The sequence below is a fragment of the Struthio camelus genome, chromosome 1 (assembly GCF_040807025.1).
Source record: "Struthio camelus isolate bStrCam1 chromosome 1, bStrCam1.hap1, whole genome shotgun sequence".
Taxonomy (NCBI): Eukaryota; Metazoa; Chordata; class Aves; order Struthioniformes; family Struthionidae; genus Struthio; species Struthio camelus.
In genome coordinates, this window is record NC_090942.1 from 12,890,838 (window position 1) to 13,848,159 (window position 957,322).

General features: G+C 38.9%; 3 protein-coding genes and 1 non-coding gene across 22 annotated transcripts; 2 read left to right on the forward strand and 2 right to left on the reverse strand.

Annotated features, from left to right (window-relative positions):
- Positions 1-10,058: 10,058 nt before the first annotated feature.
- MAGI2 (membrane associated guanylate kinase, WW and PDZ domain containing 2) lies at positions 10,059-767,584 on the forward strand. Of its 11 annotated transcripts, none has more exons than XM_068924945.1 (23): positions 10,059-10,679; positions 242,283-242,399; positions 460,771-460,890; positions 510,871-511,086; positions 521,416-521,629; positions 533,298-533,377; positions 608,204-608,261; positions 614,421-614,542; positions 616,024-616,206; positions 641,998-642,633; positions 668,808-668,839; positions 673,904-674,093; positions 693,790-693,881; positions 699,243-699,435; positions 700,441-700,527; positions 702,512-702,760; positions 715,781-715,966; positions 718,673-718,835; positions 721,808-722,048; positions 723,745-723,888; positions 743,693-743,831; positions 750,035-750,123; positions 764,601-764,779. In XM_068924945.1, exons 1-23 carry the CDS (start codon positions 10,379-10,381, stop codon positions 764,655-764,657), a joined length of 3,909 nt encoding a protein of 1,302 aa, XP_068781046.1. In that variant the 5' UTR covers positions 10,059-10,378; the 3' UTR covers positions 764,658-764,779. The 11 variants fall into 11 exon arrangements, with proteins under 11 accessions (XP_068781046.1, XP_068781116.1, XP_068780503.1 ...); XM_068925015.1 differs by having other exon boundaries at positions 750,013-750,123; positions 764,601-764,689; XM_068924402.1 differs by lacking the exon at positions 750,035-750,123 and having other exon boundaries at positions 764,601-767,584.
- A 28,307-nt stretch (positions 767,585-795,891) lies between these two features.
- On the reverse strand, positions 795,892-872,134 carry PHTF2 (putative homeodomain transcription factor 2). 5 transcript variants are annotated; one of them, XM_068925283.1, is made up of 18 exons: positions 872,001-872,134; positions 857,123-857,199; positions 841,384-841,440; positions 837,327-837,396; positions 835,364-835,522; positions 830,097-830,262; positions 829,245-829,409; positions 822,582-822,783; positions 820,388-820,546; positions 816,693-816,911; positions 814,772-814,900; positions 813,343-813,615; positions 812,177-812,308; positions 808,298-808,384; positions 807,081-807,236; positions 802,622-802,717; positions 799,013-799,138; positions 795,892-798,380 (listed from the first exon to the last, which is right to left on the reverse strand). In XM_068925283.1, the coding sequence occupies exons 2-18, from the start codon at positions 857,165-857,167 to the stop codon at positions 798,360-798,362; spliced, it is 2,262 nt and encodes a 753-aa protein (XP_068781384.1). In that variant the 5' UTR covers positions 857,168-857,199; positions 872,001-872,134; the 3' UTR covers positions 795,892-798,359. The 5 variants fall into 5 exon arrangements, with proteins under 5 accessions (XP_068781384.1, XP_009667746.2, XP_068781518.1 ...); XM_009669451.2 differs by lacking the exon at positions 872,001-872,134 and adding an exon at positions 871,262-871,380; XM_068925417.1 differs by lacking the exon at positions 841,384-841,440.
- A 439-nt stretch (positions 872,135-872,573) lies between these two features.
- LOC104140594 (uncharacterized) lies at positions 872,574-877,371 on the forward strand. Its single transcript, XR_011137475.1, has 2 exons — positions 872,574-872,786; positions 876,709-877,371. It is a non-coding gene; the product is annotated as an uncharacterized protein (transcript).
- Positions 877,372-883,960: 6,589 nt separating this feature from the next.
- On the reverse strand, positions 883,961-937,052 carry RSBN1L (round spermatid basic protein 1 like). Of its 5 annotated transcripts, XM_068925953.1 has the most exons (10): positions 936,362-937,046; positions 924,099-924,212; positions 911,588-911,848; positions 911,205-911,269; positions 897,205-897,342; positions 896,856-896,998; positions 893,190-893,357; positions 888,480-888,530; positions 887,889-887,997; positions 883,961-887,799 (listed from the first exon to the last, which is right to left on the reverse strand). In XM_068925953.1, the coding sequence occupies exons 1-10, from the start codon at positions 936,990-936,992 to the stop codon at positions 887,143-887,145; spliced, it is 2,337 nt and encodes a 778-aa protein (XP_068782054.1). In that variant the 5' UTR covers positions 936,993-937,046; the 3' UTR covers positions 883,961-887,142. The 5 variants fall into 5 exon arrangements, with proteins under 5 accessions (XP_068782054.1, XP_068782117.1, XP_068781882.1 ...); XM_068926016.1 differs by lacking the exon at positions 888,480-888,530; XM_068925781.1 differs by having other exon boundaries at positions 911,205-911,848.
- Between the last annotated feature and the right edge of the window lie 20,270 nt (positions 937,053-957,322).

The following is a 957,322-nucleotide window of genomic DNA, read 5'->3' on the forward strand; positions in this document are numbered from 1 at the left end:
TAAAACCTCCTGAAATGCGGTCAACACATAATTCATTATTAGTTTATCTATATAGGATGATGAAACGTTTTAGTTTATTTCTAGCGCTCCTTTTCAAAACGTATCCCATAAGAGACAAAAGCCTTTCAAATGAATAACTTCCTCTCGTCACTGGGTGAGATCAGTTCCAAGCTGAGACTAGCTGAACTAACACTGGTTGCACCCACTTACTACTCTAGGATTGTCAATATATTAACCCACTTAATATACTATTAATTAATTCAGAGCTCCTAGGTCGGGAAATCAAGAAGGATATTAATCTAGGTTTGGAATAAGTATGTTAATAGTGTCAATTAATTTTTAAATTGAATTGCATATTAACAGCCTAACCTTCAGGTCAAAAGGTGCTCACAAGTCAATATAATACAGAAGTCAATGGAACAACTGGTATGAAGAGGTACTGCTCAATGTAATACTTGCAGAACTGGTCTCCATCCATAACCATATTGGTTTTGTAGGAGTTAATGGCAAAGATGGTGTTTTTCAACGAATAGAGTTATGGTATAAGGCCCCAGACACTTAGGTCCTGTTGACCTTGCTCCTAACAGAATCACACAGAATCACTGAATTGTTGAACTGGAAGGGACCTCTGGAGATCATCTAGTCCAACACCCCCTGCTCAAGGCAGGCTAACCCAGAGTAGATTGCTCAGGTCCATGTCCAGTCCGGTTTTGAATATCTCCAAGGATAGCGACTCCAACAAACTCTCCAGGCAACTTGTTCCTGTGTTCAACCACCCTCCATTTCTTATATATAATCAGAAAACTATCTTGGAGCTACAAGAGCCTGCCTTATTTTGCCCATATTATTTATTATATCTGCTCAGACAATAAAGCAGGACCATGAGGGCACAGACCATCTCTTATGATGCACTAGCATAGCACAAAGGTCAAGAAGTCCTATGAGCAATGCAACTAACAGTATCTGCCTGGAAGATCAATCAAATCAAAGGCTGAAGTAAAAATAATATGTATCTCAAATAACATATATCACAGTGTTTTGGGGAGGTCATTTTTAAAGTTCTTCTTAAAGTTCTTTCTGATGAGAAGAGTTACTTCCATTTTACTCTCCACCTACTAAAAAACTCATTTCAAAATTTCAACAAATGGCATTAACCTCTTTACTTACCCATTACTATGTTCATGCTTATTCCACCATCTCATTATTAATTTGGGGATGAAAAACAATGGAGTGCGGGACAGATATGCTATATATCATGTCTCAGCAGCAGCAATGTGGATTGGAAGTACCAACTCATAAATCAAGATATTAGATGAAAGAGATAAAAAAGTGTTACTGCCGTCAAATACAAGAATCAAGATCCTGGACACGACAGAAAAAAAAAAAAATCAAGGCTTACAAATAAAGAATCTTTATGAGAATAAAATACTGTCACGGCATGAAGGTTACAAGAGCTCAAACACTGTTTAGGTAGAAAAAAACCAAAATGCCTCCCTTTGAATTAAATATCTCAGATTAATTAAATAACCTGCAGGAAATTTCCCAAATAATCTAACTGTTTATGCAATCTGTTTCTCTTCATGTGTTTATAACCACACAGTCAGTTAGTAAGAACATTTTCCCCTTTGAATAGTGATAAAAAATTCAACACCTATTCCAGCCTAACAAAGGCAGTATTTCTTTCGTTTCCAGCTATCACATAACAAGGCAACGATGAAGTACAATATCTTTTCCTCCCAGCACATGCAAAGACGTTTCCTAAGCCAACAGCAGCCTTTTGACTTTTAAAACTTTTTCACCTATTTTTACTGTTCTACAGACGTTCGAAACACAAGTCCCTGAACTGAACAGTAAGAACTCAGTTGTGCCTGTCTTGCTCCATGTAGGTGAGGTACACGTCTTTAATTCAATGCAACTGCTCATCTGATAGTTTGCCCCAGGATAAGCAGGGGTTCTACAAACCAGCCCAAGTATTCCTGGAGATTCTGGACTTGATCCACAATTTACAGGAGCAAAAATCTTCATAGCCACCATTCACTGGGCTTAGATCATTATATCTGCTAAAGAATTAGCATTCCTTTCTCTTAAAAGTCATCTGACAATGGACCTTCAGCGTTTAGTGACCTGGCCACAGCGCAGGATCATTCTGTGAGCTATTACTGACAGAAAGCACCTGTGGCGGAGCATTTTATTTGAGTCAAACGCACAAGAGTAACATGACTGAGCATGAAGCCACATTCTGAGAATAAAGCCAAGGCTGCACAATAATGTAATTCAGCCTTCTTGAATGCACTTCTGTTTAATTTATCATCCCAGTTCCAAAGCAGAGCCCATCACATGCTTTAAAGCATGCATGCACCAATTCTAAAACTACATAAACAAGGTTGAATAAAGCCTCAGTGAAGGCTTTTTTCAGCATGAGATATGTATGGTTGTGCAAAGGCTTTTATGTCACATGATCTGGAGCGCACTCCAGGGTGGAGGGCAGAGAAAAGGCATTATCAGCCTCTAGGCTCTCCCTAGTTTGGAGGCTATTTTTATAGCATCCTGGAATAAAATCCTGGAAATTCAAAAGCATTTCTGTTATTTTTGTCACTGTGATGAAACTTTTACCTCAACATATATCCATCACGTACGTATCCAACATATTTTTACATATATCCATAAACAATCTTTCAATATAACCAGCTTTTGGAAGCAATCTGAATGTTTTTTACAGTTCTGAGAAGCATTCACAGCAGGGCATCTAGAGTAGCTGGACATCGATTCTCAGCACCCTCTGACATTCCTACTAGGCTCAGCATCCCTGGTCCCTGCAGCTGCCCGACCGGGCAGCACAGTTTAGCAACTCTGTTGAATTCAAAAGCTCAGAAGAGCAAACGAAATAAGACACAATCCCTCATCCACCTAAGTTCTCTAAAGCTCCAGGTTTACCAAGGTAAAGAAGTTGGGTATTTGGCCAGCTGAGTGCTTCGGTACTACCTTAGGCACTGAAGCGCTAAATTTACTGAGGTGTAAATCTTTCCTACACAGTTGGGCACATGCTGAGTCTGTGAGCAGCAACAACCATTGTATGAGTTTCTGCGTGTGTTATTTTAAAGTTATCTTCTCTAAAATCAATGCTGCATCATGCTTTAATATTTATGGGAACATATCTAGAAGATACAGAACGTTTTATAAATTTTCATGGTGACGTCTGCGGGAAACTGTGATACTTTTAATTTCCAAAATATGTATTAACTTTCATGACAAAAAATTAATTGCAATCACATTAAGCGCAAGAATTTTGACACAGAAAGGCGATTCCTGTAAAGGAGATGAGAGAGGGATGAAAATAAAGTTCTGAATGGACATGCTGTCACAATTCTGTGTGGAACAAGAACAATACATCCCTAGAATAATATGCTTTCATTTTATCTTTTATAAGTACATAAAAAATCCACCTTCCTTCCCAGCTATGTTCTGAGATCAATTTCAGCAGCACTGTTAGTTCATAAGAAATGTGAAATAAAACTTACTGTATACATAAAAGAGGAAAGCCTCACTTCAATCAAATCCAAGGGAAACGAAAAAATAAATAACAAGGGAAAAATAAAGGTATTATGTAGTTTGTTAATCTAAGTTATTATCATAGAATAGAGCTAAATACTTTTATAGCTATTTTAATTATGAGAAAAATCATTTAATACTAAGTATTATGATGTAAAATAAAGATAGTGGAAATTTAGTAAAAGATAAAAAATAATCAATGTTATACAGTGTAGTAATATCCCAGTGCTATCCAGTGAGGCTTACGAGTTAGGAGAGGGTAATTTAACCTAACCTAGTACACATAATAGTGCCACTGGTCGGAGAAGTAGTCATTGCAGACACGAACAGTCATCACAGCACTTAATGTGGCATTCTTCAGAATCCCAGCCACCAGAGCACTGTCTGCTAAGAGAAAGTCAGCAGCAGTAATTCATAGTGTAAGCCTCATACTTTTTGTTCTATTCCCCATAACAGGTATTTGCAGGCTTGCTATCTTTCTAGTGTGAGGCCAGCTATAAAGGATGATTTGCTGATAGGGTATTCTGTGCAGTTTTGTTTCTGTCTTCTTCTGCCTCCTTTTGTGGGTATTTATCAGAATGTAATTTAAATTTTTTTTTCTGTGGAAAGAAGCCATCATTTGTTTATTTTAATGACTCTTAGCAAATTTATTTTGACTGCTTGTCTCCCAGACCTTTCTCCCTGGGGAAGGTTTTGACCTCCAACGAGTTTTCCGTATCTCACCTTAATCAACTCCTGAGGAAGAGCAGCATAGGAAGTACATAATACCAAGGTTTGATAAGAAGAGAGTGAAAGGAAACTGGAAAAGATCACATTTAGAACAAACACTAATACAGAGGTCATCAGGAGAGAACAACAAAATGTCTTCTGCGGTATCTTTTACATTCATCAAAGCTTAAACTATTCTATTTAGACTACTGTCTCTCTTTAATCTGTCCCTAACTTTCAAAGGTCATTTTTCAGTACAGGAACGGGTGATCAGATTTACCCTCTACAAGAGCTATTGCCACAACAGAAATCCTCTAATGGGTTGAGAATGCTGAGTATTTCTCAATACTTTCAGTTCTAACCAGATACATGTCTTACAAAGTTTTGAAGTCTGCAATTAAAAGTTTAAAAAGTTATTTTAGAACACAGATGGCCAAAACTATGGATGGTTTGGTCTAAGATTTTTTTGAAAAAAATCCATCTTTGGCTTTGTAGTAAAATAAAACAGATGTCTTCTTTATCAAAACATTCAGAATTTGGCGGACTAGGAAAAAGAGTTTTTAGATAAACAGACTGAGGCTTTAGCCTTTCTGAAGCAAAGGTTCTCAAAATCTGAAGCTAGAAAATTGGAAAAGATTATTAATACGCTATTGTAAACGCAGGCTCATAACAGACATGAGTGGCAGGACGAAATATCATAACAAACTTCCAGACATTTGATTAAATTTGTAGCTATAAAGCTTAGGGCTTTACATTTTTTAGGCAAAGAAAAAAAAGCATTTAGAAGCCTAAGGACCACATTTAAAACTCCCAGCAAAAGAAAGTTAAAGCAGATAAGAGGAAACGCCTAAGAGGTGAATTCTGAATTCTCTCTTGCCTGAACTCGAGACACTCTGGAGCTCTACCGTTAAGAATATCATCTATTACAACCTTTTCAGGCAACTAAGGGAATAGGTAGAATTTTTGCAAACCTGTCTTGGGTTTAAACATCTGAATTCTGCTCAAGTCCCATACAGTCCCCAAGGATATCAAGTCCCATATAGTCCAGTGGTGGACCTAAGTTATAATATCTAAAGCCTTACTTAAGCGTAAGGCTGTTGGGTAGCTGCCATGCTAAACAGAAAAACAGTGAGAGAGAAGATCTCATTATGCCCATTGAAAATGGAAAAACAAGATATGGAAACGTTATGTAGGTAGCACCCAGTGACACAGAAAGTATGTGCCAAAGAAAACTAACATCTTCTGAGTCCAAGTTCAATGTCATAAACACAACACTGTTACCAGATAACAAAACTTCATTCCTGCCTAAATAATAGTTAAGCAGTGAATTTGTTTTCTTTCCCTTTTTCCTTCGGCACATGCACTGCATCACTTCCTACTTGAGGAAATGCACTAATTCAAAAATATGTAGTATTGAAAATATAGATAGAATTCAGTTTCTTTTTACTGAACCCATGGCATAGTAGGAGAAATTACTTTCCAGCTGCAAAACATATTTATTTACTAAAGCTCCATGCTTCAGCTTACTTATGTGCTCAACCTTACTCTCAAGAGTAAAGCGACTTAAAGGTTTCTGTATTCGCAGGCTCAGATTGTAATAAATAATAAAAAGGCATTTGTGTTCTATTTGGTGAATGTGCTCCATTATGTGGTGTTGTCACTTTTATCCATACAAAATCCCTCGTGTTAGATGCTCTTACATGCACACTGAGGACTAGTCCATGTTCTCCTGGGGTGAAGCCCAGTGGCAAGGTCTGGGCAAGTCACAAGTGCTTTCCAAACAGCCTCTTCAGGGGACAAAGGGAAAATCTGCAAACTGCCCCCACGCAACCACATTCTGCGTCACCAGCAGTGACAAAGATGATCTTGTTTTACAGCTACCCATCCTTGCAGAAATGAAACAAAGTTATCTGAAAGAGTGTAACTGCTACAAAGAACATTATATCTGGCTTAATTTCCTCACAATAATTTCTAAAATGGAAGATGGAAGCAAACTATGCATCTCCACAAGTGTCTGTGCTATCCTAAACCATGACAGCACAAACCCTATGAAGACAAGACAGCAAGATTTTATCCATATGCAGTCAGTCCAATACCTTAAAAACATACCCCTACTTTAGGGGATTGTGACAGAGAAATACTCTGTCCCTCAATTTTAATACAATATCCTTGAATCGATCCTGACCTTAGTAGGTATGACTTGCCGTTCCATTAAGCAGCTTGTCTAGACCTGAAGACTGTCATCATTTCCTGGTATGAAGATGAACCAGCACGTAGGTCTGTTTTGTGAAGATGGCAAAGGCTTCCTCCATGCACCAACACACCTCTCTGCCAAAGACGGGGATCCACCAAGGGGGTCTCTTACACCGCCTGTCTACAAAGGCAAAGTTAATACTTAACTGTAGCCAGTCCCACTCTGGCACACTCCCTCCACCAGTTCTACCTGACATAGTTTTACCAGTATCCACCTATTAGTATAAAAATTAGGTGAATAAACTATCTAGAGCAATTACAAATGAATATTTCATGTAGCTTCATGTGTCCACCGAACGTTTTATATCAGAACTACTCTGAACTGCAGGCCCTTTAAAAAGGCAGTTTGTGCCACCATTGTGCCTCCGTTATCAGAGACCCTTGTGGACCAAGAAACAAACCAGGAGCCCCTTCCGCACCTACTGGTAAGATTTCATATAGTAACGACAATTCTTGATACATTTTAAAAGCTGTACTTTTGGCAAATGTCCTAGTGTTGTACGTATTTTCTGGTGAATATAAAGTTATTTAGAAATCGAATCTTAATCATCAGAAGCTATTAACTGTAACACCATACTAGCAGAACGACTACAAATTCTACATTAAGAAATGGTGACAACTTCTTTAGAGGGCTTCAGCAGGGCAGGCGACTCAGCAAAGAAGTGAGTACGGAAACATTTTGGAAACAAAACGTCTTTTAATCCCCGCTCTTAGCTATTTACTTCCTTCCCCACTTTTGAACTGAAAAGCAAGACAAAATGCAAGGGTAGAGCTACTGAAAGAAACATTTAGTCTCTGCCTCTCTTTCAAAGTGTCTTAGTCTTGGCCCATTCCTGGTCTGACTTGCCTAAGACCTGAGCACCTGCTTCTCCTAGTGGCAGCAGACCACCCCTTTGGGAAAAGGCCTGTGGAAAAGCAGGCCATTACTGAATTCTCTGTCCCATCTGTGAAAATCTCTTAGCACCTTCACAATCACAGTAATTCCAATTCCCCTCTTATCTTCAGCTGTGAGTTCTCCTGGATCTTTTACTTCCAGTGGTCTATGTTCTCTTTTTTCCTTATTTTTCTTTAATCCCAATTACAAAGAGTCCTAAATGTGCAGACCTTTGCACCAACGAGCAGGCTCACTGAAGACAACAAGCACATGAAATAACATGCAAGAGACAGACTTTCAATTTTTTCATTTCTTTTTTCCTGTCTGCACGTGCCCATTCCACGTGTGCCTACCTATGAGTATACCAGGATGCTAAACAAGTGACTCTGAGAGAACATGAACTAAAGAAGCCTGGCTTCTTACAGATTTATACTGAGGCTGATAATGAGCTGTAACTGAAAATGTTGTCATTATTAAGACATTATACAGTCTCTCATCCATGAGAATCAGTGTTTAATAAAAAGTAAGTTCATGTCACAGCCTTGGGACATTTACAGGATCTGTCAGCCCTATCCAGTTGCCTATTTTTATGAAAGAACTTAATTATATCTGAGATAGATTTGGTCAAAACTGCCCAACAGCTTCAAAAGTTATTTGGGAATAGACCGAGACAAGCATGATCGCATGGAGGACTGTTTCCATAGGAACCTGGACTGAAAACAGCAATATAATTTGTGAAAAATTGCATTGCAGCCACTTTTAATCAAAAATTTTAAAACATCTGATCAGCTTTTAATCACATGCCTGTAACACACACTTCCCACCTTCCCTCACTCTGTATCCGAGCTGCAGACCCTTGCCTGCAGACCCTTCATACACGCTTGCTCTCCTTTATCTTCCAGAAACAAAAATTACACTTCACAAAGTAGGGAGATTTCTCTGTCTGTATTTTGTTAATCTTCTCTTCGGATGGAAACTCTCTTTTAAGGCAAGGTGAATGTCTCAGAAATACAGGCCAACTGCTGCACTCTACTGCTTGCATACCTTAGGCATATGACAGAAGAAATTAAATGAAGGACTCCCAGGGGTAATGGTTAAAATATCACCTGTTAACCAAAATGCATCTGCGTGCGTAGACAGAATGAAGGACTGGAGGTTAGAAATACTAGTCTTTAGCGGTTAAGGTCACTTGGGATTTGAGGCCAAGGAGCAGATGGCAATCTGAATGAGAGTGGGAAAAAGTCTGATGGCTGACAGGAAGCAGATTTAATGGAAAAAACAAGAGTTCCACACTCTCTTCGTTATCTTCAGTATTCCTTGCTCTTCTCAGCTGTGATATTAGTTACTGTCTCTTGTGGTCACAGTATCCTACATTAAAAAATATGTCCATGTACAATACAGGTCAATGAACTAAACCGCGAGACGTCCGAGCGTGACGCCACTAACGCTTCTGTCTATGCTCCTAACATCTTCAAAGTATACAGCCGCCTGTTCTTCCTTGCCGCAATGGGAAGCTTGTCTGTTCCTGGATCGTTCACTGTCACGAACAGACCTACCAAACCGTCCACCCGTTCCACAGCATCCTTTTCTCTCGTGAGCTCGGACAGATTGATGTTACCCCACTCCCCAAACGGTGCCACGCGGCAGCACGCTCAGGACGCAGGACGGTCCTCGTGCGCCTGTCCTGCGCCGCGTTTCCTGCTGCAACCAGAGCGCGAGCTGCCTAACTTGAAGAGCGTGCAGCTGCGTCCGCACAGGCCACAGCCGGGCTGGCCGGGGTGACGCGGTTAGCCGGCTCCCAAGTCGCCGCCGGCTAACCCGGTCCCTGCATCGCCCTTCCTCTCGGCAGCGGCCCCGCGGAGCCGTCTCGGCCGACTGCGCCACGAGACGCGGGAGCGCGCGGAGAGCGGCCCGTTCCCCGCGTCCTCTCCCGTTCCCGCTCTGCCCCGTCCACCTGGCGCCCCCACGCGAGCCAGGGCACGACCCGCCCACGCGAGGCAGCCGGCCATGCGGCTGCGCGACCGGCGAGGGGCTGCGCGGGGGGGGGTCACGCGTGGGCCTGGGCCCTCCCAGGGCGGCGGGGAGGCCGAGGCAGGTTTCCGAGGGGGAAGAGGGCTCCGCGCCGGGCAGCGGAGCGGCGCGCCGCCGAGGCGGCTGGGGAGCGGCAGGCGGGGGCGCCCCGCACTCGTCCGGCCGCCTCGGGCGCCCTCGGGGCCGGCGGCGCCTCCGGCCGGGCCCGGGGAGCCGCGGCGGCGCCGCCGAGCCCGAGGCGGCGCTGGGCGGAGGGGGCAGCGCCAGGCCCGGCGGCGGCGGCGGCTCTCGGCCCGCGCCACGGCGCCCCCCCTGCCGGCGGCGGGCAGCGGGGAGCGCGGCCGGGCCGGGCGGCGGAGGGGAGCGGAGCGGAGCGGAGCGGAGGGAGGGCGCGCACACCGCCGCCCTCCGCGCCGGGCGCCGTCCGTCCCTGCCTGCCCGCCCGCCCACCCGCGGCCGGCGGCTCTCCGCCTTCTGCCGGCCCTGCCAGCCAGCCTGCCTCTCGGCCTTCACTACCGGGTCAGGCGAGGAGGGCGGGCTGAGGCAGCGCCCGCCCCGCTCCAGCGCAGCCACCCCTCCTCCTCCTCCTCCTCCTCCCCCCTCTCTCTCCTCCCCTCCCTCCTTCCCGACTGCCAGTTTCTGTACAACTAGTAGATACACGCGCAGAGGCAGGGTCCCGGCCGCCGCGGCTGCCATGGATATCAGCTAAAGCGCCGGCAGCCGGACGGGCAGGGCACAGGCGCTCCCCGTGCCCCTCGGTCGCCCCGCGGGGGCCGCGGCCCGCGCTGCCACCCACCCACCCACCCACCCACCCGGCCGGCGGCGGCGGCGGCAGCAGCCTCGCCTCGCGTTCCTCCCCGCCCCGGCCCCCCGGAGAGAGGAGCCCGGCGTAACGGGGGGGCGGGTAGAGAAGAAATAGGAAAGAAATAGCGAGAGGGAGTCGGGCAGCGCATCCCCACGGCAATGTCCAAGGGCTTGAAGAAGAAAAGCCACTGGACGAGCCGAGTCCACGAGATTGTCATAGTGAGGAACCAGGAGGGGCAGCTGGGCTTCGAGCTGAAGGGGGGCGCCGAGAACGGGCAGTTCCCCTACCTGGGCGAGGTGAAGCCCGGCAAGGTGGCCTATGAGGGCGGCAGCAAGTTAGTGCCGGAGGAGCTGCTGCTGGAGGTGAACGAGACCCCCGTGGCCGGGCTCACCATCAGGGATGTGCTGGCCGTGATCAAGCACTGCAAGGACCCCATCCGGCTCAAGTGTGTCAAGCAAGGTAAGGAAGGGACGGCGCCGCGGGCCCTGCGGCGGGGCCGGGCAGCGGGCGGCGGGGCGAGCTGGCGGGGAGCCGCGGGCAGCGGGTCGCGGCTGCTGAGGGAGCAACTTTGTTGTTGCAGTTTGCCTTCCCCCTTCCCCCCTCCGGCGCCGCCGGAGCCCCCCGCCGCCGGGGCGAGGGTGGCAGAGGCACGTTACGAGCCTGTGCGCTCGGGCGAATTAAATGTGCGTCAGTGACAGCGCTGCGCGCTGGCTTCGCAGCGGGGCGAATGGGGTGGGGTAGGGGGGAGGACAAACTTTGGGAGGCCGGGCCCGGGCCGGCAGCGCCCCCGGGGCCGAGCCCCCTTCCTCGCCCGGTGCGGGCGGCGCTGCCCGGCGGCCTGGGCCGCGCTGCCCGGCGGGCTGCTGCGCGCAGCGGCCGTTGAGGCGCGGCCGTTGAGGCGGAGGCGCGAGGCGGGCCCGCCGCGCCGGCCCGGGCAGCGGCTCGCTGCCGGCAGGGCGGCCTCAGGCGCGGTGTGGGTAGCGCGCGAGTCACGCGTCTCGTCGGCGGGGACAGCCAGCGGCCCGTCCTGGGGCGGGGGCATCGCACGAAGTGGAAGGGAGCGGCAGGGAGAAACTTTCAGGAGGGAGCCGCGTACTTCTGCCTCTCTCCCCCGTTTCCCTTACCTATTTTGTTTTTTTTCCGTTTTTTTTTTTCCCCCCCAAGTTAATCCGTTTCCAGCAAGGTGGAGCCGTAGGTCCTGTTTACCTGTTTCCTTCCCCTGTAAAACCAAGTTGAGTAGGGGTGAGCGTAAGCGAAGGCTGGTAGCCGGGTCTGCGCTAGCGCAGCGGCATGTGGGAAGGGGAGAGGCCGAGGGCTCCCCCGGGAGCCAGGCTGGCGGGTGATCCCCAGGCGCGGATGGTGCCGTGGCTCGGTGGGCAACGGTAAAGTGGGCGTTGCAGCCGTTAAGGAGTGGGGCGTTTCTGCGGAGGGAAGACTGTGGGATACCGTGGGATACCAGGGATGTTTGTACTCTAGCTATGGCTGGTAGCCTTTGCCCAGAGGACAGGGAGGAGAATTCCTGCGACATTTGTGTTTTAACCCCCTCGTTTTAATTGGTGGTTTATTGTTTAAAATGACGTTTGTGGTACTTCTGCATGCTTGGAAGAGGTGCTGGTTACCGGTTTATCCAACCTGGCAGAACCAGGAGAAGGAAACTGACTTTCATTGAGGCCTCAAGAATGTACTTTATCGTATATCTGGTTATCTGCATAAGGTCAAACCTCTAAAGAGGGATATGATCTAGGAGTTTTCCATTTGTACTTTTGGGTAAGTTGTGTGCTATGTTGCAGATCATATCTTGATAGTTAGAAAATGCAAGGAGATGTAATAGTTTATGTAATAAGTGGAGATCAGACAGGACTAGAATGTGTTCTGTCTTGCAGTCTGGTGTCATTTGTGGACATCTGAACTGCAGGAAAACTGCTCTGTAGTTTCCTCTTTTTATCAATTTTAGTGTGAGTGCTCTTACTGTGGCTGTATTCAAAAGAAACAGTAGTGGAAGTGTCAGGAAGACGAGCGCACATAGGCTGTTTGCTAAGTTATTTAAGTTCTTTTTTTCTTCTTTGCAGGAATGCTTTATAGATCCTTTTTTATACTCATGCCAATTTTAGGTTGCTTTCATTTAATATAGGAGACGATCTGTGCCGCACTTCACTGTTTTTCGAATATTTCTTTTTAAGTCAAAGCAATCACCCGTGATTCATTTTGTGTACACCCTCAATAAAGATATCTGTCATACATGAATTAAGGACATTAGTCAGGCTTTTAGTCCATGGATTACTGTAACTTTCTTCAGTGAAACGTAGAGGATGAAGTCTAGACCCCGTGTAGATGGTATGTATTGGGAGTTTACCTCAGTATGTTAATACACTACACTTTTGATGCGAGTCCTCAAAGCGCTGATCAGATGACTGTGCTTGGAAATTGCAACTCTGCATAGCTTCTTGGACTGAGAGAGACTTCCTGGTTGGAATGATCTTTCCTATGCTCCAGCATCCTTTACTTTGCCAAAGGGAGAGGCCTATTGCATCCAACTTCCTATTTAAAAAAAAAAAAAGTCAAAGTTGTATATATTTTTTCACCTGACTCCTCCTTCAGTATAATTCAGTCTAATCTCTGTGCTCCGAGGTTGAAAAGCACAGACATCAGACATCCATGTTACTCTCTGTAACAAAATTACTATTGCCCAGCAGTACTTTACGGCAGTGAGTAGGAGAGAAGAAGCTGGGAAATGAAATCCCTATATGTTTTTATAACTTTATTCTCCTTTTAATTATAAAACACCTTTAGTGTGCCAGAACAAGGTTAATGAGACCATTATCATTGTTTCCGCATAATTTATCAGTGATAACTCTGTAAATTAAAATAGCATGACCTTGAGACCATGTGACTGTAGCTGCTTCTTCAGTGCTGCCTAGGAATGAAGTCACAAGGAGAAATGTGGAGGTAGAACAGTACTATTTATAATGTGATGCTTAGGAGACTTAGAGTATTTCTCTTGTTTGAAAGTTTTGATAACTCAGCAGTGAAAATTCACTGTTAGCTAAAATCAGGGAATGGCTTAATTCGGTTTACAGAAATTAGCTTAGCTGTTTTGAGTTACAGCAAATAAAGGCCCTTTAATGATTTTTGATTATTTTGTGCTTGAATAAACTCATGCCATTTTGAAATAACAAAACAGTTTTATCCCATGATAAGGTGAAATATATTTTTTAAAACAAGTCCAATGGAATCTTGCTGTTTTCTGTGAGCTGAATATTTTGAGATAAAAATATTAACTTAGAAAAACAACCATATAAAGTGGGAGCCCCTGTATATCGTAGGGGGAGTAAACATCATGAGAAACTAATTAGCAGTTCCAGAATATGCTCCTACATTGGGTGTAATACTTATGAGAGTTCAATAAATAAGGATTTTAATACATGAAATTATTGCTTGGTTTTGCATGAGGAGAAAAGATTATAAGAACCATTATTATTATTATTTTTCAGTCCTAATTGTAGGAGTTCAGAGCAGTATTCCTTGGAGACTGTTTTCTGGGGTTTCTTCTTCTTTTTTTTAATTTTTTTTTTCTGCCAGATGTTTATTGTGCAGTTATTGGCAGATTCACAGAGATTCTTTTAAAACATATTGGGTGAAATCCTGGCCCAGATGAAGTCAGTCACAAAGCTGTCCTTGACATCAAATAAAGTTTTAGGATTTCACCTTTAATGTCCAATAGATTTTTGAAAATGCACCCTTTTAATGGGATAATTTTGTACAGCATTCAAGTTAGGTGGATTGCAAATGTTATCCATTCTGAACTTCTAGTCAGACAGTCTGGTGAAGAGAAGAGCCCTATTGTTGCTGAAAGAAATACTTCTTAATTTCACATGTAACTATTTTTATATGTGAAATATTTTAGATTAAGCACTGTATTCTTCCCAAGTGCACAGATGCATAGTTGTAAGAGTAGCAATGTGTTAAGGAAAGACTTCCTAATTTGGATAAGTAATAAAGCTGAGAAGAGCCATGTGAGGAAAAATGTTGTCCCTAGTTCCACTGTCTGTTCATCACTGCTGTCTCAGATCCATAATACCCTTCTTGCTCCAGTAATTCCCATCAGTAGGCAGCACAGGCCCATGATGCGCGCAGACTCCAGTACCGCCTTGACTTTAGTTAAAAGAGTTGCAGGAGCCAGCCCGTTCAATTGCACTGCATAAGCCAGGATCTTTATTCTTTGCACAGAGTTATAATCTTCCACAGATACACTCAGCAGAATCCCAATGAGTGATCTGAAAGCATAGATTTTTAGTACTCAGGAACAGTAGAACAGATTTTGTTCTGCAACTGCTGCCTGACCCAGCTCTTCCTCTAGCAAAATGATTTTGGCATATTAAGTAACCAGGTGATCTGACTAACTGAATATTTTAATTTATTTTCAAAAGTAATTAACTAGTTGCATCACCCACATGAAACTAGATGTCGATGTCAATAACACTGATATGTAGACTGATACTTTCTAGTATCTTTGATTTGATTCTAAACTGTCAAACTTCTATTTAAACTTCAACCCATAATGCTTTAGCTCCTTAGGCAAAAAAGTATTTAGTGCATATAATGTAAGTAGGGACTTGAAAAACTTTACCTTCAAATCTTCTACTTAACAGTAAGCATATGCTAGAATGATTTGCTGCGTATGGATGGATTTAGGCATGTTTCCAAGTGCTTTCCCTGCTAGGAGAAGCTCAAGACTCTCCTAAGGGACAGAAGAACATCCGTGCATGGGCAGACTGCAGGTTCATCTTGCCCCGTGTCCTGTTTCTGGTAGTGGCAACGGTGATTTCTCAGGGAAGAGTGAAGGGATGGGACAGTCCTGTCCCAGCACCCAGTGATTTGTGGCTCAGGGACTTACAAGCCTGTATAGGCTTCTTTTATTTATTTGTTTGTTTGTTTGTTTGTTTGTTTGTTTTACAAATTCATCCCTGAATTCCACCATTAAAACCTAGATTGCAGGTAACAGGTTTTTTTTTTTTTTTCTTCACATGTCTGGGACATACCTTTCAACAGGGAAGTACTGTAATGTTTTGGTTTTCCGAAGTTTTGCCCTGCACATGCAAATAGCATGTCAGCTAGTTAGAATATTGGTATTTTCCTGCAGAATTTATCATGCACATTTTCATATGTATAATCATGTTTTTATTAAACTTCTTTGGTCGTTTAAACTCTTCAGTAATTTCTTCTATGTTTGTTAAAAAACTATATGCATACAGTATGCCTTTTTTGTGATCTTTCGTAGGGAGTGTCAGTATCTACTAGCTTCTAAGGTGTGAATGCTGGATAAAATTTTCTTCCTTAACATGAATAACAAAATTTTGTAAGAGGAAGCTGCATTATTTTCCAGAATAAAAAATATCATGGGTATGTTGCAAAAAAACAAACCCAAACAACTATTGTGTGGTTGCACTTCTGGTATATATTGTAAAATTATTCTTTGAAAAAATACCGTACTTCAGACCCAATCTTTTTTCCTAACTTGTACTCCTTAAGATTTAACTAACTTCAGAAATTAAATGCAAAGTTCTCTTTTTACCATTACTTTATGTCATTTTTGTGCTTGTCCGTCTTAATTTAAAGACCGCTGAAGCTGAATTCTGACTCATGGGGCAAGTGATTTATTCTGTAGCTCCTCCAGAGAGATGATGATGTTTAGTGTCTGGAACTCTATGTGTACACTGGCCATAGAATTATATTCATCAATCTGTCTGCTTCTTTGAGAGGTGTAACTGTGCCATTAAAGTATGGGACCATGACTTTGTTAGTGCATCATTTTCTTGAAGAAATGAAATAATTGAGAGTGCTGTTCTTGGTTTTGTTGAGTCACTCATAGTTATAAGTTCATCTCACACTAACCCTTGTCGTCTGTTGATATTACTGACATAAAATAACACTCTACTGGTATAAGTGAGTAAAACTGAGTCTAACTTATTTTATACATCCTTTAACCTCATCTGCATTAATTCAGCATCTCCTAAAAGTATGGCTTCTGAGCTTCTGCTTTCAGTGTTCATGATTAGTGTTCATGATCTTCTCCCTGCTCCTTACAAAATAAGGAGCAATAATTGATTATTTATCTACTTTGTTGTACACAAGAAGTGTATACATGGAAAAAAGATCTTCTTCAGCAGGGATTTATATGAAGAGATGGTAATGGCTGTGATTTATAAAGGGTGGTGGAAATGAAAGGGCTGCAGTAAATAACAGTAAAAACTAATGAAAAAAAAGGAAAGTCCTTTTTTATTGTTGGAGGATATCAAGGCAATGATTTGAGGACAGAGTGCTACTCGTTTACTGTTTTAACATTCTAGAAAAAAATTTTTTCTTCCCATCCTAATGAAAAATCATAGGAGAATTTAGATTTTTCTTTCCAAAAGCTTTTCAATTTGCATGTCAGATACATTAATCCCAAATGAAACAGCCTATTTAACTGTACGAATCTGATACTTACCTCACTTCCATGAGTCAGGATAGCTGATTTTGATGCGGCTATACTGTATGAAAGAGAAGAAAGTCTAACTGCTTTTGGAAATTGATTTGTATATTTGTATATGTTTGTAATATTCTTAAGAGTGAAAGCACTTGAATTTGCTATTGAAACTATGTTAAAGAATAAATAATTAAGAAATTAACTCTTCCATTTCTAGATAGGTTATTTGTTGCCATATGTTAATCGGTGGGACTGTCCTTTAAAGGATAAACTCAGGATAGATTGAGTCGTTTGACTAAAAAATATATTTGCAGAATACACACACACACACACACACACACACACACACGTATATATGCTTATAAATATATAAGCACATATGTACACATCTGTATACATATTTCTGAGAGATATAGGTAGGAATTTTTATCTGTAAGCTGAGTGTGTGTAAGACTGCAGTATTGCTTTTAGAAAGTAATTTTCTAGAGATTTTTATGGACTTTAGTAATCCAGAATATTCTTAATAAAAGCTTTGATGTGTCTATATATGGTAGTTGCAATGAATCGATTTATTCTGGTGGCCAAGCAATGTACAGTGTTGTACTCTTCTGCAGTAGGAAATGAAATCATCATAAATTTTGAAATAAGATTGAATAGAGATTCAATATTATTTCATAGGTGGCTAATGAAGCATATGTAGTCTCTAGTGCAGAGTTTAAAGGCATTGATTTCAGTAGCAGTGTCCATCTCCTGTTTTGTTGCTGAATGTCATTGAAAAGCTGGCCTTAACTGAATTTTCTCAAATTGCAAGGGGTATGATCCCAAGTCATCTTCCCGTCTCTGGAACGCACAGAATATCTTCAGTGTCACAGTATCTCTTCGGCACAAGTAATTTCTTACAAACCGGCTTACTTTCAAGGAAATCTACCCAGTAAGAAGATCTGACAGTCTTTCAGGCCATTTGTATAGCTTTCTCACTATCAGCTGAAGCTACCACAGTGGAAAGTGAAATGGCAGACAGAAGCAAAAGAAGAGGAGGAGGTTGAAGGGCTTTAATAAAAATGAACTAGCATTCCTAAACTGGATAAAAATTCCCATTAGTAAATGATAATCTCCAGAACCATAATTTTTAATGATTTTTTTAATATTCTTTTAACATTAGTCTAAAATGTCCCATTTATTTAAATCTCCTATCCATAATTTGGACTCTTCACTAGAAGCTTAGTTGACAGATGGCTGTTTGTGTAAATCTACCATGTGTTTACTCTTTTTATTCTGTGTAAATGAATCACAAATTATTTCTGAATGCTCAGTCAGAACTTAAAGATTACTTGGATCCAGGTAGTTTTATCAAAAGGTGTGTTGCCGTCAAAGTGGCACTTCCAGGTATTTTCTCATTCATAAGTAGCTTATGATTAGTAATACATGAGTAGTACTGTTTCACTCTACTTATCAGCTTTAGATGTTTCTGCTGGATGTCTTTCCTTATATCCACAATGCATGAACTCAATGGGATGGGAAAAAAGGAGGAAAATGGAGAAAGCAAAATGTTGGAAAGTCCTAGGAAAAAATCCAAATAGATTGTTAAACTAAAATATTAGTGGTTTTGGAAATCACATGTTGTATCATATCCAAGAGAGATTCTCCTGCACTGAGAAGTCAACAGAGAATGTGCATTTCCTTGCTGTTTCTTAGTTCCTCAAAATAGGTTGAAATGCTACGCTGGCCTAGGGCTGGCCCTCTAAAATCCCTACAGTTGACTCATTCCAATGAAAAATTAGTATTCCTTCCTCTTTAGCTGAAATTATGAGTTGTTCCTATGGGATCTATGCTTCTATTCCAAGTATTTGCCAAAGTAGGATGAAACAGATGGTGCCCCCTGCAAAATGGGTTGGAGATTTACCAGGTAGTAGTTAGTTGCCATTGTGTCAGAACTGCATGTTGGGTCTCTTGCTGCTAAGGCAGCACCTTGACCTCTCTGTCTCTTCTGTGTTCTCCTTCTCTGACACTGAAATGGTCGCTCTGTCAATGGGCTTCAGAAGCAGTGCTGGCCCAAAAGTGCTAAGTAACTTACGCACCTTTCTTTTGGGATCTCTAACCTATGGAAGCAAGGGCAACAGTTCACCTATACAAGACCATGCCAGAACTGAAGAAAAACAAACATACATGTGTTTTGTGGACTGTAGGGAAAAAAAAAAAAAAGACTTGCTACAGCCACTAGCAGAAAAAATACATAGATGAAATGGCTACAAACATTTATGTATTACATTTTTTTTACACTCTTGAGTCACCTTGGCTCAGATCAGTGTGCTTCAAGGAGCTCAGGATCCCCTTCCCTCAGTATCTAATCTCTCCTACAAATCACAGGGACCCTGCCACCAATGTCCCCGTTTTGTGTCTGCTCCTATAGTGTCTCTGCTACAAAAGCATCCATCTTTGTTCTTCTGCCTTACTCACGTTTTCCTGTGTCCCTGGAATTCATGCTGACTCTTCACAGAATCATGGAATGGTTGAGGTTGGAAGGGACCTCTGGAGATCATCTAGTCCAACCTCCCTCTAGAGCATATTTCTGAGGATCACATCCAGGCGGGTTTTGAATCTCTCCAGGGAAGGAGACTCCACTACCTCTCTGGGCAACCTGTGCCAGGGCTCTGTCAGCCTCACAGTGAAGAAGCTTTTCCTCATGTTCACATGGAACTTCCTGTGGTTCAGTTTGTGCCCGTTGCCTCTTGTCCTGTCGCTGGCCACCACGGAGAAGAGTCTGGCCCCATCCTCTCGACACTCTCCCTTCACATACTTGTACACATTGATGAGATCCCCTCTCAGTCTTCTCTTCTCCAGGCTGAACAGGCCCAGCTCTCACAGCTTTTCTTCAGAGGAGAGAGGCTCCAGTCCCCTCATCCTCTTTGTAGCCCTCCGCTGGACTCTCTCCAGGAGTGCCATGTCTCTCTTGGAGTGGGGAGCCCAGCACTGGACACAGTCCTCCAGATGTGGCATCCCCAGGGCTGAAAGTCGTCTACTCTTTCAGGTAGCGTGTTTTTTTCAGGTCTGGATTAGCAAGAACTAGTTTACCGCAAGTAAGGGATTTTTACCCTCTAAGCTCCAACCTACTTCAGAAAGCAAGCAGGAAACTTGATTTGACCCAGAATGTTGGCATTCCCTCATTCCAGATTGTCCCTGGTTGGATGGGAGCAAGCCTAGTGTAAGTCTGCCATTCTTCCTGGTCTGGGAGATATGTGACGATAGGACAAGAGGCAACTTGCACAAACTGAAACACAGGAAGTTCTGTCTGAATCTGAGAAGAAACTTCTTCACTGAGAGAGTGACAGAGCCCTGGAGCAGGTTGCCCAGAGAAGTGGTGGAGTCTCCTTCCCAGGAGATATTCAAAAGCCATCTGGACATGATCCTGGGCAATGTGGTCTAGGTGACCCTGCATGAGCAGGGGGGTGGGACTAGGTGATCTCCAGAGGTCCCTTCCAACCTTGGCCATTCTGTGATTCTGTGACACAGCCTTGACAACATATGGTAGTCTCTATATCCATTGATGGCAATAATTTCAAGAATTATCCAGAATTAATAACTTGTTCACAGAGTCCTCAGATTGTCACACTGGGGGCCAGAGTTTTCCTTTGAAGGTCTGTTAGGTAGGGTACTGATGATAAAATTGAGATCACTCACTATCTGCAGAGTCCTAGCTAGTTTTTTTTTTTTTTTTTTTTAATAATAAAGCACAGGATAGAGAAATATTGTAACTCTGTCCTCAGCATGCAGGGAAAGAAAAAAAACCAAAAACTAGAAATAGATTTTATAGTTATATTTACTGCTGATATATTGGCTCTGATGAGCAGAATAGCTGAAAAAATAATAAGAATATAATGAGCAAAATTCTCTACACTTTATACTAGCAAATAAACTGTGCAGTTGTGTTAGTTTAACATTGGTATTGCAGAGGGGAAATCCTTCCTGGAAACACATATAGATGCCACTCATCTTTTATCTACTCACCTATTTAATCATTTTATCTTCATATATCTCATTTTAATTGTGTTAGTCAAAATAAAATGTGGAGGATTATTTGCTTAATTACACATTTTTATACACATTTTATACATTTTCTAAAAAAAATTTTTTTCTAGCTTCTTTTCGTTCCTAGCAATCATGAATTAATCTACATATTTCCTTGCAGTTGACATATCCATTTTGTAAAGCCACACCTAACTCTTCCTACAGAAGCTAAAAGGGAACAAAGTTAGAATATCCGTTGCATTCTAGGACATCTTTTCACATATAAGTTTTTACCACACAGATAATTTTTGTTTACTTGGTTTTAAACTCACATTGAAAACTGAAGAAAGGTCCTGTTCGTACCTTTGTGTGATTTATATTAAATATTTTCTAACATGTTACATTCACGTGCCTGGTTCATTAACTAATATTAAATGCAATGACTTTGTGAGTTTCTGTTATGTCCTTACTAAGTCCTTCTTTGTTGCTAAATCAACATTAATAAATATATCATATATGTCTCTTTTATGGTACCAAAATGGTATGTTAGTGAAGACAAGGATTACACATCGTTTAAGGGCAGTCCTCGGGGAGTGAAACAGGCAGCTGTTGTTTTAACTGCTTGTAGCAGTTTGGGACAGGAGGTGAAGAACACCTTTTTGATTTAAATTATCATGGGGTTTGTTTGGTAAAGTGTAATTACCTCGGAAATTTCCTGCACAGCCACTACACTACTCTTCTGCAAAGCTCTACTTAAAACTCCGTTCTGCTAAGATGACTACTATACGCTTGACAATATTAGGTGCTGTGCTGTGACTACTGTTCATTATATTGACAGTGATTGTTCTACTGGTATTTCTGATTTCTCTTTCTGTGTGGGTTTGTTATATCTTCCTGTTGTCTCATGCATAAAGTCTGAAACCTTTTGGTGAGAGGAACTGCCTTTTTATTATAGCAACTAGCATGACAATTTCAAGCTGGGAATCTGTAGTTTCTATGGCAATGTAAGTATTCACATTAAACTCAGTTAGCCATAGTGTGATTTTTGGTAATAATTATTGGAAATATTCGATACCCCTTTAGCATAAGATCTGTAACTGTAGTTGACAATATTTCGGTCTCAGTGATAGAAGCTGTAGAGCAGACAATATTTGAGCAATATGATTGAGAGAAAATACCCAGTTATGCCTAACCTAGAGCTTCCACTGTTGCTAGCCCTGGTCTCATGGTCTTTTCATTACAGATACAGCTAGTGCAGCCAGTTCAGAAAACCTTAGCTATACTATCTACAGAGACTATATTTCCTGAACAATTCCATTTTTTGTTTTTATTATCTGTTCCATTTACTTGTGGAAGAACATTTTCCCCCTGTAAACTTCTAGAAGAATTACTGGAATTTCTGATAAGCCAGTAAAAAGAGCTTTTTCAACACTCAATCTATTTGGTCATTTTCCAGTAAAAATAGCATAAAAGATTTCAAGAGAAGAATGCAGTACAGCATGGGAGGCCTTTTGGGGAAAATAAAGTAAAATCAAGATTTTTTTTTTAATTAAAATTAAAGTCAGTAATTACAGTATTAATTAACAGGTCTTCTGGATTTTTATTTACGTTGAGTTTTTATGTTATGCCTGTGGTACTTACATACTGAAATAACTCTTCTTCTGAACAGAGGGACCCACGGAATTTTAAAATGTCTGCTTTATCTATCTGTATGAAGTATTGTAGGCTTTTGTGTGCAGTTAATCTGACTTCAAGAAGTATTACAGCTGCTTTGTGTTGGTAGGGGTTGCTGTTTGTGTTTAAGGGAAATAAAATTAATGTTTCTGAATGTAAAAGTTGCAGAAACTGATTTCCCTCCCCCCGTATCTAAGAGAGCACCTCATGCATGTGAACAGCGCAGTACCAGTTTCTTTTAGGAAATGTGACAGAGCCAAAAGCGATCCCCTAGGGTTCAACTGGGTTAATAATACATAGATTTCTAGTAAGTAGTAAGCAGATTTCTGACCAGTTGCTGCAGGAATTGATTCCACTGAGTTGCAAAATTCCTCCCTTTGTATCTGCACATTGTTAGCCAGGGACACTGAGGCGAATGCTAGCAAAGTGATTTGCAGCTGAGACATTAAGACAGAAGTCTTCACGTGTATCCCTCTAGATACTAGTATTATTCTTGCCATTAAACTATCTGAACAGCTTCCAGATTCTAAAAGTCTTTTACAAGAAGATGTATTCAGACTTCCCCAGCAGGGAGTTAACCTTGTTGTCCTAACTAACCTCAGCAAATTTCAGTGCATGGAGGGAAGTTAGGCCTGCATGAAACTTCCTTGCATTTTTGATTTTCTGATCTTGGCTATTAGATATTATTCTTAAAATGTCTTAGGAAATTGCTGTGTTTCACAATGGTCGTGATTATATTTTCAGCATGGGTACTGTCTTTTTATGGTTTGTGTATTATTGAAAGTCTGCTAAGTTTTTTAGAAGGAAAAGATCTATTGAACGATGTACCATTTACCAATAGAATTGGCACTAACCGATTGCTTAGTTTTCTCTTTTTATTCTTTAAAAAAAAATTTCCTAAAGCATTAATGTTACTATTAGTGTATCAAGGCAACAGAAATAAAATCTCGTGGAGTACTGGAAGCTGACAGTACTAGAAGTTGACAGGGAGAACAGTCACTGCCGCAAACACTTTATAGAGCTTAATTAGACGCAGTAGATGGGTAGGAAGAGACAGAACCACATAGTGATGAAATGACTTGCCTGAAATCTCAGGTCAATCAATAACAGAGTTAAGGACCCTGCAATGTAATTTAAAAGTCTATGCAAGCGGTACTGCATCCAAGTAAAGGCACACAAAACCAAAGATTGTGTAAGGCTTAGAACTGCAAAAGAAAACTCTTGTTCACTGTATTGATTGCTTGAGTAAAATATTTTTGTAGCTGTTTAATTTAAGTTTCTTCCATTCAGTGATAAATTGCAAATACAGTTATTCATCATGTAAACCAAAGGCTTTTTCAGTAACAAAGAAGCAGAATCATGCAAAGACTTGAAGAGAGAAAAGTGTGAGATGGAATGTTGTCTCCTAAAATAAAGTGTATTTCAGAAATATAATGGAAACAATGAAGTGCAGGAAACCAAAGTAATATAAATTTATATATTTTAATGAGATATTGATATTTGTTTGCAGTGTTAACTGGATGTATAAGTAACATCAACCACACTGTATGATACATTTAAAATTTTACTGGGCTGTTAAAGCATCTGCCTGAACTGTGGCAAATTGCACATACTTTTTTTTTTTTTAAAAAAAACAACCAAACAAACAAAAATGCCCCATCTCATTGGTTTTGGAAATATGAGGAGTCCTCTGAAGTCCTCAGGCAGAGTTTGGTTTGCCAAGTGACATGTACAGTATAGTAATAAAAACCCCTTAAATCTCCTGTGGGATCCTCTCTTATTTTTAACATTGTTGAGGGACTTCAGATCAGCCCAGATCAATGGTGGTTTATTTAAGAGCCCTGAATTTGCCATCTTTTAACTCCAAGCAGGTGGAGCAATTGGCCGAATCCTAGTTTTAGCGCAGCCTGCAAAAAGTTTAGGCGAGGGTTTATAGTTATTGGGTGACATATCCTTCAAATTACTGAGAAATCACTGAGAAATGAGACTGTCTTGATTTTGCCAGGACATCTGGTAGTGTGAGGCAGGGCTCCATTAAGGCAATTTCAGTTCCATTTACACCGTAATGTGGTTATACCGTTGTGGCTCTGTCCTTTGGTCCCCCCTTGGAGAACTGCCAGTCTCTCTCTCTGCTTTCACTCCCTTCCCTTTGGCACTAATTTATCATTTCTGACAGCAAACTTTCTTCCCTCCCACTAGCTCTAACCCTTACCTGGTGTGATGTATGTCTGCTTGAACTGGTGAAGTACATTTTTCTGTACTTCCAAAGTACAGAATCCAAAGTTTGAGAATCCTCTAGAAGATCTCTATAGCCTCCCCTTTCAGTTTTTAGGACCTGTTCAGCATTGAAGAGATGATCAGTGAGAGATCAGAATAGGATTTCCCTTGCATGACTAGACTTAGATCTTTTTCAGAATGGCCGAATCCACCTTCTTTTTGATTCCGTCCAGCTGAGGTTCTGCAATCACAACAGAAATTTAGGTCAATTGTTTTCATATTTCTTTTCATAACCTTTTTTAATCCCCTTTTTAGGTAGCACAGTGCTTATAGGTGTTTTACACAAAAGTGGCACAATTCAGTACAGCATATTATGTACCCTTGAACTGATGAAAAACCTCATGTCTGCCTTTGACAACAATGTAGTAGTGTTGACTGTACAGCACCCTTCAACGTGCAATACATTTTGTGGTTAGTCCAGTAGGACCGTTACTCTGAAGTTGATCATGAGCACATTATGGCTCTGTATTTGCATCATTAATTGAATGAGGCTGTTTACAGGTGCAGTCATTTGTAGGACTGAGGACGAAAAAGATACAGGAATCCTTGAAAAGCTGTCATCTCTGGCCTGAAAAAAGGCATCTGTTTAGCAGTGCGTAGCAATACTACACAACAATTTGGTACAGGAAATGTATAAGTACACTGCGCAGCCAGCCTTACCAGGGAATAGGCAAGATGAGCTGGGCTTTGGCCGAGGCACCCGACTTAACAATCCACGTGCCTATAAAAAGCGTAGTGGTATTGCAGGCCCAAACTGTATGCAGCCTGAATTCAGCCAGCCTTCAGGCTCTTTGCACACTCCCTCTGTCTTTGTGGCAGGAGATGCAGATGCATGTCTTTGAAGGGTGCTGAGGCCCATCCTGCACTGGAAATCCTGAGTCTTTTTTTTTTTTTTTCCTGTCTTGCATTGTCATCAGAAGGACAGGATAGCCAGAGTTTACAGCACGCTGCATACAGCCACATCACATAGCAGACAAGTGAGTTGTGGATAGCTAGCTAAGCAGTAGGGGACCTGAACTTTCCCTTTGGGAGGATCAGATGAGGCACCTCAAAACTGTCCTCAAATACATGCTTGCAAGCAAGTAACATGAATTGCCTCCTAATTTTGACTCTTGAGACCATCCTGTGGAGCAGGTCCATGTAGTAATTTCCAGTGAGCATTGATGCATGACTAGGCACAGATAGTTCATCTGTTCATCTACTATTTTAAAGATTGCTTTTTCCTTCACCTTATTTTTTCAAATCCAGAATGAAACCAATGTCAAAACTTCAAAATTTTTTGAAGCAGTATTCTTATTTTCTGACCAGTCTTCTTCAAGTGCTCATTGCCACATTGCTGGGCACTCGTTACACACAGAGAAAGAGTGCCATGGACTCAATCACCAAATCACCAACTAGTTGCAGCTTTTAAGTGCCTGTTTAGAGGCCTTCCCAGCAAGAGCTGACCACATCTCATCATGTTTATTTTCTAAGATCTGATGGATCACAGAACTAGTGTGGCATTGCTCCGTGTCAAAAGTTTATGCACATATTTATTCATATTTTGCCTTAAAACAGTGTTGTGTCTCACTGCTGAGAAACAATTTCCGATAAAATCCAAGAACAGCCTCCGTGTCCCCATAGTCCAAATTTTTTTTGTGGGCTGGCAGCAACAGATACTGCTGTGTCCTGAATACAGCCTGCAGTTAGGGAGAGTGGACTTGCAATGCATGATTTGCACAGGAGGTTTTCAGAGGGGCAGCAAAATAGAGACAGTTCACTCAGTTCTCTGCGTCAGGAATCCCTCTATATTTTAGATTGCTATTTTTATGTTTTTCTGTTCTGAAAAGCATGTCTGTTGAATTTGCAGGAATTATTTTCTAAATCAAATGCTTAAATTCTATTATAAAGTATAGATTACTTTACAAATACTAGATTTTCCTAAATACTAGATTTTCCTCCGACCCCTGTTTTTTCTCTTGCTGCTTTAACCTGCAGACTGCAAAGCCTGTCTGACTGTTAGGAAGCCTTTGAACTTTATGTAAACATACCTTAAAAAGTAAAAGGGACCAATAGCAGAGGTGCTCCATTTTTAAGTTCGGTATAATATTTCCTGCATTTTGGACTTTGCATAAGGCATAAAAACTTTTACTCCTATATTTGGAAAATTAATAATCATTTTGATTAATAATATTATGGGTCTTATACCTTTAGCATTTGGCTTTGAGGGGCTAGAAACTGCAGCTTTCTCAGCGTAAGTTGCAGGTGTTCTGTAGCTTTCAGGATGAGACACATACAAGGTAATTTCTTGAAACCTGCGAGCCCAGTGGAGTTCCCCAGGCTGAGCTGCACAGTGACTGGCCCAGCTGGAAGCGGCTGTCCTCACCAGAGATGCTTCACAGGCTGGCTGGCGGCTGCTCCTAGGTCTGCTAGGGGCAGCCTGTTTCCAGTGCCGTCCTAACATAATGCAGTAGCTTCTGACTGCCCCATCCCAGGGATGGTCATAACTACTGCCACCTGGATTTTTTATTCTTTATAGCTTGAAGGTCCTCCTTTAAGTGATTTTCTTTGAAACGTAAGTTTCGTCTTTTAACAGTCAGCTAGGTGTCATGTTTGCTTGCAAAGCACCTGCGACAACAGAGAATTTCTGTTTCACTTATGTCAAGCAAGACAGCCAAGAATTACACGCCCATGCTTGATTTATGCTATACCAGTTGGAATTATATTGGAAATGCATAATTTCACGTGTCCTGCTGAGCTTAGCTTTGTTTTCATGTGCCAATATCAACTATTCAGTACAATTTTTTACCAGTATTATCAAGTTCACAATATAGCGTGGAATGTTTTGTGTTTCTGTTGTAGGGGAATTTCCAATTGACTGTTTGTAGAGCTTGTATTTCAGTGTGTTAGAACTGTATTCTAAAGGTTTATAATTGCGTTCTGCTTACCGAAGCCTTGCACAAGCAATGCTTGTAATTTAGTTCTGTCTTAGAACTGTTTATGAAACAATTAAATTCTGGATTGTCTTGTTTTTCAGAAAGGTTTGAGGAGTGTTTCTGTAACTGCTTATTATAAGTATAAGGAATAATTTAGCTAGCAAAGTTAAATAAGTAAAGAAAGAAAAAAAAAGAGCTAAGAACGGAAGACAGTGCTGGGTAATTCTATCCAACTGCCTAAGGGGATATAAAGCTTTTGCCAGTCTATAGTACTGGTGTTACTGCACGAGAATTTCTTCTCCCGTTACCTCTTTTCAGATTGCGTATCCAAACACTGGACGCCAGTTGGGCAAACAGCATAACTTTTAAGAGCTGGGATGCATCCCTGGAACCTGCAGATGTGCTGCCTTTTGGAGCTGTGGCACCAATGCAAGAGAAGCGATAGGGCTATGTTACTTGCCCTTGCTCCAGCCCAGGAAGTGGAAGAAGACTGGAGCTAGTGCCCTAGTCCTGACTGTGGGAAGGGAAGGTTGGGTCTTTTCATCCTGTGGGAGAGTGGAGGGAGGTTGCTCTCTCCATGGAGACAATTCCAACCCCTTGTGCTTTTGAAACCTGGCAGAAGGAGGGGAGTTGGGCTTTCAGTCCTGGGACAGCCTCCTTCCCTCTTGTTTGGCAGCACAGTCCAGTCTCCAGAGAGGAATGTTGCTTTTCTCCCCTATGTCCTTTCGCCTGACATCCCTTCTATTTGGACTGGCACCTAAAGAGGGAGAATTCGCCAAGGACTTCACGCTGTGTATTGCAAAGAAGTGCTGCCCTGGACTGGCTCAGCCACATATGCCCTCCCGCTGCTGGAGCCCAGTGCTGAGACTTATGAGTCAACAGGCATGCAGACCCAAAGGATTCATCACAATACCCACTAATTAGCTCTTTGCTGTGCCTCTACCTCCTCATGCTCGGCTGCATGTCCCACAGGCTTTGCGAGTGGGGGCAGAGGCCAGTGCTGTTGGCAAGCTCCTCAGTGGTGCCTTGCAAGCCAGAATTGACATGTGGATATTGGTTAAAAAGGCTCGTTTTAACAGCTTGTTAAAGCTGTTTGTTATCCTCCATCATTCAATATAGTTCAGCTCAGCTCAGCAAAGGAAATAAATGTGCTTAGTCTAACAAAATTTTGTGTACCTCCCAATTGTTGTGAATCTGCATAACAAAAACTTTGGAGAAGCTGTATATTTAATACATACGTAGCTAACTTAAAGGAACGTTAAGAATTTGACTTAAACCAACAGAATCAAGGATTTCTGAACAAAAACCAAAATCTGTCTTTCATTCAAGCTTTTTTAGCGTGTTCTGTGTATGAAATGTCATCTTCTTGTGATTTTCTCTGATTTAGAGCATGCTTTTTTCATTATATCAGCATAAAAGCTTCAGTTTTTATGTACTACATCAGCACATACCCAGAGTAACTCCCTGATTCTGTATGTTGGGTCCTTACTAGTACATTGAAGCGTGTTTCAGATAAACATCTTCCTGTGTCGCAATCTTCAGTCTTGTGATTTGAAAGGAGCAAGGGAGCTATGTGCATAATCTCACTGTGTTTCAAAGAGATTTGAGCACTTAGCTCTTTTTATGCTTCTGCTCTGTTTTTTAAATGTGTGATCTGTTCTGTAGATCAAACTCCAGAACACTTAATATATAATGTGTTGCGTTGTTGCTATCCATGGCACTTTCTGAACATAGAATGCAAAAATCTTGCAGTGCTGAGGAGCATAAAGATACTGTCATAGGGAGCAAAGCTATCAAAACCCTCCAAAAACTAAAAGAAAAGAAGCAAACGAAAAGGAAGTAAAGGAAGTGTTGCAGCTGTCAGATATATTCAAAATAATATTAATCTATTACAAGCTATGTGATGTTTTAAAAACTTGACAGCATTGTTTAGCTTGCGGATGGTGGAGACTGGAAACATCCCTCCTGCAGCTCATCTGCCTCGCAGCCATGTGAAGGGATCCGAGGTGCCTCTAGGTGGGGGGATCAGTATGGGACTGGCAGGTGCTGGCTGCTGCCGGAAGGGGAGATGAATGTCCCCTGCCAGCAGCCGGGCACGCTGCGTTGGGCCTAACAGCTCTCCGCGCCCAGGGCCAGGCAGTGACTTCAGGGCTGCCAGGCGGTAGCTGAGTGCACGGAGGCCAGGTTGGAGGTCGGCTGCAGGCACGGCTGCAAGCAGGGAGATAGGCTGAATTATCTGTAAAGGGGAGGGTTGGTCAGGGAAGGGATGCTCCTTGCAGAGGGAGGGCACATGATGGGAAAAAGGTTCTTGTTGCCAATGAATGAGAGGTCAGTTTATAGAGTTGGCTTCAGAAGCGGGTGTGGTTGACCCAACTTCACTTAGGGTAGTCCTGCCATCTGTAAGGAGACATGAGAACACATGGCTTCCTTCACATCCTTATAACCACATCTTAATATATTAAGTCAGACCAGTACATCACTTTTTTTGGCACTCCATAGTTATTTATGTGCAGCTGTGTATATAAAGCTGTCTGTACATTATAGTTATTACAAAAAAACCAAAGGTGTATGATATATACTACTTGATACAGCACTAAGATATGGTAATGTCAGTGTCATGATTGATACTTGTTTTAAACTGTCAGATAGTAGTTACCAGTATTTTAAATGTGGTAATGTGAAATGTGCAGTGGTGGAGATTTTCAGATATTAGACTAGATTAGGCAGTGGGTAGGTGCTCAGGAGAGCTAGGATCAGTCTGCTTCTCTAGATACCTTAAAAAAATTTCTTAATATCTCCTCCTTAGTTCCCCAGTGATAACCTTTATTAATAGTAATGCAGAGTATTAAACTAATAATACGTCTGTCCCTCAGAAAGATGCTGTGAAGATAGCTCCATTAATAATCATGATGCATGCAGCTGCAGTAGTGATAAGGGTCACTAGTGGTGTAAGGGTAGTGATAATAATGTGACTTAGAGACATGTAGTGGTTAATTATACAATACTGGCCTGATCCTTGAAAACTAAACCCTGAAGACTGAATCAGATCCTGTGTAAATAAGAGAGAAAGTACAATGTGTTTTTAGTTCAAGTGTGTAGGTTTTTTTCCTTCATTTTGTATATAAAGCTCATTGGCTCGGGATGTTTCTCATATCAGTTTTGAGGCAATATTCTAATCAAAGCAGTGATTTTTTTACTGTATTTTGATTTTTTTTCTTTTTTAGTTGCATAGCAAGTATAGGCTTTTCCACTAGTTCAGAAGATTCTTTGCTGTTACTGTTAGTTTTCCACAGAGGTAATTTCTCTTTGCAAGTTGGGAGAAGTAAAGAAGAATCTTACAGAATGTATTATCTTTGTTCTTCTACCAATGTAGAACATGTGCTGAAGGTTTTCTTTAAGCATTTATATAATACCTATAGCCAACTATTTGGACTCTGGGACAGTTCCAGACAATTTAATTCTTCACTTTCCTACAGAACTGTAGTTGCAGAAGCTAATGTTGTCATTTGTGATCATTATCTTTGCACTAGATTTTTCTCCTGAGTCTCTGTGAACATTTCGGAATATATCTGGCCAACAGTACACCTCTGTGTTACTTTGTTATTCTTATACATTTTTCTAATTCTGATATTTATCTATTCTGTTTCTTTATACGAAATCTACTCTCTCCGTTGTATTTCTTTGCCCTTCTGAGCTTTCGCACTTCATTTTCATTCGTTTTCATGGTCACAGGCATTCTGCTGTTTGTTACAGAGGCAGCACTGAAAGTGAAGAGAATTATAAAAATCTGGTCTCAGAGTGAATTCAGTATCAATTCGGTAAAATTCGGAGTGCTAGATGGATATGGTATGAGGCAAGAAAATATAAGGCCCAATTTCATAAACATTTTTTAAACTTGGTTCAAAATGAAGGTACTTTTGAAGAAATGGTCGTGCATATACGTGGCTCCTTTGATCCTTCTGCTTTTATATTAAAGAGAATGAGTTTCAGCATTTTTCTGAAGATGTTGATTCTTGTATGCACTTTCAAAATCTTTGGTAGGTTTGTTAGGTAGCTTGTTAGATATTTTAGATTTCAGGGTAGAGACTGTTTATTGTTCTCAGATTTGATATGAGATACGGTGTCTTGCTCTTAACTTTTACTTCAAATTGATCTTACAAAACTACATCTAGTTCATTTGGATAATCTTGAAAAAACAATTCTTTAAAAACCTTAATGAACATTTTGCACTTATAAATAAGAAATATCACCTCCCTGAACAAATATAAGATGTAAACGGGCTGAAACAGAATATGTATCTCCTTGGGGATTTTTACATGCAGTTTTGGGGACAAAATCTGCTGTCAATTAAGACGGTGTAAACTGTGATTAAATCTGCTGTGGAATTGCTCTGGATTTATAGACAAAACTGAAAGCAAAATATGCTCCACTCTGTTGTTTGTAGCTTAAGATACCAGAGGCTCTCATTACTCCATTTGCAGGGGTGAGATCTGAGTTTGCTGAAAATAAGTGTTTTTAAAAAATGATTTTTGTTTATTTCCTCTCCAGAAGTTAGACTGAATTCCTGCATTGAGTAAAAAGGACCAAAAGATTTGGCTTTGATGCATAGTACAAAATTATCCACCAGAACATTAACGTTCAGACACTCCATATTTCTATTCTGTAGTTCTGATTTATTATTCGTCATAATGTCCAATATGAGAGTGGTGGGGGAAAATTTGTTGCTCAGTCTTGTGGAGCATGAAAAGCTGAACCTTGGCTTGAAGTGATTTTTGATACCATCATTCTGCACCATTACAAACAAAAATGTGATCTTAGCCCATCAAAAATTCATGTCATTCACATGTAGCTCAAGAACCAGTATGGTAAGTTTTTCGCGTCTTGACTTTTATTTAATCTGCTGCCCACAAAGCGGTTGAGATGGATGATATTATGAATCCAGCTGCACTTTTGCAGCTCAAGCTCTTACCCAATATATAAATTACAGCAATAGATTTTTATTTGTTTAATCACCATATGGTCAATGACCATTGCAGACCTGTGTTCAGAAGGCAACAGCATTGCACCACAGCTGATGAAAGAAGCAGAGAAGAAACTCAGAGTCAAGCGGTTGCATCACAGTGGTTGAAAAAGCAGTTTGTATGTGAAGCATTTGCTTGAGGTTGGTATTAGGATAACATTATCTGGGAACAAGGCAGTAATGTGCAATTATTTTGCTTTCTCAGCAAAATTCAAACTTTTTAAATTTTAAAAATCCCCCATCAGCTCCGATGTTAGAATGATAAGAACTTTGAAAGTGCAAGTAAATAGGTGGGTTTTGCTAATAGTAGGTAGCTGCCTTGAAAACATTTTTATAATTTAATTATAAATTTCTGAGATTAGAGGTTTCTAATATGTCCTAATGCAAACCTTCAAGTTTAGCAGTAGTAATGAGCTTTACTACAGGTTAATTCACAGAGTAGTTAGAATTAGTATCAGGTTAACCTAGAATGAAAGACAAATGATTATTCTGTATATAGTAAATGGAAGAGTAACCTGTGATTCACCTGAGAAATTGGAAGTATTTTCAGTTTTTCAGTGTTGTTTTAATCTGGATTTTTAAAATGTTGAGCACTTCTAACTTGTGCTGATGTTAGAAATCTGGGTACTTGGCATTTAGGGATATTAAGGTGTAGGATCCCGGTTCCAAATTCGTTTGTTAAGTCTGACTGCTGAATTTGAGATAAATCAGAGCTGGTTTTCGTAGCTTATCACTGTCATCATTAATATCAATGGGAAATTTGAATACCTAATGTTTTTGAAGATCGGATCCCGGGACATGACAATTTTGAGGAACCCAGACCATAAAACATTGAGAAAATACAAGCTTTGATTCAGAATATTCAGTATTAGAATACGTACTTACTACAGGCAGTGTCTCTAAGGAGGTACTAGTGTGCAGACCTACAGAAAAACACACCAAGACTGGGATTTTAAAAGGACACAAGGGAGCAGGAAATCATTGCATATAATAGTTATTTTGAAATTTCCTCCAAGAGAGTAAGGTTTCCATACTCAATTGCCTCACTCTTAGTTCCCTCAAACTATTTTATGATCTAGGGGACCTCGAGATAGCTGTGGGACTATCAAATGCTGATTACCACTTGGGATTGGGGCCAAAGCTTATTGTGTACAGACAGTAAATGTAACTAGACCTCAGTCATCATCACAGCTGTCTTTTGTTCCCTAGAGTTACAGTATACAAATTAAAACTGGTAGGATTAGTAGTGATTCTGTTTCCTACTGTCTTGTGATGCGTGATTCAGTTCACTAATTCATTTATTTATTTAAAAAGAATAATTTGAGTTTCTTACTTGGTACTGCCTAATTCTGCTCAGTAATTCACAGGTCTTTATTTCTGCAGAGACCTTTTTCAAGGGAAGGACACATTGCATCTTACTTGTGTTCTGTATACACATATAAAATATGAACGCGTATTTAAAGGAAGATAAAAGGTGGTGGACATACACCCCAGAGGTGCTAATGTATCATTTTTTTATCTCTGTATAAAAGACAAATAACTGTATAATGTGAAGAGGAAGTGAGAGGTTTTTTTTTTTTTTTTTAAGTAGGAATGTCATACATCTCCCTTAAATAATTGAGTGACCATGGTGTATTCAGATCTTTTTGCTCTTGGTAAAACACATTGATTTTCCCAGAGTAAATACTTATGAAAAGTGTCAGGTTGGAGGCCAGGGCACCTCTGATCCTCCATGTACAGAGCACAGTGTGAATTTTTTCATACCACAAACAAAGCAGCTCATGTCTGGCCAGGAAGGTCTCCCAGTGGCTTTTGTGATGGGGAAGCGCGACTCTCTATGCATCTGGAACGAAGCAGACAATAATAAATAGAGGAAGGGCACTAAAACAGAGGTAGGCATGCCAGATATAAGAGACAGTGGCCAAGTGGCAGTTTTAGGAGTCCTGGGTTGCACATACTGAGTATGCACGGGGAGAATGGTCTCTCTGAGGTGTACTGGACTGACTTTACAGGAACTCCTGATAGGTTTTATGTCACATCTGTAGTAAATTTGTTCTGCATATGTCCTGCAGCCAAGAATTTCTACATGTCCCAGTTACTGTAAGAATTCAGAAACTTTGTGGATCTCTTGTAAAACCACTGATTACTAGTAAATGTGATAGGGTTGGTAGGTAACAGTTGTTGCATAAATTTACTACAGTTACATTATGCTGCCTTTGTACAGTTCATATAAAAAGTTTAATATTTTTTAAAGAAATTAAAAGATACATATTATACTTTTGGAATGACCAAGGATAGTCTGTGAAAGTGCAATATGTGAAAGTTATCATCAGAGCCGGAATAGTAAGTTTTGGTTTCAGTGTCTGCATCTTTTTTGGGTAAGAAATTTAAGACTGAATTTAGACTAGCTGACTCCTTGTTTTTAATTTGATCTGTTTTGGGGGGAAAGCCAATATTTAGATGCTTCAGTGGCACAAAAAAGAGGCCCAATGAATCTTTGTCTTCCTATAGTTAGATATTATTCTATTTTATTTTATTGCTATTGCTCAGATTCAGGCTTTAAGATTCTTTCTTTTTTTGGTCATAGATGGCTCCTCATAATCTCTACATGCCCAAGCATTAGTATTCATTCAAACAATGTAAAAGCAACAGGAAAGTAATTTTATCCTGTTAACTGCCATAAATAAATGGTTAGATTTTTATGCATAAGCTCCGTTTATAACTCCATGGTGGAAATCTGCAAGAAGTTTAAACTTCATGTGCAGGATTTTTACCCAGAAGAATTCTCTTTAAGTATCTCTTTGACTGTCTTAAAATTGCATGAGTTAAAAAGTCTAGATCAGTTTTAAAGGATACTTTTTAGATAATGTATTACAGATGAGTTCTGATGGTGAGAACATAGAACCATGGACTACATTTTTGTCTTGGTTTTGATGTTTACTCACAGGATGGAAAAAAATATGTTAGTCTTCCTTTTCTGTACTCCTGTTTGTGAATTAGAATAAAACTTACCTTATTTAGGTGTTGTAGTGATTCACTTGTTGTGAAGATGTTTTGCGTGGAGGAAAAGCAGATGTGGTCTCTTATTTGTGATGTGCTCAAAATCGTGTGACTTAATCACTTTGGATAGTAACTGGAACAGATAATCCCCTTGGGGTTTAGGAAGTGCTACAAAATCAGAGTATGAGCTTGTAAATTCTTGATTATTTGACCAAGGACCATGAGCCCTATTTTTAACGATTGGTGCTGAAAGGCATAAAGACAGCTAGTTAGGTTTTCAGGTGGTTTAGGCACTTAGGAAAACTCTACTTGCCAGCTGCATCTTTATACACTCGCACACTTTTTAGGATTCTGCCCAGTGTGCGCTTATATCGGATTACCAATGTGAAGCCTTTCTTTTTTTCTGACCTAAATATGTTCCTGATTAAATGTAAGGATGTGGAACAACCAATTTTAATTCCTAAATGGGTTAAAGAAGAGAGTGCAGCTTCCTCTCTGAAAAGCAGAGATCTCTTCTTAGGCAGTTTGACTGGGTGACCTCTCCTTTTTTTCACCTCTTCACTGAGGATGTATGACTAGAGGACACAGGAAAAAGTTGTTAATCAGATGCCTTCCAGCTTTTTGATGAGTTGGCTGAATAGCAAAACCCCCTAGTGATGACTGAAGGTTTTCTTTTCTTGTTTTTCTAATTTCTTTTTCTATCTGGGAATCCCTTGTTAACAGAAAAATGTTTATTTTCTGTTTTGCAGAATTACTGTAGTAGACTTTGCAGTAGCTGTAATGTTCAGGGGTTCACAAAGCCCAGCAATCTGGTGGCTCTCCACAGTTCCTTCTCCCCTCCCAAATCCTTCAAACAACAGGAAGGGTGCATAGATGAGGGGGTGCTGTATTTGAGACCTTTACTTATCATGTGAAACTTATTTTCCATTTGCAGAAATGGGGAAATTGGTAGAAGTGTGTTCTTAAGCTCTGGAACAAGCTCTGAAAATAGTTCTTATCATCTGAACTGAAGCTGAGATCAAAGCATAGGCTACTGAGAGCAGAGTTTCATGGATATTAAGCATCTGTGGGGAAGAGAAGTTTATGGTGACATACTTTTTTTCTCTGGCAACTGGGGGTAGCTACAATGTAATTTTGTTTGTATACTTACAATTTGTAGTAGGAGTATCCAGAACTGCTTAGGAGATGCCTCATAATCTAATTGCTGCAGAAATCCAAATAAATATCTAAATACAAGTAAAAAAAATACACTGGATTTTTCTTTGCTTAGACTAGCAGCTTGTTTTTGAGGAATAATTTCAGCATCTCATGTCTGGAATGGAATATCAATAACCAGCTCAGACTAAGAATGATCCTTTAACTATCTTTGAGTGGACAGCAGCAGCCTGCAAAACCAAAGCCTCTCTGCCGCCTTCACCATAGGAGCATGTGCAACCCCTGTGCAGTAGTTCACGTGCTAAAATACATATTGCCCAAACCGGATGAACAATTTTTTAAGTTGCCTTCATGCATATTTATATGAGTGAATGAATTATTGGAGCCTATGCCTTCTCTTTACACTTCATAGTTGAAATTTATGCCTATATGATCAGGTATCCATGACACCCTGACATTTCATTGCTCAGCCACTTTCCCAAAGGATAATTTATTTATTCTTCTTATCTGCTTGTTTATAGAACTAGTATAGAAAGAAATTTTGTATAAGGGAAAAATGAGGCTTTGGCTGCAGGGAGGAAATGTAGAGCATAAGAGAATAGCTAGAAACCCTGCAGGCTAAGAGGATGCTCTGTTTCATGGTGTTGTAACATCCTTCAGTGGTACATCAATACTATATTATGTCGGAAGCAACCCCTGCAGTTTCCCAGCCATAGTGTCTTGTGAAGTCTCTGAGTCAGCAGATAATGGAGACAAATTCGGGATTTGAAAGAGTCCTTAAAAAAGATTTCTTTTTTTTTTTTTTTAATTGACAAAAAAACAGCAGACTTTCTTGAAAACACTTTCTTAGTCTTTCTGTGTTCATATGCTTTTGTTGTTATATGTTCAAGTGCTATTTACATAACGCTCTGTTTCAGTCTAGTCTATTTAGGTTTTTACACCATCCTCATCACCATTGTTTCTGAGTGCATTTGAGTACTGTATAAAATGACGTGACAAACATCTGTCACATGTTGCTCTTTCATCCTCTCCCCAGGGAAGAACCATGCCTGCAGTGCTATATTTTTATAAGAGTTTTGTTGCTGGGTTTGTTTGTTTTTAATCTATATATGTGTTGCTGTAAGTTTATGTTAGAGCAGGATAGTACAAAAGGGAATCCTTTGTACTTGGAGCAGAAGGAGGTGAAGGTTTTGAGTTATCATCTGAATATCTCCTACATAAATCTGAAACAGGGTAGGAGTAATCAGTCACTTGCTGTCTGCTTTCTAAACCTGCTAATATTTTTGTGGGATTTTACTATGCATGCAAAGAAGTTATTGTGGGAAAGCTAAAACAAGGAAAATTAGCTTTGCCTTTGGCACAGAAAGTGGTATAGTCAGTGGTCATCCTGGTTTGTGTTTGTGATCTGCTTCCAGCTTCTGCGAACCACTTGGTCTCTTGGACAAGCTTAATTCATTATATCGCTTCCACTCGAAAGTAACTGGCAGGGGAGATTGCCAGGTGTAATCAGACATACTGAGCGCTGTATAAAGAATAAGCCTTCAGTGTGGCAATGTTGTATTTTACAAGAATGCCTAGTTAAGAACACGGAGATGATCATGGCTTTTTGTGTGCTTTACAGAATGGAGGACATACAGTCTTATGTGACAGGCTGTTGATTGAAACAAATATTCTCACAATCCGAGCTGCTTGGACGTTCAGTTTCAGTGAGCAATTTGGCAGGACCCTGAGGCTGCAAAGTGACATTAACTGTCAGAGAGAGATCATTTATAGTGGCATCCCGTGCTTTTAAGGAAGCTACTGGCAAAAACTGCTTGCCTCAATTCTAGCCAACTGCTCTTGATCAGGTCTTGAGAAAAGAAATATGAATGTTGCTGTGTGAGTCTTGTTTAAAAAAGCTACTGGAGTGAGCAGTTTTTTTCCCCTTTAAAAAATGTACAGACTATATATGGTCTGTCTTTAATAGCAACAGAAACAACTTTTGTGTTTCTTTTTCTGACCAATTATGTGATTTCAGAGCTACGTTCAAGTTTTTTTCGCATTTCCTTTGCATGCTTTTCCGAGATTTTATAGGATATACTTTAACAATATTCACTTTAATGTGAAGATTACTTTTATTCAAATATGTATTAGGTAACTGTGAAATATTAGGTCAAGATTGCAGAGGCACTGATTCTGGGCATGTGGATGTATCAGTGAACGTTCAGCAGAGTCTGACCTTTATTAGATTGCATCTTGTGGCACTTCTCATTTTAGGATTCGTTGTTTTTAAGCCTAGAAGGGACTATTATCATCATGTAGTCGACCCCACTTCCTACTCACCGTATAATTTTGATAAATAGTTTTTTTCTGTGAAAGCTGTAAGTTATTTTTTCTCTTTTATTGAGCTAGAACGTCTTTCTTAGAAATACACAATATTTTGCGATGAGGTCCTTAAGGGACAAGAAATCCATGGTATCTGTAGGTGAAGCGTTCCACAGTTCACTCTCTTTAAAAAATCACTTTATTTCTAGTGTACATTTCTGGCTTCAGCTTCCAGTTCTCCGACTTCGGTAGGCGTTTGACTGAAAATTAAAGAACTCGCTAGTATCAAAAATCTTCTCATACCTTCTCACCTGGAGATGATGACTAAATTACTTCTTAACTTTCTCTGAAAACCTGCATACGTGAACTTTATTCAGTGATGTCCAGATCTCCATTTGTTTCTGTGGCTCTTTCTGAACACATTTTAATTTATCAACATCTTTTTAAAATATCGACACCAAAATCAAGCCCAGTTTCTTTCAACAATTTTATGAAGTTAGTGTGTGATGCTAACAATGCTTTTGAGTACTGTTCCAACAATTTAGAAAACAGAATTATGTCATAATAAGTGGTGACCTTTAATAGCAACCTCATCATAAATACTGACTTAAGCATTTAAGGCAAAGATAATGTTATGAGGTATGACAGGAAAGGAAGACAGAATGATGTTAGGAGATTAAACAATTAATGAGTCAACAAGATTAGGTAAGTTTCCCAACCTCAGAGCGTGTTGGCACTTACCCAAACCTAGTTCTCCTACCATAATTTTGAGAGGGTAATGAAGCAGTTTTTAGGACTCTACTCAAACTGCAGGACTGGTAGAGGAAAAATTTAAGCAAACCCCTCTTCTTTCCAAAAGGGCAAGGTGGATCTGGCCACAACCACTCCTCAAGGGAAGGGAATATAGCTGTTAGCCAGGTTAGGAGGTCCGTATTGTAGTCCTTTCATTAGGCTGATGATTTCTGAGACTTCAGCCTCAACAGGTTAAGCTTGGCCTTAGCTGGACTATTCAGGGTGCTTTGTGCTTTAAGCTGAGAGATGTCAATAGTTCATGGCTAATTTGCACAAAATACAAACATATGGCAATATTTTTTGCCACTGGCACCCGAGAGAGAGTGTATGCTGTTAATGAGGCTGAGAGCTCCTGTGCGGCTCCAGTGGGCTGGCTGATCGTGATAGCTCATGGTAGGTACAGATTGCGTTTTAGTTGCCAAACATGTCAAGGGACGCATTGCATTACAGCCACTGCAGACCAAGTAAGGGTGGATAACGTAGAAGGGGACATGAGAGAGGATAGTACCACAGGGACAAATAGGTGGGCCACCACTCACTGGGAGTAAGAATGGGCAGGTGGGAGGCATTAAGGAAGGACTGAAGGGATGAAGAAGGGAAAATGGGGTTAAATAGGAGTTTGACAATTGGGAAAAATATATGAGGAGAGGCAGGTTGTAGCGGAAAGAGATGAAAGTAGTGGGCAGTTGCAGAGGGCAGAAAGGATGGGTGAATGAAGAGGTATCCCACTGGGAAGGGGTGGGTCAGACGCAGGGCACAGAGGCAGGAGATTGGAGCGTGAGGTATTGGTGAGCTGGAATCTCCCCTGAGCTGCTCATTCGCTTGATTTGCGCACCACCACCCTTTAGCCTCCTTTGCATGGCTTGTGTACTGAAAGGATATGACTAGCTGAGGAAAGTTTTTTAATCTATAAAAAGCAATTTAAGAAGCAGACTATGAAGAAGGTGCGTAGGGCATGAAGAATGATATGGCAGTGGCTTAGAAACATAAATAAGAGAAGTTTAGCAACATTATTTCAGATGTAAAGTTTTTTCTAGAGAGCACGTCAGTATAACAAGTAATGTTCTAATGTCTTATCACAATAGTACTCTGCGGATTTATTCTGCTGAGCAAAATGTAAACATAAACTATAAATAACTGGGGCTTCAGATAGGTTTTTTTCTGACTCTTTTAAGATGTAAAATTGACTCTGCAGACTCCTACCAGAAAGTGGCTGATTGTTCTAATTTCCCCGCTTCTCCTTCTGAAAATGCAGTTTGGCAGTATTCGTTTTACTGTCTTGGGTCTACCAGTCCTTGAGAGTGAAGTTTACAGCTCTAAATTTATCATTAGATTGTGAAGAGAGAAAGTTAGGAAAGGAATTCACAACATGGTGTGTAGGGTAGGGCTGGGAGGTGGCTTTGTAACCCTCAGCATATCCTCCTGGGGCTGAAACCTGCCCCTCTCCTAAAGGTGCGGTGTAACAGAGGCACAATCATGAGGCAGGAGCCAGCTCTTTACTTAGCTCTTTGGATACAGATGGTATCCTCCCTCCTTTTAAAGATACCTAAAGAATGGTGACATTAATATATGTGTGTATTTATATATTTACATATGCCTTTAGAGAAGCATATTCTTTACAGTCATTCTTTACAGTCGCAATTGTCTCATATAGCAGTGTGTCACATACAACGGAGGCTTCATCCCATTTGAGACCTTTGGATGCTGCTGTGATTATAGCAGTAACGCGGTTCACTCAGAATAGCCAAAATTCTGAATCACTTTTTCTGGCAGTTAATAACTTGTTTGGTATGTGAACTTATCAAAAACCTCAAACTTAAATATTTGAGACCATCCAACCCACTGTTCTATATATAAAACAACATAAAAAGAGCTCTTTGCTAAATTGTCTATGGTAGGTGGTTGCTCTTCTGAGATTCAGAGATAGGCTAGAATTTGTTGAACCTGATTTGTCATGGCTTAGGGAGCTAGAATTAACATAACATTTAAGGAAAATCTTAACATGGGTTTCTTGGCCTTTCTTTTTATCAGCATATCACCGATAAGGTGTGTTGTTATGATATTTTTAAGATGCACCGTTTTTCTTTCTTAATAAGGATTACAAGATTTAATTATGATCAGTGAATATTTTTTGCATTATAGTATTGAAGTTAAAACATTCAACAATGTTTTTTCTTCGAGAAATGTTAGAATTATAGTTGGCTCCATTTCTGTGATTCCGTGACTTACATGTGAACTGAGTCACAGCATCAGTGACTGTTGTAATTTGCTCTCCAATTTTAAGATCAGATAAAGAATTGGACAGACCCTTGCTTATTGGTAGCCAGATGTATTATTAAATTTTCACGTGCTTCTGATCATTTACAAAGAGTTATTACTAAATGAAGTTATGATGAATCATAACCTACTGATATTTAGTGCAGTCTAGTAGGAACGCCGGGGAACTGGCCAGTGTGACTGGCCAGCATGTTGAATTAGTCTTGATCCACGGCTGATATGTCTATCTGAATTTGGTAAATAATCAGTTCAGGACCAGTACCTGCCTCCTATTAGCATTCTGTCACTGAATTGAGCCTTACAGTAAGCACACTGAGCGTGCCATACGTTTGCCACAGTTGGATTTTTATGGAAACAAACCTCTTGAAATTGCACAAAAGCCACTCTCCGTGGAGGTACAGACCCTGGCACGGCTGCTTTGTGGCCCTTTAGGTGGAGGAGAACTCTGCCATATTTCAACACACTGTTGCACAGTTTGCCAGACGTGCTATGCTTATGTAAGTAGTAAAGTTATAGCTAGTAATTAAGTTCTTACTCCAAAACTGTAATTACTGTTTAAGCAACGAATTATTCCCATGTAGCACAAAGAATGATGGATATGAGCACTTCTGAATTTTCTCATTTTCAGCACAGTGAATTGTAGGCTTGCCCTGTACTGCTTAATGCACAGGCTTGTATTATGTTATATTTTAGAATATAGTCTCTTTCACTGCAGGAAAATAAGCAGCACGGAAGGAACTGAAACTTAGATTTTCAGGAAAATTGATGTTAGGGGACAAAGTACTGCAGTTTTGAACTGCATACTGCAAACTGCAAAACAGTACATGAATAATTGACTGGACCTGGTGAAATTTAGGTCCAATTCTGCCTCTTTTTTGTGGGTAATATAGCATTTTAAAAAATGAAATAGCATAAATGTTATGTTGCAGTGCAGGCCGAGTTCACGCCATACCGGTTGTATTGTGTCTAGTGAGAGGGTAATTCCTTAAGATGCAGGCTTTTCCTTCAAACAGCACCTGCTATTACGGGGCCTTGATCTCCGTGGATTTTTGTGCAAGCGCTGTGGTATATTCCACAACGCTATGTGAATAGCGTGACTACTTAGTAAGGCTTGTTCCTTCCATGACATCATAAAATATTTTTTTGCTGAATGTCTTCTATCTATAGAACTGTGAAGTGTTTAAAAATGAGCTCAGAAATTGCTGTGTGTGGGTGCGGAACATCTCCGTTTGTTTTCCTTTCAGCTGGATTGTATCTGGTTGGTTTATGGTTTTTTTTTCTTGAATCTTTTTTTTTCTTAACATACACTCATTTTGGAAAGCTGATACAACCTTTTGAAGTTCCAACTTATACTTCAGCTGTTTATTCTTGACTATGTATTAGAAGTTACAAAGATTGTAACAGTGGTAGGATGCTAAAACAGAGGGCTAATTATCTACACTATTTCTAAAAGGTAGTTTTCGAAATGGTTAATTTATTAGCAATACTTCAAAGCATTATTTTTGGAAGAGAACATTGTTTCTGCTCATGGTGAAGGCTGTCTCTAACCAAAAAAGCGTAGCAAATTGAACTTGGCAAATATATCAGTGAATCAAAAGAATATACTCCAAGTCAGAACACCTAGCATTTTAGGGAAGTCATGGGAATTAAAGGTGCTTATAGTATTTGAGAACTGAGCCTTAATTGATATTCTTTATATCTAACATTTCTGTCCTAGGATAGACTGCTTTTCTGTGAAATGCTAGTTAGCTGCTACAGTGTAGTTCTTAAACACGTGTCAACTTACTCATATAAAAGCATTATACTACTGTGTGTATTTAAAATAATCTAAAAATGAGAAGGATTGTATAGTTTGTTTTAACTTTGTTCATATTGTTTTAGCTATAAAAATAATGAGGTAGGTGAAATTAATTTATTTCTGCTTAGGCACCTCTGTTTTCCCCTTCAGTTAGTGAATGTTACATAGCGTAATCCCTCTCACAGCTTTGTAGTGTAGCCCTTACGTAGAGTAAAAAGACCTTTTAATGTTCCCCTCTACAGCAGATATCTCAGCCCCGGCTTGGTGGCAAGTAGTATCTAGTGCTGGGGCAACATGCGGGAGTTTGGTAGAATTAAAATCTTTTTCTCACTTTCCAAGTGCTACTTTAGACAAATCTGTAGGGGCCTTTTCACTTTCCATCGAAGTTAAGAGGAGTCACTGAGTTCATTTCAGGCAGAGTGTGATTAGCTGCTTCTAGCTTTCAGTTCCTCTTATTATTTTATTATTCTGGAGACTAGCAAACAAAGTTTGGAAACAGTAATCACAAGAAAATGTATTTTTTTAATTCTTCTAAGAATTACAGCTAGGTTTTTTCATCTGCTAGATGAAAAATTTGAGATACGCTGTTGGACCTAACATTTGACTTGGATACATCAAGGGAGTTCAGGCTGCATAAAAATGAATGGACAGCATCTGTGTCATTGCGCTAGTGCCTCTGAGGAGAAAGAGACTCTAATACTGGAAGAGTTGGCATGCACTTGGCATACAAAAACCAACACACTTTGGTAGTAGAATTGTTGTAGCTCGTGATTAGCAGAAGTTATACAAGAGGCAAGATTTTTAGGGAGAGATTGTTAGATCAGCTGGGGGTTAAGGGGGAACCCAAGCTATATTTTTGGCACACAGATTCTTCCTCAGGTCTGAAATCTTTGATTTTTTTTTTTTTTTTTTAGCATGGAAAGCCAAAAAGTAAAGTCGTCTTGTATGTATGTAACTTTTCAGTTTCTTCTTTTTTCTTCTTGTAATATGAGAACAACCTGATACTAAAAGGAAAGTAAGCCAAATTGCCAAGAAAAGCACCCGTGCCTTGTCTCCTCCTGATTCAAATTCTAGAAGATCGTGAGCACCCTGAGTCTTAAAACTTTATGGGGCTTGGCGGTATTTAGTTCCTACAGTTGAAATGAAACTCACTGCAGTATGAAGTCATCCAAAGAGGCATTGTGGTTGGGCTTTAAGAAACAGGGTTTTAAATTCTATAAAGTCTATAAAATATGAAGAAAATATTTAGCAATTCAAAATAGGGAAAGAAGAGTCAATTAGTTACTGTGTAAGCTAACTATGTGAATGGTGTTTGGAGAGGATTCCCACTGCTATTTCTGCACCTGCATTGCAGTAATACCTAGGCATATAGTTCTTAACAGCTTTCCTCTAAAAATCCCCTTCTGGTCGCTACCAAAAGCAGGATTCCAGTGACCCAGACAACTAATATAATTTGATATATTTTATTCTTAGATAAATATAAGTAGTGGAAAAATAGGAGAAAATGATACAAAGAAACAAACATGCAAGATGTTAAAAAATGCACTAACAAAGTGTAGCATGTGACCAATTGAATCTTGATAAGAAAAAGTCCAGCTGTACAAAACACAACTGTCCCTTGTGATGAGAAAAGAGCAGTGCATATTGGGTGTGCTACTGACTCTGAGAACAATCATTCTATTTTTGGACTGTTGTGACCAACTATCGCACAATCCCTCTTAGGGAAGGCTATTACAATACTACCCATTATTTCAGCTACGCTTAAAATTCTGCCAGCATTTGCGTGATAAATCTGTTTCTAAAGGCTACAACGAGGCAGTAAATGTTCATTCAGCAACAAAGTCAACTGCAATTAGCCATTTAAAAATTTTTAGAAATAGAAGCAGAAGTTCAGGAAAACAGTCTCAGATTTTGGCACTTGCATACAGGAATTCAAAAGGTATATAAGGATGGGACGTGCCTTTGAATCAGGTTTGTTCAGACCACCGAGCAATGGCTGCATCTATCCTGTTCTGTAGGAAAACTGATGAGGTGCCTTTGAGACCGAAAAGCTCTGATTAACCCAGCCATGTAAGTCATTAGGAAACCCAGCTGGAGTGCTGTGGGTGAGCTCTGAGGACCAGTCAGTGCCCTCCGATGTGCCCTGCAGGCAGTCTGAATGACCCAATTTACCTGGAACAACCTGATTTCTGTGAGACTGTGGAAAGTGCCCTGTGCCATCATACCCGCCGAGTCCTTACACTCTCCTGCAAGTCTTCAAGACCTTCTTTGGCACGGTAGAGTCCTGCAGTCCTTTCATTTATAGTAATGTGATACAGCTTATGATACAGATATACCCATCTGCATTCCTAGATGGCAACCCAGTGTCAACTGATTTCAAAGGACACCTATATCTCTTCTTCCTTTTGGGAAGAGTACACATGGCACCACAACTTTGCCAAAGCCTCGCTTGTGTAATTAACTCCTTGTCAGGCAATGTTACATGCAGATGTTTGTTAATTGGTTCTACATTAAGGCAGAAAATCTGAAGGAGGTTACAGCACGGTACAGCAGCTCTTGCTCACAGATGATAAAGTACTTCTGCTTTGAGTATGAGGTTTTATAGAATCTCACTGCTGTTGCTATGCAGTTCATGCTTCTATGTGAAGCTGTCTGTAGAGTGGTGAAGGAGAAGGAGGACACTCAGCTCTCTGGAGGATCTCTCTGGAGAGGACAGAAGTGAAACATCTGGCTTCCACATAGCTTCTCTCACCACTCGTAAACTTGCAGTGCACTGGGGCCTTCACTAGTCAAGATCATGCCACCAGTGTGAGGGACCCACCTCTCTTCAGTGACATATTGTCAGTTATTCCTTGGTATCCTGCAACAGGCACCACTTACGTCTGTAACCCTCCATCCTGTAGTCTTTGTATTGGGACAGCCAGTCCTCCTCTTCCTCCTTTTGCCAGCAGGCCCCAGCTCACAGACAGGACTCAACTATTCATCTTCAGGCCATCACCACTTGACAGTTGACTGTGAGCTCTCCAACTGAATCATCTGTATCTGCCAGCTGTTGTGAAGGAGGGCATGTTCCAAGCACCCAGCCCAGATCCTGTAGAAGAAAGTCCTGTTCCTTCTTCCTCCTGGAGAGCAAGCGGGATTTGGACATTGGTGAGTCTGTTTGGAATCTTCTGTGTTTGGGAGAGGGAGGATCAGCTGGGGTACCTCTAGGAATTGTAAAGGGAAAACAGCTCTGAAGCTGTGGTTACAAAAAGCAAGGCAGAACAAGAATAAGCTACAGTCAGAGGTCTAGGTCTCCTGCATAATATAGGCCTAGTGTCTTACAAGTTTCTTAATTCAGAGGTTCAGAGCAGGCTTTCACATGCATTTCAGGCTATCTAAGAACAGCACATCTTCTCAGCTACGTCCTGTGTGAGAGTCTGAACCACCTCTCTGCCTGATTAGAAAAGTCAGTTAGGAGTGACAGCCTTGTCCCCTGTTTTCTTTACAGAGTCATCAGGCGAAGTGGCTAGAAGCAGATGGATTTTGCTGTGTCCCACTACCTCTCCAGCAGAAGACTAGGGCGCAGAGAGAACGTCATCTGTGTGACATCGCAGATCTCCTGCTCCAGTTGGCCTCTAACAATTGCCAGCAGGCCATAAAAGAGCTCACCAAGAGGGAGGATCATCAGGAGGCATAGCTCCATCAGGACCATGTGGAGAGAAGAACTAGTGCTGCTAAGAGCTCCTGAAGTAGAAGAACCTTGTGGCATGAGGAGTTTCTGAGTCCGGCCATGAGAGCTTGACCTCCAGTTTCTTGGGGAACTCCATAATCTTCTGTCATATGGAGACAGTCATTCATCTCACACTACTTCCAAGCAGAGAGGGAGTCTTTTCAGAGGCTGGTCTGCTGGCTGACTTTGTGGACCTTTGTGTTCGCAAGCCTCGCAAGTTCACTCAAATGGCAGCACTGGTGGGTGATACAGCTTTGGAGGAGGCAGCTACAAAATCGTCTATATTGTTAGTGGAATGTTCGTGGCCTTTAGTGGGACTAAAGGTCACTCTTTGTTTCTGTTTTTATTTTTGTTGACTTTGATTTTGTTATGCCTTGTCAACGTTCTTTCACAGGCTGGTAATTTTAATTGAGACTGGACACCTTCTCATGTCAGGAGCAAGTGGGCAGAATCGTGGATGATTGTTGTAGGGCAGAGGGGACTAGAAATCTTCATGTTTTGCTTAGTGTATTCCTACAGACGTATGTTGATGTTATACACATGCTCTTTATTTATCAGGTGCCTTTGAGAACGTGAAATATTTTTATTTTCTTGTTCCCTCTGTAATCAGCCAGAGGGATAAAACCTAAAGAGTGCCCTTGGGTGCATGTAATCTGTCTGAATTTAAGGCCTCATTCATTAAGGGTGGCCAATTTCCAGTGTTCTGGAGCAGGAATGTGCCTGATTTGATCAGGCCCCAGTAAATAAAGGTAGCCTACATATGAAAATGTATGTATGGGGCAATTCTGTTTGTGGACTCTGAGTGTCTGCTGGCTGCAATAGGAACAGCTCTTCCATGTTTAAATGTCCCCTCCTTTTTCTTGTCAGTGCACAATTATGGCAGGTAATCCATGGAGTTAAATGCTGATTGGCTTTCAGGTCTACTCCTTGCCAGCGGTTTTTCTAAATGACGTTAATAAAGTTGCCTTGCATTTGTCAAACAGGAAAATAAATGTGATAACAAATAAAGTATTTTTGCACTGTATAATGTGTGTCTGTGTTCTGTATTTAGTGTCCTTTAAGACTGTTAGCTTTATAATTGCCTCAGCCATCCACCAGAGTATAAATGCCACTTGTTCCTGGACTGGGGGACAATTTTGGGACATACTGTTAGTTTCTTATGGAAGCGATCTCTGGGAAGAGACAAGTGGGGAATTTGGCATGGACCAGGGGGACATGCCTCCCTAGCAAGGCTGCTGTGCTGAGGAAGGAGTCAAACGTTGGGAAATATGTGATTGGTATTTTTGGGGCAAACCTGTGGACTTGGCAGGCGTATGGGACATGGGCTGCTGCCCTTTATGTTGAATGCTGAGCAATTCTGTAGTTCCACACATCCCTTGTGATGGATCAAGCTTCCCTAAGTTGTAGCTACAGAGTTCAGACAAGAGTAAGTTATTTTTCTGCATAAAATATTGCTTTGGATGAATAGACATGGGGAACTTTGGCGTTGGTTAACCCTTTTTAACAGATCTATGGTCCATTTTTATGGCAGTTAGAGTAAGCAGTCTGTTGTCTGTAAATCTTCAGACAGTGATAGTCAGTATGTGGCTGGATCAGAAAGAAAAGTGTGAAAGAACTGGGGAAGAACTGTTTGAAAGAGCAAACAGGAGTTTGAAAGGGTTAGAAAAAGAAGTGAGCCTCAAGTTGCAATAGTGCTGGAATATGGAGATCTTGACAAAAGAAGTCTTTACAGATCACCCTGTTTTGCAGGTCCTGCATTACTAGGGTTGTGTCCAAGTTTGCTGCCAGGCAAGGACTGAAATAGCACATCTTGAAGGAGAATGTATACCACACTTGGAGCCTTGCTATTTTACCATGTCTCTTGGATTGTGCACATTCTGGATGTACAATCAGTCCAACAACGACCTTGCAAGCCTGATGGAATTGCTCAGGATGTAAGAGTTTAAAGTCCCTAGAATAAGCCCTGTGCCTGTCACTACAGCACTGATGATTGCACTTTTCCATTTGCCTGGCCCTCCTTGAAGCCTAAAGGCTCCTTGCTTTTCCTGAGTCTCACACGTATTCACCTGTCATAGCATGCTAATGCAGCAAGATCATTGTAAGGCAGGAGGACGCTGACAGGCTGAACACTTCTTGCTGGATAACATAAGAGATTATCTGTGAAAAAGGCAAATGCCAAAAGAGCTGTGTGGATCACACTGCAAGGGCTTGGGGAATTTGGGGGCATCATGAAATTCCCACATCTTTCATGTGGTACTGAGCCACAGAGCACAAGGTCTGTCATGTAGACACAAATGGGACACTGTGACCTGCAGTGCTCCCACCAGCCTAACAGTGCAGTACAGGCCTAGGCAGTTAGGCCTAGTTGTTTTTTTTTTCTTTTTTGATTCTTACTGTAATAATTCAGTCTTAGTGAGAGTGGTCCAAATACTGGAGATTTTGCTAGAGGGTAGATTTCATTACCTTTTCTGTGGTAAATTTCTGAGGGCAAGATCACATGCAGCACTGCCAAATCTGTATTTTGAGTGCTGAGCAAAACATTCACCCCGTCCTGTTGAAGTTGTGCATGATTCATCTGTCTACAGGGAATACTAAAACTGTGTACCGCCTTGGGAGGGAGAAGGGAGTTCTGGATTCTGCTCTGGGGGTTGTCTATGCAATTTGTAGTCATGAGGCTAGGTTTTGAGAATAATCATGAAGTGTGTAGGGATAAAATTCAGCCTAGAACAGCTTCAGCTGGGAGAGGGTGGATTTGAGCATAGCATTCTTAATATATTGCTAGATCAAGCTCTTTCAGTTTCTACACGCATGCCTTAATCGTTTACTGTATGTTAAATATTTAATAGTTACTTATATGATGGTCAGTGGGTGGGCAAATTTCCTCTTCCTCTGAAAGTGACTGTGTATTCTCTGCTGGACCGAGCACAATATCTTTGAGGCATAACAGGCATTCTTAGAGCAATCTAAAAAATTAGACACCTGTAGGGATGTAAGCGTATACATCTGAATTATTGCCGACATAGGCACTAGCTCCTTCTGCTGATGCAGCGTCAAGGCAAGTTTAGATGTGTGCAGTCTACAGAACTTCAGATGCAGTAATTGATTTTGAATTTGGTGTAAATTAAGGTGCTTGTGAGATCCCAATTAACTATGCAGTTAAATAGAGTTTCTGTGGTTTGGATTTATTAAATTGCCCATTTCAAAAAAGCAGGTAGTAGAATTCCTGTACTTGACAAAGGGAGCTTTGAGGATAAACCATTAATAACTGTGAGATGTTTATGCAGAGCCTTCCATATTAATACCTTCTTAAAAAGTATGAGTGTTCAAATACTTACTTGGTTTTTATCCATGATTATAAAAACTTACCATGTATTTGTTCTCACAGAAAACATTGGTAAGGGGCCAGCGCTGAGATCTTGGTGTAGTATCATTGCAGTATCAGAGCAATATTTTTTCAGAAGACAAGGAAACTGTTCTGGCCAAATTAGTACAAGATAATTACCATTAAAATGCTAAAAAAAAGTGGGTCTAAATATAGGGATAGCAATATTATATAGCGCTAATGACTGCTACTTACAGCTATTTTTTTCTAATCCAAATCCAGCTGAAGAGGGAAAAAAAAGACAGAAAGCAATCCTGGACACTTGTACACACAAAACACAAACAAGCTGGTAGTTTGAAATCCCTGCAATCTCACTGTACTTAGCAATATGGTAGTCTGGATCTGATATATTTCAATAGGTCTGTAAGGACTCTTTAGAAAGTACCTAAATATGGATTTAGATAATTTGCAGCAACAGTTGTGGTAATTCACTGGGTAAGTACTCTGTGTTTGGAAAATTCCATACAATATTTTCTAGCTGTAACCATGAGGAGTTAGGGAACAACCTTTAGTTTGTAAGAAGTTTTTAAACTACAGTCTAGTTTATAGAATCTTAGCCGTATTCGATAAACCAGAATGTTGAAAAAGGAGAAAGCTTTTCCCTTGTTTTAGATGCCCCAACTAAACCCACCTTAGGCAGCCTTGAGGCACAGTATGAAATGGGAGCTGCCTAGGGTACTGAATTATATTTATATTTTAAAACACATCCATGAAGAGCAATATAGGAAGTCCTTCATTTGTGACAAAAAAAAAAGCAATTCAAAGTGTGCTCTGAGGGAAATCCTACCTAAGATACATTCACAGACCAAACTTCCATCAATTTAGCGCCTCACTGCTCAGTGACCTCGATCCTAGCAGGTGCTGAACGCCTTTATGTTCCTTCACCTCAGTCAAAGAAAACTTGCATCTGTCAAGATCAAGCCTTCAGCCTTCAGTATTTACAACACTTGTTCTGTCATTATTGTGTGCAATGTGATGGATATTTAAGTTGATGCCAAAAGACTAACGCTGCAGGTGCCCTGGAAATACCCTTGACTGAGGCTGAAGCAGTGTTTTCTTTGCTGACAGTGTAGAAAAAGCTTTAGAGCTTCTCTGGTATTTCCTTTTGAGGTGTCATATTGATATTTCTGTGGCTTTCTCCTTTCTCAGCTTACGTTTCTTAGCTCGCAGGTGAGTCACTGGTGCTAGTTACCTCTTGAGAAAGGGGACTCCTCCTGCCCCTCAGCAAAAAGGAGAACTTGCAGCCCCCAGTCACCCTGAGTTTTGTGGTTGCATGGCTGGTGCCCATGCCCTGTTCCCACAGAGCCTGTGTACCCTGTTGTGTGGGCCCCCTGGTCGCTGCCTGTACGTGCTGCCGTCCTGGCCCACCTCTCCCTCCCGCCGGCAGGGCTCCCGCGGCTTATCCAGCAGACTGATGCCCAAAGAGAAGATCAGAGATGTTGATCACTGTATTAAGGCAACGTTGTTGGCGCTAATTCAGCTCAAAGCTTCTTTTGTAATATATTTTCCTTCTCAAAGGACTGATTAGTAAGTATGGCTGTTCCTGTTACTGGAGCCAGGAAATCAGTCTGCAGTAGCTAGTGACTAGTGGCTAGTGGCAGTGGCTAGTGACCCTAAACAAATATCAGGCAACTACTGAAAGTTTCCTAGGGAAAACATACCTGAACGTTGAACAAGATAAATGACATACTTTTTTCTTCATTCGTCTTTGCTTTGATAAGTATACCTGTGCATTTATGTAAATCATAGGGCTTGCGCTAAATGTATTTTTGTTTAATTTTGAGTTTCATTTTTTAACCCATGACAAATGCTGTTACTGGAAACAAGCAGCACATCCAAACTGTAGCTAGCATGCTCTTGGTTTATTGGTTAAGCATGGAAGTCTATGCAATGTTTTCACCTGCCTTGAACTCAGACAAAAGTGTTACTGCCATTAGCATATGTTTTATGGCCCTTCAGAATTAAATGGAGAGAATACTCTTAATGCCTTTCCATATGGAGGCAGTGCAGTGTTGTGCACTTTACGTTTGATTTCTTTTCAGTTGTGAAACTTCTTAGCTTCTGGTATATGCTCCTTTTTTTTTTTAAAGGACAAGAATTAAGCTGATTATATAATGGGCACAATTCTTAACTCATACTTGTGGAAAACTCACTGTACAGAGATTTTCTTCTGAGCAACGAAACTTGATGTATTTGTAATGCTGGTACTTGTTCAGTGGGAGAAGTTGTAAATATAATTATTTGGTAACAGGAGAACAGATTGCTATAAGAAATTGGAAAGATTTGCTGGAAGGCCTGTTTGTTTTCTTAGAATAATAATATAGAGCTATGGATTGGAATAATGTAACCGTTACAGAACGTAAACCTGAATAATACTATCAGAAATACTTTGGTTTTGTGTGCCAGACTTGATTAGCTAGACTTTATCTGATCTGCAAATTAAATGAGAAATGAACAAACAAGAATCTGGTTGTCTGAATTAAAAGTTAAATTCAAAAACAGATCTCAGGTTTATTTAACCTTATTTTGGTTGATGTCATTCGTTTCCCATGTCAGGGGGTTTGATGCCCTCAACCTTGCAGAATTTGCCAGGGTTCAGATGCTGGGATCCAAAGTGGAATGCAGTACACTAAAATCCGTAGAAGCTTAAAACCCACCTGTCAGACAGCGGTCTGGAAAATCTATTTTCCAGGACTGCACAACCCAGTAAACACTTCCTTTCCTAGCCTGAAAGCTTCCTGGTTTCCTGTTACGAGGAGATAAGCACTTGCCTCCTGCCTAGACTCTGTATTTGCAATCGGATTTAAGCAGGGAGTCGTTTATACTTCAGCTGAGTCCCCTGAGAAGCCCCAAACAGGTAGGAATTTAAATGAGTCTTTTAGGCTGAATGACTGTGCATCCTTCCATGTGCTCTACAGCACCCAAACACTTAGCTCCTGTGACATGTAAGGGTAAGGCCTGTATCAAGGCTGATACCCCCCAATAGATCTACGTTTCTTCTAGTACCTCCCTGAAAATGACTTTTGATGGGATTATATTAGCCATGGAGGGAATCCCTCACTCTCCATGCTACTGTTCGTGAGGGAAGGTTTCAAAAAATGTGAAATGAGCACAGACGGTGGTGCCAGATTCAGGATGAGCATTTAGACACCCCTGTTTATCCCCTGGGTTTGAATTGGCCCCGTTGAGAGTGGGGCAATGTAGCAAAGAGCCATTTTTGCCTTTGTCCTGTTATTCAGCAGTATCCTTTAGAATCTGTATAAAATCAGAGTGAACAAACCTGTGGAGTTACTGCTGTATTCCCTGCAGCTTCCAAACCATGATTCACCGTAGCCTTTGCCCATAAAAGTCACCATGTCATAAGGCCTTGAAAAGGAGCTCCTGTATGCTCATCATCATTTCCCTTTTGATGTTTGTAGCATTTTTATTGATGATTAACCTCTGTGTACAACATACCATGTTCCCCTCATAACTCAGATGATTTTTTTTATTTTCCTGGTGCTTCATCTCTTGCAGTGTTATTATTCAATGATTGACATAATTGTAAACATTGGACCAGTTCCTGAAGTGCCAGAAATAGGCTGCAGTGCTGTAGCAGTTCGATACTACGATTTGTGCTTCATCTGGAGAGACCGTATTAATGCAAAAAATTCCATCTCTAAAGTAGCAACATCAAGCCCTTTAATTTATAATTATCATAAGAATTATTATTAGATACAGTGAAATTATGGTAAGAGATGGAGAGGAGGAGGAGCTTGCTTTCAGTGTTCTCAGTAAAACTCAATGACTGCAGCACTGAGTCTGCTAGGACATATACAATGTTAACAAAAGCAGCAGGGATCCAGACCATTATTATTTTATTAGAAATCTAGGAAGGTTTGATCCAGCTGAGCAGTGTTCTCAAGGTGCTGAGTGCCCTCAGTTTCCAGGAACTGTAATGAAATTGAAAGCACTGAACAAACTAGATTGACCTGACATGAATTAATCAAGATACCCCATAAGTCATTTAGCAGAATAAAACTGAGAATATTAGAGTGGTCAGACACCACTATATAACATACTGCTCTTACTCTCAACAGGAATGGTATGTATCTGGGGCAATATGTGATGGTTTCTTGCTTGGTGGCTGAGTAACCTGCAGGATGATAAAATAAGTGGGGGAAAAAGCTTTAATTTGAATCACTTTTAGAGCACTTATATTTTTTTGATGAGCAACATGCATTATTTAGTTAATTGCTACTGTAGTCCTTTTTATGGATACTAATTACAGTAGTTTGAAAAGTATGTTGGAGAGAAATATATATCGTGTTCATCATTTTCCTGTGCACTGCAGCATGGGAAGATGGGGACAAATACTTCTTTTTAGGTCAGAAACTACTGTGACAACTCTGTAGCTGTTGAAACCAGATGATTTCTTTCTCAGAAAACCTTGATCTGTACTCACTGAGTCAATGAGAGCCGTATAGTTAAGAGCTTTGACTCAGGATTATGTAGCAAATAGCTGCAGCACTTTAAGGTACCATCAGCCCTGTAGCAGAGACCAGAAGAAATACATATGCCCACACCTTCAGTCATGCCAGTAAAAAGCTGCCCTTGTAGCTCAAACCCACATTGATCAACGTACTGTAGGTATCTGGAGATAAGCTATATTGTACTGGGGTTGGATCAGTCCAGATGAAGTAGGAGGAGGGCTGGGACATCCTCTGCAATGGATCTTTGGCTTTGCAGCTCCATACCAGAAGAGATCATAAAGCCCAACTAAGTTGGGGAATAGAACACACATTTGCAACAGAGTGATACTCCCAGATGTGTTTGACAGTTCATGTTCATGCTAACATACTCATGCTAACATTCCCAAAGGAATAAAAAAGGAATTTATGTTCTTTTAGGTGTGATACGGCTTTAGAGTTTTGTTTATCATTTATGTACGTGCTTCATTACTGAAAATGTGAGCTAGCCTTTGCAACATAAAAGGTTTTCTCTTAGGCGTAAAGTCAGACATATGTGTAAGTCTGTGCAGGCTCTCTGTGTCAATAAGCATCTCAGAATTACGTTTGCTCCCCACATATTTTTGAATCTCTGCTGTGTTGCTGGGTTTAGATAGCAGCTCTTGAAGCAGTAGCGGGGGCTCTGCATATTCTCAAGACTTCTCTTCCAGATGACTAACCTGCCAGGCAGACACAGAGCTTGTAGGATGCAGCTGGATGTGCTTGTAGCATGGTGCTTGGAGCATAAGAGCACGAGTGGCCCCAAGACACCCAAGAGTTAACAGGCATGAGCCACTCTTCGTGACTGCTCGTTCACAGCTGTATAGACAAAAGTCAGGGACTTTAAGAGGAAATGCTCAGTTTTTTGATTTGATTTTTTGATTTGATCCCCGAGTTTTCCATCAATTCCTAAGGAGTTAGAACTGTATCTGCAACAGGTAAAGCAATTTGTTCCTTCAAAAGCTTTACTGAAACCCATAGCGGAAAAATCTCTGTCGTATTTTTGTTGAGCTGTGTTTTTTTATGGGCAAGGAGATTATAAATTTTTATTAAGAGAAGAATTATGTAAAAATGGAGATTGAACTGAAGATAGTGTGTCCAAAATTCCGCGTGCTCTACAGTGATAAATTATACCATTTAGCATATCAGGTGCTCAGTGAAGCAGTATTTTAAGAGGATGCCCAGAACCAGAAAGTTCTATAAATTAATGAAGCTACATAGAAACTAGAACTCTCAAAGTGGAGAACTCCATAAAAAGGAAGGTACTTTAAAATAAACAGGAAGATATAAGGTGTTTTATGTGTTTATTCCATGCTTTCCCTCATGAGACAAGTATTTCTGTGTGTGAACAAAACAATTATCTGATTATAGTCACTTCCGTTATTCATTTGAATTCATAATAAAATGTATCCAGAGGATACATTGCACCCATTGCTTTTAATGCTGGCTCAACTAGAAAGGAGACTATATTTCATATACTGAAGAATGCCATTTCTGAAACTAATACTGAGTCTAATACCTTTTTACTCACTAGAAATGAGAGCAGAAACTACTGGTGATGTTTCCTCACATGCTGGATACTTTCTGGTTTTGTTGTCATAAAGCCTCTGGCAGAAATCATGCTAGCTATAAAAAATGAGTGGCATGGACAAGCTACAGAAGTTCTTGACAATTCCTGTCATCTGCACTGGATATGCCTTCACCAGGTTTTATAGATAACTTAATCTTGCAGGTGAGTCTTCTAGGAATTTGTATACCCTTAGGAGTTCTGCAGTGATAAAGGAAAAAGAAAGAAATAGGAAAACCAAACAAGCAACCTGGACTGAGCAGCCAGATTCTCTTCTTCTAAGACTAGAGAAAGCTTTTCTGTTCGCTTTTTTACCATGGTTGGAAGCAAAGTCCTTGTAATAGCAGCTGGCAGTTCAGCCAGCTTCTCTAAAGATTGCGCTTTGTCTTCATCAAAATTCTGTCAGGGAACATGACACTCTAGAAGTCCGTCATGCCCCCGGGACTCTTCGAGTTGGAGCTTCTTTCCTTTTACTCTGGAGCTCCTCAGACCCGCGGAAGACCTTACCACTTCTCTGGTGACTGGTATCTGTAATGATCATGAAAGCTGGCTTCTTGCCTCTGACACTTCATCTAACAGACAGACTTTTGCCATCACAATGATGCCATCATCCATTCCTAACTTGCCTTGTAACACAACATGTTATTACAAACCCAGTAGCTACAAATATTCCAGATGCACTTGCATGACTTGATTTTTTTCTTCTGACTAATGGTAACTGCTCTGTTGTCCACTCTTCTCACAGGAGTCACTGCAGTACTCACAGTGTAACGGCAGCAACGGTACTGAACAAAGGTACGGTACAAACACAAAGGTGCTATGAGTCTTCCTGGTGCAGTTGTCTTCCATCGATGCCTTAGCTCCAAAGTGGCACATGTGGTGCCTGCTCAGTGTCCTATGCTGCTCCAGCCATCATCTGCAGAACCCAGCTGAGGTGTTACGTGTCTAGCCTCAGTTCTGGTTCTTTGTTCATCAGCTCTTCTTTTTCTAGGCTAGAAAGAGAGGCAGAGATAGAAGGGAAAATTGTACCAAAGAAAGTCAGGTTTTAGTTCAGCTTTTCTCCCCTCTAAGGAAATTCATCTGGAAATTTCAGAAAGCAGAAAGCAAAGGCTAATTAACAGAAGTCTCACTGGACATACTTACACAAACCACTCCAATTCCTAACTGTCTTTATGAAGCTCATAAAGTTCAGCTACTGCTGCAGAACATGTACCCCACTTGTGAGATCTGAAAAGAAATCACAGATAAGACTTATGGTTAATTACTGATAAAGAAATCTATCGTAGAACTCTGCTCTCTTCCCCATTTTCACCTTTTTTTCTGGCATAGTACTTATCCAAGGGAATAACTGTTGGAGACAACCTTCCTGGGTCAGGATAAGCAGCATAAGGAGGGAATATTCTTTGGACCTGGGCCTTAGCAGACCCTTTCTGTAAATACTGGAGGAAACTGAAGACATAAAGAAAACAGTAAAGACAGAAGACTTGGTTAAATGGTTAAAATGGTTAAAGATGAAATGTTAAGAGCTTAACAGTGAAAATGATAGGCATTAGGACAAAAAGAAAGGAATTAAATTTCTTAGCTCCTTTTTGTCTACGTCTATAGCTCATTAAGCTCTGACAAAAGCTCTTCAGATATCACAGCACTCACCTCCTCCGATGAGGTAAATTTGAAAAGCAAGTAGCCTGCAGGAGTTGTTTCCTGTGTTGCACCTGCAACAGTAACAGCAATTGAGTTAGTTAGTCTGCCAGTGCCTATGCAACTCTTCCTGTCTTGGGATTTGAAACTGGCAAACTGGAATTGGCTTTACAGCCTTCACACTCAGGCTTTTGTTTTAGGATTTTTTATTTGTTTGTTTGTCTTTTTTGTTTGTTCTTTTAAGACTGGGAGGCTTTTTTTTTAAGTTTCTTTTTTTTTAATTAACAGAAAGCTACCAGCAATGTTTAATCATGTTTCACTCTTGAGTTTTCAGAAGATGAATGTACCTGGGTAAGTACTAGTTGTCACACATCCCTATGGAAGTTTTCCCTGGGAATATAAAGAAAGCAGCTGAGTTTTACACAGTTTAAGACGTATTAATTTCTGATTAACAATATTATTTTCATAAAAGCTTCCATATGTATTTCTGTCTTCCCCACCTCTGGTGTGGTTTCTCTCCTATCTTCTCTCTCCTAGTATTTATTGCTTGGATCTTATCCACAGATTATAAGAACAGGATGGTTCAGCAGGTAGGTTGCCAGATCCGAACTCAGGATAGTGTCATCCATGCTATTATCTCTTCTTCTTGGGCCTTAATACGTTCCCTATCCTTAGGCTCTTTCTCATTGTATCTGACTTCATCTGTAGCTGAGTGTCTGAGTGGGGAGACCAGTCACCCATTGCTCCCTTTCTATTCAGAGGCAAGAGATAAACATTTACAGAGGTTAAGCCCACTCAATATGTGAAAAATTTCATTCTATTTTTGTGCTCCCTGTTCCTGTAAATCCTCACTTATTAGCAGAGTTCAGGTTTTTTTTGAACAGGGGCAGCAAAAAAAAAAAAACCCAGGAACAGGTCTTGAAAAGCGTGGCAGAATTTATAAAGCCTGATTTCCCATGTAGTTTTCTCTTGTATTTCAATTATTGTGTGTCTAATAAGGTGGAATTTTTAATTAAAACTTTTTTTGTAGTTCAGGCATTCATAATGGCTTTCTCCTATGTATTTTCCTTGGTGTCTGATAATGTAGTTGAGCTCATGCTACAGCCTGTCAAACCTGGAATTAATCTGGATTCTCTTTTCTATCCTATGTAACTAAGCCTTTCAGAAATTCAGTATTATCTCATAGACTTTTCCCCTCCCTTGAATTTGATGAAAGTTAACTGGTAGGTTCAGAAGTTGATGGGCTTGAAAGGATAGTTGAACAAGCAACTTGATTGCTTAAGTTTCATTTCATTAGTCACATATATGCCAAAGAAGAGAATTAATTCCCATAACGCTCAGTAGAATCTACTCTAAATTTAGAAAGCATTCAGTTGTCAATATATATAATGAAAATTTTGAGCAGCCTTGCAGTTACCTGTTCATCCTTGTTCCTCAAGCACAAGCACAGCAGGAAGTGGAAGCTGGTGGAACCAGCTTTGCAGTGAATGGGGAGAAACCACTTTGTCCTACTTCACCTCACCTCTCCCTGGAGCTTGGTAATATTGGAAGGCTCAGGTCCCTGGGCGTGTGGTCCCCTGCTTTTGAGACTCTATGGAAAGGAAAGGGAGCTTCAGTTTAGCTTCACTCTTCTCAAAATCTCAAGAGCAGGAAAGAGTGGGAAGAAGTTCTCTTTCTAGAGGATTCAGTATACTGAAAGCTTGCAACTGTCTGTAGTCTGCATCTCCCAACCCCAGGGGTATTGCACAGGGTTCCCAAAGGAAGTATTGAAGGAATCCTCCAAGCTTCGTGGGGACTTTAGCACAAGTGGAGGAGAAAAAGTTTTGTCAGCTCCCACTTTATTTTAGTATTTCACATTGGTATCAGCTGATGTCAAATGCAAAATGATATTTCTAAGGTTATTGAACTCAATCTGGCTGGCACACTGTATTAATCTAGGTAAAATGAAGTACTCTGAGAACATCCATCATTATAAGAATGATGATTACATTAGTATAATACATTTCAGCTCAAAGCACTTTCACAAGTCACAGATCCTTACAGGCATGAAAATGTAGGCCTCACTAGGATAAAGAAAAGTTAATGGTTGTATTACAATACAGTGTACAGCAGTAGGAAAAATACACAGCACACAGAAATCTTGTACAATCCAGCAGAATCCCATCAAATTTTTTATGTTGAGTAAATAGGACCTGTGATTTCAAGGGACCTCTTTCTTCTTTGTAATCCAATACTTCTCACCCCCGCTCGTCCTTGAAATGCCTGTTCACATTTCAGAAAAATAGCATATAGATAGGAGGTGTGTGTTTCAAGATGTTTTTGCCATTTGGTCTCCTGCTTTCACTTTTGCTGCTGTGTAAAAAATCAGATTTCGAAAATGCCTCTGTAGATTTGCTTTAATTTATGTGGTATTGACTTCTGGTTTAATTTAGTTTTAACGGTGGTGTTCTTCAGCAATCTAGAATTTACTATTCTTGTTTTTAAGTTATATGAGAGTCTCAGCTGCTGAACGGGTGCCATAAGCCTACAATAACTGAAGATCTGGTCCTGTGTACTTCAGGTATTGTAAAATCCTTAAGTTTGACACTTTGACCTCTCTGATTCAAAGCCACATGAAAAATCTGACTGAAGTGCTGATATTTTCCTATTGTAACACTAAAGAATTACAAGAATGTTCTGAACTTGAGGTGTTTTACTGTTCATACTTTGCTAGTCATGCTTGACATACTTAAGTGTAATAATAAACTCCTGCCTTGGGTTTTAGGGATTTGTGCAGAGAAATGTAAATTTACTCTTAAATTTTGCTGGAAGAGACTGTTTGGAACTCTCTGAAAATAGAATACCTAGTACCAAATGCAATTGTAAACAGCATTTGTGAGATCATTCTTTTTTATTTTTTGATGATTACCTTATATTATTGGATTTAGTTTGATCTGATGTAGTGTTGCCTTAGGTGAGGGTTTATAATTTGACACCTAAAATTAAAAACAGTTCTATTTTGCATCTTGAATAACTGCAAGTATTTTATTTGGAAAGTAAAAATTAGAAGTATAATCTGTTCCTGAACGAGATGGAAATTGTTTATAAATACAAAAATTAAAATTCTATTTTCATTCATCTTTTATTTTATGGACCTCAAGAATGAAAACAGTACTAGGAAGGATTTTTAAAGGTAGCTTCAAGATGTGCAATATTTTCTAATTTGATATTAAAGATTTTGATTCTTAGTCTAAAAGACTTTCATTGGCATAAAGGAGCTTTGGGTTGGACATCTTATGAAATTGCCCCTATTAGTAATTTTACACATCATTTAAATCTATGCAAAAAAAATACGGCACTATCAGAATTTAGCAATGGAATCTGGCCAAGTAGATTGTACCGGTCTCATCTTGCACTACATTTCTCAACCTTTTCAGCTTGGTGACCTGTGTTCAGATTAAAAAATTGTCAAAGTCCTCTTTCATTCAATATTAAAGTAAGAACAAAAAAGTGGAAATACCAACAGTGGTAAGCCTAGGTAATATATTAGTGTATGTATGTTTTGAAAAGCGAGTGCTTAATACTCAATCTTGAAGGGTAAAAGCATTTGGGAGTAGGCTTTTCTATTCTTTATTTAGCACCTTGAAACCTTTCTTAATTACCTTAGTGAATCCGTAGGGACACTAGAAAACCTCCAAAGTTCATGAATTCTCTAGCAACCGTCTGGAATTTGTGATAATATACCATATAGATGGAAATAAGGAAGAAAAAAAAGTAAAATATTCTTTGCAACATATTCAGCGTAAAAGGATGCAGAAACTGCCAGAGATCTATGTTGATATCCAAAGAAAAGTCAATAAGTTGTTCCCAAGAACTACACCTTACCGACTGAGTTAACCCAAGTAATTGGAAGAAATTGTGAAACAATACGTTCTATAAGAATTTTACCATAACACAGAAGGCCAGCTCCAGGTTTCTTCAGATTGAATTTCTGAAAGCGGAACAGGAGCTACATCCTTGTTTTGGTCCTCCCAGAGTGATTACCACCTTGTGTGACTGAATAGTGTGATGTACAGGCAATAAACCCACAAAGAGCCATGACTTGCAAAGGATAGGTAATTTGTTGGGAGAACGCAGTGGTAGTTGATAATATGAGAAGCATAGTCATGAATTTTGATAAAATAATGGAGTCTTAGTACAACGTAGCCTCATGTGGTTCTGTGTGATTAAATATCAATTGAGAGATGAAAGATATGAGAAAGAGGGAAAAAGCTGATGGAGAGAGGGAAAGGAAGGAGGCTTTCTTCCACTTACTGCTATGAGATGGGATTGCTCTTTGTGCCTACACAAATGCGCAAATTATTCAAGATCCAGAGGTATTGTCACCACATATTTTGCACCACACCTTCTTGTGTCACATGGTCAGCATGGGCCCTCGTTTTTTCCTGCACTCATGCCATTTAAAATACCGGAGCTGGGACTCTGAGACTGCAAAAGGATTTGCAGATGTAACCAGTTGTAAATTTTTATGGGGCTTCCAGGAAGTTTTAGACAAGAAAAAAAGTATCTATCTTCAAGTTCATGCTTCCATCTTCTTCCACTTTTCTGTCACCTTTGTACGGTCTGTCTAAGTAAAAAGGAAAGGAGCGCAGAACAACAGAGATAACTGCCTTTTTACTATGTAGTACATGCGTGGAGAATCCTTTAAAAGCAGACAGAGATTGTGTCTTCTCCCTTCTAAGCATGCTCACATCATCTACATAGATTGTAAAATATGCAGATCATTGATAAGCATGCTAGCAAATTTCTGACACCAGAGATTTGAACTTTTGTTCAACCATAAATAATCAGAATAAATAAATATTTCCTTACCTCATTGTTGCACCAGCCAAAGATAGCTAGCATTGCACAAAGAAAACAGAAGACAAAGAAAAGGAACTTTGCCATTTTAGGTGAATGCACAAATTACCAAGAGGAAATAACTCTTTAAAAGAAATTTTTTTTTTAGTTGAAGATCAATAAATATGACCCAAAAAGCCACTTTTCACGTGATAAATCTTTAGAACTTAGCATAAAATCTCAAAAAAAGTAGTTTATACTATTGGCTGCAACCATAATTTTATTTCTTTATGTGTAAATCAGCATAAGGAATAATTCATAATTCATAATTCATGTATATGAGTAAATTTATTTATTTTGATGGCATGGAAAGATATTGTCTAAAAAGAAAAGGATGTGAAAGCACAGTTACTCTGTAGGATCGTAAGATAGAATTCATTATCTTCAAATGTATTGTGTATGTTGTCAGTGGATAATTTAATATAATGTATCTCCATTGCCATTGTTCTTTATGCCACACAAACGCTAAAAGGCATTATCTGGCTTAGAAGCAGAGGTGGCCTTATTTAGATCACTGTTTATTATCTAACCTCTGAAAACGAAGGGGAAAAAAACCCCACGGACTTTAAAGCTCTTTATGTTGAAGGAAAATATTTTAAATCATTAATTTAAAGCTGAGAAATCCTCCATTGATCATAAGATGATGGTAGATAAAAGGAACAAGTTTGTAATTTAAATTCGTACCAGCTGTTTAAATTCCTACCAATGGCAACATTTTCAGCCTTCATGCAAACTCTTGACTTCCTTAGTTCACAGTAGTGATATGTGTCAGAAATACCAGCAAGCCAAAGACTATATCTATATAGAAAAAGGTAATGTTTTATATCCTAAACAAATACAATTTTTTTGAAAAGTAGTCCAAGCAACCGTTCAGTGGATGTTACAGGAAAACCAAAGAACATGAACAATCAGTGATTTATATCTTTATCCGTTCCTAGGGCTGCAATCCCAGTAGCCTTCCTGAAAGCCTAGAGAACTCCCAGCGCCATGCTGGGCAATCTGGTCAATAGGATCTAAATGGATTTTCTGCAAAACTATGTTTGGCAAACTCCCATTTTTAGGAGTGTTCCTATCTTTTTCTCATTACCACAATGGGTTACTGATAATCTAATCCACATAAGGTAAAATTTAACTGCTTAAGTTGTTTCATAAAAATTTATACTGGTGGTCCAATCAGCTGGCACAAGATAGGAAGCTCTTCGGATGCTAGGTGAGGAAGGGAAGGTTGCAGAGGGAGAAGTCTGGGAGAGATAGAATTTAAAGATTCGCGTTATACAATTGCACAAGCAGGTAGATGGTCAGGATGCAACAGACATTTGGTATGTACATAAATTGTAATGCTTCCTTCAAGTTGTCGTTAACTTCTCAGATTCTTTTGAGTGTCCTGTATGGAACGCCTTGTATGGGGAACATTCATTGCCATTGAAGAGATGATAAGAACAAGGAATATTCAGTTATAGAGTTAAGATTTTTGTTATGGTCTCATAGTTTTAAAATATTTTCATGCAGAGCATGTCTAAAATTGTGTTGAGTTTTTTTTATTGAAGGAGTTGTTTTGCCCACAGAAACAGTGATAACCTGAAACAGGTCAATTTCTTGCGAAGTGACGATTCATTGTATCCAGAAGCTGATATCTGAGCTGAAAATAAGGAAGTCAACATTGTCTAAGGCTATTTTGATCTCCGTGACATTGTTAGCTGTAACTTCTTATCCCAGTAGTATTGTCATTGAGGGTACAGGAATGACCTGCTGGAGAATTTCCAAATAGACTTGTACTTGTGATTCATTATTCATTAAAGGAGACAATCTATACCGCATTTTTAGGGTAGTCTAGTATGATATTATTTTATATTCCTTATACCTTGTGCTATTTTCTGCTGATTAGGAACAGAGACTGAATTTTCAGGGATACAAGGGCAGCTTGTCTAAAACAAAAAGCAAGAATATGACTTTAAAAAATGGAATGCAGTGTTTTAAAAAGAAAAGTTAGTGTTATATTGAATGAGTTTAAGTGACAGACCACAAACCAAATACTTGGAGTCATGCTCCCAGCAGGGAGATGCTCACTTATTCCTACTGGTTCCACCTTGGCACCAAAGCCGTGAGCGGGTAATAAATCACAGACATACACTGTGTTAAAAAAGAAAAAGCTAATACTACTCTCTTCCCTGCAGCGCACCTCCTACCAAACAAGAACCTGTTGGGACCCATTGGACCAATTGCCTCACTAGCTCCTTTTTGACATTGATTAAAATTAGAAAGTACCAACCAGCAAGTCTGCAGTGACCTGGAGTGTAGCCAACCAAGGAGGAAATGAAGGTTTGGGGCCTTTTTCTGTGGCAGCATCCTCCACTGTCACTGAGATGCAGGAGCTACCCCACAACCACAATATTGAGGGAAGATGGTGCTGGCTATAAAATGAGAGAGAAAGCATTCACGGGGGAGGAGAAGATACATGTAGAAGCAGGATGTCACATAATTTTCATGGATGTTTTTTAGGCAAAAAGCACCTTTGACATTGTTTTACCTCAAGTTGTAAATTAACCACGTATGGGAGGGAAGTAACTCTCCAGGGCCAGTTCTATTACTAGTAAAAGCTTTTTTAAGTCAGGGGAGTTACAATGGAGATAACTTTGGCAACATAAAATTTAAGTTATTCAGAAATGTCTCCCTTGAGAGAAAGCAAAAAATATATTGGAAAGATACTGTGCCCTTTGAGGGTCAGTATAATCCTGTCAGTATTTAAAATGGATCTCAGTCTTGGTACTGTGACTGCAGTGTTGATTCTGCACCAGATTCCTGGTTCAGTGAACAGAACTTACACTCTGTGTCACTTTGAAGATAAAATAGTCTCTCTCAGGACGTACTGTCAGAAGTCTGATGAAATGAAGTGCTGAAGCTTTGACTGTTTCTTTAGTTTTGCTTTGACTTCAGAGTCCTTTGGGTTATTCTTTATTAATCTAAAGAAATCACACCTTCTGGCTACTTTACACTGTTTGAATTGCTAAACATGCCTCACTGCTAGATTTTTAATTCCAGAGGAGTCCTCTAAATCATATGAATGACCTCAGGCAATATTTCTAATACCTGAGAATGTTCTCCAGATTTAGGTACTAGCACAATGTAGTCAGTATTACACAGGTTTATTACGGGAATTTTTTCGGATGCAGAAAAATCACAATAGCAATACTTTATTTTGGGGGGCTTAATCCTCAGTATCAGATTTAATCCTCAATCCTCCACTCCCTTGATCGGACACTCGCAAAGTACTGAAATTAATGACTATTTCAAATTATGCTGGCTATAGTCACTAGGTTTCTTGTTATTGGAATATCACTGCATAATCTGCTCCACCTTCCCACATGGAGACCCTAAAACCGTGCCTGCAGTTATGCCTGGTGTAAAAATTCCTCTTACCAGGAACAAGAGAGCAGGTGAATTTTTTAATAGTTTCTTACTCTGTGCCTAACACAGTGAGGCCTTGATCTTAGTTGGGATCTCAAAATACCAACTGAATAATAATAATAAATGCTAATTATTTCTGGAGACTGAGAATCATCCTGGCGTTGTTAGGGAAGTTTTGTTTTTACTTTATACTGCTGTGTGAACTAAAAGCTGCCAGAGCCAGGGAAGAGGACTGAATCTTCTTCCTGCTGAGGAGTTGGTTAGGCACTTTTAGTCATATTATTTCACTGAAATGCTTATTTAACGTTGAATTTACTTAATGCTTTCGGAGGCAACATACTTTGTCCAAATCTGTTAATCTCAGAAGGCCGATGTTTCAATGTCTTTCTCTTTACGCAGCTTGGTTCAGAGTAAAAGCAAACTGGAAGAATTCAGGAGACTAGCGGTACAAATTCCCTTGAGATTAATTATTGCCTCAAATTGAAGACATTTGGCTCTGAACACTATATGACTCCTTTATTTTAAAGTCCTTTTCTGTTTTTGTTTTAACATTTAAATTATACTGAGTAATTCTGCTCTGATAATAGCTTCTCTGAAAATAGATGTTATTTCTTCCCACTTTATTAGCAGTGATTCCTGATGTAAAGTATTGTGGAGGATGGGAGATTTGTAACATGACAGGTTATTCATTAGCTGTTCCGGTAAAGGGACTTGGCAGAAAACTGTTCCAATCTAATGATGATTTTATGTTTTGAGTAAAATGAACTTAATACTCCAGATAAATCCGTGGCTTATCTGTATTTTTTTTGTCAATCTATCACTATAATCCTTAGGAGCATCTTATTTAAAGGCAATATTTGCAAGATCTGGAAAGGAGCTTTCCATTCCCTGTATCGCTGACTCCACTCTACTGAACTTTTGTCCCCTGACTTGTTCTTATGCTGCTTTTGTACCTGCAGTGTCTCATACTTCAAACTTTTCTTGTTTCACTAGCACCTCTTAGTCATCCTGTTGTTCCTAAATGGCTCAGGTCCTCCTGACTAAGCCCACTGAGTGCAGGTCCGTCGATAGGATGTGGAGAGAGTTATTAAAGTTGCTAGGGTGCGCTCTTAGAAATCAGGGGCAAGTCACTCAAATCACGCTGCAAACCAAGATGTAGTCACAGTTATTATGCTCAATATCTTGTTTATGGACAGAGGAAACACCTTGTATACATAAGTACAGGCAAGAATGTATTGTTAGTACGATGGAAGATTTAATGGTCTAACTGAAGTATCATCATTAGTCTAGATGTAATCAGTACAGTAAAGAAGAAGAATGCTATTTCAACACTTGTGTACAGAAGAGGTTGCAATAATAGTAATGTTATGACACGTGCACTTCTTAGTTTCTGCTCCTTTTCCGGGTGCCCCTGTGCTCTGAGCGGGGTTGTCAGCACCTGCAGACCTTCGCCAGGAGGAGTATGACGTTCATGTTGATAGGATCTTATTTCCCTGCCCTGGATCCACCCAGGGTCATTTTGATATGTTTGCTAACGCACATTTACCCCTCTCTCTTTCTTCATTGTGCTGCAGCTCCATGTCACATCCGGATCTACAGTATATGCTGCCCTTTATGGATGTTAGATACGGTGTCTTTGTTCTCTGTGTTGCCCCTAAAACCAGTTTTGTCCAGCTCCAGGCCTGCATTTCTTTAACGGACCGCTGGGGAGTTGTTTATAGCCGCGGGGTCTCCCGTGCCAGCCCGCGGCCCACCTCTTAGCACCCCGCGCTCCTCCGCGCCGCCCGCCGGGTCTCCGCTCCTGGAGGCCCCTGCTGCGGCGGCCGGCCGGCGCGTCCGAGCCCCGCGTCCCTGCGCTGCAGCCGCGAACAGCTCCTGCTGCAGACGGCGACCGCTGGTTAGTGCAGTCTCCATAAAGCTGTGGTCGTACCCCACAAAGAGCAACAGGAGTAAAACAAATCAGCCAGGGACACCCGGTCAGTTAAAGGAACTGCTGTCACAGCTAAACCAAGTAGAGCGCAGCTGCAGGCAGGCCAAGAGAAGTTCAGGCAGAGGAGGCCTGACAAGCCTCGGTCCTGAGGATTTACAAACTCTGTACAAAGCTTAGGGGCTGTTACTGGGAATGGTAATACCGTATTGCAGGGCTACGCAGTTACACAGTGTAGAGCCTGTGCTGTGTTACCTGAGTAACTCTAAAATTGATATGGACAGGAGCGAGTGGATGTTTGTGGCAGTGCAGAGCTCGATGCATGGAGCCATCACGACATTTACACAGTATTTCAGATGGGTTTCACAGCCAGTGCTGAAGCACATGGTCCCACAGCTGTTATTCATACCCAGGCTGATTTAAAGTATATATATGTGCATCTCTGTGACCAGGATAGCGGAAGCTAGCAACAGTCTTCCCTGAAAACTATCAGAAGATTGTGGGAAATGGCTATTTAAGGGAAAGTTCTGTTGTCTTGGAGAAAAACTTTTGCTTTGTTTGAAAAATTAATATCTCAAGCTTAAGTTTCGTTTGCGGTGGAAAAAAGTCAATATTTTTTGTTGAAAAATCTAATGCAAATGAAACTTTTTATTCTGGAAAAAAATTTTGCATGTCAAAAAATATCCAGTGAAATGCCTGAGTTTTATAAAAATATTTATTTGCTCCTCTTGCTTATGTCATTACTCATTTCTTTCCCATCTCTCCTAAAGCCATCTGTGCCACTTAAAACCCCCACCATTCCCTTCTTATCGTAGTCTGTCAGTTCATTTGTTAGCTCCTCTGACTGTACCAAGTGCTTCTTATCTGACTTCATTTTTACATGTTATTTCCAGCCACAAAATAAGTTCTCTACCCATGAAATTCAGATTATACTATCTCCTATTTTTTCAACGGCTCCTGGATAATCACTTTTTGCTCAAGATCTTCATACTTACACCTATGGCAACAAACACTATTACCACTCTTATTTATCAGGTTCTTATTGTCCCCCAGGTAATTTAGCTCTTTACCTTTCCTTTGCACTGTAACTTCCTTTCGTATTGGGACTCCAAGAATTTATAGTGCATCTGTTACTCTGACTGTGTGTCTGGCTTTCTGTTACTGATATTTGAACTGATTTGTTTAAATCAATGCTGGTGTACAACTCTGTAACCTTCAGATACGCTTTGAAGTTGTGGAGTAAACATATTCTGATTGATAAGAATTTTCATCAGAATCATCAGAAAATTGTATTTTGTGTGTGTAAGGGAGGAATATGCTTCTGGTATTTAACTGGATATTTTGGACATGAAATGTTAATCCAAAAGAATGTAATTCAACTTTATGTCACATTTGTGACTGTTACCCTGCTAAATCAAAAGCTGCTGGTGTTGCTCTTGAGAGGAAATCTTACTTGTGTATGTTATTCATTTTTATACGAGTATGAAATCCCACAATTTTTTCCACAATACTTATATCTTTTAACACTATTTATTGTATTGCAACATACACTTGTGCTCTTATTTTTTGTATTCTTACATTCTTTACTTTTTCTTTTCTTAATGTGATAGAAAATTAAATTAATAAATTCAAAAGTTTGGATCTTTTCCTTGTCAGAGTTGAACCGCAGCCAAGAAGGAAGGGAACAGTCTCATGACTGAATGATACTCTGTAACCGAGGTGTTGAGTGTACTTTTTTAAAATCGTATTAAAAGAAACAAAAAAACCCTCTGAATATCTTTTATAGTAAGCATATTTCATGAGAAGCATAAAGCCTAAACCGTAGAGGCAGGAAAGGAAGCACCTCTGAAGAAGACATTTGTTTGATGGCACTTTCACACCGTTGACTTGCATTTTTTGAGAGCTCCATTTCTGTTCCAGTATGGAAAGGTTACCGTGAGTCGACAAAGACTACTTTTATAGTAATATCACATCTTTTCATTTATGGATATCATAATTTTCTACCTCTGATTATTATGCCCTCCTAATTTTTCCAAAGGTGAGAAAATTATTTCACCAGATCTCTAAAATGTAAATTAATTCTGATTAATTCTGAGAATTCTGGTAAATTCTGAGAGAATATTTTGGGCCAAATACTCTGTTGCCATTATTGTAATGGAATTACACCACAAGTAGAGAACATACCCTGTTATTAATCCTGTCATTTTGGATATTGCAGAAGTGACTTACTGACGCGATCAGCAACTCTCAAAAGTTTTGAACTTATTGACTCTTGGCAGTCCTCTTAATTTCTAATCGATCAATATGTAGTCTTAGCACTACAAAGGAAATGTAGGTCCACGGCTCAGCTGCAATCCAGTTATCACAGAATTGAGGACTATTAGTCACTGAGAGAAAACACTTTAGAAATCAGGGGATAGAAGTAGTCTCACGACTATCATTGTGCTGATTAAAGTGTTCTTTAACTCAGGCAACAGTTTAGATTCAGAAATCTTGCATTCAGTCTGTGAAGAACTCAGCCTTTGGAATCATTACACAGGGTTTTGCTTGTAATATAGAACATATTTACCAGTACTGTCGTGCAGCATGCAATTTGTTATAGTTATATAACAATGATGTCAACTATTTATATAATATGGAATGTTTCCTCTGAATAATACGCTTAAGGTTTTTTTTCCGAAAGTGGATAGGCTATCCCCATACATTTTACATGTATGTAAAATCTGTTTATATGTAGCTTGATAGGCACCGGTGTGGTTCTTCAGAGGACAATGATGCATTTCAGTGACACGTTCATTTTGCATTTGTACATCTGGAAATATATGTCCACTTGGAAAATGTTTTCCTGACCTCGTTATTATCTCTGTAATATAAAGAATGTTGAATGCTTTCTAAATCTAGTCTTCTGGATCTGCCTGTCCACAAAGCCTTCTTTAGACCATTCTTCACCTGTCACTTAAATCAAATTATATTTCTATATTGTTCTCCAGCTGCTGTGCAGCTTCTTTTTCACACGCTAGACCTTTTTTCCTACCTTTCTCCCAAGCTCCAGGAGAGCTGTTTCCCCTTCCTTCTCTTCTCACAGTGTTATCTTCAAGCCCCATTTTCCCTTGTCTTCAACCATCCAGCTTCCCAGACCATCATCTTCACTATTGTGAATTCCTATTTATTTCCTTCCATGTCATCTTCATAAGGGACGAAAGGCCCCGGTTTGCTGTAATCTTCTTTGTGAGTAAAGCAGTTCTGATGGTGCCTCGCCCCGTGATCCTGCGAGAGGCAGTATGGGATCTTGCCACGGAGAGGGATGGGTGAGCCAGGCATCCTAACCAAATTCTAGCTTTTCCTTTGGTTTGCCACGAGGACAGGGGAAATCAGTAAGACAGTCTGTCTGGCTGAATTTACCAGCTCTGAAATGAATGGGGGTAATAATCTCTCTCACAGAGGTGTTGGGAGTATTAATTAGGTAGGGCAGCTCTTGAACAATCTCAACCACTACACAACAGATATTATTCAGGGTTCCTTAGTAAAACAGGATTGTTCTCAGTGACTTATTTAAGGATATGTGATATGTTTCATCCAAAGGATTTTTTCAACTATAAAAATATTTTAAAACTTATTAATTGGAGGACATTTAGACACCTTGGGTAAAATTCTGCCTTCGATGGAGTCAGTTGAAGTTTTGCTTTTAACATTATTGATGCCAAGATTTCAATTCCCCTCTAAGCCAGGCGAAAAGCTAATATCTGTCTGTACCAATGTGTTGAGAACTGCAGCGAAACCACAGTGCTATTGATAGCAATGTAATATGTATGGTAATAAAAAAGTATCTGAAAGATACTTGAAGAGTCAAGGAGCATAGAAAAGTATAGGTGAGAAATCCTCCTCTGCTGAAGTCTAATGGAGGCTTACCCTGCATAAGTAAAGATTTGCATTCATTTTGGCAGATGCAGTACGTCATGTGACAGTGCTCTTTTGACTCACAGGCAATTGAAATAAAAATATATGGCAGTTTTAATTACTCAACACTGCAAGTGATAATTTAAATATTGAAGTCTGTTCTAACAGCAGTTTTTAAGTATGTGCCACTCTGTGAGCATTTTGGATTGTAGTTCTGTGCAGTGCAGGCTAATTCTCTCTTAAGGAAAAACAGATCACCAGTCTGATGCTTTTAAAAATTGGAAATGTTCCAGGAACTGTAATCATTGTGTTCATTTATGCAACGTCACAATCCTGATTTGAGGTTTTAGTCATTTTAATTAAAGGTATTATTTCATCCTAAACTAAGAAGTGAGGGTATAATGGGGAAGTACAGTGTTTTCTTTGACATCAAAATTAGTATTGGACTGGCCTCAGATACACGGCTTATCATGTGCAAAAAAAATGCTATTGATAAAATTCTGATTTTTTTTTTTGTTTATAAATTCAAGAACATTTTAGTTCAGCTATGTAAGGTGTTCACTAGGAGCGTACTGAGTAGCAACACGAGCAGTCTCTGTGGCTGCAAAGCCAACCTGTGTTTTGTTAAGAGATGCTACTTACAGAGATGCTGCCATTCCACTAACGTTCTTTTCATCTGGTAAGGCCTGGGACTTCCTAGTGCCTTTTCATAGCTCTTCTGCTTTTTAGCCTGAGTTCCTTCAGGCTTTCAGATAAATTACTACTTCCTCTCTTTTAGCAATTGCTTCAGTTATCGTGTCATTTGTGAAAAAAAAAAAAGACTGATTCTTTGTGACCACAGTAAATAGTCTACTGTAGGAATGAAGTCTTAATCATTCTCCCATTTCAGTTTGCTTGCCTAATAGTGTTTTTTTCCTACTTTGAGTTTATGTCGCTTTTTGCTTCTGCCTCAGTGTGGCTTTCATTTGGTTGAGTGGCTACCCACTGATCTTTCTGGATCGTTCATATACATATTTCTGACTCTCCTGTCTTGGACCTGCTGATTGCTTCTGCTTCTCTTACTAATTGCTGATCCTTTGACTCTATGTGATTTTGCAGTCTGGTTGCCTGCCAGTCCTCTTCAGCTCTTCTCCATTCCGTCTCCAGTACCATTCAATGCTTGGAACACCCGTCAAAGTCCAGACCACTCCTTTTGCCATTGATCCCCTTCCTGTTCAACAGTTGGATACAAATGCTTACCTTCTACTGTAAAGGATTTCCTACTTAGTTTGGCATTCCCTGAGCACTCCTGTGTTGTGTGTCACCTCTGCATAGGTCTCGGGAGGCAGTCTTGGTTCTCCAACTCATCCACCTGGCTGGTTAAGGGACAATCAGTGTGGGCAGGATCAGATTTTGCTTCAAAAGATATAGACACCACCACTACGGACAGCAGCTAGGAGATTTAAGAGGAGATACCGTTGCCCAAATAGGTGCTTTACCTCTTAGGAAAAATGCTTGAGACAAGTTAGGAATTATATTTATATTAAGAGAGATAAAAAGTTTATAGCTGATGTGGACCGTTTGATCATGTTGTGTTACCTGCAGTATGTCACAAGCCAATTGTATTTTATCTAGTTTTCCTTGTCTTAATCCTGGTTTCAAAAGTAGACTTCCAAATATTGTATGATTTCATAGTACTTTTTACTGTAGTTGCTAGCTGGACTAATTTTCAGTAATAGAAACTGGAAAGATATAAACAAATTTGTGTCGTGGTAGCATGTATCATACGTAGTTCATCCTTCTACATGGAACTGTAGAACAGAGGGGAGGACAAGCTAAATATTTTCAGTCTTGCTACACATGCTTTCAGAAAGCATGCTTGGTGCTGAGCACTAAGCTGCAGAAGAACCTATCCAGTGATTTCACAGCCTGCGCTGTCTTTCTGTAAATAGATATTGATAATAACAGGAAGAGTTTAAAAGTAAACAAATTTAAACAGTCCAACCCTAGTATTCTCATAATTATTTTGCATTTTCTGCCTTGTTAGCAGTGCTGTGTATCAGTAGCTACCTGGATCTTCAAAACAAATTCAAACTTGCTGTTGTTTATTCCTGGGTCATTTGGTATCCTGAGAGTTGGAGGAATCTTCTTCATAGAAATTGTTAATGCATTCTGCATCAACTCCCAAAATGTATAATTATTTTTATTATTATTTTTTATTTGCAAGTTTAAAAATTTAGTATTTTTTCTGCCCTATCAAAACACTTCTGTCTTGAAACGTATGATATCCTCAATACTCAGTCACTACAACTCATTACATATGTTTGCTATGTACATATTGCTTATTTATGAAATATGTGCCCAATCTTTGTCCCATAATCTGGAATACTTCACAAAATAATATGCAGCACATGTTCTTAGTTAACATTACTAATTCTGTTAGAGACCTATTAAGGATCCCTTACTACACACCCAAAATTCCACTGCCTGAGGGAAGAAGAGGAATAAATAGAATAACTTTTACTGAAAGCCCCATTTCATTGATACATATCTGCCTAGCAGATACCTGCATTGCCTACATTGCATGTGTTGACCTCATTTGAATCCTTCCTCAGAATTTCCCAGCATTTTGATGTCTCCCATGCATTAACAGAATTAAGCGGCTAGTAGTAGCTAGTATCAGCTACTTCTGAAGCTAATTATAACCTTCTCCTGCTGTACTCTTTTCACAAGTATTGGTGGTTTCCATGAATTATTTCATATCATAAATTTAATATGACTGCAAAAACGCTGGGTTCAGTCTTTTTCCTGTATGAGTCCGCAGTTCTTGGTATGCACAGGTGCATCCCTAATACAAGCAAGTAGCTTTTATTAAATTTCCAGATTGCTGCAAGGAGATTTAATCAGTTTTATTGGAGAACTGCTAATTTCATCCACAGGAATTATTTACCTATAAATCTCCTTGGGCTATATTTGAGATATACTTTAGAAAAGAGAGCAGCCTCTATGCTAATAGACACAGAATTGTTCATTTACCCTTAAAGGACGCACGGATCATCATCTGTTTGAAGAATTCCCATGGACTTGTAGAATTGGGACTTACTGTAATCTCTGGTTTTATTTAGAATCTTCTGCTAGTTTTCTGGCCCCATTAACCCTTCCGTTCCACTCAGAAATGCAAGAATTCTGCCTTTGATTTCTGGTTAGCAGCCTTTCTCAAGTATTTTATTGAATGTGTATAATTTTCCTAAAATTCTATGAAGTGTAAACTGTTCTTACTGTTGTTATTTTTAGAGCTGTAAAGTAGTAGAGAAATTGAGGTTTATTTAGAAAAAAGAGTGTTGGCACGCAAAAAGTATTTATCAGTTAACTCTCTGTGGGACCACCATGATATTATATATTCTCCACTGAGCTAACTGTTGTTGTTGGAAATGAGTTTAGAGACTTTTAGAGGGTCTTTTGCAGTTTTTGTTGCATTCTCTTTTAATTTCAAGCAAAGTACTTTTTAGTTTGTAATTTCTCTCTTATTTAAATCCTAGCAGTATTTCCTTACCACAAGGCTAAGCAGCCTGCTGTCAGCCTGATCCCACAACACCCTTTTACTCCGTCTGAATTTTCAATATAGAATAATTTCAAGATAAGATGTTAAATATTAAATCCAAGATAATATTTTTCATTATTGCCTTGAAATGTACTTGAATTAGATGCAATGAGCAAAGCTGAGGAGGCAGCAGAGAAAAAGCTCTTGAAAAAACAAAGAATGTAATGTACAAATACAAAGGACAAAGTCTGCATTAACAAAAGATGCCAGGAAAAGATCCCAAGACTAAATGAGTAGCCAGTTAGAACCATTTGTTCTCACATAAAGGCTAACTGCCATACTATACCATTGATCCACACCTTAAACACCCATTGATTTTTACAAGGTGTTTCGTCTGTAAAGATGAAGAAAGGGTAAAGGATAAAGCTTTTAATGAAAACTGATTTGAAGGGGATAAATGAATGCATACACGTACTATTTCAAACCATTTAAGAAGATGTGCTTTCTGAGAACAAGTTGTTTATACTGACATATACTGTGTCCAGTATACTGCGTCTGGACACCCCAGTGCAAGGACATGGACGTACTGGAGCCATCCAGTATAGGGCCACAAAGATGACTAAGGGACTGGGGCATTGCTCATGTGAGGAGAGGTTGAGAAAGCTAGGGTTGTTCAGTCTCGAGAAGAGAAGGCTCAGGAGAGACCTTATCAATGCGTATAAATACCTGATGGGGGGGGGCCAAAGATGACAAAGCAAGACTCTGCTCGGTGCCACTCAGTGACAGGACAGGAGACAAAGGGCACATATTGAAATACAATAAATTGAAAGGTAGCAAAAAACTTCTTATTGTAAGGGTAGGCAGACACTGGAACAGGTTGCCCAGAAAGGCTGTGGAGGCTCCATCCTTGGAGATATACGGAACCCGACTGGACACAGCTCTGAGCAACCCTACGCGACCCTGTTTGAGCAGGGGGGTTGGACTAGAGGATCTCCAGAGCTCCCTGCCAGCCTCAACCATTCTGTGATTCTGTGATATCAGACAATTTTCTTACTGCAGTAATATGTTTGCTAGGAGCTCAGATCGTCTCCACCTTATGGCAGGTATCATTGATTTTTTAGATTTTCGGATTTGGATACACCTTTTTTCATGGTCAGATCCATAGGTTTTGTGCAAAGAAAAATATGTCTTTGTTTTACAGCATTTTCCCTAGCTAAGTCATTGTGAAGGACCATAGGATACTTGCAAAGAATGTATTGTTTGAATGGCAGAAAACACCAAAAGTTTATTTTGAAAAAGAAAGATGTTCTTGAAAGGGTGATCAATGCAGATTAAACATCTGAATGAAAGACTGTGAAGAAAGTAGTTTTTAATAATTACATTTTTCTTATATTTGCTTTACATTTGAGTAAATCGAGCCACAGAGAACTTAATTATGAGGCAGCAAAGCAGTGCCATAGATTGAAATAGAATCCTATCTAGGAGATTTCTGACATAAGGTTCCACATGGCATTAATTGCAAATTACATCATTTTATATGATGGATCTTATAATAAAGAAATGCTGAGTATTATAGTTAATATATTGCAGATTAAGTGACATTGTGCAGAAGTGCTGTGATTGATTGCTAGATTCATTTGTGGTTTGTGAAACAAGGGGTTTTGAAGGGACCTAAGAAGGTGAAATCACGTCTACAATTGAAATTCAGTGAAAGCCAAGAGCCTAGTTCCCTCTAGTGCTTTTGAAAAGTGCACCCTCTATGTCTAACAACCACACATTCCTGTAAACTGACAAAAGAGTAGCTGGGAAAGAGTGTGAAGAAAATGTTTGCATAAATACGAAGATGGTCACAGCTGTTCTAAGAAAGCATGAAACTAAAATGGTATAGGAAATGGAAGAAAGGAATCCTTTTATGTTTAAAATATGAGGCCACATGAGAGGAGATTAATGAGAAGTAGTTGTGAAAATGAATTCATTTAAATAAGAGCTATTTCCTTTTTCGGACCTGGTAAGTTACGGTTTCATGAATATTTGTCAAAGTTAATGTTGTGAAGCTGAGCTGTTGCTCTTTCTTGGAGAATTAAATTCGTTGTCTTCCTTCGTATTACGTATTCTCTTTTAAAAATGAAGAGAATGCGATGATTAATACATATGCTGCTAAATTCTCAAAAGCTTGATTCAGCTATAGAACAGGAACATTTTGCTTCTTGTGAAAAAGTAATGAACTGTATAAATATAGGAATCAAAGCTTAAAGTTGCCTGCAAATGATAAATGGCCCTTCTCTTTGGAAGGTTAATCTCTGTTCAGTTTCTAGACTTTATAAGGAGAAGAACCGTCAAACTTTTCCACTCTTACTCATGCAGTATCCCATCCATTACCGTGCTTATGGTCAGGAAGAAAGAACAAAACCTTGTCCACTTATGAGGTGACATACTGGGGAATAATAGACCTGCTATTGCAGATTTTAAAAATTTAAATAAAAATAACCTCTAATTTTCCACGGTGAAACAATGAAGCAAAGCCTTTCTCAAAGGCACTTTGCATATGTATAAAAAAATTGTGATGATAAGTTTCTAAGTTCTAATTGCACAAAAAGCCTGAGATATTTCCTTAATCTTGATTTTTAAAAAGCCAGTATAATCACGCATTAATTAAACTTGAAAATCTGTTTTTCTGAAATGTGTTTTATTCTTGGCAGGATATTATTTTAAATTAACGCTCTGCTTTTGGGCAAACTAGTAGCAGATTTCCAGAAAAAGGATAATTTGTCTTTCTATAAACAGTTTTCACAGCACAGGAGAAAGTCTGACCTTATTTATTCATTATTAAGATCATTCCTCAACTTTCTCTGTTATTTGTGTATAACGCAAGGCACTGAATATACAAAGTGTAAAAAATTGTACAAAACTGAGGACTTGAGAGATGGATGAATGTCTTTGCACCAGATGCTCCTAAATTGTGATCTCTTTGGCCATATTTGCTTTGCACAATGTAGAGAATTTTGACCAAAATCAAGATTACAGTGGTATTTTTCATTAAGCTGATTTAATTTCCTCAATAGAAAGTTTCATAAAAACATGGATGAATTAACCGGAGCATTTTAATGACGTAATGATATTCCACATAAAGCAATAGGAATATTAGTGAGTAAGTAGGTACTCATATTCTAATTTAATTCAATAGGAATTTGGGCAAACAGTAAATATAGGACTGAGTACTTGAGATAGACCCACACTGTATTTTGGTCAAATCAGGCAAGTTGTAGGAACCATAACATTTTTAAATTATACGTAGAGAGACAAGAAATTGTTAATATATGTTAGTTTAGTATTTGAAATGGTATATATCTTTGTGTGATTTTGTTGGTGTATTAGCTGTTTTTAACACAAAAAAAGTGTTTTAGATAACCACATATACCCAAAAGCATCTACAGCTGTTTCAGGATAACTTCTGTGGAGTCAGTGGAGTTACTCTGCCTGTAGTAATGAAAAGTAATGCTGGTGTGAAGTGCAGCTGAGCATACTGCTGAATGTTCATGCAGTCAAAAGTTTAAATTGTACATGCTAATGCTCCGCAAGAGTCAAACACAGAAAACAGCATTAATTTCAGAGTGTTTGGACTTCGAAGTGATGTATTCTGACCAGAGCTATTCAGTTCCATAGGAAATATGCCTTGGTATGCCATAGTACCTTGATGCATGAGTGTAAGATGGGATTCTATACACTTTGACAAAAAGCTAGGGCTCTTTAAGTCTATAGTAATTTTGTAATTGGTTTTAAAGAGCCCAATATTTTGCTGTGGATTGATTTCACCTTTGAAACTTGATTTTAATCTTTTTTTATTATTTAAGGGGGAATTCTAAGGCAGAAGGGTTCTGGCCTATGGCCTGTGTATATTTTGAAAGTTCAAATTAGGGCTTCTTGAGTTTCTAATATGTACTACTACATTGCCTTAAAGGAGCCATTTTTTTACTTGTATTGAAATCCTATCTAGACTGTTCAAGAATTATTTATGTATTTTCCCATTTCTCGGAATGTTTCCTTGATTTGTTGAGCATTTATTGTGATAATATTGTTTTATCAGTGCGTAGTACAAACTACTGGTATAGATACTTTGGTGATATTCAGCTCACAGATGAAGACAACCAGAGCTCAATTCATTTGCGTGAAGTAGACCTCTAGTGCCATTTACAATGCAGTTGCCACCTCTGTGTGAAGATGGTAGACAGGGCCTCCGGAGCACCTATGCCCTTTGGAAGCGGCAGCTGTCAGCTAAAAACATCTCAAATGATGCTGAAAATCTGTTCAGGCAATTAAGCTCTTACCCTGACTATATGTAGATACCTAAATCTAGATGTCTTGGCCTCCATCTAAATCTCTATCATCATACCTTTACTCAGCTAGTTTAACAGGAGCTGAGCAACAGGACAGGATATTTTTTTCTTCTAACTGTATGCTCTACCTGAAATATGTATATGTATTTGACTGTAAACAAGTGAATAATCCCACATGATGCATTGGTCACAACAACAGGGAGTTCTTTTGAGAGATGTTTGCTTGCGAGCAGATAGTCAGCTAATAGAGAATATACCAGTAGATGGTGCTCATGAATGTATAGCTTTTTTTCTTATATCATGAACCTTTTTTTTTGGTATTGAATGTTACCAGGTTTCCAGCAAATTGCTTTTTATATGACTCTTTTAACAGTTGCATAATTAAAGTTCACATACGCATAATTATTTGCAAGGCAGGAGCCTAAGTGACATCTTACAAGGTCGTAGATGAAACTGTTCTTGCATTGAGCCCTTTGCACAAGCCCCTCAGTTGCCTTAGTGTAAGCATGGGTCCTCCAAAAACAAATTATTTCCACCCTGTCCGAATTCCCCTCTACAGAATGACATTGTTCCTTGGCTGGGGAGCTATCCAAATCAAAGAATTTTGAGCACGTCAGGGAATTCTAAACATGAACTGCTGGCCTCAGCACTTTATCACTGCTAAATTAGGGTAATAACATTTTATTTTTTCTAAGGCTGCAGGAACTGACCTCAGAATTGTGTTGGACTTGACTCTGCTGAACAGATGTTATAATGAGATGATAAAAGAACCTAATTTGTTCCATAGAGGAAAGGAACAGGAAAGTATTTTATTTACACGAAGGGCATAACCATATTAAAACACTGTGATGAAAATAATATGTATTTCAGAAAGTGATTGCCGAATAGAGTTAGGGCTCATGTTTATAAAGGGCTTGTATCTACCAGTGAGATGTCAGTGCTTCTAATAGTGAGAAATGGATGCCTAGGCTCCAGGAAACTGAATAGGAAGAGCTAGAAGCTCAAAGAGGCAACTTGAAAACCTGACAGGTTGAGTGAGAAGCCACCACAAATGAAGAAACAGTTAGAAAAAGCACAGGAAGCATATCTGAACTTCTGCCCCCCTGCCAGAGCTAATTTGCGTCACTTGGATCTGGCAGTGAGTCGCCTCCATCCATGCAGAGAGCAGGGTTTGGAGTCCTCTCCCCATACTAACCACTTCCAGATTTTGTTCCAGAGCAATTGAGCAGAACCTATGACTCTCATTTCAAAGAAACAAGAGCAGTATCATAGTACCTGCCTTTTATAAGGTATGGTAAATATGCAGACACTTCCCAGGCAGTAGGAGACCCAACTTCTTCAGCCTGAGCTCACTTGCATATCTGCCAGGAGGGAACTTTACCACCCTGTGCCAGGCCAGTTGAGGTGGGAGCGCACTCCAACTCACGCTGTGCCTCAGTGCAGCAGAGGACACAACAGCAATGGGACCGAGCCAGAGGAAGCAAAAAGGAGCCTCACTCTGAGGCATGGATGTATGACGCATTTCATGTTAAACAGCCATTGGTTAAAATACAGAACGTGTCCTAGGAGCAGCCACCACAGGCAAAGACTACCCCTTCTATAGCATTTCCCTCATCACTCAAGTAGAGTATCTTCCTGCGCGCTTTAACTTGCTGCGTCCCCCTGGCTCTTGCTTTCCTGCCTGCACGATGGCTCTGTCTCAGTTGCGAGGGAATATTCTTCCTCCTAGGCTGGCCTGGAGCCTGCCAGTTAGCATGCTCTCCTGGCAAATGTGGCTTTCATTCGCCTCAGGGCTGGGGAGAGAGTTGAATCCAAAGTCATCTTTTTCCTAGAAGAGGGTTCTTACGCATAGATCAGAAGAGAATAGGGTTTTGGGTTTTTTTTTTTCAGCTATGCTCATTTCCAGATTTATGACCCCTAACAGGGATTGTGACTCCAGAGCTCTATGCTTTGGGAAATTACTCATATTGCCATTGGTCCTGAATTCAGCATTGAAGTGTTGAGGGGTCCTACGTGTGTAAGTCTCACAGAGGACTTCATTTGTTCACTCAGCTCAGGACCCAGTGTAGCCTTGGAGGAAGAGCATGTGCTGCTTCAGGTTTGGGCTGTTCTCTGCATGGACAGGGTGCAGAACTGCAGATGTGCCGGGATCTTCCTGATATGAAAGGAATGGCTTCTAGAAGTTGTGAAAACCTTTTTGGAATGCAGTTTTTGTCCTCAGACCATTCTGGATGTGACCTGTGGTTGTATAACACGCTGTCATTATTTTGTAGCTTCCATAAACAAATTCATAGTACTAAACGATAGGGAAATTTTGTTTTGTAAATTTTAGACAGTAAAACATATACTTCCCTTACTTTAGTACAGCCTGTGGCACAAGCTGAATGTTTTATATTAATGGATTGATGTACTGTTTACATTTTATTCATATTATTTTGTTGATCCTTAAATGTAAAAAATACCATTATAAATATTTTAGACATTTTCTACTTGTAAGTTCTTTTCCCACAGCTGGTGGTCTATTTTGCCCATTTGGGTTAAAGAAACGTCGTCAGTTGGAAATCTAATCCATTTTAAAAACAGAATTAAAAGGAGAATAAATTGCCTCACCTGCTAATGAGCCCCCTGCTAGTTTTCCTGTTTCTTTTAAATAATTTTTTCTCTCCCCTCTCTTGCCGTGTCAGGGTTTGATCATTCACTTGTTGTTGTGAAAGAGCATTGCCTTTGGCTTTGCAAGACGCAGGCTCTGGAGCTATGTCGGGGCAGATGCCAGGCTCGGTGGGAAGTGCTTTGTTGGGAGTTGCGCAGCTGTAACTGTGTCGCATGGCGGATTGCGTGGCGCTGCCGTGGGGCCACCCTCCCATACATCTGCCTTCACGTATCAGTGCTGCAGAGAGTGTTTGCAGTAGAGACTTTGGCATTGACTTTAAATCAGCAAGCTTAGTCATGCGGTGGCAGAACAGACCTCGGGACAGGCTGATCTGGCTTGTGTCTCGTGCCCTCGGAGACCCCTGCAGACAACTGATGAGACTGTCTGTGCAGGGAAATCAAACTGCGTCTAAAGGAAAATGCACAAAGCCATAAATTAAGGGGAGAGGAGGAACAGAAGGACTCATAAATACACTGATAGCTTTTTTGTGTGTATGTATGAAATTCATTTTATATCACACAGACATCATCTTCCACAAGATACCTAGACAATTTGTGAATGTAAAAGCACTCCCAGCAGATGGAAAGCTGCTACGTTCAGCTTACAGCAAGCTCTCTTGTCAGTCCTCTGAATCATCCACCCACCGGGTCCACTCTGCCAGCAAGGTTAGCCTTGACTGCCACCTTGCCTCCGCTGTCTTTGTGCTGATTTCCATGCTCATGCTGGCACATGGAGGAACCTCTCCAAGCTGATCCGCAGGACCACAGCACCTTTCTTCTGGGTTCAAATCCCTTCCGAGCTGGATTCATTCTAGGATGCCAGAGATAAATGAGGCCATTGATAATGACAAATTATCCAGGCAACTGGGCAGAATCTGGATAGCTAATAAAATTAGTTAATTTCTTTATAATTAGTATAACGGTTTTCAGTTGAGTATATATCAAGGTACCTCCTCTTCATCCTCTTCCCTCTCTTCACACATACGTATACATAACCTTTCAGGAGCCAGGCCTCCCTCCTGCTCAGCATTTTTGGAACGGATGGTGGCTGAAACTGCCTGACACTTGTTCACAACTGCTAGACTGACAACAGTCCATCAGCCCAACTGTTCATGTGGTTCAAAGTCTTGCAACAACCAATTCCAAACGCTTCACAAAAGCATGTTACTCTCCCTCAGCTTACAAGATATACAACTATAAGCCTTAGAGGAGATACTTCCCGTTAAGCCCTGGCATCCTAACTTATAACTTTTCCCTTAGACCTTTTCTTCCTTGGCCAGAAGGATATTTTTGTTTGTCACATGCATGCCTTCTCCTGTTTCAAGAATATAAAAGTTTTGATAAAAACGACTTTCATTTTTTTTTTCCGCAGTCTCAGGCAGGAAATGTTTTGTTATCATCTCTGATAATTAATCAGTAAAACCCTGTTCTTGTGATGCATAAAAAAGCCTTCTTCAGTGCTAAAGTAATGATTAATTTATGCAATGTTTGAATGGTTTTCATCAGTTAGCAGATACAATGATTTGATTTATCCTGTATAATGATTTCATCTTAGATGTCTCACTTGCCAAAAGAGCTTGACATATCTGATGTGAATATTGCTTTTTATTACACTGAATCACTTTGTATTCGGATTTAGTTACAACATTTTGTTACTTGCTTACTTTTAGAGATAATTCAAAATAATTACATTTTATTTTCATTTCAGAGTTTGGTTGTTTTAAATGAGTCATTGATAAAACTGTTAATTCCCTAATGTAATTCAAAATTCAGTCTGCTAATTTAAATAACCAACTGCTCAGCTAGAAGTGTAAATGCCAGGTTCCACAATGAGTAGTTCAGTCTACCTACTATAATTTTTTTCCCTATGCATACAACGGAGCCGCTTTGGAAGATCTACAGGATCCAGCCTGCTTAATTTAAGTACTCATTATTCTTCTTTGACTGTATAGGGTTTTTCAGCACCTTGAGAGACTTACTGAACCCGCTCAGATCACGTGCTAGCCACCTTCATTGAGAATGAAGGGAAACAATAGCAAACGTTGGAGAACTGCAGTTGACATCCAGTCTGCCCAACCCTTTTCTGAGGTGTATGGTAGTGTGTCAGCAACCACCTTTTTCATTTTAATAAGGATGCTTTTCAAACCATAGGGATTATGGACTTTTAAGGAACTCAGAATGCACAGCTAATTGTCAGTAGTCATAAAATCACTATGCAAGGCCCTGCACTTCTGTATGAACTGAGATCTTTGCTCCCTGGAATTTTTCTTGTTTTACATTACATCATTTTTCCATAAAAACTCAAAACAGTGCAAGCAGCAAAACGTTACAGCCTGTATCTCCCTGATTTCACCAGAGCTGCGTACCCAAATACGCTAAAGCCAGACTTCCTCCTGTGTGCTTTTCCTTGTGACTTCATGAATCATGCATGGCTGTTTGCACTAGTAGTCATACCTCAAGACATGTTCAGGATATCCCATGAATGGTTATTTAGGGAAGATCAAGTAGCATGAAAGTCCTCAGTTCAGTCTTGCTGAGAAGACTGCAAAAGGTAACATATCCCATTTCCTAGATGCCTACTCAAACTGCTATGTCAGTATGCAAATAGAGGAATGCCATTATCATCAAATGGTCACTTTTAGGTATACTTGGGTGACTAAATTTAAGCATGCGAGGAATTCTCAAGCTAACTAGGGAAGTACCTAGTGAATTCAGATTTTTCTGGAAAGTAGACAGAGTGGATCACTATCTAGGACTTCAGTGGGCTTTATTGGCTTACATCCCAACTCAGATAGAATAGAACCATCCTTAGTTTTCCATTTAATAGAAATTGATTTTTGCAAACTGCTGTATAGGTTTTAAGCTGGCCTTCTCAACTTGACATATAGGAAGGTCAGGAGATAATTGAAAACAAGCCTGAGGTAATACACTGATGTAGTCTGCTGCCTATTTACCTTTTTTAACCCCTAATAGGGGAGTGAGGTGAACACCCTGGCTGATGGCTGTCCTTTTTTATTATGCTTCCTGGGAGGAAGGGTAATCAGTATGCCCGGTGCTGTTTCAAAGGTAGTAGGATATTAATTAATTACTCAGCTGCGTGTTAGTGGGGTTGGAGGAACAGGTGATTCCTTTGTTGGCTTTAGCGCTATCTAGTCCTTTTGCCCTTTCTTCTCTCCTGCCCTGTGTCCTTGAGTGGGGACAGGTAAGGAGCTCTTGAAAGTTGCATGACAGGAGGGGAAGCACAGTCTCATGTAATGTAGGTAAAGAGGCAGTCTCCTGTGATGGACAGAAGAAGAGGTGTGTGTATATCTGTAAAAGAGCAGAGGCTGTAGATTTGGTTTTTGGCTGGTAGTGATGGAGTTAATTTGTGTGGGGTGGGCATTCTTGGAAAAAATCTTAGGGCTGAAGGGTATGGAATTGATTTAATTGTATTTGGGGATGGGGAAGAGAGAGAAGATGCAAAACTTGTGCCAGGAGGCACAATATTATGAAAAGGTATGTAACTTCATGCAAATTGAAAAATCTTATTTTTGTTATAGTCTGCTGGCAGATATGGACTTACTACCTACAGTGCAATTATGTATGTGTTGCTCCTGGGGTGGAATAAAATGTGCAAGTAGTTACCCATATATATTTGGTGAAATATATGTAAGAGTTGCCAGGAGTGTCTAAGCATTGCTCTGTTTAGGGTCACATTAATTGGAATTGCTAAAGTAATAAAAGCTGCCTTTGTGGCCAAGGTAAAATAAAAAATAGTATAAATAATGAAATTAAAAAAATAAGAAACAACTTGAAGCTTAGCCAAAAAGAGAGAATTCTCTTTTATGTTATCGTCTGTCATAGAAGGGAAGATTTTGTCCTCTTTTCCTTGGTAGTCAAGGACACTAGCTGTTTTGGAGATCTATGCAATCTACGTTGAAAAGAAATACGTTTTCTTGAATAGTTTGGGGATTCCTAATTGGATTATAAATACATGCAACTTCAGTTATTTTAGGGAAATATTTGCAAGTTAAGTTCAACTTCTGTTTTCAACAAACAGTCTACAAAATCAATACTGAGGCAAAAGTGCTGTAATCATCACTTTTTTTTGTTAAATAGCTGCAGGGATTTAAGGACTTTTTTTGTAATATTGTAATTAATGGGGAGTATTGATCTGTGGGTGTATTAATTAAGATGAAACTGAGTCCTGTATAGAGAGGCCGTACATAGAATTCTCCACTAAAATATCTAATCTTGAAAGCATTTGTAGAGACTAATCATAGAAGTAAATGCAAGGTTCAGCTGTTCAGAAGGGCCACTTCTTTGATTTTTATAGGTTATAGGTTTTTATAGTTTTGATTAAAGCTCCCATTTGGAATGATACACTTCTCTAAGGAGAACTTTGTCCTGAGCGTTTTTTTAACTTCCATTTCTCTTAATCTTACCTGATGTAAACTGTCTTTTTTAGTTACTCACCTGAGATCAAAACGCATATCCTATCTGCTGATGCCTGTTTCGACTGTACTTCACCAGATAACTCTGCAAGAGTGGCTGTGATGCCCCTCGGGATTGCCCTGGTGCTTCACAGCAAAGGGAATGTTTTTCTCTCCACTGAGTTGCAAGAGCTGTTGTAGGACTTCAAAAAGAAGCAGATAGGTCTCTGCTTCCAGGGTTCTTGATCATATAGCCTCTACTCATCTCAGAGGTCCTCTTGGTATCACAAGAACATTCAGAGAGGATCTCAGTGTCCGATTTGGTCTGTGAGGGGGAAGCAGCAGAATGTGTAAGTACCTCTTGGTACCTCACTTGGAAGGGCTACCATCAGTTGAGAAGAGAATGTTATCGTGCGTCCCTAACTTTCAAACCCTGTGCATAGTTCCTTTTCTTAGGGTAAGGTTAAGACAGCTATTTTAGATTAAGATTTTTTTCCCCTGTCCCATACCTAGCTTGTATTTCAGGAACTGGAAGATAATTAAAAGCATTTCAGCGGACTAAGAATAATATCCTATTACTTTTTTTTTATTGTTAGGTTTTTTTGTCTATCATTTTTTGATGGGCTGCTTAATGTGAGTAATGATTTGCTTGGTGAAGAGGCTTTTTACTGCTGATTTATGTGTGTGGAGAGATAAGTACATGGGCTGGAAACCACTACAGCTATTTAAAACTCAGGTCACATTCAAACCACTGGAAGAGTTAAAATGTAGTCTATTATATAACTCCAATCATGAAAAGCACATGAATTCTTAAACATGTACTTTGATACTGCCTGTCAGATAGATTTACTCTATGCAGACTCCTGTGCGTACGTGCACCCATCTCTCAAACTAGAACTCTGAACAGAAAGGGATTCATCTAGCTGAAGTGAACGCCAGGGGAATCGGGCTCCCTGCCTGATTCCAGATATTGGTAATTTCCTTTCTGTTGAGTCTTAGTGTTTCTTTATTTTCTTAGTTTGGGGTTTTCTTTTCTCTTCTTGTCTACCCTCCCTCCCCCCACAGCATTGCATTTTTAATTATATGCAAGGGAACTTCATTTTTGCTTACAGATGGAAAGGATGGTTCTGTTATTGCGACGCTTAGCTGAGCCTTGGGGAAACCTGTCTCTTTTCACAGCCTTTTCATGTGATCTGTGCTAACACAAATTTGTTGTGCTTAAGGAATAGAGAATTTGCTTCCTTTATTCTCTGTACTTAAATGTTCCTATCCATCTTTATCTAGCCGGGCTAAAAGTTTTTGAGAGCAGGAAACATTTCTTACTTTGTGTATGTGTAGAGCACTTGTACTGAAAGTCTCCTGATCTTTCTTAGGCCTACAGGCATTACTGTACAGCAAATAAAATAAAAAAGTTTAAATACGTTGGTCTTTCTGCAAAACACGTTCAGTAAAGTACCTGTTCCCTCTTAAATCTGTTGTTGTGTGATTTCATAAAGAATGGAGTGTGTTCTCGGCTACATCTTATAAATTATTTCTGTCCTTGTTGAATGTATAATATTCCCTGGCTGAGAAACTTACAGTATTTCATACTGTGTATTTTCTTCCCACAATACATCAGCACCTGAACAGCAGCATAAGCTCCAGCATCCCCAAATATCATGTGGCAGTTTAAGTTGTAGTATTTGCCTACTTCAGTATAGTTTACATAAACCATAGTGTGATTAAAAATCTAACACTGAAACTTTGTTTTACCTATATTTAGAGATTTCAATGTTTCTAAGGTCCCGGTTCCATCTGCTGCTACTGCTTTACTGCTGCTTCTGTGTTCCCCAACTTCTAGTGCTGAAGTTAAGCATCTAGAAGTGCTTCTAGTTAAGCATCAGCTATGCATACTACTTAACTATATACCTGAAGAGAGGTGAAAATTACTGACGTGTTTTTTAATCAAATCTTTTTAAAATTGGAGTCTTCCTTGACAGTGATTTTTTTTTTTTAAATACAAAGCAAAGAGAATAAAAGAAATACATACTTTCAGTAACTTAATATAAACAAGATAAAATTTTGCTACACTTGAAGGCTACTAAAAACTGGAAATTCGTCACAGTCTAAATCTTTGAGGAATAAGTGTGCCTATGAAAAGACAGGACTTCAATATTAATAACTCAAGAGGATTTTTGACTGTCTGCATCATGCATAAGTATCTCTTAAATCAGCATGCTGGATAAAGGACGTTTCAAAGCTTAAAAAGTGAACTGTTAATGATGATTTGGAGTGCTCTTGTTGACTGCTATATTTCTTCTGTGTTTCTATTTATTTTTCCTCTAGTACTGAGCTGAGGGAACCAGGAGTCACACGCATGTCCTGTCACTGCTCCCAATGTCCTGTAATCAGTATCCTAGATAAAAGAAATGCCACGGCGATCTTAGTTATTCGGTTACCTCCTGATAGGTGGTGTATACTTACGAAACACACAGCGCTTATGGGGAGCTGCTGTCCTCTGCAGGTGGCAGGAGTGTTGTGGATCAAGGCTTGGTGCGCGTGCTGTATGCCGGCCTACGGGCTCCGAGGAGGCTTCCTCTGAGAAGGAATATACTTGGTCAGCCAGCAGAGAAGTGAAAGGGGGAGGCAAAGATCAGTTAACTCCCAGTCTCTTTCCTTGAGCCCATCTCTTTCGTGTGCTGTCTCTACAGGCCTTGGATCAAATAAACTTATGACTATAAGTCTTCTTCCTATGCCTAAACTATGGGTTTAAATAGCTCTGAGGAACCGCTGTTGTATGTAACGTGAAATAGCTTATGCAGCTGATATACAGAAATTGTATGTTTGATGACTGAGCGTTCAGCTGGGACGTTTCTATTGTGAACGGTTTGTAAGACAGAAAGTAGCAATTTAAAATTTCCAAGGAAGTGTAAGAATTCTTTATGTCTCGGTGTTCATGTATCAGTGTGTAACTTTGGTCTACTCTTTGACTCTGAAGTATTGATTTTAAAATGTAGATTTTTTTTTCAAATCAATGTAGATTTTAAAATGTAGACTTTATTTTCCCTAGGACACCAGAGTAATATCTAGTCTGTGAATTGGAATCAGCTCATGAACTTTATTGCACTGTGTATTTTGGGAATAGCTGTAGAAATTTCCTGTGATTCTGAGAAATTTGGGAACCAAATCAAACTGCCTTTCTATTTTTAATTTATTGTTTCTTTCATATAGGGAACATGCTGGCAAAGGATTATCATGTTAAATTAAATTTGTCCTATCTTATTGTAATTCATCTTGTTTTTTTTATTGTTCATTGAATATGAGTATCGTATAATAATTATGAAAAGGTAAATAATTGTGTTCTCTAGCAGCGCTATAGCATCTTATTTTTCTGCTTTAAGTTATGCCAAAGAGGACAAAATAAACAACACTGCTGTGTAGTGCTTATAAAACTACAGCCAATAAAACTTTAAATAAAAGGCTCCTGTGGAATATGTCAAACTGAATTTACTCCAGTCCCTTTGGAATAACAACCTTGTTCCTGATCCTTTAAGTAAAGAACTAGAAAAGAGAAATGCAAAGAATACATGAAGTAGGAATGAAATTTTTGCTATGGAAGCAATTAGGTTATTTTGCTCACAAATCAGTTAATATAAATTCATTAAAATCTAGGTTTTTTTCCCCCAAAAGATACAAACTGTTAAGCAAGTGGATTTAATCTATGGCATGTATGCAACAGAAAATGACTGCAAGAAACTCTGAGAACTTTATAGCTTTTTGTACCATAGCAATGATCTAATAACTAAGATATTGAGTCTTCTGTACAAACATTACTGCATAGCAAACAAATAATCCAGCTTAAAAATTTTCTGAATGTATTTAGCGCCATTACAGTGCCATTATACTCGTGTTGTTTGTAAAGTACTATGTACATTTGTAGCCCTAATTGACTTTTATTAGTAATTAGGTTAATAAAATTCCCATTTAAAATCCCTTCAGTAGCTGTGTAACAGATCAACCCTCTGAAGAAACCACATAGACTCATCAGACCAGTAATGCACGCTCTAAAAAGATCTCTGAAATTAATCAGTAATAAACTGATAGATAACATAGAAAGCATGCAGGGATGGTATTATCAAATAAATCTTAATTGTATATATTTATTCAAAATAATCTATGCATCTTGAGTTATACTTGCCCTCTACCATGTCTAGCTGTCAGTCATTTCTGCCAGGTGCTTTTGGTTAGACTCGCTTTGAAAAGTAGAGCTGCCCTGTCCCGTGTAAAACAGTTTGGCTGGGCTCTGTAAACGTGTTTTAATAATATAAATGATACTTAGCTCCTCATAATACTTCTTACCTATTATTCTCGAAAAATGACACTTGTTGAAGGCTGTAACCCAGTGACACAACTTGAATTAATGCTTGGCCGGTGGGCGCTGGCAGCGGGCTGCAGTGAGGACTTCGTTACGGGGCCCGAGGAACGAGGGTCTGTCCTGAAGTCACTGGGCTTGGGCAGAGCAGATGATAAGCTTTGACTGTAGCATCTCTGGCCTCTGTTTTTCACAGTGCATTGCAGTTAGTTATTAAAAATACTCTTTTATCCAGTATATTCCCTGTACTGCTGGGCTAAGAACTGCCTTCTTCAGTGCTGTCATTACAGCTCACAGCATATGTTAGTTTGATGCTGTACCCCCTGTGCTTCTTTTCTTAATATTTCTCTTGCAGGGTTTGCTTTTCAAGTCCCCTTCCGATGTTAGTGCAGTCCATTGCTGAAGGAATTTACCTTTCCAGTGTTCAGACAGAGTCAGAAGAGAGAAATAGCTTTTTTTTTTTTTTTTTTTACCTTCTTCTAAGTTGGCTGCAGACTTGCTTGTGAGGTCATGATGGCCTCAAGCATATTGTAGTTCACAATGCTCAAATACATGTTTCTTCTAGTATAAATCTTGGATTGTGTTCCCTTGTCGGCACTTCCATGTCTTTGGTTACGATACTGCTATTGATGGCCGTACGTGGTGTCCATTTAGAGGCGATTTGATCTTTGCTAAATATGCTGCTTGTTCGCTACTTTTTTTGTTTGTTTGTTTGTTTTTGCTATTCGCGGATAAAAAGTTTGTAAAACGAGCATGTATAATTATGATTCTACTTCGGAGGCAATTCCTCATAAATGTCTTAATATTTGTGTCTGCAGAGGATAACAAACTAACTCATGCTTCATCATCTTTGGCAATTGGTGATTGGTAGACAGCATGATCTATTGCTACTCTTGTTGCATCTTTGTAATGGTATCGTGCCCTGATATGCTTTCCATGTGGTTTTTGTAGCTTTTATAGCAAGATTTGGTCTTATTTGACAGACCCTGAGAATATGTTAGGTGAACTTTGATCATACGTTTTACTTGCCACAAAAAAGTTCTAAAATGGCAATTAATTATTCTGTGAAAACATTAATGATACTGCAAATTTAACTTGTATGTAAATATTTCTCCTTTTGGTTAAGGTGATAGGGAATGCATAAATTTTGTTTTCATAGGCTAGTATAATAAAATATATTACACCATTGCCAGAAATTTTATTGCATATGAATTCAGCGACTTGTGGGAATTCTTTCATTAATGTTGTCGTAGGTGGTTTGTTTATATATGTTCATTATTTTTTCTCAATGCATTTCTTTCCCTCTGTAATTATGGTTGTATTCTCCATGTAAGAACTCAAAATATTCTAGTATAGTAACAATATATCTTTCATTTCGTCCTTCCAAGTTTGCTGTAAGAAATATTCAAAACACTCACGTAACAAGGTGACTTATACCAGCTTTCACTTCATGCTTTTGGTGTGAATGGAACAAATGCTGATTAAAACGTTTAATTTTTATCTGAACGTGTGAATATTCTAAACTGAAAGGGGTTGGGGGGAGACCCCTTGAAGGCATGGGAGGCGGCCAGCTCAGGCCGCGATTGCTGTGTCAGCAGGCCACGTGGTTCTGCTGTCACGAAAGAAGCTGCTGCCTGAACAGGGCCAAGACCAGCACTTCCAGCTTCAGGAGCAATCTGGGAGTGGACTTCCGAGTGCGGACCATGGTTTTGCAGTGACTGTGATAAGACAGCCTATAGATCTTGAAGGTATTATAGTCTCTCCTGTCGCAAAGCTTTATTTAGAAGTTCAGGATGTCCCACTCGATTTTCCGTTCCATGTACTTACCTTGTAAATACACATGCAAGTCCCTTACTGAACCCTTGATGCTTTGAAACCATCACATTTATCTGATTCAAAGTGCAGTAATATGACTGCCTATGCACAAAAAACCATATGTTTCTTTCTGTCACAGCTGCTTTACATATGTGGCTCGATTCAGTTTACGCAATGGATTTTTGACTTCTTTTATTCATTAACACTGTATCAAAATGAGGTCCTAACATGGTAGGAGGCTATTATTAAGATGTTGCGTGCATGCTGGAACAGCTTAATTTCCAGCTGCTTTACTTCATTATCATGAGCTGCTAAGATGTCAGGGGATTTTTTTTTTCTCTTTTTTCAAATGTTGAACATTTTTGGTAATTAAAGTGAAACAGCAAGCACTGGTCATGAAATGGAATAGGAGGGGCGAAGTACAGTTATTTCTCTGATTTAAGCTTTCAAATAACTTGCATATCTATCTCACAGAGTAGTAAACAATCATCTTTTCATAGGGAAGCCCACCTTTCTGTGACTTCTGGGGGGAAGCATTGTTTATGCTTTTTGCAGGTAAAATATAATGATTATTGGAGGATTGAGACTTCAAAATACATCAAACAAATCTCAGTTGCCTTCCTCAACTACATGTTAACAGAAACTTGCTAAAATCTATTTTAAATTCACTCACCCTTAATTACAATATTTGTAGAGAGACTGTTACATCATAATTGTCACTCATATCCTCTGTCAAGTCAAAACACAGTGCTGACAATCTGTTTTACAACCTGTCAGCTGTCCAAGGTTGTCTGTGCTCATGCTGGTTGAACAGATTTTTGGGGGCCACTTGTTCTTGCTTTTTAATTTGGAGTAGCATTCTCCTTGATTTCTGCTGTAGCTTTGACTTCTTGCTTTCTTAGCTACTTAATAGTAATGTGAAAAGCTGGAATCTCAGTCAAAATTCACAGAATCACAGAATCACAGAATGGTTGAGGTTGGAAGGGACCTCTGGAGATCATCTAGCCCAACCTCCCTGCTCCAGCAGGGTAACCTGGAGCATATTTCTGAGGATCACATCCAGGCGGGTTTTGAATCTCTCCAGGGAAGGAGACTCCACTACCTCTCTGGGCAACCTGTGCCAATGCTCTGTCACCCTCACAGGGAAGAAGTTTTTTCTCAGGTTCAGATGGAACTTCCTGTGGTTCAGTTTCTGCCCGTTGCCTCTTGTTCTGCTGCTGGGCACCACGGAGAAGAGACTGGCCTCATCCTCTTGACACCCTCCCTTTAGATATCTGTACACATTGGTGAGATTGCCTCTCAGTCTTCTCTTCTCCAGGCTGAACAGGCCCAGCTCTCACAGCCTTTCGTCAGAGGAGAGAGGCTCCAGCCCTCTCATCCTCTTCGTAGCCCTCCGCTGGACTCTCTCCAGGAGTGCCATGTCTCTCTTGGAGTGGGGAGCCCAGCACTGGACACAGTCCTCCAGGTGAGGCCTCCCCAGGGCTGAGGAGAGGGGCAGGATCACCTCCCTCCACCTGCTGGCAACACTCTGCCTAATGCACCCCAGGATCCCATGGGCCTTCCTGGCCACAAGGGCACACTGCTGCCTCATGCTTAACTTGTTCTCCACCAGCACTCCCAGGTCCTTCTCTGCAGAGCTGCTTTCCAGCAGGTCAACCCCCAGCCTGTCCTGGTGCAGGGGGTTATTCCTCCCTAGGTGCAGGACCCTCCACTTGCCTTTGTTGAACTTCATGAGGTTCCCCTCCACCCACCTCTCCAGCCTGTCCAGGTCCCTCTGAATGGCAGCACAGCCCTCTGGTGTGTCAGCCACTCCCCCCAGTTTAGTATCATCAGTAAACTTGCTGAGGGTGCACTCTGTCCCTTCCTCCAGGTCATTGATGAACACACTGAACAAGATAGGACCCAGGACTGACCCCTGGGGGCCACCACTAGCTACAGGCCTCCAGCTAGACTCTGCACGACTGACCACAACCCTCTGAGCTCAGCCATCCAGCCAGTTCTCAATCCGCCTCACCATCCACTCATCCAGCCCACACTTCCTGAGCTTACCTATGAGGATGTGATGGGAGACAGTGTCCAAAGCCTTGCTGAAGTCCAGCTAGACAACATCCACTGCTCTCCCCTCATCTACCCAGCCAGTCATTCCATCACAGAAGGCTATCGGGTTGGTCAAGCATGATTTCCCTTTGGTGAATCCATGTTGACTACTCCTGATCACCTTCTTGTCCTCCAGATGCTTAGTGATGACCTCCAGGAGGAGCTGTTCCATCACCTTTCCAGGGATGGAGGTGAGGCTGACAGGCCTGTAGTTTCCTGGCTCCTCCTTCTTGCCCTTTTTGAAGACTGGCGTGACATTGGCTTTCTTCCAGTCCTCAGGCACCTCTCCTGATTGCCATGACCTTTCAAAGATGATGGAGAGTGGCCTAGCGATAACATCCGCCAGCTCCCTCGGCACTCGTGGGTGCATCCCATCGGGGCCCATGGATTTATGGATGTCAGGTTTGGACAAAAGATCTCTAACCTGGTCCTCCTCGACCAAGGGAGAGTCTTCCTTTCTCCAGACTTCCTCTCTTGTCCCCGCGGTCTGGAATTCCTGAGGACTGGCCTTAGCAGTGAAGACTGAAGCAAAGAAGGCATTCAGCAACTCTGCCTTCTCTGTATCCTTCGTTACCAGGGCACCCGCCCCATTCAGCAGTGGGCCCACGTTTTCCCTAGTCTTCCTTTTGCTACTGATGTATTTGAAGAAGCCCTTCTTGTTGTCCTTGACATCCCTTGCCAGATTTCATTCCAAATGGGCCTTAGCCTTCCTTGTCGCATCCCTGCACGCTCTGACAACGTCCCTGTATTCCTCCCAAGTGGCCTGTCCCCTTTTCCGCATCCTGTAGACTTCCTTCTTCTGTTGGAGTTTTGCCAGGAGTTCCTTGCTCATCCAGGCAGGTCTCCTGCCCGCTTTGCGGGACTTCTTACTCAGAGGGATGCACCGATCTTGAGCCTGGAGGAAGTGATGCTTGAATATGAACCAGCTTTCTTGGACCCCTCTTCCTTCCCCTAAGTAGGTCCCTGAAGAGGCCAAAGTTAGCTCTCCTGAAGTCCAGGGTTGCAATCCTACTTATTGCCCTGCTTCCTCCTCGTAGGATCCTGAATTCCACCATCTCATGGTCACTGCAGCCAACCTTCACATCTCCAACTAGACCTTCTTTGTTTGTTAGTATAAGGTCTAGCAATGCACCTCTCCTCGTTGGCGTCTCCACCACCTGGGTCAAGAAATTATCCTCAGTGCTCTGCTGTTTGTGTCTTGCTGTGCTTTTGTCCCAGCAGATGTCAGGGTGGTTGAAGTCCCCCATGAGATATAGGGCCTGTGATCATGAGGCTACTTCCAGCTGCCTGTAGAAGGCCTCATCGACAACTTCTTCCTGATCAGGTGGCCTGTAGTAAACCCCCACAACAGTGTCACCCATGTTAGCCTGTCCTTTAATCCTTACCCATAGGCTCTCAACTTGCTCTTCATCCACCCCGAGGCACAGCTCCACACATTCTAGTTGCTCCCTCACATAAAGGGCAACTCCACCACCTCGCCTTCCCAGCCTGTCTTTCCTAAAAAGCACATAGCCATCCATGACAGCATCCCAGTCATGTGAGCTATCCCACCATGTCTCTGTCACTGCAACGAGATCATGGCCCTGCGACCGCACACAGATCTCTAACTCTTCCTGCTTATTCCCCATGCTGCGTGCATTGGTGTACGGGCATTTCAGAGAGCCAGTCAAGCATGCAAGCTTCCCAGGAGAGGTGCAAGAGGATCCTCCATAGCCATGTCCCATGCTGTCTCCCCTGGCTGCATGCACCCGCTGGAGGCATCCTGGCTCGAGTGGTGTTTTACTGACTACCGTGTCTCTATACCATTCCCCTTCCCCCATCTTGCCTAGTGTAAAGCCCTCCTTGCCAGGCTGGCCAATCTGTTGGCAAAGATGCGTGTGCCCCGCTTGGTAAGGTGGTTCCCATCTCTCCCCATCAGCTGTGGATCTTCACACAGGGTCCCATGGTCATAGAAACCAAAGCCCTGCTGCCAACACCAGTGGCGCAGCCAGTTGCTAACTTGGAAAACTCGTCTACTCCTCCTCCCGTCCCTTCCCCTCACAGGCAAGATTGAGGAGAAAACGACCTGGGTTCCCAGACCCTTGACCACCATTCCCAGAGCTCTGAAGTCCCGTTTGATGGTTTCCAATTTACCAATTTCACTTTACTCTGAATCTCTAGAAAGTCTGGGAGGATTTGCAGTTGCTCAAGCGCTTCACTAAGGATTGGGTTATATGCTTTTCATCACATATGTGTTGTGATATATTTATTATAGAATTTTTATGATTAAAAAATGTGATTCTTTGGGATATTCTGAAAAAAAACCCCTGTGTTTCAGGCAGTGAAACACTTCCAATGCAGTTGCACAAGACTCCCCTCCAAACTTGGCTTTGTATCAAGTCCTAACCTGGTGTGGTAGTAAAGCTGAGTATCGTATCTGAGGCTTTGAAGAGCTTAAAATTTAATTGCAGTGGAGAAATTGAAAAGAAAAAGATGGGAACTATTAATTGAAATCATTTCCCTCTTTTTATGTGGGTGTTTATTTTTCCTAAATATATTTCTCTTAAATTTATTTTCATAGCTATTGCATGGAATTGTTGTCTACTTTTGTCTCCTTTGGCATTAGTCAGTCATATTGCAGGCTTTCTGAAAGGCTTGTGACAGTTTGTGAACCCATGACAGTTGTTAATTCCAAAAAATAAGTGCTGGTCAAGCTCTGACTTTGTATTTATTGGCTAATCTAAAAGGTACTGAAAGTTTCCAAGTATACCATCAAGCGCTGAGTACATAAAAAATATCTGTAAGGCCAGATTATTTCCTCTTGCCCCAAAATAGCATGACATTCACATGTTAAATTCTAGATGTTGGCCTGAATTACTGGTACTCTGAAAATGATTACACAAGTATAAAAACAGACTGCAGAATGAAAGATGGGAAGTCCTTGACTATGTGTTAATTTGCTTTAAGCTCCAAATAGAATTGGAAAACTTCTATACAGCTTCCCAAACAGATTTTCTTCCTATGACATCTCTGTATAGATGAATCACTATTAAAATCTGTAAACTAAGAAAAAGATGAATATTTTTTCTAGTCATGGGCCAATAAATATTTTGAGAATTCACTGACTGCACCAAAAACTTCTGATATAACCTTGAAGCTTGTAAGGTATATGATATCTGAGAAGTCCAGTTTAGATGCTTGTGACCTCAGTATCTTTACAAGCACTGTCTCATTTGCTACAAGTCTTGCAAGTTTCAGGAATATAATGCGAAAATCTCATTCTCCAGACCTTTTCCACTGCTGCTTACGTTAGGGGTGCCTCCACTTTGTGTTAGGCCTGGTCTTGAGAGTCTTGAGCATTGTTTAAGTTCCATCAGACTCCTAATAGTACTGGATAAATTAAACATTGTCTCTCTTGTGTGGGAGTGTTTGTTCAGTTCTTGGAGACCTCAACAAGACTGGGTTCCACTTAAGGTTTTGTGGAACCTTTCTTTTAAAACAGGGCTGAAGGAGTAGGTGATCCTTTTATCTCTCCTTTTCACATACTAATTCAGGGAGTGGAACATTGCTTCAGTACTTGCATTTCAGATGGAGGAGATTGAAATACCCACTTGACTGCTTGTGAAGTAGAGAGCAGGTTCAGAAGGAGGAAAGGTGGAGGGACACTCTTGCTGTGTTCTGTTGAAGAGGGTTCATTTGGCATAGACTAATGAAAATCAAAGTAAATCAGAAAGACAGCAAATAAGATAGCAGGTTGCTCGCTGAGAACTGGGGAGTCTTATAGTCTTTTTATGATTCCAGGAACTGTTTCTGGATTTTACAGTTACTGGTGCATCAAACAGTCCTTGAGGAGACTACAGGCATAACCTTCCCATTGTCATTCAGGCGTTCTACACAGAGGGCAGCAGGCTCAGGCTCAGGCTTACTGTTTTTCTTCCTAACCCAGCGTTTCACAAAATTGCCCACTTGTGAGGAGCACTGGCGACTGAGGGAGTTCCTGGTCCAAGATTTCTGTGTACTCCAAAATTACAGAATGCCTGTAAAAGAAGGGATTTAGATCACTCCAAATGAACAAATGGTAAAATTTGAAGTTAATTGTAGCACTTGCCCAAATAATGCTCTGATAAACCGTTTGATAAAACTGGGGCAAATAGCTATATTTTAAAACAAAATGGTGACTTCTAGATTTCTTTGAAAGTAGGCTTTTGCATGCGCTCTTCTAAGCTTGGGTACTGCTGTATGAAGGGAGTGCCTCAGACTTAATTAAGAATTACATTGAAGATATACCTGTATTCTCTCCATGTTTGTACTAACTGAATTAGATGTCTCCCCGTTCAACCTGTTTTTGTCTTTCCTCCCCTTCATCCTCTGAACATGCTAAAATAGGTATTTAAAGGCCCATCTGTAAATAGCCCTTTAAAACTACCTAATTCTCTCCATTGATGAGTGGGTAAACTTAGAGTCTGACTAGCTTTGGTTTAGATACCTGAATTTTAGCTGTCTGGAGTCGAAAAAGATGTCGCTCCTGTTTCACCTCTAAAACGAAATGTAACCACACAGCCAAATTGCTTAAATGTCTCATAGTAAGCAAATCACCATTTCTTTTTGATTTACTGATATAATGGATAATATTTTTACCCTTTTCAAGGTCTTGTGTGAACTTTACATTATGTTATTTTAAAGCATCTGAAATTAATTGTACAATTCAATTGTACTATTACTTTTGCTTTTCTAGGGCACTGTTGGCCAGAATTATCAACTACTGTCATCTGGTACTGTTAGATCCCATGGTACTGAATATACTTGAGCCCTCTTGATTTTTTCATTTATGTTTTTTATCTTGCTGTTTATTATAACATGATATGAGTAGTCATTGCACATTTTACTGTAAGCTTTACTAGAGTATAGGAATAAGGATCTGGCAGAACAGCCTCTTTCTGATGGATGACCCTGTATTATATAGCTAATACTGACAAGTGGCTTTCTTGGAAGGGTTTGATCAATAAAATTCCCCTGGATTTATGATCCTATTGTCTTCCTCTCCTTACAAAGTAACAGTTGCTGTTCTTGCAGGCTTGACTGGCATTTGATTTATCAGATGAAATTTTCTGCTTTGCCCAGCTGAGATTGCCATTATAATGCTCTGAGACTTTTAGGACACCATATTGTGAGATAAGAATCCTTTCATTGCTGGTGACCGGTATAATGATTTCTTTTTTTTTTTTTAACTGAGGTACTTCATGGGATAATTAACAAGAGTTCATAGAAGCTGAATTGCAAAAAGGAACAGGTTCTTCCTTTGGGATATATTAATTGTAGTTAAAAGGAGGGGTTGCTCGAGGCAAAATGCATCAAGAAGTGGAAGTCTAGCGTAGTATTTCCAACCTTTTTGGAGTAGAGACTGCTGCTGTATTCCTCTCATGTAATATCTAGAATTTCATTACAGAGGATGAAGATGCAAGCTCTGATAACAGGCAGCTAGCATGAATGGAGGTCATTCTGCAGAAGAAGGAATTTGCCCAGGGCAGCTGCTTGGAGGGGCCTAGTAGCCGTCTCTGACGATAGAGCAGAGCAGATACATGCTCAAGGCAAGCTCCAAGGGAAAGCAGTTCTCAACGGCAGTGGTCTTACCTTGTCTCACAAACTCCCTGAGACTCGGAGTAGATAAGGAAGACTCTTGCTGTCAAATACTTGCTAGTAGCGACTTGTCTCCTCTCATGCTCTTCTGTTTCACCTCTGTTTCCAGCATTGCAATAGACTATTTAGTTTTAAATATAAAATATTATTTTATCATTATTTTTGATGATTATTTTATCATTATTTTGATTATTTTTACCATTGGCCGTGGAGTGACAAATCAATAAAAAGACGTAATTGGCAAGCTCAGAATGCCTTTCAACCAGCATGGGTTATGCGCCGCCCCTGCAAAGTCCCACATGCTTTGTCTCTTGCTGCAAGGGGTTGTCTGAGCTTCAGTTGTCCTACAAACTACACTTTTAAAGAGCAGATTTATTTCTGAAGCTTTTTATGTTCCTTTGGCAAGTAGCAAGTGACATGGGAAATATATTTCCTCTTCACAGTGGCGTAGTCGTCTGTTTGTGCCTGTCTGTCTGCTGACCAAATGGCATTCTGATTTCAGCTTGGAGAATAACTGGAATTGGTGATTTTGTTTTGTTTTGTTTTGTTTTGTTTTCTTCAGTTATTTGATTACTTGGGTTTTTTGCCTGTTTCAGGTCAGCTAAAGGATTTGCTTCAAATCATAGCTTATGTGGAAGTGCTTTGAGAGAAAACTAGCCTACCAAGGAAAACTGTTGAAAGGAGGAAGACCACCTTTGTAGACAGATGAAGGTTAAGGTCTACCTAATTTCTCTTCTAGCAGCACAGTTCTGTAGCTAGAGAAACTGTTTTGACACACATTTGGTTATGCCAGGAAGTATACCTGCTAACAGAGTAATCTTGCCACACACAAACAACAACAAAAAATACTGTGAGTTCACTTAAAATGAACTCTTTGGTTGCTCGTCAGAGTGTTGCTTCATCCTAAGTTTTCTAGTCCAATATCATGACTTTTTAGAATAAAGCTTAATTTATTGTAAATGCTACTCATTAACATATAAACAATTCATGCAGAATTATTATGTGGGAGTTAGAAAAGTTAATATTTATTGGCACAATGTACTTGGAATGCAGCCGTACCGCCTCTGATACAGGATGTGCTAAATAGTAGTGAGTATAAGATCAACCGCACATGGACTGAATGACTGGCAAAGCACTCTGATTCATGAGCAGAAAGACTGAATGTCTGCATTAAGGCTGTTACTCTACAACACTATGTAAAGACAGCATTAGAAAAAGCACTTGCCCTGGATTTACTCCTGCTTATCTAACTGTTCTGCTCTGTAGCTAGCTGGTGCTTCTTAGGTTACATACCTGTGCATAAATCCTTCCGTTCTTCATTACAATCAGTTATAACAAAGCTTTTGTCATCAAAGCTCAGCTGAAACTTTTAAGTGGTTTACAAGCTATATTCTCACCAGTCTCTTTCCCTAATCAGCATTTCTTTTTCTTATTGTTAATCTACTAAGAGCTGAACTTGTCCAGGTTATCTCCATACATCTTGTATATCCTTTTTCCAGAAATATTTTTAAGACCTATTGCATAGTATAAATACCTGTGAAGTACCTAGTATCAGATAGATGTGTATTCCATCAGCTTGAAACTACTTTTCTTCAGAAAAAAGAGAATTCAACCTAGATGGATCTTTGGAAGCATAGTATGACCAAGATAGCATCTATACTGTAAGTAGCTTAAAAAATATATATAGGAAATGGCCCACGGGCTTGACTAGTAGGGCATATGCCCTGCATATATGAGGACTGCATTGGTTTGGATATTGGTTTCCCTTCCCCTGGGAAGGAGCAGCTTCAGAAAAGGTACAATTCTCAGGAGGGATGCCTGTTTCTTCTGAAGTTATAGGCTTGCTTTGCATCTGTGTAAACACTTCACTCAGCAAAAATATATTGAAATTAATAGAAAAGTGTAAGTCATTGGGATTAGCTAGACCAAAACAGAAATAAAACAAGATCATCAGTGAAGTTTACACAGTGGGCCTATTCAACCTTTAACATAGCATGTGCGCAATGTCGTTCAGATTGCGAATCTTAGTATTAGCTGTGTTTTCCTTGGGTATCTTTAAAAGAATAGCAACAGAATCATTCAGTTGCCATGCTTATACTAGATTTTTTGATCCAAGGGTTGTTGTTCACAAAACCACTTATGCTAGCTAGATGGATCCTACTCTAAGAAGGAGTCCTTTATAATAAGGCAGACATTTCTTTAATTAAGGGGAACGCCAAGCAGTAAAGTTTTTGTTGATTTGTCACTTCCTGATATCTTAATGTGTTGAAGTATTCCAGCCCTATTCTAGAACCTATTTTCTCTCCCAGTGAAGACATCCAGAAGGACTGATGAATAAGCAACAATAGCTTTTACACCGAGGGCAACTTACAGAGATACCAACATGACAATTGTGTATGGAGTTGTCCATCCAAGGAAGGCACCCAGCCTTGGAGGCGGCTGCTTTGTCCCAACGGAGAGCTCGGAGGATTTGTGAAAAAAACACTTGCCCTCATACTGTAGGACCTGTGGCCACTTATAAATGTCAAGGATTGAAGTTGTGCCTCAGTGTAGCTGTATTGCCTGTCTGATCAAATGTGCATGACTCTTCTTTCCTTTCTTTCTATTTAGCTTTGTATTAGGTGCTGTATATTTTTGCCCAGGTAATTGATGCAACGGTATCTATGCCATACTGTGGCTGCATTGCACTCTTGTGTCTGAAATTTCCTTTGTTCCTCTGAACTAACGTTCCCCATGTGATCCGTGGCCCAGATAACTTTAAACATGTTTTTTTTCAATGTCTAGCAAGTCATTCTGACATGTTTTAGCCTGTCCTGAGCTCATAGTACGATCTGATTGCTTTCCTTCTTGAACTTTATTTGCTCTCCAATTTTCAGCCAGTCCCCCAATAAGTGCCTTCAAGGTCTGTATTGGTTTTTTTTTGGTACAGCAGAGCATCTTTGTAAGACAGTAGGAAGCTAACTACCTTCATTTTTTGTTTCAGATGTCCTCAATATTTGCTTCTTAATTAAAGTCTCAGCTTTTTGACGCAAATGTTTACTGTGAAAATTTCGGATGGAATATGAAAGCGGCAAAAATCTGGCCTGCATGATGGTGGCAAAAATTTGTTAATGTGAAGTGTAATTTGGTACTGTGCACCAAAGGATGAAAAAATAGAAGATAAAATCCCAAGCCTTTCTTAAAGCCAGCCTTGCAATTTTCAGAGTACCAGATGGTGTGGTAGAGCTGATGAGGTTTTTGTTTGGCATTAAAATATATCGCAATTTTACTTCTCCAGGAAAAGAATTCAAAGGCTTCTGAAGTACCTTGAGTGGAAAACACAAGGTCATGTAAAACTGATTATCATTATGAAATCATTACGTGAAATGTACCATTGTCAAACATTCCAGGGTAAGCTTTGAACTCCTTCAGTTTTTCATAGTAGTTGCGCAGCAACAACTATAGTTACATTTGACTGGATTATTGTTATAACACTTTCAGGGAAAATATTTTAAGTGACGGAGAACCAGCATTTGCCACGTATATAATATGATTAAAGAGCTGCATAAAAATTCTGGTAAAATTTCAGAGTGCAGTCTCAAAAACATAGTTCTTTACTTATATAAGCTATTTTCCAATAGTACTCAAAATTTATAATATGTTGTATTTATAAGAAGTAACATGAAACTAAAACTAGTATATTGGAACTCTGTTTGTTTCACATTGATATAAACCCATGTTAATTCCATAGATAATTTTTTATCTTGCAGCTGATTTTTTATCTTCTTTAACCTATCATAGTTGATTTTTTTGTCTTATTTAAAAATTCCAACAACTTTAATCGAACAAAGACCATTCCCCTGGAGCATTTACAAATCTACACCATTCATTCAATTGACTAACACTTCTGAAGTCTAGAAAGGTGCTATGTAGCAATATTGAAATATACCCTGTTCAAATAACTTTTTTTTTTTTTAAACATAAACACTGCTTTTAAGGCAACGCTCTCTTGAAGACTTCTGGTCATGCTTAACACTAAGGCTATGCCTAAGTCTTTTTTCAGGTGTACGGCTGAGGATTGCAAGGGCTTCATATTCTCTTATTTTACATTAGTATTTGAAACTCTTAGGTTGTTTCAGTTTACTATTTGGATGGAACTGGCAGGTTTTCACTGAATGTCTTTCTAGTATTAGTTTGATTTGCTAACATTAAAAGTCTGAGTGTACTTTGTGTCTGAACGTCTAAGTTTTTTCTCTGTGTAGTGGAGGGATCTGACGTTTATAGCATGGATATGCCTTTACTATGCTTGTAAAAATCCACCCACATTTGGCAAAGTTAAAAACATTTGAAAAATTGCATTTCACACATTCTCAGTCAAGTCTTATTAGATTTTTAGGAGCTAGATTTCCAAAAGATTGCATATGCATTGGATGTGTGCCTCCCTGAGGCAGATAGGTTCTCCTTGAAATTCCTGCTCTGAGTTGCAAAGGTCAACGAGTCCAACCAGGAGAACTGAGAGCAAGGCATCTGCCTGTCATGTGTTTTTAGTGCGCATCCCACTGAGATCTGTTTGCATGTCTCTATGAATTAAACATTAAGCATTAAACTTCAGAAAAGAGAAGAATTGGGCAGATGGGTGAGAGTGGTTGGTAGTTACGTAAAGAAAAGGCAAGACTGGGATGGTGGTGGAGTGTCTGCTTGTGCTTTTGTGTATGAGCAACCAGGAGTGGGAGCAGGAGATAAGAGGAGGGTCACAGAAGGGAGTTCTGGCTGAACAAAGGGCAAGAGCCGAACTGGTGGCATTGCAGGGAGATGATAGAGAATTGAGATCCAGTGAGGAGTTGGATTGCGTAAAGAGAGTATGCTGCAGATGGAGGAAAAGACGAGAAGATAGAGTGATTGGGTGGGATGAGTAGGATATGGTAAAGGAAAAGGAAACAGACTGGGTGTTCTAGATGAATTCTCATATGTGCTTCCAACCTTAGTTCCACCAGAAGATAAGTACTTCAGGTGGGCTAGAGGTGTGCTTGAGTACAAACCACGTGACTCTGAGTACAGATACAAAGCAAACTTGCTGCTATAAAATGAACCCCTTCAATGCACTAAATTGCTAAGGTAGATGTATACGTTCTCCCCCAGCAGTATTCATACATGCTGACACAGAGCTTCTCAATCATTCGGTAGTGTGGGCTACACGTTAAAACCAAGGTTCTTGTGATAACTTTCTCCCCCATGCTTTTTTGCCTAGACCACCTTCCCTTTTTTTTGCACTGCAGAGAATCCTTGTGCTGAACAGAGAAAGATTTATTAAAAAACTTCCCTGAAGTTATTTTTCTAAGACTTCTAACTAAACTTACCAGCTGCAATTAGAGGGGAGCCAGCGGGTTGTGTCTGGTGTCAGTTGAGAGATTTGGAGCTTTTCTGCAGCAGAGTTTAGGAGTTTCCAAAAGAACTGAGGAGGGGCTGTGGATGTGCTATTTTTGTGCTCTTATGAGCTTCTGCATTATGTCCACTGTAATGGGATAGTACATGTCTGCCTTCATTCCTTTGCCCAGAGTCCCTGGTACTTTCACTGGACAATCCCAGGAGAGGAGGGACCAGCAGCAGATAGTATATGCAACTGGGAAATCCTCCAGTATCTCCAGTTTTGTTTGGAATGTTGTTTTGGTAGCTCAGCGCTTTCATGGCTTTTGAGCATTGTCTTTTAGACAAGAATTACTTTCACTTAAATTTATCATTCCTTCCATAGTCACATACCAAGGTCAAATTGTCATTTGTCCTTTTTTGCTCTCTCTAAATACAAGTTGTTCTTGTGATTTCTCCCCCCCGCCCCACCACCCCTACAAAATGCTTTGTCATGTTACCTTACATCCTCTTCACGTGCATAAACATTCTGGCTATCTATAATGCAGAAGCACTTTCATAGACCTTGATGAGTTTATGACATTTATTTCTTTTTCTGCATAATCCAGAAGAAAATAATTTGGCCATTTATTTTTCCATTATTGCAAGTGTTTTGGCAAACAACCGTCCAGCAAACGTGAGAAGTAAATGGTGCGTCAGCAGAACCTGACCCTGTTGAAATAATTTCTGCATGCTGAACCATGGGATCGAAGCTGATTGCCACAGCTCAGCATGACTGTTTGAAGTCAAAACATAGGAAAGCATGGCAAACATTTATTAAATAGCTCCTTTTTTGGTGGCCTCTTAGCTTGGGAAAGAAAGCCATCTTGTGACTTCAGAAAACATACTTTTCCCATTATGCTTCAGTATCACTATGCTTTTGGCCCATGTTCAGTTTAGTAGGTCACCAGTCCTAGGTAGCTTCTTGAACTCACACCAAAAGTTATCTTCTTCCCTCTGTTGTTTTGTGGAGATGTCATCTACACCTTGCATAGGAGTTCAAGGTCTGAAGCAAGAATGTCTGTTTTTTGACTCGTTATCTTTCTTCTGAAGTCAACTGAACAATACAGTTTTGGAAGGTCGAATGGCCGAAGTATAGCGATGCCTGATTTCTGCACTAAGCAATGACTTCTTAGCTTTTGACGGCAAGTTTCTAAAGAAAAGCAGGACTACTTTGCAGTTAGCAACATTTTTTTATATTGAATTGTGTATTTTTTTCCTTTTCTCATAGTATTCTTTTGTTTTATGCAGAGCAAAGGGGAAAGAAAGAGCCATAAATTGCCGTACTTAGGTACAAGTTTTGCTTTACTTACTATTCCTATGTCTTGTCCCGGATAAAGTGCAAAAACATACGGCTTTGTATAGTTACTTGTTTTTTGGGGTTTTTTTCCTGATTATAATGCGTTCCTTATTTTTCTGAAGAACAGTGGTTTCTTATAGCTGTACAGCTGAGTTCTTTTGATGAATAGAATACGAAATCGGTAAATGCCCAGTACAAAAGAGAGCCAGGAAAGAATTGTTAGGCTTTTCTCTGTTCATTTCTGAGAACATCTAAAGAAAATTTGACCTTGTGTATTTAAAAAAGAGTATTTTAGGCCCAATCCAAAGTCCACTGAAGTGGAAAGACTCACTTGTAAATTTAATAGACAAAGGGTTGGGCCCTTTATTGGTAGCTTTAATATAGTACTGTCTCAAGAGGTTGCCTTCTATTGAATTTTATGTTTGAGTATGACTGCCGTAGTGCAAACGATCTCGTTGTTGTGATTTCAGCAGCAGGAGGTAATTTCTTGAACAGATTACCATTATGAGTATGGAGGGATGGAGGAAAGTTTATTGCCCTGTTGAATTTCTTCCTAGGTGAAGAGCTAGAAACAGAGTAGTTCAAAGAGGAGCTACATTTCCTGGTTTTAATGCACTCTGCTGAGCTGTAGGATAAGGAAGGGGGAAAGTATGCATGAGTATAAAGAACATGACATGGAGTAGTCATTTCATTTGCAGTTGATGGATTCTACAGATGATCCTAAGCAAGTAGTAATGAATGCTCATATTGAACATTGTCTGGAGGAACAGGAAAGAAACTTTTCTGTTCATCCTAGTAGGGGAAATGTGGGGTTGTCTCCTTTCATTTCTGATGAACGATATGTCTAAATGTGACAGAGCAGTGCAGCATGGAGTTAATAACTCCAAAACTGGAAACAGTACAGTGGTGTCAATGCTGGACTGTGACAAGATTCAGTTATGCTAGTGACCCAGTCTAAGCTCTGGACATGGTTTGCCTTGCAGTACATCCAGTGCCACAGCTGCTGTGTTGTTTACACACCTGTTGGGTTTTTTTTCTTTTCTTTTCTTTTTCTTTTTTTCCCCTTTCCTGTAGAAATTACTTGTCTCTCCCTTTAAAGTCCATATTCTGCATTTATGTACTCAAATCAATCACCCAACACACTAAAAAGCTAAGTAAATCATATCTAGATGGTACTCTGACACTTTCATTGCCATGTACTTAGCAATGGAAATACAGCATTGATCAGAAAATCAAAATAGATTGATTAAAAAAAAATCTAAAACCTACTTGACGTTTACTTTTTTGGGGCATTTCACTCATATTTTATAATATACAGCTGTATATTATACAGCTGTACAGTACTGTGAAGTACTAAAATAATACAGATTGTATTAGTGCTTTTCTTTGATTTCAATGCTGACATGAGATGGCCTTCAAGTGAGATGGGAAAACACAGGTTTCTTAAGCCTAAGTCTCATATTTTGAACACTTAAGGAAATGGGTAATTTCACAAAGACATTACCTTTAAATTCTGTATATGTAATACATATAACATATAATACATTTTTATATGTACTTAAAAATTACCTTTCAAATGAAAATGTAATAGAGCACCATTGCTTACAGCATGTGCTGACATTAATTAGCCATGAAGGGGAATACTTTTAAACTTTAGTTTTGCCCCTAAGGTTTCAATCTTCTAAAAGTTTAAAGTCTGCCTTGGAATATTAATTCTAGAAAGCTTCAGAATAAGAACTATTTTGTCTTTTTTTTTTCTTTTTTTTTGCTCATGGTCAGAAAAGGTCTTTTTTATCTGTTGGAGGAAGCAATTGCGGTCTGCAGGTGCCCTAGAGGATTGGTCCTGTGTTGGCCATTCTGTGTACTCAGAGATGAGAGCTGTAACTACTTCACGTACTAAGCTCCTGATCACATTTGTTTTTAGGGAACAATTGTGGTTTCTTAGAAGATAAAAAAAAGGTCACTTTTCCATGGGCTTCCAGGAATAACAGCATAGTTAACCTAAGTTCCATGTGTTATTGACGATTTTCAACATGTTACTGGAGTTTCAAGACCAAACAGTTGCAAACCTGATCACTAACAGCTGCAGGGTAAAGTTTATAAAAGTAAAGAAAGATTTAGTGCAAGTCCTTTCATCCTCTAAGTTGCAGAATGCTAGTAGGTGACCTGTCATGGCTACCTCCACTGATGGGTCCCCCTCTGCTCAGGAGGAGCCTTTAGTTTTAGGCTACTGCAACTCAGCTGTGACTCAAATACAGCCCTTCCTCTGAAGTCCTGTTGTGGTCCCTGCTGGAGCTTGTTTTAAAGTTTATGGAAACTTTTCAGGCTTGGTTTTTGAAGTGGCGACTAACTTTGGCCCTAATTTGTGACTTCTAGTTCACTGCAGTATGATGGGTCTTGAATGAATCAGTTAGAGGTGATTTTTTTTTCCCCAAGCTGTAGCACTTAAATGCATTTATCACTAAATCAGAAGGGCTGGAAAGGAATCCCTTAATAGGAAAACTTCCTTTCCTTTCTACAGTCTTTGCTGGGACACATGGTAGCTTATTTACTTGAATGCTCTTTTATGTTGGCAAATATATAAATAAAAAACAAGGAAAACCTGTAGTGTAAAAGGATTTAAATATGTCATAGTTGATGTACTTTAGTCTAGACCAAATTACAAAAACATTCTCATCGTCTTAGCTGAACTCATGTACTTTCTTAGGGTGTAAGAAATGATTTCTCTACTGGGAACCTGTGCTAATGCTATCCTACAACATTAGTTAGGTTTCTTGGAGAATGCAGTGCGTGCACATTGTCTTTTCTCGAAAGGCGTTAACCTAGCATACTCAAAACAAATTCAGATTTCTGACATTAGGAAAGTTTGTAAATAAGGAGATGGAAGCGTGCTGTGTTACAACATGGTAGCTGCTTTCCTCTTACATTCTTTCCACAATGCTAGTGACTTCTTAGGGGTTTTTTTGTTGTTGTTTTTTTTGTGACTATTCTCAGCTCTGTTGCTACTTTTCTGCCTTTATCAAGGTCTTACGTTAATGGAGATTACTTAACAAAACCCAGTTGTTACCATTTGAGGATTTTGTTTGATACCCACAAGGGCTTGGAGGTCAGGGAGGGCTATGATGAGGAGCCTGGAGCATCTCTCCTCTGACGAAAGGCTGTGAGAGCTGGGCCTGTTCAGCCTGGAGAAGAGAAGACTGAGAGGGGATCTCATCAACGTGTACAAGTATGTGAAGGGAGGGTGTCAAGAGGATGGGGCCAGTCTCTTCTCCGTGGTGCCCAGCGAGAGGACAAGAGGCAACGGGCACAAACTGAATCACAGGAAGTTCCATGTGAACATAAAGAAGAACCTCTTTCCTGTGAGGGTGACAGAGCCCTGGACCAGGTTGCCCAGAGAGGTAGTGGAGTCTCCTTCGCTGGAGATACTCAAAACCTGCTTGGACGTGATCCTGGGCACTGTGTTCTAGAGGACCCTGCTGGAGCAGGGGGATGGGACTAGATGATCTCCAGAGGTCTCTTCCAACCTAAACCATTCTGTGATTCATAGAAGGAGGAGGGGGGGTTAGAGACACAGATTGCAAAATTGCTAATTTAGCATCTGTCCAAAATAGTGGAGGGTCTGCCAGACCCTCGCTAGGCACGAGTGGAGACAGCTGCTGCCCTTTCTGTGTTGTGCATGTACTGTTACATCCACTGGCAGGGTGAAAGAAAGCGCTGCTTGGCCCTGTCACCAAATGTTTTGTTTTCCTAATTTCCTTAGCAGTTTGCATGGGCTTAAATACTTACACATATATATATATATATATATATTTATGAACTTGTCACTTGAGGGCTTTTAAACTCCAAATTTTACTTGAGATGTGTGTGATTTCTGGTTTCATTTGTTCATTATAACTGTGTGCAATAAAGTCAACCTTAATGCATATGCTGTATGCAAGTTTCTGTACAGAGCAACGCTAATGAACTTCCTTATCACCAGTTATTCTGATGCTTCATTTCTGACCAGTATTTATTATTTTAAGCCAAATTACGTATTATTGTAGTTTCCACATAACCATATCCTGGAGTCAAGTGAATTTCTGCCTTTTTTTCTCTTGCAAGGGCTATGTATCTAATGTTTCCGGAGAGGAGAGATGTTCTTTGAATCCAGTGACTTTGCTGCATTACATAGTATAAATGGAGCTAAAATAATTTAGAGTTGATGTTTCTGTTAACTACAGCAAATGAAAACTGCCTGTAAGAAGCAACGTTAAACAAGTACAAGTACAGTCGCATATCACCCTAACCAGAGCAAACAGCATTAGTTAGATTATTATTTCTAATAACTGTTATGGGCATTAGGGCATATAAAAAGCACACACATATGTGCACGCACACATATGTATGTGCACGCACACATGTCCATGTGTGTGCCTGCACATGCACACATTCACATTTATGCACATACTCCCCTCCCAAAATGAGATAGTGACTGGCATGTCAGCAAGAGATGAAGGCTTCTGAGAAGGAGACTTTCCTTAGGGCTATTGTTTTTTCTTGTAATATCTGAAGACCTGCTTTCCCCCAACCCCGATTGTGTGGAAAGTTACTAAACCAATACTCATTATAATACCTCTGCCATTTCTGGGACAAAACAAGGACACAAGAGACCAGCAGAGGATAATCAGCTTTTTATTTAGTCATTTATTGTCTTCATCTGTCCAGGCTGGCACTTCTTTTTGCTAATGCATGCCAAATATTCAGGAACACTGTTTGTTCCAACAGCAGCGCTTGCATGGCTTCGTAACACTTTGGTCAGCCACCTTCAGTGCATTGCCTTTTGAATGCCTTTTTGGACCCTGTTTGGTGTCTTGCTCAGTGGTTCTTTTTCATATTACATGTAGCCAAAACATCTCATGGTAAGTTGCTGATTTCTTTGAATTAAAAATAAACCTTTCACACAAGTGAACTATTTCACTTGCAACGCCGTTCCATATAGCATAAAAAATTGAGTCATTCTTTTTTAATATTCACTTTCTCAGGGACTAGTTTTCAAACCAACACATGAACATTTTGATTTTTTTTTAAATTGGATTGTTTCATTTACAATAGTCTGAATTGGAAAAATAGCCAATAAATGGACTAAATTAGCCAGCACATTAAAAGTTGAGAATATGTCGTTGCAAAGATGTAAATCTCTTGGGAGATGGTATCCAAAAGCTTATGTAAACTGATGAATTAGAATTCTTTCTTGGAAAGTAATTTACTTAAATTCTGAACGTATTTCTAAGGAGAGAGAGAAAGAACTGTTCTTGAGCTAGACTTCAGTTTAAATTGTTTTATACTTACAAAAATTATTTGCATCCCTGTTTGCTCAAAAAAAATAATTATACTTTTACAGTTCATTTTAAATTTGTATGATTTTTCATTTATAAAGAGAGATTCCATTTATGTGCAAAATATAAATTGGTGAAACAGAGCTCTCTAATGCAGTTAAAGGTCTAGTATCTGTTCCAGAATCTGGTCAACTCTTCATTCTAAAGATGCTTATATTAAATTTTGTAGACATTCCTGTAATCCTTTCCTTTGTTACATTAGTACTAAGGTGTTTCCAAATTAACCACCTTTTTGTCTTTAGACTCCTACATAAGAAAGCGATCAGTACCATATTCTTAAATCCCATTGAACCATGGGAATTAAGCACATCCTTCAGTTTTTATGGAATTGGGGCCAATAACAATAATTTTACACATGGGTTGATAGTGTAGAAAGTTAATAAAAGACAGTTTTGTAGTTGATACTTACCCACAGTCACCTGGTTCAGGTGGTGGTGGTGGTGAAAGGAGTACTGAACACTGATTAGGCTAAGAGAAAACTATCAAGAAAATCTGAGGGTTTTGGGTACCTCTAGGTTACATTAATTGGATTTTATGTCTGTCCTTCCATCAAAAGAAAATTATAGCTTTTGGTTATCTGTGTGCTCAAACACCTTACTGAACTAATTTTTTCTCTTCTCTGCCTATTTTTTTCTTTTGCCCATTAAATGAAACAATGTGATGGAGGCAATAATTAGTAGACACCTAGCATAGCTTTCTGAAGAAACTAATAATATTAATCTTCAGTCAGATGAGGTTTCAAAATAGCATCCTGTTGTATCTATGTACCTGCACCCTACTGGGCAGATGCTTTCTTACATTCCCTTTCAAAGAGATTAAACTGCGGAAAGGGACTGTCGTGATGCATAGCTAAATCACTTGCCTTTTTCCTGATTATTTTGAACCATGAATCCTAAATATATATGTATATATATAGGCATCTTTCTATCATTGGACTAGCCTTTTCACTTAAAATCCAAACAGACTTGAGAAATTTTTTCTCTTACTTATTTTCATGTATTTCATTTCATGTCTCCAAATGTTTTCGTTTTACCCAACTTTGTGGGTCAGTTCCAAAATTCACATGCTATAACCCTTCCTCTCCCCACCTCTACCAGAATGAACAGTCATAATTTATTTCTTATATTCTCCCAAGGGGCCTACTTCTGCCAGACTTGTGTTTGTTTTGTTCACCTGCCAAACTCCAGCAAATGTCTTGTGTTTTAAGGATGATGGGCCAGTCTCTGCATGAATTTAGATGTTTCCTCAGTTTTTTAGGTTTTACTTTTAAGTTTTTCATTCTGTAAGCCCTAGCGATGTAAGCCATCGTTTTATCTGCTAAAAATTGAAATTTAGTCTGTTCTTCCAGAGTGGTAAATACTGAAATTCACTTTAAAGCATTAAGGAATTCTAAGCACAGTATGGCTAGATCTTCTGCTTGTTTACAAAACAAATATCAGCTGTTCAGGAATTAGTTGTTTAAACATGGTATTTACAGCTAATAGATTTTAACAGCTCTACACTGTGTTTACATGACCCCTTAAGGGCAAAACTTAAGTTGACTCATAGTCTTCAACAATCGGAGTTATCCTAGAACCTGCCATATAAATTCAATTTCAGTAGTTCATTGCTGACATTTTTATGAAACTCTTCTGAGATTTGGATTTGTATTTTACTGCTGTGGATGCCATTCTGACCCTGGGGAAAAAAAGCTGAATTATATGCAAGGCTGAAATGATTCCCTGCCCCCCGTACCCGAACTATTTATCAGTTCTATTCCCCTCCACAAAAAGTAGGATAACCTCTTAAATGACCATAGCATGAATGATCAAAACTCAAAACAGAGAATTCCCATCTTTAGACATGACACAAGTTTGAGGTGATATAGAGATAAGACAAGGGGAAGGACGAGATAAGGAGCAATTATAAAATAATGAATGTGCAAGAATGACTACTTTGGACTTTGTGAAAGACGAGTTTCAGAGGGATTTAACTGGGGAAAGGAAGAAAGAGGGAGGCTGGAAAAAGCAGAGAGGATGGGGAGGTGGACAATTGCAGGTATAGAAAGCTGCAGAAGGAATGGGTCAGAACAATTATTGGAGGGGAAAAAAGGGAGGGAGGAAATGAGGCAAAAAAGCAATTAATATCCATTTTTCTCTTGAAGACTTTTAGTAACACAAACGGCAGGAACAGAGGAAAGATGCTGGTTGTGACTGTGGTGATGGATCAGGGGCATGAGCTGTGCTGTGCATGAAGGGTTGAGGCTCATGTGGTCAAAGGTTTGACAGCAGGGCCAATACAGGATGAGGGCAGTCAACAAAAATATTTACAGAACAACTCTTTTCCACACTGTTGAACCCCTTTCTGCGAGGAACCTTTACTGAGTTCAGGGTGGGCTTTCCTGTCCTGGTCCACGTCAATGACATTGTCTTAAAAAGGAATAGCCCAGTTTATAGGCCTTTTACCTGCATGGCGTGCCTTAAACACGTGCCAGTGTTGACGAGGGCAGTGGAGAGAAGCTTTTTCATCTGATATGGACTTGGATGCCTGACTTGCAGCTCCTGGTGAGTGACAGTGGGGGTAGCACAGCCCAAAGAGATGTCTCAGGTCAGTCAGTCAGTTGATTGGCCCATCCTTGCATATGCCAAAACTCTTATGAGGGTTGTGTGGACGGATGTGGACGGGGCTTTCCACCTGCCTCCTGTCGTGATCTCAGGCAGGTCATACCCTTACAAGTCCCCACAGGATCTGTATGTGCCTGGACCTGCTAGAAGTTTGGGGATATAGTAAATATTGTGTGACAGTCCGTCTCAGAAGACACCTTCACTAGTACTAGTACACTAGCGGCTCCAGATAGATTCTGAAGAAAAAAAGAATAATTCTGAGAATGTAAAGACCACTATCATTAGTGGTTTTCTTCATGAAAAGTACTGCTGACTTAAAATCTGTGGCAGAGGTGCCCTTGTTTCTCTGGTAGAGGGGTCTGGAAAGGATCAAGGGAAGGTGTCATCTCCAATGCTGTGCCCACTTAGCAACTAATATACTCCGTATTCCATGATTAAGATATTTCAAGTGAGTTCCTTCTCTTAACACTCTCTTTCTAGATTTTATCTGCTTTCTCAAAAGTAAGTTCAAGGAATAATCCAGTGCTCTTAATCTCAGGCAGTAAACAAACACAAGCAGATAGAAATACATGTAATTTTCAGCAGTTCTTGTATTCCTGCTCTATACAGTCTTAACTTAAAGTCACAGTCCAGCTTTCAAAAATTGCAAAGAAGGAAGAAAACAAAAAGGCATATAAAAGGATTGCATTACCGTCCAATCATGCAGCCCTACAGCAGTGAAATGAAAGGAGCGTGTAGCATTTGTGAATCACCTGTGTATTTAGAGCCTTCAGATCACTTTTATTTTGGAGGCATTTATCCTGATGAAGGCTGCTTCTGTTCAGATGAAAATATCTAGAAGAGAAGAACTCTGTGGATGACCTGCAAGACCTGATGACATCTGGGTTTGTGAATCTTTTGGTCCTAAAGTGAAAGTAATTGGCACTTTGCTGCCTTGCACCTTGTGTAGTCACTTACGGTCATGCAATGTGAACAGGTCATTGTGCTACTATTTTACTCTCAGTTCAGAAATGTATAAATCTTCCATAAAACAGTAAGTAGTAAAGCATTTGACCCATTCTGTTTCTCCAGAGAGTAAGAATAGTATTGTAATTTTGGGCAAGCAGTATCAGAAACAACTATTTAGTATATATTAAATACATGATTTGAAGTTTACGTATGCTGCACTTCAAAGAATAGATTAAGAGCTGCCCTCTCTTTCCTTTCTTCAAATGTGAAGATCAATTTAATGAGATGAAAGAGCTATGCAGTAAAAATAGGGAAGGGGTTATCCTTGAAATGATGAATTAGATTTCTTTCCCTCTCAACAAAGCCTAGATATCTTGAATTAAAATATTTTGGCAAAGTATTTAGTGTTTTGATAGACACTTTATTTTTCAAACAAAACTCCCTGACAGATGATTCAAGCTCACAACTTTTTTTTTTTTTTCCCTAAACGGTGTTTGTACTTTATTAATCATTGCCCCCAAGTCTTCCTCTCTGGACGCTTGAATTTTGGACTACAAGAGCCAAATTTGTTTACAAGTATGTAGCTGCCTGAAGAAACTGCTTTGTGGAAATGAGTTACTAGATGGTAAGCATGCTTCAAGTATTTACACAACAGACAGCCAAAAAGCTAGGAATCTCCAGCTTTTCTCTTTGCCTTTTATAAAGTCATATTACAATGACTAGGAATAGTGGCGATACCGTTTGTTAGCACTAGTAGAGGATTCCAGTTGGAGAGAGGAAAATGTAGAAGATGATAGATAAAAGAAGTATGAAGGAGGGGAAAAAAGGATTCAGACAATAACTCTTCTGGACTAGGAGACACTGTAAGGTCAGTCAGGAGTGGATGCAACACAGAGTAATCAGGTTTGAAGCTGCAAAATATGTCTTCATTGAGACTCTCTTCAAGAGGTAGATGATTGGGAGCTTGGAGGGCTTTTACTACCCTCCAATAGCAAAGAGTGAATTTTAAAAAAGCAGTGCATCATCTATAGCCTTGATTCTACACTGTTTCTACTGGGCTTTGCTGTGCGCTGATTGCCCGTGGCAGTGTTTATCTGATTCCAGTGAGCTGTTTGAAGAAATTTTAAACTAGGGGTAATGTTAGACCAAATGATTGAATGGAGTCTCTCTCTTCCTAAGTCACAGTGGAGTATGATTAAAGTCTGTGGATTCAGAGCACTCTTCTATGGCAGATGAGGCTGAAATTATCTTAAAGAGAACCCTTGAGCAGGAATAGGATTTCTGTGAACTACCACAGGAGCTGAAATAAGTAGTCTGCAATTTCATTTGGCTGCATGATGTACAACAGAGGTAGTAGTACAGATGCTGTAACTTAGCAAGTATGGTAGGTACGAAGATGATAATCAAAGTTATTTTAAAGTATGTCTGCTGAGCCTGCTACATACAGTGTATAACTGGATAGTACTCCTTAGTGGCTGGAGTTTGTACATACCCTCTTGGAGGCTGTAAAAATATTCTTGGAGATTTTTTGTTCTGGAAAGAAATTTATTCTAGCAATGAAAAAAGGTAAAGTATACCTTACAGGTCATCTTTTGCTGTTTTTATTCTTACGATGGATGTTTCCAGGATGAAGAGATTAAGACAAGACTTGGCCACAGAACAAGCAAATAGATCATTATCTGAAGAAAACATATCTATAGGAAATGTAAAAAAACCGACAACAACAAAAATTAAAAAGGCATCCTAATTACAAGACTCGTGAGCAGATTGGCCTATATTGACATAGGCAGATTTCAGGATACAGAGAAGAAGAACAATCAAAAGTCATTGGATTGTATGTTTGAAGTAGACTTCCGTAGATGTGCTCAGCATTTGGGTATGCATGCCAACTTTCATGTCTTCACAGCAGAACACTGCTGCAGATATGAGGTGTAGCTCTCAAAATATATTGCCTGTTGAAGTGTTCCTCAGTAGGTTCTTTTCTATGGCATATGATGCTCTATTACGTGTTATAGAAAAATCCTTATTTTTGTACAAAAATACGGTCATACACATGTATCCATACTGTATATATGTGCATATAATTTTAGTATAATTTGTCCAAAGATGTCACATTTCACAATAAAAATGGAGGGAACATTCAGGATTATTAAAATGCATAGCAGGGGAGAAGGCAAGGTGAGGGGAAAGCAACCTCTAGTAATGTATACTTTCTGGAACAGTCTATTCCTAAGGTAATCGATTTTTTTTTTAATTCTGTAATTCTGTGAAGTGTAACTTCGTTGGTTAATGTCTATCTCTTTTTTTCAAAAGGGAAAGCAAATGATCTTTTTTTAGAACAGTGTACTAACTAACATGTTATGGTGGGTGACATTAGAACCATTGTAACATCTGTCCATTGATGGTGGATATAAGCTGACTACCCCAGTAACAATGGTGAAATGTTAGATTTTTTAAGAAATTATCCTTTTATTGCATCCTTCTCTGTAAAGGCTGGATTTATTGCTAGGCCTATTTCTGTACTATTCTGTAACTGAGTTGGAATAGTTGTCACTGAAGCTTTAATAGACTTGCTCATCAGACAAGGAGAAAGAAGAGCAGAGTGGCAAAAACCTTTCAATGCTTCATCAAAATTTTATTTCTTTGCTTTTAATAAAATGTAGTTAAGGAAATATATTTATAGGACTTCTGGTGCATCTCTGAATTCTGTGAATGTAAGGGGAAAAATCCCACTCACTTTCATAGCTGTAAACCAAAACGCTCTTTAGACTTTTTTTTTCTTCCTCCGTTTTGGAGAACATCTTACTGTATGAATAGCAAATACTACTCACAAACTCCTACAGTCTGTGAGTCTGTACAGAAGTCTCTTCTGTGCCACTCTAGCTGCAGCCGGTGTACTTGGCTTTTCCAAATTCCCTTTGTGCTTGTTAGCTGAGCTGTTGACACTTCCCTGGCATTTGCCGAGGCTTTGCACGGATGTCTCTCCTGATCCGTGCCCTCCGAGCGCAGCAGAGTACCTGCCGCCCTGTTTGGTCAGGTCTGGCTCGACTGTAGTGTTTTGCCCTTGTCTCATCCTCTCTCTTGGCTGGGAAGCGCGGTATGTTGACAGAGGTCTCCGTGCGACATTTCCAGGTGCCGCCGCGGTCAGGAAAGCAAGCCTTTGCGTTCCTTTTGCTTTCCCTGCTCGTCCGATTGCTGAGCCTATTGCTACTGCAGGCCCTGATCCGGTGGTCAAAGTGAATGTGTAGGCAGCTGCTTCAACCTAGGAAACGTATGTGCGCACATAAGGCACTAAACTTATTTGTTATTGTTGTTCTGGGTCTTAATTCTTCAGAACCCCTTGACTCTGCCAAGATAGCTAGCTCAGCCCCATGCAGAAAAGCCTTCTGGAGATCGAACGAGTGTTTCTGAGGAACGGAAGCATTAACATTCAGCAGGTTTTTCCCTCCTCTCAGCAGTGTTTCTGATTAACTTAAAGCAGCAACTGTGCTGCTGAGCTGTTCCCTTTTGATGAGTTAAAATCTACCAATATATAACCCTAAGTTATTTTGAAGAACTCAGCATATAAATGTAGAGTTGAGTTAATTTCTTTTTAAACTATGTTCCCAGGAATTTCTGAAGCATTCTGTTCTGAGGCGTTTCTTTATAGCTGTTTTATCTAACAATAAGAAATGATGAAACAATTTTACGGGTATAACTTCTTGTCAGTTGGGGTATTTGTTAACATATTGTATTTTGCTCACCAAAATAAGTGTAAGAAAGTATGTTGTTTTAATTTCTACTTTTAGATTCTCTTATGCTAATGCTTTCATACGTTGGCAAAATAGTTCATTTTTTGACTGCCCCGTACTTCAGTAAATTGTTTTCATTCAAAACTTTCACAATCAAAATTTCAATGAAAGTAAATGATTTACATTTGCTTATAATAAGTCTATAAAGGCCCTAACTGCTTTCCAAAACAAGAATCTACATGTGAGCTTTGTAATCGAATGAAGATGTCAGTCTTACAGTGTAAGTACGTTCTGTATAGTTCTGATACTGCCATTCTCGAGCAAGGTGGCTTGGGACACATTCCTTTCTTCAGCTACGAAACAAGACAAGCTGGAGAAGCACAACTGCTTCCAGCAAGAATTTTTTTTTAAAGTGCTTCATAATGAAATATTCATGCTTTATTTTATTAGAATTGTAATTAGGTCACATGCTTCTGGAAGGGGAGACTGCCAGGCATGACTGAGCTGTTGGATCTTCCTCAGTGTTGGTCCATTTTTGTTTTACAGATATAATTGACTCCAGATTCTCTTTGCGCACTAAATACAAATGTATTGTTAGGTTATATTTCTCTAGTCCAAATCGGACATGGCTCCCACTGACTAAATGGGAATCATTCCCGAGTAAGGGTTGCAGGGCCTAACCAACTGAATCTGTTGTGCTGCAGGGAAGCAAAAGCAATATTATCTGGTGTCATATCAGAACTACTTATAAAAGCATTAACATTTTAAATCTCTCAGTTAGGCAGTATCAGCTGCTGAAGTCTTGGCTCCAGTTTTATTTCCTTTATATTGCACAAAAATCCCTGTGGGTGGGGGAGGAGTAAGGCTCTATGAAAATGAGTTTGAGCTTTTTTTAGGCTTCGCTTCACGGTATTTCCTGAATCCTTCACACAGACACCCTTTATTTTCCTTCCTCGTTGCCTTTCGCACTGCCATATCCCAGGAAGCCAGACCGGAGTCAGGGAGGTGTAGCTGGCTTGCAAAGCGGTTCCACATGGCTCATGAAAAGGCGCAGAGGTAGACTGTCATGAGCTTTTTCAGAACCGGTCCTAAATGCGCACTGCGTGACTGGCAGCATCCTACAAACCTGTTACGCAGCGGAGGTTTGTCCAGCTGAGATAGCAGGTGCAGGTTAATCAAAATGTGTAATACTCTTGAATGCCAAAGGACAAGCTTAGTCACAACTGAGATGTCTCCTGTCTTGATCGGAAAATGAAAAAGTGGCTCATATGGAAGCAGAAAGTAAGTTCATATCCTGCATTACTCGTTTCCACAAGCCTGCAGAAAGGCAATAAATGAACCAAAGGCTGTTGAATTCAATGAGAATTGCTCAGAATAATGAAGACAATTTCTTCAGTGATGTCAAATACAGATATAGCTTTTTACTTTGTAGATTTTTGAGAAATTTGGCAAAAATATGACAATATATTTAGGATATTTCAGGGCTGCATTAGCTCGACTGTGATAACAAAAACATTACAGTCTAGTTATAATCCTTAAGCAATTTTTTTTAAAGTATTCATAACTACTTGCTGAAATAAGAGCACAAGCTTGTCATTTAGATGATCACTCAAGGAAATTTCTTTTAAATGCAGTGCACAGTAAGGGCCTGAAATGGATTATGGAATTGGAGTAGCTTTGACTAAGGTACAACTCTTATCATCTTGCCAGCAGAGGTGCTGCAATGGATAAAGTAAACTGAGAAACTCAATTTTGGAGCTTTGGTAATAGATGGAATGCATAACGGATTTTGTTATTTTAACTCCTGTGTGCTTTAAGATTTAGTAATTTCTCTGAAGAACTAATTCGGTGTCAGGACTAATGCTGCCTTTAATATGTGTTACAAGAGATGAGAAGGACTGCGGCTACTGTGGTTGCTGTCAGTGTTTCAGACGCTTTCTCTAGGTTATTTGTACAAGGCCGAAAAACCTTAATCTTGGCTGTATGAATTTGGCTGTGGTTGAGAGCAGGAAAGAATTAGTTGGTGTCAGGTAGTAATTGTAAACCCTTTTCTGAAAGGGCCAAGGTATAGAAGAGTGGTCTCTGGGCAGCAGGATACAGTGAAGAAAGTCTCGGATCACACAGTGGAGGAGGCTGGAGGCAAAAGTACCTTTTCTAGCTCCAGGGTGACCTGCTGTTACACTACTTGAGGACTGAGGTTGGCCCAAGAGAGGAGCTCACTTCCTGACCTTACCACCATGTGTTACACTAAACTGAAGCAAGTATCTACATCCCCTGAAGAAAAAAGGGAAATTAAAGGATGATCTAGTCTTTTTTTTCTTTTCCCCCCGCTAATTTAATTAAAAATTTTGACTGTGAAATGGAAGTCTGACTGCATCTAAGCAGTTCTGAGGATTGGCTCTAAGCAACACCTGGCGTGCACCAATGCATTTTAGTTAAATTGCTGTGAAATTTAAAAAGTCTCCAAATTCCACCATAATTTTGGCACAAGTGCTGCCTGCTATGCCCCTTTTTTGGAGGGGGAATGAGAATAAAGATATTTATGTTCCCAAGCATATATGTTTGGGGAAATAAAGGGTGTGAAAATTTGTTTAAAAAAAAAGGTTGCTTGAATTTAGTGAAATGGAAGGAAAAAAAAAAACAAAAAACTGTTATGAAGAGTCCAAATCCTCAGACTTTCCACATCAGCAAATGTTTTTGTCCTTGGGTGAGGTTTTTGATGATGCTGTAAATGACATATTGGGAGTAGAAAGAAGTATTTCCCCATAAATGTGGATGACAACTGCATGGTAAAAAGTAAATGGGTAAATAAAGTGATGCTCTCTCAGAGAGAATGTCATAGGGGAATAGGAGAATGTCAAAAGGGAAATAGTTTAAAAATGTAAATAATTCAGGAACTTCTCTCTTTAGGTTTTATATTATTTAAATAAACAAAAGTAAGAAGATACTGATATGCTCTCAAACCTAACTCATACAGGTGTGATCCATCAGTAATCTTGTGCATGCTCCTAACTTTAAGCACCAGTAGTGTTACTTAATGGGATTTTTTGCATTCTTAAACTTACTAATACATTATAAGGTTAGAAAGTAGACACTGTTTTATTTCCACTCACGCTGATGATGAGCTCTAGAGCACCGGAGAGAAACCAGCAATTGTGTACCCTCACAAAATTACACAGAAATGACAAAAAAAAAAAAAATACAAGGACTAATGTTTAGTATACAACAGCATGTGTCAGGAGACAGTCATGTGCACATGTATATGTTGTTGGGGAAAGAAATAGGAAAAAATACTGTACTTTGAGATATACTAGATAGTTAAAGCTGTAAATCTCTGGTCTGTTAGGTAAAATTAGCAGTTTTAGTAAAATGAGCCGTTTCCCTAGCTTTTGGCATTAAACTGTTACATTAGAAAGTCTGCAGAAGAATAGAAGTGTGTTTTAAGAACATTTCACCTCCTCCCCTCAACCTGACCAAGGGAGAATCAAATCGATCTCATTTTATTTTATGATCTGCTCAATTTTTGGCCTATCCTATAGTAATTATATTCTAAATTTTTAAAAAGTATTTATGATTTTAAATATTTTAATTGGCAAAATATTGTAGAAAAATTAATTGTATAAATTTTCTTGAGGTTTTTTTTTGGTTTTTTTTTTTAGCAAAAGCAAATTTAGTGACTCTTGAATTCTTGAGTATATCAGAAATGTCTGCCAAAATCATTTAGGTCTGAGAAATACAGTTATATTAAACGATTTAACAATAATATAAAAATAACATCTCTGTTATTTGGAAATCAAATAAGGAGAAGGTTGCCAGGGCACTTGGGAGTTCTTCTAGTTCCACTCTTATCAGAAGGCAGGATCAACTGTACCTACGTGCTTCCTAACAGATGTTTGACGTTTCCTTAAAAATTTTCAGTAGTGGGAATTCCATATTCTTTGTAGCCAATCGGTCCATTTTCTTGTTCCCCTTATGCTAGAAGGAGTTTTTCCTGCTCTCTAAACTGAATATGTGTTACTGCAGCTAAAGGTCGTTTTATAGACATGGAGAAGAGATTATTTCTTTTATTCATAGCAGCATTTCCCATGTATTCAAAAACTTTCTATGACCCATCTCAGTTTTCTGTTGGTTAAGTACTATTTATTCTTCACTTGACCATTTAACCCTGGATTAGACTAAAATCTAGAAACTGTAGTGTAGGGACTATAGCTACACTTCAGGTACAATTGATTAAGAGCTATAACGAAGCACTCCCATTCTGTAATTTCAGAGACTTATAGCAGATATTTATGATGTCACCAGTAGTTGTCCTGTCAGAACGGTAAAAAATAGGCAGCATATAGAATATAGAGATTTTAATCATATGAAGGTAATGAGCGTACTGTTTTTATAACCTGGCATTTTGGCACTAGTCCAAGTACACAAAACTTGCAACAAAAATCTGGTACGTATGTGAGTTAATTTCAAAAGAAAATAGAGGCTACAAAGTTCATATTTGTATTAATATGGGCCATTTTGTTATAGAAACAGTGCAAGATGTTGGAGATTATTTTTATTTGTTATATAGAACTATAAGGAAATTGTTTGTTAGGAAGTTGAAGGGATTTTATTTTAAGATTGCAGCAAACAGATTACAATTCATTAAACTATCCATAAGTACTGGATAGACCTTTCTAGATTTTATGGCTCTTGACTCGATTTCTTTTTATATTATTACAATTCTAAAAGCCAAAAAAAAGCAAAAAGTCTTTTTTTAAGGAGAAACAGTAGTTAAGAGGAGGTTGTTAAGAGGAGGTTGCAGTTTGAAGTTAGATGGACCAAACTATGTTGGATGCATTGAATTTACATTCACGCTCCAGTTATTAAATATTTTATTTTCTTTTTATTTTGGTCTGAGAATAAAAGCAGAATGAGCCTAAAAATTTATACTTTTGAAATGAGGAACTACAAAGAGAATATAACCTGGGAGCAGAAAGCTCCCCAGCAACACCGTATGGCAGAGCCTTCTACCCGCGCTTGTTAAAACGGGGAGGTCATTAGCTTGAAAGCCCAATTACATAAAAAAAACAGGCTGCTGAAAGTGGAGGAATGCAAACACATTTGCGATCGGTCAAATGCGGGGCTAGAGGAAGCTGTGATCTGAACAGAAAAGAGGAGGTGGGGGAGTCAGGGGCTGCCCAGACAGGCAGAGAGCGTGGCATGAAGTATATGCTCGATATGTTCGTACTGCCCACGTACTTGGCAGGTAACCAGTAACCAAAGCCTCCTCCCGTGCCCTGTAACCAAACACCTCTAATGTCAATTGGATATAGACTATAGATTAATAGTTCTGATTATTTTTTATATTCACTGCAAGTCACTCAGTCCTTTTCTGGAGGTAAGATGGATTTCTGTTAATTTAGTTCTACGAGCAATACAGTCCCAAGCATCTGCAGTGTACTCTCCTGGCATTTAAGGTCAGCGTAGTGCAGCGGGCTGAAACACAAGTTCAGAGATACTGATCAGTAAGATCCAATAACTTGTTATATACATTCCCCACGCTCTCCTTATTCTTGCTGTTTTAAAATAAAACAGTGAAAGATGTTTTTGGCCTATGCTTCCTTTCCCCAGAAGGCATAGGCCAATAACAAACAAAGCATCTACTGCAACTTCTGGTCTATGTAAGCTTTGAAAACCACATGAGTTTCTTAACTGTGGCATTCAGCTTCCTTTTATCCATTTTTCCATCATACTTATTTTTTATAGTATATCATCAGCCACGACGGTTCACAACCGTGTTTTTCTCTTTGCTCTGGGACAGCAGGTACTCCACATGAAGACCTAGACTCGGTTCATTCTCACACCAACATACATTTGGGTGTCATTCATTTGAGGGAGAAGGTGAACATTAACTGTATATGCCTGTCGGAAGTTGTAGATCACGGAGAAAGGATGCTTATTGATTTGAACGCTGTATTTGCCTGCTTTACCTGTTCCTGAGACACAGGAAGCGAATTGATTTCTGAACTCAATAGGTCAGCCATCCGTGCTGCGGGTCGGTCACGAGGGATATTCTTTCCTTTTGGATCAGTGATGCTTTTACCCCATGCACAGGAATTATGTGCAATCACAGGGAATTTTGAAATGAAAATTTTTTCCGAAAAATTATCTCTTTTTAACCTTCCTATTTGAGGTCATTATCTTGGGGTCTCTTACAATTTCTGTTATATACGTTTTGTAACTCAAATGAAAATTTTGATTTCAATAAAATGAAAGTATTTACTAATATAATCGTACATTTGCCAAGTTTATTATAAATTTCTTGTCAGCTTTAAGGAATTAAAGGTGGCATTCATCTGACAAAATATGGTCAAATGAAATAAATACATCCTAAAAGTGTTTGTACATTCCTGCTGAATATGAAAGGAACTTGCAGTAATCAGCTAAATGAATGCATCCACAATAGAGACCTTAATTCAGTGAGGTCGTTCCTATCCCAGCTTTCTGAGTTTGAGAAATAAAACAATGCATCCTACATTCGGCAATTAGAGTTATATTTTATTGTAATTGTTTTCTTGTGTATATGTACACATCTGTTGCAGCTGGGTTTGGATAATTAACTTTAGGCCTGAATAACACTTAACAAGGATAAACTTCATGTATCCAAGTATAAGAGTATCATAATACATAGGCCTAAGCACCTGCAGAGCTACTGCCTTAGACAAACTGTTTCTACATTGTAAATATATATTTTGGGCTAGGATGGTTGTGAAACACTTCAAATTGATTTATTTGGTATGGATCGTTTCTTCTTTGAAAACAGGAATATTGCTAGCAAAAACTCTAGTTGCACTTATTAAAATAATGCAAGCTCAGTAAAGCAATTAAAATCAAAGCAGAAAATTGTTTTTCTGGCATTATGTCAAACTATAGTTTTAAAAAGCGTTATCCCAAACACTTGAATAATTAGAAGATACTTAAATGAAGCACGTGCTGATAAGTTAAGTGACTTTCACAAGCCCAATTTTGTAATAGTGACTTATTAAAGAAGCCCATAAAATATATTCAGGAAAATAAAACCATGGATATTAAAACAAAAACAAACCAAAACAAAAAACCCTTCATATTATAATGAATACAGAAATTTGTACTGCCATCTACTGGTGGGAAAATGGAGTGACTGGAATCATCTAAGCAAATCAATAGCAGCAAGCACTGAGAAAGGAGAACTTGAATAATTACTTTCCTTAAGATAAATCTGAAGAAAAACATGATGGGAACAGCAGATTATTCTATCATGTTCCCAAATTCTTACAGATGAAAATGTTTTAAATAACTGAGGCAATATTTGGAACCTGTTTGGGCTTTCTGTTATCCTTCAAGCTTATTATAGACTGGATATGTGTAATTCAGTTATTCTGAGACTGGGGTTTGTCTCAGTAACTTTATTCTGGTTTCCTTTAGAGTCTAAATCTACGGGATCAGTTCTTCAGCTGGTACAAACAGGTATTGTTCAATAAATGTTAGGGCTGAAATCCTGTACTAATATATTACTGTAAGAAATGCTCATTTTTACACAGCAGAAGCAAATTTCCTTTTGTTGGCTTCCAGTAAAGCACGTAAATGTTGGGAGTAGCTTGGACAGGCAACAACAATAATGTAGAGACCAAACAGGATGACTGCAATGGAAAGAATAATGATCTTCATCTTTTTAAGAAGAAAAAAGATAAAGCACAAAATATAATCTATCGGCATATAAAAGCACTGCAGAGATTTCTTAAACTCAGCTGCTTGGATTGCTCAAGTGAGATTGAAGCGTTGATAGAGGCGAGCAGAAATTGTTTGCATGTGCATTCAGAGCTACGAGGAGCGCTATCTCCCTGTAAATTTAAACTCTCTCTCTCTCTCTCTTTGGAATTATGGCCTGTTTTGTTAGTGGGCTTTTTTTTTCCCTTTTTTTTAAGGCAATGCCCTGATTTCATTGCGATCAATAGCAAAATTCGTGACTGCTTCGGCAAAGATAGGATTTCACGCACAGGAAATTCTGAAAGATGGAATTTGCTTCCAGATCCATCTGTTGGGCAGAGTTATGCTCCCGAGCGTAAGCTTTCATTCCCTTGCAGCATACATTTGTAACCTTTTAGATGGCTTTGATAAGGATTTAAATTAAAGTTCAGGCTCAAGGAGGTGACCACTCTGTCAGCAGCCGGATTGAAATAAAAATTCAAAGGTTCCGTTTGTTTTCTTTATTCTTCTGCTAGTTTGCCTATGAAACTTAATGGGAATTTAAATATCATTGGTAAAATAATTGTCCTGTAGAGAAACACACAGGTAATACCTTAGGTTTATTTTAGGAGAACTTGAGAGAATTTAGTCCTTGATTTTTTTTGAAGGGGGGGGAGGGGGGGAATTTGGGTTTCTATGGTTAATGAATGACTAAATTCAGAACAATATTTCCACAAAGCTGAATCCAAAGCATTGGCCTTGCGCTGTTCCTGGGGCACCGTTGGCTCCACTAGGGGTGAATGGAGCGGCTGAGGTTGCTGGCCTGAAAAGCTGTGCCAAGAGCTCAGGACCCACACAGTGTTTTCTGCCCCCTGGCTTCAAAGCATGGGGCAGAGCCTGAAATCCCTGCCTGCTCCGAGGAGGGCAAGGGCGATCACCTCTGTTCTCTGGGGCTCCAGGGCTCAGAACTGACTCCTCAAAATAGACATGATGAATATAGTCGGAAATCACAGGGGAGCATGGAGTCATGAAATACTGGTGTCCTTCAGCTTTTATAGCAGTCAAGTGATTAAAGCTTTCCACGTAAAGGGTTTCAAACCAGTTTCCTACATGAAGCTGTGGGCTACCTTTCCAGGGCGAGGAGTATCACTGTTGCACTCCTCCTCCTTTTCCTGTTGTCCGTCTAAAGTGTGCTGCTGTACAGCCATGAGTGCAAGGTCAGGGTGCTCCCGTCCTGACCTCCCCAGGTGGTGGTATTGACACTGGGTGCTGGGGTACCAGGCTTCAAGTCTGGCTGGTTCGCCTGTACCTTGAGCTGGCTGAAAGCCAGGTCACCACAGTTAGTACAGTGTTGGAATTGAGCTGATATACCCTGCATCTCAGCAGGCTTCTTGTCGCTGGCTCAGCCCCAAGGAATAGTGGCTAGGTGGCGTCTGGCTGGTTCATACTGGGAGCACATGCTCTTCTTGCCTGTCAGTAAAAGCCTATGGAGATGTAAACACTGGTGTACTTGAAGTAAAACCTTCAAGATTGTCTTCTTGCTTCTAATGCATGCAATACCGAGTTAATCCACTTCTTCCTGACCTGAAAAAGCAATCAGATGGGTTTGCCCACCTCTTTATTTACTATGACATCATTAGATATGTCAATGGGCAGGATGGAGGGGATTAGGCAGAAGGGCTCTTGTATAATGGGAGAAGAGGAAATTGGGGGAGAGGGGACAGCTACAGCCAGAGAAATCCTGAAATCACTGGAGGAGCTATCTCTCCAGAGCACAGCCTGAAAGTCAGGGTTCCTGTGATTCCCATGGGTCACTTTTATAATCCCACTTCATTTGTTGCAGAAGGTGGAAAGTACTGAGTGAATCGAGCAGGAATGTAGGAAGAGGAAGGACTGTCTGATGTTGAAAGTCACTGGAAAACTGGATTATAGCTCTGCCTGTGCCACACAGCTCCTGTAGTATGTTAATCAATTTGTTTAAATATGATTTTTCACAAAAAAGAAATGCTAGGATCTTAGTTATAGGCATGCTGAGAACTTGAAACTACCAGGGAAGTTGAGTTCTTTGAATATACAAAGCCCAAGTAATGTGAAGAGTTCTAGAAAAAATCAGATTGTTTTTCTTGCTAATTGGGCACCAAAATCAGCACATATGCTCTATTTTAAGCTCTGTCTTACATTCCTTCATCTGAAAAGTGAAGATAATTCCCATCCTATAAGGAGTATTGTGAAAATAAACTAGTTTATGATGTTGTTAGATACTATATCAAGGAACATTAGAAAAATTCCACAAGAAAATTAATCATTCTGTCTTCAGAGTATGCTAAAATGGAGTGCACTAAACTAAAGCATATGATCACATACACTGAATGCTGAGGAGAAATACAGATATTAAGTATCTGTTTGAGAGAGCATTGCCATCCATTCATTGCATTAAAATGGCAAGGATCTTGCAGGAAAGTTAGTGTATGGACATACAGTTAAGAATGACATCATAGTACATACATGCAGAAGGATATCACTTAATTCTGGTGTTCCCTAAGTTTTTGAATATATGTATTATGATACAGCTGAAGTTGCTGAGAGGTACAGATTTTTTTTTTTATGTATTTTGGCCGCTTGCTTTTACAGCCCTCATTTTACTAAATGTGCTACATACATCTGGTTTGTACATATTCCGTGTTGCAGCTCCACTCTGAACACCAAAAACTAGTCTCGGTTAAACTGATAAATGATTCAACAGTGAGCAAGTATTTATGCACTCTGAAGGGACAGAGTGCACTCTCAGCAAGTTTGCTGATGATACTAAACTGGGGGAGTGACTGATATACCAGAAGGCTGTGCTGCCATTCAGAGGGACCTGGACAGGCTGGAGAGCTGGGCAGAGAGGAACCTCATGAAGTTCAACCAAGGCAAGTGGAGGGTCCTGCACCTAGGCAGGAATAATCCCATGCAGCAGTACAGACTGGGGGTTGACCTGCTGGAAAGCAGCTCTGCAGAGAAGGACCTGGGAGTGCTGGTGGACAACAAGTTAAGCATGAGGCAGCAGTGTGCCCTTGTGGCCAGGAAGGCCCATGGGATCCTGGGGTGCATTAGGCAGAGTGTTGCCAGCAGGTGGAGGGAGGTGATCCTGCCCCTCTCCTCAGCCCTGGGGAGGCCTCACCTGGAGGACTGTGTCCAGTTCTGGGCTCCCCACTCCAAGAGAGACATGGCACTCCTGGAGAGAGTCCAGCGGAGGGCTACAAAGATGATTAGAGGGCTAGGCACCTCTCCTATGAAGAAAGGCTGTGAGAGCTGAGCCTGTTCAGCCTGGAGAAGAGAAGACTGAGAGGGGATCTCATCAACGTGTACAAGTATGTGAAGGGAGAGTGTCGAGAGGATGGGGCCAGACTCTTCTCCGTGGTGCCCAGCAACAGGACAAGAGGCAACGGGCACAAACTGAACCACAGGAAGTTCCATGTGAACCTGAGAAAAAACTTCTTCACTGTGAGGGTGACAGAGCCCTGGACCAGGTTGCTCAGAGAGGCTGTGGAGTCTCCTTCCCTGGAGATATTCAACACCTGCTTGGACGCGATCCTGGGCAATGTGTTCTAGAGGACCCTGCTGGAGCAGGGGGATGGGACTAGATGATCTCCAGAGGTCTCTTCCAACCTTGGCCATTCTGTAATTCTGTGATATAAACATATATATACACTGTGAAACTGTATCTTAAAATAACTCAAGGAAAACTTAGAAAAAAATTAATTTGTATTCTAAATACTTTTTTCCTTACGCAGATAATTGATGATTGCAGATAGTTTGAGTCTATGCCAGCAGTACAAATCACTGAATAGATGGCTCTCAACTGTGAAATTGGTTAGCTCATCCAAGGTCTACACTGCTCAAAATATTATATATTAAATATATTTTCACCTGTGTTTAAAATCTGAATAGCAGCATTTTGTTATATTCCTGTTACTTTTCAAGGCTTTTTCAGAGACTGATTAACTCCTGTTTAGGACTTAGCTAATGCAGATAAAACTACTGGATTTATCTTTCTGTTGTGCATGCTTTATTTTTAGTATACATTGCAACAAAAGCTTTTCTGCCTTGTGTATGTTTGTTTGGTTTTTGTTAGAATATTGTTAGCACTCACTATTAGATTTTGTTCGTATGTGATTAATGCAATAGCAGTGTTGTAAAGCTGTGGTATAGAGGCACTGTACTGATTCCTGTGCATGGGTAGAGAAGAGCTGCTGCTGCTCTGGTTGGTTTTATTGTACTTAATGCTTGAGGGTTAGTCAATCTATTGTCTGTTGCAGAAGAACTTGTTTTTCCCTGGGGAGAGAAGAGGAATTTTAGGAAGAGTATTGTAGCGACTCAACAGTAGTGATTTGTTCCAGTATCTTCTCTTCAAAGTAGAGGGCTCCCAGCCTTGACTGAAGTGAGAAATGATTTTTAATGTATGACGCAAGAAGATTTTATAGCATCTCTTAACGTGGATGGGGTAGGGGAAGAGAATTTTCAGTGAAGGTTAAAACTTGGGGAAGAACCCAGGATAATTCTTCAAAGAAACATTATTAAACTAGCATTTCAACTGAGGTTGCAACTTATTAGCTACTAATGTAATAGCACTGCTTTGACCCTGAGCAAAGTTCATATTTACCTCTTTTTTTTAAACCTTTTACATTCTTTGGGGGTTCAGGGCTTAAACACCCCTCTTTACTGATGAAAAAAGCATTAAACATGCTTATCATATTAGTCTTTCCTTTTAGCTTGATTCCTTACAAACTTGGGTCGAATTTTCATAATGATCTATAGGCCTGAGAGAGGTAGAATTGAAACTTTAAGTCAATTTTACTCTAATTACATTGAAGGTACTCTTACCAACAGGTACATTAACCAAGTGTATTGTAATACTTATAGGTTTACATCAGTTTGCACATCTAATTTAGAATTTAATTATTAGAATTATTAGAATCATATTATTATTATATTATATTATTTATTATTTATTATATTATTATTATTTAATTATTAGAATTTATTAATAGAATTTATTGTACTAGTATAAAATCTACTCTAGATTAGGCCCATCTAAATGCTAATATTTTAAATTTACCTCCCTTCTCCCCTGTCCTGAGCCAGTTTCTTAACAATCCTGGTGGCTGCATCTGGATACACATCTAAGTATTAGACAAATGTCTAAAGTGAGAGAAATGCCTGGTAACTGACAATTTTAAGTTATTGTAGTAGATATGCATATTAGGAATTAGCAGAAGCCAAAGTCAATACACATGTTTTAAATGTAGCTTTCTGAGATTATTGGTATTCTGGTCTAAATTGAGTGAAATAATTTAAAATAGAATTGCCTAGGTTTGGTGTTTTATTTTTGTATATTCAGTATTTTTTTTAAGTATTTGAGTTTCACATCCCATCTGGGTTTAAAGCTTGATAAGATTTCTGGAGTTTTGTTTTCTGGAGTCTTTTGTGTAGTATGCTTGCTTGTTTCTTGCTAAGTGATTTTTCTTTCTTGATCAATAGAAATTGTTCTTACTGGTGGGGTGAACGGAAGGGAAAGATTAAACTAAGCTTTAAATTATTTTGTTGCTGTTCTTTGGCAGTTTGGAGGAAAGTGATTTTAGAGCGCCTTCTACCCAGACTATGAGTGAATGAGCTATTCACTGATCTTTACCGTGGTCATCACTTTCCTGTGACTTGGTCCTAGTAGTCCTAGGTCCTAAAAGAAAGGTGACCCAGCCGTGAGCAGATTTGTCATATTTGGCCATACTTAGTGTCGCTGGAGAGGTTTAGCAGAAAGGCCAACATCAGAATATCTTCTTAACCTGATTCCTTCTTTCCTTTCTTAGGGAGGAGATCCCTGCAGATAGCAGTTGAGGTAGTCATGGAGTTGAACAGAGAAGGATGTTTTTTGTGCTTTTCCGGATAATTAGAAGATTTTAGTCCCCAGTTTCAATCCTGGAGCTTTCATGAGCATTGATTTTCACTAAAGAGATGCTGGGGGGGAGGGGAGAGAAAGCAGAAGAGGAACGTTGCATTTCATTTATGGGAACTTGAGCTTAAAACCCTAAATATATCAGAAGAAAAAATGTGTTCAGTGGACCTGATATTTTAGAACTGTTTGTTTTCATTAAAAGATCAGCCTGCTATGGGGTAATTTTAGCAGTTTCGAGTCAGTAGAGTCCTGGAGATGAAACAGCAATGACCTTCCAGTACAGGGACATTTCTTGAGCAGTGTTTCAGGACTCCTGTTTAGATCTTTCCCTTACTCTGATAATATACAAGTTATTTCATTTTCCTTCAGGAGCTTCAAGTTACATTTTAGAAGGGAAAATGTAAATGAAGAAAGTAGATAAATGGTGGACGCCTCATTTTAAAATGTGCTTAATTTCAGATTTTGCATTTAAAGCAATGCTTATCTAGTCTTAGAGTCAAGATTTGCTCACCCTGTTTTGCCAGAATTCAATAGCAGTGGAACTTTTCCCATCGTAGTTGTCTGCAGTGTGTTTTCATTACAAATAATTGTTTTGGTCTGGAAAATGTTTTATTCAAATTTAATTAAAATATGTTTATGTTTAAAGAACTAAGTAAGACTTGTTATTGTATGGTATTATCTACCCCCTTCATTTAAAGACTTTCTTTTATGAGTAGACTTTTGTGAAGTCTCCTTTATAAAGACTTGTGAGAGTTTGTTCAGTTTCTGCCTTGCAGCAAAAGGGAGCTCTCATGAGCACTCTCAGACTGTAAGAAAAAAAATTAATGATAATGATGGTTTTGCAACATGAATTTTGATAGAGAAGCACAGAATTAATATAAAGGTCTAGCTTATGCTTATGTTTGTCCATTGTTAGGCTGATTCTTCTGTAACATCTCAGAAGTGAGTTCATAAATATTCAGTCATTGAAATACGTTCCTCAAGAAACAAGGGATGTTTTTCCTCTTTCAAATAGTTAGGATATACTCAAAGAGTAAAGCAACAGAAAACATGTAGGTTGCTTGTTGGTGAGATGACCAGAGGAAAGATCAGATAGTCAATCCCAGCATCCTACAATATAGAACTCTTAAGAGTTTATTTGGCACATTCTTCCTACCTATTGGCAAACAGAGACATTTGAAAACAGAAGAGTTCATTCCCCTACCCTCTTTTTGTCTAGTAGGAAGCTGATGCCTTTTCTTCTCCCCATCTGTGGGGAAGCTGAAGAAGAGAGAGACAGATCAGATAGATAATCTCAGTTTTGGGTGTGGATTTGTAGTTTGAAGTTCCCAGGTCAGACGACCTCCACAGTCTTCAGACAAGGGGTACTGATGACATTTTGAAACCTAGAGGATGTGGAAGTTACAGCATTTACCGTCGGGACCCTACACGGGCTGGGGGCTACCGGCGAGGCTGGGCTGGGCTTGGCTTCCAGGGCCCGTCGTCCCGGGGGCAGCGGGGCAACCCCAGTCCCGGGGCGGGTGTCAAGCTCTGCCACGGGGACAAGTCGGGGCCGGGGCCAGGGCCAGCATCGGGCTGGGGGGTCCATGGCTAGGCAGGGACAGGGCTGCAGTGGGGCTGGAGCCTGCACCGCTGCGGCATCACTGGGCAGCGACTGATGGCCCTGGTGGGGCTGACACAGAGCCAGGGCAGGGGCGCTGGGTGGGGGGGTCCATTTATTTAGGATTAAAGTTGGACTCTTACGTTTTTCAGTGAGGGAAAAGATGAATGTAAGAGAGTGGATGGGTATGTTATTTATTTATGATAAACACAAGCTACAGGGAAAAAATATACCCATTAGCTGTCCCAACATTTACAGACTGTGCAGACGTAAAAGCTCAAGATGAGTTTTAGAAACTGAGGCCTGCTGCAAACATCATTTTACCAATAATGAAAATTACTGGCAGTAAATGTGTCCACTGGCTTGCAAATAAGCAGAGGCTTGTAACTGGCTTCTCATCTGACACAACTGTAAACTATTATAATGTTGTACAGTGACATGTCAGAGAAGAGCAGGCTTGAGAAGATGATGCTTTAAGTGAGCATCTCTTGCAGACGTGTGAACGTCTTCCCTTCAGACACCGGTAACAGCTGTGCTGTAGGTGAGCGGAGGAGTTTTTGTGCCACGTGACTGGCAGAGTGCACAGCTGGATTCCTGCTGTCCTGAGCTGGACCCATTCCCAGACCCCTGCCCAGCAAGACACTCGGGCTGGAGGTGCTCAACCAACCACCAAAGGGTCAGCACACACAGCCCCACAGATTGCACCCTCAACCTGACTAAGGAACCTTTTATGAAAGGATAAGTCTAAAATCTCATCAGGATAGGGATTCAGTCAGTAGCCTGGTGCTGATAGAGGTGGTTTATGTGATCTTGCTCCCCCTCAGAAGAGCTGAATGCTAAGTCTATTTACCTTAAGCTAACATTGCAAATTGAAGAATGTGTTACAGTGCTTTTTCAGGTGTGAATGTTTATTCTGGCTTTTAATTGGCAAGCTCTTAATAACTTCCGCTAGCTCCTTAAATTGCCTTTATGTCTTAATAGCATCATTTTAGGCTGTGTACATCACCTCTTTCTAAACATTGACTGGAATAACTGTAAAAAATTAATATTGCCATTTAAGTTCTGTCCTCTGAAGAGCAGAGGGATCCCAAGCACTTAATGGCAGTCATGTTTATACTTCTGAGGTTGTCTAGAAAACGGAATCTATCCATCAATGGCATTATTCTACAAAATGTACAACAAGAGTATTGAAGATAAATCGACTAGCCAAAAGAAAAAAAAAACTAACAATTCCAGTATATTTATGTAAACTGCTGATTTAAAAAGATATCAAAGCTGATCTTATCAGTTCTAAGTGTGTTCTAAATATGCTTAATCTGATGGAAATACCTCTTACGAAGTAGAATGTATCATTTAAAGGAACAAGCAAGGATTTTATAGGTCTTTCTTTCAAGCTGGAATATGCAGGCAAACTGCCATTGTTATTTTTGCAAGGATAAGTATTATTGGTTGCAGTAAGGTTTCTGGCCATTACAGATCATCAGCTAGGTATCACCTGTATCCTTTTGGTTGTTCTGTAAGTGTGTTTTTTGGCTTCCCGTTTAATGAGCAGTACTGTCATACATTGCCTGTTGTTTCCAGACTCAGCGTATCTCTAAAATATCTCTTCCTCTGCCCTTCTTCCCCCCCCCAAAGTTTTATTAAATTTCAAATTAATAACGAACCTTCATTTCATATACTGACAATCAATAGAAAAGTTGCTATAGTACATTTAGTTTTGAGTGAGTTATTCAATAGACCTAAGTCTGAACTTTTTGTTGTTATATAAACAACATTATAAACGTTATATAAAATTCCCAACTATTTATCTTTTGGTTTTGTGTTATAGTAGTTAAAAATTTTCGCTACTGTGTATTGCACACAGTTATCTCTTTGTTTTAATCCTTCTCGTTACTGGACTTCTGCATCTTCATTCAGTGTTCTCTAGATTATTCTCCATGTCACTCCATGAAGTGTCATTGATCTAAGAGACAGCTCTGTGTAGTCCTTTTGTGTTAGTTCTGATATGGTGCTATTCTGGTAGCTTTGAATACCTTTGGATTCATTCTTGTTCAGAGACCTTTCAGTTAATGTCTCTGTACTTTGTGAGCTGTGGCTCAGGTTCTTCCTCACATGGGAAAACAGTCAAGGATGAGTTAGTCTTGTAGAAGGGCTTAAGTTCTCTTTTCCTTACCTTAAGATGAAGATTGTGTCAGAGCGCTGAGTGCAATAATAGACCTGACTGGCCCTGACCAGCCTCATCTGGGACCCCCACTCACACCCTCTGCCCACTGGACAGATATCACGCTCAGCTCATGCAGCAGCCTTACCCTTGCTGCTCCCTGACAGACAGATGTGCTCCCAAATCTCCTGCTCTTTTTTTGATACAACTGCCCAAATGGCCTCTTTTTGCCCACAGAGCTTTGTCGTTGCTGCTTCCATCCTGAGCAGATTTTATACCTCAGAGGAAACGATACCGTATTATAAAACCCCATTTAGAGGCTATATGGTGGGTTGAGGGGAAGGTCACATTCATCTGTCTGCTCTGCCTAATCTGCTTCTTATTCAAGGGCTTTTGGCCCCTGCAGAATCCATATCAGCACTCAAGACAGGGATGTTTTGCTGCACTGAGACCACAATCTGTTTTATTTATTAGAGCAGACCTGTATGGAAAAGCTACATACTATGGCCAGTGTAGGTGGCATGAGCAGTGTTTTTTCCAGAGCGTGCAGTGTGCATCATGAGCCGGATGACCAACTCTTACAACTCCAGTCTGTGGTGCTGACATTAGAACGAGCATTTCCAGCGTGGCAGTGAATGGACCTTAATTTGTGCATGCAGCTTTCTTCTGTTTATTCATAACTGGAGCTTGTCAGCCTTCGTTGTTGTAACAGATGGCAGTTCTTGAGAAAGAAACAAGCTATTCATTTCAAGTTTAGGTAAACTAATTTATTATTCTGATTTTCCTTTTATGATTTGGTAGGTAAAGTTACATCACTCCTCTCACCTGTGTTTGTTTTGTTTTACAGATCTGGAAATGTTGAGCTATGCGCAAAGGTGCCCTTAATGATGTAACATGTTGAAGTAATTTTGCTTGATAGTAATGTACTGTTTCTCTCCCTTGCCTTGTGAAGATGAGGACCACTGAGGAACACATCTGCAATGTATCTGTGGTGCTCCAGGAAGGCGTACTTGAATGTTCTATGCCCTGACTGCTGCATCCATGTTTTAGCTGGTGGCAGATATAAAGTTTAAAAATAAAAAATAGCTGTTCATACAGCATATTTGTTAAGCTGTGGCATCAGATCACAGAGTGTTGCAAATACTAATTACAAGGGCTGAAAGGGAGATGAGCTGTGGGTAACGAATTCCCTCAGCTGCAAACAGTTTGATATAGAGAGTCTGCTGAAGAAGTATAGCGTTATCTTATCTTCATACCCTTACCTCTAAATCCCATCTTGGTCTCTGCTGGAGACAGGATGTATGAACCTCTGTACTGAGTCAGAGCACTTTTATATTATGTTCTTACAGTATTCAGGATAGAGGTGTAAGATAGGCAAAATGATGTTCCCAATTCTGAATAAGTTAACAGTTTGTTTTTTTTTAATAAAACTATCCTGCAGTGAAGCAGGCGTTCATTCCTGTGATCTATAAATTCATTAAAAGGTAATAGTATAGGTTTTCTGAAGGCTCAGAGAGTGTTTAAGAGGTATAAAAGTAGGGGATCTTTTGGCCTCAAAGCCATTGGAGAGGTAATTATAGTAATTGAACTGCACTGGTTTCCTTTGCCATAGCTTAATACATATACTTTGCTTAATATCTGCTTTAAAACTGTAATTTTAAGTAACGCATGCTGTTCTGTGGTGGACTAAGATTAACAGTCTGTTTGAAAGGAGCAATTCAGTCTACTTCATGGTTGGAATGATGCATTGAGAGCAGTGACAGGGAAGAGAAAGATGTATTGGAACCATCAGTCATTGCTGTTGGGAGAACGTCCATGAAGACCCTCTCCTTGTTTTATATAATCCCACTGGATTAGCTCCAAAAGCTTCTCATTTAACAGCTTTGACTAATAATTTAGATTAGTCATCTAATTCTAGCTCTTGCTTTTTGCTGAGTCTTTCCCACATGACGATGGCAGCATTGGTTTCAAATGGAGGATAAAGCCAGAGAAATCCAGAAGCAAAAGCAAAGGCATCTCTTAATTCAGCCATTCTTATTTGTGTTGTTGAGCAGCTGCTCATATCATGCAGAGTTGCTTTGGTCAGGAGGAGAAAGCACACAATGTTGGAATTGTTGGCCCAAGTGTGGAAAGTTCCCTGCTTCCTTCCCCTAAATGGATTAGTGCCAGATAGGCAGTAGGATGGAAGACCTGTGTTCTTACAAGTGCCTTGGTAGTCATTCATCTAGTTGAAAAACTCAGCAGTTTCCACTCAAGCTTGTGAATGCAATCACGGAGTTTAGGGCTGCCTTCCTTCTCCACAGCAGGCTTCTCAGGAGATCTGTCCTGATATCCCAGCCCTTGAAGGGCAGCACTACCCAGAGGTTTTACTTGTCTGTTGTTACTTCAGGTGCATCAAAATGAGTTTGGGGGAGAAACAAGTCCTGTTTGCTGGAAAGCTGAGACATCTGTAGTCACCTGGAAATGTTTGAGTTCAGCTGTGTTTGTCTTTCCACAACATGATCATAGAGACAGATTCTACAAAGTATATTAACAGGGCGCATGGCGTAAAAGTGCCCATTTTTCTTACCTTTGCAGTTCAGTAAGGAGGGATAATCCTCTGGCCTTCGGTTCCCCTTCTGCCCTCAAGGTGGAGACTAAAGCAGAAAGAACAAGGCACAGATCTAAGCTGATTTCCCCAGAGATGTGCACTCAGCAATGTATTTTTTTTTCCTTCTTCTTTGGGGAGAAAAGCCAGCTATCTGAATTGAAGGATTAAATTATTTTATATGTGAACAGTAATTCTTCCAAGCAGAATTTCAAGTACTGTAAATGTCTACTCAAGAGGGCTACAGGTATAGCTGCCCCAGAGAAGTTCTAGCCATTTCTTCTGTTTTTCCTGTTGCTTGGAAAACTAGAACTGAAGGAAAAGGATTTCTTGCCACTTACAAAAAAGTAAAATAGTATCTGACTGTTTCCCCAGAGTTCCAGTACCACTATGAGTTTCTGTGCCCTTATGCCTATATCAGTATCACAGCTGCTGCCGCAAATAACTGTTTCCTATTCCTGTTCCTTTCTTCCCATGTCATGAGAAGAGAGAGAAGCCCCAATATAGAAAGCAAGTAGCCTCTTGGCTTACAGCTTATTTACCAGTCTGCCCTCCTGTCTTCTCCCGCTCCTGGACACACACAGTCTTCCCTATATTTTATGAGGCTATGCAATTTATCAGTCCTAATTCAGCCTAGTGCCTATAATGATGATATACATGACTATCTGAGAAGGGTTTCCTTATTTTTAACTTAGAGACTTTTTTCTTTTGGTTTCATTAACGCAAAGGGGTCATATTAACCTTATTCAGACTGCAGATCAAGGATGTAACTTCCGCTTCCATGACTGAACTTAAAAAAAAATCTTCTGGCATCGGCCTAGTAATAATGTAGATAAAGGCCTGAAATGTAATGAAATGCTCTGTCCTTGCTTTTGCAAGTGATCCAACACTGGTGCTCAATTATACATGACTTCCACTTTTTTTGAAAACTCTCTCAGAAGCTAGATACAGCTATGTCTGGAAGTTGTGCATAATCTTCCACCTCCCCTCTTCCGTTGCAGTGGCTTATCTTTGAAAGGTGATACATGAACACTGAAATTAGATGCTCAGGCACATCCCAGCCCTTAGTGCCACGGTAGGGAATTCTGCAGAGAGCTTGAGGCTAACCAGAATCATCCGTTAAGTCTCAAACAAGTGGTTATTCTGTCAGAATCCACAGAAATGAATAAATGTTGAATGGCAAGTCTGAAGCAGCCCCAAAGCACACCAGGAGGGAGTATCGCTTTGCAAGTGGTTACTGGAACAGCTCCAGACCTTAGAGCAAGCCACAGGGTTCCTAACCCACCCTTCCCAGGGTTAGTACTTGCAGTTAGCCAGGATCTTTGTCTGGAACAAATAGCTGACCACAGCTTTGGACAAAAGGAGAGAAACAGACATTATCCAGAAAGGGTGGACATTTCTGGAGCTGTACAAGAATCTTGAAATCTTTAGAGCTTCCCCTTCCATCCCTGCATTCTTAGCCTTAAGTCGCTGATAAAGATGCCAGCAGAGTATTGAAGCCATGCAACGTGTGTTGGGTCATTTCCATGTAGGCTCCTTGAGTATCTTTGAATAAAACTATGAAAAGCAAAACAGGATTCCATTTAGAAATATCTCTAAAGCAGGTGCTATTGTTAAATCCCCACTGACTTTCCCACATCTCTTGTGGGAACACCAATGATTTTCTTAATATAGGGCATTAGCTTTTTCTTTTTTACCATAATTTTAATGATTTTCATTTGATCTTAAAAATATTTCTGAATAGAGAAAGTCTCTTCAGTATTTAAAAAATAAATAAAAGATGGAAATGTCTTACTGTCTCCTCTTAAACTTCCGCTGATCGTCCACCCAGAGACAGAGAAAATACTTATGCAGAGAAAATCTCTCGTGCGGTTTCTTGATTTGTGGTAAACACAGACCCAGTGTAGTAGGCACCATACTAGGAAGCCTGGATGGAAGATAGAGCATATTTTAATAGAAGCTGATCTTGGAAGGTTGTTAACGGAAGTTAATATGTTCACCTTAAACTCTCTCCAATTATTCTTCCATACTGCCCTATTAGCAGAAGTCAAGACCCTAAATCTGATCCATTTTTACAGGATTCATTCATTTAGATGACAAATGATCCTTAGCCAGGTGTTAGCAGGAGTAGTGAAATGAAATAATTTGAGAATTGAGATTCTAATAGAGAAGGTGTTATCCATTAAGTCTCAAGAGTGTTGTCCTTTCTCATCGATAACGGTTTTGTTTGTGCTATGGTAGCCCGTGTGCCTGGCAGAGTTTACATGAAGAAATTGCAAGCTATACAAGGTATGCAATAGCCCTTTCTGACTGAAAAAAATCAGCAGCTTTCTTGGTCTGAGTAACAGTTCAAAGGAGAAGAGTCACACCAAGACTTACATGGCAAATAGTGTACACAAAAAACAGTCTCCAGAATATCCTCATCCATTGTAAGTCAACTTGATGTCCTTTTTTGTACCTGGTACTAGCTATAAAACACCTTCTGGCCTCTTCAAGTGTCAGAAGTCATCTGCATGCATGATAAATGGTGTCTCGCAGATTGGAAAGGTTGCTGCTATATATCTTCACATGACTCTCCAGGGCCATATAAAATATGGGGAAGAAGCAGCAGCAGCAGTAATGTTCATGCCTTTTTGCTGAGAAGGCTCTGGCTCTCGCTGCCAATTAGTATGATAGTGACTTTTTGAGCATACTTTCTTTCATTGGGGGGGAGATTTAAATTACTAAATTCAGCTCTCCATCCAGAGTAACTCAACAGATACTTGCATGAAATAGTGGTCGCTCCATGAACTTTACAGCTAACAAGCCATGCTTATTCTCCCGTTAGAGTAAAAGCAATGATGTGAACATCTGTGTCTATTATCCTTGTACTTGAATATCTTGGTCCTATTGCTGCATTAAATGTATCTGTTTCTTATGTTCAGGAAAATGGTGAATTTAAATAGGCTTATCTTTAAAGCTTCTTTAGAGAAAATAATTCATCTGAAAGGTTAGTACACACATTTGGAAACCCTTCATGCTCTGATAGTGTTACCTATTTGAATTTAAAGCTGATACATGCTTTCTGGTTGGTCCTGAGATGAAGCATTAATCATTATAATCTCTTCTTGCACTGGAAGCCTTCTTGGATGAGACCCAGAATGGTACTTTGGAAAAGTCCTCCGAATAGCCATAACTACTAATTTCCTCAGTAAATTTTAGAAATATTTATTTTTCCTTTCAGGCATAACCATTAAGATTGTCAGTGATCTTACAGAGTGGAAGAAGAAAAGTAGTATCTGTCTCGTGTAATGAGATCTGCTCATTAGAATGGCATATTGTTCAAAAACATCAATACCTACATTTGCCAAATTATTTGTATTTGTCACCTGGTGACAAATCTGAGCGGATGTCCTTTTCAGTGCCTAGAGGTAAATAAAAAGATATATCTTTTAATTTTGAACTGTGCATATTTAAAGAATCATCGTGTTTCACAGACTGGAGAGATGCTCTGGAAACCCTGTTTTGATAAATTTCCTTGTGCCATTACAGTAAGAATTGGAAAACTGTCTGTGCTTACTTCAGATTAACCTCTTTTTAATTATTATTTGGAAGATATGTTTGCTTGGTCAGCTAGAGACTCTTTCCCAGTTTGTAAGTGTAAATTTATATCAGAAGATGTCATTATTATATAAAGTTGGAGACACGTGATTTGAACATACTTTTTTTAGACATCAGAGAATTCACATGGGAAAGAGCTGGAATAAATGTCCAGTGCTGGGAAAGTGTCAGTCGGTCTTGGCAGTCATCATGGCATCAGACTTCATTAGGTCCAGTGCTCCTAAGATTGTTGTATTTACCAATACATTTCTTGTTCTGACTTCTATAAATAAAATTGTACCAAATGTAGAATGGTAAAAACAAACCACCCTCAACTTCTTCCATTTTGTTTCTGTTTCTAATTAGCTTCTGGGAAAATTCGCACTTGCACAGGGAGCAAACTGTAGAGTTGCAGGCAGCATAGTGAAAGTTTTTCTACATTGTTTCTTCTGAAACATACATTTCTAATATTACTTCTATTGTTTGCATATTTTAATTTTTAAAAAAGCTTATTTTTAAAAAAAATTATTTGACTCTCAACTCAGGTAATAAGTGCAAACCACTTTTACCTTGAAATTATTTTAAAACATTAAGATATGTCAGCAGCACCTTGGGGTCTTGTTCCAGCCTGTGGGCAGGTGTATACAGTACACACAAGTCCCCACAGATCTGACCCCCGCCTTGATACGCCTTAGTTTCTTTCAGTGGGGAAGAATGCTTCACAGGCAGATCTCACTGCAGGACCTTTCTTGGGTTTCACAGCTCTGACATGGTCCATGAATGCTGTCCCCTGGGTTGCCATCTCCAACTTCATGCTGCTCCTCAAATATTCCATATACGAGGAATGGTCTAAAACATTAATATAAATGACTTCCTTCATCATAAGAAGGAAGATGGGCTGTCTATCAGTATTTCTCTTGATTCAGATGTCTTCTGTAGTAGCTTACAAACATGTAATGCAATTTCTCTTTCTAGTTGCAGCTGCTATCCTCTTCACATCTGTACCTGCCTTAATTGCGGTGGATGCAGAAATATGTCTAGTAGAATGAGTGCCACATTCTTCAGTGTCACTGCAGTCTCATCCACCAGGAACTTTATCCGTGATCTAATTGTAACCTTGAGTGGGCTTTAGTAGTTCAGCAGAACACACAAGAAGAAAAGCCTTCACCAGTTCTCTTTTCTTTTAATCTTTCAATCAGTTCTTCTCTACTCAAATATATAGGCAAATAAACACATAGGCAGCCATTCACCTATTGATATGTATCTACAGTAATTTTTATTGGACTTGACTTTAATATTGATTTCTGTTTTATTAAACTGAGATTTTCAGTGGGCAGTAAGAAATTTCATGTTCCTCTGGGGCTGCTGTTGACCTTAACCTGGAACGTATTTTCAGAATCCATCACAATACTCTTGCTAACCATATTAAAGATTTTAACAAAGGAAATTTTGCAGCCTGTATTTCCTTCACAACATACAAGGTTGGCGAAGTCCATACAGCAGGTAATGTAGTAGTCATTATCCTCTATTTCCCTCTAACTGCATTTCTCAGGAAAGAATCAGTGACACTTCCAGCTCCAGCATAATCTGGCTCCTTCGAATTTACGAGAAATTTAGAAGAAAAGGTCATGAAACACATTGGGCATAAGATAAGACAGTGATTCTTCCTTGCATGACAGACAGAAATGCATCATTTGGGGCACAGATTTGGAGGAAGGAATCAGAATTTCATAATGATTTTTTGGGGGGAGTGGGTCTTATGACCGGCAAAATATATTGCTTGAGCTGCATATGTCCTCTGAGTCTGGTTTTAAATTCAGGCAATCATTTGAAAGCATTCTGTCTATCCCTTTGCAAAATATATCCTATCTTCAGATTTAACTGAACATTTAGCATGTATTTTTGAAGAGCTTATATTTAAAAAACAAAAGCAAGGACTTTGAGAACTTCAGAAGCTGTGTTCTGAAGGTTTTAGTTCTTAACTTTACCCAGCTTTGATGTAATTATGTCTGCAAAAATGTGTTACGTAGTAAGTCCCGCTCTTCACTGAACACAAGCACATCTTTTTTCCACTGTTCTAATCAAAACAAAAAACAACAAAAAATCCACTTCTGTAAATCCATAGAAAACAGCACAAGAGTATCATGCAGCATTGTAGTATACAAAAAGTAGTGAATGAAAAATTCAGTACTCATATGAATAGGCCTTATGTCGCAGCTCATGGCCACTTAGCTCCCCGGGCTCCAACAGGAAAATGTTTTGCTAACTCTGCTACGCTGTAATTGCTGCTGCTGGTTAGACATAGTTTGCAGGGACAACAGGAAAAACGTAGGTCTGTTAAAAGTACTTATCTTTTACAAAGATGCTTTTAAGTAATCTGTAATAGTAGCTGTTTTCTCTTTTTATTCGGGGTACCATAAACATTCCTATTTGTTTTTCTTGGTGACTTACCCCTTAAGTATCCTATACCTTTGGCATTGCTGTAGAAGATGGATCTACTCAAAATGTTTTTCATTTATAATTATCGTCTAGTGTAAAGAAAGTAGTAGCTGGTAGCGGCCATTTAAAGAAAGGCACTGAACTTAATAGATAACTGAATTAAAAATGTAGTTATATAGGCATTGAATTTGTTTAGTAATTTATCTTCACAGTGCCACTGTATATGCATTTCTTCGTTGCATGACAGCATTTTAAATCTCTATTGACAGCTACTTAGTTTTATAAGCAATGATGTGCATCTGTTTCCATCCAGTGGAAGTCTTATGGCTTTTTTCTTTTTTCCTGTAACGTTTAACTCCATACACAGTGGATGTATTAAAACGGATTTCCTTTGAGGTACTTGCCTGAGGCTGGTTTCTTATTTAAATGAAAAGCCCTCTAAAGCACAATGGCTAGGTGCAGGTACCTGAGTGTGATTGAAATATTATGCCTGTCCCTGCTACTTATATGAGAATGGCATAGAAACGAGGCTGAAAAGCAACGTGTGTCAAAATGCTAATATGGGATTCTTGTCTTTGTTTTTTTGTTATTTGGGGTGATTTTTGGAGAGGAACTTACTAGTCTTTGTTCTTCCCTCCTTTTCACTTCCGTTGTATCTGTTCTCCTGTTAGGATGTCATCATTTTCGCTATCGCAATACGCATTAAACCTATACCAAGTGTTTGGAACGTGCTCTGCTTTTAGATGTTGCCCTGTTTATACTATTCTGGCAGAACAAAGAGATAGGATGCTGAGAAATCCTGGTTGAGCGTTTGAAAGAAAGCGGGAACAGCTCCCACCACCTTTGTCCTGAGCGGGGAAATGACATGGAAAGGCTAAAGAAGTGAGCAAGCATTGAGGGGGATGTGATGAAGGTGCAACAGCGCAAGGCAGGGCCGTGCTGCGCTGAGTCCAGCTCGTGGCTGGCTGCGGGGCCCCCTCGAGCTTCGGTCGGCGTCCCCCTGGGTACACGTGGACTAAAGGCGGCTGAACAGGAGGAGCTGCTCCCAGTGCCAGGGAGAGATGCAATTATTTTGTGCTCTGATGGCATTCTAACTTCCCTCTGTCCCAAGCGTTTTTGAAATCTTTTTGGCACTGAAAAGGAGCCAGAAATCTATTGATCTTATTCTGGAGGAAAAGGAAAAGAAAAAAAAAAAACCAACAACCCACAACTACAACAAAGGAGACTGTGTTTTTTTGCCTGCCATCTGTATTAAAATCTGAAGTATCTTGGAGGACTGCAAGGGAGTCAAAGTTGTGGTGGGTTAAGAGACAATGTAGAAAAGCTCAAGGGAAGAAAAATGTGTGATGCTTCTGCATTCGTTCTTTATGACTATGCAGGACTAATGACCAAAATATTTTGAAAAAAACATAATGCTTTTGAAGAAGCCGTGTTTCTTCTTCTATCAATGCATCTCTAGTCAAGATAAAAGTAAAAAATGTATGTGGGGTAAGATGGAAATGAGTGAGAGGAATGCTCGGAATAAACTGATAACCATTTCTTAAAAAAATATCCTTGGTAGCTCACCTCTAAGCCTATTTTTAGACCCGATTTTATCCATTTTTATTTTCTGATAGGTAGAAATTAAAAACCTTATCCTCTGTTCCCTACTGAAACATTTTATTCCCTTTAAATTTTCCTTGTTAAATGTCTTAAAATGCCATAACAATTTCTAGTTCTTTCCTGGTGTCCAATTTAAACAAAATTGAACAAAATCTGTGTATTATTTTAACAGAAGCTGCACGAGAGCCATAAGGACAAATGTGTTTGTGCAAAGTCACGTTTGAGCTATGATATTACTTTCTTTAAAAATGCCTAAAGGAAGCCACAAGGACTGGAGAAAAACTGAAAAAAAGAAAGAGCAGACGGGAAAAAAACAGCAGAGGGAATCTAAAAGATGGATTTGGATGGGGCAGGTTTGAAAACAATAATGAAAAAATACAAAATGAAATAGTGTTGTACAGAAGAGAACAAGAAAAAAGAAAGTAATACTGAGTTGGAGAGAGATTAAAGAAGTCATGAAAAAACTGGAATAAAATGTCAACAAGAAAATGAAGATAAAACCAGTATAAGGTCTAAAAAATGTTTGTTTTCAACTTTTAGAGGCTAAATATGGAAATAAACTAATAAGAAAAAAAAAATCCAGCCGTTGGATAAGCTGGTGTCTTTGACTGTTGATGTTTAGGAAATGTTGAACTTTGTATTTATGTTTTCTTGAAGGAAGTGTTGATTTGATGGCACTAATATCACTTCCTTAAGCTTGCAGAACTTGCTGCTTCTGGTGAGAGACTCCCAATAGGTAACTTCCTGGGCAATCCCAGCAATTTTAGGTTTTAATAAATAGAAGGCTAAAAGCAGTATGTGGAAATGCTCAGTTAAGTATTTGATGGTAAAAGGTCTTTCAAAATGCCGTTTCTAGAATTATGTGAGGAATAGTTTTTGAAATGTCCTAGAATTGGTAGAGTTCCCACAACTTCCCTTGAGCAATTATTTCATCTAAAAAAGCTGTGGAGATAACTTAGGAGATCATTTTAAGTTACACAACTATGTACTAATACAAAGCAACTGTTTCAGTGTTAGTATTTGTTCCTTAGCAAAGTGTTTCCAAGTCCCTTCATGAGTTGTTGCTTAGCTGAATTGCTTATGTTTTTAAAACAAGCAAAACTAAAACAATCTTTAGTTCTTTCTTTCATTGCCCAGGTTATCTTGTGGGTCTTTTGTGGTTCCTTTTTGCTGTCTGCTGTTTTACTTTCTTTTTTTCTCTCCCACACCAAGCAAAGTTTGGGAGGTTCGACTTCATGCGGATGCCAGGTTGCTTACTGAACATGAACGATTACTGTCATATTGTCTTCTGCATAGTCTCTACCTTACTGTCTTTGATGTGAAGCTCAGAGTTAGGTGACAGATTGGAACAGGTTTTTTGCTGTGGCTCTCAGTCTCCGGCACAGCGAAAGCATTTCCTCCAAAGAAAGAAACGCGCGCTTGGGCGCTCCGTTATCAGCGCAAGGCGCAGCCCCCGAGATTTGTTGCAGCGGGCCTCCAGTGCTTGCAGCCAGATGGACAAGCTGGCAGCCTTTCATAGCGAGCCCCGTGCTGCTCCAGCGCCTCCGTTAGCTGTACGTGAATAACTGCTGTATCGCAGCCTGCCAGCGAATGCTTTGAACACCCCCACCCGGAAGATGCTCCGCGGCCCCCAGCGGCGCCAGCGACCCCCGGGCCTCGCAGCGGCAGAGCCCCGGCGGTCAGCGACCCGAGGAGGCTGGAGAGGAGGCGCGCGGCTCTCGGCACGCCGATCCGGCAGGAGCCGTCTGCTCCTGCTCCGGGGCAGGCACCGGCCGCGCCGCGTGGCAGCGGAGCGGCTCCTGGGGCACGTGCGTCGAGGCCGCAGCGAGCGGGCAGGGAGAGCGCAGCCAGGCAGCAGAAGGTAGGGGCAGGGCAAGAGCTTAATTAGGTAAATGAGGGGTTTTATTTTTCCCTAACTGTGGCCCATATTGTTAAAGGGGTGAAATTCCCCCCACGCCCCAAACTAGATGCAGGCTGCCATGCTGAACTGTTAGCATTTAGTTACAGCAGAGTCCAGCACGCATATGGAGAAGTCCGTGGAAAAGAAGTTGGCGGGTCGTTAAAGCAGTCTGCTGTAAATAAATGGGGATTCCTGGAAAGCACACCTGATTTGTGGACAAAACCTAAACCATTCTTCCCACAATAATTTCAGATTCTGTTTGTGTTTTCCTGCAAGTGTCCCCTAATCTCAATTCCAGTTTGTCGGTATTCCAGTTGCGGTAGCACTCCTTGTGCTTTTCAGCCCAAATTCAGCTCCAAACATCCTGTGCTCTGAAGACAGACCAAATTATCACATCTACTGAGCAAGGACCGCAAGTAAGCCTTTCCTACGTAAGTCTCTGGCTGTACTAGGCCAGACCTGAGAAATGCCTGAGCCTGTCCTCCACAGAGGCTGCAGCAGAAAGTGTATGAGGACAGGACCGTCGTGTAGTGACACTTCCCCAGATGACTTTGACAGCTTCCAACACATCATAACTCAAAAGATTTCATAAATGAAAGGAGATGACTTAGTATTCAATAGCTCTCAATGGATTTTTCTTCTATAAATTTGTCCAGTGACTTTATGAACCAACATAAACATTCAGGGTCCTGTGGGAAGGAATAAGAAGATGATGCATGAGCAAGTGTCTCTTGTTCAAATCTGTCCTGTCTTTTTGTCACCTCTTTTGATGCCTCCGAATCGTTATATAGGATGAACAGTCGTGCCCATTCACCTGCTCCATACCACTCTAGATTTTTTAAATTTCTTTCCTATCCCACTCCGGTTATCTCTTTTCCAGGTTCAGGGGTCTCAGTGTATACAGTCTTTGTGTTGTCTTTGTCATCTTCTGTAAACTTTTATATTTTACTTCATTTCAGTTTGACTTACTTTACCTAATGAATGCTTTATTCCTTTGCTCATTTGTAACAGTTGATGTGTTATTTCTTCAGTTTTTTGGCTGAAATCATGACCTGAAGATCTAACTCCTCAGTGGGGGTGGCTATTTCTGAGGCAACCACTGAGTACAAAGCTTTTTCCTAATATGTATCGTTTTATATTCATCGATATTTGATTTTGTATGTCTTACCACTCAATGTCTGGAAGTACTCCTAAACTCTTTGAGTTGGTCTTCACCTTTGCTCCATCGAATAACTTACATCCTCCACAAATGCTATTACAGAACCTGCCCCCTTCCTGGTTTTTCTTTCATCTTTGCTGGTCTGGTTGTAAATACACAAGAGAAAATAAAACTGGGATCTCTCTTCAATCCTGTACAGGCTTCCTAGAGCATCACACAGATTTTAAGTCAAGTCTGTGGTTAAAACTTTACAGCTTTAGAGATATAAGTCTTACCTTCTGCTAGCAGTGACAGCAGAAGGTCCTCCAAAGAGAAATTCTCTAGCTAAATGAGGCAGAACAAAGACAAGGGAAGATACTGCAGGGACAATTAGCAGGAGAGGCATTAGCTTCAGAAGCCACAGAAGAGGCAGACAGTGTAAACTTAACAGCTGAAGTCGAGAGGAACGGAACGTGGCTATGGCAGCCAGGATAACAGCTGCCCTGTCAGCCACAGTGTCTTGTCCACCTTTCACTAAGCCTCAGGTGAGAGCAGTTAGTGATTTTTACAGTATCTCTTTACAAGGTTTTGTTTTAGGAGGTCAACAGCTACAGGTATATGGCTTTTCCCACTAATCTGTGGTATCTGTAGTTGCATTACAAGGAGTAGCAGGTATTTTTAACAAGTTAATTCTGATTTACTGATAGCTTGTAGATCAGTGTCTGTAACTTTGTTGTTCAGTCCCTCTTATTTTTAGAGGAAATCAATATGGTTGCAATGAACAGTTTAAACTTGACCTTTTAAAACTACTTGAAAAACTACCCTGATGTCTCAGTGGTGAGACTGACACATTCGCTTAACATCACTTTACCTCATGATGTTTACTCTGACTTTTTTTTTCCCTTTCAAATTCTAGGTCCAGATCATCAAACACACCTGTGGTAATGCAAAACTTTAATATTTTATCATTCAAGATGCATCTCCCTGATGTGAAATTAGTGCTCTCCGTCCATAGGTTTTATTTTCTTTGTTACAGAAAATAGCCACAAATACGCATTTTAAAGGCATATTACATAGAACTCAGCTGATTACAGCTTGCTCACCAAATGGACATTGTGTCCTGGAGGGAATGGTTTCGAAAAAGAAACCATCCATTTCCCTCAAATCACACATTTTCATATGCCTGTTTTCTATTCACAAAGACCAACTAAATGCTTCCAATTTGGATGTTATTTCTGTAAAGGGGCAGTACACGGCAAACACGAGTGACAACTTCATATATAATCAAAGTTCAATATTTCTGCAGATCTGCAGAAATAAGTGGCAGTATCTAACAGCTAACTTGATATCCTCTATGTGCATTAAAAATTTCTGAATGAGCAGAAATACTGTCTTTTAGTTGTGTTAGAAATGTAAGGTGGTAAAAGAAGTACAGCAGTGTTAGATGTGGCTTTAGCAGCAAGCCATAGTAACTTTCCCATATTTTACAGTGATTGGTTCAGAATGTGGTAGGAAGAGCCCTGGGAGCCAACTATAAAACTCTGAATTTAATCCAGAATTGGACAGTGTTTGGAGGCAGTTCTTCAGGAGGTGATGCCTCTAAACAGAATGGAGTTTTTACAGTTGTGGATTTTGTGATGCGGATTATGAGACATACTATCTTTTGGATTGATGTTCAGAAGCTCAGAAATCAGTTCTGTTTTCCTATATAATGTGGGTCAAGGAACCAGATTTATACAAGTATACATACATTTGGAAATATTAACAAGGCTACAATAGGATTTTGAAAACATGTTCTCATCTTTCACAGGTAAAATAAATGATAGTTGCAAACCTAGGTGCTTCTGAAAATGCAAAAGGGACCTTCTGTTGCTTCAGATAGGGTATGGGATTTTTGGTAGAGATGTGCTGTACACTTGCTAAAGGCCTTTAAAGGACTCTGCTCTCTTCGACAAGTAGTTTTTTTCGTTGTTTGACTGTAGCCTAATCCTGCTGGATTGCAACAGCTAGCGTATCGTTTCCTCATAATGTAACTAGCTTTAATATCAGAATATAAGAACAGTTTATCGTGAGCAGTTTACAGCAGCTGTACTTCACGTATAAAGTATGATTTTTATGGGAAAACAGTGCAGAAAATATTACAACTCCACTCAAGGTCTATCCTTCTATCAGCTTTAATGTGGTTTCCTAAGATACTCAAAACAATTTAATCTGATAGAAAACGCATAGTACATTCAAGTAAACTTACTGGGTTTCAGTTTGGTGAAGACATCCCATGCTTGTATATCATGAAGCCTTGTGACTAGCAGGTCAGGATCTCTTGTTCTCAAAACTATTTTTATAATCTTTTTCTGTCAAATCCAGGTATATTAGTTCAACATTGTTACTTTCTTCTATTAGAATCGTACATTCATAAGTCTTAAACTATCATTTACTTGTTTCCATTAGCAATAATGTTATGAACCCAGAATATGGTAGGAAGATAATAACCTAAGAAAACTTTAGCAAAGCTTTTAAAACAAAGCTATTAATTAATCTTATGTGCCTGAATAGATATAATAGATATAGTATGTGAGCTCCTTAACCAGGGCAGTAGTTTAGCTTCCACAGTGGAGTATGTAACAACATTATCTTGATGTTACTGTACATTTTCCAGTATTTAGTATATCTAGTTGTTCTTCAAAACAGAGCAATCTGTATTCAATCTTATTCAAAGATACTTTTTAAAATATTAAGTTAAATTGTGTACTAATGATGTGATCAGTTTTTAAGGGCCAAAATCCTACCTTGGTTGCAGCTATGTCCTCTAAAACCAGAAGAGAGCAAATACTCAGTTTTCCTAACTGAAACTCTTACTACTTCATTTGCTGGGACTGCTGGCGGTGACCAGGTCCATTAATGCAACACAACAGAGTATGGTGTTATGACATAATCTTTGCACCAGGTGCCATGCAGCAAATGTACCAAATCCTGCTGGTCTCATTTAGCTCCTAACAGCCAATTCTTAACTGCGCTGCTTCATGCCTTATTGGTAAAATGTGTGTTTGGTCTTTTTGAAGCGTGACTAAGTAGTTTGGGATATTACAGAGGCTGCACTGAGTGTTTTAATTTGCATAGATTAGTCTTTCCCCTTTTTATTACGTTGACTAATCAGGGGAATTTCTTAGCCTGGACATGTTTATAACCTCAAATGATCATATTTAGATACATAGATAAAGCATCCTCTCATTTGCCTGATTATTACACGAAAACAGTGCACTTAGCAAATTAAAACATTTTTGTAACAATCCTCTCCTACTTCCCAATTTTGTCTCCACCTTGTTATTCCTTTTGTGTAGGCATAGTTATATGTAGATCTGGATAGAGAAATCAGTTACCAGTCAAAAGAAAGGCAAATTTAAGGACAACTCATCTAAACCAATCTGGCATCTTATTTTTGTAAGTTTTTCATTGGGTGTAATGAATAAACTTCCAACAGTGTCTACTACCACAGCTTTTAACAGTTGTATAGAGGCCATTTGAAGTTGCATGACTTTTTTCCGTCTTTTTTGATGAATGGCATCTAAGTCCAATGGAATTTTGTGTCTTATTTTGAAGGAAAATTGAAACCACTTATCATATGTGATGCATGGAATTGGTTTACATCCCTGTCGGTCCCCCAATTCTGTCTGCCTGGTGTCTGAACATCAGTTTTCCTGGAACTTGGTGAACCACAGGTTCTTGAATCAAGTAATTCTTGAGAGGTGGGGGAACAAACCTTTCAAGGTTTTATCTGTACATGTGTATGATACCCTTCTACTTGAAAGGATCTTGAAAATTGAAGAGGGTTCAGAGAAGAACCTGTGAAATTGTTCCAGTAGTATGGAAAAGCTTACAGGGATCTTATCAAAAAGAAATTGGAAAGTCATTGCTATTCATATTTCCCAAGGAGAAGAAATCTGAAATTAATGAATTCTCTGTGGGCCAATGAAGAGAGGCAAAAGAACCAAAACGCAATTATCGTGGCAGGGCAAATTCAGCTTCGAAAGTGGGGCATATATATTCAGTGATGGTTGCTAATAGCCATTAGTTTTCAGAATTTTGGATCAAATACTGACGCAAAACACCCTGAAACCTGATCTCACCTTCCCAATCAATGGTCTACTAGGGTAACTACCTGAGCAACTGGCAAGAGTATCTATCTCTCTTAAGTGTGTGAGAGAGATTGTTCTGTCTCATTCTAACCTTTTTAGATCTAACCCCGTAATAAATCAGCATTGGCTGCATGTTGCCAGTGCCATCGCACACAGTTCCCTTAGTTTCCTTGTATAGTCGTCTAAAAATTGTTCCAAGCAGAAAGAACAGAGTGAAGTGTTTCATAAATCAGGATGAGCATGCACTTTGATTTATTCTATTGATTCTGTAAAGCCAGCTGTTCGAGTTAAACCAAGGACCATGAACTACAGGCCAAGTATCCAGTGGAGAGCAAGAGAAAATGGTTAATAATTTCAGAAGGAGATAGGTAGAGTTGTCCTTGTCCTTATTCTATCACAGAACTGACAGACAGTCAACATGAAACTTCTTTTGTACCCTCACGTATGCTTTGAACATTGCTAATTTCTTGCTATCTTCTTACTGAAGAAATAAAATAAAAGAAAGTTCTTGCTTTTCTTATGGGCTCATCATATTTCTCTCTCTGCTCTATCAACCATCTTTATCTACCTCTTACTGTTTCCTTTGCTAACATGTTCATGCTTTCTAAATTAATCTATAAGATCCTCCACTACTGCTGTGACAGTACCAGAAACCAAATTTGTGTCACAGTTGGGAATATTGATTTGTTTCAAATCATCATGGGTTTGGAATAACTGCAGTGCATCGTAGGAGAGATAAGTGCAGAACTGTAGCATCGTTTGTTGTTTTCCTCTGCTCTTCCCTGTCTCTTGTCATTCTTGTGCGGGATTAGAGAGCTGACTTGGAACCGAATGCGCATTTTACCAGCTGAACATCTTTCACTTTGTACTTTTATTACCTCTCGCAATGGGGCTTCGATTTTAAGTGGGGCATCTTGCTGCTGATGAAGGACAAATGCTTCCACACATATTCTAGATGAACGAGAAAGTGTATCGCTGTATCATGCCAGAGCACGCCTTAATGGCATTGTTAAGAATGAGTTCCTGGAAATGTTTCCTAATAGCCCTATAGATCCATTCTTTACTCCTAACTTCACTTGCACTCAAAATCTTTTCCCTGGGACTTGTATGGTATGATATCTGATACTATTATTAATACTTACTCAAAAGATGACATTATAAAAAGCTAAATGAATAATTTCATATTCATAGCATCTGAAAAAATCCAGCCTATTTTCCTTCTCTGACTGGTATTGTAAAAATCCTCTGGGGTCTGCTGGAAAACTTAATTTTTGCTACTTCTTTCTCCGAACAGTAAGCTCAAAATTTATGATTGGTATGTATGATTCCTGTTACCAGTTTTTTAGGGAGGTGATATTGTGGCTTGTGTCTGGATTTGCTCTGCTTTTTATTTTTCAGTTTACTTAGAGTATTGTGAACTGTGGAGAAGTATGTAGCAGTTGGGATGTAGTAAGGGTTTTTTTTAATTATATTTAAATGATAGAGGTGAGTATAGCAGTGCAAGGGTGGGGAACCAGCAATGCAGGGCGGGGGGGGGGGGGTCAGGGTTGTATATGAATTCAGGTCCATATTCTTAAGACGAAGAGATAATTTTAAAGAGAATTTATTGAATGTTAGTCACCCAACCATCAGTTTTTGGTAAGAAATAGATATTCAATACAAACTCCTAGAGTTTTCCTATTTACCAGTCTGAATATATCATTGTAAAGTTGGATAAGGCATTTGCCAGTAAAGCTCACCCAGACTTGGAAGCCTTTTTTGCCCCCTGATTATTTGCAAGTCATTCAGTTTAAATCAAGTCAATAAGAGCTGCGGGATCAAGCTCACAATTTTCTCTTTTTCTTTTTGCTTTAAATTATAAGCTTTACTAATATACTATGATATTGAAATCAGAAAATCTAAGCCAACACCTGCTTAACTAGTTTTAAAGTGCTTATACTTTGCAGTTGTGTTGCATAAAGCTGGCTTCCTCTAGGTTCTTATTCAGCATAAAGTAATGTTTGAATTCCTAGATGAAAACTTAGAGAGTACTATGGGAAAATATTTAACTGCTGAATAGTGAACGCCTTCTCATTTTAAATTTAAATAGTTTGTGGTTTCATTGAACTCACACTTCTTTAACCGTTAACAAAAATGTGATAGCCAAGGCTGCAATCATAAAACTATGCTCATTTTTTGAAATATGCTATTATGAATTCTCTGCCATAGCTTTCTTTTTGTTCATGTTGAAAGTTAATTTACAGTTGTCAAAATAAATGACACAATCATCAAAATAAATGACACAACTAGTAAATTAGAGTTTGAGTATGTTTTTCAGTTAGTCATTTGGAAAGTTGATTCACTTGTGATTCATTTGTGCAAATATGTAACAGCCTGTCAAACCACCTGTATTTAAAAATGATGCATTAACATGTGGAGCAATGTCAAATGTATCTTAGGGAATTGTATTTCCAAATATGTTGTTTTCAGTCTCTCAGTTTCCACAATGTACAAGAGGGATGTTTGCTACCTTCCACATCGCTAGGAGCAACATCTGATGAGTCCTGTTTCTTCAGTAGTATGTTTAATACTTTCATACCTGACTTTCAGGTCCTTCCCACTTTTGGGGGTGACTTACCCAGAGTATTGTGACCGAAGTCTGGCAGATGATCTTTGGATTTTTTCACTTTACTGTGTGTAATCTTCCCAAAGAAGTATTCCACAATTGTCTTATTTTTTATTTTTAACATAAACTTTAGTCATGACTGTGAAAAATTAAGAGCAGGATGTCCAATCAGATTTCCACTCAAAAGGTGCACCCAGTAATCATGCTGATCTCTGATGATAAAAAAGATTAATTACTGTACTTACCCACAGCTACTGTTGGCGACTGCTAGAAGGAACAGCAAAAAGGAAGGAGTGCAATAATTAATTGCTCCAAAGAGCTCTATTCACTGTGAGCTCTCTTGCACTTTTTAATACTTTGGAGTGCTATTATCTTCTTTCAGGTCCTTATGAACTCTTGTGAGTATTTGAACACTTAAAATTACTTAATGAATGTAATCTATGGCAATTAAATCCATTACACGCACCCTGGGAGAGCCCCAGATAGTATGTATGTGACTAATATAAGCCATGCAGGGAAGAGGAATGAAGGTATCAGTTTCAATGGAAATCGCTTGGAAATGGTGTAGGAGACATGAAGAAATGGCGTAGGGAGGCAGAGGATGGCCTGCAGCATGAGGCTGGCCACCCTACGTACAAGAGTGCTGCTGCGGCCCTGGAGGGTTGGATGGGGGCGCAGGGTTGGATGGAGCCATGCTGATGGTTAACAGAGAGCATGTGTGTGGGCACCTGCTCTGCAGCAGTGCAGTCCCTCGTGCATTTCATGACAAAAAAAAATGCATTTCAGGTGGCAACAACAGTGAAGAGATCCAGACACCTTAGTGACCTCACTGAAATTCTTAGCGTTTGCATTCGGGAACCTTCATCCGCTGTGATCCCTCATTCTCATGCTTTTTATGTTTCTTGGTATTGACGTGACACTCCTTTAACGCAGCTTCTTTAATAACGTGGTGGAGCCCTTTGATCTATTTTCTTCCAAATATTTTTATTCATGAAGGCTTAGATTACTATTATTTATTAATTATTATCATATGACAGATAAGCCCTAACCAAAATTACAGCCCCATTACACTAGGCAGTGATTCAGCACAAAACCAGAGAAGGTTGCTATGCCAAATAGTTTTATAGTTTTTACTTCTCTTTTTTTATAGATGGGGAGTTAAAGGCACAGCATGATGCTATATCTTTTCCAGTGTCACACACACAAAGACTGTGACCGAGTTTGGAATTTAAGACCTTATTAATTTGAGTTCACTGCCTTAACCAGAACAGCATTTTCCTTCCTTGCAGTAGTTAATAATATTTACTTAAAAGTGTAGCTAAGCTTTCTCCCTTAGTTGGTAAGAAGCACTACTAAACCATGGTATAATAATGCCATAAATTTAAAACAATTAACATTATATGCACCAGAGCAAAGACTTTGTGGTTTTAATATTTGGAGTATGTAAAGACTATTTATTTTTGCTTAAAAGCAAAAATATGTGTGCATGTTGTATGCAAATACTGTATTTGTTTATGTTTTGCTTTTCCCCTGAAGGAATGAACCAATTACGCCTTTCAAACAGAGCATGACATACTGGAGTAAACGTTAAGAAAAAAAATAGCCAAAGTTGAAATGTATACTTATGGTAAAAATAAAACAAAAGCCCTCTGTGAATTCAAGATATTTGACATTAGATTTTAAAATGTCACAAAAGTAAAACAGAAATTATCTATGTTATCAATGATGCTCCTCTGCAAACAAGGACTATGAAGGTCCTTCTACTCCATTAAGTTTCATTCATTCATTTGAGATGATGGGATTCCTCAAAATCAAAGTACGGATATATGTTCCTCTAGGTGTCTTAAAAACAATGCTGTAATAGCAAAGAGGGAGAGGGGGAAATCTAAGCATAATAATACTTATTTTTATTACTTGTAATTTATTTGTAGAGAAGGAGGAACAGCAGATATTTACTGATTTTCAGGCTTTATATATTTTATGCTCGAGTGAATGTCTGTTTTGCAAAGATCCAAGCCATGTAAATGCGCATGCTCTTATCAATGCAAATCCAGCATCTGCTCTGTAAAGTCACAGGGAATTCTCAGGTGCACCTTTCTTCTGCCACACACAGTTCTCATAGTATTTATTAACATTTGCTTGGAATGCAATAATACTCATGATCTGGGCCCATCATGTTGCAGGACTTAAGTCCTTTTATAAATAAATTATAAAAAGAGAGATTCTCCCCGCCAGAAAACCGAGTGGATATAGAGGACAATGAAAGGGTGGAAGAGCTCCACCCTTTCCTGCTATAATCCTCTTCAACATTTTACAGCTGCAGATCTCAGGTATTAAGCACTGTCCATCTAAGGAAGTGATTTTTGACCTTTTCCATACTTTGATTTCTTCAGAATACTTTGCTTCCTGTTTTTGTGAGGTGCTAGCTGAGACCTTTCCCATTGAGTAGTATCAGAAGGCATGGTGGTAACAATACTTCAGCTCTCATTCATGACCTCCTAAAACTGATTGTCCTCTTGATAAAGAGAACACCTTTTAGCTGTGTTTGACAACCAGGTCCCTGTGCTTTAGAGGGAGGTCTGTACTTGCAGTTGTCTTTGCAGGGAGAAACAAGAAAGGTCTCCAAGAATACTTTATTCTGGCGAACCACGGCATCAGGGACATCTCTCTTTTCTCAAAATGGGGCAGAAGCTTGGGGAAAGGAAGTCTGACGTTTTAAGGAAGGGATTCTTAAATTCCTACTTCTCAGCATAAAGATGACATCTTTTTGAGTCAGTAGCAGCCAGGAACCTGTAGTTTTAAAACAAAGCATACGGAAACCTTTTCTTAATTTTGTTTCTTAGTTTTGTTGAGTGGACATGCACCAAAAATGTATTACATATTCATTAGATATATGCATTTCATATAGTGTAAATAATGTAGATAGCAAATGCAAATTAGCAAATGTGCCTTCCAGAGGAGATTCTCCAGAGTCATGAAGCAGAGCCCACTCATTCTGAATAATCTGAAATAGTCTGCTAATTCTTCTGTGATCTAAACTGAAGAGGATACACAGTCAGCGATGACAGAGGCTTCTCTTGAAGGAAGCCACAATGGCATCCTCAGCAAAACCGATTCTCAGTGAAGGATTTTTTTTGCCTTCAGTTTAACAAAGAGATGATGTAGGGTACAGTACAGGTTTGCAAAAATGTGAATGGATAGAACGGAAAATGACTCCCACATTAAAATTTGAAAGGGAGTTGCCATTGAAAATTGTTCTGGCATCTTGTAAAACGAACAGAATTAAGCATTTCATGCAATACTCCATGTTGAAGTCCTGCAGGATTAAACTGTAGACCTTGCTGCCACAAGTTGTTGTAGATGTCAAGAAGACAGGTGATCTGCAGTGTGTTTGGACAGATTCATAAAAAAATTCTAGCAAGAGCTATTAACATCTCTCAGATGCAATCTCCAGGTCACAAAGTCCCTAAGCAGTGGGTTGTCAGAGGTTGGGAAGGTACACCAAGGGAGTGCCGCTCTCTACTCACCCGCTTCTTAATTGCCACAGTCAGAGATAGTGATCCAACAAAGCCTTTTTTGTCTGCATCTTCCGACTGCCTTCGTCCCATGTATATACTTCGTAAATGAATCCTGAAAAATCCCTTAAATTACACCTTCAGCAGCATAGAACAGGGCACCCTGCTCTATATTTCCTAACTGCTGAATAGCGCTGTAGCTTAGCAGTGAATTTGCTTAGAATTTCCCTTGGCTCTTTGCTAGGTCTAGACAGACAGTGTGTTCAGGTGGGTGATCCAGACCTTACCATCTGAACACCCTGGTGCATTGGGATTCAGCTGACAAGCTTTTCAGTTAGGAGACCCTGTCAGGCAACCTGGTGGGGTAAGTAGAGAAGGATGTTTGAGGGAGAAGTGAGGGATAACTACAAAGAAGTGGCTGACCTCTGAGCAAGAAATGAGAAGTTTTTATAGCTACAGCCAGCAATTTGTGATCATAGAGCAAGGCAGAAATTGGGGTGAAAGAGTTATCTGAACGTTTTTGGACATGAAAATTTGGCAGATGACAAGACAAACTGCTGTGGTCTGACACGGTTCTAGATGAAACTGTTTTTACTGTGTCTTCCTTTGGTTCCTTTTTTTTTCCGAGTTCCCTTTTTTTTTAAGTTGAATATTTCTTTTTAAATAAATGCTTGCTGATCATACACTATGTCTTTTCATTGTCTTCTTTGTAAAACTCCAGTTCATAGACTTTATTGGCAAAACTTATAATGTAATTAAGGTGCTTAAATCAGACCAATGAAAAGCACAACAGAGTAAAGCAGGTTCTTAAAGTGCTGACCACAATTAGTTTTTCTTAATTGTGCTGGAAGGCAGGAGCAATTTGGAAAACTTAGTCACTTTTTGGGACAGTTTAGGTAACGTTTCAGATTGGGAAGCCTAACCTTCTGTTTCTTTGCAAAATCAGTGGCTTGTAAGGAGACGAATATAGGTTGTGGGAGGTTTCTTCCGTGGAACATGCCAGTATAAATATTTGAAGCACGTCTGAAGTAAATAGCAGCGTGCTTAAGAAATACATATTTTGGGCAAAAATCTGCTTCTTTCCTATGATTAGTCAGTGAATATGAGAATGTATTACAATGATTCTTGCAGTGAGACACAACAGACATCATATATGAAGATATAATATCTACATGATTAATGAAGATATATCTACATGATTATTTGATTAACGATGACTTTAATAAAAATTTCTTCACCGAAATACCTGGGGGGTCAGAAGGATATGCTGTGGTGTTTATGATACATTTTTTCTGTGAATCTTTAATGTTTGGGTTTGAATTTAACAAAAAGCTGAAAAATGCTTTTGATGCAATGAAGTTTTAAGGACAGAAAATCAAGAACAAAACCAACCTCCATGTGTAACTTCCTAACAGCTTTTGTCAAGTTATGAAATTTCCTTCTCCTTTAAATTTTGCTTTAAGAAAAACTCAAATCAAACTCACACCATTATTTTCCTCCTAAATATTGCATCATTGTCTAAAAAATGTATTTATTACAAGGGAGGACATGTAGACAATGAGAAGCAAAGCTTATATCAAGTGATTTTTAATTAGCTAATGAGTAGGGGTCTTCTGTTGTTTCTTTTTCTTAGGAAGTAAGATGCTTGTAGTTTATTACAATTGCTTTTGATAAAATGTTAGTATTAATAAAAGCGTTAGAGTCCCACATGTACTTCATCATTGACGATGTAAAGTAAGAAGTAAAGCTCTGAAGCTTTAAAAAAACAAAATCAAAACAAACAAAGCCCACTAAGTGGCCATGAGAAGATCTTCAAAGTAAATGATAGGCGTTATTTCAAACTAAGCTTTTTGAGATGGAGTCTATGCTTGGATGGGAAGTTTTGATGCAGATTCCATAAGAAAAAAATGCTGTACTGAAACAATGTATTATCACTGAAAGTGTGTTTATTTGAGGAAACATAAAAATTCAATCTGAACTCTTATGAGAACAAAATATCCTGTATTTCAGTTTTCCAAATGAGGTCTGACTTCAGGTTAATTCAGTATCCACACCTTCATGGTGCATTATAAATTATCTGAGAAGCTTAACTGAAATGTTTTGGTCAAAATCAAGTATGCATTGCTACATCTTTTACGTAAATACCACTACAAATTCTTTCAATAATCATATGCTTGCTGTCTTTGCTAAATTGTCTGTAATGTGACTAGAGCAACTTCCATTTTTGAGCCATCAGAAATCACTTCAATCTTTTGTGCAGCTAAGAAAGCTTTTGAGAGGCAAATGTACCTCATAAATAGGAAACCAGTAGCTCAATAATGTTGCTGTATTTAATAAAGCAATTAGGTAAACAAAAATACTCTGGAAAAATAGAATTTTAAATGTCACCTCCCTGCTGATGAGCTGACAAAATTAAATAGCAGTGAAAGATTTTCTGTTAAAAAATACTCCGCTCTACGCTACTCTACTGGCTTCTTGGGAAAATTACAAACTTTCTTCTTTTTTCTCCCTGGCAAATGAAGTTATTCTCCAAATTTGAAAGAAAAAAGGAGTAACGTATTTTAAATGCTGGAGCTAGAGAATGGCTGCCAGATCAAATTCAGTGCTCTGATAGAATTTAATTATTTTTAGCACCTGTTTAAAATGAGTATGGTGCAGATTAAATGGTTTTGGTACTTACCGCCACAGCACGGAGAACCAAGAATCCTATTAATAAGAAAAGGACGTCTGTTTGTGAAAAAAAGCAAATTTTTTGATGTATAGGCTAATCCGTTTACCTCTATGCATTTTTTTAAATGGAAAGTTCTCTACAGTAACTCCCAGACTTGCAATCTTTGCTTAGCTAAAACTACTAGTGAAATTAATCCCTGAACTTAGTGCACATTTTCACCTGGCTAAGGAATGCAGGTTTAAGTTTATAATTCTTAATACATTACGAGATGACATTCATTCCAGTTACGTTATTAAAAGACCTTACTCCATTGCTCTGATTCTAATCTTACCATAGAGTAAATTAGGCACAAGGTCAATGAATTTACAGGTATATAAAATATTGTCGAGCCTATTCCACGGTCTCTGACTCAGGTGTGACAGGACACTTGATGTAAAAACGAAGGGAAGCAGTAGTGATCAAGGCCTCATGTCACTTTGATCTTAATTCATGGTCCACTGCCAGGTCTGCAGTTTACCGAAGGCCACAAGCTGCAAACTTGTATTATTAGTGAACGAAATCCTTGGAGATGAGAGGAGCGCGCACACAGAACGAGGATAATCCTTCCAATTAGGTCTTTGCACTCTGAAAGTTAAATAGCAAAGTATTTGAATTTCAAAGTCCCCTAGAGCATGCAGACCTAAAATTCGTAGAAGGAATTCCATTAATTCCCTGGGCCACCTTGGAAACATCAGTCATTGTTTCTGTGCAAACTGTTTTTCGTTCAGGGAATCGGTGACTATGAGGCATGAAATGGCATCAGTTGAGAGCTGTAGAATTTCGTAGTTCTAAAATTCCATGTAAGTGATACACAGAAGAAAGATTTAAAAAATTCATTGTTTTGAAAAGGAAAGAGCAGTATAGAATCTTTTACTGTCCCTCTTGGATCCTGCTTTTTAAATAAACGTGCCCTGCTTTATCTGTTGCACATTAATAAGTATTAGAAATGTATTTAATAAATTATGAAGCAGTAAGTTTTCATTTTGCAATTGATTCACTGTCTGGTCTTATCCCCATCAACTTAAAATATGCTATAACTGATACAATCAGATATCTGAGTACTTCATTAGTAAGATGATCGAGACCTGTTCTGTGACAGCAGGTGGCAAATTGGTTTTTAACAATCTTACCCGCTGAAAAAAATAATTGGTTCTGTGCTTTTTTCAAAGGTTTTGTTTTTAGCTGTTGCTTTGCATGCTGTCTTTGCTACTTTTCAAACTTAATACTCCTTTAGCAGCCAGTAATCCGTGATTGCCAGACTGCATGCAGCCCTTGTTTTGGCAACTAGGATTTAACATTTCTCAAGTAGATATCCATTAGAAGGGATTTGGCTCTCCAAATTGTTCTTCATCAAATATAAATAAACATTTTAGTTGAAATAAAGAAGAACAGTTGTTGTTCATAACAATGTCATATTATTTTAAAATTATGTTTTCCCCCAAAAATATTTAAAAATAAAAAAAAAAATCTGATCTTGTGTAAATGAACGCAGTTCAGATATATATACAAAACCCCATCTGGGAGAAGTAATCATACCTGGTGGAAAATGAGATGAGGAACGGAGATATGTTGAATTTTAAATAAATAATCATTTTACTTATGACACTGGTGTAATTAAAATTATGGACAGATACGTATCTTTACTGAATAATGAAAAAATAGATTTCTGTGGTAAAAAATCAATACTTGCTAAAGCAAGGCAGATAAAAGTCTGAGGGGTCTGAGTTGCTTTGTATTTATTCCCATCTAGGTCCTCTTACAATGTAATTCTCAGGTACGTAGCTAGAAACGTAATCCTGACATGGCCAACAACCTTGGGATGATACAGTACAAGAGGATAGCAAAGTGCAGTGAGTGAAATTAAGAAGCTCAATTATGTGTATTGTGAGTGGGAAAATATTGATAGTTTTCGAAATATAAAATTGCATTTTGTTATGAAGAAATGCTCCCTTTTTGGCAAGAAAATTTACGTCAAATGTCAAGGAAGAATATTTTATGATTGTATGTAAGTGTAGTTCACATCGCTAGCATTAAGAAGACTTTTCTGTTATATAGTGCTGACCTCTATTGGCTTATTTCCACTATATACTTATATTTTGGCACTGATATTTTCTTCCCCTGGGAATTATGAATGTATGTTTATTTTAATTTAGTGAGTTTTGTATAAGGACCACAAAGATTTAAGCATATATGTTACTTTCCACACATGATTACCCCCATTAAGAGACTTTCCAGTCTCAGGTAAGTCAATGGAAAAACCGTTATGTTGAGATAATGATTTGGTAAGGGCTTCTAATGTCTATGAATTTACAAACAGACTTAAATGTTTTTACAGAAGTGGGGGCCTAGATGTACTAAGCTATAAAAATGAAAATAAATGCCTTAGTTGCATTTTTCCTTTGCCTCTGTTAGTCAAAAACTACTTTTATTTCAGAAAGGATAATCTGGCAAATCATCAGACTGTAACATAGCCTAATCGGTTTTGAAACCACAGCATGAAATTTAAATTGGAGATGATATTTAACTGTACAAAATATTCTACTGATTTCTTCATAGAAATCAGTGTTGGAATATTATTTTCTGAGCATTTGCTCTATGCAAGTAAGTCCATTTCTGATGCCTTAGACCCTCTTGCTGATGTTTTTGCACAGGTGCAAAATTTAATATGTGTTTATGATGACAGTAATGTCTTGGAACAATTCTTAAGTCTCCTGCATTGGCAGACTCAAATATTAAGGGGTTCTAGCTCACACTGACCAAAAAATACAATATTTTTTTGAACAGCATATGCTGATGCCTTTTGCTTTTTGAGAACTGGAGAATGTACAGTAGATTTGTTTTCCAGGCTTGCTTTATCAGAGAGAGGGCCTAGGGTGAACTCTATAATTATTAATACAGCAATTGCAGTACATGCGAGAGGTAAAGTGATGTGCAGTATCCATTTTTTAGATGCAGCCTTGATTGCGAGGTGTTTTTAAGTGGAATAGTTACTTTAATAATGACTTTTTAAATGCATCCGTAGGATTTAGCTGGTGAGAGTACTGCGTTTCAGATCTTAATAGCTTCACTGGTTTGAAAGAACAGTTCAAGGAAATAAATGTCTAAGAAATGAGTTTTACATTGTGGAAGCCTGCATGGAGGTTATAGTGCCAGCCTGTAAGATCATGATTGTTCTCCATGTGAACCTTGTATAACTGTTTACGCCCGTGTGAGATCTAAAATTACCCCATTATCATGTATGCAGTCCTAAAGCAGGTGGAAAATTGTTTTGAAAAGTGGAGGAGGAACTGTTCTTTCTGGCTGTTCCCTGTTGAAACTTCTGGTGGAGAAAGAACGTTTCAAAGATTAGTGCATTTAAAGCTAGCACTTCTTAGTGCATTTCTAGAGAAACACTTCATAGTTCTTTGCTGTCCTAGTGTTTATTAGGTCAAACACATCCCACGACATCAAGCTAGTATGACTTTGAGAATTAGCTGTATCAGAAGTCCTTATAGACTGTAAGACTAATAGTGCTCTTGCTGTATCCTGAAGTTTTTTTCCAGTTCTTAGCCAGTGAAGCACGAAAGATCAGGCTGTTTACAGTCAAACCAAAGACCTAGGCTTGGGATTTGTACCCAAGAAAAGGAAGAAGCTGGGGTCAGAAAATACCCTTGCTGAAGGAGGCCTTGAAAAGTGGTCAGAAGTAAAACCAAAGGTCAGGACAACAAAACATCCATGCAGCAGGAGGAGTCAGGAAAGGAGAACAGGAAAGGTTTTTGAAAAAGGCAGAGAATAATGCTGAAGAATATTCTCATCTTACAGGTAGGGTGACCCAGGGCTCAGGATCGCCAGCTGGGCAGCCCTGGCCCCACATAGGGCTGCCTGCCTCTGATGCGGGAGACCTACCCCCCCTCCTCCCTGGTGGAGAGGTGCTCCGAGATCTCCAGCAGCTGTGGGAACTTTGTAGCATCTTGAGTTTTAACCTTTCTTGAGATTTCAGGAAATTAGTTTGGGATAGGAAATGATACCAGATGAGATTAGCTTGTGCTATAATAGCCTCAGCAAGCATAAGCTGGCATGGCTCCATTAGAGGTAATGGAGCAGTGCCATTGGAGAGGGAAGTTTGGCCCTCTTTTTTAATGGGTTGCATCCTTGAATGACTGGTTTCTGATGGTTGAAATTAGGTCTGGCCCTCTTTTTTAATGCATTGCATCCTTGAATAAACTGGTTTCTGATGTTTGAAATTGCAAGATATTTCTAGTGGCCTATTAAACTTTTCATTAAGGGCTGGTAATCCCTGTTCACTACAGCACTGCAGATGCAGCTAATAATTTTTTATCCTTGTGATAAGAAGTTTTAAAATGTCCTGTTTAATCTAACCTTGTGATATAGTATATGGTTGTGTTAGATATACGTTAAAGATCAAAATACCATCTGTTTTTTTTTTTTTGGAGGACACATTATATTATTGTTATTTTCTAAAGGAAAGGATTTAATAAAAAAATTGCAGGAGAAATTGAGTATATTTCGCTGAAAACACTAAAAAAACTAAAAAAACTAAAGCTAGAATGCTACTTTTCCATTTCCTTTCCTTGTTTGAGTAATCAGCTTTGAAACGCTTGAAATTAATAGAAAATGAAAGCCTGAAAGATTATATTTTCAACTCAGACTGGTTTATCTGATTCCCACAGGAATTTTACAAATTAGATTTCTCTGTGTGCGGGTGCGTGAGTATACAGCTTCATAATGATTATATCAGAATTCTGTGCTGCTTTCAAAATAAGATCAAGCCCAGTTCTGCAGAGCATCAGGTAGGCTGGTACAGCTAAGTTTGCAGGTGGGGAGAAATTTATTTCAAAAGGATGTATATATTTCTTTTTTTTTCTTTCTTTCTTCTTTTTTTCCTGGAAAGGCAGTAAGCATTAAGCACCTGTTGAGAAACAGCGTGATGTTGTTAAGACGCAGGTTTAGAAAGCTTTAATTGTACTTTTCCTTGAAGCTTACATTCTTGTTCCGTGGTACTCCAGAAGTTTATACAAATTACTGTGCATTGCTAATTCTTTGGCAGGAGTGTTTGACACTTTAATCCTGCAGACAGCAAAGTGTGTATTGTGCTTATCAGCATTACAGCTACCCTGCCTCAGTGGTGGCCCCCAGTAAGGATGTTTCTTAGGAAAGATGGCTTTCTATTACCTATCTTTTAGATGGTTAATCCATATATTTTAGTTTCTGAAAATATTTTGAACTGAGGAAATTGTGTAACTACTGTGTTTGAAATAGGTGTGTGAAAAGAGGGGGCCAGAACTTTTAGTATGTGAAGCAAATAATGAGCGTGCTGCTGCGAAGGTGCAGAAGGGTCTTTGTGTTTTCCTTGTGCAACTGCTGGGGGCAATGTAATTCAGAGTAAAAGTAGATTAAAGCAAGGCCCACTGAATTCTGTGGGATTATGCCTACTGCATTGGATTAAGTTTTAAGAGATCATACTGTAACGATAGAACCACGTGACGTTAAGAATTTAGAAATTCTATCCCTCAGAAACGAAGGAGAAATCCAAGTGTCAAATAATATAACTTACTCTTTCCTAAAAAGATGCACAATGTCCAGGGAAGCACTATGCTATTCTAACATCCGTGTGGTAATATATATATATATAACTCCATTTCTTTCTTCCTAAGAGGAACTCGTAATCTAGGATGTTTGTTGTCAGCACGCCCATCACGTTAAGGGTAGATGTGCCCTTTTAAAGGTTTAAGGGCTCTGTGCATTTGTGCTTTGTGGCTGAAGGCATTATTTTTCTTAGTGCTATGCAGCAAGTTACAGGAGTCAGATATTTTCTTGAAAAAAGCAGTATTTTTCCAGAAACAGATTTACTAGCCATTTGTTCTCACCACCTTCAGAGCACGTACGCCCTACGTTCAAACGGTTCATCCTTCTTTCTGCTTCATCCGGTCATGGGTTATTAAGTAATGATTGGGGAACAGCAAGTGACACGTACTGAAAGCAGTTAATTGTCATTAAAAGCTCTATTGTCACAAGAACATGCAGCTGACTCGGTTAGGGCATTTCAAGCTTGTGTCAAGGGTATCTTTTATCACATTTGTCAGTACCACCAGACCAAATCTGTGCAAGAGAAAGAGTTGTCAGAGAACCCTTAGCCCCATGGCCCGCCCTACAGTAAAAAAGCTTAAAGTTTCCAATTATTGCTAATGCTTTGTAACTTTATTATTTTAGCAATATGGGGGCCCTAAAAGAGAGACGTTGGAGCCACAGGCAGTTTCAAGGCCATGTGCATTAGACTCACTGGGAACAGCTGTTTTGTGTCTATTTACCCTAAGATTCTTGCTTAATCTTGCTAATAACATGTGAAACAAGCAAGTATGAGCAGGAAAGTTTTAGCCTCTGAAGTACAGAAAGGACCAAACTTTTTACCAGTTGTTGGCAAAATAGTCCCTTGCTTTTGGATTTTATTTGGCTTGCCAGATCAGGAAATGTAGCCAGCTGTATAGCCAAGAGTGAAGAAATGACTGTTCCGATATCCCTATTGAATGGGACTAAAGATGGGAGCAAGAGGAAGATGCTCCTTCTCTTACTCAGTCGTAAAAATCGCAAAAACTTTAATACTGAAAAAAAAGTTAATTGCCTATTACCGTCTTATGTATTTCTGTGTTCCTGCCACAGTTAATATCTTCCTCCCTCACTTATATCTTTTATTTGTTTGCTATGGGATGCATTAAAAGATAGACTGATTTCAGTACTAAGCGTTTATAGAAAAAGATGATGCCTTAGGGATTTGTACCTTACAGTGAATGACTAGATTTGCAAAGGGAAAACTTACAAAGATGACGAAGAAATTCACATTTTCCGAACTATAGCACTGGCTTTAGGTAGAAGAATCAATTTACTTTAGCTGTAATTTTTAAGGACTGTGTGATTCACATTGTAAATAACACAATCCCAAACGGTCACAATTCTGATTGTCAGTGATAAGACTTGAAAATAACTTGGACAAGCTGGAAATCCAGACAAATTTCTTGCATGAAATTAAATGCAAAATCTGTAACAGTCTGTTTGGGTATTATCTTCCCTAACTGGACGGACTGCTGGATATGATATTGGATTTCCACTTAAGCATTTCTTCTAGTCTTGTTTCTCTTTTCCACGTCCTGTTCTATTAAAAAATCCTCCTGCCTGAAGCCCATTTTCTTCTGCTGTCTTGGTAAAAAGAGTGATTATGCAGGAGGCTCTGTTTTGACAGAAGCAGATAAAGATTACCCATGCTGCTGATCCTTTTTAAGAGTGATGAACATCTTGGATTAACTGTTCTTAAAAAAAAATCTTTGCTTCTTTTCACTCATATTAAGGTATTAACTAGTAACTGCTTAAGTAATAGTGTTAAGATAATAAAGGTGGACAGGTCTGTTAGCAGCAGCTTTTATTTTAAAATACGCAATTCTCAGTTGTTTTTATTCTGCCACACTGACTTTTGTATTATTACATCTGGCCAGAACTTCTGCTGGACATACTCTATACAGTAAAATTCTGGTTTGACAAAAGGAAATATTTTGCCTGAGCATCTGTAATATTTAAAAGGGAAATACAGAGAGCATCCCTGTTTGTTAAGGCTGAAATATTTTGGTCTGAAAAAAAATCAGATCAGTGAGTCCATGATCACTTCTCTCATTGAGGTTCTTCTGTTACAGCACCATGCCACACTGGTTAGATTTCAGGTGCTACAGAGTTTAAATTTCAGGTGAACCAGTTATTTAAATCCAAGCAGCCTACAAATCTTAATGAAAATAGCATTAAAGAAACTATTTCCAGAGACATTAAAGCTGTTTTTTTCCACTTAAAAACATAAAGAAAATATTTAATTAGGGACTTTTCTGTAGATGACAGAGAGAGAAAAGACGTTAAGCATTGCTGCGAGTTTTGACTAGAGAGACTTCAGTTGTGCTGCAGGTTATTTATAATTGCATTGTGGAAGTACTCTCATGTGTTAAATCAAAAATAACCATTGGGAAAGATGCAATTCTCACCTACAGTGCAACCAGATAAAGCTCTGCAAATTCTACAAAACTGGACAACCATCCACTTGATGAAGAAAACGAGCTATAATTTAAAATGCAGAATCTACACTTTGCTTTTAAGCGCTGCAAAATAGTGCTTTTGTATCTTAAAGCTTTTTGTTTCCCCTCACAACTTTGTCAGCTGAGCTGAAGAAGTATTGGGATGCATGCACGTCTGGAAATACTCTACTCTTACTGCCGCACATCAGCTTAGGGCAGACATGCAACTACAGCCACAGAAGGAACTTGGTCAAAGTTTCCAAGAATGATAGTGCCCGAGTCAGGAACAGAAAGCATATCATGTGCTATCTGCCATGTAAAGCTGGTTCTCCCCATACAGAGGATTTGGTTTAGCGTACGGTTTCCACAGAAGGTTGCTGTAGTGCACATCCTTTGATGTCCACTTGGCTGTTATTTCTACATCTCAGTAAAGACTGTAATGCAGTTAGATATTCAGTAATGCTTATTATGACTTAGTCCTTGCTATAGCAGGTGTTTCTTAGCAGTAATGGGAGATGTTTTTTTCTATCCAGGAACTGTGTGTGATTGGGGAAAAAAAAGGAATGCGTGTTTTTTAAGTCGTCATTTGATCCCTTCAGTAGTTATTTGTGTACTCTTTGTGTTGCAGAAGAGCTGTTGTTTCCTTGGCCCTTTCCACAAAGACAAGAACAGCTGCAATCAAAGGCTGTCTTAAAAGGGGTTATACTACAGGATTCTGGAATTTTATATTAAGTTTAAGATAAGGCTAGTTTTGCATACTTCCTTCAACAGACCTTTCATTTGTAATAATAATAATACTTAGCACTTTCCAGTTTCAAAGTGCCTAAAAAATGTTAATTCCACAACAACCCGGTGGTACAGCGGGTATTTTATTTGCCCAGGGCAACGAAGGGAATAGTTGTCAGCAGTAGGATTAAAGTAAAAAGGAGAAGGATGTGTATGGAGAGGAATATTTTAAGGAAAACTTTACAACCCTCCTTTATTTTATGCATACTGCTCTTTTTCATTTGCCTTTTTCAAAGCACTCATTTTGATACTGAAATACTGAGAGCATTACAAAAAAACTGAGAGAAAAACCATCTAGTTTAGGTTCGTTCATAGACTTTTCTCTTTCTACAACTCATTACACAGAGATTTAACGCTCTTCCTTCTGACCTTAGGATCGAGTCTTAAACAATCAGACTCGGGTAAATGTTTCTGCTGAGGAGGTAAAGGTGGAATCTAGTGTTTGAGATTACTTCTATGCACTGAAAACCATATAATATTGCATGTCCTTTAATGAATAAATCGTGGTGTAAAAGTTAGAAATTCAATTCCATTCAATTGTCAATGATGTGCTTAGTTTTCAGTTATTGCTTGTATCTACAGAGGGCAGCAAAGAGCTTCAGTTTAAAACATCTGTAGCAGGTAACCTGTAATGTTTAGTTTGTCTCTGATAATAGCCTGAAAATAACAGTGAGGACTTAAACCATCATGAAAATATTTTCAGAGCGTTCCTCAGTTTTCTGAGTCCAAGTATGATGCCTGTTTTGGGGGGTATAGATTTAAGTTATGAGGCAGGATGGTCAGAATTAACTACTTGACCACAGGCAAAGGATGTTACCAAATCAATACAGAGTCTAGTAATCACAGTTTAAGCTCAGTTTATCAGTCTCATTGCCTCCAGGTAATTTAGGATATTAGAAACAGGATTTTTATTAAACCTCTGGAAGCCTATTCATCAAAACCATTGCCCTCAAAGAGCAGGCTGGATATGTACCCCAGACAGACTTCAGCAGACATTAAACTGAAATTCACTGCTTTCATTTCTCTTTGAAAGAAAATCTTGCTCTCTCATGCACAGGGATTGCAGGACTCTGATATACTGGAAGAGGTGAGGAAACTACTGCAATGTGAAGGCGAAAAGATGGGTTATGGAGTATTTGGAGGGCAGATCCATAAACAGCCCTACATTAGAGAAAGAGGAGAAAGGAAACGGGTCCTAGTCCACTCCTCAGTGGGTTCAGAGCATTCTGATTCCTTCAGAGCAAGTTTGTAAGAGCAGTGGGACATTAGTACAAGGTCCAGACTATAACAGCGTCTGAACTTTCCTTCTTACTCTTCATTATTCTCAGTTGCTTGGCTTAAGTCCAAATTTTGGTCCCAGTGAAGTTAGTGGGAATATTGCCACTAATTTGACTAAGATGAGCCTGTGGGGTTAGCAGAAGTGTCCTTACTGGATTTCTTGTATTATGTTCTTGTGTGGTCATCAACAGTACCTTGCAGTGTGTCATATTCACACCCACGTCTGATCACAAGCTTGTACATTTTGTGGTGTATAACTATGCCTGCCAGCCTGAACGAAATCGTAAGGTTATAACAGCTGTATTTTCCTCATGTTCTGGGGCCTAAAAAGGGCTTTATTTTTACTGAGCCTGCCACTCAGGTATTTCATGGAATAGCCTAAGTGCTGGCCCTGGTCTCATGCATTGATCAAAATTGATTTTTGTAACGTCCCTTTTGAAAGTAGGAATTTATATGATCCTCTTAAGGGTAGAAATTCACTGAGAAGGGTTTTGGAAGATCTTATCAGTGTATATAAATATCTGATGGGGGAAAGTAAAGAAGACAGCCAGACTGCTCAGTGACACCAAGACCCAGGACAGGAGGCAATGGGTACAAGCTGAAAGAGAGGAAATTCCACTTAATCATGAGAAAAAACTTTTTTTTTTTTTTTTTACTGTCAGGGTGGTTAAACACTGGAACGGGTTGCCCAAAGAGGTTGTGGAGTCTCCATCCTCAGAGATACTCAGAACCCTACTGAACATGGTCCTGAGCAACCTGCTTTAGCTGACCTTGCCTTAAGATGCTTTCCAGAGGTCCCTGCTAACCTCAACCACTCTGTAATTCCCCATCCAGTTCTTCTTAACATAACCTACTTGAAAGTAATCAATGGTTATGTAAATCCAGTAAATGAAATGTTTATTGGAATATAAAAATTAACACTTTAAATAGACACTAATTTTAAATTAATTGGATTAATTTCCATAATAGTCCCAACAAATTAATACAGTTTTTAATGTAAATGCAGTACAGTATCTGTTTAAAACATTATAATATTCCTTATCCTGCTGTCTGATTTGCGTAAAGTAGATATTTCCTAATGTCTGTGATACAGTATAAATTCCATGTAAATATACCATTTGATAATCTCCCTTCCATAAAGTTTATTGACTTAAAATGTCATTTGGAAGTCCTGAGGACAGCTATAAAATGAATCGTGGTCGAAGACTGTCACAGGTGTAAAGAAAATGGGCAGACTTTTTCTTGTTTGTCAAACATCTTTGTTGTATAAATGTTGTAACATTTCCACTAGGAAATAAAATACAGCTCTTATGGCACTGTGAAATAATAATGGCTGAATAGAACTGGACATTCCTGAAAGTCAACATACGAAGTTCTTACTTCACTACTGTATGAAAGCTTTTATGGTTGTGAAACAATATGAAAAATGAAAAATTCACTGAAGCTGGAGTGAATATTCAAAGAATGCCTGGCAGAGAGGTACAAAACCATTTCAGAAAGGGCTACATCATGCTATTTGGCTCACATCAGAGAACTTTGAAGTCAGCTCTACAGTAATATCATCTCATATTACTCATTCATACGGGTTGGGTCATCATTTACTAATAATCTCTAGCAAGCATTGCATTCTTACTCTTGGCAGCAGCCTTCTGAGTAAATGAAGGCTCTTTTCATGTTTTATCTCCTCATTAGTCGTCTTAATTTTAGACTAAACAATCCTGTTTGGTTAAGCTTCCCCCCCCTGCCCTTAGAGGGTTCTTCCGCCTATTCTTATTGCTGCCTTGTGAACTCTGTCTAGTGGTTAACATCTTTCGTGATGTATGGGATACATACTAGTCATACTTTCTGCCAGGCAGCAGAGAGAGAGTGCTACAACAATTTAGGGTTACGTTTTTGAAATAGCTGGAAATTTTTCAACAAAGGGAAGCATTCTCTGTCCTAAGGGCTGTTCCCTGTCTAAACCTTCCTCTAAACTTGGAAGCTTTTCAAATGTCTGAGCTGGGAAACAGACCCTGGCTGTAGAGGTGCACATGTGTGTTCAGCAACCCCGAAAAGCTACTCTTTTGGGTCCCTAAGGAGTTAATGTACTGTATCAGATACTGACCATACCTGATCACAGGACTCCAATTATGAGAATTTACGTGCGCTGAATGGACTGAAAGGAGTTACTTCGAATATCCGATAAGATATACTCCTGTTCATACACCCTACTAGGATGTTTGCCCTTTCTACAACAGCCTGATATTTTTGAAGTACATTCAGCTTGTGATCCATTATTATCCATGGGTCCTTCTGTACAGAGTTACTATCAAGTTATTTGTTCCTCATCACAGTTGGTTTTCCTACTTTAAGTCTCTTGTATGTGCTCATATTAAATAGCACTATATATTTTTTTTCAGCTTGTATTTCCGATTTGTCAAGATTTAATTATGCTCTTTAGGGTACTGGCAGTTCCTCCTAGCTTGGTGTCTTCTGAAAAGTTACTTTTATTCCGTTACCCAGGCCCCCATTGCTTCTGATGATTGCTGTTTTTTGGTAAGGTAGAAGAGTAACATTGAACGAAGACCATGAACTCATCCATAATTTTCCGTCTATGGAAATAACACAGCGATGGAAGCCGTTTGCTATCCATGTAGTCATCCTTTTTTTCTTCCTTCTGCACTTCTGTTTTATATACCTAGATAGTATCACTAGGGGTCTTTTGTAATAAAACCTATTATTGGATGTTGAAATTTCTAGTTTGAAAGATGGTGGGTGGATCCATGATTCTGTATGTTCAGTAGAAAGTTTTTAAGCCTGTCTTTTTGATTCATAGTGCCATAGAACTGCCTACGTTGTTGTTACTTGCTAGGACAAGAGAAGGCAAGAAAGAGTTGCCAGGGAGTGATCTCTACTCTACCTGCAATGGTGCGTTGGGTTTACGCTAGGGAAGGGCAAAAGAAAGCATACAATTCGGCCCACTGCCCCAGCAGCCAGATCAGCTGGGTCTTCTTGGCTGCAATTCTGAGGTAGCCAAGTAAGGAAAACAGATAGTAGAGAGAGAGAAGTCGGCAAAGGATAAGAAAACTTAAAAGGAAGAAGTCTTTAAACACTAATCTGGGGGCAAATTCAGGCTACATGTTGTTAATTTGAAAACAAAAGACAAGTCGGGAAAAGAGTGGGGTAGGCTTGCCAATATCAATGTTTTTATTTGTGCTGAAAATGCTTTTGAAATTTAAGTTATTCACATTTCCCTCCATTTGCTTTAGTTTGTTTTGAAAATAGCTCAGATTTAATGAATTAGAACACCTGAAACATGCTTAAAATAAAATGAAATCGTTACAGAGTGAAACCAACCCAAACGTTTTATGTGTTTGTTCTTACGGTGCAGAAGAAGAAAAAAGAATTAAAGGTACAGGGTCCCAGAATAACGAATTTCAGATGCCTTGGAGAAAGATAATTTCACATGCTCTGTGTTTTGAAGGTCACATATTATTTTTCATGTGACCTCTAGGCTGCCTTCAAAAAATTACTTTGACCTGTGGGATGAGCAGAAGAGAAGAGCATGACCAAGCAGTGGCTAAGAAACCACAAGGGAACAGACATTAATGAAATAAGCCTTGCTTCAATCTCAGAAGCAAGAGAGTGTATGGCTTTTTTTTTTTTTTAACTGCCTTATTTAATGCTGTATAAAGTACCACTAACTGTCCTTCTAGACTTTAAGATCCCTATTTTGTAAGTGATCGATCTCAGGCAGTCAGGGACCAGTGAGAATGAATGTCGCTAGCAAGTTCATAAGAGAGAATATGCCCTGAGGACACCATAAGAAAAAGGTAGTCTTTATCTCTTAGTCTAATGCCTACAGGTATGGAGTTAACTGTTTCCTTGGCCTCCAAATATATCTCTAGGTATAATCCGGTGGTTTGTGAGCGTTGCGTTCTGGATGGTTCTGCAGAGGTAGACGCTTCCTTTGACGTCTTGGTTCCTCTTTTTCCCTCTTGACAGAATTCCACAGAGGTCACAAGACTCCATTTTAAAACTGAATATTAAAAGGTCACCAAAGCTTTTCCAGTAACTAATATTGTGTAAATAATCTCATGGAGTTGTTGGATTTATTTTTGATTATTAGACCAGCCTAGGGAAGTGCTGTCAGAGTGCAGAGATAGCCTGTCCATTGCTCATTTGAGCATAACAAAGGGCTTGGCTTGGAGCGAGTTGCAGTGCCGATAAAGTATTGTGTGAGTTTATTCTGCCTTTCTAGTTCTCAAGCAGCAGAAATGTAATCTAGAGCTGCAACAAGAGTTTCATTGCAGGGTACATCCCTGTGGAATAGTCACTCAACTTATATATTTCTTGAATTAACCATAGTCTTTCATTTACCTCCTGCTTTTATTGTTTTGAAAAGTTTTTGATCCCTTGAGAAAGAGTAGAACTGCTCTATCAGACATTTTGCTTCATTGGTTTGACTCCTCTTTTATTTAATGCTTTTCTTGTATCGAGCCTTCCTTTTCTTCTGAAAAATATGTCTTTATTATATTCAAATCAGCCTTGCACCCACTAAAATCTTAGGATTTTTTCCTGTACAGATTTGTTCGTATTTTTGTTGTTTTAGAAGGTTTTTTGTGTGTTTTAAGCATATGGAAATACTCTCCACATCATAGAATTGGAACAAGCTGAGTGGGAATACATAACTTACAAAAAGCATATGTTATGCATGTCTTCCATACAATACGTTGTCTTTTTTACCCTCTATTACAGTAGTTTCGTTCTGTTTTATAAAATTTACTGTTCAATCTCACTCGCTCTTGCTGCTTTTCAGAAATAGATCTGTGCTAAGATTTTTTTTTTTCCCATTGCAGAATTGAGACAGATTGCTGCAATTATAAGACCATTTTATTCAAGTTGTTTGAAGGAAGTGATGACACACAGGAGTAACTTATGCTGAGACAGATTCATATTTGGGAAGAAGAGTTAAGACAACCTGAATAATTTTCCAAACTAGAAGATCAGTAAATAGCCAGGGCATATCTGGAGCAGGACTCAGTTGTGTAAATACGGAGATATCAGGAGAGCTAAACTCATCTCTAGTTCACTGAATTCAGAGAATTACTGTGGCATGAGCTGTATTTAGTGTCCGTGATTTATTTCATTCAAATCTCTGTCAGATGTAATCTTCTCAATCAGGCCTGAATACGTACACTTCAAATGCTTTGGAACAAAAAAAGAATTCCAGAACTTAGTGTCAGGCTCTAGATGAGGAGTGAAGGTCATGAAACTGCAATGCACCTTGTCTCTTTCCTGCTTTTTGTAATGGGGAGCAGTCATGCAAGGGCTTGGGACTCGTCTTGTATCTGAAAGTACTGCATAATGTCTAGGTGACAGAACCATTTCAGGTGGACAGGGAAAGGTTACAAAGACAGAGAGGAGATAGATATGCAGAAATACTATAACCATACCTTTTGGATCCAAGTTGTTAATATCAATTTAGAAGGTCTTGGGGATTCTGGGTGAGGACATAGCTAATAACGGTATCCACTCTTGTGGAGCACCAGGACTTTCTTACAGTGCTAGGGAGATCCCTGTGCAGCTGTTGAAATATTAGGATTTAAAATGTTAATGTGTTTAATTGTGCGAAGTTCAAAGAAGGTTAAAAATGTCATGTACATCTTATATTTTTCATTATTCGTAGGCAGAACTATGCAGCTCATCACTGCAGCAGTTTTAGTGAATGTCAGTTCTAATCCCCTTGAGAGACAAGGCAGTCCTCAGTTTATAAAGGAGAAGAATGGCAGAAAGGCTAAAATATTATTTTACACAAAGGATGAGGTGAGAAGAAGGATCTGTTATTAGAGGCTATATAAACAGACAATAAGGGTATGTTCCTAAAATGACAAGTGATCAAGTTAGCTTCTCCCTCATCTGAGAAATGGTTACTGCACATACATTTCTTGTCATTTGCAAATAAGTGGCAAGACACATTAGCTAATCGACTTTCATGGCTAAAGGACGATATAATATGTTAGTTTAAACCATAGTGAAAACTTCCATTCACAGCTGGCTATAAACATGCACAGTGGGTTGAGTTGACATGCAATAACTCGTTTAATCTCAGTAAGTACATCATGTGCTTTCAGCCCTGAGAGAAAAATAGCCTTGCTGTCTCTCTGTTATATATGTGGAATTGCAGAAGTCTGTAGAATAGTCTGAAATGCAACCCCTGCCTTTTGATTCCCAGTTGGGCTCCCTAACCACTAAAGATCTTCCATAGTCTTCACAATCTGAAAAATGGCTAAAAGCTTCAGTAAACGTTTTAATTTTCAACATAAGCAATGAAAAAGCCATGATATATTTTTAATGAAGCCTGGAACTGAAAGATTTTGCAGTAAGCTCAGAGAAATGTAATGGAAATCAAAATACATTCTCTAATACAGTTAATAAAGTGGTCTTAAAGTGCATTTATTTTATCACTTAAATTTCTCTTCCTTTTACTCTCATGTACAACATGATTAAATTCTATTTGCATGAGGTACCTGATTCTGCTCTCTCAAGTAATGAGACTGGGAATTTTACACATATGAAACTATTTACTTGTATATGAAATCAAATTAGGCCATACGTATTGGAAATTGTTTCTGTGATCCAACTGTTTTCTGTGAAGACATTGCAACAATCATCTTCCTTAGAAGATGTACAGGATGGTTGTAAATTTTGAAAATAAATAATTTTTAAGAGACATTTTTGCATAGCAAGTTAGAAATATAAAGAAAGTTTCATGGTAAAAGCATGCGGGCCCTAACGTCAATTTTATCCTTTTTTTCCTATTTAGACTTGCTTCAGTCAATAGTTTAGTCAGACACCTTTTAAAAAATCTGGATTTTCTACTTGGTCTAGAAAATAGTGTTAAACTTTTGCAGTAGCAAGCATTTATTTATTACTGACTGCAGATGCAGTAGTAGAAACTTGGAATCTATCTGTAAGTTTGGCTACATCTATCTACAAGCTTCCTTGTATTCACACTAGTCCTGGGCAGAGTGCAAAGAAAATGCTCACTGAAATTTGCTGAAATGAAAACAGAGCATGTACTTTGATCTCGGCTATGCTTCTGTTGTGTTAATACCATCTAAATACTCTAGTACAAAAGTTAAATGTGAAGATGTGCCGCCATTCAAATTCCAATCTTTAAACTTACTGATTCTGAGAGAAGAGGACCTACCTTTGACTCCCATAACCCATCCTGCTACCTAATCTATTGCAGAAGGTGTGAACATCCCTAGTTAACCATCACTGAGTTTCACGCCAGGAGTAATTCATCAAGTCAGGACTAGATCAGGGAGTGTGTTCCCAACATGTAACTTAAACAGGGCCTCTGCAGTTTCTCTTGCTTGCTTTTGAATTTTAAAGGACGTGGAAATCATGGACAAAATTCATATTTGATGTAGCTTGTATAGATGTGACAAGATTTAAAACACATAATATCATCTTCTCTAGTTCATATTGAAGGCTTTGCTGCTTGTTGAGCCTTAACATTCTTTAAGATTTTGCAGACGTTATTGGGGGACTTCAGCTGTTGACATGAGTAACAGTATATTTAAATGTGAAGTAATTAAGCTGGCATATTCTTTAAATTAAAAAAAATGCTGTTCTTCATAATTTAGTCAGATGATCTATGCTTCAAGCTGTGGACAGAGGGCTACAGAAGACAGAATAAATACTTGCTTTCTTACCTTGAAATTAATTATGCTAAGTGCAAAAAGTCTCAGCTTTTCCCTTCCTTTCTCTTTGCCTGCCATTGTTTTTATCGTTATGTTGCATCTCACTGGGCTCTGTAATCCCCTGAAACGTTTCACAATCCTGATTTTCTCATTGCAGCCCTTTACGTTTTTCCTGTGCCTAGTCAGCTCTGTGTTGTTCATGATCTTTTCGGCTTTCTTGCACATTTATAGCTTTTCACATACCCTTATCTATTCCCTCTCAACTCTCCTTATCCTAGACTAGAGTATGCCCTAACCTTACTCATGCCCCAGTCTCCTTCCTCTTGCTTTGATAATGCATGCATCTTGCAGTTGCCCAGCCCTATATGTAGGTCAGATGTTTATCCCTTTTGCTTTCTTTTACTCTGCTATGACTGTTTCTGCCCTAGCTTGGTGTAGCACAGTCAGGAAGCCTTGAACAACTGTTGAATATTAATACCGATATGAAAACCACTTCTTACCACTTGTTATTTGAGTGATCAAACTAATATGCTATAAATCATCTCAAGAAGCTGAAGAAAGGCTTGCTGTAACATTTGCTGCGAGAAGTTTGCCCCAGTCCTAATTCAAACCTGGATCCATAAAACCTGGAAAAATTCCAGTTATCATTATAGTAGGAGTTGGATCAGGTCACCATTAGGGTTGGTTGCCTTTATTAAGTAGCTATTGACTCTGAAAATTCCTAAGAACACTGAAAGATCTGAGCCTAATCCCTTAAGTAGTCTGAAAATCTCCCTACGAGTACTAGCAATAATATTCAGTATGTATAGCACAGTGTCGTTTTAGGTTTCCATGGAGGCCTTAGCAAGAGCTCTGCCACAGGACCTCTGACCCGCTTCCGCTGCTTGAGCTCGAGAAATGGTTACTTCACCTGGTGCTGAAGTAGTAGTAGGCATTGTGCTCCATTAGTTCACAGGCATAAGTGACTGTCTTCTGCACGCTGATGTGTGCCTTAGGGTTTGGGTTTTTTTAATTATTATTTCTTGCTTTACTGTTTAAAGTACATCAAATCTAGTCTCTAGTTTTGAAGATAAACTTTTTGGGGAGCATCTGCTAAAACTATGAACATTAACTGGAAGAAATATAGTGTTAGTTGAACTGAGATGTTCAGTTAATAATGGAGAGCTCTCCGCCTTGGGAGGGAGGACAGTAAGCTGAGTTTATCAAACTTGAAATTACTTTAAAATAAGTTAATATAGGAAAGTGGCAAAAATTTCAAACAGGACTGGATCCTGTCTCATGTTCTGGCGGAGTCAAGAATGGAACTGAGGAGAAATGTGCAGAGGCATCACCTTTCCAGCCTTTCTTCTGCCAGATCAGCCTTTCCAACAGAGAAGTAACACTGCCTAGGCTGAGTAAATAAAGAAACCAGAGATGTCTGGGGTCATTACAGCAACAAGGAAGGGGATTCTGATTTCTTCTGATGCTTGGGAAAACATTTTTTTCTAGCTTGTTAATAGCAATCTCTGTTCTCCTGGAGATGAACAATTTAATACACACATGCGTACACACACACACACAAAACACTTCTAATAATTATAATATTATTTAAAAGCTGGATAGACTGTCAGAGGCTTTACTGATACAGGCATATTAACATCCCGTGTCCTGGGATGCCTTTTTAAATGAATTTTGCTTCCTGCCCTCAGCTGCTGATAAGTGTTATTCAACATCTGTTGCTTTTTTACCAGAGTGAATTTCAGCAATAGGGAAGATGATTCCTTTCAGTTTATATATCAATTTTTAATGCACTTACAGACGGAGCAGGATTGAAAGGCTGTACAAATACTGTAAAAGCTATTGCTGTATGTAACAATAAGTAAAATATGTTGAATTCATGTTTTTTTTTAATTGTTACCCACCACTGTTCGTCATCTGAGGTGTGATAATTGTGGAAAAACATTCATATGAATCTTGATATTAATGGAATTCTAAGTGTTCAAAATGCATAATTAGATTTATAAGAATATGCCAGATCCTTCACAAAGACTCAAGACTGCATTGCATTTAATCAGCTTTAGAAAGAAAAGGAAAAAGTACGGAAAAAAACAGGCATAATGTGAAGATGTCATATAGCAGGTTGATATTTTGGGTCTCCTTCACTCTTTCAAAAGCTGAAATTGAAGAGAATTTTTGGATCGCTGAAATTCAATGCATGATTCAGTGAAAGCTTTACCCAATAGCTTTTGAAAAGATAGCGACAAGAATATTATCAGATTTGGGTAAGCCATATCTGAGTTTGTATCTTTGTTGCTAAGTAAGAGTGCTATGGTACTTCCTTCTGAAAGTTATGAAGAGAAGGTTTCTTTTTTTTTTACATTCAGAAGAACTGGAATTTTATGTTGAAACCTAAAGGTTTCTGAAGGATCAAATAGTCAATTATTTAGTATAGGTCAGGTTATTTCTTTATTATAAAAAGAATATGCATGAGGAAGAAAAGCACACAAGGAAGAAAAGAGAAGGTTATGTGCGTCTCATGAAGGGGGGGAGCAGTGTTTGAAGTATGCAGAGAGACAGAACTCACTAGATTTGTGAGGTCCTCAGAGAAGAGGTGAATGGAAGAGGGATACAGCCTTGATATTCTAGAGGCCTTAATCTATAGGATTTAAAAGAGCGCTCAGATATGATAAGACAGTGTGTGCGTGTGGTGGTGGTGGAGAGTAACTGAATTATTTTGTAGACACATTCACTGTGGAGGGAGCCTAGGAAAGTTTTTTTTATGCTGGAACTTTTCTTTACACAAGCAGAGGATCTGTCTCAAATACAGCTGTCAGCAGACAAGGTTATACAAGAGTAGGATGAGAGAGAAAATGCTTGCATGGATAAAAACTGTCAGAAAACAGGATAGGAGTAATGGTTCTCGTATTAGAGGGTATTCATCAGTAGAATTTAGAAGAATTTGTGTTATTCAACCTGGTCATGAATCATCCAAGAAATAATGACAACACTTGCTGATGATATTAAATTATTCTGTATGGCAATGACAAGGGCCAATATGAGAGCTGCAGAAGTCATTCACAAGACTGAATAACTGAGAAATCCGGTGGCAGAGGATGTTCAGTGTAGAAAAGTATAAAGTGATATAGATAAGAGAAAAATATTCCCTAATTTTGGATCAGCAGTAAGCGCTGAGATGGTATAATTCTGGTTTCTGTGCCATAAAAAAAGCATTCTGGATATTTCACAAAATAATTTGAGGTCTGAAGTTACCAGCTGTTAGTTTTTCCTAAAAATAGTTTTAGTATGTATATTTCCTTTCAGTGATTTTGTGAAGGTACATAACTAGTGGTACAAAATAGCTTAATAATTTACTCTTGGATACTAGAACTATACAAAGAGATGAACGGGGTGTATATGTGCTACATAGACAGCTTTCCTTTTGTTGCTTTGGGCAACCATATAGTTAAGAGATAATGTTCTTGGAGATTGAGTCTATGAAGCAATAAATAGCTTTTATAGTTGATTAAATGCTGAAGTGCAGCTGGAGCTACAAAAGCCATCTCAAGCAGTAAGTATGTTATTACCATTATGGAATGATAAAAGGAAGGAAAATGTCATGGGAATAGGAAACTTTAACATTTGGAGGCAGGGGGAAGGACAGAAAGGATAATATTTCCATGGAAGATATTTGCAGGGTAGAGGTGAACCAGTATTATTAATCGATAACCTTCACATTTGGAAACAAATCAAGATCCATAGTATGTAACAAAGCACTCTTAGCAGAACGTGTAAAACTTGAAAGCCATGGATGTGATAGGACTTAAATTCTAAGCTGGTTTGGATCTGAATTCTAAAGCTTGTTTCTAGAAATGAGTGTTGAGAAGGAAGGCTAGTTGGTTTTGCAGCAAGAGTAGATTTTCATGACGTTCTTAAATCAGTGCTAGTTCCAACAGGCTTGGAAGCTAGCCTGTTAGTTTGTCTTTATAAGGTCTGGCCACCTAAGACATCTCCCTGCTCCTGCCAGCTGACTTGTATCTCTTCTGGAGTTTTGGAAGGAATGGAACTATGGAAAGAACATAGTAGGAGTGAGCTGAGGACTTTCTGACTTTGCATCCAGTTAAGTAGTGGCTGACACACCAGAAGATTGTGCTGCCATTCAGAGGGACCTGGACAGGCTGGAGAGCTGGGCAGAGAGGAACCTCATGAAGTTCAACCAAGGCAAGTGCAAGGTCCTGCACCTAGGGAGAAATAATCCCATGCACCAGTACAGGCTGGGGGTTGACCTGCTGGAAAGCAGCTCTGCAGAGAAGGACCTGGGAGTGCTGGTGGACAACAAGTTAAGCATGAGCCAGCAGTGTGCCCTTGTGGCCAGGAAGGCCCATGGGATCCTGGGGTGCATTAGGCAGAGCATTGCCAGCAGGTGGAGGGAGGTGATCCTGCCCCTCTCCTCAGCCCTGGAGAGGCCTCACCTGGAGGACTGTGTCCAGTGCTGGGCTCCCCACTCCAAGAGAGACATGGCATTCCTGGAGAGAGTCCAGCGGAGGGCTACAAAGATGACAAGGGGACTGGAGCACCTCTCCTATGAAGGAAGGCTGTGAGAGCTGGGCCTGTTGAGCCTGGAGAAGAGAAGACTGAGAGGCAATCTCACCAATGTGTACAGATATCTAAAGGGAGGGTGTCAAGAGGATGAGGCCAGTCTCTTCTCTGTGGTGCCCAGCAACAGGACAAGAGGCAACGGGCAGAAACTTAACCACAGGAAGTTCCACCAAAACCTGAGAAAAAACTTCTTTCCTGTGAGGGTGACAGAGCATTGGCACAGGTTGCCCAGAGAGGTAGTGGAGTCTCCTTCGCTGGAGAGATTCAAAACCCGTCTGGATGTGATCCTGGGCAATATGCTCTAGAGAACCCTGCTGGAGGGTCTAGAGGTTGGACTAGAAGATCTCCAGAGGTCTCTTCCAACCTAAACCATTCTGTGATTCTGTGATTCTGTAAGTAGACGTAAGTCCTTCAGCAATTGAATGTATCCATTCCTGGTTCAAACCCATAGTGGAAATGAGGTGGAAGCTCCTTTTCCAAAACAATGGATACCAAACTCATTCAGATTGAGACTGAAGTGGACAGAGGCTTCTTGTGTTGGTGCTACGAATAGGAACCGGTGGTTCCTGGGTGAGCTGAAGTGAATAAGTAATTGAATAGAATAAACAGGTGAATAGTGACTGAGTGGCCATTCCTCCTGCTTAGTCCTGGGATTTCAGAGATGAATCATAATGGATTATGTCAAAAGTTGAATGTCATAAAGTGGGATGCTTTACCCTAAAATAGCTGAATACAGTGATTCTTTTCTCAGCCTCACTGACTCAGTGGAAGGTATAGGAAAAGTTGTATGAAACAAACCAGATTTGTAATTAGTGTTGAAAATAGTGTTCAAAGTACATGAAACAAATCTTCCCAAGTAGTTACCTGTAAACCATGAAATCCACATCCTCAGTTTTGAACCAGCACTTCAGGACTCCACATGCAAATATATCAGGACCTAGGCATATGAACTGATGAAAAGTAGACCAAAAGGAGGGACCTACTCACGATACTGAGGTAGGTGGTGCCAATGAGCACTATTAAGATGTACCATATAATGAATTAGATACAAATAATGCCAAACAAGTTCATTGCCCTTTCACAATATGAGCTCAGGAATTTCCTCACCTAAAAGAATCTTACCTACAGACTCCTTTAGCACTCACAGCTGTCCATCTCCAATGTTTTTTTTTAGTCTATCAGCCTCTAATTTGGATATGCTGTAACTCATGGTTCCAATCCCCTGAATATGTTATTCTTATACTGAGACAGAGCATTTTCTTTCCATGTTCAAGACCTGAGAGATTAAACATTGTGGAAAGGCTGTCAATATATAAGCACTGCAGCATGTCTATACTGGCTGAGGGGCACTTGAGCTTGAATCTTGGTTGTTGCTCTGAAACTATTTGTAACTGAAGTTGCCACTTCCAACAATAAAGATCACAACTGCAAAGTTTGGAAGAATTCCAAGAAGATTACACTGTTAATGAGGCCTATCACTATGCAAAGTGGTTGTTACCTTTTGCGTACTGTTCGACTTAAGCCTCAAAACCATAGATGAGCTTGACTTGAACTAGTTGTTTCATTTGGACATTTAGCTACAATCACAAAGATCCACCCCAAGGAAGGACAGAACCACTATCTGTTGTGGTCACTGAATGTCTTTGTATTTTAAGATGACATCCATGCAGAGAATATTCTCCTGATTGCCAGTGGCTCAAGAGAAAACTGAAAGGCCTGAAAGCTATCTATGAGTGCCTAAGGTGGACTGTGTTCGCTGATCCTAGACAGTATCCTGCCGGATAACTATTTTACCCTTCAAAAAGTAGAAAGTTCCCAGCCTGGTGTCATATTCATGGGATATGGAGCCATAGATTTCCTTGAATATTACTAAGCCCCTGTTGCACTGATTTATCCCAAATCTCCTTAAAAGCAGGAATCCATCCAAGTAATGGCACGCACACTTCTTTTGTCCTAGACCATTTCAGCTGTTGACATCATTCTATCAAGAAAAGTACTTGAACGATCACTAAATAGTAGGAGGTTAAAACTGTGGATATGGACTGGAGGATTGATTTTAAGTCACATTTAGCCAACTATGTCTTGATCTCACACTTCCTAATGAGGTCCAAACCTCTAGCAACGACTGTCCAGCATATGTGTCCCTGAATTCAACACTTAAGGGTGAGTTAACAAGCAACTAATGCACAGAACAAGGCTGCTTGTTCATGGCTTGATCATTGCCTTAGCTTATTGCCTGAGACACTTGGAGGTCTCCAGGGCGACAGCTTCTAAATGCTTCATGTACTTAGATTAACAGTTGTGCCTCTTTTTCACTTATTTGAAGATTTTTGAAAAATAATTCAGTCATGAGGGCCCAATTAAGTCAACCAGAGCTTTGTCAGTGACTTAATGGAAGCAGACCTGATTCCAATACGAAAACATGCTATCACTAGAAAAGCAAACTGAAAAGCTCAATTTAACTAGCCTTGCCTTGGGTATTACTGTGTTTAGATCAGGATGTCTTCAAGCAAATGTTTCCTGTAGGTACCATAGCTTTAGCTGTTCAATGAACTTGAAATGTATTCATTTCAGAAAACATTGCAAACCAGTTATTTTCATTTGGCCTTGTATGTCTGTAACGCATATGGTGATGATAGGAACACAGTTGTTCATGACAGTTACCTTTCTGTAATCTGATCCTGGTGACCTAAAATTCCCAGGGACTGAAATGCCAGTCTTTACTCGGAACAGTTTGCCGCACGTCTTTTTTCCAGCCGTTTGTCTAAATTTCTACTTTTTTTCTTTAAAGAATTTTGAATGTCTCTGGAAGAAATAAAATGTGTTCCTACTGTGTTACCTTTTTGTATATAAATGACATTGTTTATCCAAGCCCGTGTTATTTTATTTTACTTTCATTAAAGGCACAAAAGAAAAAAATGTTCCTGAATTTTTCTCATGTAATTGTATTTGTTCAGACAGTTCTTAAACAGGTTAGAATTCTTAATTTGAAATGTTAACTGCATCAATTAATTATAGAAGTATAAATTCATTCAGGCGGGAAGGACTCTCCGGAGGTCATTTGCTCAAAGCAGAGTCAATACTGAATTCAGAGAGCAGGTTGCTCAGAGCTTTGTCCAAATGGGTCTTGGAAACCTCCAAGGATGGAGGTTTCACAGCCTCTTTGGGCAGCCTGTTCCAGTGCTGAATTATCCTCAGTGATTTTCTTTCCCTTGTACCCAGAATGATCTCCCCCATTTCAATTTGTGGCCGTTATTCCTCTTTCTTTTGCTGTGCACTTTCGTAAAGAGCCTGGGTCTGTCTTCTTGGTGACCCTTTTGTTAGGTATACGCAGGATGCTATAGTTACCCCTCAAGCCTTGTCTTCTCCAGCCTAAAAAACTTAGGTTCCCTCAGCCTCTCATCAGCATATGGATATAGAATTGTATATATTCTGTCCCACCCACAGCATCTTGAGCTGTAAGGTACATTAATTACATATTTTGCTGTGTTCTTCCTGATGTCAGCTCATTTCTAATATTATTCCTTACAAATTTGAATGCCTTTTCAAAGAGACTTAGCAAATGACTTATAGCTATTAAAGATTAGTCATAGACAATATCTGTTTTAAATTTCATGAACTCGTAATTACACTTTCAGTCAATAGAGTCCAGTATGATTGTATGTTTATCTCAAAAATGCTTATGCATACCTTTATACTTCATGTGCTTTAATTCTTAAAACATCAAGTCATATCTCTAGGGAACGGTTACGTTATTTCAGGCTACTTTCACATAGACATATTAATGTAGGGCACATACAAATCCATGCTTTATGGAGTAGAGTAGAGTGTTGAACATGTACTCTTTGCACGTAGTGCATCTCTGTATACATCTCTGATGGCACAAATGTCAAATATTTATTGCCTTCAACATAATTCATAATTAGTGCTTGTATATGGTAAAAGTTCATTGTACTTGGCTTTACTTCCCACTTAAATAAGGCTTAGTTTAACATTTGATTTTTATATATAGTATTTACATATTATCTTTATCTTATATATTTTATTTTCTTTGCATGTTTCTATGCTTGGAGCAGTCTAGTTGATATTTTCCACATAATTCTTGATAAAGCTTCATCACCATGTTGTTAAATCAGATGAGGATGTTTTTAAATATAACTCTGAATAATGTATGTTTACATCTGTAAATCAAGTATGCAGAAAACAAATGGGCAGAGACCATTTCTTGTCATTTTCAAGTAAACCAAAATCAGTTATTCTTAATGATAATTTGAATTTTTCTTTCATTTGTATTGATTGTGGATGAACTAGGACGAACAGCAAATGCTGCTAAGTTTAATAATAGAAGTTATATTGAAGATATAACTGGAGTGCCGAAAGCACACCTTGTTAATCAGATTGGGAGTATTATATTTGACATTGTAAATGGGTGCAGTAGCAAAAGACTATTAACTTTAAGTGCTGTTTGAAATAGAAGTGTACTATTTCTGTTTGTATATCGGTTTTTGGAAGTAAGAATATACTAGGATAGGAGCAAACAAATCTAAACTATAAAGAATGTGCTTCTGTATTTAAAGCATAGACAGAATTCACAAGCTATTGAAACTAGCCTATTATATTTGAGACAGTTCCATTATCTAAAAAAGAGGGCGAAAAAAGGAAATTCAGTGAAACATAACTGATTCCATTTGTGTGTTGAAATAAAATCATAGTGATAGAGATTTGTTCAAACAGCAGCTCAAGGCAGACTGCAAATTGTTCTAAAAAAAAGTGTGTGTTTTAAATGCAGGTTTTCAATGGCAGAGTGTCAAAAAAATGGTACTGTACTAAGACTTTTCAGTTCAGTTAGAGAAAGACAGTGTGTGCTTGTGAGTGCACGTGTCCTCTCAGCATTCAACAGTATTACCCTGGAGCAGGAATTACAGCAGTTTGTTTAAAAGGCCTGTAAGAAAAAGCCTTGTGGCTCTCCAGCAAGTAGAAAGAGATTCAATATAAACATTGCCTGATCTTACCTGCTTATAATAATAAAGTTACCTTATAGTACCCTACACAGCCTAGAGAGCTCTGCAGGTTGAAACACAAGTACTCCTACCTGCAGGTTTGTGTTGCAGCCACCTACCAGCATGCAGGTGAACTGGGAACAGGTTCGTGCTTTGCAGCTGAACGTGGCTGTATCAGAGAGGAGATGGGGAAATTATTTTGACTGGATCTGCCCATACTAACATTTGCTAAAGTATCGCTCTGTATTTTAATATTTAAGTTCTCCTGAGAGACCTCTCCTCTCACCTAACAAAGTTTTGGGAGGTTGGACCTCCTTTCTTTCATATTGCTTTTTACAGGATGTTCTGTCTGGACCAAATGTATATACTTAAAAGCTCTTTCAGAGGCCTTATTGGTGAAGGCTCCTTCTTTTGAGCTCCATTCAAACAGAGCACTTAATTGGGATGATTCATATTAGAAAATGACCTGAACTTGGTGGAACCGATGTTGTAAATTCAAAATCTTGCTCTGCTGGTATTTAATTAATTAATTAGTCTACAAAATCTTGCTGTGGAAATTGCGAGAGTTTTGCAGCTGGTGGAAAGGACCTGTGCAACAGGGGCAAATGACTATGAGCTGCTGGCTGCAGAGCTGAAGGGATACAGCGGGATGCCGAGCCTCAGCTGCATCCCAGCGAGGACCAAGCACCACCACTGCCTTCATCCTCGGGTGCAACATTGTTTCCACAAATTAATAATAACTAAGGGGATGTTCTTTTGCTTTTGGAGGGCAAAAATCTTTTCTTGATAAAATGTAAATAGCCTTCAGCAGAAATGCCAAGGTTTTTGCTATTTTGTTTCTGTCAGAAATAGACAAAAAAAAAAACCCTATTGTTGAAATACATTAAATTAAATCTTTGAATTTAAAAGGTTTTGAGATTAATTTGGTTATTGAAGCTTGTAGAGCATCCTCGTTCAGGGTTTCTAATTCCCTATTCAGACTGCCAGGGTTTAAGAGCTGTTCACACTTTCAAGTGTAAAGATTGCCCTAAGTGATTTAGAGCTTCAGAAATAAATTGTTATATATTTATCGCTATAAAGATAATCTTCCAAATATGAATTGATGCAGTTCTGACTTCCTGAGGGTTCAGTACTTCTTCTTGAAGTTGAAAACTTTCCCAGTCAACAAAAGAGAGAAACTGCCAATCCTCTGGTAAGATTTGTTATTACTACCTGAAAGCCTTAAGGACAAAGATGATGTGATCTGTGAACATAAGTACTCAAATATTCATGGGGGAAAAGAAATTATATGGCTAGCAGGTGGCTAGTAAATGCTCATGAGTCCCAAATAGTGGGTTTAATTGTATAACTATGTCTGATATTTTGTTCAAGAAAACAATTTCTATACTCCTTTAGTAGATTTAATAGTTGGAATTTCTCAGTTGAGATGTTAGCTATGCTCTAATGTTTGTGTAAGTTAACTTACGAAAGAATAAGCTTGGGTTGCTTAACTGAGGAAAAGATTTTTACTATGAACCTACAAACCTAGTTACAATTTTCTTTTCCCCCGTATCCGTGGAGATTCTTTGTAAATAGGGGCAGCAAAAGCAGTGAAAGAAAAGCTTAGCCTTTGTCATAAAAATAATTCCTGCATTCCCATTGATGTAAATCACCTGCAAAACAGCTTGAATAAGACAACATTTTTATGTAATGTATACTTTATATTTTTTATTTGTTATTGAAACAATAATGGCAGTAAAAAGGTAAAAGGTTTTAAAATATGTGAAATATTAGGAATTTAAAACCCTATGGGTGCTGTATGAAGAAATTCAGAGATTGAATGCAAATCAAAAATATCTGCCAGATTAATGGCTAAAGGAATGAAAACTCAATGTAGTAGTCAAGATTATTAGTACCTTTCACCTTACCTTGTTGGAAGCTGTAATATGGGGCATGAGAAGGCAAAGGCAAAGATAATGACCTTGATCAGAGGAAGATTTGGAGAAAAATGATCAAAGCAGTAAGTAGTAATCTGTTAGAAAGCAGATCCATTTCACAAATTTCATTTTTAAATAGAAAAATAGACTAAAACCTCTTAATGTTTTTTTATTCAGTGAATACATTACCATTGAAGGAGAAAATCGATGCATTGTTGATGTGCTAGACAAAGATTTATGCACATCAGGATTGTTCTTAATGGATTAATTTTCAGGATAAAGGTGCCACTGTTCAGAATAGTATATGACATAATTTTGCTCTGCTTTCAAATGATTGAAATCACTCCTTTGGAAAAACATTTCCTGTGAATACAAACGTACAGCATGTTCTTTCCATTTTTAGGACGTAACCTTTGCCTTCTGTAGCAGTTTTTTTCTGTGAACATGCTAGAATTCAGTCAGATTGTATCATGGCAGTCACCTTTGTTACCGATGAGTGACAAAAGTGAAACATATTTAAAAGGGAGCTTTGTTTTTTGGGGGGTTTTTTGTTTGTTTTTTAAGAGGCGATCTAAATGCATTTTTGAGAAATACAAGGCACATATCTTTCAAACCCATAATTAACTGTTATTGTCTATTCAGTTTCTCTGTTAGTTCTGAAAAAAAACTCTGTTCACTCTGTTCAGGATGTGATTTACTGCCACTGAAGTGAATGGTGAGAGTCCACTAGATTTTAATGGGCTTAGGATCACATTGATGGTGAGCAGGGACATTCTGGAATTGATAGCCTGTTGCCTCTTAGTCATTTCAATTTAAATTTAGGAAGTAGAAAAGATGAATCACTTAAAACCCATTCTTAATCAGTGGTTGTATTTCAGTGCAGTTATTCAGCTGGACAGAAGTACACATCATAATTTCGTCTCCTTCTTTAAGGCTTACAAACTGTTCCAGTGCCAAATAACTTATAGAAGGGAGTAAAGCCACCAGGTTCTTTTCTTTTCCTAGTTGTGTAATCCACTCTAATCCATCCTAAAGACGTTAGTGATAATGGCGATGTGTGTGCTCAGCAGAAGCCCTTGGGAACTGTCATGTTTCCTGTTGCTCATAGGTGTCTCATTATCTAATAAAATCAGGAAAATAACATTAGCTATTCATATTTTTTATTCTATCAGATAGCGTCATTGGTTCTAACTGACATGTTTGGATGTTACTTTCCCATATCTCTCTCTGTGTTGTGTACATATTTTGTACTGTGTAAAATTGTGCTGAAAGAACGTTTCAGTGCAGTGTCAGAAAAGCTTATGGCCAACTTGAGACTGAAGTAAAAGAAGTATGAATATCAGAAGACTGACTATACTGAGATTACAGCTTTTCTATAAATATATGGCTTTATCAAAAAATCTGATACCACCTAGCAATGAGGGTAAAAATAGTGAAGAGGTAGCATAAAATATAATACATAGGACATCTAGATATTCCCTAGTTTAAGAGTGAACTATCCAGTTTATGGAGCAGCAGAGGGTGTTCACAGCAATATAACATTATTCAAGTTAATCAGACTCCTGAATGAAGCTGCTTTCTTAAGAGCATTGAACTACATTCTTCTCCATGGAATAGATATAATCCTCAAATTTTACAAAATTGAAGAAGTCCTACATTACAGTCAAGAATGAAACTCAAAGCCTATTTCTGTTCTAGTTAATAACATGAGTTTAAGCCTGTTCACTGGCCCATGGAGCAAGTGGCCTAGCACAGCTCACATCCCTATTGCTATACTCTTTTCCAGTGGAAGAGAGTGACATTAGTCATTCATTACCCGAAGCTTGGTTTTTCTGTCCCTTACACCACATCCTGGCATGGCACAGTGTTGGCTGACACAGACCAAAAGCATGGGGGAAGCGTGCTGTATGGAGGATTATGTGCCAGTGTGCAAAATGTGCTCTGGCTCCTTCTTTTTGCTTACTGGAATAAACACAGTGCGTTTGTAGGAGAGAGTCTGGGATGCACTTATATGAAAAGGAGTAAAAAAGGAAGATCAATTTAATGAAGTTTAAATGCAGAGTTAGGTACTAGACAGCATGCATATCTTTGTAACCTCAGAGAATAGACTCTGGCACCCAGCTACAGAGAGCTGGTCTTTGGATAGGTGTCACTTGCTCTTTAATGTTCACTGACTGTTGGGTCCTGCTGCATTTATTCAGTATTTCAGCTTTATTTAGTTTATTCACTGAAAATAGTCTGAAAATGTTCTTTGTCTCTGCTGCGCAGTAACTCTGGTCAGTGCGGATTCTGGCTGGCCGTTGGCTCGTCACATCCCTGGTTCGGCACCGCTGCCCATTCGCGGGGACCTCTCCAGCCTCCCTCGCCCCGTGGAGTCTGCTAGCCGTGCTGCGTAGCGTGCTGGCAGTTTAGGTCTGCTTATGTTTGTTTCACTGTGAAACGTCTGGCAAGCGGGATAAGCAGAAATTTCAGGTAGCGTAGGCCAAGATTTACGGCAAAGGGTTGCAGAGCTGTAGCTGTGAATGCTGAAGGATATTTTTCTCTTCTCGTTATCGAACTGTTGGACACTAGCAATTGCCATGTTTCTGCGCTCAGAGCTATTCTTAGGCTCACCAACACAGATTTCATGGAGTATCGTTTTGTTTTGTTTTTAAAGTATTTGCTTGTGGCCGTGACTGGCTTTTTTGTTTATTTGCTTTTTAATTCCCTTCCAGATTCCAGTTAGCTCAAATAGCTGCTAGCGAAGTGGTCAAATGAAATTTTCCGCAGGCTTGCAGAAGGCACGTATTGCATGGGCCTGTGTTTCATTACTCTGCTGATAGGGTACTGTGCTTTTTTTCCCACAGAGCTTCTCCTCACGTTCCCTATTTCCTTATCGTGACTTCTGCTCAGCGACGACTTCGCTCTAGCATGCTTGCCTGAGACCCAGGCGTTCCCATTTCCTTTTCTGATGCTGTACACCAAACTTCCGTTGTCCTGAGTTTTCACTTGAAAAATCTCTTCAGTTTAGGATAGTTTTCATAAATCAAATCCTTATTTTTCGCCTTCAGTAGATTTTCAAGGCAGTCATTGAAACCTTCTGCAGTATTATGTTTGCAGTCAGCTTTAGGAGTGCAATTCCCTGTGAGAATTTTCAGTTGGATTCCCACTTTATTTTGTAATCCGGTTTGTTCCCATGATGTTAGGCTGTTTATTAAAGACCTATGTGTGTTTATCTAAAGGTCTCTACAAACTGCATCTAATACTTTTTATGTATATCTTAGTCATCTTTGAGTTCTTTCTACTGTACCAGGCCCCCAAGAGTTAAACCAAATAAGCTTGATGCAAGAAATAGTGTTGGGCATGCTTTAATTTTTTTACATATACATCAGTACCGTAAGAAGGCAGCTCTTGGTACAAATATGTAAGGAGCTTACAAATATGAAAGGAATAAACATGTAGAGGATAGTGGGGTCTTCAAGGTAAGAACAACAAGCTCAATTTTCATACAGTTGTGGAGGTGGTTGAGTTTTATGACTTTGGCTCCATTGCAGCAAAGTACTTACAGCCAAAGCGTAGTCCCATTATGTAAATCTATTTATAGAGGTAGAGATATTCCCTCTTTAATAAATGTGTGTAACTCATCACCATTAGTAGAATTTATGAGTTAGAAGTAAGAAGAAAAGACAGCTATTAGTTTAAACAACAATTCTTTTTTATAGTAATAAAATCTGACCTTTGTCCTCCGGAAAAAAATATATGACAGGATTGTCCACAGATATCTCTGAGAATCATATTGTTTTGGCATACAGAAAAGAACATGATATATGTCACACTCAAGATTCAAACTGCAGCTTTTGACATATAGTCTATATAAAAAATAGGACAGAACTGTAAATTTAAATGATAATCGATTGAAATTAACCAGAAAATTTAGAGCAGCAGCCACAAGCGTGTCTGCTTTTCAAGGACGGAAACCCAGGGGTATTCTTCATTCAGCAGTATAGTTTAAGAACGTATTCCTGAAAATTGTAAGTTTTCATGTAATTTGTTACAAGATCCCACAATTACTGGTGAAAGTTCAGAAGATTAATGGCTAGAGGTTCAAATAAGCTTGAGAGTCAAGGTATTATTTGATATAAAAGAGAAAGGGGCTAAGGCCACTAAGGTTTAGACTTTTCTTTTTAATTACATTAAGAATAAATTCAGAAGCAGCAAAATAGTAATAGTGCTGGTGCTTAGATGGCACATTGTTTGGGAGTGGCCTAATAATTCCTATTGCAAAACTGTTTCTAGTTGCTGAAAGCTTAATATTATTTTCAGACTTAACCATCTGGAAGCTCAGACTCTCTGGGGAGATGATGACTGGGATTTGGGAGAAAGAAGTGAAGGCAGAAGGAGACATGGCAGAAGACACGATAGCAATCGTGGAAGAATTTATGCAAGGAAGGATGAAAGGAAAATTTCGGCTGAGGTAGAAAAGAAGGGCAGGAGCCAAAACAGAGTAAGCGCTGAAGAAGTAAAATTGGAATAAGGCTGGAAGACTCAGAAACCTAGGAGAAAGGATGCAGGGGACAAAGAAAAGCCAGGGATGATATGGCAAAACTGTACATTGCTGATAGGGCAGGCTCACTGCCAACCCCTATGCCTGCATCTATTATTTCTCAGCACTGCTTTATAATGAAAAATATTTGTTTTCAGAGCCAAGTCAGTGGTGCTCATCAGTTTCGGCAAAGCTGAGTCTTTCTGCCCAAAAGCAAAAACAAAAACTAGCTCTGGAGAAACGGGCTTGCTGCTGCTGCTGCATGGGGAAGAGTGGAACTGTCTGCACTGTCTGCTGTCCCTCATCCTCCTCCCACACGCTCAGCCCTGCTGTTGGTGGCAGCAGTAACAGCCAGCCCATCCCTTCAAGACCATGGCATTAAGGCAAGTTGGCAGCACGTACACCTCTTACTAGGACGGTCTGCCACTGTACTCAACTTCTTATTTTGCCTCTATCTGAAGTGGGACCTCTCTACTGGTGCATTCATGTAGAAAACAACGTCGTCTAACTGCCATCCTCTGCTCTTTTTGCATAAGCAAACTATCCTAATCTGGGTCTTGTCCCACAATGGCACAATGAGAATTTTCTTATTTATCTTTAGCTCTCTTAAATATGGAAAATTGCTTACTCTTTTGCTACTTCCTCTTTTCTTCCTCCGTGCCCCTAAAGCCACTGTATTTGCAACAAAATTCTTATCTGTTGTATCTTGCACAGGATAAGTGGTAACTGACTCAGTAACTAGTCCATATTTCTTTTTAACATCAGCCACATGGTAAGTCTGTGATCATTGCCTAACTCGGTCAGAGGCTTAGAAATGTAAAGCTTCTTATGTTAGGCCAGCATTTTCTATTGGGAGGCTGAAGATCAAGCATCCATACTGCTGAATTTATCTTAAAAAAATCTTACTATTTAATTCTCTATAATGGTAGTATTTTTTAAAAAAATCTGTCTTCAACTATGTGCTGAGAATTTTTACCTAAATAAACTATCCAAGGCTTACACAAAGGTGTGTGATGGTCAGAAAATAACATTCCTTCTCTCTTGCTCCTTCTTGCAAGTTTTCTCCAGATCACCAGAACAGCCATTCATTTCTTTTGCTATTTACCCAATTTCAGCAATATGCCAGAAGGGAAAACAAGAATATTCCATTTCCAGTTTTGTTTTAAGCACAGTTCAAAAGTTTCCATAACAGCTGGTAGTAAAGAGAGAGGCGTTTTCTGTCATACTTGTTTAAAATAAACTTCCCAGCACCGTAACAAAAGCGATAGCATTACAATTCAAATAATTAATTGTATGCAACACTGTAATTATGTGACAGATTTCTAGTTTGTAGACTGTGCTGCAGAATTATAATCAAATATGCTTTAAATGTACCTTATCAAATAACCTCATCTTGAAAAACCCTTCAGGACATGAATAAACTCCCTAGTGAAATAGTTATTGGGGCTGTGGAGGAAGGGGGTTGTTGCTGTAGAAAAGTAACGTAAAAAGCTTGCATTTTTCCGATGCACATGATGGCTTTGCACGAAGAGAACTGACCAGCGCCACAAGAGTCGTCAGCGTGTGCGTGCTGTGAGCCTGGCCAGAGCTCACCTCAGGCCTGCCTCTGGCTTGCCCCCAAACCATCCCATCAGTCCTGGCACTGGTACTGCTGATGCCGTTCGCACATGTGTGCTTCCTGCACTTTTGAGTTATAACAACTGGATAGTTAGAAATTGTGCTCATCTTTCTAAGCTTGACACCTGAAAGGGGAAGAGCTACTGGTTGAGAAGATCTGAGAATGTCTCCTGGAAATAATCTGTCATCAAAGCGCTTCCCCATCTGCAGAATGATAGCCCCTTCTGCCTCTCCACCCTACCTTAGGAACCGTAATGGAAGAATTTAATTGTAAATCAAAAAATCCTACTCTTGAATGCAAAACCACAATTAGGAATTCTCAAATGGACTCTTCAGGATTAATGCTGCAGGACCTGTTCTTGCTGCAAAACCTGTACAGGAGGAAAGTAACTTTTGTACCTCCTGGAATATTAGAATAAGACCTGAGAATCCAACAAATGGCCAGAACTGCAGTATCTGAATGAATGCAGCTATTCCTTATTCTAACTTTGTGCAGTATGTCACAAAACATGCTTCAATAACTGCTGGCAAGTATTGACTTTGGGAACACTAATCTCACTGCTGTCTTGTTCCGAGTACCAGTGAGTTGCTATTATAGTGTGTTAATGATTCTAGTTACTGCCCTTTCTATTTCTGCCTCTAGGTTAAGAGACAGTTTCCCATACTCTGTAATTACCAGCCAAACACCAAAGAATTAACATTGTCCATCTGACAGATTCTGTGATACTGCGTGATTGCTCCCACTGAAGCAGTAACCATTCACGGACCTACCAATTCTTGTAGGAGGCTTATTTTGTAGTTCCATGCAGACAGCATTCAAACACATTTCAGAAAATAAGAACTTTAACAGAGACTGTATGGGTGGTATAAGTAAAGCTAATATATTATAGCTTACACACTGGCCTTTTCAGAGCTTTAATTCCGGACAGCAAATGGCAGTCGTTGAGGCGATCAATTTAGGATTACAGAAACTATTTAGATAAACACAAAGTCATCTCTTGCATAAACACAAGTTCAAGAGAAAAAAAAAAAGAGGTAAGTTTGCTAATGGAAGGCAATATAGAAAACAAAAAATGAGGTAATTGAAAGGATGTTATTAAATATCTGTTTATAATGTATAGTCATTTCAGTTTAACACTGTGAGGACTGAAGAGTATAAACCAGTTAGCCTTTTCAGCGTTGAGGGCTTCAGGCCACCTCTAGTCTGCTGATTGTCAGCAAACGTTGAAAACCCTGTCAGTCAGCAAAAATTGTTCTCTGTCCTCTCGCACCAGAACAGTGATAACATGCCTTCTGAGTGCCTGGCAGAGTTCGCAGTGAATGGAAGCAGACCTACTGATTGAAAAAGGCCTGCACAAATAAGAAAGCGCTATGTATGGCTTGGAAGGGTTTGTTAGTCAAGCTGCAGCCATAGTTTGGCTGTGTGCAAGTGGAGAAATGATGATCTCTGGTAAGCTCTGAAGGGAACTGAATGGGCCAGGGACCTGGAAAATGAAGAAGAAAACTTCTTTCTCCTGCCTTTTCATAGTGCTGGTTACTGCAGCTGAGTCTTCCTGTCTGTTGAAGCAATGAGAAAAAGGAGGCAGTGGATATGAGGTAGAGATGAATGATTTTTTCATTTCATATCCAGTGTCTCAGGCAGGTATATGGGATCTGTATCTTGGTTTTCAGAAGCAAAGGAGAGTGAGACTAGAAGAAAATCAGATCCAGTATCAAGATATTGCCAAGAATTATTTAGGAAACATGAATGCACAAGTTTTGCTTGGGAAAACTGCTTCATAGGCATTGAAGTAAAATCTGATCTTGATTATATCCCCATAAACCACCCATTTCAGTAGTAAGCATAACAGAGAGCAGAAATTGATCTATAAAAATCAGTCATAAAACTCAAAGTACAGAGCGGTATTAGGAGTTTGTTAAAGTGGAAAAGGATAGGAACAGTGTGTGGGAGTGACAAACCCTTTATTTGGAGATTCAAACGTGCATCTCAGGTCTGCTCATCATGAAGTTGAGATGAGATGCTGTTAATAACTATCTTTACAGAAAAGCAGAACATACAAATTCAAAAATAAATTGTAGAGTTAAAAACTCTGGTCACCTTTTGTTTTAAATTGTGGGGTAAATGGGAAACAATTTTTCATGATCTTGTTCTCTGAAGTTTTCCATTTGTTGAGTTCAACAGTAAAAACTGACATCAGCAGCATAAAGTTTAAAGCAGTGAATTGATTTTTAAGCTTGAACAGCCAAAGGCAAAGTTCTCAGTAAAATAAAACCGTTAAGGCAGAGTTCTGAATCTGAATGCTGCCATAGATCATTTCCCCTTGTAGTACAAAATGTATAGGACAAATGCAGACCTTAGTAAATGCCTTAAATTCCTGTAGCACAAATACACTAAAATCTTTCATAGTTACTTAGAGTAGTATTATAGGAGCAAAGGGTCCTAATGGGAATTAATTTTCAGTATCCGTATAGGTCATTGCCAGTGAGCATGTACAGCATGGCCTATGACTAAAAGTGAAAGCAGTTCCTGATGGACCTAGGTAGTGACCTATGTTATGGAATAGTGTAAGTAGAGAGGACCTAGCTGATTAGTCAGTGCACTGCCTGCAAATGTAAGAAGTAGTACTGTCCCATGGTCAAATCATTGGACTTTAATCCTCAGATTCTGTGTTATTAATTTCACCTGTCTTTGCTCTCCTTGCGGTTTTATGAAGGTTTTAGGCTTCTCAGAGCTGAAGCTCTTTCTGATGCAAGCGTCATACGCTGCACAGCACAATGCTGTCCTGATCTCACTTCGCACCGTTAGTGGTACTGCAGTAGGAGATAATAGTAATGGAGATTGCATCTGCCTACTTAGTGGGTTGGAACTTTCTATGTTGGATCAAAAAATGTGAATGTTTTGTTATTGGGAGACTGGAAAGAAAATACTCAATTTAATTTGGGCTAGCAACAAAACCTGAAAGCACTGCTGATATTGGGAACTCTGTCGTACATGTTAGGTTGCACTTTATGCCTGTGTTTCCATTGACAATCTTATGCTGCTGAACAGTATTTATGAGGTTGTTCTTAATATTCCTGTCTACCAATTTGTGCGTGAGCATGTGATTACGATAACAATGCTTTTGCATGTTTGGGGACACTTATATACGACTTGAGGGGAATAGATGCAGCCACTGCACACAAGCAGGTTTGAAGAATGCCTCTCATTAGGCCTTTGTGACCTTTATTTCCAGGATGTGTTTTTCCTGCCGTGGCCAATGCACTTCAGGAGAGTTTAGGGCTTCCTGAGAGTGTCGATGCTGCTAGCATTTATTCCAAGTTTGTACTTGATGGTGAACGTGCTGGACTGCTCCATGTCAGAACTCAAAAGGTGTGAACCCTCCGTGCTACCAGTCTTTCTTGTATATCAGTGCACAAGGGGTGCAGGTTCTAGATTGTAACAATATATAAGTTTATTTTGAGTTCGGTTTTAATGTTTCTTTGATTATTGAAGAGTAAAACAGCGAATTGAGATGGTTCTTCACTTCTGCTGACATTTTGGTGGTAAAAGTGGTAGAACGATTTCCTTTCTGCATCTGATATTTTGTGCACTTTCAATGGGAGGAGGTGGTTAGTGTTTCTTTCATTCAGCAATTGTGATTCACGTAGTTCTGAATTGTCATATAACTGTGCCTCAGCTTCTCATAAGGATGGGAGAAGTGACTGTAATCCTTACTACTGCCCCTCACAAGATATCCTACCCTGGACTGCAACTTGCTTTTAACCTTGGAGTTTCTTTCCCTGTGTATGCAAACATACAAGGCCTCTCTTGAGATAATAATGTATCCGTAAAGTAAGAAATATGATACAAAAATAACATGCTAAGCACAAAATTGCTAAGTGTTTGGAAAAACCTAGCACCCAAATAAAAACTATTTCTAGCAGAGAATCAGTGAAATTACAGGCTTTTAAAATTCATGCATTCATTCCCCATTGAGCATGTACAGAGTACAAGTAAATAGTTCCAAAGCAAAATGTTGCCAGAGTCACCTTTTCCCCCTATTTTTTAATTCACACAAACTAACCGCAGCTACTGCACAGGAACTTAGATAGTTCCAAAAGGCAGTTATTCAGCTGGAGGAATCATTCATCTTTAAATAAAAGATTGTTCAGTTTGTATTCTGTTACAGATTATTTAGTGCTTTTCATGTAGTATAGCTCAAAGTGCTTTATTAAGCAATGAATTATAGGAGAGATGTGCCATGAATGCAGATGAATGCAGAACTCTCCACAGCTACAGATACAAATGCATTAAAGAGTTTCTTGTTGAGTCTGAATGCTGTCACTTGCACCTATACAAATGATGTATAGGAGCTAGTCCTGGGCAAATTAGTTGTTTACTTTTATGGACTATGCAGAAAATATGAATCCAAGAGTAATACTTGCAAACAGGAAACTTGTCTTAGAGATATAGGTCCCTTGCCACCCAATGCAAACACAACAGAATATATGTGAAAAACTCAGGCAGGAAAAATACTAGTAAATAAGAAGAGCTGTGTTCTACTGTTTCTTTTTTAAATTATTATTTCACTAGCAGCTAGAATTCCACAAAGTATTCAGACACTGCATTTTTCTAGGCTTTGCAAAAGTCTGTGACAGGAGGCAGTTCTTCCCAGAAGAGCTTGCAGTCTAGATAAATAAGACAGGAAATGGTGGGTAGTGGCAAGGAAAAGATGAGGATTTATGTTTGAAAGCAAGTCAGTTATAGTGGTATAACAAATTATTACTGGGCAACTGAACCATACATATATTTTTAGCTTATCCAGTCATGAGGTTATACTAATTTCCTTCATCGTCCTGCACTGAAAAGGCAGGAGAATCCTTGCATCTAATGATACTTACTTGGCTGCTCGGAGGCGACTTTTTACCACTGTGACTTGACCTCATTTGATCATTTGCCTACATCCTCAGTCACACACAGATTTAAGTGGTTTGCTCAAAGTCTTTGATATTTGAATCCTGATGTTCCTAGGTCCCTCTGTGGTACCTTAAACCCTCTTATCTTCTGTGGAAGTCCACTTTCTTTTACTGTATTTAATGAGGCTTCTAAGAAGACGAACAAGCAGGATGGAGTTTAAAAAGATCAGTGGATAGTATATCCAGTGTTGATTGTCAAAAGTGTTTGCTTTTGGCTCGTCCTTCTGCATCGCAACATGTATGGACAGTATGAAAGCAGCAGTCAGTAACACTGGGAATAAAAAAGAAAGGAATCATGAAAATGAAGGATTACAATACACCGAATATCTTCAACCACTTAGTATAATGTTATAGCATTTCTTAATGGATCCCTTTGGCAAGGTGAGTAGCTTCATCACTTGCTGCTCATACTGGTTCTCACAGAAAGAAAACAAATCGGAGGACTGTTTTAAGCAATTGAACACTGAAGCAACGAGGTTAGCCTTTTTCTTTCTCTTTCTGTTCTTCTCCTTTTATCTTTATTCAGGTTAATTAGGGAGATCACCAAAACTGAGCTTTAATAACTTTGAGCACTAATACTTCTTATTCTAATGAGAGCGTAATACCTGTTTTTTTTTCTCTTTATCTCACATTCATATATATGGTATTGTACAAAAAGCGCAGTTTAGTAAATGTAATAACTGGCCTGATATGGCAACAGCAGCAGAAAAGCATGAGAGCGTTGCCTTTTGGAACGATGGGTTATGGGCTAGGTAGTGCACTTCCCTGCTTGCAGTTCTCCATGTCCTGCTTCAGGCAGTGGTCCCAGGTTCTATCCCTTAGACTGGAATGCTTAAAACTATTTTTTAAACCATTTTTGTTTTATTTTGTTTTGTTTTTACGTCTATGCAGAAAGATTGTAAAGTACATCTCCTTCAAGTGTTAGGTAGAATTTGATTTTCCTGTGGTTATTACCCTGTAATTCACAAGGTTCTCCAGCCGTGATACTTGATTTTGAAGTCTGATGTAAACAGCACTACATTAAAGTCTTCATTTGCAATTAATCTTTGTATTTCAAGTAGTGGATAATCTATTTAGGTGACTTTTTTTCTCTCTTCTGAAACACTGGCGTAAATACTTCCAGCAGATCAAACAGAGTAGATGCTTTTCTCTTAAAATCTTTCCTGTGTTATTCTCTGTCACCAAGGGAGATCAACTCTAATGCCCTATATAATCTTCATGCAATGTCATTAAAAACAAATACAGTTTTCTCAGTGGTTATGTTCTTTTTGCTGTGTGGGTTTAATAGTCTCTCTGTTCTTTGTTATGAATTGGTTGGGTTTTGCTACAAGCACAACAGTACATTATTATTTTTTTAAAGATCATTGGCCTGTTAACATGAGGTCTTGCTTCGGTGTAATAGGACTATTTTTTTTGTAAGAGAGGATTGGGTATAAGTTAAAAATAACAAAATCTGGGTTATGTCCCTTGCCCTGTGACAGCTTCTTCACTGCCCATGAGCAAGTCACTCAAACTTTCTTTAACTTCCTTCTCTGAAAATTGTGGATAATAATAATTGAATACTTATGTATCTCACAGGGTGATGGAAAACAAAATTTACTGCTCAATAATCCTCAAAGAGAAAGCAGTAGAGCAAAGGAAAGTTGCAATATATGTATAAAATGTATATATAATATAACAAATAGCATAAAAATTGTTTGTGTTTCAGGGAAATGCACCTTCCAAATGGCTAATAAAAATAACATCTTCAAGATGCTATCAGAAGGGGAGAAGAAAAATGCCAAAGATACTTCTTTCTGCTTGTTTGAAGTGCTTGGTCACAGTTCTTGGTTAGAAGATAGTTCAAAATCAGTGCTACTCATGTAACTACTCATTTCAAACACAAAGGAAGAGTCATCCATGTGCTAAAACTCTACAGAGAACGTGTGCCTTCTTCAGGGATGTACAGTTGCTATGCTTCTGCTGCTTGTTAAAAATGCCTTGCTAGGAAGTCACTTTATGGTGTCTAGTCATCCTTGTGCTTGCCAACATAAATAGAATAGAAAACCTGGTGCTCTGGACTCTGTAGAATTGCAGAATTGTAGATTAATTTTAAGTTGGAAGGCACCTTGAGGTCACATGTCCAAGCTCCTGCTCAGAGCAGGGTTTAGCTAGACCAGGAGGCTGAGGACCTTGTCCGGTCAAGTTCTGAGTATCTCCAAGGATGGAGGTTTCACAATCTCTCTGTCGCAGGCTCTGGCCACCCCTTATGGTGAAAAAGCTTTTCCTTATATCTAGCTGGAATTTCTTATGTTCTGGTATGTTTCCTTTGCCACTCATCCTGTCACTGTGCACCTCCAAGGCCTGGCACTGCCTTCTCTATACCCACCTGTTAGGCAACTTCACCTTCTCCGGTTACAGCTGAAACAACCCAGTTCTCTCAATGTCTCCTCATACGTTGCATGCTCCAGCTCTCAAATCATCTTGGTGTCCCTCACTGGACTTGCTCCAGCGTATCAGTGTCTGTCGTGTACTGGGGAGCCCAAAGCAGGGTGTCCTCCAGGACTCAGGTGCAGGCTCACGAGCGCTGAACTGGGGTGAAGAATCACTTCCCTTGAGAAATTCACACAGAGTGCAGACACAATTACTCCCTCCTCCTCCATTTAAACTCTTACAGCGCCTTGTCTTGCACATGATTAATCTCCTCAAAACCACTGAAAAGGTCTTAAATGCTTCAGGACTGGAGCTACATTAATTTAACAATATTTTGCTCTTAAAGTGAGCAGGAATCCTTACAATTTGCTCTGGAGCAAAGGCACTATATTTTTTTCCCGTTACCTAGCACAGAACTGTCTCTCTGCGGAGCAATTTTACTCGTGTTCCTACAACTGGTATTCAGTGTGTTTGTGTGTTTGTTGCTGCAGTAATAAAAATTTCTGATTCTTCACTGTTGCATAGCTATTATTGTTGTCACTAAGATTACAAAGCTCGCTAGCAAAGACAAGCATCAAGCCTGGCTTGGCAGGAGGGAGAAGGTGCCATTCAACTCCAGCTAGAAGTCATCATATAGGAAGAATAGTTTGAGTTTTACTTTTAAAGTAAACAAAATTACTTGGCAATGATAAATACCATAGCAATTACGTAGAAATTAAAAGTGATAAGAAATGGGAAAATGTAAAAGTTTATTTACGGAAAAATGTAAGTATTCTAATGAGAAGAGTGATAAAGAGCCGGTGTGTCATTATTGTAGCCTGGCTAGTGGTACAAAACAGGAGGGCACTACTCTCGTCTCTGATATGCCCAATACAGCATGATAAAATAAAGCCTAACGCTAAGCATCTTGTCAAACAGCTATGTAAAATGTGACACTAATGTAAAGGAATGTGTTTTCTTTTTGATCATCCAACACAACTGATTTTAAAATCTTCACATTTATACAAAAAAGGGCTTTATTCACTTCAGTTACATTAGTAACTATGTGGCTAAAATTCTTACTTCTTTGGTGTCTCTGCTTATGCTGTGGTTCAGTAGAAAGCTGTTTTCATAGAAGGGGCAGCAGTCTGTTCTTAAAGTACATAAGCAATCTCTCATACTTGACTAACATTTAAAGTTGTCTCATAGAATCTGTTTCTTGCCTTGCTCTTAGCCATTTGAACTTTCCTGTTGTCAGTAAAATCTATAAAAAATGACAAGGAGATTCTAGTTTATACACAAGTGAACTTTGAGCTCTTCTGAGACAACGGTCACAAGCAAAACCTGAACATCTCCAAATCATTGTTGTTATTTTAGATAGCAGAGATGTCTGACCATTAAGTGCACTTGATGTTTAGCTCATCCAGCAAGGTTCCTAAAATAAATAAGGCTTTCTGCAATACGTCAGATTACCCTGAAGTGCCTGGTGTCTGGGGTGTTTCTTAAGTTTCATATTTATTTACCCATTAGTATATTTTAGACCATATTTGAATGGGTTAGTTGTAGTTGCTGTTTGGCAGTGCTCTACTTACAAAGATGTTCAGTGCTTCCTCCATACCAAACTCCCTGACTGCTGCCGCCTTCTGCTCTACAAACTGCTCAAATAGTCCAGTAGGGAAAAGCAGGATAAGTGAGTTGTGGCTTAATCTTTGAACCCTAGTAGAATATTTTTCTGCATTAAATAGAATACTGAAGTCGAAATGAAATACTGCTTGTTTTCTGTGTATCTGCATTCATCTATAATGCATTAACTGTGTTTTTATATTATATACATCTTACACACTTTTTTTGAAATGACTTTCAATGAATTTTTATTTTTTCATTGCATTTATTTTCTTAGGTAAAGTAAAAGATATCAGTCCAGGAAACAGGTATTCTCTAACTGCCTAAATCAGCGTTACTTTGAGGTTTTAGGTCAAATTCTAGTCTTTCTTACACATTTGTAAGAAATTACTTTTATATTGCGTGTGACATATCCTTCAGTTCTCAGTAGTGTAGGAGGCGACATCTAGTAGGAGATATATTCAGAGACCTCAGATACTAGACTTCTAATAATGATGCCTCCTGATTCCATGGCATGCTTTATAGGGGCTGTATGAAAAAGCAGATGCCAGGTTTCTCATTCTTTAAGGATTGTCTCTTGGTATTTGGATTTTGGAATTTCTTTTGTCTTAAATGATCATCTGACACCATAATAAAAAGGTTAGTAGCTGGCTTTGTTAAGAAACCATAGACCAGTTTTGCAAATGAGAAAATAAGTTTTATTAGGTAGGCTGTAGCTTTCACTGTAGATTAATGAAGGTACCATTTAAATGAATTAAAATTAAAACAGCTGCTTAAGCATACTGTGTTTTATTCTTAATTTTTCGATATGTATGAAATAGCACTTTTATATTTGAGCCAAAATTTATTTCAAGACCTAAATCTTTTTTTATTTTTTTTACTTAAAATTAAATAAGAGTAACAAAAACTATAAGGTAAATAAGGTAATACCTCAGACCTAGTCAAGCTGTTGTTACAACCTCTGTTGTATTCAGAGTGCCAGGATTTCAAAATTAGCCCTACTGAGCCTCAGAAACGTGTTCTTTTCTAGCAGTGTCGTACGAGGATGCAGTTAGCCTTGTGTCACTTTGAGTCCTCCCTGAAGGCTGCTAACGGGCACGGGCACTGTACTTGCAGGATGTGCTTCCTTCTGTCTTCACACCTAGGCAAGTGCTGACAGTGTTTTGTATAACCATGCTGAACAGATATTTTGGTAGAAAACTCTTCAAATAACAGATCTGTCAAAATCTTTCCCTTCAGTAATATTGTTTGTCCTTCAAAGCATATACACTGCATATTAGTGCACAGTTAGTGCTTTGAGGAGTCTCATGTTACTGCTCTGTACAATGGGCTTCATGTGTGTAAAAAACTGATGGGTGTTTGATACGTTGGGTAGGTATCTTTGATATATGAGACATGCCAGTAGTAGTAAGAGTGTAAGAATGCCTTAATGAAATTTGGAAAATCTATGTTATATTAAAGGAAAAAATAGCAAAGATTTTGCTCTATTATAACTTGGTTAGAATAAGCACTTATTAAACAGCCAACAAAGACAAAACCAAGAACACCCCCTTCAAATAGATAAACAATTTTATCTTTTTATTCTGTTTCATATTATTAAATATACTTTTCAGATTGTGTGCTTGCACTGAAAAAATAAAGATCCATGGGTGGAATATTGCCACTTAGAGCTCCTTTCAGAGCTTTCATAATCAAAGAAAGATTTAATTTTCTCCTGTGCCGTGTTACTCACTGTGACACCTGGAGTCCTGCCTGCCTGCCATGCATCTTTTTCCATGCTATTTCTAAAAGAGTGTTTCTTTCTTATTTTACAGCAAAATTAGGCAGTCATTTATGAAAAAAGCATTAACAATGCAATCGAATGGAAAAAGCTTTAGCTCTTTTAAAGATCTTGCATCAGTACCCACCAAAAGTTGTGCAGCACAAGCAACTGTAAAATAGTAAGGTTGGGAATAAAAATAAAAAGAAGGATTTGTTAAACTAGAGGTGCTGCAGGATAATGAAAAGAAAGATTTAAGAATACTGTGGAGACAAATCCTTTAAATCTTAATCCCAGTATGGAGATGTAAATAAGAAGGCAAACTGTTTGCTAAGATGTATTGTATTGCTCTATCTCATTATTTAGATATATAATGTTAAAAGAATTGATATCCTTGCCATTGCAAGGCACTAGATCTAATTTAAAATATAATATTTTATACCCAGATTTTAGGGTGGTAGATAAGTCAGGTTTGTGGAATCTCTTGTTCAAATATGGATATAGTTTGGCGTTCAGGAAATTTTTAGGTATGAACAATAAATACGGCAGTTTTGCTCTTTGAATCTTGATATTTCTGCATTCTGAAAATATATATATAATTTTGCCACCCCTGATTATAATACTGCTTGAACAGTGCAACAGGGTGGATAGACTTTTACAGATCAGGAAAACTTTTCACCCTGAATAGGTGGTAGGCTTTAACAAAGGTCAGCAAGCATATTCCCTGGTTGTTTTTTGTTTATAGACGTTACCTGATTACCCTTGTCCCTAAGCACCAGTTTAAGAGGATATGCAGGTTGTTACTGACCAAATTGCCAAAGCAAGGAGAGGAAAAATAGCCTTATAATTATCCTGACAAAGCAGATCCAGTCCAGTAAAGCTCAGGCTGAAGCCAGTTACTGTTATGGATGAACACTTCATCATATGGTATCCAGGTACTCTGTTGCATTGAGACTTCCTTATAGATTTTGCAGCATTCTTTAATATCAGATATGTCAGCTTTGGTTTTTCACGACTGTATTTCTGAGTACGTGCACAGTCGTCATAAACTGCAGTTTAAATGTATGTGGATGATATGAAATATCAAGACAACGGAACTAAACTGAGCCACAGGAACATCCAAAACCCTGTATTAAAAAGCCGCACTTTTTGTCTCTCTTTAGCTCTATAGTCACAGCATTAACAAAGCCATTCAGATCCTCCAAATGCTATGATTCTGGCTTTGGCTTCTGCAGCCATACTCAGACAATTTATATGGAATTTGATTGATGAAAAAATTTATTGGGCAGGATAGAATACTGTACCTGCAATATGCAGCATTTAATATCCTTGCTTATTAAGAAATGCTACAAAAAATATTTCATTTATTTTTCTGTAGTAATGAAAAGATAATTAACTCTTTTAAATTGAAAATGACAACAAAACAGACAGCGTTCTCTGCCTTTCAGAAAATATAAAAGAAGAACTATGTCTTTAAAAAGAAATCAAACTGTATAACAAATTGATTATTACATTGCCAAACTGACAGTATAAGAAATACATAAATATTGAAATATATTAGAAATACAAACTTGGAAAGCAATACAAACATACAAGCTAAAAAGAATAGTTTTCCTACTACTGTCCTTCTTGTTTTTTAAACAAAGAATATGAGATACAGTATATTCAGAAAACAGACCTTTCACTTAGTCTACTGCCAAAATACCTGTACATTTAATATGCTTTATATGGTTTTAAATGAGCCACATCTCCCCAAAAATGTCGTTGTTCAGAGTGAAGTGAAGACCTTTGCATGATCTGCAACCGATGGCAAAACAAGCAAAATTAGGTCTCATAAGGAACAGGATGGTTAATACTTTGAAGGAAATTGACTCAGTACTGATCACCTCCTTCAAAAAGAGTGTAACTGAACTAGAGGGGTTTGACAGAAAAGCAATGTAAATGTTCAGGGACCTTTAAGGGAAAATTTCTCATATGAAAGGAGAGTGAAAAAGACTGAAGTTGAATATTTTAGAAAGGGAATCAATAATAAATGTATGTTGGGATTAAAGACCTAAAAGTATGAAAAAAAGATTGTATGCATTGGTCTTCAGAATATTTAGTCATAATTTATTACAGCATTTTTAAAAGGCTGTGGAGATGTGCACGTCCAGGCTTATACTAATCTCTATTTTTAGAGGTAGATAATGACCAAATGTAGAGAGTATATTACCCCATGTATGTATGATATAGGATTCTTGCACCATTTTCTGAAGCATCTGTTACTGTTGGGAACAAGATACAGAGCCAGCTAGAAATTTGTATAGAAACAATCTTGAATTTCCTTCTGTTTTTAATAAGCTCACATAAATCAGTGGCTCACTACTGTGTCCAAACCAAAACTATCAATCTGTGAACAGTTTTGAGCTTACACAGATTTACATCCCCTACTCACAAAAATAAATCTGTTCAGCTGGATAATGCAGCCTTCGTTTCATGTCTAAGGAATATATTCTTACTATCTGGGAATCTTAAAATTCCAAATGATCCATTTAGAAATGTATTGTATAATTTTGTATTTAGTAACTCAGTACAATCCACCGGCACTGTATCAATGAACATGAATATTTTGAAGACTTTATTCCTCTTGATGTTAAGTTCCTGAAGTGGTGGAATCAGTGAGTATTTAGTTTTTAACTTGTGTTGTAAAATGCCTCACATACTTTTTATTGTAGTAGGAAATAATAATAGTATATTGTAATTTTCCGGAAAAGAAAAAAGTAAAGAAAATCTCAGCTCTTCACATTTTAGAGTTGCCATTTTGCCTTTGGTCAGCGCCACATGCTGGGGACTAGATTGGCTAAAGCAGGTACGCAGTTAAGGTCCAGCAGTCTTGTGCTTGACAGGCCTGGATAGAAAACTAACCCTTCAGTGCTGCCAGCCCTTGGAGGCTTGTAGCTCATATTACCCTGTCTACCTACAGAGGGCTCTTAAGTTCATTCGCTCCCCTCTATACTCAGTGGAAACCGAGAATGGCAAGTCCAGGCCGAAATTCAGATCTTATTGATTTGCCTGCTGAAGGCACCTATTGCTTCCATTGACTGTAGAGGCAGTTTAAGATAATTACAGTGTGATGCAGTTCACCTAATTTTAGATACCTACAGGAATTTGTAGAGTGTGATTTGTGTGGCATTTATTGAACAGCTACTTGAAGATGAGATGAATCATGCCTACTCATTTCCCCCCATTCACTATAAGGGGAATCTAATATGACTAGCTCGTAAGTCGGTCATACAGCTGAGGAACACATGAGTTTGGAGTTGTTTCAGTAAGTCTTGAATGAAAAGATATAGCAAGGACTGGAAGCCAGAACTGCCATCTCAGATAAATGCCCTAAAACTAAGCCTTCTGCTGAATCTTTCTTTGACCAGTGAATACTTATGCAAAATGGGAAGCAGGAATGATTGAAAGTTACCCTACAGGCTTCACCTACCTTACCAGTTGGGCTGAACCTAGGTGAATTTGAATCACCTTAGGCAGAGGAGGTAGTTGAACAGGGATCTCTTAGCACATTTCTGAGCATATTTCTAAATAGCCAAAAGGTAGAGAGGTACCACTGGAACAACAATCATCCTTTCCTTCAGCAATATTTTGAGAGAGAGTCTTCATATCTGCGCAGCTTTTGAATGAAAGGGTTTATGCACTTAATTGCAAAGGTTGGATGAGAAGCCTCTGCGCCCAGACAGGGTTCCTGTAATTTGTGGAGCATAGGTTGGAAGTTAAGGCTCAACATTTCCTATTCCCTTCCTTGAGTAATTTCACATTTAGCATATCTGTTGTGAATCCCTTCCTCTGCGGTATCCAGCTATTCATAGCATTAAACATACCTACAGCTTAATTTGGTACTGTAGATTCTAAGTGGAAAAAGGGAAAAATGTACATATTCTTTCATTTATTTAGGTCTGAATTTGGCTGAACTTTCCCACTCGTATTCCTGTAGTGCCAGACTTTTTGGACCACAATTACAAATGTTAGGTCAGCTCAGAGAAGCATTTCAATTTCAGCTGAAAGACTCAAGGATTTTAAAAAAATTGGATATAGACTGTACATATGTGCAAATTATTTTTTCAAGGAGTAAAAGCCAACTTCTTAGCATCTGTACCTTCCTTATTCTTTTCATTACTTAGTACGTGGCTTGCATAGGATCTGGTTCATCTCTCACGGTTATAGTCAACCCTGAAAGCATATGGAAGAGGATACTCTATGTGATAGTATGTTGCTGATGCTACATCTAAAACAAACAAACAACTAGGCATCTCCAAGACACCTTGACCAAACAATAGTACGATTTTATTCAGTTCAGTCTAGAATATGCTTAATAGTAAGACTTTATATTTATGTAGACCTTTTCATTTTGAGCAATCCAAATATGCTTTGGTTAAAAAAAGGTGAACTCATTTTCCACCTGAGAACAAGCAGCTGATGAGCAGTGACACTGCACAGTAGAAAATCAGGTAAGTAGGAGTCCCGTAGACAGAAACAGAATTTAGCCAGACACTGGAAATAACACCTTTGTTTATCCTTCATGCTGGTTTGTGACCTTTATTGAATCTAACTGAATTGACTAATGCAGTAGCATGCCAGCTTTAGATATTGTCAGTGTTCTGTTTTTCCTTAGCCAGTTTCCCACGTGAACAAGCATGCTTTCGTAAGGAGATGTTAGTGTGGAATTTGTTAATGCTAATTTTCACCATAGCAAAAATGTGCATGCTACTGCCACATAAGTGTTAAAAGTGAATGCTTTCCTTCCTGGGTGGAGTGAATCAAACAATTATAAGGGAGCCCAGGTAGGCACAAAGGTAACATTGAAGATGAAGCTAGAACGTTCAGCTTTTATCAGCAATTGAATAATGCAAACTTTTTTTGTTGAAAATGCAGAATTATACTGATAACTTAATTTCCAAAAGAATTCCAGCCCATCATACTTCAGTGTGTAAAATAATATGTAGCTATGGAATTTGGGCAGACGTTGTCCCCAGAAGTCACGTAATCTCATAAATACCTACGATGTCTTTATTGCATTTTTCTTTGAAGCATCTAGATTAGCTACTGCCAGGAGTGAATTGGACTAAAGGAAATTCAAGAGCAACCCCATTTGGTGGTTTTTGAATGAGACTCTTCTTTATTTTTTGAATTCTGTTGAATATGAGCAGCAATAATATATACATAATAAGAAAAAAAGATTGTTATTTAGAGTATAATAGCACCTTAGTGAAAGACAATATAGCTGCTATACATAAATAAAAGAAATGGATTCTGTCGGAAGTGTTTGTATTTTGTGTTCATTTCCTCATTTTATCAGAAATCATTATAATTATGTGCATGAGTAAAATAAAGGGGAGAATTTTGAGGTGTTGGGGAGATGTTTACACTTCTTTCTTGGAGTGCACTTGTAACTGCTGAATGTGTAAACTGCCTTGATTCTTTTTAAATCACTGTCATGAGATCATTGTGCTTTGCCCCAAGAGACCTATTCTGGGGCCGAAGGCCAAGCCAGGCCCTGACGTAGCTCCCAGCAGAAGCGCCAAATGGCTCTGCTGCAGGTGGTTGACTAGGTCCTGCAGTCCTACTCGCCTGGGAAAGCCGTGTGCCTGGCTTGGCTCATGCCCAGAGCCAGTGGCCTTCGAGGTCTGTCCTCAGCATGAGGCTCCCCAACCCGGACACATCACCTTCGGCAAGGGCATGCAGCACATGCAGGGCTTTATCCTCCTGAAGCTGGAGCATCTCACTTTGCATGACAGAGCTCAAAAAAAGAGGTCTTTATCTGTTGGCGCGAATTACAGGCTGCATAGATCTTGTAAGCGTAGTTTACAGTGAACCCTCCCTGAACCATCATGTTGTGCTAGTGAGTGTTACGATGCTGTACAGAAAAAAAGGTAATTTTTCTTACTGCTTAGGGATCTATTAGGGCAGACATTTTAGTATTCATAACACAGACCATATAACTTACTGAACCATTCTGAAAGACACCATTGACTGTCCAGTGGGTTTTAACCATATTGAGCTTTATTACCTCTTGAAGTAGTACTTCGCAAGATTTCCTCTTCTGTACTGCACAAAGATGAGTCTTATTCAGACTAAATATATCTTACAGTGATAGAAATTCAGAAAAATATAAAGCTGATTTAACCTAACTCAGATAACTCTAAATAATGCATGCATAGTAAGACCTGAACATTTGCTATGTTCAGCTAATCAAGTAGCTTCTCTTTTTTTCTGTCTAAAGAACAATGATAAAATGTTGGCCTGTGACTCAGATTTAGAGGACACATGAGTCAACAGCATGCCACGAAAATATTCTGTTGTCAAATCAATTATATCATTTGTGTTAGCAGACTTGTTAAAGTACAAGTAACTACCTCACATTGTACTTTATAGAATCAGGTCAAAACTTTATTTACAAAACAGCAAAAATAAATAGTCATTCTACTTTACTGTAACATTAGTTCCCCCAGTAGTGTTATAGTGTTACCTGAACATCTGTCTTGGTGAGAATTCTTGCACACATCACTGCTTTCTAAAATAATCTATGGAATTATAAAAAAAATATTATATTCTCAAGCAAGCAAGTCATATAAAAAAAATATAATGTGAAAATTATAAATATTCTTATCAGGAATCGTCTCAGTTTTTTCATACGTATAAAGACACAGGCCTCTCAGGATGGCCTAGTCACTAGCAGAAATGCATCTGTGCCTGTGTTTAAGTTCTCCCTGTGAAAGTGTGAAGCCTGTGAAAAGTGGGTATATTTTCTTGCTGAGGGAAGCATGTCTGTGTAGAGTCCCTTGGAACTTCATAGTAGCGCAGACATGTTTGTTCAAGATTTTGCAGTTTTCATTGTTCCTAAAACTAAGCCAATAAATAAAAAGACCCATTTAGGTAGAGATCTATTAAAATAGATTCGGTTCACCATTTTGCGCTAGAATGACTGCACTTGCTGGCTTACGGAATAACTGTCACTTCATAGTTTAAATGTGGTTGTTCCCAGGTACCAATCCAGTCTGATTCTAGGAAGGCAGCAAAAGAACCATTCCTGGAATCCTTTTCTTGCACTAATTTTCCTTTTCTGTCCTAGGCTTTGTGTCCTAGCAGAGTACATGGGACAGCAAGTCCCCTACAGTGAAGTGTATGTGCTTTGCTGTTAGTTTCTGAAGAAGGAGGAAATGAGTCAGTCTTTGCAAAATCTGAACTGGTTCCAATTTTAGTAGCTCTGATACTTGGTCTATAAAACTGGCTCTTACATCTACCTCAAAAGTCTTTTGACTCAGATATGTGGATGAAACTAAAGCTATCTCTTGAGGACAAGCTGAAGACTGCCATCCAGAACCGTGAATAAACTGCTTAGCCAGTATCATCTTTTTAGATTTTCTGAGCAGCTGCTTGGATCTACAGTAATTACATACCTCTACAAAAGACTGCTGCCTCAATATGTTGAAAGAGGGGAGAGGGGAATCTAAATTCAGTTCATTTACCTTCAATGGCTATTCCACAGCTGAGATGCTACGCCATCTCTTGTCTTTGTGTCTCTGCTTAATGTATAATTATGCTTTCTTAATTGCATTTTAATACCACCTGGTTTTGCTTCTGCATGCTCCCTCTAGGTACACTTTATTCCTGCTCAAGATGAATGGAAATTTTTATTCTAACATCTTTGCAAATAGGTCATTTTCTGTTCTTTGCTTTTTAAATATAAAATTTATTTTAAATGATAAAAAATGTCTCAGTTTTTCAGCACTGTCCTTAAAATATCCAGCTGGCATTTTTCGTGGTAGACTTTTTCCTGTCTCTGCCATTTACATGGCTTGAGAATCATTATACTACAACACTATTTCTTTGTAATTTGTACTTAAAGAGAAAACTTTAGAAGAAAAAAATCACAGATTCCTAATACTAGATGGCATTCCATCTAATGTTTAAAAATCATGATTAAAAATCTTAGCGTGAAAATTATTTTTTTCTGCACAACTTTCTGCAGTAAAATGGTGAGTCTCAAAAAAATTGATAGAGACAGACTTGACTTACTTATTTGAGTAAAAGACTGGCAAAAATCATCCTTTTGAGGTCTTCGTTCCTCATTGTCCAAGGACAATACCTAGATTAGTCAGTTCTTATCATCTATATATGTAGTATCTGTGCAGTTCTGTTGACTTCAGTGGAATTATTTTTGATAAAGAGTGGAAAAAATGTTTGCGCTGGATGCAAAGAGCCCATTGTGTGAATTGATGGCTCTTTGTGCTAGAATTCAAATGAGAGCTTTCCAACTCTGCACAAGCTTCTGAAAATAGAGCATTTTCAGCAGAATGTCTTCTGCAGAGGAGTGCTGAATTCTAGTAAGTGGACCTGCTTTCCAGGTAGGAAAGTATCACCATCCAAATGTGATGGTGAGAATATAGGTAGCAAGCAACAGGACCAAAACCCTTGTTTCTCCTTATTAAAATTGATAGGATGATGGAACCTCTGCTGCTTTATGTTAGGAAGTAATTAGTTGTGGACATGAACTATTGGAATAGAATTAGCCTGCTGGTAATGTACCTAGTCGGGGGTGGGCATGGAGGGGAAGGGAGTAATTCATAAACAGGTGGTTAAAATTGAAAGACTTACAGCTGCAACATGAGAAGTTTCTGGAAAAATTTCAATGAGTCTAAGCTCCTTTTGCAACAAGCTCCTTGTTGCAACTTGCTTAGACCCACATTCAGGAAAGGACTTAAGCATCTGCTGGTTAGGAAGGGAAGTCTTGACATTTTAGGCATCTGATCCCAAGAGTGGATTCTGAAGACCAGGCCTGGGCAACCATATTCCCTCCAAGAAGCGTAAGGAGGGCGAACTGCTCCAAGCACTGATTATTTTAATCTCTAAAATGTGAAAGGTAGAGTAGAGTGTTGCGTACATCTGAGCAAGCAACTTTCATTCTACTCTACCTCATTTCTAGATCACGATGCAGTTTTTCAGATTTCCTTTTTTCAGATTTGGCTCAAAGCACAAAATACATAGTTACAAAGAGAACAAGGACCTGGGTGTCGTTTAGTAGAGATCTTCTACAGTGTGAGAAATATTCTTCCTCTAGTTTCACCAGGTAGAAAAAGGGACAAAAGAGGAAAGGTCAAGGGATGTTAGCATGAAATAGTTAGGGAACTGATGTGTGTTAGCTTCATTCAGAGGAGCCTATGTTTTGCGCATTAACATATAATCTTAGATCCTTCTGTCTAGCTTAGAAGTCCTCTTCAAGTAGTCATTCCCTTTCTGGCACTTTAAGGCAAGTCCTTTTTCTCTGTTACTCATTTATCAGTTATCTTTTCGTTCTTGTGCTTAAGAAATTAAGATTTTATAAAAGGCATTCAGTGTAAAATGATATTTCACATGGTAAGTACTTTCCGAAAGAAAGGATGGTAATGTAGCTAAAGCACTGCACGACATCATGCTATGTGACCATAAATGGTTCAAATCCAAGGATATGGCTTTTGTAAGAGTTTGACTCTTCAGAAAGTAGAAAGCAACAAATCAGCCAAGCATTTTAGCAAGCCTTCAGCAAGTTATTTCCTCTGTGCTGATATGTACAGTAATCTTAATAAGCATTCCTGGTGCAACAGACCATGAACTGACCTTCGTAATATTAACTTGTTCCATGTCATCTAAGTCACCATCCTCCTGCCGGGAGCACACTGCAGAAATAGTCTTGTAGTCAAAGACAGAGAATGGTTGAATCATACATGGGTCACTACAGAAATGTTTTAAAGAATGTTACTGACTAATGGTTACTGTGCAGAATACCTAGATTTGAAAGCCATTCTTTCTGCTGGAAACTACTGTAGAAAAAGAACACAGTGTAAGGCTTGCAGAAGAGGTTAGAAGTTAAGGAATTGGAAAGATGACTTACTAGAGCCTATGCATATTTTATTTCTTTTAATACACCACTTCCCACCCCTCTAAAATAGCTTCTAATAGTTTCTCGAGTAACCGCTGAGTCCTTACTCTAGAGATGATTTTTAACATTACTTTTTGATAGGATAAAGTGCTTCCATATGTCTGTTACATTGAATGTTCCTAATGCTCTCTGGAAAACAGCACTTATGTTGACACTAATGGTTTTTTGGCTTTCAGTTTCTTCCCTTAAAACTTTCAAAAGACTAATCTATAGAGATTTAGGATCAGATTCTGATTCTGGTCACAGTGCTATATTTATGGAGTAAACACATTTAACATTCCGGTGGATGCCTGAAAAGAATGAATTAAAAAAATCCCAGTTCCTGTATCATCCCATTAATGTTGTGCCCTAAATCATGTTTGGAATCAAAAGTGATACTTCTCAGTAAAAAAAAAAAACAAGAAAAAATTTACTCCTGAATGTTACAGCTTACTCATGTCCCATATTGTATTCTAAAAAGAAATTTAAAATGAAGCGTGGTAGATATTTTGGCAAATTTTGGTAGATAGTTTGGCTAGGAAACTGTCCCATCATGAAATCCAAGTAGGAATTATGGGGCCTCTCCAGAGGTCCCTTCCAACCTATATCATTCTGTGATTCCCTGCATAGCTACAGTTAGCCTTGCTGGGCCAGTAGTATACGTGATACAGCTGTGACAGCACTGTGTTGAGCCTTGCTGAAGAGCAGGACTTGCAGCTCTGTGCTGCTGCTGCAGCTGGAGCGCTGCGAAATTTGGAGGTAGCTGTTGCACTGCTCCGTGCTGCAGGTGCTGAGCAGGACCTTCTCGGAGCTGCAGCACGTCACAGTTGGGCACAGAAATCTCAGCCCGTCTAGGGGTTTTGGAAAGAAACAGGCTGTGCAGGACAGTTATTCCTCCATCTCAAATGTCTGCTTCAGGATAGGAGAGTGATATCTCTCTCTTTCTACTAACTGCAGAGAGAGACAAGAGGGCTAGTCCAGACTAGATGTCTGATTTTATATAGCTAAAGATAAATCATTATTTGTTTTATGTTACCATTTAATTCATCCCCAGTAAGTGAAGAAGGGAAGACCTGTGGGGCTGAGAGAGTCATGACTCCCTCAGCTTTGGGTTGTTCTTTTCCTTTTTTCTTTTTTTTAATTTTAACTTTCCTTTTCCAATATCTGTAGCATTAATTCCCCGACAACTCAAAATGACATCAGGGAGGCCTTTAAGAGATTAAAAACTGAAAGAGAATGAAAGGAAATAAGTGTATGACAGTGAAAAAGGGAAGGGAGAATAGGACCTCAGTTAGAGCTGGGGATAGCCAGAGTGCCCCACGGTGGCAGCAGTGGTGGTGGAGCGCGGTCAGACACCCGCCTCGGCAGTCTGTGCGCTTCCGCTGCCTTCTCTGCGTTCATCATTTCAAAAGTTTAGACACGGGTATCTTCTGTGGCGTCTGCAGTGTGTGCCTCCAATTTCAAAACTGTCCTAATAAGATTTTGAAGGGAACTAGAAATTTATACCCTTGCAGATAATATATCCACATGGAGTTCTTTCTTTATTATTATTCATAGAGAAGTGAACGATGTGAAAGAGAGAAAGTGGGGACAGAAGCAAATAACCAACAGCTAGAATAAAGTTGATTTAGAGACATACTGCCTTTTCTCTGTTACTCCCCATGCCTGTCATTCCCCTGGTTTATAAATACAATATTTTCTTTCAGGATAATGTGAAATGAGAGCTACAATACTACGTTACATTGGGAGGACAGAGGAAGGGGAGAAGCAAAACAACTAATGAGACTTGTGCTAACAGCCTCTGCTTCTGTAGAGTTGAAGCTATGAGGTTGTAAAATGATTGTCTTTAAGAAAATCAGAGATTTTGTATCTGTAGGTATTATAAAAATCCTATTGTAAGAAATTGCTAAGAATTTTCTGAGACTCATCATAGCATGTAAAAATATATTGCTGTAAGAACAAAATAATTTTGTTTGTTAGCGTATAGCATGCTGCAGCTGAAACCTGGTAACATAAAAACACCATCCAGATACTTTGCCGCAAAAACATTCATGTGCAAATCGGAGGTTATGCACACAGAGCAGCAGATTAGCTGTGAAATTTGATCTTACCCATTTTCTGTAGGTATGTGTGGAATTAGAATTTCCAAAGAGAGTAAATTTAACGTTTGCATGGTCCAGAATGCAACTTCATAAAAATTCTATTTTTACAAATTGCTTTTAAATGGTGTTTTCAAATGCAGATGCTGGTGAATGATCTACTCATACAGCACCTCAGCAGGAACATATTAGACAGCCCAGGAGGTGCATACTTAAACTGCTTTCATTTTATGGAGGCGAGGACAGCGTTATTCTAATTGACCTTCAGTGCATAAAATAAAAGTAGCTTTTTGACCATCTAATATATTTCCAGAAACAAGAGAAAGAGAACAAGATTTTATTTTAAGAGTGTATATATTTTACTAAATATCTTGGCTTTCTGTTGCATCTAACATTTTTAGAGTAGTCTTAATATCAGAGTAACGAGGTATATTGGTCTCTTTATACACTTTTATCACTTGTTAGATGTTCATTCTTGCAGAGAAAAGTTATTCGTAATACTGTAAGATAAAGGAAGTTCCACTGATTTTCTGAATATCTCTTTAGCTTCTAATGTGCTTACTAGTAGAGGACATAGGGCCTTTAACAAATCTGGCTGTGTTCCAGATATGCCTGGTTAAACAATTATTTTCAAAACTCAACATCATCTACAGCACTGCAGTCTGTGAAATACTATTCTTCAGAAGCCTGCTACACGTTCCGCTGCTGTTTTCTGTCTTTGATGAAAATATGGGGGAAAATAAAGGAATGTTTTGTTTCAGAAAAGCTATAGGTTTTTCCACAGGTATTTTTGAAGGAATATAAGACAGTGTAATAACCGGAAGGCTGTTATTGAATAATAATACCTTTTATAATCCAAACTTGGATTACTTCTAAAATAAAGTGTGTAACATTTGCAATGAATTAAAGCAAGCAAGCAATGTTTACTGCTTTCTTCTTGAAATTTTCAAATAAAACATCCGGAAATAAAATTAAGTATTTTGTTTCCAAACACTGCTACAACTGGAAACTTAAAAAAAAAAAAAAAATCTGTTTGAGAAATAGGCTCAAACAGCCTCTCCTTATTAGTTTTTTCCAGGGGAATGATAGCTCATATTTCTTGGAGAGAAGACCAGCCAAAATACATTTTTTTTCTTTAAATGCATAAAATCATTTGTATCCGAGAGCATTTTGTGTAGTATCAGTTTTGGAATATAGAAGTAAAAATTACCATACCAGTCAGAAATGATCCTACCTGTTTATGGAGACCAAAGCAAAAGCAATTCCTTTTGAAAGCAGTGGGAGTTCTGGATGCTGAAGGAATGTATCTTAAGGCACTGAGTAATGACAGCTTTTAACTGTGGGGCTATCAAACAAGGAAAAAAACATACTGTAGGAGAAATCTGCCAAGGGCTAGAGTATCATTAATTTTATATGTCCCATTATGTCATAGGAGCAGTTCAGAAGTGCAGCTTTTAAACTGACCAGGTCAGCAGTCTTTCAGTATGGGGCAAAGCCGCAGTTCCAGCCATTCCTGGAAGAGAAGTCTTGGTCGCGGAAAAGGTGTAAAGTGAATGATCTACAAGACCCATCACTATGTGCTTGTGACATAATTTAGACTGTAGGCTCGGAAAAGTAGAAGCAGCTTACTGTTACCGTATGCTGAGAGAAACTGATTAAGAAAATAAGAATTATCCTGCTGGATCGATCCGATGGTCTGTTTCTTTCGGCCTTGGCAGCTTTTTCTTTCTTTTCTGAGGGCCTTACATCTAGAGAAAAAATAGATGTGAAAACTACTTTATGCTTTATTGAGAAGAATTTAGAAGTTAAGTAAAATGTGTAGTATCATTTTATTAACCAGAGTAATCTTCTGCAGCGTGCCAAATGGAATTTGGAAATTTCAAGAAGTATCTTTTGTTCGTTAGAATAACTTTCTCATTAGTTTTTTCTACTCAGATGCAATACATATTTTCCTCTATAGGTGTAGCAGTTATTGAACCAGCTACAGAGTGCTTTAGGGGAAAAAAAAATCTGGAAAAAAAACCATTTGCCTTAGTAAAAAGAGTGGTATAAAATACATCCCTGAAGTGTAAGGAAAGTGTTAAAGTTAGACAGTTAAGCCTTCAAAAGCAGTAAAATGCCGGTTAAGGTTGAATGAGTAGCGTTACCTTTGTCCCTTCTGCACATATCACAGAGTATATCAGAATATATCAGAACACGACACAAAATATCATATAATAGGATATATAATATCATATAATATATAATAATATATATTATATTATATAGTGTGATATATGATATCAGAATATATATTCTGATATTCCTTAATGATGTGGCTGCTTACAGTTTATCACTTAATACTATATAATGTCATATATTTGTCTTCTGCAGCTTTAGATCTGTCTCTACGTATGTCTAACAGTCAGAGAACTTTTCAGAACCAAAAGCACCAGATTTTATATTGGCCTTCCCATTGTTTGTACAATTTAAAGTGAATGTGAAGTGGGTTTTAAATGCTTTCAGACTAAGATCATACTTTTATACTCCCTTTGAATGCATGTAAATGTTGACTGGAAAAGAACCCAGGTGTGAAGAATTAGGATGCTTAGCACATCCTGAAACACCTATTTTCTCATCAAGTTGCAATGTTTACTTTTCCTAGATTTAAAAGGTTTAAGAATAAACCTTTTCAGTAATAATGAGAAATGGGACTCTACCATAGTATCTTTGTGCTGTAAAATGCATGATTTGTTTTGCCTCAGATTTCTATACAACTTCAGGAACTACTAAGGTATATCAGTACCTAAAAACTTTACCTAAGTGAGGGGAGAGGTATGGAAATATATGAGCAAATGGAAACTAGGTTTTGCAGAGTTATTTGTACAGTTTTACTATAGGTCCAAGTCCAGGTTTCACATAGGAAACAATGTATTAGACTTAATTCTTGCTTCTTGCGAGCATTTTTTGTTTTGCTTTATCTTACTTCAGCTTTTCTCCTTGCTCTTTCTTTTGTGATGCTGAAGTTTCCTAGGCCCAGATCAGCAAAAGTATTTAGCCATCTACCTGCTATTTTGGTGCGTAATTTTGAAATCACAGCATGTACCTTTGCCTTTTCGCATAGCTCTTTTGAGCATATTTCATACTTGTCACCTAGGCCACTGAACAGTGTGACTGGTGGTGTTAAAAAATTATTTCCTACCTTGATTTGCAGTTGTTCCATTTTTCCTTTCACTAATTAGTTGTCTTGCATCTTCTCTTTTCTGCATCCTTTCATTGCCAGTTGGAAAAACATTGCTGTTGAAAGCTTTCTTATTCCAGCACCGAAATGCTCTTAAATATACAGTGTTCTAGAGGTAGGGTAAAAAAAACAGTGGGCTTTTCAGAAGAGCTAGGAGTTGATTTTGGTTCCCGTAAAGAGATGTTATGTTCCCCCGGATTTCAGGAGCGGTGCAATCGAGTTAGCGCTGTGCTCGGCCGCCGAGTGAGCGGGGCGCGCTGCGTGCAGCCCAGGGCGCTGTGCTACCACTGATACAGACATATTAGAAATGAGCCACAGGGGAAAACAATCCGTGAGATGTAAAAACAGGGAGAAAGTCAGGCCCTCACTTTGTTCAGCTCAGCAACAACAGAAAAAAAATTGAAAATTGCTTGCATTTACGGTGTATACATTTATTTTTTTTTTTTTTATGGAGCTATTCCAGCTAATTCTTCCTTTCAGAGAAAGATGTACACTAGCCAAGGACTGGAAATGGAAGTCCGAATAATTCATATTAAAATTAAGGCATCCTTTTTTAAGAGTAGAGCCAGCTAAACACCGTGACAGACTGCCAGAGAAAGAGGGGGATTCTCATCTTTTCTCGTCTTCAAGCCTGTAGACCTTTCTGGAAGATGCTGGAGCCAACATAAATTAATGGGATTAATACAGGGGTCACTGCATGAAATACCATGTCCTGCAGCATGTGGGAGGTCAGATTAGATGAACCAATGTCTCTTCTGGCCTTGAACTTCATATATTAGAATGTATATTTTCAAAATATAGCAGAGTGTGTTTGTCTGTAACGACTCATGTGATCCTTCCAAACCTACAGCCATAGAGGGATAAATCTGCTTATGCTTCTGCCTTCCCCACATTCATGATGCAGAAATTCAGAATATGTAATTTCCCTAAAAACAGAAAATTAAAAAAAAAAAAAAGGAATACTAGGCTCATCTTGTGCGCTCAGTTCCATGTTTACAGACATACAAATTGTTCAGTGACATTTTTCTAACCCAGTCATTGTTTCAGTAGCCTTTGGCTTTCTGGCTACTTTGAATCCGAAACTCTGAATAAATTATTTATAAAATCCAGTATCTTTCAGTGATGTTTTTCTTGTGCACGCTGTAGCAGTTGGCTGCTATCCCAAAACATATCTTTTTTCCCCTTGTGGTATCCTATTTTGGGCACAAATTAATTCATGGATGAATAATAATAATAATAAAAATAATAAAACTGACAGTAGCAGTATTACTGAGTATCTCTTCAGGTACTTGCTGGGGCAGCAGATAACCTTAGTGTTGAACACAGAACAAAAGCAAAAATGAGGCATCAGTAAGCAGGAGGAGAAAGATTTGATAAAAACAGGGAAACCCTGCTTGCAATGAGAAATTAATTTTATATTATTGCCAGAATGATTCTAATTCATTAATGGATTGTGATTTATTCTCAGCACAAATTAATCAAATTTGTAGAATCATCATAATCTAAATTCCTCCTATCTCTTTACTGAAAAAGTTATAAATAAAATCAAAACCTGCTTTAGTCGCTGCTTTTGTCAAAAGACTCAGTGTAATATGTATACGTATATTATACATTACACAACCACAGCTGCTGGAAAGGGAGATGAAATCTATGAACATTTCAAAGTCTGTTCTTCAAAGTGTAATGTACTGCTGGCAATATAGTAACTTTATAAGCAAAAAAGCAGATCTGGGTGCATCTGCATTAGTGTTTCAGTTCATGTCAGAAATGTGCTTTTGAAATAAATATCCTGATGATCCCTACTTAATCACATTCTAGTTCATCCTGGAAATCCGTCCCACAGGTGGCGGACTGAATTCATTTTTGGATGAGGCTAAGCCAGAAGCGGAGGGTCTGTGAAAGGCCTTTGAGTCTGGGCACTAGACTAGAGCTAGTGTGAAGTAGCCTGCCTGAAAGTCCTCAGTTGTTTCACCCTACCAGTCTGCTCCCGTTGCACTGCACTATTTGCTAATATAGACATACCCTCTCTTTAATAATTTACAGAGGCATTCGGTATGAACTGATAATTTGGGGGGAGATACTACTATGCCCGTAGTATTCTCAAATGTTAGCTTTTGTCTTGTCTTTCCTTGATGTACAGCGTTCCCTTTATTGTTGAAATATCGCCGACCAAAGAAGCTGGTAACTCCATGCGTTGACTGTTCCCTTTCTGAATTAGGTCATCTGCCAGCTCTTCCTTGACAGCTGATGAATGAGTACATTTCTTTTATATGTCACTTAAGGAAAAAAGACAGATCCTTTTTTTTCTGGTACCTTTGGTCTTTCGCTGATTAGAAAGATGCCCGTAGACTGCAGTGCAGTAGAGACTACTGTCCCCAATTTTCTTTAAAATTTCTCTCCTCCGTGTGTTTAATTAAAACACCAAAAATCAGAGGCCTTTGTGTCTATCTTGAAATAGACAGCCAGTCTTTCTGACTAATTTTTCCAAGCTTCAATCAATGTTACATGATTAGAAACTTCTTAAAATGTTTTGTTTTGTTTTCCATGGGTCAAACATGATTTCCACTACCTTCACCTTCTCAATTAAAACAAGAGACTTCCTCAGCTGTAAGTTTTCCCTCTCAGGACCTTGGTGTTTTGATGTAGAAAGCATGTACTGAATCTAGGTTCTGTGTTAAATCGGCACACAAAAACCATTGTAGCTTGCTTTAGATATTGCTGCAAAAATAATTGGATCATTAACAGGGGCTCTCAAATGCTATTTATTTCATTTATGATATTGTTTAACTTTGAGCAGAAAAAAAGTTGTCCTCAGTGTTCACAGTCTTAAAGTCTTTAGGCTGGTATTATACTTTTATGGATTTATATAGATTTTTTGTTTTTTTATCGGCTATTTCCTTAGCTCTGAAAACGACTGAATGAAACCGGTGTAAGGATATAGACACGCTAGATTCATACAGATGAATATGGACCCATCTAATCCTCATACAAGCTTCTCTTTTTGGAATATCAAGAGCTTTGGCCCTTAGCAGATCACTTCCACTAGGACTGCTCAAGTGTGACTCCATGACTGACGCTTGTGCCAGCGCTCTCACCACATTATGGCAGACTTATCGCAGTAGAAAGCAAATAGTTCTGGAGAACAGCAGCAACAAAAAGAATAGGAGAAATGGGAAAGGCAAGAGGAGGCTGTAGCAGAGGAAGAAGAATAGAAGGGAAGACTGGAAGGAAAATGGAAATAAGGTAAAAGGAAAGATATGGAGAAGTAGGAAGAAGTTAAGGAGCAAAGGAAGTAAAAAAGGCAATTCTAGACAGGCTGTATGTATACATTCACTGCTCTTAAGGAACGCATTAGATTGCTGGGAACTGAAGGCTGAAAGATTTAAATTACTCAAACTAGTTCACCAAGCTAATTAATACCACTGTCTATGCATATTTCTATATAGGAATCTTCATGTACTAAAATACCTAACATATTCCAGACAGCAACATAACTAGCTCCTTATCAGACCTGTTAGTCATTAAAGGGTCATTAGGCAGGGCATGCTGTCTAGTGTTATTAATCCCCGAGCTATGTCATCTTTTCAAATATCCATATAGTTGCTGAGATGGTCACATAATGTCAGCCTGATGCAATCTTTCTGTGCTTCTCTCCTGTAAACTAAATTCATAATTTTTTGGGACCACTTGGCAGCTCAAGGAGCCTCCAGTAAGCAACCTCAGTAGTCAAATGGAAAGTCCAGCATGCTTTTCTATGTAGTCGGGAGGGAGTCGTGGAAAAAACAAACAAAAAACAAACAAAGAAACAAAAAAAACCCCTTCATTCCATTCAAGTGCAGGAATTGATATTGTTTATTTAATGCATGCAATATGCATAGCACAATTATTGTATCTCCCTGCTCTATGATCTTTCCTTGTCTGCCCATCAACTAAAGCAACATAGAGATTTGCCCTTTGGGTGGCTCTGATCTGCTCTGTCTGACACCTAATACCGCCTAAAAGTGAACATAGACCCACTCTGGCATAGGGTTCATTTGAGCTTATTAGTATGAGGTCCTCCTTGCATATACTTACTAGTATAGGATCCTGCTTGCATACTAGCATTGCTTTGCATACCAGGCCCAAATGCAGCACTGTGTATCCCAAAAGGCCTCACAGCAGCGCTTTACAACGGATAAGGTAAAAGAGCTAACTGTAAGTTCTGTTTCTTTTTAGTCATTACCTGTGTAGAAGAGGATAAATGTGCTGAGCAGAAGTTTTTCTTCATCGTAGCTGCACAAGGATCCAAGAATCTGGCTCTTTATTGTTTTACTCTTCTTTGTTTGTTGCAATCTTATAGAAACAGAAAAATTTACCTGTTTTTTTTTTTAAAAAAAGACTCCATTATCTCTGCATGCTGTTTTACTATTGTCAAACCATAAAAAAGAAAAAAGAAATGGCTGTTGGCATTTCTTATATGGTATAAAGCTTACTTATAGTATACTGGGTCTGTGGCACTAGAAAAATAAAATGGAATTGGGAAAGCACATATCTGGTACTTTATGAGGTGTGCATCAAAATCGCATACAGAAAGGCAGGTGAAATTACAGGCACATCCTCCTTGACAATAGTCCTCTTGGAGGCGCTTTTATAGCTCCTTGCCATGTACACACTGATACTGCCCTTAATACGCACAGATAAAGATGGAAATGTGTAGCTATTAATCCATGCCTCAGTGACTTGCCAGATACTTTATTGTCCCATGATTTTCGCCCACTCGCTTGCTGTTTTAATTAAGTAACAACAACTGTGAAATGTAATGAATTCTGTATGAAATAACTAAGAATACTCACGAACTCCAGACTGTATTGATTTCAGGCCAGTAGATCATAGCCATGGGGCCAATGTGCCTGACGGATAAAAAAGTAAACCTAGAGCTCTGTCATCTCATTTTTGTCCTCTGTTGTGACACCCTCGTGCTTCTGGGGATGCAGAAGAAGCATTTTTATTTCAGCTGTAATGCTGGGTTTTGCTCTGTGGCTCGGCAAGCTGGGGTGTTACAGCAGTGCAGCAGCAGCCTCTTCCCTGGAGGCTGAGGGCATCACTTCTGCGCAGGCTGAGGGCATGAGCTTTCTGGAGTGCCCACCATCTGCCTGCCCGGAGCTCATGGGAACAGGAACATTTGATTTCTATGCTGAAACACATTATGTAAGCATGCATGTTTTGCACAATGTAATTTTGCACAGTGCACAGTGTCTTTTTTGGCCATTTACGTATTCCAGCAATTAGATCAACACAAGGGGACTCAGATAACCAACTGAGACTGTCCCAGAATATAACAGCTTCTTCGTGCACTGAGCAGCTGGTTCAGCGCTCTAAAATCAAGTGCTATCTTTATGCTAAAGTACCATACAATGTAAAAGGTAGCCTTGATTGCCGAAAGAGATTGCTTTATTGGCTGGGCTTAGCAACATGCAGTAATTGGAAAGTGCTTGTTGAGTAGCATTGCATAGAGTTTCATTTTCAATTTAAAAAATTAAAGATATTTTTGTAGCTGTTGTAGAACAAACTAATTTGAAACTACGTTGTCTCCGTGTGCTGGGCCTACGGTTTTGTTAACTGGTACAGATACATGAGTTCAGTATCGCTGCCTAAAAGTGACGAATGGTATTGTCACTGCATAGAAAACACTGCCAGCAGTGAGTACCTGCAGATAATATGCTTAGTTGTCTACAAATCTCTCAGTGTTATTTGATGTTTAGTTATTTGTTTGTTTTTTATCATGCCGATTTATCTGTGAAACGAAGAAGATTTTCTTTAGATACGGGGAAGATAAAGAGTGGGAGCGCAGAAATCCCATCCTCAGTGGCAGTGATCCAGAGGCAGGGCTGGCGAGAGGATGCCCGCCGTGCTGCCTTGCAGCCGCCCGCCCAGCCGGGCACCGACGCCAGGCGCCTTGATGCTTCTTTGTCTTTGCAAAATGCTTGAATGCTTGCTGAGCAAAAGAGCCTAGAGCTTGACCCAGAACCATAGTTCCTCTTACAATCTGAAATGTCCTGATACCTGGATGATCTTATGAAGAAAATTGCTGGATTTCGTTAATGCATAAGTAGAGTAAAATGTGAAAGAAAGTTTTCTAGTAACATTTTCCAGCAAATCCTGATACATGGTGATGCAAAATACTTTTGAAAGCTCAGCAACTTCATTTGAATTTTTCATACTGAAGTATGACTCAACATTTTACCAAAATTTACACGGCTTTGATTGTACTTTTACTGTACATCTTTCAAGCTTGACTAGTGTGATGGATTGCACCAGAAAATACTTTGGATGAGTTTTATGGTATGGTAAAAGGTACCATCTGTCATGCCATTGTGCTACAATAGCTAACAACTTTGTCACAATAAAAGATACTGTCACTAACAAATTAGAACCTTTTTATACCTTTCTTCAAAACCTAACAAACTCCTTGGTTAATTTATACCTTCACTTTTCTTTCTCAAACTCAGATCTATTCTTAATACCATTCTATTAAGCATTATTATTAAATAATCTTACAAGATTATTAATCTTATGAGACTGCGCAAACAATGAATTATGAGGTTTTAGCTGTCTTCAAGAAAGAGAACAGGTTTACTGTGCCTTGTTCTACAGTCATTTTAAGCTGTAGATGCTGGGTTTTTTTACAGATTTTTCTAGCTATTTTGACATTCACTTTATGGTGAAATTGTATATTGTTTCCATCTCTTTATATTCTTTTCAATTTTTTTTTTTTCTGACAGCCCCCTATGTGATATTTAAACATGCCAGATGTCTTAGAAAGAATGCACCTCCCAAGCAGGGAAAGAAAAGTTCTTTTTGGTGAAAGGCTCCAATTCCCAAATCAATGCAAAAAGAGAGCCTGAATCATATTTAGCTGTAGAAATATGTATGCTACAGTTTCAATAGGATTAACAGTGCAATCTTTTTGTGAAGCTCTAAATGTTATGACCACTGCTTGTCTAGTTATCTCTCAATTCATTTATTTTTAAGTCTAATAATTATCTGTTCAATCAGTATTGCAGCTTTCATGCCAGAGAATCTCAAACACTTCACAAACTTCAGCTGCTCTTTCGTCTTGACAAATGCAGTCTTCTTAGTGTGGAGCATGAGAGCTGTGTATCACCCCTCTGCAGTGCTTTTCTGCAAGGACTGAATTGTGCATCTGCTGGTCCTGTGCCCTCAGCACGCGGAGGGACTCCTCCATTCTTGGCTTGGAAAGGGGAGCCCCCCTTGCTGAATCTGCAGCACTGCTTCAGTTCTGGTTACAGGTGCTTGGAAATTTCCTGTTCCGTTACTAACTAGGCACAACCCTAATTAACTTATGTGATGGTTGCAAGGTGGTGTCAGTACGGACTTAAAAGATGAAGGGAACATCACACTGAAATGAAACCGTATAAGGGGGCTGCCTCTAGTTGTTATGTGTTGTGTATAAAGCTGGAGGACATCTTCTTAGCCTCATGCTTATCTGCGTGTTTTAATTTTTCGTTACTGCAAAACAGCTATAAAGCACCTCCCCTTTTTTTTTTTCCTAATGTTTTACTCCTGTTTTGACTTGATGTGAATATGAGGAAACTTGATGTAGGAAAAGAGTTCTTGAGGTAAAGAATACGCATCTGAGGACATATGTATGCAGTTCATATATCAGGGATTAGCAATAATTTTGTGTACTGCACTTTGAAAGTTCAGCTTATCTATTGCAAATACAGTTTGCACTTGTTCAGTTTTATGAGTACAAAGTCTGTAAAATGATGTTCTGCTATTTAGGCAACAATCTATCAAAAAGCCAAGAAATAATGTATTATGATAGTGATTTTTCACAGTACATTATGGGTTTAAATTGAGACACTGTAAGTAGTGTAAACTCAGCTCTCATGGCTCAGATACCAACCTAAGTCATATTTTATAGCTATTATTAGAACTCATACAATGGTAGCCTCTGTGAGTTTGCGTCCTCTCATAAATTGCGTTTATTTTTTTACCCAGACTAATCTTTCTCTTTTTACAGAATGTCAGCACACAATGCAGAGCCTATTAATATGGCAGTATTATTTCCAGAAGTAAGACAAATAAGTCTCTATCTCCAGCAATTAAAATTGTGCAGCTATGATTTAAGCAGAATACTTTTCAAATAATTCAAGTCTGGTAAAACTACGCTATTCTATTCCTGTCCAGGCTTTCATATTTTATTCAAATAATTGTCAAACCTCAAACTACATTCCATCACAACTTCTGCAAAGAAGATAAAATTAAAAGAGTAGTACAGAAAAAGAACATTTATGTCCCTTGTAGATGAACAGCCATCTTCTTGCTGTATTCTTAGAAAACAGGAGTATCAAACAGAAGAGTTATTTTTCCATTTAAAGTGTGGAGCAATTGCTGTCTGCTTTTAAGAAGAGATAGTTCTGCCCATTGCAAAGCAATGAGACTGACAGTCTGTGTAGCTCTCAGCACAGGTTTTTGGGAGCAGACCGCCCGGAGAAGAGGCCAGAGAGGACTGTACAGGCTCTGGGTGTGGAAAACAGAGGTGGCTTTGGGTACTGGTGAGACGTAGGTGGCTGTTCCCTGAGGGATAGCCCTGTGTGAATGTCTTTCTGCTACAGGTGGTGTGAGGTGTTTGTGGTGGCTTCTCCACCAGGTGAAGCACAAGATAGGCAGTGGAGTTTCTCTATTAGATGGCTCATCCTCATAGCACAGAGCATTAAACTGACACAATGAGGCATAATTTGTACTGAGCCAGAGTGACTGAACCCCACATGCCACCGTTAACATTCATTAGAGATTACTGTTGCATTTGAGCTTTTGTAAATAAGTCAATTTGTAAGTGTGTCTTTCTAACGAGTGTACCAGTAAGCACTGCACAGACAGAAGCACTATTTTGGGTTTCCAAATACATATGTATGAAAGTTAATATTCTGGTGCAGTGTGATTAGAAAATAAAATTATATCGTCGTGACTTTGCTCGCCGTGGTTAACTTGTCTGTTTGGACATTTGTGGCTAGCGTGGATTTTCCTGGAATTCAGAACAGCTTCCTGGCAATATATCCAGGCTAAATAACAATATAAATGGTTCTCTGGAACTAAACCAGCGTTATTAGTTATATTCAAATGTTTTTAGCACACTACCGTCAGCCTCTGGTTAAGCTATCTCTGTGGGTGTTCAGCTTTATATGCTATAAATTTTCAAACGGGATTCTGTCTATAGAAAAATATCTGTAATATGTTTTAGTTTACTCTTGCAACTGTTGTCATTGAACTCAGCTGGGAGCTTTCTAAGCTTTCTATCACTTTCTTGGGGATCTGTACATGGGAGTCAGGTAGCATAGCAAAGAGTAGTCCTAAGCAGATTCAGGCCTGGTTGTGATACCCTTTGTCCAAATGAGAAAGATTTCTATGATTGGGAGCATCTGAGTGCCAGGCTTGCAGTGTCGCACCATATTGCCTAACAATACTAAATACAGACCTATTTGAAATAGGGCTTCTGCAAATCCATTCACATTTCAAGATGAGGCAGCTATCTTTGCAGATGTTGCTGGGCTCTACCTGGCTGTGCAAGCTGAGACTGTCGTTTTTGACATGCTTCGTAAGTAAATTAAATTTTTTTTAACAAAATCTATATTCTGTGTATAGTACCATCCCTGTGAAGTTTATCCTATAAGCTCAGCACTTACAGAATGCTTTATTTTAAATCCTTAAATTTGAAAGTGCTAGGAGGGAGAAATCAAAGGATATATCTAAAGATAAAAATATATGTGTATGTGTAGTATATACAATTTACATATATATGATATGTAATATATCAATAAGCAAAAAGATTAGTAACATAATAATCAATATGCAAAGAGAAAAGAAAATACCACTAAATAACAGGCTGTAAAAAAGAAGGCCATTTCCCCATTAACAAACTATATCTCATCAAAATGTCCTTCTCCATATAAGCATATACAAGAACCACAAGACCTATGTTTTTCCAAAGACTTTACTCTTGAAATTTATTTACATCTCCAGTAACAGATCATGAAATTATTGGCACAGTCCCAAGTATGAAAGAAACTAATTTTCTTCCTGAGGAGACTAATTTTCCTGCATAGTTCCCTCTTGGCTGTCTGTCACACTTTCTCTTCCTACAAATTCTACAGTGATGCTAGCTCACCCCTGTCATTTTGAGACATGCCAGATAAGAAGTCTGATGGCAGACGTGGCTGAAGGTGGTGGTGGAAGACAGGCAGGCGTTTGAAGAAGACCCACAGAGTTTAATCTGGGGATAGAAAAGCTTTAAAAATAAAATGCATAATCTCCAGTTGATGACTGGAATGTAATATATGTTTATTATAATTTACCAAAGTGTTTGTTGTACTGTCTTCAGAATATGAATACAGTGATTATGTATTTTACATGGAAACGTCAAGTAAATTCCAGAGTTTAATATGCCCAATATAAAATAATCAATGAAATGCCAACATTCATCTTTATACTCCTCCGAGTATTAGATAAGTTTGTTGAGAATAATTTCCTTTAAATAATAGGATTAGCTGTAGGCTGTATTTTAATAATGAATCTTTCTAAAATCCAACAGAGAGTTTCAATATTACTTTGGAATTTTCATATCCTCTCTTAAAAATGATTTTTTGTGTTACTCATACTAGTTTAAAAAAGCATTAAAGCAAATCATCTCATACTGATACTGAAATGTTAAATGCATGACATCTTTATTAATCATCTACTAAGGTGCAACATACTACATTTGTTTTAAAAGTATTGTCTGTTCTAGAAACACTACCAATTCATAAGAGTAAAGTTAAACATCAATTCTTCTTTAATCAATACTTTTTTAAGGTTTTTTTGCTTTTTTGTTTTTTTTTTGAAATTTATGATAAGTGTGGCTTATGGAAAAAAATACATGTGGTGGACATACTTTACCTCTTTGTGCTATGGTCCTGGGGTGGTACCCTTAAGGGAGAGGAAGGTTGTTCTTCTCCTGAGAGGGGGAAGGAAACTTTGAGAAGGATATGGCAATTCTAGTTAATATTCTTTTACATTTAAAAACTTCTCAGTCACCTCAGGGAATTTGCTAGGAGAAGCGTGCCTAGGCAGACGTATGTCAGAGCCCTGGTTGACGTAGGCTTCTGTCACGGTTAATGTTCTGCCTGTCCTGGTGACTGTTCAAGCTTGGTTTGCTGGTTTCTTTGCTTATGCCCCACTAGAGCTGCATGGGTCTTGAGAAGGAAACTGAAGGAGGAGAACTGGCGATCAGCTCGGGTTAGGCCTTATATGCCAGAACGAAAGGAGTCATAGAGATATTTGTAGGTAAATGGGCATGGTATTACTGAATTGATGGGGACGATTGAGAGGGTATGAATGAGGATATAATTTCAGGTATTCTGAATTCTCTTTGGACGATTTCCAAAAATAATCAGAAATGAAGAATTCAACCACATATTCAAGCTTTTTTATTTATAATGACCTTGATTTTGTTGATAGGTCTTGGAGAGAGAATCACGAACAATTTATCCAGCTACTTTCATGTGAATACTTTTTCATCTCATCAGTAGAGAAAAGACTTAATAAAGCAGACATTCATGAGATCTGGTTTAAAGAAGTCAGTTCTAGTGATTGAAAGGTCAGTTTGGATCTTCTGTGAATCGTGAAAGAGAAATTAGTCTGGTGTGCACCAAACCACAGCCAAAGAGGTGCACAACACTTGAGTTATTCTCAGGTGTCCACAGAGGCATATTATATTAGTAATATACTGTTCCAGGTAGCACCTGAATAGATGTTTGCGGTGGGATTCTGCAATAGTCCTACTGAAGCCAGTGAAAGCCAGTTCAGGCACACCATTTACCCTTGCCAAATACCTGTGTTTGATGATTTACAGGTGGAAGTGGAAGCAAGACAGATCGACACAGGTAGGATGACAGAAGAGAAGAGGTAGTTTACACACACTAACACTATGAGCTTGTCAGTTTTCACAAAGTAGAGATCCTAAGTAATTTACCTTTATTTTTCTGAGGCACATAGGTCATGTACAGATGCAAAGCTGCACGTAAGAGACTTGCTTACTCATAGACTTTTCTAACCAGGAGTATTTATAGAACTCAGGGAACCTGAAATCTTTTCAATTCTAATCCCAGTAAATAATATCTCCAAGGCAAATTATTCATGACTGAGATGCAATTGATTATACTGTTCAAAAGCAAAAAACCTACCATATCAGGTTTTGTGAAGTCACTTCACTTCACTGAAAGGTTGTGATATAAGATGAGAAAATAGTAATGCATGAACATTGTCCAAAATGTCTGTACAGAAATTAAAACTATAAAAATTTAGATAAGGCTAAGAAATAAAATATTTAACGCTAACATTGTGAGGACAACAAGAGAGATGTTAACGTTTCGCAAGTAGTTCACTGAAAAATAAAATTCAAGAGTGTACTCCGTCTGCAGCATCTGTGGGTTACCAAGTGGAAAGTTACGAAAAACCACTTAAAATATTTAGGGCTAGAGAAAATTGTAAACCTTCTTACATTTATCTCTGTCATTTTCTTGGAAATGACAATTATCCTCACCAGTTTTGAATCTTTTAACGAGCTACAAAATATTTAATATCCTTTTGTATGTGTGTCTTTTATTGTGTTTCTTTTCCAACTGGGCTTTGCTACTAGTTTTTGAGTTGGGAAAGAAACTTGACAGAAATGTATTAAAACACTATAAAGAGATATCTTTGCTCGTTAAATTCATGCAAAAAATGCAAACAGAGCAATTTTTAGTTCAACGAAGTGTATCTGATGGGTTTGCCATTATGATTGGTAGCTGTGCCTAAAACAGACATACATTATGAAAGAGATCATTACTGGAAGTATTTAATTCATGTCCTGTATTTCCCAGCTAGCAAAGCAATGGGATTCATTGAGTGAAATGGAACTGAAACACAGCACAGGCCTCAAGTCAGGAGAAAAACCCACCCTGCATGGCTGCGAGCCATCGAATGCTCTGTAGAGTCAGGCTCCTCCTATGGCAGCAGGCAAGGAACATTTTTAACTGCAGTCTTTAGCTTGGGTTTCCAAAGCCTGGCACGCAGTAGCTCTTCCTTTTGCTCTCACCTGAGGTATGTGGGATGCGGCCCTAGCAAAGCAACTTTTGAGCTCGTCCTCCCCATGAGCTGCCCCGTTGGGCGTCGCAGGGCTCATGGTCACGCCGGCGTCTGCCCCAGCAGCATGATGGCTCTCTCTGCAGCGTTGCTTCTGCACCCAGCCTTTCTGAGGCTGCTGTGGCAGGTGAACAACAGAAACCACCGCTTTGTGCTCATGGCAGGATTTATTCAACATCTCAGTGGTTTTAAATGTACTGTGGAAACGGAAAATAACAGGAAGAATTGTTGAATTGTACAGAGACCTAGCCAGCAGACACCCATCTGAAGGGGCTGGATGGGAGCACTAAAGAGTGGAATATTGCTCCTTTCCTGCAAAACCAGTGACTGCTTCTCTCTCATTGCTCCTCTTTCTGTGTACTTATTGAAAAGGTCACAGTGTTTCTTTTTTCCTTTCAATGAATAGCAACTGGTAAGGTTTTCAATCTCTTATTTCAGCCTTTGGAAGAACATCCTCTCATTATTATTCCTCTTCTTCTCATGTTATTCTTCGTTTTTATCATACATAACTTGAGATCTAATTCACTGCTGTTAAATCAAGGCTGTTTTACATTCTTGTGAATCAGTGTAGTTTTCTGCAAAAAGTCTTAGGGCCCCATACTAGTACATGACAGATGTTAGATCTTGTACTTCAAGAGGATCAGGCTGCTCCAAAGCTGAAGTCCCAGCACTGTGAAGATCTGGAAAGCACATCCGGAGAAAAAGTAGGCTTTTGACAACAACAAAGCTTTTTAGGGGAGTAAAGCAGAGGAATCATGCCTGGGGTAAGGGGCCTTTGCATCTGCTTGTCAGCACTGTAGGGCTACCTGTGTTGTGGTTTCAACTTTCCAGGATGAAAAATTCATTGTTATACCAGACTCAGAAAAAGAGTATCATAAGCCTAAAGAAATGGAAATCAGAACGCAGAATGACTTTCAAAGAGGAAGAATTGCCAGTTGTACATAGGGTGTCCGTGGTTTGTCTGACTGCTCCTTAAAATAGACTTTGGTCATCTTGCAGTATATCTCAGCTATCAAGAAAAATTTTGATTGTTTAACTTGCGCTAGGAAGCTGGGAATTTTTTCTCCCAAGTGTACCATGTGTTAAGTCCCACTGCTGGTACAAACTTTTGCTTTTGAATCCATATGTAGCAAATCGAAGGCTGTAGGAACCTTCTTTTGCAAATAATACATTTGTGAAGTCTGGTTTGGAGTATGCATTTTGCCAAAAATATCAGCTGACTCTTTTCATGGAGTGTTAAGGACGTTTTAGTGCATTTGTTACCACATGGTGAAGTAAATGGCTGTGTTTGAAGAAAAAGGGTGAAACTAAAAACCATTCTTTGAAGGTCAGAAGTGTGTGTAGGTTGCTAAACTTACTTATGTCATAAGTTGAGTGATTCAGGTTTATGTCAGTGGGCAGGCTACAGCTGTTGTTCTCGAGCTGGCATTTTCTCAGGCTGCCAGAAAGCATCTGCATCACTGGGCATGTTCTGTATATTAGAGCAAGAAGAGCAAGAGCTGCAGGACCTTTACTCTCTGCAGCCACTAAGGAAGGACAGCTAATTTCAATCAGGAGCAGAGTGTCTCTCTGCAGCCTCCTCTAGCCCTTGCCTGCGCTGAAATCTTGTAAAAAATTAGCAGGAGTAATGGTCTGGTCTGCATAGGGAGAAACGGGGTTCGTGATACCAAAGTGATGGACTGAGTAGCTCGGCTTCGATCCTGGAATAAGAGAGATTTGTATGGAAGTTGTGAGCATCTGGGAGCCTTGCACACAGGTATTTTTTTGTGTCTGTTATGGATATAGGCTTTTTTTTTTTTTTGATTATGAAAGTCTGCTGCTTTTTGCCCTTAGGTAAAGATGACAGAATTTATTTGTAAGCTTTTTATAAACCTGGAAAAAAAGGTTTTGAAGTTACTGACAAAAAGCAGCAATAATATGATTATCAACTTGTAATGGGCAGATAAATAGGAGTAGCTGTAAGAAAAAATAGATTTTAATTTATTACCATTTGTGGTGTGCAGTGACTTTCACTATAATAGAAATAATTAGGTGGGAATGTTACTTGTTCCTTTTTGCAGTAAAATCTTTATATAGTTCAAGTCAAAAGACATTTGGCAGAGGTTCAAGAGCAAATGCCATTTGAAAAAATGATTTAAGGTTGAACATATGAAGCAACAAGTTAGGAATCTATCAGATTACAATTTTTCATCTTGGGAATATATGTCAGAACTTAGTGTAATAATGATTTTCTATACTTTTCTTACGCCAGATGGAAATTCAGCAAAGGAAGCAATGCAGTTATTTATAGACTTTTTCCCATAATTATAAACATGATGCATACTGCAGGTTAAAAGAAATGGAGGGGAACTATAAGTGGAAATGTTTACTAATGTTGGATTTGATTTATATAACTACCTATAATAATGGAAGATGCTGCAGCCAGTCACTAGCTGAACAATGCTTAAAGTTGTTTTATCCTAAAGTTATGGTAAAATTGGCAAAGACAAAACTCAATTCTTTTTTCCACATATGTTTGCAGTATTATGCTGAGATGTTATATTACTAATGACTGTTTTCAATGGTAGAAATAAAATATATGCCCTCGTTTGCTACTTTATGGTTTTCAGGTGTGAGCACCATTGCAAATAAATATGACAAAAGATTGTGTGTTATTTGTATGATCATTAAGTACAGCTGATAACTATTTTGGCTGCATTTTATTCTGGTTATATCTGGAGTGAAAGTGTTGAACATTTCAAACAGAGACATTCTGAATCAAGAATTTTGTCTTTAATAAACTTGTGGGAAATTGGTACAAGGTCACAGGGAGTGTAATACCTAATATTGTATTATATAGATACATATGTAGGTAGTTATGTAATAGTGATAACTTGTTACCAGTTTGCACAGAAGAATCTAACACTATAATCCTATATACATTTTTCTGAACTCTACCGACTTAGCCAGTCAGTTATCACTAGTCTTTTTTAACCTGTAGAATAATTATCAATGCTAAACAATATTACACCCACTGCATGCCTTAACTAGAAAGCTTTACACTTTTGTCATCTCTCTTGACAGAAACATGAAGGAAAATGAACCACTGAGACTTTACATGTGATTCATTGCTTCTATCAAAGCAATATATTTTTAATGTTTTCATTTGCCTTTTACTTGACAGGAGGCATTGTTGATAAGGACCTTCGCCACTACCTCAATTTACGGTTCCAGAAAGGTTCGGTAGACCACGAGCTCCAGCAGATCATAAGAGACAATCTCTACCTCCGGACAGTGCCATGTGAGTAGGGGGGCGATGAACAAATCTATTTTCTTAGTGGCAACAGACTGTCCAAATTAATGTTACTGAGGCCACTCACAAAGCATGAAGAGCTGTGTTGCAGATGAAGCAGTCTTCTCCTAGACAAAGTAGTGACTTGGTTTATGTCTTCCACATTATTGTTGGGGAGCTAAGCTGTCTAATTCTGAATTAATTTCTGAAACTGCGTGGTGTTTTCGAAGTTGTAGCTCTGATCAACTGTGGATGTAGAAGAGTAATCTTTTTTTCTGCAGTTCTGCAGAAAGCACAGATTAAAAAAGAAAAGACAGTTTTCTGGGATAGTTAAATTGATGTCCAACAGAGAGAGTTTGATCTGCTTCGGATTTCACAGTATTATACCTTACCGAATAATACTGAGGGGTTTGGAATGCAATAGGGCAGCAGAGGAACCATGTTAGGACATTTTTGTTGTCTAGGTGCAGCAGGCGTTGCCATGGATGTTTATATTGTCTTGTGCGTATGTTAGTTCTCTTGTTGTCATATAAGTCGATTGTGTCTAGATAGAAAATGTTCTGAAACATCCAAAAGCATTTTTGTAGATATTGAAATTACTCACTTACACAGTAGTCATGAAATGGAGCACAGTAACATAAGCAATGTCAGAACAGCAGGGCCATGCCTTTCAGAACACATCTGTTTTGCCGATGGACAATAAGTCATTCAAAATGCAATGAAATTCCATTATTCCTTCCTCATAAAATAATTGCTTGTTGGATGGAAAATGGCGCTTCTGGTTTTGGTGAAAAGAGTGCACCTTTGGACTTGCAGGCTTGACACTGGAATGATAGGCAGAGGAAGATATGCTGAATAAGTGAGCCCGCTATTTATATGGTAATAGGTGGATGTTCTTTGAAAGCTGTGTTGTTGTCAATGCTCCTGTACAATTTTTTTCTTTCATTACACTAAGAACGGAGGTTTGCAGCAGCAAAAAAGAGGTTCAGACATTTCCCTCTTCTTTGGGAAGCTGAAGGTAAATAAGCATAATAGTTTTATTTTGGGAGTTCCATTTATCCTAGATTAGCAGTCAAGGTGGAATAAAATTAGGGAATGTTTATCTGTGTGTAGAAAATCAGAAACATTATTTTTATGTGAGATTTATGATGAATTAGGTTTGTCGGAAGGTGCTGAGAAACATTAGAGCTGAAGTACAAGTGCAAGGAGAAAGATGTTTTGAGATTAAATCTAAGCTTAGTGGACTTTCAGAAGGACCCACTTCATAGGAAATCTAGGAGGCCATTAGCATAGGATTATATTTATAACAACTCTGCCACACACTTGTTAATGCTGAAGACCCAGATGTAAAAAAAAAAAAAAGGCAGCAGTATCGCAACTAGCGTGAAATGCTACCACCTTGCGCTAGATGTGCTTCCTAATGTTAACTTTCCCAGGAGTGAGAAGATCTACAAGCAAGATAAATTTCAGAAGTCAGCTGATGCTTAGGGGTTTAGGAAGGGCAGCCAGTCACCAAGACATGGAACCGTTTCATGCCCTTGGTGCACACCTGTAGCAAATAGCGTGTGTGCAATATGGACATGATATGGCTCTAAGTTTTTTTTTTTTTTTTAAATAAAGGCAATAAAGCGTTCTTATTTGGAAAGTGAAGTATGTTACTAGCAGGAGCAAATTTATCATTCAAGAAGGAGCACTCAGCCACAAAGACCACAATTCAGAACCTATAAACACTTAATATTACCTTTCCCTTCTGCCGTGATTTCTTCTTTTTACCCGTCTTCTGTGTCTTCTTACGCAGTTAGATTCTTGGGTCATTATTGTATTACATTTTAGGAACTTTAGCTAAGTAAGAGCCGGGTTTTCAAAAACGGTTTAGTGATATGCTGGACAACTGCTGAATTGCTAAGTGAGCAGGCATATTCTTGGATATAATGGAAGACTATTTCCATGCATGGTTTAGTGGTGATGGAAAAAATAATGCCTGAGTGGAATATTTTCTTCAAAATTTTCTTGAAAATGCTATGAAAACGGCCATTCTAAAATGTGGGTATTTTAAAATAAAGAGATTGACAAATGCAGTCAGGGTTATAGTTGGTTTGCTAAAGTTTCCATACTCGACTAGAGAAAAAGGACACCATCACACAGACTGCAGGCCAGATTTCCACTCTTTCCCCGAAACAGTCATAATTAAGAATAATCTTTTTAATGCAGTTTTATTCTATCTATTTCCTGCATTCATGTTTAGGAGGGAAAATTTTCCTCAACTATTTCCTTATTTGCATGTAACTTAACTAATTTTTGAATAATGAACTTACTTTTTAAGGGTGCTGTTACTCGTTTGGGCGGTCGTTTTTTTTGAAGTGCTGTACCAGGGCTAAGAGTAATGGTTAGCAAAACAAACAGTGTAGTATGTGACTTGCAGGGAGATTTCACTAGTATGCAGCAGCAGTATTTAACTGAATATACCAGTGCCCACTAGTTCTCTTAATAATAACTATAGACTAATCACCTGCTTATTACAAACCTTGCAACGGATACCAACACAGCAAAAGAAGCATTCTGTTTAGTCAAATTATTGCACAGAAAAAAAAGGCAGAGAAAGCCAACTGCAGGCAACGTAGACTTTATTTCCAATGAAAAGGTTGTAACCTGAAGAGAAAAGGTCTGAAAAATACATGGCAGCCTTTTCCCTTCACAAACACACCTATAATCTTTCCTCGGTTATAGAGATGTAATTGCCACTGAAGCCAAGAGAACTTTTATAAGAGAGTCCTTGACCTTGAATTTTCATTCTTCTTCGCTTTTTGTTCAGACTGCTGCCGCTGACCTTAGCAATGCAAGGGACACCGTCACTTGTTTCTCAGCAATAGGCCTTCCTAGTCAGGCTGGACCTCTGCATGCCAGGCTAAGCCATCTGCCACTCACATCTCACTGATACGAGTGAGTGTTCTCTGTGAAGCTAGGAAGCACAGGACCAAATCCGTACCCTGTTTTAAATCAGGGTAAGTCAAATGTAGTTAGTAGAGGTAAGGCAGTATGTACTGGGTGAGAATTTGAATTCTACGTTATATTTTGCCCTGCGTGCAGAAAAGGATGGATGGGCCAGGAGTGCATGAGATGGGGATAATGGATGAATTCTGCCCTCTCAAACTGTCATCCATGTGGAGGGGATGAAGAAGACAATTTGAATTGGTTTTGTGTGCCTTGCATTTCTCTATCTTTAATATAGCCGTGCTGCTTTCTACCAAATTAGAAATGATCATTTAACCCTCAGTCAAATGCTGCCTACTCAAAGGGGCTGCAGTTCTCAGTACCATATGAAATTGATTTTCATTGCGTTGTCAACAGGAATTATACGCCTATATCCCAGGGCAGAACGTGCGACTGTATTTGCAAGGTTTTTGCAGAGATGCAGCAGGCAGTTAGCTCTGCCCCCAGAGCCGTGTGACAGTAGTAATGAAACTGATACACAAACAAGAAAATGAAGAAAAAGTTCTGTTAATTTAAAGCTGAGTTAGAAAAGCAATAAAGCTTTCAGCAGGCAAGGTCAGGAGATTGAAACTTTTTTAAAGATACAGTATTGCAAATAATAGAAAATGCACTCTTCAGAAGGAAGAACTGACAGTGGTCTGTTGTCAGGGCACAGCTCTTATCTTAATGCAAGCTGGAAGACGGAACTTCAGGTGAGGAAATCCAAAAGCAATGCAGATAAGAGGCACGTTCAGGAACTCGGAGGAAAGCAAAAAATGATAAAAGGCAGTTCTGGAGGAACTGGAGGAAAGGTTCACAGGTCGCCATGTTCAAAAGACCTGATTGAAGTTTGGGTCGTGCATTTTCATCTCCTTTTTCTATTGTATAGGTTTTCAGCATATTTTTCCTACCCTAAATTTATTCGTAAGTTAGGAGCAGGGAGCATTGAGGAGCACTGACCATTGAGGTGTGCTACAGTACAGAAAATTACCCAAGGTAAGAAGTGATACTTGTTAAACTGAGATAAGCGGTATCAGGCACTCTCCCTTTCTATCTGGGTCCAGGGATCTGGAGAAAAGCCTGAAAACACATCTAATACTGTAAATGCTGTAGACGGACAACAATTTAGTCATGCTGCACATTATGCTTGACAGTGCTGTCAGCAAACTGCAGTGGCCACGTGGGCAAGCAGCTTTCCCGTATTCCTTGCTGCAAGAAGGCATGTCTTTAGCTTAGTGTCATCACGAGAAAAAGCTTTATGGAGACTACATGGTAGGAGAGCAGTTTTGGTAGTGACAGCGGTGGTCAGTCCTGTCTCCTTTGGTATGTCCTTCCAAGCAGTTGCAAATTCCACCTCTGTAAGAGCTTGCAGAGTAGCGGAGCTCTGACTGAAAACAGAGTCTGTATGTTTGCCTCCCGGACAGGGAGTATGAAATGAGAGTGGAGGACATCCTGATTAAGCAGCGCTGTGAATAGTCAAAACACTGACAAGCTTATTCATATAAGTCATCTATTAATTTGAAGAGATTCCTCTTTATATCCTCTGGGATATAACCTCAGATAGATAGATAGATAATTGGGGTTCCTCACGTGAATAACTCTCCCACTGCACTGATTTACACCAATGGAGGATACAGCCCAGAAGTTGGGCTGTGTGTCAGAAGTGAGAGTGTAAATAATAAAAAAAAGGCAATGCTGGTGAGAGGAAGTTTCCTTCCTAGTGTTTGTATTTAGAAAAACAGTAATGATGAAAGAATTGAGAGGATAGGGTGTACGGTGCAGGCTTATTGGGCTGGATACTGAAGTGTTACTGTTAACTCAGAGGTCTTAGAGGAAGAACAGTTTATTTAAGACATTTGTCAGAAGAACAGGAAAAAAGGTTCAGTTTGTGACTCAGCCACATGCTATATCTGAGTGACCACAGGCAAGTAATACAGCCATTTTATGCTGCAGTTCCCCACATACAAAACAGTGATGATAATTCCTTCCTTTGCTCAGTTTGCCTACTGGCACTATGATTGCTTGGCATTAGATGAATGTAGGTAGCGCATGTTATCACAAATTTGGGACCTGTGAACACTTAATATTATCCTTCCTTTCTGCTGTGGTTTCTTCTTTTTAATCCATCTTCTGTTATTTGCTTCTATGATTAGATGCTTGGGTCATTATTATATTGCATTTTGAGCAACTTTAAGTAAGTAAGAGCCAGCTTTTCAAAAATAATTTTGTTCTATTCTACTATGTTCTGCTCAAGGCTATCTATATTTAACTTGCATGCTGCAGTATTTTCTGTGTACTGTTGAAATGTTATAATTACAAAGTGCTCCTCTCTAGTCCTCTTCCCAGAAGATAAAGTGTATGCAGTGAAATGTTTGTTTTGGCTGGACTTGCTTTTGTTTGTCTTAAACATATTGCCATTATATTTTTTTTTGAGATGCTGAAGTCAATCAATCAAACGCGTTTCTACTTGGAGCAGAAAGCACTCCAACATGTGTGAGGACATTCAGCCTCAGGGGAATTCATTCCACAGTTTCAGCTCTGGAGAAAGCTCTGTCTCCACATCAATCAGGTTGTTTCCCTCCAGTAGAGAGCTGCATTACATTAGAAGATCATTCATAGTCTTCATCACAAGTACCAATGAGAAGAGGTCAGGAATGTCTGGCTGTATTAGGAGGTTTTGTCTCCCTCAGCCGCTGGCTGGTCATAGATCATTAATTCATATTACTTTTAATACCTTTTAGTATTACTAGGAAGGGGAGTAACAGTAATGGGTAAATACTGAAGGAAGTCCTAATTACATACCAAGGTTCTTATCTGAATTTTCTGACTTTAAGGGTAAAAGAAGGAAGCAATGGCATAAGTCAAGTGGTCAACTAAAATATATTGTGTGAGGATATACTCAGCTCAGAAACTCTATGTGTTTAGATACGCTATTCTGAACAAGAATGGGAAATACATTTGGCTAATCCATATTTAGATAAATATTTCGGCTTTAAAATTTGGTTTGTAAAATTATTTTTCCTCTTCTAGAGAAGTATACCTCCAAGAGTATTCATAGGGGAATATATGAAACAGACTTGCTAATAGTTTCATATATTTTTCTTATAAGTTTGTTCAGTGTCAAAAGTATCTCTGAAGAGTGCAAAATCATTGCCCAGCTCTATTTTTAGGATAAACAAATTACAAAGGCCAGGTATTGGCAGTTAGAAGATCTGCCAGTTTGACGTCATGTGGAGCTATTCTTAGGATAAAATAACCTGTGCTTAGCGCACCATACTGCCAAGAAATGTCCCCATCACTGAAAATAACAGTACCTAACTTTAATGAGTACTTTATTCTTTCAGACAAGTGTTAGTTATTGCTTAGATTTGACTTTGGTGGCTCAGAATGGAGCTATGCAGAGCTCTAGGGAAATGTTCTTGTTGCTCGCTACCTAATGGAGCACACCTCTATGGTGTATTTAAGTAGAGTCATTGGCAAGTGTATTCAGACTTTTCTGTATCTCAAGCAAAATTAAAACAAATCAAGTAATTAAGTGAGATGAGGGCCTCAGTGGGCTATAAGCAGTGCAGTCACTTGTACCAGATGACGAGGAGGAGGTCACTGCTTCAAAAAAGAGGCAAAGAAAGGCTGTTAAATGAACTCATAGCACAGACCGCTTCTGAATTGACTTGCATAAAGTGGGGAGGTGGTTAAACTGGTGCCAGGGGATCTTTTTCCTTTCCACTGCTACATGTAGTGTAATTCGTAATTACCTCCTGGGAAAATGCGCAATACACAGACCTGTTTCTTTAAAGATATGGAGAAAGTCAGGTTGTAAGAGACTGGTTTGTGCATCATTGTATAATCACATTCCATGTGATTTTATGGAATTTTTTATGTGTTTCAGAAGAGAGCAGTGAAAGGTAACAACCAGCACTGCACTGCCTGTCAGTCAGTGGGCACAAAGCTCAGGCTGTGTTCGGGCTGTGGGTACTGCGTTGCAGTCAGTTTGAAACAGTGGATGCAAAAACCAAACAAATACCAATTTTGTTTTTTTATTTATTGAAGTGAATTAAGATTTTACCTTAGTTAAGAATAGGGCAAAGAGATGCCAAAATTATGTCTACAAATAGCAAAGAAGTTGACTGAAAATTCTGTACTGCTTGTTGTTCATGGACAATAAAACACACATCATTTCTGTTAGCTTTTCTCAGGAATTTCCCAGCTCTACATATTGAAGGAACCTACTCTCAGCTACTCAGTTAATCCATCTGTTTCAAATACTCACCTTAAAATAGTAGGCATCCAAAGAAAATAAATACTGTTCAAGAAGAACGGGTACGAAATATTTCTGTTGTAGTGTAAGCGTAGCACAAGGTGAGTATAGATATAATGAAATAAATAGCAGTATGTGTGTACCGTCTATGGTATTACAGCTTGAATAGCCCATAAAGGATTACATGAAGACATTAAGACATTTGCATTGACTCTGCAGTTACAATAGCCCGTGTTTCTCTGAGATCCGCACGTCCAAATCACATCTGAAAGACCAGGAGATGCTACTTCTGTCCTCCCACTTCCCATTCTTTCCAGCCCTTCATTCCCTCCACTGATTTTTCTCTCCCATTTTCAAAATCAGATCATCCAAAATTAGTCATTTTTGCATAGCAGAAAGCCAACGTTAATTATTTGTATAACAGATGATCTAATGTGCTGCCAACTAGAAAGCTGTTGTGATACCAGTGAAGTCACTCGAAGTTTTTACATTGACTTTAGTGAAAGCAGGAACAAGTTCTGAAATTGCCGAGCCCTACCTTTCTTAAGCAGTTTTCCTACAAAAGCATTATCACCTACCTTCCTTAAGTGATGTTAGCCAGTATGTCCTTTAAAGACAAATGTGTTTGGCAAGCAGCTTAGCTTACTAATCATATCTGTATGTAATTATCTGAATGTGATATAACACATGCCTAATGCCGAATTAGAAGCTTGGTGACAAAATCTTTGCTGATTGCCCCAAAGAATCGACACATTTTTAGTTTAACTTTAAGAAGGCTTTCTACTCTTGCAGAATGAGTTCTCTAATTCACATGATACCGAAGGGATAAAGGATAGTGACAGTTTTAAGGGAATTTTGATGATAGCACTAATCTTATTGATTACTTGAGAACTAGAGCAAAACACTGAGGGGCAATAGCATAAATCTGATAAAATGTTTTGTCCCTGCAGAAGAAGAACAGCAAATAATAGAAGAGGCCACAATTAAGTTATTTGCAAATATAAGTCATAGCTGCTCTCTTGCCTAAAGCAACTTGAAGTCTGGGTATTCTGGAGATTATATCTCCTATGACAGTAGGCATTTCCAGCCTGAAGATTTCAGAAGTGCTGTTGACCTTTTTCCTGAAATAACAAGACTATCTTTGAAATGATAAGAATTACTAATACGACTGACAAAAGTTGCAGCATTATTGAATGTAATTCTGTTATTTCTAAATTAGTTTTACTATGTACTATGTGATTTCTTTTTTGCCCTCATGATTTTAAAAGATTTAAAAATATATCCTCTAGATACATTTGGTTTACATTTTCTTGTTCCCAGCTCCAGTAAAAATGACTTAAAATATTCTTTTTTTTTCCTGGGGAAGCTTAAGGTCTCTATATGAAGGCAGAAGCAAGTACTAGATTTTGCAAGTCTTGTGATAAAGCATGGGTAATGCTGTTCATCTGGGAATGTTAGAAGTACTTGAACTGAAGTTGCTTCAAAAGAGGGCCTTCATTTTGAAACTTTTCCTTTCCTTGGGTCAAGATTTGTTGTCTTTCTTAGCATAAATAAAAGCCATTTTTTCATCTGTTCTGTCCTCTCAGTCTGCAGAAGATAACTGTCAGAGGCAGTGGACAGTCCTTACTTTAGGTGGTGATTTTCATCTGAAAAACAGCTGAGCAGTGAAAACAGACCACCAACAGTTGCCTTTAGAAATTCAGAAAAATAACAGCAAGAGAAGAAATTCAGAGTTATGTAAAAGAATCAATATTCAGAACTGGATGCCCAAATTAGGCTACTACATCCATATCTGCATAATTGAATAAAAAAGTCCAGTACAGATTTTGGCAAGATTTGCTTCTTTTGTTTTTTTCTTCTGGGGCTTTTGGCTCTAATCACAGCAAAGCAAAATCGGTAGGAGTGAGGATGGGTATCCTCATGATGGATAATTTAGTATTGAGCAGTTTATTATGAACTGTTAAGCACTGAACCAAATTCAGTTCCACTAAATAACCAATTTGCTCATATATGTCTCTCTGAAATGTATTCACAGTTCAGTAGCCTACTCGCAGACCGCAGGATGCTTTATCTTTTGCTATAGTCTCATGGTCGACGCTACTGCTCCCTTCCTTTAAAAAGATTATGTTTACATGCTAGATATGAGATTTTATAGCTGACAATACTTTAAAAATGCCTCCATCTTTTAGATTTTTGTCATGCCCCCACCTTTAGAGAACAAGTTATTCCTCCTATTTTCTGACAGTTATGAATAAAGAAGGAATTTCAAGCCTTTTGTGTATGGTAGGCTGAAGTCAATAGACTAATGCCTCCAGTGGCACCGTGTTTTAGATACAAAAGTAGGGTAGAATAAAACCTTTTAAGGAGGAAACAGATGCTCAGGTCTGAAGAGATGCCTTTTAGCATCTAAAGAGTGAATAAAGTTTTGGTTTCACGAAAGGGGGTGAGATTAATTTATAATTTACTGGTAGAAAGCTCTTTTCTGCAAGACTTTTCTTTCCCCTTCATCCTGAGGATGCTACTGTCCTGTTTTTGTCCTTTGGCAGTTTGTCACAACTTCAGGTTGCTCCTATATCTCCAGGTTTAGATTCCACCCAATGCACTTTTCTTTTTCCAGTCCTTTACTGTTATTAATACGTCAGCCTCTTGACTACCTATCAATCTATCATGGGTTACTCAAATCATTCTGTCAAATTTATTTCAGTGATTTTGAATAGGGAGATGTTCTTACTATTGAAATAGCAGAAATATATTTTACTAAAAAAGTGCAGAAGGTCCAGATTGTATTTCAGATGCAAGCAGCGATCAGAATTTAAACACAGAACAGTGCTATAGCTTTAGTTTTAAAGCTCTCATCTTTAAATTTTAGAAGGTTTTAGAGAAAAAATATGCTTGACAATTAGAGATTTTTAGTATTAAATTTTTCAGAGAATTAAAGGTCATTAAATGACCACCAAAATACATGAAGTCCTGAAAAATTCTAAGCATTTGAAAGTTCTGCTTACTTCTGTCATTGTGGAAGGTTATCAGCACTGCCTACATATGCTGACTGGGTTTACACTGCTGGTATAGCAACTGTCTTCCCTTCATCCATTTGGATACCAAGTTCAGGGAAGACCTAGGCTACTGCTTTTTCTATCTATGGATAAAAAAGCTCCTTAAATCTATATGTAGCTGTTCTGTTCTGCTCAGTTTCATATGATAAAAAAGGCTTTTGTTCTTTTGCCCCATCAGGGAGACAGACTGGGAAAAGAGGATATCAAGAACCCATCCATGTACAGAGCTGTTATCCCATTGCTGGCAGTGTCAGTAGTAGTTGCAACATCCACAAGCCAGCCCAGCTCAGTACAAAGCCCTCCATCTGCCACGGTCATGCAGCTTCTCCTGGTTGCCCCGTGCTTTGCTCAATTGCAGCTGATAAGCTGCACAGCTTCTGGCCACATACTTTGCTACAATTTGTGATGCCTAAATAGAAACAATTTATTTGAAAAAGACGGCAAAATCGGTCCATGTGTATGAGCACATGAAATTTAAAGCATTGTGGGCAGACTTAGACTCTTCCAGTTATTTTATGGCTTTTGGCAAAGAATTAATCTCGCACTAATTGGAATGTACTTGGTTACAGCAGGTCTGTGGAGTGTGCATGCTTTATCATTCTTCGTTATACCCATGTACCTACATATTGCCAACATCAGTACCTACTCATTTGTATTTTTTGTTATGAATAGCTTTGTATGATTTAAGAAGTGTAAAGCAGAAGATTTTACTTTGTATGCTAATTTCACCTCATAGTTTTATCTAATCGGAAATACTGATGTTAGAATAATATGGCTTACAATTACATTTTTCAGATGAAAATAAAAAATGCAGAAATGGTTTTCCAAAAAGATATATCTGAGGTAGGGGCAACAAAGATAATCTTTAGTTAAAGAAGATGACGTGAACATGTTATTGAAATAGGGCAAGTGCTAGGGTAAACTAAAAATAAATTGACAGCATTAAAATTCTTTAATGGTGTTTGAGTTGGCACATCAAATTTGATTAGTGGCCAACACAGCCAGAATACCACTGTGAAGAAGCTGATAGTATTGTTGCAGCTAAAACAGCATCTTGTTAGCATATACTGCTTACGCTGCCAAGTTTTCATGTGTCTAAAGGGAATGAAATAGGATATAGCTGTCATATGTCTAGAACTGTCATAGGTGCCTAGCTGTCATTCTTATTCATACTCTAGTTGCTTTTATACATCCATAGCAATGTAAAGAACCTCAGGGTTAGGTTCAGAGAGGGGCATTCGTAGATTTAGGTAGACTTTTGGTTCTTGCCTAGAACTGTGGTCATCAGAATCCCTTCCAGTTTGCCATGTAACTTTATGGAGAGAGAAAATGTCTAGTTAGTAAAGTTTTCCACAATAAAAGTTCTTGTACACTTAAAACATTGGTCTGAGCATTCACACAGATGTCCTATCTCATGTCAGGACTGAATCTGTGAAGCCAAATGCTCGGGTCCACTCAGGAACCATACAAAACATGGCAGAAATCATGGATTCTGTTTGAGAATATAGCTGATGGAGAGAAGAAAGAGACATCCCTTGTTGTTGACTCCATCTTACCAAACCCTGGCTGACTCCCTGCTCAGCAAGCTGTTTTTTTGGTATTTGCATCCAAGCCTCCGTCCACTGCACAGGGAGAGGAAGCTTATGAATTCAGGCCATAGATTTTAGACAAGTTGGAGAAGTTGGCTAACACCAAAGCTAATGTTGACGTAATAGAGCTTTGTAGTTATATTCCATACCATAAGCAAGGCTCCTTCCCAGCTATACTTGGAGTTTTATGTCCCCTAGATACTCTAGTGCAGGCTACCTTCTAAAGCATAGGATAAAAATCAGATCAGTTTTATGTTTCTCTCTCTTTTCTTTCTTTCTCAGTCCAGTGAGGAGATGGTGCAAGGTACCGCTGAGTAGTGAGTCATTCTACTTTTTTGTGGTTTCATTCAAAGAATATTTGAAATAATGAAAAGTTTTTCATTAGTTACCAAAGACTGTGGAGCAGGTTTTTATTTTGCTTTATGTAGAATGAGACTGACTATAAAATATATTGTTTTAATCTTTATTTTATCTTTCCATGTTCTTCAAGGATGATGGTAAGTTTCTACAGTGCTTCAAAGCAGTCACTTTTATCTACAATTCAAGTGCATTTGTATTTATATCATGATTTGGACACTAACTTACCACTATTTAAATACACAGTTAAAACTTTACTGACTCAGGAGCATGGCATTTAGAAGCAGCAACAATTTAGTAATCCAGATTTTTAGGCCTGTCTTAGAATAGTTGTCATCATGGTTTTGTACTTTATAGTGTCATGGCCTGAGTATGGCAATAGAGGGGCAGCCCTAATATCAGTGAAGTCCTGATCTGTGAGGTCAGTGAGCCACAGTATGTGTTCATGGACTTGGCCAAAGCACGAGGCTGCAGCCAGAGGAGGCACACCATCTGGCCAGGATTTGCACACATCTGGTATGTGGAGCTGATGTCACTGAAATAAACTGCAGCACTTCAAAAGGGGGCAATCAGTGCTGAGATGGGAAGCAGAGGTGACAAATGGGAGGTTTGTGCCTTCTGTGTCTTGTTCTTGCTGAACAGGAAAAGTCTGTTACATCTGATAGCCTTCTGTGACGGATTGACTGGCTGGGTAGATGAGGGCAGAGCAGAGGATGTTGTCTAGCTGGACTTCAGCAAGGCTTTGGACGCTGTCTCCCATCACATCCTCGTAGGTAAACTCAGGAAGTGTGGGCTGGATGAGTGGACAGTGAGAAGGTTTGAGAACTGGCTAGATGGCTGAGCTCAGAGGGTTGTGGTCAGTGGTGCAGAGTCTAGTTGGAGGCCTGTAGCTAGTGGTGGCCCCCCGGGGTCAGTCCTGGGTCCAGTCTTGTTCAATATATTCATCAATGACCTGGAGGAAGGGACAGAGTGCACCCTCAGCAAGTTTGCTGATGATACTAAACTGGGAGGAGAGGCTAACACACCAGAAGACTGTGCTGCCATTCAGAGGGACCTGGACAGGCTGGAGAGCTGGGCGGAGAGGAACCTCATGAAGTTCAACAAAGGCAAGTGCAAGGTCCTGCACCTAGGGAGAAATAATCCCATGCACCAGTACAGGCTGGGGACTGACCTGTTGGAAAGTAGCTCTGCAGAAAAGGACCTGGGAGTGCTGGTGGACAACAAGTTAAACATGAGCCAGCAGTGTGCCCTTGTGGCCAAGAAGGCCAATGGGATCCTGGGGTGCATTAGGCAGAGTGTTGCCAGCAGGTGGAGGGAGGTGATCCTGCCCCTCTCCTCAGCCCTGGTGAGGCCTCACCTGGAGGACTGTGTCCAGTTCTGGGCTCCCCACTCCAAGAGAGACATGGCACTCCTGGAGAGAGTCCAGCGGAGGGCTACCAAGATGATTAGAGGGCTGGAGCACCTCTCCTATGAAGAAAGGCTGCAAGAGCTGGGCCTGTTCAGCCTGGAGAAGAGAAGATTGAGAGGGGATCTCATCAACGTGTACAAGTATCTGAAGGGGGAGTGTCAAGAGGATGAGGCCAGCCTCTTCTCCGTGGTGCCCAGCAACAGGACAAGAGGCAACGGGCAGAAACTGAACCACAGGAAGTTCCATCTGAACATGAGGAAAAACTTCTTTCCTGTGAGGGTGACAGAGCATTGGCACAGGTTGCCCAGAGAGGTAGTGGAGTCTCCTTCCCTGGAGATATTCAAAACCCGTCTGGATGTGATCCTGGGCAATGTGCTCTAGAGGACCCTGCTGGAGGGTCTAGAGGTTGGACTAGATGATCTCCAGAGGTCCCTTCCAACCTAAACCATTCTGTGATTCTGTGATTTGAGTGAGAACTAGATCACATTTAGCATACTTCAGTCAACACTCTGGGTCATTTCTAGCATAGATTATAACATGTAGTATATAAACTCATATTTTATTCCGCTTTTGAAATCTCTGTGCTCCCTTTGCTCCTAAGGAAATCAATTTCACTAAATTTTGAATATTCCAATCAATGAAGCTTGTGTTCCTTTATCTATTTTAAGAATAGCACATAGCTTACATAATTTTCAGGAATCACAATGAGACTTTTTCTAGCACCTAAAATAGAACCATGAATTTCAGAGAAAATTCTTCCTTTCAGCATATTTACAAAAAAACTTTTCCAGAGAGCTTTTAAGTACTCCTGTTCTTTTCTGTTGTTATCATCAATTTGCATCTCCCAAATCTGATACGTCTGGTCATATTTTTTAGAGATTTTTACTTTTTGGACTCTTCAGAATCAGATGCACGATTATTTCTCGCCTGGACTGTCAGCAGAGCTGCTTATTCCAGAATGGAGAAAAGAAGTGGAGGAAAGGCCAGGGTATCTAAGTATTTCAGCAGTGTTCATGCTTCTATTAGCCTGCAGTTGTTCCAGAAAATATTTAAAGTCCATGAGGCAGTCTGTTTCCCAGAGGTCTTTTTGTCTGTGGAGTTGAGAAAACATCCAAGGTGCATGCTTTAAAGAATTTATTTCTATTAAGTAATTCCTATTTTACTGGAATTCTTTTAAAACTTCTGAAAAAGCAGTAGAGCCTAAAAAAGAAAGAAGGCTTCTGCAAGATGTAATTATTCTGTCTCTCTTTGTCCCCCTTTTATTAAATGTGGAAGACTCAAGCAACAATAATAAACATAAGAAAATGTTAGTCCTTCTATAATCCTCAATTACCATCATAAAGAGAATTCTGAATAAAGATTAAAGGTTTATTTTTAAAAAAAAAGGTTACAGATTTGTGTTCTGTCTTCTACAAAAGGAAGAATCTTAAGAGTAGATGAATGTAAAGAAAAATGAAAAAGATGAAATAGAAGGGTCTGTTATAAAAGCCTCCCTTTTCTTTGCTTTTTAGGCCTAATATTTTTCATCCGTCAGACATGGAGTGATCTGAAATGCAGGCTTGTCGTGGGTGAAACAGAAGTGCAGCTTTGTCCTTCTTCCTGTAGCTCAGTACAGACCTTGGCAGTGACACCGTCGTTTTCCAAATAGGGCTTCATGCAGTGAGCAGTGTACACAGCACTTGCACAGACTGTGGCAGTGAGGTATCTTCTCTTGGTAACTTTAGGATAAATGAATATAATAATGTCTTCAAAATTTAAAGATTACCTGAAATCCTAGAAATAAGGTTGCAGTGGTTTGTACTGAATGAACAAGCATTACAGAGTTGCCTTCCAAGGTCATGGATAAAGCTCAGTAAAAATGTGTTAAGCATTCAGGTACAGCGTATCTCACTTTTATTTTTAAAAATAAAAGATTCTTAACAGCTCATTAGGCATTGCAACCTTCTGATGGTATTTTTCACTGAGTTTGAAAGGATGGACAGGGTTGCTTAGTGCACACATAAGTATATCATGGACAGAGGCCAGATACTACTCCTGTTGAATGGCAGAACTATTCCTAACTTCAGCAAGAGCTACCTGAGGTCACAGTGCTGCAGTCATTTTTCAGGACACGTTCTGGCATGGACTGTAACGTGAAGTACAGTAACTGGTCTTTTCTTCTCCCTTTGAAACATCTGCATCCATAGCCAGTTACCAAAGACTACTCAAAAATTGAATTTTAAGGGAATAATAATGATTTTGGAGAGCCGGTAAGCACTGAGCAGGAATGTACCGCTTCTCATGGGACCCAGCATAAAGACATCCTAGGCCTCAGGGCACACCTCACAGAGTTAGACCACAAGATAGTTGTCCCTGAAGCCATTTGGATGGAACATGTGGATAACATCTGAAGTTAAATTCTTACATGATTCCATGATTTGTTGAAATTTTTCTAAAGATAGCTTCTTTTTTTTTAATAATGAGAAAATAGATCCTTGTTTTAGATTGAAGGTCACCTTAAATTCAGGGTATACTGTGTGTGCATTCAAAATATAAGATAGAACATTTTGTGTTTCATTTCATGAAGCCTTGATCACTGTTCCTTCCCCCACTCCATGAATGTTTTGAGGTGGAGGAAGAACACTACCACCTTAAACTGGTGTAGACATTGAAAAAATGAATAAATTGCTTGAGTGGTGATCGTAACCTACCAGGTATGAACATAAGCAAGTCACTTAGGAAATAGAGAGGTACAATCATAACTTGGCGCGCAGTTTTTACTGCTCGAGTAAAATATTGTCATGAACTTCCATTGAGTTGATGTGGGAATTAATTTAGTTCTCAATGTCCCTTGTTGAATTTTGTTAAATTACTGTGTGCTTTCTGTGTCTTGTAAAATAATGCACCACTTCCCTGGACAATACAATGATGTTTATAGCCGCTTAATTTTCTTTCATTATGTAATTCCATGTAGCACCTATAAAGATGTGATCTGCATGACACTAACAATTCTTCAAAGTTAAAGCTTCAACAGATTGATGTAGTCAGTCCAGAAGGTTTAATAAAGGTATAAGAATTATGTAGAAATAAAAAAACCATGAGTAATTACAGAAGCTAGACTCTCATCCTGATTATTCCAGAAGTCATGTGGAGAAATAGCTGTGTTTCCAAGGTTTTTCTGAGGTACCTGTCACTGTGTTGTATATAAAGGGCCTAGCAGATCAATGCAGCTTGTGTGCAGAGCTTGTCTGTGAGGCTCTGCAGTGGCACAGTGTTCCATTGTTCCCGTCCTCCTTTTGTTCTCTTGGAAGATCATGGTATGTGGTTGAAAATGTCTGTTTTTCCTCACTGAATGAGGGTACCTCACTGTAGGTGTTAAATACGTGATTATAGAAACTACATCTAATTTAGTGGTGTAGCAACAGAGAAGGAGGTCAGAAGGGGAATTTGCTAGGGAGAAAGAGGAACGTTTAAAATGGATAGATCTCTGTTTTGGTTCAGATCATGTACGTATGGTATTGTGCAGAGCTGCCCTATTCTCAGTGAAAGTTGTGTACTGTCCCTTTTCAGATAGCACTGCACAGAACTACAGCATGTGGCAGGCTCCCAGAGAAATAAATTTGTGTCCACATACAATACTCCATATGCTGATGTAGTCTCATTCGATACCCCTGGTCCCCTTGGACACCCCAAAAGGCGACCTTTGAAGTTGCTTACACAGTCTTCTGGGAACAATATAGTTGGCCAATATGGGGAAGCCAGTGGCAATGAATAGACAAAAATGGTCCTGTAGACTGGTAGGAAGTGATTTCTTTCCCTTCGTTTCCACATATAAAAACACATGCCATAGCGAAACGTTCCATACGCTTTGTCTCCACTGCTCCATAAATCTCACACAGAAGTGCACTTCCTAGCTTATTTTCCAGTGACACATGCTGCCTAGTTTGTGATGAGAAAACTGATTCGGTATGATATAGCCCAATTTTCACTTCTGGCAGCTGAAGAATATCACATCATCTTGGCAGATATTACTGTGCAGCTATTATATCCTTGCAACTGTAGTATTTTTTTAAATATATCCCTTAGCACACTTGTAGATTTTTTTGTTTTGTTTTGTTCTGTGTAGGATAATTTAAAAGACTGGGAGTCAGAGTTTGGGTTGTGTTCTCATTGTCCTTGGTTAGATTCTTGATTCTGGCCAGCTCACACAGTAAATGTAGGCCATATATGACTCATCTTTGTGTGTCCTTAAGAAGCTTGAGAAGAGGAAAACAGCCTCAATCCTACAGCGTAGGAAGGGCCAGGAGAAAAAAGAGAGTGCAGCTCCACATTCCCATAGGTCTCCAGCTGCACAAATGAGTTCTGGAATAATGTGAGGAAGAGATGAGCACACATTCTCAGTGAGTCTACTCTAACTACATGGGTTCACTCAGCAAGACCAGGTATAAATGTGCAGAACTTGTGTGGTCATTCTCTGCACGCTGCAGGAGCATGAAGAACACTCTGCTAAGAGTCTGAGCTTGTTTGCTTTCCATGGAGGCTAAGGATTTGGTTCTCTGCATTTCATTATCCATGACTATCCTAGTGCTGCAGTAATCTTGTCAGCTGGATGTAATGTATGCCATTGCATATTGTTCATACAGAACACTTGAAAGATGAGTTAGGAGTCGGCAAGATATTTCAGATGAGCAACACCATGGAAGTAAACATAATTATTGTTAGAGTTGTTTGCTCGCTTGGGGAAACAGCCTATTTTACATGAATACAAAGAAAAGGGGTTGGCAACTGAATAAACACCACTTTTTAACATCTTAATTTTATTTTTGTTTTCATCTGTTTTTCCTTTTTCTCCTTTATTATATTATTCAAATAAAAATTCAGTGCAGGTCAACTAAAGCATCACAATTCTGTTTCTTTCTTAAAAAGCTGAATTTCCTGTTTATCCACTGATATTTGAATACGTGTAAATATTACATTAATTATGATGAATGTGGTTGTCTCTTCATACGGTCTGCAATTATCACAGCTCATACAGCAGAGAGAGCACAATGCCCCCTCGGAGAGCATTTGTGAAGGGGTCCATACCTCCTTAGTCTAGTACTCACAAGGACTTTGGTGGAATAGGGGACATAGAAGATTTCAAAAGCTGTGCCTTAATTATTTAATTGCTGAATTAGGTCTGCAGCTAGAACTATTTTCGTCTCCTTTTAGAACTTATTCTGTATACTGAATTTTAGGTTTTTACTGTCAGTGTTTCTTTTGTTCTAAATATATACCAAAACCCAATTCTCAGCTCTTGTCAATCAGTATAATTTCATTACTGCTGGAGAGTTCAGAAAATTAACACTGTCTCAGACTTAACCTTGTAATTATAGCCAGGAAACATCAAATCCCGTTTCCAAATGAATATTGAGTACTACCAGTTTTCGTGATTTTACTCATAAAGATTGGCCCAAATCCTCTTCTGTCATTTTCGAGCTAAATATGTTACTGAAATATCAGAATAATTAAATTGGTAATTTTGTAGCATTTTTCTGTAGAGACTTGCAGATTGTTTTATTCTCCAAAATTACGAAAGAAATAAGGTAAAAATTTAATCAAAAAATTGTAGAAGGTTGCCAGTGTAAAAAGCAACAGCTTCATTGTTGTCTTTAAATAATATTTTGTTATTGTCAGTTATATATTGAAAAAAAACAAGTTCAAATTAAGAACACTATTTTCATTTATTTTTATGTTTTGAAAGATTTTGCTTTTGCAGGCTAATTTTATAGCACAGAAGCTTTGTGAAGAGTTCATTGTCATAATTGCTGCCAGTGATCATTTTTATCTCTTCTCCTCAGTTTTTTCTTTAATCTTACCTCTGGAAATGATGTCATATTATAGCTTAAACACTATTATAAGCAATAGCATGCCTGAATGCAGCTGTAGTTGGGGATCTACTTATTCTTTCCTTTATAAAATTGGTGCAGGCATATACTCCACTGCTATACTCTGATGCATCAATCTCAGTTAAAAACAGGGTGAAAAACTGTAATTCTGTATTTCCTTATTTTTTAAATATTGTTTTGATTGGGACTGTTTTAGGCCACATGCACTGCAGAGGCAGAATAATAAAACCGTGGGCTAGGACACTTCACATGGGCAAAAGATATTTATTTCCTTGAAAGAAAGAAGAGAACAGCAGATGTAGAATGGAGACAGTAAGTTTTTATGACAAGAGGAGGAAGATCATGTTACGTCTTACCATTCTCCTAAAGAAATCAGTGATAAGCCAAGAGGTTTTGAGGAGCAAATCTAAGTCATAGGATTCAATTACTTTGGTGTTGAGTTTTTAGAATAGGAATGACTTTTGTAAAGAAGGAATTGAAGCTGTTCCTGGAATTTTCACCACAGCACAGGCAGGGTCAAAAAAAACCAGTTGTGAGTGAGCTATAACAACAGTTTGGTAAAGCAGAGCTAATAAAGGAAAAACAGAAGGAAAAATAGAGATTTGATAGTGATAGCTGGTGAGATGACTGGAGAGGAGCTTCAACCACTGTGATCTGACCTCCTTCCAGGAAGTCAAAAGTCATGTAAAAAGCAAATTGATCAGTAGAAAGGTTGAATTACACTTCTGAGGTGAAAAAGGACATCACAGGTAAAAAATATTATGAAAATATTACGGCATGGATGTTGCAGTGAGCAAGATGAATGTGACAGAGTGTGAAGTACAGAAGGGAGAACTGGGAGCAACAGTCCAAGGGATGGCTTATGGAGATGGCCTTTGGCTTGGCTGTAAATGACAGCAGCAAGCAAACAGCAGGAAGAGGGAAGACGCTGTGGCAGGTGAAGGACAAAGAGTTCAACACAGAAAGAGCAGAGAAAGTGACAGACATCCCCAGCCTGGACCACTTCAGGGCAGGCATTGTAAGAAACTTAGAAGCCTTGTTGAGAGACGGCAATGGTCCAAACAGTGCTTGACACATGCAGGTACGTTGACAGGTGCTCATAGACATGGGCTTCCTCTGGAAGGGTTGGCTGCATGGGTTAGTTTGGGAAGTTACAACATTAGGATAACCCTTAGCTAGAAGCAGTACATCCCTTCTCAGTTGGTATATTAGGTCTCATGGTGACATTGCAGTACAGGTTCCTGCCCAAACTGCAGTTATATTAATTTTGTGCACGCCTGGACTCATTTATGTGGATATTCTACGTGAAAGCTAGGAGTGAGAGGAAGATGAAAGGAGGTTATGGGGCCTTGCGGTCATTGAGTCAGAGTTCAGAGAGAGCAAGAAGATGGATGAGGGAGGTGGACGTGAGGTTCTACTTGATCGGGAGAAAAAGAGGCTGCAATTTTTACAAGACTGATTGAAGTGGCAATCCTGTGGAGAAAATACTGAGTGATTGTATTGTTCAAGATTGCATTATAATGGAAATCCAAAAGGAGATGAATTAAAACAACCTTTAAACTATGACATTTTCTAATTTTTGAGTGCTCTAGTTTGCAAGTGTAATAATGTTCTTCAGTCATAACTTGAGAGCAGAGGTAGTCATAAAAAAACTTATTTTTTCCTGAAGGAAAAAAAACCACCACAACATTTTTATGACCAAAAAGAAATTTAGATTTGTATCGTGCTTTTTTCCTGTTTATACTTCTGACAGTAGATATTATTTTCCTAAATGGTACTCTGAAAAAATAAGAGTTTTCAAAGTTGTTTTAATGTGAAGTAGCTACAACTCTCAGTAGATGTGAACAATGAAAAAAATGATTTACAAGTAGAAACTCAATATAATTTAAAATATTTAAAACATAATTTTATGCAGCTCTATCTGGGAGGCTTTCTGCACATTGATTGATTTATTTTTTCCATCTCTGATATTATAGGTTTTGTCCAGTCACTCTGATATTGTTGAAAGAAAGGACAATAATAAAACATGACACTGGGGGTTGGAACTAAAAGTCTAGAGTGATGCAGAAAAGAAAGATCAGGAAAGATTATGAAAAAGTAAAGCTTCAGTTGCTGATAGCATGTGTAGCCCAGTAGTCATAAAACTAAGATTATATTGTTTATTTACCATAGCTGGTATAAGGCCTATGAGAGGCAGGAAATAGTTAATAAAATGTAAGACAATTAGTTCATGATCTTTGTGCCAAAAACATGTTCATATATTGGCTAGATAAACAAACAGTACTCTTTAGAAAAATGTAGTGGAGTAAAGGAAAAAAGCAGTAATTATTACTTTCTGCTACCAGTTAATGTAGATCACGCTTTTTTTGTCTCAAACATTTCTGCAGGGTTTCTTGTAAAATAAGAAGCACTTCCTTCATTTAAATGTGTTATGGGTACGGAAGAAGCTCAGAAATACATTGCAATGATATTCTGTTTAAAATGAGAAAAGTTTTTGTCTAAATGATAACGTGAACTGAGCTGTTAAGGAGTTTTCTCAGCACAGCCATATGACTTCAGTGTTCTTTACCAAGAAGCTTCCATGGAGTCTCTTGCTAAGAGAAACACTCATATGTGGAATGGTTCAATATGCCTCAGGAGGAATCAGGAATGACTCCACAGGCTGGGAGGAGATGGGGGAATGGAGTGGGAACTTTCGAGATATTCTGTCCAAACATACGTGTTAGCTGATGCCACTTCATTTGTGAGAATTGGTGATGACAAGACAAGTTAAGTAGAAGTTATATAGTGAGATGGTAGAAGGGATTTGTTGGGGATTGATATATAGATTATTGACTGAAAAAGGGAAACAAGAGTTTAAGAAGAAAAGTGAGCTTGTGTAAAAGTCCATATTAGTTTTTTAGAGTTTGGAAACAGGTGTGGAATACAATTTGTTATGTATTAGGGTAGATTGATAGGGTACGGTGAATGGTTACTAAGACACGGACTGGAATGAAAAGAAAATAATAAAAAGTAGAGCAAGAGGTAATTTTTAAAAAGGTTTCAGAAAATGGAGGTAGTGAAAGATCTTGACTGTCATCTGTTGTGTCTAGACAAGTAAAAGTTTCTGAGAGCGTTATACCCATTTTACAGAAGTGAATGGAGAAGTCTACAAGAACTAACAAGGTAAGTCCCCAACTAAGGGAAGGCAAGAGAAACTGTGCACTGTAGCTTAAAAATACAAGAAGACAAGATCCCTTGGCATGCAATTGGGAGGGAAATTGAGGGCCCTTCACAGAACATCATAGTCTTTCTGACCAAATGCTTGTAGTAAAGGAGAAACTTATACACTGCTGTTATAGAGAAAAAAATCTGTGTCTGACTTATTTGATCTTTGGAGAGTTAAGGCTTTCCAGCCTTCCTGAATATGTACAATAAATTCAGCACTGAATCTTATTTATCATTCTGCATGCACCTTTGATCTTATTATGTTTCTCTCTGTTTTTCTTGTCTCCGTATATTAGCGTTTGAGCAGAATTAAAAAAAGGCACATGTGAATAGTGCCTTATTAATTCTTAGGGGCTTTTTGCAACAAATGGAGAATTCTTAATCACACTTTCACAAGAGATACTCATGAGCTGGAGGAGTTTCCTGTTAGTGACATGTCAGAATGCCCAACAGAAGAATGTTTTCAGAAACAGATTTTTTAAATCTCAGAATAGATCCTACCATACCAAAGGTATGCAAATAAATGGACATTGGAATGATGCTTATTTAAATATGTTTGGAGCACAAAACCAATGAGTAATGATAAATCTGAAGATTTCTCTTATTGACAAGATGCCAGCCTCAATTGTCTTGCAAGAAAGATTGTTAAAACACGAGCAGATTGAGATTTGCTGACCTCAGATGCCCAAAATAAAATATGAACTTGATCATGCTTCACAGGATTTTATGCTGGATCCAGCCCCATGTACTATAAGAGATAAAAGTCAAGTTGTGATTAGAAGAAGTTTTTTGGGTAGAAAAATGTATTTGCTTTATTTGAAGACATCTTTTGCTTCCTGTGAAACCCTGAGAAGGTCACTTAACTTTTATGTTTCACATTCATTTTATTCCTATATAAGAAGTAGAAATAATAGTAATTCATAGAATGCTTGTGGGTAGATTAGTGAAGATTCGTAACAAGCTTTCATATCATCAAATGTAATGCTAAGTGCAAGACGATATCAAGTTAGATATACTTAGTGTTATCAAAATCAAGCATTTTAAAACAACAAGATTCAGATCAGAATAAAAAAATTACTATGAGGGTGACAGAGCACTGGAACAGGTTGCCCAGAGAGGTAGTGGAGTCTCCTTCGCTGGAGATATTCAAAACCTGTCTGGATGTGACCCTGGGAAATATGCTCTAGAGGACCCTGCTTGAGCAGGGAGGTTGGACTAGATGATCTCCAGAGGTCCCTTCCAACCTCAACCGTTCTGTGATTCTGTGAAATTCTGAGGTGGAATTCAAATAATCCCATATTACTGCATGCAGGCCTTTTAGGTTCTACTTCCACTTTTTCCCCACAAGAATTCCTCTGTATTTATTTGAGTATAAGTATACATACTTTAATCCTAGAGCAGGGTGCTTTTAGTTAAGCCGTGAATGTTGTAAGGCTTCATAATATTGTGTTAGATTCTACAGGGCTAGTATTTTTATTCTTTTTCTCTAAGGATATGTTTTTTATTTTCATGCTTATGCTAATAAATGAATTATTTCATACCTTTCAACAGGGAGAATGTTTTCTGAAAAAACTCTAAAAACATTCTTCGTATGAGTAATGTCTTTAAATTCTTGGTATCCTTTGTGTCATTAAGCTTTAGTGTTGGAGGAGAAACTGTTGTAGGCCTGTACAAGTTAGCTGATTTTGAATATTTTTCATGAAAAAGTAGTGAAAAAAGGAAAAAAAAATCATTCAGAGTTTCCAGACTTGCTCTCCAAAGATGGGACTTAAATATTAAGGCCTAGGTCCACGAATGATCTATATCTCAATAGTAGTTTCAGCTAATAGGAATGCAGTTAAATGGAGATTCTGCAGTATCTTTGACTGTTGTAGTGCAGAAGACCAATTCTTATCTCAATTGCTCAATTCTTAGTTAAGGGTTTGCTGTTAGACTTGCTTTTGGCAAGTTTATTAGAGGCCTTACTGCATTCCTACTGCAGCTGAGAATATCTCTGACTGTTGTTCATTCAATATACTATTTATAATTCTAAATATATAAGCAGGTGTTGATAAAAATGTTATATGTGTTATGGCCTATTGTGTTCATAACCCTAGAGAACTGTTCTGTTAAGAATCTGTTTATTGTCACTTGCACATTCCACCACAACTTTTGCAAAAAAGAAACAGTCCAGTCTGTTTTCAATAATCAATGTTGAAGACTAATGCTTATTCCATAGATAAAAAAATATCCAGTTGGGCTATGGCACAAAAGCCGTTATAGCTGGAGATAGTTAATGATACAGATATCAAGGGCCCTCAATTACACACTTACACTGTAGACATTTATATAGCAGAAAGTAACTGCTAAGAAAAGTGTTAAGTATCATTTAAGTTTTGTATCATTATGTATGTGAAGTAATCTCCAAAAACCCATTGGGAGATAAAGTTTCATATCTTTCCATTCATACCATTCATAAAGTTTCATACCTTTCCAGTAAAATAAATCAGTTTTGATGAATGCAGTAAGAGAAATGTCTTTCACTTCCACAAAGTTTGCTTTCCATTTTCTCCTTTGAGAATAAAAGATAACTAGTATATGACTCTGTTAAACAGGAAGAAAGAGAAACAGGCTGACTTAAGGATACTTTGGCAAATAAACATCAAAACAAGTATAGGTATGTTCATATAGAAAAGTGTGTACTTTCGTTATTCAAAAATTTTAATTCAAACATGTTATTTTTGAAAAATTAGGGAACTATACTAAGTCACTTAATCTGGGAACGTCAGTGGCCAGGGGGGGTTGGAAGCTCTGTAAGATGAAAGTGTACAACCTTCCAGAATTGTCTTCCCAGGCAATAGAAAAAGAAAATCAAAGAATTCATCTTTAACTAAAATATTAGGAGTATGTGAAGTGTCTACAAGGAACAGAGTGAAAAAGACATTTATCAGCCAAGAAAGCAAGCTCTGCTTTAGAGGCCAAAAAGTGTAGGAGTAAAGTGAGAAAAGTAAAGATGAATTAGACCTTTCCGAGAACCAAACCAAATAGTAAAATTTTTTTGGCACGTATGTAGAAAGAAAATAGGGAAAGAACAAGTGGGTTTCGTTAGGCAGACGGAGGTAAAGATTAGCTATATGCTAGTGTAAAAGAGTTTTCAATAATGATCATTCAGAACCCAGAGGCAAAGGCAGAATGACTAATGAGAAAATGTTTAAAAAGCAAATTACTGCATTTGAAGCGGAAGCAAAACCAAGAACTAGACTCAGGGTGGTGGGGAACAGATTAACTCTATCCCAGAATACTGGAAGAATTGAAGCATGAAATAGCAGGTTTGATAACAACGTTTAGTACATTTATGTACTAAATGTACAAGGATGTTTAGTGCATTTATAATGTTGCAAGTGGTACTGTGCACTATGAATAGCCGACATAGCCCATCTAAGGAGAAAAATATATTTCCGGAATACAAGACTTACCTACAGTGTTAAAAATGTCAGACTTGATCCGATATTTCTTTGGTGGAATGATTGATCTTAGCAGCAGAGGAAATAAACTATATCTAATCTATCTCTACTTCCTTGCCGTGCTTGGAATGGAGAGATGGAAAGGAGTAGAGCTGCTGTATAAGATTGGTGAGACCTCATCTGAAATAGTGCATACAATTCTGCATGCTCATGTTCAAGAAAGATGATCCCAATTGGAAGAAGTGCTCAGAAGATCTACAAAGTTGCTCAGCAGAGCAAAGTGCCTGTCTTAATGAAATAACTTTGCTTGATTACTTCAGCAAAGTAAAGATTAATACTTGAGAAGTGTTATATTCACCTTCTGTAGATGAATTCAAGGGATGAATACCAGAATGAAAAAAACTATGTAAGATAAAGGAGATTTGCAGAAATGGGTAAAAACTGAATATGAAGTTAGGGCTGGAAATTACTATAACTTTTGAAAATCTGATGGGTTCTGGTTCTAAGGGGACAAAAAGAAAATCATTTTAATTTTAGGAAAGAAATTACTTTGTATTTTCCCTGTCACTGTAGGCTGGACTTGATGGTAGAAAGAATTTTCTTCTAGCTATTTGTTCCTATGCCATTATGTTGTACAGTCATTCGTCTTGAATTATATCTTTATTTGCCACAGTCCCATTAACGGGATGGGAATTCTTCTTGTTATGGATGTGAAGTTCAGCCCAGTCTAGCAAAATATGTCAGCATATGCTTAAGTCCTAGTGAAGTCTTGGGCTATTGAATTTAATTACTAAATCATACATATCCTTGTAAGAAATACTTAAGGAATAGGACTATGTTTTTTTTTTAAATCTGAATGGAGATCATTCTAATGATATTTTTACCTTATAAAGATAGAGCATTAATATTACAAATTCTGCTTTGGAATTTGGAAACACTTTAATGGAAGATATCTCAGTGCTTTTTAAAGAAACTTTTACTCTAATGTAGTGATCTGATTCACAGTTTTGTCATTGTCATCAATTCATACCAGACAGCCAAATAGGGTTGGTATTAATCCATGATAGAAAGTCTTTATTATCAGATCAGAAGTGTAAGTTGCTGAGTTGGCTGTTTCTATGCTGAGATCATATGTGTACAGGATTATGACTGATTATCCTAAATGTAGCAACTACCATCATTCTCTTCTAGTTTATTTGTAGCATAATTGAGAAATAGAGGACTTGAGAGACAAGTGCATGTGCCTCTATGTTTTGGCAACTTCTATTAACAACAGATACCTGTTAAGGTTAGGGTAGTCAGTGGGATATTATTAGCAAGAAGTAAAAGATGATAATGTGACTTTATTTCCACTGAAGCTGAAGAATAGCTAGAAAGAAGAAAATATTGACAATGATGTTGCAAATGAGGCAATTTCTTGAAAGTTTAAAGCTGTTACAATGGCAGATAATTTATTACTTATTTCACTTATTAATTCATTTAACCTATTAATTAAAAGTGGCATTATTCATGTGACTTTTTGTTTTTCTATTTATTAGATTTTTATGATTGTTTATTTAATTGTAGTATAAAGGATCCGCATCAGAGATCATCTCCATGTACTAAGTGCTATGCAAACAGTTCTTTCAAGACAGTTATTGATTTAAAGGTGTCTCAAAAAAAGTAAATAAAAGTAACTAATGAATAGAGGATGTTTTGCAGAATGAGGGAGTATTCATATGCAGGAAGACATTTTCTTCCCTCCATCAGCTGTTTCTGGTGAAATGAAAAGGGGCCTTTAGAGATGAAGATTAAAGTGTGTCAGTCCAAAATTGAGAGGGAGTTTGTGTAGGACAGTTTGGTGCCAAGACAAATGAGTGATGAGTTCTGGTATCTCTAACACGAGAGGAGAAACTGTTTATCCTGTTCCCCCACCCCCTTCACCAAAAAAAAAAAAAAAGAAGAATTCAGAACTTAACTGTACAAACTAATTAAAGAACTGTGTTTATGAGAGCTGAACACTGACAAACACATTGAACTGACAAAAGACAACACTTCTCTTGTGTAATCATATCTTAGCAATAAAGAAGTGCAAGTGGTCACCCACATACTGCAGTTAGTCTCCTGAAGGTGAAAGGCATTTTGCAAAACAGAAGTAGCATCGAACGCAGACTCTGTAAAAGCACTTATGTTTACTAAAAGTGAATGTGGTTGCAGTCATCAAATAAATTACATAAATATGCTTACATTTCCAAAAGCGTGGTTTGCACAAAGATTGTCATTGTCAAAAATGGAAAATATCTCAATGTATTTACACAATAAGGAAATAATAGCCCTGATAGCTAATAGCATATGGCTTCTGTTGTTCTGAATAGAAACCTTTTTTACAGATAATTCAGGAAAAATAAAGAATGATTCATTGCAAATGTTGAGCTAGATGGTCCTGGTATTTCAGAGGCAGAAGTATAAAGTTAACATAGAATTTAAAGTACAGGTAGTGATTCTCTTTAGGAGTTACTGACAGAGTGATGCTCTATTTGAAGGCCCTTCAGGTGACTGAGCAGCAGTCATCTATGGAGTGTAAATAATGCAGCATAATTATTTTTCTTGACTATACGGAATGGCCACTAGTAAAACTTGCTCATTTCCATCTCTATAACTCTGTTTCTAGTTACTGAAAATTAAAAACCTTGCTGATTATATTTATAAAACAAACATGTCTGTACTGGTTACAGTTTAGACCATATTTATGCTGGCTTCTGACAGCAGAAACACTAATTTGAGGCATTAATACTCTTCGGAAGACTTGGTCTTGGCACAAAAGTGGTTGCTAAACTCCTCACTGAATGCAAAAAGCGGACCCACCGAGAAAGGGTCGTGATTACAGAAGTTATTCAAGGGAAATTTTACATTCACTCTTAGAAAGAAGTGGCAGCCCTGCTTGTGAATTTGACTTGTGGGCATTAAACCATCCTGCTAAATTGCTGTATCTTTGAACAGCACGTTTTTAAAGTGTTTTTGCATCATGGATTTTACTAAAAATTCAGTCTAAAAATCAGAAATGCCACATCGATTTATGCTATTATCCTCATTTTAACTTTCATGTTGGCTGACTTTTTATGTGTTTGTCTGACTTGAGACTCGAGAATTGCTCAGTGATTGCAGAACATTCTCCATAATAAAAATAATGTATTGATTTATGAAAGTCTTTCATAGAAAAACATCCAAAAATACTTAAAAAGCTATCCAGGGAGCCTTTTATTGGGCTTTAAACAGTGTGTGTCTTTCATATAGACTCAGAAAGCCACTCAGTATGTTAGGCAGGCATTTCTAGACTTAGCTGGCTCAGTTATTGCCCATCAGTAGCAATGACATATACTATCATTGCAAATCTATATTTATGCCCAGAAAGAGAAGTGTCTTTTCCCCTCCTGTGTTCCAAGCTAGAGCTTATGCCCACACTTCTCCTTATCTTCTCCTTCTCCTTCACAGACCTCCCCTCATTCCTGCAGGAAACTGCAGTCACCTCTTCATCCACTAGAGGAGCATGCAGTCTGAGCCAAAACGTGACCATCTCTCTAGAAGCAAAATTGAAAGCTGTTGTTATATTTTCCACTGCTGCAAGCATGCCATGTTGAAGTGGCTGCTACACCTCATTTGGGAAAGTGTAGTGTTTTTAGGTGAAAATTCTCTTCCAGATCACATAACTAAGAAAATTGCAAGTATCTGATGACCAGATTTCCTTAAAAGAACCTCTATTTTGTATAAGTGCTAATACATGTGGAACTTGCTTATTACCAGCTGTGAACTCAGCTTGGGTACCACTGTCACAACTTATCTTCTTAGAAATAGTGTCATTAGCTTTAAATATCAGAAATTACTGTGCCTTTTTTAAAATACTTTACTCACTAATACTATAATCATTTCCCCAAAAATATCACTCAGGGATTCCAAACCTATTAGTAAATCAATAAATACTACTTCCTTCAATACTAAAATATTTCTTTAGTCGTATTCCATTAAGTAGTGATGAAAATGCTGATACTGCCTTCATTTCACTTCTGGGAGAAAAGGCTGCAAAGCTGCACCACTGTCCAGTACTGCTTTTGTTTTGTTTTGTTTTGTTTTGGTTTGGTTTGGTTTGGTTTGGTTTGGTTTGGTTTGGTTTGGTTTGGTTTGTTTCTGAGTGTACTTGCAGATTGCAATGCATTTGATCTGTTTTGACCTCTACCTGGGACTCACATGATATGCTTATTTCTCTTCATTGACTGTAAATAGAGGCCAAACGAGCGGCTTAGATATATATATCTAGGTCATAGATATGTAAGGTTGGATGAAATGAATCTCGTCCAGTATCATTATTCCATTAATTTAGCTCCTTGCTCTCATGGTACTAATTTCACTCTTTCTTGGTAATATTTTTCATTCTCAACTTGAGCAAGAGTGTTTTAAATTCTTTGGCTGTCAAAAAGCCTTTTGACAAAGATAGTTTTGCCAAAGGTTAAAAATCTTTCATCCATCAAATTATCAAGAAAGCCTAATCTACTTGGAAGCATATATGAAGAAAACTGCATTGAGTTTCATTCTTCTTCAGGACTGTTCTTCTCTACGGTGAGTTTGGACAGGCAAAAGAATCCCTGCAGCAATGGGATACCAGTGGTGTCTCACTTGGTGATATTTGCACCCAAAATTTAAAGAATCATCCTACCACAAGGTAGAAATAAGAAGGTGAAATGCTGAGGCAAGTGAAATACTCTATCTTATGCAAATGTAAGCAAAATCTTAAAATTGCAAATACTTTTTAATACAGCTCTGAGACATTTTGCCCTTTCCTGGTGAAGAAATCAAGGTTCTTTCAAGCTAATTCTTGAAAACTATGTCTTTTTTGTGTTCATACACTGCTCATAACTGGACATTGAGCCTTATCAGTGCTCCTGAAATACCCCTGTATATAACCAATTATAAATAATAACAATGTTTAACGATGTTAAATAATAACAATGTTTAATAACAAGTATAATAATGAGTATAATTCTAACTTAGTTCGTGCGCGCTGTCTGATTTACTGCTGCCATTTGCTTTAAGTAAAGTAAAAGGAGGATATACATGTACAGCTGTAGTTTTTTTGAATGTTTGCCAGCCTGAATAATGACATGCTTTCTTTGACATGTCGTAATAATGCTGTGGTAGAATATCTACATTATGATTACATTAGTTAGCAACCAAGGAAACAAAATTGGTATTGTACCAGTGTTCTCCAGGACATGTATAATTAAGGGCCTGTCAGCAATTCTGAAAAAGATCTCCAGTTTCTCTGGACTTACCAACTTCCCTATAAAATTTTGATGCACAGACTGAAATGGAAGAGGTGAGAGAGCGGGTATTGTATCAAGTGTAATGTCTTTGTCTACAGATACGCTCTCTAGCAAACTATACATGCAGTTTTGATATTTGTTTGATGCTTCTTTTGATGTGTTCTCAGTTGCCCGTAGGAAGAAAACACCTGAGAAGTAAAGCCAGCATTGCAAATTTAAGCCATCCGTTACACTGAAATCAGTAGGTGTTGAAGATATTGGGCAATTCCCAGCAGGATCAAAGTGTAAGATTAGAATTCTTTTAGATGTTATAATTTACTACATTTAGGCCTCCATTCATCTCAACTAGCCTTACATACCTTACTGAGATTCCTGAAGGCAGAGATCTGTAAAGAGGAGCCAGTCCAATTTTATACATGCCTAACCTGACCCTCCGTTTTACGGGCGCCTAGGGAAAAAGATCTACAAAGGCACTTAAGTTAGTTTCTCATTTGGGTGAAGAGAAGTTGTACATGCCTTTCAAGATTGCCAGAGGAAGACATGTCCACAAAAGTAAATGCACCTAAATTAGACAGGATCTGCTTCTGAAGACCTTTAAAAGCACCTACCTCTTTCTATTCATTATATAGGTAATTTAGGTACTTAGGAAAACTAATGCACTGTGGGCCTAAAATTTAGGCAAAGCTGAGATGACTAAGATGGGCAGATAGGATCCCATACCTGTTTCTCTCAGGTAAAATCTACTCAGTTCATGTAGTTTAAACGAAATCAGGATTGAACCAGTTTATTATTTTATTAACAGCACACCGTTATCTGGCAGTCACTGAACTATACATTCAGGATCAGTGGTGAGAAAGCCCTGCGTGATCCTGGGCAAGCCAGCATTTGGGTCCCTGGGCACTGCGCCCCATGCGGGACAGCTCCCACGCTGCCCCACAGGAGACCGACCACTCTGTCAGGCCGTGCAAAGCCATGGTGCCGTGGGGCGACTGCTGGCAGTAACAGACATGGTTCTGACTGCCGATGTTTCTCCCCTCAGGTTTCTCCCCAGTGTTACGAATGCCTCTTTTATACTTATTTTGAGGCTGACACCTTTTTTGATCCAAACGTCTCTTTGTAATCTCCTGTTGCTGTTTAGTCCAGTTTTGTGTCCTCCATTCGCACACCCGGTTACGGTCCTCTTTTAACAGCTGTGGTTACCAAGGCTGTTCTGCCAAGGGTGTGCCGTGTGATCACCTCCAAAATGCCCTCATGGTCTCCTATAGTAACTGGGGACGGGTGCTATATAGAGGGTGGGTCAGATCTTAGGTGGTCTGAATGAATTTGGAAACCAAGCCTTGGTTGACAGGAGGACCGTAGGCATTTTGATATATGGGCTCTAGCTCTGAAAAGGACCAGGCTTGATCTCTGCATAATTTTCCAGCCCTTGGGTTTGAATTATGTGGTTTCTGCCTTTAATATTGGTTGCAAGCCAGAAATGTACATATAATTTGCACATTTTATGTAGGAATGCTTAAAATTTGTATAACACGCATTGGATGCTTCTGTTTCTAAATGTGCCATTGTAAAGATTTGATGTCCTAGTTTTACAGTCTCTAGTCGTCTGATTAACAGTTTGTTTTCTGTTCCCCCCTCATACAGCAAGGAGAGCTCTATACTGACAATGCAGTTTAAAGTAATGACTTAACGCTTCCCCCAAATCAAACAGCTGATGATCTGCAGTACTTTACAGCTTCATAGTATTTATGATAATTTTAAAAGAGTGCATACTGTAAGTCAGAATTAGATTGCTGGGAGCCACAAATAAAATATTGATGAAATGTGCTCATAATAAAAAATCTTAGAACATCATTTTTCCTTGACTGTCAAACATAGCGATATCCCATTAATCTATATCATTGAGTAGAGTTGGTAGTAAAAATGTTCAGGTACCATGCAAAGCATTTCTTGGACCAGGGGAGTAAATTACTTGGGATCTCAGCCAGTTAACAAACGTGCAGGTGCAAAAGATGCTAAAGACAAAGAACACACAGCACTGTCTAAAGGTACTTATTTGCTAAAACAAAGCAAAACCGAAAAACGAACAACAAACTCTGCTTGCTTTCCCTAATATTTTCAATGGCTGAAAATGCTACCCTGGCATTAATCGGATGATGTAATTACTAAACACACAAAAAGGCCAAAGACTTTGATCGTGGAAGTTAGAGACCGTTTCCTGATGTGTCTGGAACACTCCTTTCTCTTAGGAGTTTGAGCCAAGACGCTCCCAAGTCTTGCTACAAGAACGCTTACATGACAGTTCTTGAAGAACTTGTTGAAGATATGTTGCTGTAGAGGCATAAGACAAGTACATACAGCATTTGTCATTCTTTCAAGTGCAGAAAACAGATACAGTGGTCCGATTCCTGTGTGTTGCCACATATGAAAATTGCTTATACATTTCACAGGTAGGATTTTCATGTTTTTGGAACTTTTTGTCAACTAGCACTTACATATAGCTTCATATTCTCTAACAGAACACATTTTTTAAGGGCATTTAAGTAATTGGATCTGCCGTGAGATTTTTACTGTCAGTTAATTGGCCATGATGTGAGTTAAGTATCTGACATCAAAGACTGTAGAGCAGAATCAAGGTCACTTATAGCAAGCAAAAGAGACCAACACAAAACCAGATGATTGTTACCGCCACGCACTACAACATAAAGATGCAAGCACTGTAATGTTTTTCTTGCAGCATGCTCCACAAGTGCATGGAAATAATACGGCAGAGCACAAAAATCGTATCGTAAAATTGTTCAGAAAAAACCTTCTACAAGCTGTTGTCATGGCAAAGGAATCTATTGAGAATGCTTTTAATTCAATAGTGTTTCAGTGGGCCTTAAAACATGTGAGATTGAGCCAGCTAGAAAATTATCATGAGTGAATTACAACCTGGTGTCTTACTGTTTCTGTCTTGTCTCTGTGTTCTAATGTGTTTTAGATTTTGTTTTTCATAATAACAGCACTATTAGACGTGTGGAAGGGTGTGATCTTTCTGCTTTGTGCATCTGTCGAGATAATTGCTCAACAAGTTGCCGTGTAATAACAGCGCCAAAGGAATGGCTCCATTGTTACCGCCAGTCCTCATGTAACGTGGGGAAAATGTCACCACAGAGGGAGGCCCATTCTTTAGATCTCTGAACCTGAAAGATGTAAAATTACCCCTGTTTGGAATCTTTTATAGCACAACTGAAGCAGTCTCAAATTACTTCGGCTTATGATTTCAATTTAGGAGTAATTTCAAAATAATCTCTTTGGAGAAACTTAACATTCACTTTTCTCAATAATTTTCACTGTTCCCAAGGAAGAAAATAAAAAGACGATTGGTCATTCATCTATTCAGTGTGGTGGCTGGCATCTGCGCTGCAGCAAGCACTGTTAGGGAATGGATTTATTACATGAGCATTTCAGAGTCAGTAGTAACGCTAATTAGCTTTCTCTTTCTCCTGAAAGTGTCTGAGTAACCCATCTTTCTGTCTGAGGAGAAAAAACAGTTCAAGATCCAACTGCTGAAAATTGAAATTTGAAATACTCGGATTGGAAATAAGATGCCATCGCTTAACAGTGAGGACAATTTGCAGCTGATTGCTTACTGTTAGAGCAAGTGATCAGGGAAAATGAGAATTTCACCTTTGCTTGTAGTCTTCCACAGAAACTGAGAAGCTTTTGAACTTTTCAGGTTGGGAGGTGATTTCTAATTTCGCAACTAGAAAGAATAATTCTTTGTCTTTAAGAGTGAGTTATTTGCTGAAGTTTTGTGGGCTAGGTTGTATAGGTTTTTCAGTAAGATTACTGAGATTAAGTGTTCTGGCCTAACTTTATACAGTGAAAAAAATGTAAGGTGCCTAACCTGAGTCACCAAGCGTGGCCTGAGTTTGAGAAGGGTGAGAACTACCTTTTGGTATTTTTCTGATTTTCTTTTAATTTGTGTTCAGAACAGATAAAGCAGATATTACCAACTAACCTAATCTGTAAATTTAGTTTAGCATTTCATTTCATGAAGTTCAGAGCAGAACTGTAATTGACCAAGTGAGTATTACAACAAAATGTTTATAGCGAAAAAGATTTACAAAATTTAAAGCAGATGGCAGCTTTTTATTATTTGAATTAGTTCTCAGAAAATAAATACCTACTCTTATTATAGTTCACTCCTTTTTATTTTTTAATTTAAACTTTAATTAATTTTTACCCATCAGGAAGAAATGAAGGGTGTGCTACTCTTGTCATTTGCTTTTCAGGACACTGAAAGGATGAAAGGCAGTAAGCAACAGCTCTCATTTTAAAAGCAAAAGTTAATGTTAACTAATTTCCACCTAGTTTAAAAGTAGTGGGTGTTAGTCTCTTGATTTTTAATGTGTAAGAACATGTAACCCACCCTGAAGCAGGAGGTTGTCAGATTTTCCTGTGTTACTACAACTACAAATGGTCAGAAATATTCTGGATGTTAATTGCTGATGACCTCATTACTGACCTCAAAAGTAATTGCAAGAAAAGAATTATACTTTTTGCATTGAGCCTTAGCTCAAGTGGAACAGAACTTGTGGCAGAGAAAATTGGCAATGTTGTGGGGCTTATTTGAATGAGGAGCTGGATGAATTTGACAGCAACTGTGGCTCTTCCAGGTCTGAGAAAGATATCTGCTGGACATGTCAGGAAGAGAAAGATAATCCTGCCATCAGCAAAGTGAAAAATGAAAATTAACTGAGTGGGCAGTGGGATGGTTTCAAGTTAAATGCAAGAATTCAAAAATGTTAAGTTAATCTATTTGAGAGAGAAAGCAACTTACAAATGTGATTAAGGCTTTATCTGAGATAACTGCATGTCAAACAGTTCTGCTGGTCCTTGCGGTACAATGGTACATCTCTTCTTGGCTTTCCATGAGTGCCTCAGCTAGACTTTACACAAAGCAGGTGAGCTAGCGTGGATGACAGTGGCAGATCAGGATGAAGTGAGCATTTCTGCAATGTGTGTAGTGAGAAACCTAAATGTATCACATGACCTTTGACTATAAAGTGAACAGCAGAGACAGATTAAATCATAGGAGTAAAAGACCAGTACTAACCTAAGAGTCTCTTTATCCTAAAGAAACCAAATGTCTTAGTGCAGATGCCTCAGCACGTGTGCCTGTATGTGTAAAAATCTAAAACCAGGAGGATATGCCGACCTTCAGCATACTAGTCAGAGGAAGGGTACCAAGTGTGCAGCGTTGCCGATCAAAGAGGTGACTGAGTTGAATAATGAATGGTTTCAGTTGTCCAGGTCTGTCAGAGCAGTTCCACGGTAAAAAGCAATTTTTAATGTCTTAAATGACTTAGAATATCTGATTTCTAGCATATACCAGGAGCAAAATTAATACTGACTTAGTGCTAATAAAAAATAAAGGCTTTGGCCCATTAAATAGTAATAATTGAGTATGAGGAAAAGTATCCATAAAATAATTAACTTCTTTTTATGATGAATTTTGGGAAAACTTCCTGTCACCTCATTTTTAAAAATAAGGATGTCAAGAAAATGGGGGAAGTATTAAAAATTACTCTAAAGATGAGGACTTAGCATGGAGTTTAGTTAATCGTACTGATAGAAAAGTCACAAGTGGGCAAACTTCTGAACAAATGATCAGGAAGGCAAGAACAGAAATCACCCTGTGGAAAGGAAGACGCTGCTTTGGTTAGGACACTATTTGCATTGTTTTAATTTGAGAGAACTTAAATAAGCTCTAAGAACAGCTCTACTGAGTCACTTACCTTTTTTTAGATACTGCCCTTCGAAAAATGTTGAATTAATTAATTGAAAGTATTAAGATACTAAAATGTCTGTTTGCTTCGAATGTTGAAATCTTTTTTTTTGTTGCATTTTTGCAAAGTTTTCACCTACTTAAACAAAAATGTATGGTACAGGCTTTTTGTTTATACTTTGCCACGTTTTCAGCATTTGTGGCATGGCATTGAATCACATTTTCAAGATTTTCCGGTCCTTTTTGTCCTCCTCGGCTGGTAAATATTATGAAGACCTATACTAATTAGAACAGTGAATGCTCATCTTCATCTAAAATAGTGCGAAGTTGCAGACTACAGTAAAGGGAAATGTGGCTGCAGAACCAGTGATACTATGAAGGGAGAAGATAACCAGGAGCAGTGGCTTTGGGCACTGCAGGGCGCGCTGGGCAGTGCAGGATTCTTTCCATAATTCAGTCTGCCCTTAGTCCCACCAAAAACAGGAGGTTGCAGTGTCCATATCCTCTCCATATGTAGTCACGCAATTTTGGATTTTTTTTCTCTGCAGAAAGGCAGGGTACAGACAGTGTTTTGCCTTTTTTGCTTTTTTGTGTGCCTGTGACATTTCTAGAGTGCTTTTAATGGTTCAAATTCTTCTTTCGGCTATCTCTGAGAAAGCCCCATTCCGCAGTGCAATTACACGTGACATAACTGTCTCTTTTTTTCCTTTTCTCAGTAATTCCTCAATAGCCTGCATCACAAAACCTAAAAGCAATGCATAAGAACAGTATTTGTTTCAACTCTATTTTTAGGAAATTTGTTTTTAAAGGCACTGTTTTCTATAAATTTCTGACATGTGGAGTTACAGAATATAGGGCACATTTTATTCCTCTTTTAAATGCCTTTTAAGTTTTTCAGTTGCAAAAATGTTCCCTTGATTACCTTGAAGTCAGACTGAGCTAGAGAGATGTCTAGCTTTTCTTGATAAAACATCAGAATGCTGATGCCAACAGCCGGTTTGCAAGCCTTGAGGCTTTTGGTAACCAAATAGTAATATAAGGAGTGCAGGCTGGTGCTTACCGTCTTTAAGAAAACAGCAGATCCTGTACTACCATAATGCCTGTGTGTGAAGTCATGCAGAAGAAATAAGCTATAAAAAGAAGAATGAAACTTGTGAGCAATGGGGAAAAAAGTAATTTTTGTACCAGCAATACTTAATTCTGAATATATTTGAATGTATGTCTTGAATTAAAGCCAGTGCAGTAGCTATAGGAATGACAGATAGGGCATTTTGGAAAAATTTTTAATGTAAATTCCTGAAGTGAACAGTTCCCTTTTATTTGTTTTCAGACTGAATCTGTTTTTAGTAGGCTCCACTAGACGATGAAATAAGTTGTTCCATTTAAAATGTTCCTTTATTACATGTTTATCTGGGGGTCAGACTGCAATCTGTTAAAAAGGACAACCCTTCCAAAACTGTCTGAGTAGATCATATAGGAATCTGAAAGATGCAGAATATTTACTTAATTTTAATTAAGTTTTTTGCATACCCAGTGGGTCTAGTAGAGCTGGACAGTCCTAGAACTACTCCTATTTCCTGCAGAATACATTTTCTCATGACTACTGCAGTACCTTGTGAGAGCTGATGCACAAAGTTTGCTTGTAATTTGATCTTTTAGCAATGCAAAAGAGTAAAGAACAACATTATTTTTAGAACTGTTAAAAAAATCTATTTGGTGAAAAAATAATGAGGTAGGATACCCAATCTTCAGAGTACCTATTGCACTGATCATTTCTCTCCTTTTACGTTTTAATATGTATGTATTGAATGAAACCACCTTAACATTTGTCGGTGATGTTTTCCTTTTGCTATACAAGATACTGTGCTAGCAAGTTGAGAGGCTAGCTGATAGGGACCACTGAATCATAGACATTTTAGCTGAAAGTGACCTGCATAGCCCAAGCCCCACTCAAAGCTAAGTATCTGCTACCTTATCCATGTAGTTTATGGAAGACATTTACTCGCGTAACCTGCCTTCATACATAATGTTCTAATAACCATTAATGGTCTAAGCAGGGTGGCTAGGGTCTTTTGCTCTTCTCCATTTCTCCTCTTGCATCCAGGACATCTTTGCAGTCTGGGTCTTTTTAGAAAATTGCTAAGGCCTAAGGAAGAATTTAGTATTCCTGTAAAAAAAATTGTTTTAAAGCAATTCTAACAAGGAAAAAAAAAACATTATTAAAGCTATCTGGCAGTCAAGGTCATGATATAATAGGAAAACACTATTTTTTAAACCAATCTCAGATATTGGAAGGCCTGGAAATGGCTGGTTAAAGATTTTAGTTTGCTTCTGCTACTCCTACTTTCACCAATGCCCTGCTAATCTAAACTATCCGCACAAACTTTGTTCTGATACTGGTGCTTTGTAACAATGGGTGAAAGAATCAAAAGAAAAAAAATCTTAAAAGAGAAAAAAACTGTAGTTGTATATACAGTTTTTAATGCCTGTTCTCCTTCTGGCCTTATTGAAGGCTGATATAATGCAATTGCAGGTATAAACTTCATTTATAACAGTTTTGTATGCATTATTTGTTAAAACTCAAGCAATCTGAGAATATGTCAGGGAGAATATATGTATGTCTACCAGTCGATCTTGAAGACAGTTGAAAGCTGTTTTTTTGCCTGGGCTGGTACACGTAGCAGTATAGCACCGTACACAGTTGTGAACTCAGGACTGGAAATGTGGCCGGTGACCTCTTTAGCTTTTTACCTGTTGGTTATGCCGGGCCTCCAAATATGAGTTAATATCCCTGTGCGGAATTGCAGTCCTCCCTCAGGACACACCAGCGCAGGTCAGGACACACAAGCTTTGGGGCAAAAATCGTGTGGCTGCCCTAAGATTTATCTAAAGACACAATTTGATTCACTAAAATCAGGACAGATCCTTAAGCTATTATTTAGAGTATCATGAAAAAGATTACACATGTATGTTGAAGTAGTACTGTTGGTCCAAGCTGGGCTAGGGGTGTCTCTGTACATGTGCATCATCTGTACAAGTAAACGACTTTCCCTGATCCAAAAAGGTACTAGACCAAAGGTGAGGGGATATCATGAGAAGTCTCTAGGTGATTGCCTGAGGCTTTAGAACTTTATTTCCTTTGCTTTTGTTTTTTGTCTTTTTTTTCTATTGTTATTATTTCAGTGGTTATAATTAGGCAGCTTATTTTACATAAAGCTTTTTTTAATGAGGTTCCCATTCCATCTTACATGGCAGGTACCTAGCTTATCTCAGTGGGTTTCTAATTACCTCCAGTGAGTTGAAGGGAAGTGACTTGCTGAAGCTACCACCATTCTCTGTCCAGGGATCCACTTTACTCAGTAAAGACAAGGCATTTAGAGATAAAGAGCCTTAAAAGAGCCTTAAATTTCAATAGCTACAACTGAATCTTCCTACTGGAGAGGCACCATTCCTGTAAGCCAGGAAGTTACTAGTGATCTTGTAGTTCTTAACAGCTTGATCGGGAGGAGATTATTGTCTTGGCAATTACCAATCCCTTTTTTCCAAATGAGATGCTATTTTGTTATAGGCAGGTATCAGCAGGCAGTGAAGGTTGCTTTAAAGACGCAGCGTGGGGGGCTTCTTACATAGCTATTTTGATACAATGTCTGTCCTCAGATCTTTTCTCTCCCCTCATCTTCAGCACGTTAAGTGGGAAGACCGACTTTCTTTCAAAGAAATACTTTTATCTGTGCCTCCAGAAATCTTTCACAGGAATGTTTTTATTTAGGAGGCATTTCTGGTCCGATTGATAAAGGATAATAACCCACAATGGGAAATCTTCACATCAGAAGAAAACTAATCAGCATGTGCGTTTTTGTGTAGAAAGAGTGATTCTGCTGATGCATTTGTTGTGCGCAAAGTTAGCTTTCTCTATGTCATTGACTGAGAGTATGGCTTTTTGTTTTTCTTTGTGTATCTGCCTGAAAGACTTTTAAAAGGCCTAGCTCCACTTGAGTGAATAACTGGACCTGCAAATGCCAGTCTTCCGCAGAAGGTTTTAGTTTGGGCAAAACAGCTGTGGATTTTGGCACACACAGACGTGAGTCCACTCCAAATGAATCAGAATAACCACAGATGTCAGCTTCATTGAAGCCGATATACCAGCATTCCACCTCAGGAAAATTAAAATCCTATGGTAATGAGAACTCATTAAAAATGCCTTTGCACAGAAGGTTTTAGGTATTGAGTCTCACAGTCTTTCTGAACCCTGCAGCAAGGTTGCCATGGGTGCTTATTTATGATCAAACAAATTGGTGCCATGAATGAGAGTTTGGCTGTTGATGCTCAGAAAGTGCCTCTGTGGGTAGAACAGCCTTTTCAGCAGCTTTTAAACTAAACACAGCAGGATATCTCTACAGGGGGCATTTTCATTTGGAGAAACAGCAGTTTCAATAATGAACATTTTTTATCGTCATGCAAAGCTGGGTGACATTGGTAGTGACCTGGTAACACCGCAATACAACCTAACCCTTTAAAGTGGAAATAAATGCAGAACCGGTACAAATAGAAGGTGGAACTTCCATAGGTCATTTGATTCCATCCACCTCACGGATGACAGATTGCTTAACAATTTTCTAATGTATATAATGTGTGCATACTGCAACTGAGATAGAGTAGATATATACTTTTAATGACTCCTGAACCGCTTTAGATGTATTTTACAATTTCAAAGGGTTGAAATGCCTGGAAGCAAGTAGTTTAAAGATCCAACTCTCTCCCCACTTCCTCTCATCCATATCTTTCCCCCACTACCATCCTAGGTAGCGCATGCTGTGCGTCGAGGCATAATTCAGTCAGCATGATACGCAAAAGTCATTAAAAATGAATAGGGCAATGTTGTCCACGGATCGTGTTTTCACTTAGAGCACTTGTCAGATATTTTCCTTAAGGTTGAGTCCTGATCCAGTTTTCTATGGTAATAAGAAATCATAGAACGACTTATGAGGTCTGTCCAAACTAGCTGTGTTAGTGCTAGGGAATAACTTTTTCTCCCACTGTAGTGAATTTCCACAGGAAGAGCAGTTTGGATAATCACCTTTTCTCTGCGCTTCACTTCTGGTTACACACACACATGAACATACATACACATATTCCAACATCCTGGCCACCACTACAAAGAAGCTGGAACAGATTATTTCCTTTTAAGGATAAAGACAGGATTGTGAGAGCCACTCTAGCTATATCTGGAGCAATGAACCAGCAACAATTTCTGAGCTTCTAAATCTAGGTAGACTTCTGGTCTTGTCAAAATACCACAAGAGGATGAGGCCCACGCAAGCACCAGGCCCTCGCCCAACTCGTTTTATTGTGGGAAGGAAGCCCAAGTCAATAAAATAGAAGGGAACTGTACAAATGTCCAGTGGAGCAGCTGGGTGAGCACTGGGGTACACCATGGTATGCAGCCATCCTCCAGGCTGTGAGTAGCCTGTTCTGCCTAGGCTGCCCTTTCCTCAGGGTGTTTTGTTGGATGACAAGCAGCTTCCCTTCTGTAAGGGTTTTTTTTAATCTTCTCATTCTTAAAAATGAGAGATCTTGGAGTAAAAAATCAGATCACCTGAAAGTTCCTCTTTATTCCCGTAGCTCTAGGTCATACGGAACCTTAAATCAAGGATCTGACTTGGCATGAGAGCTCAGTGCCACTAAAATTAGCATCTGAGAAATGTATTCATATTTCCAAAGCAGTTAAGGGTGAAGCTGTAATTTCTTTCCTTTTAGAGCTGGGTCAAAAATGTCAGTACCTATCAAAGAGGTGCAGTCTGTAAAAGAAAAAAAAAAAGAATCTCACAGCATGTGAATACTTTCTAGCGAGACCATCACTGTCAATCTTGAGCGGAAGAGAGGTGCTCCATCTATCATAAACAGGTATGAGCCTATGTCACAGAAGAGAGTAAGAGAAAAAAAATCAGTAGAGAGAAAACAGAGGTAAATTTTACTATCCAAACAGAACTTAAATATCATTTAATATTTCATCCTCTTTACTTTTTTCTTTCCTGAGAGGAATCAGTTCAAGCTCTTCATTCTAGACAATGGAATAAAAACAGCTTTTAGCCTAAGGTAATTACTCATTATCATAATCTTCACAAGAACCTCCTCAGACAGACATGAGCGTACCTGGGGATCTTCAATCAGATTGCATGGATATTTTCTTCTTGCTAATTAAAGCTAGGCAGTTTGATGTGAAACAAATTAGCAAAACCTGGTTATTCTATAAAATGATAATGCCATTCTTTATTAGCACATCTCTACCTAATTGAAACCCACTATATCGTGCATTATAGTAGTCCTCTAGAAATACATACTGAAAAAGAATAGCTTTTTGAGAACTATGAAGTATTTAATTTAGGCAGTGGAAAGTCACACTGATACTGCAGAAAGCTATGTATCTCCGCCTATTTTGAGAAATGGATCTAAAAAATGATCACATTTCTTGTAGGACTAAAATTTCATTTAAGTATTTTTACTCTATGTGGTTATAAAGTAGACAGACAGATTTACCAGGAGACAGAAGGACTTCAAAGCAGCTGTAATCACCTCTGCCACAGTCATTGTCAGCAATGGCAAAGGTGTGCAGTTGACGCCATATGTTGTGGGACTAGTTCTGCTGCTGCGTGGTCGTTCTGTCCAGATCAGCATTGACTGCCACAAAATTAGATGTTTGGTGCAGACATTTAGTGTATTCCAAATGTTCCACTACTTAAATGTTTAGACTAATACACCAAAAAGCATATATGTGAAAACTCAACTTAAATATGCCTGCTTTGTTTTTTTCTCTAATCTTTTTTTGCCATTATCACATACAGCAAACATTAGCTTTAGGCAGTTCTTCCATTTGAGAAACCTAAGCATCAAGATGAATTAGGCATAAGGCATTTTGATTTTAATGTTAAAATGAGTGTTTCCCTAGAGGACTGTGTGAATTTAAATCTACCTGCAAGGACAGTCATATGTGAACAAACTTACAGAGAGTGAGACTAACATTGGGTTGTTTAATTCCTATCAGGCTATACTGATGTTAAGGTCAACCAAGACAAGGCTTCTCATATTTTGTCAATACTACTGTAAAACCTTTGTGGCTCTTCATTCTACATTCTTTGATATCACTAACTTCCTACCATCATTCCTACCCCTAAAATGTGTATAGCACCTTTTTATTTTGACCACTGTCATGTTATTGGAGGTCCAAGTCAGCAGTTTCACAGCAAAGACAGTTGTTCGGTGCTGTCATCTGGCTGCCTATTGTTTCTTATTCTGCTTGTTTAGCTAAAACCTCATATTTCTTACATTTGGAATTAACAAGGAGCAGGAATCCAAAGGTGCAGGACACTATTGTGTGACAGAGTATACTGACCTTCCTAATTGAGAAAAATTTTCTGGTACTTTTTAAATCTGTCTCAGGGACTTCGGAAATACAAGTGAATTTAACAGGGGCAGACATGGTTATTCCTTAGTTTCTTTATTTTTTTTTAATTTATAGAAAATCTCAGTGACTTCCATTTTCTAGACAAAAAGAAAAAGTTTAAGTAACGTATAGGTCATTCTGTTCTCCTGGGCTTTTCATTTTGCTCACGGATCAGTTGGATCATCTGATATCATAGTCTCAACAGCAGAAGGCTTGTATGCAGAATGAGTGCTTTACTGATGTTTGTGCTAACTTGATCCCTGGCCTGACTCCTTCTGACCTACCAACCTCATACTTCTTTTTGCTGTATCCTTTATTACCTCTATTCCATAATGAGATGTTCTGAGCACTCCAGCTGTCTACGCGTCCTCTTACCTCAGTTCATGAAGGACCAGGTTCTCATGACACAGGCCAGTCAGTTTGTTTTAATGCATGTAATGCCGCTGAATAGTCTATTTATCTTTGCCTCTATTTTAAAAAGATGTAATACATGAAACTGCATGGTCACTTTTGAATATAGTTTAATCTTGTGGAAATTTACTGAGTTGACACCACTGAAATAAGTCAATCCTTTCTTTACAAACCAGTTAAGACCCTGACCTAGCAGAAGCTCTTGAATAGAAGTTTAGCTTTAAATCTTTGTGCTGTTGTTCTGTTGCCACCGGTTAAACCACATGCAGATACATACAGAATGTTCTTAAATGGTTTTCAAGGATGAAGGCTGATGTGGCCAATCTTGTAGAAAAATTCCTGGTCATGTCTAAGGTATAGAGCCACCATGCTATCAGCAAGGATTGAATTTAAGATCTTTAAAAGGTAAAGCTCTGCAGAATATCTCCCTTAAATATCTTTTGATATAGATTCTTACCCATGATATAACTAGTCAGGAGAGAGTGAATCAGTTACAGGTACCAATGCAGTGTATTATATTGGCATTGTTTGAACATGCAACTCAAATGGACTTGGGAACCCCTAACAGAGCGTAGTTTACCCCTGTACAAATCCAATGAATTCTTCATCTTCTTTGAAACCCTAAAGATGAAGTGTTTCATTTAAAGGCAAATTCAGGCTGGGGCAAAATCTTATTATGTGCAGTTGTATTGATCTAACCTTTCTTCATTAGGGCAGTGGGAAATGTGCAGCCTCATTGACGCTGTGGGACCATTTTTTAGCTGATCTGTAATTTGTATGCAGTTCCTTTTCACCTCCACTTCTTCTGATAGATATTTGACATTCAAACTGTGTATTGTATGGAAGATTTGGACATGAAAGTATGTAAGACCCTAAATTAAAGCAATGATATTCAAGCTCCCAGAGAACATGCATTAGATCTTAACTAATATATGAAACAGAACTTCAGCCTGGCTGAGGCTTCATTGTGGATTTCAGTGCTGTATGATCAATTGTCATCTGAATGAAATTAGAAAGGACCTTGTGACTGCTTGTCGTTTTACAATTTCCTAGTCATTAATATTCAAAACAGGGTGCTTCATTTGTCAAAACCATTTGTCTCTGAAAATTATAAGCATGTTCATGTAATTCTGTTCTGTGAACATTCAGGTAGCAGGTGAAATTCCAGAAATCTTAATAACTCATACACCATCTTCAGGCATAATCAACTGTGATTCAGGAAGTGATGAGTCCTGAAAAGTTTGTGAATGGCATCTAGCTTACTCTTTATTTTGAGTTCTGAAAAAACAGTTGTCACAATATGTTCTGAACATATCAAATTGCAAGATTAAAGAGATGAATGGTAATAGAGGATCTGAAGCTGTGAACAGTAGCTGCAAATAGCCATGGCCAAGAGATTACTCTTGTTATTAGAATGCAAAAAAGATCTTGACTAGGCCTAATTAAGCTTTGTGGAGTTCTTTCAGGAAGCCAAATTTTGGTTCCTCTAGAACTAGCGAAGTTTGATGACTTCTTGTGCAATGACTAAAAACAACGTAAGGCTTTCTGAATTGTTGACTAAGCAATTATCGTTGCAGCCTGTAGTTCACCAACGTTAATATGTTATCATTCCCATTTTAAATCCTCACACTTTCAGATTACTGAATCTTCCTAATCTTCTGTTGTGGAAAAAATAAGTTCCTCGTTCCCACAGACTTCTTGTATTGAACACTGCATTATGAGTGAACTGGACAAATATTTGTGAGTATTTCTTCCAAGATAATTCTCCTGAGAAGGGTGTTGCTGTGTCCATGTATGTTGGTCTTCTGGCTTAATATGTCATCAAGAGAAGGCTTTCATTTTGCAGTGTAAGAACTTCAACTTCATAAGCAGAATGAGTAAAATCTTAAGGACCTGCTTCAGTAACTCAGCCAGTAGAGGGAACTCTAATGCAGTACATGGCAGAAGACCTGTGATTCCAGAACAGGGTAGGGAGCATCACAAATACAAGACAGAACAAAGTGTAAAAATATATATTTGTCATATGTCATTTTTAAAGCAAAGTGCTTATCTCATACATCCTGTTTATTGATTTAGTGAGCGTGTACTTGTTGGCTTAATTCCTTGCCTTTCCTTTTCCTTGTGTCATCTGGTAACAGTTCACATATGATGCCTGCTAATTTAAGGGATAGATTGCCAGTAATAATGTTGTAAGTGTTTTTGATTCATAAATACTATCGATCAAGTACCATTGACCATTTAGTTGCAATATGGGCAGAGCAGAGTAAAAACTAAGAATTTTACTTTTTTTTGTGTAATATGTCACAATGTTGGCAAGACAGCGGCCTCGCTTAGAAAAAGTGGCGCATCCTTTGGAGGACAGAGGAACTCCTTACAATCCTAAGGCATAGCAGTCAGCAAAAAAGTTGTATGAAGTTGCCCTTCTAGATAAGGTCCTTGTAAGTCTGGAACTCACGTTTCTTTTTTCTTGAACCTTTGTCACCTGAAGATACTTGTAGTTGAAGTAGCAATGTTTTTACTTCTGCAGAGGTCCCTGCTTCATTAGTTTTAAAGCTTGAACATTCACTTGGTCATTAGTCTGGCATTTACTTCTTTCCTTTTTTATTCCCCTTAGGGATGAAATGTCACCATGCAGGTTAATCACTAAATAGGTTTCTTAGAGGAATAGCTTCTTGTTTCTTCTAAACTGTTAAAGAAGTAAGCATGTGCATGAAATAAATGTAGCATTTCCTTGTTGCAGCTCAGACTCAAGCTCTGTCTAGATAAAGATCTGTCTCCATCAGATAGCCTTAGTTCTGCTCTACACTACACTGAGACACTTTCTTATTTCTTCACATTGGTGTATTTTCTAGGCTTCTGTGAAAGATAACGAAACATGTTAAGAAAGCAAAACCTTCTGAAATAATTGAAAATTTTTTAAAGCTTCTGCAAAATGCATGGGCTTAAGTTGGGCTATGGAGTATGAAGATCTTACATGATAAAGGATTGAGTTTTTTTTTTTAAAGAGCATTTATTCCCATAGAAAAGACAAACATCCTTGCACATTTTGTATTTTACTGTTTCCAGAGGCAGCGTTTCAGAGCCTATGCAGTTTTGTAAAAGAGAGCAAAAGTCTAAGCTGGCAAAAGTCTCCATTAAAGACTTGGCAATTGCCTCAGTCATGACTACTGAAGAACAGTATGATTGACTTTGCTTTGCTTATATGCATTTCTGGCTTTAAAATTGCAGAAGAACAGGCATATTAGATAGCTACGCTTCCATTTTCATGGAGTGCCATACAGCACTTTCTTCTTTACATGGAACTCAAGTTAGCTTTCCATTATAATTATTTAGTGGCTCTTTTTTTTTTTTTAAGGAAATCATTATGGGACATTCAGAACTGAATATTAATGAAGAAGGTTTCAGGGAGCTGAGTAGAGTTTGAGTAAATACTTAGATAAAGTCTGGTCTTTAATGGCATTAAAATCAATACAAAGCTCCTCGTCAGCATCTGCAGAATCAAGGGGCAAAAAGGTAGAGGTATTCATCTATCACATTATCAGTAATGTGTGGCATATAACTTTTGATGGAGTATAACCCATGAGATATACAGATATGAAATATAGTCTTTCTCTATACTCAAATCTTTTGATGAGTTTGAATGAAGTAGATTCTACTTCAGTAGGAAATTTCTCTGAAATTAAGAGTACTTCTCATCTCATCATAAGATATAGCAAAAAACTTAGGAGAAAATGAGGTCAGGCATTCCAGGGGTCAATTCAGGATGTCCTGAGGAAGTCACTGCTAACCCTACCAAAAAAATAAAGTGGAATGAGCTTCATCTTTACCCTTTACTTCATGGGCCTTCAGAATGTGTGCTGGTTCCCAAATAGGGTAGTAGGTGAGAGCTGCTACTATGTTTAGCAATAACCGCACTATTAACCTCTTCAGTTAAGTACCCCAGTATTCTGAATTGCAACTAGAAGAAGGTATCTCAGGCTCCAGGCTTTGTGTCTCTTCATAAATCTTTTGTGCTCAGCATTTTGTATTAGCTACCTGTAGAGTATTCTCCAATATATAGGAGCATTACATCCTCCTTTAAAAGTGCCTACAGCCAAGGGGGAGAAGTAGATGCCTCAGTTAGCTTCACTTGGAATCATTCATCAGAACTTTGCAGGGGACTTGGACTCAAGAACATCACTTAGGCTCCCTGAATGATTACAGTAAGAACATATATTTAATTTTATGTATTCAAGCGTCTAAATTAGGCACAAAGTGGTCAGTCAGCATATGACCTTTCTTCAGCAAATTTATGCAATGAAATGTTGCTCTGAGATTGAGTTTTCTGTTCTTTGTTCATTCAAGAGAGCAAAACATGATAGCTTGCTTTTTTTAGAAAGCAGTTTCCAAAACAGAAACCTGAGTGTGTTTTTTAAATGCATGTTTATGCACCTAAGTAACTTTAAAGCATCGGTCTTGACTGAGATCTCCACTGCTGAAGTATAAAAGCTAAATGACAGTAGTTTCATAGTTTGCACCATGTCTTGTGTGTTTACTTTTGTTGTCTGTTTCAGGACACCTTTCACTGATTTTCGTTTTGTTTTGTTTTCTAGTATGTGTGTGGGGACAACTAGTGAGTGCCAGTCATTCCCATTGCATCTTTTTGATCAAATAACCTTTATGTTGCAGCAGGTTTGTTCTGCAAGTAAGGGACTTCTTTTAGCATTGAATTCAGTGCCTGCTCCAAGATATTAGGCACTATCAACTAAATTGGTATTGACAAGAGATAGATGGGGAAAAAACATAGCAGAAAAGGTGTAAGGACTTTTTTTCGTGAATTGTTCATGAATGAATTGTTCTTTGTGGGAGGAATGTTGTAATGATGCAATATTGTTTTTCTGCCCCACATTTCCCTTCTGTCAGCCTTCTTCCACGACCCTTCTGTCGTGGAAAATGAATTGCATAGGAACCTTTTACCTTTTTTTGTGGTACAGAGTTTTCTGTATATGCAGAGCAAGGCGTGTTTGTGCAGACAGATTGCCAGTTTATTACTAGTGCTCTTGCTGCTAGTGGCATTTAAAATGTTTCTAACTTAGCACATTAGCAATTGATCTGGATTGTTACTGTGTTACTCTAACTGATGGAATGGATGATAATGTCCTAAAGTAAATGCAGGGTGCATCATACTGTATTAAAGAAAATGTGTAAAGGGCCACATGTACAAGTCAGGAAGGTAATTTGATCGCCATTAAGCTATTTACAGCACATTCCCATTGAAGTGGAAACTAATGATAAGCAGCCGGGTGAAGCTTTGTACATTTGATTAATGGATTTGTATTAATGATTTCATGTGGTTGTTTACAGTTAAGTGAATTCTCTCCTGGTTTATATATGGAGCATTTTGTATTCTGTATGTTGAAGTGAGGGTTGGTGTTTATACAGCCAATGCAACCATATGCAAATAGACAGACATAAAAGGACAGATGCTAAAATAATGTCTTTCTTTTGGTTATTACTTCTGTGATTTACAGGGGTAGCATTGGGTTTCAGAAATGATAGATTTAATGCATCTTTTCAGCGTGTCAGTATGCTATTTTTGAGGAAAACATTGAGGTGTTGTTAAAATTATTACTAACTTAATTTGTTTGAAATGAAATTAAATTAATCTACTGATTAATAGATTGTACTATACCTAATAGGCAGTTGATGTCGATGACACAGACGGCTGGATGGCTGAATCTGATCTATTGGAAAATATACAGTAGGTATTTTTAAAGCTGCTACTCTTAGCAAATGATTTGATTTGTTGTTCACTGAAGCACAGGCTAAATCCGATGTATTAATCAACAGTATAGTTTTATGTTAATTATACAGTTATGAACTTAGCTTTCTATTTTCTACATTCATATTTGTAATACAGTATTCATTGTATGTTTTGTATGAGAAGATACTGACACTGACACGCTGAACAAAGTGTAGGTCTGGAACTCCTGCCTTTCTTGAAGTCCAAATCGAGACAGAAACTAAGTGTTTATCTAGCATGGCATATTAACCTTCACTGTTGTGGTACATAAATGTGACTTATCTCATTTTCTGAATTAAGTATGAAACTGTTTGTCTTGTGGTTTACTGACCTCACTTAGAGAGTTTAGACCGGATGTTCCAACTGGTATCTCAGAAATAGCTCTTGGCTTTTAGCACCCATTCCCAGGCAGTCTTCATCTTCACTTCTTTCTGTGAATACTCCCCTATACAATCGGAAACAGCAAGATGCACTAAAACTGCAAGATAAGTTTGTAGCACTTATGATGCCCTGAGTCATGTACCTGCTCAAGTGGAAAATCCAGAATGCATGTCTATTCCCTACAAACCCTTAAATAAACAAAATTGATACAGCCACCACAGCCTCATGAATAGGTAGGTCTGTGACTCTTGCAAGTATCACTAATGAGAAATGCATTAGCATGATGTTCCAGAAACTCTAGCTAATACTAAGTATGTGTCTTTAACCTTCAGTGTAAGCATAATAAAATGTTTATGTTTTGGCATGTGAAATGGAATTAGTTTTGACAATTGTTTTGAATAACAAACAGATTAGAAATAAGAATTCAGTAATCTTTAACCTCTGCTAATTGGTTCAACCCAGTGACATAAAGGAATGTACAAACCCATATAAAACATGAAGAAGACAATCAACATCTGATCAATGAATCACAAGGGTTAAAAAGGCGTTTATGAAAATAGCTGTTATTCCATTTAATTTATCTCCTTGCAATCTGCTCAGCCCCAAATGTCTGCTTGGTGGAAGAAGAGGATAAATATACAATGAATTTGTAGCTGTATATATACAAACTATATAGGGGACACTCATCCCTTAGCAGAAAGCAAAAATACAAATGTTAAGGATTTTCAGTTTCCGTTTCTGACTATAAATTCTGATTAGCCTTCAAGCTGAACATAATGATATGGTGAAGTATAGGGGATTTTTTCACTCAGTTTTGAGATCATCCAGCAGCTAACACTATCATGTCCGGTTCATGTTATATACAAAATCTACCCCAGGTACTTATATGATCCCATTAGCATGTTACCTGTGTACTTTACAGCACCTTTGCAAGCCAGAGGGTGCAGTTGCCCCTATTATTCCGATGACAAATTTAATCACACCATTAAGAAATGATTGGGAAATAATGATTAGTGGGTCTAGCATGTTTCAAAGTATTTTTCTTGTTTTCTAATATATTTTGAAGTGACTTTTAATTTTTTGCTCTCAAATTCAGATAAAATAGAAAACTTTTACATCCAGTGGGTCCGTCTAGCCAGAACATGATTCCTCTCACCCACCTTTATATGTTTATAATGCAAATTCTACATTTGAACTAGTCACTAGGCTCCTGTTCTGGTCCTTGGAGAGAAATAGGTATTGAGGGCATGAGTCATCTCATCCTATTAACCATATAGGGAGTCTGGATAACAAGATGAGTAATCTACAAAACAGATGATTAAACTTAATTAAATTGAATCTCACTCAAAGCAGTTAGGTAATTTGGCTAAGACCACAGAAGAGCGAAGCAGGAAGTTGAACTGAGATCTCGCCGTTCCCAGCTTTGTATCCTAACCACTAAAGCAACCTTCCTAGCAGTTCTCAAAAAGTCATATTAACAGTTTCATATATTACTTAGTTCTGCAGTGCTATCCTTATTCATGAGGGACCCCAGCATTCAGGGTTTATAGGGCGATACACAGTCCGTGACCTCCATCTACATTCTTCTCTCTTGATCCTAATACCTGTCACAGTGTGGCCGTAAATTAGAGATAGTGAGATTCATCCCACTGAAAGTCAAACACCTGTGATGTGGCAACCAGCACAAGCCTAGACCCTGTAGGCTCCTCTCATGATATTTGAGATGCCTACTCTAGGATGAGGAAGAGGTGTCCCAGAGGCACTGATTCCGTTGACTATCAGTAGAGGATCCATTCAAATATGAACGTTTGCACTGACAGGCAAAATGAGTTTTTGTAGTCATGAGGAACTGGTTTAAAACAGATCAGATGAAGGCAACTGTGAAACCAGTTAGTTTAAAAAAACACACACAGACACACACACACACTATTAAGCGTTTGTGAGATTCAGTAAAAAAGTGAACAGGATCTTCTCTCACCCCAGGTTTCTTCACCATTTTATTGATGATGCTGCTTTTTATGATTTGATCACATTCTTTAGTCATGAGAATAGTAGTTGCTATAGAAAGTGTTTGTATATGGATATTACTCACATCATGATGTACTTTCAAACTACACTGTTTATTACAAATCTATTAGACATCATAAGCTGGATTCTTTGTCTGTAATTAAAGCACTATGCTAAAGTAATTAACAACAGCATCTATATTCGTGATGAAATTTTGAAAGGAGTAGAGCCTTGTGTACTCATGGCAAGATTATCCTGATTTATCCAGTAAAAGTGGAATCTGTAGCACTTACAGTGTTTTCTGCTTCCTGCAGTAGAAGGTTTTGTTTTGTTTTGTGTTGTTTTATTTAAAAGCAGAAGCTATGTAACCATGATAGGCAGGTAGATTTTATATTTTTCATGCTCCTGTCTCGTTAGGCAATCTGCTGAAGGTGATGTCAACTTTTTTTGCTCTATTTCATGAGGGTCCTTAAGTCACCCAAGGTGATGAATCGTGTGTCCAGGAATATCTCAAGAGAAGCCTCTAGTTTATGAAGATTTATAACTTAGTCTAGGTTAGTCTTGTGCAGTGACTCAAAGAATATGTGATTCAACAATGAGATTTTGATTCAAGTGTCCTTTTCATTCATTTGAGCCCTAAAAATGGTAGAATTCTTTCTTTGCCTCCCATTTTTATCCCTGAGTCTCAGTTCAAGTTCTAAGGCTTAGAGTTGTTGAAGTGTGACCTGTTTTTTTATCTCAGACTATTTTTTTTTCCCTTCGGTAAAGATTTTAAGAAAGACAACTCATAAGACTTTGGGAAATTATTGAAAAGCATGAAAGGGGAAAAGGCTGAAAATACTAGCAAGTGGAGTGATTTTCTGCACCTGATATTTGTGTTGCATGCTCATTAATTGTGAATAATTTCTTTGCCCCCTAAAGTCAATGAAACCACTCAATTGAGTAATAAGCAGTGTAAACTTTCAGAAAAACAGAGCTCAACAGAACAGTGTCACTTATAGTGTCATAGTGCTATAGTGTCACTGAACAGAAATGAAAGAGCACAAATCACAATTAAAATACAGAAAAACTGCAGGGAGAATGATTATAATATTGCTATATTAAAAAGCAGTAACGAAAGAGTTAAACTGAGAGGCATGTGAACGGGAACTGCTGTGTTAGCACATTTTGAAAATGAGTTTAGTGTTCTCATAACATTTAAAAAATATGTATTATATGAATATCAAAGAAAAATACGGAATTTGCAAACTCCACTTTGTAGCCTTTCATATTCAAACCGTAAGGATGTCTCTCTTTCTTTTCCTTGTATGTTTTCTCAGGTCATTTTCTGATGAAGAATTTGAGATTACCTGTGCTTCTAATGCATGCAGCTGTCAGATTATTGGACAGTTGTGCAAATAATTTTATGTCTGTCTTATGAAACCAAATGCACACACTTACTGAGCACATATGGGAAAGGGCCAGGTAGAACCCAGAACTTGGGAATGAGGTAGCTGCTTGTCTTTGCCAATATGAAAGTGGCGTTCTTGCTCCAAGAGAGGGAGTTGGTAGTGCATATATAGCATCATTTAAAAAAAAAGTCTTACTAATACCTGCATATCGTACGTACTAGGGAATTAAGAACTTTAGTCAGTCCTGTAGTCTTAGTAAATCACCATGTGGAATAAGTACTGAATATGGAGTATTTCAAGGAGTTAAAGTGTTCAGAAATTTGTTGTACTGCAACCCTAGTGAAGCTGCAGTAAACAGAAATTAATATTTCATCTCTATATAGTAGGGACAGAGAAAGGGAAAAGAACATGAAAAGCAAACTGTGATACAAAAATGACTGTTCCTTCTTTTTAGGTCAGCTCCTATATAATATGACAACCTGATTGTTTTGACACTTCTTATTTATTTTAAATATATGTTTTCTTATGCTGAATTTTGAACTTGGCTTGGCATTACTGAATAATGTTATCACTTAGCCAAAGAAAATTGCTCTTTATGTAATGCAAATGGGTCCAATTTTGAGTAAAGTGCAGTGATATTAAAACATTAGTTAGAGCGAAAAGCTGTATTGCGATGATGGGGTAATAACGGGGTAAATATGCAGTACAAAATTTGTACTTTACATCCTGATAAACATAGGAAGAGCAAGACCAGTTTAGGATTCAAATGAAAGTTACGAGCGTTAGGCTTGCTCTGGACGTAGGCGAGGGCCTCGCACGCACTCCGTGGAGGACACGGGTGGGATCCCAGCGCTCTTGCCGGGACCTTGCGCTGACTTTGCTGGGAACAGGAGCAGCTCCAGGTTTTGTCGTCGCTATGGTAACAAATTCCCACTTAGTTTCGGAGGCAGAGGAAACGCGTTGTAATGCCTGAATTAACAGCACAAGGCCTTGCACACAATAGGTGAGCACCAAAAAAATCCAAGGAAGCAAGACCTGCCTACCCAGCCCACCCGCAAAACCAAGGCTGACCAAAACCTGAGCTATCACTTGGCCAGTTAAATGGAGCAGGAAGAGAAAGCGTTAGGTCCTGCCTTAGGGAGGGTGAATCGCTGCTATTATGCCAAGGAGTGTTTCAGAGGTTCCTAAATTGTCTTCTGTTTCACACTCAAAAATGCCACATTTGAACACTGAAAAATATTGTTTCACTTCCAGCTAAATGCGCTTTAATGGCTTCTAGACAGCCATAAAGCTGTGTAGCAGGCATAATTCTTCAACAGGATATAACATCTAGTGTGTTTCTTGATTATCCAACTCAGTCTGATTCGCTACAGATTTCCAGAGCCTCACACTTTTGTATAAGATATATTTCTAACAGGATGCACTCATTTACCAGCTTCGATATCTTTATGTTGTACTGTAAGGATTTATCATTCACTGTCAGTCTGTTTTATCAGCCTACCCTCCATAAATTCATAACAAGAAATGATTTAATTTTGTGATGTCCATTAACTTGAAGGCTACAGTTTGCTTTCTCCAGACCTGCAACTTCAGTAAGCTTGGCTGCAAGTAAGTACTGAATTTAGTCAGAAGTTTTATGACTAAGTAAAAAGACAGATGATTAGAATTATGGGATGTATAAACATTTTGTGGAAAATATTTTCTTTCTTAGAATTATTAGAAAAAAACTCATCAGAGATGTGCATCCACCATTGTCATATAATCTTCACTGATATCCTATGTGTATCTAAGCAGTATCTTCCTCAAACACATTGCACAAAAAGCATTTGCATATATGTGCTTCCCCTTAATAATGTTAGCGTTAATAGCTGTGAGGCTCCTGTGCTATCTGTTACCCTGAAAACTACGGTGACTGTGACTTTTCTGGTTGCTTGGCTTTCATTATTATTGTTTATTCCTGCATCATAAGTGAATTGGTCAGCCTCAGTGATTTTTAGAGGCTTTCATGAAGGAGGTTGGATGAATTTATTTTCTGCAGTAACTCTGAACAACACGTGGTTGTAATGTTTCCTGAGATGCTCAGATGTGACAACTAATACGGACAAGTAGCTAAAAGAATGAGGTTGGGATTAACACTGAGATTTTTTATTTGATTCATTCAATCAAAAGCATTTCTAAGAATCTCTCATGACAGTTCTTTTTCTGACTAAGTTCCCAAGTAATCCCAAAGGCAATGGCATTTTTGTTAGGTTCAAATACAGTTATATTGCTCTCCATTCTAGCTGTCTGACATTTTGATAGTTAAGTAGAAGAAACCTATAATCTTAGTCATCATTCTAGGGTCATGCCAATTTGAGAAAACAAGATTGGATAAAAAAAAATAGTTTGTACTGCTACACACTTCTGTTCCTTTCAGCCTTCCACTTCAACAGACAGGTCCTCCTAATGCATGGTGAATACCCATTCAAAAACAGAATGGGGATTCATTTACTGTGGCGACAGAGAAATATATTAATACTGACTCTGATACAAATGGAAAAAGCTTTTGCAATAAAAGATGAAAAAGGAGAAAGAACCTGGACAATGTGTACTAATTGTCTGACTGCCCTGAAATTTCATCGTGTTATTTTGTGCTACATATTACTGAGTGGCAAATAACTCTTCTCATTAGTTTGCTTTTCGTAATTTTTTAAACAGCACTTAATGCTAGGGAAGCTATTGAACACTGCAAGCTATTGAACATTGCAAGCTGGAAAGATATCTTGTGTGTGTTTTGCTGTCATATACGGCTAGAGGACATATTAGTTTGAAGGGGGTTTTACAAGGAAGTAAAAACCGAATTCGCCCCTTCAGTTATTTTATTTGTTAAATTACTGCTGAGCTACACTTGGAGTTTTCCTTCCTGATGATGCTGTCTTCATTTTGGAATGTTGTTTTGACATTTGTAAAGTTTTAGCAAATGCCTCAGGAAAAGGTCACTTTATAGTGACATTTTCCTTTTTCAGAAACCTATGGAGAGGACACTCAATACAGGTTTACATGCTAACCCACTGTGGATGTAAAATCAATCCTTTCCATACTGTATCTTAGAACACTTTTGTTTAGCAAATTTGTTTTGTTCTTAAAGTACTGCTCTAGCCATTTACTAGAACATGCTTTTCATGTAACTCAGTTTTGAATGGCTTCTTTGTGCAGCGTTAGCTCTGATAATGTTTCACAGATTTTTCTTTTTCTTTATTTGGGATAGTGGAATAGGATATTTAGCAAAGATAGGACTAGGGTATTAATATCACTGACTTAGATCCAAAGGCACTGGGATAGCTACCGTGAATGCCTCCCCATGTAACTCTGTCCTTGTGCAGTATTCGCTCCTGATCAGCCATGCTGTGGCTACATTTGCCAACATTTTTTTCTTTTACCATCCTATCCCTGGGTCATTTCCACCTGTCACTCTGTTCTGTAATGTTTCGAGATATAGCAATTTAAATAGAGATTGCCCAGTAACATGCGTCAATACTTTCTAATACTTTCAAACCTTCTGTCAATGATGCCATAGTGTAAAGGCACTATCAGAGGGATAAAGCCTGTTTATGAATGAGAATATGTCACCAACCTCTTTTCCATGTTTTCAAAATAAGAAAATTCCAGTTCACTATCTCTGACATATTTAGTGAGAAAATTACAGCTCTGAATAAATTCTGTAAATAGAAAAAAAGAAATATTGCCCCTTCTGAAATGTATAGATTTATAGAATGAGAAAATATATTGGGATATATATTTTTGTCTGGATATGAGTATATGCTGTCTCTGAGAATTCTGTGCCTTCAACACTCCAGGAATTATACTGGTGCCCTAGTAAACACAAAACCTATTTCTATCAAAGTAAGAAAAATGGTCTTAAATATATCTTCTAACTGTGGAATTTGCAGCAACACGAATAGTATACGTTTAATGATTTAAGGAAATAGCCCTTTCATGATTATGTCCTGTACACCTCTTATATGGCAGTGTGACAGAGAATGTAAACTGACCTTTTCTTTGTATAAATTAAAATTTAAGTTCTATTGAATTCAAGACTGTGTGTACGTAAATTAGAGTTGTCAAATTATCTGTGCTCACTGATCTGATAGGATAATATGATAACAATGCTTTCTGTGGCTGGAAGGTAAAAGTCCCATGAGCAAAATGTAAAAATGGTTCAGATGAACTTGGACAAAAAGACTAGTCAGGACATCTCAATGACATCTATCTGGTCAAACATATAGCCACTCTACCATCAGAAAGGAGAGAGATCCGATTAGACATACTTGGTGAATCTGACGAATGAGGAGGATGAAAATGCCTACAGCAGCACTACTCATTTCTTGAGAGCCAGCAGACATCCCTTTGAATGTTCACTTTTTCTCAGCTTTCTAGTTTCCTCCTTCTTTAGTTTTAGAGGGTTCCCCCCCCTCCAGTATCTACTTACCATGTCTTTACTTGTGCACTCACAGAAATATCTTTGGTTCCATTAAGCAAGAACAAATATTTTAGAAAATGTTTATCTCCATTCTGGCTGACCTACTTTGTATCACAGGAGTGTCTGCAAATGAAATCTATGTGCATGTGTAGTTAACGAGAAACACACGGTTATTAAACATGTGCTATAACTAGGACAATGAGAATACACATAGTAAATCTCTTCTGAAGTGGTACTGGCCTTTTACTTTTCATGACTTCACTGTGAAGTGATACTTTTCATGGCAGAACCTATAATCAGATCCTAGGCAGAAAAAGTATAGATATTTATTTCATTAATCGGTGCTTTGCTGTGAAAGAAATACGCGCTTACAGGTTGTTTGTAACTTTGTCCCTTTAACCTTTCAGCTGTAAAATCTTCGACTGAAAAATGGAAGAAAGCAAGAAAGCACCTGATATGTAGCATAGCACTGGAGCATGAACATTATTTTCAATACTGAATTGTACATTTTTTCTAATATAAAATTTAATCAATGAGCACACAACAACTTTAAAGAGCTTTCCTTGAAACATTAGCTACATTTACAAAAAGTATGATTTATAAGATTCGTGCTATTTCGACCTAACTTGATTTAATATTGTTTCATGGGTTTCTCTTAGTAACCTCTTCCACTACTATAATTTATTACCTTTCATGTTTTTGTGTTTGAGCCAAATGAATAGTTTGCATGAATTATGTATATTCCATATTTAACTAAATAGTTCCATTAGCTGCATGGGCTTTTTTTTTTCATTCTTCAGCTCAAAGCAGTGATACATTCTAAAATTATGACTCAGTGAAGATCTCTCTTTTTTCTTCCTTACGTTTTATTCTTCCTTGTGTCTTGGTGAAAATTCAGTAGCAGTGAGAAACCTGCAAGCAGAGCAACAGCCTATGTGACCTCTTTCACTCAATCTAACAAATGGTTCATCTAATTTGTAATTAGCCAGTTGTCATTTGGGGACTTTAAGACTCCTGTTTGGAGGGAACAGGAAGTGGAAGGGGCTAATTGAAAATTTTTAGCTGAAAAAAGGTGCCAAAATGTTTTAGGATAGACTCTCAAATATATATGTAAGTAATTAATTACTAAATACTGAGAATGCAATTGAGTTTTGATTTGAATTTTCTGTAGTGATATAAATTAGATCCGTACTCTAGATGATCTATTAAACTGCTTAACTTAATACACGAATGCAAAATTGTTGAAAGTAACTCTATACGTAAAGTTAACTATATATGCGCAGTTTTGCTGTCTCAGTCTGTGCCTTGAATATGAAAAGGAAAAACATTTTTATAAGTCTGGTAAGCTACTGAAACAAGCCGAAAGACTTAATTGTGCTTCATTTTTATGCCACTATATATTTTTTAAAGCCTATGATGATAGGTGTCAGCTGGAGCAGTTGGAGTTACGTAGAAAGCATAATTTGAATTTTCACTAGTCTAAGTGAAAAGAAATGTCGTGATAGAAGAAAAGATGTCATCTGCTCAGTAAAACTCACATATTTTGGAAAGTATTCAGAAAACAACAGTAAGACTAATTCAAATTCTAGAAAACCTGCTACGGAATCCAAATAATCTGAGTGTATTTAGTGTAACAAAGGAGGAATGAAGTATGTATATACTTGATCATGCAAGTACATATTTATGGGAGAACTAGTTTTTGACAGTAGAAACTTTTTACTTTAAAAGTTAAAGGCATAACAAAATCTACAGCTGGGGGCTGGAGCAGACCGACTAAGGAGACTAGGTAGCTGTTCAGCTCACTCTAGAGAAGATGCCTGGGGGATTGCTCAATTGAATAGACTCTCTCTAGAGTTTTTGGACTGTGTTGAATAGATCTCTATTGATCATAATGGTAGTTAAGACACCTAGCATAAGTGTAGACATCTGTATTTTGGCTTCTTAATCTCACCCTTCATGTTTTTCTAAGGAATATCCTCTAGCTTAAGCAGACATAGGATTGATACAGGAATTACTCTGTGAAATCCTGTATGGGCTATGCCTTCGAAAAGGTTAGATTAAATTATTGTACAGTCCTTTAAAATATATGCATTTTCTTACAACTTGTAAGGAACTGGAACTTTTATTAATCAGTAGTTGTGCCTACATCCGTAGCATAAATAATAAGGGAGTTTCTTGAGACATTGTCCAACATATCAGCCAGGCTTTAGGGGTTGTTCTATGTATGTCTAAATGCCAGGTTTTTTTAATAAACTTCTATTTTTAAAATTACGTTAAAGAAAGTAAGGGCATAGTTTATCCTGGGGATGCATACTGTACCTTGAACTTTATTCAAAAGTCTCCAAGTGAGTGTGGAGGCTAGGTGTGCTTGGGTTTACTCCACAGTGCTGAGGATGCACGGGGTAACATTCAGGACTAACTGGGGCTCCTGAATGCTAAAGGATCAAGCAAGACGATGTAAAAGCTATATGGTGATCTGATGTCCCATTTATAGTCCCGGATAATTGGGGCCAAGGCAAACTCAACAACAAGGTCTCTAAACTAGTTAGAAACGTTCAAGATTGCCTCTCTGCTAGAGTTTAGCATCTGGTATTCTGCTGCATTAAGATAGGTAAAGAAATTCTAAGAAACTTCAGCATGAATTGTATATTTCCTAATTCCAGTCTATTATTTTAAGCAGAAAAACATCTATCTTTTCAAAGGTAAAATAAAAGACTAAGAAGTAATAAAATTGAAAATAATAAAAATAATTTCGTAGCATTTAATATGCTACGAAATCACTGAATTACGTATCTAAACACTACATTGTACTTCAGAAATAATGCGGCATATCCTTTAATGTTAATATGGTGATATGCCATCTTGACATTACCTGGATTCAACAAAATTTTATTTTCTTTTAATTGATTTGCAGTGAATCTCATACCATTTTTTACTCTTCTTCCTGTTTGGTAGTCTCAGCGTGCGTGCAGTAACTTGTAACAGAATTCATATGGCACATTTGAATTCTTTACTGTATTGAAAAATAAAAGTGACTTTCATTCTGTCAGTGAAGTAAAGCTTATAGAATGTTCTGTAAGAAGTATAGATTATTCTAAAAAGTCACATTAGGGAAAAGACATGTATTAGGTGTATTTCCTACAAGGCTTTAGAACATATCAGAGAGTAAAAGATTGCTAAATTTTACAGTTTGTTAATATGTTCATCCCTCCTCTTTTTTAACTTCTGGATCATCTCTGTCACTGAGATTTGTAATCACTTCCAACAGAACATTAAAGGCTGATAGTCCATTGGAACAGTGGTGGGTTTTGTCTGCAAAGTGCCTGCCTGATCATTTTTTGATTTACTATGTAAAGTGCTTTGAGATGCCTTGGGTATGAAACAGACTTAAAAAAAGAATTATATTCTGTGCTGTGTAATTCTGTGTGCACATTTCCTAGGACAGAAAATTTGTTGAAAAGATTATGGAGGAGGTCAGACTAGCTGATCACAATGGTTCCCTTGGGCCATAGAAAAATCTATGACTAAATAACTAGTAGCAGTTTCTGTGAAGAAATGAAAAGATAAAGATTATTTTAGTACTGCGAAAGTATAGCATGGGTTTTTTGTTTCTAATAAAGTTTGAGAAATTGCAGCTCTCTTTTCACTTATGACATTTCATATATATTAATCTCTTTGAATTTTGTTTATCCTGTCTTAGTAGAGTAAGTGAATCGTTTCATCAGTTTTGCATTAATTCAATATGTTCCTTCTCATTTGTAAAGAAAACAGAACCATTGTAATGTTCTCTAATAATTTACATAACATGGTTTTACAGCGGGAAGAAAAACATCCTCGAGCAATAACCTCTGTTGTCTACTGTGAAATTACTAGTGTTTATTTAGGGTACAAAATCTGAAAAAATGGTCAAAAATTCTTATCACAAAACATTATGGAAAACCTCAGAAGATGATGAAAATTTAACCAGATTAAGAATTTGAAGTGATAGATCTATTAGTTAGATCATTGATTAGGTGTGCACACTTACTGTGCCTAGATCGGGAGTTTAATGTGGAAGTTTAACTGTTTAATTGTACAAGAAGGAAAATGGGTACATGCTTTAAATGCTGCTTCACAGTGTTGGTTTTGTTGGTTGGTTTTATTATCAGGAAGCTTCTAGGAAAGGCTTAAAACAGATACTCTGATTAAAATCAAGGCAAAGCATTCAACACCTCTTCCCCCCACTATAGCCTACACATTTTTGGAAGGTTAAGATCCTTTAACTTTTTCAGCTCTCTGAAACACACAGAAAATCTGTGACATTCCTTCCTGCGTTTTTTACCGCAGATAATGCTTGAAGCTGCCCAAAAAGCAATGAGTTTATGATGATATTAGCAGTAATACTGCTGCCCTCCCGATGAAAGGTAACAGATATGTAGGACCTTGTAAATTATTTTACTGCTGTAAAAAATGGTAATGGTGAGTCTAGGCATAATCCTAATTTGTTAAGATTTCTTTTTTTTACACTATGGCATCACCAATCTTGCAATATAGGTTCTTGCAAGCCAAGGACAGGCAATCTCCCCTTTCAGGGGTCTTGGTGAAAACACTATGCCTGACTCTCAGACTGCAGTTCTTCCTGCTGAGCTGACTGGAGCTGAAAGGCCAAGGCAGCGAGGAATTATCTTTGCTGCTTCCAACAGCTCTCTCCGACATCTGCACAGTGGAGTGAGGAGAGCTTTTCCTCAAAGTTGGATGGAACTGGTGGGCTGAGAAGAATAAACAGTAAGATAAAATGCAGCCAACTCCTGTGACTATGTATGATAGAAGCATGTGGTGACACCTACCATGCTGCATGCCTGTAATAATATTGCATCTTTTAACCTGCAGCACATCCAGAAATCATTTCATGGAGTCTCTCAGCATGGCCTAAAGCAGTTCAATAAAGCACAGTAATACTATGCAACCATTTGGAGCAGGAAATAGAATTTCACTACAGAATACAAAGTTATGCAAAAAGACCACAACCTCATGATGGGGGGGGGGGGGGGGGGAGAAAAAAAAAAGAGAAAAAAACTAGGCTGTTGTTACAAATAATTACGAATTTCATGTATCAACCAAAGTTATGTTGCTTACCATCATTTTCAGGTTTATCAGGCCATTCAGTCTGTGTTTCTTGTTTGGGATAGTCTTTCTTATAGTCTGAAGGAGATTTAAAAAAAAAAAAAGGGATTACAGAAACATTGTGCCAGGTTTGCCTGCAGTTAGCAAAACTATCTTTAACTGACAGAATTTTACCTCTTAAAAAAGCAACTCTGTCCCTTTAACTCTAGGAAAATATGACCTAAAACTCTGAAGAATCACCTTCTGAGTTTTCATGTATATCAAAAATTATACTGCTGAAAAAAAAGTTATTTGTGCATGGCGATGCTCTGTTTGCAAAAAATGCATTTGTGCTCTCTCACTCCAGAACTTCCAAATATCTACGTAGAGATTCAAGCCTCAGTATAATATCTGAAAATACTTTCAACAAATTTTAAATTGGCCCTATGCTAAATTCGGTATTAAGGAGTGGTTAAAAGACGCATTAATATCTACTGCATGGTTTAAAAGTCTTGTTCCAAATTTAATCTTGCTTAGATATTGACAGTACCTAGCAAACATTAAAAACTCATCTAAAAAGTGTTTTTTCCAGTAGTCCTATTTGTTCCGCAGGGTGGCTTTGAAGACTCATAAACCCATTCTTCCTTAGGCAAACATAACGGGATAACTTGATTTGAAAAAAACTGTCTTTCATGCTATTTACCTTTCTCATGCTGCACGCAGAGTAGACTTGCAGATTGATGTTTACACTAATAAAGCCAAGTGGAAGGCGTGATTGGGGACCATTAACCTTAGAACAGGAAGCGCTTAAGCTCAAGGAATATTTCTGAGCTGCCTAGGAGAGCTCTGAAGCCGACGCCTTCATCCTTCATCTGAATTGCCTGAATTCATTTTCAGGGCTGATAAACTGTCAAGTGAATTATGAGACATGGACCTTGGGTTAATTTATAGAAATGCTCTTTCACAAATGCTGAGCAAATCCACCTTTTTTTGTTGAACTTACTTGTGAAAGCTTCAGGCTTCCAAAATGATCTTATTTTGCCCCATTGCAAGCTCTACTTTCTTCATTCTTGAAAACATGATTTAGTAAACAGATTACCCCAAAGGAGGTTTTTCAGCTTGCGTCAGATGTGTTTACACTCCTTCTTCAGGTTCACTGGTAAGTATATAATATGTAAAAAGATGGTCAAGTTGGCATATTAATTTTTTTAACAAGATAAAAAAAGTCTCTCTTATATTACTGTCAGTACTTCACCTATCAAAGATGAGTTCAAAGGAATAAATCATCTTTTATCTTCCCTTATTCAATAGCTATCCATATTGCAATTTATGCTTATCTGGCTAGCTGAGTTCAGAGGAAATTACTAGAAAGTTATGTTCTAGTTAGTTAGTTTTCACTATTAAATTCTCACTGTTTATTTCCCTACATACTTGGTACATGTAGTACAGGACTGGAATTAGCTTGGCTATTTCTTTTTAATTAATTATTTTGCATATTTTTTAAATGAGAGGGAGACAGTATCTCCAGCAGAGATATTTAGATTATGTTCCCAGTAAAACTGTTAACATAAAACCAGTTAATCACTGACACACTGTGTTTACCTTTTGGTAGATCTCAAATTGACATTAATGTTCATCTTTAAATATTTTTATGATTGGACATTCAAATGTATGATGATAATGAGGCTAAAGGTTGTCTTAGATTGCTTTGGAAAGGTAGATGTGAGTAAAGTGTTTACACTAGTTATTTTGCATGTATCATTGTTGTCTCAGAGCACGTTAACTTGGGTAAAATCCACTTACATCTCAATCATTGCAGTATATGCATGTTTTGTCCTCCATCCCCATATCAACAAGATCCTTTCCATGGTAAAGGCTGTAAAGACCTTGCAGGTATAGCAATTGTATTATAATGTGACCCTAGGAAAATGCTTAGATTTCTTAGTACAAGGTGAGCATCTGATAGTCCTTGGGGATGAACAGAGTTTACCAAGCAATCATGGACTGTGAAAATGAGTGACACCAAGTACTTCTTTATCGGCGAAGGAGTACTATTCCTATCACCATGTAACTCGTAGTAGTTCCACAGTTCCTTGTTCGTGTCAGTCTCCATTTTGGTTGCTTCTTTACGAAGAAATCTGTACACCCGTAAGAATTGTTTTCAGGAATGAAATAAGCCTTACTGAATATGCATCTTGTTTACGTCAGCACAATTTGCTAAAAAAGTACCACATAGGTATGGCATATTGCAAACTTTTTAATGTTTGAAAGCAAAATGAAAAGCACAGTAATAATAAACTCAACAGATACAGCTTCAGATGTCTTTCAACTGCTATGTATTCGGTACAAAGAACTGTGAAGTTTTGCAAGGAGAAAGAATAATTTTTTCGATTAGAATACTTTGGAGCAAGTTACTTTTTCACTCTGAGTTCCTTCCTGACCGCAATAATTAGGATGGTCAGGTGTTTGTACCTTAGAATTATATTCTGAAACTTAATTCACTCAGCACCTTAGATGGTCAGTACTGAAATGCCAAATATGATTTTCCCAGTAAGCAAATCTTGCAAAGAGCAAATTCACTGCCTGAAGAAGGGCATTGTGGAAGAAGCCGGCAGAGGTGAAAGAGGTTTGTGACTGCTTGGTATAGCTTGCATCCCTGCCGTGCAAAATGCTGTACTTTTATGCAGTTCCTCCTCCCTGCCTTCATACTCCAGGGTTGTGGTCAGCTCTGGATTCCTTCACTTTCCTTCCTAAAGGTCACCAGATCTCCATTCTTTCCAAAGGGAGATGCCTTCAGACTTTATTGTAGGGCCTCGATAACTCTGTGGTAGAGTTGTTCTTGGCAGTCATAGTACAGCGTCCTTAGCCCGTTAATTTATCCAAGTAAGCCATACAGCTGCACATGCGTGCAGCACATCCATCCGGTGCAAACCGTTGTTGCTTTACATAGTCATGGTCACAGCCTCAGTGAAAGGAGTGCTCCTTCTCTGGGATTTTATGTTGCTCTCATTGTATTGTCAGAGTTTAATAAGCAGGATGTAACAGTAAGAATGACCACATATAAGAGAACTGGGGCTAATCGAACTTATACTGCTTACTGTAACAGTGTATTTCTTTTCTATTCGTTACCTATGGAAGTTTGAAAGAATAAATTAATCATATTTTCTAATTAAGAAGAAAAAGGAAGAAAGGGGCTGAATATTTATTCCAGAATTGCAATTTACAGTATTTAAAATGCATGACAAGCTACAGTCTTGCTTCCTAATTACTTAGTCCCTGTCACTTCTCATTAGCATGTAAATCATGTTATAAACATAGTAAAGGTGGAGTAAAATATGTCCTGAGGGGAGGGGGCATGCTGGAAAATTGCTTTGGGCAGTGTGGTGATGAGAGTGTTTCATTTGCAGCTCATCCGCATTCCACTCCCATGGGAAGCTGCATATATGAGATTTAAAGCAGTCATATTTTCTTTGTCCTAGACTGGAGTGGTTGTTGCACTTAAACAAATCGATCTGCAGGTTTTAAATTATCTAGAAGGAAATTAGCATACAAAATCTAAGTTTATCAAAAAGATTGAAACTGCATTTATAAAGTAATCCTATTCTTTTTTGAAAAGAAAGGCAAATTTGTTTATGATCTTAGATTGTCCTGAAAATCAGAACATTCTTAATAAGATGGTTTGATTCACAGCAATCCATTTGTAAAAGCCTCTGGGCAGATAAATACATAAAAGTACATAAAACTTGATTATACAAAAATAAGGTGACATTCAGAACATGTGGAATTAATTATGTTAATTAGTGAAGTTATTTGAAAACTGGAGATACGACTTCCATAAACTCACTTACCTTTTAGTATTTAATCTTCAATATTTGTAAGAATAATTGTTTAGAAAGTAATTGATGCAGCAACATTAACACTTTCTACTTACTCCGAGGACTCGCATACTGAGCAGGCATCAAGGCCTATAATTTTATTGAGAAAATCAATTTACAGATATGACCTTGCTCTTAATTTACTTACCTGTCACTGGCTGAATGATGACTAGGATAGAACAAAAATGTTTCCTTATCAAACGCTATACTCTAAGCTGAGGAAAAGTATATACTTTTTTAAAATAATGTATTATTTCTCTTATTATTTCTATTTTTTTCTCTGTTGATAACTACTTTGAAGTTCTGAACCTGAACAAGAAAACTGAATTTGGGAATTTCACTGTCCTCTTGAAGTCAAATTTCATGATGCTTCATAGATAAAAATGTTTGAGATGAAAGAAATATTATATAGGAATGACTGAGTAATTTGCATCCCTCTTATCCAACATCATTAGTCATCTGATTTAGCTCAAATTTCATTGTTTCTTGTGAAAATTCTCTGGTGAAATGTAGAATAATGGGAAACATAAAGAAAAGAAAGAGGTGGGCATATAGCTTATTTCACTATAATTAACCTATAGCACATTTTAAGTATATAGCATGTTATATTTACTTTTTAGCACTTTTCATATGAGTATGACAGTGTATTTTAAAAGGAGATATTGTCAATTGATTGGTGGGGCAGCTGGCATGAAGGATGTGTATTTCACACATCTAGAGGCTACTGAAGCATTTAATATTGAGAAAAGGACAAATTTTCTTTCCTTTCCCATCTTGAGAAAGAGGAAACTAATTTTTTATTCTGGAGAGAATGATTATCTCATTTCCCAGGTTCTGAGGATTTTGATAGCAGCTAGTTTTCCTAGGTCATGCCCCATTATCTGCCATTACATCCACTTATAGGAGAACAGCAGATCAGTTGTACCCTTCTGCTAAAACGATGCAAAGTGCTATAGTTAGCAATAGTGGAAGTGGAAATATCAGTTCTGAGCTAAAGTTTCACTGAAATGAATAGCACAGTTCTCTTGCCTCTGAGTCTGCTTCAAGAAGCCGGGACATTTAGGAAGACATTGTGTTCTCATGTCACGTATTACCACTGCAGCCAGATTTGGAAATAAGTATTTTAGCAAACAAAAGTTGCAAGTTTATGCCCTGCTTTTGCAGCATATTTTTAAAGTAGATAGCAATTAAGCTGAAATAGCAACGCCTTCAGCACGCTCTGTGGTTCATTGAATGTAAGGGTCTGTTAAACAAAAAGCGACTAGTGGTCATGGAGAACCTTAAGAACAGAAGTTTAGACGTCATAAGGAAAGACAGAGTGAAGAGATTTGAATAGATGAGAATGAGGAGAACTAAGGGACGAAAGAGTAGTTTTAGCAGCTGAAAACAGGAGAGGGATGGTCCTCACGACTGTTGTACGCAGAGGTATGTGCTGAAATAAAGTTAGTTTTAATCACTTTTTTGGACAGAAGTCAGTGTTTAAAAGCTACTTACTCTGTTGATGATTACAAGAATGAGTTAAGTTGACTGTAAGAAAGATATTTTATCCTCAGCTAAAATTGCTTGCGCACAGACATGCATCAGCATACCCGGAGGTTTGAGTTACAGTGGAGTTAGTCATTACCCTGTGACATTTTCCAAAAGAGAGGGAAATTTAGTCCCTACCTGAAGCAGGATTTTGGCTGAAGGGTCAGAATCTGTATTTTAGCAACAAACTGACAGTAGTTTGTTATGGGCTTGAATTTGAAATGAGAGGATTTAAAGACACAGGTGAACTTATGGACCTGAGTCACGTAAGAGGAAAGCATCTTTGCTAGTGGTGATGGAAAGAGGGAAGAGACAAGAAATGACAAGTTCAATTTTCTTAATGGTTATATAAGGACATGTCAAAGCAGAAAGAGAAATAAGACTGTCAGATGTCAACATCTTGACTGACAGGCAGCACAATTGCACGCACCTGCAGCCCAGGTAGACCATCAGACTTCCCATTACGCTGACAGAAAGGTGGCAATTGTGCTCGCCATCTGCAAGGGCAGCTGGGTGGCATCCACTGAAGAAGCTGCAAGTCAGCCCCTTTCTGAAGCTCCTGTGGGATCTGAGTGATGAGGAACAATACCGGATGCAGAAAAAGACACTTTTTAGCAGGCATGGGCTCGCAGGGAAAGGAGTCAGAGAAGCTCATGACTTGTTCTCTGGCATTGCTCTCCACTAGTTCCCCAAAGGCACTTCAGCCAGCAGGCATTGCCTAGGGAGGTCAAGCTGCACGCCCACACCCGTCACATACTTCCTCCTCCTGGGATTTATTCACCATCTTAACAGCATACCTCCCTGCCCTGTTCTTTGAGTCTTAAAAAAGTCTGGCTCTAGGAACAAGCACTTCCCATCTTTTCCTTGAGCAGCCCCGATTGCCTGAGAGTACTTTTGGTCCCCAGAGCGCTACTACCCAGCCACCAGCCTTCAGGGCTCGTCCCTGAGCTTGTCTGTGCATTCACAGTTACCTCGGGAAGCCTGAGTCAGCGAGCCAGCAGCAAGCCTCTCCCAGAGACCCCACCATGCGGACGTACATCCTCACCCTATCGTTGCTCTGGGTCTATCAGTCTGAATCTGAAGCGTTTGATTAGCTGCAAATTCCTTGCAAGGGTGCAGATTCATCTGCTGAGTGCTTAGCCTAGACCGTGGCACATAGGGCCACCTGCAATTTGGAACCTGTTGTGAAAATACTGGAAAGGCGTGAAAAAATGAAAGTTGCAATGAAGGCAGGACTATTTGGATGAATTAGCACAGAGGTAAGAAACCCATGAAACGTAGCATGCACTGAGCAGGAAAATGCACTGAGTAGAACAAAGAAAAGATTAGCACCAGAAGCAACCTTCAGGAAACTCCAGCAAAGAAAGGGTGGGAAAAGAAAGGATCACAGGGTGTGGGTGGATTTTTAACGGATAGATACATATAATGAATAAAAATACATGAATAGATATTTAATAGTGTTCTACCAACACTAATTCTGCTTATGTACCCATGTCGTCTGAGTTTTTTTGAGTGGGCTATTTAAAAAATAATCAAGGGAGCAAGTTGTATAAGAAATATTAACAATAACTGTTAGTTTCGGTTAACGGAAACAAGGAAGGAAGAGTTGAGGAAATAAGAAAACAGGCAAATAAGAATAGTTTCTTGGTAACGAGAAATTACTCGAAGCACAAATCTAAAATGAAAATTCAAATATAAGATAGGGAAGAATTAGGTTCCTTGCCTACCTTTTTACATTTGAATTCTGACCTGTTATTAAAAATTTCTGAGCCAGACAGAAAACTGAATGCCGACTGGGAACAGTGCTCAATGACAGTGACATTTCCTGACAGAGCAATTGTTTGCATATCAGTTGTACTAATTATATTCAAACTGACAGCAACAGTTTAACCCATTCACCAGAGAAATCATCTTTCTGCAAGACCAGTGATCTGTGTTTTCATTTAGATGTCAATCTAGCCTTGTACTGTACATTTTAAAGGTACTATTAATTTTAAATGACTAATACAGATACAATAAACATTATCTCCCCTAGAAATGTTGTATAGCAGGTTCTTTAAAAAAAACAGTTAGTTTTCTCCTGTATGAAAACTTAGAAAACTAATGGGTTTTGCCCTTTTCAAAGCCAGACTGAATGAAGTCAGTTCTTGCCTGAGGCTATTTTCTTTATCCGACCAAAAATGAAAATAATTTTGAGCATCAGAGAGTGTTTTGCCTCCACAAATACCCAGGGTGTACTGTGCGGTTGGATCAGCTGAAATCCAGCTGCCAGTGCCACTTTCTTTCAATCTGAGCGGGTTTACAATTTTTACATTAGAGGCAGGAGACCCTAACAGGCTGTAAGACAAGACCGTCAGATGAAAATCAGTTACATCCATCCGCTCATAGTAGAAATTATTCTGCCCATAGAAAACTTAATCATGGGTGGAAATGGAGAGAGATGGAAGTATTGTATGACTGGCCAACCTCAGAGGGTTGGAAGCGGGCGCTAGATGCATATTCGCTTCTCCTTTGGAAACTGCCAAGCCTTATAAATGCTTCCCAAGTCTGTTTCTCTGCTTCTACAGCACTGTTGTAGCAAATATCACCAGAAAAAACCATCGTAGATGATGTCCTGCCATTGTACTGGGTTGTACTGAAGATGGTGGGTGCTTGCATGCACCTTTAATATACAGCTTAAGTAGTCACCGAATGCAGTTATTGTGTGGAAGACTCTCAGATATAGGGTAGCTGGTTTACTAATAAAAATAAATCACAAAAAAAAGAGAGAAAGAGAAGGGAGGAGAGAAGAGCGTTGTAGGTAACCTCCTGGCCCTGAAAGCCCGGGAGGTTTAGCACAAGACTGGCTTCTGCCTGGTGCTGTTGGCACAGGTTATGAACAGGTTATATATTGCAGTAAGAATCAGAGGAGTGACTCACACTTAGAAAAGGCTAAGGCAAAGAGAACAAGCAAAAGGTCTGAAGACACTGCCAGAAAAAAGTATGAGTAAATAGAAAACAAAGAAAAAGTGTCCAGATAATTTCTAGACAAATTGCTGAAGGAAGGAAAAGGTAGATATGGAGAAAAATAATGAACAGCTTTGGGTTTTGCAGAAAAGCAATGTAGAAATGTTAGCTTTTAAAAAGATTAAAAACAAGTTGTTCGACATAGCGCAAGAAACTAGGGTACGCGATATCTATGAATGCGTTTGGTTTTTATGACCACTTTTGCAGAGCCATTCTATGAAGACAATATTAACCTGCTCGCCTGGTCTCAATTAGAGTTCTGGAGATTTTTCTTTAGGAGGAATTTGATCTTACTTCCCACAGGAGCTTGAGGAGTAAAGGCTATATGCCATTCTCGAAGCTGCTCAAAGCTTTGCTGGAGAAACCATAAAACCTTTCCTTGCTGAGACATGAGAGAAAACTTAAGCTGGGTGAATAAACGACATGAGGATAAGTGAATGCCTAGCTGAAAAGTAATGGACTTTGATCCAATGAAAAATTCTTCTGAAAGACCTTCCTTGCAGGTTCAAAATTAACTTACCAATGTATATAATAGCCCAAGTAGGGAGTCTGGGCATTACAGTATAGAGTGCAATGAAGTGTCAGCTCAATGTTTAAGCACTAGCTAAAAATCCTTAGAGATATAAATACAAATATGATATTAAATGCACATAATCCCATGCCAATCCTAAAATGAAAGACTGATAATTTGACTGGGTTTACTTTTATGTAACTTCAGTCCTCTTAAAGTGAGATGTCTCATTGCAAGCTAGTCGCACAGGCTTCCTTTCCAGTAAATGGAATAAATAGGTGTATCTGAAAGATGAATAATATCTGGCCTACTTTAGAAGCTATTTTAAGGTGAAGAGTATTGTGTTCTAGAGGTGCTTGTTTTTCTTTGAGGATGATGAAGAGAACCTATAGTGATTGGGTCCGCGTAACAGGTTTAACTTTTAGAACCTTAAATTGTGGTGAATCAGTTCCATCCTTTGTCACATGAAGGAAGGTCAACGCATGAAACAGTATTCTACCATCAAGTAGTGTTTTCATTTCTTATTTGGAAAGTGTGAGTTGTAACTTGTTAGTAAATGAGACATGGAGTAACTCATAAATTATCTACTTCTTTTCCTCACTGTTATCTACTGCTGTTGCCGGCCTGTGTTTCAAAGGTTAATTAGCAGAAATTTGCAAAGAGTTTTAGAGGAGTCAAATATGATGTATTATTTTTAAAAGGATACAGATATTTTATGGAAACTATATTTCCATATTTTGTGTGCTCCACTAAAGAGCATACTACAATATTTTAGCAAACAAAGACCTCAGATGATTTTGGAAATTCTCTAAAAATAGAACAAAAAAATCAAGTGTTACGCAGCACATGGCTATATAGCTGTACTTTGCTAAATGAGTACAGGTTGCTTGTTCTTTGTTTTCACCTGATGATTAGTTTTAAGTATGTTATGCTGCATCCTTAGTTAGTAGTTCCCCAAAAGCTGTCTTTTATGTATCTAATCTTTGTACTTCTCATAGTACCACACTATATATGTTATGTTCATCTTCTGGGCATTTTCCCAGTTTTATGTGGCAGTGTTCTTGCATCCGGATTAAAATATGCTATTTCCACAAAATATGCACAATGATCTATGTTCCTTTGAATGTTTGGAGCATGCTGTTGTGAAATGCTAAATGTCATCAGCCCAGTTGTTTTAAGTGAATACTTGGGGTTCCAGCCACGTAAATCTATTCCTGTGTGGCAAACAAGCTTTTACAAACTGCTGGTATGATGCAGCGCACAGTATATACCTTAGTATTTTGAAAATGTGCAAGTGTATATAATTGACTGTTGACTTTGAAGACCTCCTTTTTTTTTAATGTTAAAGTTGTCAAGGATGTGAAATAGCATCATAACATTTCAAATGGGTGCAAGTAGCTGTGCTGTGGTTTTGAGATTATGGTTTGCAAACTAAGTGGCAATAGAGGCAGCTCATTAGATAATGACGTTCAATGAAAGAGGATAATAGAGAATTGTTTCTGCCAGTCACATAATGTTTAACTGTATCCACATAAGTGTTGTTTTTGAGAAATATAGCTTCTCAGAAAGTTTACTTCTAAATAAGCAACCATGTTTATTTTGGGTTCCTAGACCTTCCCTATTAAAACAATAACGAAAGAACACCCTTATTTTTTTCAAAGTAGATTTAGCTTTTTAAAGTAGATTAAGCCATTAAGTGAGCAGTCCTCTTGGAGAAGTCTTCACAATGTCCAAGTCTTCTGGCATTAGCTGTTCCAGGGCCAGTATAAGCAGAGCAACATAAGATTTTAATAAGATTTTAATAAGATGTCTTTGAAGGGCAGAGGGACTGTTAAAAATGTTGTGTCATATACCCTGGAATCTCCAGAGTTATATGAGGAGTCATGAGGGGTTTAAGTGTCAGGCTTCATAGTTTGTGTAGAACATTTGAGAATTTAGCTGTGTTGAGTTTGTGTTTTTAACATTTTGGTTTAGATGTGACTTAAGATAATATTTTCTTCTGAGGTTGAACCCGACCTATATTTAAAATAGATATGTAAATTCAGCATCTCGTATAAAATATCTGTTAATAAAGAGCACATGAACAACTCCAGTTTTCTGCACTCAAAAAAATCTTGGCACAACCTATATTGCGAGTTTGTATGGTGAAACAAATGCAAAGGGAAAAGTGAGAGGCTGTTTTCAAAGGATAGAGTATTCCTGCGAATTTATCTAAGCCAGTTCCCCATTTCTGTTTTAGATAAGTGAGGATAGGAGATGATGAATTGCTAGTTCTCTGTTCTGTGTCAGTAAAAAACAATAAATAAAAATAAAAAAAGGAATAAGAATTCAGCTGTACTAATTAGAGAACAGTACAACAGTAATAGACTATTTAACTCAGAAGACAGTCATAGGTTGTGAAGAACGCCTGAGGCTCTAGCTGTTTTGAACTTGTGTTTTTAACTTCTTTTTGTTTTAGATGGGACTTCACGTAATATTTTCTTATGAGGTTGAACCTAACCTATATTTAAAAGAGAGACGGAAATTCAGCATCTCATATAAAATATCTATTAATAAAGACCACATGAACCACTTCAGTTTTGAGCACTTATTAAGAGCACTAAGAGTGCATCTTTTCAGCCTCCCATTGGACTGTACGTGTCAGCCATTTGGGGAAGAGTCAATAATGTCAAAAAGGTGGCAGCTCAGGAAGTTTCTCAAGAAATTTGGGTGACTAAAAAGTGAATATTTTTCTGTGCAGCATTTTTATACTTTCCACAGTCCTCCTCCTAACAGTGATCAATTATATGTAACAATTGAACCAACTGTGATGTCTTTCTTTCTAAGTAGTGAGTTTATATCAGATATTTCAAGGATACTTTAATGAAAATAAATTAAAAGGTGATACTTTTGTTCATGAAATGAAAGAACCTTGTTTGAACCACCACAAACTTCCTCCAGATTTTAAGTGGAATTTGGATAGTTTTAGAGAAATTTATAGTTGAAGAAAGAATTGTGAATACAAAAATCTCCAGTTCAGGTAAAAGTAATCTTAAGTAAATTGGATGATATAGATGTGTAAATGTTATCAGGACTACTGGAAGACAGAGAAGCTCTTTTGATCATATAGAAAGGAGGAAAGGGTTGAGGATTTGTTTTTAGAGATGCATCTGTTTTTTCTAGCAGTTGGTTCCGTAAGTCCATGAAATTTTACCCATTTAAATCAGTTCAGCTCAAATCAAATTGTAATTTGACAAAGCATGTTAACTTTTGGGGTTCTTTTTAATGTTCTTGAGAAATAAATCAGTTTTTGAAAATTTAAATAGAAAAAGATAATAATATTTTCTTTATTTTTTCATGATTTATTCTACTGTGATTTATTTTTCTTAAGGACATCCAGAAAACAAAATCCTGTGATTTCTGACTGATTTGCCTCATTCTTGAATAGACACCACAGAAGATTTTAAGTTGTGCCTACAGAGACTTCTTTTTAAGCAAATCAAACGTGGCTTCAAAAGTCAGATATTAAACTGTCATAAGAAAGCTGTAACTCTGCAACACCAACAGCTACACCACAGAAGTCTCACTAAATCTTGGCATGTTAGTATGTGTGATAGATGTCATATGTCTGAAATCTTAGCGCAAAATTTGGAATGAGTGAAACAATAAAATACACCAAATGTGAAAAGATGGGCCTCTGTGAGCCGTTCTCCATACTGGTCCACTAAGGGTGTGACACTGTGGGAGGCAGAACTTGTTCCAGCTTTTTTTTCTGCCATCACCACCAACAATAGCTTGGAACATGGATGTTAAAGAAATCCTGTTTAGTTGTATGAGAGAATTTGTCATTCATAGTCAGGAAGAATCCAGTCATCTTTAAAGCCCAGATTGTCGGTTCAGTTTAGTTAGTGCTGTGTATGCGATGAGCTGTAGTAAAGACACTGTCATTAAATGGCCAGAAAAAGGTTCTTCCATTCTGTCATCCTAAGATGATAAAATACCTTTGCAATGTTTTGAGTAGTATATTTAGTATTGCATCTAGGGAAGGAAATAAATACACTTCTTACATCTGATTTTGAATTGAGAAATTCTTTTTTGACAATTTGACATATTTATGGGACTGAATATAAAAGGTAGGATGCCATTATCAAAGGGAGTACAAAGCACTAATGGGGTCAAGGTACTTAATATATATTGTTTTAATCAGTGGCTCTGAATATGAATTGAAAGGTAATGAAAATTAGACTGCAGGGAGAAATGGCTGCATTTGTTTTGTGTGATGGTGTCTCTTATTGCTGGAATGACAAAATATATTACAATACTCCATACAGGGAAGGAGTAACAATGGGATGTCAGCAGTACATCAGCACTAATCACAACTCCAGCAAACTGTGTTTTGACAAATGAATTTGGGTTTTTTTGTATGTTTTTGTTTTGTTTTGTTTTTTAATAGAAGCACTATAAACATCTACTAAAAAGCATTAGCTCTGGCAGAAAAAGAAGAGGACAAAAACCGTTTCCAGGATGCTTTAAAGTTTGACGTATCTAAGTCAAATGAAATATTAATGGTCTAGATATCTACTGGTATAACACATTCACACAAACATGCATCAAAGGGCTTCCTAAGTTACATAAGAGCTATCAATGTGATTGCGGAAATAGCGATTACAGCTGGAAGAAAAGGCATGCTGAAGTGATTCATGACAAGATGAAATTCTCGGAGAATACGAGAAGAGGGAGGCTTCATACAAGTAACGGTGAAACCGGCGAGGATGTAAGAAGGATTCTGTATTGAAAATAATTCACAAAATTACTGTGTGAGCTAATTAAAGAAGACTAGAGAGAGACTTATGGCTTGGGGCTTTAAAAATTAAACTGAATGAGACACTAGGAGGCCTAGTCAAAAACCTTCAAAACCTTTTGAAGTCATCAGAAGCCTGTCCCTTGAATTTCGGTAGTTTTTTGAGTCAGCCATAGATTGTTATATTAAAGGAATTATCCTGTGTTGTTAGGAGAAGCAACTTCATTGTCTGAAAGTGTTTTCTTTCTTCTGACTTACTTACAAATATATAAATATAGAATATTAAGAGGAGGAGAAATTACTTACACTTTGTGGCTCACAAAATGAAATTACTCTGTAATATGAATAGAAACAAAAACAGGTTTCCCACTTAGATGTGATAAGATTTTATATTTCCGTATTTCCCAACATTAATGAAAGATATCAACCCTGTTTTGGCTAAAATTTAGTGTCTTTCACTAGGCAAGGTGCACAGAAAGCAGTAAATTTTCCAACTAGAAAATCAGTGCTGGAATAAAATTAAGTAACAGAACTGAGAGATGATAAGAAATGCAAATTCTCATTATCGTTACTAATTGATTAGGTTATGAACAAACGTGGACTCTAAACATGGAACCTAGCAGGAAACACCTATTTATTTCCAGAAGCTTTTCGTTAGGTATTTCAACATTTTAGAATAGCATTTTTAAAGCACTTTAAAATGGGTGAGTACGTTCCATTAGACTTGTATATTCATCGTGCAGTTTTTCTTTCTATAAAGACCAGAAGAGTCCAGGAGAAGTATAGCCGCTATTCATGCAAACTGTACTGTACCTATGGATAACTGTATTCAAAACACACAGTTATTTTCCTTGAAGGACTCAACTGCATCAGACTGTGTGTGCAAATGCATATGTAATTTATATTCGCATGTGCAGATACCTGAATGTGCGCCATAAAAAGCCGACAGGGTGACGTTAGCCTCCCACTCACTAGCGTAACATCAGAACTGGATGGAAGCATTAGCTGTGGCTTTTGGAGATCTCTCTGAAATCAGTGTAAAGTCTGATCCTAAAAACCAAGCTGAAAGAGAGCAAAACAGTCCAGATATTTTCCCCAGAGTTATAAGGAAAAGGACCTTTTAGTTATTGAAGTACACCAGTTAAAAATGTCTGAAAATTTGCATGTTAAAAAAATGTCCATATTGATCCATTAAAGTTTACAATTTCTAATCATTCCTGAAGTGGTAAATTTGTGTCTATAGTACGTAGTACTTGAATAACCCATTCAGTGTCTTTTACTGACGCAAAAAAAAAAGACAAACAGACAAGTAAAGCTGAAAAGCCAAGACAATGATGTTTTAAAAATATCTGTAGGTATTAAACTGTAACTACAGAATTTTTACTATTTTCATTTTATTATATGCATATTTCTCAGTGGGCAGTAAACAATAACTTTTTCAAAGATTAATGACATTTTACCCAATAGTTTGATCTGTTTGATTAGTGTATTCTACAGAGGAGATATGCAGAGAAATAAACAGCACACCAAAAAACCCTCTCTCTTCAGTCTGTCTTACAATTTAATTGTTCTATAATGTATTCCTTGGCATAAGAGGCTGTTACAAATTAACAGGAAGCTGTGTAAACTGATGTGATATCACTTCAGTGCTATAAACTCGAAGTCAGTGCTTTCTGTCATGACTAAATACCGAACTAAAAATGCTTCCAGTGTATCACTGAAAGACAGAGTAACATAGATTCATTTTTGGTGATTCTATATTAAAATATATGTTTACTTTTGTAGTACAGAGAATGAAATTAAAATGCCAGTGGTACGGGTATTTTTTGGAAAGAAAGCTCAACAATAAATCTTTGGAATGATAATATTGTGGAAACATAGCACTGAACCTAACATAACTCTGCAAGGGATGCCATGTACTCAGTCCTGACGTAATCGGTTAAAAATTATTTTGATCTTTTGGCTGTAAACAATATCCGGTGAATTGAATTTGACATCAGATTTTGTCAGTGCTTTGGTTTATATAACACAACTATTACAGACAGAAGTGGCATGCTTTACTCAGGAAAAGCTTAGGGCTGGACTCATTAGATAAAGGTACTGTAGGCGCTGAATGATTTCTCTGCAGATCTGTTACATGGAGAATGAGGTTCTTATTACAGATGTGATTCTAGCAGAAGACCTCAAGACTGGCAGCACATGGATTGGCAGCATCCAGGCAGAGTTTGGACAGGCGCATAACTGAGTACTGACATCAAAGAGTGCAAGGGAAACGTCGTCCTCTCTTTGACCATAATGGAAAAGATCACATGATGAACAGCTGGGTTTGATAAAAATGCTCTTATACCAAAACAAAGTAGTAGCCAGCAATTTTCGCTAGATTGCAAAGCATCACTGAGATGTTTCCAGATAATGGGAAAGATACATCCCATTACAAAATACTACTATATGCACTTTCCCGAAATATTGTTTAATGCATTTTTTCTTTTGCTATCTATTGGTAAGAATGCTATTAGAATGAATCCTTGAATAATATGTTGATATACGTGTGTGGGTTTATATGTATGTATATAATCGATATTACATACTGATAATTATTTCTGAGGTCCTATTTTGTTCCAGTATGTTTCAGTTCACTAGCTATTGTTGTACTGAAAAAAATTGCTCAGAGAACAGAAATAACAAATATGTTTGAGTTTCTTCAGCTTTATAAATGCTTCTTAAATAATATATTTCTTTTACATTTATAGCGTATTTTCTCCTGTAGAACTCAAAGTACCATGTAAAGATGTAAACCAGGATATCCTTGTGCAGATGACAACCCAATAATAAAATAAGTCACATAATTTTCGCATGGTCACACAGAAAGCTAACAGAAGAGTTACGTATAGATCGGATTTCTTTACTCAGTTTTTAAACCCCTTTGCCTCCAAAAATTTAATTTAAATTCATTAAATGTAGTATGTTCCCCAATGCTTATGATTGATAGAAAATATTTTCTGTATATACAGGAAAACAATGTCAGTGCAATTTTTGAATTTCCAGAAGTTCCTTTTTTATAAGAAATGAAGATTTTTGGCACATCATTAAAAGGCTTCGGTATTATAAGTTCAAGGTCAAAATCGTTTGTATATACCTCCATCATCAATTTAAAAGAGTCTAAATAGTAGAGAAGGCTTTGTACTGCTCATGGAGCGGCAATTTCAAAGCTTCATTCTCGACAGCACCGTTAGTGGCAGCAGAAGCTTTAATAACAGAACATGTAAAGAGTGATAGTTATCTGAAAGTCCTGTTAAGATTTCTTTTGCTGTTTGCTGTCCAAGCACAGAAAGTCCTGTCCTGAAAAGCTAATTTCTAATAAGGAATCTAATGAAATAAAAGTAGTGGCTTAGGATGTGACATACAAGAAAATGAATATTGTGCTGAATTGTATATCAGATTTTATCCAGGGCCTACATCTATGAACATGGAAACTTGCTAACACAATGTGAATGGTTAGGCTGTGTAACTCCCTGAGTTCTTTCAAATTTTTTTTTCTGCAAGGAAATGCTATTTATATATGAAACAAGTTGGCTGGAAAAATACTTATGAACAGAGGTGGAAACTTATTGACAATATGAAACTTATATTTCATTATGTTATTCTTCATCAGTTCTCAAATCTCAAAAACTGCAAATATAAACATTTATTTATTGCACTAAGATTTTAAAATCAATTTTCTCGAAGAAGGAAAGTTTAGATTCCTATTTAACTCTGCAGGAATGTCTAGATGAGGTATATAACCAAGGAAATAGAAAATAATGAACTATGCAGTATTTTGTTTCAGTCATTCAAGCACTGCTTGATGATGCTGCCAGTTGTTTTATGATTTTTTTCATGTGAAATTTATGCATAGGTTAATAATAATTTCAGATAATATTAAGCATTTATTTTTGTAATCTTCATTTTACAAAGGTCCATTACTATTGGCACTTGAAAATGTGATTGCGTCAATGAAGGAATTTCTGTATTAGCTGACAGATAAGTAAATATTTTGTGGGGTTGAAAAAATCATTATTAGTTCCAGTTGACATTTAATAACCAGTCTTAATAAGTAAGGTGAGTGAAATTTAGACAATTAACTCCACCAAGTAAGCCTATCTTGGAGCACGTGTAATTGGTCAGGTGCTTCTAACATTCTCCCTCAGCAATGTAATGTTATCTGCAAAAAGATATTCCTCTAGCATTAAACATTACCTCTCCGAAAATTAGTAGCTGATAAATTAGGTGCTGATGGGGAGCCAGCAGAGTGCAGTCAACTGTGAGTGTGAAGACAGCACTATTTGCATTCGTTGTTATTCATCAGGAATTACAGGACGCCCACACATCTGACATGATTAGAACGCATGAACAGTAGATTAAAAATCATAGTGTATTAAACATACAAAATGAAGTGGAAATGGAAATACATTTTGGCCATTATGCGAAAGTAGTATTTGTTCACAATTTTCTAACTGCTATCTGAATTTCTGTGCCAGCTGTCTTTCTGAGGGAAAAAAAAAAAAAAACTGAGCAAAAAGCCTTTCTCTGCCTTTAGATTTCAGCTGACATTATTGCCTAGGAATTACATCAGGGACTGTTTTACAAACACAAAGACACACTGGCACTAAAAACTGAAGAGGTGATAATTTTCCCTGAGTTTGTTTCTCCTTTTCTGGGATTATAACTTTAAATACTCTTAATGCGAATTTCTAATATTGAAAGGTTATTATTGAAGTTAACATACTAATCTTAAAGGTTGGTAGAGTGGATCTGAATCCTTACACTCTACTGAGAAAATGTAAATGTGCCTGCTTTTAACTAACTGCGGGTCCCAATATATGTTCAATTTTGCAAAAGTATGACAAAAGAAAAATGTAACAACATGCCTGGAAAAATCTGTGCCTGGAACTTGGCACAAAGCTCACAGAAGTCAAAGGGAGATTGTCCTCAGCATCAATGAATTTTTGATCAAACCCACACTCCTGAAATCCTAATCTGTATCCAAATGGATGTTCTGGCTTTTTAAACTACCATCACTTGCAATTTGCATGAGGGTCTTGGATTTCCCCTTTCTCTCAGGTCTTTCAAGCTGAAACAAGTTCATTGACGTTTTCTGACAGAAATCTGTTTGACACAAGAAATATGTATGTTTTTAATCAAAAGTACACTGACATTGTAATAAGCTCTATAATCGGGTGCTTACACTCTAGTAGACACTCTGATACTTGCATTGGTATACTGCAGTTCAGGAATAATGCCACTAAAATCACACTCTGTGTGTAGTAGCATTTGGGTATCTTTACATGGGTAGGTGCAGTCAATAGCTGTTCACTCTGCCTGTGATCCAGACTGCAGGTCAGCTCTGGCCCAGACGGCCAGGAGCTATGTTACAGTGCTGCGCCTCAGCTCATTCACCTATTTCCCAGCCGCGCAGCTTCTGGATCAGGAGGTTATGAAGCAGTGATTTTGTGTGATTGACAATTCGTTTGTTTGATTTGACAATTTCTGTCATACTCTTTTTAGCAGAATTTTTCAAAAAGTCTGCAGAGAAGGGGAAGAGCGGCAGAGTAGAGAGGTTTGCAAATTATATCACAACAGTTAAGCGTTAGGCATACCTGCCTTCGGAGGGACATAATGAACCTTCGTTATATAGGCCGCATGATAACAGAAGAGATTTGAAATTGACAAATGCAAAATAAAGTATGTTAAATTATATACTTGAATTACCCGTATACCTCACTGGACCTAAAGATATTGGAATTGTTCCTACTGCAGATCAGATGCCATTTCAGAAAGTGTTTTTAATAACTCTACTGAATGCACAGGAGCTTTCAAGTAGACAATGATGTTAAGAGAGATCAAAACCTAATAGAAAATAATATAGAAAGTATTCAGTATTATCCTATCAACTTAAATGCTGTGTGTTAAATTTTAATCACCTCATTCAAGAAAAGAAATGTGAAGAAATTGGAGTTCAAGGGAGAGAAAAATAAATAGGAGAGGAAGAGACCTTGAAAGGGATGAAGATAGCTTGAGAAGTCTGAAACCAACCTGTATATGAGACAAGTAAGACGTAAAACATTAGACGCATTGGTAATGTAAATAAGGAAATAAGGGCCCCTGCTGTATCCTTTATTATTATATAAAACAAGGGAACAATCACTAATATTGAATGACAAGGTGTTTAATTATTTTGTATTGTCCTTTCCTTTACTCAATGTTGAATTTGCATGTGAGTAAATTAAGACTCAAAGATCAGAACTATTTTAAAACAGCCAAGAGGTACATGTGACTATGAAGAACACCTATAGTCTTATCAGATAAAATATGTTCTTTTTAGGTGGGATACAAACCCATAGATTTCAGAGTTTAGGTCAGATCATTGACTAATGCCATTTTTTTTGCCTACGGGTTTATGATTTCATAATTGTCAGCTGCAGAGATCCTTTCACCTTCATTTGCAGTGTGCGGTGGTGGCCTCTGTCTCAGGCATGATACTGCATTAGATGGATAATTGGCCTGAGTGCTTGTGACAACTCAAATAATTCTGTATAAAATCAAAATAAAGGAGAAGAAAATCAGGCTCATACATTTTGCTGAAGAAGGATTCAACTGTCTAGGGGTATTTTGGTGGAGGGAAGCAAATTCTTGCGAGTATTTCTGCTATACCTAAATAATTTTCCAGTTATTTTCAAGATTTTTGGAGAATGTGCTAAAATGCAGATTAGAGTAGAAATATCTGTTCTATCTGAAGTACTGGAACAGGCATAGCAATATGAGCATGGCCTTTTGCCTATACGAATACATTCTGCTGTGCCGCAAGCCTCACTGTCCTAGGCAAAATGCAACAGCAGATGCTCATTCAGCTATCCAAGCCCGGTCATATTTGACCAGTGAAATGTGTGTGATACCTACCGTATTCTGCTGTATGCACTTATCCTTGTGCATACAAGCTTGTGTCCAGCAAGCATCTGGTAGTGAGTTTATCACTCACTATAACCAGTCTATAACTTAGACTGGTTTTAAACACTGTAGGCTTTTTTGTCTGTCCATCAGATTGACAAAGAAGATAAAAATAGATATAACTATCTTACAACATCTACATGATTACCAGATGTGTGTAATGGAGTCACCATTTCATTAGAGAAACAGCAGCGGCAGTTCTTTTACTATCAAGGGTACTTGAAAGAGAGAAGAGTCCTTTCCTTCCTTTGTGGCTTGCTTTTGGCTTTCAAGGAGAGTACACACAAACGGGCCTGGGTTATATTTAATGAATGCAACAATAAGCTTTTCTTCTCTTCAATCTCTACTGCTTAGCAAGTACATCAGGACATAGAGAACATTGTGTTTTTCATCCATGTTCTGTTGCTTTTTTTTTTGTCTGTTTTCGCACTGTTTTGGACAGCTGTGATCACTGGAAGGACAAAATGTTGATCACAAGATGAAGGGAAGCTTGAAGACAGAAAAAAAGACAATGTTTCTGGAAGGAAAAGAATATATAGATAAAAAGGAAAATGCCAAAATTCATTATTCTCGGAACAATGTACCTCTTATACTCCTATCTTTCTGCGTAATGGCTAATATTGTATGGATGCAGTAACGCTGAGTTCAGCACTCTGCTCATGTTAGCTTTAGATAGGAGCTGATTGCCTACTTCAGGCCCCTTTGAAAAGTCCCAGTATAATTCAGTTAGTAACAGCCTGCTATGGAAAAAACAGAAAAACAACATTTTCTTGATAGAGTGCTTGTCAAGTGGTAAAGGGAGAGGAGTGAGGATGTAGAAATATGAGGTCAAATGGTCTTGACCACCCTAGATTTACGGCAGTGCTTAGCCCCTAATCTCTGATGCCAGACATGTAGTGTGATCTTGAGCAAGTCATAAATTTCTTGTGTCCGTTTCTATAGATTGCTGTACGATGACCCCTTATATCCTTATGCTTTGGGGGGGGGGGGGGGGGCATGGGGGCACCTGAGGCATCTTTAAACCTCATCTAAGCCATGCAAGTCTTCCAGACTGTCAGACAGGGTCCACTGAATCAGCTCTTCATTGCTCAGATGGCCAGTAACAGTCCTTCCTGGGTGACCAGGAAAAGCAGAAACAGACATTAGATGAATTCTGTTTCATAGGATGAATAGCTAACTGTGACAATAGTCTGTGGTATGCAGGAGTGATGGAGTAAATCTCATACACTGAGCTTTCCATCTTTTTAATGTAATATCTGCTCTGTTTTTGTTGTCCTAGTACTTTAGTAAGCTGCTTGTTACGTTATATCTGAATTAAGTGGCTTTAGATAGCTAATGCACCTACAAAGCATTAAAAGGTAAAGAATCCTCTAAGCACAAAGATGGTAGCATTCTGCTTCACCGTAGTTGAAGATGTAGCTTCCCAAAATTATTTTCCCGTACCCAAAGTCCAGTCACAGCTCGGGAAAAATATATGTACTGATAATATGAAATATACCCTACACACAGGTATTTTGGGGAGGAAAGGGGAGTGCTTTAGCCTGAGGTTAAGATGATTATTTTAGAGATATCCCGGGATTGCTTAAATGAATTCATTTGCCAAGGCCTTTGTTTTTCGTATTGTCTGAAATCAAAGCCTGGTGATGAGCAAAAATCCTACTGCTGACTTGTCCGTATTCTTGCATGTAGTACCTGGATTTTGGGGGGAAGCTCTGGCCAAGATTTGCAATGGTACAGGAGGCTGCTCAGCTTATACAATTGAAAGTAGCATATTGAAATGTCAAGCACTGAGTGAGCAACTGATTTCCAAAATCCTATAATTGAGTCCTTTCTCCTTCATTTGTAGTTTAGCACTACAGCCTTTTTCTCATTTTGTGGTCCCAGTTGTGAGAAGCAGCTGGTTGGCTGATCATGCGTGGGTGACCAGCTGCATCTGGCACATATGCATGGAAAAGAAAATTGCTGTGCAAAAGTGCACTGCTTAAGAGAACATACTCTGTCCGCAGGTTAGTATGACAGCCTTCCCCATACAGCAACCAGATAGATGAGCTTTTACTTCTTCACATGAATGAATATGTCAAATGCAGTAGTTCCATAACGTCCATTGCTTGTCCTAATGCACAGTTATTGCGGACATCAGAGATGACCCTTCAAGGATCTGAACATTACATTTCATGCACAGACTGAATTATATACCTATATCACATATAGATACATATGTATATTTTGTGTGAGATTCATACAAGTTGAGTTCCTTATATAACTTTTAAAAATCTGGTCTTTGTAAATAGAATTTGTTTGACATATAACAGGAGGTTGTTCCAGAATACCCTGAGATGAATGAAGTCTTAAAGTGACAAGATTTAGATTTATGCTAAGTAAATTAACTGTATTCAAGTATGCCAATGCTAATCTGGTAGGAAAAAAATTGTTTTCGTCAAGTGGCCTTGAAGTGTTTCCAGTGCAATACCTCAGTGTTATGAGAAAAAGACTCTTTATAAGTTTGTGTTTTTGTGAAGTGATTTTATATACAGGGTAGTAGCCCATTTTTGAATTTAGGGTAACACATATTTCTTCATTTTTTAGGAAAAGGTACAATTATGTTAAATGCCAAATTCTGTGTTGTTCATTATTCTTTGCCACAAATACTAATATTAAGGTAGACTGATGGACATTGCACAAACATGATGCTTTGCAGTATGGACAAATGGCCAAAACATTAACTAAAAAGTCCCATGTAGCAGACAGGAATGAATAACCCTAGACAAGTGTAGGATTACCAGTAATACACCCTTCAGGCTAGGCAGTATTGTGTTCTTACTTTATTAGACATTTTCTAAATGAAAAAATACTTCCCAATCATTAAGTGCTTTAGTCACATAACAGCTTCATAGATTGGATAAGGATGCTGGAGAATATACTTACATCTCTCCATAATCCAAGTTCTTAGACTAACCTATAGTTTGTATTCTTCTGCATGTGCATAGCATTTAAACATTGTTTAATGATGTGTAATCATATGAAAAGAAAAGCAGAAAATGTCTTTTTTGGTTTTGTTTTGTGAATATCACAAATCAAAAGTAAAGGCTGCTTATCCAAAAGGATGGTGAAACTGGGAGAGGAGAAGATACAGAGTGAAAAAAATTCCTAAGATCACAGGAGTTTTAGCACTGTTCCAATTTGAGAGAGAGAGAGAAAATGGTTGCGCAAAAATGTTTGTAATTGAGGTTAATGGAATAAAGATTGTTTTGTCATAGGCTGACAAAGAAATTTGTGCTTCTAAAGGAGAAAACGGGCAAAAATAAGGTTGCAAGTGGTAAAGAAGTAATGGACAGTGATGGACTGGTGGCTTAGAAAGTATCGAGCAGAGAGACATGAAGCAGATGAATGATTCCGGAGGAGATGAAAAGTATCCAGTGAGACATAAAAAAGAAGCAAAACGTAGTGATGACAAAGTTGAGCAAGTGGTAAATGGGTGAGTCAATCCATGACTGAAATTCGGTCTGGGAGGTGATTGTAAGGAGTCAAAAGAGATGTCATTGCAGCTGTGCTGGTTACCCACTATGAAAACAAGAGACTGTGAGTACTGGGAGAGCTCAATCAATCAGCATTATTTTCTCTTTTTATTTTCTTCAGTGCATATAAACTTAGAAATTTTATATGCATCCTGTCTGTATTACAGATTTTTTCAGGATCTAAACTTTGAGCATGTTTATGATGTAAACAGAGGAATTGTTTGAATCATAACTCTTTTCCTTCCTTTGAGTATTCACACATGTGAATTGAAATTTATATATAATATATATTTATATATTTATATATTTTTATACATATATATACATTTCAAAATATTGAAGCCAGTCAGATAAGTAGGTAAATTGCCTGCAGTTTTCTCTGCTTAATGTTAAATATGAGCATACTGAATGCTAAACCTATAATTATCACACAATCAAGGCTGAGGCACCATGGTGGTGCTGTAAGCTCAGGAGCTAATCTTTTCAAGGACTTAAAGAAATTAGATGAATAAATTTCAACCTGGAAGCAACTACCTTCCTTGTGAGGCTGGAAAGGATTTCTACATTTTAGGCAGCCTTCTTGCTGTATAGTGAATACAGAAGCAAGGTTTATTTGGCTTCTGATTTGATGGAAAATGTCCCTCTCTGAAACATGAAGGAAATCACATTAAAAAAATTTGTCTTACCTTCATGTGTCATCTGACAACAGGGAAAAGAGAAACTCACTCAGAAAGGTCTCTCTGCGGAGGTCATACTTCACAGACTGTCTCTGGAGGTGGCTCTAAAGGTGAGTTGGCATCCTTTGCAGAGTTTCCATAGTTCTTACCACTCCTCTGGTATTTTCCATCTTACCTCCTTTTTGAAATTCCGACGTTATATAGAGGAAAATAATGAGAACAATTTAATTTCCCGTGGGCAGTTAGCATACCAGCAAAACTGCCCCTTTAGTCTTCTGTCAGACTCTCCCAGCCAGAGACAAAAAGGAGCACCTTACTTTATATTTCTTTACGAGCTCCCCAGCTAGTGCCCTAAAAATAGGCCTGAGGAAAATGGTCCAGTCCTGCCAAAAAGCACCACTCTGCGAACGCTGCTGCCCGCCACCCTCCTCTGTCACCGCTGTGACGGACCTCAACAAAATCTCATCAGAAACGACGTGAGTTCTAATTACTTTTAATTTTATAAGTGGGAAAAATAAAAAGATTTAATGAAGCAAGTCACTAAAGGCAAATTTTAAAAATACATAGCAGTTTATCCTGCAATGAAAGCCAGCGCCTGACAAATAAAATTACAGCAGCAGTAAAAGAAAAGTGTTCCAGTGTACAAAGCTAATGATAGCTGTGGTAATTAAGATACAACACTAGTGTAAGCACTGCAGTTTCTAATGTATAGCAGAACTGGTGGAGTGCTTTTGTCTATTCTATTTTCTTTCTGAGCGAACAGATAATAGGTTCATGGTTTAAGTTGAAAATAAACTGTATTACAACATTAAATCCTTAATTATTTGACCATTTGCAGTACAATTAAATATCTCTAAAAAGTGGTTGTTAGTTTAGCTAGCATTCCTGAGTTTTAAATGAAAAACTGAATGATATTTTAAATCTAATTTACTTAAACAGTGAAAACAAGTCTGGCCATGAGCGTTTGCCAAAGTTATTCTCCATTTACGCTTTTTATAAATTGAGAAAGCCAGCTGGTTTCAACCTCTCATTTAAACTTGGTTTCTTTTAGAGGTAATGAACAGACATGTTTTTGAATATGTATTGTCTTGAATTGCAGTATTTTTCATTCAAAAGTATTGTTGCTGTCATGTGATAAAAAGTAAAAACAAAGTAAAAGTCTACCTGAAGCTCAGAGAGAGCAGAAGCTGTGATAGGAATCTCATATTGCCATTCATGCAGATAGGATGTGTAGACTTTTCAGTCTGGTGGTTTGAATGATCAGTCGTCACTTGTATTTAATTTACTCTTATATTTAAGCAGCGCAGCCATCTTTTTCAACCAGTTTTTATTTATTCTGCATTGTCCATCTGGAGTCATAAAAGGAAGTGCAATGTTCTGAAATGTGTTTATGGACATGTATTTGTTAATGGTGTATTTTGGGGATAATAATGCATTTAGTCTTACCTGATTATTGGAGAGGTACTCATCAGTATCTGTAATTTGATTTTATGCTGATCCTGTTTCCTGTAGGGTTATATTTCAGCCTCTGTATGCAGCAGAGCTGTCTAGCAGCGAAGTCAGGGAGCCAAGCAGAGATGCAGATCAGATAATTTGACCCTTTCCATTCTACATTTTTCTGAATTTTAATTCTCCTACTCGGCTATCATTTACTCCCCACAGGCCAGTGTGAAAGTCGTCATTCATTGCATGAACATTAACAAGAATAAAACTTGTCTGATGATTATTTTTTCTAAATACTTACAAATGTTCTAATGTGAGTTGGTGTGAAGAGAGAAATATATATGTTTACAAGAACTTTGTAGATGTAAGGATGTAAAGAAGCTGCGTAAATGCACACTCTTATTTTATGCTTACTGATCGTTGCACTGAATAGCTCATGAAAGTTAAGGGGACATATTTTTGTGGGTACAATGCTGATCAGGTTCCTAGTCGATGGTTGAAATTATTTGAATACAGAAGCAAAAGGACATGAGTTTATTTTTTTTAGACTACATTGATCCTATCTGTAGTATTTCTCTACCAAAGAAATATGCCAGCAAAGAGTTTGACCTCCCCCCATAATACAGAATTAAACATTTAAATAGCTTCTGAGTTTGAGTAGAGAGACTTTAGACAATTTAGTCCCATGACAAAGCTATACAGGACGAAAGAAAAAAAGATTATTAAAAATTTTTAAGTTGAAATCAGAATGCATATGGAAAATAAATTAATGCAAAATTTATTAAAATCTCTTTTTCAGGCTGAAGACATTGGCTAGAAATACATATAGAGATATAACCAATAGAATTGATTAGAATTTTTTCTCAAACAAAACACATAAGATTAGATCAGTCCTGTCGCTTAGTTTTGTGTAGACAGTGGGGAATAATGGCTATTTTTCCATTTCTGTCAAAGCAAGCCATGATAGGAAGAGCGGGACATATTCTCGGTATAAATAGCTATGTCAGTCGCAGACAGGCACTCCAATGTGGTACTCACAACTGTAGTCAACAACTTCTGCAATCAGTCCTCAGCGACCACCTCTCTTAATTTTAGTTCATTTTGTGGTTTGAGACACCGTCAGGCAAGTTGCGGGAGCTGCCTCCGTCTGTTTTGCTAGTGCTGTAAAGTGGAGTATGGCTCAGAATCACTGTGAAATTGAGATAGAGATGGGTAGAGAGGGGAAGAATAAGAGAGTCAGGGGACAAAAGAGAAAGTAGAGGAAAATCTCATGCACGTCAGATAGGATGTTATTGGTTCACTGCTAAAAAATCAGAAATTATTGCGGCTGTGTTTGTCTAGCTTGCCCCGTTTCCAATATCCATCTTTTGGTGCATGAATTTCTAATGTTGTTTTATTCTGATTTGCTGGTTAAGATCCTAACAGTCCTTGGATTTCATGGTCTGTCCTTTGCGCATGTTCAACCCAGAGGTTTGTTACTTTCTCATGCCCTTCTTATCAAAATTCCATCTGACCTATTAGTGTAACATTTTATGAGCTTTCTACAGTTGAGACTGCAGCTGAGATAGATCTATAGGCCCAAGTTATGATGATAAAAGATAGACGTAGTGGATACTGAGCAGCTTTCCCATACAGGCTGGCAACTGTCCATCGCTTTCACACGAGTTACTCTCACACAGTTCTACTTTGGGGATATTTTCTGGCCAGGTATTACCTATTATGTCTGATTTTATTTGAAAAAGACATAGAATGATACTGCATGGATCGCGTGTGATTTATTTTACTGCTTGGCCTGAGGAACGCCGAGAAAAGTGTTGTTCCTTAACACCTGCCAAAGGAAGATCTGCCACTGTCTTAAATGAGCAGAGTACCAGGCTATATGGGGATGATGCTGTGTACCTTAAAGATAGTGTTAATACCTGAAAATGCTGTATTCAGGGAAACCGAAGGAGGTTACGTTTATGTACTCTGTTACTCATACTCTGCAGTGAAGCCCTCTTTAAAGCTACTCCCAAAGAGTGGTTCTCACAAAGGATTTAGATGCCCTTTTCTCAGCCACTTCTAAGTTCATTTGAATTTGACATCATCACCTTTTTTTCTTCATGCCAGAAGTACCTGGACAAGGTACTTCTTCAGATGTAACAGGACAAATAAGCTGCTATTTGAGCAGCTAATACTAGGAAGAGTCGTTATTGACCTTGCATGTGAAAAGACTGAAAAATACTTTTCCCTAATAGGATTTTTTGGACATCTGTGTTTACTTTTCTTTGCTTTCTGGTGAATTTCTTCTTTCACAGTTGGTTAAGCTGACATAGGTGCTACAGACAGGGGTAAATAACGCCATTGTTTGTAGCAGTCCCAGAGAAGATCACTTCTGCAGCTGTGGTCTTATTTTTGGTTTTGCATTTTCATTTGCATCATCTGACGTATGCCTGGAGCTCTACTCTTTTGTTATAACCTTTACCTCTAAAGTGCAAAGAACAGTGAAAAAAGCCTGTTTCAGATGTATTCATTGCATGGTCTTTTTTTTTTTAATTTTGAAGGTCATTTAAAGCATTAGATTGAATACCTCAAAGTTTCTGCAGTCTTATGAGAGCTTTTTCTTTGAATTGTAGCATCACTTGCATAAGAAGCAAGCGTTACAGAACTACACTGCCAATGTGTGTTCCCTCTAAAAACTTTTGAACTTGTTGTCATATTTTAACTGAATGTGACAGAAGTAGAGGACTTGAATTAAATAATCAGATTTTCACAGCTATATGAATGTTTCAGTTGGACATCAAGGTCAATCAGTCACAAGACACTTCTTTATGAAATCATGTTCTATTAGTTCCAGTGATGTCAGAACTTCCTGTTGACTTACATGAATCATTCAGTTACTTTGGTGCTGGAGAACATATAAACGCACAAGATAGATTTAGATAACTGTGTAATCCCTGAGTTTTGAACAGTCCAGATTTTCAAAAACCTTTAAAAGCAATTTTGATGGTATTCGAGCATCTAGTTAAATGAACATACCTAACAGGGTTTCCAAAAGCACCCCCCTCCTGACTGAAATGTTAAGTGGCTAAACATTTTTAAAAATCACAGTATGTTTTTGTATATCTTTGCAAGCATATGCACAACTGTGAAGTAGAATAGGAATATCATTGTGCTTCTATACATATGAATATCCAAGATGCCTTTTCAGTCTTGGGGATGTGCTCGTTTTGAGGAGACATTGAAGCTGTGAGTATCAAATTCCTCTCTGAGTCCCTGAAAAGAAACATATAATCAAACAAACGGAAAAATAAGTAAAGCTTCAGATTAATCAATCAACTAATCTGGAAACATCTTTCTTTCTTTCCTGAGATGCATTAAAAATACTTCACAAATAAGGTGCAATAATCAACGAAGCCTGAATAAATCTGAGATAGTTGCCTAAGTTTTCCTAACACTCAGCAGAAAGAGATAGGTGCTTGCAGAGGGTAATTCATCTCTCCTAAGATGAGTATTAAAAGTAAGTGGAATACATTGCCCTATGGAGGTTCCTGTCTCTTTTCGTAAGGCAGTCTACACGATTAGTTTAGACTTGACATCTACCATTTCTATGGCTAAAATTAGATGAAATGAATCCCTCATCTAATCTGCAAATTGACATATCAATTTCTGTTGGACTCCGTGTAAAATAAAGTGTTCCTCGGTGTAACAGAGGTAAGATCCAGCCCTTAATATTCTTTTAAATCATCTGTTCTTTTTTATAGGAGATGCATCAGTACAGTTTTGTCCTCATATTCAAAACTTTAAAAACGAGGACCAGCTTTCAAATATGAGTACTTAAGTATAGCTTCTGAATCCCTATCTTTTCAGATACTAAGACAACTTCCAAGTCTTCCCTCATCTGTAGATTTGGAGCCCAAAGATTGAACTTGATCTTGTAAGCACTTTACCTACTGATTTCCCATTGTTTACAATAGAAGTTTCATTAACTGAGAACTTATTGCATTGTCTGATCTAAGACCATATTCTTCACACCTCAGAGTCTCTGAAATATTCATCTTTCTTGATGATAGATATGCTGTGCCTATTCTGTGTGTAAGTTGAGATAAAAAATCTTTGCGATGTACAAGTTAAAGAATGTTAACGAATGTTATTTTTCTATGTCCTCTGTAAATTTATTCTGAAATTCTGCTAGTCAGAATTTAGTCATATGTCTAATTAATCAGTTACTGTTCTTGAGGAGTTTGTATTGTTCCCCTAATCCACAGCAAAGCAATATCCTCCTTAACAGGCAGCGTTTAGTTTACTGTCACAGTTCATCAAGTGCAATTAGGCTTGAGAATTTGGTAGAAAATTATTTAAGAAAAAAGACATTAACTTCCCTTTTAAATCTGGTGAGTGCAAAAGATCTCAGTAGCACTAAAAGTGTACATGGCATACATGCTGCTTCTAAATAAAGCTTCTCTTTTTCTCACCTTGCACAGAGAGGCACACAAGGAACTTGCTCTTGGCATTTTTTGCCACTTCATCCCTGAAAATCAGACAATATTCTACTGTCTTTGTTGTAGGCTGTCGATGTCCAATTACACCAAAGACAGCTGAGGCAAAGAGAGCTGTCAAGCCTGGCAAAGGCTATAGTGGCCCCTTGTTCTTCCACTTCAAAAATGTGCTAGAAACATAAGGACGGAGGGCTGCAGCCAACCTAGAAGTGTGGGGAGCACTTCGTGGCTGCCACCATCTCATGCAACAGGGGCCTACAATGCCATGCTTGCTGCTCCTTAAGGGACAGAGCTTCAACCCTCTCAGATGTCCCCCTCTCTTTCCTGCACCATTAATCTTCTGCTTGATGTTAGAGAATTACCATAAGGTACCACAAATGGCTTCCTTCTAAAAATGATATTTCTGAATGGCAGGACAGGAAGGGCCATCTTCACATTCTGAAATACAAGACTTCTGCTAAACAGGCCGTGCTTTTGCTTTGGCCTGAGAGGTCACTGGAGTATATTACAATTCACCACAAATAGAAATGGGCCTTATATGCCTTTGGCATTCTGCTGTCCTTGAGAAATTTAAAGATAAACATTTATTCATTTGACATTTTTTGACTAAAATGCAGAACTGAAACATATAGCATCCATTCTTAAAGTGTGAATCTGTTATGAAAAGTATTTTTATAAATACGGCTAATTCACATTGGCTGAATTTAGTAAGGAAAAAAACTGGGGGGGTCTCTTTTGACTTGTTTTTAACTCTTCTGAGACCTACAGAGTCATTGCAGCTTTGAAAAAGGAAATTAGATCCAATTCCTTTTTTTTGTGCAACAACTAGACTGTAAACCAATGATGCCTTGGTCAGTGCAGCAAAAGATTGTGCACAAAATGAAGAGAACATAGGTGCAGTCACAGCCTGCTAAGGTCAGTAGAAATTCTGAGCGCATTTGCTCTGAACGCCATGCAGAATCACAGCAAAGGTAGGTGCCAAAAGCATCACACTTGACAGAGGGAGGTATGCTGTAGAGCGCTTCTCCCCACAGAACCCCAGCTACGCTGCTGCAGGAGCTGACAGAAGCTCCTGCTGACACATACCGTTACTGCCTATCAATCCACACCAATTTACCTTCTACTAATAGTGTATATTGCGTTTTAAAAAGTGCATAAACAGTGTCTAGTGCATATCAGTAGTGTCTAGAAATGTAGCAGGTATGTGTTTTAAGACCGGTTAATCAAGTTGCAAACACCAAGACAGCTGCAATAGTCAAGTCTACCAACTCTGCATTCAGAGTTGCCTTTTCATTCCTTCATGTGATGCAGTATTGTTGAGAAATCATCTGCGAATAAACATTACTTTGAAAAAAATGGAGGAGGGCATGATCACATTCATTTAAATGAAAAGAAGCGAGCACAATTGACAAGGTTATTTTTTTTTTCTTCACTGCTTGATACGGTGTAATAAATCATCCTTGATGTTTTCCCCATTTTATTATCAGTATCTGTGAACAAGCTAGAAGTTGATTCTTTATGAGCTGTGGCACTCATGTCAAAAACAAGACTGAAAATTCAGTCTCCAGAGGAAAAAATTAAAATCATTAGGGAAATATGGAATAGAATGTCTAATCAAATGATTATATTGGATGCAGGAAAACCATTATTTGGCAGTGAGACATTTTGCTTTGTAGTTAGAATTAACTTGGTAATTATAATTAGCTGTGAATTTTGCAGTTGTTATTTTTTAGAAATGCATAACTGTCCAACAGGGTGGATTTCCAAACAACAGTGTTTTTAACATTGGGAAAAAATAGTGCTAAACTCCAAATTACAAAATAGGATTACTGTATACACACATATTCATACGAAACATACCTGTAACTCTGCAGTTAAGCTAAACATTAGAGAAGGCATAGTGGAAGCAGGGACAGGTGAGCCGGGAGAAATGTACAGATGCTGTCTGACCATGCAGAGAAGGAGTTAGGAAAGCCAAAGCCTGTCAGGAGCTGAATCTGGCGAGGGACATGAAGGGCAATAAGAAAGGTTTCTACAGGTATATAAGCAGCAAAAGGAAGGCTACGGAAAGTGTGGCCTGCTGCTGAATGAGGCAGTGGATTTGGTGACAAAGGAGAGAGAAAAAGCCAAGGCACTCAGTGCCTTTTTTGCCTCAGTCTTTGCTGGTAAGGCTGACCTTCAGGAGTCTCAGACTCTTGGGAAAGTCTGGAACAAGGAAGACTTACCCTCAGTGGAGGAGGATCGGGTTAGGGAATGTTTAAACAAACTGGACATGCACAAGTCCATTGGCCCTGATGGGCTGCATGAATGCTGAGAGAGCTGGCCAATGTCATTGTGAGGCCACTTTCCACAATCTTTCATAGGCCATGACAATCAGGAGGGGTTCCTGAGGACTAGAAGAAAGCAAAAGTCACTGCTATGTTCAAGAAGGACAAGAAGGAGGATCTAGGGAGGTACAGGCTGCTCAGCCTTCCATCAGTCCCTGAGAAGATGATGGAGCAAATTGCCTTGGAAGCCATTGCCAAAATTAATAGGGACAAGAAGGTGATTGGGAGTAGTCAGCATGGATTTATGAAGGGGAAATCATGCCTGATCACCCTGGCAGCCTTCTATGATGAAATGACTAGCTCAGCAGACTGAGGAGAGCAGTGAATGTTGTTTATCTTGTTGTTTATCTTTAGCAAGGCTTTTGACACTGTCTCCCATCACATCCCCATAGACAAGCTGATAAGTATGGACTAGATAAGTGGACAGTGATGTGGATTGAAAATTGGCTGAACTGCTGGGCTCAGAAGGTTGTGATCATTGGCGCAAAGTCCAGCCAGTGGCCAGTCACTAGTAGTGTCCCTCAGAGGTCGATACTGCGGTCAGTGCTATTTAACATCATTGTTAATGACCTAGATGATGGGGCAGAGTGCACCTTCAGCAAGTTTGCAGACAATCCAAAACTGGGAGGAGTGGCTGATGCACCAGATGGTTGTGCTGCCATTCAGAAGGACCTTGAAAGGCTGGAGAAATGGGCTGGCAGGAACATCATGAAGTTCAACACAGGGAAGTGAAAACTCCTGCACCGGGGGAGAAGTTATCCCATGCACCATTATAGACAGGGTGCTGACTGGCTGGAAAGCAGCTTTGCAGAGAAGGACTTGGTGGACACCAAACTGACCAGGAGCCAGCAGAGTGCCCTTGTGGCAAAGAAGGCCAATGGTAACCTGGGATGCACTAGGAAGTTCATTGCCAGAAGGCTGAGGGAGGCGATCCTTCCCCTCTATTCAGCCTTGGTGAGGCCACAGCTGGAGTGCTGGGTCCAGTTCTGGGCTCCCCAATACAAGCAAGATATGCAGCTGTTGGTGCAAGTTCAGTGAAAGGCCACGAAGAAGATGAGAGGACTGAAGCCTCATACAAGGAGGGGCTGAGAGAGCTGGGACTGATTAGCCTGGAAAAGAGAAGGCCCAGGGTGTAAAGAAGACAGAGCCAGACTCTTCTCGGTGGTATCCAGTGACAGAACATGAGGCAATGGGCACAAATTGAAACACAAGAAATTCCAATTAAACATAAGAAAAAACTTCTTTACCATGAGGATGGTTGAACGCTAGAACAGGAGCCTAGAAATAGAGACTTGTGTGACTGGTCAGTGAGCAAGTTTCGGAAGCTGATCTGGTCCGCAGTTAACCCTGTAAGAGTGACGTGATTACCTATGGGCCAGATCAGCATCCCGAACTGGCATAATTAATGGAGGAGGAAAGAAGGCAGAATGATGGCAACTTTGACTCACATTGGTATAAACTGCTGTGAGACTGAGAGCGGATGTTAATATCAAAGAATAGCAATCTAAGAAAGAGACAGATAAGCAGGGACAGCTGTACAGTCACAAATTATAAGACATGGAGCCCTTTCCCTGCTGGAAATTTATCAATTACCTTTCATTTATTTATAGAATGATTACCTTTCACTGTCTAAATCACTTGACACCATGCAATGTTGAAAGGAATAGCAGTTTAGGCAGTTATATTTCTCACATGGAAGCAGGACTGGTTTGAAATGCTTCCATTAGATTGACTTTACACATATTTGTTTTAAATTTTTCTGAGATGAGAAATATTCTTTCAAGTACAGTAACTAGATCTATGTTATGTTACAAACGAGGTTAGAAATATTTCACTATTGATTGTGTGATTAATTAAAATGGAAGCTAGAAGGAAAACCTTTATTAATGTTCAAGTGAGGCTGCTTTGTTTTTCTTTTGTTGGGTAAAGTATTATGTATATTAAACGAAATTGCTTAGGAGTGAATCAACTCCAAAGAGTTAACTATGCTATTCTGGGAGAGCGAATCTATGTATTTCCTTATCTATCTTATACCAGAGAAAAGTAAGTTGCATGGAAAATATTTTGTAACTATAGCTAAGCTGTTCATTAAAACACTTCTCAGAAAGAATGAGCTTTGTGAACAAATTTGAAATATATCTTTGATAAAGGAGAGTACTTTAGAGTACTTCGGTGTTCCTTTTGCTTACAGTTTTTCAAATTTTATATTTTGGTGGAGGTTCAATTTCTATCAGATTTTTAAGAAAAATACACAAATCACAGAATCACAGAATCGTTTAGGTTGGATGGGACCTCTGGAGATCATCTAGTCCAACCTCCCTGCTCAAGCAGGGTCACCTAGAGCATATTGTCCAGGATCACATCCAGACGGGTTTTGAATATCTCCAGCGAAGGAGACTCCACTACCTCTCTGGGCAACCTGTGCCAATGCTCTGTCACCCTCACAGGAAAGAAGTTTTTCCTCAGCTTCAGATGGGGTTTCCTGTGGTTCAGTTTCTGCCCACTGCCTCTTGTCCTGTTGCTGGGCACCACGGAGAAGAGGCTGGCCTCATCCTCTTGACACTCCCCCTTCAGATACTTGTACACGTTGATGAGATCCCCTCTCAATCTTCTCTTCTCCAGGCTGAACAGGCCCAGCTCTTGCAGTCTTTCTTCCTAGGAGAGGTGCTCCAGCCCTCTAATCATCTTGGTAGCCCTCCGCTGGACTCTCTCCAGGAGTGCCATGTCTCTCTTGTACTGGGGAGACAGTACAAACAGTACAAACCCCGTTTTTTTCGTACTTGCATGCATACCTGCTTAGGACTAGGTAGTGTTAAGACAGTGATAGTAAAAGGCTTAGTTAAGAGCGTCCTATGATGAACAAGACATTTCCTGAAAAATACAGTTCAGGAGACAAACTCCATGAGAACTTTGCTTGAATTAGGTGAACTATGAAGAAGGAAAGTAAGGGAAATGTTTTGTTCCCTTTTTTGAAAATAATGATTTCAGCTTTTGGATTCCAAATTACAACATCTAGAAACTTTCCTATAAAGGGTTTAAGAACACTGAATACACTTGAACATAAAGAGTTTTCAGGGCTTAAATAGGATGGAGAAAAAATATTTTGTCTTCGGCGGACATGAAACATGGTGGGAATGGTATGTGGATGAAAAGTGGTTCAATTATCACAAAAAAAAACCGTTATTCCTGCTAGTGCAGAAACAGATTTCTGTCAGTTACCAGCCTTCGCAGATGTCCTGTAGTAAGTTCTATAACAAAGCTAAGGTCAGAATTCAGTCGTTTCCGCCTGAAATATTCCTTCCAGTTTTAAGTAGCAGAATAGTGTTGCTATGCACTCAGGTGTACTGTAAAAATTTTTCTTTGGGTTATGTGACTGGAATTAGTTCAATAAAGTATGAAAAAATTGCAAACCTAACATCAATAGAGTCATCATATTTTAAATGCACTATTATTACTGTAATACTCTTTCAGTAGAGAATGTTAATGTCTGTAAATCTTGTCCATTCATTTTTCTGGTAAAAGACTTGCCTTAAGGGGCAATTTCTGCAGCTGTTAACAAAGACACTTGAGCAAAAATGAAACCTGGTTTTAACTCCTTGATCTCAGTTATTATTCTTAAAATAAAATCATGAAATATCATGCAAGATAATTCATAATCATTGTCAGCCATGTTGATTGGTAGCTTTTTAGTATGAAGAGAGCATAAATTTATTGGATTTCATCCATTTTCATGGAGTCTGAGGGACTGCTTTCATTTCAACAATCTTGAGAAAAGAAGTCATCTCCTTGCAGATAGGAGCTGGTCAGTAGGAACTTTTCAAGGAAACATGCAAACCTGCGATGTGTTTTACTCATTTAGTGGTGTGATGAGCAAACAGCCACATTTGCAAAGCCACCCCCTGGCACTTCATTTTTTGGGACTTAAGTTGCAAAATAGGAAGCCTATGTTTTCAAAAACTGAGCTTCTAAAGTTCCAGCCGAGGTCAGTGGAAAGTGTCATAGTTCAACATTTTGGAAACCAAACTAAAAAGACCTTGAGCAGATAGTAGGCAAGATATCCTTATTAGTAGAACTTCTCATCAGAAAAAAAAACAACCCTAAAAGCAAGACACCTCCCTCCCCCCACAACCAATCACAATTTGAAGGAGGAAACTATCTAAAAGGCATAAACAGACTGGAAATTAAATTTATAGGCAGACAAGTTTCAAAGCTCTTTATAAGAAAATACTGGAAATTAGATATGAATTCCAATAAATCATTAATGCCAAACAATCTTACACGAAAGTATAAAAGAGAAATAGTGCAATTATGTTACATACAGTAAGGAAGACCTTAAAAAAAAGGATAGCATAGTTATCTCACTAACTTTGAATAGTGATGGGCACCTGGTAACTAGGTCACAAGAAACAGCAGATGCTTTTGGAAAATTTAAAAGCATTTAGATTTCTGTATTTGAGGTATATAATTATTTTAAACTTCTTACATTAAATAGGAATAGGAGAAAAGGAATGGTCTGATTTTCGTATTGCATTTATTGCAAATCTAAACATAAATAAAGCAGCTGGTCCTGATGGGTTTATCCAGTAACACCCACTGCCAGTTGCTAGCTGGCTGCTTCCCACAGAAAACTGGGGGAATGACAACAGGAAAAACAAGTTTGCTTTTGTGAGCAGGAAATGTTTTTACAAATATTGAGACTAAATGAAATTCTTGCAGTATTGTCTGTGTACCATATGTATGCTTCAATATTTAACATCTCTCACCTTTTTTTTGATGCAAACACTAAAAATAACAAACTTATTCTACACAGGGTGAGAACAAAAGCAAAGACTGAATCTTCTGATTGAATAAAATAGCTGAAGAAAATGATGCAGAGAGGGGCAAGCATTGGGCATGAATGTTTGTTAACGTTATTATAGATGTGACTTTGGTAGAGCTTAGCTAGAGAAGTAAACTGCCTCTGGAGAGCCTTGAAGAGCAAGAAGTAAAATCAAGCATTTCTCCTCATTCGCAACTAACACTATGTTGCATATATTACGTTAGTCCAGAACCTGCAGTGGAACTTTCAGTGAATTGATTTATTAAAGGAAAAGTGCGTATCCCTGATATACACATCTGTTTTTAAGCCATTATTAATGGCACTTTCAGATCAACTGCAATTAAGAGAGATGCTGGTTTTTTTCTTTTAAGTCAGCCTCGACGTGCTCAACAAATTATCCCTATAGACTTTGGCAGACTAAACGGAATTTGCCTTAAACTGAGTTGATCTCAGGATCTGTAAAACTGCTTTACGTTCGGAGCTGCCTCTGGAACCTACTTTACGCTGCCTCCCAAGCTGTGTGCTTCAGCCACTGATGGAGAATTAGACTTTTTGTCTTTGCCTCTTATTGTCCTGGCTTAAACAGTGACTGCTTTAACAGAATGTGAAGAACAGCTTCAGATGTACATGACCAGCAAAAGTGTGATTCCCTCAATTGGAGACTGGGACACAGTAATTTATTGATTTTCCTTAATATTAGCATCTTCTCAAACATAAGCTGCTAAATTCAAATTCTGAAGGTTCCTAATTTAAAATATTATCTGATATATTTAAATACTTACACAGGGAATTGTTTGCTCGCTTTTTGTTACCGTGAGTGGGTAACCTGAAGGGTTGACTTCCTATGGAATTTGTCTTCCTACTTAGGTAGGCGCTTTTCCAAATGCTGACTGCTTTGTCTTTTCTCTCTTTACAGACAGTGCAAACCCTCTAATGACGTATTTGAAAATGCGATACTTTACATTGCTTTCATAATCCTCCTTTCCATCAGATAAACTGTTTAAAATGAAGGTATTTGCTTTATGATAACTTTAGCAACTTATTGAGTCACTGAATTCTTCTCATCAGTCAGGAATATCATACTGATGTCATAGGTCAGTTGGTCATTCTTATTGTTACTTGCAATTTTTAATAAACTCCATATCACCTCTCCAGCTCTGTCTTTACAGAAAGAAGCACAATGATTTCTGCATCTCCTTCAGTCTCCTGCCTTGGAACTAGAATGAAATGCAGCACTCTTGTCCTTTCTAAGCTTTTCTCAGCTTTGGTGTGTTCATTTTTATGGAAGCAATTTTCTATGAAAGAGCAAACTTTTTTCCAATAGGTAGTTTCTCCCTTCCAAGCTAAATGGTTTATTTTGCTCAGTCAGTGGTGTGATGAAACTGATGTATTTGTATCAAATTTCACAAGGTAGTATGTCACCACTTGAAATAAGAAATACCGTGCAACAAGTTGTCCTTACTGGAGTACGGCAGTTACGGTATAATTAAGGCTGCTTTCAGTGCTCTCTTGCCTTCATTAGTACGTATGAATATTTTTCCATTCATAATTCTCTCCATGACAACTCATAAAATGAACAGTTTGTGCTCATTTTGTGCTAGTACTCGTTTTGTTTCTCAGTCATCCAAGACCATCTGCACATTCTTTATATTCTAAAGATATATATTTCCATTTCAAATCAACTAGCAGTTTGCTGAATATAGTAACCCAAATACTGTGCTTGAAGACCTCTTTAGATAAACTCAAATACTTTAATTTCTTCTTCAGAATTCCTGTGGACTAGGTACATTTTTTCGAAACGTAAGCATATCTCTTGAAGACTTATCTAAATTTTTCTATAATTCAGGAAGTCTACAATGATTTATAGTTTGCTTTCTTAATCTGAATGTGGTTTAAAGCCCAGATAGCATGTTTCAATTTGCAAGGTGGTATTTATTTTAAATAATCTTTCCAAAAAATCCAGCAGAAATCAGGGGGAAAAATGAACTCACAGCTGACTTTCTAAAAGATGAAGAGTTGGCAAGTTGTTATTATGACAAAACCAATTTTCAAAATTGTCTGTCTTGTTTCTTTGAAAAACTATCTCCTCCTGAGTCTGCTACATGTCCTTTCATCTGATAGCAGAAAGTGACAATAGTGAGAATACATCTTTTCCTCTGTTCCCCCCAATGTGTTTCTCTGTAGTTCTTATCTCTCCTTTCAAGACTACTGTACTTCCGTACTAGCTGTCTTTAAGAAAAGCTTATAGGATGGAGCATTTTTAGGTAGCTTGCCATAAAAATAGGAGTTGTCTGCGACTTAAACAGTGTTTGCTGATCTGTTTTTAATTTTGGCTAGAACTTCCTCACTTAACCTTTCAATATATTATGTCCGATGATTTTCTTTTTTCTTTTTTCTTTTTTTTTTTGACTACAATTAAGAAGGTAACTGCAATGACTGGGGAAGGTAACTGCAATGATTGGGGGTGAGGGAGGAAGGATTGCAAAATCACCTAAAATGAAGCTAAGCATTTCAGTCACAAACACCAGGAAAAAAAAGCAAGTAATATTTATATATTAACCTGCCCTATAAAATCCAACTGAGTACCTTCTTTCACAAAGAATCAGCAACTAAGCACATCTTTTTGTCAGTCAGTCTTTTTGCAGATAATTAAGAAGCCCCTGCAAAGAGCCGGGGCGGGGTGGAGGATGGTCGAGAAATGGTAGCCCTGTACATGGTCTTCCAAAAGGAAAGATCTGTGAAACATCTGCCTTCTTTTTTATATGTAGAATTAGTGTAGCCCACACAAAATGAAGCTATTTAGATTTGAAACAGACTAATTATAATCCACCTATCTGTGTCTGTTAGTAACTCCAGCATCCTAGCATTTCAGAGAGTGATCATTATTGCCCTCGTACTGTAGTATTGTGATCAGGAACGGGAAAAAATACTTCTCTTTACCTAACTGCAGTAGCATGTCAGCTTTCAACTTTTGCAATAGCTGTAGCCACTAAAATCAACTTGGACTCTTGTATAAAAATTTTTTTTTTGCTCCTGAATTTTAGCACCCAAAAAATCCAAAGAGTCTTTAAAACAGCTGAAGCCAACACATACAAAACAAACCAAAACCAACAGCAGTTTCTGGAAGATAGTCCAATAAACCAAATAAAACATATATAAGTAAGTTACCTGTAGATCTACAAATTTCCCTCGATAGCCTATTTTACAAGCTAACCCTTGGAGTTTTGACCTATCAAACTCAAACTTTGGGAAATGAGGAAATACAAATCTAACCTTAGCTCTGCCCTTGCTTATCAGTGGCCTGCTGTAAATATTGTGCGTTCTACTTTTGCAGAAAACGTAAAGGAGACATGGAAAAGCCTTTCAGTTATTCCAAAGAAGCACTGTAAATTTTATGCCCTTTTTTTCACTGTATCTTTTTACCACTCTGCCCTGTCATGCATTGTTTTTGCAGATGGGCTGTCACAGATATTCCCAGTGGTTTTTGCAGGCTTCGGAGGTAGAACTGGAGTGAGCTAGACTGAGCTGTCACGTACTGTAACTCTTTATTTCATGCTTTTCAGAAGGTTTAATTTTTCTGAATTGATGCTATATAAGAGATACTAGTGAGACCCTTAAATATATGTTAACAATATTTTTTTACCAGTAAATATAATTTCCTGATGCAAGGGGGTACAGATTTAGATCTGTTTTCTGCTTTAGAGATATTCTTTGTAAGTTTGAAAACCTAAATAAAACAAAGAAGCTCCTCCAAAAAGGAATATTTTAAAACTAAGTCAAGATTACTGAATGAGCTGAAGACACTACCCATACAAATGCTTAGCTTTGTGAGGAAGTCAAGAAGCAAATTTTTCTAAGTGCTGAGGATGCACATACCTTTTCACAGTGTGAATATCTCTGGACAAGAATACATATAACAATGTTTTAAAATATATAAAAGACTTTATATTAAATGGTAAAATAATTTGCTGAACTATTTTGCCCTGCTGATAATGCAAATGTTATAATTAAAGCTATCATTTGGAAAAGAAACAAGGAGGCAATCATGGTTTGTGGCTGTGTTGCACGCTGATAAGCAATGTAATTTGTAACAGTATAAAAAAAATGGACTTTTAGATTTGGTTATATAACCTTGACTATCTTCCAGACAAATATCAAAAAATGTTCCTAAAGCTACAGATTATTACATCTGGGAAAGCAAGTGTTGGATTCTCACCACAATTACAAAGTTGTCCTATTTTGTCTCAGTTTTGCTTTTTCTAATGGTGTATAGCTTACTTTTTCTAATGATGTGCAATTTAGTATACAGTGAGGAAAAAAACACTTTTTTCTTTACACCTGCAGTCCCGCAGATTTCATATGTCTTTTCTTATTATTCAAAGAACTGTTGATACAGATGTTATACCTGTAAAAATTCACATGCATATAATGTTTTCTACAACAATCCCATGTACTATATGAACATAATTAAGCCCTGCAGCACAGTTAAATGGCATTCCTGGTTCATAAATGGGTAAACTGAGGCACTGCAGTCATGACTTGCTTAAAATTACATTGATATAATGACAACATTAGCGGTGGAACCCAGGGGCTCTGAATGCTAATGTTTGGTCTAAATCCTAAGAACATACGGCCTCCATTAGCCCACACTGACTTCAACTACAGCCACACTCCTTTATAATTTTATATTACAATTGTTTTGCTTGCAGTAAGCTACAACGTTTGTTGACATTTATGTTTCAGCAGCTCTCTCAGTTCCGAGTGCCTCTTCCAGAGAGTTCAGTTTTCCTAAGCCACATTGTAAATGCTTATTCATACACTCACATTTTTCCCTTATTTTTTTCTATTGAGTTTCTACCCTGCTCTATAAGATCTCGTTGCTATGACCTGCAGTGCACTATGCAGACCTTAAAATTCACTTTCCTTTGCTGATGATTTGTTTCATTAGTGACATTCTTCAAATCAAATGTACCTAATCCATGGTTCAGTCTACTAACAGGAAATCGGTTCAGTGAACAGGGATTTATATAACAAAAGAAGTGCTCACTTAGGGAGTACTTTTAATAGTTGGTTCATTGAAAAAAATGCTAACCTTCAGATTTTTTTCTGACTTTAATGCTCTGGTGTTTCAGTTTGGATTTAGCTGTAAATGAAAGACTTTGAAAGCCATATAATCCATCGATCTCATATTTGCTGAAGCACAAGTTTCATGGTACATCAACATTTCTTATTTCTTTCAATTTTTTCTCCTGCAATTATGTCAGCTATGTTACCTCTAGGCATGCTTAATTCTGTTGTCTGTTCTGCTATGTAAGTCTTAACAAAAGTCCAAATGTCTGTTTTTATTTTATATTTATTTAACTTTGCTAAAGAGACTGTACTTCCAGCATCTGAATTTGCTTTTTTTTTGTTCCTCATTTTTCTGCTATCTGCACTTTACCTATTGTGGCTTAGAGGTTTAAGTGTTGTTCCGTTTGGAGAAGTGGATAATCTCTAGATATCTAGAGATATAGTCTTCTTACTCAATAGATCTCTTCGTGTGTGCACAGATTTTTAGATTTTAGTGGGACAGGAATATCCTGTATTTCTGTAAGAGGAATAAGTTTTAACTTCTGACACACCAGAGGCAGTATTGGTAAGAGAAGCTAAATTAGACTGCAAATCATCAGATTATCTCACCGCCTCTCAATTTAGTTTAACTAACTGCACAATTCAGTGTTCCAGAGAAAGAGCAAAATCTACTGTCACCACCACCAGTGTTAGCTTGGCAGTCTTTCAAAGTTGTTAATCCACTGATAACATTCCAGCAAGAAAGAAACCAGCTTGATTTTAAGGTCAGGGGATGAAAAGAAGAAAAAGCAATTATGCCAAGAGATCTGTGTCTAGAAATCATATCAGAGCGCAGGGAAGAATTGTGCCCATTTACTATAGTTTTTCTTCTCAAGCAAGAGTGATTCCACAGTGTTTTGATTACAATATACAGGCCAGACTGCAATGGGTAATATACACACTCTGAAATAGCAAGTTCTTTTTACTGAATCATGTCATGCTTCTTTTATTCTTTCATTTTTAAATCTAGTAAAACTGCCTCTTCCTCCCCACAAAATACAAATTGCCTCATGCAGTTCAGTTGAGGTTAAACTGTTAATGTCAATACATTTTACAGTAGAAGCAGGCGCACATGTAAATGGTGATCAGATTTGAATGAAAATAGGATTCTGAAGAAAAGAAACAGAAGAATTCATCCACAAAGTGAACAAGAATTATATAACAAGTAATGATTTTAACTCTTAGCAGATGACCGAATAGCTTTCTCCTCATGATTTATCCCATATGGTTTTTCCATTGCCATTCAGTAGGATGTAGATACTTGAAAATTTTAGCCACAGAATCATGAGACAACCGTATGTCTTCTAGACGCAGATCCATAATTTTCAAAGAGTTGTCATTGTGCTTCTTTCAGTCACTGGTCCTTGCAGTGATGGTCCAGCTCGGCCCTTGTCTCTGCCAGTTCTTCTCCTTTCCTCTTTTGGGATACCTATCTCAGGAAATGAGCTGTGTAGATGCCAGTTTTAACAGGGCTCTAAGCAGGAAAGAAGTTCCTACCGGCATATCTTGCTTGGCCTTCTGAAAAAAAGGAAAGAAGCAATTCAGCCAAACGTTATCTAGTATTAAATTTGGAATACGTTTTATCTATTTGCAGCCTAGTTTGAAAGGAATAAATTCTCCACATTTCAGTCATCTGATTTTTCTGCTGTGAGGAAATGCCAATAGTATTCAGTAGGCTACCCTGCTACTGATGAGATGTATTGATTAAACAACTCCTTCTTATCTAAGAATATCTGTAAAATAAGATATTTTGCTAGGATAAGAAAAAGTTGACAAGTAACTGCAATACATCCCCAGGCACTGATAAATACCTACCGTTCTTTTAGCACAGTTGCTAACATTTCAACAAAATTCACATTCTGTATATGAAAAGTGCTGCTTGCATCTCTACTATGAGCACTCATTTACCACACAGAAATCCTAAACTACCCTTAGAAATCCTTCAGAGACCATGAGACCAGCAGTGAAGATTTCATATAATCTAACCCAGGTTTCAGATCTCATTTAGGGGCAGCAATAGGCAAGTTACTCTTGCTTTGATGTCCTCTTGTCCTAACTTCTTGTCATTACAGAAAGCCCTTTTGGGTCATATTTTAATGAAGTAGTAAGCCAGAAATGATTTCAATTCAATTCCCTCTTTGTTATTCTGTGCTTGCTAGGCTACAAGGACCTTTTAGCAAAAATAATCAAAAGTTAGTGCCTAAAAACAATTGTTTTTGGTCAAATTTCATACCAGAAGACATGACGGATCTAACGATCAGTACTGGAAGGGCTGAACAAACGTGCCTAGGTTTTGGTGTATGTAACCTTTGCTCACCAAGATTTTATCCTTTCAGTGGAGAACAGTTGCAGTGAGGTTAGATGTGATTTTAGAAAACTTGACATGTATGTCAAGTATGGATTTCTCTTCATGCGAGAGGGTGCTCCGCAGAATGAAGAAAAATATAGAGGAAGAAAAATCAAGATTAGGCTCTTCGTGTTGGGTCTGACAACTGCGTAAAGGCCTGGCAGTCTGGAAAATCATCACAGCTATCTACATTCTGAGGAGACTGCAAACTGTGTGCTTTGGCTGCCAACCTATAATTGTAAATCACATAAAATTTCCACCTAAATCACTATCAAAGATTGAGCTTTTAATATAATTTTTTAATTTCACATATGGAAACTACAACTTTTCATCTTTATTTTAACTGTTTCCAATGTTCTTATTGCATAGTATTTAAGAGTTCGGAAATCCTAACTGTCCGTAGTCCTAGACTAGGGTTTTCTCTATTAATACGATTCACTACCAATTTCCAGTCATAACCTCTTAGCTCAGATAAGCAGAAAAACAGATAAATAATTTCCATTTTCTGGTAATATGCCAAAGAAGTAGTGAGTGTCACTACAAAAGATCTTAGTATCTTGCATTATAGATAAACATAATTTCATTTGCGTTCACAGATTTCATTTAAAATCTTCAGTGGCTAGGTTTGTTTTGCCAAATGCGAGTCTGCTTAACTCTAGCACTCTTACATATAACACACTAGTGGGTTGAGGATGAGTTGTGGTCACCAACATAGTGAAAGCCATTAGAGATGACGACAGAGAAGGGTGAAAGTTTTTATTTGTGCTAGAGAAAAAGACAACCCGGCAAGAGCTATTAGAGATCAGATATGACTTATTAGTAGAATACTGTATGCTGTATGTTTGGGTTTTGTGTGCCTTTTACTCTTAGTGCTAATAGAGGGAGTGACAGAATTAATTCTGCTTTTGCACTTTGTGCAACAAGATTCCAGTAATAATAAAGGCACATTGAAGAGCTACTGGCCTAGTAATGAAGATGGCCTGCCTTCCTCTTTCACCATGTAAATAGGTCCTGTAATTTTATGCCAGTCTGAGATGTCCCCAAGAAAATGGTTGTACAGGACTTTCAGCCCTTCAGGCTTTGTACAGACCTGCATCCCCTTGCAAGGAATCCTGCTACAGTCTGCAAGGATTGACTGTAGCCAGAGAGGGTCTGTTCTTTACCCACAACTGCCAGGTTAACTGCCATTAGCCCAAGCTGTGTTCTGAGAGATCCAAATTAAGGGTATAAGATGTTGCTGGTTTTCGAATGTGACTACATTTGTGACTTTGACTATTAGTTCTTCTCCTCATCTAGAAGATTACTTCTGTTATTTTGAGAATATGTGGGCTTTACCCTTCAGACCTCCTATTCTGTAATTTTCCTGCTGTGTAGTGTAGACTGATAGGATCGTGAGGGGAACTCTGACAGAAGGTGTCTTGGAGCCAATATAAGCAGTTCTTCACAACATTTCACCTGTTTGACTGTGGCATCACTTGAGACTGGATGTTGTTTGTGTCTGAATCTTCGGAAAGCACATGGCGTGGGAGTTTTGTTTGCTGTAAAGAGAGAAACAGAGGCTTCTTCTGATTTGTGTTCTGGTGGGGAGGTCATCACTGAGTGTGCACTCTGAATTCCATGTATGAGAGTAAACTTACAAATGCCGGAGTATTAAAAAGAGATGTGAAATAAAAGCTTAAAACTCTCCTAACTTTTTAAAAGAAGGAATGGTTTCATGCTGCCAAATCCACAAAACTGGTCTGCTATGAATCTTGTGTTTGAGCTCCAGAGTGAGTTCTTCATTCAGCATTTCCTTATTTCCCTAACCCTCGGGATTTTCACAAAACTTATAAAAGCTTGAAAGCTTGAAGATGTGAATTGCACTGTGAAAATTGCTTGAAACTGGCTGCTAGGTTCAAACTTAGTAGGGGAGACAAAAGGACAAACAGACGAATATACATATATATATATATATATATATATATATATATATATATCTCCCACACCCTCATCCCACATCTTTATCTCCTCCTTTCTTGCTTCCCTCTCATAATGCCATTGTAGAAACCAATTTTCCTTAAGAAACCAACCTAAAAATTGCACTGAGTTACACCAATGAAGCTGTGCTGACTTCTGGGAATCATTCTTGATTTATATCAGTCTGAGAGTTAATTAAACTCTGAGCCTTAATGAGATCATTTAGGTACAGATACTGCAAACACATAAGTGGGTGGCTTTGTACAGGTGAACAGTTCCATTGAACTGGCTGTGTTTATTCACCCTTGTAGGTATTTGCAGAATAAGGTACTTTGTTAAAATGAAGATTTTTTTTGAAGAAAATCTGAATCATTCAAATGTGTTTAATACATAGAGAATAATAGTAACTATGCCATTTTTGTTATGACTGTAGTGAATTAATTTATATGGCTTCAATCACAATCATTTCTGTATCAGAGTTATTATAAAGTAAGTTTCACAACAGTACACATTGTGCAAGAATGCAATGTCACTGACTGCCATATATATTAACACAACAAAAATATAATTCTTGATAAAATAGTTTTTAGTTCATGTTGCATGGTAACATTGTCAGAATTAAATATAAGGCAGCTTTAAAAATATAGTTTCACAGCGAATCTGAAGAAAGAAAAGGAGAATGTTTGGCTTCTGACAAATGGTAAAGTTGCTCCAACAGTAAATATCACTATAAAAAAAGAAAACTTGAGGACCTGGAAAGAAAAGATGGAGCCTTCAGAAGAGACCTATAGAAGAACAGAGGATGATAACATAGGTAAAATGAAAGCACAAAGCAATTTTATTTCTGTAGTCTAAAGCATACTTGTATATGAGAAAGAGCAGATGCTTCAGGTGTTGTTGCTCTCCAAGGTTCTGAAAGGCAGATGAGCTGCAAGCTGAAATAATATGTTAGCAGGAAGAGGAATAAACTGAGTAGCAACAAATAGAGGAACCATTTAAGCAGAGGACTTTAAGTGAGTGAGAGCAAAATTACTCAATAAATTTAAGAAAATTATTCAATGAAAATGCTTATAGGAAATAGGAGCATACAATTATTTGTTGATTTTTAAAAAAATTTTATGTTGGGATTGTATTCTGAACGTCTTGTGCTTTTTCACTGAGGTTTGTATTGCATACCTTTTTGGGAATATGTATGTGCGTATTTTTGCATGCACGTGTACAATATTAGAAAGAAGTCTAAAGTGTTCTGCTAACATAGGCTTCCCATCGTTGCGTTCCTTGTGCATTCGATCTAATCAGTGATATGCTTCCATTCTGCTGTTCATACTGAGTTAATTCCCTTTTCCAGTGGGCAAGCACACCGCAGAGTGTTTCATTTGCTTGTCATGGTGAGATCAAGAAATCTATTGTTAATTATTATAGTTTCAATTCCCAGCTCAGCTGCCTGTGTCAGATGTGCCATTGTGTGTGTTTGACTATTTTAATGACTAGATGGAATATTACTATGCACACTATGGCTGCTAGGCTTTTTAAATCAAACTTTTCTAGTAAGAAGCATTTAAAGTGGTACCAGCAAAGTCTGACAGCCTCTTACACAACTATCCAATAACTGATTTAAGTACAAAATTGAAATTGTCAGTTTTATATGGTCATATAGGAAATAAGATACATTCAGATTGTTTTAAAATGTAGATAGTATATAAAAGATGTATTAAAAACATAACATGAGTACAAAAATGTATTGAATACTATAAATAATAACACTAGCAAGTTTTTATTAACTGGAAAATGTTATTACACATAGCTAAAATGATGAAAAAGAAGCATAAAATATGAAGTAAAATAATTAAAATAGTATCTAATCCATCAAAATGTCTGTCCTATTTTTTACTTTAAAATAGATACAATTTGGATTATATTTTTGAATAATTTCATTATCATTTTTGTTTTGTAAAATTTAAACCAATAAATATTTGAAAGAATATTTGAAGGTAGTTAGATAGTTAGGATGGCTTTTTGTTGGTAGGAACTGTTGACTTAAAAAACAAACAAACAAAATATTCCAAAGAATATTCATATTTCATTTTAAAGTGCCAGCCTATATTCATCTCAATGAGTTCTCCATATGGGAAGTTTTAGAGTGCAAGAGCAATAGTATGGCAAATGCTAATGTCTCCCCATAAGGCACAAGAAAAAAGAATGCAGTGATTTCCAAGTCACAGGTCTCTCCAGAACCATCTCATTTGAAATTTAGAGTCGGCCTCTTCTCAGTAAAAACTTTTGTTGGCTTCAGTAGAATAAAAATTATGGTCATTGGTAAGTAACTGTGAGAGTTTTACAATAGTAAATGTGCTAATATTCTGTACTTAGCCAACTGTGGGAATTCTTTGCTTGTACAAGGGACTTCCGTTTTCTTTTGCAAGTGTGCTATACCGTTGCATTATAAAGATAATTCATTTTAAACAAGCTCCATTAAAATTATATAAAAATAGATTACTTAAATGGATTTTGCATTCTTTCATAACTCACTTTATATTATTATGACATAAAAGAAAGAAATAAAATAGCATTTTTTATTATCACAGTAAACTGAAACTACAATAAATTAGTAGGCTGCATGTTTAGCAATTTGCTTTTTATTTTATTAGCATGATATTAATCTGAAATTTTTATTACAAATTTGAGTAGAATTGTTTTAGAATGAGTTTTTTATCATATATTAATGAGTGATAGGCAAATGTGTAAATGGGCAAATATGAAGTAACTGGGAAGCACAGGGCAGTAATACCAGCCTCGGAGAAAGCTCAAAGTGCTTGACTTTGCATTTGATATTTTGTAATGCATTACATCTGTTCTTGCATATTTAAGTTTTCTTATTCCTTTTATTTCATTCCTAATAGTGGTAGAATCTGTATTGTCTGCAGGGTTAAGGAATGTTTGCTGATGTGTCATTTAGCTCTTCTTAAATCAAGGTGAAATAATATGGGAGTAAAAACACAATCATGCTGTTATTAATATTGATACAGCTGCAGCAATTTTCATCTCTGCACTGTAGTTGTCCTTTACAGGGACGAATCAGGAAATGATTTTTTCTCTGTAAAAAAGTTTTACAAATCAGAACTTGTTATGCTTGCCTATTTTACATGGGAAAGAACAAACATACCAAAATATAAATTTTTATTGAAAATTATATTTCATCACAAAGTCTTTTTTATTTCTTTTTTATTTAATTAATTCACCTACCTTAAATAGTTAAAACCTGGGGAGAGTCCTTCGGAAAAATTGCATCCGTTTTCTTTAATATATGCACATGAACAAACAAAAAAAATGAGTTTTTTTTTTTTTCTGCACATAGAATGGTTTAGTAAAATTCATAACACAATTCCCTTTTCTAGTGCTGGGGAGAGAGATTACCAACACATGGGGAAAGCCACAGATGTAGAAGGACATTCCGATACTAGCTTTAAATAAAATCTATTTGTCCTTTGAAAACATTCTTCAGAAGTAGGTCACATGCTGTAAACTCCAGGCAGGTAGAGCATTAATTTTTGTGGGCAGTACCATAAGAGTTGTGTGATTATGCTGCTATTTAAAAAAGATTATGGTCTCTTTATACAGTTTTGTTCTCTGTGAAGAAGGGGAAAAGGTCCTGTAATAAGAGAAGTGTGCAGTGTGAGTCGATCAAGTGCCACTGGAAGAAGAGGCCACTATGAATATACCAGTAATTGACGTCTTGTGGATACCCCCATTGTAATCCAATTAAACTTTATTGAATTCCAGCAGGGGAAAGCGGCAGGGGTGAGAATCCTCACTTTCGTGCTACCATAGGCCATCCTCCTTGCAAGCACTGGAAACCAATTAAAAACTTACATATCCAAAGTAGCACGCTTAATGAATACAGTCTGGAGAGGACTATAATTATCTTCTCCTTGTCATCACGGGCATGTACATGCACTAGTGCAGTCTTAGAGAGAGGAGAGAGAAACAGTTGAACTATCCCAAGAAAGTTAGATTAATATCCTCCAAAAAAAAAAACAGACCTTTTTCTGTTTCTCCCATTACTAACCACCTGTTTTCACCAAAATTATTGAGACCGTTGTGCTTAGCAGTTAGATGAAGAAATTTGGTCTTCTGTAAAACACGTCTCACAAGTGGTTGGTGAATAAGCTGGCAAAAGATTTTGTAAAAGTTAAGCTGAATGTAACTTTCTGTCCACACCACTCTTTACAAATTGAAGGGACCTCTATACAAATTTTGTATAAGGTTATGACTTTGCTGAAATATTGCCACTTCACAGAAGGAATGTGATGCACATGTCGAGATTGGCAGGAGCACTGCAGAGAGCTTAGGTACAAAAGATAATTATATATATTCCCTTTTACTGTGTCTTGTTATTTGGAAAGATTCATCTTTTTTTCCTTTTTTAGATGAATGGAATACTATCCAGAGCACTGATCATACCTGTGCATATACACACATGCATACACAAGTACATATGCCAGATATTAAGAATAAAATCTTTCCAAGTCTTTAGTGTCAGTCAGCAAAATGTTTCTCTTGGTTCTAGATTCTAGCCAGGATATTAGTATTGAATTCCTGCTTCACAAAAAGTGCTATGAGATATTGCGGTGGCTGCACATAAGTCCAAACCCTTATTTTTATATTCTTCCTAAGTTTCCTGTGGCACAGTCTTCTGAAGCAGCAAATAAGGGTCTAGTCTTGACACTGGTGTTGAATGGAATCTATCCATTCAATTTCCGTTTTGCACAAGCGATTTCTTTGGCAATGTCCAAGAACTGATGTGAGTCTTGTATCACTCGCATACGGAAAAAAGAACACAGACGTTCTGGCAGGCTGGATGGTGTATTTCCTTCTGATCTTAGAAGGAATTTCACTTTTTTTTCTCTTTCATCTGGTCTTTGAAGTAGCAGAGATTTCCATGATCTCTTCCTGTGGCTTCCCACAGTTTGAAAGGAAAATGTCAGGATTTCCAAAAGATATTTGTATTAACCTTGCGGATCACCTCTCAGTCCTTTATGCCTGTTTTAAAGTTAAAGATAATGACTAATTCATCCCACAAAGAGACCTGCATTAAATGCTATCTCTAGGATGGGTCACAGCCCACACATGTCAAATGGCTTGCTTATGTCACTGGAATAGGGCCACATCTGTACCTGAGCCTTCTTTCTTTCACTTTCATCTCGGCAATGTTTGTCCGCTGAGCACAAAGGAGAGTAGATAAAGCCAAAAAGCAATCCAGAATCTATCCCAGAATCATTTACCTTAGTGATTATAACAGAATATTTCTGAAGGTGCAAGATACTTAAAATATGGTTAGTGCTAATTTTGTAGTGGTTTTCTCCATTGTATAAATTATGCGTGTAGCGTATGCTTTCAGAATCTTTCACTCAGCAGTAAAATTGATATAAGGGATCTGAAGTTGAAGATGCTTTAACTCCTTTTGCATTACTTTTGAAAAATGGATTTGCAAATTCTGCATCTGAAGAACAATGGAAAAGGAAAGCGTTCGTTTTTGTGCTGTTTGCTGCACAAATTCAAAATGACTTCATAAATACACTGACGTAAGATACCCTCTCTCCTAATAATTGGACGTAGTTTCATTTTTAAGCACATACCTTTCTGAATTGCATGTAAATGAACTGCGAAAAAATCCAGCCTTGTTCCATGGCTTCTTTTAGGAATAAATCCAACCTTCAGGCTGATACGTATTACAAATAAAATAGAGATTTTTATTGTTATATTATGTTGTTATGTGCATTTTTTTTACTGTTCCTAAATTAACATTGCAAATACTGGGACTATTTCTATAACAAAGTAGACTATTAATTTATTTTTGTTGTGCCTCAATAATTTGATTATGTATGTGCTGTTGCTCAAATTAAAACTCTAGTTTTTAAAGAGTGTAATTTAAAAGTAAGGATTTTGCCAGGAAACGTTCAAATTCCTCTCAAAGAATTAGTGGCGATAGACTTAATGATAAATATTGCGTTCCCTTCTTGAACAGCTAAATATCAGTTTGTGCACATTTGTAATTTCCTAAGTATTATTGCACACTATTTTCAAAGCATAATTCTTACCTGCATGCCTGAGACAGATTTGCATACATACTTATATATGTTTTTATTTAATTATACATATATATATATGCATCTATCTTTTAGATAGAAGATAATCTTCCAGTTTCTCCAGTGGATCAGGTCTCTTCTTATTAGAGAATCAAAATGTAAATTCAGAAGGTCTTGTTTCTGTCAATTTGTATGGCAACCTAGACATTACAAGATGCTTTATGGGAAGATTAAAATCACTGGTTTATGTCTAAGAAATTAAAGAACTCTCTCTTGATAGTTATAAACTAAATTTATCACTAAGTGTATGACCACAGCATTTCACTGTTGAAAGTTTGTAGTATATACTGCTTTGCTAAAGTGAACATTTTTGGTGGCTGCAATATGCGCGTGATCCTCTTGCTCATCAAGAAATTAATTGAGTTCAATAGGATTTCTGTTCAGAGTGACTCAGCTGCATGCTTTGGGTTGGAAAATTTGTCCAGCAGCCCCATAATGATTTATACAGTATTTAACTACTATAAATGACTGGTAGGGTATTGGTGTCTCTTTTCCTTTTCAGCAATGATAGTTTAGGCCTATTTCTTTCCTCCAGCCAAGTTTTATGTTGACTTTATAGCAATTGGAGACTGTTGCTGATTTCCAGGTTAGAAAACGCTAATGTGTAAGGAGCTCTGAAGAAATCTGAGTAAGAAATACAATTTGGCAATCCATACCAGCCTCTTTAGATGATTTTCTCAGCTGACCCCCTTCCATTTGACCCATTCTAAACAATATATGTCATTATCCTCCCTTCACTATTGCTGCTTTGGGAGGGCAAAAGCAAAAAAAAAAAATTAATAACATAATTTAATGTAGGTATGCTGAGTCCAGAAAAAATGCAGAATTCCACCTCCATCCACAAACCTAAATGATCTAGGTGGAATTGTCTGGTTCTTATGGCTTATAGTCTCCTATGGCCTGCGTTGTATGGCTCATCGTAAAGGAGTCCAAGTGTTAAGTGAGCAAGGCATTAATGTTTTTGTCTGCAAGGATGTGCTTACCTTGGTAGGAGTCCTACTTCTTAAATGTTTTCAATATACAATGGTATAAAATCAAGCACCAGCTAAATTCTAGTTATTTTTTCAGAAAGGCTGGTTTGCAGAAACTTGCATTTTCATATATTACTGTCAGGGGCATTTTACCTACCCCCGTGAGGCAGTATTGGCTTCTGCTTGAAGGTTTTGAACTCTGACAGAAATTTTGGCTAGGATAAAAATGATGTGTAGCACTCCTGCTTCAGCATTCTTAATGAAGATATGCGAGATTTCAAAACCTTAAGGCTCTGAAAGTCAGAGCAAGATAAAAAGAACTGGGAGTATGGATCTTTTAGAGTTCATCTTGCAATGTGGCGCAGATCAGCAGATATTCCATGATATCTGGCATAGCTCTTTTTCATCAGTACACTAAAGCAAATCCAGATTGCTCCTCTGTGTGCTTATCAAGAGAATTACCTTACATCTGAAGACTGTATGGAAAGCAAAAAGTGGAAATTTGGGTTCTGTGTGCCAGAGGGACTTCTGAAGTATGGTCTGTGGACAGATTAACTGCAGAGTTAATATGAGATGGGTAAATGCTTATTTATGATGTTTGTGGAAACACTGGGAAACACTGTAAGTGTCTGTGCTGGATAATAGATTGCTGAGTGGGCTTTCTGGCTTTAACTTGGGTGTTTGAGAATATGGACATAGGAGGACAGGCTTAGATTTTTCTCAGGAATGGATGATATGTAACATCTACTCATTTGTTTGAAATGTCTCTGAAAGACTGCGTATGTGAAAAATGCCTACTTTGCCCTTGGTGCCTAGTTTTGCAAATGTTTGCTGTTTCCTAACATTTTAGAATGAATGCGAAAGGAGTTAACTTGGGTGAAATTCTGGCTTCATTACACTTGATAGCAAATTCTTAACCGGGGTGAAAAATTCCGTATTTTGTTCAAGATTAATAGTCTTTGTTTCTCAGAAGATTGGCTTGCAACATATTGCTTGCGAGTAAATCTAACTTTTGCAAACAAGTATTTGGGGACTTTGGAAATCTTGGCAGTAACTGGGACCCAGATAGAATCTGGGACTATGGCTTCATTCTTTCAGTCTTTTAGAGAGTCTAAGCTCCAAAACCCTAAACCCTATGGTAGCTTTAATCAGGGTAATCCTAGGGAATGGGGCCATTGAATAAGCTACAATTTAGAAAGTCAGGTTAACACATTGTGGCCCTCATGTCAAAGAAATTTGGAATTACAACATACCAATATGAATAAAGAACACATAGTTGTTTTGTGTGAGGTACGGGACATTTGGTGTTGAGATGTTAAATGTGGTTTTGGCATAAATATTAAGATTGGCTTTGGGTATTGTAAGAGAAATACAATTGGGGAGAAGCTGTGAAGAGACTTACAGCATCCGCTTAGCATCCGTTTCCCAGTGTGAAAACCAGTTATGTTTATTTACTTTTAAATACTTGAGCGTGTCAAGGTATACAGCCTAGGGTCACTCTTGCCCCTGGAAAGTTTAATTGCATCTCTCTGCCCTGTGGATTGCTGAATCCAGCGGCAGAAGAACGCCTAATGTACGCGAGCGATGTTTTCCTCCCAGCCTCGCCATGTCGAGCCGGTGGCGAGCCGGGGAGCGGCCGCCGGTTCGGTGCCGCGGCGCGGCGCGTCCCCGCGGGGGCGGCGGATCCCGGCCCCGCCGCGCCGGGAGCCCGCGGGGCGGCGGCGCCGGGCGGCGCCGGCGGCCGGGCGGGGCGAGCCGAGCCGGGGGCGCTGCCCGCCCCGTCTGCGGAGAGGAGGGAAAACAAAAGAGCTGGGCTGCAGTTTGGTGTGGCGGGGTCTTCCTCGAACAGAAAATTCCAGACATCCGCGCTGAAAAAGCACGGCCCCGCCGCGGCCGCGGCTGCCGCTGCCGGGGGCTCGGCCCCCGCAGGATGGGCCGCCTCGGCACAGGTGGCTCGCGGATCGCACGCTGCCTGAGGAGCAGGGAAAGGTGGGATAAGGCTCGGCCTCTTCTCCTTGCTTTCTCTCTCTCTCTCTCTCTCTCTCCATGCGTGCAGCGGTGTAGCTGGGACCTGAGAAGGGGGCAGATGCAGAGATTGGATGGGTTTGAATGGCACAGAGCAGAACCAGAGGCGCGGCGGAGCGCAGCCCGCCGCTGAACCCAAACTTGGGCTGAGTGGGACTCGCGTCGCGGGAGCCTGCGCTGCTGCTGCTGCTGCTGCTGCTGCTGCTGCTGCTGCTGCTGCTGCTGCTGCTGCTGCTGGCGGGGCTTTGTGTAGGTTAGTTCCCGGGAGAAACACCGCGCCGCGGGGCCAAGCGCCGGGTCCTGTCGCCAGTTGTCGGATGACTGCTTCGATGCTGTTAGGATTTTGCCAGGGAAACTGCAAATGAAGGTTTTGATTGTTATGCTTATGGACATAAAAAGAGCAGTTGACTTGGGATTTCTTGTGATGCTTGGCACGGTGAGAAGTTGAGCCGCGGTTGTTGTTGTATATTGTCTGAATGGTAACAATGGGCAGTTCAAGTACAGCAAGTTTGAATGGTATTTCTTCAGCAATTCCGAATGCATTTTACTCTTACACTCTTTTGCTTTTCACTACAGGCAAGGAATGTGATTTTTATTGAGGAAAAAAGCCAACAGAATTTCTTGAAAGTGTGACAGGCAGAAACAAATTAACAAATTAACACTCCAGTTTCATGTTTGTATTTTAATGGTTGTTGTTATACTAACATGCCTAAACACCTAAAGCAAATACTGGTAATTTCTCATTTTTCTTGCTGGGCAGATGTATTTCTTTGGTTCTTGAACATTTTTCCTTGCCTTTTTAGAACAAAAGGCATTGGCTTTGTGTGTTGGAGGGGTTGTTTTTTCTTGTTTTTTTTTTTAATGATAGCAAGAGAGTTGTATACAAATTACCAGTTTTGTGCAGGTTAATGCTCTGCTTCATTCTGAAGTAAATTGCCTTAAGGTATTAGGAGGAAAGGGGGTGAGTGAGCAGGGGGGAGGCTTGACCAGTGACCACATACTGAATTCAGATAGATTTAAATCATATACAGAAGCATACAGTTATCTGTAGCTGGATTTCAGCTCCATGTCATGCAAAATCTGCAGACCACAGCAGGGAGATTCTTAGCAACCAATAAATCAGATTTGTAATGGGCCTTTAAAATGTGTCTGTGAGGGGTGACTGCCTGGGTCCCCTTTGGCCAAATTAAGATGCAATCTGACAGTACAGTAGCATCTGTGTGCTGACATTTTCTCATGAACCTAGTGAAAAATGGCTCCGTATCTTTTCTTCAGTCCCTAAAAGATGGTTTCTGAATAGCTCGGCATTTTTTCCCTGTATTGTTGTTTGTTCTAATCACCATTCTCCCTGATAATGTCTGACTGGCTCATTTTGGTTTGCTTGCGTTTAAATCTCGGTTTGAATAGCTGAGGGGCTGTAGTGGGCAGTGATTGTTTTACATGAGATCAGAACCTCATACTAATACCATTGCTCACAAAGAAAATGATTTTTGCAAATGAGTTGTATAATTGCTGCTAATAAAGCAGCTTCTATCAGTACTACTGGAATTAGGGAAGTGGATGGAAAAACGTATGTCTTAGATAATATACCACCCATGATACAGGTGAAAAAAAAATGTCAGCCAAGAGTGAGTGCAATTAGCAGATAAAACTGAAAATCCCAAAAAAGCAGAAGAATATGTATTCTAAAAGGACAGAACTAGATCTACTAAATATAGGTATATGTTTATCCAAGGGAGAAGTTCACATTCAGAGACTACTAGACAGAGTGGGGGAGGGAGGAATGCACTACTTTTATTGTACTACAAGTGTGCTTATTGAAGAGAGTCTTGCATTGAATACCTGTTCAGTGTGACACCACAGATCTACCTTCCTTTTCCTCAGCAGAAGTTCCAGCTCATGGATTCACTAGATAGGAGAAGCCTCAGTTTTCTGCATGTGTGAGGTGAACAAAAAGGAGTGAGAAAGGGTCCAGTGTTTCTCCGTAATGACCTATGCCATACGATTCACTGAGTGGCAGAGAAGTTGACTCGTGTGCAAACCACTTCTTTAAATGTTCACTGAGATAAGGTGCATCAATAGCACGAAAGTAGGGCAAGTACGAGATGGAAAGACGGCTATGAGAAGTTGTAAGTAGTATGGATCCTCTCCGGAAAATGTGGCCGGTGTTATTTTTGTGACTGCTTAATAATGCCTATGGATGCTTTTGGAAAATCAGTAAATTACCTTATTTGGAGAGAAAGTACAGGAGTTTTGTAATATTTTTCTCTATTATTACAAATATGACTTTCAGCAAGAAAAAAAACTTTAAAAGCTTCCTTATAGAACACAAATTGCATAAATACGCCATTTACACATTGCAAAAGGCATTACATATTGGTTGGTGCTTAGAAAGCATGTTGTGTTGAGTACTTATACAGCCCCCAAATGTTACTTGCCAGACTTGTTACAGTCTGTTTAAATTAATTTTCATAGACCTAAGTGCTTGGAGTTACAGTGTAATTCCACTACTGCTGGAGAGGAGTGAAAACGGAACTTTAACACTGCATGCAGATTGCATTATTGCTTTTACAAAGGTAGATAATTTGACAGTGGTAAATAGTTTGCTTCATGGAAAGTGACACAATTACACTGTAGGAATGTAAAAAAGAAAACAAGCATCTTGCAAACCATCAGATAAATAAGAATGTCAATGGGAGATATTCCAAATAAATGGAGTTATACAGTTTTAAGTGATAGAAAGATTCTAGATGCCTAATTCCCACTGACCATTCAGGAGAATGAGCTACAGTTTTAGAAACCAAACCAGGGTAATCTCCAGATGTGTATGCACATAATCAGAAAGTATAAACGTCTAATACGGAACAAGAACAGATCAGATTTTAGAACTTACTGAGCACATTTAGAGAAACTGGAGTAAAGATTCAATAAAGGCAGAAAAGCTTCCAGAAGAAAGGAAATGAACAGACATAATCCAAATGAAACAGGCATATCCAACTAGCAGCATTTTCTATTGATTATGTGATTATAATGGACAATATTGTTTAAAGTAGTTTTTACCAATGGAAATCTGATTTAAGAAATGAAACGAGATGAAACAAGACTTTTTGACATTTGTTCTCATTACTAAATTAAAACTGCCCAGGGACTTTGCTTGTAAATACGGATTTTCTCAGGACATAGGGCTAGTGCGCACTGACACATTAAACCTCTGTAAAGGGAGAGGAGAAAAAAAAGGTAGAAATAAGACGGTGGGTGCTTCAGAAATTTCTCATAATCACTTTGTACAAGTTATGTAAGTCTATCCTATGGTTAGACATATAAGACAGGACTCTCTTCTTTTGATGTAAATCAAAAGTAGCAAGAATGAAGTAGATTAACATATACAAACAGGAAAGGAAAATCAGACCTAGATATCAAAGTCTGAAAAAAATATATTTACATTGAAGCAGTCTAAGTAGTGATTGTCAGTGTGCTAGCTGACAAGACTCAGCAAACAGCTCACCTATTTCCCATTTCCTCTCCCGTTTCAGCAGCAAATGCCTATGCAGAAACTGTCAGGCTCTCCACGCAAAATAAACTTAGGAGCATTAAAGGTCATATACTGTTCCTGGTTGCCCTAATGCAACCAGTGTAAACAATTTTTGTTGTAAATGACATCACTCTAACAAAGCTGATCGTAGCCCATACAGTCAAGAAAACAATATGATCAACAGAATTTTCAGTATTTTTTTTTAAATAAAAACATAGCTGCACCTCTGGCATTACTTCCACGTACATATAGCACACTCCAGGCCTATGTGTCTTCACCTCTTCTGACATGAGATAAAAATTTCAGAGAGAGATCTATCTTTTCACTGCTGTGGACTATATTGTTTAATTTTTTCTCTTGATTATATTATACTGTAGGATAAAAGAGAAGTTGAGTCACATGATGGCCTTTGGTGTTTGTACACAGGACATATCCAACTATTAATGACTGTCCATTATTTTGTAGAAAATGAGACACTGCCACCAGGTTTAGCTCAAAACCATTACTAGTTGGGTTTGCTTTTTCTTTGAGCGTGGAAGGTTAGGATGACTTAGTCAGCTGAAGACAGAAAAATAGTCTCACCTGAAAAGATGTAAAATGTTTTTAACCTGATCTTCGTATGTGTTGTGATTTACCACCTTACTCCCATACTTTGTTGCCTGACCCTCCACAATCCTCTTTATTTATGTACATCTTATTTGATTTAACCTTGCCAGCCAGCTATGATTTTCTCCTCCTTACCCAGATCTGGGACTGCAAGATACACTTTCTGCCACCTGTCCTTTTCCTGGTCCTGGTGAAGTCAGAGATTGATGCTGGAGAAGTACGTTGTGTGGAAGAGCGCATTTATGAAACAAGATGCTCTTGATCTCTCTCCTGCAGGAAATATTTTTTGATCCCAACATTAATATTCTCTGTCAAATCTGCAATAAAAAAGTTATGGTTAAAACTGCCCAAGGGAACAGAGAGAGTTGGCGAACATCTTAAAACTGTGCCATGACTACATTTACTCTTGTATGAACTGTCCTAAAGGAGAGCGTGACTGCTAGGGTTGAGTTCAGTTCTGTTTCTAATGAAATTAGTGGCAAGTTTCACTCTAACTAGATTAGAGACAAGAGAACGTTTAGTATAGAAAAGAAAGCTGACTTTGCAGAGGGGCTTGGGTTAAAGACTTTTTAGTCCCTTTCTGACAAAGAAAACAAGCAAACAGAAATGATAGCGGGTGGTCATTGAACCTCTAAACCCCGTTCCTGGATGTTATGCCTTATAAAAACATGAACCTCCCCAAAAGTGTCCGAGACAATTTTTTAATCTGAAGATATTAGGAGTTAAGTACAGCCATGACCAATCCCTATTGACAGCAATGTTTGTAACCCAGAGGTGGTGGAATAGGACTGAGCATGGGTATGGGAAGCATTGCTATAGAGAGCACATCACAATAAAAGCTCTCTTTCTCAGCTATCTTCTCCTTTCCAGTCAAATAAATACATTGCAGTGATGTACAGTGTAAAAAATTATTGCAGCTAGAATGCTCCTCTGATGACAGAGATGCCATAACTTATGAAAGCCTGTCCTAGATAATAAAAAGTAAATACTGCTGCAAGTTAATAAAGATTTAGGAATTCTTGGGGGTCTGGACTGATTGAAGCAAACTAGTTGGACATGGAGTGCTTCATTTCGGTCTTGGTTATGCAGCAGGCCATCTGCTGCGCAGCCTGCACCGAAGAGAGCACAGAACCACAGCCCTCTGTGTGCTGTATTGGCTCTTCATCCGATACCTGTCCCAAGGTCTTGGCTTAAATCTTCAAGAACATTAGGTTGGTATGAAAGGTTGGCCAAAGATGTTGGCGTTGACTGTACCTGCCTCTGTGAATTGTGGTGGCAGCCATGATCAGTCCTGAAGCTGCTAGTGCTCATTGTGAAACGTAAGTGAACAAGGCCTCTGCAGCGGCAGGCTCTCCAGTGTGGAATTACTTTTCATTAGAAAGGGATTTCTCCAAGGATTTATCATCTTCAGGGACAGCTTTCCCATAATTGAAACTACAAAGGACAACTTGGCATCACCCTCTAATGTTACACAGTCAGATACAATCCAACCTTTTATATTTTAATCATGCTGTAATATAGCATGTAACCTAAAGACGAATGAGGAACAGTGATTTTCTCTCTAATTAAGGTTTCACATCATAGGTTTGGAACCAAAGCAAAAATTAAATAGGACACTGGTGCACTCAGGAAATCTACACCATTTGAGGAGGTCTGTAAAAGGCTGAATTAAAGGAGTTTGGTCAATACATAATCATTCACACTGTCTGCGACTGGGGCAACTGGAAGCACATGTAGTTCTTTATTCAAAGCTATTACCAGCAGTTCCTGAATGTCAGAAGATGACACTTCTGTCTTGGTGTTTCTTGTCCAGAAGATACAATAGAAAGAACTTTTGAGGAACAGAACTGAGGAGTTAATGCAAGTGAGGGCATCCTTGCATCACTTTCTTTCATGTTGCTTCACCCCAGGAATCCATAAATCTTGATGGGATAGCTGATATCTATTCTTTAGATTATGCTGCACAAAAGGAAGGGGTAATGCAAGCTTTCACAGCTCCCCTTTTGGACTGCCAGATTTTAAAACCTGGAATAAGCATGGAGAAAGTCTGTTCCATTCTGTCATGAGAGTTGTCAAAAACTGGTGTCAACCCAGCTGCAGTGCCATAATCATCTCAAAACACCTCTCTGTATACCTATTGGAAAGCCTTTCTGAAAAGGGCGGGGTGTACTGATACGGTGCTCTTTAATATGTTGTTTTCTTCTGCAGATTCAGCAGGTGCTGTATGTTATCCTTTATAACCTTCAGACATTTGGAGCTAGGACTTTCTGTAATTATGCTCCCTGTCTGTGGAAGTTACTGCCTATTACCGTTTGAAATACGCGCTCTGCTCAAGATTCAAAACTACTGAACTAAAGAAGCACATTTGCTACTGCTTTCATACCAACAAAAAAAAGATAGTGTTAACTTACAGAATTGTTCTGTGACTTGCAGAAATGTTCTCTGCCCCTTATGTGGTGGAGCTGTTCTAAAAGTATGTCGTTGCTGATACTTGAAGGAATCAAATTCCTAGTGCTAGCAGTTCACTTTCTACAAATAATATTTTACATCTGCGTAGCATTTTTTGTTTTGTTTTTACTAGAAAACTTCATGGAGATTTGGTTCATGAAGTCTTTTACAAATTTCAGTAGACTGAGCTAGAGAAAATTCATGACCGTTTCTGTGTAGAGATGAATTTAAGTTGTCACTGTAAAGACAGCCAGGATCTGACAGCACTTCCTAGCAGGTTGTCTTAATTGGTCGTTGTCCTTCAATTCATATGTAGATTTGAATATGATCTTTAAGTAACTGGACCCTGTTGCCACAGTGATTAACTAGCAGAGGAGGAAACAAAAGCTAGATTTACTCACTCCCAGAGCTCCTTCCTTTGTGCCCTAATCTACAAGACCATTGCCTTCCATAAGATTCACCCCTTTCTGACTAGAAAAATAGCGTAGTCTCATCTTGGTCTTTTCTCTCCTGAAGGTATTTAGCAGAAGTGAGATATGCCGTGTACCTCGTGCAGTATTCTGTTAGGATAGATGCTGTCTTACTGTATTTAGAAGAATACTCCAAAGGAAAATCTCTGTGGTACACTTGTGATAACAAGCAAGAAACAAAGCAGGAAAAAGAGAGAGAGTAAGAAACACTTTGGCTCCTTCGATGTAATCTGCTAGGTCAGCATTACAGTACTTGGCACTAGCGTGCTTCCTTCACCAAGGCTGTTGGCCATAGCCACAGCGCACATAACAGTCCTCAGCATAACATCATTGCCTGCCAGAGCAGCTCTAAGAGCAAAGAGAAAGTTCCTGTCGTTATGTGCCTCCATGAGATAAGGTGCATACTGTCCCTGGCAAGAGGACAGTGCGCACTGTATCTGTGACCAGCCGTTCAGCATTTTCTTCTTCTATTCATTTCTTTCCCCCACTTTCATTTGGACAGGAAAGTTCCCATATGCTCCTAAGCTCTCTTATGGGACTGACTGAGGCTCTTACGAAGGGCCGAAGTTTCTCCTTTGTCACTGTTCACATGAAAGACTGCGAGTATAGCTATGAATGTCAATGCACCAAACCTAGCAAGCTCAAGTATAGTTGCCCATGAATATGGAAGAGTTTCTTACCCTGCCGTTACACCATATTTTTCCATTGTATTGCAGGTTTGATAATCGCTTATGTATAAAGCTTAGTACATTTAAATTATCCACTGTGATAAGAACATATGATCAGACAGCCTAGATCCCACCTGAGCAGCAAATGCAAGAATTATTGTCAAAAATGTTAAATGCTTGGTATGAAATTTGCTTCCCCAGCTGGTGTAGCAAAAGGGTATTTTGTCCAACATCCTGCTTCTCACATCGGCCAGTAGTGGATGCTCTGGGAAAAGTATAAGCCCCAGGGTGCTATAGGGTAATACTTGCCTTTTTGTATCTCCCAGTTTCCAGTATATGTTTCCAAACTATAGTAATATTTTTTCCAAGTGATACAACATTCTTCTTTTGAAGCATGAATTGATGTTTGCATGGTCACCCAGTTCAGAAGAAATGTCATTTCCAGCGTTGGTCTCATGGATACACGCTCACTGGTGTGTACATAACCAGACCTCTACACCTCAGTACATGGTGACCCACTCATGAAAGAAAATTGGTTTGCTATGCCTTCACCTGAACTTACTGCTCTGTTGGTGATGAGCTTCATTTCTTCAAACACATCAGACCTTTCTGCCATCATTAGAAATACTTTAAAACTGTAAAAGTTAAAAGCCAAGTTTTGGCTACCTCAGCATATAGATCTGAAAATCTGCTTCACTTGAAACACAGTTTTGTGTTTAAGAGTAATGCCTAGCTAACACAAAATATTGTAATACCACTACCACCAAAATAGAAGCAGCACTTTTGGGGAAATTATTACTAAAAAGTCTCTTAAAGTGTTGGATAGGGAACGTGCCTCTTCTGCTGGGATTATAGTGTTGCTCCTGCAAACCACCTCTGCTCTGGTACAGGAACATTTATCCCTCATTTTTCCCAACATACTTTTCAAACAAATGTTTTTTTTGTCTTTGAGTGTAAGTACAATTTTCTCTAAGAGGTAGCCTCTGTTTTTCTTTAGAGTTGCCGAGCCTCCCAGAAAATGGCTGTCTTTCTTTGAGTCTTGGCTTGAACCCTTCATACTGAAAGACAGAATCGGCCATCGTCTAAGAAGGGTTGTGACCAGCTGTAGTTGCCCCAGGGAGTCAAAAGAAGAGTGTGTATTTTACAAGCTGAGTGAGCTTCAGAGAGAAGAAGACAGAGCACAGGGAGGAGACGAGAGGGAAGAGCTTGGAGTAAAGCATAAGAGAAGGAAAAGAAATGGAAGAAATTATATAGAAACAAGGAAGACAACAAAAACTAAATGAAGAGAATTACATAGAGAGAAAAAAATTAAAACAAGGACCAAGTACAAACAAAAATCCTCATACGCATCCTCAAATTGTCAAGTAACGAATATAAGCCCTACCACCTTTCCTTTGCTTCTCCATGGAAATAAAACAATTATCATGAAACTGTTCTATTTTATTCTTCAGAGAAATGATTTAACAGCAGTTCCCCATTATGGGAAGACTTGACATTGAGAACAGTTTCTGTCTCTCACAAGCCCTTCTTTATGGTGCCTGTTTAACTCAAATGCCAGAAAGCTGACACCCAGATGCCATAGTTCTACCTCAACAGAAATGGATAGTTTTGCCTTATGGGAGCTGAGTGAGAAAAATTTCTTCAAAAGGAAAAAAAAACTGTGCACTGGATTGTGTCCCTTGATCTGCATATGGAGTATTGAATTAGTGTTAACGTTTCCTTCCTTAGGCAGAAAAGTTTCTCAGGGCAGCAGGGTCGTTCTCTGAGACGCCGCATACTGCTCATTGCTTTCATGCGGGCCCTCTCGTTCTCAAACGTACATTCCCCGTTTCCCCACCGCCAGGGCAAACGGTGTGGTACAAGACCCCTCTCCAGCATGGCTGTTTTGTGACAGGACGATGGCAGGGCGCTTGCTGTGGCCAAAGGCCTTCTGCAGGTTTTCAGCATCCTCGGGTCCTGGGCTGTTAGGAGGAGAAGGAGAGGTTGTCATCAACCTGGCCTATTTCCTGGGGAGGGCGATGGTAGGCAGACCAAATACTTCTGTCCTCCATTCTGTGTTCCTGCTTGCAGGAGCAGAGAGAGAGGAAATGGCGTGAGAGAAACTCTAAGCAGTTCCTGCTGCTTCGTGACATACTAGTGTATGAGAGTGAAGGATAAGCGTGTGCTTTTTGATAGAAAGTCACCTTCTAGCTCTTTGTCATTCAGGTTCTTTGAAATTCAGCCTGAACGAAACCTGTGTGAATAAATCTCTGAAAAGTTTGCTTTATCTTGAAGACCCTGAAGAAGATGGGTCCTCGCTTCTGAAACCTACTGAAACTCTATTAAGAGCCAGATTCTGATACTGTGTACAGTGGTGTAAATCTGTTAATACTCAGTCAAAATCAGTGGAATTATCCTAGCAGTAGAAGAGAGCAAATTCAGCCCTTCATTCCAAGCATAGGGATAAAGTTGTTCCACACTATTGGCACTATAACCTTCCTCTGACATACGACAGGTTTAATCTGGATAGTTAGAATTAAGCATTGTTTTCCTTTTGAAATTATACTAAATTAAGCTAAATTAATTGTGTTTTAACCTTCTGTTACATTGTTGAAAACTTGCTTTTGATAAAACTCACCCTTTTATTTTACTTTAAAATACTGTGTTCAGGAGCGTCTCCCAAAATATGAAAATGCATATTAAAAACATGCAGTTAGCTGTCTCTCTAATGGCGCTACCAATTTTTCTCAGTTTTAAGTTACAGATGCAATAACTTTGAGGAGGATGTAAGTTCTTCCTTCATAGTTTGAAATAAGAAGTAAATTGTTTATCAGAGGAGAGGTGTAATGTTGGTAGGTGGTGGTTAATGAGTCAGTGATGGAATTTATAATGAAAAGGTATCCTTAGTATAGCAACAGGTTAAAAGGATTAAAAGAGTGAGAAAAGGCCTGTGTGTCAGTAGGCAAATAGCTCAGTTGTGAAAAACTAACTGGTGCAGCCAACACGCTCCAGAGGTGCCGTGCTTCTGACTGAGTCTTGTGGACTCAGACGGCCTTACAAGGGGCAAAGAGTGAAAACACGAGAGATGTGAATAATTTTATTTGCTTAGGTACTGTCCTTCTGCATCACAAGTGGTGGTGTCAAACTGAAAAGATATTCCAGGAAATAATCAGAAAAGTTCATTTCTAGGACTGTCAGTCCTAATCCTCTCATCATTCTTAACAGTGAAATTATGCACTATTTTTAATGAAAGAAAGGTATTCCCTCTTCACTAGTCCTACCCAGGTAATTTAATTTTTTCCCTCATAAAGATGACTATTAACTTATTATGTAGTGATAGCACTTATAGATCTTGATGAGCCTCACAAAAATTCAGTGTCTGCATCAAGAAGTTGTGAACCTGCAAATCTACTTTTTGACATGCTCAGTTGCTGTACAAATGATTTCTGCTGTTCCAGAAAGCCAGGGTTCTTAAGATATAGGCAGATCATTCAAGAGTTATTTTTTACAATTGTTAACCATACAGTATTAAAGCATGAAAAAGAATGTATTCATCCATAATGGAAAAAGACACACTAAAATGGCAAAGCAGTGGCATTAAGGATCATAATACACAATATATATCAAAATATACATATAGAAAATTATAATTTGCTGTTCATTTTTTGCGTAACAAGACTTGCTGGGTAATTAGGGACTTTTCTTTTAATTAAATGATCTGACAGTTTCCTGTTCACTAGAAACAAAACACTAACCACACATTGAAATGTTCAGAGTCCCACCCCTGTGTTATAGCTTGCATCTCTTTCTTTTTTCTTCTTTGTAGTAAAATATGTGTACCATTGTACAGAAGTGTAGGACTAGAAGAGACCTCCGGATCATTGAATTCAGTCCTCCTACTATCAGACTCAACTGCACCATATAATCTGCTGCATATCAATTTTACTACAGTACATTTAAGGAACAACAACTTCTTTCTCATCTGTTATCAATGCTTTTCATTGATCTCAGTGCTGTGCTCTGTTCACCAATTAACAAAGCATATCACCTTCACTGACCTGAATACAGACATTTTGTAGAATAATCTCTCACCCAGCAGTCAGATTTGCTGCTTTGCACTCCTCCAGCTGTCTAGCTGCATTGTGATCCTATTTTCTCTCTGCTGAATTATTTTCCTTTGTATTTGTTGTTTTTAAGTCATAGTTATACTATATTAAGTAACAGGTAATTTCTTAGATCGGTCAACACAAGGGAGAATCGTTTCTAGTTTATATTTAAAAAGTAAATTTAATTTGGCAATTAATTTCACAATAGAGGTTGGTTTAAAATTGATTGCCCAAGCACACGCTCAGTTTATGTTGAACAAACCTAATTTGGTAGTGCAAACAAGCGTTGTCCTTGGACCTTGAATCAAGGCATGTAAGGCAGAAGGCAACAGATTATTATTCCATTAAAAATGCCGGATGGCCAAACTGCTGTTACTCCAAATACTCATCTGAAATCTTAATCTTGGTTGTGTCCATGGTGCTGATGGATCAATAAAACAAACCTTATGTATAAACATGATTGCTGTATTTACTGAGATCTCACTTTTGGATTTATGACATTTCCTTAGGTTTAGTCCTTTTAGCTGTGCTGTTTGCTATGTTACTCATGGAGTCTCATGTGATTTTAACGTAGAAGCAACTCTGTGCCACAACCCTTTCATCACAATTACAGTTTTTCATTATTTTGCTTCCATATTTCAACATCACCTTAAATTAATCTTCCTGTGACCTTGGTTGATCCAGACTTTCATTACGGGATTTTCCAACAAAATTAATACAGACCGTTTCTTCTACTCTGTTTTGTTGTAGGGATCTCAAAATGTCAGCGGTTGGCAACTGAAATGAATGTTTCATGAGACCTTTAGAACAGCCTCTCAAATAGTGGAGTAGAGGGTTGAAGAAGGAATTTTTGTTTATAGAGCACCTACCTCATGGTGTTAGCGATCGCTCTTTGATCTCTTCCCCGGAGCTGACAAGGTGGGGAACAAATAGGTAATTTCCATTTCCCTTTTCTTAAAAAAACAAAAAAAAAAAACAAAAAAAAGGGAAAAAGATTAATTGCAGAAGCATGTTTTGCAACCACGCAGCACTTGCCCAGTTAAAGATCCAGACAGGCAGAAAACAAAAGCTGATTTTCTGACAGCCGTTTAGTTACTGTACTAACACCATCCTGTTGCAAGTTAACGCTGTCTTCCGCCCCTACCGCCCGGCTTACAGTTGCAGTCCGTGTCATGGACTGCGTAGCGCAAACGAGCTGTGCCATGTTTGTGGGCTGAGGGAGCTGTTCTCGCTCTAGGGGCGCTGCCAGGCCGGGCCGGGGCGGGGGGGGGGGGGGGGGTTGGGGCTCTAGAACCTTCTGCGGAGCCGCAGGCGGCGGCGCCTGAGAGAACCTGGAGACCGACCCCCCCCCCCGGCGGGAAGGGGAAACTCTCAGCTGTGCTCACAAGCGCCTCTCAACTCTGAAATGCCGCTTTAGGAACAGCCCCATTTCCACTCGCTTAGGTGGGGGGCGAGGGGGGAGGGTACAACCAGGGACGAAAGAAGCGAGACGTGGCCACCCAGGGACGACTGGCTGGTCTGTCCTTTGGTAGAAGAGGTGAGTGATTTTGAATTTGTGTATAAAAGCTGCTGCCGAGCTTTTGTGGCAGCAATGCCGAAGGCAGTTGAAGTGCAAAGCCTTTTATCGCGTGTTCGGTTGGAAAAGACGCTCAGTATCCTGAACCACTTGTTTTTCCTGCAAGAACTCTGTCGTATGACCTACGAAGATTGGACAGAGGGATGTCAAGTGCACCGTAGTGACCAGCAGTATTCTTAATGAGCGATGTCTTTTCGGGTAAGGACGCCACAAAAGAGCGTGTCTGGATACACGCTCCAAAAGCTGCCATTTGGGTAAACCCGCACGAGGGATTCCTGTGAGGTTTCTATGTTGGAGATTAGAAATGTAACTTGAGAAAAGATACTTAAATACTATTCACACACGCAGCTTGAACTGAGGGGAGCGTGTACCAGGCTTCTCTTCCCGGGTAGCTTAATGCCAGACTTTGGCCAGCATTTCGGCGTCTGCAGCAAGCTTACACCTCTGCCCTGACCACGCGAAACGGGCTGTGCCCGGCCCTGCGCGGGGGTTGTTCTCCCAGTTTGGCTTCGGCCGAACTGCTTTGCTCCGGCGTTGTGGGTTAATGCTCACAGCGTTGGCGCCCCTGTCATTAATGCTGGCTCCGCCTAGTCCTAGTAAAGACATTTGATGAAATGACAAGAAATCAGAAGGATAAAACATCCAAGGCTTGTACGCCTACATTTGTAAGTGCTGTTTGAAAATTAAGGGAAGAGAAAGAGGCAGCAAATCCGAACAAGGAAAGCGTTAGGACCTGGGACACAGCTTGTGGTAGATGGAGAAATAATGAAGAAAAATGTTGTGCATTTGTTTAGAAAATAACAAAGGAGTTGACATAGTAGGAAGCTGTGTAATTGGTAAAGGAGGGATATTATTATTTTTTCCTATTAACCTGATGATGGTGTTAGCATAGAAAACAAATCTGAAAAGAAAATGTTACTGTAAAAACAGAATCTGTAAAGGTCAATAAGCAACTGGAGGAGCAAGTGGAAACTGTTCCTGCTGTTGACAGGCATTTCTAAACAAGCTGAAATCACAAAAATCCCCAAAGATTAGCTCAGTGATTTAGAAATTACAAGGGAGGGATACAGTGGATAGTGCTTTACACTATGGTAACTTTGTGTAATTGCCAAGCCTTTAATGGGGCAGTATATTTGGGTTGCTAGACTGTAACAAGTTGTCAACTGAAACAAGGCTGAATCAGAAAGTGAAGAAGGTGGGAAGCAATGGGAATCGCTGGTATGGCTCAGTTCATTTTTATTGTTGATTTACTTAGTGATTCTGTTCTCATTAGGATCCACGTAGTTAATGAAAAAAGGCATATGTGGGAGTTTGAGAAGGACACTTTTATTTTAACTGTAATCTATATTACTGTAAAGCTTTCCGTATTTACACTTTCAAAGTGCTGACACAAGCTGAGAGCCTTTCATAAAGCAAGTTAATTTTTCAAATACATGGAGTATGGAGTGCATAAAAGAGCTTACAGGAGAAGAAAGCATATCTTAGACACAGGGAAAAAAAAGATTGCAAAGTACACTTTATTAACTAAGAAAAATGCTGCTTTTCATGTAAACCTTTTTTTTTTTTTTGGTTAAAAAAAAGACTTAACAATAGTCTGTCACAGAAACTGTATAAGTCTTAGAGATAGCTCTTTTTAAGATTCATTGGAAAATGTCCAATATTCCTGCTTGAACCTTTCATATAACCTTAGCTAGAGGTTTTACTTAAGGCTAAAGCCTCTCATGAAGTATTAAGGCTGTCCTAGCTTTTCCCATTTCATTTCTTCAACCATGCAGTTGAAGAAATGAAAGTGCTAATCCTTCTCAGCATGGCTTTTAGTTCCAAGCAGAACAGAAGTTCAAGGAACAGTTGGACTTTCAAATTACGTCATGCCAGGAATCCGCATCCATGTGTTGCCATGGAGATGACATACGACGTTTTTTTGCGGAGCTGTACCACCTCAGAGGAGCAGCGGCTACCAAGAGGTAATACATACAGGTCTAGCAGTGCATCAGGCTTTTGAGCTTTTATAACTGTATGTGTTAGAACGGGTGGCAGAGGGTGAGTGTGTGCCCAGTGTAATTTTATCTGTACAAATTTGAGTTAGTACATATTGAAATAGGCTCTGTATAACGATAAAACTCACTACCTTTCCATCCTAATAAGGTGTACTATCCTAAATGCATCCACCTAAATCTGGGAATTATACTGCTCTAAAATATGCAAGTACAGACACAGCTTAATAAGCTGTTTGTCTTTTGTTGAGTCTCCCTCTGAGATAGCACTTGGCTGCGTTTTCTGGAGCTGAGCAACCTGTGGCTTAGCTTTTTGCGGGCAAGGATAGCATTCGTGGTTGGACTGAGAGTAAGCTGAGTTTTGGTTTTGGTTTTTTTGTTTGTTTATTTTTTGGGTAGTGATCTGGTCTGTAATCACACCCAAGTCTCTAATGCCTTGGATCCTTTCTCCATGAAATACAGACATTGATAATAATACTAGTCCTTCTACGTAAAATACTTTACATCTACAGACAAAATAGAATGTGTAAACATGCATTTTTTTCAAAGTGACCAGATGTTTATTAACAGTAATTATAGTTTCTCATAGGTAAGATTTGTGGACTGTCTTACATAAATAATAATGATCTCATTTTTAGGGCTTGTTGATGGATATCCTAGTCACATAGTATTTTTGTCTGCAGTTTTCATGAGAATGCTGCCACTTCTATCAAGTGCATAGCAAGTTCCATAAATAGCCACCTTTCAGTGTGCAAGGGTAGGGAGAAAAGAGCTCACGTATAACAAGATTCCACTCAGATTTCACATATGTGAGCTTTTTCTATATTGGAAGTTATTGGGAAAAATATGTAAGAGGAAAAGGATTACACTTTTCAAATATGCTCATCTTATGAGACTTGCCCTCCAATCACTTTGACTCAAAGTCTCTTTGTTTCATGGTGACTTTATGACAGAAATCTTTACTCTATAGAAACAAAAACACTTCCATGGTGTAACTCTAATACTGATGAGAGGTTTGTTTAAACATTGGGAGGATTATCAGTTCACCTTAAAATCGTCTCTCTTGTTGAGATGAACAGAGGTTATCTCGTTTTGGGAGAATGAATGGTGCTTATTTATCTATTACTTTGTAACTGCTGATAGAGTGTATTTAAAAAGCAACACATCAAAGTGAGTTAATGCATTAATTGAATAAAAGAAAAAAAGTAAGTATCTAAATTAAGGAAACTTAATATAGGTGGCAGATCTTTTGCATTAGAGAACTATTCCCTTTGTATTTTACAGGATTTTTCTGAAAGGGAATTTTTTTCTTTGATTTAGCCTTGATTAAATGTTTCAGGGGTAAAAATCCAATTATGCCTAAACTCAGTGTGTTGAAAATACCCAGAAGAGAACTTAAATCTAATTGATGTATCAGAATTCATATTCAAAGCCAGGAATTACCTAACATATGTTTATAAAGCGTTGTACCATGGTGTTCGTTTCCTTGCAGCTTTTTGCTTCTTTCAAAGCATTGGCCTCACAAATTTAAATCAGAACAACCACATCCAATATCTCAAATATAATGATTGCTTTTCAAGCTGTCTAAGGAGTTCGTGCTTTGTGCTGGATTAGTGGACTGGAATTTTCTAGCGTTATTTCCTTGACTCCAATTTGTTTAATTTGTTTTGCAACCTTGGGGAAAGTCATTGCGTGTTCTTCTCTACACTTCTGTAACACTGTAGCTAATGATGCTTGTTTAGGGTTAGTTTTTGAAAATGCATTGATGCCTTCAGATGACATGGAAGTGTGAAGTACTACTGTTACTAGTTTCCCAGTCTCTTTATAAACTCAAGACCTCAAACGTAATGTTAATTTTTATGTTGCATGTGCATACACAGTTTTCTTCATGATTATTAGGGTGCGATGTAGTTGCACCTAAACATGGACAAAGGACAAAGGTATCATTTTACATTTCAGAGGCCTGTCTAACACTACAGGCACCAGCAGTAAGAAACCAATGAGGTAGTAATGAGTTTGTGATGTTTCACTGTAATGGAAGGGCATATTTTGTGCTGTGGAGCTTCTCATATGGTAAAAGACTTTTTCTTCCTTTTGCTTAAGAGCTAGAAGCTGAACTTCTTTCAGAGCTGAGAAAGATTTAGGACTACACCAGATAAGCTGGCATGTTTTATTGGCAATACTCATTTGCTTTCTTCATGCTGTGCAAACTGACATGAGTAGGTTGTAAAAAGAAACGGTAATGCAATGAGAGATAGTTAAAAAGAAAATTGGGGAAACTGTAACCATTTTATTTTCCCCTAAAATGTAATTTAGTTTTTCCAAACAGCAATAAAGTACAGGTCTTTAAGATGACAAGATAAGATATGTATATGCCCCAGCTGGACATTTAACTGGACTATATATCTACCCACTAGTTAACACTGCGATGATATTGATACCTGTTGAAAATTTACAGTAAAGTTTAATTATATGTACTTTGCTAAAATAGTTGGAAAATGATACTTCCTGCTGGTTGTTTAATTGGTACATATGCTTGAATCCCAGGTAGAATTGAATTGTGTGGCCTGTGGATTAACTATGCAACAGGGAAGGACACTGAAATATCTCTTTATCATGCCTGACAAGACTTACCTTAGATACAGTGCAGCATGAATCCAGCCAACCTCTTTCCAGGATCAGTCCAAAGCTGAAAAGAAGTGGAGCTGCTTTTGAGCAGCACAGGGCTTGAGGTAGCAGCTAGTTGTGTCCTGACCTGCCCCAGCGCAGTGTCTGAGAGTTGTGGCAATTTCAGTGCGATGGTACCCTGTGACTGGATGCAGAAGAAGAGCTGGATCTGGTAGGGCTTATTAGTCCTGGCTATGTGCAAAAAGTGCCGTACGCTGCCCCCTGATTCCCAGTTAGGTCAGGCTCAATGCTACCCTTTGAGATGGCTGTTGTACTCACATGCTGGAGCTAGGGTATGAAAGCAGCTGTACAAAGTTAGCGTGGTTGGTTTGTACCCCCCTCGTGCTGCCAGGTATAACATATATGCACCAGACACAAATGTCGTGTTTCGTGTTACTCCTCAGTCTTGACTGATGCTATCAGTATACTGTATATTTACTGTGGTCTTGTAAATGCAGGAAATTCAAAAATGGTTTACAAAAGGTATAGCAAAGGCTCTGTGTGCCCTTCCTTTTACATTAAGAGGTGTGGATAAAGCCTTCCGTGTTAAACAAATTCTTTGTGTGGGGTCTGTTCAGTTCTCAGTTTAGCACTGAAAAACTGATAATATGCCATTTGACTTGGGGTTGGTGTCAGTTTTTACATGAAGCTGTAATGTGGATAAGATTAAGAATAATTTGAACAGTTATTTCTAATGTGCTGAATTAGAATTAGGTTAATCGAGGACAGATCCAGACTGTCAGAATTTGGAGTCACTGTTCCACTTAACCTCAGATTCCCACTTCATGATCCTTATTTCTGTTAATATAACTGCTTCCCTTGATCCTGGGGCCATATTGCTAGGATGTCAGATATCAAAGATGAACACTAGTGCTTACTGTGCTTAGCTTTGGGTTTATCAGTGCACTAAAAACACAAAAAGAGGATACATGTGTAAAGGCAATGCATAGAAACTCCCTATTTGTCCCATTGCTCTATGTTCTGAGGAGAACATCCTCAACCTCTGTGATAAGGGTCACGTGAGCAAGCATAAGTAGACCCAAATACAGCATAATTAAATATATTTACTCATGTTACTCATTATTTGTACCACTGCTTACTTCAGCCGCTTAGCTTTCATGCTGAAATAATGTAAGTAAACTTTTTAAAAGATTTAAGTAAATTTAGAGGCCCTTTTAATAACTTTACCGGTGACGTGCATACGCTTCTCAAAGGGGACACATTTTATTCTGTGGCTTACTCAAAATCTCAGAGCATGAAAGAGAAATGTAGAAATTGTGAAATGTATTATATGGAGTAGCAGTTAATTCCCTAATTCTCTATCTGATATAATTTGAATTTAGTCATATATGGTTGAGACTAGTCTTTGGAGTGTGGCTATGATAAGCAGAAGTAACTAAATATAGAAGTGTTTTTAAAAAGAAAAATATGTATGGTCCTGATTCAGTAGAAACATAGTTAAATATTGTTCTCAAATGAGGTGTGTATCTTTTTAGTAATTGATGACTTTACTGAGTTCAAGTCTTGTACCAATATTACAATGACATGAATTATTCTGATATAAAGCAGGTTATGTGATTTTTATATTTAGCACTTAGTCTGTGTAAACTATGAAATTGTGTTTCAGGTAGTAAGGAAGAGCACCACGTGTTACAACATCCCCCCTTCTTCAGGCCTTTGCCATCTTGCAGTACAAGGGGTAATTGATGAACTGTTGACCTAATTCCACTTTCCCTGAAACCTCTGGAAGCTGTAGCATTGTCTTAGGTGGAGCCTATACCAATTAGATTATCCTATACTTTGGAAAATAGGTCACAATAGAGGAAATATAATTCTGGCATCCTGGAAATAGTTGGCAAAACTCCGGCTGATTTCTGTAGTGTCAGGGCTTAGATTCAGTTACGTGTGGAAAACAGAAGCCAGGACCAGCAGAGGCCAGGACTGTCAGTTAATTTTAGCAGTACCCAGAAGCATTTGTACTTTGCACGTACCTAACATCTGTCATCCAGAGAATCTTGCTGAGTTTTACCATCAGGAACCCCAAGCATGGATTAACCTTTGTGAGGTACCTGGGTGTTAGCATTCAGCTATGTGCATAAGGATAAACTAAGGTGTAGAATTATCCAGAAACACCCAGCAGGTATGTCAGGTTGTAGTACAATCCCAGATTTCTGTCCTCACCTGTAAAAATAAACCTGTGTTTTAATTTCTGTACAGCTAAAGATCTACAATAGAAGCCAAGAAAAAGTGTTGTCTGTATGCAGAGCTTTTCAAGCCAGTTGGTAGTTGAGATATAACACTAACTCTGTAATGCTGGTGTATGTGACAGCTTGCACCCATTTACCGTCTATTAGTGTTGCTCTTCCTTCTTTAAAAGCTAGATCTGGCATCACATTTTACAGCTTGGGAAAAGATAGTATGAGGAACAAAGTAGTAGTATACAGCCATAAGTGTCTAGTCATTAATACCAGCCACCATCTCAATTCTCAGAAGTACTAGTATTAATGTGTGACAGGAGCCTATTTGTTAAGGGAAGTAAAAGATCTGTTTTAAAAGAGAATGTCGTGGTAGGATGCCTATTAATAGAACAATTACAGCCTATAGGAGCAGCAGTTCTGGAGGAATCGTGGAAATACTTGTCTTCTACTCGTCCTGTGCAAAATCTTCTGGAGATAATGATGTCCTGAATTTATTAAGGAGACTCTTTCAAGGCTGACAGACTAGAAATTTTAACTTTTCTAAAGACAAACAAACTAACCCTACAATTTTTTTCCGTACAAAAGTATTTTAGTGATAGCCAGCACTTCGAAGCCTAGCCATTTTAAAATTGCAACAAGCAGGAGATAGCTCGAAGCATTTCTGAATCAAGACTTCCCTTCACTTCTAAGGATGGTGCTTTAAGATGGGTAGTAATATAGAATACATTCTTACTGCAGGGATAAGTCAACATATCACTACAGTGTTGCCACTAACTGAACATACACAAACATCCCCAGTTTCAGTGTGCTGGAACGTTAAGTCTGGGCTTGCTGGTTCATAAGCACAGAGATGCTAATACGTTGAGTCTGACTCCTACTTTTAACTGACATGCTGTGCTAGGTGTGGATGCAGCGAGAGTGAATGGTGAGTCTTCCAACCTCAATGCTTCCAGAAACTGCCAGGCGGGCTTAGTGGTCTCTAATTAGTTACACTTTGGTTCTAATATGGAGATTACCTTTGGCTTTCATAAATAGTCTATTATTTCTCTCCAGCTCTGTGCTTGTGATGTTTATATATTACTTCTGGGAAACGTTTCCATCATGCAGTGAGCTGTCTGTAAGGCAGCTCTAAGTCCTCAGTACTAGTGCATTCTCAGTAATTAGCGTACTTCCTTCCTCTCTGTATGATCTGCAAAGTCAGATAGTCCCGCACTCAGGAATCCACATGAGGCCCTGCCACAGTTTGTTACTGTCTGAAATTAATGTTTGAGCCTGACAGCATATTTGTGGACCTGGGGTGTAGGATTATGGAGATTCAGGCTCCAGAGCAATAAAGACTTTCTAGGCATTTTCTCTCTGAAGCTAGCAGAAAAAAAGCAATTTCTGTATTGACCATCGACTTTGGAAAACAGAAGATCCACAATTCCTAATGCAGTAATTCCCATAGAATAGACTTATTTTGTAGGAAGCTGAATTTCTGCCTGTAGCACCTGTTCCTGACTCAGAGGAGAAGCCGAATCTGGAGTACACAGTGACACTCATCACATCAGCCTCACCCTGAGATAGAGCAGATACTTACCACTCGCATGCCTAGCAAGTCTGACTTTTCAGCAAAATAAATAAGCAAAAAAAGTAGAGTAAGGAGGAGGGTCATCATATTTGTTAAAGTTTGAAGGATATGAGAGCATAGAAAGGTCAGCTCTGCCTGTTTAGGACCGTCGGTCTTTACTGCACTGAGGGATGCTTCATGCTGGAGGGCAGGCTTTTCATGCAGTGTCTGTTTAGATTCATTCGAGGGCAGAAGCATTACCATTTCCTTTCTGCCACCATCCCAGTCATCTGCAGGCATGTGGAAGCAGTGCAGAAATTAGATTCGTAAACAGTGATTTATGTGGCTCACACTGTTTCATGTGTGCAAATCAGAAATGGTAATATCCAAAGTAGACATTACCTCTGACACATTGGCTGTAGTGGTTCCAGCAGACTGCACAGAGTCTCAAATCAGCATTAGATGATAGCGTTTTTACAGGTATTCAAATTTTCAAAAGGCACAAAAGGCTGAGAAAATAGGTCTGTGGCCCTTGCAAGATTTTTCAGCCTTATTTTTGGAAATCTTTGGGAGTTCAGCTTCTGCAGGCTGGGCAGTTAAGGCTGCAAGGGCACAACAGGCCATTAGCACACTTTCTGTGTACTGGCCTCCGGTCCAGTCTGCCCTTTTCATACCAGCAGCTCCAAGTAGTTTTGCAAGTTTCTAAACAAAGCAAGCTCCCCACCTGTTAGCAGTCGATCCACAGGCTCTCTCCCACAGGCTTTGTACCATTTTCAGCCCACTTTCCAATCTTTGTCTTCTGCTTCGTGGTCTCACACAGAGAGCGCTCGTACAGCTGATCTAGATACCTTGTGGCTGCACAGAAGACTTTAGTCACAGGATTGGCTATTGATGATCATTTATGAGTCCTATAATTTCCCCTATTGCTCTCCTGGGAATCGTTCCAAGCTACTCTGAGAAATTTGCTTCTCTTTCTACCTCCCCAAAAGTCACCACCTCCTTCTCATGAGCTGGCAGATGATTGAAACGAATATGAGATTTTTAAAGCACTGAAATAATATTTAGCACTCTAATTACGTTTTTGTAGGTGCTAGTAATAATAATGTAGTATTGATTCATCAGGTATCAAACTGAAAAACTCAGCAAGTCGGCAAGATCAGGAAATGCAAAATGATTTTTAAAGACACCCTGTTCTCCTAACCTATAATGAAATATCGGCTTAAAAAATTGTGATTGTGTGGTAAAAGTGAGTATTACCACACACTCTTCCCTAGATGAGAACTTTAAATAGCAAAATGTGGATTTATACAGAGCAGAGTTATGCTACAGGAAAAGTGTTCCAGCTAGGGAAAAAAAAAAAGAAGGAAAAGAATGCGCACTAAGTTAGAATAAAAGGAAAGCTGCAAGCGTTCCCAACCCTTTGAGCCTTCTCAGGTTGGTGTGGGATGGTTGGATGAACTCAGTGGTGAGTATGCAATACTGGAGAACAGAATTCTTGAGTTCTGAATTGCTGCCTTATTGACTGTATTACTTTTTCTGGAGTCCTAGCTGGTGTTTCATTAATCGATATTCCTGTGGCTGCTACTGTGGAAAACATTAGCTATTCGTAAGCATAGAGATGTATCAGGGAGGAAGGGCACAGGGCTGGAGGAAGTCTGCAATAGCCAATCTGCTTGAGGATTCGTATGAGCTCTGCAGCCAAGAAGATAATTCTGGTTAGCGAGGGGCAACCTGAGGTTACAGAACAGTATTCTTGCCATTGTACACTCTCAGAGTGTACACTGTACATTGTATTCACTCTCAGACAGTTTGGGTGCTGAAGATATTGGGAAAGTCATTCCACTGAATGTGATGAAGAGGTACTTCACAGACATCATAGGTAGCTTAGCTCTGCACTTCAGAAACAATCGGGAGGAGGAGTTGGGGGCCAAACTCCCCAAACGGTCACATAGAAAGAAAGGTCGTCCCATCCCTGTTTTAACAGCTGCCAGCTGCACAGCTTTGAACAAGAGAGGCTGAATGTCTGGAGGTCTAAGAAGTAGCATACAGCTCATTTAAATGAGCGTTCCCCACTTGAGGCGGCTCTGTAACCGTCATTGCTTTCCTCTCCTGGCTGAACAGGTCTGGCTGCTTATAGAGTTAGTATTCCCCAGGCTTGCTTGGTTCTCTTTCTTAATGCTCGGTAATGGATAAATGCCAACACGGTGCAGTAGATAAATGCGTGCAACCGGTACTATTGACACAGAAGATCAGGCATTCATACATAAGGCGTATTTTCCTCATTTGCTTACTTACTCAACTGCAGGAAAAAAAAAAAAAAAAAGGAAAAAGGCGCAAGAGGCAAACTGTTTGTTTTGAAGGAATAGCGGCAGTACTAGCAAATCATCCTAGACATTGAACTGTTCAAAGCTGTCAGAAGCTAATCATTTCCTGTTGTTTTTGATGGCAATTTGGGGGAGGCAATCTATTCTCCCTTCTAGTCTCTTGTCCTTGAGAGAGCTAATCCTTTTCGCAAAAAACTTGAGTCGTAAAACTTAAGTAGACATGAAAAAGATCAGATGCTGATGGCGTCATAGAAATGATGTCTTAAAGCTGGAGTGGACAGCATGTCTATTTAACAGAAAATCGTGCAGCCATCTAATGAGCTCTAAAGAGAGCTACCTCCAGTCTCCTTTTCCTAGAACCATCGCTGCAGTACATAAAATCTAAAAGCTGTTCAGTGGATTCATCAGGGTTCTAACAAGCAGTTTGTAGAAAGAGTATGAGCCTTGCAAGGCTGTTTTTTAAACAGATTTAGGATTTGTTTGTTTTTTTCGAGTTCTTCTAGTCGTTACTGGAAACGAGAGCTAGACTTTCTTCATGACAGCAAGTGCATGCTTATAAACAGCACTCCTCTCTCACTGCCCTATGCTTTTTTTCTGTACTGCAGGCAGAGAGGTAAGTGGAACATGCAAAAATCCTACTGTCTTGCTCTCTGAAGTATTCTCAAAGGCAGGATGCTTATACATTTCGCCTTACCACTATAATAAGAAGCAGACAAATATGACTGGGAAAAGCGTAATGTGTATACAGACCCCAAAGTCTGAAACATAGCTGCTCAGTCAGGTCTTTTGAGAAAGCAGTGATTCACTTCTTTATACAATTTGTAGCATGTAGATGAGAATGGATTTGACTGAATAAATATTTCTGTCTTTTATAGCAGGTACACAAGAACAAGTCTGAATGTAATAATTATCTAATCTAATAGGCTAGCATTAAATAGCACCACTTCAGAAATCTTGCCTCCTGTTGGTAAAAATTTCAGTATTTGGCTTCTTTTATTAAATAAAGTGCTGTAAATGTAAGCCTGGATGTGAAGCAGCACCAGTATGTTTTGAAATCCTTCAAACCTGGAGTTTTGTTTCAGGTTCATACTTAACTAAGAAACTTGCTGAAAAAGTGGCCTGAGTTTAAAAGGGGAGGGGGTGCATGTGGTTCCTGTAAAGAAAGTTGGTTGTTCTCTGGTACTTTTGTTTCTATGTTAACTTTACCATTGTAGTTAGGATTTTATAAATAGGTGTCATATGAAGTGCAGCATGGCCTTTGAAATTTAAGCAGCTATTGGGCTAGCTTCCGAAAGACTGAGATTTGATTTGGCTTAGCTAAACCTTGCCAAGGGAAGAGTTTATTTAAAGTCAATTACCAAGACATATATTGTCCTCTTCTTCCTAACACAAACACAAACCTTCTTTCATAATACAGATCCTAAGCTTTTATGTGTTCATTCCCAAGAACGAACTGGTCTCTGAACTCAGAACGGGAACTGCAGTCTCACACCAGTGGTTCTTCCCCCACTGATTGCACCCATTTCTGCCTCCAAGCTCCAGCATACTGGATTGCTCTACTGCTGTCCTTTCAAATGCATTTCGGAGCTTGGGCAGGCATTGCAGCCTCCACACGTCAGCTTTCAGGGCAAGGTGCCACTTGGTCCATTGCCCATATCACAGAGAAAGGTAACACAGGAAGGTGTGATCATCGCTAACCAGCTCCCCAGACATCATGAAGTCCAAGGGTGGAATTCACATGCTAAGTATTAAAAAGATACAGGGATAGTCAGGGGTGAAGACAGACTGGCCTATGGACTGAAATAACCTGACAGCTGAAATTGGCTTTAGTTCTGCTGCAAGCTAAGCTTTAGGGACGTATATTGCTAGCATCAGTTAACATGAGAAATGTCATGATGCTTTAGTTAATAGTTCATGTGTAGGAGGCTGGAGAAGTTCAGTAGACTGAAGAGAAGTCTCAGGAAACAGGCAGAGAATGTGTCACACGCTAAGTAGTTTTTTACTAAGAAACTATTTTGACCAGCTACTTGTAACCCAGGAATCTCAGAAGGAGAATTACTTTTCAGAACAGCTTTTGACAACTGTTTTCTCCCAGTGCCAAAAAACATGCTGAAAATGGTGGCATATGTCATTTGTGCCTATAGGGATTCATTACAACCCAGCTAACACTTCCTGCCACAAATTCCTACAGTGGTGAGCCAGTTGCTGAGAAAGACAATAGTGGGAACTCAGGGGGCTTAAATACATTTGCAAACCTATAGAAATTAGAGAAGGAAAGAACATGTCATTCTTCCCTAGAGAGAAATGCAATATTTTTCCTCTCCACTGCTTTGTACAGCTAAGATTTTATTGCTCATTCATTTGCAAAGAGACACATGTACTTTCCCAAGAGGCCAAAAAAAACTGCAAAGCCCCTCAACACATTCACCTTTCAAAAAAGCCCATACTACCGTGCTATCACAAGATCTCAGGAGAAACACTCAAGTCTCTCAAGTCTGATGCAAACTTTGCAGTTACATTTAGCATAGAACATTGTCCTGTCAAAATATACCTCTAGAAATTGACCTGTTAATGGTAAGGATGCGGGTGTGGGACTTGGAGGTCTAGGTGCAGTCTTCATCACTGCCCAGGCTTTCTGTCAGACCAAAAATAAGTTCTATTCTTAAGCTTTTTGTTCTTTAAAATTGGGATAATGATACTGCTGAGCCTCCTGCTAGAATTCTGCAAGCACGTTACAGTGATTGGGGCAGGGATCAAATTGGGAGCCTCTCCTGCCGATTTTTCATTCTGATCCTGTCTTGCCGTGTCCCATCCCATCCCATCCCATCCCAATTGCAAGGCCATCCTTTGTTTCCAGATGGCTGAATATGCCAGTACTCAGTTTATAACCAGTATCTTGTGCTCTTTAGCAGTTGCAGTAGGTACTGTTGCTTTAAACTTAAGGTATAAATCTCCTGGGAAGCCTATGCCATGACTGTCAAAATGCTGTTTGCAGTGAAGGAGTCATTTGGCTGCCCCATCACAGAGCTTGGGATGTGAGTTCAAGCTAGCTGCATGCCCTCCTTGTAAATAGGCTTCTCGTTGCAAGGGCTGAGGAACTGAAGGCAGGATGAGATGTTAGACGTACCGCTCCCTTGAAATCCTTCTTACTCCTTGTGAAAACACCAATGCGAAAGTAAGGACACGTTAAAATAAGTCTCATATTACAGAAAATTTAAGAAAAAGATACACTGATATTAAAATGTAAATAATTTTGTTTGTATAAGCAAAATATTTTATCCTAAATATTGTTCTGTATAGTTATGGCATATTTTTAAAATTTCCTCTTTGAGAACTTTAAACGGTCTTCGATATTCTTTGCCTTGCTGATGTTAACACCAGACACTTTTCAATGTATGTATATTTTTCAGACACTCTAAATAATTTTGATTTAGTAAGTTTTTTTCAATGAATCTTAAGTTTAAAAAATGCATTATTTCGTCTATGTATTCCAGACAGAAGATGTCAGATAGCTGTATAGGCATTTAAAGCTAAAAAGGACCATTCTAATCATCTAGCCAAACTTTATGCCTAGCTCTAACCACAGAATTTCACCTGGTATTCCCTAAAGCAGAGGGAATTACTCTTCCCTACTGTATTAGCAAACAGTATTAGGCCTAAGAACCTCTGGCAAAATTTGTGCATATCTTTATGAAAGACTTTGCATCCCAATTTAAAGATGATTTAAAGATGAGATTTGCTTCCCCATTGCCAGCCTATCACAATGCTGCAGGCAAGCATGCAGACAGTGGAGTGCACATGGTATTTCACCATTCATAATTAGCATAAAATATGATGGTGCTTTCTCTTATGTACTGCATCTTTAAATGGAGGAGCCTTTTCTGGAAGCTCAAAACCAGGCAGAAATATGCCCTGTTTTCTTTGCCTCTCTTTTCAGCTTTCTTTCTCTAAAATGTCATTGATATGAAAATGCAATTTTTCTTTGCTCACTGCACATGAAATGCCCATTGTGTCACAGCTCTCTTGCCACTCCCTATGTTTCACAGTAAAGCCCTCCTTCATTTTTTCTTTATGTCTTCCCACAGTCCCTGTAAACCTACAGCAATAGGGGAAATGTGTTCAGGTAATCACGTGGTGATTACCTGAATCTCTCTGCTACACCGTGGCCTTGCTGCCATGCAGAAGTCCAGACACAGAAGCGTTTTTCTGTGCTGCTGTGTGCTGCGTTAGGCCACATCTGGAGCGCTGGAGGGAGCGTGTAGCCCCCAGGCCAGATTAGGAGCACCTCAAATACAAAGTGTTGTTTAGTGGCAGGTGATGAGCTAACCAAGCTTCAGGGATGCTGAATTAGACTTTGGGGGATTTGAAGTAAGGAAGTGATGCAAAATTATTCTTGGGGGAGGGGAGGGAATAATCTTTATACGATTTCAGAAAAGCAAAAGAAATCAGTGAACTAAAAGTGCAACTTTAAAATACCACTTGGTATGCTGCACGTAGTAAGCTGCATCCTGCTCTCTCATCTATTTTATTGTACAGTAATGCCATTGACTTTGTAGGTCTTTCTGATTTATACTCATCTGAGATAAACACAAAGCTCAGTGTCTTTCCAAGTCATCCATCTTTGTTTGTGGAGAACTGCTTTTGAGAGAAACAACTCAGCCATGTGTAAAGGGAAGTCATAATCTGACTGTAAGATCTGTACTGGCACATTGTATTATTAGCTCCTGAGTGGTCTGTTTTATAGCACAAATGAACTGAAACATACCATTTTTTTCAGCTTTAGAGAAACTGTTTTTTAAAGCAGGCCAAACTGTGTCGATAATTTAGGGCAGTATTTTTTCTAGCACTGCTCACATTTTCACTATGTATGAAAACTTGTGCTGTCCTGGTATATTTTCTATAATGAACATGAGCTATGCCTGTTAAAATTGGACTATTAAACTTGAGCAAAATGCATTCCAAAGCCATGAATGACTATGTTTCTAGAGGCCTTGGTTTTATTCTTTTCCCAAGCTCTTGAGGTAGGTTATAACGTTCACTAAGAAGGCTATAGAAAGTCTGCAAGACCTAAGAGATAAGTTGGGAGCTGTTTAATACAGGAATCTGATATAAGTACATTTTCTCTCTTGGTGTGTTACTTTTGCATCCCTTCACAAACATGAGAGGAATGTAAAATTACATATTGAATGTATGTGCTATCCTAAATCGATGCTATCTTAAAAGGTACCCAAGAATAATGCTTCTCCTGCTGTACACAGCAGGTGCTGAGCAAAAAGAGACCAAAATCATTTAGGTTATACTAGTACACTTTTAATTGTGATTAAGTGATGAGCTGGAAATTATATTTATTATTTGATATTTTGATTCAATTTAGGTTTCATAATTCACCCACAGAAAAGATGATTTATTTTAAAAACAAAACAAAACAAAGAAATGCTCCAAGATCTATAAAAACCTTAAGATTCTCTTTTTCTTACCTGCAAATTTTTGGTTAAGGGCATGCCATTTCCAATTTGTGAGATCATTTTAAAGTTACTCCATTCTTGCTTCACAGGACAAATGGACAGTGTTGTCCGCGTATTTTGGCTTTCTTGTCCATGCAGCTCCAAGCTACGTGCTGTATGTTTTCACCTTTTATTCTATGAGACTGATATGACACGGCTTTCCCTTGTTGTAGTCACCAGCTGCCATGAGTTCCCCACCTTGCCTGATGACTGTCTGTGGTTTCCTTCCAGCAATAGTATCCTCCCTCTTACTTCATTTTCGAGTTGCCTTTGTCCTGACTCTGCACTCAGTGTTCATAACTGACAAGACTGTAACTTCTTTTCTTGTCTTATCCGTGCTTTGATAGAATTTATCTAATGGTTATCATCATCATATACGTGATTACTACATACAGTTTTATAGAGTTTTTTATACAATGTTATTTTAGTTTATACAGTTTTATAGACTTTATACAGTTAATTTGTCTGTATACTTTCATTTTGCAGTTAAGAAACTGAAGGTAATTTCATGCCATTGAGATGCAGCAATTTCATTGAAAAGCTATGCTAGTAATAGTGGTATCCACCATTTGGCCCATCAGTCTGTGTTATGGATTTAAAGTCTGCAGTGCTACAAAGTCAACTCAGTTTCACAAAGGTATTAATTTCCTCAAGAACTTTTAAGAATATCTGTAACTTTTGGATTTGTTTTTACAGTTCTTTTTTTCTAAAAAATATTTGCTAAGGTGTTTCCCACATAAACTGAGCAAAATGAAACCTCAGATTGATATTCAAGGTAGGAAACAGTACTGTTGGTACAGCAGTGGAGTACAGCTCACATTCCATAGTTCTATGTTATCAAAAGTGTTAATTTATACTGTATATATACACTGCATATATACATGCAGTATATATATGCATGTATACATGCATATATATGCGCAGCAGTGCCTGGGCCTTTTGTGGGCCTTGTTGGAAGTTGTGGAGACTTTCTGGGGACCCCCAAGGAACTAGACTGTGCTTGCTGCTAGCAGGAAGGGAGAGCTAGGCAAGAACAACTGCAGGGGGCCTTGACTTAACTTCTCCTGGGAAGTTCTAGCTAGGTGGGGCTGCTGCTAACGGAGCTCTCTGGGCTGCCCTGGTCAGAGGGAGTTGGGGCTTTTGATTCAGGTGGCTCCTGATTGGGTGGGTCAAGCACCCTTGTGAGTCACCGCTAGGCAGAGGCCTATATAAGAGCCAGGCCCAGAGCACAGCCAACAGAGGCAGTGAACAGATGCAGCAGTTTGTGCAGAAGGGTGCCAGAAGGCAAAGAAGGCACCTCTCCATTTTGCACAGTGGTGTGTCCTTCCCCGGGGCATGGTCGTGACACGCCGCAGAGCACGTTCCCCAGTGGCTGCTGGAGGTGCTGCATCGGCTGTGTCTGAGGCTTCAACCCAGACAGACCTTCGGACAGCAGATGCAGCTCTGCAGGTGTCAGGCTGCAGGGAGTGCCTGGGGCCTCTCCGTGAGGCCTGGGCTGACAGTCAGCTCTCCTGTGTGAGGTGTGCTGTGGTTGACCAGTTGCGTCACCAGATAAAGGAGTTACGGGAGGAGGTTAGTAGGCTGCGTAGCATCCGAGAGGATGAGCGGGAGATTGACAGGGTGTTCTCGGAGACTGTTCAGCTCCAGGAGTCCTGACCCCCCACTGCAGCAGAGTTGTCAGAGGGCTCAGCACCGTGTGTAAAGGTGCATCATAACGCTGTTGAAGAAGGCTGGAAGCTGGTGACCTCTCGTAGAAGGGGAAAGGCTCTTGCTCCTCCTCAAGACTTACCCTTGAAGAACAAGTTTAGCGCCCTCCAAGCTGAGGAGGAGCTGGGCATGGCTCCAAGGGAGGCAACTGGCCTGGCAGACCCCGTGCTGTCCAGAAACACACAGAAGAAGCAGCGAGTGATTGTTGTGGGTGACTCCCTGCTGCAGGGGCCAGAGGCACCGACCTGACCTCTTGTCCAGAGAGGTTTGCTGCCTGCCAGGGGCTCGAAGAACAGATGTCATGGAAAGACTGCCAAGGCTTGTCCATGCATCGGACTACTACCCTCTGCCGCTCTTCCATGTGGGCGCTAACGACACAAAAGGCAAACTGGAAACCATCAAACAGGACTTCAGAGCTCTGGGGATGGTGGTGAAGGGTCTGGGAGCCCAGGTCGTTTTCTCCTCAATCTTGCCCGTGAGGGGAAAGGATGGGAGGAGGAATAGATGAGTTTTCCAAGTTAGCAACTGGCTGCGCCACTGGTGTTGGCAACAGGGCTTTGGTTTCTATGACCATGGGACCCTGTGTGAAGATCCACAGCTGATGGGGAGAGATGGGATCCACCTTACCAAGCGGGGCACGCGTGTCTTTGCCAACAGATTGGCCAGCCTGGCAAGGAGGGCTTTACACTAGGCAAGATGGGGGAAGGGGAATGGTATAGAGACACGGTAGTCAGTAAAACACCACTCGAGCCAGGATGCCTCCAGCGGGTGCATACAACCAGGGGAGACAGCATGCAACATGACTATGGAGGATCCTCTTGCACCTCTCCTGGGAAGCCTGCGTGCTTGACTGGCTCTCTGAAATGCCTGTACACCAATGCACGCAGCATGGGGAATAAGCAGGAAGAGTTAGAGATCTGTGTGCGGTCGCAGGGCCATGATCTCGTTGCAGTGACAGAGACATGGTGGGATAGCTCACATGACTGGGATGCTGTCATGGATGGCTACGTGCTTTTTAGGAAAGACAGGCCGGGAAGGCGAGGTGGTGGAGTTGCCCTTTATGTGAGGGAGCAACTAGAATGTGTGGAGCTGTGCCTCGGGGTGGATGAAGAGCAAGTTGAGAGCCTATGGGTAAGGATTAAAGGGCAGGCTAACATGGGTGACACTGTTGTGGGGGTTTACTACAGGCCACCTGATCAGGAGGAAGTCATCGATGAGGCCTGCTACAGACATCTGGAAGTAGCCTCACAATCACAGGCCCTGGTTCTCATGGGGGACTTCAACCACCCTGACATCTGTTGGCAAGACAGCACAGCTAGGCACAAACAGTCAAGGAGGTTCCTGCAGAGCACTGAGGATAATTTCTTGACCCAGGTGGTGGAGACACCAACGAGGAGAGGTGCAATGCTAGACCTTGTACTAACGAACAAAGAAGGTCTAGTTGGAGATGTGAAGGTTGGAGGCGGCCTTGGCTGCAGCGACCATGAGATGGTGGAGTTCAGGATCCTACGAGGAGGAAGCAGGGCAATAAGTAGGATCGCAACGCTGGACTTCAGGAGAGCTAACTTTGGCCTCTTCAGGGACCTATCTAAGGGAATCTCCTGGGGTAGGGCCCTAGAAGGAAGAAGGGTCCAAGAGAGCTGGTTCATATTCAAGCATCACCTCCTCCAGGCTCAAGATGGGTGCATCCCTCTGAGGAAGAAGTCCAGCAAAGCGGGCAGGAGACCTGCCTGGATGAGCAAGGAACTCCTGGCAAAACTCCAGCAGAAGAAGGAAGTCTACAGAATGTGGAAAAGGGGACAGGTCACTTGGGAGGAATAGAGGGACGTTGTCAGAGTGTGCAGGGATGCGACAAGGAAGGCTAAGGCCCATTTGGAATGAAATCTGGCAAGGGATGTCAAGGACAAGAAGGGGTTCTTCAAATACATCAGTAGCAAAAGGAAGACTAGGGAAAACGTGGGCCCGCTGCTGAATGGGGTGGGTGCCCTGGTAACAAAGGATACAGAGAAGGCAGAGTTATTGAATGCTGCCTTTGCTTCAGTCTTCACTGCTAAGGCCAGTCCTCAGGAATTCCAGACCTTGGAGACAAGAGAGGAAGGCTGGAGAAAGGAAGACTCTCCCTTGGTTGAGGAGGATCGGGTTAGAGATCTTTTGTCCAAACTTGACATCCATAAATCCATGGGCCCTGACGGGGTGCACCCACGAGTGCTGAGGGAGCTGGCGGATGTTATCGCTAGGCCACTCTCCATCATCTTGGAAAGGTCCTGGAGATCAGGAGAGGTGCCTGAGGACTGGAAGAAAGCCAATGTCACGCCAGTCTTCAAAAAGGGCAAGAAGGAGGAGCCCAGAAACTACAGGCCTGTCAGCCTCACCTCCATCCCTGGAAAGGTGATGGAGCAGCTCCTCCTGGAGGTCATCACTAAGCATCTGGAGGACAAGAAGGTGATCAGGAGTAGTCAGCATGGATTCACCAAAGGGAAATCATGCTTGACCAACCCGATAGCCTTCTGTGATGGAATGACTGGCTGGGTAGATGAGGGGAGAGCAGTGGATGTTGTCTAGCTGGACTTCAGCAAGGCTTTTGACACTGTCTCCCATCACATCCTCCTAGGTAAGCTCAGGAAGTGTGGGTTGGATGAGTGGAAGGTGAGGTGGATTGAGAACTGGCTGGATGGCAGAGCTCAGAGGGTTGTGGTCAGTGATGCAGAGTGTAGTTGGAGGCCTGTAGCTAGTGGTGGCCCCCAGGGGTCAGTCCTGGGTCCTATCTTGTTCAGTGTGTTCATCAATGACCTTGAGGAAGGCACAGAGTGCACCCTCAGCAAGTTTGCTGATGATACTAAACTGGGGGGAGTGGCTGACACACCAGAAGACTGTGCTGCCATTCAGAGGGACCTGGACAGGCTGGAGAGCTGGGCGGAAAGGAACCTGCTGAAGTTCAACAAAGGCAAGTGGAGGGTCCTGCACCTAGGGAGAAATAATCCCATGCACCAGGACAGGCTGGAGGTTGACCTGCTGGAACGTAGCTCTGCCGAGAAGGACCTGGGAGTGCTGGTGGACAACAAGTTAAGCATGAGGCAGCAGTGTGCCCTTGTGGCCAGGAAGGCCAATGGTATCCTGGGGTGCATTAGGCAGAGTGTTGCCAGCAGGTGGAGGGAGGTGATCCTGCCCCTCTCCTCAGCCCTGGGGAGGCCTCACCTGGAGGACTGTGTCCAGTGCTGGGCTCCCCACTCCAAGAGAGACATGGCACTCCTGGAGAGAGTCCAGCGGAGGGCTCTAAAGATGATGAGGGGACTGGAGCCTCTCTCCTCTGAAGAAAGACTGCAAGAGCTGGGCCTGTTCAGCCTGGAGAAGAGAAGATTTGAGAGGTGATCTCATAAACATGTACAAGTATCTGAAGGGGGAGTGTCAAGAGGATGAGGCCAGTCTCTTCTCCGTGGTGCCCAGAAGCAGGACAAGAGGCAATGGGCAGAAACTGAACCACAGGAAGTTCCATCTGAACCTGAGAAAAAACTTCTTCCCTGTGAGGGTGACAGAGCATTGGCACAGGTTGCCCAGAGAGGTAGTGGAGTCTCCTTCGCTGGAGATATTCAAAACCCGCCGGGATGTGATCCTGGGCAATGTGCTCTAGAGGACCCTGCTTGAGCAGGGAGGTTGGACTGAGATGATCTCCAGAGGTCCCTTTCAACCTGAATGATTCTGTGATTCTGTATGTCATTGTTCTTTTGGGAAATTTCCTTCCTTTAAAAAAAATCTAAAGCGAAAGGTAATGAAGGAGTCTAGTTTACAAGCAGACTATTCAATAACAGGTATTTCAAATTAAATGTCTGAAGTCCTTCCTAATGGACCCCTGATTTTTGTAGATACTAACTTGCTTTAGATTCTGGAGTTGGAAAACGTTCAGAATTTTAGAATATGTAGGAATAGAGTTAGGTGCCTACCATTAGATACTTTTAAAAATATAGCCATTAAAGATAAATATTGGTCACAGATGAGGTACAGAAACCGTATCACTATTACTCTTATTTTCTTTACTGGCTTTAGATCAGGCCCTACATTTGTCTTTTTGCTTAGCCTGACAGTAAGTTGTAATGGTAAGACTAGTTATAATAATAGATGCAATAGTGGCTTTTCAACGCTGGATGGATTTTTCAGTAATTTATTGAGGTCACCAATTTCTTTCATGCAGGCTATGAATAGAAGGGATTTTCCAACGCTAACCTAGAAGAAAAATAGTCTGTTATCTGTTAGCAATCCATAAACTACTCCATCTCCCAGTTCTTGCTAAGTGACTGATACACTATTTAAAAAAATAAGGAATACACTGAATATAGACTCAGTCAGGTCATAATGTGAATTATGTTTACTCTGTTTATGCTTCATAATATCACTTACTGTATGCTAAAATAAGTATTAATGATTCCTTTGTTATAGCTTCCAGATACAGAAATTGCATAGGTATGTATTTTATTTTAAACATATAATGCGCATAAAGAGACTGTAATTGGGGTGTATTAGTCTTTTAAATATCAAAATTAGCGCTACTACAGAATGCTGAAGTTTTTGGTTCTCCTGGCAGCTTCTCTCATCAGTGTCAGATTGTAGCTCATTAATATTTTGGTGCAGCTGGAGTTGATTGTATCTGTTTGAGTCAGGTGCTACTACTGGGAGTGCTAAAGGACAGAAGTTTGTATGTGTGATTTTGATATGTGTGTGATGGTCAGTTTAGGAAATGTTTGATTGCCTGCGGGGACTAGAAATGATCTTACATGAGGATGAGTTTAAGAACAAATGCCAGTCCCTTGTGGCCAGTGGGACTATTCCAAGAAATAAAACAGCAAGACATAGAGAAGGAAGTGCCAGGGTGCCAGGGTGACTTCTGAGTCTTGCCATACATTGGCCAGAATTTCTGTGCTCTGCAGTCTTCAAAAAGAGATCTTGAGATGCCTGAGGGGCGATGTATTTCATGTGCTTTGGTAATAGTGAGGGACTGGACAGGGAATTCCAAAGTGAAGGTCTTTATGGCTAAGAAGGAGGTAATTCTTTTAAATCTGCATAAGTGTCTTTCCATACCTTTTTGTTTTCAGAGATTTCCGTGGAACCTAGGTTAGACTGAATACAAAGAAGTGAGACCAGAAATAAAAAATCAGCAGCCATACCTGCAATCTTTCTGTGTCGGATTCTGTAGGTCTGTAAAGTAAGGCACACTTTTATCCATGCGAGAGGAAATTTTCCCTCCTCTGCTGTCTGGCTGACCATTGTTCTAATGTCACTACCCTTTATGGCTACAGGCAGGAATAAAGAGTCTTATAGCAGTATTACTACTTATTATAGTAGTAAGGAGTTGTGTATAGATATTATGGAGGAAAATATGGGGTCTCAGGAAAGAGACAGTGTATGTAAGCTGCTTTTTGAAGGGCATGTTAATACCATGGTTAAGACGAGTTGTGCTGTCCATCTAAATATTCGGGTAGGCCATGATGCAGTTAGAGACTGTCCTTAGGATCCAGTCTACTTGGGCGTCGTAAGCAGGAAGATGTGGCATCAGGACACTGTTTAGGTGGCTTAATATGCTGCCAGAGCACACTGCTATACCCAGATACAGCTATAAATGACATGAGAATTCTCATATCCTATTTTTCATACCAATTGTTGAAAGCCCAAACATTAAAGTCATGATATGTATTCACTGAATGATATTTCAAATGCTGTTTTAAAAAAGCAAATTGTAATTTACTGAATACAAAGAAATCAGCTGCAACTTATTTTTAATAAGTAAAGTAAATCTAAAATTCAAGATTAATCCTTGAGATGCACATACTGCATTGCCAGTGTTCTGAATACAGTAACACTTCCTTATCAGTGAAACACTAAAAATAGAAGTGGTAGTAGTATGTGTCATGAGTCATAAATCAATAAGAATGTTCTGCAGGACAGTCTTTTGATTTTGCGCAATTAAAGTAAAACATCTATTTTGGACCTCGTGAGTATCTGAAAAGGGTAGCGCTTTTGTCAGTGAATTGTATTTTGGATGCAGAGTTTGTTCAGTACTGGTTATTTAAAGAATATTCTTTATTTTGCATGTTTGTCTGTCCTTAAGAAATAAGGGAGTCTGGTTAAGAGGAAGAAGTCAGGCACAGACAAAAAGTGTTTATTTAAATACAATTTTTAAAGAGGGTCACTAATAACAAATTGGTCATTTAAAGTGCATACGGGGCAATATTTTTAAGTGCAAGGCATCAGTGATAAGAGATATGTAGCAGTGTTTACAAACTCAATGTGTAACTGAAGTGTGACTTAAGCAAAGATGAGCCTAAACTGCATGTGTATTAATCTAACTTCTTGTTTGGAAAAAAATGAGTGGAGCCACTGACACCATGTGGAAAACTTGAAAAGTGCTTTATATAAATACAGTTTTCTTTTCAACTTGATCGCTTGTTGCATCTTTTTCTTTCTGATTTACCCATTGTTAATAGGACAGGGTGAAGAGGGAATGGTACTACGTGAAAATGTAATCTTTTAAGTTGGAAATGCTGCTCCTTGTGTTAATACCATACTTACCTCACAAGACCATGGAGCAAGAATGACTGGCTTGGATTAAAAGAACTCATGTCAACAAAGTCCCACCTTCTGTTCCGTGGATCTGTGAGCCATGGGATGCCATTAACAGCAGTGCAGACCATGCTTTGAGGAAAAAATACAGACAGAGAGGTATTAAATATACCTGTGCGTATTATTTGTCTGATCATAGTAGCTGATGTTTCTCATCGTGGGCCAGATCCGTAGCTATGTGGCCAAAAATCTGTAAATATAGACCAAATACATTCCTTGCCTTTGGGGAGCGTGGAGAAAGCACAAGAACTATCTTCCTTTCTCAAACCTCATTTTTTTTGTCTGAGGGAAAATGTTTCTGTGAATAAATCTTCTTCCTCCTCCTAATTTCATAGTGTTTAGACCATCACAGTTATTTAGTACAAGATTTAATACTGCCTTCAGAAAGGAAATATTATCAGATGGAGAATGAACTAGAGGCAAGTTACAGGAGGGAAAGACACTCCTAAGGAATTAAACCTGTTTTCACTCAATATTCCTAGAGATAAAAATGTCCCTGATAATACATTAGGTGAGATGAGAAACACAGATGCAGAGCAAAAATGACTCAGAGGCATTGTTGTCTCTAAATAGAATCGTTCTGAAAGCACTGAAACACTAACAGCTTTCTAATGCTACTGTGTCTCAAGAAAAATGTTCACCATAGCTGTCTTAAATAAAACTTTAGTTCCCTCTCTTATTGAAAGATCTGTTTAACAGATTCATGATGTATCATTCCTTTTCACGACAAAAGCATTTGAGTGGATTTTGGAAAGATTTGTTGAGACATTCAGTTCACCTCTTAGAGGAAAAACTGCGTTAGAAATTCTCTGACTTCATCTGTTCAACTTTTTCTTCAGTGAAATGTTTCTATTTTGTTCCAGTGTATAAGATGTGTGCTTTAAAGCTAGTATTTCTTTAATTTTTTTGTGTAATTATTTAAATTGTTTTCTTTCATTATTGAACTCAATTATAATTAAGTGCCATCCATTAGGGTCTTTTACTGTGCTGTCAGTAGCAGGTCTTAATTATGGAATACCTCTCATGCAAGTTTTGCTTGTTATATTCCTATGCTCTCCTATATTTTATTCAGAATAAGTATTCTTAAGTTACTTGAACGACGGTATGTAATTAATAAAATACTAAACTACTCTTAAGCACCAAACAGACCCACAGAACGTCATCCTGTTCTCATCCTTTCCAGTTTGCTTTTCAATAACTTGTATTCTTAATGGCAAACATATTTGTTGCATCACAGCCTTATTTAAAAGGGAACGCTGCCTAATAAAGGAACCTCGTAACTTCTGAGAAGACAAACTGAGAACTATTTTTATATTTAGTTGAGTTCACAAGTAGGCCAGTAGAAGCTAGGAGTCAAAAGCTGTACACTCATTGTTGCACATGTGATAGTGCCATACAGATCTTCAGTACCTTATGTGAGATGAGTAAGCAATCTCTGTATAATGTTAAGGTCTAATCAACTCCTATTGATTTCAGTACTTACTTCAATGCAATATTTCTATTCCTTATTTAAAAAGAGTTCTATCAGTCTGTTAGTGCTCAGTAGCCTGTATCATAAAATCATTTGTAGTAATTGAAGTAAGCTGTAATTGAATGAGCTGCGGGATACAATATCTTCTTGGTTTTGGAAGTGTTTTTTGTGTAATAGCAATGAGAGGTTCTGATGGGTAAATGTTACAACATTGTGAAGTTTACGCTGTTTTCACTGATCTTGTTTTGTTTCCATTTGGGCCTCAGTCCTCCAAATGATGTTGACCTGAAGGACAGATACACCTAATCAGATCCTAGTTAAAGACTTTAAAAAAATCCTTTTAGGTATAAAGCCCACCCATTTGTGGTCAACTGCAGAACTAGGGCTTTGTCGAATATATCAAAGACTTAAATCAACAGGTCATTCCACCAAGCTATTTTTTATAAAATACTGTATTCACTATGACAAAATGAGAGCTTTAAAATTACAGAAATGTTAGGTGCTCAGAGTTGAAGACACTGAGGAGGAGGTTATCTTTCTTTTACTTTTTAAGCAGTAGCTGAGATTCAAAATTTTGTTGCAGGCAATCCTTATTTATAATGTTTTTAACATATATTCTACTCTAAAAAGTCTATTTTTTAGCAAGCTATTCATTTGGAATATTACCTATTGTGACCTGAACTTTGAAAGATACTCGACTTTCAATTTTCCAGTAGGTTTTAACTTACGTATCATCTTTATAGCTGTTAAAATATAAATTCAAGGTGAACTCAAGAACTATACTGCAAGAATTGTAGAGATGTTGTTGTGGCATTAGAAACATTTTCCTTTGTAACCTCTAAGATACAAAATATCTGAAAACCTACATAAACATTTCAGTAACACCAGCATTAAAGTACTCGGAGTTGTGTTGGTTATTTTCTGCCTAAGAAAATTTGCCAGAGAATATCCACTTCTGGAGACCCACCACTTAACCATTCCATGTCAATCCACTCCATAAGGAGCTACTTATTGCTCCTCATTGAATATTTAGGGAACTTGGGCTTTTATTTTAGAAAGCACCTGAAATGTAAGCAGGCACACTGAATCTTGTGACTACACAGAGAATTCTGTGTAGTATTATGAAAAACTATATGCTAGATTACTCCAGGGCCTAACATCCTATCCTGTAACTTAAGTTTAGGGTACTCTGACATGTATATTAGAGAAAGTAATATAGGTTCAACTACTCAAACCCCCAGTTTTTTTTCTTTTACTGCTGTTTGAACAGCATGCTATGACATGCTAAGAGACTTTAAAAAGCTTAAAACAAAGGGTGCAAAAGAGGTTCTACTTACCACCAATATTATTTCCACCTAAAATTATCTGATTAGATGGTATAGGTGTGTAGGTTCTTTTCATGCCAGTTACCTGGGCTAACATTAAAGAAGAATTCATAAAAGTTTGCATAGAAGACTGGACTCTTCAAAGCAAACCGTGACACAGAGTTTCCATCCACCACTTTATCAGTGGCCCTTCAAGCTTCCAGTGCAGACCCCTTCCCACATCCTACCTGTGTGCTCCAAACTCCACTGTTTCCTTTTCAGGTGTCTAGAGAATAACACCTGGGTGTTTTCTTTCTCATGTTAAATGGCTATGTTGGACTGAAAAGTAAGTTTAGCCCACAGTTACTGTCTTGTCAGGTGCTATGTGACTCCATTTAGCTAATCATGACCAGTAAGAGTCGTCTCCTCCATTTCCCCTTGGAATGGGCACACCAATTTCCCAACCTCCTTCCTCCTCCTAGGAAGACGGTAGCTTTCCTGACGGTGTGCTCTAAGACATGCATGAGAAGGGCAGATACCTGTTATCCCTAGAGGAGGAAATCAGTTGCTTCAGAAAGTTGTAAAGAGTGTATCAGGTCCTCCTAACCTACGTGTCTTGAAGTTATTGGCCAAGCTGACTCAAAGGATGGCTGAGAGGAATGAACTGGGGGAAAGAGGAAAACAGAAGGGCTAGAAAGGTGTCAGTTTTTCCCCTTTCCTTTCCATGCAAGGCAAGGTAAGCTGTCCTGCACCTAAATCCATTACAACCTTGAATCTTCTTCTGAAACAAGAATCCAGGCTATTTAGGCAAGACTAAGATCTGGCACTGGGGGTGGTTGTGGTCACTGACTCATAGCTGTTGTGTCTGCATGGCATGGGTGTCTATAGTGCTTCTGCTACACAGATTCCAGATGCCTACACTCCTCCGAAGTTGTCTGTATCTCTGATGATGTGCATAGTTAAGCAGAATGAAACCCTCATCCAGCCTGTAGATACACACTGGCTTTAGACAATGGCTCTGGGTTTTCATCCAGTATTCTATATTTCAGCCCTGAAAGAGCCCTGAAAGGACCCACTTCCAAAGATGAAAAGATATTTGCTATAACCCACGTAAGTTCTTGGAAGATTAGCATTAAATGTGTAGAACAGTGAAGAAGGAGATAACTGTTACTGGAGCTGGACAATGTTATTTATCATATTGCTTTCTGCTTATGGAATCTGAAAGACATTGGCAAATAAAAGGAAAATTAGAGTAGAAAAATATGTTCAGAAGGTTTCTGCACATCTGCTTTCACTCGTGACTGATTTCAATAATTAGCTGCAAACATACAGGTCTATATTTGTGCCTTCAGATACCTGTATTTAACCAAGTATTAATTAATTAAATATGAATTTGATTATTCATATCGACTTTCAGCAGTATTCTTCTAAATATACTGATACCAAATGAGTAAAAACTGAAATGGCAATGGACATTTAAGACCTTTGTTTATTCTAATAACCTTCATTTTATTATTTTGAAACCACTGCTACCAAAAGATTGAGACGTTGGAACAACTGAATTTAAAGGATGATAAAGCACATCTGAAATCACAGCCCAGTTTAATATTCCTACAAACAGGCTCAGATGTCTGAAAATGAGGATTTGTATTTAAATACAGCCCAATCTATATCATGAACTGATAAAAGCTTGCAACTCTCATATTCTGCCAGTCATGCAAAATTAGTGACAACTTTTGAAAATGGTGGCTTAAAGCAATCCTAGGGAAATACCTTTTATGAGATTATTTTAACGCAACCCGCGCGCATGCAGTCACACGTGAGCCCACTGGCATTTCATGCCAATAGCTTGGTGGAGGTCAGTGAGACTGCTCAAGTGTGCACAGTTTAACCATGTCCAGGAGAGGTCTCAAGGAAGGTTTCTTTGCTCTCTAGTTCCAGATTTGTCTTCTGCCAGGTCATCTGGCAGCTGATGCTTGATCCAAAGCAGGTATGCTACATTTCTGCTCCTCTAGCCACAGGAAACACTGCAGAGTTTATGGTAGTTTTAAGATAAATTAGAACTGCATAGTTAAGAGTTGCCTGGGCAGCCAATGCCTAATCTGCCAAAAAAGCCTGCCACTAAAATTTAACCCGTCAGAAACATTCTAACACATTTGAAATGACAAAGTGAGTTAATACTGGATCAGCACTTCGTGTGTTATGGTTGTGGCATTTTTGATCTGGTGCTAGGAGCCCTAAAGCTGGATTTACTTTTATCACTGAACCATATCTGTGAGTCAGCAATAACACATGTGGCTTTTGTGTTTTGAAAGTCCGGACAAAGCCACTGCTGATACCTGTTTTTTTAACTTCTAGAACTCTTGTAAAGCTATCAACTGATACTTTCCAGTAACGGATGTAAACACGTTTACTCAGTAAATAATAAGATTTATGAGAAGCTTTATTATATTAATTATTTATATTAATTATAATATAATATAATATAATATAATATAATTATAACAATTATAATTATAATTATAATTATAATTATTATACTATATATATTATATTATTATTATATTATACATTATATATTATATGTATTATATTACATATTATTATTATATTTTATATATTATAATTATAATTATTATTATAATTATTATATATAATTATAATGTAATATATTATTATTATAATATAATATATTAATTATAATATAAAGCTTAATTATATTAAGCTTTATCTTATATTAATTTGAACTCTTGTTTATCCAATAGATTAGAGTTGCTGCAAGTCATTCCAGTCCATTGGTTAAGCACGCAATTACATAGCTAAGAGATAAACATATAGTAGAGGTATTGTTGAGGAAGCTCTTTGGCTGCTGTAAATTATCGCAAATCCATTTGGAGTACGTTTGTAGTATCTTAAGTTTTAATCAATATTATGCGTGTACTTATGGTCTAGACTTTTCTAATATTTACATTAAAGATTAATAATGCTATTAAAGTAAATATTAAAGAGGAGATTATCTTTGATTTTATTGTGTGATTAGTAGCTCTTCATCTGTGCTTAATACTATATTGATTTTTGTGAGAATACATATGAATATAATAATTATTCTCCTTACGTGTTTGTCAGAATTGGGTTTTAAATGCAGCCGAGAGGAAAGCTTCTGTAGGCTATAAGAAAAGTAATTTCTGATCTCAAATTTTGTAATTTTGACAGTTTTGAATATCGACATCCTTAATGTGTGTATTTATTACACAAAAATGATGGGATTTGATTAATCATATGTCTTTCTTAGTATTGTTAATAGGGCTAATCGTATTTCATTCTCAATAGATCTTAGTGAGTCAACTTATTCCTGAATGTGTCACCCATTAAACATGAAATCCAACAAAATTAAAGTAGAGATTGCTCACCATAGGTGAAATATACCCATAAACTACAGTCTTGCAAATTCTTGTTCCTCTTTTGGATTCTTTTTCTGGGATCTTGTGGCAGCTTGTGTTACCTGCCGTGATATGCAGTTGCTAGAATCTGAAATGAGATGAGCTAATGGCATTGCATTATCTCCTGATGACAAATGCATTAGCATATGTCACTGCTCTCGCTTATAATTCAAGTCTCTGCCTGTTTGGTACTCATTGCAAGGGAAAATCTGCAGGGTTTTATATTTCCATTTCTTTACAAATGTTTTGTACAGCTTCATAAGGCTAAGCAATGCATTTCAAATGAGAGACTAATTTATGTGTTCTAATAGCTATACATAGATTTGTTGTCTTAAATAATTTAAAATCTTCTTTGTCAACCTCCTTGGGATGACCTGCAATATATAATTTTTTATATTAATTATGAATTGCATGATTTTTCTCTACTAAAATGAGAAATTTATATAACCGTTCTGTGCTCTTTTTGAACAATTTGCTTTGCAGCCTATTTCATTAATTAAGTGTATGGAGTTCATTTTTATTGCACTTTACTCTGGGTGAAAAGTTTGGAAGTGTAGAAAGGCACCTTAGTGGCCCCTGATTTTACTGAGCCTCCAAGGACAGAGGGTGAGGCAGGGCAGCACTACAGCACTTGTGAACAGCTTTGCATTCCCCAAGAAGCAAGGGAGAAGATGGCTTCAGTTGGCCCTTAGGGTGCTACTACTAACAGAAGTAGCTGTTCAAACACAGGACAGCACTGAGCTGGGAAGTAGTACAATGGCTGACAGACACTGTAACCTAACTGCTGGGTTTTAATTCTGCTCTATACCTCCTAAGGTCAGTGCAAGAGACATGAAAGATTTTTACTGGGAATTAGGAAGGAGATTCCTTTGACCCTAGTGAGTCAAGGGGCCAGCAGTGAGTCAGGGCAGGAATCTTGTTCAATGCATAAAAGTTGGAAAGAAAGCAAAGGGAAGATAGAGTGGGAGAAAGAAAGAAAGAAGTGGATGAGTAATTGTCCTGGGTGGAGACAATAATGTAACATGGATCTTTTGAAGTGATCAGGAATTTGTGAGAAGCCATAGGTGGGAAAGAAGTTATTATGGTCAGATAGTCAGTTGAAGAAGAGGATGTAATTGTCACAATTTAAGAACAGGGTATAATTGCCTTGTCAGCATGTCAGTTGGTGAAAATGACTGTACAAAACGGCATTCAATTTATAAAATACACAGATTGGATAATAAACTTAACAAAGAATAACTTAAAAGTGACAGTCTCTTAATAACAATATACATATATTAAACTGCATTGGATTCTGCAAATGAAATAAGACCTACATTCACCCTACCTAACTTTAAGCGTTTAACTGATGCATTAGGTGAGGGTCAATACCAAATTTAGTTAATTAATTGGTATTAGTAAAGCAGTCATCTTCCAGGAAGTGCCTAAATTCCCAAAGTTTCCAAGAAACAAAAGCCTGAATAGGAAGTGTTTGTCCTCCCAGCACAGGTGCTTAATTTTTTCAAAGGTATTATATCTTTCCATCGCCGTCATAACAAACCCAGCCGCTCTTCTTAAAAGGGCAGGCTCACCCTGCACCAGAAATCTAGACACAAGTAGGTTTCTAGTCCTGCAGACTGTATTTCATTAATAAAGATTCCCGAGACTGGGGAGACTAAGGCAGAAAGGTGGAACAATTTTCCTGTTGTCACAGCAGGTCTGTGTCAGGCCCAGCAAAGAACCTTATGTCCATATTTCCAGGCTAGAGCTTTGTACACAGGACCACAGTAACATTTAGGTTCCTTACATTTTGGAAATTTTCTGAAGAAATCTGGTTGTCTTCTAATTCTATGTAAAATATATGTATGTACCCTTGGTGTTTCATGGTGTTGAGCACACTCTTCACCCATTGACTTGTGTAGCTGAGAGCATTCAGCCTTCATTAGATGAAATCCTTTCTAATTATAAATGGGGAATGAGTCAGCCTGTTCTAGTCATGATAAATGAACCCGATTAAATATTTTGTGTCAAATATAGCACAGTGGAAAGGAAAGTTAAGAATAAGTGAATTGAAGGGCTGCATAATTGCAAAGAATGCTTGGCATTCATTCGCTTCAGGGAAGTGACTATGCAGCAACGTAAACTCTCTAACGTTGGGAGGAGAATTACAAAAATGTTACAAGCTCTTTTCTCCACTGAAAATCAGTCTGGCCGTGCATGTATTTAGCTTTCTGGCCTCCAGATACCCTCTGAGCTTTGTGTAGTTCTGTTGTACATGCCTCAGACTTTAAAGGTGAGCTGAGTGACTTCCAGTGACCTGCCTAGACCTTGACCGGAGGGTTCACGATTCTTCTGCTAGAATTGCCATCTATGTGATAACGCAGAATTCTGAACGAAAGGCAGCTGACGCAGAAAAAGAGAAAAAGAAATAATAACTTGGAAGAACTTGGATCCGTGCTCTCTAATGGCATATTTGAACTATATTTATAACTGATTCTGAATCGGTTTGATTTCATTATTGTGAATGTTTATTAAAGCACTCTTTTTTTTTTAAATGATCAAATTCTACTTACATTTCTGATTGTGAGTGGCGGTTGCATTGCATTTGTCTTGATTAAGAAAGCCACGTTGTTAGCTTTTCAGATTTCCAGGGAGTTCTAATGTATACTGGCAAATAAGCTGAAGAGGAGAAGGAAGAAAGGCATACTGTCTTTCACTGTTTTGCAAAGATTTAATAAATGGAATATTTTCTGTTGCATAGACTAAAATTTATAGGGCTATTGGAAAAGGTTTACTGCACAGGACTGAAAATTTGATTCCTTGCTGGGATGATCTGTTGTAATACTTTCTGCTGTAGCTACATTCCGTGTTGCAATACACAACATATTTTTAGTAGTATAACTGCCAGGGGAGAACTGCAAAGCTGGCAATTAGCATCTCCCATGTTTCAGATGAAATATCAATATCACAAAAATCTGCAGTCCCGCAAAGACTCATCCATGAGCTCGACTTTGCATACACCATTAAAGTATCGATGCATACACCATTAAAGTATCGAGGCTACGCAAGGGCTGCAGAGTTAAGCATTTGTGTAAGTTCTGTCAGGATCAGGCATGCAAGAATGCAGTGAATAAGTGAGAGCCTTTGTCATTTAGCCAATCTAGCGTTTTCTTGACCTGACTGTATGAGAAACCGCTATAAACTGACTCACACGATGGAGGAGAAAATGCAGTGCATGCCACACTCAGAGACAGTGTGCTTTTCAGCGAGGCTTCTTGGAGAGCAGGGCCCTCCCCTGGACAGGGGACAGCCTCCCCCTGCAGCACTATGCTCTGGCCTTTTCCCACGCCACCACTTCACATATCTGCATAGCTCGTTGGCAGGCGACAGACCATTTCCTCCATGGCATCTAGCGATGGGATTTCCTAGCAGGAGAGCAGCCGTACAACTGCATGGCAAGTTTGAGAGATGTCAAATGAGTGTCAAATGGGGTAAACACTGGGTATGTTTTCCCAGTACTGGAATATAAGTGCAAGGATAAAGGATTTTCTGCATTGATCACTTCTCACCTTCCAGCATGAGCTTGGTGGCCCATCTGAACTAATTTAGCCATAACTATTACCTGCGGCCATTAAAACATCTATGCCTATTTCTTGTGTAGCCGCAGTGTTTGCTTCTTCTGTATCCTGGTCACTCCACAGATGAGTGGTAGTCAGGTTCCTTTCCAGTTCATTTCAACAAACACAAAATTCACATCAAAATTTTCTTGTGAAAAGCTAGGATATGACAAATACCACTGTGGTTCTCAATTTAAAAAATAGGTTGGTTTTTGAGTTCTGTTGTTTTGTGTATGGAGTTTCGGAGTATCAAAAAAAATGTCTTTCCTGTGGGTTAATAAACTGGCATAAACTCTATAAGCTGAGAACAAGTAAGACTGGAAATATCAGACACAGTTTGTACTGCAGAACTAATTCAGTCTTAAATATAATAAGAATCAGTAGGCTATAAAGATATGGAATCTCTGATTATTTTTTTGAAATATTCCATCTCCGCCTCCTGATCACATTTTAAGGACAAATATTTTAAGGATGCCCATTCCACTAAAGAATTTCACAGATTATGTGAACTTACAAACTTAAAAGGTAGAAGAATGTATTATCTGTAGAAGAAATATATTATCCTGTAAAATAGTATGTATCACATAGTTAAAGATTGCTCAGTTTATTATAGAACACAGCAAAAAAAGGCTGTTTATTTCTCCTTCCAGAGGAAATGCAAGGATGATGCTTTAAGATAAATGAAATAATCGAATTGCATGTCTTTTTGGATATGCATCAAGTAATATTTTGAATTCATAAAATATAAACAAAAATCAATAAAGTAAATTTGTTATTCTGCTTTGTTCAGACCTTTGTGATTTAACAGTGATCTTATGTTTTTAAGTTTGACTTACAAAATACCTCAGAAGAGCAGAGCGACCATGTCCTGTGATGTAGACTTTTTCACAAGAGGTGACAATATTGTCATCACACACCCTACTTAGCTGCTGAATGTGCTATTAAAAACTGATTATTTTTTCTTCTTCATTAGTTTTTGAAATTTGTTTACTTGTTTGATTTAATGCCGATAGAGTCACTCAGAGGTTGAAAATTTAAAGATACATTTACAGAGAAATGTAACCCAATCAAGAGCTCTTCAGTTCCCTTTGCTATCTTATGATTGTTTATCTAGCAAAATAAGAATCATTATTCTATCTATTGCAGGCTACCATAATTCAAGACCCTGACCACCTTTGTCTTATGTTTCTCCTGTGAAGCTGGTTAGGCAGTTTGGAGGGTTTTTTTCTCTTTGATTTTGTCTCAAATGGATGCCTTCCTGCATTTAACTCATAAGTTCTCTGGGAAACATGTGCATTAATAGTAGGTGCTCTGAACACAATCTTTGGAATTGCCTGGAACAGGGTGGTAAATTAGTGGTGCCATCTGAAAAAAATGAGTGCATGTTGTTATAAAAGTCAAGTAACTGTTGTTCAGGTCAGCCTTCCTGTTTATAGGCAGGAGTATATTAATAATAGAAGTATGATAATAAGGTTAACAGGCTGTAAAGGAGAGGATTGGAAAAGTTAGGGCAGAGAAGTCTTATCAGTGGCAGAGAGGACTAGGAGGTTAGGTACATAGCATAAAATATTATTCTACAAACACCTGGGGGTCATATTATCCCAAACTAATGAGTAAGTCTGTACAACAGAGGACATGTTTTTAAGTGGCTTCTCACTGAGATTTTTTTTCGGCGGTGATTCTATTGGAAGGCATTGTGCGCGCGGAATTTCTAGCTTATGTAAGGACTAAACGGGTAGCTGTAGGCACTTACAAAGAATGAAATTTAGTCTGAGGATTAGAAGGATTTTTGTAATTGTAAAAGAATGAGGATCCAAAATGAACCTCTGATAGGAGTAGAAGGGTCTTCTAAGCTTATTGTTTTGCACCTGAAAGCTTTATCAGTTTATGATGAGGGTTAATTGGCATGGTGAACTCCAGCAGTAGGAAACTGGATTCGAGGACATGAGCAAGAGGGTCTTCCCTCTCTTCTGTTTGCAGTTGGTCTGCCCTTTTCTCTTGAACAAACTCTTGAGTCCTTGCATCAATAAAATCTTGGCCAATAAACAACACTGCCAGGACCTTTCCACCTGTGTCTGCCTAGAAAAGCCTCCTGAGAGGTAGTCACTGTGACTCCGTAACACCTCAGGCTATATGAATGTTTCAGCGTAGAGATCCTGCTTTCCTCCCAGAGTTATGTGTCTTATTAAAAAATATCAGGAAAAGACTCTATTAATGACTATGGTTTAACTCTCTCTCAGGCATGTATCATGAAAGATTTTGAACGCTTCAAATTCTTCCCTTGTCTTCATGATGCTCCTTTTGGTATCATTTTCGTTGTTTAACAACAGAGGAAATGAGCCACAGAATTTTTTCTGCAGAATATAATGTAGTGCCATTTGTTGTGCTAGTGGAGGTTTTTGCCTGGACAAATACACTCTGTTTCCAGGAAGAGCCAGTTAGACTGGGCAGAGCTCTATGCTGTGTGGTAGATATTCAGAGCTCAGGTATCTTGGCAGAGCAGTGCAGTTATTGGTGAGCATACCTTGAAAGTCCACATGACATTCTTACTTACAGAAGAGAAGATACTTGACACTGGCTTTTCTGAGTCTTCAAACCACTGCATTATTTCAGATTTATAGCTATACTTGCTCTGCCTAGATGCAGACCATTTTGCAAACATATGTCCTGAAAGCAGTGGAGAAACTGCCAGCAGTTACGTGGCTTCTTTAGTTAGTGAAAAAAACAGTGAAAAGTAACTGAGACTCCTATCAGCTGTGATTGTCAGCACCTCCTTCAGTGTTGGAAGTCTACTAGCAACGCTAAAATAGTCTATAACCTGGCTGTGGCTCAAGAAACATCTAAGCTCGTGATCTTGCCAACAGGTATCCTATTTCTAATCTTTTCTACTTAAGTAGTGTAATTGCCTTAGTTACTCTCTAAACACCCCAAAACCTTTTGAGTATGTTTTAGTTTCAGTTAGATTGATGCATACTCTTCTAACAACTAAGGACAAATATACACACTTTTAGATATAGCAACAGAATTCAACATACTTCATCAAGAGTTGTTGATATGCTTAGAGGCTCTGACAAACAAAAGTATTCTGAGCTGATTCTGTTCTTTCCTCTCGAATGGATTCTGCAAAAGTTGGGATGAGTGAGTTGTTCTTCTTACTAGGCATCCTCACTTCAGTGTCCCATCCTATTAGTCTGAAGTTTTTCTGGTATTGCTATGCCAACTATTATTATTAGAGAAGAGAGAGAACTTTTTTTTTCTTAACTAGTGCTCAGCCGTCCTTGTTGAGCGTTTTACATATAAATATCTATATGAGTGTGTATGTATAGGTAGGTGTATGTGTGTGTATGTATGTGTGTGTGTGTGTGTTTGACTAATATGGTTTTCCTCTGTATCAAATCATAGGCATATCTTCTAATTGTTTTCTCTCTTTTCTCCTTAGTTTTCATATCGCTCCACTGTAACTCCTAACTAATCTTTCTCTTTCCCCCTGAAAAACATAAAATCCAATTCCGTCATCACAGTTAAAAAACCTCATCAGTAAATATTTTGATTTTGTCTTCACTGAGTCACATATTATTATTTCTATCCAATCTATTCAAAACAGGTAACTTTGCTTCCCTCCTGACATCTCTTTAGTTGGATAGGATGGGGAAGGATAGCTTCGTATATCTCCTTCTCCCTGCCATGCTGTGAGAAGCCTCCCTGCCATTTGCTGTTCAAATTTAAATGTGAAGGCACCATAAAAATCTTTAAACATTCTTGATCATAGAGAAGTTAGGAACTTACAAGATTTAAACACATCGAAATGTGGTGGATTTTTAAGGGAAATGTCAGTAAAGTTAGGATATTTGCTGAGAAACGCTGAGGAAGTGAGGAAACTTTGAGCTCTGACAGGCTTTTTAATTTAGCAGACATAAATGAAGATTTACTATCTTTACTCTCTGCCTACACCTCTGTTAAAGGTTACTGTCCCAATAGCAGTGGAAGAAAGAGCAATATTCATGTGCTGATTCCTCAGCCGCTATTCACAATCCTGTACTTCCTCTTAAAGCACCTTCAGCAGAGGTTTACATTAGTACCACATTGTGAATGCCAGTGGCTGAGAAGCTGGTATGTATTTTACTTCCTACATGCTTATTTTGGGACCGCTAACTCCCTTAAAAGTACAGAGTGGACTGCAGGTACTGATATCACCTTAGCCCATGGCTGCTGCATCCAAGACAGTGTTAAACTGCAGTCTTTAAAAACTACATATAGGGTTAATAGTAAATTAGGAAACCTGAATTGGTTGATTCCTGGATTAGTCCTAGGAGAGCACTGAAATACCTTGGTATTCTTAATAAAGTGACTTCAGGTATTGACCTCAGGCAAAGCCTCCATATCATCAGAAAGCTAACGTTACCTCTCTGTGATGCACAGTATAAAAGTCCCTGAAATGGTTCCTGCAGCTTGCTTTATTAGCATAACCACTAAGAAATTGGATTCATAGGCTGTATATTTGAGATGCTGGGGTTTTTCTTTTGTCCATGTTCAAACCATACCAACAGCAGTGCTTGCTGGTTTACCAGCCTGGTGTGGTCACTGGCAGCGTTTTCCTTCATTACCTTGCCTGGTGAAGTTGAATTGCATGCTGAAGATCTGGTGCCTCATTGTTGCATGTATATGAACAGCTTTAAATGAATACAAGTAATAAAACATTTCACATAGTTCCTGTTTCCAGAGAAACCCGTTTCCTGCAGTCTGAGCATGTTCAAAGAGAGAGAGAGATAATTGTAAACTGAGCACAAACCTTGCTGTGGCTTTGAGCTGGAAAAACAAACAAAAAAAAAAAGAAAATGAATTATGACAGAAAAGCTGATTATAATAACACAATATTCAAACAAATTCTTTTAACACTTAGATTGGTGGTTGGGTGAGAGGGAGCTTTAAATCTCTGGGCTCCAGGGATAAAGTCAGAAGCTGATTGGAATGTTATCACTTCTCTGAGTTTCTCCAGTTAATTTTCTCCCTTCTTTTTTTCTCCTTTCTTCCTTTACACAGCTATTTAAATCTATTTTATTTCTGAGATGTGCCTTGAGAACTAATATTTAGAGATTGCTCCTTTTCCCCTTCCTTTCAATATGGGAGACACTACATTTTAAAAGACTTTTCTAGAGTGTATCTTTTCCACTAGCATTTACATTTATCAGCTTTATCTTGCTCTTCCAGTCATGATACCATAATCACCTAAAATCCTAAAATGCCTGCATTTGTTAGAGAGAAAAATATAATATATTTTCTTCTTTTCAAGGCCTGGTGGTTTTAGGTCCTTAGTTCCTGCCATTCTCCTCCAAAATGAGCCTAGCGTTTCATCCTGTATAACGATCCCATGATACCTTATGCTAACAAGGGCAATAGTGACTGAGGCCACATTTGAGTTGCACTTTAAAACAGAAGGACCGGAGTCACTCAACCTTTTTCTACCACTCCAAATGTCTCAACTCATCATAATACTTTAATGTACCTGATCTGCAGCATAGAGTTTCTGGGCTAAATGACAGGATGTAAACAAGGGAAAGCAAGTTGTTGGGAAATGAATGATTTATAAAGCTTCCCTTTTTCTTTAGTCAGTTCCATACAAAAGTTTTACCAGAGTATTGGCTAACAGAGAGAGTTGTTAAGAGTTATAATTCATTCTAAGGCACAACGTTCAGAAAATATGACCTCCTCATGGGAAATAAGCATGAATCCGTACTGATCTGTGCTGCAAGTAAACAAGTTGTTCCATGGAGCACAAGAATATAAAAAGTCTGATTTCCTCTGGATTTTTGTCCCGCATTCCCGCTCCCTTTCCCAGATGCAGTCCTCCCAGTCCTCCTTATTCCACGTTTACTCCTTCAAGGCCTTTATTTCTTCCAGTCCCCAAACATGTCTCCCAGTACCCTCAGATCCATGGACAAAAAATGCCACATGCTGGGGCCTCTTTGGAGGTAGCTCTGCACCAGTCAGTAAGGGAAGCTAGCTGATTAACCAGCAAGCTGGCCAAGGGGGTTGCAATTGTTGAGCTCCTGCTTTAGCCCTACCTGCTTGGCTACTCAGCTGCCAGTGTTCAAAGCATTATATTTGGACAAATTATCTCCATTTAACATTACTAAAATTGGCAATGGCTTTAAAAGCTATTTGTTGGGTGAGAAGGGGGTAGCAGACAGGTGGCACAAACCTCATTTCATTAGGAACCAGGCTAAACACTCTGCATTCACAGGTGGCAGCCCCAAGTTAGAAGGACATGGAAGCTTAATATTACTTGCCGGTGGGATTTTCTGTCTTCAGAAGTGAAAAGCACTTACTTTGGCAGGTAGGTCAGAAGCACCAACTAGAACAGTGACTCATGAAAGACTTATTGGGGGGAAGGAGTTGACACCGACTTGTGAGGATAGTGAGGTACAAGTCTTTTTCCTATCCTTGTGATGGGAACCAGTATAAGACTCTCACTCTAGCATTCCCGTCCTTATTTGGGCTAAGAACTGGAATCTCTTTAAATCTGTCTGGAATTACAGGATAGTTTGTAAGAAAAGTTTGTAAGCAGCTGTGCTCGGCATGGAGAGCTGCAGTGTTTGGCTGGTTGTCCCAGCTTGCCCAAACTAAAAGGGTTTTAGGTCAGATTCTGATATCAGTTAACTGTAATTCTGCTGAGGTCAAGCAGGTGTCCCTTCATGTATACTGGTATTAGTCCGATCAAAATCTGCCCTGAGGCTCTTATCTTTACTTGGTGGTGTTGCAGGGAAGATACTATGTTCTTTAAGCATCTGGAAGGTGGAGTTATGTTTTCTTTGGCAGTGTGTGTGGGAGATTATGTACCAGAGGGATGTTTCTTTTTTTCTATGGTAAGAATATCTGAAAAGGTAAATATCTCTTTTCCTAATATAATGAAGTAGTATTAGCAACAGGTTTGAAATGCAAAACTTCTGTGTTCCTGTTCTATTTTTGTTCCCCTGAGGAGGATCAGTCACTACAGAAAAGACCTAAGTTAATTAATTTATCTGAATAAATTATTGTAAGTTATTTGCAAGTTGCCATTTTTTATTATTAATTTTACTGGGAAAAAATGCAAACTAACCAAAGTAGCTTTAGCATTTGAGTTAAAATCTTTTAGTGAAAAATGAAATAATTCTGTTTGGAGACACATATTGCTTGCTGATTTCTTTTGATTGCCTGGATAAATAGCCTGGTAAATTATGCAGTCCTAAAGCTGGTAATCAGTTACTTGCTGGAAAAGACTTTACTCATGAGAATAATCTGGTATCCTTCATGACATTTACAAAGTACAAGGGAATACACTGAACACGAGAGTAACATTTACTGCAAATACAGAGATTGTTGTATGCCAAGTAATTCTAGTTGTTTATTTTATTTGGTATAAGTAGTTTACCTAAAGTATCAGTCCTTGAGGCTTCAGGCTTTTAGTAAATTTTCAAAGTTTTCTTGACAAGATATTTTTTCTTTTATCTAACTGCTTTATCAGCAACTAACACTCACTTTCAACGATTTAATTAAATAAAAAAATAGCATTTCATTATGATCGATACTTGAAAGTTTATCCTATCTCTATTATCTTGCATGCTGTATCCTACATATGTTGCATACTAGTCCTCTTGCATACTATTTTCCTATTATTTTAAATCAACTGTCTACCAAGAGGATTTGCTTTTTATCAATATTCCAAATGATTTCTCCAAGACAAGCTGTATTCATAAGCAGTCATCTTCTGAATTGGCATCTAGGCACTTCCATGTTATATATCTAGGTGAAAGGACATTTATTTCTTATTTATAAGGTATATAGCATTTTAATTCAAAGTAGATGTTATTCCTATTTTATAGACATGGATCCTTACCAAGACCACAAAGTTAATAGGTCATGTGCCTGGTGACGTATAAGGTACCGTTTGCAATTCATATCACGAGTCTGGATGATATGAATGCATAGATTCATTTTTATCCCCGTTAGTTTGCAGTACCAGAAACAATGCAAGGCATTATTTGATGTATGACAGTCCCCTAAAATACAGACTGACGCCTTGCAATCTTAGCTGGCTAAGAAATGTTCCTACAAGCCTGCCATTGCTTAATGGCAGCCTCTTAAAGTTTAGATTCCGTACTTCACTTGTTTAGACTCATTATTTAAACTAGTACATAATTTAAATAGGATGGAATGGGAACAGGAAGCTGGGTGTCTGGCGATTCTTTTAAAGGACAAAGGACAGGAGTGAAAAGTCTATATGGGGGTGTGATTTCTGCCTACAAAAGTGAGAAGTGATGGACTAAAGTGTTTCAGGCATGTTATTTTCCAGGAAATTTCCCTTCATTTGTCTACATGGCAGACTAGTATGCCATGGTAATTCAGAGGTTAGGTTTTAGAGCAGAGTCGTCTCCCTGTCTCTGGAGTGGCAGTCACGAGGTCTCATCCTCCAGGGTTACCAGCACTGAGGGCACCACAACCCACCTCAAATTACCCCAGCAGGAAGCCTCATTTAGTATTTGAAATTGAAACTCTTCCTGGAAGGGCTTTTGTGAAGCATTTTGCAGAAAGATATCCTGATTCCTGGGACCAGAGTGTTGCTGTTTGCCACTGCCTTTCCTTAGAGGGATTCCCTGAGCCTGCACAAGCAGGACTAGAGGAAACAGCTGCCGATGGTGCGTCATCCTTGAACTGCTGCTTGTGCTACGGTGTTGGAGAGGCCTTAACAGAGTGGAGCTGAAATTGCATGGCTTTTCTGGGGGAGACTGGCTGTTGCTGGTAGACTATGTACACAGCCTGGCTGAGAGGGAAGTACAGATAGACATGGTTTTCTCCCCTCTGCACGCTCCTTTCTCTGTTCATTTACCTAGTACAGATTCAATGCAGTTAAAAGACGCAGCGATACAACAGCAATGAACTAACGTTTGCTTTTCACTGTACTCTATAATAAGTCCCATCTAATTCAAGAAAGCCTTTCTTTGCTAAGAAACAACTTCTAGAATATCCTTCAAGGATACCTACAGAGAGGAAAGCCAGCCTTTTGTTGAATTCGAGGATCTCTGGAGACATCTCTGAAAGGGATAGCTCCCCTTCAGGTTGATACATTGTGTGATACATCGTGTGTCAGTGTGAGTGCTGAAAATTTAGGGTGCAGAAAGGCTTTCTGAACATAGCAGAAGCAACTTATTTGGGATGACAATTTATTTTTTCAAAAATATTTTCATTGAAAGTGATGTGGTTAAGTAGGATTGCATTTTTATTGCATTTTTAAGTGGTAATTTAATAAGCATGATTATTGCAACCTGCACGGTAATGTATTTCATATAGGAAGAACCTAGTGAAATGACACTTGACTACTGATAGGAATAAGATCAAAGTCTAACTGTCACATATGTGCATCTTCAGTCCAAAGTACTTTCCTTATCAAACAGCATCCTTCACTCAGTGATAGTTGAATAGGAAATCAGTTTTTTTGAGGAAAAAAAAAAGCTAGGTTTTATGTGAAACATGATATTTGATAGTCAGAATCTGTATCAATAATTCCATATTTATTTCTGTATAACATTCTTTACAAATATTAATTATTTCCAAAATTGTCTGTTTCCTTCCCTTTCAGCATTGTTTAGCGATGCCAACACATATCAAAATATTATTATACTGATAGTAATTATCTTGAACTGTGCATGCATTTTAAGAGATAATTCCGGTCTTGTTTTGGACACAAAATGAGCTTAGTCAGACAGACAAAAATCAAGAACATATGGTTTTAGCTCCACCTTGGGATTGGACTAGATGATCTCCAGAGGTCCCTTCCAACCTCAGCCATTCTGTGATTATTTAGAGAATAATAGACATACTATATTGAATGTAGTACATGGTGAAATTGAAATTTGAGATGGAGCTCAAACGAGTATATACTTCATCCTTCCTTTTATTAACGTTTTTTTTACTTATTGCTACCACTGTGATGACTCTTCAGCTAATTTTTCTTACTGTTCTGCTAAATGTACACCATATAATTTACTGTGTATTTTCCTGAATTATTCATGAGAAAGATCTGTTGTGGACATAAGTCGCAATTCCTGTTTTTTAAGATTCTTGATTGTGCCTAGGAAATGAAGCTTAAGTTTTTCAGGGCTTATTAAATTGATGATAAAATCATGACTGTTACACAAGAAATGGATTCATATCTTTAACCAATAAATGCTTTTGTTTTTCCATAATGTGCTCTTTGTTGCCTTACTTAGCTTTTCCTTAGCAATGGTTTTCCTTTAGAACAAAACAACACTTTACCATGCTAGAATAAGAAAATCAGCAATGCGAAGCTCAGATTTTTTTCACTCTTTTCAATCCGTCTAGTTCCTAGAGAAGAACACTGAAAACATTATAAGAACATGAAGATGAACAGAGGGCTCAGGAGCTGTTGCTTCATAACAGGAAATAGGTTTGAGGGAAAAAAACCGTATTATTTTCAGGGATGGTTTAATATAGTATCTAGGAGAAGGCATTAATGGGTAAAGAAATGCCAGAACCTGAGGAAACTGTTATAGAAAAAAAAGAAAGAATGAGGTCAGTAGGCAGACAAGGGCAGAAGTTGTGCAATGGCATGGTACATTCAAAAAATGATAGAAACAAGAATGGAGAGTATGAATCTGTTCAAGAGTACTGCTCGAAATATGGTAAGAGGTTCTGTTTGGATAGCATTATGGCTCTGCTATAGATCTTTCTGGTCAGAGTGGGACACAGAGTAGAAGCTTTGCCATATTATGCGTGACATAAAAGCTACAGAGAGTTTTGTCACTGTGGAAGACTTCAAACTCGCAGATATAGGCTGTCCTTACTAACAGTGAGCTTCAGTTATGCTCCTTTAATCACCAGACCAAAAAGCGGTGATCTTCTGTAGAGCTCATTTTCAGCTAGGTACTATAGAAGTTGCTATAGAAAACAGACTGAATGTTCATGAGTTTGCTCAGTTTAAATTAAAGGGAAGTATAAACAAAAACAGGTCTTTAGTTAAAGACTTGAATTTTGAAAGGGAAGACTTAGAGAGATTAAGAAAACTAATTAGTGAAGTCAACTGGAATGAAGAGCTAGAGGATTTGAATATAGAAGAGACTTGGCATGTAGAGAAGGCTGACCTCGAGTGTAAGCAAGACCTTCCAACAACTTTTGAAAGGAAGAATAATTAGGAATGTAGTGGTTAAATGAGAAAGGCACCATGGGTTTACTAAGGTCAGTCATGCTAAGGTTGTATCTCTCTTTATAATTTTCTACAAAAAGCAAATAGCTTTCTACAAACAAAGCTGAATTTAGTCTGTCAGGATTTCAGTAAAGCATTTAATACTGTGCTGCATAGAACAATTACTAGGTAAACTAGAGAAAATGAGGATTAATAAAAGAATTATGGCAGTGGACCGTAACAGAATCTAGCTAACAATAGGAGGCTTTGCTGAAAGGACACTACTGGCCTGAAAGGGATATTATATTATTAATAAGGAATAATATATTATTAATACAGCTAACAAGGATCATTATTAAGACAAACTGAATTTAATATTTTCTTTAATAGTGTTAGTGTAAAATACAGACGATTCGGTACATACGATGAGTGTAATATTGCAAAGGATTACAAATAAGGTGGAACCTAAGATTATCTGATAAAAAAATCACATAACTTTGGCATAAATATTTCTGCTGTAATTTGGAGGCTCATCAGCTTGAAACATCAGAGGAGAGAAAACAGCACAGACTAATTAAACTAGTGAGAGTGTGTCTGGAATTTTATGCACAGTGGTGGTCATGAATATTTAAGAAGACAAATTTGAATTGTGTCAGGAACAGAGAAGGATGTTCCCCTACCAATTGTATTAGGAGACTATCTAATGACAGAAAGCAGAAAGAGCTTGATACGAAGAAAAATGAGAGTATTGATAAATGATCACTCTGTTCCAAGGTGCAAACACAAAGGTGGTAAAGTAGATACTTGACAAAGAGCAATTTACACAACGGCAAATGGGAATAGAATGGCCATGAACAGATGTTGTCTGGAAATTGGAGGATGTGCCTTATTACTCAAAGGTGCTAGACCATTGTTTCAGAGGAGGTGGTAAGGGTGAAAACTTAGTTGTAGATGAAGATGGTAACTTTATGAAAGTGAAAATAGTCTCTACAGTAATAACTATTTATGTAACTCAGTCATCTTTCTTATATTATATATGCAACCAGAAATGTAGATAGACGTGCTTCTGTATCTTAATTGTATGTCTTGCCGTGTTTTTTATTCCAAATTCCTGGGAACTTTACAGAATAGTAGTATTAAATTATTCCTACCAATAAATATGCATAATAATTATATAATGCTTAAGTGTTCAAAGTATTCTATTAACACATCTGAAGTACTGACATCCCTAGAGGTAGACATATATTGTTTTCAGTTTTCCAGAGACGCAAATAGATTAGCCTGCTCAAGGTTATAGTACAAGCAAGTGGCAAAGATAGAATTGAAGGTCAGTCAGCCTGGATCCCAGTCTTTGGTTAAAAGCCCTAAACTAGAGTTCTTTATGCACAGGGTATGAATGGTTAAGAAAGAGGTTGCCGTGAACTGTGTTTTCCCATTTAGGGGCTCTTTGGAACCAAAATATTTTACCTCGTTTTGTTCATTCTGTATTAACATTACCCAAGCATTGTTCATTGTTATGCTGAAAAGGTAAGACTCAAGAGTTTATGGATAGGTAAGCAGATAATGCTAATTCCAAGTAGTACTAAAATTATAGATATGTAAACCCAAGATGATCTCATTAAAGTAATAAACTCTGAAGGATGTTGAAGACCAGATGGAAATCCAAATAGGAAAATCTATAATAGGACATAAGGATGCAAATTACGCAGAGCAGAGTTTTTCCACATTTAAATGTAGTTCTTTATAACATAAAAAAGATGTATACATAAAAAACAATCTGTTGAAGTATTTGTATTGAAATCACAATTTCTAAATAGATGCACTTGGAGTGCTGCAGAATCAGTGAATATGTATGGAATTGTTACCTTCTATGTGAAGATTCAATGAAAACTGTCAAATCCTGTGTGATGCGTGGAATCACGATTTCACATTTAACATGTTTGCAGCTTGTCAGAGGTTTTGTATGTGTGTGTACATGCTTGCACATCCAAGTATAATCATTAAGCAGTCCATTCAATACAGAGTATTAGAAGAACCTACGTGTAACGTACAGCTCATTGGGAGACTTTTTGTTTATGTCAGTAGACACTTGTTCTCCATCTATAATTGTCTCTTGTGCTTTGGTAGTAGAAAACGTGCCAGGAGGATCTGAAATTTGATCTGGGCATAATTTGGGCAGTGAAGTGAAGAAAGAACCATCCTAATGGCTTTAGAGATCCATCTGTTGTCCTTACACAATAATATTTCAGTATTAGAAAAACTGGCTGTTTTGAAGATCCCATTCTCACTGTCATAGGCCTTTTTTGATTAGTAGCTTCGGATAACTATCAGAAAGTTTCAGATTGGAAAAAGTCCTCCATATCTCTCCCCAAAGACTGATTGCTTATTTTATGTAAGATATCGGACTTCTGCTTCTGTCTTGTTTATAGTGCTCTGCCAGCAGTCCATTCAGGCATGCTGGGTTTATATCTTTGTTGGGGAAAACACGTTTGAAGTGGGAAGGGTGGAAATTGGTGAAGTCTAGAGGAGAAAGACTAAGTAGATACCTGCTACAGTAGATACCTGCTGCAGCAGCAAGTAATGCCTCTGGATCAGTTTCTATGTATATCCGCACAATCAGAGAAAACTGCTCTATCAAATATAGACTGTATGTAACAGTAAGGCACAACCAGGTGTTTGTTTGAATTTAAGCCTAGGTATCATAAAAAGCCAATAAAATGGCATATGCATCACAGCTCTGTAAGGCAGAGAATCAGATGAGAGAAGAAATAAACACTGTAAAATGTTACTGACACACTGGTTTGTATGCATGGTGTCACTGCCATGAAGTCCTCCAGGGAAGAAGGTGGACATAGTTTCTGAGTTGCTTTCTTTCAGCAAACAATATTGACATCTACAGTGCAAAGAAGAGGCACTTTAATTTCATTTTCAGTTATTAATATTACTGTAAAATTAAACAATGGCCCAAGCGCCTGCAATATTGGAACCTTATTATGACTGATTTCGGACATGCAGACTAGCCCTGGCTTATAGCTCTCCTCTCACTAGCACTTCTGCAGCAAAAAGAGTCTGTCATGTAGGATAGAAATGCCAGATGTAAATCTTTAGCCAGTTTTATGCTTCCCTCCCTTCAGCTACTTCTTTCCCTCACTTCACCCATTTTAAAGATTTCTGTGGGAGCTTGGCACAAGGGAAGACAGAGCAGCTGGCAATCCCTAACCAGCAGAACAATCCCTGTGGTCCTTTAAAATTAATTGATCTTAAGGCATCCTTTAAGCTACACTTCTTTATGCTAAGGTGAGTTCCATTCTCAGTCAGTTTATAAATCATGATAGCAAATAGATGTCTTCATAGGCATATGAAAATTGAGAGCAAGTTCGTGATAAAAAATGTTCAGACATCACACACAGTCTGAAAAAAGAAAAAAAAAACAGCTTGACAATAAGTAACCTAATTGTTTTGGGGTTGGAGAAGGGAATGAAGGTTGCAATGCTTGTTTGCGATTACTATGCCCTAGGTGAAAAATGTATAAAATACCTTTAAGCCTTATTTCAAATCTAAGTACATAGTTACAAACCACTTCAGTTACAAAGCTGAAGGTGGAGCGTGCGTATTTTGGATTAAACACAGTTAACCTTCATATAGTAGGATTACTTTTAGAACGCAGTCAGCATAATGTGTGGACTACATTCAATGAAAAAAACTGCCAGATTCTGACCTCACCCTGGTTTACTTCCAGCATGAACTCCAGCAGAGTTACCAGAAGTCAGTGGGGCTGTTTGAAATTTACACCGGAGGATACTAATTTGGAAGCCAGCTCATGCCTGGGTAGCATCTCCTAAAGCAATACATCTATTCTAGCTCTCTTCTGAAGTTGATGTTCTTGTGGTTATGGAGATTAGACGATGACCCTAATTTTATTTTGGCAAAAAGTTGTTACCCAGTAAAAACGCTGAAATCTTCTAATTCATCTTCTTGCAGAAAAAAAATGCAGATTTTGAAATTTCAAAATCTAAAAGGCAAATAGAAGGACCATGGATTCATTTTTAATTCTAATGCTTTTTTACCAATTTCATAACTTGTGGAGTCTATCTATTTTTTATTCTCTGGGATTGGCAGAGCCTGAGGAGAGGCAGAAGGGTGTTATGATGATGTGAGGTCCCCAGATAAGCAAATGTGTTTGCCCCTCTGTGCAACCCCCTTAGCTTAGGGACTCATTTGGGTGTTGCTTCTATGGGTAGAGAGAATTGGGCCTGGGAATTAGTCGTGGGAAGAGAGTCTACAGAAATGAATTCGTAAGTGTATCTTTACAGCCATGGGTAAGTACATTTTAAATGCTTTGCCTTTATACCTTTGTGAGTCATTCAATGTGGAATATATGTATGAATTTGTATTTGCCATCAAGGATGTAACTGAATGTTTTAGACCAAGTGCTCTATATCTGCAGAGTTTAACTTCCCTGCGAGCCACAAGTGAGCAGTTCAGAATAGAACATTAGCGTTAATATGGAGTTTTAAAAGTCATTTTGTTCTTAATCAGTTTCTTTACTCTTTATTTCTTTTTCTGTTTACTTTCAGGCCCATTTACAGTACCTGTAGGCTAAATTATTTTCTCTTTTTAAAAAAAGAGAGAAAGCTGGGTTAATTGAAATAATTGCTTAGGTTTCTTGTAATGGCTCTTGAGCAAGAAGAGATTCATCTGAACATTGTGTTAAGATCCATACTTTTTACTTTACTTCCTTTCTTCATCACACAGTATTCTTTACTCCCTAAAAACTGGCTATATTGAAAGATTCATTTCTAAACAAAATCAAGGTATTTAAATACGCATTTAATTTTAATTTTCAGTATTTACTCTCCCAGTTTGTTGTGGTTACCCTAACATCCAAAATGACCAATGCAGTTAAGATGTATGGAACAGGTATCTTTTCCTTTCCACACCTCCCAACATGATTGCTTTTTATCTTCACTTCCAAGGTGCTAACCTCTTCATCCCCTGCCATTCCCTGTGGCCCATACATCTCCATTGATCCTCTCTCCATATTTCTCTATTCCTCATTCAAATTCCTGTTCCCTCCCAAAAAAGTTTAGTACATTTTCTTAAAGTTGAAGCTCTTTTTTTACTTCTGTTTTGCTTCTCAGAAGTGAAGCATTCTGCTGACTGAAGCGAGCAGTAGCAACATGCATAGATCTTTCTCTGATGTCTGCCAGGACTGATGTTCAAGCTTAGAGTGACTCAATGTAGTAGAGGCCTAAAGTCCTCGTTTCCCAGAGAAATGAAATGAGCTTTTCTGGAAAATAAGTACACATTTTGGGGGGGTGGGAGGGGTGAAAAAATGATTTCCTTGCAGAGATTCAGAGAAGCTATCTCTTATTTTAATAAAGTTGTTGATACTTCTTTCCTGTATAAGCTCTGTTTTTAAGACCTGAGGTCAGATTGAATATGATTGTAAGAACTAGGGTTCTTGGAGTGTATTCGGTTTGACTTTCTTAAATAATACTACATCTGAAAGTAATTCTGTCTCTTTCTCCCTTCTGCAAACCACAGTGAAGTCAGATTTTAGACTACTGAGAATGGTTGACCTTTAAGCAGAAAATGATTCTTAGTCCTAACTAGAGAAGAGATTGTACTTCACTCTGATAATTAAGAGAACCAAGATATTAAAGTTAGCTTAAACTGTATTCATGAGAACCAAATGCATTAATATCAAAATTGAATCCCAATGCAAAAGTATGAAAATTCTCGTCTCATCTACTAGGAAGAAACACATGTTGCTCATCAGTGCAGCGAACAACAGTGGCTTAAGCTAATGCCTTTTTCTTTGCATTTGCAGCAGACTGGTATTGTAAATGTGGTCAGTTACTCGTCATCTGAGACCTGGTGGTTTCCAGCTGAAAGCTGTTAATTTTTTAAGGTGCGGTAATTCAATTGTTTGAGATCATAACCTGTCTGATTAAAAGGTAGAAATCAATTAGATGAGGCCAGCTGACTCTCTTCATATGATCAGCTATACTAGACTTTTTCTGGTTTTATTCAAGTATACTGAAATCATTTTAAAGGTAATGGCATTGGGTAATGCTTTGCATAATCACTGAGATTATTCGGATAAAACCCTGCAGTGAGACCTCATAAACTTGCAAGATTATGATGGAAAGGTACCACAGCTCGGTGTAGTCTAAACTGTCCCTGCCTTGGTGGTTGCCCGTTATTAGTGCTTAGCTGAGCTTTTTCTTTCCCACAACATATCCTTGAGGCCTGCCCTGTTGCCATTGCCTGGCTGTCCTGAGACTGCTCAGTAGCTGCAGAAGGAACTGCTCTTTTGGAGGGTGGTAAAACCTGACTGGATATGCGCTTAGATCCACAGATTGAGCAGAAGGTTTTCCCACCAAATTATGGCTTCCCTGCTTCAGCTCTTCTCCCCCACAACCTCACCCAGAGCAAACTAATGCAAGAATCAGCAACCCACAAAACAAAGCAAAACATAGGAAGAATACTCAGGTCCAGCAGCGGTCCTCTGAGTGATCCTTAATTTTGGTTTCACAAACAGTGTCACTGAAGAAGATACACTGTGTCTGAAATGTTTTAGTCTGTGATTCTTTCCAGTCGAACTTCAGCCTGGCTGAGTCAAGCTAAGATAGTACTGCAGCTAAGACAGTAATCTCAGCTAAACCAATTACTCTAGTCTCACCAATACTCACTGAAGCTTTATGCATTAGCATAAAGTTGATTATGAAATTATGCATTCCGGTGGTACTCATAAGAACTGTGTACTTTCAATCAACTTATATTTAAAACTTCTTTCAAATGAGATCTAATAAAATATAAAAATGTTTTTTTCAAGAAACTGTTCTGCAACAAATATATCAAAAAGAAAAATGATTTTTAAACAGGCCCATTAAGAAAATGGTTACTTTGAAAGGAGGAGAATCCCATCCTTAGAAGTGCTGCTAGCGTAATGATAGAAGCATGAAAAAACACACACAAAGCTGCAAAAATGAGATTTTTTTTTAACTCTGTAGCTCTTCACCAGATTTTCTCATAGCCAATACTGCATTTAATAGAAAACAGACACATCGTGTTGTATTGCTTCCAAAGTTGCTCTTGGACATTTCAGGAAAGTCTGTCTTTTACCGTTCTCGAAGACACTAGTAACTGCAGAGAATAAATGTACAGTGAACCTTGGAAAAAAAGTAAATAATTCCTTCCTTCCTTCCTCCTTCCTTCTCTCTCTCCTTCTCTCCTTTTCTTTCCTTCTTTCTGTTATTCATTCATTCATTCATTCTTTCTAAATGGTCTCTGGCTTTGTTATGAATAAAGGCAATTCATTTTGCTTTGAAGCTATGACTATTAAATCATGTGGCATGCTTTTAGCCAAACGGAAGAAAATTCAAAAATATGAACTGAAATATTTGGGGTTTTTTTGTATTTCAAAATGATGCTTATATTTAGAAAGAAAGAAAAAAAAAAACCCACATTTTAAACAGAGATAACCATTTAAAGGCCTGGAAAGTCAAATGACATATTTCACTTTGGGTCATATTAAGTACTTGGTCAAAATGTTTTTTTTTATATTGGCTAAATTTTTTGGAATATATTTTTAAAAATTCATCCATAGAAAGTCAACTCTTTGCATAGTTCTAATTAGAATCCTGGCTCTCTATATTTCCTTTTTCTTTTTTCTCATCCTTTGTTTTCTTCAACATAGAGAAACATACCACATGTATATTATAGGCTCATTTTTCTTTACATATTTTTGTTGCTGGAAGTAGCCATGTTCAATGAGGCCTCTTATTTTTCCAAATACAAAAAAAAACATTTTTATTCCAAAAACTGAAGCTCAGTGATTAGTTCATTCCTGTTCCATAATAGAATAAACAATGTTAACTTCAGTAACATCTAAAATGAATATAAATCTCATTAATCTGACAAGTACCAAAGTAAGTATGTGATAATGGATGACAATATAGCAAAATAGCCCTGGAGAAGAGGGCACAGACACTGACAGTGTTTATTGTCATAAAGCCAGTGTTATGTGCTCTGTACAGCAAGTGATATAAGTGTGCGGTGCAACACTATGCTTAAAGAAGAAAGTTCTGGAGAGGTAAAGAAAATATTATACTGAGCAAAGTATGATATGTAAATACTAAGATTTATTATAGAAATCCTGTCTAAGCTATGCCAATTAATTTTTAAAGATAGAGGCAGTAGCTAATACATGCAGAGAAGAGAAAATTTCCTTACAGAGTACACTTTTCCACTTTTTTGCTGTCTGTTTTGTTGCTTTTGAGGCTCTTGAACAACACGCTGAAAATACTTTAGGAACTCTTAGGATGCCTCAAAGTGAGCCATCACAGCACTGACCTGAAAAGAAAATCCTACAAACATCAGGCGTCTAGAAATGTGGCATTCTGTCTGGCAGTAGGAATCTGCAGATGATTCAGTGTTAAATGAATTAAATGAATCACTGGGTTGTGATTTTACATTATCACATGTAAAATGAAGATGAAAACTTATTCATTGCATTTGAAAGCTAATTATTTGTTAGTGCTATCCATTACAGCAAGTCAAAGTAGAAGTTTTCATACGGAAACCTAAGGATTTTTATACTTTCATTCATTCCAGTTGGGGTGAAAAGTCAAAATTTAACTGCTTATGGGTTGTTTTGGAAACATACAAATAGTAAATATACAATGTTAAATATATAAAATAATATTACATTGCGAAAGTCAAAATCAAAGTGAATAATAAGGTAAAGCAGTAAGATCCTAATGCCTCATTTCCACACGTTTGTTAAAACTTTTTTAAATTGACACATTCTGACAACGCACTTTGATTTGGGTGAAACTATCTTTCCAGTAGAAGAATCTTCCACACTAGTAATTAAGCTTCACTTAGCTTCCCAGTTAAAGTACACTAGAGAACACTTCTTTAGAAGTGTTTCTTTTTAAAGCAAAAAAGATGCAGTCTTTTCAGAGAGACTTATCTCTTTTAACTTGAGAGAAAAAAATCTTTGATAAATTCATGACCACTTCTTAATGTCTCTTAGTCAAAATCCCCAAATCCAACAAACTATTGTTACTTTATCAACATTCTCCCACAAATATCAAAGGAGCATGTGTGTGTGTTCATCACCTTTTCTTGGATTACAAATTAATTCATCTTATGATTACAGCGTTTGAACAGTTTAATTTTGTTTTATTACAGAAAACTTCTAACAACAGCTTGAATCCTTTTTATACTTTATTCAGTCATCTGTCTGTAAAACAAGTTATATCATTCACATGCTGGCTGCCATGGCTATGAAAATTTGTGAACTGGAAAATCCTAACTTAGAATTTACCCATGTTCCTTGACTAATAGTATTTCCTTAGATTGCAGAGAAATAGAAATATTGCGAATAGATGCAAATCTGTTGCACCTTTAAAACTGAAGAAATTGAACCTTGTCACTTTTTCATCTTCACTTTTAGCTCTTTTTACCCCTGGGGGAGACTTAAAGAAAGACAATGCTAACATTTTCTTTTTCACATTGCAGTATTTTTGACAAAAAATCGTGAAGGAAGTTAAAGTATTATTTTCAGTAACAGACGTATCCTGAGAAAGATTTTGTTCTTTGCATTTGTGGGAAATTTGATACACACTTGGGGTTTCATTTGAAGAACCATCATATGGCTGTTAAAAGAGTTGTGGGGAAGCATACTAGAGAGTTGCTTGAGCTATCTTATGAATTAAAAGATTTTTTTTGTTCCTGTTATGTTTTTGCTTTCAAAGAAGAACTATATTGTGTAAGAAGAGACGCCACTACAAAATAGTAGGATTCAGTTTTATTAACGAAGCTATCAAAATGACAGCTACCTGAGTGAAATTGAGAGAAGTAAAAAAAAAAAAAAATCTGACCTCCTGTGTGAAAAACAGCCTCTGCCTATTACATCACCGCATTGTAATTAGATTTATTACATTTGTATGTTCTTAGTTTGAACAAGTGGAATATGTGATGGTATTGTAATTGGCTTACGTGTCATGCTGAGTTCACTAATGCATTAGAGCCTGTATTGTCCTGTAGCTGTACGAAACATTTCCTGTAAAAAAAAAAAAAAACAAAAAAAACCCAGCCAGTCCACTGCAATCTTTCAAATATATTTCACTACAATGAACGGCAACATCTTCTAAATTAGACTGGAAACTTAACCCATCAACAAAGAAATTAATACCACCTGTCTTTCCCATCCTTCTCATCATATTTTAGAAATCTCTGTTGAAATGTGTCCTTTCAGGTCTGATGCAAAACGTGCTCCTCAAAAAGCAAAAATTCTTTTTTTTGTGCTACGGGCTTCAAACTATTTCTAGCTACTCAGGTAATGAATAATACTGGGCAGCTCATTTCGTCCGTCTGTGTGTTTACAGAGCAATTCTGTGAATAGAAGTAATAACTTAACCCATATTTGAAATCTGTAAATGAGATACACAGTATGAACATAATTCGTAACGAGTGTTATATATAATCATGTATAGTATATATACATGTGTATGTATAACCATATATAGTAATGTAATAATGTATTTGCCTATATTATAGTTTGCTACATGTACATTATACCTATCACAGTGGATTGTGATTAGGCGATTTGAATCCAAATATGAACATCCTGAATTTGTTTCTTTTTTCTGTCAACCTGTAAAAACAATTGTTAAAGCTATTTTAAAGTTACTATAAATACTAATCAAATCTAAATGGGAATTCAACATAAATAGGTAAAAATAAGGGAAAATTACTTAAAATCTTATCTTAGAAAAATGTTCATGACAAGTACAGACTGATACTGGCTAATAAATCGGATGGTCATCTTTGAGTTATTACAGCCAAGTGAGAAGAAACATTGGCAGAGATGAGGAATGTGTTATTATTAACACCAGATGCTCTCTTCAGTCTGTAAAGACCTTTTGCAAACTTCTCCCATTTATATTACAACCTGTGCATTTTTTTTCGCACAAGTGAATAGTGAAGAGTAAATTGCAGAAACGCAAGTATACACCAATATATTTCATCTCTTTAAATGATTAATGGCAAAAAAAAAAAATGTCTGGCAAGCACATCCTTACTCCTTTGAGCAAGCTGATAATAATTATCTAGTTGTAGCCTCCAGAAACGTAGCATTTACATTTTACAGCCCTGCTATCTTGGGGGAGGAAATAACACTGTACTCAGTCACCAAATAATAATAAATAAATAAATAAACAAATAACGTCCATCTTTTGCTTTTGGGCTGTAGATATTTGTTTCAATCTGTGAGTAGTCTAGACTAGTCTATGTCTGGTCTGATACCCTGTCCGGTCAGGTGAGATAACTTAGGTCATCTTTGTGCATCCTTCTGCATTTGAATTTCCCTTTGTTTGGGATCAGTAGACTTCCATGGATAGGGAAGTCCTATCTGTTCCCCTAGGACATGCATTATGTCTAACTGTAAAAACTGAAGTAAAGTCTTTTGATTTTGCCAGGTTATTTTGTGATTGTGTAACATACCTCTTTATTTCTTCTCTTTTATATTAGGAAGAGAGTTCAGTTATGGTGTTGATGAGTTCTACATGTAGCTCTAGTTGTCCTGCGGCTTACAGGATTTATAGAAATGTATTCACATTTGTGGAGCAGATAGCTTTGAGAATGGTCTTTTAATAAACTATTTAAATAAGCCCATGAAGTAATGTGGAAATGGATTTATTCGTTAGGCTGCATGTAAAAGGTCTGTAAATTGAGCATTGAAATGAAATGCAGTAATGGGTTTAACTTGTCTAAAAGAGTGTAATAGTTTGTGTAGAACTGTTTTCGATATTTTTTTCTGATTAATAGTGTTTGAATTTATTTAAAAACATTTAAAAGTCTCTGGAGCCTCATGGTTTGCAATTCCAGGTAGTGTAGTATGATATTGTTTGCTTCTAAATATATACAATTAAGTAATAGAAATGTCCTGCTGTTTGCTTTGGAAAGAGACCCAGTTATCATATACAAAACTGAATTGCTGTTATGGGTTTTTGGAAGAAGGTAAATTATGTCTCAAAGTAGAAAATATGCATATAACTGGTTTACATTTGCATTACTGAGTTATCTGATGTCAGTGAAATGTTAGAAATTGTGTGTTAAAAACAAGTTACCTATGATGCAATCGGCAGTGGCAAATCTTAATTTAAATTACCCTGCTCAGTATTGGGAACCATGCCTTAACCTGAACCATGTTTTGACTGCTGAACAGCAGCTTTGTCATTGACTTCCATCTATATGGGATAAATAAGTAAGAAAAGGGTAAAAATATAGAGAAGAATTCAAAACCATATAGATACAATTTTTGAAAAGCAGGAACTAACAAGCAAGGTTATGAGATCTAGCCCAGTTCACTGGAAAAGAATACAGAGGAGAAGCATGACAACTGTCTCCTGGTGTATAAAAAGATGATAAAGAGGCAAGTGACCAATTATTTAATTAATAAATGCACAACTAGGAGTAATGGGCTTAGTCTTCATTAGACAGAGTTAAGATTAAACATTAGAAATAAACTTGAAAGAGTACAATTAGTCAATAAAATAATCCATCAAGGGAAACTGCAGGATTGCTGCTACTGAGTGTGTTTAGAGCCAAGACTTGCACATGCATGTGTAAAGCAAGCTTAGTAATAATCAGATATAGCCAGCTTTGAAAACCACAGGTATGGGAACACAACCTAACCATGTGTAACTGCTATAAAAGAGTCCATAAACTATAGTAGTACCTAGGCCAACGATCACAGCGTCTGGAGTCCTGGTCTACAGTGTGAATGGTATTACTGAGCCACTGGATGATTTTCTTCTTTTGCACAACAGTGATGACAGTATTTTCTTTCTACTTGCATTTCAGGTGGTGTTAGATGTAGTAACTATTTGTAAGGGTGTCTTAAGCATGTACAATTAAACAAATGTTGTAGCTATTGTATCTTCAATAGAGAAGATATGTCAGTTTGTGGGGCGTGTATTTGAATTTATGTTCATTTCCTTAAATGCCCTGGTCTTTGTATTTCCTGCACAGCAGCAAACATGTAAACAACTGCTAGATTTGGGGCACAGCTCTATATGCTGCAGACCGTGAATGATATCTGTTAAATACTGGAAGGGAGTCCTGCCTGCTTTATATTTTATATGCTCCTGCTCTGCACTTTCGGGAGCTGATCCACAAGGAGCATGAACAATACCAAAAATACATTTATCATAAAGGCTGTGGAGAATATGAAATTATCTGGTAAAGAAAATCACAGTGTTCCCAGCGTTAATTGTTGCTACGTGTCTCAAGCAGAAGTACTTTCTTCTTTCAGCATCCTTTTCAAAGTTTCAGTAACCTACACGCCCACATGTTGCAAAGACAAGCACATGTGAAAATAAGGTAACCGCAGAGGGCAGACAGGGTCATCACAATGGCTAAACAGGAGTGGTGCATGGGAGATACAAGGAAAGCCAGGCCTTCTCTGGAGGTTTTCTGTCTTTCTTTAACTTCCAGCTTGTACTCTGGACATGGCTAGGTCTGTGTTGGTGATTTCTCCTTGTTCTGCCATGATTTATGCCTAAAGTTTTCTGACCATAAGAACCCTGAGTTTTCCTGAAACTAACGCGTAAAGGTGTGCATGCACCTGTCTGGGAAGGAGATAAGGTTTTAAAGCTTCTTATCATCTTCTTCTCCGCCCTGTGTGGTCTCTAATTAGTGTAACTTACTCATATCAGGCATTTGCAACCATATATTTCCATCTGTGAAAATTAGGCCTGCCCTGAATCTCAAGGAAAGGCAAATACTTTGGGAAAACACAGAGAAAAACCCGAAGAAGGAGTTGTTGCACTTAAAACGTAAATTACATTGCATATTTCAATTAAGAAGAGCAGGATTCAGAAACTAAATAGTCTTTATTGTTCGTCGAACCCAGTGGATTTACACTAGGAGTGGATGTGGCCATTTATACCTTATTATTTAGAAGCTGTCATAGCTCTAGGATTCTGCTTACAAAGCAATAGGTTCCCATAAAATGTATAATCTCTTCTATGCCAGACTCTGGATTTGATTTCTTGCTTCTCCAGGAAATAAAAAAATGATGTCTGGTCTGTAGGATAAGGCCAACATATGAAAGTGTGAGGCAGTGCTTCGTTATGTCTAGAAAAATGTCTGACTGTTGGTTTCTGGTGGAGACGGGCATTGCCTTTTTTTTTTCCTTTTTAACAAATGGATGAAATTCTCTAAGTTCTTCAGAGTCAGTAGTAAATAAATGGAAATAGCATCAGACACAGGAAAACAGATAGCCATCTGAGCTTCTCTAAGTCTCTAAAATGAGGCTAAGACTGCCAAAATAACTGATGCTTACTAAGAAATCTCAACTACTGTGAGTAACAGTTGTACTATTACTCGTAGAGACTGCTGAGGCCTCCGTCAGGGGAGAAGAGATGATGACTAAAATGGTGTAGCTGAGTATATGCCTCGTCACTTAATTTTGATGTTCTAAATGTTCTAAATATTTCTCTTAACAGTGTTATATCAGCCTTTACTAAGTGTGGTTATTCTACAGTAATTTGTCAACATTTTGTAATTATTCACTCCCTGAAGACTGTGTATGAAGCATTTGTGTACTACTATAATTACAGAATGGGTATTTCAAAATGAGCATGAGCTTTTGGTAGATAGGACTGCGCTCATGTAGGTATAAAACAAAACAATGTTGCTTATAATTTTTGTTACACACTATTTCCGCATATACTTTATGTGTTAAAACAATAAAGCCATTAGAATTAAATAATACAGAAGAGGAAGTAAGGAGAAGTGAATAGAAACAGGATAAGTACTGATGAAGAGTATTTTCAGGTGTGATTTTAGGTGAGACAGAGAGCTGATGAAGCAGAGTCATAACAGAAGTCCAATCCAGACAACATGAGCTGCAGGGACTTAATTGCCTGGCAGTATTTAAGGAGAAACAGAAAGGAATCCAATGTTTTGCCGTTTCTTAGGGAGGTTTGCGTACGTACATTAAACATGTAACATGAACATTTAGAGGTAATAATTCATGACTACTTGCAGACTTTCTGAACATGTCTTCAATTTTGTTTTATGCAAATAGACAACAATGAAAGTAGTATCAGACAGATTTTTGCCTAAGTTCCAACTCTGAAGCAGTTTCCTAGGTGGGACTTAATCAACAACCTGAATGGTAATAGAGAAAAAGAATCCTGTAAATAACACGCAGTCTTGCTGTTGTTATTTTTATAATCCGATGCTCATTTACCATCTGTAACTTTGGGAACAGTTCTGATTTTGTCCTCATTATATTGTGGGCAAAAGGACCAAATGTTATTCTTTTAAATTTCTTCTTTCCATGGGATAGAGGAGGTGCAAGCAGATAGATGCATGTTCCCTTCGAAAAAGCAGGATCAGTTTTGCCTTAAAAGCTGCAGTAACGACAGAAAATGGCTGCAGAACTGCTAGGGAGAAGAGAGGACCTTTTCCTCCTTACACTGTAATAAAGAGCTCTCTTCTCAGGAGCGTGAGTTATTCATTCCTATAACCTGGACTACACCAAAAGGCGTATTTATAGCTCTTCTGATTGACCATACAGAAGAAATCTGAAATTAGCTTGCTGCTCTTCCTGAGTCTGTGAAATTATTTTCAGAAATTATTTTCAGAGCAGTCAGTCTTTTGAAATCTAATGAGAAGTACTTCTACGTGGCCAGTGCAGGGTCCTTGAAGGGAATTACCTTCAGGGGGCTTCATGTTCCGGTTGATTCCGGAAATATTTAAAATATTTAAAATCCAACCTGGTGAAAGCAGGCAATCATGTACATAGTGGAAGAAATTCAGAAAAGGATAGCAACATGTGTGTTGTAACATTCAAACCAAATCAAGAGTAAGGAAAGGGTATTATGTGTGTTATAGGTACATACGTGTGTATATGTATGTTTGTATGTACGTATGTGTATTGCAGACAAATAATTCTGTCATGTAAAACTTGGCAGTAATATGTAACTGGAAGAAATAGCTATTTCACGAGACCATATAGGGTTTAGCCAGGTGGTAATGAAAGAAGGATCCTTGGCACATTAATTAGGAAATGGTTAGCATCTCTTGTGGAGCTTGCATTTGTCTTCAATACACAACTTTCCTCTGCTGTCGTACCTCATGGTTAACTAGCTTCTGAGCTCATCCTCCTTCCTTGCAGATGCTCTTGGTGAAAATGGACTGAATGAAAGTGTATTGGACACTTCAGCCCTGACTTCTTTGCACAGTTAGGCAGTTGGTGGTACTTGCTAGATCTGTCACAGACAACTTGAGCAGAGTCACTATATAAACACTTAAAAATATGTATTTCTTAAAAGTAGGGTGAAGGCTGAACATCACCGTATGTATAATCATTTGAAAAATGCTTCTGATGTTGCAAATGGTTTTTAAGTGTTCTTCCTCATAATGAAATTCTAGCTCTTGTATTCACTTCACCTCACTCATTATTTGTCCATCACTGCAGGATAACATGGAGACATCAAGAAAGGACTCTACTTTTCAATTATTAATTTTTAACCTGAATCTTCTTTCCATCCATCCTAGCATTTTGATTCTGTGAAAATAAGTACTGAGTTAAAAATCATTTTGACCTCCATTCCTGACATAGTATAATGATGAACATAGTATAAGAACTAGGATGGGATGGGATGGGATAGGATGGGATAGGATAGGATAGACCTACAGAAGAGTTTTTGGGTATAGGGCTGATTATATTCTAAAATTTAACTGAAAGCATAACTCTGAGTTGCGTGCATGTACAGTGTGGGTCCAAGATTGCAAGAAAAATATCAATTATTTGAAGTTATGCTATATTTACACATCAGGTCCCTTAATCTTCAACTGTTACAGACTAGTGGCATGAAAGATTTTATTTTCAAAATAAAGACTTTTAATACGGAAATTGGAATACTTGAGAATTTTTATTTTAGACTTTCTCTTGTATTCCTCAGACACAGCTGAAAATTCCATTGTTGGCTCTAGATGGTACAGTATTTGAGGCAGACAGAGTCTGAGTGGAAATGGAGATGGAATTGCACTTTTACGTGCTAAGATGATTCCAGTTTTGGCCAGGGAGCAAAGAGACATTTCTGTTGTCATTTCCTGTAATATGTAAGTGGTATGAATAAACAGAAGACACCTTCAGGGTCAGTTGTCCTTCTATCTGATTTACTAATGCAGACCACTTAAGGGGATGTCATCAACAAGTCAGCATTTCAGGTATAACTGAGGTTAATGAGTGAAAACTGCATGGTGGACATATATGGGATGTATATTGGAGATCTCATTCCAGTATCTATCAGATGGGCACAGAACCATTACATTTGGAGAGATAGACCAAGAGTTAATGAGAGCAGAGACTGAATGCTGTCTCACATGAAGAGCTAGTACTTTCAAAAGAGAACAGAAAATGCAAGACAGGCTTTTCAACTGCAACCTTAGCTTTGTTGTTTTCTTACACGCAACATTACTTTGAAGGCTTTCAGACCAAACGTATCCGTAGATGTTAAATAAGAAGAAAGAATTTTACAAGCAAACAAAGAGTGAAAATAGCAATAATTTTTAACAGATGTGGTATGTGTCCCATCCTTTCATTCCAGGCCGAATTTTGTATGTCAAACTTCACTCTAAGATGACTTTTTATGGTCAGTTTTATGAACACTTAGCTGAAGGTATTAGTGCAAAGCTATTTTCTTTGTATTTTACTACAGTATTGTAAAATTAATAACAAAATTTGTTGCATTATCTGAAGTGAAACTTGAGTTTTCATTGTCACAATATTTTTCCTAAAATCAAGTAGATTAACAGGGTGTCTTCATTTTTATTTCTGATGCATCAGTAACTAATCTGAAATCTGGAATATTTCTGATGAGGAAGACATAGCATAAAATGGTGTAAAGGTAGATTTTATTGCATCAAAGTGAAATGATTTCTTTTCATACTATAAGCCAAATATACAAGATAATATTGCAAATGGTGTAGAAAATACATACAATGAATAGTTATCTTTCTGAAGGATCTTTCTGGATTTAAGGGTGAAAAAAAAACACTTTATAGGAAAGAGCCAAATATATCAAAGAAGGGCATTTGGTAATGAGTTGTACTTGCAAACGGAGTAAAGGAAGTGTTTGTCGCTGTACTGCAGACATACAATGATATTTTTCTGTTCACCTTTCAAGGCTAAAAAAGATTCCCATACTTGGCCAACTTCCTATAAGTGCTAGAGTTCAGATGTTCTCAATACGAATTTAAAATAGTAACTTCATTCTTACATTAAAAAGTGTGTTACTGAAAACACAGTTACATCAGCTGTATCGTACATTATGTGAGGAACCCTCGGCACTGGGACTTCTGGGTCAGCTTTATGCCACTTTTTATTTTCTGTCATGTTTTACAGTCTTTTTTGCTTGTAGTTCTGCGCTGTGTAGTTTCATTTGCATTGTTTCTTTTCTCTGATTGCTGGGTTTTTTTAACTGCGTAGAGTTATAAATAGGGCCTATGTGAAATGACCAGGAGTCCTTTTGAATCTAAGCTTTGGTGGAGCATCAGCTTATTTTATCTCCTTTTTTTTTTTCATATTACTTTTTCTTCATTTTCAGCTGTGTCTGAGGAATACAAGAAAAAGTCTAAAACAAAAATCTTCAGGTATTCTGATTTCTGAATATAAAAAGTCTTCTTTTATCACATGTTTTTTCCTGCTGTTTGGTATGTCCATGTGACAAAACAAGGTGAAGCACCTTGGGGAATGCAGCTGAAAACTGTACTGAATGAAATGTAGAGAAGGGTGAAATGACAAAGATACTCTCCTTTGTTCCCTGTAGCACCTAATCTCCAAGCAGAAGGGAAATTTTACTCTTTCTAGTAGCCAGTAGAAATCATTCCATAAATAAATATGACATGATAGTAAGTTTTACTGGATCGGATGAGTTATATTTATTTTAACTGAATGCAAAATCTCAGCAAAAATGTCATTCTCTTCAAAAAATAAAGTAACTTTGTATAAGGATTTCTTAAAAAGGTGTAAGAAAGTTGTGTACTTGAAAAGCATCTCTGCATATGTTATATAGATTTTACACTAAAAGAAGCTGAGGCTTTTTAGAAATTTGTTACAACCAAGATAATAACAGATGGTTCCTTCAAAATCCTTTTAACAAAAATTCACAATTCTCTATAATTTTCTTATACATACCTTCTTCAGCTTATCATCAAAGTATCTTGTTAACTAAGCTTCTGTATTCAGTCCATGGAGAATGAAAAATTAATTTCAAACCTGTTAATTAAAGAAAAACAAAAAAGTATGTTGCTCCTGGAAAACCGTATGTCTGCTTAACATCTGCATTACCATGGCTTTACAACATACACCTTAAGGAAAATAGAGAAGTAACCTATCTTCTCTAAGGCCTTTTCCTACTAATGTGTTATAGAGCGTATCCAGTCATTTATTTTCTTTGATAGCATAAAACTTTTTTATGTAAGAAAAAGAAGTAATAGTATTGCAATAAACCTGCTTGTGCTAGTTCTATACTCTGATCAACCTTACCAAAGGATTATGTCACAGCATAAAGGAGCTGCCATTACAGGATTAGATTTTAGGTTCATCTCTGTCATCTGCCTAATTCTGAGTATCCTCTATTAGGGTATTTTGTCCCTGCCCAGGAAAACATATATCTATAGGTTTTTGCACAGCCTGGTTCCATTGGTAGTATCTATGCTGTTAATGTCAATTAAGAAGGATGATCTCCTGCAGGAAAAATATTATTCATAACTCCTGCAGGGTTTTTGAAGAGTGAAATACTAAAGATCTTAAGTTTCTATGTTCTATAAACATTACTATGATTACTTTTATGTAACATATTTCATTTTTTATTATGGCACTATTTCTATTGGCAGAGGGCAAATAGACATTGCTTTTCATAAAGTAACAGATTATTCTTAAAATGGAATAAATTTCATTTCCTATTTTTCAATCATCTCAGTGACTTCCTTGTTGTAACCAAATTGTAATATATTCTCTAGCTCCATTTTTACCGTATAGAACATGTTCTTGAAAGTCCTCCTGTTTGCTGGCCAGCTGGAAACAAGAGAGCACGACAGATTTACGTGAGCGTTCAGGATAGTCTTAAGTGCACCTGATGTAGCTAATGAAAAGTCTGCTACATGTTTGGGAGTTGTGTTAGACACTCTCGAGTGTCTAACTGGAAGGGGATAGGAATTCTGCCTTCAAATGCAAGCTTTGGTTCTGGCTTTAGAAGCAGTAAACAAAATTAAATGTCAAGCAAAGCGTAATGCTGCTTGTGCATTTAAACTTCACTTGCAGAAAGACAGCACTTTGCAAGGCGCGTTGCAGTTGACTTTCAGCAGCCCTTCTGGCATTGATAAACTTTATTATCACTGAATCATCAAGTAATTAGTCTGGAAGGGAGGTCATCTGGTCCAGCACCCCACTCAAAGCAGGACCAACTTCAAAGTTAGATCCAGCTTTGGAGCTAGGTCATCTTGCTCAGGACTTCTTCGAGTTGACTTTGAGTATCCACAAGGATGCACAACCTCTCTAGGCAACCTTTTGCAGTGTTTGACAACTCCTAGTGTGATTTTTTTTCTTAACAGCTAATCAGAATTTCCCTCCTTGCAACTTGTGTCTGTTGCCTAAGCACCTGTATTAGGAGTCTGGCTCTGATGAGATAATTAGCTATTTTCCCTCCCTGGTGTGAGTTGCTGGATTTTTCAGAAAATATTAAAGGTTTAAACCAAAAATGATGTTCATAGACACAGCAAGTACTTTAATGTTAGTATTTGCTAACGTTTCCTTCTGTATATTTGGCATAATTTGGGGAGAATTTTGGCTGAGGAAGTTAGTTCCACTGGCATTTTTGGACATCTGAGGCAAAACCATGGATTGGCAGATCCAGTTTTAATTGGAAGCAGTAAACATTTTCATCAGGTGAAGAAAAAGTCTGAGCAGAGAGCTAAAGTGTTAGCAGTCTGTTTGCATCAAATATTTGGGTTTGGTCACCAAATCTTGAACAGCAGTGAAAAGGTTTAAATCTCTGAGTCCTGGCAGACAAAGGTTGTTCTTTTTCATTCAAGATGGTCTTTCACTGGACCAGGGGACTTGGAATCACTGGACTATGAGTATGCAAGACAGATGTCATACATCTAATATAGCCCTGGACGGATGGAGATATCTGTTTATATGGTTGGAGCTGCTTCTGTGTTACTGTCATCCTTTTACTTGCCTTCGTGGAAAGCCGGCTTGAGGAAATGTAAGGTTAAACTACATAGAAATGAGAATGCTAATCCTTTTATAGCCAAATACATCACTAAATGCTGAATTCAAAGTCAAAAGTTCTGTAGCCAGAGGGAATCATTATGTTCACCTTGTCTGACCTCCGGTATTCCATAAAGGATAGATTTCTCCAACAATTTTTAACAATTAAGACAAACTCCTCTTAAAAAATGTAAAAGAGATAGAGAATCTACCACATGGCAATAATTCAAGTAGTTAATTAGCCTCTATGTTAAAAATGTACACTGTTCTAGTCTCAGTGCATAAAGGCTCAACTTCTAGCCATTAGATAAATCATGGTACTAGATATTTTTTGAGGTGCATAATTATTCATTAAACTCAGTGTTTGCTTTAAAAATGTTTTATAAAATGATACATCAGTCACTTTTCTATAATGTAAAATTGAAATATTGATTAAATCCCTCTACTGCTGAGTGAATGATCCTAGTGGATGTTGTGGACCTGCGTCTGGTTTCACTCATACTCATCTTTACTTTTCTGTCTCTCATTTTCCTGTTGTCTCTGTATAGGATACTTGCTGTAGTGGAGGCAACATATTATGAGTTCATTTATTTTGTGTATATTTTAATGTGTTCCTATAGTAGCACAAAATCTTTAGGGACTCTGGGGTCATTTGGAGAAGGAATGTTTACATGATTCTTATATTTTATATTTTCCATCTATTTTCTGGTGGCTGCTACATATATTTCTAGTATGTAACTATGTGCATCAGCTTTTCCTGTACCTACCTTGTCACTACCATTATGGAGTCTGGTCTCCTGACCAGCAGCAAGGTAGCGTTCTGGTAGGTGTGAAAGCAGCATACAGGAACAGGTCATGTCAGCTGTAAATTATCTTTGTAATTCTGCGTAACTCTACATATTCAGTGAAGTCTAACCTGGAGCTAACCATTCACGCTGCCAACCCACTTTTGTTTGTGGCTGGATCACCGTGGAGAGTCCAGGATCAGAAGGGAGGCAGCTGTCTTTGAGCAAGCTCAACTTCGTGCATGGCATGAGGATGGGATAGCAGTGAGCCACACTGAAGCTCAGCTGGATGGATACAGACCAAGCACCAGTGGAGAGGCAGTAAAGAACAGCTTCTTAAATCACCTCTGAACTCTGTGTAACCAAATTTTTAGTGCAGTTTGACACACAGCCAGGCTGATTAGCTTAAACACTCTTCAGAATTGATTTAAACAAATTTGTCTTTCTGCTAAAGGAGTAGGATCATTTACATAGTCAGATGTAGCTAACATCCTCTCAGTCTCTAACGCTTCTCGGATGCTAGTTGCCGATTTAGCAGCCACACAATAGCATGTGACCATGTATCAATGTAGAACTCCTGAAGTATGCAATGAGGATCTTCAGGAAAAGGTCCTAGGTTTGACCTAAGGTAGTGTACATCCCTTCTTAGGGATAAACTCAAAAAGATATGTCTGCTGAGGATGTTTTGGTTAACTATGTCAATTTCTATCCTGATTCTTAGAATTCAGATTTTAAAAGCTGAATTGTATTATTCTTCTTATTGGTTATGTTGGTATTCTCTCTTTATATTCTTCAATTCAGCTTTGCGTGTTGTTCATAGACTTTTTTTTTTTTTTTTTTGCTGAGCCAGGCCTATTATTATTTGAATGAATTGGTAAAATGTGTACTTGTTGAACTGAGCACTGGCTGGAAAGTTGTCAGGTTTATCAGTAGCATGGCTTTCAGATGAGATTAAGAAGGCCTTTTCACCTCTTACAGCTGCAAAGACCATTTGAAACAGGAATGCTTGATTGAAGTTGTTGTTCCTTACCCAGTGAACCAGTTGCAGCAGTGACAGATTTGAATACAGCTCATCTGCAGCTGAATTATGCAGAAGCATGAACTAACCCTGCTTGTAGCTATGGCCATATTTCAGTGCTTTTCAGAAAAGCAATGTTTGGATAATTTGGGAAATCTGTTGGCAGGCTTATTGATTAGCTATTAGGAGAAAACCCTAGAAACCTGAAGGGCCTTAGCTAGATTTATCTACATAAACCCCTTAGCTGGGGCTTGGTGCAAAAATGCTTTAGCTACAGTGTTGCAGTTTAGCTACTGTGCTTTAGCTAAATCATTCTTCTTTTGACCACTTCTGATCAGTTCTTTCCCACTGTACAAGGGGAATGTAAGGGGGACTGGGCTGCCCAGAAGGAGTCACTGTGGAGTGTTGTTCTCAAGCTTGTCCTCATTCGTGCCTTCTGAGAACTTCACATTAGAAGGGTTTTGCTCCACACTAAAATAAGAAGGGAAGTGTGATTAGGAATCAGAAATGTAGTGAGATGCAAAGTCATAATTTAGCCTATTATTAGCACAGAAATAGGATTAAATACTTTAAAACCTCATTGCAACTCGGCATGATTTCTGCTTTGTGCCTAGTGTTTTCTGTTGGCTGTATTTGTGTGAACTCCGACTTCCGACCAGCAGGAAACACTCAACAGGGAATTGTAGGTAGAATTTACATCACCTGATTGTATGTTCTTTAGCCGAGTTTGCTTACCACAGTACTTCTGCCTCCACCTGTTTCAAAAGACCCCTTTTACAGCTTCAGCTCTAGTTCTTGTAAGATCCTGACACATAATTGCACAGTGCTGTATTTTTGGGTAAACAGAAGTGAAATAAACTTTTTTCCCCTCAGGATGGAGTATATAGGTCTTAGGGTGTGATAATTAGTTAAATGTACTGTAATTTGAAAGGAATGCTGTTGAAAAATTGAGATGAGATTAAATTATTTACACTCAGGTACCAACCTCGGTGCTCCATATTTTCTCAGAAACAAAAGGCTTTAGAGACATACTAAATGTTCAGCTTAGACACTTCTCTCTTTGAGCTCTAAAATTAATATTATGTTGTTGTACATTGCTTTGCCCTATCATCTGTAAATTCTTTAGAACTAGAGTTCCCTCAAAAGAGTGAGCAACCTTGTCCCATTTTTTTAAAAAAACTGCAAAAATGGAAAAGCAGTTGTGGTATTGTATAGTACAGATACAGGGCCGTACAGGCTTATATTCATCTCACCTAATCTTAAGCATATACTGGAGGTCAGTAAATCAGGAGGTTACTATCCTAAATGTCTTCTGAGGTCAGTGGAGAAGCTAGAACATTTCAATCTGACTGAAATTGCCCTCCACTTAATATGTAGGAAGCGTAGGGAGTTAGGTTGGTCATATAGTACAGGCCTGTGTAGAATTGCTTCAGTTTTTTTAATGCCACGTGAAACCAGTTCGGTGTATAATAGCCATTCCTTTCATGGGGCTTGAAATTGGGATAGAGCAGCAGAACAGGAACATATTGATAAAGAACAACGTAACAAATCTGCTAAAGCAGAACCTCTTTTTTTTTCTTTCTTTTTTTTTTTTTTTGACAAGAATATTTAAGAGACCTCATCCAGGGCAGCTGGAAGAATGACTAGAGAAACTGAAGGGCAAGTAGCAAGGGAACATTTTCCTAATTTTACTGTAGCGATTCACTCAAAATATACATAACAAAGCAAAGGAACTTAAATGGAATCGATGGAATCAGCTTGCAAGATGTGAGAATAAGTTTTCCCAAGTTCTCCCTTGAAGGTGTCACCTTGTGCTTCTAAATGTTGATTTTTCACTTTCACATGTGGAATCTGTATGTACTTGTAAGACCTTACCACTGAAAATTTTATCGGTTTTCTGCTATAGATGTTTCAGAAAGGAAGCTGGAGTGTTTGCTCTAGCATCACTTGAATCAATTGCACTGAACTGGGCTATGCAAACGTATGTTGGTTTAACGGAGTGTTTTGCAGGCTGTTGACGACAATATCCCCTGGAAGTCCATGGGAACGTGTTAGACAGTAGCTCCTCAGTTTCCCTTATATCACCAGAGTTTCAATTCTCTCATGAGAGGGAATAAGAACAAATGATTTTACTAAGTCAATGCACTGAGGGCTATCTTTAACAGTTGTCAGAAGCTCTGTTTCACCAAAGGTGAGCACCTGCATCTAGTAATTAGAACTGCTTGATATTCCCGCATATTAGAAAACTGGGCAGCTACCAGCTGTCTCAAGAGGTCACAAAAACAGAGATGAGACTGGAAAGGTCATACTCAAAAAACAGTGATTTAAATCTCCTAGGGCTACTACATATAGTGGGAATAAGAACATATAGACAGTAAAAATATACAGATTGTGCTGTATTTGTTTCATGGAGTTGGTTTCTTTTCAAGAGAAACTGTGCAGTTAGAGAGAATGACCACTGCTCAGCTAATAAGAAGCTAGTCTGGCATAAAGATTTCTAAAAATGTAGTGTGTAAACATTAGCCATACTTCATGGCAGGTGATTATTTAAATTAACAGAAGCAGCTATTTATCGGCAAAGATGTGTATATCATGTAAACCACTTTCAGTAAATTGACAAGTCATAAATTCATTGTAGATTACCATTGTTTAATGCAGTTGCAGTTCTGCATATTGAGACAAAGGAACTGCTATATCAACAGTCTGTGATGCCAGGAAAAAAATGGCATTAAGATTTGGAGCAAAGAGATGATTAGTATGAAAAAGCAGTAGCATAGCAATAGAGAGTTCATGAGCAGAACTTTGAAGATACAGAAATGCTAAGATGCTTAAAAGGAATGACATGGACAAAATGGACATAAGTAAATTCTAATATAAGAAGAATTCACGTTCTCTGATGGCTGGGGACTGTCCTAAAAATAGTTATTTCAGGCAATTCAGATCTCTGATACTATTAGAGTTACAAATTCTTAAATGGTAATTAATTATGCCCACAAAAATAAACGTAGTTTAATTGCACATGCTTCAATTTCATATAGGTACTTTTAATTTGCTCTGTTATCAAAAGTCTGCAACAGAGGCAACAGCCGGTTCTTGCTATCTATTTGATGCTAAAATGAGTGGAATTAACTCCTCTCTAGTGACTACTGAATTGAATCTTGCAGGGTTGATTATTACAACTCATCATATCAGAAAATGAAGCTTCACTGAGATGAAACTCAGCCACTTTAATTATCCGACCAGAGTAACTCCTACCTCTCAGCAACAACTTTTTTTTCTGCACTACTGAATGCAGAAAAAGTATCAAGGTCACACCATAGGATTGAAGTATTTTGGGTTGTCTGAAGCCCTTCTCTGTCCAGACGTAACCTTCTACTTATCAATTGTGTGCCACTGGAAAAGTGGAATTGTCCTTTATTTGGAGTGTATATTCTTTACAAAGTGACCTTCACTACTGTTATAGTTGCGCTTCAGAATTAATACGTGTAGGAGATAAGAATAGCAGTAGGATTACCTGCATTCAAAATTACATGTGACATTTATTTCCTCACCTTCACTATATCTGACTTCTTTGAAGTTAAATCTAAGCTTATTTTTTTCTATCTTCAGAAGCAGAATGAACAACTTTTAAAATTTTTCTTTTAGAAACTTGAATATCTAAATCTGCAGCAGGCATTTTAATGTCTGTGAATATACTATAAAATAATGATTCCTGTACAAATAATTTATGCAACTCGCTGCAACTGGCTGTTGAAGAATTTTTTTTTTTTTTGTTAATCTGAACTAAGCTGAGAATAGCTTTTTTATAAGTGATGGAAAGATGTCTGTTTCAAATAGTTGGGATTTTTTTTGGGGGGGGGTCATGTTTGGGGGGAAATCGTTTAGTATAAAAACTAAGATAGTCTCAAAATAATACATTTATTTTCTGAATAACGTAGTAGAAGTGCTCTAACAATGGTTTCATTTCTCTCAAAGGAGGAGAGTATATTTTCTTTATCACTGTTTTAAACTGTGATTTAGAAGTATTCAGCTATTGTATTTCCCTGGAATTTACTGCATAAGTTCAAAAATTTATTGCCTATGAGAAATAGTCGATGAAGAAGAGCAACAGAAGAGCTTTTACCAAGGAGTCTACGTAATTAATTATTGTGTATATCCTACTTTTACTCTCTGCAGTGAAGGAGGAGGAGTAAAGAGGGAACAAGATGCTTTCTTGTTCTACTCTACTTGTTCTTGTCTACTCTAGAAGCAGACTAGAAAACGTGCTTGTTATGTACGTATGTGAGAGGTGCAGCATTCGATAGCCTGTAGCTTTCATGTCAGAAATCTGCTTCTCCATGGACAATGCACGCACTGGTGCTGGAAGCAGTCTCACAGCATGAATTCTCTTTTTGCGCAAAGCATTCCTGCAGTATGTTGTGGGATCCCACAATAAGAAATCCTATCTTGCATTGGTGGGTTCCCTACTGAGGGAATACAATTGCCTGTGTCTCATTTCATCTTTCGCTGTGATGTCTTGATGTCTGTATGGCAGTTGGCCATCAGGGATTTTAGCTGTGAAGCTGCTGGTGGTGTTGCACACAGTATTGCACAGCCACTCATTTCTCTGAACTCGTTAGTTCAAAATGAGTGCAACAGTATCTGCTAAGCTAAGTATCTATCACTAAACTAAGTCCAGCTGCCTGGTGAATGTTGCAGACATTTGGCTATAGGTATCAACTTCTGAGATGAAAGCTAAGGACTACAACCATCAGAGCAATCTGTGGACTAGACGATAGAGAAAAACTAATAACTTGCAACTGTCTTCGACCATCCTTGTAGTTTTCCAAAGTACTTTTTGATTCTGAAGAAGAGATGAACTCTGGATTGGCTCATGCTCCCATGTCTTACTGGATAAATATTGTTCAGACATAGAGTAGGACATAAATGTGGAAACTATGAAAACTGAATTTTAGACTTGTGTAGAAAGACAGTCGTCTTTAAGTATTGTTTTTTATCATTTGTGTATATCAAACAGGTTCCCTATTTTAAATATAAACTTCCCTCATCTTTCTGTATGTTATTTACCCTAATCAGTAAGTATTCCTTAAAATCCTGTTATTATTTCATACTATTCATTCGTTTATTAATTGTTTTGCATTATCGATATAGATTTCCAAAACAACTGAAGTGATTTTTGGCTTTACAATCCATGTATGGACAGCTTTTATGATAGTCTATGCCTCAGTCCTCTTTTAATGCGTCTGAAAGGAGGACTTTACTGAATAAAACAAAATCCATTAATAAATATATTGAGGGATTTAGTAGCAATTTTTAGCTACTAGTATTAGCTAAATATTTAGCTAATACTTTAAAAATGTACTATTAAGCAGACATTATGCAGTATGGCTGGCTCCATAAGACTGAATTAAGAATTTAGAGCGAATAAGGATATCAGTGTTTTTTCAGTTCAAAAGTTATTATAGCAGGCATTGTAGAATGCTTTGAATGTACCCTATGGTCAGTGTATAATTTAAGTAGGTTCTTAAATTCTCTGTAATAGCATGTACAAGTGGCTTAACAAAATCATCCACAACAGTTTGTTCATAACATTAATAAAATTAACTGGTCAAAAAGTAGGTTCTCTTCTTCACATTTGTACTGTTGACCAGCTGCAATGTGTTTCCAGGATTTATGAAAGTACATTAGAATAATGTGCAGTTATAAGTAGATATTTTGAGATCACAGTTTATTTTAACAAACTGTCTCAAATCTCACTTAGTAATATTTCCAGTGGTGGTTTAGCATACAACCAGTTGGATCATCGATAGGGATAACAGAGTTGCTAGCAGTAGACAAAAATTCAGCTGTAATACCTAACTGCTTACAAGACCTAAGAATGCCTACAACCTATTATGCAAGCAATTCTTTAACTACATTATCCCTCCTCTTGAAGGGCCGCAGAAAAAATCAGATATTTCCCAGAAAAGGCTTTGTTCTTCCATAGATCTTAAGAAACCATGTTCTAATTAAGCTGTTCTAGTAGTAGAGAGCATTTTGCATGTAATTAGGTGTATCTTTATTTTATTAGTAACATCAGACATCTCTATCTAGATCTCATTAGTGGGAAGCTTTTCTAAGTCTGGAGGAATATATGAAAACCCAAATGCTCATGCATACATGATTGCCTCATCGAAATGCCCTAGTCCATGGCTTGATTCCTCAAATAGTTCTCTTGTCCACGTACATTCACTTTCATGTAAAATGCACTCTGTGCAGTGGGAGTCAATGTCTAAACTTCCAAAATGGGTAAAGCCGTGTCATCATGTCTTAGTGTACCTGAAAGAGTTGAAATCCGTGAAGAGCAACACGAAATATCTTTAAAACATGTACAGAAAATAACCTTGGACTTACATATCTTGCATATCTTGAGTAGTCTATCAATGGATTTTCAAATTCCAGTTCTCAAATGTCTCTTTGGAGTAGTTTATTGCTATCTTTTCTGTTTCTCTGATCATGCTACTTTATTTTTACAATAAGGGTGAAAGATGAACTGATACAGGGAAACTGGGAAGTACTGCAGAGAGATTTGCTAAGATATTAACATATTTTATGAAGGAAATCCCAGTATATGCTAGAGCTTTCTGGTTAGGTTGCAACTGACTTAAAAAAAAAGATTGAGATGCAGAATTTGGAACGACTCATACCTGATTTTGCTTCTTTTCATCCTTTTCAGTTTATGAGCGCTGAAGATCACATACCTTCAGGCACTTAGCTAACCTCTATATGGACTGCGTTCCTAAATGCCAGAAAAATAGCCATAACTTCCCAGTCTGAGGTTTTCCAGGAATTATGTAGAATACACTTTAAGTGTTTATGAGAACTGCATTAACAACAGATTTTCTGATTGTTTTTACAAGTATCTTCTGCAATCTTACATGCCTAATTTGACACGAAGTATTCATACTTCTCTGTTACTAGTTTTTATCTCTGAAGTCTATTGTTAACATCTTAAAAGGTACTCCGGGCAAAGATAATGAAAAAGTTATTTGCTCAAAAGCTGTGCTGGCAATGAAACTTCTATAGATAGGCTTAATGCTGGGTCAGAGTTGCTCTTAAAAGTAAGTACTCTGCAGCCCTAATGAGGAATTCATCAGCAGCAGGAAAGTGTCCCAGTTCATGCTGTGATTACTGGTCAATGAGTAGCTTTGACAGCTTTGCAGAAGAAACACCCAGTATATCAGTGCCTGTCACAAGATAACAGTGTGCAAGTGCAATGGATCAGATCCTCAGCTGGTATATTTTAAAGAAAACTTCTCAAATTTCTGTCTCAGCCAGTAGCTCTTGGGTGCTGCATTCCTTCTTCTTCAGTTGTCTTGCTGGTCCCAGTGGTCTTCTCCTAATTAATTATTAGCTCTACACTTCATAACTAACAAAAAAACAAATGAAAAAACCCCAAAACCTTCCTACCACCACCAACACTCCACAACCGAAACTATTGTCAGTCCCATCTCCTGATTTTACTTGGCTGTTTAGCTCCGCTATGACTAATTTTTACAAGATAGAAATGATCTTTGGGGATGTTTTTATGTATATTGTACAGCATCAATCACATTGTATGAAAATCGGAGAACAAATAGAAAACTCAGACTATGTTTAATAGGGAGCTGCTGGACATATATTGAATCTGAAAAGAGGTATTTGAAAGACTATGTAAATCTGGAGTGTACTAAACCTGCTAACCACTAGGCAGGAGCTTATCTAGCTTATCTAATGCTCATCCCTCAGGTTTTGAAGAAGTGAAATTTTAAAGAATCACATGCTGAATACATGTACTCTGTGAAAAAGGGCATCCCTGTCTTTTACTCTGTGTATCCTAGGTCTCAAATCAGGAAGGCCCTGTCACTATTTTATACTACAAAGTATAAAATACATTGTCCCAGGAATTATGAAGTCTTAGAGAGCCTGGAGCTACAAAATAGCACAGTGCCTTAAAACTGCTTTTTACACTCTTACATTTTACTTCTTCAGAAAAGATCAGAACATAACCAACTTGATGACATTAATCCCAATGTATGTTAGAAACCTTAATGATGAGGGCTGGGCTTTTTTATTTAAGAGTTTCTTCTATTATGGTCCAAATCCATTGCCCACACAGTGAAAATTTTCCAGCTAACTTCAGAGGACACTCGATTGAGTCATCTAGTTCATCTGTTATTTCTACTAAAATCGGTGTGCATTAATGATAGAGTGGGAATGGAAAACTTCTTAAATTTACCTTGATTAATCACCTACTAATGAAAGTAATAGTCCTGTGAAGTATGGCTATGTGCATTTCCCATTCTACTAAAGCTTGGATCAGAAATTCTCAGAGATAGTAAAAGAAACACTGCTTTTTTCTAAATAGCGTCTGATTTTTCTCTCCAGGGAAGATGTAATATTATGTATAATGGTGCAGTCTCACAACTCAGCAACTGCCAAGTGCCTGGCTTTGCTTCATTGTGGAGAATTTAACTGTTTTGCTGGTGGGGTTTGGAACGATTAACCTGAAGCTATCCTTCAGGAATACACTTACTGGCATCCTGCTTATTAATGGAGTTGGAAGCTATTTCCCCTGAAAAATACTTCCAGGAATCTGGGATTCGGACCCCTGCTTCTGAATTTTTTTTTTCTAGGAATGCATCAGAGAAATTGCTGGTACTGCATAGTTAGAAAGATGAAAGAGCCTTTAGTTTTCATGACCCTGGGCAAGAAAGGGCTTATGGCATTGTGCTGTATGTTGTTGTTGCAAGAAATATCATAAACACTTGGAACTTCCTGGCTTGCAGTACATGTAAAATCACTTTACTTGAAAATGATGTTTAGTATTGTCCTCAGCTGGGAATTCAGTAGATCAAGATGAATGTGGTGTTTCTCAGCTTAATGCAATTAGTGATTTGACAAGATAGGTATAATATCCCATACATTTTATTTCCCTCACAGTAATGTTGTCCCTCAGTAATTTGACAAACAGAAGAGTTAATTAAACATTGTTAAAATTTTCTAAGGCAAAATGTATACAAGGTCATACCAAGGGCTCAGCTGAAGTTTATTAAAGATTAGCAGTCTGTTTCTGCAGGAGGGATCCCTCCAGCTATTGTAATGTATGACAGCCTGGCATACTGCTTTCCACAGCAAGCTGTTGTACAATGCAGAATTACAGAACAAATTAAATCTAGAATGCCTAATGAAATGACCTTGGATATTAAGGATCTTTTTGTCTTTATGTTCGTGTTATATTTGGAACAAATTAGCACATTAAGGTCTTACTTTCTTTGATATGTTTGGAAAAATGAATTGAGGAATAAGTCGTTATGCAAAAGGGCTGTAGGTTATTAGCATGTTTTCCCTTTCCACTCTAAACCCTTGTGGCAAAAACGTGTCTCTGTTTTTGTACTTACCTAGTGCAATGGGAATCAATCTGTGATTGGTGCTGTTAGATCCAAATGCAAATACAGCTAAATAATAGTGAAGATGTTTGGATGGAAAAGAGGTGTCTCGTGTTTGTGCCTAACTTGCAATGAGGAAGATTAATAATATAATATATTTATAATATGCCTAGAAGCTCAGAGCATTGAAACCTCTGCATAACGTTTGTGAGTAGGTATTGGACCATGCAGGGACTAAGGCCTTTATTTCTGCTTTTCTGCCTACTGTATAGACTGCACAGGAACCCTGGGGAAGTGATATTATCCTTGTAATGCTGCCAAAGACCATAAGACATGGGTTATTTACTGTGCAAGGTGAAGTGTTCTTGAAAATATGTCTATTGTACTGAGCATAGAATACCTTTAAGTACTCACTGTCTTTCTGAAGCCATAGTTCCGGGCGTGGGGGGTTAACTAACATTCATATTCCTATGGTACGCTTAAATAAATACGTGTGTTTTACTATCCGTGCATAACTACATGGAGTTAGCAATAAAAGAAATACTGAGAGAGCACCTTCGCTGCTTTTGAAAGTAGCAGTCAAACGAAGACTATGAAAGCACAATGTTTTTAAAAAGCAAAAATATTTATGGAAGTCAAACTGAGCCCCTTGTTCATACATAAGCACTAATATGTTGAAGTTATATATTTAGACACTGAGATTTTAAAAAATAGACATATAAGTTCCTGGTGTACCAATTGCACCTGTTCTCCTAACTGTGCAAATTGGTTTGGAGCTTCCCAACACTGGAGTTCTTCCAGTGTTAGTAATTCTAAAATTTTTTACTAATAATGGAAATTTGTATTGAACCCTTCATGAGCTGAAGGGTTTTTCTAGTCTGCTCTAACAGTCAGTGTAAAGCTACCATGGTAAATGTTATTTATTGTTTCACAAGCTCATATTAGCAGTGTTTCAAAAATACTTTATTGCTATTAAATTAACACATTCCCTTTCTTATTTACTGCAGAGATTTCTTAGGTATCTAAATTTATACCCCCTGAGTGCCCTACATTCATTTAAAAGAAAAATGCACTTTCAAAGGCTATTCATATAAACAGCACCTTATTCCTCTCCAGAAGCATAGCATCATCATATCACATGACCTTAAACATGGGGAAAGCCTGCACTGATATATAGTATGTCATATTTCTCTTGCAGTGCAGAAAAAAGAAACTTCAAAGGCAAATCATCTTTTTTTGAAAACGTGCCACATAGCTTAAATATCTCTAAATTGTAGCAGGTACCCATCCTAAAGTTATAATAAATCCAGACAAAGTAATCGTGCAGTGAATGACTTCAGTGTTTTATATGAGGGCAAACAGATGAACAATGCAAGCACTGCCTTTATGTAATAATCACAGTCAAGACTGACCTCCAGCATTGGAATATTAAAGCTCATAAAATGTCATAATATAGTCTAGTACTTTCTTATTATCAGAATTAGAAAATGAAGATGACTTTATCATGAGTAGTATTACAGCTTGCTCATCCTTGATATTTTTCTCTATTTCTTTGCTATGTATGTTTTCTGATATTCCTATCTCTACATGTAACATTTCATGCAAAAACAGTTGTAGCCTTTTGGATTTTTGATACCTCAGTAGGCCAAATGATGTGGTTTGCTTTAGATACTGGTTTATCATTTCAGTTTAAGTTTCCTGATCATATGCAAGACCCTTTGTCGTGGCATAGCTTGTGTCTGTTAAGCTGTAAGTTTTTAAAAATTAGGAGGATCAGAATTGAATTTTTTTTGGAGTGACTGGATTAGTGAAATGATAAGCAGTTCAGAGCTAGTCAGAGAAAAAATGTTTAAAAGAGCCAAATGAGAAGCTTACAGCTGCTTTTAGCTGAAACTTTGGAGCCAGCGTCCCTCCTAGACTGCTCATCCTTGCCCCTGGGCTGACTCTGTCTTCTTCTCTCACCAACAGATATAAGCAGATACAAAAAGTCAGTGAACTTTACCTTGAAACCCTTATAAAAAGAGTGCATGCCAATAGCACTGATGGTATTGTCAGGCTTGTAGGTAAAGAAGCTCGTAAGAGCCTATTCTATGAAATGCCGTGAGCACTCATCCTCATGAAGTCAAAGAGAGTCAGAATCAGTTCAGATTTTATGGACCAAGCTCATCAGCTTCTAAGGTACCTACACTTTGTGTGACAGCACAGTCGCTTCTCTCGACCAATCATGGTTGCTTGCAAGCTATTCCTTGCATGTCTTCTGTTTAACAGGAACAATAGATTGCCATTGTCATAAATATGCGTAGTGCAAATATACCATGCTGTTTGTGATCTTGCAAGATCTAAAAGTATCATGTTCTTTCATTATGGAATTCAAAGATTATTTTTTCTTACATTACCATGGTAACAAAATGGCAACTGGGTTCCTATGTTCACTTTACATTAATAAAAGACTAAACGTTATAAGCAGTAGCAAATGTGTCCTATTAAACCTTCTTTCTCTACAATAAGAGGTGTTGTGTCTCTGTAAAAACATGAGGCTTGGAATTAATCTTTTGTTTTAATTGTTAAATAACTGTGGTTTTTAGACCTGCTTGTTCTTTTATATGAGTATAGTTAAAGGCAAGATCTACGGAGAACAGTAATTCTACGTTAGTCTAAAAGCAATGAAAGAAAAAAAATGCCCATGATCTGCAAGATGCCTATATATAAAACAGATCTCAATGTTCAGATCTTGAAGGATATTTAAAATTCTTCCTTAATTGTCTCAAACTATTAACATATTATTGCCTGCACTTTGCTGTGGCGCTTACAGAAAGATATAAAGGAAACCAAAAGTATTAATAGACAACAGCAACTCACTTTGTCCAGAGTGTAGGAGTAAAACAGGCTATAATTATTGTTTATTCCATTAGCCGGGGAATTGCTTTAATCATTTGCAAGATCTCAGGTCCTCCAGGCTGAGAGAATGAGAACAGATGCTGGAGGGAAATGAAACTCCAGGAGATTTTACCAAAGGCTATAAAGTTCTGGTGGGGATGGACACTGCTATACCCGGGGTAAAAGTCACCCTGAACACGTGCAACTCCTGACCGTAGTTTGCTCTTACTTGCGTTTTCTAGAAGTAGGAAGTGGTTGACAGCTTATAGGGTATAACCCTATGTATACCTTATATGGGTTGCTACCTTATAAAGTACAACGTTAGGTGTACTGTATAGGGGTTGATACCTTATAGAGCTCATGGAGCAGACTACTTAAGGATTTTATGAAAACAGGGTGAAACATTGTATCACTCATCTGAGTGACAATATTACCTGCTGGCATTGAAGGATCGACATATTGGGTATAGGTAGAGCTGGCAAGAAATTTTCTAGAAAATCTGTTCTTCCTTTAAAAATATTCATTTGCATAATTTTCCAATTTCAGTTTTCACTAGGAAAAGCAAATTCGACAGTCAGAATATTCAATTCCTAGTGCAAGGCATATGAGAACATTCTCATGTATACACCATATTTAAAGGAACATGACTAAGTCACACCCATGAAGGCAGAAAGGTCTGGTCTTTGGCATCCAATTTAAGGGAGAGATTGAGAGTTTAAAAGACACTCCATTACAATTTTCTGGAATAACAGGTTTTGATGTAAAAGTAAAAGTTAAGTATAGGCAAGTAGACCAAAGATGGTGACCAAAGTAGACAAACAGAGGGATAGCTGAGTCTCTTGTTGAAGCTCCTGTAAAACTTTGTAGACATGCTCACTGTATTTCTTGATTGTTGAATAACTGCCTATTTTAAAATGAACTACAATGTATTAATGTTTAAAATCATAGAATAATGTAGGTTGAGAGGGACCTCAGAAGGTCATCTCGTCCAACTTTCCATTCAAAGCAAGACTAACTTCCACATTTTATTTTGCCTGTATTTATGTCTCGATTCCTCAATAACTGTTGTCTATTGGTAATCCCAGTTTGGCCACACAAAAAATTATGGAAGAAACAGTAAATTGGAGGTATTCATATAACATGCTAGCTTCTTCCCAGTGCCCTGTCTAAAAACAACATAGGCTTGATGTACCAAACCTTGCTTATCTTTTGTATTTTATGAGAGAAGATACAACTCCTGCCAATAGACTTTGGGAGTGAAAAATTCCTCAGAGAGAGGAATGAAGAATTCCTCAGGAGAGAGCATGCAGATGAAATATCTGATGCCTGTGCTGTTAATAGAGCTCCAGGGAGCTCAGGGGTGGGGGGAGAGGGAGGGGGGCTTGACAGAATTCCTGTGCTTCTGAGCAGTCAGAACAACGAGTTCAGTATCTTTGAGGATGCTGCTGTACCCCCAGAGGTCAGATTTTCCATGGGAAGTAAACTCAGCAGACTTATGGACGCTCCAAATGCCCAAGCGTTTTGGGAATAGACCCAAATCCTTCCTGAAACACGATAATGATTGTCCTAAAAAAAAGTCATCTCTACAAATAGGAAATTCCCAGAAATCACCTGCCGAATAGGAAGAGTTTTACTTTTAAATGATACAATGAAATGAAAAGAGAATCAAAATCAGACCAATAAAGGAAAGTATCTTACAGATTTATCCAATTGTATTCCTAATAGTGGAATCAGTAGAGGCGTGGGACTAAGGTTCATTATGACTCCTTTCATTGTCATCAGGAGAAATTGGCACTTCTAATGTGCTCTTCATGCTCTTCATCTCACAAAAGTCTCCCTTGGGTCTACCTGAAGAGGGGGATTCTGTATGAGATTAAGACACCTACATTTTGGAGCTTGATACAGTTGCCTAAATATAGGAATCTAGTCCTACCTGGAATGCCTTAGGGCATCCTGCTTGGCTTCCAGCTGCAGTTGCGGAAGGGTGCGAGTGTCCTGTTTGTCCTTTGTCACATCTGCTAGCCTCATGAGGACTTCTGAGATATCCAAGGTACCACAAATAGCACTGGACACCGATGTATGGCCAACAGAGTTGAGCTCCTAATGGCTTGTCAGCTGAATAGCTGTCTTGCTTACACCATTGATGAGCTCACTGTTGACTTTAATAGGCGTTTAGACACATAGCACACTTGTAGACAACTACATTTAGTTTTCTTAATTTCCCACTGTAAGATGACTCATCATGTTTAAATGCAGATGTCTGCAGAATAGACATCAAAAAATAGATGAAATAAGTCCTATGGTGGGTGACCTGAATAGATGCCTGAATCAATTATTGCATAACAAGGGATTCACAATGCAATGTTTAAGGTAGCGGGTGAATAATTAAGAAAGTGGCAGCATCCTTTTGCACAGTACTGTAATGTTAAAACATTTGTCCAGGAAGGGAAACACCTGGTTTTTTAGCCACTTCCCAGTGTCAATGATCTTGAAACCAAAACCGAGGAGTGTGATGTGATCACTGCAGTATTGCTAAAGAATTGATTGATTAAGATGTTTCCAGCACTCTGAGGCTGAGGAGGACCTAAAAGCTTGGTCTCCCTTTTCCAAAGGTAGTTTTGAGATGTATTTCATGCTTTCAGTCAAAGTAGGGGTGGGCTAAACTCAATATATTGGGCCACTCTAGGAAATCAGTCAGATTCAGATGCTTCCGTGTTAACATCTGAACTTTTCCTAGCCAATGTGAAGCTAGTTCTAGCTGTGTATGAAATACTGTATGGTGGCATTTATGGAATTTTGTCATACAGAGGTGACGATAGAGGCAATAACTAAATTTAAGCACCTCTGCAGTCTGACAGCACGGTTAGCAGGTGATTTGAATCACTTACTCACTTACGCCTAACCATTTATCACGGCATTTAAGTCCACTGTAGGCACGGAAAAGAGCTCTGTGACTATAACCCTCTCAGACTTACTCATAGATTTATTATGCTGTGTAATAAATAAACGTGTAAAAGAGCATGGAGCAGAATATTTGTAGACAAAACTTTGTATGGAGCCACAGAAAAATCACATCAAAGACTAATGTTACATCTGAATGCCTGGTCTCAGGGAGGGTCATAGAATAAAAGAATAGCAGTATGATGCATTTTTGTTAGTTAGGATAAATAATCTGGGGATCTGGCCCATCCTTACAGATGTGTCTGATATGTCAACTTCAACAGATATAGCTATATGCTTTTGAAAGATATCCTCTAGAGGAGGGTGTGCCATATAATATGTTGCATAAACATTTAGTTTACTCTGTAAATTTTCCAAAATATTCCAAAAGATTGTCCTACATTTAGTTCTTGTGCTTAACCATGTCTTTTCATTTATTAATAGGCACCACAAGACCACATAAGGAGGGAGAAGTCCCTGGTGTGGACTATATTTTCATCACAGTTGAAGATTTTATGGAATTGGAGAAAAGTGGTGCTCTCTTAGAAAGTGGAACATATGAAGGTAAGCACACTTTTACTGCTAAATCTCATGTTTGCATTATGGTTTTTTTTTTTTCTAAATTTATAGAATTGCATTGGGACATCCCATTCCAAATGTGTCATTGCTACTGTTATCAGAAATTTGTGAAGAGCCAGATGGCAATGATGAAAACAGTTTCATATTTAAAAGCTAAATGCAGATGGGTTCATTATATTTTAGTGTATTAAAACTGGCTAAGAAAAACAGGATAATACGTTGTAATTATAGGAAAGAAACACTAGTTCCTTGCACCAAATGCTTGAGGAAATTTCCACAAAATTTAAGCAAAAATAACTGCATTTCTAGCATAGGGCAAAGCAAAGTTTACAACAGAAATAAATTGTAAGGCTGATACTTTTCTCCTATGCTTGTGATACACAGTGTTCTTGCGAATACCAGTGTATATCAGAGGTTGAAACAGCACAATATAAGTAAACAGGAAGGTTTTGTGATGGCATGTCTTACAGGCTTCGTAAAGTTGTTGAAATGAATTCATTAATTTCGTAATATGACAAAGTAATAGGGACTGTCCTAATGGCTGTATTAGAAAATGTCTATTTGTGGGGCAAAGAGCTAGTAGTACCCTAGTGCAGAACAGGAGAGAGAAGAGAACTAATTGATTATTCATCTGATTGCAAACATTTTCCAAAGCATAGCTATCCCAAAAGTTAAACTACTGGGAACTGAAGGGCAGTTACACAGCATGGCATTGTAATAAAACCAGAAACTATGCTACACTTTTTTAAGTCATATTTTTCTTAGAAATAAACTAGTATTTAAGATAACTGAATAATGAATGGATCCTTTTATTGTTATCTCAATCCTGAAAGCAAAATTGCAGGCAACACCCTTTATGTGAAATATATGACCCATGCATGTAAGTATGCCTGGGTGAATAGAATCATTTATGGAAAACAGCCCCATGTTTTTACCTTGTAGTAGAAAATGCAGTGAAGACCTTTCTGTACTGACTTTGTCCCTATCAAGGAAAGCATCTGAAGATAAATAAGGAGCAATTTACACCAAAGAAAATCATTAGCTGTGTTATAAATAGCAGGAAAGAAGGTAATCCTTTCTCACCTAATCAGTACAAAGTACCCATTGGAAGGTAAATAAATTTTCATAAAGAGTTATATCAATACATACACTGTAACAAACATTTCCATTAAAGAAGGTCAAATACCAGGAAAATATATCTTCTTTTCCTTTCTTCCTTTTTTCCTCACAGTCTGACACCTAGTGGAAAAAGTTAGATAAACTTTAATACAAGGTCAACACCACACTATTACTTTTATGAGACATTCAATGAATATTAATCTTTTCTTGAAGATCTTTTTGTTAACTTAGGTGTTTGAAAGAGCATAAGTATAGTACAAGTCTGTCATTGCTTGACCATGTAATTTCATTCATTTATGGCAAGTTCTTAGAGATTGAACTGCTAGTTTAAATTAATTCATAATGTTGTCATGTCCCTCGGGGATACTGAGAGGTGTCTTAATACCAGCTACCAGAGCTGAGTGGGCAGCAAGCTGAAATGCTGGTTGGGGAAGGCTGCATAACTCCTGAAGCCTTCCGAGAATCTATCTGAAGAAAGGGCCAAAGTCATAACTACAGAATGATGTCCGTCACATCATTCTCTGATCACAGACGACAAGTTCACTGAAGCCAAAAGGTCATAAACTAAAGACAAACCAAAATAAACTCAACAAACCAGTTTCTGCACAGGTCCTGTCTTTGATGCCCAGGCTTCCCAATTAGCAGATATGCGCTCTGAGAAATAGTAGATAATGTGTTATCTACCTATATGTTATGACAGATAATAGATAGTGTATGAGAAAATACACCTGGTTTATGGATGCTGTATTTTCTGTTCCCGTACAGAGACTTCTGACAATATCCTTACTTACCTAAGTGATGTGCTCCATTTACCTGAGTAACCCCTCATGACTGTAGTAACTTCTTTAGGGAAGGATTTTGGTATTCAATCACAAGCTTTCCTGAGCATATTAAATCTTCAGTGATTGACTTTGCTTATGACAGTTGTACCCACCAGGGCAAAGAGATTTCCAATCCCCCTATATTCCTCAGGAGATGATTTTAGAATCCTTGTCTAGATCAACAACTCATGGGATCATGCTTGTTCAAAGAGCTGTATTGTCTCTCCTTACCAACACTGGTCATTAGGTCTCTGAGACAAATCAATCTTCTTTTAAATGATTCTCAGAGTTAATAGATTGGTTTGCACTTTTTTCTTCTTGAAAAGATCATTCTATATTTAGTTATGTTTCTACAGTTCAATTGAGTCAGTCCAATCTGACTTTCTGGTCAGTATGTATCAGTTTGTCTCTAACAGGAAGATGTTTAGAAAAGGGGACTTGTCATTAACCTGAGATAAAAAGACAAACTCTGTGTAGGTGCATGTGTTGTCTTTCACCACTTCTTGAATATTAAGGTTTGACTTAGTCAGTTTACCTTCTACTGTATGAATTCCAAGGAGAATCAGAAACATCTCGGTAACACAGTGGAGAAAGAGGCCAAGTGGGGACTTATCTGATAAGAGTCTTTATATTGTTCAGTATAGTATTCAGTGTTGTTAGGAGTGGGGGAAAGGTTAGTATTACTCTGAGAAAAACATTCAGTGATTTTAGTTAGGAACTTCTTGTTCTGGTGCAAGCAAATAATAGTCGTGATTTCATCCATAGCAGGATAATAGCAAGATATAATTTAAAAGTGAAAACAGTATATATTCTCAGGGAATACTTCTCTGAGAATACTCTATGCTTCTTTCTTCTGAAGCACACATTATTTTTGAGTTTTAAAATAGATTTTAAGTTACAAAAGCTTTAGAATTAAAAATATCCAAGTTCTGAATTTGTAATAAAGTTCCAGTGAATTCTACCAATGCATTCCTACTTGGGGCAGAGGGAGTTTGCTTGAAGTACTCCAAATTCATTTATTTGGAAATTTCTTCACAACTTCTCAGACAAATCTTGAAGATTTTTCTTTGTGTTTTCATAGCAAAACCCCTGTTTACTCTACTGATTGAAGAAATCATAATTTGGCCCAGAGTGATAACATGTTTGGAAATAACATATATATTTCTGACATAGGTACTGGGTAAGGTAAAATAACAACAATTTTGTAACAGAGGAGGAAGTGTTTCTGCACAGCATTAAAGCCAGTCATCTCTCAAGCAAACTGATGCGACACAGAAGGACATCCCCCAGTAAAATAATTCAAGTTCCTTTTCCAGTTCTGGAATGAAGTCCTATATGGCCAGATTTATAGACAGTCTTTGAATTGGCATAATATGAACAAATCAGTAAAATACAGGAAACCATATCTAAAAAGACAGACTCTATATATGTGTTTGCTGTCTTTCACCACTTCTCAAATAGAAGGGTTGACTCAGTATACTGTCACCTCTCTGATATGTCAAAACTTATATGTAGACTTAATACATGGATCACTGACTTCATAGACCGTTCCCATCTCCTTACTAGATCAGCAAAACTTCTTAGCCAGTGCAACATATCAGTAGATTTAAAATGTACTTGAAATGTATGTTGGGTAAGAATAGTAATGCTCGTAAACAAAAATGTAACAGCTTCGATATCTTTTCCAAAAAGTAGATGCGATCAGTCACTTGATTGAAAGTTAACGCTTGTAAGACATCATTATGAAGCATTAAAAAAAAATTAAGAGCCCTGTATGTTATGGGTAGAATTTCCTTTTAAAAGTAAAATATACAGTAGCAGTACTGGAAATAACAGGAATTGCTCAATGTATAGACACTTTATGAAAAAAAAAAACTTGTTGGTAATCTGGAAGAACATAAATGTGTTTCAAATATACAACAGCAAGAAGGATTTTAGCAGTGTGGAATTCTGTAGGAAATATAAACATAGAAAAATTTTTTCATATCTGTAAAGGATGTAGCAAAATTATGAAAATAAGTGAATTTAAGCAGCACAACTATGCGCCATGTAGAACTCTTTTTTTTTTGCCAGTTTTGTTTACTTCTGAAAACCTCTATAAATTTTGTTTAGCAAATACTCATAATTTGCTATTAATATAAGAATATTCCTTAATTTTATCCTGTGAATAGCAATCTCTTTAGTTACTGCAGCATTAATATTATGAAAAATCCACTTTTTGTCATTTGTTCGATTGTTTGGAATTATCCCAAATTCACTTACTGCTTAAGATTCAAAACTAGCTGAAGCTATATAATGACTTATATGATCAGGGACTTCTCTTGGGCCCACTGAAGTGCACTGAAGTCAGTGGTAAAATTCCAATTGGCTTAAATGTGGATAGGATTTCACCCATATTTTCTAACTGGTTGAGTATTACATAGCAGAAGGCTGAGTGTTAGTTGAAATTTCCTTATTAATCGAAAACTGTGAGTTAAGAAGTCCTTTAAAAAAATGGGTGAATACATTTCTTCAGTAAAACCTGAATGTTCCGTATTTCTTAACGCTTTCAATTGTTTTAGGAGCATTTTTAAAGGATTAGATTCCATGTTTTTGGTTGTATCATCATTTTTCAGCTCTCCTGGGAAAGTGAATGCGGGTTGAAGCTGAGGTCTTGCCGCTGGCTCTCTTCCCACACACTGGCAAGTGGGCGGCACCAGGAGATGTTTTGAGTCCATTCATCTGAGAGGTGCAGAAGGTCGTAAAAAAACAACATCCTGCCAAGGAAACTTTTAAGTTTTGTATAGGCCTTCACTCACTGTCATCTCCCAAGCCAGATTTAGCCTGTGCAGAGGCAAAATTCAGGCTAGAACTTTCTGTTCAGCTAGTGCCTTTTCAGTAGATATGTGATTTTACTGTGTTGCAAATTCAACGTATGAGTTAAGGGCTGCTCCACAAAGGCATGGAATTTTTAACCTCTGCGTTGTGGGGACAATGGTTATATAAAGAGATGGTGTTTGATTCCAGTGGCTTTGATTCCATTCCACCACGTAAAAAGCTGTAAGAAATTCAAAATTTGCACCACTTACTCATTCTATACAGCATTCCCTCATGAGCAGAACATTCTGAGCACTCTACAGTAAAGGATTAGATGGGAAATAAAACAAAAAAATAACATACTACATTCTTAAGACCTAAACACAGTAGTTTATGATGTACTCTGATTTAAAATGGGAAGCAAAGGGATCATAAGGGAAGATGAGTATAGCTAAAAATATAAGTAGTCTTTCAAAAGCCATATCTTTTAAGAGCAGAAAGTGTTTCAAGGGCACGGAGAAATGGAATGAGATACTTTATAGTGAGGATCAGATTCCCATTGTAAGTTCTTCTCAAAGTGGTAGCTCCCATACCAGTATGATGCCCACTTCTCACCATCATATCCAGAGATGTTGTAAATGTGTATATATCACCATTGAGGTCACAATATAAGAGAAGAAATCTTAAATACAGTCACTAACTTCAGGGTCTGATTAAGTTCTGTATTAGTGTGATTTTATGGACTGTTGTTTCTCCCCCTTATCCTTGAGGCAGAGAAAGGAGTTGAATTTCATTCTCATCATTAAATATGAAGTGCAAAGCACTGTTGATTTGTTTTCTAAAAAAGTAAAGAAGGAAGCGCAGCCCTCAAAAGTGTAAATGCACAGAATCTCAAAAATGTAATGCCAGTGGGTATATCAGAATACATAAGGAATCCTGTCTGCTTTTGTTAATGCATTTTTAAGCATCAAACATCACATTTGCTTCCTTTTTTAAAGTTTATTTAAATATTCTGTCATTTTCTAGGGGAAGTAGTAGGGAATTAAAATGCAATAAATATGATTTCATTTTTTGTAAGAGTAGCAGAGCTGCTGTTTACAATTATAGTATTGAACTATAAAGGGTGAGTTTCATAACAACTTCTGCAGTGCCTTTTTTAACTTTCTGAAATATAGCAAGAGTGTGACAGACTCTGTCTTTCCTGTCTGTTCTGAATTGGAGGCTGTATAAATGCTGATTATTTTAATAACTGGTATTCATGTTGTGTGGTGCTTCTATCTTAGGAATTCAGCCCTCTGTCTAAGCTAGCACTCACAGACAAGAACACTGGTGATGTCAAAATACTAACCTGTTTTGATGCTGCTTGGCTCCTGTTGTTGAGGCTGTCAGGTGAGGGTCCTTCCTAATGTAGTCCTCTCACTCACAGAATCACAGAATGGCTAAGGTTGGAAGGGACCTCTGGAGATCATCTAGACCAACCCCCCTGCTCCAGCAGGGTCCTCTAGAGCACATTGCCCAGGATCACGTCCAGGCGGGTTTTGAATATCCCCAGGGAAGGAGACTCCACAGCCTCTCTGGGCAACCCGTTCCAATGCTCTGTCACCCTCACAGGAAAGATTTTCCTCATGTTCAGATGGAACTTCCTGTGTTTCAGTTTGTGCTCGTTGCCTCTTGTCCTGTAACTGGGCACCACGGAGAAGAGTCTGGCCCCATCTTCTCGACACCCTCCCTTCACATACTTGTACACATTGATGAGATCACCTCTCAGTCTTCTCCAGGCTAAACAGGCCCATCTCTCTCTTCATAGGAGAGATGCTCTAGTCCCCTTATCATCTTCCTAGTCCTCCCCTGGACTCTGTCCAGGAGCTCCATGTCTCTGAGGAGCCCAGCACTGGACACAGAACTCGAGGTGAGTCCTCACCAGGGCTGAGTAAAGGGGGAGGATCACCTCCCTCGGCCTGCTAGCAACACTCTGCCTTAATGCACCCCAGGAGACCATTGGCCTTCCTGGCCACAAGGGCACACTGCTGCCTCATGCTTAACTTGTTGTCCACCAGCACTCCCAGGTCCTTCTCGGCAGAGCTGCTTTCCAGCAGGTCAACCCCCAGCCTGTCCTGGTGCATGGGATTATTCCTGCCTAGGTGCAGGACCCTCCACTTGCCTTGTAGCTCAGCAGAAGTGTGCATGGACATTCAGTTCATCTAATTTATTTTTTCTATCGGGATTCTGTGGCTCCTGGAAGCAGCAACGTATTGCCAGTTCAGGGTTTCTTTACACTGCATCAGCTGATAAAATCAGCTACAAGTGGGTTCCTCAGGCACATAATGCTTTTCTTTGCTTGTGTATGTTTCCAGGGCTCTGCAAGATGGAAAGCAGGAACAAGTTACACAGAACACCTATTGTGTGTGTTTCTGAGCTCCATAAAGCCTTTCTGCTCAAACAGGCCCACTGAAACAAATTTCAATGTACTTAATTTTAAATCACTAGGTAGATCAGCACCAAAGGGGTCTCAGCATCAGAGCGATCAAGAAATGAGCTCAACCCACGGATTCATCCTTTTTCCTGGGCTGGTTTGACCATGTCTCAGCTTAGCCCAAGACATGCCCCATTCCTTACAGTTCAGTGCAGTCACTACCAGAAATGTATTAACAAACTGAAGTGTCCAGACAAAAGTAATGCAAATTACCAGGAGGGCTGCAGGGAATAAATTTAGCGAACTCATCAAATACAACTTTGTTGGCTAATGATTGAGAAGCTTAGATAATTTAACATGTCTGAAACTCATGGATGAATAAAGATTATTGAAAGTTGGGCAAGTACATAACCAGCGCTAAAGTGATGTATCTGAAAAAGATGAACAATTGAATTTGATAGTGGGAACAAATTTTCGTATAATGATGTGGACTGAATGTTAGACTAACCTCCAGAGGAGGAGATCCAAGTTCCACCTTTTTGGAATTTTTAAAGTAGTTATTAGTGGAAACATTCTTGCACTAGGAGAGGGATTAATTAAAGGCTGTACTATAGCATTGCCTACTTCAATTTAGTTTTTACTAGTGCTCTCTATGCAAAATACTAGATTTTGTCTGGTTTTTAACAGAAAGCAGATCACACCCAGTTAATATGGGCATTATAGATACAATTCTAACTGAACTTCAGCTGCAGTATGTATTGTGCTGTGATAGTTTAAATGTAGAATATATTAGAAACATACTGTTAAGTGCCATACAGTCTGAGCTTGAAAGGGAATAAAGGCTATAGCCCCGATGAGGCACATTTGTCTGTAGGCATTACAAAAGATGCTAAAGACTTTCACATCTCAAATTACAAATCATAATGATGTGTTCTTCTCAAGTGTATATAATGCTGCGTTCTCAATTTTTTAATATATTACTGGAAACACACAGTATTAATTATATCCAGTTTGCATGTGTTTATCATGCTATTGCATCCATTTGAAGTTCCCCTGGATTTTATATCCTTTTGGACACTATGCGTTCATAATTCTGATATGCCACATTATTCTGTTTCAGCTGAAGAAAGATCACCTCCTGTAGTAAAGAGTGCTCTGCTAGATACCGTAAACTGCAGTCCAAAAAGTCTTTTGGGAGAGTCTTTCTAATTCAGATTGAGAAACTCCCTATTGTTACAGGTCTTTCTATTTTGTCAGCCTCAGAATTTTCTAAAAATATTGAAGCAATTTTGTTTTCAAATGACAAGGTGTATTGGACCTTCCGTAATACTTTCCTATCAACATCTCCATATGAAGCAAAGGATTTTTTTATGAGCATACGTTCACTGAGCCATAACTATGACTACAGAATACGAATTGCAATTTGCATTGCCCACCCCACTAAATATCCAGCAGCCTGAATGATGCTATAAAGTAAGAAAACTATCAGAAGTCATCCATCAGAGATTACTGCAAAATTTATTGTGCAATAGTTACCTGCAGCAAAGGAGGGTGAAGGTAAGTAGACAAAAGTAGCCTTTGCTCTGGTTCTGTATCAGTACCTCCCCAACTTGGCTATTAGGAGGCTGTGTTAAAAGCCTTTTTAGAGTCAAGGTCAAGGTCAGCCACTGCTTTCACCTCTTCCATCGAGAAAGCCGTTGCAGCACAGAGAGCAGTTAGGTTGGTCAAGCCCTTGGTGTATTTGTACTGCCTGTTGCCAATCACCTTCGCGCCTGAAGATCACTTCCATGAGCACATGCTCCATGATTTTCCCAGGACTGAGGTGAGGCTAGTGGTCTGGTAGTTCCCCAGATCCATCTTACCCTTTTTGAAGATAGTTTTAACAATTGCCTTCTCTAGCCTTTGCCCCCTTAATCATCACAAATTTTCAGACATGAATAATCCCACATGAACATCAAGCCGGCTTCCTCAGCACCTTCAGATGCAGCCTGCCCAATCCTGTGGACCTGAATATGTCCAGTGGATCAAGCTAGCCCTAAGCGGATCCTCCTCTACCATGCGCAGTACCCCTCTCTGCTAGCCTTTGCTACCGAATTGAGACCTGAACGGCCTGGGAGCAGCAGACCTTGCCAGTAACAGCTAAGGCAATGAAGGCACTGGGTGCCTCAGCTTTGTCCATGCTGTCCATCAGAAGGTTACCTACCCTGATGGGCACCAGGCCCACATTCTCCCTGGCCCTCCTTTTTTGCTGCTGATATAGCTATAGAAACCATTCCTTTTGCCCTTCATATCCTTCACCAGTTTCAACTCTTGCTGTTTTTTGGCCTGCCTAATTCTGTCCCACATACCCAGGCAATGTTTCAGTATTCCTCCTTGGTTGCCTGGCCCTGTTTCTGCCTTGCTGACACACCTGTAGTCAGGAGTTCCCTGTGAGCAGAAGTGAGCTCCTACAGTCTTCTCTTGTTTGCACAATGTTCTGTAGAACAAGGGGAGGAAGGATTGGGTTGTATTTTCTGTATTTCTCTTTTTTCAGCAGAAATTGCTTTGCAGCAAGACATAAAAGTTCCTTGTTTCGGTCTTTGGGGGTAAGAGTGTTTTTTTTTTTTTTTTTAAATCTCACTGATTACTTTGTTTCAACGGCAAGGTATTTTAGGACTTTGCACAAACAGTGCACAAACAGTCCTGGTCACGGCTGCTATGGTGGACTCCAGATATGTGAACAAAGGCATGCATCTTGCTGCCCACCAGCACATTGCAAGGGTATAGGCTGCTTCCTATCAAGATGATCTTGAAATAATGAAGGACACTGAGAGAAGCAGGTTGTACCAAGTGTGGAATAATGCAGTGTAAGTGTGGGAGGAGGGCCTGAATTTGTATGGTTAACTCAAAAGAAGGATTCAGCTGCACAAAGCACAGGCTGATACGACTTTCTCTGCAACAGAGTTATGTTACTTCCCAAGTGAGCTAATTAAAACAAGATAAAAGACCAACGAAATCCAAGCAATAAAAGGAGTGTTTGTGTTTCAAAGCAATGCAGTGTCTGATAAAAAAACTAAAGATACCGGAAACAAACAAACAAACCCTTTATGGTGTAGAGAAACCCATACACTGGCTTTATGCTGATTTCAAATATAATTATTCCATCTTTGACCTTGTGTAAATGAAAGAATAAATAGGTCTTTTAGGTTTTCTTTGGGCCAGTGGAGGGCTCCCATTACATTTCCAGCAAAAGTAATGGAAATACAGCAGAAATCAAGGTCAAATATGCTGGAATGAAATATAACGGTCCAGTTGCTGACCTACATTTACAGTTATTTTACATCATGCAGACAGAAAAAACTAACCCAAAATATAGCATCATCAGTTTCAGAAGATGCTACTGATGTAGAATAATCCCACAAACTCCTCTGCTCTGTGTATGTGAATGCTCTCCCCTGATAAGCATAGAGAATATAGGACCTTTAAATGAAAGAACCAAATTAACTTTTTTTCTTGTTGCTATTTTTACTAACAGGTTGTCACAGAGCCCTAGGCATAGACCAGAAGCCATTGGGTAGGTGCTGTAGAAGCAGAGAGTAAGACAGTCCTTTCCTTAGGGAAATCACCCTTGCAGTATGAGATAAAGGACAATAGCTGAAAGCAGTCTATAGGGGAAACACAAGGAAGAAATGAGACAATTGTGGGCAGAATGTCAAGCAGCAGGTCTCCATGAAGCAGTGATTTAATTGTTATCAGGACTTTATGTAGGAAAACTTAAAGAGAGGTATGAAAAAGATCGGTGATTTGATGATGTGGATATTAATAGGAGTTCTTGAGCATATCTAAGGAGCAATGGGGAAATAAAAAGATATTTCACAATGGCTGGCACTAGCAAGAACAAGAAAGTAAAAAGCAAACGGTGAGTCAGGTGAGTTATACATATGGGTGGGGGGAGTCAACACAGGGGGGAACTGAGGAATGGAGAAGAAATTGATATTGTGATGAATAACCAAAGGTGGCAAATAGAGAAGGCTGTTTAAAAAAACAGATAAATATTGTGACGATTGACTAGCCCCTAGGAGTGGGAATGCAGTGTCCTCTCATTCTAAGGAGGTGGAAGGCCACATCACTGGAAAGATCTGGGCATTTGACAATGCAGGAATGAAGTAGCTCACAGCTGCCTGCTTGCCAGTTTCTCAAGGCGTGTTCTGTTAGATTAGCCATATGCAAATGGAGAAATGGAACCATTTCACATCTTAAAGCTTCACTAGGAGAGCTGGTTTCTGCCTGAAAACCCTTTAAAATGCTTCTTCTGCTATAGAACACTACTGTTGTCAGGATTTTTAATGCATTCTGTTAAAGAGAATTCAATTTTGTTTATAATAAGCCCCGAAGAATTATTCTAAAGAAAGCTGGGGTTTACCTTTTTTCTATTATAGTAGGCTATGTAGGCAACTTGCTATCAAGAGGTGTCCCATTAACGGTTTTCCGTGGTAAGGGTCTGAAAGACTTTTATAAAGATGCAAGCAGGGGGGTGCATTTATTTTCTCCTCCCTTACTCAGTATGTGCAGGTCCTATCAGAGTGCCTGCTCCAGAGAATACAGGCTGTGCTCATGGGAAGCAGATCCTGCACCACAGCAGTTACAAGGAGCTTTTCTCTGGTTGCAGATAGACAGAAACTATGTCCTAAGAACGTGCCAAGGAGCCTGGATGCAGTATCCTTCTCAACAAAGTGACACATGGTATATGGCAGAAAAAGTTTCCTTTATGAGTTAGACCTAACCAAAAGCTGCTGGCTTTGGTTACTTCATAATATGAGTCTCTTGAGAAAAATTCTTTAACCCCTCTTGGTCGATTTTGATTGCAGGTAGTTGTGTCTGTAATCCCTAGCACATGCTTCATTGCGTATTTTCCCAGCCATATTTGGATATCAGTCCACCAAGCATAGAAACTCCACAGCTAAAACAATTAGAAATAAAGTCTCCTGAAGGTTGCTAAAATTATTATTATCTTTGGAAACCCTCTTTTTGTCTGCCCAAGACAGGATAAAAATCTCTGATAGATAAAGATTCAAATTAAAACTCCAACGGATTCAGCTATAAAAAATATGAAAGGGGACAGATGGTATGAAGATACATGCATGGTTATATGCTCAGTGGTGAAATTTAGATAGTAAGAGAAAAGACACAAAGCAAAATGATGGAAATGGAGGAATTCTCCCCACAACAGTGTTTGACGAATTCCCTTTGTAACCTCACCTGGCAGTATCCCTGCAGCATCGGTCCCCAGCCTTTGCTACTTCGTGAACCCCCATGTTAAGGGACTACAGGCAACATCAGGATGGGTTCTTCTAGCTAATGCAAGAACCTAGAGGGCAAGAGAATACAATTGGTTGATTAGTGAAAACCAAAGATGTGACTGTTTTGCCATCCATAGGAGGGATGGGGCTGGTGACTTTTCCTTTCTTGAGGTTTCATTTCAGGGTAATTTCAAACATGAAACTCTTGATAGGAACACAGCAGGAGGTGCTTTCTGTCATGAGGAGGTTAAGCTGATTATGGCTCAGTTGCCCTCTTTCCTCACACTTTAGTGCGATCACAGAATCACAGAATCGTTTAGGTTGGAAGGGACCTCTGGAGATCATCTAGTCCAACCTCCCTGCTCAAGCAGGGTCACCTAGAGCATATTGCCCAGGATCACATCCAGACAGGTTCTCTCAGAATTGAATTCGATCTCAGAATTGAATTCTATTTTCAGAAGAGAAGCAAGAAAGCAAGATTTTTTAGGGGCTGTGAGGTGTAAAGTTGGTGTTATCTTCCAAGTTGAGGCTTAGGTTGAATCAGCTGGAGTAGAGCCTGCATCTATGACCTTCTGGGCTTTATGCAGTTTCAAATTCTGCGTGCTCTTTTGTTTGATCACTTACAAGTAATTTACTGCATCCTACTGTGGTTTTTTGACTCTTGGCACTAGTGGTTTGTCAGTGAAAGTCACAAGGGAAAAAAAAAAAGAATCACTCCAGGCATGATCAGATTAAAGGACAGTGTCTTAGGAGAATCGTTCAGTTTTTTGAATGTTTCATCAGCTCCTCATCTTATGTATATAGAACGTGTGTTTGGAATCTTTACCTTAACAGCACACGGCTTCTAAAAAGCCTGTTTTTTGTATAGAGGCTTCCTACAGTGATAGCTAGTATGAGCTCAAGAGACCTTTGAAATATGACACTCCAATTTATGATTGGATAAGGGAGATTCAGGGAGAAACCTGTAAGTTTTCCAGAAGACAAATTTTCCCCACAGATGTATTGCTCTTACAGTACACTGTTAATAATACAACAACTGAATTTCCTTTTTTTTTTACTGTTTTTTTAATTACATATTGCAGTTTCTACTGTTTTCAGCCCTGCAATAACTTGTCAGTTTGTAAGTAAAATCTTTATTTATAAAAGGGTTGGAACAAAGTGTAGTGATGTATTTTTACAATGGTCTTTGTGCAGCTGAACTGCATTTTACAAAATAATTACTTTCCTCTGACACTTTATCTCATTCTGGCCACTTTTTCTCATTCTTAGTGTGCTCAGAAGTACATTGGGTTGTGAGATAGTATTTACTTTTGCAGTGATATTAACGAGTCACGTTCCAAACAAGTAGTCAAGGAAAAAGAAGGGAAAACAAACTCGTTAGTTTAGCTGGTTTACTTGCATTCTTTTATTAGGGGAAAAAAAACTTCTCCACAGCACCTGTACTTTGTCAGCTGCAAAAGTTTGCAGGATATGTGGCATGAAGACACAGAGCATTCAAATAAAAATAAATATTGAACAGCTGTCTTTCTCATTGAACATTTTCATACTGTGCATTTTCATTGTGTGAATAGGTCAGGAATTCATCAGGAAAAACAGCATATGATTACGAGGTTATTCACACTATGTAACTTTTAGTGTATAACTTAATGCTCTAAATCAGCCCCTGGAGGCATTTTTTTCTCTCTGTTCACTCCATTCTCACCCTCAGGTGCAGTAAATTACAGACACGTGCTGAAGGAGTTAAGTAGGTGAGGTGAACAATCTTACATTTGTTTAAGAGCTAGGAGTGCCTTAGCGGAATAGGGACTATACTCCAGGGCTGATGGTTCTTCAAAGAGAGGACAGTGCAGTCCATTTACATTTCAGTCTACTAGGTACATATACAGAAGACAAGCTACCACTTTCATTGCTGACCCTGCTAAGCATAAATTTAGGGGAAGTCAGCTCGAAAATTCCCTAGGCTTGCAAAAGAAGTCCGATAAGTAGAGGTCAGATTCCAGGACAACTTTCCCCAATAAACCTGATACAAGCAGATTGCCACAGTCTACTCTTGCTCTGTCTGGCATAGACTATAGAACAAGTCACCTTCAGATCATGTGCTTCCAACTGCATGCTTTGGTCACAAGAACCTCCCTCATTCTTCATCATTAAGAAATGGATTTGAATCTTGTGCTGTCATAAACTTGTCAAGATCTATCTCACAGTGATAGGATGTCTTGCACTTACATCTTATGGAAAGACTGTTCCAGATCATCACTCCTCTTCTACTTAGAAGATGATCTTCATTCCATATAAACCCATGCCATTTGTCATTTTCTGTCAGCAACCAACTTCATTTACATGACTAAATTTACTTCCCCTATGTTTTTCTGATGTACTTTTGGGTATGAAGGATATCCAGCACAGTCCCCATGTGAGACTGGAAGATATGACACAAGAACTGTAAGATTTGCACTTTTCTGGAAGAGTTTTTGGAGGCCAGACAAGCCAGACGGGATAGCCTACAAGGTCCTAAATGATATTAGACACAATGTTCAGGCATTCGTACGCTATTTGTTTCCCTCTTACATCACCAGTTACATACTAATATAGCATCTTTGTCTTCCTCCCATCCTCGTTTTGCTAAGCTGAATGAACCATGTTATCTTAATCTCCTCCTATCTAATGTAAGGGTCTAAGTACAACTCCCAGACTGAAGAGAGATCGGACCACCACATGTCTTTTCTTCAAAATATGTTTTAAGCCCTGCATAGTGTTGAGGTCAGAATAATGTGTCAGTGCATTCTTGAATCATATTTTTTGCCTCTTTCCTCAATATAGATACTATATTTGCTATTCTACAGACGTATAATGTGGTAAGTGTATTAAATATCCTTATTATTAATCCGGCGATGTCACGTGCTAGTGTTCTGGAATAGAGACTACCTGTTATCCCTGTTTTAAGCACATTGAACCCTTCTTTGCCATTCTGCATATTTGCCCGCACATTCTGAATCATATAAAGAAAGATGTGTTAATTCCTTTTCTATCATGGAAAATGAAAAGCTGGAATTGAAAGAAAACCAAATGAAGCATTCAAGCTTCTGAAATACATACTGAAGACTTCAGTGGAACGAATTTAGGAAGCCTTGCTGTTAAAACATGAATGGTTTCTTCCGGCATTATCTTCTTTTCTGTTGCTACTATTTTTGCTTTGACATCGCTCAGGGAGTATCTACAAAGTTAAACATTTCAAGCACTAGGAGTCCAAAAGTGAATGCTCCAACCATAATCATTCCAAGTATAACTGTGATAACTGTGGAGTATTTATGTATTTGGTTACCACTTCCTAGCTCACTTTGTGGCAAGGAAAATCAGAGAGCAGAGTGCTTTAAAACAACTTCCTAAATAAAGACACAAACCAGAGAATAGTTCAGCTGATCATTAGTTTTACCTGTCAGATGTCTGAATATTTATGATAATTTACATATTTTTCACATATAATCAAGCATTTGAAGAAAGAAATAGATGAGTGCTTCACGGAATGCAAATTTTTTTCTCATTTTCCTAAATACAAACAGACTAAAATTAAATTGAATGATAGAAAGGAGAGCTGGTTAAGATGTATCAGGTCACTGAGGTTGTCTGCCTGCCAAGGAAGCTCTGTTGCCTGCGGTATATGCAGGTGCTTTGTTTCAATCTAATTTTAAATGACTCATACAGTGAAGCTCCTTGCACCATCTCCCTTGGGAGACAGCTCTGTAATCTAACGTCCTAAGTGTGAGAAAATGCTTCCTGATATTTGTCTGAAGATTTCCTTTTGCATAGCATCAATCCGCTATTCCTATTTATATCCACTGTGGCCATCCTAAGATCATTTTTCTTCCTAATGAGGGCTTGACCCTTTTAACAGAGGTAATGATCATATTCCTCCCTGACTTCCCGCAGCCTGCATTCTCGCTTAAAATTTATTCAATTTAAGTATTTCTAAAGTATTCCTAAATACTTTCTAAGCATTTTTGTAATCATCACATATGTTCTCATAGATATTGTTCGTTTCTGATTTCCCATCATTTTTGTTGTCTTGGTTTTGTAACATTATCAGCATGTCGCTTTACTGCCATTGTTCTAGTCAATACTCACTGTCTTTTCTCCGTTAGCTTCACTAGCATCTGGATAGGTTAGTCAGGTATGATCTAGGACCTCGTCACAAAGCATCACAGGATGGGGAACCAAGCTGAAGAAGTAAATGGAAGGACTGAAAAAAATGAAAATTTGCAGGTGAAATTAGAAGGAGTAAGGAGGTATTAAAATGAAATATCCTTTGGGAATCATGGGAAATTGTAGGAAGTTTAGTCTTGAAGAAAGCAAAGATTGCAGGTACTAAGCATTTATGTACGATGATTGGAAATGAAGTAGATAACACAAGGAGGAGAAAAGTGGGATGTGGAAACCGAATATTTCTGTTATGGCAGAAAAAGTAGCTTTTAGGAGCTTTTGTTATTTTTCAAGAAACAAATGCACACAGAGGCATCCCATGCTTGCTTTACTTCAAATTAGAATTGCTTTTGAAAAGTCTAGTGGCCTGTGACACAGAGGAGGATTAAGTTAAAGGGTGCTCAAGATGCCTCCAGCCTTTCCCCTGGGCGGGTGTGGAGAGCAGGCAGGGAGGCTGCCTTTCTGGCCCCGGGGATCACCCTGTGGCTGCCACTGCCGGCACGGGAAAGCCATTGGGTTTGGAGTGAGGGGCTGAGAGTCTGGTGCGCTGAGGTGCTGGGCAGGGCGACGTGAGTCCTACAGGACCCCTTCTGCGGCACAGAGCCTGCTGCTCGAGGAGTGGCATCTTACAGCCAGCTGTAAAAGCCATGCAAATTGCTTGTCCTTTCATGTACCCTGCCAAAAGGCAGGCGAAGTGACTCCCCTCCCATGGAGGGAGGCTTTGTGCTTCAGTCTGTGCACTAGGCTACCCTTTTACCTCAAGCAATACTTGGAAACCAGCTATCGTTATTTATTAATGATTTTGCTTTATGCCAGCATTTTTCCCCTGATATATTATATTTGCAAGTCAAATCAAATACAGCATATGTCCTTTCTCTCTCTTGGCTAGAATTACTTCATTTTGTCCTTTACTGACACTATCTTTTTCCTGCAGACCTTTACTAATTTGCAGCTACTTCTTTGATACATTCTCCTCCTCATTTTCATTGCAGTAGGTTTAAGAAATTCCTGTAGGAGCTCTCTTGTCTGCTTATTTTATTGTTTCTTCAGGGGTGATGCTTGTTGGTACCAAGTAGGGCTTTGCAACTTCTAAGGCTCTCCAGCCTTCTTCCAACTAAAGGATTTCAACAAGGATTTCTTTCTTATAAAGAACCATAAGGACTAAGTATCTTAAATCCCCAAAGAATGTCTGTCTCAAAAGTTAATGTTTTTGCTTTCATCAAAAACATTTCTTAATAATTGCAATCAATAGCTTGTAATCTGCACCAAATTCTCCAGTTTTCACCAGTTCCTTATTGTTTCATACTTATTAATAAGAAATACAGTCTTCTGTGTTTGTTATTTCTTGCATTTTCTAGACTCTGAGGTTTTCCATCTATTATGGTACTTGCATGATGTTCTTTGCATGGCATCTTTTCCTCTAGGTAAGTTAGGAGCCTCTCTGAAGGTCTCTGTTTAGGATGCATTTTTCACACAGTATATGTTTCTGTATGGTCCCACATGGACCATGAGTGAGTAACTGAAAATGAGTATCTTTCACCTGTATCTGGAGAGCAAGGATTGCAATTGCAATAAACTAAGATAGCAGTAAGTTCAGTAAAACAGGCGTCAATGAGCCTGAGATAGTAGGGCTTCCTAAGCACAGTAGTAAAGCAAGATTTCAGACATATATATGAAAAGGGAACTATATTTGAGCACTGTCTTCTGCTATCCAAGGCAATTAATTTGGGTTTCAGGCAAGTCAGACTTGTTCTAATAGGAAACTTTATTTCTTTTTTTCCCCTCCAAATAAGATAATTTTCAAATAACTAAAATCAGAACAGCAGAACGGAAGAAAGATAGGCAAACAAGGGAAGAAGGAAAGCAAAGACAAAAGAAAGGAGCGTGTGGAAGTAAGGGAAAAGGAAGACTGTATCTAGAAAGTTCCAGAAAGGTATAGAGAGGACTCGTCTTTTAATATTAGTAAACCTTATCAAAGAGACGACATCCAAAAAAGTATCTGAAGACATGAGACGCTTAATTCTAAGATATATACAATACTTTCTGAAAATGTCAGGAGTTTGATTAAAACTTTGGTTGAATCTGAGGTAGTATTTTGCTAGCATAGATCATAATCTCTCTATAAAGTTATTTTTAATTTATACAGTAAATGCAATAAGGCATGAATTGTGTTAGTTGTTCACTGAATTACAGACTTCTCACACTAAAACATATTGCTGGTATATTCAAATCAGCAAAACTTTCTTGAGGAGATGCAGCTTATGTTAGCAGAAGAGGTTTTTTAAGGACAGAACTTCCACTAGTTCCTTGAGTAAGATAAGCTAGCCCAACAAAAGGCCTTTTTTACTGCTATAAATATGTCCAATCTGGGGCTTTTGCCAATGTAGTAGTGTTATTTGAAGGAGTTCTGAGGGATATCTTCTCACAAACCCAGCAATCACTGTTACTGTAGCAAAAATTCTGACTACCCCTCAGTCATCTCACAGTTTAGGGGAAAACTAAGAAATCTAAATGATGTTCGTCTGCCTTTTCTGAGGAGGGGCCTCCGTTGTGTTTTAGAAAATGTGGAAGAATAGTTCTTGAATATTGTGACCCTATATTTTTATCGTCTAGGGTACAACATCTAAAATGAGAAAATTTGGAGGAGTGCCTTCATAATTTCATTGTCATGGTAACAGTTTCTTAATACAATAAACCAGTTCATATTCTGACATAACTAATTACATATACCATAGTTAGCGAACCAAAAGGCTATGCTTAAAAAAACGCACGCCATAGGGCTGCAAAGAAAATTAATTTATGTTTGTGAGGATTGGGTTCTGGGAATTGGTTCTCAGATTCATACCCATAGTTTCATGTTTCAGTCATAAGGTATACTTGCATCAGCAGTATAGTAAGGCTTCCCAAGGAATTCTAATACTGAAATAGCCACAGTCTTATTAATAGAAAATGTCTTTCTTTAGTCATCTTGTTAACTGGGAAAAAGTTCTCACATTTCATATAGGCAATACAACTCAGTAAAAAGTGTTAAAAGAATCATGAGGTAATTCATATTTATTCTATATGTGTTTAATATATTAATTCCAAAATCAATACTTATATTTTCACAGTGCCCTACACTTAAGATGCACATTCCAACAACGGATATATAATGAATGTTTTGAAATGGGGTCATGAATATATATTTGTGAATGTATAATGACATAATAAGTGTAAAATAATTTGTAGCATATGACATAACTTAGAGTTTTGAGAAATAAAATTGAATGCGGTATGCATGAAATAGTTTGAGAAATAAATGACTAGAAGCCTCTTATTGCTGCTAGGAAATGGATATCATGGGGCAAAGAAAGTAGTTAAATCTGGAAATTACTGGTGAGATGTATTTAGGTGTTTGGGGTTGGGTATTTTTATTTTCCTATCTTTTCACATCTATTTTCCCACTAACAAAATCACCATCCTATCCAACTGTAAAGTTAGATCTACTGATGCAGAATCAGCTAATGAACCCAAATGAGCCTAAATCAAAAGGTGTTGGTTTGTGTTCTATTACCATTATATCTTCACCGATAGTTATCAAAAATGATCTTAATGCATGCTGTTTAATCTGTGAATTTGAAATAAGAGCTGCTAAGAAATGAAAATACACAAAATAATGTAATGACATCTATTTGAGTGGGTATTGTTTTGAGAATTGAAATATACCTTCACTCTGGCAGACTGCTTGTTTGTATTCTCATTTTAGTGATTTTCTTACATTTCATTCTGTGTTCTGGATCTCAACAGATAAATCAAAAATCAGTGTGAATATTTGTTCCAGCATTTCTGTAAACACAACATTGTTTTGCAATCGCCCTCCTCCTAGGATTCTGCATGTTATTTTACTTGTTTATAAGCCATGCTGTGTGACCTCTGTGGTCAAATCAAGTCACTAACCACAGCTCAGAATTTTAATAATGCTTAAATGAACACATCCACAATCTACGAGTACCCATTGAAAGTGCTCAAGTGATAAAAATGAGTAAATTTGAGAAATTGTAAGCTGTTTTGTCAATCTGCAAATAAAAGAAACACATATCTCTATAATAATATTGTGGATTTTTTACCTCACAGTAGTGTGGTTGGTCTATTAGTATACTGAGAAAAAAAATCTTTGCGTGAGTGTTTTTCCCTGTCTGCTGCAACCATGTAATGGTGTTCATAAATACCAGGGGGAACTTTTTCTTATACTTTCATATACTCAGAGTTTTTAGTATTGTAAGGGACTGACAAACTCAGGATCCTGATTTGGGAGTTATGTCTCTGCTGTAGTTAAGTAGTTTTGATATCAATTATTTCAGTACTAAGTAAAGGGATAGTATAATTTCTGAAAATTTATCTTAATGTTTGGATCCAGTTATGTTAGGTTAAAAAGGGCCAGCATTTAAGATGACTGAAAATTCTTGTGGCAAAAATTTTGGTAGTGATCAAGCTGAGTAGGAAGATTTTCTGCTGAATGCTGTTTGGTGCTTACATTCAAGTTAGGATTTACAATATTGTTTAAGAAAAAAATCTCAAAAAAGGAGTAAGCTGTAAGTAGTGTGGGTAAAGTAGCTTGGGAATTTTATGTATTTATTCAATTTAATTTTTAATGGAGTGTGAAGAGACCAGCTTAGTAAAAAAATTAAACGGTCTACATACATAAGATGAAAAACTGATTGTAGACACTCAAATATTTGCAGTGTCTAAATGTCAGCAAGGAAGAGAGGTTATCTGGGATATTGTGAGCAGTATTAGTAGAGCAGCCAGATAAAATTTAAAAAGAGAAGATTTCATTTAACTTTCAGGGTTAACTTCAGACAACAAAACCCTTAGGAGTATAGAATATTTTTGCAAAGAAGAAGTAGAAAATTTCTCATTCAGAAAAACTGAAAGTAAAGTAAAGCAAACACTGAGAAATTCATTTCTGGGAATTACGTTCCTTAGTCTCTCAGGTACCTAGCTTTTAGAACAAAATAAATCTTTTCCATCTGTAATTTTGATCAAAGAACGTTAATTTTTATTTGCTTATTTTACAACTCTCCTCTTAATGTCACATGGTGAATAAGTAATGTTTATTTAAATTTTATACAAGATATGAGCAGCTTTCGGTTAGAGTTATGAATTAAAAATCTCAATCTAAGCAAAAAGGGAAAGCCACAGCAGAAACTTAACACCTGGCCACAAATAACGGAAATTTGTTTTTTATAGAAACTACTTGTATTTTGTTTATGGGCTTGCTGCAATTTGTTTCTTTTTATTAAACTTTTTACTAGCAGTTGGTATTTTATTTAGGTTTTGTTTCGATATTTAATGTAGAGCTTCTGAAAGCTGTTGGCTGTGCAGCCAAGAACTCAAAGAGCTCTCTCTACCTACCAAATATCCAAGTTTGCCCATACCATTTCAACCCCTGCCAGCAGAGCACATCTCTAGGAAGACTATAGTTCCCAGACATCAAACATCTGTGCTGAGGATGGTAAGAAAATTATTGTCCCTAAAAGATTTTGTGATGCTGAGTGGGAGTCAGTTCTCTATTAAGACACTTGTGCTCTAGCTGTCTGGTGTCCTGCTGCAGTCAGTTAATTAGATCCCGTTAATTATACATGGGAGCCTGGAGAGGGATTCAGCTGATCAGCCACTAGGTGTCAACTTTAGACTGAACTGAATCGTTCCCTGGGCTCCACAGACTGTGTCAGCCCAGAGGATTTCAGCTGCTTAAACAAGGGGGCTGTGTCACGTGGAAGTACATAGACTACCCCTGCACTAGCAGGTAGTATGGCACTGTGGGAGCAGGTCTGTAAGGAGAAATGCTCGTGTGCTGGGGACTCAGACTCTACCCCGAGGTTATCTCTGTATCTGCGGATTATTCTCCAGCCCAACTCTAGTCTAATCCTGCATGTTCAATGCCCCTTGGTGGCCGAAGGACATGTTTTGGGTAAGTTTCATCAGAAAGGAATATAGTTTGTGCGCTCTGAGACAGCTCCACAGTGCACAACAATGCATGGTAAATGGGACCAATTGGGACTGCATCAAATATGCACCTCTGAACCAAACTAAAATGCTAATGTAGATACCCCTTGTGTAGCTCACTGAACTTTCAGCTGCTTTTCCAGAAGGGCGTATGTCTCCTGCAGGTCTTCTTTCAAATCTTCCACTCCAGTGTAAATGCACCAGATCCCTTACTGAGTCCAAAGCAGTACAGGGCACTTGCATTCAAGCATCTGGACTGTAATCCTGGTCTCCACTGACCATATAGGTACGTTTCAGGTAGACACCTAAATTTACATGTCTTTATTCATTGTCAAATCCCACCCACAGAAATAGATTGAAGTTACAAAAATTGTCAGCTTCTGCTGCTGTTAAGAATGAACTTCTTGTTGCAGCAGCTGAATAATTTTTTTTCATTTCTGACATTCCCAATTGTTCCTAGATTCATTTTGTGCTCTAGTTTCACATACTTCTTTTTTCATTTATATTCATGTTTAAGTAATGTAATATTTATACTTTTGGTCCTGGCATTCAGTGAATGCTAATCATAGTTAGATGTTCTCTCAGTCCCAGAAGAACCAACAAAGACTTTTGTTAATTACACATTATCACATAAAATCTCAGACAAGTATTTGGCTGTGTGTCAAATGCCTTTGGCTTGTGATTGTAAAACTAAGCTATGGAAGATTTGGAACTGCTCTATTTTCTACTTCCTTTTTATGCTTTCAGTTTCTGTAGTTGGTAACCTTGTAGTCACTGTTTTATCTGACATCTGACTTCAGATTCTGGAGTAAACTTTAATAGTTAGTCATAGCTGGAGTTTGAGAGGATGTTCTTTACAGAAATTGTAATTTTAATTTGTTCTTTGGTAGTTGTTCTTGAAAGCAATGATAAGAACAGAAAAGGGTAAAGGTGGCTGTGAAGAACACACCTACCGTTAGCATCCCCAGCATGGTGCGTGTTACCACAATAATGTAAGAAATAGTTCTCATCACCTATGTTCACATCAAAGATGCGTCTTGCTGTCCAGGATGAGCCATCTTATAAAAGGTGACAGTGATCTGCAACTGCAGAAAAGTCTCAGTAGCACTGCCAGGTTGAAAGTAATGCTGAAAAACTGGTGTGGATGCTAAAATGAGCAAAACTGATAACACTCCATCCCCAAAATTACAGTTTGTTCTTATCATTTTATTTCCTTGATATTTTCCATAAAATTCATGGCTATGGGAAAAACTCATCTGTGGACAGCGTAACTATTGTAAGATCAGTTCAAGTGTTAGGAGAAACCTAAGATAATCAAAGTTGATGTCTCAATAGCAGGTTTGAGGAGGATTTAACTGAGGGCCAAGCAGCCACAAACTGGTCTGCACCTTCTTGACAGAATGCAATGCATGTGGCCAGTCCATTCTATGGCACGTTAGTCCGCAACTGCCTTTTCGTCATCTCTGACTCTTGCTGAAGGTGATATCCCTCACTTCCCTTAACCTCCTATACATTGTAAGTATCAGATCAAACTGCTGGTAAAAATGAAATGTAGGAATATTTTGCACACAGCCTGACACAATAAAGTGTCTCCTTAAATGACTCACTGAAAATAATAGGAATAATTCCAAGCACTGGTGCATCTGAGTCATCTTATCTACTGGTTTATATATAGCACAGATACCTTTGCTTGCTTTCTTGCTGTCTTTAGCCATTATAGTTCATTAAGATCAGATGCATATTGCCTTTCTCTCCTATTTGGATTATTCAAGCCTTTAAGAAGACACAGGAGTGAGAGAGAAAATCATGAGAGCTTTTGTGTCAATACTGTTGCTAGGGAAACCACTTCCTTTTTATTTCAGTGCATGGGACACTAGTGTCACTTTGAGTCTGGCTTTCTGAAAGATAACTTCACAGAAGGGCATCCAGGATAATAAGCAGAATTAATGAAATCTCGGACTACCATTGTAAATAGAGAAATTTATACCAGGTGTTTCAAAAGCAGCTTGAGTGACCTGTGAGTTTAAATTCCTCCTAAATATCTGACTAGAATTTTGAGGGGAATGTGTAAGACGACAGATATGAGAGACTTGTGGCAGATATGTCTTAGATAATCTCCCGCTCCTTCTTCTGTGCACATATCACTGTGGTGCATCACCATTTAAATTAAGCAGAATGGAGAATATCTGGTTGGAATGACAAGGAGTATTTCGCACCCTCCATATCCATCCTCCAAGGTCCTCCTCTTGTCAGGTATCTTTGTGCAACCTTACTTGTATGCTGTCATGCCTACAAGGGTTTTCTCCTTTAATCTAATCAAGCCATTCTGTCCTTCAAAGTCTTTTATAAACCACATTTCATTTAACAAAACCTTTATGTGAATTTAATGAAGAGTAATAATCATGAATTTAGAAATGAAAAACAGAAAAAATGCAAATCCAGTCTAAAGCTATGAAGTTTATATAATACCTGAAAGATTTCAACATTAGATTGCATTATGTCATTTAAAGCTCATTTGCTGTTCTCATTTTGATGAAATATTGAAAATTAAACTGTAGATAACAGGAAGTTTGTGAAAAGCAGCATCAGTAGAATCATTCTAATGGCAGTCATTTTTCTTCATTCTTTAAGGGGAAGAATTACTGATAGAATACCTAAGAAAGAGCAGTCTTTCTTTTTCCAACTTAGTAAAAGAGGATCAGCTCGCTTCTGTAATGAGAGAACCACCACAGCAAAGCAACCTGAGTGGTTTTGCCTCTTTCAGTGCAACACTTCCAAGTCTTAACAACTGTCCCACCTCTCACTACCAGGATTCAGAGCATTCAGCTAGTGGCTGGATAAATAACATGTAAAATGGTCTTTTCAAGTTGCAATACTTTTTAGATTCTGATTTCTTCTTTCCCAGTAGAATTAATCTTAACTTAATTAATCCTTTCTTTTCTTTTTAGGGAACTGGATATAAAAAGGATGAATGAAGATTAATTTTGTAACTTAACTATATTTAAGGAAGACTGAGGAAAGCATAGTATCTATAGTGCAGGAAAAAACTCTGTACTGGTACAGACTAAACTAGATAATTTTACATCTTTTTTCTATGTCTCGTGATTTTCTAGTCATTCAAGCACCTGATGAATGAATGATACTAAATAAATAATGAGTTTTGAGTGCTCTTTTGGAACACTAAAACGTTTTGCATGAGTCTTTTCAGAGTGAGTGGGGATTGCAGTTATTGCTAAATAAGATCAGCTAGACTCCTAACATCAAAGCTTGGTGTCTTCACATTGGTTTTATTTCTTTCTTATTTTTCTTCTTTCCGTTGCCCACTCTGATAATACCAAAATAAACTACAGATGTGGAAGCCAATTTTTTATGAACAAATAACAAAATCATTTTACAATTCGAGACAAATATATACTAAGGCTTTTCCAGTAACTTTGTGAAAACTCTAATTTTTCAGCTATATTTATTAATGTGTAATTAATATGATGAGTTCATGATATATGAAGGTAGCTTCATCAGCAAGTCATGTTACACAAATATGAACTGTACATCAGTTTAATTATTTTTGTCAGGCCAAGAGGATTAGAAGTCTAATTCCAGTCTTTTCCACTATACTACATACTAGAAACTAGCTATAACTAAATTTGCAACTACTTGCCCATGGACAACTAGATGGGTGAAAAATAGGCTGGATGGTCAGGGTCAAAGAGTCATGGATTGTACTGTTCCTGGACACCTGTGACAAGTGGAGTACAACAAGGGTCTGTCCTGGGACCTGACCTATTCAGGTTCAGACTGCACGTAAGGAAAAGCTTTTTCCCTGTGAAGACAGTCAAAACAGTGGAGCAGGCTGCCCAGGAAGGTTGTGCAGCCTCCATCCTTGGAGGTTTTTGGGACTTAAGTGGATAAAGCCATGAGCAACCTGGCCTGACCCCCATAGTTGGTCCTGCTTTGAGCAGGAGATTGAACCAGACACCTTCTGAGGTCCCTGCCCACCTGAATTATCCTGTGATCCTTTGATTCAAGCTATGTTGTGCTCTGCTGATAATGTTTAGTTTAAATAAATCACAGATGATAAGCAACTAATTATTTTGACAGCCTAACTAGGAGCCAAAATATCTGGGGAATTTCTGTAATGTGGAATGTTGATAAAAGTCTTGATAAGAATGTACCTCTTGCTTGAGCACTTGAAAATAAGTTATTTAAGTGAATCAAAAAAATAATTTAAAAAAAGTTAAAAATCAGATTAATTAAAGTTTTACTTTGCCCTTTTTTGGTCAAAGTTACAATGTTTCAGTGCTCTGTGATGCATTCAAGATATTGTATCACTTATTCTTTAGCATAGTTACAAAACTGTAGAGGTAGCTAACATCATCTCGTGTCATTTTTGCTCCAGCAGTTTGGCATGCAGTGGCAGTCAATAAAAGGATGGAATCCATGATCTTAGGTATATATACGTTTCATTGTTTTCTCAAGGTTTTGGCATAGGTCTTCCTGTTACATAAACTTTTATGCATTCAAGACTCTGAAGGTTTCTAGGTGGTAATGACTTACTACAAAATAAAATATTTCAAAAAGGTGTTTTCTCCTTATGTTAGCTTGTCACTGATCAGCTTAATTCATTTTAGCCTCCCCTTCTGTCCCATCAAAGTCCCACAGACGTCTTTCTTATGCATCAGTAGGTACAAAATAGTATCTAAAAATTGTGATTTTCTGTAGAAGCTGATAGGCAAAGGCTATCTCTTCCAGTGTGACTTTAATATGTTAAACCAGATTGTATGCTACACCGTCTTAAAAAACAAAATCCAAACTCCATTGTCCTGCTAACTGGAAAGAGATGTTTCCAATTGAGTGAAATATGGTCCTTTTGTCATTTATTTTTAAATAGCCTGAAGGAAAAAAAAAAAGGATCATTACTGATAAAGTATACAGTTGTTAAAGAGACTGGAGGGACACCCACGTTCGTTAGACAACCTAAGTAAACAATAATAGGTTGTAAATAAAGTTGTTTTTTTTTTAATGAAAGAACAATAAGTAATGATTTTCTTTTCTGGGAATCAGTGGCACAAAGCTCAGATGTCATGGCGAAGAGAGAATGTGAACTGGGAGGTTTTATCGCCTTTGTTTATCAAACTGCTTTAAACACTTCTGGCAATCTCTGTCCAGTTGTGCATACAGTTCAAGCAGGAAGACGACAAACTGGAGGAGAGTATATGAGAAAAATTAAAGGACTGAAAAGCATGATTCATGTGAGAGACTCAGAGCTGAATCTGTCTAGCTTAGCAAAATGAAGCTTGAGAAGTGACTTTGTCATACTTTGCAAGTACTTCCGTGGCGCTTGTAGAAACAGGTATCAGGTAATAAATAGTTCTTCAGTGTCATAGCCAGAGTATAACAAGATCCACTGGCTGTATCTTGAAGCTATTCAGATTAGACATAAAGCTCATGTTTTTTATCAACGGAGGCAATTCATGGGATATCCAAGCTTACTTGTGTATACCTTTTTTTACTAACAGACAAGCAATAATTGAAATTCAGGGAAGTTCACAGAGGAATGTGTTCACAAAGGTACTGTTCTTTTTTGCAGGCTAAGGACCTAGCTATGGTCGTTCCTTACCAATTAGTAAGATTCCTAGAGAGAAAAAGATGTTTTGTGTCTGTATCCCACTAAGTCCTACAGAACCCTGCTACGGTCAGTCTTTCATTGTATGCGGTACAACACCAACAGTGACAAATGTTAATAGCCTAGAAGAGGTCAGAACTGGAATCCTCACATGGCAGGAGTCTTTTCTCTTTCCAAGTGTAGGTCAGAAGCCTTGACGTGCCTGGCGCAGTGCTGTTATACAGCACCAAGAGTGAATATATTTCTGGCGTTCTCAGCGTTCGCAACAGATGGGACCATCTAATAGTTTTGGCATTCCCAGCGTGCTGCTGCCAATGTGACACTGTGAGGTGGGCAGTTTTGTGTGTGAAGAGCTATCCTGCCTATGTTAATAGGCTATTACCATAAGTTAATGTGAGAGGTGCAGCTACGTCCTGCGGCCTCGAACTCGATGGTTCAGCGTGCTGCTGTCTGTCAGGAGGCTGCACAGATGCAAGCGTGCCCTGGTGAGAAGGAGGCACTCTGCTCGGAGATCACACAGCAAACGGAGCCCGCGTGCGCCTGAGATTTGGCTGCTTAGCAACCACATGACAGAGGTGTCCCAGAAGGATGCGCCGTCTGTTTAGTCTATAAATGTAAAATGCCCATTTAAAACCTGCACGGTACATCCCAAAGAACATTGGAGCACTGTCTGCTTTTATAATGCCAAAGATATAACCATAACGGCTTCCCACCACAACGGCGATGTCACCAGCTTCTAATAGGTTGTATCTGTATGTGATGTATTGACCTCTTCATCCAGTGAAAAGCTCCCTCTGGTCACTTTGCCTTCCCCTTTCCAGCCACTTTGTGCTCTGTAGAGACCATGATCAAACTAGAAAACTGTTTCTTTTTCAATCAGCTTAAACAAGTACCGGTATTTTTAAAAATAAGGATTCAGGGTGTATACAGAAAATGACCATATGTTGCAAAGCATGTGTGGGCAAATGGTTCTTTAAAAAGATGGTCCTTAATCTCCAATGTCCTCTTTGTGATGCATTTGCTACAGTTCTCAATTGAGAGAGATGCTGTGAGACTCAGTTGGTAAGTGCTTGTGAAGCGCTTTGAAAGTTTTCATAGAAACACTATAGCAGACACAAGTATAATTATTGGGTTTATAGGGATCAATATAATTAGAATTTAATTAAAACGTTATAAAAGAGCTAGGAAATTGTAGTCCAAGTAAGTCAGCAAGATCAAATATCAGAATGAAAATTATATTACATTTTAGGGACACATTCACAAAAGCAGTTAGCATCTGATTCTTTTTTTTCTTTTCCTTTAAGAAAATTGTTTTCATTTCATCAGTTTTTGTTAATAAAATTTAAATATAATCAGCTGAATGCAGTTACATGCTAGATTTGGTCTTAGATAACAGTTCTGCATGTTAACTTTTGAGTTTCATCTAATCTGAGTTATGTCTGTAGAGGTGAGAAAAAGGAGAAGAAAACAATATGCAGCTATTAGCATATTTAACCTACTGTTCTATGATCTCAGTTGGTGACTGACATCTACATTTGTAGTAGATAAGTAAAATATAGCTCAAAATCTGCTAATTCTCAGTCATAAATATAAATACAAAGACAAAGAATTTTGTAAAGAGAATGTGAAATATCTTTGTCCTAAAATTAGGATCAGGTGATGAATTGGCACGGCAATTTATAAAACATGTCACGTGAGTGAGGAAAAAAGCCATATTCATGGCAATCCATACCTCACTTTCTTCAAATAAAAGCTTTGAATTCATTTTGTCTGAGGCTCTCTAACCGCTGTTTGAGCAGTTATGTCTGTTTTAAAGCCTTTTCTCCGATAAATAGTCTTGCTATTTAGTGAACAGACAGACTGATGCAGCAGTTGGTCAAGGGAATTGTCCCAAATCGCATTCCAAGTTACATGAAGTTCTAGTAGAATTAAGCAGGTCTGATTTTTTGCTTTCACGTCTTCCTGACTCTACTTTTACATTCCTCAACTACCGTTCAGGTCTCTAGATTTCCAGTTACTTATTTATCTGATGCAACCAGTGTAGAACTAACTTTGTTTTACAGTCATCTGAAGGACATTGAGTTGTGCATTTAGAAAGCCCTTTGACAGCTAACCTGAAATGCTTAAATTTAATCCAGGTTTGCAAGAAACTAAAAGAGGTTTTGAGATGAATATGAAAGATTCTGATGCAGCAATGAAGCTGAAAAAGACCTAATGCCTTAAAAGATACTTGCATCTTTTATTTTGCAGTGATTGACTCGAATTAATTATGTCAGTAGCACACCTGGATTTCACTCCTTTGCCAGAGCATTGACAGACATCCTCTTCTGGAACCAACTGCCTTGGTGGGAGAGGTGCCACCTTTTGCTGCTCATTGTGCTGCTCACACCCCTTTCTTTCCCATTGTTCCCATTTATCTGCCAGCAGAGCAGTTGGTAATTGACAGTTCTCTAGTTTGTTTCAGGCAAAATCATCTAGGAGCGCTCACATAAACTATCAGTAAGGATGATGCTTCATAACAGGGTGATGAGAAGGAATGAGGGTCAAGTACGGTTTCCACTAGCCTTCGTTTTTGTTCCATAGTTGCAACACGCTGCAGTCCAAAAGCTATTTTTGTACCTTTATACAGAAATAGGTCTTGCTGAGTAAGGTTAGTGAATGTAGTGACAATGGTGTCTGTAAAAGCAGTAAATGTAGTTCTTTTGAACAGAAGATGTGCATAGGAATTCAGCATTTTCAAAGAAAATATGAAAACTTTGTAGTAGGGAGGCACTGATGACGTGTATGCTAACATAGCATTTTAGCAGCGTACAGCAACAGCTTTTAGGATCATTCTGGGAGACGCTTTTAATGTGGGACATTCAACTTAAAAATCAGAACAGGCAGTAGCTCTGTAAGACTTTCCTTGCAGCCTGCTCAGTAGTCATCCGATCTTGCATTTCTTCTGAGGATCCCATTCGTGTTCATTCTGTGTGCCCACGTCACCTCTGATCTTCTGTTGACTGTACAGTAACCGAACCAAATGAAACAGTTCCAAACTCAATGATTTTGTTTGCTTGCTTGTTTTTGTGATGAGGAAGATTACCATTCATTACAGGCTTACACCATTCACTTATCGTAGTAACTACACATTACTTTATTTACTATCAAGTTGGGGTAGAACATATGAAGTGTCCTAGCAGGGGTAATGTCTGCATCACCTTGTCATTATGCTGACTCTGCCAGTAGCTTCAACCTGGAAAACCTGTAATTCTGTAAACTTTGCAGTTTAGACATGCTGGTTCATGTTCAACTCTAATGACTGGCCACTGGCCACAACGCCCTCAAAGCTTTTCGGAACTGAGCAGAATTTAGCCCAGTTAATAACACATAATTCTTTTTTTAAATTTTGGCCTGCCAGAATTGTGTTTAGTACAAACAAGTAGAACCAACTGCTAGCTGACCCTAAGAATGAACAAAGAATATATTGTTTTTAGGAATAAAGGTCTCACATTGACATGATTAAAGACACTCATTTCAGTGATGCTGTTCTGGATCTATGTCAGGGTAAGAAAGATTTTCTTGCTGTGCTTCATCACAGGAAGAGATTGCTGAAATTGTCCAAACAAATAGTTCTTCAAGGACCTCTGTATATTCCTGCTTGTGGTGATGAAGTTAGAGACAAGCTAATAACTGCTTCAAAACTCTCTCTCATGTCGGTGCATGATAAATCTTGCTCGAAAGTGACATTATTACCATATATATATGCACATGTGCAAATATCTGGCTGCATCAGTTGTCTGTCTTTCTCACGCAGCGAGGAGATGTAGCTTGCTCCACAGAGTGTTCTTATCTGCCACCCTTGGCTGCTCGTCGTCTCCCTCTCATACCCCTTTCTCTCCCATTGTTCCTATTTATCTGCCAGCAGTTGTTTTTATTATTAGCTATTGCTATATTACAAGTTACCATTTCCTGTAGGTGATTATACATCATGGTCTGCACACATAATTTGCTGGCAAGCTCCAAGACCACACCTAGAGTCCGGAAAGAATTTGTTCCTATCAGCCAGCTGAGGTCTGGTACCTGTGTCTAGTCCCAGTCGTGTCTGGCCCTTCTTATCCTTCACTCTATTCACTGGAACTTGACTGTTCAAATACAGAGGTAGGGTCTGACTCATGGGTCTCAAAACCTGTGGTAACGTGTGTTGGAGTTTGCATCTGATGTTAGGTAGTTGGCCTTTATTCGACCCCCATCCTGATCAGAATTCCCGCCAGCGTTCGTTTAAAATCCTTGGCGACGAGAAGTGACACGTTGCGAGGGTCCCTGGCTGTCAGTCACAGGGAACTTTCCGGAAAGGAGGTAGAAACAAGGCTCGGTATGACTCTGCCCACAATTGGGCCTTGGCTATAAAAGGTGGCTGCTGGCACCACATGTGGCATGGTGACAGGAGAAAGAGAGGAGGAGAGAGAAGAGGTCGCCGGGCTCATAAGAGCAAAGTCATTTTAGGCCGTAGCTTCCACCTTAGTCGAGCAGCGATGTCGACCTCCTATCGAAGGTGGCTGGACAGCCATCACTGGAGGAAACAGCGCTCCCCCAATGCCCCCCTTGCCACCCGCTCCCTCCTGAGACGGGACGCCGGACCAGGACGCACCTATTCACGCAGCTGCACGAGGGTGTGTGAGTCAACTAATAGGGGCGTTGCTCCTGGGGGTCAGCACACCCCAGTCGGTGTGGCCAGATCGTTTACGGGCTTAGTTCCCGGGGACTGGTACGCCTGCCCAGCGTGCCCCGATTGGGGCAATCTCCCCCCTTCCCTCAGCCTTTTCCTTTTGTTGATATAGGAGCGTTGATACTATTCATAATCTTATTTGCTTCAGAACCATATTTGCCTTGTTGTTTTTTTCCTGGAAGCTTCCACTAAATACCACTGTATATAGTTACTGTGTGTTTGTATTGATTGTTTAACTGGAATTAGTAAGGTTATATTATTTGTAAATCCATTGATCCAAGTACTAATCCATTGATCTGTTCACCCAAACGAACCCATTTCTTTTTATTTGGTGAGTCCCAAGGAGAACAATCAGTTTTCCAAATGCCCTTTAATTGGTGCAGGTGCTCCTCTGCTACGGACTGGGACAACATGATATTTCAAAGCCTCTGAGAGGTACGATCAGCCTTTGCATCCTGTTGCTATGGCAGAGGAAGTAACCTTGCTTAGTTCCAGCCTCATCACTGCTTTCTGTCATCAAATATAGACTCTTTTTTGTCTTTTACCCCAGAATCATGGCATGTAGTAAAAGTGGTACCTTTATAGACCACACCTCTATGCCTTGGTAGGTACATCCTTTCTCATCCCGTCGCTGCTTGTTTGATGCCTGTATCCTTAGTGATGTGGCACTAATGCATAACCGCATACTGCAATTGCGTGCGGACGCCCAGCGGGTGAAAGGATAGAGTTAAGTAGTACTATTAAGAACTGAGCTGTTAGGCATCCCAACTTTTAAGAAGGGAAAGTGGCAGTGGCCTTTTGAGAGTTTACAAGGGTTTTCCAGCCCAGACTGGAAGGATGAGGAAAAAGGTGACCCGTCTTTCCAGTGAAGAGGGTGCTCCTTTCTCTCCTTCCCCACGCTACACTTTCTTTGCCAGTTCTCTCCATTCCTGTTCTCATTTCTTCAGGTTCAAATCTGAAACCGTTTGTTTGGAAACTCAGGTCAGCAGTAGGCAAGGCATTGGGCATTACTGTTGCTAAGAGCAGCCTGTCCTCTCCCAGCTGCATGTTTGTGCAAAGGGTTAGAGCGTGATTGAAGGCTGAGAGATGCACAAAAGCAGAGAAGGCTTGAAATGAAATAGTCTTTGAAGTTTTTTTCTTAACTAGTCTCACTCTGGCACAGACCCTTGCCTTAAGGGGGTGATCCAGTGGAATAGCAATGACCCAAAGCTACCGCTCTGCACAATCAAGCATGCAAGGAGAATTTATCTCAAAAATGTCCATATGAGAATATCTGGGCTGCAAATAAATGTTTGTAAAAGATGTACGTTAACATTAAAAGAATGAGGACTTCACATTTTTTTGAATAAAACCGATTTTTCTGAAATCTTGAATGATGCACAGAAACAAAAAATTGAAACACCATAGTGGGTGAGACCTTTATCTCTTCCCTCATTTATTACTAGCACCCATGGAGTAGCTGTCCTAATTAAAAAGAACTTGGCCTTTCAAACAGAGGAGCTGGGTTCTGATCCAAATGGCCTCATAGAAAATAAATTGCTGAATGAGTCATTACTCTAATTAACATTTATGCTCCTAATGTTAATAATGTACTTTTAAAAGGAACCAGTAACATAGATTTTCCTCCTTAAATCATCCAGTGGTCTAATGTGGGTACTGATTTTAATTGTCCTTTTATTATCAATTTAGACAGATCTAGGTGTGATTGCATTGTAAATCAGTTATCCTAAGAAAGTCTAAGGACTGATAGATGCTTTCAGTTACGAATGGCCCAAGTGTGGTTTACTTAAGTGTTCTATTTTGCTCATGAAAAGTGACCCTTCACCAGTAATTGAGTAATAATGTATTAGCTATTACTCAATCAACTTCAAGGTTTTGTCTTCTACTTGACAGGATTAGCTCAGTCCCCTTGTGCTTTACATCCCTAAACTGTTTTAATGATTTGTAGTTTGCAGAGCAGTAGTTTGGAGCATGCATCTCTTTTGACTTTGTTTATACATTTCTTGTCTCCCTTAGTATAAATCATAAAGACAGCTTAATTGGTTTATATTTCTGAAGCAGTTTGAAATGTGAAGCTTTGCATGAGTGTTAAAGGTTGTTATTACTTTGTGACTCCTCCCAGGCCATTTCACTTGCAGAAGGAAGAGAAATTATTTGCCATTTGCAAGAGTAAATATGGTGAATCCTGTCACAAGTAATCACTGAAGGTTCACCAGAAAAAAACCTTTGTTTCATAGAATTGCACTTCTAACTGCTTGAACTTTACATCTCTTAAATCCATTAACTTCACTGGTAGTATTTGATTTGTGCTGGTGTGAAAGGAGAATTGGATCTTTTATACCTCTGGCTGTGAGGAGGCAGTTTCATGACAGGACGAAGATCCTGAAAAATAGAGGTCTTCTATATATAGGTTTTTGGTATAATTAAAACAGTGGTCCACTTGATACACTTAGAATTTGAGATTATGACTTTTTTATTTCACAGGAGAAAAGTATATAATTATATCAGTGTTTAAAGCATGGTATTATTAGAGATTGGAAGATTTCTTTGTTCCTATGTGTATATTTTATCTAAAGATTTTACATAAGCCCAACTGAGCCTTTTGCTTTTTTTTTTCATAGAGCAGTGCTGAGTGCAGACTCGCCCTCTAGCTTTTTCTTAGGACCTGATCGGTGCTCAGCCTTACAGGAGAATTTTTGTCAGGTTCAGTCTTCAAAAAAATAAAGATACGCTGAGACAGATAATTGTGCATTTAATTCCTCTTGTTACTTCCACTGGCTTACAGGGCAGAGTCAAGAGCTATCCATGACAAAGCAGAAAAATCTTTTACCCCAGAACAAGATTTTAGGATCCGAAATGAAACAGGGAGGCAAAACAAGGAGAGCCAACAGAAAGCAGCCTGGGGCAACACAATGTGTCCTCTAACAACCCCCCCTTTTCACTATTCATCAGCTAGGATCTACAGCTCACGGTGGTGTAACTTCCATTTGTTTCATATCTTTCTAGCATAAACTAAGGTCAAAATCTGGACCATCCACTCTAGTAGCAGATTAATTCAGTCAGCTCTAACAGATGCTGCATTTCTCTAGCTCTGTGCATGCACAGAAATGTGTATAGTTTGGGGACCAAAGTGTCTATTTCCACCTAAATTCAGGGATGGCTGAGAAAGGAACGGGATGCACCTATCTCCCACACATTTCCATAGCAACCCTGTTCCTGCTCGGAGAATGTATAACCTGAGTTTGGTGCATGGCACAGCACACAGGCTCTTAATGGTGGTGACACCACTTTCCTAATAGCCTCATAACTGAAACAATGAAGAAGTGGAAGGCCAGGGTCATTTAAGCTCTCATCTTTCACTCCCCAAGAGAGCACCCTACTGGGTGAAGGAGACCCTCTATTCCTTCTATTGGAAAAATGACATTGTGAAGCCAATAATTTTGGTACCTAACAGAGAGCAAACCAGAGGTGGCCTGATTATACAGTTCAGCAGCGAGAAGACTCAGCTAAATGTGGCCAAGTTCATTGCCTCATTTCTTAGAAAATCGAGAACTTTCCGCTGCCCTACTCTGTTCTTCTGAAGGTTTTAGCCATGTGGTAGCCTCACTGCAGGAAATATTAATTGCATCATATCCCACTATTTATTTGTTTCCAATCTGAATTCCTCTGAATGACTCAAAAATAAGTAATATTTTTTTAAAAAATAAGTAGTTTTTAATCCTTATTGATTTTACTCTGGCTGAAAATTATGTCACAACACAGTTCAACAGTTTTTAAGGGTTGGGGATTGCATCGTCTTGCATCCTTATGTGCTAATTGAGCTCTGAAGAAGGTGAAATTCCTTGTTATACGACAACAACTCATTGGTAGTAAAACACCCATAAGAAAAGTTTAGGCTTATGTCTCTGTCATATCCAGTCCAAGGTGGTGGAAAGCAACTTGAGGAAGAAAATATCTTGTTAAAAAAGGATGTCCTACTGGCTTTAAGGGAAAATAGGAACACAAAATCTCCCTTAAATGTTTAGATACTGCTTAAAATTTGGGATTTAGCATTCCAAATTACCTTAAAAACCTGAGGATTACCTTAATGTGGCAAAATAATATTTTTCTGTTGATGAAAATAAAATTTACATAGTTCTCTTTTTTTGGTGAAGTTTCTTTTTCTTTTCTTTTTTTCTTTTTTTTCTTTTTTTTTAACATGCTATGACTGGGAGCCTCTGGGAAATTTTTCATCCATTTCAAGGAGTCCTTAAGGGAAGAAACAACAGGAAACATCTAATTGATTTAAGGTGTGCAAGATGACTATCCAGGACAATCTGCAGATGCCTTTTTAGGCATATAAGGCAAAGATTCCCTGCATACCTTTCCAACTGGCAAGATAACTTTCTTCATAGCAGCTTGAATACATGAATACAAAAACTAATTGACTACAGGGATCTTTCTTTTCTTGAAAAACAAGTTTGAAGAAAATGTCATCCTAAATAAACAGTCTAGCGGGCTTCCTTGAGGTTGTCAAAAGGAAATTGGAGACAACAGAATTCCAAATATAACCCCCTGAAAATGCCTCTGTGAAATTGTAAAAGGTATCTATAAGTGCAGCCTTTTAAAATAAGCCTAAATTCCTATGCATAAGGAAATACAGCAATTAATATAGGGATCAAACCTGGGGGTCATTAATCCAGTATCTTTTCTCCAGCGAAAGACAGATCAGACAGTTCTTAGGACTGTAAGATCTCTGCAGACTCTTCTGAGTCCCTGCTCCCCTACATGCAGCATTTTCAGATAGATCTACAGTAATTATGAGTTGGTCTAATATGGGGTAAACAAATGCATGATATAACAGCTATGTGTTCTTGAAACTCATTCCATTTTTTTGACTCAAACTTGATCTCAGGAACTTTGTAAGTTCCACAGTTTATCTACATTTTCTGTGAAAGTGTTTCCTCTCACTGAACTTGCTGATAAAGTCCAAATGCTCTTCACATTAATTATTAATTAATTTCATTCCCTTAGTCCATGATTTTACTTAAATAAGTGAAAGTAACCTCATAAAGAGATTCATCTAGAACTTTCACTTCTGCTATGCTATGCTTGGTATGAGATCAAAACATGGAAGTAAAAGGTTACTTTATATTTGCTAGCAGTTCTGAGATCTGTGATGACCTGCAGTGCTTGCAGCACACTGATGCATCTGATAAGCAGCCATCTCTGTTTTAGGCCATTATCTACAATTGATTTTTTCTATTTCTCAGAGGGAAACTTGAAGAATTTTGGGAGAAATAAGGTCAGGACCTTAATCTTTGAGGAATCTTAAAGCAAGCATGTTCCTTCTCCAAAGCTACCTCCACCTGAACTTAACACAAGATGATTTATAGTTACTTCCTCTGAAATGTATTTACACCTCCAACCCATGGGATTCCTGGGTCTGATGGGAGAGTCGTTATTTCCCAAATGTGCAAGGTTTAGTGCTCAGGAGGATTGTTTCTGTTCACATGGTTTGGTCTTGCTAGGAATGAAAGGAAGGTCTTGAAAACAGTTCAGGCAGTATCTCGTTCTGTAAAGCTGAAATGGTTCTTTCTAGTTGTTTACTTTCTACTTGCAAATTCATATATACCAATCTTTACTTGACAGACTATTGCATGTCATTTTTATGGATTAATTTCCTGTATGTGTCAAATTTATAGATGAGATATTCCTAATAGGAATAACTGGAGACTATGTATAGGGAAAAACCACCCTAGCAATTAAAAAAAAAAGAAGAAGAAGAAGAAAGAAACAGAGAGGGAAATGAATACTTCAGTTAAAACAAAAATAAGGTATCTAAAATGGAAGTAAAAAAACAGAGAGGAAGATAGCTTAGGAATCTGAACTCTCTGAAATACACTAAACCAATACAGTGACTTCTCTGAGGAAAGTATTTTTGAAAAATGAGTATTAACTTTGGATACCTTAATTTCAGGGTCTTCAAAGTGTCTGAAAATCAGAATTGTTTTAGGTTTCTTGATCTGGGAACCCACTAATAGAGGCTCATAAAACCAATGACTACTTTATAAAATTCTCCTTTAAGTTGTCCATTTTTATTAGTGTATTACTTTTCCCTGTGCAGATCTGATACACTCTATCAGTACCTTAAGGAAACAAGAATTGATTTGCCATTAATATTTTTATTGGAAAATATTTATTCAATTGAATAAATATTGAATAAACTTACTAAATTGAAGCAAATTCATATATATAAGTCATTACATTGACAGTCAGACAGTTTGTCTGGAAAAGAAAGATCCATATTACGGGCAGTTGGGGTCCTGCAGCAAGAGGGGACCAGAAGCTAGCCTGTCATGTTGCAACATCTGACAGCCCTGCTGTCTCCCTTCCTCTGCTTATGCATTTAAAAACTTCCCAGGCTAGTGTATTCACTGGGAGCTAGAACACTCTTGGGCAAAAATCCGTAGCTATAATTAGTGATTTAATTTTAATGTAGATGAATAGACAATCCTGAAGCCAGTTATTAAAATGTCATTAATTGACACAGAAGTTAGCATATCTGCCTAGTGTCTGTAAGCAGAAGCTTCAGAGACCAACCTCCATGAAAATTCTGCCTGAGGAAGAGTCACAGCAACCAAGTCATCAAAAATCTCCCCATCTTTGGGAAACTGCTGGCCGTCCCCAGCCAGAAAATAGTAAGCATTTGTTGGGAATGCACCGGTTATTCAGAGCAGCACCATTTGCTTAGCTCTAACCCCCTCTGTTCTGACAGAATCCTAAGACCATTGAAAAAGCCATAGCTCAAGCCAAATATTTATGAGTTAGTCGGAAAATAGAGAGGATGGAAAGCAGATTTTATAGAAACTAGCTCTAGAGTTCTCTACCTCCAACTTGTATGGAATTAGTTCTGTACATCAGGTACAAATCATTCTGACAGCACTCCCAAAGTAAATAAATTTTAATTTATATTTTTAATTCAGACATTAATATAACAGTGAGGCTCAGAGAGCTAAGCAATCTGATCCAAAGGCTTAATTAGAAAAGGAAAAAAAAAAGACTTCTCTGGGATCTTCAGTTTCTTGCTGAAAGTAGAGAAACTGAAGGTAATGGCAAAATTCTTACTAAAAGTTTAAATTTACTTGTAAACGTTCCACAGAATAAAATAGACGTTAGGGCTATTGTTGAAAAATATAATCACAGTTGTATACTTAATAAAAGCAAATTTTTTCTTACATCCTGAAATACCTGAATTACTACCTGCCCTGGCTACTTTGCCACCTTAATGTCACAAGCACTATGAGCAAAAGGAATGCCAGCAGGAATTTAAAATGTAAAGGCTTTAGAAACCTTCATTTTTGAGTACCACTTACTTTAGCACCAACACGAAGAATTCTGCAGCTTTGATGCATGAAGCAGCATTGCAAAACCATCATGAAAATGTATGAACCCAAGAACAAAATCTACTCACTCAACCTTACAGTAATGATTAAAAAAAGCCCTAATTACAGTATAGTCACTAGTCAAAATAAATTACTCACTCAGAGTGAGTGGGTGAAAAGAAGTTTGGAAGGCTTCCTTAAGGAGGTGGTAATTGTCTTGAATTTTGCTAAAATATATCACTAATTATATTTTAACAATGTCTATGTACTATTTTCCTCTTTGGGAATTTTATAAGGTGGTTGTAAGAATTTTGAGAGAGAGGCAGCTTTTGCAGTTTTAAAGTATTTATTTTCTTTGTAGTGCAAAGTTGGTAGTGTTTTCATGACATGCAAAAGAATCTCTAAATGAAGTATAGAGGTGACCAGAAAGGTTAGAATAAAATACTTTCATAAGGAAGTGTCAATTGATTAGACCTAAAGTAGTCTACAAAACCAAGCAAGCCTTGTCGACTTCCATGGCAAGGTGGATCTAACAGCACAGTAAGATAAGCTCATGCTTGTTATAGGCATCTGCACAGTTGGCCCTGGAGGTCTATGCGCAGTTTAGGAGGTGTATGGAGCCTGAGTTTAGGAATCCTACCTATCTTCAAGGTCTGTTGCACACAATACCAAACTCTTTAGAGAGGGTATCTGCAAACCATTCACCTGGCTATGCTGGCCATGAAACTTTGCAAGACTAAAATCACTTACGATCCTACCCTTGCCTGTCCTGGTTATACTGCCAGTGTGCTTGGGCCTGCCCTAAGCAATACCAAAAACATAGACCTTCTTTCCTGCTGTCTGGCCGCAATCCTATGCAACATCACAGAATCACAGAATCGTTTAGGTTGGAAGGGACCTCTGGAGATCATCTAGTCCAACCTCCCTGCTCCAGCAGGGACCTCTAGAGCATATTGCCCAGGATCACATCCAGACGGGTTTGGAATATCTCCAGGGAAGGAGACTCCACCACCTCTCTGGGCAACCTGTTCCAATGCTCTGTCACCCTCACAGTGAAGAATTTTTTTCTCAGGTTCAGGTGGAACTTCCTGTGGTTAAGTTTCTGCCCATTGCCTCTCATCCTGTTGCTGGGCACCACGGAGAAGAGGCTGGCCTCATCCTCTTGACACTCCCCCTTCAGATACTTGTACACGTTGATGAGATCCCCTCTCAATCTTCTCTTCTCCAGGCTGAACAGGCCCAGCTCTTGCAGTCTTTCTTCAGAGGAGAGGTGCTCCAGCCCTCTAATCATCTTGGTAGCCCTCCGCTGGACTCTCTCCAGGAGTGCCATGTCTCTCTTGGACTGGGGAGCCCAGAACTGGACACAGTACTCCAGGTGAGGCCTCCCCAGGGCTGAGGAGAGGGGCAGGATCACCTCCCTCCACCTGCTGGCAACACTCTGCCTAATGCACCCCAGGATCCCATGGGCCTTCTTGGCCACAAGGGCACACTGCTGCCTCATGCTTAACTTGTTGTCCACCAGCACTCCCAGGTCCTTCTCTGCAGAGCTGCTTTCCAGCAGGTCAACCCCCAGCCTGTACTGGGGCATGGGATTATTTCTCCCTATGTGCAGGACCTTGCACTTGCCTTGGTTGAACTTCATGAGGTTCCTCTCCGCCCACCTCTCCAGCCTGTCCAGGTCCCTCTGAATGGCAGCACAGTCTTCTGGTGTGTCAGCCACTCCCCCCAGTTTAGTATCATCAGCAAACTTGCTGAGGGTGCACTCTGCCCCTTCTTCCAGGTCATTGATGAACACACTGAACAAGATAGGACCCAGGACTGACCCCTGGGGGCCACCACTAGCCACAGGCCTCCAGCTAGACTCTGCATCACTGACCACAACCCTCTGAGCTCTGCCATCCAGCCAGTTCTCAATCCACCTCACCGTCCACTCATCCAACCCACACTTCCTGAGTTTACCTACGAGGATATGATGGGAGACAGTGTCCAAAGCCTTGCTGAAGTCCAGCTAGACAACATCCACTGCTCTCCCCTCATCTACCCAGCCAGTCATTCCGTCATAGAAGGCTATCAGATTGGTCAAGCATGATTTCCCTTTGGTGAATCCATGCTGACTACTCCTGATCACCTTCTTGTCCTCCAGATGCTTAGTGATGACCTTCAGGAGGAGCTGTTCCATCACCTTTCCAGGGATGGAGGTGAGGCTGAGAGGCCTGTAGTTTCTGGGCTCCTCCTTCTTGCCCTTTTGGAAGACTGGGGTGACATTGGCTTTCTTCCAGTCCTCAGGCACCTCTCCTGATCTCCAGGACCTTTCCAAGATGATGGAGAGTGGCCTAGCGATAACATCCGCCAGCTCCCTCAGCACTCGTGGGTGCATCCCATTGGGGTCCATGGATTTATGGATGTCAAGTTTGGACAAAAGATCTCTAACCCGATCCTCCTCAACCAAGGGAGAGTCTTCCTTTCTCCAGCCTTCCTCTCTTGTCTCCAAGGTCTGGAATTCCTCAGGACTGGCCTTAGCAGTGAAGACGGAAGCAAAGAAGGCATTCAATAACTCTGCCTTCTCTGTATCCTTTGTCACCAGGGCACCTGCCCCATTCAGCAGCGGGCCCACGTTTTCCCTAGTCTTCCTTTTGCTATTGATGTATTTGAAGAAGGCCTTCTTGTTGTCCTTGACATCCCTTGCCAGATTTCATTCCAAATGGGCCTTAGCCTTCCTTGTCGCATCCCTGCACGCTCTGACAACATCCCTGTATTCCTCCCAAATGGCCTGTCCCCTTTTCCACATTCTGTGTACTTCCTTCTTCTGCTGGAGTTTTGCCAGGAGTTCCTTGCTCATCCAGGCAGGTCTCCTGCCCGCTTTGCTGGACTTCTTCCTCAGAGGGATGCACCCATCTTGAGCCTGGAGGAGGTGATGCTTGAATATGAACCAGCTCTCTTGGACCCTTCTTCCTTCTAGGGCCCTACCCCAGGAGATTCCCTTAGATAGGTCCCTGAAGAGGCCAAAGTTAGCTCTTCACATCTTCACATCTCCAACTAGACCTTCTTTGTTCGTTAGTACAAGGTCTAGCATTGCACTTCTCCTCGTTGGCGTCTCCACCACCTGGGTCAAGAAATTATCATCAATGCTTTGCAGGAACCTCTTTGACTGTTTTTGCCTAGCTGTGCTGTCTTCCCAGCAGATGTCAGGGTGGTTGAAGTCCCCCATGAGAACCAGGGCCTGTGATTGTGAGGCTTCTTCCAGCTGTCTGTAGAAGGCCTCATCGATGACTTCCTCCTGATCAGGTGGCCTGTAGTAGACCCCCACAACAGTGTCACCCATGTTACCCTGCCCTTTAATCCTTACCCATAGGCTCTCAACTTGCTCTTCATCCACCCCGAGGCACAGCTCCATACATTCTAGTTGCTCCCTCACATAAAGAGCAACTCCACCACCTCGCCTTCCCAGCCTGTCTTTCCTAAAAAGCACATAGCCATCCATAACAGCATCCCAGTCATGTGAACTATCCCACCATGTCTCTGTCACTGCAATGAGATCATGGCCCTGCGACCGCCCACAGATCTCTAACTCTTCCTGCTTATTCCCCATGCTGCGTGCATTGGTATACAGGCATTTGAGAGAGCCAGTCAAGCACGCAGGCTTCCCAGAAGAGGTGCAAGAAGATCCTCCATAGCCATGTTGCATGCTGTCTCCCCTGGTTGTATGCACCCGCTGGAGGCATCCTGACTTGAGCGGTGTTTTACTGACTCCCCTGCCACTATACCATTCCCCTTCCCCCATTTGCCTAGTTTAAAGCCCTCCTTACCAGGCTGGCCAATCTGTTGGCAAAGACACGCGTGCCCCGCTTGGTAAGGTGGATCCCATCACTCCCCATCAGCTGTTGATCTTCAAACAGGGTCCCATGGTCATAGAAACCAAAGCCCTGTTGCCAACACCAGCGGCGCAGCCAGCTGTTAACTTGGAAAACGCGTCTACTCCTCCTCCTGTCCTTTCCCCTCACAGGCAAGATTGAGGAGAAAACGACCTGGGCTCCCAGACCCTTCACCACCATCCCCAGAGCTCTGAAGTCCTGTTTGATGGTTTCCAGTTTGCCTTTTGTGTCATTAGCACCCACATGGAAGAGCGGCAGAGGGTAGTAGTCCGACGCGTGGACAAGCCTTGGCAGTCTTTCCACGACATCTCTTATCCGAGCCCCTGGCAGGCAGCAAACCTCTCTGGACAAGAGATCAGGTCGGCAGATAGGTGCCTCTGTCCCCTGCAGCAGGGAGTCACCCACAACAATCACTCGCCGTTTCTTCTGGGGGTTCCTGCACGGCACAGGGTCTGCCAGGCCAGTTGCCTCCCTTGGAGCCATGCCCAGCCTCTCCTCAGCTTGGAGGGCGCTAAACTTGTTCTTCAAGGGTAAGTCTTGAGGAGGAGCAAGAGCCTTTCTCCTTCTACGAGAGGTCACCAGCTTCCAGCCTTCTTCAACAGCGTTATGATGCACCTTTACACACGGTGCTGAGCCCTCTGACAACTCTGCTGCAGTGGGGGGTCAGGACTCCTGGAGCTGAACAGTCTCCGAGAACACCCTGTCAATCTCCCGCTCATCCTCTCGGATGCTACACAGCCTACTAACCTCCTCCCGTAACTCCTTTATCTGGTGACGCAACTGGTCAACCACAGCACACCTCACACAGGAGAGCTGTCTGTCAGCCCAGGCCTCACGGAGAGGCCCCAGGCACTCCCTGCAGCCTGACACCTGCAGAGCTGCATCTGCTGTCTGAGGGTCTGTCTGGGTTGAGGCCTCAGACACAGCCAATGCAGCACCTCCTGCAGCCATTGGGGAACGTGCTCTGCGGCGTGTCATGACCATGCCCCGGGGAAGGACACACCACTGTGCAAAATGTGCAAAATGGAGAGATGCCTTCTTTGCCTTCTGGTGCCCTTCTGCGCGAACTGCTGCGCAAACTGCTGCGTCTGTTCGCTGCCTCTGTTGGCTGCGCTCTGTACATGCTGTACAGAGCATGCTGTAGGTAAACCTGCTTGAGAGCAGGGGGGTTGGACTAGATGATCTCCAGAGGTCCCTTCCAACCTCAACCATTCTGTGATTCTGGAGCTTTCCCGAAGCCTACACAGCTGCATCCAAAGAATGCTTACGGTTGAAATCAAAGAAAACAAGATATAATCTCAGACTCGAGCTAACTCAAGCCTGACATCCCAGGACTTGCAAACTGTGGGCCACTAGGGGTGCGGAATTCTTTTAGTTCTCTTTATATTCTTAATGTTATGCTTTCTAGCTTCCAGAATCTGTATTTCCATTGTTTTTACTGTCATTTAGATAGTGTTCAGATTCCCTGGTTATAGACTAAAATTGAATAGATTGCTTCTTGAGGTATGCGTCGGGCCACTAGACATTAACAAATGTTGTTAGCATCTTTGAATCAAATAATAAAATATTCACATTTATTACTTTAATTAAAAAATCAAATTGACTGCTGCCTACCCAAAAATTTGTGCCACAGCAATGAGTTGTTTTCCACACATATTCATCTGCTGTTACAGTATAAAATCTACCTCGTATATCCAGCCAATGATTAGTCTTCAAAGTACTTTTCCCTTAATTTTTCTTATCTGCTGTCGCTGACCACAAAAAGGATATGGAGAGATTTAACATTCATGATAAAATTTGTAATTGCCATTCTAATAACTGAAAAACAAGGTTTGTCTTTTATGTCCTAGAGATGTGGCTGACTTGCACAATTTTAGCTAATACTTCAGCAATTCAAAGTTGTATAAACAGTACAGAGAGAGCAATCTAAATGAGGGTGCTGAATAAGCAGAATTTGAGCTGTATTTGTAGCTTGATATTATATCATCCCACTGTAAAAATAAGTGTGAAAATAAAGTTGTATCTAGTTCTGGGCTCAGAATCTGAACCATACCAGCGTTAGACTTATTTTGCCTCTGGCGTATCTCTGAATCTCTGTGATTGTTCGTTCTCACTATAATCTCCTAATTCTCCAGCATCACCAAGCTTTTCACAATATTTATGTTTTTAAAGTATCATGATATTATCAAGTACTGTGGAATTTTTCATTTCTTAGATGAGATTATGGAGGCTTCAGAGGGCTACAGGTAGGAGCCAGGGACTGTCAAATCACTCTTCTGAAACAATCTGATAATTCCTGGCCGGCCAGTACCAGGACCTGAGGGAGCACCTTTCTCCATGGCCTGAGATGTGGACCTAGCCAGAAGGTCTTTGCTGTTTGGTATTCTGTTCCTTTTTTTAAATACCCTAACTCCCAATGGAAGTTTTTGATTTCCATTCACCATGAGGCTCATGCTTTCCTTTAGTATGCTTTCTTCATCTTTTTAAGAATTAAACACAATTTAAATCATTTTTGGTGTGCTTTTTGTTCCTGTAGGAGGCTGTATTTTGGTACCTTAGGTTTCAACAGTAACATCTTGAACCAGGCCCTATGCCTTGCTCAGGCAGGATCAGAAGTTGTTGCGTTTCCAAGAGATTTTCCAAACACCATTGCTACAAAGGTTATTTATGGTATCTAAAATTTTATTCTCTGCATTATGCCTTGATGTGACATTTGCCCAGCCTTTATGTGAGTTAGTCTTCCATTATGATTATGTTTTGTGTCCTCACTGACTTGGTCAGCATGTCACCACCAAGGTTGAGAAGTCCATGGCAAGCGCTAATGCTATACTTCTGCTTTGGCGTAGAATTTCAAAACACAGAGAAGCTTTCTAATAGAAGATGCAATTTACACTGATTCTAATTTCTCTTTAATGGAGCATCACTCCTCCATTGAACTGGCTGGCCCTCTCATCCGATACGTTTTTCCTTTCTAATTATACTGATTCTTTTCACAGTTTTTCTGGTACACTTATTATGTCAATATCTGTGGTTCAATTTCTTATTTTTATTGTCCTTGCTTATGCATATATTTGAATTAAGATAGATGGATCAATCAAGTAATAATGCAAGACTTGCTTTTAAATCAATCATTATTTCATCATATAAGGGGAAAATAGCATGTTATGTGAGAGGGCAGAAAGTGGAAATTATATTGCTTTTTCAGTTTGAAACTGGAAGAATGAAATCCTCTTTGGCTTCTAGTCTTAAATGTGCAATTTTGTTTCTCATGTTTTGATACATATTATATTAACATAAAACTTTTGTCTCCCATTAAAATATACAGTAGGTCTAGGTTAAAAAGACTGTTTAATTTCCTAAAATAGAACGAATACGTCCTTCATTTAAAACAGCTTTTAGTGTCAGCCCTCTTATCTACCGTTCAGGATATTATCGTTAGCTTACAAATGTGGTAGTTATAGCATTTCATATTTCTTTAATACATCATTGACCTTTAAAAAGTAGAGGTTTTGTACTGCACTTGATTTTGTATGACAGTGGCAAAACTAAGAAAGAACACAAAATAGCCAAGGTACTGCACTTTTAAATACGCTATTGTATCAGATTGGACCTATAACCTTTGGGTTTGTGTACTGTTATTTCTGGAATCAGTGGAAAAGTTTCACAAAGCTTAGGGCAGCTATGGCACTGATACACTTCCAAATGGTAAAATGGTATAGGTTAGGGAGGAGGCTTTTAAATTGCAGGCTTTTAAATCTTGTTGTTTTCAAAATATGTAACATTACAGGCACAAATTTCATTAATACAGGTAGCATGCTGTTAAGGAAATACAAAAGTAGATTTTCAACTTAGCATTGCCTTCAAACCATCTGTTATCAGGTACTATCAAATGCTATTAATACAAAGTCCTGTCAGAGTTCAGAAATTTGACTGTGACCAGATCTAATTTTGACATTTTTTGGAGGTACGGTTTTACAGCAGAGCAGTGTAGGTTTCTTCTCCCCTCATAGACCTCACATTCTGCTCCCCTGCTTCAGCACCGAGATTCTGAGGAAGCTGGTGCAGAGTGTGGCAGAGCAGGTCGCCTTCAGCAGCCCACAGACAGTGACACAAGGCCAGGACTCATTCCCCCGACATCAGGGCTGCATGTTCTATCTCATAAAATCAAAAGAAAATCTTTAGCAAGTCAGTTGTTCCTTATGCCATCTCTGAAGCCCAGAGTGAATATGAGGGGCATTTAACACAGTAAATTTTCTTAGTGTGATACAGTTCCAGAAATAATTTGCTCTGAATAGCATTCTGCTAAACCACTGTGAAAATTCATAGAGTAAGAATGTAGTAAGCAGTAGTTGTAAGACTGCTCAATTACTTAACTATATTGAGGTGGTATTGCAGCTCAACATTGTACTTCATTGCAAAACACAAAGGAATATTAGTGCCAGAAATATTTTTGCACCGCTTGCAAAATATACCTTACAATACTCTGCTGTGCAGATATATTTCTGTATTTGTTTCACATCTATCTGCTCTTAAAATCATTGCTGCAAGTTGTCACTACTTTGTGCAGAAGCCCTACATTTGAGGACGAATTTAAAAATGGTCACATGGTCTACAGATCCCTTCAGCAACTCTAACTATACTGGCACTGAATAACCCTACCTAGGTGCTTTTTTTGGAAAAGTTCCTCAGAGCTGGACAGTATTTTTAGTTTCCCATACAAACTGCTAAAAATCTACTTGTGAGGCATCATGTTCACTGCCCTCCTCCTTAGCTTTCACTACTCTGAAGATAAAATAATGCAGAAAATGCAGCTTTCACAAGAAAAAAGATAACTTTGCCTAACTGGTATATTTTTATCCTTATGTCTCATATTACTATTTATATTTGCTTCTAGAAAGAACTTGCTAAAGACCCATATATTTTTTTTACATTGAAGTATCATTAGGAAACAAGTTTTGAGCCCAGTTTTGAGCTAGAAATTCAAACATACAGATCAGATAGATCAGATCAGATCATGGTCAGTCTAATCTAATAACCTTCTGACAGAAAGTGGATGATTCAGAAGAAGTTGCCAGAAACTTCCTAGGAGACAAATAGAGGGTAATCTGTCAGCCGTCTCCGAATTCCTTCGTAGCTAGAGATAATTTTAAGCCCTAAAGCACGAGGTTTCATCTTTCTTGGAAAATATATTAGCACTAACTATTACAGACCTGGAGCTTTGCTAATGAATAGCAAAAAGTCGACAAATATAAGAAGTGAAGTAGTGCAGGCATTACCTGTTATTGTGAAGCTTTGTATCGCTGAGCAATTATGTACTTCTTAACCAGGTTAAAGAATTATGGGGGTATAAAAATGGTGTAACAGGGTGAATATATAATACCTTTATGGCCCCTTTGATCCTTCAGAAACTCTTATATTCTGACATAAATGCTATAAAACTGATTAGTCTAACTAGTGGTTTGAAATGAGAAAACAGCTCTGGTATGCCTCCTGCTTGTTTGCTGTTTGGATGAGGAAAATGATGATTTAGCCTGTTAGAGTTTCGGGAAGAGTTAATGATGTAGTGCATATTTGTGAGCATGACTGGATCACTAGTGCTACCACTAAAGATTATTACAATTTCATGAAAAGTGAATTTTTAACCTCACAGAAAACATTTTGAACTAACCTTTATGTTAGCTGATATCACTACATCACATAATCCCTTTAATCTAAAGCAAAAGACGAAGAAGAAGTAGGTGTACTTCTGTGAATTCATCTGTTATTCCATTTCTTTTCTTTCCAGACAACTATTACGGCACCCCAAAGCCTCCAGCAGAACCAGCTCCATTATTGTTAAATGTAACAGATCAGATCCTTCCAGGTGCCACGCCTGGGGCTGAAGGCAAGCGTAAAAGGAATAAGTCTGTGAGCAATATGGAGAAGACAGGTATTGAACCACCAGAGGAAGAAGAGGAAGAAAGACCTGTAGTCAATGGAAATGACGTAACAGTAACACCAGGTCTGTGCTTCCTTCTTACTTTGCACTGTGTTTCTGTTATTCACAGAGTCCTCAGTTACCTCCTTTTGCAGTGAGAATATTAATGTTCAGGTAAGAATGCTCTTGCAGACTCAAAGGCAGGAATCCTGAATAATAGGATTCCTGTCAAACATAAAACAAACCACTTACTTAACCTCCATTTTAGGAAGTCATCTCACTTACCTCAGCTACAGTAAAGGTACCCGTCTCTAAGCTAGTCACCCTGAACCTTCTTTATAGCCAGAAGAGAAAAATGTCTACTTTCTGAACACGGTTCATGTGATCTTTTTTAGATTTCTAGGTTAGGAAATCAATCACAAGTGTCCATTTCTCTTCATAGGCTGTAGAGGGAGTCCAAAGAAGTAGCTGAGATGGAGGTATCTATAATTTTGTCAAATGGATCCCATCTCTGCGTTTCAGGTTTCCTTGCTCTAAAATGGTGATACTTCTGGCTCACAAGAGAATTCACGAGATTATAAAGTGAACTTTTATAAAATGCTATGAAATCTTAGAGATATTATGCTTGACAGCAAAGCTACCGATGAATTCATGGCAGTGCCAGTGAAACTTTGTTGCCAATACTGTTACCTGAGGATCAGGAAGCTCTGGGAAACCTGCGTAAGTTTCTAGGGGAGGTAGATAGGACCATTTTCAGCAATGTTCCAGATCGTGCATAAAGCTAATGAAGACCTCGGTTGCCTAATCCTAAAAGGTAGCTGTTGTTTTACCCCTTGGATCGTAGTTCTTCAGAAAAAGAGGAACTCAAGATATTGACTCCATCCTTTTCCCAAGCAGGTAGTCAGTTTCACCTCAACATTTCAGCAATAATCACCATTTTACAGTATTTAAACTTTTTTTTATTCTGAAATACCATTTTTTATGCTGAAATACCATTTAAGAAATGATTTTTTTTATTCACGTAGGAAATTAAAGATTTCAGGCATTTATATCTCTCTGAGAAATAACTCTGAGCTCTCTTTGGTGAACTTAGAAATTCAGAAACAAATGATTGAAGTAGAAGTCTTGTAGTGACAGTCACATAGATAAGAAGATAAAATGGTATATTACACGTTCTCTAAATGAATAGGTTAATGTAAAACAGTAAATGCATTCCCTAATCTTCTAAATGCTGTGAGAAGGATATTCATACTCCTGATGTTATATGTACTTTTTTTTCTCAATTAGAAAGTATATCAAATTGAATGTCTTTCCTTCATGGATATATCTATCTATCTGCTGGATATTTTTCTCTTTCTGTTGCATACAACATGTAAGCATTTGAGGGTAAGTCCCCTGGGCAGACTCCATCCCTGCGTCCACGCGGGCAGCAGAGAGGTGTAAGGGTGGAACACGTTCTCCCCCCTCCACTCCCCAAAGTCCTGCAGGATGACTGTCCGGCCGTTACCGTCACACGCTGTACAAGCTTTCCTCATTCTTTCCGCACAACATTGTATCTGTCAGCAGTACTCAGATGCTTAGTCCTTTTCCTACACAGCTAAGCTAAGCAAAAAAGGATGAAAGCCAGGATGAATCCTTACATAAAGCATCAGCGCTGGCTCTGTTGCCAGGATACTTCCACAGGGAAGGAAGCAAAGGCAGGATCTGGTCTGTGATGTGTGTTGTAGAAATCATTACAGAAATCATTCTCTGCAGTTATTTCAAAATGTGCCACGGACCCCACCATCGCTGAGGTGCAATTTCTAGAGCAATATATTCCAGTTCAAACTGGATCAACAGGAAGTATGTACCTGCTTTTCTCCTTGCTTTGTCCACCTATCACTCACTCCTCCCAGGCAAATTCTATGTGAAAGATGACCAGGCAGCACCCAAGAAGTAGACACTGGCATGTGCTGTGTTAAAAAAGGGAAACAGATGAGTAAGAGAGCTCCCCCCGTGCCCCCCTCCTCGCCCCCCACAAAGTAATTCCTGTAGGTGTGGCCAGCAGAACAAGCAGTGCCTGTGCTGCCTCTCATGGTTTCATAAGCAGCGTTTTGTTGCGCAGTTACACTGATTGAGGACTTTGGGGATTGTAGCAAAGCAGCTCTGTACATACATGCTGTGTTGCCTTTGTTGGGGAACGTAGCTCCCACGGATCCTGTTACTGTCGTCATTTTCTGTGTGAGCTGACAGAGTCGTAGCTGCCTCTAAAATGTATGTGCGTTTGTAGTTTGTGTCTTTGAAAAATCAGGAAAACCGAGGTGTGCTAACGTTTTGGGGGAGGTTCTACCCCTGGTGAAGGGAGCAGTGTAGTATTTATACAGAAACAACCAAAGGCAGGATGTTTGTTATTTCAAGTTCTTTTAGGAAGTATGTACTATTTTAAATGCCTCACTTCTAAAGGGAGTCTTTTATTAAATACAGGACTCTTGGGTCATCTAAAAGATTGATACATTTTTTATAGATGCTCAACAACTTGACATTGTATTACCTGCTAACAGCATCAGAGCACTAGCAAGAACTGCTGTAACACCTAGGACTGCTAGGCTGAAGTAGTAACAAATCTAAGATGAATCCAGAGAAAATTAACCTGTCTTTATCAAATCAGTAAGCAACATTTTTATTGGAGAGATCTTTGCCTTTGGTCTTATTTTTCATTTTAGTTTATGCCATTTCTTAACTGCTGATTGAGGAGATAATCTGCATGCCTGCTGAGCTTTATTAGTAGGAATCTATTTTTCATCCATATTTCCACATACCTTTCTCCCTATGCCATCAGATTTCCCTCTGACAGCTCTATATAGACAGACTAAAGATCTTCAAGAATGATATATAATTGTCTTCCTGTTAATTTGTGCTGCTCAGTGTGTTTCTTCTGTCTAATTTATATCACTTATCCTCAGCCCAGAACCCATCACGAAGTTTTCTTATTTCTTTAGGATGAGGTCTTTGGTCATTTTAGTCAGTCTTTCCTCCTGGATGAAGTTCTCTCAGCATACATTACCTGGGAGATGGGATTTATCTCATCCAGCCTTAGGAATTTATATATCTAAATGCTTTACTTCTTGTTTGAAGTAAAATACTTCATGGAATTTTTCTCTTGAAAAATAAGAAGTACCTCCAAAGAGTGAATGAGCATAGCTATTTGAGACACCCATTTTAGGGCATCCGCAACCTAGAATGCCTAACTGAGCTTACAACTACACAGAAACCTAGCTGGCTAAATTTAAATGAAGAATCCTATTATTGACGAAGCAGCGTACAAGAGACTCAATCTATAGAATTACTATTAAGATGGCCAAGTGACGATCAGGAGACTGGAGTTAAGTGTTGGGTATTTTTTTAATGCAATTGCCCACACTACCACTCGTGGCTCTTCTGGGTTGGGTCTCTGCCATTCACTGGTTTGGATAAGAAATCCTGCACCTGAGAAAGCTTTCCTGATGCACACTGTATTGAAATTAACAATTTCTGCAAAACTGATGGTTTGTCAGAAGAGGTAAAAAGATTGTTGGTCAAACTGCAACCAGCTTGTAAGATATTCACTGCTGTTGGAGTCTGCAAAGAATTAAGCCAGTCTCCTTCACAGCCAGAGTCGTGGTTTGACACGATTGGCCATGTCACCTTTGCTTCACACTACTGCCTAATTATATATTTTTTTTTCCAAACTCCAAAAGAACCGTTCTGAAGTTGAAAGACTGCTCGTGTATGTGTACTGTTCTGACATTACTTGAACAATGATAAGTTGTGCCCAGAGAATGAAATTTCTGGCAGGCTCAAATTAATTGAGGGATAAGATATGACACAGAGTGAGTTTCAAAAGGATCATTGCACGCCTTAGGTTGATAATGAAGCAAAAGGCTAAAGTCTCAATGCCGTCAATCACCGCGTGAGGTGCAGTAGTCCCAGAGAACTGTTTAGCCTTATTCTCTTATTATTATACAGCAAAACCAGCCAGAGGCAAGAAAATAAAGGACATCATAGTACGCAAGAGCCATGAGATTTTAAAAAATACATAAGCTGCTATCCATTGATATTTCTACTGTAGGCGTGTGTCTAAATTCACCTTACCTCAGATAAGGCACAGCCTATGACCTACAAAATAATCTGTGCTCCCCCAATCTCCTTGTATCCCATTTTCCTTTCCCTGCATCAGCTCCTGGTTCTTACTGTGTTAGATTTCAGTGGGAACAGCACCTCTATGCAAAGCACTAAAGCCCAAATGTGGCTATAGCTCTGCAGGAAAGGGAAGTATTGCCTTACTCAGGGGCAACATGAGTTTTCCTCCAGCGGGAGTCAGCAACTCTTAGGCTGAAGAGAGATGTTTTCATAAGAAAATAGATCCCTGAAGCTCAGCAGACAACAGCTGAACATTTCTTGTATCCAGCAGTCATTCTGAAGGGATGGACTATTTCCTGTGGGGCACAAAGTGAAAACGCAGGAAGTTCCGTTTGAACATAAGGAAAAACTTTTTTACTGTGAGGGTGACAGAGCACTGGAGCAGGTTGCCCAGAGAGGTTGTGGAGTCTCCTTCGCTGGAGATATTCAAAAGCCATTTGGATAGGGTCCTGGGTAACCTTCTGCAGGTGATCCTGCTTGAGCTGGGGCGGGGGGTTGGATTAAATGCTCTCAAAAGGTGCCTTCCAACCTCAACCATTCTGTGATTCTGTGCAGGACTTGACAAATTACTCATTTATATACAATCAAGAGCTGCAATATTTTTTCCTTCACAGCTGCTAAAACCACTTCATAAATGAATATTTAATAATATTTCCTTTAATTTGTTCTCTGCTGTTATTGCTTAGGTCATCTGGGTTGATTCTTTTGAAAGAAAAGAATAAATTTTTAAGCTTTACTGCATGAATCATCTGCACCATTAACGGAACAAAGTGGCATGATCCTTTTACATGTTTAGATGGCAAATTTCAAGTGTTAGACTATAAATAATAGAAGCAGTTTAAAATGCAAGCAACATGTTGGTTGAAGGCTCAAATTCTGGGACTATCAAAACATAACTACTAGCTATTAAAAAAAAGTCACCTTATTTTCTGAGAGCTGTACAGAGAATATGTCATCTCATGCAATAGTTTAACTGCTGATATTGGAGTACTACAGAGATCAACTTACAGTATTTAACAGCAGCAGTATTTTTAATATGCGCATTATCTTTTCTCCAAAGTTAATTGTATTTCAGATACGCAGTAACTTGCTGGTGCTTTGCTGCTGCCTCTTCTGTCACTTGATAGGACACTCACTATTGAGATACTACAGTAAATTGTTTTTGAAAACTTGACTGTGTAATCTGTTTTGTAGTGAGGCAGTACCGGTAGTAAGCTGTTTCATTTGATGTAAAGGCAATTGATTAGCTTTTTAGCGACAAATATATTTCTAGTCACGTATTATGGTACAGTTTTAGTATCTGTTTATATCAGATGTTATTTGAAGGCAAATATTTATGCTCTTGAAATGTGCTACAGTATTTCAAACTTTATTTGTATATTTAAGACACTACTAATTTTTGACTGTAACTCCTGCTCTTTATCAAATCAAGTACTATGTATGAATATATATTAACACAATGAAAATCAGGAAGGTGAATATCTGCCTTAGTTGGAATAAGTGAATGATAGATTCATACAATAAAATGTATGATATAAAATGGCAACATAGTGCTGCACTCCAAATAACTAATGACTGGAATGTCTATTGTGCAAAATTAAATGTTATTAAATGGCATTAGGCAATTCTACCTTAATTGCTTGGTTTTTAGTCATCAGAATGGCTTCTCTATTATTACCAAAACAAGCTATTAAAAATAATGATCCAGGAATTAATAAGTCATGAAATTGGCTTTGAAACAGTTATATTTTTAAGAGGTTAAATACATGTCGGATTCCTACTTTCCCTCTATGTTTTGATAGCAATTTCTATCTGAGACAAGCTCAGGATATTTCTTCTAATCCTCAAGGCTCGTGTTGTCACATTTTCTCGGCCATAATGATGGCTGGAATTTGTTAATATATTTATTGAAAGTCAAGAGCTTGACCTCATCTGACCTGTTGAAAATAAGATCTTGAGAAAGCTATTGCATTTTACAGATCTCATGTTAAAACCCTAAGACATAGCAATATTGCCAAGCCTGTGTACCATCAAACCAGTAGTTGATCATTAGCCATTGTGCACGATGCACCTATGCTACAAATTTAGTTGTTCTATTGCAGACACATGTACCTTGTAGCCTCACATCTTGACCTCAGTTTAGACTTTACAGCATCATTCCTGCAGTAAAAATGTGCTCAGGACTGTGGATAGGCTCAGGAATATAGCTGACAGATCTGTCAATGATACTTGAGGCAGATGAGAACTCCTTTTTGCTTTGCAGAAATAGCAAAAAAAAAAAAAAAAAAGAACTTGGTGAACTTGGTGAGAGCATCTTCCTGTTCTCAGGGGACATGGAGACCACCTATCCACTCTGCTTTGCAGAAACCTTTTACATATTTGAAAATGTTTCCTCTGTCCATCAGTCTTTTCCTCTCAAGACTAAAAAGACCAGTTCTTCAGTCTTTCCATATTTCTGCTCATTTTTGTTGCTGTCCTCTGGACTGTTTCCAGTTTCCCTTGAAATTAAGTCCTTGAAACTGGGCACAGTACTTCTGCTGAAACCTTACTGTAGGTGAAGGTGGAAGAACCTCTATTGCATAGGATTACTCTTTCTACCTATTCTGGTGTTTGCTTTTTTTTTTGCATTAATATTATATTTGACTGAGAGTAATGCTTAGATATTCCTCACTCATCTCCATTGCATTTTCCATAGAATTTCTGCCTAGGGAGTTTTCTCCCATCTTGCATTTATGCAACTGACTGTGGTGTTTTGGATCAGACGTATGCCATGTACTTTGGAAAGCCAAGAAGAAGGGAATTTGGCAGTGTTAGGTAAGGAGGAGGTGACTTCAGCTCCCTGAGATCCTCCTGCTCTGTTGTGGGATTCAACTGAGCAAAACTTGCACTTGAATATTTTGTTAATTTGATTCTTCCCACAGCCAGAGAGATTCACATTTCCCAACAGCATACAATACTAGTAATCACCCATAGCTTGACTATGACTTCCACTGAAACAGCACATGAGCTGCATATGGCTGCAGAGCCATAGAGTATCACCCTGGTCTAGACCTGGTCTAGTTTTTTTTTTTTTCACACTGTTCTAAAAGGCTGTATGTGTCACTATCTAAAGTCCTTTTAACATCAAGATATGTCTACCATTTTTTCCCAAGTAACAACACCTGTTACCCTGTCATGAAAAGAAGTAAGATTTACTTCTTGATAAATCTTGACAATTATTTATCACCTTTGAAGAGCTTATGTGTAGGTGGTTTGATTGCTGGTCCCACCATCCTTCTAGGAGTTAAAAATAGATTGAAGGTTCTAGTGAAGTTGCAATTCCTTACCCCTCTTTTACAAAAATACATTATGGTCTCATTGAGCAAATTATTTCAAAGGAAATTTTGGTGCTCAGAATTTAAGAATATTAAAACCTAAATCCTAGATACTTTGTTTAAACCAGGATGGTGTCTGTCCTTTCTAATCTTCTTTTCTGTAAGAAGTCTCAAAGGTGTAGCCACTACTAACCGTGATTCAGCTTCATTGGTTCCCTCAGTACTCCAGATTTCATTTCATCAGGCTCTGCCAATTAAAAATGGCTACTTTCTCTAAATTGTATCTGACCTCTTCTCTGCCCACTTTAATCTGAGTTCTTTACTCCTATTGCTGACGTTAATTATGTTAGTCATTTAATCATAGGCAATCTTTTTCCAGTAGTGACTGAAGCAAAAAGAGCACTAAATTCCTTGTTTTTTATGCGTCATGTATTATTAGCTTCCCTTCCTTCCCACATTGTGAAATCTGCTTTTGGTCTTACTGTTATTATCAATGTACTTCCAGAAAGTTTTCTTGTTACTCCTAATGTCCCTGGCAGTATCCCATTTTGTAGACTGGCTGTTCTTACATGCACGTGTTATTCTTCGGTGTTCATCCTTAGTATTTTAATCTAGTTTTCACCTTTTGTACAATTCTGTATCAAACAGAGACCACTGAAAAGTCATAGCTTGATCAAAATGATCTCTGATTATACTTACCATCTATCTTTTTCATTAGGACAATTTGTGCTTATGTTCTTTGTATTGTTTATTTCATCTTTACTGGTTCTGTGAACTCCTTTTTCCTTGCCCTCGCTTGCCATAACATCAAACTTACTAATTCTCTGACTTTTTTGAAATCTGCTTTTTTGAAGTCCGTTGCTGTTAATTTTTTGCTGTTCTTCTTTCTTGTTTTTCTAAGAATCACAAAATAGATCATTTCACTCAAGTTGTCTTCCACCTCCTACATGTTCCACACAAGTATCTGCATAGTTTTGTGCTCTGGATGCATTCCTTAGTTCTTTAAAAAATGATCATCTTCTTGAACTTTATTGTTTACTGATAATAGGTAGGCTACATTGTAGGCTTCTTTTAAAAATATATTTTCTCCTTTCCTTTTCTTTTTTATGATTATCCACAGACTTTCACTGTGTCTGTCCATATAAGAGCAAGTCCATCCAGAGCAAGTGTACATACATTCTTGATGATACAAAACCATATATACTTCCTTTATTCCTTACATATCTTTATGAACAAGCTATAGTATTTCCCATCTAGTCTCTGCTATGCCACTTAAGTATCATTCTGATTAAGTACTACAAGTTCCAGTTCCCATTTTGTCCTTAATTCTCCTCAGACATCTGATACTCATTGTCCATATCCTCGCTGATTTATATCTGTTAATGAACTTATGTCATTGGCTTTCATATATATATATATCTTAAAGTGATGCTCACTAGGTCTGAGATTCACCTCCCCCTATTTTAACCGTCTAGAAGTTGAGCATCTAGCCAAAGCAGGACTGAATTTATTTTGACTGACTTCACATGCAGGGTCATTTCTGCCGCTTGGCTAGGATCCTATTATAGTGGAGATTTAATCAATATATCCAGGTTGTGAATTTGTTTTCCTTACAGTTTAATTGATGCCCTACATTTGGCCAAATATAGGGGTCTGCCTTCTCAATGAGATCAGTCTTCATCTAAGTGCAGCAGAAAATAAGGATCCAGGGACAGAGGATGAGCACTTCTGTTGTCCACTAAAGCAATGGGTTTCTGTCCCATTTTTCAAGAAATAGTTTCTAGATGAACCATATAATAAAGTACTGCTTACAAACACAGGCCTAGTAGATCAGTCAGCCAAATTTAAAGTGAAGAAATCTCTATTTCTTTGCTAGTTCAAGTTCTCTCAAGCATCCTCTGTTTCGGCTAGTACTAGTCAAGAAAAGATTGTGTCTTTACTGCCATGTTAGCTGCGTGCATGGAAGCCTTCCAATACTTGTTCACACAGGTGAGCATGTAGAATCCAGGAGTGAAGGTAAGCGTTCAACAGTGTGGATAAAAGAGCATTTAGACTCCTAGTATTGCACATCTGCTCCCTGTTTAGCAGAGGTTTTTTTGAGATACATTTGTGGTTTTGTCTTACATTTTTGTTCAGCCGCCATTTTAACAGCTGTTGTTATGTTTTAATACAGTTGTTTTAGCTACGAGTACCTGGATTGGACTGTGGGAACTAGGAGTGGCAGAGATACTGTTGGAAACCAGGGGAAAAAACATGATTTCTGACTTTATGGAAGGTAGAATCAGTAAAGAGTGAAAGATCAAGTACTTTAAAAAGGTGTATTCTTTCCTGAATATGTTCTGGGACATAGTGAGATGTATAGGAGGTACTTAGCACTAGCTGTGGGAAACTAAGCCTCCCACAGATGATACTAGTAATGAAATCACACTGCTTTATATACATTGCTCTTTGTTGCAAGGTTGTCGTATTGATTTCCTTTCCATCTATAGATACAGGAAAAACAATGAGTGTATATGCTTTCTTAATTGAAAAGGGTCTGTTTTCTGTAGTAAAACAGCAGAGTACTCACTTTCTGGGTGTATAGTTTGAAAAGCTGTGAAGCTATGAGACACAAGACAGTAGTGCAACTGGATATCAGGCCACCTTCTGCTCAGTGCTAACTGCTGGTTTGGAAAAACTCCTGGGCAGATTGATCCAGAACTCTTTGACGTGTTTCTTAGCTCTTTATTAGTTGTTTTGGTTTGTTTTTATTGTTTTATTTTCTCTTATTGTGATAGAGATAAAATGCATCATTGGAGGGACCCCATGTGTAAATCAGCAGAATTTTTCTTTTTATTTCAAAACTTGCAGTTCATATAGCATATTGCTGGGAGATTGCACACGGTAAATCCTCCACCATTTACGTAGATATCCAAAAACTGTAATTTTTCTTCTGTTGTAGAATCAAGTGAACATGAAGAGAAGAGTACAGGTGTCTCAGGGGAGGTATCTTCCACCCAACCTTGTCCTGCACCAGGATATACTCAGCCTGAAGAAGCAAAGGAGGATATGGATGTAACAAAACAGACAAAACCTGAAGAGAATGATGATTTGGGCCCGTTGCCTGATAATTGGGAAATGGCTTATACAGAAAAAGGGGAAGTCTACTTTATTGAGTGAGTCTTATTGCTTCTCTTCTTATCTATCAGGCATATCATGTTTAACTGGGCGGGGTATTGGTTTGTATAGTGGAGTGGAGCACTGCAAAAAGTAGTCATCGAGGTCCTGCTCACTACAACTGCAGGAATGTTCTGTCTGTCAAGGCTGCTGAGACCTGGTAGCAGCCCTACATTATTGACTTACATTGAAGCATGCAGTTTTTAAGAGAAGTAACTGGACTGTGTAGCACTTTGATGGCAGCACTTAAAGCTCTTGTGTCTTCTGTCAAAAGAGAGGCTTTCGTGCTGTTCTGATATTCATGGGAGATTTGCATGATCGCTGGATTCTCGTTTCCTTATGTGGACCGGGGTGGGGGGGGAATGAGCTGTTAGCCAATTTAGGAGAAGAAAGATAGGAAACATAAAGCTATTATGTAGTATAGGGAGGCTGTGTGATATTTAGAAATAATATTATAATTATATAATTAATTATGCATAGAACTTTTTCTTCCGGGTAGTCTGTACATTCCTTTTGCTGTTGTTGCTAATTAGCAAACTCATTGAGTTAATGGATATGAAAGTTCCTTCTTCTCTAAATGCAGTCACTAATACACATCACCAGAATAAGAACAGAGGAAATCAGTGCGTTGACATTAGCTCATGTTCCACAACAAAGAGAAAGGAAAACCCAAAATTCAGTACAACACTACTTAGAGAGAAAGCAGTAGCATTTATGTTTGCTTCAAGGAATTGTCTCAAACAATTCTGAATATTAGCCATTATTAGCAGGTAAAAAGAACATTTGGTAGTGTCATTTCTGTTTTAAATTCTTTATTTCATATCGTATTTTATGACAATTGCTTAAAGTGTAAATAAATTTTAAGAAGAATAAAGTTTGTGCTTATATTTTATCATGAACACTGCATGCTTCTGGGATGTGCAAGGCTAAAGAGAGCAGAAACTGTTGGCACTTAAGTGTCTTTGCTGAAAAGGGCAAAAATATGCTTATTCTAGAAAAAGAATAATCATAGCAACTTTGTCCAAGCTAACAGACAAGACTGAGATCACCTCGGGGCTAGCTCAAACCTCTGTTCCCTTCTTAACCTCATTCCCAAATTTAATTTTTCTGCACGTATTGAATGCTCTGACAGAGAACAGACTGAATTAGGTGGCATTTTTATTTTACCTGATGCAACAAAAGCTGTATGATCTGTGAGGTGCATTTTGTTGCGTAGTTTTTTTTTGGCAGTGATACACCAAGCTGTGGTACTGGTAAGTATGACAGCAGGCATTTAATGAAAAATAAATATATATTTTATAGTGAAATACAGAGAATTCGAATAACCCCACTGCCCCAGCAGCTATTTCACTCCTCAGATTTCCTTTGATGTTACAGCTTACTTCCTTCATTGGAAATGCTCTGGTTTACTGTAGTGGTTCTGACAATACTCATCATTCACTTGCACTAAATGAATGTTATATAAAGCAGAGAAATCAGTCAGAGGTGCAGACTGGATAGAAAGACTGTAACAAGGGCTCCTTGCCTTTGGAATTATATTCTGGAATAATATAATTTAAAAAAAGTGCAATTACAGATCTATAAAGATAAAAGATTATTTACTAGATTCCCAACAAAGTAACAACTCTTTGATCGCTTGATTATTCACACTGTACAGTCCTCACAGGGTTAAGCTGGAATGTAATGCTGTTGGGATGCTGTTAAATTGCCTCTTTGTTTACAAGTCACTTTGGTTAATGGCATAAAGAGACTCCATTTGCTTTCGCAAAAAACAGAAAGATAAAAAGACAACAAAAACCTATTTGTCTAACAACATCTCCCCGAACAGTAGTAAAAATTGTACTAGTTTATTAAATAATAGATCAAAACCAAACATTTTTAAAATGAACATCATAACGGATGGAAAAAAATGTCATTCCAGGCAGCTTCTTTTATTACTTTATTTGAGGATCTTGTGAATTGTGCGTTTAAACCCTAAGGACTTCAAGCAGTAAGTACTCTCGAGTTCCGGGTTGTCACAGGTATACCCAAAGGACATAGATTTCATGACAGCATTGTCATACATTCACCTCAACCTAACCTTCAAAATTTGTAGGTGAATTCATTTGTCAAAACTCCCATCAGATGAAGTGTAGCAGATTTACGATGAAAGAAGTGACTTCATAAGAAGAGGGATAACTATAGACATTATTATTTATTTGTTAATCACTACTGGCCCAGTTAGCATTTTCTGAAACACACTGCGGAATTTCCTCTGCCTCAAGGTCTAGCAGGAGAAAAAAATTCAGATACCAGATTCACTGGATGACTCAGAGGAAGGTTGCACTTTAGAGCATGGATAGGTTTTCTTTCTTCCACTTTTTTGACATAGGTGCATGACACTGTGTTTACCTATTTTAACATTCACAGACAGAACAGGAAAAGCATCCCTTCTAATGCATCATGCTTACCATTATTTTTTTTGGATAAGCTATTTACATAGGTTTCTTGGGCTCCTTCCAGCCTCCCTTACATATGGATCCAAATTTTCAAATACAGGCACCCAAATAGGAGTCGATCTCCTACGTTTACTTTGATTTAGAACATATGCTAATGAGAGCATGCAATAATTAAAACACTATATATAAATTGGAATAGCACCAAATAAGACTCGAGTTTTGCTCCTTCTTTCCTGCTTTAAATAGGGCTGATGAGCATGACTCAATTTGGTTTTCTTAAATAAATAATTAAATAAATAACCACCACTGATTTTCAGTGTTTCCCTCTCCCAGGGTTGAGGAAAGACTGACATTTCCCATAGCCTTCAGGCTTCACCTTGACAACTGTTCTCAAATGGTGTCCTAGAGAAATGAGCTTTGTGTTGTCCTAGCAAAGTCAGCAGGCATTCGCTTTGTTGTGTCTTGAGTAATCAGTTTGCTACGTTGGCCCAGTGCGTTGGTGAAGTAAATACAAAAGGACCAAAGAGTCTGTAGGCGCATATGCTATCATGAGCAGTCAGCCTTCAATACTGCGTTCCAACAAGTGAGACAACTCTAAATCAAGCTCTACCATCACACACATCATACGTTACAGACAGTCTTGTAGAAGCTGTTTACATATTGTACTCTTTATGTATAAAATGCAGAACTGGGTTTGCCTCTCTCCAGCTCTCTCTCCACTTATAGGCAGCAGAGCTCTCTGGAAGGGGAATGGGGAGAGTAAGAAGACCATAAACTGAGAAGAACCACAGTTCATGAAGCTGAGCTGCAACTAATACTTAATGAATAGTCTCTTGGACAGTACAAAGTCCATAGAAAAAGCTGTTTAACTCTACACTGCTCAGAAGCACATTTTGTTTATTTGGTTACCCTGCATTAACATTTGTTTTATTAGTGAAGAAAAGTCTAGAATAGACTTAAACCTTTGTAATACCTATATAAGAGATCATCTTTTTTGACTTGTGGTGATTTTTAGGACAGTTTGGCCACATGAGGCTTAGCAAACATCTTGCCAATGTATTTCACAGATAGTCAGTCTCTTCCTAGGTTAACACTGACTTCCTTGGGCTTGTAGTCACCATCTTTTTTTGGACCTGTTGCAATATCCTTCTAGCTCTTAAAGCTGCCTTTTTTTTAAGAGAGCACCATAAAAGACAACAAAACAGCTATAAAATAGGCCTCTGCCAAGGACTCAGCTCCTCACAGTGAAAAATGCCCATTACGTTTTTGAATATAGCTGGTGCTGTTACCTGAAAAGAAGTAGAGCTACAAATTGGAAAAGTAAAATCCTGACCCAGTTTTTTTCTGAGAATATTGCCACTGACTTCAATGGGATCATTATTTCTTCTTGGTAGTTTTTAAGGTAGGAGAGTCTTTTGATTGCAGGAACAAAACGTTTACGCAAACATCTTGCTTATCTCAAGAATTTCAATATATTTAGTTGTTCCGGTTTGCTTCATCAGTTCACCATCAAAAAGTAGGATATACTAGTTAAGCCTGGCTACACCATTAAATTTGATACAGGAAGATACTAAAAATACTAAAGTAGAAGTACATCCTTCTACCTGCACGAGATTATTTCTATATCCTGCAATAGCTAGTCAACCTCTTATGAACTAGCTTGGTGTTTCTGGAAGTGTATTACGTTATCAGTGCATCAGTGTATAATATTGAAATTTGCCTTGTTTTAGTTGTGTAGTTGTTTCTGCTACCACAGAAAATAAGACAAACCTTGCAGGACTTTTTTCACATTCTATTTTAATGTTCACTTCTGATGGGATTCGTCTTCTTTGGGAAACAAATGGTCTTTTGTCAGTATTTGACTTTATTTTCTAGACAATTCTGAATCATCAGGGTCTTGTGAATTTGACCCTAGGTGTCTGTAATTTTTGTGCCACGTTTATATGTTGTATTGAATTAGTTTTGTTCAGGCATGACAACAATCGTATCTCTTGTGCTCTATGGACCTCAGCATGACGTACAGTGGGACAAGCACCTCTGGTTTATTTCTCCTGAAATCAGTTCCTTGCCTCATGGCAAATTAATTTTGAGTGGGAGGACAGTGGAACTGGAAGGAATTTGGAGGCTGCTGAAATTTTTCTTCTCTTATCTTCTAATGTTGTAAAGACATTCTCAGTCTGTGCTAGTGGTAAAAGTTCTGTTGCTCTCAATGACTGTGTTTATCTATACTAACATCCAGGCCAAACTGCCAGCCCCATTCCCATTGTCCTTCCTCAGTTTCTTGCTTCTTGTCTTCTCCCAAAGGTTTCTGCTGCTCTGCTCTGCAGATTTCCTCTTCAAATACCTTTCTTCTGAAGTTTGTAGTGGTATTACAATTTTTCTGCTTGTTTGTATTTAATGAACCAGAAGATTCAGCTCACCTTGCTTGCCATCTAACATTAGGTATCTAGTATAAACCAGCTGCCAAGAGTCCTGTGGTCAATGGAGAGAGATAATTACCTCCAGAGGCTGATTCTTCCTGTCCTAAGATAAGGGCAGAATTCAGTTGCCTAAATGCTCATGCTTCTGCCAGTGAAGATGCCCTAGCATATCCAAGGGTACATCTACAGTAGCATGTAAGTTTAGATCATGAGTCCACTTCTGAAGCAAATCTTCTCGTTGTCTCCCCTCACCATCCTTTGTTTCACATCTCAGAGTACACGAACTGGATTCCTTTCAAATGAAACTAAAAAGAAAGACAGTCCCGAAGAGTGCACTTAATGGACTTTAGCCCCTGATAAGGATTCAGTCCGTGGAACCAGATTTGAGTTAAAATCCTTTTAGGTCTCTTCTGACCTAAATCATGTCCATATCTACATTAGCAGCAGTAGTAGACTGTAGAGTGAAGCAGTTGGTGCTGATGACACAGCATCTACATCCACTTGCTCTTTTCTGATGACATGGACTGCATGTCTGTGCATGAGATGAGCTCTTACAGTACATCTTCTGGTTGAAACTCAAGTAAAGGAAGTCAGCTTACAAGTTGGGAGAATGCTGTGTGATACAAACTAGTGTGTAAATGAAGATAACTGGGAGTTTACTTGAAAAATGCCCTCCTGATCTGAGCCAAAACACTAATGTGGATGTACTAATAGCCCACGATATGCACACGGACCTGGCAGATATGGCACAGAACCTATCAGAACCTATCATTCCCTTCTGGAGTGGCAGCAGGAGGGCATTTGGGAGACCCTACAGCACCTAAAATAGCATGAAGTGCATATTGCTAGACCCTCAGTCCCACCCTAAGACGGTAAGATAAATTATTCTTTATAGGTGCCTCTCACTCGAATACAGGAATCCTACACAATTAGCTGCATAATTTTTACATGGCTGGAGTCACATGAGATGAAGCCCATTCTTTGTGAAGTAAGGCTGTTTTCCAAAACTGATGGTATCTAAAATCCAATTTAGGCAGAATTTAACTGCCTGAGTCAAACGGAGTGACTTAAACAGCAGAAATTGCCCAAGTCTGGGAGACTGTAGACAGTTATATTTTCCTCAAAAAAATCTTATATATGCATCTTCCGCTCCTGTGACTGCCTAGAGGCACCACTGCTGTATTTGGGTTGAGTACGTAAGTTATTATCTACTGCTCAGGGCCATCTGGGATTCACAGGCTAGGCATCCTCAAACCTGTGTCCCTTAAGGACAGCGTATTCCAGGAACACCTAACATGGACCGACAGCGTGAACTTCAACACAAACTAGCACTCATAGGTACTTTCATTTAATCATAGCCAGAGGAGATGTCACTTCTGTATTTGTCCCTGTATGTGTGCAAGAAGTTCAGGTTGCAGCCAGCAAAGGATGAATTGCAAAATCATTGCAAAATTGCAAAATAGCCATTTTGATGCTTTACTTTCCTTTCACCGTCTGCCTACACATAAATCACTTGAAATCATTATTGCACTATCTGTGAACATCTACAAATCTACGGCATATGAAAAGGAGGGAGAAGTAAGCATTTTAAAAGTCAGGTGGCCTATGGTGCACCTTATTTTTCATGTCTCATGCACTATCCTTTGCTCAAGCTGTTATATTGAAGGCCATGTTGCATGTAATACATTCACGATACAAACCCAAACAAACCTGTACGTGCTGTCCCCAAATACCCTGAAGCAGCACACTGGTAAGTACCCATTTTGTAATGTCTTTCACGATAACAAGCAAATTAACATACCTTGCAAGAGTTACAATTTAGAATAGGTTTGCAGTGCTTTCAGAAGACCTTAAGGCTATTACTGTGGGTAACTACTTTCCATATTCCCTTCAAAAATTTTTCTGGAGACTGTCTGAGGCCTTTGTTAGTATAAGAAACCTTACTTGTTAAAGTGCTTTAAACTGACAGATTGCTAACACAAATCCGTCAAATAAAATCTTAAGGAAAATAATGCATTGTCTAACAAGTAATTATAAAAGCAAAGTAATACATTGTTAAATAAGAAAGGCCACATTCCTAGCATTTTTGGTTCTTAAAGGTGTTGATGAGTATCTAGTCAGATTTTCAGAAAGGCTCTGGTAGCTAGCTGCAATGGTGCTAATGGGGAATTGGGACATAAACAGTCTCTGCAAGGTCTCAAATGCAAAGCTACAAAGAGAAGCTGGAGAAGAATGATCAATTGAATCAGACTCTCTAGGAAGTATTCTGAACTTTCTTTCACTCTGTTTAAACCAGATGAAAAATTTGTTCATGTATGTTTAGAATTGTGTATAATTAATACTGGAGAACACTGATTATAGTATGCTGTTTCTGCTGGGTGCAAATACTTGGTAAAGGTGATTTAAGTTAACTCTGCAATAATTATTTTAGTGATTTTTGGCTGCAATGTCAAGCTTACCTGCTTTATCAGGCAGCTTTTATTTTGTGTTTTAGAAATTACTTTGCAAATTTACAATATACCTAAGGCCTATAAGGTGTTTCTATTTTGTGTATCAGGTAATAAATTAGAATGGATTTCAAAAATGTTACGCTACTCCAGTGCTCCACCTGCGTGCAGCAAAACCAAAGGGACCCTTCCTTGACTGCTTACAAGGTTTCTAAACTAGGAACTTGCTTTCTAAGATGGAATTTTAAGATGGAATTTAAGGCTTGCGTGGTTGGTTTGTCAACATCTGCCTTTTAGCTCAGTCTTCCTAGCTAGCAGTCAAGATCATAGCAATTGTATAAGGATGGACTGTCTAAACCTGCCCTTTAATGATGAGGTATGGTTACTGCTGAGTAATGAAACGGTAGCCAGCAGAAAATGCTAGTGGAACTACAGCTGTATTTCTCACAGAACGCTGTTATTGCATCACTTCACTCTCATTCAGTCAGTGGCAGCCGCTCTGACTGCCTGTTTGTGCATTTATTCCACAACTGCCTCTGCAGTTCATTCATAACTAATCTGTAAATCCCAAACCCCTTTTCCTTTTGGTGTGTCGATGAGACCCCCCCAAATAGCCACGCGTGATTAAACATAGTGGTAATGCAGGCAGGTAATGCACTGTACATTTTATAGGGCTTTTAATGAGTAAAAAGTATTAAATGTGCAGAGCTTATGCAGCAGATATGCATTAATGTTACTTCTGCCATTTGTATTAATTTGGCCGTTTCCATATTCCTTCTGTCTTTCTTCCCATTGCTAAACTTACATATCAAGTCTTCTTTGGAATTAGATTAAAAACTGTTTAGAGCTAAATGCTGTTTCCCTTTAGCTTCTACAGATTCTAGTCTGCTGCAGAACTGGAAAGTGAGTAGGCAGAGCACTGGGACTCAGGAGAACTGATGTCTTTTCTGAGATGTACCCTCAGCTTGCCCTGGGACATTCAGCAAGCCAGCACCACCGCACTTTTGTTTTTCCTCTCATTTTCAACCTGTCCTATCTGCATGGGGAATAAGCTGCCTCTTCTTTTTGTGTTTCTACAGCAGCTAGCCCCAGTTCTAGTCGTTGAAATGCAGGTAACAGGATGTTATCCAGAATGGTACTGAATAGCATTACCAGAGCGTAGTCTATAGGAAGAGCATCATCTCTCCAAAACCTACAACTTGAAAGCTGCCACAAGGGAGGTTGCAAGAGTACCCTGCCAAATAAACCTCAGAATAGGAGTTATTTCCCTCTTTTTCCCAATGTTAATCAATCACGTCTGTCCTCATTGTGGGAGTGTTTGTATGTTTTATACCTGGTTGCTAAGACAATGCAAAGAATAAGTACTATATAGTAATAAAGGAGACACTCACAGTAATATAGAAAAGTTAGAAGAAAGGTGGGGTTTCTTCTGTTTTTTTTTTTTTTTTTAAATAGGGTCAGTCTTCTCACCCTGGCTGAAGCACTTGTCTAGAAGAATTTAAAGTCCCATTGCAAGAGATACCATAGCTGTTTTAGACACACGATAAAGTGAAGAGGCAGGGCAAGGGAGCAGGCATGGAGAAGGATAAGGAGGATGTGGATGGTTTTCAAAAGGTATTTTATTCCTTCAGTTTTCTCCTATATATAAAAGCTTTTGCAGGCGAGTCTTGCTTTTACGAAGTAGCTGAATAGGTTTAAGAGGTGGTAGCTAGCTAGAGGAATAAAAGAAGAGGAAATCAGGTGCTGCTAGAGTGAACCTACATGAGAGACTGTCTTCACTCTGACGTTTTGCTGCACACTGGAGGATCATTCTCCTGTTGGAAAAGTTTTTGACTTTTTTCTTTGTTTATGTTTTTTTTTTAGAGTGGCCACAGTTCACAAAATTAGAAGGCATCAGTCCTACTGCCTTTATGAAAGCCACATTTATGCTGAAGGGAAGCGTAACTGTTTGCTTGTTGTTTCTTTTGATTTGAACAAAAGCCTTGAAGGATGTAATCCAACTAATACACATGTTTAAACAGTCCTACTGAACTGGGCTGATTTACAGCTGGTCACCTGCCTTTACAGATGCCTGAAAACTCATTTCAGGCCTATTATAGAAATGTTACTATAGTTTTCAGAACTTGTGAATTGGTCTGTTCTGCTGTTGTATGATCTTGTGAGAAGACCAGCCCACTAGACTGCAATAGAGCTGCCTTCTACTGCTGGCTCTCGCTTTTGTCTGATGACTGTGGACAGGCACTTGATGACTCTGTGTCTCAGTTTTCCCATCTTTAAAACAGGGATGATGATTCTTATTTCCTTTGAAATCCACTGTATATCGGAGCAAGCATTATTAGTAGTAGTAGTAGATAGTATTCTTTTAAAGCCACAGGAAACGGTCTGTGGATCTGACTTATTCCTTGCAACTAGTGGATGTCCCTAAATTTGGAATTGGTAGCTAGGAGAGAGTAGCAATTGTACAAGGTATATCCATATTACAGTTAGAGATTTAACTGCAGCTTGCACAGATATGTGCAAGCTGGCTTTCAGTTGTGACACTGCTAAGCGGGTACCCATGGCAGTGTGGAGCTTAGCGCGTGCTGCAGGCTGCACCCAAGTAGCTCAGTATATGCTCGAATGATTGGCCCACGCTGAGCTCCATACTGCTGCAGTGACATTGTTGCCAATATCTCAGTTAGTTAATTTAAAGCTAGCTCAAGTATGTCTGCACAAGCTGCAGTTAAGCTGTGACTGCAGTATAAAAATACACCCTACAGGAGACCACAGGCAGCAGAATCTTCAGAGAAAGCATCTTAGTTACATTTGCAATCAAGCAGAGGCTTAAGGCATCGTTTCAAATTTACCTTACCTTTAGCTTATCGTTCTTCATGCTCTGCAAATATAACCACCCTCTTAAAGTAGGTGAAGGCTTAATTTATCCTCTCTGCCTGTCAAGAATGGTGTTTTAGAGTAGAGTATGCTTAAAATGGGAATTTAAATGCCTACATTTTCATTTTGGTTGCCCCTTTATTGATACCTAACTCATATCTCTGCCTTTTTTCCATCCAAAGTGTGCATGAAAGATCTAAGGTTGTGACAGTAACGCTGGGAAGTAGTTAATATCGCTCACATTTTAGAGACGGAGAAATCAAGGCAGAGAGGAAGTTAGCTACCAAGGACTAAACAGGGAATCAAGGCGAGAGAAGGACCTGGCTTTGCGCGTTTCTTCATCCCCAGTGGAACCAGTGGTGTTTTTGTACCAGCTGCGCTGAGCCTGTTTGTCACTAGCTATCCAATTACCAGTTGCATTCTGCTCCATTTTTTTACGAGGTCCCCTTTTTGCATACACCTTATACTATTGTTTATAACAGAGGTCTTAAGCACACTTTAAAATGACACAGAAAATTAATAATAATCTAAATAATTCAGTACTATATAAATTGTATGGAGTGAGTGTTCTCTTAGGATGTAGCAGATAAATAAAACATGGGTTAGAATGCACTGTGAATGATGGTATTGTAAGAAAGGCATCTCAAAAATAGAGGAGTAAGGATTACATCCTTTTCTATTTTAGTCTTCCTTTTCTAAAATGTTTAAAAAAAAAAAGGCTCCAAATTCAAATGCATATGAGAAAGGTAAATATTGAAAAAGTATATTTTTAAGTCTCATTAGCTTTCCTAAGTACCAATTCAATCAGCAAAATATTCTCCTAGAAAACAGTTTGCACCAGTTCAAGGCTATTTCATGGCTGATTCCTCAAAGATCTATTCTGAGTACAGAAAGAAGCCACATGATTCATTCAGCTTGTGCAATATCTATTTTATCTTGATAGAAGAATTAAAAATGGCATAGACAAAGGTTTGTTAAACAAAGTATCATTAATCACTCTGTCCGGAAATGTAAACTTGCAGGAAGGAGCGTGCTGTAATTTGCATCACTTTTTTATGCCTAGCCAGTGCTGCTGGTAAGAAATAACAAACCTGTATTTATGAAAAGGGCAGGTTTAAGATGAAAATAATTCTGTCTGAAAACTGTGAGAATGGTACAGAATCCTGTCGCTGCACTCCTTCAACGGGAGAACACTGTATTTGTAATAAATTCCTTTTGCTCTGGATGAGTTCTGCATTTTCAATGAGGTTAACTTGGCAACATTCTAGTTGATTTTAATAAAAATAGCTGCTTTGAGGACAGGGAGCTGAGGTTGCCAAATTTACAGCTGCCTTGCACAATTACTCTTACACCTCCTTCAGGGCTACTTAGAACCAGTAAGCAAATTAAGTGTATCGATTGCAATTTTGTTGGACTAACCCTTTTTTCTTAAGGAATAAACTTGATTCCTTTCAGTATGTGTCTGCTCAGAGTGATCTCTTTTCTTTTCAGCCATAACACAAAGACAACATCATGGCTGGATCCACGACTTGCGAAAAAGGCTAAACCTCCAGAAGAGTGCAAAGAAAATGGTAGGTTATTAAGTTTTCGTTGCTGCTCAGAAGGGATTTGCCTTTGTGTGTGTGCGTGTGTCTCCGTTCTTACGGAAATAAGGCTTTCGGGGGAACGATGAAAGGTGTTTAATTGCTGCTTTGGTTAGAAGCCATAAGTGATACCAGTTCTCAGTGTGCCATGTGTTTCTGCTTTTTATTCTCCTTTCTGATGCTATCCAAAGCTGAGGATCACAAGTGTGTTTTCTGCCTGTTGTGTTTGTGACTCCTGGACTGACCCTCTCCCTCGTCTCCTACAGAGAACTTTGCTCTGCAGCACAGAATCCCTTTGCAGATTCTGAGCTTTTAATCTACAGGCGATTCAATGCATAAGGGAAACTAGCAGCACCGTGGGAATATGAATATTGTTTGATTTGTATTTAAAGGTACAGTGCTATGCTATTTAGTAGCCAATTTAAACAAAACAGTGTCTGATAAAACAGGGTGTGGGAGGGAGAAAACAGAACAGCGTATGTCAGAGTTCAGGACCAGAGTTGGGGGGGTACTGCCTTGTTAATGGTTTTAAAAAATGAAAATGTAAATAGTGTTGGAGATGCACAGGGGAACTGTAGCTGTTATGCAGGAGAGATGAGTGAATATAGATCTCATCAAGCTGTCTTATATGCACTCATTATGATATTCACATTTTCTCTACTAAAGTTCCAGTAATCAAAATTATTTCGTAAAATCACATCAAAGATGTATTGTAAAAAATCTTTTTCTGTGGAGGTCTCTTTAAATGTTTTATAGTTCAGTGTTAGTTCAATTAGCCAGTTAGGAAGTAATGATTTATAAAGACTGCTACTTGTTTTATTATTGTGTGATATATGGGATTAAACACATGCATGCATTAATTCAAAGCGTTTAAAAACATTTAAAACGTATTAATAGGTTTCATGCAGTGCATCTGATTTATTTTAAAATTTCCAAAATACATGAAATTGGTTAATGTAAGTATTATTAACAGAAAGACAACTCAGTGCCATTTTCAGCCGATAAAAGAGGTCACTGAGGAGTTTCTAGGTATATAAACCGTAGCATCAGTGGTTTGGTATGGAACATTCTTGTTTATTATAAACAGCTTCATTTTTAAAGACTTCTGTATTCCAAAAATCCCTTCCTTATTTCAGCAGTAATTCTGAGGTTCTCTTCTGACATCAAAAAATTCATGTCTAAATGATTTTGTGATGTTTATTCCAGCACTGACAACACTGGCTCCCGGAGTAAATTCTACAACGAATACAACAGAAGTATTACTGACACAAAACAAGGGCATAGGAGTTTTGCGTTGTAAATCTCTCAAGTTACTTACATGGAGCTGTATCTTTGCTTGCTCCCTAAGGAATACTAGTGAAAAAAGCAAAGGAAAAAATCCCCCAATATCTATCGAGCAATGCATCACAGACATAGTTACATGAGGTTAATGTGGGTTGCTTTTTTCTTTTCTGCTAGCGGTTGTTTACTGAGATCACAACAAATATTGAAATTTCATTTTTAAAAATACAAAAATGCTTCAATAATTTTAAATGAAGATCAATATGTTAACAAAATAGTATTATTTTGCAGTTACTTTAACTACTGGATTATTGAATGACTACAGTGTGCCGATCATATTGTTCTTTTAAGAGTTGCTTAGCTCATTAATACAAAGCACTTCAAGTGAAGCACAAAAGACTTTAGGGAGAGATCTTATATTCTAAAAAAGATTGATATTGTGACATTCTGTTTTCCTATGATTGTTCAAGAGTTTCTGGTTTTTTTCTGCTAAAATTTCAATACATATAAAGGCTCCTCAAAATGTCTAAGAAGCCTAAAAATGTTAGCACAGCAAGCTGTTGTGGTCCAGCACTAGGGAGTTTCATATAACACACAGGGTTTTGGAATTTTCTTTTAGATTTAATGTATTGATTTCAAACCCATTTCATCTATGTCTTGCTAGATGTTTTTTATGCCAAACATCTTTTCTGTTACCCTTTATGATTTATTATGGCACATTTTCCCTCGGAGATTAAAAAAAAAATTAGGAATCATCAGTGCCTAGATAAGAAATGATGCTTACCTTGCTTCTATATTGTTATCTGTCTACTTTGTATTTTTCATTAATATTAGTTTTTTAACATTTGAAATTTTTACTGATTGACTGAGGTATATTATGATGTCCTTACCACCTATCAGATTCTGTAGTCAGTTTTTCGTCTTGAACAACTGAACTTCCGTGTTCTCCTTTCAGTGCAAATCCTGCCAAATCCTCTTTCTTCATTGCCACCGGCAAAGAAGGCACCAGCACACAGTCTCCACCAGAGACAATGTCCAAGGAGCGTACAGTATTTGAGTCCGGATGTTCTGGGCTGCCGATATTGAGGGTCCCCTCCACTGCAGGCATTTCCGCTCTTTCACTTTCAGCTCTTCAGTGCTCCTTTGCCAAATACTGATTCTCCATTTTCCTTGGTTTCTGTATCTACAAATCCCCGTGCTTGTTTATTTCTCTTTATAAAATCTGGAACCAGCCTTCCAGCACATCCCTCCTCTTGGAACAAATTTTCACATGTCTTTTCCAACAGACTGACAAACTCTACCAAGTCAAGCATTCTTTGCTCCATGCTGTGGACACTTTCTCTTCTCCTTTAATGACACCCCCCTTCAAGCCCCATTCGCAGGCTAGGAGGTTTTAAGGGCTGATTTTTATTTCTCTCTCTGTCATGGACCTGCTGTGTGAGTTTCAGCAAATTACTTTGACATTCAGTCTGTCAGATCTACTTAGATTGTACTTCTCTGAAGAAAGAACTGCCTTACTCCCTGTTTGTATGGTGCTTATCTCAATTTCGTAGTAGTAATAGGCAGAAATAGCTGGCAATTCTTCAACAAGAACTAGAATTTTTTACACGTTTCAAGAAAATCTTGACTTTATTAAAAATACTTTGTTTTTCTCTCCTGAAAATATGAAGAAAACATTTGGGTTAGTCTAAATTAGAATACTTCTTTTAAATGGTTCCTAAAAATTTAGTTTTCACTTCAGAAATGATTAACCAAGTTTTCTCTGTACAGCAGACGCCCTACAGAAGTTGCAGTTCTGCCCGCTCTGTTTCAGTGAGCAGGGTTCCCTGATAGCTACAGTTACTATAATGTTCCTATCACAAAGCAGACTCAGAGTGTGTGCTTATGAGTGTTTACAAGTATATCATGTATTTTATGTGAGTGATCTGCTAACAGAGTATGGACGAAAGATTACTAATCACATAAGGCAATAAAAAAATGTAATTTAATATTGAAAAGCAGTTCAGTCTAAATGAAATTAAATATCATAGTTTTGAAAGAATTCCTTTTTGGATTAAAAAATGTAGTAATGAAATTTTTCGATTTCTTGAATCTGTTTTAGGAAAATTTCCATTCTAGAGAAAAGTGAACATTTACTTCTTTATCCAATTTTAGGATTACCGAGCTATTGAAATGTTGAAATTTCCTGGGATCAGGAACGTCAAATTTCACTTACCTCCTTCCTAATCTATCCCAATCAGTAGTCTCCATCACTAGTCTTCATTACTCTTAGCCGTCCCTTCCTTTTGATGTCAATCTTATTTCTCCTATGTCTTAGTTTTCAAATACAAGTATGCTCAAAAGCATTAATAAATCTTTGATTCCACCTAGCATTCATCCGTCATCCATCTTTCCATCCTCTACAGCAACCAGCTTGACTGCCAAATAGAGGTGTCTATCCAGGGTGAACTGAATTGCCTCTAGACTTCATTGACCATGCGTACCAGGTCCAGTTTAGCAGTAAGCAGGGCATAGCTGTCTGGTTCACATGTAAACACCTGGACATAGACTGCCACATGTAGTAATGAATCCTGACTGGAACCTCACCTCACTGTCTCTTTTCCCCATTCCTGTTGTCACAGGTGGTATTTTTGGGTGAGCTGCCTGGCGAGTACAGCGTCAGCTCTCATCTTCATGCCAGTGACACACATCCACCCTTTTCCTCTTCATCTTTCTCTCCCAGATGAACCCCTTGTTTCATGGTATGTCTGACATCTCCCAATGAACCATCTTCAGTCCTCCATGTTTCCCCAGTTCCCTTTCATTATTAACGATAATTTCAACCTCCTTCAACCTTTGGCCTGCCAATTCAGGGCATGTCTCTCTTTTCCATTTCACCTGGCCAGCAGAGTTCTCTCTCTGTCCTTTGCATGGTACTGCATGGTTCACATGAAATCAGGATTTCCTTTCCTTTGATTCTTTAAAAACTATCGTCATCTTCAGCCGTCCTCTCTCTAAACATCTCAACTTCTTAGAAAAAGGAGAGCTACAGATTTGTTGCTATAACTGAAATTTTGAACATATATATATTTAGAAATACATGAATAGTATGATCCTTGCCAGCAAAGCTCAGAACACTAATGTTAAATTCAGAATCATAAAGGTGATTGCTGATTAGGCTGTCTGTAATCTGGGGAAAGCAATAATCTTTCACAGCAGTGAATAGACTCAAATTTCCTTATTATATTCTTAAACTTTATGTAGTGCATTTTTAGCTGGGCATGTCTCCTGTGAGACACAGGAGCACCTTCATTCATTTCATGTTCAGTTTGGAAATCTGCATTAAATGGTTCTGGACTTAGGAGTGCATTAGCATTTTAAACTTCTTTTAATGCTAGAAAATGAGTCTTTATCAAAACTTCATCAGTTAAGGTAAAAGCCCTGTTCACATAAGCTACTGCTTCACCATTTTTGCAAAGGCCCGCTATTAATATTAGAAATGACTGTAGTTCGGCAACTGGTCCGCAGTCATGACCGAAGACCTATTCTGCTTGTTTCCAGCAGATGTTCCTTTAATCATGTAACTCTAGTAGAAACCAGACTTCCAGTGATAGGATGAAGTTTATATGGACACCTCTACATTTCCACAAGTGCAAACAGGAATCCAAACCAAATATGTGCTCGAACATCACCAGACTTTGTTAAAAGGAATAATTTTCAAAATAGTATCATTAACCTATTTGACAGTTGGCACAGAAGAAATAAAATCTAGGACTGTCTTTCTAATTTTGCTTACATTTAATACTTTTTGAATTTCTTGTTAAGAGTTCCAAACCAATTGATGAAATGTTTCATTAATCCATTTTAACTTTAGCTGTCAATGAATAAATCCGATACAAAAGGATCCTGTAGATTTATGTTACAATATTATTGCATCATAAAATGTATTCAACCCGTTATACTGCTTTAAGAAACAAAATTGATAAAATCTTAATTTAAAATTCATTATTCTTTTTCATATTTGCTATCTTATCCTTCTCTTCTCCCTTTGAGAAAATTATTTATATGGAATAAAAATAAATAATGAAATTAAAGAATAAATGTTTGGCATTAGCAGTAATCTACATGATTCCTATTTCATGATGAGCATTTTAAAAAATCTCACTTTTTGTATTTGAAACTGTTTTGTTTTAATAAGAAAAAACGTTCCTTTTCACTTGTAGAGATTTTGTAAGTAAACATACAAAATCAGAGTAACAGATGGTCCCCAACCTGGACTGCTTAGTTTCCTGTTTCAATTCATACCGTATACCTATCAAATATTTTTATTTCAACGAAAAGTGAACGTGACACAGACTGCTTTATCATTTTTCAGCACTTTTAACCATGCTTCTCCTTTTTATTGACAATATCTTCTCGATCATTTCTGTCAAGATCGAACTCTAGAATATTTATCTGTATACACCTGCTTCCCTTTAGTGAGTGAAACCTGCTCTGTAGTTATAAGTATACATAAGCTTATTCAAAATTGCAACTTAAAGTAAATCACAAACATCATAAATAATTTGTCATTGTTTACCTGATTCTTCACTGCATATATAGCATGTCTTCCCATTTTTGTTTTAGAGATACATTTGAGCATACAGACCTGACATACATACTGATTTTATGGGTAACGCCTTACTTCTTGAACTCCTAATACATATTTTCGCTGGAAACCAAGTAGTGAGCTCTTATTATGTGTGGACATTGCTTATCTGTGGCAATGGCCACTAGTGGCAATTTGTAGTAGACCAGTGCTAGTCTGCAAATCATTTTCATTTGGCTCAAGTAATAGTAGCCTTAAGTTTGAAACTGAATCTTTCTGCAGCATATGGCAAAAGGGTTGGAGACTTTTTTTGGTTGAACAGGCTGGTTCTGTATCAGAGATTTACACAAGTTCTTCCATATTTTATTGTAAAGAATGTATTCTTTGGATAAATCTTCCTTTTGAACTAACTTATCTGATGCAGCAGCCTCCTGGTTGGAGGGAGACCAAAGGAGGAGGAGAGCTGAGAGTTGGATGGAGCAGTGCTATCTGTGGGTAGAGGAGGACATGAAATGAGGAGGAAGTGCCCTACACTGTTGAGTGGACAAAGTATTACCAGACCATCTTGCAACTCCAAATCAAGCCCTTGTTTCTGCTGAATGAATGAATCCCAGTATGAACTGGGAGAGAAGGCTATCTTTTGTTCTTTGTTTAAAGAGCTGTGTGACCCTGAACACTGTGTCGCTTAAATGGAATTCTGCTCATTGCTTCTCACAGTTTTTTTCTCTCTGTGCCTTGTAAAAGACTGCTTTTTTTCAGTTGGTTCTGCAAACTCCCCTAAGGACCTTCTGGTACTTTCCATTAGAAGGCCTGAGCGGCAGCTGAGCTAGGCGACTAGAATATGATCCCACATCTTTAGCACCCTGCAATCTACTTTGTTTTAGACTTTGGTTTATGAGACTCTTTTCAGGAGCCCATCTCTTTCTCTGGGTGAACATGATACATATATTCTGTTGCAAAAAGGAGTGATTATATTGTGTCGAAGAAAAGGGCATCTACCAGAAGATGAGTAAATCAAAATATAAAAAGATCTATAACTAAAATATGAAATATGTCATTCTAAAGAGCATTATCTATAACTTAAAGAAATAGCTCAAGTTCTTCCTAAATTACCTTCAGTCTTTACCTCCACCACAATTCCTCTGTTCCTCCCATGCCCTCTAGAGCTCCCCTTCCCCAGGTTCCCCCCATTCCTTTGTACGTTCCCTAAATACTAACTAACTGGGCAGGATGTGAGCTCTGGGCAGGCTGACTGACTTGCTGGTACACTTGGGTTGATCAGCTTGTGCAGGCTAGACAGGTACCCGCTGAGCTCACGATGTAACCTTCTCTGCTGCAGTAGCAGCAGTAGGGCATCTTCCCCTTCACAGTTGCTGATTTTCACAAAATACATAAGAATTTATTTATCTTTGAGACATCAATGTCTCAGCTAAATTTAGTCAAAAAACAGCAATGGATTCAGACTTATGAAGGAAATGGTGAACAGATACTATGAACCCATATAATTCTTTTCTCCAGGAAACTAAAGTAAAAAAAGATATCACCTTCAGAAAAATAGTTTTTACTTGATCAAAATAAGAACTCCTAAAATTGTACAAGTCATGACTGATATCTTATGATCAGGACTAGTTACCTTGTATGTTAAGTGGTACCGTTTGCTCCACTGGAGTCAAGGGTCTACCAGCGTTACTATTTTAATCTTTAATCTTAATTTTAATTTTTTTTCCCAGGGATTTATATTAGCTATTGGAATTATGTTGAGGAGACTTTTTTAGGCTTTGTACTAGCGTAGCTTAAACTTTTTCTTCAAATACTGCAACGTTATTGGCTACTAAATAGGTCACAGTATAAAATAATGCTTTTATATGTCGTAAGACGTGACTTACGACTTTAGAAAGAGGCCTCCACTTACTTTCTTGGCAGTTCATATATGTGTTTTTTTCAGGCAAGCTATCTTGGAAAATTTTAGCATTCATGTTAATTTATGATATATGACTAAGACATAGATACTAGGATTCCTAAATAAAGGCCACAGAGGTGTCCATTTCTAATACAGTTTTCAGTCAGTAGTCTATGGCAGCTGTGCACTTCACAAAAAGTTGGTGTTATGTCCTGCATGGTGTCGTCTTTTATTATTGACATTGGCTACAGCAGATAAAAAACATCTACCACGTTAAAAGAACTTTCTGTCTCTCCGTCTGTCTGTCTGTCTTGAAATTTCAGAAATACTTAATGTTCATTTAACTCTTCTTCACTGAAGCCATTTGAAAATTGTAGTCTAAATGCTAGCTAATATTTTCCATGAAAAATACAGAAATGTCTTGTGTTCAACATAAATGTATTAAGTGATTGCAAATGAGACAGGAAGTGCAGTCCACAATCATGATGACTGGGAGATGACCAAGGAGGTATTCTCTCTATTAAAGGAAAAGCAAGGAATTTCCTATCATAGATGATGTGGGCACCTACAAACTACTTGCTGCAGCATCTGATATGTGGTGATCTAGTCCCTGAAACAGAATCCAGATGCCCTGTTAGGAGTATATATTTGTGTGTAGGGAGTCAAATACAGAATGACAAGCCAGGAAGGCTGTGCTCTGAAGAGGAAGACAGCTAAAGACAGAAAAGAGGAAATGTTAATCACAAGCTTGCGTCTAAAATCCTGATCCTCTCCAGAGCTTAGTGAAATGTTCAAGGCTCTGAAGTATTACCTCCACCTGTCTAAGAGCCAGGGCCTAGCATCCTCTCTTGGAGATAAGGCTCGAAAACAGTGTTGATCTTTTTCTTTTATTTTAAAACACAACACTTTTCTGCATGATAGCCTAGGAAAAAGGCTATCCAATAAGTGGGAAAAGCACGTTCTGTAACCTCCTCTGCCGGGTGGGGTGCAGAATATAATGTCACATTAATCAATAGAGAGAAAGTATGAGAGCAACGTAGAGCACAACCTTGTCCCTAAGCATTTAAAACCACCTCCTCTGGGATGGTTTGAGCTGCCGTGCCAAGGGCTGTTTCTTTCTGCAAGGGCAAGTAAGCAAAGCTTACAGAGTTCAACTGAGAGTGCCAGGCACACATGAGTAATTTTGCGGCAAACTTTTGTTAACAGCTCTGTAAACAGTTTTCAGTTCAGACATCAAAACTCTTCCTATTCCAGGCCTGAGTCACTTCTGAGTACAGACTGCCCATCACGTACTCTTGCTTGGTGGCTTTGTGATATGAACAAATGATGAGGAATTAGGAAGTGAGTTGACAGACTACCAAATTCATTTTTCAGCTGTGACTTAAATCCAGGTGTTTCCAGATGATAAGATTACTGCACCTGTAAACCACAGAGTTTTACTTAGAGCTGTACTTTGCAGTTTACTAACCCTATTTTAAAATAGTATTGAACACCATCAGTTTGTAGTGGAGCTGGCATGGCTTGTAATAATATTGATCCCAATGAATTTTTCAGACATTTAAGTACATATTAAATACATGCTTTTTTATTTAAACAATAACAGAGTATTTCTTGAAGAGTGATGATCATTTGAAGGGCATTTTGTGCTGGCGATTGACCAAAAATCCTTCTATGCCAAAATCACAATGATGATAATAGAAACAAGAACTGTGGCACCTCATTAATGTTTTTTCCTGGGAGTTGAGATACTTCTCTGGACATACTGGTTGCAGGGATGCAGGTTATAGAGTAATTCTCCTTCCCCTGCAACTCCTTCCTCTTCCTTGGGTGACACTGGGGACAAAATAGCTGTCCACACAAACACACCCTGCCTATCTATGTCTTGGGGCCCGCCCTGGGTGACCTGATGATGTCTCCCTGGGGGAACCCCTGGGTGCACATTGTCTTTTCTTCGAGTGCACTGAGCACTGACAGACAGGTCCTTTAAGCTGTAGTGGACTATTAAGTATTACTTTGCTTTCAGAACCATTATATTTTCTCACAATCTCAGACATACAAATCCCTGCAGAGCACTAACCTTAATCTTAGAGCTGATAATTGCAAGGACAAAAATGAATAAAAGTAAGGAAAAAAATGTGTATTGTCTAGTTATCACTTGACTGTCTTGCAGTATATAGCCCTCTACTGACTTGCGCCATGTGTTTAAATGGCAAGATCCCCAAGACCCGGAGATATCCTGTGGCTGCACGCTGACACAGTGCACAGGCTGGAAGGAAGCTGCAACTTGCTCTGCTTGGATGCCTGAGCTATACAGATATTGTCAGCCTGGTATCAGCTCTTCCAGCGATCTGATGATTTTAAAAGTTGCTAAATTCAGGCTGAGCAAGCTACTAACTTGTCCGGTCGTTCTTAATGTGGAAAATCACAGGCTACCAAAACAAATCACTTCCAGTTTCAGAGCTCTTTATGAACTGGGGTCATGTAAACACACCCGTCAGGTGGCTGCGAAACTTGTTTGTAAAATGCTCTGAGATTCTCCACTGAAAAAGTTCACCGAGATATAAAGCATTACTTTTGGTGCATGGTTCTTTAAGGTTTAAGTGTTTGGTATAGCATTTATAATCAACATCCAGTCTAAGGAACGCAACATGTTTGTCATTGATGTAAATATGATGAACAATAACTTTGGTTGTTATTTTGTAAAACTTTTGCAAAATATAATTTAATTTCAGAATAAAATAAACATGTTCACCAGTGACTGACCCCAAAACAGAGCCAGCACTGAAGTTGCATGCAAGCGTAAAGCTACACTGCAACTAAAACATGGTCCAAGACTAAATGACCACCACCAAATCGTTATGGTAGGTTGTTTTCTGCTGGCCTGCTGCTGAGCTCCTCACATCTTGTCTCTGATAGCATCCCTTTTTCATTTTGCTGCTAAGTTAACTAGATAAACTTAAGTAGTTTTCAGCTGGAATGTGTAATAAAATTTACAACGGGGGAGGGAAGGATTTTTTAAATTCATCAAGAGAAACGGACGGATTTTGACAATTCACATTTTTAATGAGCTATAAATTGGATTCCACTCACCAGTGAAGCAAATAGCAAAATTCTTACTGACTTCATGCAGTTGATTTTTGCCACTAAAATACAAGCATCGTGTGGTGTAAGAATGCAAGTGGCCTTAAAGTATTTCTACACAGACCATTTAAAGGAATGCTCCAATGCGTAAAATTGTGAAAGAAAATTGTTTTACACAGAAAAGAATTCACGACACCGTATATAGCGATGGTCATACCCCAGGCCTATATGCAAATAAAGAACAAAGGGTTGAAATTCCTTCTGAAATATTACTTAATCGTGAGTAGAAATCAGAGTAGGTGATTTTTAATCCTATTCTCTCTATATCCTTAATCCTTCGATCCTTGACTTCTAAATGGCAATGAAGCGTGATAGGTTTAACAAAGGAGACTTGCGGGATTATAGTCATTACAATATGTCCAGTTACCCTCATTTTTATTATTTCTCCTCCCTCTGGCTTTTTTATGAAAGCTCTTATATTTAACAGGGATCATTAATGAAAAAGGAATGACAAGCTTCTCCTCTTTAAAAATTAATCTTCATAATAGTCTCATTTTAAATTTCATCCAGAAGGTCAGGAATCTCATCAAGTCTAGAAATAAAAAACAATTTGGTGTTCTTTGTTGGAAAGTTTGCCTGGTTGTACTGTCCTGCCAGTCATTTCAAAGCATGTTGCTACCAGGTAAAAAGAAATAAAATGACTTGCTAATGTTTCCAGTAACGTTCACCACTTTTCAGATACTTTTAGAGGTAGTTTTGTCTATTTTTTCAACATGCTTGAAATAAATACAATGCATTTATATGCCACTGAAGATGCATCCAAACTTCTCTGTACCCTAGCAGCTGCGTTTCACAAATGCCCAGGTACCTCAGGTGATCCATCATATTGTACGTTTCTACTTGGTATTAACTGAATTCATTGCACTTATCAGTTCCTGGTTTCTATTTTCTTTTTATTTTTGTAATATACTTTTAAAAAGGTCTAAGTAATTTTCCTTTTGTGAGACCTGTGCTTTGATGCTAACCTAACCTCCCTGAAATGAGCTTTGGAGTCCTTGTTAAATAGAATTGGAAAAGCATGTCTCAGCACATTTGAGCTCAGACATCCTGTATTTAAGGTTTGACAGGTAAAGCAACACTACAAAAAGCCACTGTCTTTCATGAATAATACCTTTACAAACCCAGTGGCAGATGAGCAGTGTTTGTATGAGAGAAAGAAATACGGTAGTAACGTGTTAAGCTTTTTGGGAAGTGAATCTGCCCGAGTGGGAAGACCACAGAGGTATTTAGTATATGCAGGATTGTGGCTGCTGCAGAACAAGCAGTTGGGGAGAGAAGAACTTATTTTCAGAATTGATAGTAGAAGGCTTTGGAATAGAATAAGTGGCTAGAAAGAGATCGAAGTGTAAAAAAAAAAGATGTGGAGAATGTGATGCAGGTTATATAAAAAGAGGTTTGGATTTGTGATGCCTTAAAACATAGAGTTGTTTCAGCATAGAGAGATAGAAAAAATCTTTCTGGACGTGAGAAGACCCCAAGACTACTAAAGACAGGACTAAAGGATTTGTGAAGCAAAAGGGCAGTATTCTAGAATCCAAATAGAAAAAATTAACCCTGCAAATGCAACCTCATCTTAGGGTTCTGATTGAGAAGAGTTGTTTCTTGTAAACATCAAATATCTAAATGTCATTAAATTCTACCAAATACAGTCTGATCTTTAAACTAAATAATAATAATTTCTGACTACACCTTCTGGTGGAGTGTTGTATCTATGCAACTGTAAAAATGAGAAGGCCATAGGAACGCAGAGGGATTCCCGATAAATGTAGTATTGTAAACAAATACAAGTGTGCCATACTTACATATTTACATTTTTGCATATTTCTGTAGCCATTCTGGCAAGATTCTTGTAGCTTCAGTAGCAGGAGACTAGAAGGCTGCCCAGGGGACTTCCACATCGAAAGGAATATTACCCAGTTCTTTCACATTGCATCCTCTTCCCTATGGTGCATGAAAGGAAAAAAAATCACATGTCTGACTATCAAAACTTATCAGTATTGCATGCTATATTAGCAATTTTGTCTGAGAAATGGTTTAGTTTAGATAACTTTTGACTATTGATAACCTATCCCTTTCCTGTACCGGCGCTCTAGCAATAACTTTGTTTGCTCAGCTTAACTGTGGAGATAACTCAAGAGGTCTTGTAGGTGCTGAGGTTTGAGCTCTTCTTTTGCCCACGTAGTTAAATGTACTGGGCAGTGGACTTCGTTTCGGTGTACTTTTGCTCACATGGACTTTGAAAAATGTGGGAACTGCTCTAACTCCAAGAATTTCAATTTCATCTTTCAGGTCTGATACCATCATGAAAGACATCAGTTGCTCTGTCCAGAAGTTCTGCTTTTTTTGCGTGGGGCGGGGAGGGAGGAAGGGTTGGCTTTATTTTTTTAAATTAGCAGACACCTTTTTACTTTTCCTGTCCCAGCTGGACTTCTCTTATTTATTTTCTCTTAAGTAGTTCAGGATTTTTTCCATTTTACAAGATAAATTTTGCATATACTATTTATAATTATAGTTTACTTTCTCTATAATAGAGCACTTACTTGTGAGCGTTCCCTAATAGAAGCACAAATAGACTCTCCAGTAGTGAAAGGAGACAGGGGAGTGCTTCAAAACCATTGCATAGCTTCTGCTGAATTCCACTGAAGAGTTTTGGATTAGGTGGAAATATATGTCATCTGTAAGAAGGAGGTTTGCTTATTTTTGATGTTGGCTCCCACTAGTGATTGACTTGAAGGGTTCCCTATTCAGATGAGGAGCATGCTTTTGGGGATTTTGTTTATGCAACACTGAACATTGCTAATTATGTCTTCATGAATATTCTTTCCAGAGAGAATAATGTGTATTCTGATGGCAGTGCAATCCACATTTAAAACTTGTTTGCAAATAGTGTTTATTCTGAATTGTGCATGCATTTATGATGATAAGTTTTCCTTCTCTCGCTTCTAATGGCTTTTGAATGACTGTGGCAGCGGTCACTGATAATTAATGGCTGATGGGCAAATCGCATGTGTTCTGGCTTTCATCCCCTGATTATAGGGACCCTTAAAAAACAAAATCAAAAAGCACTCACACATTTCTGCCAGCCATGATCTCTGAGATAGTCTTCTGCTAATGCTTACTTCATTTGTTCCTGAGGTTCGCAAAAATGTAGTAACTTTTTCTCCTTTTAGAATATTTTTTTCTAATGACCAGACTGGTTAAAAAAAACAGGATATTTAGAGTGTTAAGGGTAGTTTTCTGTTGCTTAGCTCTTCATCTGACAGTGAAACATAATGGCAGATTCTTACTCCGTTCCTGGGACAGCAAATGTACCCTGTTACTGCTATATAGTAATTAAGGTTAGGGATTGTTACTATCAATTCAGCAGGCCTTGTCTCCATTTTAAAAATCAATATGAAAACTTTTTAAATGCTTGGCTGGGGGAAAGGCAGAGCTGATACTTACGTAATGTCCTGCTTTGCAGAACAAATACCTGTGTTGCCAGATAGAAATATAACACATACATTAAAAAGTTAATTGTGCCTTCTATTCCTGTTGCATGTGCAATATTATACAGAGATAATCAATTTGCACATACTTCAGAGTGTGTTCACAGTTATTAGTGTGGTCAATTTAATGCTTACTCTTCATGCAAAAGGGAGGGCATGCTCATCTCATGTCCTATTGACCTAATCTAGCTACTTCTACCTTTATAATCACCACAACTTCTGAGCCATTGGTTCTCTGTTTTGCTGTTTTCCTCTCCTCACCTATGCAAATCTCCCACTGATGTTGCTGTGGGGAGCTGTATAAGGAGAGCAGAATATCGAAATTCATTACTATCATGTGCAACTGAGAGGAGATATTTGAACTGGGAATATTGCCCTTCAGCTTTTGTTGTTGTTTCCTGCCCTTCATATGACTCAGTGCCCATCAGCGGAAATCAGAGTTCGATTCGAGACTCATGCTGAATTTTAGGTTGAAATAGTGCCACTATGGATTTGATCCTTCTGAGAACTAAGTCGCAGCTCTATTTTTTAAGCCCTACGTGTGGCCAGATACCAGTTCAGCTTTGCATACATTCATGCACACAGAATTTTGCAGAACCCAGCAAAGCAAGATAAGCTTTTAAACTTGTTGAAAGAATTATGAATTTCTTCTTGGAGTTTCTTCTTCTACGTAATGTATTCCCATCACTGTAAAACTTTGATTTTAATGCCAGAAGTATATTTTCTCCATAAACTGTAAGCATTGCCATTGGGAATTTCTCATCAAAGGAGCTGAACTAAAAGGATAACTCTGATCAGGTGTTCCTAGACTGCCTGCCTCATGCAATGTGAATTTTTATCATGCTGTTATGAGAGTCCTTGATGAGAGATGCCCAGTTTTTGCCACTGTTAAAATAATGTAAGATTGATGCTGAATTCAAGTGAATGTGGAATGCCTACCGCTGCTTGGATTTTACAGGATGTTGCTAGTTTGATGGGATTTATGATAGTTTTAAGATGTGTTTTTCTTCGTAAGGTGTTCAGGCATAAAAGATTTTTTCTTGAAAGACAGACAAAGCCCAATTGCTCAAACCTTAGGCACCAAAATCTGTATAAAAGATCTCTAAAAACTGCAGTTCTTTCAGACATATTTAATGATGATAGTTTCCATTGACTTCAGTCCGAACTGGGAAAGTACGGTCCTACAAAAAGTCTTCTTACATATCTAGATGCCTAGATTGTCGCAAGCGAAACAGTTTCGACTCAGGGAATTTCATTTAATACAATTTATTACCAGTTAATATAAACTTTTAATTACTGATTCAGGTATTGAGAAATAAAGAAGACGTAAGGCATTAAACAACCGCTTAGGGAAACACCTTTCCGTTCCTTTCCCCAGGCTGAGCCTCAGTGCAGCTGCTCCTAGTGTCACCCGCCTTGTTTTCGCCCCAGGGTTCGCTCTGGCCCCCCATGCCTTCGGAGAGGCCGTGGGTGGCGCAGGAGGCTGGGGTCCGTGCCCAGCGGTGTCGTTCCGACTCTCCTTGTTTCTTACTCTTTCCTTCTGCTGCTCCTGGCTTGCTACTCCTTTCCGCTGCCCTGGCATGAGTCCCCAGCAGGCCACGGTCCCCTCGGGGGTCTCCCTGCCATGGCATAGGTGCACCATGGGCCAAGGTCCCTTTAGGGGTTTCCCTGCCCCAGCATTGGTCCCCCACCGGCCATGTGCTCCTCTCAGAGGTGTCCCCTGACCCCACGCGGGTCCCCTGAGGGCTGCTGTCCCCTCAGAGGTGTCCCTGATCCCACATGGGTCCCCCACAGACCACAGTCCCCTTGGCGGGGGTGTCTGCGCTCCGGCGTGGGTCCCTCCCCGGGCTGCGGTCACCTCATGGGGTGTCCCCGACACCACGTGGGTCGTCCATGGGCCACAGTCCCTCAGAGGCGTCTGTCCCTCCGCCGGCCAGGAGCACCTCCTCCACGAGCGGGCGCCCAGCCACGGCCCTGCCACCTGCCTCCCCCGTCTTGTTTCTCCAAACGTGTCTCTTCACGTTTCTCCTCACGTGTCCCCTTTTGTGTTTCCGCACATATCGCCTCTTGAATGCCTGCCCCGGCAGCTACTGCCCTTTCTTATATATGTTTGAGCAGCCATGCCACACGCGCCTCTGAATGGTTGTGGTTTTGGTGCGTATTGGGCTTTTTTCATCCGTTTCAGAGCCGGCTGGGGCTGGCACAGGGCAGGTTGTGGCCGCCTCACGCAGAGAGTGGCCCTGCAGGCCCCTGCTACCAAAGCCTTGATGTTTATCCCCAGTACTCTAGATACAGAAGCCTTTTTACTCTAAACAGACGTATGGTATTGACCAAAAGAAAAAAAAAAATCCATTGTTTTAAGGCCACTTCTGTTTCTGGACAAATGAAACCTGCTGTTCATTCTGTTTTAGTAACTGTTCAAATTGTTTTACAAAATAATAATTCATTGCTAAGTGAATTAGAGTTATTTAAGCGTTTGCTGTATTAGAGTTAGAATTAGAGTGAGAATTAGAATTGTGGCGATTGCTGCTGTGATTCCACTGCTTCCACTGCTGAAAGCAAGTTGGGTTTTGTGCTGAACAAATTCCTACTTTACACATGGGGAGGAAAACATAGTAAGAACATAGAGTTTGCTCTACTTGCTGAGAATAACTCTCCATCTAACCTGTTTCCTGCCTCTAAAAATGGCTACGAGCAGATGGTTAGCAAAAGGCTACAAGGAACAAAGTGAGCATAATTGTCTTCCTCTCACACCTTCCCCATTTCTATCTCTCAGCATTTTAAAGAATTCCTGAGTTGGAGACTGACTGTGGATCACTGCGTTTAACTGTCCTTTCTGAATTTCTCTTTAGACCTGTTTAAACTTTCCCCTCTCGCAACTTCCAGGGACAGCGAGTCCCACAATTCAACTGGGTGCTCTGTGGGAAAAAAAAATCCTTTTTTTTGTTTTTTTACCTGCTTCCTGATAATTTCACAAGGCCATCATGGTTCTTTTATTATGGAAACACTAAATACTAAGTCCCCTGTCACTTTATCCATTCCATTTATAATTTTATATACCATTATCTTGTCCCTCTTGTGTGATCTCTGTCCAGGAGGAGAGTTCTAATCCATTAGCTCTCCCTTTGTAGACAAGCTCTTCCACACCTCTGCTCCCACTTGCTGCCCAGCTCTGCTTCTTTGCTAGTTCTGCTGTGCGCTTTTCAGATTGAATGATCAGAACTACACGCAATAGTCAAGATGTGAGTGCACTGTTGATGGCACAATGGTGTTTTCTGTTTTATTCTCAATTCCTTTCCTAATAATTGCTAACATTTCGTTTGCTTTCTGTTTGCTTTTTGAACACTTCTGAGCTTAAGCTAATGTGTTAAAGATCTTTTCCCTGAGTGGTAATAACTAATTTAGAGCCCATCATTATGTATGTATGTATATGCACAGTTACGATTATTTTTCCCTATGTATTTTCCCCATGCATTTCTTTGTATTTATGGAGATTAAAATTCATCTGCTCTTTTATCGCTAAGTATTATGAGATTGTTCTTCAGCTTCTCACAGACAGCTTTAATTTGATTATCTCAAATAAGCTTTCAGAGCCTTTAATCAATTTCTCAGACTCAGGAAGGTAACTTCAGAATCATAACATCTTAAAAAGCAATGTATGGCAATTTTTATTTACCTTAGTTTTATTTGATCCTTTAAGATGATTATTTGCATACCTTTATCCACAAGTGAAATTCACTAAAACCTTGCTTAAAAAGCCAGAAAGAGAGCTAATATAGTCATCCCATTTCAGAAACTGCAGCTTTAGGAAAGCATGGTAACAGCCACTCAGTTTAATTAGCTGCATTTAATTACTCCACAGAAATGAACCAGCTGGTCCAACTTAGCAAAGTAAAAGTGGGATGTTGAAGGCCAGAGCTGGTCACCAGTAGGTACTTCCAAAAGGTGTTCTATCTCCTTAGCTTTTGTGCTAAATTAGATGGATTTTCCTTCTGATACCCCTGTTCTCCCTGTGGGCTGTAAAGGAAGACAGTGAGGACTGACCCTGTGTTAGAATAATGTTGAAGTAGGTGACATGCTTTGGCCTTGGGAGAAGGGGAAGGTTTTCCTATGTGTATATCCTGAGATATCTAACTGGCAGGGGGATTCCCTGAGAAAATGGACTTGGCTTCTGCAGGAGCTGCCAGCTTGGCCTGATGCAGAAGTAGCAAGAGCCGTTTCCTTCCTTTTCTTTTGCAACACCCCAAGCCTTTTACGTTTGTCCTTTGTCTCCTTTCCCCTGCTGCTTGCCCTGCAACCTCCTGCTGATTACACGCCACTAGAGAGGTCTTTAAGAGATGGACAACTGGCAAATAAGTTAGGGAAAAGCCTACTTGCTTGACTTCATTGCCTTAAGAATGTTTTCTGTATTACATGTCTTGTTTCTAAAGGTGATGTAGTTATGCTCTGAGTGAGCTTTATTTTCAGTACTGTGTTACTTAGATTCAGGCATGTAGAAAAAGAGGAAATCTTGTAAAAGAAAGTCTTATATTCAATTTTAAATAATGTTTCAGGAAATTTTCTATTCATCTAAGAATTGTTGAAGAACTTAAATAAAAAGATAAACAGTTAGGGCTGACTATCTTAAACTTCATCTTCTTTAATATCTTTTGAAATATGAAGCATGAATATTGTGATAACATTAAAAATGTTAAATTATTTTTAAGATTAAAAATTTTAAGGTTTATAGGAAATAAAACCTATAGCTTCAGGAAATTTTAGCTACAGTGTTATACCTCTAGAGTAGACTTAGCACTGAGAAAAGGAACAACAACAAAAAGAAAACCTTTGTATTAAAGGAACTTTTCAAGCAAGACTGCTAATGTTTATCTGCAATTTGGTGACCTATGTACTGGATTCTTTTGACTTGTTAGGAGTACATAATACTCGTAAACTTCTATTTGTTTGTGATGTAAAAGCATCACATTTTAGCAAAACTCTCCTTTAGTTTAGTAAACTGCAGGACACTGCATCTGGGAGTTTCTGAATAATTTATCTGAAGTAATGAGTATCATCATGTGATGCTGTATCAAAGCAACTGCTCAAGTGAAAGCCAGCTGGGTACAGCCGTTATATATCAAATAGTTGTTTGAGTTGTCTCTGTGGAAGAATTAGAGAACATAATGAGCAAAATTAGAAAACCTGGGGAGCAGCCTCCGTGGCTAACCGTTAGCAAGAGGTAATTTGATTATTGTGAAATCTGTGGAAGTTCGTTATTTACAAAGATTGCTAGAGTTATAAGAGAAATGCGTGTCTACATACACCCATCTGTTTATACAACACGTAGATACAAATATATAAAGTATGAAATGAGTACTAGGTATATCTATTTTCATTATGCCAGCTTTTTGAAACACTAATAGTGTATTTATTTGCTTAGAAACTAAAAGGCACTAATTTAATGCCCAACAGAAGCTTTTGGTTTGAGTTTCCCAAAAGGCTTTATTTAGTCTCAGTGAGAGTAGATGCTTCAAAAACAAGATCCAGGAAAGGCTGACAAAACACATTTGCTAAGGGAAAATGCAGGGATCTGTTAAGTATTAGATTGATGCTTTTATGAAGCATGTATATTTAAAGTACCATTTGTCCCCCACTCTGCACTATGCTGACTAGGAATATAGAGCCATTAAGTATAGAACTAGAGAGAAGTACAGTACTGGAGAGAACTGCTGAATTTTCAGTGGAGTCAATGGATGCTGCTGCTGCTGCTGGTCTGAGGCTTTTAATAGTCTGCCTCAGGTAAATCTACTGTACCTGAATGGTCTAACAATGCAGTCGTTTACGGCACCTTTTGGATGCACGGGTTAAGAGCACAAAAGCAATTTGATGATGTATTGGTGGCTTTTGTAGCTATGGCTAATTACTTTTTCTTACAGACATGAGGGAAATACGTCTTCCTAGGGTTGTCATTAGCCTGGGAAAAAAGGGACATTGATTAGAGGCATGAACAGAATGGCTTGTTATCTTAAATCATCATTTGGGGATTCCCAAATGGACAAGGGCACAGCCTATCTGATCTCAGCAAAGCTCTGCATTGCGGTGCGGAGGTCCCCAAAAGATGTATTATCTAGGGATGTTGACCTTAAATCAAGACATGCACAGCCTTGTCGTTTGAAGGAAGTAAAACAAAAGGCTTTTATTTTCAATAGCAGATTTGAAGGATGTTAGTTCAAATATGATCCAAAAATACATCTAAAAGCAAAGAGGTCTATAGCAATTTAGAGCAACAGGCACATTTCTTTGACATATTTAGGTATATTTCTATAGCATATGAAAGCAAGAAAAGTATTCTACTAAGATATTTGAAATGTGACTATTGCAGCATTATTCTATTGCATGGGAGTTTGAACGAGGAGGTAACTATTGCATAATGCTTGCATAATTTTATGTACTAACATAAAGCAATACATTATTAAATTTTTAAAACAAGCAGAAAAATATGATGTAAATCTAGCCAATGCTTTGGTTTCTTTTCATGCAAAGATGTTTTAAAAATATGCTTTTTAAACTGATAGTACCCTCCAGTGTCATTAAGAATGACAAAGTGGAATATTTAATAAGCCAAATTTAAAGATCTATTTTTATCCTGTTTAAATTTCACTCTGCTGAGAGTGTAATATAAACATGAGATGTGTATTGGAATGTTCTTATCACCCATTGAATTTCTGCAGCCAGGTAATGTCTTACTAAGGGAATAAATATTAGTAAATTCCCTAAACTCAAATATATGTGCAGAGGTGTGCACCATCAGTATATCAGTTTGCTTCCAAGTTAGTAGAGAAAGGTAAAATAAAAAAAATAAGTTTATAAAAACGATTTAGAGTATTTACAGGCTGAAGGAAACATTTTATTCTTTCCTCTCTTTTTACTTTGTAAGTCATGAAAGTCAACTGAGCCAAAAAGAAAAGGACAGAACCCAGCTCTTTTACAAAGTTTAATCTGACCTACAGATTTTGCACCACTACAGGAACACAGATATAGGTAGCGAGGCCCCTAGTATTTTGATTTTGATCTGACACTGTCAGATTTTTAATGATGATAGTTAAATTGCCAAATCTGTGATGAGAAAACAGATCTTTCATTTAATATTGTGAATCTCATCCATTTAACCCTTTTGGAGGGCTTACATGTGCTAGTTGTAAGTACATTCTGACACCAAAACCTTCACTGAAATCCTTAAGTTTACTTTGTAAGTTACTCTTCAGCATAGCTCGATATGGCACAATAAAGCCTTTTGAGCAAATACCTTAAAAGGAACTCCAAACATACTGTCCTGAGAAACACAAAGCACTCCTCCAACTCCCGTATTTACAAAAGGTAAGACTGGTAAATTATTCTGCAACACGAATGCCATTTTTCTGAACAGAACTGCTGCAGCAGTTGCCTTTAAAGATGATATTCTTTACCTATTCTGTTATCCTGTCTGCCCAGTTGATCCCACAGGTAATGTCTGGTACCACCCTTTTACCCTTATACTGGGACTGTGAGCCTGAGAAGTACTCTGCTTTCCACTCCCTCACGTGGCAAGGCAAGGCAAAACAAAGATAAAATTCAGTCTTTGCTGAGTACTGGAATTAACAGTGTGTTAAACACTTTATCACCACTGGGTTGAAAATTGAGTTATTTATTATCAATCGGAATGCCATTCTGGAGTTCCACTACAGTTAGCACTGAGCTACTTTCATTATAAAATCAATTTCCTGGAGATGCCTATCTCCATTGATTTAATACATACCAGATTGAAAGTTGGCATAGAAGTGCTGGTACTGATCCAAAGTAGAAGTACTGACTGCTGAATACGAGGTGTAGTTGAAAATGAAAAAGTAATAGATTTTTGTGTGTTTCAGACTGGCTAGTGTACTCCAAGCCTAAGGAAACAGCTCAGCTATTTTTATGCTTAAAAGTAAGTCCCCATTCCCACTTTGTTGTCATGAGAGGCAGCTCTCATTCCATCCTAGCTGTCTTTCTAGAAGTAGCCTCCTGATTAATCCCAACCATCCTTTTTCCCTTACTTCTCTGTTGTCCTTTAACGGGACTTTTCACAAGGATCTCCTATGGATTATGGCTTTGGTAACCTTCACTGCATTAATATTGAGGAGACAGAGGAAGAGAATTTACACTAGCCTAGTGGAGGCAAGATTAGGACTGTAGAGGTGGGATGCCTAGGTTGAGAGGGGCTGAGGTTTCTCTGGAGTGATGCCTCACCTTAGGCATTTACTGTGGCACGGGAGAGAGATGCTGGACCTGGGTTTAAACTGCCTGGCTTGTGTGCTGCCAGCACGGCCATTTAAGAACTCCAGCAGGCTAATTTGTCCTGTGGTAAAAAAAGGCATCACCAGCATCCTTTGGATTTCAGAGCAGGGAATCCTCATAGTGAATGAGAACATAAAACTTATTCAAAACAGAGAACTTGACAGCTGCCCTTGCTTGCACTCTGACAATGTGACTGCAATTATAAGATTGCAGGAACAATGAGGGCACTACATCATGCTATTAATACATCTGGGTTTGGTCCGATCTAAGAGGATTTTGCAGCTTTAACAGTTTTATGTGTCTACAGATTCTGTTAGTCATGGATTTATTAGGATATTTTTTCTTTTTAAGTCTCCTTAGATGCATCTTCAGAAATGGAGTTTAAACCTGTCTTTCCTAAAGTAATTTAGCATGTGTTAAAAACCTAAATTTCCTTCCTCTTGACTAGAGGGTTACTTCAAAAGATATTAAACTGTTATCAGCCTGATAACCTTCCTCTACTTCACTTCTTAGCCATCCTATTTCCTGTTCCCTCCCTCCCCTTCTTCCCCACCTTTTAAGTGATCGTAGCAGACGCTAAAGATGTCAGACCAATAGCTCTACAGACTCAGGCTCTTTATCAGACTTTAAAGATGTTGTTCATTCAAGAGTAAGCAATGTCAGTCCTGGATCACATATGATCTGTCATGGACTTCTTTCAGGCCCCTATCTGGAGAGGGAAAAATCTATATGACATGCTCTTTATCTTCTACAATGGTGGCCATGTGAAAGCTGCTGAAATATTTGCAGTATCAACCACTGATGATGAATTAGTAGGTAACAGGTTTATGTTAATTTGTGTAATGTCATTGTGTCAGATGCTCCGTATTTGCTGCCTTTTGGACTATTAGCCACCTACAGTCATGCTTATTTAGTATTTGTACCACATAATATCCCAAATATACCATCACTGGTGTAATACAAAATTTAAGTCCTCAAACTCTGAGCTAATTAGAAATTCCCGGACAGAAAGAGAAAGGAAAGCAACACAGTGCAAGATTTTGCCCATAATGAATTAAATTCTGCCCCTCACTCCCTCTTTTTATAGCAGTTTACCCTTCACATATTTTTCTTTTTTTGTATATCATAATCCCTGTCCAATCTCTCATGTATTTTTCCTTTTTATTAACTTCTGCCTATTTGTATTCTTGATTTCCTTTTTATTTGTTAAACTCCCCTTTTCTGACCTTGCATTTTTTAGTTAGGTGTTGCCTGTTGTCACTCTTTCGCATGATTTTATCTGAACTCCAGGCTCCTAATTATATAGCCTACCCTTGAGTTCTCTGCAGGCAGATATCTGTCCAGACAGAGATCCAGCAAAGTAAAAATCGTTGGGGATGTCATTACTCTACCTGCATAGTCCAGTGCAAGGCTGGGACCTGCTAGCAATTACTGTGATGTGTTTAACAGTGAAGACAAAAGGCAATGGACAGTGACTTTACTGGCTGTCAGATCAGGCCTCTGCAACCTCACTTGTCTTTATGTGGCAAAACCTTGGCCTTTTCACGATCTCAAAACTCATCCTTTTGGCTTGCTTTCCTCTTCAGGACAGGATAATGGATGAATTCAGCATGGATGAAAAGGATGACTCCCAGACAGATGTCTTTGCATTTTGTAATAGTTTGGGTTCCCGCAGTAGACTTTGGATTTCCTCCTGGTCCTGTACCTCTGTATCAGTATGGTTCCACATTTAATACTGCATGTGTCTGCACCTGGCAGAAGTTTCCACAAGTGAAAAGGAGCCAAGGCTATGTTGCCATGTACAAGAATTTTCTTACTTTTGTGGGTACGCAAATTGCACTGTTCTTTCAGCTGTTGCTTTTTCCCCTAGATCCTCTTGTATTCCTTATCAAGGTCCTCAGGAGTAGGATAACTTAACCAGAAAGACAGTTTATAAAGTCCTTCTGCAAGGGAAGGGGCTGCGCGCCCACAGTGTCAGGCACTATACAGTTGACTTCTGTTCAGTGGTCCCAGAGAAATCTGAAGGATGATCTTAGTTCTGCTTGCTCCCAATTCTATAGTTTCAAGAAAACGAGCTTGGCTTTAGTGTGGCTAAAATTAAAAAAATGTTATCCTTGTTTATAAAGTTAACTGCTCTCACTTCAATGTTCTCCTCCTCCAAGAAAAGAAGATCTACAAAAATGTAAATAACAATCTATTTCTTATTCTTTCAAGAGAATTATTAATACACCAGCACGTGGTGATAATCCTTGCCAGCTCCTTTTATTTGTTTAAAATGCCTATTCAAAAACATCACTATAAAAAAGACACATGTCAGTTTAGAAGTTTTAAACATCAGTTCAGGAAGGCAGAATCACTTAGGCAGAAGGCCTAAATAAAGGCTAGCAGCTGCAGAGCAGATACTATTACATGTTTTTAAAATTACAGTTTGGCAATTACATCATGGCATGTCCAAAGCTATTAAGCTGTTCATGTAGACATTTTCTATTATGATGATGATAATCAATGCAGTAATCTTTGGAATAATTAGCTAGGTTATTTAAGAAAATGCTCTACCTGCATTTTGTTTTTATTTTAAATTTATATTTTGCATGAATTCCATTCGCTGAGCACCATCATCTTCCAGTGGGCAAATTTCCCTTGTTTACAAATCCTAGCAAGGCATCTAGTCCTACTTCTAGCACACTCGTATATGCAGTTTAATGTTTCTTACCTGAACATCCACACAGCCCAAGGAAGAGCCATAGTGTACAAATGCTTGTAGGGTTGTAATCGCCAAATACATCTGCAGCCATCTTCAGGCATAGACTTCGGGGTGACTTAGCAGGAGAGGTCTGCTCCAAAATCTTCATGATACTGCAAATACCACTATTCAGCAATTGCAATTTTATAAACATCTTTTAGGCTTGAGTTCGTCATTAAAATCTCAGCTTTTAGTTACCTTCTCTTAACTGAGGAGGACACTAACTGCAAGTTTAGTTGAAGGTAAAAATAGGTCGGTTGTGTACTTTGGCATTGAAAATTCTCTTAAGTGTCTGTACAGCCATTTAGCATGTTTCTACGAGGTTATTTTACCTAAGTGGATGAAAGGCAGAGATGGGAGTTTTCCAAACTGTTATTCCTCTATTCCTGATGGTACAATCAGTCTTATTCCGTGCTAAAGAGGATGATAATTAACTTGTTATACTTTGCACACTTAGGGAGGTAACTATCACCTAGCAGTCATTCAAGAACTGAGAGACATGTCTGCAGCTGCTGCACAAGCAAGGATCTAAATGTACCTTGAGTTTCCACATAGCTCACCAAAAATGCCCAGTGCTATACTCTCTACAGAGAGTAAAAACATAGCTCAGACTCTCTCTAAGTTAAGCAGGGTTTCACCTTTCAGAAAGAAAGGACTTCGTGGGATAATTGAAACAAGCGTCCTGGTATAAGCAAAGGATTTTATTCTGTGGACAGGCAAGATATTTTATCTGCTCTGACCTAGACTTACAGTAAGGACCTGCCCTTAAAAATTGCAATGGGGGAGTATGGGGTGTTTTAAGACCATGTATTTTGCACTAGCTTCCTTATCAGAATGAACATTAACTCAGTAACTTAGTCCTCATTTGAATGCACAGTCTTAGTCAATCATTTTTTATTTAATATTTTAACATGTAATTTTTCCAGTTTGCCCCTTGCAGCTGGCACTTTTGCAATATATTTTATTTTCAGATTTCTTCTAGTGAATCACCAGATAGAGCAGCTGTGACAGTTATGCATTAATTTTACCTTTATATTAAAGTGATAGTGGCGAAATAGTGGTAGTTGAACTACCGTAATCTGGTAGCTGAATTGATGGTTGATTGAATATTTGTATAGGTATGCACTTAATTGTATTAATCTCAAAAATGATTTATGAAAAATTTGCTTTTGGGATTGGAATGAATAAAAGCAGTGGAGTTTTTATGTCTCAGTAATAATTAGTATTGGCTCAATGCACATTCACACTGTGCCAATCACAGGCAATCCAAAATCATCAACATACGTGCCATGGCCTTTCACTTGCTTTAGTCTAAAATGGGCAGAACTGCTGCATTTCAAATGCAGGAGAGTAGTAACCATGCTGCTTGTTCTATCTACTGCAATTTATAAAAAATGAAATGAAAATACCCACTGAGAGTCTAGAGGTCTTTTAGGATAGTTAAAAGTGAATGACATGAAGGATGAAACCAGCTATTTCATTTAATCTAGAACCACAAATTGAAAACAGAATGCGTACATAATTTTACATCATAGCTCTCCATAGTCCCATGACTCTCCTTTCCCAAACCCTTGGTAAACAGAGTCTTGTGTAAAGGCCAGATATAAGCAATCTGGGGACATGTTATTAGAATAAAGGCCAAACTCTCACTGATGGCTGAGGTTGGAGAGGCCCCATAAGCTGCAGACGCTAGAGGGTGGCATAAACGAACAGAGTGTAATTATGCAGACACCTACACTAGAGAACGCCGGGTCCCAGGAGGCATTCCTAAGAAGACACAGGAAAGCACAGTTCAGTGGGTTTCTATTACAAGCTCATTCAAGAGTAGATAGGCTAAAATTTATGTTAGGGAGAAAGACCTGTTTCACTGGTTACTAGAACTTTGTCATCATCAGTTTATATGATTTTGACCTTTTTTTTTAATGTAATGGAAACTTTTCAATTTTCTCACTGAAAAAAGAGGCAAGTACTCTGCAGGAACTGTAGAGATACAGTTTCTGTCAGCTTTGTGATTTTCTGTCAGCTTCCTCTTTTTGTAACTGGTATGCCATAATGCTGACAGCTTTTATTCTTTGAATAAAGCCTAGGAAGGAAGTTTCTACAGAAATGTGATTATTCCTTTCACTGACACAGATAGGGACTGTTCCTTCTGATTCCATAACTCTGCTCCCTAAACAGTCGCCCTTTAACCCTGCTGACTTTTTTCAGACACCAGATATTTTGGGGGGCCTGGCAGAATTCCAGGTTTACAGCCTGCTCTGCTCCAGCTGAAAATATCAGCAAAAGACCCATGTACTTCAGCTGCAGTGAGTTCAGGCCTAGGTTTTTGCTTGTCACAAATACAGTGCGAATACTCCTGTACCTTACATCCTTTTTTTTCCTTTGAACTACAGAAATCAGCTTTGCTACGGTTACCTTTTACTCATTTCTCTGTAAATGTTGTCTTTTCTCAGTGCTCCAAAATCTGAAGACAAATAACATGATGGGTTTTTCTCTCCCTGTCCCTTATCTGAGTAAGGAACCTGACGAAGTAATTGAAAAGAAGTAAATCTAAATTAAGGTTTGTATTCCCATACATGTGGCACATACCTTAGCCATGCTGTTAAGGAAAAGGGGGTGGAGGGATAGCGAAAAAAGGATAGAAGGGCCTTGTCCAAAGCAAGGTAGGAAATCCAGATAAACAGAGGGCAATAGTGGGAGTTCGAGCCTTGATTTGAACCCCAGCACTGCTGATAGCGCCCAATGGGGAGTTGACTGCTGCCTTGTGTTACTGACCAGTATGAACAGTTCAAAGTGGATCTTTCCAGGGACGCATGCATCTTTCTCCTTTGACCCTTGAGGGTTAATCAAAGATGCTTACATCAAAGACTCTTTATGCACCCGGATCACTCCAGTGTATGCCACCTTTTTCCAAGTAATCTCTTCACCAGTTAATACTGCTATACCTCATACCCGCCTAATGCTTAGAATGGAAATAAGTGTTTTCCGTTAGCTACTGCCACTGTATGGGAGCAAAGTTAGAAGCTGTAAGTCAAGTTCGTTTCTTATTTCTGAGTGTCACTGTAAAAGTTATTCTAGAAAGATGCGAGATAACCATGGACAAACCAAGCTCTGGACCAGGCGAATTGGTTTGTTGCTGAAGAGTTATTCAAAACCTTTTCAAATAAGCTTTTGTTACCCCACACGTAGGGACCCTTTTATTCCATCTTTGGCTTATCCCCAGCTGAAGAATGAACATGTAGAAGGCAAGACCGAAACACAAACATCATTGAAAAAAGTTCCTTTCAGACAGGAACATGGGCACTGCAAGGATGTGATTTTTGTCTCTTTCATCCCTAATATATACCCAGTAATTCATACTGAAATTAAAACTCATAATAATCAAGACAATCACCATAATGATTGCATATGGTAACTGCAGTTTCTTGCTGGTAGCTGTTCTGCTCGTGTATAATGTGTTCATTCTGTTTTCAGTTGATTTCCTAGCACTTAGCTTTGACTAACCCTTGGATTTCTTTAAAGATTTCTCATATTGATAACCATGACTTCTTAAATTCCTTCTTTAGATTACATCTTCCTCAGGGAAACCCTGCAGAGTATAAGGGACACGTTCAGTTTTTCCTCTATGTTCTTGCACTTGGGAAAAAGAAAAATGCAGTCTATATTAAAAGACAATTCTGAAGAATTACAAAAGAGTTTATTTCTAGTACTGCAGTCTTTTTAAAATAAGGAAAACAGTATTATTTTTAAAATCATTCTCTGTTTCACAACTCCTGTTTCTTTTGGCTAAAATATTAACGTACTCTTCTGTGTAGCTACTGTTTTACAAAGTATGGATATCATTGCCACATTCGGCTGTGTTAACTTGGAGTTGATGTAGGCCATCTGGAGATGATGCATGTCCTTCTCCTCTTTAGTGTCACGGCCCCAAATCTAATCAGGTATCTAGAGTCCCAAGGGAAAGGTCAAGATCCAGTGGTGTTAGAGAAGATGACTGACTGGAGTTGCATAAAGGACAGTTTAGTTAAAAAACTCTTTTGTCTTCTTCTTAACTTTACCGTTAATCCTTTCTAAAAGAAAATTTAGAGCACAGGAATTGAACGACTTACTCTAGTTCAAACAAATTAAGCAGCATTTCCGCTATCATTCTTAAACATTCCTCTTTAGATTTTGAAATGTTAAGCCTGCAAAATATGAAAAATCATTTCACCTTTGTAACCTTTAGGTTTGCAAAACCAAGGCAATGCATTGCTTAATTTTTGTTCCTGATTTGGTTGTGAAACATGCTGATTTTATTTAAAATGTATTATTTACTTTTTGGTGGGTTGGCTGAAAATTGACTAATGGTTCTCACATTTTTATGTTTAATTAAAAGTGGCAGAATAAACTTTTTTCTTCATGAGATGACTGAGTATTACATGGAAGTTTAGTTTGTCAGATAATGTTATTGTTCTACTCTTTTGAGGGGTAAAGAAAAAGCATATAGCCTGTAGTTTTTGCTATTTGGATTTCCTCTTTGAGGCAGAGCACCCTGGCAATTTCAGTGTACGTTGAATAAGAAGATAATGCCAGGTGCTTAAACCACATTGCGAATTCTCCTATAATGACTGTGCACATAATATTAGGTACTACAGCCCTGAACTGCGTGTTTTCTTACATTCTGCTTTTTGGCTCTAGCTCTCCATGCCTAGGCATTTTGGGAGATGCAGTCACCAATATATGTTAGTTAGCCAGAGATGTTTTTCTTTACATTGTGTCCTCTCATCATCACAAAGCAGGAATCATTTGGGATTTCTGTCCAGCTTTAAAAACAGCTCTTATGTGTGAGAACATTGCAGCTTAAGGTATAATATTTCTAACCCGTAAAGAAAAAGAGAAGATTTTTCATCTGAACGTTTGCTTGTGGATGGCCTAAATTATCAGATTTTAAAGCATACACAATGGACATCTTAGAGAAGAATTCAGAGCCTGGGTGGAGTAGATGCATGATTCTATAGCTGTGCATAGAGCGAGCCCTAGCAGCCTGCAAGCCTCAGCTAGAGGTGGTTTTGAGAATCTTCTGTCTTCTGCCAACTGTCAGTCCAGATCTCGGCAAAAATAAATTTTGCTGTAGCGGCTACTTTTATAATCTCTGCTCAGACTGGGTGGCAGGGGGAGAGGAACACAGCTTCCACCTGTCCAGGATCACAGAGACAGAGCAGGAAAAGATCCTTAGCTGAAGTCAATTGTAATAATTCTAAGGCTGTGACAATCTCGCTATGCTGGAATACGCAAGATAATGATGCTCTCCCGACTTAGGAAGGCTGCACAATTTCTATGACTATTAATTTTTCACCAGATCGTCAATCAGATGAGTGGTTTTACAAAGCAAAAAGATTTTTTTTCCCTAATCCTGTGTGTACACATGACATAAAGACTCCGAGCAATAAAACAACAAAAAATACTCTCATACACTGTACTGCGTAATACTCTATTTAGAATGAGAAAACTGTGTACATATTTTCCAAGAGCATTGGAGATATGGTCTTCCTTGAGAGGTAAATAACTGGAAGTGGCATTCAAATCATACGCTGTTCTTCACTGTAATTGTAAATAATAGCCGGTATGCTATGTGGTCAATAATAGAAAAAGCCTGTTTAATTGCATTACAAGCAACTTTCTCTTCTGCATTGGTGAACTTGCTCTCTCGTGTCCTGCAGTCTTCAATAATGCACTCCTCAGTTTAACCTAGATGTTCTAATCTAAAACAGTGAGCCAACAAATGAAATAACTCCAATGCTCAATTATATAAAATCACACTATTTGGATATTTTTTCCTAAAACCAAATCTAAGCAAATATTAATGGGCAGCACAAAGGATAATGCTAATATGTTGTCCGAACTTGCTTTTAGGGGACTAAAACAACAGATGAGAGTGCAAATAAAAATCAGAAGTCACACTGAGTTGTATTTGCCAAATGTTCTGCTTTATTAGTTAATCCAATCAGTAAATGCAGCAATAGAAACGGTCTTTTCTGTTGAAAATCTTAAATCTAGGTGGATGTCTACATCAAAAAGCACTGACTACCTCACACCATTGAGGAAATATTAATATTTGCTATTCCAAACAATGACAGGAAAACAAAGAAAAAAATGAACCCACTTTCTGTGGCTTTTTTTTTTGTTAAATTTGACTTAAAAACGGAGTGAAGAAAAATAACAAGTATATAGTGAAATACATGCAGCTCCGATCAAGCTGGTGCAAAGCTATTTGGCTATGTAATCTTAGTGTTAGGTTATGTGATAAAAAGCTCAGCTGCGCCCAGTGCAAAGGAGCACAGAGACATAATGGCGGGTGGGGAACCCAAATAATACCTGCCCCAGCTTCTCCCAAGCCCATCACGGTAGAGCGATCAGCCCATGCAGGGTTCATCTCCACACATGTGAAAGAGCACCAGGCACAACAGCAGGCGGGGAACTCAAATTACCTACTAGGAGAAGGGACACACTGTCCAGGCTCCTGCAGGACTGTCCGAATGGCCCATCAGCCCCAGGTGAAACCCATCATGATGACTCGAGGGGAACAGCTCTCTTTTGGACTGAGGGGGGTTACTGCTAGGGATATGGGACAAGTTTGGGGATGCAGCGGAAGAGCATTTTAGGCTTACAGGAGAGTTGTTATGGGATGTTCAAGGGAGGAACCAAAGGTGGAGGAAGGAAAGGATCTGGGTGATTTGGGGAGAAACTAGAGAGAGAAGGGAATAAAAAGGGCCAGTTGCATATAAATGGGCTCTGGTTAGTACCTTTTTGTGGCTATGCCCTGTATCTGATCAACACAGTCTGTCCTGTCTTGTTTTTACATGCCTTTCTGTTTTTCTGGGTGAGGGACTCTATTTTGTGCGCATGTGTATGTGTGGAGGTTTAAATGCCAGCAGCTGGAGTCAGACCATGGCTCACAGGGTCTCATGTATCTGTTGTGCCAGCAACTGGAGAGGACGGAGAGAGTGAAATTAAGTGCCAGCAGCTGGAGGGGGACCATGGTCATCAGGGCCTGTGTGTTTGTAGTGCCAGCAACCGGAGTGAGTGAGGATACGCAAGTGAGTGTGCCATCACTAGCGAATGCCAAGCCAAACTAGCCAGTGAGTAGGTGAAGTGACCTGGGCACCAGGTATGCATGTGTATCTCCAATGGTGAGACCACTGGGGAATTGGCTACTAGGGGGACCAGGGGAGAGCCAGCCAACTGCCAGAGGGACTGTAGGGTCCAGGGAGGCCAACTGGGAGAGCCGTGTGTGTGTGTGTGCGTGTGCATGTGTGTGCGTGTGTGTAAGTGTATCTAGGGTCAAGGCGCCTGGAAAAGTGAGGATCCAGGACCAGCTACGGGATGGACAGTGTGTCCAAGGCCAGCTACTGGACAGATCCAGACATCCACATGTGTGTGTTTGAGGGGGTCTGCACCAACTACTGGGTGAACTGAGTGGCTAAGCCCAGGTGCTGGAGAAATCCACATTGTGCATATGTGCATATATATGTCCCACCAGCAGACCTTCCTCCTGGTCAGCCAGAGAAGGGAATAGGATGAGGCCATTAGTGCTGTTTGTGTTTGTGTGAATGCTGTACAGCATTGTGCTCAAATCCTGTCAGTTCAATACTGTAGGTCGAAGCAGCAAGTGTGCAAGAGCTCTGTCCCTTGTAATGTTTTCAGCGCTACAGTTCTTCATTGAAAATAACAATTTCTTCAGGGCCAGCTCTGACAAAGTGGGATGAGTTACCTTGGGACCCCCGTGCTGGGGGACGTCCATAGCTCCTAGGTTGTGTTTGCTCCTTGCTCTTCTAAACTCCAAGAAGTGAATTTGGAATAATGGGGGTAAAGCAGTGCTGTGCTGTAAGGACTCACACTGTTTGCCCGTTTGGACCCCTTCTCATCTTCTCCTATATGCCTTTCTCACTGCAAACTGCAATATCATTGGCTCAACTGTATGTCTGTGAGAAAGTTACTTGTGTGTCAGAGGACAACTGTATTCACTCAGCCAACTATATAGGATTTTGGGTGATGCTATTTAATGTTTTAACAGTCTCTGCAACTCAGCCACAGCAGGAGAGGCTCTGTTAATGTACAATAAACAAGAGCTGATTGATTTTGTAGTCTCATGAGGGAAGCCTGTCTTAACATTTGACTAAAGCTCTCATATCTTTTGCTCTAGTAAATCTACAAGCAGTAGAAAAAGCAGCACCCTAGTACTTCATATGTTTAAAAAAAGAAAATCTATTTCCGTCTTTTAAAAAACAGATTCGGAGGTGCAGAAGGTCAGTACAAATTCCCAGGTGTTCTGTAGCACCATGCTCTTGAAAATGAACATATTTATTTTTTTAGAAACAGCAGGGACAATTTTTAGCATCAGCTTACCTGCACTATGAACTGCCTTTTTGTTACTGTATAAACTTTCATTTTATGCAATAGTCTTTGTATAAGCAGCAATAAACATTTTTGTAAAACAGAAAGACAGGAGGAAAACAGAAGATAATAAAAATTTGTGCTTTTACAATGAAGCTAGGATTTCCATAAATTATTCCTAGTGTATTTAAAGCCTTTCCCTATGCCCCTTGAGTTCAGTAAAACTCTCTGCTATGGCATGTGCCCAGGGTTTAGATAGGAAGTTCAGTTTTAAAGGCTGAGGCTTTTGGAAATTCAATATTTTACCTTTCACCCTTGTTTCAGCACTATGCAATTTTTTAATACCTTATAATCAGCAGATTTTTTTGATGAAATATTATACTTTCCTGTACTCTGCCAATGTTTTTAACAGTATTTATGGTGAATTTAAAGAAAACTTGAAGTTTTGAAAATAGCTACTGAGAATACCTTTTCCAAAACTGTAACTCTTGGAAAATGTTTTGGTTTCACTTCTTCAAAATGAGGAAGACACCTTGTGTACTCTGAAGGAACTGGGAGCAATCCCAAGAGTCTACTGCCGCAGAGCTGGAGCTAAAGAGCCTGCAGTGCCCATGACCAGTTCGGTCCTGAGTCTGCAGGCATCCAAGCATGCCAGGCACAGGCCCAGGTGTGGGCAGTGAGCCTGCAGGATCCGCAAGAAGCTTTACTCTGGCAAAGCTGGATTCCTAGAATTTACAGCCATCAGAGTGAGACAAGCCAGGACCTGAGAACCTCAGCTAGTGCCGATCTTCCAGCACTCTCAAGGTCACATTTTCTGAGCAGCTGGCAGGATTCCCAACTCCAGAGAGCCCAGATAAGAAGGTTACCTGGGAACTTTGGTTCCTAATACCCTGGGATGCTCAGCAAGTCAGAGGGCTAGCTATCCGGAAAATATTTGGGTAGTATTTGTGTTGAACATTGTGGCATTCTTCTGAAGTATCTTTATGAAACCAGTACACTTCCATTAAACACTTCAGTTTTCACAAATGAACATTTTCCAGTAAAAGATCAACACAATCTACTGAATAAATGTGAAACTCCCTAATTCAGAAGCTGGTTTTCCTTAAGGTCAATTGACTGTATCCCTTGGCAAAAATGAAAAATTGCCCTAAGCCTTGTTTTGTCCTCCTTACTGCACCCTCGTCACCATGCTGTCTTTTGTGGTAAAGTCCTGGTACAGATTCTACACCCTAACAAACCCAATATTAATTTCAGTTCATTGTAGCAGAATTCTACATATTTCTGAAAGCTCATATTAAATTTGTGTGTGTGTATGTGTGTGTGTGTGTGTGTGTGTGTGTGAAATGCCCCTAAATACAAAGATTATTTTATGTTCTTATATATGTACTTTAACATGCCCAAGTTCTTGGAAAGGAAATGAGGTTTCTAATCTTTTTACTGTTTTCTTTTTAAGTGCTAGCATGTTTCTCTCATTTTCCTGACAACAAAATACTTGTCATGAAGAACATCAGCTAAATATTGCAAGGTGTTTTAAAAGGAAGATCATAGGCTTTGAGGTAATTGACAGCTAAGTTATGGTCAAAGGAAAGTATTTTTTCTTTGGCATTTAACAAAACTTTCACAGCTGCCATTGTGTTGAAAGATAATATTAGATTCTTTAAACCTCTAGCCAGCCTGTCACAAATTCAAAGCACTCACTAAAATGCTGTTCTAGCAGTTGAGATGTAGTTTTTCAGGTAATGTATGTCCTATCTCTCTCTGGTCCCATTGTGAGGCATGATGTTTTTCAAGTCATTTTAATTCAGTTTGTCATAGAAGTGATGTACTTTTATTAGTATTATGTCTTCATATGCCAGTTGCTTCCGTTTTCAGTCTTGGAGTGGGAGAAATGGTAATATAAGGAAACAAGTGTAATATCTTAGGTGAGAATGTATTCTGCAAGTGAGTAAAACAAAAACTTAATATGTAAATAGGTAGTTACAAGATAAAAGCTATCCTGTTTCGTTCTTTTGTGTAGTCAATACAACTTTCAAGACTGTAAGACAAGAAAAAAACATTAGGCAGTGTTAGGTTCTTAACCTTAGATTTTATTCCTCCCGGCTGCCACTCACTAATAGTGTGATTGATCTGAGCTGGACAACTTTCATCATGTGAAGTACTAGCGTCAGTAAGGCAAAGTTAGTAACACTAAGGCAAAATATGAAGTACTGATGCTAATAAGGCAAAAGGCGTAGCAAATCTCTGGTTCGTTGGAAAGGCAACATTTATCTCTTCAGAATTATTTTTTTGAATCCTAGAATTGAGGATGTGGATCCCAAGAGAAGATAACTCCCTTCAGAGATAAAGGGTTTGTGTCAGCTTTCCCTACAGAGAAGTGGATGAATTTTAATTTGGTACACCTGGGACTTCTGCCAGCCCACCAGTGAGTTCTCCGCTTAGTTTCAACCCTGACAGGGTCATATCTCCACATCTATAGAATTGAATTTGATCCTAAGAGAAAGTGTCATTTGGTATTTCCCAAATATAACTTGAGAAGGAGTGCCTGAAGAGCTCCCTGGCGTTGTTTTCATCTGCATATTTATAGTTTTAAGAAAGCCACACCAGAAACGCTGATGTAAAACACACCAGATATAGAAAGGGAGAATGGGAGCTGGTTATGTAAACCTTTCTCTATTGAGGTCAGATAGCCCACAAAAAACTTAGAAAACTTCCAAAATGACAAAGGGACTTACCTGATCCTTTTTTTGTTCTGATATTTGAGTGCTATGTGTATCCAGAAAGTTACAGAAAGATTTAAGATGCCCTAGAAATCCCTATCCCACACTATCTCACTGTCCTTTGATCTCGTAGTTATCCCCATCCTGTGCTGTCCAAGCTCATCAAATCAGATACTTCCTGTTTAGAGATGTCCATATCTGAGATACCTATCAGTGAATTCAGCATAACCAGAAGCTGTTTCTCTGTCAGTGATTTTGTTTTCCAGATTTGCAAACGCGTATTGATTAGCTGTGATCCATAGTCCTTCCCATGGAGTTCTTAGATTTTAAAGGAGGGTTACCTTATTGCTATAAAAATTGTAGATTTGCCTTCATATACATCCTTTGCTTTTGCAAAGAACTGGTTTTCTTTAATAGTTAGGCCAGTAAATATATGGTACTGGTTACCCCTCAAACGAGAAAATTCCTGTGAGGATTGTGATCCTTTATAGCAATGAAGTTTGATCTCATTGATTTGTCCTTGAAAACAGAATCTTGGGGCCTCACATCAGTCTTCTAATACATTAGTAACCTTCCACACCTTGATCTCACTGAAACATCGATAATTATCTCCATCTAGAAACCCAGTACCCTGCAGGAGGGTTGTGTCATTTCTGAGAGAGCGTCTGAGTGAAAAAAAGAAGCAGAACCGTGTCTGACTGGTTGGCCAAGGTTGTAGAGGAAAACAAGACCTAGACGCTTGGTGGAGTGAGGCTAGGGGCTGTGGAACAAGCAGGAGAGGTTGGATACGTTGCCCTGAATTCAAGGTCAAAGTGAAGGCAAGATGATAGTCAATTCTTTTGCTGTGTTTATTATTCTTTCTGTTCATAATATTCTTTTAAGAGAAAGGTGTCATCAGATGGGAAACGCTGAGCCACAGAGCAATGTCAGCTGCTACCTTACATCATAAATAGCAACTGAGAATCAAACCGAAATTCTCAAAATCTGATCTGATATCTTCCTCCCTGAGTAGCTAAAAGGGCAATTGGAAACAATCACTGTGCTTGAAAGGTAGGGATGTCATCAAAAAAGCGCAAGTGAAAATGAAGTTGATGTGAGAAACGCATCTATAATGTTGAAGTTTAATCTGCCTAGCACTGCGGAAATGCTGAAACTTCATCACGGACATCTAATTAATATTTGTTCTTCTTGATGTTAATAATATCTGTCTTGGCACTGGATGTTCATAATATCTCTCAGTCTAGCTTCATCAGAGCTCTATTGAGACAGCCTTTGATAGAAATCCACTAAAGTTGCCCCATAACATGAAAGTCTATGTCTTGGTAATGCACATTTTTAATTGGACAGAGCTGTTGTTTACCACTGTACCAGACCGTTCCTTTACAGTCTTCTGTTCATCATTCAATAGACTATCAGGAAGTAATTATCATTTTTGTCTCATTTTTATCAGGTTGGCTGCTATATACTTGCATTAAAGATTCAAATAACTTTTCAGTGTTGCATTCCATATACTATCCAGTTTTTCAGCTGGTGAGAGTACGTGTTAATATAACATGCAGAAAAGGAGTATCTATTTATTGGTGGAACTAAGTAGCTTCATTCTTAAGTGATAACTTTTTCCTTTTCTGTTAATAAAATAATGTGAAATTCCTCATATCCTTAAGCATTATGGCATGTCATTAATTTCATGTAAAAGCTGTAACTACTGTTACATTCAAATCTATAATTTAAATGAGGCTTCGCACTTGGTCTGTATGAACATAGGAGTTAGAGTACCATAATAGCTTGCAATAACTGACCTAGCGGAGCTGGTTTGGAATCATTTGAGAGTAATATACTTGATCTTTCAACCTTTCCTCCCCCGACAGTCTGATTTCAATCTTACAACTGGAATAGAGGCTCTTAGCCAGTACCTCCCCATGAATCATCTCTGATTCATGGGGATATGAAGAATAAAGACATTATGTAGGGAGAGTAACATTTTGATCATAGTAGCATGCTGGATCAAGCACATCGTCTGAATCTGGAAACTAAGATGATGTGTGATCAACACAGGCACACTGGAGGATAAATCATGAATGCCAACGGGTTTCCCTGCTGCAAGTTGGAAGAGTTAAATATCTTGCCATTGAGTTGGGCTGCCAAAACACGAACACTTTTAGGACTGCTGGGAAGCAGGAAATTCCTCACTTACTGAGGAGTGTAAGCTGTCCTTTTCTACTAGTTTCTCACTGGGGCAACAGTTTAAGTCACTTGTTCTCGGAGGAAGCCAGGATGGTGACTTTTTTGCATTCTCTGTCCTCTTCAACAATAATTTTAAGAGCAACAGGAGAAGCAAAGGTAGGGTTATAGATGGGAATGACCGTGGTGTAGACCTCTTACCGAGGCATTCCTCGTACCCAGGCAGGGAGTCAGGTGTGAGCTAAATGAATTGCATAGGCATAGCTGCATGCCACCTAATAGTTGCTCAGACATTTTCTCATCAGGGCCACCAACAGTTCCCCAGAGAGATAATAGTGAGATGAAGTAGCTGGAGGCTGTATGGAGCTCAAGATACATAGACTGAGGACTGCTGAGGTAGAATATAAGTCGGGGCAGGAAAACCAATCTGAACATGAGAAGTGAAGTTGCTGCTGAAGTTCCAGAAACTGGAATGTCAGCATCTGTATCAGGCAAGCCCTCCTGGAGATGCATATCGCTCAGATGGCTAGTGTGAAATTTAAAAAATTGATGAGTGAAAAGCAGCCAAAGGCTGTCTTGTTTTGGACTTACTGACGACATCATGGTTCTGCTCTTTGTCAACAAAATAACCCAGACTGATTTTAGAAAAATAACTGGAAAGGTGGGTGAAATGAGTGTACGTGTTTTAGATCTCATAGCCTCTCATTAAGCAATGCTTCCCTTAACTTTCCGGAGGGTGGGGAGAGAGAGTAAAGGGGGAGGAGAAGAATTAGCCCTCTCAGATATATCTGAAGATTCATCTTATCTTCCTTTTTCTTGTCAGAGAAGAAAAATCCCTGCTCCTGCAGGAAAAATATTAGTATCTCAGGCTTATGGGGGCAGGGCAGGGCAGATACTTGTGTAAATACTCTTCTGCTTTTAAGTAGTTCCAATTATTTCTGAACAACTAAGTAGAGTGCTCATTAAGTTTTTCCCTTAAATCAAAATGATGACCTACAAGGTCATGTTAATTAAGAAGCACAGTGAGTCAGTGTGAAGAAGTTCTGTTAGCACAAACAATGGTCCCAGTTCTGCATACCACTGTACTCACACTTATTCCTTTTTTGTATTTGTACTTTTAAGGTTAAGAATTTGTAGGATGGGATCCTTGCACAAATAAAAATTGCTGTGAGTCAGTTCTGTTCCACAGCAACCACAGGCTCATTATGTGATCGTATCTGCTCCTGTATAATACTGACCAGAGTACTTTTGCCTGTTGTGATCAGGAGCAGCGCCAGTGTAGCCTGTTGAGAGGAAAAGTTGTCATATTCAGAAACTTTTACTGGCTTTCCAGAGTTTACCATTTTAACGAGTGTGGTGCAACATCATACAATTTTACGGTTGAATCATCACATTTCAAACACAAGTAACATTAGCTGCAGGATGTTCTGGCTGTGGGACGCCCTCTGAGTCTAATCAGTATAGCACATCCTGGTTTGGGGTGTGACTTTCTCTTCTATGACCACTTTCAGACTTGCTGAGTCTCACATATTCTTCATGCGATATATTTACCAGCTCCCACCGCCCATTCCCCAACAGCTTCCCTCTTGGACTTTCTCAGCACAGCTCCACCTAGTCCTTTCTGTGCCAGGAGTCCACGCAGGAAACCCAGCTGTTGGACGTGGGATATGTGAAATCCCAGTGCAGGGGAAAGGGTAAGGAGATGCGCTGTGGCTGAGGATTTGTAGTCTTACTCAGTCCTGTGCTGCAGTGCGTCCTCCTGGGCAACATGTTGCTGACCGGTTGCAATTGCATGTTCTTCCCATTCCATGACGTTCTTGTCCGACCCGTACTTGTGTACCCATGTGCCCCATTATCTGATATCAGGTGCCTGACAAAATCACAGGCTTTCATTCCAAACGTTCAGACTTCAGGAAGATGAGAAGTATGTATATTGGTACAAAGATAACAAAGCTTAAAATCAATAGCAATCTGAGGATAGAAATGATAGCTGCAGTTGATGGAGCTCTGTAAAAAGGGAGGAACATTGTCTAAAATGAGGATTTGGCTCTAAAACTGCAGAAAACAAGCTTTTAAATAAATTTGTGTGCTACTTTTGCAAAGGGGTTAGAAGGCTGTTCCTGTCAATGCCTGTACGCTACTGTGCACACTGCTGAAAAATTTCAAAGCCTTGCACATTCTTGCTCATCCTGTCTGGACAGCACCATGATTTTCATCTTGTTCTTAATAAATCCTTGTTAATAGTGGGGGGTTTTGTATTATTTTTGATAAGTGTATTTGGCCCAAACTCTCTATTTTTTTCATTCAAACAAGAAGAGAGCGTTATTAATTAAAGCAGCCTACATGTCAAAAAAGAGAAATGAAGAAATTAGCAAGAAATCTGTCATTTGAGTTAGCAATTGTCTCATGAAAAATTAAGATTTTATAGTGGAATTTTGTGTAGTGTTACAATATTGTATCTCTTATTGTTGCTTCTAAGTCACACGGCTAGCTGCTTTTTTGTATTCAGCATTCAAGGGCATCTCTCTGCTGCTGTAAATTGTGGCCGCTCCACTGAAGCCAGCACAGCTAGGACAATATATGCCTGCTAAGATCTGCCCCTTAGTATTCACCCCCATCTGCTGTGTGACTCAGTCATACCAAAGCTGCAGAACACCTGCTTGCCTAATATATTTTTAATGAATTGAACTCTTCATGTTGGGTTTGTGTCTCTGCCAGGTTCCAGGTTAATCACATATAATTATTAGTGTCAAATTTCACCTTGGGCTTTGAACTTGCAGGCACAGGACTAAAAGTCCTGTTTCTAGAGGAACTTGCACAAAAATAATAATAATAGCTAGAATACTAGGCAAGTTTTTTTAATCTATAGGTTGTGATGTTCAGCTTTTATGAACAGTAAGTAGGAATTATCCTAGGGAGATGGGATATAATGAGGTTGACCCATATAATCTATAACAGTAAATGAAAATTATCTAAAGATTTGTGTAGATAAGATAACAAGCACTTATATTTAAATTTATAGCTTGGCCTAATTGTGTTGAAGTTTGTGTGGGGAGGTGTGTGTGTGTACACTCACAGTATAGTGGCTGTCTCTGGTGTTTCCAGTCAAATCCTATAAAGCAATTCAGTACATAATAAATTGAACTCAGAGAGTTTTATGGTGAAATGTTTGTTTAAAAGTACCCTGATGCGTGAGACCTGCCTTCCCAAGAATTTGATGTTCTTTTTTTGCCTTTAGATGAGAGTCAATGAAGAGTTCATATCGGTGGTGTGTGCTTTCAGGAATGTGCTTTCCTATGAAACAAAATTAATTTATTTACAGAAGAAATAAGCCTAGCTGTCAGTATGAAAAAAAGCTTTAATATTGTGAAACCAGAATTGTAAGCTTCTGGTGAGCTATGTCAAAAGCATGAATACCTACTTACTGTGTGATTTCTTAAATTCTTAGTTTGTCATTAGGAAAAACGATTTATAGACTTTGAAATGCTGGTTTTATTATAGAAAAGGTACCCTAAGGGTACATTAGCACGTTTTAGTGAAATGTAATGTTAACAAAGGAACATTTAGGACAGGAAGTGAAAAGAATATTTCTAGTTTACTAAAAATAACAGGAGAAACCTCCTGTACCTAAGCAGGAATTTCCCTGATTAACCCACATTCTCATTGTCATAAGAGTGCAAGTAGCCAGTCTCCATTTATTGAAATATTATATACAACTTTGCTTCATGAAAAAGACTGTAGAATATCATTTCTGCCGCTCACAGAGGACAGCCGTCAGGGAGCATCTTCAACATGATTATTTAAAAATTGAATACGCAAAACAGACTCAGATAGAGATCCTTTTATACTGTATATCCTAATTAGTATTTGATTTATTCTAAAAATGAAAAAGATGCTTTTTCTATTGCCCTGCTGCTGTTAAAGACAATCATTTGAGACAGTCTGACAACAGCATACCAAACAACCTCGTTTTTTCCCCCGCACATCCTTGCATGTTGCCCTCTCAGTTTCTTCTTACATTTTGCTGTTATTGTTAAAGAATTTTGCTAGTGAATATTATTTTTGCAGCCCAGGGAAGCGATAGACCATCAGTTAAACAGTGAAATGAAAAATCCACAACATGCTATCCAGTCACAGAGTAAACAAACAGAGTACTGTGTTTCTTAATGGTTTTTTGTGATGATAGCAATTATAGTATTTTATGTAGAAATCTGGGTTTTTTAAGTTAATAGTCTTGCTTTGCAGAATGTTATGCTGTGAGCGCAGGCACTCCTGTTGTCGATGCAGGCAATGTCAGATGCTTCAGAGAAAAGCACAGGAAATCCAGGAGTGGCAGTTGAAGATGAACTTGAAGTAGAGGAAATTTCCTCTTAACCTGCATTAGCTTGTGATATGACCTCAATCTGAAGGACATTTTTCCTTCATCTATTATCACATATATTCATTATCCTTATAAATTGCTAAATCTGGTTTAAATCCTGTTAAGCCTCAAGGTACTCTGTGGTAGTGAGTTCCCCAGGTCTTATAAAAAGAAATAATTTCTGCCACTTTTAAATTTACTGCCTTTAAATTTCCTATTTAAATTAGGAGAAGGAAGATAACCACATTCAATTTATTTTCTGTATTTCGATTTATAAAATGACCCCCCATTTAAAGCACTCCCAATTTTTTCCACTTCCTTTTGTATAAAATTAATTTGCCTCTACCTTTTTATTTAATACTAATTAAATTCCTCAGTGTGATGCTTGGGATCAACAGCCTTCTCTGCATCTGGGCTGCGTTATAGGTAGCCCTGGGCTCCGTGCAGTCTTCTAGGATATCTTTATGACCATTGCACTGTGTAGGCAGAAGTATTTGGCCCATTTAATTACCTTCAGCACACACAGGCCAGAAGAGACAGCTAGGAAAGCTTTTTCTCTCTACTGACTTGCCATTTGGGATACACTGGAGCTAGCCCACGTTCACTTGGCATTTCAGAGGCAGGAGTCCAAGAGTGGCTCCCAGTGCTGCTTCTCCCTGTGCCAGATAGTCTGCAGAGGGATCCCATCACAGGAATAGTTCAAAGGTCAGGGATTAAAGGTTGCAGTCGTAGGAGATAAGAGCCAATGGTGCTGGTGAAAGGCGAACTGAAAGTAGGACTGTGCAGCAGTGACATTCTCCTCCAGAGTAACTGCACTTGCAGCTACACACTATTAATCAGCAGTAGTGTGTAGCTCAAAGTACTGCACAGCGGCTGGCTGACAGTGCGTGGTTCCTGTGACAGCATGCTCCCAGATGAAATGGAGTGGTGGGTGAGCTCTTGGCCTGCTGGAACGAGTCCAGCGAAGAGCCAGAAATGTGTTTAAGGGACTGGAGCACGTCTTATATGAAGAGAGGCTGAGAGAACTGGGACTGTTCAGCCTGGAGAACAGAAGGCTTGCGGGGGGGATCATATCAGTGTGTGTAAATATCTGATGGGAGAGTGTAAAGATAATGGAGTCAGACTCTTCTCAGTGGTGCCCAACAACAGGATGAGAGGCAGTGGGCACAGGGTGAAACAGAGGCAATTCCGTCTGAACATAAGAAGATTTCTTCAGTGTGAGAGTTATTGAACCCTGGATCAAGTAGCCCAGAGAGGTTGTTGCATCTCCATCCTTGGAGGTATTTAGAACCTGACTGGTCGTGGTCTTGGGCAACCTGCTCTGGCTGGCCTTGCTTGAGCAGAGGGGTTGGACCAGATGACCATCAGAGGTCCCTTCCAACCCCAGCTATTCCGTGATTCTGTGTTGGGGTCCCATTTTCAAGTATGTGCAGTTGAAAGGCAAGAGTAATGGTATTAAAGGAGGAAGACTTCCTCCTTTAATGCATGGGGAAGAGAGGGGTGGGAGAGTGAGTATGTGAGTGAAGGGTCCAAGTGGATAAAACAAGCGAAAATACTTATGGGAGGAATTTGAAAGGCTGAAGATGCTAATAGCCCACTTGCTCATTTGACTTGTGCACCCTTTTCCTTCACTGTGCCTCACCCGGATAATCCTGCCCAAAGCTAATGGTTTTCCCTAAAATAAGCATGTCATCCATATCATCCTTCTGACTGATGTTGCCAGAGACTTTCTACGATAGATCCTATGCAGCGCAGCCTTCCCAAACTGACAAGTATTCCTTACTGGATGGCTTAGTTGTCGGCTGCTGGAGCAGCCGCAGACCTATCTATCTTGAGGCCTGCCCATAAAGGGTGAAAACATCAACAGTACTCAAAAGCACAAGATGCGTCCAAAGCTCCCACTGAGAGCACCAACATTTGAGCTGCCTTTAAACAGCTATTTAAAGCGTTCTTGAAGGCAGGAAGGATGCGTGCTGGTCAATTTGATTTCAAGCCTTGCCTTAGGCATGCTTTTACACTGCATGGTAAGTACAACAGATGTGGGTTTGGGAATACTATATTTTGCTTAAAACACAGATCCTCATAGCTTTTGTTATGGAACAATCCTATGATGCTTTCATTGAAGTTTTGACCAACTTCCAAAGCAAGTAAATACGACAGCTACCAGAGGTTCTGTTGCGTTTCGTGGTAGCTAATTTCTGTGAATCCAGATGACACTGTGAGCAGCAGCATTCCATTGTCCCAATCATTCTGTATAGGATGTTCTTTATTTTGCAATGATTTTGTCTAAACTTTGAGAAGTATAAACTAAAACTCCTATTGCTATAACGTTTTCAAACTAAATTAACCACTAATATTATCATAGCAGCTCAAGGGAATGTGTATGCCTAAGTCTCAGTAGTGCTAGTGAAACTGCTGTAACAGTTGTGCGCTTTTACACCTATTAACATGAGAAGTAAATATCCGATCAAGAATGCAATTTCATTAGTTAACTCTACTGTGAAATCACTGTTTCAGCGTATACATATTTCCTCCTTGTCAGAAAAGAAGCTGAAATGACAACAAGCCTTAAAATAATTAATGTCTGGGGCTACTTAAATAATAAATGTGCTAGCTCTATTTATATTGTTGGTCTCTTGGTGCTACTTACCTGCTAAGAATGTTACCAAATGAGATTAATTATTAACAGTATTTCTGTTCAGAGGTCATATCACCTTATGTAGATCTCAGGTAACAGAATCGGTAAAACCTTATTATTTAGCTGTCAGATTTAATTATCATCTGGAATCTCTGAAGAGAGAGAATCCTACTATCTGCTTTTCACTTTTATTTACCCATTTCAGCTACTTTATACTAGTGTGCTGTTTTAAATGGATTTAAATTTATTTAAAATCCAATAGCTAATTTTCATATACCTACACATGTGGTGAAGTTGACCAGTTTCCTTTTCTATCAGCGTGCATCTAAATATACAGCTATTTCTTTCCTCTGCTAGCTCTGTGGCTTTCTTGGCTCTGTATTCCGGTCCCTTCAGGGGGGAGGTGCTCTGTCTTATTTCTGAAAAACCTCACTTGGCAGTGCTGAAGGTCTCTGAAGATCATTTAGATGTCATGTTTTAAATATTTAAAATATCTTTAACCACAGTTTTGACTCCCAGTAGGTTTCACGTGTGGTTTATAAAGTGGCCAGATTAATACTTTGTTGTGATTAGTTGAAGATTTTATTCTAACGCTATAGAGTTTTGGACTTGTATCAACCCATAACGATCTAATTTCTTGCCTCATACTGTTCCTTGTTACTGACTAGGATATTACAGTAACAGTAACTTTAGATTGTCCTTCTCCGATTCCAGTTTAAATTTCAGTGCACCTTTTATTTGACCTGTGGTTTTAGAAGTTTAAACATAAAAATTCCACTAACTGTTAAACAAATGAGTATTGTTCTACATATTAATACCATCAAGAGTAAAGGCAGTCCAGAGGCCATCCCCTGTATCTGTAACCAAACTTTCTTTAAATCTGCTTCCACTCTCCTTTTAGGGATCTGTTCCGGAAATGTCATTCTGGATTTAAATGAGGACGTAACTGATGAATTTCTTTCCTTCTGATGTATAGTTTTCACTGAAGCTCTGACCTTAGTGACAGGTGGTTTTCTGTGATGCTGTCAGGTTCACAATCCCTATGCAGCATATCTCAAATTTGTTTCAAAAATATTTCAGCAGTACTTAGAAAATGCTTCTATTAAGCAGGCTGAACATGCATGTTTTGTCATTCTCTTTCCTTTTAAATAACATAGCAACCAGTTATCTACTGGTAGTACAGCAAACACTTGAATCTGTTTCTGCCCAAATCTTTCTTAAAATAAAACAGGAGTGAAATGGAAAAAGAGGAAAAACAACATTTACCTGATGACCTTTCAGTAATTGCCGGATTAACTATCCATTTGGGTGAAATTAGAGAGACCTTAAATCTCACTTGTGTCCTTGCCCAGGGTAATTTTGTTTCCATGTTGCTGTTTAAGTAACTCATTTATTGTACTATCTATATGCTTCCCAAGTAATCAAAACCAGAAACTGTAATGTTAATATTATTCTCCCTGCTCCATTCTAGCTTTTAGGAGAAATAGTACTTTTATAAGTAGATTTGCTTTCTGTGAGCATATTATATCTGTGTGAAACATACTGAGAGAAATCTAAGGTATGAAGAAACTGCCATGTGATAATTGTCTTCCTGAGGTTCATTATACACCTACAGATAGAGCAAAACTTTGGCCTAGATAATATAATTAAACACATGAACAAAAAAAGAAATCTGTTAAAATAATGCTATTAAGATGGCAGAAGCATGCTTCCCAAAAATCAGGCCACTAGAATTTGATTTTCTTTGCAATCTCAGTTCAGGTCTTTATTTCTTATGAATTATGTTGTGGTCTTTTTATTATATGAGTATGAACGTTTTTCCCTTAGACTCCTGTTCCACTGAGTACAGAGGAAAGAAGTCTGTATACTCTGTCATGAGTGAAAGCTCTATAGAAAAGAAGGCTTGTGGCTATGGGTTTTTTTGGCCTCATTTCTTACAGAAGCTGAAATATGAAAAATGCATAATGGAGGGAACTGCAGGAAAAGAAGGGAGAGTGGGACAGGTTCATCCCTGGTATATCTTACTCGAGTTGAAAGTTGCTCTGGAAAAGTGCGTTCTTACCCTGGAATTTGATGTTTTTCATTGTTTGGGTGCTGAATTTAAGGCTCTGGAACTGGGCTTAAATTTGTAGTTTAAATAATAAGTTTTTCATATAAGGTTTTTTTATATTACTTTCAGGATTTTTTTAAAAAAAAGGAGGGGAAGAAATGAAACTGAAATATTCCCATGCACAAGGTCCATCTTCAGCTTTATAAACGGTAGTTCCAACATGTCACATGAGCGCTGTGGTTGTAGGTTGTAGGCTGTGGATTGTAGGCTACCCTAGGGTCTTCCCCTAGGAGCAAATGAGATACAGTGCAGTATCCTCCAGTAGCAGTGGAGAAATGATGAAATTCAAGTATCTTGTATTCCAGTATCTTGGAGGTAAGAAGCACTTGGAGAGTATATTTTTGTCATTTTTTGCTCCATTATGTCATGCCCTAGGGATGGTGTGTGTGCAGCCCGGTCATACTGTATTGTAATAGGAAGATGCACATTGCTGTCTCATCAAGTATCAGGTTTTTACACACTCAGTGGTGACAGAATCTGCAGAAATTTTAGCTGGCTAGGATAGTGGCCATGTGCAAAGTGCAGTTTTTCAAAAGTATGGTGACTTTTTTGAAGCTACAAAAGGCGCTATTTGGCATAAAGGCATTTTTTCATTGTAGATTCTAAGTCCTCTTCCTAAGCAGATATATTCTTAGAACACTTCAAAGTCAAGATGTACTGGTTGTTTTATCATTGTCCCAGATATTTTTCTCTGACCTTATTCTAGGAAATAGCTGAACTATTTTGACTTCAATTTTCTATCAAAAGTTCTGGGCAAGTGAAGAGATTATTATGGGAGTTGTCTGACAGCCTGATAGCAGACAGTAATTGTGACCAGCTTGACCTAAAATGTAAGGGTTCTGCTCCCAAACCATTGCAAAGCAAGTTGATCAATGGCAGTCAGTCTCCCAAGCTGAAGTCCTACTTGTGAAAGCTTTTTTTAGTCTACCTGTAACATTGCAAAGGAACCACAGAGGGCTTACAATTTAATCACTATAATTAGAATATTGGGCGTGTTGCTTTAAAATACACTTACCATCTGTTGGAAGGTGAATAAGGTCACAGTGGGATGGATATATCTCTTTGTACTACAGGTTTCCTGGACAGAGCTTCTTTTTTTCTGTTTCTTGATCAGAGAGTGATGCAGCAGAAATTTGTAGATTTGTTTAGATTTACATGACCCAACTGTAAGCAAGAAGAACCACATTTAATTTCATTCATATAATATTTATCCTAGTTTGTCTTCTGGTTTGACCCAGCGCTCAGTTGTGGTGGAGTCATTAATGTCATCACCAAGCCAAAGAAAGAATACAAGTGACTACAGTAACTGAAAGATCAACCATTGACATGCTCTCTTTGTTGCAAGCTCTTTAAGCTCAACTAAGTGCTGCCTTCTGGTATCTTTATAGACATCTTTTCGTTAGCTGTCATAAAGATGTGGATTTTTGGTGTCAGCCGGGGTTTCACTCTGCGTGTGGCAACCTCCAGTTCCTTCCGCTCCAGGATATCATTGTCTGAAACTCTCATTTTATTACTGGTGTTTTTCCACATTGCAGTTTCTCTTTCCTACGTTCATCATTTTCTTTGCAAGAGAAATTATTCCTCCTTTCTCTCTAGATCCTCAATCGAAGTGAGGCACACTTCAGGCCTTAAATATATGTGAGGATATCCTGTTGTTAAAGAGACAAATCAGGTAGATTTCTGACTTCTAACAAATCATACAATGGAGATGCTAACATCAGATACATGACAAGATATTTTTTCTTCCTTTGTTGGCTTATTCTACCTATTCTGTCTTTTCTGCCTATTTCTTTCTTTCATCAAAGAAGTTAAAAATGACTGAGTTAAAATAATTTAAATGAGGTTGTTTTCCAGCATGACTTGACGTAGAAAAACTGAAGTGCTATTTATTGCTGAGGGTATTTAGGATTTTAAAGTTAATAATACCATCTTGTAACTTTAATTTTAATATGTTCTACATTAAGATAGCCTGGTCTCAGTCACTGCCTTGCTAAGAGTTCTTCTTGGGGGGGGCGGGGTTTGATCTTTCTTTTTTTTTCAGAGCAGTTCTCTGCTCATTTGGTATTTGTGCAAGAAACGGGGGGAAATGATGCTATTGTTAAAAAGAACAAATACTGTGAAAAAATCCATTGAATTTTGGAGTGAGGCCTCTTATGTCTAAAATTTCAGTAGTAAGACCTGCGAAGTTCTGCATACCTTTAGATTCAGAAAATCATACTTATGTATGTTTGGGTGCCTGCTCTGTTCAGACTCCAATCTGGCTGCTCTTCAGTTAGCTTTGCTCCTGGAGCTATGCATTATTGAGGCAGCGAGCCTAGCCTAATACACCATAACTTTGGTTTGAAAATGTTTATAATTTTCTCTTTATTTGGCATTCTACACTAACAATACAAGTGCACGTACAATTTATCTCAAAAGCTCTTCAAGAGAACGATTCAGTGTAGTGCTGTTGTCATACTTTCGCTGGTCACTTGCCATTATCCAAAATTGCTAGCATTACTTGGCTGTTGCTTTCATATGTCAGCCTGATACTGGACAGAAGTGACATATCAGTTCTGTACTGTACTTTCAAAGCATCTACCAGGGATAGCTAGTTTTAAGTATTCTGTGGTGCTGTGTGCAGGTGCCCCTGCACCAGGAATAAAACAACATTTTAATAGTTAAGGATCCTCTGTGAACAAAAAAAATTGCCGCAAAGGCGCTACTATGTGTTGCGTCATTCACTAGTTTCAGATACTGATGTGCGAGAGTGCATTAAACATGCTAGATACCTGTGTTCAAGTTTATAGTTTTTGTATCAGACGCACACACTTTGCTTTCTATGTCCACCAAACACTCTAGTAGAGCTGCATTATATATGTAATAGTATCAATAAAAGATTTAAAGATTTATGTGCAAGTCAGTATTTCACTGTAAATGATAAAAAGTGAATCATTACATTATACTTTACTGATATTTTAAAATGTAACTTAGCTGCTGTAATAGGCCAGAGAAAGGACAAAGGCAAAAAGCCCAAGAAATGGGAACAGGAGTAAAGGTCGATTGAAATATTTCCGCAATAATGACTTTATCTAGCTTTTTTTTTCTTCAAATTAAGGAGAATGAAATATACAGATGAGAATTTTTTTTTTTTTGACGCTTCTGTTCTTACACTCAGAAAATGTTCAGGTATTTTAATGATAGACTCAACAAAGTGTAAGTCTTGCTATCTGGCTGTTTGGAAGGTCTATTTTGAAGAACATCCCTGTAGTAACTTGCATTTTCATCCTTTCCTTTTAATTTTCATTTGGACAAACATCTCCTAGTGTAATAATTATAGACAAGTATGTGTGTGTGTGTATATATATACACACACACACACACACACACACACACACATACATACAGTAACTAGGACTGAGAGTACTGCCATATACACAGCAGATGACTAATGTTAGTAATATTGAGAAAATAATTCAACACTTAATTTAGTAGTTTATTTTTGCTGTTTGCATAGCTATGAGCAGTTTATTATTTTCCATGAAATTGTTAACATGCCAGAAATACTTTTGAATATACTGTGGTTCAGCAGTTAGAAACTCACACTTTCTGTCGGAATGTTTGTTTCCAACATTGTATTTCACAGGTCAATTTTGACATATATGAAATTTACCTTTTTTACAAAATTTTACACAGCATAAGATTTCTGCTCTATAATTGGAAAGAATAGCTTTTAGGAACAGATCTGTGTGGCAACAAATCACTAAATTGTCATAATCCCCTTTTTCCATGTAGTCTAACTCAACATTGTTATTCGTATGGATGTTCCTGATAGCTAACTCCTTCACTGGGAAGACTTCCCAGAGCCAATGCAGAGCTGATGTGAACATATAAATGATCCATATTTAGGGATACACTTGATTCAATAGATACTGAATGTTATGTTCTAAGACACTAAAAGTAAAACAGCCATTTTGTTATCCATGTCGTTCATAATCATGTCATTCACAATCATCAAAGTCGTGGTGCGGGCATAGGTTTTTCCTACCTAGTTACAGGTTTAAACATTAGATCCTTGTAAACCAATGCTTTCTTAATCTCTGCTGTTGCAATGATGCCTTTTTGTATATAGTGAGCCAGTGAAAATGCAGAGTATATGTCATTTTTTGGCCTACCAATAAGGAAACGTGCCTTTGAGGAAAGAAGCTAAGTTTCAGGACCTACCCTATTAAAAAAAAATTCATAAGTGAAAGAGCAAAAGCAAGTGAGCAAGCGTACTGGTTAGGCTATACTTCTGGAAACTGAGAAAGCTCAATTGGCTGAAATCTCTTCTGACATATGATGGAGAGTACTTGCGCTCTGCAATTAAATAAAACTAGGACGATCTCTTATGAATCTCATCCAGAAGAAAATAGCCAAATCTGTCCAGAATTTCATTTTCAATTTCTAGATAGTTATATAGTGACCAAATTATGATTATTAGACAAATTTACTTTTCACCCAGCTCCACTCTGAACAAATATTTTTATGTTTAAATCCTGTATTTTCATATTTTGATCCCTAGTTATGTATTTTGTTACAGCATCATTCCGCTTTCAGTGACACAATGAATTCCCTAGAAAGTTCTCAATTTACAATAGCATAGTCCACATTATTAATTGTAATTAGCATTATCTGATCCATAATCCGTGTCTGGCTGAAAGTCAAGGCTCTCAATAGCTAATCCGAAAGAATATTCCTGAATGAAAATGATGAGAACTAAGATGAATGGAAGAAACTGGAGTCAGAACTAATATATCTGAAACCCTGCGAGGAACCTTTTGCTGAATGATATTTTACAAGACCATCTTCTGAGATTCAGAGGGGCTCTTTAAATAATAATGCTGTTGGGAGAAGGTGTAGTCTGGAGGTTTGCTGAGAGTCAGGAGTCCTGGACTCCATCCCAGGTATTGCCAGTGATTTAATGCATGGCTGTGAGAAATTCCATCTTTTTTGCTTCAGTTTCCCCATCTGCAAAAATGAGTGTAATAATATTTACTTACTTTATTTGAGAGTTAATTAAAACATTAGGGTATTCTGAGAAAAAGATATTACAAGCGTGCTGTTTTTCCCATTAAATACAATGGGAAATTTTTCCTTTTTTTTCAGCTGAGCATGGCTACTCCCTGTGTGAGCAAAACATATTATTGAACAGAATATTTAAAGAGATTTTTAATAGAAGCAAAGCACGCGACTGCCATTTGTGCCTTCACCATTTTCATGTTCCAGCAGTTACTATGATAATCATTGCTTCTGAAGTTAAAGCATCTATGCTTTTAGAAATAAAAGTAGCCAACACACAATTTTGCCAGCTCTAAATGTCATGAGTTCATTTCTGATGAATTATAGTGAAAGTGCATTTCCTTTTTTTTCTCCTTTCAATTGACTTTAATGTGAATTGGCTCAGATCCAAGGGATTCAATACAAGCTGTACCTACAAATCTCAGAGCAACTTTAATGATGGCACTAGTAATAGCAGTTCCATGTTCAAAACCAGGTGCAGTTATTATTTTTTTCAGATTTAACCAGTTAATCTACTGCTTTTATACCATGAATCAAAAGCACAGTTTAGGCTACAGTATCTAAATACTTCTTAACATAATATTATGGAACTTTGTAGATATTTTGGAGTAATCTGCAAACACGTATCAGTAGCCGTGTGGAAAAGAAAAGCTGAGCACAGTAACCAGGTTTAGCACTTCATATGAAAAATATTCTGCAAAGCTGTTGGAGAAATTAGTTATTCAACCACATATTTGAAAAACAAGTATTGCTTTGAGCAAGTAGTTTAAAGAACAAACATAAAATACCTCAGTAGTATAGCTGATGCTGTAGAGAACTGTGATTTACCTGAAGTCAGCACGTAAACTCATGAATATACAGATCCTTGCAATTCGATAAATGCTGAGTTGTAACTAGAGGCAAATTCAGCCTTAATTGAATAGAAACATATCTTCACGTCCTGAAAGTCTCAGAAAAGCAAAAATGTTCAAAAGAATGGCTCAGAAGTTCAAATGCCATCCATCTCGTTTTTTAACATTTTCTCCATCTGCTACCATCCTGACCTATTGATCATAATATAGAATTGTTTCTGGTTTACTGTTTACTGTAGCTAAAGATCTTGTCATTGTATGTCTCAGATAAAAACCTTTATGACATCCTTTCAGAATTTTCTTGTTACATTTGCTTAGAGGTTATCCAAAAAAAAATCTTTTTTTCTATTACTGGTTTTTTTTGGCAAACAGCATGTTTTGCTACTGGTTGACCTGTTGCTACTGTACCTTTTCATTATTAATTTTTATTGTTACAGAACGTAAAAGACTCAGCCTTTTTTAGTTACCAAACATAAACATTAGCTGATCTCTGCCCTGAAGAACTTACAGTCTAAGTAAATCTCTTGACAACTCCAGTGCGGTGAACAGAATAAAATCGACTTTAAGACATGTCCAGGGGATGCCTGACTAGCTCTCAGTGGTCTTCTTTTGCATCAGAAGTAGTAGGATAAATTTGGCTTTTATGCAGCTTTGTACTTTCTAGGCTATGGCTAGATTGCTTCAGGGACTGAAGTTTCTTCAGACCTATAGCGCAGATTTGTCTGCAATTCTGGGGGATTGCGTGCTGCAGATTGGGGGCAATATTTAGTCCTTTTTCAGTGGAAGTTCTGCATGTACACCTGAGTTCATAGTGTGATAAAACAGAGGGTTTGGGTGGACTTGAGAACAGAATTCAGATGAAAGAATTTACATCAGCCATTCTGCTTGTCTTAATTTTGTTGAATACTGTGGGTTTGTTTTTTTTTTAATTCTATTATTTTCTCGGTCATGGAAAACAGCTGTTTTTAATGAGCTGGAATTGAAATAGGTCAATAGAATGTTACCTACGTGATTAGAGAGAACTTACTGTGTATGTGACTGTGATTAAGAGTCCTATAGCTTAGGCTTGAATGAGATGGTCTGTACAATTAAAGATTTAAGAAAATATTTTTGGGAAACAGAAAAGTAAACTTCTGTTTAACATGCAACAAATTGCAATGAAAAACTATTTAGAATAAAAATAAGTTCTAGACAGTGAACACAGCCAATCAACAATAAATACTTTGAAAAGGTGTTTGCCCTCTGTATAGGCTTTGCTTTGAAACATATCTTGGAATGAGAAATCAAAGGCTGCAGCTGAAATGGATGAAAAGCAAATGATATAAATGAATAAATATGGAGACAAATTTTACTTTCCCCATTGTAAGATTTTTGGTCAATGCATCTTGGTTGCTGAAAACTGGAAATTTTGTCCCAAGAGCATCCTTTCAAACTGTTTGTATTTCTGAATGTTCTTTTGTTCTACGTAAAAACCATACATTGCAAAATATTACTATTTTCTGTCACTGGCTGCAAGACAATGTCGGTGTTTCTGTACAGTCCTTTAAGCAGTTTTTAGCAAACTTCTGGAAAATCGTAGTCTCAGCGTCAAGACTGCTTAAAACTAACGGTCTGACCAGATGCTGCAGGTATGTTCTGTTCTCCTTCGCTTATTAGAAAATTGGTCGTTGTCAGTCCAGTCAGGTTTTACGCACTGAGCACCAGATCGTTTTATAGACCTCCAGAATGCTCTAACAACATTACTTTTGTGGCGAGACGCCATGTAAATGAATAAAGTATTATCTGTCTTATGTCGACTTAAAAAAAGTAGTGTCAATCACACCATGCTGGGTTGAAAAGCCCACCTACGCTATCATGAAGAGTCAGCAGTACGGAGAAGAGCCTTGCTCTGACACAAATTTTGTGGCAATCGCAACAGTTCTTAAGGCTTCTTCTTCATTTCCAATGTTAATTGAAGATGAATCAGTCCAAATTATGAGAGATAGCATAAAAATAATATATTTAAAAAAAAAGAAGGTGTGCCTTTGTGGGAAGAAGATGTAAGAGAATGGAACTGGTGTTCTGAAAAAAAATGTCTCTTAACAGTGACTGGGTGCAAACTGCAGAGAGAGAGAGTAAGAGAGTGAGGGAGAGAGAGAAGACCAATAAAAGGCAAAAAGTAACTCACCTGTAGAGACACTGGAATTCTTGGAGGCAAGTTGTCTGCATTTCTGCATTCCATAATTATTTACATTGTAGACAGTCCTTCCTCATTTCTGCTTAAGAAACTAGTTCCATTGCATTTTTGCTATGTACTTATTAGCACATAAGTAATTAACCTGTCTTTTTCTGAAGGTAAAAGGGAAGCTAAAGAATCCATTACAACTATATATTTTGGAAGCAAAATATTGAATATAGGGACTTTTCATCTTTTTCTTATTTCTAGCTGACTTTCATATTTCATCCTGGCTTATGCGCGAGGTTATTCAGGAATTGCTACATAAAAAGCAAGTGGAAGTTTAACTAGTAAAGGACACTCTTATTCCAAAATAATATCCATGCATGGCAAGAGCTGTAGCAAAGCAAAGCACATTCAACCCTAATCCGAGATATCTTTCAAGCAGAAATAAATCCAGGTAGGAAAAGAAACAGGCTTGCAGTGAGCAAATCTAGACTTATATTAGAACACTAAATTAAACAAGCCGAATGTTTTATGCTGACAAAAATGGGGATTTTGACAGACCGGCATACATAGCCCCATAGATTTTGAGGCACTGGGAACCATTAATGTGTGAGCCAGGATTTTCGATATATCAGACATAAGAAGCTTACATATGCCTGAGCAGTTGAGATTATAGCTCCTGGAAAATTTAATTGTATGAGAAATATTCTTGGAGCTGCTGGTCAAAGATCGTATCAAGATCTCAAAACAACAGCCAAAGGAAGTGACAAGGGAATGTTTAACAATAGTAATAATGGGAAGAAAGAGTGAAGAAAGGAGGACCTTGGAGAAAAAAAGGTAAAAAATAATGTTTTTCATATATTTAGTTTAAAACTACTTCCTTATCCCTCTTTTAATCCTTCAGCAGGTATTTTTAGGGAACGTATATCTTTGCAGTTTTTTTGTGTTCCAGGGATGGGGTGTCAATGTACTATAATTTGGTACTGTACTGGAACATATGGCCACACTGTCTGTTTTTGCTATTTTGATCATTTATGTCTTGCATCAAGTGCATACAAATGCAGTTACAAGGTATTTTCTTTGGCAAATATGAAAAATAATCTGTAGATGTCATCGGTCTGCTATACGCTTTGGAACGGACAATACAAAGGAGACTATCCTAATTCAGATTCACTTTAATGTTTTCATAGTCTTCTAATGCACATTTATTTCATTTCTATTGTTCATTTTATTGGATAATATCTCTTTCTAAAAATAGTCCTTTCAGCAGAGATTCCCATTTTGAGGCCTCCAGATAACTCAAAGGTATCTAAATATCCATTAGGATTAAAAGAATAGATGATATAGAAAAAAGCTGATCTGGGAAAGTATTAAGGGCTTGTGCTATTAAGGTTTTCTTTTGGGAGAGAAGGAGGAAGGTTATACATTTTGTTCTGCTATCTTTTCTTCCTCCCAAAACCTTTCTTCTACTTAATGTGGTTTCCACTAGACATGAGTCTAAACCAAAGACTGAAGACCTACACTTTTAGATAGATTAAAAATTGAATTTCATATTCATATTTTGCATCTCAAGACCATTCATATTACAGTAATTGAATTAATTTTGTCTTTCTTTAATCCAACAATTTATTCTCACAGGACCAACAGGTGCTGATGTCCTTGATTTTGTTTTTTATTATAATGTTTCCTTTTATTAATAGCAGAATTGTTTATCAATTTATCAAAAATAAAAATGGCAAATGGGTTAGCACAGTTATGAGACAACAGCAATATTTTCTCTTAAGGATGTACCTCATTCTGGCCATTAGATTAGCTACAACGATGTAGAAGAACCCCTCCATCAGGTGTTTTTGCTTTCAAAGATAAGGTAGTGGAAAATGGACATTTAGCATGGATTAAACCATGCTACTTCCTCTGAGGTAGCAAAACTGATGCATGTTGTTTGGGAGAGAAGCAAACGCTGCTGCTGGGCCTAGGCTGCTTGTGCCTATGCAGTGCATAGTTGAATCCAACAAGGACAAGGCAGCAGGCAGGTGCAAAGGCCATACGGAGCCAGAAGACTATTGCAAGTGAGACATGCTGTCCTCCAGACCTGTGCACAGAAGTATTTCCACTGTGGAGACTTCCACATAATGTGTGTCTGCATTTCCTCAGTCCTTTTGCCCTTCTAAATACGCCTTCCCTTTCATTCCTGTGGAATTACCCATAAATCTCTGCTTTGCATAGGGTGATGAAAGGCAGGCGTTGGCTTATTAGCGTAGCCTTGACTTGCAGAAAACCTAACAATATCTTTATGAAAGTCACTAACCTATGCGCTCCATCAGAGTTTAATCTCTTTATTGAGTGCTTCTCTTTATGAGGAACCAGTGTGATTGCACAGAATAAAGCAGTCATCAATATAGCCGCAGCAAAATTTCCAGGCTGGTAAAGAATTTTTTGATGTTTTCTTTTGGAAGAAAAATGGATAATCCTTTTGCTATTGACAGTTAAAAGAAAGACTGCAAAAGGAGATGTCAAAGCATCCACAGGAATAATAGTTAAGGAGAACAGAACATAAACATGAACAGGGCTGAATATATGCTCCCATGATTCATCGACTCTAGAAGGATAGCTGGAGCCATAAGGTGGTTTTAATTGTGGTCTGGTTGCAGAGAATTACCTTTACTACTGCAAAGAAGAAGCTATTGCCTGTCATTTCTAGGTCATAAACAGCCTCCTAAATCCAAATTTTGTTGATTGAATAGACAGGACGGAGGATTGATTAAATATTTCTCATAATTACTAGGGCTTTGACAGTAACATAGTGCTTTAATTAAATACTCTTCATTACTTTCGTTGGTTATTTGAATATGTTTTTCTGTTCACTATCCTGACTAAATGTGGACGAGGATGTTGGTGACTGATTGATATGTAGAGCTGGTGTCTCAGTTCACTTCATTAAATTATTTCAGAACCTTGGTAACAACTTAAAGGCAGAAGTCTGACCGACGTATCAAACAGCGCACAAAGTTTAGCTCCGAGGTACTATCTGACACCAGTTCTTTTTAATAGCCCTACTCTGAAGGGAAGTGAAGATGACCTTGATGGTTGTAGGACTGCAGTAGTTTATGAGGTTCCCATTTTTTGAGGTAAGCAGATATTGTGGTGTGTGTCATAAAAGCACAGCATACTGGCAATTCGAGCAAATTAGGCATTGTGAATTTCAGGCCCCTTAAGATGATCTAGAACTGACAAACCTAAAACAAGCCATTCTTGTCATGTTTACACATGTGGCCCTAAAATAACTGAATGGCATTAATTACCTTATTAAAGGAAGACATGGAAATACAAGTATTCTCAGGAGAGCCTTAGACTGACACCTAAATAAAGCTGAGTTTTCATTTTATAAACTCCTTGTCATTTTAAGCACTGACTATCGAGTTACATCACAGGTTATACATGCTCTAAGGGAACACCCATCTCATAATCTTAAAAACGTTTTATACATTCCCAGTTCTCCTGTAGGCTTGATAGAGATACCCAGACTCAGCTTCTGCAAACGCAGAAGTTATAAAGACAAAGATTCTCCCTTCTTTAGGGTGTATACTGCCAATAACATGAGCACTTGCTCCTGTTCTAAAATTGCGGGACACCATTGTCTTCCATCGCATGTAGGAACCCAGAACGCATCCTGTTTGTTACTAACCCAACACATTTCAAAAAATAGAGGAAAGGGAACTAAAAGTTGAAAAAGGAAAAGATGGAGGAAAACATGGGAAACACAACCGACAACAGAGAACAGACCAACAGATAATGGCAGAGAAGTGAGATATGGTAGCAAATGAGCAGTTCCAGCAAGATTTGTCCAGCTCCTTATGCTGCTCATAACTTCCTCCTCTCACTGTTGCACTGATGTTTTCTCTCATCCGTTTCCACTTGTCCTTTCTCTTGTCTCACTCTCCTTGTCTCTTTGGCCCATACGCATCATCTACTATGAAAATGGTAGAAGGAAGAAAACAGACTAAAGGGGAAAAAGAGAGTCGCAAAGCAACGCATCTTTACTCCTTCTACTTAAATTCCTTTACTGTTAAACAGCAGGGATTTTCCTGCAGCACCAGCTGCATTGTGTAATTAACTAGGACTGCAACTGCAAAGTGGAAAACTAATACATTTTTATCATGTTACTGTGTACTAAAAGGCTGGCAGAGGCTGCCTCTGGCACAGGTGTTGCAAGTGCTCAGTGCCAGCTGTTTTACAAACATGGCAGCTTCACAACTGACTATGTCAGTGGAGCAGAGAAAAATATGCATCTAAAATACATGTATTGTACAATTCTCTGCATTGGTAATACTTTTTATAAAAGATAGGAGACTTTTTTTCCCGTGCTACAGAAATAATCTTTTTCTGGGAGAACAGACCAGTGAATGAGATGTGAACCAAATCTGTGAAATGCAAGCACCTAATTACATATCAAAGAAGAAAACAGAAACTAGCCTAAATCCAGAAATCCTGACTGTAACTCAGTATAAAAAGCAAACCTAGGAAAGCAAACCTAGGGCTACAAAGATGATGAGGGGACTGGAGCACCTCTCCTGTGAAGAAAGACTGCGAGAGCTGGGCCTGTTCAGCCTGGAGAAGAGGAGATTGAGAGGCGATCTCATCAACGTGTATAAGTATCTGAAGGGGGAGTGTCAAGAGGATGGGGCCAGCCTCTTCTCCGTGGTGCCCAGTGGAAGGACAAGAGGCAACGGGCACAAACTGAACCACAGGAAGTTCCACCTAAACCTGAGAAAAAACTTCTTCACTGTGAGGGTGACAGAGCCCTGGCACAGGTTGCCCAGAGAGGTAGTGGAGTCTCCTTCGCTGGAGATATTCAAAACCCGTCTGGATGTGATCCTGGGCAATATGCTCTGGAGGACCCTGCTTGAGCAGGGAGGTTGGACTAGATGATCTCCAGAGGTCCCTTCCAACCTAAACGATTCTGTGATTCTGTGATTCTGTGAATTTATCATACATATTCTGTAGGCATATAACATTTTCATCAAAGGAATTAAATTTCAGCAAGGAAAAAAAAGAAAATATTTTGATGAATGCACAGAGTAAATATGTGGCAAGTTATAAATTAAAAGAATTTAGCCAGTGTTGCTGCATCTGAAAGTTATGGATGATAATCCCAACAATACTTTTTACAGAAGTACACAGTGGGCATTACAATTACAATGCCGGAGTGCCTCTTCAGAGGGATGAGAAGTCAAGTCCCTTCCAACTCTACCTAATTTCCAAATAATACTGACAGTCTCTACACTTGACTGACAAATAAGTCCCAATAAAACTCTCATCCTCTGAGTTCTGTCTGCATGCGGTCAGCAGAATTATGTTAGGTTTTATGAAGACTGCAAATGAATGAGAAGAAACGTAACCGGTCACTTGTTCTGTTCTGTGCTTATTTGCGCTTCCACTGTTCTATTACAACCATGCTTAGTTCCAGACAATGACAACAAAATCAATCCTAAAAAACATGTTGCCACATTCTAGCTTCTACGTTTCTCTCTTATTTAGTCCTATTTGCAGTTTCTACAATTTATTTTTTTGCTGTCCTAGGACTTCTTAAAGACAGCTTTTGTAAAATAGCAGCTCTTATATTTTCCGTTAGGCCCTCATATACTTATGTTTTTGTGTTGTCTGAGGGTCTAGACAGTAAGACTATGCTGCTACCCTTCTTACTCAGGCTTCTGAACAAGATGTGCTGATGTTGAGGTGGCCCAGCCTCAGCACTCAATCTGAATTGTTCTCCTGGGGACCGTTAATGGAAATACAAAAAGAGAAATCCTCAAAAAGTTTCAACGAAGTATCACTAGGTCAGTGTCTAAAAGCATGCCTTTATATGTCTGCATTAGAATACTTCTGTGTTGGCTCACCAGAGAATTAGATATAAAAGAGACTCAGGCAAAATAGGGCTCACATGAGATAGTGCAGTGAGAGATCTGTTCAAACAGCATCCACGTTTGCTGTTCCCCGTCCAGTAGGGTCTATTCTATATGAACCTTGTTGTGAAATGTACAGCTTTTGGGAAAAGGTGTAGCGTGCTCAGTTCTGAAGGTCTCTTTTTTGAGAACTAGCAGAGACCTGGATATTTAAGAAGAGACTAGAAAAAAGTGAAGACTAGAAATTAAAAGACTAACTGACAGAAAAAGAGGAGTTGGAATAGAAGATTTGTTTATTGTGCCGCTAAATTGCGACAACTTCAGTTTGGAGACCTATCTTCAACCATTCAATACAAAATTAATTAACCTAATGACATACCTGTGCTGGAATCAAAACAGTGCAAGATGGGAAAAAGCAAGGACACACATTGAGAAAAAGGTTAATTTCTGTTGAAATAACGCAAGTAAATGAGTTTCTGATTCCAAAAGTATGTGTAGCCCAGTCGTGAAAGTAAGATGCATCATTTCTCTGCGTTGATGCTTGTGACAAAGACAGTCGTAGGACTGACTATCCCGAAGTTCCCATGACTGAGACAAAAAGGCTGCTGTCCCAAATGAACAAAAAATTGATCGGGCACTCACCTCTTCTTCCATTAACTGTTGTAGATAGGCTTTTTTTGAGGTAGCCACACCAGCTTTTTGATTATGACTATAATCTTACTCCCCTGAGCAGTTCAGGACAAGAGGCAATGGGCAGAAACTTAACCACAGGAAGTTCCACCTAAACCTGAGAAAAAACTTCTTCACTGTGAGGGTGACAGAGCATTGGACCAGGTTGCCCAGAGAGGTCGTGGAGTCTCCTTCCCTGGAGATATGCAAAACCCGTCTGGATGTGATCCTGGGAAATATGCTCTCGGTGACCCTGCTTGAGCAGGGAGGTTGGACTAGATGATCTCCAGAGGTCCCTTCCAACCTAAACGATTCTGTGATTCTGTGATTCTGTGAATGGGAAAGACTCAGGCCTCTGTAAACCAGAGCAGTTCATCCTGAAAGGCAGTATTCAGGAAGGCTGGGATGCCAGTGGAGGCTGGAAGGAAGAATTCTCAAGAAGGAAGCAGGAGGAGGAACAAAATTCTTTTAATTAAAAAAATGCAAAGTTTGGTGAGAATTGGGAATAGGCTGCAGCCTGCCTTTGAAAAATATTTGGGTTTTCTTCAGAGAGGGAAGAGTATCTATAGGGAAAAGAGCCCAAAGGTCTTTGGAGATGCTTAACAATAAACAAGACGCACTAAGAATCACGGTCTTCTCTTTCTCCAGCTTTCTGCCCCATCTCCATCTCTATGCCGTCTCTCTGTCCCAGAACCCTCTTAGTCTCCTCTCTGGTGTTTAGGTTAGTAGGCTACCCAGTTTTACACTGGGAAGGAGGAAGGAAGGATGGGAAGAGGAGGTGGAGAATGTACATGTTGGGGTTTTCATGACATCTCAGAGAATAAATGTGAAAAAATAGGAAGCAAACTATGCCTTTTTTTTCTTTCTTCTTGTAACATGTTAGCTACATGCCAACGTTATTGGACTTTAAAACATGAAGAAAATGTGGGTGGAACTCTTTAACTGCCTTATTATTATCCCACGTAGTTAAAACTGATGAAGGAAATGTGACTTACAAATCTGATTTTTTTTGTCATTGCCACACTTTGCTGTATTAATCGGACACTACGTTTGCAAAATGCCCTTGTGAATGCAAACAAAATGTATCTCTTGAAGACTGACAAAAGAATACATGCCTGTTTCTCATGCAAAGTTTTTTTTCTGATGCTGTCACAGAACCATTCTGAGAGTTTTGGCAGATGGCATTACAATTCAAATAAAGAAAAATAAGCTTCCAAATTCATACATATTTCCTTGTCATTCAAATGCCAAGGGATTTTTAACATAATGTTTAAAGTACCAAGTAACTCAATTTTAGTGTCCTCATAAATATAACTAATGCATAATGATGAATAAGTTATGATAAGAAGTTTCAGAAAGCAGTTATATGCAACTAAAGCAGTTTTTGATCTATTGTGCAACAAAGCAAAAAGTAATATAAAATGGGACTTTTAAAGTTCTCACCCTAGACATGGCAGTGGAGCCACTGAAGAGACAAGACCAGATTCTAATCTTATTTCCACTAGTGTAAATCAGGAACTAGTGCCTTAGCTTCTCAAATGTTAACATGAATTTTCGGTGGTGCAATGTAATCTCTCTAGTCAGTTGCATTGATTTATCTATTTCATCAAATGCTATTTAAACAACTAATGCATTTGCATTACATACATACAGCTACTGTTCAGAACTGTGAAAGCATATTATTAACGAGTATGGTAGTCATGGAAACAAGTCATGTAGGAAGTATTTTGCAGAGGATTTTTTGATCTGATTGCATACAACTTTATTGGTCGCTTGGAAATAAAATACAGAAAAGAAAGAAGTTTTGTACTGGATCAGAGTGGTAGTTTATTTAATCTGCTCTGACCTTTCCATCCAATGCCAGTATCTAATGCTTCTGAGGCTGTTGCAGCTCACCACAAATGAGTAATGCACCTGTGCAGTGTTACTGTCTGGGCAGGAAAGCTTGTTATTTCTTGACCACCCACAGATAATCAGTTTATTGTAAGTATACAACATTCTTAGCTGGGTTTTTTTTTTCATTATCACAATGGAAGTTACATTTTCCCATCTCTTTTTGTAATACGTCTACCTATTTGACCTGTCATATAAAATCAAATAGTTACTGTTTGGTTTAATAACAAGGCAGGAAAACAAAACAAAAAAATAGAAACCGTTCTGCTCTGTGCTTTATTTGAAACATTGACTAGAGACTCTCAAGACCCAGTGAGACAAGTGAAGTCATGAAACAAATGTTAACTAAGGTTGACTGAATTTTTAATAAAAGTTTAATGTGATTATTTTAAAAAAACAGACATGAACAAGGTGAAATAACCTGTTTGACCAGGAAAAACAGTCAGGGAAGACAAGGTGGTCTGCCCAGTGGGCCTCACTCCAGGCCCTGGGAAAATCGTGAAGCAAGTCCTCTGGGAACACATTTCTGGGCACATGAAAGAAGGGAGGTGTCTGGGAACAGCCTGACCAGCACGACTGCCTTCTATATTAAAATAACTGTGTTTGAGAATGAGCAAAGAGCAGTGGCTATCAGTTACCTTGACTTTAGCAAGGTTCTTTGACACTATGTCCCACAATATTCATATATCAAAGTTAGAACATTATGGTCTGGATGGACAGGTCACTACTTAGGTAAATAACTGGTTGGGTAGTGGAGCATAGAGGATAGTAGTAAAAGCATTGTACTTGACCTGGATGCTTATGACCAGTGGGGTACCACAGGGGTTTATCCTGGGACCTATCCTGTTTGACATCTATCTATGTCAACAGTCTGAAGGAGGTGATGAGGTCAAGTCTTCAGATGACCCCAAACTGGGGGGAACAGTCAATTCTTGGGGCAGGACTGCCTATGTGAGGGCATGACAGCCATTCAGAGGGATATAGGCAGGATCAAGGAATGGGCCAAAAGGAACCCTATGAAATTCAGCAAGGGCAAATGCAAAGTCCTGCATCTGGGAAGGAAGAAAACCCTGCAATGATAGGCATTGAGAATTGATTGATTAGACCACATCCATAATACTGAGTCCAGTTTTGGGACTCCCAGTAGATAAAATGGGTCAATAAACTGGAGCTAGTTCAGCAGAAAGCCGCTAAGATGACTGGGGGCAGAAGCACTTGCCCTGTGAGGAGAGGCTGAGCGTAATCCTGATTCCCCTTTAGCAAAGTTTGTCACTGAAAATAAGGTAAAAATGTGTCCTTTTCTTTTTTTACAGAATACTAACTTTTCTTTGTTGTACCAGAAGGTAGAAGGTGAACAGCTACTTCTGTAGGTTAAAACTGATCTATAAAATGGAGGCATTCGTAACAGTTCGTCCTCCTGCCTCCCATGAGGTCTAGCCTGCACTGTTAGTAGCTATATACATTTTATGGAGCTTTTTAGGTCAGTAACCAAACGAAAGGCTTTTAGGTTATATAATAACAGTAATTTCAGTGTATCCATAAATTCATGGGCTATGTTATTAAACATTTTAATAGTAAAGGAAATAAATAAATAAAGAGGTTAAAAGGCACATAAAAGAAGAAAATTCTAACTTCATAAAATCAGGCAGTTATTAGGCAGAAAACACTGGTTTGTTACAAGGCTGAATAGTTACAGTCGGTAATGAAGTACAAGCGTTGAATGATTGGAACACCTAAAAGATCAAAAAGAATGTTTCTTTTCAATCTGTTTTCTTCAAAGTCTAAAGAATATAGCATAAAAAAAGCCCCGTTAATAAAATCAGTTACAGAGGCAGAATTTTCCACAGTGGAACTTTACGTGGGATGCAGCAAATTTGCTGAACTTCAGGAATACAAATTGGTGATGCAGTGTAGAGCTGATGCACTTGGGATTCCTTTCCTGTGGGTAAAATAAGTGTGCCTGTGTCAGTATCTCTTATGTGCATGTCTGAACTTGGGAGCAGCTGGCAAAGCAGTCGCAGTTCCTCAGCATGCCGCGTGAGTAACTGCTGAGGTATACGCTGAGCTTCTCTGACAGGCTTGCGTACGGCACCACGATTCGTGCTGAAGTGACTTTGCTCCTAGCAGTAAGCACGTTAGCTGGTTTAAAGCTAGGAGCTGCAAGGCTAAGGGGTTCAGTGACTCCATTTAGATATAACCTTTGTTATATTAAAAATGTGATATCGTGTAATTAATGCAACACTGAGAAAATGATCCCAAACTATTCTTGGAAGCTAAGTAGCATAACTGTAAAATTATTCTATAGAAGCTTGGATGAATTTATATGCAGTTTCCTAGGCAAGCCTGTAGCTGACAAGTGGAATTTTTCAAGTGTTTCCTATTGGCCTTGATTTTTCCCAGCAAAATAGAAGTCAGTGCAGTGGGAATTGAGACCAACAGCTGTTTTAAGCTTCTCTCTCAACAAATATTCTGTAATACCAGCCATGATAAATAACACAGGAGTAAGGACAGAGGACAAGAGAAAAGAATAACATGGTCTGATGAAAAAAGTTTAAGTTTGAATAATAAATATTATTCAGTGTTTCTCCTTTCCTTAGATCTGTTACTTTTATGTATATTGAAAGCAATATTTTGTTTGGGATCTTTTAGTATAAACTCTAATCTTTCTCTGGAAAAGTTCCGTAGAGCGTACTCTGACCAGCTTCAGCTATTGCCCAGTAAACTGTTGAGAATGGAGCTACTTATTCAGACTTTTTTAAGAGAGCCATCTCAGGGACTGCCTGCAATAATCTAAGGAAAATCCTCAACATCTAGAGTAGTTTTTCCCCTAATTTCTTTTTAATTGCATTTTTCTAATTTTCATTTGAATTAAGAGCTAACAAGTCCTTTATGAACTCCTCTGTGATAGTCATAATTCAGTTTAATTTGGTACTTTTTCACTGTACTAATGCAAAACTTTATAGATGTTACACGGGTCTGCACATCAGAAGGATCAAGTACAGTTGACAGTTAGTCAAGTAAGTAATGTTGCGAAGTACCCCTACCCTTGGCAATATTTCACGTGGTAACGATGCTGGGAAAAAGTGTAATTGAATTGATAGTAATATTTAGTAGTCTATGTTCTGCATAATTAAGGATGTAATGTGTCCCAATAAGCTGCATAGAAGGAAATAGATGCATTTATCAGATGTGAATGTCAGTTAGACATTTGTTTCCATTCCGCAAAAATAAAATTATGCGTAACGTCATTCTATTCATGGGAATAAATTGCACGTGAATGGTTTGTGATTACAGACAGAAAATAAACAGTGATGACTTTGTGAAATTTGCTGGTATGAGAATGGCAATTGGAGAACATGAGTTTAATTACAAATGAGCTTACGTGGCTTGGCTTGGAGTTAGTTTTCCAGGTATTCTAGGTTATGAAGAATGAAGTTGTTTTCTCTATAAAGAGTAGGGTTGTCCACCTTGTCTTTGTGGTTGTTTTCACCGAGACAGTAAACTTAGCTTCTAATTTTTTAAATCTAGTTTATTTCCTTCCATCTTCTTTTACACAGTATAAAGAATTTGACTAGAGCGTATCAATACTGTTTTTTTTCTGTTTGTTTGTTTTTTATGGCGCTCCCAGATGTTATGCTGCCGGGTAGCCTACCACAACTCATGCTGCTGTGTGGATAGTAGGTTAAACATTGGCAGTGTTCTGTTTTTTCTCCAGCGGCAACCTCTAACAGAAGTTTTCACAAATGGCAGCAGCACAGCTCCTGTATCTGTTTCACATGGTAGCTAGGCAGCGTGGATGCGTGCTCTGACGGGAGCACGCAAACCGGCGATGTCCAGCCCTCTTGCTCCTGAGGCAGCTGCACCCCTTCCCAAATAGGGGTACTGCAGGCAGCACGCCTTCCCAAATACCTTGCAGGCAAGGTATTTTGTGCAAGCTATAGAGTGAGCTCCACTGGTTTAGCCTTGCAGATAAATATTTACGAAGACTGTGTCTATTAAAGAAACTGGAACAGTGTACAACTGCAATGGACTGCAGAACTGCACTGTTTTTTATAGCCTTTTCTCCAACCTGTGTGATACCTTTCTATACAAGTAGCTAATGTATAAAGGCAAAAACTGAATTTGGAACGGGGAGAAGGAAAAGAGAAGGTAGAAAACAAGAGAGAAGACAAGCACAGCTGAAATGGAAAGATGTGACATTTTCACAAGAACTCATATATAGGTTAGAAAAGGATTCCTAATCTGTGCCTGCATGGTAACATAGCAGCATTGTAGGGATAACTTTTCCACTAGCAAACAAGAGTTCTTCTCGAAAAATATCGTCCACATCCTTATCGACAACATTTTCAGTAATAGAAGGCATACGGGTTTTTTTCTCTCTTGTACTATATTCTCTTGTACTACACAAATATTTTGTCTACAGCCAATTCAAGAAATATGCTCTCATCTTTCTTTCCAGCCAGTCACTGGTGATGCAATGTCGGCTGTTGTTCTGAAACGTTTTGAGGCTTTTGTGGCTCTCTGTAGTCTGAATCTTGATTTTTGGTAATATGTTTTCATCGTCCTGGCACATCAAGAGGCAAAATGTACTCCTTGCTCCATTCCTAGAGAAGGTGAAGTGGCACTGTCAAAAATCATTCTGAAACACAACAGCTTTCTGAAAGCAGAGCGAGAGCATCTGGACCATTAGCATAAGCGGGCTACAATGAGAAGGCATTGCCATTGATTATTAAAATTACCTGCTTGAATTCAAATTAATCTTTCTTTCTTTCTTTCTTTTTGTCTTCTTCGAAAATACAAGAGGCTTTGTTACCTTTGGGTGTTTGTTTTTTAAGAAATGCAATTCCTTCTGCATGTAAAGACTTACCCAGAAGCACACTGAGCAAAGTGCCTGAACAGCAAACTTGCATCTTTCTATCTTTTTTTGCATGATTGTTGCAGTGTTAGCTAGATACTGCTTCTCCGGTAAAGGATAAAGCATCAAATGTGAGGTTTGGAGCACATATCCGTGTTATACAGATTATCCAGTGCCTTTCCATCCACTCATGGTATCAGCATTGCCAAATGCTGCATGAGCTATTACAGATTTGTAAATGCTAATTTTACAAATATTTCTGAACAAGCCCTACGCTGGACCATGTGAGGAGATCTGTGGGGATACAGTGTCAGATATTGAAGATTAAGAATGTCAGATATTGAAGATTAAGGATGAAGGAGAGGAGATTAAATTTTCTCCTGGCTATGCAGAGAAATTCTTCTGGAATCAATAGAACTGTAAAGGCATAAATGACAGGTTAGCTCATGCAAATGAAGAGTTCAGACATAACATAGTAACTGCAAAGCCGTTTGTTGCAGAAATTATACATGAACAGTCTGTGCCAGCACTACCAAATGAATACCAGAGGATGCTGTAATTTACAGCTCCCTTCCCAGTTTAAACATGGTGGCAAACAGTAGTCTCCTTCGCGTATGTTTTATAACAATCTCACTAAGTGTTTACTAGTCCCTTTCATCACTAATGATCATCACTAGGCACAGTGGACCGAAAAAGAAACTGCAGTGCCCTCACCACTAGTTTTGCCAATGCATAGATTCCTTTTTTATGAAGCATTACAGTATTTCTGTCCTGCAATTTTTCAGTTCAATAGTGAAAAATGGAGTAGATGCCACTATTTGATGCCATGAAAAATAATCACAGTGCTACTTAAAGCAAATGTAGCAGAAGATTCTTCTAACAGAAGCTCTATACTAAACTACAGTCTACTAACCTTATCTTCCATACTTCAGAAGGCAGCTTGGGTTTTGTGCCCTAGCAACCCTATTTTAGTGGTCAAAATAGAATCTTAATTAAACATAGCGTACAGGCTGTATCTCAAATGAAAAAATGAAATTAGAGCATAGCCTTACGTGGAGTCTATACCTATTATGGTGCTGAAAGGTAATTTTTATATTTCTTTTCTTCTGAACCCATGACTGTTTTATGATGTTAGATAATTAGTGGTTCAATCCATGCATTTAAAATGGGTTCTGCATAGTATGTCCAATTCATTAAATTTTTACAGACTTTTACACTAGAAAATGGAATTTGCCATTTGCATTCTCAATAGTTGTGCCAGTTCATAAATACGGTTATGCGTCATTACTTTAGGAAAACATAGTAAATCTTCAAATAATTTCAGATTTTCATACCTATATAACATAAAACATATTCCCTGTATCCATATACTTCAAAGGATATATTTACATAAACATATTATATACTTTTAAATTCAAGCAAAACATTTTTTTTTATTCTGTAGTTTGAAAAAACTAATAAACTTCAGGAAAGGAACACATGCATTTGTGTATGTACGTGTCTGTGTGTGTTTTAATGTGTATTTTTAAATATGCTTCAAATGTACTGGCACCTGCTTCATGTGTTCTTTAAAGGAGTGTAATTTTAGATGATCAGATTGCAACATTGTATAATGAAGTTAGTTAGATGACGAAAACCTTACAGGATTATGTTAAAATAAAACGTGCCGATAGTATTGAAAAAGAAATACTTTATATTTATTCTATGTTATATAGATAGGTAAAAGCGCTGATTTCCTATAGCAGATTATGAAGAGGAGGCTTATTTATCATACATGCCCTGGGAATGAAACCAACTCTAAGGGTAGTATAGGATTTGTTTATGTATCAGCAGCTTGCTTTCTGAATATTTATGAACCAGCATCCCATAGTCTTGTGTCAGGATTCACAAGATTCTGTGGGAATCTGTTGGACCTGGGAGTCCTCATGAACAACAAGTTGACCGCAAGCCAGCAAGGTGCCCTTGTGGCCAAGAAGGCCAATGGGATCCTGGGCTGCATTAGGCAGAGTGTTGCCAGCAGGTGGAGGGAAGTGATCCTGCCCCTCTCCTCAGCCCTGGGGAGGCCTCACCTGGAGGACTGTGTCCAGTTCTGGGCTCCCCACTCCAAGAGAGACGTGGAGCTCCTGGACAGAGTCCAGTGGAGGGCTACAAAGAGGATGAGGGGACTGGAGCATCTCTCCTATGAGGAAAGGCTGAGAGAGCTGGGCCTGTTCAGCCTGGAGAAGAGAAGATTTGAGAGGTGATCTCATCGATGTGTACAAGTATGTGAAGGGAGGGTGTCGAGAGGATGGGGCCAGTCTCTTCTCCGTGGTGCCCAGTGGAAGGACAAGAGGCAACGGGCACAAACTGAACCACAGGAAGTTCCATCTGAACCTGGGGAAAAACTTCTTTCCTGTGAGGGTGACAGATCCCTGGCACAGGTTGCCCAGAGAGGTCGTGGAGTCTCCTTGCCTGGGGATATTCAAAATCCGCCTGGACGCGATCCTGTGCAATGTGCTCTGGAGGACCCTGCTTGAGCAGGGAGGTTGGACTAGATGATCTCCAGAGGTCCCTTCCAACCTCAACCATTCTGTGATACTGTGACTTTGTACAGTCAATCTCTTAGCGATTTTACTGAAGTTCTGGAAAGAGTGATACCAGGGTATTTGAATGCTTTACAACTTGCATAGGAGCCGGTGATGTGCCCTTGCAGCAAAGCAGGCCAACAGCCTCCTGGGCTGCATTAAGCCCAGGAGTATTGCCAGTAGGTGATCCTCCCCCTGCTTAGCACTGGAGAGGCTGCGTCTGGAGTGCTGGGTCCAGTGCTGGCCTCTCCAGTGCAAGAGAGACATGAACATTTTGGAGCAAGTCCAGAGAAGGGCCACAAAGGTGAAGAGCCTGGAGCATCTCTTGTATGAAGAGAGGCTGAGAGAGCTGGACCTGTTCAGCCTGGAGAAGAGAAGACTGAGGAGGAGATCTTATCAACATGTGTAAATATCGGACAGGAGGGTGTAAAGATGGAGCCAGAGTCCTCTCAGTGGTGCCTGGTGACAGGACAAGAGGCAACGGGCACAAATTGAAATACAAGAAACTTTAAACATAAGAAAAAAAATTCTGTACTGTGAGCGTGGTGGAACACTGGAACAGGTTGCCCGGAGAGGTTGTGGAGCCTCCGTCCGTGGAGATATTGAAAACTTGACTGGATGCAGCCCTGAGCAACCTGCTCGAGCTGACCTGTCCTCGAGCAGGCGGGGGTTGGACCAGATGATCTCCAGAGGTCCCTGCCAGCCTCAGCCATTCTGTGATTCTGTGGCTGGTTTAAATAAATCATGTATTTATGCCTATGAAGTTACAATAATAAAATAAGCTTGATGAAAACATAAAACACTGTTCCAATTCACAGTGCAGACTTGTACTGATTTACTTCATGAAGACTTGAATGCTCACAATATTCTGAGAATAATGGGAAAAATTGAGTATCAAAATTAGGAAAATCCTTGAGCTTTAAAAATTTCTGGAGTTCCTCATCCGTCAGTCTTTGGCAGAGGGTTGAATCTTTCATTGCAGTATTGGAGTGAGCTGAGCAGTAACCTCCTCTAAGGGCAGCATGACATGAGGGCAGTAGCAGTCTAAGCAGGGTCACTGAAGAAAAGATCAGTGTTTGCTATTTCAGATGCATTTAAAGGAGATATAACAAGCAATGATGAAGCTGCTTCTTACATTGTTTGTTACCTTTTTTAATTTCCCTATTGTCACTCTGTCACTCAGGCTTTATTGTCTTCTCTCCCTTTTGTCACATATCAATTGCCTACTTACTTACATCATCACTGAAAAAAAAAGTTCAAATCGTCCAGTAGCTCTTCTTAATGGCCAGTTTAGTGTCATTGTTCAGTATAAGCTATGTTAGTTCTGTTCTCTCTAGTTCTGTGTTCTCACTGTCTTCAGAAAGCTACTTTAAAAGTATAACTGAGTTTGCAAAGGGAAAAATTCTGAGATAAGGTATTCCAGAATCAAATTTCCATATAGAATCTCAGTACCACTCCCCGTGTATTGTGACATAGTCTTTAACTGCGTAGAAATCAATACCTGTGCATGATGGGAATGCACATCCTTTTGTGAATCAAAGCCTCCATCAAAGTCATTTTATCAGGCATTGAGGTTTGTACTGTCTTTATTTGTCGGCTAGATACTCATCAGACCTATGTGGGCCTGTTAGACAAAAGATGAAGTTCTCTTGGTGGTATAATAATTTTTAAGTGTTTGGTGTGAGCAGTAACAAAATATGCCTTTATTGGATGTACAGGGATGTATGTGTGTACATGTGTAGAAGTGTGCATGCACCTGTACAGATTGACTTTCAAAAGTATGCAATTAATGTAGTTAACATTTTATTTTTAATACCTGGAATGTTTTAAAGTTTTTCTGTTTCTTTATAGGAGATGATGTTTGTAAATCTAATTACTTTAAGGCCAGAAAGTGCTACAATATCTTATTTTAATTCGTACTTCCATGTAAAGCAGTCAAGTAAAGTATGTAAAATGTAAACTCACTCTGTCAAATCCTAATTTTAGATTAGTGTAATTTCAATGCAGTGAATGCGAAAGGTTTTGGAAGAGGAGGTATGTTCCTGGCTCCAGTGCTCTCTCTTTTTTCAGTACTTGGAGATTTAGAAAAATTAAATTCTGCCTAAATAGATATTACCTGCACCTAAATTACAGCCTGTAATGTCTAAAGGCTAACACGTAACTTATTAGGCCTTAGGCTGCCTCCATCCATGAGCAAGTAAAAAAATTGCTGTCTAGCACCTCCTGACTTTAAAGATACGTCAAATTTATTAGCCTCATGGGTGATCTACATCCAGCTCACACCCAGGCATGCCCAGCCTGGGGAGTCTGGCGTGGGGAGTTAGATGTTCATCTTCTGCTTTTCTTCAGATCCACTGAGGAGAGCACAAAATATGTTAAGTTTAGGCAGGAACGCATAGATACATTTTCCTGATGTATAACTGTGCTTTAGAATAGGATGCCTCTGGAGGCCATGGACTTGCCATCGCAATTAGAAAAATCAGACAAACCTCTCAGGGACATTCCAGATATATTTATTATACTTCAGTGTACCCCTTTGGTTCCTTTTAGACCTACTTTTCTAAGATTCCTTGCAGAAAAAAAGACGACTCCAGAAAATTATAACTTTTATTTCTAAATACGTACATTACTATTTTCCCTGCCTTATGCAAAGACTAAAATAAAATGGAGTAAGCAATATGAACTTTTAACTTTTCTTTTTATCTTGAGAGCTTTTTATTAGTCAAACACAACTAAATGTTGTGCATCTATTTGGAAAAATAGAATAACCTTGCTTCCTTTGGCAATAATATCATACAAGATACGCAACTGTTGTTGACTGGTTCAACTGTTGGAACAATAAAGCAGTTCAACTAAAATCTATTGTTTTAGAGACTGGGATCTGTGTTTGCATGCCATTTTTCAAGTTGCTGTTAGCTGTGGCTGCCATGGTACGTGTCTAGAAGTTGACATTTGCTTTGATCACTGTGTCTAACTTCACTATACAGTTGTTTCCTTCAACACCCAGCAACGATCTACCCTTTCGTTATTAGAAAACTTAGCGTTCTGTACTGCATTCACTGAGAGATATAACTCTTTGTTTTTCAGAGCTTCCATATGGCTGGGAGAAAATTGATGATCCCATTTATGGCACTTATTATGTTGAGTAAGTTCCCAAGTTCAATATTAACTTGCTGTTACTATATCATAACCTAATATTAGTATTCTCTGCAGTACTTAGATTGGGAAGGCATGAGTACAATTACTTGTGCAGTTGGACCGAACGTATACCAGGAATTTTCAGTCATCAGTACAGTTAATGTGGCTAAATATATTCAATGCGTCTCCAATCAGGTAGTCGTTCTGTTTCTTCAAGGTCTGATTTCATGGTAACATTTCAGCAGATACTTGTAGGAATTATATTCATTATATTCATTAAAGAAAAGTTGTACATTCTGTATGAGGTTTGGATGTCCAGTGAGGCATAGGTCTTGCTAATCAATGAATAGAGCAAAGCATAATCATTTTAGCTCAGTTAAGATCCTTTCCTGGGTAGTCCTTCCTTGCTGCAAATCAGATGTTCATACTGTTTCTGTCACAAGGCAGGTGTTATACCCTGCATGTAAAATTTCAGGCATGTCGTGTTTTATTTTATATTTAAAAGTACAGCTGAAGGTGAGAGAATGTGAATTTCTATTTTCACAGCACAATCCTTGCTTTCATTTCTTCAGACTTTATTTTGTTCATGAAACGAAAAAGTACCCATTCTTACTCCCCTGTGCCAACGACAATAATAAGCGTTTGCGTGAAGTAAAAAAACCTTACTTTAGGTAGATCCTATATAAAACTGATAAATCAGACAGTTCTCAACTGCTTTTTAACTTTACACAATCAATGTAACTTAGGCATAGTGAATCTAGATTCAAAACTGTGATCCTGTTCAAAGGTTTCATTCTCACTCTGCTCTCACGTCAATGACTACCGAAACTATTTAGCAGAGGATAGCGAAAGCCACTCTCCTGTTACTGTGCAGACAGCGCTTTGAAAGACTACTTGTGCTGAGAAAGATCTATCCATTAGTTCCATTTATGAAAGAAGGGAGAAGACGGTCCCTAAGCTAAAATCTCAATTTCAGATCCTGATAATGAGCAGTACATTTACTTTAGTTGTTTTTCCTACAGAATATAGAATTTTAGTTTGTGCATCACACTACTCCCTAGTTACCTTTATCTCTTGAATCTGTACTAACACTATGGTTGCAGGCTCATTCTGTACAGATACTAGGTCTGCTGGTCTTCCAGTTCCAGACCGCAGGGGATGCTGCCATGAACCTGAGCAGGGTAGAGTTGGCTAAGAGAGATCATGAAAGATCTAATTTCTGGAGCGTTAGGAGCTGTATCCATAAGGTTTCCTTTTCTTCATAGCTATAACAGCAGCAGCTTGCGGATGCCCATGTGCTTTCCCTAGCCCTCCTACAAAGCAAACAAACAAATGGAAGCAGTGTTTAGCCACTGTCCTGCTCAGTCCTTCTGTCCCATTTTCCAAATGCAGTAGCAATTGCCCTGCCTCTTTTTTCCCAGCTTGCTCCCTGCCCTCAGCTGAAAGAGCCAGCAGCTCCATCTGCTTTGCTGGTTGACCCAAGGCAGCTCAGTCAGTCCAGAGTCCTATTTATCTGAAGCAAAAAGGTGAGTAAGTTTTTGAAGTCCCCAAGTAATGCTATTAAATCAGCCTCTCTCTTTATGCTTGAGTTCTTTCAGAATATCCCCGAGTAGTTAGGGGTTGGAGTTCACATATCTCTTTGTCATTAATCCCCTGAAGATTTCTCTACATACAATTGTGCAACTGCTGGGTGGGAGTAGGACTCTTCTGTGCCAGTGGTTTTTAGTGTATTTTGGTGAGTAACAGGTGTTGTGCGATTTCTGTGCATTAATTTCTTACTGAGACCCCCCCCCTTTGTTGCCAGCGTAGCTCAAAGCATTTTGGCACTGATGAGGCTCGCAGTCCCATTGCACAGTCAGAAAAGGAACAAGTATTTATCTTCATTTCATGTCCATCCTCACACAGACAGACACAAGGCCCCTCGCCCACAAGTTACTATGCAATTATATATTTTAAGGCTGTTATTGCCAAATTCAGGCATCCTATCACAGATAAGATTTGTGGAAAGATATATCAAACCTACTGTAAGCTCAGAGGTTTTTAGAAGTGGAATGGATGTTCACAGGCTGGTATTAAAACTTCGGCAGCACTAGGTTCGTAAGGAGTTTTATAGCCGGTAAAATGTACCTGTACTTTAATTTGCTGTCTGAGCTCAATAAGTTTGAAACAAAAATTGCTTTCCATTTTTCATTGTTAAAAGTGACAGTTATGCCTTTTTTATTACCAGTATTCAACAGATGAGTTCATTTTTAACTACATAAAATCAGATTACAATGAACTCTCTTAATTATGTCATAAAAGTGGGTAAATCATGAAAAGTTAGGTTGTGAACTTTCACACACTGAAGTCCAATCCAACTTTATATGCAGGCCTTTAAATCGGTCAGTGAAAGAATGGCTCCTACTCTGCTTGCTGAAATATTGGTATCCCATGGGAAGTTGGTAAGGATGAGCAATGAGACAGTCAGATTCGGGTTCACCTTACAAGGGCCAGCCATGCTCAGCTCCAATATTCTGAGACCAAAAGAGAAGGTAAAACATTAAAATAAAACTAAAGAGTTGTTATCAAAGCTAACGAACACTAATCACAGTATTTTTAAATTCTTTTCAAATCTTTTAATCATGCATGAATGTACATGTGAGAGATTATTAAAATTTTCATTTACCTGTTATGCAGGTCCAGGTTTCATTTGTATGGGGTAGACGTTTGACTTAATGAGAAGTGTTTGCTATACATGGGTTAACTTTCATGCAATTTTCTCCTAATTTATAAACTAAGAACAAGCAGCACTTAGCTGTGCTGGGCTATGGAGAGAATGTGGTTATTAAAGCGCACTGAGTCTTTCAGCATTCTAGTTACCAAAAGATTATTCCCCCCTTTAAGGATGATTAGCTGCAACACACAACTCAGTTTCCAGACGTAGTCTCCTTAATAGAACAGCTAAATTGACCATACAGGTATTTATTGTGAAAAAAACATACCTCCTTTACTTATAATTTCTGACAATGCTCTGTCACTGCTCAAATAGAAAAACTTCTCTTGGGATGTCTTTCTGTCCTCATTAGATATTGGCACCTGAGAACTGAGAATGAAAAAAGGGCTTAGGCACTAACTCATCTGTAGTAATTGGTCTGATTTAGCCATGGAGCTATTCAGATCTCAAAATAGCATGAGACAGAGTTGCTCTTTGTTTTACTGGAGTTGTCTCATTCTCAGGTCATCATTTGTTATGTATTTACAGTCTTGGGTCATAAATCCAGTGCAAGTGACTTAGAAAAAACACCAATTTTATGTATAATTTTCTTTTCTTTGACTCCTTTTGGACCAAATATTTAATGAAGTTGTTTGAATTTGATAGCATTTTAACAGTGCTTTAGAGACTACACGCTACCATACAAGTCAAAAATATGGAAATAAACTGGAGTTAAGAATTATTCGTATTGCATCAACACTCTGAGGTGTCTCAAATACCTCTGCTAAGTCTTCTTCCCTGATCTCACTAGGGCAGAAAGGCCATTACTTGAGACGTTTCTGTCTAAATAGATTAAAGCACAACTTAAACTCAACCTAGAAACTGCTGAGAGGCAGCTGATTGATGTTCGATGAACCATGGAGACAGCCTGTATTATCTAAAATCGTATTCTTCTACCACAGAACCATATATAAAGTGTAACGTAGATCTGCAAGATGCCTCCTGTGACCCTGAGACATGCCCTGCATGTACAGCATGACACGAGGCATAGTTGAAAGAACTAAACGTAGGTGTGATCATGGTTATCCATTACATCTGCGCAATATGGCACAAGAGCTATGGGAAACCCATGCTCTTCCAGCAGAGCAGCTGAAGACCAGGGCAGGATACTTTAGAACCTCTAAAATGACACTTGATGTCTGTGTTGAGGCCACTAACTCTGCCCACTTGTCGCAATCCTGTTTTTAACGTTGTCAAATGCGGGCATAAAGACGGCTAGATATTTTACCCCACAACTACTATTGGAAGCTGTTTAGAAGGATTTCTCACTTCTGCTTGTAAGAAGCCTTCTGATTTAAAGTTCAAATTTATTCCTATCCAAATTTTAGCTGTTTTAGTGCTTAGCTTTTACCTACCCTGTCATCTCTAGTATCTCCTAGTATTCACTTCTGAACATATTCATAGAATGTGATTATATGTCAGCACTCATTTTGCTGGTACAAAAAAGTGCAACTCCTTTAGTCTTCTCTTGTAGGAGACACTTTCACTGCTCTATGTAGAAGACCTTTTCATGACCGTTTTCCTTGGTCATGAGTGATGAGAACTTTGTCTAGTGTTTAACATGATGTTTCATGACTGCTGTGTGCAATAGCAAAAGTAGTATTTGCTTGTCAGTATGAAAATGCATCGCATGATAGGTACTAGCATGAAATTTACCTTTTCCCTGCCTATATTAGTAGTTCATAATTACCCTATGATCATTTAATGCATGTAAGTCTTATCTTGCTCTGTTTCTAACGGATAAAATTTCTCTCCCTTCCATCATACCTTTCTAGGTTTGCAATAGACTAAGGTGATGAAGACCCTTATAATTACAGCATGGTCTACCTAGGAAAGGAAAGCCTGCAATTTTAAGTAACCTATATGAAGTACAAAAGATACAAAAGGAGCTTTTTCTGTCTGAAACACAGACTGTAATTTACAGAATTTATAAGAAAATTATTAATCAACATTTCAGAATACAAGAGAGTTAGCAGCCACTTGAATGTGTTATAACAATGTTAACAAAGTAGCAATTCTAGAATTTATCAAATTTATTTTATATCTTCTTAATAAAAGAAATATTCTTTTGCATGAATGGAAATGTTTTCATTGCATTATCTGCAGCCACCCAATCCTGACTTTTGAGGTATATTATTTTCCCTTAGGACTTGATCTCTTCTCTCTAGTCCACTTTTTAATGGCAATCCCACTTGTTTTCTCTGAAGCAATGCTAAGATCTGAATCCTGAGGAACCTGAAAAGCGCTTAATAGTTGAGAAAAAAGGTCATTTTGGTATAAATTGAAGGCATTAGACCCTTTTTAGGGGTCTCAAACTTTCAAGAATTCCCAGGTCACCTCTCCAAGGGATAAAAGCCGGTGATAGGGATTGTATTTTCAGAAGAACTCCACATGTAGTTGCTCAGTAAGAGCAAACAAGGAGTGACATGTCTGAAAACTTCCCTGTTGTACATATGTATGTATTTCCCCAGAACAACATTTGCAGCACAAACCCCTTTTTCTAATCTACGATCCTATCATGCAGAGCTGCTCAGTGCCACCAACTAAATGCTTTTGCCTTTCTCAGAAAAAGTGTGAAACATGCCACAGGAGAGTGTCCACGTTTTGTAGGATTACTCATTAATTGATAAAATGTATCCTTTAAATTAAAATCAAGGATATGATTGGAGTACATGGTTAAGATCATACTTATAAACAAAATATAGACCATCAGTAAGTTGGCAGTGGAAATGAACTTACTGTTTTGTTCTGGAAATTTAATACATCAAGGAAAAAAGTGTACAACTTTAACTTTTTTTTAATAATTCATATATATTTTATATGTAGCAGTAATCTGCTGTCTGACGTAGTTTCTGCATGATCTTGTTTTTCTGTACAGCTTAGCAGATAAATACTATAGAATTGAAAAGGAATCATATTCAGTTTGTTTCCTGTGTTAGATTTATTCATATTTTAAGCAGTGATCATAAATGCACTCTGTGTGCTAGGCTTTACCTTTTACTGCAAGTGATTAAGTAATTTCATTTACAGATTATCTATAAACATGCACGAGACTGGTTCAGTTTCTTTGAATCATGCACAGAACAATGTTTGTACTAAAGAGATGAAGCATTCTGTTGCATGCTTCAGTAGTGCTGCAATTAATACATAGTCACATAGATCAAAACCGTTCGCCTGTAGCAGAGCAGCATATTGAAATGATATGGCACTTCCCAATGCTGTTCATTAATGTTATGCACTACATCATGCATTTCTCATCCCCAGCAAAATTATGTGGGGTTTAAAGGCGGCCCATAGGGATTTCACAGGGTTTCACTGTCTAACCGTACACACATCACTTACAGCATCCTACTGTGAAAATTATCATTTTCCCCAAATGAACCCAATTTTTAATCAAAACCAAATTTTTTCCAGCCACATAAACAGAAGAACACAATTTGAAAACCCTGTCCTAGAAGCAAAAAGGAAGCTACAGCAGCATAACATGCCCAACGCAGAACTTGGAACAAAGCCTATGCAGGCCCCAGGTTTCCGAGGTATGGTACCATATCAGCGTATCTAAGTTAAAATGAAAGATCCTGCTTTCCTGTTTATGTGACAATGACTTTGTCATAGGCTGACTAAAATAATAGTGTTGCCAGTTCTCACAATACAATCAGGTATGCCTTTTTCCCTGAAAGTCCAAGCTCCTGGAGTTGTGGGACTCTCATGAGCCATCTACAAAACTCTAACCTTCAGAGTCACAGAGAAAAGATGACCTAGTGTTTCCTAAAGGCTGAGAAACAGAGAGCACAATAAGAACCCCAAAGTCATTTTCTAAATAAAATCATAATTTCTGTTCTTGGGGACGTATTATCTTGAGCACCCTATGTTGGCAACACTGAAATAATTAATTGTACTTTCTCTAAATTGTTGTGAATTGATGTGTAGTATGTTTCTAAGCTAGCTCATCTTGCAAGCATCAATTAAGCTAAAAGCCTCAAGCAGTATGTTATAGGAGTTTATAAGAATGCAGCCTCTTGGTAATGTGAAAATTAATGCGCTTAAAATGAACTGTGTAAGCAACAAACAGTATTGGTAGAGACAAATAAGCTTTAACATAAGGTTATAGCCAAAGAATGAGGCTTGTTCTCCTTTGTAACAGTAGAAAGCTCCTCATCAACATTACCTAGGCCCAAACATGCTCACCCGCGCCCTGCTCCTCAGAGGTCCCGCAGTGTGAATGATCTGTCTCAGTGTCGGCGCGACAATGCTGGGATGTACAGACTGTATGGTATGTCCGTGTGCTGCTTGTTAGGCAAGCTGCACTGCTGTAAAAGTAGTGAGATAAGTTTAAGTCACAATCTTTTCACTTTTCTCATACCTTTTCCTCACAAAACAAAGCACAGCAGAGAGGCACTGGAAGCCAGGTGAGGTCTGTTCTTGCCCGCTGGTGGCTCACGCTGTACACTGAAGCACTCTGAAAGGGAATGTAAAGGTCACACAACTGTCACAGCAGTCATAAATGTCACTTGTTGGATGCCAAAATCCTGTGTGTTTGGAGAGAAAAGATTACCTCATATTCAGCATTATTTTTTAACAAGTGGAATGAAGTATACAGGGAATAATTTCCTTGTTGTGGGTGGGAGGGAAATTGTGCAGAATGTATTACTTGGTAGACAAAGCTGAATTTATAGGTTAGGAATAATTTGAAAGAGGTTTTAAAATTACCTCAGATATCATTTTTATTGTTGTAATTATTTTAGCTGCACAATATCCACTTCTAAATGTATTTCTAATATGAAATAACATATATAACTCCCCACTTATAGCTGATCTGCCATAAATAAAAATCCTTTTTAAGCTTTGTATTAGCATAAGAACTCACTAGTATTTTTTCCTGGAATGCTTGCACTCTTTGTTTGCTCTGTTTTCATACACTGTCACCTACTGTCAGCTGCTACTGTTATCTGTTGTCCCTGCCGAGCTATGACCAGATCAGAACTTTTATCTTTCTTGTTTGTATTGACTGATGTAGAAAAACCGCTCTTCACCCGTGATGCATCACAGCTGAAGGGGACTTTCCTCAGCACAACTCTTAAGAAAAGCAACATGGGTTTTGGATTTACCATCATTGGTGGGGATGAGCCAGATGAGTTTCTTCAGGTGAAGAGTGTAATTCCTGATGGGCCTGCAGCACAAGATGGGAAAATGGAAACAGGTAATTTATATGGTTCCTCTTTTCTCTTAAACGATGATTAGAATCAGCTAGAGATTTTTGAAACTCACTGCCTCTATGAAACGCATGCTTTCTTTCCATACTGCTCTCTGTAAATGCCTAGCCCTGCTGCTATTGAAGAAAAGATAAACCTCTCTGATAAAACTTTGTTGTAACATGTCTTTCTAGAAATGCCAGGTAGCTTCTTTTTCCTCTTTCACAATATTTTGAGAGATAAAAGATCTCTCTTTTCTACATAAAAGATAGCTGTGATGTTCTTTGATTTGTAGGCTGTTTACCAAGAGGAGTCTGTGCATGGAGAGAAAGAGAGCACACAATACTAGATGCAAGCTTCTTTCTTAAGAAAGGATAGTTTCGCAAAATAGTTAAAGTCAGGTCTCATCCAACATTGTTCTCATCAGAACCATCAAAACAAGGGTTTTTGGTGTGTGATGGATGTGGATAAAGGCATCAGTGGACTACTACTAGAGAATCTGTGAAAAATAACTAAATAAAAGAAACTTCCTCCGAAGAGATGTAAAGTTACCAGAAATATCTTCATATCCACAAACTGATAAAGATTGCAAACCGCTGTCTTAAAGGTTTGCAGAATCACATCAGGTCCGTGTGCGGATAGGAAATCTTTATAGGAAGATGGACCTAGTTACCAAGCCACATATAGTCTATTGTAGGAGAATACAATCAGAGAACGATAGAATAGTTTAAGTTGGAAGGGATGTCTAGTAATCTAGTCCAACTTCCTGCTCAAAACAGGGCTAACTTCCTGGTTGGACCCAGTTCCTCAGGGCCTTGTCCGTCTGAGTATAGACAATTTCCAAGGATGGAGACTACAGAGCCTTTGTGGGCTCATGTTGTAGTGCTTAGCTACTCTCATGGCGAAGATTTTTTTTCTGTTGCCATTGACTGTTGTCCTTTGTCTGTGCACCCCTTTCACGGTGCACCATCCCTCCCCAGCAAACCTTGTTCCTCAGAAACTAGTCAAGCTGTGCAGTGGTCCAGGAGCATGTACATAATTTTCCCTCCATTTCTCCCCAAGGCTTCATAGGTGAAATGATAGTTTTGGATCGCAGAAACCCAATTCATGGTGGCCAGAGTCCCTGTAAAGATACAGGGAATTTTCTAGCCTGTAACACATCACTGTAGATGGACTAAGGCAGCAGGATGCTTTTAGCATATTCCTATATAGGGAACAGACACATGGACGCATACAAAAAGAATGATGTTGGTAGAGTGATCGTAAGTGATTCTTCTGGAAATTTCCTTTCATCCTTCTGTTGTAGTAAAAGAATGATCCAGATTATCATACGCTGGAATAAATCACCCTAAACTCTAGCTAATTCTGTAAGACTCTCTAGGACTTTGCAAGTAGGAAGTGAGAAGGTTGTGAAAAGTATTATTTTTAGAACAGCGTAATTTGCTCAAAGTCTTATATTACAGTTGGCAGGATGTTTCTGATGCCGAAAAGGTAAATGGATAACTTAATACAAAAAAGTGAAATGTGAAAAAGAAAAGTAGAATGCAGATTTTTGGTGCTGGCTTTGAAAAAGAAATTAGTATACCAGCTTTTTGATTACTTTTAATTCTTGTTGCCATTTTAACTTCAAAATACAACTCATTACCAAAAGGCAAAGTTAAAGTAGCTGATTAAGTGAAGAAAGGATGCAACAGATTTCCTGAAGCTCAGGAGAGGTTAATAACATAAACTTCATATTTTCTAATATTTCCAATATTATCTAATATGCTCCATGAGATATTTTCCTGGTTTGTTATGGTTTAGTATTCTCTGATCCACCAAGTCAAATGCAGCTGCTCATTAATCTGTCTGAAATGTGGACTGGGCGTTGATGGAGGTTATTCATACTTTCCAGAAATTTTCCTTGCAACTCACCTAAATTTTGATGTTAAAATTGAACCCTAGTTTCATAATACCATTGATGGTATTAGAAAAAAGGTACCTAGAAATACATTAAAATAACACTGATTTTTTTCCAAAGAAATTAATTCAAGTATGGTAAGAATGCAAAACAAAAATGTCCATTCAAGTATGTAATCATTGTGTAATTATCTGAGCCCAATATGTGTGAGCTTAATCTCAGCGTAAATTCTGGCATCAAATGTCTTTATTTTTGAGAAGAGTGACCGAGTTCTGATGTAAAGTAATGGGAGAATCTCAGGCTAATGACTGTAGCATCTAACATGGTTTCTGTGAATATTTCAAGTGCTTTCCACACATGATAATAGTAAAATGAAAAAAGATACCTAAGATCAGAACATTTATGAAACAGCTGTTTAGCAAAGAGATCATATCCCCTGATACCCAATCTTTCTCGCACTTCCTAAAGTATGATTTCTTTCCCTGCTCAGCCATTTTACAGTCTGATCAACCGAAGCCTTCCAGGTTCCATCAATAGCATTCTGCTCATCAAGCTCTTAAATGTTTCAGAACCATTTTGGGTTACACATGGACCATTTGTTTGTTAGGTAGGCATTGTTGGATGATGAATGGAGCTCTTAAAATAGTTTTTATTTATTGTTTTGACATGAACTGTGTGGTGTTGTGCAATTTATATGCACTCCAGCTACAGTCACAGTCATAGGAGGCTTTGCTAAATGATCAAAATATCGTATTTTGGCAATACAATATGATACTGAGGACAATGACAATATAATCTGTAATGCGACCTGGGCATAAGTGATAGCCACAGGTGTTGGTGCTCCTATCTGTGATGCAGCTTTGGAGCCTTTCCCTTGGAAGGCTGATGCTGACAGCTACTCTGTGGAAAACAAAATCTTGACATGCATCAGACATAGGGGAAGAAGCCAGAGAAAGCCCTGCCTCCTCCATCTTACCTGATCTTGGTCTTGGGCTGAAGACACCATGCTGTCCTTTAACCTAATGGTTGAAGAAACAAACTCATCGAAAACTAATATTTTAACGTTATTGATTATTTTACCCCTCACTCAAAATCTAAGTTAACAGGCAGATACAGATGCTATTTCAAGAGAAGGGTGAATCTGTTAAAGATGTGACCCTTTTTACCTGATCACAACACAATGATTTTTACCAGCAGGTTTCAAAATGAAACAGTTTTGGATTCCATCATTTGGAACATGGAGACTAATGCAAGGCAGAGGCTTGATATTGCTGTGACATTATGAAGTAATTAAAGTAACTAGATAAACTGAGCGCATTGAGATGCTATAAGGGATATTTGAAGTCCTGGTGATCTGACAGCAAAACCGCTCATAGCCCAGCGCTTGCCATTTAGAAGCAGCTATCACTGTCCCAGACCCACAACAAACCTCACATGCAGACTCAGAGGAACCACATCACAGTGGATGAGGCAAAAACAGCCGAAATTACATTCTTGATCCCATTTGCCAGATGTTTTGGAATTCCTAAGGGTTATTATGCCCTCATGTAAATCTAGCATATGCGTGCTAATGACTGCTAATAACACTTCAAATGCCTTTCTAGGACATATTTTAAAATGTGTTTGGAACTTAGTCAAGCTGCTGGATATGAACATTACACTCCACAGCATCTCTGTCTACTTCAGGACAGCCTAGGAGCTGAGGTCACAGGCTTTCCTGAGGGCCTATACCCTCACCGTGCTGACAGAAAACTGTTTGCATTTAAGAGGCCCCTGTATCCCATTAAAATGCTGAGTGAACACCAGTGGTAAAAGTCTACATCTACATGAGAAGATTTTTATACAGTGAATGATTTTGAATGACTGCTGTTTTAAGGCAAACAAAGATTTAGGCCTGCAGCTGAGTCAGATCAAAGCTCAAGCTGCAAAGGTAAAAACTATCCTAGAATTCTCAAGGTTGTTCAAAGGACTAGACAAACTGAAACACTCCCACATACTCGAGCTCAGGAAAGATTCTCACTTTGCATACATCAACAAGTTCCAGCTCCTTCGGTGAAAGTCCTCAAGAAAGGATTCCAAGATACGGCACACAAATGATTAAATGACTGATGAATAGCCATGGTCATTGCAGGATGAACTTTCCAGAGATGTATATACATCCATGGTGAGGTCTCATGGCTCAACAGTGTGACTCGAGAATGGGAAACATGCTTTCTCATTTCATCGACCAGACATTCACTTGGCCAGCTGCAAGATGCTAAATCATTTGCAGATTGGAGAGACTTTGCACACTTCTTGATCTACATAATCATAAGTGTTGGTATTCACTTGAGAAAGAACAAAACGAAGCCATAAAGGGTGGCTGACCCTGCAATATCACTGAGCTTAGGGAATAAGTATGAGGTATCGTTCGTGCAAATTGTGCCCACTATATATAATATCTCACAATCTCTGTAAAAACTACTGCAGTCAACACAGAAGGAAGTTGGGACACCTGCAAAAGGAAGCAATTTTCACGAGCTCAGAAGGATACTTAGTTCTGTTCCCTGTTTGTCCATTGTCAGCTCAAATTAACATGTTATTATCTCACCTGATATATGATCAGATGAGATGCAAGCTGTCCAGTTTCAGCAAGGGGGAAATGGTGAATTGTGTATGCACAAGGACCACTGTCAATGTGAAGAAACAAATATGTCAAAATTTAAAAAAAGTTGCTCTAGCAATCATCTGAGAGTGTGAATACTGTCAAAATATCACTCCAGGAGTCAGTGTATCATGACCACACACCACCATACCTATCTTCTTTTTGGCCCCTTTTCTTCAGGTCCCTCTCACATGCTATCAGTCAAGATCCATCTGACAATAGTTTCTTTGCAATATTACATATCTGTGGTAGCAGTCTGTTTACCTCAGATGTCCTTTCAAAAAGTAGTTCACCAGCCAGGAGCTCAGTGAAGAACTGGTGAAACGCATAGGACTCCATTGCTACCAACACCAGAAGTTGGCTGAAATTTAGTAAGCCCAGCTACCTGGCACCCTGTCACCAGCTTACCCGGAAGTGCCAGAAAGATGGGCATCCCAAAATTAAGGCATTGTGTTAGGAACACAAGAGATTGTGCTAAAAGGCAGCCTGCTGATGAAGGGATATCGTTTCATTGCCCTTTGCATCTCCAGGCTAAAATGCTCCAAAGGCTGTTTGATATATACCAAGGCCTCCCCAACTGCCAGTCTTGCAGCTGCAAGTTATGCTGCACTGCAAGTCTGTGAGAGTGGGGCAACACCGATAAAAACAGCTTGTGTTATCAACCTCCCTCCATACCTTTGCTTTACTTGGAAGGTATTATATTTCTCTAGACTGACGTAGCTTGTGATAGCTAGCTACTATTCCCATTTCAAACCAGCCAGGACTGAAGATCACTTTTCAGATGTTGCTATGAATTCCTTGAAGTTAAGAGAAGGAAGATAGCTGTTTGGAAAGTACCAAACAGCAATAACAAAATGCACTATTGGTGCCATGGAGCGTGAGAATGTCTTCTTCCAGTATTAGGCCAGTCAGTCTGGAATTCTGATGTGTTCACTGCTTGTGTGTTCTTGTACCACTCAGCACAGGTAACCGAGGAAACAGTGCACAGCAGAGCAGAAAAAGTATATCTGCATCATTGTATTCTCACCATATCACAATTCAAACCACGTTACCTCCAGTTCCTTTCACTAGTGACAGCAGTTGTACTTTTCTTATTGTGAGCCAAACGAGGAGTAACCATTTGGTAAAATCTCAACCTAGATTTCTAACACTAGTCATCTTTCCTGTTATAATTTAGTTTAGGTTTTCAAGGAGAGGAGATGTATTGTAATACATTGTACACGTACCGCAGGCTGAGTAGTATGGTAGAGGACAAGATTTCATGTCATAGAAAGTGAAGGGAGCTTTTCTAGGAAATAATTGTCTTTACCATGCTAATTCACTGAGGGCTGAATACAAACATATCAGTAGGAACATGTTTTTATAAACATAAAACATTGCAAATACAATGTCCCAGAAAGGTCCATGTGAAGCCCTCCTTGCTGCTGAAAGCACTTTACGTCCGTCATAATGACTGCAGACTCTCTGGTATCTGGCATGGAAGATGGCATTGAGACTGGAGACAGGAACTCTTATGGGAATTTGGTGGTCTTTGCCCCCTGCATAGGGATGGAGGCTGTGGATGCCCTGTAAGTTCATAGCTTAGATTAATGGCCAGTCTAGGGGCTGCAATTCAGGGCTTCCTTTTCTTTGCTCAGTACACAGAATCTCACTGTATTCAATCCCCTTTATATTTCTCATCATAAAAACTCGCATATATCATATGGAAGATGCCAAAACCATTCTATGTTTTAGTGGGTAAAATTAATTCTGCCTTTCAGGTACCTTCCTGAAGTTACTGCCTCTGATGCAATGTTGCTTATTCTCACAATTTTAGCCTGAATGTCTGTGTATGCAGAATTTTTTAAAGATCAACTTCCACATTTTAAAAAAATGTGTGACTAAATGTGAATCTTAGCTTTAATCTTACAGGAACAAAGTTTCTATTCCCTTACTTGCAGAGAAAAGCTCTGAAATATGACAGCATTATACTTAAGAGGCTTCAATCAGAAAATGAACAAAAAATTGCTAAGTATACTATTTATTTGATCTCATGAATACAGTCCCTCTCTTCAGCTGGTGGAGAGGAACTGACTTGTGGTTCTGAATGCTGAATGTTGACAATAAAAATAATAATAATTACATTTAGGAATAATAATGGCAGTGAAGCAGAAAGATACTCTTTTCCAGTCTCTCCTCTCTTTCATATTTGAAGGTGGGAGATTCACTGAACTCTGCATGTGAATAGGCTGTCTGGAAGACTGCACTCTGACTCCATACTTTGTGTTTTAGCCCTAAAGTGTGCCATAATTTAGATATTTCAGAGATCTGCCATCTTGAGCTGTAAGCTATCTTAGTACCTTACTTGAAGGTGGTCTAGAGCGTCACATTAACAAGTCTAGACTCCTAAGCAAGGTGTCAATAGAGAGGGAAAGACTGCTTCCAGAAGAGAACAAAGACTACGTTTGGAGTGCAAATCCATTGCCTAAACACAGGTGTCCAGTGCCATTTAAAATGCTACAGCGTCTTAAAGCAGCGCCTTCTCCTGGCCATTAAAGAAAGGCAGAAGTCTCTTGTAAGTCCTTTGTCATACCTGCCAGTCCTGCAGGAACATCTTTTAGATGACACTAGACACCTATTTAAACAACCAAATTCCTCCTTTAATGCCTGAAGAGGAGTATGTTCATACTTTCCTTTGTCTTTTATTATCATCTACCATAGCAATCAGTGGTTGATTCATTACTAACCATTTTCTGACAGTTTTAAGGATATTTGTTTCCTCTAGGCTAATTCAAAGTTTACATGTGGTTTTGTGAACACTCAAAGGAAAAGCAAAAACTTTTAAAATTTAGTGGGTTTAATTTTCTCTCATTCAGCTATTCAAATAGTGACATCATAAGAGGTCTGGTTGTTGAGTTTCGCCATATTTTGGTTGAGATGTTCTGGTGCCCTTAAAATATATGCCAATATAAGGACTGAGTAATAATCGTCATTTATTTCCTTTCCTATAGGAACCGCTCTTCAAAATACTCTTTTTTAGAATCCAAATAATATGCAGTAATGCAATTGGAATCGGAAAAGAAGAAAACTCTTTTTCTTTTTTTTTTGGATAAAATCAATATTTATACACAGGAGACAGCCCACTGTTTACAGCACTGACTTCGTTCTGAGTGAAATGTACCTATGTTAACACTTTTGATATACGTTTGACAGTCCCAGGGAAGACAAGCTGTGCTTGCTACTAGAAACACTAAGATATTAGGCATGTAAATAAGTTCCAGGCTATGTAAATACGTAGCACGGTCTTCTGCAGGATGGAGTATACAAGCAGATCTGCTTGTATGTATAAATTAATACTAATGACTAAGCCATTACAGAAGCTCTTCCAGCTCCATCTATAGAAACATGAGCCTGTGTGACGGGATGGCGGAGGTTTGAACTTGTTGCAGCCATGCCTGACTCCAGCTGGGCAGCATTTATTGTCTTTTTTTCTGACTGCTTCACCTCTGACCAGATTCACTGCAGTTACATTTTTGTACAAACCTGGAAACCAAGGCTGAAGCAGTTTCATCAGAACAGAATGCAGATATGATCTATAATCGTATATGAGAAGGCTACACTAACCCAAGCATTTGCAATGTGAAATATTCCAGTACGTGCAGCCTCACTTTCAAGTGTTCTGTGCCTCGGTTTGCATGAAATAGCTTTTAGCAACCGATAGCGTTTTTATTCTTACTGAATATTTTATTTTGTATTCTGTTTCCAGTGTCAGTTGTAGAAGAAAATCCGTAGTTGTATATTCTTCTGTGTAAGATCTAACTCCATGAAGAAAATGTCCACAACTTTCAAAAGCATAGATCGGGGTATTACAACTGTCATACGTATTTTAGCATACAAGGTAGAAAGGTAGATGAATTGTTAAGTGACTTTTCCTATTTACTGTCACACATTAAGAGACTTTTATCCTATTCTACTGTTCGTATTGGCATACACAAAACTAGTGTGCAAGGAAAGAGAAGCCTCAGAGGCCCATAAATTCATTCTTCCCTCTGAGCTTCATCATACTAAATCTGCAGATTTCTAAATTAGAATATTTAACATAGGTCAGTGGATGGTGAATATATTGTCATAATCCTTTCATTTATTAGAACAGATTTTGCAAGTTTTGCAGGTTGCCAGTTGAGTAAGCAGAGTGCAATGATCTCAGTGGCTGCCAAAGATGCTGCAGTTGCAAAAATAACTTTTCTCCTATCGAATATAATTAACATTTATCGCACGTGATTTGGCCATTTTTATGAACAGACAAAAATATACATTGAAAATAGTAGCCATCATCATCTCATGTACCATTTCATTCCAGAAATAATGGCATCTTATTGCTAAACAAGAAGAATGATCTGGAAGGGGGAAAGGAGCTTCTTCCTATATAGTAAGATGATAGGGAAAGTGAGAGCTATATATCGCAATATCAAGATTCATAACCTAGAACTATGCTTTTCAATATCAGCAGCCATTCTGCCTTTGATTTTCTTCTAATGTTGTTGTTCTTGTACATAAGACTTTATTATACATTCATTTATCAAACCAAAATGTAAACATTTGGTTCAGGTTCAATTTTTTTCTCACTTTATAGTAAAAATCAAGAATGCATAATTGCCTCTCTGTCTCTACGTTTGTGCAATCAAACAGAATTTGTACCTAATCGAAATCTGAGCGTTCAGACATTCAGCTCTTCATTTGCCTATAACTGTTTTTTGAGCACAAATCTTAAAAACTAGAGTAAAAACCCTTTGAAAATTTAAGAATCAGTTAAGTAATTACTTTAAAGAGACAATTTCTATATTTAGACCAGGAGATATCGTTCTAACCAGTTAGCAAATGTTTTACTTGAACAAATTACTTAGCATCCCTGTACCTTAATTTCCCCAACCAAAAGGAGGAATAGTCATTTTAGAACTTTGTAAAGTACAATAATTACTGCAACAAACAACTCTGTCATAACTAATATAAATATTAGTGAAGAGAAACCTGATGGAGTTCGGCTTAAAAAGATATTTAGGCAGACTGCTGTGTATATCCAGTTGTGGGGTATACATTAGAACAGAAATCCATGCTCCATCACATGGTAGATCAATTTTTTGTCAATGTTCTAAGTTTCTCATTTGATGCATGGCATAAAGTAAAAGCATCCAGAGTGGCATTAGAGAAGAGGATATATTTTCAGATATATAAATTATATTCCAGGTGCTTTGTGAACCTTTAACTAATAGAGGTTACAGAGACATTTCAGGCAATTCTGTTCTGAGTTCACTTCTAAAACATCTTTTTCTGTCTATTGGCAGAATCAGGATATTGGAACAGATGCACCTCTCGTCTGACCCTCTTTAGCTGTTCATGTAGCCTTTTTGAAAAGAGCAAAGTTATTTCAGCACTTATGCAACTGCCTCTTTGTAACTGATGATTCTGACATTTTAAAAAGTGGCTTGTTTGTTTGAAAAGCTGTAATGAAAATTTCTCAGTAACATAAGCAGCATTTTTCAAACGGGTGGGTGGGCATGAAGTTAATCCTGATGAAGTGAGAAGTCCTTGGAAAAATTCACTCAGCCTTTCCCTCTTCTCCCCACGGAATTTCTCTCCTCTTCAGCAGTCGCATAAGTGCAATATTTATTCTGAGCTAGTGAAAAAAGGTGGAGGGTAAATGGAGCTAGAGGTGCAATGTTGCTGCCATATGCTCTGTGCGTGCAGCAGCAGGGAGCTGGCTGGGTAGGACTTGCCGTCTGCTCCTCATCTCCTCTTCGGGTAGCTATCCCAGCAGAGATGTGCCAGGGTGGCTGCACCATGCTCCCAGGAGGTTGTGCTTCCTCTCCCCGGTGGCTGTAGCTCGGGAGCCGGGGCAACGGGGCTGAGGAGCCAGGCTCCAGGAAGACATCTCTCCCCTGATCCTACCCATGTAAGTAAGGATGCAGGAACTGTGCATAAGAACTAGAACTCCCTGCTGGCACTTGGAGTTCAGAAGTTTTGCCAGGACTCGATTAATGGTCTGGGGAGCTGGCTGTACATGGGGAAGGAAGAGGAGCTCCTCTCCAGGGGCTGGGTGCAGGACAGGAGAGGGCTGGCTGCACTTATTTTTACTGGAGCTTAAAATGTGAGGATTTCTTTTTCTTCTGCCGGGAAGCAGTGAGAAAAGACAGAGGGGAATTTTATACTCAGGGATGGCCAGCAAGTGAGCGTGGGTATGTGTGTGTGGGTGTAGAAGGAGGTGGCAGAGGGGAGGACAAAGGAGAGCAGAAAGGGAGCTCTGCATGTGAGGTTTGACACCAGTGATGTGAGTGTAGATCTTTAAACACTAACACATTCACCCTTTTTGATGTATTGCAGTCTACTTCAGCTCCTAAAGAAAGTAAATTAGAATTCTGTGTATTCAACTAACTTCTGGATTAGAATCACTGTACACAATATTTGCGAAGACTTTATTTACCGTACTGTGCATCACCTGTGGTGCTGCTGAGGAAAAGACAGAAAATAATATTGGACACCTCTCTTTTTTCTTAGGTCGTTTTTCTGAGAATTTATTTGTAAGTTAATAGTGAGCCATGAGCCATGCTGTGTTATGCTGTTACTCTGCTATTCATAATCTTTTCTATTCCACCTGTGCAACCACAAAGTAGCAAGTTGCGATGAGCAAAAGCTTCCAATAGTTAGTGATTTTTGGCCTGAGCTCATGCCACTGAATCCTGTGACTCCATCGGTTCTGAAAAACCTGGCAGAGCAGAGCTGGGGAGGTGACAGTAGCTCTAGGAACTGACTGAAAAAGTACAGGAAAGATGGCTAGCTTAGTACTGGAAATTTCAGCTAAGATATAAAAGAGGATATTGAGGCAGTAGTATGAACTAACTAGTGCTGTGAACCTGATAGGACTTGCACGTTTCTTGTAAGCAAGAGGTGCCAGGTTGTCTTTTAACGGGGGCAGGACCATATGTGCATGGGAATGCGCATGGGTATGTCCATGCCCGACGTGCAAGGCAGCGTTAATCCTAACACTATCACTCAAGCGTTACGAAGTTAAAAGGCTGAGGGCCCCCACCGCTACCACCAGAGCCCCAGCCATGCCCAGGCCACCCTGCGCTGAGGCTGTCGCTGGGCTGCCCCCAGACTACCCCCAGGCTGTCCCCAGGCCAACGGTGGGCCACACGCGGTGGGCAGTGGCCAGCCATGGCCCATGCACTGCCACCTCCCGGCACGGCCAGCCACCCAGCGCCATCGCTGTGACCAGAGCTCACATCGGGTTGGACCTTACAGTTAGTTCACCAGCAGCTTTTGGCGTAGGTTTCTCCAAAAAATTCAACACAACCCATGCGATGCTGCAGCGTTACACGTTGTACAAAACTGTCTACCCGATTTGTTTGTTCATGGTTTCTTAGTTCATTTTAGAAGGTTGTTTTATTTTGAAGGGTTTTTCTTTTAACATAGACAAGACAAGTTAAAACTGCTTTCTTTTTTCCTCTGGTGATTTTCTAGATAGGTTAGAATGGCAGCAGCATTGCTCAGTGTTCAAAAAAGCTTCCTGTTTTTTTTGGTAGATTGTTTTTGGCAGTCTGTTTCGTTCCAATTATTTTCTGTGTATCAGGCAGAGGATAGTTTTTAGGCCACATTTGATTGCATCACTGGTTTCATCAAAAGGAAATGCAGTTGACTGTTATATAAGGGATTCAATTGTTTCTAGTGTAGTTTGTACTTACTTAAAAAACAGTTCTGAACTGTTTTGAGAAATAAGGATAATAACAAGATTTATACTTGAACTGTTCTTTATGTCAAAATTGCTACTACATCTAAGATGCTGATACGATGGATTTTTATTTTAAACTGTACTGTATTATAACCAGTGTCTTTCAGTAAACTAATAAGTACTGCATGCAGGATTGTGAAATTTTAAAGCATTTAATTTGCAACAAGAATAATGAAGTCTACTTTGCTGGTGCTTAATATATGTAGTTACAAGTCAACTGAAAGTATTTTTTTCCAGAAATGCTGGCAAACAAAAAATACAAAGTTTAAATTGACAATAACAATGGAATGTTCTTCAAGGTGTAAAGCAACATGTATGTTTGTTGGGAATATATATGTGTAGTTTCTGAAACCCTTTAAATAGAGTTGAATTTTTTTTTGGCTGGGGGGAGTAGGTGTCAGAGTGGAAATTCCACAAGATCAAATCATTCTGTAAATGCATTTCTTCAATATGAATATTCTTGCTTAGGATCAAAAAAAAGGGGGGATTCTTAAAAAAATGAAACTTTTCATTAGAAGAGTAAAGTAAATATTTCAATCTCTTGTTTTAAAATCAATCTTTTTTCTTTTACCAAAATGGCTTAAAATGGGCATATTTTTAATCAAAAAAAGATTTTTTTCTCAACTTCCCGATTTATTTCCTTTTACTTTTTTCCCCAAACACCACTTCCATTAAAAAGTCAAGATAAACAGTTTTTTGCACAGCTAAATCTGTAAATGCTACTGGCATATTGACTATGACTAGATCGATGTCCTAGGCTAATGCTTCTACATGAGTCTGAGCAACAAATATATTTAGATTGTTTCATAAGTAGTTGGAGACACCAGTTCCCTCAAGTCTACTTCATTTAATTCATTTGTTGGCTTTTAAAGTAAAAAGAATAAAAATAAATAATAAATTGTAAAAAAAAAATAAATTGTAAAAAAAATCCAAGAATGATCATTCAGCAAATCCAAGAGTAAGAAGAAGGAATAGTTATTGTTCTGTTTGCCAGATATATTTTGGTAAAGATGACAAACATATCAAAGGTGACTTTTTGTTAATCATTTTTTTCAGTGACAGTCTTAGGTTTCTGTTTTGTACTCAGTGAACTTTTATCTCATGTGAACATTACAGAGATATTATGATTACAGTGATGCAAAAGCATCATTAACTTTTCAGAGGTATTAAATATCTTTTCTTGATAGTTCCAAGGATAGTTCCAATCTTCTCCATTGTATTTTTTTACTGACTCATTATATCCCATATTATATCAATTTGACTGAATTTAGTGTCATTATTATTGGAACAATCATTAAGAATAATAGAAAGTGTTATAAACTTCATCCTGTCACTTGAAGCCTGTCTCTATGTTTAACTGAGCCATTGTGCAGCATCACATCCTAAACTACTCAGATATTTTAAACCAAGACAAATATTTTATTTTATTTTACCAAAATATTATCTACTTATACCATGGCTTTAACTGTTGCTGCTAAATTTTTTAGAAGTGATAAAGATACGATATGAATATTATTTCTGTTACTGTAGCCTGCTGAGGCCTCAGTCATGACCAATGCACTGTTGTGCTGGCATCAGCTGTGCAAACTGACTCGGAGATGCAGTCAGATCTGCGAAGGATGGTCCCGCAGTACCGGGGTACAGCAGTGACTCTGACATCAGTAATTCCCGAGGCCACACAGCATCCCCTCTGTTGTGGTGACATCACTGTTTTGAGAGATGTACAGTGAATTCAGCCAAAGAACTGTTTTGTTTTGTTTTGTTTTGTTTTTTCAGGTCTTTTACAGCAACATCCTGTAAATTATTTTCAAGGACGTAATCTCAGGCAGAGTTTCACCTGAATGATTCAATTCTGTGTCACAACACCCCTCCAAATATATAATAATTTTTCTAATCATGATCTGTTAGAAATAATCCGTTATAAAATAGTAGTATGCATATTATAGGTAGCGCCAGTAACTGGTTGTTAAAAGTGTTCAATAGGTAGTAGTATAAAATTGGTTATGAATGTCAATAATTTCACCAAAGGCCAAATGTTTATGATAAAGTGCTTTTATATGTGTATGGGTCTCTGTAGGTATGTTGAGGATGTAGCTCTTTCTCTCTGTACATATTTTTATATATATATATATGTGTGTGTGTGTATGTGTGTGTGTGTGTGCATGGAATAAACATGAATGTAGCTATATAAAAATTGAGTTCATTTCAGAAAAATGGCTTTTTTTTCCAAGAACTAGACCTTGGCCAGGGGGAGGTAGAAGAACTATAATATTACTTAATCGTATCAAATATTGGTACAGATACTTCGCTGAGGAGCTGCATGCTGTGGAGCTGGGACTTTTAAAGAGAGGGTCAGTCTGGTCCCAGGGGTATGGATTTGCCTTTCGCATGAAAAAGTACATCCAAATGTGGATGTTAACCTAATTTTACACATGTTAGAATTAGTTTTCATCCACTACTACTTCTGTTTTTCATCCACTACTACTTCTGTAGTAGTGGCACTACTGGAGAGAGTCCAGCGGAGGGCTCTAAAGATGATGAGGGGACTGGAGCACCTCTCCTCTGAAGAAAGGCTGCGAGAGCTGGGCCTGTTCAGCCTGGAGAAGAGAAGATTGAGAGGGGATCGGCTCAATTTCTACAAGTATCTGAAGGGGGAGTGTCAAGAGGATGAGGCCAATCTCTTCTCCGTGGTGCCCAGCAACAGGACAAGAGGCAACGGGCAGAAACTGAACCAGAGGAAGTTCCATCTGAACCTGAGAAAAAACTTCTTGACTGTGAGGGTGACAGAGCATTGGACCAGGTTGCCCAGAGAGGTAGTGGAGTCTCCTTCGCTGGAGATATGCAAAACCCGTCTGGATGCGATCCTGGGAAACATGCTCTAGAGGACCCTGCTTGAGCAGGGAGGTTGGACTAGATGATCTCCAGAGGTCCCTTCCAACCTCAACCATTCTGTCATTCTGTGATCCTGTCCTGAATATCTTTTATCTTGGGTTGACAGAAAAAGCCAGGCTTTCCCCGAATTGGTTCTTCTGCCAAATAAGTGCTGGAGTGGCACTGACACAGAAATCAAGACCTCTCACTTGCTTGCTCTCTCTTTCTCACATAACTGGTCCAGCTGAGGTGAAGTGTCAGAGCAAGGGCTGGAAAGCCAAGGGACCGGAACAAAGGTCCTGAGGCAATGGATATAATATGATGTGCTATCTAGGTAAAGGCTTTATCAGAAACTGTTTGCACAGTGCAAGCACATCAGATGCATGTAGGCTGCCTTAAATCTATCATTTTCTGAATTTGTAATTTTCCTTTTCTGGTGTATAACAGATGTCGTATAAGGGACTCGAAGCAACCGCCCTCTGAGTCAAAACTGACAGGAGAAAATCAGTGCATTAGTCTGTGTTGATAGCCTTCTATCAGTATCATGAAAGCAGCCCTCTCCAGTTGACAAGCAGAGTGGTGCATAATACCTCATGCAGCGTAGCTGTATCTGCTTCAACAGACGTCAGCAAGACTTCGATTCGTTCTAGCAGCAGCAAATTCTATTCCCAAATCTTATATTTAGTACAGGCTACCATGAAGTTTTTGTGACCTCTGTTTGGGCTCTGTAATAGCAGTTTTTAGTGATGGGTCACGTATTGAACGTACTCCCTCAGATTTATTTAAATTTCTCATGCTTTGTAACCTTGCCATTCTATTAAAATCCTGATTTAGATGGAAAAGAGGGAAATCACTTTAAGCTAATACAATTTTTATTTCTTCTTCTTTTACCTCTTTACATTTCAGTCAATTTGATGCAATGGTATTCATTTGCCATTGGATGGGTGCACGCTTTGTTCTTCTGTGTTTGAATTAGGCGGCGCGTCTGTTTTTTAATTTGGAAGAGCGAGGGATTTGCGGAAGTTGCAGAATGCTCACATAACTAATTTCTCTTTTAATGGAGGCAGCTTTTAATCTCTTTCACGTCTTGTTGGTATCTGAGCACATCTGCGTCTTACTTAGGTATTCTAATTCTTTATTATGCCTCCAGAGCATCCTTCCCAAATGAATTATATCTGTGCAAGTGAAAAAAAAGAATATATTATTAGTCATCTTAACCGGCTTTGCTTTTGTGCACTCCCTTTAACCATGAGACAACATGGAGATAAGTGCGTTTGTTCTAGTTCTCTTTGTAGTTTGGAGAGGGGGGAAATTCTTCCAGCGAAAGAAATTTTGGGGAGTGGGTCAGAACCCAGTTGGGACAGTATTTAATTAGGATCCGAAATAAAATCTGACTAGATTCCAGTGAAGGAAAAGCACATCTGTTATGTGCAAGCAGTTCTTCCCCTTGAGTGCAGAAAATTCACAATTGGACCTAAACCTCATATTTGACCTTGCTGATTTTAATGAGGATGATTTTCACATTTTTTAAATGCTAGGACACAGTCATTAATAAATTTGGAGAGCATGGTCTTTGTAAGATTACCTGGTGGCATGCAAGGAGTGCAGCATGTATGGAAATGCCTTTCAATTTCCTTAGCAGTTGTGTGGGGCAGTAGCCAATGATACCCAAAGGATTTATTCTGCATTTTCTCTGAACTGTGATCTTTCTCCCTCTATTGCTGCTAGTCTTTGCTTTTTCTTTATTTCCGTGTTACTTCAATCCACCACCATTTCCACTCTTCCCAGCCCTCTTTGTGCTGGTTTCTACCCTTCCAGGCCAGTTTCCACAGATCTCTGGAAAAATGCTAAGGGAGATCTTTCTGATATCAGCAACATAAAGCTGGACATAGAGGCGGACAATCTCAGCCCCACCAGAGTGCAGGCTGTGGTGCGCCGTCCAGTCAAAGCAAACATGGCTGTAAGAAAATGTGCCACATTTCATCTTTTTATGGTCATCAGCAACATTGTATTAGAGAAACATTCATGTTTGCTATATATATTCATATTGCCTCATAATCCAAAACACACTCTCCAGTTTTGAGTCTTGACAGACTATTGATTCTCTTTCTGAATCATTATTACTCTTTGTAAAGCTAGCTGTATTTGAATATTTGAATACATGTCAAAATCTGCATAGCTTTGTTTTCCGACGGTATCTTTAGATGAATTCTACTAGGAGTGCTTTAAGGTGCTTGGGGGCTTAATTTTTACTGCTTTAATTTAGCCTGCTAGTCATTGTAATAAGTCCTGGCGATTGGTAAAGTCTGTGAAAGAAAATGGATATGACTACCCCAAATACCAAACGTAGTGTCCTCTCCGTTTATGATCTTTATCGTAAGGCATCGCATAATATAGTGTAATCTATTACTAGTATAAAATTAGAAGAATAATATTATAATTATGATATTTTGTAGTCGTAATTTTTAACAAATTGTTTACAATTATTCTAAAAGCTAACTAAGTTTCACAGATTAGTCTATTGTTCCTCGAGCAGGTACACGTTCTCCCAGCTATATAAATATACATTGTAAACCCCATGAAATCAAAACATTCCAGTCACATAAACGCAGAATTCATTCACCCAGTTGTGCTTCACTTTCCTGGTAGGACACTATTATTTATAGTGATGTCTCCCTTGTTAGTGACAGCAGACCCATATTTGGTTTGAGTGATTCACAGAGATAATTTTGGGTTTCTTTTCATGAACCTGTAACTTCTTGATTATGCTAAATGCAGAAAGAATTAAAATAGACAAGGAGACCTGCTTTCATTTTTGTACCTGGGGTTATCTGATTTTTTCATTTAACCTTAGATGGGTTTCTTGGGATTGCAATGCTTATTTTAGAATTAATGACTATGTCATTTCACTATATTTCTAAAAATCACTCATATACAGTTGATACCTTATTGCAGTTTTTCTCTGGAAATTGCTTTCTGGTGGGGCATGTATGTGAGTGATGTGTGCACACAAGTCTGAGTAATTAACAGTTTCATACTAGAACTGTCATAAGAAGCAAAAAGAGCAAAAGCAGTTTTAATATCAGCCAGCATCCATTTTTAAAACATTAATTTTTGGAGCAAGATTCAGTGATATATTCTAGGTTTTTTATACCTGCCTGAAGCAGGATAAGGTTCTTAGTCATCCTAGGCAATTAGGCTGGTTTACAGATGTTTTTTAAAACTAGGGAAGAGCAGGGCAAGCCATGCACACTAAAGTTTCCTTTCTGCTTTCTTCAGCGTTCTGCTGTTGTCATTCATATCCAAATTCCTCCTGCTCCTTCTGTTCCCACATCCCACAATACACACGCTCTTCCAGACTAATGCTCTGCTTCACATGCACGTATCTTAGTTTTACTTTCCTCATGCACTTCCTCATACAGTGGATAGTTCCTAGAACCAAGCTAATGAAATAGCTGTCCTACTTCCCACCATTTTTCACAGGGCAGGCTTACCAGGTAAGGGTAAGTGGTGCGTGAAATATGCTTGAGATAAATTCTCCATGAATCGCTTTCTGTCAATATGGCAGAATTTCTATCAATATCTTCCTTTGGATGGAACAACTTGCCTTCAATTTCTGATGGAAATGAAAACAATATACTCTGAGGAGAGATGGCAACGTCTACTCTGTTGGTAGGAGGACAGAAATGCTGTATAGGAGCAAGTGACAGTAAGTGGAAGCCATCTTACTTGAAAGCAATCTGGACGCTGGATTCTTTTGAGGGAAAATTAGATATAATGACTGTTTCCAGAAAGGCTTTTTAACCAAAGGCCGCCCGTAGGATCATTCTCCCTGAGAACGTTAGGAGACGGCAAGCGTTCTGAGGGACTGCCTTTTCAGTCTGAACAAATACAGAAGTCTGATGCGGGATCACAGTCATTCGTAATAAGCTGTTTTAATTTACTTTACTCATTAACTAAGTAACAAATAAAGATATTCAAATATCCAGAAAATTAATTCTTTACTGAAGGGGAAGATGTGGTCTGTTGTTATACATAACAGAGCATGAATCCCTCCTTTATATGTAAAATCTGAGATTCCACTATTGAGCTGTAGTTGGTATATTCATAGTGCAGCTTAGTTTGTTGCAAGGGTTGGGATTGAAGCATTAAGCTGAACCCCTGCATTGCACTGGAAAATGATAAATATTTGCCCTGAAGTGGTGTTATTGTTGCTTAAGTATTTATTGTAGTAGGAAAGAACAGTCACAAACAAATTTATTACTCTGCAGGGCTCTATTATTCTGTAAAAGAGTAATGAAAGTTTTAGTTGTTGTCTCAGAAAGCTTATAAACTAAAACCGAAAATAGAGAAGGTGAATGAGATAAATGAGGCAGAATAGCTACTGGGAGATTGGATAATCCTCATAGAAGGAGAATGTGTTTCTTAGGTATGCCGCAATAATGGGGCAAAGTGACTTTTGCCTAACCACTGTCTTATAAAGTAGGTGAGTTTTAAAGAAGGCATTTGGTGGGGCTTTTCTTAATGATTTTGCCTCCTCTGTCCCACCATCAAAATATAATGCAAGCTGAATTTTGTGGTTTCAAATCAGTGTAGTATTCAGGAAAGAGTTTGAAAAGAAAAGATAAATTATTCAGTAGAGAAGGCATTAAATTGTTTTGCAAAGAATAAAAATATACTGCCCTTGAAAATGAGTGCTCGACAGGGAAATAGGCTCTTGAGATATTAAGATAACGTTTGCTTGGAAGGGAGGTCAGTTTGATAATGGATTACCCTCTATTAACCTGGAAAAATACAGTAAAACCTGAGAGAACCATAAGGAACTCTATTCTTTCTCTTTGCAACACAGTTTTAAAGCAAGCCATATATTTGTACTTGCATAATAAACTATTGATTTACTGTCCCTGTGTAGGAATGATGTTAGAAGTATTGGTAAGTTTTCTGTTTATGATTTTACTATCTCCTGAAGGGAGAAGAAAGAGGCAGTACATGGGACAAGCACGATGAAAAGGTTGAACAGCCTTTGTAAAACTCCTGAGTAGAAACTGATCCGTGTTCCAGCCATGCATTTGCATCAGATATTTCTTAGTGAACTGATAATCAAAGATGACCCCATATTAAATGCACTGAGGTATTTGAATGTACTAGGTTATTTGTAAAATTCCACATATTTAGCTGGGAATTATTTCACTGGTTTGATGCATTTAAATTGGTCATGCTATGAATATGATACTTTCTATATTTAATTTTGTATAAAAGCATTAACCCTAATATTCCAGCCATCTTTGGAAATATATGACTTAAAGCTGATGGTTTCAGGGTGCTGACCTTGTAAATCTTGTTGAGCGCTTTAAACGTGCAGCAAGATTTGAGGGATGGTGTATGTGTACCTATAAATATAAATACACACAGACAAACATACAGCTATTCTGAATTTCTGGTTTAGCAAGGCAGTAGATGCTCTAATAACCAGGATGAGTCAATGAATGAGCATGCAGTTCATTGCAGTTGGCAGAATCAAGGATGTAAGATGTTTAGCCAGAGTCAGATTCTTCAGCCTAAGGTTTGTGAGAGAACTGATAGTGTTAATAGCAGTGCCGGGGCAGCAGTAATTGGAAGCATTCCTCATGGGAAGTATTTTGACACATTATATTATAATAGAGTGAACTTGCTAAAGAGGATAGGATGACAGCAATTTCAGATGTAGTGCCTAGAATCTGGCTCTGAATCCATGATTGTGCTCTGAAATGAACACCCAGATTTTCAAAAGTGCTGCATGCTGGCAGCTCCCATTGAGTTCAGTCAGCAGAACCTGGACCTGGGCAGCGAAAACACACAAGTTCTGCAAACCAGACCTTTTGATCCTATAACTCAGTTAATGACCTGTCTGACAGCAAAATCACAAAGAGGTGTGTGATGACCTCAGAGAGTCAGCTGCTGAAGTTAGGCACGAGGATGAGCACTGTTTGTGAGCCTAGCAGGAAAAGCAGAATATTACGCAAACAATGTCGAAAGTTATGGCCCTAGTGAATAGTTATCAGAGGTACGAATCTGTCCCAGTTCTGGCAGTATGATCCACTGCAGTTACAGGGAGTGTCTTCAGAAACAGTAATATCTGTAAAATCAAAATGAAATTTCAAGTTCTACCTCTATAGGTTAAAAATGTAGGCAAATCCTACTTCTCTGTCTTTTCACAGTTTTTTAAGTGTTTGACTAAGTGTTTTTACTTTCGCTAAAAACTAATTTAGTCTGTGACTAGTTGTTTATTGTCCTTATGGTGTCAGCATTATTTAAACAAAGAAAAAGAGCGCTATTAACCATTTCAGGTCACCAGAAAAAAAAGTGACTGCTCAATACTAAAAATGCCCCGTTAAATAGATATTTCAGCGTACAGAGAAAGACATTTATCATTGTGCTGCAGCCCCTTTGAAAATGCTCAGTCTAGTTCTTTGCATCATTCGTCTCCCTCTTTCCTTCCCAACAGTTTATGGCAAGAATTAGCAGTTGCAATGGCATGCTGTCAGCAATGCTGCTGCAAATGTCTTTCCGTTGGGAGCACGTGGCAAATTGCCCGGCTTCCCAAGCAGTGACAGGGGCTGCTTTGTATTTACCTCGTGCTCTGCCATACCGTTGTGCCTTTAGGCTGCGGGGAGGCTGGCTGGGCTACTTCCCCCCTCCTGGGAGCCGTTACCTAGATAAATGTGATGCTCTGCATTCAGAAATAAAATGTTGTATGTACAGAAGCAAATGTGTTGTAAATTTTGACCTCCTTTTCCTGAACAAAAAGGCAGTTTCATTTCTACGTGAGCCTCTGCGCACAGTGACACATTTCAAAGTGATTCTGAAAAGCTGTGCAAACATGGCACGCATTTTTTGTCTTGCTCTTCGGATCTGCTGCTGTTTGTCACACAGTTCATTCACACCAGATATTTCAGGATGAGAAAGCAGTTCCTGCAAACAAAACCTAGACAGAATAGGTTTATATAATTTGTAAATAAAAGGCTACCTTGAGAATTGGACCTGTTTCTGTGGTCTTACCTCCAAATTACTTATCATCTTTTAAATAATTATGTTTTATAAATTGGCAGTTTTAGCACCACTGCTACACTTTCAGATGCCTGAGGAGGTGAAGAACTGTCTAGCTTGGAAGAGAATCTGCCTGCTTTTGGGCATTTTATGAGCAGCATTCATTTAAGTATTCTTCTGCCATTGCTTTACTTACATTTTTAATCTGCAATGTTTCATGTTTACTGGATCAGCAAATAATCAAGGTCTTTAGATTTTCTTGGAATGTATTTTATTCCTCTCCAGAAAAGTTAAATGCCTCTATTTAAATAGCTTTTACAACTATATGCAAAATACAAACGAAATGTAAATAGTCTCGTCTACTAATCCGCATCTGCCTGGGTGTAATTACATGATACATGCTGGTTAAGCACAAAAATGTTGAATGCACAGCTTTTTAATTAGGCATGTGCATTGGGTCAGAGTAGAATTAAAATGGGTTCTAAAAAACTGATTGTGTAAAAATGGCACCTGCTTACTCAAGAAATCTGATTCTTATGTAAAGTTACAGTCACATGTCCATGTCAAATTCTTCTGTTGGCCTTGTGGAGAAAGCAAAGGTCTGGGCTAGCATGCAAAGAATTATTCTGCCTCATATATCAGGTGTACCAGTGATGGGGACAAATTTTAGTTTGAGTTAACCACTTGCGTAATAAACCGTTGTAGAATTACTGACTTGAAAGAGCTGATTTACACCTGTTGCTCAGGGTTAATTAAAGGAAAAGTTGAGCCTGTCTAGTCTAAGTCTGAGTGCCTGAATGGCAATAAATACATTTTGATTTCACTTTTGTCAGTTTTAGTAACTTCTTAATCATTTTTATATTACTCTGTATGTTTAGGGTTTTTTTCCCCCAAACCTCAGTTCCCAGAGTCATGTGACTGAAAGGAGGCTCTGTAGATAAAAGTTACCTGTCAGCTTCACAGAGTTTGTCAGCAAACGGGTAAAACTTTTTATATACAGATATATTTTAATGGGTTATTCAGTGTTCTCACATATTAGCAAGCACACTTGAAAGTATTTCGGAGTACAGAGGCAGCTATGCATTATGACTCCCAGCAGCTCTTTTTAATTCACTGTGGCTGCCACATACTGTCGATCAGATAAAATTGTCTTAAAGCTAATAATAAAATGGTCAATTTTAAATATACAGCTTTCTTCCACTCTGTAACTGTGGCTTTTATGTGCGTGAACTCCTCTCCGAGTTACGCCTCTCAGTACATTTTAGCAGTTAATTTAATGTTCCTTTTATAAAAAATGTTACACTTTTTTTGGCAGCTATTTTAAGTGTTTCAGTATTAACATGCAGCAGTTATCTTACACTACAATATCCTTTAAGATGTGATTATAATTCAATCATTTTCATTTTAAAAACAAAGGCAATTATGTAATTAGTTTTAATAAACAATAAGTAATTACATGGTTCGGTTTACTTTTTCTTAGGTCTAAAGTTCACGCAACATATGCATATGCAGAATTTTAAGTATATGCTCCCCACCAAATCACAGTTTCTGTAGAATTATTCTAAGAACGTGGACATGGATACTATGAGCCTCATCCAAAGCCCATCAGAAGCAACAAAGAAGTTTCTGCTGGACTTTGAATGTGGCCGAAAATTAACAACTACGATCCTAATCTGTATTTTATCTCTGAGTTCAGACTTTAAGGTCTAAAGGAGACTAACTAATAACGAGAAGGGCAGTCCAGGAGACAATTCAGTTCACTGAGGTAACATAAAAATTCCAGCTAGGGAACCGAGTGCCCAAGAAAGAGTAATAATAAGAAACAACTGAAGTGTTTGTATAGAAGTGGGAGGAGCATGGATAAAAAAATTGAGGCATTTTACGCAGCGATAACAAAAACAAGGTAAAAACCATAACTGCAATCACTGAATAGTAGGGGTTCTTCAGAAAAATGGGAAATAGTTGGTACTATTGCATGAAACATTAAGATATGCTTTCTGTGGTTTTCTGTGAATAGCATTCACAAATATTTAAACCAACTCTGTTGGCCTTTTTCTCCCTAGATCTTTGTATGAATCACAATCTGTGCACATGCAATTAAATGCAATTAACAATGTTAGATAGCCTGATCGTGTGAGAACTGACCATTTCATTTTCGCGTGGGAACAGCCCTTGCCTTTTCTCTGGTTTGCTTGATTAAATCTTTTGATTGAAGTAGTTGAAAGACATAATTCCATAAATACACTGGAAGCAATTCCACACAAACCACCTCCTCTTCCCTAAATCATTCTCATTTTATTATTGAATTTTGAAATACCGCTAAAAGACATTAAGTTATGATAAGTCAATTGTTGAACTGTGTACCGTGTGGACACCTTGCAGTGTAAGTCTGTATAACTGATCTTTTTTCCTAATTAATAATAGAATATTAAGATCTTCACTTACAAAATATTTTAACTTGTGGAGTGTTCTGACAAAATGACTTTTACCTTTGTTATAAAGATGCAAATTGTATTATTAAAATGGAAACAGACTGTAGGTCATCAAATAGTTCTGAATATTGTTTGTAGTGATTATTCATTTTTATTTTAATATGTATGATATCGTTGCCATAAAAATATTTAAGACTATAAATATATAGATCCACTCTCATAACAAAAAGGAACTTATTTCTGAACTTTTAATTAACAGTAACTGGTTGCTGCAATATGGAGACCCATAAATAGCATATTGACTATACTTTTTCCTCATACATGCTGTGACTGTATAATGCACGAGACAAGATTTTGAGCTAAAAGTATTATCTTTATTTGACCATAGCTGGAAATATTAAAGAGACTTTCAGAGGTATGTCTAAATTTCTCCAACTTTGTCAGTAGGGCTAATAAAAGCTGTTATCCCTACCTACAGAAGTTGTCCTGCCATTGCACTTACACCATCTTGGCTATAGGAAAATACCACTAAATGGCTCTGCAATATACAAAATACAGTTTAGTTCATGCCTAGAATAGGAAATGACCATAGTAGTCCTTGATGTCTAATGGCAAAAACTAGCATGTAATAGAAAACTGTCAGTATCATGTTCAATGCAAGATGTACTTTCTCATGCACATGCATGCACAGGCTTACATCCCTAATCATTGACTCTTAAGTCCATGGGTACTTACCATTTTCTTTCTTTTTTTCTTTTATTCTTCACCAAACAATGACATGTCTTGACAACAAACCCTCCAAATAATCTTCCATTGTATAGTTAAAAAAAAAATCATGTCTAGACTACACTGAAAGGAGTAGGAAAAATAGGGAAGAAATGTTAAGAAAAGGTATGTTTCTGGATCCAGCTTAATTATAGTTTCTGTGAGCTTCCACAGAAGAAAACAGTCTTGCCATTGTCTTCCTATATCATGCTTGTAGGCAGGCAAATTTTCATTTTCTGTCTCACTATGTGAGTCTGAGTTTTGGTCTAATTTATTTCATTTTTTTAGTAGAGTAACGATCCCTTTGCTTGATCTCATTAAAAAAATTGCATTCCTTTAGTGCCTACAGTAACTGAAGTAATCTCATATTGTCATTATTTTTTCTTCTCTTTCCAGGTGATGTCATTGTCTATATTAATGAAGTTTGTGTCCTTGGACATACCCACGCAGATGTAGTCAAACTCTTCCAGTCTGTTCCTATTGGTCAGAGTGTCAACTTGGTGCTATGTCGTGGATACCCTTTGCCCTTTGATCCTGAAGATCCTGCCAACAGCATGGTGCCACCCCTTGCAGTAATGGAGAGGCCTCCGGTAGTGGTAAATGGAAGACATAACTATGAAACTTATTTGGAATACATTTCTAGGACTTCTCAGTCTGTTCCAGACGTAACAGATCGACCACCACACTCCTTGCACTCCATTCCAGCAGATAGTCAGCTTGATAGCACATTCCCACCACCTGCCCATGATGATAATGTATCAATGGCTTCTTCTGGGGCCACACAAGCTGAACTCATGACCTTAACCATTGTGAAAGGGGCCCAGGGCTTTGGCTTCACTATAGCAGACAGTCCTACAGGACAGAGGGTGAAGCAAATTCTAGACATTCAGGGATGTCCTGGTTTGTGTGAAGGTGACCTCATTGTTGAGATCAACCAGCAGAATGTACAGAACCTGAGCCATGCAGAAGTAGTGGATATACTTAAAGAATGTCCTGTTGGAAGTGAAACTTCTTTGATTATCCATAGAGGAGGTAAGTTTGGAAAGTCTGTGCAATTACGAAAATGTGTGTAAAAGGTTCTAAACCATAAGTCCTGCGTATACTCCCTACATCCTTCTGTACTAGATTGGAAATTAATTTCTGTGTTTTGGGAGGTAACACCATTGGTTCTGAAAAAGTGTATCTGCAATTAAGTATCCTAGGCAAAATGTAACAGTTTATTATATATTCTTTTTTGTGTTTTGAGTGTCAACTTCTGTGTAAGTGTAAAGCCAACTAGAGTATTTAAGGGCCTTTTAGCCCTTAATACTTTGTATGACACTTGCAGCAAATTTGTATAGTCCCAACCCAGTGTTGCAAGGTTAAGGTATAATTGGGTATATTGAATAATTAAGGTAGATCAAAATCAGTCTGTCAGCTCTTCACAAGATTGCTGGTTTTGATCAGCCGTTTTGCCTCCTCCTTCTCCTTCTTTTTAAAAGCATGGTTCAACAGGCTTTTTTGTTTCTTTCTTGAGAGCAAAGATCCATAGAATGCTTTTTCTCTGTTTTTAAAAAATAGCTTCTTGCAACTTCATTTTTCTATCAAACTGACACAGTAAGCCTGAATATATGCCACTGATGCAGAGAGTCGAGAGTAATCTGCAAGGAAGCAATAGTGACAGAAAGTCATAGTACTTTGACAGTGATCAGTAATTTCATAACTTTTAACATTTTAGCCATACAGATTTTCTTTGACAGTTTGTGATGAACATCCGTCACAATATATGGTTACCTGAGGTGGAGAATAAGACTGAATTTCTTTAATCAAAGATCATAGTTCCTCTAAAGTCATTTTTATGTCACTGAATGGTACTTGGCACTTCAAAAAAAAAAGGATCCTATACAAAAACACTTAATACAGTAGAGGTTGAGAAGGAAATCTTTAGTGTTTGTTTATGCCAAATGTTTGTCATTCTAAAACCTACAAAGCCTTAGAACAAACCAAGGCAAAGAAATCTGCTAACATTTCAAAAAAATGCAGAAATAATAAACATCAGGTGATTTAAATGTCTGTAGATACAGATAGTCAATAAAGTATTTTTCATAATAGTATGTAAAAGAATGATTTATAGGAGACAGAATCTGGCCCTCTTTGGAATGAAAGGTGATTAAGAGTGATGAGTAAAGGTGACTTGATGTTGTGGTTATATATGAAGTTGTATTGCAGAGGTGTTGTATTGGTGTTAAATCTGCTTTTATTTAGCAACTGTTAAAATGTAGACGAGTGGGGTAAGCAACATTTTTTTCTGAAGATGTTGACAGATAAGGGAGGAGAACCGCATAGCAATAAAGAGTATAAAGGCGATTAGAAGTGTTAATGTTACCTCAAAAGATGGAATTTTATTTTGAAAAATGCAAGCTAATATTTGCTCTCAGGCAAATAATTCTGAATACCAATCTTCAGAGAGAAGTGGAGTGTGAAATCCAGTATGCTGAACAAGCCTGTGTGATAATAGAGAGCAAAATAGATATTGCAGCTGGACAGTAGCAAAAAAATATCCTGAAGCAGCAACACACTTGAGCCCTTGGACGTAATTCCGCTCAGTCAATAGAATTTCTTCTTACAGCTTAGATTCATGAGCAAAACATAATAGTTTAACAAGTTACTGTACATTAATTGAGCTGTGGTTACTTTCTACACATCACTGTTGCAAATAGGATATACTGCACTTAACCTCAACCCTCAGTAAAAGCAGTATAAAGTTACACTGTCTTGCATTTTGTCAGGCCAAACATGGAGACAGAGATAGTTACAATGGCTCAGCTGACACAAAATGCTATGTCCAAATGCAGTAACTTGTTCAGTGAGTCTCAGCCCTCTGTTACTGGGGTTTTTGTTTGTTCTCTTTGGAGAATGCACAGGAGAGAAAGAGAACATATTTCTTTCATGGCAAAGCAATGACTAAGACTAGAGCAGCTGCTTGGAAGTACTAGAAAGTGATAAAAACTTAAAAGAGTATGATTGTCAATGCTGTAAAATAAATTTCAGTGGTTATAATGGGATGATACAATGGGTTTATGATCAAAAATTTCTGGATATCAGAAATAATTCAGAATAATCAGAATATTTTTTCTTAATACATTTTCTTAATATTTTTTAGTCTCTGGAATAGTCTCATTAAAGAAAAAGTGGAGGCCTATCTTGTTTGAATGATTCAATACTAAACAATGAAAAAATATGTTGTATGAGACAAACCTGCTCTACCACAAGGATAGCTAAATCACAGTTTAACAGAAATATGAGAACTGTCCTTTCACAAATTCATAGGAGCAGGGAGTTCATGTGACCAAGTATACATCTACAATACCTATGCTAATCTTCATGTCTCCTTTTACAGTCATTCAAGAGAAACAGGCATTTCTGGGTGCAATTCGTATCATTCCACTGTAGATGTTTAAAATAAGTCAGTTAAAAGCAATTGCTTTGCCTATCTGACCGTAAAAGGAATTGAAGATGACTAACTCAGATGCCAATGTCTATAACATATCCCACAGCCTATGACTAAGAAACAGATGTTATGATTTGGTCATGTGAGATAACCTGAATACAAAATAAAATTCTAGTATTTAGAGAAGCCTGCTATGATTCTAAAATATTTAATCTGTGGCATTGGTGAAGCAAGGCAAAACTTCTCGTCACTCATGGATCCAATTTTTATTTTGTTCCTTTGGATGCATGATTACAGTTGAATGATATCATCGCTTTCCATCATTACCTTGTGCATCTGGTCTTTTACATCTTGTTTTTAAGATTAAGAACAAAGTAGTGTTCCTACTTGTGGAAGAGGGAGGTTATGTTTGTGTAAGGTCATGTGTTGCCTTGTAATGTATTATGTCACTGATATAAATGTGGCCTGACTGTGTAATTCACTGTGACAAATCCTTTTTGTAATTGACTTAATTTCTCTTGCTCATCCGGCAATCTCATCTACATCGTAAACACAAACAGATGAACACAGGCTGAGATATAGTCTCACTATAAGAAAAAAGCCTCTTATGCAGAAATAAATACTGTTCCATGTAACAGCATGGGATAGCATTTAATGGGATGGATTAGCTCTCTCACACTTAGGAGGTGGATATTCAGGGGAAATAAAAGTCTTTGTATTTCAAAAAGGTGAAGGGGAATGGCAGTACTCAAATTTAAAGAGACCACAAGAGGAAACATCTGAACCAACGGCAAACAGGCATTTGTCATGGGATGCAGTTCAATGCTTGACCAGCTGGAGGAAGTCCCACTGAATTTGTATTGTACTCATTTTAAAATTATTTCTAAAGCTGCAGCAGTAATTTACCCGCTTGTTTGATGCTTCTAATTCTTGGCTATGCCATACATCCAGAAAAAACAGTTTAGGGAAATGGTACGTGTGTATATAGCAGAAAACAGAGCATCGTTTGCTTGGATGAAGGCTAGAATACTTTATCACAAGAGAGCTTAGGATCTTTTTTTCTGTTTATTAGTCAGATTCTTTGCTGAATACACATGCACTACTTGATTCAGTTTCTTTGCATCTTTTCTTGGCTGCCCAGACATCTCTATAGTTGTAGCTGACTTCTATAAGCTGAAAAAGATATTCTTCCTGCAAAAAATAAGAGGAAAGTAAAAGATGGGGGGAAGTTTTGCCCAATAATGGGCAAATAAGAAAAAGGAAATAAATAAGAAAAAGGAAAAAGGAAAAGAAAAGAAGAAGACAAGAAAAAAAAAGAGAATGTTTTGATACCCAAGCAGATTTGTCCCTTTCTAGCTTTGCTTCAGCCTCTACATTTAATTCTCAGCTTTTGTAGCATACAGTATGCATTGAGTATAGGCTTCTAGAATAGTTTGGAAGAGCTAATAGTCTTTGTGAACGTGAGTAGAGTAGAGTAGAAGTTCTGCATCAGTCCAGAATTACTGAATGAAGCACTAACATGTCCTCATTAGAAGTGATTGAAGCAATACTTACCAAATTTATGGAGAACAAAATCTTCACTAATTAGGTTGTTAAAAATTGGTTTGGGCATGTTCTACTAAATGAGCCGTCCAAGCACCTGACGTATACCATCTTTTTAAGAAGGTATTTTTGAAATGCATGAATGTATAGAAAGCAGCCCACCCCACAAAGGTGTTTCTATCTAAAAAGAATTGAACATTGAAAAGGTGTAGCAACATCAAGAATGTGTCTAAAATACTGTTGTTAAGGAAATCTCAGGACAACCCAGGGCTAATGTATGAGGCCATGACATCTCCTAAACAAGCACCATGAGAGAAATATTAAAAGTAAAATGCAAAAAATATGTGCTTGACAAGGTTCCTGCATCAGACAGCTGCTTTTTAATGGGGGAATCCAAATGAACTCTGAGAAACTGAAGCTATTAGTACTAAACAGGGCCAGAGAATTGGCACATTGTCCATGTTGCTTAATTGTTAGCACAATCCTGGCATAGAACTGGAATGAGCCAACAGCCACTTTCACCCCAACGTGGTTTCAGAGATAGCATGGTCCAGACACCATGCACAAACAATAAAAATGAGGACATGCTATTTGGGAGACAAAATTTGGAACACAGCTATATAGATGTAAGCTGGGAGAATAAAGGGATGACCAGGGATCTTTCTCAGATTTGGTACAGACCCCAGCAGAAGTTTATAGATCCTTAAGACTGTTAACAGATACCAATAGATCACACGAAGCATCAACGCTTCCCAAAATAGATAGCAATTTCACAGAAAATATCTCTGTGTATTCTAGTGACTAAGCTTAGTCCCTCAAACCTAGCAACTTCAGTGGAAGGAATATTATGCTCTGAGTGCCTTTTCCCTGGACTGAGTCAGCCTCAGATTTACCTCTGTACTGCAGAAATGAACAGGAAATGCCTTTGCTTTTTGCCTTTGCTATAAGATATTTTTTGGTTCCTGTGGACAGGAAAACTGATAACTTGCTTTTCTCCTAGTACTCCTTGCTCCTGAGAATACTGTACAGGATAAAGTTGCAGATGGCACCATTATCCTGCTAACACTAGTCTGGCCCAGGTAGTTCGGATTCCAGCATCTCCTCAGCCCTCTACTGAGGTCTCTGTAGCTTCAACTGCTCCTACAGTTCTTCATTCAAAATGTTAGGAGAGTGCCTGGTGCAAGCCCTGTATCTCATGGCTTGCTCATCTCCAATTCAAGACTTGACAACAATATTGAGGGTTTGAAGAGATGAAATAATTAGGTGGATGGGTTAGGTTTTGCATTTGGAGCTTATGGAGGTTTTCAGTTATCCTTGACTGCCATTTGTTCTTCAAAGAAGAAGAGTTCGCTGGACCAAGCAAGGTTTATTTGGCTGCCATTTCTGCCGTAGTCCTCTGACTGAGCGCTCCCTGTTCCTTTCCTCATCGTCATTCCTGAGTCATTGGTGGAACTTTTCCTTCCAGTTAGTGACCCGGCTCCCTAAAGGAACCCAGTCCTGTTTTTGTTGCTTCATGTGGGTACTCTCTTTGAGTTAATAGCAAGTTAATAGCAGTCTGTTCATGCTTTGTTCATGAAGATATGTTTTGTTCTGTTGTCTCTGACAAGAGATACTGGGAGATTCAAGCTCTAGTAGCTCTTCATGCTTCCTCCCATGCAGTCTCCTCTCCAGACAATTACTCCAAATGTGCATGTGCTGTTGATCCTTTTTCTCTTGTTTCTTGTGAGAATTCTGATGTCAAGAGGAACTGAGATCTGTTTGGTATCCTTGGTATCCTTGCCAAGTTCTTCACTGGTCCATCTCTTATTTGGGGGTTAAGGGATACTCGATCCCACATTCTAACGAATGTGCATGTGAACAACACACCTAGAAGGCAATGATGCAAACTTCTTCTATCCAACATGCCACACTAAAACATCCTCTTTCAAGTTTTTCTTCTGATTTATAACCCTATTTTGCCTTGAAACCCCTCTGTGAGGTGCTCTGTTTTTCCTGGGTCTGTCTGCTTTAAAAAACAATGGAAAACATAAAGGTTCATAGGTGACGTTTTTCCTTTCCGTCTCAAAATTATGAGCTTTTATCTATCATCATAAATTCAACAATTTCCTCAGCGTGAGCTCTCTGTAAAAATATCCCTCTCATGCTGGCTTTTGATTTTTTTCATTTTTGTGCTCATTTTTGTTGCTGTTCTTTAGCTAGTAATGACACAAATATTTATTGATCAAAAATATAGTTGGGCATGCTACGTTGACCACTTCATTGACTTTGCTATTAGATGTCATATTCCCCTTCTTTCCCCCCAGCCTTAGCCACTTGTCCCTTCTCACCTTCCCTACACAGAAATCAACTGGTGCAAGATATTTTCGCAACAGTCTTGGGGGAGTGGGGGGCAGTTGTCTTTCCTATGTTAATTGCAGAAATAAAATGTTTGAAAGATTTTTAGAAAATAATGTTATCATGCCAGAAATACTAATTTGCTGTTTTATTAACATAACTCCTGGAAGCACTGCTTTCCAGATTCAGTTTTAGAAGGCGTATGTTGCCTCACAGAGCATTATATTTTTAGCTGTGAGAACATGTACTCTCCTAATAACCTTCAGATAATTTACAACCTTTTTATCCTACACATTGAGATGATTTTATGCTTTGGATTAACTTGAAATAATTTTTAAGCATCCTATTGTTATCCTCTAGTAATCAGTCTGTTTTAATAAATATTTTACAAGTTATAGCAGGTAAAATAAAAAAATTAGTTATGTCTATAGCCTAGTTTATGAAAAGAGACGATCTAAATCTTGTTAGTAAGAGAAATGGTAACATCTCAGTAGCACAAAATGATTAATTTGAACAGAGGGAATCATGGCAGGAGCCCAGTTGCCCTAAAATTCACAACTAATGAGACTTTCATATCTTTTCTTGTATAACTCTGATTAGCAGTGAAACAGTGTGCAATTGCTTCCATATTTCTGAATAAGAGAAAAAGAAACAATAGACCTCCTTAATGAATACGGATTCCTGAAAAAATATACATCAATAATAGTTAGTAGCTATTACACTGTATTAATGGAAGTGGTATTAATTGCATTGCATTTCAAAGTGGTAGTGTTACGGTTTTGCTGCTTCTTTCTTATTAACGTTTGTGCACTGTGTAGTACATTTGTGGATAATTTTGCAACGCGTTAGATAAATCTTTTTTACACATATTGCATAGAAGGTTTTTAATGACTATTAGCAAGCATTTCGTTTCAAAAGTACTTGTATTATTGGTGAAACTGCTTTCTAATGTAGGCTCATATGGTCTGTATTAAATTTGAACAGTGCTTCCAATTAAAACTTACGGGGATACTTATCCTAGGGATATGTGTTCCTAACTCTTGTTGGCATTAAGATGAGTTAGTCTGCACACTGAGTGGAGAAATAGGTCCCTTTAGAAGACCTTTAGTAAAAAGAAATGTGTGTAGTTGTAGATTCTCATCTTGGCAGTTTCAGGTCTAAAGAGCTAACTACCCTTGCTCCAATGGCAATTACGCTGTGAAATCCCTATGCCTAAGACGAGTATACAGTCAGACATTATCATTATTAGAGCTACACAGAGACTTGCCATGCTTCTAGGTTTTGTGCAGAGCTGCAGGAGCTGCCTTCAGGACAGGCAGCTACTTCCCTCCTGCAAAGAGTTCAGCTTCAGCGCACATGAGCGTCTGGTAGCTGTAGCCCCGTCCCTGCTAGAGCACGAGAGCGCTACTGGCAGCACTGCAGACCTATATCAGTCTTACTTATATTAGTGAATGTGTTAATACCAATTGGTGAACAGCTTTTTTGAGAAAACAGAGCTTGGGTTGACTACACTGGAATTTGGCCAGGCCGGGGAAGTCTCTCCTCTGTTCTTGCGAAATATGTTATCAGAAAACTAATCATGTTGTCTTGTACTATATGTCTCAGCTAAAAATGGCATTTTGTGTAGTCGCATACCTCCTAAGCACTGTGCTCAGACGTGGGAGAACCTAAAGAAATGCTGCTGCATGAAGAAACTTGATTTTTACCTAGTTGCCCACAGTGTAGTCTCTGACTGAACCTAGCCTTCCTCAGAGGAGATCTGGGAGATCTCAGCCTGAAAGAGGGAGAACTACAGAGCGCTGGACTCTAAAAAATTACTGACCTATGCTTGTGTACTGAGGCATGTCTAAAGTTTAGTCTAAATGTGTTGAACAATGTTTCTGTTGGTTCAGTATTATGTAATGTCCTATTAAATGACATTTGTTGGGTTTCCAAATCTATTGTCAAAGTACATTGTGTAGACATTGTGACATGGTGATTTGTAATACAGTGCAATGTTCTATAGCAATAAAGTAAGCTAATACACTAAGAAACAAGTGAGTACATTATCTATTGTGCTACAGATATAAGACACAGCACTGCGGAGATGGGAAGGTGTGATTTTCAGGCACTTGCTAAACCATTTAGAACAGCTACGAAACTCTTAGCTCCTACAGTTTACCTATCATCAAGCCAAAATGCAGGAACTAGATTAGTCTTCTAGATGAGATATTTATCCCCGTGTCCCTTTAAACAACTTCTTTTACATTTTTAAAAAGGAAGGAAGGCTTCAACAATGGCTATACTTGCCATCTCTGAGTAATGTTGAACCTTTTTATTTTTTATAAACCAAGAGCATACATTCATTAACTGCAGCACTGCCCTTCTCCGATAGCCTTTGGGTGACTCATAATTCAAACACAATCAAAAACAATGCCAGGGTACATACACCTCTGCTGTGTCACCTTGAGGTTACAATACAAGAATGACAAGGAAGCCAAAACTATTAGGCACAAACTGTGAACATTGACTCCCAAATGTGTCAAAACTTATTTCTAAAATAAATGATTTCCAAAGCCAGATTTGTCATAACTTGGAACAGTGTTTTAGTGTATAAGTAGTGCACTGTGCAGTTCTCTCATTTGGTAAATGAGAAAAGTCTTGACTTTTATTTATTTTGTAGATTTTATTACAATAAGCTTGCTTAGAGATGATAGACTTTTTTGTGCACTTACCTAAGGTCATCTTTTTTTTCAGTTTATATTTCTGTTAAGTGCAAATTATATTTAATGGGCATTTTAGAATAGCTTTTGTCTTATGTAAGCAAGTTTTTTTTGCATTTTTTGTGTTCTAGATAAATGGAGAACTTCTAAATATCCAGTGATAATTAGAAAAAGACTGTATGCAAGAATACAATCAAAGGCTCAACTCCTCTGTACGATAAAATATTTGATAGGCTTTAAATTAATTTTATCAATGGATTACCATTTCCACAATGAGTTGGTTTTCCCCTAGCAGAGAAGTTTGCTAATGTTTTCGAGGTAGAAATAATATTTATAACAATAGTATAGTTTTTCTTAAAGTATGAAAATACATTAAATAATACTTCAGGGATTAGTTAGCATCTTAGAGAAGTTTTGCTGTTTGTGTGAAATGCCACAGTATTCTCATATATTTTAATAGCTTAAATAAATACATTTTTCAATAAAAACTCAACATCTTTTTCTCACTATCCATGTGAAATTGTTTCTGCATTTTAAACTACTTGTTCTAAATAAATATGATTATTTTTAGGCATCTAGGGCCAAATAGTACCTCTCTACCTCAGTATAAATACTGTCATATCTCGTGAAGGAGCTCAGAGGGAATCTTAATCTGCTCCTTAAAGAAAGAAGAATGAGCAGTAAGGAAATTTGCTCCTTTTTATTTTCTAAATATGATCCTGCTGGCATAGTATAGTGTATTTTAATATTGATTTAATTAATTAATTTAAATAATTCATTTTAATATATTAATGTATTGTATTTTAAGGCTCATGCTATTTAACATGTAGTGTTCTCAGCAATAAGTATCAGTAGTTATTAAGAGTAGATGGGAAGTTTCTGGCAGATAAATTCTACATTGTAACCAAACACAATGATCGATGGGAGGTCCTAGAGCAATCCAGAAGGGAGTCTAGGGAAAAGAAAAGTCTATAGGGCTTTGATCTGGGGTCAGTGAGAGTTAACAGATGTAGAGCCAAAGATAGTCATCCCTGTCCAGCTTCTACCCCTTCTTCAATAGCTTTTTCCATGCTTTACCCAACTGTTTCCTCAATCTCTACCTTTATTTTAACATCTCTCTCTCTCATTCTGGCTCCAGTTTCCTTCATTCCAGCAGTTCAGATAAATCGTCATTTTTGATGTCAGACCAGTCTTTGAACCTAGCGTTGCTTGCAACAGGAGGTTAGTCCAGATGAACTCCAGTTGTATCTTCCAATCTAAACATATCGATTATTCTGTGATTATTATTCTTTCTCATATTTAGCAGCCCTGTGGGCCAAAAGAGAGGATCTCTGACTGAACACATGCAGTCACCATCAGGATAGTTGTAAATTTCCTCCACGGTGCTTCTCAGGGGAAAAAGATGGAACTGCAGCATCTTGTTTGCAGGCTTGTTCCTCCCTGTTGACTATAAAAGCATTCAAGGTTCACATATGGAAGTTTTATATTTACATTTGATCAAAGTCCCACCTTAATTGTATGAAAGTTAGATTTCTAGTCCACGCTAGCCGTAATAGTTCCCTCTGTACTGAGTGGTGGCAAATAGGCACCTGTAGAGGTGTCCCGTCATTTACTTCAGTCATTTGCCTCCATGGATTGTTCTCTGAGAATGTCCATCGTGCTGCTTTGACTGTAGGGAAGCCTGCCTGATAAGCTTAGTGCAGCCAAAGCTACATGAGATGAATCCTGCTCATATACTGAAGGCATACACAGAACAATAGAGGGCCTTATCACAGAAGTTAGAATTTGTTTCATGTCCTACAGCTAAACCTGGAATGCTGGTTTTTTGCTACCATAGAAAGCGATTTGGATTTGTTTATAAAAGGGTAGTTATCAATATGGATTTGCATAAAATAGATTCTTTCAAGTTAAATATATATGTATTTATTTAACAAGGTTACAAATTTGATTATAAAATGTAATGGTTATGATATAATGGATTTTCGTAAGGCTTTACTTGCAACACCCCCACTTGTTATTTAAAAATAGAAAGAAATAAAATTAGCATGGCACACGCTGAATGGAAAAACTGGGTAACTGATTGGCCTGATAATGTAATTATAAGCAGGAAATCACTGAGAGAATATAGTTTTAATGAAGTTCCCCCAGGATAAGTTCTTGCCTTCTATCTATGTAACACTTTTTATGAAGATCCTGTAGAAAGCATAAAATCAATACTGATTAAAGTTTGCAGATGGCAGAAAGACTGGTAGAGTGGATGACGTTGTTAAAGAACAACGTAGAACACTTAGTATATTAAGCGTTAGCAAACAGGAAGCATTTTCATGTAGTCACTGTAAATTAATTCCTGAAACACAGAGGAAAGAATGTAGTCCAAAGTTGCCAAAGTAGCTATGAAACGATATGGATAATCAGCTGAGCGTAATAGTGCAAAAAATTAAATTCAGAGTAATTTCTTAGAGTATGACTTATTGTTTATATGTTTTTTATCAACACGATGCTGTTGGTATTTTCTTGCATTTATTATGCATGTTAACAAGATCAGAGACCCTCTTCCAGATCATTTTTGCGTGCTTCTTAAGGTCATATCTATTTTTCCATCTTTCTTCCATTTTCCATGTTTATTTCAAAATTAATATGTGGCACTTCATTTTACCACATGGAGATCAAGCCTGTTGCAGAAATCTTATCTTTACTTAGAGTTTCTATTATTGGTAGTGATGAGCTGAAACTTGGGATTTCTCTAGGATATTTCATGCAGTTCTTTATTAGCAAAAGTACTGGCCAATTCAATCACTCGTGTGCAAGGTAGATGGGAAGGGGTTTACTGTAACACCCAGGTCCTGCTATAAGTGTCATTTATGGTGCAAGCATTTAGCTATATCTTTTGAAAATTTATTTTCTGTCAGCTGTCATGCAAGCATTTGTTCATAGAAAGCCTGTAGAAATGGGAAAAAAGACCTGGCTTGGGAAAAGTGGTTTAAAATGGAGCTGAAGGGCTAAAAAATAGATAGTGCAGAATTAGAGATTCAGAAAAGAGGTTTTGGTCATGTCAACAGTTCTTGAAATTCATATTCTAGGATGATTGCTTTTCTAAATAGAAGAGAAGTACATTCCCTGATCTGTAACATTCATGGTACTGGAGTCTGTTGCCTATAAATCTGCTTGAAAGTCATTTATGGTTAATATGAGAACATATTTACTTAAAACAGCTAGAACTATCCTCTTGGTCAAGTAGAGAGTGGCAGAGTGATGGACAGCAGCTGTTTGATTTCTTCCAAGTGTATACGCTACGTTCCTCTAAGACGTGCTTAGATCAGGCAGGTCCTGCAGGAGTGAAGGCAGGTCACTCCTACCTGAGATCCTACTCATGGAGAGATGCTTCCAGGGACTGCAGAATTTGTCCAAAGGAAAAAGAAATCACAGCAAAGAGCAGGAGGTCTGCAACTTACTCAGGGCACCTGCTGAGAAGAGCAGGGAGCAGACAGATAGGCCTCAGTGGGGACGAGATGAAAAACTTTTGGGGACTGGCAGGGACTGTACAGAGTTGGTTGTGACTCAAGAATTCATTGTTTTGACTGGAAACAAGGACCTGGCATGTAAGGACATGGAGAGTAGGGCAAGCCATTCAGAAACTCCTTTTGCTTCTATATTCTTTACCTAATCATTTTGCATTTTCTCTATTTAAAAGTAAAGCCTTATGGTGGGGGAGGGTTGGTTGGTTGGTTGGTTGGTTGGTTGGTTGGTTGGTTGGTTGGTTGTTTTTAAAGCCTTTGGAGCTTTCTGTAAGAAGAATTCTAGGCAGGTCCCGCCTAAATCTTCAGCTAACTTGGGATCCCATTTCAGTTGGAAAATAAGCAACAAATCAAAACCAGCTACGTTGCCAAGACTAAAAAGTAATTTCTTCATCAACATCCCAAAGTGGCACATTCTGCCCATCAGAAATCAAAGGCTAGAATGCTGGACATAAGGACTGATGGTGCTTTTTCTTCTGAGAAATAACTCCAAGATCATTTTGGTGCTGTTTAAATCTTAGTTAGTAATGAAGAAACATACAGAAATTTCAAGGATTTCAGAGATTTTTACAAAAAGGGGAAAATATACCAATTCTACAATTTAGGGTGATAAAACACAAAGATAGTATGCATCATTGTAATTATGTAGTCAGAAAATGAACCCAGATAGGAAATATACTGCTCCTCCTTTTCCAAAGCTTTCCTTTTGCTGCTTAAATCTCCAAAGGCTATATTTGGAAATATATAGAGAGCTCAAAGCATAGTACAAATAAAAAAAATAATCGTGGTTTAGAATGCAATATAATATGTAGGAAAACATGCATTTGGGAATTCTATATTGAAAATGATTTTGCAGATTAAGCCCAAAAAATTTAGTAAAGAAAAAGTAATAAATGCCTCTGAAATTTTGTAGAGGGGGGACTAAATCGAGCACCTAGAGATTAATTATTAATTCTGAAGATTTCACAGACTTTTTTTCTGCACCCCTCTACTATCTGTGGTGTAATAAAGAACTCCAAGATATGTAATAAGATAGGTATTTTTGTCATTAAATCAAAATATATTTATAGCAAAGTGCAGTTATATAAGTTGCAGTTCAGTTGTACTTCTAACTTGTTCATACTGGTAAAGGGAGGAATATAAATTCATTGCTATGTTTGTGCGCAGAGGTACTCTGTTTATTCATTAATATGTGATAACTATTTGCACACTTGTATTTCAAGTCTCATTAACTGTAAATAAGCTTTATCAAATTGAGGGCAATTACAGATGTTCCTCACATCTCATATTTTGGGTCTTTCTTAATAAAGCACAACACTTACACAACTTTCAGAACATCCTTCGTGGAAAAACTAATAGAACATTTGAAAATATTTTGTTTGGTTTCTGCTAATATTTTAAAATTCAGCAAAAATTTCTGAATCACTAAATTCTGAAGAGCTGGATATGTAATTGAGTTGAAGCTAGAATGGGATTGGAATTGGTTTCTTCCAGCCTATGAAATGTTACCAAATCCGAAAAGCTTCCTACCAAGACTGAGTCGTAGACCTTTTAGAAAAAAATCGCTAAAGAGAACACCCCTTAAGAAAGAGAGCAGCTTAGTCTGGAACTGCTAGATGACTTATTTATGCTATGAGAAACAAAGGCATGCTTACCACAGAAAAATTTATCTCAGGCTCCATGTTATTCTGACCATCTAGTACTAAGTGCAAGCTAGCCTAAGTTGTCTTCACAATACTCTGCACTCAGCATCCAAAAGTGACTTAAGTAGAAATAGCAGTTTAGGTTTCTACATGGGGTTTTTTGTGTTGTCTTTCTTGTTGGAGCCATTTCATGTGTCATAAGCAATATCAAACCGGTTAAGAATACAGTTGAAGTCTCTTCTGCGGTAAATACAAAGGTACACATTAGGCACAGCAGCCATGAACCTCAGTTACATAAGTCCTAGACAAGTGATGTAACCACTCTTTGATGATGGTAGGAATTTTACCTCAAATTTAACCAGAAATTTCATCTCTTTTTTTAAATTATATTATCAATGCGTTCTGCAAATGTAGCTGCTTTTCACAAAAATGGCTTTAGTGAATTACCATTCTTCAGTGAAAAATCCCCTTGTCAGAAGATTACTAACAAGCTCTAATGTAAATTAACCTTTTTCTTCCTCTTCCCTTGAAGTTGTAAGCCATTTGTCATTGATCCTGATGCAATGAAGTATAGTTTTGAGGTTAGCTCAGAAGAGCTAAAAAAAAAGAAAAGCCAATTGCATAGTCCCCTACAAACTATTGCCAGCCATAGCTGATTGCATTCATACAGCAGCATATCTATATGATGCTTGGGTGAAGAGCGTAGATCTAGCTTTGGTGTCTTATTAATTACCTGCTGTTTGGGGAACCCTAAAAAAAAAGCATATGTCAAGTCCTATTTGATGACCTCCAGTGATTAATTGTGCTGTTCACCCAGAATCTTTCAATCAGCTATATTTTTGGAGCATAAATTCATCTTCTTTGTTCTGTAATCATATGGGCAGAATGTGAGTACATTGAGGAAGAATAAGACGTTTTATGGACACAAAGGCTAAACCCAAATCTGCTTTCTTTTGCACTAACTACTGAGAAAAGAAGGGAGGACATACTTGCTAGGTACCCTAGCAAGTCTTTCTGAAAATGCTGATTTTTAAGTAGAACACAGGCCAGCTGTGAGGTCCACAAGGTGCTTCATGGTTGTCAGCACCATAATCTTCTCTGTTTAGCTTGTCATGTTTATGCACTGTTCCAATTTTCTCAGTATTGAAGGGTTATTTCCATTACATTAGACATGTCGTCTAAATCTCAACAGACTGAAGTCAATTTATGTTCCTCTGAGAGACAGAGCACTGTCACAGGAAAAAAATTGCCTCTTCACAGCTTTTCCTTGTAATACATTCATTTAGTACTTATCACTTCAGAACTATCTTGTCAGGATCCTTTATCAGCATCATCTTTTAATGATCTGTTCATTAGCTTTTTTAAGTACTGCACAGGAGTACATGTGACCAGCACACAATCTAAACATTATAAAATTCACATCAGGACTGTTCCTCTCGCATTAGATTTAAGGACACAGCTCTTCTTTATGTTAATTGCTTGTCTTTGAACCTTTAGGAATCCAGAAAAAGCTGACATTTCTCAACCTTTTTTGCAAGCCAGGTCATCGTGATCAAGTTATCATGATTTATATTCAGTAATGTTCTGTTCTACAATAGTATCATGCCTATCAATCATTATTTCTGTCTCTCCAATTTTTCTTTGAGGCTCTTATGGTCTTATACTAAATCTTCTGAATTTCATGTTGCTTAACCATTATAATTTAGATCTCTGCAAAGCTTTTACTAAACTCAACCTTATTCTTCTTCCTACCTACGTCAAATATAGAGAATTACCTCCTGGCTGGGTGAATGTGAAAGCGAAGAGGTTTCTTTTCTACTAGGTACATACCATTGTGAATAGTATCAAATCTTCAGTAGCTCAAATAAAAGGAAATTACCTAAAGGTTCGTTCAGGGAACTGGGAGTTTAGGAATTCCGTGATCTCTTCACAGTTTTGTTACTGGTTTTGATAAATACTTAGACGTAAGCCCTCCACTTAAATTGGCCTTCTCTTCCCAAACATTCCACTTTCCTACACTAAATGTCATACCTTCACAGCTAAGACTCAACCATGTAAAATTTGCATCTTGTGATTATCATTCTTTCTACTGCTACTCTTTTCTTCACAGTCTCCCACTGTTTGTCCCCTCTGTTCTACCTGAATCCCTGTAACTAGGACTGGACTGGTCTATCAGGCTGGCATGAAGTAGCAGGAAAGCAGCAGTAAATTATTGTTTTGAATAACAGGGTTGGGTCTGAAGATTCAAATAAGCGTATTATTGCTTATTTCAGCTACCACCATTGTGGCCAAGTCGCATCATTACCTTTTCATTATGTTACCATCAGTGTTTATCACTCAGCCACGTGTTATGAAAACGAGACAATTATAGTTAACGCACCTGAGCTCCTAACGCTTCCCATTGTCACAGAAGAGATTTCAAAGGAAAATCAATAAAAATCAGAATCATGTTGACAGCTTAATGCATATTAAACACAAGATTCTGAAGTTACTGTGATGTAATTCAATAATGACAGAAGGGCAGTCAGGTAAAACTAGCAGGCTCTCTCAGACTGTGTAATTTAATTTATTTGTTGCTCTATGATGTACTTTTGTCTAGTGCTCCCAAACTCAGAGAAATCAGGAGTGAATCTGATCTCAGTTCAGTGGCTCACTAACAGACGTCCAGGGCCCTCTGAGATGCGCTGATATCAAGAAATTTCCACTGGGATGACAGAGTCTATGGGAGATTGAAGATTGTTGGGGATGACACCTGAAGGTCTGAAGTCTCTCTCAGATCCTGTGTCATATCTGCCAGACTAATACTGATTTCTGAGCTAACATAAGGTATTGTATTAGACCTCAGACTTAGTATTAGGCCTATGGTTGTGCGTCTGAGTTAAGTCCCTATTTCTCAGACTAAGACATCTAAATTTAGGTGTCTGCATGTGAGTGTCTAAATTTGTCCCAGGTGTCAATGCACGTATTGTAGTTGATGGGAGCTTGAGAACATTGCTTAAATATAGGCATCTCATGCTACTTGAGATACCTATATTTTTAGGCAGGCTGCTTGTATCCCACCTCACCTCCCATCTATACGTCCTCTGTCACATCTGGCATCCCCAAGAGGATACATATGGCAACCCAAAAGACAGTAGATGCTGATGCAGTTGAGCTGATGTCTGGAAATCTATTCAGTCCAATCAACAGAGTCCAGTTATTCAGCTCGCCTGTGTTTAGTTAGCTGAAAAACTCTTTAGGCTCCGTTCTTGGCTGTCCAACCTTTAGCTGCACATTTCTGATGTGCTGTTTTTCTGTCTCCCTTTCGAGCAGAGCACTGCATTCTACGGTTTCCTATGAGGAGTAGTCACAGAGTGCAGAAGCAGTTCCCTACATTTATCCATTTCTACTCCTTTATTAGGAATACCCATGGATTTTTCTGATCACTGTTTCAGGGATAGGATTAGCTGGTTTTCAAATCAGAATCAGGACGCAGAGAGGGAAGTCTTGGGAGCAAGGGAGAGAAGTCTGTGGGATTTTACCAACAGGTATTTGATGAAGGGGATAGCTGGAAGGAAGCATGGATGTGACGATGCAATTGAGAAGAGGAGGGACTGGTAGTATAGATGTCAATATTAAACATCCGGTGACTCCTTTTCGTCTATGCCTTAATATGAAGCTCGCAAATAAGCAAATGAGTGGGTTTCTTATTGAATTACTCTTTTTTTTTTCTGCATTTACTTAAGACTTTTCTGAGCGTATTTTCATGAAAAGGACTTTAGGACACTGTGTACAAACAGCTTATGTTCCATCTGCATTTTAACAGAAACTATTGAGAACATGCCTTGATATTCGTCAAAGTGACATGCCATAACATAAACTGAGATTTCTCTAATGTGCTTAGAAAGTGTAAAAGCTTAAATGGGAGCATATAGTAAACTCATGAAAGAGCAGAAGCGCTGGCACAGTTACGCGCAGCTTCTGCCTGTCAGAGGGCTCTGAAAATACAGTGAAATATTCCTGAAACGTTAGTCGTGCAACTTAAGTTAGCTTTTGCTAAGTCCAACTGAGTTGTCAGACATGTTCTTAGCAAGCATATAAAGTCTTTATGAGTCTGTTAACACTCACAGGCCATTCAAGAAGCAGGCTGTGAGCTGTTAGGACTGTGAGGATTCAGTTTGTATTCTAAATTACATTGCTGATCCAGTGTGTGACATATACTAGTCTTTTCACCTTACTGTGTCTGCTGTGCTCTGGGAGAGTTACTTGACACAAAATGTTTGCTGAAGAAGGTGCATTATTTTCTTTGCTAGCTCTTGCAGTATTAGAACAGTATGGGACAGAGCGTAATCCCTAGCCTGGACATGAGAACTGGCAGCATTTACTGGATAGCATACATGAGCAAAACAGGAGATTCTTCAGAGCAAAAGTCTTTCCGCCAAGCAAAAGGTTCTTTTTCTTGTAGGTACAGAAAAATACCACTGACCTTTTCAAGATGTCAGTAGCGTTTACAACCTGTGGGCAAGCTTCTGAGATCTCTTTTTCCAGCCTCCATGTGTTAGTGCCTAATCATGCAGACTTTAGCTGATTGGGTTAGTATTTACTGAAGGTATGTACATCACACATCACAGTGAGGAAAATAACCAGGGAAATAATCCAGTACTGCTTGCAACTGCAAACCATAAACCTGGATATAGACCTAAAGATTTGCACTTTTAGTAGGATCCTTTGTAATAAAAGACGATAAGAGACAGGAGTCTTTCTATTCTACAAGATGTCTTTTTGTATTCCAGGTCAACTTGTTCAAGTAAAATCTTTTCTGAATTGTACTATAGCAGCATTTTCCTATTCTCAGGCATGGCTGTCCTTCAGATAACGTGGTTTGCTATGACCTTTAGGGTCAACAAAGAAATAAATCTGTACTGTGTAACATTCTTCTGATAATAGGTTCCAGAAAAGAAGGAAGTTCTTATAAAAGCTAAAAGTATCACGCAGTGCAACATTCTAAAATTGTTTAGTACCAAACTTTGTCTGTGGACAAAAATCTGCTCTCTTTGCCCCATAAAAAGCTACTTGTTCCAAAAATATATTTCTCATTTCCAGAAATTGTTTTTTATTATTATTATTTCTCCTACCTCTACTACATTTAAGCCTCAAAAAAACTGGCACTGAGGATGCTGCATTTGCCCCTGCACTACTTTAGCTGTGATCCAGAAATTCCCTACGTCACATCCAGATTAATTCGAAGGAGATGGTTTTTAGTAATATAAAAAAAAAATGGTTTTAAATCTCTCACTGATAAGCAATTCATAGAGCTGTAGGAGCCAAGCCAAATATGTAGCTGTGTATCTATTAGAATGTAAATTAACTCATTACTATGCCTGCCCCTGACCTTTTCTGATGGCTATATTCTTGCTCAGAAAGACTCTTTGCTATTCATGAAAGTGAAATCCTACTGGTAGCTAGAGATTCTCTATTGTATTTTAGAGGAAATTCTCATAGACACAAGTCACTAGTTAGGGTCCCAGCTTGAACAGCAAGTGTTTCTACCATTCATAACTTTGAATAGCTCATCCTTTTTCTAATTATTTGTGAATATCTGAATATTATTGAAAAATTGTTGCTAGTGAAGGCTAGATCAGTGGAACTTCATGAACAGCACAGAAAGTGTTCCCGAGTATAAAAAAAAGAATATTGATTTAATATCTGACCTCAGTCAATTAAGTTTTCATACCCGTTCTATAGACTGCACTGAGGTGAGATCAGGTTTAATTTCCCAAGGTACTCCTCTGTCTCCACATCGTATCTGATAACCTTCACAATCTTGCACTTTATGCTACCCATCGAGAAATGTGAAAGTTTGAGGGGCAGAAATATAGAATTGGACTCATGATAATCTAAATCATCTGGAGCAAAGAAGAGCTGCAAAAGGCACTACCTTGATTGGGTCTAAGAGCCCCACTGTCCTGGGACTTTACCTGCTCTCTCCCTTACACCTGCACGAAGTGATTCTCCATGGGCAGGAAATGTATTAGTAGTTCTTCAGAGTCAATTTTCACAAGTGCAATAAGCCAAAGAGAGAGAAAAACAGCACTGATTTGGAGTGGAGCGCTACTTAGCCCTATCTCACTGAGTTCAGGAGCAATGGAGTAGTGGAGCATAAAGCAAAATGCCACCACAAGCAGCTGCTGAGGATCACTTTGTATCGTTGTGAGTCACTTGCAGGCAAAACTGAGTAATAACATCTGGGCGTATATAAATAGCCCTAAAGGGGACAGACATATTTCTTGGTTTTATTAATCTGAACCTGCATTCGATATCACTGATGTCTGTGACCAGCCTTCATCTCACCACAACACCGTGTTACATCAGTTATTTGCCTTGCCATGCCGGTGTCTAGCAAGTGAAGCTGGCTGTAACCATACGTAACGTTGTGGGCCCAGTCAAACATGATGCCTCATTCATCTCACTGCCATGTTGATTTTTGACCCAGTACGTGGGGAACTATCCCAGCCAAAGACCAAATGGATCCTCTATGGCATGGCTCCGTCACTCTGAAGGACAGCTGATGACAGGACTAGCTAACTATGCTTGAAGAGCTAGAGCTGCCAGTTTGCTTACACCTACTCTTAAGTCCAAGGTAAATCATTTCATTGTCGTTGCGAGAGCAAGAGCTTCATACTTAAAGCTGTTTGAAAAGGAAGGACCTTTGGAAAAATATTATGTGGGTAATGATAGATTTTATTAGAAAGTGAATTAGTACATAGCATTCCCCACATATCGTCTTATATTTTAAACATAGCATGATCATTTCAAACTTTTTATCAACTGCTTATGTTCGTAGTAACTATTATTTTCATCTCTTTTAACTCGTTGTCTCCTTTTAGCTTTTGTTTGCGACAATGTATAAATTAATTAAATTTACTCATTCTCCTTGATTGGGTTTGTTTTCCTGAAAAGGGGAAGATATCTGAAGAATAATTGAATAATTGAATATTTTATCTTTGTTCTACTTACACAAGACACCATTTTTTTCTCACAGCAGTATTTTTAAAATTTTAGTTGCAGGATAGTTTGCATTTTGATTAATGAACCAACTGCAGATTGAATTCTGTATACCTAATTCAAACTTGCCTAGCATAGATCAACAAAATGTAAATGTGTAGGAGGAGGAGCTGATGTCACATAAATGGTACGAAATTATTCCCTGCATCCTGCTACCTGTGTACGCAGTGAGTCTGAACCCTCACAGGTGTTGTGCTCTCCTACTCCCATTTGAAGTTAATGGGGGCTTGGCACCTCTGGAAATGAGGCCCAGTGTAGCGACTGATAAACATCTCAGAGATCCAAGTAACAGAAGGGAAAAGCAGAGGAAAAAAAAAAAATCTACTGAGTTAGAATATTTATGGCTTTTCTAGAAAGGAAAACTTTTGCCATAGTCAAGTATTGTCACATGGACTTGGAAAAGATGCCCGCGGAGTCAGTTAATGCTCTGGGAGTGCTTATCAACCATCTGTTCATTTACTGCTAAGTATCTATGGGAAAAAGGTGCTTGGGACAGCTTGGCTCAGGAAATATAGGTGCAGCAAGGCTTTTATATCACAGAAAAGAACCAAGAAGCCCAGCAAACGCTAATCAGCAAAACACTTGCTGTATCATCAGAGAGACAAGTGATGTGGAAGGAAGATGACGTACGCTGAACACTGCTTTATGAAAAGGTCTCGTCTCTGACACTGTGAAGTTCCTCCCTGCAGCATTATTACACATAATCGCTTGCAGAAATCGCAAGTGTTCCTGGGCTTCAGTTTAATTGTACATACACATCTTCCACAAAGACAAACATCATTAAAGGTTTTGTGATTTAGGAACACCTACATGAGTTACTTGTGACTTTACAATGTCTTTAGAACTTTTCCGAGACTCAATACAAAATAGTGAGGAAATTGCTTTCTCTAGTGGCTCGAAAAGAGTAATGGAAATGTAAATTCAGCTAGAAAGCACATACACAGCAGCAAACTAATAACCAAAGGGTGATAGGGTGATTTCCGTATTATTGACGTTATGTATATATGTCAAATTCCGGATTTCTACTGCAAGAAAGAAACAAATCAGGATGCTGTCTTGCAAATGCTATAAATCCTAACTGAGAACCTGCTTTTAGCAAACCAAATTTTGACAATAAATACAGGCAGCAGTGTAAGGTATGTGAAATCTGTAAGCATATTTTCTGACAAAAACTTAAATTTGTATATAAAAAGAAATAGATAAAATGTGTGTGATTTGATTTGTTTTTTTGTTATAGGATATCTTCATCCAAAAAGAGAAGTACAGTAGACTGAAGCTGGAATTTACCATTGTGTGAAAAAAAGAACAAAAATGAAGTTTTTTTCCAAATAGATTTTAATCTAAAATCTATTTTCTATTACTGGTATTCTGTAGTGAAGTTACAGCATAGAAAATGTCACAGCTCAGATTTCCAGGGTGCTGGGTGAAAGCTCATTTTGAAAGGTGATAAATATGGTAAAAAAAAAAAAGTCAAAAATTAATTTTTTTCAACACTACTTTATGAGAAAAAGCACTCCAATTTTTAAAAAGCATATAGCTCTTACTATACTTTAGCTTAATTTTTTTAAGTGAAAGAATAAAACTTCTATAAAAGTGTTAGCCACCAGCTGCTGTACCTTAGTACAGCTTAAGTGGTCAACCTTTAAAAAAATCATTATATTCTCAAAACTAGCTTTGGAGAAGCATCTGAGGCTGCATATTTTGTTTTTACATGTTTGCACATTACATTATACTGTGGGCGGTGACAACAGTATTTTGCTGCTAGCGTCTGCGGTAGTGGTGGTGTTTGCTCCTTGACAGAGGTCAATAATCTTGCTCTCCTTTCCAACAACTCATTCAGACATGTCCTGCTGCCTATAGCAGCAGTGTTAATAAAGGTTTATTTTAAATGAATAGAAAGAAGTGGGACTCCACAGTTTGCCCTGGGAAGCTATTACAAGTAGGGATGGCTGTAGGGCAACTGGGTGAGCAGAAAGCCACTAGTGGGAGAAACAAATAGGCCTTCATGAAGTACTTTTAGGGTGGTCTACTTGAGAAGATGACTTGTATAATTTCAGATTTCCAAAGTATATGTGACACTGTGGGGTGGAGGTTGTTTATATGTTTAGATATACATATATATATATATGTATTTGTGTGTCTGTGTGTATGTATGTATGTGTGTATATTCTGAGCTACTTCGGTTTTTTATAGCAGATTCCACAAGAAGTTGGACACTAGGGGTTTAGGAGTTTGGGGAGAACAAGCAGAAATTTGGGAGTGGGAAGGGGAGGTAATAAGAGCTTATCCAGCACTGGCGCCTGATGTGAGTTGATTAAAAGGTCAAGCCATATTAGCGCTCTGCAGAAACTGAAAGCTGTACTCTTTGGTGAAAAGAGATTCAGTCCTGCCTATAAATCAACATTGGGTTTGTGCCAGTCTGCCGAGATGAACCCCCTCCTCCCCCCCACCTCATACATGCCGGGCTCTATCTCTCGTGAAGAAAACTCACATCAGGAAATGAAACAGCCCTGGGAACTCAAGGGAAAACACAGTATTGCGAAGGGAGGTCAAACGAAGTGGAAGTCCGCTGCTTCCCATTGCCAGCTGCAGATCTGGCTGCGGGAGGCCAACACTGTTGAGGACGCACATTATTAAGATATATTCTTCAGATGAGCTTCCAATTTTCTAATTTTCTTCTAAGCTTCCTATATGTACCAGATTTGGTCCTGTACTTCTGCAAAATAGTATTAAAAGCTGAAAACTGACAAAGGGTCATGCAGACTACACAAGACAGACAGTGGGCTTTATTTTTGTGCTTTTCCGTGTGAAGGTTTTGTTATACATATAATGCACTAAATAGGCATTTTATTTTTGAATTCCTGAATTTGAAGCAATGGCAGCATGTATTTGAATATCAGTGATAATTCTGGACATGTTTGATTCACATCAAACATCCATAATCAGTCTCACGGTGAATAACTGACAGTCAGACGCTGTCTATAGGGCAGTTTTGTTTAGCTTGCAAAATAGGATGGTTACTTTGTGTGACGAGATGGATATTATGTAAGGAAAAATTAAAATCGCCATGAAATACATGGAAGATAGAAAGATAGGATTTGTTTTATGGAACTAGTTCTTAGTCTTCTAGCCTAGCACCTGGTCTTTGACATAGGTGAGGGACCTTTAAATCTGAAGAGTGGATGTTAATATCAGTTCCAAGGTTTATTAACTTTATATATTTTAGGTCCTAACATTCTTTTTTAGTATATAAATATCCAGCACTTTTTTTAAATCTTCCTTTGGATCTCTAAATTCTACAGCATCTAATACAAGTTAGAGTTCTTAACTTAATTTCATGTTGCATGAATAAATATTGCCTTTCATTTGTTTTAAGTGTAGGTGTTGGCATTTGTATGTTGCAGTCAGTGCAAGGCCTCCATTCTAAATTTAGTTCTGTTTTCCTTGTGTAGATGAATACTGGAATTTCTAAAAAAAAAACCTTTAAAATCTTCATTTGAGATATATGTGATTGTTTCTTTGGTTAATAAATATTTATTAGATTTTTACATGATAGTAAAAATTTCAGATAAGTACAGCAAAACTTATTTTTAGGTAGAGAACTGACGGTAGACAGTAAATAAACAGGAAAATTTGTATTTCGATTTGACATGGAGTAATTTTTGCTGATAATAAATTTTGGAAGGTGCACCAGGACCAATGGGAAGGGAGCGTTAACCCTACCAATATTCTTCAGATACCAAATCAGTGTAACAAATTGTTTTGAGATAGCTGTCAGCAAACCTTCTTGCAAGTTCCAAGTCTTTTATATAGCTTTCAGGGGGAAAAAATGCTTTTTAAATTTCCGCCTTGTTAGCTGTACAGAATAATAGCAGGTAAGAAAAAGGTAGCTAAATTTCTGCCATCTAAGAATGTATTAAACAAGTTTCTATTACTGAATGTTTAATACTGGAGGTGATGTACAACCCAGGCGTATACAGTATGCCTGTTATCCCAGCTTGAATTTGTGGATGGAAAGAAATCTGTTCACTTGTTAATTCAGCAGCTTTTTTGCAGACACTGTAGAGAGTCAGTAAACATAAATCTATCCAGAATCACTTTTCATGATATACTTTTTGTTTAAAAGTGCGATCCGCTTATATATCAATCAGCGTTGCAAAACAGGCAGTCTTTCCTTGCAAAAGTCTTAAGTGCTTTTTCACTCCAAAATTTTTTTCAGTCAAAATGAATTAGATATCATAGCAGAAAAAAAACCCTCTTAATTACAGATTTCTAGTAACATTAAATACTATGTTCAGATATAATTCCTGTTGTGATTTATCTAGAGAAAGTTACTTTCCCTAGTGCTCCCATGATTTTCTTTATTTCTCTTTGCTCACCTTAGAAGAAGGTACTATACTTAATTCATTTTTTTGAATGAAAGAGCAGCCTTCCTCCTAGAGATCGCCATTTAAGACCCATTTTTGTTTCTACAAAATGAATTCTGTCATTAGCTTTTAACCTTACTGTGGTAAAACATTATTTTTACTATGAAAAGGTTATTTTACTGCAGGCTTTCTTTCTAAAATTCTCTTGGTTTATTAAATTTTGGGGGGATATTTTGAATTACTTTTTCTTAAAGGTATGGCGGTATTTGATACATCAATAATAGCTCATTTGGTTTCTTATCCAACGCCTACTAAGGCAACTGGACACCTTTTTTTTTAGTTCTTTCAATTTCAACCTAATCCCATGCTGTTTGTAAAGAAAGGCAACGATCTCCATAATTCCACTTGCATATGTATATATATATTTGCATATATATATATATATATTTGCACTTTTTTTCTTAGAAATTCTACCTTGTGGGTTGTATTTTCACCCCTTGTGTGTATAGACTTTTCATATATGTCAATATATCTTCAGACTTGAATGAGGACGGAAACACAGACTCCTCTAAGCCTCCACCTTTTATGCATCAGAAAAAGCTGCTAACGTTATTTTTTGTTTATTTCAGGTTTCTTTTCTCCATGGAAAACTCCAAAGCCTGTAAGTTCCCTTTCAAAATTATACTCATTGAGTTCATATGATGACTATCATTCAAAGCAAATTTCTGTAGACCTTCATCTACCTTCATACCTGTTCCCAGCTAATGAGACACTTCTCAGCAGTACCCCAATGCTAGGTGAGACACAGCATCGGGGTGGCCATGCTAATAAGCTCTGCAGATCTGTTGCCTTGGAGTCTGTGCTAGCACTTCTGGGATCCACAGCGGTGTTGCAGTGCCAGTTATGGCCTGCAGAAGGGAACAGTCAGGCTGTTAAAATGGGTGGCAAGCGTCGAAAAGGCAACGGCTCAAAAATGGGGAGTGATAAACAAGCAGCCTGCAGGAGAAGGCAGCAGAAGACCACAATGTTCAGGCTAGTCTAGTTGGGAAACACTGATTTATTCTCCTTGCAGTGGATAACAAAGACTTTTTCTGTTTTACAACTGGATTGAGCTTAACATCTTGAAAGTGATTGTTATTCATTCTTACATTAGATCTAGAGTTGGAAATAGCCCCACTTCAAGTGGGAGGTTGGACTAGATAATCTACAGAGGTCCCTTCCAGCCAGCCTTCTGCTGTTCTATGATTTTGACATTTAACCCTAAGAGATTAACTCATGTCCTGTTTTAAAAGTATCTATTTCCATTAAAAATGTTTTATCAGTCAGATACATTTCATTAACACAGAATCATGCTTAGACCTTCAAAAGCTAGAAAAGTGATAGTATCCTGACTACCTGATGAATATCAGTTGTTGTAAGTAAACACCATTTCAGTGTTAGAATTTTAGTTGGGCTTGAAGATATGTGGAACTCCTTATAATAATTACTATTTTGAGGCTATTGGCTTGGATAAAAATACCTTCTGGAGTTAGTCTTTGTGCAATGCAGTTGTGGCAAAATTATGAAGACTGTAAGCAATGACTGTTTATTTTGTCCACGCCCTATTAAATCATTTTTTAAAGTTGTGGCAGCATTCCCAGTGCAAAAAGAAATTGCAAGACACTATTTTTGGCTCTCTGCTTTTTTTATTTTTAATCTGGCTTGTCTATTTAGATTGTAAAGCCCTTAGGGTAGTGCCTGTCTCTCATGTGAGGTAGGAGGAGGAAAAAAATGTCCTGACTCTGCCTGGAGGTTTCTAAGAGCAATAGGAATAACAATAGCAGTATTTCTTAAGGAATTTATAGCTTTCTAGTTTTTGTTTTGGAGCTTTTTATGCTTTATTTGGACTACTTCATATCCTTTCATATTAGATCATGGCATGTTTAATGGATGCAGCAATAATTTTTGTAGTCTGTGAAATACAAATAGCAATTAATTAAGCAGTTGATGCAATTTCATCAGATTGCAATGGTTTCAGTGTAAAATCCCAAAGGATGGATGCAATGTATTGCATAAATACTGCAACATGAGTTTGTTTATTGATCAGAATAGCAGAACGTCTGTAGGCTTCTGTGCAAATAAATCTGTCTATTAAGGGCTACCCTGTTCTCACCAGTTCAAGGTTCCTGTCTGGTTGAGAAGTTCAAATTTACCCTCAGTTAAAAGTTAATGCATTCATTTTGCAATGAGGAAATAGAGAACTTGAAACTTGTTAAAGATCCAAATCCAAAGATCTCCGACTGTCAGTATTCACCTTTTTAATGTGCATATCAACTGTATATATATCAGCATATTCTTGATAATTTTCCATACTGTTTTGATATATAAACATCTAGTTCATAATCAGGTAACACTTGCCAATAATCAGAATCTAGAGAAACAACTGTTCTGAATGACCAGTTCTTCATACAGTAGTCTAAGGACTTTAAGCAAACCAGTGCTCACAGAATAAGGTAACACCACAGTGCGTTGATACTGTTTCTGCATGCAGGCTAACCACACACAACTAGACTATCTGGGGGGTCTGAGCGGTCTCAGCATAAGAGCGGACAAGTGATGAACCAGGTTAAGGTAGTGTGCATTCCTCTGTCTGTCACCCCTTTATCTAGAGAAATAATTGGACATAAATTTCTAGCATTCTTGATGTGAATAAAAGATTGAAACTGGGTGCCATCAACACACTACTGGCAGCCTATCTGCAGCCAGTCTGATGAGGTAAGGCCAGCCCCAGGAGGTGAAGCAAGCCTTCCCAGCACCACAGCGCAGCACTGCCTGTGCATGACAGGAATGAAACACTACTGATGGCCCAAAACCAGATTCCTTTTCTGCTTGGGTGAGTGCTGGAAGGCACCGCTGCTGCCCCTTGCCTCGCTGGCCATGTAGGGGAGAAGCATCCCCTCTTCTCCTTTGTAGCAAAAAGGGGACCACATTGGCTGGAAGACAAGAAGAGAGGAGCTCCACTCCATGAGGGAGAAGCTCAGGGATGGAGCGTTCTGTGTCATGGTGTGCTCAGCATCCCCTACTAATCTGAGTTTCCAGAAGCTTCAGGTGATTTCTACATATATAGTGTACATATGCATAACATAATCAGTGCAAACTGAGCTTGAGCAATTTCACCAAACCTTAACCTAACTTAGATTTGATGCACTTCACTCAATATCATTCTTACTGATCTCCAAGAGTGTCTTTATCTGTGACCTAACATTATGGTACTTTACATTCCAAAACACTGCCTAAATATTTAACTAATTGGTATAGGTTTGGGAGATATATTTCCCCTTTGTTTATCTGTTTATGTAACTGCTTATGTTAAGAGTATTCCCCACAGGTAAGAACGTCATGCTCAGTTTCTAACTTCACACTTAGAGATTTAGAGCTAACCGGAATGCAAGAATTAGACATATGGTACCCAGCAGGGCTTCAGCAACTGATCTCCAGTTTCTTGTCCTTCCGCAAGGAAGGGCAAGAATTCTCCCTTCTTTTTTCAAAACCTTCTTTGAATGGTTTAATTTTACTCTGTTTAACATTTTGGAAGAGTTATGTTCTATTTCTGTGCTACTCTCCAAGAAATTAGGAAACATATTTGCTTCTAGGTAGACAGGGCCCCCCCCATGTCTTTCTGCTTCAGGCTGATAAGGTAGATAGTTTGGTTTTACTGACTTCTGTTCTTTTTTAGACTCCTCACTGAAGGCAAAACCTAAACTTAATTCTCCAGTGATCATTATTTTCCCTGATCATAAGGAACTTGTATTGACCCCAGTTCTCCTTTCCTGCTTAGACATAGTGGTCATATTCAGGTTTGTTTCTGGAAGCCTTTGAATTTATGCATTCATGGTGCAATGATTTCCATATGTATATGTATATATACCTGAGATAATTCCTTTAGAGCTAGAAGCGCTACCAGTAGTATTACTGAGATTTTTTTAGTTGATTGAGAGCTCAGGTATTTCCATAGGGCACTTCATTGCACAGGTTATACATACCGATAGTGTCCTCTTCTATGACATCCTAGTAACCATTGTCTATGTGTGACACATTATGTTTGTGCCTTTCATGAACAACACTGGCTAGAGTTGAATACACTATTCCAGATCCTCATCGTTAACACTTCAAAGCATTAATACTTCCTTTTCTCAACTTAGATCTGATACCTGATACATACTTTTGGGTCAGTCATCCTGTGATTGACTGAGACACCCAGATCTTTCTTTTCTTCCTTGTTTCCAATGAACCAGCCCTACTTAGAGCAAAAATTCTGACAATTAGCATAGCTTGAAGTATAAAACTACTCTGTGTAAAGTAGACAACAACTGACTAATAGCCAATATCCAGATTTTGTTTATCTTGATGTATGAAGCTAACAGTCTCAGACTGCTTGGGACATGCGGAGTGATAGTTACTGGGCATGTTCACCAGAAGGACTCTAAAACATCTGTATTCCACACATACTTGGTGTGAAAAGGCATACTGCTGTTAATCATCAGAATACAAAGCAAAGCCTACCTGCTGAGCTAAAACACATTCAGAAATGGAGAAAGTAAAGATAATCACAGAATTTGCACAGCAGACTTACTGTAAACCTGCAATCATCTTGATAAGGCACTGCTAATACAACACTAGAATTCGATGGTGTTGCATTAGATTTGAGTTTGTTTCTGAGAGTAATTTTTTATGGAATTAAATGATTATTGGATTAAGTTAGAGAACACACTGATCTGGAGGCTTTACAACCATTTGCTTTAGGAGGGATCAGAGGATAGAGCAAATATTCGTTTCCTGGAATAAACATTTGTGTTTTGTTTAATTTTGCCCCTTCAAATGCATTTACTAATGCAATTATTATTAGTAACCAACTCCTTTGGAAAGAAAAATGCCGATCCTCAAGTCTTCTTTTACAGTGTATCATACTATCTTCCCTCTGGATTGATGTGAGGCCACTAAAGATTATTTTGGAGCAGACATGGATTGAGGTGACTTTGATGCATAGACAAGACACTGTAGTGTACTTCTTGCTTCAAAAGTGGTCTGGAAGAGTTGAAAAGCTTATCCTGTGCATTGGGTGCTTGGTTGGATGATAGTGATGTAATATTTGATATAAGAAAGAAACCATAAGAAATGAAAAAGACTATATCAATAAAGAGATTAATGCCCACTTTTCTGTCATCATGTTCTGTATTTTATCATTTAACATTTGATTATAACTGGATGCTCAAGTAGCTGCTGTAATAGTTTTCCCCTGTCATTTCATTGCTACACAGTCTATATACACTTCTTTGTTAATCAATATTTCAGTTTATGTATTTTGATGAATGTGATAATTATATCTTCGTAGTCACACAGGTTCTGCATTTAGCAGAATAGCTTCCAATGACTCAGGGCATTCTGTAAGAGACATTCAGCAATGATTCAGGTATAACGCTGGGTCCTAATCCACATGGGATCATATTATCTGAGAAATATCACATCTTCTCATGACAAGCAAGTTAAATAAATTTAACCAAATAATTTCAAAAGCAACACAACACACACACCTTTCATCTCAAAAGACAGCAGAGGGATTTGTTAATTTTTACAAAATATGTATTTGCCTTTAACTGAAATCACTGTCTTTAGTGTGATTTAGTGCTTTAGTGTACCACAGTTTTTGCAAAACTTCATCTTTATTCTCTGTATGTTTTTATTGCAGATGATGGAAAGATGGGAGAATCAAGGCAGCCCTCAGACAAGTTTGTCTGCTCCAGCTATACCACAGAATATTCCCTATCCACCCACCCTTCACAGGAGTTCATTTCCTGATTCAACAGAGGCCTTTGATCCACGAAAACCTGACCCATATGAGCTGTATGAGAAATCAAGAGCTATTTATGAAAGTAGGCGTAAGTGAAAGCCCTGTTCACCCTGCTGAGCATTTAATATTTTAAGCTTTTGCCTATGAATGTGTCACAGCTGACATAATTTTCCATAATTATATTTTGTAATTTAAAGCAAGCCAACTATGAGCCCAGTTAATACAGGCCATTTTAAATTATTCAAAATTCTACTCTTAATATGTTTTCCTGGATATTGCCTAGATTTCAAAGTTCGTCTTTCACAGTTTTGTTTCCTGATATTACCCCCTCCTCATTTTGACTCTTAAATCCTTAGCGAAGAACGGTAAATGTGGCAATATATTCTGCTGCACTATTCTTCTTCATAGCCATCTAACAAAAGGATATGAATTTAAGATGAAATTGTTCAGCTTACTTTCTCTTTAAAGTGAGGTTTATAAAAGAAACTCTAGGTTTGTCTGCTTTTATAAAAATTATTTTAACATGTTGTGACATTGTCCTTAGTGATTAAAAACAAACTATACCGCAAGTACTATTTGAAGAGCTATACAAAACAGTAGTGGGCTGTGAAGATTCCCATCTTAATTTTATTTGTCATGTTTCTAAGGAGTATACCACATATTTTCCTTAGCAAGGGTAAAATGGATTAAACTCATTTACTCCTTACTATAACAAACATTTTAGCTAAAAGTGTTGTATTTTAAGTCATCCAGAGTTTCATGCTTACTGAGATCAGAATTTCAAAATAATTTATTTTTTAATTAAGGGTTTCTGCATAGCGCTTGTTACTTGCACATACCACCTTTCATTTCATTTTAGAAATTTCTTTATTCTATAAGTTAAATTACTTCATAAATTAGACACAAAATATTTCCCTACTGCTAATTCTGATTAGCCCATTCATATTAGACATAGAGATAAACCTAAACTTCCATTGTCCACGATCTGGAAGAGACACTTTTCTCCAGTTTGCACAGGTATCATCTGAAGGAAAGAAGTTATTGTCCTAAACCTTGGGTCAGTGCAGCTATTCCGTGGTGCCTTAGCCTTTATGCTTGAGTTGCAGCATCGGCACCTCGTGTTTGACTTTGGGATTGGCACCTAGTGTTTGGGATTCCCTGTCACCGGCGCCACGCTGAAGTAACAGTAGGGTTCCTTTTGCATCATCTCATGGTCTCTAAATTACATCTCAAATTCCTTTATTATTTGTCACTGTGGCCAGTGCCACCAGCTTCTGTCACCCTGGTCACGTAGTGGACCCGCCCATCTGAGCCATTCTCCTCCCTGTTCCTCCAGGACATTCATATTACCTTTGCTAAGGTCATTCTTTCCACAACCCTCCTTGTCACATCCGCCCCCTTTCCTCATGTTCTCCTACAGCTACCTTTTGCCAATGAATGTAGTTCATGTCTTCAGAATCCGAAAGCATGTATCTCCCTTCCCAATTGCTGATGATACCAGTAAGCATTCACTACAGTTCGGTAATGGCTCACTCCAGACTGCTGACTGTATTTCTCCCAGAAAACACTTTCTTCCATGTTAATCTCTCCATATGGAACACTTTTCTGGATTGATCCATATAGCCATCTTCAAATGCATTTTGCATACAGTGCATTACGCTGTGCCACTTAGGAAACAAAGACTCTGATTGCATCCATCTCTGTCACTCCCTAGATATGATATTCTCTGCAACCATGGCCCTTAAAGCTGTAATAACCCTGGAGTATTCTGGGAAAGAATTCTCCTTGCAAAGGTATGATAGAGAACATCAGCTGACTTGTGCAGCATCTCTGCCATCCCTGACATCTGGGGCGTATCAGAGTACACAAGTAGTACTTAGGCTCCTGTGTAGTCCAGTATTTTCAAACCTTTGCTTACGTAGCACAGCACAGCAAAGTAATTTTGAGGTGTACTGTCAAGAGATTCAGTAAACATTCTTACCTTTGAACTCACTTTTCTTAGTCCAAATCTTTCTTCCTTTTTTTCTTTAATAGATGCCTGAAATTTAGTTCCTAACTTTATATTTAGGTACTTGAATAACTTACTGAAGTTTTTCAGCAATACCAAGTATCTTGTTCCCCCTAAATATGAAATTGGGAATTTACATTCAAACTCCCTTAAAAGTACCTGATCTTCAATTATAAACTGTTTAGAGCAGGAACGGAGCCTGCTCGTGTATTTACACTGTACACCACATAGCTCATGCTGACTGCTGTTTTAATGCAATAAATATTATTTACTAATGCAATATCTTTCTCTGCTCCAGAAATTATTCTTGATTGGACAGGGTTCCCCAAACAATGTTTTTACAGAATGTACTAGCAAAGACAATCATTTCTGTAACTTTGAAACTCTTTGAAATGTGGATCAGGATACAGTGTGGAACAGGGCAAAAAAGCTTGAAAGAATTAGGCCAAGATTGTTTGGAAGTTTGGAAATAATTTTCAAACATCTCTCTTCTTTCCCCTTCTTTCTCTTTCTCTTGCTCTTGTTCTTGCTCTTGCTCTTACTTTTTCTCTATTTTGTGTATTAATGGCCAGAATGACAAGTAGATATAAAGATTTTCCAGAGCTGAAATTTTCCAAAGTGCTGTCTTCTGGGACTATAAAGAGAAGTTAAAGGAAAAAGAAACCATCCTATAATTATCAAGTTTTTTTTTTTTTAATCTAATTCAGCATCTCTGCTGAAAACACACTTGACTTCATGTACTGCTTTAAGGAAAGCGAAGCTCTTTGCAAATAATTGCTTCCCATATGGGCAGTTTTCTATAATAAGGAAAGTATTTTAGCAGAACTCTGCACTTTCAGCAGAGGCTGAACAGTCTCTTGCGGTTAAAGCCACCAAGACAAGAGTGGAAAAGTGCAGATTACAGACATTCTACACTGAAACAAAAAGACAAGAAATAGTTTTATATATGGTATGGTATCTTCTTTGACCTTGATCCCCCGATATGAAGAGTTCCGTATTTGTAGAATTTCCCTAAATAGTAATGGAAGCAAAGAGGCATGTTTGCCCTTCATGTGACTATGTGGGAATATAGATCTGCTGTCAGGTACAAAGTTTGACATGCACGCCAAAGAAGATATGCTACCCCCAAAAGGAATCTTCCACTCGCTAAAAGAATTGAATGATTCGTTAATACTCATAGGTGCTTTCTACAAGTTTTCTGGTTACTTCCCTTGGTCAATATGAACTCCAGTCTTTTACTGATAATAATCTACTCTGTTCAGTAGTATATACTAGGCCAGGGAAAGAGTTCAAAATTCATAGGTTGCAATTATGCTAAGACGTATGTCTAGATGTTTTAATTACATGTGAGTTCTGTCCAAGAGGCAACTGGAAGTTGTACACAGATCTCTACCTAACCAAACTAAGAACTAAAAATCAAAGAACCTCCTAGGCCTAAAGCAAGAAAATGAGGGATGAAAAGAAAAATTGCAGTAACAATCGGTACCAGATTTCCGGCAATATCCTGATGTTCCAGCTAATCCTGAAAGTTTTAATTTATTCTGACACTGGTATCCTACAGACGTTCTCTCTAAGCCTTAATTACAGCCACAGTTCCCAGCCAGATCTCTTCTGCATTCATTCACGTCCTTTGGTCATAAACAACTGTCACCAAACATCGCTGTTCTCCCTGACACTTTTGTTTCATGGAGGCCATCAGCATACATTTTAGCAAATTGAATTCATCAAGCCTTTGATTGCTTCTTTTCTCCACATACCACTAACATTACCCAAAGTGAGAGAAACAAGCAGGAAACCTATTAGTGAGTCAAGAAATTGTCATCTAAATTGAGTATATGGGAGGGAGAGTTTTAAAATAACACACACTTCGTTTCCCACCATATGGCTGTGTCAGGTTGGTTATCTTTGCTGCAGACATACCCTTAAAGCGTACAGAAAAAGTTCAACTACTTTTTTTTTTTTTTTTAAGTACCTCTTCTCTCAAAGCAAGTTTGCCTTATCTCCTGGCAAGACCTAAAAAGAAAGAGTTCATCTTCTAAAGATAAAGCAAAGACGTGAACAATCCTGACCTGGAAACACTCACAAAGAAAAGAGGGAGTGTTAGATTGATTCTCTTAGAGTCAGACTTTGTTATTAAACAGTTCATTTTAGTACTGCTATAGCTCTGAATTTCTACAGACCCTTTCATCAGAGGATCACACGGCAGTCAGTGCTCACAAGCGCCTTATCAAAGCCTCCTGCTCCCCTGTCAAGGAGGTGAGTACGTTGTGCCGTACAGCGTAGTTGGGTGAGGAGCACGAGTTCAGTGACATGACTGCAAGCAGAGCCGGCAACAGAACCGAGGAGCCTCATTCACAAGCCTTGGCTCTAGCCGCTGGATATACTCATTCCTAACTAAAGATAGCAAGAGAGGTGCTCCAAGCCTGGAGTCACCACAAAAGAGGATCTTTTTTATCCTACAGGAAAGTTTTTCCGCCTTAGGCATATGAAGGACCTGCAAGACCCTGCGCGATGGGGAAATTTCAATTTTTAATGACCGTATATGAATTGCTAAGGATTACTGCTTATGCGCTGAAGACAGTTTTTTAGAAGCAGTTCTACCAGGACAGCTTTGAGACGACTCAAACGATGCGTTGGTACAAAAGTGGTGTGCAGCTGTACTTTGTAAGGCATAGCTCCCTGCGGAGTTGTCGTCACGTGCTGTCACCTGTCAACGCTTACCTGTTAAATGCACCTGCTAGAGTTGTCACTTGTCAGCTGCTATCAATAGCTCCAAATAGCCAAAAAGTAGCAGAAAGTAGCTTTAAAATCTCACAGTTTCCAGAGACTAGTGGAAAAATATCGTATGAAAATATGACACAAAGTATCTACCTAAACGTAAAAGAAGGGAAATTATTTTCTTCTTTCGTCCTCTTTTCATTTTGCAACTAGGTATCTCCTGCCCTCTGCCTTTTTTTTTTCTTTTTTTCCACTTACTTCTTCTCCCCAGGGAAGAGAACTTACCTATCTTTCTGCTGCAATTTTTTTGACACACTCAGAAATGAATGAGAAAACCTGCTTAAATAATTGTGAGTTTTTTTTTCCTTTTTTCCCCTCCAACTATAAGTTTTACTTGTCTTAAAGGCATACCCTTTCTCCATATGAAAGCACTTAAGAGTGTAAGTGACAGTGTGGCTCTGTTGATAGCCGTGGAAGTTAGGTATAGGAGCTAGAATATAGTGCATAGGATCAGAAATCTCGTGTGAATGAAAAGAATTTAGGGGTCAGTATGCAGCAGTTGTTGTAGCTGTAACTGAAGCTCCAGAAGCTGTCATTGACAGAACTCGTTCTCCTGAATTTAACATTTTTGCTTTAATAAGTTCTCCCTGTCGTCCTTTACTTATATTTTATACATAACACTGCTCATTGTAAATACACAGTTTATAACAAACTTTGCTCAGAACCTGTGTAGGCAGACATCAATCACACATGCCACATAAATCTTTTGGGAGTCATAATGTTCATAATATTTCTTTTATTATAAAATGCATAATAGAAAATCTGTTTTATTTTCCTCTAAAGAAAACAGTAAAATAAAATGTTTCTTTGCAGCGATTAGGATATATTTATCATCCTTTCCTGTGTCCTTCAGTTACTGCGGTAGTCCAAGATTGGTGATGTGACACAGAAATGCCAGTAGGAAGAATGAGATAAGCTAGTGATAAGCTCTTATTAAAAGTGAAATCTGGACAACTACAGTTCCACCTTTTACTAGAAAGACAGAGATTCCTGCTTTCAAAATCTCCCGTATTGCTTTTTCTCGTGACCACGGTATCATGAATTTTTTCAGTTCTTTTCAGATCCGTCAGCTGTAGTATGTACTGTAATTTTTTATGCTGCCAAATAGTCAGACAAATTGGAAAAGAACCAGAAAACAAAGTCCACCAGCATCTGTGAAGCATGTACATAGCATATGTATTAGCCTAATGCATTATTAGCCTTCAGAAAATAAGGGCATTTTCTTAACGCAGACTTACGAATAACTTTATGAGGGGGACACAGGCAAGCATTTGAATAAATGTTCACAGGGTGCGTTTCCTCTGAAATATCACTACAGGTATTCAGTTCAAATATGACTTAAAATTGTTCAGCAATGGAGAAGATTTACCCAGCATTTTACTGAAGGGTCAATGGCATAGTCCACAGCTAACCAGGCTTTTCTAGTCAGTGCTCGTTGGCTGAAGGCCTACACACTTGCGGTCTTAAAAGTTGAAGGAAATTTTTCACATAATTGTTAGTGCAATTTTTTCAATCAGTATTTTCCTGACAAAACATTTTGCCTCTAACAGTTTTTTCCATCTTTGCTCATCTCTAGTCTAAGTAATTTTCACATTTTATTTATGGTATTTTTAAAAGATATATACACAGGTATGTGTGTTTATTTAGTTACAAAATATTAAATATACCATGCAGTACTACTAGAGTGTTAAGTACGTAGTATTCTTAAGTATTATAGCTTAGTATTCCTTTCTTTTCTGTATGGACAAAGAGTTTGGGAATATAATTTCAGAAAATGAAGCTCTAGTTTCAGACATTCCCTGCACTCAGTTTGCTCTCAACCTTTCTTTTCACCAGTTCCTCACCCCTTATATCACTGAGACATGCCTCTCTTCACTTAGTAAATATGAGAGTACTGACAAATTGCTAGTTACGTATTTTACTATCAAACTAGTCCTTGACCTGGAGTATGAGCAACTGAGTTGTAGGAAGGCAATTTCTCTGCACAATACAAGTTGCTATTTTCTTTTCATCTTTGGTACCCAAACAACAGCGTAAAAAAGGTCTAAGAATTTACATTACTAAATAAAATTAGCCCTTTTCCATTAAGAGATAATAAATGTCAAGGGGAGAGGACAATTTAATAGACTGACGTCAATAATTTTGTATTGTTCATCACTGCAGAAAGAGTTACTCGCCATGACAAAATGGTTTTGTTAGTTATAAGAACTGACAGTGAAACCAAAAGCATTTTGAAATGAAATTATAAGAATATCATCATCACAGTCCAGTGGATGTAAAGTGATTTTGATTGCTAGATTGCAAAGTAGGTCCTAAACAACCTATGTTAATATGAAGTGTCAGTTTTACAATTAGTGGCAGTAATTGAAGATGCAGTAATCCTTTCTCTTAAACAATTTACACTTTACTAAAAGGTACACATATAGATTTTCATCTGATAAGGTGTAATCAAGAAGTCAAAGTAATAATTTAAGTAAGAAAACTGACATGTAAGTACTGGGGCATTGGTCACAGGTTATCATCTTCAGCTGAGCTGAGTGAGGCCAATGGGAACTACCTAGCATATGTGGCGTTTCCACCTGCTCTTCATCTGCAGGTTTGGAAAGGACGTTGCAACATGATCACATTCATTCCATTTATTTGGAAAACACTTATTTATCTAAAGCATGGGTAGGGCCGAGAGTTGCAATATAAATGTTTGCTAGTTTACTAGTTTTATTCTGTGTATTTAGTTTGCAATAAAATAGGATCCAGAAAATGCTGCAATGTGGGCAATAAATATTATCATCCCTATCTTTCCTCAGCACAATTCTTCCTCCACAGAACACCGGTCTCCACTGGTGCAAATAATTCCCTTGGAACATGTTAAAGAAGTGTGCTCCTAGGGCTTTATCTAGGCAGTCGAGAAGTCTGGTATTTCTACCATTGTTTTCAGTTAGGTCAGGATTGTGTCCCAAGTTTTGTTTATTGTGGGAGTAAGTTTAATTATTCTTACAAATATTTTTTAGATTTCAGGTTCAAAGCTATGAATCCTCAAAATGCACTTGCAGAGTGCAATGTATAAAATTAAATATAAAGCTAGATCTACAAGCGTTTTATCATTTTATCTTCAAAAAGCAAACTTAGCCTTGGCTTTAAATTCATGTAATATGGAAGAACTCTTGGTGTACAGCAAGCGCCTTTGAAATGTACTGCTGCATCCTAGTTCTCCGGAGCTTATTGAGTAGTACTCACAGTGAAGATTTATTTCAATTATAGCTATATACGAATAGCAGCCCTGAAGTAGACTTCTCAGTTTGTCTTTCTGGGTTCCTATTTCTAGCATAGATTAGCTGGACTGAAAAATTTAGTTCATGAGATTTGTCGAGTACTTCATTAGTCATCCGAGTTCTGCACTGCAATTATTTCATTCCTATTTCACATTAAAAGACTGCAGTAAGTCATATAGTAGGGCAATGCAACCACATAAGGTTCAACTAAAAATGATTTACATGGAGAATACACAAAAATGTCAACATTTTAAAGAAAACATACTTGAGGAGCTTTGCTATACCCATTCTCTTTTGCAGTCCTGCAGACACTAATGGGAATGAAGCCGTTCATCACCAACCACCATCCAGGCCCAAATCATCCAGCTTCAGCAGAAAGCAATCTGAGCTAAAGGAGTTGTCGTTACTGGGAAGAGTAGCACAAAGATGATGAGCATAGCTAATGTGCTTTAATATTCTGTGATGGCTCTGCTTGCCAAACTCAAGAAGGGCACAATCCAACAGAAGAGCCAGGCAGTCTGCTTCCATTCATTGGCCCTATTATAATAGATGGTAGGATTATAAGACCTCACTTTGTCCCTGTCCATTTGGTTGATCAGTCAGCAGTTGTACTCTGCTAGTACCTCTACCATGAGATTGACTTTTATTATCCTAGCTCTCACTGAGTCAAAGATATCTTGGGGCAGTGGCATTCCTCTTCTCCAAATCTTTATGATGTACTCAGATCAACTGGAAAACTTCCTGCTTTCTCTCTCCCCAGCTGTTTAGGATCACAACTTCATGTTCCTAAACTCATGAAGATATCATAATACCCAGTCTAGATTTAGGCCTGCACACTTATATGCATAAAGCAGTAATCATTATACTAATCAGTCTCTCCTCACTAGGATTCTATCATTGATATTTTCTCCCTAAACTTTTTCTTCAGAAAACGTATTAACAGGAGTCTGTTGGATTATTTAAGATACATTTTTTTTTTTCCCCAAAGACTCTAATGAGCAAAGCTATGCCATTCCCATTCTATTCACTCATGGGAATGTTTAGCACATGAGAACTTTTCACAAACAAATAGGCCTGAAAGAAGACCTGAAAGAAGTATAATCTCTCGAATGTGGGGTTTTTTCCTTGCTTTTCAACAGTGGGAGGGCACTTAAGCACTTGTGGATTTTTCAGGATGTTCTTCCCAAGAGGCACATTTCCTCTTCCATTTCATATTCTCCAAACTTCCACTTGCTTAGTACACTTGTCTTCAAAAGATATTAATTTTTATCTACCACATTGAGTTATTATTGACTAGAAAGATGAGAAGGCTATATTCATTAAGCTGTACTCTCAGATGTTCTTATCTAGTTACCTACATTTGCTGAAAGAGCTGCAGACTAGTTTAAACTCCATTTCTACTTGCATTTTGCAGCTTAAGTTCAGAGCAGCTTTGTAGGGGTTTCTGTTAAGCAAAAGAGTCATTCCCTAGTTCTTATCCCTTCATTTCGTTCATAATCACATGCATTTTTACTGGGATGCAGGTAATGATATGACTGACATGCACAATCAGATTCAGTCCAGTGAATGCTAGGATACAGCTCCCTAAAAGAAGTTAGCTTTAATAGCATTCTTAAAAATAAATAAATATAACTAAAATAAGGCTTTTTAACCAGTAGCCAGAAAGGATACTCGTAAATGTGAGTTTCCGCTGAGAGATCAGGTAGAAAAATGGATGCCTATACATTTTATTCATGTGCAAATCTTTGAATGGAAGCACTACCAGTGCGTGAGACTGTCCTATGCTTCCCCTAAAAAAAGATAAGAATTCATGACATAGCTGAGCTCAAGACTTGTAGCTAGTCATAAGGAAAGAAGATATTGCGGCTGCTCTGTTCCTTGCCTCTGAGTGTCTAGACATTCCTAGAAATGTCACTTCATATTACAATGTTTAGAAATAAGACCCAAGAAGCTCTGTAATGATATCTCATAGAGGGATCTCAGAGTCCAAAGCCTTGTCTTTCTTTCCAGTTATGATGGTTGGTCCAATAAAAGATACTACAAATCTTCCTCTAGATATAAGACTTCAGCAAATTAGCAACTTTGTTTTCTCATCCTGTGAACAGATGGATAACAGGCATGTGGGCTATTTGGTTCAGAAGTAACCAACCATAAAGAGGATGGAAACAAACTATTAATAAACCACTCAATAAGAAGAAAGAGAACTAGGATTTAACAAACACAGAATCCAAATTTCATCCCATTTATTATGAATTCTCCCCTTATTTAGAAATTATAGAGATGGGTATCTCACCAGTGATTTGTATAATAGCCACTGTCTGAGCTTGCACTTCTAAATCTCCCTTTTATTTTACCAAATTTATTGAGGGAACTGGATGTGCTTAGCAAAAAGAAGAAATGTCTAGAAGAAATCTTCAAATAAAAAAGGATGGTACAGAAAGAAGAGAAATAAAGAGTTCTCCTTGTCCACCTAGTCAAAAAGTGATGGGATACAACTGCAGCAAAATAGATAGATAAGGATTAGAAAAGCCTCTGTAAATATAGGGATATTTAATAAGCATTGCTAGAGATTTCCTAGAGAGCTTGTAGAGCCTCAGTCACTGGAGATCTTGAAGAACAGGTTAGGCTAGCTGGATCCAACAGGCAGCAGATGGGCTGGATCTGGCCCTTTACTGAGTATAGCAGGAAATGTCTGTGCGAGCAGCAAACCGCTTTCACAGGTCAGAGCAGCTTCCTTTTGCCCCACCGCGTAACCCAACATGCAAAGTGCCACCGATGAAGCAGGACCTGGAGGTGCTGCTGCTGCCATAGTTCCTCCCAAATGAGCCACATCTCCCTGTCAACCTCCCAAATACACCTTCTCTGTGCAACAGCAGGGAGGCTTCTGCATCGAGCGCATATTCAGCACAACTTCGGCCTGTGCTACGTGAGGCAGAGGGGAGAAAAAGGCTCACTTGCATAAAAGGGAAGCCGTTGAGGTGCAGAGTGCCGCTGGAGGTCCTGACTACCTAGATCTGGGTCCTGAAGCTACCAAGGCTAGATCACCTAAAGCCAGTCAGACTCCTTGCAGAAATGGTTTGAGGTCTGCCTCAGCCTGCATAGATGCTGGGTAGATGGATGATTATCTACAGTTTGGAAATCATTAATCTATTAAGATGACATCAATGAGAACCACAAAATGGAAAGGAGAGGAAAAAATCAAGCAATAAAGATGCCTCTATAGCCCTTTCTTGAGATTAATTATTAAGAAACGCTCATTCTTCTCACTACTACTTTACTTTTACATGAGTCATACATCCAGGATGAAGGGAGGACACAGAAGAGACTTTTTCCATACTAGTGCATCAGGGGATTCACCCAGCCCCCTTCTCATCTCCCTGAAAAGTTCATTTCCTTATATTTTGTACCTATTTTAATACATTCTATATTTCCAATGCCTTATGTGTGTACTTTGAAGGCCTTTTAATGGTAGTAATATTGAGCAGTCTGGCCTCTTTATCCTGGACTCTCTACATACGCCTCCTGCTGCCTCATTTCCTAAGAGGTGGAGGCAGAGGGTTTAGCATAGTCAAACAGAGTTTAGAAAATGCCAAAATGAACTTAACAGTAAGTAAATGGAAAGTTTCAAATTGCCATATGTAAAGGTTAGTTTCCTATAAAAAGTGATTCATGGTGTTTTGGTTTGGTTTGGTTTAACAGAACAGGCTAGAGCCTCTCGATATTTTGATAAAATTAGCAGTTCTTAGCAGATCTTCAGGATGTGCATGAATGACGTGCATCCTGCTTGGCTGAGGTGGAACCTGCTGTTCTTAGCGTTTTTGAGCACAGAGCTATGAGTTTTGAAAAGAACTACCTATATCCCTGCCTTTGATATAGGACGGCATGTTATGTTAATACGTTAAATATTCTTCAGAAGGCTTCCCTCTTTTGATGTTTTCTGCTGGTTGCTAATAGCTTGACTATTACATGAGCCCAACTGTTTTTTCAAGAGCTGATGACAAAATTACAAATATCCTGTCCTGCACACTTGGCCAGACTGCTGACAGCAGATTCTTCCAGAAGGGGCACTGCTCTGCTGTAGTTACAAAAACTACAACTCTGCACTGCAGTTTATCTTTTTGGTGGTCATATGTTGAATAACTGTTAGGCCTGATTCAACATCTAAGGGGTACCAAAATTCTAAGTTTCCTATGTGTTAATTTCTAAAATACTAGATGTTGAATGGTTAATTTGGAGTAGAAATGATTAAAAAACCCCGTGAGACATTGTATGAGATTCCGCAGAGAGGAAAAGAAAATAAACCTATTCAGGAACAAAAGCCAGATCAGACTTCATGAGACTGGTTTTGAAGGAAACAAGTTCATGCACAGGCTTTTGCCCGGCCACAAAGAGTAGCTTCAAACAGATACTTCTAGCTTACTAAAAAATTGTGGCTATGTTAACAGAGTGAAGCGAATTGTTCTCCAGTTTGTCACAATTTGAATACAATTGTACTTCTTGAACTTTGCTGCATGAGGCAAATTCGGAGGGGTGCTAGGCTGACTGCAAGCACCCTGGAAACACATAATGACCCAACTTATAACAGCTCAAAAGAGTAATTCCAGCTGAATGACCAACAGAAAAGGCTTGGGTCCCTGCAAACATAAAAGCTTATTAAGACAGTCAAGATGTAATTATACATTAAAATCATTCTGTCTCTTTGAAGAATTCCATCAAAATCTTGAAAAAAACATGAGTGAAAAAAAATTTCTCCAAGTTTGCAATGGATTAGTTTCAAACATTCTGATCTTCACTAGTTGTTTGTGGAATAATTTACATCTACATAGCACCTCTCGTCTTGGAAGATTCCAAATCACTTTACAAAATCTAAAGTGTGTGAAGGAATTGCCTCCTTTAAGCATCGAAGTACAGATGTGCAGCCGCCTATGAACTAGAACACAAGAACACACAACCCCTAACACAACGAGGCAACAGGAATACTTCATCAAATCCAAAAGGGCATTCCCATCCGCTTCAATATCTGGACTGTATTTTAAGTAAGCAGAATATCAGTTACCTCAGTTTGGGCAGATCATGTTCGTTATGTAAATACTCTTACAAAAAGAGTTGTAAGATATTGAGTGGCATCCACCTCCATTTTCAGGAAAACATCGTAATTCTATAACTTTAGTGCTCTTAATTAGCATTATTTAAGCTGTAAAATGTTGAGTTACTAACACTGCAGTCCATACCCCTTTTAGCAAGTAAGCCATCAGAAGGCCAGACAGGTAGTTTTAGTCCAAAGTCTTCCAGGGTGGTAAGGAGCTTTCTGCTCTAGAAATATTGTCTTTTCATTTCTCTCACCACTTCTAAATATTTCCAGAGGGCTTTGATGGGGCAAAAGCAATGCCTTCCAGTGCATTCTCTGACCTCTTTCTTCTTGGAACCCGCTTACAGTGTTAAATTCCTTTCGTACTCATGTTTTCTTTCTGTCTCAGATGATAATATATACTCATCTGTTGAATCACTGTCCTACAGATGCTGATGTGACAGACCCCATTTAACTCACAAGATACAGATGATGTGATATTTTGTTTTAGAGACACATGGATGTATTAGTTCTTTATTTACCTATTTACTGTTGGCAGGCCAAAACAAATCACCTCCAGTGTGGGATGTTTTGCAATTGACTCTGCAGGTTGTAGAGATCGTAAAACAGAAGTTCATAGTTACAGCATTTCAAAATCAGCGAAAGAACTGTAAGAGTGAATTCAGCTATGGGTTTTTTCCCAGATTCCTCTAATGCCAGCAAAGTAGTTGTAAATAAAAACCAGTCCATTATTGGTGCACTATATCACCTAGTGAGATGGAAATACTTTGAAACTATCTTACTAAGAATAGGTTAAAGGGGTTTACCTTCATATACCAGTTGTTTTAATTGGCAATATATAACCTTTTAGCAAAATCTTGCTCTTGCTCTTCTTGATGATAAAAGAGGGTTTGCAGTTGAGTTGGATAACGGCAGGAGTCAAGTCATCTGAGCAGCCATTAAACTTTCCTTTTATTGTTGTCTTTGAATAAGCAATAAAATTAAAAAATAAGCACTAACATTCACAATATTTAATACATTAATAATTTAATCTTCACCATAAACTGTGTTCCATTAAAAGAACCCTCTAACTATGTGTTTCACTTTACGTAGAAATGGACAGGAAGGTCTATATCTAGCAGGAATACATACATATACTACCTAGTAAGTCAAGAAGGAGGGGATATACAATAAGTAAAATATGCAATAAAAAATAGAAATTGCACTTCAGTAATTCAGTCCACAGCAGAGAAAGTGGTGCTGCATCTTTAAATATCTTGAGAAATGTATTTCATCTTTAATTCCCCATTTTCCTATTCAGAACAAGTGCTGCCCAGGACTGGTTTTCGAGCGGATTCCTCTGGCAAGTATTCTTCAGCCTTCATTGTTCTGTAAACGAATTGTCCTCCATTTTATGTTTAAGTAATTCTTTTTTTAATCATTTCTCTAGATTATGGCCAGTCATGACTGCCCAGTCACCATTTTATTTTTGTATGAGCTATATGGGGGTTATAGAATGCTAACTCTAAATCTTTTTAGAGTAGATTTTCGTTTTGAGGCAGGAAAACCACTTCCTTTTCCTCAGCTAGTCTTTGTGTATGTTTAACAGTGTTTTATGTATGCTTTGATATGTTAGTGTTCACTATCCTACCATTAACAACATAAAAAATATTTCTCTATAGCTCATGCCCAAAACTTAGTTTAAGCATTGTTTTGCAGTGAAAAAAATGAAATTAATCCTATCTTCAGTTGCAAAAGAGCAGAATTGACGTGTTATGCCGACCCACCCATCCCTTGCTCCGATGCATTAAAGACCCATTAAAGACTTCTCTAGTCCTACACAGCTTGGACAGGCTCCTAAATTAAATACAGGCTTGGGCTGGTTTTGCATGTCCTGTTAGGGTGTATAGGTTGAATACCTCTGTTAGCATGCCAATTTCCTTTTTTTTTTTTTTTTAACTTGCTCATTTCTATACTGGAGTCTGTATTTACCAGCTCTATAAATATCAAAAGGAAATATGTATTTTTTTTAAAAAGCTACTAGTGTTGGAAATCAGCTGACCCTTGATTGTTTTCAAGCTTTACACATCGTTCAAGAGCATCTGAAGCTCAATTTAAAAAGTTATTGTAGATTTGTGTTAATCACCATTCATGGTAATGATCTATACTTAATAAAAATCCTCATCAGCTCCAGCAAAGGAGTCCAAAATAACTCTTATTTTTAGCAGGAGGGTTGAGGAAACCCAGAAAGACTGTAAAATTCTTATAACAAAGCTCTGCATCCTTGTTTTAATTGCAACATAGAAGACATTTAATAAAAAAAAAAAAAATCAGTCTCAGCATTTATATCATCATCCCAAATAACAGGTTTATCTCTATAAAAATCACTCAGCACTTGTGAGACTTGAATCATCCATAAAATGAATTAATTATGTTCAATAACCTATTTTCTCTACATACATTTAAGAAGCAACTGCAGGTGCACTTATCAATGTGTAATTCATGTAGGAATTTAAATGAATACAGTACAGAAATGTAACTGAGAGCTGATAATCACATCTGCACCTATAACATCTCACTATTATTCAGTAACAATATATTCTGGTGTCTTTACATTTAAAGCAAATTTCCTTTCTTCCATGAACCAGAAAGCGGAATTTCCCGATGCTCTTTCACACCCTCGCTGTGCAGCAGTGATAAGATCACTGCTTGTCCAATTGTATTCTCAAATTCATGGGGGATCCAGCTGCTTTTATAACCTCACAAAGTGAATTGATTTTGTCTCTTCTAGGCCAAATGCTCCATTAAGTTTCCTTTTACACAAAAAAAAAAAACAGACAAAATACTATAACTGTAGCAAAGACACTGAACTTACAAACAGTGAAATCTACTGTTCATTTTCTAATACACCTGTGCAGAGAAGTAAGGGAGAGCAGGGAACACTGTTATTCTTGCACAGGATACCTCTATTCTAAAATCAGGCCCTCCAGAAGAAATATTGACTTTAAGCTGCAACTCCCCTTTTGATGAAACTGTTTGGAGATGGGACATTTAGGTGAGCTAAGCTGACAAAGTAAACTGTGCCAATAAGAAGACTATATTAATTCAGTCTTGGCTTGACTCCCATGTCTGCAAACCTGTTCATTTGTTCTTACTTGGCATGAACTGCAGGGTACCAATCTAGCTTACAGCAAGAGAAAGAAAAGATGCATTTTCCGTAACGAAGTCATATTAACCAACAGTTTGCAGTATATTGCAAGGCACAGAAGTGTCATTTGTCCGTAAGTGAAGGCAATTTACTTTGTGCCTATGATCAATCGAAAATCTGTTCCAGCAAGAAGAGGCAAAATTTAGAATTTATCTAATAATCCTTTGAGGGGGAAAAAAGCACCAGAATCGTAGAGAAGTAAGCAGTGAAGAAACATCAGAGATAAAATGTAATCACTTCCATGGGAGAGAGTACTTGATTAATGTACATTCAGGAATACTGAAAGCATTGGCATACGGTAGTGAGGATTTTTAATGAATCTATCAAGCCTGAGTTGCTGTAGTAAGAACACGCTATTAGTGAACATCTTACCTATGTTGAAGAAAGGAGAAAAAATGGATTCAATAGTCAACAAGACTTTAGAACACATTTTAAAGTAAAGACTAACTATGGATATGGAGATAAACTGAGATCTAATGCAAAAGAAGTTTACAAAAAGTAGGTTGTGTCAGACTAACCTGGTAACTGATTTTTTTGCACCAAACAAGTGATACATATTTAATCAATCTAAACTTCACTTAGACATTTTACAAAAACCAATTATAACTGATACTCTTTCATGCTAGCCTGAAGCAGGTAGTGCTTAGAACAGAATGTAAACAGGAATGGCTGGAAAACAGCTAAAAGCAATTACACTAAAAGAACAATTCATAGACTGAAGGAACGATATTAGTGGAAAGCCTTGAAATTAATCTTCTGTATTATTTTCATTAATGACCTAAGCACAAAAAGTAAGGGTGGAAATCGGGTCCAGATTCAGACATGTAACTTCAGGTGTCTGGGGTTTAGTTATCTCCAGTTCAATGGAAAGCTAGTCAGGGCAGTCAGTGGAGTCCTGTCATCCTGCCTAGCATGAAAATTGAAACAACTGGAAGCAGCAGTGGAGGAAATGCTCTTAAATATAGAAATCAATTGCAGGAGATAGTGTGGTAATTGCAGTGAAAAGGCAAATATAGTCATGGGGTGTAATAAGAGTGCTGAATGAGGAAGGTGACCTAGTGACAAAGGCCACAAAAAGGCTCAATTGCCAAGTGTCTTCTTTGTCCAGGTCTTTCCTGGTAAGGTCTCTCTGTCGTTTGCTTGCAATAACACGGAGCTGGACTGGATGACCCAGGGATCCTTTCCAGTCCTGTGTTTCTACTGCCTGGCGGGACAAAAAAGAATATTTTTTTTAAAAGCAGGTTTTAGTGGCCTGGGAAGAGTTGACAGCTAATGGGCTCTATAGACTTCCAGCTCTCTGGGAAGGAAGGCTCTTCTGAGCGAGGGCGATTGCCATAGTCAGTTAATCCAAAAGCTTCTAAAATGTGTTGAGCTCACAAAAAGGAAAAGTGTGCCCGCATATGATATTTTTAGCCTAAACCTGTTCATGGTCAGCCTAGCTCACCTTTTCCATTCTAAAAGGGTGGAAAGAGAGCCTCATTTAAATAAAAAAGAATGCCTCTTATCTTGGAGTCTAGTACCAAAATTGGTTTGGATCAGCTGTGTAAAGTTTTAGTCTCAGTGTGCCAGAGCATGCATCCTTTGCAACCTTACATTCTTATACTTTTATTAATGTATTCCTGACTGTGCATATTCATTCACGTTTGCATAAATAAAGGTAGTGCTTGGTATGTGGCAGATCGCTGGAAACAATGCCTTTGAATGTTAGAGCTGGGGTATGAATGCTGATCCTACTGTGTCTATCTACGAGGTCCTCTCCCTAGTATTAACCCCATCCTTGTTACACAAACAAATTAGGCAAAACAAATCAGGTAAGGATAGAGTATTGTTTTCATTCTAAAATTCCTTTGCCTCTGACAACTGTGAAACAACCTTTGCATTAAGTTAATATATCATTCATACGCAGACTTAATTTGCTCTTTTATTGACTGCCGAAACGTTTGTCAAATAAATTGAAAAAGTCAGTATAATAAGCTCTTAGGAGTTGGTTTGTTGTCTAAACATACGAGAGGCAAGTTAGTAGGGAAAGATAATACTTTTATTTTACCAACTGAGACATTTGAGGCAGGTTCAGTTTCACTCTAATATCAATATGCATTTCTGAAACAGCGTGCAGGCCTCCATAACATGCTGTCATGGCAATCTAGAGAGAGTTTTTATGGCACAGTGGTAGGATAGACCTGCTGTAGGTAGTTCTGTGTTGCTTTCTTTGCAAGACCTGCCTCGGACTGAATCAGTGGTTCAGATATGAGCGGAAGGGGATCACGCTCTGGCTCAGATCCACTGAGCAGCATCCAAAGGCTGCGCCCTCCTCGCCATTAGCATTGCCCAGCATGCCGCACACATCACCTTAAAACGTGGGAAAGAGACAGCAGTCACCAGAGCTCATCAGTCGAGACGGATCCTCCAAACTATAGTTTGCAAAGCATCCACTGACTGCTCTGATGGGGGTTTTGTAAATGAGAGTTGCTGAAGTGCCATATTTCAGCCATCTGTAATCCCTACCCTCCTAGGGAAACCAGGCACAATTGGAGACATCATGAAGAGTTTGGTGAAATAAACCTGCTCACCCCTTCCTATCTTTGAGGCTGACAAAATGCTGGCACTGGCCAAAAGCGTTGTCACAATTTATAGACCAGAGTGCAATTTGTACAAAAGACTGCTCTGGACTTTTATAAGTAGCTCATTGTTAAATAGCACTACGTTCCTGAACTGAGACAATCCAGAGCAGAATATATGTTTACAGGCAAGTTTTGCAAGCACATGGAAGCATAATTGTAATGATTCATAAAGCTGTTGAGACTTTAATTGGGTAGCATTAAGGAGTTCAAGTCAATGATGTTAGCTTTCAGTTTAAACCCTGGGACTCAGAGGCTTATAATGCTAGCTTTCCTCAAAACTCTTTATTGAAGGTATTACCTGACAGTGGAGTACTGAAAAGCTACATTATATAAAAGATATACTGTTTTATACTTGAATATGGAACTAAAAATGTTCTGTGATGATTATTCATCTTCTCTAAGTTGGACTGTTTAATTTTCTATGTATCTTTATCTCCCATTTCAGTTTATTCTCTTTAGGTCTTAATGGACAGCAAGGAAAGTACAAATTAAATGCCAGAGATGGCTGAACAGCAAAATATTATGCTGTCAGTCTTAGAAAGAAGGCATCATTATAACCTCATTTTGGACAGAATTTTCCAGTACTGTTCTCCTATGAATGTGTTCTAGTTTGGGTTTAGTATATTTTACTGAACATAATCATCTTCCAAGATACCTACATTTTCAAGTGTCTTCCATCCGTGTACAGCACGTTGTGTTCCATTTGTTTCCACCGGCTCTAAACAGACTGCCATTAGCCATTTGCAATGAGCAGAAGCGGGGAGGGAAGATGGCACAAATTGTCTGGACAAAACAAAAATGCATCGCTCAGTGGGATTTCCCTTTAAACCAGGTCCTGATTACAAGGAGCTGGATGTTCACCTTCGGAGGATGGAGTCTGGTTTTGGCTTCCGAATCCTGGGAGGAGATGAACCTGGACAGCCTGTGAGTTGTTTCTTCCTAACTTTCCATTTACTAACTCTAATGTCTTTGTAAAAATTACCCCCATAACTGAAATATCAGACAGTGCAAAGAATATATTTTAGTAAGCAGTGATGTATATATAAACACGGTAATATAAAGGTGTTATACAGTATGTCTCTGGGAGGGCAAACAGAGTTACTCACTCAGAATGACTTTCACGATGTAACTGGGGCTTGTCACTGGGGACTAATCCCAAATCTATGCTTCTAACACTTTGATATCACAACCTACATTGTTACTACATGTAAATGTAGTCTATGCATCCTGTGTTACCACAGTGGAACGCTCTGGGAACAATGTGTGGTTGATAGGTTTGCATATTCTATATTCAGGTTCATACAGAATAATATCATTGTCATTCAAGCATTGACACTTATCAGCACAGCAGTATCTGAGAAAAAAAAATGTTCCTCTATTTTAAAATTGTCAACATCTATCGAACTACGGATAAATATTCATAGTTTACAGATGCCTCCTTTAAAATGAAACAAATGCACTATATTCTACAAGTGTACTTCAAATGCCAGTTGAAACACAGTTACTACATTTTGGAATAAATATTTTCAAAGCTGAACAAGGTGTAGCTTACACAAGGACTTCAGTACCAAAACAACACTCTTTCATCATCTAAACTTAGAGTGTGCTTGAAGTCCCTCTGGTATCTAACTTTCTGCCATGGAGCATGCACACATAAAACCTGGTGCCACTGATCTGCCATCTTCACGTTCTCCAGCTTAACGCTTTTCCTGTCTTCTCTGGAAGGCCCCAGCAATATGCATTCTCAAAGCTCGCCCCTGGATGAAGCCAGAAAGGAAATCTAAATATCCCATTTTATCCTGCAAAGAATGGGAGCTAGTGGAAGATTCTGCAGTCTCCCTCTACCTATTTCAAACAGTAGCACCTACGGGCATTTCCCACCTGCTAGGAAAGTGTCCCTGGTTACAAGGTTGCTGAATATTCTGGGGAAGAATCTCTCTTGGTCTCTCCTTTCGTACCTTTTCCATTACAAATGGATGATTAAGTAGCCACTAGGACTAAGTATCTGGCTCTGCAGTTTTGAGGTTTAGAGCATTCTCACAGGAAAAAGTGCAGCTCAAATACCTCGTCCAGGAGCTGATTATTTATATCAAATGGAATACTTTCAACCTAAAGGAGAAAGATAAAACCACTTTAGAATATCCAAAACTCTGATGGTTAGGAATACTTGCCTGAGTTGTGGGAGATCTGAATCTATGTCTCTGCTCAAAAATCAAGTAGAGTAGGAATTTGGAAATGAGTCTTTTGCTTCCCAGCTACATGCTCTACGCACCGTTGCAGAGGAAGCAGTTCTTGCTAGCGTCTTTTCAATAAAGGACTGTTCTTTCTACTTTCTTTTCAGCAAAGGGCTAACCTGGCTTAGCTATCTAAGGCCAGACAGAGAGTCATAGCTGGATACCAATTGCACAGCTATTCACTCCCTCCAAGCTACAGGTTAGCACCTTACTATTTTCGAAGAGCAGGGCTAAAAATGCTTCTTTATGTGAACGACCTTCTAAGGTGTCCTGCTGAACAATTGCTCTCAGCCTGCACTTAGCTTCAAGGCTGCTGCCTCTGTTTCAGGGCTTGAGAACACAAAAGCATTTTTCCCCCACACGTATGCATGTAAGAGGCTTTATGTCTCCCTACAAACCACGTCTCAAAGTCCCTGGGAATAAATGAGAACCTAAATTGAGGCTGAGGGTCCTACACTGCAAAAAGGTTCCTTCAGGTAGGCGTTGCAGTGGTGCACTTTTCAGCTCTCTCTTTTGCCCATTTACTTGTTTTCACTGCCTAAATTCCTCATTAAGAAAGAAGACAGATGAACTCCACTTTCTTTTTTTTTTAAGTTTTCATCTAGTTTGTGTTCAAAATGCAAGACTTCTGAATTCTTTTTTCTCTCCTTCACTGCTTCCCTGCTCCCCCATGGACAGCCCACCTGCAGCCTCCTATTCCTTTCACCTCCAGAAAAGGAGAGGCAGTTTCTGCCTGTCCTCCAAGCCCCTGTGTATCCTATGAAACAAGAACTAAGACACTTTGAAATGTTTGTCTCAACTCGCCTGCTGTGCGGTCAGGTAACACAGAACGAAAGGAAGCTTTCATTGCCTTTTGTCTTTGTGGTTTTGTTTCTAAAAAGGAGTATGGATTCTTCAGCATAAGGCAATAAATTTCTCAAAGAAGTAGAATCTGCATAAAGTTTTTCAAAACAATGATACTGGCACTGTAGAGGGACTGTAGCATAGTTTTTTGCTTCTAGTTATACAGTCTAGCTGGCTCCTTTGAAGGAGTAAGTGCAGGTGGAGTACTCTCTTTATTTGTAAGCACAAAGATGCTTTCCAAAGGGAAAAGTTACATTTATCACGCTATTTCGAGGGTCAAGATTATGGGTGGTGCTAGTTCCAATCACTTTTCAAATCTCGTAAGATCATACCACCATATGTATTTATCACATCTGCCAGTAACGTGAGGGGTTTAAAATAGTCTGGCGATGTTACAGTGAATTATAACAGTGACATGCTCCTGACACACACCCAACATCTAACTCAGAACCGTCACTGAAAGGTCACAACCAGTGCATAACCTGGCACCTTACTGAAGATGATAATCACTGTCCCAAAAGGGGGAAGTATTCTGGATACATTCATACAGTTCAAATGGAAAATCACAGGAACGTGTACATAATTAGACTAAGAGTCTCTTCACTTCAAAACGGGTTGGCTGGGATTCATCTAGTTTAATATTAAATGCCTGTAAGATATATATCTTGATTCCTCTAATGATCAGTGCTAAGAAATAAACATTTCTAAAACATTGTGTAGCTGTCCAAAGAGCAAAATGTTAGGATAATGCAAACTGCACCTTAGGAGTTCCTGTTTTTCTCAGTGGTTAGATAAAGATGATTATCTTAAATTTAAACATCATAGTCTCTTAAAATTAGGTGAGATGAATCACACCTTTTGTGTCTATTTCTTAATTTCACTATGTGCCTGTGAAGTAACTGTGTTCTATCCAGAGAAACTGAATCACAAAGTTAAATAATTACCAAGAATCATAAAGAGATTCAATATCAAAACAGAGATTAACATGTATGAGTTAATAGACCCAGGCTTCGATTTCAGATTATGCTCTGTCACAATCTTCCTAATCTCAACACTTTTCATATTTAAACTTGAGTGACAGGTGAAACACCTTTTTCTCTGCCTCATAGTCTTTACTGCAGAAACGTTGTAATCCTTTTCCCCATACATTCAAGGCATTCTCACACAAGTATGAAACTATATCACAGAGGTAATATAATCCTGACAATTTTTTTCTGTTTGTGTCTTGCTTGTATAATTTATAGCTATTATTGAAACTTCTTAGCCGTGCTATGGAGCAGACAGTAGATAAGAAACAAGTTCAGATACAGAAAATGAAAAAGAAGGAAAACCAAGTTATTCTTGCTATTAAATATTGCCCTGAAATATACCCAACAACAGATACAACGGCCATCATCTTAGCAAACGCACATATCCACAGAGTTTAAAGTAGGAACCTACTGCTTATGTTCGGGAGTCAGTTCCGTCACTGTGGTCGGTTACACAGTCATGTTCCGCTATGGATATAGCCAAGGGAAAGATCAGATTTGATTATTTAGATCGGTCAAAACTAAAAGGAGTTTTTGGACTTTGCAGGAAGTACTGATGACCTGCCATGCTGTGAGCTGCATTTGTGTTTCTCCAAAGGTTAAAGATGAACAAATTGTTCAATACTTTGTCAGCCTAGAATCAATTATGAAGAAAATATAAATAATAAAAGCGAGGAGCAAGTTCCTCCCTACGAATCTTCCAAGCTACAGTGAGTTAACATCCATCTCCTTCCAAGATAACTAGCAAAAATTCTTACTCATTTGAGATTCACAGATCCAAATGTTCTGAGAATACTCTGTGGAGATCTACCTAAACATAGATAGCATTTTGTTGCCCAGTAAAAGAGCCTAAATGTATATTTCATAGCTGGATTTTGCACAAAGCGTTTTTCAAAGCTTTGAGGCATACTCTTTCACTGTTTGAAGAACAGAATGGAGAACCAAAAAGAATATCTCTGCAAACTCAGCCTGGCACTGCTTAACAGGAATCTAAGAACAGCAGGAAGAAGGAAAAGGCTGTACCTTGTTTTCTCTTTCTTACATTTTGGAAGCAAAAATGAGCCAAAGGTGACCGGGGAAAATTCTCAAGGCTCCACATGGGAGTTTCATTTAAATACTCTGCTGGGATGCTTCCAACTGGGCAGCTAAGACCTTGAGAAAACAAGATCACCTGCATGACTGCCACATCTAGGCTTTGTAGTTCGCCGTGAAGAGCAGTACTTGATGGCTTTTATCTTTTGTTATTTAAAGTGGATTGTCACACAGTATGTCACATCCATCATTCTATGCTCACTCTAACATTGAACAAGGGAAAAGAAAATTTGGAACACACTTTGTGAATACTGTAATATTCATTCAAAGATTGCTAGTTTTGTTTAAATCAATCTCGACTGTTCTATCACCAGTCCACGGGGAAAATAGATATCTCTTTGTCTAATAAATTATGAGAATTTTTGTGCATAGAAAATGGAGAAAGTCATTAAAAGGTTTAGAACAGATTTTTTACTGGTTTATATGTTCCATACAAATTACATTTAAATGTCGATTTGGGAAAACAACATCTGCCCAGAGTAAGCTGACATTTTTCCTCTTTTTGCGTTTTGCTGATCAATGGCTACCTGAGCAGCTATTTATTATGAGCAGCAACATTTGATATAGCATATTTTTTCCCCCTAGAGGAACCTGAAGCGAACTCTGTGGGTGGGATCCCTTCCACTTCACACCTTAGGTGTGTTTTGTCCAGCTGCTTACATCACACAGCAACTAGGAACCTTAGATAACTAATATGTAGATTCATTAATTTAAGGTCAAAAGAGCCTTAAATTGTATTTATTTATTCAGATTTTCTACATAATGTCATCTATAGAAATTCATTGTTGCTTAAGTGTCCTGATTTAAAGATTTCAAGTATAGATAATCCTTAGATCAGGATTCTCAGGTGTGTCACTCCTACCAGGTGAGAAACATCTTCCCTTTTTAGCAACGGTAAGAAAACATCTTGCATCACACCCACAGAACAGGAGCACATCTTTCAAGCACTCAAAGGTCTTTTCACCTGGTACTGAATCACTAACTTAATTGCAACAGAAAGGGGAAATCCCATGGGACAAAACAGGAGGCTCTGTATTTGTGTGCGCACAGTGTGCCTATGGTGGGCTTTTTGTTTCTTTGCTATCCAGATCCTGATTGGAGCAGTAATTGCAATGGGCTCGGCAGACAGAGATGGTCGTCTCCATCCTGGCGATGAGCTGGTGTATGTGGATGGGATTCCAGTGGCCGGCAAAACCCACCGATATGTGATTGATCTTATGCATAACGCCGCCCGAAATGGCCAAGTGAATCTTACTGTGAGGAGAAAAGTGCTACCAACGGGTGAGTTAAGAAGACTGGGAAAGGTGGAAAGACTAATAGAAATCAGTGCTCTCAGCACAAATGACAGGTGCTGTTTATTTAAAAAGCAGTGAAAATGAAAATTAAAGTGAATATTTGTGTCATTTGAAGAATGAATAATTGTAAGTATTTGTCCCTCATTTCTGTGACAAAATCACTACAGCTGAGTGTTGTTTCCTTCAGAAGTAGAAATAACATTGGCAGCCCCAGTGTGGTGATCGTGAGTGCTCTGGATTTGTTCCATGCTGTCTTGGTCTGTGCTGTCTCCTCTTGTGTACCCTTTTGGGACAAAACGTTCACATAAGTTAATGCTGACAGTGTGAATAAGCAATCAGAGAAAGGCTTAAAGACTGTTAACTGTTTGAGGCAAGGACTCATTTCACACTTGTATGTGTTCAAAGCCCATTTCTGGTCTCACTGATGTCATGTGGAGTTTTTCCCACTGACTTCAACACAAGCTGGCTGAAAACTTCCTGTACTGCATAAATGGCTACCAGGAACAGGGCAGGTTCCTCCCTTCAAGCAGATACAGTCGGAGAATAAATTTAAAACAATACAAAGAATCTGAAGCAACTTAAACATTTAGACTAGCTCAGTGTCAATTATTGAAGACTGGAACTTTGAAAAAATATGTGGCAGCATCTAATAAAGTTTTAATCTGAGGATCTGCTCCTGTTGCATTAAAATCTTTGCTTATTGGAGGACAGAACTTTGTTTAATGGCTTTTACAATAAAACACTTGTGCTCAGTGCACTTCACTGAGGGATCAGAAATGAGCAAAACCACGCTTTCAGCCTGTCCTGTCTTTTTCCTGCCTACGCCCTAGATCCCGCTGTCGTCCGCTGATCCCCTTCCCCCTCGCTCCCGTGCCCAAAAGCCGCCCTCCCGCTCACCTGCTCGTCCGCAGTCCCCCTCCCGCCGCGGCACTGCCAGCTCTGTGCCGACCGCGCTCTCTCGGGACTGACTTTCTTCTGTTACTGACTCCAGAGTCCTCCAGCCAGAAAGCTCCCCTTCCACCCGGCGCGACGCCCCCTCGCAGCTCCCCCAGCGCTAGGAAAGCGGCCAATAACCAAGGTAATACGCTGAGCGCTTGGGATTAGCACCTTGCCTGGGCCAGCCGGCTGCAGAGGCTGCCCTCGGCAGGCAAAATTAGTAACGGTGAGGGCTAGCGCGGAGTGGATGTCGGCCTTCGCTGCTTGCCAACCGTTAAATAAGAGGGTCTATTGCGCGCGCTGGTCTCCTGGCACAGAGGATGAAGCCAGCTAGTAAAAGACCTGGAGTTTCTCTTGGGCCTCAGGAGTGCCGCACTGGGGAGTAGAGTGTGTAACTCATTGATGTCTAAGCATTTCTGGAGCTGAACAGGGTTTTAGTTTGCTGTGATGCAACGTATGCTTTGTGGAAAAACTTGAAAATGACTGATGTGGGGTGTAACTGAACAATGCAAAACATATCAGATTTACTAACATATCAGATTTAATGTGAATTGCTCACTAACGTGAAGGTATACAACAAGGGCGCTGGGGTTTTCCTTACCCGCCTGACGAATGTCTTACCCAGCCCTAGCCTGGAATCACCGTTTGCACCAACAGGTAATCGCCCTTCTCAGGCTCTGGAAAACATTTGATTAGGCAAGTGTGGTATTCGGAAAAGCAGGAATTGAAATGCCATTTCTTCATAGGCAGAAGCAAAATGTAATTTTTCTGATGCATATCTGTCGTACAGTTGACAATCAAATGACGTTTAAACTTTTCCTCCTTTATCTTTCTTTTCCTGTACCTAATGGCATTCATTTATGGCCAAGTCAGCTCTTGGTCATTCAGCAGGGTAAGATAACTTCCTTTCTGTTGCAGCCATACTGACAAAACCAGTATTCAGTTTTCTGAAACATGACAGCCAGAAAATGAGATCTCTCTTGTCACTGACTATGGCGTTTAGTTGCAGATTTGGTTCAATAACTCTTGGAGATTTTCAATTCTAATATAGCAATATAATAATTGTTTGTTTTTCTTCCTTCTCATTCTCTCTAATCACTTTATTTCGTAGCTGCACAAGGACTGCTAAAGGACACACCTGACTGAGAAAACAGCAGCCTGACCTTGGAGGATGTTTATTTTATTAATATATACACACTGAAGGTCTAACTTGTAAGCGCTCTTCCTAGGCTGTATGTGTGTATGTGTGAGCTCTTCACATGTTGTGTAGAATGACTCAGCCGCTCTCACCGCTGTGAACAGAAAATGTATTATTTATATTTATCTGAAAGTAGCGTATTAAAACTGCCAATAAGTAACGATTTGTGTAAGCAGCTTCTTCAAGGAATAAGAATCTTTTTTTCCATCTGAAGGTGTAACTTTACCGTTTCTGATTACCACAATGCTTGTATTAAAAAATTGTTTGATCCCACAAGATTGAACTTGTTCCATGTTCCAGTTACTATAAAGCAATACCGAAGTATGGACTCCATTTTCACTTCTCCCCTTTTCGACTCGTTCACAGAAGAGCATCTTCTCAGTCTTTAAATGAGCACTGCTTCTACGACTACACCCACATAAAAAACTATTTGTGATTATTTTTCATTGTATAACTGCTCTGTTCCGTATATCTTTTGAGCACGCTAATCAACTTGTAAGAACATCATTATGCAGCTAATCCTAATTACTCTATTTTAGCTGCCTGCTTAAATTCTTTTAAACCAAACACAAATTTATATTGGATTAGATGTCACATTTTCCTCTCGATGACAGTTCAACTAGTAGACAAGGGAATAGTGCTTGCTAACATTTTTGCAGTCCAGATAGCCACTGTTTCTTACAGTTTCCTTTCCTCTCTTGTAGAAAGCTTAGCAGTGAGCATTCATGCTTGCTTTGTTTGATTGCCCTTGAATGCTTTGCATAATCATGTAGATTCCTGTCTCTCTGCATCTGTTACGGTTCCTAGCTTAATATTTACAGTAGTCGGGGCGATAGACAGTCAACTGTATTCATGTTGCATTAGCAAACGTACTGTAAGTCACAGAGCCGCTGAGCAGAATGTAACACTGATATGATTTATGTTTTAGGAGAACCGTGCCCAGAGAATGGCAGAAGCCCAGGCTCAGTGTCTACGCACCACAGTTCTCCAAGAAGTGACTACGCTACTTATGCTAACAGTAATCACGCTGTCTCTAGTAGTAATGCTACACCCCCAGAGGGCTTTACTTCTCACAGCTTACAAACCAATGATGTTGTGATCCACCGCAAGGAGAATGAAGGTTTTGGCTTTGTTATCATCAGCTCCTTGAACCGGCCTGAATCTGGGTCCACAATAAGTAAGTAAATCACATTTTTCAGCTTTTATTTTTCCCATTTTACTCCAAGTAAAAGAAAATAAACTAGAACTTGACACCTGCTTATTAATCCCTGCATGACTGCACAATTTAAAGCTGAAGAGACTCTCCAAGTTGCTTCCAGGGACCCTGGTCTTCTGTTGAGTCTTGGACAAAAACAAAGGTTATTCTGGCCTCTGAGGCACTGTGTTTTATATACCCATTGCGCTGTCAGAGTACAGTAAAATTCATCCACAAAGTAGATTTTTTCTGTTCCTGTGTCCCAAAGAGACACTGCAGGTAACCACTAGAGCTGTGTAAACAAGTGATTGCTACCACCCCCTACTAAATTACACTGTTTCATGAAGATAAGGTTCAGAAACTTGACGTAAAAGTTGAGATCAAAGCAAACTCTGTGATTGTAACTGTCCAGTCAGGACACTGATGAACTAGAAAATAAAATTAGAAAGAGGTGCAGGGAGAATGATTTTTTTTAACTGGCTGAATTGTAGATAGTACGTAGTTCACAGAATCACAGAATAGTCAGAGTTAGAGGGCACCTCTGCAGATCATCTGGTCCAACCTCCTGCTCAGGCAGGGTGAGCTAGCACAGATTGCCCAGGACCATGCCTAGCTGGGTTTTCAATATCTGCAAGGATGGAGACTATAGCTTCTCTGAGCAAGCTGTTCCAGTGTTCAGCCACTTTCACAGTAAAATGTTTTCTTATGTTCAAGTGGAATTTCCTGTGTTTGAGTTTCAGTTTGTGCCCACTGCTTCTCTTCCTGCCACTGGGCATTACTGAGAGTCTAGCCCTGTCCTCTTTACATGCTCCCATTGGATATTTATCTCCCTAAGACTTCTCATCTCTAGGCTGAACAATCCCAGCTCTCTCCGTCTCTCCATGTATGAGAGATGCTCCAGTCCCTTCATCATAGTTGAGGCCCTTTGCTGGACTTGCTTCAGTAGGTCCACGTCTCTCTTGTACTGGGGAGCCCAGGACTGAACTCAGCACTCCAGGTGTGGCCTCACCAGTGCTGAGCGGAGGGGGAGGATCACCTCCCTTGACCTGCTGGCAACGCTCTTCCTCGTGCACCCCTGGATACCATTGGCCTTCTTTCCCACAAGGACTCATTACTGGCTCGTGTTGAACTTTTTGTCCAATAGGACCCTCACTCTTCTAGGCAGAGCTGCACTCCAGCAGGTCAGCTCCCAGCCAGTACTGGTGCATGAGGTTATTCCTCCCTAGGTGTAAGATTCTGCACTTCCTTTTGTTGTACTCCATGAGGTTCCTCTCTGCCCATTTCTCCAGCCTGTCCAGGTCCCTCTGACTGGCAGCACAGCCATCCGGTGTATGCTGATACACTTCTCTGAGTTTTGTGTCATGTGTGAACTTGCTGAGGCTGTGTTTGGTCTCAGATTACCACTGGAGGTTACCATAGGAGGGTGGCAGAATTAGACCTTTACGATTATAGCACACTTCTTGTCTGAAAAACTAATATTAGCTGAAGCTCAACTCTATTGCTTTAATGCAGGCATTTAGTGCTATTTGGGATGTCCTACATATGTGAGATATCTAGAAGGAGGTCTGGCAAATATGATATAGGACCTCCAGGAGATTCATACCCTTTGTAGAGGCAGCTACAGGCACAGGTGCACACTTGGTAATTTGAATTGCATTAGATGTCTACATTTACTCAGATGAACTGAGCCCCTTGGAAGGGGGAAGATTAAAGGCTTTGTTCTGAGAGATATCCACATCTCCCACCAAATCCATCTGAAACTGTGAACACTAACCACTTCTGAAAAATCAAGACAAGGGATAAAATCTGGCATTTGCAAGTTGCAGCCTAATGCAGTCTTTTCCCTGAATTCAAAAGATGTTTCAAGAAACCATTCTTTTGCCCAAAACTGTTTCTTGAGAAAACAGGAAAACCATTTTAGCTTTTAAGGCCGAACTTCACAGTTCTAAATTCATAAGGGAAAAATGAATAGGACAGTACTGGAAAAGCCATATCTCACAATACCAAATGATCTCAGAAAACATCTTCACAATATTTCATTATCATGCAGTTATTAGAAGTGTTGCATTTCATATTACCTCAGCTGAATTTTAAAATATCATACGATTGCCAGAAATGATATTGTTACAAAACCATGGATAATTAGCCACTTGGGATTCTGCATTTACACTTTATTGAATATAATAGCCAACTTGAAGTTCTTTGCAGAAGATCAGATTGAAAAAATATCCCATAGAGGGCACTGAGATACATGCATATTAATCAGTTAAGCTGATCATGAATTTTTCAAGAAAATTATTTCACAGATAGGATTGGAGGTTGCGGGAGATGGAGAGGGAAAGGGGAGAGAAATGAAAAGAGAAAACACCAAAACAACCAAAAATTATGCGAGCAGGTTCAAGATCCTGCTTTGCCTCCTACCCTCCAATGTATTCTTGTGGTGGTGACAGCATTTCCCTCTCCCCCAAGCAAGTACGTAGGTAGCCACTGTTGAGCCTCAGCTGAACACCTCCAAGAGTAAAGGAACATGACAATCTGCTGAGGAAGTGACAAGTGAATTTCTTAAAATAATAACTGTATTGAATTTCAGATCTCCCAAATCCTAAGTTTAGGAAATCGGCAATGAACTAAAAAATCCCATTTGCTCTAGACAGTAACATAACAAAAAAGAATATCCTCTTTCCTCATGGATTCTATTCCAAAAATGTAATGGAAAAAAGATGCCAAAAATCACATAATCTTTCTCATCAGTAATAAAAACAGGCTAAAAATCATTGGCCACTTGGTTTTTAAGGGAGGTTCACTCTTTTTATCTAATATTTATTTGGTCAGAGTAATTTGGGCTATATTAACAGGACACGGCAGGTATATTGAGGAGAAACAATTATCCCCCTTTACTCAGAGCTTTTAGACCACATCTAGAATACAGCATCCAGTTTTGGGCCCCTCGATATAAGAAATGCATCAATAAACTGGAGCAAGTTCAGCGGAGGGCTACTGCAATAGTAAGGGCTGGAGCACCTGCCCTGTGAGGAGAGGCTGAGGGGCCAGGGATTGTCCACCCTGGTGAAGAGACTGCTTCAGGGCACCTGACAGCAGGGTGCCAGTGCCTACAGGGATGTCATCGTGCAGACGCAGTGGGAGTGCGTGGTGGGAGGGTGAGAAACAATGGGTATAAGTTGAAATGAGAGGTTCAGACTGCACATAAGGAAAAGCTTTTTCCCTGACTGTGAAGACAGTCAAAACAGTGTAACAGGCCGCCCAGGAAGGCTGTGCAGCCTCTCTCCGTCATGGGAGGTTCTTAAGACCAGACTGGATAAACCCCTGAACAGCCTGATCTGACCTCCTAGCTGATCCTGCTTTGAGCAGGAGGTTGGACTAGAGACCTCCTGAGGCCCCTTCCAAACTGACTTTTCCTGTGATCCTTTGATTAAAATGCACAAACAGGAGTAGAAAGCATACTAACAGCAGGAAAAAGTATGAACTGGACATAGGAGGTATAATGTCCAAAGCATGGCTTAGATCAATATCTGAAGATGGATTTGCATGGCAGCCTGTCAAGCACCTTGGTAGGCACTTGCTTCTCTTAGCAATGGGATATTAATGTGATGAAACGTTGTACGGTAGTTCTAGTGCTTCGGGTTTCAGAGCTAGTCCGTTTGTTGTTAGCTCAAGAATCTGTGCATCGCCCTGAATGATGCTCTGCAGACGTACCCTAAACATATGCCGTTAAATGTTAATGTGTGAATGGCAAAGCAATTACAAAATGATCGAAATAGGTGAAATAGGTTGGAAAGGGGACTAGCTTGTAATGCCAGAAACTGCTAGGAAAAGTTGAGTCTGAGAAATGATCTCACTGGGATACCCTTCAAGGCAAAGTGAAGGGTTCCTTGGATTTAACAATGTTTATTCTGTTAATTAGTTTCCCTTCTTTACTTTTGTGTCAAAGTAAAAGACTTGAGGACTTGGATGTGTAAGTATGATCTTTGCTTTTAGTCAAGAAGACAGTTAATTGTGCACTGAAAATCTTTTCCTCATTCTTGAAATCATACATGTAAGCCATGTTTTACAAGCAGCAAATTACAATAGCTCCTCCTCACTACAGGAACATGAACCTTGTGTCCCTAGGCACTTGTGTGCTGCAGTGCTACAAGCACTATTGAGATGGTTGGCACTAATGTGGCTATTCCAGCATAGTTGTGCTGGCCTCAGAGCTGCAGGTTCTCGGGTTTCCTGCTTTGCACTTGGCTCATGGCTCCCAGGGGGACACAAAAGATCGCTCCATGGGAGTTTGCCAGGTGAGTGGTAACTGGCTCTGGCTCTGAAGCTACAGTTCATCCCACTTAGTAAGAGTAGCCAGCAGCGCTCCGATTAAGTCTGTTACCCTTTTCCCACCCTCTCAGATGAGGCGTGGGCTCATTCCCACTGTACTGCTCCCACATACCCAATTAGGAATGCTTCACATTCCCTCTGTCCTGCAAAAGCACCACAAAAGAATCAGGAGCTCCCAGAATTAAGGATGTCATTCTTGTTCCAAGAGGCTTACACTCTTGGGCGTGTTTTCTCTGGACAAGCTTCATAAGGGTTACCTTGTCACTGTTCATTTACAGACCTGCCTTTGCTTTGCAGAAATTTTCAGCGTACCGAAACGGCATTTTTCTCATCCTTGATTGCCTGCACAGAATGAGGGCAGACTACGGCCATAATTAGGGAACAGATTCTTTTTTCGCATTTTGTGATAGGTAGCATTGTAGCTGTCATTTTAATAAATTGCTCTTAAGTAGATTGGAGCCAGCCTTAGATCTGGACATAATTTTGACTTAGTGGTACTTGGTTAAACATCTAATACTTGTGGCACAGTTCTTTTTCTATATGCTACAACGACAGAAATTTTCTCTCTCCTTTGTCAAAGCATTGCCTGGAATGTTCTTTAACTCAGCACTGAGGATTATCTTACACCAAACTACAGTTCTGATATGGGGCAGATCAGGAGTGGAGAAAGAGTGACAAGGAGTGAATGAAAAGATTTCACAGGGCAAAGCTGGGGCATAGATAAGGTCAGCCATGCTTCAAAAATGTATCGGTAAAAGAAGATAAAATGTATAAATAAAGGACTATGTTTGAATGGTACATCCAGGAACAAATCATTTTGCCTAGTGCAGAGCCCAGGGGCTCTTAGAGTGGTAAGAGATTAAAAAAAGAAAATTGGCCTGCCCAGGCTCCTGACCTGTTCCTAATGAAAGGATTAACTTTCCCTGCCCTGAACACAGTTTATCACGCTTCCCTCCAGACTCTATCCCAACATAAAAGGGCGCCTTGGCTCTCATTCCTTCACTAGACAGGCCACCTAAATTTGAGCTTTCTTCATACTTTCTGTTCCTATGCAGGCTACACATAATTTATCAAACTTTGACAACTCCAGCTCCTTCAAAGGACTCAGCGTCTCTTACCCAGCTGAATGCTTAGAAATTACACACACTAGTTTTTCAATTTTGGCTTGGATGGGTCTAGACTGCCTAACATGGGGGGTCTCTGGAGGCCCTCCAAGGCAACCACATCATCTCCCGAGTGTAAAGCACATCTTTAGGGGCCCTGGCTTACCAGAGTTAAGTGGCTATACTGAACAAACTATAACCTATGGCTTAACTTCAATCTTGAGGAAAACATTCATGCTTCTCCCAGTAAAAATAGTCGCAGCGTGTGTGGCTGCAAGGAAGGGTTGCTCACAAAACATCTCCTCTGACTTGACTCCTTGATGTCCTGCCACAAGCAATGTGTGCAGGCTGTGGAAATGCAACTGTCCAGGGTGGCACTGCGTGACGTGATGGTGTGGAGTGTCGTACTACAGCTACCGTAACCAAAAAATGCATTAGTTAATCTACCTGTTACGTTACCTTTAGGATAATATTCAGTAGTGTACCTGCTCTGTGGTAAGAGTCCATTCCTATGGGGCTTTTTAGGATATCAAGGTAAGTTCACAGTCTGCATCTCACGGAAAAGCACTTTTGGTCAGCTGGAAATGGCCAAAAGGAAACTCTCCTGTGAACTTGTCGTAGGGTGTTATGGAATACGCTTTCCCTACCTACTTTGTATCTTCCCCTTGTTTTTCCTTTGTGTGTGTTTGGGATGCAGGTTTTTCAGAAGAGAACTTATGATCCTCTGTAAAATCTCTAACATCCTAATTTCTATAGAAAAAATAGAGTGTAGAAGAAGAAAGTACAAGAAACCATGTGTTGCAAACAGATCCTGCTAACTGGCAACTTCCGCTGAAATTGGAAAGTTGGCAATATTTCTGTGAATTTTACTGTAGCAGGTACTGGCAATTAGCACAATTCTGAAAGGTAAAAAAAAAAATTGAAAATACGGAAAAAATCAAAAAACAGTTTTAAAAAAAAGTGAAGGCAGAAGGCTGGGCATATTTGTTATGATCTCTCTCCAGTTTAGTAAAAGAGGAGTTGTAGATTTAATTTGCCCATACGCTGTATACGCCAACGACTGCTGGATTTTAGAAACATGATAAAAGGGGCCTAATGAGAGGGTTTTCTCTCATTTCCCAAAACATACAGGCTTAACTAAAAACCACGGGTCCAAGATAAGCCTCTGATGACTGCAGAAAGCAGCATTCTGAAATGTTGCATTCAGCCTCCGAGTTGCTCTGAACACCTTGCAGTTTAGGGATAAAGAACAGCTTATTGATCAATGATAAACTTAAAGGTGTGATCTGAGACAGTTCTTCTTGCTGTGATTTCACCCGTGCTTCTTACTGGGTAAGGAGGTGCCTGGGGGGAAGAATCTCCTGTGGCAAATCTGCAAATCCTGAAGAAAACAGAACATTTGACCTGGCATGGAGATCTTTTGAACAGAGCAGTGAAAAAACGCGCGCAATGGCATTCTCCTGTGGAACATGCCTGCGACTTATGGGCAAAGAATCTGGTTTCTCATTTCTGCTTTTACTTGCCTTTGGTTTTTAGGTTTGGGCTGTTCTTCTGCCTCTCCATCTATAAAAAACATGCTTTCTAAGCTTCTTTAACTGACTATATGATTTGAAGCGAAGAGAAATTATTTTATTAGTTGTTTTTTAAATCAAAATATGCAACTAATAACAAGGAAATAACCTTAAGAGATAAAAGAGATTATTTATTTGTATCACTGAAAATATATTGCTGAAGTTTGCAGGCGAGAACTACTGAACTAGGCATTTGATATTTTTGGAGATTAAATCATGGAGGATCCTGACCAAATTACTCCCTTCTTTAGCCGACTCCTGTCCTCCAGCGTCTGCACAAGTCACTTGTACCTGCTGGAGCTGCTCATGGGTTTAGAAAGCTCAAGCTCTGTAGGAGTTTTCTCAGCACCAACCTAGGAGGGTGATCAAGGTTTCACTAATGTTTCCATAGGGCCAGGGCTCCATTTTGCTTTAATGGGAAGCCTGAATTAGGTACAACTCTCGCACTAAGTTTTGGCTGCCCATTTCTTCTTTAGATCTTTAGATTTCTAAGGTCTGTGCACTGATTCTCACCTAGTTTCTTACAGTTGTGACAAAATGATGCTACGCGAGTAAATATGCTCCACAACAGGATGTTTTAATTCCTCGGTTCATTAATCTTGTAACCAGAAGGGATTATTGTCATCTGCAAGTATATGGCAAGCTACAGGGGTTTTTTTCTGAATGAGTCCCACATAAACTAGCCCATAAATTTCAGGAAAACATTTTATCTTGATTTTAAAATTACCCCTGACAGAAACTGCACCACATTCAAGCTTCCTGAATTTCAGATTATTCAGTAGCAATTAAATTACAGATGTTTACATTTAATATAGTCTCCCATTTAAAACCTGATATGCTGGAGCCTGCTGGTTGAGTGAAAACTCTTGCACCTTTTGAGAATTGAGGACAAAATAAATATTCATGTGATCAGCTGTATAATACTGAAAAGGACAGTTGGCTCAGGAAGGTTCATTTGCTTGGTTTACTATCTATATCCGTTAACATTAAAAAAAAAAGATTGCAAGAATTTTTCTGCCAGAGGGTTTAATAGATAAAATAGAGGTTTGATTTTTTTTCCCCCTTAACTGGTCATTTCTGACATTTAGGTACTATGCAGAGAAAAAGTAGGAAAGGTAGTTTTTTACAAAATACATTCTCAACATTTATATCTATATTTCTTTATATCTATTCAGTAAAAGTACTGAATAGATATAAAGAAAAATCTACATGTAAAACACAAAAATATTATCTATTGGTAACATCTTGTTAGATGTCAGCTATTTCTAGCGTTCGGGTTTCCCAAATCAGAAGAAATCATTTTTATTTCCAAAAAAGCAAAACAAATATAGAAAGTTAGAAGCGGCATTTGTATTCAGCAACTGCTCTGGCTTTGTGTACAGCTCACACAAGCATATGGGCCCTCAGGTGCAAACAGTCATAGAATTGACTCTGTCTTTTATATAACATGAAGGTGTGGAAAGCATGTTAATTTGGAGTAAAAGTGGACAATCTGATCAAATAAAAATATTAATAGATATATACATAAATTATAGTTATCAGTAAGTTAATCAAAGTAGATTTTACCCACTTTCTAAACACAATGATTTCTTTTAAAACATATTGTCTCTTAATTTTGGAATTTAAGTTACTTATGATTGTTCTGAAGTAAGCTCAGAGCTGATCCTTAGCTCCCTCCTGGGAAAGCATCAGCTGCGAGCTGCAAATGCTGGGTCAGTTTGTGCTCCTGACACAAATGCTTTAAATAGCTGAGGGAGATGCAGGGTGAGAGGCCGACGGCATCAAAAATCCTAGAAGCTTGGATGCTCTCAGGAGTCAAATGTCCTTGAAGTCACCCATTTTTTATAAGTGCACAGTAGAAACATTAGATTCCATCGTGAGATCAGTTGTTGGGAACTGCTTCTGCAGCACTCTTATTCTCCACTAGGATTTTTGGATTTAGGATTACAACTTCTGCCCTGGAAGCAATTTTTTTTTCTTATGCTAAATATCCCTATATATCACTCATCAGTATCACACTTTGGATGACTTGATAAGTCAAGAGAAAAATAACCCTTATGCATGCCTTGATGGACTGTAAGTTTTATATTATGTATAAACTGTCTCACTAATTTCCCATATTATTAATTTGCTATAAAATCTATATAAAACACAGTTCCCCATAGTATTTTTCCTGTGTAATTTCGTCCATTGTGTACTCTGAGAGAACTAAGAAATTAACTGTTCTGCAAAGGAGCAGCCCACTTTCTCTGCTAACCCTTGGCTTGAATAATGGGATTCCGGTATAGCCTGCAAATACTAAACGCTGCTCAGATACCTCCATGGAGAAAAGTGGATCAAATCCTCTGCAGAGTCTAATCTGGGAATATGCTGCTGTTCAAAATATACATAGGTTTGGAGAACAACTTGTGTTGAGTCTTAGAAGAGGTGTGAATAGATTAGTGGAGTTCTTTAGGGCCAGCAGGATCATTTACCACCCATCAAGCGGTTCTAAAAGTTTAGGTTAACAACTGCTCTGTTTAGATGAAAATAAAACATTGAAGACAGGAGCTAAGAGAAAAATGCCATGTTAGCGAAGCCCTAATGAAATGCCAAACATGGAAAATGTCATCCTGATAAGTGAAGGGTGGTGCTGGGGGAAACCAGAGAGCGCAGAGCAGGCAGCCAAGGGTCTCAGCGACCCCAGCCCTCCCCAGGCATGTCCTCAGCATGCAGCAATCAGAAGTGTCTGATTTAATCAGCAGTGGACCTAGCGACTGGGAATGTGTCTAATTCCTTTTTGAATCCATTCCTCTATGTAATAATTGTCATTGTGCTTTGCGTGAAAAAAATTGCTTTTTCTTTGTATAAGCTTGCAGCGTAATATTCCCCTTGGTTACTCCCCTTTAGAAGCGGTGAATGATTGCACCCTGTTTGCCATCTTCATTGCATTTGTGATATTATCACTCTGTGTCTCTCCATTGTGTCTTTTCCAGCTGCAGATACCTAGTTCGTGTAGTCTTCTTTTCTACAGAAGTGGTTTTCTGCTTCTGCTTGTCAAGCTGTTTTTCTCTGAAACTTTGCTAGTTCAACACTGTGCTTTTTGAGATGGAAACTTTCTGAGACAGAAACTGTTGCTAGAACTACCAACAATACTCAGACTGCAGGTGCACAATAATAGGGTAACAATAGTTTGTTGCTATTCTTTTCCAAACTCTTAAAATTCCATTTCCTGTTCTACTTGGGTGATGTTTTTAGAGAACTAGCTGCATTTTTTACAAGTTTCCTTTCCTGAGCTATAATCGTTAATTTGGGGCCCATCCCTGCTTCAGCTTAGTCAGGGTTACTTTTTCCCCACGTGCATCATTTTGCATTATTTTACATGAGATTTTTGTCTGCCGCTTCACTCAGCTTACTAGGTACTGCCAGTTTTACAGCTCTTGCACACCAGTTTTAGATGTGACCTTTCTGAACTATAAAATTTCTTGATTAAAGAAGTTCACAATTCATATCTGCCTTTTGTTCCTTAGCTTCTACCTAATCAGTCCCATGTGAGAAGAGCTCCTTATCCCTCCCCATTAACTATTTCACCTCCAAAGGCTCTTAAAGTTTTAAAGTTTTCTAAAATACCAACAATCCTATTTCCATGAACAACCTGCACATCAAATAACCTGCATCCCACTGGAGTTGACTCATGCCTGAAAACAAATCCAACTAACCTTCCCTTCAGCCAATAAGCGTGGACTCAGGTGAGACTTTGTAGCTTAAGAGGAGACCCAGGGGCAGATCTCCACCAGGGAGAGCAAGCAGACACCAGAAGCTCCCTGGGATGTTACTGGGATGGACTTCCCCTCATAATACCTGGAAACATAGCACCTAGCTTCTGCTGAATTGCTGTGAGTTTCGTTAGTAAGTCACTGGGTTTACCCATGAAACTGTGGCATCATATACCGTCTCCTTTGCAAACTCTGGTAGGTACCTGAAACTCAGCCTCCTTCTACAAAAGCTTCCCACACCCCATTCTGCAGCGTAATATGGCAATGCATTGAACCTATGAAACCTCAGCGCAGGAGCGTTAAATCCTGGAAACCCAAAGTGCCGTAGAAAAGGTACCTTGACAGACATGAGTTTTGTCTGAAAGTCATCGACTGTTGCTGCTCTGCATTGCACAGGAGGTTGAAAGGGCTGCGGTGATATCGAAGCAATCAGAGCAGAAACCACCTTCAGGGATGCAAAGGCCTTGAGGCTTCGGAGGAGGAAAAAGGGGGGGAAAAGTTCCTCCTCCTTCTCCCCACCTCTCTTTTCTCTGGATCTGGAGGTGAATCACACTTTCATGGCCCTTCCATCTCCCGCTTTGGCTTTAGCAAGTTTTGTACAAAATGTGGCTATTCATATTTAGTTTGTTTTAGCATACCGAAAGGTTTTAGACACTGTGACATAAAGTGAGTGCTTATTTCCTGAGCAGCAGGACATTTCTGAAGTATGCTTATTGTGTCTGTATTACAAAAGCTATAATTTAATTTGTATTCTTGCCTAAACTATAACAGTAAAGAAGCATGCAGTTTGATTATGACTTGCACTTCAGAGTACTCACATTTTTAGCTCTCAGAAAATTAATTTTTAACACTGGGAACAACACTTTCGTCCATGCTATAAACAGAAATCACTTTGAGGTGTGTGTGTTGTGACTTCGTCTCAGTTGTGCAATAGGTGTTGTCATCACCACCTTTAGGGAATGTTTATCACAGGGCTGAGAAATTTGTTTTGTGGTGATAGAGTATTCTGAACATATATTCCATTAGCGGTTTGTTTTATATGAGCATTGGTAGTCTAGCTGTTTCCCCAGAACTGTTTAATTTATCTTTTCTTGTGCCTTTTCCAGTTCTCTTTAGATGTTAGAATTTTTAATATATTATGTTAAAGAAAAACAATTAAACAGCTTTTTTTAAACACCAATTGGATGTGGTTAGTGAGGCCTAGCAGCTTTGTGCTAGCTTTGCCAAGACTTAAGTGGGGAACTGGTAGGGGATACTCACACACCTTTGTGGTATTAATAGAATACAGAGTTAAGTTTAATTACAACAAGCATATTTAGGAGTAATAAAGAGAAAGAAAAAAAGCGCACTGTTTGGTGAGCCTAGATGGAGGGATGAGTGAGTCAGCTGTAGTAAATCCATTTAGAGAAAAACAGAGGAGAGCGGGGAATAAATGGTGAGAGAAAGATTACAAGTAATATTTAGAAAACTCACTGGGAAATGAGGGAAAAGACAGAATGAGAGAGCAGGAGAATGCATAGAGCATACGGGAAGATGGAGAACCGCAAAGCGCAAAAAGAGAAGCAAAGTTGATTTGTAATGTTTGGAGAATGAACGTATGTGTACTATTTGCCGTACGTAAATGTGCCTATGCACTCCTCATAACTGCCTGTAATTTCACGCTGGCACATAGCTAAGTAGAAAGCTACACATCTCAATAAATCTCCAGTCTAATTTGCATTTATCAACTAACATGTTTGAAAGGAGGAGGAGAACAAGTTACTGAACCCTGGATATTCTCAGTAATAAATCTATTTATATATGAAGTAAATCATGCCTGCAGTGCTTCCACTGCAATATACAGATAAAGGAATCCTGTAAACTAGGAGGTGGGAGGCAGTCTGTGATTGCTGCTTATTGTGCAAATTTATCCCTTTCACTGTTGCAATGCCCTGTTCTTCTCCTGATCTGCTTACTATCTTGTTACGCACCAGGTTTGTAAGCCTGTTTGTAAGAACTGTGGACGGATTTTGGACTGCATATGTATATGCCGTGTATATACGCACATGTGAGTGCTGAATCTTTAATGAAACCTATACTGTGTTAATGCAAATGATATAGTGTCAGAACAACTGGTTAATGCACAAACTCCTTTTTAATTCACACAGAGCTTTCTTCCAAATGAGGCTATTTAATTTGTTTGTCAACATCATCATCACTTATTGCAGCATATGTTAACTGTGATTGTTCTTCCTTGTCTAGCTGTACCCCATAAAATAGGGCGGATAATTGATGGAAGTCCTGCTGATCGCTGTGCAAAACTTAAAGTCGGAGACCGGATCTTAGCTGTGAATGGCCAGTCTATTATTAACATGCCTCATGCAGATATTGTGAAACTAATTAAAGATGCAGGTCTCAGTGTCACACTTCGCATCATTCCTCAGGAGGGTAAGTCAATGGCCCTTAAAAACGAGAAGAAAATTTTAAGTAGCCTCCAATTAGCTTGAGTTATGTCTCCGCTTGAAAGTATGTCTTTTGTTTTGCATACTCAGCTGTAACATACAGTGCACAGAAATTACGGCCTTAGATCTAGTTAGAATAAAATCCAAATTCTTGAAACTATTTCTAGTTAGTTTTACTGTCTTTTGGAAGAATCATCTTCTGCATGGAAAAGCACCCGATGAGAGCTGCCTTTTATCGTGCATTGCCGTTATCCCACTCGAAACCAAACCCTTACCCAAAGTACTCCTGAGGGGCGCCAGTGCCATGACCGGGCACGTTCAGCTACCTGTGACAACAGAGTGATGCCGAGGAAGAGTTCTAGTTTGGTCATTTCCTCCACACTTATCACTGTAAGTGCACAAGGCAGGAAAGAACTGAACTCTAAAATATTTCATTCATAGAGTGAGGATAAGGGAAGAGATTTGTTACGCATTTGGGAGTCTCGGGGTCAGAGGCTTTTTTCTAGTTGGAGAGCTGCTATGCCAGTGTATAAATAGTACTGTGTTAATGAGACTGTTGCTTTATAGCTCAACAACAAATACCTATAGAGCTAGAAATGCCACATACAGCAAGTAGAGCAATTAATGATCCACGCTCAAGTTAGATGACCTCTACTTCCTGCTGCTGAATCCAGCAATTGGACAAGGAAATAGTATGACGCTGGCCGTGCACTGCAAATGAAAGAACTTACCTACTTTGTTAAATGAATTCAGTGAGCAAAAAACCACATAAACATACAGAAGTAGAACAGTTCTGCCCCATTCAGGAGATGCTCCTAAGCATTCTCCAAAGTGAGGATGAGATGTACACATCCAGTTTGGGCTGTTCTGAACTCAACCCAAGGAGCTGCAAAGGCAGTGGCATATAAATGCTGGAGGTCAGTTTTGCAAGCATCTACAAGCAAGGGTCACATTGCATCCGGTCCATGCAGCTTATTTAGGTCTCCCTTGTACATGGGATAATGCATATTAGCAAACTGCTAATAGTTCATTGTTAGAACTGGATACCTTAAATAAGAAAGAAAGCTGAGGTACTTCTGAGATGCAGCGCTACAAGGTGTTCTTGGGTGCTAGTGGCGAGAAACAATTTATGTCCAAGGCATGGCTTCCCTGTTGTCACACTGTGTGACACTGGCCACCTCATTTATCTTTGGATATTAGCTTCCCAATTTATAGAATTAGGGGAAAAAAATCTAATAGCTCTGTAATATACTTTCAAGTGAAAAATACCATATAAATGCAAAGCAGTTTTAGAAGCAGCTTATGATTTGACTAGTTCATCCATAGTTATGAGAGTAACGTAGGCATGAGGAGCAACATTCCCAAACTCTGTCTGTGAAACTTTGCCATGTAGAAGAGGCTCACAGATGCAAAATGGGCAGTTCAAGACCTAAGCATGGTAATTACACAGACACTCACTGCTTATGCCTGCATGAGGACTGTGTTAAGTGCAAATATACAAGCTTTTTTGACAATTTAGCCTAAATTGAAAAGATTTTTAATAAAGTATCCAGAATTTTTTAAATAATTATGAACATAAATTAGACAATTAGAGAGACATTGCAAACATACAGTCATGGGGGCAAAGTTTTATGTTGAAAAATAAAATAATTACAAATTGAGACTAGATCCAAATAACAAAACTAGCTAAGATCTGGATCGCACCTACCTATTTCTCCTAGGGATACTTAGGCGCACTAATGTCCATTCTGGACACTTTGCACTGTGCCATAACTTCAGCTGCAAGCAGGAGTAAGAAAATACAACGTGCTCTCCTTTGTTGAGGCTAATGTGTGTGCGATCACTCGTGCAGCGCTCTGTCCTCTTGTGGGCAGGCTCCCTCGCGCACACTTCTTCGCAGGTAAATGCTGAGCAACGTAACTCTGCCTGTTGGGAGAAACAAATTCAGTATAAGCTTAGACCTGAACGTATGTTTCCTAGAGCAGGAGGAAACCTGAAGGAAGATCAGCCTCCCTCCACAAGGCCACAAGGCCACAAGGCCAAATTCCCTTCCCTAGTTTCTCAGTCTCTGAATTATATGTTGTTTAGGAAAGGGCCTTTACTTTTCTGTGGTGTTCCTATGCGAATCCCTTGTCATTTGGCAGAATACTGTGAAATAAAGCATCAGTTTAGCTGGTTAGGCAGTATTTATTGAGATTGGTTTTACTGTTCACAATCCCCACGGATTTAAAAAAGAGAAGAAACTCTTGTTGAGCTCAAAGACAGCAGGAGCCAACACAAGCACAGCAGTGTTTTCGCTTCTGTGACAACAGTCTGTCATCCTATAATAGCCGTGAAAGCAATAAAATCATTCATTCTCTCAAAATGAAAATATCCAAATATCAATATTTCTAGGCTTTAAAAGAAACTATGAAACATGGAAGCCATTTCCCCTGTTCAATTGGGTTTTAAATAATGAAGGTGTCAACTGGAGTTAAAGAAGTGACCAAGATTTTGGATCTCAGTGAATATCAACAGGAGCCCATTAGGTTCAGATGTCTCAAAATCTAATTATAAGCCTAGATAGCAAAAGCGACAGAGCACAGATTTCCAGAGGGAGAGCGGGACCAAAAAAAGGATTATTGCCTACCTTTGCCCTTTATTAAATGCCGCGGCGTGACAGCTCTTTAATCTGCAGCTTCCCTTTCTGCAGAGCTGAACAGCCCGGCCTCGGCGCCCGGCTCGGAGAAGCAGAGCCCGCTGGCGCAGCAGCACAGCCCGCTGGCCCAGCAGCACAGCCCCGGGGCGCCGCACAGCCCCGGGGGCCCCCCGCCGCCCCCGCCGCAGCCCCTGCAGCTCCAGGGCCACGAAAACAGGTAAGAGCGGCTCCCCCAGCCCCTGCCGCCTCTACGCGCCCCATGCCCGCCATGCACGGGCTTCGCTCCATCGCTAGCGATGCCGCGCCACCACCGCGGGAACTGAGCCTGCCGGGTTAGTCGGTGAGTCCCGCGCATCTGCAGGCACGAAACACGTTACTCTCTCTTCCCCCAGCATCATATTGTTCCCAAAGGACTACACACTGAAATATTCCTTGCTGATAATTTCACGAGTAATAACGTTCTTTTTTATAACCTCTACAACTCGCAGAACATGGCTCTATCCGTAGCTGATGGGGAGGTGGCCTTTTAGTTAGCTTACACGTCGCCCTCTTTTGCCTGTTATGTTTTTATAACAGGTTTTATCTACAGTGGGTCATTTTCCAGCTGTTTTCTCTAGTTTGTCTTCTGATACGTGTGCAAGGTATGAGCGTTGTCCATGTATAAGCATTGACAAAGTTTGTCTGCAGTGGAAATGAAATCGCGGGCGATACAAGTGTTGTGACCAGCTGTATTAAAGCTGTATATATTTAACGCAGACTTAGACAGTGGAATGATACAACTGTCTGTGATCTCCAATCAGCGCTATTTAGTCCTTGGATTAATTTTTGTTCTGTTAAATGAGGCTGATTGCACTGACTGTCTCTATGCTAATCTTCAGTGAGTAACATACCTCATCAGGACCCTCATCCCCAAATAGTAGATGCCAGCTATAAAATTTTAACTTTTTGCTTCTGGAAGTACTTGTATTCAGTTGATTCAGGCACTGTGCCCTCTAATTCACCTTGCTTAACAGATGTAGCATTTTCACTTGCCCAAAATAATTTTCTCTCATTTAGTCATACTTTTCAAATTCCTTTTCTTTATTATCTCATTGGATACTTCTCCAGAAAAGATATGCTTCTGACAAAATCCAGTGCAAAACTTTCACGGAAGCTGCTCTGGGCAGTTGTAAGTCAGTGATAAATGTCTAGTAAATTCAGGATTTTCAGAGGGGACCTGTAAATTGTATTAATTAAACTTCCAAAACCAAATTCTGTAATAGTTTTACTGAAAAGCATAAACTATAATAGATAATGTCACTGTTTACTTATTCAACAAGGATTACAATGACTACAATGGTAAATAAAAGCATCATCTTCTGAGATACAGCTGTGGTAGTATACTGGGAACCTGCCAAAGGATGATTCTCGTTCCAGCTAAAAAGTCCACCGTTGCTTGCTGATATAGTATCACATTTCACCAGATTTTATAAGTCAGATGATAACAACTTGTACACATAGTGCTTCTATATCATTTGAAGTTATAATACTAAAAGAAATTTAAAGATTTTAGGAATTATAGCTGGTATTTTTACTTTCCATATTAATGAGGTTTGGTATTACAGTAAGCCTGTTTGTTCTCAGGCTTCTCGTTATGTAGGATCATGACACGAAGCAAAGAAAATAAGAAGATTTGACATATGCATGCAGGTCTTATGATATATGCCATGTACTCATAAATGCCAGGCTTTAAGAGTATGTTTGGCAGTAGGCTATTTTCATCTTCTCAGAAAAGTCAAAGGGAAATAGTCCTGTTTCTTTTCTTGTCTGGTTAGACATCTAGCTAATTAAAGCTAGTGTGTAGGATGATCTGCCATAATGTTACTGTAACTGTACCAGTCAAGTAGCAAACTTTTGAAATGTTGTATCTGAAACATTATGAAATGTTTAGCTTGTTTAAAGTTGTCTTTTTGGAGGTAATAACATGAACAAAAACAACGGTGTCATTCGTTCGAGATGTCAAATGAATTTGAATCAATATGCTTGTTTTGAAGTCGCTTTCACAGTGCCTATGCCTCCACGTGTCTGCATGTGTACGTGCGTGGTCACTTGATGGCCAGAAAGCCTCCACAGCATTATTAAAGCAGAGTCTGAAATATAAAAGAAAAATATATATTCTTCTGCACCTGCGGTTAAACTGTAGAGACATCTACTGTGTGAAGATTTTCATTAAATCTAGTTCAGACTGCTATTAGAGAACTACCTTACTAAGCGTGTTCAGGATTTCCTTTAAGGCACTTTCAGCACGTTACCTAACTGAGGTAAGAAATGACGTTACGCACTGATTTCCCTTTTAGAGGCAGGAAGGAGTTTTGTGGGGAAGGGGAAGCACCAGGCAGTGTGGTAAGGAATCCACTCCTCTGAGTAAGGATAACTGACTTCTAAACTACAAGAAGTTAAACTTTCTTTGAAATGTTGGGACTTGTCTTCTTTCAGCCAGCTATCAATTAAAATAATATTTTTTATTAATTCTTCATTAACCAAATTTGCTCTCCTTTTACCCTGTGACACCTCTGTGCGTAACTACTAGTATGACCTGCTAGGGCTTGTAGCCAGACAGTGTTGTAGGGAGTGTGTAATATACACAGATGTTAACAGATGTTCTATTAAAGAATACCTTTTATTAAAAAGATAATAACTAGCACGAATAATTTATCATCATCAAAACATAAGAGATCCACAGTAATAATAGTTTGTGTCAGTAAAACACGGGCTATAAACGTCTACACTGATTTTTTTTGTTTACTCTATAGAAATCTTCATTCTGGAGAAAGCACTTCATAAACTCAGTGGATTATTTTACAGTGTGTTTTTTTTTTTTTTGATGCAGTTTCTTCTTTCAGTTAGTCAAGATAAGTGGGAATCGGGATGCTTTTCCTGCTCCTGTCCCTCTGAGCTTAATCCTGATCTCACTGATACAGCTGAAAAATTGCACAGTATGACCTGAGGGAAAATTGCTTATGCCCATGCTTCAAAAGTGGTCACTGATTTTGGATGTCTCGACTGTTTATCCTAGAAAGTGTTGCTTATCTGTGAAAATTTGTTTTATGCAATTCTGTAGTCAGGCAATTGGCTCTCACTCCTCAATACTGCAAGTAATGCACGTTTTTAACGTTTTGGTGCTTTCTGAAACGCAATCGTTTTGCTCAGTTATAGGTCAGAAGTAAAAGCAAGACAGGATGTGAAACCTGATATCCGGCAACCTCCGTTTACAGACTACAGGCAGTCTTCAACAGACTACAGACAGCCACCGCTGGACTACAGGCACCCCCCAGTAATGGATTACCAGCAGCCACCCCCTCTCGACTACAGGCAGCCGCCCTTGATAGATTACAGGCAGCATTCGCCTGACACCAGACAGTACCCTCTGTCGGATTACAGACAGCCCCAGGTACAAACTGAAATAATTACAGCACTCTTCAACAGAAAGCAGTAAGTTTTGTAGGGAGAGACAGTATGTACTATCAAAAAAGCTGATATTAGAGAAGAAAAAAGCACCTTTTTTTTTGCTCTGAGTTACTATTTCTCTGTAGAGAAAATTAATTCAGAATCATAATATTAATGAAGAACTATGGGATCTGTAAAATAACACTACGTTTATAACTGTGTTACTAGAATGTTAAATAGATGCTATTTTTAAGGTACTGCACAGTTAAAATAAAAGTTCCAAAATAGGCTGCCCTTGCTGCAGCAGGGGAAGTATTTGTTTCCCAGGAGCATAATCCAGTCATTGTACAGTGGATGTACTTAGGCCAAAATGCATTTCTACAGCACTGTTGAAAACCAAAATTTCATTTAATCAGAAAAAAATACAAAAAGCAGTAAAGGTGAATCCTGACTGATAAATTTACTTTTCTGCTGGTAGTAGTCTGTATGGGTAGAAACTAGTTTGTGCAACTAGTTTCTCTGACATTAGGCATAATCTCGCAAATTGCAAAAGTAAGACTTAGATGAGTCGTTACCTTACCTTGGACAACTCTGCTGATGACAAACATTTACTGATAGTTCAGAAGGTCTCAGGAATTAACCCAAAATTCATGCTTTGAAAAAAGTCCTCTATTCTCCTTAGATAAAGGAAGAAAAAAACAAGAGTTCAGAAAAATGTTAAATGAGAGAGTGTAAATTTGTGGACACTATGTGCTGAAACCATATGTAGATGTCACATTTATGTCTGTAGTTTCAAAGGCAGATGCGTAAATTGTATCAATGAAAACATCCAAATTTCTGAAAGAGATCCAGCAAACCTTCTGAAAAGGTTATGCATTCCAACATCTAAAAAGCAAATACCCATCCCTGTGCCCGTGTCCTATAAGATGCTTCACCAGGTTAATTCTCTAACCACTGGTCTACACAAATCAAGCTGCTTCTTGCTGTCTTTCTGGGGCCCTTGCACTCATGGCTGCAGAGGGCTCAGAGGCGACAAAGCAGGCTCCCGCCTAGACCCCTCTGTGGTGCTCTCACTTAGGGTTTAGCAAAGAAAAACTGGAAAGGCAAATCTCAGTCTCTGCAGGATCAAGGGCCAAACTCAGAGAGTCAAACTCAGATCTTCCACTTTCCACCTCTTCCTTAAGGCAGAGGTTTTAGTTGCCACGAGCAGAGTTGCTGCCCTGTGTGAACTCCATGCAGTCTCACCTGCTGACCATGTTGCGTTACGGGAATTTAGGTGGCGTTTCTCCTAGTAATTGTAGGGTTGCTATGGTCCTTGTACAGGAACTGACTGCGTCCCCACTTGCCAAATTAGCATTTCTGCATAGACAGAAACATTTATGCTTCAGTACCATGAAAATACTGTATTGAAGATGAATATGGAACCAGCCTAGAGAGTTTTAGGTACCAAGCAACTGCTCAGTGATGCCCTTTCTGGATCCCTTTAGACTCAGGCATCTACATTTTGCTGCAGTCTCCTTTTAATGACCAAAATAGGCACTCTTGATCTCACCACTCTTGCCAGTCCAAACGTATACTTTGAAGATTTATTTACTTATGTTGGTTGGTTAAGCTGTGCATCTCAAGAGATGTATTTTATTGAATGTAATCCAGTCTATTCACATGGTTAATTGTGTTTCATTCTGTATTTGTCTGTGCAGGATTTTGATTATTTCACTGTTGATTTGGAGAAGGGAGCCAAAGGTTTTGGGTTTAGTATTCGAGGAGGAAGGGAGTACAAAATGGATTTGTATGTGCTGAGGTTAGCAGAAGATGGACCAGCAATAAGAAATGGAAGGATGAGGGTAAGTAATTTTGCTCTTTTGAACTGAGCCTATTGCAAAAATTCTGAGAAATGGATTGTAAGAGTTCTGTAAACTGTATTTAAGTAATAGATTTATTTGGTGATGGAGTCAAATAGAAAGCAGTTTTTTCACCTCCTAATATATTTTAAAGCACCAAGGACAAACACCTCTGGTAATATAAACTTGTCCTGGAAGACTTGGGGAAATCACTTGAAATCTATAGTAGGTCTGTGCAGTTTCTTTGGGAGGTAAACATATCACATTTTGTTGATAGTAGATTTTGCTTTGCTGTACGTTTTTCTTCTTATACTGTCATTTATATCTAAGCACCTTAAAATCTCTATCAATGAGTTTGGTACTTCTTTGATACTATTATCAACATAATTAATAGCTACTTCACTAATCACAAAAGCAAAGTGGTAAATATATGACACTCATCTGACAGTTATGAAACGTAGAATCTAGTCTGTGTTATTTTGCTAATTTAAGCATATTGCCTTCCTTGTGTTTGGCAGCTCTGTTTATTGATATTATTCAATCATCTTCTCTCCAGGAATCAGCCTTCACTATTTGTTTGTATGGGTCTTAGTGCATTGGAGTCTTGTACTGGTAGAAGTAGTGATAACACCACATCCAAATACCAAATTTAACAAAATTACAGCATTCGCTTAGAAATTCCATAATAAAAAAGTACACGTTCTGTATAAGAAAAAATAGCCTCATCAAAAATAGAGGCGTTTAATCTGCCCAGTGATATGAAAGGAGATGGCATAAACTTGTCAAGGCATATTAATACATTACAGATCAGTGAATGCAGAAAAGGACTAGGGGAATCCACGAGTAAAAGAGGCCACCAAGAATCAACATATAAGATTTTCTTTATATAGCTAATTAGTGCAACCTTATTGAACCAGTATTTAATTATGAAGAATGGACATTGTGTTTACTACTATTTTACTGCTGAATTACTACTATTACAGGAGTAATAACAGATTTTATAAAGGTCGTGGTTATTAAACAGATTTTATTTCACAAGGCTGACGGTCTCATCAAGATTGACTTTGTAGTTAAAAAGCATTATGATCTATGTAAATATGCAGTTGAGAGACTTTATATTACAGATGGAGACCTTCTTCATTTAACTCAGGATTTCTTATTATGTTTCATATCTTCCTTAATTTGCCCACTTAGTAGAATTTTAGAATTCAGTTAGTCCTTAGCTGTACCGTGTTCAAAACCCCTGGTGCTTGGAGCTTGCGTAAGGAAGCAACAGCATAAAGAGTCCCTTTGACTAGCAACCCAGGCAGTCAACTAGTAACTGAGAACTATTTCCACATTATGTATTGTATGAAATTTAGGTAATTTATGCTGCAACTAGAACTTTAATTCACCAGTATCTTCATCTGTGTTTTCATTCTTTCCTTTACTGTAGTACTATTGCAGTTAGTTGTTCTTAATAAAAGGACATAATCCAAATAAACATTCTTAGCGATAATGTAATTAAAGAAGAGGCAAAAGAGTTGCGTTTTTAATAAGCTCTGGAATCACATATATGGAAGGATATACAGCAGACTACAGCTTCAGACTTTGAAGGATGATGGCTTTCAAGAGAGATCATTTCAAGCCGTATTAGGCAAAAAATCTGACCTATTAAAATCTTGAATAGTACCATAAAAATAAAGTTATGCTATCCACTTTGTGAATAGCCAAAGTATGCAAAGTATGCAATATAAATGCATGTCTCTTTTCAATTTCCTTAGGGAAATTCTGACTCTTATCATGAAAAATGTTAATTTATTTTCTAAAATATCTTATTTTAAAGTTTTATTTATTGATGTAGTTACTATACAAAGTGTTAATCTAGCCAAGCAGTTGTATCTTAGATTTTTTTTCTCCTATTTAAAAACGCCGTTCCTCAGAATCAGTTTTGCCCTCCAGCCCTGTCATTGAATCTTGAGTCATATTCTCCTGTTTAATAGCCATTTTAACCTGACAGTCACAAATGGTTTTGGAACTTGCAAGATCTTTTTTTACAGTGACCTGTAACTGATTGACAGAAGTGGCACAATAACAGCTGCTTCAAAATAAAACATTTTTAAACATGCATTTAACTGCAGAAAGGAATAGTGCATATAGCACTATATAGATGAGCAAAGAAACAAAGTTCTGTACTTGTATCTCCTCTCCTAAGTTTACATCCTCTATCAATAATGCAGGTTCATTCCCATTTCTTGGCTGGGAGACTGCTACAGTTCTGTATCTCTCTGTTTTGCAGATGCTTCTCTACAGGAAACATGCAAAAATTGCTCAGTCCTTCTCACTTCATATACTGTCCTCTTTAAAGCTCAGAATATCTGATCCTAGGCTTTCAGCGCTGGGAATAGTAAACCATGCTTATGTGGTAGGATCTTATCAGAGGCATTTCCCAGCTAATAGTTTTTCTCATGGTCTACTTATCTCTGTCATTGTTTTGCTTCCTGTTTCTTCCTCCTTGAAAAGCCATCTTTGATTTAACTGTCAGCCTTTTAGAAAAACATCGAGCAGATAAAATGAGGTGCAGATCATGCTTATAGAAATAATATACATAACACCTCAATTATTCCCACTAACCAAGCCAAGAAAAGAAAAATTAACTGGTTAAGCTGTTGAAAAAAAAGATGATATAATGAAACATTACCTGTAAAACCCATAGCTGTAATTACGAAAAGTATTCCATAGATAATATTTTGTTGTCAGTATGGTTATAGCCAACAGAAGTCTCGATAAAGGCACGTTTATATTGTTATAAATCTCCTTTTTTTACAGAAGTAAATAAAAGTATATAAAGTACCATCATAGTGATAGAGCTACATCTGTAGTAGTAGGTTTATAATTTTGTATAGTTAAAGCAATGCAACCTGTAAGTGAAGATAGCTCAAGATCAGCAAGTTAGTCTACATTTTGTACTCTGTGCTAATGGTCACTGCAAAACCTTACTGATGGGATGAACCTAACAGTAATGTTCTGTTTGGAAATGTGATTAAAAAATGTGAAAGTTTTTCAGTACACATTCAAAAGGCTTAGAGGTCTAACAACATATTAAAGCATTATGCATTACAACCATGGAGTACAAAACTGAAAAAATAGAATTTAAGACTGAATATGAATAAAGAACTACTATGAAACTACCTCTTGTGAAAGAAAATAGACTAGATAGATAGACACATTACTGAGGAAGACAAGCGAGAAAGGAATACAAGATACCTTTGCTGGGAGCAAAGAGAAATTGAATCAAGTGACAATGCTGAAATGACAGGAAGGAAGTAAAATCAAAATCAAAGAATCATCATGACACTTTTAATTTGATCTTTGGGTCCTCATGAACTCCAGTGAACCTTGGAAGCAGATGAGAGACCTGACAGATTAAGTAGAGCAAAGCACTGGAAGTGACCAGCTTTCATTGGTCCTGCTAGCACTGTCTAGCTTTGAAAAGATTGATGGGATGGGGAAAAATGCGTAATAAAAGTTTTTATTGTCCCATATTTCTAACCAGAAATCCTTATCTTCCTCCCCACTGGGAATGGCATGCTAGACGCTTTGTGTTCATACTGGAAACAAATGCACTGATAAACCATTTCAGGAATTCTAGATCTGACACGGTCCTTAATTCCCCTTCATACCTGATGGAGCTTTCTGCTCCATTTTCTGCCAGATTGTTCTGGGAACCCGAAAGGTGGAAGACTGCTGAGCTGATGTCATACTGAGTTCACCAGTCTCACCAGCATATTGCTTTTCTGCCCAAGGGCTCCCTTCTGTCTGCCTAAGGAGACAATGCATTATCTCTGAAAGTTTGACATGTGATTCCTTTAAAAACAATTTTTAAACCTTTGCAGTGTAAATAAACTGTTCCTAGTCCTAGAACATTTACCTGCACTGAGACTTTTATTTGGGCTCATAGACTCTGGTTCTGCAGAAAGCCCAGGCATACATCCTAATCCGACTTGGATGAGTCTATCACCAGACATGGGAAGGAAATGTCCACCAAAGGAGCCAGAAGTCTACTACAAGAAGAGATGACTGTTGGACTAGAGGATCTCCAGAGGTCACTTCCAACCTCAAGCATTCTGTGATTCTGTGAGATAAGTCTTCTGCCTCCATGGTTGGTAACCTATCCTCACCAAGTCTTGGAGATCCTCAGCTATAACTGTGTAATGTCATATGAACCCACATACCAAGTCATATGACACAATTAACTTTGGCAGGATTTCATTGCAGTTCCTGGGTAAGAGATATGAAGATTTCTTGCGAAAGACCTCTATAGAGGTGTACCTCACTGCTGAAATGGAAGCTAATACAGCCAGCTATTAATTCTGTCAGCTGAGCACAGGTCAAGGTAAAATAGTAAATTCTGAGGTCTTCCTTCATGAAGGATTACAGAACTTTTTAAAAATGACTCAAAATGTTTCTAGTAAACTAAATGAATTTTCACAAAGAGAGAGATGTCTTACAAGTTGGCAGTGATGAATAAGAGTTTAATTAGATCTAAGGACATCATGACTATAGGAGAAAAAAATATCCAAAACTTAAAAAGGCAGATAGACTAATTGAGAGGTCTGAGTTCTACGAATTTATCTCCACCCACCTTTCCTTCTTCAGGATAAGGCAATAGCGGATATATAAGGCTCCAACCACACTTCACCATGGCAAAAAGGAGAGAAGAGGTGAATGGGACCATATTTGTGTTCCCTAGTATAAGGATGTACTGAAAGAATCAGGAGAGAGGTTTGGAGAAATATCAGTATCTTTGATATCTTATATCCAGGACTAGCAGAAGTCAGGGCACATCAGGACTCCAGTTCCCAAGTAATTCTAACATGAGGAAAAAAAATTGAAAATAGTTGATGATGAGACAAACGATGACGATATTGGAAATAAAGCTGCAAGTCTTAGTCTCAGAGTAGGGCAAGAGTATGTTGCACATTGTCATTAATAATAGTACTAAGGAAGTTAGATCAGTCACCGGAGATGAGGGACATAACACGGTCAAAGTGGAGCACAGTTCACTCGGTCTCTGAAGATTCAAACTGTATTAGTAACAATTTTACAGGTCTATTTAGACGAGGCTCACGGTAACTCATAGTTTTCTTCTTGTCTCATGCTGAGGACTATGATCAGCTGAGCCCTGCCTGCAAATTTCTATCCCTTCCTGCCTTAGAGATGAGCAAGTACTGACTGCTCTCAGGAGAATTGTTAAGGATGCTCATAGTGTTTGCTAGACATCTGAGATATGATCAACAGATATCTTATTGCCTTGAATGATATCTCTTGCAGCCAGCACGCTTATTGAAACTGGCTTCAAAGAACAAAGAGCCTGTAGCTGAGGGCTGCAAAGATACAAAGTATCTTGCCTAATTGGGTTTAGCGAATATGAAATTCATGAAGAATGAAGGTGAAATGTGCTTTTTATACACAGTGTACATCTGTGTCATCTTGTCACTTGGTGAGTTACATCCTTTTTTTTCACTTATTCGATGAAAGTCATACTTCTCAGCTCTGACACTGCTGGTTTCATTGGCTTGTCAACTCATTTTCTCAGTCCACATATGCCAGTTCGCCCTGTCTCTAGCTTTCTCATATTTGCTAACACTACATTATTTTTCTCATTCTTTTGTAGATTTTTCTTATATATTCGCAAGACAGACTTCTGAAATACAAACACTGTGGAATTTTGTATCTTTCATCCTGCAGTCTTTCTTTGACTCTTCATTCCTTTCTCCTGTGTATTGCTTTTCATGCTGCTGCCTGTGCCCCTGTCTTGGTTTCAGTTGTACAGATCTGGCGCTAAAACTAGGCACAAGGTATAGGAAGCTCTACAGTGTTGACTGTGAATATCTGTGCTGTTGTTCCACAGGAATGTTTGTGGCTTTTGTCTGTTCAAACTTGCTGAGTGAGCAGCACAATAAGACTCGTCTTATAACGGTAACCCAGTTATGTTATGGCCAGGTTCACTGGATTCTGAAAACTAGCATAATTTGTGCATTTTATCCTTTCTTCCTTTCTCATAAAAACAGTTCCCACCAGCCTTCCTCATAGTTATTCAAGAAACTTCACCCTCCTACATCACAGTTATTCCTAGCAAAAAAGGAGAATTCAATATGCAAGAGTCAAGGACCATAAAAGCAACCGCACAAGAAGGAGCCTGTCTTATCTGGAAGGAAACATAACTGAGGTTTCAGATCGTGGAAGGCATAAGCATTATATAAGAAACTGTTGTCAAACGTTAGACAGCATCCAAAATTGTCATTTCCCTATTTGTAAGCGTCCCAAATATGAGGTTGGGCAATTACTCCTGTTTTTTCCTTCTGACAACATGACTTCTGCGTTCTGATTTGCAATGCGGGACAGAGCACCTGCGAAACTAGTAACCTGATATTTAAGCCTTCTTTTAAGCCATGGGACACCTAAGTTTAAGTTCCCTCGGAAGTCCCTGCAGAAGAGCCTAGAGGTCAGGCTTCTAAACAGTAGGGTGTCATGTAAAAGTTGACTATTGCTAAGCACATCTCCCAGGAGAAATTAGTTAGGATCAAGACTAACTTTTCAGACTTCTCAAGGAATAGGCAATATCCAGGCAGCGGTCTCTCTGGACTGTCTACACTCCGCGTAACAGTGGAGTTTAACAAGAGGATATTCACCTATCTCCCCAGAGCAGGACACACCTGAGCACGTGTGAATGCCTTGAGTCCGGCACCCAGGAATCATGTGAGTGGTTCTGGAGGGTACCAGTGAGACTGTGCCCTGGATAGTGGAGCAGAGCTGAAATGCAGGCAAAGTTTAGAGCAGTTTTAGGTAATTAGGTCCCAAAAGTGTTTAGAAAGGCTTTTATATCATGTAAAGCAGAAGTCTTTTTCTTCTGTGTTCATCTCAGGTTTTTTCCATTTCAGCTTTCTGCATTGCTTGTTGTGTGAAACCACACATTTAACTTAGTGTTCACCTAGTCACTTTATCAGTGTATCCATTTTTAGCTGACATGATTTCTAGGTTTTTAAAAGATCAAAAGCATCTGTTTCCATCAATTAGGGAATCATTCCTAATCTGAGACTTGAACAAAATACAGCTTCCACAGACTCTTCTTTTTAGCCCAGATCATCATGTGTTATGTATCATCATTCTTTTTAAAAAGTATCTTTCGTAGCTGTTGTCTTATTTCTCAGAAAACAAAATCCAAGCTTAACTGGCTGGGCTACCACATACACAGTTTTGTGAGATTCCCATTCCGCAGCTAAACTTTAACCAGAAATACTCGCTAGCAATCACGTACGGTTTCTTTAGATTTGCATACAGATGCTTTCTCCTGAGTTTTATGATTCCACACATTACTGCTACGTCTGTTTTATCCCTCCAGAACAAAGTCTCTGTACAGTTATCTCAGCTTTTTGCAGCCCTTTTAGAAGCGATAAATGTGAAAAAGCATTGACCATCTACAGGACTGATTGTTTCCTGTCAGAGATTATCCACTAAAAGCTTAAAAAGGAAGGATGAATGATTTCTTACTCTACAGTAAGTGGAATTCTTTAAGAGGATGTGCATGATTTGCACTGTCTCCTCACTGATATGGAGGCCTCACTTAGATCTCTTGTTGATGAAAACCTGAGTGTTTGTCTGGGCTGCTCCATCTCTGATTGATTAGCTTCACATTAAAGGGTTATTTGCTACAGTCTCCAATGGAATGCACCAGATGTTGGAGTCCAGAAGCACAGCAAGGAAGAATTAGAGGCTCACTCGAAGGTGACTAGAGCAAAAACTATTAAAAATAGGAAACAAAAGCAGTTTTCACACAGTCGAGATAATAGATGACAAATACAGACATTTCTTTATCCAGCCAAGAAAGCTGCGGTAAAGAAATTGGAAGAACGCAAGAATGGCCCGATCAGCCTTCTCACAAGCATTTGGGACAATCACCGTGTCTAACAATAAGCAAAGGATTGAGCAGTGTAATACTTAATTTTTGCCATAGCAAACTTTCTATGCCTGTTGGATGCTGATGGGAAGAAAACTGAAGCCTTTGAGGAATAGTGCTTACATTGACTTGTGCAGGTCTCCAGTTCTCAAAAGGCAATGAAGTCCTCTCTTCAAATGTTGGAGAAAGAGGATATTGCCTCTTGGAAAGCCTCTTGCAAGTTTATACTAGTCACAGCAAGCAAACCGGTGAGAGGAGCAGTGGCAGATCCTAGCAGCAGAGGGCAAGGGCAGCCAGCAAGGAAGGTCATCTCCAGGTGGTGTGCTGAGGGCAGCAGGAAGTCAGCTAATGAGCTCTCACAGCAGATGAGAGCTCAAAGTGAGTGAGGGCTTGAGAAGACAGTCAGAAATCCCACCGAAAGTCATTAATATTTAGATAGAAAAAAAAAAATTGATGTTGTGCTCACACATATGGGGCACAAGGATGCTTCAGGAGCATGCAGTGCCCTGCTTACTTCTGTTTGGCTAGAAGATACCAGCTTTTGTGCAAGTATCTGAATGACAAATGCCCACAGGGTGATTCATGTCAGTTAAGTAGCCAATCTTTTCTACGTAAGTAGCACTAACTCTTAAATCCTGCGGCACACCTGGCTTACTTTAGGCTGTAATATAAATCTTACGTTCAGTGAATGTCAACACTGTCATTACGATAGGACATAAAGACAAAGATATGCTTAGTCCCGTCCGTTTATTCTGTGATTTGTGATCCATCTGAACAGTACAGAAAGATGTTTAGCTATGCTTTCCCTCTGAATTGCATGTCCCTTTGGGGTAATCTCATTCACATGCCAATTGCCTACTACATACATCACTGTCCAACTTCACTTGCAGTGAGACTGAGTGTGATTGATCTGAACTCTGGGAATTCAGCTGGGATGCTCAAGCATATTATCTGTATGCTAGCCTATGGTAAGACGAGCTGGCATGCTGGTTTATTGTAATTGGTAGAACTCAAGGAAGACTATATTGATATGTAGACATAACACTGATCAACTTCTTGTGTCTGCACAACAAAGAAATGCAAAATGAGGTCCTCAGGGATACTGAATACATTTTGACAGTAGAAAAGCTTAATAAGTCAAGAGTGAATTAACTGTAGGTGAATTCACCATTTCTCTAAAACGCAGAGCGTGTTTTTTAGAATTTGTTCGCAGAAAGGTAGGGCGAAAGAACATTCCTCTCACACATATAGTTAGCATCATTCTCTGAAACGTACTTAATTTGGTGATACATTCAAAGCATCTTTGTAATTCTATGCCTAATAAAAAAAAACTTGTAGCCAGCTATGAAAAAGAACATTGAGTTAATAGTCTTACTTAAAATGGCTAAGTATAAAATTTTGCGAATAGAATACTTAATTGGCAGACAGGCACCATATTCAAACTTGCATTTTACAGAAGATGTACAAAGTTTTCCAGGTCTGTAAAATGAGTTAGCTCTAACTTTAAGAAATTAAGAAGTGAGAGTATTAGAAACAAAGGGAAAACGCATCAAGTGGTAGCTCTGATGACTGAAACACAACATCCAACAACAGGGATGGCAGAGGCAGCCTCTCTTCTGTATCTCCGAAACAACTACAAGTAGGAATTGGAATATATCACCTCTGAAGTTAAAAGAATACAAATATTAGGCCCACACCTAAGGCCCACGCAGCCTAGTATCCTCATTCCAACAAGAATAAGTAGAGGATGCTTAGGAAAGGCGTGTAAAGAATAGGACGAGTGTGAAATGATCCTTCACCAGGTATAGCAACACCCGATCAGCAGTTTACAGATTTTCTGTGCTGGAATTTTCTTTCAGGCTATCATCCTTAATAGCAAGCACTGTGTTTTTAATCTTTTGTTTGAATCTTCTCATGCTTTCTGACATCCCTGATATACTATACAAAATGCATTCCAAAGTTAAATGCTGCATTGTTTGAAAAAAAAAAATTCCTCTTCTTTTTGGTTTACAGCTACAATGTAATAATCTCAAGATTACTTCCTCATTCTCTGTATCATTCCTTCTTTTATTGAGCTGTGCCATATCCACCCAGCAGACATGACACCTTTTTCCCACAGAAGATTACCAGTCTATTTCATCTTGCTTCATAAGGGAGCTGTTCTTTACCTCTCACCAACCTCATCCACCTTCTCCAAACCAATCTATAACATTCTTTGTGAGATGGAAGCACCAGAACAACCTGCAGTTTTCAAGATACTGGTGCTCCTGAATGATATAATGATGGTTTCTCCTTTATTCTCCTTTTCTTTCCCTAATGGTTAACATTCTGTTTGCTTTTTTTAACTGGGCTAACATTTTCAGAGAACGAAGCACAAGGACTATAAGATCTCTTTCTTCAGGGGTAATGGTTGATTTAGAGTTACTGTGTATGTAATTTTCCAAATATTCTGTACTTAACACTTATCGCCATTGGATTTCACCTGCTGTTTTAACACATAGTGTTGTGCTATCTTTTTTACAGCTTTTAACATTAAATTTAGATTTGACAATCCTACATGGTATTGTGTTGCCTGCAAATCTTATCACCTCAATCTTCCACCTCTTCTTCATGCCATTTACAAATATGCTGAACAAAATAACCAATATGGTAAGGTCTCTTGGTTTTGAAACTGACCACTTATTTCAAGCTTTTATTTCCTATATTTTAATCTCTTATCTAGAAGTCACTGTTCTTTCTCATCCCATAGCAGAGCCTTTATTGAAGAACTATGTTAAAAGCTTTCTCAAAATGCCAGTATACCGACTAGATCCCATTTATCTACATCACTAACAGCTGACAGCTTCAATGACCTGCAATAGATTTGTGAGGAATGGCTTTCCTCTACAAAAGCCGCATTGACCCTTCCCTAGTATATCATAATTATCCATATGCCACCTAATCCTAACCCTCCTTATTGCTTCCATCAGCCTGCTAGAACGAACATCAGACTCGCTTGGTTAGTTTCCAGGACCATCCTTAAAGGACTAGTGTCACACTTGCCACTTTCCATTCCCCTTCTACTAAGCAATTTACTGATTTAAACAGTGGATTACAATCTGTAGCTACTAGTTCAGCAGCTTCATATCCAAATTCCTGCAGTCAGGGATGAATACCATCTAGCTGTGGTGATTTCTTACTGTTCATTTCATCAATTTCTTCTAAAACCTTTCGCACTAACTCTTCAGTTGAAGTCAGTTTCCTCAGACTCAGCCCCGTAGTGAGCAGACCTCTCCTCTCCTCTTTGGGAAACACTAATGCAAAGAGTTCAGCGAGCTTTTTTCTGTGGCCTTGTCTGCCTTACATCCATTTGAGATCATTGGTTCTCTGTCAGGCTCCACACTGGTATGATTAGCTCTTAGGTTTTTAGGATTTTTCTCCTCAAAATCTTCTTGTGGTTTATGAGAGTTCCTGTCCTCTTCTCGTTTCCTGCTTGGAAGCAGCATCCATGAACGCTTATGCCTAGGCTTCTGTGTAGGATCTTTAAATTCTGCTTATCAGCTCTTGGTTTTACTTTGCTTTTGTCCGATGGGAATTGGCTGAGGCTGTCAAAAAGACACCACAAAATTTCTTCTTCCTTTTTAACAATCTCTACTGCATCCCATCCATGAAAGTAGCAGTGACAGTATATGCTAGTAACATTAACACTGAGTCATCCTGGCTGTATTAAAAAAAAAGGTAATGATATTTCAATTAACTCCAGTAAGGTGATGACTTTTCCTTTTATCTTTGACATGTTTAATTCCTCTATATATGGATTATTTTGCAGCAGTGCTGCAGAAGGCATCGCCTCTTCCATAGTACCATAAGTGCCGTTTGCTGTCCTGTTAGCTGCCCACCACTGCAAACTGCATTTCTCTCTCATGCACTCCTCATTCTGCCCAGGCGCTGTCATGCACAATTTCCAGTTTCCAAGCTTTCTGTCTGTAATAGCACGTTTACTATTTCTCCCTCTCAGAAAAAGGTGAAAAGTTGGGGGGGGGGAGGGAGGGGAAGCTAGACCACCTGCTGAGGAGTGGCATGAAAGCCATTTTTGCTCTATACCACCAGCTCAGCTCAGTCCAAGTCCTTTGGCTTCTCTTTTCTCTGCACCGTGCCTTCCCCTTTTCAGGCGGGAGGCAAGAGCTTTCTGCAGGCCCAGGGAGGCAGGTATTTCTAGTGGTAAGGAGCAGCAGCTGCTCAGTGTCTTCCCTGCTTAAACACCTGGTTAGCCATAGAAAAAGAGTTTGTGACTCAAAACTTCCATAGGTAGTTGCTTCAAGAGGGCCATGGGACACAGTGCTGTAATTTCCCCAAAGACATATGCTATATGTGCTACTGCTAAAGCCATGCTCAAACACCTGAAATACGCTTGAGGGAGTCCAAAACTAGAAATGCTCAATGGCTTTGCTCAGGCTACACGTTGCACGTGGGATTTTGATGCGGTTTGAAATCTCGGCTGTGAGGAGAGCACAGCAGCTATCCAGCCAATGCCTCACTCCAGGCAATGATATTAGGGCTTGACAGTATTTGGAAATTTACCAGAATAGATGTTCTGGAGTTGCTATTTTGTCTGATTTCTGAGCACAGTCTCTCAGCCTTTTGGACTCATTAACAATAATAACAACAACAAATAACATGCAAAAAGTGTTTCAGTTATAAAAATAGAATGCCCATATAAAAGGGAATTAAGTGCAATTAGTTTCTTTCCGGAGGTTTAATTACAAAATGCATTAATAAAATGACAGATAGCAATGCCCTCTGCACAAATCATTTCAGGCTGCTTTTATCATTCGAGTCCCTCATTTAACATAGAATGAAAATGTGCATATGCAATTAATTTCATTTTGTGCAACATGGAACTGTGTACCTGCTTAGAGACCGTTCCTTACGCACTAGCAGAGGCAAACGTGCACAAGGACATCCTCAGTCATTTAAAAGTACGTTTGGACAAGGCAAAACTCTTTACTACGTTAAAGCTATATGTATTTCCTTTTGATTTTGCCTACTTCTGAAATTCTGTTTATACGTGCTGATTGGCTTTTTTAACAAGACAGATACTAATTACTACAAGAGATGGGCAGAGCAAAGAATCTGCAGCAAAACTCACATGTGCTAGAGGCACTTTATTCTAATGATTCAGGGAAGCTTTACAATTTTCTTTCTAATTAACCTATCAATAGTGATGTCACTTAAACACCCCTTCGGAATATTATCTTCTCATTATTGCCAGAAAACATGCTGCCCAATTTTATAGCTCAGTTGTTCTTATGCATGGATGGAGAGTCTGAATTAACTTGAACTGAAACAGGCTTTTTTAAGAGACATTTCCCATATACACGAACTACTTTCATAGTTACGTTTAAATCGTTAATATTCAACTTTGAAAGCATTAAGGAGAAAAACAACATTCAGTGTCTACTTTGCGCTTGCGTATTGTAAGTACATAATAGAGAAGCTTTCTCTTTATTGCATGCCATCGGGTCAGTAGAAGAATGAGTGGCTTTGGAGAGGCGTTTATCTCGAACAGCACTGAAAATTCTGCCAGGGCCACGATCTGTGGGAAGAAAGAAACATAATGCAAAATTAGTGTGGGCAAAAGCTGCCAGATTCATAGCTGTAAAGACTGCGTCTCTTCCGAACAAAGGCAGCTCAGGCAGCAGCTTCCCAGAGAGGCTGGCCCGCCGGCGGGAGCGCTCTGGGGGTGCGGAGCCCATCAGTCCGCCTTTTTGGCCATTGCTGAAGACGGCCAGCTGGGGAGGTTGCACATCAGCAGTGCAGCCAGTTTTGGGGTCGTGTTATGGCGTGCTGCTGCCTACCAGGGCTGCAAAGGCGCCCGTCGGCTCATCCCGCGTGACGGGCGGCAAGCAGCCGCAGCCCTGCGACGGGCCGCCCTCGGCACGCGGGGCCCCTGCAAAGACTCCTCCGAGCTAAAGCTTATTCCGCCACCCCGAAGGCAGTCTACGGCTGCGTGAGAGTAAAATTTTGGCTTTCAAGGGCTACGCTCTCCAGCCTTTTCTGTGCTGTTTGTGGAGCTAAAGCTTGGCAGTTAGCATGCGCGTGTCCTCTCAGGCTATCATGCGAAAACTGTACCTGCATGGCACGGGAGCTGAAGGTACAATTTTGGGGATGGCTGATTCTCCAGACCTTGGGAATCACTTTTTATGTTAATGTCTTGACAAAAGCGAAATCTGTAAAGTGTAAAATGACGGAGAAACTAAATTCCACGCAAAATGATAACATTAAGGTTTATCTATCTTTTAAAATAGTCTGGTGTTTCATGCAAAAAGCTTTGTATCTTCACATAAGGCAGCTTGCTGAAATGCCTCTTAAAATATGGAGAAAAGGAAAGTATTGGTCCATCACTTTACTGAGAACGCTGAAAAAGCTGAAATATTCATTGCTCCCGTTGTATCAGTCTTCATAAAAATAAGTTCAGAAAAACCATATACTTACCATATCAAGTCAACAAAAAGAAAGGAACATAGATCAGAATAAAGAGAAAACTGCCTAAAAACAATTTTAGATTCATCTATGTATGCTCGGTGGCCTAGAAAAAGTAATTTCTGGACTACTAGTAATTATCTCCAAGAACTCAAGGAGTACAAGAAAGTTAGTAGCAGACTACAGAAAGGAAAACATAACGCCTGTTTTAAAAACAGAATCAAATGGACAAGTTCATTTAACTTTTATTCTCAGAAATAATCTGTAACTCATTATCAAAAAACAACCTACCAACACGGAAGTTGTGAAAAACAAGTCTTGTCATATCAGTCTAATTTTCATTTTTTATTTCTATTGTTTGCTTTTATTTCTCAGTAGAAAGAGGGGAAGGAGAAGTTATGAGGCACCTTCTTTTTTAGCTTTCAAGACTGGCTTGTATGAAATTCACAGAAACAAGATAGGGAAACATAATCTAGGTAGAATCACTTTAATGTGGTTACTGCAAATAATCACTCTCAGAGAACGCTCTGAATGGTTTGCTTTTGAACTGGAATTGCAAGTGTGAAATTGCAAGTGTCGTTCCAAGGCGCCTATGAAGAAACCAGCTCAATTCAATAATTTCATTATTAACTGGAGACCTATGGATAAATAATAGAATAAAAATCATTAACACCAAGATGCCACTATTCACAGAATGCTCAAAAGCACTTTGAGGAACTGACTTAGATTTCAAAATTAACTTTTCATATTGAAGCAATCACTATGATAAAATTCACTGAAGTGCACTGTGCTATTTTTAGGGCAGAGAACTCAGGTGTGGAATTTAATGTGGGGAGTAACTGCCTAGACAATAATACTGGGGGGTAAGTAATCTTGGAATTCAAGTTAGTCGTGGGTGTCAAATCTGATGTGTTACACAAAGGCAAAAAAACCTAGTTCCAGGAACATTATATAAGACAACAGGAGAGTGTTATGTGTAAAACATAGGAGAAATTTTATCATCATTTTAATTGGTTCTGCCTACCTCCTAGCTTAATAATATCTCCAGTTTGGGACACCATGTTTTGTGGAGACTGTGAACAAATTGGAAAGAATGCAGAAGAGAATTACAGAGAAAACATGATTTGTGAAATAAAACTAAAGGAATGGACTTTTGAACCTGAAAAGAGAGTAATGTGGATGCAATATAATAGCAATCTTGTTTAGAAAGATGATTAGTAAATGGGATTATCGCGGTCAGTTGTTTTCCATAGGCACTACAGGAAATAAGAGTTCATCAGTGTCCAGTGACACGACAAGAAGGAATGGGCACAAACTGAAATACAGGTAATTCCCCTTAAACATGAGAAGAAACGTGTTTACTGTGAAGGTGGTCGAACACTGGACCAGGTTGCCCAGAAAGGTTGTGGAAGCTCCATCCTTGGAGATACGCAAAATCCAGCTGGACGCGGCCCTGAACAACTTGCTCAGGCAACCCTGCCTGAGCAGGGGGGTTGGACTAGAGGAGCTCCAGAAGTCCCTGCCAACCTCAGTCATTCTGTGATTTCATCACAGTTTGCAGTGGAAAAATACAGAGTATGGCTGTGAAATTAAACACATCTGAGGAGGCTAACGAATCCTTTTCAATGGCCGTTGAACAAGCTTTTATTACAGATGGTCCAGATATAATTGCTCCTGCCACACTGCAAGGAATTGGGTTCTTTCAAGGCCTGTTTCTATACTTACTCTTACCTGGCCCTTATCTCTGGCCTGACCTGGGTGTATCTTCAGGGTGTAGGCATATCCAGTCTCCCCTTAAGCAATCACTGGGGTGACAAAAGACAGAAGAAACCCTGAAGCAAAATCCAGGTCTCTCCCCCTGCCCGGTGAATGACCTGCACTAGCAGTGTGTGCGAGATCTGTCTTTCAAGTGAGTACGAAGGAAGATCAAGGGTCTCAAGAGAAAGTTTTGGTTTGTGACAGGCCTGCTGCTTTCTGAAAACAGCCAGCCGAGTAGGGAGAGGGAGAAAGAGACAGAGCAAGAGAGAGAGAAAAGGTTTTAATGCCGGGACCCAGGGAAAGTGCATTGCTTGATTTCATCCCATATTAAACATCAGAGAATCCACCTGGTGAGGGGAAGTGCAGGTTATAAATGCTTAACTGCAGAAAAGGCAAGAATACAAAGTCATACCTTGCTAGACACAAGGGAAACCTCTCCTTGGTCAAGATTTCTCTTTTGTATGAATTCCCCAGATATAAAAGTGCAAGTTCTAATTGATGCTTTTCTCAAGGTAAGAGTGTTTATAACATTTCTCTTCCATGTTGCTTTTTTTAATCTAATTAGAGCTGAACCTGTGCTGCAATTGCAGTCTAATTCAGTTATACATCAGTCAGCCACAAGGCACAAATGCATAGAAAACAATTAACTCACTGCGCCTGCAACTATTTATTTTAAATCCAGTCTCAAACCTTCTAATGTAAATTCCAGAGTATCTAATTTTTGAGAACTTGTTTCTCTTCTCCCCCGCTCACTCACATAACCAAGACACTTGGCTTTTTTAAAGTTTTCCAAGGTTATTTGCACATAAGATTTTATAATAAAAAGGAAACTATCAAATCAGTTACATCATACTGCCTACAGAGAAAAAAATATTTTAATCCACTGAAGTACAGAAAAGGTTATTTTCCTACGACATAGTTCCTGCATAATGTCCAATAAGAACAGAAGAAAAGCAGTCAGCAAGGGAAAAATGTGACATTAGCTTAACCTTTTTACACATTAAACTCACATTTACACACATTAAAATCTCTTTCTATCTTTCTGCTTGGGAGTGCAGAGGATTTTATTTGAAGGACTGTGCATGCTCTGAACAACTTTCATTAGTATTCATTTTAAAGACTATTTATCAAGGAGTGTTAAAAACACCTCCTTCGTTTGATCTAATCTGGCAGTTCTTCTCTCAAAACATTCTAACAAGATCATTTTATGTACCTCCTGCAAAACATGGTCTATCCAGGCAAGATGGCACAAAAAAAGAGCTGTCTTTCTTTAAGACTTTGGAATTTTTTAGTATTCTGTCAAGTGTGTTTAGCCTGGCCTGGCAAATTACCTTTAAACTCTTCCATCAGGATTTAATTGCTTCATGACATTTAGAAGCAGTCTTTCCCAAATAGGTTGAATTTGTTCTGCATTTTGTCTTAATAGTAGTCTTGGGAGGAAAGTGCTATAAATCCATCTTCTGTCTTTGTGCGGCAGAAGTGGTAGGGAGAGTTTCTGGTTTGGCCTCTCGTGGTGCAGAAACCACATCCTGCCATCCTCTCCAAAGGCAGAGCTGTCAGGGTAATGCAAACAGCCCCATCTGGCCAAGCCCAAGGGAGAGCATTGCTTCACTCAAAGAGCACCTGCGCTGCTTTCCAGTGTGGTCTGGATGTCATCATTAGTGTCTAAAAGGGCATACTGCATGGTACAGGACCACCAAATGTATTTCTCTTAGCAAAGAAAATCCTCCCAGAAAGAAATTCACCTTGCAGAAGTATGGCTTTTCTCCCCAAAATAATCTCCTTTTTTTTTCTTTTTCTCCACTGCTCAGTGTGCAGCATTTATAAAGCATGATAGCTGGGCTGAGAGGTTTTATTCCGATCAATGGCTTTTTACTTAAGTTCTGGAATAGATTGCTTTTAGTATCCTAGGAGAGTTCTGAAAATAGGCTACAACTCCTATTGACAAGGTATGAATTCCTATTGAAAAACACTGCCCATAATGCTTTTAGTAGCATTCTTTTTGTCCCTGAGCAAAAGTAGGGACTAGATGGCTTCTTGACATCCCTTCCAGTTTTCTTTGATGCAATGAGTCTTGTTGACACTTCATATTATGCACATTTATTTGGTAAATGCTATATTTCAGACTAAGAAAGTAAGGAAACCATCTGAAGGATTACACTTCTAGTTGACAGAAATACAATAGTGACAAAGAAAACAGAAAATAGAAAACATTTCAATGTCCATGGCTAGCAAAGAGCTGATTTTTTCAGGTCAGGCTTGCAAGATGAAAAGGAAGTGCCCATCGTCATGAAATCTTTATGGTCTCTTTAAAAGCCTTTCTGTGATGGATGCAGTAGTGTTATTTTAAGGTATTGGCTATGCGCGGTTCCTCCTGCTGTGAGATGGCCGTAGATGCAGGCCAAGACTAGTGTGATCCTGCTGAGCAGACAGGCGCGTCTGGCATGGACAAATGTGCTCCCTGAGCCTGTCCACTGGGGTCCTCATGCTCCCCTCGCAGACCTGCTCAGCAGGACCCCAATGGGCTCCTCTTGCTCACTGGGAAATCAGCCCTGGATCTGGGCTCCGGCTGAGGTATGTTAGCTCTGAAGGCTCTGGCACCGCTAATTCGATGCTCACCTGTCGCTTCACTGTGTTGCTGATTTAACTGTTTTGCCATACAAGTGCGTGGCAGCGATATGCCAGCATCAAATAAGCTGTACAACTGTTGCTTCCTACATATTCTCTCTGCCCTGGTGACTAGCTGCAGTGAAAAGTGATCCTTCCCTTCTTCATTGAGACGGTTTCTAGCATTTACCACCAGCTCTTCTCACTAAGAGAAAGGTAATAGATAAGCAGAACCAGAACATCACAGTGGGAGGCAAAGCTGGGAGGAAGATTAGAGTGGAAGGCAGATACAGACATCAACCCCCCAATTTACAGCTATAGAAATAGAGGTAGGAAAAGAATAATGAATCTAACTCTGACTGGGCAGCCAGCTGGGAGAGCAGTGCCAGCAATCTGTAATGAGACCTCTGGAGATCGCTCTTCGAACTGGGTGCCTCAGGCTCGGGCTGTGCTTACTTGGAGCAAGAAACATGTACGGATACATGGCTCAAAACATGCTTTTATAAGAGCTCTTAACAAATCTACTCGATCTGTGCAATGACTGTCATAGCTACTAAACTTTCTTTAATAGTTTTCTTCATAATAGCTCTTAATTTGGTATGAACCTTTGCTACTAAGATTTGGATTTTGAAATGATGGGCCTGGATAATTATACTATGAACCTCTCTTTTCCATGTGAAGACAGCAAATCAAATGCAGCAACAGTCTTTTCAGGCCTATGCAACACTAAATTAAAGCGTAGCACAGATAACGTGTTTCCAGTGATTCCGGCATAGCCAGCATTTCAAAAGACAGGAGACAAGTTACAAATACATTACACTGATTTTAGCAGAAGATGAGCGGCATTTGATCTACCACACTCAGAATCCATTTTGGAGGTTATTTAATCTGCCAGTAATATTCCTCCGACAGACAGGAACAAATTTACATTGATGTGTCTGTCTGTCATTCAAGTAATCTGTGATCCATTGAATATGTCTCTTTCTGAAACAATCATTTTATTGCAATTCTATCTAACTCAATATTCTTCTTACCTGACAGGTAGGAGATCAAATAATTGAAATCAATGGAGAAAGCACAAGGGACATGACACATGCCAGAGCAATAGAGCTAATCAAGTCTGGCGGCAGGAGAGTGCGACTGTTGTTGAAACGTGGAACAGGCCAGGTCCCAGAATATGGTGGGTTTTCATCCTTATATTTTTCCATGTGCATGGACCTATATAAATTAATTACGTTGTTTTTGTGCTAAGTAGTAATTATAGATTTATATGTTGTAATGTGCTGGGGCACATTAAGTGTGGACTTAAGTGCTTACCTGATTACAAGTGGACTTATTCACATGCTTAAGTGCTTTCTTGACTCGAGGCCGTAATGTATGTACTTCACTGTCCCCTACTACCCCCTGACACAGGCAATGGCTTATAACATGGGCATTGGAGGAAGCACTTTGAACTCTATAGGGGCATCTCTGAGTGTGCTGGGAGTTGCTGATAAGTTCATAAACTGTGCTGGTTTTCCTCTATTGGTACTTCTCCGCACATTTTTGAATCACAGCAGCTAATCCTGTTGCCATAAAATTCAGAGCCTCAAGATTAAACTCAAAGCATTAATGTTAGTGCATTTCTTTGGCAACCTCACCCATTCCACTATCTCAGACAATTTACACAGATGATAAAGCAAAAGCCAACTCTGAATAAAAAAGGAGACCACTCATTCCAGTGAGAAAACATGACCCTTCATCTTGCATTTTATTTCAGGGAGACTTATGGGACTTTTTCAAATATTTCAAAAAGTGTGAATCATTTAGACAGTATGGAGAACTTACTTCACAACTGAAATGACAAGAAATATATATATATATATATATATATATATATATATGTACACCCAGAGGCTATTCAGAGACAAAAAACATTTTTCTTTTACTTGAAATCAGAGCAGACTCTGAAGTATAGCATGACAATGATGTCATGTATTTATATAAATTCTATGTACAGCTGGGCCTGAAATCTCACAGGAAAAGGTTTTTCTGATGAAAATTCTGTTAATTCATGATGCTAGGAGGTCCCAAATACTATTAACTTGATTTTTTTTTTCTACTGTTACTTTTCAAGGTCCAGCATCATTTCCCATGAGGATGAGAAATTGCAGTAGCATATGAAAATGCAAAGTAATACTTAGTCTTAAATGTAGGGTCAGCTCTTTATTATCAACATAAATTCATTATCTTTGTTGAAGACAGTAAAGTTAGTGCCACTGAAAGTCAGCATTTTGCTAGCTGTGGGTATATGTGGTAACTGCATCATTTTCTGCTCTAAACGACAAGCGTTCTCTGGCTGAGGCAATGCTTGGGATGGTGTATGTTGGGTTGCTATCAGCACTCAGGCGTTTCTGAATAAGGGCAGCAAGGATGAGTCATAGCATGCTCAGTCTGGGTGATAAGGCCAGTGGCTTTATGCCGAAAATTGCTTTCAGCCTCTTGTGATTATGATAAATTGGTACTCAGACATTTTATATCAATTTTAACTAACATATAATCCTTTCAGAGAGACCTCCAAGAGACATCCAGATTACATCCAAAATCAATTTCCAAACTTTTGGAAAGAGAGATGCAGCATTTTTCATGAAAGAGCAAACAAAAGTCCATGACTGATTTCGCAGTAGTAATCCTCCTCAAATAGCAGAACCATAGACAGGCAGTTCTCTAGTACCTTGAAAAACAGTTTAATCTGATGGGGTCATCGGAGGCTGCTAAGTGCAAAAAATCAATGCCCGAATCGATCATAGTTCTGAGCCATTCAGAATCTGATTTCCTTAAGGTCCCCATTCTGGGTGGTACTTAAACCTAGGCTTACTGGAGATTTAGTACATAAGTTCCTTTAAGAATTTATACCTTACTCCGGAATAATTTGAAAATGGAAGTGGATGTAGAAATTGTCCAATGTAAATAGCATGCATTGTTTTGGGAAGACAAATGTGCACAAGCCTTCCCTTCCCCAGAAATACTTTGGTAGAAAATACAGATGAAACGCTGCCAAACCAAGCACAAACAGTTCAGAGCGATAACAGAAAGAAATAAGAACACTTTACAGGACCATTTAAAACAATTCTTGGAAAGTCAGCTGGAATGTTTAGAGGAAAGATAATATAGAAATGCAGGGTGTTGTGATATGAAAGTTGCTATAAAGAAGTACTGTTTAGTCAGATCATTTTCCTAACCACATCCCCAGCTCACAGCTCCATAAAGGAGAACTAAGTAACTGCTGGAAATCCATGTTTTCCTACAGAGCAGTAGCTAAATATAAAGTAATTCCTGAGTACTTTTACTACTAATGTACACACGATCTACAGAAAGCGTCACAGCAAAGGATAGCGTCCAAGTATCTGCTTTTATTAATATAATGATTACACTAGCAGAGAAAAGAAGTGAGTACTGTATCCAGTCTGCCAGCGAAATAGAAACAAAATAAAAAGATGCCTGTTGAAATTAGCTAGAGTATTAAACTCCTCCCTAGGTCATTTCCCAAAGCAGTGAAAAATTTTCTAAGAACAAGCAGAAGATGCACATAAAAAAACAGAAATTAACAAATAGAAACGATTAAAACTGAAGGGCATTTTTCAAGAAGCCCAGAAGCTCAAGGATAAACCATCACGTTGCGAAGAACACCTGTCAGAAGAGCGATGAAAGAAACCCCCGGCGAAGAACGTCCTTTCCGGCTGACGGAAACTGAACCCACAGAACATCGTGACAGTAAGCATGAGGACAGAGTGGTAGAGGCGATCCGACAAACTAGTCCTTATTTAACGGTTCCTTCTTCATCCCATCAGAATTACGTGGTTGACATGTAACAAGACTATTGAGAACTTCCTTTACTGGGGGAAAAAAAAAAAAAAAACACATCGTCATGTTCTGTGTTTTTAGCAAATACCTGTCAGAAATATTTCTTGGTGTCATCAGAGAGTGTCTAGTTTAGTGGATCATCAGTGGGATGATACTTAGTTTTATATTAAAATAAAAGCCTGAGCTGCGGGCTGAGTTGCTCTCTGGATTCCAGCAGCGGTGCGGAGGGAGCAATACAAAAACAGAATACAAAACCAGAAAAGCGTATCAGGATCCTTTCCCTGATATTGTCTCCCAGTCTCTGACAAGTGAAAGGTTAGGGACTTCCCAAGACAGCTGTAGCAACTCTGTGTTTAAAGACCTTTCTGACCGCAGTAGCATTCGGAGCCACAGCATTAAGAAAAACGAAGTTTATTTAGAATGACTTAAACCAACTGGCCAAACAAGCACCGCGTTACTGTCTTCTCCTCTTCAACTTTTTGAATTTCCTTATGCAATATGATCAGTTTTATTTTAATGATGCACAAAAGATGACAGCATCTCGTTAAGTACCAGAGAAATCAACGTTCAAATGACGACGTGATTGACACCAATAAAATCATTTTTTATTCAGGAAATATCATCAATGATAAGAAAGAGATCTGTGAAGGAAAAGAGCATGTACTGAAAAGAAGAAAGCGCTCTGTGGGAAAAACCTGAAAACAGGCTGCTGAGAGGAGGTAAGCGTACGGAACGAGAGATGTCACTTTGTGCCGCCTGGTCTCCGCGAGCGCCTCTCAGCCTGTTCTGGCTGAGCTGTGCCGCTGTCTAAACCTAGGGGAAGGAAAAAAAAAAAAAAAGGGAGGCAAATACATCATTTACCTCAACTCCAGCTGCTGCATTTCCTTGAAAACGATTTCCACGGCACTTCAAAGAGAAAAATCCCCAAGTAGCCAGAGATCCCGTGGTACCATGCGCTGCTCTATCAGAATAGCTGTGAAGGGGCACGGCTATGATTAGTGCTCTAAAACTGTAGCTGATTTCACAGCGGGGTGCATCAGAGGAAGATTAGAAAACAGATGTTTTATCACCCCAAAAATCTCAGAACATGTTTGCTGAGGATAAGGATAGCCAGAGGAACCGGCCTTCCGCACAGGGAGACAGACTTGTCACAGCTCGTCGACACCCGGCCAGCAGCAGCAGCGTGGTTCCTAGGAAATGGTTTGCCAGCAAACTGTGTTCTCATTTTACTGTGCGAGGAAGAACTGGGAGTACCGCTGCCGATCCTCATCGCGGGACGCGCTCAGCGCCGCGGGAGCCCCGCCGAATCCCGCGCGCGGCGCGAGACGCAGGATGAACGGCCCCGCGCGCGCCGCAGCCCAGCGTTCAAGTACAGCCCGATTAAAATCGCAGACCGAGATTTTTCTTACAATGGCTGCCTGAATCCCTGTTGGTACGTGTATCTAAGAGGTTATTGGCTCCAGCAGGAACTACTGGGTGCACAGCGCTTCTGAAAATCTGCCTGCTTACGCTGCGGGAGCCTAATTATGGACTATTTTTTCAGGCCTTAGCCATAGGTGTACGAACCCGTCTACATTGCGCAGCCAAGCGCTGGGATAAAGAGGCATCCCTAAAGGCAAAATGTGTGAAATACGTTCACTGCATCTAAAAATAATAACATTAAATAAAGCTAAAAAATCACAGTCGTTCCGGCCAGCAACGGGCTCTGCAAAAGCTGCGTTAATTCTCGTGATGGATCAGCCCCAGGAAGCCACGGTTTTCCCTGAGTACAACCAGCGTTTTTTAAAACAATTTATGGCTGAAGATCTCCAGGAAAACCTGTGCTGTTTCATTCTCAGTCGCAGCAGTGCTGGCAGCTCATCCCTCTGGCTTACCGCTGCTAGTATTTCCTGACCGGAGCTTTCATTTGCACAAAGCTACATTAAAACACATAAGTGTTTAGAAGTATCTGAAAGGAATGAATTTTATAACTAAATAATTACAAATGGAGCAAAAAGGTACTTTCCACTAAATGGAGTAATTGGAAACACATCTCCAGCTCTTTCACTTCAAAAGACAATAGAACCCAATCATTGAATTATATTGTTAGAGAATTAGAAACTCATCAGCTGTTTGCGTGTTGTTTATAGAGATAGCGGAGCAGGCACTGAGTTTTAATGCTCTTATTTCGTTTAATCCTGTATTTCGTTTATTTTCTTTTTCTTTAATTTGCCAGCACTTCCCAGGAATTGCAACTAAACTCACAGCTTTTTGAAATGGTGATTCGCCTTCAGTGTTTGCTTGTATAAAGCAGCTCTTGTGCACTCAAACCCGTTTGCTGTGCGTAGGGGCTCCAAGGCAAACGGCGTGCAGGGAAGGCGCCTGCCTCTCCCAGCGCGTGTCCCGACCCTGCACTCTGCCGCTTCCCTTCTGTCACGCAAAATGAGCCGTTTCCATTTAACCCAGGAGCTGCAATGCTGCTACATGCTTCTGAGCTGTCTTTCTCTTGAAATAAAAGAGTGAATGAAAGATTGCAAAAAAAAAAAAAAAAAAAAAAAGACTGTAAAATATTCCAGGCCAAAACTGTTGCAGAAAGTCAAAATTCAGTTACAAGGCTTATTAGAGGGACGGCAGCTCCCGCTGCAGTTTTGGAGGCCCTTTCCACTGCCGGCTCTTGGAAATAGATGTGGCCTCACCCGTGGTGCTCCACTGCCTGGCACTGATGCATGGAGCCGCGAGGACCGCAGCTAATGCGGCTTGGTGAGCAAGGAGGTTGTGTGGCACAGCTGGTCGGCGCTTTATGGATTTACGCAGCGGTTCTCCTTTCCCTTTCTCCCTCCCCGCCAGCGACTGATTTTAATGGAAGACGAGCCCTGGGATGGCGTAAATGGCTTGGTGAATTTTTGGAATAATGCTTCCACAAGAGACTAAATTACGTCCAAAATTCACCCCATGGGTTCATCACATGCAGGTGATTTTAAAGAACAGGGGTTTAGATTCATTTTTTTGGTTATTTATTAAAGATTTCTGTATGTAAAATGTAAAGTTTCAGTACATACAAAGCCATTGCTGGTTAACATAGAAAAGATACGCGCTCTTTAGCAGTAACTGCTTTCTGAAGGGCACTGAAGAAACTCTCAGGTCATGTTTCAGGGCTACCACACTGACTAAAACTAAAAATGTCAGAGTTGATACCAGTACAAGGATTTTTCGTACAAATGAATCAGCACAATTCTGAAATTTATTCAGTCCTTTGATTTTTACTTCTTACGACTCCCTCAAAAAGCACCTCAAGATGTACTCCACATCCGCAGTTTGGGTGACCCTACTTCTTGAATATATACGTACAGTAGTTCAGTCATTCACTAATATTTGGACTTACAGCATGCTTATTTGTCTTGGCTTTACAGATGTACTTCTTTCCTGTTGCATATAAGCTTTTTTCTCAGTTATTCTAAACTTACTAAGAATTCTCTGCTCTAACAGTAGTAAAATATCTTTATGTCACTGGTTCTGTTAATTCTAATGATTGGTCCTAGGCTGTTCCTCCCCTTCCTTTAGGAATGGTACCTTCCAGTCTCTCCATGTGCATGAAAAGTGACAAGCATGGGTCCCCATATTTCTACTTATTGGGCCACCCTAAAGACACGGTTTGTAAACTCTGCATGTATATTATCTTTCTTTAATGTGCTTTTATTTCTCACGACTGTTAATAGAATCTTTTCCAACTTCTGCTTGCACACTAGCTGGCTTAGTGGTTTCTACAATATCGGACTCTTCTTTCCTAATTGATTATCTAAGATAGCAAAACACCTGTGTATTTTGCAAATGTATTGTAATCTCCTAGGTATTTAGTTGTTCCCCTGGTCCACTGCTTCCAGTACAAGAAACACAGCTATAGGCCTGCTATATTTCGGCTTTTTCTTACGAAAAATATTAATTTATTTTTCCTAATTTTTATTGATTCCTGTCATCAGAGAAGACTCAAAAGTGTTGAGAAGCATTCAATCTCACTGCTGTTGGCTTTCCACAATGTAGTATATTTGCTATAATTATAAGGAAGTAGCCGGCCAGGCTTACACTATTGAAGGAGCCAGACTGGAATAGAAAGGAAGTTATCCAAAAGTATCCTCTTACCCTCTGTGCTTTGAGTTAGCTCTTCCTGTATGGCCCACACAAAGGTCCTGCCCCCAACACCCAGTTAGTAAACTGTGTTGAAGTTGTCGATTGTGTGCTTGCAAATCAGAGTACTCCAATTGATAGCTTGCAAATGTTTCCAAGTTAGAGTTTATTTCCAACTTGTGCGTACAAATAAGAATTTTTTGAAAGCACGCTTTGCCCTATGTTTTGATCACACAGACTAGGCACTTCTAGGGGCCATCTGCCACCTGGAACCAGTGCAGTTCAAGGGTGTATACTGCACCCTGGCCTCCATCCTCGCAGGCTGCTCTGAGCCCTGCTAGCGACAGAGACGTTTCTGCACAGCACAGAAATCTGAATTGCCCCATTCCTTAAAGTCCTTCTCACCATACTTCTGCTTTGCTCTCCTTGGCACTTGAAGAGAAGTAATTCAGAGAGACGAGGAGGTTAGAAACCCGTAGTGGGCAGTGGTATTAGGGTCAGTTTGCAAGCCTCAGTTGTCGAGCACGGGAAGTTCAGTGAACTGCGGTTCCACCACAACTGTTACGCATTTATAACCGTAACTATGTGGTTATTGTCTTCATTTTTCCTCTTATAGCACAACAGACAGAGGAAATAAATCTTTCTTCCTGAGATAAATAGACATCTCCATCCTATACAAATACAGCTTGAGTCAGTTCTGCACCGTCCCTCAGCAGTGAATGGTGCTCTGATTATTTACTTGGCAGGGAGAGCTGGAACAGAGCTTTTTTTCCCAGTAAAGCTATATCCAGTAAAATTAAAAGTAATTTAGTTTGAGTCAACACCAAAAATCAAAATATTTAACTGATCTAGAAGTACTATGAGGCCAAATAAAAATATGTGTGCGCCATTGCAAAATATTTCACTTTCAGATATTTTTAATAAAATAATTTTCCTGGAAGAATATTCTAAAGAGCCAGTTTTGCAATGGGACTTTTTCCAACAAAAATGGCTGGGCTACCCCCGTAAAACAAAACATATATCAATTAAGTTCTAACATATCTTAGGAGAGGCTCCTCACCGTAGCATTATAGGACAGACTGCAATGAGTCTGCATTTCTCTTCCAGGAATTGTTCCGTTTGGTATAAATAATCATTCACTGAAAACGATCAATGGGCTCATTTGAAGGTGGACATAGCACAAGAGAGATGCAGATGCTAGAATGTAATTTAGAAAGTATGTCCATATCAAGGGATACCTGCCTAAATTCTGTGCTTTCTGGTGCCATGAGGAGGAGGAGTGGTAGTAGTAGTAGTCCTAACCAGTGACCATTTGTACTTGCAAAAATATATTTTTATGGTACGTATACAGCTAAAGGTTTCAAAACTCCAAACTGCAGTTTCCTAGTTCTTTAATTCTGTTAATACCTCTGAAGCTCTTACGTTTGTATCATAATTTTCTAAAGCATCTTGACCTATACATTTAAGCCAGATACTCCTACCTATACAGATCAGATAACCCAATTCATCCTATTTTTAATGCTCGTTTTATAAATCTCTAGAGCAGAGTTGGAGGGTTATTCAGAACTTGAACTATCCCATATATCATTCATTTGACATGAAAGCAAAAAATCAATAGTCATTTTGGAAAAGTGCCCTTTCCTTCTGTGACCACCTTGATGGAACTGAGAACATTCATTCATATTCATGCTGCATTTCCAATACCACCTTCTTATTTCTAGCAATATCAACTTAATTTCAGAAGCCTGTGATGTGTATAAATACCAAAAAAAAAAAAGACTAACTAATTGAAGCAAAATACTGGTTAGTAAAATTGGTCTAAAACCATCGTGCAATTTGAGTATGAGCTCCCAAAGGTTCTAGCTATTTTATTGCTATGGGTAAAAACTGTACTATTCAAGGACAAAACTGAATATTAACATTTGTTTTACAAACACATCCATAGCATTTAATAAATATGTAGCAGCTGGCAGGAAAGTAGAACATTTTTCTGTTAAAACACAGTGTATGTATGTGTATGGATGCATGGGTGCGTATACTACGTCTGTCTGCAAATTTCTGTTTTAAAAGATATATTGACCTTTTACATTGGTATCCCTTGATACAGAAATAGAAGACACAATTTTGAAAAAGAGGGAGACAGACAGGAAGACTCTGAAGTTTTGTGACAATGTTTTTGAGCTTTTAGTGAAGAGATACCATTTCCTTACTTTTTGCATGTAGAAATACAGAGTCCGTTCCGTACTCCAAAATGCTGGGTTTGCCAGTGACCTTGGCCAGTCCAGCTGGATTCTTAAACCCACTCTTCCACATCTGTATAATGGACTAGTAGTATTTACTTACCTAACTCATGGGAGTGTTATGACGATAAATTATTTAATGCTTGAAAAGCACTTTTAAAGATTAAAATTCTTAGTCGACTACTCAGTATTATAATTAAAGCAGAACCTTGCTAATCCACATGCATTATAATCCATGCCAAAATTGGCAATGTGTCCTCAGCACTGAGCAAAGATTTAATAATAAGGCAGTTGAGCGACTTATTACGAAGGCTTAATTATTTTTACATAATATACTGGAGTAGATTTACTAATGTGGTGTAAAGTGTAGATAATTACCGCTGGACTACAGTGACTAAAACAGATGAACAAACCTTATCCTTTGTTTTGTTCATGTAAACTGGCAAGCAGACTCATCAGCCAAAGAAGGGAAAAATCCCACCCACGAGTCTTTTTCTAACATTTTCTTTGTGGCTTCCCGCACTTTTATTCAGTTAACGATATCAGAAGTTAAGCGCCCAAGATAAAGGGCCTAAAGGAACATGACCGTTGCTCCTAGGCTCCACTGCAGCAGTTTCTTCCTTCTTGTAACCCAGAGAAATGGGAAAAACTGGCCTCTAGTGACACTTGCTATGTCTTTGCACGTTGCCATGGGAACTCCAGCCAAAAGGGGACTTTCTGATAGTGTCCAGTCTCCCGCTATTGAACTGTATCATGTCCTCAAATGCCTCTCCTGCCAGTCATTCCTCAGTCCCTCTCACCTGTAAGTTGACAACAGGTCGCCCAGTGAATAGCCAGAAGGTGTGTCCTAGTCAGGGTTGGCCTCCCTACGCTGGTGATGTTCCTGTGTGATGTCATCCTTGCAATGCAGATGTTCATATTTAAGAGAATGTGTGAAGACACAAATCTTTATTCCTGCTACCTAGTCCATTAATTCTTATAATGAAGGTTATGCAGTAGCTTCTTTAATTAACAGACTTTTGGGTATCTAAAATCCATTCCACATCTCTTCAGCTGGGTATAAGATTCCTGTAACGGCATGCATTTCTCCAGCAGAGAGCAGATCCTCTCATCTACATTTGTAAACGAATAGTGATTCAGAGGGGTTAAACTTCATACTCTGCAGAAGGACCCAGGAAATGTTGTGTGTCCACCTCTGGCTTGAAGTAGACAAGAACGTTACACCTTGTACCTCCAGATGAGGACTCCTTCTCCAAAATTGTCCACTGAACTTGGATACAGGGGCTTTGAATTCATTTAAGTGATCCATGTTATCAGGGTGTAAAAACGACTGGCTTTTTAGCTTCCTTAAAAGAATCCAGAAACAATGCTCAGCTATTTTTAGAGACAAAAGTACAATTATTAAGGTACAAGAAGTTGTATAAAAGCTACAAGCATTGAAGCTGTTTTGAAAAAGCCTTGTCAGAGTTATGATGCTATGATCCCTAAGATTAAATTAAACAGGGCCTCTTATGACTCAAATCACAGGCACCTAAATTTGATGGGTCTAAATAGTCATATAGAGAGTGATTTTAAAAAATATTCCAACCATTGGAGAGGAGAAGGCAAGCTTTTTTCGCAGAGGCAGCTGCAGCCAGTGATGCAGTGCCCAGCTGATGCTCTGTGGCCCGACAGCAAGCAGGGGTTAGGCGAGCTCGTGGCCTCTGTCAGATTTTTTTATAGCTTGCTACTCTTAGCTTGGAAAAAAAACCCTCAGAAAATAAAATGCAATTTTTAACTTCAACAGTGTGAGGTAACTGTCACTCTCCAACTGATGTTTAATAAACATGACCACAGAGCATATTATATTTTCTTCAGTTACAGCAAAGCATATGCAACCCAGAATTTTAAACATCTGGGTTTTCTAATATTGTGCAGTTTGCGTTTACTCATTAAGAGCTGAATATTACAATGTAACATTCATTTATTCGTTCACTTCCATCTCACTGCACAGTTTTCAGAGAAAATTATCTCAGCATCCAAAGGATATCAGAAATGACTATAGACCCAACAGTAAGCCTCGTGCCTGGGTCAGCTCTGCATCTTTAGTACCCAGTGCCCTGGAGCCTAAAAAGAGTTTACAGAGGCGTCTAATTCTGCAGCTGGCTTCTAACCTAGATAGGACTGGAATACTTATTCATGAACTTTGTAAATGGGGGTGCGTTTAAACCAAATTGTATGTTTGGCTTAAGATCCTGCTGAGATCATAAATGAGAACTGTCAACACTCAGCAGCTGTCAGAAAAAACTTTCTAGCAGCATTTCATGTAGAGTCCAAATGCTCTGAATTCCCCAGTTGTTAACTGCATCCTACATATTGTCTACATAGCCTTAATAATGACATCTATTTATTGACCTGTTGGGATGTGGTGCCTACTGCTAACACCCATTTTAGCTGTGATAATTAATAAATTTAATATTTAAGTTTAATTAAGTGCATAATATCCAACCCTTAAATTATTCAGTCTTTATAGAATGTTTTTCATTAATACCACACATTCTATTAACATATTTATGAGCACCTTTTATGATTTAATATGACTCAATTCTATTAATAAAAACTAATTAAAAAGTCATTATCTTTTTTAATTATACAGTAACTTGTAATGTAGATCTCCCAGCTTCACTACGGCTCTAGGAGAAAAACTGCTGAGGTTTCTGTAGCTTCTATTCTGTTGCCTGATCATATAGAAAAAAAAAAAGACCTTCTTTACTGAAGAGCTGAGGCCCTCTTACCCGAGTAGCTCTGGTCTAACAGATATGTGAGATGCTCAGCATTTCAAAAAGGTTACCAAACTGCATGAAGCACCCAATGAATAATAATTTGCGGTAAGAGTAACATCATTCAAGACTAGCACCCAGGCTGTCCATAGGCTTAATGCCGACACAGTGGTGAGGAGCTTGCTGTATAGGATAACAGCACTTTACTGACTGCAATTTTGTATTATTTCAGCTGTTCACAATATTAGCAAATCATCCTATAACATTTACACAGATACATTAACCTAATGCAAGAAAAAGTCAAATTTACCCTGTCCACTCCAGGTCACTCATGATGAAATGAGTGTCCAGGTCACTCATGATAATTATTTGCTTAAATAGTTAACGGATAGAACTATTTACTAAATCCGTATCTCTTGGGAACAAAGGCAAAGTGGGTCTTGCAGTGAATGATAAATTTTGTACTCATAATCATCTGGCCTTGCTTAAGGTTCACAGCCAGAAGACTATTAGTAAGTTAAGCAGTAACAGAACCTATTTGTACAGTGTGGCTTTTCTTTTTTTTTTTCTCCTCTCCCATTCTGCAGTAGGTTTAGGGAGTATTTTTCTGCGTAGAAAAAATATCTTTTTTTTCACTCATGCTATTGTCAGGGCTAATTGTTAAAATTATCTTGGTCCTGAGTAAAGAATTGTTGCCAGCTCTGTTTTATGTTGTTGGAGAGGGTCAAATGATCCAGAACTTAGGTGTATTTTTTAAAAAAATTTCACTGAATTGTTTACAGATAGAATTTATATTCAAGAGGTGAACAATAGCAGGGTAATCCAGCCGGGCTAAAATTAGCTGCAACACCCCAGATTCATCCAGGTCTCAGATACAATCCAGTCCACTCACTTTCCAGACTCTCCTACCCAATGTGTCTCCATTGTTATCACATTTATTAGCCTAAAAATTTTCTAGCCACTTATCTGCAGTTCCCTATGCTTGGGCGCACCCAGGGGCCTCTCCTGGGGCCAGCGGGGTAAATCTGTGGCAGTGCATTTGGCTTTGATCTGTGTCTCGGAAAAGCCTTCGCAGGAGCAGCTGCCCAACATTTCCAGTCGGCTGCATGCACTTCCAACAGAAGAGCAGATATCTAATTCCAGAGGTCTTTCAGAGACACCTGTCTCTCTGCCTGAATTTACAAGGCAATTAAATAATTATCTCAAGTGATTAGGATGGTAAAATGCTGGCGAAGCAGTGCCATAGTTGAACAACCAACTCAGGGAAAAGGGTTTCCTCAGGATGCACTGCATGTAGAATAGGAGCAGAAACAAAGTATGGAATTAGAATAGGAATTCTTCTTTACAAGCCAGATTAATCACATCTGAATGTTTCTTTGTTAAGTATCCTTAGAAGTAAATATTGTACGTAAAAACTTGACAACTGCTTTCATCTGCAGTGCTTTGTACAGATTAATGCAAACATATCAACGTATGTCATGATTTTCTTCTTCCAAGAAAACATTCAGCATTTTTCTAAAGGGTTTTTTTTTAAGTCTTTCCTCACAACATCCAGTTTTGTCCTCTCTGCACCATGTTTAATTTTTCCCTTTCTCTGTGTCATTATTCACTTAGTTTCAAAAACAAGCAATATCATCTCCTATGTTTCTCCAGATTTGGGCTTCCAAAAGTGTAACAATCTGTTCTTTTTTAAGTGTGTGTTCAATAATTCTCAGATTAGATTTCTGACCATGGAACCACTTTTTCTAAAAAAACTCCATGCACAGTATAGAAATGGGAGATGGAAAGGAATTTTACCTGAGTCGAGATCATTCAAAGTCTCGCCAGGTGGTCCCATGCAAGGACTCCACAAACACCATCTCCCTTGTAAGAAAATTTTGGGGCATCTTTCCACTTAGTAGATAGGTAAAGGATAAAATTAAAGATGCATATAATGAAAGCAATGGAAATAATTTTTTGCCTATCAGTAACAATTAGAAATCTGAAAAAAGTAGGGCAACAGAGTATAAAATACACTGGGAAGTGCCTAAAGAAGGAAGTAGAGCTATGCTTCCCATATTGGAAGAGGTCAGAGTCAATGACTGAATTTTCTGCAAATAAACTTAATTGTTGGACATTTACGGAGGGGTTAAGGTCTCTCTTGCCCAGCTTACCTTTACAGTCACTCTCTGTTCTTGTGGACAGCTGCAGAAGCCATGCCACCAGGAGCTCACCGTAGCTCTTCCAGTATTAGACTAGTGACAGAAATTAAAACACATAATGACTGTGGTCACAGAGAGACTAGAGCAGTACTTATTTCATACTCGAAACGTCAGTCTTTCCTAACAAATCATTCTACTTTTCTGAAAATCCCAAACATAAAATTCAGAAGCAAAAGACTCAGGGACTCAGATACACATTCATTTTCCTGTAATCTTTCTTGTCTTTGCATAACTCACCCCATTTACACTGCCCAGCCATCCTTAACCTGTGCAAAAGATATATGCAAAATCAAAATGACAGATTACCAAAAGGGCATAAAAATTTCGCTCTTAAAGTTGCATTTACAAGCTACTATAAATATTTAGAGGCACCATGACGTTACTGAGTGCAGGCAGGCAAACAGTGTAATGAATGTGGTTGCATCAAGTTAGCATGAAATTAGACTCCACAGTACCAAACTGATCACTTAACTGCATTTGCAGGAAAGAAAAAAATAGCCCCTATGCCAGAATAACCGGTCATGATCTAGATCTACTTTTGTAAACGTATATGGCATGTACGTCATTTTTGTACCTAAAAATCAACATTTTGCAGCCATAGCACACTGTCATTATAGCTGAAACAGCATAAGAGCAATGCTAAGGATGAAATGGCCATACAGCCTCATGGTGAGTGACAAGGTGAAGGACTTGCAGAAGCGGCTTAAATCATTTTGAAGCTTATGGGTATTGAGGATTTTGAATGTGGACAAGAGCAGTGGAAGGAGAGTGGACTTCTGTCTTTTAAGCCAAGCAGAGAGTAATTTGGGAGAAAACATAACACTATTGCATACTTAGCAAGAAGTGAAAGTTTATAGCCAAAACTATGGGCCGCACGAACGACAGACAAAGTTCCCATCGCTGCTAACTTTCTTGGAGAGGCTGAGGGGAAGGGTGAAAGGAGAGGACGATCTATCACAGCATGCCTGCATGAGGCTGACAGCTGAACAGAAGGTACCAAGAGCTTTTCCAGCTATCACAACCTCACAGAATCTGCTTCAGGAGACAAAGAGCACTGCATATCTGGGCTGTGGAAGCTCCAGGATGAAAGATTAAAGATTCTTGAAATATCCCTCCTTAGAGAACATTAAAGACAAGCTGCAGGAGACCGCTGCAATCAGGAACATCACAGGCATGCCAAGCTGTAATGAGAAAGAGCCAAATGCATTGCTGGGCTAACACCACCAAACCTAGCGGATACTCACCAGGGGACAATTTGTCCCATTTTCTTTATTAGCAACATCTGTAAGAGCTGTTTACCACCTTCTGGCAGTACATAATTTCAAACAAAAAGTGGGGGAAAAAATACTGCAGCATATTTTTTATTTAATCAACAACTCTTTGATTCCGTAGAAGAGTAATTCTGGGAAAATACAAAAACAGCTGCTGAGACATTTCAGGGAATATTTAATTCATACTATTGAAAGTGTTCAAAGTGTAAAAATATTGTTCATTATTCACATACTCTGGAAATTAAAAAGGCATTGGGATTTTATTTTACTTAAGTAATAAAATGTGATATTCATTTTATTAATGATACTATTAAATATTAAATAAATTAATATTAGTACTTTATGGCAATTTTCTCCAATGAAAAATCCCAAATTCTTGATATGCTACTAAGTAACTATTTGAAATAACGTTGATGTAAAAGGAAAACCTAGTAGCAAATCTGAAGCTTGGCAGAGCCATAAGCAAAGCACAGCTAGACTTGACAGCAGAACCTTAGATGTGCAGCCTCCAAAGAAAACATAAGTATTGTAGCAAATTAACAAAAAAAAAAAAAATCAGTTGTTGAGCTCTTGCCTCTGATCTAGTACCTAGGCAATGCCAGGAATAGACAGGCACACCTCTCTTTTTGATGAACAATAAAGCCGAAATTTCTTTGGCTGGTGGTTTGGTTGCAAGCCATGAGTAAGCACTGGATCCAGACAGAGGAGCAGGTTTGGAGAAAGGAGCAAGTAGATATATGAGAATAACGTCCTCGCTTCTAGTCCATTGAATGCATACAAGCCGAGGTAGCAAAGCAAACAATTCATATACGTGGCACTTCTACCTTAAGCAAAAAAATCTTTAGACTGAAAACTTCTATTCCTGATATTTTCCCCTCTTCACTATCCCCCCCCCACCCCGGCGCCACGCAAATGGCTATATTCATCTCTCACTTGTCCTCCTACTCCCTGAAGATCTTATATATGTGGTGTCTCTTACTCAGTTAGCCATTTACTCCTTGCCTGGGAGTTGTGCGAAACAGTTCGTAGGTGAGTCATTCTTGCACGTTATACAGGGAAGTACCACCAACTTGTGTGCCAGTAGAGTATGGAAACTAGAATGCACCCAGAACACACCTACTAAATTACACCAAATCAAATAGCATCACGGTGACAGATTATACTGCACCTTCCAGTTCATTTATCTTGTGTAAATTAATAGGTCAAGGGAGATTTTCTCCCTTTGGAGAAGGCAGGAAGGCATCTATTAGCCTTCAGTGAGGTGTATGCCTGTGAAGAATCATTTCTCCTGTAGTGAGGATGATATCCACAGTGACAAAGTCAAATATAAATTTAAAATTGCATTGTCCCTAAATCTATCCCGTAGTTTCTGCTGAGTTTGGTCTTTCACTTCTGCATGTATGTTGTTGCGCAGTAGTAGTTTGTGCTCTGTTAAGCAGTTACTGTCTTCAATTCCTCTCAGAGGGGAAGGGGGAAAAAAGAAAAATATTGCTTTATCTCTAGTTCAGAACGCTTGCAAACTGTTTTGAGCTTCTTTAGGATAACCGACACTAAAAGTAGGTTATGTTCACATTTACTACCATAGGTGTTGTACAAAGCTTAAAAACTGAGGCAAAAATATCAGCGATTCAGCAGTATTAATAAGTGTCTCCAAAATGCAGCTATAACCTCAGAAGGAGCAGAGAGAGAAATCATTAGGTTAGTTGCTCTGAAGAATAAAACTATGCATTTTTTTCTCATGTTTATATTTGCTATGGAAAAGCAATCATCTTAGTGATGGTTGAACAAGCCCAAATGAACCCTTATGACTTGAACACAGCTCTTAAAAAGGCTTTTTTCTGAGCAACAAATTACTTGCATTACTGCACTTTGCTCTACCCTGGTAATTTTGATACTTCCCCGTAATGTTCAAACATTAGGGGAAGTAGGTTTCAATACCCTCACATCAATATTCCCTTCGCTAGCCAGTTACATTACAATGATGCTTTGCTGATATCAGCGTTTACCAAGACTGAAGGATGACTTTCTACATAATTCCCTTTCATTTAAAAGAAGCAGCAGGTTGGATTTGGCTCGTTTCTGTCTCCATTGATAGTGCTTAAAGCTCACAGACAGTCATTGTTCTCAAGTTCTTAGGCACAAGTACCATATTGCCACAAAATATGAACGATGTGGGGATTTTTTCCCTTGACAGCTTTTTCCCTCAGCCCCAGGAAATACAGCTTATATAGATGCTTCTCCAGCAAGAAGGTTAGGCACAGCAGTTAAACAAACTGCAGCCAGTGACCTACCTGTGGCTCTCCTTTAAATTCTGGTTGCAAGTCTTGATTAGTTGGTGGAGGTTTCTTTTTGCTAGGCTTGTTTGTGGGGAAGAGGGGAAAAAATCAGATAATGTGTATAGTATTGTGTGTTCTAGCTTATATACGTGTGTGTGTGTATATATATATATTTACATATGTGTGTATGTATGTATACACATACACTCATATATATGTATACACACATACATTATTACATGTACCTATTCAGATATGTTCCCATTTACTAATTTCTGCTGAAGTATGTTCTAACCAGCTATAATTGCTCACTGAAACATTTGGTGATTCTTTCCTCACCTCCAAAAATAAAAACTAGAAAAAAAAGTTAAAAATTGAAAATTGTCTTGAGGGACAGTTCATTAATAAATCAGTGCAGGATTCCCTATAATTCACTTATCTCCAGGGAATAAAGCAGCAGGCCACTCACTCTCAGGTCTCTTTCCCCCGAGCGTCCCATGAACAGCTGATAGAATATGGTCCTTTGTGCCCAGGAGGAGCAGTGAGCAGGGTTGCTACCGTGTTTCTGAATGGCGATCACCTGGCCTGTCCTCCTGCCGCCTGGACAAGAGACAGCTGATTTCAGCAGGGTGGCACATTTTCTACATAGGCAATCTCAATACCCAATAGCATCTTGCTGCTCTAGGCCGTTTGATGTTTTTACTGGTGTGCAGCTGATGATACTTCCCAAAGTAACGAGCTATTTTTTGTAACTTTAGATGCTCTCAAGGCCTTGCATGGGGTCTGATAATGACCCCGCTGCTCCTCAGTGAAAACCATCATCTCACAGGCAAGTAGGAAAGAAAGACTGTAGTTAAGTCAAATGCGTTGGTCAAGCCAACCCTCAACACCACCTCTACCCTAGGGAGGTGTTGCTATAAACAACACAAATTGAGCTGAGACTGTTTCTGTTGCATTCATTCATTCCTATAGTCATTCGCGTACTAATACCTTAGAGGGAGAAAAATCACTGCGGGCAGTTCTGCAGTACGGCGCAGGTGCAGGGCTCCTCTCCGACCGCCGAGGGGCTGCGCTGCCAATGGAGGCATGGAGCGGGGAACAGCTCAGGGACTGGGAACCATCTTCCAACGGTTGCGGGGCGGTTAGTGCAGGCTAACTTACTCCTCAGGGAGGCAGCATAAATCAGCTTGTACTGAACTCCATGCTGCTGCAAGCAGATCGATTTTCTAATACCCAGGCGAGCGTGTTCGGCGCTAGCTCAGGTACCTCTCTGGTGCACAGAAGGCATATTCACACTGCACTGCGGATTTCCCCTAAAAAGTCAGGCAAAAAGTGACTTGGACCCAAAGAATGATTGCTGGTTGGAGTGCTAACCCACACAGGATCTCATTTTTACAGCTTTTCAGCTGCAAAAAGAGTGGGCTCCCAGCCAGGTGGGGCTGCTCCTCCTTTTGTTACCCACCACTTGCATTACTGCACCAGGGGGTTGCAGCACTGTAGAGCAAAATTAAAGAACAAGCCTGTAGAAGCAAGTGCTTTTTTATAGGCAAGCTCATAAGAGCTGATAACTCTACATGCATGAGCCCTCCTTTTATTTTTTCTTGCTCAAGTGCCGAACGGGGAGCAGATGGTACATTACTCAGCCTTAACTGGAGGGTAAGAAAGTGTGATTTTTTTTTAACCAAAAAAATCAGTTGAGACCCTCAGCCCATTTAGATTCTGGGCTCAAAGTTTATTTGTCTTACACAGAGCTTTTACTTTCTCCCCTCTCAAATGCTAATCCTTTCCACACATATGCTCATTATGCAAAAGCATATGACAAACACCATCTGGGAAAATAAATAGCTCTTCAGCTAACCGTGCTGTTCCCTCCTATTACGTCACCCACCTCACTATTGTCTCTCCTATTTTTATCTGCAAAACAGCAATCACTCGATCAAGCTATTTACTTAAATGTGCCGTCTCAGTCAAACAAGCTGCAGCTCCCAGACTAGGGAGTAAAACCCATTTCATTTTTCAAGACAACGTGCGCCTTCATGATCATTTGACAGTAGCCATTTCACTCAGAAAAATAAATGTAGCTTTTAAAGGACAGTTCACATCACGGAGGGATACCTGCAGAAGCCCATGCTTGCCTTTCGGCTAGAAGGTTATATTTTCTTCCCCATGAAGTATGCAGCTCTTGCCACTGGTTCCACCTTGTTTCCATGGCTCCCCGCGACAGTTCTTCATCTCTGACAGACTATTGCTCATACCATTCAGAGCCACGCAATGGTGCTAAATAGGGAATGACATTAGCCAAGTTCAATGATTTCTCTAACCTCAAAGCAGAGTGGGTAATAGGAGCCGTGCTGTCATTACTCATGATGAATTCGTTGCCTGTCTGAACGTTAATCAAAAGAAACGGTTATCGCATATGCAAGAGAAAGGAAGGCATTTGAGGAGACTACCACAGAATATTCTGCTTTGTACCAACGGCTCAGGTACATCATCACAATTCAGCAAAGGAGATATCTATTTAGCTAAATTAAACAGGTTCAGCACAATCCAAGCATGTTCTGTTGAAGCTAAGTAGCTGGGAGAAATTCAAAATGCACAGCCAAGGCATTCAGGGGCTGAACTGTGTTATATAAAGGCAGAGCTTTCTAAGTACCCTGTAAGACTGGTGGAGCCGTAAACACTGCAATATTACATCTGTTTAGAAAAAATATGAGCCAGAATTCAATGATGACCTTATCTGAGCTACAAATTCTTGTCAATTTTTAAATGCTTGTAGGGGCATGTTTAATAGATGGCAGAAAGGCCTTCTCATTTGTCCTCAGAGACAGCGCTGATATTGCCCAGCTAGGAAATCCATTACACAGCTACAAAAGAGGCAATTTGATTTCAAGAGCATATGTCTTTATTATTTTAACAATAATTTAACATAAGCAGAGAAAAGCAGAATCTATATAAGACTGAGATTTCCTGCATTTGCAATTTGCAGTTACCACAGTTACCAGTTCTGCAGCTCCTACTTCTCCTGAACTCTTTTTTTTTTTTTTTGGGGGGGGGGGTTGGGGGAGGGAGGGGGCAGGGAGTGTTTTTGTGTTCTTCCCGATTGACTCCACTGGGAGTTTCACCTCACTTATGACTGCAGAGTTTAAGTCTCATGCGTGTTTTGGGTATTGCTCTCACTTGAAATGCAGATACATGTGAAATACATGTTGCATGTTGCTGAATACCCCCGTAACTCCCTTCTCTTTGTTGTTACAACAGACGAACCAAACTCCTGGAGTGCTCCCTCTGCCACCTCCCCAGGTCTGCCGGAAGTAGCTCTTTCCCTCGATGACATAATCTCACCATTATCTTCATCACACATAGCCCCACCCTCTGACCCTTCTCACCAGATAAGCCCAGAGCCAACATGGGATATCAAGAGGGAACATGATGTAAGAAAACCAAAGGAGCTTTCAGTGAACGGTCACAAGAAGAAAAGGTTAGGAGAGCAAAGAGAAAGGTCAGCAAGTCCTAAAAAGGTAGACAGGTCAAAGCATGAAGAGGCTTCTTGGAAAGGATATTCAGAAGGCAAACATAAGACCACTGATGGTGGCAGGCCCACCTCAGAAAGTAAAGTGGTGGGACATGGCGTTATGATCGAGGCAGGCGCGAGAGAGCACGTGTGCGCTGGAACCAGTGATGAACAGTTTGGGAGGCTGAGGAAGCCGGAAAGCAAGAGAGGAGGATCTCTTAGCAAAAAAGAAGATCACAAATCTGGAAATACCAGTGAGAAAAAGTCAGCTGCAGCATCTGACCATGTCAAGCTTGACACAGGTGCTACCAAGACATACAGCAGCAATCGCTGCAGCTCACCTGGAAGTGATATGGACCACAGCCAGAGGGACCCTGACGGGAAACCCAGCGAGTTCCCCAGGAAGGGACATCTCCACTCCATCAACGCTCGCAGCACCAACACCGCAGTTCGAAAGGCAACTGTCTCCCCAGGACCTTGGAAAATCCCTGGCTCCGACAAGCTACCTAGCGTTCTGAAGTCTGGTACTTCTGCCATGAGCAGATAAACAAGGGACTGTTGCCCTCTAACTGTCTCAAATTGACGCAGAACATTCTTCTTAGTTTTTGTCTCACATTGATTTATTTTAATTTATTTTAACTATCACACATATACACAAAGCATTGAGGAATGAAAACGTTAGTGTGTAATTCCATGACAATGTGCACAGTATCTAATAAGTTCAAAAGCATATAGTCAACACGAAGATTTAAAATTGACCCTGAAGTCCCAGTTCCATTTTAGGGACTTTGGCAGCTATGGAAGAAACCAAAACAATATGAAGGACAGTACACGAGAGGAGGCTAGTGCAGTGTAGCTTTAGCATTTTTTTTCCACTGCATGAAGGACTTGGATTTCATTCAAACTTTATATCAAGAAACTGGAACAAGTTAGAGCAATCACAAACTGGAACATCGCCTTAAATAAAACTGCACGGAGCAAGCTGAAATTGAGAAAGGATCTTTTCATGGAGCTAAAATGTTGTAAATAAATTGTTCTCAACATATCTAGACAGGGGTTAAAGGGTTTCTTTGAAGCATTTGGAACTGTACACCCATGACACGTCTCCACTGTTAACACTTTGAGATAGTCCACGTGATACCCTGTAGCATAGGCCACTGGGAGCTACGGGAGGCGTTGGGAATCTAGTTAGTTTCTGTGATACCATTTCTACTGCCATTTTTGTGAACAAACCATATTTCTGTACATTGGAAAGGAGTTAGGGTGGAGTTGTATTTGCAAATTATTCTCAAAAGCAATTTACTACAGGTTCCCCGAATACCGCAAGGTAGCACGCAAACCAATTGGCCAGGCTCAAAACTCCGGCGTTTGCAAAGCCCTTACAGCAAAAGGAAGATTGCTAAAGAGAAAAAGCTGCAGTTTCCTTAAGGAAAGGCCTTTCCCTCCTGCAGAAAATGATAGCGTTGCTTATCAACAGTGCTATGTTTCACACCGATTTGCATTTAGTTTGGGCACTTTTCCATTCCATTCCCTGGGTCTGGCAGAGCAGGCGCCTTTAAGGCACACATTAACACTGATTAGACTGCTTTCTCAAATACAGTTTTCGGTGTCCTCATTCAGTAAATTTGATATATTTCCGTTTTTAAAATGGTTCCCGTTTTATCATTTCTTCCCTACCTCCATCTTTTTTTCATTATTATTTTAGTCTTTTTGTTTTCGTCTTTCTTGCTTGTCTGTTTTGAATTTCAAGCCTTAAGTGCCAGGTAAACGTTCCAGTCTGCCTTCACAGGAAATAATTCCCAGTTCGGTCAGTCAGTCATCCTGTTTCAAAAAGATGCCTGTGTGTATGTGTAAGTGTGCATATGCGTATTTGTCCGTCAATATTAAAACAAAATCCTGGGCAATAATACATTGATAATCTAAAAAAAAAAAAAAATAAAGCTAAGTACTGTCAAAAATTCATATTTAAAAATGCTGTTCTCTAGCAATCTTAGTTCTTCATATGCTCTGCTCAAAAATTAGATTGAGATTGGCTTCGTTCCAAGAAATTAGCACATTACTGTATGTCTCAAACATTGCACTGGACTGAGAAATTATAGGCATGTTTCTTCCTATCCAATTATTTGAAAAGCCTCAAGTAAAGGATTTTGCAGCTTTCAAACATTTTTTTAATAAAAAGCTCCATTTATAATTTCTAAAAAAGCACAAGTCCATGTAGCTGTTTACAAAACTCTTATTTAATGAAAAAAAATCTTTATCCCCTGAACTAGAATCCAATATAATTTGCCATTAATTTATTGAAACTGATTTTGGACAATGCTTCTGTAGTGTAGATGCACGTCCCAGTATCTTATTTTTATGTATAAAGAAAGCAAACAATGAAATCTGAAAAACAGTTGAGATTATGCTTGCATAAACTCTAATTTGCACAGTTCACAGCTACTCCTTGTGCAGTAATTGCTTTATGCGGCTGTAATCGATAACCTGTGAAGACAGCACATCATCTAAACCCCATTCCAGATAATATTTCTGTGTAGTGTTAGCTGTGAATTTACCCTGTACAGCTCTATCTCTATAAATATAATTCCATGTATTAATAGTCACAGAAAGGCTGTAAGTGAGCAACTATTTTTATGAAACGCACCACTATGGATAAATTAACTTTTACAGAAATCTTGTTTACTGTATGATATTCTAAACCACTGTCAAATAAAATATATATCCAAAAATCTTCTTTTTTCAATTGTATATAGTCTGTGTTAATTTTGAGTGACACACTTCGGTGTCACACCAACAAAGAAATATTTTCGTGCCGATGAGTGGAATTAACCGCTACATTATAGAAAAGAGAAAGCTCCATTTTAATTTCTTACTCCAAAGAAGGTTAGTGTTTATGAATTAGCATATAGGCAAGCAACCATATGAATTCTGTCAGACAAGTTAAGGTGTAAGAGGCTACAAAGGTGCGGAGAAATCACTCTTTTGGCTGAGGAGACTTTCCTTCCAGCGTGGTGAAATACAGGAAGAGGGGGCGGTCCGACACAGCGAACTGAAGGACGAATTCTGTGCGTATACAATAGGTACAAAAACAAATTCGGCAGCTCAAGCCGTAGAAAGGTTTGTTTACAAGCTGAGTGAAGGGGTGGGGGGGAATAATTTGATTTCCAATTTACCTCACAGAAACAATGCCTCAGAAAACATCATAAGGATGTCAAAATAATTGTAACCAGACAGCCTGCTCTGGGGTCTAATTCATCTCTCACCGACGGGAACCGCCAAGTGCTCATTACCTTCAGTTAGGCAGAACCACCCGTTTGCTGACTATCGACAGAGTTAGTTGTGCTGGCTGGAAAGCTACTGATATTGTTCACATAAATGTGTCATTTTTAAAATAAATATTGCTTTCTTTTCGTAAAAAGACGTTTTATCTAAAAAAAAAAAAAAAGTGAGGCGCCTTCGTACGCACAGTGCCAATTTCCGTGAAAGCCCAGTTTTCGGCAGACCGACATTCCACAGGAATAATTTCAGCCAGCTGAACTAATAATGTTGTTTTGCATTGCAATAAAGACTAACAAATCTGAAATGTCTCTAATACTCCAAAACAGTTGCTGCTCTTCAAATTGCTACCATTTTCCCGGCCAGAAATCTGCAAACAGGCCTGATACCAGCCCAGCGGTACCACTGCGAAGAGTGCCGAAGCGGTACAGCCTCACCGCTACATCACTCTGCCCAGTCTAACTTTTTCTATTAATAAACATGTCCTTTCTCCTTTAAATAACACTAGCAGAGTAATATAGCATTTGCATTGTACTGCCATTCTTACAACACCGCTTATCTATTGTTGCCTACCTATCCGATATCACACGAAATAGGACGTGTAGTTTCATGCAGGTGGGCTGCTCCACACCGTAAGTATACTTGCCTGCGCGTGATCGGCAACACACGCTTGGCGAGCCGGTTCGGTGAAAGCTCATAGGAGGATGTTGGTGCAGCCCCAAGGACTCAGGAACTCCGCAGTTCTCCCCAGGGTTCTCCATTCCTCTCAAGGCAAAAAAGCTCTTTCCCAGGATGAAAGACCTCCTTCCTCCCCTAATCCGAGCTAATAATTATGCCTTTCCTTTCCCACGCTCCTCGTCTAGGGATGAAAGTACATATTCCACTAAGGCATGATCTGGCTTCCCGTTATTCAACGTTGAACCTTTTCTTCAGTATGAGCTACTTGTAAGATGGCAGTGTTTTGTTACTTCTTTATGGCAGCACCAGAGCACAGAAGAGTCCTAACCATATGCCAGGCCCATGCTTGATATCAAACAGCGCGGCATATGGAACAGCCCCTGCTTCACTGCGTCCTACGAGAAACCAAACAGAAAGCATGGAGCAGCACAGTGGGACAAAAGCAGTCAGCACTGTAGACAGCGCGGTCTTCCAGGAGCCAGTTCCCATGCTGCCCCCCAGGTGTGATATGTCCTCTACCCTTCATAACAACACAAGTCCAACAAGACCACCAGGGTTGGGGGCTTGCCTCTCTCTGGGTATTTCTCTGCGAGCATTCAAACAAGTTTCACACAAAAGCCAGAAAATTTAACAGCTCCCATGAAGCCTTGCCAAAGATGCCATCTTTTCTTCTAGAAAGCTGCTGCCCTGACAACTTGCAACGGTGCACAGACTGCGCTGGTTTCTCTACAGTAGCCCCCCTAAGCAGGAGGGACACTGGCAGGCTATATATGTCTACTTATCCCTGGCCTCTGTGACAGGACTGCCATGATTTCTAGTGTGGATATCTATCTGCTAGGAATTGATGCAGAAGTTCAAGCACGGCCCCATTTCTTACCTGACGTTTTTCACCTTCCAAATGAACGTGCAGCCTGCCCTCATTTCAAAGTTTCTCGTCTCCATCACACATCAGCTTCAGCCTGATTTGCACCATCTCTGCTGAACTTTAACCTCTCATGCTTAGACTCCTCTACATCCTAGATGCCCTCAGCACCATCAGATCTGGCCTGAATTTTGCCTTTTCCTTCACAGCTCTTCACCTCTTTTGTTCTTAATCCTATCTCTTAGATAAGCTTTTCAGACTTTCAACGGATCAGTTATTTCATTTTTCTTGCTTTCCCTCAGAACTTTGTCTTTCTCTTCTTCCTCTTTCCTTTTGGCCATCTCTCACCAGCTGACATCATTTACAACTAGCTCAACCTCTGTCTTACATATCTCAGCGGTTCCCTGTTAAACACCTCTGACCAGTTGCTCACATTGGCAATTTATTAATATACTCCTGGATATTGTGTAAACATATAGGCATACCCGACAGCTCGTACCAAAGTCCAGCCCAAATCATCTGCCTTTGGCCTCCTGCTATAGAGAAACCAGCAGTGGTTACTGATTAGACAAAATGACTCTACATGCAGCCAGTAACTCTCCTTGCAAGTACGAAATTTTCAATGCTATTGTAGCTAGATAGCTACACTGATAACGAGCCAAGCATTCAGGCTGTTTTTTGTGGCGGCAACATGCTACAGTCTCTACCGGAAGTTTACAAACTCATTTTACAAAGGCAAGGACAAGCACCGCCACAGACAAATTTGCGTCTTAGCCACAGTGCTCTTTTTGTACACCACAACTGCAGCAGAAACCCGGGATCAGAGCTGCAGAGGTGTAAGTAAAAGAGCAGGCACCTCAGGTAAGCAGCGTTTTGTCCACATGTTTCTCCTTGCTCTGAGGGAAGCTTTGGTGTGAAGGAGAAGAGTTGCTTAGAACATTGCTGTGGAGCTCAAAGTTAGAAAGGGGTTTGGACTTTCCCAGGGATGACTGATCTCATTAGGGATTTACTTCACAGTTCACTTTTAGAGGTCTCCAAAAGAGTCCTTTCCCCCTTTCATCCCCTCGACTCCTAGGATATTTTCCATAATTGTTGCTAAAAATGCCATACAGGCAACTCAGGCTGCCTACTTTCATGACTGATACAGGACTTGGAGAGAATTGCCATAGCTCTGTCACACAGGGCTCCCCTTGCAAGTCTGCTAGACTCAAGGTTTCCCAAGGGTGGGAAATCGCATCAGAGCCGAGCAACTCCTTTACCTTCATGGCTGTCATAAAAAGAGTGAGCTTTTCTAACGAGCAGTTAGATCCAGTGCACCGTCTGGACAGAGACGACCGTCCATCAGAGGAGCAGGACTCAAACATCTCCAACACCCAGAGCCTCTCACAGGCGAGCCCGAAGGCTCTGCTCAGCGTGCAGGGCTGAACTGTCCTCTGGGGGCTCTTCCCGCTGCTGAGATAGAGACCGATAGACCCTGCGTAGACCGTCTTGGAGCCAGGCACTTACACTTAGGGCCCAGCACAGACACTCTGAGTCTGGCCTTCAGGGTCTCAGAGTATTTGTCTTGGTCTTTCTAACAGCAATGACGTGATCTCACATTTATCTCCACGGCTGTTACCTAAGCTTAGAGCAATTTTTTTAAAAATATATCATCAAGACACAGTAACATAGGCAATATCTCTGAATTATAGCCAGTGTAAAAATGATGTTCCGTCCTTTCCTGCCTTTAGTGCCTCTGCAGCAATACGTCACTCTGCCATTGCAATTAATCGATACAGAAAGTTTTGCTTACAAGGTACAAATATATCTCTTTTAAGCAGCTGGCGGGGACACTGGCACTCAAATACATACTCACATGCCCCCACACAGCACCATCTTCCTCTGCCATTCAGGAACTTGCCAGAAGTCCATGTCTGAGACGGGTTGTCTGTATCAGAAAAAACACACATAAGGATCCAGATCGCTACAGGAAGCAATCGCTCTTCCACAGACAGAAAAACTGCTGTAAGTGTTTTAAAGGGAAGAGATATTTAATCTGAAAATAATAAGCAAGGAGTGAGGAGGAAAAAAGAGAAAGATATGAGCACTCGCTGACTTGCTCAATTTTCATCTTCTCCAAGCTTAAAAATGAAAAGGGTGCCATATCAAAGCCAACAAATGCTGCAGTGAAGCATTGCAAGTTTTGGGGACAGCAAGAAAGGATTTCATTTTTTATCCTTCTGAAAAAGGTAATATGTTAAAGTAAAACTCTGGTTAAGCATGACAAGAGAGCAGGCTGAAGAAGAGCAGAGAGCCTGCTGTCCGCTGCCAGCCAGGGGTGCTGATGGGCATGGACAACACAGAGGAATTGCCCATTTTTGCTGGGGGCTGCAGCTGTGTTCGAGTGCTCTGGCACTGAGGGGTCAGCCAGCAGCAGCATGTCCTCCCGGGCAATATAGAAGTGTCGCGAAGCCACACGAAGGCTGCGCCGGTGATACCTCCCCCCACCGCTGGGCCTCGCGATTGCTCTGTGCTGTCAGGAGATGGCCCTATCGCCCGTCTAAAGATGCTGCACATGCAGAAGTGGTGGAGGAGCAACTGCAACATGGAAGGCAAAGCCAGAAGTCCTGGCCCCGGACTGGGGAGCTGCGTGTTGGAAAAAAGAGTAGCTGCAGAGCCGAGCTCCCCTGGGAGACGCAGCAGGCAGAGATAACAGGGGCTGGCACGTCCTCTCCTCTCCTAGTAAATTTGGGCCATTGCTGTCAGGGAAGCCCATTGTTGTTTTTTTTTCACTGCTTTTCTAACACGTCACAGAAATTGTAGTTTTTACTGATGTTTCAGCTTTCTGGGTTGCCCTTTGCTCAAAAGCAGCAAAAAAAAGGACATGCAGCAAAACCAAGCGTTAAAAAAGATTGCAGTCCATCAGCCAGATAATTGTTCACCTGTCTCTAAACTAGTAAGCACGAAGAGCTACGTTTAGGTTGCTACTTTATTCAGCAGGAAAGTCAAACCTTTCCCTGCATCGTCCACAGAGCTCACCATGTACTAAATATCTACTCCAGGTAGCAGTTTACTCACACCAAAAGTTTTTAAAACCTAAGCCCATCAGGCAACAGGGAGCACTGCGGCGTATTAGTACGATCTGTTGCAGAGGACCTCCTGAGCCTTGAAGCATGAGGATCAGCAACCTCTTTCCCTGTGGGCAGACTGCTCAGCAGCCTCTGAGCAACTTATCTCTCTATCCTCTCCTCCTTTTTTCTTTATATTGAACTTTTTTCATGCTGGCATTCAAATGCAAATGCAGTCTGAATTGGTACCCTTGGTCTCCTGCGGTTAGCAAGTAGGTCTCTACAATTTTATAGGTCCATTGCATTCTTTCATTAGCAGTTCCTACCCAGTTTAAATGGCTTTAAAATAAATTCAGAAGATTTGATTGTTACAGTGTTTTCTAAGATTGATTGCTAAAGTGCCTTACAGATTAGGTAACAGTTATGCATACTTTCAGCTCCACTTGTAAGCGCTAGGTTTTCACAGCCACTGTTCAGGGCGTCCCTAGGTACTTCACAGGCAGAGGTAGAGGACTTCCAAGAACAGTCACAGACAACAGCTTGTCCCTCCGTCTCTACAAGGAACACATAGCAGCGCTGCAGTACCCAGTGGGGCTTCATAAGTTACAGCAAAATGCCAGTAAGGACCCCAGTAACAGGCCTGGAGGAGCTAAGTGGTGCAGCGCTGGCGGCCATCAGCGCACTTGCCGTTTGCCCTAAGCCAGAGCTTCCCACTTCAGCATTCGAGCTCTGCTCTGCAGGACCCCCTTCTTGTTTATACAGCTGCTGAGATCCAAGGGGAGTAAATGATGGACCAGCAACACTGGGAATCCCCCTGACCTCCCCACTTATTTCAAGTGTTTTCCTGACACCAGCACGTCCTAGTAAATAATATGCATGGCAGCACAATAAAGTTCTGCCACCATCAGCCCACGAGCAGACTTGCCATGGACAAAACACCCAAAATTATGTGGGGATGCCACTTGGTGAGTGAATGAATACTATCAGTAACAACCCACCTGTGTGCGAGAGCTGACCCTGCAGCCTCTGCGGCGTACCAGAAGAGGAGCAAGCTCCTTGCCAGCCATAACTGGGCATCCTTGCCAAGAGACCAAGATGCCCGGCCCACCACAACCCTGATCTACAGCGGGGCCCAGACCCAGGACCCACAGACCACCTCCTCCTTTCCACGGCCATGGAGAACCCAACACTGATTTTCACCATCCAAGTCTCCACTGGTTCCCAGGTACCGGGCTCGCATAGAAAAGTGGTTCAGGCACCCTGATCCAGGACTGGCCATGTCAACATTGCAGGCTCGGATGGAAAAAATGGGCACTATAAGTCAAAACAGGGTGATATAAGCAGTACAACAGCTATACAACAGTAGCTATTACCCTTGCACTCAGCCATCACAGCCTGAGGGCAGGAAGGTCCTATTAAATCTTTTTTCTAAGCTTGTATTAAAACAATAGAAAAAGAAGCAAAAAGACCCTTAGAGCAAGTGAACTATAAAGTGTTAAGAGACCCCTTCATTTTAATGGCATCGCTTATTCCCTTTCTTTGTAGTTGGAAAGAGTTGTTGTATGTTGAAGAGCCCATCCACAGCCAGCTTTTATATGATACCAAAATGGTGGGAGCTGCTTTTTGGGACGGGAGAAAAAGTTAGCTGGAACAGACTGCTGCTCATGTTCTTGGAGTCCAGGTCCATGCCCTGCAAAACAATACATACACACACACACACACACACACACGCACGCACGCGCGCACGCACATATCTGAAGGAGGGAGAAGAAAATCGTTGTTTCTGGTGCTGCCTCTTTTGGTCTCGTTGCTGGAAAAAGATAAATCTGATGTGAGCTCTCAGTGGCAAGTCCAGCCTGCGGCAGACTTGCTGCTGGGCTATTCGAGCCCATGCTGTTGGCCACCTCCCTGACAGTAGCCTCCCAGCAGTGCAGAAAAAGATGCTGCTTTGGACAGCTAAAATAGGCCTTTTCTAAATCAGAACGCAGAAGGAGAAAGGAATAAAACAGTGGAAAAGAAACAGAGATAGGCAAGAAAAAGGTGACAGCAGAAACACACGTCTCAAAGCATAGGGGATTCAGGGTCTCAGAAGCGCGGCTGATATTTTACCTTGTGCAGCTGAAAAGTCTTAGACCCCTGAAGTACTTCTCTGTGTAGAGAAGGTCGTTGCACGCAGGCCGTTGGGTTTTGCAACATGGCAGCACAGCTAAATATAGCCAGCTGGACGCCCGCAGCGTGCTGAGCTCGGTGGCCAGGCAGGCCAGGCATAGGGCCTTCTGGCATCAAGAGCCTCCGAAACGCCCTGAACGTGGGGCCACGCCACGAAGAGGAGCCGTGGGAAGCCTGGCGTTAAGGACAGATGCGGGAGGCCACCCACAGCCCTCTGCCACAGGGCCGCACGGCTCACACGCGGGCAGCACGGCTGCACCATCTCTCTCTCTCCCTCCTGGTCCCCTCTACCACCTTCTCGTGGTTGCCTCAGTTTGGGACCCACCTCCATGGGGCCGGGCGCAGAGCCCCTCTCCTCACAGTCCTGGCTCCAGGGGCTGGGATAGGAGCTTTCCCGCAGCCACAGCCCAGCATTGCAGTCCATCCCCTGCCACGACAGGCTCCCGACACGACTCAACATCCATGACCTGACCTCCATAAGGAAGAACTTCGAAGCCCAGAGGAAGGCAAAAGAGGGTGGTGTGGCTAAACCAAGGCAGTGGCTGATTGGCGTCCATCTGGGCCAGGACGGCACCTTCCCCCGGTGCTGACGTTCAGCTACGGATACCCCTGCAACCAGCCACCTAGGCCTGGCTTTCTTATCCACGCACAATATTAAGACTGAAGCCTTTCAGCTGCCCAATAGCTTGAGGCACTTACCCCAAGATACATGAAATCATGAGAGAGAGATTTGAATTCAAATCATCCCTGAGCAAAAGACTAAAACTGAACTCTCAGGTCCCACGCCAGTCCCAGCTACCGGATATTCCAGCATAGCTCTGCTGAAGCTCTTTGATTCCATATAAATAAGCAAGTATTTAAAGGCAAGAGAAAATTGACTTTAAAACCCCGTGTTGATCTTCTGAGCTTTAGCAGTAAGCATAAGTACAAAATACAATCACATTTTCTACTAAGGTCTTTCAGAAGAGAAGTGATTCACCAGTGTGATAAAGATGATAAGACATTAAAAGGAAACAATTTTGGCCTGTAAGGCATAAATAATATGCATATAGTCATAGCATTCTTATAATTAGCTAATATCACACCATTTTAAGAAATTATTGTAAATTACTTTTATGTATGTAAGCTTAGGTAACCACCAGATATTTTATGATATCTAATGAAATCAAGGCGTGAAAACGCAGAAAAAAGCTGATGCAAAAGAGGACAAAAACAAAAATCGCACAACGTCTTAAGACCTCAAATCCTAGAAGCACTCAGACTGACCTGCAGCCTAAGTAACCCAATGTGTATAATCCATAAACAGTAAAGAAAATTATGACTACATAAATTCATAAAAATATTATGAAAAAAATCAATATTAAAAAAACATTCACACTCTGAGTCTACAGCAGAAAAGAAATATTCTCCCCAAGGCTGGTATCTGTCTGGTATCTGATCTGCTTCACACTGAGGTCAACTCCACAAGAATAAGTTTTTTCGACCAATAACATTTGTAACCTTTACTCTTCATGTTCATTATGCAATGTCTTTTTTAATGAGTTATTCCACTGTGAAGCAGACTTTTTTGAGTTTTCCTATTTCTTCCAGCATTACAGTTGACTATTTCCTGGTGAACCGCTGTCAGAAAATCAAAGCAACTTGGCCTTAATCAATACGAGGAATCAGTAACTGAGGGATGAGCATATTCTGTATAGCCAGGACCCCTGAAAGCACAAATGGAGGATGATGGCAGGAGTCTTGCGAATACAAGCACAAGATGACACCAGGCTGTCCCAAGGTTACAAACTCCACGCACAAGCCATCGATTAGTGGTCCCAAAAGGAATGCAATCGCCAAACTGGGAAGAACCAGCTTTAGGGCACAGTGAAAAACATACTCGATATGTGAAACTTCCCTTACAGGGTGAAAGCTCAAACGTAACAAGAGGATAAAAGACAGTCATGGTCCCTACAAGAACAGGCTCAAAGGAAGAATTGAGAGAAAGGATTGCTCCAGCGCCGTCTTCCCTTGGTGGAGGACTCTGCATGTGATGAACATTGCTGCACATCTGCTGTAGCTCCTCTATCACCTCTGGCAGAGGAAGAGCACCGCTCTCTTATTTGCCATCTGCCACGTTCTGCCACTGCAGCACAGCAGCCATCTCTACAGCGTGATCTTGTACTATGTCAGGATTTTTAAGAGCAGCGTGTGTTTGTGTGTGCATGTGTGTGCACGCACGTGCGTGCAGGCGCTTTCTACTCCAACTTTCCTCCGTGACACAATGATACTGCAGCACTGAGAGTAAACTCAGACTCACAACTAGTAGTCTGAAGGTAAGTGCTTGCTCCCTGGAAACATTTACACAATATAGTACAAGTGAGACTGAGAATAGCAGCGGCAGAATAGTAGCCCAGTGGTTAGGAAGATGAATATTAGTGCCACAAGTCCAATCCTTGCTCCAGCGTCCAGCAGGAGACAAATGCAGAGCAGGGCTCATCTCATCCAAATTTAGATATCTGTATTAATGCTACTCATTCCCGGCTTTTTAGAGTCAGTACAAGAGATAGGTTTACAAAGACGCTCATTTGACATGAGGGAAACTCTGAGGGTTGAGCTGGAGCTATTACTTAAGTACTATTTTATCTGTGCACAACATCTCCCCTGGGTACGGTCAGCGCAGGAACCCGGCCCTGCAGGCGCTCATGAGGGAGCCGAGCAGTATGAGGCAACCTAAAGGGTCGCCATCAGTGCTAAAGCAGCAGGGAGGTGACCAGGCTCTACTGGGAATCAGGACCTCACTATCCAGAAATTCCCCCTGAAACCAAAACGCTGGCATCTTTCACTAACCTTCCTGCGCTGCCTGCACAGGCTTGCTTCCATTGCCTAAATCTTTTGCAGCTGAACATATGTGCAATGTTCAGAAAGGAAAAGTAAATAATCGTAGATGTCACAGGTTTATGAGAACAAATATTTCGCAGTGCATCTAACTAGCAAGTAATTACTAATGTGCTTGCAACGGTGTCACACTGATAGCTCAAAGTGTCTCTTTCAGAAGTTTGCATTTGCAAGGCAGATCTTACGTCCTTTTCCCAAGAAGACGACTCTGCTTTTCACCACGATCTGCATTCAAGTGTAATAGTTTGACATAGAGCTTTTAAAGAAAAAGGTTGATTTCTGACAAACTTCAGTCAGGGTTTCCCTCGGAGCGTAATTCCAGCACGGACCATTACAGATCCTGTCTTTCAGGTGCTTGTGCCTAAAGGCCACGAACACATCTGTCCCAGATACACAGAGCAAGATCCTGACTGCAACCACCTCAAACTTAATTTTTTTTGCTTCTTGCAGAGCTACTGAATAATTCTATTTATTTTGTCTGCTTTTTCCCCCCAAGTTTCTGTTATGAGAATCTTTTTAGTTGGTTTAAAAGAATTCTGTATACTTCAAAAACGTAAGCCCAAGTCTCTCAAGAAAAAAGGGAGTAGCTCCTTACCAAATACGGAGGAAATCAATAGCTGGCTCCCTTCTTCCTTATTATTTCTGGCTCCCTTATTATTTCTATTTCTTAGCTAGGTGATATCTTAACTAGCTGTGTTTGGAGCACAGGGATTTTGAGAACTGGAATTTGGAAGTTATTTATTTTTCTCGATCCCTTTTCTCAAGTACAGAATTTCTATTTCCTTCTAATCCTTCCTTCCTGGAAGAGCACACTCTTTGAATTGAGCAAACGTTTAGTTGTCGATTACTAAGTAATATGAAGAGAGACAGAAATTAAGGATGAACAGCATTCTGAAACTAGCATGACCTTAAATTACAGAAGGTTAATAAATCACTTCAAATGTAAATCTCTGCCTGCTCTCACCTTGAGTCCTGAATACCTTTAATCACGTAGCACAATGGAAATTTTGATGATCAAAGACTATAAGTGCTGGTGGAGTGAAACTAGAAGTTGGAGATACAACTGGGACCTAAAGTTTGGACTGTTCAATACATAATGCTTTGGAAATTCAGTCTCCCAGGTAACTGTAAAACCTAACAAAGTGACGGAAAAGATTTTAATGTTTAACAAAAGACACAATGGCATGTAAAGCCCAGCCCAGGCGATCCACATTGGAGCTCAGAAGACCGCGCACAGCCCCAGGAGAGCGTGGGAAGCTGCTGCATGGCCACAGCCCCCCAGGGCTATCCCGAAACGTTGGCAGGCCTTGAGCACAGCTGCTGCTGCCGCCGACATAGGTCGGAAAACTCAATCCTGCTCCACAAGCACACATGGCATAAAGCAAAGCCAAGACTCACAAAATTCAGAGAGCCAACGATAAGCACGTGTTTTTTGAAAGTCTTGCTTAGGAATTTGAGGGTTGTTGCAGCACCTGCATCCTAAAGACATCATCTCGCACCAGCCGTCCATTAAGGTTATACTGGGCTGCTAAATTTGAGGTGTTCATGTTTTTCTGAGTGCTCACCTATTTGCCTCTGCATTTCCTCTCCAGACTCTTTCTAGAGGCAACATATAGTTTTCATGGTTTGTTCCCCATTTATCAATATTATTGCATACAGCCATTAAAGCATCCTCCTTTTAGGGGTATCATTCAGAGGTTTGCCTGTTCCTCCATGAATAGAAAGCCTGTAAAGAGGCAAACAGATATTTTTATTATTTATCCTTACAAGAAAAATAGGTTTTCTAAAATTCTTCGTCATATAAATCAGAGCAAATTCCATATGAAATATAAATGAAATATAAACGACATATAGGCTCCACTGAAATCAAAAATGAACCTCTAGTTTCAAGGTGTGCAGAACTTCGTACAGCAACTGGAAAAAAAATCAATGGTTATGCCCAGTCTATTACAGCATATGAGGAAGCACCCCGGTTGATTACTGGGTACTTGAGTACTTGAAGCCTCCTACTAGCAAGCTGCAAGCCCAAAACTTGGGCCTCAGCCCCCTACTTTAGCTCTGTCTCCAAAGCGATGAATAATTCTTGCACATCATGGATGATTTCCGCACATTCCGCAATGCAAATACGTAACATATATTTTGCTCCATGCGAAGGAAAAGAGTTGCTAGAGAGACACTCAGTGGTGCAGTGCAGCTCTGACCTGGCACAGCACAAGCTGGAAACGCAGACGACTCAACGCAGAGCCCTAGGTGACCTGGCATGTCATCACCCACGCCGTCACTTCCCGACCGGTGGGACGGGGCACAGCGGTCCGGCACCGCTGTCAGGGTCCGGGCTTTCCACACCACTGACAATTGGGGGTTATTCTGCAGTTCTGCTAGAGAGGAAGGCTGGGAGGTTTAAGTACAGGTTTGTTATATGTGCACACACATATTTGGTAAAATGACACTAGGTAATCATCTTTAGATTAAGGAGGAGAAAGGATTTATGCAGCACGTGTACTTGCGCGAGCAGGGCAGAGCAGCCAGGCGGCTGGCAGTAGGCAACTAATTCTTCAGGCAGAACCGTGGGGAAGCAGGGAAGCAGAGTACCGAGTCTTCCAGACACACGGCCACGGTGAGGAGGAGATGGAGCCACACTCGCCGGCCAGCACCTTGCTTTGGCGGCACAGAGCGCCCTGGGGTGCAGGAGCATCGCTTACAGCAGCTTCCCAAGTCTCGTGCCCAACAGTGTAATTTTATGACAGCTGAAAGAAAAAAGCAAACTATCTGCTTGGAGACATATTAACCCATTGCATGGGCAAAGAAGGACCAATACCCAGATTTCAATGCAGGAAAATTTGGAGAAGGGGTTGCGATCAGCTCCCTGGCAGCCTGCAAGGAGGCTCGCTCCTCCCTCGAACACGTATAACCAGCAAGCTCCTGCCTGCACCAGAAATGGTGTCTGCTTGATATATCGACGCACAAACCCTAAGGCAGTGGAATCGTAAAGGCAAATTTTCCTTGCTCCCTACTGTTAAAAGAAGTGATCGAGAGCAACGTTTTCAGCTTCAGCCCAAGGCAATAGGAAAGTAAAACTCAATCAGCACTTTCAGGTAGGAGAACATTCCCCTAAGCTGATGAAGCGCAAGGAACTCGGAGATTTTGATTAAAGTTCACCTTTCAGCCCTTCCTTGTGTTAGGAGGTTTCGGCACTATCTACACGTTCCCCTTCGCTTGCTGACGGGCAGCTTGCTAATATATGCAATATTATTCAAACATGTCAAAAGTCATTTAAAATCCCATCAACATCAGCAAACCAAAAGGGAGCATATTAACCCCAAATTCCAGCTAGTCAAGAACTGCGATTTCACTCATTTTTAATGAAAATAACCCTGTAGTAAGTTTGTCTTCATTTTTTGTTGTGACACAATCCTTTAATTAATACAGTTTTACAGCCAAAGTAATGAGTTTTCTCTGTCATATCTGTCTGATAATATATCTTTTACGGAACATGAGATTAATCATTATTTTAAAACATTGGCTTCATGATTTTTTTCATTTCATTTACAGTATCTCCATAGATAATTCAAAAAACATTTTTCATCACCCTGCCAGAATGGGATTAATTTACTATAAAAAAATGGATGACAGCATCAGAAGTACTTGCTCAAAATATGCTCGCAGTGACTAATATCATGAATATGAAAAGCTATCTTAACTGATTCGAAGTTGCAGATGGATCTTGGCAGAAAGGAAGTTAAAGGAAATGAATGTAATAGCTACAAAATATGTAAAAATGACACAGAGCTGGAAAGTCTAGACAATGTGAGCTGATTGCCATGTTTTCCAGTTTCGAATGCTAAACTTGTCTTTTGATTGTTCTGTGACTTTAATCTGCCCGACACAAATCACTCTTCGAACCCATATGGGCAAGTAATTTGCCATATGTTTTAGTACATGGCACAAGCACGCTGAGATGTGCTACTGGTAAAGCTGAAAACAGAGAAAAAAAACCCGCTGTCTATGTATTGCTGATACGTGAAGGAGCGGGTGGAGCTTTTGTTTCCTTTTTTTTTTTTCCCCCCCCAAACAAGTACCACCCCTTGACGGCATATCTTTCTCCTCTGCTTGCTCTTAGCCACTTGAGCTCTCTGAGAGCCTGGGCCGCGGGATCGAGGAGCATTTCCAGCTTCCTGGTCTGGATGTGGCCTCTGGCCATGTCTCTGGCATGGAGAAAAGAGCCAGGACAGAGCATCCCCCTTGCTGCCCCCATGGGAAACACAGGAGAAAAACCTGGGCGCGTGCACTCCAAGGGAACCACCGCGTGCTTTAACATGCTTCCTTTTCTGTCCCTCACCCTACTGACATCTCGCTTTTTTCCATGTAGAAGTTAAAACCAGTACAGGAAAACTGCACTTTTGGTCTTATAGTGTAACCTTACTCCACATTTCTATAATTATCCAAAAATGATGTCAACCTGGCATACACACAGCCTAAACCTGTAGGGCATCTCCTTCCATCTCTAAGGAAAATATGTTCTCTTTCTGGGCTTACCTAGTAATTGCCGGTCTTGCCCTAGGTCTTTCTCCTCCCCGCCACACACACGCCACACACTGCTCTCCTTCCCCAATGGCTCGTGCCTCAGCAACCGATTTGTGGGCTTCTCCCACCCATTCTACAGTTTCTTCTCTCCCTAGTTTATTCACACATGAACTAACACGGCCAACATCTATTGCAAACCTTAAAAAAACCAATCAACTAGTAGAAGGAGGATTAGCACTCACAAAATTTCTAAATATATTGGAAACATCCTCATATTATTAAACAGAGCATCTAAATAGCCTAAGACAACCTTGTACACGTACCACTATTATTTTTGACTGGTACACCATTCCCTCAATTGCTTGTCAAACCTCAGGGCATCCTGTTTTCAGTCAGGCTGTGGACACCTGAACACAGGGTATGACTGGTCCTCTGAGGCTGCTTATATTGATGCTGGTTATTACCACTTGCAAAAATAACATTTTGGGACACTAATATTGTTTGACTGCAGTCAAACATTGAATAGTTTATTGCTGCCTGAGCATAACTGATATTTGAAGCTCAAAAGGCATGTTCTTCAATATATTTTCATTATTCAAAAAAAAAGTTCAGAAAGTGAAAATTTTGTATAAACACTCCCATCCTGACTGCGTTACTAAAATTTTCCCCTCTGCCGCCTGAACTGAAAATAGTAGCATCAAAGGCTTGTTAACCAGGTAATCTTGCTATTGGTATTAAACATCGATTGCATTTAGTACAGCACAAGGCAATTCCTCTATATGACGCATGGTCTTTTTTATTACCACTTTCTTCTCGCAACAAATGTTAACATTAACGAGGTCTGAAATTTGTCCTAAAAAAGGAATTATGCTCCAAGGTGATAATTCTGCATATTCTGCACATAACTCTGACCACCCTGTGCATAACCAACAGCAGCTGTAGTCAACATGGCATCTCGTCCAGACTGATGCTCACAGCTAAATCTCAAAGTGGCTGGAAATGATTTGGCAAATAACAATTGAATTTGATAAAGAGTAACTCAAAGAATTAACAGTCTTGCTTCTTGATCTTCATTCTCTTTTATTTCTCGGTTTACCCGCATTCTGACACATTGAAGGTCTTGGTGTTTTTAAAACCTAGATACAGGGAGATCTTCCATGGCTGAAGTAAGCACGCAGCACCAAATTTTAGATATCACAGAATCGTTTAGGTTGGAAGGGACCTCTGGAGATCATCTAGTCCAACCTCCCTGCTCAAGCAGGGACCTCTAGAGCATATTGCCCAGGATCACATCCAGACGGCTTTTGAATATCTCCAGGGAAGGAGACTCCACAGCCTCTCTGGGCAACCTGTGCCAATGCTCTGTCACCCTCACAGGAAAGAAGTTTTTTCTCAGGTTCAGATGGAACTTCCTCTGGTTCAGTTTATGCCCATTGCCTCTTGTCCTGTTGCTGGGCACCACGGAGAAGAGACTGGCCTCATCCTCTTGACACTCCCCCTTCACATACTTGTACACATTTATGAGATCCCCTCTCAATCTTCTCTTCCCCAGGCTGAACAGGCCCAGCTCTTGCAGCCTTTCTTCAGAGGAGAGGTGCTCCAGCCCTCTAATCATCTTGGTAGCCCTCCACCGGACTCTCTCCAGGAGTGCCATGCATCTCTTGTACTGGGGAGCTCAGCACTGGACACAGGACTCCAGGTGAGGCCTCCCCAGGGCTGAGGAGAGGGGCAGGATCACCTCCCTCCACCTGCTGGCAACACTCTGCCTAATGCACCCCAGGAGACCATTGGCCTTCTCGGCCACAAGGGCACACTGCTGGCTCATGTTTAACTTGTTGTCCACCAGCACTCCCAGGTCTTTCTCTGCGGAGCTACTTTCCAGCAGGTCAACCCCCAGCCTGTACTGGGGCATGGGATTATTTCTCCCTAGGTGCAGGACCTTCCATTTGCCTTTGTTGAACTTCATGAGGTTCCTCTCTGCCCACCTCTCCAGCCTGTCCAGGTCCCTCTGAATGGCAGCACAGTCTTCTGGTGTGTTAGCCTCTCCCCCCAGTTTAGTATCATCAGCAAACTTGCTGAGGGTGCACTCTGCCCCTTCTTCCAGGTCACTGATGAATATATTGAACAAGACTGGGCCCAGGACTGACCCCTGGGGGACACCACAATCCACAGGCCTCCAACTTGACTCTGCGCCATTCACCACAACCCTCTGAGCTCGGCCATCCAGCCAGTTCTCAATCCACCTCACTGTCCACTCATCTAGCCCACACTTCTTGAGCTTACCTAGGAGGATGTGATGGGAGACAGTGTCTAAAGCCTTGCTGAAGTCCAGAAAGACAACATCCACTGCTCTCCCCTCATCTACCCAGCCACTCATTCCATTAGAGAAGGCCATCAGATTGGTCAAGCATGATTTCCCTTTGGTGAATCCATGCTGACTACTCCTGATCACCTTCTTGTCCTCCAGATGCTTAGTGATGACCTTCAGGAGGAGCTGTTCCATCACCTTTCCAGGGATGGAGGTGAGGCTGACAGGCCTGTAGTTTCCGGGCTCCTCCTCCTTGCCCTTTTTGAAGACTGGCATGACACTGGCTTTCTTCCAGTCCTCAGGCACCTCTCCTGATCTCCAGGACCTTTCCAAGATGATGGAGTGGCCTAGCGATAACATCCGCCAGCTCCCTCAGCACTCGTGGGTGCACCCCGTCAGGGCCCATGGATTTATGGATGTCAAGTTTGGACAAAAGATCTCTAACCTGATCCTCCTCAACCAAGGGAGGGTCTTCCTTTCTCCAGCCTTCCTCTCTTGTCCCCACGGTCTGGAATTCCTGAGGACTGGCCTTAGCAGTGAAGACTGAAGCAAAGGCAGCATTCAATAACTCTGCCTTCTCTGTATCCTTCGTCACCAGGGCACCCGCCCCATTCAGCAGTGGGCCCACGTTTTCCCTAGTCTTCCTTTTGCTATTGACGTATTTGAAGAAGCCCTTGTTGGTGTCCTTGACATCCCTTGCCAGATTTCATTCCAACTGGGCCTTAGCCTTCCTTGTTGCATCCCTGCACGCTCTGACAACGTCCCTCTATTCCTCCCAAGTGGCCTGTCCCCTTTTCCGCATTCTGTATACTTCCTTCTTCTGCTGGAGTTTTGCCAGGAGTTCCTTGCTCATCCATGCAGGTCTCCTGCCCACTTTGCTGGACTTCTTCCTCAGAGGGATGCACCACTCTTGAGCCTGGAGGAAGTGATGCTTGAATATGAACCAGCTTTCTTGGACCCCTCTTCCTTCTAGGGCCCTACCCCATGTGATTCCCCTAAGTAGGTCCCTCAAGAGGCCAAAGTTAGCTCTCCTGAAGTCCAGCGTTGCAATCCTACTCATTGCCCTGCTCCCTCCTCGTAGGATCCTGAACTCCACCATCTCATGGTCGCTGCAGCCAAGGCTGCCCCCAACCTTCACCTCTCCAACTAGACCTTCTTTGTTCGTTAGTACAAGGTCTAGCAGTGCACCTCTCCTTGTTGGCGTAACATATCCTACAGATATCCTACAGAAATCCTACAGATTAAATAACAGAAATTGATTTTGAAAATGGAGGACGTTCAGTTATACATACTTAAATGAAATATTCGTGTTACTGCAAAATGAAAAGCAATGTAGAATTTCCTTATAAATATCTCAGGATAACAAATTCTACATTTTTCGAAACTCTGATTTACCACTGGCCACTTCAGGCTTCCTGTACGTGGCTCCCAAAGTGAACAGCCCCACAACAGCCCAGGTTTTCTTTCTCCCCTTTGCAAACAAGCGTTCAAGAGAGTCTGATGTGGTATTTTCTGAGTCATAGTCCCGACTGTAGAAACTCTAAAACGTCTTTAATGCAAAATGTCACACCATCCCACTGCTTCTTTCATGCAGCCTATTTTTCCTGAAACAGGATGTATGAGAGACTCCAGCATTCCTGTCCTGTGAGGCCTCCCATGATCAAAGCTTCAACACTCAGAAATGGCATGTAAAAATACCCCCTGCCCAGACGTAGTCATGCAGACCATTACACCAGTCCTGCTTCACGATACTGTGGTGCTGACTCCTTTCAGCAGATGTGCACGTTTTCTAGCCAAGCCTTGGAAGTCCCACACTTTCCTCACTGACCTTTCCTCACTCAGGTCAATGGATGTTTTTAAATGTTCTTAGTAACACCAAAATCACCATCCTAGCTGTCTAATCCACATCATTTTTGCTTATCTCATCGCAATGAGAAGCTATTAGTTTTGTAGAGCTGGGTTTAGTATCTTGATGAGTAGAAGTCACAGCTGTTGTTGGAAGGAGTTAGTTGAAAAGATCAGATCTGGAGAAAAGAGGATTGAAAATCTCTGTATATTCCCCATCTGTGTGCCCCAAGTATTAAAACTCTGTTACTAGTACTGACTTCAACAAGGCATTGAAAACAGATAGTTTTCTGATTTTTTACTGTCAGATTCATGGTTTTTTTAAATGTTATTTTCAAGCATTAATAACCTATTGTGCCTTTATTTCCAGAAAGGTTACTGGCCCAGTTTAGAGAATTGGAAAGAAACTGAATGTAAAAGGTGGTTGCAAACTAGTCCCCGCAGTGCGTCCTTTGGCTTCGCGTTATCAGGCTGACACAAAGAACATTTTGAGGAATACTACTAAGCTGCTGCATAAAGAAAAATGTTTCTGATTAGCATATAGCGGATACGCTTGGAAAATTAATACTCCTTCAGAGAGTTACAGCAACAAGTGAAACATCTGTTGCTTCCTCCAAGTTATAATAATTATTTCACAATTATTCTTTCGCATACTTTGAATTTCTAATTTCTTATTTTTTTTCTAGAAAGCCAGGATTTGTAGTGTAATTGAAATGCATGATGTGCATATGTGCTTGGGAGACACGAATAGGAAATAACGGCAGTCTCTACACTGCTGTGTTAGGTAACCTCAAGGGTGAAATTGTTGGCCATCTACGCTATTTGCATTCACTCCGTTAATTCCACTCTATACACCATGGGAATTAATCCCATTTCAATAGCTTGGCTCCTATTTATTCCCAGGTTGGTGGCAGTGACTACTATTGTGCAGAGCTACACAACACATTTCTGGCAGCCAAAAAGTCAGCTTTACATTTCCACCCCCTTGCCGTAGCGTATTGCTTGTTCAGCTGTAGCAGTATAAATGCTTATGGTATAAACATCACCGAAAATAAATTGCACTAAAAGAAAGTCACAACTGAGCGTGGCAGTGAAAACGCGCAGCTGCGCTCCGGAGAGGGAGAAATCGCTTCATCCCCAGTGAAAACAAGTCCTAACATAAACTTGCAAGAGCCGCGCGTAGCCAGTCCCAACGACAAGGCCGAAGCAAAGGCTGACGTGTAACTCGGTTAGCGCCAGGGCGCTCGAGGAGCGTGCGTGGTGGCCACGGGTTGGTTTAGCGCTTGCACGAGAGCGCAAGGGTTCGAATGAGCACATTTACCATGCACTGATTTCTCGTGGATTCACGGGCCCGACGCACCCAGTACTTTCATTCCCAGCTACGAGATCTACACACCGAAACAGGCACTCTTGCTGACCCCAGGTCCCCTAATGACGGCTCGACCAGAGTTGCCCGCACTTTGCTTTTCCTCTCTCTACCAAAGACCACGTCTCATGGTCACAGTTGCATGCCTATAAGATGAGGGATAGTTTTGTCTCATTGTATTCGGTGCTGTTTGTCTCATATCAGGAACTACTACTTTAAACGGCAAATAAGCAAAGGAGAGGTGAGAAATGAAGGTTAAATACTGCACTCTGCTCTTCTTGCCGCGTTTGCCTGAGCAGTAACAACGCAAGTCCCAGGGTCCACAGCCTGTTACAGAAACCAAACTCTCAGTGTTTTTTCAATTCACACAGGCCAGATGAATAACTAACTTATAACATGCACCTACAAGGACGGTGGTTTCATAGCATGGATTTCCAAAGGGCTGAAACTGCTGGATGACAGGAGTAAAACGTCAGCAGTTCCCTTCTACGAGCTGGATTTTTTCTTATTACTTTTATCTCCCACTGCCAATTTTTTTTGGGCCAGCCAGTACAAGGCAAGTACAGCCTGGCCAAGCCAGAGTATCTCGATTCAGCTGGAAAATCACAGCCTGAAGGTAATGTGGGAGAGCGTGACGGACAGCCTTGCCTTCCAGTCCTCCTCCATCTCTAGTTCTGCTAAAGAGGGAGCCCCTGATTACAACTGTCGGGCAGATTCATATCGCTGTGATGGTGTCTTCTCCACACAGATCTTTGCCAAAGAGTGAGGGGGGTCCATATTTCTGGATGGTTTCTAGAGCTTCACGGCATGGAATTTCTATGTCTGGGAGCAATGTTACCATAAGGGATTTGCAATACGACATGCGGAGGATGAAAGCAGCGTTACTCCCACGACCGCCTGCAAACAACAGCAGCCGCATTTTCCCATAAGTGCGTCAAGTTTAGGGCTGATCGTGTCCTTCAAGTCATTCATTTTAGTCATAAAGAAACAAAACCTCTTCGTTTACCTCTGCTTGTTATTCCTGTATTGGCTACGACTATTTTCAGCACTGTTGCTGTTTCTGCACTGTGCCGTTTCCAGGCGACTAGGCCACAAGCTGCACCGCAGCGGACGAGCCACCAAACAGGGTACCAAGCTCACAGATGGAAAAGCGCCACTCTGCAGGTCGGGCAGGGTTAGGGATCGAGCATCCTGAAATCCTAATTCTAGGGGTAAAAAAAACAAACAAACAAACAAACAGAAAGTTTCCGTTCCCTTTGTGGCTGAACTAATTACAAAAGCTATGAACACGGAGGGCTTCAAACAAAACATTAAAGTAGGATTAATCTACCCTAATTTAGGTACCTAAAGTGCTGCATCCAAATCCAAATGACGCACGCTAGTGTCCTTTCACACTCACGAGAGAAATGCCCCAGAGGTTCGTTATTCTTATCCTAAAATTAGTGCCAAAGATCAATCAGATGAATCCCACTCTGAAGGTGAGTATTTTCTACTGACTGTGTAACGGGAGCCTTGGGTCAACTCAACACATAACTTTTGGGCAGCTGAAGTTCAGGTAACTGAGTCCTGTGCAAAACATTCACTGCTCCCAACGGTGGCCATAGGTATGCTCAGAGGGACGTGCAGAGCTGGGAGACCTTGCATCAAAACCAAGGCTCTTCTCCCCACGCTGGTTTAGTCAGCCTCAATCCCGATTCAGACTGTAATGGAGACTGTTTAATAAAAGATTAGAGCGCTCCTTATCATGGCAAAGGACAATGACTGATTCACCGGAAACCCGCGTCCTCGCTGTTTTAATGCTGAGCTACCCGTTAGGTTTCATTGGCTAAACTGCACTTTTCAATTAGCAGAGAGATTCACTTCCCATTCATTTACGTGCATGGAAAGCAAAAGATTTCATTTAATTTACAAACATATATCCGAAGACTTGGGTTTGGATTGTGATTGTGGTAGGAGGCAGACACCCAACCCCTGATTAATTTCATCACCAAGCAGCTGATGCTCAACGGGCAGGGAGCTGGCTCGGAGTTGCTGTCAAGGGCTAAAACCAGAAAGGGGGCACAGAAATAACGTATGGTCAATTTTAGTGAGTAACAGATAAAATAAGAGGCAGCATTTTGGAAGTTTGCCCCGAAACTGAACATGCCTTCTTTTGCTTAAATTTGTTAAACTAACACAGGATAAATAAAGCAAAATGGGCAAATTCTCTCTGTAGTATAAGCCTGTTTCTTATGCCAGGTAATAAGCTGATTTGTACTGGAAAAAATGAATCTAACCACTATTCAGTACTGTTTCTTTTATCACAGATGCTTTTGTCCATACTGAGGGTTGTGCTACAGTAGCTTCATCGCTTAAGAGCTGGAAAGGAAAATCCCTCTGAAGGATCCTGTTACTGATAGCAGGAGAAATGGCATTGCTTGAGGCCTAGAAAACTGGCTTTTTTATTATGAAACCCAATCTGCAGCAACTTCTAATTTCTGAAACCTCATTTTAATCAGGTAAATTGTCAGCGCGAGCATAAAACTGTTTAAAGAGAGGAGAATAATAGGGAAGGAAAAGGTAAAAATAGAAATTTTTAAAATTCATTTTATGCTATTCCATAACAGCACTTTACAAATGCTGTTTTTTAAATGTGTTGAGGTTACATATGGACTCTCCAACATTTAGTCTAAAATAATTCTGCACGGATATTTTGCACTTGTATAATTAAGATTCTAAACAAGGAAGGGTACTAAAGGTATAACCGCGAAGTTCTTAGATGCCTGGCTCCTGCTGGCAATCTGACTCTTAATGCAAAGTGATTGACGTAATCCAAACAGCTTTATTTGCCCTTTTCTATTTATTTCTAATGTCGCACTGCAAATTTTCCCTGATGCAACCAACATCAAACTCAAGATTCTGGGCTGAGCCCGGACATTAACATAAGACAGTCCCAATCCTGACCTCCCCGTGCTGTAACATATCTGCTTAGCTAAAACTTTGTTGTGTCTCTGGCGTAACAGTGCTAAAGAAATACCTTCTGATGCCTCACTGCAAGAAAGCTCTACTTGCCTTAAACCTGGTATAACATCAGTTCAGGTGCTGAACTGCTGACAAAATGCCCAGGCTGCTACAGTTCAGGTATGTGACTGCCGCAGCCCCAGATCGTGATCTCTGCAAGGGATAGGCCTGCTGCTAGAGAAGCAGATTCCAAGTATGAAATTACAGATACAGCCAGAAGATGGCTGACCAATTTTCCTCCACGTGGAACATCAACTACATGAAATGTGAAATATTAAGCAATAATTATCAGCGTCCTTGAGGATACTATAGTTACCCATACCTATTAAAGTCCAGAAGATAAAGTATTCATGATGATCAAAATGACCAAAGATGCCAGATGACCGAAGCCAGTCAGCTCTGAGATTGGTAGCACAATGCGCGTATCTTCTACACTTAGAACCAATCTCTCCACATCACCTAGCCTCCCCAGGATAACTTGGGTAACCCATACTATACCTACGGCTATGATTTAGCTTGCCCAGCGTGACTTGGGTAGCCCGCAGTACCTATGGCCATGAGTCAAGGAGAACAGTCTTGAACCTGCCAGAGACTTCAACAAACCGACTAAACCACATAATTTCCCCTAATATAGTCACTAACTACAGTCAGTGACGAGGATCGTATCAAAGTCATACGGAAATGCCAGGGAGCAGTAGAGCATCTGACTCACCTATCAACCCTGCATTCCGTTTTAGCAGCATTTGAAGGAGGGACCTTCAGGGACAGGCTCAGCAGCGTCCTCCACACTCCTACTGTCATAAAGTATCCCGTATTTCCTCTCTAAGGATCCTAAGAGATACCAAAGCTGCAGGCCCATCACCATATACAAGAGTTGCAAATTTTCGCCTTTCCTCTTCTGCTGTCAAAGACGTTGGTGTCTAAAGGAAAATGCTGTAAACCTCACATTTGCCAAGAGCCAGTCACCACCTTCCCTTAGAGGTGCATCTCTCCCCTAACTCAAACCTAGACACCTCCTTAACCTGGAGTTAAAAGAACGTATTCGCCTTAGCCTGTATCCATCTGCTGGAACAGCGAGGGCTATGCTCGGGCTTATGGGCCTTGCCACCCTAGAGCCTACACATGAGGTTACCACCTCAGGCACAGCAGCCAAGGAGTAGAGACAGGCTCACAAGCAGCCTTAACACCTCGATTTTATCTAACTAACATAATCCAGGGGTTGTCCCCTGCTCCCAGAGCAAACGTGCAGCTTAGCAAAGATGATCATCTTGCTTCCACAGCAAGATCAAGTGACAAGGGATCAGACACATAGCCTCAGCCTCCTTGGAGATGATCTCTGTATTTTTCTGTTATTGTCACAAAACTTTCCACCATCATCCACTAAGGGAAGTTGTCTCTTGATGCTAGCCACGGGGACTAGAATCAAACGATGGGGAAGATCTTGGAATCCCTAGTGGAGAAGGCACCACAAAAAGGCCCTTCTTATGGCTGCCACTATGTCTCAACAACCTGCTCCAGGGGCTAGACTCAAGATGAGCAGTGACTGCCCCAGCAGTAAACTTCTTGAGGCAATATGGAGGAAATCACTCTCTGCCAAGCCCAGTGATGATGGGATCACTAAATACGTTTAATATGGCCAATATCCAACTCTGACAGTAGGATGGCGAACAGGAGGGAGTCAAAGAGCAGGAGGTCCAGGTATCAGTGTGATCGTGTTCCCTTCCTTTCCCTGAATTATCCTTGCACTACACCGCCTGTGGTGCCTGCTGCCATTTCCTCCTTCCCGGGAGGACCCTGTTTGGTTGCTGTCAGCAGTGGGGTCTGTCATCTGCTCAGTCAAGCAAGATGAGCAGAGCCGACAGGTACCACCACACACACCTCTATCAGTCAACTCATGAATGTCGGCAGTACAGAGATCTCCCAGATGCTCTGCAACACTCCTTGCCTTCGCTTCCTGGGCCAGACACTCCCCAATGCCTAGCAAAATTCCCAAAATCATCCCCTGGACCAACATACCTGGCAAAGGGACTCTGCAGTGGAACTCCAAAGGACAACTCCAGGCTCCATGCATCAAAGAGGACAGAGATGGTAATTTTCAGGAACAAGAAAGTATGCCTGTGCAAGTAGGGTCCTAGCAGCCCAGCAAGGATTGATCAGTTTTCCTGATGAGGTAAGAAAGTAGCATTTGAGAGGAAGGTCACAGTACAAGTGAAGACTACTCTTTTTCAAAAAAAGATACGGACACTTTCTCAAGATCCTCTCCTCTACCACCTCACAACTAATGGCCTGCAAGAGAAGAAAATTGCTTTCTTCATACACGAGGAACCTTATGACTAAAAGGTTCACCTTCCCCTCTCCCATAGCAATACAGACATATATTTCAATATAGGGTGAAACAAGGACCAAGAAGCAGTAGTGAAAGCATCTAGGCAAGTATAAACGGCATGTGAGGCAGGGTAAGGAGCTCGGTATTAATAGGAAGAGCAACTGGCAACAAAAATGATGCAGTTCCAACAGGTATGGCATATAAACGTATGCCCTGAAAACTGATGAAATCCAGCTTTCTCCAACCTGCTGGGGTTGGAGCGCAAGGGGAAGAGCAAGTAGGAGCAAACAAGCCAAGAGGAAAGAGATAGCCACGGTTATTAGTATATTCTGTAGTGCTGCTGCTGCCACCAAAAGTACATCTTTTAAGACACAATCTTGCCCTTTTTTGTCCCCTCTTAAAAGTTTTGCTATGAGGAAACCGATGCAAGCTGTAGGGGCTCTGAAATCAGGCTTGCAGTCTCCTGTGTTACCTTGTCTGACAACAGCGTCAATTTTTGCTATCGCAGCAGCCTTAGTGGTTGTGTTACTTGTAGGAAACGGTTAAAGAAGCCAGAGGGAAAGCTACAGCTGTAACTACTGGGTGTGAGATAGAACATCACAATTTAGGGAAAGGAAGAAAATGATGATGAGGCCTGAACAGAAAAACAAAAGGGCTGGGGGCGGGAAGAAGAGCGGGGCATATGACAACAGCAGCGGGTCAGTGCCCCATCGCACATGCTAGGAGAAAGGGGTAAGAGAGCCTACAGGAGCTGGAGGGTGGAAAAATATTATGTATTACTGGGCAGGATAAATGAGATTGTTCTGTGGACTAAAAGCAGAAGAAAGGAAAAAGAACAATATTCACGAATTCCCTCTCCTCCAAAGCTCTCTGCTGTGCTGCAACAAACTCACTACTGAGAAACTGTTAACAGGTATCTACCCAAGCAGACAGCAACGGGTCTAACCAGCACTAACGACAGCATGTTTCCCCCTCTCTCCCTCCAACAGCTAAGCCGCATCCCTTTGGGTTTGAAGTACCCAGTAAAGGCAGCAATGGTAGCAGCAGCCCACGATCGCCATCTGTAGAGAACAGAGAAATAGGCAGGTCTTTCTACTGTGTACAGTTCAATGCTAAAGACGACTCTTTGCAATCTGTACCAGTAATATTCAACATTATTGGGAGTGAAGCACGCTCACAATCCACAGAAGCTTTTGGAAACTATTAAATTTGATATCTGTCAAAGGATTTTAAAGGTCTCATCCACAGAAGACAACGGCAAGAATTAACTTAACTATTAAAGCACCTTTCTGCGTTCCACTTGTACTTCAGCACACGCTAGGCAGAGGTAACGTAGCTTAGTAAGAAAGGTTTTAAAAACTACTTTTTGCAATACATGTAATCTCCCATGCTCCATGGTCCATTGAAGCCTAACAAAGAGAGAAATACGATGGCAATTGTATATTAAACAATGAAGCGCACATTGAAACCTTTTAAAACTCACTGGTCTCCTGAAAGGTGCCATACCCCTTCAGATTCCACATTTTGCAAATGGGAGAGAGATGCATGTAAAATCATCTTCCTGTCAAGCTGTAGAAATAACTTGGCCTCTTTGCTGAAGAGGCACCATTGTAATAGCTGGTGTAAAATGGATGCAACATATGGAGGACATTCAGCAAATGCTAAATTCACATCTGAACACCAAGAGACGCTTAAACTCCGTGCAGGAGTTGTTATTGAAGGGGACAGTTTTAAGGTCAGGATTGATAGAAACGGGACATAATTTGTACCAAACCAGTAATGAACAATACATCAGTCTGAACCTATCATCTTCCATAGCTATTTTGGCTCCATAGCTATTTTGGAAGATGCTTACACATGGATGGGGTCTGAACTAAGGAGACTTGTGTTATGTCTACCATTTTTTGACAACACCTTAGCACTTGGGTTTGAATTCTAGCACAGCAAAAATGTAATTTAGAGATGAATGTAAAAAAGAATGGCCCTCAGAAGATGCTCATTTCTCAACGTATATAGTGCCCTTTATTAACATCAAGAGAAATTTTAAATTGCCAATTGCCTACCTTCACAGGAAGTATAGAAAGTGAGCAGCAATGAACAGAAGCTTGTGGTGTAACTTACTGCCAAATAATGAGTGGTCATAGAGATACTACCACTTTCAAAATACACTTAAAGATTAAGCCTCTGAAAAGCCAAAGTAAAACTAATAAAAATGGGTTTTTGAGAGCTGGTCAAAAATTTTCATTTGAAGAGTCTGCTGTTAGAAACTATTCATTTCACTAAATAATATACAAATAGATAAAATACATAAGCTATCACACATTAATTCTGTCCAAATCTATAAGGTGTAATTGAAACATTTCATCTTGATTTTATTAAGTACTTCAGTTTGCTTGTATTTTGATTTTTACATTGAAGTTTCCCTTCTATTATAATGAAATCATCAAAATGGCCATTGAAATTAATCCCTTAAATCTGAAGGCTGGATTCTGTTTCAATACTTTTCAAACAAATGTTTATTTGGAAACTGCATTTCCCAGTCTTATTAATAAAATTAAACTACTTAAAATAGCTGAAAGTTTGTGTTCCTGCAATAACGTGCAACTTTGGCAACCATCATTTGCATTCTGGGTCTAGGATTTCTGTCCTGAGTATGCTTTAATTTAAGTGGAATATATATTTATACACATGGATTTAAATCAAAACAGGCAGACTCACAAACACACTGGATAATACTGAAAGAATATAGTTCACTGCACATTGTTTTACCTTCAGCCATTGAAAGCTTTATTCCAAGCCTGATCACACTTTCAGTTACAAAACACGTGGCAAAAATAACAATTAACACGCAAGATCTGCCATATTTCTACTTGCCTCTATTTTCATACTGGATTTTCCATACTGAGGGATGGAGAACAAATCTTTCCCATTTTTAAGATAATTAATATACCTAAAATGACAGCAATTAAAAGTGTTACTTTCTTTCCCCCCCTCTCTTCATTTCACAAATTTGGTTTGATCTCGCCATGCTGCCATTGTTAATGCAACGATCCAGCACAGTGCTAGTTGCTGAGGTATATATGGTTAAATGTCACCTTCAACCGAAACCGCAGCATGTTCCCTCCCTCCCTTTTCTCAATGCCACTGAAAACCATATTTTCAACATTTAAGATTTTTAAAAATATTTCCATTCTAGAGTAAAGAGTGGTTTTGTAATAGTGACAGGCTGTAAAAGGCAATAGCCTTATCTTTTATCCCCGTAAAATTCCTGCTGTATTTTTTTTCTTAAAATATATTTTGTGCAAAATTAAGTTCTGTGTAGGTCTGTACCATATTTTGGAAAAAAATTGTGTATAAAATGTACTTAATTGCTAAAAACAATCCCAACATCAGACAACAGAGAAAGAAGAAAGAGATCAGATGCAGCTGAGGTTTACACATGAGAAACTAACTACAGTATGTTCTTAAAGCTCCAGGAATACATTCTTTCAAAAACTAGAATGCACTTTGGTCATTATTAAACATTAGTACAGAGGCAAATAAAATACAAAATGCTTGTTTGTGTTACTTTATATATAAAAATATTTTTATACCACATAAGTTTAAGACACATTACACTGTCTGCTAAACTTCAGATTTTTTTTTTTTTTTTTTAAGATTTGAAGTAATGTCCAGACTTGTGTAACCTAATTACCTCTTTTTCATTTTTCAGTATGAAGCCATTGATTTGAGGAGTTCATAAATGTATTATTTTAGAAACACAAAACGTAAGAATACTTGAGCCTGGTGATATTAATCCTCCTAATACAACTTATAAACGGAAACTTTGCTCCAACTAACTTAATTCTAAAGGGGTGAACCTCTACTTTTGTTATACTGAGAAACCAGGAGTCAATATATGACTGGCCCATGTGGCAGACAGGGACAGAAGACAGTGAGACATGGAAAATCCAAGGCTGGAGCTCCAACTAGAGACAGGAAACCCAAGCCTGGAGCTCACAGAGGGCACTAGGGGATGATTCCTATTGGGTAGGGAGGGGGACCACGGCGGGGAAGGAGGCAATTTGATGAAACAGATCCACAAAATATCAGGCTTCATTAGTGCTGCTGCTCACCAGAAGAACTTGTTTTTTGCGTTTAACCGTTCTTAAACTTAAGTGTGGTATGAATGGCATATACTATAGTGTACGACAGGAGAGTATCCATTCATCTTATGCTCAGTCATTCATAGCATTCTTCTCTCCAGTAAGGTTTTCACTTGTTTAAATATTCAGCTTCAAGATATAAAATATACTGCTCCATAGTTCACCCTAATATATACCATTTAATATACATTATATATGTATATATATATATATATAAAGTTTCTCATTAAAAGTAACAATAAAAAGTGCACATATTGAGCATGCACAGTCAGAGCTGTGCAGAACAGCCCAGTATTTCAAATAAATACAATACTTAATTTTATCAAAATATCATACAGCATGGTAACCATTTACAATTATTGCTCTAATAAAAGTGTTATCAAAGAGCACTTGTTGATCTCTTATACAATACCTTATTAATATCCCGGGATATTTAAACTGCAGCCTACGTCAGTTTAGATCCTGGAATTCCTCAAAATACTAAAAATTCCCCACTTAGTTCTAACAGCAATAAAAAATATTCCTGCTACCTGTCACACTGTATTGTCAGTACTTCATATTTGTGTATGTCTCACTTTCTATTGCAACCAAACATATATTGATGCTATGTTGTCCTCATAAACGATTGGTGCAAACAAAATGTTCTAAGCAAGTTTACTATACTTAATCGAAATAAAATGATTTCCATATAGTATTACTGTAACTAAAAAATTTTAAGATATAAATGTTCAACATTGCCTTCAGCTTTAACAATAGATGGAACAATTTAGCGTAATCGATCACGGGGATCTCAATTCTCAGATACTAGGGTTTTGACCCCTTCTAAATCTGACCCTTTCTAAAACTAAACAAATATATTTGAAAATAAAATACAAATGTCAACTAAAATGAACATAAAACAGCGAAAAGATGAAATAAATACAAAGATTGCACAAGTCAGGTGTAAACACTTCAATTTTCCACACAATATCCTTGAAGAGGTTGTAGCTTCTGAAATATAGATTCAGTGGCTGCTTTGAGGCAGTTTTGTCAGTCAATGAGCTTTTCTATAACACTGTGTTACCTCATCTTCCTTACGTATTGTCATGATTTGATCTTCCAGAGCTGAAAAAGCAGTAAATCAACATTATTTTCCCATCTCAGCTCTCCATTTACCAAAACTGCAATAGCACCTCATTTTTTCTTAAATAACTTTTACATGCCTTTATTTGTAACAGGAAAAGAAATTGGATAGATGTAGGAAAACACAATGGCCAACGTAACAGGCTAAGGGCTTTACGGTACAGGCTTGTGGAAACCAAGCTCCCTCATAATCTTGAAACAGTTTCCAGAGTTCACAGAGTTCAAATGGGTCTAGAACATAGAACCTGATAAGATAGTCCCCAAACACTCACAGACTGACACTGAGTAAGGCGAGTCATGGTAGTAAGGTTAAAAAGGTCAGTAAGGTTAAAAAGGTCTTCGTGTATTTGTATGTGCCTCTGTATTTATGAGTTCTTCATAACTATTTGTACTAAATAAAGTAAGAAAGCCATAACAACACAAAAAAAATTCAAAGATGCTGCTTTGACAAATACATCACTACTCTTCTGACATGGCTTAAATTTCAGAAACACTGTCAAACAATAAATCCTCCAGTTAATACATTAAAGATTCATTAGGTTACAAAATACAATTCAACTAATATAACATCTTGAACACCACGGTGAGAGACGGTATATTTAGCAAGCAGTTACCTTTAGATTAAATCCAAGCAAGTCACTGATGACACCAGAAACAGCAGACAGGATGACAACTTGGGTGATATTATAAAGCAGTGGGTTCATTGTAAGCCCATATAACCTAAAGGGACTGTCCAGTTCCTAGTGATGGGAAGCAATGACACCATTAGAAACCACAAACTACACAAAGGATTTTTTTTTGCTTGTTTGTTCTTTTAAAGTCTCAGAAAAAGCATTTCTCCAATAAGCATTACTTACTCTCTTACTATAAGAGTAATACAGAATCATAAGTTGCCTCAAAATATCAAAATAACCTAAACAATGAGCAAACAGTCATAATGCTTCAGTGTTCAGAACTGATTACAGGCAATGCAGCTTTATATGCTTTTCATAGGGTCAAATTTATCCAAGTATTTAAAAAAAAAAAAAAATGTCATTGCCAATTTGACTGACTCATGCTTTTTGTAACATACCGTCATTTGCATTTCTTCTAATGATTAGATAGTAATGGAGTGTAACAGTTTACCAGCAACATTCACATTAACTAACTGACCCTGATAACAGTAATTTTTTATTTGTGTTACAGAAAGCAGTAAATTGCCTTAACCCACACTGGAGTTCACTGTGCTGCATGTCCTACACGTAAAAGGAGAACTCCATCCAATGATGTTCACAGTGTAAACAAGACAGACAAATTGCCATAAAACAGAACACATTACTAGCTCCACTGCAGAACAGCCAATGCCATCAGCTCTCATTAAACGTAGGTACAGAAAGCTCCTAAAAACAATGTTCTTTCATGCTTCCTCCCATTTTATATCATATTTTTGTTCAGGTATGTACTGAACTATAGTAGATAGTTTAGGAAGTCTTCAAGTCACAGCAAACGAAAACATTCGCCTATAAAACCAATGTGCAAGAAAACAGCCACTATGTTCACTGACTGCTGACTGATGTACCAAGTAACCCTTAACAAATTTGGAGGCTACCTGTCTAAGACCATCTTACCATTTTATTCATGTAGCCAGGAAAGTGGAAACCTAGTCCTGCTGGCCCCAAGATGCCATCTTTTTAGAAGTCCTTATAATTTTCCAGAAATCATCTTCAGTGTCAAAAGAGCTAACAGAACTTAAAAAAAAATTTCCACAGTGATAGAAAGCTACCTTGTTACTATGAAGAATTAACAAAAACGCCTTCCCTAATGCAATTCCTTTCCTTTTGCATTAATTTTGAGAGTTAATTCTGGTGAAGACAGTCAGAAAAGGAAGACTAAGAAAAAAAACACTAATAACCACATAACTGCCAGTATTTTCCATTTTGTTAAATGGAAGTATCAACATATTATCCAAAATTATTAATCTGAAAAGTTAAACAAAGAGGACATTGCACCAATTCTGCAGTTCTTAGTAAGTGAATAAAGTCACCTAAACTTTTCTGGCCAAGAAACATGCCAAGTGAAGGAAGCTTAAAGGAGTTTCTAAATATGATAATGGATAAAGTTTAACAATTATCACTGCTTTGGTCACCTATGCTTTGTAGCTTTAAAATGCATCTTTGCCCTGCTTCTGCACTAAATCCTGGGTCTTGAACAAGGTTCTATAAAACTTGTTTTTAATTAAGAAGAATTTGAGAGCTAACTCTTCTCTCAGGAAAGGTGAGATCAGGTGAACAACCTATTCATTCAGATGTAATGTGGTATAAAATTCTGCTGCAAATACAAAAGATATAAAAGACAATTCTGAGAACAGCAGAGAATTTCTTTAGAGCAAAAACTTCCAGCTTGTGGACTCGTTTTACCAACTTGGGGAGTAAGAACACAGTAAATATATTTAATACAAAATATAATCTTAAATAAATGCTTGAAGGATCAAAAACATTCAAAACTAAAACAAGTCAACTCCATTTAGCTGCTGGGCATGAGATAAGCAAGTGCTCGAGCAACAGCTGCCAAGAATTCTTTCAAAGCTCATATTACGTGGCTTGTAAATCCTACTCAACTTTTGGGCACGCTCTCACAGTAAGTAAGGGAGGGCCTGAGTCTGGGGTTTGTGCCTTAAAATCTAAGGCTTATTTATATTGGAAAAGCCATGCCAGTTGATACATTTCTGAAAGGAGAAAAAACATGAAAAACATTTTTAAAATAGTGAAATACACTGCAGCAAATCAGACCAAGAGCCCATCACTGTCCTATTTTCAACAGCAGCTACTTCTCCCTCATCTGCAATTTTCCCAGCATACAAACATTTCATATCACGCCATATCCTTAATCTGCTGTAGTTTGTCTAGGTAGTAAGCTTTACTGAGGTCTAACTACTTGTCTAGTCTCTCACTGAATCCAGGCAAGCTTCTGGCATCCATAACATTCTTTGACAAACAGTTTCACAAATTTGCTACCTGCTGCACAAAGAACCACTCCCTTTTGCTTGTTTTGATACTGGGTCCTACAAGCTTTGTGGCCTCTCATCATTATATCAAGAGATAAAGTGAATATCTGTACTGACTTATCCAGGCTCTTCGTACCACCATAGCATATCTCTTCAGTCAAATATAAAATAAAATAAAAAAAGTTTTTCCATCAGGTAACCCTGAAGTAAGTTTTAGGAGTAGCGAATTTTTCTGGTCTGAAGGAGAACGAGACAGTTCTGGAACAGGAATTGAGCTCCCAGACTACTGAAAGATCGAAACAGCATTCTTCTCAAATTACAACCAGTCCGTGCATTTGAAGAACAGAAACACCTAGCAGAGGCAATTTAGGATCAAATGTGCCTTCCTGAGAAATGGAACCACTGCTTTGTTCAAATAATAATATTAAAGCCCTAAGCTTGTCAATGCACTAGCCCCGGATAAGTGGAAGAAAGACAATTCTTCTTCTAGAAGAAGAGTCCATCTTCCATCTTCTAGAAATGGGAAGTGATTAAAAAAAAAGTTCCCTCAACACACAGAAATTTTCTATCCACCAAATGCAGTTATTTGGCCAACAGGGTACTATTACATATGCAAAAAACTTTCCTACTAGTCAGTGAAACTCCATGCAAACATGCAAAAATATCTGCCCAATAGTTAAAGGACATACTTTGACTTAAATAGTTGTGATTACATTAGATGAAACGCAAATACCTTTCATTCATATATAAATGGACCTACGCAACAATCTTTACCTTCCAAAAGGATTCTTCTGTGACCGTAAGTAAAGACGACGTTAAGGACAACCTGATTTTATTTGAAACACTAACCACTAACAGCTTGTAAGAGGAATTATTTTTTGGAAGAATTCAAATCCTCTAGTTTACTACTAAAAACAGACAGTGTCTGAAAACAGACAACAAAACTGCACCATTTTTTCCTGGAAAGTTCATCATCCTGTCTATCCCAAATGATTTCTTCTCATTCTGCTCCTGTAGTCTTAAAGAATAAAATTTACTGTATTTGAAAATTATTTGCAATCCACAATGATAGCAACATAGCAGACAAGCATGCAAACAAACGCGTCACTGTGACGAGAAGAGTAGTAGACTTAAACCAAAGTATACTGTACTGCCTGCAGACGTAACACTAGTGACTTATTAAGCAATCCGTTTTACTTCTCAGTTATGTACAATACTGTAATATTATGTTAAATCTTACCTTCAGTAATTTAGTAGCAAGTTTTAAAACATTGTTCACTAGTGTCAGTTCCTCCTTCTTATTAGGCTTTTTCTCCATTTTCAAGTACAAGTTTATCTGATTTAAATAAAATGAGTATCACCACTTAGAATTAACAGGAATTCATTTGGAAACATTTAATAATAAGACTAAGTGATTACTCAGTAGACTTACGCTAGAACAGCACATTTCTGCAAATGAGCACATTTTTTGCTTTTTAATGTTAAACAACAAATACTAGCTCAATACTGCAGAAAATTGCAAAGTTCAATAATATAACAAATTACATTTGACACTATTACAGCAACAACTTTAAACTTTAACGTCACTTATCCACGAATCAGGCAAGAAAAACAAAAACAGGTGTTTAGGTGCAGGTGTCTGCATAATTTCTTTCTCCTTCTTTGATAATTGTCTGAGGTTTGTCAATTCGTTTCCAGAGGCTATTACACTACGGTGCGGACCTTACGGGCTTAACATTCCAAGAAATTACTGAATAGACTGAAATGATAAAACATAATTTTGCTAAAGTGTGTGCAAACATACATATCTACATATATACACATATATACGCACACACACACGTATGTATACATATACTTTACATTTTATATAGACTTTTATTTCATTAAAACATAAATTGTTATTATGTTATTAAAACATAGTATAATTTGAGTACTTCATGGACATCTTAAGCACAGAAAAAACAGCCTTTCAAGAATCTTGAAAAATAATGAAAATGAAACTGCAGAAGTAACACAAGTGACTCATTAAGCAAACTGTTCTACTTCTTAAGTTATGTACAATACTGCAATACTATCTAAGAGAATAGCACATTGATCATTTCAATACTTGTGCATTCCAGACTTTCTTAGGCCACTGTCTCTGAGAAAGTTTAGACAAGAGCACAGATTAACTCTCTTTTGGCCTTCTAGTAATTCCGACGCCTCAACTTCATTCCAGAGTGACATATCTCTGCTATCCTAGGCTAGGCAAAGGTTGGCTATTTTTTAAATACATAATAAAAGTAAATCCAAAGAAAAATAGCTCAACTTTATAAGCTATGAGCTTTTTACTTTAAGATGACAGCCTTCCACAAAATAAAAAACGAGCAATTTAGCAGTACTTTGAAGTAGTCCTTCAGGCAGAGATTCTTACCAAGCTACAGCAGCAAAGTTACAGAAATAAAACGATGCTAAAAGAGTTCTGGGGTAACTTGGTTATTGAAATAAGGACAATGGACAGCTAAACAAAGTAACTTAATATTAAAAGTTTTCCCTGAAAAAGTCACTGTAATTTATACAACGAGGATAAAATTAAAATGGATGTCCAAAACATTCCAAGATACGTTGGGCTCCTGATTCCATTTTTAGAGGCCAAGGGATTCCAGACCTTACATACAAAACTACTGATTTCAGCAACATAAATGTCTAGAAACAGGAATAAACTAAGACTCTGAAAACTCTTAGCAACTCTGAAAAAGTGATAGCTAACAAACCTTAGGAAGGTTCACATCTCTTGACAGCTACATGATTTCATTCTTAGTTTATGAAAAAAATGACAGTCATTCAACAGCATAGTTCAAAACATGAGGGGAGTCTGAATGTCTATACGCACAGGCATCTACTCTACTTATTTCAAAGTTGAACTTGGCAAGACGACAACTTTGATCAGAACATGCTCTGTGTTTTACACAAGGTAAAAAAATTCAGAAGGACTTGAAAAATTACAGGCAGATAGCATGCAGTTAAAAACTGCCGTAACCTAAAAATGATGGGTCTTCCTGTTTCCCAGCATGACTCTTAATCATTAAATTCCTAGGCTGAACCTAAAGCAGGAAGCAGCTGTTGGAATTCTGTTGACAGAAAGTAAAACTTGCAATTTGACCTTATCCATGGGGCTTGTTTAGGGTTTGTTTGTGTGGTTTTTGGTTTTGTTTTTTAAGCTATGCCAATTTTCCGTAAGCCTAATTCAGAAGACAACTTCTTTAAATGGCTACAGTGGCTTAAAATGTTCAGCCTTCAGCCTTACAAATTTTGGGTGAACTCAGTTTTACAGACGGCAGAATCTTATGGTTTAATTACAATGAACAAGCTCAAATACCTCATCCATTTAAGAGCTGATTCCCATGAACAGCATGCTATAGCGACCTATGAAAGCAAAACATAGGCTAGAAATTCTAATTTTTTTTTTTCCAATCTGTTTCCCAAAATTCCCTTCTGCTTTTACTCCAGGAATAGAGGACATAAACTTCACTGCGACTTCAGATTATTTATATCCTGGGGATCCAGAGAACAATACAGACCTCTCCAATCTCAGGAAAACAGGGCTATGGAACGGGAGGATCACTCTAAACTGCACAGGAAACCCACTAGGTATGATGCACAAAGGCTATCCCAGTAACAGCTGCACTCCACAAACCAAAACCCTACATCTGCGGACATTGAAAAGTCAGACTGTCCATGGTTATAAACCAGTAACGGAAGACTGTATCTTGAGTGACAGCCTGCCCAAATCTTTCAACTTGATGGTAGTGGCCAGAAAAAGGGGAGAAGTTAGAGGCTCTGCCTTGCTATATAGCCAGAAAAGGGAACAGATAGGAAAGCAGGGAGTGAGTACGGACTGCCTACGATACAAGAGTCACCGTATTTACTGGAAGGCAAATGAGTTTCCCTTTGTGAAACTCTCTCCAGATTTTCACACTCCATATTAACCTTAATAAGCAAATAACCCTAAGGAAGAGAAATCAAGAACACCCAGTTAAAGAAACAGACATAAAAACAACTAACAGCCTGCTTCAGTTCTGAGGAGTAATGCTGCGCAAGAGAGTATCAAATCCATACAGTCAAAGTTTCAGATCAGTTTCTATTCTGCACATCTCCAGTGCCTGTACATTCACTCCTAGCTTAAATATCTATTCTGTTTGAGTGGAACTGAGCTACTTTTCAAGAATAATTTAAGCTAAGAACTTAAAATGAGAGCCAAAAAAGTACTAAATAGCACTAACATACCATATTACTTTCATGAGAAAAATTGAACAGCTGGGCTAGTCCTCAACTTGGAGTTGTTTAAGTAACAAAAATTACTTTTTGCCATTGAGTACAAAGAATCCACAGATGCAAAGGAACGGTTTCTGAATGTATCAAGGGTTAGGATTAAAAACAGAATAAAATGTGAGACTCTGCAACTTAAGTAAATGTCTTAATACTACTTTACCTTGCAAACTGGTAACTAAGCTAACTGGTGGTAACTAATACAAACCACAATATTTATGCTGAGTGCTGCTCACAGCACTTCCCATAATTTTCCATATGCATAAGAACCTTTCTTGTTGCTACCCTGCTTTGAATATCTTGAACATTTAAGGTCGTCCTCTAAGATCTCACTCCATCCCACCATACCCCCAACCTCAAGAGATTATGAGACCAGAAAAATCCTGCAGCACAAAAAGTTACGTCAGATGGGTATTGCGAAGCTTCATACAAATGTGATTTGTATTGCTTAAAGACTTTTTTAGCCATAACTTATTAATTTTCACCATAATGGACCTAAGCAGCAGAAACTTAAACTAGAAGAATCCTCACAGGTTGCCTACAGGAAACGTGTTCAAGTTGGAGAACAAAATCTTCCATACAGACTCTGAAGCCCGTGACAGATAGCGTAGATGACCGCTTACACATTTTGCTCAACAGGAACTCATTCTACTTTTACTGAAGACAATGAAGATGGGCAGTGAGAAGGGCTGCCTGTTTACCGTATCCTGGATGCTGTGTTTCACACCAGCGTGAATCCTCTCAAAGCAGAAAGGGATTGCTTCTTACCTGCTTAACCAAACATGTTTAGCTTGGAAAACTATCACCAGTACCAGGCAGAGCAGAAAGGGAGTTTGCAGCATAAATGCAGACTAGAACACACCTGAGAAGAAAAGTAGACCCAAAGCCAAGCTCGGCAGATGACTGAAGGGAGACAGCTATCCAAGGAATCCAGGAGACTATAGAGAAGCCATGTAACCTAGCAGTCAAAATCGCCACACTGGAAAAAGTGACCCACTCTGTAGAGGGTAAGTTTGTTTTCAAATCTTTTTACTGTCTCTTCCAACAGTTTGAGTTTGGTGTTTTTTCCCCCTTATTAAAAGCTGCCTTCTATGTTTATGCCCTCTTAGAGCTTTAATTATATCATTTGACACACACTGGTATCTCTAAGCATGCTCTCTTAAAGAGAAAATGGGTTGTGGCCATCTTAGTGTTCAATGAGGCTTTTAAGCGGTCGCACACGCGTTTTACAGAACCTTGAGCAGCATAATCTTGAATAACTTGTTTCACTACACCATACTTAACTCCCTAATCCAGACTACGTTAATGTATCCGAAATGCATGTTTAAGGTCTACTAGATAAAACCAATTGTTTAGATAGAAACACACAAGTCTGTACAGACTCTCACCTGCTCAGTAAGTAATATTGAGGTATTGCTGTATTTTTTACTGGTTTCAGATCCAAGAGTAACAAATCTTAAGAGAAAAAGAGTGAGTGAAATGCACCAAATTACTAGCTCCCAATTGTAGTGACAGTCAAGGAAGATCTCATGCATGTGAAGTAGCTGAAAGTAAAAGAGAAAAAAAAACAAATTTAATTCAGAGTAATATTTACGTAACAACATGAAAAAAGTTATATATCATCCAACTCCAAGGAAAAATTCCCTAGTAATATACTTATTGACGGTTATTTTTAGGCATAACAGATTTTTGAAGTAAACTTTTAAAAAAAATCAATATTCTGTTAAAGATAAGCTTTTCCTAGGAATGTTATCAGGTTTGAGAAAAGGTATACTCTGAAAGGCACAAAAGGAGTTTAGGCACACATCATCTTTTCCATATCCCTACAGCAATAGAAAGAAAATACGCATTCAAAGACAACTTTAAACTCAAGTTCAAACTTGTGAAAACATTGCATGGAATGAAAAACAAAACACATCTTCACATGGACTGATTTATATGGAAAATTGAATCCAAGTAGAATCATTACTCAATTATAGTCTTATTAAAATATTTATAGTTAGTTATCAAAAAACACATTAGCATTAACTGGGGAAGGAAGTGGAAAAAAATACAACCAGAAGTCATTCACAAGCTTCCCTGTACGCCGAAACAGAAGCTCAAGCAAACAATCTTAAGTATTGAAATGCTACTTAAGCAAAAGTTTCCTTACTACAAGATATTCCACTAGAGGGCAGGCTAATACAGCCAACAACCTTGTTCCCTACTTTTCACAAGTAAATCATCAGCCAAGGTCAATCTCAAGTTTCGTATTTCTGAGGGACTGCAAAAGTAGGTTTTGATGCAAAATGTTAAAAAAATCAGTATTTTCCAAAATTCAAGATGGACAATGAACGAGAATACAAATTAGAAAAATAATAGCACCACACCAGTAATTATTCTGTCAATGGTTTTCTTAAGCTTTTACAGAGTGGCTAACATAATACTCTAAAATAGGTAAAGCAAACAATATAAATGGAACTTCATCTTCTGAGAAGCTCTAACAGTTGCTACCGATTTTCACTGTGGTCCTTTGCCCTAATTGGAATCATCATGCAAAAGGCTGTCTACAATTTCAAAAGGTATTTAAGTCTCGGCTGTTTCTATGCAATTAAGATTTCCTCACCTGCGCACAACAGATAAATACAACCGAGATGGTCAGTAGGAAGGCAGATGAAACTATTACATCAACTGAGCGTTGAGGACCTCGACGCTGAAAATAAAGACGTACATATGTCAGTGAAAAACTACCTAGCCAGCATTGTTATTTGGTGGATCCAGTTGGATTCCCATCTGGAACACAGTTTCATCTTGGCTTGCAATTTTGTAATCCAAGTTCCGAACGTCATATTAGAATCCGATAATGTAACTACATTTGAAAACCCTCAAAGGAATATAAGATTAATTCAAGCATACATATCTCAAGGAAACTACAAGAAAAGAAAACATTCATCACTTAGCAAAGGACCTAACTGAACAGGTTAAGTGAAGTAGTTTACATTTAGATAGTTTCTGACAGAACAAATTCAGCATGGCATTGGGCCTTACCAAGTATCGAACTAGTGCTAACAAAAGATTTTGGACAGCATATTGCAATAGGATATCAAGATACGATTTCACACAGAAGTTATTTTTCATTGCTTGCATCGTTACGATGAAAAAAAAAAAAACCTTAGTTGTAAACTACAGTCTCCTCGTGGTAGGTGTAATCAGAACCCAACTCTCTCATACATGAGAATTATCACAGAGCAAGAGGGAAACTGCAGAACCAGCTGACTGTCTTGAGAAATGCAACCTCACTGTTTTCAACCATCTTTTCCTCACTTACTGGCACAATCAATTTTTCTGCCCATTGAGTTTTTTTCCCCCTCAGTTGTTTTTCTTAAAAAAATTAAACATTCTCGGCTGCACTAAAACATGGATAAGCTACAACATACATTTCTACTTCCCATCTTTGTCCTCTGGAGGTGTTACTGTCTAATTGCGTAAATATGAGAATAAGAGGTCTACATTCACAAGGTATAATCATGACTCAAAATATACGTAGAGAAAGAGATCATTAAGCTTAATTACCAAAAAAATTTAAGTGCAAATTTGTACTAATGGTAGGCATGCACTGCTTACATTGAGCCAGTGTTTTGCCTGTGTGAGGCTCAAGATGCGTGCATACGCCAGCTCACATCTTCACAGATGGATACAGGTGTATATATGGAGAGACACAAACACACATACACATACCTACACATACACACATATAATAAAAATATGTATGTGTATATACATATATGACGGTAACGGACTGTTCTCAGCCACCGAATCCTGAAGAACATCAGGACTGAGAATAAAGGTAGGAACTGAATATTCATGTGCACAACCCATCCTAAAGAAAACCAATTACTGAATTTGTTGTTGTCTTTGAAAGGTAATCTGCAGGCACATTTTCGATAAATGCTAAACAAGTACATGTCAGCACCACCATTAAGAGAAGAGGGTCTTGTTCCCTAGCTGCTTGTCCCCACTCCTTTCCTTGCACTAGGCACAAGCGTTTACACAATTACTGCCCAGTGAATCCAGTAAAGCACCAGATGGAGGTGAAAATCACTATTCTCGACAAGTTATTTTTCAGTTTGATCAGTTCCCTACACACCTGTTTCTGACCACTGTTACACAGGGTCTGATACAGCTGTTGTTTTGTTCACCACAACTATACATACGTTTGTGGTGGCATTAGAAGAGGAGATAAAATTCACACGTGCAGTTGTGGGGAAAGCAGGCAAGACACTCAATAGCAGTGCTAGCATATGTAGTTTTAAGTGTCAGAACTACATTCTCACGTAGTTGTTGCCTAAGTGGTGTTACCTTTCTTTACTCCCACCCAACACGTTACAGATTACACAGAAAAAGATGAGAGTCTCTCAAGTGCGATGGTTAAAGGGCACCTCTTTTTACAACCTCCCCAACAGACACTTCTGTAACACAAGGGGTGTGGTAGCCTCGAGGCTTGTAAATACATTGCCTAAATTCCCCTTGGAATAATGTAATCTTTCAAATTTAATTTGAGGCTTTACATTAAAAACTTCATCTGCGTATAGCTTCCTGCCTTCCGCACTAGGCAAAAACCTAGGAAAAAACCTAGTTTCATCTGAGTTTAGAGAAGCTCATTCCACCCCTTCAGGATTAACATCTTTAAAAAAAAACACCTAGAGAGAACATGCTACTATTACCCTAACTTGGAAGTGAAGCCTGTCCAGTAATAGTAGAAACTATTAGAAAGTGGAAAGGAGGGATGCTAGAAAGTAGAGAAGCCTAGACAAAGAGAGACAATGAAATACATGGTGGTAGGTCATCCTCAGAATTTCATGATTAACAGGTGAGATAATCTATTGTATTGTAACTCTAGTCTGTAAAAACACACCACCTTTACCATTTCTATCATTTATATTTCTAAAATAAGTACCTGCCCTACAGCCGTGAAGAATTAATTATTCTTAAAATATTCACTGATGACATAGCACTTGGTAAAAGATATGAACAAAACCATAGGAAACCACTCTACAAACAACTGAAATGGAGACATTTTTAGTCTACCAATGCAAATTAAGTTCTGTAAAGCAGGTCACTTTCTTGGTTTTGTAATAGTTCTCAACAGGGCCAGTTACCCAGTTACAATCTCTGTATGAATACGGTTATGCCTTTGCTCCTTCATTTAGTGAAGCTGTTTCAAAGACTGTTTGAGTGACTTGATCTATGCAGGTAGGTAACGAAAACCCATTTAACATCTAACAAGAAGAAATGGCCATGCGCTGAGATAAAAGGCTTGGGGGAAAAACAGGAGGATTAGTCAACTGAGGTGAATCTCAGACACAACTTTGCGTAACACTTTGTGATAGGGCCCGTGACAGATTGGACAACAACAAAATTACACTAACCCCCTGAACCTCTCTAACAACCAAACCTGAATGATATTCATTGTAAAGGGCTTCCCAGAAGACTGAAAAGATGAGATGGCTGCAGAGCTTCAGTCAGTTATCCTGTTAACATCACGAGCAGTACGTTCAGATCCCACTGAAAGGCAGGATCCTGCAGTAGAATAGTTCACCAGAACATCTGAAGATGTGGAGAATGTACAATTTCTCCATGGCACAAAAGGTAGCAAATGTCATCAGCTGTTTTTGTGATACACCATTATAACAAGAGTACAGTTTAAAAAGTAATTGTTGTAGAAAAATCACTTGCTTTCTTCTAGGTAAAAATAAAAGTGGGTTTTTTTTTTTGGGGGGGGGGAGTGTTTGCTTTTAAGATAACAGTGAAGAGTAAGTCAAAGGCTTAATGACAGAATGCCATGATGCAGGCACTCAGTTGAATCATCTAACACAGCAGAGAGAAAAAGGGGGAACAACTTTGCAAGCAAAGAAAGAGAGAGAGAACACAAGCTTTTCACAAAGGACTGTCAGAATGCTCTGGCTTGAAAAGGACATTTGAGAGATGCAATAATATATTCACTCATATGATATATGAGTTGAGCATACAGTAGAGAAATTGCAGTTGTGGATTAATACAAAAGAACATCTTATGGATACGAACCGGGTGCAACTTCTAGCTTCCTGTGGCATATGTGCACTCACAGTACAAATATTCATTCAAATTATCTTGCTTCATAAATTCCTGTGTTAATGATACTAACTGGTGGGGCTCTTAAGATACCAAGTTTTACACTACAAGTGGGCAGGCATTTACCCAACCTGAGAGACTTTTCTGCTAATATTAGTCATACCAGACCAATACAATTCATGTTTTATACCATGGGAAAAACTAGACATTGACCTTTTCATAATCTAGCTGCCACAGATGCTGTTGGCCAAGAGTCATCAAAATCAAGCGTATAGGGTACACGTGCACCAATAACGATAAGTGTACCTGGGGAAAAATGCAGAACAGAATACAAACTTGCCAATAATAGGATATCGGATATTTTACATGACGGGCTAGGAAGAAGTATATATACCTTTAGATAGGACCTGAGAGAAAGCCACATTTTTATATTTTGTACTTTCTTCAAACGGAAGTGAGGAACCTCCGATTTTCTTGCCCTTCTGGCAGATGTTAGATGACCAAAAAGTTTGGCAAAAAGAAGTCTCTGTGAAGAAAAAAATGAAAATGACTTTAACTGTTATTTGATTTCCCAAGGCACTAAAAAACATGGAGAAAAGGCTTTATTTAATACAAAGTAATGTATAATGTATTAATGTAAAGTAAAATATGTTAACATAGTGCAGAAACAGAAGTAGTGTGTTACTAGAAAGAGGATATACACTAAAAAGTTGTAAAAGTCCTCCTCTTTGACTGAAGAGAAAAAAATGCAGCCAAAGTTCATTTCTTCAAATCTCAGACTTTACAGATCTGCCAAGGTCTTAGAACTCGGGAAAGAAGCAAACCTGCCAACCATTCACACATAAGTGCCTTTACCACAGAAGTTCCTCCCAGAGACCATTCTTAGAAGCAGGCTAAATCTGTTCTACTGTCTTAAATCACATGTTTTGGCCATAATTTGAGAAAAGAAAGCAATTTCTCCCTTGCAGACCAGCGAACACCTATACTTTGCAGCTATTCAGGGAAACTGATACTCTTCTGAAAGTTTAATTGCAAATAACAAGCAATAAAGTAACAAGTACATTACTTCAGTTAGAAGTTCTCTCAGTCTCCAGCCCTGGGACAGATGCGCTAGCAAAGCGGAAAGGGCTTGGCTAAGGTCTAGACTGAACTGTTTTGAATTGAAAGCAAACTGTTTTGAAAGAAATATATTGTTGGAACAAACTGGAAATTTATAGAGCTCTTTTACTGAAACACTTTCTCCCCCTGGAGAACTGAGACAACTTAGGACAGGATTAGGAGCTGGTCAACAAGTTGAGCCAGAAATCTGAAATAAGAGCATGCAAGTTTTCCCTCAGAAATCTCCAGAAAAAAGCTTTAGCAACTGAGACTGTAGAAAACTTCAGTCTGTTGCAACTGAATAACCCTCTTAACTGCAAACCCACTAAAGTATTTGTCATAATTGATCTATAAACCTCAGCACAATGAAAAATACAGGTTTAAAATATTCACAAATCAACAAAACTCAAACATAATCATTTGTTTTGCTTTGGATGAGACCTCTTCACTTGTCATACATACCTGTTTGTACGTTCTCTCTGCCACACACAGCAGGAAAAAGAAAATCCACACTAGAGAGACACGGACTACAAAACTTATAATAACCATTGAGAGAACCAGTATGTCTCCATTTGATCCAAATGCAATAACACAGAGTTCAGTGGCAGAATGCGTAGCTAGTTGTTCCAAATCTTTAGCTTGGGAAAGTCGAAATACAAATGGCATTAAACCCAAGATTAAAGATACAACTTTTCCAAAAATCTGGTAACCAATTCCTGGTATGTAGTTGTTCACCTAGAAACAAAAAAAGTTGTATTTTTAATTTTGCAATAAATCTTGTCCATATTGGTGTCGCTGCTTTACTGTCAAAAAGATCACTTTATAACCTTACACGACATTTTCAATCAAGCGTGTTCACAATTTGCTTCTAAGAAAAAGGAAGTCCTCACACAAGGATTAAACTAAAGATAGTAACGCAGAACGAAGTAAGAGCGCTTAAAACACAGCAAACAGGTATCATAAATCATTAAAAACCCAATAACGCAACACCGCAGTAATAATACTCCAGTGTAGACTCTTATATAAAAAATGCATTCAATACTGAATTAACAAAGAGCATCAGTCATTCTGATTGCAGTCATTATCCCCTAAATCTCACTCCTATTTGTGTTTTGCTTTTAGGTTGTACGCTTTTTGAAGGAATTATGCCTGCCAAAGTGTTTATAGAGCAGGTAGGAGCGCAGGTCCATTGTGCTGGCTGTACCTTTATTAGAATTTACTTCCGTTGCCATTGCACCCAGACCGTACCATCTCCGAGTCAGGTAGAGAGCGCTGCACTAAGTTTGTGAACATAATACAGCCTTCTAACAGTCCGGAGAAAAGAAGCATCACTTTGTAAGAACTCCTGATAGTTCTCTTAAGCTATGCTACGATTTTGCATTCAACCCTACAAGATGTCTGCTCAGTCTATATTGAAATATAATATAATATCAACTAAATGCTTTTCCATTCCCTTCCTCAGGAGAAGTACTTGGAAAAATTACTAGGATAGGGAAGAAGGAAGTCAGACATCCTGCTGCTTCTCTTAGATGTTTGCTTCCCAGAGTGAAAAGCCTTCTTATCCAAATACTCACATCTGTGTTTCTGATATATTTCTAACCTAACATATTAGCAGTTCATAGGAGTTGAGGGGACAAATAAAATTCATGGAATACACTACTTCTGAATGATAAAATAAAGGTTGGCTACATTAGTAAGTACTTAACAATGCAAACACATCTTATTGTCCTACCACTTCAAATTTGGTAGTTCTTGTAATTAACTTCTGGTACAAAGAAATCAGAGTGGTGTATGCCATGGAACAATAATGCTAATACTTTTAAAAAAGTTATTTTCGGCAGTGTTTAGACTCTTAAATATAACATTTGCATAAAGTGAAAAAGATACTCACTCTGTTCATTATCATGCCACTGATTTCAAGCACAGACATATCTGCTTTCTTGCAGTCATTACCCTCCCACACAATTGCGCTTATTTTTTCTAGTCCTGGATTCAGACTATGGATCCAGGGCAAGTGACTCTAGGGAAGACAAGGAATATATTCCATCAGCAATAAACATCTACTCTTGCGTCAATATTTCTTTGTCAGCAATATACTGACAGAAAAGCGTTTAGGCTGACGTTAACATTGTTATGCAGCATTTACTTCTACCATATGTTATGACACATTCTACAAACATGGACCAGAATTCCTGTTTATGGAGAGAGAAGGTGGTGGTGGTGGGGGGGAAATTACATTCCTTATCACACTATGTTTTTGCCCTACAACATTCCTCAAAATCAATCATTCTTTTCAAAGAAATAGTTGTACAGAAACAGAGTAGAGAGATCCCTCTTTCCTCATACTGCTTCTACTAGTCTCCAGTTATTGTCGCTGACGTTAATTGTCTACTTTTTTCCTCAAACATATCACAGAAGAGGGAAATATGAAAACAAAGACCTACTTACAAGCCATCTTTAATTTCACCACATATTTAATGGAATACTTCATTTTCTGATTAATTTTTTCCTAACAGTTCAAAAATACTCCTCTTAGGCTAAGCCTAGGGGCAACTTTATTTTTTTAAATAAAAGATCCTTATTCTAGATAAAGGCGCTCTATGCTAACTATATCTGGCAAAACTCAGGCAGAGCAGTAGGAGTCTGATCAACGTATTTATTAGTTGTAGAGAGGTCGTCTTAATTATAGATTTCCAATGTCTCCCTCTAGAGGGAGTAGCAACACCAGGAGCTGAAACTCAAAAATTCACAGCCTAGAATGAAACAAAAAACACAATCGCAGACAACCAAATTCAGTGAACATACTGCAATTCAACTCCCTGTTCTAAGAACTCCCATTTAAGTGTCTCTACGGAATATGAGCAAAAAGAACTAAAAATAAACCAAAAAAGCAACCAGTGCGTGAAATCTAAATTGCTATCTGTTTTTAATCAACAAAAAATATCATTTTAAGTACAGGTTGTGAGCAAAAAAACCAAACTTGTCTTCTGAGAATTTTTCTTAGTTAGCATTAACACTATTTCTTACAATACATTCCTTAATACTGATGTGTGCACTACCAACATTTATTATATGTTTGGCCAGAAGAAAGTTTAATATTCTCATTTAAACAGTTCAAATAAACAAGAAGCATGCACGTCAAAGATAAGACTTGCATTACAAATATTCCTGGCACTGACCAACATTGGCATGGATTCTACCAAATGCAGACCAATACTTGATTATTAATAATCAAGTATTAACAATAGATTCTGTCTAACACTAATCTGAGACAGGCTGCAACTGAAGTAATGCCCAAACATTAACATTTTCAGAAATGACTGCATATATATTGCTACTGAACAGCATTAAAGAAAAAAAGTAAAATGATTAGCTTTAAGGTAAAAATACATTATCTTTAAATAAGCTTATACTTGCTTTTAAATATGTATGTACGTATATACTTGTATATAAAAAGAAAAGTTTGAAACATGCTTACAGAAAGATAATTCTGCTAGAAAAAAAAAAAGAACATCTACAACACAGGAAGCATAAATCAATCAGCATCTGTCCTGAATTAGAACTAAGATTCAAATACTGAAATACTCTGCAGGCTATTTCAGTATATTGTCTATGCTCTTCATTTGACAAACAAAGGACTGAATAGTAGAAATCAAGTTTTCCTTGTTTTAATTCAAGTATCAAATCACTTCGGCTTTATTACTTTCATTTAACACAAAGTTATTTTTCACAGGCCTCCTGAACCTATGATGATAAAGCTGATTAGACTGGAAACATGTGTATTGTAAAAATCAGAATTAGCGGATATCAACCTGATGAAATGGGTCATCTCTATATTCTTTCTTCACACATGGATTCACTTGAGGGCTTTCTACATCTGTCTCGCTGGTACAGGAAGAGTGGCATTCGGCACAGTGTAAAAGGTCCTCCCACAGCACATCTTCAGTTTCCGACTCCGGCCTTGCACTCTCAGAATCTTGTCTGGAACTTGAACACCGAGAACTGCAACTAGTACCTGATTTAGGTGTATCCTGAAATTAAAATATGCATTGCTATTAATGCAGCTTTTGTACTCTACATTCTTTAAGAGGCCAGTTATAAAGTTCAAATAGAGTGAACCCATGTTTATCTATTTTTTCTGTTCCAATCCATTATCTTTTGAATCAGAAAGTATCACGTGCTTATTAAAGGAGTACCTAAGAAAGAGGCTGCACATTGTTAGACACTATATAAACATGTGATAGACTGTGGTCCCTGACCTGTTGAGGAAGGGTCATATAATGAAGAATCAAATGACATAACTATTAAAAGGAAACGAGTATTTTTCAGATTTCTAAAACTTATTAGTTCAGACTTCAACAGTAATCAATCTAGCCACAGAATCCAAGTATGTCCCAAATGTCTGATTTTATATGGTATAAATTAAGTTTCTTAAAAATTCATTAGAGCTTCATTCTGTGGTTTCAGCTGAACTACTTAGGTACTAATCAAAACATCTTTCTTTGCTTAGTGTAGGTTTTAAATAAATTCACAAAGAAAATTAAATTCAGAAAAGGAGAACAACTTGGATGAAAGCAACATTATGGGATGTAGGGGACAGAGTTGCTGTTATCTCTTCAGCTCCATCCACAGAAATTGAGACTAGATGGAACCAAATCCTAAGTACAGTGACACCACAAAAAGGCTTTGCCAATTGTGCTTGCTTCAATTGTAAAGTCTGCTGGATTCTGTACGATGCGTATTGTTCAACTCACTACTCACCATACGATAAAGTATTCTTTCTCTAAGGCCAAGGTCTTGAAAAAAGAAGGGACAGATTTCTAATCATCCAAGGACTGAGGCCCTGAAATAACCTTCCAAATAAGCAGTGTGGTCATGCATCTAACTAGTTTTAAAAGAAAGTTCGATATGTTCCAGAATGACATTTACAAATTAACAGCCTATTGTAACAGGGGAGTTGACTCTCATAGTCCCCTATAACTTATGTTCTCCCTATTGCTTCTACTAACATACCTTCACAAAGCCAAAGACTGAGTGAGCTTGTTTGAAGACAGGAATACCTCAGGTGTGGAGAGAAAAAATAAACAAGAGTATACGTACCCAATACTTGGTATACATTTAATCTACATATTCATACGTAACAACTTAATTGTTTCTTTTAATGAAGTGTAACTGAGAAGCAAGTGTGTTTTCTTATGTTCAAATTTTACCCACATCTTTGATAATCCTAGAGAAAAATATCAAGTTTGGGGCATTCAAACCCCTCCACACTTTATACACACACAGATACACACACACACACACACAGATATACACAGAGATATAAATCTAATGTTCTCTTCAAAAGAAGAATGCAGAGCCTTGAACTTGTTGCCAGAATCAAGCGGTTTCCTTCAAGACTGGTAAATAGCCTTAAAAGCAGTACCCTCCTACTCATCACCAACTTCTGGCAATTCTCATTCCCTCTTAAAGCAAAATTTATTTCTTACATCTTCTTTCAAGAATGTACTCACTTTTCTACACTCGAAAAAAATCAAATCAAAAAATTTTAGCAGGACTAATAGTTTGGTATGATCTGTAATGTACTTCTACTTGAAGAAGAGTTCTTTTTCCTTGCTAAAAATTATCCTTAATTTATCTTCTGTGGGCAATATTGTAAAGAAATATTTAGAAGTTATCTGCTCTGAACTCTAGCCCTTCCTCTCACAAAGTGAGAGATAGCATTAATGCAGAAACACAGTATATGAACTATCTTCTGTTCTTAAAAATAATAACTAAAACAGTCAAGGATTCTTTTACACAACACAGTCGTTACAGGGTATCATTGAGTCCTGAAGTGAATAAGAACCATGAAAATGGTTGCTAAAACAACAATTAAGTTGACGAATAAACATTCAGATAAAGGAAAATGTAGGACAGAAGTTGGGAGCACATCCACTGACTTCACTAAAAATATATATATTATTTTAAACCCAAAGAAAGCTTTCACAGATTTGAAAACTGTTTCATCTGCTTTGTAGATATGTGGGGGAGGAGAGTTGGTAACAACGAACGAAGGCTTCCTCTTTATGGCATCAGACAGACAAGCAAATGAGTAACATGTGTAAAGTATTACTGCCAAAGCTACTCATAGAGCCAACGTAGTCTCTTTGGTTTCTCAGGAGTTGTACACACTCTTCCTTAGCCAACGTCTTTAGAGTTTTCAAGCTCTAAAATACTCTATGCAAGAGAAAATATATTTAAGCTGGAAAAAATGTGACTGTATTTGTTGCTTTCTGTTTCTTCTTGTCAAATCCTAGCAGCTGCACAAGTGTGCAGCCAAAAGACATCTGCTGTAAGATGGAACTGAAACGTTTCTCAGTATCTACCTGCTAAGACAGTGATCTTAAACTAAACATGCATAAGGCACAGAACATTTAAAAGTTAGCCTTCAAGATCTTTCTTACTGGAGCTTGTATGAAACAAATGAAAGAATAAAAGCAGAAAATAATTACGTTTCTATGCAAAGCACAAATCCCAATGCTTTGTAGTTACTACCACAGAAAGCAGTATGATTTGGACCTTCTAGGAAGGGGTTTATCAAGCAGAAGGCTTATTTAGCAGACTCTATTAAACTCATCTGTGGAGTTTAGTTAGTGGAGTCTAGTCAGAGCTGTAATTACTCTTTACATTCTTTTCCCACAGTCCTAGAAGAAAAATTGGCAGAAATAGCCTGCTCAAAAAAAAAAAAAAAGGTTCTGTTAGGTTGAATACCATTAGCAAAAAGGGTACACGCTTCTTAAAATAGGAAAAAAAAAATCTGTTTTTCTTTTAATGTTCGAGTATCCCTATTCTTAGCTTTGATGTCATTTAGTCCCTTAAAATTTTGGTATTTTTGTGGTCTTTCTGCAATACAATAAGAACAACACTTTTGTTCAGATTTCATAGCAATACTTCAAATGACTGTTTTAATAAACATGAAGGAATGAAAATTTAGAGGTATAGTCAATCTCTTCCACTGAGATTTCTCTTCAACAAAGCTACTGGATCTGAAATACAAACTGAATGGACACCAAAGAATAAGCACTAGCATCAAGGAAATCTGAAATCACAGAAATACATTGCCAATTATCAGATTGCCAAAGAGAGAGAGAGAGAGAGAGAGAGAGAGAGAGAGAGAGAAGTCTCTTTCCTAATATGAAGCCAAAACAAGTTTCCAGAGGAAATAACTAGTGTCAAAAGACAGCAATAGTTATCCGTGTTCTGATGGGAGATCTAAAGAAGATATTTTAGAACCCTTACAACAAATGGAAAGAATGAAGCTCAAAGCAACTAAATTAAAAAAAAAAAAATCAAAACACTGCCATTTGAAATAAAATCCCTTTCCCCATTAGCATGATTTCCAATTAACAGACTCCTAAAAATCAATAAAGGAGATAAAAGATTGAGCGGAAAAAAAAAACAGATGCAAAGAGAGATCAACAGGTTTTAACAATTTACAGAAAAGCAGCAACGGAAAAGAACATACCTCCAAAGGATAGTGTTTCTTATAATGGTGAGATTTCCTGTTTCGAACTGTGCAATCACTAGAAGTGCGCTCTACATGGCGCCGTAAAGAATATCCAGTTTCAGGTCCTTCCTCACTAGAAACTTCGTCTGATAAATTTGTTACTGTCCTGTGAGTATCCTAGTTCAAACAATACAGTATTAATAAAGACATGCACTGATACTAAGTCTTGTTCTGAAATATTGAAACCATATTTCTCTCTGCAACATTATCAATACTCATTTGAACTAAAAATTAATGCATTTTCAATGCTAAAAAGTAAGTACTACAGCAAGTTTTATAAAATAGAAATCGAAATTTCAAAATAAGCATTTCTCAGAGAAGGAAGGGTAGTTCATATTGCACTAAAGAACATTCATACTTTAAATGCGATTTTGTTTAAACAAAAGCTACCCAGGAAAGAGCTATAAGCAATACATCCAGAAGACTGAAAATACAAAATTCTGATAGTAGACACCATAACATTTAATTATCAGCACAAACAGTACAAAGTTAATGCGTGTACCTCCTCTTCCAACTATAACATGCTACAGATAGCTTGTAAAATACTCAGATTGCAAATTTATCCCGCTTTCCTTTTCCCCAATTTAAGCTAGAACAAAAGCAGCGCTTATAGCAAGGGGAAGAAGACAGGGCAGCAAGACTCTTTCAGCTGTCAAAACCTTTTCATACATTTTCACTTTTTAAATAAAAATATGTGATCACAAAATAGGATGCCATGAATTTTCCTTTGGAATCTTCCTGTCATCAGTAAAATGCTACAAGGACAGAAGAAGTGAGGCTATTATCTACAGACACAGAACCTTTTTCCCTGCAAATTGGGCATCATTCTCTCTTCCATGACAAACACCATCTTCTGATCAGGATGGTCACAGTCAGGTTGTTTGCTTCTTCAACAGTTGAGTTGTATAAGGAAAGAGTAACACACAGAACAGCCCGTGGTGTCTTATCTACCACATTTTGCAGTACTGACAAAATATGTTGTCCTTTGGAGGAATGGATGAGAAGAACGAGAGAAGAGAGGAGCCTATTCTAGCCTCTGCCAACTTCTCTTTGAGGTAGGTGTGTACACCGCATGCAAATTAAACACAAACAACATCTCATTCATTCTATTAAATTTAAAACACTTTTTAAAACAAACTTTCTTTTAATCATTGGTTTACTGAATTTTGTCAAGAATGCAAAATGCTTGGAAGTGACAGAGAAAACTGCATCTCAGTGACAATCACTGCTGAAGGAACATCTGCATGGCAACAGTGAAGGAAGCTTTTGTCATCAGTGGAACCTTTATCACTACCATTCTGACTTAATGACACGGATCTTCAAGGGCTTGGTAAATAGTTTAGCTATTGAATCGCACATGCAGTGCCTTTCTTGAATAAAACTGTGAACCTGTAGATCTGGAGTAGAATAATCTTCTCCTTTGATATTATCTTGAAAAAAATCGATCATTGATTGTAGTAAATGTTAGTGAGCCAGAGCCAAGTATAACAGCTGTAATGGCAGTCAATATATGTTCAACTGCCAATGATAAGGAAACAAAAAAAAAGTTATCTTGGAAAAGATATTTTGTAGAAAAGTAAGATGAAAATAGGATAGCCAGGAAACAACTAGATCCAACCAATCAAAATGTTCTGCTTTCTTTCATCACCGTTTTCTCTACCTCTTCCATCTTTCCCACTATAGGGAGCCATCCCTATCTCACTGAGAGGGAAATTGTGCTTTCCTCATCTTCTACAGAGATCAGCCAAAACAAAAGAAGGGAATCGGCAGATGATTCACATATGTTGCTGTTAACTAGGGAATTGGAACCCACCCCCTTTCCCGCCCCATGCAGTGTTTTGATTTCAGCCAGAAGACACCTCCTCTAAAAACCGTATTCTTTTTTTACTGAAATACCACATGCAAATTTGGTGGTATGCCTGTAAAGAAGAGACTTTTGAAGGGGCAAGTGAAAGCAGAGCCTAGGAATTCAGGGTGAAATAAGACGACTTAAGAACATCACTTTGGTCCCAGCACCACAAGCTTACTTTAATTTTGAAAGCATCTTATGTATAAAATAAATGAGAATCCATCAAAAGCACCATAAATATACAACAAATATATAACTTAATAAACTAATAAACTTGTTTTGAAAGAAATGATGCACACTTACTTTGTGATGACTATGACTGTTGAACGTATTTTTTACTGTTGCAGTGCTCCACCCTGACTCTTCTGGCTTAATCACTTCACAGTGATGCCCATGGGCCTGTAGGCATTCTTCATTGCTTCTACCTGGCTTTTTCCCATCAAGGGAGACATAGCCGTTATCAGTCTCTGTTGATTTATCTATTGAGTTCTTTGCTTTCTTAGATCTATATTTGAAACAAATACAGATATGCGATTAATGAATCTTTCAAGGTTTTTTCCAGTCTAAATCCTGTTTACCCTCCTCCACCCATGTTTTAGTTTTACTGTTAAAATGAAGTCAAACTAATAAACAAAACTAACACTCGATCGAATATTTGCAACTTTTCCATCTTCCAGATAACGTCCACTATTTTTTCCTAAAATTGACGTGAAACGAAACGAAGAAAATTATATAATTAGTGACTGAAAGAAGAGAACAGGAAACCTGTATTTCAAAATTAAAATTTCATCACAACCCATTTGGCAGTATAAGAACCATAAGTCCTAACAGTAAATCAGAAGTTTTCTATTCTATCTTAACTAAAAACTAACAAAACAAAAAAGTAAGAGGTATGATAAATTTTCTTTACATATTATTAACTCAAAGTAAAATGCTATTTCTTCAAGTTGGAAATGAGCCTCCTTTTACTACTCTGGACACACAGATTTGTGTTTTAATTCGCTCTGCTTACTGACAAGCCTGCTAATCAGGAGGTGATCTACGCTTTCCCATATTACTCAGTTTTCAAATCACAAAATAAGTTTATGTATTATGCTTAAATAAACTATTAAGAGGAGACTACTAACATCCATGAACAGTCATTCATAATATTCTCTAAAAGTCAAGGCCTTTGCCTAGTCAACAGATGTAGTAACAAGAATATGTAATGCCAGAAACGCGCTCTCTCAAAGCAAAGTTTGGATAATTGCTCTCCCAAATTAGGGAGCACAGTCAATAAAGAAATGAAAAGGAAGTAGAAGCTTGTTATCTTATGGATAGAGGAAATTGTACTTTAACCTGAGTTTCACTTAAGCCTCTGCATCTCAAAGTGACATGGAAAATCTTTATCCAGAAAGCAACGACAATCTTGTATTTTGTTTTGCCTTTACAAAACACTTCAAGTTGATATTAACAGCTATTCATTGGATTCTCAGACTTCTTGTGGGGGGGGGGGGGAAGGAAAAAACCCTTATAAATATATATATATATATATTCTGTAAACTTCAGTTTTAAATAACAGTAAAATACTCTGGACTATTACTCTGGACTAAACTATTTAGAAACTGTCCAGCTGATCTTCCGCATATCCTCTTATGAGGAAGCACTATGATGCGGGAAGACTATCACTGCATTTCCCCATAAAAATAAAACTTAATAGTCACATTAAGTGCTGCAGTTAAGAATCCTTGATTTCAATAGCACTATATTGTGCTGCATTAAGCTCCTTGGGAAGGCATGAACATAAAAGAGGTAAGGATCCTACCACCTGAGACAGGCCCACTCACTGCAAAACATATAAATACCTTCTATAACAGAAACTCACCTTTCACAAGGCTGAAATCTATCTAGCAAGACTCAAAAGTACTGAAAAAATATTAAAATATATGCATCACTGTGCATCACCCTTCTCTTTAATGAGGGAGACATTCTATCAGGGATTGGATTACACAGCAGAAGACTGAATTCCTCTTTGATATGCACATCTTATGAACCAGGATAGTTGCCTCACACCCTTCATGAAATAAGGTATTCCACACACACAGGGAGACGTGAACACAAAAAGGCTAGGGAGAACTGAATAAAGTGGAACAAACACGTTACAAGCAATTCATCTTGCAGAATATGGACACCCTCACCCCTTCCTGGAAGCCAATCGTAACTTTTTTTTTTTTTGGCTCCAGCATGAAGCAACAAGTAGCCAGAACTTCAGCTGGGAAGCTATGTTACAGAACTTACCGACTATTCCCTGACATATTCCCAAAGTTCTTAGTACAGTTTATTTCTAAATGAGTACAAAACCAACAGAAACACTTTTGGTGAATATTATACATTTCCAAAGGTTGTTTTATTATGAGCTTACAAAGGTGAAAAGACAGCAAAATGTTTTAGTACTTTTCATGGTGTAGGAGCAGTTAGTAAGCCCCCTCCCATTTGCAGATTACTAATGGGCTAGCTCATATAGAAAGGTCGTTTTAATTTTCTAAATTCATGAAGTTCACTTAAGACACTACCAAGGCTTTGGAAAAACATGCCAAAACTATCAAAATTAAATGCTTTACAACTTTATTTCTGTGCAGTTCCATAGTGTCATTGTTTAACTAAGGTGAGGAAGATAAAGACAAATGAAGGGACAGAAAGCCTCACTTATTTAATGGAAAAATATACTGTTTGGCTTATGGAATAAAACAAGATCAGCCTTTCCATGCCAGCTCATTGTAAAATAACGAGCTTCAGTTTTGAGCACTACGGAACGAGCAGCTTCGTAGCAGCATTAATAATAATAAAGTATCTCAAATACAGAGGAGTCTGAAGAGGCCAATTTTTAATGCATTAAATAGATTTGGGGGGGATTTTTTGGTGTGTTTTTTAAACAGAGTCAAAGAGAATGCAGTTCTCATCATATACCTATAGATACACATCCAGTCAGACAGCTCCACAGGGTACTAAGCTACATATGTAGATAACAGGACAACCCTTCCAAGTTTGATTTGAGAGGCTTTTACACATATACATAGGCCTTTGCAGTTCTAAATGTTTCAGGTGTAAATAAAACTTGTTTTTCTCCCCATTACTGAATTTCACTGCAGAGATCAAGCTGCATAAAATTGGACTCTTCTGCACGCACATCTAGGAAGTTAGGTTAAAACTGGGAGAATACCATGCCCTCATTTCACATGACCTCTTCCAGAAAAATCATTGTCTCAACTTGAAAACTACTAGAAAGAAGTAGCTTCAAACAACTGACTAAGAATGGGTGAGAGAGAGGAAAAAAAATGTATTTTTAATATACTTTATGTTTATGTATTTATGTTGTGCTTATATTGCTTTTATACATTTATGTGTATGTGTGTGCATATATAGGCCTCTATATGTGTGTGTGTATATGAGTGTGCATATATATATATAAATATACATGGATGGATATATGTGTATATATATATAAAAATAAAACTTTTCAGATAGAAATTAGTTATGTACTGAAGTCCTATGTGCTAGAACTGCAAGAAACACATACTAGGTGGATATCAACCAAGACTTGCTTTGAAAAATAAATAAACCTGAGTGAAATTTTTCATTTAGTTTTAAAGGAAAACAAAGTTACTTTTGGTAAGAATCCCTAAATTAAAGTCTAAAACTCAGCTGAGAAATGCATAAACTTAAAGTTAAGCTTTCACCCACTATATCGCATTAAAACAATAAAAAATATGAATACTTTCTCATCTGATAGAAATGCATAGCTTCCTAGAATTACTATATATACACACTATTAATCAACTTGTTAAAATTTCATGCTGGAAGTAAAAATATTTTAAGAGCAAGAAGGACAACACTAAAAAAATCCTTGAATGAATGCAAAAAGGTCCTACAAAGCCTGAACATACCCAAAAGCTAGGTCAAGCAGGGCTTCAAGTCTTATTCATGCATTAGCTAGAAACAATAACAAATATTTAAATTGAGTTTCTGGAAGATGGTAGATTTTCCTTATCAAATACTCCCACGGGCTTTCACTGGGATCGGTTAAACTCTTTCCTTGTACATTGAAAAGGTTGTTCAGGATTGAAAACTGTTCAAAAGTTAAAATTTTAAGTATTCCATAATTGGTTCTCTGGAGTAACGTGACCGAACAACAAACCCCCAGAGGAGATGGGCAAGGGCGAGGTGCCCAGGAAGCTCAGGGAAGAACGTAGGGTGTGACAGACCGTGGCTGTGGCACAGAAAGCTGACCATCTCAACACAAAGGGGACCAGCTTAGATAAACAGCTATGTCACATGGATCAACTGACTACATCTCTTTTGACACCACCAGTTGATCCACTCAACTGAGTGTGAATGTCTCCCTGAGTTAACCAAACCAGCATGGGAGTACTGTATAGGTTTCTTAGCCCAGAGTATAACAACTGAACAACTAACAAAAGAATTTCAGAGAGAGCAACAGGCTTGAGCTGGTTTAAACCTATGTATTCCGTCCTAGTGACTGGGGACGCCCAACATCATGACGGTGAGCATATTATAGAGCTATAATATGATTCCTGCTAACGGGGATCACATTAGTAGCGTTCCCCATAATAATTAGAATTTCTTAAATTGTCAGTGTGATGGATTAAAATTCAGAATTATATTTTACTGGTTGGATTGAATTCTACCACTCAGAAGGATATTTAGTTAACGCGCAACTCCAGATAAGCCATTTGCATACATTCAGGTGGAGATTAGGTACATCACATACTGCGCTAGAGTAAGAGGATAATTTCTGAAATTAATTTTGAAACCATGTATTTAAGGACTGTATATAAAACTCCAGAAAATGATTTGCAATACAAATTTTAAATCAAGATGGTAAACTTTAATTCACTATGCAACATTAATGTTATCTCAAAATTTAATACGTTATAATGTTAACAACTGCTGTAAATAAACACTAATGAGACATTCCACAGCCCTATTTAAAAGGGCTTCAAAATATGCCTTAGGAAACAGGACAAATGTCACTTTGCAGCTTCCTTGCACTGGGTTTCATACCGATTTCTTACCAAAAACTTCACCAGCTTAAGTAGTCCACATCCCCCACACTGAGCTTCTGCTCACTCGTTCCTACTCCCACTCTGCCCTTCCATTCTGCTGACACAGTTGCTTGCCTCGCCATGAGAAAAATTAGGTGATCAAACTGATCTGCATGATATCCTTTTCAGCTGGGCCAGTTCCTGATATGGTTCACTCTCCAGACATACAAAGTACAGCACTTCTAAAAATGAGGAGGTAACAAGTGACTAGAGGCTACTTATAGCAGCTTAAAGGATCAGTACTGCTAGATGTGAAAACATTCTCAGTCACTTTATGCTCTTTATCCTTTGGAGATAGCGTATACACTAAAGGGTCTTCATTGAGGCTTAAAATCTAAATATAAAACCACTCACTAAAAGGTTTAAAGAAGTCCTAAAGCAAGACCCACACTGCCCTTCTTAACTGGAAGCACTCCTTGTGAGCCCAAAATAAAGGAAAGTAAGAAGAGAAAAAGAAAAAAAAAAAGTCTGCTAACACTTGTTCTCTTACAGCAAATGGATATCTTCACTGAACACAGAAAACATTCAAAAGTTTGCAAAATTACATTCCAAACATACTAGAAAATAATGCACACACAGAGTAATTCATTGAGAAGTGGGCTTACCCAAAGAACAGTAGTGGTGTCTCATACCACTCTTGGTTTGTCAAATCTACCTTAATCTACACAGCGAAAAGTGGGATTAAAACCTCCTCCAATATTTTTAAATATTTTGAAACCTTTTCCACGGTTGCAATAAGGTATTCTCAGTATGAAACATAACACAATATAAGCCTTACCAGGGCTTAAGAGAACATATCATGACGGGCGTGTTAGTGTTGCAATATTTAAGAGGCAACATGCACAACAAAACATCAACATAACAATGTACAGTATCCCTTTTCTTAATTTCGTACCATTTTATGAGTATATTTTCTCCTGTTAATAAGCATTGACATATAGAACTCACAAACCTGGGTTATAGATCTTTTTAAAAAAAAAAAAAAGGAGGGGGGTTTTAGTTCTTAAAACGTCCAGCGTACTGCATGAGCAAAACACCTCTGGAATATAACATGGCTAGGTGTTTCTTCCAGTCATTAAAAAAATTGCATCTTCAGTGTTTACAAATAAACTAAATGCTGTGCCTATTTGAATCCTGAAGGCTTTTCTTCCAGAAAGAGAGTGTGATTTGGTGACAGTCACAGATTTCTATACAAATTCTGTCAGAGTAATAAGCAGCTAATGCAATGAAGTAAGAATTATAGTCAAATTAGTAAGTAATTATAGTCAAACAAGAAGAAGTAAGAAGTAAGTCAAACAAGATGAAGTAAGAATTATAGTCAAACAGTCAAATTTTCTGACTGGATTGAAAGAAACTAAGTCGGTTCATCTTTGATAGCCCACACAGAATACTCCTGCATCCAAACTTTGCAGAAGAGGAGAGCGAAGAGGAGAGCGAAGAGGAGAGCGAAGAGGAGAGCGAAGAGGAGAGCGAAGAGGAGAGCGAAGAGGAGAGCGAAGAGGAGAGCGAAGAGGAGAGCGAAGAGGAGAGCGAAGAGGAGAGCGAAGAGGAGAGCGAAGAGGAGAGCGAAGAGGAGAGCGAAGAGGAGAGCGAAGAGGAGAGCGAAGAGGAGAGCGAAGAGGAGAGCGAGCAAACAGAAAAGAATGTTAATTTTGCATCTCAAATATTGTTCCACCAGCATTTGCAAAAGTCAAGAATGAAAACACATCCATACCTGTTCAAATACTGAGATCATCTCACTATTAAAAAAAACAAGATAAACGTGGATCAAGAAAGGTTTATCTAATCATTAGATCAATGTTTACTCTTTCAGAAAAGGGATAGTGCATCTCTAACACATAGGTAGCCTTGAATAAATACAAACCCTGATAAAAAGAAAGCAGCATGCCAGATATCTCTGAAGACAGCGCCAATACTGTAAGAGGTGCTTGTACCGTAGCTCTGCACTGTTCCCTCCTGTGTGTTATCTGTGGTACTAGAGCCATCTCCTTCCCTATGTACTTCCAAATGTGCTGCTCTCCTTAATTTCCTTCATCAGAAGAGATTAAAATTGGAAGGTAGCTTTGTAAGTGCCATCTACTAGTTCTATAAGGTGTTCAGCAGTTTTAAGCATGCAAAAACAAGCAGTATTTCAAAATACTTTGCCTCATTTAATAAAACTAAGCATAGCAATTACTTATTTTCATAACCCTTAAGCCAAAATATGTTTCAGCTGATCATCAGAGGCTTAAGCCTGCAAAATACAAAAAACTTACTGCAGGTTTTCCCATTTTAATGGGACAAACTCACTGTAGCAAAACATAGTCAATTAAGTGCTAAAAGACTTGCTTTCTATGCCTCCAACTGCATCCTTCTTTAATGTACATTGCCCACAAAGAACATTAATTAGTACTCTATGAAGTTCTAACACTAAATTTGCAATAATATCAATACTTTCACTCCACTAATACTCAGTTACAAGCTATTCTGTGGCAAAATGTCAGATTCAATGCATTAAAAGCTAAATAAGTCAATGCTTTAAAGTTAGTTGAGCACAACATTTAAATAGGCAAATTAAGAGTTTAAGTGCCAATTTTAAAATTTCAGATAAAAATAGAGCATCAACTTCTCATCTCTTGCAAAGCACTGACTGCAAACTCCTACAATTTTTCATGCACATTCTTCAGAACAGTTTCACAATCCTAAATTATAATTTTTTTTTTAATACAGACTATACCTTCTTCTTTTGCCCCCTGTGCTGGGAGGTGGCTTAGGTGTTCGTGTTGAAACAATCTGACAATGTACAGTTCCAAGTAGCAACATTAGCCATACTGGCCCAATTACTTCAGTTAGAGGTATATTATGTGGGCTCCGGGCTGTGCAGAACAACACTACAGCAGCAACTGGAAAAGAAGGAAAATTAAGTTCAGTTCAACATTTGAATTGTCTGGAATGGCCATCTCTTTATATGGACTTTCTTAAAATCAGAAACAGTCATATGTAGTTCTTCACCTGTATTTTAAACCAACTCACGCAATCTTGGAGGAAGAAATAATAGTTGTAATGATATAGAGAGTAAGCAGGATTTAAACAGTTGCAGATTCGGTATAGAATCACTTTTTCAACTTATCTTAATACTCATCTCTCTCTCTATGACACTTGTCACAGTAGAGCCATTGCTCAAAAGAGGTGGCAGAATAAAGTAAGGGAGAAAAAAAAGCTTTCGGAAAGTTAGATGCAACGTAAAAGAGTTTTAAATTAAGGTGAAGTTTCAATAGAACAGAAAAAGAAAAAGCAAATACCACCAAGCAGCCCAGATAAACTTAGTTTTGTCTGGCCTAAAACGACACAGCACAATCCAGAAAGGTAGATGAGTGTAAGAGTCATCAAACCAGGAGCAGGTTGTCCAGAAAGGCTGTAGTCTATCCATCCTTGGAGACATTCAAAACCCAACTGGACACGGCCATGAGCAACCTCCTCTAGCTGACCCTGCTTTGAGCAGGGGTTTGGACTAAGTGATCTCTAGTGGTCCCTTTTAACCTCAACTATCCTGTGATTCTCTGAAATCCTGCTTCAATTTAAACACAGCAATGACCAAGAGAGTTTATATGCTCTAGCAGAAAGTATTTTAAACTCCATCTTCCAAACACAGGACAAAACTGCTCACAAAGATAAACAGCCATGCAAGTTCAAGTATGTATTCAGTATTATATATGTATGTGTATGTATATTTTTTAGTAATGAGGAAAGATCAAAGACAAACCATGTAAATTATGAGGTAGTCCAACCGAAGTGACCAGGACTCCAACTAGTACCTGTGGCAGGAAAGGGGGCAGGTTCCAGTTCCCTAGTTAACAGCTAACTTTGTAACCCTTATGACCAGTTTCCCCTATACAATCACAGCTCTTTTTGCTCCTGCATAGAGTCCAACAAGTTCTGCAACTCAGAAATGCTTTTACAGGCTTTAGGTCAGTCCAGACACATTCAACAATCACGGGACAGATAGAAGAGGCAAACCCTCTCTTTTTCTCTGCTTAACACCTCTTGTTGTCACTCTGCATCTAAAGTTTGAAGCACTGCGTTCTGAAGCACGGGTGAGAAAAGCTACCAAGAAAAAAAAAGAAAAAAACATGAAGAAATAATTCAGGAATAGAAAGGGGGAATAATTCTCTGTTCCTAAGATCCTCATATCCCATGAGGACTTGTTTTTGTTCTTGTACCACTAAAAGTCTCACCTCTTACATCTGCTCCTAGCACAAGGAATACAAAGTACAAGTTCAACAGCTTCCACTAGTTCTCTAACAACACTCATTCAAAAATATATTTTTATACATAGTTTTGCATGTGGCTATAACATTCAAATACAAAAAATACATCACATGAAACCACCCCTAACACAGCTGATGCTTGGCTGCAACATTTTATACCAAAAAGAGATTAGACCTATTTTTAACAAGGAAATCTTTAGCAAGGGAGCTAGCCACTGTTAGAAACAGAATAAACGTGCAAAATAGGAGAATTATTTTTGATTATGGTAATCTATTTCTAGTTTCTCATCTTTTTTTTTTTTTTTCCTAACTTAAAGCACACAAATCTCCATCATTTTGTTTTTAAGTTTAATCTTCCCTGAGTTATGCTTTATATATTAGGTTGAACACACACAGTATTTTCATTATGAGACTGAGTTTTTCCAGTATGAGGTTTCTCAGAAAGATACTATGCATCATCCAGAAACTCAATTTGTTTAAAAAACAAAAAACAAAAAACCAGTAAATTAGTACAAGGTACAGATAACGTTACCCCTTCCTAAATAGGCTTACATGAGTTTCTCAAACATACAATTAGCTTCATAAAGTGTAAATAATAGATAACTTTGACCACTACTGTGCAACTTGGATAAGCATATATTTCTGAGTACACAGAGCGTGAAATGAATTGCAGGACCAAGCCTCCACAGCATAATCTCAAAGACTTCACTACAGTATTCCTTCTGCTATTTAAAAAAAAAAAAAAATCACCACACAAAACAAAAAACAAACACATGCAGCAAAGTAGAGTGATCTAGAAGAAACCAACTTCTTCCAGAAGTTATTTATCATATCTGGACTGGTCTTTTTCTAGATGATAGTGCTTCATTTTGTGACAAAGACACTAGTGAAATTACATGAAATAAAAAGACTATATCAAAGAAAGCAACTGTACATTTCGTGACCAACAACTACTTATCTTTTCAATATTTAAAATTTTCAAATATATTTCTAAGAAATTTGAAAATACATAAATATACATATAATATACACACAGATAGATAGATAACATGCATCTTAGCACAATAAGTAATTGCTGCATCACTACTGAAGTTTCTTTGGCTCATACTTAAACACTGGATAAAAACATACGCTACAATTTCACACTTAAGGTTAGTTTTCCTATCATAATATTGAAATATTTTGAAAGTAAAAATGAAGTAACAGCACAATTTAGGTGATAAGGAATCAGAACAACACTGTTTTATTTCTACGTTTATTCACTGGCTTGTTATGTGACCTTGGGCAAGAAACTCGTTTCTCTGTAGTTCTCTTATCATCCATTTTGCTAATCATACCTAGCTATACTAAAGGAAACGAATGTAAATAAAATACGGAGTTCTCTACGGTCAAGGACAGAGTTCTTTTCTGTAATTTATATAAATGTTAGGCAGAATCCCACTAAAGCTAATCAATTTCAAAGCAATAATTCCAAGTAAGGGCAGTTTATAAATCCACACAGAATACTTTAGAATTACATAAAAAGATGGTTAAGCTAAATATCTATAATAAAAATTAAGTCATATCACTTTACAATAGTGTCCAATAACAAGTTTGACTACAGCACAAAATTTAGATTCAGCACCGAAATATGGCCACTGAAATTTTGAAGTGTTCTGTCATTAACTTTGCATAACAGATTTTTGATGTTCTGGTGACGTCTTACTGACCTTATATGAACTGAAGGATAGAAAACACTTTCAGAGTAAAGTATAAACACCACGTTAAGGTTATATATGGTAAAAAGAGGTTGGAGGGGGTTGTTTTAAATAGTTTCCAAACCAAAAAAAGTCAATTTCATTTCATTTATGTGCACATTGTAAGTCTTTCAATTTATTTTTAAAAAACAACAAAATAAATTAAAATCTGATTTTAATTCAACACAATTTAAATGACAAGAGTTTCAAACAGCTGGATTACAGACTAATAACAAGTACTACTAATTCTTTTTCAGTGTTTTTAAATCAACAACTTCATGACTGTTTTGTTCACTAAAAATGCTTTAGGGTACAGAAATCAGAACTATTCTGTCATACTACAGTCCAGACTGCATGAATTCAGGAAATAATGCATTTCAGGCATAACATTAGTAAAACATAGGTGTAGAGACACTTTGGAGGGAGGGAGGGGAGGTTAATTACACCTTATCTCTGTAATGAATTCCCTAAAGAATTTCTTTAATAAAAGCACTTGTCTCAAATGTGTACTTTTTTAGCACTTTATGAAGGCGGCAGAAACTGCACAGGGGTACGTCTGCAGTTTTTTAAGCAGTGCTTAAAAAAACAAATTTAAGCACTGGAACATAAAAAATTACTATAACGACATGCGTTTCTCAAAATAAACTACCTAAGAACATGGCAATGAACTAAGCGTAATACATGCATCTTACTATCTAAAACACTATCAAGGCGATAAAAATTACTAATATTGTAGTATCACCTAGCACAGTACAAACACACAGAAGGTTAATGTATACAATAATACTTAAGTACCTATCTCTGAAATGGGTATAGGGGAAGTTCTGATAGCAGATCACATGAATATTTGTCAATATGTTTCAAGGTTTGGAACACTGGCACTGTGAAATTGATTTTACACGTTCTCGAAGCTGCTAACATCATCACAAAGAGACACTTTCCCTTTTTTCTGTTTCTTATTTTATGTATATTTCCAAGAGATCCAGTGATTCACAACCGCAAGGACAGATGGCAAAACTGAAGAGCAGTACTGTATTATAATTGGATTTCAGCGGAAAATGTGTCCATCATTTAGTTTCTCAGTGCACTTAAATTGCTCTCAACTTTCTTCAACCCTCTATTCTGTTTCTACGGTACATGCTTCTGATACACTTAGTCTCGTGCTAGCTTTCACACTGTTAGATACTGACTCATTACACTACATTCTTCCCTTTCTGATTTTCCTCTTATGTATTATATATAAATTAAAGGGGAGCATAAAATCAGATCTCTAGAACTTCAGAATCGCTGTCCTATTTAAATATTGAGAATTGCCTTCTGTTTGACAATGGGTGCCCAAAAGTCCTTCTATAACCTAGGAAGTATAAAACTAAGATGCATACTATCTCCATGTGAAATGGGGAAATTAGCAGAAGGATAGAGGACAAATAGCCTGTTATTTGTCAGTCATTCAGGAGCATGGCTGAGATTTAACTAAAGTATAAGCCAGAAGTTTAATTGCATCTAATATGACCTGCTAACATGTGGAAGGCCACACGGAAACTGGTCAAAGATCATCCTAGCAGACTGCACACACTGTCACACTTTGGCAGGTCTGGTACTTCCTGCTTCTTGCTAAGAGCTCTTGAACTGTAAAAGTATTAGAAAGATTAAAAGCCGAAGAGCAAACACACCACCCAAGCCAAAAGGCCCCTTGACACCTCTCAGTCCCAAAATAAATTAGATAGTCCTGGAAACCTAAGTTGCATATAGCGATGACAAACTAACACTTGTGCTAAACGCTGAAGAAAGCCTTCACACAAATCCTTACATTTTCAAGATGTCCCCTTTACACACTGAAAGAAATGTTAATCCAAAGACACATGCTTGGGACTGCAAACTGTTTCAGAAAATACTAGAATGAACCGTAATAGCACAGAGTGAACCAAGTAAGATGCAGCAATTTTGAAATGGTTAAAATATGGCACTCAGTCAAAGATGATCCTGTAATCCAACTCTACCTTGGAGAAGGTACAGAACAAGCAGCCAGAAAAAGATGACCCTCGATGTCACTTGTAGCCACCACCCATAGAAGAACGGAAAGAACACAACTCTCACAATTCCTTTGCGGGTCAGAGATGTCCAAGGACTTTCAGGTTTTGCTTTAGCAAAAGCAGATCCTAAAAAAGAAAATAAAAATAAAATTTAAAAAATATTTTAAAAAACACAGAGCGAAAGAGAGTGAGTTCTTAAATAACGGTAAAAAATCTGAACATACTTCATTTGCTTTAGTTGCTGAATATCAGAATAGTTAAGATAGTGAAAAGTACCACCAGATTTAGGTAAATTAGTATACTTAACAACTGATTCTATAATTAACTGTATCTACAATCCAAAACTTGACTACCATCATGAGAAACTCCTACCAATACTTTGGTTTTTGGAATGCGTGAGTAACAACACACTGCCATTTCCTACCATGCTAACATTAATTTATTTACTTTGTTTCAGTAAGGTATCAGACACTTGATATGAAGCAACAGACAGTCACGTGAGAAATTCACATGCCTGTGCAGGCATGGCAGAGCACCAATGTGTGTAACTTGCTCCAGCCAAGTCATCCAGGAAACCGGACTAGCGTTGAGAAGTGTAGAATAGTATCACTCAAACTGAGGACTATCCCCAGGAACGGGGAAACCACTCCAGGAAAATTTCATCTTTTCCTTTCCTTCGACACCATTCTTGGTATCACTCACTTAGCCTTTCCCCCCCCCCCCACCCCGTAGGCTTCCATTTCTTCTTCCTCTTGAAAATTGCCATTGCTCTGGCAGCTACATAAAAGTGTTACGTTTACTTAGAGCTAATGGGGATGTGACTTAAATTACACCGAGGCTATTGATTGGGAAGGGCAACATACCATATGCTGTTATGTCTGCTATGCATCTCCACCTTTCTTACAAGTGGAACTGGTATTACCGAGCTCTGTGCTGATACAGGTAAAATACTGCCAGTACTGGAAGTTCTTTGATGTCAGCTTAAGACATCTCAGTAGAGCAGTCACTTATTTGAACGCTATTTACATATATGTAGTAGATCCACTATATTGAAGTCATTGTTATTTCGTATAAATATTAGGTTTTAGATCTGATGTTTCCTTACAGATCAACTGTTATTTGATTTTTTTCTTTATCTTTTATTCCCATTTTCTGAAGGTTTCATTAGTCAGAAGTCAACCAGGTACCTGCTCCAAAGAGCACTACTATAAAAGTTTTTTAAAATCAGCTCATTTCCTTAGTTCGTCATGTTCCATTAGATAGAATCGAGATTTTTTGCTCCTTATTTTCTTACCTGACAAATACTATTAGACACAGAACTGCTGTAACTTTAACAAGACTTTAGTTTATTAGAGATTTGAATTCAAAGTCCACTACTTGAATGGATTCAAGAGTCCATGCTGGCTATTGAGTTCACGTAAAAAAAAAAAAAAAAACACTAAATATTTTTTCTAGCCTTTTTAAGGCAGGTGGAAAATGAAAGGAAGATATGTGGCTTTTTGCTCTTTTGTCCTTTAAAAATAGGAAAGAAATATTCAGGGCCTATATGTTGAAATTTCTGTAAAAATTACAACATTTCTTCTAGATGTCAGAAGATTTGGAAAAAAGTCTAAATGTGTAAGAATAGGAGATTTCTGAACTGTAACTCCAAAACGATGATCCATGACAATTCGTCTGTTTCTCTATTCAAAATCTAAATCTACATGTCAAAATTAAACTAAAAAACCCTTTTTAATTTTAATTTGGGATCTTCTTTAAACAATATTTCCTATTTGTCTTCTTCACAGAGTAATTATGCGTGTTCAGTTTTTTTAAATACTTCCTAATCCACTCTTGTTACATGACACAGGACAGCAGGGTTTGTTTTTGTTCATCGCCCTCAAAAATTTGAATTGCTGAGAAATTCAGCTTTTTCTAGCTCAAGACCTACCTCTTACAAGATCAACATCTATGAGGTCTGGTTTCACATGTCCCGTTTTCTTTGGTTTGTTTCTCAAACCCTGCAACATGCAAATACGATCAGAATACATTCACACAGAAAGTTCAAAAGAAAAACACTGATGTGGTCAGTAATTGGATTTAACCTATATTGCTATTAAAAATTCAGACCAGTATGTCAACTTCATAGAGATAAAGTACTGTGAAATAAATGTTCCAAGAAACGAAAAACAATAAACGCCTTTTACACACTTTACAACCTATACAAAATCTTACCAAGTACTGACCATAAGGTAGTTTTCCAAACATGATTAAGCTCTGAGCGCTTATTTCCCTTGGCTTGGATACAAACAACATATTATGCACACACTTTCAAGAATTAGTAATATATTTCCCTTAGGTTTTCGTAACTTCTGCCACAAATTACTTTCCTGAATCTCTTTTCTATGTCCAATAAAGCTTCACAAAACGTGTACATTGTAACTACTTAATTCAAAAATGATAATAAACTATACTGTACGTCAAGAGCCACTAATAACAGCAAGCTCCACTATTTTAAGTGCAAAACTCTAGAAAAGGGCTGAATTTTTCTTAACTCTGGATAAAGATTAGCCTGTTACAGAGGAAAGGAGCAAAAGAAAAAACACATACACATACAAAAATCAAACCAAAACACACACACACACACAAGATAAAAAACAGCAGGGAAAAAGTTTCTGTTTATTCTGTCTTTTAGAAACAATATTCTCCTTCACTGAAGAGCCAAACGCAGTCCTGCACAACTGTCAAGTTATTTTTAAAGCTAAAATGCGACACTATACTCTCAAGCTTGAGAGACAGCTGTGAGTTTATCCTGATTCCTTTAGATTTTGCTCTTAGACACATTATCCAGAATGATTCCATAGAGTGCAATTCACATAGAGTAAAAATCTAATATAAAAAAAAAAAGAAAACATCAGAAAGGAATTATGTTGGAAATGGTTTAACTGTCACTGGAAATTGTTAAATTTCCAATATTGTTAGATTTCAAAAATATGTAGAAACATTTATTACTTAAATATAAGAATGACATTGAGGTGAAAGGGTAAAAATGAAAGGACCATTAATGAGAGAAAGATCAATGATATCTAGTCATATTACTCTTCATACTTTTCTTAAACCTGAGTTCAGCTGGATTTTTCACACTGATATGAAAAAGTACAACTGTTCCCAATGACATATATACAAAGTGATCACTGGATGTCTATTAGAAAAAAACAGTTTGCATGAAACTAAACAAAACATATTTAATAAAAGTAAAACATGGACAGGACAAGATCAGCTCTCAGAACGGCAAATGCAGAAAAATAGTTGTACTAGAGAATTAATAATGCATAGAGCTTCACATGGAATTTTTTTTTTTTTTTTTAAAGGAAACAGCAATCTTAACACTGCAGCATTTTATGTGGAAGGTAAAACAAGTTCACAGTTATAATAATTATTAATTCCAGAAGTAGCTACAAATTCTTGTGAAATCTTGCATAAGCAAGCCACTCATACTTCACATAAACAAATCTAGATCTTAGAACTAAAACGTATGATATAATAATTTTTAAATGTACTTGAAAATCTAAATAAAGATTTGCATCCATCTTAGAAGAAATAAACCCTCTCCCACCCTAGTTCTATGAACAATCTACCACTGTGGCTAAAATTATATTTGTCTTAAAGACAGAATTCTGCAAAAATCAAGCCAGCAGTAGGGCATCTATCAGAGGGAAAGCACTGATGACACATTTTTAAGAAATTCCATTGTTCAAATCTCAAATCTCTTCAGTATCCATGAACTATGCAGAACGAGATCTTCTACTGCACCCAGCGAAAGAATTCCTTTCACTAAGATGCACTTTCTCCACTCTTTAATGTGTCACAGATATCCGTCACGTATGCAGAAAAGAGCAAGTTAGGGTTAACTAAAAACATATTCTTACTTTTCTCTGTGTAAGTTTCATACTGTTCAGGCCAATCCTGTTTAGCTCACATAATTTCTTTTCAGTATTGAACACATTTTTGCTACCTAATAGCAAAAATAAAGTTTAAATAAAAATGTTTAAAGGACTTAATATTGTTAAGAACTTTTTCTTGCACAAATTTTTAAATGATGCTTAATAGGGCAGCTCTAAACTATAAGTTTATATTATTGGAAATCGATTTTCTGCTCAAAAATAGCGATTTTAGTAAAGTTCACTTATAAACAGTACTGCAGTAGCTTTGAGATTAAAGCTGTAGTCTACAATACCTGAACTTAGCAGTTTGTTTCAGTGTTACCTGTATTACACAAAATTCAGTCAACACAAACTTATATTGACAGTATCAGGTCTCCTACTGTGTTTAATTTGTTGATTTTTGGACTACAGACCCAAACAAGCTGCATTTCTAAACGGCACAAGACCCTATTTGCAAGATATTATTTGAATAACGTTGTATTACATAGCAGTTATAAGGATTTCTCCTGTAATGGTGAATGGGGTTTCATGGTCACTGAAAGGACACTGAAAATAAGCAACATGTTAGGGCCTTGATTTGAAATTCCTTGTACTCATATTTGAAAGCTTTTGTTCCTCTGGTGCCTCGAGGAGAGCAATTATTGAGAAAGTCTGATTAAAAAAAAGAAAAAAGTTTTCTTGCAAGAGCTACTCTTGTTCTCAACCTAATTCCTTTTCAGTGGAGTAGAATGCTTAGCTCGTTGTTTAAAAACATTGGTAATCAAGACAATTTTTGTGCACAAGACTTCTGATTACATTAACATACAACAGCACTTACCAAAGCAATATCTTAAGCTGAACTTTGAAGTACGGTGCCTTTAAGATCTACCAGGCACCCCCAGCAACCCATGCTATCTGGCACAGCCCCAGCCACCTGGATCTCTTCCGAGTAGCCGAAGCCAGCGCAGGCTGCACGTACCACAGGAGCACTGCACAGACAGCATCAGATGCCTCTTGGCTCACTTCGTCATGCTCAGCACCATGCAGCTCTGCAGTATGCTGCAGGCTACGCTTTTGATTTTCCCTGACCCAAAGCACTTCTTGTGCCACTTCAAGGGGGCACACTGCAAAATTAGGGAGATGCGGAGGTAGAGTATCACAAAAAGATTCAAATATTCAAGTTTAGAAGCTCTTCTTGTAAAAATATCATCATCTCCGATTTAAAAGTTTATTTGCAGATTTGGAACAGAAGTCAGGAAACTTCTTAAATTAGGTCAGTTATAATTTCCACATTAATACAAACAAATCTCCCTAATGCATTCCATTTGGCTTTTTAAGTACTAGGGAGAAGGCGGAGGGGGGAACACGAAAACTGAAGTACTTTTTGCTAATGTTATGAATTAGAAATGGCTTTTAAAGTCATGCAGTAATAGTATACTACTTGTGTGCAGTATTTGAAGAAAAAAAGGTTAATTGCAAGAAAAAGTTAATGGAAGTAACTGTAACACCATGGAACACAGCATAATATACAATCCATAAAACCATTACATACAGCATTGATTCTTTTCTTCCCCCAAAACAATTTAGCCAGGTTAGATATTGATGACACTGTTAGTTAAACCAAAATGCAAAAAACACTGTTAAACTTCTTGATCGGGGGAACAAAGCCTGAAGTACTTACCAGTCTAATAAACTGTACAAAACAATGACAGCATCATAAAGGAGGAAAAGCAAACTGGAGGTATAAGGTAACTAACTGAAAGTAAAGAGAGCTCAGATAACTGAAATTAGAATTCATCATAAAGAAAAGTAAAAGATAGACAAAAGCACCAAAAAAAACTAACCAACTTTGCTTTAAGACAACCAAAAATAAGAGCAAATTGTACCAAGGTACAGAAAAAGATGCAGCACTTTAATTATGTAAAATAAACAGGGCATAACATGCCCGTTATGTTTGGTTACAGCCCAGAAATCTAATTTTATTTTACTAGTTCTAAAGAATATCACATGCATTGTAAATGACATCAGCATACACAATCATAGCATTGCTGACAACTAGCAAAAATGCTGAAATGCTATTATTACCTTTATTTCTCTTTGCTCTACAGATTTTTCCCATATTTGTTGATCATACGCACCAATCTAAGAGGAACACAAGAAATCTAAATTAGATTTCAAGAGACATTGATCAAACCAAATCAGTTTATCTTCAGTAAGGCAAGCATGAAGACAATACGTTATTTCCTCTGAGAGATTCATTTACAAAGAAATCTTTATCTTCTTCGTTCCATCATAGCTCGACTGGATCTAGCTAGCCTGTAAACTAGTTGAGAAAGAAGGGGAGAAGCAAGCAAGCAGATAGCAACAACCTCCTTGCACAAATCCAATACCTGCACTTGCACAGGTTAGCAGAGGGTAACACCACACTTGCTTCAACCTCAGATCTGGATTGCAATCTCTCATTACCAGTATTGATAAAGGACAGATCTACGGCATCAGCAATGCAGCAGATTTTTTAATTAATTCTTAAGAAAATACCCACACAAGAAGCTATTGTCATCTGTTTAGTTTATGCCACCTGCAATTTTTTATTATTTTTTTTCTGTCTCCCCCTGTATTTCCTATTCTACTTGGCCCACTTTTACAGCTATGCTGTCTTAAGCTTCATCCCTTAAGATCGCACAGTGCCAAATATGGTCTCACTGGTAATCAACTAGATTACAGGCTGGGGAAAACTCAAAACGTGGCAAGAGTACCAGGAATCAGCACTTTTCCCACTGAATCACTGCTAGTATAATATTCCAGAGAGATAGTCAAAAAACTTTTAAATAACTTTTTCTTTATATCACACTGCTAATTTTTCTGAAAAGAGGCATTATTTAAAAGCTGTCAGTTTTAGGGTTTCATAGATAAAGGCGCTATCATTAAGATGCTAGTCTATTTATTTGTGAAACTCCCTGAAAATATTAGTTTTATCTAAAAGTTTTTAACTAAAACTTGCAATTACAAGGAATCATTTTCTCCTAGGCTCTAATCTCATCAAAGTATTGTGGAAAACCTTGTATATTTATAGGAGCACAGTCAAAAAAAAAGAGGTAAAGGTTAGGAAAGACTAAAGCTTGATCCTGCAAGCACTTGTTAAAATCCTAGCACTAAGCCCGATTTGGATGAGTGAGTTCTGCCTGCCTAAATAACCATCGTTTTACTCTTTCAGATAGCTATGGTAAATTTAAGAAACTACTGTGCACTTGTTTATACAAGAAAGTTGCTCTGTTACCACCAGATATTTTGAATTAGGCCAATCTTAAGCTTCAGGAACTTACGGTGTAAGATAAAGTGACAAGAAAAGTCAATACACGAGGCAATATATTCAAGTATTGTAAGAAACGAGCAGAGATATTCAGATTGTTTGGAACTTGCAATCAGTGTTTCTAGACAATACCTGGCAACAATCTGTTTACTGTGCGGATTTTACAACCTTTCTCTCCCAGCAATTACACACACAGACACATGCTCTAACTGCGAGATGCCTGAAGTGTTATTCGTATCACCGCGTAAGTGCAACATCACTTTCTAGTCACCAGAGCAGGACAGACGCACCTAACGAGGGCAATTCATTCAAAGTCTCTTTACTGACTGTAAAGAGGGCTTACACAACCAACTGGCTTGGTCTAGACACCTAGTGGATAGGCAAGATGAACCCCAATCATTGAACAAACTTGTTTAAATTTAACCTCACTGCAAGAAAAATAAGGCTTCTCTATTCATTTCCATTTACAAATGATAACGGACATCAAAGGCCTGAGCATGAGCACATTCACCTTAAATCAGAAAACATTGTTCTGATTTGTCCTTTTCTACTTCAGTCTTGAGTTTCAAATTAGAAGGCATAACAAAAACAAACAAAAAGCATTCTTGGTCAAAAAGGACCTTATGACGAGCATAAATGCAACAAGTTTCCTACGGAAGTCAGAGTAAGCAAACACGCTCATTAGAAAAGCTAGAGTCGTGTTCTGCCCCTCCAAATTCGACCTGCCAAAAAACTTAAAATTTCTGATACCAGTAAAAGTCTAAAGCATATCTAAAATGAAAGTGAGAACGATGTAAAATATTAAGAATTTATTCTCCAAATAAGGTTATTGCACTGAATTACTCATTTTCAAATTTAATTAATATTCTCCATTTGCGAGATCTAAGCTCCCAAATGATTTCTAGCTTGCTGCATTAAAGAACTGAAAAAAATCTGCTGGTCTTGTGGTAAAAAAAATAATAGCATTATGAAATACTTTGGACCTTGCACTTGAAAGAAATTGTAGACTGTGGAAAATAACGTGAGAGCCAGGCCTGTATTGGGCAGAAACAAGCACTTGCTACAATAAAAGTCATTAAAAAAGGAAGTTTAAGAGCTAACTCAATCTGGATGGCAGCCAGTAACTAAAAAGTCAGCATCTTGAATAACCACTCCACCCAGACAGTTATATTAAACTGTTCCAGCCTTTTTTTGTAAACAGATTTTAAACAGAATACCAAGTCCTCATGAAATTTACTGAAAAGAGCCCTGAGCTTTTTGTACTCCAGACTAGTGCCCTCCTCATTTCCAAAAAAGAGTTTTCTACAAAAGGTAGAAAAGGAGATACAAGTCTGCCTCTCTCTTTATTACACAAGAAGCAAATGCGGAAGCCTGTGTTCAAATACAAGTCTAAAGCAAACTCTATATTTCTAATTCCATTCATAGCTCATACTGCTTCAGAGTTCAAAGAGCCTTTAAAAGAACATTCTTCTTTTAAACAAATAGCCCATTTGTCAAAGGAATTCTGAGAAGCACAGAAGACTTCTGAGGCAAATATAAGTTGCTTGAGTCTAAGCTTGGCTTACGTATGTTTTCCTGTAAACATTATTCTTCCTTCAAGACTAGGCAGCAGCAGCAACTGTCTCTTTACAAAGAAAGAAGAAGTAGGGATTTTTGATATTCGTATTTTTAATATTGCTCCATAAAACAATTCTGTCAGCAGGAAGTAAAATGAGAGAAAAAGATAGTTTTAACAAACATGGCCTTTCACAGTTCTGTTTTATTAGACTAGTAGATCTGGTCCATCACCCACAATCCACTTTAATTATTAAAATGCGAGCACAGGGTTATTAAATAAAGGCATATTGTTCCAAACTGAAAAGAGCTAAAGACATAGCTGCAGAGCGCAAGTACCATTACAGTCTCTCAGAAGTTTTTTTTTTGTTTTTTTTTTTGTTTTTTTTTAAATCTACCTAGTTTCATCCTTTCTTTCATGCTTTAAGAAAGCTACAGAGGCACTTTAGGGAATGACCATCCATGCGCAGCACATCAAATTAAGATCTGATATTGAATTTCCCTTTTCACAGTCTCCACAAGCATCTACACTTCTCTTGTGAGCATATCAGAAGGAAATGCATGCATGCAAAGGTATCACTATCAAGTAGCACAGTGAGTGGCACGTTTTGCTTCCCATGTTAAACCAAAATGGGTAGGACCGGCGTTACTAACAGGAAAAAGCAAGTAAAAAACATTTCAGGTGTTCAAAAAAAATGCAAGATACATCCGTTGCAGAATTCTTTGAAAACAGCTTTGCAGTGACAACAAACTAAACTGTATCACATAATAATCACCAGAGAAGAGAAAAAGAACGTGTTAAACAACTGAAAAACGACACAAGTATGAATTGCATTTGAGAATGTAATTCTTGAATGAATTCAAGAAGGTAAGTTAATACCAGCAAACCTTCCCCAGTTTTAAATTATTGAGAGCACCAGTTAACTCCATCTTCAAAGAGTTTTGATTTACAACTGTTTACATCTCAATTATTTTCCATGTCAAATCTAAATATTAAACTGTCAAAATGTTTACATACAGGCTCTGGCCCTTTACTATTCATGCAGTTCTTTGATATTGTACATACCTGCAGGACACTGAAAATAAAAAAGGCTAACAGTGCAAAAGGATTAAGCTCTAAAGGCAAACAAAATGCAGGAATAACCTTCTAGAGATAAGACTTTCATGCTTCCACCATTATGCATTTAAATATACACAAAACTTACTCTAAGCTAGAGTTCCCTTAACGCAAAAGCGGCCCCAGGACTCCATAGCTGCTCAAGCTTCCAGTGCCTGGAACCCTTAATCCAATATGAAAGGCCCAAGTCAACTCAAATACCTATATACTCCTGAACCTACCAGCTGCACTCCAATTCCCTTCCCTTTAGCTGCAAGTTCTGCAGCATCATGGGTCCTCCAAAAAATTTTACGTACAAAATACAGCAGCTGAAGAACTGTCCAACTTTTAAGTGTACAGTGTGCGGCAATAAATGAGATTCTATCCATCCTATCCAAACCAGTTACCTCTAAAATGTTTGATTAGCAAGATGCCTTGCTTCAGCAAACACCTAGTAAATGAGATGAAAGTATTTGCAAAACTTAACTCTTTTTCATGCAGCTATTATAGCGTTCAGCATAGAAGGGATTACATACAAAGATTAAAAATGCCAGCTGTCTTTCACAATAGCAAAGTGTTACTTTAGGAAAAGAAGAAACGTGGATGGCTAGTTAGCAGTTCCACCTAGCCATGTTGATGGCACATCAGCTTTTTTATTTTAAGTGGTAGCAATAACTTAAAAACAAATGTTAAAACTGGTATCCCAATTAAGAACAGATGAGCTATTTGACCTCTTGGAGGGGAAAGGCCCTGCTTCAGGGAGTAACTAGCAGTGGAGAGAGCTACATAAACCCAAAAAGCTCTTGAACCTTAGGAACAAGTTTGTAACAAGCCACACACAAACACTGATCCAAAAATCTAAGCCTTGTTTGTGACACTTAGTTTTATTGGTTAAATTTAAAACCAAAATAAATCTGGTTAGATATGCTCATCAGTTCAAACTCATCAGAATTTCCAAATTATCACAATAATTTGGAACGGGTTTAAAATTTTGTTATATATATAAATATACACATACATATATATACACAAACACACTCTCCATTTGCCAGATTTTATTTTATTTTTTGGAACTATGTAAATGGGAAAATATATCATATCCTGTTATTCCAGCTCTTTGTCTCTTACCATGAAAGTTTATTAAAAACATCAAAATCCACTGGATTCATTAAAACCCTATACATGTATATCCTTCAAACCTGTTTCTCAGAAATAGGACAGATGACAATATGAGCTAAATGTTTACGTTTTAAATTGCACTACTTCCTGTGAGCAGAAGAAGGTTGCTTCATTTTAAAAGGTAACAACAAAATTGGAGGCTTAGCATCGGGTTAAATAGATTTTTGGGAGGAGGGAGTGGAGATTTGTTTCCTCACAACTAGTTAACTGCTAGGAAATTGTGTTAACTTGTATGTGATTTGGTATAGGATATTAAACTATACAATTACTTCAGGATGCTTTATAAAATGATCTAACCTCCACTATGCAAAGTATTGAGCCATTATGCACAACTGACAAGATGGATACAATCCACACATTTTCCTCTCTCTCTTTTTCACAAAAATAAAAACCTCCAATAAAACTAGCTCTTTACTGAAAGATGAAATTAAAACCGAGATCCTTTTGAAGTCCAGTCTCATTACATTTTCTGTTTTTAAGAGATAAAATATGCGCTTTGAAGTAATCTGAAATAAAATAAAAACGTTTCTTCCCAATCATATACTTCAGAAGACATAGGATTACATTACTTTATATATTTGAAACATTACTTTTTTATATCTGAAATTTGGTTGGCACCTGGACGGCCTGTTTTTATAACATCCAATAGCAATAGCAATTAGCATAAGTAAAAAGTTAAGCAATTGAAACACAGTCTATTCTAATTGAAAATAAAGCCCCATGCTAAGAGCGTCTGCATTGCATGCTATTTCTTCCCAGTGTCTTTCTCGTAACAAGCTGATCAATAGGCCATATGTGCATCAAGACTGAATTTGAGCTTTGTGAAGACACTGATATTCACTTTAAGTTAATGTAGTGATGGTATCAACGTGTAGCCCAATACTCACAAAGCCTTCTGATTCTAATGGAATCAATCAATATTTCAGTAGACATCTATAATTAATGTCAAAGTAGGCTAGCAAAGATTATAATCCTAAGAATACACAGTATTTCCTGCTATTCTTAAAAAATTAATGTTTATCCATAATGAAAAATGCATGTTAAGTTTTGCTCTTTAAAACCTTTAAACACGTGTACTGGTAATATTACAATAGTACTACACATCCAAAAGACACTAAATACAAAGTACGGTCAACACAAAACAAAGTTGCTTCCTTGGATCTTCTACTCAGCAAATGAAGACTTTTAATGCCTTACTAAAAACGGCCACTATTAACATATTAGTCAATACGCTTCTATTTTTACAACAGTCTTCAAAAAAGTGTACGAATTTCTGTATCAGAATATTTTTAAAATTAAAATATGCACGCATATAATATTTATTTTAGAAATATCTTTAAAATTGCTTCATATTTAGTTTATGTTGAAGTATACACTTTTACATAACAGAAAAATCTTTTCTCTTTGACTCAGAGAACGGAAAAGGATTATTTAAAGTTAGTTTACACCCCGTTTTATTTCCTACATGAACTGATCTACACCACAGCAAAGGCAACAATCTAGTAGTTCAGCAGCACAATTATCTCTGCTGGAGCTGATTTCTACTCCTTGGATGAATCTTGTTTCCAAGATGTATTTCATTTTGTTTATGGTAGATATGTGGGGAGGGTATAAAAACTTAGCTCATAAACCAAAGATGGAAATCGCTGAACAATATTAATACACTGTCTGCTGATAGGGAACAGTTCAGTAACTTTTAGTCAGACGGAAAAGGAAAGTGGAACAGATCAAACTTGCATATCATAACGCGCAGAGCTTTAGATTTACGACTCCTGAATAGTTACTTCTGATTACTAAAAAAATCTTGGGATCCCCCTCCCTTCTCTCCACTCACTCCCCGGAGGAGAGATGAAACCAACTATTTAGAGTAAAACAAAACAACTGAAATAACCCTTAAAAAGTTTCGATCTTGACTATGTTTGAATTGCTAACTAACACACTGTTCAAATTCCGGCAATAACTGCAACAGAACTTAGAGCCATTTCACAGAACAGAAATTTTACCAAAGCTTACCTCAAAGAAACACTCCCTTTCAGAGTACAATAATGTATAATTAAACATTTATTTACTATGTATTAATATTTTTGTCTCAGTCATTTGAGATTAATGCTTGTTCACCTCAGCCTTATTTCACTGTCCTGAGTAATGGTTTACAGATTTAGTATGTCTGCTAAAAACCTAAGTCATCTTTTTTTTATCTCACAATTAAATGTAAAGGAAAGTGTCATGCATAAGAATAGTCAGAACCAGTTTACAGTCTATATCAAACAAGAGTAAAGGGATAACCAACATGTACCCTAAGCCGTTTCCTAATGACATATTCAGACTAGGGCCAATTTAGATACCATTTCTTTGGCTTAAATGGGCAACAGAACAGAATCAAAAATAAAGCCCAAAGCGAACAAGATTCCCTCCATTTTCTCTTTGTTATGAGCTTACTGCATTATCTGTCATAACATCTACTCCTTCTCTAATTTCAAACTGAAGTTAACACGGAATCACGTATAGAACCTCTGGAGCTCTAATCCAACTTCCCACTCAAAGTAGGTCCCATCACAGCTGGCTGCTCAGGGACTTGCCCAATCAAAGTCTGAACGTCTCCAAAGAGTGGAGATTTCACAACCTCTCTGGGCTCCTGTCCCAGTGCTTGGCAACCCTCACAGTAAACATTTTTTTCATTATATCTCATCAAAATTTCCTCATGTTCCAATTTGTTTGTTGCCTCTCATCCTATCCCGGCACATGTCTGAGAAGAGCGTGATGTCCTCTCTACACCCACTCAGTGCCAGTTGTGACAGCAGCTGTATCTCCCCTTTGCCTTCTCTTCTTAAGGCTGAACAAACCCATATCTCCAACTCTTTGTATGCTACGTGCTTCAGTGCCGTAACAATCTTGGAGACCCTCTACTAGACCTGCCAAAAAATGCCAAATGTCTTTCTTGTCCTGGACAGTCTACAGCTGGACACTGCACTCGATAAAGTCTCACAAATGCTGAATGAAGGAGAACACTTGCTTTCCTTGACCTACTGGCTACGCTATTGTTAATACAGTCCAGTTATGCTTCAAATGTGAAAGATTTAAGATCTCTGTAAAACTATTTTTTCTTTACAATTATTTATTTGCACAAAACAAAGCAGGCTCAAAAAATAACTGGGAAAATAAAAGCACTCTAGCAGCCTCATTGTTCTGTATCATTCCCTGAAGACTACTGAAAATCCAGCAACTCCATCAGCCTTTCCACAATTATGTTAAAATAGCACTGTCCTCATGCCCCTGGATCATTTCTACTTCCCATAGCACCTTTCCCTTGCACCACCGCATCCGTCTGTGTGGCTGAAAGAGAAAACAGATCGCTCAGGGAAAGCAAAGAAAATGTTTGAGTACTGTTCCACAAACACAACGAACCCATTCAAGAATCACTACTACCAACACAAGGACTTTCAACTCTTCTCTCCCTCCATCTCTTACGTAGGTTCAACTCTTTACAGAACCACAGCCTTAGTTTTAATTAGATTAGTTCCCTAAACAAATTCACCAGAAAGATACATCAACGTGCAAAGAAAGGCAAGGCACTTGGCAAGGGAGCCAACGGCCAGGCAAAAGGCAGGACTGCTCCTTTCAGCCGTAGTCTCGGGTTTTGAGTGAATTTGAATCTACTGCACAGGGCTGCTTCAGTAACTTGCGTTTTGTCTCACTGAAAAAAAGTGCTGAAGATAACCCCAACTATTTGGTTGGCTGAAAACTTCTCTATCCATTTTCAGCACTACAAGGCATTAAACTATTCTAAATATAAACTACCACTTCTCTGTGCATTCAAGAGAAGTCAGCTCCAACATCTGTGATGTTTTGGCACTCGAAGCCTGACCTTGAGCTGATGTAGTTTCAGCATCCAAAATCTTAGGTTATGTAGCCGTACAGCCTAGACCCTCAGGCAAAACCTGTTTTGGTGCCAGGGCTACCAATGCATCATGTGACTACAACATCAACGAGGAAGTCAGGTGGTTTAAGGAAACTGGAGATATTTTTTCTGTTTCTTTGTTAACCTGGCAAGTATAATCTTAGACTAACGAGCTGTAAAACACAGGATATTTCAGATCTTAAAACAATGCAGTTAGAAGTGTAATTTCATTTCATCCATTAAAGCAGTAAGGGAGAAAACATCTCATTAGTTTTACCGTGCCCTTTAACAGCAATACCTAAAAGGTACCCACAACTGTGCAAAGCTGCTTTGGCAAAGTGGACTGATATGCAATCAGATGCAGGATTCGGGTTGCATTATTTCCTCTTCCCCTACAACCATTCCCAAGAGAGGAAACAATTTTAAGGAAACATAGCTTAATTCTCTCTTGCAGTATCAATACCCAATTTGTGTTAAATACTCAATTTTAGTGGCAAGGCTTCTACAGGCACAGAAAATCAAGAAGCTGTTACGGTAAATTTCTTGTTTCACCCTACAAACTGTCAGCAACTTGGAAAACCAAACCAAAAATTGCACACCTACTATTACCTGTGAAACTTGAAAGAATTACAAGAAATTAATGCAAAAAGTTATTGACAATATTTTAGATTAGCAATTTTATTATTTTTAACATTGGTTACTGTTACAGACACAATACTTTAGATACGCATAAAGCATTTAATTAAATGAATTAAACTGAATGGTCAGAAAGGTACTCTGTCAGATACAGAAATTGTTTAAAATAATTGTTTCATTTTTCACAGGAAAGCGTAAGTATAGGCGGAATGTGAGAGCCTCTGCAATTTTAAGGTTATCAGCTCAAGGACCTTTTCAGTGCAAACCGGACAATAAGTAAAGGAGGAAGCAATAAACAAGACACACAGACCTGATAGTCACGGGAGGGATAACACAGAATAGCAAAGAGCAAATCCTTCAGTCACTAATTGACAGACCATTAAAAAACTGCAGGCACGGCCAATTGCCAACCAGGACTTTGTTAATAAAGGAAAAAAAAAAAAAAAGGACAAATGAGGATTTTTAGATAAGAAGAGGGCCTGTGGGATTATGCAAAGCTTCCTAAGGAGTATCTGGGGGGAGGAGTATCAGGGAGAAACAAGGCGGGGGGGAGGGGGGGGAAACAAAGAGGAAGAGTCATAAAAGGGGCCAGTCCCACGTAAAAGCAGTGGCCAGGCAGCACGCTTATCTGATCAAACCCTGTAGTCTGATCAGTGCAGTTTATTCTATCTTCTTATTGAATCTTTTCTTAATTATCCTTCTGTGTAATCTCGCACTCTATCCTGTATGTAAGTGCTGTAAGGACTAGGTGGCAGCAACTGGAGTCAGACCTCAGGCAACAGTGGCCCCTGTGTGGGCAAGGGGGAGTATCAGTGGCAGCAACTAGAGCAGATGAGGGCCTTAGCACCAGCTCCTGGAGTGGGCCTGGGGCTCCTCGGGGTCTGGGCTGAGTGAAGAGAGGATCTCAACGATAGCAGCTAGGAGTGGGAACCACAGGTCATAGTGCCTGTGTGCCTGCACAACAGCTGTGGGAGGGACCGGAGCGCTTGTATTTTTTTTCCTAGCCTGGTGCACGTGGGTGCATGTGCTTAATTTGCTAGCACAAGTCATGGATGAGCTAGTGAGTAGTAGGTGCATATAGTGGGTAAGGGGGGCCAGGATCCGGGCAGGGATATCAGACAAATAGAGGGGCCGTGCTGATATTCAAGGGATCCCCAAGAACAAGCAGGCTTAAGAGACAAGTGTGTGAATGCATGCATCCATCTGCTCGAGAGCAACAAGCTGGACAAACAGTCAAGTAGGAGGCCCATACAATGGGCAAGGGGGCTCAGTATCTGGGCAGGGAGAGCGGACAAACAGAGGGGCCATGCTGCTACTCAAGGGATCTGCACAGGCACACGTGCTTGCGAACTACAGAAGGGGCCTGTATGCTTTCATGAATGAACTTCAACCTTTACTGCCCAGATAGGAGGAAGCAGACCTAGCTACCTATAGTTACGTATATGCTAGTTCAACACGTATATGTAAGTCAACTTTTATGTAAGTTCTGGTAGTGTTATACGTGGGTGTAGCTGAAGGCAGCCCCTTGCCTGCGGCGGTCTCTATAGCCATCTGTGTTAGTCTCCTCTCTGTGTGGGAACGTGCATCTCTGGGATACACTCAGCCTTCCTACTAGTTGAAGCTGCAAAAGGGACAGCAGCAGTCACGTCTATCAGCCACCGACAGAGAGAACTCCCGGTCCCAGGGCCTGCCAGAGGCAGCAGCCTTTGCAGCCTCCCTCAACAGAAACATTATGATGGTTTTCTCCATAAAATTCATCAAGCACGTTTTTCAAAGCAAGTTCAATATTCTGGTAAACACACATAGGCCTAAGGGTATTTATTAAGAAAGTACATATATGTGAATACTTGCTCTCTATCTGTCTGGGATCAAATATTCTGCAGAGCAAGACAGACACACTTGCCACACCCTCTCATTGCAAGAACCACTGCAACAGGCAAGCGTTGACAACAAGCTAGCAAACTCTGTCTGACCTCACTGACAGACACAAATAGCTCAGCATTGCACTCTCAGTATGTCCAGGACCAGAACACAGTATTTTATATTGCTCTGTGCAGAGTTAACTTAAATCTAGCAGGAATGATCTGTTCAGATTTCATGCCTTACAAAAGTATCCATAGCGCTTTGGAAACACAAGCTATCACTGCAAGCAGTAAAGCTATGTCCATGCAGTCCTACATCTCACATAACAATCTGTTATAAAACGCTATCCAAAACCCTACAATCTAACTTAAAAATAACTATAGCATTTTAACAAGACAGTAAGAAAGAACTCCTCTGCCCTAAAAACAGAGTACATCTATTGCAACAACAAAAACAAGTTTACATAATAAAAAGTCTGACCTTTTAAAGGATTAAGCACATTACTAAATCATCCTTGTGCGAGGAGCTCAAATTCAGACAATAGAATGAGTCATGCGAGTACTTGGTGTTAGCAAAATTTGCACACAAGTAGGGTTGGAAGTGCTCAATTGCTTAGCTCAGTTGCTTAATTCTTTCCATTAAAGAAATAAAAAAAAGTCTTTACTTTTGAGAAACCAAAAGATCTTTGCAACTCATTAGAGAGCACTGAGGTGGAAAAACAATTGCATCAACAATTAAAATAAAAACATAAGGAGGAAGATATCTCCTTATGATTTTGTTTTATGTTGGCCTATGAATATCATCATCAGTTCTCCATGATCTTTGCTAGGCATTCGTACATCAACTCATTAATCTGTATACCTTCCCAAAATAAACTATTATTCTTCTCCTCATTCCATTACATAGGCAAGTCATCTCAGTTTGGTCACAACTTAATGCAGTTCCGGTTATTTGCTCCAGAAACAACACTGTACTGCCAGAACATGCAAATTATTGATCCCTTTCAGTTTACCGAGTTCAGCTTTGTGCCATAAGCAATCATATAATAGAAGAGGATCACAAAGGACGATAAAATGCCTTCTTCCCACTTACCAGCAGCGTCCCCCTACCTCTTCCCCAGTAGGGAATCTTTAGTACAAACAATAAATCCATAGGGGAAAAAAAAAAAAACACACAAGAACACAGGTGCAAAAGCCTAGATGCTCCCAGGAGAGGCCTACACACCACACTAGAGACAAGGACAAAAAAAGAGTCATCACCCAGATCCAGGAGAACCTTCAAAACACCAGGCTAATCAACAAACCACCAGGAGGAATTAGAAGTCTGCGCGCAGATGCAGGGCTACAATCTCATTGGGATCATGCAGGCGTGGTGCGATAGCTCACGCGACTGGAGTGCTGCCATGGATGGATACAGGCTCTTTAGGAAGGACAGGCCAGGAAGACAGGAAAGGGGATTGCCCTTCATGTGAGAGAGTAATGGGAAGGCATGGAGCTCTACCTGGGGCTTGTGAAGGGACAGTTGAGACCTTACAGGTTAGGATTAGTGGGCAGACCAACATGGGGGATGTGGTAATGGATGTCTGCTACAGACGACCTGATCAGGAAGAAAAAGATGATGTTCACAGGCCTAGGTCCTCATAGGGGACTTCAACCACCCCTGTATCTGCTGGATGGAAAACACAGTAAGGCACAAGCAATCCAGGAGGTTTTCTAGAGCGCATTGATGACAACTTCCTGACACAGGTGATCTTGTCTAGACCATGGAAAACATTGATGTCTGCTATAAGCAAGAGTTTATCTCCCCTGAAGACAGCCCAGCCTTTCATGAAGTAACAGGAGTCACCTCATCACAATTCCTACCTATAAAGGCAATATGCAATTTCTAGCTGAGCAGACCTCTGTAAGAGCCTGTAGAGACTTGTGATAGAAACACTGATGTTAGTATAAATGAAATACAAGCAGAAACATGTGTGTGGAAGCACTGAAAAGAACAGCAGAACAAGGGTTAAAAGAACGTCCTGTATTGATAAAGAACAACATTATTCCCAGGACGCTGCTCCTCACAGTAAAGTTGACGAATGGGTTGTTTATATCGAGACCAGAAGGTCTGCCCTTCATAAGACCACAGTGCAGTGACTCATCAGCAGAAGATCCTGCATCCTAACATCAGGAGGACAGAGACTTGCAGCATATCAGATATGCCGTTCCTTTTCCTGTCTGTCTAACTGCAAAACAGACATCTATTTCAAACAAGCCAGGAAAAACAGATAACAAGCAGCAACTTTGCCTAAGATTTATGGAGGCTGCTTCGGACTCTTGCTTACATCAAAGGACCACATCACAACAACTATCAACTTTTTATATTAAGTTGAATGATATAAAAGATCTGTCCAAACATTAATTCATCCTCACTAATCACGAAGAGCTTCAGAGACATGGTGAGAACCTGATAGCCAGCCTTTCTTGCATTGCACACAAATGATCCTGGCCAGACCACTTAAGCAAACAACTTGGTGCTTGCAAGCATTATCAATTCCAAGAGCATGAGTGAATGAAATCTGAGAGAATGTGCAGGAGTGGGTAAAATCAACTTACTTAAAGTTTTTCTAAGGAAGCATCACCTTTCTTTTTCATGAAATCACAATTTTGTTATGCTAAATCTTCCTACAAGTCATCCTCCAAACCTTTTTAAAAACTGGATCAGCAGTCAAGAAACAGTCCCAAAAGTAGCAACTCCATGTGCAGTATAATTCCACTGAACACGAATGTCTTATAAACTCAGTCAGTGTTACAGCAGGAAAAACAGTATGCTGTCATGGAATTAGAACTACGTAAGTATGCTCTGAAAAGGGTAAATGAACTTGAGAAGGAAAGCCATACAACAGCATTTCCTAAGCTTTGTTATTTAAGATTTCAACAAATGCAGTTTTTGACTTTTTTTTTTTTTTTGAGTGTAATACATTAGATAGTTCATACTTACAGTCTACATCAGACCACTAAAGAGATGCTAGCTACTGGCAAGAACCCAGAGGGCTGACTGTCCTTTAATCTTCCTTTTATATAGATTTCAAAAATACATTTTGAAATGTTTGAATGGGGGAAAGTCCAGAGAACAGAGGATAAAAAAACAAACAAACAAACAAACTGCCTTCACTCAATGGAATAACTCTCAATCTTTCAATACCTATTTGAATGTTCAGTACAAATTTTGCCAGCAAAATGCATTTTTCTTTTTTCAACTGCATTTTTAATTCACAATCATAAAGCACAGCATACCACTGAGGTTACATTTTTTGAAGTTTAGCTGTTGTTTAAACTAGAAGTTAACCAACATTTTTCTGGTTTGAAGACTGCTGTCGTTCTCTCACAAGGACAGGCTGCGCACTCTCAAAAAAGAGAACAAGGAAAACAATAATTCATTAACAGCGACTCTAAATCATGGAGCTCTCTGATTCTAAATCATGGAGAGGCAAAACATACAAAAAAATAAAATAAGGTTTATCTATATTTTAGTAAAGAAGCAAAAAACCTCAAAATTTAGCAAATCGCTCAGCTTTTTAAAAGCAATTTAACTGAATAAGCAAACTGGAATATTAATGTCAAGAAAATATGACAATCTGAAGTTGCCATAATGTCTTTTTCTAATCTATTATTAACTTTTCTATGTTCAAATGTGACTCAAAAGATACAATATCAGGAGATATTGTAACTGCGGATCTCTAAATGAGACCTTTCTCTTCTTTCCTCCCCCAACCCCGCCAATATTTCTTTAAATCAGCTTCAACCATTAAAAACCGCACACCATACTAAGACTCCATTTTGTATATGGAGTACAAAGATCTCAGATACTGACAGAAAATGTTTTAATTCTTAAACTTTCTAGCTTACTTTCTGCTTTTCTTCCACTCAAGTTTGAAAAACACTGAAATACAAGGAGCCATCTACGTACTATAGAAACAACATTCTCCTGTACACAAGTCCATTAGTCAATATTTCACTGAGAATTAGAGTTTCTTTCATTTTCTCTCAATATAAGTGGCCAAAGGGGTGAGGAGTTTTCAAAATACACCAAACGGCTATTCATTTCCATAAGATACAGTTACTAACTGCTTATCTAGTTCTAGAAAGTAAGTTTGCAGCTACTCTCTCTCACTCTATGCTAGCCAATAATACAGTTGTATTTTATAGCTACATATATACTTTATACATAAAACGCAATTATCCCACCCTTTTCTCCTCCATCATTTTTTAAAAGAGTCGCCACCCATAACAACTGAAAAGCTTACCTTTTTCTGGTACCAGACTATAGCATCAGTTACTTTGGACGCCATTTATTCCACTGAATTCACACAGTCATTTTAGGCTGTTAAGAGAAAAAGACAAAACTTTACTTCCACCTTCCACAAGAAGGCCTACCTGGAAATTGCTAAACAGCTATACTTTTGTTAAGCGTTGCCTCATGATAATTTTGGTAACAGTCGGGTGTTTTTTCTCCTCACTAAACAAAAAATTATCAATCTGCTGCTATTTTCTCCATCCTTCCCAGTAAAAGCTAAGCGGCAAACAGACTAAGCTGTGCTGTTTCATAAGCAGTGCCCTCATGAGAGTTGCACTATATCCAGCCTCCCCCCTTCCCCCCCCCCTTTTTTTTTTTTTTTTTGCATTTTTGGACAATGAATAAACCTGTTACAAAGTCCAAGAAAAGTTGCATACAGATTACTAGATGTTTTTGGAGACAAAAATCAGTCTAGAACTCTATTAATTACAAAATTAATACTCTCACTAACACAGTAGACTAAAACTAAATCAAAAGGAGATAAGCAAGGCATAATAATATGTTTATTTTAACATTAGCAAATAGTAGTAGTATTAGTTTTTTCCACATTAAAACTACTGACGATAATATCCAAATGTAACTTTCAACCTACATAAAACATTGCTCCCTTGAAAACCAACTTTAAAAGTTTTGTTTCACGCCACCAGTCAGACAGAGTTTGGGTAAGTATAAAGAAAAAGGCCATGAGAGAGAAAATTCTAGATTTAGAATTTACCATATTTTTTACAAAGCACTCTTTCAGTAGTTTTTTTCCCTTTCATGGAAGGGCAAAACAATTATATTGTATATATTCTCTTATACTGAATATTCTGTAAAATGAAAGGAAATATTAGATGAAACTTATGGAATCATTTCTAGACATTTTATGATAATATGCCAGTTCTTTGAAATACGATGTGCCTTCAATGATATGCCTTATCATTGAAACCTAACCCGAACATTTATAAGGTTACTTCACAATTACATCACTTCAGATATCACGAGATTAAGAACACTGCATTCTTGAATTATTTTAGTACCTAAATTTCAAACTGTTCATTTTCATGGGAAAGAACCAGGAGGAGGAAAGAAGGAAGGAAGAATCAAAAAAAGATAACGTTAAAGTATTTGCCAACAAATCTGAAGGTATTGTCTTTAATAGTCTTTCAACACTGATTTCCTTTAAAATATATAGAGAGAGAAAAAATCAAATATTCCAAACTCAACCCCTGTTAAAATAAAAGGCAGTGGGGCATACCCTACTACATGCGATCTGTTAACATTAGCGCATTAGTTGTTAAAAAAATTAAATTTTTCAGCTTCTTATAATATCCAGCATCCTAATCCTTCCTATATCTTACAAGCGCTTAACAATGCTAAGAGAAGGTTAAGACACGTGTTTACAGTATTTGCACACACAAGAAGAGAGATTTGAGCGTCCTTTAGCACAGAAGAAAAATATATAATGCTGACACACGGAAAATGAAGCTGCAGAATAGATTAAAAATAAACATCTTCACAACATGTCTAAGCATTAGAATAATTTAAGACACTTTATTATACATTCTCTAACATTGAGAATTTTGAGAGTTCTTCCCCCCCCAAGAAGCTTTTCTTCAAAGAAAATTTAAGTCATGAGAAAAGGTATGAGATTTTTTTTCCATCGGGTTATGCAGAGATCAGATTACTTGATCACGACAGCTGTCTGTATGAAAACTACAAGTGATACTCTCTCTCTGTAAGAACCCCACCAACATTCTGATCTTCCAAGGCATTTTTGGAACAAAATGAAGACTCTCCAAGATTCAGTTCTGCACTGATGCCTATTTATTCAGTCTTCCCTGATTTCTGTATAGATGTACTCTTCTTTTACACAGTGAATTATTTTAAAGACATCATATTTTATAAGTTGAAACACGCATTTTTTACACTATATTATAAATATTTAATAAATTGATTGATTTTAATACAAGCTTCTGAGGATATCTACAAAAGGCAACACATTGTCCTCTGTTTAACAAAGCTTTTTCAAAAACACCATGTATGATCAAATGTCCAAAAGGAACTATATTTACAATTTTTAATAGTATAACTCCAATTTTTTATACAACTTATACAACAACAACAACATTACAACACAATAAAATAGAAATGTCTCTGTCACAGCAGAGACAGGCTTAAGCAACTTTAGAAATACTAGGACGCTGACTTCTGGTGCAGCTGAGCCAATCAACACTGCAATTTTTCCACTGTTAATATCCTTGTGTAAGCTACAGCAAGTTAGTTAAAGATGGCAACCATGGCTGTGTCCAGATTTATAATTCTTTCTGACCCATTTGTTCCTGATAACAGTAGCAGTTTAACTAAGAGCAACTATCAGTGATTAAGAATTCATTAGCACAATAATTACTTATAAAAGAATATTTCTTTCTATTAGGTAAACCATATAGCCCAACAGAGACTTTTATATAACTCGGCATACTACACAGATTGCTTACCCCTTCTTTTTTTTAGCCTTATACAAAGCTTAAAATAGGAGTTGCTTCTTGTTTGTAAACATATTTTAAGCAAAAAAATTTTAAAAGGTTTGCTATACTGAACTATAGCCCAAAAACAATGTAAAATCCTTAGACATACATAATCTCCACATATAAAGTGGCCTGCAATTGCACAGATGCAATTAAAGCACTTCCACTGCTCAGGGAACAACCCAGGTAGAAAGAACTCCATATCAATTTTAAACACACTCATCCCTCCTCTTCCCCTCCCTGTGACCTCATCACCCTGGAGTATCTAAATTCCTTCTCATTTCTCCTAACCCAACCTCCTCTCCCACGTACAAGATACCCTTCCTACCACCTCCCTTAATTACAGGATGAGAGAAAGGCAGCAGGAACTCATTATCTGTAGTAATTTAAAGAACTGTTGAACTTGCACAGAAACCTTTCCCTCAACAGATATATCAACTTCATCTTTCACTCTACGTGGTCAATGATTTTCAGGAAACCAGTAGTAGTTTATGAATCCAGTACTTCCAGCTCACGCAAATATGGCCAAAATTTAAAGACAGCAACTGTTTGTTGCTGCTGTTCTCAAAGTCAATCGAAAATCCTTTGTCTAGAGAAAAGTTATATCACAAAAATTACAAGCCAGGTATAATGAAGAGGTCTGTTATTCATATCTTTGATTTTTATCATCAGACTTGCTATTTAGATAGGTGTTTGTATAGTTTGTACAGTAAGTCCTTCATACAGTTTATCTTTAGATGTTATTTAAGCTGTTATGAATTCCACAACACAAACACAGTGAAGATGTTTCTAAAAATATCACAAAATCATAGCATCGACGTCTCAAGAAGGGTTTAAGAGTTTGGTGTGCTGAGTACAGAAACCTTTACGAGGACATGCCACATGATTTAAGAGATACACAACAATTTCTGAGACAGCACTGAAATGAAAGGCAAGAAGATTCATTTTTATTATGTCTGGAGTATGCTTCTACTTGCAGGGGTTGGAGGGGGGGGGTTTTGTTTGTTTTTGTTTTTTAAGAGACAGCTTAATGAGTTTGACACATTTGGCCTGAAGATAAGTAAGCTAGATAAGAAATGGATCATGAAAATTTAAGATATGTAAGCTGCAGCCCTGGCTCTGATTCGGTACGGATGCACACAACACATTCAACATCTAGATAGGAAACTCCGAATTGCAACAGGTTCAGAACTCTTTGTCACCTTTACAAATCAGTATCTTACTGAGCTGACAATTTGTATTGATATCGACCCTGAACTCAAGACTGTACAAGTTGGGCTCTAAGGTACATCAGTACCTTAAAAACGGATACAACGAATGAGTCAGAACAGATGATATACATCCACGAGCACAACAGAGCACCTATCCTCCTCTCTTCTCCACCCACTCTCTTTGCATCTAGCCCTTTTTTTTTTTTTTTAAGGCTGTACCTCAAATACGTGTATTTGGGGCAAGCACCAGCTTTTGTACTCAGCTGTACCATCCTCATCCTCAGTTATATAGTGTTCTTTGCATAGTAACTACAGCAAGGTAAGTAACTAATTGGAGACTTACATGCAACACTAAAGGTACTCCTAACTTTCAGAGCTTAGACAGAAAATCCAAATACATAAGCTTGATCAAAACATCACTACAACATCTAACAGACCAGTCATTACAATTCCCTCAAACTCAGAGTAAACAATAACAAGCAACAGTTTTTGATCAAAAATGTATTACTTCCTTAAAGCTAAAAATAGATGACCATCTGGTTGTGGTGATCCCTATTCAGAAGGGTTGTTTTTCCTCATATCAGAGCACAGTCATATTCTAATTTAAACAGGCATAAACTACACCCAGCAATCAAAAGAGCAATTTTTCAAAAGCTACCAAAATCTGTATTTGAGAGTCTTCAGGTATTCAAACACTCAGTGAAGCAGTAAACTGCACTTACTGTGCAATAAACAGTTAGATACTACAACGCATTCAAATAAATTTAAACTAATTATGTTTTACAATTTTACTCATATACATAATGACCCAAGTCAGACAAAATGCTTGCACTTCTAAACTACAGCCTACAGAAAGTAATTTTGAACTCTGATAAGAGTTCAGAAGACCGCTGTGCTCCTCAGGTTGACAAAGGTAAGAAAATAACACTGATAACTTTTTGGAGAAATAGAGAAGACTAAGCAGTGTCAACTAGCAAAAGGACATCATTAAAAAAAAAAAAAAACCAACACCACAGACAAGGAAACATGGCAATTACTCGCTTTTCTTGCCTGTAAACACTGTGAATCACCAAGTATTTCAAGGAACCTATTTTCTTTGTAACGCTCCTAACCTGGATGGCCAAGATATCATTCAGTTGCTGAATAAGACTTGGAAAGTCCTTCTCAACTCATTATGATTATGGAATGATGAAGTTGCCATGTTTACTCAATGTCAATAACAGTAAAATTGCAGAGAAGTGACATTTGTCATGAACGGTTTTTGAAATGCTATTATTTTTTACTCTTTCAGCAGAAAAACTTCTCTAAGCAACATCCTAAAGACAGTTCTTGTTAAAATATTACTACTTAAAGCTATGAAGAAGACTAGAACTCTGCATCAACTGCTTTCTACCACAGATCTATTTTACTATTATGTTAGATCCTTCATATTACAATTTCACAATCACAGCCACAATTTCCCTGTATAAAGAGTTAGAAGAAAAGAGACAATGAATCAGGATGGTAAAATCCACTACCTAAACTACTACTTTCAAGGCAACATTTGTATCATAAGGACTCACTTAAAAGCAAAACATGATTCCTGCCACTGTACAGCTAGAAATTAACTTAAATAAGAAAAAAAAAAAAACACTCCTTTTTTACATTCCAGGTTCAATATCAAAATACAAGTTAACATTATTGAACTGTTATCATTATTTGATCTTTTAACTTAATTTTCAATAAACTCAATGAAGAGTTTCACGTTATGCACCCACTATTGACTGAAAAGCTTTTCAAGTCATAAAAAAAAAAATAAACCATAAAAATATCAATGCAATGAAAATATATCATTGTAAAATCTACCAAGAGTCATATTTCCTCCACTCAAGTCAATGGGAGTTTTGCCACTGCCATCACAGAGAAGAGGATTAAATCCTTAAAGTAGTGTCCAATGACACATTCTTTTCATGCGTATTATAATAAACCATTAAACCTATACTTCCCTTGTATAAAGGAACATCAAATACGATATAATGCACTCAGTGTTCTGCTCAAGTACTTTATATATGCAGTGCTGTTCTAAAAACAGCATTTCAGAATTGCAAATTGTATACAAGCAAATGAGAAACTTATTCTCGGGTTCACACCTTTCAGCGGAAATTTTATCATGTCCTTCTGAACCAGCCAATGAAAAAAACATATCAGATACTACAAACCATATCCAGGACCATATCCAGCAGTGAGAATTAAAAGTACTCACGCTGCCATTGCCAGCCAAGATCCCCCAAGTTGCTGCCTTGCAATCCAAGGCCATGATAGTTTGTCTCAACATACAAGGAATCAACATACTTGCTTTCCCCAAACAACAGCAATAAGTTTTCTAAACGTAGATACTAGCATTCTGCAATATGCTGTTCCTGAAAGAGGAGAATGAATTCTCAAACCTTGTTCTTCACTCTCTCTCTCAGGAAAAAATAAAAATAAAAACCAAATAGGGGAAACAAAGTTGAGCATCCTTAGATAACTGTCTTGGGTGTCCTGTTGTTTGGCTGGTTCGAAGGGATTTTTTAAGCCAAAAGCAGCAACAGTAAAACGTGTATCCAACACCATGCTGCCTACTGTATGTCAATCCCTGCTATGTATAAACACAGACTTACCAAATGTCACATATCATGACACAGACATCTGGCAGCATTGTCTACACCTGCCTGTGCCTTAGGTAAGATATCACATATTGAAAAACTGATACTCTCTCAGGTTGCTGTTGTTCGCTCATGGACAAGCATGGGTTCTGATTGCATTCCTGCCACTATTTATTTTTCCATAAAAGTTCACAATCTTTACCACTTAATAGTCAAAGCAGACAGTTATCACAGTTACAGTTGTTGCACAAAGCGTGCAGTGAGGATCACTTACCAAATTCTGAAGGAAAGAGACTTGCCTTGACCATCTTCAGTTCCACAGTATAAACTCCAATATCTGAAGGACAAACTAGCAAGAGAGTAGTACCACAAGTGTCTCCCAAAGACCACTCATTTTGCTAGTGAATTACACAACTGCCTGAAATAGTAGCAAAATGTCGAGCATCATGATTTCTGAGATTCATTCCTGGTTTTGGGAAAGAACACTGAGTGCAGTTGTTGCAACTAGTGTAGCCATTTCTGGATTCTATGCTTTTAGCCTTGAGATCTGTGCAAACCTTTAATTTTGTTATATAACTGCTTTCTGCTCATGGCTCCATCTGAAATGACGTGTCACAATTTCACAGTTACTTTATTCGTAAAAATGATGGAGACGGACTCTGTACTGCCTTCTACATCTCTCATAATTTACTCCTGAGCCTGCTGCAGTGTGTATTAATTATCAAAATGCTCTTAATGTTTAAACATATTCTACCGGTTAATGAAGTGGAGAAAATTCAAGTCCTTAAAGGTAATTATAATCAATTTAATCTTGCCTCTTATCTTTTGTAGAAGATGTTAGTTACAAAATTCCTGTCAATCCAAATGCAGCAATTGCTGTCCGCATGCTAGATCTACAAGATATGATGTTTCTTAAGATGCTGAATTTTAAAAAAATGAAATAAAACACAGTATAAGGTGGGATCTCAAATTCTGCTCTTTTTCATCCCCGTTTTCTATACTGAGATACTGCACACATACATACATATTCCATTAAGCATATTCACAATCTTATAATGAAAAAAGTCCTAAAATATCAAACATATATATCTGCTCTTAGAACTATATTGACTTTATTACTACGATTTTTCAGAAAACATAGTGGAATACTATGTTTTTCATTCATATGCACATTCTTTTTAACAAGGACTCAAGAAGAAGAAAAACCTATATAGAGCGGCCATCTTGAAATAAAATGCAGTGCTCCTTTCCTCATCTTTGTGATCTTAAATATAACAGTAATTTCCTACAATAATAAATCTTGCTCACTGAAATATCTGTCTAGAGTATCATAATATAACAAAGTCTTAATGTTTATCGGTCACCAGGCAATGCATAGCACAGCTGTGGCTTCTCGATGAGTAAATTCAGGAAGTTGAAAACCACCCTTAAATGACTAACCTTGCATCATGTTCTACAAATAGGTATCCAGCAAGTTTTTGAAGCGGCTTAGGCATGAAGTGGCTGAGCTGTCAAAAAAAGTTGCAGCTTCTTTATGACAGTCACTGTTCTGCATGAACACAGTAGCAAATGCTAAGATAGATATATAGACAGATAGATAGATAGATGCATGCCTCTATTTATAAAGGGCTCTGGAGTGATCCAGGCAAGGAATTACAGGGTAACAAGTCTTAACATGTGTTATCTGGCCAGCTCCTCAAAACAATCATTAAAAATAGAACACCATTATATCTGAAAGATTATCTGACAGGGTCTAATCAGTACAGTTTCTGCAAAGGAAGATCACGTCTTAGTCTGTCAGTATTTCTGAACATGTCTAACTGCTAACCAAGAGCAAGCGGTAAAGCACACAGACTTTCAAAGTCTTTGGAATGTCAAACATTTCTAAAGAAATATAAAGAAATATACTGCAATTTGTGAAAAGTAAACATTGCCATTGGTTAAAAAACTGCTGCAAAATTGAAATTTTGAGGTCAAGAATCTTCACTGCAATAGGCTAGTTTCGTAACATAAAGACTAATTGCAGCATCCAGTCTGAATAAAACAGCCTATTTATTGCTTACTGAGATGCCTGAAACCTACTTAAATCACAGACAGCTTGCCTGCTAGGTCTTCTGTTCAACTACAGCCAGAGGCAAAGTGCTTGCAAAAATCTTAGGAACTGGCTTTGGAACCCCAACTCTCCTTCACAGAGAAACGTCCTAATCCCAAGCTACATTTGGATTAAATCTTTCTGATCTGCTGTCTTTATGTTCTCCTATCTTTCACATATCTGACTGCACGGTAGTGCCAGAGGCAGACACCGAGTATTTCACTGGGTATATAAATGGCCAAGTGGCTAGCGAGTGGAGATTTAAAATTCAGGTCATCACTCAGGATGTGCGCACCCAGAAATCAGTACTTTTTAAGTACTCTGATCATTGGATTTTTATGAGAAAGACAGACACTCGACCCCACTGCTTCATCAGGCACTCAGAAGACAGCTAATGTTAAAGTACAAATAAATGGAGATGCCTCACATTTCCTACTGGTTCCCAGAGCTCTGAAGAGGGAACTTCAGCAGGAGTCACTCACTAAAGGCACTGAAGGTACACACGCAGCCAATGAATAAAGTTAGTGTGGCCCAGAGAGGTTACACAACTGTTTAAACCATTCTAAACTGTTACCACCACAGGCTCCCTCTCCCCCCCAGTCAGAAGTTCCCATCCCTCTTTTAACCAATTCTGGAGCCCATGGCACAAGAGACAGCTTCCAGGAACTTGCTATCGTTACAAAATGTGTAGCTGTCATCTGAATTAGTCTACAGTCAACAGATCCACGGAGCTAAGACAAGCATTAATGCCAGTGCCAGCAGCAAGGCAGCTCTGAAGTGAACGGGGGCTGTCCTGGATCCACACCCCTGATCTCATCTCCAGGCCTTCAGAAGTACCTCCTGCTGTCTGTTAACTGTACAATCGAGACTAATTCAAAACGTTTCCTCTCTCCTCCTATTTAAACCAGCAGCCTATAAGTTTTATGACATGCTGCCTATGTTAAGTCCTTAAATTATGTGAACTGAGTCCTGCCCTATTATTCCAAACCTCAAGTTTCTGTAAATAGGTCCAGCAATGTTCATTGTTCACTATATTTAATTATTATATATCAGCAAGGAAAAGGAACGCTGATGTAGTAACATTTCCAGATGACAACTGATCTTGCATTAGCAAAGCTTAAGATGGGTGAACTTTAACAACAAACAGGCCACAGAAACAGAATGCAATATCAACAAAGGCAAATGGTATCTGTAAGAGAGGAAAAAACTGAACTACTTATATCATACAAGGCTGTAAAATCAAGATACCTCAAACCAGGAAAGGAAACTCGGCAGCTCAGTGAACTCTTCTCCTCAATATACTACAGTCAGAAGAGCACAGAGACACCTGAATAAACGAGGTGTGACAAGGAAAACAGTGCAATATCACTATATTAATCAGTTGTGCAATCTGACCTGTAATGTGTGCACTTCATCTGAAGAATAATATTTAAAAATGTGGAGGGGGGGGGGGGTGAAAGGGGATGGTGCATATATATATATATTCAAGTGTTTAATAATTCATACCCAACAAGGGGTATGAATTATTAATACACTTGAAAAACCCTCCTGTTAAGACAGGCGAATATGAACAGAACAATAAGGAATTATAAATTAAATAAGACTTTATAAATACGTAGAAAATATAGTAAACATAACAGAATAATAGCTTCTTATAACACAGAGGACTTCACTCATTAACTGAATAAGCTTAAAGGACAGCAAAGTCAAACTTTTAACAGAGATATATCACATTACAACACATAATTTGACCATCAAACTCATTGCCACAGGAAGTCACTAAAGCCAAGATTTTACTCAGATTCAAAAAGAAAATAGCTATTAAAAATATAATAAGGAAAAAATAAACCCATACACAGATACAGCTTAAGGAATCTCAAGATTCATGATCCAGGATGCAAAAAAAAAAAAAAAAAAAAAAAAAACCCTCCTCTAAGATCACCAAGACATATTTGGTCATACAAATGGTCTACCTAACTTGACCCCACAGTGGCTAGTAGTAAATAAAAAGGAAAGAGTATAAGCAACATGGCAAGCATAGAACAAACTGTCCCTAAGACAGCTGAACACGAAGAGTGGATTATATTGCATCTGCTGACAATTTAACCCCAAAAAGCATCTGGTGCTGGCCAACATCCAACAAGCAAGGCATGCATGACTTCAAATTTTATGTTATATGGCTTTAACTTCTTCTCCCACCTTGCAATTATTTTTTTTCTTTTTGAACAAGAAACATAAGTTTATTTGCAAATAGAAGTTCAATTCAGTGCTTAAACTCATTCCAGGAAATGTGTCATCTTGCCTTTTTGGGATACGTCCCAAGACCACCTCAAATGATCCAAGAATAAAATAAAGACTGGCACTATGTATTTCATTTGAAGAGTATTCCCAGTAAAAGTGAAATCGGGGGAAAATAAACCTTTACACTTAAGTTTACATGTAAGAAAAACAAACAGACAAAAAAACTTCTATGAACTGTCTGACATCCTTCCCTCACTGAAAAAAAAAAAAAGAAAACTCGAAGATTATCAATAGATTCAGGAATATAGGTTAAATAATGGATATCTCTATATACACATATACATTTGTTTGCCCTAACTTTGCAGCTGGCCCTGTTTTGAGATGGGATTGGACCAGAAAAATGACTTCCAGAGGTCCTCTCCAACCTAAATTGTTCTATGATTATATGTAAAGCATACCTAAATATTACATAATATATTATATCCCTAGCTACTATTAACCCTTTCTTCCCTTACAGGCAATTTTTTTTTGCATTTTCCTCAAAAATTTGAGGAAAATTTGAGGACAATTCTTTCAAATAACTACATATTTCCTCTGTATCCAGTGTGGAACACTTTTATGGATAAGAACAATAGGACAGTAAACAAAAGAGAGAAAACATGAAGTTTAAAACTTCTGAAGTCTCCTCTTTTTCACGCCAAAACCTATCTTAGAGTAAGTAGTAGTCAGCTGTCCTTGAACTGGCAGATAACTTCAACAGAGGTATCCTGAAAGACATTTGTTTCGCTTCCTTTTTTATACTAAAAATAACGTGACAAAAAACAGGCCTACATTGTTTCAAGGACAGAAGTACTAAGTCTGGCTTTCTTCCAGACTCACCAGTGTTCTCCGGCTCCCTATAGTCCGTCTCTTCCTTTCACAGTACCCTGAGCTTTTTCCTGCTTCCCACCAGTACTACCAAGTGTCCTATTGGGCTGGGCAAACAGCTGCATGTGCCCTGATAGTTCAGGGCTATGCCTGCAATGACTGGGCAGTAGCTGCTCTCTTTCTGAATGGATAAGGGACTGCCTGCCTTCTATGCAAATATTAATTTGAGCCTCTAACTGTCGAAAGTTTTAGAAAAATTTGTGGCTGTGCAGGTTTAAAAAAAAAAAAAAGTAGTTGTACAGGCTTTGTGGCCTTAGTAAGCCTAGCTAAAAAGTCACATAAACTGTAAGGCCATGAATGTGTAGAGCATGCCTTTTATTATGCAAAGAACTTCCTCAAAGAAACTAAAATACTTTTGAATGTCTTTATTCTCACTCACAAAGATCCTGAGAAAAGGACAAGAAACTATACTATTGTATGTTTCAGAAAAGTTCTACTATAAATAAGGGGGATGAGATGACATTTATAAAGAGTTATGGGAAGACAGCATATGCAACTTTGGAAAACTGGGAAAGAAATAACGTCCATTGCTTTCCAGTGACCCCTGCCAGCTATTACAGGAACAGCACTGTTCAGCTCCAAGAACTGCTCCACCCTATGCCGCCTAATTAACCTCCTCAGACAAAACTGACCGTCTTTTTAATGCAGGGCTGTGTTCCTTCTAATACAACATCAATATCTTGCTTCCTATTTCAAAGCTTACAGAATTCTGAATTTTCACAGAATCCATACTAATATTAGGTAGCTACGGATACAGCTAGGAACAACTTCTTGAAATGAGATGAGCTAATTCTGCTTTGGGAGAGATCCAGAACTGCAACGGTTGAAGTGTTCCATGCTGTTCACAAACTTACTGACAATTTATTTTTGCTTCACATTCCACATAATATAAGAGGAAAAGAAATCTACTGCAAACATTGAATTAAAGTAACTAGATTTTCAAATTCATGTTCAGATAACTCAGGTTCACATTTTATCCTTTATAATATTTATATTCAGAATAAAATAATTATTTTAAAATTTTATATTAAAATAATATTCATATTTGGAGGGAAAAAAACATTAGCACCAAACCACACAACAGGAAATTCAACTGCACGAACGTTCGGCTTCAAACGGCAACCAGGATCTCAAATGTATCCATCCCGAGTATCACTCTCAGCCTTTCCTTTCAGAACTAAAATCTGTTTGCAAATACTCTAAAGGAGGGCTCTAGAGAAAAAAAGCCAAAACTGACAGAAGTATGATATGCCTATGTACATCAGTTCTTGAACACCTTAGTGAAACAAAAATAAGACTTCTCAGAAGAAGATTATTCTTTCCAGGGAGTCACAAATGAAGCAACAAATCACACAAGATCATCAACCTTCGGAGCTACAGAAAGAGTCAAATACATACAGCTACTTATAAATCCAGAGACTTAGTCACAAAATTCTTTTATGCTCAGCCTCCACAAAAGAGAAACCTTCTCAGGCCAAGCATTAATGTACTGTAAAATAAAACAGGAATATTCCATTTTGTTGCTTACTTACACTCAGAGCGGTCACTCTAACCATAGCTAAAGATACTAGGATTAACAGGTTATTTCAAGCAAGGCAGTTCTCCCTGGTAAAAGAGATACCACCATCTGTTTATCACCATCAACAGGAAGAAATAAGCGGGCAAATTGCATATGACACACCATATTTAGTCTCATTCCTGTGAGAGAAGAGCAATCTGTCAAAACTTTTAAATCAGTCATATTTTCTATAGCAATGTTTCATCAAAAACAATTTCAGAACATTAATTAACTGGAAAATCTGACTTGTTGAAAGTACTTTAATTACTTTCCCCAGTTAACTATATTACAAATGGGCAAGACTGGCAAATTTGGAAAAAAATGCAAGATCCGACATCACTACTTTTCAAATGACAAACAAAAAGTGCTTGTAAAAACAAAAAACAAAGTTCCAAACACAAAGTCTAAGAACGTGGACTAAAAAGTAATTACGTGTGATGCACCAGAGCTATATGAACTCGGGGAATAAGAAGAGCAAAAGTAAAAGAAGCAAACACCTGGATAGTTTTACTATTTGGTAACCCTTCCTCTCCCCACCAGCCCATTCCTCCCCCCTTCTCTCCCCCCCACCCCCCTATTTCTCATAGAAAACATACCAGAGCACTCTTCAGGGCAATGAAGATGACAGGAGAAATTTTAACTCACAGTGGAAGTAGCCTAACATTTAATTTCTCCAACTGAAAACCAAGCACAACATATAAGCTGTAGAGAGGCTGTCATTGGTTTAGTGTGGGAATGGAAGAAATGGACTAAAGATAAAAAGAACAGAAAAAGAGGATCAAAAGAGGAGGAAGACATATACGCTACAAAACAGAATACAGACAGAGATGAGGTCACAGATGAAGACAAGGATGCTGATATTTAAGGCCTTTAAAGGAAAGGAGAAAAAACAAGTTCCATCACCCGACAGATGCGTTAAAGCAACACACCAAGAAAAGGAGAGTTCCAGCAGCGGTCAGGCTCGGCAGACAGAAATACCACATACGGAATCCGCCAGCAGCTCAGGTCTCGAGAGCATAACTGCACGTCTACCAGCCCAAATAAACTTGCCGAGCAGAGGCCGGCACACCAGCTCGGCGCAGCCCCCCGAGGCAGCCCCCTGCAAGCGCAAGGAGAGCGCGCAGCCGAGGCGACGGCACCGGCTTGCGCCGAGGAGCCGGCGCGGGGCTGGGCGGGCGGGCGGCGGGGCGCCGGCAGTCGCGGCCGCACGAGGCGGGATGGGGGGGCCGGGGAGGCCGCGGGCCTCGCTCGCTTCCCGCTGCCGGCGAGGCTCCTGCCTCGGCGGGGCGCGGCGGGAGGCCCCCCGCGCGGCGGCGGCCGCGGCGGCGGTGGGGGTGGTTTCCCCCGTGAGTGGCAGCCCGTCGGCCGGCTGGCCGAGGCGGCTGCCCGGGCACGGGCGGGCAAGGCACAGCGCGCCGCGGCTCCGCTCCGCCGGGATGCGCGCACCGCGCCGCCGCCGCCAACGGTCGCCCCCCGCCTCGCCTCGGCCGCCGCTCCGCGCTCGAAGCCACTTCAACCTCCCCCCCCCACACCACACACCACCACCTCCCGCCGCCCAGCTCGTCGGCCCCTTCCCCAGCCGGGTGGGAAGCTCGCCCCCCGCCGCGGCTGAGGGAGGAGAGGGAGGAGAGGGAGAGGGAAAGGGGGAGGGGGGGGTCCCGACCTTACCGGTTGCCCGGCGCCGCGGTGAGGCGGCAGCGGAGCGAGCCAGCCCGCGCCGCGGACAACAGCAGCCGGAGGAGCGCGAGACTGCGAGGAGGCGGCGGGCGGGCGCGCGCGAGGCAACAGCTTGGGGGGGGGGGGAGCGGGAGTCGGGTTGGGGAAGATGCGCGCGCGCGCCCCAGCGGCGGCAGCAGCAGCAACAGCGCGCCACCCGCGCCGGCGCGCGCCACCGAGCCGGGGCGGGCCGACGGGCGGCTCATCAGTCAACCGTGCTCCCCCCCGCGCCCCCTTCCCCCCCCCCCCAGCGGCGGGCGGATGCGGCCGCCCCCGCCCTCCGGGCCAGGAGGGGGTGGGGCTACGGCGTGATTGGCGTCGGCGCTACCCAACGAGAGCGGGAGGCAGGCGGGGCTGCGCCTGACGGGCAACGCGCGGCGCAGTGGGCGTGGCCGGCATGACAGACAGCCTCCTGCACGAATGGGCGGCCGAAAGGAAGGGGGCGGCCTCAAAGGCTCGACGGCCGTGGCCCGGCGCGATGGGCGTGGCGCGGCCGAGCCGCCGCGGCGGGGAGGGTGGGGATTCGCTTGAGCGGCGTCGCCGCCGCCCAACGACAGCGGGGCGCGGCAGGCTGTGCGCCGCCGCCGCCCAATCGCGGGGCGGGAAAGGGAGGCGGTGGGTTTCCTGCGCCGCGAGAGCTCCGCAGGCTGCTCACCCTGCGCGCCGGCTGAGGGGGATGAGCCGAGACCCTGCGCGCGGGGGTAGCGGCGGCTGCGCAGGGCGGCCCGGGCCCCTGGGGTAGGTGTGGGGCGGGGGCGGGGGGTTCCCCTCGGGATCCCGAGCCCGGCGGGGTGACACGGTCGGGCCCGCGGCGGCCCCTCGGGGGGAGCCCGCGGGAAGGGGCTGGGTGCTGGGGGCGGCAGCAGCGCCGGGGCGGCCCGGCCCGGCTCGGCCCGGCCCGGCCGGGCGGCGGCGGGAAGGCGCTGGGAGCCTTCGCCGTCCCCCAGCAAGGCCGGGGCAGGCCTGCGTTAGGAGCGGCACGTCGGCCTCAGCGGACAGCGGGAGGTCGGTCGCTCTTCGATAAGGCTTTTTCGGCTCCCTTCAGCCTGACGCTTCTGACTGCTGTTCGTCCTCCCTCTCTTCCTCTGCCTGCTTTCTGAATTTCTTTCTCGGCCAAACGCAGCAGTCGTAACCGAGTCAAGCAGCTAAGCTCCTGTCTCATGGAAATTGGTGGAAGTGCTGCACCGAAGGGGACTTTGTAGTTTGAATTTTTGTACGCTATTAAATCCCCATAGACTGCCTGAGCTGAGACCGCACCAGTGGCAAGGAAAACTTAGGAGTACCTGGCCCATGTGCATACCAGAATAATGTAAACGCTTGTTTTAGAACAGGACTACAGCATTTCTTTCTAGGTGTTCAGTTACTCACGTGATTGTTGAATCAGCTTGAAAATTTCATTAAATCAAGTTAGAGTGTTATTTAATTTGACTTCTCTGTAATATCCTTTCCTGATCTTTGTTAGGCAACATTCAAGACTTACGTTTAAATTCATAGGTCTGTGTTATCATTCCTGTTGACCTGGATGGTATAGTTGAGCCTCCCTCCTCTTTATTTTTTCCTTCTAAACAGCATATAATCGATTGCTTCACTATTCTAATTATGCAGATCATCCCACCGAGGTCAGTAATGCTATTTATGTAATGTTTCTCATTTCTGGAAACTTTCACTTCCTTCTAATTACACAGACTCCTATAAGCAGTCGAGAGCTTTTTTGTTTTGGCTTTTACATGCTTTTTGCCTTTGACGTTGGTTCAGTGTCTTCCACAGAAGAGCAAGTTTAGACTTTTTTTTTTCCCCTCAGTGTTAACCATCTTATTGTGGTAGCTAGTTTCTAGTCAAGGATTTGCGGCTACTTTCTTTCTTAATGAAAGGTGAGCAAACGCTCCACGTGATCAAAGCCTTTACTGTTACTCTTAACTGTTAGTTTTTAGAGTTTTTGCATCTTCCTTTACTTGTGGGACTATAACTTCCTTTACCTGTAGGACTCATAGGGCTTTTTTGGTGTCTCAGAAGTACGTTTGGATTTTTTTCAACTTTCATCCAGAAAAAGTCTCTGAAATTGAATGGAGTCTTGCCTGATTGTTTTGTAATCTTCTCCAATCTTGCAGTTATATTGATGACTTAGACTAATTAGTCTAAGACGAATTGGACTGAGGAAGGGTAATATAATGTCCCATGCTGAACTTCCTGTCTGTGCTTTTTAAAATTGCGTTAGTAAGCGGTTCTGAATGTTTAGGGAAATAGACGAACTTTTCATGAGCTGCGCAACCTTCAAATTGAGTAGCCCCATCTACTATATCTTCAGCAGCTTTCTGTTCTTTTCCTGCAGAGACAATTGATAGCACCTTCTAACAGTGCTTCAACCTGATACTTCTAACAGTGTTGAATTCCTTTTTTCCTCTCAGGCACAAGTTTCCAGTCAGTTGCTTTGGTTTCTGCTTTCTCCAGTTTGCTAATGAGAGATTCTCCTTCTTGCAGCATCAGCAACAATGATTTCTGGATCTAGTTTTCCAAAATATCTTCATAAAAGGAACGCTGAACGTTTCAGATCACTACCATCTATCTCGTTTAGCCACAAACTTGCACTTCTGAATGCTAGAAATACTTAACAGGATCATAGCAGTTGTTCCATCATCATTGTATCTGCTGCATATTTTGAGTATGTTCTTGTAATGAAAAAAGTGCAACGGTCTCTAAAGTTCCTCTGAATTTTTCAGTTTACTTAACAAGTAACTGCTGTGTTGAGTATCACAGCTCAGCTCTGCTCCTTCCCTGAGAATAGCGTCCCAGTTCCACCAATAAGGCTTAAGGCTTTCAGCAGTTGGCAATCTGAGCAGAACTGAGACAACAGAAAAATAAATCTACAAAACCACATTTTAATTATTTTTTCTGCTAGCTCAGAAAAACTGGCCTGCCCTGGGGTCACAAACATTGATGCTAACACAAGGGAGGGAATGCACGGGCAGTAACCCCCATTTTGATTGTTAGGCTGAGCTGGATTTTCACCCTAGGAGAAGTCCCACTAGCACTAAATCCAATCCATTCAAACTTTAGACCCAGACTGAGCAAAAAAAGGTTGGTCTGATGAACTACATACGTATCAAGGAACAGATATTTCTGTTGTGAGATAGTTCTGATGGTGTATAAAGTTTTTAGCCCCTAGCTCTGATGTAGTAGGTCATCTCCTAACTACAGCCTTGAATACACTGGCAACACAGTGGAGATGACCTAGCAGTTCAGTGGCACCAAACAGATAACAGCTCTGTGTGTTCCTGTGTTCAGTCACGGTCCTGAGCTTTACTTTCCTGAATTCCCAGTTACTACATACACTATCTTTACCCAAGCTACCTTTGTTTTTTATAGGATTACAGTGAGAGAGATAAACCGTCGCTTCTCACAAAGGAGAAGTAACATTTCTTTTACTTTAGAGTACAAGACAATCACAAGGACTTGGCGCTTGGTGGAACAAGACACCTTTGGTTGTTGTTAAGCAAAGAATGACAGTACTTTTTCCAGAAAACTTAAGAGTGGAAGTAGGGTGAAGGTGTTGCTCACAGATAAAGTTTTAGCTTTTGCTCTGGCATATTCTAGATACCGTAAGCAAGAGGCTGTGTTCTGAACTAGCTTAAACCTTTTGTCATCTGGAACAAATCAAAGTTCGGTTTCTTATTTCAAGTGAGAAATAGCCATGTTCTAAAAGTAATTTTTATTAAATTTCAAAAAATCTCAAATATTTAAAATAGCTGTTTGAATAAGAAGCTTTATTTTAGCACTGCCTTACTGGTGTATAGCTATCAATCTCTGTATCATGAAATATTAAGGAAAATCATAGTTCTTCCCACCCCTGCTTTAAAATTGGTATTTCACACTGCCTATAAAAGTCTTCTGGTAGACAGTGATATCAGTCTGAGAAATACATGATCAATACAAAAACTAATGTTCATGACTGTAATGGCAGATACACCTGTTCTTGTTTAACTTTCTATGTAGCCATTGAAGAAAAATACACCAGCAAGCCAATAAGTCTAAATAGTGTTCCTGTTGGCCAATATCTGCATATCCTTAAGTGCTTGTCATCAAACAGTTGTCTTTTTAGGCGCTAGCCCTGGTGTTAGTATTTTAAAACTGCTGATTGACAGAAAGTGGTAGTAGTGCTTACTGGCTCAATTTCAGACTAGGTTATTCCAGCTGCACCTCTGTAGTTTGCAGGATCAGTCAGCTGGTTTGTTACTTGCACTGGTTAGTTTATGTTTCACTGGGATTATTCATTATATAGAATTCTCTTACTTACTACTGGGCAACAAGGCTAACACGGGTGCCTCGGAGCTGGAGGAAAATGGATCTGAACTTATTCTTAGCATGCAAAACCCCTAAATTAATTTGGTAGCTACTTTAGGATTAAAGCGCAATTTGTTTCACAGAATACACTCAGATTAAGAGGCAGTTTATACAAGAGACCTAAGGCACTCACAGTTAAGGGTACATCAGAGTCCATCACTGAAAAAGAGGGTTATAAAAGAAATACTAGGAAATAGAGAATGCAGGTGAGATAGAAGGGGTGGGAAAGCAAGAACAAGAAATGAGGCTCTTTTAAGGAATGTGCATAATTGTATAGCAACAACTTTGAACTCTTACTTCCCTCCCCACCTTGTTTTGTCAGGTTGTTGCTGACCACTGAAAGACGACTTCTGAAAGCTGTTTAAATGAGAATGTCCCTGGCGCAGAGAGTACTACTGACATGGCTTTTCACGTTACTCTTCCTGATTATGTTGGTGCTAAAGTTGGATGAGAAAGCACCGTGGAACTGGTTCCTCATTTTTATTCCAGTCTGGATATTTGATACTATTCTTTTAGTTATGTTGATTGTAAAAATGGCTGGACGTTGCAAGTCTGGCTTTGATCCTCGTAATGGCTCCCAAAACATCAAGAAAAAAGCTTGGTATCTCATTGCAATGCTACTTAAATTAGCCTTCTGCCTTGCCCTCTGTGCTAAGCTGCAACGATTTACTACCATGAAACTAGCCTATGTATTTATCCCTTTGTGGGCTCTGCTTATTGGAGGTATGATTGAACTCGGATACAATATCTTCTACGTACGAAGAGACTAAAATGTAGTGTGTTGTTTCCAAGTCTGAGAATGGTACCAAATTACTGGATTATTATTGCTTTGCCACAAACTTGATCTCTAAGTTAGAACATCAAGTAGGAAATCAGTCACTCTGGAGACCATCTAAACCAGACTGAAAGCTGAAAATAGATCTGTTCCTTTTTTTATTTCAAAACTGTCACACGTGCTCTTGTAAATAAAAGTATGTGTTCAACAGTTGTTTTAGTATGATTTAGTTATTTGTTACATCTAATAAAATTTAGGTTCTTCACATGCTTGTACAAGACCCTCCTAAAGAAACTAAATGTTCTACTGCAGATCATTCAGCATATTGGGCAATCTTGGAAAGACAATCTAGTCGTCTACTACATGTTGTCACTCAAGAAATAACCAGTTAAGAGACACGCTAAGCTTGCTTTAAGAATCAGTAACAGTTAAAAGCCACTAAATGAGAGCAAAAAAGGAATAAAGTGACTTAGTATTTTCTGAGAATCTCAGTCCTAGTGTGAAAGACTAAAGAAATGAGCATTTTTTGAACCACTGAAACATGTGCAATAGAATGTTCACCATATTTACTATGTCTTATGCACTAAAAGACTGAAGCAACAGGGTAAGTTTTTTGGTAATGCATTTGTACCGACAAGGAAGTGGTACTTTAAGAAGAAAGATGTTTTTAATGCCCTAGTATATTAGATCTGTTAAGGGGAAGCTTGGGCTTCATAGAATTTCACCTGATACCAAATTCAGATGTGAGCAAACGTGACCATCTATTCAAGTAACATGCTACAAGCAGAGCTTTCAGAAAGAGCTGGCACAATGAGTTTTTTGGACTTAAACCACTCTTCCAAGAGTCAGGATAACACCGATTCAAACAAAGTCTAAAATTTGTCTGATATCATCTGTAGCATGCACGTTAATGATGTCAGTGTATATTTTCTAGGTACAAATGTAAATACAGTGAATAAGCCAGGAAAAAGTGTTGAAGGTTAACAGGAAGTGATTAGGTCAGTCTCCTAACAAAGCTTGTTAGTAGTTGCATTCAACTGCACCTGTACAGAAGAGTTTCCCTAAAACTAGGATTTTGCTTGCTTTTTGGGTACCCAGACATAGATATATAGGAGCCACCTTGTCAGAGATTATTGAAATAACTTAAACTATGCAAATGACCTGTTCCATTCTAAGACAATGGCTGCACCAGTTTAAAAAAAAAAAACACACACTTATCTTTAGAAACCATTTAAGTCTGATTTGCTATGCAGTAGTTGATTGTCCTACTTTGCTAAAAGGGAAGCCAAGGGATGACAAAAAAACCACCTCGCTAATCCTCAGCTGTTTAAAAAAAAAAAAAAAAGTACCTCTAACCCTCTTATTACAATAAAATGCAGATTTGCCAACTTAAACTAAGCAAATCCATGTACCCTGTCCCAATTTACAAGCATCAGAGTTTGAGGCACTGAAATGACAACTTAAAAGCCTGTTTTATTCTTTTCCTTTAAACATCTACAGAGAACAAAGCATTGTCATTCATTTGCTGGCAACAGTTCTCCCTGGGAGTTGCATCTGTGCCCTACTTAGTTTTTAAAAACTACTACATACCATGAAAGACCCTGTATCAATTGCTACTTGTTTGAGATATAATCTTTCGCTCACTTACACATTGGCTTCCTTCAATGTCTAGCCACATTATGCAGCTTCTCAGATCTGTCAGAGGGAAACTAGGCTCACTGAGCTTCGTAGGCACAATCTTCAGGTATGTCTCATCTTAGGCAAGCTAGAACTCATGGGGATTTTTTATGGGATGCTTTAAGAATTTATGGAAAAAAAATGAAAGTGATAGAAAGACCTACCTCCAGTCAAGACAAACACTTAAACATTGCTTAATCTGCAAATAGGTAACAAGTGCTTAAGCATTTTGAACAAGATTCCAAAAAAGAAAAAGAAAAAAAAAAAAAAGAGACTGACACCTAAACAGCATGCCCGTTCTTGAATAAGGCTTAATTGTAGAAGGTGACAGAATGACAAGGGCCACACTTATCTTGATTTGGCATGTTATGGCACCAGTGTAAAAATGAGTATCTGTGGACTTTAGAGATCTGAAGATTCTAGCAGAACAAATTAAACAAAAAAAGTCTTGTTCACATGATGTCAAAAAAAAAAACAAGAAAACAACAAAAAAATCTGTTCAAAAGAGCAGCTTTCGGATGATGTTAACAGATTGTTGCCATTTAATACAAAAATGATGGAGGAGTAAAATCAGTTTCACCAGGACTTGGTATATTAACAAGATGAGTTAGGACTAATGACTCTTCCTCTTTAATAAGCCCCTTCTATTCCACAGGAGTCAAACCCTTTCAGGTAAGTTTTACATCTCTAATTAGCTAAAATCGAACATAGTTCTTCCACATCTCCTTACAATTATTGCCTCTAATTAATCAGAGAAAGAACTTAACTACCAACAGTTTCGCTGTTTTGGTTGTGGGGTTGGTCCCCCCCCACCCACACAAACACAAAACCACGACTGTCACCTACAAGCTGAAGTAATCCTGAGTCTGAAAACTGAAGTAGCAGTTGCCTTCTGGTGTTCCTACTGCTGGCATCCACAATCGACTTCCTTTAGCAGAAGCTGTTCAGGATGCAACCACTTGCAAGCACTCGTACTATGTATGTTTGCAAGTTCTTGGTCCTTACAGAGATATTTCGATAAGAGGAAAATCCCTTTTAACTTGGTATTTTGCATCAGCCGTAACACTGACTTAATAGTATGCTGTGATTCCTTTGCAGAAATACTCTTTGTGGTATCAGAACCTCCTTCAGAAAAAAATTATGATAGGAAGTACACTGTAGTCCTTTGCGACCTTTTTAAGAAGGTTTTGCAGGAATTGCAGCTATTTATAATTACCACCATCTGAAAGGCACTGTTCACAGCTCTGAAACAGAATAAATATTTTCCACACCCATTTTAGATTTACAGACTGATCTACCCATCATTAAATGAAACCCTGTCTTTCAGGCGGAAAAAGTAGATTTGATAATGTCAGGGAACAGGGAAAGTTGATTCTGAGACTCACGCCGTTTTGCAAGAAGGTATCAGCAGAAGGAAGTCACTATCCAATTACCAAGTACACTAGGGAATACTTTATGTCTCACAATTATAGGTACCACTGCAGTGGGGTGCAGGGGAGAGAACTTGGCTCTCTACAGCTAGGTTTTTAAGTACAATTCAAAAGCTTGATGTTCTGAAATGAAACTGAAAATATGTATCGTATTTCTTACGGAGATACATATATTACATTATTTATTTCTATTCAAACCAATTATACAAGCTTGAACACTCCAGCATGCACTGTAAGCGAGCATCTACTTTTATGCAGTTCAAGAAAATACTCAATACACACATGTAAGAGATCATGAAACTAACTTCCAATTCCATTCATATTGCTTTTCTTGATTTGTCACAATCTTAGCATAGTGTCAAGTTTATGTCCTTTTATTATGTCACACAACTGTACTTTTGAAGATATATACACCCTTCAACCAATTTTCATCTAAATGCTTTAAGAGTGAGTGAGTGTGTGTGTGTATGTACATGCATCCAAAATTCACTGCTAGGCATGGATGACAATATTTAAAAATAAGATACCGCAGGTTTTAAGTAAGATAAGAATTTAAGAACTGAAAACAGTATTAAGTAATTTGTCATATATGCATAGTAGTACAGAAGCAAAGTCTTAAAGTAACCTCAGGGAAATCTCCACATACATTTTTAGAATGCATGTAGATATGTTTCATTATTTCCTCAAATAATTATGTCTATATCAAATTTTTACATCACACCAAATGAGATTGCAGTTTATAACTGTGCATATAAAGGTATTTATGAAACCAAAAAGTTGTGGCATTCCCACAAACTTAATTCAACCAAAATGAGATGGTACCTATTTCAACACCACTACCTTTTCCATAGTAAAGATCCCAATTCACTGCATCCTCAAAAGTAAGTTTTTTTAATTCAGTAGCACGGAAAAGATAGTGCTATGTGAGTGCATACCCTTTGGAAAAAAAAAAAAAAGGTAATTTCAGCTAAGTTCTAAGCTGTATTAGACGAAAAAAAATATTGTACCCTTTCATTGCAGCTTTATCATTTTAAGCTTTGGACAGAGTTCAGTCTCACATTTCAGCCTTTTAAAATTGAACCGGCCTGGATGTCAGTTTTTCCTGTTAAAAAGCAACAAGCTTTTGCGGACTAAGCCAATTTAAGGAATCACCACCTTTAGACAACTAGACTAACTACTCAAATTAATTGAACATTTTCTCCTTGAACTTTTTCTACTCTTCAACCAACTTCAGTAAAATCTGGAATTTCCTAATGTTATTACCTTCATTTTGTCTCTTCCAATAAAATCAACATCAAGATCTGACAAATTTAAGAAGTTTTTTCATATACAGCAGAATGACAGCATAAGAGCAGGAAACAAGAACTCAAGCATAGATAAAATTTAGTGCGTTTTTTTAAAGTTATAAAGAAATCACTGCTAAGAGACATTTTCTAGTCTGCAAATTGCATTTCTCAGATTAACAAATGCTCTCGACTGCATCACGATAGATCATATACTAAAATCACTGCATGCTTAGCTATTATCTGCTTTCGTAATTTTGATTTATGTCACATTAGTCTTCAACAGCTATGTCTAACTGGCTTTTTTTTTTTTGGTCTGTATTTGATAAAAATAATTGGCTTGAGAAGCATAGTCTTTAAAACACAGGCCTAAACTGTACCAAGCATTGCATTATCATCCAGGTGGACTATACCCAAAAAAAACCACTGCAGTCACTTCATTCAAAATTCATCAAGTGTTAGAACAGTAGGTTGCACTTACATTTATATTAATTTGCAACAAAAATTAGTTTGTATTTCTAATTCAGGTTATAAGCAAACTTAAAATATTTGAAGTTAAAATGAAATCTAGCATGAGTTTAGTTATTCTAAATCTGACAGTGTTCGGTTTTAATCATTCAGTTGATTTAATGAAAGCAAGAAAAAGTGTAAGGTGAGGTGTCATGCAAGTATTTTGAATTCTGAACAATTTATACAGAACTTCACTTTTAAAAGTTTATCTAATGAAAACCTCAAAACCTCAATAAAGAGAATTCAACATATATAAACCTGAAATCTATCACATTTGGAGATTCACTAGTAAAGAAAACATACCAAAATGGTTATTCAAAAATAAAACTTGATAAAAATAGAAGTTTAATCTGCTGTTTTAATCATTAGTTGAATCAGATTATCATAACTGTACACGAAGTATTAAAGGACTATTTAGAGTAATGCCCTCACTAGTAAGCTCATATATCAACGTGCCCAGAACACAAGACCATCAATGTTTAGGTGGCACTTAAATACTGCACAGAGCCAAAGCAAGCATTTGTATCAGCACGGAGAAAAACAGGGATTAGAATACAGTGAGTTTGGAAAGTGTATATCCCTGATGATTATTTATAATAGAGTTAGTAACACAGATACTGTGAAGTTAACCACTGCTTTTGGCTGAGAAGCTGTGCACAGAGCATAAAATAACTGGTATCTCTAATGATATGTGTGACTGGTAGGAATCAAAGTTTCCCAAGTTTTCTGAAATTTGCTGCAAATCCAGTGGAATCTGCACAAAGTATCAGTAACGTCCATTATATAGCTTTTTAAAGTTCATTTTGTCCAATTCAGTAAAAAAGCATTAGCTGAACACAGGAGTAATTAACAGGGACTCATAGTCAAAGAAAGCACATTTTCAACAATGTCATCCCCAGCAAAATATAGATTAATGGACATTTTTCCTTTCAATTTCTAATTTGCCAATACATTCACAGTTGTGTCAAAGGCGCAGGTCTGCGAAGGCAAGCTTCTCAACAAAATCTGACCACTAGAAAATTTACGAAATTACAGTTGAGAAACCCGAAAAACTTGTTATTGTGTGATCAGAATTTAGTAGCTTTATTCAGTACAGCTTTCATCCCAACAGGGTCATGTTGCAGTCTACTATCTTGAAACAGTTTATTTTTACTAGTGAGTACGGAAAAAATCTGGGCCTTTTTTTTTTTTTTTTTTTAAATCAGTTCAGCGTCCTTAGTCACATGCAGATACAGAAAAGTCATTTTTTTTAAATCACTGAATACTTTTCCTGTATTTCTTGCATGAATCATTCAATTTTCTGAATTTGAGACGTTCTGCTGATCTGTTTCACAGCAATCTACTATTTGGTTTACATTTCCTATGTTACATGCAAGGCCAACTTATTTGCTCTGCTTAAAATCAACTTTATTTATCATCAAGCAATTCCTTCACAGCTGAATACTTAAATCACTCTCTAAAGTAATACTTTAACACTAAACAGAATATTTCTGTGAAAGTATTGAAATTTTCAATGCAGTAACAAGGAAGGGAAGATTCGCATGCTAGCAGTACCTGTAATGAAAACACTATTTCAGAGTCAAAATGCAGGCATCTCGGGGGCTGGGGGGATGAAATGACACCGAGTAACACTTGTCTGCAACACAAAGTCCTTTGGCAGTGAAATGGAAAGTCTGCCACCCAAAAAGCCACTGGTAGTGACAGTAATGACGCAATTCACTGCTACCCACAAACATGGTACCAGTATCCAAGTAAACATTTCTGAAGTTCTGCACAACACGGCATTAACAGGAACACTACTGCATTACAGTCAATAGGCCTTAAGCAGATTTATCCACTCTGCAGAAGAACAAGGGCCAGAAGAGAGAACTAAAACACAGGACATATCAGAAGTAACAGTTCATCAGAAATAACAGTTTATATAAAGAGCTCCATATAAAACTGAAAATCCACGGGGGGGGGGGGACAACAACAAGCAAAGACTAGTTCCAGTACATCAGAAGGCATGAAAGATTTATTGCTGAAGCAAAAGTCTTAAGTTGTATGTGGCAGGAACAAAGATCATAGCATAGGACCACCTGAAACCAAAGCAAGACTTTTGTCAGACAAATGAACAACTTGGGAGCTGAACTTCGCAGAAAAGGTACTCCCCTCTTAAAAAGCAACCGCATCAAAACGAATACACCAAAAGGTAGAGGACAAAACCACTTTTTTTTTTTTTTTTAAAAGCAAACTAAAAAGTATATATTAACATAGTTACTCAACCCAGAACACTTACATCTTTGAATACAAAGGAAGTTCTGACAGCAATTAGTAATCCCAGCATTGTTCATATTCTGTTTGCAAGGCATTCTGTCTATAAATCAGGATGTAGTTTGTCTCAAAAATCAAATAGGATGCATAAACTGCAAGAACTGATACACTTTAAAACTTGGAAAGTGTTTAAAAAAAAAAAAGATTTAGGCAGCTCAGAAGAAGCAAAATTACAGAACCAAGACATACCTGAGCAGGTATGGCAGAGGCCAGGTCAGCCGTGACCACTGGGCAGGTTTTTAAATGGAAATAAAGTTTAAGTTTCAAGTGCAAAGTCACATTTGCTAAAGTATTTTCAAAGATTAATTTACTCAGTCTGGACAAGACCTGTGATGCAGAAAATTGTTTGCCGTCAAGGGGGATGTATACATTTTACTAAAATTTGACACAACTGAAAAAAAAAAAGTGCTTGAACCATAATAGATAATCAACATACAGATCACGAGCATACAAATGAGACTAAAAAAAAATATACCTAAATGAAATAAAAAACAACAAAAAAAAAACAGTATCTGTCAAAACTGGATTTGATGAAGCTGAAGCCTTCTGCTAATCCACTTGAAAAGCTGCATGCTTGGTGCAGACTACAACGTGCAACTCTTCCCTTTTACTGTTCTCCAATAGCTGGCACATAGAAGGGGAACAGAAGGCTACATGTTTGTGTGTGCGCGCTCAAGAGGCCACAGGGATTATGGGTGGAAATTTGCACATAATCCAGAAAACCCAAGGGCAACTGAGACTGTATTTCTATCCAGATGACTCAAGTTACCACGTGAGCCAATCTGCTTTTCAAATCGGAATGTGCTAGACTAACATAACTTACCATGCCACACATGAACCACTTGCTTATGGAGTGAGGGGAAAGCAAGATCCCTGAGGCTGCAGAACTGGTAGTAATTTCTTAACCAGCATTAATGAAAACAGCAAGGAAATATTAGCCACATCCAAGAGTTTCTATTGCTTCTCTAATACGTAGTTATGGCTATGCAGGAGTAATGTTTAGTAAGTCAAATGCTGATTTGATTAATAATTCCTTGACAGATCTATTTTAGATTAAACAAACCAGGGCGCTCATCAGTTAAATGCCCGATTTTAGTGCCATGCATAAGTATGCAGTAACATTTTGAATTATACCAACCTATGAGCAAAAAACGTTTGCAACAACAAAAGGGCCTCAGGTGGTTGAATCAGACATCACCTGGAAAAGAAGTCACATTGTTCTGTTGCTACAAATGAAGCCAAAATGATCAAAGGTTATAAATTGGGCACATAAGGACAGACAACTTTTAGAAAGTTATAGGTGAAAAATACAAAAAAATTCACAGATACAGAGGGCTTTAGAAAGAATAACAGGCTTAGGATTTTAAGTTTTAAATACTTAGTTGAAGGACGTGCTGCAGGGCAGTTTACTGCTATTTGTAGCTACCTGAAAAGAAACAGAGTTCAGATGTGTTTGAACTATCCAGCAATATGTTACATACAGAATTAAATAAGTTAAATTACAGAGTGTTGCTATTACCACATCAGATGCTAGCTTAGCCTTGAAGTCTTCTTCCCTCAGAACACGGCTTAACAGAATTCTAGAGCTCCACAGGAGTGGAGAGAGGTGAGCAGTTAACTTGGACACCACTTATTTTCTTAATGAAATAGCTCTTACTTCTGAACTGCGACTCACAAGGAATCTTCCTACTGGATACGTTGGCAAGTATCTTTATTGCCTTGCACTATCAGCATACGGAGCAATTCAAATCCAAACATGCCTCAGCGAATTGCAGGTCACTGCCAAGACTGAGGCCTTTACGACTTGGTAAGTAAGCGTTTAGAAATAGTCTTTGTTCCAATTTAGTCAGATAACTGACTCAAGACAGTTCCACTTCACATTTTTGAATAAAAGATCAATCGTGGCTTGTAAAGGGGGAGAAAGCAAGCACAGAAGGGAGTCTGCCCCCTTGCCCCAGCTCATCTGCAGAGAGAGGTTGCTGGTGGCACGCACCGGATATCCAAACGTGCTCCACAACGCAAGAAGGTTGGGGGAAGGTTTGCCTCTCTGCTCCACTGTTAACATCTGACAACAGGAGTTTGGGGAGTGCCTTCAATGAGCAACAGTAAGAAATCTGGTGGAGGGAGGGCTGATTTTTCATTCTGAATAATCTTGATTTACAAAGAATGCCTCAACTCTACCTTGATTTGCTACAGCTCCTCACTCCAGCATGGAGTAAAGGCATCCTATGCATTAGTGCAGGTAGAAACATAACCATTTACAGAGGCAGTTTAACTGAATTATTTTTTGCAGACCCAAAAATAAAACCAATTTGTTATTATGAACCTTTATTAAGCGGCTCACATTTCAGTATAAATCACACTAAAAAGATTCTTAAAAAAGATATTTACACTACAGTGCTGACACATTTAAAATGAAAAAATTGGTATAAATAAGCTCTATGGAAAAGCCTGGAATTGTCAAAAAGAATTCTGGCTCATCTTACAAAAAATATATATGTTAAATGTCAGCTCTACTCTAAAACCTACAACTCAAAATTATTTAAAGACTTCTTTATGTTAAACCTGCAGTGTTTACAGTGCATCTGGCCCTAAGTGCTTTGATACTTCACAGTTATGGACAGGCACTGAGGAATGTTACAAAGCTACATAACTATTTTCTGTAACAGACGCGAAGGCAAGTCATAAACTCGCCTCACAGAATTTATGAATCTTTACATTATTACGTCATTAAGTTCAAAAAGGAATTTAAAACTATATATACAAATTTAGCACAAAAAGTCATCTTCTCTTTGTCCATGCAGATTTGGATATGATGAACTATGTTGTCTTGTATCATCTGGATGTATGTGACTTCCAGGGCATAACTTCTCTGGTGTGTCCTTGTTGCCAGGGTCAAATTTAGAATCCATTTCAAACTTAAATGCCGTCAATTCAACGTGATCCAATCTAGTCTGAACAGTCTGACCCTCGATGTCATTAGGTGCTACCGTCTTACCAGCAGAATCAACATTCGTAGATTCTTCTTTTATTCGGTGAGATGCCATAGGTTCATGTTTTATTGACATAAACTCCTCCTGCAGATACTTCGTCTGCAGAGTATCTGAACATTTGGTGTCTTCGGAGGTATTTTTGCTTGTCGTACAAATTCTGTTGTCAGTCTGAAGTCCGATAACCGAAGACTTGGGGTCTGCAGATGTCCCTGCTTCAAGAGTACTTGCATTTTGAGAAAGTTCTTCCTCTGAATGATATAGCTTGAGTCGGATGTGCCAAGCCAAACTGCACACAGCTGAAACTGTTTTGAACTGGTGTACGACATTCCTTGGAATAAAATAAATGTCATTATCAAATAACTGAATTCTAGCATATCGAATGCCTTCCCTTCGGAGTTGATTAAGTTTTGCATCATCCACCCACTGGACGCACTGAAGGAAAATAAAAAAAAAAAGAAGGGTTAAAAGTCTGTTTTAAGACATGCAGAGGACATCCGATTAACAGTTCACAGCACGCTTACCTGTGAGAGTGGGGGTTCGTGCAAATCTAATTGCATTCGCTGAACTACCTCCAAAAAGTCTTCAGCATGAAAACAAATTACATCTTTGGTTATACGAGGCTGCTCAGACCTACAGAGGAGTAAGAGCAGCAGAGTCAAGGGCTGAAATTAAATGCTACAGAGAATAATAAAGAAAACATGCAGGCAATGATAAAGTAAAAGTGATCTAAAAATAAATGGGACAACTCTAGCAGAGAACACATACTGAAGAAAAAACGTTCACTGAAACGGCTACTTCGCAACACAAACGCGTGGAACTGGTGAAATGAATCAACCACAATTTCTTTACAGGTGGTCAACAAACAGTCAACAAGACTCTACTTTTAACTGTCATCTGTCTTTCTTGATGCTGAAAGACAGATGCAGATATGTTCTGCTTACTCTGCCAATACACTAACACAGTAAGCCCATCAGGTACCTTAAAGCATGCAGTAGTCCGACTAGTAGTAGAGCAAACATTGCTCGGTATCATAGCCTCGAGCACCTTGTTCAGACTTAACAATAAAACTGAAACTACGTTAAACTACCATGATGCTAGTAAGCAGCAAATACCTGCATCCTCCATAACATCCCTTAATGAGTGTATTTGTGTTCACGGGAGAGCTACAAAAGAGCAAAATCTAAGTTATTGTTTGTCTCCGTATTCCATTTGTTCATGAGAGTTCACTTCTTGTCCCACAACCTCCTCCTCCCACCCTCCAGATAAATACATATCATTTATATAATTCCTCTTGAGGCATTATTCTCTAGAATTACAGTCAGTTAACAAAAGGCAAAAAAAGCTATGACCCCTAACGCTTTCTGATCTAAGAGCCAAACTCAGTTCTTCCACAGAAGACATAAAACCAAGTTCTGTGCATTTAAGAGACATCCATTTTTTAAAAGGTTTGAAAAAAAATGTGATGCTATGAGGATATTTCATTTACACAAATAAAGCTTACATTGGACCTTGTAGATTACACTGAAGAACTAAACTGTATTGCCAGAAAAATATATCAGCTAGAAATAGCATGGTTTATGAAAGACTTTCTTCTTTCTTTCTTAATCCTTTACAAAACCCTTCCCCATCCATAATTATTTTAGTTGCACACCACAGCTTTTTGGCAGGAGCGCAGCATCTTCCCACAGCAGATGGCTGATGCGCAGCAGCGGCACGCAGAGTAGCAGGCCCGCGGCTACCAGCGGTCCCACCACGGACCCTGGTTCTTCCTGCCTCTCCCAGCACCACGGGCCAAGCTGGGTGCTGGAGCTGGGTGCTCAGGCTCCGCAGCCTTCTCGCAAACCCGGGCAGAGCTCTGCAAGTGCCACCCCTCTGTCAAATGCTGCCCAAAGGGACTCATTTACTAGGGGCTGGGGGCGGACCAAAATAGTCCGACAGATTTCAGACTATATTTAATGGATGCTCAAGCACCTTTTTTTAAAAGGCGAGATGAAAACCAAACAATCATGGTGATTAATCAAGTTCTAAGGAGCTGGCAACAATTTACAGTTTAGTGGGCGTTTTAAACTGAAGAGACATGCTTATTTAGATCATGACCTCAATAAAGCAAAGAATATCCAGTTTGGGGTTATTTTCAGAAAAAAAAAATCCAGCTCAACTACTGAAAGTATGCTAGGGAGAATTTTTACCTCGTGTATTTTATTTTCAATTTTCATTTTAATTTTTATTAAAATGTCTCTTTACACGTGTAGAACCTATTTGACTCTACATACTCCCAAAGAGTAGTTAAACATCGAAAGCAAAAAGCTCACAGAACAATCGCTAATCACTAGCATCAAAAACATGAGCTACCTTAATCAGTCTATCTGCTTTTTGTAATGCAATTATGTTTTTATTCTTCAGAAATTCCAGAAGTCCCTACCACAACTATAGTGCCGCTAGAACTATTTCTGGCAAGACAATTTCTGTTAACCTCATCCTTTGAAATGGCTGGACTCCTTTTTAAAACAGATTCGAGATTATAGGTTCCTACCATAAGCATTTCTGATCTCATGCTTTAAGTTTGGTAACATTAAGCAACTTCCTATGACTATTTAGAGAGGCACACATATTTGTTCCATGCACTGGAACAAAACTTGAAAGCTGTCTTGCTGATGCAGAGGACAGAGAAGGCTGAAGTCTGCCAATAACAATGCCGTAAAATCTCTTTTGCTGTCTCTGTAAAAACGACCCCAAATTTCTCCAAGTAAAAAACTTCAAAGTTCCCATGATTTAAAAATTCACAAGCATATTTGCTAATAATATCTAGAGCTCTTCAGCAATTTCTAAACATCTACATAAACTAAACAAGACCACAATCAATTCATTTTACAAAACATCTCTAACTCATCTTTGGGAAAGAAAAAATAATCTTTTTTTGATCTTCCAAATGATATGTTTTGTTTCTAGTTCTGTCCTCTATCCTCAAAAGCAGCTTTTTTTTTTTTTTTTGCATTTCAGAAATTCTATCTTTTCTGAAAGACCCTGTTTATACTACTTTAATAATATAGGTACCCATACTACCTTAATATTCATGACTATCAACTACTAAATATATGCCACTTTAAATCTTCAGGAACTTCCGAATTATACCATTTCGTCATCTATGATAATTAAATCAGTTCACCCACAGAGCTGGGTGCTGACTATTTAATTACAGCTGCCCTCATAAAAGGACTCTGCTACTTCTTCCACAGTTGCATTGAGTGTACAAGCGACAGTGCTGAGTTCCCAACCTGAATCCTTCAACTCGAGCAGCCATCAGTTTTACAATCTTAATGATTATCAGAAATGTCAAATTCTTTGCATGTGATCCAGCAACTATCTCACAATATACGATAATCTCTTCATAAATATTGTAGGAATATGTTGTGGGGCTTCCCCGCTGCCACCAAGAAACAGATGGCAGCCACCAACAACAGCAAGTGAAGTTCCTCAAGATACATTGTCCACATACACGCTCCGCTGCCGCTGCATAGACGTACCTTAAACGTGCTAAAAGAGATTTTTTGCCCAAGAACTATTTACGCAGAAGATGCACATGCATTGCTCCCCTTAGTGCTCTGCAGCCAGATCATAAGGCAGAACATACTTCTTCAGTTTCCTCTGAGCACAAAAGCCAAGGGTAGACTCTCACAGAAACACGACTTACATCACCGATGTGGACAGCACTTCTTAAAGAATTCAGTAATGGTGGGAAGCAACTTCTTGTTCTTTAAGTGCTTTTCTGTATATATATTCTCCTACAAGCAATGCAAAGCTTTTCTGCATGCCTAGCTCATTTTCATACTAATTACAAATAACTTAACAACTCAGGTCAGCAAGTCTAGGAATTGGTTCACCTCCCTCACAAAAAACAGAATGTTACTTTTATATATGGAATCTCATCATTGAAATATGTGCTTTTTTAGTCTAAGGTTTAGTTTTGTCAAGCAACGTAAATAGATTAAAAAGAAAAAAAACTTTCAAATTTTTCATCCATACTGCTTCCTTTAAAATAAATCTACTCACAGCTTGAAAATTATGGTAAAGTACATTAAAATAATTTTAATGTTGCATTATTAGTTAAGTAACGATGCTTCGTTATCATAAGCCCTGATTAACGGTCTTCACAGTAGGAGTACAAACTCCTTTTCCAAATTATACATGCACTGGTGGACAGGAAACAAATTATCTGAGGTCAAATCAAACTTGAAATACCACAATCAACACAAAAAACATGCATTTTCTTCGTCTACATATGCAAGCGCTAAACTTTAATTTATTCTACATTAAAATATACATTTTCAGTCTTTATATTGAAATGAAATGCTGATAATTACATTTTTGCCTCACTGAAGCACTTTCAAGAAGTTTTGCCCAATTTTGCCCAAATCAGATCACTTCATTTTTATATATATTTACTGTATATATTTTAAAACTAATTCCATTCATTTTTTCAAATTTAAAGCGCGTTTTAATAAAGTATGAATAGACTCCTTCTAGAAGGGAGAATATGGAAGTTATAATTTGAAAAGAATAAAAAGCAAGAATAATATATTTTAGAATATAAATGAACATGTAATAGTTTCTAGGGGAGAAGAATCTTGCTTTGGAGGGGTGGGGTGAGAACGAGAAGTTATCATAGACATTTAAATTGCTATCTTTTTAAATTCTTATTAATTTCCACAGGCGCTACTTTAAAAAACAAACAACCAACCAACACAAAATCTTTCTTTGATAGCTGCGTTTGCCTCTCTCTCAAGGAGAGAACATAATTTAAAATAGTCAGCTTTACACACTTTCCCAGGTCTTGCCCTGTTACCACTTGGTTATAATCCAGTCCAGCTTCTCCCAACTGCAGCAAGCAGGAAGTTCAGCTCCAGCTGTTATCAAACTGGAGAGGAAATAAACTTTGAAACCTCAGAGCTCGTAACAGAAACACATTATTAACATGTGAACAATCCAGTTCTTCCCCGACAGCAATCTCATTATTATAAACTTGTCTCAGATAACTCACGCACTATCGCACAAATTTGCATCATTTCATCCAAAGGGAATTCCACTCCTAGACAGAGCAAAAGGCGATTTTTGTGCTTGCTTCAGTGTGAAAAGCTAACCTCTAAAACCAATGCCATCCTCCCAGACCAAGATTACAAGATCTTGAAAAGACATTCTTAGATTGGTGCCAGGGGCTTTTTATTTGGATAAAATACAAACAGCTTCTACTAAGCCAGATTCGTTTCCTGGATCTCATACAGGAGGGAGAGAGGGAGGGAGGGAGAGAGGGAAAGACCAAAGAATATCATATAACCTCCAATAGGACTCTGCCTGTGTGATCTACCATGAATAAATCAGGCTTAGAACAGTCACTACTTAGAAGCAGAAGCATAAAAACGTTGCTTATCTCCAGATGACATCGCAAAGAATTGCTAACAGGTTTTCAGGTGCCTCTCAGAGACAGAAATTCAGGTCAGTCAGTATGCACTATTTAAAGTGAAACAAAATATAAAGTGTTTTTAAAACCAACTTACTCACAGCAACTCAATTACAGCTATTGAACTACCATTGCAAGGCACCTTTTTCATTTCTACCACATACCAAAGCAATCTAGCAGAGTGCAAGCTCAGTACTTAGCTCTCAGAGATGGGGGCGGTGGCAGGGAGGGATTCCAACAGCTATTATGTCTTCTTTAAGTCTATAACATCAGATTAATCTATTCACTACCCCTTCTATCATTTAGAAATGGAAACTGAAGCAAATATTTTTCAAACATACAGCTGAGTAAATCAGTCAATACATACCACTCTCCACAGTGCACAGCCTTCAATACTCCCACAGCAGCTGTAGTCTGCCGTTCAAAGCCTTGTCCTATGTGATCTGCATGGGCTCGGGTCCGGTCTTCAAATAGCATTTCACGGGGCTCACTGGTTCGAGGTAGGTACTGCAAGTTTTTTATTTCATTGGTAGTTCTGCGTAAGAAAAAATATATATATTTTACATATAAAATATATAAAAATAAGTGATAGAGTAATTTCCCTTAAGGACTTAACTTCTACCCACAGTCAAGAGGATTGTTTCTTCCTTCAGTGTAAATGTATGGTCAAATCAGAAAAGCAGTAATACTTGAGACAAAAATGCAAGTGTAAGAAGCTACACAAAAATCAGAACACCCATGCAATATTAAAAAAAAAGTTTCAGGGTCTTGGGTACACTAACAGCTCCTAATAGCCCTGACCAGCCTCAAGCTGGGGCCTCCACCCACAGTCCCTACTCAAGGGCCCAGAAGTTCTATTTAAACTTGGGCTCAGTCCCTGCCCTAGTTGCATCGTAGAAATACTGGTCTCTTAACTCGGCCAGATTTACGCCTGGCCATGGGCCCTGTTGATCCCACACCCACAGACTGACTTCCTGGCTTCACCTTGGCCTTGCGCTGTCACCGTGGACCTTCCTATCACTGTGTCTAACTCTATTTACCATCACTAGTCCTGACCTTGACCTGTAGATTGACTTCCCAGCCTAATCTCACACCTACCTCATCACCATGAACTTGCCTGATGACCTGGAGACATCGCTAAACCTGGCCACCATCTCTAGGCCTGCCCTGCTCATCTTGCTCAGGTAGTGCAAGACAGGGCCCTGACTGTCAAAGCTCCTGCCCTGCCAGCCTTGTTATCGTGCTCAGCTCCTACCTCCCTGAGTAACCAGCCCTCGCTGCTTCCTGACAGTCAGGTACGAATGATAAAAAATAACTTAAGGAAAACTAGTGTATGTTTCCGAACAGTTGGAAAATGTGCATGTATACTTAGTTCAAAATTGCAGAATACAAAATGGAAAGGAGCAAAAGATTTATTCAATATTTTAATGAAAGCAGAAGAAAGGGGCAAAGCGGGAACAGAGCTGCAAGAACATTACTTGGCCAGCCCAAGTCCACATTGCATGACCACAATACATTACTAATGCTAAATTCAAGACCCACTTAGAGTCGTAGAATTATTGAGGTTGGAAGGAACCTCTTGAGGCCATCTAGCCCATCCCCCTGCTATATTAGGGCAGGTTGCTCAAGACCACGTCCAGCTGGGTTTTCAGTATCTCCAAGGATAGGGATGTGGATGCTGAACAGCTCTGGTGTTCAGACCACCCTGACAGTAAAAAGGTTTTTGTCCTTATGTTTGGAATTTCTTGCGTTTCAGTTTGTGCTCGTTACCTCTTGTGCTGGCACTGGATACCACTGAGAAGAGTCCAGTTCTCTTCCTTGTACTCCCATATCAAATATTTATATGCACTGATAAGATCCCTCTGAGCCTCTTCTTCCCCAGGCTGAACAGTCACAGCGCTCTCAGCCTCTCCTTACACGATGGAGAGATGCTCCACTCCCTTAGCAGTCTTTGTGGCCCTTCACCAGACTGGCTCTAGTAGACCCATGTCTCTCCTGTCCTGGGGAGCCCAGGACTGCACCCAGCACTCCAGGTTTAACCTTACCAGGGCTGAGTACAAGGGAAGGAAGGGAAGGATCACCGTGCTTGACCTGCTGGCCATGCTCTTCCCGATGCAGCTGAGGCAGCCGTTGGCCTGCTTTACTTACTACAAGGGCATGTTGCTGACTTATGTTCAACTGGTTGTCCACCGGAACTCCCAGGGCCTTTTTTGCCAGGTGCTTCCTAGACAGTCGGTCCCCAGCCTGTACTGGGGCCTGGCGTTATTCCCCCTGTCAGGCACAGCTCTTGATGCTTCCTTGTATCAGCTTCATGAGTCTCCTGTTGGTCCATTTCTCCAGCCTGTTGAGGTCCTTCTCAACAGCAGCCCTTCTCACAGTTCTGTATCATCCGCAAACTTGCTGCGGGTGCACTCTGCCTCATCATCCAGGTCATTCATGAAGATGCTGCACAGTATTGGCTCCAGTAGTGACTAGTGACTAGCCTCCAGCTGGACTCCGCGCTGATCACGACCCTCTGAGCGCACCAGTCAGCCAGTCTTCGTTCTATTTCGCTGCCCACTGATCTAGCCTGTACTTCATGAATTTGTCTATGAGGATGTTATGGGATACCGCACCCATTGTCCACAGCCTTGCTAAAGTCAAGATAAACCACGTCCACCACCCCCCCCCCCCCCACCCACTGAGCTAGTCATTTCAGTTTAGAAGGCTTTCGGGGGGGTCAAGCATGATTTCCCCTCTATAAATCCAGGCTGACTACTCACAATTACTTTCTTGTCCTACATTTTTCAAAAGGGTATCCAAGATCATTTGCTCCATCACCTTCCCAAGGATCAAGGTGAGGCTGACCAGCCTGGAGTTCCCCAGATCTTGCTTCTCTACCCTCTGGAAGGTAACAGTGGCATTTGCTTTCTTCCAGTCCTCAGGAACTTCTCCCCAACACCATGACCTTTCAGAGATAATCAAGAGCAGCCTCACAGGGACACTGGCTAGCTCCTTCAGCACTCACGGCCACATCCCATCAGGGCCCATGGACTTGTGTACATCCAGTTTAAGTATTCCCTAACCTGATCCTGCTCCAAAGGTAAGTCTTTCTTGCTCCAGACTTCCCCTCTGGTCTGAGGGACCTGGGATTCCTGAAGGTTGGTCGTACCAGTGAAGACCGAGGTGAAAACAACATTGAGTGTCTCGGCCCCCTCGGTGTCCTTTGTCACGAATTCCTCTGCCCCATTTAGCTGTCTACTGTAATCTGCCTTTCACTGCTGATAGGCCTGTAGAAGCTCTTCTTGTTGCTCCTTCACATCCCTCACCAAATTCAACTCCAGATGAGTTTTGGCTTTCTTAATCCCATCCCTTCATGCTCATATGGTGTCTCTGTATTCCTCCTGGGTCACCCAACCTTGCTTGCTCTTGTATGCTTCCTTTTTATATTTGAATTTTGATCAAGAGAGCTCCAAAGAAAACTTATGGCATATGAGAAATGATATCAAGTTCTGCAGAGGACATTCTTCTTCTTAAGCGAGTACCTATACCCAATACCACAGCAAGGCTTAAAGACTGCACTTAATGCTGGAAGTGTCACCTTTCAGATGACAGAAGCTCTCATCCCTTGAGGTCTTTAAAGATCCAATTACACTTGAGAACCAGGCTGTTAATACCAATGTCCTAGCATAATTCTAATTTCAGTAGTTAAATACAGCCTATTCGCATTTCCCTGTGATTTTCCCCTCACTACATCTGAAGTTCACTGCATGAGGAAAGTAAGGAACATTCAGACCACTCTGTAATCTTAAAGTCTTTTTAACACTTTCTAAAAAAGGAGGACTGGCATATTATCAGGCCAGACAGTAAATGGAATAAAAATGGAAAAAAAAAAACCTTTCCAAAACAAGTTGAAAGTTTATTTTGAGATCAAGATTTACAGAAATTTATACTAAGATACAGTATCAACCATTAAAATGTTCACGATAAATTGAATTTGTAAAGAAAAAAAACATTAACCAGACACGCATCAAGCATGAGTATGTCAACATACCTCTTCCTTTTGAAAGGTGACTTTGGCATGTCAGCCACAGGGATCATTTGTTCTCCTGGACGCACCCACATGATGGGACCATCATCACTGTCTTTGCGGCTCTCTAATTTTAGACTAGAAAGTGTTCCCCATGGCAGCGTACACTAATGGGAAATACAAGCCACAGTTTTGAAGTGGGTTACTTGAAAAAAAAATTTTTTTTTAAGCAGACTTTACCTGGCACAATGAAAATATTTATGATACTACTCCTAAATATCTAAGCAAATATCACAGTATTCTCACTCTACTACGATGGAATTTGAGAAACTATTGCTCCCCTTCTACCATCCCATTCCCTTTCTCTCCTTACTTTTAAGAAAGGTGATTCTTCCAACATATCAAGGAATTCAGGAAAGTAATCCCCCACTTCCTCATCAACTGCTCCAACTAGGCTGATCTGTCTCATTGGGCCAGCTCTATAGGTACCATGAGAGTATGTTCTTTTTACCTGGAAATAGAATATGACAAGCAAAGTTATACTGAGTTCGTGACAGTCCAAAAATGTACATGCAATAAATATCTTTAATCCCCATGCATATGTTTTCTGTGATGAATATTAGTCCTACAGTCTTCATTATACTCAAGATTAATATGAAGTCAATTACTATAAAAATTCTTCTCATTAAAATTATTTGACAACTTGCGTTTTATATATTTAAATCCTGAATAAAGGACTGAGTAGCTATTGCCCTTTCAAAAAAAAAAAACCCTCAAGTCTAACCAAATTCTTACGTTTTTCCTGAAAGAATTATGCCATAGCACGCAACACTAATTTAGAACTCATTAAATGTTAAACAATCCCTCTGCTAATTGTCTTCCCCAGTATGGCCACTCTTGTTAACTGACATGAGCACATTAACCTGAGACATCACAGTGAAGTCACGGCCCATAAAGAGCTAGCACAGAAAACGAGAGAGAGACAGGTATTCCTCCATTTTTCCCCCCCCTGTGCTGTGCTAACTCTTCTTCCTCTCTCATAGTACTTAAAGGCCATTGCATTCACTCCTTCATGAAAAACAATCTTTTATTTTGCATTTGCAGAAAAACATACACAGCGTTATAAAGCTTCTTGAACAATCTGAGCTGCTATGTTACGTGAACAAGACGTTTAGGCTGATGAGGATCACTTCCCCTGAAGCTTCTGATCTCCTGTTTAACAGGCTGAAAGATACAGTGGTATTATTAGATGAAACACGAGCAGATCAGAACAGAGGTAAAAGCAGATGGATTACTGCCCAAAGTAAGGTGTTTCTCTTACATTGCATCTCTAGATATTCTTGTGTCCAAAGCCAGACAAGAAAAAGAGTGCAAGAAAAATAATTAAGTACAACTACTCTCCTCACCCAAATAGACAATTTAAATTCCTAGTAACTATGGCAGCACAGAGGAAAATTAGCAGCAGTTCCAGAAAATAGGACTGTATCATACAAAAAAGAACAATATCGTGCGCTTCCTAGAAACGAGACTGATTTAACAAGACGCATTCCAGAAACGCAGAACTAAATACTCTTCTTCAGATCATCTCCTCAGCGACATACAGCCAGGAAATGGAGGACTAGCTAAAAGTATGGTTTTTACAAAATGTCTGAGCCAAAACAACGGCAAGCCGTTACAGCCATAGTGAAATTAGTGGTACTGCTACAGAGCATTTTTCCCCTTACTCTCCAAATCCTTAGTCATGCACTCCCGCAGCTCCTTTACACTGACACCTGCTGATTTTCTGATAAAGCAGCAGAAAACCTTAATTTCTGCTGAAACTGTCAAGTCAGTCTATGGTCACAGCTGTCTCTGCACTGACACAAAGTGGTAGGAGCTCGCAGAACTACAGTACAGGGTCAAGGAAGCAATGCTCACTTTTCATTATGGGCTTGCTGGCTAGATCAGTTCAGAATTATCCTAAAAGCTACAGATACAGTCACAAATCTGTCAATCTCTGTTTATTGACACAAGCTGAAAGTGCAAGAGGATGGCTGTTCCACCAGCATAAGTGGTTCATACTCTTCCATTCCAGGCCATGATTTTCATCTGCCATTTTCAAATGACAAAAATCCACACATTTTATTAAAGGGGGCTATTCTTCTGCCTTTTTCCCCCCTACCTTCTTCTGCCACCACAACCATTCACATGGCACACAATGAACCTGGTTGTGGAACCAATCCAGCTGAAAACTAAAACTCCCCAAAAAAACAATTCAGTGAAGTGAAGGTTAGGGAGGCTATAGAGCTTTCAGCTGGATCTGTTCACTCATTTGGTCTATCATACATCACTAAGTGTTGGCAATGAAGCACAAAGTTAGCAGTGAAGTGTTCAAGATTACTCTCGCTTAAATCAGACTAATTAGGAAACTGCTTATGCACATATCCCAAAAGATCATACCACTGAAAGTTACAACAGAAAAATCAGCTCAACTCTAAGCATTAGTTGTGCATCCTAACTCACTCCTAGCTCTTCTAATCAATTATGTCCCCCTCACTCATATAGAACAGCTTTATTTCAATATCCAGGTCGAGAAAGGAGAAGTGCCAGATATAACGCTAAGACAACAAAGCCTCAAACAGTGAGTGGTTCCTTCTGGGACAATATTCAGAAGTTCTAACGTTGGAAATACAGTGTGAAAGGTCTGAAAATTTAAGAAGTCAATAAATCCCTGCTGGTGATGAAAGAGGCAGAGAAATCTTTTTTTTTTTTCCTCTCTCTCTCCATCTTTCCTGCTAGCATCAGGGCTTCTAAAGCTGGACAGGGAAACAGCTTAGGGAACTGCTCCTATTTTATTCCACAAAAAAATCAAGATTTTTTTCTTTTTTTAAAGAAAGTAAGAGAATAAGACTTCATTGAAGAGGCAAGGCAGAAAGACTAATGGCTGGCCAGAAAGGAGAGGGAGTCTGGAGAAGGAGGCAACTGTTGGCAGTGAGCATTAGCTTCCGAAGGAGCCAGCTCCAACTCCTCACCCTCTTTCACCACTTTTTCCTGCAGCAGCAGCAGCACACTTGTTCTCTAGTTCAAGGCTGCAAGGAAGCACAAGAGCAGACTTCCAGTTGCTCTTCAAAAACTCCTATCTCATCTCTTCCACCAAAGGCTCAGATCATCTTGAACTCTAGCCTCAGGGCAGGCGATGCTATTTCAGTAATACTAGCTTATACTAGAAAAATATACTTAAAAAGGTACAGTCATTATTGCAGGAAAGAAGTCACCAGCAAACAGAATTAGTTACACTCAATAATGAAGAAGAAATAGAAGTATTCAAGCAATTCTTGAAGAATTAGTTTCAGGAGAATTAAATGGCTAATTTAAAAAAAAATTTCACACACTGACAACTGCATTTCAACAGAAAGATAAAAGGCATACTACTTAAGCAATTCATGAAGTCAGTTCTCTCTAACAAATATCATATATGCCATGGATAAAATCATGTGTTTAGAAATGAAACAGTCATTGTATTGTTACTGTAGCAAAACGCTTCAAAAGCCAATCTTGTTTTAAGATCCAATTTCCACTCTTTACTAGTAAAGTTCCTCAAGCTTCATTGAAAGTCTGTTCGCTTACACAAAAAAAACAAGAAGTTCAGCTGGAAGACAGAAAATTTTTTTTTTTTTTTAAAGTACAAGTTCTGCCTCTTCTTAAATGTCTTAATAAGACTGCTACTAGCTGAACATTTAAGTTGTATCCCTTTTAAGTTTTATCCCCTTTTCTAGGCATAGTCCTCAAAGATTTATGTGTACAGGCTTCCTAAACAATTATTTCAAAACAGAAGAAGAAATAAAAACCCCCAAAGAATGGAAGAAAAATCAGGCTCTGGTATAAACACAAGTTTGTAGAACACAAGACATTACATTTATTTATTTGAGAGCTTTAAAAGAATTCATTTTGCTAGGTAATGATCTAAAATTCCAGAAAACCTTCTACGGATGTTGGAGCAGTGACAGAAGTCATCTGAGGCATACTGACAAGCAACAAAAAATTTACCTTTCTTTTTACTGTCAGTATCCCTTGGTTGGTTTAATCACAGGAAGAGAAAGAGATCCCCACATATCATTCTAAACTCTAAAACAATGTTGATGTGATAAAAAGAGTATTTCTGCATCAAAGTCTACACATTAAATTATGCATTAAGCATATAGAGTGTGATTGGAGGTCGAAATATTATACACCTTTTACAAGGGACTCACTCTAAATGTAACATAACAAACAAACATTTTGAAAGAGCCAAACAAGAATTTCAGACTTTTACAGGTTACAGTATTTTACTGTGTTTCACTACATTTGAATTTTCTCAAATAAATAGCTGGTAAAATACAGACGCAAAACAAAAGAAATAGTCAACAACATAGAATTCTTCTGTTGCCTGGTCAACATGCCTTCAATCACACGCACATACACACAATAACTAAGTGCCAAAAAGGACACACAGGGAAAAAACAGACACACAGACCTGAATAAATCCAACACAGGTGAACTTCACCTCTCATGTAGTAGCTTAGTTTGAAATATGTCACCAAAAAATATACACAAACAGACCCCATGTCAATCTGTTGCACCAAACTAGTGCAAAATGACAACACTAAAACCACTGTTGAATTGAGAATTAGTAACACTTGGGAAGTCTCTGCTTCTGAGACTACTATAGCATCAAGTGCATTTTTAGTGCAGTTTAACTCATGGGTTTTAAAGTAAAGAGTTCTCAAAAACGTGTTCACATAAATGTCTCAGCATCTAAAAGAAGAACCTGAAGAGTAATACTGAAATTCTACTAAAACAATACTGAAAACATTTGAACATTGCCATTTTACAAATGGGAAATATTTTAGATATTACATTTTGAAGACGTATTTGGATATTCTGTATGGAAAAAGATACAAACATAGGAACTACAAGTAACAATCCAGGAAACGAAACATTTCAAGAATGTGAACTGGGGCAAAGTCACAAACAAAGCTCTACTTTTAATATATATTATTTTTTCAGTTCTTCAAGTTTTAATATTTTCTATGAGAATTTTAATGGTTTAAATGTTTAAGTTTTTCAGCTTATAAAACAAGCCTAGAAAAAAGTGATCATCATACAACATTAGAAACAGGGGGGGAACACCACCCAAAAATCATTTCTCAAGAAACCCACAAAGAAAGCCCCACCAAGCAATAAAGTAAAAAAAAAAAAAAACACAACACAAAAACAACAATACACATGCACATTAAACCACCATAAAAATATGCTGGGAAATCAGAGAGTTTCAGAATATTAGGTTTTTATTTCAGTATACAAGCACACAAGAAACACACTTAAAGTTTCTCATCTTAGAAGTAGAAACATCCAACTTCAGGCTCACTGTTCTTACCCTAATTCAGCTATCTGGATAGCTATGGACGTTTAAGAAAAAAAAGCAGTGCAGCATTCCTCATCCGACACATTCTGAAAGAGCACCTGAAAGTCTTTCTGTTCTTTTCCACCTCTTCTCAAATCCTTAAAAGTTTATTTTCAGCTCCAAAGGGGAACCGATTCAAAACATGAAAGATTTCAGTGAACAAATATTAAAACTGTTCTGACTTTAAAAATAATTGCAAACCTACTTGTCTATGTTTTATTTGTAAACCACATGCATATCACAGTTTTCAGTATCAGAGTAAGATTCACCGACATTTCTGAAGTGTTTCAAACTTGATCCATTATCGTTAAAGCTTTAATTTCAACAAACATACCATTTCTCAATTAAAAGACTCTGGAAATGCAATCCCAAGCATTTCTACTATGCAACAGAGTTCCACTACTGTCCTTTTACCATTGCAGTTAATATGTCATTTCATGTACTTCACTCACATTGTAACTGAAATCCTCAAATACTACGGTTGGATGGATGGAGGAAAGCACATCTTAAAAAACAAGACTAATTATTCAGATTAAACCAATACAAAAAATAGTGGAGAAGCTGATAAAGAATTCAGGAAAGAAACTTAAAACTAGCATCAATTAGAAATTATCCTGGAAAATCATCTCAAAACAAAGCAGCCATACTCTTGCAATTCAAAAAGATGCATGACAAGATTCAGTTTCAGATCCTGTCCAGGCTGCCAGTACAGACTTCTATAGGGTTAAAAAAAAGTCAGACTAACATATGATTTTAGTTTCATATTTGTTGGCTAAAATTTCCTTGAAACAATCTCAAAAGGTAACTATTTTCTAAGTGAAAAACAAACGAGCATGCGTGCAGATTTCTAGCGTCATTCCATGAGAACGCGTTCTCTTGTTCGGTGCTATTCAGTAAGTGAAAATCAAAAGTTTTGCTTTGAAGATAATAGGTTGCCATCACCTATCAAAGATGAGCCTCTTTACATATAGTCATACGGATTATTTGCTAAAAAAAGGAACAGGGGTAGACTATTCATGCTTTAATAGAGCAAAAATTCCATGTTACATAATCCAGAAGAGGGGAGGGGGAAAAAAAAGCTATACTTTGGGGAACTTGCATAACAGCAATCAGTTACCAACAACCCTTAAAACTTAACAACTAACCAAAGACTCAAGAAGAGCTTGAGAGTAAGTAGTAAATTCTACCAGACTTTCAACTAAAAATACACATAGTTCAAGTATAAAGAATTCCTCTGACCACAGAATACAAGAAAATAACACAATATATGGAAATTATAGAAATTATGGAAATATATAGATATTGTACAAATCTAAGGAAAAGAAAGTGAAATACTATCTAATTACTTCAAGTTTACTTTAAATATAAGTGTTTTCATCAAGTCTCCTCAAATATTAGGGAAGTACTTCCACGGAAGTAGGATTTCACGAACTGGAAAAAGAGTAAACAGTAGAAGAAGAGAAAAAACACTTTTCCTCAAAAATAAACTTAAAAGAACCAAACAAAGAAGACAGTAAAGAGAAGATGAGGTTAAAAAAGGCTGAAAGAGATCTGGAATGAGAAACCTACATCCAGGACTGTTCAGAAAGGACAACCATAAGGAACAGGGACGATCTCCTAAGTGACACCACAAACAGGAACTATCAGAAATCATTACTTGCATTTTTCCCCCCCTCTAAAAAGCATTTTTTTTTTTTATACTCTCTGAATACACAGCATCTTTCACAATTAACATGAGCAACGAGGAATAATGACTTTTGATGGCAGCGGGGGGAACTACTTCTCTGAAGGTGCAGTTAAGTGAGACAAGGCAAATCGCCTGCCATCACAGAGTGGGGCTGGCTCTGTACAGTCCTGCAGTCTTCCCTGAGCTACCTTGGGCATATAAACTATTATGACTTGCTAACTCTGCAATAACACTTGGTCCCTTGGGGACAGGTTAGTTTTCTGCTGGATTATCAAGATGAACTGGTCAAAGCACCACCACCTCTTGGCACAAGAGCATGCACCTGGGGGCAAAAAGAAAGGGGAACATTCTCTTTTAGTAGCAGCAAGTGCTACATTGGCTCATTTATTTTGTATAACTGCACATCAAGTAGAGTAAAATAAATGAAATTTTTCCTGAACTGAAAACGTTGAGCATCCTCAATTACCCTAGAGTACCAAGGCAGTAAGCTAAAGAGACAGAATTGTAATTAAAAAAAAAAGAGAGAGCGAGAACTCAATACATAAGAATCTTCAAAGCTGGAAAAAGATAAACATATCTTCCTTAAAAAAAAAAAAAAAAGAAGTGCCAGGAGAATCAAGACCATTGGGGGAGGAAAAAAAAAAACAACACACACACAGACCACCTCTCCTAGCTTCAATTCCAAGAAAAGGGTTAGCTAAACACTTAACAGTCCTAAGCACCTAGGAAATAAGATGGTAAGAGCTAACAAACACGGACGTGTCAAAAAACAATCAAGTCAAAGTAACCTTTCTTTCTGTGATAGGATAAGCTTTTTCAGAGATCCAGTGGACATCTTGATTTTTGACTCTATCTTTCATTACGGTCTCAAAACATAGCTACAGAAACATGGTCTAGTAACAGCAAATATAAAGGGGACAGTTTTCAGTTTTCCATTTTCCGTATTCAAATAGCTATCAACATGAAAGGACCTATTTTGTGGTATTCAGTAAGGATCTTTCCTTTGAACACAACATATGCTTATTAGGTCTACAGTCAACACAAAGCCGCAAACCTACTACAACAAAGGATCAAAGCTAGCAAAATCCTTGATATACTGGAGAAAGGATCTGAATATGCAGGATGTCATTCAGTTTGAATAAAAGCAGAGAAGTACTTAGATGTCCATAATTAACTGCATAAATATGAAAAGGGTAGCGACTGACTTGGTAGGAGCTACTGCTACAGCAGACCATAAAGTGCTCTGAAAATAGGCAGGCACAGACAATCAAGAGCCTCACTGGAAGCCACTCAAAGCAATCCTGTCACACTCCTTGGTAATGGTAATGTATGAAATGGACACTGTGTCCACTTTCAGTTCTACATTTTACAAAAAAAAGGGATTAACCGAAGAAAGCATAAGGGACAGCAGTAAGAACGATCAGGGTATAACACGCAATGGTAGGTCGTAATAACTAAAGTGACAACTGGGGGGGGAAGATGATGAACAGTCTTCAAGTATGGAGAACACTAGAAGAGAAGCATGAACTGTTTTTCCTCGCCCACTAATGATCACATGAAAGGAATCACAGCAGCATTAAGGTCATACAAGGACAGCATAAGGACAAACAAGAACAAAGATGGTTCAAAGAATTCCCTTGGGAAGTGTGGAATCACCTAGAGATCTCCAGGGTACACATTAAACAGACAAGCATTTGTTTTAAGCCATTCCCATGGCTTAAAAACAGTCAAGCCTGCCTTAAAGCACAGGAATCGTTAGGTATCTCTCAGGATTCCTTCTATACCACCTCCGTACGAATAAGTGGTCTCTGGGACAAAGCTGAAGCACAATAAAATCAATTCATGAAGCACTATTATTGTAAAAGATAAAAAACCGTGCACTTTAGGGTTTTAGCAAGACAGTAAGAGTTTACACTCACTCAGCATGAGGACATATGAGCTTCAGCACATTAAGAGGCATTTGCCTCAACAGCAAAGTAGCTTAGATAAAGTGATGCAAGCTGCAAGCTGGTGACAAAAGTTGATTATTTATGTTCTTAAGTAAGATTTGCAGCTATCAGATAACTGATGTAGATATTGCCATCTATACAGATGGAGGTACCCAAAGATTTTAGGATGTACCTACAGTGCAGCCAAAAAGAGAGTGACTTGTTGGCTACAAAGATATCCAAACTAAATCCATTCTGCCAGATTACAGAAACAACCTGCTAAAGCCTTGAAGTTCACAGATGGTTTGCAGAAACATAATTTTTCTATTAATCTAAAAGTTCTAAGAATTTAATTACGAGTATTTAAGTGTAGGCCCAAGCCCGGAAGTGAAAAGCTCCCTAATTCCTCTCCCTCCAAAATTTAAAACCTAGTTCTGATTAAATAGAATCAGTTCCAACACAAACTTCTCTATTTTGTGCCTACTGTAATTATTCTCACAAGATTCTGCCTACTTCTAGTCTCTTAATAAACAATACCACTTCTTTCCAATACTCCTCTGACAGAAAAACTAAGAGAAGTTAGTTTTTCACATCTGTAATTGTGAAAGCTAAGTAACAACTTATGAGATGTAGATATTGGAGTCCTCCCGTCTCTAACTTGAATAACATTGATCCCAAAACCAGAAGTTATTGTGGAATCTGTCTAACACCACAGAAGTTAGTGATCTGAAAATATGCATTACTGTCAACCCCTCTTCCCCCTCAAAAAAACCACCTCATCTGCCAAAAAACAGAACATGGAAGCTTACTGAGTAGTACTGAAATAGTTAAGAAATATAAAAGTGTTGATGTAAAATAATCAGTAAAAAAGGAGTTATAAGCTAAGCCTGAAATGTAAAGTAAAATCAGATTTCTATCTTATATGTATATCTTGTTAAACACACATTTGTCATGCCAGCTTCACGTGCTAGAATGAGACCTCAGAAAAACAAAATCCCATCTACTAAAATGTGCCTCATTTTAGTGTTTTAGCGAAAAAAAAATCAGAGCAATAGCTGATTTTCTTAAACAAGACTGAAGAAGGTTGCGAGAGGCATTTGAAGTGAACTGGACAAACTGACTTCCTGCTTAGACACCCAAAAATGACTCATCTCCCAAGTGAGATTATATAACAACTGCTAGACATTATACAGGCAACTCAGAATAACAGTGAAGAAAACTGTATAGAGCTTTTGCGAGCCTTTTCAAAGCTTGTGTGTTCTTGCAGTACGTTTCAATGAAACTTCAATCCCTTGGAGATCCAAGGGCTCAACCAGACAAGGAAATACTAATCTGCACAAAACCATTCAGCGATTATATAAGTTATCTTTTTACAAAAGTAGAGGCAGAAAACTGAAAAAGAGGGGTAACTGACACTAATGAATCAGAAATTCATGCAAGAGAGAAAATAGTTGAAGGTTACTAAATGCAAAACCCACCATCCTCAGATTCAAAAGGTCCTGTGTAAGGTGGAGGATTGAGCATTCTGATACAGTATTACTCTTATTACTATATTCTCATGCCCTTTGTAGACATCTTCGATACCAACCTCAGTCTGAAAGAAGGAGAATACTATGCAAACCTTTCAGCTGCAGCACATCACCTTTCCATATGGAACACACAAGCAGCCAGAATAAGGTGAAAAATATTTAAGTAATAAACGTTATTTGTAAACGCTCCTTACGTTAGCAAAAACATACACAAGGAGCCAAGCATTTTCTGTCAGGCAACTAATTTCTGACAAGCGATAAACGCTAAGAAAACTTTCTGAAAAATCTGAGAGAAAACAAAGAGGAGGAAGACGCCAGAGCTAAACCTCCAGTCAAGTAAAATACAGATTAGATGACAGACTATGATGTCAACTATCTCGAATGCTATAATATACAAAGTTTGGCTTACTTCATCTAATATATTCTTTCTTTCTGCTGCTCCTCCTTTAGCTCTTCCTTCAGTTACAGAAAAATGGAAAGAGATGATCCCTCAAAAACAACGACCACAGGACTGATGTAACTATGCATACTGTTGATACTGTTGTAATAGCAAGCTAATACATCCTTTTAATAAGATACTTCCATCACAATTTGTAAAAAATCAAATTTAGGGTTTTCTTAACCATGTCTTTAAGACAGCTATTAACACACAATCATGTTTACCTTAATGATGCCTAAGATTAGATAAAGTAAGAAAATACACAAAAACAACTTCTTCTGAAGAAAAACAGTAAGAGGCAAACATAATTAAAATAAGTTGGGAGTGAAATACATGGTAACTGTGGAAAGAAGAGCATATCTTGTTTCTTTACAATTATAAACAGAAAGAAAAATTTACTATAGCAAACACTGTACTATAGTACTGTAACGTGACCTGCTGCCAACCTGTTTAAGAGGCTGAAAGAGTCACAAAAGAATCTAAAAGCACAGTTCTTGCCAATGTTAAATTTGTTCAGAGGTCCCTAACGTAACATAACACTGTAATTCATTTGCATGATCAGAGATACCAAGCTGGACGATCCAAATGCATACTCAAGGTCTACCTGTACATACCACTTTTGAAAGTATGGGACAATTTTTTCATCTTGAAATTAAAGGTGGACCCTTCTTCATTTAGCAAGGTGTAGCCAAAGTGTTGCAAAGCTTTTGCAAGGGCACAAATTCTGATCTCAAAGGACTCTCCAAAGAGAGGAGAGCATTACAAAAAACAATAGGAAAAAAGAGAACATTTTCATTTGATCACTACAAAAGTCTGGAGTATCGTGGAACTAGATTCCATGAACTGCGTTAGCTTCTTCGCTTGAAAGAATGAGAAAAGGCACTCATCTGAAGTCCCTGCTGACAACAGCTCTCTAGGAAAATAATCAAATGTCAGCATTCAGGACAGAGACTAGAAAGTTACATTGATTAAAACTCGGGAAGGCACCGACAGTACTTAAATGTTAACACATGCTATTTAACCAATGGACTCACCTGTAGGAGATGATTATATGGCCTCAAAAGGCTTTATGCCAGGTAAGACCACCGTTCCCAGTTTATAAGGTATCTCTGTAACTGAGAACGGCTAACTTCAGGTATTAGGAGCAAAGCAAAAGTCCAAGCCCTCTTAAAACAAATCATACTGGGAACTTAACTACGTTGATTCATAAACCAGGAAAACACCTGACCAATTTTCCCTCCCCTAAGCGGGCTATGATAAGAGCAGAAAACCATTCCGAGTTCATCACTTAAGCAAAGAGAAAGAATGTCATTTTTTCATTACGGGAATCACAGAATCACAGGTTCTTTCCAGCTGGAAGGGACCTTAGGAGGCCACTGAGTGCAAACACACCTGCTCCTGCTGGGTCAACACTGAGTTCAGGCCAGGTCGCTCAGGACTTTTTCCTCACTTAGCTGCCGGAAGTCTCAAAGGATGGAGATTCTACAACTTCTCCGAGAAATCTGTTCCAGTGCTTTAATCAAAGTTCCCCTTATCTCCAGGCAGAACTCTGCCTCCCTGCTTCAACCTGCAACCAGTGTTCCTTGTTCTCCTGCCATGAATGTCAGTAACCCTTCCCTTAGATATCAGAAGACTGCTATTAGGTGCCACTGAAGCCTTCTCCTCTTCATGGTAAACAAGCTCAGCTCCCTCAGCCTCTCCTTGCAAGTCATGTGCGCCAACTCCCTGACCAGATCTGGCAGCCCTCCACTAGACTTACTCAAGTTTATCAACAGCTTTCCTGTACTAGGAGACACCAAAACTGGATGCAGTATCCTACATGTCGTCTAGCAAGCAACAAGTAAAGGAAAATAATCACATCCCCATCTAGCGACATCCCCTGTTGATGCAGTCCAGTAGGCTGCCACACACTGTTCACCAGCCACTACAAAAGCTGTAAGTCCATGTCTTAAAGTAGTCCGACTAATCCAGTGCACTTCTAATGCATATGCTACCATTTTATCTAGGTAACAAAAACAGGATTAAAGACCATATCTACAAGGAAATTCTTACACAAAATGAATGAAGACAAAACAGTTCAGGGTTGCTACCCGTAACATATTCTGTAAGTTTCACTATTAAGGTAATGATTCAGTTCACGTACTGAAAAATGTTAGTGAATACAATAATTTCACAGAATAACCATATTCTGTGGCAGAACATGATGTTTTGTTAACTAGCAGCACCCCAAACATTCCCTTGCAGCAACATCTTAGTTCTGTACATCCTTACAGGTAATATATCGTTAAGGTTTGTCCGTACACGCAATAAAGGTTTCCATGCAAATATTTATGCAGCTAAATAAAAACTACAGCAGGTAACAGTGTAACTTACATTTGAACACGTCAATCATCTAAAAAAGTAAAGACTAAAATAGTTCTTAAAGGCTTTCCATATACCATTTAAAAGTCACAAGTAAGAATTTGTTTCTACTCAAGTTAAATATGTAATCGTGATCTAAAATTGACAGAGTGAAAAAACACAATTCAATTTCTTCATAAACATTTTCAGAATATCTGTATGGGTTTTTACATAACACCTTCATCACCATGGTGGTAATCTAAGAGAGTTTTCTCCTAATCATATAGGACCTGAAATATACTTTATATGCAACAGTAATGTATCTTTTCCAGCTAGTTAATAAATACCAGTGAAGATACTCAATCAGTAGTTAGAGATTACACAGCCATCTCCAACTCCTCTTGGGAGGGGGAAGGAGAATCAATTCAAAAGCTGCCTGCCATTTTGCCTCACATTTTAACAGCTTTCAAGGGAATAACAGCTAACTTGGGGGGGGGGGGGGAGGGGAATGGGAAGATCATACTAGTAGTAAGTTTAACCACTATTAACTTCTCCTGCAAAAGTGTCTTTAGAAGCTTTGAAATACAAATGAAACTACAATTAACTGTGCCCTACACAGGTTTTGCGCATAATTTCATGCATAACATTATACTAATGTTTTTAAAGTTTACTTTTAAGAATGTTCACCATTTAGATGCCCAGATATCCACAGCTAAGTAATTTTCAGGCTCCAAAACTCACAGTTAAGTTTCAGCTATAGGAAACAAATCCACAGAAACCTGCGTATACATATATGCACACATTTCCCCTCCTCCATAAAATACAACGTTACATCTCAGTCTAAACAGGTTCATCTTTAATACTGCAGAACTAGCTTAAAGAATTCCCTTGCTTCTAGTCTTCCTCTTTAGCCACACACCATGGCTAACAGTAACTGTATTCAGAAAAAACAACAACAAAACCCACACCATTTACAGTTGTTTGAAACCATTACATAACATTATAAAGTAAAATGTATAACCTCTTACCTGAGCATGAAAATTTGACATAGTCGTTGTCTCTATATCTTTCTTTCCCAAAATCTCCATTTTCACTGGTGAATTGGGAAAATTAAATGAAAAGTAGTCTAAAAAGTCAGGTAAATAAGTAGCTGCCCCATGAACAATACCCATTACATAGTAAGCTGCACAGTTTTCATTTTCACTAAAAACCAGACCCACAAACTCTTCTGCAAATCTCTCCATCTCCACAGGAGATAAGTGGGAGAGTTCATTACTGTAGGCATGGATAACTGATGCACCTCCGTTAGGCTGGTGCTCAACATGAATCAGCTGTTTGAACTCCAATGTGTCCAACCTTTTGAGTTTATTTTGAACCCGTGGCTCCTTTAACGAGACAAACGGAAACTCACTGTTCTCTGGTATCTTGGACTCACAGTCCTTCTTGGGATCCATATTTTTCCCATTGAAATCCTTAAGATGATCATCTATGATGCCTTTGGCTTCCTGATCCTCAACATCAGAAACCAATCCTGAGCAGATGGTCTGAATGGATTTGCTGTACATTTTTGGACGCTTCCTTTTCTCATTTTCTTTATGTTTCTTTTTCTTTTTCTTCTTAACTTTCTTAATCTGTAGTTCTTCTGCATTGGTTTTTGGTTTCTCCTTCCCACCTGTTGAGAGGAAAAAAGGTATCTTAAGCACCTTTATATTAAAATAGGTATACACACACACGCAGAGATCAAGATTCAAAGCTAACACTACCCTCCTCAAGACACACAGGCCAATACTGAGCGTCACATAGCATGAGGGTATCTTACCAGAAAGAAGTGGAGACACCTGCCACAGCCATGCTATATAACTGACACAAAATAAAACTTCAAGGAGGAGAACAAAGAAAAACGAAAAACACACACACACTCCACACACACAGAGAAAATAAGTTTTCCAAGAACGCTTTTCCTGATCAGTCACTATCCTAACCATCCTATTTAACCGGTCATCAGAAATTACAACACCAGAGAGTTCAGACACGTTAGATGACTGCTGCCAAGGAGCACTGCCAAACAAGGCACTTACAAATGGTCAATGAGTATCATCCATCAGCAAACTATTCACAAATGCTGCTGCCAAAGCGTACCTTGCCAATTGGATTTACACGGTTAATCTTCTAGAACCAAATAAACTTTGCAGAAATACATGTGGAAATATCTAAAAACTGACCACAGACTTTCTTTAAAATAAAAATAATAATAAACCCTTGTAAAAAACAGGAGAAGAAGCTAGCATAAAAACTACGTAATATGCAAGCTGAACTGAAACAAACTGTAAGGTCAAGTGACTCCTAAGATTAAAAGCTCCCTATTTCTTTTAAAGGGTTTTCCATACAGCACTTTCCACAAGTCATAAATGGTACAGCCAGAAAGCTTCTATCACTAGACTTTCCTGAAGTCTAGCTGTTGATATCAACTCATTTCTTGATCTGAGAATTCAAATTACTGGACATGTTAGAGCACAAAATTACATTCACAGCAAAGGATTCAAGATTAGTAGGTTCACAGGCAAAAAGCTTAGATAAGTCTTGCAATGAAATGCACAATTTTAAAGTGCTCGGATTCACAGGAGTTAAGTAACATACTATTTCACTAGCCGACGTAGATGCCAGCATCTACTACTATGCCGCAGCAGACTGACTTCAACTTGCTATTTTTAGCCCATGTAATTCACAATATAGTCCTCCCCACCCCCCAAAAAAATCCCCTCTCAAACACTAGTAGCAGAATGTGCGATTCTGCGCTCCAATTAAGAGGTTTGCCTATGGAACATGTATAGATACCAGCAAGAACAAGCAATTAAGGTACTCGCCTCTGTGAGCCTCTTGGGGTTTGTCATAGCAGCTTCACATCTCTGTGACTTCCAATGGGGAGACAGACGAGCTAGTTTCCTTTTTAAAACTTCTTTTTTCTCATCTTGTAGGGGAAAGAAGCACCCTGAGCTCATTTGCTCCTTATTTAGCCTAAACAAGGAAATGGGCTCTGGGATTTCTTAATCTGATCCACACAAGAGCTACAAAGACTCCCTTGCCTCTATATCAGATTTAACATAGCATACTCCATGAGCACAATTTCGCTTTTAGCTAACCAAGTGCAACTGCCAAAAGGCACAGTATACTCATGGAAGCCCGTCCTGTCATTAGATTACGTTTAATGATAATAATAACGTGCACCTTTGCAACAGTACTGAGCACTGCATGCTCCAGACGAGGCAGTACTTCTTCATTACAGTCTTCCTTCTGCCACATTTTTAAATCTAGTGGGCACGGAAAGACTAGGAAGAACAGCAATACATATCCAAGCAGTTACCTCATCCTTACAGGAGTCACAAGAGTCACAAACATAATTTCCTGAGGATGCCAAGGTATCTCATTTTTCCTCCCAAGTGAAAACCTGCAGCCAAAACATCATCACCTGACAAAATAACCAGCTGCTGCTTATGTTCCCTGGCATGCTAATGAATGTCATTATGGCACCAATTGCAGTCAGAGGGAAATAAAAACAAAGAAATAATTGTGACAGTAGGCAGTTCCATAGTATATGCTTTAAAATCCCAGCCCAAACCTCAGATATGGACTACAGAATGGAGAACAGCTCTTTTCTCCTCCTGACTGCAAGGATACACAACTAGAGAGCATCTAACAGTCTGCAAGTATTTCAAATTCCTAAAAGTGTTTTTACTTACTATTTTTAAATGACTCCACCCTAAATACGAAAAATCTTGGCCATACTGAGTGGTAACAAATTTGTCAAAAGTTTTCAGATACTGTATTAGCCTGAATATAGAAAATCTGGAATCAGACCACCGAATGCTGTAATAAGGTCCCGGGGGGGGGAATTACCTGTCAAGCTACTTCACACATTCTCAAATGGAGCACAGATCTTTCCAGGGACCAGTCACTCACACATCTGCGACATGATGCATGACATGGAAAGGATGGAAGTTTATATTCCTTGGGGGTACAATCAGCAGTAACAGAATTGGCATCTAAATACAATGGCCTCTGAAGTTAAAGTAAGAAGCCATTTGCTATATACTTTCTCACACTTAATGTCTATAAGCAAAAACAAACAAATAAAAAAAACACTAAGTGTATTTCACAGAGGCAGCAATGCAGAAAAAAAAAAGTTTACAAAACCAAACACCAGTAAATAGCACCCAAATGAGCACACTCTGCCATGGTCTCAAAAGTAGTGGTGCTTCTAAAGGATTGAAGTGCAACATGCATGATTAAAATCGGATAAAGTGAACCTAATCAGTATCTTGGTAAATTATCAAATTAGGTTAAGTTTATGTAAACATACTCAAAAAGTTTTACCCTCAAATCAGGTCAACTAAAGTTTGTTTTCACCACAGGTATAAACCTACATACTACTCACACTACTTTACAGAAGGATTAAACTAAGAACTTTTTCAAGTTAAGAACATTTATCATTATTTGTTCTCTCAGCATCTCCATGAAGCCTTCAGAGGTGGGGAAGAGGGGAAACAGGCATAGGTTATAAATAAAAATAACTCATTTTCAGTCCACCTTCCAGTCTGGAGAGAGATTTTCTGTTCAGCTTTATATGTAACTATTTTAATAATATATGTATGACATCCATTATTAGTAAAATTGCAAGATACTAACAACAATACTCCTTAGGTCCTAAGGTAAATATGCATCTTACAAGAAAAGAGGAGCAACGCTGAAAACTCTTGATGACAAACTGGAGTGACTACGCCATTTATGAATATATCAATTATCAAAATTTAACTGTAGATCTTTCCCCAGGTCATATGAAGAGCTGCAAAAACGCTGCATGCAATTTGGAGTCAAAAAATTTTTTTCTGCTAGCAGCCTCACATCTCTCAGCACAACTCTTCCACAGATCTTTCTGGCCTTCTAAACGTTCACAAAGGGTAGAGCCAAAGCTATTTAACTCTGAAACGCCTAGGAACCAAGAGAGTAACAATCACAGAGGGAGCGAGGGGTTGTATACAAATATCTAGAATGGGAAGTAGTACAGATCCCTGCACTGGTGATCCTGCCCCTCTCCTCAGCCCTGGGGAGGCCTCACCTGGAGTCCTGTGTCCAGTGCTGGGCTCCCCACTCCAAGAGAGACATGGCACTCCTGGAGAGAGTCCAGCGGAAGGCTACTAAGATGAGGGGAACTGGAGCATCTCTCCTATGAGGAAAGGCTGCAAGAGCTGGGCCTGTTCAGCCTGGAGAAGAGAAGACTGAGAGGCGATCTGATCAATGTGTACAAGTATCTGAAGGGGGAGTGTCAAGAGGATGGGGCCAGACTGTTCTTAGTGGTGCCCAGCGACAGGACAAGAGGCAACAGGCATAAACTGAACCAGAGGAAGTTCCATCTGAACATGAGGACAAATTTCTTTCCTGTGAGGGTGACAGAGCCCTGGAACAGGTTGCCCAGAGAGGTAGTGGAGTCTCCTTGCCTGGGGATACTCAAAACCTGCCTGGACGCGATCCTGTGCAATGTGCTCTAGAGGACCCTGCTTGAGCAGGGAGGTTGGACTAGATGATCTCCAGAGGTCCCTTCCAACCTCAACCATTCTGTGATTCTGTTAACTGCTACTGCAACTGTCCTAGAGAAACATGGAATCAAAAGGGGGAGTTTCTTTGCTCTTCGGAAGCAAAGCACCGTGACACCCTTAAAGGATTTGAGCTAACAATGCCACTGGGCAGGAAGAAGCCTTAAAACACAGAAGTTGAAGGGAAAAAAAGGGAACTCCAAAACAGAATTTTTCAAAACACATTGCTGAGTTGGTTAAAGACATTTAAAAAATTGCCAACAAGAGTAGAATGTTTTTAAGAGAACTAATTTTAAGCACAAACTGAAAGACAAAATTATTTCAAGCACTGCTGAGCTGTCTCGAGCCTTTCTCAAATTTACATAGGCTTAAGCTACTATACACACAAGACTGAAATGTTTTCAAGAACTCAGTGTTCATACTGACAGTAAATCCTGTAGTTAAGATTTTCTGTGGAGAGAACTGGCCAACCAGGTACTTTGGACACCATATTTCACAGAGGAAAAAAATTGTATTACAAAGTTACACTGAATATTGCAAGACCAGAGAATGTCAAATTCACAATTATTTATTCAGCCTTCAGGTGTAGATATATGATACAGCTAAGCAATCTATGAGCTCATTGCTACAAACAGGTACAGTCCAGCTCCCTCCTCACTCTCCTTTTCTCTGCCACTGCTCCTGGTACGCAGTGCTACCCCATGCCCTGTACTGACTGACATTCGGTAAATTGCACAGTAAATTGATTCAATTTAATGGCTCAGCAGAAAACTATTCACTTTTTGCTGCTAGATTAGTGAAGAGAATTGGTTCACTGCATTGTCAGACAGTAACTAGAGCACAGAAAACAGTGATAGCATGCAATGAGAAGGGGGATAGCAGAACCATCCCTTTTCACTATATCTGCTTACCTAAACTGTTCACCACATCCTTAATTTGTCCATCCTGAGCACTGAGTGAGGCAGGAGGAGGGGGTAGGCAGGAAAGCCTCCCCAAAAACACCACACATACACACCACTTCCACAGCACATATAAGATAGGATCAAGTTCCTAGCAAACCTGAAATTTAAGGTTTCCCAACCAAAAGCTTGAGCTTTTTAAATTGATAGTTATATTATTTCTCAGTTTGCTTTTTCTAGTACATTTAACAGTAATATCATGAATCAGGTTACAAATTCTCCCTTCTGTCCTTTCTTGCAGTACCACCCACATGCTCACAGTATAGTGCCTGTTCCTAATACTGCTTTGACATCAGTACATGCCCAACTTCAGAATATTTATGTCCAGTTATTTTAGCATATAGTCAAAGTTTTCCTTAGGTATATAAACAAGACATTTTAAAATAGTGATTTCTAAGAGCACTATATCTCAACAAAACTTGAACAGAATTTCACAGAACAAAGGAGGGACTTTTCTAGCCTAAGGCGTCTGCTCTGCTGAATTTCAAAGATTGGCTCCAAAGCAGGTGTTTAAACCTGCTCAGAAATTACAAAGACTTCAATAATAGAAGGAATTAGTTTCCTGAAATACTGGGATTGCTATCAACAATGCCCAATGAAGTGCTTCCATCTTATTCTGTCTTTGCATTAGTTGTAGGAAGAAGAATGGAAAGTTCAGTCACTCCTCTGCTGCAAATATCACAACACTTTAGATAAAGCAGTATGTGTTGCTTCTTCCAAGAACAATAATGCTTCTTCGACTCTTGGTTAATGGTCACTGAAAAAACACAGCTGCACTCAACATCTTCCTAGGAAAGTAATCAAATTGCTTCACAGCAGACAATACAGAATTTAGTAAAAACATGAGCAGGCAGTCCAAAAGGCTAAATAAAGATCCAAACATTGTAATGCTAAGATATCCAGACTAACTTTGCTTAAGGCAATATCTGACAGTAGCAGTGCAGTGTCTGATGTAAGACAACTTATTTCACCTCAGAAATAGTTACTACTGAGGCAATCACTCACAATCCAAAACCTTCATTCAATATAGCTCTTTCAGATAGTCTAAAATCAACAATCACAATAAACTTGTATGCATACAGACATATAACCTAATTTCAACCAAGGAAAAAAAAAAGAACATAAAGCCTTAGACGTTCTGAAGTGCAAGGAATCTTCTGTCTCTATGTGCTCCTGAGATGCATTTAGAGCCCAGCTCCTGAAGCACAGTTAAACAAAACACACCCTATTTCTCCACTGCAAGATTCAGAAACATGAGACGCAAGTAAGAATTCTCACTCGAAAATAAGACGGTGTTCTACTTCAAGTGAGCCAGAGAACACCAAGGATGTGCAACAACGGGGTGGGGGGGCAGGGGGAGGAGGAATACTCAGCATCCACAGATCTTCATAGAACTTTTCCCCTTGATCTGGTGTCAAAAAGCACACAGCTCACAGGTCACGGGGGTGAAAAAGACTGAAGAACAGCAAAATTTTTATTTTGCTCCTGCTCCTATTTGGCTTCAAATATCTGCACAAGGATGGAGTTATAAAACTTGCGTTGTACTTACAAAAAAATATAAGAAGAATGGAAATTGTCATTCATCCACTTCATGCATACATTTACTCAACAATAACAGGTCTCCCTCTAAACAATTTTTAAACACCTTTTATGCAAGTAAGGCCTAATGTGCACCACAAATACAGTACCATTAAACACTCCGGAATTCATGCATCTTTTGCCATTACATACATCTACACAGCAGAAAGATCCTTCAGGGTAACCTCAGTAAATTGATTTTTTGCCGTGCCATGATACCCCTGTCACACACAGCACAGGACTTGTACCTAGGACTGATAATCAAAACTCTTGGACTTTTACGTAAATAATCCAATGCTTTTAGCATTATTAGATGATGCACATTTAATTTAAAATGCTGCTAGATATCCTGAATTTGTTAACTACAGATCAATTCCTTTGAAATTTGCCTTTTTGTAGGAAGTCACACTATTCAAAAAATTATCTAAAGTTTATCTTATGCTGCGTTTTCCCAATAAGATAATTTAGCTTGAAATTCTGCATATGCAGAGGCCACAAAGTTCTCTTATTTCATTCGATTGTTTCAACTGCAGTAGCGTTTCTCAACTTTGAGGCCATGGCCCCAAAAGGCACTAGGGGGAATTGAAAAAGTTAACATTAATAAAAAGTTAGGGTTTGGGGCTTTTTTTTTTTTCTTTTCTTTCCATATTTTTCTACCTGACTGGTGACAGCAATCAGGAACAACGATTTATACCTGCAGCCAGTAATTACAGTCACTTTTCACTTCCTGGCTTTGGGAGAACTCAGTTACCAAAAGCTGAAAGAGTTATGCTACACATGGCAGGGGGAGAGAGGGAAGGAAGCAGTGCAGAGGAAAACACCACCACAGACACAGAGGAGCCTAAACAAGGACCATATCTTCTACGTTTTTCCAAGGACTGAAACACAGCACCTTATTCCTTGTCCTATGGCATAGGAAAGGCCACAGCAATACCCACCAGCTGCTGGTACGTTGCTCGTTCTGCAATGAGAGATCAGTCTGGCTAGTCCCATCATCGCTGTAAAACGTTCTCTAGGTCCTCAGTTTGGTCCTATCTCCTACTGCAGCACTAGAAGAAGTTCTGCCTACTACTCCCCAGTAAGAGGGAAGCTAAGTAACTTCCAAATGATGATCTTCAGTTATTTCCCATCATCCCACATGACCAGATGCACAGCTCAAGCATTTTCTAGCATTCCCATCACAACTCATAAACTAAAGCTACCAATGTTTTTGAATTTTACTACAACCCAGCTCTGCTAGAGTTCTTCTGGTAGAGCCTTTGAAGACTCTGCACAGAAATCCCACTCAAACCACAGAGGCATGAAGTCTTCCCCTGCATCTTTCCAGGGGGTTTAGAGTTCATAAGCTGTTTTTTAAATTGCCTGTGTTTAAAACAGGTGCATCCAAGATGCCATTGAGCAACAATTAAAATATGCAGTCTTAGAGAGTACATGTATTCTTTGACCCATTGCCACATACCATGGCACTAGAAAAATAAAACAGCATGAGAAAATATGAGAAACCTTTTTATCTGCTAAGAAAATCCAAGTTTGCACGGGCCAGATGGTTGCATAATTAAGAGTGACAGAATTTTATACTTTGACTTTTGTTTGAGTTCATAAAAAAACATATTCCAAAACAGTTCAGAAGGAATCTGTCAGAACAGCCGATTTCCTAAAACAGTTAAAATAAGCGCACAGAATTCTGAACAGAAACAAAACGCATATAGTCTCATTCTCCTTAGTTCCACAGTGACTACAGAGTAAGACTAACTGCCAATACATTGAAAAGCTAATAGACCGCGTGCTGAAAACAAACAGAACTTTAGGGCATCTCAGTACCCGACCAAAGAAACAGAGTAAATGGCAGGAATACAATCGAGAAGTGACAGCTATCTTGTTCTAGAGACTTGAAAGCTCTAATGTTAAATGCTGAAAAGTCTAAAATACATAAAATAGTTCTATTTTGTTTTGCTCCCTGAATTGAATAGTCACAGCCATGTTGAGAACAACTATTCAAGAACTTAAGAAAAATGCACAGGTACCTTCTGGTTCAATAGCATAAAACACATAGGCAAGCAAACACAGGATGCAAGAAAAGTCACTACGTGGACAGAAGCCGAGTCCTGTTACGTTTAGCTTATTTAAATAACTGGTTCTTGCCCAACAGAACCACACATAAGCACAGGAAGATCCCAGCATGCCTCCTCCTGTACACTAACCATTAATACTACTTATCAGGAAAACCCGAGTGTGACGTTGCAAGAAGAGTAGAGATTTATAAAGTAATAAATAACTGAAAACATCTTAGTGTTTCTTATGTTTAATTTTTCTATAACACACAGCCTGAAAGGACAGAGTCTGCAAACAGTTTCTGGAGTTTAGTCACTTGAGTTACTACACTGGGGGGGGGGGGGGGGGAGGAGGAGGAAAGATTTTGGCCAGTAACATACTCCTCCTCCTATACTTCTCAGTCTTTAATCTCCAAATAAATCTATAACCAAAATAAAAGTGCAACAGAATTCCCACCTAGATTGATAGCAAGGATGGAAACTCGAAGCAGAGGAAGGCATGAGCAGAACAGTTCTGTTAGAAACAGTTCTGAGAACATAAGAACAAGAATTTAATGAAAACCATGATACAGTCTTAACTGCAACTGACAGCTTTGTGCAATTCAAGGCATTCTGGATTTTAAAACACATTGTAGGGATGCAAAGGTGCTGCTTTAGTTTTATTTAATAAGACTTCGTCCATAAGTAGCAAGAAAAGCTTTCCAAACACACTGCTCTACCAGTATTTTTCACTCTGCTATGGAGGAACTATGGCGTTGCACCTTTAAAGACAGTACAGCAATTCACACAGATCCAGACCTCTTTGAGCTTACCAACAGCTTCAAAGTATCTTAGTTAATCTGTGACATGGAAGTTAAACTGAAACCCTGAGTCACTTCACATATATAGCACAATCACAGAGGGAAAGGAAAATATTTGTGTACTCAGCCACTTGGACTCATCTAGCAATTTACCTGTCAAAGACATTTGCTGGCAAAGCCCGGGGAGAGAAACACTGTTCTCAGAGGAAGAGCTCCTATAAATACGACAGCATTGCAACACTCTCTGAAGTCTTATTTCAAATACAACGAATTCAAAGATAACTCATTAAAACCCTGCAATTATTTCTACAGTCTTCACTTTACAAAGAAGCATATGCTACACATAAGCCATCATTTGTACCCACAGCCTTCAGACCACTGGTTCAGACCTTTTCCAAAAAAGCAAATCATTTGAAAACTTTTTTACTCTACTTATTTTGCAGAAAGGGGTTAAAAAAAATTAATGCAAAAGTCTATCAGACTTCTTTGTTTCAAGCCCCAGACCCCCACCTCCAGCAAGACCAACCTTAATGCAGCACCACTGCCCCTTCAGCTAACACCTGCCCAACGCTCAGTCCCAAAGCAGCACCTGCCAACAGTCTCTCATGAAGACTGTCGGAGACGAGCAGTGGTGGTTCCATTCAAGTGTTCTCTCACTAGTTCATCAACTAAAGGGTATTTCATACAGTCCTTCACCACTTTTCCTAAAGAAACACAAAGACAAAACACAGCGGGACGGGGAAAAAACAACATGCAGTATGACTCAGAGAGGCAGGTCTCATTGTAAAGTCGGTATATTTAAGATATCTTCCATGCAAAATCTACCTATAAAAAACCCACATTGGAGTTTCATAAGAAGGTACAATTAAAATAAACGTAATTCCCCCCTCCCCCAAAAAAATTTCAGGAAATAATCTGTACTTATAGATGTTCATACCAGTGAGACATCTGTTCTCCCCTCTTCCCTGCATTTTGGCACTCCATAAACCAAGGCATTCAACCTTGCAGAAACACATGCTGAGAATACTTCTCCTACTGCATTTTTTGAAATTGCTGTGCTCTGATATAAACAATCATAAAATTAGGACTGACACTTAAAGAAAAACCACATAAACGGTACAAAAAGTAAATATCTGCTAATCCTCCTTCTTCTCTTCTTCTCAGCTTACCTCCTCTTCAGCTTCCTGACAGAAGTACTCTTCCAGCATTCAATTTAAAGCAATCAGAAATCAGGCCTATATGTGACAACTCCATCTCAAGACTTTAGTGTCTCATTATTGACCTCTTTCTATACAACCAGCCCACTCTTATCTTAAGGCACCTAGTTTAACTGTTTTGAATTTGAGCAGATATCACTCCCTCAATGAAAAGTAAGTCTCAAGAAGAATCCCCTTCTTACTCCTAAATATCTATTTCCAACATGAGAGAGAAAGGGGGGGGGGGGGGGGGGGGGAAAAAAAAAGGCATTCAACGGATAGTCATGGTGACATTAAAAAAAAAAATTGGATCTAATGCCAAGAGGGAGAAAACTAGCAGTTTTTGGAGAGACCAAAACACACATACAAAAGAAAGTAGACCAGTTCCAAACCTTTGCTCCTAAGGCCACAAAGTGAATTTTGAGCTCCAAAAATAAGAGGGCTTACAACTTCATTTTTGTTTCACAGGAAGAAGATATTCTTAAACAAGGTTTGAGAAGGTCACAGTGGCACTGACCACTGATACACAAAAGCAGCTGCATCTTAAAACACTTTTGCCTTTGCTCTCCTAACCTCAACTCACATGACATAAAACTAAAGTCAACAGCGGGAATCAGGAAATAGACAATCTTCACAAAACAAACAAGCACATCCAGTCAGATTTTGGAGGCCCATAGAGGACATGTGAAGCTGCCACTCTGAAGGGAATACAAACTCAAAGGAGGAGATCTGTCTCCCTGTTCTCTTATGACTGCTCTCCTTGCACACTTCTTCCTATCCCTGAAATAGGAGTCAATTTTGAAAAGATGTAGGCAAAACCAAGCAGAGCCTCTACAAAAACACTTCTCTCCAACATCTTAAATGAAACCTAAAAATATGATACTTGACTAATGATACAAGAGACCTGTGAAACAAGGACAAGGCACATTTGCATCTCATCCACTTGTGGTGGTGTTCTACGTGTGGATAACCCGCTCTGCTACTCAGTCAGCTCAAAACAGCAGAGGTGTCACAATCCAATAGGACTGTCATGTGTATGCTTATGATATTCGCTTTTAATAATAAAACACTATCTTAGCCCCAGTACCCTGGTTAGGTATCACTCAAATAGATCTGCGTAACAAGAGCTGCTGGTCTTTGCAGCCTCTACCTCATCTCCCGAATGGCAATAGAAATAGTACATATAAGAAGGGTATAGATATAAAAGTCTGAAGAATCTTACAGTTAAGGCAAATAAGTGTTGCCTAGTGCCTCAGCCACCAAGTTCCTTTCATGCTAGGCAAAGTCACATATGTCCTTTCCCCTGGAAGTCACTCAACTTACACACCCTCAGGGTCTAAGTTGATATCCTGAGATCTGATCAACAAAAGTTTTAGCTGTTACAGCTGTGAATAGTTATTTGGCACTACACTGAAAAGATAAAGGATATAATAATCAGTGTTCTATGCCTGTGAATTTACATGAAGGTTTGAAGATAATGAGTTGTTTGGGGGCTTTTCATTTCTGTTTGTAAATGAAGCTCTACAGTAGACACTAACAGAAAAACCCACCTCCGCAGCATCGAACACAGTTAAAACAGTTGATTTTTACAGTTAAGTTTTAATTTGCAACCTCTATACAAACTACTCAATTCTATGGAAAAATTGTTTCTCACTTAACTTAAATCCATACTATAAAAATTTAACATCCAATCCAAGCACAAAATTGTTGAGGTACTACATTGAAAAACCACTGTGTGGTTTGAACCTACCTTTCTGCAATAATTTGACCTCTCCGTTTTCTTTCTTGATTTCATTCATTATTTTGTGCTTCTTCTTCTCTTTTTGCTTCTTATCCCTTTCTTTAATTTTGTCTTTGATTTGAGCTGAAATGCAAATATTTTACAATTAAGTGGGAACAGAAGACTTGAACTGTAATTGTCCCATGCACGTTTCATATTACTGTTATGCAAGCCCTGTTAAGGGGATAAAAGGAGTTATGAGGAAATCCCAGGACTCACAGTATGAAAAGCTAATATTTATCCGTTGCATAATCCAACATAAGCTTATTGAACTCAGACAAGTTTTGTTTCTATTATGCTAGAACTCCATGCAACAACTCAACATTAACTGTATACAGTTAGTAGCAGAGCAATTTTTTCTTACTCAGTGATACTACTCTCTATTCTTATTTTCCACCTGTAAGCAGCTCTCATTTCTTGAAATTCAAATTAAATGCATTAGATAAGAAATGAGGAAAAAAAACAGGCAACAGTCAGGGTTTGACTTTTCTTGGATATATATAGACACTAAAAATTGTACATAGCTATATTCACCTATTCTAAACTTGAATGTGCTTGTTATTACTGCCGAGTAATTTGAAATGAACACTTCAGCCAAATCTGTCATCCACAAGATCATTTACATTAAGTTTACAGGTTACACTAGTGCATTAACAACAGTAAGATATAATTAGATATAAGATATAATTAGAGTTAAACATGAAATGGCAAGGGAAGCACATTTAGCATTTGTTGAAAATCTGCATTTGTACAGCAGATAAACACACTGGCATCTCCTTTGCTTACCCACAACAGTCTACCTGAGCATTCTCATTATTCATGTACTTTTTGACAAGTCACTCCAACTTTTTACCATTATCATTCAAAAGCACAGCCTTTGGGCATGGTTTTCCACCTGAAACTATTAGACCTACAGGAATTCATATTTTCAAGGACTAACCTTTTCAAGACAAGTGCAGTTTTGAGTCCATGCATTTAAGCTTGCTTAAAACTAACCTCTCTAGATTCCCTGCAACCATCACTTCACGTACGGTCTCTCGGTCTGAAACCGCATCCCTGCTCAAAGAGTTTATTGGGCTTTTTAACCTCCACAAGGATGGACGAAATCTGATTTCCAGTTTTTACATAATGTTACTTTTCAGAATGCTTTCTTAGTAATACAACTGACAGACAATCTTGATGTTTAATTTAAGGTACTTTCATTGTAAACCCCAGAAGGAAGTAAGGAGAAATCTAACCATCTCTCCCCAAGCATTCACCTAAAATACATGCAGCAGACATCCTCACTACCGACAGATCAGAAATATTCATCAAAACCAGAAGGACCCCTTCAGATCTAGGAGGTAACATATGGTACCCCATAACCAAATTATTTACAAAGCGTGTTAATAGTTATTTAAGAGGTGCAGGGGGCTAACAGAAATCCACATAAACGAATATTCTAACAATGCTTCCACAGCACCCATATCTGTCCTTCCAGGAGTTTTCCAATAAGGCCACACAACCTGAGCCCTAGCAATTGTTTAGATGAAGAACATGTTTTGGGAAGAAGCTGGAAAAGCCTAAAAAAAAGAAAATAAGAACAGAAGAGATAGTAACTGAGGCATGACTGGTGGCTACACACAGATCAGGATAAGCAACAGAGAGAGGATAGAAACTACACTGGCACAAGGATTATTAGGAATAAACTGGCTATGATTAAAACTGTCTGGAAATCTTTGCTTCAAGCAACTGATACAGTCATGCTCAGGAACAGCCTAACAGTTCAAGAGAAGGGATGAGGAAGCACATGTGTTTGTGTAGAAGACAGAAAAGTCCACCTGGATTGTCCAAAGCCACAAACTCTTGCTATAGACAGGAATTTTCCTCTCCATCCTGCTCCTCCCTGCCTGCCCCCTCCCCTTTTGTTTTGTTATCCAAATAAACAAAACGCTCATTTTGTAAACCCCTTGCAACTTAAAAGCAGAGAACAGGAAATAAATTATACAACAGGAGTTTTACATTCTGAAAGCAGAGAGTCACTGACCAAGCAGCCAGTAACATGAGGCTTGATTTGTAATTGGCAACGAATGTTCAGTCCAACTAAGATCATTATAATCATGGGAAGACTTAGATTTTATCTCAGTATTTGCATACTGTTAAGAGGCACACTTGACTTCTGCTATTACTTAGGATTCAAAGAAAGCCTGAAGAGCATACACAACCGCAAAGCCTTGTTGAGGGAGGATAAGAGAAAGACTGAAAGAATCCCTTTATTATAGTCTCATGAATGGTATCACAGACCAATGAATCTTGCAAATTTGTCAGAAACACAAGGAAAGAGAGAAAAAGCTGAAACCTTATAAAGAGCCTCTGGTTTATTTTCTCACCATTACCTCTAATTCCTCTCTAGATGTGATGTTCCAGACAAATGAAACAATGGAAGTGTCCCATAACCTGCTCTGGGAACATATTCAAGCTAATCGAAACTACCTGCAAGTGACTGTGAATGTAATGTGAAAGCAGCTGAGGAAGGTTCAACAAAAAAAAAAATTCAATTTAAGTACTGCCCCTCTAGAAATCACAGTACTACAAATTAGACCAAACTACAGTCGGAAGCAAGTCAAAAATAGTTAAGAACCCCAGTTAAAATGTACAAATTCTCAGGTTTCTTTCTCTAAAGAAAACAGATATAAGCAAGAGATGACAGAATTCTAAAACAAAAAAAGAAAACAAAAAACCACACCCACAAACACAGCCCACCCACACCACAGTTTAAATTTTAAAAAGTTCATGTTGAGATGAGACTCTAAATCATTGTATGACTTCACATTTGGTCTTATTTTTCAGTCCTAATGTGTTCAGTTTACAAGTAAAAATATGTACTTTCTAGTCTGGCCAGCAGAACTCAAGCAGATACCCCAAACAAAAAGCGTAGATTATTTCCTCAGTAGTAGATTTCAGTTTCGCAACTGTCGATGGGATCCAGAGGTAAAACTGATCCAAATTTTAGTAAATCTGAGATTACCACAAAATTTACTGCAACTTAGCTATGCTGGCTCTCCAAAGTCAGTAAGTTTAAAAGTTCCAGTAGTCATTAAAGTCAATGAACACAATGAAAACATGCATACGGCACAGAGATTTGCAAGGAAAGGCAAGCACAGCTCTCCAAATAAAGTTTCCATGCATTTGCATGTATCTCCATGTATTTTACATATGCTGCCACCATACGTTCCTACCACATGAACCTGATACAGTTTAACCCAGGCCAGAACTCTTTGGAACTCTCCAAATGCCACTGAACAATACCTTCTATAGCTTCTTCTCCAATATAAAACATCAGTTTCCTCCAGCTGTGTACCGGTTCAATCAAAATCTCACTTTTTCAATCAAGAAATAAGAAAGTTCTTCACATTAACAAAAATCCTGTTTTAAAATGAATGCATCCAAAAAAGAAGACAAACCCTGTACTGTTTGACAAGTTAGTAAGTTGAACATTGTATAGCACTTTTGAGATTCACCAGTAACAGCTACTACTGATACCAAACCTCAGATCTCTGTTTCATCTGCAGGGTAACTACATCTCAAGGTCGTAAAAGGTAGAGATGTTTATATGAATCTTTCCCTGTCCACAGCCTGTTCTGCAATTAGCGCTCACCAAGATTACTTCTCGGAAACAGGAAAGGGAGGTAAAAAATAAAAAAAAAATAAAAGCCTGAGTTGCAGTAGATAATAGGGTGAAATGAGTCCCCAAGGTAATAGCGTAAAATGACACAAATGGTCATAGTGATTCAGGACAGGAGAACATCAAGTAGGAACAACTATTACCTCTGTATCTGATGCCATTACAACTTCCACTGCAATAGTTTATGTTCACAATGAACAACTGGATATTTAGAAAATCAATACGCAAATCAGAGATTTGTAAGAAGTTTCATATGCTAATAAGGAAAAAAAGTTTAGCTCAAAGTGAGGTGAAGAAGTAATTTGACTCAAATAGGGAATGTAAATATTATTAAAGAGGTCCTCGTTCTAAAAATATAAATAGATGTACCAACGATTGGAAGCTTCAGTCTGACATCCACAGTCCATAAATGATCAGATTACACCTTTTTTTTTTTTAAACAAAGGCAGAAGCTAGTCACCGGAATAACAAATAGTTGCAGCCCATTACTGGAACTTTTTTCACAAGTGTGGTGTTTTGGTTTTTTTTTTTAAGGAAGACACTGTAGCCCAAAGGAAAGGTTAATTCAAAGAAGTAATCAGTATAGCCTGTATAATGCAGGAAGTCACATGAAGGACTAAGATAACTTTTGAAGGGGTTATCAAAGTTGCAAGTTACTTTTAAATGAAGCCACCTAAATGTATTTACATTTTAATAACTATTTTCCCATTTTACTTGATATTAAAAAAAGTAAGCATTCCAGCAATAAACTTCAGTTTTATTTAAACCGAGTTATTTGCTATCTCCACCCCTTGCCAGAACAACCCTGGTAAAAAGGATCAAAAGATTAAGTCAGATATTGAATATGAGGATATAGTTTTGTGTAATATTTCACCTGATTTTTCTTTTAAATCAAAGGATCCTGCTTTGCCTCCTTTGAAATTAGATAAAACATCAAATTTTAAGTGTTAGCATTCCAATATCGGGGGGGGGGGGGGAGGAGTCAATCATGCTGCCATGAAACACATCAAGTGACACTATGGGGGGGGGGGGGGAAACACAGCAGAAGTTGCCCCTCTGAGAAAATACCACTAGTTGCTCTACTACACACACTTAAACTAATAGTTTTTGTTTTTTCAGCAACTCAATTGTACGCAAATCCTTAATCTTAAAATAATCCATAAACCTAATCAATGCACTAGTTCTCAACTTGGCCACAGCAGGACCAAATGAACGATATCTCGTTTCTGCTCACTCTATTGCATTGAGATAGCTGATAGCTATTTCTCATTAGCCTGATGCTTACCACTGCTGCAGTAATGTTCTCATGATACTCAACACCGGAAGAAGTCAGTGGGCCCACAAATCGTTATCTTACTCTTCATTTGATCACTTTCAGACACTAGCTCTAAAGAGCAGAGGATATATTCAAATCTCTCCTCGCATTAAGCCACATTTGTCACCCTTTCCTAACATTTAGGTTAAGCTTATTCCCAAAAGAGACAATCACTACTTGACCTGCTATTCATTTTGACTAAAATATAGTAACTGATGGTTATTTTTCCCGTGGGTACACAGATTTCTTGTTCTCACATAATTACAATCTAAATAAACCCAAAACCACAAGCCTGAAGAAATTTGTATCCCATGGAAAGAGGGAAGAACTCTACATCTTTTCACAAAGTAATTTCCCCTATCAAAATGCAGTTTTTCTCAGTCAAAAAACATATAAAGTAAAATTTATTGCTCAGGAAATAACTGGTCATGGACTGAACAGATATTCCCTTCCAAGGTCAAAAACAGAAACTCCAAGCTCAGTAGGATACAGTTACAGAAGGTCCAGTAAGAGCTGAGCATGTTCCTTAGTTTTCAGTCTCTACCACCTCAGTCAGGATTATTTTTACCTCTACTGAATAAACCAATGCCAAGTGTAAACTTTTAAAAATATTAGAGTTCTTTTGAAATAAAGATCTTTGGAGGAAATACACACCACACTTGAAAGGAATGAAGATATTTCTAGATTTGCCATTCATATTCACACAGGAGGGTCACTATTAAAACCAAAGAATATGGAATTTGTGTCCTGTAGTAACAGTACACGCATGACTGAAATGCAACAACAGCACCATGACTGAAATGCAACAACATACAGACAGGAAAAGTTCCATTACAAAGTCTTCCACCTCACCTTCCTGAGTGGCATCTAAGGAACGTTTTCCAGCCTATGGTGAAACCATAAGAGAGTCTGAATTAATTCAGACTGATTTGCAGACTTCCTCCTCCAACCAGAAAGCTCCTGCTTTTTCAGGATGCTGAAGCAAACAAAGATAATAAGAGAAATGCAATATATACTGTATTTACAAGGTAAACAGCCATTTACACCTAACCTATTTCCTAACCAGGCATCTTGCCATAACGAATGATTTCATAAACAGTCAGTTAAATAACAAACTTACAAATCACCCCATTCCAATTTCAGAAGCTTAACCAGAATGTCTTCCCCTCTGCTAAAAGCCTTCTACAGAGAAGCAACTAAATTGACTGCTTATAGAGCAAGTAAAGCCAGAGTTGCTCTGTACAGGATTATGTGCAACACAGTAGCTGTCACACTTGAGACAACAGCACCTTTAAATCTATACAGGAGCCTGACCAAGTCCATTTTAGTGCTCAAAGAAATAAGTTTTAGAACCTTTTCAGATGCAAAAAGCTGCCACTGCTTTGCAGCAGTTTTCCAGATAGTAACCCACACTTAGTAGTCAGTCATCTATTATGCTTAAGTACTCTGCCTCTCTCTCCCCTTTGATTTAAGGGCTGTTACTGCACATCAGGTAAAACATTTACCAACTACTGTTAACGGACACCATGAATATGGTCAACACCAACAGTATTATAACTGAAAGGAAAGAAGAAAGAAGGTACAAGAACATCAGTCAGCGTTCTCTCTGTTGGCTCTCTCCCCCTTTTACTACAAACACACATAAAAATAAAACCTCAAGAAGTCACGTTTATCTGATTTTGCAGACACACAAAGCTACGTCTAACACCACTAGGTCAAGGATTTTGACACTTGCACTTGTATTACATCTAAGGATGTACACCGGAGAGCAGGCTTCCTGGCTTAACGATCATGAAAAAACTATGCTTTTTGTATCTCAAAAATACTGCATGGTTTTCTCATTCCAACAGCTAGAAATACTTGGCTGACAGCCCTTTCAGTAACTAAGGTTTAAAATCCAAGATATGTCCACCAAAAAAAAAAAAAACCACCCTTGGCAGGTGAGAACATTGCCCCAAGTCACCTTTCAGTGAAGGGAAAGAAAGGAAGATCCCCTGTAAGGATCAAAACACTTTTAAGAAATTTAATCTCTGCAGTTTTAAAGAAAGCCTTCTACATGCACAACTGAATGGGCAAGTTACAGTTCAAGCACAAGGGGTGTTGCGTCAGACACCAGAAGTGGAGAACATGACATTGCAGCTGCAGACAAGGCCTCTACAAGCCGTTTCAGATTTAACGTTTCAATCTACCGATTTTGTTTCAAATAAGAAGAACTGTTTGTTATTCTACAACAAGAATAAGTTTCTGCTCCACAAATTACATACAGAGCTGGATTCCAGGGAACCAGAGGAGCTTTGTTTGTTCTCTGATCTACAAAATAAAATTATCAGGAAATACTGCTGGATAGAACAAAATCTTTTATAAAAAGAGAAAGGGGACAGGGTCCCTCAGAAGACAGATAAACTGCCTCATATTCACCTCAACATCTGATGCTTGCATCAATGTTAGTTTCAATCCTCAAAAGAGGACTGCATTTATGTCTTGAATAGCCAAGGAAATCCAAGTCATCCCCTCTTCACCAGGTACACCACACCCAAAACCCTAAATGCTTTCTGAGCACTGCTAACTGCAATGAGATATCTAAATAGAAACGTATTAAGAAATTCAGAAGAGTGAGACCAGGAGCTCTCACAAGCACGAAAACAACTGCTGAATTTAAAGAGTTTGAAAGAGCTGTTATTTCATGTTCTCGAGCCAGAGAAAGGTTAATTTCTGTCACACTAAAAGGAGAAGAAAAAGCGAATCCAGGAGCACAGTGCAAGAGCAGTGAAGGAAATGGAAGTAAACTGAAGAGAAAAAAAATGTTTAGCAGAAGAAAAATGAAGTTACCTAATAGGTGCATGGTCTCAAGTCCTAAAAAATAGGAAGAGAAAAATATCCAAGACTTTCTCCAACTTTGGTAGTCAAACTACAAAATGAGTTTCCCACTAGATGCAAAGTGAACTTAGCAACAAGCCTGAGCAGTACAATTTTTAGAAAGCGGAATTTTAAAATCAAAAGTTTTATGAAGGCCAAACCAACAAAGTAGTCAGAGGAATCACCGGTAACACTCACCAAAATCCAATCTACCCTTCAGAAACAGCAAGAGAAAAAAAAAAAAAAAAACCACACACACACTAAGAGAGAAGCAAAAGCTGCAGCACTATGCTCACCTTTGCTTTCTTGCTCATATGTGAACCTCATCAGCAAGTTAAAAGGATCAGTTTCATTTTGTAATTGCTTGCACACTAAAGAAATCTTGTCAGGAAAGGGATTATTACAAAACAGGAGAGAGAGGGAAATTGGACACAACACTCAACAAAATAGTAAGAAAAAAAAAGATTGTTGATGCATCTGACACACACCCTGCGCCCGTGCAACAAAACAAAAAACTAAAAAACTTTTGGACAATCATAAGCTGATCAAGCAGGGAGTGGCTGATCAGAGCTTGCACAGTTAAGAAAACAACTTCAGTTTTGAACCACGACAGCAGAGTAGCAGTTAATCAACTGAACTGGAATAGTCATAAACTAGAATGGCAATCATCTATGTCAGATTTGCACCACGTTTAGAAACAAAAATAATTACACAACTTTTAATTCCACTATCCAAACACACTTACCATGCAAAATTTAAGCTTATTTTAAGCATTCTAAGCCTCACAGCTGCAGGATAAACCATGCCCAAGGCAAAGAAAATTGTCAGGTTCCCTGTCCACTCAGTCACCATCTCAGAAGGATTCAGTCTATTCTGTTCATTTAACTGAAGCCAAGCTGCAAAGCCTGGTTATGACTTTTCATTGGAAGGGCCTTTAACTTGCAAAGACCAGAACAATCTGTAAGTGATGACAAGGAAGGTTCAAGGAAGGAATACAGAAATTTTAAATAGCTTTAAACATCTCATCCACCTCTGCTATCACCAAGCTTAAAGTCTTCATATCACTTAGGAAAGGAAGGTGCCTCAAAACTATGCTCTCTTGCCAATAATCACCACTGCAAGCAAAGGAGCTCTTACCTGTTTAAAATACACACAAACACTCCTCCCAATTCAGAGGCATGGGCTCCCTTGTCAGCCACAAGTTCTACTTGGAATTCCACTCTATCCCTTGCACCCCTATGTGCTGCCTCTATATCCTCTTCCTCACAGCAAAAGTACAGTTTTTCATCTTCAGAGCGTCATAAATATTGAGAATGTCTCCCCCATTCCACCTGCTGATTTTTTCATATTTTGCTTCTTTTAAAGGTTTCTGCACCGCTACTCTCCTAATTTGCATGATTTTCTTTCTGGTAGCTGCAACAATGTATCACTTCTGATCATTTAGAGGGGAGAAAAATAAAATAAATAAATCAATGCTGTCAACTCCATGCTGCTGCTCATTTTCTACAGCACCAAAAGCAACAGGGTTGTCTAACTGCAGACTCCAGGAAAAGCACACTGCACTTCCCTGCATTAGCTTGATTTTTAAAAAGTATAATCTACTAGCTGCACATTTCACAGCTTCTATGAAGTCATCCTGTTACATATACTGGTGGCACCTTGTATTCCTCCATTTCCCATATAAAATTTGTGGGCATGCTTCTCAGCTTTTTTTTTTTTTTTTATTATTATTATATTAAATCCTTTAAATCACTTTGATGTCCTATCTGTAGGCTGCCTTAACTCTTCACTCTATCATACCCTTCCTCTAATCTTCCTTGCCTTTTCTGTAGCATCTACCCATGTATCTTCTGCCCCATATCAAGGTCAGAATCATCTTTCTCTTACACAGTTTTTGCATGCTGTTTCCTCCCTCTTTCACTTCAGAATCTCAAATTCATTCATTCCACATCACTGTGCACCTGGACTCTCTACGATATCTTCGAGTCTGTGTCACAGTCCCAAGGCACAAGTTCTCCCTACTCCACCCCTCCCCACCCTAAAACATCATTCCTCATTTTCCTCTGTACTCCGGATTCTGCATGCCCTCCCTCTCAGAGAGATTCTTTTTTCCTCCATGCACTATAACTGCATGTCTCCCTTCCCCTCTAAAGGAAATTATTCACAGGATTAACAGCACAAACCTGTTCTTTAATCTACAGTCAAATACAGAATCACTTAAAAAGGCTGCCTGTTCTCAGAGCAGGGGACTCGATGCATCCCACACTTACTTTCAGCGTCCTCAGGAAAAAATATAGCTTTTATTGAATATAAAGTTTTTCAATTACATACAGAACTGGGCCATCAAGTTACAGCTATAGGAGCTACTTCCTTTAAACAGAAATCCAGAGACACTGATGCCACAAAGGGATCGTATGGCTTCGAAAATTTTACTGGTTGCCTGCACTTACGTTTTCAAGAAACAATTAAAGGTAAAATATCTGTTCTGAGAAAACAGCAAATAAAAGGTCAAGGCCCTGCCAGTATATGAGCTTTATTTGAGAAAATATCCTTCCCATAAGTAACAATGTTTTGAATCTCCAATAGAAGGCCAAGCACTACTTCCAGGAAGGTTCAATTGGTATTATTCGGTTGATATCATCACCTTCATCAATTCTTTTATCAACTTAAAAAAAAAAAAATCTTTTTTGTTGTAATATTGTTCTCTGAGATTTATTAACAGAGTTGTGTAACACTGCTAGGACACCATGACAGTCTAAGTGAATATGGTTATTATTTTCATAGTTTTTTCAAGACAGTTACCATGGGAGTTTCTTAGCAGCTATCCTTGAAAACAAAAAGGCTTCCTCAACATCAAACATATGTATTGAAAGTTATTTCTGAAGACTTTTTCTACATCACCTTTTGGACAGGAAGAAGAAAGAGAACATACCTCAACTGAAATATCTGAAAGCACAGAAATGCTGTATCTAAGCACAGAAAAGCTGTATCTAAATGCTGTATCGATACTAGCACTCTTCTAGCAGTCAAGATCTCAACCACAAGAAGATGCCACGCTGAACCATAAGAATGCAAGTGATTCAAAAAACTACTCAAAGGTAAATGAATCTGACTAGCTTTTACTGAATCAGAGTCTTAGGATGCTAGTGGAAATAACATAAGGCAGCTAGACAATGTAAACTGCAGACAAAAAAAGGCATATTGATAGTAGCAATTGTGCTCCACAAGCTTAGCTCATCCTGCAAGTACTGGTATAAACCTGAGTAACATAAGCCTATATTAAAGTTACCATTTATCTTTCTTTGAAAAAAGGAGCTTGCTTAAAATCGGTAGTGGAGCTAATGTTTCAAGCTTTTTGCATTTTCATGCAAGTGCAAAGACATCAATATCTGGTTTAGGATCACTGAAAGTGGGAAAGCATTTCCTGGAAATGCAATCCTATACTTGCACTATCTTATACTACTTCCTAGGCATTTACTATCAAACACTGTCAGCAACAATCTAGCCTAACATCGACTTACCTGGTGCGGCCATTTCTGTCCAGTTCAATTAATAAAGTAATCCATTACTACACCTCTTCCTCATTCTGAAGGCCTCAAGAATTTTTCGTAAGATTTTAGCCTAATGAACTCCAGGAAACTGAAGAAGGAGCCAAATGAGATGGTGAATGACTAATCTAGATTTTAACTGTATGGTCTCTAACACTCTATCCCTTAGCCTGCAAAAATTAATAGGACAGTAAACAAAATTGTTTGGGTTTTTTTTTAATTTGTTTTTGCAACACATGGTCTTCTCCTTTTCTCCCACAGCAATGACAGAAATCCAATTTTGTTTATAGACCTGTAGTAAATTACTAGACATCCTTATTTCCCTAATAGGTAAGAAAACCTAAGGCCTCTGGCAGCTTCTAGCTGACGCCATAGCTAATTCCACACCCCCTTTTTTGACAGGCTCGACGGCAGACTAAGCTGCCGCTGCCTTCTCTACAAACTTAAACGGCGTCAACTGTCTCCTGCCAAGGTGTAACATGCAATCACAAACCCCGTTATCCCAAGCTCTTCAGCTATAGAGGGCACGGTGGGGGGAAAGGAAAGGTAGGACCCCCACAAAGCAGCGCTATGCACAGGCCGGCATGCTTACGCGGGGCCGGGGGGGGGGGAGGCAGCCATTCTAATTAGGCCACCCGAGCATCACAACCATTTCCTGCTCCCCTCATGGCAGCTCCACCCGATCCAGACACCTTCACACACGGCACCCTACCCTGCCCGGCGACACCTCCGGGGCCCCCACGCAGCTGCTCTGCGCAGCCTCGACCCGCACTCCGCCCGCCTCTCCCTCGCTGCGGGCCGGCGAGCGACGCCCGGCGGGCCGCGCACGGCGCCAGCGGCCGGCTCTCACCTTTCTGCAGCAGCAGCTTCACCTCGCCGTTCTCCTCCCGGCCGGCCGCGCTCAGGCCCCCGCCGCCACCGCCGACCGCTGCCACCACGGGCAGCGCTCCGTGCTTCCTCCTCTCCTTGTCCCGCTTCTCCTTGGGCCTCTTCGGCTTGGTGCTCCCAGCGCCGCCAGCGCCGGCCGCGCCGCCGCCGCCCGCCTCGACGGCCAGGGCCAGGCGGTGCCTGTGGTGGCGGTGCTGGTGCTGCTGGTAGGAAGAGGAGGGGGAGGCGGACGACGGCAGCAACACGGCGGGCGACAGCAGCTTCCGGGGCAGTTGAGGGGGGAAGGCGAAGCCCCCCGCGCTCCCCGAGGGGCCGGAAGGGAGCGCGGGGAAGCCCCAAGCCGCGGGGCTGCTGTAGGCGGGCACCACGGCTGGGAGCGGCGGCTGCTTGCCGCTCCCGCCGTTGCCGCCACCACCGCCCCCTTCACCGTTGACGCGCTTAGTGCCCTTCAGGCTCCTCTCGTCAGCTCCCTTCATTTTCTTAGCGGCCGGCTGGGACCCACGGGAAGCCTTCGTGTCCGGAGCCGGCCTGGCGCCCAACGCCTCCTGCTCCGGGGACGCCGCGCCACGAACAGCGCTCGGTGATTCCGCCATTTTGGGCTCCTGCTTCTATTTACTCTCAGCTCGGCTCAACCGACAGAACCGAGAGGGGCGGGGGGGCGCCACCGCCTCGCCCAATAGGCTGGGGAGGCGCCGGAGAGACAGCGCGCTCAGCCAATCGCAGGAGGAGGAGGGGGCGGGTTCTCAGGGGATTGGGGGTGGCGGGCTCGGCTGAGTGCGCAGTTGGAGAGCGGGGGCAAGGAGTGGGGGGGGGAGGAAGCTTCTGTCAGGGCGAGTGCAGCTGCTCGGGGCCGGGGGCAGCCAGGCGGCGCGGCGGGCGCCGGGCCGGGCCGCCCCGAGGCTCGGCCACAGGCGGCGGCGGCGGCGGCGGGGCCCCCGGGGCCCGGACCGCTCCGCTCCGCCAAGCCGGAGGGGGAGGAGGGTGCGGGCAACCACCCCGCGAGATGGCGGGCGGCGCCGGCCGGAGCGGGAGGGGCCGCCTGCCGGCGAGCCGCTTCTCCGCGCCCCGAGGCGTGAGGCGGTGGCGCATTACGGCAGTGGATGGAGGTGCTAGCGAGGCGGGCGCCGTTTTCCTTTTAATCCGTGGTGGTTTTCGGCTTCCCGGCTCCCTGCTGGCGCTGTTCACTGCGAGCACCGCTGAGGGGCATCCCGGCGGCCCCTCAGCCAGCACCTGCTGCGCTTTGGGACGGGTTTTGGTTGAGAAATGAGGGAAGTTTGGAAGGGGGCATGTCCCCGGGGACTGCGGAGGGGCGCCTGGGAGGGTGCGCAGCGGGTCCTCTCCTGAGCAAGAGCTACCACAGCGCTCAGGGTAAGCCTTCGGTGCTGATGCTGCAAGGGTTTGTTTTCATAGGCACGTTGCGTAGAAAACTGGGGTTGCAGCAGCACCGCCTGGTTCAGCCCGAGTGTCCCGTGCTCTCCCACATCAGCAGAGGAAGCAAGCTTAAAAGCTGGAGTGGCTTGCGGGCCTGGTTTGCTGAAGACACACCTCAGCACGTGCTGCTGCATGATGTGCCACCCGCCAGCGTGTTCAGACGTCCGGCACCAGCGAGATCACGGACGTCCAGCCTTTGTCGCCTGGGTAGAGAGAGTGCGGTACTGCTTCCTCCGTGGCAAACGGCAGCACGGCCCCTAAGACAGGAGTCACAAATAGGAGCCCGCCACCGCTGCCTTTGCCATCGAGGACTGACATAGCCGCTGTTCAGGTGTAGACTCCTCACCTTCTCCTGCCCCGCGTTGTATGCAGGAAGCAATCACAGAAATGAACAAAAGATAAGGTCTTGGTCCCTAGAGTTTTTTCTGTTGCCAGTCTCCTATGCAGGTCAATCTTGCCAGTCTTTGTCACAGTGGAAGGAACAAATTAACTACCAAGTTAAACTATATCTACCAGACTGCTGCCCAAATGAAGCTGCTTTATGATGTCTAGTGCGTGCTCTATGAGTGGGAAAAATAAGTTTTTGAGGTTGGAGTTTTTCTGTTTGGTGGGGTTGTGTGGGGTTTTTTTTTAGCCTCAGATTAAATTTGCTCCTAGCACTCTGGCCATCTTCTCCTTCATTTCATTTTTTTTCAGATCAGTCATAAGCCAGGGTGAATATGACTGGTATTCATCTCAATGAAGAATAAATGCTCTATATCCTGCCAGCTGTTAGAAGTAGTATTCTTCCTTCAATCATTCTAGTGTCACTACTGTAAGAGTGGATCTTCAAACTGTATTTCTGGGCCTAATGAGAGACATGGCATCTACATCAAAGCACAGAAAAAACATTTAATGGCACATGTTTGAGCAGCAATCACTTAACGTCCAATCCAGGTGGAAGAACAGGTACAAGGTACAAAGCTACCTGTATGTGCTGGCATAACTAGGATAGGCCTACGACTGAGAAGGTCATCTCTAGCTCCCTCACAGATTTACTACCTGCATAAGTCAGAAAGAACAACCTGTGCATTTTAATATTTCTAGAACAAGAAATTGAAGGCACTTCATGCTACTCTAGCAACTTAGCAGGCTTTAAAACCAGGTTCATCTTGCTTCCATGCTGGTATTGATACGAAATGAACAGTGTATTCAATCCATTCAATAAACTTATACATAATATTTTTCACAAACTCATTTTTGGGAACCCTCAGCAACAGAAAAACAGCATTTCCCAGTCCAGTTCTAGCTAGGAGCTTTGCTCTTTAGCGAGAGTAAATGCTAGGTTGTGCTCTCGGACCCAGGAAATCGGCAGACTAGCCAGAGGATTTCCGCAAAGTGTAGCTTAGCACGCGGTAGTTATTCAGTCACAACATATCATTGTCGAATGCCCGTATAGTCCGGAACAAGCACAAGCTGTCAGCACAGCATTGTGGCTGGCAGAGACCATCACCAAATAAGAGTCCTGTCATCTGCTGAGCTCCATGGAGCTCTTAGGACTATATTGACCACAGTCCCTGTGAAATGCCAAAGTCACCTAAGAGCGCAAGATCGCATTTCTACTGAAGACTTGTTCCACGCTGCAGCCTTTTCAAGATTTATTAGGCTAATTAGGCTAATTAGGTATGCAAATAGCTGAATACTTCCAAATGTACATTTACACTAATGCAATTAATAATTAAGACAAGTGAAATCATATTTCTGAACTTCCAGTGTTACTAGACGTGTTAGATTTCTAAACTGAAAATAAGGCATTGAATCATAACGAAACACATTAATGTTAAAATACACATACAGATAAAATTAGTGTGAACGTGTGGGGAGTCAGGGTCAAGATTTAAAAGGTGACACCTAAACTAATAAATGTACAGCAAAATTTAAGAAACAGCGGACGGTATGCTACTAAACTTCAGCCAAACTATTGTTTTCTTTGCTTTTCAACATAGCATACTAAGCTTGTAGGAATAAGCCAGGTTTTTATTAGTTCATTCTCTAGAAAATTCAATAGTAAAGCAAGGTGACGGAGTACCCTATTACGTGTAATAATTGCTTGTTGAAGAGTAGCGTGACTGATGTTTGGAGGTTTTCTCCTGCTATCTCATACCCATTTGTCAGCAAGGAAAATTATATGACGCTTGAAAATCTGAAGCTAGTTGTGTGTTTAAGTTCCCACAGTCCTCCTGCCGATTGGCTGCTAGCCTGGCGAGCGCTGTGTTCGCGCTACAGAATTAGGTGTTGTTCCTGTCGCTGATTTTGATCACGTGGGTACGCTGAATTGCTAAAGCCATACTTACGGTGACCCTGCATTCTGAAATACTTAAGCCACATTTCACTGCCTCTTTCTTTGCACTTTTTACTGTAATTATACCTTGAGCACTCACACATACACCAGAACCAGCCACTTCTGAGCAAGAGACGGTCAAAGCGGCAAACACCAAAAATGCTTCAGAATATGCAGTGACTTTGAAAAAAAGGAGTTCAGGGGTAAATACAAACCATTTTCTTTGGGGAAAAGACTGACTGACTATGTTGTCTTTGGCACTACATTAAAAAGAAAGCACTAAATTCAATACTACATATAATATTTTACTACTCCGTCAAAAAACACTGGAAACGCAAAAGCAGTACAAAGCACTGAAAGAGCCCTACCTAAAACACAGGCTGCGTAGAACGCAAGTTAGAATCACGAATTTGTTCTGGCTTTAGGAGAAAAAAGCAGAATATTTATGCTTATAATAAAGCACTGCAACCTAGAGAAACACTGTAAAAATGTTGCCCCCAAAACCAAACTATTATAGAGAAATATGGCACTGTTTCATGTCATAACTCCAGTCCTCCACAGTGACTGCACACAGATTTATGAACTCACCGAGACTTTGCAGAAATCAATCATTTGTAGAGTAACTGCAGCAAGATGCAAAATCTGTGAATACAGAGACAGTAGAAGCTTGTCGATCTTAGCAGAAAAATGTTAATTGATTATGGAAACTGTAGTAGTATACTTCTTTTTTCTCTAATTTTGTATGCACTTAAGGAAATCTCTGACCATTTTATCGGTCATGAAAACTTAAAAGAAGGAAAAGCATAAAAGTAAAAGTGCCAGTTCAAATGTCCAACACGCATTAAAGAAAAGCTTACCAGAGCATTGGCCTGCTTATTGCAAAAGTGTTGTAATATTAGTTAGAATAACTATGAAGTATGAAGTACTGATATAACTAGATATTAATAATCAAAATACTTGTTTAAATAATTGTGTTTCAAGAACTAAGGAAATACTTTTAATTATTGCAACTTTTAAGCAGGTTAGTATATATATAAACAAAAGTTTTGTCAAATATCAGAAATAACTTATAATATGTAAAGCCACATGTAAGTGCTGTACACAGATCACATTAAGTTGAGGTTTTTTCGATGCTCTTAGCTGCCCATCAGGCTCCAGAGCCTTACTGAAGTTACCAAATAAAAATATAATTTTCAGAAACATTTACTCTCTTTATAGTTTCAACAGTTTGCTTCCCATGCACTGATTTCCTTGGTTTGGCATTTGTCCAGTTTCTAATTTATACATACAAATAATTGTGCCAAGAGTAAATTGAAAGCGTTTGATAACACCTAGACATCTCTGTACTGTTTTTTGTCTGCAAAATTTGCTAAATGTAGCTTTTACTGCTATTAATTTTTCCTGTAATTCATTATGAGTAAATTTATTCACCTTTGGAAATGAGTTGAAAAAACAGCATTCTTACGTGCATAAAATTGTACTTACAAATGCATTTCCATCGTGTAAAAAATCTGATTTATTAAAAAAAAATTAGAAAAGCTTCATTTTTGAGTCAAAATTTTCAGAACAACCAGTGGCATATCCAAATTCTTATGTGATTACCACCCAAACAATTGAACTAAATGAGACAACTGGGACTAATCTGGCTCTTAACTGGGAGCTGTTGGCAGTGTAGCAAGCCTTGCTGCAGTGATTTGCAAATTTCCGTGCGGTGCTGTCCTCTCAAATCCTTTAAGACGGAGTAGAAAGAATGGAGTGTATCTCCATGCCTAAGCAACTTCAATACACAGTCCAGCATCTTAGCTTAAACAGGTGACAGAGCTGGGTTTATGCTAAAAAGCCCTTTTCACAGAAGCAGCTGACTAATACATGCCTCTCTTCTGAATCTTCTAGGGGCAGAGAGTTAGACACTTTGAAGCCAGGCAGAGCAGACAGCTGGGGATGGTAGTGTTTTTATATTACTGTGTTCATCTGCCAACACTTTAGAATCTATGAAGAGCACAAAAGGGAGTTTACACTTCAGAGAGGCCCAGCTATAATTGTATCTTGTTTAATGTTTTTCCAAATAGCTACAACTTTCTTAATGTTGCAATAGCTTTTAAATCTGCATGACAGCTTTCCCCTTATTTGTATTTAACGTGTGCAATGCATTAGATCCTGTATTTCTCTCTGAAGTGTAACAAATCACAGCAATGGAGCAAACTAGAAAAAAATTAACATACACAAATGATATTTTCTTGCAGTTGAAAAGATAATTTACTTCGCTATTTTTTTTTTAGGGTCCAAAAATTTAAACTATTTGAAATGTCCTTAGGACTTTTCAATATAGTAGGACCATAATTAATGACCAAAGCATAAGCACAGAAACAACGGGCTGCAAGTTAAGCAAATCTCTATTTCCTTGTGTTCAGGAAAAAAAACAGTGGAAAAAATAGTACCCAACTTCCTGTCCTTCTTCCGTAAATATTTATTTAGAAATTAATTTTCTGCAAGTGAAGCTGCTGTGGCATGAATGAAGCTGCTGGTTTGTGACTTTGGAGTTTTTACAGATTAATATACTGCTCACTGACATTTAATCTGAAGATACTACCCTCATCTCCTGGTCTGTACAGATCTGTGTGGATAGTTACACCGATAACGATTTTTTTTTCATTTCTCTTAATCACGACCCTGATAATCACCTCCCCTTGAATCCCTTCAGGGTCTGACCACTTCAGGATTTATTCATCATATCCTACTTGCACTTTTTTGAAAAACAACACAGATTCTAAATCTTGCAGTCTATACACTTCAGCTGCCACAGCAAGGCTGCGGTTGGCCCCATCCTTAGTAAAAAGAAGGCAATAACAGGAGTTAATACAGCAGGAGAACGTGTGGACTTCACAACTGATTTTTTCTCTGGTTTTGACTGTTTTAAGGGTTTTTGAAGTTTTAACGTAACCTCTGTTATAGCAATGCTGAAGAATTTTGTGAAAACTAGTTTTCCCAAATATTCTTCTGTCAGTGTCCTTCAATCTAATCATTTGTTACTTTACCTACACAATGAAAATACCGAGCTATTTTTGAAAATTAGGATATCTTCACAAGATCTTTGTAAAGAAGTTGAACCTGACTTAGATTTTAGTCCAGTTCTTTCTGATCAGTCTACAGTCAATGAAAAATTATCCCTGTAACTCCCAGTCCGTTGTATATGCCTTCCTTAAACTCTTTTTTAAATTTCTTGAGTGTGGATTTTCAAGCCTTGTCATGTAGTAAGAAATATTCAGGCATAGTATAGGACACAAATCCCAGTTCTTCAGTTACCGGTCTGTTTTGCCATATACTCTAAACATGTCTTCCTTCCTTCTTCCTATATATAGATGTGTGTGTGTGTGTGTGTGTATGTATGTATGTATGTATGTATGTATGTATGTATGTATGTGTGTGTGTGTGTGTGTGTGTGTGTGTGTGTGTGTGTGTGTGTGTATAAAAGAAGTCATTTACACAGTAACCATTAAATATACAAAGAAACAGATTCAGGTAGTCTGAAGATATCACCTTAGTCATTGTATTTATTCTTTCATATTTGCTGCCTCTTGGATTTAAGAGTTGCCTTGCTAATTCAAGGCTGTGCATAGAATTCAGGTGAAATTAGGGCAGCTAATCTTGGCCAAACTGTGCCATAGATTAAAATCTATTTCTCTATCCCAAGGACTTTAAATTTTTAAGTAAAGATTGAGGTGGGATGAACACTTAATTTTTAAAGCTTGAATTAAGAAAGCATGCTTGATGAAAAAATAGAGGAGATATATTGCATGAGAAAGAAAATTAGGTTTATAGCATTTAAGGCCAGAACAAATCATTAGATCATCAACTTTTTTTATAATCACAGGCTGCTAAGAGAAGGAGCAATCTGCCATATGTAGGGGCTTCCCCAGACATGTCCTCTCGTTGCAGCTGCTCAGCTGCTGGTGGGGAGAAAAAAAAAAAAAGGAGATTTTGGAATATGTCAGAGCTTTGCAGATTAGCAGATACAGTAAGCTCCACAAGGGAGCATGGTAGAAACCATCTGTGTGTGCACAGCACATACACAGGTCTGAAGCATGGGAGCTGTTACGGTGTGCAGAGCACGGAGATGATTCTTCCATGCGCTGGAAGCCCAACGTATTCTGCGCCCGTAAGAGCGTAACTACATACCCTGTCAAATCCAACTACCTGGGCACAAGCGATCTAGCCAGCATCTACATATACGCCTGGGATATCCTAAAAAGGAAAAATAATATTGTGATAGCCTGTGGGAATAAAAGAGAAAAGAGGAGGACATGAATTTGAATAGGACTAGGAACTTGAGATCAGCTGTCAGAAACAAAAGGTTGAAGGATTTGAGTGCGGGAGAACTGTATTTAACCGCTGGGGAAGAGAAACGTGGTTTGCAACAATACTTAGGCAAATCAAAGAGAGGTTGAAACGCTTTGAAGCATTGCGTGGAAATAAAGGTAAAATTTAAAGGTGCAAAGAATTATTTTATGAAGATGAGACAACAGGACTCTTCTGAACTATATTTTTCGAATGTAAACCAAACAGCCTAATCTATCCACTTTTTCCCCCCAAAAAAGTAATTTTATCAAAACATGTCCATGGGAAGAGTTTTGTGCATTTACTCTTTAATAGATCAGAAAAAATTATGTTTGGGAGATTAAGTTGCATAAAGAAAATCAGACTGAAATAACATACAGTTTTGTACTGTCTTTAAAAAAATAAGCACTGATAATTAGCTTTTGGAGTAACTTGCTAGGGAAATAGTTGATCCTCAGTCGAGGTCTTTAAATCTGGACTGGATATCTTATGTGATACAGCGTTCAGGAGTTCCAGGCTCGATGCAGAGACTAGCAATGATTATGATACCTTTTGGCTTTCAACTCTAAACTTCTAAGAAGGGTTAACAAGTACGAATTTGGGGAAAATGCTATGCGCTGTGGAACAGACAAGAAATAAATTCATGCCCTGAAGTCTGCATCCTATTTGGGCCTTTTTGCTTAGAAAGGTCTTGCAGCTTTCATAGAGGTAATTTGAATATGGAATTAACATAGCAAGAGAGCAAGCAGTGAGCAGGAGAGAAGGGAAGCAGTTCCGGGCCGGGGCTGTAGGCAGGGCTCTCCGTGACCGCGCAGCGCTCCTCACCTTTGCAGCTTGTGTGCATGGTCTGCCTTCCAGCTCAGCCCTTCCACAGAGAAAGTAGTGCCAAAATTATGACTTCATAAAGTTAGTTTATTTTATACTACAGGCATTTTTCTTCCCCTTCTTGCCATTACTAAATGCTCCTCAGTTACAGCTAAGCTGAATTTAAACGTTGGTGAGAAAAGTAACAAAGTGAGAAAATAGCTACCCCGGAGGAGAATGGATGCTTTATATGAATTTAATTATAAGAAAGGAATGCACTAGAGAATCGAGAAGACAAATGATCAAAGTTGAAGGCAGGCGGATAGGATACCACAATTTCAATATGCTGAGAGATCTCTCTCTGTCTAAATTAAATCCTATGTTCCTCTCACCCATGCCATCCAGAGCAAGAATCCTTTGGTGAATATTTGTAACCACTAGTCCATGGTGCTGTAGTCTAGGAAACAGAAATACTGTAAAAGCTGGAGTATCCCCTCTAAATACAGGTTGAGTTAAAAAATGGCAACCGTCAGTACTGTTGAGGTAACATTTAGAGCAGTGCATAACATTTGTTGAAGGATCAAACAGGACAGTTTCAAATCTGTGGGATCTGAAGCAAAAAAACATAACGGGTAATAAGGCTGAAGCAGGGAGGACTAAAGAAATTACTGCAAAGTCACTATGCTATCTTCTTAGTGTTGCAAGATGGTATCCAGGCATGGATGGCTATGCAGCTCCTACATCCCCGCTGTTTTCATCACTTTCAAAGAAAAGTGTCTGACTTCCTCCCCCCACCTCCAGTACGAGCTGAACTGTAGCAGGAGCCGGGGCTGGAGCCAGCGAAGGCGATTTGGAGCCAGATGTTCGCAAGCGGGGCAGACTGCTCTGGGGCTGGCGCGTGTCCGGGTATTTTCCCTGGAGAAGCGACAGTACCTAGTCACCCAAGAATCGTGTCTAAACAGGCATCGCAATGGAGACTCTGCTTTTTAACATCCTCTCGGAAAAATAGTGCCTCAGTTGCAGGATTGCTGCGGTTGTGAAAGCTTTAAGACCGAGCACACCGCCAGAGAAATGGGGAACGCTGCCCCGCGCAGGGGCACTGCTTAAAAATAACAGTTCAGAGTCAGTCAGCTCCAGCTAAACCCCCAAACAAAGACGAAAAAATAATCCATTGTTGAAAGTTGTCGATTTGCCCACAGTAAAGCCTATAGGAATAGCTGTTAGTTAGCAAGCAGTTCGCGCTAGCTGCGCCTACCTGTTGGTACTGCCAGGGTTCGCCGAAGTCAACAGCGGCAGAGAGGCGTTGAGTTAGAGAACGAAATTCCACCCCAGCCACAAGCAGCAGAGGGAAGGGAGCGGTCAGTGGTCGCCCGGACTCCTTCTGCCTTTAAAAAGGGCATAAAGACGCAGAAGTAGCATACACGGCTGGTCAAACCGTCCCACTCGCGTGCATTTAGAGTGGATTAAAGACGGTCCTCAAAACCAGCTGGTTTAAACAGTCGTTTCTTCCTCCTATTGCTAGCGCTTCTTGCAAGGAGTACTGGTGTATTTCTCAATCGGTTGCTGTAGTTTCATTTTAAAACAGAAATTCGGATAGATTTCCTGATGATTTTTGTCCCTCCATCCCTAGTCACTTAATATCTGTGCTTTTTAAGAAGCAGTTCTTTGGAGTGCTTTTAGTTGTATGAAATTCAAGTTTTGTGTCTTAGAGACTGGCACTTGTTTTCAGATTTAGTGGTAGTTAATCTTGCACTGCTCACCTCACTTTCCCACTCGTAGAAACAACAAACATCTACACGAAAAAAATTTCCAATAAATAGCTTTCTGTTTATTCATGATTTCTGTTCCACGTTAGTAGCAGCAGCTCTTCAGATCAATGGCTCTGGCAATCCTGAAAAACAGTCATTCAGGATAAACTGTTGCAGGTAAAAACACATTTGCCGTTTGCCACATTTGGATTTTCTCTGAGGTAGCAACATAATTGGCAGACAGTTGTGCCTGAAGTCTCTAGACCGTGGAACTAGAAAAGCGGCTCAAGGAGACTGCAGGCCAGGTGCGAAGGGAAGATGCTGTACTTCTCATTAGAACGTACTTTTGGTAAATAAGGTCACCTCAAAATTTTAAATATGCATACTAGATAGCAGTGAAGGGCTTTAGGACCCGTTCATGACAGAATGAACACCACTGATGTAAATCTAACACACCTCTACCAAAGCTTGATCCCTGCCTTGAACGTGGGAGATGGTCCGGCTCCTCCCAGCTCGTTCGTGTAAAATAGCGGTTGTGTCGCGTGCTATTGCCTGCATGGTCTTGCCCTGGCTTAGAGGCAGGAACGCGAAGCATACGTGGCGGATAGCCCCACGTTCCAGGCAACGGGCCGTGCAGAAGGGATTCGTCATCTCAGCGCAGAGGCTGCTCCAAGCGAGCGCCCTCACGCCCATTCGGTTCTCACTGCCAAAGCAGAGAGACACGAGTGGAAGGCTCCTTCCCCCATGAAATGGGCCCCTATCGCAGAAAGAAGAGACAGTGCATGCTTGAATAATCTGTGTAAATACCGCAGAGATACACACTGACTGTGGCTAGCTTTCTGAGCAATGTAACTGAAGTTTGCTCTGAGTTCACAGGAAGTCATGGACTCCGGTGTCCTTTTGCAGGATCTTACTATTACGTGTGCTTTGGTCTCTAGCTGAGCGGGTATTTGCTTCATTGTTTTGAACATTAGTGTAGGTAGGCACAGCAACACGATGCCGTGGTTTGTAAAAGCACTTATAAATCTTATCAGCTGTGAGGAAGTCAGTGCATTAATTTCGTATTAGCTCTTAGCTCTAGATGACGATACATGCTTTCAGAGCTGGTGAGGAGAGGAGCCCTGACTTGTCAAAACATAGCTCAAATAAAGCATTCAGTTTTGTAACAAAGGCCAGTCACTTTGAAAATACGTCACATAAGGTCTCGGGGCTGCAGATAAACGGAACGGAAGAGCTGTATCTCAGTAGCACCATGTTCTCCCCAGAAGGCAGAATCTCCTATGGCCAGGCTGAATCAGCAGGATGAACTCTGTCTTGTGAACTGGTCAAGCAGATCTAGAAAAGAAACTTTTTGGCTAATATAGCCGTTCTGAAGTTGTCACCCAGAGAAGGTTCGCTGTTTCCCAAGTTCTGGAAGAGCTCTAACTTCCTTTTATGTTTTTAATTAGACAAAGGGAAAACGCTTGTCTTACGAATCAAGAGATACTTCTCCTGAAGGTCTAGGCGTCAAAAACCAACCTTCCCGTTGTTGAATCATTGCCTGAGATAAGTTCAGTTTTCCTGAAATGTGAACTGGAGAAACAAGGGCAAGGTACACGCAGAGCAACCTTGAACACCACCACACTATTCCAAATGCAAAGAACTAATTTGTAGAAATATTTTTGTAGGGTCTGGTAATTAGTTTCCACAAAGAGTGGATGAAAGAAAAAGATTAATTTCAGTGCTCTTGCCAGCATTACTGAGCTTGCATTTCTTTGCTGCCTAAGGACACAGAAGGGGGAAGGGCTGGTCAGCAACACTTTGCAGGATTGGTAGTTGTTCCACTATTCATAAAGCATAATAAATGTTGACATTGTCAAAGTAACTACTTGTATTGCTTCCTTCTTTTCAACGGCTTACACGTTACCAGACATTTAGATAAATATGTATTCGTAACTGGGTAATGATACCATAGAGTGCCACTGTTCGAGTGTCACTTTAAGGTTTCAAAATCTACACATGACAATATATTACTTTCGACTTGCCGTTCTTCATTCCTCCACCTCCTCCCCCCACTTCTGGGGCATTTCAAGAATCGTTTTGTCCTTATTAGGTCCTAGCATAAATTATTTATCTCCCACCTTGGGCAGTAATCTTTCCCAGGGCCTGTTCAGGCAAAAAACAAACAAACAAAAAGCAAGAAAAGCAAAAACAAAGAACAAAATCCAGCTAGTTCACAACTGTGCATTTCATACAAACTTAACCTCCACCAATTTGTTTTGTAAAGGCGTTTTCCCTGTGTCCCTGCATTCCTGTTACCTAACCACACCTCCCTGCTATTCTGGGGCTCTTATAAATCCGGGAACCTGCTTAACAAGTTCAGTTTGCTCTTTTATTACCCGCAGGCAACTACAGTTTCCTCTCCGTACTTACTACAATTCAGTTCGTATCCCTTCTCTCCTTCTGAGCTACACGCTCCTCATTCTTCCCGCCTTTGACACATTCGCTTCTTCCTGCGCACTGTGTAGAGATCGTGACATTGTAAGACTATATTTTGGAACAAGTGTTTTGTGCAGGCAGCTCACTTTTTGCTTTTGAAGTGCCCACAAATTACTCTCCGCAGAATCATCTTGTGACTTGAGTTGGTGACTCATTTTCTAATTAAACTTTGTTCTATATTAAAAAAAAGAAAACCCATAGACAAGTGCTTTTTCAGGAAGAATGGTGGAAGGGACTGCTCTCAACGGGCGGCGTAAGCCTGGATTCCTTATCGGAGTTCTCAGTGATGGGGGCTGTTTCTTCCCCTTTTTATTAGGGGCTCCGTCTTATAGCGTGCCATTCCTTTGGCCTACCAGTTTTCAAATGGTGTCTAGAGAAACAGAGATCAGAAGTCACACCACTAGTTTTTAACAGAATTGCCAGCCTTTAGACGGTAGTTTTAAATGTACTCAAATATCACAGTAACATGTGGAATTAGACTATACAGGACCTAATCTCCTTTCACAAAATAATTCAGTGTCCAGTGCACGAAAGATAGAAGCTTCCTGAGAGTGAAGACCTAAAAAGGGAAATATACTGGGTAGCGCTGATAACAAAATGTGTAAGTGACGTTACAACGTTCTGCTCAGGCCATGCAAAAAGCACACACAGCAAATCATGAAACGATTTCACAGACCTAGCAAGCCAAAGGAGAACAGCTACTGCCAAAAGACACCACAGGCCTTGGGTCTTTCCTCGTAAGATTTGTGTCTTCTTCTTACCAAATTCTCTAGGCTCACTTGTACTCACTTTAGTACATCACTTAAAAAAAGAAATAGCAAGAGGGAGATAGAGCTAATAAAGATTTAAACAAGAGGTGTCACAAAAGAGATTTTAAAATATTCAGATTCATGAACATGGAGTTTTTCCATGAAGAATATATCCTGGGACCAAACCACATGCCAGACATCATCTGTTGAAAAGGGAGCAAGGCTAGTAAGTAGGAAAGGTGAGCGCAGTGCTTGGTGCGCCACGCTTTAGCAATGGGAAACCCGGTGAGCAAAGTCCACCTCTTCGTTTGACTTGATAGTCAAAGCTCTCCATGGCGTTCTCGCCTTACCTACCTGAAAGATCAGTTTTCTTTCCCGACTATGATCTTCTACATAACAGACCACAACTCTGTTGATCAAAGTGGGAACTTGCAGGTGTGAAAGACAGATCTTTCACTTCCGTAGCGGACATCTGCGGAGCTTAGCTGAGCTGGAGAGCGCAGAACTATCAACCCACCTTACTAGAGCCTCAGAAGTGCAAATATTTACATGCACGCTTACCTGCATGTGAATAGCCTCATTGAGCCCCCTATGGCTGTTTACATGCATTAGTTACTCACAGAAGTGTTTGCAGGATTTAAGCCAAAATGCAAAACGAATCTCTTGACTTGGCTTCACCACAGTGAGCTCTTCATGAAAATACATTATGTTTTCAGTGGTCTATGGAGGAGAGAGAGTCTAGTGGTTAAAGAAATCAGGTGTTATAGTAACAACAATCCTGCCTCATTAATAGACCGAAATAGAAAATGCTTGCAGCTAGGTCTCTTCAAGGGAATATAGTTTACCCCAGAAGCCCAGCTTGTTAGATTGGAGCACACAGGCAAACAAGATTTTATTTACTTGGTAACTATATTTAAAGTCTGGGAATGCTAAGCTTTTGCCACGTACAGACTCGGAGATGATAAAGTTTGACATTTGGGACAGCTCGTGAAGGTGATTGGGATACTGTAATATCACAGAGGATACAGAACGGGATTTTCTAGCTTTAATTGAGGGCCCAACACAGGACACTCAACAAACAAGTGCTTTGATTAAGTGCATGGTCTGAAACGGTCAGAAAAAGTCACGTCAGAAAGAGCCTGGCTTTTACTGGCGGTCATTGAAGATTATTACTAACCACTTCATGCACTTTCTAACTATCCTAAGAGGCGTAAAATACACTGAGGGCTCCAGAAGGCCCATCAGTGCGCTGCACTGGCTTGCCCTAGCTGTACTGTGTCCCAGTTAATGCATTCTTTGCATTTAACCCTGATTTTTAGTCCACACAGCATAAGCTGCCGTGGAAATTGTTTTAATTCCCCAGGTAATATTTAAAGAACATTTGAAGATTTTGCGAAAGGCCCTAGTTTGGCAAAGGGCCACCGCAATTGCACGTTGTTTATACTGCTGAGATGTTACTTCTCCTTCAAACATTTATTAAGGTTGGAAACTGGTAGTTGCGATGCAAATGCAATGATAGTTGCATGCAAACGTATATGCTTACACGTTCGCTCAGTTACATCAAACCTTTATTGTCCGAAGTCCTTAACTCCTTGTTCCTTGTCCTTCTCCTCAAACTCCCCCTTTTAGGCTATTTCTTTAATAGTCTTTCTCCAGCACAACTGTCTCTTTGCTCAGGGGACCTCTAGTTTTCTCTTTGGCTGCAACACGTCAGAGGTTAGGCTGTAGGCAAGAGCTTCACAGTTCAGAGCCACCTGCGCTGCAGGCAAGTGCTCGTTGACTAGGGTGCCAGCTAGAGATCCCCTGTTTCCAGCCTGAACGTACTGAGAACCCTGATACAGGAAATTTACTTGTATACAGCTTATTAGAAAGTTTTACCTTATGCTTTATCACATTGAATTGTTTTTAAGCTTACAGTTTGCAGTTAGGTTGCTATAAAAAGCCCTCAGACAGGAAATCCCCTTGCCTTTCGGCCTGTATGTATCAACCCCATCTCACATTTGTCTATTCCTATTTGCATGTTACTCTGTTTCAGTCCAAGCCAGCTAGGTTAATGTTGTTCTCCAGTGTTACGTGCATCAGGAGAGCGGATGGTGGCAATGAGTATGTATACGAAATTGCACCCTGTTAGCATGTTGTTGACACGAGAGATTATGGCAAAACTTTGAGAAAGAGTGAGCCAGAGCCTCTGCATGTGTATCTAAATGGTAACATCCCAGACCCAGCTAGACCAAGGAGTCAAAATCAGCTGTGCCCTGTAGTTAAAATGGGTGGTGGGGAGAGGCTTAGAGCTAAGGATTTTTCTGTGTCTGGGCTTTGAAGAGATTTTCTTTGCAAGTCTATACCTATACCACATAGTTCATCCTTAAAGAAAGGGCAGTAGGATGTTTCACAAGTGTCTTAAACCTTCACATTCACAGCATTAAGGGAAAATAAGGAAGAGATCTTTACACAGGAATGCTATCTGGACCAAAGTGATTCCCCTTGTAGAAGCTAAATTACTTTTGATTCGGCTCCTCAAATTCTCCTCTACCTCTGCCCTCACTTTGCTGTAGAGATCTTGAATCTTAAACCATTGTAGAGAGTGTAAATGCACTGCCTTCTCCCTTTGATCGACCTTCTCCAAATCTCACATCAGGTGCACACAGTTTTTGTCTTTTCTCCTCAAATTCCTCTGCTTGCCCTCGCAATTCCATCCCAGCTCTGCTCTCCACCTGGCTGTCTTCTTTTGCTCTTCTCCTTAAAGCTGTTCTTTCCCTCACAACGCACTCTATAGTATGGGGAGGGGGACAAGTGTTAGAGCGTTTTGCCTCCCAAAACACTTGGTATTTGTTTTAATTTTCATCTCCACACTCACTGCTTGAGTTCACTTATGGTTGTTTCAGTTTGGACTGTCCAGTCTGGCTTCTCTTTCTTGAGCTCTCTGAAAGCAGTCTCTAAAGTTTTTATGGTTTCCGACATATCAAATGCTGGATCCTTTTCCTCCTTGGTCTTTCTTGAAAATGCTTCCTGTGGCTCATCCTTCTTCTGACTTTTCTCCTATCTTTTTAATCCTTTCAGTGTATTTCAAGAGATTCCTCACCACCAAGCCTCTTAGTCTACTCTGTGTAGTCTCCTTTAGCAAGTTCTAGTATCGTTGCATAGATCTGCTCTTATAATCCAGATTTGTCTCCTCCTGCACAAACCAAGGTGTTACTCAGTTTCTTTTCTTTCTCTTCATAGGTCCCTAGGCACCAGCTCAAGCTCCATTTGGCTTAAACAGACCATTTCTCCTCCAGTTTTCTTTTAACACCCACTTTTCCCATCACTGATGCCTCTTCCCTTCCCCTTGGACTTCTCCAGGTGCTCTGATTTAGGGTGGACAGATCTTGCAGGTCTTGTCTGGTGAATATCGAAGCCTAATCTCCTCAGAGTTGTTGCCCATCTCTCAGCTCATTTCACCTTCACAAATTAAATCTTGTCTTGCTTATACCCATGAGAGAACAGCTGCCCTCCAGGCTTTTCCAGGTGCCTCCCTTCTCTTCATTCTTCTGTTCTCATCTTTGTCCTTGCTGCGCTGTTTTCTGTCACACTTCAAGCAGTTACTTGTCTTCAGCTTCTAGGTCCTCCACGGCCTCACTGTCACTTCTCAGGCAGTAGTAAGAGATGAGCTTTTGCACGAGTGACTGACCCGTCATGCCAGCCTTCACTGTCCGCTCCAGTTTTTAAGGCCAACCTTATGATTTCTTCCATGCTGCCCCTCAGGCTTGCAAGTTTTCTCCGTGATCCTCCCAAAGCCATTTCGCTGTTGTTTATACCCCACCTTAAAGAACTTCTTTTTGCTGTGACACTTAAAATACAATCACTCTTGTCGAGCCTGCAGACACTCCGTGACTATTTCCTGTCAGAAAATGGTATTATAGGTTCCTTGCACTCCTGTGACTCTGGGAAGGGGCGGGGGGGGGGGGGGACGGGACAGGGCAGCAGTACCCTTGCTTGGTACTGCCTCTAGCATAACAGGTCCTGAATAAGAAGCCCGAGAGGGCTAAGCACTGCATAGCGCAAGCTGCACCTTAAGCAAGCACGCACTTTAAAAGCTTTCCAGGTCCCGTTTGGGAAGGCGAGGACAAAGAATGGGTGGGCAAAGGGCAGGGGGGATGTGGAGAGCAAAAGTATACCAGGGAACAATTAGCAAAAATGCTACCTCAGCTTGAGGAAATTAGTAAGTGACTTGTATAAGGGTTTAAGGACATTTTTAAGCAAGCCTGGCCACAAATGCGGCAGTGGGCCTGCTGATTTTCCTTGACCTGACGAGACCAGAAGCCCTCTGCTGGCCAAGGGTGAGGCACCCTACGCAGGGAGCAAGGAGGAGGAATCGGATGTGTCTCAATTCAGAAGCACCAAGTTTGGACCACTGGAAGTGCACTTTTCATCTACACATATGCCAGCTAATTATCTTCTAATTTCTAAAGTATGTTTATTTAACTGTAATCATGGGTAAAAAAGGGTAGCCAATGGAAATGCATGGATAGACCTTTAAAAGATCCCATTTTAACAGCTGACTGGAGCAGCTCTTCCCTGCTGCCAGAGTCCCTGCTCCTGCTTTCGGAACACGCCGCGCTCCTCCGCTGTACTCCCCTGCTCATACTTCACCTTCCTGCCCGCTTTGCATTACTGACTTAGGAGTAAGGGCAGAGAGGCAGCTCTTTACTACAGCTAAACAAATAAACAAACAGTTTTGCCAGACATACTCGGTAACACACGGAAGCTGAGAAAGAGCACATCATCACCTAGCTGAAGTCAGTCAGCCCACACGTCCGTCCTGGCCAAGAGAAGTGTGTTCAAACCAAACAGTTGCTTTGGGAAGGTACGCAGCTTTTGGTTCACGTGCTACTGCTGAGTCCACAAGCTCCTGCAGAGCTAAAGAAATCCCTTTTTAGGTAATGCAATACTCTAGAAAGACAGGAAGATATTAAGAAAAAAAATCACTGCACAATTATTTCAGATTTCATATTTCACTTTGCAGTTAAACTGCGTTTAGGAGTAGGCTATCTCTGCTGTCTCCAGTTTAGAGCTGTGTAGGTGAGAAATGATGTTAGTAAAAAAAAAATACAACTAAATGCTATTAGGTTACAGAGTGTGGACTTCCTATTTAACTTGTTTTCACAGTATTTCTCCAAAAACTTGATGAGCTGTTATGCACAAAACATACTATATGCTCACCATGACCTCAACATCAAACCCAGAAAAGTCCGAGTTCCCTATGAAGTTATGAGCTCAGCGCTCCTTTTGCAGCATGTATTTTCCAAAAAGGCCCGACACCTTTGGAGAGATGACACATATCTGTTCTCCAAAAAGTTTATTTTCAATGGCAAAAGGGAGATAATGACCAACTTTCATTTGTAGCAGCAGTTAGCTCAGGTAGTGCATATCTCCCCCTTCTAGTTGGTGTTAGGATTCCTTCAGGAAACATGACCCAGCCTCACTTTTTTCCATCCCCCTCTCAGTTCCTGCAGCCTGAGATCCTACCTTTACAGGAGCTCATTAGTAGGTCCATAACCTGCCATCATGCCATCCTGTTCCAATGCAACTCCTCCAATAAACCCATCATCTACCGGTCCTCCTTGGCTCACATGCACCAAAAAAGCCATGACAAATCCTCTTTTCTAGTTTGGTTGATGCAAATGACAGTCTGAGGCCATGAACCATTATTAGTTGGCTTTTAATCCTTTACATCTCTATTACATAAACAGCTGTGCTGGGTGGCCAGGGAAGGACAGATGCTAGTGGAAGAAGCAATTCCTATGTCAGATCATGAAACTGCCAGGATCATTTGCTTATGGCATCAAAGCCTGCAAAGGCAGATTTGAGCACAAGGAAGCACTTGCACTTCTGAATTTGCTCCATTCTCACCCATCATACGTGGTGTCATATCTGCCTAGATAAAAGTTACTATCCTGGCCAGCAAGACATGAGATGAAGAACATTCAATCAAAAGCAATCAACTGCGTAGCTAAAAGGACGAGGAAAAATAACAGATGTAGATACAGGATTTAGTCAAGATGAAATTCAACTCAGCAGAATAGCAAGCAACTACAATCAAGACAGTAAGAGCTGTGTGAAAAAAAAAGGTACTGCTAACACAGCAGTTGGGGAAAAAAAAAAAAAAGTGAATTAGAAGAAAATGGTGAGTCTCTAAAGAAGGTGGGAGGAAGAGAGCTGGGAGCATCTACCAACCCCTACCACCAGAGCCGGGGCACCTCCTGGGAGCATCCCATGTGCAGATACACAGCAACAGCATAAACTGCATCTGTGGGTTGAGTGTCAACATTACCAACTTCTTGGATAAGCTGAAAGGACTACTTCACATCATACTCCCCTGTTAATAGGTTAAGTAAATCAGGAGAGCATTCAGTCAGTCACTGTCTACCTAAGAGGTATGACTGTAACCAATTCAGTCTATCGAGCTGCAAGTATTCCTCTTACTGGAGGGGAGGGAGAAGAGGCAATACTTCCTCAGGGAAATATATCAACTTTAATCAAGCATATAGTTACTCAGCAAATCAGACAAAATCCATCTGACCGCAACAAAATCCAGGTATAGCTGTGCATTTGTTACTGCCTAAGACACTGGATTGCCTTAGTTAACATATGTCCATAAGTATTTTAAAAGTCACGAACTCACTAATTTCAAACAACTTGCCGACTTATAAAGACAGTCTGTATTCATAACTACTGTGACTTGTGCAGACTATTTTGAAAGCTTACCACTGAAAAAAATTCTGTTAGCACCGGATGGAAAATTACCTACGAGACTTTCTCTCTGGCAAGTTCACCAGTTTTCCCAAAAGTTACCACCCAGTGTTGGCTTGTTTCTGTACAGATGGTGCTTTCATTATTTCATGGTTCCCTGTTAACTCTGTCAGAAATTTTTTGGAAGGTTAAGTGTAAAACAAGGATACAAAGTAGTTGCAATATAGATTGCAATTTTATGAATTTAGAACAAATTGTTGTAAGAGCTCCTTAAACATATATGATATTTTGATCAATCTGTTTCTCTAGCCAAAAACCATGATACT

Excerpts from the sequence above, each read along its gene's own strand:
- MAGI2 (XM_068924402.1), top strand. The coding sequence starts at position 10,379 with ATGTCCAAGGGCTTGAAGAAGAAAAGCCACTGGACGAGCCGAGTCCAC. Across the intron at positions 460,891-510,870 it reads AGAAAGTGGAACATATGAAG|ACAACTATTACGGCACCCCA; the intron begins GTAAGCACACTT and ends TTTTCTTTCCAG. Across the intron at positions 616,207-641,997 it reads AGATGGGAAAATGGAAACAG|GTGATGTCATTGTCTATATT; the intron begins GTAATTTATATG and ends TTCTCTTTCCAG.
- RSBN1L (XM_068925781.1), bottom strand. The coding sequence starts at position 936,992 with ATGGCGGAATCACCGAGCGCTGTTCGTGGCGCGGCGTCCCCGGAGCAG. Across the intron at positions 897,343-911,204 it reads TGTCAAATTTTCATGCTCAG|GTAAAAAGAACATACTCTCA; the intron begins GTAAGAGGTTAT and ends TTCTATTTCCAG. Across the intron at positions 887,800-887,888 it reads ACGAACCCCCACTCTCACAG|TGCGTCCAGTGGGTGGATGA; the intron begins GTAAGCGTGCTG and ends ATTTTCCTTCAG.
- PHTF2 (XM_068925283.1), bottom strand. The coding sequence starts at position 857,167 with ATGGCGTCCAAAGTAACTGATGCTATAGTCTGGTACCAGAAAAAG. Across the intron at positions 829,410-830,096 it reads ACAGGGGGCAAAAGAAGAAG|GAAATTAAGGAGAGCAGCAC; the intron begins GTATAGTCTGTA and ends CTTCTGATGAAG. Across the intron at positions 799,139-802,621 it reads TTGCTACTAAATTACTGAAG|GAACTGGACAGTCCCTTTAG; the intron begins GTAAGATTTAAC and ends TCCCATCACTAG.